This window comes from Bombina bombina, chromosome 1 (assembly GCF_027579735.1).
Source record: "Bombina bombina isolate aBomBom1 chromosome 1, aBomBom1.pri, whole genome shotgun sequence".
NCBI lineage: Eukaryota > Metazoa > Chordata > Amphibia > Anura > Bombinatoridae > Bombina > Bombina bombina.
Genome location: NC_069499.1, coordinates 1,239,436,283 through 1,240,521,282, shown reverse-complemented (window position 1 = coordinate 1,240,521,282; position 1,085,000 = coordinate 1,239,436,283). Strand labels below are relative to the sequence as shown.

Genomic DNA, 1,085,000 nt, shown 5'->3' with positions numbered 1-1,085,000 from the left:
GGGGGACTGGACCACGTCACAGACATGTACATGTCACTTTATAAAGTACTGGGGTGGGTAGGGTCAGGCCAGTCATCTCACCGGCAGATTACAGACTGTGTCACTGACTCACTATTTACAATACTGGTGGGTTAAACAGTGTCACTATATACAGAAATAGGGGGTCAGACCATCTCACAGACTGTGGGCACAGGGTACCTCCTTTTGCAGACATGTAATCTGATTCACTTTTTTTTCTGTGTTAAAGTTAAAAAAAAAAAAAAAGATATGTATCAAATTCACACTTTTTTGGGGGTGGGGGCCCTTCTTAGATTCTTGCACCTGGCCCCTGTGGTTTCTAGTTACGCCTGACCAGGGCCGCCATCAGGGGGTGACAGGGGTGACTCCTGTCAGGGGCCCAATGCCATGGGCCAGGGGGGGCCCATGAGGCAAGAACTAAAAAAAAAAAAAAAAACCTTTTTATTTTTACATTTTGGCAGCCACCAGTGGGTACTACAGCAGAGTGATAATTGAGCATGGGAAATGTTAATACAAGGAGTAAAGTATTAGCATTTGAGAGGATTTCTGAGTGTGCACTAAGCCACAGGGTGAGACAGACTTGGCACTTTGTTTGTACAGTGTGTGCTTGAGTCAGACGGCAGATCACTTTCATTTGCAGAGGAGGTAGAACTTACTTAGCAAGTGTTTTTTATTTCTTTGTGTAATTTCAGATTGTAAGTTCAGTCTGGTAGTAGTTGTATGGTAGGCCAGGGGTCCATAAAAACATTTTTTTTTAGCAGCAGTGTATTTATGATTATTTGACAATGCTGTAGAAATTATATGTTTAAAACCATGCAGAAATGTTTCCTCCTCAAACAAATGGTAGGTGCACTTTTGGCAGATATGCATTTTTTATTTATTTATATATATATATATATATATATATATATATATATATATATATATCATTCCAGTTTACTGCCCCTTTATGCAAGGACTTTCAAGATGCAAGGAGGCATTTTATCTAAGATTTTTACATCTGCATAAAATGTTATACTCTCAGACTAAGATTGCTCAGTGTTTGAAATGAGACAGGTTAACTTAAAACTGTTCCGATGACTTAATTTTGAAATACATACCAACAAGCCTAAATTCTGCATTTAACCAGATCTAATGGTATGAGTACCACAGCTTATGGTTTCACCAAGACCATATAGAGTACAGCATTTTCAAAATCCATAAGTACAGCTGACAGATGGGAACATTTGTACACTATATTTGAAGTGGTGCTCTTGGTTGGGGAAAATGAGGGTAACACAAACAAACATATGTCAACCTTTTAAAAGTAATTTTCTTCATCTAGCCATCTACCCAGATCATTAATGTACAATTTTAAATTCACTGAATTATTTTTGTTTACACATTTACAAATAGGATTCTTTAAAAAGTAATCTCTTAATTTCTGCAATTGTCTGTTCCATTTTAGGACATTTTGACCTTACTACTGATTATTCACATCTTTCTACAGACTTTGAGACCTTTACAGAAGTCACCAATCCACCATTTAACCTTTAAATTATTGTTTAGGCAGTTCAGGGCCCTTCTTTCAGCCATTGCATGCTGTTGTCATCATTTAGTTGGCATCTTCCTTTACAAAAAGATAATCAGAACTCCATATTTTGTTTTCTAAATCTCCTTTTTTTTTTTTACAAAACTGTAGTTTACCTCATTACTTGTCAGGTCAATGTAAACAAGTGCTGAGTGTCTGTTTGGGTATCTGTGTCTGAGTGTGTTTGTGTGTTTCTTTGCATGTCTGCTAGAGTGTCTATATGTGAATCCTTATGTGAGTGTGTGTGTTTCAGTGTATGAGTGTGTCTGTGTGTTTGTATGTTACTACCTTTACAACATTTCCAAGTTTAAATAGATACTTAAGAATAAAGTGCATATACGTTTTATTCACTTGGTCAAAAATTGCACATGTCAAAGGAGGGGGGGGCCCTGGTCAATGGTTAAGTCAGGAGCCCCACAATTTCTAGTGGCGGCCCTGCGCCTGACTGGTTACATTTCTCCTGTATAGAGCATATGACATGGACTTCTGGGCATATTTGAGAATTAGGGGTTCTTCAGTGTAGATTGGTGGTGCTTAGTACCTCCAAATACCCCCAGGAGAGCTACTGCTGACTACCCATGTTATATAAGAATCCTAATTTGTCTATTTTTTAGCAGTTTGATTTGACTGCATTTACTTTTACAACTATATATCAAGGTCCCATATAAAAGTCAATACAAATATCAAACTTGTCAGAAAGAAAAAAAAATGTAAACTTTGTTTTACCTTCACATAACACTTCTGGTTGACAGGATACATTTCCATCTTTATCCTTCATGGCTTTTGCAGTTGTTTGTGGAAGCTTTACTAGATTTATTTCCACTCCTGCATCCTAAACATTATTTTATAAAAACATATATTAGGAGGTTTTCTCTTATATATTTTCTGTTCTTCTTCTCTAAACATTTTGCTAGTTTCTATTTTTTATTGAGTGCTGAACATTTTATTACATGATGGAAAATAGACATAAAATTAGCAGGCTTGAACTGAGGCCTACAAATGCCCAATGGGCCAGTCGAATATATTAAAGCCTCAGCCACCCACATTTATTATGGATGGAGATGGAGGAGCTATAGTGGGGCCACCTATTACTTATGGAAGGTGGGCTCCTTTTGTATCATTGATGTGGAGCACAGCCCTAACAGTTATTCTCTTACTCCCTGTGAATACACAGGCCCCACTCATGGTGCTTCAGGAATATTACTCCAAGGGAAACACCGGCCACAGAGAGCCCTGGAGCTGCCAGTAAAATAAGTATCTGCAAAGCTATGGCTCTGATTGTAGTAAAATGTCTGTATATTAATGACATAGGGGCTGTAGGACCAAGGATCTGGTCTGATGTCTGCATATGGGTCAGAGAGAGAGATAGAAATGGTGAGACCCATGAAGTATCAAACAGATGATTAGAAGAAAGAAACCAGGACAATCAGGAAGCTGCGGATATGAAAGACCAAAATACATGGTTAGAGGAAGGAGCTTTAAAAAACGCAAATATAGGGAGACTCAGAAAGATAAGTGAACGTAGAGAGCAATGCACAAGAAACATGAAATAACAGGGAAATAAGATGGTAATTTTAATGATGGGCAAGTAGGCAATTATTTTAATATAGTTATTTAATACAGTTTTGACGGACTTGCTTGTACGTTGGAAACTTTTATAGAAAAGCTAATAAAGAAATTTAAATTCTGATTCCCTAAAAGGAGAGTGTAAGCTATTAACTTTAAACAATGGAAAATGTTGTTCTACTACAGAAGTCCATATTTTAGTATGCAGCTGTTAATGCTGACAGGTGAAAAAAAGCATCATTCTCTGTGCATATATCTAGAGGACAAATTAAATGGGTTTTTTTTTTACATGCATTTGCTTTAGTCCAGTGGTTTTCAAAGTGTGAGACTAGAGCATACAAGGGGAGGAGTGGGAGTAGTGACACTTTTCACTATCCTATGGAAACCACAAGTAGCAGCTGACATTGGGAAAGATGACACTTGCCATGTATTGGTGGACTATGGCAAAGGGGGATCTAGGTGAAAGAAAGACAATGAGATCATAATGGCTCAGACACTGCTTTGCATTTGTTGTCTTGATCAGTATCTTGCTTTTAACACAGGAGTAACAAACTGCAAATTGAAACGTGAGTGAATCTTTTGGCAGAGCAGAAACAACTCTTGAGAGCTGTGTGTGAGCCCTGGATTAGAAGTAAACCCCCCCAAATTAAAACTAAAAATATATTAATTTTTTTCTTTCAAGATAAAGAAATATAGAAACATCTTTTATGGGCAGGGGGGGTTAAATTTCCTAAGACTTTGTAAAATTTCCCTTTATTGACTTCCATAAGGGACACCACAGACCTGACAAATATCGCAGTGATCTATTATTGAGCCTAAGCCAATAAATATATCTGTAAACTATGCAGTAAGGAGATGGATTGAGGACACCAAATTCTGAGACCTAATTATTTAATAGCAAACTGAGGAAATGCATTTAAAAAAAATTGGACAAGTGGTAGAAATAGAGGGTGAATTCTATTACACTTGCAATGTAACAGCAACAATCTGTTATACAGAGTTAAAGGGGCAGTCTAGTCAAAATTAAACTTTCATGATTCAGATAGGGCATGTGATTTTAAACAACTTTCCAATTTACTTCTATTATCTAATTTGCTCAGTTCTTTAGATATCCTTTGTTGAAGAAATAGCAATGCACATGTGTGAGCCAATCACACAAGGCCTCTATGTGCAGCAACCAATCAGCAGCTACTGAGCATATTTAGATATGCTTTTCAGCAAGTGATATCAAGAGAATGAAGCAAATGAGATAATGGAAGTAAATTAGAAAGTTGTTTAAAATGACATGTTTTTTCTAAATCACAAAAGCAAAAATTTGGGTTTCATGTCCCTTTAAATGAATGTTTTGATTTACAACTTAGAAGTTTGGAACTTTGAATTGAGAAACATTAAAAACTATCCGTGAGCATTTGGGCCCTTCGTTAGGATCCAAAGACGGAAGAAGGCGGCCGCTTGAGGCATTCAGCTCTTACTGGAGCCAAAATGATTAAGTCCAACACACTAAGCTCTCTGCACATCCATGTGCTGCACTTTCACAAGAATAAATCAGTCAACTAAAAGAGCTAAATGCCATGAGTGGCCTAATGAAGGATCCAAATGCACACGACTAAGTAAGACAGCCAAAGCAACTATCCCTGCTCTTAAAGTACCAGCAAACTCAAAGTCATTGTGTTATTTCAAACTTACATATTTTATTTCCTATTTTCATTCAGTCATAAGCATCTGGTTTTTTTAAAGGGACAGTAAACACCTTGCTATTTTTTTTAAAAAATGTTTAATTAGAAATAATTAAAAAAACTTTGCAATATATTTTCATTATTTATTTTGCTCCTTTTTCAGATAATTCAGCTTAGAAAATTGAGCAATTTCTATTTCTTGGAACTTGAAAATACACCCTGCTGACTTATAAAGGTGAACCCTGCTACATATCCGCCTTTAATTGGTTTTTTATCAGATAGCAACTGCAAAACAATCTACTTTATACTAAATGTATGACAGTAACTAGCCTTGTTGTCTGTGGACTAAAGCCCAGAGTGTCTCTTCCAAATAAGGCAGGCAGGCAGTCGGTGGAGTTTGACTATTGAAAAATAATTGTCGAAAAAAGGATGTTAATTTGTTTTAAAAATGGTTTAACTTGGTTGATATGTCAATCTATAACATCACAACATAAATGTGCTGTAATTGCAAAGTGTTTACTTCTACTTTAAATGTTTATAACTGAAGGTAAGATCTGCATTGTTTTTTTACAACTCTACAAATGAAAAGAACAGATCAATTTCTTATGAAAATGTCTATTAAAGTTGCCCATTAACTGACCTTGTCAGTCTGAAGTGGAATAACAAAGCGTTTGCAGGTAGGCGCTGTATCCATTGTGCTTTCATCAGAGAAGTCTTTCTTTAAATTTGCCATGTAAAACATATTATACAAGCCATTGTCCTTGTATGCTATAATGTCAAATACAACATGGCCGTCCTCTTCATAAGCGTTCACATGATGATATGTAACAAGGGCTTCTGTATAAAACTTCTGCGAAATAGGTTTCTTCGTCTTTTTATCGATAATATGAATCCAAGTCTACAGAAATAATAGCAGAGACAAAAAAGCAACATAGGTAAAATGAATCCTTGGGTTTCACACACACACACGCATGCACTCTCGCACATACACACACGCATGCGCACTCGCACATACACACATGCATACACACGTCTGTGCAAACAATAGAACAATAATAATATACTCTAAAACATGAAAGCAATGTATTCATTTGTGTTCCATGTTTCTTTAAAGGGTTAGCAAACTGAAAATGCAATGTCCTAACTTTTTTTAACTATATGTAGTAAAATAAAACTTTATTTATTTGTACACTTTTTCTGTAATTGTATTTTGTCCATTGCGCACAAAGGAGGCTGTGTTTTTCTCAGTTCAGGAGCTAATTTTTATCTCTCCCTAATTGATAAGAGTAGAGTTAAAGGGACATGAAACCCAAAAAATATCTTTCATTATTCAGATAGAGAATACAATTTTTAAAAACTTTCTAATTTACTTCTATTATCAAATTTGCTTCATTCTCATGTTATTCTTTGTTGAAAAAATACCTAGGTAGGTAGTGTGCACATGACTGAAGCACTACATGATAAGAAATAGTGCTGCTATCTAGCGCTTTTGCTAATGTATAACACTGTTGCAAAATGGCTGCCATATAGTGCACCCTCCTGAGCTTACATCCCTGCTTTGCAACAAAAAGCATAACAAAAAACAAAGAAAATTTGGTAATAAAAGTACATTGGAAAGTTGTTTAAAATTGTATGCTCAATCTGAATCATGAAAGAAAAAAAAGGGTTTATGTCCCTTTAATAAAACAAAGATACTCAAAATGGTTGTTCAACAAGTATATCTCTGGTTTGTAACACAATGCAAAATTTGTAAAGAAATAACTCATATAATCTATCTATCTATCTATCTATCTATCTATCTATCTATCTATCTATCTACAGTATCTCTCTCTATCTATCTATCTATCTATCTATCTATCTATCTATCTATCTATCTATCTATCTATAGTCTCTCTCTCTATCTATATACAGTATCTATCTATCTATCTATCTATCTATCTATCTATCTATCTATCTATCTATCTATCTATCTATCTATCTATCTATCTATCTATCTACAGTATCTATCTATCTATCTATCTATCTATCTATCTATCTATCTACAGTATCTATCTACAGTATCTATCTATCTACAGTATCTATCTATCTATCTATCTATCTATCTATCTATCTATCTATCTATCTATCTATCATTACTTGAAAACCTCCTTAAAGGGACATAATACTCATATGCTAAATCACTTGAAACTGATGCAGTATAACTGTAAAAAGCTGACTGGAAAATATCACCTGAGCATCTCTATGTAAAAAAGGAAGATATTTTACCTCACAATCTCCTCAGCTCAGCAGAGTCAGTTCTGTGTAAAAAGTTGTACTCAGCTGCTCCCAGCTGCAGGTAAAAAAATTAAAAAAAATGAAGAAATGAACAGCAGCCAATCAGCATCAGCAGTGCTGAGGCCATGAACTCTTACTGTGATCTCATGAGATTTGACTTAACTCTCATGAGATTTCATAGTAAGCTTCCTTTACCTGATTGGTGAAATAATATGAGAGTGCACGATGCTAGTCCCTTCAGATGTCCCAGGACAAACACACTAAAATGCTGCTTAGAAATCCTTTACAATGGGAGGTGGCTACTGAGGAACTTTTGAGGTAAAATATCTTTCTTTTTTACATAGAGATGTTCAGGAGATATTTTCTAGTCAGCTTTTTACAGCTATGCTGCATCACTTTCAAGTGTTTAAACATTTGGGTATTATGGCCCTTTAAGACATAATTTGATGCTGGGCCAAGTACAATTTGAGAGCTGGCACTTGCTCAGCAGCATCAGATGTTGATAGTGTAAATAAATAAATAATGCGTGACTGAGCCGTGCTATTCAGGTGCTATTTACAATCTGATAGGATACCATGCCATGTAACACACTGTACCTTCTCATCTTCATGGAAGCAAATACATGAAGCCCAGTTGACGCCTCTGAAGTAAGCTGTGGCTAGTTTTAGGATATCTAACTTCAAAGGTTGCTCCACAAAAATGAAATAGTTTTCAGTTACTCCAAAACTATGGTAATAGCTGGGGTTCAGTAGCCGATGTGCAGGGATAGAACAGATGACCTCTGCATGTTTAAGTGGGGACTTATTCTTATCCTTTTCTGGGGGAAAATATTTGAAAATGATTTAAAATAAAATTGAAAAATGTATAAAAGCACACACACACACACACACATACACACACACACACACACACATACACAGACACACACACATACACACATACACAAACACACACATACACACACATACACACACACATACACACACACATACACACACACATACACAAACACACAAACACACACACACACACACATACACACACACATACACACACACACACATACACACACACATACACACACACATACACACACATACACTAACACATACACACACATACATACATACACATACACTCACACACATACACACACATACACAAACACATACACTTACACACATACATACACATACACACACATGCATACACTCACACACATACACATACACAAACACACACATCCACTTACACACACACATGCACACACACACATACATACACACACACATACATACATACACACATACATACACTCACACATACACTCACACACATAAACAAACACGCACACATACACACATACATACATATATACATACACACATACATACTCTCACACACACACACACATACACTCACACATTCATATACATATACACTCACGCACACATTAATACACATACACACGCATAAATATACACACACATCTATTTATTATATTACAACATTGTAATTGTAGTTTAAAGAGACAAATAATGCAATATTTGCTCAAATTATTGCCTTCAACTATATATTTTACCCTGCTCACCATAACAAAACTGGTCACCATAACTCACCTGGGATAGCTGCTGAACTAGGAATCTTAAAAAACATGTATTTTGTTTTCCCTTTGTCTCCTATGGAAGTTCCCATGTTTAATGTGTTCCCTTCACTGTCATAATGGGGATGAGATGTGGCCAGGTTCACAGTTATATGTTTCAAGTAGTCTACCTACAAAAATAGAAATAATATGGTTTTGATTGGAAAAAAAACAAACTGTATATTTAAGAATACCTTGCTAATTGATATACTGTAGTTTAATGATTCTTCTGCCAATAAACAGTCCTTGTACTGGTTGTTAAAAATTAAAATCAGCTGTAAGTTTCATCCCCAAACACAAACCTGCACAATCATTTGTAGAGCTATACACACTTAAATAGTATATATGAGTTTTGTTCCTTATAAAATGGCAGAACCACCTTAGGTAAACAGTCTGCATAGACAACACCTAATTAATTAACAATATAGGAACAGTCGTTTGTGATTTCTAATCTTTTTTTTAAAAAAATTAACCTTTGAGCCTACCTAGGTTTTGCCTTCAACAAAGAATAAAAAGAGTACAAAGCATTTTTTATTAATAAAGGTAAATTGAATCATGAAAGTTTAATTTTGACTTTACTGTCCCTTTAATTACTTGTTATATCAGATAGAGAGTATAAAATATATCTGAAACTACCCTTTATGTTTATGTTTGCATAGGAAATACCAGTTTTGCTGATTGAAAAGGCATATAAATAGGCGTAGATTACAAAAAGAGCAGACATTCTTATCTTATCTGTTTCTTTAACCCTACTGTGCTGCTACTGTTAACATTCGCCTAGATTTAGAGTTCTGCGTTAGCCGTCAAAACCAGCGTTAGGGGCTCCCAACGCTGGTTTTAGCCGCCCGCTGGTATTTAGAGTCAGTCAGGAAAGGGTCTAACGCTCACTTTGCAGCCGCGACTTTTCCATACCGCAGATCCCCATACGCCATTTGCGTATCCTATCTTTTCAATGGGATCTTTCTAACGCCGGTATTTAGAGTCTTGGCTGAAGTGAGCTTTAGAAATCTAATGACAAGACTCCAGCCGCAGGAAAAAGCCAGGAGTTAAGAGCTTTATGAACCGGCGTTAGCCCAGAAAGCTCTTAACTACTGTGCTCTAAAGTACACTAACACCCATAAACTACCTATGTTCCCCTAAACCGAGGCCCCCCCACATCGCCGCCACTCTATTAATTTTTTTTAACCCCTAATCTGCCGACCGCATACCGCCGCAACCTACGTTATCCCTATGTACCCCTAATCTGCTGCCCCTAACACCGCCGACCCCTATATTATATTTATTAACCCCTAATCTGCCGCCCCCAACGTCGCCGCCACCTACCTACAATTATTAACCCCTAATCTGCCGACCGGACCTCACCGCTACTCTAATAAATTTATTAACCCCTAAAGCTAAGTCTAACCCTAACACTAACACCCCCCTAAGTTAAATATAATTTTCATCTAACGAAATAAATTATTTCTTATTAAATAAATTATTCCTATTTAAAGCTAAATACTTACCTGTAAAATAAACCTTAATATAGCTACAATATAAATTATAATTATATTGTAGCTATTTTAGGATTTATATTTATTTTACAGGCAACTTTTTATTTATTTTAACCAGGTACAATAGCTATTAAATAGTTAATAACTATTTAATAGCTACCTAGTTAAAATAATAACAAAATTACCTGTAAAATAAATCCTAACCTAAGTTACAATTAAACCTAACACTACACTATCAATAAAATAATTAAATAAAATACCTACAATTATCTACAATTAAACCTAACACTACACTATCAATACATTAATTACATACAAATACCTACAAATAAATACAATTAAATAAACTAACTAAAGTACAAAAAATAAAAAATGAACTAAGTTGCAAAAAATAAAAAAATAATTTACAAACATTATAAAAAGATTACAATTTTAAGCTAATTACACCTACTCTAAGCCCCCTAATAAAATAACAAAGCCCCCCAAAATAAAAAAATGCCCTACCCTATTCTAAAATAAAAATTGAAAAGCTCTTTTACCTTACCAGCCCTTAAAAGGGCCTTTTGCAGGGCATGCCCCAAAGAATTCTGCTCTTTTGCCTGTAAAAAAAACATACAATACCACCCCCCAACATTACAACCCACCACCCACATACCCCTAATCTAACCCAAACCCCCCTTAAATAAACCTAACACTAAGCCCTTGAAGATCTCCCTACCTTATCTTCACCACGCCGGGTATCACCGATCCGTCCAGAAGAGGCTCCGAAATCTTCATCCAAGCCCAAGCAGGGGCTGAAGAGGTCCATCGTCGGGCTGAAGAGGTCCATCATCGGGCTGAAGAGGTCCATCATCTGGCTGAAGAGGTCCATCATCGGGCTGAAGAGGTCCATCATCGGGCTGAAGTCTTGATCCAAGCGGGGGCTGAAGAGATCCATCATCCGGCTGAAGTCTTCTATCAAGCGGCATCTTCAATCTTCTTTCTTCCGGATCCATCTTCATCCCGCCGACGCGGAACATCCATCCTGGCCGACGACTTCCCGACGAATGACGGTTCCTTTAAATGACGTCATCCAAGATGGCGTCCCTCGAATTCCGATTGGCTGATAGGATTCTATCAGCCAATCGGAATTAAGGTAGGAAAATTCTGATTGGCTGATGGAATCAGCCAATCAGATTTAAGTTCAATCGGATTGGCTGATCCAATCAGCCAATCAGATTGAGCTCGCATTCTATTGGCTGATCGGAACAGCCAATAGAATGCAAGCTCAATCTGATTGGCTGATTCCATCAGCCAATCAGAATTTTCCTACCTTAATTCCGATTGGCTGATAGAATCCTATCAGCCAATCGGAATTCGAGGGACGCCATCTTGGATGACGTCATTTAAAGGAACCGTCATTCGTCGGGAAGTCGTTGGCCAGGATGGATGTTCCGCAAGAAAGAAGATTGAAGATGCCGCTTGATAGAAGACTTCAGCCGGATGATGGATCTCTTCAGCCCCGGCTTGGATCAAGACTTCAGCCGGATGATGGACCTCTTCAGCCGGATGATGGACCTCTTCAGCCCGATGATGGACCTCTTCAGCCCCCACTTGGGCTTGGATGAAGATTTCAGAGCCTCTTCTGGACGGATCAGTGATACCCGGCGTGGTGAAGATAAGGTAGGGAGATCTTCAGGGGTTAGTGTTAGGTGTATTTAAGGGGGGTTTGGGTTAGATTAGGGGTATGTGGGTGGTGGGTTGTAATGTTGGGGGGGTATTTTATGTTTTTTTTACAGGCAAAAGAGCAGAATTCTTTGTGGCATGCCCCGCAAAAGGCCCTTTTAAGGGCTGGTAAGGTAAAAGAGCTTTTCTATTTTTATTTTAGAATAGGGTAGGGTATTTTATTATTTTGGGGGGCTTTGTTATTTTATTAGGGGGCTTAGAGTAGGTGTAATTAGCTTAAAATTGTAATATTTTTATAATGTAAATAATTTTTTTGTTTTTTGTAACAGTTCTTTTTTTATTTTTTGTACTTTAGTTAGTTTATTTAATTGTATTTAATTGTAGGTATTTGTATGTAATTAATTTATTGATAGTGTAGTGTTAGGTTTAATTGTAGATAATTGTAGGTATTTTATTTAATTTATTGATAGTGTAGTGTTAGGTTTAATTGTAACTTAGGTTAGGATTTATTTTACAGGTAATTTTGTAATTATTTTAACTAGGTAGCTATTAAATAGTTATTAACTATTTAATAGCTATTGTACATGGTTAAAATAAATACAAAGTTACCTGTAAAATAAATATTAATCCTAAAATAGCTACAATATAATTATAATTTATATTGTAGCTATATTAGGGTTTATTTTTCAGGTAAGTATTTAGCTTTAAATAGGAATAATTTATTTAATAAGAGTTAATTTATTTAGTTAGATAAAAATTATATTTAATTTAGGGGGGTGTTAGGGTTAGGGTTAGACTTAGCTTTATGGGTTAATACTTGAAGTTAGGTGTCGGTGATGTTATGGAGGGCAGATTAGGGGTTAATACTATTTATTATAGGGGGAGTGAGGCGGATTAGGGGTTAATAACTTTATTATAGTAGCGGTGAAGTCCAGTCGGGAGATTAAGGGTTAATAATTGTAGGTAGGTGGCGGCGACGTTGGGGGCGGCAGATTAGGGGTTAATAAATATAATATAGGGGTCAGCGGTGTTAGGGGCAGCAGATTAGGGGTACATAGGGATAATGTAGGTTGCGGCTGTGTACGGAGCGGCAGATTAGGGGTTAATAATAATATGCAGGGGTCAGCGATAGCGGGGGCGGCAGATTAGGGGTTAGTAAGTGTAAGGTTAGGGGTGTTTAGACTCGGGGTGCATGTTAGGGTGTTAGGTGCAGACTTAGGAAGTGTTTCCCCATAGGAAACAATGGGGCTGCGTTAGGAGCTGAATGCTGCTTTTTTGCAGGTGTTAGGTTTTTTTCCAGCTCAAACGGCCCCATTGTTTCCTATGGGGGAATCGTGCACAAGCATGTTTTTGAAGCTGGCCGCGTCCGTAAGCACCGCTGGTATTTAGAGTTGCAGTGGCGGTACATTATGCTCTACGCTCCCTTTTTGGAGCCTAACGCAGCCCTTCTGTGAACTCTAAATACCAGCGGTATTTAAAAGGTGCGGGGGAAGGGGGGAAACGCGTAGCTAACGCACCCCTTTGGCCCGCCGAACTCTAAATCTAGCGGATAGTTTTTCTTTAGTTTATCTTTAGAGAATACAAAAGTATTGATATTTTCAGTATAGGTGATCGTTGTAACAAGCAAAATAAACTATTTTAAATTACAAAATAAAGGTAAAGGAGCTATTTGTAAACAATTTAAAACACACCTGCAGGCAAAATGAATAATTGGGAAAACAAATTTAACAGCACAATGTTCCTTTAATTTAGTGAATACACCCAACAGTGGGCTAGATTACAAGTGGAACACTATTTATCGGTTTTGCTTGCGCACAAGCACCACCAGAAGTAAATTGCAAATACACACACTTTAACGCGTGTATTACAAGTTGAAAGTAAAATGCGTGCTAAGGATATTGTAACTGTGCTAACTTCCTCTCCCCTAGACTTCAATGGAGGGCGCAATTTGGGAAAAAAACTAACACATCCCTTGCAAATTAACCTAACACATGTTAGACAAACTGTGCTAACTGGAAGGTAGTTATGAATATTTTACATTCCAATGTTCTTCATATAGAAAAAAAATTTATATTTATTTTTAAATATATATTTCTATATATATCTGATGTATTTTTTGTAATATATATATTTCTCCAACATAGGTGTGTCCGGTCCACGGCGTCATCCTTACTTGTGGGATATTCTCTTCCCCAACAGGAAATGGCAAAGAGCCCAGCAAAGCTGGTCACATGATCCCTCCTAGGCTCCGCCTACCCCAGTCATTCTCTTTGCCGTTGCACAGGCAACATCTCCACGGAGATGGCTCAGAGTTTTTTGGTGTTTAAATGTAGTTTTTATCCTTCAATCAAGTGTTTGTTATTTTAAAATAGTGCTGGTATGTACTATTTACTCTGAAACAGAAAAGAGATGAAGATTTCTGTTTGTAAGAGGAAGATGATTTTAGCAAACGTTACTAAAATCGATTGCTGTTTCCACACAGGACTGTTGAGATGAAGTAACTTCAGTTGGGGGAAGCAGTTGGCAGACTTTTCTGCCTGAGGTATGACTGGCCACATTTCTAACAAGACTTTGTAATGCTGGAAGGCTGTCATTTCCCCTATGGGGACCGGTAAGCCATTTTCTTAGATTAAGTAAAAGAATAAAGGGCTTTATAAGGGCTTAAAAACTGGTAGACATTTTTCTGGGCTAAAACGATTTCTTTGCTAAGCATATTTGGCAGATTATAACTCTTAATAGTTATTATAATCTTGGGGATTGTTGTTAAAAAACGGCAGGCACTGTATGGACACCATTTGCAGATGGGGGCCTTTTCTAGTCATAGGCAGAGCCTCATTTTCGCGCCACTAATGCGCAGTTGTTTTTGGAAAGCAAGGCATGCAGATGCATGTGTGAGGAGCTAAGAACCACTGAAAAAGGCGTCATTTGGTATCGTATTCCCCTCTGGGCTTGGTTGGGTCTCAGCAAAGCAGATACCTGGGACTGTATAGGGGTTAAATGTAAAAACGGCTCCGGTTCCGTTATTTTAAGGGTTAAAGCTTTCAAATTTGGTGTGCAATACTTTTAAGGCTTTAAGACACTGTGGTGAAATTTTGGTGAATTTTGAACAATTCCTTCATGCTTTTTCGCATATTCAGTAATAAAGTGTGTTCTGTTTAAAATTTAAAGTGACAGTAACGGTTTTATTTCAAAACGTTTTTTGTGCTTTGTTGACAAGTTTAAGCCTGTTTAACATGTCTGAACCATCAGATAAGCGATGTTCTATATGTATGAAAGCCAAGGTTTCTCCCCATTTAAATATATGTGATAATTGTGACATAGTGTCCAAACAAAGTAGGGACAATGATGCCACAGATAATAATATTGCCCAAGATGATTCCTCAAATGAGGGGAGTAAGCATGGTACTGCATCATCCCCTTCTGTGTCTACACCAGTTTTGCCCACACAAGAGGCCCCTAGTACATCTAGTGCGCCAATACTTATTACCATGCAACAATTAACGGCTGTTATGGATAATTCTATTGCAAACATTTCATCTAAAATGCCTACTTATCAGAGAAAGCGCGATTGCTCTGTTTTAAACACTGAAGAGCAAGAGGACACTGATGATAACGGTTCTGACATACCCTCACACCAATCTGAAGGGGCCAGGAGGGAGGTTTTGTCTGAGGGAGAAATTTCAGATTCAGGAAAAATTTCTCAACAAGCTGAACCTGATGTTGTAACATTTAAATTTAAATTAGAACATCTCCGCGCACTGCTTAAGGAGGTATTATCTACTCTGGATGATTGTGACAATTTGGTCATTCCAGAGAAATTATGTAAGATGGACAAGTTCCTAGAGGTTCCGGTGCCCCCCAATGTTTTTCCTATACCCAATCGGGTGGCGGACATAGTAAATAAGGAGTGGGAAAGGCCCGGCATACCTTTTGTTCCTCCCCCTATATTTAAGAAATTATTTCCTATAGTCGACCCCAGAAAGGACTTATGGCAGACAGTCCCCAAGGTCGAGGGGGCGGTCTCTACTCTAAACAAACGCACTACTATTCCCATAGAAGATAGTTGTGCTTTCAAAGATCCTATGGATAAAAAATTAGAGGGTTTGCTTAAAAAGATGTTTGTTCAGCAAGGTTACCTTCTACAACCAATTTCATGCATTGTTCCTGTCACTACGGCAGCGTGTTTCTGGTTCGAAGAACTAGAAAAGTCGCTCAATAAAGAATCTTCGTATGAGGAGGTTATGGACAGAGTTCAAGCACTTAAATTGGCTAACTCTTTTATTTTAGATGCCGCTTTGCAATTAGCTAGATTAGCGGCGAAGAATTCAGGGTTTGCTATCGTGGCGCGCAGAGCGCTTTGGCTAAAGTCTTGGTCAGCGGATGTGTCTTCCAAGACAAAATTGCTTAACATCCCTTTCAAGGGTAAAACACTGTTTGGTCCTGATTTGAAAGAGATTATTTCAGACATCACCGGGGGAAAGGGCCACACCCTTCCTCAGGATAGGTCTTTTAAGGCTAAAAATAAGCCTAATTTTCGTCCCTTTCGCAGAAACGGACCAGCCTCTAATTCTACATCCTCTAAGCAAGAGGGTAATACTTCTCAACCCAAACCAGCCTGGAGACCGATGCAAGACTGGAACAAGGGTAAGCAGGCCAAGAAGCCTGCCACTGCTACCAAAACAGCATGAAGGGATGGCCCCCGATCCGGGACCGGATCTGGTGGGGGGCAGACTTTCTCTCTTTGCTCAGGCCTGGGCAAGAGATGTTCAGGATCCTTGGGCACTAGAAATAGTTTATCAGGGTTATCTCCTGGAATTCAAGGAACTACCCCCAAGGGGAAGGTTCCACAGGTCTCAATTATCTTCAAACCAAATAAAAAGACAGGCATTCTTACATTGTGTAGAAGACCTGTTAAAGATGGGAGTAATTCATCCAGTTCCTATAGGAGAACAAGGGATGGGGTTTTACTCCAACCTGTTCATAGTTCCCAAAAAAGAGGGAACATTCAGACCAATTTTGGATCTCAAGATCCTAAACAAATTTCTCAGGGTTCCATCGTTCAAAATGGAAACCATTCGAACGATCCTTCCTACCATCCAGGAAGGTCAATTTATGACCACGGTGGATTTAAAGGATGCGTACCTACATATTCCTATCCACAAGGAACATCATCAGTTCCTAAGGTTCGCTTTTCTGGACAAGCATTACCAGTTTGTGGCACTTCCATTCGGATTAGCCACTGCTCCGAGAATTTTCACAAAGGTACTAGGGTCCCTTCTAGCGGTTCTAAGACCAAGGGGCATTGCAGTAGTACCGTACTTGGACGACATCCTGATTCAAGCGTCGTCTCTGTCAAAAGCAAAGGCTCATACGGACATCGTCCTAGCCTTTCTCAGATCTCACGGATGGAAAGTGAACATAGAAAAAAGTTCTCTGTCCCCGTCAACAAGAGTTCCCTTCTTGGGAACAATAATAGACTCCTTAGAAATGAGGATTTTTCTGACAGAGGTCAGAAAATCAAAACTTCTAAGCTCTTGTCAAGTACTTCATTCTGTTCTTCGTCCTTCCATAGCGCAGTGCATGGAAGTAATAGGATTGATGGTTGCAGCAATGGACATAGTTCCTTTTGCACGAATTCATCTAAGACCATTACAACTGTGCATGCTCAGACAGTGGAATGGGGATTATACAGACTTGTCTCCGACGATTCAAGTGGATCAAAGGACCAGAGATTCACTCCGTTGGTGGCTGATCCTGGACAACCTGTCACAGGGAATGAACTTCCGCAGACCAGAGTGGGTCATTGTCACGACCGACGCCAGTCTGGTGGGCTGGGGCGCGGTCTGGGTACCCCTGAAAGCTCAGGGTCTATGGTCTCGGGAAGAATCTCTTCTCCCGATAAACATTCTGGAACTGAGAGCGATATTCAATGCTCTCAAAGCTTGGCCTCATCTAGCAAAGGCCAAATTCATAAGGTTTCAATCAGACAACATGACGACAGTTGCTTATATCAACCATCAGGGGGGAACAAGGTGTTCCCTGGCGATGGAGGAAGTGACCAAGATAATTCAATGGGCGGAGGATCACTCCTGCCACTTGTCTGCAATCCACATCCCAGGAGTGGAAAATTGGGAAGCGGATTTTCTGAGTCGTCAGACATTCCATCCGGGGGAGTGGGAACTCCATCCGGAAATCTTTGCCCAAATAACTCGATTATGGGGCATTCCAGACATGGATCTGATGGCCTCTCGTCAGAACTTCAAGGTTCCTTGTTACGGGTCCAGATCCAGGGATCCCAAGGCGACTCTAGTAGATGCACTAGTAGCACCTTGGACCTTGAACCTAGCTTATGTATTCCCACCGTTTCCTCTCATTCCCAGGCTGGTAGCCAGGATCAATCAGGAGAGGGCTTCGGTGATCTTGATAGTTCCTGCGTGGCCACGCAGGACTTGGTATGCAGACCTGGTGAATATGTCATCGGCTCCACCATGGAAGCTACCTTTGAGACAGGACCTTCTTGTTCAAGGTCCATTCGTACATCCGAATCTGGTTTCCCTCCAACTGACTGCTTGGAGATTGAACGCTTGATTTTATCAAAGCGTGGGTTTTCAGATTCTGTAATAGATACTCTGATTCAGGCTAGAAAGCCTGTAACTAGAAAAATTTACCATAAGATATGGAAAAAATATATCTGTTGGTGTGAATCTAAAGGATTCCCATGGAACAAGATAAAAATTCCTAAGATTCTATCCTTTCTACAAGAAGGTTTGGAGAAAGGATTATCTGCAAGTTCTCTGAAGGGACAGATCTCTGCTTTATCTGTTTTACTTCACAAAAGGCTGGCAGCTGTGCCAGACGTTCAAGCGTTTGTTCAGGCTCTGGTTAGAATCAAGCCTGTTTACAGACCTTTGACTCCTCCCTGGAGTCTTAATCTAGTTCTTTCAGTTCTTCAAGGGGTTCCGTTTGAACCCTTACATTCCGTAGATATTAAGTTATTATCTTGGAAGGTTTTGTTTTTGGTTGCTATTTCTTCTGCTAGAAGAGTTTCTGAGTTATCTGCTCTGCAGTGTTCTCCGCCCTATCTGGTGTTCCATGCAGATAAGGTGGTTTTGCGTACTAAGCCTGGTTTTCTTCCGAAAGTGGTTTCCAACAAAAATATTAACCAGGAGATAGTTGTACCTTCTTTGTGTCCGAATCCAGTTTCAAAGAAGGAACGTTTGTTACACAATTTGGACGTAGTCCGTGCTCTAAAATTCTATTTAGAGGCCACTAAAGATTTCAGGCAAACATCTTCTTTGCTTGTTGTTTATTCTGGTAAAAGGAGAGGTCAAAAAGCGACTTCTACCTCTCTTTCTTTTTGGCTTAAAAGCATTATCCGATTGGCTTATGAGACTGCCGGACGGCAGCCTTCTGAAAGAATCACAGCTCATTCCACTAGGGCTGTGGCTTCCACATGGGCCTTCAAGAACGAGGCTTCTGTTGACCAGATATGTAAGGCAGCGACTTGGTCTTCACTGCACACTTTTGCCAAATTTTACAAATTTGATACTTTTGCTTCTTCAGAGGCTATTTTTGGGAGAAAGGTTTTGCAAGCCGTGGTGCCTTCCATTTAGGTGACCTGATTTGCTCCCTCCCTTCATCCGTGTCCTAAAGCTTTGGTATTGGTTCCCACAAGTAAGGATGACGCCGTGGACCGGACACACCTATGTTGGAGAAAACAGAATTTATGCTTACCTGATAAATTACTTTCTCCAACGGTGTGTCCGGTCCACGGCCCGCCCTGGTTTTTTTAATCAGGTCTGATGAATTATTTTCTCTAACTACAGTCACCACGGTATCATATGGTTTCTCCTATGCATATATTCCTCCTGTACGTCGGTCGAATGACTGGGGTAGGCGGAGCCTAGGGGGGATCATGTGACCAGCTTTGCTGGGCTCTTTGCCATTTCCTGTTGGGGAAGAGAATATCCCACAAGTAAGGATGACGCCGTGGACCGGACACACCGTTGGAGAAAGTAATTTATCAGGTAAGCATAAATTCTGTTATATATATATATATATATATATATATATATATATATATATATATATATATATATATATATATAGGTGTATACAGATATCTATTTAAAAATACATAGAACATATGAAGAACATTAAAATGTAAAATATTAACAGTATATACACAGTAAAACATATTATAAAATATTAAAACGTATTAAAATGTATTTTTATTGTTTTCAGGTATTTGAGTGGAAAGGGCCCAAAGTATATATATATATGTATGTATATTTAGGGGTCGAATTATCAAGCTCCAATTGGAGCTTGATGCCCCTGTTTCTGCACGAGCCGGAAACAGAAGTTATGAAGCAGCGGTCTAAAGTCTGGTGCTCCATAACTTGTCCGACTGCTCTAAGGCAGCGGACAGAAATCAACCCGTTCAAATATGATCGGGTTGATTGACACCCGATAGCGCCCGATTGGCTGCGAATCTGCAGGGGGCAGCATTGCACAAGCAGCTCACAAGAACTGCTGGTGCAATGATAAATGCCATCAGCGTATGCTATCGGCATTTATCGATGTGTGGCGGACATAATACGCTATATTATATCATGTCCGCTCGCACTATGATAAATTGGCCCCATAGTATATACACATATAAACATAAAAACACATATAAAGAAGATATAAAGAAGAGAGCCTCATGGTACAGTTTATCAAAGATAAATTTATAATAAAATCAAGGTTTCTGAGTGTTAACAAGTGTGATAAAACAGCTAGCTAGCCGAGAAACGCGTTGCATGTTTTATTCACTTTTAAAATAAATTTGTGATTTTAAGTAGTCTGCTTTTAAACTACTTTTTACTTTGGATCACTTTATTCCACCTACTCACTTTTCCAACTTAGTACTGTTTATGACTACTCCTGCTGTTGAGGCAGGTTAGTCATTAGAAAAAGGAATGCTTATATACACTGTTATAACATCTCTTTAAGTAATGTAATTAGGTTACTGTGCCTTGAACAACTTGAGAAATATTGTACGTTAAAAATTAACGTTTATTGATCACGTTTAAAAAGACAGCTTTGGTGGATGATAATGCTGCCCTGAAGAGTTAAAAACACTCTCACTGTGCTAAGTGAAAAAACAGCATGTTGTGATTATGCTACAGAAGTAGAACTGGTAGTACTTAGAGCAGTAGATTGTAACTGAGAAATAGACTCAAGAGCTAATATATAGAACTATAGCCTCTTGGTCCTATGTTGCTCTCAATAGTATCTGAATTACTTTACTCATATATATGATTGAGAATCTCTATATGGTAGAAAATATATATTGACGTTATACTGTTGCCCTTAGACTTGGCAATCTAAGACTGCTAATATATGTTGGTGCTAAAGGTGTAGGTACTGACTAAGGTGGCAGCTTACAATAGGTAGATATAACTATCTTGTTGCTTTTAGTTATTTTTTTGCATCACCAAACAGTAGAAAATAGGTACTGAAACAGTATTTTTAAGATGAGAGGTATTGTTTTGAGGCTATACACTCTGTATAGTATCACAAATTATGATATAGCATGTATCAGTCTTATATCATAGTGTTAGTGGAATACTGCCATAGGGAGTGATCTGAACACTGCAGGATATGCAAATAAATTTTCTACGAAGAACCAGTGTATGTGAACACCTCTAGCTACACATTGATATTAATTATGTTATATCTGTATGATATAAATGCAAGTTTCCTTATATTGCGGTCATATATAGATTGTATTCTTATTTCTAAAGCACTGTGTAGCCCAGTATGTTTAGGGTTTTAAATAAAAAGCTGGTTCTTAGAAGCGTTTGTAATTAACCATTTAATCCTGTCAGAGAAAGACTGACACCTAAGGCTGTAAACAGTATCCACTAAATGAAACCTTATATCCAACTGATTGCTAAATATCTAGTGCCTTATCAAAGTTAAATTATAATAGATATCCTATATATCACTATGAAATACAAACACAAAGCGTGCCTGCTTGGTAACAAAACCTCCCTATGATTCAATTAGCCATAGTTAGCGTTAGCACCAAACTTAAACAAATTCTACTTCGTATACTAATTAAAAGTTTTTAGCATGCTGTTATTTTAAATTATTGACAACTAGTGAGGCACTTTTTTATTTATGCTAGTCTAATCAGGTGTACTAGCATATAATCGACATTACAATAGGTTCATCCTTTACAAAGCTTGTCTATCAAGTCCATTTTTGCATTATGACAAACAAGTTCGTTTTTCATTCCAATATACTTAAGTGAATTCAGTAACTTCTAACAACAGTATAATAACTCACATGATTCTCACATTGTCAAAGTAGTAACCTAGTATCCGCTACTTCTATCAGTGCCAATCTGTATACAAGTACTGTAATTTTGTTTCCATTTCGTCACACACACGATAAATCTCCCATTCCATCTGGGATGATTGACATGGACCCTAGCCAATGCGCAATGAAATTCGCGACCCAATCAGGACTCTGTATTCTGCAAAACACCGGGTATAAAATACCGGATGTTAGTCGGCCCGCGTAACCCCTCTGAGGAAGCGTTAGTGAAACGCAGCGTCAGGGGTCTCCTCAATTTTTAACTTGCCTCACTAGTTGTCAATAATTTAAAATAACAGCATGCTAAAAACTTTTAATTAGTATACGAAGTAGAATTTGTTTAAGTTTGGTGCTAACGCTAACTATGGCTAATTGAATCATAGGGAGGTTTTGTTACCAAGCAGGCACGCTTTGTGTTTGTATTTCATAGTGATATATAGGATATCTATTATAATTTAACTTTGATAAGGCACTAGATATTTAGCAATCAGTTGGATATAAGGTTTCATTTAGTGGATACTGTTTACAGCCTTAGGTGTCAGTCTTTCTCTGACAGGATTAAATGGTTAATTACAAACGCTTCTAAGAACCAGCTTTTTATTTAAAACCCTAAACATACTGGGCTACACAGTGCTTTAGAAATAAGAATACAATCTATATATGACCGCAATATAAGGAAACTTGCATTTATATCATACAGATATAACATAATTAATATCAATGTGTAGCTAGAGGTGTTCACATACACTGGTTCTTCGTAGAAAATTTATTTGCATATCCTGCAGTGTTCAGATCACTCCCTATGGCAGTATTCCACTAACACTATGATATAAGACTGATACATGCTATATCATAATTTGTGATACTATACAGAGTGTATAGCCTCAAAACAATACCTCTCATCTTAAAAATACTGTTTCAGTACCTATTTTCTACTGTTTGGTGATGCAAAAAAATAACTAAAAGCAACAAGATAGTTATATCTACCTATTGTAAGCTGCCACCTTAGTCAGTACCTACACCTTTAGCACCAACATATATTAGCAGTCTTAGATTGCCAAGTCTAAGGGCAACAGTATAACGTCAATATATATTTTCGACCATATAGAGATTCTCAATCATATATATGAGTAAAGTAATTCAGATACTATTGAGAGCAACATAGGACCAAGAGGCTATAGTTCTCTATATTAGCTCTTGAGTCTATTTCTCAGTTACAATCTACTGCTCTAAGTACTACCAGTTCTACTTCTGTAGCATAATCACAACATGCTGTTTTTTCACTTAGCACAGTGAGAGTGTTTTTAACTCTTCAGGGCAGCATTATCATCCACCAAAGCTGTCTTTTTAAACGTGATCAATAAAAGTTAATTTTTAACGTACAATATTTCTCAAGTTGTTCAAGGCACAGTAACCTAATTACATTACTTAAAGAGATGTTATAACAGTGTATATAAGCATTCCTTTTTCTAATGACTAACCTGCCTCAACAGCAGGAGTAGTCATAAACAGTACTAAATTGTATCCCAATGCTTACGCACTGCTCCTATAGGCCTAGATTTGGAGTTCGGCGGTAAAAGGGCTGTTAACGCTCCGCTGGCTTTTTTCTGGCCGCACCATAAAATTAACTCTGGTATCGAGAGTTCAAACAAATGCTGCGTTAGGCTCCAAAAAAGGAGCGTAGAGCATTTTTACCGCAAAAGCAACTCTCGATACCAGAGTTGCTTACGGACGCGGCCGGCCTCAAAAACGTGCTCGTGCACGATTCCCCCATAGGAAACAATGGGGCTGTTTGAGCTGAAAAAAAAACCTAACACCTGCAAAAAGCAGCGTTCAGCTCCTAACGCAGCCCCATTGTTTGCTATGGGGAAACACTTCCTACGTCTGCACCTAACACTCTAACATGTACCCCGAGTCTAAACACCCCTAACCTTACACTTATTAACCCCTAATCTGCCGCCCCCGCTATCGCTGACGCCTGCATATTTTTTTAAACCCCTAATCTGCCGCTCCGTAAACCGCCGCCACCTACGTTATCCCTATGTACCCCTAATCTGCTACCCCTAACACCGCCGACCCCTATATTATATTTATTAACCCCTAACCTGCCCCCCACAACGTCGCCGACACCTGCCTACACTTATTAACCCCTAATCTGCCGAGCGGACCTGAGCGCTACTATAATAAAGTTATTAACCCCTAATCCGCCTCACTAACCCTATCATAAATAGTATTAACCCCTAATCTGCCCTCCCTAACATCGCCGACACCTAACTTCAATTATTAACCCCTAATCTTCCGATCGGAGCTCACCGCTATTCTAATAAATGGATTAACCCCTAAAGCTAAGTCTAACCCTAACACACCCCCTAAGTTAAATATAATATTTATCTAACGAAATAAATTAACTCTTATTAAATAACTTATTCCTATTTAAAGCTAAATACTTACCTGTAAAATAAATCCTAATATAGCTACAATATAAATTATAATTATATTATAGCTATTTTAGGATTAATATTTATTTTACAGGCAACTTTGTAATTATTTTAACCAGGTACAATAGCTATTAAATAGTTAAGAACTATTTAATAGTTACCTAGTTAAAATAATAACAAATTTACCTGTAAAATAAATCCTAACCTAAGTTATAATTAAACCTAACACTACCCTATCAATAAAATAATTAAATAAACTACCTACAATTACCTACAATTAACCTAACACTACACTATCAATAAATTAATTAAACACAATTCCTACAAATAAATACAATTAAATAAACTAGCTAAAGTACAAAAAAATAAAAAAGAACTAAGTTACAGAAAATAATAAAATATTTACAAACATAAGAAAAATATTACAACAATTTTAAACTAATTACACCTACTCTAAGCCCCCTAATAAAATAACAAAGCCCCCCAAAATAAAAAATTCCCTACCCTATTCTAAATTAAAAAAGTTACAAGCTCTTTTACCTTACCAGCCCTGAACAGGGCCCTTTGCGGGGCATGCCCCAAGAATTTCAGCTCTTTTGCCTGTAAAAAAAAACATACAATACCCCCCCCCCCCAACATTACAACCCACCACCCACATACCCCTAATCTAACCCAAACCCCCCTTAAATAAACCTAACACTAAGCCCCTGAAGATCTTCCTACCTTGTCTTCACCATCCAGGTATCACCGATCCGTCCTGGCTCCAAGATCTTCATCCAACCCAAGCGGGGGTTGGCGATCCATAATCCGGTCCAGAAGAGGCTCCAAAGTCTTCCTCCTATCCGGCAAGAAGAGGACATCCGGACCGGCAAACATCTTCTCCAAGCGGCATCTTCGATCTTCTTCCATCCGGAGCGAAGCGGCAGGATCCTGAAGACCTCCAGCGCGGAACATCCATCCGGACCGACGACTGAACGACGAATGACTGTTCCTTTAAGGGACGTCATCCAAGATGGCGTCCCTCGAATTCCGATTGGCTGATAGGATTCTATCAGCCAATCGGAATTAAGGTAGGAATTTTCTGATTGGCTGATGGAATCAGCCAATCAGAATCAAGTTCAATCCGATTGGCTGATCCAATCAGCCAATCAGATTGAGCTCGCATTCTATTGGCTGTTCCGATCAGCCAATAGAATGCGAGCTCAATCTGATTGGCTGATTGGATCGGCCAATCGGATTGAACTAGATTCTGATTGGCTGATTCCATCAGCCAATCAGAAAATTCCTACCTTAATTCTGATTGGCTGATAGAATCCTATCAGCCAATCGGAATTCGAGGGACGCCATCTTGGATGACGTCCCTTAAAGGAACAGTCATTCGTCGTTCAGTCGTCAGTCCGGATGGATGTTCCGCGCTGGAGGTCTTCAGGATCCTGCCGCTTCGCTCCGGATGGAAGAAGATCGAAGATGCCGCTTGGAGAAGATGTTTGCCGGTCCGGATGTCCTCTTCTTGCCGGATAGGAGGAAGACTTTGGAGCCTCTTCTGGACCGGATTATGGATCGCCAACCCCGCTTGGGTTGGATGAAGATCTTGGAGCCAGGACGGATCGGTGATACCTGGATGGTGAAGACAAGGTAGGAAGATCTTCAGGGGCTTAGTGTTAGGTTTATTTAAGGGGGGTTTGGGTTAGATTAGGGGTATGTGGGTGGTGGGTTGTAATGTTGGGGGGGGGGGTATTGTATGTTTTTTTTACAGGCAAAAGAGCTGAAATTCTTGGGGCATGCCCCGCAAAGGGCCCTGTTCAGGGCTGGTAAGGTAAAAGAGCTTGTAACTTTTTTAATTTAGAATAGGGTAGGGAATTTTTTATTTTGGGGGGCTTTGTTATTTTATTAGGGGGCTTAGAGTAGGTGTAATTAGTTTAAAATTGTTGTAATATTTTTCTTATGTTTGTAAATATTTTTTTATTTTCTGTAACTTAGTTCTTTTTTATTTTTTGTACTTTAGCTAGTTTATTTAATTGTATTTATTTGTAGGAATTGTGTTTAATTAATTTATTGATAGTGTAGTGTTAGGTTAATTGTAGGTAATTGTAGGTAGTTTATTTAATTATTTTATTGATAGGGTAGTGTTAGGTTTAATTATAACTTAGGTTAGGATTTATTTTACAGGTAAATTTGTTATTATTTTAACTAGGTAACTATTAAATAGTTCTTAACTATTTAATAGCTATTTTACCTGGTTAAAATAATAACAAAGTTGCCTGTAAAATAAATATTAATCCTAAAATAGCTATAATATAATTATAATTTATATTGTAGCTATATTATGATTTATTTTACAGGTAAGTATTTAGCTTTAAATAGGAATAATTTATTTAATAAGAGTTAATTTATTTCGTTAGATAAAAATTATATTTAACTTAGGGGGGTGTTAGTGTTAGGGTTAGACTTAGCTTTAGGGGTTAATACATTTATTAGAATAGCGGTGAGCTCCGGTCGGCAGATTAGGGGTTAATAATTGAAGTTAGGTGTCGGCGATGTTAGGGAGGGCAGATTAGGGGTTAATACTATTTATGATAGGGTTAGTGAGGCGGATTAGGGGTTAATAACTTTATTATAGTAGCGCTCAGGTCCGCTCGGCAGATTAGGGGTTAATAAGTGTAGGCAGGTGTCGGCGACGTTGAGGGGGGCAGATTAGGGGTTAATAAATATAATATAGGGGTCGGCGATGTTAGGGCAGCAGATTAGGGGTACATAGGGATAACGTAGGTGGCGGCGATTTGCGGTCGGAAGATTAGGGGTTAATTATTTTAAGTAGCTGGCGGCGACGTTGTGGGGGGCAAGTTAGGGGTTAATAAATGTAATACAGGGGTCGGCGGGGTTAGGGGCAGCAGATTAGGGGTACATAAGTATAACGTAGGTGGCGGTCGGCAGATTAGGGTTAAAAATTTTAATCGAGTGGCGGCGGTGTGGGGGGACCTCGGTTTAGGGGTACATAGGTAGTTTATGGGTGTTAGTGTACTTTAGGGTACAGTAGTTAAGAGCTTTATAAACCGGCGTTAGCCAGAAAGCTCTTAACTCCTGCTATTTTCAGGCGGCTGGAATCTTGTCGTTAGAGCTCTAACGCTCACTTCAGAAACGACTCTAAATACCAGCGTTAGAAAGATCCCATTGAAAATATAGGCTACGCAAATGGCGTAGGGGGATCTGCGGTATGGAAAAGTCGCGGCTGAAAAGTGAGCGTTAGACCCTTTAATCACTGACTCCAAATACCAGCGGGCGGCCAAAACCAGCGTTAGGAGCCTCTAACGCTGGTTTTGACGGCTACCGCCGAACTCCAAATCTAGGCCATAGTGTTTAATATGATTCACTGATATATTCAACAGACTATATTACAAAACACTACAGGAGTAACTATAAAGCTCTATTAATATAAAAAGGTTCTAATATTCCTTTCTCTGCTCTCACTTTTCCAACTGTCTGGAGGAACAATCCAGGGAGACCAAACCAGCTGGTGTCTGTAACATCCAGCCTGCTTTATTTACACAAATCAACCATGCAAATTGCAATGTGAGTATCCATTTCAATACTTTCCTGGAATTACGCTGTTGTTGGTTTTACCTGCACTAGGAGAAGCTTTGTGTCCTTTATGTTTTAAAAAGCTGCCATATCCTGAACCTATTCCATCGTCATCTGAAGGAGAATATTGCCCCTATTAGTCAGCTGGAGATTGCAAAGCCCAGCCTGCACATATTGCATTCCATTTAGTGCATACAGCCTTGTGAGTAACCACTTGTCAGAAACCGTGATTTTATTAGAAATTTATCTTGGATAAACTGCACCATGAGGAGCTCTTCTTTATATCTTTTTGAGATCTTTCCTGCAAGTCCAATCCTGCCACAAGACAAGCTCATTCTACATATTATATACCACAAGTTATTATGGACTTTTATTATTAATCCCTTTTTTTGATGATATATTCATATATTTTTATGTCACTTGTTCTAACTCACGTATATTTTTAATATATATCCAGATATTTAAGTTCACATTTATAACACATTTTAAAAAAAAATTAATACATTTTTGCAGTTTCACGCATATAATTTTTCATTTATCCAGTATTTTTTGTACACATTGTATTTTTTAGATTCTATTTAAAGGAGAACACACAACTGAATCTTCTCTACAAAGTTTTTTTTTATTTATTTAGCAATTTTTGTACACATTTTTTGTACACCTTTTGTAAACACAAATCAACTATATTTGCACCCTCTGCAGCTTTCTTAGGTATAGAAATTTGCATTATACATAAATACACACAAATATATATATCTACATATATATATATATATATATATATATATATACCGTATATATACACATATACATATATATCCGATATATACGGCGTAGTTTTCGGCGCAAGCGAGGTAACCCGCGCCGCCCGTAGTTTCACCTTGCACATCAGGGTATTACATATACCCCGCCGGCAGTTGCTAAAGTGCCGTAAGTCGGACAAACTAGCGATGTCCAGAAATGAGCGTAACTACAAATTTCTGGAGTGGCCAGTGACTTACGGCACTTTAGAAACTGCCTGCGCCTAAAAAAACTAACTAAAGTATTAAATCTCCCGTAACTGTCTAACACGCCTCCCAAAAATAGCCAGACACGTATACCCCTATATCCGCAATCCCCCCTCTCACTCCTAATAATAAATGTATTAACCCCTAGACCGACAACCCCCCACAACGCAATAATCCTAATTATTAACCCCTAAACCACCACTCCCAGACACCGCCGCCACCTACAATAAATTTATTAACCCCAATCTGACCCCCCTACACCGCCGCCACCTACATTAAATTTATTAACCCCTAATCTGACCCCCTTACACCGCCGCCACCTACATTAAATATATTAACCTCTAATCTGACCCCTCTACACCGCCGCAACCTACATTCAATTTATTAACCCCTAATCTGACCCCCCCACACCGCCGCCACCTACATTAAATATATTACCCCCTAAACCTAAGTCTAACCCTAACACCCCCTAACTTAATTATTATTTAAATGAATATAAATAATATTAATATTATTAACTATTGGAATGTTACCAATACCTGTGACTAAGCATTAGCAGTCTTCTAGGAGTGAACTGAAGACGTTGCTAAATGCTTCTTTCACAGGCGTTGCAGTCTGCAGGGACGGAGCGGCAGATGTGGCTGTAGATGATGATGTCATCACAGTAGGAGCTGTGTGCAGTATGCAGAGTCCGTTATTACCGTAGCTTATCTGGAATAGTTGATACAACTATCGGTACTTAGGTACAAGGAGGATGTTTATAGGGTGATTATAGGAATGTGCAGAAAGGCAGTATGCAAGGTATGGTAACTACGGTAAGCATGTTAAGAAGGAGGTCCTTAAAAGGAGATTTGCAATGTACTGGTAATTGGCCATTTAAAGGAACAGTGTTGAAACATGACAGGTTCACCATATGGCCTTATGGGTATTGCAGTCTGGGTAGGGAGGAAGTGGGCGGAGCACAGGATGTCCCATGTTAGTCAGTTTTGCCTCTGAAATTGGTAAGAAACTGTTTTTTTTCCCCCTCACATCATACCTGATAAAAATACTGTACTATTAGGGTAAATAAAAAATTGCAGCTTTAATACTGGTCTGTTAAAATAAAACAAAAGAAAGATGCTGAACTCCTTAGTATGGTAATTTCAAATGTGAAAAAGCCTTTATTTAGCTATTATAGCTTTAATGCCTGAGGAGTGCAGCATCTAAGGAGTGCAGCATCTTTCCTTTGTTTTATTCTATACTCTTGGGGATGTGGAAAAGGATCCCCCTGGGAGCTGGCACCCTACATTGGGACTCTGTTTACACATTTGGAAGTGCTGGTCTCAATCACTTGCAAACATTGCAGCTTTATTTTGTTAGGCTTGATGTGATTACCTGGTCCCCCTATTAAAAAAAAAAATGTGTCTGCAGGTCATCATGTGAGCAGATCTGCATATTCTAATATGCTGCTTATCTCACAGTGTGCCTTTCAGGCAGAGTTGCACTCGATTGTTAAAATTTGTCATATGGTATGTGTGTGCATGTATGGGCTTGTACTGGTACATTTTTTTTTTTTTGGTTAAGCAACTCTGTATCCCTGCTGTTGTCCCCCACATATCACATTTCTGCTCAGTTGGGGGGGTCCCTATTTTGGATTTTGAAATGTTGGGAGGTATGCATTGATCTGCAGCCATTATTCAGCATAGAATGGCACCAATGTCAAAGACTCCAGGACACATGCTGCAAATTACCGGTAGACAACTGTGTTAGACCATTTGCGGCATTGTGAAAATCTGGGTTAAAAGGGATACCAGTACTAAACCCAAATTTTTTTCTTTCATGATTCAGATAGAGCATGCAATTTTAAGCAACTTTCTACCGTAATTTACCATACATAAAAAAAAAACCTGTATACAGATACTGTTACAGTAATTGATAATGTGGATTTTTGTACAGGAGCTAACTTACAGTAAAATACCGGTACCGATATAGATGATCATGTGGAGATTCGAAATTCTACTAGCCAAGGGAAAAGACGAAGTTACAATTCAAATTTTAAGATAAAAGTCTTAAAATATGCTGGACAAACAAGCAAAAGGGAAGCCGCCAGAAAATATGACATAAATGAGAAAAATGTACGTGGATGGAAGCTGATACATCAGAAGCTAGAAACCTCGGCTTCTACAAGAAAATCATTCAGAGGGCCTACGAAAGGGAGGTATTGTGAAGTTGATGCAGCAGTGGTTCCCTTCATTCTCGAACAAAGAAAAAATGGAATGCCTGTCACCCGCAAAATCATACAATTGAAGGCCTTAGAAATTGCCAGTGAATTAAATATTCCCAGGCATGAATTTAAAGCAAGCATTGGATGGTGCCGTAGATTTATGCTCAGAAATGGCCTCTCTCTCTGAGACGCAGAACAACACTAGCACAAAGACTACCTTTTGACTTTAATGAAAAGCTGCTTGCATTTCAACGGTATGTCATAGAGCTCAGGAAAAAGTACAACTATCCATTGAGCCAAATTGGAAATGCTGATGAAACTCCTGTTTTCTTTGATATGTCAAGTAATACAACTGTGGATCAAAGAGGAGCAAAATCAATTCTTATGAGGACCACAGGCAATGAAAAATTACGTATCACGGCAATGTTATCTGTTACAGCTGATGGTCATAAGCTGACACCTTATATGATCCTAAAAAGGAAAACTATGCCAAAAGAAAGTCTTCCAAGAGGCTTAATTGTTAGATGCCATGAAAAGGGATGGATGAGCAAGGAACTGATGAATGATTGGCTATCAGTTTTTTGGAAGAATAGGCTCTTTGTGCAAAAAAAGCAATGCTGGTATTGGATGCCTTTAAAGGACATTTAACACCTGATCTAAAAGGTAAGATTGCATCCTTGACATCAGATCTGGTAGTTATACCAGGGGGTATGACATCCCAACTCTAAGTTCTTGATGTTGTGGTCAACAAGCCATTTAAAGATAATCTACGTCAGCAGTATTCTGAATGGCTTGTGGCTGGAAATCATGCCCTCACACCAAGCGGCAAAATTAAGAAACCGTCTGTGGCTTTGCTGTGCCAGTGGATTATTTCAGCGTGGGAAATGATATCTTCAGAATCAGTCATAAAAGGTTTCAAAAAATGTTGCCTGTCAAATGCATTGGATGGTAGTGAAGATGATGTATTGTGGGACGATCAGAGAGAAGTGGATCAGAAGAATGATGAAGAAAACAGTGAAAGTGATGTAGAAAGCATTGAAAGTAGTGATGATAACCTGAGCAGAAATACTGCTATTGGTGGAGAGCAAGGCAGTGATAGTGACTAAAATTTCTCAAAGGGATGACTTAAAGGGACATGAAACCCAAATTTTGTCTTTTGTGATTTAGAAAGAGCATGTCATTTTAAACAATTTTCTAATTTACTTCTATTATCTCATTTGCTTCATTCTCTTGATATCACTTGCTGAAAAGCATATCTAGATATGCTCAGTAGCTGCTGATTGGTTGCTGCACATAGAGGCCTTGTGTGATTGGTTCACACATGTGCATTGCAATTTCTTCAACAAAGGATATCTAAAGAACTGAGCAAATTAGATAATAGAAGTAAATTGGAAAGTTGTTTAAAATTACATGCCCTATCTGAATCATGAAAGTTTAATTTTGACTAGACTGCCCCTTTAAGAACATTTGCTAATGTTGTTGATTGTTGTGCAGGGGTCCGTCTTTATTTATGCTGTTAAAAGCTGGAAAATACCGGTACATGTGTTCATAAAATAAAAATACTGTTTTACTGTTCTATTAATGTGTGTATTGTCTTTAAAATGTGTTTTCTTTAAAATGGCACCAAACTTTAAGGGTGCGGCTTATATTCAGGTGTGGCCTATATGCGGAACAATACGGGTATTCCTATTTAAAACGAAATACTTACCTATAAAATAAACCCTAAGATAGCTACAATATAATTAATAATTACATTGTAGCTATTTTAGTATTTATATTTATTTTACAGGTAACTTTGTATTTATTTTAGCTAGGTACAATAGCTATTAAATAGTTATTAACTATTTAATAGCTACCTAGTTAAAATAATTACAAAATTACCTGTAAAATAAATCCTAACCTAAGTTACAAATACACCTAACACTACACTGTCAATAAATTAATTAAATAAATTAACTACAATTATCTAAAATAAAATACAATTAAATAAACTAAACTATATTACAAAAAACAAACACTAAATTACAAAAAATAAAAAATATTACAAGAAGTTTAATCTAATTACACCTAATCTAAGCTTCCTAATAAAATAAAAAAGCCCCCCAAAATAATAAAATTCCCTATCCTAAACTAAATTACAAATAGCCCTTAAAAGGGCCTTTTGCAGGGCATTGCCCCAAAGTAATCAGCTCTATTACCAGCCCTTAAAAGGGCCTTTTGCGGGGCATTGCCCCAAAGTAATCAGCTCTTTTACCTGTAAAAAAAAGAAATACAATACCCCCCCCACATTACAACCCACACACCCCTACTCTAAAGCCCACCCGATCCCCCCTTAAAAAAAAGTAATAATTTAGTTAATAATAGTTATTTTATTTATATTTATTTAAATAATAATTAAGTTAAGGGGTGTTAGGGTTAGACTTAGGTTTAGGGGGTAATGCATTTAATGTAGGTGGCGGCGGTGTAGGGGGGTCAGATTAGAGGTTAATATATTTATTCACTGACGAGGCCCACAGAAGGCCGAAACGATCGTCTGGGGTTGCCTTTTCCTTGTTCAGATAAGAATTGCCTGGTATTTCGGGGCTGTACTGACCTATAGGCTGACCTTGTAGCGGGATCAGACTGATATACTACAGGAAAGTTTTCGTCTGTGAAAAGCACAATTGGGCAGAAAGAAGCTACTTCCAGGTGGTAACCGGGCCATAGAACAAGCTATTGATGCTGCTGTTTGTTCCTGGCAGACTGCTTCTCTTTCTGTTTTGCATATGTAAATATGACCCTGGGGATAGTCTCCCTATGGGTGATGGGGGAAACCAGACGTGGACTCCTTGCCCAATGTGCTTAGAGGAATATGGCTGCACCTCACTGACGAGGCCCAGAGAAGGCCGAAATGATCGTCTGGGGTTGCCTTTTCCTTGTTCAGAGGAGAATTGCCTGGTATTTCGGGGCTGGACTGACCATGTCAGCTGGGATCAGACTGATATACTACAGGAAAGTTTTCCTCTGTGAAAAACACAATTGGGCAGAAAGAAGCTACTCCCAGGTGGTAACTGGGCCATAGAACAAGCTATTGATGCTGCTGTTTGTTCCTGGCAGACTGCTTCTCTTTCTGTTTTGCATATATATATTTAATGTAGGTGGTGGCAGTGTAGGGGGGGTCAGATTAGAGGTTAATATATTTAATGTAGGTGGCGGCGGTGTAGGGGGGTCAGATTAGAGGTTAATATATTTAATGTAGGTGGCGGCGGTGTAGGGGGGTCAGATTAGAGGTTAATATATTAATGTAGGTGGTGGCGGTGTAGGGGGGGTCAGATTAGAGGTTAATATATTTAATGTAGGTGGCGGCGGTGTAGGGGGGTCAGATTAGAGGTTAATATATTTAATGTAGGGGGCGGCGGTGTAGGGGGGTCAGATTAGAGGTTAATATATTTAATGTAGGTGGTGGCGGTGTAGGGGGGTCAGATTAGAGGTTAATATATTTAATGTAGGTGGCGGCGGTGTAGGGGGGTTAGATTAGAGGTTAATATATTTAATGTAGGTGGTAGCGGTGTAGGGGGGTCAGATTAGGGGGTAATACATTTAATGTAGGTGGCGGCGGGCTCCGGGAGCGGCGGTTTAGGGGTTAAACACTTTATTAGTTATTGCAGTGGGGGATTGCGGTTGACAGGTAGATAGACATTGCGCATGCGTTAGGAGTTAGGTTTTAGGGTTTTTTTGTAGGCATTTTAGGGAGTTACGGTGCTCCCATACTCAGCGCAAGGCCTGCTACAGCTGCTTTTTATGGCGAGGTGAAAATGGAGTAAGTTTTCTCCATTTCTCCTGTTAAGTGTGGTCAGTCCACGGGTCATCATTACTTCTGGGATATTAACTCCTCCCCAACAGGAAGTGCAAGAGGATTCACCCAGCAGAGCTGCCACACAGCTCCTCCCCTCTACGTCACACCCAGTCATTCACCCAACTAATAGATAGGATGTGTGAGAGGACTGTGGTGATTATACTTAGTTTTATACCTTCAATCAAAAGTTTGTTATTTTATAACAGCACCGGAGTGTGTTGTTCCTTCTCTGGTAGAGTTTGAAGAAGAATCTACCTGAGTTTTTGTATGATTTTAGCCGGCGTAGTTAAGATCATATTGCTGTTCTCGGCCATCTGAGGAGAGGTAAACTTCAGATCAGGGGACAGCGGGCAGGTTAATCTGCAAAGAGGTATGTAGCAGCATATTATTTTCTGACAATGGAATTTGACTGAGAAAATTCCTGCCATACCGATTTAATGTAATCTCAGCCTTAAATGCAGTAGTAGCAACTGGTATCAGGCTGTCATGTATGTATATTTTACACTTCAGTATTCTGGGGAATGGCACTTCACTGGGATAATACTGTATGCATAAGACTTTAGCCTAATTTGCAGTGACTAGCAACAGGCTTTCTAATGTCATTTCATTTATTTGATGTTAAACGTTTTGCTGGCATGTTAAATCGTTTAATTTTCTGAGGTACTGGGTGAAAAAATGTTTTGGGCACTGTTTTTTTCCACTTGGCAGTCGTTTTATTTAAATTTAAGACAGTTTACTGATCTCCCTCACTGTTGTGTGTGAGGGGGGAGGGGCCCTATTTTGGCGCTTTTACTACGCATCAAAAAATTTCAGTCAGAAGTCTCTTGTCTTCCCTGCATGATCCGGTTCGTCTCTACAGAGCTCAGGGGTCTTCAAAACTTATTTTGAGGGAGGTAATCACTCACAGCAGAGCTGTGAGGTTGTAGCTGGACTGTGATAAAAAAACGTTTATTTTCTGTACTTTTTTCTGCTATCAGGGTTAGTTATCCATGCTAATGGGGGCAATCCTTTGCTAAAAGATTGATGTTATAGTTTCTCAGTTTATTAGTTCTCAACTGTCATAACCTTTTTCTGTGCTTCTTAAAGGCACAGTACGTTTTCATATTATTTGTAAATTACTTTGAAAAGTATTTCCAAGTTGCTAGTTTAATTGCTAGTGTGTTAAACATGTCTGATTCAGAGGAATATCTCTGTGCTATATGTGCTAAAGCCAAAGTGGAGCCCAATAGAAATTTATGTACTAATTGCATTGATGCTACTTTAAATAAAAGTCAATCTGTACAAATTGAACATATTTCACCAAACAACGAGGGGAGAGTTATGCCGACTAACTCGCCTCACGTGTCAGTACCTGCATCTCCCGCTCGGGAGGTGCGTGATATTGTAGCGCCGAGTACATCAGGGCGGCCATTACAAATCACATTACAGGATATGGCTAATGTTATGACTGAAGTTTTGGCTAAATTACCAGAACTAAGAGGTAAGCGTGATCACTCTGGAGTGAGAACAGAGTGCGCTGTTGATAATAGGGCCATGTCTGATACTGCGTCACAGTATGCTGAACATGAGGACGGAGAGCTTCAATCAGCAGGTGACGGTTCTGATCCCAATAGAATGGATTCAGACATTTCTAATTTTAAGTTTAAACTCGAAAACCTCCGTGTACTGTTAGGGGAGGTTTTAGCCGCTCTAAATGATTGTAACACCGTTGCAATCCCAGAGAAATTATGTAGGCTGGATAGATACTATGCGGTACCGGCGGAGTACTGACGTATTTCCTATACCTAAGAGCTTACAGAGATAATTGCTAAGGAGTGGGATAGGCCCGGTGTACCCTTTTCCCCCCCTCCTGTGTTTAGAAAATGTTTCCAATAGACGCCACCACACGGGACTTATGGCAGACGGTCCCTAAGGTGGAGGGAGCGGTTTCTACTCTGGCTAAGCGTACCACTATCCCGGTGGAGGATAGCTGTGCCTTTTCAGATCCAATGGATAAAAAATTAGAGGGTTACCTTAAGAAAATGTTTGTTCAACAAGGTTTTATATTGCAACCCCTTGCATGTATTGCGTCTGTCACGGCCGCGGCCGCTTTTTGGTCCGAGTCCCTGGAAGAGACTCTTGGACTCAATAACTATAGATGAGATTTCAAACAAGCTTAAGACACTTAAGCTAGCTAATTCATTTATTTCGGATGCCGTAGTACATTTAACTAAACTTACGGCCAAGAATTCCGGATTCGCCATTCAGGCACGCAGAGCACTGTGGCTAAAATCCTGGTCAGCTGACGTTACTTCTAATCTAAATTACTTAACATACCTTTCAAAGGGCAGACCTTATTCGGGCCCGGGTTGAAAGAAATTATCGCTGACATTACAGGAGGTAAGGGCCATGCCCTGCCTCAAGACAAAGCCAAACCTAAGGCTAGACAGTCTAATTTTCGTTCCTTTCGGAATTTCAAAGCAGGAGCAGCATCAACTTCCTCTGCACCAAAACAGGAAGGAGCTGTTGCTCGCTACAGACAAGGCTGGAGACCTAACCAGTCCTGGAACAAGGGCAAGCAGGCCAGGAAACCTGCTGCTGCCCCTAAGACAGCATGAATTGAGGGCCCCCGATCCGGGAACGGATCTAGTGGGGGGCAGACTTTCTCTCTTCGCCCAGGCTTGGGCAAGAGATGTCCAGGATCCCTGGGCGTTAGAGATCATATCTCAGGGATACCTTCTGGACTTCAAATCCTCTCCCCCAAAAGGGAGATTTCATCTGTCAAGGTTGTCAACAAACCAAATAAAGAAAGAGGCGTTTCTAACGCTGTGTACAAGATCTTTTACTAATGGGAGTGATCCATCCGGTTCCGCGGTCGGAACAAGGACAAGGGTTTTACTCCAATCTGTTTGTGGTTCCCAAAAAAGAGGGAACTTTCAGGCCAATCCTGGATCTAAAAATCCTAAACAAATTCCTAAGAGTTCCATCGTTCAAAATGGAAACTATTCGGACAATCTTACCCATGATCCAAAAGGGTCAGTACATGACCACAGTGGATTTAAAGGATGCTTACCTTCATATACCGATTCACAAAGATCATTACCGGTATCTAAGGTTTGCCTTCCTAGACAGGCATTACCAGTTTGTAGCTCTTCCATTCGGATTGGCTACGGCTCCAAGAATCTTCACGAAGGTTCTGGGTGGCTCTTCTGGCGGTACTAAGACCGCGAGGAATTTCGGTAGCTCCGTACCTAGACGACATTCTGATACAAGCTTCAAGCTTTCAAACTGCCAAGTCTCATACAGAGTTAGTAACTGGCATTTCTAAGGTTGCATGGATGGAAGGTGAACGAAAAGAAGAGTTCTCTCTTTCCACTCACAAGAGTTCCCTTCTTGGGGACTCTTATAGATTCTGTAGAAATGAAGATTTACCTGACAGAAGACAGGTTAACAAAGCTTCAAAATGCATGCCGTGTCCTTCATTCCATTCAACACCCGTCAGTAGCTCAATGCATGGAGGTGATCGGCTTAATGGTAGCGGCAATGGACATAGTACCATTTGCACGCCTACATCTCAGACCACTGCAATTGTGCATGCTAAGTCAGTGGAATGGGGATTACTCAGACTTGTCCCCTACTCTGAATCTGGATCAGAGACCAGAAATTCTCTTCTATGGTGGCTTTCTCGGCCACATCTGTCCAGGGGGATGCCATTCAGCAGGCCAGACTGGACAATTGTAACAACAGACACCAGCCTACTAGGTTGGGGCGCTGTCTGGAATTCTCTGAAGGCTCAGGGACAATGGAATCAGGAGGAGAGTCTCCTGCCAATAAACATTCTGGAATTGAGAGCAGTTCTCAATGCCCTTCTGGCTTGGCCCCAGTTAACAACTCGGGGGTTCATCAGGTTTCAGTCGGACAACATCACGACTGTAGCTTACATCAACCATCAGGGAGGGACAAGAAGCTCCCTAGCAATGATGGAAGTATCAAAGATAATTCGCTGGGCAGAGTCTCACTCTTGCCACCTGTCAGCAATCTACATCCCGGGAGTGGAGAACTGGGAGGGCGGATTTCCTAAGTCCGTCAGACTTTTCATCTGGGGGAGTGGGAACTTCATCCGGAGGTCCTTTGCCCAAATACTTCGACGTTGGGGGCAAACCAGAGATAGATCTCATGGCGTCTCGACAGAACGCCAAGCTTCCTCGTTACGGGTCCAGATCCAGGGATCCGGGAGCGGTTCTGATAGATGCTTTGACAGCACCTTGGACCTTCGGGATGGCTTATGTGTTTCCACCCTTCCCGATGCTTCCTCGATTGATTGCCAGAATCAAACAGGAGAGAGCATCAGTGATTCTAATAGCGCCTGCATGGCCACGCAGGACTTGGTATGCAGATCTAGTGGACATGTCATCCTGTCCACCTTGGTCTCTACCTCTGAAACAGGACCTTCTGATCCAGGGTCCCTTCAAACATCAAAATCTAATTTCTCTGAAGCTGACTGCTTGGAAATTGAACGCTTGATTTTATCAAAACGTGGTTTTTCTGAGTCAGTTATTGATACCTTAATACAAGCTAGGAAGCCTGTTACCAGAAAGATTTACCATAAGATATGGCGCAAATACTTATATTGGTGCGAATCCAAGAGTTTACTCATGGAGTAAGGTTAGGATTCCTAGGATATTGTCTTTTCTACAAGAAGGTTTAGAAAAGGGTTTATCCGCTAGTTCCTTAAAGGGACAGATTTCAGCTCTGTCCATTCTTTTACACAAAACGTCTGTCAGAAGTTCCGGACGTTCAAGCTTTTTGTCAGGCTTTAGCTAGGATCAAGCCTGGTGTTTAAAACTGTTGCTCCACCATGGAGTTTTGAACTTAGTTCTTAATGTTTTACAGGGTGTTCCGTTTGAACCCCTTCATTCCATTGATATCAAGCTGTTATCTTGGAAAGTTCTGTTTTTAATGGCGATTTCCTCGGCTCGAAGAGTCTCTGAGTTATCTGCCTTACATTGTGAGATTCTCCTTATCTGATTTTTCATTCAGAACAAGGAGTTCTGCGTACTAAACCTGGGTTCCTACCTAAGGTGGGTCACTAACAGGAATATCAATCAAGAGATTGTTGTTCCATCTTTGTGTCCTAATCCTTCTTCGAAGAAGGAATGTCTGCTACACATATCTAGATATAGTCCGTGCCCTGAAATTTTATCTACTGGCAACTAAGGATTTTCGACAAACGTCTTCCCTGTTTGTCGTTTATTCTGGTCAGAGGAGAGGTCAAAAAGCTTTGGCTACCTCTCTCTCTTTTTGGCTTCGTAGCATAATACGGTTAGCCTATGAGACTGCTGGACAGCAGCCTCCTGAAAGAATTACAGCACATTCTACTAGAGCTGTGGCTTCCACTTGGGCCTTTAAGAATGAGGCTTCTGTTGAACAGATTTGCAAGGCTGCAACTTGGTCTTCTCTTCATACTTTTTCCAAATTTTTACAAATTTGACACTTTTGCTTCTTCGGAGGCTGTTTTTGGGAGAAAGGTTCTTCAGGCAGTGGTTCCTTCCGTATAAAGAGCCTGCCTGTCCCTCCCGTCATCCGTGTACTTTAGCTTTGGTATTGGTATCCCAGAAGTAATGATGACCCGTGGACTGACCACACTTAACAGGAGAAAACAAAATTTATCGCTTACCTGATAAATTCCTTTCTCCTGTAGTGTGGTCAGTCCACGGCCCGCCCTGTTTTTTATGGCAGGTCTATAAATTTTTTTAAATTATACTCCAGTCACCACTGCACCCTTTGGCTTCTCCTTTCTCGTTGGTTCTTGGTCGAATGACTGGGTGTGACGTAGAGGGGAGGAGCTGTGTGGCAGCTCTGCTGGGTGAATCCTCTTGCACTTCCTGTTGGGGAGGCGTTAATATCCCAGAAGTAATGATGACCCGTGGACTGACCACACTACAGGAGAAAGGAATTTATCAGGTAAGCATAAATTTTGTTTTTCGCCACGTAAGGCCTTGTGCTGGATATTGGATACCAAATTGCGCGGGTTTTATATGTTAGTCTATGGGAAAAAACTATGTCCGACTGGTGAAATATACGTGCCGCATTTATATGCGGCACTGTATATAGGATACCAAACCCGTGCAAAACCCGCCGTCGCCGGCTTTTGCGGACGACGCTGCATATCGGATGGGGCACTATATACCTTTTAACCCTTATCGCTATTATTTAATATTTATGTGACTATTTTTTTATTAGATAGTGTATATATGGGTGTAATACTTTATTTTAATGTATTTATGTTGTGTTTAATTCAACTTTTTTTTTAGCCCTAACCCTGTATACAAGGTCTTCAGGTGCTACCCAATGCAAATTTAGTTTATGATGAGCGGATCGCATTTACTTTCAACTTGTACTACATACACAAGTTAACATTAGAGTGCCATTCATAATCTAGCCCTGTATATGCTCTTAAAGGACATGAAACCCCATTTTTTTTTTTCATGATTCAGATAGAACATATAATTTATGTATATTATTAAATGTGCTTTATTCTCATCTTTTGCTGAAGGAGCAGCAATGCACTACTGAGAGCTAGCTGAACACATCTAGTGAGCCAATCACGAGAGACAAATGTGTGCAGACTCCAATCACCAGCTAGCTTTACAGTAGTGTAGGAAACATAAATAATTATTTTTTTAACAACAGATATAAAGAGAAAAAAGTACATTTGAAAATAGAAAGTGGATTCTAAAGTGTCTTAAAATGACATTCTCTATCTAAAACTTGCAAGTTTAATTTAGCCTTTCTATCCCTTTAAATACAGTAATATATTTGATTATATAATACTCAAGAAACTACTATTACTATTTATTTACCATGTAAACTATGTTAAGCACACATTTATTTCCTGCAATATATGTATACTATAATTATTCATATAGTCAAAACATAACTCATCACATGCATCACATACATAAGATTATGCACTAAATACATGTGCACACAAAACACACAGCAGTACAAACACAGGAGATATTTCCAAAATGTCAGTCTGTGTGCAAACAAACACACAAAACCAAAGCTGGCACTCAGACTAGCTCTACAGCCCATCTTGTGGTTAAAAGGGATAACACGAGACATATTGTAAAACCTTCAGAATTCTCTAAACTCTAATTTGGGCTAAATACACTTGAGCTATAATTGTTACTTATTCAGTAAACTACAACAACCTAGCAGGGAATGATTAAGCAATGGCTACCTTAATGGTAAACTATATATCTAAAGCCTAAAATCACTCAGAAGAAATTACTACACCCATTAAAGGCTTATGTGTCATCACAATGCTTGTATAATGTCTTGCAACCAGGTGATACCTGCCTTGAACTGGAACTAACACCAACTATAATCCATACACCGAGCCGGCAATTAATGTGGGGGGTTAAATGTAATTAGATCTGTCCATTTTCCCATCAGCATTAAAGAGATCTAAATGCCAGATGTAAAAATGTATGATTCAGACAGAGCATGCTTTTTTTAAAAAAAAAGCCTTTCCAAGTTCTTTTATTATAAAGTTTTATTTTTTGTCTCTTAGTATCCTTTGTTAAAGAGCATACCTACCTAGGTAGGCTTCAAGGTCGTGCACATATCTTGAGCACTATTTGATAACAGAGTCTGCAAACAATGTTTTGTAACTATATTATACATTGTTGCAAGCACTACTGCCATATAGGGCTAAAGACAACTCACCCTCCTGAGCATATGTTTTTTTATTGATTGATTTTTATTATAGGTTTACAATACATGGGAAATATTGTGAATTTTGTAGGTTACAAGAGTTTCAACACATCAATAGTTTGAAGCAAGGATAGTGAGGGAAAGTGTACTGGGTCTGTATATCAGAATTGCGGGGCTTTATCAATTATTGCTTATATTAGCTAGCCCTTAAATTCAAGCGTTAAGGCAGTTATATACACTTTTATGTACAAGAAGTGCAAAAGGGATTTGCAAAACAAGAGGAAAGGACTGCCTGTCTCTTAAAATGTTACATCAAAACCAAAATTCAAATTAATGTGAAAGAAAGTGAGTGTTTTAAAAATTGTCCCATATAAAAAGACCACTTGTACTAAATAACTTTATTGGAAAAAACAAAATAGTCTGGCTGGACTGGTACACACGCACACACACACTTTTTAAAACTAGCTTGAACTCAGTATGTGATTAACACAGTAATTGGATTGTAAAAGTACATAAGTCAGAAAAAATATTCTGATATTGTAACCGTTAAGTGGCAATATTTGAGTAGCCCTATCATAAGTATTGCCTATGGTTTCAATAGCAGATTTATAAATAGGAAAATTAAGGCTATGAAGTATATACTTTGCTTAGCTCCTGCTTATGTAGCAGATAGCAGATGTGAGCGAGTGAAACAAAACAAACACTGAGATAAATCACCTGATGAATTTCTGTTACAAATAGCTCACATATACAAAATATAGCTCAATCTTGCATGAATCAGTATTTCACATACACTTCTTCGGAGGGGTCATGTATGTGAAACGCGCGTCAGGGGCACTCTCACGAGGTCATAGAACCTCTGTTTTTTAGACGCTTACTCAGTAAAATATTAATGTATACAAACTCCTTGGAACAATGACATAGTCAGCATAATATTAATTACAGTCTCCGCTATAGAAGAGACTTTTTTTAGCTCAGCTCAATGTTGTAAAGCAACCAGTCAGGTAAATGTTAATATAGCCTCCGCTATAGAAGAGGCTTTTTGGAAGTTTAGTATTATGTTCTAACCAATTCCACTTGATGTTTATTATCTATGTACTTACTTATATTTCTTAACGCTATTACTTGAAGATAATACTGATATTAAGACAATGCTACAATATCAAAACAGGGTTATAGAGTTACTTGGTAATTTGCAGAGTCACTCTAAGCAACACCACGTGTGGTTTATATAAATTAAACGTTGCAATTTTTAGAGTGGAAAATAAACTATTGATTTAATTCAGCCCGCTGATAATCTTGGGAAATTATATATAGATAAAAACCAAGTGCTTCGACTTAGAAATATATATGTAAAATCAACGGTTATATTTGATAATTTGGGCTTCCAAAAAGGAGAATCGTATATGTATTCAGCGGTGAGACATAATCTACAAACAATGTCCATCTGAATACTGGACTCATGCAAGATTTAGCTATATTTTGTATATGTGAGCTATTTGTAACAGGAATTTCATCAGGTGATATATCTCACAGTGTTACTCTGTTTCACTCGCTCACATGCTGCTATCTGCTACATAAGCAGGAGATAAGTAAAGTATATACTTCATAGCCTTAATTTTACTATTTATAAATCTGCTATTGAAACCATAGGCAATACCTTATGATAGGGCTACTCATATTGCCACTTAACGGTTACAATATCAGAATATTTTTTCTAGACTTATGTACATTTACAATACAATTACTGTGTTAATCACATACTGACTGAGTTCACAAGCTAGTTTTAAAAAGTGTGTGTGTGTGCGTGTGTACCAGTCCAGCCGGACTATTTTGTTGTCTCCAATAAAGTTGTTTAGTACAAGTTGTCTTTTTTATGGGACAATTTTTTAAAACACTCACTTTCTTTCACATTAATTTGAATTTGAGATTTGATGTAACCTTTTAGAAACAGGCAGTCTTTCCTCTTGTTTTGCAAATCCCTTTGCATTTCTTGTACATAAAAGTGTATATAACTGCCTTAACGCTTGAATTTAAGGGCTAGCTAATATAAGCAATAATTGATAAAGCCCCTCAATTCTGATTTACAGACCCAGTACACTTCCCTCACTATCCTTGCTTCAAACTATTGATGTGTTGAGAACTCTTGTAACCTACAAAATTCACAATATTTCCCATGTATTGTAAACCTATAATAAAAATCAATAAATAAATAAACATATGCTCAGGAGGGGTGAGTTGTCTTTAGCCCTATATGGCAGTAGTGCTTGCAACAATGTATAATATAGTTACAAACATTGTTGCAGACACTGTTGTCAAATAGTGCTCAAGATATGTGCATGACCCTGAACCTACCTAGGTAAGTATGCTATTTAACAAAGGATACTAAGAGACAAAAATAAAACTTGATAATAAAAGAAACTTGGAAGAAAAGTATTTCCAAGCCATCCAGACCCCCACGTCATACATCTTACTGGGAAGACCCTGCCCTGGGCATCGCCAGTCGATATTTTAATTGTGAAGGGCACTCCACCTGCCCTAGCCCCCGGTCGCAGCATAAGACTAAGAAGGCCATTTGGCGCTGTGGCGTGTGCTCTGCTGCCACACTGTACATACTTTTGTAACCGCATATCTAGAAAGGGACGCAACACAGTGACAGGCAATCTACTGCCATGAGGTGTACCGGCACAGTGGAAACCCTCACTACAGGTGAAACGGATGCAACCCTCCAAGTATTGGCTGAAATAAAAGCCTTTTTCATGCCTAGGCTGGATCTGCTTATATCCTCCTGCACAAATCTCTGCACAGCACTGAATATTTCGGAACAAACCCCTCAGTCGGAGAGTGACACTTCAAATCACACTGGCCTTGTCCGGCATTCTACAACGTATGATATTGTATCCTACCCAAATGAGACAACGAGCGATCTTCCAGACCTGGCTTTTGCGCAGCTGAGGGCAGTGACGGAGACACCAGTGATAACCACAGCTCCCCTACGCCTGCAGCTACTGGAACTTTCTGCTGAGCCATACTGTGAATTGTATTGGGGCTTGCCGTCGCCCCCCTCACACTCTCTGGTGCATAATCACAAGGACCTGAGCAATAAGGGAAGCACTGCCTATTACTCCCATAGCCCTATAAAGCACACTAAGAATTCCCTTATCCTGCAGCATTGGTTCGCGGTTCAGCGTGGAGGATGGCAAAATTACCATCAAGGTACGACTTACATCTACACCACTTACCATTAAACCTGAAGCAGCTTGGAGAGGTTTCTGCAGAGCTATAGCAAGACGCCCTGTATCGGCACATGAGCCGACACTGAGAATCCATGTTCAGGACAGTGCCGAATATGACTGCAGAGCAAGGGGCATTGGCTGACTGACTGATCGACTGTCTTGAATGCTGGCTAGTATATCGCCCTGTTTATTTTGTCTGTTCAATAAGGGGCATAACTAACTGATAACGATGACTTTATTATACTCTGACTGCCTTGCTAGCTTTTTAGCTCACTGTGTAATCTATGACTGTACAGGGACTCCATGGTGCCAGTTGTGAACGCTTTAGTTGTGGCATTTATGAAAACATAAATATACGTGGTGTTATCTGTCCTGCATATTGCTGGTTAAAGATCATACTGTTTTTTTTTTTTTGTTTGTTTTTGTTTTTTTTTTGTTTTATGGACACAATCATATCTTATATCTCTTCTGCCTTACATAACGGGCTCTTGATCAGTTGGCTCTCCATAAATGTAACATGAGAAACTATGCACATAGATAGTTAGCCAGGTTTGGTTTTGTTTTATTTTTTATTTTAGTCAGTGTTTAATTTGAGTTTTATTTAGCTTAGTTCAGTTCTGTTGATATTATAAAATCTGGGGGACATGGGTTGCCACATAAGAAAGTGCCTAAACAATCTTTATATATCTTTAAATGCATAAGTACCTTTCATTTTTCTCAAAAATATGCAAATACTGTATATCGATGCCTATATGTAGTCCTTAATCTAGAACTCTGATTGTGACTCATTCTCTGTAATCTTACTTTGATTGTATATGTTGTCTTGTTCCCATGTCTCATAACTTTGTTTGATGGGGTACTAACGCTGTTAACACTTGGGCAGGGAGCCCCCACCCCATGCCCCCCATCCCCCCCTTCTAGATCCTATGGCGGTAAACTACTAATCGCCGGACTGCTGCACCTGTAGACCCAACCCATCTGTAGTACCCCATTTATACCGCTGACAACACAAATACAAGTCGAATTGTCAACACCCCACTTTGAGCATATCTGTATATTTCAAGCTGCCAAAAGTTTCTTTTGCCTATACATTCTTGGAAGTATTGTCCCTCTGGATGTCTCCCATTGCATAAATACAGAGGTAAACTTTCTAGCTTCCAGCTGTATTACTCCTATAGACCTCAGCACATTATCCTCTTGTCTTTTACTTTTCTAGCTTCCAAACATTCCCTGTTATCTAACACAAGCTCCAGGTTAAAAGAATGGTCCTTACGGTCCTTACTCTTAGATCCCTCTTCCTGGTCCACAAGCCACGGGCTATGGCGTATCTCGAATTGTCCAACACTCGCACACAACCATTATTCATTATGACACTGAACCTTTACTTGTGAGACCACATTATCAATCGGCTTTACAGGGTGAAATATATATATATATCCATGTTCTTGGGGGGAGAGGGGATTGGTTTTGTTTTATTTTAGTTAGTGTTTAGTTTGGGTTTTATTTAGCTTAGTTTAGTTTTGATGATATTATAAAATTTAGGGACATGGGTGCAACATAAGAAAATCCCTGAACGGGCTTTATGTACCTCTAAATACATAAGTATCTTTCATTTTTTCTCGGAAATATGCGAAAACTGTATATCGATGCTTATAATGTAACCTAGAACTCTGCTGTAACTTCTTCTCTGTAATCTTACTTTGAATGCATGTGAATATGTTGTCTTGCTCCTATGTCTCTTCAATAAAAAGAAATTTAAAAAAAAAAAGAAACTTGGAAAGGCTTTTTTTTTTTTTTAAAGCATGCTCTGTCTGAATCATACATTTTTACATTTGGCATTTAGATCTCTTTAATGCTGATGGGAAATGGACAGATCTAATTACATTTAACCCCCGCATTAATTGCCGGCCTCGGTGTATTAATTTGAATTTGGGTTTTGATGTAACCTTTTTAGAGACAGACCGTCTTTTCTCTTGTTTTGCAAATCCCTTTACATTTCTTGTACATACATTTCTACACATCAAGCCAGAGTAAACAAAATGAGAGCGGCATGTGGAAATGATTAGAAAGTGTCCATGGAAAAATTGTCCATAGTCCCAAATGCACCAGACGTTTGTGCCAATGTGCATGTGATGTTTAGTATCCAGCTTGGTATTCATACAGTGAGATCATTAAAAGATTATTAAAGTGTTAGTAAATCCTAGTGTTTGTGAAACTCTAGGATTTACTAGTTGAACAAAGAAAGGGACTTTTAGTCATGAAGTATAAAATACATCATGCTGAAAGTTCCTTTATTTGTCTGAAGCGTTCAACGCACTGAGGCACCTCAGGGTAGCCCAGGGCAGAACGCTATTTTGCTGTGAGGTGACGTTTCCAGCTCTTAGCAAATAGCCGTGTGGGCCAGCTTCCAATATTTGAGCTGAGTGTGCAGATTTAGCGGTAGCCAGAAATCGACATTTCCAAGAGTGGACCAGGGACTGTGTAGCCAATTCTTTCTTCCAACTTTTGGTAAAAGATGGTTAGAATGGCATATTTTTTTGAGTTTATGGGGCATACGTATCAAGTTCCGTATGGAGCTTGATGCCCCGTGTTTCTGACGAGCCTGCAGCTCGCCAGAAAACAGCAGTTATGAAGCAGCAGTCACAAAGACCACTGCTCCATAACCTGTCCGCCTGCTCTGAGCAGACGGACAGACATCGCCGCAATTCAACCCGATCGAGTACGATCGGGTTGATTGACACCCCCCTACTGGCGGCCCATTTGCCGCGAGTCTGCAGAGGGCGGCGTTGCACCAGCATCTCTTGTGAGCTGCTGGTGCAATGCTGAATACGGCAAGCGTATTGCTCGCCGTATTCAGCGAAGTCTGGCGGACCTGATCTGCACTGTCGGATCAGGTCCGCCAGACTTTAATAACTAGAGGCCTATATCTCTTATGTATAAAAGTCTCTGATTAGCTAACAACTTTCAAATGATACAGGGACAGGGAAAGATGAAAACTTTGAAATGTATTACCACTTAAACCTCACATCACATCCAGAGCTCAGTGTACACTTCTATCCTTGTTCCTTCCAAACATGTCCTGCCTAAATAGAACGAATTTCCTAAAACTTGCTTTAACCTCTTAAGGACATATGACGGAATTTTTTCCGTCATAAAACAATTGAGCAAACTGAAAGCTGTGTCCTTAAAGGGTTAAAGGCAAATTAAACAATTTGAGAATGTAATTTTAATTACTTTTATGTAGTTGTATTATTTATTTTTCCTCCCTTTCCTGTAATGAAACTATGAACATTATGGGGTTTCCAATTTTTAGAATTGGAAATGCATATACAGACTTTATAAGCCATAAACCTGCTACATATCTGTCATAACTGGACTCAGCAGAGGTGCTAGGATAAAATATAAAACAAAAAACAAAAAACCCTGCTAACAGCATTTCAGTGCAATACTTACCTATTCCAGTAACAAGTTCAGATTGACTTCTCCAAGTGGTGAGGGATTCTAGCCATTGAAAAACAGATGCAACAAACTAGATGTTAACATATTCAAAAATGTTTCTCAGTCTGCATGTATGATAATTTATTATAAGACTACAGTAAAGTCTTAGAACGACAAGGGGCTCCTGTACTAAGCAGCATAAGCTGCTCCGGAGCCCTTGCGGGGCAGGGTTTGCACATGTGAGCCTGCTTGCCACAATGTAAGAAGCAGCAGTCATCAGATCTCGCTCTCTCGAGGTGATTGACAGGTCCTTCTCTCACGCAAGGGGCAGGCACTACACGCTCACTTGAGAGTGTAATGATACATACGGGCAGTGGATGAACAGGATCCACTGCCCATATATAGTGAAGGCGTGTGGACAACACAGAAGTATTCAAATGTGTTTAGTGTTTGGAGGTTTTTACTAAAAACCCTATTTCTTCTGTTAAGTGTGATCAGTCCCACGGGTCATCATTACTTGTGGGATATTAACTGCTCCCTACAGGAAGTGCAAGAGGATTCACCCAGCAGAGTTGCTATATAGCTCCTCCCCTCTACGTCACCTCCAGTCATTCTCTGGCACCCAACGACTAGATAGGATGTGTGAGAGGACTATGGTGATATATTTTAGTTTTTATATCTTCAATCAAAAAGTTTGTTATTTTATAATAGCACCGGAGTGTGTTATTCCTTCTCTGGTAGAATTTGAAGAAGAATCTACCTGAGTTTTTCTATGATTTTAGAGCCGGAGTAGTTAAGATCATATTGCTGTCTTCTCGGCCATCTGAGGAGAGGTAAACTTCAGATCAGGGGACAGCAGGCAGATTAATCTGCAAAGAGGTATGTAGCAGTTTATTATTTTCTGACATGGAATTGATGAGAAAATCCTGCCATACCCTTATAATGTAAACTCAGCCTTGAATGCAGTAGATGTAGCTGATATCAGGCTGTCATGTATGTATATTTTACACTTCAGGTTTTCTGGAAATGGTACTTCTCTGGCTTTTTAAACTGTATACATAGACTTAACCTATTGTGCAGGGACTTGCAATAGGTTTTTAAAATGACAATTAATTATTGAGGTAAAACGTTTTTTTGCTGGCATGTAAAAACGTTTTTTCTCTGAGGTACTGGGTAGAAAGAAATGTTTTGGGCACTTTTTTCCACTTGGCAATAGTGTGATTTAAATTAGAGGCAGTTCACTGATCCCTCTCACTGTTATGTGTGTGGGGGGAGGGGCCATTTTTTGTGAGTGCTTTCACTATGCATCAGAAAAACTCAGGTCAGAGGTTCTTTTCTCCTGCATGATCCGGTTCATCTCTACAGAGTTCAGGGATCTCAAGAGTCTTTTTTGAGGGAAGTAATCATTCACAGCAGAGCTGTGCTGAGGGTATTGACTGTGATATAAAAAACGTTTATTTGTGTATTTTTTTCTGCTGCCTGGGGTTAGTTATCATTTGCTGAGGGGAACATTCCTTTGCTAAAACTGTATATTCTGACAAAGATTGATGCTTATACTTAATTATTTTATCTGTTATATTTTCTGTGCTTCTTAAGGCACAGTTCGTTTCTATATTATTGTAAATTACTTTGAAAAGTATTTCCAAGTTGCTGTTTATTTGCTAGTGTGTTAAACATGTCTGATTCAGAGGAATATCTCTGTGCTATATGTGTTAATGCCAAAGTGGAGCCCAATAGAAATCTATGTGCTAAATGTATTGATGCTCACTTTAAAAAATAGTCAATCTGTACAAATTGAACAAATTTCACCAAACAACGAGGGGAGAGAGTTATGCCGACTAACTCGCCTCACATGTCAGTACCTGCATCTCCCGCTCAGGAGGTGCGTGATATGGTAGCGCCGAGTGCATCTGGGCGGCCATTACAAATCACATTACAAGATATGGCTACTGTTATGACTGAAGTTTTGGCTAAACTACCAGAACTAAGAGGTAAACGTGATCACTCTGGGATGAGAACAGAGTGCGCTGATAATGCAAGGGCCATGTCTGATACTGCGTCACAGTTTGCAGAACGTGAAGACGGAGAGCTTCATTCTGTGGGTGACGGTTCTGATCCAAATAAACTGGACCTCAGACATTTCAAATTTTAAATTTAAGCTTGAGAACCTCCGTGTGTTACTAGGGGAGGGTATTAGCGGCTCTGAATGATTGTAACCACAGTTGCAATCCCAGAAAAAATGTGTAGGTTGGATAAATATTTTGCGGTACCCGACGAGTACTGACATTTTTCCTATACCTAAGAGACTTACTGACATTGTTTACTAAGGAGTGGGATAGACCCGGTGTGCCTTTCTCACCCCCTCCTATATTCAGAAAAATGTTTCCAATAGACGCCGCCACACGGACTTATGGCAAATGGTCCCTAAGGTGGAGGGAGCAGTTTCCTACTTTAGCTAAGCGTACCACTATCCCAGTGGAGGATAGCTGTGCTTTTCAGATCCAATGGATAAAAATTAGAGGGTTACCTTAAGAAAATGTTTTGTTCAACAAGGGTTTATATTGCAACCTCTTGCATGTATTGCGCCTGTCACGGCTGCAGCAGCATTTTGGGTTTGAGTCTCTGGAAGAGACACTTCAATCATCCACACTAGATGACATCACACACAAACTTAAATTCCTTAAGTTAGCTAATTTATTTATTTCAGATGCCGTAGTACATTTAACTAAACTTGCGGCTAAAAATTCAGGATTCGCCATTCAGGCACGCAGAGCTCTGTGGCTAAAATCCTGGTCAGCTGATGTTACGTCTAAATCTAAATTGCTTAATATTCCTTTCAAAGGGCAGACCTTATTCGGGCCCGGCTTGAAAGAGAATATTGATGACATTACAGGAGGTAAAGGTCATGCCCTGCCTCAGGACAAGGCCAAAGCCAAGGCTAGACAGTCCAATTTTCGTTCCTTTCGTAATTTCAAAGCAGGAGCAGCATCAAACTTCCTCTGCACCAAAACAGGAAGGAGCTGTTGCTCGCTACAGACAAGGCTGGAAACCTAACCAGTCCTGGAACAGGGGGCAAACAGGCCAGAAAACCTGCTGCTGCCCCTAAGACAGCATGAATTGAGGGCCCCCGATCCGGGACCGGATCTAGTGGGGGGGCAGACTTTCCCTCTTCGCCCAGGCTTGGGCAAGAGATGTTCAGGATCCCTGGGCGTTAGAGATCATATCTCAGGGATACCTTCTGGACTTCAAATCCTCTCCCCCAAGAGGGAGATTTCATCTGTCAAGGTTGTCAACAAACCTAACAAAGAAGGAAGCGTTTCTACGCTGCGTACAAGATCTTTTATTAATGGGAGTGATCCATCCAGTTCCGCGGTTTGGAACAAGGACAAGGGTTTTACTCAAATCTGTTTGGTAGTTCCCAAAAAAGAGGGAACCTTCAGGCCAATCTTGGATTTAAAGATCCTAAACAAATTCCTAAGAGTTCCATCGTCAAGATGGAAACTATTCGAACAATTTTGCCATGATCCAAGAGGGTCAGTACTTGACCACAGTGGGATTTAAAGGATGCTTACCTTCACATACCGATTCACAGAAGTCATTACCCGGTATCTAAGGTTTGCCTTTTAGACAGGCATTACCAGTTTGTAGCTCTTCCATTCGGACTGGCTACGGCTCCAAGAATCTTCACAAAGGTTCTGGGCACTCTTCTGGGCGGTACTAAGACCGCGAGGAATTTCAGTAGCTCCGTACTTAGACGACATACTGATACAAGCTTCAAGCTTTTAACTGCCAAATCTCATACAGAGATAGTACTGGCATTTCTAAGGTCGCATGGATGGAAAGTGAACGAAGAGAAAAGTTCTCTCTTTCCACTCACAAGAGTTCCCTTCCTGGGACGCTGATAGATTCTGTAGAAATGAAGATTTACCTGACAGGGACAGGTTAACAAAACTTCAAAATGCATGCCGTGGTCCTTCATTCCATTCAAGAGACCAGAAATTCTCTTCTATGGTGGCTTTATCGGCCACACTGTCCAGGGGAATGCCATTCAGCAGGCCAGACTGGTCAATTGTAACAACAGACGCCAGCCTACTAGGTTGGGGCGCTGTCTGGAATTCTCTGAAGGCTCAGGGACTATGGAATCAGGAGGAGAGTCTTCTTCCAATAAACATTCTGGAATTGAGAGCAGTCCTCAATGCTCTTCTGGCTTGGCCCCAGTTAGCAACTCGGGGGGTTCATCAGGTTCCAGTCGGACAACATCACGACTGTAGCTTATATCAACCATCAGGGTAGGGACAAGAAGCTCCCTAGCAATGATGGAAGTATCGAAGATAATTCGCTGGGCAGAGTCTCACTCTTGCCACCTGTCTGCAATCCACATCCCGGGAGTGGAGAACTGGGAGGGCGGATTTCTTAAGTCGTCAGACTTTTCATCCGGGGGAGTGGAACTTCATCCAGAGGTCTTGCCCAAATACTTCCACGTTGGGGCAAACCAGAGATAGATCTCATGGCGTCTCGACAGAACGCCAAGCTTCCGCGCTACGGGTCCAGATCCAGGGATCCGGGAGCGGTCCTGATAGATGCCTTGACAGCACCATGGACCTTCAGGATGGCTTATGTGTTTCCACCTTTCCCCGATGCTTCCTCGATTGATTGCCAGAATCAAACAGGAGAAAGCATCAGTGATTCTAATAGCGCCTGCATGGCCACGCAGGACTTGGTATACAGATCTGGTGGACATGTCATTCTGTCCACCTTGGTCGTTACCTCTGAAACAGGACCTTCTGATTCAGGGTCCTTTCAAACATCAAAATCTTAACTTTCTCTGAAGCTGACTGCTTGGAAATTGAACGCTTGATGTTATCATAGCTTTGTTTTTCTGAGTCAGTTATTGATACCTTAATACAGGCTAGGAAGCCTGTCACCAGAAAGATTTACCATAAAATATGGCGTAAATACCTATATTGGTGCGAATCCAAAGGTTACTCTTGGAGTAAGGTTAGGATTCCTAGGATATTGTCTTTTCTACAAGAAGGTTTAGAAAAGGGGTTATCCGCTAGTTCCTTAAAGGGACAGATCTCAGCTCTGTCCATTCTGTTACACAACGTCTGGTCAGAAGTTCCAGACGTTCAGGCTTTTTGTCAGGCTTTGGCCATTATTAAACCTGTGTTTAAAGCTGTGGCTCCACCATGGAGTTTAAACCTTGTTCTTAACGTTTTACAGGGTGTTCCGTTTGAACCCCTTCATTCCATTGATATAAAGTTGTTATCTTGGAAAAGTTCTATTTTTAATGGCTATTTTCCTCGGCTCGAAGAGTCCTCTGAGTTATCAGCCTTACATTGTGATTCTCCTTATTTGATTTTTCACTCGGATAAGGTAGTTCTGCGTACTAAGCCTGGGTTCTTACCTAAGGTAGTCACTACAGAATATCAATCAGGAGATTGTTGTTCCATCCTTGTGCCCAAATCCTTCTTCGAGGATGGAACGTCTTTTGCACAATCTGGATGTAGTTCGTGCCCTTAAATTTTATTTAACAGGCAACTAAAGATTTTCGACAAACGTCTTCCCTGTTTGTCGTTTACTCTGGTCAGAGGAGAGGTCAAAAAGCTTCTGCTACCTCTCTCTCTTTTTGGCTTCGTAGCATAATTCGTTTAGCTTATTAGGACTGCTGGACAGCAGCCTCCTGAAAGAATTACAGCTCATTCCACTAGAGCTGTGGCCTTCCACTTGGGCCTTTAAGAATGAGGCCTCTGTTGAACAGATTTGCAAGGCTGCAACTTGGTCTTTCGCTTCATACTTTTTCCAAATTTTACAAATTTGACACTTTTGCTTCCTCGGAGGCTATTTTTGGGAGAAAGGTTCTTCAGGCAGTGGTTCCTTCTGTATAAAGAGCCTGCCTATCCCTCCCGTCATCCGTGTACTTTTTGCTTTGGTTATTGGTATCCCACAAGTATGATGACCCGTGGACTGATCACACTTAACAGAAGAAAACATAATTTATGCTTACCTGATAAATTCCTTTCTTCTGAGTGTGATCAGTCCCACGGCCCGCCCTGTTTTTTAAGGGCAGGTAAATATTTTTAAATTATACTCCAGTCACCACTACACCCTTGGCTTCTCCTTTCTCGTTGGTCCTTGGTCGAATGACTGGAGGTGACGTAGAGGGAGGAGCTATATAGCAACTCTGCTGGGTGAATCCTCTTGCACTTCCTGTAGGGGAGCAGTTAATATCGCACAAGTAATGATGACCCGTGGACTGATCACACTACAGAAGAAAGGAATTTATCAGGTAAGCATAAATTATGTTTTTATCATGATACTATTTAGCAGTTAAAATACAAAATTTACTTAAAGGGACAGTAAAGTCCAAAATTAAACTTTCATGATTTGGATAGAGCATGCCATTTTAAATAACTTTCCAATTTACTTCTGTTATCAAATTTGCTTTGTTCTTTTGGTATCTTTTATTGAAGAGTAAAACTAGGTAGGCTCATTAGAGCTCAGGAGTGCGCATGTTTCTTTAGAACTCTTTGGCAGCAGTGTTAGCAAACATTGTATAACAAAGCTACAAATAATGTTGCAAAAACACTGCTGCCAAAGAGTTCTAAAGAAACGTGCACACTCCTGAGCTCTTATGAGCCTACCTAGTTTTACTTTTTTTTTCTTTCTTTCAACTCATAATATGAGAGCAACCTAACAAGAGCAAAAAGCTTACTACTAGCGCAGGTAACGCTTGAGCGAAAGTGATATTTGCACTCCGCTTAGTAATACCAGCACACGCTGGGCATTACAAGTTAGCTGCAATGCGAATGCGATCTGATCTCTTGTTATTTTATAAGCCCTAATTGCTACCTGCGAGCTTGCGGTAGCAATAACCAGCCACTTGCAATGGCTGGTTGTTTATCGCTCGCCCACAAATGGGCAATTTTGCTCATTTGCGGGCGTGAAATAAATTAGCGCTCCCACTTGAAATCTAGGCTTAAATGTCCATTGTAGAGACACACATTTTGTGAATCTCAATTGAATTTCTATTTTAAAATATGACTACTCAGACATACCCAATCATTAATAATGTCTTAAGGTTTAATTTGTTTATTAGCATCATGTTGGCCTAATCCCTTGGCGACCGAGGATGTGTCAGGCACGTCCTACAAAAAGTGTCAGTTAAGGACCAAGAATGTGCCTGGCAATGTCCTCTGGGGTTTCAAGCGCTGGAAGCGATCATGAACGCTTCCAGATGCTTTCAGGGTATTGCAGCGATGCCTCGATGTGGCCCCCCTCTGCATCGCCACAATGGTGCCGATCGTTGGTGGTGTGGGAGTGATCGGTGGGGTGGTGGGTGGGCAGCCCATCGGCTGGGGGGAGGCAGGGAAGGGGTGTGAGAGGGACACAAAGGGGGCGGGGGACTACTACGCTACTGAAAAGCGTGTGATAGTGCATGGGAATGAGGGAGAGGGATCTATTAGAGACAATGGTTGGGAAAGTGACCTGGGAGGGGGGTAGGAGGGTAGGGAAATGAGGGGGGGGGGGCAGCTACACTAAAGAAAAATTTTATAAATATTAAAAAACAAAACAAATATATACCAAAATAGGTATTGGCAGACAGCTGCCAGTAACTTAACATTGCGACTAATATGTAGAGAGAGGAAGGGTTAGAGAGCTGTTTGGGAAAGGGGTCATGGAGGTTGAGGGGTAAGGGGGACAGTACCCCGCAGAAAATATATTAAAAAAAATTGACCCCCCCAAAAAAAAAACCCTTTATTTTTAAACTGCAGCTAAAATGAACCCTACAAGCTACCTAATTAACGCCTTCACTGCTGGGCATAATAGAAGTGTGGTGCGCTGCGACATTTAGCGGCCTTCTAATTACCAAAAAGCAATGCCAAAGCCATATATGTCTGCTATTTCTGAACAAAGGCGATCCCAGAGAAGCATTTACAACCATTTGTGCCATAATTGCACAAGCTGTTTGTAAATAATTTCAGTGAGAAACCTAAAGTTTGTGAAAAAGTTAACGATTTTTTTTATTTGATCGCATTTGGAGGTGAAATGGTGGCATGAAATATACCAAAATTGGCCTAGATCAATACTTTGGGTTGTCTACTACACTACATTTAAACTAAAATTAACCCTACAAGCTCCCTACAAGCTATCTAATTAACCCCTTCACTGCTGGGCATATTACAAGTGTGGTGCACAGCGGCATTTAGCAGCCTTCTAATTACCAAAAAGTAATGCCAAAGCCATAAATGTCTGCTATTTCTGAACAAAGGAATCCAGGAGAAGCATGGTACAACCATTTGTGCCATAATTGTACAAGCTGTTTGTAAAATATTTTAGTGAGAAACTAAAGTTTGTGAAAAAGTTAATGATTTTTTTTTATTTGATCGCATTTTTGGCGGTGAAATGGTGGCATGAAATATACCAAAATGGGCCTAGATCAATACTTTGGGATGTCTACTATAAATATATACATGTGAAGGGTTATTCAGGGATTTCTGACAGATATTAGTGTTCCAATGTAACTAGCGCTAATTTTGAAAAAAAAAAAATGGTTTGGAAATAGCAAAGTGCTACTTGTATTTATTGCCCTATAACTTGCAAAAAAAAAAAAGAAAGAACATGTAAACATTGGGTATTTCTAAACTCAGGACAATATTTTGAAACTATTTTGCATGAGGCCATGAGTGTTTTTTGGTGGTTGTAGATGTGTAACAGATTTTGGGGGGTCAAAGTTAGATAAAGTGTGTGTTTTTTTCAATTTTTCATTATATTTTATATTTTTTTATACTAAATTATAAGATATGGATGAAAATAATGGTATCTTTAGAAAGTCCATTTAATGGCGAGAAAAACGGTATATAATATGTGTGGGTACAGTAAATGAGTAAGAGGAAAATTACAGCTAAACTCAAACACTGCAGAAATGTAAAAATAGCCCTGGTCCTTAACGGTAAGAAAATTGAAAAGTGTTGTGGTCACTAAGGGGTTAATTCTCTCACTATCAGTCAGTTTTGCACATTCCAGCACCCATTGCTTTATGGGGACTGAAACTTTACTTATTTTTTAATATATATATATATATTTTTAAATTTTATTTATTACCAACAATTAGCACATCTATACACTCTGTACAAGAGTCCACCACACAGGGAGATTCAAGTAAATTATTACAGTAGATAAATGTGACAGTAGAGATATTCCAAATAGTTTACAATACAGTTGTGATTATATAACTCAAATCCTGTTACAAATAAAGTAACAATTAATATATATAACTTTATGTACTCATTATTGTTTTTTTTTTTACTTTTTATTATAACTATAACTAAACACAACACACAAACAAACTAATTAAAATTAAATGGGGTTAAGTGCATAGTACCAGTAGAAACCTTTCGCTTTATTTGTATGCCCAGAGTTATATGAGGATGTTGGAAAAGATGGTAGTGGACCTCCCCTCAGTAAAAAGGAGATACCACTATGGTGATTCTTGAGATTCCAATATAAAAATTAAAAAGGGGCAATATGAGTAGCTACACCTTCTAAAGCATAGTTTACAAAGGGGGGGGGGGGTAAAAAATGTGTGCGGTCACTATACTGAAAGGTAAGGGGTATAGGAAAGCAGCTTATTCTGCGTCTTAAATCAGAAATAGTCTAGTTATGAATAAGATTGAGTAACTTAGGCAAGATAGAGTAGAGATTTATGTATATCGGTATACAATATGTGGTACATTATGTATGTGACTAGACGTACCTGTAAGATTGAGGGTTCTCATAAGATCCAGTTATTACTTGCGTCATGCTACATATCAGATATAAGAGGAATCATGGGTCTATATAATAGTGCATAGTACCAGTATACATTTTCCTACATTTTATTATTAGGAAAGATGAGTGGGAGTATGGCAAGAAACCCACCCGGTCCAAGCACATAGGAGTGGCTGTAAAGATCAGTAGAAATATGTCTATTAGGAGAGTAATAATATTGGGTTTAGCAAAAAGAAAATACCGCAATGGAGAATTTGAGAGTCCAATATGAAAGTTAAAGTGGGCAGAATGAGTAATTATGCCTTCTAGAGCATAGCGACAAAGGGGAGTTTAAAAGTATGTGTGGTATCAGTACTGAAGGGTAAAAAATAAAGGTCTGTATAGTAGTAAACAGGCAAGGACCCTTGTCGCAAAATACTAAAGAGGAGGTCTCCATAAGGTTGTCTCTGCACGGTGTACTTTGCACCCCCAAACAGGACACAAAGGAAGACTCACATGTAACGTGCTTTTTTATGTAAGAGAAATGTTTCAGCGAACATATGGAAAAATGATTAATATGAAATGAACATACAGACACATCCATTCCCATCAGGGCTGAGGAGAAGATCCACAACACCCAACCCCATGTGGGAAAATTTAAAAGTTGGACATAATAAACATAACATATAATATAATAGCATATTAAAGCATTTCAGTAGAAACCTGAAATCCCTCTACACTGTACTTATAAGAGGATACAAATTTAACATTCCCTGAGAGTCAACATACTATAAAATGAGGAAATAACTATCTTATTTGAGATAAATTGGAGAGCTCTAGTATATTACCATGAATACTAACTATATAAAACTTTAAAAAGTTAATATGTGGACCAAACCAGTCAGTGACATTAGACTTTGCACGTAATATTATCTAATACTTCAGTGAGCCAAGATACTTTGCTAAACTGCTTAGGTTGGCTGATTCTTATAATAATGTGTAGCTCAGATTGAACTGTATATGCACTATAATTGTCAGGTAATCAGATTTGGCGTGGTGTCACAAAAACTTATAACAGTGCAATAATTAAAAAAACTTAGGCCTAGATTTATGAGTTCGGCGGTAGCCGTCAAAAACCACGGTTAGAGGCTCCTAACGCTGGTTTTGGCCGCCCGCTGGTATTTGGAGTCAGTGATTAAAGGGTCTAAAACGCTCACTTTTACAGCCGCGACTTTTCCATACCGCAGATCCCCCTACGCCATTTGCGTAGCCTATCTTTTCAATGGGATCTTTCTAACGCCGGTATTTAGAGTCGTTCTGAAGTGAGCGGTAGAGCTCTACGACAAAACTCCAGCCGCCTGAAAATAGCAGGAGTTAAGAGCTTTCTGGCTAACGCCGGTTTATAAAGCTCTTAACTACTGTACCCTAAAGTTACACTAACACCCAAAAACTACCTATGTACCCCTAAACCGAGGTCCCCCCATCATCGCCGCACTCGATTAAAAATTTTAACCCCTAATCTTCCGACCGCCACCTACGTTATACTTATGTACCCCTAATCTGCTGCCCCTAACCCCGCCGACCCCTATATTACATTTATTAACCCCTAATCCTGCCCCCCACAACATAGCCGCCAGCTACTTAAAATATTAACCCCTAATCTCCGACCGCAAAGCGCCGCCACCTACGTTATCCCTATGTACCCCTAATCTGCTACCCCTAACACCGCCGACCCCTATATTATATTTATTATCCCCTAATCTGCCCCCTCAACGTCGCCGACACCTGCCTACACTTATTAACCCCTAATCTGCCGAGCGGACCTGAGCGCTACTATAATAAAGTTATTAACCCCTAACCCGCCTCACTAACCCTATCATAAATAGTATTAACCCCTAATCTGCCCTCCCTAACATCGCCGACTACCTAACTTCAATTATTAACCCCTAATCTTCCGATCGGAGCTCACCGCTATTCTAATAAATGTATTAACCCCTAAAGCTAAGTCTAACCCTAACACTAACACCCCCCTAACTTAAATATAATTTTAATCTAAACGAAATAAATGTAACTCTTATTAAATAAATTAATCCTATTTAAAGCTAAATACTTACCTGTAAAATAAATCCTAATATAGCTACAATATAAATTAATAATTACATTGTAGCTATTTTAGGATTAATATTTATTTTACAGGCAACTTGGTATTTATTTTAACTAGGTACAATAGCTATTAAATAGTTAAGAACTATTTAATAGTTACCTAGTTAAAATAATAACAAATTTACCTGTAAAATAAATCCTAACCTAAGATATAATTAAACCTACACTACCCTATCAATAAAATAATTAAATAAACTACCTAACAATTACCTACAATTAACCTAACACTACACTATCAATAAATTAAAATAAACACAATTGCTACAAATAAATACAATTAGAATAAACTAGCTAAAGTACAAAAAATAAAAAAGAACTAAGTTACAGAAAAATAAAAAAATATTTACAAACATAAGAAAAAATATTACAACAATTTTAAACTAATTACACCTACTCTAAGCCCCCTAATAAAATAACAAAGCCCCCAAAATAATAAATTCCCCTACCCTCTCTAAATTAAAAAAGTTACAAGCTCTTTTACCTTACCAGCCCTGAACAGGGCCCTTTGCGGGGGCATGCCCAAGAATTTCAGCTCTTTTGCCTGTAAAAGAATAAAATACAATACCCCCCCCCAACATTCAACCCACCACCCTACATACCCCTAATCTAACCCAAACCCCCCTTAAATAAACCTAACACTAAGGCCCTGAAGATCTTCCTACCTTGGTCTTCACCATCCAGGGTATCACCGATCCGTCCTGGCTCCAAGATCTTCATCCAACCCAAGCGGGGGTTGGCGATCCATAATCCGGTGCTGAAGAGGTCCAGAAGAGGCTCCAAAGTCTTCATCCTATCCGGCAAGAAGAGGACATCCGGACCGGCAAACATCTTCTCCAAGCCGCATCTTCTATCTTCTTCATCCGGTGCGGAGCGGGGTCCATCTTGAAGCAGGCGACGCGGATCCTTCCTCTCTTCCGATGTCTCCCGACTAATGACGGTTCCTTTAAGGACGTCATCCAAGATGGCGTCCCTCGAATTCCGATTGGCTGATTGGATTCTATCAGCCAATCGGAATTAAGGTAGGAATTTTCTGATTGGCTGATGGAATCAGCCAATCAGAATCTAGGTTCAATCCGATTGGCCGATCCAATCAGCCAATCAGATTGAGCTCGCATTCTATTGGGTGATTGGAACAGCCAATAGAATGCGAGCTCAATCTGATTGGCTGATTGATCAGCCAATCGATTGAACTTGATTCTGATTGGCTGATTCCATCAGCCAATCAGAAAATTCCTACCTTAATTCCGATTGGCTGATAGAATCCTATCAGCCAATCGGAATTCGAGGACGCCATCTTGGATGACGTCCCTTAAAGGAACCGTCATTCGTCGGGAGACATCGGAAGAAGAGGATGGATCCGCGTCGCCTGCTTCAAGATGGACCCGCTCCGCACCGGATGGAAGGAGATAGACGATGCCGCTTGGAGAAGATGTTTGCCGGTCCGGATGTCCTCTGCTTGCCGGATAGGAGGAAGACTGTGGACCCTCTTCTGGACTTCTTCAGTGGATGTCTAGCCCCCGCTGGGGTTGGATGAAGATATCGGAGCCAGGACGGATCGGTGAACCTGGTATGGTGAAGACAAGGTAGGAAGATCTTCAGGGGCTTAGTGTTAGGTTTATTTAAGGGTGGTTTGTGTAGATTAGGGGTATGTGGGTGGTGGGTTGTAATGTTGGGGGGGGGGTATTGTATGTTTTTTTTTACAGGCAAAAGAGCTGAACTTCTTGGGGCATGCCCCGCAAAGGGCCCTGTTCAGGGCTGGTAAGGTAAAAGAGCTTGTAACTTTTTAAATTTAGAATAGGGTAGGGGAATTATTTATTTTGGGGGGCTTTGTTATTTTATTAGGGGGCTTAGAGTAGGTGTAATTAGTTTAAAATTGTTGTAATATTTTTCTTATGTTTGTAAATATTTTTTTATTTTCTGTAACTTAGTTTCTTTTTTATTTTTTGTACTTTAGCTAGTGTATTTAATTGTATTTATTTGTAGCAATTGTATTTAATTTATTTATTGATAGTGTAGTGTTAGGTTAATTGTAGGTAATTGTAGGTAGTTTATTTAATTATTTTATTGATAGGGTAGTGTTAGGTTTAATTATATCTTAGGTTAGGATTTATTTTACAGGTTAATTTTGTATTATTTTAACTAGGTAACTATTAAATAGGTATTATAACTATTTAATAGCTATTGTACCTGGTTAAAATAAATACCAAGTTGCCTGTAAAATAAATATTAATCCTAAAATAGCTATAATATAATTATAATTTATATTGTAGCTATATTAGGGTTTATTTTACAGGTAAGTATTTAGCTTTAAATAGGATTAATTTATTAATAAGAGTTAATTTATTTCGTTAGATGTAAATTATATTTAAGTTAGGGGGGTGTTTAGTGTTAGGGTTAGACTTAGCTTTAGGGGTTAATACATTTATTAGAATAGCGGTGAGGCTCCGATCGGAAGATTAGGGGTTAATAATTGAAGGTAGGTGTCGGCGATGTTAGGGAGGGCAGATTAGGGGTTAATACTATTTATGATAGGGTTAGTGAGACGGATTAGGGGTTAATAACTTTATTATAGTAGCGCTCAGGTGCCGCTCGGCAGATTAGGGGTTAATAAGTGTAGGCAGGTGTCGGCGACGTTGTGGGGGGCAGATTAGGGGTTAATAAATATAACATAGGGGTCGGCGATGTTAGGGCAGCAGATTAGGGGTACATAGGGATAACGTAGGTTGCGGCGGTTTACGGAGGCGGAAGATTAGGGGTTAAAACTGTAATGCAGGGGTCAGCGATAGCGGGGGGGCGGCAGATTAGGGGTTAATAAGTGTAAGGTTAGGGGTGTTTAGACTCGGGGTAACATGTTAGGGTGTTAGGTGCAGACGTAGGAAGTGTTTCCCCATAGGAAACAATGGGGCTGCGTTAGGAGCTGAACGCTGCTTTTTTGCAGGTGTTAGGTTTTTTTTCAGCTCAAACAGTCCCATTGTTCCTATGGGAGAATCGTCGCACCGAGCACGTTTTTGGTTGCCGGCCCGCGTCCGTAAGCAACTCTGGTATCGAGAGTTGCATTTGCGGTAAAAATGCCCTACGCTCCTTTTTTGGAGCCTAACACAGCATTTTGTTTTAACTCTCGATACCCAGAGTTAAATTTATGGTGCGGCCAGAAAAAAAAGCCCGCGGAGCGTTAACAGCACCTTTTACCGCCGAACTCCAAATCTAGGCCATAATGTGCACAGAGTCACAGAGCACATTTCAGACACATCCACTCATTTCTGGGGCTGAGGAGAATACTTATGGCCATTTGCAATACATAGGGAGGTGGATGTTATAATGCAGTTATATCAATAGCTTAACTGAAAGGAGCTTGTAAAAGGTGACCGGCTCAAACATAAATCATAGTGTGAAACTGACTAGCCAACTCCTCTCCGGGGGACACAAGTCACGCTGAAGATCAAAACAGCCTGTGCTCTCACACTCATGCAATTTATACACGCTGACAGTGAACAGAACACCCATAATGAAGTTGTCTTCTCAAAGTCTGCATGCTAGAATGTTGTGTCCCTGGTGGAGCGGATCCAGCAAAAAGGGGGAGGGTCATAGGTGATATAATCCTTTAAAAGATTTATCAGATACAGGGGGAAGTTGAGCTGACAGGCAAAGCTCCATAGAGAAAACAGCAGTCTCGTATTGTTTACTGGAAATGTCCTGCATTTCAATAGGTGCTGTAGGCATACCTTCCCATTCTGTGTCACAGGCAGCTCTTAGATTCTGTAGAGTGCATGTAGACTGTACAGATTCAATTTCTACACAATGTCTTGCAGGCTTGCTAGAGGGGATATCGGCAGCAGTGTAGGAGACACTTATGGCTATATTCTGTGTCTTCTCCGTGTCAGACCGGTCTGAAACTTGAAAACTGTGCCATCAATATGCTGCATCGCCACTTCCAATTTGTCAAAGGCAGGCAATAGCTGAGCAGAAAGAGCAGGAATTAGAGGAGCGCAGGAAATCACCGGTCCTCTGAAGCCATTATTTGCTTTTAAGTATACTTGCTCGTATGTGGTTCCAAGCTTAGGAGTTAGAAGGTTCTGTGGTGAAGTCCAACAGTACTATTACAATTCAAGGTTCTGGTTAAACTGCTTGTGCAATGATAAACCCACTGCCTGACCCAGCGTATGCTGCTCAGCCATTCAGCGAAGTCTGTCGACATGTACCGTACAGTGTATTATGTCGGACACGACTTGATAAATTGGCCCAAAGACTTAAGCTTTAGTCAAGCTGACTGAAGCTTGTGTTTGCGTTGTTCTGTCAAAAACAGACGCATGGCCAAAGGATCTATGATTACTCCTAAAAAGGAGACCCTTGTCTGTGGAATCAGAGAAACTCTTGGAAAATTGTACCTTCCATCCATGCTTGTGAAAATACAACAGTAGTTTGTTGGTGTGACATGTTGCTAAAGGTAAAGATGGCGCCTGAACCAAAATGTTGTCTAGGTAAGGTGCTAAAGCTATGCCCTGGTCCCCTGATGAGTGAAAACAAAACCCCCAGAATCTTGGTAAAGATTATGGGTGCCATAGTTTATCTAAAAGGATGACCTACAGATTGGGAAGTGTTTAACCTGAAAGGCAAACCAAAGAAACTGATGGTGGTCCTTGTGAATAGGAATATGAAGATTTGCATCCTTTAAATCGATTTGTGGTCATAAACTGACCTGTTGAACTAAAGAAATAATAGTAATGATAGTTTCCATCTTGAAAAAAGTAACTCTCAAAAACGTGTTTATAGTTTTTCAGGTCCAAAGGTTCCCCCCTTCTTTGGAAAAATGACAAGATTGGAGTAGAAACCCTGACCTTATTCTGAAGGATTTACTGGGGACAACCACCCACCATGAGCAACTGAACACATTGAAAAAAATATTTTTCTTTTCTGGATCTTTGGAGCAATGTTTGACAGAAGAAACCTCCCCTAAGGTTGTTGTGACCAAAAACCTATTATGTACTACTACATATTTGATTACATATTTGATAAAAATACAAAAGCTGATTAACAGTTATATATGAAAACGTAGGACACCCTAGGTTAACTAAAGCCACTATGTACTCCCCAAAAGATTTACGGGGTTCTAGTGTTCCCCACCATGATGCTATTTAAAAGAGCAATATTACTCCAAACAGTGATGGCATGGTGCTATAACTCTCCAACAAACTACAGAAGTTGGGGTATACTTAGAACATGACATTGCAGACTCTCCTCAACTAGGCAGCGCCTGCTGGAACTTCAGATATTTTGAACATCCTAAAACAGAAAGATATCCCTACAATCCCAGAAACCCTAAGGGACTGGCAATTTATTGTTACAAACACTTTTTTTTTTTTTTTTTTAATTTTTTATTTTAAATATCAGTTCAGGGGTACAGAAAGAAAGATTAGGATATCAGTTATGATCACTTGATTACATGATAGGGAAAAAAACAATTCTTCAATGACAAAAATAAGTTATCAATTATTACCCCTCATACGACAGCAGCTTAACCCCTTAATGACAACAATGTACCCTGTATGTCACTGGTCGTTAAGGGGTTTTTCAGGACATAATAGCACAAGTCTAGCAAGAACACGCTATTAATGCCCTCCCTCCAGCAGGCTTTGTGGAATAGAGCAGTCTCAACGCTGGTGGCAAGACCGCGCTATAAAACAATCAAGTCCCAAAAAAAGGCCAGCGACATACAGGGTACGTCGCTGGTCCTTAAGGGGTTAAATATATACAGAAACAAAATAACTTCTAAGATTAAACAAATAGTGAACAGTTTGGGTCTTCCTAAACTGGTCAATCGGCCCGGCCCCGGAATAGAAGGAGAAACAAAAAGCAAATACAAAAAGCCCCCATTCAAGATCCCCTAATAATATAATCAGACTTTCCACTCAGCTCTAGTTGCTGCACAAACCAAATGGAATCCCTAAATGGTGCAACTAACTGTAATTGAGCACTTATAGGTAAGGTTAATATCACCTTTTCCCATTTAGCAAAGAATCTTTGTATTGACTTATCGTTAGCATCTCTTAAATTAAATTGTTCCATTGTAATCTGATTATAGACTTTATTTACAAACTCCTTGAATTTAGGTTCATGTGGGGATTTCCAGTTCCTAAGCAGAACATTACGTCCTACTAAAATTACTGTATTTATGAGCCTAATATTTACATAGGGTTCCTCCTGCCTTATGAAAAAGAAAATATGTCTTGACTCGAAGTTGAAATTACACGGATTTACCTTATTCACCCAAAAACACACTTTACTCCAAAACTGAGACGCTTTAGGGCAATTCCAAAAACAGTGTATTTCATCTGCATCTTTAGCGTTACATTTGGGACAATTAACTTCTGTCTTATACCATTTTGACATCTTGGCTGGTGTAACATATACTAAATTGATTAACTTGAAATGTGATTCCTTCCAATCTATAAAAACTTGCGTTTGATCAATTAATCTAAAGCTTTGAAAGATATGATCTTTGTTTACATTTGGAAGGAGCTTATTCCATTTCCTCTCTAGATCCTCAATATGCTACATCCCCTTATGTTTAATAAGTAGATTATATAAAATTGAAATGGAGGTTTTCCCCCGCTTGATATAGTTATAATTACATCATCTAAATCTCCCAATGAGACGTAGAATTTTCAGCCTCTGTTCGTAAAGACCCAATCCAGTGTTGTGCCTGAAGATAAGCATAGAAAGAAGTTTTTGGTAAATTAAAATTAGCTTTTAGCTCTGTGAATGTCTTGATCACTAGTGAGTCATTTATACACATATCTTTTATATTTTTAAGGCCATTACTAGCCCACGTAGAGAAAATTTTATATGTGCATCCCGGCATAAAATCCGGGTTACCTACTAAAGGGAGAAATGCAGATCTACGAAAGTTAATATGTAATTCCGAACATACTTTTTGCCAAGCCAAGAGTATATATTTAAAAGTAATCATATGTGTCACATTTGCTGGTAGTTTCAAAAAAGGAATATGGATCAGCGCTCTCAAGGCAAATGGGCCCACCAGATATGTCTCTAATCCAAAAAAGGAAACATGTTCTTTTTCTAGTATCCAATCTAATACAAATTTAACCAATGAGGCGTAGTTATAGAACTGGAGATTCGGAAGTGCTAAGCCGCCATGTACTTTGAAATGTGATAATTTAAATAAAGAAACCCTAGGTTTCTTCCCCTGCCATATAAATCTACTGAACAAACTTTGCACTGTTTTTAGGTCCTTTTTGGTGATTAACAGCGGAAGATTCTGTAGCAAGTACAATAATTTTGGAAATAAAATTGCTTTGACTAGCATAACTCTGGCAGAGAGTGAAATGGGTAAATTATGCCATGCTAATAGTTTCTGCTTAAACATCTCAATACATTTCCGAAAATTTAGTTCATACCAGCACGAGGGGTTCTTGCTTAGGATAATACCCAGGTACTTAATTTCCTGTACTTCTTTAAACGGATGAAGAACTGGGAGCTTAGGCTTATAAATCCACATCAATTCCGATTTCCCCCAATTGATTTTATAGCCCGAGATTGAGCTAAAAATTTCTATAATTTTTAATAATTGGGGTATGGATTGATTGGTGTTACTTAGAAAAAGTAGGATATCATCAGCAAATAGCGATGTCACCAGATTTTTATCCCCTAACTTAATTCCCTTTAGCTCTTTTCTTAATAGAATAGCTAGCGGCTCTAGTGATAAATTAAAGAGCAAAGGGGAAAGGGGACACCCCTGTCGTGTGCCGCGTTGAAGAGTAAAACTCTTGGATACTTCCCCATTGACAATAATAGCAGATGTTGGGGCCCAGTATAAAATTCGCACAAACTGGTAGAAATTCCCTGTGAGACCAAATCCTTTAAGTGCCGTAAACAAATGGTCCCACACTATACAGTCGAACGCCTTCTCAGCGTCGACTGTAAGTAGGGCTAAGTCTGTATTAAAGTGTGCTTTTTTCTTATTTATCGCTTTACTCCAGAAATGGTCAAATAACTAACATCACTTTTTGAAGATTCTTCACCGAGTTTCTAACCCACCATAAAACCTGCTTGGTCCGGATGTATTAAGGGCTCAAGAATCTTCTTAAGTCTAGATGCAATTATAGCAGTTAGCAGCTTATAATCCTGATTTAACAGTGATATAGGCCTATAAGAAGACATCATTTCTGGATTTTTATCTTTTTTCAGAATCAGTGCCACGTTCGACGCTGTGAAGATCCTCGACTGCATCTGATTTTTAATGTAATACTCATTAAAAAGTAATGCTAATATAGGTAAAATTTGATCATGTTAGAGTTTATAAAACTCTGATGGAAGAGCATCCGGACCTGGCGTCTTATTTGACTTGGCCTGTTTAATAGCATTTGAGATCTCATCTATCGATATAGGCTCATTTAATCGTCTCAGGTCCTGTGGGTCTATTCTGGGTAACACTACTCTTTTCCAGAAATCTTGTTTATTATTTAGATTAACTGATCCTGTTGAGTAAACCTTTTGAAAATAACTAAACAAATTCACGTCTTATCTCGGCTATGTTGTTGACCCTTCTGTCCCCAATCTTAATTGTGGCTATAAAATTCTTCTGAGACCATCCTTTAGCTAAATTAGCTAAATATTTTGCCGAATGACCGTAATGTCCTCTAAATCTAGCTTTTTGTTTTAGGTCTTCTAAAGACATGCCTTGTTTCAAGAACAAGTCTCTCTCTGTTCGGGCCGCAATATATTTGTCCCAAAGGGTCTGATTTGGGCAGTTTACATATTTTTTGAAGGCATTTTTAACCTGATTGGCTAATTGTTCTTCTCTACTTTTCCTCTTCCTTTTCCACTTGCATAGAAAGGCAATAATTTCACCCCTCAGGACTGATTTTGCTGTTTCCCATAAAATTTCTGGTTTCTCTGTGTATGCCACATTTAACTGATGGAATTCTTTCCATCTAGCTTGCACCCAGTTCTTGAATTTGGCGTTATTAACTAAATATTGGGGGAAAAAGAAATGGGGATTATGAAGATCTGGGGGCCCTAATTGCATTAATCTCCAGAGTAATAATTGCATGATCGGAGATAACAATCTCGCCTATTTCTGATTGAATCTCTAAACCGAGCATGTTACTGGATATTAAAAAATAATCTATTCTAGAGAATGATTTGAATGACTTGGATTCACAAGTATACTCCCTGCTGTCCGGATGTTGTAACCTCCATATATCTTTAAGTGAGAGCTTATACCCCAAATTTTGTAGTACCTTGGTTTCCCTGTTAAATCTGGATCTTTGCATAGAGTTGGACCTATCTAGACTCGAGGTGAATGTCATATTCAAATCTCCAGCCAAGACAATATTCTTCCCCAAAAACGGGAGTAACTGCAAACTCAGCTTTTCCCAAAACCTCTATCCAAGGAGTTTGGGCCATAAACGTTGCACAAAACAAACTGGCATTTATTAATCAATATTTCTAGTATCTGAAATCTACCTTCCGTGTCTAATACTTGCGATATAATCTGATAGGAGAGATGCTTATTAAACAGTATGGTGACTCCTCTTTTTCTCCTATCATATGATGTTGCAGAAATTTCTCCCACCCATTTTGTTTTCAGTTTGGGTACTTCATGGGGTTTCAACCAGGTCTCTTGAATAAATGCAATATCGGGCTTACATTTCCCCAATTCTTTAATAATCAATTTCCTCTTGATTGGGGAGGATATACCCCCCACATTCCACGAAACTAATTTCACTTTATTCGCCATTTGGAGTCGCTAATGATTACATCCGTCTCCAATACCAAGTCTGTCCTTGACATACAATTAAAATTGTTACCCTTCCATATATAAATAAAAACATTAATGTCTCTCCCCTTGTATCCTGGGGCCGGCCATTTTACCGATATATCATATATAGCAAGGAGAGTCAGCAAAAGCAATTCTATCTCAAGGATACACAGTTTTAAGTAGTTATATTTCCTCTTTTTCACAAAAATCTGGTGCACCATTCCTGTGCTTCCACCTGATTATTTAAAGTTATTAAAGTACCCTCTTGTTCGAAAATAATTTTAGCGGGATATACTAATTTTGCATTGACCTTTGCCTTGATCAATCTTGAGCAAAACGGTGACATCTCCCTTCTTTTAGATAAGGTCTCTGCTGAAAAATCTTGGAAGATTAAAATCCTATGTTGCTCTATCATTAAACTATTGTTTTTACGATAATGTCTAAGTATATTGACCTTGTCCTGGAAGTTTAAGAATTTTATAAGAACCGATCTTGCCCTGCCATTACCATCAGAGTTATTTCTAGTTGGACCAACTCTGTGAGCTCTCTCTATCCATCTACGGGACACCCTACCAATTGCGGGAGAATGGAGGAGGCAAAGGTCATTAAATCCTGGTACTCTGATGTTTCTGGGAGCCCCACTATTCTCAAGTTATTACGGCGAGCCCTGTCCTCTAGCTCCTCCATTCTCAAATGCAATTGCGTAATCTGGCGACTCTGAGTGAGGCTTGCCTGCTCTTGTATATTGAATCGATCCTCTATGTCTGAAACCCTCATTTCCACTTCTGCTATCCTTGTTGCAAACTGCTTTACCTCTCCCGAGAGGCTTGCAATATCTTGTTTGATTAGTTCAAACTGTGGCATAAAAAGTTCCGCAATTTGCTGTAGTAACTGCCCATTTTCTGGTGTGCTCACTGGTGGATCATTAACAACTTCTGTACTAGTGTCCGCCTGTTTAGTTTTTCTATCCTTGTGCTTAGGCGCCATTATTGGCGAATTATTCTTTGAGTGCAGTACAAATTTTTCCATAAGAAATCAGGAATTAGTCCCAGTGCTTAAAATAGTTGTGAAAGACACCCGTGCAAAGGATAGTGATAAGTGACGTGTAGCGATGAAATTTTTTTTTTTTTTTAAGAAAATATCAACCTGATTGCTCGTGCAAAGAAGGAGAGTTGTGAACACCAATACAAATTTAAACAACATTACAATTTACTTCTATTATTTATTTTGCTTCATTTTTTAAATATACTTATTTGAAGAAAAATCAATGCACATGGGTGAGCCAATCACATGAGGCTTATATGTGCAGCAACCAATCAGCAGCTACTGAGCATATCTAGATATGCTTTTCAGCAATGAATATCAAGAGAATAAAGCAAATTAGATAATAGAAGTAAATTAGAAAGATGTTTAAAAATGCCTTCTCTTTCTAAATCATGAAAGAAAAAATGTGGGTATCATGGCCCTTTAAGCAGGAGGAAATATATCTGTATATATAATATCCTTGAAAGACGAAAAAAAAAAGAGTGAAGTGCTGAGAACAGCCAAAAAAGAAAAATGTGTATGTGACCTTTAAGATTCAGAAACCCAGTGACGTGTAAAAGAAAGAAAAAGGAGAAGCAAACAAAAAAAAAAAAGTGATAGAGAGCGGCAACCCGCTCAAATAAAGTGGAAGAAAAGCAAAAATATTCCACCGAGCACACTAGTGCTCAGTGCTCAGTTTTAACAGACCTAGGCTTTATCTTAACGTATCAGGAACCTTACTCCTGGCCTTGTCTTAACACTTATTAAATCAGAAGTCTACTAATAGCTATTGTGTCTAGGTACAGTAGCTATTACTAAGTTACTCTATTCTTCAACAGGCAGTATACAAGGATATATATAAGGCAATACAGTTACTTATATAATACAACAGCATATTTTACCCTAATAACCTTGCCTCAAACAAATTATACAGACTTTCTGGTTTTTATCCACAGCATTCCATAGTGTAATGCCAATACACTTGTTTTTTAATCTAGTATATTTAGTGTAGCAAGGAGAATTGGATATAGCAAATCAATATAACACATTAACCTGCGCATACAGCATTAAACCTGTCTTAATTAGCAAGTTGCATTACTTAAATAATACAGATATGTCCAGCAAAAGGAATACAGGGTTAACCCCAGATAGCCAGTTTTCTCCAAATAGAGTATCAACCCTGTATTGCTTGACCTTGTATTCTATTTCAATCACGAGATAACAGTCTTTCCTCTTAAACAATTCCCAGTTGTTTCACCAATAGTTCACTACAGTACCAGGAAACTGTAGGAGTCCTCCAGTTGTATCAATAGCTTGGGCTTTTATTTCAATGCTACCCAGAAAAACTTAGAAGTAGAGGAATCAACACAGTCAATTTTGATTGCAATTCAATAGGGTTAATTACATTTGCTGCTTTTCTTAACTGAGGGTTTTTCGCCCTGCAGCTCATATATCCCCTGCATATGCATAGCCCCTCCTTTGCAGATTGACGTGTTATGCCTTAGTTTTGACCTTTTTAGAGCAGTACTTATGGGTCTCTCAGCGTTTAGCTTATATACATACAGATGGAGCTGATATATAAAATCCAGCAAACAAAAAGCAGCCTCTTATATGTACGGTCTTTGGCTAGCTTTTTCACCTTATACAAATAGCTGTTCTGAGAGCCCACCTCTGTTCCACATTTACCCAGGACACAGTTATTGACCCACAAGCACCTTACTATTCAGCCGTGAAGCCGTCCTCTTTCATCTCGGGTAATCCCTTACCCAGCTGCACGGAAGTCTGGAACCTGGCCAGATAGGTTGCTGAGTAGGTGTTAGTATCCAGGCATAAGTAACCACCGCTTCTGTCAGGCTTTCCGCTACCAGACTCCTTTCTTTACTAGTTGGCTTTGACTGACTCCTGGCGATTCCTGTACCCGCACCTCGTCTTTAGCTGTGAACCAGATCTGCTTCCAATCTGTCTCACTCAGCTGCCGACGGCTATTTCTCGGTGCCAAGAAAAATGGCTCTGCTGTGAGCCTATCCGCATCTGAAGACTTCCCTGCCTGCGATGAGGCCGCGTCGGCCCACTACCCGTACTGTAATCCACACACAGTCAAGGGATCCAGGCGTCTTGGGGAGGTATTCCGGTTCTTCCAAATTCAGAGCCCTCCGTCAGCGTGCATGTGTTTGCTGACTCCACCCATCCGGAAGTCATAACCTGTTCATTGTTACAAACACTAACGGTATCTCCACAACTCTCTCCCCACTCACGTCAATTTTAAACAATTAAGATTTCCAGGCAGGCATTATGTGGCCTATAAAACTCAACCAAACCCACTCCACTGTAGCCCAAATGACTATATTACTTGACAACTAAAATTAAAACCTAAAAATGAGTTGGAGGGATTGGGTACAGGCTTCTTCTCATCTTGGTTTAGAAACCATCAAGTCAGTCACCTTATATCTTCCCACAAAAAAAGAGAGAACCTAACAAGATTGTTCACAAACTTTGAGAAAATATGCATGATAAGTGTTCTACATAGCAAACTCATATCTTTATGCTATAAAGTTTTACTAAACCACCTCTCCAAAGCCCCACAATTATGTTTCGGCATGGGAAAGGGAAATAGGGGAAAGGATTCACAAATTTACATGGAAACAAACTTTTCACAATGTAGCACACCCAGCGCATTAAGCAAACACGATGGAGACTAATTTAACAATTCTACATAGATGGTATCTTACCCCACAGAGAATAAAACACATATTCCCAAGAGCCTCAGATAAATGTTGGAGATTTCAGGCAGAAAAGGGAGACATACTACACATTTGGTGGTCATGTTACAAGATACAAAACTATTGGTCTATGATAGTCAATAATATAAATGTAATCCTTCACAGCAACTTTAAAAGTAACCACTCACTTATGCTTATTCAACAATATGAGCGAGGTTAAGGGTAAAATTAAAAGGTCACTTGGTCAAATCCTCTTTAACACTGCCAGACAATTAATTGCATTACATTGGTAACAAAGAGACACCCCATCACTACAGGAATGGGAGGATAACATAAACAAATCCTTACTGCTTGAAAGATACCACTTTGTTTTAAAAAAAAAAGGTTGCATGGATCTATACCATGATATTAGATTTTACTGGGATACAGGCACACGCCAACTTAGACAACAACAATAAGCTTTAATGTACAATATATTGAAATTCTAGAAATGTGAAAACTGGTGTTCTATATACTCCAAGTCAATTTAAAACAAGTCTTTGCTACTTAAATTTTGTCTACTGTTATTAAGTTGTTTTACTGTTTCCATGTAAGTTAGAAGTTAGTTACATTCCTACTTTATTATCGATGAGCATTTATGTAAAGACAATCTCTACAATTTAAGCTTGATTTATGGAACTGTGGATCCTATTCCCTGAACATGGATCAAGGACTGGACTAACACAGATGAAATTCAGTCACAGAAGATCTAGTCAGTAGATGTCAACATATGATTGTACATGTTGACTATGTATCTGCATATCTGTTTTGTAGAACCTGTCGCTGCTTATAATGCTTTAAAAATGTATATCTATATATATAAAAAAATAACTATTCTGTAACCCTAATAGTCTAATCTCTAGTACCAAAGGGTCCTGAACAGATTGTGACCATGCCTTCTGAAAATGGCTCAATCTGCCCCCTACCAGCAACGAGTCTGGGTTAGGGGCTGCACCATCATGCTGAAATAGAACTGAAAGGGGGACTTCTTGGTCTGCTTAAATTTGTTCCAGATTGTATTAGGTCTCCATGTTGACTTGGTTAACTCTGACTTTGCTGCAGAGGAAGATTTCTGGATTTGCAACTGATGAAGGAACAATACCTTTTATTAATCCTGCCTTTAGACTTAGATTTATTATCTTGAGGGAGAAAGGCCTCTTTACCACCTGTAACGGTGGAAATTATGGCATCTAAACCTGGACCAAACAAAAACTTTATTGGAAGGATAAAGTTAAAAGTCTACTCTTAGAAACAATAACCTAGATTACGAGTTTTGCGTTAGAGGCTGTGCGGTGCTAACGAGCAGTTTATGCTCACTGCTCACTTACAGACAGCGCTGGTATTACAAGTTTTTACAAACCAGACAAGAAGTGAGCATTGAGCAAAATTTTGCTCATTACCGCACTCCAATACCAGCGCTGCTTACGTTAGCGGTGAGCGGGTGTAACGTGCTTGTGCACGATTTCCCCATAGGAATCAAAGAGGAGAGCCGGCTGAAAAAAGTCTAACACCTGCAAAAAAGCAGCGTAAAGCTCCTTAACGCAGCCCCATTGATTCCTATGGGGAAATACATTTTATGTCTACACCTAACACCCTAACATGAACCCCGAGTCTAAACACCCCTAATCTTACATTTATTAATCCCTAGTCTGCCACCCCGACATTGCCGACACCTACATTATAATTATTAACCCCTAATCTGCCACTCTGGACACCGCCGCCACCTACATTATACTTATGAACCCCTAATCTGCTGCCCCCAACATCGCCGAACCCTACATTATATTTATTAACCCCTAATCTGCCGTCCCCAATGTCGCCGCCACCTACCTACACTTATTAACCCCTAATCTGCCGTCCCCAACGTCGCCGCCACTATAATAAACATATTAACCCCTAAACCGCCGCACTCCTGCTTCGCAAACATTAGTTAAATATTATTGACCCCTAATCTGCCGGCCCTAACATCGCTGCCACCTGCCTTCATTTATTAACCCCTAATATGCCGCCCCCAACGTCGCTGCCACTATACTAAATGTATTAACCCCTAAACCTAAGTCTAACCCTAACCCTAACACCCCCTGACTTAAATATAATTAAAAGAAATCTAAATAAAAAATACTATCATTAACTAAATAATTCCTATTTAAAACTAAATACTTACCTATAAAATAAACCCTAAGCTAGCTACAATATACTGAATAATGCAGGAATCTATAAGAATAATTTGCAGCATTAAAGTAAAAAGTATGTTTTAAACACATTTTAATAGGCCTGGATTTCTAGATCTCATTATCAGAGCAAGCATTTTGTTATCTGGCAAGAGTTTCTGTTACAATCCTTTAGACTAAAATCAGATGTTTACTAAGTTGCCCACTTTTCCAAGACACCATTTAAAGGGACATGAAACCCATATGTTTTCTTTCATGATTTAGAAAGAGCATGCAATTTTAAATAGCTTTCTAATTTACATCTAATATCTACTTTTCTTCATTCTTTTGATATCCTTTGTTGAAAATCATATCTAAATATGCTCGGTAGCGGCACATAGATACCTCATGAGATTGGCTCACCCATGTGCATTGCTATTTCTTCAACAAAAGATATCTAAAGAATGAAGGCGTATCCTAGCCACTGCCTCACCAGCCTCTGATGTCACCGCACGTAAACCCTAAGCTAGCTACAATATAAATAATAGTTACATTGTAGCTAGTTTAGGATTTATTTTTATTTTACAGGCAAGTTTATATTTATTTTAACTAGGTAGAATAGTTATTAAATAGTTATTAACTATTTAATAACCACCTAGCTAAAATAAATACAAAGTTACCTGTAAAATAAAACCTAACCTAAGTTACAATTACACTATAATTGAATTATTTCCTTAAATTAAATATAATTAAATACAATTAAATACAATTATCTAAAGTACAAAAAAACAAACAAACACTAAATTACAGAAAATAATAAATTACAAGATTTTTAAACTAATTATACCTAATCTAATCCCCCTAACAAAATAAAAAAGCCCCCCAAAATAAAAAAAGCCCTACCCTACACTAAATTACAAATAGCCCTTAAAAGGGCCTTTCGCGGGCATTGCCCCAAAGTAATCAGCTCTTTTGCCTGTAAAAAAAATTACAATACCCACCCAACATTAAAACCCACCACCCACACAACCAACCCTACTCTAAAACCCACCCAATACCCCCTTAAAAAAACCTAACACTAACCCCCTTGAAGATCACCTTACTGGGAGAAGTCTTCATCCAACCGGGCCGAAGTCCTCAATGAAGCTGGGAGAAGTCTTCATCCAAGCTGGACAAAGTGGTCCTCCAGACAGGCAGAAGTCTTCATCCAGACGGCATCTTCTATCTTCATCCATCTGACGCGGAGCGGGTCCATCTTCAAGACATCCGACGCAGAGCATCCTCTTCATCTGACGGCTAAGACTGAATGAAGGTTCCTTTAAATGAAGTAATCTAAGATGGTATCCCTTCAATTCCGATTGGCTGATAGAATCCTTTCAGCCAATCGGAATTAAGGTAGAAAAAATCCTATTGGCTGATGCAATCAGCCAATAGGATTGAGCTGGCATTCTATTGGCTGTTCCAATCAGCCAATAGAATGCAAGCTCAATCCTATTGGCTGATTGCATCAGTCAATAGGATTTTTTCTACCTTAATTCTGATTGGCTAATAGGATTCTATCAGCCAATCGGAATTGAAGGGACGCCATCTTGGATGACGTCATTTAAAGGAACCTTCATTCAGTCTTAGCCGTCGGATGAAGAGGATGCTCTGCGTCGGATGTCTTGAAGATGGACCCGCTCCGTGCCGGATGGATGAAGATAGAAGATGCCGTCTGGATGATGACTTCTGCCCGTCTGGATGACCACTTCGCCCGGCTTAGATGAAGACTTCTCCCGGCTTTGTTGAGGACTTCTGCCTGGTTGGATGAAGACTTCTCCCGGTAAGGTGATCTTCAAGGGGTTAGTGTTAGGATTTTTTAAGGGGGTATTGGGTGGGTTTTAGAGTAGGGGATGGTTGTGTGGGTGGTGGGTTTTAATGTTGGGGGGGATTTGTAATTTTTTTTACAGGTAAAAGAGCTGATTACTTTGGGGCAATGCCCCGCAAAAGGCCCTTTTAAGTGCTATTTGCAATTTAGTGTAGGGTAGGGATTTTTTATTTTGGGGGGGCTTTTTTATTTTGTTAGGGGTATTAGATTTGGTGTAATTAGTTTAAAAATCTTGTAATTTGTTTATTATTTTCTGTAATTTAGTGTTTGTTTGTTTTTGTACTTTAGATAATTTTATTTAATTGTATTTAATTGTATTTAATTTAGGGAATTAATTTAATTATAGTGTAGTGTTAGGTGTAATTGTAACTTAGGTTAGGTTTTATTTTACAGGTAACTTTGTATTTATTTTAGCTAGGTAGTTATTAAATAGTTAATAACTATTTAATAACTATTCTACCTAGTTAAAATAAATACAAACTTGCCTGTAAAATAAAAATAAAACCTAAGATAGATACAATGTAACTATTAGTTATATTGTAGCTAGCTTAGGGTTTATTTTATAGGTAAGTATTTAGTTTTAAATAGGAATTATTTAGTTAATGATAGGAATATTTATTTAGATTTATTTTAATTATATTTAAGTTAGGGGGTGTTAGACTTAGATTTAGGGATTAATAACTTTAGTATAGTGGCGGCGGCGTTGGGGGCAGCAAATTAGGGGTTAATAAATGTAGGTAGGTGTCGGCGATGTTAGGGATGGCAGATTAGGGGTTAATAATATTTAACTAATGTTTGCGAGGCGGGAGTGCGGATGGTTTAGGGGTTAATATGTTTATTATAGTGGCAGCGATGTCCGGTTCGGCAGATTAGGGGTTAAAAATTTTATTTTAGTGTTTGCGATGTGGGAGGGCCTCAGTGTAGGGGTTAATAGGTAGTTTATGGGTGTTAGTGTACTTTTTAGCACTTTAGTTAAGAGTTTTATGCTACGGCGTTGTAGTGTAAAACTCTTAACTACTGACTTTAAAATGCAGTACCAGTCTTGACAGGAGAGGGTGTACCACTCACTTTTTGGCAGACTCGTAATACCGGCGCTATGCAAGTCCCATTGAAAAAAGAGGATACGCAATTTGCGTAAGTGGATTTGCGGTATTTCCAAGTTTGGCCAAAAAAGTGAGCGGTGAGCCTGTACCTTCAAGACTCGTAATACCAGCGGGCGTTAAAAAGCAGCGTTAGGACCTCTTAACGCTGATTTTTAAACCTAACGCACAACTTGTAATCTAGCCGAATGTCAACAGACCAGTTAAACCATTAAGCCCTTCTAATAAAAACAACCAAGGCCATATTTTTTTAAATGAAGCAGATCATTTCAATCACTGTATCACAAATGAAGAAGTTAGCAAGTCTAAGGAACCTAAGACTGTCCTGAATATCCTCGAATGAAGCCTCATTAGAAATTAATAAATACCAGAGATGCCACACCAGCAACATAAATGATTCCAACTGCCAGTTGGAACAAAACTCCCCCTTGAAAGAAAGATTTTCTAAGACAGCTTTCCAGATTCCTGTCCATTGAATCTCTGAAATACTGTAAGTGCTATCCTCCAAAGGAATGGTGGTAGAAGCAGGAATCAAAAACATATTCTTAAATTTTGGAAACAAGAAAAGGAACACCAGGTTTGTTCCATTCTTAAGACATTATTTCAGAAACTGCCTCAGGAACAGAAAAAAACCTTCACAAGCTTAGCTTGGGGCTGAAAAATTAAGTTTAATTGTTTAACATACTTTTCTTCCATTGGGTTCTGAACCCCCAAGGTCTTAAAATTAAAAGAGGTATCTTTAGAATTATGATCAGGAATATAGTCCTGTTCATAAAAGGATATTTCCTCCTCTGAAGATGGATCAGAGGCAATAGAGTCTGAAAATAGTTCAAGCAAGAATTGCAAAGTTGAGATAGAGGACAAACAGTAGTCAGCTTACATTCATTTAAAGACAACAAATAATCAGAAGAAATGGGTTGTTTCCAAAAGAGACAGTTCAAGTCTGCTCCATATTTCAAATTATGGTCAAATGAAGCAAAAAGGAAAGCACAGACAGAGGAATATGAGCTGCATTGACTCATTGAAGTGTTGAGGCTAGATACACATAACGGGCACAAGTCAGATTGCAAACAAATGTAAAACACATAACAAATAAAAAGGGTCCAAAATTAGAGCTGTATAATACTACAGAAATACTAGTCAGATAACGCTGCCAGAAACAACCCCCCTTTCGCTCCTTGTGCAGAGAGCAATACCCCTGTTACACATCATGATCTGAAGCCAAAACTGGAATGTTCAACTCAAGGAAATTACTGATGTGCTGTGAGGAGGGGAAAAGGAGCGAGTGAAGCTGCAGCCAAGGTGCGAAGAAATGTAACCCCTCATTCCCGGAGTGTGGCCAAAGCTAAATAAGTAATAGTTCAATGTTAAATGCAGCTGCATTACTCTAAAAAAATTAACATGCTGGGAAGTCTGACAGCGCTAGGGACAAGATTATCTAGCAGATATATTAGCCGTAACAAAAATATAGCCTTTCAGAAGTAAATATGGACTATCTAACAGCAGTCTAACTTGTGCTACATCACAGTACCAAAACTACAGTCTTTACACAGTATAGTGGTACTCCAGCCCTCTGCACTGTATTGCTTTAAATAAATTCCTCTGGCTATGTTATATATGACTATATGTACCTAGTGATATCCTGTGGACTGTGTGGGAGAAAGTACTTACCTAATCGTTCACCCCCTCCACTGTTCTTTCCCAGCTGCAACCTCTATATACAGTAGAGAGCCCTTCCAGTACTGCAACTAACGGTAGATGATTTCCATTGAGAGTACAATAGTATGGCCAAACAAGAGGGGGCTGAAGGATCAGTCCCAGAGACACCTGTGGCAAGTGTGATATTATAGACGCCCAAAGGGCATTTACATTATACAGCCCAGTAGTCTCCTAAGCCCATTTTTTCAAAGTTTCACCTTTTGCTTGAGCAACTCAAGTTTTAATCTTCTCCTTGGACAGGAAAAGAAAAGACTGGGAGGTATAGAAAGTGGTATGGATTAAAAGTTCCGGTGAATGGTGTCGTTACCTTCTCCTGGTGGCCAGATACTGAATTCCCAATAACAAGGACTCGTTCAAAGACTTTCTTCTCTTATCTCTCTCTGTATACACATTTCTTTGGGCCTGATGAGCTAAACCTCTCCACTCTTTTGAGATAATCTCATACATCTCGTCAGTACCACAATTGCGATTTCGCTCCACTTGTAAAATCAGCCAAATGAAAATGTCTCGTAAAAACACGATTGCGCGAGTGCAAATCTGTTTGCGTCTTACTTGTAATCTAGCTCTTTGTACTTATCTCTCCCAACCCCATTGTGATTTTTTTTTTGCCGTCTCTTGTTTACATAGCAATTCTGTACCAATGGTTATGGTTTCATAGTCTATATAAACACATCTACATGTAGGATTACAGATGTGGTAGCTATTTGATATATACTTTTTATATCTTAAATATACAACAGGGGCATTTGAACTGAATTTAAAGCAGGACTGCCCAAACTATGATCTGTGGTCCACATGTGACCCACGTTTTTTTTGTGTGGCCCTTAGGACTACTAAGCAGAAAACAAACATCAGACATTTGTTACTGAAAAAAATAAGTTTTACTCAATTAAAACATTAATTATAATCTCATTGTTTTATACATTATCCTGAGCATAAGTGCGGCTGGACAGTAATTTTTTTGAGCAGGATCAAACTGATATACTGCAGAAAAGTTCTCCTCTGTGAAAAGCACAAGTGGGCTAAAAGAGGCTGCTTCTCCAGTGCTGGAACAAGCTACTGAGGCATTATTTATTTCCTGTTCACATGCACATACACTTATCTAAGTCAGTAAATTGCAAAAACATCCTTGATCAGCAAAGGTACACTGGCATTTAACTCAAGGACTAAGTTTACAAAACAGTTATTAGAACACTTTGTATAATGATGTATAGGTTTCATATTTTAAGGTTAAGTGTGTTTTTTTACATTTTGAAACGAACATAATGTCTCTTTACGTTAGAACAATTTTACTCAGCTACAACATGGATACGATGGTTTGTTGACCTCTCATTTTATCTTTTGTTTGCTAGGTGCCTCATTTGGCACAAGTAATAGCAGCATAGTTTATACAGAATTCCAAAGTATTGCATAAATCTCAGCGACCCTAAATCAAGTGAGAAAAACAGAGATACGTGGTACACCAAGATGGATTTGTGGTTTAAAGTTTCCTTCCTTTATTAGAATGGAATTTATATACCAAAGTACAAAGATAATTTAACCTATATAGTTTAATAATAAAGTAATTTAGTTAACCCCTTAATGACCACAGCACTTTTCCATTTTCTGTCCGTTTGGGACCAAGGCTATTTTTACATTTTTGTGGTGTTTGTGTTTAGCTGTAATTTTCCTCTTACTCATTTACTGTACCCACACATATTATATACCGTTTTTCTCGCCATTAAATGGACTTTCAAAATATACCATTATTTTCATCATATCTTATAATTTACTATAAAAAATATTATAAAATATGAGGAAAAAATGGAAAAAAACACACTTTTTCTAACTTTGACTCCCAAAATCTGTTACACATCTACAACCACCAAAAAACACCCATGCTAAATAGTTTCTAAATTTTGTCCTGAGTTTAGAAATACCCAATGTTTACATGTTCTTTGCTTTTTTTGCAAGTTATAGGGCAATAAATACAAGTAGCACTTTGCCATTTCCAAACCACTTTTTTTCAAAATTAGCGCTAGTTACATTGGGACACTAATATCTTTCAGGAATCTCTGAATATCCATTGACATGTATATATTTTTTTTTAGAAGACATCCCAAAGTATTGATCTAGGCCCATTTTGGTATATTTCATGCCACCATTTCACCGCCGAATGCGATCAAATAAAAAAATTATTTTACTTTTTCACAAATTTTTTCACAAACTTTAGGTTTCTCACTGAAATTATTTACAAACAACTCATGAAATTATGGAATAAATGGTTGTAAGTGCTTCTCTGGGATCCCCTTTGTTCATAAATAGCAGACATATATGGCTTTGGCTTTGCTTTTTGGTAATTAGAAGGCTGCTAAATGCCACTGCGCACCAACCGTGTATTATGCCCAGCAGTGAATGGGTTAATTAGGGAGCATGTAGGGAGCTTCTAGGGTTAATTTTAGCTCTAGTGTAGTGTAGTAGACAACCCCAAGTATTGATCTAGGCCCATTTTGGTATATTTCATGCCACCATTTCACCGCCAAAAGCAATCAAATAAAAAAAAATTGTTCACTTTTTCAAACTTTAGGTTTTTCACTAAAATTATTTACAAACAGCTTGTGCAATTATGGCACAAATGGTTTTAAATGCTTCTCTGGGATCCCCTTTGTTCATAAATAGCAGACATATATGGCTTTGGCGTTGCTTTTTGGTAATTATAAGGCCGCTAAATGCTGCTGCGCATCACATGTGTATTATGGCCAGCAGTGAAGGGGTTAATTAGGTAGTTTGTAGGGAGCTTGCAGGGTTAATTTTAGCTTTAGTGTAGAGATCAGACTCCCACCTGACACATCCCACCCCCTGATCCCTCCCAAACAGCACTGTTCCCTCCCCCACCCCACAATTGTCCCCGCCATCTTAAGTACTGGCAGAAAGTCTGCCAGTACTAAAATAAAAGGTATAAAAAAAAAAAAAAAAATTTTAAGCATATTTACATATGCTGCTATGTAGGGTCCCCCCTTAGCCCCCAACCTCCCTGATCCCCCCAAAATAGCTCCCTAACCCTCCCCCTCTGCCTTATTGGGGCCATCTTGGGTATTGGCAGCTGTCTGCCAGTACCCAGTTTGCAAATAAAAATGTTTTTTTTTAATTTTTTACTATTTGTTTCTGTAGTGTAGCTTCCCCCCCACAGTCCAATACCCCACCAGCCAAACCGATCACCAAAATAAACATATTAACCCCTTTGATCCCCACTTCTAACAAAAAAAAATTCTGTAGCGTAGTGGTTCCTACCCGCTCCCTCCCCGTGCACGCGCCCGCCCGGCCTCCCCGTGCACGTGCACGCGTCCGTGCGCGTCCCCCCCGGTCGTCCCCGCCCCCGATCCCGCCCCCCTCCGCATCACAAAGGCCATCGATGGCCGCCACCCACCTCCCACACCGGCTCCCACCCACCAACGAACGTAGCCGTTAATGTCCGGTGCAGAGAGGGCCACAGAGTGGCTCTCTCTGCACCGGATGGCTACAAATGGTTATTGCAGGATGCCTCGATATCGAGGCATCACTGCAATAACCGGAAAGCAGCTGGAAGCGAGCAGGATCGCTTCCAGCTGCTTTCCAAACCGAGGACGTGCAGGGTACGTTCTCAGGCATTAACTGCCTTTTTTTGAGGACGTACCCTGCACGTCCTCGGTCATTAAGGGGTTAAACACTTGAGTACAGATATGTTTAAAATTGTAATATGCGCTTATTCACGTTTACCAAAACAAAATAAATATATATTTGATAAATATAGCCCATTACTGACTAGATTACGAGTGGGGCTCTAACTGTTGCACACAAGTAAAAAGGGGTTTATCGCGTCTCTTTGCATCAGAAGAGGTGCGCATATTACAGATTGAAAGTAAACATGTTCACTTGAGCATAATTTAATTTAATGAGCGTCTGGATTATGCGACTTCAGAACTCTGGTTAACTAAAAAGTTGCACAAAACACATCAATATTATATTTAAAAGTACAGTTACACTCATAATAACATTATCTAATAAAAAATTATTTTAAGAATAAATTGCATTAAAGTTATAAGGTTTCAGGTGTAAGAGAAAAAAAAGGCATGCAAAGGTCTTTAAGATTGAAATACATACATTTACATGTCTAAATATAAATATATATATAAGTACGATGATTATCAGATGAATTCATTCCCCCATATATTGTTTTTAAATTCACTTATTTTTCATTCACTTTTTTATATTTTATCTAAGGCTGCTTGTTTTATATTGTGAATTTATTACATTGTGCAGTTTGTGTACATAGTGTATAGGTTATGAATAGGCATAAAGCCTGTTTTCTGTTAGTTGAAAAACAATTGAAATGAAACGTAACATGTGGATACATGGTTGCAATTTCAAGCTTTAAAAGAAAGGGTTTACATTGAAATTGTTCATTGCCCTTGTATGTATATAACTATTACAATTCCTTTTTGTATACATTTTTACTATGTGCTTTTGCAACAAGAATGGGCGGGGCCAGGCATATGATTGGCTATTGCACATAAAATTAAATCACATTGGCCCTTTTAAAAAGCCGGTTAGGGCAGCTGTGAATATTGACTCTTGAAAAAGTCTGATGAAACCCGTAGAGACTATCAGTCTCTGCCGGACTTGCATCCAGGAGCCTTCTGTCCCTATCTCTACACTTGGTTTTGGATGGCTGTGGTGGAGGGGGAACTGACTGGATTTGTGGAAGTGGACAGACACTGGAGAGACTTTTTCAACCAACCGTATTGGGTTTTTGTCTGAATCTTTGCTTTTTAAATGTTGTAAGTTGCCATTGTTGTGTGTGCGCTTACTTTTCATTAAATGATTTGCACCTGAGTCGGGTTGCGCCTGTGTTTCTCTTTTTCAAGGCTGGAGACTACGCTGTCATGCTAAATGAGTTAGAATAATAGACTGGAAGCTTTAAAATGAGGGTGGTGCTTGAAATCATTGTTCTTCCTCTGTTAACCATGGTTACCTGCAAGGAAACACGTGCAGTCCTTATTGCTTTGCACAAAAAGGGATTCAAAGGCAAGGATATTGCTGCTACTAAGATTGCACCTAAATCAACCATTTATCGGATCATCAAGAACTTCAAGGAGAGAGGTTTAATTGTTGTGAAGAAGGCTTCAGGGCGCCCAAGAAAGTCCAGCAAGTGCCAGGACCGTCTCCTAAAGTTGATTCAGCTGCGGGATTGGGGCACCACCAGTGCAGAGCTTGCTCAGGAATGGCAGCATGCAGGTGCGAGTGCATTTGCACGCACAGTGAAGCAAAGACTTTTGGAGGATGGCCTGATATCAAGAAGGCAAGAAGGGCAGCAAAGAAGCCACTTCTCTCCAGGAAAAACATTAGGGACAGACTGATATTCTGCAAAATGTACACATATTGGACTGTTGAGGACTGGGGTAAAGTCATTTTCTCTGATGAATCCCCTTTCTGATTGTTTGGGATATCCAGAAAAACCTTGTCCAGAGAAGAAAAGGTGAGCACTACCATCAGTCCTGTGTCATGCCAACAGTAAAGTATCCTGAGACCATTCATGTGTGGTCTTGCTTCTCAGCCAAGGGAGTGGGCTCACTCACAATTTTGCCTAAAACACAGCCATGAATAAAGAATGGTACAAAACATCCTCCAAGAACAACATCTCCCAACCATCCAAGCATAGTTTGGTGACGAACAATGCAGTTTGGTGACGAACAATGCCTTTTCTAGCATGATGGAGCACCTTGCAATAAGACAAAAGTGATAACTAAGTGACTTGGGGAACAAAACTTCGAAATTTTGGGTCCATGGCCAGGAAACTCCCCAGACCTTAATCCCATTGAGAAAATGGCAAATGTGAAGAAATATATTGGCACTATCAGAAAATAGCAGGGTTCCTAACCAGAGAAAATATCTATTATATGCAAATGCTAGGTGACAAAATGAACAATACTTACAATTCAAAACTGCATAGGATATCAACTTTATTAAACTCACTTAAAATAATAAGGAATGAAATAATTGGATAAAAAACTTTTATATTATAAAATGATATATATTAAAAGCTGTGTCGACACATACAAATACAAAACAGACGTTCGCTCTCAGAGAATTAAAAACAGAAACATAAATAGATTTGCCCGGCTTAGCAATAAGAACGATAAAGTGGCACTCAGATCTGAATTGTTCAGAAAGGCTTTGTCAGAATGGTAGCCGTTAAAACTTTTCCAAAGTTTTCCACAAATGATATAGTGACACAGCTCACAGGGCTATCTTGCAGCCTGAGCTTACCTTTATTCTTCGTCCGCTATGCGGCTCTTATGTAAGAGGATTTTCAGCGCTGACTGCTCAGAAAAGCCTCCATGTATTACAGACCGGGCGTCTAGCGTCAGCGGGCCGGACTTGTTATCTCATGTGGAGGGTGATTCCGCTAGTCCTTCTGCTCACACAGGGGAATCCCTAGTTACGGCACTAGCTGGATCCTCCTATGTTCCCGTATCCTTATATTATAACCCCAGCTATTAGCAAGGTATAGCGTTTAACAGCTCACACGATCGAAAAATGTCAAGCTCCTGCTCTGTATAATATACTGTAACACAAAATGATGAAAATAGCCAGCAACATTAGCATGGTGAGTAAAAACCATACTATTGAAGTAGTGCCAAGTAGTTTAATGCCCCTTTATTTTGCAATACAAAAAGCTGATACTTGGCATAAAGCCCAGTTTTCCAACCCATTAAAACATACTTTGCATGGCTTTTCAAATGGTGTTTGGATATATCTTATTCATCAGCCTTACTGTCCTGTGTCCTGTTTGGCAGAGTATATCTGGGCCTTTTGTGTGACTTTTTTTAAAATGGTGCCTAGTTAAAATATTGCTGAAATCACACTTTTGAACTTTATAACGTATATACGTTTAACATTATTATCTCAGGGCTTTTAAGTATCCTGTAATTTATGAGATGATCATATTTTGGGAACTCGGCCTTGTACATCCCACATCTCTCTCTACCTTATAAATTTTGTAGTTTGCCTAGTCATGCCCCTGCAACAGGCCCAGCTCATTCACCCGTATCCTGCCAGATACTGCACCTGGACATTCTTGATTCCTCCCCAAATTGTCACAAATTGCTTGTCCACAGTTCTCCCTAAATCAACCCCAGTCCCAGGAACTCCTTCAGAAAATTTGGGAATTATGTAATCCCACTTTTCATTTATGATTTTTGTTTAAAATTAGGACATTTAAAAATATGTTAAATATAAAATTATGTATATGAAATTGTTCAAATGTCTTGATTTGTTGACATTGGTTAAACAGACATGAAAGTCAAAATGTTTCATTCAGATAGAGCATGCAATTTAAAAAACAAACAAAAAACTTTCCAATATATTTCTAATTTAAAATTTATTTGGTTCGCTTGCTCTCTCTGCTGCAATTTAGTGCTCCAAACACGTGCTCGCTACCTACCTAGGTATGCTCTATCTGAGTCATTAAAACAAATGTTGGGTTGGATGTTTAAGGAGAAAACTACATTAAAATACATTACAAACTCATAGTTAATATTTAGGAATAAAGTTATATAGCCTTATGTGGCGGCATTACAAGATACTCTGTGCTCCGTCAAACAGAACACTGAGTAACCAAGGGGGTTAGAGTGAAGCACCAAGGGAAAGGATACACACAAAATAAAGATGTGCCCATTATACCTTACTCCTATATAATTCCCTTAACATAAGTAACCCAGCAAAGGGGGAAAAACATCAACATTTTATAAGTCTGTATTATAAGCCCATCTGGGTGGTCTCAGCACTGATGAGAATAATTACCCACATGTAAGATGAGTTGATGATCCTGCTACTGTGACTGACAGCCTGAGGATCCCTTGTACAGCTGAACCCATACAGCTATATTAGCACTGGAGGAGGCTTGAGAACTTCCCTGAGACATCCCTGCTCTGCTGCTTGCAAAAACTCCACTCAGAAGGACCAGCTACATAAATCCTGACCCTCTCATCTGGGAACTATCCACTGAGGGTAATCCAACATGAGTAATACTTAAAAATAAAAAAAATAATAAACACCTCATAAATTCCTTGCTCCTCCATGAAGAGGCAAATAACTACTGGGAGAGAAGGGGTAGTAGGAGGGATTTATATAAAGCTCTGGTAGGGTGTCTTTGCCACCTCCTGGTGACCAGGTGATGTAATGCCAGGTGGTGTAAGGCTTGTGGACTCTTACTACCATTAGAAAGAAATACTAGAAGTATAAAGTAGCCATACTAGTAATTTCATGATTCATGCCATTTTTTTATTCACTTATGTTATCAAATGTATTTTGTTCTCTTGGGTACCTTTGTTGATAAGGATATGTGCATATCCTTAGCAGCATCAATTCACTACTGGTAGCTAGCTGTAGATTGGTGGCTACACATATTTGTCATTTCTTACAGGTTTACCAGATGTGTTCACCTAGCTACCAGCAGTGCATTGTTGTTTTGGAACTGACTTTAATTGTATGCATGGCTATGTGCAAGTAATAGTGAATTGTTATTGTTTAAAAAGATAGATAATCCCTTTATTCCCCATTCCCCAGTTTTGCATAACTAACAGTTATATTAATATACTTTTTACCTCTGTAATTACCTTGTATTTAAGCCTCTGCAAACTGTCCCCTTATTTCAGTTCTTTTGACAGACTTGCATTTTAGCCATTTAGCACTGACTCATAAAAACCTCCATTGGAGTGAGCACGATGCTATATATGCAGCACACATAAACTAACACTGTCTAACTGTCAAAGTGCACTGAGATAAGAGGCCTTCATGGCTTATAAATTGGCATATGAGCCTACTCTAGGTTTAACCTTCAACAAACAATATCAAGAGAGCAAAGCAAATTTGATGATAAAAGTAAATTGGAAAGTTGTTTAAAACTGAATGCCTTGTCTAAATTATGAAAGTTTACTTTTGATTAGACGGTCCCTTTAAATCATCAAGCTCCATCACCTCCCTTACTCTCAAGCACATAACTGACATAGGAAGAATACCTTTACTGTCAGTACCAGAAATAAGCAAGCAAGGGTTAAATTATTAACCCTTCTGTATAGCAGGACACCACAAATAACTTTAGTTTATATAGATGATATTTTCTCATTATGTTCAACCTGCTTACTGCTATGTTGGGGCTGATGGAATAGAGAACAATATATGTAGATACAGTGGCCTCTATTTATCAAAGTCTGACGGACCTGATCCGACAGTGTGGATCAGGTCCGCCAGATCTCGCTGAATGCGGAGAGCAATACGCTCTCCGTATTCAGCATTGCACCAGCAGCTCACAAGAGCTGCTGGTGCAACGACGCCCCCTGCAGACTTGCGGCCAATCGGCCGCCAGCAGGTGGGTGTCAATCAACCCGATCGTACTCGATCACGTTGAATTGGGGCAATGTTTGTCCACCTGCTCAGAGCAGGTGGACAGGTTATGGAGCAGCGGTCTTTAGACCGCTGCTACATAACTGGTGCAGGCTCGCCAGAAACACGGGGCCTCAAGCTCTATCCGGAGCTTGATAGATAGGCCCCATTATCTCACACAAGTAAGTAAACCCCTCACATTTTTGTAAATATGTTATTATATCTTTTCATGTGACAACACTGAAGAAATGACACTTTGCTACAATGTAAAGTAGTGAGTGTACAGCCTGTATAACAGTGTAAATTTGCTGTCCCATCAAAATAACTCAACACACAGCCATTAATGTCTAAACCGTTGGCAACAAAAAGTGAGTACACACCTAAGTTTAAATGCCCAAATTGGGCCCAAAGTGTCAATATTTTGTGTGGCCACCATTATTTTCCAGCACTGCCTTAACCCTCTTGAGCATGGAGCTCACCAGAGGTTCACAGGTTGCCACTGGAGTCCTCTTCCACTTCTCCATGGCTGTCGTTCCAGAAGGAAGCCTGGACATTTCCACTTAGGGATGTACTCACTTTTGTTGCCAACGGTTTAGATATTAATGGCTGTGTGTTGAGTTATTTTGGGGGGACAGTAAATTTACACTGTTATACAGGCTGTACACTCACTACTTTACATTGTAGCAAAGTGTCATTTCTTCAGTGTTGTCACATGAAAAAATATAATAAAATATTTACAAAAATGAGAGGGGTGTACTCACTTTTGTGAGATACTGTATGTTGAGAATTTGTTTTTTATGTTTTACTTTTGCTAAAACACTATCATCCGCTTACCTGGCACCTGTCTAAACACTAATAAACTTTGATAAAGAAGACTAATAAGCAATAAGAATGTTAATGAAAATAGAGTCAAATCAAAAGCCACAGAGACCTCTCTGGTGAAAGTACTGCACTGCACATAATAGTATTAAACTAAATACAGACTAAACTGGGACAAACTTAATAGCCAGGGAAAGGAAGACAAAAAACGGACTGTCCCTTTAAAAACAGGACAGTTGGCAACTATGCCTTTATTACCCTGGTTAACATGATTACTGTAAGTGAAGCTTCTATAAGTGCTGAATGATATTTTTACCCTTCAGCAAATCCAAAATTATACATGCAGTGTAAAAAATCCTGTCTTTATTGAGGTCAAACAGGCAAGAAGTCTTTAAATTCAGACACACCTGAAATGGAACATTACTTCTTTCCAAGGCTCTAAACCGCTTTGTACCATGACATACCATACCTTATCTAGGGTTTCAAGAGTGTTGGGGTCAATTTTTCTAATAAAGTTGGTTTCAGAAGAAGCATAGTAATCATCCCCGAACTTTATGATGTTAATTAGACAGTTGTCCGTGAATTCAGGAATTACATGTGAGAGGTAGGTAAAGGCTCTGAAACAACAAAATAATAAATTATTGAAAAATAGCTTTGTATATAAAGGGAGAAGGAACATGAAAATTTGAAACTATGGGGCCTATTTATCAACCCGTCAACTGTGCTGCATTCACCGGCACCAATACGCTCGCCTAACATCGCCGCCGTGGACCTGAATATGCTCTCCATAGTTACCAAAAAAGCTGTGCACCAAGTACGGGGTGATGAGCAGCGGACTGTTTTTAACTAATAGTCATCGATCTGGCTGCTATTCGGCTTTTTCACAACTTTATTTATAGCCGGTCACTAAACACACACACTATACTAAAATGTGAACCCCTATACCGCCGCTTCCGGAGCCCACCACAACTAAATAAAGTTATTAACCCCTAAACCGCTGCTCCCGGAGCCCATCGCCACTCTAATAAACTTATTAACCCTTATTCCTCCGCTCCCGGAGCCCACCGCCACCTACATTATACTTATTAACCCCAATCTGCCGCCCCCTACACCGCCGCCACCTACATTATGTTATTAACCCCTATTCCTCCACTCCCGGAGCCCACTGCAACTAAATAACGTTATTAACCCCTAAACTGCCAGCCCCCCACATCGCCATAAACTAAATTAACGTATTAACCCCTAAACCTAACAACCCGATAACTTTATATTAAATATTAACTCATCCCTATCTTATTAAAACTTACCTTTAAAATTAAACTATATTAAACTATTAATTAATCTACCCTAAATATTATACTAAAATTACATTAAACTATATTAAATTACTAATTAATCTACACAAACTATTATAATAAAATTACAATTAACTATGTTAAAATAAAAATTAATCTACCCTAACTATTATACTAAAATTACATTAAACTACAAATTAAAATAACTATATTCTATATTTAAACACCTAACCCTATTTAAATAATTTAAATCTACAATAAAAAAATTACTAAGTTACAAAAAACTTTCAACTAAGTTACCAAAAATAACAAACACTAAGTTACACAAAAAAATAAACACTAAGTTACAAAAAATAAAAAATAAATTATCAAAGATTTAAACTAATTACACCTAATCTAAGGGCCCTATGAAAATAAAAAGCCCCCCCCAAAATAAAAAAACCCTAGCCTAAACTAAACTATCAATAGCCCTTAAAAGGGCCTTTTGCGGGGCATTGCCCCAAAGAAATCAGCTCTTTTACCTGTAAAAAAAAATACAAATACCCCCCCAACAGTTTAACCCAAGGGGCTAAAGTGTGCTCTGCTTGTTATGTTGTCATTCTAGGCAGTTTTAGAAGCCTTGTACAGTCCTAACCTGTCCTAAAGCCTTCATTCCTTCAACAAAAAGTGTCTGCACCACAGTTATCAGCATGGAGCTTGGCTGTGTGAGGGAGGCAACAGAAGTACATAAAATAAAAGTGAAACTTTCACAGTAAACATGCAAAAATGGGAGGGGTTTAGTTTTAATCTTTGCCCCTCTCTCCTTCATGGCTCCCTGGACTGCTGTAACATATTCCCAATGAAACACTCGATTCTGTAAGCAGTTGGCAGCACAATTCTTACTAAAATGAATGCCCTTAATACACTGACTACAGGCAGGCGCCCCTCACTGCACTGCAATATACTGTGCCTAATGGGAAATCCGGCCCTGCTTGTATGTCAGAGTCAGAATTTTTAGTTTAATCCTGGAGGCAAGAGGAAGCCAGGAAAGGGATTGTCAGAGAGGTGCAGCAGATGAAAAGCGATGTGTAAGGAAGATGAGCCTGGCAGAGGCATTCATTATGGATTATAAAGGAGCTATGCGGCACCTAGGGAGACCAGAGAGGACAGAGTTGCAGTAGTCGAGGCAGGAAAGGATGAGAGAGTGGATTTAAATCTTATTTGTGTCTTGGGTAAGGAAACGTTTAATTTTATGATAAAGTAATTTTTATTATTTTGTAGCAAGTGCATAATAACAAAAAGAAATGTAAAACAAGAAATTAACAGATCAGGAAAACAGAAATCCTGGTCCTTCTAAGATTACATAGTGAGTAAAATAGTTCAGGTTACGGATCATTGAATCATTCAGTCGCTGTATCATAACCTGTAAGATCATTCTTTCAAAAAAGGCTTAATGGCACCCAACATTGTGAAACATTAGTCTATACAGTGAAGAATTTTCTTTTGTAGCTGGGATTGAAGTAACTTTGTACACAATTGAGTTGCTTTAAGGCTCAAACTGGTTATATACTTCCAGGATGAAGAATAATAAAATAAAGAAATAGTGAAGAGGGAAAAGAATTAGATGAAGCAAAGAGAAAGAGAGAGAAGTAAAGTGTAGATGAAGGGGTATCTCCTGACCATTCTACTCCGCTTAATTCAAAAGTTTATTATATGTGGGATTAGTATGTCTCCTTTTGAACCAGATTTTATCTATCGTGTGTGGGGATTTTAAAATCCAATTGATAGAACAATCCAAGTGAGGGTAAGTTTTAGTTTAACTTCTTCCCAGGACGGGGCACTCTCCCTCCAGTGGCGGGCTATACATATCCTTGTGGCTGTACATGTTATCTTGATAAATAAATTAATGTATTTATTGAATTCTTTAAGTCTGACGTGGAGTAAAGCTTGTTCCATGGTGAGCTTAATCGGGCTGTCTATGATAGAGCTTAAGAACCGTGATAGTTGGTTCCACACCCTACGTGTATGTGGGCAGTCCCACCACATGTGTTTATAGTCCCCGACCTCCCCACAGCATCTATAGCAGAGTCTAGATCTATCTTTGGTGGAGTGTGAGGTTATCTGCGGTGTTAGATACCATCGAAAGTTGGTCTTAATGCAATTTTCCCACATATCTGCACTTATTAATCCCTTCCCTGCACTAGATAGGGTTACATGCCCCTCTTGAGTCTCCACCTCCCTATTGATATCCTGTTCCCACTTAGTTTGTAGGGTGGATTTAGCATTGTCTGATGCTAGCTGGATTGCTCGATAAAGCCTGGAGATGGTGTTCTTGGGCCTAGATGAGGTACTGCATATGCTCTCTAGTACAGAGGGTAAATTTTTAGTTATGGATGGCAAGATAGGGTGAATGATGGATCTAAGTTGCAAGTATAAAAACCATTCTAATTTGATTGGCTGCAATTTTTCTTGTAGTTGTGTGTAACTCATCATTTTACCTCCTACTATAAGATCAGCTATTCTATAGAGTCCTCTATTTTCCCATTTTTGGATAATGGGTATCAGCAATGTATTATTTATTTTGAACTAAAGAGGATTTTCTATAAGCGACTAGGATATTGTGGTAATCAAAATATAATAATGGTTGTATTTGTATCAGAGGTGCTATCTCACATCAGCTGATGTTAAGTTAACCCCTATGAAGTTGTTATGTGCCAAGAGAGAGTTCAGGTACAGACACAAAGTCAGCTTTAACTCAATAGGCAGGATATAAGTATGAGACAAAGATTGGTAAGTTATGGTTCAGAGGAACAATGTCAATACTTGCAAGAGAAATAGTAAATAACAGCATATGCCCAATATACAACCTGGCACCTAGTTCCAGCTTAAGTTTGTACACGGTTCCTGCAGAGATAGGTTAACTGTAGAGGCTTGAGTGTGAGCAGAGATCAGACAAACAGCGTGTCTCTGTGATGTGAGCTGAAGCGGCAATACCCTCTGTGCTGGGACCGGCAATAGCTGATGACGTCAGCGGGTGAGACACAGGCAGCGTCTCACTCGATGTGAAGCACTGAACTGACAGGGAGAGTGAGCACAGCGTCAGGTTACAACGAGGTGAGCTTGGAGCCGGATTGGCTCAGTATACACAAGGTTAGTGTATTCAATAATCCAGCAAAAGGAATAGTAGTTGAGGATCTTAAATAGGGTAGAGAGGATGTAAGGGGCCAATAGGAAGGAGGCAAAAGAGGATCTGACACATCCCCCCCCAAAGAAACCCACAGCGAGGGTTTAAGGACTAGGGCGATCCGGATTCCGGCGATGAAACAAAGAAACACAACGAGGTGCAGATACAGAGGATGCAGGTTCCCAAGAATCCTCAGTATGATCATACCCTTTCCAATGAATCAAGTATTCCAAGTGTCCTCCACGGCGTCTGGAATCCAGAATAGACTGGACCTCATATTCCACATCCTGAGAGACATCATGTGAAACGGCATTAGATGGTAAATGGGCAGAAAGACACGGCTTGATCAGGGAGACATGGAAAGTGGGATGAATCCTGCATGAATCAGGGAGTCTAAGGGTGACCGTTGCTGGGTTTCTGATTGCCAGAATTGGGAAAGGACCAATGTAGAGTTTACTTAACTTCCGCGATGGGGTATGCAAGTGAAGGTTTTTGGTAGACAACCAGACTAGCTGACCAACCTGGTACTGAGGTTGAGGTGTGTGTCGCAAATCATAGAACTTTTTATGGGATGCTTGAGCATGTTTGATGTTGTTCTGGGCAACAGCAAAGGTTTCCGATATATCATTGATAGTATCGTTAACTGTCGGATTTGGTGATGGCAAGTAGGGTAGGTAGTTAATTCTTGGGTGGATACCATGATTGATAAAAAACGGACTGAAACCAGTTGATGAATTAGTGGCATTATTGTAGGCAAATTCTGCTAATGCAAGATGGTCTGCCCAAGATTCCTGTTGATTGGAACAGAAACAGCGGAGATACTGTTCCAACCACTGATTCGTGCGCTCAGCCTGCCCATTAGTCTGGGGGTGATAAGAAGTAGTGAGTTTTTGAGATATTTGTAAAGTCCTACAAAGTAGTTTCCAAAAGCGGGAAGTGAATTGTGATCCTCTATCGGTTAAAATGACTAAGGGTAGGCCATGTAAGCGGACTATCTCTTTGATGAACATGTCACTCGTTTGTTGCGCGGTGGGTGTGCCAACCGCCGGTAAGAAATGAGCCATTTTTGACAGGAGATCAACAACAACAAGTATGGAGGTGTAGGAGGAGGATTTCGGAAGATCGACAATGAAGTCCATTGCGAGATGAGACCAGGGAGTCTCTGGGACTGGGTAAGGCTGTAGAAGGCCAACTGGGAATGCATGAGACGGTTTGGTAGTCGCACAAGTGGTACAATGAGTGATGTATTCGTGTAGTGACCTGGTCATAGCAGGCCTCCAGTAGTGTCGTTTAAGGAGATTCAGAGTTTTCCATTCTCCAAGGTGTCCTGTAAGAGGAGAATCATGATGAGCATGGAGAAGAGTGGTCCTGTAGGTAGGTGGAATATAAAGCTGATTAGCATGGAAGTAAAGACCATTTCGTTTCTTGTGAAGTAGATGGTTAGGTTTCGTGGGATCCTCAAGCTGAGATTTCTGGAAGGCTGGATCTGAGTTAACAATCATGCCTAAGAATTTTGAACTAGGGATGATACAAGTTGGTTTATCAGTCAAAGGTGGTCTAGTGTCTCTTCTGGATAAGGCGTCAGCCTTGCCATTACGGATCCCAGGGCGGTACATGATGATAAAATCAAAGCGAGAGAAGTACAAGTTCCACCGAAGTTGTCTGGCAGACAAGGTCCTGTTTTGTTGCAAATATTGCAAATTCTTGTGGTCTGTTATAATGATAATGGGAAACTTGGCACCCTCCAAGAGGTGTCTCCACTGGTCAAATGCTGATTTTATTGCTAGCAGTTATTTCTCCCCAACGGGATAATTTCGTTCAGCTGCAAGCATGAGCCTGGACAAGTAGGCAACAGGATGCATAGAGTCAGTGAGCGATTGTTTTTGTGACAGCACTGCCCCCAGAGCGTAATCTGAAGCATCGACCTCTACAATATATTGCAATTCCGCATCAGGGAATGTAAGTATAGGTGCGGTGGTGAAGTCAGTTTTTAGTTTCTCAAAAACCTTTTGACAGTCTGAAGTCCAGTTGAATGGTTGAGTATGTTTTGTTAAGTCAGTAAGGGGTCTGGCAGTATGAGCGAAGTTTTTAATAAATTTACTATAAAAATTAGCAAAACCGAGGAATCTTTGCACCTCTTTTCTGGTTTTTGGGGTAGGCCATTGAATAATGGCTTGGATTTTAGAATCATCCATCTTAAAGGGACACTATACCCAAACATTTTCTTTCATGATTAAGGAAGAGAATATAATTTTAAACAACATTTCAATTTACTTCTATTACCTAATTTGTTTTATTCTTTAGATATACTTTAATGAAGAAATATCAATGCACACGGTGAACCAATCACAGGAGGCATCTATGTGCAGCTACCAATCAGCAGCTACTAAGCATATCTAGATATGCTTTTCAGCAAAGAATATCAAGAGAATGAAGCAAAACAGATAATAGAAGTAAATTACAAAGTTGTTTATAATTGTATGCTCTTTCTAAATCATGAAAGAAAAAATTTGGGTTTCATGTCCCTTTAATGCCTTTATTGGATATGACATAGCCTAAAAATGCGACTTGCGAGCTATTAAACTCACATTTTTCTAATTTCGCATACAATCTATGTTCACGGAGCCGTGCTAGTACAGTTCTTACATGTGTGATATGTTCTTGTTGATTGTCAGAAAATATAAGTATGTCATCTAGATATACAACGATGAAATTGTCTAAAATGTCTTTAAATATATCATTTATGAAGCACTGAAATGTAGCTGGAGCATTACATAACCCGAAAGGCATGACTGTATACTCATACAGGCCATAACGAGTTCTAAAAGCTGTTAACCATTCATCTCCAGCCCTCATTCGTATGAGATTATAAGCCCCCCGAAGGTCCAACTTTGTGAAGACCTTTGCAGTACGTAATCTCTCAATTTGCTCAGGAATGAGCGGTAAAGGGTAGCGATTTTTCTTAGTTCTTTTATTAAGCTCCCTATAATCAATGATTGGTCTAAGTGACTGGTCTTTGTTCTTTACAAAAAAGATACCAGCCCCGGCTGGAGAAGTGGAAGGTCTTATAAAACCCTTTGCAAGATTTTCTTGCAAATAAAGTTTTAAATGATCTAATTCGGGTTTGGAGAGTGGATATATGTGACCTACAGGTATGGTTGCCCCTGGCAATAGGTCGATAGGACAGTCATATGGCCTATGTGGGGGGAGTGTTTGTGCATCAACCTTGTTAAAGACATCTTGAAAGTCAGAATTATCGTCTGGTAATGTGATAGTGGTTGAGAGTAAAATGTTGTTAATGGGGTAGCATGTCTGTGAACAATATGATGAGGATAGATTAACAGTCATATGCTCCCAATCAAATTCAGGTTTATGTATTTGTAACCAGGAGAGCCCAAGGATAATAGGATAAAGAGGACTTGGTATAATGTCAAAGCTAATTGACTCCCGGTGTCCAGTGTTAGAATGCATGAGTAAAGGTATGGTTTCTAAAGTTATGGGCCCTGTTGAAAGAGTAGAGCCATCCACCAAATTAATAGAGACAGGAGACTGTTTTGCTTGTGTAGGTATTTTATTACTATTTACAAGGTGAAAATCTATATAATTCCCTGATGCACCAGTATCGATAACTGCGTCAATCTTTATACTGTGTTGATCCCACTGTAAGGTAAGAGGTATAGATATATGAGGTGGTGTTAGCTTTGTTAAAGATAAAGTAAGAGAGTTCTTTAACAAAGGACAGGCATTCACATCATGCTCTGGGGCAGCGCAGTACATGCACAATCTATGTGCTCTTCTTCTTCCTTTTTCCTCTGCTGAGAGGGGGCCTCTAATGAAGCCGATATCCATGGGAGAATCAGTCTCCTTAGGAAGACTTGAGGAAGGATTATAGCGTCTATAAGAAGCTGGTGGATTATTTGCCCTTTCTTGTTTGCGTTCGCGCAACCGTCTGTCAATAGTGGTACAGTGGATGAATAAATCTTCCAATCTCTCTGGGACACCTGTGCAAGACAGTTCATCCTTGATGTCCTCAGAGAGCCCAGCTCTAAATTGGTGTTTAAGTGAAGGTTCATTCCACTTAGAATCAATTGCATATATTTTAAACTGTGAGATGTAATTCTCAACTGGTTGTCTGCCTTGTCGCAGGGCCCTTAGAGAGGTTTCTGCAGACTCCTGCTTGAATGGATCATCATAAAGCAATAAAAATGCTGTTAAGAATTCCTGTATGGAATTTAGTATGGGGTTTTGTGTTTCAAACAGGCTGTCCGCCCAAGCACGGGGCTCACCCCTCAAATAAGAAATTGTTGTTAGAACCTTTATTCTGTCATTGTTATATGTTCTTGGTTTAAGTTCAAACAATAAAAGGCAAGCGTTTCTAAACTCTTTAAATGTAGCTCTATTACCAGTGAATTTGTCTGGCAATGAAACCTGAGGCTCAGGGAGTACTTCTGTATGTGCAGGTTTAGCTGTATAGAACTCTCTAAAACAATCTCTCAGTACCTGGTTTTCAGTTTGAACCTCCCTGAGTGTTTGAGTGATAGTATCCATACGTTGTGAAAGAGTGGTAACCTGATTTGCTAAATCATTCACATCCATAATTGCTTATAACCTCTAGATTTAGGCTGGATTATTATATCAGCAATGTATTATTTATTTTGAACTAAAGAGGATTTTCTATAAGCGACTAGGATATTGTGGTAATCAAAATATAATAATGGTTGTATTTGTATCAGAGGTGCTATCTCACATCAGCTGATGTTAAGTTAACCCCTATGAAGTTGTTATGTGCCAAGAGAGAGTTCAGGTACAGACACAAAGTCAGCTTTAACTCAATAGGCAGGATATAAGTATGAGACAAAGATTGGTAAGTTATGGTTCAGAGGAACAATGTCAATACTTGCAAGAGAAATAGTAAATAACAGCATATGCCCAATATACAACCTGGCACCTAGTTCCAGCTTAAGTTTGTACACGGTTCCTGCAGAGATAGGTTAACTGTAGAGGCTTGAGTGTGAGCAGAGATCAGACAAACAGCGTGTCTCTGTGATGTGAGCTGAAGCGGCAATACCCTCTGTGCTGGGACCGGCAATAGCTGATGACGTCAGCGGGTGAGACACAGGCAGCGTCTCACTCGATGTGAAGCACTGAACTGACAGGGAGAGTGAGCACAGCGTCAGGTTACAACGAGGTGAGCTTGGAGCCGGATTGGCTCAGTATACACAAGGTTAGTGTATTCAATAATCCAGCAAAAGGAATAGTAGTTGAGGATCTTAAATAGGGTAGAGAGGATGTAAGGGGCCAATAGGAAGGAGGCAAAAGAGGATCTGACAATGGGGATCAGTTCATGTCTAACTAAGCTTGTGAGTGTGGCTTTGGCGGAGTGCGCGGGGAGTAGAGTCAGAGAGGCAGTCAGTCTAGACCAGTGTTTGATCATAAAGTCTATTACCGGATATTCATGCTGTTTCCTATTAAGGCACCGTTTAGGGTCCCAAAGAATCATGTCCCGTGGGATAATTCCTGCTTCCTGTTTCCAGTTGAGTCCAAATAATGTCTTTGTTAGGGTCGTTGAGAAGTGCAGTCTGTGCTAATCTAGCTGCCTGATAATAGTGCTTAAGGTTTGGGGCCCCTACCCCCCCAACTGTCTGTTCCTAGAGAGGATTGCCAAAGGGATTCTAGCCTTTTTGTTTCCCCTTATAAAACTAATTAAATGCTTTTGTAGGTCGTCCAAGTCTGGAGCTGGTATTCTAATTGGTAGGGTGTGAAATAGATATAAGATCCTTGGTAATATCATCATTTTGACTGCCGACAGTCTACCAAACGATGAGCTTGTGGTTAGATTGATCCCTAAGTATCTGAGGAGGTTTTTAGCCCATTTAAATTCAAAATTGGCCTCAATCAGTTTTTTGGTATGATCCGGGAGGTGTATAGGTAATGCTTCGCATTTCTCCAGGTTAATTTTATAGAAAGGTGTAATTTTAGAGATGTTTTTAAGGTGGAAGCAGCAAGATTTAGCCAAGGACTGAATGTGAGGAGTGAAAGAAAGATCTGAGACAAATGTGAACCCAAGACATTGGGCATGCGGGGTAGGGGTAATGATAGAGTTGTCTACAGTTATAGAGAGATTGGAGGTGGAGATTTTGGAAGAAGGGGGGAAAATAAGGAGCGGACATCCAGGAAGAGATGTGAGAAAGACAGTTAGTGACAATTGCTAGCAAGGATGGAGATAGGTCTGGTGCAGAGAGGTAGATTTGGGTGTCGTCAGCATACAAATGATATTGAAACCCGTGGGACTTTATTAGGGAACCTAATGATGATGTGTAGTTTGATAAATCAACTTTATTTAGTGAATATATTCTATGACATTATCCTGATATTATTATCCTTATGGATATCAAAGCCATATAAAAATAATTTTCATCATGATATAAATTTAAAAATATATACCAAAGGTGGTTTGAATATTATACAAATCATATACCTATACAGCTGTTTTACCATATATCTTCACTATACATGCACATTGCGCACTATGAAGTTTATAGTGTGCAGCCAGTGTGCATGCATTGCATAGTATATAACTGGTGGTCAGATCTGCAGACTAACTGAGCTGGCACTGTGACTGCGCACTCTATGCTAATGACAACTTGAATCTGTCTGTGCTTTGCTCGCACTGAGCACTCTCTCTCTGTCCTCATCCCAGTTCCACTAGCTGGTGCGCAGACGCAGGCAGCCCGCCTCCCTCCTGGTGTCTCCATGTCAATCCACGACGGAGTAGGAGGACTGTCTGTGTGACAGTGACAGATGGCCATGGCGGGTGCAGCACGTGGGCTGGCGGACGGCTTTCCATTCCTGGACACTGGTCACCCAAGTCACTTCAGTGTCTGTCACATCCAAAACGGTTGCATGTACCTCTCTTTCTTGGCGGCCGCCGCTTCAGTGCTGCACCTAAGCCCAGTATCGACAACAAAAACCTTTGAATATGGGTTTCATTAGGTGCAACACTGAAGCAGCGGCCGCCAAGAAAGAAAGATACATGCTTTCTTGATGTGATACTGCAAAGATGCGACCGCACAGGATTCTTCTGCCACCAGGAGGTTAACCTCTCTTCTTTATTGCCGCACACACATCCGTAGGAGCCTAAGGGGAGGGTAGCTGGTATTTCTGTAAGGGGAAGGTTGTCTTCTTGTTGTGCGGCGGTGCCTGTGCAGGGCGACCGCGGGGCTAAGATAACTGGCCCCGGCCCACCGGGCATTTGCCCGATATGCCCAACGCTCAGTCCGGGCCTGGATTAAGGGCAGAATAGTAGGAGTTCAAGATGAACTTGTAGTGAAGAAAGTCAGCTGAACTCCGATATTTTCTCCAGTGCCACTCATCAGTACAGGAACATCTGCATAGGTACCGTGTTAGAGGTGTATGCCAGGTGTATGCTGAGAAAGAGTGTGTGATTTCCGAGTTATGGTAGGAGGGGCCAGATTGTCAAGGACCGATGTAAGGGTGGAATTATAGTGGCAGATTGGTCAGGGCAGGAAAAGGAGGAGATGGATGAGAGGAGAGGTTCGAGGGTATTAGCGACCCCCCAATAAAGTTTATTTTCTAGTACAGACAAGTCCCTCTCTCAAAAAATATATTTATTGTATCTGTATAGTCAGGTGATCACTGTGGTAACAGTAAACAACTTGCAAGAAAAAAAAGTGGTTTTATTTTTGGACTGAAAAATGGGGCCTCTCTAATCTATATTATAACCCCCAAAAGTCCATATAGGCCACTATTTACCATGTGGCTACCCATTGATGATAATTTAGTAAGGTGATCAAAATAACAACAGTCGTCACTTGGCCATGCTTAGTATTATTTACTAAAGTCTAAGAGAAAAAAATATATATATTTTTTTTACAGTTTTTGCCACAGTTATCTCATATGTCAAGAATTATAAATGTAATTGTAATAATGGTATAGTGTGAATCTGCTGAAAATAAAAAAAAAAAATTTGTGAGGGTCATTCACTAAAATTTGTAGCTAAAAAAGCTAAAAACTTTGGTGAAAAAAAGACTTAACCGCAAAAGAGTTAAGTGCTCTCTGTTCATTTAGGGCCCAGCGATTTAAATGATCTATGATACTCAAGTACATATATTCTTGCAATTTACCCTGTTATTGCTTTTGGATAACCCCATTATGCCATCTCACAAGGTTATCCAATCCATCTTAATGGTAAAGAATATGTATTTTATACAGTTAAACTGTAAGATCATGTAGAACTTACTTGGAGAAGATGTTCTTGCACGGGTCTGGATAAGCCATGGTCCCAAATTCTGACACCACTATCCTGTTGGACTCCATATTGGTATTATATGTGTTATCGTCTGGTAATGTGATAGTGGTTGAGAGTAAAATGTTGTTAATGGGGTAGCATGTCTGTGAACAATATGATGAGGATAGATTAACAGTCATATGCTCCCAATCAAATTCAGGTTTATGTATTTGTAACCAGGAGAGCCCAAGGATAATAGGATAAAGAGGACTTGGTATAATGTCAAAGCTAATTGACTCCCGGTGTCCAGTGTTAGAATGCATGAGTAAAGGTATGGTTTCTAAAGTTATGGGCCCTGTTGAAAGAGTAGAGCCATCCACCAAATTAATAGAGACAGGAGACTGTTTTGCTTGTGTAGGTATTTTATTACTATTTACAAGGTGAAAATCTATATAATTCCCTGATGCACCAGTATCGATAACTGCGTCAATCTTTATACTGTGTTGATCCCACTGTAAGGTAAGAGGTATAGATATATGAGGTGGTGTTAGCTTTGTTAAAGATAAAGTAAGAGAGTTCTTTAACAAAGGACAGGCATTCACATCATGCTCTGGGGCAGCGCAGTACATGCACAATCTATGTGCTCTTCTTCTTCCTTTTTCCTCTGCTGAGAGGGGGCCTCTAATGAAGCCGATATCCATGGGAGAATCAGTCTCCTTAGGAAGACTTGAGGAAGGATTATAGCGTCTATAAGAAGCTGGTGGATTATTTGCCCTTTCTTGTTTGCGTTCGCGCAACCGTCTGTCAATAGTGGTACAGTGGATGAATAAATCTTCCAATCTCTCTGGGACACCTGTGCGAGACAGTTCATCCTTGATGTCCTCAGAGAGCCCAGCTCTAAATTGGTGTTTAAGTGAAGGTTCATTCCACTTAGAATCAATTGCATATATTTTAAACTGTGAGATGTAATTCTCAACTGGTTGTCTGCCTTGTCGCAGGGCCCTTAGAGAGGTTTCTGCAGACTCCTGCTTGAATGGATCATCATAAAGCAATAAAAATGCTGTTAAGAATTCCTGTATGGAATTTAGTATGGGGTTTTGTGTTTCAAACAGGCTGTCCGCCCAAGCACGGGGCTCACCCCTCAAATAAGAAATTGTTGTTAGAACCTTTATTCTGTCATTGTTATATGTTCTTGGTTTAAGTTCAAACAATAAAAGGCAAGCGTTTCTAAACTCTTTAAATGTAGCTCTATTACCAGTGAATTTGTCTGGCAATGAAACCTGAGGCTCAGGGAGTACTTCTGTATGTGCAGGTTTAGCTGTATAGAACTCTCTAAAACAATCTCTCAGTACCTGGTTTTCAGTTTGAACCTCCCTGAGTGTTTGAGTGATAGTATCCATACGTTGTGAAAGAGTGGTAACCTGATTTGCTAAATCATTCACATCCATAATTGCTTATAACCTCTAGATTTAGGCTGGATTATTATATCAGCAATGTATTATTTATTTTGAACTAAAGAGGATTTTCTATAAGCGACTAGGATATTGTGGTAATCAAAATATAATAATGGTTGTATTTGTATCAGAGGTGCTATCTCACATCAGCTGATGTTAAGTTAACCCCTATGAAGTTGTTATGTGCCAAGAGAGAGTTCAGGTACAGACACAAAGTCAGCTTTAACTCAATAGGCAGGATATAAGTATGAGACAAAGATTGGTAAGTTATGGTTCAGAGGAACAATGTCAATACTTGCAAGAGAAATAGTAAATAACAGCATATGCCCAATATACAACCTGGCACCTAGTTCCAGCTTAAGTTTGTACACGGTTCCTGCAGAGATAGGTTAACTGTAGAGGCTTGAGTGTGAGCAGAGATCAGACAAACAGCGTGTCTCTGTGATGTGAGCTGAAGCGGCAATACCCTCTGTGCTGGGACCGGCAATAGCTGATGACGTCAGCGGGTGAGACACAGGCAGCGTCTCACTCGATGTGAAGCACTGAACTGACAGGGAGAGTGAGCACAGCGTCAGGTTACAACGAGGTGAGCTTGGAGCCGGATTGGCTCAGTATACACAAGGTTAGTGTATTCAATAATCCAGCAAAAGGAATAGTAGTTGAGGATCTTAAATAGGGTAGAGAGGATGTAAGGGGCCAATAGGAAGGAGGCAAAAGAGGATCTGACAATGGGGATCAGTTCATGTCTAACTAAGCTTGTGAGTGTGGCTTTGGCGGAGTGCGCGGGGAGTAGAGTCAGAGAGGCAGTCAGTCTAGACCAGTGTTTGATCATAAAGTCTATTACCGGATATTCATGCTGTTTCCTATTAAGGCACCGTTTAGGGTCCCAAAGAATCATGTCCCGTGGGATAATTCCTGCTTCCTGTTTCCAGTTGAGTCCAAATAATGTCTTTGTTAGGGTCGTTGAGAAGTGCAGTCTGTGCTAATCTAGCTGCCTGATAATAGTGCTTAAGGTTTGGGGCCCCTACCCCCCCAACTGTCTGTTCCTAGAGAGGATTGCCAAAGGGATTCTAGCCTTTTTGTTTCCCCTTATAAAACTAATTAAATGCTTTTGTAGGTCGTCCAAGTCTGGAGCTGGTATTCTAATTGGTAGGGTGTGAAATAGATATAAGATCCTTGGTAATATCATCATTTTGACTGCCGACAGTCTACCAAACGATGAGCTTGTGGTTAGATTGATCCCTAAGTATCTGAGGAGGTTTTTAGCCCATTTAAATTCAAAATTGGCCTCAATCAGTTTTTTGGTATGATCCGGGAGGTGTATAGGTAATGCTTCGCATTTCTCCAGGTTAATTTTATAGAAAGGTGTAATTTTAGAGATGTTTTTAAGGTGGAAGCAGCAAGATTTAGCCAAGGACTGAATGTGAGGAGTGAAAGAAAGATCTGAGACAAATGTGAACCCAAGACATTGGGCATGCGGGGTAGGGGTAATGATAGAGTTGTCTACAGTTATAGAGAGATTGGAGGTGGAGATTTTGGAAGAAGGGGGGAAAATAAGGAGCGGACATCCAGGAAGAGATGTGAGAAAGACAGTTAGTGACAATTGCTAGCAAGGATGGAGATAGGTCTGGTGCAGAGAGGTAGATTTGGGTGTCGTCAGCATACAAATGATATTGAAACCCGTGGGACTTTATTAGGGAACCTAATGATGATGTGTAGTTTGATAAATCAACTTTATTTAGTGAATATATTCTATGACATTATCCTGATATTATTATCCTTATGGATATCAAAGCCATATAAAAATAATTTTCATCATGATATAAATTTAAAAATATATACCAAAGGTGGTTTGAATATTATACAAATCATATACCTATACAGCTGTTTTACCATATATCTTCACTATACATGCACATTGCGCACTATGAAGTTTATAGTGTGCAGCCAGTGTGCATGCATTGCATAGTATATAACTGGTGGTCAGATCTGCAGACTAACTGAGCTGGCACTGTGACTGCGCACTCTATGCTAATGACAACTTGAATCTGTCTGTGCTTTGCTCGCACTGAGCACTCTCTCTCTGTCCTCATCCCAGTTCCACTAGCTGGTGCGCAGACGCAGGCAGCCCGCCTCCCTCCTGGTGTCTCCATGTCAATCCACGACGGAGTAGGAGGACTGTCTGTGTGACAGTGACAGATGGCCATGGCGGGTGCAGCACGTGGGCTGGCGGACGGCTTTCCATTCCTGGACACCGGTCACCCAAGTCACTTCAGTGTCTGTCACATCCAAAACGGTTGCATGTACCTCTATTTCTCAGCGGCCGCCGCTTCAGTGCTGCACCTAAGCCCAGTATCGACAACAAAAACCTTTGAATATGGGTTTCATTAGGTGCAACACTGAAGCAGCGGCCGCCAAGAAAGAAAGATACATGCTTTCTTGATGTGATACTGCAAAGATGCGACCGCACAGGATTCTTCTGCCACCAGGAGGTTAACCTCTCTTCTTTATTGCCGCACACACATCCGTAGGAGCCTAAGGGGAGGGTAGCTGGTATTTCTGTAAGGGGAAGGTTGTCTTCTTGTTGTGCGGCGGTGCCTGTGCAGGGCGACCGCGGGGCTAAGATAACTGGCCCCGGCCCACCGGGCATTTGCCCGATATGCCCAACGCTCAGTCCGGGCCTGGATTAAGGGCAGAATAGTAGGAGTTCAAGATGAACTTGTAGTGAAGAAAGTCAGCTGAACTCCGATATTTTCTCCAGTGCCACTCATCAGTACAGGAACATCTGCATAGGTACCGTGTTAGAGGTGTATGCCAGGTGTATGCTGAGAAAGAGTGTGTGATTTCCGAGTTATGGTAGGAGGGGCCAGATTGTCAAGGACCGATGTAAGGGTGGAATTATAGTGGCAGATTGGTCAGGGCAGGAAAAGGAGGAGATGGATGAGAGGAGAGGTTCGAGGGTATTAGCGACCCCCCAATAAAGTTTATTTTCTAGTACAGACAAGTCCCTCTCTCAAAAAATATATTTATTGTATCTGTATAGTCAGGTGATCACTGTGGTAACAGTAAACAACTTGCAAGAAAAAAAAGTGGTTTTATTTTTGGACTGAAAAATGGGGCCTCTCTAATCTATATTATAACCCCCAAAAGTCCATATAGGCCACTATTTACCATGTGGCTACCCATTGATGATAATTTAGTAAGGTGATCAAAATAACAACAGTCGTCACTTGGCCATGCTTAGTATTATTTACTAAAGTCTAAGAGAAAAAAATATATATTTTTTTTTACAGTTTTTGCCACAGTTATCTCATATGTCAAGAATTATAAATGTAATTGTAATAATGGTATAGTGTGAATCTGCTGAAAATAAAAAATAAAAATTTGTGAGGGTCATTCACTAAAATTTGTAGCTAAAAAAGCTAAAAACTTTGGTGAAAAAAAGACTTAACCGCAAAAGAGTTAAGTGCTCTCTGTTCATTTAGGGCCCAGCGATTTAAATGATCTATGATACTCAAGTACATATATTCTTGCAATTTACCCTGTTATTGCTTTTGGATAACCCCATTATGCCATCTCACAAGGTTATCCAATCCATCTTAATGGTAAAGAATATGTATTTTATACAGTTAAACTGTAAGATCATGTAGAACTTACTTGGAGAAGATGTTCTTGCACGGGTCTGGATAAGCCATGGTCCCAAATTCTGACACCACTATCCTGTTGGACTCCATATTGGTATTATATGTGTCACTGCGGAGGAATTTACTTCTGTAGTAGACTTCACCTGCCAATCAACAAACAAGAATTTTAAGTGCTCATTTTGCAAGAAAACAAGCACGTTGTTTGCTGTTTTTAACAGAACCTGTTTATTTTTATGTTTACTTTGATTTAACATATTTGTTTTTAACAAAAGAACAATGTTTAATACACCTTTAACCATGTTAAGTGAATGCATAAAGCTGTAATGTTCTGCATTATTATTATCATTTATTTGTATAGCACTGCAAAATTCTGTAGCGCATGGATTATATGTGCTAAAAAGACATAAGAGAATGCTATACACAATCTTATTGTGAGGTTTGTATGCTATTTAGTCTGTGTGGTACTGGGTATCTGCCTTTGTCTGTGTGCATCAGTCTTTGTGACTCTATATAAGGGCATATTTATATTATATTTATATGCTTGTATCACTATCATATGTTATAAAACATAAATTGTTCCACTTTCTTGCAGGACTGTCTTAGCCTTAATGTACTCAAACACAGACACACATACTCATGCATGCACTTATATACACAAACACACACACATACTGTATATAATACCTCACAACATTTCAAAAGCCAAAAGAGGGACACCCCCCCACACACACACTGAGCAAAAGTGTGATATGTGGTGGGCAGGAGCAGGGATGGGGTCTGCGGAGTGGGCTTAACAAGTGACAGAACATAACACACATTAAAAAAAGTATAAGTAGAAGTATAACTGAGTTTTGTTACTAGGGGGATGCTTTCTGGTTGCCTAAGTAACTACACCAAGCCTCCTTTCCCAGTCTGCAACCGGTAATGTGTGCAGACTTTGCTTAAAGCAAGTTTTAACTGACGGCAGAAGGAAATTACCTTGATGCCGATCCAGTATGTCATTCTTTGTTGAAAATCAGTATGACTTTCCTTCATCAATCATAACTTTTAGTGTAAATCGAGTTATCGCCGTTATAAATCAATTTCTGTCAGTCCACAAATTCAACCCTTTTTTATCTTTTTATTCTGTCTCTATCACGTGTTTCGATTATCCTATTGAAAATCTGGCCGTTAGGCAGCCGTCACTCCATGTCACGCGCCTCCTTTATCATCTGCGCATACGCTATATTTTTTTCCTTACATGGAATCCCTTGTGCGCTCCCGTTTCGCTCATGCGTATTGGCATCATGGAGGAAATCACATACTAACAGATTAACGCATGCACATTGGATAATGCATGCGCAGTAGAGTGCAATCGCCGATTTGCGCAGGCGCAGTTAATCTGAGCATTGTAAACTCATGATTTTGAGAGATGTATAGAGAGGGTGGGACCGATCTATATGTAACAGACCAGCGAAGCAGGAAATATAGGTTGGGAGGAGTCACCATCGAAACCGATAAATATATATAAATTGAAAAATATAAAAGTAATAGAAAATAAAAGTTAGAGATTAGCCTATGGTAAGATTAAATAATGCATTGATGTCTTCAAAATCTTCAGACTTTACCTTCACAAGGCAGTTGGAACAGTATATAAATCCCACAAAAACTTAAGCCCTGTATACAACTTTCAAATAATTTACTTATGCTCCAGAACGGTTTAGAGACCACTACAGATCACTCTGCAAAAATTCAGCTGACTAGACAGCAGACACATTGCCCTGGCTGCTGCTGCACCCCCCCCCCCCCTACACACAGTGATCTGACGTTTTTCTACTTTTAGTGTAGCAACGGTTTGATATCAGCCTGCCCCTTGTACCCTCACCCTCCTGCCTTGGTAGTAACATGATTCCTTAGACCACCACCACTGCCCAGTAACTACTTAGCCTCACCCCCAAGGCTCTACTCCAGGCCTGCGGACCCCCTTTTTATTAAAAACAAAGAAAAAGAAAAGAACATTTTGGGAGGTATCTTATGGTCTCAATATGAATTGTAATAGCCCTGAGTCACCGTACACTAAAAATAGCACTTGGCTGTTTAAGTAATGTAAGCAATTTAACAAGTGATCAAATAGACGTTGGCAGCAGCTATTGGGGATTCCTGACTACGTGTTTACAAGCTGCAACACAAGAGGAATCTAGCTGTTAAAAAATAAAAAAATGCAAAGAGCAAATGTGTTTTTATTGTATAAAACATGTTACAGAAACTTAGGCCTAGATTTGGAGTTTGGCGGTAGAAGGGCTGTTAACGCTCCGCGGGTTTTTTTCTGGCCGCACCATAAATTTAACTCTGGTATTGAGAGTTCAAACAAATGCTGCGTTAGGCTCCAAAAAAGGAGCGTAGAGCATTTTTACCGCAAATGCAACTCTCGATACCAGAGTTGCTTACGGACGCGGCCAGCCTCAAAAACGTGCTCGTGCACGATATCCCCATAGGAAACAATGGGGCTGTTTGAGCTGAAAAAAAACCTAACACCTGCAAAAAAGCAGCGTTCAGCTCCTAACGCAGCCCCATTGTTTCCTATGGGGAAACACTTCCTACGTCTGCACCTAACACTCTAACATGTACCCCGAGTCTAAACATCCCTAACCTTACACTTATTAACCCCTAATCTGTCGCCCCCGCTATCGCTGACCCCTGCATATTTTTTTTAACCCCTAATCTGCCGCTCCGTAAACCGCCGCAACCTACGTTATCCCTATGTACCCCTAATCTGCTGCCCTAACATCGCCGACCCCTATATTATATTTATTAACCCCTAATCTGCCCCCCACAACGTCGCCTCCACCTGCCTACACTTATTAACCCCTAATCTGCCGAGCGGACCGCACCGCTACTATAATAAAGTTATTAACCCCTAATCCGCCTCACTAACCCTATCATAAATAGTATTAACCCCTAATCTGCCCTCCCTAACATCGCCGACACCTACCTTCAATTATTAACCCCTAATCTGACGACCGGAGCTCATCGCTACTATAATAAATGGATTAACCCCTAAAGCTAAGTCTAACCCTAACACTAACACCCCCCTAACTTAAATATAATTTACATCTAACGAAATAAATTAACTCTTATTAAATAAATAATTCCTATTTAAAGCTAAATACTTACCTGTAAAATAAATCCTAATATAGCTACAATATAAATTATAATTATATTATAGCTATTTTAGGATTAATATTTATTTTACAGGCAATTTTGTAATTATTTTAACCAGGTACAATAGCTATTAAATAGTTAAGAACTATTTAATAGTTACCTAGTTAAAATAATAACAAATTTACCTGTAAAATAAATCCTAACCTAAGATATAATTAAACCTAACACTACCCTATCAATAAATTAATTAATTAAATAAACTACCTACAATTACCTACAATTAACCTAACACTACACTATCACTAAATTAATTAAACACAATTCCTACAAATAAATACAATTAAATAAACTAGCTAAAGTACAAAAAATAAAAAAGAACTAAGTTACAAAAAATAAAAAAATATTTACAAACATAAGAAAAATATTACAACAATTTTAAACTAATTACACCTACTCTAAGCCCCCTAATAAAATAACAAAGCCCCCCAAAATAAAAAATTCCCTACCCTATTCTAAATTTAAAAAGTTACAAGCTCTTTTACCTTACCAGCCCTGAACAGGGCCCTTTGCGGGGCATGCCCCAAGAATTTCAGCTCTTTTGCCTGTAAAAAAAAACATACAATACCCCCCCCCCCAACATTACAACCCACCACCCACATACCCCTAATCTAACCCAAACCCCCCTTAAAGAAACCTAACACTAAGCCCCTGAAGATCTTCCTAACTTGTCTTCACCATCCAGGTATCACCGATCCGTCCTGGCTCCAACATCTTCATCCAACCCAAGCGGGGGTTGGCGATCCATCATCCGGTGGCTGAAGAGGTCCAGAAGAGGCTCCAAAGTCTTCCTCCTATCCGGCAAGAAGAGGACATCCGGACCGGCAAACATCTTCTCCAAGCGGCATCTTCGATCTTCTTCCATCCGGTGAGGAGCGGGTCCATCTTGAAGCAGGCGACGCGGATCCATCCTCTTCTTCCGTTGTCTCCCGACTAATGACGGTTCCTTTAAGGGACGTCATCCAAGATGGCGTCCCTCGAATTCCGATTGGCTGATAGGATTCTATCAGCCAATCGGAATTAAGGTAGGAATTTTCTGATTGGCTGATGGAATCAGCCAATCAGAATCAAGTTCAATCCGATTGGCTGATCCAATCAGCCAATCAGATTGAGCTCGCATTCTATTGGCTGTTCCGATCAGCCAATAGAATGCGAGCTCAATCTGATTGGCTGATTGGATCAGCCAATCGGATTGAACTTGATTCTGATTGGCTGATTCCATCAGCCAATCAGAAAATTCCTACCTTAATTCCGATTGGCTGATAGAATCCTATCAGCCAATCGGAATTCGAGGGACGCCATCTTGGATGACGTCCCTTAAAGGAACCGTCATTAGTCGGGAGACAACGGAAGAAGAGGATGGATCCGCGTCGCCTGCTTCAAGATGGACCCGCTCCGCACCGGATGAAAGAAGATCGAAGATGCCGCTTGGAGAAGATGTTTGCCAGTCCGGATGTCCTCTTCTTGCCGGATAGGAGGAAGACTTTGGAGCCTCTTCTGGACCTCTTCAGCCACCGGATGATGGATCGCCAACCCCCGCTTGGGTTGGATGAAGATGTTGGAGCCAGGACGGATCGGTGATACCTGGATGGTGAAGACAAGGTAGGAAGATCTTCAGGGGCTTAGTGTTAGGTTTCTTTAAGGGGGGTTTGGGTTAGATTAGGGGTATGTGGGTGGTGGGTTGTAATGTTGGGGGGGGGGGTATTGTATGTTTTTTTTTACAGGCAAAAGAGCTGAAATTCTTGGGGCATGCCCCGCAAAGGGCCCTGTTCAGGGCTGGTAAGGTAAAAGAGCTTGTAACTTTTTTAATTTAGAATAGGGTAGGGAATTTTTTATTTTGGGGGGCTTTGTTATTTTATTAGGGGGCTTAGAGTAGGTGTAATTAGTTTAAAATTGTTGTAATATTTTTCTTATGTTTGTAAATATTTTTTTATTTTTTGTAACTTAGTTCTTTTTTATTTTTTGTACTTTAGCTAGTTTATTTAATTGTATTTATTTGTAGGAATTGTGTTTAATTAATTTAGTGATAGTGTAGTGTTAGGTTAATTGTAGGTAATTGTAGGTAGTTTATTTAATTAATTTATTGATAGGGTAGTGTTAGGTTTAATTATATCTTAGGTTAGGATTTATTTTACAGGTAAATTTGTTATTATTTTAACTAGGTAACTATTAAATAGTTCTTAACTATTTAATAGCTATTGTACCTGGTTAAAATAATTACAAAGTTGCCTGTAAAATAAATATTAATCCTAAAATAGCTATAATATAATTATAATTTATATTGTAGCTATATTAGGATTTATTTTACAGGTAAGTATTTAGCTTTAAATAGGAATCATTTATTTAATAAGAGTTAATTTATTTCGTTAGATGTAAATTATATTTAACTTAGGGGGGTGTTAGAGTTAGGGTTAGACTTAGCTTTAGGGGTTAATCCATTTATTATAGTAGCGATGAGCTCCGGTCGTCAGATTAGGGGTTAATAATTGAAGGTAGGTGTCGGCGATGTTAGGGAGGGCAGATTAGGGGTTAATACTATTTATGATAGGGTTAGTGAGGCGGGTTAGGGGTTAATAACTTTATTATAGTAGCGGTGCGGTGGCGCTTTGCGGTCGGCAGATTAGGGGTTAATTATTTTAAGCAGCTGGCGGCGACGTTGTGGGGGGCAGGTTAGGGGTTAATAAATGTAATACAGGGGTCGGCGGGGTTAGGGGCAGCAGATTAGGGGTACATAAGTATAACGTAGGTGGCGGTCGGCAGATTAGGGGTTAAAATATTTTAATCGAGTGGCGGCGATGTGGGGGGAGCTCGGTTTAGGGGTACATAGGTAGTTTATGGGTGTTAGTGTACTTTAGGGTACAGTAGTTAAGAGCTTTATGAACCGGCGTTAGCCCAGAAAGCTCTTAACTCCTGCTATTTTCAGGCGGCTGGAGTTTTGTCGTTAGAGCTCTAACGCTCACTTCAGAAACGACTCTAAATACCGGCGTTAGGAAGATCCCATTGAAAAGATAGGATACGCAAATGGCGTAGGGGGATCTGTGGAATGGAAAAGTCGCGGCTGAAAAGTGAGCGTTAGACCCTTTAATCACTGACTCCAAATACCAGCGGGCGGCCAAAACCAGCGTTAGGAGCCTCTAACGCTGGTTTTGACGGCTACCGCCAAACTCCAAATCTAGGCCTTAGGAAGTTATGAGTGGTTTTGTTAAAGAATATTTTCATTTGTGTACTATGCACTACATATTTTTATTAGGCCTTAGCACACGTATACAGACATACACATTATATATACTATATATAAATGCATGTGTACATAATACTTTAAAGGGACAGTAGAGTCAAACTTAAACTCTCATGATTCAGATAGAGAATGCAATTTTAAACAACTGTCCACTTTACTTCTATTATGAAATTTGTTCTTTTGGTATCATTTGTAGAAAATTCAGCTCCAGAGCAGCAATGGACTTCTAGGAGCTAGCTGAACACATGATATGACCCAATGACAAGAAGCATATAAGTGCAGTTACCAATCAGCAGCTAGCTCCCAGAAGACCATTGCTGCTCCTGGTAAGCTTCTCAATAAAAGATACCAAGAGAATGAAGCAAATGTGATCATAGTAAAAATAAGTAAATCAGAAAGTTGTTTAAAATTGTATGCTCTATCTGAATCATCAAAGATTCATTTTGGCATTATTGTCCTTTTAACAAATAGACTACTCATCTGATCGACATTTCCCCTTTTTAGTTTATAAAAAATCATAATTTTAATCCAGATGCAGTTTTATATATTCAACATTATCATCTATAAAAAGTATATAGGGGCCAATTTATCATATGTCTGGCGGACATGATTTGCTGTAACGAATCATGTCCGCCCGACATCGCTAAATGCTGGCACAATCGGCTGCTAGCAGGGGGTGTCAATCATCCCGACCGTATCGGGATGATTGCAGTCCACCACTAAGGAACAGCGATCTTGAGACCGCTGCTTCTTAACTTCTGTTTCCAGGGTAGATAGCAGCATCTGCTGCTTGTTAAATCTACCCCATAGTATACACTCCATCTCCCATCTATTCTGTTTGACACCATTGGGTTTATTTATCATAGTGTGAGCAGACCTAATACGATGTAGCGTATCATGTCCGCTGCACATCAATAACTGCTGACAGCATATGCTGTCGGCATGTATCATTGTATAAAGCAGTTCTTGTGAACTGCTTGTGCAATGCCATCCCCTGCAGATTTGCGGCCAATCAGCCGCTAGCAGGGGGTGTCAATCAACCTGATCGTATTCAATTGGGTTGATTTCTGTCCGCGGCCTCAGAGCAGGTGGACAAGTTATGGAGCAGCGGTCCCCATACGGAGCTTGATAAATCTGCCCCCATATATAAACGGTCACTTTGGAATTTAACTGGTCCATCTTTGAACTATATTTCAAATCAGTATTATTTATAAATGATGCCCCCTTAATGGGCTAGATTACAAGTGGCGCGCTGTTATGCGAGAGTAAAAAGGGGTTTATCGCGGCTCATTGCATGTCAGAAGTACTACGCGTATTACTAGTTGAAACTAAATGCGTTCACTTGAGCGCATTTGAATTTAACGCACATTGGGAAAGCACAACTTCAGAGCTCTGGTTTTACTGTTATGCTCAAATTTACATTTAAAAGTGTGGTTACACTCATAAAAACACTGTCTAATACAAAGTATTAAAATATAAAATTGCAAAAAAAGGTATAAGGACTCAGACAAATGAGGCTGCTTTCCTCCTCCCTCTCCACTCCTTGGGGTTCTATAAATAATGCTGGTCAGGTGGTCTGTAGAAGAAAGGGTTTCACTCCGGCATCTGACGAGCAATTATAGAAAGGCGCTTGTTTACTAGCATTGCCAACCCCGCCCTGCCCGCAGTGCTCAGTTTGTCGTGACTTCAGATGCTGCAGACTCCGGCAGATGTTTTGTGCGGAGATCTGCTAGTGCAGTGCTGAATCTGTGCAAGTAGTTTGTAGATCAGTGTGGGTAGAGCATGGTTATATCTGGGAACTTGACTTTGATTTCCCATGATTGTGTTTGCAGTGTAAACAGAGATGTGACCTGCCATGTGCGCAGAGTACCGTGAACTCAGTAAATGCTCTGACCCCGAATCAAGGGAATCAGAATCAAGCAGGGTATTCTGGTGATCTATTCTGCCTCAAAAGAGAATGAAGGAAAAAAAGGAAAGAAAAAGAGAAGGAAGGGGAGATAGAGGAAAAGGAAGAAAAAAAATAAAAAGTAACACAGGCATATTATCACCTATTTAAGTTACACGTACACTTAAAAAAAAAAAAAAAAAAAAAAAAGTGGGGGCACATGCACTAAAGGAAAGGGGACAATACCCCCATCTCTTAGCACATATCTTTCACATCACTTATTGTCTCACATATGGTTTACAGCTTTCACGATTTGTAACTTCCAAGCAGTACGCTTGGTCTTTGTTTACTGAGTATTTAATAGGCACTTAATTAATGGAAAAATTTGTTACACAAGGGAAATCTGACTCACCCAAAATGCCTGGGAAACTTAAATACAAGAAACCTAATATGGTAGATATAAGTGTAGATACCCCCAAATGATTCGGTTACGCTCTCTGTTGATACGCAATTATTGATATCAAAACTAACAGAAATATTTTCTCCTCAATTTGAGATAATTAAGAGAGATTTAAGTACTATTTCTACTGAAATAGGTATTTTGTCTTCGGAAAGATAAGCAAATCTCTACTAAAATATTGGAGGCAGGAAGCAGAATTTCAGATATGGAAGATCTGGTGAATATACATGAGACCACAATTGCAAAACAAGACAAAAAAAAAATAGCCTACAATTACGGCTGGAGGATCTTGAGGATCGCTCCAAACGTAATAATATAAGATTAGTAGGACTGCCAGAATTACCAGAATTTGAGGATTTGTTAAAATTTACCTCTACCACACTTCCTCAGGCGCTAGGTATACCATTACAAGCCTTACCTCTTGCTATAGAGAGCACATAGAATAGGACCTAAGAAATCCCTTACTGACGGAACTTTCAAAAACAGAATTTGTATATTTAAACTCTTGAAGTTCCAAGATAAGATAGAACTGTTGAGACCCACCAATTTTTTTAAAAAATAGAATTTTATTATTCTAAGATTTTTCTAGTGAGACCTCTTCTAAAAGAAGGTTAATGGCCCCTTATTGTTCTCAATTGATCAATAAAGGTATCAAAGCACATTTGATCTATCCAGCTCGAATTATAATAGAAGATAATGGTGGGCATCTCTCATTCAATAAAGTAGCTGAAATAAAAAAATACATTGAGGCTAACCAATTATAAGTCATACTTAATTGTGAGGTTAATATAATTAGATAGAAATTATGACAATGGCTCTTTCTGAGTTTTCTGTGTTTTTTTTTTGTATGTTCTCTCTCTCTCTCTCCCCCATTTTTTTCCCCACCCAATCAATTGCTTTGGTTGCGGTTTTTATCTTAGCCATTAGCGAATGAAAGGAGTTAATATTTTATCCTGGAATACTGGAGGAATATCTTCACCTATCAAACGTAAATTGATTATTAAAACATTAGCTAAGTTCAAACCAGATATAGTCTTTTTACAGGAGGAACTTATTAATATACAAGAGTCAGCAAAATTAAAGATAAAATGGGTATCGTGAGGTGATCTCCACAACTAGGATAAATAGAAAATGCGGGGTAGTGATTCTTTTGAATAAAGAATTGGAATATAATATAATAAAGATAGATATAGACCCCTTGCGCTAGATATATTCTTCTTCAAATTCAAATAAAAAATATAAATTTTATTTTATGTAATATTTATACCCCAAATAAATTCTCGGTTGAGTTCTGGGAAAAGATTAAAAATAAATGATTTCCCTTCAGTGATAATTTAATATTAGCTGGTGATTTTGATATGACAGTATGCCCAGAACTAGATAGATTTTCCAATAAAAATATGTCAGAATACAAGAAAAGTGCAAAATATTTTAAGAGTTTATGTTGTAATCTAAAATTTTAGATATGTGGAGAATTAGAAATCCAGGATACTATATCATTTTCGTGTGAATCAAAGGCTCATAGAACCTTTTCAAGAATTGATCTATTTTTAATTACTGAACCTTTGATGACATTTAAAATGGAAACAGCAATAGGAGAAATCATAATATCAGATCATGCAATTATCTATCTATCTTTTCCTACTATCTTTAATGACAAACCTCAAACACAGACTTTTCTCTTTCCTCGATATTTATATACGAACCCTAGATTTTGTATTTAGTTAAAAGCATATCTAAATATACAGACTAGAAAGAGTAAGGCGACTGAAATCAAACTATTAATAATAATCAAATTAGAAACGCATATAGAAAATATCATAAAGAGCGTACTAGGACGAATTGGGACATATACACTGAGTGTAAGAAAGAAAGAGATCTTTTTTTGAGACAGAAATCCCAAAAAAGGGACACTCAAGCAAAATTTAACTTGCATTATTCAGATAGAGCATGCCATTTTAAACAACTTTCTAATTTACTCCCTTTAACAAAATGTGCACAGTCTTTTTATATTTAAACTTTTTGAGTCACCAGCTCCTACTGAGCATGTGCAAGAATAAGTGTGCATGCATTTGTGAATGGCTGATGGCTGTCACATGGCACGTGTATGCATTTGTGATTGGCTGATGGCTGTCACATGGTAGAGGGGGAGTGGAAAAATACATAACTTAAAATTGTCAGAAAAAAAATCTACTACTCATTTGAAGTTCAGAGTAAGGCATCTATTTATCAAGCCGTCAACCGCAAATACACTCGAATTACGCAGCGTATTTGTGGCGAGCCTGATTCCCCTTAGTTATCAAACCCTACAGACCGGCAAAAGTAGAATTTAGTGACGTAACATACGATCCCCCGGACTCAGTCCAACACAGATCGATGCTTACATCACTCCAGATGTTCCGAATGCAAGTTTGGCACAATCTGACTACTTTTTATAGTTAACAAATGTCTAGCAGGTACGCTCGGCACTATTCCGGCCCAGCGTACCTGGTTTTCAATCCGCCGCCCTGGAGGTGGCGGATGCCATAGGAATCAATGGGAGTCTGAAAGCAGCGAAAGCTCATGTTCGCTGCTGCCTGATATCCCATTGATTCCTATGGTAATGTCTACACCTAACACCCTAACATGTACCCCCAGTCTAAACACCCCTAATCTGCCCCCCCCTACACCGCCGCAATCTATATTATACTTAACCCTTAAACCGCCGCTCCCGGAGCCCACTGCCACTCTAATAAACTTATTGACCCCCAAACAGCCGCTCCCGGAGCCCACAACCACTCTAACCACTCTAATAAACGTATTAACCCCTAAACCGCCGCTCACGGACCCCCGCAGCAACTAAATAAAGTGTTTAACCCCTAAACCGCCGCTCCCAGAGCCCACGCCACCTACATTATACTTATTAACCCCTAATCTGCCGCCCCCTACACCGCCACCATCTACATTACATTTATTAACCCCTAACCTGCCCCCCCTACACCGCCGCCACTATATTAAATTTATCAACCCCTAAACCTAAGTCTAACCCTAACACCCCCTAACTTAAATATAATTTAAATAAATCTAAATAAATATTCCTATAATTAACTAAATTATTCCTATTTAAAACTAAATACTTACCTATAAAATAAACCAAACTAATAGTTACATTGTAGCTAGCTTAGGATTTATTTTTATTTTACAGGCAAGTTTGTATTTATTTTAACTAGGTACAATAGTTATTAACTATTTAATAACTACCTAGTTAAAATAAATACAAAAGTACCTGTAAAATAAAACCTAACCTAAGTTACACTAACACCTAACACTAATCTATAATTAAATGAATTACCTACATTAACTACAATTAAATAAAATTAAATAAAATTATCTAAAGTACAAACCCCCCCCCACTAAATTACAGAAAATAATAAAATAATTACAAGATTTTTAAACTAATTACACCTAATCTAATCCCCCTAACAAAATAAAAAAGCCCCCCAAAATAAAAAAGCCCTACCCTACACTGAAATACAAATAGCTGTTAAAAGGGCTTTTTGAAGGGCATTGCCCCAAAGTAATCAGCTCTTTTACCTGAAAAAAAGGACAATACCCCCCCAACATTAAAACCCACCACCCACACACCCAACCCTACTCTAAAACACACCCAATCCCCCCTTAAAGAAACCTAACACTAACCCCTTGAAGATCACCTTACCTTGAGAAGTCTTCACCCAACCAGGCCGAGGTCCTCAACGAAGCCAGGCGAAGTGGTCCTCCAGACGGGTAGAAGTCTTCATCCAAGCCAGGCAGAAGAGGTCCTCCAGACGGGCAGAAGTCTTCATCCAGACGACATCTTCTATCTTCATCCATCCGGCGCGGAGCGGCTCCATCTTCAAGACATCCAACGCGGAGCATCCTCTTCATCCGACGGCTTCTTCAACAATGACGGGTCCTTTAAGTGACATCATCCACTATGGCGTCCCTTCAATTCCGATTGGCTGATCCAAATCCTATTGGTTGATGCAATCAGACAACAGGATTGAACTTGGAACAGCCAATAGAATGCAAGCTCAATCCTATTGGCTGATTGGTTAGGTTTTATTTTACAGGTACTTTTGTATTTATTTTAACTAGGTAGTTATTAAATAGTTAATAACTATTTAATAACTATTGGTACCTAGTTAAAATAAATGCAAACTTGCCTGTATTAGTTATATTGTAGCTATCTTAGGGTTTATTTTATAGGTAAGTATTTAGTTTTAAATAGGAAAAATTTAGTTAATGCTAGGAATATTTATTTAGATTTATTTTAATTATATTTAAGTTAGGGGGTGTTAGGGTTAGGGTTAGACTTAAGTTTAGGGGTTAATGCATTTCATATAGTGGCGACGTTGTAGGGGGGGGCAGATTAGGGGTTAATAAATTTAATATAGTGGCGGCGGTGTAGGGGGGGCAGATTAGGGGTTAATAAATATAATGTAGGTGGCGGCAGTGTAGGGGGCGGCAGATTAGAGACAGGACAGAACAAACACATACAGGAGGAATCGAGGGCCCTATTTTCGTGGGAATTTACAAACTAAAAATCAAGAGGATTTTTGGGCAAGGATTAAGATCCCCCAATTAAGTCCTGAGGACTTGTCTTTAATCAATGCCCCAATCTCTGAAGAAGAGATAAGGCAAGTCATAGCCTAAAATTAAATAAAGCAACTGGGCCCGATCGAATTCCAGCAGAACTTTTTAAATCTCTAGGTGAAGAATTATTACCAATATTAGGTAAATTGTATAATTTTTATTATATGATGGAAAATCCCATTTCAAATTATTTTTCAGCAGCTAATATATCACTTATTTGTAAGCAGGGTAAGAACCCTGGAAGATCCAGCATCATATAGACCCATCTCTGTACTTAATACAGAATATAAAATCCTAACATCTATTATATCTTTGAGACTCTCTTCTTATTTACATAAAATCATTCATCTAGATCAGACTGGATTTATGACGACTAGAAACTCGGCAAAATATATAAGAAAACTTGTCAGTGGTTTGGACTATGCTTGGAATATAGATAAAGATAGTGTGAAGACCCTGTTGCAAGATTCAGGTGTTCTTTCTCTGGACGCGGTTAAAACTTTTTATTCCATTGTATGGGTCTATCTCTTTAGCGCATTAGAGAACTTTGGTATTAAGGGGCAATTTGCACAATTTATACATAGATTATATTCAAATCCAGTATCCTATCTTCTTATAAACGGAACTCATTCTTCTCAAATAACTTTACAGAGAGGTACAAGACAAGGATGCCCTCTATCGCACCTATTGTTCAATATTGCCTTAGAACCCTTAGCAATCTGATTTCAAGATGTATTAGCTGGGATATCATTAAGTACCCTGCAATTTAAGATTTTATTGTATGCAGATGATGTTCTGTTGTTTTTAGATAATGTATATCTGGCTATTCCTGTGGTTATGCAGTGTCTAGAGGATGTTAGTGCATTTCAGGATATAAGGTGAATATAGAAAAAAGTGAATTAATGTGTATAGGTACTATACCTAATCACTTACCCAGGATTCCATTTAAAATAGTAGATTCTATTAGATATTTAGGTTTAGAGTTACATAGAAATCATAAACACTGGTATAAGGCCAATTATACTCTATTATTTCAAAAGATTGAAAATGATCTCCAGTTATGGGCTTCATTCCCTTTATCTATCACAGCTCAGGTCAATCTAATTAAAACAATAGTCTTTCTGCGTCTACTTTACCCCATTCAAAATCTTCCCCTATTTATATTAAATATAGATCTGAAGAAGATATATTCATATTTCTCTAAATTTATTTGGAACAATAAAAAGTCACAAATTGCGTTGTTAAGATTAATGCAAAACATAGGATGTGCCAGATTGGTGCTTCCTAATCTCAGATTATATCATTTAGCAGCTTTAGTCAAGACAGCAATAGATTGGATCGCGGGGACAAATATAATCTCATCTGTGGATCTGGAGTCTGTCTTAACCTCCCCATTTTCTTTAATATTGATTCTACATTGTCAACCTTGGAAATTTCCTTCTAATATTATATCAATTAAGAATGTGGTACTTGCGTGGCACAAGTGTTGTGCAATTTTGGGTATTGATTATACCTACTCTGAATTTCTACCCATAATTAGTAATCCTCTGTTTTCACCAGGTATTTAACAAAGAGTTTTTAAAGAATGGGAAGAAAAAGGCTTGCAAATGGTGAGTCAGTTATTGGATGGAGAATATTGAATACATATGTCTGAAACAATTTTTCTTAATTATGAGCTGCCACGGTCTAATTTGTTTGCTTATTTTCAAATTCGTCATTTTATTTCTTCTCAGAATTTGCAATTTTCACTTGCTAATGCATGGTCTGATATTAAGCTCTGTATACAAAAAATCATATCTGGTGATACCTCCATATCATTGATATATGATATAATGCTGACTAAACAACGTTTGGGGTTTTTAGATAATATATGTAATAAATGGCTGCCAAATATCCCTCTAATAGATCATGATAAGGTTAAACAGAGCTTTGAATCACTGTCCAAATGTAATGCACCAATAATCTGGAGAGAATCGCACATGAAACTGATGAATAAATATTATTTATGTCCGCTTAAATTATCTAGGTTCTATACAACCCAACCTAGTATGTGTCCTTATTGTTTGAAAGATAAGGCCGATTTGATACATATGTTTAGGACTTGTCCGAAAGTTAATCAACTATGGATGAAAATCATGTTGTGGTTTAATAAATTATTTAAAACGAGCATAGTATTATCATTAGGGGATATCTTCTTATTATTTGCAGCGCAAGAGATAGTAGATAAAAAGTTTAAATATGATTATCGTGGCAGTTAGACACTGCATATTTCAAAACTGGAAGGCCAAACAGGCTCCAGGAAATGGTTATGGTCTTGAAAAGAATTCAGGAACAAATTATCCATGAATCATATCATTTACAAACTGCTTCAGAGAAAAGAATTAAAATCTTTTCTATACAAATGGACACCAATAATCAAACCATATTCCATCTTTATTCAAAGACGTATACTATCCCCGTTTCTGTCCTCTATTAGTTTTGCAGAACTAACAGTACAAGGTGTTTATCCAGCAATCTGGATTGTAAATGCAAATGAAAAATAATAAGGGAAGACCTTAGGATTGAGGGGGCAAGGGGGTGATCGAGAACATTGGCTTAATTTTTTTTTTTTTTCTCCTCGCTTCTCCCTATGTTGATACCAGCTGATAAGAAAAAAATATTATAGGTTAAAACAACAATATATGAGTAGAACTAATAAAGACTGGCCCCCACAATCATAGAAGTAATGCTGGGTTTTCAAGAAAAGTAATATTATAGATGGAAGCTGTAAATTTTGAAATCACGATTACTATGTGTTAGATGAGGTGGAGCTGTGTCACCACGAGAAGTAAACTATAAGAGGGAATGGTGTTTTTACTCATATAAATACTGACAGTCTGTGAAACCTAGCCACGTTTCTGCTTTTCTTTCCTGGTTTTGCAGAACTAAAAATTAATAAATATTGGAGAGAGGGAGAGGAAGGAGAGGGAAAAGAGGAGGGAGGGAAATAAGGATATACAAGAGGAAGAAACGGGGTAAAATAACCTCAAAGATAAAATGTAGATTAAGACAATGCATTGTTTAGCTATATCTAAATATCTCTCTCCTCTAGGTTTGGAGCTGCGTCCACATGAGAACCTAAAAATGATATGGAGCTGCGACTCCACTTTGATATGTATATATATGCAGATATTTACTTTTTCTTTAAATTATTGTTTGTTTTTGTTTTGTCTGAAGTATTGAAGTATTGGAAAAAAACAATAAAAATATATTTTTTAAAAAAGACACTGTTCAGGTGTAAGGTACAAACATGACAGTAAATGTCTTTCAAGACCGATAAGGGGTAGATTTAACAAGCAGCGGATGCTGCAATCTACCCCCGTAGTTTCAGTTTCCGCTGAAACATAAGTTAAGAAGCAGCTGCTCCTTAACTCGTCCTCCATCTCTGAGACGGCAGACAGCAATCACCCCAATCGGATACAATCGGGTTGATTGACATCTCCTGCTAGTGGCTGATCGGCGGCGAATGTGCATGGGGGTGGCATTGCACAAGTATTTCACTAGAAATGCTTGTACAATGATAAATGCTGACAGCGTAGCGGATCATGTCCACCCGCACAATGATAATTCGGGCCCTAAGCCTCCACTAACCTATCAGAACACAAATACCTATTGTTGCAGCAAGGTTAAACTGCAGAAAAGGAACAACAAAATCAGTTTTCTCAAACAATGTGTATGTGTGTGTATGAGTATGAGTATGTGTATGAGAGTTGGTGAGTGTGTATGTATGAAAGTTTATGAGTGTGTATGAGAGTGTATGAGTGTCTATGAGAGTGTATGAGTGTCTATGAGAGTGTGTGAGTGTATGTGTGTGTATTTATGAGAATGTATGAAAGTGTATGTGTGTATGAGAGTGTATGAGAGTTTATGTGTGTATGAGAGTTTATGTGTGTATGAGAGTTTATGTGTGTATGAGAGTGTATGAGTGTGTATGAGAGTGTATGAGTGTGTATGAGAGTGTATGAGAGTGTATGAGTGTGTATGAGAGTGTATGTCTGTATGAGAGTGTATGTGTGTATGAGAGTGTATGAGTGTGTATGAGAGTGTATGAGTGTGTATGAGAGTGTATGAGTGTGTATGAGAGTGTATGTCTGTATGAGAGTGTATGTGTGTATGAGAGTGTATGAGTGTGTATGAGTGTGTATGAGAGTGTATGAGAGTGTATGAGTGTGTATGAGAGTGTATGTCTGTATGAGAGTGTATGAGTGTGTATGATAGTGTATGAGTGTGTATGAGAGTGTATGAGTGTGTATGAGAGTGTATGAGAGTGTATGAGAGTGTATGTCTGTATGAGAGTGTATGTGTGTATGAGAGTGTATGAGTGTGTTTGAGAGTGTATGAAAGTGTATGAGTGTGTATGAGAGTGCTTTTTGTGTATGAGGCAATATGTGTATGAGTGTGTGTGTGTGTGTGTATGTTTGCATGTGTGTATATAAGTGTATATGTGTGTATATGAGAGTGTATATGTATGTATGATGTGTTTGTGCGTGTGTGCATGAGTCTGTGTATGCATTATGTGTTTGTGCGTGTGTGCATGAGCTGTGTATGTATTATGCATAGTTGCCAACATTTCAATTAAATTTCCAGGGACACTAAACAGTAGAGCAAGCAAGCAGATTATTTACGACCTACAGTCAACTGCTCCGCCCACTCCCTTATATGATTAAAACACATCCATTTGATAGTAATAGTATAATTTAGACTTATCTATAGCTTATTATACTGATTACTGTAACTGCACCAAGCTCTTGCCCCATAATATTGGCAACACCTGTCTCTGGAACATATTCTGGGCATATGGTTTTTTGTTACAACACAGCGTCAAAATTAGGCAAACAAATAATGGGGTAAATGTATTAATAGTTGAGCAGACATGATTCGCTGTAACCCGCTTTACCTCGCTATATGCTGACAGCTGATACACTGCTTGTGCAATCCCGCCCCCTGTTCACTGGCTGCCAATCAGCTGCTAGCAGGGGCTGTCAATCATCCCGATTGGATTAGATCGGGAGGATTTCAATCCACCACCTGAAAGGTGGCGGACAAGTTAAGGAGCAGCGGTCTCACGGTCGCTGCTTCTTAACTATCATTACAGGCGAGCCTGAAACGATGGGGCTCCGAAGCAGCATCCGCTGCTTAATAAATGGAGCCCAATATGTAAACCCATTCGATAATAATAACAATATTCCAGTAGGAGTTATACATATATATGCATACACACACACATACCAAAATGTTGGCACTATAGGTAGCATAAAGCTGTCTAGCCAGTAGAGGGTAAATAATGCAGAAATACAAAAAAATATTTATGCATGCCATTTTTATTAGAAGTAAAGCTTCTTAGATGGTACTGCAAATACAGACGTCTCCCAACCATAGAAAGCGCAATCTTTGAATTTCTTCATTTCCAATCATTTTTCATATTTAGTGAATCATCACTGTTAGAGATGTCATAGGAAGAGATGTCACAGTAAGAGATGTCACAGTAAAAGATGTCATAGGAAGAGATGTCACAGTAAGAGATGTCACAGTAAAAGATGTCATAGGAAGAGATGTCACAGTAAGAGATGTCACAGTAAAAGATGTCATAGGAAGAGATGTCACAGGAAGAGATGTCATAGTAAAAGATGTCATAGGAAGAGATGTCACAGTAAGAGATGTCACAGTAAGAGATGTCATAGTAAGAGATGTCACAGGAAGAGATGTCACAGTAAGAGATGTCACAGGAAGAGATGTCATAGGAAGAGATGTCACAGGAAGAGATGTCACAGTAAAATATGTCATAGGAAGAGATGTCATAGGAAGAGATGTCACAGTAAGAGATGTCACAGGAAGAGATGTCATAGGAAGAGATGTCACAGTAAGAGATGTCACAGTAAGAGATGTCACAGGAAGAGATGTCACAGTAAGAGATGTCATAGTAAGAGATGTCACAGGAAGAGATGTCATAGGAAGAGATGTCATAGGAAGAGATGTCACAGTAAGAGATGTCATAGGAAGAGATGTCATAGTAAGAGATGTCATAGGAAGAGATGTCACAGTAAGAGATGTCATAGGAAGAGATGTCATAGGAAGAGATGTCATAGGAAGAGATGTCACAGTAAGAGATGTCATAGGAAGAGATGTCATAGTAAGAGATGTCACAGGAAGAGATGTCATAGGAAGAGATGTCACAGTAAGAGATGTCACAGTAAGAGATGTCACAGTAAAAGATGTCACAGGAAGAGATGTCACAGGAAGAGATGTCATAGTAAGAGATGTCATAGGAAGAGATGTCACAGTAAGAGATGTCACAGTAAGAGATGTCATAGTAAGAGATGTCACAGGAAGAGATGTCATAGGAAGAGATGTCATAGGAAGAGATGTCATAGGAAGAGATGTCACAGTAAGAGATGTCATAGGAAGAGATGTCATAGTAAGAGATGTCATAGGAAGAGATGTCACAGTAAGAGATGTCATAGGAAGAGATGTCATAGGAAGAGATGTCATAGGAAGAGATGTCACAGTAAGAGATGTCATAGGAAGAGATGTCATAGTAAGAGATGTCACAGGAAGAGATGTCATAGGAAGAGATGTCACAGTAAGAGATGTCACAGAAAGAGATGGCATAGTAATAGATGTCACAGGAAGAGATGTCATAGGAAGAGATGTCACAGTAAGAGATGTCACAGTAAAAGATGTCACAGGAAGAGATGTAATAGGAAGAGATGTCACAGGAAGAGATGTCATAGGAAGAGATGTCACAGGAAGAGATGTCACAGTAAGAGATGTCACAGTAAGAGATGTCATAGGAAGAGATGTCACAGTAAGAGATGTCACAGTAAGAGATGTCATAGGAAGAGATGTCACAGTAAGAGATGTCATAGGAAGATATGTCACAGTAAGAGATGTCACAGTAAGAGATGTCACAGTAAAAGATGTCATAGGAAGAGATGTCACAGGAAGAGATGTCACAGGAAGAGATGTCACAGGAAGAGATGTCACAGTAAAAGATGTCATAGGAAGAGATGTCACAGGAAGAGATGTCATAGGAAGAGATGTCACAGTAAGAGATGTCACAGTAAAAGATGTCACAGTAAGAGATGTCACAGTAAGAGATGTCATAGGAAGAGATGTCATAGGAAGAGATGTCACAGTAAGAGATGTCACAGTAAGAGATGTCACAGGAAGAGATGTCATAGGAAGAGATGTCACAGTAAGAGATGTCACAGTAAGAGATGTCATAGGAAGAGATGTCATAGGAAGAGATGTCACAGTAAGAGATGTCATAGGAAGAGATGTCACAGTAAGAGATGTCACAGTAAGAGATGTCATAGGAAGAGATGTCATAGGAAGAGATGTCACAGTAAGAGATGTCACAGTAAGAGATGTCATAGGAAGAGATGTCATAGGAAGAGATGTCACAGGAAGAGATGTCATAGGAAGAGATGTCACAGTAAGAGATGTCACAGTAAAAGATGTCACAGGAAGAGATGTCATAGGAAGAGATGTCACAGGAAGAGATGTCACAGGAAGAGATGTCATAGGAAGAGATGTCACAGTAAGAGATGTCACAGTAAGAGATGTCACAGGAAGAGATGTCATAGTAAGAGATGTCACAGGAAGAGATGTCATAGGAAGAGATGTCACAGTAAGAGATGTCACAGTAAGAGATGTCACAGTAAGAGATGTCACAGGAAGAGATGTCATAGGAAGAGATGTCACAGTAAGAGATGTCACAGTAAGAGATGTCATAGTAAGAGATGTCACAGGAAGAGATGTCATAGGAAGAGATGTCATAGGAAGAGATGTCATAGGAAGAGATGTCACAGTAAGAGATGTCATAGGAAGAGATGTCACAGTAAGAGATGTCACAGGAAGAGATGTCACAGGAAGAGATGTCATAGTAAGAGATGTCACAGTAAAAGGTGTCACAGTAAAAGATGTCATAGGAAGAGATGTCACAGTAAGAGATGTCACAGTAAAAGATGTCATAGGAAGAGATGTCACAGTAAGAGATGTCACAGTAAAAGATGTCATAGGAAGAGATGTCATAGGAAGAGATGTCACAGTAAGAGATGTCACAGGAAGAGATGTCACAGGAAGAGATGTCATAGGAAGAGATGTCACAGTAAGAGATGTCACAGTAAGAGATGTCACAGTAAGAGATGTCATAGGAAGAGATATCACAGTAAGAGATGTCATATTAAGAGATGTCATAGGAAGAGATGTCACAGTAAGAGATGGCATAGGAAGAGATGTCATAGGAAGAGATGTCACAGTAAGGGATGTCACAGTAAGATATGTCACAGTAAGAGATGTCATAGTAAGAGATGGCATAGGAAGAGATGTCATAGTAAGAGATGGCACAGGAAGATATGTCACAGTAAGAGATGTCACAGTAAGAGATGTCACAGGAAGAGATGTCACAGTAAGAGATGTCACAGTAAGAGATGTCATAGGAAGAGATGTCACAGTAAGGGATGTCACAGTAAGATATGTCACAGTAAGAGATGGCATAGGAAGAGATGTCATAGGAAGAGATGTCACAGTAAGGGATGTCATAGTAAGAGATGTCACAGTAAGAGATGTCACAGTAAGAGATGTTATAGGAAGAGATGTCACAGGAAGAGATGTCATAGTAAGAGATGTCATAGGAAGAGATGTCACAGTAAGGGATGTCATAGTAAGAGATGTCATAGGAAGAGATGTCACAGGAAGAGATGTCATAGGAAGAGATGTCACAGTAAGGGATGTCATAGTAAGAGATGTCACAGTAAGAGATGTCACAGTAAAAGATGTCACAGGAAGAGATGTCATAGGAAGAGATGTCAAAGGAAGATATGTCACAGTAAGAGATGTCATAGGAAGATATGTCATAGTAAGAGATGTCATAGTAAGAGATGGCATAGGAAGAGATGTCATAGGAAGATATGTCACAGTAAGAGATGTCATAGGAAGATATGTCATAGTAAGAGATGTCATAGGAAGAGATGTCACAGTAAGAGATGTCATAGGAAGAGATGTCACAGTAAGGGATGTCACAGTAAGATATGTCACAGTAAGAGATGGCATAGGAAGAGATGTCATAGGAAGAGATGTCACAGTAAGGGATGTCATAGTAAGAGATGTCACAGTAAGAGATGTCACAGTAAGAGATGTCACAGTAAGAGATGTTATAGGAAGAGATGTCACAGGAAGAGATGTCATAGTAAGAGATGTCATAGGAAGAGATGTCACAGTAAGGGATGTCATAGTAAGAGATGTCATAGGAAGAGATGTCACAGGAAGAGATGTCATAGGAAGAGATGTCACAGTAAGGGATGTCATAGTAAGAGATGTCACAGTAAGAGATGTCACAGTAAAAGATGTCACAGGAAGAGATGTCATAGGAAGAGATGTCAAAGGAAGATATGTCACAGTAAGAGATGTCATAGGAAGATATGTCATAGTAAGAGATGTCACAGTAAGAGATGGCATAGGAAGAGATGTCATAGGAAGATATGTCACAGTAAGAGATGTCATAGGAAGATATGTCATAGGAAGAGATGTCATAGGAAGAGATGTCACAGTAAGGGATGTCATAGGAAGATATGTCATAGGAAGAGATGTCATAGGAAGAGATGTCACAGTAAGGGATGTCATAGTAAGAGATGTCACAGTAAGAGATGTCACAGTAAGAGATGTTATAGGAAGAGATGTCACAGTAAAATATGTCACAGGAAGAGATGTCATAGTAAGAGATGTCACAGTAAGAGATGTCACAGTAAGAGATGTCACAGTAAAAGATGTCACAGGAAGAGATGTCACAGTAAGAGATGTCATAGGAAGAGATGTCACAGTAAGAGATGTCACAGGAAGAGATGTCACAGTAAAAGATATCACAGGAAGAGATGTCACAGGAAGAGATGTCATAGGAAGAGATGTCACAGTAAGAGATGTCACAGTAAAAGATTTCATAGGAAGAGATGTCATAGGAAGAGATGTCATAGGAAGAGAAGTCACAGTAAGAGATGTCATAGTAAGAGATGTCACAGTAAGAGATGTCACAGTAAGGGATGTCACAGTAAGGGATGTCACAGTAAGGGATGTCACAGTAAGAGATGGCATAGGAAGAGATGTCACAGTAAAAGATGTCACAGTAAGAGATGTCATAGGAAGAGATGTCACAGTAAGGGATGTCATAGTAAGAGATGTCACAGTAAGAGATGTCACAGTAAGAGATGTTATAGGAAGAGATGTCACAGGAAGAGATGTCACTGTTAGAGATGTCATAGGAAGAGATGTCACAGTAAGAGATGTCACAGTAAAAGATGTCATAGGAAGAGATGTCACAGTAAGAGATGTCACAGTAAAAGATGTCATAGGAAGAGATGTCACAGGAAGAGATGTCATAGTAAAAGATGTCATAGGAAGAGATGTCACAGTAAGAGATGTCACAGTAAGAGATGTCACAGTAAGAGATGTCATAGTAAGAGATGTCACAGGAAGAGATGTCACAGTAAGAGATGTCACAGGAAGAGATGTCATAGGAAGAGATGTCACAGGAAGAGATGTCATAGGAAGAGATGTCACAGGAAGATATGTCACAGTAAAAGATGTCATAGGAAGAGATGTCACAGTAAGAGATGTCACAGTAAGAGATGTCACAGGAAGAGATGTCATAGGAAGAGATGTCACAGGAAGAGATGTCACAGGAAGAGATGTCATAGTAAAATATGTCATAGGAAGAGATGTCACAGGAAGAGATGTCACAGGAAGAGATGTCACAGTAAGAGATGTCATAGGAAGAGATGTCACAGGAAGAGATGTCATAGGAAGAGATGTCACAGTAAAATATGTCACAGTAAGAGATGTCACAGTAAGAGATGTCACAGGAAGAGATGTCACAGTAAGAGATGTCACAGTAAAAGATGTCATAGGAAGAGATGTCACAGGAAGAGATGTCATAGGAAGAGATGTCATAGGAAGAGATGTCACAGTAAGAGATGTCACAGGAAGAGATGTCATAGGAAGAGATGTCACAGGAAGAGATGTCATAGGAAGAGATGTCACAGTAAAATATGTCACAGTAAGAGATGTCACAGTAAGAGATGTCACAGTAAGAGATGTCACAGTAAGAGATGTCACAGTAAGAGATGTCACAGGAAGAGATGTCACAGTAAGAGATGTCACAGTAAAAGATGTCATAGGAAGAGATGTCACAGGAAGAGATGTCATAGGAAGAGATGTCATAGGAAGAGATGTCACAGTAAGAGATGTCACAGTAAGAGATGTCACAGTAAAAGATGTCATAGGAAGAGATGTCACAGGAAGAGATGTCATAGGAAGAGATGTCATAGGAAGAGATGTCACAGTAAGAGATGTCACAGTAAGAGATGTCATAGGAAGAGATGTCACAGTAAGAGATGTCACAGTAAGAGATGTCATAGGAAGAGATGTCATAGGAAGAGATGTCATAGGAAGAGATGTCACAGTAAGAGATGTCATAGGAAGAGATGTCACAGTAAGAGATGTCACAGTAAGAGATGTCACAGTAAGAGATGTCACAGTAAGAGATGTCATAGGAAGAGATGTCATAGGAAGAGATGTCATAGGAAGTGATGTCACAGTAAGAGATGTCATAGGAAGAGATGTCACAGTAAGAGATGTCACAGTAAGAGATGTCACAGTAAGAGATGTCATAGGAAGAGATGTCATAGGAAGAGATGTCACAGTAAGAGATGTCATAGGAAGAGATGTCACAGTAAGAGATGTCACAGGAAGAGATGTCATAGTAAGAGATGTCACAGGAAGAGATGTCATAGGAAGAGATGTCACAGTAAGAGATGTCACAGTAAAAGATGTCACAGGAAGAGATGTCACAGGAAGAGATGTCATAGTAAGAGATGTCATAGGAAGAGATGTCATAGGAAGAGATGTCACAGTAAGAGATGTCACAGGAAGAGATGTCACAGGAAGAGATGTCACAGTAAGAGATGTCATAGTAAGAGATGTCACAGGAAGAGATGCCATAGGAAGAGATGTCATAGGAAGAGATGTCATAGGAAGAGATGTCACAGTAAGAGATGTCATAGGAAGAGATGTCATAGTATGAGATGTCATAGGAAGAGATGTCACAGTAAGAGATGTCATAGGAAGAGATGTCATAGTAAGAGATGTCATAGGAAGAGATGTCACAGTAAGAGATGCCATAGGAAGAGATGTCACAGTAAGAGATGTCATAGGAAGAGATGTCATAGTAAGAGATGTCACAGGAAGAGATGTCATAGGAAGAGATGTCACAGTAAGAGATGTCACAGAAAGAGATGGCATAGTAATAGATGTCACAGGAAGAGATGTCATAGGAAGAGATGTCACAGTAAGAGATGTCACAGTAAAAGATGTCACAGGAAGAGATGTAATAGGAAGAGATGTCACAGGAAGAGATGAAGAGATGTCACAGTAAGAGATGTCACAGTAAGAGATGTCACAGTAAAAGATGTCATAGGAAGAGATGTCACAGGAAGAGATGTCATAGGAAGAGATGTCACAGTAAAATATGTCACAGTAAGAGATGTCACAGTAAGAGATGTCATAGGAAGAGATGTCACAGTAAGAGATGTCACAGTAAGATATGTCATAGGAAGAGATGCCACAGGAAGAGATGTCATAGGAAGATATGTCACAGTAAGAGATGTCACAGTAAGAGATGTCACAGTAAAAGATGTCATAGGAAGAGATGTCAAAGGAAGAGATGTCACAGGAAGAGATGTCACAGTAAGAGATGTCACAGGAAGAGATGTCACAGTAAAAGATGTCATAGGAAGAGATGTCACAGGAAGAGATGTCATAGGAAGAGATGTCACAGTAAGAGATGTCACAGTAAAAGATGTCACAGTAAGAGATGTCACAGTAAGAGATGTCATAGGAAGAGATGTCATAGGAAGAGATGTCACAGTAAGAGATGTCACAGTAAGAGATGTCATAGGAAGAGATGTCACAGTAAGAGATGTCACAGTAAGAGATGTCATAGGAAGAGATGTCATAGGAAGAGATGTCACAGTAAGAGATGTCACAGTAAGAGATGTCATAGGAAGAGATGTCACAGTAAGAGATGTCACAGTAAGAGATGTCACAGTAAGAGATGTCACAGTAAGAGATGTCATAGGAAGAGATGTCATAGTAAGAGATGTCACAGGAAGAGATGTCATAGGAAGAGATGTCACAGTAAGAGATGTCACAGTAAAAGATGTCACAGGAAGAGATGTCATAGGAAGAGATGTCACAGGAAGAGATGTCACAGGAAGAGATGTCATAGGAAGAGATGTCACAGTAAGAGATGTCACAGTAAGAGATGTCACAGGAAGAGATGTCATAGTAAGAGATGTCACAGGAAGAGATGTCATAGGAAGAGATGTCATAGGAAGAGATGTCACAGTAAGAGATGTCACAGTAAGAGATGTCACAGTAAGAGATGTCACAGGAAGAGATGTCACAGGAAGAGATGTCACAGGAAGAGATGTCATAGGAAGAGATGTCATAGGAAGAGATGTCACAGTAAGAGATGTCATAGGAAGAGATGTCATAGTAAGAGATGTCACAGGAAGAGATGTCATAGGAAGAGATGTCACAGTAAGAGATGTCACAGGAAGAGATGTCATAGTAAGAGATGTCACAGGAAGAGATGTCATAGGAAGAGATGTCACAGTAAGAGATGTCACAGTAAAAGATGTCACAGGAAGAGATGTCATAGGAAGAGATGTCACAGGAAGAGATGTCATAGTAAGAGATGTCATAGGAAGAGATGTCACAGTAAGAGATGTCACAGGAAGAGATGTCATAGGAAGAGATGTCACAGTAAGAGATGTCACAGGAAGAGATGTCACAGGAAGAGATGTCATAGTAAGAGATGTCACAGTAAAAGGTGTCACAGTAAAAGATGTCATAGGAAGATATGTCACAGTAAGAGATGTCACAGTAAGAGATGTCACAGTAAAAGATGTCATAGGAAGAGATGTCAAAGGAAGAGATGTCACAGGAAGAGATGTCACAGGAAGAGATGTCACAGTAAGAGATGTCACAGGAAGAGATGTCACAGTAAAAGATGTCATAGGAAGAGATGTCACAGGAAGAGATGTCATAGGAAGAGATGTCACAGTAAGAGATGTCACAGTAAAAGATGTCACAGTAAGAGATGTCACAGTAAGAGATGTCATAGGAAGAGATGTCATAGGAAGAGATGTCACAGTAAGAGATGTCACAGTAAGAGATGTCATAGGAAGAGATGTCACAGTAAGAGATGTCACAGTAAGAGATGTCATAGGAAGAGATGTCATAGGAAGAGATGTCACAGTAAGAGATGTCACAGTAAGAGATGTCATAGGAAGAGATGTCACAGTAAGAGATGTCACAGTAAGAGATGTCACAGTAAGAGATGTCATAGTAAGAGATGTCACAGTAAGAGATGTCACAGGAAGAGATGTCATAGGAAGAGATGTCACAGTAAGAGATGTCACAGTAAAAGATGTCACAGGAAGAGATGTCATAGGAAGAGATGTCACAGGAAGAGATGTCACAGAAAGAGATGTCATAGGAAGAGATGTCACAGTAAGAGATGTCACAGTAAGAGATGTCACAGGAAGAGATGTCATAGTAAGAGATGTCACAGGAAGAGATGTCATAGGAAGAGATGTCATAGGAAGAGATGTCATAGGAAGAGATGTCACAGTAAGAGATGTCACAGTAAGAGATGTCACAGTAAGAGATGTCACAGGAAGAGATGTCACAGGAAGAGATGTCACAGGAAGAGATGTCATAGGAAGAGATGTCATAGGAAGAGATGTCACAGTAAGAGATGTCATAGGAAGAGATGTCATAGTAAGAGATGTCACAGGAAGAGATGTCACAGGAAGAGATGTCACAGTAAGAGATGTCACAGTAAGAGATGTCACAGGAAGAGATGTCATAGTAAGAGATGTCACAGGAAGAGATGTCATAGGAAGAGATGTCACAGTAAGAGATGTCACAGTAAAAGATGTCACAGGAAGAGATGTCATAGGAAGAGATGTCACAGGAAGAGATGTCATAGTAAGAGATGTCATAGGAAGAGATGTCACAGTAAGAGATGTCACAGGAAGAGATGTCATAGGAAGAGATGTCACAGTAAGAGATGTCACAGGAAGAGATGTCACAGGAAGAGATGTCATAGTAAGAGATGTCACAGTAAAAGGTGTCACAGTAAAAGATGTCATAGGAAGAGATGTCACAGTAAGATATGTCACAGTAAAAGATGTCATAGGAAGAGATGTCACAGTAAGAGATGTCACAGTAAAAGATGTCATAGGAAGAGATGTCATAGGAAGAGATGTCACAGTAAAAGATGTCATAGGAAGAGATGTCACAGGAAGAGATGTCATAGGAAGAGATGTCACAGTAAGAGATGTCACAGTAAAAGATGTCACAGTAAGAGATGTCACAGTAAGAGATGTCATAGGAAGAGATGTCATAGGAAGAGATGTCACAGTAAGAGATGTCACAGTAAGAGATGTCATAGGAAGAGATGTCACAGTAAGAGATGTCACAGTAAGAGATGTCATAGGAAGAGATGTCATAGGAAGAGATGTCACAGTAAGAGATGTCACAGTAAGAGATGTCATAGGAAGAGATGTCACAGTAAGAGATGTCACAGTAAGAGATGTCACAGTAAGAGATGTCATAGGAAGAGATGTCATAGTAAGAGATGTCACAGGAGGAGATGTCATAGGAAGAGATGTCACAGTAAGAGATGTCACAGTAAAAGATGTCACAGGAAGAGATGTCATAGGAAGAGATGTCACAGGAAGAGATGTCACAGGAAGAGATGTCATAGGAAGAGATGTCACAGTAAGAGATGTCACAGTAAGAGATGTCACAGGAAGAGATGTCATAGTAAGAGATGTCACATGAAGAGATGTCATAGGAAGAGATGTCATAGGAAGAGATGTCACAGTAAGAGATGTCACAGTAAGAGATGTCATAGGAAGAGATGTCACCGTAAGAGATGTCACAGTAAGAGATGTCACAGGAAGAGATGTCATAGGAAGAGATGTCATAGGAAGAGATGTCACAGTAAGAGATGTCATAGGAAGAGATGTCATAGTAAGAGATGTCACAGGAAGAGATGTCATAGGAAGAGATGTCACAGTAAGAGATGTCATAGTAAGAGATGTCACAGGAAGAGATGTCATAGGAAGAGATGTCACAGTAAGAGATGTCACAGTAAAAGATGTCACAGGAAGAGATGTCATAGGAAGAGATGTCACAGGAAGAGATGTCATAGTAAGAGATGTCATAGGAAGAGATGTCACAGTAAGAGATGTCACAGGAAGAGATGTCATAGGAAGAGATGTCACAGTAAGAGATGTCACAGGAAGAGATGTCACAGGAAGAGATGTCATAGTAAGAGATGTCACAGTAAGAGATGTCACAGGAAGAGATGTCACAGTAAGAGATGTCACAGTAAAAGATGTCATAGGAAGAGATGTCACAGTAAGAGATGTCACAGTAAAAGATGTCATAGGAAGAGATGTCATAGGAAGAGATGTCACAGTAAGAGATGTCACAGGAAGAGATGTCATAGGAAGAGATGTCACAGTAAGAGATGTCACAGTAAGAGATGTCACAGGAAGAGATGTCACAGGAAGAGATGTCATAGGAAGAGATGTCACAGTAAGAGATGTCACAGTAAGAGATGTCATAGGAAGAGATGTCACAGTAAGAGATGTCATAGTAAGAGATGTCATAGGAAGAGATGTCACAGTAAGAGATGGCATAGGAAGAGATGTCATAGGAAGAGATGTCACAGTAAGGGATGTCACAGTAAGATATGTCACAGTAAGAGATGTCATAGTAAGAGATGGCATAGGAAGAGATGTCATAGTAAGAGATGGCACAGGAAGATATGTCACAGTAAGAGATGTCACAGTAAGAGATGTCACAGGAAGAGATGTCACAGGAAGAGATGTCACAGTAAGAGATGTCATAGGAAGAGATGTCACAGTAAGGGATGTCACAGTAAGATATGTCACAGTAAGAGATGGCATAGGAAGAGATGTCACAGGAAGAGATGTCACAGTAAGGGATGTCATAGTAAGAGATGTCACAGTAAGAGATGTCACAGTAAGAGATGTTATAGGAAGAGATGTCACAGGAAGAGATGTCATAGTAAGAGATGTCATAGGAAGAGATGTCACAGTAAGGGATGTCATAGTAAGAGATGTCATAGGAAGAGATGTCACAGGAAGAGATGTCATAGGAAGAGATGTCACAGTAAGGGATGTCATAGTAAGAGATGTCACAGTAAGAGATGTCACAGTAAAAGATGTCACAGGAAGAGATGTCATAGGAAGAGATGTCAAAGAAGATATGTCACAGTAAGAGATGTCATAGTAAGAGATGGCACAGGAAGATATGTCACAGTAAGAGATGTCACAGTAAGAGATGTCACAGTAAGAGATGTCATAGGAAGAGATGTCACAGTAAGAGATGTCACAGTAAGAGATGTCACAGTAAGAGATGTCATAGTAAGAGATGTCATAGGAAGAGATGTCACAGTAAGAGATGTCACAGTAAGAGATGTCATAGGAAGAGATGTCACAGTAAGAGATGTCATAAGAAGAGATGTCACAGTAAGAGACGTCATAGTAAGAGATGTCACAGTAAGAGACGTCATAGTAAGAGATGTCACAGTAAGAGATGTCATAAGAAGAGATGTCACAGTAAGAGATGTCACAGTAAGATATGTCATAGGAAGAGATGTCACAGGAAGAGATGTCATAGGAAGAGATGTCACAGTAAAATATGTCACAGTAAGAGATGTCACAGTAAGAGATGTCATAGGAAGAGATGTCACAGTAAGAGATGTCACAGTAAGATATGTCATAGGAAGAGATGCCACAGGAAGAGATGTCATAGGAAGATATGTCACAGTAAGAGATGTCACAGTAAGAGATGTCACAGTAAAAGATGTCATAGGAAGAGATGTCAAAGGAAGAGATGTCACAGGAAGAGATGTCACAGTAAGAGATGTCACAGGAAGAGATGTCACAGTAAAAGATGTCATAGGAAGAGATGTCACAGGAAGAGATGTCATAGGAAGAGATGTCACAGTAAGAGATGTCACAGTAAAAGATGTCACAGTAAGAGATGTCACAGTAAGAGATGTCATAGGAAGAGATGTCATAGGAAGAGATGTCACAGTAAGAGATGTCACAGTAAGAGATGTCATAGGAAGAGATGTCACAGTAAGAGATGTCACAGTAAGAGATGTCATAGGAAGAGATGTCATAGGAAGAGATGTCACAGTAAGAGATGTCACAGTAAGAGATGTCATAGGAAGAGATGTCACAGTAAGAGATGTCACAGTAAGAGATGTCACAGTAAGAGATGTCATAGGAAGAGATGTCATAGTAAGAGATGTCACAGGAAGAGATGTCATAGGAAGAGATGTCACAGTAAGAGATGTCACAGTAAAAGATGTCACAGGAAGAGATGTCATAGGAAGAGATGTCACAGGAAGAGATGTCACAGGAAGAGATGTCATAGGAAGAGATGTCACAGTAAGAGATGTCACAGTAAGAGATGTCACAGGAAGAGATGTCATAGTAAGAGATGTCACAGGAAGAGATGTCATAGGAAGAGATGTCATAGGAAGAGATGTCACAGTAAGAGATGTCACAGTAAGAGATGTCACAGTAAGAGATGTCACAGGAAGAGATGTCACAGGAAGAGATGTCACAGGAAGAGATGTCATAGGAAGAGATGTCATAGGAAGAGATGTCACAGTAAGAGATGTCATAGGAAGAGATGTCATAGTAAGAGATGTCACAGGAAGAGATGTCATAGGAAGAGATGTCACAGTAAGAGATGTCACAGGAAGAGATGTCATAGTAAGAGATGTCACAGGAAGAGATGTCATAGGAAGAGATGTCACAGTAAGAGATGTCACAGTAAAAGATGTCACAGGAAGAGATGTCATAGGAAGAGATGTCACAGGAAGAGATGTCATAGTAAGAGATGTCATAGGAAGAGATGTCACAGTAAGAGATGTCACAGGAAGAGATGTCATAGGAAGAGATGTCACAGTAAGAGATGTCACAGGAAGAGATGTCACAGGAAGAGATGTCATAGTAAGAGATGTCACAGTAAAAGGTGTCACAGTAAAAGATGTCATAGGAAGATATGTCACAGTAAGAGATGTCACAGTAAGAGATGTCACAGTAAAAGATGTCATAGGAAGAGATGTCAAAGTAAGAGATGTCACAGGAAGAGATGTCACAGGAAGAGATGTCACAGTAAGAGATGTCACAGGAAGAGATGTCACAGTAAAAGATGTCATAGGAAGAGATGTCACAGGAAGAGATGTCATAGGAAGAGATGTCACAGTAAGAGATGTCACAGTAAAAGATGTCACAGTAAGAGATGTCACAGTAAGAGATGTCATAGGAAGAGATGTCATAGGAAGAGATGTCACAGTAAGAGATGTCACAGTAAGAGATGTCATAGGAAGAGATGTCACAGTAAGAGATGTCACAGTAAGAGATGTCATAGGAAGAGATGTCATAGGAAGAGATGTCACAGTAAGAGATGTCACAGTAAGAGATGTCATAGGAAGAGATGTCACAGTAAGAGATGTCACAGTAAGAGATGTCACAGTAAGAGATGTCATAGTAAGAGATGTCACAGTAAGAGATGTCACAGGAAGAGATGTCATAGGAAGAGATGTCACAGTAAGAGATGTCACAGTAAAAGATGTCACAGGAAGAGATGTCATAGGAAGAGATGTCACAGGAAGAGATGTCACAGAAAGAGATGTCATAGGAAGAGATGTCACAGTAAGAGATGTCACAGTAAGAGATGTCACAGGAAGAGATGTCATAGTAAGAGATGTCACAGGAAGAGATGTCATAGGAAGAGATGTCATAGGAAGAGATGTCATAGGAAGAGATGTCACAGTAAGAGATGTCACAGTAAGAGATGTCACAGTAAGAGATGTCACAGGAAGAGATGTCACAGGAAGAGATGTCACAGGAAGAGATGTCATAGGAAGAGATGTCATAGGAAGAGATGTCACAGTAAGAGATGTCATAGGAAGAGATGTCATAGTAAGAGATGTCACAGGAAGAGATGTCACAGGAAGAGATGTCACAGTAAGAGATGTCACAGTAAGAGATGTCACAGGAAGAGATGTCATAGTAAGAGATGTCACAGGAAGAGATGTCATAGGAAGAGATGTCACAGTAAGAGATGTCACAGTAAAAGATGTCACAGGAAGAGATGTCATAGGAAGAGATGTCACAGGAAGAGATGTCATAGTAAGAGATGTCATAGGAAGAGATGTCACAGTAAGAGATGTCACAGGAAGAGATGTCATAGGAAGAGATGTCACAGTAAGAGATGTCACAGGAAGAGATGTCACAGGAAGAGATGTCATAGTAAGAGATGTCACAGTAAAAGGTGTCACAGTAAAAGATGTCATAGGAAGAGATGTCACAGTAAGAGATGTCACAGTAAAAGATGTCATAGGAAGAGATGTCACAGTAAGAGATGTCACAGTAAAAGATGTCATAGGAAGAGATGTCATAGGAAGAGATGTCACAGTAAAAGATGTCATAGGAAGAGATGTCACAGGAAGAGATGTCATAGGAAGAGATGTCACAGTAAGAGATGTCACAGTAAAAGATGTCACAGTAAGAGATGTCACAGTAAGAGATGTCATAGGAAGAGATGTCATAGGAAGAGATGTCACAGTAAGAGATGTCACAGTAAGAGATGTCATAGGAAGAGATGTCACAGTAAGAGATGTCACAGTAAGAGATGTCATAGGAAGAGATGTCATAGGAAGAGATGTCACAGTAAGAGATGTCACAGTAAGAGATGTCATAGGAAGAGATGTCACAGTAAGAGATGTCACAGTAAGAGATGTCACAGTAAGAGATGTCATAGGAAGAGATGTCATAGTAAGAGATGTCACAGGAGGAGATGTCATAGGAAGAGATGTCACAGTAAGAGATGTCACAGTAAAAGATGTCACAGGAAGAGATGTCATAGGAAGAGATGTCACAGGAAGAGATGTCACAGGAAGAGATGTCATAGGAAGAGATGTCACAGTAAGAGATGTCACAGTAAGAGATGTCACAGGAAGAGATGTCATAGTAAGAGATGTCACATGAAGAGATGTCATAGGAAGAGATGTCATAGGAAGAGATGTCACAGTAAGAGATGTCACAGTAAGAGATGTCATAGGAAGAGATGTCACCGTAAGAGATGTCACAGTAAGAGATGTCACAGGAAGAGATGTCATAGGAAGAGATGTCATAGGAAGAGATGTCACAGTAAGAGATGTCATAGGAAGAGATGTCATAGTAAGAGATGTCACAGGAAGAGATGTCATAGGAAGAGATGTCACAGTAAGAGATGTCATAGTAAGAGATGTCACAGGAAGAGATGTCATAGGAAGAGATGTCACAGTAAGAGATGTCACAGTAAAAGATGTCACAGGAAGAGATGTCATAGGAAGAGATGTCACAGGAAGAGATGTCATAGTAAGAGATGTCATAGGAAGAGATGTCACAGTAAGAGATGTCACAGGAAGAGATGTCATAGGAAGAGATGTCACAGTAAGAGATGTCACAGGAAGAGATGTCACAGGAAGAGATGTCATAGTAAGAGATGTCACAGTAAGAGATGTCACAGGAAGAGATGTCACAGTAAGAGATGTCACAGTAAAAGATGTCATAGGAAGAGATGTCACAGTAAGAGATGTCACAGTAAAAGATGTCATAGGAAGAGATGTCATAGGAAGAGATGTCACAGTAAGAGATGTCACAGGAAGAGATGTCATAGGAAGAGATGTCACAGTAAGAGATGTCACAGTAAGAGATGTCACAGGAAGAGATGTCACAGGAAGAGATGTCATAGGAAGAGATGTCACAGTAAGAGATGTCACAGTAAGAGATGTCATAGGAAGAGATGTCACAGTAAGAGATGTCATAGTAAGAGATGTCATAGGAAGAGATGTCACAGTAAGAGATGGCATAGGAAGAGATGTCATAGGAAGAGATGTCACAGTAAGGGATGTCACAGTAAGATATGTCACAGTAAGAGATGTCATAGTAAGAGATGGCATAGGAAGAGATGTCATAGTAAGAGATGGCACAGGAAGATATGTCACAGTAAGAGATGTCACAGTAAGAGATGTCACAGGAAGAGATGTCACAGGAAGAGATGTCACAGTAAGAGATGTCATAGGAAGAGATGTCACAGTAAGGGATGTCACAGTAAGATATGTCACAGTAAGAGATGGCATAGGAAGAGATGTCACAGGAAGAGATGTCACAGTAAGGGATGTCATAGTAAGAGATGTCACAGTAAGAGATGTCACAGTAAGAGATGTTATAGGAAGAGATGTCACAGGAAGAGATGTCATAGTAAGAGATGTCATAGGAAGAGATGTCACAGTAAGGGATGTCATAGTAAGAGATGTCATAGGAAGAGATGTCACAGGAAGAGATGTCATAGGAAGAGATGTCACAGTAAGGGATGTCATAGTAAGAGATGTCACAGTAAGAGATGTCACAGTAAAAGATGTCACAGGAAGAGATGTCATAGGAAGAGATGTCAAAGAAGATATGTCACAGTAAGAGATGTCATAGTAAGAGATGGCACAGGAAGATATGTCACAGTAAGAGATGTCACAGTAAGAGATGTCACAGTAAGAGATGTCATAGGAAGAGATGTCACAGTAAGAGATGTCACAGTAAGAGATGTCACAGTAAGAGATGTCATAGTAAGAGATGTCATAGGAAGAGATGTCACAGTAAGAGATGTCACAGTAAGAGATGTCATAGGAAGAGATGTCACAGTAAGAGATGTCATAAGAAGAGATGTCACAGTAAGAGACGTCATAGTAAGAGATGTCACAGTAAGAGACGTCATAGTAAGAGATGTCACAGTAAGAGATGTCATAAGAAGAGATGTCACATGAAATAAAGCAATATGCAAAAACAGATTTTTTTAAAAATGTTAAAGAATGAAAAGAATTCCTTTACTTTAGAATTGTACCAGTAAACAGAAAACAGTCTGCATCACTAGTCAAAATCTATTAGAGTTTCTAATTTAAACAAATAATACATGTGCATGTATATTTCCAAAACATTTACTATTAACATTACATTTAGCCACCAATCAGCAAGCGCTACCCAGGTGCTGAACTAAAAATGGGCCGGCTTCTAAGCTTACATTTCTGCTTTTCAAATAAAGATACCAAGAGAACAAAGAAAATTTGGTTTTCGAGTAAATAAGAAAGTTGTTTAAAATTGCATGTTCTATCTGAATCATGAAAGAAAAAATGTGGGTTTCATATCCCTTTAATTCTTCCAAAAGACCATAAAAATAGAAGCATTCTTGCACTATTGCAGTAAAGTTATAATGACACATAAACCATCTCCTAATAAACTGCTAGATTACGAGTCTTGCGTTAGGGTTAAAAAGCTGCGTTGGGAGGTCCCAACGCTGCTTTTTAACGCCCGCTGGTATTACGAGTCTTGCAGGTACAGGTATACCGCTCACTTTTTTTTCGCGACTCTAAAATACCAGAAATCCACTTACGTCAATTGCGTATCCTATATTTTCCATGGGATTTTCCTAACGCCGGTATTACGTGTCTTCATAAAAGTGAGCAGTACACCCTCTCCTGTCAAGACTCGTACCGCATTTAAAAGTCAGTAGTTAAGAGTTTTATGGGCTAACCCCATAGCATAAAACTCTTAACTAAAGTGCTAAAAAGTACACTAACACCCATAAACTATCTATTAACCCCTAAACTGAGGGCCCCCCACATTGCAAACACTAAAATAAAAATTGTAACCCCTAATCTGCCGAACCGGACATCGCCGACACTTTAATAAATATATTAACCCCTAAACTGCCGCACACCCGCCTCGCAAACACTAGTTAATTTTTATTAACCCCTAATCTGCCGTTCCTAACATCTCCAACACCTACCTACATGTATTAACCCCTAATCTGACGCCCCCAACATCGCCGCCACTATATTAAATGTTTTAACCCCTAAATCTAAGTCTAACCCTAACACCCCCCTAACTTAAATATTATTTAAATAAATCTAAATAAATTTACTATAATTAACTAAATTATTCCTATTTAAAACTAAATACTTACCTATAAAATAAACCCTAAGCTATCTACAATATAACTAATAGTTACATTGTATCTAGCTTAGGATTTATTTTTATTTTACAGGCAACTTTGTATTTATTTTAACTAGGTACAATAGTTATTAAATAGTTATTAACTATTTAATAGCTACCTAGCTAAAATAAATACAAATATACCTGTAAAATAAAACCTAACCTAAGTTACAATTGCACCTAACACTACACTATAATTAAATTAAATCCCTAAATTAACTACAATTAAATAAAATAAACTAAAGTACAAAAAAACAAACAAACACTAAATTACAGAAAATAATAAAATGATTACAAGTTTTTTAAACTAATTACACCTAATCTAATCCCCCTAATAAAATAAAAAGCCCCCACAAAATAAAAAAGCCCTACCCTATACTAAATTATAAATAGCCCTTAAAAGTACTTTTTGCGGCGCATTGCCCCAAAGTAATCAGCTCTAAAAAAGTACAATACCCTCCAACATTAAAACCCATCACCCACACACCCAACCCTACTCTAAAACACACCCAATACCCCCTTAATAAAACCTAACACCAACCCCTTGAAGATCACCCTACCTTGAGAAGTCTTCACCCAACCGGGCCGAAGTCCTCTACGAAGCCGGGCGAAGAGGTCCTCCAGACGGGCAGAAGTCTTCATCCAATCCGGGAAGAAGAGGTCCTCAAGACGGGCAGAAGTTTTCATCCATACGGCATCTTCTATCTTCATCCATCTGGAGCGGGTCCATTTTCAAGTCATCCTATTCAAACGACGTCCAACTGAAGAATGAAGGTTCCTTTAAATTACGTCATCCAAGATGGCGTCCCTTCAATTCTGATTGGCTGATAGAATTCTATCAGCCAATCGGAATTAAGGAAGAAAAAATCCTATTGGCTGATGCAATCAGCCAATAGGATTGAGCTGGCATTCTATTGGCTGATTGGATCAGCCAATAGAATGCAATCTCAATCCTATTTGCTGATTGCATGAGCCAATAGGATTTTTTCTACCTTAATTCCGATTGGCTGATAGAATTCTGCCCATCTGGAGGACCTTTTCTTCCCAGCTTGGATGAAGACTTCTACCCGTCTAGAAGACCACTTCGCCCGGAGTTGTAGAGGACTTCGGCCTGGTTGGGTAAAGACTTTTCAAGGTAGGGTGATCTTCAAGGGGTTAGTGTTAGCTTTTATTAAGGAGGTATTGGGTGTGTTTTAGAGTAGGGTTGGGTGTGTGGGTGGTGGGTTTTAATGTTGGGGGGGGTATTGTACTTTTTTTTACAGGTAAAAGAGTTGATTACTTTGGGGCAATGTCCCGCAAAAAGCCCTTTTAAGGGCTATTTGTAATTTAGTATAGGGTAGGGCTTTCTATTATTTTAAGGGGCATTTTAATTTTATTAGGGGGATTAGATTAGGTGTAATAAGTTTAAAAAACTTGTAATTATTTTATTTTTTTCTGTAATTTAGTGTTTGTTTTTTTGTACTTTAGTTTATTTTATTTTATTGTATTTAATTGTAGTTAATTTACGGATTTAATTTAATTATAGTGTAGTGTTAGGTGTAATTGTAACTTAGGTTAGGTTTTATTTTACAGGTATATTTGTATTTATTTTAGCTAGGTAGCTATTAAATAGTTAATAACTATTTAATAACTATTGTACCTAGTTAAAATAAATACAAAGTTGCCTGTAAAATAAAAATAAACCTTAAGCTAGATACAATGTAACTATGAGTTATATTGTAGCTAGCTTAGAGTTTATTTTATAGGTAAGTATTTAATTTTAAATAGGAATAATTTAGTTAATTGTAGTTATTTTATTTAGATTATTTTAAATTATATTTAAATTAGGGGGTGTTAGGGTTAGACTTAGGTTTAGGGGTTAATAACTTTAATATAGTTGCGGCGACGTTGGGGGCGGCAGATTAGGGGTTAATAAATGTAGGTAGGTGGTGGCGATGTTAGGGACGGAAGATTAGGGGGTTAATAAATATAATGTAGGGTTCGTCTATGTTGGGGGCAGCAGATTAGGGGTTAACACATATAATGAAAGTGGTGGCGGTGTTCGGAGCGGCAGATTAGGGGTTAATAATATAATGCAGGTGTCGGCGATGTCGGGAGTGGCATACTAGGGGTTAATAAGTGTAAGATTAGGAGTGTTTAGACTCTGGGTTCATGTTAGGGTGTTAGGTGTAGACATAAAAAGTATTTTCCCATAGGAATCAATGGGGCTGCTTTTTTGCAGGTGCTAGTTTTTTTTTTCCAGCCAGCTCTGTCCCATTGATTCCTATGGTGAAATCGTGCACTTTAGCCAGCTCACCGCTACCATAAACAGCGCTGGTATTAAAGTGAGATGTGAAGCTAAATTTTGCTCTCCACTCACTTTTCTGCGGCTAACGCCGGGTTTAGAAAAACCTGTAATACCAGCGTTGTCTGTCAGTGAGCGGTGAGCTTAAACTGCTCGTTATCCCCGCACAGCTTTACCGTCAAAAACTTGTAATCTAGCCGAAAGTATTTGTAACTGTCCAGATCTTATATATTATCACTTCCCAACACTGTAATACTTTACACCTATACAAAGCCATCTACAAGTGCATTCCTATAACATATATTTAGTCATAAACACACACACACAGTGACACAAACTCACACAATGGGATACATTTACTCTCTCCAGTGACTGTAGAGGCTTTCACTAAAGCTCCATTATAACTCCAAACAGGTTTCTACAATAGCATTGTGATATTGAGACTATGAGGCCGAATAATCAAAGGTCTTGCGGATCAGGTCAATAAGCTCTCCGTATTCAGCATTGCACCAGCAGCTCACAAGAGCTGCTGGAGCAACGCCACCCCCTGCAGATTCGTGGCCAATCGGCCACCACAAGGGAGGTGTCAATCAACCCGATCGTACTCGATCGGGTTGAATTGTGGTGATTCCTGTCCGTCTGCTCAGAGCAGGTGGACAGGTTTATGGAGCAGCGGTCTTTAGACCGCTGCTTCATAACTGCTGTTTCTGGCGAGTCTGAAGACTCGCAGAAACACGGGCCCTCAAGTTCCATTCGGAGCTTGATAAATGGGCCTCTAAGGGGCCGATATATCAAGCTCCGTATGGAGCTTCATGCCCCTTGTTTAAAGACCGCTGCTCCTTAACTTGTCGGCCTGCTCTGAGGCAGCGGACAGAAATCAACCCGTTTGAATATGATCGGGTTAATTGACACCCCCTGCTAGTGGCCAATTGGCCATGAATCTGCAGGGGGCGACATTGCACCAGCAGTTCACAAGAACTGCTGGTGCAATGATAAATGCAGACAGCGTATGCTGTCGGCATTTATCGATGTGCAGCGGACATGATACGCTACAAGTTCTCTGTCACATATGTACTCAATTGTGATGTGACATACATACATACACTAAATAATTTGCACATACTAATATTCATAATGACACAAGAGAGTCATACTGAAATTCAGATCTCTCTAAAAGTAGCTTATTGTTAGTGACATCATTATAATTGTTTCAAATGAAGATAAACTTGTACTAAATTAAAATGCTGCCATAAGTTGGCATTCACAAGTTTACCATTTTTGAGAGTGAAGCTGTGCAATAAAGATAGCCCATCAAACCAGTGGTTATACGTTGTCTCCCCAACTGTGTGGATTCCTGGTCCATTTCTCAAAAGAGTTCCTTGCAGCCAGTTTGGAATTTGACCTATGACAACAGAGAAAATACTGAATTATCAAGAAAAACAAATGATGAAAATACTAAATTAGTACAGTTATATGCTACATAGTATCAACTTCAGTGCCAGGGCCAACTCATTTACCCAATGCAGCATTTTGCCACATAAGTGTCTTATTTTACCTTTGATGAAACCAAACATATCAATTTGTTTTAAATATCCCTTTGTCCTTATTCTCCACATATTGTAAGTATTACTATTAATAATGTTAATCATAATAATCAGTGGATTTACCAACAGGGTGCACAATTCTATGGACACCATCTTAAAGGTACATTAAACACTAAGGGCGAGATTACATATGCGGCACAAGCTTCAGCGTAACTGCTGAAACCCGCTCCTCCTGTAATTTCGTAAAGTGACCTAAGTCGGACAAACTAGCGATGTCCAGAAATGTGCGTAATACAAATTTCTGGAGTGGTGACTTACAACACTTTAGAAACTGCTGGCGCCTAAGAAAAAAAGAAAATACATAAAATTTCCCAAAAATAAACCTGACACCTAAAATCCCTATATCCGCAATCGCCCCATATCGCAACTAATAATAAATTTATTAACGCCTAAACCGACATTCCCCCATGCCTAATTAAACTATTAACCCACATTGCAATCCACCTAGTATAAGTATTAACCCCTAAATCCGCCAATCCCAACATCGCAAACTACCTAATAAATGTATTAACCTCCTAATCCGACATTAACCCACATTGCAAAGAACCTAATAAAACCATTAATCCCTAATCCACCATTAACCCACATCGCAACAAACTTTATAAATCTATTAAACCCTAATCCGCCAAACCCACACAACACAATAATCCTAATAAAACTATTAACCCCTAAACCACCAAACCCACATAACGCAATAATCCTAATAAAACTATTAACCCCTAAACCGCCAAACCCACACAATGCAAAAACCTAATTTAATTACTAAGACCCCTAACCTAACACCCACTAAATTAACCCCAATTTACATAAAATAATAAATTACTAAATTATAATTTAAATTAAAAATACTAAAAGTACTTAGAAAAATAAACCTAAGATTAAATTAAACAAAATTAAACTAAAATTGTCAAAAATAAAAACGTCTAACATTACAGAAAATAATAAACAAAATTTAAAAAAATAAAGAAATTAAAGCTAATCCCTATGAAAATAAAATAGCCCCCCCAAATACAAACACCCCCTAATCTAATGTTAAACTACCAATAGCCCTTAAAATTACTTTTTGTAGGGCATTGCCCTAAGTTAAACAGCTCTTTTTCATTTAAAAAAATTCTAAGTCCCCCCTAACAGTAAAACCCACCACCCACCAAACTCCCCAAAATAAAATAAACCTAATACTAAAAAAACTTAAACTACCGATTGCCCTTAAAGGGGCATTTGTATGGGCATTGCCCTTAAAATGGCATTCAGGTCTTTTACTGCACTTAAAATAGCATTCAGCTCTTTTAAGAGTGCCCAATAAATCCCTAATCTAAAAAAACCTAACCCCCCCAAAAATAAAAAAAAGCCTAAGGGGCATATGTATCAAGCTCCGAATGGAGCTTGATGCCCCGTGTTTCTGGTGAGCCTGCAGACAGCAGTTATGAAGCTTCGGTCACAAAGACCGCTGCTCCATAACCTGTCCGCCTGCTCTGAGCAGGCAGACAGACATCGCCGGAAATCAACCCGATCGAGTACGATCGGGTTGATTGACACCCCCTGCTGGCGGCCCATTGGCTGCGAGTCTACAGGGGGCGGCGTTGCACCAGCAGCTTTTGAGAGCTGCGGGTGCAATGCTGAATACGGCGAGTGTATTGCTCTCCGTATTCAGCGAGGTCCACCAGACCTTGATAACTAGAGGCCTAAGTCTAACCCCCAAATAGGTACTCCCCATTCTTGAAGTCCAGCGGTGAAGGTCCTGTTCCAGGAGGTGAAGTCTTCTTCCAAGCGGCCGACAACTTTTTCAAAGCGAGGACCACTTTCTTCTTCATCCAGGACCAAGCCAGCGTGGAGATGAGCACGGAGCAGGACCAGCGACCGTGGAGCCATGGAGCGGGGAGGATCCTCTTCATACGATCACCGCCGTAAACTGAATAGTGAATTCAAGGTACACGTTTAAATATGGCGTCCCTTGCATTTCTATTGGCTGAATTGATTCTTCAAAATCAAATCAGCCAATAGGATAAGAGCTACTGAAATCCTATTGGCTGTTCAAATTTTTTATTTTAAAGATAATTTAGTATTTTATAATTTTATGTAATTTGGGGTTAATTTAGTAGGTGCTAGGTTAGGGGACTTTGTAATTAAATTAGTTATTTGCGTTGTGGGGGTTTGGCATTTGAATTTGAAAAATCAAATCAGCCAATAGGAATGCAAGGGACGTCATATATAAACGCGTACCTTGAATTAATTATTCAGTGTATGGCGGCGATCATACCAAGAGGATCCTCCACGCTCCATGGCTCCACGGTCGCCGGTCCTGCTCTGCGCTCATCTCCACTCCGCGCCAGCTTGATCCCGGATGAAGGAGGAAGTGGTCTCTGCTTGGAAGAAGATGTCAACTGCTTGAAAGAAGACTTCACCTCCTAGAACAGGACTTTCTCTGCCGGACTTCAGGAACGGTGAGTACCTATTGGGGGTTAGAGTTAGGCTTTTTTTATTTTTGGGGGGTTTGTTTATTTTTAGATTAGGGATTTATTGGGCAATGCCCATACAAATGCCCCTTTAGTGGTGGGTTTTACTGTTAGAGGGGGGACTTAGTATTTTTTAAGGTAAAAGAGCTGTTAAACTTAGGGCAATGCCCTACAAAAGGCCCTTGTAGTATAGGATTATGTAGTATGGATTATTGTAGTATTAGATTATGAGGTGTTTTTATTTTCGGGGGGCTTTTTATTTTCATAGGGATTAGGTTTAATTTTTTTATTTTTGATCATTTGGTTTATTATTTTATGTAAGGTTAGACTTTTTTTATATTTTGTAATCGTAGATTAATTTAAATTAAGTTTTTATTTATTTTTAAGTAATGTTAGCTTTTTTATTTTAATTGTAACTTAGTATTTTTTATTTAGGTAATTGGGGTTAATTTAGGGGGTGTTAGGTTAGCTTAGTAATTTAATTAGTTATTTGCATTGTGGGGGTTAATAGATATATTAGGATTATTGCGTTGTGTGAGTTTGACGGATTAGGGGTTAATAGTTTTATTAGGTTTATTGCATTGTGGGTTAATAGTGAATTAGGGGTTAATAGTTTTATTAGGTTTATTGCGTTGTGGGATGATGGCGGATTAGGGTTTAATAGTTTTATTAGGTTTATTGCATTGAGGGTTAATGGCGGATTAGAGGTTAATACATTTATTAGGTTAATTGTGATGTGGGTTAATGGCGGATTAGGGGTTAATATACTTTATTAGTTATTGTGGTGGGGGTTGGTTAGCGGTTGACTTGTAGATAGATATTGCGCATGTGTTAGGTGAGTTAGTTAATATTTTCACGCAGTTATGGGAGTTCCGGTGCTCACATTTTAGCGTAAGCCTTGCTGCGCCTGCCTATGTGTGGCCTTGCGCTGAATATGTGATACCAATTTACGATGCGGTTCTATGTTAGCATATGGGAGTAAATATTGCATGGGATGGGTGAAAAATACGTGCCACATTTATATGCGGCGCCATATATGTGATCTCTTTATTGTATCCATGAGTTAGTGACGTATGGGATAGCAAATACCCAAGATGTGGAAGTTCACGCAAGAGTCTCTAGAGAGGGAGGGATAAAAATAAAGACAGCCAATTCCGCTGAAAAATAAATCAACAACCCAAATCAAAAGTTTTAATTTTATAATGAAAAAAAACTGAAAATATAAGCAGAAGAATCAAACTGAAACAGCTGATTGAAGAATTTTTCTACCAAAAACTGCTTCTGAAGAAGAGAAAACATCAAAATGGTAGAATTTAGTAAAAATAAGCAAAGAAGACCAAGTTGCTGCTTTGCAAATCTGATCAACAGAAGCTTCATTCTTAAAAACCCAGGAAGTGGAAACTGACCTAGTAGAATGAGCCGTAATCCTCTGAGGCGGGGATTTACCCGACTCTAAATAAGCATGATGAATCAAAAGCTTAAACCAAGATGCCAAAGAAATGGCAGAAGCCTTCTGACCTTTCCTAGAACCAGAAAAGATAACAAATAGACTAGAAGTCTTTCTGAAATCTTTAGTAGCTTCAACATAATATTTCAAAGCTCTTACCACATCCAAAGAATGTAAGGATCTCTCCAGAGAATTCTTAGGATTAGGACAAAAAGAAGGGACAACAATTTCTCTACTAAAGTTGTTGGAGTTCACAACTTTAGGCAAACATTTTAAACGAAGCCCGCAAAAACTGCCTTATCCTGATGAAAAATCAGAAAAGGAGACTGACAAGAAAGAGCAGATAAATCAGAAACTCTTCTAGCAGAAGAGATGACCAAAAGGAACAGCACTTTCCAAGAAAGTAATTTAATGTCCAGAGAATGCATAGGCTCAAACGGAGGAGCCTGTAAAGCCTTCAAAACCAAATTAAGACTCCAAGGAGGAGAAATTGATTTAATGACAGGCTTGATATGAACCAAAGCCTGTACAAAACAATGACTATCAGGAAGTTTAGCAATTTGTCTGTGGAACAGAACAGAAAGAGCAGAGATTTGTCCTTTCAAAGAACTTGCAGACAAACCCTTATCTAAACCATCCTGAAGAAACTGTAAAATTCTAGGAATTCTAAAAGAATGCCAAGAGAATTTATGAGAAAAGCACCATGAGATGTAAGTCTTCCAAACTCGATAAAAAATCTTTCTAGACACAGATTTACGAGCCTACAACATAGTATTAATCACTGAGTCAGAGAAACCTCTATGACTAAGCATTCAAATTCCATACCAACAAATTTAATGATTTGAGATCCTGATGGAAAAATGAACCTTGAGATATAAGGTCTGGACTTAATGGAAGTGGCCAAGGTTGGCAACTGGACAACCAAACAAGATCCACATACCAAAACCTGAGCGGCCATGCTGGAGCCACCAGCACCACAAACGATTTCTCCATGATGACTTTGAAAATCACTCTTGGAAGAAGAACTAGAGGCAGAAAAATATAGGCAGGTTGAAAACTCCAAGGAAGTGTCAATGCATAAACTGCTTCCGTCTGAGGATCCCTGGACCTGGATATGCACCTGGGAAGTTTCTTGTTTAGATGAGATGCCATCAGATCTATTTCTGGAAGCTCCCACATCTGAACAATTTGAAAAAACACATCTGGGTGAAGAGACCATTCTCCCGGATGTAAAGCTTGATGACAGAGATAATCCGCTTCCCAATTGTCTATACCTGGGATATGGACTGCAGAAATTAACAAAAGCTGAATTTTGCCCAAGCAAGTATCCGAGATACTTCTTTCATAGCCTGAGGACTGAGAGTCCCACCCTGATGATTGACATACGCCACAGTTGTGACATCTGTCTGAAAACCAATAAACGTCTCTCTCTTCAAATAGAAGCCAAAATTGAAGAACTCTGAGAATCACACGGAGTTCCAAAATATTGAATGGTAATCTCGTCTCTTGAGATTTCCAAACCCCTTGTGCTGTCAGAGATCCCCAGACAGCTTCCCAACCTAAAAGACTCACATCTGTTGTGATCAATGTCCAGGTTGGATGAACCGAACAGACCCGTAGAACTATACGATGGTGATCTAACCACCAAGTCAGAGATAGTTGAATATTGGGATTCAAGGATATTAAATGTGATATCCTAGAATAATCCCTGCACCATTAATTCAGCATTAAAAACTAGAAAGGTTTCATATGAAAATGAGCAAAGGGAATCAAATCCAATGCTGCAGTCATGAGACCTAAAACTTCCATGCATATAGCTACTGAAGGAAATAATAGAGACTGAAGGTTGTGACAAGCTGAACCCAATATAAATTGTCTCTTGTCTGTTAGAGACAAAGACATTGACACAATCTATCTGGAAACCTAAAAAAGGTGACCCTTGTCTGAGGAACCAAGGAACTTTTGATAAAATGATCCTCCAACCATGTCTTTGAAGAAACAACAGAAGTTGAATCGTATGAGATTCTGCAGAACAAAAAGACTGAGCAAGTACCAAGATTTCGTCCAAATAAGGAAACACAGAGAACCTTTGAAAAGATTCCCAGAGCTTTCGCTAGGCCAGAAAGGAAAAGCAACAAATTGATAATGCTTGTCTAAAAAAGAGAATCTCAGAAAATGAAAATAATCTGAATATAAACAGAATATGAAGATATGCATCTGTAAGTCTATTGTAGGCAAATAATGCCCTTGCTGAACAAAAGGCAGAATAGACCTAATAATCACCATTCTGAAAGATGGTACTCTAACATGACAAATGAAAAAAGATTTTCTTTCTTTGGGACAATGAATAGTTCTGAACAAAACTCCAGGCCCCGTTCCTGAAACGGAACGGGTATGAATACCCCAGATAACTCCAGGTCTGAAACACACTTCAGGAAAGCCTGAGCCTTTACTGGAATAGCTAGAATATGTGAGAGAGAAAAAGACTTCTCACAGGCGGTCTTACTCTCAATCCTATTCTGAACCCCAATCTAAGAAGTTTGGACCCAATTGAACCAAACAACTTTAGAAAAGTCTTAACCTGCCCCCTACCAGCTAAGCTATAATAAGAGCCGCACCTTTGTGCGATTTTGGGGGCTAGCTTTGCTCTCTTAAATGGCTTGAATTCATTCCATTTTGAAGAAAGCTTCCAATTAGAAACATGTTACTTGGGGGAGAATTAGGTTTCTGTTCCTTATTAAGAACAAAAACTAATATAAGCTTAGAACTTAATCTTGAAGCAAAAAAACTCCCTTCCCCAGAGTAACAGTTGAAAGTATTGAATCCAACTGTGACCCAAATAATTTATTACTTTGGAAGGAAAGAAAATAGAAATCTGGATTTTAGAAATCAAATCAGCATTCAAAGATTTAAGTCACAAAGTTCTTCTAGCTAAAAAAAGCTAAAGACATAGATTTAACCTCAATTTTGATAATATCAAAAAATGGCATCACAAATGAAATTATTAGCATGTTGAATCAAGTTAACAATGCTAAACAAATCATAATCCAATACTTGTTGCGCTAAAGTTTGCAACCAAAAAAGATGAAACAGCTGCAACATCAGCCAAAGAAATTGCAGGCCTAAGAAAAGGACCTGAAAATAAATTAATTTTCCTTAGCAAAGATACAAGTTTCCCATCTAAAGGATCTTTAAAATAAATACTATTTTCCATAGGAATAGTAGTACGTTTAGCAAGAGTAAAGATAGCCCCATTAACTTTGGGGATCTTTTCCCAAAACTCCAAACTAACTGCTGGCAAAGGATACAATTTTAGAACCTTAAAGAAGGAATAAAAGAAGTACCAGGCCTATTCCATTCCCCAGTATTAGGAACTGGAAAAAAAACCTCTGAAGTAACCACAGGAGGTTAATAAGCAGAATTTAAATGTTAGCTAGCCTCAAAATCAAGAGAACTAATCTCCTCAATATCCAAAATAATCAACACCTTTTCAACAAAGAACGAATGTACTCTATTTAAAAGTAAAAAAGTAGTTTTGTTAGTGTCAATATCTGATGAAGGATATTCTGAATGAGATAAATCAGAGAAGGATAATTCAGTATGTTGTCGGTCATTTGAAAATTCCTCAACTAAATGAGAAGTTTAAAAAAGACCTTTACATTTTATTAGAAGGCGGGATTGCAGAGAAAGCCTTCAGAATAGAATAAGAAAAATATTCTAATAAATTCCTAGGTATATCTTGTACATTAGATGTTAAAAGAATAGCAATAGACAATGCATTAATACTGATGGACATTTTTTCTGCATGTAAAAGTTTATCATGATAACTTATTACAAACCATAGCTAAAGATACAAATTCACAACGTTAAAATAAATTAACTTAGCTTTGGTAGGACTGATATCAGTCAGCAGGAATCCACAGTGTTTTCTGATACAGGAACAGTTTTGAGATATCTTGCAAATGTAAGAGAAAAAACAACATATAAAGCAAAATATCAATTTCCTTATGTGACAGTTTCAGGAATGGGAAAAAATGCAAACAAAATAAGCCTCTGGAAACCAGAAGCAAAATGAAATAAAGACTTAAATAATGTCAGAAATCTGGCGCCAAGTATGACGCCCACAACTAACAAAATATTTTTTGGGGCCAAGAACGTGTGCAACAAACACGAGTGTCATAGATGACGCAACTACGTGAAAATTCTCTGCGCCAACTAAGATGCCGGAAATGACGGAACTACGTCAACAAACGTAATTCTCGTGCCAAGAATGACGCAATAAATTATAGCATTTTGCGCTCCCGCGAGCCTAACAGCCGCAATTTAAAAAAGAGAGTCAATATGAAAACGTCAGGTAAAAAATTTTTTTTTTTTTTATATGCATTTCCCAAATATGAAACTGACAGTCTGCAAAAAGGAAATATACTGATTAACCTGAATCATGGCAAATATAAGTACAAAACATATATTTAGAACTTTACATATAAAGTGCCAAACCATAGCTGAGAGTGTCTTAAATAAAAGAAACATACTTACCAAAAGACACTCATCTACATAAAGTAGATAGCCAAACCAGTACTGAAAAGAGAATCAGCAGAGGTAATGGTATATAAGAGTATATCGTCGATCTGAAAAGGGAGGTAGGAGATGAATCTCTATGACCGATAACAGAGAACCTATGAAATAGATCCCCGTTAGGATGACCATTGTATTCAATAGGTAATACTCCCTTCACATCCCTCTGTCATTCACTGCACTCTGAGAGGAACCGGGCTTCAGCATGCTGAGAATCACATATCAACGTAGAAATCTAGCACAAACTTACTTCACCACCTCCATAGAAGGCAAAGTTTGTAAAACTGAATTGTGGGTGTGGTGGGGGGTGTATTTATAAGCATTTTGAGGTTTGGGAAACTTTGCCCCTCCTGGTAGGAATGTATATCCCATACGTCACTAGCTCATGGACTATTGCCAATTACATACAAGAAAAAAAAAAAGATGGTGAGACCATATTGTTTTTATGTATTACAAGTTCAGTAGATTACTTGTTTTTTCTTTGAACTTTGGAACACCAGAACTAAGACGTAATTTCAAAGACTACTAGAAACCCACTGCACCTATGCCTATAACACATTTTAAGCAAAAATACCCACAAAACCTGACCAACTACTATGAAGAAAAAAACACCATATATTATAAGTACACAAAACTCTGTATCCAAGCAACCAGATAGTTTTATCTTATCATTGTTCAGCAAGCTATTAACCATGTGCTTACAAAGCTGGTGAGAGGGATCATTAGGTACAGATCAGATGCAGACCTGGTGAGAGAGATCATCAGGTGCACTGCAGACTCACATAGTACCTATGAAAGATACATGTGCATGGGTGTGTATACTAAATAGCTACATATATCTAGACACCTGACCATTGCACCTATATGAGCCATGGTCATTAAAGGGACAATGTACTCAAAAAATGTATCCCCTTAACTTTGTTCCCAATGATCCACTTTACCTGCTGGAGTGTATTAAATTGTTTACAAGTATTTCCTTTACCTTTATATTGGCATTTGAAATAGTTGAATTAGCCTGTAGTATCCCTACCTATTCTGAAAGTTTTTAGCCTTAGGGCCAAGCTATAATCAAGCTGTGAAAACACAGCCAGCAGAAAAAAATAACACTCCCAGTGGGGTATAGAAGAGATAAGGTAATAAAATGTTAATTTTCCATTGTTCTCTCCAAGTATTGGTGATTGGTTTATGGACAGAAATAGGATAAAGAAGCATGTATATGTGCGCAATGTAATAAAGTAATGAGATCTGATGATACCTACAAGCTTAACCCATTTTATCAGGTTGTGGCTTTAAAACACAAAAGCAGCTAATTCATATACACAAATAAACCTTAAAAAATCAAATTCTCATACATGAATGGTAATAAAAAGTAATTGGAAACACATTAAGGTAAAAACTATTTTACAGTATACTGTCCCTTTACTGTGTTTCCAATGACTTTTTAAATTAGCTGCTGAGTATAAAATGGATGAGAAATTGCTTCTTTCAGATTATTTTTGTATATGGAATAGCTGGTTTTGTTCTTTAAAACCACAACCCATTAAGATGTTATTAGTTTTTATTGTGCCATATCATACAATGATTTCCCATTGTGCTAGCAAAGAAAATTGTGATCCTTTAGTTACAGGCATATTCCAAAAATAAAATACCTCTTTAGCAGACATTTTCAGATTGTGTACTTTGCTGACATAGATTAACAAGGATGGCTAGAATAAATAAGCAAATTGCCAGTAATTTTAAAAAGTATCTCTTTGGCATAATTGCCTTAGTGAATAAGTAAAGGCAGGGTCAGGTCATATTCCAGCTATTTCAGCTTTCCTTTGTGTGATTATCTCTGAAAACGGAGTTGAGTGAGACCAGAAAGGTAATATATGCAATGTTTTTAACCCTTTCTTATCTCTCTCTTCAAGTTGATCTATAGCATGTAGCATCTATAGCTGCTGTTTTGTAATTTGTAATCCATGGAGATGCCTCAAATCATGTGTAATAGTAGATATTGCTTACTAAATGATCACTCTTTCAATGAGATGTTTTTAAGCAGCTATTTTACTATAAATATATGTTTGTGTGTGTGCTTGTGTATGTGTGTCTATGTATGTGTTTGTGTGTGCATGTGTGTTTTTATATATGTGTGTGTTTGTGTATCTTTATATGAGTGTATATGTATATATATATATATATATATATATATATATATATATATATATATATATATATATATATATATATATATATATGCAGTAGCAGGGATGTGCACTCTCACTTCCGTATCATCTGCCAGGGTGCTAGTGGATAATGATAATAGCAATGAAAGAAACTTGCACTCGCTGGTACTTTTCAACAAATCTTTACTGTGACAGTGTAACATTTCAGGGATAATATATACCCTTCCTCAGACACAAGTGATACAACGTGAAATATATTTATAGGCAAACAATTAATAACCCCACCCCATAATTAGAATAAAAACCACCAATGGTGGTTGTCAAGGTGACCACTACGTCACAATATCAACAAAAGTGCATCGATCAGTGACATAATAAATAGACTGTCTGAGTATATACTTCTCTTAAGTGATAGTGACTCATATTAATATGCAGAAAAATAGAGGAAATGTGGTATACAGACACAGAGGGCATAGTGCCTAACCTTACAAAAGCAGACTAATTCAATGTACACAACAGGACCAGTAACTAACAGGGACCTCAAATCTGCTACAAATGTATAATGCAGGCGGGAATAATATGTTGCAGCATACAACAATCTAGGTTATTTGTATGCTGCAATATATTATTCCTGCCTGCATTATACATTTGTATCATGGCCTTCTGTTTCCACACTTACGGGTCTCATTCTCCTGGTTTATTTACTTCTACCCCTACCACTCTTCATTAATTCCATTTTCATAACCCAGCTATTCTTCAAATAGTTTGCTGACGTGTCAATGAAAATTGTCTGTGCATTGCTGAACTATATGAGGATTTCATTGCATTATCTGCATACTAAAGTGATTCTGTATATCTTCCCATGAGGTTCTTAGACGGAACACATTAATAAAGAAAAAAATAGGAAAAAAAAAAAATAGTGTCACTTTGCAAACAGTGGAGCCATTCATTTGACAGGATGAACAATACTTACATAAATATGTATCTTCTTTAATTGATTGAATCTACAAGTATTAAAATAATGTGTAGTTCACCATGTAATGTCTGTCGTGCCTATTAAGTTACATTGTATGTGTCCAACGTTTGTTTCATAGCTATTTATTTCCTATACTTCATGCCTCCTTGCAACCAGACACTTATCTTATGATAAGTATATTGACCCAATACATACACTCCAGATAAAGGACTTGGCTCCACTATCCACTCTTCTTCATTGTCTTTGTCATACAGATTAAGCCATTCAGTGTTTGATTATCACATTATGGGGGCTAGTTATCAAGCCGTCTACTTTTCTGGCTTCACTGGCCCAATACGTCCGCCTAAGCTCGCCTACCTTCGCCGCCGCGGACCTGAAAAAATACGCCTAAGTTATCAAATAAAGCTGTCAAAAAGCCGCGGGGCGATGAGCAGCGGACTGTGACAGTTATCACTCATCCGATCTCGCTGCCCTTCGGCTTTTTCCCAGCTTTATTGCTAGCCTGTCACTAAGCACTCACACTAAACTGCACTGTTCTACCCCCTATACCGGCGCCCCCGGAGCCCCCCGCAACTCAATAAAGTTACTAACCCCTAAACCGCCGCTCCTAGACCCTGCCGCAACTCTGATAAATGTATTAACCCCTAAACCGCCGCTCCCGGACACCGCTGCCACCTACATTATACCTAGTAACCCCTATCCTGCCCCCCCTATACCGTCGCCCTCTATTATAAAATTATTAACCCCTATCCTGCTGATCCCGCACCTCTCCGCAACTAAATAAATAGTTTAACCCCTAAACCGCCGCTCCATGAACCCGCCGCAACCTATAATAAATTTATTAACCCCTATCCTGCCCCCCACTACGCCGCCGCCACTGTAATAAAATGATTAACCCCTAAACCTAAGTCTAACCCTAACCATAACGCCCCCCTAACCATAACGCCCCCCATATCTTATTAACTAAATGAATCCTATTTAAAACTAAATACTTACCTTTAAAATAAACCCTAATATAGCTACAATATAAATAATAATTATATTCTAGCTATCTTAGGATTTATTTTTATTTTACAGGTACCTTTCAATTTATTTTAACCATGTACAATAACTATTAAATAGTTATTAACTATTTAATAGCTTACCTAGCTAAAATAAAGAGAAATGTACCTGTGAAATAAATCCTAACCTAAGTTACAATTACACCTAACACTACACTATACTTTAATAAATTATTCCTATTTAAACTAAATACTTACCTGTAAAATAAACCCTAAGATAGCTACAATATAATTAATAATTATATTCTAGCTATCTTAGGATTTATATTTATTTTACAGGTAACTTTGTATTTATTTTAGCTAGTTAGAATAGTTATTAAATAGTTATTAACTATTTAATAACTACCTAGCTAAAAGAAATATAAAATTACCTGTAAAATAAATCCTAACTTAAGTTACAATTAAACCTAATACTACACTATCATTAAATTAACTAAATAAACTACCTACAAAGAACTACAATGAAATACAATTACATAAACTAACTAAAGTACAAAAAATAAAAAAAGCTAAGTTACAAAAAATAAAAAATTAAGTTACAAACATGTTAAAAATATTACAACAATTTTAAGCTACTTACACCTAATCTAAGCCCCCTAATAAAATAACAAACCCCCCCAAAATAAAAAAAATCCCTACCCTATTCTAAATTACATAAATTTCAAAGCTCTTTTACCTTACCAGCCCTTAAAAGGGCCATTTGTGGGGGCATGCCCCAAAAAGTTCAGCTCTTTTGCCTGTAAAATAAAAATACAACCCCCCCCAACATTAAAACCCACCACCCACATACCCCTAATCTAACCCAAACCCCCCTTACAAAAACCTAACACTAATCCCCTGAAGATCATCCTACCTTGAGTCGTCTTCACTCAGCCGAGCCACCGATGGAACTGAAGAGGACATCCGGAGCGGAAGAAGTTAATCCTCCAAGCGGCGCTGAAGAAATCTTCCATCCGATGAAGTCATCATCCAGGCGGCGCTGAAGAAGTCTTCGATCCGGCCGATGTCATCTTCAAAGAGGCGCTGAAGAGGTCTTCTATCCGGGCGAAGTCATCTTCCAAGCCGGGTCTTGAATCTTCCTTCCGCCGACGCGGAACCACCTTCTTCACCGACGGACTACGACGAATGACGGCTCCTTTAAGGGACGTCATCCAAGATGGCGTCCCCTCAATTCCGATTGGCTGATAGGATTCTATCAGCCAATCGGAATTAAGGTAGGAAAATCTGATTGGCTGATGGAATCAGCCAATCAGATTGAGCTCGCATTCTATTGGCTGTTCCGATCAGCCAATAGAATGCGAGCTCAATCTGATTGGCTGATTGGATCAGCCAATCGGATTGAACTTGAATCTGATTGGCTGATTCCATCAGCCAATCAGATTTTCCTACCTTAATTCCGATTGGCTGATAGAATCCTATCAGCCAATCGGAATTGAGGGGACGCCATCTTGGATGACGTCCCTTAAAGGAGCCGTCATTCGTCGTAGTCCGTCGGTGAAGAAGGTGGTTCCGCGTCGGCGGAAGGAAGATTCAAGACCCGGCTTGGAAGATGACTTCGCCCGGATAGAAGACCTCTTCAGCGCCTCTTTGAAGATGACATCGGCCGGATCGAAGACTTCTTCAGCGCCGCCTGGATGATTACTTCATCGGATGGAAGATTTCTTCAGCGCCGCTTGGAGGATTAACTTCTTCCGCTCCGGATGTCCTCTTCAGTTCCATCGGTGGCTCGGCTGAGTGAAGACGACTCAAGGTAGGATGATCTTCAGGGGATTAGTGTTAGGTTTTTGTAAGGGGGGTTTGGGTTAGATTAGGGGTATGTGGGTGGTGGGTTTTAATGTTGGGGGGGGGGTTGTATTTTTATTTTACAGGCAAAAGAGCTGAACTTTTTGGGGCATGCCCCCACAAATGGCCCTTTTAAGGGCTGGTAAGGTAAAAGAGCTTTGAAATTTATGTAATTTAGAATAGGGTAGGGATTTTTTTTATTTTGGGGGGGTTTGTTATTTTATTAGGGGGCTTAGATTAGGTGTAAGTAGCTTAAAATTGTTGTAATATTTTTAACATGTTTGTAACTTAATTTTTTATTTTTTGTAACTTAGCTTTTTTTATTTTTTGTACTTTAGTTAGTTTATGTAATTGTATTTCATTGTAGTTATTTGTAGGTAGTTTATTTAGTTAATTTAATGATAGTGTAGTATTAGGTTTAATTGTAACTTAAGTTAGGATTTATTTTACAGGTAATTTTGTATTTCTTTTAGCTAGGTAGTTATTAAATAGTTAATAACTATTTAATAACTATTCTAACTAGCTAAAATAAATACAAAGTTACCTGTAAAATAAATATAAATCCTAAGATAGCTAGAATATAATTATTAATTACATTGTAGCTATCTTAGGGTTTATTTTACAGGTAAGTATTTATTTTTAAATAGGAATAATTTATTAAAGTATAGTGTAGTGTTAGGTGTAATTGTAACTTAGGTTAGGATTTATTTCACAGGTACATTTCTCTTTATTTTAGCTAGGTAAGCTATTAAATAGTTAATAACTATTTAATAGCTATTGTACATGGTTAAAATAAATTGAAAGGTACCTGTAAAATAAAAATAAATCCTAAGATAGCTAGAATATAATTATTATTTATATTGTAGCTATATTAGGGTTTATTTTAAAGGTAAGTATTTAGTTTTAAATAGGATTCATTTAGTTAATAAGAGTTAATTTATTTAGATTTATTTAATTAATATTTAAGTTAGGGGGCGTTAGGGTTAGGGTTAGGTTTAGGGGTTAATAATTTTATTACAGTGGCGGCGGCGTAGTGGGGGGCAGGATAGGGGTTAATAAATTTATTATAGGTTGCGACGGTGTAGGGGGGGCAGATTAGGGGTTAATAAATGTATTATAGGTGGCGACGGTGTAGGGGGGGCAGGATAGGGGTTAATACATTTAATATAGGTTGCGGCGGGTTCAGGGAGCGGCGGTTTAGGGGTTAATACATTTATTATAGTTGCGGTGGGCTCCGGGAGCGGCGGTTTAGGGGTTAATATGTATAGAGTAGCTTGCGGTGGGCTCCGGGAGCGGCGGTTTAGGGGGTAATAACTTTATTTAGTTGCGGCGGTGTAGGGGGGGTCAGATTAGTGGTGTTTAGACTCGGGGTACATGTTAGGGTGTTAGGTGTAGACAGCTCCCATAGAAATCAATGGGATGTCTGTCAGCAGCGAACTTGTACTTTCGCTATGGTCAGACTCCCATTGATTCCTATGGGATCCGCCGCCTCCAGGCTGGCGCTTTGAAAACCTGGTACGCTGGGCCGTAAAAGTGCCGAGCTTACCTGCTAGTTTTTTGATAGCTAGCAAAAGTAGTGAGAATGTGCCGCACTTGTGTGCGGAACATCTGGAGTGACGTAAGAATCGATCTGTGTCGGACTGAGTCCGGCGGATCGAAGCTTACGTCACAAAATTCTACTTTTGCCGGTCTCGAGCCTTTGATAACTAAGGCGTATCAGCCTCGCCACAAATACGCTGCGGAATACGCAGCGTATTTGAGGTTGACGGCTTGATAACTAGGCCCCTTTAGCAATATTATATAGTCAGTCATCACAACCAGCACAACACTCTATGGTTCTGCCTGCTTGATCCCAAGACCCATCTACACTACTCAGCCTTCAGCCAGCTCCCTCTAGTATTGTTATGGAAAGCAGAATTACATAAAATCATAATGGCTTGGAGCTGGATTAACCCCTTAAGGACCAGCGACGTACCCTGTATGTCGCTGGCCTTTTTTTGGGACTTGTTTGTTTTATAGTGCGGTCTTGCCACCAGCGTTGAGACTGCTCTATTCCACAAAGCCTGCTGGAGGGAGGGCATTAATAGCGTGTTCTTGCTAGACTTGTGCTATTATTCCCTTAAAAATCCCTTAAACGACCAATGACATACAGGGTACATTGTGGTCATTAAGGGGTTAACCATGCTACTGTTTTTTGTTTTTTTTTAAACAGTTTTTTTATTGAGGTATCAATAATATACACAACATACTCATACATTTGTCATGGCAACATGCCTGTCAGCATACATCAATTCTTAAATATCCAATGCAGGAGGCATGTCTTAGAGTCCACACACAATATCATATTCCCAGCAATAGGAAAAATATATGGCCATGCGCCACACCTCTTTTTATATATGAATACATTTTCATTTGGACACCGGAAAATGAGTTAATAAGTGGTAATCTTATGGCCTGACATTTGTGTAAGGATACTAGTTACCAAGAAACAGGCCGTTATAGGTCCATACGTTAACATCAAAGCATAAAACAATTCAAAAATAAGAGATTAAAAAGTATAAGCTATATATATTCCGTCGCCAAACCCCCTTAAAGTTTTATAAATGTGAAAATAGCATACCTCTGTTAAAAGTTAGCAGTCACTCCCGGACCGCCGGTGATAAAAGGACATGGGAGGCAAATGTAGGGGTGAAGCTGCGAGCCCCTCCAAAACCCAACATATTGGTGAAGCTCAAGAAAGCATTAATTGCAGTTATATAGGTCTCTTCAAGGCCTCTAAGATATGCTAGCAGCTTCTTAAGTAGTGCTGTAATGGTAGGCACAATTATAGGCATCTAGATCCCTGCGCAGAGCTATTAGAATAATACTAAATGCAGCAGTTATAATAGTGTGAGCAGAAAGCCGAGAGCGCTCTAACATTCAAAAGTGCCATTAGGTGGAGGGGCATAATAATATTTGAAACCTAGCAAGCTGGTGCTAGACCCTGGTGTATTAACGCTGGGGGGTTAGATGCAGAGAAATTATATTACAACAGGCACACATAATCAGCCCTATTACTGGCACACACATAAAGAAAATATTTCAAATACCAGAAATCTGTGGGAATTGTACACTCTCTTTTATAATAACTTAGCTACATAACTGACCAACTGTGTCTTCCCAAAAGCAAAAGAAAATAAAGCGAATTATGTTAGCTAAAGGGATCTTATAAATATTAACTGTTCCCCTTTATCCAATATATCTATATCAGGGTCTCAATGAACATTACACAGTTAATGCAGCACCTGTTGACACATCGATTAGGTTAAGTAATATAAACTCACATAAACCCCTTGCATAAGGTACCATGAAGCTCCTCTCCAACCCCCACTTGGATCCGTAAATCTCTGGTGTGCACACTATTGACCAACGCTGATTCTGGGGACCCACCTTCAGTATCCTGCTCTGGATCCTCTCTCTCGAGAGTGTCTGTGAGTTCACAGTATCATGGAGGTCGAGTCGCCGTGTGGATCCCTACAGCGTGTCGGCGTGTGTGCGGTTGATCCAAGGAAGCGTGACGTCACGATGTGGGGCAGGTGAGACAGACAACAGCGGGTAGAGTCCACAGCTTCAAAGAAATAAGTATTCACTATATTGCTGCACCTTATAGGGGAGATATTGGTTGCCAAGATATTATCCGTGCCTTAACCATATCCAAAAGACTTCTATGTAAAGGCAAAAATGAGGCACCGGATGTTTTTCAAAATGCAAATTGACCTTTATTCAAGGTTTGTAAAATCACAAAGAATTGCAGGAAAAAGCGTAAACCTCAGGGCTAGGTGGAGTAGTGGTCAACCACGTACCCTTACGCTGACATGTTTCAGCAAAAGCCGTAATCGTAGCTGTAGGGTAAAAGCCAGGCCTTCCTTTTAAAAGAACAAATCACCTGTTATAGGTTAAAAACCAATATTACGTTGTTGATACACACCTCCACCTATAGATCAAATTACATACATATACATATCGCCCCGTTTGGAAGTTAACTTCACATTATCCTCTGCATGAAATTCATGCAAAGACAACTAAGTAATCTCAACCATAACAAAAAATACTAAATTATACTTAACTCAATGCATGTTATACAGAGAACCCCCACACGGAGAGTTATAGACAAAATTAATAAGAATCGCATGTGTCCGCTAACTTTAAGCAGCATTATATACACATATGCTATTGTAATAGTGGGTAGCTCTGCACAATGAGTAATATTCCATGTCTGTCAAATATTAAGGTTATGGATAATTGGGGTACCTAGTTAGATGGGTTAATTTAAATATCAAATAGAGGGAAAAAATTATAACTAATAAAAATACCCTTTAGATATAATGAACTTGATTGAGGACTCTGTGTATGGGAATTTTTCAGTATCATATATAGTGATATGGTGAGGACACTCCACTGTCACTATTTATATACCATCAGTTTTAAAGTAGTGTGCCATACATATAGATGCACATGCTAACCCCAGAAATTAATAAGATCATATTCAGAGTTAAGCCCATTGGGCATTCTGGTGTGTAGCCTGTGTATCCAGAACACCTCCCTTTTAAGAAGCAAGGTGTCTCTATCACCTCCCCTGTTATTTGTACCAATAACCTCAACAATCGTCCATGACAGTGTCCCTGGGTCTTTGTTGTGTTTAACCTTAAAGTGGTTCACCAGGGGGGTGGTTAATTTGCCTCTTTTGATGTCATTTATGTGTTCCCTTATCCTGGTCCTTACTTGTCTGGACGTTTGTCCTGTGTATTGAACGTCACAAGAGTCACAACTGAGGAGATATACTGCATAGGTTGACCTGCAGTTAAAAAGAGCTCTGTGTGCAAATGTCTCTCCAGAGTAGGCGCTTCTAAATATATTGCCCAATTTGACATGACTGCATGCTATGCAGTTTGAGAAGCTACATTTGTAAACTCCTTTATAACTCAGCCAGGAGGAGGCATTAGTCTCATCCAGTTTCAGTTGTGTAGGTGCCACATAATTTCCTATAGTTTTGCCTCTCTTGAAAGCAAATCTCAACCTGTGTGATGCAATCTGTGTCAGGTCATCATCTGACCTCAAGAGTGGCATATGTCTACGTATAATATTACATATCTTGTAATATTGTTTACTGAACTGTGTCACAAATGTTATTTGTTCAGACTTTGCATCACATTCTGTGGATTTGTCTTTAAGTAAGTTGGCCCTCTCAATGACCCTTACTTCATCCCGGGCCCTAATAATATCCTGTTTAGGGTACCCCCTCTCAAGAAATTTTTCATATAGTTCCATCTCATGTTTTGAGTGTTCACTTACTCTGGTACAATTTCTTTTTACCCTAGTAAATTGTCCTTTCAATACTGACTTAAAAACCTGGAGATAAAAAACACGTCTCAAGCTCAAGAGTTTGTAGGGCATCTAAATATCAATGATGCAAGTCTACAATTTACCCATGATTTTGGGCACTCCAGAATAAACTTTTTGGATGTCACCCTCCATGGGGAGGGTACTGACTATATAAAGGTAGAGCTCTACAGAAAACCCATAACTAGGAACACCCTATTGCACGCTCAGAGTAGTCACCCCAAGCAGGTTTCTAAGTCAGTATTAAAAGGACAATTTACTAGGGTAAAAAGAAATTGTACCAGAGTAAGTGAACACTCAAAACATGAGATGGAACTATATGAAAAATTTCTTGAGAGGGGGTACCCTAAACAGGATATTATTAGGGCCCGGGACGAAGTAAGGGCCATTGAGAGGGCCAACTTACTTAAAGGGATACTAAACTCAATTTTTTTCTTTCATGATTCAGATAGAGCATGAGATTTTAAGCACCTTTCTAATTTACTCCTATTATCAATTTTTCTTTGTTTTCATGCTATCTTGATTTGAAAAATCAGTACTGTAAGCTTTAGAGCCAGACCATTCTTTGTTCAGCACATGGGTAGAACTTGCTGATTTGTGGCTAAATGTAGCAAACCAATCAGCAGCTCTACCAAGGTGCTGAACTAAAAAATGGGCCGGCTCCTAACCTTTTATTACTGCTTTTTCAAATCAAGATAACATGAGAACAAAAAAAAATTGATAATAGGAGTAAATTAGAAAGTTGCTTAAAATTGCATGCTCTATCTGAATCATGAAAGAAAAAATGAGGGGTTAGTATCCCTTTAAAGACAAATCCACAGAATGTGATGCAAAGTCTGAACAATTAACATTTGTGACACAGTTCAGTAAACAATATTACAAGATATGTAATATTATACGTAGACATATGCCACTCTTGAGGTCAGATGATGACCTGACACAGATTGCATCACACAGGTTGAGATTTGCTTTCAAGAGAGGCAAAACTATAAGAAATTATGTGGCACCTACACAACTGAAACTGGATGAGACTAATGCCTCCTCCTGGCTGAGTTATAAAGGAGTTTACAAATGTAGCTTCTCAAACTGCATAGCATGCAGTCATGTCAAATTGGGCAATATATTTAGAAGCGCCTACTCTGGAGAGACATTTGCACACAGAGCTCTTTTTAACTGCAGGTCAACCTATGCAGTATATCTCCTCAGTTGTGACTCTTGTGACATTCAATACACAGGACAAACGTCCAGACAAGTAAGGACCAGGATAAGGGAACACATAAATGACATCAAAAGAGGCAAATTAACCACCCCCCTGGTGAACCACTTTAAGGTTAAACACAACAAAGACCCAGGGACACGGTCATGGACGATTGTTGAGGTTATTGGTACAAATAACAGGGGAGGTGATAGAGACACCTTGCTTCTTAAAAGGGAGGTGTTCTGGATACACAGGCTACACACCAGAATGCCCAATGGGCTTAACTCTGAATATGATCTTATTAATTTCTGGGGTTAGCATGTGCATCTATATGTATGGCACACTACTTTAAAACTGATGGTATATAAATAGTGACAGTGGAGTGTCCTCACCATATCACTATGTATGATACCGAAAAATTCCCATACACAGAGTCCTCAATCAAGTTCATTATATTTAAAGGGTATTTTTATTAGTTATAATTTTTTCCCTCTATTTGATATTTAAATTAACCCATCTAACTAGGTACCCCAATTATCCATAACCTTAATATTTGAAAGACATGGAATATTACTCATTGTGCAGAGCTACCCACTATTACAATAGCATATGTGTATATAATGCTGCTTAAAGTTAGCGGACACATGCGATTCTTATTAATTTTGTCTATAACTCTCCGTGTGGGGGTTCTCTGTATAACATGCATTGAGTTAAGTATAATTTAGTATTTTTTGTTATGGTTGAGATTACTTAGTTGTCTTTGCATGAATTTCATGCAGAGGATAATGTGAAGTTAACTTCCAAACGGGGTGATATGTATATGTATGTAAATTGATCTACAGGTGGAGGTGTGTATCAACAACGTAATATTGGTTTTTAACCTATAACAGGTGATTTGTTCTTTTAAAAGGAAGGCCTGGCTTTTACCCTACAGCTACGATTACGGCTTTTGCCGAAACATGTCAGCGTAAGGGTACGTGGTTGACCACTACTCCACCTAGCCCTGAGGTTTACGCTTTTTCCTGCAATTCTTTGTGATTTTACAAACCTCGAATAAAGGACATTTACATTTTGAAAAACATCCGGTGCCTCATTTTTGCCTTTACATAGATCTCAATGAACATTACCTTCTGATCTGGGGGGGGGGGGGGGGGGAGGTGCAGGCCTCTATCGGACCTGCAGTGTAAATGGGGGGAGGAGGACTATTCCTTATCAAACACACCATCCTTTTCGCCTACTTGAGTCTCAAGTACTATTCAAAGTCGCTATATGAGAATTAAACTGGTGCTTGAGTAAAATCTATTGTGGCTAGCCATCCTCCCCTATATCTCATGGGGTAACGATCAACATGTAAATATAAATATAGGCCCGCCTCACAACACTCAAAAACACAACAGTATTAAAAGTATGAATTACATCTCGGCATCATATATGGCAGTTCTCTAGGGAGGGAATAGGCTCCCAGTTCAAAAAAGGAGCAGTCTTGGGGTGGGGTTAGGTCAGGCCTGACAGGCTAACGATCTGCTACTTTACCCAACCCCGACTTTTGCACCAACACCGAGGCCCGGGAGGCCGCCGGGCACCTCGGGGATCGAATCCATCTTGCGCTCCAATGTACACACTGACCCCAGGCCACAACTTCTGTAAAAATCCAAGACAGCGGGATAACAGCGAGCCCTCAGCACCCAGCGCTCCCCCGGGAAGCCTCTCATAGGGGAGCCGGCCGGTCTCCCCCATGTGGCCAGGTAAGCGACAGCCATCTGGAAGATTTCAACAGAGCAACTCTCCTGGGTCCCTGCAACTCTCTGTATAGCATCAATATCCACCGCCGCCTCAGCTGTTTCCATTCTAGGCGGGTTAATTACTCCTGAAGTTCCCATGTTGCCGGCATCAGTGGCTCTGGTGTGGGCGCAGACCTCCCGCAGCCGCGGGCCTCCGTTCACAGAGCTTGAAGCTGTCACTTCCGCCCCTCTGAGCTCGCAAGATTGAATCCTAGGGGCCTCCATAAGTTTCATGAGGCGATCAAATCTGAGGTGCAGCTGCCGCTCAGATTCGGCAAATAAAGCTTGAATTGTAGAAAGCAAGTCCTCCTCCATGTTATACATATGTAGCAGAAAAACACTGTCTTCTCTGGTTACCCAGTTTCCCGGGGGGGGGAGCTGAGTTCCCTCTCCTTATGAGCCGCCAGGGACCCTCAGCGGTCCAGACTGGGAAGTCCTGCTATATTTTAGGAAATTTTTATAACAGTCTATTCAGCCAAATGTTCCCTTTATCTTAAGGTAAAGATTCTTGTTGGATGTCTAGTAGGTGAGCAGATTACAGGCAGGATGTAAAACTGCATTGCAGAGCTCCCAGTTTAGCGGCCATCTTGGTCCTTAGCCCGGACACGCCCCCCCATGCTACTGTTTTATTACACAACATTTTTTAATTGCACATTCTAGAAGGGAGCTGGGTCATACAAAATACGATTGCATGCTAATGTGCGCTGGTATTTGAAGTGAAGTGCAATGCGAACTCGATTGCATGGAAGCTTTGCAGTCATGAGAGCGTGCTTCCATAGTCTCCAATGGCAGAAAACTTAGTGCAGAGATGGGCAGCAAAGTATACAGTATATAAATTGCATTTTCAGGTTTATATGAAGTAGCTGGTTTTGTGCTTTTAAACCACAGCCTATTACAATGGGTTGAGTTTCAGGTAATATCATGGGGCCGAATTATCATTGTGCAAGCGGACATGATCCGATATTGCGGATCATGTCCGCTGCACATTGATAAATGCCAACAGCATACGCTCTCGGCATTTATCATTGCACCAGCAGTTCTTGTGAACTGCTGGTGCAATACCGCCCCCTGCAGATTCGCGGCCAATCGGCCACTAGCAGGAGGTGTCAATCAACCAGATCATATCCGATCGGGTTGATTTCTGGCGATGTCTGTCCACCGCCTCAGAGCAGGTGGACAGGTTATGGAGCAGTGGTCTTTAGACGGCTGCTTCATAACTTGCATTTCCGGTGAGCATGAAGGCTCGCCAGAAACACAGGGCATCAATCTCAATACCGAGCTTGATAAATATGCCCCTATGCCTCATTATCTTATCACTTTGTGTACAAACACATTCTTCCTTATCTTATATTTGTCTGGAAAACCAAAGCTCAATACTTAGAGAGAATGATGGAAAATTTACATTGTATTACTTAGCTATATTGCATCCCATTGGGAGTGTAACTTCTTCTGCTGGCTGTGTTTACTAAGGCTATTCAATATAGACTATACTCCAGTATACAAACTTTTACTATAGGTATAGACACAACAGGCTAAATCAGCTATTTCAAATGACAAAGTAGGGGTAAAGGAACAACTTGTAAACAATTTAATAAATGCCAACAGGTAAAATTGATCATTGGGAGCAATTTAAAGGGGAGAACATTTTTGGGTGAACTGTCCCTTTAATGGTCCAGTATTATTGTGTATATTTTACTTTACAGCCGGCTGAAATTCTGGACTGTGTGGTTGAATACTGGCTACCTGGCAACCCTATCGATGGCTGATAAAAACAAAACAAAAAAAGCAATAAAAACATAGGCCCCAGAAGTGTGCACATATTTCCTATAAAGTGTAGATGAGCACCAAAATCCACAAAAAGGGGGGTGCTAAATAAAATACACAAAAAAAGGCCCAATATATCCAAATGATTCAGCAAGAGGTCTTGGCCACCCTCTGTGGTACAGTCAGGCAAATTAAAAAAGTCCTAAAAAGAGGAAACAAACAGAGGCGCCTCCTAGCGCAAAATCGTCTAGGTAAGAAGACAATAACATAAGAATCTGTCCCACTCACTTGATGTTATGCACATGATTGTGCTAAAGATGCAGGCCAAGACTTCTGAGCCGCTCAGCTGACTCCCCTCATGGCAGCAATGATTCAAACACCTAACGGAGGTGACCATTCACATGCAGGCTCCCCTCCGGGTAATCCAATAACCCTCAATCTCCTTCCCAGTATTTCCCAATACAAATAATCCCTCAGTCAGGCCTCTCCCTGACAGGTTTAATTGGCTTCTTTTCCCGGCCCGCCTTGATTAGTCCCTGGAGAACAGCAGACTCTTTTTCCTCTTCACAAACGCCACTCCCCGTCACCTCCGTTGGGCATTTGAATCAAGAAGAAGTCTTGGCCTGCATCTATAAAGTGTGGTGCTTAATTAAGTTGTAGGATTGCCTAACACTTATCCCAGACGTTCTTGAACAGTGGTGACTGGTCCTTTGGGACAGTGATGGCAGTGCCCCACCAAATGCCCCCAAATGTCCTATTATTACTGTTGTTGTTATTATTATTATTATTATTATTATTATAATTAATATTATATTTGTCAATGTTATTTTCTAGCCTCTTAATTATCCTCCTGATTATTAGGTTGTGCAATTTTATTTAATGTTTGTGCTTTTCTAAATGGAATCATTCATCCTTAAGATACCAGTCAGAGAGGACTGCAATGCATTGCTCTGTAGAATGTGGTAATATTTAGTGCCATACAAGAAGTTAAAATAACATGTAAGTTACTAAATATTTTTCTATAAAGTTAAGACAACAGTTTGGAAATATATGCATTTGTAGGGTTGAAAAAAGTAATTTTAAGATATAAAAGAGAGAAGCACTAGTTGCAGCCTACTCTAAATAAGTTGCTTGTGTTGGATATACTTGGGTTGTAGGACACATATATAACAGTAATCTGGCATTGTTTATTACAAACGAATATAATTTAATTCTAAAATAAAAATTTGAAAGCTTCTGCAACAGCCTGAAGATCCTTGGATAAGTACATATATACTCTTTGTCTGTATAATGATTTGATAATAATAGTGATGGCTGTTCTGTCAGTATACCACACCAATATCTGCATGTGAAGCAGGAGGGTCAATTAAATATGGCAAAAAATATCTATCTATCCATCTATCTATCTATCTATCTATCTATCTATCTATCTATCTATCTATCTGTACAGAGATGGAAATTTCTACTATTCCCAGACGAAAATAGCAGTAGGAAAGCAGTGACAACTGCAATATATATTTATATCTATATCATACAGTATATCTATCAAGCTATGGTAAACTATTATATAATGACTAGTAAACTATAATTATATATATATATATATATATATATATATATATATATATATATATATATATATATATATATATATATATATATATATATATATATATATATATATACTGTATATATATATATATCAAAATAACAAGAGTATTGCATTGAGCAATGATACTTTTTTTATTGGACTAACTATGCATTTATAAGTTGACAAGCTTTCGGAAGAGTTCCTTCCTTTATCAAGTCTGAAGCAGTACTGACCAATTCAATGGAATGTACAGATTATGTCTTAAAGGGACACTCAGGTTAAATTAAATTTTCATGATTCAGATACAGCATGTAATTTTAAACAACTTTCCAATTTACTTCCATTAAAAAAAATGTTCACAGTCTTTTATATTTACAATTTTTGAGTCACCAGATTCTACTGAGCATGTGCAAGAATTCACAGACTCTACATATATGCATTTGTGATTGGCTGATTTCTATCACATGGTACAAGGGGAGTGGAAATATACATAACTTTGAAATTTGTTATAAAAAAATCTACTACTCATTTGAAGTTCAGACTAAGTGCTATTGCATTGTCTTGTTAACTTGCATTTGTTGATTATGCAAATCTAATGTGTTGACTGGTCCTTTAAAACACAGAATAGCTAAGAAGACAGAAAGTGCAGGGAGAGGAGGAGGTGTTGAAAAATCATGAGGGGGGCTTAGGTAACAGACAGACAGTGAAATGAAAATAATAATGCACTTCAACTTGTTTAATTCTGGACTAAATGTGGACTCTGGATTCTTAACACATTATCAAAAAATGTTGTAATGTACTTTCATTTAGTAAATTACATTGTATATTCCACATTCTTTATACATAGGTACACAGGTAAGCCTATGTCCACACTTTTGTCTTTTTTTAACTTTTGTATTCCCCTGTATATACAATTTCACATCTTTATAGATATTGATTCAATGTTGATATATAACTTTATGTCAGTATATGCTCTATGTATAGCTATATATTTCCCCTGTCTGTTCTCCTACACTGGACACTGTCTGCCTGTTACCTAAGCCCCCCTCATGATTTTTAAGACACCTCCTCCTCTCCCTGCACTTTCTGTCTTCTTAGCTATTCTGTGTTTTAAGATATAATCTGTCAATTCCATTGAATTAGTCAGTATTGCTTTAGACTTGATAAAGGAAGGAACTCTTCCGAAAGCTTGTCAACTTATAAATGTATAGTTAGCAGGGATAGGCATGGACCAAGGCTGTGGTGGACATTATCCAAAGTACAGATCTTAGTGAAGGACACCAATAGGTACATTTCAAATTAAAAACATCAAAAAACACTCTTTACCAAGAGGGTAGTAGATACATGGTGGAATAGCCATCCAGCAGAAGTGGTAGAAGGAGTTTAAACATGCATGGGATAGGCATATGTCTATGCTAGATATAAGATAAGGCCAGCAACTAATGAACGTATTTAGAAAATTGGGCAGACTAGATCATTGGCCAAAGGGTTGCTATCTACCAACACATTCTATGTTTCTATAAGTCAGGAGAGCATCACTTTGCTGTGAAATTGGCCTTACGTTGGACCCCTCTGGTCTAGTTCCACATGTACAAATTAGTCATCTAATCTAACAAGTTTAAAATAACATTTATATAAAAACTGCTTCTGGTATAAAATGTTTTCAAAATTCTTACCTTTTTTTGTTGTTGGTTGTATTGAGAGTAAATTCCTGACCAAACCCACCCACCTTGATGTTAATCGTATGATCATCATGGTTGGTTACTTACTTGGCTAGGTAAGATTTGTCAGAGTAGGCAGCGGTCCTCTACTCACAGACACCAGCACCACGCTGCCCCACAAATTAAGGAATCAGGACGGGTCACAACTCACGGATGGTTGACACAGACATAGGCTGGCCATATTGCTGCTTTAAAAAGGGACACATATGAAAAATACATATGTCAGGGCTGTTTAACGAAATGTTTTGAATAATGTTCCATTATAAGAACCTTGACATATGAATTTTATGTGTCCCTTTTTAAAGCGGCAATATGGTAACCCTACACAGGCGGCACTTGCTTCTTCCCTGTCTCTCACTCACCTTCCCGCTACTGTGCGGCGTCACTTGGGCACGGCCCCAACCCCGTGAAACGTGGCGCCGCGTGCATCAAGGAGGAGTCAGGACCAGCATTCATCTGTCCTACTCCTCCATCCTGTCCCCCACACAAAATGGGTGGTGGACACTGCAAGGGCCAGTCAAGGACACCAGTGTCCATGTATGGACACTTTGCCTATCCCTGATAGTTAGTCCAATAAAAAAAGTATCATTGCAATACTCTTGTTATTTTGATATCTAAATCTCTGGACTAACACGGCTACTCCAATCAACGTGTATATATATATATATATATATGTGTGTGTATACATTACTTTTTTTTTGTTTTCACTGAAGATCAAAGTTTTCCATTTCTGCGACAATTTGCCATTGAATGTTGATGAAAGGAATCAATGATTGTGCAACTACAGGATTTGATGTCCTAGATAGAGACAGCATGCCTCAGTAAATGTGCAAATGTCTCAGCGAATTACCATCCTCCATGGGAATCAGTATCAACAGTGCAGTTTCCTGTTCCTCCCTTCCTTATATTTAACCATCATGTGACAAGCAAATGTTCTTTTACAATAATATTTACATTGTCCAGCACCTACTGTGATGTATTGCATGTGCTTTGGCTTAAACATCTGCTTTAACTATTAACAGGCAACAGTGGAATAATATACAGAAGCAATGACAATTTGTTTGGTAATTCTCTTCTCAGTAGCTGTAGAATGATTAGTTTCAATGTTGAAAACAGCATAGAGTGTATAGCATGTGTATAGTTTCAGAAAAGTTTTCACATAGTTACGTTATGTAACGCTAGAATTGGAAACACAGAGAGCTATATATATATATTATAGTATTATATATATATATATATATATATATATATATATATATATATATATATATTATACTATCATTATGTAAATACTCTAGTTTTCACAAGGGGGGCTGCAAAATATATCAAGCATTGTAAGTAACGTTGTCCCTATATATAAGTAGAACACCTGCCAGCTCATTTCTATAAACAATACACATTTTAATTGTAATTGATGGAGCAGATATGGATCAGCAGACAGGCCTTGCATAAGAAGCAGCAGAGGTACCGCCTGTCATATATATTTATGGCAAACTAGATTTATAAGGGGAGGGAAATACATGTGTTTCTATCATTACTGAAATAACATATATACATACATTATGAAGAATATATATATTTTTTTTATTACATTTTTAATCAATCACAAATACCACAACATTATTATTTTTTAATGTATACTATTTTAATTCTAGCAATTACTGAAAATGTTAAATATGAATTAAATATCCTACCAGTTATACATAATAAAACACATTGCAAGCCCCATATTCCCTAAATCTTGTAATCACAGACACAACCTATAAGTCACATGCCTATAGTTAACAGAGCACATCTAGATTAAAAGACAATGTTTTGTCCTCCTCTTCTAAAAAATGCTGCCTACAATATTTTATTCTGCCCCCAAATGTACCTGTTAGTTAGGGGTACCAGAATGACATGCAGCATCTCTGCAGCTAAACCACAGCTCATGCTAAAGGCCTTAGGTGTTTTCCTGATAGAAAGATAATCTTTCTATTGTAAAAAAATAAAAGACAGGATTAATGGAAAATATAGGTTGGGAAAAAAAGAAAGAAAAGTCCAACACAATGCCCTATTAGTAAATATAAGACCCCTTTTAATAGTGACAGATCCTGTCATCCTTTTATCAGACAACATCATTTTAAGAGCGGATTGAAATGAAATAATCTCATATTTTGCATCAAACTCTTAAACTGAAAGATTTGTTTCAATAAATAATACAATGTGGTGATTATAAGAACATTATCAAGTAGTTCATTTTACTGCCTTTGGCACCTGTTGCCTTACATTTCTTTAATTTACAATAGCTTAATAATAATAATATCAGAACTGTCCTTAATAATACTAATATCACAATGACAGTAGTATAAGAGTATCAGGTGCTCTAGTCTATAGGTGTATTATATTACACTGAGCATTTATATAATTACTTGTTTGCTTTGCTATATAGCCATGTCTTTCCTCGTCTCTATTCTAGCAATGGTCTAATAAGTAGAGGCAGCTAGGGTATCCTTACCTTCCACCTCTGCCTTTATAGGATCAGGGCATTCTCTGCGGTTTGAGGAAAAGATGATTTCTATGACAGAATCTGCTACTGCAGTGTTACTCTCCATAGCTCTCACAGTGTGGATGGAGTTCAGACTGACTGTGCATGCACTTGCTGTCCTCCTCCCTGGTTATTTATAGGGATGCCTTGGTCAAAGTGCGCCTTGAGTTGATGGTGTGTTTATAACTGCACAATAATCTGACCTCCTCCTCTCTTCACACCCACACTCCGAACCCCTCCTCCCCTGAGTCAGGCCTAAGGAGCTTATCTCTGCTCTCCTGTATTGTTTGAGGGGGGGAAGAAGCTAAGGCCCAGCATTAACCCTTTCACTTTTTGAGAATTATGTTTAATTTAATATAAATGCATTCACTTAATATATATATTTGTATTTTATCTTATATGTGCAAGTAATTACTGAAGGAGGTGTGAGCACAGCACAATAGTATATTTTCCCAGCACAGATGTGCACTATGCTGTCAGCTTTACACTACTATTTATGAAACAGATATATACTTTATATTTGCAAGTATATGCAAGGGTACAATATTTATTTAATAAGATGCTGTAATGCATTGCTATATTGGGTCATTGATCTGAGGCACAACAATATGTTTTATTATGGTACATTGTTATAAGATTCCACTGATATAAAAATGCATTCTAGAGTATTTTTTTTATTGAAACAGTATTCTTACTATACAGCTCCTTCAACGGGCTGCTGATCATACACTTTTTTCAATATTATAAGGAAATTTGTTTCTTGGTCAGTTTCCAAACTTTCCAAACAAAACAAGAAAACCTTGTAACTTAGCTCTGTTCACATCATTGCACAAGAAAGATGTTTGTAGAGATTAAAAACATGAGGGTCACCTTCAAGGGGCACTGATCAGAACTCTAAAATCTACATAAGTAGAGACTAACCAAATGCCTGTACAGTACAGTGAGTACTAATAAGTAATGCTATCTTGTATACTGATACAGATAACAAAAAAGCTTTGTTGCAAAATATTGATTAAAAATCAGCAAAGATAACATTAACAAGCATTTTATTATTGCACTATTCTTTGCCTATAACTATGTACTGCAAAGGGGTTAAACAAATAGTTGTAGTCAGCGCCAGAGTAGATGAACACATATGGTGAGCCAATGACAAGAAACGTGTGTAGCAAGCAATTACCATCTGCACCTGAGCCTACCTACGTATATTTTTCAACAAAATTTGCCAAGAGAATGAAGTAAACTTGATAATAGAAGTAAATTTAAATGCCTCTTAAAATTGAGTGTTTTTTCTGAACCTAAAAGGGCCCATTTAACAAGCTCCGTAGGGAGCTTGTGGGCCCGTGTTTTTGGCGAGTCTTCAGACTTGCCAGAAACAGCAGTTATGAAGCAGCGGTCTAAAGACCGCTGCTCCATAACCATGTCCGCCTGCTCTGAGCAGGCGGACATAAATCACCAGAAATCAACCCGATCGAGTAGGATCGGGTTGATTGACACCCCCTGCTGGCGGACCATTGGCCGCGAGTCTGCAGGGGGCAGCGTTGCACCAGCAGCTCTCGTGAGCTGCTGGTGCAATGCTGAATACGGAGAGCGTATTGCTCTCCGCATTCAGCGAGGTCTTGCCGACCTGATCCGCAGTGTCGATCAGGTCCGCAAGACCTTTCTTAAATAGGGAGCAAAATCTCATTTTGACTTTGTCCCCTTCAAGGCTTGTTATAGCTGAAACACATATGGCAGTCAATTCTCTCTAACCCTATTTTTCTACAATAAAGCTGTGATTCTCATAATAATGTTCTTTTATACTTGTTGCAGTACTCTTATTATTTTGGTATCAGAATCACTGGACTAACAAGGCTACACTAATCAGCTTGTCCTGTGTGTATAACAAACCTAGGCAGACCCAGGGCTGAATTTATAATAAGTCAGAGTAGGTACGTGCCAACTTTGGCCCTTTATAGAGGGTCACCTGTCTCTGCCTATTATAAATAGCGGTCAGCTGGTGGCCTTAACTAAGATGGTCCCGACAGTGAAATAACACTACTGAGCATGCGCAGCAGGCGTCTTTGTTAAGGTCGCCATAGGTATTATGCATGCCCTGCATCTGGCTTTCCCAGCACATGCCCAATGCTTGCGGTGGCCATAACAAAGATGGCCACTATTGAGGACGCTTCAGATTTTGGTGCCTAAAGGAACCTAGGCTGTAAATCCTACCCTGGGCAGACCATGTATCTGTTTTATCTAAAATGTGAAAGCAAACTTTCTTTCAAATCCCTGAGTTCTCATTACATACATCCATGTACATACTTTAAATAGTACACATTTTTTCTAACCCTTTGCTTCTCTTTTTCCAAGGCTTTGGTATCATGTTTACTAATCTTCCTCCTTCGCATACAAAACTGTCTTACACAACAGTTGTTACATATTAATATATATATACTGTATAAAATGGATCTAAAAAGTCTATACACCCTTATGAAATTACAGGTTTTTGAAATGTAAAGACATAAATAACAACAATGTAAATGTAAGATTTTTTTTCATCTGTAAAGTAATGTTCTAAAAAACACAAATCCATAGAAAAAAACAAATAGTTAACAATTTAAATAATAAATAAATAAAAAATAAAAAAAACCTACAACATGCTCATAAGCTTGCACACCCCACCCAACTAATACTTTGCGGATGCACCTTTGACATTTATTACATTGTGAGTAAGGGGCCGATTTATCAATGTCTGTCTGACATGATACGCTGCAGCGTATCATGTCCAACAGACATCGCTGAATGCTGACAGCATACGCTGTCGGCATTTAACATTGCATCTGGTGAACTGCTTGTGCAATGCCGCCCCATACAGATTTGCGGCCAATCGGCAGGTAGCCGGTGGTGTCAATGAACTCGATCCGGCAGATCGATGTCCGCAGCCTCAGAGGCAGCGGACCAGTTAAGGAGCAGCGGTCTTAAGAATGCTGTTGCATAACTGCTGTTTCTGGCGAGCCCGTAGGCTTCTGCGAAAACAGGGGCATCAGGGGCCATTCGGCCCTTGATAAATCAGCCCCCAAGTTTCTATTAACTGAACATCTAGAATTTTATTCCACTCTTCTTTGCAAACAAGTTCAAAAGTATTACGGGAGCTTTCCGGGTACAGCTCTCTTTAGGTTATTCCATAGGTTTTCAATGGGATTAATGTCTGGGCCAATCCAATACATTGATTTTCCTTTTCTGAAGCCATGCATTGGTTGACGTGGATATGTGGTTTGAGTCATTGTCATGTTGGAATGCGAAATTCCTCTACATCTTTAGCTTTCTTTAGCTATCTTTTTTTATATTTGGAGCTATTGATTATTCCAACTATCTTGTCAGAGAGCCCCTGATCGAGAAGAAGTGAAGCAGCCCCAAAGCATGATGCTACCACCATGTTTTAAAGTCGGTATGGTGTTCCTTGTATGATGAGCTATTTTGGCTTTGGTCAAACATAACTTACATCATTTACAATTTATGCTGAAAAGTTAAACTTTTGTCTCATCAGAACATAACAGTTTCCCACATGGTTTGGGGTGAACAAATTAATCTTTTGGCATAATTTTAGACGGGCTTGGATGTTCCTTTTGGTAAGAAAGGGTTTCCATCTTGCCACCCTACCCCATAACTCAGACAAACCAAACATTTCTGTATCTCCTTTAGTGTTGCTTTAAGCCTCGTGCTACCCTCCCTGATAAATTTTTTCCTCATTCTTTTATAAACTTTGGGGGTAAGTTCTGATCTCTGTGGTGCCACATTTTATCTACTTATTGATGATGGCACATCCAGTGCCTTTGATATGCATTTATAACCCTCTCCTGATTGGATCTTTTCAACAATTAGCTTTCGCAGTTTCTTTTGCAACTTTTTAAAATGTTCCTATTAATTAACTATTTGTTTTTACTCTGGACTTTTGTTTGTTGGAAGATCACATTACAGATGGAAAAGTCTGACATTTATGTTGTTATTTCTGTCTTTTCATTTCAGAAACCTACAATTTCATAAGAGTACATAGGGGCCTATCTATCAAGCTCTGTATCTATCAAGCTCCTCTTGCGAGCCGCTGGTGCAATGCTGAATACGGAGAGCGTATTGCTCTCCACTTTCAGCGGTGTCTGTCGGACCTGATCCGCACTGTCAGATCAGGTCCGACAGACATTTGTTAAATAGGCCTCATAGACTTTTTATATCCACTGTATCATAGATGCCAACATTTTAAATACATTTCCAGGGACACTTTGCAGTAGAGCCACGTTTGCATAGCTCCACCCACTCTAATACACCCCAAAACAAGCACATCAAATTCTAGTAGTATAATTTAGCCATACTGATTTCTTAAATGGATATTAAATGATTCCCTGAGTATGTCATTTTAAAATTTACTTCTGTTATCAAAGTTATTTTGTTCTCTTGGGTACCTTTGTAAAAAGAATATTTACATATCCTTAGCAGCAGTAGCAATGTGCTACTGTAAGCTCCTTGCATTGATCTGGAACTGACTTTTATTACGTGTTCAATCCCATTTCAAAAGTTAAACACATTCTTATAAGCAAGCAACCAGTGCAAAACTAAACTTGCTCTAACATATATAGCACTTTAATAGCCCTTGACCTTTTAAGTCGTCAAGTTCCGGTCCCCAACATATAACAACCCACAACCACCTTCTTATCCTTAAATAAAAACACGGGAGACAAAATCTTGGTATAAAATTGGCCGCAGCTCCTTTATTAAATAACACAAAGCCTTTAAGCTTTAATAAATACCATTCAACATAAACATAAAAAACTCAATAATCTTAAATAACTTCTATTAACAATATTAACATTAACACCAGATTGCACCATCCCCAAGCAGTGCTTGTTTCCTTGTTAATTAGCAACATGGCTGTTACACCATCAGGACTCAACAAAATACTTGCTGAGCCCGTTATCAAACTCACTCCACCTAATAGGGGACCCCTTGCCCCTATAGTAACACAATTGCGCACTCACCCCATGGAGAGGCAACTTGTTCAAATCCCCCAAATTCACTTGGCCATATTCCTTCCTTACTACCCGAGAACTAGCACCCCTGCCAAAGACTGACCTGATGTAATCAGGCCAGACCCGCCAAACCCAACAGTTCTCTCAAAGATTCCTTCAAGTCCAGTATAAAAAGCTGCAGGCCAAATTGATCAAGATGCACACCGTCTCTAAGATAAAACTCCCCAGATCCCACCTGCTCCAAATCAGGGTGATAACCCCCCCGATCCTCCTAATAAAAGAACCAATCAACTTGTTAACCTTTCTCCTACTTCACTCTAACCTGCCATGGTCCCAATCCACCCTCCACACTAACCTCGGAACCATCTGGGACCAAATGATTCTTAAAGCCGGGTGGAGGTCCTTTATTCTCCCCAAGTCTCTCTTGATTCTCCTAACAAGCTCCCTCTGGGACATACATCCTAAATCATTGCCCCCCAAGTGCACAATCAACACATCTGGATGCGGAAATTGCCTACAGTAGTCCACAAACAATGGCAACAAACTCTCCCACCGCATCCCCCTAACACCCAACCATTTTAACTCCCACTGGTCAACAGGGCAACCCAACTGGAGCCCACCAACTTTCCTCCGTGCCTCAGCTCTGGCCCAGTGAATAAATGAGTGCCCCATCACCCAAACACTCTTCACACCTATGAACAAAGACAAAGGAATACCATTAACGACCACTCCCACCAACCCTCATCTCAGGTCGCACGTACGACCTATACCTTGCAGACTCCCATCTCCCAATACGCTTAACCACCTCTTCCTGCAACCCTAGCATAGACACCTCAGTGGTAGCCCCTATACGGAATGAGTGGGACCCAAATTCAGTCAGGGACAGCCCCAACATACCAATAGCACCTTTTAGGACAGCCCTAAACTGATATTGGGATAGGAAGGACCCATCCCAATGAATTAGCAATGGGCCCCCGTGCACAGGCCGTATGGCCACATATTGCGACAAAATTTTACAGGGACAAACCTCACTGCCACTAGGGAATAAAACTATACTCCTCCTCTTCCCAAACTGGTCAGTTTTACTATGTCTCAAAAACATATCCACCCTATCCTCACTCCACAAGACATCCTCCACCCACATACCACCAGGCGACTATTTGCCCGGGCTAACTAATTCAGAAATCCGGAAGGCCTCAAAAAAAGCTAATACGAAGGCCGTGCAGAATAAATAAATCTCAAAGGGGGAAAAAAAAATACTTAGAAGAACGCCACAAATTCTGACCAACAGTGCAAAGGTAATGGGTCTCCTTTTATTAATCCTCCGCCCCTTCTTCTTAAGCCCCTTGAGGACTTGCCTAACCCAAAAGGCTTTGGTCACATCCCCAAGGCCCAACATCCTAAATCTGAAGGCTAAGGCTGACATCCTCTGATCCATACTGGAGGAAGACAGGCCCAAACCACCCCAATACCACAACCATTCTAAGAGGCAGCCTGTAACATCATCTACACCTTCCCTAGTCCCATGCTGCCTCAACCAGTCCTCCCAATCACTCCACACCCTAACATAGGCCGACCAAGTACCTGGAGCCAATGAACTCTTCACCAGTCCAGCCAATCCTCCTCCCCAAGCCTCCACAGCTGATCTGGACACCGTCTCGCCTCCACGTCCGCCTGAGGCGCCAACTCCCGGAATCGACTCCACTGAAATCGAGAGAGAGAGAGCGTCTGCAATCAGATTACACTTGCCAGAAATCTGCTTGGCCCTAACTAACACATTCATCCGCAGACATTTAAACACCAACAATCTCAGTAAACGCAAAACGGGAGGGGAAGAGGCAGAAAGGGTGTTAACAGCCGACACCACACCCATATTATCGGTGTGAAACTGTATAGACTTGTTACACAACTCCCCTTCCCAAACAAATAAAGCCACAATGATGGGGAACAGCTCCAGGAACACCAGGTTACGAACCAACTCTGAAATTTTCCAGGCATGCGGTCATGCGGCCGCACACCAGTGACCCTGGAAAAAGGCCCCAAAACCGCTGCTCCCAGCCGCTTCAGTGACCAGGTCCAACTCAAAATTAGACACTCGAGGCTCCAAGAACAAAGCCGCCCCATTAAAATCCGTTAAGAACCTCAACCAAATCAGCAAATCATCCTTCAACCCCCTCGTGACCCTCACGAAATGATGAGGTTTACGGACACCCGCCGTAGCCAAAGACATTATCCTAGAAAAAACCCTACCTATTGGAATTATCCGGCAGGCGAAATTCAACTTTCCCAAAAGGGATTGAAGTTCCCTCAAGGTCACCTTGGACAGGCCAAGGAACCTATGAACCATGCCCAACAAGTCATCAATCTTGTCCCGAGGCAACCTGCACCCCATCCTATCCGAGTAAATCGTTTGACCCAAAAAATTCAGGACCGTAACCGGGCCCTCAGATTTCTCAACAACAATGGGCACCCTGAACTCCCTGGCCACCGAATAGAAACAATCCCTCATCACCCCACAAACATCCTATCCGGCCAGGCCCACAAACAAAAAATCGTCCAGGTAATGGACAACCGAAAGAAAACCTGACCGGACACAACCCACTCCAAGAACGTGCTAAAGCACTCAAACAAAGAGCAGGAAATGGAACACCCCATGGGGAGGCAGAGATCCACATAATAAGCCCCACGAAAACAGCAACCCAAAAGGTAATGCAAAGAAGGATGCACCGACAATAGGCGGAAAGCCGCCTCAATATCAATCTTGGCTAACAACGCCACAGGGCCCCACCAATGCAACAGCCCGATCAAAAGATGCATATGAGACTGAAGCCAACTCAACCGGAATACCGTCATTCACAGAAACCCCTTTTGGGAAGGACAGGTGGTGAATCAACCTGAACTTCCCAGGGTCCTTCTTAGGGACCACGCTGAGAGGCGAAATGCGCAAGTGATGGATTGGAGGGGCCCCAAAAGGGCCTGCCATCCACCCCAAAGCAACCTCCTTATCCAATTTTTCCTGCACCACGTCAGGCTGCTCCCTAGCCGATTTCAAATTTCCCTGGAATTTTACAACCCCCTCCGTAGAAGGGATTTTGAAACCAAATTCAAACCCCTGCCACAACAGGTAGGCCTTTTTTGCGCACCCTCTAACCTTAGCTTACCGTGCGAGCCAAACCTCCATCCCGCTTACCCTCACCGGGGTTATTCCCCTTGTCAAGCAACTCCGTACCACCACCAACTTTTCCTTTTTTGAAACACTTTGAGAATGGATGGGAACCCCCACACCCTGAACACTCATGATGGAATTTGCATGAAGAGCCCCACTTACACACCTTCTCGTTGAAGGCGAAGCAGAAACCTTTTTTGACAGGTGCCGACAGCTCTCCCTGAGGGGAACCGCCAGCCCCTGCCCAAAAGTGCTGGGAGGATCGGAGCGGGGTCATGATCTTCAGCCACAAACCCATATCCCGATCATCCCACCCATCTCCCACTTGACAGACAAGCGTTGACGAAACTGTTCATCAGGAAACTTGCCCGCCATAACGCTGGCATAGATGACAAAGGCCTGGAACCAGTTTGTGAAAGTTTTTGGTAACTTCCTATAGCGCTTCTTCCTCTCCTCCTCTTCCTTTTTGGACGCATCTTTCTTTGAATCCTCAGGGATATCATGTCCAATGGCAAGAGAGAAAACAACTCAATGAATTCCCTCTTCCATATCTTCTCCCTCAACTCCCCCATGAGATGCATACCCAAATGACATATGGAACAAAGGCAGGACCGCGACAAGGCAGTGTCCGTTATCTTAAGCTCCCCCGACCCCTTCCCGACTATACTGACAGCCGGAGGCGGGGCCGCTACAACAGGTGGACCCAGGGTGGGGACCGCCACTGCCAACCCCGACCCGTCTGACGCAAGGTCCGCAAAGACAGGACCAACCACCGTGACAGGCTGATGCACCCAAGAACTGGCCACAGCCCCGACCCCCTGGGACCCAGGACCCTCCAACCTGGCCAACAAGTCACGTAACCCTGCTACCACAGTCACAGCAACAGAGTCAACACAAGCATTCACCCCTACGTCCATTCCAATACCCCGCCCCACAACATCAGCCCCACCATTAACTGATCTCGATTCCGCATCCCTCGAAGGCTGGCCCAGGTGGGACCCAGCCGCAGCAACCTCCTGGCTCTGGAACCCGCCACCTAGTTCCGTAATAGCCACCTGCTGTCCTCCATTCTGTCCTGTAGCCTGCAAAAGAGACACATGTGACAAGCCCCCACACTGGTGCCCACAACATAGCACCCCTCTGGGCCATTGAAAGGCCCAGAGCACTGGCCGCAGCACCTCCCCTACCCCTCTTTGGGGACAACGTCCCCTGTCCCAATTCCTCAACCCCACACTTTCTGCTTTGTTGGCCCCTGGCCGCCAACCTCCCTCTTGCTGGACTATACGGCCGTCTCACTACTGCAACAGACCCTCTAGACACATTATAAAATCCCCTACCCCCATTCCCCTTCAGGCCATGGCCTAAGCCCCTGACCATACTCACCGCCTCCCTCTTGACTGCCACTTCAGCACGTCCCCCGACTGGGATGCCGTCTTCAGGATCCAGTCTGATGGTCTCCTTCCAGGACTCCTGTAGGCCGTAGGCATCCCCCCCTAGGCCGTCACCCCCCACAGCAGGTAGGCCAGAAGAAGTCCCAGGCTGTGGCTCCAAATTCCGTACATTTGAAAAAGAAAAGTCTTTAGACACAACAAAGGGGGGCTCATGAACCTCAGCCTGCACCATAACAGCCCTCTGCAACCCCCCCATGACCCCCACCCTAGCTGGGCTCCCCCTGTGCACTGAGGGCTACCCCTACCCCCCCCCCCCCTTAACTACACCTGTGTCTTCAAACACCTCTTCTCCCGGAGTCCCCCTCCTGCCAACAGGCCCAGTATCCCCAGCCTCAAAATCGTCAAACTCATAGCTCCTCCCAATGGCCATCATCCCAAGCCATAAACCCCCTACCCGGTCACCTTGGGCTTCCCTCCCCCTAGCCACAGGCCCGCTAACCACTACAGACCCCTCCACGCCCTTACTCCCCATCCTCCAACCGCACACACTACCAGGCCCATGCGGACCGTCGCCCGCCGTCTTACCCGCTGCTGTACTCCCAATGGCATGTCGGGGGCGGGACTCCAGGTCCGGAAATGCGCCAACCACAGAAACCTCTGAAATTGTCTGCTGCGTAGCCGCCGGGGCCACTTTAGCTGCCGGGGCCTCCTTAGACACCAGCCCTGGCCCTGAAGATCTTCTAGCTGACTTCCTAGGTCCCGGACTGGGACTCCTTCCTCTGCGGCCGCCAGATCTCCGCCCAAACTCCGGACTTAACCGAGTAGGAGGCCTGGATCTTCGTGCAGGGCGAGCACGCACCGCCACCTGATCTGCACCAACCTCAGGACACGGCTCCAGCAGGGCACGGATCTTCTCCTGCAACCAGGTAGGACCCCTGGATTCTGCAGCCTCCCTTAGTTGAACGAGCAAAGAGTCAAGCTGGGCCATACCCAAGCCTGAGCAGAAAGATGCACGAAGAGCTAATGGCAGAGCTGCTGTCACCAAGATGTTTTCCACAAGTGACTTCCTGCATCTTCCCACTCAGCCCCTTAAGTATGGCCCATCTTGCACCCACCCCTTCCTTTTTCACCCACCAACCCCAGAGGGCCTCTTCCTCCCCTAGGTCAAAGCCCCCTCACGTTCACCTCCTGTAACTCCCAGGGGCTTCTTTAATGCAGGTTAAATCATCAAGGTCTTCATCACCTCCCTTACTCTCAAGCACTACTGGACATGGAAAAAATACCTTTGCAGCAAGTACCAAAAAAAGCATGAAAGGGTTAAATATTTAGCCATTTAGTAACTGTATAGCAGGACACCAATAAGTACCCTAGTTTATATAGATGTTACACAGCCTTAAATAATTACTGTGATATTATCTCAATATGTTCAACCTGCTAACGGCCGTGTTGGGGCTGCTGGTTATACTTTTGCTAAAACACTATTGAAAGTAGGTGGCATTTTATAAGGCAGAGGTTTTCAAAGTCTTAGTCAGTGGGCCTCCCCTATATCCCCTTTGAGGATGACCCCCCTCCCCCATTAGATTTAGAGAAGACTTACAAAAAGGAAAGACAATCAGAAGTAATTACTATGGATACATATAAAGGCCTCAGTGGAAATGTCCAACAGACATCGCTGAATGCTGACAGCATACGCTGTCGGCATTTAACATTGCATCTGGTGAACTGCTTGTGCAATGCCGCCCCATACAGATTTGCGGCCAATCGGCAGGTAGCCGGTGGTGTCAATGAACTCGATCCGGCGGATCGATGTCCGCAGCCTCAGAGGCAGCGGACCAGTTAAGGAGCAGCGGTCTTAAGAATGCTGTTGCATAACTGCTGTTTCTGGCGAGCCCGTAGGCTTCTGCGAAAACAGGGGCATCAGGGGCCATTCGGCCCTTGATAAATCAGCCCCCAAGTTTCTATTAACTGAACATCTAGAATTTTATTCCACTCTTCTTTGCAAACAAGTTCAAAAGTATTACGGGAGCTTTCCGGGTACAGCTCTCTTTAGGTTATTCCATAGGTTTTCAATGGGATTAATGTCTGGGCCAATCCAATACATTGATTTTCCTTTTCTGAAGCCATGCATTGGTTGACGTGGATATGTGGTTTGAGTCATTGTCATGTTGGAATGCGAAATTCCTCTACATCTTTAGCTTTCTTTAGCTATCTTTTTTTATATTTGGAGCTATTGATTATTCCAACTATCTTGTCAGAGAGCCCCTGATCGAGAAGAAGTGAAGCAGCCCCAAAGCATGATGCTACCACCATGTTTTAAAGTCGGTATGGTGTTCCTTGTATGATGAGCTATTTTGGCTTTGGTCAAACATAACTTACATCATTTACAATTTATGCTGAAAAGTTAAACTTTTGTCTCATCAGAACATAACAGTTTCCCACATGGTTTGGGGTGAACAAATTAATCTTTTGGCATAATTTTAGACGGGCTTGGATGTTCCTTTTGGTAAGAAAGGGTTTCCATCTTGCCACCCTACCCCATAACTCAGACAAACCAAACATTTCTGTATCTCCTTTAGTGTTGCTTTAAGCCTCGTGCTACCCTCCCTGATAAATTTTTTCCTCATTCTTTTATAAACTTTGGGGGTAAGTTCTGATCTCTGTGGTGCCACATTTTATCTACTTATTGATGATGGCACATCCAGTGCCTTTGATATGCATTTATAACCCTCTCCTGATTGGATCTTTTCAACAATTAGCTTTCGCAGTTTCTTTTGCAACTTTTTAAAATGTTCCTATTAATTAACTATTTGTTTTTACTCTGGACTTTTGTTTGTTGGAAGATCACATTACAGATGGAAAAGTCTGACATTTATGTTGTTATTTCTGTCTTTTCATTTCAGAAACCTACAATTTCATAAGAGTACATAGGGGCCTATCTATCAAGCTCTGTATCTATCAAGCTCCTCTTGCGAGCCGCTGGTGCAATGCTGAATACGGAGAGCGTATTGCTCTCCACTTTCAGCGGTGTCTGTCGGACCTGATCCGCACTGTCAGATCAGGTCCGACAGACATTTGTTAAATAGGCCTCATAGACTTTTTATATCCACTGTATCATAGATGCCAACATTTTAAATACATTTCCAGGGACACTTTGCAGTAGAGCCACGTTTGCATAGCTCCACCCACTCTAATACACCCCAAAACAAGCACATCAAATTCTAGTAGTATAATTTAGCCATACTGATTTCTTAAATGGATATTAAATGATTCCCTGAGTATGTCATTTTAAAATTTACTTCTGTTATCAAAGTTATTTTGTTCTCTTGGGTACCTTTGTAAAAAGAATATTTACATATCCTTAGCAGCAGTAGCAATGTGCTACTGTAAGCTCCTTGCATTGATCTGGAACTGACTTTTATTACGTGTTCAATCCCATTTCAAAAGTTAAACACATTCTTATAAGCAAGCAACCAGTGCAAAACTAAACTTGCTCTAACATATATAGCACTTTAATAGCCCTTGACCTTTTAAGTCGTCAAGTTCCGGTCCCCAACATATAACAACCCACAACCACCTTCTTATCCTTAAATAAAAACACGGGAGACAAAATCTTGGTATAAAATTGGCCGCAGCTCCTTTATTAAATAACACAAAGCCTTTAAGCTTTAATAAATACCATTCAACATAAACATAAAAAACTCAATAATCTTAAATAACTTCTATTAACAATATTAACATTAACACCAGATTGCACCATCCCCAAGCAGTGCTTGTTTCCTTGTTAATTAGCAACATGGCTGTTACACCATCAGGACTCAACAAAATACTTGCTGAGCCCGTTATCAAACTCACTCCACCTAATAGGGGACCCCTTGCCCCTATAGTAACACAATTGCGCACTCACCCCATGGAGAGGCAACTTGTTCAAATCCCCCAAATTCACTTGGCCATATTCCTTCCTTACTACCCGAGAACTAGCACCCCTGCCAAAGACTGACCTGATGTAATCAGGCCAGACCCGCCAAACCCAACAGTTCTCTCAAAGATTCCTTCAAGTCCAGTATAAAAAGCTGCAGGCCAAATTGATCAAGATGCACACCGTCTCTAAGATAAAACTCCCCAGATCCCACCTGCTCCAAATCAGGGTGATAACCCCCCCGATCCTCCTAATAAAAGAACCAATCAACTTGTTAACCTTTCTCCTACTTCACTCTAACCTGCCATGGTCCCAATCCACCCTCCACACTAACCTCGGAACCATCTGGGACCAAATGATTCTTAAAGCCGGGTGGAGGTCCTTTATTCTCCCCAAGTCTCTCTTGATTCTCCTAACAAGCTCCCTCTGGGACATACATCCTAAATCATTGCCCCCCAAGTGCACAATCAACACATCTGGATGCGGAAATTGCCTACAGTAGTCCACAAACAATGGCAACAAACTCTCCCACCGCATCCCCCTAACACCCAACCATTTTAACTCCCACTGGTCAACAGGGCAACCCAACTGGAGCCCACCAACTTTCCTCCGTGCCTCAGCTCTGGCCCAGTGAATAAATGAGTGCCCCATCACCCAAACACTCTTCACACCTGTGAACAAAGACAAAGGAATACCATTAACGACCACTCCCACCAACCCTCATCTCAGGTCGCACGTACGACCTATACCTTGCAGACTCCCATCTCCCAATACGCTTAACCACCTCTTCCTGCAACCCTAGCATAGACACCTCAGTGGTAGCCCCTATACGGAATGAGTGGGACCCAAATTCAGTCAGGGACAGCCCCAACATACCAATAGCACCTTTTAGGACAGCCCTAAACTGATATTGGGATAGGAAGGACCCATCCCAATGAATTAGCAATGGGCCCCCGTGCACAGGCCGTATGGCCACATATTGCGACAAAATTTTACAGGGACAAACCTCACTGCCACTAGGGAATAAAACTATACTCCTCCTCTTCCCAAACTGGTCAGTTTTACTATGTCTCAAAAACATATCCACCCTATCCTCACTCCACAAGACATCCTCCACCCACATACCACCAGGCGACTATTTGCCCGGGCTAACTAATTCAGAAATCCGGAAGGCCTCAAAAAAAGCTAATACGAAGGCCGTGCAGAATAAATAAATCTCAAAGGGGGAAAAAAAAATACTTAGAAGAACGCCACAAATTCTGACCAACAGTGCAAAGGTAATGGGTCTCCTTTTATTAATCCTCCGCCCCTTCTTCTTAAGCCCCTTGAGGACTTGCCTAACCCAAAAGGCTTTGGTCACATCCCCAAGGCCCAACATCCTAAATCTGAAGGCTAAGGCTGACATCCTCTGATCCATACTGGAGGAAGACAGGCCCAAACCACCCCAATACCACAACCATTCTAAGAGGCAGCCTGTAACATCATCTACACCTTCCCTAGTCCCATGCTGCCTCAACCAGTCCTCCCAATCACTCCACACCCTAACATAGGCCGACCAAGTACCTGGAGCCAATGAACTCTTCACCAGTCCAGCCAATCCTCCTCCCCAAGCCTCCACAGCTGATCTGGACACCGTCTCGCCTCCACGTCCGCCTGAGGCGCCAACTCCCGGAATCGACTCCACTGAAATCGAGAGAGAGAGAGCGTCTGCAATCAGATTACACTTGCCAGAAATCTGCTTGGCCCTAACTAACACATTCATCCGCAGACATTTAAACACCAACAATCTCAGTAAACGCAAAACGGGAGGGGAAGAGGCAGAAAGGGTGTTAACAGCCGACACCACACCCATATTATCGGTGTGAAACTGTATAGACTTGTTACACAACTCCCCTTCCCAAACAAATAAAGCCACAATGATGGGGAACAGCTCCAGGAACACCAGGTTACGAACCAACTCTGAAATTTTCCAGGCATGCGGTCATGCGGCCGCACACCAGTGACCCTGGAAAAAGGCCCCAAAACCGCTGCTCCCAGCCGCTTCAGTGACCAGGTCCAACTCAAAATTAGACACTCGAGGCTCCAAGAACAAAGCCGCCCCATTAAAATCCGTTAAGAACCTCAACCAAATCAGCAAATCATCCTTCAACCCCCTTGTGACCCTCACGAAATGATGAGGTTTACGGACACCCGCCGTAGCCAAAGACATTATCCTAGAAAAAACCCTACCTATTGGAATTATCCGGCAGGCGAAATTCAACTTTCCCAAAAGGGATTGAAGTTCCCTCAAGGTCACCTTGGACAGGCCAAGGAACCTATGAACCATGCCCAACAAGTCATCAATCTTGTCCCGAGGCAACCTGCACCCCATCCTATCCGAGTAAATCGTTTGACCCAAAAAATTCAGGACCGTAACCGGGCCCTCAGATTTCTCAACAACAATGGGCACCCTGAACTCCCTGGCCACCGAATAGAAACAATCCCTCATCACCCCACAAACATCCTATCCGGCCAGGCCCACAAACAAAAAATCGTCCAGGTAATGGACAACCGAAAGAAAACCTGACCGGACACAACCCACTCCAAGAACGTGCTAAAGCACTCAAACAAAGAGCAGGAAATGGAACACCCCATGGGGAGGCAGAGATCCACATAATAAGCCCCACGAAAACAGCAACCCAAAAGGTAATGCAAAGAAGGATGCACCGGCAATAGGCGGAAAGCCGCCTCAATATCAATCTTGGCTAACAACGCCACAGGGCCCCACCAATGCAACAGCCCGATCAAAAGATGCATATGAGACTGAAGCCAACTCAACCGGAATACCGTCATTCACAGAAACCCCTTTTGGGAAGGACAGGTGGTGAATCAACCTGAACTTCCCAGGGTCCTTCTTAGGGACCACGCTGAGAGGCGAAATGCGCAAGTGATGGATTGGAGGGGCCCCAAAAGGGCCTGCCATCCACCCCAAAGCAACCTCCTTATCCAATTTTTCCTGCACCACGTCAGGCCGCTCCCTAGCCGATTTCAAATTTCCCTGGAATTTTACAACCCCCTCCGTAGAAGGGATTTTGAAACCAAATTCAAACCCCTGCCACAACAGGTAGGCCTTTTTTGCGCACCCTCTAACCTTAGCTTACCGTGCGAGCCAAACCTCCATCCCGCTTACCCTCACCGGGGTTATTCCCCTTGTCAAGCAACTCCGTACCACCACCAACTTTTCCTTTTTTGAAACACTTTGAGAATGGATGGGAACCCCCACACCCTGAACACTCATGATGGAATTTGCATGAAGAGCCCCACTTACACACCTTCTCGTTGAAGGCGAAGCAGAAACCTTTTTTGACAGGTGCCGACAGCTCTCCCTGAGGGGAACCGCCAGCCCCTGCCCAAAAGTGCTGGGAGGATCGGAGCGGGGTCATGATCTTCAGCCACAAACCCATATCCCGATCATCCCACCCATCTCCCACTTGACAGACAAGCGTTGACGAAACTGTTCATCAGGAAACTTGCCCGCCATAACGCTGGCATAGATGACAAAGGCCTGGAACCAGTTTGTGAAAGTTTTTGGTAACTTCCTATAGCGCTTCTTCCTCTCCTCCTCTTCCTTTTTGGACGCATCTTTCTTTGAATCCTCAGGGATATCATGTCCAATGGCAAGAGAGAAAACAACTCAATGAATTCCCTCTTCCATATCTTCTCCCTCAACTCCCCCATGAGATGCATACCCAAATGACATATGGAACAAAGGCAGGACCGCGACAAGGCAGTGTCCGTTATCTTAAGCTCCCCCGACCCCTTCCCGACTATACTGACAGCCGGAGGCGGGGCCGCTACAACAGGTGGACCCAGGGTGGGGACCGCCACTGCCAACCCCGACCCGTCTGACGCAAGGTCCGCAGAGACAGGACCAACCACCGTGACAGGCTGATGCACCCAAGAACTGGCCACAGCCCCGACCCCCTGGGACCCAGGACCCTCCAACCTGGCCAACAAGTCACGTAACCCTGCTACCACAGTCACAGCAACAGAGTCAACACAAGCATTCACCCCTACGTCCATTCCAATACCCCGCCCCACAACATCAGCCCCACCATTAACTGATCTCGATTCCGCATCCCTCGAAGGCTGGCCCAGGTGGGACCCAGGCGCAGCAACCTCCTGGCTCTGGAACCCGCCACCTAGTTCCGTAATAGCCACCTGCTGTCCTCCATTCTGTCCTGTAGCCTGCAAAAGAGACACATGTGACAAGCCCCCACACTGGTGCCCACAACATAGCACCCCTCTGGGCCATTGAAAGGCCCAGAGCACTGGCCGCAGCACCTCCCCTACCCCTCTTTGGGGACAACGTCCCCTGTCCCAATTCCTCAACCCCACACTTTCTGCTTTGTTGGCCCCTGGCCGCCAACCTCCCTCTTGCTGGACTATACGGCCGTCTCACTACTGCAACAGACCCTCTAGACACATTATAAAATCCCCTACCCCCATTCCCCTTCAGGCCATGGCCTAAGCCCCTGACCATACTCACCGCCTCCCTCTTGACTGCCACTTCAGCACGTCCCCCGACTGGGATGCCGTCTTCAGGATCCAGTCTGATGGTCTCCTTCCAGGACTCCTGTAGGCCGTAGGCATCCCCCCCTAGGCCGTCACCCCCCACAGCAGGTAGGCCAGAAGAAGTCCCAGGCTGTGGCTCCAAATTCCCTACATTTGAAAAAGAAAAGTCTTTAGACACAACAAAGGGGGGCTCATGAACCTCAGCCTGCACCATAACAGCCCTCTGCAACCCCCCCATGACCCCCACCCTAGCTGGGCTCCCCCTGTGCACTGAGGGCTACCCCTCCCCCCCCCCCCCCCTTAACTACACCTGTGTCTTCAAACACCTCTTCTCCCGGAGTCCCCCTCCTGCCAACAGGCCCAGTATCCCCAGCCTCAAAATCGTCAAACTCATAGCTCCTCCCAATGGCCATCATCCCAAGCCATAAACCCCCTACCCGGTCACCTTGGGCTTCCCTCCCCCTAGCCACAGGCCCGCTAACCACTACAGACCCCTCCACGCCCTTACTCCCCATCCTCCAACCGCACACACTACCAGGCCCATGCGGACCGTCGCCCGCCATCTTACCCGCTGCTGTACTCCCAATGGCATGTCGGGGGCGGGACTCCAGGTCCGGAAATGCGCCAACCACAGAAACCTCTGAAATTGTCTGCTGCGTAGCCGCCGGGGCCACTTTAGCTGCCGGGGCCTCCTTAGACACCAGCCCTGGCCCTGAAGATCTTCTAGCTGACTTCCTAGGTCCCGGACTGGGACTCCTTCCTCTGCGGCCGCCAGATCTCCGCCCAAACTCCGGACTTAACCGAGTAGGAGGCCTGGATCTTCGTGCAGGGCGAGCACGCACCGCCACCTGATCTGCACCAACCTCAGGACACGGCTCCAGCAGGGCACGGATCTTCTCCTGCAACCAGGTAGGACCCCTGGATTCTGCAGCCTCCCTTAGTTGAACGAGCAAAGAGTCAAGCTGGGCCATACCCAAGCCTGAGCAGAAAGATGCACGAAGAGCTAATGGCAGAGCTGCTGTCACCAAGATGTTTTCCACAAGTGACTTCCTGCATCTTCCCACTCAGCCCCTTAAGTATGGCCCATCTTGCACCCACCCCTTCCTTTTTCACCCACCAACCCCAGAGGGCCTCTTCCTCCCCTAGGTCAAAGCCCCCTCACGTTCACCTCCTGTAACTCCCAGGGGCTTCTTTAATGCAGGTTAAATCATCAAGGTCTTCATCACCTCCCTTACTCTCAAGCACTACTGGACATGGAAAAAATACCTTTGCAGCAAGTACCAAAAAAAGCATGAAAGGGTTAAATATTTAGCCATTTAGTAACTGTATAGCAGGACACCAATAAGTACCCTAGTTTATATAGATGTTACACAGCCTTAAATAATTACTGTGATATTATCTCAATATGTTCAACCTGCTAACGGCCGTGTTGGGGCTGCTGGTTATACTTTTGCTAAAACACTATTGAAAGTAGGTGGCATTTTATAAGGCAGAGGTTTTCAAAGTCTTAGTCAGTGGGCCTCCCCTATATCCCCTTTGAGGATGACCCCCCTCCCCCATTAGATTTAGAGAAGACTTACAAAAAGGAAAGACAATCAGAAGTAATTACTATGGATACATATAAAGGCCTCAGTGGAAATGTAGCAGAGAAACCATCTCCAAAGTGCACTGCAAACAATATTGATTATCTAGTACAAATAAAGACAAACTCATACACAAACACACACATACATTTATACATACACACACACACAAACTCATACACGCGCACACACCCTCATACATACACACACACCCTCATGCATACACACACACACAACCTCATACATACACACACACACAACCTCATACATACATACACACACACACACACACACATTTATACATACACACACACACAAACTCATACATACACACACACAAACTCATGGATGACACACACACAAACTCATACATACACACACACAAACTCATACACGCACACACACAAACTCACACATGCACACAAACTCATACATACACACACACACAAACTCATACACACACAAACTCATACATGCACACACACAAACTCATACATGTACATACACAAAACTCATACATAAACACATACACACAAACTCACACATACACAACAGACCCAAAAGTATACATACATATACACACAATCTCATACATACACACACACTTCCAAACATTGTTAACTAGTGCCTTTTTAAATGCTATATATTATGGTGCATATGTCCAGGAAAAAAAGCTGCCTACTGTTGTACAAGGGATTCCTGAAAGTGCACATATCTTCCAGTCTCAGATTACAGAAGAGGCCATCAAACCCTTCAACACTTCTCCTTGCACGTCTCCTCTGTCTTCTCCATCAACCATCGAGCTGTAGCACTCACTGTAATACTCAGAGGCTTTTAGAGAGAGGATAGAGAGAACGTGCAAGGAGTAGTAGCCACTACCAGCATTTACTGCCGCCGGTCATTTACTGCACCTGGCTTTAGCGCACCCGCCTATCACACACAGTAACACACAGTACTGAGCTGCTGCCGTGTTTCTAAACAGATCGTAATGCGCAGATGCTTTTAAAACAAATAGCTGCTTCTGCTCCCGCGCCTCTCCTGATCTGCTCCGGCGCCTCCTGGGGAGGCGCGCCCCACAGTTTGAAAAAGGCTGTTATAAGGTAAAGATTCATTTTTGATTGTTGCCAATTAGTTAATAGACCCAGAAATTACTGAATTCCAGTCACAGCACACAAAGAAACTGATGTTTCAAGCCCCTAAGCAAAGCCTTAGTATATAAATAGAGTAAATTCTACATGCTCCAAATTGTGCAACACTTTTGAGATACCTGGCTTCCTCACCCCTTCCCTCCTACCCACCCTGGTATTATATATCACATCTTATGGCTTCCTCTAACCTGACACCAGGACTGTTTCTTTACCCCCAACTGTCCCGATATTCGCAGGAAAGTCCTGATTTTAGGGGTCTGTCCCGCTGTCCCGGGTTGCCTGCCATCTGTCCCGCATTGCCCATGCATTTTTTTAAATTCTATTGGGCCCTTTCTTAGAAGCAGCTGGCTTTTCTTTCCCAGGGTTAGATACCTGTTAGATTCCCTGTGGAAAAGGAATGGTGTGTGGGTGTGATTGTGTGTGGGTGTCATGTGATTATTTTTGGGGCCTTGTCTCTTTAAGAAAACTCTATAAATTCCCATCATGCTCTTGGCAACATGACAATAATTCTGAGTTTGTGTAGCACTAGTTCGTTCAGAATCAAGCGTCCTACTGAATTCCTTGGCTTCCACAAATTGTTCTCAGTGCTTCTACTTTGGACTTTAAGCTATTACTGTTTCTGCTAAAGAATCATCGCATATATAACTAAGCTGCATTCAGGACTTCCAGTGACAAGCAGCCGCAAGTTTAATTACCGCACCTTTCTACTGATATCAACAGGTTGGTTTAAGCAGTGCAACAATATTCCAACCATCCCTTGGATTTTTTTCTATTTGCAGACCTTGTTCCAACCCGGACTCCTTCTCTTTCAACTACCGGTAAATACTTACCCCAAATTGAGAGCATACTACTGAAATCCTTGGCCGCTCTCCCCTGCTCCAGCCTGTCAGCAATCTGACGCACCTGATTGGACGGTACTCACACACCTGTGTGTGACTTCACAACTCGCTCCGTCGAGCCTTTCACAGCGTTCACACGCTTCCTCTCCAGCTTCAGTCTTTGCACCTCGCATCTCACAAACGATAGCAGCTTATGAACTTTGTTCTCCAATCCTAACCAAAAGAAATATAAGTACTTACTTTATTATAACAAGCCACTCACATTATTCAGCTATTTCAGAACTTTTACATTTAATGCCAATCATTCTGAAAAAACAGGTGTGTCCACTTAACCTCCTGTAACCAAATAATCAAGATAACTTCTTGTTGTTGCTGTATTTTCACTTCATACAACTGTTCTGCAGTTGAGATCCAAAAACTATACTTACACTGCTTACTGTACTAAAGCATCTGTTGCTGCCTTACATAATTATTGGCCCAGAAATGGATCTAGCAGAAATACCTACAATGGTGTACAATTTATCCCAATGTGTGGATCAACAATCACAGGGTCTTAGAGAGTTACAAATGCAGAATGAGACATTACGTGCCATTGTGAAGGATAATACCCCTGAGCCCCAGGTCTCTTTGCCTGAGGGCCAAAAACATATCATAATGAAAGAATTAAAGTCATGACTGTGATCTCTTTTCTAAGGGGTGAACCCAGGAGTTGGGCAGACATGTTTTTTTTTAAATGACAACCCAGTTCTAGGTTCCTTGAATGATTTCTTTACTCAAATGAGTACTCCGTATGAAGACACACAGAAACCACTAACTGCAGAAAATATGATATGCTCACTGAAGCAGGTTCGTAGGCCTGTAGAAGACTACCTCACAGAATTTAAACTCTACTCAAAGGACTCTGAATGGAGTGATGTGGCACTTCGCAATCAATACAGATTAGGTCTCAGTGATGCACTCAAGGACGAGCTAGCTCGTGCCGACACTCCCAGACCACTGCAAGCGTTGATAGAGCTCACCATTCAAATTGACAGACACCTTAGAGAAAGGCGTGCTGAACGCCAGCATTCAGATCTACCTCATCACACTTATTCCTCCCATCCATCATCTATTGCTTCAAAGGAAGCTTCCATTCCTATGGAGATCGGTTTCACCAAGGGCCCTCTGCAGCCTGATGAGAAGTTGCGTAGGAAGAGGTTAAATTTGTGCATGTATTGCGCTTCTCCTGCACACTCAGTGAGAGAATGTCCAATTCTTCAACGCCAAAAAAACAGTAAGTCTTATTCCGTTAAAAACTGTTTCTCTAACCGCATTACTGATTCTGCTTACTGTGTTATATCTGTCTCCTTGCAGTGGTATCGTGAGGCAGTACCAACTAAAGCCATCATTGATTCCGGTGCATACTCAAATCTTGCTTTGGCTAAAACTAATAAAATTCCCTTGCAAAAGAAATTAACACCAGTGTCCATTCGTGTTATTGATGGGTCTGTTGTCAATACTATTACACATCAAACCATACCTCTTAAGGTCATCACTTCCACCGGTCATTCTGAATTGATTTCTTTTGATGTACTCCCATCTCCGCTTTTCCCTGTTGTGTTGGGTTTGTCTTAACTCCAGAGTCATCAGCCCAGGATTAACTGGGGAGATTTGCATGTTGAATTTGATTTGCATCTCTCTATCAGTCCATTGAAGCCCCTGCTTTCACTGTACCAGTTGTTTATCAGGATTTCCTAGACATCTTCAATAAGAAGGAAGCAGAGACACTACCTCCCCACCACATCTATGATTGCCCTATTGAACTCCTACCTGGTTCAACCATTCCATTTGGGCACATATATCCACTCTCACAACCTGAACTGGATCATTTGAAGACCTATTTGGATGACAACCTAAAGAAAGGATTCATCAGGCCTTCAACCTCTCCCGCAGGAGCTGGCATTTTTTTTGTCAAGAACAAGGACAACTCTCTCCGCCCAATTATAGATTACCGACAACTCAATAAAAGGACTATCAAGAATAGGTATCCCCTTCCTTTAATTCCGGAGATGGTGGAACGGCTCAGAGAAGCTAAGATATATACGAAGTTGGACTTAAGAGGAGCCTACAATCTGGTTCGGATACGTGAGGGTGATGAGTGGCTGACTGCCTTCAGGACCCGCTATGGGTTGTTTGAGTACCTTGTGATGCTCTTCGGCCTTTGCAATGCCCCTGCCCCTTTCAATGGTTCATTAATGAGATCTTCAGGGATTTGTTGGACAACGTGTGCATGGTAGTCTATTTAGATGACATCCTTATATACTCAAGAGATCTAGAAGAGCATGTGAAGCATGTCAGTTGGGTTTTAGCCCAGTTACGCACCCATCAACTTTTTGCTAAACCTGAGAAATGCCTCTTTCAAGTCACGGAACTCTCTTTTCTTGGATATGAAATCACCCCAACTGGTCTCAGGATAGAAGAAAACAAAGTTGATGCTATATTAAATTGGCCTACTCCTAATTCTATGAAGGATGTTCAACGTTTTTTAGGATTCGCCAATTTTTTATTTTTTTTTAATTATTTTTATTGAAAAGAGACACAGTGAACATGAAATACATACAATCCATATAACATACTTCTGTGATACGCAGACCACTGGTAACTGCATACAATCCAACACGAGAATGTGAATGTGTGGGGCCTAACGAAAGTCCCTTAGTAAAATCCATAGGACAAGGTGCAAAATGGTCTATACAAGGCAGGCCTCACATTGCTCCCCCAAGAGGAGTATGATATAAGATAATCCCCGTGATCATGAGGAGAAAAAGTTCACCCTGTCTCCCTTATTTTTCTTATTTTTCAACATCAAAACTCTAATATAACAACCACAACCCCACCCCATATAAAACAAAACAAAACAAAAAAAAGGGAAACGCTCTCTCTCTCACCCCCCCCCCCCCACACTCCCACCAGGCTCAAAAGAGCATCTCCTCAAAGGCACCAATCCCATCTCGGGACTCCGTAAAGTCATTCAAACATTGCCACTCCCCTCTTAGTATAGCTGCCAGCATAACCTCATGTTGCTGGAATGGCCTGAGGATCTGTTGTTGCAATGATGGTGCCAATGTGATGATCAAAGGTCGTCACTTTTTAAGAAAGTGGGTGAGTCTTTGCTCTGTATCCAATTTGGCATCATATTGCTCAACAAACAATTGTTTTACTAGGCAACGTTTAAATTGTGCAATAGAAGGGGGTTGTCTATGAATCCATCTAGTTAATATACATCGCCTTGCCAGCAAAATACACAATGTTAAAAGTTTATGCAAATTCTTGTAGGCGTTATCCCACTGAAAAAGATATACTTTGCCTATGTCTATAGTAAGTGATAAATGAAAGCTTGTCTGAACCCAATACTGGAAGTGACCCCAGAAATGTCTAATTAGTGGGCAGGTGAAAAGATAATGCCAGAAAGATGGAGAATCCTCTCTACACTTAACACATCTGTTAGGGCAACCCGAGTTCCATTTAGATAGTCTATTAGGGGTAATGTAATCTCTGTGTAATAGCCTAACCTGTGCCTCTCTCAACGGTATTGCTAGAGTGGCTGCTCTAGCCATAACCAAGCTTCTCCCCAAATCCTGTATGTCAAGCTGAGGAGAAAAGTCGTCCCTCGGTCTTTCTAATATTTGTGTCTGCATCCCCTCCTCCCCACATCTCAGCAAGCCCTTATAAAGATTGGATATAGCAAAGACCCCTATCTTAAATAAGGTATGTGTGATAGCAAAGGGTGAGGTGCTCCAGAATGTGGGGTTATCTCTCTGGAGTCCAGAGACATAATGTCTGACCTGCAGATATGCATAGAAATGCTTGTGTGGAATTTGAAATATGTCTCTAATGTCCTGAAAAGATCTAATAGAGTGCATCAAAGGGTCTAAGAGGTCGCCCACAGTTTTAAGCCCCACTGAGCTCCAGAGACGAAAAGGCTCACATTCATTACCCGCTGGAAATTCTTGATTACCAATAAGGGGGATGAGCTTAGGAGATGGACAGGAGATACCCATATATTTATTAAATTGAACTCCATGCTCTCAGGGAGTCTCTGTACAAGAAATTGGTACTAATATGTACCGGGGCGTCTTTCAGTGTAATATAAGGTAAATATGCTAAGGCCAAGGGAGCACACCCTGCCTCTTCCAACCGTGGCTCATAAAAATGAGCGGTATTAAGCTGCCAGTCTGTAACCAGCCTTGCCATTGCGGCCCAATTGTAAAGTTTTAGGTTGGGAAGGCCTAGTCCCCCACTAAGATAGGGCTGATTAAGTTTGTCAGCAGCTATACGAGGCTTTTTCCCTCTCCAAACGAAATTGGTCGTTGCCCTAGTAAGCATAGCCAGGTCCCTTCTTGTCATAAGAAAAGGCAGCATCAATAAGGGGTACATTATCTTAGGCAGAATCATTTTTACCAGGTTAATTTGCCCAGACAGCCCCAAGGGTAGGCCGTTCCAGCTCTGGAGTTGGGTAGATAATGCCTTACATCTGTCCAATATGTAAGTCATAAATCCTCTGTGGATTATTATGAAGCTGAATACCCAGGTATGTGAGAGAGTTAACCATCACCCTGAACAAGTATTTGTGGGGAGAGTCAGAGTGCTTATGTAGCCACAATATTTCTGATTTGGCTGTGTTAATTTTATACCCCGAAAAACTACCGAACTCCGAGATAGCCTGCAATATGTAAGATATGTATAAGGCTGGGAATTCCACGAACAAAAGCATGTCATCGGCATATAATGCCAGGTGCAGCGGAACACCCTGAACCATTATCCCGGGAAAAATTTGTTTAAGTTTGATCGCCAAAGGTTCCAATGCCAGGTCAAATAGTAGGAGGGAAAGGGGGCAGCCCTGCCTAGTTTCTCTCTGAAGAGTAAAGTCGGGGGAAAACAAGCCATTAGTCAGGATTCTAGCAGTTGGGGAGTTATACATTTTGTGGATAATATTGAGAAAGGGGCCGTCGAAGTTAAACTTTGTCATGGTGTTGGTTAGATGCGTCCAGTCCACCCTGTCGAAAGCCTTTTCTGCATCAAGAGAGAGCAGAAAGGCATCCGGTCTATCCGTCGCCCCACCCTCAGTCTCTTTTGTCCAGTTGTGATTGATTACATGCAGTACCCTGCGTAAGTTTACAACAGAAGAACGTTTAAACACAAAGCCTGTTTGGTCAGGGTGTAACAGGGATGGCAGTATGGTCTTCAGTCTAGTGGCCAGTAATTTCGTGAAAATTTTATAGTCAGTGTTTAGTAAGGAGATAGGGCGATAAGACTCTGGCATGGAAGGATCTTTTCCTGACTTAGGTATAAGGGTAATGTGAGCAGCGGTGAAGTGTTGCGAGGGCAACACATTTTCCAGGAAGTAGGTGTTGTATAGTTTGGTTAAAGTCGGTGTAATGTGCGTATGAAGAATCCGATAAAATTCGGACGGCAGCCCATCCGGGCCGGCTGCCTTGCCCAGCGCCAAAGACTTTAAGGTAAGCGTGACCTCGTCTGGAACTATCCGGTCGTTCCGAAGGTCACTTTGTTCCTTCGTCAGCTGAGGGAGTTTAATGGACTGCCAAAAAGAATTCTGCAGCTCAGGGGAGCCTGTATGTTGTCTAATGTACAGTTGGGAATAGTAGTCTGCAAAACACCTGGCTATTTCGTTAGGTGTCTGGAAAGTCTTACCCCGAAACCGCAATGCCACTACGTTAGATCTGGCAGTCCTTGGTTTTGTGAGAGCCGCTAAAAGCCTACCCGACCTAGCCCCAAAACGGTAATATTTACTGGCCATACGCAATAAACCTGAAGCAGCCTGTTGCCCCATAAATGCATCAAATTCCGACTTTGCCGCCACATAAGCCTCATATGAGTCCCGTGCTTTAGACTGGTGAAACGCCAGATAGGCCTGACCCAGTTTCTTACTAAGATCATTATGTCTCTGTTGTATTCTATGTTTGAGATTAGAGGCGTAGGAGATAATAGAACCAGAGAGCACAGTCTTGGCCGCCTCCCAAAACAGTTGGGGATTATCTAAGTGAGCTGTTATCCGAGTAACAGTCCGTCCAGGACTGTGTTAAAAGCTTGGTAAAATTTGTGGAGGCCGCTAGATAGGAAGGAAATCTCAGGGTGTTTCTGTTGGGACAAGGTCCCCTAGTCCCTACCACTAACTCAACTGGGGCGTGGTCAGATATAACTATATCACGTATATGACACGTCTGAACTTTGTTAGTCAATAAGTTAGGTATTAAAAAAAGGTTGATTCTAGACAGAGTGGATTTAGCTCTGGAAAGACAAGTAAAATCTTTGCCTTCTGGGTGTAGCAGCCTCCAAATATCACATACATCCAAGATTGACTCAAGCATGTTGAAAATTTTGGTTTCAAATCTAGCCTTATAATTAGTCTTGGGGTCTCTAGAAGAAATTTCGTCAAGGCCTCCCAAAAGTCTAATGATCTATGGTTAGGAGCATAAATATTGCATAGTGTGTAGTCAAGTGAGTTAATCCGTGCCTGCATCAGCATAAATCTCCCCTCTACATCGGTTTGTACCTGCTTAACCTGTGTGTTTAAACATTTACCAAAAACAATGGCCAGGCCCCTACTAGTGCTGGAGTGAGACAAAAATTCCACATGACCCACCCAATCTGACCTAAGCTTAAGGTGTTCTATATCTGTCAAATGCGTTTCTTGCATAAGCGCAACATCAGTCCCCTGACGTCTTAAGTAGGGAACAACAGTAATAATAATAACAACAACAACAACAGGCCGGAGATACCAGTAAGTTCTTTGATGACACTGGTTACATTAATCCCCCCAAAATCCAAAAACCACCCCAATTTCAAAAGGTTCAGAGGGAAGGCAGATGCCCCTAGATTATTGCCAATCAACATAACCTCAAAAAAGGTTTGAAATATGTCCCCCCAGGACCGACCGCAATCAGCCCGAGAGGGACAAAGGGAAATATGCGTCCGCCTCACCAAGAAACCTATGATGCAGTTATAGAGAGAACCTGCAAACAAACAAATCAACAGTAGGACTACATCAACAATTTGTACAATTTTAAGTAATATACTCATCTGGAGTTGAGAGTCCAAGTAGAGGAGGAGCAGGAGGCTCCCAAACAGTGCTCTTTTCCATAGTGGAATGTCCCCAGTAAGTACGCTACCTTCCCCCCCTGAGAACCAGGAGAAAGGTGATACATTTTGAGAATAGAGGTAGAAGACCTCCATCTATATTTTTTTTGTTTGACGATTGATGCCATTCGGATTGATAGTCCAGGGGCTCAGTCATGGTGGGGGTTGGTGATTTTCCGTTGCGAGATAGCTCTGGAGCGCCTGTGGAGTGTGGAAAAATTTAACCCCATGGGGTGTTTGTAAACGTAATTTAGCTGGATAAAGCATGGCTACTTGACGGCCCTGCTCCTGGAGCTGAGAACAAAGAGGAGCAAAATCCTTTCTCTGCTTGGCGACTTCTGATGAAAAGTCCTGGAAAAGCAGTAAACGTGAACCTTCAAAGCTGACTTCTCTGCGGGCTCTATAGGAACGGAGTATCCTGAGCTTCTCCTGGAAATTTAAACATTTGAATATAACCTGTCTAGGTCTGGAGTTGAGGTGTTCAAGTGTGCGTTCTGGTCCGATCCGGTGGGCCCTTTCAACATCAATGGGGAGAATGTCGGGGGGAATCCCCAACATCCGCGGGAAGGTTAGTGCAGTGAACTCCAAGAGGTCTTTCCCTTTGACAGATTCTGGGATGCCAATTATATGTAGATTATTTCGTCTGCTCCTGTTCTCCAGGTCGTCGACCCGGTCCTGGAGCAATTTGTTTTGTTTGACTAGTTGCTTAAGAGTAACTCCCTGTCTATTCTGTCTATCCTCCACATCAGAGATGCGCAACTCTGCCGTGTTAAGTCTTGAGGAGAACTGACACACCTCAGATGTCAGGGTATCCACCCCTGATTGTAGAGATTCCATTTTAGGGAGGAAGAATGATTTAAGTTCTTGTAAAAGGGAAGTTTGGTCTGGAACTTGGATCACAGGATCGCCATGGCCTGCTGGTCATGGTGCAAGTCAGCAGATTGGTTTTGCTTTTTCTCTGCAGTTTTCCCTCTTTGGCTCATGGCGGCAGGAATAGCAGGAGACAGTCTTTGAAAATATTTGTCTACTTTCATGTGGCCCTGCAAGCTTGTTAGTTAGTATAACCCAGATAAAGAAAGTCGGTGTTGATGATAAAGAAGTGATGTCCATAAAAGAGTGGGGCTTGTGATAGTAAGCTTCTTAACCAGATGTATATACCCACCTCAGGGCAGGCACCCCAGCGGCAATAAAGAAAAAGGTTATTTGGGCATCCAATCCAGGCAAAAAGAAAAATAAGGCACACAACGGAGTGGTATAACCGCTGGAATGAGGATCACTAGAGATGGGCTCTTTATCTTACTTTACCTCCTCTTAAGTTTCCTCTCCCCATGGAAGGGCTCAGGTGGTATGTGGGGAAATTAGAGCAAGAAATCCTGAGGCCAAGAGTGCACAGGTCCAGACCACGTGGCAGCAACCTCACCGCGGCCCTCCAGGACCCGGCCAAGGCTGTACTTTTTCAAAGCAGGTATACTCCTGCAAGTGGGGCCGTTTCGTGTAGAAAATAAGGGTAGCACCAAAGTCAGTGATAGCTGTTATGTGCCCCAGGAGTTCACCTCTCCACCAACCTCCTCTAAGCCCAGTTGCTCTCTAGGTTCCGGTCCTATAGCTATGTCTTTCTTAGTCGTTCATAGAGCCCCCAGGCCCGAGGGTATCTGAAAATGGGGGAATCAGTCACACTCTGTAATCGGTTGTGGCACAACTGAGACAGCTCTATTAAAGTTTACCTGCCCTCTGCGTTTCCGATGTCTTCTCAGCAACTTGCTGTGTTGTACTCCACCGATCAGGAAACAAAGATGGCGGTTTTGCAGCTGTAGCGCTGTGCGCATTAAGGCTCCCGGCTGCCAGGACAGATGGTATATCCTGCTCACCAAGGTCGATGGCCGGCGCAAGTAGTCCCCTACCCAGCAAATCAGCGTGAGAGGCTGGGCAGCACTGAAAATATGTGCAAAGTCTCTTTTATTGTCCTCCGACTTGCAGAGCTCCTCAGATCTACGTCTGCCCTGTAAGCCTGCCCACCGGAAGTCCCCAGGATTTGCCAATTTTTATCGAAAATTCATTAAAGGTTTCTCAAATATTGTTAAACCTCTCACTTCACTCACTGGTAACCAATCATCTTTCTTATGGAATGAAGAGGCACAAGTTGCATTTGACCTACTCAAGAGATCTTTCACTACTGCACCCATTTTCCATTTCCCCAACCCAGATTTGCCATATATCATAGAAGTGGATGCTTCTAACTATGCTATTGGAGCCATATTATCTTAACAGGTTTCACCCACAGACCCTATTCACCCAGTTGCTTTTTTCTCTAAACTAATGTCTGTACCAGAGAGGAATTATTCCATCAGAGAAAAAGAACTCCTTGTCATCAGGAAGTCATTGGAACACTGGTGTCATCTCCTTGAGGGAACAACTATTCCTATACTCATTTATACTGACCACCGGAATTTGAAATACATGCAATCAAGCAAAACGTTCTCAGGTGGAACTTATATTTCGCTAGATTCAACTTTCACATCACCTACCGTTCAGGTTCGAAAATGGGAAGGCCGACGCATTTTCTAGATCTTTTAACCCTCCTTCTGATGACATTCCTCCTCAAACGATATTGTCTCAAAAACATTTCCTCGGTCTCACACAAATCAATTCTAACACTATATACTATTCTCAACAACAAGATCACACATTTTCCATAGATAGGCTTCACAGGAGTGACGATGGATTGTATTATCACAAACAAAGAATATACATACCACCATCTCTTAGAGAAAAATTGACAGCTGTCCATCATGATTCACCTCTAGCCGGGCACCCAGGCATTGGTAGAACTACGGAACTGATTGGTAGAAATTATTGGTGGCCTAACATGGCATTATCCATAAAGGATTATGTGAATTCATGTCATGTTTGTACGATCCTAAAACCTTAGAAATCTTGACCATATGGTCCGTCCCTGGAGTACTATAGGGATGGATTTCATTGTTGACTTACCACCATCTTCTAATTACAACACCATACTGGTTATTGTGGACCTCCTTACAAAGATGGCACATTTCATTCCATACAAAAAACTCCCTACTGCTTCGGAGACGGCATACCTTTTTATGAAAGAAGTAGTAAGACTACATGGTCTACCTGCTATCATCATTACAGATCGTGGTACACAGTTCACGTCAAAGTCTTTGAAAGAACTCTGCTCTATTCTCAAAATAGATCATTGTTGTAGTACTGCCTACCACCCACAGACAAACGATCCGACCGAAAGAGTTAACCAGTGGTTAGAACAATATATTTGTTGTTATTGTTCCTTCCATCAAGATTACTGGTCGGATAACTTGTACATGGCAGAGTTGGCCTACAACAACTTACAGAATGCATCCATGAAGTGCTAACCATTTTTTGCCAATTATGGATTCCATCCTGTGTTTCAGATATACACACAGTACCACTTCCCCCCATGTTGATGATACCATTAGCACACTGTCTGATACCTTCTCTCAACTACAAGACAACATTAAATTAGCACAACATAGGCAGAAGAAATATTATGATAGTAAAAGATGAAAACCACCTAATTACGCTATAGGGGACAAGGTTTGGTTGTCAACCAGACACCTCAAACTGAAAACACCCTGTAAGAAGTTCTCCCAACTTTTCATTGGACCTTTCCTCATTAAAGGACTAATTAATGAGAACGCTGTCATCCTGGACTTGCCACCTACTTATCGTATACATTAACGTTTCATGTATCTCTCCTCAAACCGTACATTCCAACAAGACAACGGTCATTTGACGCTACTATGCCTCAAGTTATCACTGATGAGGACATTTATGGGATTAAGGCCATCCTGGATTCTCGTTGGAACAAAGGTACCCTGCAGTATTTGGTGCGCTGGAAAGGGTTCTCACCTGAGGACGATTCTTGGGAACCTTCCTCCCATCTTGACGCTTCACACTTGGTTTCTCGCTTTCACCACTCTCATCCCAACAAGCCTGCTCCTTTGGCTGCAGTGCAGCCCCTTTGACGGGAGGAGATGTCATGTGATTATTTTTGGGGCCTTGTCTCTTTAAGAAAACTCTATAAATTCCCATCATGCTCTTGGCAGCATGCCAATAATTCTGAGTTTGTGTAGCACTAGTTCGTTCAGAATCAAGCGTCCTACTGAATTCCTTGGCTTCCACAAATTGTTCTCAGTGCTTCTACTTTGGACTTTAAGCTATTACTGTTTCTGCTAAAGAATCATTGCATATATAACTAAGCTGCATTCAGGACTTCCAGTGACAAACAGCCGCAACTTTAATTACCACATCTTTCTACTGATATCTACAGGTTGGTGTGGTGACATTTTTATCACAGGGATATTGGAATATAGCTCACAGATTTTATAACTGGCAATTCACATAGCTGGTTTATTCAAGTAGTTCTTTTGTCTAGTGTCTGTCTAGAAAGACACACCCAATGGTCTTTTTGAGTGACATTTGATAAGCCACTCCCTTTTGAATTGGGGTATATAATACTGTAACACCAGAGCCTCTGTCTCTTTTGTATCCTGCTCCTGCTAAAAGATGGATGATGTTGGACACAGAGAATCTGGCTAAGTATTTCTGGGATAATATTCTGTGTAGCAGTATTGCACAATTGGGGTTAGTATAGAAAAGTTGCCCTGTATCTTAAAATGTGGACTGTATCTGTAAAATAGATTTATATATATATACCTGTAAATATTTATCTTATTATTAACATATATTGATTCCTAAATAAACTGTTTGACAAATAATGGAGGCCCTCTCATAGAGTTTATTTCACAATTTATCTGTGTTGGTTTTAGTGGTTTCACCATAGAGATTTAGTATATTATATTTAGTAGAAAGTAAAGATATTTTAAATTAATAGATAACCACAGTTGGTTTAAGCAGTGCAACGATATTCCATCCCTTGGATTTGTTTCTATTTGCACACCTTGTTCCAACCCGGGCTCCTTCTCTTTCAACTACCGGTAAATACTTACCCCAAATTGAGAGCATACTACTGAAATCCTTGGCTGCTCTCCCCTGCTCCAGCCTGTCAGCAATCTGACGCACCTGATTGGACGGCACTCACACACCTCTGTGTGACGTCACAGCTATTTCAGAACTTTTACATTTAATGCCAATGATTCTGAAAAAACAGGTGTGTCCACTTAACCTCCTGTAACCAAATAAACAAGATAACTTCTTGTTATTGCTGTATTTTCACTTCATACAATTGATCTGCAGTTGAGATCCAAACACTATACATGCAGCTCTGCTTACTGTACTAAAACATCTGTTGCTGACTTACAGTGGGTTAAGCAAGAGTAAGAAGGCTGTATACCCTCTGACCTCAGGTAATTGTGACCTCCAACCTCTGGTAGTGATGACGTCTAAACCCTGGAGGTAATACTAGCATGCCTTTAGTTTTATACAATGAGCAGTGCTAACATCAGGGTAACAAACAGTGGCAGCCTTAGACTGCCAGCTAATGTGCTTTCCAACCCCAGGACCCATACAATGAATTACAGATACCCATATATGATGTAGTGTGTGTGTGTTTCTGTATGTATAAGTGCGTATGTGTATCTGCATGTATAAGTGTATGGTATGTGGTGTGTATATCTGCATGTACAAGTGTAAGCTATGTAGTGTGTGTGTATGTATAAGAGTGTGTGTAAATCTGCATGTATAAGTGTAAGCTATGTAGTGTGTGAGTGTGTCTGCATGTATACTTGCATGCTATGTAGTGTGTGTATCTGCATGTATAAGTGTAAGCTATATAGTGTGTGTGTATCTGTATGTATAAGTGTATGCTGTGTAGTGTGTGTATCTGCATGTATAAGTGTATGCTGTGTAGTGTGTTTGTATCTGCATGTATAAGTGTAAGATATGTAGTGTGTGTGTTTGTGTGTATCTGCATGGATAAGTGTATGCTGTGTAGTGTGTATCTGGATGTATAAGTGTAAGCTATGTAATGTGTGTGTATATCTGTATCTGTAAGTGTATGCTGTGTAGTGTGTGTGTGTATCTGCATGTATAAGTGTAAGCTAAGTAGTGGGTGTGTATCTGCATGTGTAAGTGTATGCTATGTAGTGGGTTTGTATCTGCATGTGTAAGTGTATGCTATGTAGTGGGTGAGTGTATCTACATATATAAGTGTATGCTATGTAGTGTGTGTGTGTGTGTGTGTGTGTGTATCTGGATGTGTAAGTGTGTATCTGCATGTATAAGTGTAAGCTATGTAGTGTGTGCATGTATCAGTATGTATAAGTGTATGCTATGTAGTGTGTGTATCTGCATGTATAAGTGTATACTATGTATTGTGTGTGTGTGTATCTGAATGTATAAGTGTATGATATGTAGTGTGTGTGTATCTGCATGTATAAGTGTATGCTATGTAGTGTGTGTATCTGCATGTATAAGTGTATGCTATGTAGTGTGTGTATGTGTATCTGTACATGTAAGTGTATGCTATATAGTGTGTGTGTACATGTATATCTGTAGCTTGTCTTACTGTGCATTTGTGCTGACATTAAAAGGCCAGAATCTAGAATATTAATTGGGAATGCAGAGGGCAGTTTTAAAGAATCTATTATTAAATGTCCAATTAAGATAAAAATATTTAGAACTGTCTCTGCAAAGGCTAATTAAATACGAGCTCACATAGCTATACCAGTGGTTTGTGCTTGCGTTTGATTTGCTGCCTAAGAGTTTTAAAATATAGTCTTTATTTCAAATTTTATTTATATTTCTCTAGTGTTATAATTTTTTTTAAGCCCCACCCCTGCTCCTGCCCACCACATATGACAGTTTTGCCATGGGGGGGGGGGCGCTGTCCCTCTTTTGAATTTAGAAATTTTGGGAGGTATAACACCTGACTTCTCACTGCAAAACATTAATGTAACAGAAGGCCACAGAAATCTGCAGAAAAAAAATATTTTAGAGTAAAATTAAAAAGTCACAGCAACCTCTGTGGTACAGACTTAAAAGGCAGGGACAGGAAGCCATAAAACTGTATTTTTACCCTAGCAAAGGTTTTCTGTTTCTCAAAACAGAATTACAAAAAAGTGAATGTTTATTCCAATTATTTTTAAAATGTGCATTTGTCCATTTTTATTTTTTTAAATCAAATCTATGATTTTGCTGAACCTTGCTGTATATTAATTTATTTAAAGGGACATGAAACACCTTTTTTCTTTAAAGATTCAGTTAGATCATACAGTTTTTTTTTTAAATTTTATTTTTTATTGAGAGAAACACATGTGAACATCAAGTATTACATCATACAATAACATCACAAAATATGATCCCAAGCAATCAGGAACAGAAACAGGCAATACAATTTCAACAGTGAATTATCTTCAATATTTCTCATTTGCACATAACATATAAATTCTCAAATATCTCAGAAATTTCTCAAGAGCCTAGGACACCTAGGTTCCTCACATGTAATTGTCTCCCATATTTTCCATTTTATTATTATTAATTATTTTATTTAAATGTCAACAGTAATTTACAAAAACAAATGTCAGAAGAAATCACAAAAATCAAACAGTTCAAAATTGTTTTACATGTAAATCAAGAACAGTGAGCAAGTAAATATTCTGCTAAATTTTATCTCTGAATTAGTCAACCCAACCATGGGTTGCCAAAGCCAAAAAAGAAAAAAGAAAAAGAGAAGAAGGAAGAGGGGGAAAAAAAGGGGGGAGGAAGGAGAACAGAACAAGAGAAAAAGGAAGGGGAAGAACAAGGACAACTCAGAAAGAATCCACCCCACCCCACCCCCGCCGAAGCCAGAAACTAGGGAAGAGAGTGCTATTGTATGAGACCAGGGGAATCCCAGAAAATCATCTAAGCTCCTCTCAACTAATAAATTGTTACCAGACACCCAGAAGCACCAGTTCCGAGTTTCTGAATGGGAATATTAAGTCATTCATCTCTGTATCTGGCATTGACCTAATAAAGGCTGACCATTTGGCAAAAAATTGTCTGATGTCAGAGCCATTATCTAGATTAGTGTCCCTTTGTTCTAGCAAGCATTGTTTTTTCAAACAATTCTTGATCTCTGGAATAGATGGGGCTATTCTTAATTTCCAATTTTTAAGAATAAGATATCTAGTTGCCAGTATAGAAAGAAATATCAATTTATGATTTGGATTATGGTGCTTTGTACCAAAGATGATCTGTTGCTGTGTAAGAGCCAGTTGAGAGACTTTTAAGGTTTTATTGAACCAAAACTCTAGCTTCCACCAAAGATGCCTTATTTTAGGACAGGTCCAAATCATGTGCATTAAGTCAGCTGCAGGGAGCGCACATTTTGGGCATTTATTAAAAGCAAAATTATGAATTTTATGGCCCTTTTCGGGAGTGAAATATGCATTGTGTAGGAGTTTGACATGCATCTCCCGCCAGGTGGCTGATAGAGTCACCTGGGCTACTTTGCAAATTGAGGATTGGACGGTTTTTATATCAATGTTTGATTGAGGTAACAGTCGATTCCATAGGGAAGTAATTTTCTCCAGTTCTAATTCACCCTTGCTGAGTTTAATTAGCTGATAACACATAGAGATGGATCTGACACCGTTTTTGAACAAAGTGAGCCAGCTTTCTAATTTACCCAGAGTCCAATTCCATCCTGTCTCACTCATCAACTCACAGAGGAGATGCCTGCTTTGCAAATATGCAAAGAATTCCTTGTTCTTAATTTGAAACTCTGTTTTTAATTCATCGAAAGATTTAACACATTTTCTCTCTGTGTCCCAGAGTTGTATCAACCTGTCCAAGCCTAGGTTATGCCATTTTTTAAATGTTACAGAGTTCAACCCTACAGGAAATTTCGGGTTCCCCCTTAGTGGGAGATACTGAGAAACTTTACAATTTAAGGATAGTGAACTACTCACTTTCCACCAAGCCTTCAATGGGTTAGAAAAGGATTTAAGCCGTTTGATTTCGCCTGGTAATTCTTTGGGTGGGCAGTGAATTAAGGCTAGCGGTAGGTAAGGACTACATATATCTTCCTCTAAGGGGTTATTCGTGACATAATTACTGTGTGAAATCCAATCAGCCACCACCCGGACCAAGAAAGCATAGTTGTATGAATGAATATCTGGTAATGCAAGGCCACCGCTGCTTTTTGGAAGAGAGAGTTTACTTAGGGATATTCTGGCTCTTTTCTCTTGCCAGAGAAATCTACTAAGTATGCTATTGAGACAGTGGATATCCCTTTCCAACATAATTAGAGGAACGTTCTGTAATACATAAAGAAGTTTCGGAAGCAAAATCATTTTGAATAGGGCGATCCGACCGGAGATAGATAGTGGCAGGGATTGCCAATTTTTAAGTTTCTCTTTAATATTTGCTAGAATTGGAGAAAAATTGAGATCGTAGATCTCCCCTGATAAAGTAGGGATAAAAATACCTAAATATTTGAGAGAGTTTCTGGCCACAGAAAAAGGGATAACAGAAGGAGAGTTACTATTCTGTCTGAGCCATAGAAATTCTGACTTTGCTTCATTTATCCTGTAACCTGAAAAGGACCCAAATCTGGCAGTGATATCTAGAAGTTTAGGGATACTGGTTTTGGTATCCGAGAGATATAAGAGAAGATCATCGGCATAAAGAGCAATGTTTATGACCTGGTTACCTATTCTAATTCCTGACAACTGTTGTCTAACCATGATTGCCAACGGTTCGATTGAGATGTCGAAGAGTAGGGGGGACAGGGGGCACCCCTGGCGTGTTCCCCTCCCAAGAATTATCTGTGGTGAGAGGGTTTGATTAACCATCAACCTTGTACATGGTGCTTTATACAAATTTGTGATAAAATTTAAGAACTGGTCCTTAAAACCAAAATTAACCAGAGAGGTAAATAGATGATCAAAATGTATTGAATCAAACGCTTTCTCTGCATCTATCGAGACGATAGCTGAGTCCGGTTCCATCCCGTCTCCCCCACTCTCCGACACCTGCATGGTCCTAAAATACTCCACAATAACTATAGCCTCCCTAATTTTTGCTGAGGAGTTTCGACCATAGAGAAACCCAGCCTGATCCGGGTGAATAACAGTGGCGAGTGGTATCTGAAGGCGCCCGGCAATAACTGAACATAGAATTTTGTAGTCTCCATTTAAGAGAGCTATGGGTCTATAACTCCCTGAGGGTGGGATCTTTCCCAGCCTTCAGAATTAGAGTAGTGTTGGAGGCAGAAAAGGAGGCAGCCACTGGATTACCCTCGGCATACATACTATTATATAGATTTTTAAAGTAGGGGGTGACCTCAGAGTTCATAATTTTATAAAACTCATTCGGAAGGCCATCTGGCCCTGGTGCTTTATTAGTGGCGAGCTCTGAAATGATTTTTTTAAACTCTATTTCGGTAATTGGGGCATTGAGAGAATCAGCCATCTCAGCCGAAATTTTAGGACAGGAAATTTGACTCCAAAATTGTACTGCTTCAGTAAGGTTTGAACGCCTGTAGGAGTACAATTCCTGATAATACCTAACAAATGCCTCAACAATTTCATCCGATTTATTAAGATAGATACCATTCTGTTGAATATTCTCAATATGAGGTGACTTTTTCTCCCTTTTGACCAGGTTCGCCAACAATTTGCCGGATTTATTTCTGAATCTATAGATCCTGGCTTGAAATCTTAGATCCCTCTGGGTTTCCTGAAAGACAGCGAATGCGTCTCCAGCGTTTTTGGCCCGGACATATTTTGCCCAGTTTGTAGCAGATTTTTCCAGCAGATAAGAGTTATAAGAATTAATTATTGCGTTATTTATTTCTTTCTCTCTTGTTCTAATTTTTCTAAGCCTTGCAGCACTGTAAGCTATAATTTCACCCCTGAGCACTGCCTTCGCTGCCTCCCAGAAAACCAGAGGGGAACCTATGTGGGCTTGATTATGTTGTAGATAATCAGAAAATTTAAGTTTGATCCAGTTTTTAAATTTCAGATTGGTCGCAAGATATGAAGTAAAGTTGAAGCGTGTTGATCTGTTTTTAAGGTGGTTGAGCTGGAACTCCAGTGAGACAGGACCGTGGTCTGAAAGAAAGATAGGCAGTATATCAGCTTTTACTTCTGACAGCTTTAGCCTATCATTAATGAGAAATAGATCAATTCTAGAAAGGGTTTTATGAGCCCTGGATAGGCAAGTATAATCCATGACATCAGGGTTCTGAAGCCTCCAGACGTCTTTTATCGCAAGATTCTGCGTAATTAATTTTATTAATTTAAATTCTAAGTTGTCCTTTTTTTGTTTGAGTGTTTTATTGGAGTTTCTAAGTCTGTCCAATGGGCAATGAGGAGACATGTTGAAATTGCCACCAAGGACCAGATGGCCTTCCTGAACGGAGAGAATTTTGGCCTGGATCCTAAACCAGAAATCTGGATCCAATTTGTTAGGAGCATAAATGTTACACATGGTAAAGATTATTTTTCCGATTTTTACTTTTATTATCACGAATCTTCCTTCCTGATCTACTTCGCTGTGAATGACCTCTAGGTTAATTTTTTTCCCTATTAGAATGGCCACCCCTCTCTTCCTTCCAACCCCCGGGGAAAAGAAAATTTCTTTCACCCAGGAAGATCTGAGTTTCAGGGACTCCCCTGATGTCAAATGTGTTTCTTGTAAGAATGCTATGTCCGTCCCGAGTTTCCTCAAGTGCGTAAGAATGGCTTTTCTCTTAATGGGGGTAGAAATCCCACCCACATTCCAGGAAATTAATTTAAAATTTGCCATTTAAAATCAAACTAGTAACATGATGCGGGTATTGCGGAGGGGGGGGGGGGGAGGAAAGGAAGAAGAAAGAAAAAAAAAAAAAAAAGGAAAGGGGGGGGGGGGAGAGTAGATAACCCCACCTGGGGAATGCCCCTCTGGATCAGCATGGTTGATGTTCATGACAGCTTAAGAAAAAAGAGGAAAAAAATTAAAAAAAAGAACCACACAGTAGTGGCCTATTTTCGGCTTAGCAATTGTGTTCCTACCAAGTTAAAATCTTTCAGGTGTTGCTCTACCTCTTGCATGTTGTTTAGTATATAAACATTCTCACCCTCTGTAATTTTAAGTTTTGCGGGGTAAATAATAATGGCTTTGTATCCTTGTTGGATTAGTTTGGTGCAAGTGGGGGCTAGTGCCTTCCTTTTAGATGTTGTCTCAGCTGAAAAATCCTGGAACATGAGGATTTTAGTTTCCCCAAGTGTAATAGGTTGGTTCTTTCGATAAAATTGCATCAATGTAATTTTATCTTGAAAGTTTAAAAGTTTTGCTATCACTGGTCTGGGTCTGTGGTTACCTTTATTGTCCACCCAGGGTCTGCCTAGCCTATGTGCCCTTTCCACTGTGATATGTGGGTAGTTAGATGGAATTTAAAGAAGTTGGGGTAGTACTTCAGAGATACAAGCATTTAAGTCCTCATATTTCTTATCCTCTGGGACCCCTATTAGCCGAATGTTATTCCTACGGGCCTGGTTCTCGAGATCTTCAAGTTTAGCCTGTATTGTGGTAATAGAGAGATTAGTACATTCTATGTTAGAGCTATGAATAGCGGTAAGATCCTCCACATCTGACACCCTTTGTTCAACTTCGTTAATTCTGTTGGCAAACTGTCTAACTTTTTGTGATAGCAGTGTAATATCTTGTCTGATCTCTAATTTGAGCGCATTAAAATTGGGAGTTAGGGCTTCCGTAATTTTAGTGACTAAGACTTGCATATCAAGTGTATCAGTCATAGGGAGTACAGTGGCAGATGTAACTTGTAAATCAGTTGGAGCATCTGAGGTATTCTTTGCTCTCCTATCTCTTTGCCTTGCGGTCATGACTGGCGAGGGAGTCTTAGAGTGAGAGTGAAAAAATGTATCCATGTGCCAAAATCAAGAAGAAAAAGGAAGGGGGTAAACTATTTATATTGGGGAAGAGGAACCTCCCAGTGTAAAGGGAAAAAAAAGGGACAGGAAAAAGTGAGGTAGGGGGTGGAGGAATCTAAGTGTGGGGAGTAGTGCAGGGACAAGGGTTGTGCTTGTTATTAACCTGGTTGGCAGAAAGAAGATAGAGAAAAGAAGAAAGACAGCTGATAACCAGGAAGTGAATTAGGGCTCGCTCGCCGAGTCAGGCGCAGCCTGACAGCAATGGTAGTATTTTTAAAAGAGGTTGCTCAACTGTACACAATAATTGCTCTGTAATATTACCTAGAGGCTAGTACCTGTTACTTGAAGGAATAAACTCAGACCCTGGGTGATTTAACTATAGCAGGGTGAAAATTGTAGAGTCAATCAATTTTATGTGGTATGTCCCTGACACTTATTTTTAAGGGGAGAGGTCAGAGGAATTAGATATATTGAACTGAATCAAGTTTGTTTATATAAGAACCTCCCTCACTTGTCTTGGCACCTTTCAACTAGATTGTCTCTACAAGGCTATGTTTAGAGCTCTGCTTAGTCTAGGCATGCCTTGTAGCGTGTAAAATAATTTTGTGCAGAATAGCAGAATATTTACCTGAGTTCAATTTATAAGTAACTAAGTGTAATTAGAAAGGTATCTTTCATTGAAAAAAAAAAAAAAAAAAAAAGGAATTTATATAGCAGGTGATGCACTATAAGAATTCTTAATTATACCTCTGCAGCTGTCCAGCAAACAATTATTTAGCTTTGAAACATCAACCGTAACAGCTACAGTATGCTTGGCTGACAGCTGCAGTAGGAAAATATAACAAGGTCAGTTCAACTTTATAATGTTTTAATATTTGAAAAACATCAGAGCTTTGTACATAACAACCAAGCAGTGAGCTAAGAGAAAAATCAAAGGAGCAAATACTAATTGCTGAGAACAGATATAGTATAATTTAAGTAACCTCATAGGGTTAAATTTGCTGTGAGCAATGCTAAGTATACCTCTGAACCTATCCAGCAATTGACTATTAACTTTCAAGTGCCTTGAGGTATCAACAAAAACAGCTATAATATAATTCACTGACTACTACAGCAAATAAATGAATAATGCACAACATTAAATTTTAACTTAGTGATATTCTATTATTAAGATAGCACCAAAACCTTATATCTCACATGACCACAAATAATGTGTTAAAAAAATCAAATCAACAGCTCTGGTTGTTGGGTGAAAATGTAGTGCAGTATCTTTTTTTTCCTTCCTCCTTCAACTGGCCCAGAACAATGTAGTTTACTTTAATATAGTGAAGTTTTTTAAATAGCTTGAGATGATGCTGATTTCTTTATATTACAACCTGAGTATTTGTCTAGGTGTGAACTTACTGAGCTTTGACAAAAACAAAAATAGAGATTTCTACAGGGAGTAAATATAGTATAAGAATACTGATTGTGTCTCTAGACCTATCCTGCAATTAACTATTTATTCTGTAATACAAAAGATTACATTTTAGCTTTATAGTAATTTAAAGTTTACAGACACCAGAACCTTATATATCACATACCCACAAACAATATGCTGAAACAAAAATCAGAACAGCAAGCACTGGTTGCTAGGTGCAAATATAGTACAATTTGAATGTTTCTGAATATAAGCTTATTAAACCCAGCCAATTAATACACAGGAAAATACATTGTAGCAATAGGTAGTTGCATTTCTGTAACTATATGCAAGATATTCTAAGCATTTAACAAGTATTGCCAACCAGCTATGTCTTCACAGTATATGCTGGCAAGTGAGAGAGCATATATATATATATATATATGTTTGTTATATTTTTTCTTTTCCCTCTTTATTTTCCAACAAACTTTTCCAATGGCAAAAAAGAGATTTTTTTTTTTATTTCTCCCAGAGTCTTTTGAAGTCTCTTTTGTTTAGTAACTGTCCTTAGACATAATGTACCCCACTCTCAATTCTAAAGTCTGTCTGCCCCCTCCGCAGTTATCCACTTCCCCCCTCAAAAAAATGCCAGGTGGTGAGACCCCTAAGCATGCCAAGGACGGTGGATTGAAATAGGAACTCACCCCTTCCAATGTTGTCTCACCGGCAGTCAGTTATCTTTCAGCCTCAGTAACCCCGTGAACAGCTCTGCCCGGGGAATGTTGTTCCTGACGCTTCCTGTGTTGCCACACTACCAGGCTTTCGTAGTCACCTCCCCTCACGCATCATCGGTGGGAGGGGAGAGAGTGGCACCGCTCCGACACCGTGACCAGCCAATGAAAACAGCCCCCTCACTGAGTCCCCGCTCCAGGGCCGGGGCCGGCTCCCTCCCACGCAGCACCGGTGGGGGAGGGAGAGGGGGAGAGAAGAAGCCGGTTATCAGTACTGCTGAAAGAACCACAGAATAGCAGCAAGTAAATTTGGGGTGACACAGAAAGTTCAGATTTCGTCTGGCAGAATTGGTTTAACGTATTGAGGGAGGTAAAACGGCACAGTTCTTACGGAGCGGGCAGATTGGGTTCCAACAGGGGCGTAACTATCACTGGTGCAGAAGTCGCAACTGCGACCGGGCCCGGCAGGTCCAACCCTCAGGGGGGCCCCAGCTTGGGCATAACATTTATTTATTTTTTAACAACTTTTTTTTTTTCAAACTAACTTTTTTTTCTAGCAAACTTTGTTTGTTTTCAGTGGTGCAGGGGTTGCGTAACATTGCGCAGTGCTCACTAGCAGTTTTACATTAGAGCGTTGCCGTGGGTTACCATGGCAACGCGCTGCTGAGCGGGAAAGGAGGCAGGAGCTGTCCTGCGTGAATGTATGCAACCAGTAACGCAGTTTTCTCAGCTCAGGGACTATGAAGTGGAAGGAAAAGGTAAGTCAGTAAGTGCATTGCATCCTGGCTAGCCTAGAACCCTAACCACTATCAGCCGTTAGTTGTTCATTGTCCCCAGGCAGTCGCACAGGGCTGATCCGGGGACAGCTGTGGAAGACAGTGAACCAACTGGGTCCCAGGCCGCACTTCACAGGGGCGGCAGTTCAATTAGTGACTATCAGTATATCACAGTCATAGTCAGACCGCCGCTCCTGTGATTGTCTTCTGTTGGGGATTGTGATTGACAGTGGGGCAGCAGCAGCATTGAAGTCAGACCGTTGCAAATTGCATATATTAAGGTAGAATCAGTACTCCAGGTATTTGAATTCAGTGTCCTTGTGATATAAATTCCTAGTTTTCACTCACACTAACAAAGTTACTTTTTACATTGGGCGTTGCTCCTAAACACTTGTCTCTGAGACTGTGCCTGGGAATTGGGATTGACAACTGGGCAGGAGCGGCATTGGGGGGGCCCACACAGAGATGTTCATGCTGTAATACGTGTGCACAGTGTGACTGTCAATTGTATGCACACACTGTCCGGAGCAGCACAGTTTTTCTATCAACTTATTGCTTTAGCCTGCCTGAAGTTGTGCCCCGCCCCCTGATTCTCACAGCACACTAAGCGTGACTTACTATCCTCTCTCTTGTCTGCAGCAGGCTCACAATTCTATTCTCTTTACAAGTAGCTCTGTGCTACTAACTGGGGCTGTGTGTGGTCTGGGAAGCACTAGGTAGATTTTCAATCACGGAGCTCAGCTAGAGGGAAAAGCAGTGGTGAGAGAACAGCAGAGAGATTCAGCAGAAGAAAAAAAACGGAGTGAGAAATCCTTTCAGTCAGTTTTGTTTTCCTCTGCTGAATCTTTGCTTTTCCCTCTCTGTAGCTGAGCTCCTGATTGAAAATCTGCCTAGTGCTTCCCAGATCACACACAGCCAGTAAGAAGCACAGAGCAGCAAGCTAAGCTGATGCTTATACTTCTTCAAGACAGTGGCACAAGGATAAAACACATTCTAATCAACATCTCATATAGCTGGAGCCTGGAACATTAGAGTACACTTTACACATTTTCAAGATTGTATGCTCTATTTTTTATTTTTATAAAAGAATCATGTTTATTACCTTTCTACTAAAAGATTGATCTAAATCTTCAACTAATATTGTGTCAGATGTCTTACTGCACTAGATTTCTCAAATGGGTATGAGTTTGCAACTACTCACATGTAAGTGGGTTTCTGTAATGCATTCATTTTCATTTAATTTTGGTATATGGGGAGCATTCTGTAATATTTGGCTCTGGTAATGATTCTGAAACTTACTTATTCCTCTGAAACCTCCCTACATTGGTGCAAGGTGAGATATTGCCTTGACTGTCAATTCTTTATCTTGCTATTTTTCTTGACTCAATATGGGATCCTAATAATATCAGAAATACCTCTGCGGTAAGCTCTGTGAATTTTTAGTTGATGACTGTGTGCAGAAGATTGTTTTTTTTTTTTTTATAGAAACATATCAGTTATGTAAGTATTAAAGGGACAGTAAAGTCAAAATATAACTTTTATGATTCAGATAGAGCTCTCTTTGTTCTCCTAGTATAATTTTTTAAAGGATATACCTAGATAGGCTCAGAAGCAACAATAAAGGTAGCTAGCTGGAAGGGCAACCCTTAGGATTCACGGAGCCAAAACAAATTTGTGGATAATATACACAGCCACGAATCAGAACATAGGTTCCAGCAGTGCACTGCTGCTGCTTCTGAGCCTTTTCAATAAAGGATACCAAGAGAACAAATCAAAATAGATAATAGATGTAAACTAGAAATTTGTTTAAAATTGCATGCTCTATCTAAAACATGAAAGTTTAATTTTGACATTATTATTATATTGAAAAAAAAATATGTATCAAATTCACATTTTTTTGGTGGGGGGGGGGGCGGGGTTGGGGGGGCCCTTCTTAGATTCTTGCACCTGGGCCCTGTGGTTTCTAGTTAGGCCCCTGGGTTCCAAACCGGAAAAAGAGGCCAAGATAGTGAGGTACAGATCTAATTTTTAGAATGCAGGCAAGAGGTAATTACTGCCAATAACAAGGGTCCAGGTAGCTGGGGTTTTGCAAGAGCCAGTGGGGTAACAGGCCACTGGTTAGGGTTCCGGATCAGATCTTCTTTTGACTGTCCTGGAGAAAATAGCCCCCTCACTCGGGGCACGGCGCAAGAGATCTGCCACCAACATCTATCAGACTGGAGCTGCAGCTTGAGCCACACCTGAGAGCTGCACCTACATAGAACACCTAAGCAGCCACACCTGTGTAGCTCCACCTCCACCGGAACCTCCTCTCTAGATCATACAGTTTTAAACAACTTTTTAATTTACTTCTATTGCTAAATTTACTTTATTGCACTGGTATGCTTTTTTGAAGATGCAACAATGCACTACTTGAAGGTAGTTGAACACATCCAATGAGCCAATGACAAGACGAATATATGTGCAGCCACCAATCAGCAGCTAGCTCCCAGTAGTACATTGCTGCTCCTGAGTCTACCTAGGTATGTGTTTCAACAAAGGACACCAACAGAACATAATAAATTAGATAAAATGCGTAAATTGGTAAGTTGTTGAAAATAGTATGCTATGTCCCTTTGCTTTAGCTTAATCTAGGTCAGCATGTCTGATCTTTGCAAGCAGTAGATTTAAAATATCAAAGCTCTCATGCACAAGTAATCACCATTGACATTATCACACAGGATCATTACCTTTCATGGTTATAGGCTACATTACAATGGAGGCAGTAAAGCATCTAAGCAAAATAAAAGACTGCATAAAACTGATTTATCTTTAAGCAACTGCAATTTAACCATTCATTTTTTACATAAAAAGGATGTGTGCAGCTTCCAAACACCATACTCAATTAAAAACAATCCCCCATTTCATGGCTGTTACTCTCACCCACACTGCAGAGGCATTCACCTACCTTAGGAACAACTGCACAACACTCATAACCCACTTTGTGTCCCCTACTGCACAGAATGCATAACCCACCTTATAACAACACAATTAGGATTGTACCACATGCACTGCTTTTATGCTACAGAGTTTATCACCCACCAAGTGGCACAATCCCACCTTACTGACTCCCCAGCAAACACCAATATACACCCCCATCTTTTTCCCAGTCTTCCCACTGCAATACACAACCCAGCCAAAACCTTATGACTTATAAAGACAAATATATTAGATCTGGTCAATATTTCCATCACAAAACATTTGTAATATTGTAATGATAATTTGATGTATTAAATCAAGCTTTTAGGCTTCTTATCCCATAGCTCACAGGGAGGGTAACAATCTGGTACAATTTTGGTTAAAGTATGTTGACACATGATCTTTTAGCGTGTATTTAAATGATTGAGACTTGTTAATTGATTTTCTTTGCTACAGCTGTCTTTGTTAATAAAGAAGTGACAAAAAGAACCACACATGCAGAGATCTGAGCTGTCAGTCAAAATACTCTGTGTCATAAATGAAGATTTTAAGAGAATGTGAAAGCAGATGGTACCCTGATTAGTCGAGAGCTTTTTACTTTGAATGTAAGTGAGGGTCATTCATAGGAAAATTGAGGTTTATTTCATGCTGTTACTTAAAGGGACAGTTCACCCAAACATTTTCTCCCCTTTAAATTGTTCCCAATGATTCATTTTACCTGCTAGAGGCCTAGATTTGGAGTTTTGTCGGTAACGACCCGCGTAGCTAACTCAAGCTTTTTTCTGGCCGCACCATAAAAATAACTCTGGTATTGAGAGTCCACAGAATGGCTGCGTTAGGCTCCAAAAAAGGAGCGTAGAGCATTTTTAACGCAGCTTCAACTCTCGATACCAGAGTTGCTTACGCAAGCGGCCAGCCTCAAAAACGTGCTCGTGCACGATTCTCCCATAGAAAACAATGGGGCTGTTTGAGCTGAAAAAAAACCTAACACCTGCAAAAAAGCAGCGTTCAGCTCCTAACGCAGCCCCATTGTTTGCTATGGGGAAACACTTCCTACGTCTGCACCTAACACCCTAACATGTACCCCGAGTCTAAACACCCCTAACCTTACACTTATTAACCCCTAATCTGCCGCCCCCGCTATCGCTGACCCCTGCATATTATTATTAACCCCTAATCTGCCGCTCCGTAAACCGCCGCTACTTACATTATCCCTATGTACCCCTAATCTGCTGCCCTAACATCGCCGACCCCTATATTATATTTATTAACCCCTAATCTGCCCCCCACAACGTCGCCTCCACCTGCCTACACTTATTAACCCCTAATCTGCCGAGTGGACCTGAGCGCTACTATAATAAAGTTATTAACCCCTAATCTGCCTCACTAACCCTATAATAAATAGTATTAACCCCTAATCTGCCCTCCCTACCATCGCCGACACCTAACTTCAATTATTAACCCCTAATCTGCCGACCGGAGCTCACCGCTATTCTAATAAATGCATTAACCCCTAAAGCTAAGTCTAACCCTAACACTAACACCCCCCTAAATTAAATATAATTTACATCTAACGAAATTAATTAACTCTTATTAAATAAATTATACCTATTTAAAACTAAATACTTACCTGTAAAATAAATCCTAATATAGCTACAATATAAATTATAATTACATTGTAGCTATTTTAGGATTAAAATTTATTTTACAGGCAACTTTGTAATTATTTTAACCAGGTACAATAGCTATTAAATAGTTAAGAACTATTTAATAGTTACCTAGTTAAAATAATTACAAAATTACCTGTCAAATAAATCCTAACCTAAGTTACAATTAAACCTAACACTATACTATCATTAAATTAATTAAATAAAATACCTACAATTACCTACAATTAAACCTAACACTACACTATCAATACATTAATTAAATACAATTCCTACAAATAACTACAATGAAATAAACTAACTAAAGTACAAAAAATAAAAAAGAACTAAGTTACAAAAAATAAAAAAATATTTACAAACATAAGAAAAATATTACAACAATTTGAAACTAATTACACCTACTCTAAGCCCCCTAATAAAATAACAAAGACCCCCAAAATAAAAAATGCCCTACCCTATTCTAAATTACTAAAGTTCAAAGCTCTTTTACCTTACCAGCCCTGAACAGGGCCCTTTGCGGGGCATGCCCCAAGAAGTTCAGCTCTTTCGCCTGTAAAAAAAAACATACAATTACCCCCCCAACATTACAACCCACCACCCACATACCCCTAATCTAACCCAAACCCCCCTTAAATAAACCTAACACTAAGCCCCTGAAGAACATCCTACCTTGTCTTCACCTCACCAGGTATCACTGATCGGTCCTGGCTCCAAAATCTTCATCCAACCCAAGCGGGGGCTGGCGATCCATCATCCGGTGGCTGAAGAGGTCCAGAAGAGGCTCCAAAGTCTTCATCCTATCCGGGAAGAAGAGGCGATCCGGACCGGCAACCATCTTGATCCAAGCGGCATCTTCTATCTTCATCCGATGACGACCGGCTCCATCCTGAAGACCTCCACCGCGGACCCATCTTCTTCCGGCGACGTCCAACTGAAGAATGACGGTTCCTTTAAGGGACGTCATCCAAGATGGCGTCCCTCGAATTCCGATTGGCTGATAGGATTCTATCAGCCAATCGGAATTAAGGTAGGAATATTCTGATTGGCTGATGGAATCAGCCAATCAGAATCAAGTTCAATCCGATTGGCTGATCCAATCAGCCAATCAGATTGAGCTTGCATTCTATTGGCTGTTCCGATCAGCCAATATAATGCTAGCTAAATCTGATTGGCTGATTCCATCAGCCAATCAGAATATTCCTACCTTAATTCCGATTGGCTGATAGAATCCTATCAGCCAATCGGAATTCGAGGGACGCCATCTTGGATGACGTCATTTAAAGGAACCGTCATTCGTCGTTCAGTCGTCGGCCAGGATGGATGTTCCGCGTCGGAGGTCTTCAGGATGCTGCCGCTCCGTTCCAGATGGATGTCGATAGAAGATGCCGCCTGGATGAAGACTTCAATCGGATGGAAGACCTCTTCTGCCCCGCTTGGATGAAGACTTCTACCGGATCATGGACATCTTCAGCCCCCCGCTTGGGCTTGGATCAGGACATCGGAGGAGCTCTTCAGGACCGATCGGTGAACCTGGTATGGTGAAGAAAAGGTAGGAAGATCTTCAGGGGCTTAGTGTTAGGTTTATTTAAGGGGGGTTTGGGTTAGATTAGGGGTATGTGGGTGGTGGGTTGTAATGTGGGGGGGGTATTGTATGTTTTTTTTACAGGCAAAAGAGCTGAACTTCTTGGGGCATGCCCCGCAAAGGGCCCTGTTCAGGGCTGGTAAGGTAAAAGAGCTTTTAACTTTAGTAATTTAGAATAGGGTAGGGCATTTTTTATTTTGGGGGGCTTTGTTGTTTTATTAGGGGGCTTAGAGTAGGTGTAATTAGTTTAAAATTGTTGTAATATTTTTCTTATGTTTGTAGATATTTTTTTATTTTTTGTAACTTAGTTCTTTTTTATTTTTTGTACTTTAGTTAGTTTATTTCATTGTAGTTATTTGTAGGTATTGTATTTAATTAATGTATTGATAGTGTAGTGCTAGGTTTAATTGTAGGTAATTGTAGGTATTTTATTTAATTAATTTAATGATAGTATAGTGTTAGGTTTAATTGTAACTTAGGTTAGGATTTATTTGACAGGTAATTTTGTAATTATTTTAACTAGGTAACTATTAAATAGTTCTTAACTATTTAATAGCTATTGTACCTGGTTAAAATAATTACAAAGTTGCCTGTAAAATAAATATTAATCCTAAAATAGCTACAATGTAATTATAATTTATATTGTAGCTATATTAGGATTTATTTTACAGGTAAGTATTTAGCTTTAAATAGGAATAATTTATTTAATAAGAGTTAATTAATTTCGTTAGATGTAAATTATATTTAATTTAGGGGGGTGTTAGTGTTAGGGTTAGACTTAGCTTTAGGGGTTAATACATTTATTAGAATAGCGGTGAGCTCCGGTCGGCAGATTAGGGGTTAATAATTGAAGTTAGGTGTCGGCAATGTTAGGGAGGGCAGATTAGGGGTTAATACTATTTATTATAGGGTTAGTGAGGCAGATTAGGGGTTAATAACTTTATTATAGTAGCGCTCAGGTCCGCTCGGCAGATTAGGGGTTAATAAGTGTAGGCAGGTGGAGGCGACGTTGTGGGGGGCAGATTAGGGGTTAATAAATATAATATAGGGGTCGGCGGTGTTAGGGGCAGCAGATTGGGGTACATAAGGATAACGTAGGTGGCGGCGCTTTGCGGTCGGCAGATTAGGGGTTAATAAGTGTAGGTAGCTGGCGGTGACGTTGTGGGGGGCAGGTTAGGGGTTAATAAATATAATATAGGGGTCGGCTGTGTTAGGGGCAGCAGATTAGGGGTACATAAGGATAACGTAGGTGGCGGTCGGCAGATTAGGGGTTAAAAAAATTAAATCGAGTGGTCGGCGATGTGGGGGGACCTCGGTTTAGGGGTACATAGGTAGTTTATGGGTGTTAGTGTACTTTAGAGCACAGTAGTTAAGAGCTTTATAAACCGGCGTTAGCCCAGAAAGCTCTTAACTACTGACTTTTTTCCTGCGGCTGGAGTTTTGTCGTTAGATGTCTAACGCTCACTTCAGACACGAGTTAGAAAGATCCCATTGAAAAGATAGGATACGCAATTTACATAAAAGGATCTGCGGTATGGAAAAGTCGCGGATGAAAAGTGAGCGTTAGACCCTATTTTGAGTGACTCCAAATACCGGAGGTAGCCTAAAACCAGCGTTAGGAGCCTCTAACGCTGGTTTTCACGGCTAACGCCAAACTCCAAATCTAGGCCAGAGTGTTTTAAATTGTTTAGAAATAGCTTCTTTACCCCTAATTTGGCATTTGAAATAGCTGATTTAGCTTGTGGTTTCCCAGCCTATACTGAAAGTTTCTATACTGGAGTATATTCTATTGAATAGCCTAAGTAAACACAGTCAGCAGAAGAGATTACACTGTCAGTGGGGGGCATGATAGTTAAAGGACCAGTCAACATATTAGATTTGCATAATCAACAAATGCAAGATAACAAGACAATGCAATAGCACTTAGTCTGAACTTCAAATGACTAGTAGTTTTTTTTATAACAAATTTCAAAGTTTTGTATATTTCCACTCCCCTTGTACCATGTGATAGCAATCAGCCAATCACAAATGCATATACGTATAGTCTGTGAATTCTTACACATGCTCAGTAGGATCTGGTGGCTCAAAAAGTGTAAATATAAAAGAATGTGTACATTTGTTTTAATGGAAGTAAATTGGAAAGTTGTTTAAAATGACATGCTGTATCTGAATCATGAAAATTTCATTTAACCTGAGTGCCCCTTTAAGAAATAAAATGATAATTTTCCATTGTTCTCTCTAAGTATTGAGCTTTGGTTTTCTAGACAAATATACGTTAAGGAAGCAAGTGTGTGTACACAAAGTGATAACATAATGAGATCTGATATTACCTGAAGCTCAACCCATTGTAATAGGCTGTGTTTTAAAAGCACAAAACCAGCTACTTCATATACACAAATTAACCGAAAAATGCAATTTCTCATACATTTTATACTCTGCAGCTGGTATAACAAGTAATTGAAAATACATTCATATAAAAACAATTTTACAGTGTACTGTCCCTTTAAGAGATATGTACCCATGTTATTGTACTGTTTAACGTCATACTGAGCATTGTATCTGTTGTGTACGCTTTCTTTTTGTAGTCTTTTCTTAATCTTGCTTTACGACACTGTATTTGGAATTAAATTTTAATAAACATTCATACCTGTAGCTAAAATTCAAGTGTGTTATCTGGAATATAAACTATGATCATCTGACTGTAATATGTTCCATCATCATAAAACTAAAAACACATAACTTACATAGGGCTAGATTACAAGTGGCACAGTATTTTTTTTTGCGTAAGCAAAAACTCCGCTTGTATTTAAATTTTTGCATGCACATGCATGTATTCCCCCATAGAGATCAATGGAGAAAAAAAAGTGGTAAAAAATACTGGAGATCGAGCAAACTCCATTGCATTTTTGCATCTCAAAGAAGTCAATAGAAAAAAAAAATCGTTGAAAAAAAACAAAGACCCATCGCGCATACAACATAGCATATTCACATTAGCAAATGTGAAATATTTACAGTAAATACATAGTTCGAATCTTTATTTACCCCTTAACGACCAGTCGCTGCAGTCCTGGTCTTTTCTCTGCCGCAATCTCACTCAAAATAGCGAGATTAGGCTATTTCTGCATGCCCCACAAGTGGGGCACTGCAAAAATAAATTTGCAGAGTTACCGATGCAGAGAGGGCCTGTGCCGATCGTTGGTGGGTTGGAGGGTAAGGAGGGAGGCGGGTGGACGGCCCATCCTTGGAGGGGGTGGGACCGCTCGGCCACGCAACAGGGAATACGAAATAAATAAAATAACTGCGTCATTGAAGGGGAAGGAGGGAGTAAGGGCAATGAGGGGGATCCCATGTGGGATCCAATAACGGAAAGGGATCTGGGAGGGGGAGGGCATTGAGGGGGCAGCAATACTACAGAAAAAAAGGACTCTTTTATTTTTTTATTTTTTTTAAATTAGCCAAATTTGCAGCAAACTGGGTACTGGCAGACAGCTGCCAGTACCTAAGATGGCGGCAAATATGCAGAGGGGGGGTTAGAGAGCATTTTTGTGGGGATAAGGGAGGTTGAGGGGTTAGGGGGGAACCTAAACTGCAGCAAATGTATTTTAAAAAAAACTAAGAGAAAAAAAAGGCTTTTATTTTCATACTGGCAGACTTTCTGCCAGTACTTAAGATGGCGGTGACAATTGTGAGGTGGGGGAGGGAAAAGAGCTGTTTGAGGGGGGTCAGGGAGGGATCAGGGGGTGGGATGTGTCAGGTGGGAGGCTGATCTCTACACTAAAGCTAAAATTAACCCTACAAGCTTCCTAATTAACCCCTTTACTGCATTTAGCGGCCTTCTAATTACCAAAAAGCAATGCAATTTTAGCTCTTTGGTTGCCAGTAACACTAGTAAACATAAGTAATGTGACCCAGTTGATTGGCTCTCACTACTTTCTGCTCCATATATGTAATAAATTTAGGTATAGGAGGCTTTTTACATTTAACTAACACTCAATGACATATGTGTCCAGTATTTTTATGAAGATTTTACTGGCCAGCCTGCTAAAATACTGGACTGTGCGGTTGTCGGTTGAATACTAGAACTGGCAACCCTACTCTGAAATAGTTGCTTTTTAAAATTCCCCTGAGTTTCAGTAAAGCAATGGACGCCGCCATTTCTTAACTTGTGTTCACCTTCTCACTGTTCTGCTTAAGGGATACTAAACCAAATTTTTTTCCTTCATGATTCAGGTAGAGCATGCAATTTTAAGCAACTTTCTAATTGACTCCTATTGTCATTTTTTCTTTATTCTCTTGGTATGTTTATTTGAAAAGCGGGAATGTAAAGCTTAGGAGACAGCCCATTTTTGGTTTAGAACCTGGGTAGCGCTTGCTGATAGGTGGCTAAATGTAGCCACCAATCAGCAAACACTATCCAGGGTGCTGAACCTAAAATGGACTGGCTTCTAAGCTTATGCTCCTACTTTTTCAAATAAAGATAGCTAGAGAAGGAAGAAAATTTAATAATAGGAGTAAATAAGAAAGTTGCTTAAAATTGCCTGCTCTCTCTGAATCATTAAAGAAAAAAATTTGGGTTTAGTATCCCTTTAAGGACAGATCTAGCACAGGCAATAAAATAGACTATATAGAAACAAAACTTTACACATACTGTCAATATTTAAACAACTAATATAATCGTAAATATACAGCTACATATTATTCTAAGGCTAATATTGCTTTTAAAACATCATTATGTCTAGCATGTATTTACTATTTAATATCACTTCAACTACCCTTTTGCTTACTCTGTTTCATTTGCCTATTTCTTGGTTTATTTGGGGAAAACAGCAAGCCAAGCTAAAATGTTGCACACTAAAATTAAAGGGACAGTCAACCCCAGATTTTTTGTTGTTTAAAAAGAAAGATAATCCCTTTATTACCCATTCCCCAGTTTTGCATAACCAACACAGTTTTATTAATATACTTTTTAACTCTGTGATTACCTTGTATCTAAGCCTCCGTGCATGAGCTCAATGTTATCTATATGAAACACATGAACTAATGCCCTCTAGTGGTCAAAATGTATTCAGATTAGAGGCAGTCTTCAAGGTCTAAGAAATTAGCATATGAACCTCCTAGAATTATCTTTCAACTAAGAATACCTAAGAAGAGAAAAAAGCAAAATTGGTGATAAAAGTAAACTGGAAAGTTGTTTAAAATTACATTCCCTAGAGGGAGAGAGGAAGCTGGTGGGAGGAGCACAAGCGCAAGGACATGCAACGCTTGTTCTCTGGCTCCCTGTAAGAGCTACTGGCAGGAAACTCTGTGCTTCAAACCCTGGTCCTAGGGTGGCTCTTTCTAAGTAGTTACCACATACTTCCAGCACTCCAATAGTGGTATTCCATCTCACTAAGCTGCTATTAGCAGCAATTCAAGGGACTGACCAAGAATCTGCTCCTTATCCCCCCCACCTGTATCTTACCTGCTCCCCCCTCCCACCGGTGCTGCGTGAGGGGGAGAGCAGCAGTGGCTTGAACCATATGCTGAAGCGGCATTCAGTGAAGCAAGGGGAGAGGAATCTTTGAGACGGGACTTTACCTACTACGGCGCTGCCTAGGCAAGCTTTGCTCCAGTGATTGGTGCTGCTCCCTGGTCGCTTCTACGGAACACCGTTGGTATTGCCTCTGAGACTGGGAGCCTCCACGTGATCGGGACGGGCGGTCCTCCCCAGTTTGGACGGAAGCGGCGTGTGAGTCCTAGCGGCGCTACTGGCAGCCCTTTGCTGAGTGGTTCCTTGCTGTGCAGGATCGGCGTTATCTGCCGGAATCAGAAGAGGCTTGATCTTGTCTTGCTCCCCCCCACCGGTGCTGCGTGGGGGAGCCCTGGCTTCAAATCGAAGATTACCCTCCAGCAGAGTTGGCTTCCAGGGAACAAGAGGTCATGTGAACTGGGTCAGGTACTAATTTAAAATCCAAGCTCCCTGGGTAACCTCTTCCATTTTTTCAGCAGCCGGACTGATTTAGGTTCCCATCTTTTACTATATATGTGACTCTGTACTTATTGCTGGCTCATAAACTGGGGAATACTAGAGGATCTATCTGAAGTTTAAAATAAACTCTCTTAAGACACGGCTTCCCCATAAATGAACATAAATGATTAATTGAGCTTGAAGTGAAAAATTGTCTGTGCTTAATAATATATGATTCATAAGTGTCTTAGTGAATCTTAAGCAAGATTAGCAACAGTTTGGCTAGTAGCTGTTCTTTTTCTTTTGTTGTATGGTTTTTTCTTTTTTTCCCTTTTTTTTTACATACTTAACCTGTGTGTGTGAGACTGATACATACTTTTTAAATTAACAGCTGCTGAATATAAAAAGAGAAACTGTATCTTTGATATACTAGGATATGCTTGTTAATAATATTAGATCTTTAACTATTCATTTCCTAGGTGTACAGAGCTCAATGCATAATAGGCAAAAATGATCTATCAGAAACCTATCTTTGTTATATCTGATTAATTTGAGCAAAAATAATTGAAGAATGTATAATTAAAATTATATTGCCTTACTGACTACGCCCTATTTAAAGTGAAAAATATGCTAAAAAGGGCTGAAAATTAACACTAGGCCGCTGTATAAGTTTACTTTTGTCTTCCCTATCTTTTACGCTTAAATATACTCTCTCTGTATGTTTCTGATCTTACTTAGTTTTGATTTACAGCAGAAAGTGCTGGGGCAGCATATATTCTGGGTATTAATTATACCTAAGCTCAAAATCTTAATTTTATACTTTGGTACTAAAATTAAAGAGCGCATTAATTTATTGCCAGGTTGGAAAATTGCCTAAGGGAATTCACAAATAATTTTTTTTTAAAAAAGGCAGGGTAGAGGGAGAGGAAAAGAAAGAAAAAGAAAGTCCACCAGGAACTGCTAATTAATTAAAAGTGTTTATAAAGACTGGGTTTAACAGAAACTGAGCAGATAATAGCATAGAACTGTGATTATCAGGACTGACTGAAGCAGCTCTCTGCTCTATAGAGGAAAACTGTTAATAGTATTCCTTACAAAGTTTTTTTATAAATATCCCGAAAACATACTAAACTGGGTACTCCTTAAATGAATATATTATTGCATAGCTTAATCAAATCTCTGCAGGATCTTAGAAGGACATAGAAAGAAAGAAAGAAAGAAAGAAAGAAAGAAAGAAAGAAAGAAAGAAAGAAAGAAAGAAAGAAAGAAAGAAAGAAAGGGAAAAAAGGGTAATTCTGCTACCACCACATATTCAAATAAATAAGAGTAAGGAGAGGGGAGGAGGAAAAAAGAAGGGAAAAAAAAATATCTTGATTTAGAAATATTCCCAATTAACATGAAACTCCCATGACTGAGATGTTCTGAAATACACGGACTGATCCCTTTCCTCTAATCCCCCTTTTTTTTTTTTTTTTTTTTCTCCTTGCCTTCCTTCTTTTTCTATTTCTCTCACTGCAATTCTTCACGCAATTCAATAGAGCACTATACTCACTGTCACTTATTCACGTGATATTCCCCTCCCCTCACTCACCCTCCCCCCTTTTTCCTTCTTCTCTTTTTTTTTTTTCTTTTTTTCTCCCCTCACTCACACATGGGGATTGGAAAATTCCTTTCCTTCCCCCCTTATTAAACTCTATCACTCTAATCCATGACACAGGTACACAATTTACACAATCTATGGATAAATATATCACTGCACAAGCCAGAACTTTTCCCTCAGCCATGGCAGCAAAACAAAGAGAGAGGAAAAATAAGAACATGCAAGATATTGTAGCAGAATCTCGCCCAATTAGTCCACTAAATGTAAATGAACAACTTGATATACAAACATTAGTTACTAAAATTTCAGAAGCCCTCTCCCCTAAGTTTGAGCAGTTGAAAGAAGAAATTAAGCATGATATCAATTCCTTAACTAAAGAAGTACAACAGTTCTCTAAAAGAATCTCTGAGGCAGAGCAGAGAATCTCTGACTTAGAAGATACCACCCTGAACCAGAACTCTAGTCTAGATGAAATAAACGCTAAAGTACTGAAAATGCAATTAAAAATAGAAGATCTAGAAAACCGGGCAAGAAGAAATAATATTTAAATAATTGGTGTCCCCGAAAATAAACAGTATGAGGATTTAAATAAATTAATTACAGAAACTATTCCACAACTTTTGCAGATGCCCCAAGCATATCCACGTATAATAGTTGAAAGAGCTCACAGGTTAGGATGGTATAATTCGGAAAGAGGTAAAGATAGACCTAGACCCATTATAGCTAAACTACTCAATTATCAAGATAAACTTACCCTGCTTCAACAATTTAGACAAAAGCAACCAATTATGCTGGGCAGCACCAAAATTATGCTTTTCCAGGACTTTTCAGCGGAAACCACAGCTAAAAGGTGAGAATTAGCACCAATCTGTACATGCTTGATAAACCAGGGATATCAAGCTACTCTAATATATCCAACTAAACTTAAAATAACAATAAATAACGAAGCACAATTTTTTAAAACAGCTAAAGAAGCTGAGAAATATATAAAACAAATTGCTCCCCAAGCACAAGGTAAAAGCTGAAAACAAACTGTTCCCTAAGTATAAGGTAAAAACCAAAATAGTAACTAAAACTATAAATAAAACATTAAGAGGAACAATTGGTATATAAGATGTATAATGAATATTCAGTCTGTAAATAGAGTAGCTACCGCAATAAGAGACATTTTGACCATTAGGTTATCTTATAGGGGTCTAGGCTGCAGGAAGGGGTTGGGGGGGATTGGGGGGGGGGAGGGGGGGGGAGGGAGTCGAGAGTGGTGTGTGTGTGTTTTTTTTTTTTTTTCTTCTTTTCTTTTCTCCTTGGTTCCTCTCCCTCTTTTGTTGGTTTTGTTTTTATTTTTGGGTATTATGCCTGTTTTAATTAAAAATGACAGTAAATGACTGTAAAATGATTTCTTGGAATATCGGTGGCCTTACGTCCCCAATAAAAAGGAATACAATTATTTCACATCTTAAAAAGCTGAAGGTAGATATTGCTCTTCTTCAAGAAACCCATATAAAATTAGAACAAGTTCATAAATTAAAAAAATCGTGGGTGAAAGAAGTTATAGCTACTCCAGCATTAGGAAGGAAACGAGGGGTAGCAATCTTAATAGGTAAAAAAAATAAAGGCAACAGTTACGGTTATTGAATCTGATCCAGAGGGAAGGTTTTTAATTGTAAAAATAAAACATGGCAACACTGTGTATACACTTTGTAATTTGTATGCTCCAAATATTATAGCTTATGCCTTCTGGGAGACTTTACAAAATAAGATCCTTTCCAAGATAGAAGGGATGTTAATTATTGGAGGAGACTTTAATATGTCACCTAATTATGCCTTGGACAAATTTAGACACAATCTCAAAACACTGAAAACAAAAAAAGATAATTTAGAAGCCAAAATTTTTAATAAATTATTTAATAATCTAAGAATAAAAGATATATGGAGATCTCAAAACCCAGAGAGTAGAAACTTTACCTGTCTATCAAAGGCTCACAAATCTCTTACGAGAATTGACTTATTCTTAGTAGATGAGAAATTATTGAACTTACAAATTAAGGCCAGTATCCTCCCAGTTACTATCTCGGATCATGCCCCAATAACATTTGAAATATATCCACAAGGTGTTAATATCAGAAATAATCGATTTTTTTTTCCTCAACATCTTACTTCAGACCCAGAATTTAAAACAATAGTAAACTTAAAATTTGAAGATTATGCTCATTTTAATAGGGAATATGAAGATCGCCCAATGCTATTCTGGGAAACTACAAAGGCAGTTATGAGGGGAGAGATACTGGCTTATAATATTAATAGAACTAAGTTGTACAAAAAAAAAAAGAAGAAAGCATTATGAAATCCTTATCAAATGCTTACAATAATTATATAGTCAATAAAACAGCTCGAACCTGGAATATATATGCACAAGCAAAAAAAGATAGAGATTCCCTCCTATTACATAAAGCCACACAACAGGAATTAAGACTTCAATCACAATTATATAAATACGGGAATAAGGCAGGAAAATTACTTTCCAGATTAGTTAAACAAGACAAAGGGAATACCCCAATTGAATTAATTCAGAAGAATGATAAATTAGTCTCAGAGTCAGAAGAGATCCTAAACATAATGGTAAAATATTATCAAGACCTTTACTCTTCAAACCCGTCAAATAATGCTGAAAGAGAAGATTTTTGGAAAAAAATCTCATATTTAAAAATTTCAGAAGAAATGAATGAAGTAATCAATCTTCCCATCACAGAACTAGAAGTTAAGAAGGGTATAGAGGATCTGCCTATTAACAAAGCGTCAGACCCAGATGCCTTGCCCGGCGAATTTTATAAGTTATTGTCGCAGGCTATAGTTCTATACTTAACAAAACTATTTAATGATTTGTATAAAGAGGGCAACCCACCACCAGCCAGCTTTTCAGCTTCTTATACAACTCTTATTTTAAAACCTGGCAAAGACAAATCTCAAAAAGAATCATATAGACCAATTGCTCTACTAAATGTAGACTATAAACTGTTGACATCAATACTAGCACAGAGATTACAAGCCCCTCTCTCACACATAATACATAAAAGTCAAGCAGGATTTCTGACAAATAGAAATTCTTCAGCTAAAATTCGCAAATTATTCCTTACCATTGACTATGTTAAAAAAGAGCCAACCCAAGCCCAAGGTGGTGAACAAAATGACTCAGACAAAGCAATAATCTCAGTCGATGCCGAAAGGCATTCGACTCGATTCATCATGACCACTTACTACATAAACTATCTCAATTCGGGTTCAAAGGACAATTTCCTAAATTTATTGACAATCTCTATAAGAAAGCACACACAAAGCTGCTAGTTAACACAAGGCAATCAATAGATATACATCTTGCGAAGGGCACAAGGCAAGGCTGTCCTCTTTCCACATTGCTTTTTAATATGGCAATTGAAGCATTAGCAATCTTAATTAGGCAGGACATTGAAGGAATTAAAATAAGGAAAAAGGAACTGAAAATCTCATTATATGCGGATGATATCCTAATATATATGAGTAATATCCAGAGAAATATCCCCAAATTATTGTCTATTATATCACAGTTTAGCTCATTCTCGGGATATAGGATAAATACTAATACGTCTGAACTATATTGGTTAACTCACCCAAAACAACCTATAGAAAATATTCCGCTTAAGATTGCAACTGATTCATTTAAATACCTAGGTATTATAATTTCCTCAAATCCAGAACAGTGGTATTCTCTCAATATTTCTCCAATCTTAGAAACTACTAGAAATACATTGAAGAATTGGCAGAACCTTCCCATCTCACTCTCTGGCCGAATTGCTTTATACAAAATGATACTATTGCCAAAAATCCTTTACATATGTCAGAATATACCGATCCTATTAAAGCAAAAATATTTAAGACTCTTAAACATAACACTCAGAAAATTTATATGGCATGGCAAGAAACCTAGAATTGCTCTTGAAAAATTGTTCCTTCCTATAAAATATGGAGGATGTGCCTTTTATTTATGCTTATATAATCTTGTCTTTTTAGCCCGTATAGTAACAGATTGGATTCATTGTAAAGATTACGTAACAGATAATGACTTAGAGAGGAGTATAAGCTTTCCCTATCTCCCCACAGCGTTAATTCATAATAAAATCACTGACATACCAAAAGAGATTAAGAAATTCCACTCTATTATTGTTCCAATAAAAGCGTGGCTAAAGATTTGTAACCTATTAAAAGTTAACGAAAAAAATTCAAATTATTTACCTCTAGTTGGTAACCCGCAGTTTGAATTAGGATTACAAATATCACCCCTCCAAAGATGGCAGACAAAAGGACTCGAAAGGGTAGTACAATTAATAGATACAACAGGGAATTGCATTAAATCATTTAATGACCTTAGGAGTGAGTTTAATATCCTACAAAAAGATTTTTTTATCTACCTTCAGATAAGACATTATATCTGGAAGTTAACTAGTACATCAGGCTGGAATTGGTCGTTAGGATCATTAGAGAAATGGTTATTGTTGGTTAAAAAAGGCCAGATGTCTATCTCTCCTTGCTATCAATTACTCAATGCAAATAAAGGGCCAATTAATATAACAAAAATAGAATTGAAATGGGATTCAATTATAGACCCACTTCGATTAGATGAGGGATTCTCCCAATTATCCATATCAACCGTTAGACAGACAACACTTTCCTCTACATGGAGGGAGCCACACTTGAAGCTACTATATATGACATATATTACCCCGGAAAAGGGATATAGATGGGGGAATATTCAATTTAATAAAATGTTCAAAATGCTCACTCGGTGCAGCTAATCTTAAGCATATGCTATGGGAATGCCCAAAGATTAGAGCAATGTGGAGTAAGGTGGAAATTTGGTTTAATAGGAGAATAGGTATTACTCATGTCGCGCTTTCATATATAAAAATAATATTTCTTAGAACAGAAGAAGGAAAGAATTTATTGTTAATATTACTATATTGGCAGCAAGATATATTTACTGTTTAAAAAATGGAAGGAAACTTCAACCCCTAGCATATCAGAAATTATAAACTGCATAAAAAAACAATGCATCTTAGAACAGTATGACTCAAAACTATTTGAACCACAAGATATCAACAGATTTTTCCAAAAGTGGGCAGCATTTATAAAGACCCTCCCAAAAGAAGAAATAGATCATTTAATCTATCCATTCAGGAATTCAGATATAGTTCTCCTAGGAATTTGGTAAAGACACTGAAAATGAAGAATGTGAAGAGAAAGTAACAGCTAGGCTATCCTCCCTCTTCCAAGAATCATTTTTCGTACCCCCCCCCCCTTATTTTTAATCAAATAATAGTCAAGTAACAAATTACGGAACTATATAGATAAAATTACTCAGAACACAACAATGAGTCAAGATAAGATAGTTGAAATAGGGGACCCATAAGGGCCAAAATGTTATTATTTAGCTTAGATTTTTGTAAATGGTGTTATCAGAATTAGTCTACAAATTGTTCTGAGATATAGAAACCTTATTTATTTTTGTTTTTTTGTTTTTGGAGGTGTTGTGTGAATTGGGTATGTCCTCTCCTGTTCTCTTGACTTATTGTTTTCTTCTAATGTAATGCCCTGTGAGATGAAACAGGATTTGTCTGAACTATGAAGTTAAAATTTGATCTAAGCATCCCTTTATCCAAAACAAAAATAACAAACAGGCTTTTAAAATTATAAAGGAACACCCAATATTGTTCTTCTGTGAGTCAGACGGAACATGCATTCTCAAATAATTTTTTATTATACTTTTTTTTTTTTTTTGTCCTTATTAGATCTAATTTATAACCCCTTCTCAGAAATTAATAGCATTTTCGCTCCTAATATTAGGAGAACTGCCACAACAGTAGAGGGATAATAGGAGAGGCAACGGTGGAGAATCATAATTGTGAAGCAGTATATTATTGGTGGTGTTGGTGGGGATCGGGAGCTCAGAGGAGAGGGGTCATCTTTTTTTTTATTTATATATGTTCTGGTTCATTACGGTTATAGAGGTAGCTAATTAAGAAAGTCAAATGTATAATATAGAATAAGACATTACACCGATCAAGTTATGTTCAGAAATTGTTTATTTTCAATTCGGAGCTGTGTCTCCAAGACAATGACAGAACAAATTGGAGCTGCGTCTCCACAATTTATGTCTATTTTGCTATTTCTTTTCTTTTCTGTATGTATTGACTGAAAATGTGAAAAATAAATATTAAGAAAAATTACATTCCCTATTTAAATCATGGACTTTTTTTGGACTTGGCTGTCCCTTTAAATGGGACATTAAACTCTTTGAGATGGCAACATCAAATGAAAAATAGTATACATAAAAAAAACCTCTGCAATATGCTTTCATTACTGATTTTGTCCGCATTTCCAGTAATTCCATTCTGAAATTGTGAGCTTTTCAGTTCCTGTTAGAAATGGAAGTGCAGAACACTGTTATATTCCACACAGACAATGGCTGCACACTCTAGTGACCTATTTATAACTGTCCCTAATTGGCCACAGCAGAGAAAGTAATCTAAGTTACAACATGGTAGCTCCCATTGTTTTATAGACACTAAGGGGCCGAATTATCAAGCTCCGAATGGAGCTTGATGCCCCTGTTTCCGCATGAGCCTTCAGGCTTGCCAGAAACAGCAGTTATGAAGCAGCGGCCTTAAGACCGCTGCTCTATAACTGGTCCGCTGCCTCTGAGGCTGTGGTCTGCATTGACACCCCCTGCTATCTGGTGAACTGCTTGTGCAATGCTAAATGACCATAGCATATGCTGTTGACATTCAGGGATGTCTGTCGGACATGATACGCTACAGCAAGTCAGCAGGCTGCGTTTAAATGGGGAGTTGAGGCCTCTGGTGTTATGGGACATAAATCTAAGTAAATCCATTTAAAATTGAATAACCCAGTTGTGGGAGGGGCTATGTTGTTGTGGGTGTGGATATCTAATATTGGTAACGTAAGTAGATGTTTTGGGGGTACGGGGGAGGTAAATCTGGGGGTGATGGTCAAGATCGTGAGCTGAAGCAATGTATCTATAGAGTGAGGTGGAAATAGTCCACCTAGGTGGAACCCAGGTGTGGACTTCCTTATGTGGAGGGGGGAGTGGAACAAATGAAGTAGATAAGAGCTGGTAGCACCAGCCCTGCTCCAGAGTACAAGCAAAACAATGTATAGAAGCAATTCTATCAACTAAACTTATGTATTAAAACAACATTTTCTAGGCGACACCAATCATGCCTTGTGTAATATAAAAACATCTGTGACCCTCCATTAGGGTGTTCTGAACTCAAACATGGATCTGTGCTCATCCTGCTCCAAAACCAAGGAGATAGCGTAAAAAAACAACCTGGTCAGTTAACCTTATAAATTAGGTTGACAGTCCATTAGTCAGTACTAGATAAATCTAGTATATTGCAGAAGCGACCATATTAACTTATTAGGGTGGGTGGCCCCGATGGAGGGGATGTCATTAATCAACCATTTAGAGCCTGGGTTCAGGGTGGAAGGGTGTGAGGTCTTGAGGTTTCCTGGTTCTGTAGTTTTTTTTTTATATATCTATATATATACACACAGTTTACACATACACATTTGTGTCAGGTTGTTTATACATACACATTGGTGTCCAGGGGCTGCCCTTAATATATACATTGGTGTCAATGGCTGTAATTATATGTCATTGGTGTCAGTGGGCTTACTTACCTGTGAGCTGATGCTTCACGCTCTGCACCCCGCCCGCCGCTACTACCCGCGTTAACAGTGCGCCGCCCACCGCTACAGGCTCACAGTGCGCAAACAGACATGTGCAGTGGCATTCTGATAGGCCCGTCCGAATTATCGGAGATATGTAAAGGCGGGCCTGTCAGAGCGAGTGTCTGGAGGCTATGTCGGGTCTCGGCCCACCAACAGGAGCCATCGCTGCCCGGAAGTTGAGAAACACTTACATATATTAATGTTATTCAAGCAATCTGCAGAAGGAGGCAGCAGCATGCAGTGATAAATGACAACAGTGAACACCCACATCTCTGCCTTACGGGTAAAATTTTCTATACCTTACCCGCTAGGTGATGCAATACCTTTAACCCATAAACCCCAATAAAGACACAGATACCAGTTATGGGAGGAAACAAACCCTCCCCATCCGGGGACAGTGTTGCATTTATTAAAACAATAACTTAACCTAAATAACTTAATAATAATAATAACTTAACACTGGCTGGCAAGAAAATCCCTGCCCTACAACTCCTAAGAAAGGGGTGTGACCACCCTAAAGGAATGGAGGGCGCCCCCCATTCCGACAGCCTGGAAGGATTTTCAGGAGGGATCGTGCAGAGTGCCACCGAGCATCAGCCTAAGACAACGGTTCCTCAGCCAAAAGACTGTTAGTTCAGAAGGGGGGTCCCTGAGAGCACAAGTACAGCACTTTGGGCTTACCAAGGTCCGAATGATTATTCAGCCCCCAGCCAAAGTGATACTATTGCTGGCATCACTGCAGACCACTGTAGAGCAGAACACTCCATCCAGAACTGGAACCGAACACCTGTAACTTGGGAGGGAAGACAAGAACAGGTTAGTGAACCTACTTCCTGACTGCAGACACTAATATAGGCTCTGCAACATCTCCCTCTAGTTGTCAGACCAGCTACCACACTTAGACAGAAATACACTTAGCAGTCCAGACAAAAATTAACCTTAATTTGCTGCACGCTTAGTCAGCTCTCCACTTTCCTAAGGGTAACATTTTCTATACCTTACTCGCTAGATGATGCAATACCATTCACCCATAAACCCCAATAAACACACAGACACCAGTTATAGGAGAGAAAAAAACCTCCCCATCCGGGGACAAGGGTTGCATTTATTAAAACAATAACTTAGACTTAACCTAAAAAACTTAATAATAATAATAACTTAACGCTGGCCGTCAAGAACATCCCTGTACTACAACTCCTAAGAAAGGGGTGTGACTACCCTAAAGGAATGGGAGTGCCCCCATTCCGACAGCCTGGAAGGCTTTTCAGGAGGGATCGTGCAGGGAGCCACCGAGCGTCACAGTCCTTGCGGCTGACGTTGAATGTGCTCACTTGTCCACCTCCTCTTTCACCCGCCAGCCTGCCCCTACTGGAGCTGATGCCACCTAAAGAGGACAAGGAACTCTTGCCACCATTAAACACAAAGGGAAGCCAGAGAACAGCGAATATTTTGCCAAAACAAATCAGTCCCCGTATCTGACAGATGTACCTCATCCCTGCGAAAGAGACCAGGGCAATCAGTCCTTATGTTGTCATGGATGATAACCTTTCCCCCTGCAGCTAGCACTGCCCTACATACATCCCTATTAAGCTTCCTCTTTACCCTAAAACCTGCTTTATGGGAACTCATGTGCCTCCACACGTTTCTAGAAATAATATGTGACCAAACAATCTTTACCCAGTGAAACTGAGCTGCCAACCACCTAATATCTGCAAGCAAGACACTAGCTAAATCACCCATGGGCATAGTCCCAACGTTATTTCCACCTAAATGTAAAACAATCACATGGGGATGCCCCACCTCCTTCTAGGCCTCCGCCACTTGAGTCGGCAAATCCAACCACATCATCCCACGATTTCCCAGCCAACGAATGCCCAGTCTCTGCGACGGCAACCCCAACTGTAAGCCTCCTTCACTTGCTGCTGCACACAACGCTGCCCGATGGACATACAAATGTCCCAAGATCCACACTCTTTTGCACGGCAGCCCCATACCTGCAATAACATGAAAATGTAAAGAACCTGGCTTCCCAACTTAAACAACAACAGAACAAAACCTTAGCCACGAAATAAGAACCAACTAGGCATCTTCCTGCTTCAGCGGTTGTATGTTTTTCTTAAATTTGGCTGTTGCCCACCTTCCTAAAGCCTTAATTTCACCCTCAGAAGACCCTGCCAAAGCCGTGTCTGTAGCAGTGCCAATCCTGAAAAAGAATGTGGGGCCACTACAGAGGGATCCCACCCTAGACTTGTCACTACCTTGTTCATGACTACCCGAAATTGGAACCTGGATAGAAATGACCGATCATCATGAACCAGGAACATCCTTGCAACCCTTGGCCTGGGTTCTAAGAACCTTCTGCACAACCTAACTGGGCAAATCGATGGCTCCCCCTGCAAAAACAAAAGGAGCCATCTACCCTTACCTGACTAATCGGTTTCGGAATGGACCACAAAAACTAAAACAGCTTCCCCTTCTACCCTAACATGATCCCTAAGCAGCGCTGACCCTGCTGAACCCTTAGATGGATCTACCAACTAACTAATACGTAGCACGGCGAAATATGCGAGGGAAAATGCTGCAGCAAAGAGGAAGACTTCATACTCTGAGCTACAAATTGTCGGGAGGACCTGTAACATGTCGCCTAAACATTCCCTAGTAATTGGTTCCCTAATGTCCTTAGCTGCCCCTCTCAATCTATGTGCTCCCTTAATAGCAGCCTTAGCTAGGAAGGATTTGGATACATCTGGGACTCCATACAATTTAGAAAAGAAAGAAATGGCATCTCAGCTGGCAATGGTGCCAGATGCCAGGCCTTTCTCATGCAAACATGCAATCCACTCCAATCGCCCCAATACTTGCGGTACAATTGCCAGGTCTTAGCAGCCAGTGACCCCTGTAGTAACCTTATCACAGTTCCCCAGAACTCACCACCTGCCAGAGATAAGCAAGACAGACGTCACCCTGAGCTAAAGCAGCGGGCGCTACTTCCCTAAACCTATCCCACTGACCCCTGGACAGAGCATCCGCAATGACATTGCGTGCACTGGGAACGTGCCTCGCCATGAATGAAATGTTATGCCACAAACAGAGCAAAACTAATTGGCGTAATATGTTAACTACTGGGACGAAAGAGGCAGACAGCCGATGATTGTCACACCAAAAATTGACCGCCCGGTTCTGCAATCACCCGTTCCATAACTCCACAGCCACTAAAATGGGGAAGAGCTTGAGTAAAGACAAATTTTTCAACCTACCTGTACCGGCCGGCCAGGTGGCTGCGCACTAGGATCCCTCAGAATAAGCCCCTAACCCATGACTCCCTACAGCATCAGTGTACAAGTGTAATTGTTGGCTGCTGACTGGTTTGGCAACCAGATCCTCAATCCATTGAATTCCCTTAAGAACAAAAAACAAACTGCCAGGTCCTTCTGAATATCTCGGGAGATCCTCACCAGAGCCCTTGGCAGGGCCGCCACTAGAAATTTTGGGGCCCCTGACTTAACGATTAATCAGGGCCCCCCCCCCCCCTCCTTTGACATGTGCAATTTTTGTCCAAGTGACTAAAACGTATATGCACTTTATTCTTAAGTTTCTATTTAAACTTGGAAATGTTGTAAAGGTAGTAACATACACTGAAACTCACACATAAGGATTCACATATAGACACTCTAGCAAACACGCAAAGAAATTCAGACACAGACACCCAAACAGACACTCAGCACTTGTTTACATTGACCTGACAAGTAATGAGGTAAACTACAGTTTTGTAAAAAAAGGAGATTTAGAAAACAAAATATGGAGTTCTGATTATCTTTTTGTAAAGGAAGATGCCAACTAAATGATGACAACAGCATGCAGAGGCTGAAAGGAAGGGCCCTGAACTGCCTAAACAATAATTTAAAGGTTAAATGGTAGATTGGTGACTTCCGGAAAGGTCTCATTAGTCTCAAAGTCTGTAGAAAGATGTGAATAATCAGTAGTAAGGTCAAAATGTCCTAAAAAGGAACAGACAATAGACACACACACACACACACACACACAAACTCAAACTTGCACATACACCCAAGGAAACACCAACAGAGACAGCCTCAGAAAACACACAAAGACATACACACACACAGAGACACCCACAGAAAACACAGAAAGACATACATACACACCCTCACTGAGACATCCACAGAAAACACACAAAGACATACACACACCCTCACAGAGACACCCACAGAAAATACACACCCTCACAGAGACATCCACAGAAAACACAAACATACATACACACACACGCACACACCCTCACAGAGACATCCACAGAAAACACAGACATACACACCCACCCTCACAGAGGCATCCAGAGAAAATACACAAAGACAAACACATGCCCACCCTCACAGAGACACCCATAGAAAAAGCTCAGACATATGCACACACCCTCACAGACATCCACAGAAAATGCACAAAGACATACACACCCACCCTCACAGAGATACCAACAGAAAAAAATACATACACACTCATAGAGACACAAACCAAAGACATAAACACAGACACCCACAGAAACACTCACAGGAGGAAACATTTATGCACATTGCATCCCCTAAATCAACAGTGTGTGACATGCGTGATGAAAAAAATGCAGAAATTAAGAGATCACTTTTTAAAGAATCATATTTGTAAATGTGCAAACCAAAATAATTCTGTGAATTCAAAATTGTACATTAATGATCTGGGTAAATGGCTAGATGAAGAAAAGTACTTTTAAAAGGTTGACATATGTTTGTTTGATTTTTCCCCATTTTCCCCAACCAAGAGTACCACTTCAAATATAGTGTACAAATGTTCCAATCTGTCAGCTGTACTTGTGGATTTTGAAAATGCTGTACTCTATATGGTCTTGGTGGAACCATAAGCTGTGGTACTCATACCATTAGATCTGGTTAAATGCAGGATTTAAGCTTGTTGGTATGCATTTCAAAATTAAGTCATCTGTAGAGTAAACTGAACAGTTTTAAGTTAACCTGTCTCATTTCCAACACTGAGCAATCTTAGTCTGAGAGTATAACATGTTATGCAGATATAAAAATCTTAGCTAAAATGCCTCCTTGTATCTGGAAAGTCCTTGCATAAAGGGGCAGTAAACTGGAATGTAATATATATCATTTGTGTATTGAGGAGGAAACATTTCTGTATGGTTTTAAATATAGAATTTCTACAGCATTGTCAAATAATCATAAATACACTGCTGCTAAAAAAATGTTTTTTTATGGACCCCTGGCCCCACCATACAACTACTACCACACTGAAGTTACAATCTTAAATTGCACAAAGAAATAAAAAACATTTGCTAAGTAATTCCTACCTCCTCTGCAAATGAAAGTGATCAGCCGTCTGACTCAGGCACACGCTCTACAAACAAAGTGCCAAGTCTGTCTCACACTGTGCATAGTGGTTTAGTGCACACTCAGAAATCCTCTCAAATGCTAATACTTTACTCCTTGTAATAACATTTCCCATGCTCAATTAGCACTCTGCTGTAGTACCCACTGGTGGCTGCCAAAATGTAAAAAAAAAAAAAAAAAAAATTTTTTTAGTTCTTGCCTCATGGGGCCCCCCTAGCCCATTGGGCCCCTGACAGGAGTCACCCCTGTCACCCCCTGATGGCGGCCCTGGCCCTTGGTAACCTAAGCCCCCAAGTTGCAACCTCCATCCTCCTAGTGAATATCCTACCCATGGGGATCACCCTGGACGCGAAGTTTAATAGGCCTAGCAAAGATTGAAAGTCCCGTAGCGTGGACCTACCAGCCTCCCTGATGGCCTGTATAGCTGACAAGGCAGATTCAACCTTTTGTGCCAGCAATCTGCATTCCCTGGCTATGGTATCAATTTTTATGTCTAAGAATACAATGCGCGTGCATGGACCATCCGTTTTTTCTTCCGCTAGCGGAATACCTAAGTGCGAGAACAGTTGCTGCATGCTCGTCAGAAGCTTAGCGCAATCTCCGGATTCCGCCCTCCCCAAGAAAAGGAAATCATGTAAATAATGAGCTACATGTGCCAGCCCAGACTCGGGAACCACAGCCCAATGCAGGAAAGAACTAAACAGTTTAAAATATGCACACAATATTGCGCAACCTATTGGTAAGCAGCAGTCCACGTAGTACTGTTCCTGAAACATACACCCCATCAGGTAGAAGCTCTCTGGGTGAATAGGGAGGAGGCGAAAAGCCAATTCAATGTCCAGCTTTGCCATCTTTGCTTTTGGACCTAGCCTTTGAATGTCCACCAGGGCAGATTCAAAGGACTGATACGATACTGACAAGTCCCCTTCGCTGAGAGCATCATTTACTGACGCTCCCTCCGGGTGAGACAAATGTTGAATAAGCCCTGGCTCCTTCTTGCTTACTATTCCAAGTGGGCAGATAACTAGATTCTCTAAAGGGAAAGCAATAGTAAGGACCTGCCATACGTCCTAACTCTATTTTCTTCGCTAATTTCTCAGCAACAGCCTGGGGGTGTTGAATAGCTGATTTAAGGTTCCAAACTGCAAGAAAGCTAAAAATTTCCCCTAGATTCAGGGGTGTATGGGCCCTTTCCCGCAGGGGCCGGTCTAAATGCAGGCCTCCCCCCACATGACTCACCATGCCTGGGACAGTCCGCTCCCATGTGGGACCCACCACAATAGATGCAGATGTGCTGAAAAAGACAATGTAAACCCTTGTCATATTGCTTTTCCTGAAACTGCCAACACTCTCTCCCTCCTAAACTGCCTGTTTTGCATGCCTGATGCTGCGGGCCTTAACGGAACTAGGGCTACACTATCTGATAACTCTAGGCCTGAAAACAGATACATCTCCTTCATCCCAAAATTAAGTATAGGATTAGACTCTAATCTACGTCTGAATTTGGCGTTATATTGATGCCATGCTGCCCCCTTTCCTCTAGCATGAATGTCATCTATGACTTCCATATATTTGAGGATATTAAGATTATGCTGAGGGTTAGCTTCTAAGTAGCAGGACGCTAGCACGAGAAAGCAACGCACCACTCCTCATATGTCTCGGGCCTTTTTATCCCCTGTCCCATCTTCAACTATTTCCTTCAAGTGCTGTGCCATCCTAGAGAGCTCAAAAATTTAAACATACCTCCCTTCTTTAATCCGTCTGGCTATACGCGGCTTAAGATGAGAATGCAGTGAGTGCACTATACATGGGTATGTGTCTTATGTGCTGGCAACGAGGGACCTAGCGGAACTAGCTTGACTACCTGACTGTGAGCTTGACCCAGCTACATCATGGCCCCCTACTGGTGTCCCTAAATTAACTGAGCCTACTACACTAGCCCCTTTCACATCCAGTATTTTTCTGATGTATCTAAATAGCTTGCACTGTCCTTTATCTTTGAACCCAGTGGAACTGTCAGAGTCCCCCGTGGAATAACTATCATCATGTCTAATGTGTGATGCAGATAGTGACTCACCAGCTCCAGTTGCCGCTTCGACTCCAGATGACATAGGAATCACCACTAACGGGGTCGGCATGAGGGCCTGTCTTGTTGCAGGGTCCACCAAAACCACCGCCGTCCCAACCTGCACCTGAGTTGAAGTAAAAGTATCCCCCATGGACACTGCTGCTGCTGCTGATGCCATTGGTACCTCTGGAACAAAAATGAAAGTGAGGGTATCACTGGAATCGACAGTGAGGCCCTCAATGCCCTGATCCTGCCTCTCCAAACACCTAATGCTCTGATTCATATTTGCCCCCCTTGCTAATAAACGCTTTTTTAAGCTTGCCAAAATTTTCATGTATCCACCCCTACTACTTATGCCCTTGCCTGAAGGGGTTATAGATGCACTTTAAGTTTAAATTCAAACAGTCTTCTTTATCAAACAATGCTTCTAGTTATAGAACATTAGCTAAGTTTACCTTAGGGTTTTATCATAGAGTGGCCAAAATTGGGGCTTCACTCTATAGATACCTCTTCAGATTGCATTTATAACATTGCTACATAGACTATAGGTTTAAGACACATGCATTATCCTAAGCCTATCTCAGAAGGCCCTCATGGAAGGGGTGTCACACCAGATAAGACCAAGAGGCAGAAGTAGGGTGATATGAGCAATGAACTATTGCTCTAAATAGGCTTACCAGACATCCCAGTTTGACTGGGATTGTCCCTGTTTGGAGGCGCTGTCCCAGTGTCCCACCCAATTGTTCATTCTGTCCCAGCCGGTGCGGGCATTACAAATACCGGCAATGCAAAAGCCATTTATTTTACATTCTGATTGCAATTGGCTAGCATAGCTGACATGGGCAGTGTTATCATGAAATGCTATACTGTGTAGGTCCCCGAATGCCCCCCTCTCATCTCAAAATGAATTGCAAGTACCAAAACTCTGATTGGAAGCCACACTCAGTGACACGGCTAAATAGCTTTATTCATCCAATCCTCCAAAAACGCACTTCGGTGAAGGAATTTAAGGTGTCACTTGACAAAACACTGACAGCAGCAGTGACAGTGCAGGGTAGAAAGGGGACTATAAGGAACTGGTAATAATCGTGGAAGAAAAGACTGAACTAGGACACAAAGAGTCAGTAACAGAAGCAAAGCAGGACCAGTAAAGAGTTAATCATAACCGTGGCACCAAGGCAAACGGGGCAGAACAGGAGCAAATAAGACCAAGAATATCCAAGCTACCTCCCGTACACACTACCATGCCTCCCCTCAGAGTGAGCATAATCACTTCAGGAAATTGGTGAGTCAGAATCAGCAGTCATCACTGTGCCATAAGCAGTGAATATCACTCATTTGGGTCATAGTCTCATAAGGACTGACCCGTTCAAACTAGGAGGTAAATAATAAATGCAACCAACTAAGATCTTGGTGTAGTAATATCCAGTACTGGTATTTTTTTACGGGACCAACAATTACGTCACTTAATTTCCTAAAACTAGACTCTCTTATTTTACTGGTACAATCTCAAACTCCCATCAATAAATGGTGAAATCCTAATCTTTTCACCATGAATACTACGTGGATAGTTATAATTCACTACCGACTGCTTCTACTCTTACCTCCTATCACTAGACTAGTGCTGACCTCTCAACCACAACCATTAACCACTAATGACTTCTAGTTATTATAGGTTTATCGATTAGGATGCGAGGAATGTAGTTGTTATCCCTCACAAAGCTCTAGGGAGTTCCGAGCAGCATTAGACATCTTTTTCTGTCTCTTTTCTCTCTATTATACAGCAGAGGCAGAGAGGTTTAATAGAGATTTAAAAATTAGTCTTTGTTGTCCCCCCAAATGAAACATGAGTGAAAAATAAAAGGGAAGGGTGTAAAGGACGAGCTCAGTTTTTTACATTTTGCTATGGGGCCTAGGGTTTCTTTAGTTATGCCCCAGACTGGTCAAGCAGTAGCCTCCCAATGAGCATTCTGCTCCTGCTCTTCAACTACTGACTGTTCATTCAGTTTTATTACTAAAATCTGGTCATGAACACAGACCAGCAGTTTAATGCTTCCATATCACAGTACCTACCTCCATCCCTGTAACATTACAAGGCCTGTATGTGTCTCCTTATGTGCACCATGCTGTTGCATTGGTCATACTAATAATTAACACTCTGAACACAGATCCCAACATGTATATTGTTCAATATAATATAATTCCTCTATATATGTAGAAATACTAATTTGCATAGCCATATCCTCACCATCTCTGAGTAGTTTCTGCTTTAACTTCTGATCTTCCAACCGTTACTACTTTCATATAACTGAATGATGTAGTGCCAGTTATTGATACCTTCTATTCCAGTCAGATCCTATTTTTAAAGAGATTAAATGATGCCATTGTGAGTTTTTTTGAAAATAAGTTCCGGTCGACAATCAAAATGCCCCCTTGACCACACCCCTGACCACACCCCCACTGGCACAGCGACAGGTGGTCCCAGTTTCATCTCTAAAAATGATGGTAAGCCTAGCTCTAAATGATGTTCTGTTGAGGACACATCAGAATCCAATAGATACTAGGGCTTGCATAGGTAAAGCATGAAACAGTGGGTACCTGTAATGTTTTTGTGGTTCCCCACAATGTTCAGAGACTCAGAAAAATAAGCTAGAAAGATTCCCCTATAATTAGCGACAAATGCAGTGTTAAAGGGACATTTTACACTAGATTTTTCTTTGCATAAATGTTTAAATGTTTTGTAAATGATCTATTTATATAGCCTACACAGTTTTTTTATTTAAATGTATAGTTTTGCTTATTTTTAAATAACATTGCAGTGATTTTCAGACTCCTAACCAAGCCCCAAAGTTTAAGAATAATACTGATGTATATCTACTTCAGCTTGCTCCTGTTTGTGTAAAGAGTCTTTTCATATGCAGAGGAAGGGGGAGGGGGGGATGTCTTCACTTTCAGTGGGTGTTCCAGCTAACCTTTTCAACAGAGCTAAACTGATAGCTTCTAAGTAAGTTTTTAAACGGTTTTATACTGGATTTTTAGATCAGTATCTGTTCATATTATTCTTTATAGTAGTGTCTATTACAAGCAGTTAAAGGGAAATTGTTGTATACTGTCCGTTGAAGGACAGAGCAAAATTCAAATACAGGTAACAAAGGAGTAGACAAGCTGGTAATGAGATAGTTCAAGCAATCAGAACAGCAGATGTATGAAAAGCAAAGTTCAATCCAATGATAAAGTACACTCAGTAGTAAAAAAAAGGTAGACAGTTAAAATGACATAAATAAGGGACAAAAAATTAAAACAAAATAAAATTAATAACTAATTACATTAGTGTAAACACTAATATGAAAATAGCTCCAGTCTAGAACCTATGCCTGTTTAGCAGGGTAGGAGACATAAAATATTGAAACCAAGGCTTGAGAATGGACTTTCTTAGCAAAGAAGCTAGACCTGTCCACAATAGAATATCTGCCCTATCGACCATGTTCTATAGCTGGCAACATCTACATTGAGAATACAGAATTATGGAAATGCTAAATTTAAGCTGACCTTGAACCATAGCCAGAGGTGAAGGAACAGTGGCATAGGGGAAACATTTGATGTGCATAGGCTTCAGCAATGAAACATGGAATACTTAGGAGTTGTGGAGAGTGTTCGGTTAGACCAATTTATAGAAAGCACAAGTGATATGTTTGAGGATGTGATAAGGGCCCATGTATCTGGGTTGGTAGCTTAAGCTGCATATAATTAGTAGACAACCATACCACTTGAAGGTGGATATTTTGTAATCTTTTGTTAGTTTCCCATGGCAGCCCTGAAAAGAGAACTTGTAAGTGAATTTCTGGCCAACTCTGTGAGGGGTAGTAGGTCAGCCTAGTCAGATTGTTGAGCATTCACATAGTCACATGGGCAAACTTCCAAGTCTTGATTAATCCTTTTCATTTGACCATTTGATTGTGGGCGGTAACTAGAAGAGAGACAGATGTTAGTACCAATACAAATTATGAACCTCTGTCAGTGACTATTTCCTCGTGAATAAAATGAAGAAGAATGACATGAAGGAGGAAAAGTAGTTTGTTTCTGTGCAGTGGGCAATTTTGGTAAAGAAATAAAATGTGCTTGCTTGAAAAAATGATCTGTGATCACTAAGGCCTAGATTTAGAGTTCGGCGGTAAAAGGGCTGTTAACGCTCCGCGGGTTTTTTTCTGGCCGCACCATAAATTTAACTCTGGTATCGAGAGTTCTAACAAATGCTGCGTTAGGCTCCAAAAAAGGAGCGTAGAGCATTTTTACCGCAAATGCAACTCTCGATACCAGAGCTGCTTACGGACGCGGCCGGCATCAAAAACGTGCTTGTGCACGATTCTCCCATAGGAAACAATGGGGCTGTTTGAGCTGAAAAAAAACCTAACACCTGCAAAAAAGCAGCGTTCAGCTCCTAACGCAGCCCCATTGTTTCCTATGGGGAAACACTTCCTACGTCTGCACCTAACACCCTAACATGTACCCCGAGTCTAAACACCCCTAGCCTTACACTTATTAACCCCTAATCTGCCGCCCACACTATCGCTGACCCCTGCATTACACTTTTAACCCCTAATCTGCCGCTCCGTAAAACGCCGCCACCTACGTTATCCCTATGTACCCCTAATCTGCTGCCCTAACATCGCCGACCCCTATGTTATATTTATTAACCCCTAATCTGCCCCCCACAACGTCGCCGACACCTACCTACACTTATTAACCCCTAATCTGCCGAGCGGACCTGAGCGCTACTATAATAAAGTTATTAACCCCTAATCCGCCTCACTAACCCTATCATAAATAGTATTAACCCCTAATCTGCCCTCCCTAACATCGCCGACACCTACCTTCAATTATTAACCCCTAAACTTCCGATCGGAGCTCACCGCTATTCTAATAAATGGATTAACCCCTAAAGCTAAGTCTAACCCTAACACTAACACCCCCCTAAGTTAAATATAATTTTTATCTAACGAAATAAATTAACTCTTATTAAATAACTTATTCCTATTTAAAGCTAAATACTTACCTGTAAAATAAATCCTAATATAGCTACAATATAAATTATAATTATATTATAGCTATTTTAGGATTAATATTTATTTTACAGGCAACTTTGTAATTATTTTAACCAGGTACAATAGCTATTAAATAGTTAAGAACTATTTAATAGTTACCTAGTTAAAATAATAACAAATTTACCTGTAAAATAAATCCTAACCTAAGTTATAATTAAACCTAACACTACCCTATCAATAAAATAATTAAATAAACTACCTACAATTACCTACAATTAACCTAACACTACACTATCAATAAATAAATTAAACACAATTGCTACAAATAAATACAATTAAATAAACTAGCTAAAGTACAAAAAATAAAAAAGAACTAAGTTACAGAAAATAAAAAAATATTTACAAACATAAGAAAAATATTACAACAATTTTAAACTAATTACACCTACTCTAAGCCCCCTAATAAAATAACAAAGCCCCCCAAAATAAAAAATTCCCTACCCTATTCTAAATTAAAAAAGTTACAAGCTCTTTTACCTTACCAGCCCTGAACAGGGCCCTTTGCGGGGCATGCCCCAAGAATTTCAGCTCTTTTGCCTGTAAAAGAATAAATACAATACCCCCCCCCCCCCAACATTACAACCCACCACCCACATACCCCTAATCTAACCCAAACCCCCCTTAAATAAACCTAACACTAAGCCCCTGAAGATCTTCCTACCTTGTCTTCACCATCCAGGTATCACCGATCCGTCCTGGCTCCAAGATCTTCATCCAACCCAAGCGGGGGTTGGCGATCCATAATCCGGTGCTCCAAAGTCTTCCTCCTATCCGGCAAGAAGAGGACATCCGGACCGGCAAACATCTTCTCCAAGCGGCATCTTCGATCTTCTTCCATCCGGTGCGGAGCGGGTCCATCTTGAAGCAGGCGACGCGGATCCATCCTCTTCTTCCGATGTCTCCCGACTAATGATGGTTCCTTTAAGGGACGTCATCCAAGATGGCGTCCCTCGAATTCCGATTGGCTGATAGGATTCTATCAGCCAATCGGAATTAAGGTAGGAATTTTCTGATTGGCTGATGGAATCAGCCAATCAGAATCAAGTTCAATCCGATTGGCCGATCCCATCAGCCAATCAGATTGAGCTCGCATTCTATTGGCTGATCGGAACAGCCAATAGAATGCGAGCTCAATCTGATTGGCTGATTGGATCAGCCAATCGGATTGAACTTGATTCTGATTGGCTGATTCCATCAGCCAATCAGAAAATTCCTACCTTAATTCCGATTGGCTGATAGAATCCTATCAGCCAATCGGAATTCGAGGGACGCCATCTTGGATGACGTCCCTTAAAGGAACCGTCATTAGTCGGGAGACATCGGAAGAAGAGGATGGATCCGCGTCGCCTGCTTCAAGATGGACCCGCTCCGCACCGGATGGAAGAAGATCGAAGATGCCGCTTGGAGAAGATGTTTGCCGGTCCGGATGTCCTCTTCTTGCCGGATAGGAGGAAGACTTTGGAGCACCGGATTATGGATCGCCAACCCCCGCTTGGGTTGGATGAAGATCTTGGAGCCAGGACGGATCGGTGATACCTGGATGGTGAAGACAAGGTAGGAAGATCTTCAGGGGCTTAGTGTTAGGTTTATTTAAGGGGGGTTTGGGTTAGATTAGGGGTATGTGGGTGGTGGGTTGTAATGTTGGGGGGGGGGGGGGTATTGTATTTATTCTTTTACAGGCAAAAGAGCTGAAATTCTTGGGGCATGCCCCGCAAAGGGCCCTGTTCAGGGCTGGTAAGGTAAAAGAGCTTGTAACTTTTTTAATTTAGAATAGGGTAGGGGATTTTTTATTTTGGGGGGCTTTGTTATTTTATTAGGGGGCTTAGAGTAGGTGTAATTAGTTTAAAATTGTTGTAATATTTTTCTTATGTTTGTAAATATTTTTTTATTTTCTGTAACTTAGTTCTTTTTTATTTTTTGTACTTTAGCTAGTTTATTTAATTGTATTTATTTGTAGCAATTGTGTTTAATTTATTTATTGATAGTGTAGTGTTTGGTTAATTGTATGTAATTGTAGGTAGTTTATTTAATTATTTTATTGATAGGGTAGTGTTAGGTTTAATTATAACTTAGGTTAGGATTTATTTTACAGGTAAATTTGTTATTATTTTAACTAGGTAACTATTAAATAGTTCTTAACTATTTAATAGCTATTGTACCTGGTTAAAATAATTACAAAGTTGCCTGTAAAATAAATATTAATCCTAAAATAGCTATAATATAATTATAATTTATATTGTAGCTATATTAGGATTTATTTTACAGGTAAGTATTTAGCTTTAAATAGGAATAAGTTATTTAATAAGAGTTAATTTATTTCGTTAGATAAAAATTATATTTAACTTAGGGGGGTGTTAGTGTTAGGGTTAGACTTAGCTTTAGGGGTTAATCCATTTATTAGAATAGCGGTGAGCTCCGATCGGAAGTTTAGGGGTTAATAATTGAAGGTAGGTGTCGGCGATGTTAGGGAGGGCAGATTAGGGGTTAATACTATTTATGATAGGGTTAGTGAGGCGGATTAGGGGTTAATAACTTTATTATAGTAGCGCTCAGGTCCGCTCGGCAGATTAGGGGTTAATAAGTGTAGGCAGGTGTCGGCGACGTTGAGGGGGGCAGATTAGGGGTTAATAAATATAATATAGGGGTCGGCGGTGTTAGGGGCAGCAGATTAGGGGTACATAGGGATAACGTAGGTGGCGGCGATTTGCGGTCGGAAGATTAGGGGTTAATTATTGTAAGTAGCTGGCGGCGACGTTGTGGGGGGCAGGTTAGGGGTGAATAAATATAATACAGGGGTCGGCGGGGTTAGGGGCAGCAGATTAGGGGTACATAAATATAACGTAGGTGGCGGTCGGCAGATTAGGGGTTAAAAATTTTAATCGAGTGGCGGCGGTGTGGGGGGACCTCGGTTTAGGGGTACATAGGTAGTTTATGGGTGTTAGTGTACTTTAGGGTACAGTAGTTAAGAGCTTTATAAACCGGCGTTAGCCAGAAAGCTCTTAACTCCTGCTATTTTCAGGCGGCTGGAATCTTGTCGTTAGAGCTCTAACGCTCACTGCAGAAACGACTCTAAATACCGGCGTTAGAAAGATCCCATTGAAAAGATAGGCTACGCAAATGGCGTAGGGGGATCTGCGGTATGGAAAAGTCGCGGCTGAAAAGTGAGCGTTAGACCCTTTAATCACTGACTCCAAATACCAGCGGGCGGCCAAAACCAGCGTTAGGAGCCTCTAACGCTGGTTTTGACGGCTACCGCCGAACTCTAAATCTAGGCCTGAGATAACTCTGTTATTGTAAGATGATAAGAAACACACAAAAGGTGAGTTTAATGCCTGGAAGTATTCCAAAGGAAAAGAAGATAAATGTTTACAATTAGCTTCTTTTGCAGTTAGTTCAGTGATCTGATCTTAGAGAAATTACCGATAATTAGAGATAAATGTAATTTACTAAGGCTTAGAATACAGCTAGGGCATTACAGATTTCAAAAGTAATTAATAGATACTTATGACATGTTCAATTGTTGAATGCTGTTTTCTACTCATCCTCTTGGTGAATTCTCACTAATTTGTAACCTCCATGTAAAACCTAGTAAAAAACTGAGACCTTTGGAGAATCAAGCTAAACAGTTCTAGAATTAAAGGTTATCTGATTAAGGGTTCTGTAATCTATACAGAATATTAGGCCTAAATCTTCTCCAAGATAAAGAACCTTGTGACTGTGTTACACAAAGATGGCTGTATAAATCCATTGGTCAAGTTTTTCCTGAATGTACTCCTCCATAGCCTTTGTTTCTTGTTTAGAGATAATATTAGTGCATTCCTTAGGTATCGGGGATCCACAGTGTATATTAATTTTGCAACCATATTGGACAATGTAGTATCATTTTGTCTGCATTTTTTTTAAAACATCTGACTAAACCACATATTGAGCAGGCATATTAGGTAGAAGAGATATCGTACCCATAGGTTTAGGGAGAGAAAAGAAGAATCTTTTTAGACCGTTTCTAAATCATCCTTTTCCCCAAACAGCTTATTGTCCAGAAGATCAATGAAACTAGGGAGTTTGATAATGTAACAAGAAGACCCAAAATAAAAGGCTGCAATGGGCAATTTGTAGCATCAAACAGTAGGAAATCAGAGTGGAGAATTCCTGTGACAAACTTGAAAAAAAGGGGTCATAAAATGTTTCAGACCTGAGTCCAAAGAGGTGCTGTCCAGGGTAGTGATCTTGAGAACCTGTGATTTGTGGCCCAATTAACTAAAGCTCTCGGATCCAGCAAGATGTATGTAACTATGTATGTATTGTATGTATTGGGTACTTGTAAAGCGTGGCTAATCACCCGTAAGGGTCTCAAGGCACTGCTCATTTTATCGACCTCACCGGGGGTCGAACCTGCAACCCTTGGGTTGCTGCAGAGCTCAGCCACACTGCCTTAGCATGCTGAGCTATCTGTCGATAAAAGTACAACAAGGCTCCTCAAATAATTTTTGAAATGTAAATTTTAGCTTGAGAATTGTTCCACTACAAAGGGTTCTGGATGTGAATGAGAGAACCCTACATTACAATATAAGGTCTAAAAAATTCCAAAGATTTTATTTGATTTGAAAGACAAAGAGGAGAATTTTTAAGCAGATTTAGAAAACTAGAAGCAGATCTAGTCTTTCAGAATCCAAAAGCAGTAAAGTATTGAAATCCATGTACTCTTTCTTCATAAGCATATATAAAGAACATGAATTAGAAGGTGTAGTGAAGTAAAATGCTAAACAAATTGGAGGAAGAGGTGTCCTTAGTCAGTGTCCTGATTGTGGAAATTCCTTCACAGAATCAGGAATGTAATGATAAATTCCAAATAAGGTAAATAGAAAATTACCTATTTTGATGTGATTAACCAATTCCGTTGAACTTGCCAGGGAGATAGAAGAATAATCCATAGACAGGCCAGGGGTCAAAACCAGAAAAGCCTCCAAAACTAGGCATCAGTGTAGGAGGATGAGACAATTTTTTTAACCAGGACACAGTACCAATAATCATTAGCCATTAAATCAGTCATTACATAGCATTTTTCATTAAAGGGGTGAGACAGGTTTCGTAAACCAAAAATTTTGTCTGGGTCAAGAAGACAGGTCAGGAACTGGACCACTTCACTCTTCAATCAAAATAACCAAGCACTGAATGGGAGTCTGAGATATCCTTTTAACATCTCCCATTCAGGCTTGGCACCAAAAACAAGACCAGGGTCATTTCCAATAGTAAAAGTACATAAGGTGCTAAAATAGCACAATCTCCTCCCATAGTAGAAGTCAAAAGAACAGAACACACACAGGAAAAAGGCATGCTAGTCCAAAGCTCCCTTAATGCAGCCCTTGGTCCTTATATCAGTAACTGCACAGCTTGTAGTAATCTTGCTGATGCCAGAATCAGAAACAGCTGAGCTCCCAGTGCGCTGCCACATGCAACACTTGGTGAGTTTAGTGTGACTCCTTTCACATCTCAGACCATTACAATCCTGTATTTGTTCAATACTTACCAACAAGCTTCCTTCAGAACTTCAGTTTATCTCGTATGCCAGAAAAATAAAACCCCAGGCCACAGGATGGTTGTTTTGTCTAGTAAGGAGGCCTCAGCACCCTGGGTTGGCCAGGGGTGTCATACACAAAGGTTAAGCCAGCAATAAAAGAGACAGCATCACTTATAATGTCTGCATTCTTTTCCAGCAATGAAAACATAAAAGTCACTTAAGCCTGAAAGGAATGAAAGGTTTATAACGAAAATTCACACTGCACTGATTTAGGAAACCTCTTTAGTCTATGCCAACAGGGGTGGACTAGACTCGGGGGCATATGCCCCCTCCAGCTTCTCTTGGCGATTGAATTAGGGCCAGAACAGAAGGTGCAGTGCCCAACACTTTATTTTATTTTAGTTTTTTCTTTTCTGTACACCATTTAAATGTGAATCTATCTATCTGCCTTTCTGTCAACAGCATGTGTATATAAACATATGAACACTTATTTGGGTGTGTACATTTTATTTTTGTAGCTGTAGATATATTTACACATGCTGTCTGTTCCTAAACTACCCTGCTTTTTGACAGAGCTTTGTCTGCACAGTCCAGTGCCTAATTTATTATACACTTTAGCTGTGGGTTGCTGCTTGTACTACCCAGAAGTCCTAGTAGAAAGGGCCACATATTGATAAGCAAGTATCCACTATAATTTTTTGGTAATATCAAAATATATCATTTTAAAAGGATTGGGTTGATATACCTGGGTCACTGAGTAGTACTTGCACCCCTGGGCCAAAAGTTGCCAGTTCTTCACTGTCCGCAGTTCCACTGAACAGGAAGCAGAATATTAGGCCTAAACATCTGTCAATGGTATACACAAAGAGGAACTCCAGCACTCCAGTATTAGAAAAAGGCAATTTTATTAAGCAACGTTTCGGGGTCACAGCCCCTTCCTCATGCTGATAGCATGAGGAAGGGGCTGTGACCCCGAAACGTTGCTTAATAAAATTGCCTTTTTCTAATACTGGAGTGCTGGAGTTCCTCTTTGTGTATACCATTGACAGATTATTGGGGGGCTGTGGCAGTGCCCCTGGTCTCCTGTGCACCCGGACCTCTGTGCTGTGCTCACTCTTGGACTGAGGCCTAAACATCTGTGATAAGGATGTGTGATAAGGATATGGATACATAAGCCACTGGAGAAGAGGTGGTAGTTGTAGTAGGATCCAAAGTAGCTGGAGAGCCCAACTAAGCAGCAATGACTTCTTATTTAGGGCTTAATGATCTAAAGCTCTATGTTCTGGTGAGATTATCTAAGGCATCTCATCGGTGTAGTGAGGTCCTTCAAATAATTTTAGAAAGGCATATTTTAACTTGAGAGCTGTTTATCAAGCTATGCGGGTTCTGGATGTGAAGGAAAGACACCCATACTAAAATATAATGCTCAAAAACATCCCCAAAGATTTTGTGAGATTTCTGTCCATGCTGTTATGTTTTTGTTAATCAAGTCCTTATAATCTAGAGCTTTATAGCTTTGCAGTATATATTTAGCAGTTCCAAGCTATTTAAATTAAATTTAAATAATCCTGTTATAGCATGAACTGCATTGACCATATTCCAAATTGCTTAACTTTATTCAAGGAAATGAACACGTGTTGGATATTAGCAAAATATTTGGATTAAGCAGTGTGTAAATGATCAAGGCTAAAAACATGCACTTTGGATTATTGCCATGATAAGGCAAACTACTAGTGGTTAAAGTGCGTTTGCCTGTTTATTAAAGTTCCTTTTTTTGTCCAAAAAGAAGTCATTATTATTATCATTATTTATTAATGTGCCAATAGATTATAAAGCTTGGGACCTAGGGATACTACAAAGCATTTAACATAGATCTACTGTAAATTGTAGAAATGTTTTCATATTCTATTTCTTTGTTGATATAATTTCTTACTGTTCTGAGGGTGTATATTTATGTATCTAAATGTTAAAGCCCTTTGCATGCTTTTTTTTATAACACCTGAGACCTCATATCTTTGAGCCTTTATAACTTTTGTGTGCATTTTTATTTAAATAATGTTGAAATAACAGTTAACCAGAGTGATGCGCTAATCATTTTAGTGTAAATCATGATTGCACTCAAGTATTCACATTTACTTTCAACTTTTAATACGTCCTATAAAGTAATTTGGGAGCCAATAAAATCGCTTGGAAAATAATTATTTTTCTGCCTCCAGTATGAATGATGAGAAAGTAGGATCCTCCCGGGAAAGCCGGAGATCAGACAGGAAGCAGCTGATCCTTAGGGATTTATGCAGAGGCGTAAAAAAATGTGAATCAGATTACATGTCTGCAAAAGGAGATACCCTGTGCCCACAGTCTGTGAGATGGTCTGACCCCCTATTACTGTATGTATATATATATATATATATATATATATATATATATATATATATATATATATATATATATATATATATAAATAGTAGCCGGTGGCCTAGCACTCCATCCACATAACTGTTTCCAATGCCTGGGTGCAATCCTCAATTAGAATGTATAGAATACTGGTAAGGAAGGAGGGTACTCACAGGACTTCATACATAGAGTAATCTTTTATTATAGTTCTTAACAAAGAACTCAGTCGTTCAAGGAGTGTAACGCGGACGCTGTGTTCCGCACGAGCTCAGATCATGAAATTTGTCTTGATGAAGGCCTAAGAAAAGGCTGAAACGTTGACAATGCACCTTTGTTAAGAACTATAATAAAAGATTACTCTATGTATGAACTCCTGTGAGTGCCCTCCTTCCTTACCAGTACTCTATATATATATATATATATATATATATATATATATATATATATATAGTGACACTATTTAACCCCCCAGTACTGTATATAGTAAGTTAGTGACACAGTCTGTAATCTGCCAGTGAGATGGCTGGCCTGACCCTACCCGCCCAGTACTTTATAAAGTGACCATAGTAGTCAGTGACATGGTCCACCCCCCTCACACTGTATATAGTGGTACTGTATAGTGACACTGTTTACCCCCCCCCCATGCTGTAGTAACAAGGTCTGTAATTTGCTGGTTCCACAAACATACACAAACACAAATACATACATAAATACACACACAGTCACATACATACACACACACACCATACACACACACATAAACACCAATGGGTATAACAGAAACACTAACCCCTGTAGTCATGTCACATTCAAAGGATATCAGTGCAGGCAGTGGTAGGTTAACGTTTTTTATTTAAAAAAAAAAAAAAGTTTTTTTTTTAAAGCTGGGCCCCCACCCTCAGGGGCCCAGTCGCACCTGCGACCTCTGCACCCCCTGTAGTTTCACCCCTGGATCTATGCTTCCCCATTGGTATGCCTTGCTTTCCTTCTGAGCCCTTTGCTACCACTAGACAACTCCTCTAGCCCGAGATCCTACTAGAGATCCCATGGCTTTCCCGCTCTAGCAAGAGAAATATAAGTCAAGTGTGGTTATACAGCTTGCATCTTGCCAGGCAAAAGGTGCATTACATCTTATATAAATAATACATTTAATTTAGCATGCACCAGTCATGTAATTTGCATGATTAACACTGCATACTAAAATAATATTTTTTCTTATATAAGTCAGCCACCACCTAATGAACCCTTGCACATCTTACTCAGTGGAACTATGGCCAGGTGGCAGGCAACTCTTAGCTGTGTGGCCAGGATTGAAGCCATTGTACTACACCAGTCTTCTGCCTTAACTCCCACTCATGAAATGTGAACATGTATTGGTAGATGGATACAGCACCTGTGGGTTAATGCTCATGAAGACCTGGGGACAAATACTAAAACCCCAAACAACAGCAATGATGAAAAGATCGGTCCACAGCACTTATTAAAATATTCACTTTACTGGAATTGGATGAACACGAATAAAAGGTGACGTTTCAGAGTTGCCTCCTTGGTATGATTAAGGAGGCAACTCCGAAAGTCACCTTTTATTCGTGTTCATTAGTTTCCAATAAAGTGAACATTTTAATAAGTGCTGTGGACCGATCTTTTCATCATGAAATGTGAACAGTGTGCATATAAAGTAAACAGTAGGAATGGCCTGGACATCTGTTATGTTACTGTCTTTACCAAACAGTTTGATTTTTACTGGCAGCCAGCTGTGCACATTAAAAATCAAACTTCTCTTCTCTGGCAGCCAGGGCCTGCCGAGTCCCTTGGATCCACTGGGCCCCTGACTCTCTATTATCCACTAGGCGATAAGCCTGCCCAGAGGGCAGTCTATGCTTTAAAGCTACAGAAAAAAATAAACAAAGGTATCCAAAATAAAAAACTTAAACCTAAACTAATACCCCTATAAACATAAAAAATCCCCCCAAAATAAAAACACCCGCTAATACTAAACTACCAATATCCCTTAGGGCATTGCCCTAAGTTAAACAGCTCTTTTAACTCTAAAAAATACTAAATCCACCCTAACAGTAAACCCCCCTCCACCCACCAAACCCCTCAAAATAAAAAAAAACTAACACTAAAAAACCTAAACTACCGATTGCCCCTAAAGGGGCATTTCTATGGGCATTGCCCTTAAAAGGACATTCCGCTCTTTCACTGCCTTTAAAAGGGCAATCAGTTTTTTTCAAGCCCAAAAAACCCTAATCTAAAAACAAACAACCCAAAAATTTAAATAAAAAAGCCTAAACCTAGGCCCTAATTAGGTACTCACTTTTCCTGAAGTGCGGCGGAGAAGGTCATCTTCCAGATGGATCCATCATCTTCTATCTTCATCCAGAGTGAAGGCAATGCGGATGGCGTGGAGGGATTAGGTTTAATTTTTTTTTTGTATAATATGGTTCATTATTTTGTGGAATCTTAGACTTTTTATTTTCTGTAATTTTAGATTAGTTTAAACTTAGTTTTCTTTATTTTTAAGTAAATAAAAAAAGTAAATTTTAAGTAATGTTAGGTTTTTTTATTCTAATTGTAATTTAGGATTGTTTTAATTTATGAAATGGGGTTAATTTAGGGGGTGTTAGGTTAGGGGGCTTAGTGATTAGTTATTTGTGTTGTAGGGTTTGGCGGTTTAGGGGTTAATAGGTTTATTATGTTAATTGCAATTGAATTAATGGCGGTTTAGGGGTTAATAGATTTATTAGGTTAATTAGAAATTTTTTCTTTCATGATTCAGACAGAGCATGCAATTTTAAGCAACTTTTTAATTTTCTCCTAATTTTCTCCTATTTTAAATTTTTCTTCGTTTTCTTGCTATCTTTATTTAAAAAGCAGTGATGTGATGCATAGAAGCCGGACCATTTTTGGTTGAGAACCTGGGTTATGGTGGGTAAATGTAAGCCTCCAATAAGCAAGTGCTATCCATGGTGCTGAACCTAAAATAGGCTGGTTGCTAAGATTTACATTCCTGCTTTTAAAATAAAGATAGAAAGCGAACAAAGAAAAATTGATAATAGGAGTAAATTAGAAAGTTGATTAAAATGTCATGCTCAATCTGAATCATGAAAGAAAAAATTTGGGTTCAGTGTCCCTTAAATGGCAGTTTAGGGGTTAATAGATGTATTAGGTAGTTTGCGATGTTGGGGTTGGCGGATTTAGGGGTTAATAATTTTATTAGGTAGTTTATTTTCTTAAAACTTATTGGACGGTTAGTTTTTTTTTAATACTTATTGCGGGTGGTTATGGTTTTTTTAATGCTTATTGAAGGCTGTTAGATTTTTATTTTTTATACTTTTTGTGGGCGTTTTTTTTATTTTTTTATGCCTATTGTATATGGTTAGTTTTTTTTTAATACTTATTGCGGGTGGTTATGTTTTTTTTTAATACTTATTGCAGGCGGTAAGGTTTTTGTTTTTGTAATGCTCCATTTGCCTTCACTCCATCCAGGTGAATTATCTTGGCTTTGCGCGAAGCCAACATTCTTTTGAGGATGCGTGTGCAACTGGCATCACAGACGGACGCGTTACAAACGCGATTATAGTATATATTGACTTGCATGTTGGGAGAGAGCACAATGTTATCTATATGGCCCACATGAACTAGCCTTGTTTTGTTGTGAAAAGCTAATAAAAAATCATGTGATAAGAGGCTGTCTGTAGTGGCTTAAAAACAGGAAGACATTTAGAGGTTTAAATGTTATAAAGTATAATGATATAACCGTGTTGGTTGTGCAAAGCGGGAGAATGGGCAGTAAAGGTGTTATCTATCTTTTTAAACAATAACAATGTTGGTGTTGACTGTCCCTTTAAAATACACATTAAAGCATAATACAATAAGATACGTGCAAGCAAAACATTGTATATACTTGTATAATACCCACATCCTGAGAGCTTCTATAGGTTTAATAATAATTTATTTTTTAAATTAACAATGGAGATCGTAAACCTAAGAAATGTATAGGAGTTCTGTGGAAGTTCCATGGGCATAACCTGTATTTTAATGGGGAAACATCGTCATGAGCTTTTAATTTTAAAAGCACTGTCCTCCATCTTGGATGCACCTTTTTAGCCATATCAGTCTCGCCAGCTTTTCAGTGGCGAGAATTTCCATTGTGAGAAATCTACTAAATGTACAGTGAAACTAAATATACATATGTATCATCTGAACTGTTAAAATACAGAAAGCTTTATTTGTTTTAGGGAATGCACAGTCTAAGTTATGTAACCATACTTGTAATACAGCCGCCCCCCCCCCCCCCCCCCGCTGAGATCGGAGATAACTGGCAATATTACCCTGATCAGGGAGGGTCAGTCGACTTTCTTTCAATATATTGTCAGGCGCACAGATTGGGAGACTGGCGAGATAAAAAAGGCCATTTCTTATGGGTCTGACAATCTTTTTAATATCAGCATCTGTTTGTGCTACAAGGACAAACAACTAATCTTTCCAATGTAAGGTACCAGGCCGTTAGTAGGTGATTGCAACAATGGCAATCAACTATCTAATATGTTTATTGTACGGGGGCAGTGGCTTCATATGAATCCTGCCCCTTAAACATAACATACAACACACACAAAATAACCCTTACATGAAAGAGGGAATTAGCCATTTTCAAATGCTCCTTTAGCTAGCAGGTAATTGCCACAGTAATTGCAGCCAGCTGTCTGCTAGCTGGCTTTTTTGATGCTATGGGTTAGCATAATCAAAAGAAGTGCTGCAACAGGGCAAGTGACCCTCTTTTGAAGGAGAGGCACCTCTTTTAATTGAGGTGTCACACGCCCAAGTGGTTATGTGCTGTTCACCATGGCAACAGTGACAACCTGACAAAACCATGGAAATATGGAGCAACATCAGGAGGGTGGGGTATCCCCTATGCCCCCCACAACACCTAGGCAGACTTTAGAATCCTTATTTGAAAGCAGTTATCCACTTTTTCCAAATGAGGGGCCCTTTGTCTGTCCAACAGCTGTGTTGTTGTCATGACGATGATAAATACCTCATAGCATCGCTTCTGTGTTAGGTCTCTTATAACAACTCAAGTGATTGTCATAAAATAGTCACCTGGCAGCTATAGATAGCCACATATTGTTGTGTTGTTGATGATAGGGGTGATAGATCCATATTTATGTGAGCTAAAAAAAACACTACAGGAATCAAAATAAATGAGAGCACTGGGTGAGTGTAAAAATATATGTTATGCTGTTGAATGTCGCACAGGATGACATCTGAAGCAACTCTGTTACGCTTTACATGTTATTTTTTTGCTATACTGAATGAGTTTGGAAAAAGTAAGTGCATTAAAGAATTGTCAAAATGGGTTAATCCACCCATCTAGCAAATCAGAGGTTTGTGTCATTTTAAAATATAGCTAATATTTATATGCATTTTAAACATAAATTACATGGTAGTACACAGTGACAAAATAACAATATAAACATGAAAATGTTTGTGTTACGGAAGGTGAACTGATGTTTAATGTGGGACCATAAAATGTGTTTGAATTGTTTAGGGACTTACGACTTATCACACACTGCTATGTACTATGTATGCCATATAACATTAAAAATGTATGTAGATGCTTAAAGCTCGATTTATCAATCAATGGTGGACAGGGGCATACATATTTGCCCCTGTAAGCCAAACTCTCCTCTGGCATGCAGCAATTTGCTGCTGCAATTTAACATTGCACGTGAGCACTCCTTTGTGCTCAGGTGCAATGCCTCACTCGCGCACAGCCAATCACGTGCAAGCAGGAGCTGTCAATCTCCCCAGTCGGACGAGACCAGGGAAATTGAAATTCTCCACCTAAGAGGAGGAAAACAGGGTAGGGAAGCAGCTGTCTAATGACCGCTGCTTGATATATCCTGACTGCAGGTTCTCTTGTGCGAACCTGCAATCAAAAGGATTAGAAGGACTTGATAAATCGAGCCCTTGGTCTGCTGATAAATTCATTTCTTTCATATTGGCAAGAGTCCATGAGCTAGTGACGTATGGGATATACAATCCTACCAGGAGGGGCAAAGTTTCCCAAACCTCAAAATGCCTACAAATACACCCCTCACCACACCCACAATTCAGTTTAACAAATAGCCAAGTAGTGGGGTTATAAAATAAGGAGTAAAAAAAAGCATACAAAAAGAGGAACTGGAAATATAATTGTGCTTTTATACAAAATCATAACCACCATAAAAAAGGGTGGGCCTCATAGACTCTTGCCAATATGAAATAAATTAATTTATCAGGTAAGTTCTTACATAAATTATGTTTTCTTTCATGTAATTGACAAGAGTCCATGAGCTAGTGACATATGGGATAGAAATACCCAAGATGTGGGAGACCACAGAAGAGTCACTAGAAAGGGAGGGATAAAATAAAAACAGCTATTTCCGCTGAAAAAAATATAAATCCGCAAAAAAAATAAGTCTTCCTCATAAAATTCACATAAATTTCAAGAAAAAAAATTAAATCAAAAGGAGAAGAACAAACTGAAACAGTTGCCTGAAGAACTTTTCTACCAAAGACTGCTTCAGAAGAAGTAAACACATCAACATGCAAAAAATTTGTAAATGTATGCAAAGAAGACCAAGTTGCTGCTTTGCAAATCTGATCAACTGAAGCTCCATTCTTAAAAGCCAAAGAAGTGGCGACTGATCTATAGTAGAATGAGCTGTAATTCTCTGAGACGGAGACTGTCCCGCCTCCAAATAAGCCTTGTGATGTTAAAGCTTTAACCAAGATGCCAAAGAAATGGCAGCAGATTTCTGACCTTTCCTAGGACCAGAAAAAACAACAAATAGATTAGGAGTCTTCCTGTAATCCTTAGTAGCCTCAACATAGTATTTCAAAGCCCTTACCACATCCAAAGAGTGTAATGATTTCTCAAGAGAATTCTTAGGATTCGGACACAAGGAAGGAACAACAATTTCCCTACTAATGTTGTTAGAATTCACAACGTTAGGAAGAAATTTAAACAAAGTCTGCAAAACAGCTTTATCCTGATGGAAAATCAGAGAAGGAGACTCACAAGAGAGAGCAGACAATTCAGAACCTCTTCTAGCAGAAGAGATAGCCAAAAGGAACAATACTTTCTAAGAAAGTAGTTTAATATCCAAAAAATGCATAGGCACAAAAGGAGGAGCCTACAAAGCCTTCAAAACCAAATTAAGACTCCAAGGAGGAGAGATTGATTTAATAAAAGGCTTGATACGTACCAAAATCTGAATAAAACAGTGAATATCAGGAAGCTTAGCACAGAAGCTTAAAACAGAAAGAGCAGAGATTTGTCCCTTCAAGGTACTTGCAGACAAACCTTTATCCAAACCATTCTGAAGAAACTGTAAAATTCTAGGAATCCTAAAAGAATGCCAAGAGAATTTATGATAAAAACACCATGAAATATAGGTTTTCCAAACCCGATAATAAATCTTCCTTGAAACAGACTTACGAGCCTGTAGCATAGTATTAATCACTGAGTCAGAGAAACCTCTATGACTAAGTACTAGGGCTGCACGATTAACCGCATATGCGGTTTTAAACCGTGATTAATTGCTGCGGTTTAAAAACCGTGAGAGTATGCGATTTTCATGAAAAAAAACATTCTTTATTCTTCATGAAAACTGAGGCGGAAAGGGAGGGTGAAAGGCGGACCAGGGTGTGGCTGTGGGCGGACCTGAGAATGCCCACGAAACGGCCATTTTTGCAGAGAATTCTGAGTGTGTGGCAGCAACTGGCTTTCATCCTGCAGTCATCTGGGAGTAGTGTGGCGGTGGTCAAGCGTTGGCCAAGCGGTGGTGTGGGTGTGGGACAGCTCAAAGTTGTGAGCAATAAAGTGAGTATTAAAAAAAAATTAAAACTTTTAAAGTGCACTTTTTTTTCTGTGATGCATGTGAAATTGTGAATGTAAACATTGAGATTTAGATAACATGTTTGTTCATTAAGGGTTGCACTTGCTACTACTACTTGCTTGTAGGATGTATTGCTTTGTGAAATTTGTGAATTTATATTATTTATGTTACACATAAAATAATATTCTAAATATAATAATAAATATATTTTACTACTACAGAACAGTCTCTAGCTCTACTCCATCATCAGAATATATAGGATGATCATGATACAGATAATGAGATGGTTACTTTTTAATAGAATTACTGATTTAGATTCCCAGAAGATGGATCATCAATCTCCTAAACAGTACACAGTGGTGCAGTCAGTGCACATATTTTTGTTTTTTATAATATTTTTCCTCTAATTTTAAATAGTTAATTTTATATTTACATTACCCTTATTATACCAGTTTGCAGTCCAGTAGTGTACCATAACACAGATCATTTTTAATAAATAATCAAAACAGATCTCTTATTATATTAGTTTATGTTCCACTTCCCAAATAAGTTATATTGGTTTAATAATATGTTTATTTTTTATTTATGGATGGATGCATTGCTGCAGCTGCTGCAAGTGCAAATAAAGTAATATATAAAATAAATACAATTCTAATAATTTTTCATTGTAGCTCAGCCTCTGCAATTAATGCAAGTCAGATTTTTTTTATCATTGATGCTAGGCTAGTGCTGCAACAATAAAAAATCATTAATGGTTAATGCATTTTGGTGAGCAAAAATATCAAAATTACTGCTTCATATGTTAATCATACCACTGTGTCCACACTGTTAGAATGACTGTCCAATAAAACATGACAAGGTTGTGTGAACTTGTGTGTCATAAGACCTAATAACTGGCTAGTGGCTACTATTTAATCACATCACAGGCAGCAAATTTTATTGTAACTATTTTTTGTTTTGTATTTTTATGCTCAAATAGTGTATTGGACATTGATAAACATGTACATTAAGATTCTGTAGTGTTAAATACATTGTTTAATGTTAAATGAAGGTGTTATAGTCATTTTTAATAAAAGCGCTACTAAGTACTAAGCGTTCAACTTCCATACCTTCAAATTTAGCGATTTGAGATCCTGATGGAAAAACGGCCCTTGAGAAAGAAGGTCTGGCCTTAAAGGAAGTGTCTAAGGTTGGCAACTGGACATCCGGACAAGATATCCACATACCAAAACCTGTGAGGACATGCTGGTGCTATCAGAAACACATTCGATTGTTCCAATATGATCTTGGAGATCACCCTTGGAAGAAGAACTAGAGGTGGAAAAGTTTAAGCAGGTTGGTAAAACCAAGGAACAGCTAACGCATCCACAATCTCCGCCTGAGGATCCCTGGACCTGGAATGGTACCTGGGAAGCTTCTAGTTTAGATGGGAAGCCATCAGATCTATTTCGGGGAGACCACACATCTGTACAATCTGACAAAATACATCTGGATGGAGAGACCACTCCCCTGGATGTAAAGACTGACGACTGAGATAATCCGCTTTCCAATTGTCTACACCTCGGATATGTATCTCAGAAATTAGACAGGAGTTGGATTCCCCCCAAGAAAGTATCCGAGATACTTATTTCATCGCTAAAGTACCGAGAGTCCCCCCTTGATGATTGACATATGCACAGTTGTGATATTGTCTGTCTGAAACAAATGAATGATTCTCTCTTTAATAGAGGCCAAGCCTGAAGAGCCCTGAAAATAGCATGGAGTTCTAAAATATTGATTGACAACCTCGCTTCTTGAGGATTCCAAACTCCTTGTGCTGTCAGAGACCCCCAGACAGCTCCCCAACCTGTGAGACTTGCATCTGTTTAAATCACAGTCCAGGAAGGACGAACAAAAAAGGCCCCTTGAATAATCTGATGATGGTCCAACCACCAGGACAGAGAGAGTTGAATGTTGGGATTTAAGTATATCAACTGTGATATCCGAGTCTAATACCTGCACCATTGATTTAGTATGCAAAGCTGCAGAGGTCTCATATGAAAACGAGCAAAGGGGATCGCGTCCGATGCTGCAGTCATGAGACCTAAAGCTTCCATGCACATAGCCACTGAAGGGAATGATCGAGACTGAAGGTTTCGACAGGCAGAAACCAATTTCATTTGTCTCTTGTCTGTTAAAGACAGAGTCATGGACACTGAATCTATCTGGAAACCTAAAAAGGTGACCCTTGTCTGAGGAATCAAAGAACTCTTTGGTAAATTGATCCTCCAACCATGTCTTTGAAGAAACACAAGTTGATTTGTGTGAGATTCTGCTAAATGAAAAGATTGAGCCAGTACCAAGATATTGTCCAAATAAGGTAACACCGCAATACCCTGCTCTCTGATTATAGATAGAAGGGCTCTGAGAACCTTCAAAAAGATTCTTGGAGCTGTTGTTAGGCCAAATGGAAGAGCAGCAAATTGATAATGCTTGTCTAGAAAAGAGAATCTCAGAAACCGATAGTGGTCTGGATGAATCGGAATGTGAAGATACGTATCCTGTAAGTCTATTGAGGACATGTAATGACCTTGCTGAACAAAAGGCAGAATAGTCCTTATAGTCACCATCTTGAAAGTTGGGACCCTTACAAATTGATTAAAAAACTTCACATCCAGAACTGGTCTGAAAGAATTTTCCTTGTTCGGGACAATGAATAGATTTGAATAAAAACCCAGACCCTGTTCCAGAATGGGAAATGGTACAATTACCGCTGAAAGCTCTAGATCTGAAAAACACTTCAGAAAGGCCTGAGCTTTCACAGGATTTATTGGAACGTGAGAGAGAAAAAATCTTCTCACAGGAGGTCTTATTCTGAAACCTATTCGATACCCCTGAGAAACAATATTCTGAATCTAATGATTCTGAACAGAACCTGCCCAAACGTCTTGAAATAATTCCAATCTGCCCCCCACCATCAGAACTGGATTGAGGACCGCACCTTCATGCAGTCTTGGGGGCTGGCTTTGGTTTCTTGTAAGGCTTGGATTTATTCCAACTGAGGATGGCTTCCAATTGTAGCCAGAGTTCTTAAGGGAAAGAGTGGTTTCCTGTTCTCTATTCTGAAGAAAGGAACGAAACCGATTAGAATATTTAGATTTGCCTTTAGACTTTTTATCTTGAGGCAAAAAAACTCCCTTTCCCCCAGTAATAGTGGAAATAATAGAATCCAACTGGGAACCAAACAAATTATTACCCTGGAATGATAGAGATAGTAACCTAGATTTAGATACCATGTCAGCATTCCATGATTTGAGCCATAACGCTCTTCTAGCTAAAATAGCCAAAGACATAGATTTAACATTAATCTTGATGATATCAAAAATAGCATCACAGATAAAATGATTAGCATGTTGAAGCATACGAACAATACTATGCAAATCAGAGTCTTTTTCCCGTTGTGCTAATCTATCCAACCAAAAAGTTGATGCAGCCGCAACATCAGCCATAGAAATTCTCTCAGACCTTAAAGGTATATACCATACTTTAGAATCATAAACGATTTTGCTCAAACTTAGGGTTTTTGATACAAAATCAGCACAGCTTGCAGCATTTGTAATTACAAACCCAAGTAACATTGTAACCATTATTTTGGTCTTTGACTGAATTACCAATATATATACACGGTGTGTGCTGGAGACTATTTTCAACCGTACATTTTAGCACACAAATTAACAAATTGTATTGTTTATTATATACAACAGTGTGGTGCTTTTCGGTGAATATATATACCAGACACACTATGCTATAACTGCTGACAACATACTTGCTTACCCACAGGGGTCAATTATTTGTATAAACACACATATCATTAATATCTCTTGTGAGTAAATGACATGCATTAAATAGGTGCATTCTTGATATTTGCACTTTCTGAGTTTCAGCAAGTTTTAACTGTATGTGTGTGTGTGCGTGAGTACTAGTCCAGCTGGACTATTATATTTTTTCTCCTAATAAAGTTATTTAGTGTGAATGAAGATGTCTGTGTTATTTTAAAGTATCTAAATTTTCATATAACTCATTTTTATTTTTATTATTTTTGAAAAATGTTTTTATTGAGGCAATCCAAACAGACACAAAACAATTACAAATTGAAAGGCAACATCACAGGTACACTAATGCAAGAGGCCATGGTTACATAGTTCAAAACAACATTGAACAGGGAATCACATCTCACTTATCCGGCTCTACATATTACCCTTCAACATTTCAGTTGGCGTTTAAATAGCATAAAGTTACAACAGCTCACAACCTATATGAAAGCACAACAGTATTATTCTTCCCTTGTTAATTATCGATCGCACCAGCAGGATTTAATTCTATGAAGAACTCGAGAAACACTTGTGTTGGGGGCCTTATATCCTCTAACTTCTAAGCTTCTCAACAAGGAAACTATCAGATACATTAAATAAATACATGAGCTGATATATAAGCAAAAGTTACAAGGATGAACATTTCACGGACTCTAGAACTAAAAATACTAATGAAATATAACTTCAATAATATGATCTGCAGAGCCTTTCTTACACAAATGCAGGTAAAATCTAAGGCAAAGGCCCTAAGGGTAGGACAGAGACTACATAACTCTGTCAGAGTATGAATGCGGAGGAGAAATTACTCATCCCTTACCGCATAAAAGGGGGGAAGGGGGCAGAGTAGAGAGAACAAGTTGGGGGTGTTATACACAATGTTATACCGATCTATCATCTAAGAAGTTTTACAGGAAAAATAACAACTAATTGTACAACTAGGGTCATTTGAAAAACTAAGCCTATGTGCAGGGGAAATAAGAGGTAGGAAAAACTGGAAAGAATATAGTCTTCCTTCAAACCTTTATTTATACCTAAGACCAGCATTCTGGGTACTATATGTTGTAGGTGCAGGATCTCTATTTCCTCAAGAGTATATGTACTTGTATAAAGAGGCATGCAGGAATTATCTAATGTGTATCCAACACAGCAATATTAGTTGTAAAGCTGTAGATATAATAACATTATACTATGCAGTGTGAGATAACAGAGATAACAGTGCACATTGAGGTAGATGGGCCCTTAATAATTATCTGAATCTCCCCTCACTACTCCACTTAGCTCTAGAATCTTACCACCTACTGCACATAGCTTAAATCCTGGTCCTAGCACAGGAAGTACCAGTTACACAGCTATAGGTAGGTTAGCATAACATTATAATATACAGTGTGGAGTGATAACATTAAGGCTTGCAAAACTGTACAGTATGTGAGGCAAGTTACAGGACATATCACATCGGCATTTACATGTTCTGTAGATATCTTAGTCCCAAAAAACTCACCCCAAGCTAGGGAGTAGCGCCTATGAACAAATAAATTAATAAGGAGCAAAATATAAATTTTATGTTATCTTCTTCCCACCTCTGGCACATATAAAAAAACATCCCGCGGGGGGCGGAGCCAAGCCACGAATGGAAATGGCTGCTTGCTGAGAAAGCTCCGTAGTCCCTGTTATTCTCACAATGCAACAAATACATTGACTATCGCTCTATACCCTATAATTTGTATTGGCTGATACACTGAACGGATTCCCCTATTAAATAGACTAATTTACTACAGCAGGTTAGGAGAACCGGAGCCTAGGAAGCTACGTGTCCGGCTGCGGCCTATAAAGTTACTCAGAGGACTGAAAAAGCAACGGCTGAGGGCCTAGCTGGTGGCGATCTGCTGTTCCTTGTTACCCCCCCTGACTGCTCTGTTGCCGCTTCTGATCTGCGCTGGGACAATTTAACAGCTTACCGATCCGACTGAAGTCCCGCGGTTGAAGGCATCGTGACGACTACCGCTACGGAAGCCCAGAGGTAGCGTCACTGAGGTGAGCTGGCGGCGGAGCGGTGCAGAGGCCTTTCTCAAGATAACCCCGGACTTTGTGAGTACCTGAGGTGGGAGGAGCCGAAGGGAATAGCCCCACAACATTGACCGTTGAGGCCGATTCTGGCTCAGAGGGTAAGGTCAGGGGAGCTACACTGAACGCACGCACGGATAGGATTTGGGCCTATAAGTTCCTGAGCAGATCTAAGGGGGAGTGCTGTGCTGTATCATTGCCCTTTAACCATCGACCGGGCAAGGAGATTAACACTTAAAGTAAAGCAGAGGGGGTCATCACTGGTGGTGCAGCGGCCCATGCAGAGCTGGGCCTGGAGCCTGAATTTCCTCCAATAGAGACTTTCTAAATCCCCTTACAAATAGGCTGCTTTATTCATAAGAGAGTGGCCGAATGAGACTATAAGCTTTTCCCTGAAGAGTAACTCAGTAAACTTGAAACCTTTATTTTAAATTCAAAGCAGCTGACTGGAACTACAGGGAGTGCAGAATTATTAGGCAAATGAGTATTTTGACCACATCATCCTCTTTATGCATGTTGTCTTACTCCAAGCTGTATAGGCTCGAAAGCCTACTACCAATTAAGCATATTAGGTGATGTGCATCTCTGTAATGAGAAGGGGTGTGGTCTAAAGACATCAACACCCTATATCAGGTGTGCATAATTATTAGGCAACTTCCTTTTCTTTGGCAAAATAGGTCAAAAGAAGGACTTGACAGGCTCAGAAAAGTCAAAAATAGTGAGATATCTTGCAGAGGGATGCAGCACTCTTAAAATTGCAAAGCTTCTGAAGCGCGATCATCGAACAATCAAGCGTTTCATTCAAAATAGTCAACAGGGTCGCAAGAAGCGTGTGGAAAAACCAAGGCGCAAAATAACTGCCCATGAACTGAGAAAAGTCAAGCATGCAGCTGCCAAGATGCCACTTGCCACCAGTTTGGACATATTTCAGAGCTGCAACATCACTGGAGTGCCCAAAAGCACAAGGTGTGCAATACTCAGAGACATGGCCAAGGTAAGAAAGGCTGAAAGACGACCACCACTGAACAAGACACACAAGCTGAAACGTCAAGACTGGGCCAAGAAATATCTCAAGACTGATTTTTCTAAGGTTTTATGGACTGATGAAATGAGAGTGAGTCTTGATGGGCCAGATGGATGGGCCCGTGGCTGGATTGGTAAAGGGCAGAGAGCTCCAGTCCAACTCAGATGCCAGCAAGGTGGAGGTGGAGTACTGGTTTGGGCTGGTATCATCAAAGATGAGCTTGTGGGGCCTTTTCGGGTTGAGGATGGAGTCAAGCTCAACTCCCAGTCCTACTGCCAGTTTCTGGAAGACACCTTCTTCAAGCAGTGGTACAGGAAGAAGTCTGCATCCTTCAAGAAAAACATGATTTTCATGCAGGACAATGCTCCATCACACGCGTCCAAGTACTCCACAGCGTGGCTGGCAAGAAAGGGTATAAAAGAAGAAAATCTAATGACATGGCCTCCTTGTTCACCTGATCTGAACCCCATTGAGAACCTGTGGTCCATCATCAAATGTGAGATTTATAAGGAGGGAAAACAGTACACCTCTCTGAACAGTGTCTGGGAGGCTGTGGTTGCTGCTGCACGCAATGTTGATGGTGAACAGATCAAAACATTGACAGAATCCATGGATGGCAGGCTTTTGAGTGTCCTTGCAAAGAAAGGTGGCTATATTGGTCACTGATTTGTTTTTGTTTTGTTTTTGAATGTCAGAAATGTATATTTGTGAATGTTGAGATGTTATATTGGTTTCACTAGTAAAAATAAATAATTGAAATGGGTATATATTTGTTTTTTTTAAGTTGCCTAATAATTATGCACAGCAATAGTCACCTGCACACACAGATATCCCCCTAAAATAGCTAAAACTAAAAACAAACTAAAAACTACTTCCAAAAATATTCAGCTTTGATATTAATGAGTTTTTTGGGTTCATTGAGAACATGGTTGTTGTTCAATAATAAAATTAATCCTCAAAAATACAACTTGCCTAATAATTCTGCACTCCCTGTATCTATCCCTGCATTAGTATATTGCAGTCACTACCTCAGTATACTGAAATTATCTATTGCTGGTGGCGGCGGGGTCTGCAGCTTGTCTGCGGCAATGACCAGTAAAAGAAACCCTACACCTGCAAAAAGTACCCAGTCCTCCATGATGGAGAACTATCTGATTGCTGCGGACGCTGCAGCTCCGCCTGCCAGATATGAAACACATACTATAGCGGCCACAGCACAAGTCCATTGCTCTGAACCTGTGGGGAGGCATCAAAACTTCGTTACAAAGGAAGACATCAGTCATCTCTCCTCTAAAGATGACATAAAGGAGGCTATGAAGGACTTCAAGTCCATGTTTGGTGAGCTGAAGAAAGAAATAGCTGCAGTTGATCATAGGGTTATCCAAATCGAAGAGAAACATGAGGCACTCAACTCAGATCTCCAACTCCAGGCCAGCTTTATACAGGCTCAGGAAAGCACAGTGCACACGTTAATGGACCGTATAGAGGACCTGGAAAACAGGAGCCGCAGAAACAATTTGAGATTGAGGGGAGTCCCGGAAACGGTTGAACCCCCGGCGATCCAGGCCTACATACAAGACTTTGTTAAATACCTTAAGAATACAGAAGCAGGCCCTGAAATTATGATAGAAAGGGCACACAGGGCCTTGCGCCCTAAACCGCCAAACAGAGCCCCTCCCAGAGACATAATCTTAAAATTGTTGTCTTTTAAGGATAAAGAGGACATTCTGCGGATGGCTAGGTCTAAACAGCTTATAGAATTCAGAGGATCTGAATTACAGGTATACTCCGATCTCTGTCAAGCCACCCTACAGAAAAGACGGGACCTCCGATTTATCACTGCCACACTGAAGGACAAAAAGATCCCCTATAGATGGGGTTTCCCCACTTGTTTAATCGTCACGAGGAACAACGCTACACATGTTTTCAGAAACATGGAGGACCTGCCTTCTTTTAATCAAGCTTTGGGTCTCCACATACGACCACCACCAAGGAGGCCGGGGGCCTCGGCAGACCAGGCTGATGAGGAGCAGGGCGAGATCCAACAACTCCCTGGGTGATCCAAGGTTTCTTGGGGAGAAAAACCTTATCTGCACTTAAAATCAGGTTTGACATTCCTACCCTGTCGTTGTGCCCCATTGGGGACATATCAAGACGCTGACAAGAGCCTGTTTTCTAAAGGCTTGGACATTTGTTATGCCTAAGCACATTTGTTTCACATATTTAAGTTACAAGTTATCATATAGTTGAAGGTTTATCTTTGAGGGATTAGGGAATAGGTCAATTAAGAGGCTTCACTTAGATATGAGGTGAGGGGATGTTATAGACATACTTCAGATTAGGATATACTCTGCAGTTATATTACAATCGTATAATGTTTGACTCGTTAGGGAGGATTGTGGAGTGCATGGGCCCATACGTTGCCCGGGACCACAGCTCTCAAAGCATAGATGTACTAAAACACACAATTGGGTCCAAAACATTGTGCAGAGAAAGTGAAGCTTGGTAAAAGTCTAGGGATCATCCCCATATGCAGTGCTAGTTCATTTTCATAATTTAGCTAGGAACAATGGGTATAGAAAAATTGAATAGGATTTAACCTAAAGAATGTATTTGTTTAATGTATAATGTTTAAAAGTTCATATGTTTTGTGAGAGCACAGGGAACACTTTCCCTAATAGGTAAGTTTATTTCTTTACGATTGTATTTGACTCTTTGATTGTGTCAATTTAGTGCCTTATATGTACAAAGACTCCATATTGCTGTTTATATTGCTGTATTAGTCTTGTATTATTTGTCTATTGTTTCGTGCTTTCAGGGATTCTCTTCCCTGACCTTTCTATATCTTACATCTTCCCCCTTTCAAGCCCTTCCTTCCTACACTTTCCCCCCACCCCCCTTTTTTTTTAATTTTTTTTCTTTCCCTCCTCCCTCTCCTCCAGGTGCTATGGCAAATTTACGGCCCACGGGTAGGCATCAGTCCACTGAGTTGATTTCTGTCAATGTGAAAGGTCTCAATAGCCCAGGTAAGCGCTCTATAGTGTTAAGAGACTTACATAGACGAGGGGGGGATGTCATCTTTTTACAGGAGACTCATTTTTCTGCTGCGCATGAACCTAGATGGTATAGCCACCATTACCCCAAAGCTTATTTTGCGTCAGGTCCCAAGAAACAAAATGGGGTGGGTATCCTTATCAGTTCGAAAACTCCTTTTCAGCTCCAGCAAGTATGTCGTGACCCAGAGGGTAGGTACATTATCCTTACGGGAACCCTGTGTGGCACACTTGTCACACTTGCTAATATATATTGTCCCAATACAGCTCAACACCTTTTTCTCCAGAAAATATTGCATAAAGTAATGGAGGTACAGTGTGGTGTTTTGTTCATGGGAGGTGATCTAAATGCATCACTAAACCCAGCCCTAGATACCTCGAACAGACTCTCCAGTGTCCCCCATAGGAACCTTAAGCGTATGTCCTCTTCATTGAGGGAGTTAGCATTACACGATATTTGGCGTGTACACCACCCTACCACGAAAAATTTCACATTCTACTCTCACCCACACAGGAAGTATTCTAGAATAGATTACTTATTCACAGACCCAGCAGGCCTCTCTATAACAACAAGTAGTAACATACATAATATCACATGGTCCGACCATGCACCAGTCAGTTGTACCATCCTGTGGCCTAATGTGTCTGTCACTCCTTACATTTGGAAATTGGATGACACATTATTCGAAGATAAGATCTTTAGGTTAGAGGTCGAGAGGGCTTTAGTAGAATACTTTCGTATACATGCAGACACTGAGTCTCATGGCACAGATATTTGGGAGGCCCACAAATGTACTATTAGAGGTCTCATAATAAAGCAAAAAGCTAAGCTGACGAAACAAAGAAATAATCAGTATAAAGCTCTGTTGTCTAGAGTGGAAATCAATGAACGGGAGCACAAGTTGCACCCTACAAAAACAAAACTTCAAGCAGACTTGGCTCGAGCGAGAGCAGACCTACTTGAGTTCCTTCAAGTAGACTATAAAAAAAAGGCGCTGTACCTGAAACAGCGCTTCTTTGAACAAGGGGACAAGGCGGGAAGGATGTTGGCCAGGGCAATCGTGCGTAAACGGACAAAACATTACGTCCACCAAATGGTGAATCGGGAGGGTGTTCTCAGAGAAGATGGGAAGTCAATAGCAGAAATCTTTGGTGCATATTATGAGTCCCTATATAATATTCAACCACGGGAGGAGGGGGATGAGATGATTCCCCTTCCTCCCGACAGAATGCAGAAGATGAAACAGTATCTTCTGGATGCAGACTTGCCCAAACTAACGGAGCAAGACTCTGAGGCTCTTGAGTCCCCTATCACTCTGATAGAAATTAAGCAGGCTATAAAGGACCTTTCCGCGGGTAAAAGTCCAGGGCCGGATGGCTACGGTGCTAAGTATTATAAACTCTATGTCGATATTCTGGCCCCAGAAATGCTGAAATTGTTCAATGCGCTGGCGGAGACCCCCCTTTTGCCCCATACCATGTTGGAGGCACACATAGCCGTAATCCCAAAACCTGGGAAAGCAGAGGACAGACCGGAGAATTACCGTCCCATATCTCTGCTAAATTCTGACGTTAAGATTCTGGCCAGGGTCATCGCCAACCGTCTTAACAAGTTTCTCCCACAGCTAGTCTCAACAGATCAGGTGGGATTTATTCTCGGACGTGAGGCTAGGGATAACACCCTAAGAGTTATACAGTTAATCTCATATGCTCATAATAATCAGATTCCAATGGCGTTGGTATCAACTGACGCCGAAAAAGCGTTCGACCGGATTGACTGGTCAATTATGCAACAAACGTTGGGAAAATTCGGCTTCGGGCCCAAATTTATTAACAGAACTATGTCACTGTACTCCGCTCCAAACGCGAAAGTCCGGGTAAATGGAACCCTGTCTGACACATTCCTGATTAACAATGGGACGCGACAGGGCTGTCCCCTGTCCCCCCTCCTGTTTGCGCTTACGATAGAGGTACTGGCCAGCAAAATCAGGGCTCACCCACAGATAAGGGGGGGTTACAGTCGGAGGTTCAGAACACAAACTCGCAATGTACGCGGATGATATACTTCTGACGATCACTGATCCCGACCGGTCTTTAAAGGCCGCCTTGGATGAGTTCTCAAGATTCGGCGATGTGTCGAATTTTCTACTCAACCCCTCCAAATCTGAGATCTTGAACATCTCTGTCCCACAGGAGAGGTTTGAGGCCCTTAGTCAGGATTGCCCGATAAAAGTAGCACACCATACCTTGAAATATCTAGGTATCTCAATCACATCGAGGATAAAAGATATAGCAGAGATTAATTATAAACGTATTAGAGACGAGGTGCTACGGGATCTGGCAAATTGGAAGAACAAAACCATCTCCTGGCTGGGCCGGGTGGGGGTTGTTAAAATGAATGTGTTGCCCAGGGTCCTCTACATCCTCACACTATTTGCATCAGATCCAGTCAGCCATGGAATCCTACATATGGAACGGCTGCAGGCCTAGGATAAGGAAAAAAACCATTTACATGACCAGGGAGGGGGGGGGGGGGGGAATAGGAGTCCCTGATATGCGGATCTACCAAAGGGCTATATTACTCCAACGAATGGTGGAGTGGTGCCACAACTCCCCGCATAAGGCATGGATCCAATTAGATAATGCAATTTTGCAGAGGGGTAACACTGGGACGCTAGCGTGGATATCCCCTAATAATAGACCAACTATAATTCAAAAATACCCACTACTGAACGAAGTGTTCTCAGGGTGGGATAGACTAATCAATAAAGACACCGGTTTGTCCTCCTTTGACTCTCCGGTCACCCCGATAAGGGAGAACCCTGATACGGGAGTAGAAACAGGGCCATATTTTCCAAATAAAGTCAATAACCTAAGGGACACAGCAGTGCTCAATATCCTTCACCAAGACAAGATAAAAGCTAGACCAGAGCTGATTGAATGGGATAAAGATATTTTCTCATCATGGTTCAGAGAGGCACAGGTTAGACATTATTATAGCACACATAAGAACAGAGCAGCCCTGACCAGGAGAAGGACACCTTTTGAGATGCTTTGTACCATGTCACATACTCCAATACATCTGATATCCCAAATTTACAAACTCTTGATCACGGGTAATAGGGCTTCCCTTCCAACATACACACCGGCTTGGCAGGAAGACTTGGAACAAGAAATTTCTGACAAAGAGTGGTTAAAAATATTCGAGAGGGCGACAAGGGCGTCCGTTTCAGCTAAAATACAGGAATCACATTATAAGTTACTAAGCAGATGGTATCTCACCCCTCAAAGACTCAAAAAATATATCCACAGACTGGTGGGGGATGCTGGAGAGGATGTGGAGAGGAGGGTACTCTCATCCATATCTGGTGGTCGTGCCCACATATAAAAACTTATTGGGAAGCGATACTGGGAGAAATGAGCAGAAAACTGGGGGTTCTTATTCCCCCAAGCCCTAACTACTTAATATACCACCAACTGCCCAAGATTATAGGGGAGGACAAATACTTGCTCCTCCTCCTAATGCTGAATGCTGCAAAGGTTCTCATCCTCTTATACTGGAAAAAACAAACCACTCCAAATATATCGGAATGGAAGGCTAAGGTTGGGGAGCTGTTAGGGTTAGAAAGGTACCACTATTTAAGAATTGGTAAACTCTGCACTCATGAAATGATGTTGCTGACCTGGGAGGGCCGTGGACTTTAGTTCAGCGAACAGTGGCTGGATGATGTATATCTCTCTCCCTTGCCTTTCCCTCCATCCCCCCCTCCTCCTCCCCCCCCCCTTTTTTTTTTTCCTCTTTCCCCCCCTCTCTCTTTCCCCACCTCTCTTTCCCCTCCCTCCTCCCCCCTTCCCCTACTTACTCGACTCTTCTTATTTCCCCCCTACTCTCTTACTAATTTTCCGGTCTGATTACCTTTCTCTTTCTGCATCTGCAGAATGACTAATATCAGGTATCTAGATACTCTCGGCAATGTGTTAAAAGCCGAAGATCTGATAATTGTTATCTTCTTCTTAAAGCCTGATTAATCTGTTTCTGACAAAGTTTATAGTTTAACTCTTACAAATGCAGTTCATATGTATAACAAAAGATTTGACTATAATTTGCTTAACGGTACACTATCAAAGACAAGATGTACAAGAAAAGATAAGCTTAGAATAACGTGTATAATCACAAAATGATGCTATGTTGTAATAGTTTTTCATATGCATGTATATATTGTCAAATCTTTTATCAATAAAGCTTTATTACAAAAAACAAAACAAAAACAAAAAAACATCCCGCAAGGTTTGAGTAGTTATACAGCGACAAGACAGACCCCTATACACACATATCTGATCTTAGCCTGACTTTGCCAACTATCCCTCTAAACTCACAAGGGTTATTGCCAATTACCCAGTGCCAGACCATGCACAGACTATTGCTTAACAGGGAAGGGGAACAGGCCTATGTCAGACCTACAGTGTAGCTTATATGAATTGGAGGGGGAGGACTACTCCCTGTCTAACAAACACCGCACCTTTACCTCTCAATACAGTCCAACTTTATAATAAATGTCATTATCTACATTACAAATAGTGAACAGGGGCTTTGGCTGATCCGCTTCAGCAAGCCCACATTCCCTATGTCTCATGAGGTAACAGTCTTCAGAGTGAGAGTAGTTCTGGGGTGGGGTTAGGTCAGGCCTAGCAGGCCACAGGCTGTCTTAATGTCTGTAACTTTACCCAACCACGACTCTTGCGACCACATCAAGATCCGGAAGCACTCCGACGAGCACTCCGTCGTGTACCACAGCCCTAGGCCGCTGCAGAGAGCCAGAGCAGCAAAAGAATAGCAGGCCACCGACATCCAACAATCCTCCACATCGCCTTCCACTGGTCTCCTCCATATGACCAGGTAAACGGCAGCCATCTGGGTACGTCTATCTCGGCAACAGTCATGAGCCTCTGCCTGTTCTTGCGCGGTATCGACCACCGCTGCCTTCATATCTGTGTCTAGCATAGGAGGGCCCATTCCTTCTGGAGTTCCCAGGTTTTTGGCGTCTCTCAGCCTGGTTTCTCCAGGGCCAGCATACCACTGCCTCTCTCCCAAACCAAAAGCTCTGGTACATGTATTTACATCCTGTGGCCGTAGGCCACATGTCAAATTGCTTGGAACTGTCCCCTTTACCATAGTAAGCTTGCAGGGTTGTGTCAGAGGGGTCTCAATCAGTTCCATAAGGCGATCAAATCTGCAGTGTATTTGCCGCTCAGATTCTGCAAATAGAGCTAGTATTGTAGAATAAGAAACCTCCTCCATGCTGTAACATAGGGGTTAAGAGAATTGCTTGCGGTCTCTTCATGCCTGGTATCCCAGCGGAGATGCTGAGTATCCTCTCAAGGAGGTAAAGTTTTAGAGATGTATCTCTAGGGAAAGAGATTATGTGAAAAAGTCCTGTAGTATGGCGGCTTGCTACATGCGGCAGACAAACTGGACGGCCTTTGTACTGTTGATTTTGTCAGCTATTATGTATTATTGTCTCATATCCTTTATTTTGTATTCCTAGACTCATTGAGAACCAGGTCCCGCAGTATAAGGATATTCAAAGTGCCAAAAATATGAGATTTATTAAGCAGATGGCAGGAGCTCTGAAATGGCACGTCTTGCTGCTTCTGCTGCTGGCTCCGCCCCCTTCATATCACTCATTTGAGAATATCCCAGCAGTGGGTCTTAGTATCAAACTAGTCCTGTAACTAACAGTCTTTTCTTTGTGCTGCAAACCTCTTTTTTGCATCTCTTAGTACATTCTGATAGAAATGGCAGGTCTGAGAATATAGCCAGAATACAAATAAGCTTTCCTTAGATAAGATTCCATTTTCCTATCTAAAGGATCCTTAAAAGAAGTTATATCTTCCATAGGAATAGTAGTATGTTTAGCAAGAGTAGAAATAGCCCCATCAACCTTAGGGACTTTTTCCCAAAACTCTAACTTAGCCACTGGTACAACTTTTTAAACCTTGAAGAAGGAACAAAAGAAGAACCAGGCTTAGACCATTCCTTAGCAATAACATCAGAAATAGCATCAGGAACAGGAAAAACTTAAGGAGTAGACAAAGGAGGTTTATAGACAGAATTTAAATGTTTACTGGACTTATTATCAAGAGGACCAGACTCCTCAATATCCAAAGTTATCAACACTTCTTTTAACAAAGAACGAATATACCTTTTACATTTATTTGAAGGCGGTATAACAGTCATAGCCTTCTGTATCGCATCAGCAATATAATTTTTCATATCAACAGGGATATCATGTACTTTAGATGTTGAAGGAACAACAGATACTGTACTAGCACTAATAGAAACCTTTAATGCATGCAAAAGCTTATAAACTTATCATGACAACTGTTACACACTACAGCTAGAGATATATGGCTAGATCACGAGTTTTGACAGTAAGGCTGTGCGGTGCTAACGCTCCTTTTTTTCTTACTGCTCCCTTTAAACAACGCTGGTATTACAAGTTTTCTTTAAGCCGTCGTTAGCCTCAGAAAAGTGAGCGTTGAGCAAAATTTAGCTCCACATCTCACCTCGATACCAGCGTTGCTTAAGTCAGTGGTAAGCTGGCTAAATGTGCTCGTGCACGATTTCCCAATAGGAAACAATGGGGCTGAGCTGGCTGAAAAAAACCTAACACCTGCAAAAAAACAGCGTTCAGCTTCTAACGCAGCCCCATTGTTTCCTATGGGAAAATAAAAGTTATGTCTGCACCTAACACCCTAACATGAACCCCGAGTCTAAACACCCCTAATCTTACACTTATTAACCCCTAATCTGCCGCCCCGACATCACCAACACCTGCATTATACTTATTAACCCCTAATCTGCCGCTCCGGACATCGCCGCCACCAACATTATATTTATTAACTCCTAATCTAATGCCCCCAACATCACCACCACCTATATTATAATTATTAACCCCTAATCTTGTCGCCACAACTTACCTACACTTATTAACCCTTAATCTGCCGCCCCCAGCGTCGCAGCCACTATTCTAAATGTATTAACCCCTAAACCTAAATCTAACCCTAACACCCCCTAACTTAAATATAATTTAAATAAATCTAAATAAAAATGACTATTATTACCTAAATAATTCCTATTTAAAACTAAATACTTACCTATAAAATAAACCCTAAGATCGCTACAATATAACTAATAGTTACATTGTAGCTAGCTTAGGATTTATTTTTATTTTACAGGCAAGTTTGTATTTATTTTAACTGGGTACAATAGTTATTAAAAAGTTATTAACTATTTAATAACTACCTAGCTAAAATAAATACAAATTTACCTGTAAAATAAAACCTAACCTAAGTTACACTAACACCTAACACTACACTACAATTAAATCAATTACCTACATTAAATACAATTAAATAAATTAAATTAAATTAGCTAAATCACAAAACCCCACTAAATTACAGAAAATAAAAAACAAATTACAAGATATTTAAACTAATTACACCTAATATAATAGCCCTATCAAAATAAAAGAAGCCCCCCCCCAAAATAAAAAAAACCCTAGCCTAAACTAAACTATCAATAGCCCTTAAAAGGGCCTTTTGTGGGGCATTGCCCCAAAGAAATCGGCTCTTTTACCTGTAAAAAAAAATACAAACAACCCCCCCAACAGTAAAACCAACCACCCACACAACCAACCCCCCAAATAAAATCCTAACTAAAAAACCTAAGCTCCCCATTGCCCTGAAAAGGGCATTTGGATGGGCATTGCCCTTAAAAGGGCATTTAGCTCTAATGCAGGCCCAAAGCCCTAACCTAAAAAATAAACCCACCCAATACAATCCTAACACTAACCCGCGAAGATTCACTTACCGGGAGAAGTCTTCTTCCAAGTGGCAAGATGTCCTTAACGAAGCCGGCAGAAGTGGTCCTCCAGACGGGCAGAAGTGGTCCTCCAGATGGGCAGAAGTCTTCATCCAGACGGCATCTTCTATCTTCATCCTTCCGGCGCGGATCGGTCCACCTTCAAGACATCCGACGTGGAGCATCCTCTTCTGCTGAGGAAAAAAAAAAAATCCTGTTGGCTGATGCAATCAGGATCCAATAGGATTTTTTCTACCTTAAGTCTGATTGGCTGATAGAATTCTATTAGCCAATCGGAATCTAAGGGACGCCATCTTGGATGACGTCATTCAAAGGTACCTTCATTCATCGTCAGTCTATCGGATGAAGAGGATGCTCCGCGTTGGATGTCTTTAAGATGGACTCGCTACTCGCCGGAAGGATGAAGATAGAAGATGCCGTCTGGATGAAGACTTCTGCCCATCTGAAAGACCACTTCTGACCGTCTGGAGGACCACTTCTGCCGGCTTCATTGAGGACATCTTACTGCTTGGATGAAGACTTCTCCCGGTAAGTGAATCTTCAGGGGTTAGTGTTGGGATTTTTTTAAGGGTGCATTGGGTGGGTTTATTTTTTAGGTTAGGGCTTTGGGCCTGCAATAGAGCTAAATGCCCTTTTAAGGGCAATGCCCATCCAAATGCCCTTTTCAGGGCAATGAGGAGCTTAGGTTTTTTCCGTTAAGATTTTATTTGGGGTTTGGTTGTGTGGGTGGTGGGTTTTACTGTTGGGGGGTTGTTTGTATTTTTTTCTACAGGTAAAAGAGCTGATTTCTTTGGGCCAATGCCCCACAAAAGGCCCTTTTAAGGGCTATTGATAGTTTAGTTTAGGCTAGGATTTTTTTTTATTTGGGGGGGGCTTTTTTATTTTGATAGGGCTATTAGACTAGGTGTAATTAGTTTAAATATCTTGTAATTTGTTTTTTATTTTCTGTAATTTAGTGGGTTTTTTTGTGATTTAGCTAATTTAATTTATTTAATTGTATTTAATGTAGGTAATTGATTTAATTGTAGTGTAGTGTTAGGTGTTAGTGTAACTTAGGTTAAGTTTTATTTTACAGGTAAATTTATATTTATTTTAGCTAGGTAGTTATTAAATAGTTAATTACTATTTAATAACTACTCTACCTAGTTCAAATAAATACAAACTTGCCTGTAAAATAAAAATAAATCCTAAGCTAGCTACAATGTAACTATTAGTTATATTGTAGCTATCTTATGGTTTATTTTATAGGTAAGTATTTAGTTTTAAATAGGAATTATTTAGGTAATAATAGTAATTTTTATTTAGATTTATTTAAATTAAATTTAAGTTAGGGGGTGTTAGGGTTAGGTTTAGATTTAGGGGTAATAAATTTAGAATTGTGGCTGCGACGTTGGGGGTGGCAGATTAGGGGTTAATAAGTGTAGTTAAATTGTGGCGACATTGGGGGCGGCAGATTAGGCGTTAATAAATATAATGTAGGTGGCGGCGATGTTGGGGGCAGCAGATTAGGGGTTAATAAATATAATGTAGGTGGCGGCGATGTCCGAAGCGGCAGACTAGGGGTTAATAAGTATAATGCAGGTGTCGGCGATGTCGGGGGCGGCAGATTAGGGGTTAATAAGTGTAAGAATAGGGGTATTTAGACTCGGGGTTCATGTTAGGGTGTTAGGTGTAAACATAACTTTTATTTCCCCATAGGAATCAATGGTGCTGCGTTACTGAGTTTTACGCTGCTTTTTGGCAGGTGTTAGACTTTTTCTCAGCCAGCTCTCCCCATTGATGTCTATGGGGAAATCGTGCACGAGTACGTACAAACAGCTCACCGCTGACTTAAGTAGCGCTGGTATTGAAGTGCCGTATGGAGCTCAATTTTGCTCTACGCTTGCCTTTTAACGCTGGGTTTGTTAAAACCTGTAATACTAGCGCTGCAGGTAAGTGAGCGGTGAGAAAAAACTGCACGTTAGCACCGCACAGCTCATAACGCAAAACTGGTGAAGTAAGTTGCTTGATTTTTATGATTTATTCTGTGATAAGTGCTTCTAAGCATTCTGAATCCCATTTCCTCTCAGAGTACAGTGTCAGAGGGTTTCCCTTGCGGGGAATCTTTTCAAGGGTTCTCTGTTATCGGTCGTAGGGATTCATCTCCTACAACCCTTTTCAGATCGACGATATACTCTTATATACCATTACCTCTGCTGATAGCTTTCAGTGCTGATTTGGCTATCTGCTATATGTGGATGGGTGTCTTTCGGTAAGTATGTATCATTATTTATAAGATACTCTCAGCTATGGTTTGGCGCTTTATGTATAAAGTTTTAAATATATGTTTTTTACTTATATTTGCCATGAGTCAGGTCTCTGTGTATTTCCCTTTGCAGTCTGGCAGTTTCGCTATGGGAATCATATTTTAGGAAGTTTTTCTTACCTGGGGTGTAGTCTTTTCAATTTGACTTGTTTTTTCTTTGTAAAACTTGCAGGCAAATTAGGCTCGCTAGGACGCAAAATGCTGTTATTTATTGCGTCATTCTTGGCGCAAGAATTTTTTTGGGCGTGAATGTGTGTCTGTAATGACGCAAGTTCGTCATTTCCTGCGTCTTAGTTGACTCTAGGTTGTGTGGCGAAAACTGTGTTTTTTATGAGGGGTTAATAAATATAATGTAGGTGGCTATGATGTTGGGGCAGCAGATTAGGGGTTAAAAAATATAATGTAGGTGGCGGCGATTTTGTGAGGGGTTAATAAATTAAGGTAGGTGGCGGTGATGTTAGGGGCGGCAGATTAGGGGTTAATAGAGGCGGGAGTGTGGCAGTTTAGGGGTTAATATGTTTATTCTAGTGGCGGCGATGTCCAGAGTGGCAGATTAGGGGTTAAAAACTTTATTATAGTGTTTGCGATGCAGGAGGGCTTCGGTTTAGGGGTTAATAGGTAGTTTATGGCTGTTAGTGTACTTTTTTAGCACTTTAGTTATGAGTTTTATGCTACGGTGTTGTAGTGTAAAACTTATAACTACTGACTTTAGAATGCCTTAGGAATCTTGGAGGTGGAGGGTGTACCGCTCACTTTCTGGCCTCCCAGGACAAACTCGTAATATCAGCGCTATGGAAGTCCCATAGAAAAAGACTTTACAAACTTTACGTAAGTTGGTTTGCGGTAAGGCCAAAGAAGTGTGCGATGCCCCTAAACCTGCAAGACTCCTAATACCAGTGGTAGTGAAAAAGCAGCATTAGGACCTGTTAACGCTGCTTTTTCAGGTTACCGCAAAACTCGTAATCTAGCCGAAAGTTTGTAAAACTGAATTGTGGGTGTGGTGAGGGGTGTATTTATAGGCATTTTGAGGTTTGGCAAACTTTGCCCCTCCTGGTAGGATTGTATATTCCATACGTCACTACCTCATGGACTCTTGCCAATTACATGAAAGAAAAGAGAAAAGTTAAAAAGTTAAAACTTGTGTGTAAATGCAATAAATGCCAAACAACTAAAACAACTTTAGCAAAGCAGTTTGAAATGGCTTAGCACTGAAAGGCTTCAGTACTATTATTTTCCACTTGAACAGATTATCCATGGATTGCTACAAGAAATCTCTATTAATATGTGTGGGATTTTTGCAGATCAGATTTTCATCTAGAATGAAATATACCCCAATTGTTGGAAAACTAATCTTGAAATATAAAAGCTTCCTATTGTTACAGAAATGAATTGGAATGAAAATATATGGATGGATTTGTACTAGCTGGAAGGTTATCAGTGAAAGCATCATCTGGTATCAGGTTGAAACAGCTAAAGCAAAGTTCAATTGTTGTCTTAGTTAAATATTTCCTTGAGGACGTGATTAATGTTATCATTATTACTCAGGAAGCCATATGAGGTCTTTTTTTGTCTTGTCTGGAGCAAAGGTTTGTAATCTTAATTATTTATTAGATATCATAGGCAATTATAGATTTAAAAAGAAAATCCTTGTTAGTATTCCGCTACATACGATCAGTTGACTGATCACTGCACATAGAGGCCCATTTATCAAGCTCGGTATGAAGCTTGTGGGCCCGTGTTTCTGGCGAGTCTTCAGACTCGCCAGAAACAGCACGTATGAAGCAGCGGTCTAAAGACTGCTTCTCCATAACCCTGTCCACCTGCTCTGAGCAGGCGGACATAAATCGCCACAATTCAACCCGATCGAGTACGATCGGGTTGATTGACACCTCCCTGCTGGCGGCCGCGAGTCTGCAGGTGGTGGTGTTAATCCAGCAGCTGTTGTGAGCTGCTGGTGAAATGCTGAATACGGAGAGCGTATTGCTCTCCGCATTCAGCGAGGTCTTGCGGACCTGATCCGCACTGTCGGATCAGATCCGCAAGACCTTTGATAAATAAACCTCAAAGTCTTGAAGTGAATAATATAACTTATTTATCTTGCAGATTCCAGTTTTGTACTGTTGATTCTGACCTTGAATGCTAAAGTCTCATCTTTATTGGTTTTTTTTAAAAAAATTAAGGATCTAAAAATGCTCATATTAGGTTGTTTCAACCCTTATTTTAGAATTGTATAGGTTTTAAAAATTGTCATGTACAAATTTTTTTGGTCAAAACAATAAATAAGAAAAGGGGACATACAATTATGTTAAAAACATTTAGGATTTATTACACCTTTAAACCAATTCCTTTGCGCTCTAAATGACACTGAACAAGGAAATACTAAGATAAGCTTCAAATCAATTATTCCACATGCTATGCGTTACACTAAACGATTAAATACTTGTATAATGCAAATTAATTTAAGTATTGTATTGGATTTAAATATCTTTTGTTTAATAATACATAAATAATAATAATAATGCAAACATTTTTTTTAAATCTATACATTACTTAAATTAATATGAATTATACAAGAAAATGCATATCATTTAAACATTGTTTATAAATGTAATGCCTCTCTAAACTAATAACCCCTTTTGCAACTTCACCCCAGTGCAGCCTAACCGTGCTACACTATAAACCCCTAATCTGCCATAACCTATTAACCTATCCACCCCCTAACCTATTAACCCCTAAACCACCACAACCTCCCACTGCAAACACCCCCTAGCCTATTAACTCCATAAATATCCACAACTACTCATCACAAACACCCTCTAACCTATTAACCCTTATACTGCCAATACCCCATCACAAACTACCCCTACATTATTTAACTCCATAAAAGCTAACCTCACAGACCCCAAACCTAACACCTCCTAAGTTAAAGAAAATAAAAAACACTAACATTACAAAAAAAACAAACACATTACCAAAAAAAAAAACAAATTAACAAAAAAAAACAAAACAGTAAGGTCTATCCTAAAACTACAGTCCCTTAGTTAAAAGCCCACCCAAAATAAAAAACCCTGTACTAGCACTAAACCTACTCTAATAATTGTCCTGAACAGGGGCATTTTATAGGATATTGCCCTAAAGTAATTTTGTTCTTTTACTTGGCAAAAAAAATCCATATTCTAAAACCAAAGTAACCCTCCACCCCCAAATAAAAAGCCTGTTTAAAAAAACTAAAAATTGCCCTGAAAAGAGCATTTGGTAGGGCATTGCCATACAGTGATTACAGGACTTTTACTTTAAAAAAAATCATATTCTAAAATAAACTACAATAGAAAAATCCCTATACCATAAAAAAGATTGTCCTAAGAAGGGCATTTGGTAGGGCATTGCCTAAAGTGATTATAGCTTTTTTGCCCTGAAAGAAAAAAATGCCTTATTCTAAAAAAAAATCCCATTCTAAAAAAAACCTTAAGTTAAGAAAAACACAATATCTAAAAAAGGTAGGTCATTGCCAGAAAGCGATTAAGCTCTTTTGAGATAAAAAAAATAAAAGCCCTATTCTGTAACAAAAACCCTATCCTAAAAAAGTTGCCCTGAGAAGGGGATTTGGTAGGGCATTGCCCTAAAGTGATTAAGCTCTTTTGAGATGGCAGAAATAAAAACCCTGTTCTACAAAAAAGCTCACCCGTGGAGGTGCTTCTCTTCTTTCTTCCTCCAGGACGGTCCTCATTATCTTCATGGCGGCGGTACTCTTGTAGCTTAATCCATGGTGGCACTTTTCCACTTGACGCATATTCTGTCTTTCCATCTTCAGTCTTTTCCATCTGATCCTCTTCCACCCTATCCTTCTTCATGCAGTCACTGCTGCACACTGAAGCCTTATATAGGGGTGCTCTTGAATTTCTATTGGCTGATTTTTGAATTCTTAGTCCAATCAGTATCAGCTAATAGAAAAATAAAAAAACAGACAAAAAGAAGGCACAAAAAGAAAAAGCTTTCATTCTATTGGCTGATTGGACTAAGAATTGAACTAAGAATTAAAAAAATCAGCCAATAGAAATGCAAGGGCCAATGTCTGTGTCGATGCTGCTTTGAATATTTTGCCATAATTCACCATTACTATGTATAGTAAACTCTCAGCGATGCTGCCTTTAAACAGTAATGTTGGCACTTTTGAATATATTACTGGCTTTCTCAACATCACGTCGGATCCACATTGCAGCACTTTCGATCATCAGGGCCTTAGTGAGCATCTGAAAAAAACAAACTTTCAAATTTACTTTAACAATCAATTTTACATTTTCGCTTGATATTCTCTATTAAGAACCTCATTCCACAAAATCATACTGAGGTAGGCTTATGAATGTGCACATCTTGAGCACTGTGTGTATAACACTATACAAAAATTGTTGCAAACACTGCTGCCATATAGTGCTCATGTCACATGCACGTTCCTGAGCCTATATCAGAATGCACTCATATCAAGGGAAAGAGGTGCATTTGAATAGAAGGATAGCTAGCTGTACACAGTAGCTAAAAAATGACAGCTTAATTTTGATGTCCATTTCCCTTTACTTTTTATGGCTTAAAGGGACATAATACTCATATGCTAAATCACTTGAAACTGATGTAGTATAACTGTAAAAATCTGACAGGAAAATATCACCTGAGCATCTCTGTGTAAAAAAGTAAGATATGTTAACTCACAATTTCCTCATCTCAGCAGAGTAATAGCTGTGTAAAAAGTTATACTCAGCTGTTGCTCAGTTGCAGGTAAAAAAATAATAATGAAGAAATGAACTGCAGCCAATCAGTTTCAACAGTGCTGAAGTTATGAACTCTTTTACTGTGATCTCATGAGATTTCATTGTAAACTTCCTTACACTGAATAGGGAAATAAGATGAGTGTGCGCGAAAGCTCGCTCCTTCTGCTGTCCAGGGACAGACATACTGATTTGTTGTTTAGAAGTCCTTTACAATGGGATGTGGCTACTGAGAAACTTTTGAGGTAAAATATCTTTCTTTTTTACATAGAGATGTTCAGGTGATATTTTCTAGTCAGCTTTTTACAGCTATACTGCATCACTTTCAAGTGTTTAAACATTTGGGTATTATGGCCCCTTAACTGTCTCTTACCATTGCAGTTATTTGTGGTGTCACTGATGCTAATAGTTCATTATAGTCTGGAAGAAGCATCTTCATGAATTCACAATTAGGCAACATTGACAAAGTATTGATTTAGGAAAGTACACCAGGCCTTTCCTTTGGGAAGGATGAAAGTGCCAACCGCCCCGGGCCCCGTGGTTTGGGGGAGCCCGCATTGTTGTCAGAGATAAGGGTTTAAGGAGGTGCAATGTATTTAGTTTAAGAAGTTATTTTGTATAAAATAATATTTGGTGTTATTCTTTATATGACACACTGAATGTTGGGACAGTGATAGGCCATACAAGAAGCAGGATATACAGAAGGAGAGGAATAAGGAAGTTTGGCTGAGGGTCCCCACAACATTGTCTTGCTCAGGGCCCCACAAACGCTAAGGGTGGCCCTGAAATAAACAATCCGAACATATGTTTCAGACAGCACAAATAGGTCTTTAAACAGCCTCTGGAAATCTAGAAACATCATTGTCAGGGAGATGTCTCTGTTTACTACAAGGGTGGTGTTTAAATTTTTCTAACCCATTAACTACCAGGTTTTTTTTAATAAATTGAGAGGATTTTGGACCTATGTCTCTCTGGGGTCCAAATCAATTTATAAACTCATTAAATTCCTCACTGAAATAGTTTATATGTGAGGATATATGATCCTGTATATCTTATGGCTAATGTGAAAATGGCAAACTTAAAGGGTTAGAAATTGATTCCAATTTCCACCTAATTAAAATATATTATTATAATGACTATTATAAATACAGTCAAATAAAACAGTATTTTTTTTTTTTTTTAAATGAAGCTTTTACATACCTTACTTTAAAAGATAAGATTATCATGAAATGAGCAGTAATGACCGCCCATAAAATGAGGCATGGCTCATGTTAATACAGCATCTGCCCCATCCAATGGGGAAGCGGCTAGGTCTCTTAATTTTAATATTAATTTCAGTGAACATCGCATGCGCAGTACTGATGTTCATTAACAGCTGTTCGTGTTCACAGCTTATTCATCACTAGCAGAGTTATAAGGATCGCTTAGAGGGGCAGCTTCTCACAGGCAAATGAGAGGAGGAGACAGGGAATATAGACAAGTGCTTCAGGTTGCAAGTTTAACAAACAAAAAGTGCTCTGGACTAAATGGGAGCTGTGCAAGACTTACAGCTGGTGTTTCTCAGTTCAGTCCTGCACTAACAAGAACAGCAAGCAGCGTGTATGTTACATTTCTTCCCTGCCTGTGATTTAGTGCATTTGTGCTTCAGACGTTGTATACAGCGGTGAGTATGAACGCTCTGTTTATCTAAGCTGTCGGGCTCATCCTCCCCCTTCTCTTGCTGTGTTTGATTGATTAGTGAGGGCTCCGAATCCACATGAAAGCAAACAAAGCAAGAGGGAGGGGGGAGATGAGCCCGACAGCTTAGATAACCAGAGCGTTCATACTCACCGCTGTAGTCAACGTCTGAAGCACAAATTGCACTAAATCACAGGCAGGGAAGAAATGTAACATACACGCTCCTATCCTAAACATCTCCTCTCAATTGTTTCTGTGAAGCTGCCCCTCCAAGTGATGATCCTCATCCTGCAATGATTGTGAGTCTCTTGATGCTGGTGCCTGCTTGCGAGAACGCGTGCTCTGTACTCCGTGTCAGTAGGAGGGGACCAAGTCTGCGCATGTGTTTGCAATAAAATACTTTTAATGCGCATGCGGGCCTCCATGATGTTTCTACCTAGGTAGAACATCATAATAGGCCCCATAATAAGTTAAAAATGGGTTTGGCACAGTTTTAATTTTACAATTGAAATTACAAGAAATGGAAAGAACATTGCACAAAAGTATTAATTGCAAATTACTTTATTAAATTAAGAAGTTTTGAATGAGTTCAAAATATTTTTTGGGTTTACTATCCCTTTAACCCATCAGACTCAGATTTAGAGAAAAAAAGGGGAGGAAGATAGCAATTTGTCCCTTTCTCCATTTAAAACAAATTCAAATACCAGCCACTATTTGAAAGAGGAGAAACTCCTTCATTTAATAGGGATAACACATGGACAGTGAAAAGTAGTGGGCAAGGAAACTGCCACTCTTGGTGTAAAAAAATGATCACCTAATAAATGTTTGAATGTCATGAATATCTACATATCAATGTAAAAGTTACATAGAGACTTAAATGTGCAATAATAATAATTTAGGGCTAGATTACAAGGGGAGTGCTAAATATCGCTTGCGTGCAAGCTATATTAGCACTCCACTTTGTAATACCAGCGCACGATAATGTGCGCTGGTGTTATAAGTAAATCGCAATGTGAATGCTCCATAGTCTCTGACAGCATCAGAACCTCACGCAGCAAGGGGGGGAAGTAGCGCAGTGATGGACAGCATTTTTAATAAATGTGTATATGACTATATATATATATATATATATATGTATAAATACAAACATATGTCTCCGCACTAAATATGAATCAATGTAATCAATACCAAGTGAATATGCATCAAAGTAATGAATTTAATGAATGAACAAAACATGCAAACAAGAAGTGTCCTAATTGTAATCCATAAACAAAACACAAATGCAGACAAACAAACATAGAAAAAGAAAAAACTGGGCGTCCCCAGTAATAAAGCAGCAAACAAAAAGTGTGGATGTCAGACCCTAAATCAGAGCCATAAAACAATACCATGGAGTCTCATGCAATATAAATGAACACTTGAGCCATGGATATAATAAAGTAGAATGCAAGCAATAAATTAGCAAGCAAAAATAGGCAGTTCATGCAGTTATAGCAGTTTATGCAGATATAGCAGCGTGGTTTGTAAGCTGATAGTTAGAGAAGCAATGTCATGCCATGCAATCAAGCGTATATAGCAGTATAATGTTCCATAACATAATAGTAATGAAAGTTCATGTATAGAGTGTTGCTCAAATGGATATACTCAATTCTCCTCGGTGTGTTAACCAGACAAATGTGCAGAATGCACCGGCACTCCCGGACCAAGGTCCGCCAGTGGATAGCGATTTATGTAAACGTAACGCTCTATGAGCGATCTCACCCAATCTGTGTGGGGTCAAAGACAGCGCGGTACACACTATCAAGAGAGGGCATCCAAACGTGGCAATATACTGTTGCAAACCGGGTATACCAGGTAACAAGTTGTCAGCTCAAACCAGCATGCTTGCATCGGACTCCGTTATAGCGTCTGACACCTGTTGTTGTGGATGTGACGTCGGACGCTAACGGAGTCCGATGCAAGCATGCTGGTTTGAGCTGACAACTTGTTACCTGGTATAAATTGAGACAAAATTGAGAAACAGTTATCAAAAAGAAATATATTCCTTACTGTTTTTTAATATGTTTAAAGGGACACTGTACCCAAAATTTTTCTTTTGTAATTCAGAAAGAGCATGCAATTTTAAGCAACTTTCTAATTTACTCCTATTATCAAATTTTCTTCATTCTCTTGGTATCTTTATTTGAAATGCAAGAATGTAAGTTTAGATGCCGGCCCATTTTTGGTGAACAACCTGGGTTGTCCTTGCTGATTGGTGGATAAATTCATCCACCAATAAAAAAGTGCTGTCCAGAGTACTGAAACCAAAAAAAAGGTTAGATGTCTTCTTTTTCATATAAAGATAGCAAGAGAACGAAGACAAATTGATAATAGGAGTAAATTAGAAAGTTGCTTAAAATTGCATGCTCTTTCTGAATTACAAAAGAAAAAAATTGGGTTCAGTGTCCCTTTAATTAGATTTTCCTTAGAGACCTTGACTTACTATAATACCTATTATATGGGTCTTCTTTTAGGAGCAGTGCGTAAGCATAAAATTAATAATTCTAAGGTGGGCTCAGGTCACTGGTATGTGAACTGAGTAAAAAAAAAGCATGCTTCTATGCACTGTTTGAGAAGATCATTTCCCTTATTAGATCAACACAGTAGGCAAGAGGAATGTTAAAATTTAACTTTTATTATGTTAATATAAAATTGACAGCTTGACTTTTCTGAAATCTGCTGCCTTCGTGCAAAGTTAAAAACACATCTCCTTAATGTTAATTATCACTTGTAGTCTTGGGTGGTGTGGAGAACAAAAAGTATGGGATTCCTGTTTGATTATAATTTCAAAATTGTTGTTGAATAATTGTGCTAGCCTTAGTTTTGTCTTACTTAAAACAACAACTTTGTTTTGTCTTTTTCTATCTTTGCCCCAATAAAGTTTGCTTACCCACAATGTTTGGTGTATCTTTATTCACTGGATGATACTCAGCTAAAATATGTCAAATCAAAACAAAGAGGGGTTATACTATCAAATAGAGGTATAAGTTCTTATATATGTCTGTTTTAAACCTTTATGTTCAGTGAGGTAGTTGTGAGATAATTGCTATATGACTGTTGCAATCTAGCTGGATTGATTGGTTGTATCTAAATAGGATATTATTGAGGGTTTGTTACTCTCTGTGTACTCAATTTACCTCTAATTTTCAATATTCACTCATAGTGAACTGATTACCTGTTAATACCGTTTTTTGTAAAGTTGTTGCCACTATGTATTCATTCACTATTAGTACTTTTTAATATTGACTATATATATATATATATATATGTTCATTGTGTTTCTTTATAAATGACAGTCATGCAACATTGACTAGATTGTCTTGATTGTAACTATCGATACTGATTAGATCGTATATTATATAGTTGCTTATTTTCGATCATGAGGGACTATTAGCACTGTTATACCAATTATTTACCAATCCTTTGTTTGCAACTCTGTATCACAGCTGCCAAACTGGTTCATAGGAAGCTATTACATTTTACTACCACTGGTTCAGGATTACTGTCACTTTAAGATAATCTCATATAACGTGTATAAATTGTGGTCACAAAAATATTTTACCGATGGAATCCTCTGTCAATTTTCAGAGGGTTAGTTACCTATTAATACCATTGTTTTTAAAGTTATTATCACATTAGATAAAGTCACTGTTTGTACCTGTTAATACCGGATATAAATATATTTGCGGGGGTTACCTATTATTGCCAATGCTGCTTCTTTGCTTTCGTTTGCTAATAGTACCTATTAATACCGGTTTAGATAGTGAATTTACTCATGTGGTATCCTCTGTCAATTTTCAGAGGGTTGGTTACCTATTAATACCGTAATTTTTAAAAGTTATTACCACGTTAGATTAAGTAACTGTTTGTACCTTTTAATACCGGATATAAATATATTGGCAGTGGTTACCTATTATTACCAATACTGTCTTTTAGGTTTCGTTTGCTAATAGTACCTATTAATACCGGTTAGATAGTGCACTTACTATGTTACCAGATTATTACCGCTATAAATTTTGAAAGACTATTGCCTGGTTATTAACACTATTATAACACGTTTGTCCCAATCAACAGTTTACAACTAAGTATCAATGCTGTTCACTAATAACCACCTGGATATATTGTATCTTATATTTGGCAACTCGTGTCACCCTGAGTATCATCCGATACTAATTACCATTTTGAATACCACTGCAGAGACATATGTTTGTATTTATACTATTTTGGGGGTATGTAGGTATGAGTGTACCCTAGTCTCGAGCACTTATTAACATATACACGAATACATTACAGGGAACATAGAACAACCATCAGCTTTGAACACTATAGCTTCCACTGGTAAATTAAAGTCAGGGAATAAAGGAAAACAAAATAATAAGTATACTAGGGCTTTGGATGTGCAGCCTTCTACACATTTAGTCCCAAACAATACTGAGGTACAGGTTTTTCAGGAGGAAGGGGCCAGAGGTCAAGGGGGAGGAAGAGGAGAAAGAGGAAAGTACAAGGAACCCCAGTCCCAGAGGGAGCAGTATGCCCTGAGGAGGGGAAAACAAAACAAGTACAAGATATGAAAGTAATAAATATATCAAGTATAGTACTTAGTGAGGAAGAAATATTATCTTTGAAATTGGGCTTGAATTTTGTCCCCTCTGCAGACTTTAATGTATTAGACACCTTAGTTGATGTTAACAGGTTTGTACGGGCACTCACATTGAGAAAACATTTCACTGGTGGTGACAACTCAGAGATAGAAATGCATTTGAGTTCTGCAGAAGTGTCTATTGTAGCGAATGATTACTTTCAAATAAAAGATGCTGTTGATTTCCTCTCCCTGTACCATCTAGAAAGAGAAAGCTATCCCCCTACCTCTACTAAAAGTATATATAATGGCTTTAGACGTAAATCCAGCTTTTACCCAACTAAATCAAGGGGCTTGATTTTGGAACTTTTCCACAAGAGAGTGGAGGAAGACTTAATTAAACTAAAAAATGATACTAAGAACTATAGGTCTAACCTAGCCTTAAAAAACTGAGAAAAAGAGAGAATATTGTCATCAAGTATTCAGACAAGGGGGGGGATGATTGTAGTGATGGACAAATGTACATATATAGAAGAAGCACTTAGACAATTAGGTGATGAAGATGTCTATAAAATCCTACACACTAACCCCACCGTACATTTTCAAACACTGTTAAAGGATTTACTTGATGATGGCCTGGAACAAGGGGTGATGGACTTGTCGACCTTTGAATATCTGTTTATACATGAGCCAGTGGTACCAATTTTCCATCACTTACCGAAGGTCCACAAGTCCATCACCAATGTTAAGGGCAGACCAATTGTATCGGGGATAGGTTCTCTTTTTGAGAACCTGTCCAACTGGATAGAGTCATTACTCCAGCCACTTGTATGTAAGTTACCCTCATTTTTGAGGGACACTAAACATCTACTGAACCTACTTAAGGAGATCACTTGGAAAGAGGGGTATAGTTGGCTCACCATTGATGTGGCAAGCCTGTACTCTTCTATACCTCATGAGCATGGTTTACTAGCCATCAAGGAAATGATGGATCTCCTTAGTGACTATGACTACAATTTGAAGGAATTAATTTTAAGAACCGTTCGCTTTCTGTTGATTCACAACTATTTTGAATTCGGAAACAAGTTCTATCTGCAGAGGCGTGGGACAGCCATGGGGGCAAAATTTGCCCCTGCTTATTCCAACCTATTTATGGGTTGGTGGGAGCTGTCCCACGTCTATGCAGATGGAAATCCACACAGGGGGTCATTGGTGGGTTACAAACGGTACATCGATGACCTCCTGTTTGTGTGGACTGGGTCTAAAGCAGAGGGTGAACGGTTTGTAGCCTACTTAAATAACAACAAAGTGGGTCTCGAATTCACTTCTCATTTTGAGCAGAATAAAATTGATTATCTAGATGTAACACTTGAAGGTGATCTAAGTATTGGTGGTATATCCACTTCTTTGTATACTAAACCTATATCTGCAAATTGTCTCCTACACGTGAAGAGCTGCCACCCTAGACATATGCACTATGGGGTGGCTAAAGGGCAAATGATAAGAATTAGACGCAATTGTTCTGAGGAAGATACTTTTCTAAAAGAGAGTAGAGCCTTAATTAATAAATTAAGAGCAAGAGGCTACCCAGAAGATAGTATTATGAGAGCATATAAGGATGTTAGAAGTCTATCCAGGGAAGAACTACTCAGAACTAAAGATACACAGAAAAAAAGTAAGGGAAGGGAGAAAAATACAAGACATAGGAACCAAACAGGAGGTATCACATTTGTAACTACATATACTAATCAATATAGCAGTATTTGTAATATTATCAGGAAGAACCTACCAATTTTGAAAGCTGATAGTAGTTTGAAAACAGTGATTGAAGAGGGATGCCAGTTCGTATCCAAGAGAAATGTGACCATTGGCAATATGGTGTCCCCTAGTGTCCTGAGAAAACCCACGAAAGGTAGTAGTTGGCTTACATGTAAAGGACACTATAAGTGTGGCACCCATAGCTGTGTAGCATGTGATCTTACACAAACAAGTAAGAATTTTCAGTCCACCAATACCCATAAGGTTTACAACTGTGGCTTTTGTACAAACTGTAGATCATAGTATGCTATATACATGGTGACATGCACAGCTTGTGAGAAACAGTATATAGCGTGCACCTCTAGAGAGACAAGAGTCAGGATAAAGGAACACCTATATGATATTGATAAAAATAGACCTACAACAGGAGTTTCAAAACATTCTATATTTGAACATGGGGGTGATGTAAGAACATTCACCTGGATGATTATTGATCTGGTAATGAGAAAACCTAGGGGTGGCAATAGGGTACATGTCCTCTTTAGAAAGGAGGCATATTGGATTTTTACACTAAGGACACGCAAACCAAATGGCCTAAACATAGATGGGGATATTATTAATTTTTGGGAATAAGTATAGGTAGATACAACAAAGGAAAGTTCCTTAAGTAACCCTATGTTCCTGATAATAATATTTTTTTCTATCTATTTTCTCCAACTATAAGGAAGAGCGAAATGCCAAATTATGGTTAGTGATACCCCTAAGTGGGGACATAGGTATTTACCTTACATATATACATATGCTTATATATATAAACCTTACGCTTGTAATATTCAGTATGTACTATTTACTAAGACTGAGCAGGACATGAGGGTGTGTTTATTAAAATGCATTTAAAATATTGTAAGATGAAATAGTACACCTTAGTCCCTAATGGGTTAATCCATTGTGTGAATATGTGTCCATAAAACACTGATGGCTATTACACATATTTTTTAAGTCTCCAGAAATTCAGTTTACTGTGGGGATGGGCCATCCAATAAGACTGTGAGCGTACTTAAGCTCCACAGGTGCTAGTCAGAAATAAGTATGATTAAGGCCGAAACGCGTCAGCCTGACGGATTTCCTGCAGATTTTTAAACTACTAACATGTGTGCCGTTGATTTTAACCTATTTTTGAATAAAGACAAAGTTTTTAACTTTTTGAAGCAGTTATCATTTGTTGCTTATACACAGTTTACTCATAGATTACTTAGCACCAGTGCTTATCCTTCTATATTTTGTTGATATATATATATATGTGTTGATATGTGTATTTACACATATTAACTTAACACCTAACTATATATGTATATAAGCATATACATATATATTTACATTGTATATACGTACACAGAAACCTATGATAGATAGTATATCACACAGAGCAGCAAACTTTGCTAGTATGTATCTGAAAATCTCTACATCTGTTATCCTTGTTATATATATCTATAATCCTAAAGGACATCATAAGTTCTATATACATAGAATTTATACATAAATAGCATTACAATGTGGACATTTATGCATGTTTAATGTGGAATACACATCTTTGTATCTCACACAGATCAGCAGACTTTACTAGTATGTATCTGATAATCTCCACATCTGATACCCATATTATATATGTATAATCCTAAGGGACATCATAAATTCTATGTACATAGTACACCTTATTGTATTTAAAAAAATAAACCTCTTTACAGATTTGGTCCTTAATTCCGAGTATGTGTAACATACACATTTACTTACTGATATTCTCTTATTGCCAAAAATTAGTTACATCATACACAGAATTAAAGGGAACTGTAGAGGGGCATATACAAACAGAATTTTACACTAAGCCAATCTTAGGCAACACACTTCTTCATGCCCACAGTAACCATCCAAGATGTGTATTTGGTTCTGTAGCAAAAGGGCAGTTTATAAGACTTACTATAGTAGTAGTACTATATGACAAACATGTAGAGATATTGACTAGGAAATTGAAAGAAAGAGGTTACACAAAGAGAACGATTGAGAGAGCCTAAAACCTCGGTGGCAAAGATAGAAAGGGACAATTTATTCAAAGATAAAAGCAGAAAAGATAAGATAGATGACAGAGTAACCTTTGTTACCAAATTTAGTAATCAATATCATCAGATATGCTCTATCATACAAAAACACTTGCCATTATTACAGGCTGATGACAAATTGATAAAAAAAATAGCAAGAAAAGGCTGTAGGTTCTCTTTTAACCCCTTAATGACAACTGACTTACCAGGTACGTCATGCAAAAACAACCCAGTTAATGACAATAGACGTACCTGGTCCGTCTCTCAGAGCATTGCAGTGATGCCTCGATATCTTCATCCTTTTCTGTTTCAGAGTAAATAGTACATACCAGCACTATTTTAAAATAACAAACACTTGATAGAAGAATAAAAACTACATTTAAACACCAAAAAACTCTTAACCATCTCCGTGGAGATGTTGCCTGTGCAACGGCAAAGAGAATGACTGGGGTGGGCGGAGCCTAGGAGGGATCATGTGACCAGCTTTGCTGGGACTCTTTGCCATTTCCTGTTGGGGAAGAGAATATCCCACAAGTAAGGATGACGCCGTGGACCGGACACACCAATGTTGGAGAAAACATAATTTATGCTTACCTGATAAATTACTTTCTCCAACGGTGTGTCCGGTCCACGGCGTCATCCTTACTTGTGGGATATTCTCTTCCCCAACAGGAAATGGCAAAGAGTCCCAGCAAAGCTGGTCACATGATCCCTCCTAGGCTCCGCCCACCCCAGTCATTCGACCGACGGACAGGAGGAAATATATATAGGAGAAACCATATGATACCGTGGTGACTGTAGTTAGAGAAAATAATTCATCAGACCTGATTAAAAAAACCAGGGCGGGCCGTGGACCGGACACACCGTTGGAGAAAGTAATTTATCAGCTAAGCATAAATTCTGTTTTCTCCAACATTGGTGTGTCCGGTCCACGGCGTCATCCTTACTTGTGGGAACCAATACCAAAGCTTTAGGACACGGATGAAGGGAGGGAGCAAATCAGGTCACCTAAATGGAAGGCACCACGGCTTGCAAAACCTTTCTCCCAAAAATAGCCTCCGAAGAAGCAAAAGTATCAAATTTGTAAAATTTGGCAAAAGTGTGCAGTGAAGACCAAGTCGCTGCCTTACATATCTGGTCAACAGAAGCCTCGTTCTTGAAGGCCCATGTGGAAGCCACAGCCCTAGTGGAGTGAGCTGTGATTCTTTCAGGAGGCTGCCGTCCGGCAGTCTCATAAGCCAATCGGATAATGCTTTTAAGCCAAAAGGAAAGAGAGGTAGAAGTCGCTTTTTGACCTCTCCTTTTACCAGAATAAACAACAAACAAGGAAGATGTTTGTCTGAAATCTTTAGTAGCCTCTAAATAGAATTTTAGAGCACGGACTACGTCCAAATTGTGTAACAAACGTTCCTTCTTTGAAACTGGATTCGGACACAAAGAAGGTACAACTATCTCCTGGTTAATATATTTGTTGGAAACAACTTTCGGAAGAAAACCAGGCTTAGTACGCAAAACCACCTTATCTGCATGGAACACCAGATAGGGCGGAGAACACTGCAGAGCAGATAACTCTGAAACTCTTCTAGCAGAAGAGATTGCAACCAAAAACAAAACTTTCCAAGATAATAACTTAATATCTACGGAATGTAAGGGTTCAAACGGAACCCCTTGAAGAACTGAAAGAACTAGATTTAAACTCCAGGGAGGAGTCAAAGGTCTGTAAACAGGCTTGATCCTAACCAGAGCCTGAACAAATGCTTGAACATCTGGCATAGCTGCCAGTCGTTTGTGTAGTAAGACAGATAAAGCAGAAATCTGTCCCTTCAGAGAACTTGCAGATAATCCTTTCTCCAAACCTTCTTGTAGAAAGGATAGAATCTTAGGAATTTTTATCTTGTTCCATGGCAATCCTTTGGATTCACACCAACAGATATATTTTTTCCATATTTTATGGTAAATTTTTCTAGTTACAGGCTTTCTAGCCTGAATCAGAGTATCTATTACAGAATCTGAAAACCCACGCTTTGATAAAATCAAGCGTTCAATCTCCAAGCCGTCAGTTGGAGGGAAACCAGATTCGGATGTTCGAATGGACCCTGAACAAGAAGGTCCTGTCTCAAAGGTAGCTTCCATGGTGGAGCCGATGACATATTCACCAGGTCTGCATACCAAGTCCTGCGTGGCCACGCAGGAGCTATCAAGATCACCGAGGCCCTCTCCTGATTGATCCTGGCTACCAGCCTGGGAATGAGAGGAAACGGTGGGAATACATAAGCTAGGTTGAAGGTCCAAGGTGCTACTAGTGCATCTACTAGAGTCGCCTTGGGATCCCTGGATCTGGACCCGTAGCAAGGAACCTTGAAGTTCTGACGAGACGCCATCAGATCCATGTCTGGAATGCCCCATAATTGAGTTATTTGGGCAAAGATTTCCGGATGGAGTTCCCACTCCCCCGGATGGAATGTCTGACGACTCAGAAAATCCGCTTCCCAATTTTCCACTCCTGGGATGTGGATCGCAGACAAGTGGCAGGAGTGATCCTCCGCCCATTGAATTATCTTGGTCACTTCTTTCATCGCCAGGGAACTCCTTGTTCCCCCCCTGATGATTGATATATGCAACAGTCGTCATGTTGTCTGATTGAAACCTTATGAATTTGGCCTTTGCTAGTTGAGGCCAAGCTTTGAGAGCATTGAATATCGCTCTCAGTTCCAGAATGTTTATCGGGAGAAGAGACTCTTCCCAAGACCATAAACCCTGAGCTTTCAGGGATTCCCAGACCGCGCCCCAGCCCACTAGACTGGCGTCGGTCGTGACAATGACCCACTCTGGTCTGCGGAAGCTCATTCCCTGTGACAGATTGTCCAGGGTCAGCCACCAACGGAGTGAATCTCTGGTCTTTTGATCTACTTGAATCATCGGAGACAAGTCTGTATAATCCCCATTCCACTGTTTGAGCATGCACAGTTGTAATGGTCTTAGATGAATTCGTGCAAAAGGAACTATGTCCATTGTTGCAACCATCAAACCTATTACCTCCATGCACTGCGCTATGGAAGGACGAGGAACAGAGTGAAGTACTTGACAAGAGCTTAGAAGTTTTGATTTTCTGGCCTCTGTCAGAAAAATCCTCATTTCTAAGGAATCTATTATTGTTCCCAAGAAGGGAACTCTTGTTGACGGGGACAGAGAACTTTTTTCTTTGTTCACCTTCCATCCGTGAGATCTGAGAAAGGCTAGGACGATGTCCGTATGAGCCTTTGCTTTTGACAGGGACAACGCTTGAATTAGGATGTCGTCCAAGTAAGGTACTACTGCAATGCCCCTTGGTCTTAGAACCGCTAGAAGGGGCCCTAGTACCTTTGTGAAAATTCTCGGAGCAGTGGCTAATCCGAATGGAAGTGCCACAAACTGGTAATGCTTGTCCAGAAAAGCGAACCTTAGGAACTGATGATGTTCCTTGTGGATAGGAATATGTAGGTATCCTTTAAATCCACGGTGGTCATAAATTGACTTTCCTGGATGGTGGGAAGGATCGTTCGAATGGTTTCCATTTTGAACGATGGAACCCTGAGAAATTTGTTTAGGATCTTCAGATCCAAAATTGGTCTGAATGTTCCCTCTTTTTTGGGAACTACGAACAGATTTGAGTAAAATCCCATTCCTTGTTCTTTTATTGGAACTGGATGTATCACTCCCATCTTTAACAGGTCTTCTACGCAATGTAAGAATGCCTGTCTCTTTATTTGGTTTGAGGATAATTGAGACCTGTGTAACCTTCCCCTTGGGGGTAGTTCCTTGAATTCCAGAAGATAACCTTGACAAACTATTTCTAGCGCCCAAGGATCCTGAACATCTCTTGCCCAAGCCTGAGCAAAGAGAGAGAGTCTGCCCCCTACTAGATCCGGTTCCGGATCGGGGGCTATCCCTTCATGCTGTTTTGGTACCAGTGGTAGGCTTCTTGGCCTGCTTACCCTTGTTCCAGCCTTGCATTGGTTTCCAGGCTGGTTTGGGTTGTGAAGTATTACCCTCTTGCTTAGAGGATGCAGAATTAGGGGCTGGTCCGTTTCTGCGAAAGGGACGAAAATTAGGCTTATTTTTAGCCTTAAAAGACCTATCCTGTGGGAGGGCGTGGCCCTTTCCTCCAGTGATGTCTGAAATAATCTCTTTCAAATCTGGTCCAAATAATGTTTTACCTTTGAAAGGAATGTTAAGCAATTTTGTCTTGGATGACACATCCGCTGACCAAGACTTTAGCCAAAGCGCTCTGCGCGCCACTATAGCAAACCCTGAATTTTTCGCCGCTAATCTAGCTAATTGCAAAGCGGCATCTAAAACAAAAGAGTTAGCCAATTTAAGTGCTTGAACTCTGTCCATAACCTCCTCATACGACTTTTCTAGTTCCTCGAACCAGAAGCACGCTGCCGTAGTGACAGGAACAATGCATGAAATTGGTTGTAGAAGGAACCCTTGCTGTACAAAAATCTTTTTAAGCGAACCCTCTAATTTTTTATCCATAGGATCTTTAAAAGCACAACTGTCTTCGATAGGAATAGTAGTGCGTTTGTTTAGAGTAGAAACCGCCCCCTCGACCTTGGGGACTGTCTGCCATAAGTCCTTTCTGGGGTCGACTATAGGAAATAATTTCTTAAATATAGGGGGGGGGGGAACAAAAGGTATGCCGGGCCTTTCCCACTCTTTATTTACTATGTCCGCCACCCGCTTGGGTATAGGAAAAGCGTCGGGGGGCACCGGAACCTCTAGGAACTTGTCCATCTTACATAATTTCTCTGGAATGACCAAATTGTCACAATCATCCAGAGTAGATAACACCTCCTTAAGCAGTGCGCGGAGATGTTCTAATTTAAATTTAAATGTCACAACATCAGTTTCAGCTTGATGAGAATTTTTTTCCTGAATCTGAGATTTCTCCATCAGACAAAACCTCCCTCATGGCCCCTTGAGATTGGTGTGAGGGTATGTCAGAACAAATATCATCAGCGCCCTCCTGCTCTTCAGTGTTTAAAACAGAGCAATCGCGCTTTCTCTGATAAGTAGGCATTTTGGATAAAAGATTTGCTATGGAGTTATCCATTACAGCCGTTAATTGTTGCATGGTAATAAGTATTGGCGCACTAGATGTACTAGGGGCCTCCTGTGTGGGCAAAACTGGTGTAGACACATTAGGGGATGATGTAGTATCATGTTTACTCCCCTCATTTGATGAATCATCTTGGGCAATATCATCATCTGTGGCATTACTGTCCTTACTTTGTTTGGACACTATGGCACACTTATCACATAAATTTAAATGGGGAGACACATTGGCTTTCATACATATAGAACATAGCTTATCTGATGGTACAGACATGTTAAACAGGCTTAAACTTGTCAATCAAGCACAAAAAACGTTTTAAAATAAAACCGTTACTGTTTCTTTAAATTTCAAACTGAAAACACTTTATTACTGAATATGTGAAAAAGTATGAAGGAATTGTTCAAAAAATACCAAAATTTCACCACAGAGTCTTTTAAAACATTAAAAGTATTGCACACCAAATTTCAGAGCTTTAACCCTTAAAATAACGGAACCGGAGCCGTTTTTACATTTAACCCCTATACAGTCCCAGCTATATGCTTTGCTGAGACCCAACCAAGCCCAGAGGGGAATACGATACCAAATGACGCCTTCTATAAGCTTTTTCAGTGATTCTTAGCTCCTCACACATGCATCTGCATGCCTTGCTCTCCAAAAACAACTGCGCATTAATGGCGCGAAAATGAGGCTCTGTCTATAACTAGAAAAGGCCCCTATCTGAAAAAGGTGTCCAACACAGTGCCTGCCGTTTTTCTAAACGTTCCCCAAGATTATAATACCAATTATTAGTTAGAATCTGCATAATATGCCTAGTAAAGCAATCGTTTTAGCCCAGAAAAATGTCTACCAGTTTTTAAGCCCTTTTTGAAGCCCTTTATTCTTTTATGTTTAACTAAGAAAATGGCTTACCGGTCCCCATGAGGGGAAATGACAGCCTTCCAGCATTACATGGTCTTGTTAGAAATATGGCTAGTCATACCTTAAGCAGAAAGGTCTGCTAACTGTTTCCCCCAACTGAAGTTACTTCATCTCAACAGTCCTGTGTGGAAACAGCAATCGATTTTAGTTACTGTCTGCTAAAATCATCTTCCTCTTACAAACAGAAATCTTCATCCTTTTTCTGTTTCAGAGTAAATAGTACATACCAGCACTATTTTAAAATAACAAACACTTGATAGAAGAATAAAAACTACATTTAAACACCAAAAAACTCTTAACCATCTCCGTGGAGATGTTGCCTGTGCAACGGCAAAGAGAATGACTGGGGTGGGCGGAGCCTAGGAGGGATCATGTGACCAGCTTTGCTGGGACTCTTTGCCATTTCCTGTTGGGGAAGAGAATATCCCACAAGTAAGGATGACGCCGTGGACCGGACACACCAATGTTGGAGAAAACAACCCAGTTAATGACAATAGACGTACCTGGTCCGTCTCTCAGAGCATTGCAGTGATGCCTCGATATGGAGGCATCCTGCAATACCTTTTTAGAAGACTCCGATGCAGAGAGAGCCAATCTGTGGCCCTCTCTGCACCGGTAGTGATGGTGCCATTCGTTGGTGGGTGGGAGCGTAACAGGGAGGCGGGTGGGCGGCCCATCGCTACCCGGCATCCGGTTCCTGTAAGTGCAATGTGCACGTAAGGTGCTGGGAGCATGCGGGGGCACGCGCATGTGTGTATGTGTGCGCGCGCGCATTAGCCATTGACACCAATGAGGAGGGAAGAGGGGGGAAAAAGATTAAAATAAAATTAATATAAAAGGATCTTGGAGGGGGATGGGGGTATTGTGGGGGGCTGCTACACTACAGAAAACATTAAAAAGTGCAAAAGAAAAAAAATACTTTTGTTTTTGGGGCAAATTGGGTACTGGCAGACACCCAAGATGGAGGCAATTAGGTAGGGGAGAGGGTTAGAGAGCTGGGGGGGAGGGGTCAGGGAGGTTAGGGCTAAGGCAGGGGTCCATCACAGCTAAAATATTTTTTTTTTTTTAATTTAAAAAACAAAACAAAAAACTCCTTTTATTTAGTACTGGCAGACTTTCTGCCAGTACTTAAGATGGCGGGGACAATTGTGGGGTGGGGGAGGGAAGAGAGCTGTTTGGGAGGGATCAGGAGGTGGGATGTGTCAGGTGGGAGGCTGATCTCTACCCTAAAGCTAAAATGAACCCTACAAGCTCCCTACAAGCTACCTAATTAACCCCTTAACTGCTGGGCATAATTTACGTGTGGTGCGCAGCAGCATTTAGCGGCCTTCTAATTTCCAAAAAGCAATGCCAAACCCATATAAGTCTGCTATTTCTGAATAAAGGGGATCCCAAAGAAGCTTTTACAACAATTTGTGCCATAATAGCACAAGCTGTTTGTAAATACTTTCAGTGAGAAACCTAAAATTGTGAAAAAGTTTTTTTTTTTTTTATTTGCTTGCATTTGGCGGTGAAATGGTGGCATGAAATATATCAAAATGGGCCTAGATCAATACTTGGGGTTGTCTACTACACTACACTAAAGCTAAAATTAACCCTACAAGCTCCCTAATAAGCCCTTCACTGCTGGGCATAAAACACGTGTGGTGCACAGCGCCATTTAGCAGCCTTCTAATTACCAAAAAGCAACCCCAAAGCCATATAAGTCTGCTATTTCTGAACAAAGGGGATCCCAAAGAAGCATTTACAACCATTTGTGCCTTAATTGCAGAAGCTGTTTGTAAATAATTTCAGTGGGAAACCTAAAGTTTGTGACAAAATTTGTGAAAAAGTGAACTTTTTTTTTATTTGATCACATTTGACGGTGAAATGGTGGCATGAAATATACCAAAATGGACCTAGATCAATACTTTGGGATGTCTTCTAAGAAAAAATATACACATGTCAAGGGTTATTCAGGTTTTCCTGACAGATATCAGGGTTCCAATGTAACTAGCGCTAATTTTGAAAAAAAGTGGTTTGGAAATAGCAAAGTGCTACTTGTACTTATTGCCCTATAACTTGCATAAAAAGCAAAGAACATGTAAACATGGTATTTCTAAACTCAGGACAAAATTTAGAAACTATTTAGCATAGGCGTTTTTTGGTGATTGTAGATGTGTAACAGATTTTGGGGGTCAAAGTTAGAAAAAGTGTGTTTTTTTCATTTTTTCCTCATATTTTATAATTTTTTATAGGAAATTATAAGATATGATGAAAATGATGGTATCTTTAAAAAGTCAATTTAATGGCAAGAAAAACGGTATATAATATGTGTGGGTACAGTAAATGAATAAGAGGAAAATTACAGCTAAACACAAACACACAGCAGAAATGTAAAAATAGCCTTTGTCATTAAGGGTAAGAAAATTAAAAAATGGTCTGGTCATTAAGGGGTTAAGTGTTGAGAAATACAACAGCATGTAGTATACCACATGTATGAACAACATTGATGCTGTAGATGGCGCTGTTCAGTTTAGATTACTGATTGTTTATGTCTGTGATCTTGTTCATTCTTTTATACAGGAAGGAAGTTGTTCTTTAATCTCTATTGTGTTTTTCCTCCTCTGTATGTGCAGACTATTGTTTTACAAGTCCTTTGGTATGTTCCAAATATTGCTGATGCATCTGTACAAGTAAAGCCTAATGCAGTTTTCTTTAAAAGCTTCCAGTGTCTTTTTGATACATACACCAACAGGTTATGGGCCCAGACACTGAAAAAAAAAAATTACAAGTCAGTAAGTGTTGCATCTATGATCCAAGCAAATACTGTGCAAGGAAACAAGAGCTGCATCCAAATTACTGAAAGATGGCAAGTGGTTCAGATGTGAAATATGCAATAGCGAAGCTAAACAATACCAACTACCAGCTGTGGAAGTTTAAGCTTGAAATGCTGTTATCCAAAGATGATTTATGGGAGGTGCTGGATACAAACAGACCCACTGATAATCCAGGTGAATGGGACAAGAAAAACAGGAAAGCAAAAGCAGTTATAAGCCTGTTAGTGGAGGATGATCAACTCATTCACATAAGAAAAGAAAACACAGCTAAAGGTATGTGGACTGCACTACAAAAACTGCATGAGCGTTCAAACTTAAATAGTAAACTATATTTGCTGCGCAAACTATATAAGATGAGGCTGGAAAAAGGCCAGGAAATGTGTGAACATGTGAATGCTATGCTAGAGATTGTGGAACAGCTATGTGCAATTGGAGAAGAAATTAAAGACAATCATATAGTAGCATTGTTACTATGCAGCCTTCCAGAGTCATATAGTGTCCTTATCAATGCTCTAGAAACCAGACCTGAACAAGAACTAACACTAGAATATGCTAAGGGAAAACTAATTGATGAATATAATAGAAGAAAGGAAAACATGCATAGTGAAGAAAATGAGAGATCAGAGGTAGCTCTGAAGGCGCAAGAAGGCACAAAACAAAACAAAGAAACCAGAATTTGTTTTCGTTGCAAAAAGGTCGGTCATCTGAAAAAGAACTGCTCAATCTGGAAAGCTGAACAGCGAAGGTTAGAACCACCTACAAGAGAAAGAGCTAAGGCAGCCACAATGCAAACTGCAGCTGCATCATGGAGCGGCAGTTTTAAAGTGACTCAGAATAGTACACCACACGGATGGTGCATTGACTCAGGGGCAACTAGTCACATGACAAGTGATGAGACATTCTTCACAGAAATTGATTTCAATACTAAAGATAAAGTCTTCCTAGCAAATGGGAAAAGTATTACAGCTGAAGGTAATGGTCAAGGGTTTTTGACTTGCATCACACCATCAGGAGGTAAGCAAAGCATTCTAGTAAAGAATGTTCTGTACGTCCCAAGTTTAGAAGGAAGCCTCCTATCAGTGAAAACTCTTGTTAACAATGGACTCACAGTTCAGTTCCAAGGCAATGAATGCACAATTCGAAACAGGAAACAAATCCTAGCAAAAGGAAGATTGAACGAACACCTGTACAAACTTATCACTGAAAGGAAGCAAGCCAAAACAGCCATTCATAATCCACACAACAAATGTATCCACCTGTGGTACAGGCGATTAGGGCATCGAAACCCAGAGGCCATAAAGGAACTTGCAAAGGAAGGTTTATCAGAAGACATGATAATTTTGCCTTGTGACATGCTCATGAAGTGCACATGTTGTATCAAAGCAAAGGCCACACGTACCCCACTTCCACAAGCCAGTCAAAGAAAAACCACTCACCCCATGGAACTCATACACAGTGATGTGTGTGGACCAATGAAAACCCCCACACCCGGCGGGAACAGATATTTACTTACTTTCATTGACGAATCACTTCAGGAAAATAAAACCTGGACACTCACTGAGCTCCTCCCTGGTCGCAAAGCTATAGGAAGCAAATGGACTTTTAAAGTAAAATACGATGCAGAAGGAAATATCCACAGATACAAGGCAAGATTAGTTGCAAAGGGATATTCACAGAAATTTGGAGAAGATTATGATGAAACTTTTGCTCCAGTTGTAAAACACTTCACCATCAGAGCGCTCCTTAGCATTGCAGCCGGAAAGGGAATGCAAGTGAGGCACCTGGATGTCAAAACTGCTTTCCTATATGGAGACATCAAGGAGGATCTCTACATGGAACAGCCACCTGGATTTGAGAGGGAACAGAAACTTGTATGCAAACTTCAAAAGAGCATCTATGGACTAAAGCAAGCTGCGAGAATGTGGAATGAAAAAGTGAATGAAGTACTCATGAAACAAGGATTCTCAAGAAGCAAAGCAGATCCATGTCTATATTCAAGGCATCAAGAAAACAAATGGATATACATCCTAATTTATGTTGATGACATCATAACTTGTTTTGAACAAGAAGGGGACTGTGACCAAATAGTTCATATATTAAAACAGAACTTTGAGATTAAAGAACTAGGGAACATCACTCATTATTTAGGAATCCAAATAGAAAGGGAAGAGGATGGAAGCTATCTTCTTAACCAAAGTCAGAAAATTACAGAAATATTAGAGCAATTTCACATGCAAGATGCAAAAGAGGTGAAAACACCTATGGAACCAGATTACCTGAAAAACAACGGAATAGAAAACTTGTTACCCAATAATGACAATTACCGCAGGGCAATTGGAAAATTGCTATACATTGCCACCGTGACAAGACCAGACATTGCCGCAGCAATAGGTATACTCTGTAGAAAAGTTGCGACACCATGTCAACGCGACTAAAGAGGGTTATACAGTACCTAAAAGGAACAATTCGGATGAAGCTGCGACTGCCAGCAACATCAAACCCAAAACTAATTGGATATGTTGATGCTAATTGGGCCGGAGATACCACTGACCGCAAATCTACAAGTGGTTACATCTTCCAGTATGGAGAAGGAACAATAAGTTGGTCCAGTCGAAAACAAGCGACTGTTGCACTCTCTTCAACGGAAGCAGAATATATAGCAGCAGCACATGCATGTCAAGAAGCAATTTGCATTTGTCAACTTTTTCAAGACATGGGACTGGATGTGTCTAAACCCATACCAATTCTTGAAGACAACCAAGGGTGTATAAAGTTGACACAATCAGAAAGAGTGAATCCTCGAACCAAGCACATTGATGTAAAATATCACTTACTCAGAGACATGCAAGAACAAGGTATTATTGACATTCAATACTGCCCATCGGACGAGATGACTGCAGACGCACTCACAAAGCCGTTGCCAAAGGAACGGCATTGTTTTCTTCAAAAGAAACTGAACGTAGTGTAATTATGTACATGCCGTTGAGAAGGGGTGTTGGGAAATACAACAGCATGTACTATACCACATGTATGAACAACATTGATGCTGTAGATGGCGCTGTTCAGTTTAGATTACTGATTGTTTATGTCTGTGATCTTGTTCATTCTTTTATACAAGAAGGAAGTTGTTCTTTAATCTCTATTGTGTTTTTCCTCCTCTGTATGTGCAGACTATTGTTTTACAAATCCTTTGGTATGTTCCAAATATTGCTGATGCATCTGTACAAGTAAAGCCTAATGCAGTTTTCTTTAAAAGCTTCCAGTGTCTTTTTGATACATACACCAACATTAAGAAGGGTATGTCTATAGGCAACCATATAGCCCCTAAAAAGTTGAGAAAAAATGTGACTACACAGAGTTAATGGCTAACCTTCAAGGGAACATATCATTGCAGTAACTCTACATGTAAGGCATGTGAGTTTCTCCAAGAAGGAGATTCCTTTAAGAGTTTGGTTACAGGAGAAAGATTTTATCATAAAATGTGTCTTAACTGTAAAGAAACATATGTAGTGTATCTTTTAACATGTACCATGTGTGATTTACAGTACATAGGTCTTGCGACAAGAGAGGTCTGAGAAATGATCAGAGAACGTCACCAACATAAAGAAATGGTACCTTAACAACACCTTTAGTACAACATTTTAAGAATCAACATCAGAAAAATGTATCATCTTTAAGATGGACAATAATAGAGAAAGTACAGAAAGACAAAGGGGTACAAGATAGAGACTCAAAGTTAGCATTAAGAGAGGTGTTCTGGATTCACAAAATGAAGACCAGAATGCCTCTTGGACTTAATTCTGAGTATGATGTAATTGATTTTTGGCAATAAGAGAATATCAGTAAGTAAATGTATATGTTACACATACTCAGAATTAAAGACCAAAGCTTTAAAGAGGTTTATTTTTTAAAATACAATAAGGTGTACTATGTACATAGAACTTATGATGTCCCTTAGGATTATATATATATATATATAATATGGGTATCAGATGTGGAGATTATCAGATACATACTAGTAAAGTCTGCTGCTCTGTGTGAGGTACAAAGATGTATATTCTCTTTTAAATATGCATAATATCCACATCGTAATGGTATTTGTGAATTTCAAATGTTCTGTATAGTGGGAGATTAATAGTACACATTTTCCTGATTTATATATGAACTCTGCACATTACTTGATCTTTAGATATGTACAAATGCAGTAAAATAGATATTGTGGACAGAATATTTTGATTGGATAAGAAATGTTATATGGAGTACAGATCTGTGAAATGCTACTAAATGCTTATGAGAAACATTGCTTTAAGATAAAAAAGCTATATAGCTTAGGTATGATATATATGTGAGAAAACTATCTAGATAGTTTGTATGATAGAAAGCATTGAGCTAAGCTTAAGTTTCATGAAAGGCAATTGGTAGTTAAACAATTTGCACAGAGCAGGTGATGTGAGCTGTAAGGAGGATGTAACCCAGCATTTATCCAGATGTTAATAGGGTAGTTAGTGAGTCCCTTTGTTTTTAATTAACCAATCAGAGATTGGTGAGATATTAAAATTTAATTCACAGATGGAGTTCCTATATGCTATGAGTATGGTGTTTGCCGAAACGCGTAAGCGGGAACACTACCCTTGAAATGCTATGCTGTGTTTTGATGCCATGAAGTGATTTTATGCAACTCTGCTGTAAGCTGCTATGAGCTGAATAAAAGTTACGTTTTACGTTTTACTTTTACATTTGCCTGGTGCTCCTGCTTCGTTTTTGCTATTTATTCATTGGAGACAAGTGAGCACAGGCATAGAATTTACTGAAGTCAGACCCTGGGAGTGGATATCGATCCAAAATACTGACAGCACAGTACATTCTGAGAGAGGAAGACAGAGTACACTGACCAAATCTGACATCATCAGCTGTTGACCGTGGTTGAGGAAGGGAGCGGAGATAAGTCGGAAACTGCAGGTGATTTGTGGCACTCAGTGCAGAGTCAAACGGACTGCCTTCCAGCCAGCTCCTGTGGACCGACCAAGGTGGATAGAAGTACCATTCCTATATATAATATAGATGACTGGTAAGACCAGGAACTTGTGATTCTTTGTGGTGTATATATGCTATCTCCGAATTTGTCATGTACAAGTTGTTTGTGTGCTGGCAATGCTACTATAAGTAGAGGACACAAAGCAACATAGTAAAAAGTTAAACTGCGGATCAGCAGTACACTTCTCCTTTCCCAGTGAGATATATTATGCGTGATTTATATGGTGCTGAGACTTTGTTCTAGTTTGTATTTAAGTTATATGTTGTGTCTGTGACCAAGGGTTAGCACCGAGGGGGGTGGATATCTTGGGCGCGATCTCTTCCCTTATTTTGTTTGCCCAGTAGTGAATTACGCATGTATCGTTACTGAAATTATATATCTAATATACTACATTCCTGAGCATAAATCCCAAACGCACCCCTACATAACAGCGGGTTTCCCAAATACTATAATATCCACAGGCAAGACCTAACTATTTATTTTTCTAACCAAATATGGGGGAATACTTGAAAGCGCACACAATATTCTAAGTTCAAATTTTTGTGCTTGTCGGGTTAGCGGGTCAGCGTGTGCAAAAAGCTTACTTCTAGCACAATTAACGCTCGAGCAGGAGCATTCATTAGCGTTCTACTTGTAATCTGGCCCTTAATGTTTTATATGAGAATTGGAATAATGTAGCGTTTCTCACAAAGTTTGATGCTTAAAAACAGAACAAAAAAAAAACAAGTATTAGATGCCAAAAGGAAAAATGTTATAGGCTCCAACATCTTCAATATTGTTTTGTTAAGTCACATATCCTTGATTAAAACGGAACCATAATCTGTGCTCAACTATTCTTTTAACAGAAGTTTTTGTGAACTAAGTATGCATAAAGTTAGTTGTAGCACTTTACCTGTGAGTAATTTTCCTTTGATACTTTAGCCAATGATCCCTTCTTTGCCTGGAAGAAAACATTGTGTCCTCGAACAAGCTCCATTAAATTATGCAGCATGATGGGCTTAAATTCTGGCAGTAGCGTCGGGCCCCCTGAGTGCCGGGGTTTCACTGCAAAGCCAGAAATTCTGTAGTTCACAGAACCTGCATCTACCTCTGGGCTATTTCTCCTCTCTCTCTCCTCTTTACCAGTACCCACAACTACACAATCCCCCCCAGCTCCACCCCTCTCTACAAGAAGCCCGCTTGTACTGTTTAAAATAGCTTGTGCGCATCAAATATATTTGATAAAATAAAATATGGGAAAAATAAATAAAATAAAAAAATCTTAAGACAAGATTTCCTAAGTCATCCCAGCCAATTCCATAGGGATGACTGGATTTTTAAGCTGGTTTTATTGAGTTGAGTAAGTTTCTGCATGGTGGTGTCACCCTCTGGATCGTGTCACCCGGGTGTGTTTCATACCCCCCGACCGATGCCACTGCCTCGGACCTTTCTTCCATACAGGAGCTTAAAATGTGGAGAATCCGGTGGATTCTTTGGGAACTTACCTATATATAAACAGGAGGTAAAGTAACAGTTTATCACAGTCCTTATAGGCACTTAAAAAGTAGGAATAATTTGTTTAAGAGTTTGATTGAATCTCTTGCACAGACCATTGGTTTGAGGTGATATGGGGCATTTAAGGATGGGTTTTATTCAAGGCAGCTTTCATAGCTGCTGAATAAAGTATACTATAAACTGTGTCCCTTAATCTCCCTGGGAAACCCAACCATACTAAACATTCGGATCAGGGCTTCAGCTACTGTTTTTGCCTGTATATTAGGCAGTGCTGCTGCCTCTGAGAATCGGGTAGCACAGTCTACCCAGGTGAGAATGTGTCTCTTCCCTGTGGTGCTGTGTCTGGAGAAAAGCCCTATAATATCAACAGATACTTTGCGGAAAGGTTCACCTACTATGGGCATGTAATGCTGGGAAGGCTTGTAGTGGTCACCCCGATGGCCCTCTTTCTGGCAGGTGTCACAGGATCAACAGTATTGCCTTTACTGCATCACTAGTCCCAGGTCAATAGAAGACCTGAGTCCATTAACTCTGTGTATGGCAGATTTCTAAGTGATCAGCAAGAGGAAGGTCATGCACTATCCTTTGAATTTCTGAACTATGCTTTTTAGTAACCACAAGTTGCCATTTTTGGAGCTTGGTGTTTCTCCTGCCCTCCCTTTCAGACACGCAGTATAGTAATCCATTATCCCATTCTATGTACTCCGCACCTTGGTCCTTGAAGTCAGTTTCTGCTAGTTGGTGATATTTAGGTAATGTTGGGTCAGTCTGGATTTACTTTTGGAAGTTCTCAGAAGTGGCCAAAGTCAGTGGGGGTCTTGTCAAGATAGATTGTCTTACCTGGGTCCCAAAGGTTGTCTGAAGCCTGAGCTGAGCTTGTGTCATTGCCATGCAGTTTGGGATGGGAAGATCACAGAGTTCATCAGAGAATGCAGAGTTTAGAGGTCCCAAATCTTTTTCTAGCAGAAAATCAGTGGACAAGACCTTCATAATACCCACTTCCATGTTCCGACAATCGCTGCCCCAATACAGGTGGATGTTGGTGGTAGGGGTGGATGTATTGCTCCACCCATGGACACAGCTTGACCTGTCTTTTGCTGACATGTCACCCATTGTGGTTGTATCAAAGTCATTGTGGTCCTAGTGTCTCTAAGTCCTTGTGTGGCATAGCCATTAAACAGAACAATAGTGGTGACAATTCTTATTACTTCATGCAGGTAGGGTGGTCCACATCTTTTCTTCAGCTATGGGGACATTTTCAGAGTTCTTAACAGGGTTGGAGCCCTGTTTTGTAATTAATTTAGAGTCCTCAAGGCAGTGGGTACTCTTGGAATTGCGGGATAAGATCTTTGCCAAGGGATGTGGTTCTTACATGCCCTAATTCATTACAGACATTACAATGGACTATGGAACTTTTCCCTTGGGATGATGGTACATTAGCAGGCAAAGAGGATGGATGACTGAGTTCAGGTGGGTGGTACTGGTACGTGTGAGCTGCATTCGCATCAGAATCTCTTTTTCCCGCACTTCATCTAGCGCTTGGCGTTTGGGTCTGAGCTGCCCGGGCATTTCCAACAGCCGATGTGAGAGGCCAAGGGAACGATCACCATTTCCCTACACCGGAGCTAAGAGCGCTAAGGACATCAGCGCTAACCGAAGCTGGACATCGCAAGAATAGCCATAGGGGAGCAAACGGCCCCACAACATATGAGCTGAGAAGCTTGCACTAGATCGTCTCCTAACAAACGTAGTCATAATGCGATTCAAGGAGGGTCCTCCAAATATATAGTCTGAGGTAAACGAGGTGACCGGAGCCAGCCCCTAAGCTTTTGCTATCACCTGAGGAATCCTGGGAAACCCCACATACGACAATCCAGTCTGGGTCCATGCTGGAACGGTAACTGTGAGTACTACTACACATGCATCAGAGGCTGCAATTGTTTGGAAGATACAGGCATGACCCAGTGAAGACACCTGGGGTGAGTGAAGACTGGGTTATTGTACAAGCCAGGGCTTATGTAGCTAGGTCTTAAATACCTTTCAGTGAAGACTTATCTTTTTCCCTCATTTGCCCCTGCTGAAATGGTCTGATAAAACTTTGTTGAAACCTGCCTGCATTTTCTTGTATCCTGTTCTTAAAGGCCCTTCTGGAAATAAGGAGAAGCTTGTTTGCATAAATTTCAAAGACATTTTGTGTCCTTCACCCTTCTTAACCGTGGTTTGACTTAGCGCTTGAAATTTGGGTACAACAAGAGATACACAAAGGCATATTGATTAATTTGTGACTTTGTTGTACTGTAAAGGCATGAACAACTCTTACTTATGACTTTTTAAGTTGCTATACATGATTGGGCAGTATAAAGCTACCTGCTGATAACCATATTAATTAATTAATTTGCATACAAATACCTAGTTGAAAGAGTTCCTGTATATTTGAATGTTTGTTTGCAATTTTTTTATTCTTTTCTTTATACATATAGCGTACTCAGAGTAATAGCCTGAAAGTGCAAGAGTCTGGGGTGGTTTTCAAAAAATTACACTAAAAGATAGTACAAAGTATAAAAGAAAGAAACACAGAGGAGGGTCAGGTTCTATTTCTGTGTAACTTTATTAGTACTAAACCAATCATAAGCAGAGTTTGTATAGGGCATCTGTGTGATAAATGTATTCTAATAGCTGTACAGTATATATTCTTATTGTTATCTTGCCATTCTTCAAGAAAATAATACTTCTTTCTTATATTGGCTATTTCAGAAGTCCCTGATAAAAATGAACTCAAATCATAGTGAAATTAAATAAAGAGAAGGGAAAACTTTCATTAAGTCATAGTGAAGACCTCTCATGTGAATAATATTTAAAATAAGTATCCTAGTGTTTCTGTCTTTCATTATACTTTAGGTTTATCTGCTCTGATATCTGGAAGTAAAAGGCTAGGGCCCGATCCGATATACAGCGTCGCCCGCAAAAGCCAGCGACGCCGAAATTTGCGCTGGTTTGGTATCACATATACGGCGTAACCTAGAAGTTACGCTCGTATATTTCTGCCTTCGCCCGTAGTTTTTTTGGGCCATAGGCAGGTATACCAAACCAGCGCAGTTTGGTATCCAATATACAGCGTAAGGACTTACGTGGCAAAAATGGAGACATCTTACTCCATTTTCACCTCGCCACAAAATGCAGCCGTAGTAAGCCTTACGCTGTCTATTGGAGCCCTGTAACTCCCTAAACTACCTGCCAAATAAAACCTAACACCTAACGCATGCGATATGTCTATCTACCTGTCAACCGCGATCCCCCGCCGCAATCCCTAATAAAGTATTTAACCTCTAAACCGCCGCTCCCGGACCCCGCCGCCACCTACAATAAAAGTATAACCCCCTAATGTGATCCCCCTACACCGTCGCCAGCTACCTTACCTACCCCCTAAAGTGAGCCCCTACCCCGCCGCCATCTACCTTACCTACCCCCTAAAGTGAGCCCCTACCCCGCCGCCATCTACCTTACCTACCCCCTAAAGTGAGCTCCTACCCCGCCGCCATCTACCTTACCCACCCCCTAAAGTGAGCCCCTTACATCGCCGCCATCTATTTTATAAATATTAACCCCTAATTTAATCCCCCTACACCTCCGCCAGCTATATTAACTATATTAACCCTAATTATATTAGGGTTAATATAGTTAATATAGTTATTATATTATGTATATTAACTATATTAACCCTAATTATATTAGGGTTAATATAGTTAATATCGTTATTATATTATATATATATATATTAAGTATAATAACCCTATCTAACTCTAACATCCCTAACTAAATTCTTATTAAAATAGATCTAATTAATATTAATATTATTAATTAAAATATTCCTATTTAAATCTAAATACTTACCTATAAAATAAACCCTAAGATAGCTACAATGTAATTAATAATTACATTGTAGCTATTTTAGGGTTTATATTTATTTTACAAGTAACTTGGTATTTATTTTAACTTGGTACAATAGCTATTAAATAGTTAATAACTATTTAATAGCTACCTAGTTAAAATAATTACCAATTTACCTGTAAAATAAATCCTAACCTAAGTTACAAATACACCTACACTATCAATAAAATAAATAAACTACAAATATCTAAACTAAAATACAATAAAAGAATCTAAACTAAATTACAAAAAAAACAAACCACTAAATTACAAAAAATAAAAAAAAGATTACAAGATTTTTAAGCTAATCACACCTATTCTAAGCCCCCTAATAAAATAATAAAGCCCCCCAAAATAAAAAAAATTCCCTACCCTATTCTAAATTAAAAAAGTTCACAGCTCTTTTACCTTACCAGCCCTTAAAAGGGCCTTTTGCGGGGCATGTCCCAAAGAAAATAGCTCTTTTGCCTGTAAAAAAAAAACACAATACCACCCCCCAACATTACAACCCACCACCCACATACCCCTATTCTAAACCCACCCAAACCCCCCTTAAAAAATCTAACACTACCCCCCCTACCTTGTCTTTACCCAGCCGGGCAGAACTCTTCATCCGATCCGGGCGATGTCCAATCAAGCGGCAGAGAAGTCTTCTTCCATCCGAGCGATGTCTTCAATCAAGCAGCAGTGAAGTCTTCTTCCATCCGGCGATGTCTTCAATCAAGCGGCAGTGAAGTCTTCTTCCATCCGGGCGATGTCTTCAATCAAGCGGCAGTGAAGTCTTCTTCCATCCGGCGATGTCTTTAAGCAAAGCGGCATCTTCAATCTTCTTTCTTCGCTCCTCCGTCACGAAGCATCCATCCTGCACGAAGACTGAACGAGGAATGAGGTACCTTTAAATGACGTCATCCAAGATGGCGTCCGTCGAATTCCGATTGGCTGATAGGATTCTATGAGCCAATCGGAATTAAGGTAGAAAAATCTGATCAGATTCAAGTTCAATCCGATTGGCTGATTGGTTCATCTTACTCCATTTTCACCTCGCCACAAATTGCATGCGTAGTAAGCCTTACGCTGTGTATCGGAGCCCCGTAGCTCCCTAAACTAGCTGCAAAATAAAACCTAACACCTAACGCATGCGCAATGTCTATCTACCTGTCAACCGTGAACTGCTAAATAAAACCTAACACCTAACACATGTGTTTAACCCCTAAACCACCGCTCCCGGACCCCGCCGCCACCTACATTAAATGTCTAACCCCCTAATGTGAGCCCCCTACACCGTCGCCACCTACATTAAAATTATTAACCCCTAATGTAATCCCCCTACACCGCCGCCATCTATATTAAAATTATTACCCCCTAATGTGAGCCCCCTACCCCGCCGCCAACTATTATAACTATATTACCCCCTAATCTAATACCCCTACACCGCCGCCACCTATTTTAAATGTATTAACCTCTAATCTAATCCCCCTACACCACCGCCACCTATTTTAAATGTATTAACCCCTAATCTAATCCCCCTACACCGCTGCCACCTATAATAAATTTATTACCCCCTAAAATACTAAACTGTCCCTACCCTAAACTAAATTAAAAATAGCCCTGAAAAGGGCTTTTTGTGTGGCATTGCCCCAAAGTAACCAGCTCTATTACCAGCCATTAAAAGAGCCTTTTGCACGGCATTGCCCCAAAGTAACCAGCTCTTTTACCAGCCCTTAAAAGGGCTTTTTGCGGGGCATTGTCACAAAGTAATCAGCTCTTTTGCCTCTAATGTAATCTAATCCCTCTACACCGCCGCCACCTATTGGCTATTCTAATCAGCCAATAGAATTACAGTAGCACTTATTCTATTGGCTATTCAAATCAGCCAATAGAATTAAAGTAGCTCGCATCCGATTGACTGATTTGAATTTGAAGGCTCAAATCAGCCAATAGGAATTCAAGGGATGCCATTTTTAATCGCGTACCTTGAATTCCTATTCAGTGTATGGCAGCGATCATATGAAGAGGATCCTCCACGCTCCGGCTCCGGACTTCAGTTCCAGCGTCGCCGATCTTCAGTTCCAGCATCGCCGGTCTTCAGTTCCAGATGGACGGTCTTCAGCTCCGCGGTCATCGGTCTTCAACTCCTCTGCTCCGTGCCGGTTGGATCCTGGAAGAAGAAGAGGTCGCCGCCTGGAAGAAGACTTCTCCGACTGGAACAGGACCTTCTCCGCCGGTCTACAGGACAGGTAAGAAGCACTTGGGGGTTAGACTTAGGTTTTTTAAGGGGGGATTGGGTGGATTAGAGTAGGGGTATGTGGGTGGTGGGTTGTAATGGGGGGGGTGTTGTTTTTTTTACAGGCAAAAGAGCTGATTACTTTGGGGCAATGCCCCACAAAAGATCCTTTTAAGGGCTGGTAATAGAGCTGATTACTTTTGTAATTTAGATTAGGGTAGGGACATTTTTTTATTTTGGGGGGCTTTGTTATTTTATTAGGGGGCTTAGAATAGGTGTAATTAGCTTAAAATTCTTGTAATTTTTTTTTATTTTTTGTAATTTAGTGTGTTTTTTTTTTTAATTTAGTTTAGTGTATTTAATTGTATTTTAGTTTAGATATTTGTAGTTTATTTAATTTATTGATAGTGTAGGTATATTTGTAACTTTATTTATTTTACAGGTAAATTGGTAATTATTTTAACTAGGTAGCTATTAAATAGTTATTAACTATTTAATAGCTATTGTACCTAGTTAAAATAAATACCAAGTTACTTGTAAAATAAATATAAACCCTAAAATAGCTACAATGTAATTATTAATTATATTGTAGCTATCTTAGGGTTTATTTTATAGGTAAGTATTTAGTTTTAAATAGGAATAATTTAGTTAATATTATTAATATTATTTAGATTTATTTTAATAATAATTAAGTTAGTGGTGTTAGAGTTAGATAGGGTTAATATAGTTAATATATATAATAACTATATTAACTATATTAACCCTAATATAATTAGGGTTAATATATTTAATATAGGTGGCGGCGGTGTAGGGGGATTTAGATTACAGGCAAAAGAGCTGATTACTTTGTGACAATGCCCCGCAAAAAGCCCTTTTAAGGGCTGGTAAAAGAGCTGATTACTTTGGGACAATGCCCCGCAAAAAGCCCTTTTAAGGGCTGGCAATAGAGCTGGTTACTTTGGGGCAATGCCAAAAAGCCCTTTTCAGGGCTATTTGTAGGGTTAGACTTAGGTTTAGTGGTAGGGAAATTTTAGTATTTTAGGGGTTAATTAATTTAATGTAGGTGGCAGCGGTATAGGGGGATTAGATTAGGGGTTAATTAATTTAATATAGGTGGCGGAGGTATAGGGGGATTAGATTAGGGGTTAATTAATTTAATATAGGTGGCGGCGTAATAAGGGGGTCAGATTAGGGGCTAATATAGTTTAAATAGGTGGCGGCAGTATAGGGGGATCATATTAGGGGTTAATATAGTTTAAATAGGTGGCGGTGGTGTAGGGGGATCATATTAGGGGTTAATATAGTTTAAATAGGTGGCGGCGGAGTAGGGGGATTAGATTAGGGGGTAATATAGTTTAAATAGGTGGCGGCGGTGTAGAGGGATCATATTAGGGGGTAATATAGTTTAAATAGATGGCGGCGGTGTAGGGGGATTAGATTAGGGGGTAATATAGTTTAAATAGGTGGCGGCGGTGTAGGGGGATCATATTAGGGGGTAATATAGTTTAAATAGGTGGCGGCGGTGTAGGGGGATCCTATTAGGGGGTAACTTAGTTAATGTAGGTTGCGGCAGGGTAGGGGGCTCACATTAGGGGGTAATATAGTTAAAATAGGTAGCGACGCTGTAGGGGGCTCACATTAGGTGTAATATAGATAATGTAGCTGGCGGCGGGGTCCGGGAGCGGCGGTTTAGGGGTTAATATATTTATTGTTAGGAGTGAGAGGGGGGATTGCGGATAGAGGGGTATAGTATACGTGTCGGGCTATGTTTGGGAGGTGTGTTAGACAGTACGGGTGATTTAATAACTTAGTCAAGTTTTTTATGCGGCGGCAGTTTCTAAAGTGCCGTAAGTCACTGGCGACTCCAGAAATTTGTACTTACGCAGATTTCTGGACATTGCTGGTTTGCCAGACTTACGGCACTTTAGCATCTGACGGCGCCGTATATGAGATAGCTCGAGTTGCAAGCTGAAACTACGGGAGGCGCAGGTTTCCACTCTTGCGCCGAAACCTGCGCCGTATGTTGGATCGCGGCCCTGGCATTTAAGATAACTGCTGTGCCTCAGCTGTAATAGAACCTCTTCACTAAAACCAATTTTGTCAGTTGTGTTTCTGCCAGCTCTAGCATCCCCTCTGTGCCTTTTTGAACCCAGTGGAATATCTGCATCTCAATTTATAGTGGTATAACCCATCACCAAACCAAATAGGCTCCCAGCAATACTTTACATAGCTCTATGGTTGTAGCTGTGTCCCCCCGACCAATATGCACTTAAAGGGACATTAAAGTAATTGACATTTTTATATTAAATGCTTATGATTTTTTTATATAAAGATCTCAAATGATTACTCTCCCTTTATGAAGCATGTTGACATATATGGTGAAAATAAAGAGTATACATGACAGGTTTCACAAGCCTAACCCTTTCACATATCTGCACATAAGTTGTCTCATTAGAGGGGATCAGAATAGAATCTACAAATAATGATAGTCTTGCTAATGCAATGATTGTGGCTAAACTTGTCTACTGCAGTAACAAGTCCCAGCTGCCTCCTTCAAATAAGGCAAGTGGTGGGTGGAATCTGTCAGCTTAAAATCAAATGCAAGAAACAAGTCTTAAAGGGACACTGAACCCAAATTTTTGCTTTCGTGATTCAGATAGAGCATGAAATTTTAAGCAACTTTCTTATTTACTCCTATTATCAAATTTTCTTCATTCTCTTGGTATCTTTACTTGAAATGCAAAAATGTAAGTTTAGATGCTGGCCCATATTTGGTGAACAACCTGGGTTGTTCTTGCTGATTGGTGGATAAATTCATCCACCAATAAAAATGTGCTGTCCAGATGTCTGAACCAAAACCAATGCTTAGATACATTCTTATTCAAATAAAGATAGCAAGAGAACGAAGAAAAATTGATAATAGGAGTAAATTAGAAAGTTGCTTAAAATTGCATACTCTATCTGAATCACACACAAAAAAAATTGGGTTCAGTGTCGCTTTAATGCAATAAGAAAAAACAACAACCTAAATTGCTGATTTATTGCAATATCTTATAAATCTTATAATTACAAGGTGGTTACTGTGCTTTTAAGACCACTCAATATTGGACTTTAACTAACTCAGTCACCTCCTCTGATCTTTTGTAAGGAAGATTTTATGTCCCTTTAAATTACTTCAAGACATTTACGCCTAGATTTAGAGTTCAGCGTTAGCCGTCAAAACCAGCGTTAGGGGGTCCTAACGCTGGCTTTTATTGCCCGCTGGTATTTAGAGTCAGTCATGAAAGGGTCTAACGCTCACTTTCCAGCCGCGACTTTTCCATACCGGAGATCCCCCTACGCCAATTGCGTAGCCTATCTTTTCAATGGGATCTTTCTAACGCTGGTATTTAGAGTCTTGGCTGAAGTGAGCGTTAGAAATCTAACGACAAGACTCCAGCCACAGAGAAAAGCCAGGAGTTAAGAGCTTTCTGGGCTAACGCCGGTTCATAAAGCTCCTAACTACTGTGCTCTAAAGTACACTAACACCCATAAACTACCTATGTACCCCTAAACCAAGGTCCCCCCACATCGCCGCCACCCTAATAAAAATGTTTAACCCCTAATCTGCCGACCGCACACCGCCGCAACCTACATTATCCCTATGTACCCCTAATCTGCTGCCCCTAACACCGCCGACACCTACATAATATTTATTAACCCCTAATCTGCCCCCCCCCACAACGTCACCGATACCTTACCTACAATTATTAACCCCTAATCTGCCGACCGGACCATACCGCTACTCTAATAAATGTATTAACCCCTAAAGCTAAGTCTAACCCTAACACCCCCCTAAGTTAAATATAATTTTTATCTAACGAAATAAAATAAATCTTATTAAATAAATTATTCCTATTTAAAGCTAAATACTTACCTGTAAAATAAACCCTAATATAGCTACAATATAAATAATAATTATATTGTAGCTATTTTAGGAATAATATTTATTTTACAGGCAACTGTGTATTTATTTTAACCAAGTACAATAGCTATTAAATAGTTAATAACTATTTAATAGCTATCTAGTTAAAATAATTCCAAAAGTACCTGTAAAATAAATCCTAACCTAAGTTACAATTAAACCTAACACTACACTATCAATAAATAAATTAAATACAAATATCTACAAATAAATACAAATAAATACACTAACTAAAGTACAAAAAAATAAAAAAAGAACTAAGTTACAAAAAATAAAAAAAGAACTAAGTTACAAAAAATAAAAAAATAATTTACAAACATTATAAAAATATTACAACAATTTTAAACTAATTACACCTACTCTAAGCCCCCTAATAAAATAACAAAGCCCCCCAAAATAAAAAAATGCCCTACCCTATTCTAAAATAAAAATTGAAAAGCTCTTTTACCTTACCAGCCCTTAAAAGGGCTTTTTGCGGGGCATGCCCCAAAGAATTCTGCTCTTTTGCCTGTAAAAAAAACATACAATACCCCCCAACATTACAACCCACCACCCACATACCCCTAATCTAACCCAAACCCCCCTTAAATAAACCTAACACTAAGCCCCTGAAGATCTTCCTACCTTATCTTCACCATGCCGGGTATCACCGATCCGTCCAGAAGAGGGTCCGAAGTCTTCCTCCTATCCGGGCGATGTCTTCATCCAAGCGGGGGCTGAAGAGGTCCATCATCGGGCTGAAGTCTTCATCCAAGCGGGGGCTGAAGAGGTCCATCATCTGGCTGAAGTCTTCTATCAAGCGGCATCTTCAATCTTCTTTCTTCCGGCTCCATCTTCATCCCGCCGATGCGGAACATCCATCCTGGACGAACGAAGAAGAGGTCCATCATCCGGCTGAAGTCTTCTATCAAGCGGCATCTTCAATCTTCTTTCTTCCGGCTCCATCTTCATCCCGCCGATGCGGAACATCCATCCTGGACGAACGAAGAAGAGGTCCATCATCCGGCTGAAGTCTTCTATCAAGCGGCATCTTCAATCTTCTTTCTTCTGGCTCCATCTTCATCCCACCGACGCGGAACATCCATCCTGGCCGACGACTTCCCGACGAATGACGGTTCCTTTAAGGGACGTCATCCAAGATGGCGTCCCTCGAATTCCGATTGGCTGATAGGATTCTATCAGCCAATCGGAATTAAGGTAGGAATAATCTGATTGGCTGATGGAATCAGCCAATCAGATTCAAGTTCAATCTGATTGGCTGATCCAATCAGCCAATCAGATTGAGCTCGCATTCTATTGGCTGTTCCGATCAGCCAGCGGTATTTAAAAGGTGCGGGGGAAAAAAAACATGTGTACCTAACGCACCCCTTTGGCCGCAGAACTCTAAATCTAGGCGTTATTTTTTATCCTGACCTTAGTTGCTGATATTTGTTACATATGTATAATAATTACATTAATAAACCTTAGATCAATAGGGACATTCATATCCCCACTACATAGAACTATATGAAACATACCTGCACATTGTTGCCAAAGACTGTGCAGCTGTTAATTCATATAAAAGTCTGTTTTTTTTACTTGTTTCTAATAAATCCATATATTTATACTAATATAAATATTCTAATGATAGAAAGTAAATCATGATTAGACAGTTTAGGTGTCAGAGATTGAAGCATCACATTGCAAATAAGGTAATGCAATAATTGTCTTAGCTCTCTCCTACTGTTTTTTACTGAATCAGCTATAACCTATGTAATAATCATCTATAGGAACACGTTTAGTTTCTTGCAAGATCACGCACGTTTAGATTCTATCACGCATAAGCAAATTGAATATCTTATTGCAGTTCTAATTAAGATCTGATCTACAATGCAGCAATTAGAAATTAGCGAATGATATAAGAAAAAAAGACAACATAATTAATTCTAAAATGTAGAAAGGGATATCATGTTTTTACAACACTGTAAATGTTGAAAGCTGTAAAGTTTTATTTGATGAAATTCCATTTAGTTTAGTTGTTTAGTAGTTAAAGTGATGATAAACTTTCCCCTGTATAAACAGGAATGTTAGCAATATTTTAGATGGAGTTTAATTTATCAGATGTAATAAATATGTGCTATAACTTACTTTTTAATGTAGCGGCGAAATTCAAATACCCCGCGCTCCGGCCGCCCAATTCAAACGTAATTTTGTTTTGTGAGATAACAGTTTTAACTGTTCTCAAATCAGTACTCTAGCCTTACGGCACTCACACAATTATTTTTTTTGTGTGTGTGTGGCTAGAGTGCTTATTGGAGAACAGCTCAAAACTTTAGTTTACAAAAAAACAACTACTTTTGAAGTGGGTGTCCGGAGCGTGGGGTATTTGAATTTCAGTACTACATTACGAAGGGCAAAATTTAGAAACTATTTAGCATGGGTATTTTTTGGTGGTTGTAGATGTGTAACAGATTATGGGGGTCAAAGTTAGAAAAAAGTGTTTTTTTTTCTCATTTTTTATCATATTTTATAAAAATCTTTATAGTAAATTATAAGATATGATGAAAATAATGGTATCTTTAGAAACTCCATTTAATGACAAGAAAAACTGTATATAATATGTGTGGGTACAGTAAATGAGTAAGAGGAAAATTACAACAAAACACAAACACTGCAGAAATGTAAAAATAGCCCTGGTCCCACTGTGCTGTGGTCACTATAAGGGGTTAAAGTCGGCTCCAGAACAGCAACGCACTACTGGGAGCTAGCTGGTAATTGGTGGCTGCACACATATGCCTCTTGTCTTACCTAATGTGTTCTGATAGGTCCCAGTAATTCATTGCAGCTCTAGAACTGCCTTTTAACTTGATTTTTCAACCATTGCCTGGGTCAGACACATAGATATGTGCATGCAACAGTGCAAAAATAAAATGCTCTTAAACATTTTATGTCCATTTAAATGATTTCAAGACATTTATTTTTCATCCTGACCTTAGTTGCTGATATTTGTTACATATGTATAATAATTACATTAATAAACCTTAGATCAATAGGGGCATTCATATCCGCACTACATAGAACTATATGAAACATACCTGCACATTGTTGCCAAAGACTGTGCAGCTGTTAATTCATATAAAAGTCTGTTTTTTTAACTTGTTTCTAATAAATCCATATATTTATACTAATATAAATATTCTAATGATAGAAAGTAAATCATGATTAGACAGTTTAGGTGTCAGAGATTGAAGCATCACATTGCAAATAAGGTAATGCAATAATTGTCTTAGCAATCAAGGTACCTCTCACCTACTGTTTTTTACTGAATAAGCTATAATCTATGTAATAATCATCTATAGGAACACGTTTAGTTTCTGGCAAGATCTAAGACTGTTTATCTATGAACATGTCACGCACCAGCAAACTGAATACCTTATCGCAGTTCTAATTAAGATCTGATCTACATTGCAGCAATTAGAAATTAGCGAATGAGATAAGAAAAAAAGACAACATAATTATTTCTAAAATGTAAAAAAGTGATAACATGTTTTTATAACACTGTAAATGCAGAAAGCTGTAAAGTTTTATATGATGAAATTCCATTTAGTTTAGTTGTTTAGTAGTTAAAGTGTAAACTTTCCCCTGTATAAACAGGAATGTTAGCAATATTTTAGATGGAGTTTAATTCATCAGATGTAATGAAAATGTGCTATAACTTACTTTTTAATGTAGCGCTGAAATTCAAATACCCTGCGCTCCGGCCGGCCAATTCAAATGTTTTTTTTTTTTGTGAACTAACAGATTGAACTGTTCTCCAATCGGTGCTCTAGCCTTACGGCACTCACACAATTTTTTTTTTGTGTGGATAGAGTGCTTATTGGAGAATAGTTCAAACCTTTAGCTCACAAAAAAAAAAACTACTTTTGAAGTGGGTGTCCGGAGCGTGGAGTATTTGAATTTCAGTGCTACATTACAAAGGGCTAGATTATAAGTGGAGCGCAAAATATCGATTCCATATATATATGGAACACACAGTTCCCATAGATCGCTATGGGAAAATGATAAATTAGTATTCAATTTATGATCTAGCCCAAAGTAAGCTAAATCGTATCTTCATTAGAACTGATGAATTTAACTCCTTCTAAAATATTGTTAACATTATACAAATGGGAAAGTTTACCATAACTTTAAGAAGAAATTATAGTTTAACAATTTGAACTGAATTAAATTTAGGCCAATATCTGAAATGTTTATTTGTTTGATATATATTCAAGTATGTTATAAACCAGTGATGACCAACTAAAACTTCCTAACACACGGGGGCCGCAGGTGAAGCCACATATTAATTTATGACTATAAAACACCCAAACAATAATATACTTCCTAAAAATGTCCAGTAGCACAGGGGATGTAGGTGAGGTTGCAAAGTAGCTACTATCTGCTGTTCTCCCCTTCAAGTGGCTTTTTTGAGTTTTGGTCACCCCAAACCACACATTCTTAAAGGGATAGTAAACACCAAAAACGTCATTGTTTAAAAATATGGATAATCCCTTTATTTACCATTCACCAATTTTGCATAATCAACACTGTTATAGAAATATACTTTTTATCTCTGTAATTACCTTGTATCTAAGCTTTTGCTGACTGCCTCTTTATCTCAGTTCTTTTGACAGACTTGCATTTCAGGCAATTGGTGCTGACTCTCAAATAACTTCACCTGCATGAGCACAATGTTATCTATATGAAACACATGAACTAATGCCATCTAGCTGTAAAAAACTGTCAAATGCTTTCAGATAAGAGGCAGCCTTCAAGGGCTTAGAAATTAGCATATGAGCCTACCTATGTTTAGCTTTCAACTAAGTAAATTTGAAAAGTAAATTAGAAAGTTGTTTAAAATTATATGCCCTATCTAGATCATGAAAGTTTAATTTGGACTTTACTATCCCTTTAATTTTGTTTTTTCCAGGGGCCACACAAACTATAGCACTCATTCTTCATTCTGCTTTTTTTTCCAGGGGCCACAAAGACTAGTGCAGAGTTGGCCATTCCTAGTATGAACCATAAGATCGCAAATCTTAAAATAGAATATGACAATGAAACAAATGTTAATTATGCTAATTATGCAGCAGTGGTGATAATATAACTATTGTCTTAAGACATATTTCTACATCTCTTTTACAGCACTTTATGTCCTATAGCAAATGCTGCTACTGTAGTAAAGCTGTAATGTAACTGATCTATATGTTCTTTTTTTCTTGTTATTAGTGAAGCTTTTGAAATGTTCTCACTCAAGCTCTGAAACGTGGTCTTTAGCTTTGTCACTGTTTGCATGGCTTCCTGTGCCTGCTTGTATAATAAGCTATTCCTAGCTTATTCATAAACAATAGCAACCAATTTCCTGGTTACATTAAAGGGATATTAAACAGTATACGATTGTAATATAAAATGTTTAATTATTTGTAGTTAAACTGTGCAACACAATTTCATTATTTATTTTGTTCCCTTTTCTTGTCATTTAAAATTGTTGGTTTTCTAAATTCATTGAGTTTCAATAAAGTAATGGGTGCTGACATCTTTGAACTTGAGTTTTCCTTTTATCTCACTCCCCTGTTGAGAACAATTATGGATCAATTAAGGACACCTGTAATGTCAGTATATGGTAGCGTTATAACACAATATATTTAATAGTTATCCTTTAAACTGAACCCCAATAAAATATGCATATACTAGACACCATAAAATTAATATAAATTCCTGAATTCTTTATTATTAGTTAATATCTATAAACACATTGAAATATATTTGTAGGAACCAGAATATGAGTCAATATTATACACGTTTAAAACTATTAAAGTATGCTATACAAAGTTCATAAAAGTTTACCTTTAAAACTATCCTTATTCACAATAGCCTTTCATTCAATTAACACAATGAGATTCCAAGATTTTAGCTACTAACATTCAACAATACAATTTTAACAGTGCTTAGTTAAACAATAGGACAATATATATATATACTCTAATTGAAACACCAGAAGATATATATATATATATATATATATATATATATATATATATATATTTATATATTTTGCACAGATAAATTACTTAGCATAACAAAAGATAAATCTTACCAATAACCTTTGTTTAAAATATAAAAAAAAAATTATAACAATTATACATCACCAATTTGAACCAATTTGTAGTTGTCTTTTCCAAATATCTTTAGATCATCTCATTTGAAGGAAAGTTATCACATAGATCAAGGTAAGTTTTCAGTTTCTTGCTTAAAATGATTGTGTCCCCAAGAGAATGGCTGCCAGTTATCAATCACTAGTGACACAGATCACCAAAAATTGTCTGTATTTGAGTCTTCAGATGTGTATTCAAATCATGTGGGTTTTAAGTCAATTCCTGACATCAGAATTGCAACCCTATTTTAATAATATCTGATAAAAATATGGCTTCATACATAAACACATTCCCCTGTCCTGTTTACATATATATTTGTTATTTACCTGTACCCTGACATAATTCCCCTTCCAATTCAAATAGATGTAGGACACATGTATTTGAATTGGCTTAAAGTCAGCGGTACTTGGTGAGGGTATTGACCGTATGCTTCATAGACAGTCTCTTATGCAGAGAGTCCAACATTTTTGAGACTTCATGCTTATCATCTAGGCATCTTTAAACTATAGTATGCCTTTAGTGCATTTGGGGATATGACACTTCATTCTCCCTCTATGACTCGTAGTTGGGACCTAGGATGGCATGCTCGCAATTGATTGATATGGACCCATTTATCTATGAAACTTTCATTTTTGGGGATCCGTATTTTATAGGCCACTGGAGATATTTTGTCAGTAATGACAAAAGGACCTTTCCATGATGGAAGAAACTTCTTCTCTTTAACCTGATCTCTTCCAAAGTTATAAAGATAAACTTTATCATTTATTTCATATTCCTTTTTGGACGTTTTGAGATCATAATAGGTTTTAGTGGCAGTTGCAGATTTCTCTAAGTTCCTTTGAGCAAATGCAAAGGCATTTTGCAGGTGCTTTCTTAGGTTCTCCACATATTGATGTGTATTGGCAGCGTTTATCAAGTTTTGGTCTGATGTACCGTACAGTAGATGCTGAGGTAGAACCATTCTTCTACCAGTCATCAGTTCAAAAGGTGACATCTTGGTAGCACTACTTGGAGTTGCTCTTAATACCATTAAGACTAGATGTAGTTTTACATCCCAGTCTTTACCCGTTTCACTCACAAACTTTTTGAAGATTTTCACAATGGACTGGTTGCAACGCTCTACACCACCACTATAAGCTCTATAAGCAATATGGAGCTTTCTTTTTACCCCTAGTATTTTCCACATTTTGGACATCACTTCGCTAGTGAAGTGGGTTCACCGATCTGGTTGATGAGAAATGTGGTGCATGGACTGGTTGCAACGCTCTACACCACCACTATAAGCTCTATAAGCAATATGGAGCTTTCTTTTTACCCCTAGTATTTTCCACATTTTGGACATCACTTCGCTAGTGAAGTGGGTTCACCGATCTGGTTGATGAGAAATGCTGTGCATGTTTAAGTACTATTGTTAGGTGCACTGATGCACTCTACCCATTTAGTGAACAGGCATGTCACTGTTAACATGTATTTGTTAACTCTTGATGACCTTGTTACTGGACCAATAAAATCAATTTGTATATCTGACCATGGCATTACCATCCCCCTTTTCTGCAATGGCGCTCTATGCGTTGGCGCAGTGGGTTGGAACTGTGGGCAGATTAAACAACCTTGACAGTAGGTTTGAACATCTTTCAACATGTGTGGCCAGAAGGCATAGTCAGGAAATATTTCATATGTGAGTTTGGCACCACAATGACCAGATGTGGGAGCATCATGGGCATGTTGAAGCATGAGACCTCTGAACTTGGTGGGTACTACCCATTGCTGGATGCCAGTTTTGGAGACTCTAATTAGCAAACCATCCTGTAACTTGAATTGTGTTCTGGATTTCATTAAGATTCTAAGATCTTCTTTGCCAATACAATCATCTTTTGAGATGGGGTTGCTTTCAGGATCTTCTATGTGTTTATAGAAGATGCCTACAATGGGGTCTTCTTTTTGACTAGTGATCAGGTCCTTGCTAGGAGAATCCTGACTCCATTGCACCAGGTTAGGCTTACTCTGTTGTTTTGCCTTGTTTCTGGTAATGGCTTCTACCTGAATTGCACCCATAAAGTGGTCAATATTAAGGAGTTCTCCAGTTATGGCTCCTTGTTTGGCTAATGAATCCGCAAGATCATTTCCTTCCTTATCAGGACCTAGAACCCTGGAATGACCCTTGGTCTTCTTCCAGTGTATGGTTAAATCATTGGATACCACCAGATTATCAATTTCGCAGAACAACTTGCCATGCTTGACTGGTTTGTTATTGCTTTTCTGCATGCCATTTCTTTTCCAAGTTGGCAGATATTCAACAAAATTGTCACGCACATAATTTGAGTCAGTAATTATTACAAATTCATGAATACCATGTTCAATAGCCATTTCAATGGTTTTTAGAACAGCAGTGAGTTGTGCAACTTGACTGGATCTTGGTCCAATGTTGAAACCCATAGATATATTTGGGAATCTATTTGCCCCAGTTATACCAATGCCAGCGACTAATCTGCGCTCAATATCAATAGTGCCATGGTAAGAACAACCATCAACATATACCCAAGGTAATGTTTGACAATGGTCCTCATTGTACATTTTATATGGGGAAAGCAATTGTTCCTCTAGGAAATCATCTTCTGATAATTCTTCCCCAGGATCCTTAGCAGTACAGTCGTGGAGCTCAGCAAGCCCCTGTGCGACTGGATTCTTTTTATTCTGCTTGTAGCGAATTTCTAAGGGCCAGCCTTGTAAGGGATGAGTCCACGCTGTTATGCGGCTATTTGACAAATTCCCATATCTTATTCTCTCACTTTGCAAATATAGCAAAGGCTGGTGGGCCGTTTCTACAATAATTTTCTTGCTCTGTATATAGCTGCGGACATTTTGTAGAGCCCATACAGTAGATAAGAAGGCTTTCTCGCAATTGCTAAATTTTATTTCTACTGGGGATAGAGTTTTGCTCGCATAAGCAATGGCTTTGCTTAAATTATCACGCTTTTGGTATAAAACAGCACTCATGCTTACATCTGTGTAACCTGTGTAACCTGTCTCTAAGAAGAAAGGTTTACCACCTTCAGGGTAAGCTAAGCAAGGTGCTTGAGTGAGTTTTCTCTTCAGCTCCTTGATGGCTGTCTCTTGAGTCTCACTCCAGTGCCATTTCATGTCCTTCTTTAGAAGAAGTAGTAGTGGTTTGGCTAATTCTGCATAATTATCAATGAATTTGCGAGAATAATTCGTCATACCCAGGAATGATCTCAATTCCTTTAAGTTAGTTGGGTTTTTAGAACTTACTATAGCTTCCACCTTTTTCTTCTGAGGATTTAGCCCTTCAGAAGTAACTTCATGTCCGAAGAAGTATACACGAGCGCAGCACCATTGAGCTTTTTGTAGGGATAATTTGACACCTGCCCTTTTAAGTTGGCTGTGGACGTGTTTAAGCTCTGCGATATGTTTTTCAAAGTCAGTGCTTTTGATTAAGACATCATCAACATAAGATAAGGCCCCCCTTTCCAGTGCATCAGGCATAGCCTTATGCATGAATACAACAAATTCATGTCCAGAATTTATGTATCCAAAAGGAAGTCTCTGAAATGTATACTGGACCTTTTGGAATGAGAATGCCAGCTTATACTGGTCCTCTTCCTGTACCTTTATGGTCCAATATCCCTGTGCACAATCAATGGCAGTGAATATTTTGGATCCCTGCATTTGTGCTAGGCACTGGTCAATATATGGCACAGGCCAGCCAGACATGTACACTCGTTTGTTTAGCTGTCTTAAGTCAGCACACAAACACCATTGTCCATTGGGCATAAGAACACCTAGAATAGGATTGTTATAAGAGCTGTGCACCTGTCGTATGATACTACACAAACGCCATTGTCCATTGGGCTTAAGAACACCTAGAATAGGATTGTTATAAGAGCTGTGCACCTGTCGTATGATACCCCTTTCTTCCAGGTTCCTTATGATTTCTGCAAGAGAATCATATGAGGCTAAAGGAAGTCTGTATTGTTTAACAAAGACAGGTGGTGCATTGGGATCTGTTTGTATTCTTGCAATGTGCAAGTATGTAGTCCCACAGTCATAAGAATCCCTAGCAAAAATATATTTGTACTCCATCAGGAGTTCTCTCAGCTGTTGGCGTTCATCATCGCTGGAACAACCATTAGCTAAAGATATTAGCTCTTCAACTATTTGCTGAAATCCTGGAAAGATTTCAGGCTGTCCTATTTCATAGGATTCTTCCAATCTAGAGGTGAGATCCCCTTGATTATAATTTACCTTGCCCCCATGACTTTGGGTATTGTGGTAATCTTGCTGTTTGATCAGCTGATCAAATACTAGAGAGGCTTCTTCAATTTTACAGATGCTTTCCTCTGAGCTGAATGGATAAATAGACTGAATAGTGAATAGACCCTCTGGCATAGATGCAAAGGATTGTTCTATTAATTGTTCTTCAGTTAAGTAACCTTCAGGTATTAGCCCAATTTTATTATTTTGGAATCCAAAAGTGTAATAACTTGATTCCAGCGCATATCCTATGGTAGTTCCCTTAGATAAGGTTATATCCTATGGGGTCATGTTATGTACAATAACATGTATTGGAATAGTTCCAATATTTACTATAGGAGTATAGGCCATTGTTATACCCAGATTTTGTATTCTATGGGAGAGGCAAATTAGTGTTTCATAAGTTTTTAATTTCTGACCTCTCTTTACCTGTAAGGGTAAAAGAAATTTATCAGCCCCAGCAGGAATTATAACATCGCTAGATACCTGCATATTCACAGCATATGGCAATTGCTGGTTTGATTTCAGGGCTGCACTTTCATCCTGAAATACTTCAGGGTCCCCTTTTAACCTGCTCCAGAGGCAAGAGTTAATCAAATCTATTTGTATGGCATATCTATGTAAGATATCATTGCCAATGTATATTTGATTATGGGGAGTATTTAGAACTAAAACAGGTGCTTCACTGATTTATTACCTATAGAAACAGATAATAAGCACTTAGCTGTGATGTTATAGCTTTAAAACTTGTTATCCAGGCCGTGGACACAGTGGTCTTGGGGAGAAAGATATTTAATCACTTTAGGTTCAGCTATCTGTGCTAACAAGCCTTCGCTTATATAGCTAGCTTCCTGTTTTAAGCTCAATTTGGCATATTTTGATGTACCAAGGTCATGCACTTGTATAGGGATAAATAGATCCTCTTTATCTCTCTCAATCCCTGCGAGGTATTGAGCGTGCCCCCCCCCCCCTTAGGGATTTTATGATCCCCCTTGTGGAGAGATATGGTTAATACATCGCCGTCTAAGGAAATATTCGCTATCTTCCCAGGCGAAATTTTAAAAGTATTACCATCAGAGCCACTTAAAGGAGTCTGATCATCTATTTGTAAAATAGTGATTTCAGGTACAGAGTTATTCCTGAAATGAATCTCCACAGCATCTGGCTTCTCTTCCACCACGTGATAGTTATGTCGGGGGCGAGATATACCAGATTTCTCATAATTAATAGGCCTTTTAACTTGTGACCAAATTACATTATTTATGCAATCAATTATGGTGCTTAATCGCTTCAGGAGATCACTACCAATAATTAAATGATCAGTTGGCAGATACACTATAATGACAGGGTGTCTTATGACCCTGTTCCGTATTTTAAATTTTAACCATGCAGTATCCTAAACTTTTAGAAAGTTACCCCCAACTCCTATTAGAGAACTATCAAATTCTTTTATTTTAGGTTTGTGGGGTGTTAGCTCATTTAGCTGTGTGTAGTACCTGTGGGATAAAATAGTTGCCTGAGAGTCAGTATCAATTAATCCCATGATAGGGTTGGAGACTGAATCCTGCAGCTCAGCTAATACATAATATCTCCCTGCAGTTTCTACCATTTCACACATAAAATTGGCATTATCATACATCTGTGGGCTTCGCCACGTGTTACCTGAATCCGCTGTATTACCTGATGCAGAAGAGACTTCACTCTTACCGGTCTCCTCCATGACAGGGTCGACTGGGTTCTTGTGTACTGTATCTGTGGAAATAAGGTTAAGAGAACGCTGCTAAGGAAGAGATTCGTTAATTTTTCCTGGCTGAGGTTGCTTGTCATCACAGCTAAATTGTCCGTTTCCGGTCTGTGGGGAGAGAATATGATTAGTACCATTATTGACATTTATCATTACATTTTGTATATCTCTCCCCTCCCTTTCAGGTGATACTGCAGTATTTACGACTGTGCCTGTGGTCAACTGCTGACCACTGGCTGTACCCCTAAAAAAGTATTATTTGGTTGCTGAGCCGTAAAAGGTTGACTCATATTAGCGAATTGTTCGTTCAACTGATTTAACTGGGTATAAAGCTGATCTACTTGATCGTACAAGTTACCTCTACCCCTGGGCCTATCTCTTGATGCCCCATAATAGTGATTCCTGGACCATTGGGTTCCCTCAGAATCAGGGCCGCTTTTTCTATCCTGGCGTGTTTGCCCCTGGGGTTCAACTTGTTCAGCATTAGTATTTTGGGGAGCATTATTTACTTGGGGTGTCTGGTTACCCTGAGAATATCTTCGCCACTTATTGTATTTACCCTTGCGGGGATACCAATTATTTTTGGGGTATTCTCTTTGGGAGTAATTGTTTAAATGAGTATGTCCCCCACTTTGGTTATAATCTCTCTGCGTCTCAGCCCCTTGTTGGGGGAGGGGTAGAGTTAAACCTCTGTGGAGATGGCCTGTTTCCTCTGGCCACCTCCGCGTAGGTTTTCTTTTTAGACTCCAAATTGAGGGGGCTGGGTGACACCCTAGTTTCTGCCATAATTTTGGATTTTGATTCCTTTTTAACCCCCTGTTCACCGGACTGCTGAATAGAGTATAACTTTGTACTCTCTTTGATCAGCCATTCCAATGAGCAGTTCTCATCAAAATCTCTAGCTAAATTAATTTTGATGGGTGTGGGCAGTGCTTCAAAGAATAAATTTACAAATTATGAGCATTCAAATATGGTATTATCTTCAGCCATACTGTACGCATTCTTCAGTACGGAAAGGAATTCTATTGGGCTTTGATTTGCACTACATTTTAAACCATATACAGCTATTTTCGCTGCAGTTTTAGTGCGATGTTGCCTGAATTCTTTTCTGCACTGTCGTTTTGTTTCACTCCAGGAATGAATATTCATATCCTTTAGTGAAGCAAAGAATTTGTGATGTTTACCTTCAAATACCCAGGGCAGAAATTTAATTTTTGATTGCTCACTTGTAACATTCATTATAGCTAATGCATTTTCAAAGGCCTCTAAGTGATCAATTACAGAGTTTGTTCCCTTGTTGGAGAATATAGGTACTGCATCCTTTAGGAAAGTAATTATGTTATGAGAGTCATATACCTTATTAGACTTATTTTGGGATTCTCTAGGAGCCTTATTTTTGGGGTTGGAGTGTTCCCTATTTTCACTATGGGGAGACCCCCTATGTATATTATTGTTACGTGGGCTATTTGGGTAGTTAGCTCTGCCCCCTGACTCTCTATTAGAGTTTCCCTCCCCCTCATCAGCTGAGTTATAGCAGCTCCCTAAATTTACATCATGAGGTGACTGCCTATTTGGGGAATCTATTTCTGACCCAACAGGGGTCCTTTGTCTACATTCTTCCATATATTTCTGCATTTCATCCCTGATGCATTCTTTAAGGGAGTTAGAATTATCTGCATTATTCTCACTGTTAATAGAGGGGTTTTCATTATGGCGATATGACCTTTTTAAATCACTTAATTCTCTCTGGCTTTGCACAAGCTGTTTATTTAACTCTTGTATCTTTGCTAGTAAATCTAAGTTATGCTTATCTAAAGTGGTTATGTCTTTGGCAAACTCTTCAATTTTATCTTTGGCTATTTTTAAATTCTCTTTGCATCTGCATAAGGAGTGAATACTACTTTCTAGCTCCTGTATTTGCAATTCTTTCTCTATGAGATATAGCGACATTTCATCAATAATGCATATCACAAGGGGCCAAGATTTTAGTATTAGTTTGTCTCACTTTTTGAGAACCTTGCATTGATTAATCATTAATAATTCTTGGAATAATTAACTTTTTTTCATTCCACCTATCATCATCAATGGCAAGATTTTTAGCCTCAATTTCAAGCATATTCATGTAATCATTGAATTCACCCGCAATATTAAACCTCTGTTTAATGTGGCCTATAATGTCCCTCTTAAGGACCTGACTTCGAGTAAGGGGTATTGTTAGGGCACAACCTTCAACATTATGTACAGAATTAAATGATTCACTTCTGGCTACAGACATTATTATATTGGCTTAGTATTTAGTTAAATTAAAACGCTAATACAATTTTTACCAATAAAAAGAGAGAAAAAATATATATATTTTAAAAAAAATATGAAAAATTAATATTTTTATTAATTTTGAAATATGAAAAATTTATATTTTTATTAATTTTGAAATATGAAAAATTTATATTTTTATTATTTTTAAAAAAAAATAATTTTTAATAGTATTTCTATTTACTACAAATATATTACATCAATATGATAAATATTAATAATATCTCATGCAAAGTGCCTCCAAATTATATGTCAGTATATGGCAGGGTTATAACACAATATATTTAATAATTATCCTTTAAACTGAACCCCAATAAAATATGCATATACTAGAAACCATAAATTAATATAAATTGAAATTGAAATTGAAATATATTTGTAGGAACCAGAATATGAGTCAATATTATACACGTTTAAAACTATTATATTATAAGTATAATAATATAAGTATGCTATGCAAAGTTCATAAAAGTTTACCTTTAAAACTAGCCTTATTCAATTCAACACAATTAAAACAATGAGATTCCAAGGTTTTAGCTACTAACATTCAACAATACAATTTTAACAGTGCTTAGTTAAACAATATGACAATATATATATATATATATATATATATATATATATATATATATATATATATATACTCTAATTGAAACACCAGAAGTATATATATATATATATATATATATATTCTATATTTTGCACAGATAAATTACTTAGCATACAAAAGATAAACTTAACCCTATACAGGACTATGAATATAAGCTAAAATACAAACTGCTCTCTTAAATCTATTAATTACAATTTGACTATGATCTTACCAATAACCTTTGTTTAAAATATTTAAAAAAAAGAAAATTATAACAATTATTCATCATCAATTTGAACCAACTTGTAGTTGTCTTTTCCAAATATCTTTAGATCATCTCATTTGAAGGAAAGTTATCGCATAGCTCAAGGTAAGTTTTTAGTTTCTTGCTTAAAATGATTGTGTCCCCAAGAGAATGGCTGCCAGTTATCAATCACTAGTGACAAGCAGATCACCAAAAACTGTCTGTATTTGAGTCTTGAGATGTGTATTCAAATCATGTGGGTTTTAAGTCAATTCCTGACATCAGAATTGCAACCCTATTTTAATAATATCTGATAAAAATATGGCTTCATACATAAACACATTCCCCTGTCCTGTTTACACATATATATATGTTATTTACCTGTACCCTGACAGTAAGTTGCAGGTGATCACAGTAAAAGCAGTGAATAGCTGCAGCAGCATTGAAAATGCAGTTTTACCAGAGGGGAGGGGTCTGTAATGGAGCCCCTATCTCTCACCTGTTTGGGCTAGAGGAATAAATAAAAGAGGAGATTCTGCCCTTTCAAATGAGAGGTCACATAGCCCTGTAAGTTGAATGGTGATTATCTGCAGCTGTGTTTAAAATGCTGTTTATCTTAAGGGAATAAGATTGACCCGCTATCTCCCCCCTCTTTGAGATGGGATGCCTCAGTTGAAAGGATATAATCCATTATTTTAAGTGGGGGGTCACTTGCTCCCTAGAATGCAGCTGAGCACCATTAAAATGGTAATCACTTGCCCCACTAGAAACAAAATAGTATAGGGTAGAAGGGATTTACCCTTAGAGGGGTATGAGAACCCTCATGTGAAAGAGGGAATTCCCCTCTTTCAACTGAGGGGTCATACCCCCTCTAATTTTAAGGTGATCACAGTGGTAATGGTAATCACCTGCCCAAGTAAACAGCCATGCTGTGTTTGAGGAGGAGAAGGGGCAATTTTAGATTACAAAGGGTATAAGGCTCCAGTTTAAAAGAGGAAACCCCCTCTTTCCAGTGTGGGGTCTCATGCCCCTGTCATTAGAAGGTTATTGCCATTTTATCCCAATCACCTACCTAATGTATTTACCATGGAATAGATTATGAGTGGCACACTAATTGTAGTGCGCATGTGATATGTGGTATTTTGCAGCTTTTTGCACACAATGCAAATAGCAAGCGTTTTATGAGTAGAAAGTAAAAGCATTTGCTCAAGTGCAACTGAATTTAACGCACGTCATGTTAGCGCAAATTCAAAGCTATAGTTAACTGTTATGCGAGACAAAAAAATATTAACACTGCCTGATAGAAATTATTAAACAAAATTGAGTTAAAAAGTTAGAAGGACTCAAAGATATGAGGTTTCAGGAGCTAGGAAAAAAAAGGCCTGCAAAGGGTTTTAACATAGAGATACATGTCTTAATATGTACAGTATGTACATAAGAATTTATGTATTTATATGTGTATGTATTTATAGACATATATACACATATAAACACATACATACACATGTTCACACACACACACGTATATATATATATATATATATATATATATATATATATATATATATATATATATATATATATATATATATATATATATATATATATATATATATATTAGATCCCTTTGCAGTCAAGCAGCTGAAAACATGAAAAATCATATTTATGCAATATTCATATTTAAGTGTTTAACTGCTAATATACTGTATATTTTACATTCCAATGTTATTCACATAAGGGAATATGTTCTAAGTATTTTAAAATATATATTCCTATATATATATTATATATATATATATATATATATATATATATATATATATATATATATATATATATATATATATATAATATAGATAGATGCAGGGACGCAGCACACTCCAACAGTTCAATCATCTGGTGCTCTGCAGAAAGTATGTATACACAATCACTGGATGTTACCCACGGCTAGCAGCCATAAATCCTGGGATATCCAAAAAAGCAGGAGCCTTTCTCAATGTAAGTCAGACATGTGTGTTTGGCTTTCATTGAGAAAGGCTCCTGCGAGAGCCGAAACGTTTGGAAATTAGCCTTTCCTTGCTGAATAAAGGCGATTGAGGAAATCCTGTGTCTACCTGCTTTTTTGGATATCCCAGGATTTACGGCTGCCAGCCATGGGTAACATCCAGTGATCGTATATATGTATATATATATATATATATATATATATATATATATATATATATATATATATATATATACAGTTGTGCTCATAAGTTTACATACCCTGGCAGAATTTATGATTTCTTGGCCATTTTTCAGAGAATATGAATGATAACACAAAAACTTTTCTTTCATTCATGTTTAGTGTTTGGCTGAAGCCATTTATTATCAATTAACTGTGTTTATTCTTTTTAAATCATAATGACAACAGAAACTACCCAAATGACCCTGATCAAAAGTTTACATACCCTGGTGATTTTGGCCTGATACCATGCACACAAGTTGGCACAAAGGGGTTTGAATGGCTATTGAAGGTAACCATCCTCACCTGTGATCTGTTTTCTTGTAATTAGTGTGTGTGTACAAAAGGTCAATGAGTTTCTGGACTCCTGACAGACCCTTGCATCTTTCATCCAGTGCTGCACTGAAGATTCTGGATTCTGAGTCATGGGGAAAGCAAAAGAATTGTCAAAGGATCTGTGGGAAAAGGTAGTTGAACTGTATAAAACAGGAAAGTGATATAAAAATATATCCAGGGAATTGAGAATGCAAATCAGCAGTGTTCAAACTCTAATAAAGAAGTGGAAAATGAGGGGTTCTGTTGAAACCAAACCACGGTCAGGTAAACCAACTAAAATTTCAGCCACAACTGCCAGGAAAATTGTTTGAGATGCAAAGACAAACCCACAAATAACTTCTGGTGAAATACAGGACATGTGGTGTGGCTGTTTCAAGATGCACAATAAGGAGGCACTTGAAGAAAGATGGGCTGCATGGTCGAGTCGCCAGAAGAAAGCCATTACGTAAATGCCACAAAGTATCCCGCTTACAATACATCAAACAACACAGAAACAAGCCTCAAACCTTCTGGCACAAAGTCATTTGGAGTGATGAGACCAAAATTGAGCTTTTTGGCCACAACCATAAACGCTACATTTGGAGAGGAGTCAACAAGGCCTATGATGAAAGGTACACCATTCCTACTTTGACATACGTAGGTGGATCGCTGATGTTTTGGGGATGTGTGAGCTATAAAGGCACACAAAATTTGGTCAGAATTGATGGCAAGATGAATGCAGTATGTTATCAAACAGAACGCCTCATTTTCCACTTCTTGATTAGAGTTTGAACACTGCTGATTTAAATGATCAATTCCTTGGATATCTTTTTATATCCCTTTCCTGTTTTATACAGTTCAACTACCCTTTTCCCACAGATCCTATGACAATTCTTTTTCTTTCCCCATGACTCAGAATCCAGAAACATCAGTGCAGCACTGGATGAAAGATGAGGGTCTGTCAGGAGTCCAGAAACTCATTGACCTTTTATACACACACACTAATTACAAGCAAACAGAGTTAGGACCGTTACCTTTAATAGCTAGTCAAACCCCTTTGTGTCAACTTGTGTGCATGTCATCAGGCAAAATCACCAGGGTATGTAAACTTTTGATCAGGGTCATTTGGGTAGTTTATGTTGTCATTATGATTTAAAAAGAGTAAACACAGTTGATTGATAATAAATGGCTTCAGCCAAACACTAAACATGAGTGAAAGAAAAGTTTTTGTGTTATCATTCATATTCTCTGAAAAATGGCCAAGTAATCATAAATTCTGCCACTTATGAGCACAAATATATATATATATATATAAATATATATATAATGATATTTTATATATATATATATATATATATATATATATATATATATATATATATATATATATATATATATATATATATATATATATATAGATAGTTGTAGATAAATATTTTATCACCAAAAATCATTAGATATACTGTACATAGAAATATTTATTTTAGAAAAAATAGAAGATATCCTATGGGAAGAACATTGGAATGGAAAATATTAATATTTTAGCGTGCTAGCATGGGTATTTGATTTTTTTTCCCATTTTTTGCGCTCCATTGACTTGAATGGAAGAATACCTTAACATGGTTGTGATATTCGAAGTCAAACTTTGTATTTTCAACTTTTAATACAAGCGCAACCCGGCGCACGCAGGAACGCTAAATATAGCTCCACTCATAATCTAGCCCTGTATTGGGGCAATGGCCCCAAAGGTGCCCTATCTGCTACAGACAGCATACAACACACATACACACAGTACCCTTCACATGAAGGAGGGCATTGCCTATATTCAAATGAGTGACATCCTGCCCCTTTAAATAGCCCTCTGGGTATAAAAGGGACCCTTGCACCCCAAAATATGCATTACAACAGGGCAAGTCTCCCTTTTTAAAGAGACAAGACCCCTCTTTCAAAGAAGGGGTCACAAGTCCAGGTGGTTATGCACTGGCCACTGTGTTAACAGTGATCACCTGTCAGGATCATAAGCATAAAGAAAACATCAGAGGATAGGCTATCCCCTATGTTGCCCCCCACACAATACATACATAAACTTGAGACCCCAGCGATCCTGCTCTTTCAAATGAGTGTCCCTTTATCCACTTGCTGCCATTGTCATAACAATGATAAATACTTCTCAACTTTAGTTCTATTTTGGGGTTCTGATGCTTTATAAGAGGCCTTTATTACCCTTTCACCATAATAATATATCATAATACTGTACATTTGAAAGAGTGGTTTCCTGTCCTTATAGCTATGAAGTGATCAACTGATAACCTGGCAGTAGGTTTAAACCACTGCTATGGGAAATCAGAATCTTGTGTAATTTTAAATGCATGTGATATTTGTAAGGTTAGATATTTCATACCTAATAATTTCCTGCATAAATTTTAAGATGGTGCATAGTAACAATATAATAATAATTCTCTTTTCTAATTTTTAATTGTTAAAGGGACACTGAACCCATTTTTTTTCTTTCGTGATTCATATAGAGCATGCAATTTGAAGCAACTTTCTAATTTACTTGTATCAAATTTTCTTCATTCTATTGGTATCTTTATTTGAAAAGCAAGAATGTAAGTTTAGATGCCGGCCCATTTGTGGTAAACAACCTGGGTTGTTCTTGCTGATTGGTGGATAAATTCACCCACCAATAAACAAGTGCTGTCCAGGGTCTGAATAAAAAAATAGCTTAGATGCCTTCTTTTTAAATAAAGATAGCAAGAGAACAAAGAAAAATTGATAATAGGAGTAAATTAGAAAGTTGCTTAAAATTGCATGCTCTATCTGAATCACAAAAGAAACATATTTGGTTCAGTGTCCCTTTAATTTTAATAGAACCACATAAGTATAACATTGTATATTTTGTTGTTTTGGGAAGGTGAACTGATGCTAAAAGTGGGACAATAAAATGTGTGTTTGAGATATTTAGGAAATAATCATTCACATGCTGTAATTTACTATGTACATAGGGTGGTATATTCCTATATTATGATGACTACAGTAATTTTCTAAAAATGCTTGGTCTCAAAAAAAAAAAAAAGTATAATTTGTGTGGGTACCTGTAACGGTAATAGGGGTGACTTGGAATCCAGACCTGTCCCACGATGTGTTCAATCCCTTCTTCTCTGTTCACTCTCCAGGACAGCACCAGCTAAGTAGGTTGACTGCACTTAGAGAGATCGATGCTGACAATGGGGTCAAGCCAGGGGCTATATCTCCCCCAGCTGGGCTGGTCTTTGTGGGCAGGGTCACCTCCCCGACAGGTATTGGTCCATTTGCCTAGCGCATCTCCTGGAAAGACATAGATCCCTGTGCTGGTTTCCAATGCCATGTTTACAAAGACTAGTTTGCTCCTCTTAGGTCTGCTTTTGATGCTGTCTGTCGCGCTGCACCGCTCTAGCTGTTGCTAGGGACGCGGCATCTGCTGTTCTGCTCGTTGCCTAGGGGGGAGTCGGCTCCTGTCTGTGTGCGGCGGTGATGTCATTGCTGCATGCTTCTTCCGTTCTGTAGCCGGTCAGGATCTCCTGTGGCGGGATTCCTGCTCCTATGTAAGTAACTCACTTGCTACCTATCACTGCTCAAGTATAGGTGTTACTTAGTGTTCTCCTGGGTGTTATTATTGCTGTATGTTGGACTGTTATATTGTTGCTGAACTCTGCTTGTCTGACCACTCTGCCTGTTTAACCCCTAAACTGCTGGATTGATATACTGCTACTGAACCCTGCTTGTCTGCCCACTCTGCCTGTTAACCCTTAAACTGCTTAATTGATATACTATTGCTGAACCCTGACTGTCTGACTACTCTGCTTGATTAACCCCTATTGCCCTGGATTGCCTCTTTGTTGCCAAACCCTGCCTGCCTGACCATCCTAGTGGTTTACCTCTGGACTGCTTTACGGTTGCCAAACCCTGCCAGCCTGACCATTCTAGTGGTTTACCTCTGGACTGCTTTACGGTTGCCAAACCCTGCCTGCCTGACCATCCTAGTGGTTTACCTCTGGACTGCTTTACCGTTGCCAAATTCTGTCTGCCTGACCATCCTAGTGGTTTACCTCTGGACTGCTTTACCGTTGCCAAACCCTGCCTGCCTGACCATCCTAGTGGTTTACCTCTGGACTGCTTTACCATTGCCAAACCCTGCCTGCCTGACCATCCTAGTGGTTCACCTCTGGACTGCTTTACCGTTGCCAAACCCTGTCTGCCTGACCATCCTAGTGGTTAACCTCTGGACTGCTTTACCATTGCCAAACCCTGCCTGCCGGACAATTCTAGTGGTTTACCTTTGAACTGCCTTTCTCTGATTTCCTGCCTGTTTCCGCCGAAGACTTTCCTGCCTGTGGTGAGTGCTGCTTACCTCATCTTGCAAACTTTCTCTGCTCTGGGACATTCCCTATCATTCCGGCTCGACGCCGGGATAAGGAGACTACTGGCCGAGTTCGGTCTGATAGTAGAATATCCCACGAGCATTACACTGTCTTTACAAAACACTTCTAGCTCTCAGACAAGCTCTTTACCTGCAGGTCCCCAAAACCATGGAACCAGGTGGCCAGAAAGCAGATTAAGCCTGTGTCATGATCTACACTTTTAAATTTAATACTGACTCGCTTCTCTGAAACGCATTCATTCCTGTTTTGTCTTTGTGGACCAAATGTGAGTCTCTGGGTATGTGTGTTCTTTCCTCATAACATTTTAAAGGGTCACTAAAGTCAAAACATTTCTTTCAGAATTCAGAGCACACAATTTGTTTCTTCTTATTTACTTCTATTACCAAATTGTGAAGTCTTTTTACATGAGGCACCAGATCCCACTGACCATGCGTAAGAGCTCACACATATGAGTCTGTGATTTGCTGATGGAATTTCAAATTGGTCAGAAAAAAAATATCTACTGCTCATTTGAAAAAGTGTTATTACATTGTCTAGTTATTGTGCATTTGTTGATTATGCAATTCTTCTGTATTGAATAGTGCATAATGATAAAACGTTCTCTATTTGAAACATTAGAATTTCAATTTTTCCACTGCCTTAGAGAATCTACAGTACATTTTGTACAATTCAGGACCCTAATCTTTTTACATGATGCACTGTGATTGCTTGATTGCATAAGAGCTCATCTATATGGATCATTGATGATTACAAGAAATGATTGAATTCAGTTATTTTTTTCAAGGGGTTTGCTACCAAATATTACATTGAGGGGTGCCAATAATTTTGTCCAGTCCATTTTTGGAGTTTTGCGTGGAATGTGTCAGATTTGGCTTTTTTTTCTCCACTTTTTTTGTGTCATACCAATAGAAACAAAATAAATAAACATGAGAATGCCTAAACGTGTCATTTTTTGGGCAAAGTGGTGCAATATCTGAGAGAAATGCAGGGGTGCCAATATTTTTGGCCATGACTGTATACGCTTTGCATATAAGATCTTTTAAGTGTACAGAAAATCTTCTGAGTAAAGATGTAATACCACAGTATCCTCTAGGGTAGTTTGCATAGGGGGAATAAGATGTGCAATTATGTTGCAATTTACTAGTCAGTCACTAAAAGGAACATTGACCCTTATTCCAATCCATTGGTGTTTGTCAAGTAAAAACATCATATTCTTGCTGTTTCTTTCCTTACCAAGAAATGACATTACAACCCATGAGAAGCACTTTCATTTAAATTACTTAAAGAGACTTTATAGTCAGTTTTTATGATATTTCTATACTCTGTTAGGCAATCATGGTTGCTTGGTTATCTATTCCCTTTTCTGAAAGAGGAGCCACTGTACTTACCCCATTTGTATGGGGTTGGTGGGCTCTTTTACAGCCCTGAATACGCTAAAAGATAAATAGAAAAAAGATTATTGCAATTCCTGTTGCAAATACCTGCTATCAGGGGCAGAGACCCTCCATTTAAATCATAATAATCTCCTTTATTATATGAGTATTTTTTGTGTGTTGTATATTCTGCTTTTGAAAGACAGATAGATGCAGGCATAATATACTGCTGCATAAATTTCACTGTAAACAATAATATAAAAAGTATGAAGATTTACTTTAGAGCTAGTGAATGTCAGCATAATGGTAGAATATCAACTTTTTTGGCTATCTTTATAGCTCTTGCTGTTTCCTGCAGGTCTGTGTTTAACAGCAGCCAGTGTAGCACAAACATCTATATGAAGAAGATAAATATAGATAAAGAACTACAACTTTTATATAAACACATTTGCATTCAAGCTCATTCTTCACCCAGAAATTCCAACTACGTTCTTCAGCACAGTAGCAACTTATAACATTTGCATTTTTGTAATAGTTTGGCAGAGGGCCGAGAGGGCCCAGAATGAATTTGAGTGGCCAGCTGCTACTGAGAAGTAGTGTTAGTGACACATTCAACAAACTTATTTTGTGCTTTAGAGATTTGTAAATATATTAGAGTTCCAGTTCTATATAAATAAAGAACAAATTAGCAGATATTTGTATAGATGAGTGAAACAGACCTGCGTAAGAATGGACAATTGATGTATTTTGCATATTATGAGAGCTTGAGAAATACTGTGCAGGGCCATTTTATGTATGGGCAGACCTTGTAGCTGCCTAGGGACATTTAGGAAACTAACTTATATGTTGCACGCAGGGATCGTGTAATGGGCAGGCCTTTCGCAATGCAAAAATCAGGTGCAGAAATGTTTTAAATTATTTTTAGTTCTTTATTTATAATAAACACCTAGATTACTAGTTTTGCGTTACGGTTTTAACGCTGAAAAAATAGACATTTCAGAGTAAAAACCATAACACAGCCATTACAAGTCGTGTCGTTATATCTATACCGCAAGCATTTTAGCCTGTAACGCAACGTCAATCCCACACTGAAAAAAAAATCCGTGGGATTTCCATAGCGCCGGTATTACAGGTTGTGCGGTGAGGCTAAAATGCTTGCGTTCCAGCCTATTCCGACACAATCCGTTCTGCTATCTGAGACCAGTAGTTATGAGTTTTGCGCAACAAAACTGTTACACAAAACTCATAACTAAAATGTTACAAAGTACACTTACACCCATAAACTACCTATTAACCCCTAAACTGAGGCCCTCCCGCATCGCAAACACTATATTAAAGTTATTAACCCCTAATCTGCCGCTCCCGACATCGCCGCCACTAATAAACTGCCAACAAACAAAATTAAACCATCTTTTTTTTTTTAGATTAGGGTTTGGGCTTTTTTAAAAGAGCTAAATTGCCTTTTGAGGCAATGGCCTCTATTTATCAAAGTCTGTCGGACCTGATCCGATAGTGCGGATCAGGTCTGACAGACCTTGCTGAATACGGCGAGCAATACGCTCGCCGTATTCAGCATTGCACAAGCAGCTCACAAGAGCTGCTGGTGCAACGCCGCCCCCTGCAGACTCGCGGCCAATGGGCCGCCAGCAGGGGGTGTCAATCAACCCGATCGTACTCGTATTTCCGGCGATGTCTGTCCGTCTGCGAGTCTGAAGACTCACCAGAAACACAGCCCTTCAAGTTCCGTACGGAGCTTGATAAATATGTGCCAATGAGTAGCTTAGGTTTTTGTTAGAGTTAGGTTTTTTATTTTGGGGGGTTTTACTGTTGGGGGGTTTGTATTTTTTTTCATGTAAAAGAGCTGATTTCTTTAGGGCAATGCCTTACAAAAGGCCCTTTTAAGGGCTATTGGTAGTTTATTGTAGGCTAGGGTTTTTTAATTTTGGGGAGCTTTTTTATTTTTATAGGGATATTAGATTAGGTGTAAATTTTTTTATTTTGGATAATTTCAATTGTTATTTTTTGTAATTTAGTGTTTGTTATTTTTTGTAATTTAGTGTTTTTTATTTTTTGTAATTTAGTATTTGTTATTTTTTGTAATTTTAGATTTTTTTTTTTTTAGTAGTGTTTGTTTTTTTTAATTTTAGTATAATAGTTATGTTAGGCTAATTGTTAGTTTAAACTTATTTTTTTTTAATGTTTTTATTTTATTTAATATAGGGATATTGTAATTTTATTATAAAGTTAGGGGGTGATTAGGTTTAGCGGTTAATAGTTTATTTTAGGCTTTTGCACTATGGGGACTGGCGGTTTAGGGGTTAATAGGTTTATTTAGTGGCGTGATGTGGGAGACCAGAGGTTTAGGGGTTAATAACTTTATTTAGTGGCGCCGGTGTCGGGGAGCGGTGGAATAGGGGTTAATAGCTTTATTACAGTGGCGGCGATGTCGGGGAGCGGCAGAATAGGGGTTAATAACTTTTCTTAGTGGCTGCAATTTCGGGAGCGGCAGATTAAGGGTTAATTACTTTATTTAGGTGTCGGCGATGTCGGGGGGTGGCGGCTTAGGGGTGTTTAGACTAGGGGTTTATGTTAGCGTGTTAGGTTTAAACTTAACTTTTTTTTCCCCATAGACATCAATGGGGTTGCGTTACGGCGATCACCATTCCGCGCTTCAGGTGCACGAGCATGTCAAAACAGCCCTTGGATTTTATGTGGTATGGAGCTCATCGCCACCATATCGCACGCACAAGGCGGCTTTTTAGAAACTTGTAATGACAGCACTATGGAGGGTGAAATAACGCAACTTTTGTTGCGTTCGTTTCCCACCCTCTATAGCACAAAACTTGTAATCTAGGTGAAAGTTTGGTAATAATCTTTCACCTCAGTGATGAACCCCTTTGCCACCAAAATAGTATGGTGCCTCACTTTAAAACACGGAATCGAACATCATATTAAATGCATTCCCTAAAGTATATTTTATTGGAAATTATTTAATAAATTACATTTTGTATGTTACTGCCATCTCATCCCATTAGTATATATACTGCACTGTAACTGACTCTCAATGTGTGAGGCTGTAATTTTACACAATACTGTATAACAATGGCATCTGTATTGGCATGCAGTCTAACATTGATCTATGTGGTTAAAAATATACAGATTAATATGACAATATCAAAGGGACCTTAAAACCCCAATCTTCTTCTATTATCAAACTTGCTTCATTATCTTGGTATCATTTGTTGAAGGAGCAGCAATATACTACTAGGAGCTAGCTGAGCATATTAAGGGCCAGATTACAAGTGGAGCGGTATTAAACGCTCCCGCTCCCACGCTATCTTCTATAGAAGTAAGCTTTTTGCACAAGTCTGGTAGCACTCATATTACAAATGAAAGAGAAAAGTTTTTGCTTGCTCGCTAACCTAATGCATGCAAAAAGCCGAAGTTAAGATATTGTGCGCACATTAACTTACTCCCCCATAGAAGTCAATGGAGCAAAAACCGAGCACCCTCCTCACTCGCAAACCCGATCGCATATTCTCAAGTGCGTTAACCAGACATGAAAATATGAATATTTCACATTACACTGTTCTTCACATAGCTGAATATGTTCTATTTATTCATAAATACATATCTCTACATATAGCTGTTTTTTTTGTTACAATATATATCTATATATATAGATGATTATATATATATATAAACATACACACACATATATATACTGTATATTATATATATATATATATATATATATACACACATATATATATATATATATATATATATATATATATATATATATATATATATATATATATATATATATATATATACGTATATATGAATATCTATTTAATAATACATAGAACTTATTCCACTATGGGAAGAACATTGGAATGGGAAATATTTACAGTAAATACACAGTATAACACTTTACTAGATATGAATATTGCATAAATATGTTTTTACATGTTTTCATCTACTTGACTCCAAAGGGCTCCAATGCACTTATATATATTTCTATATATGTATACATATGTATTTATTTATATTTTAATATGTGTATATACAGTATTGTGCAAAAGCCTTAGGCCACCATTAGATTTGTTGTTTTAGCAATGGTATAATGACCATATATAATTATTACTCAGTCTCTTTATTGGAATACAAACATAAAATACAGGATTTTTTATGCAGTATAAAAATCAGAAAACCCCACCAGAAACAAAAAACAGCTTCTATTGGCTAAAGTGGCAAGTGTTTAGTTGACCTCCCCTTACACTTGAGCAATAGCATGAACCTGACCCTTGTAAACCTAAATGGAATGGAACACAAATTAATGTAATTGCTAACACCTCTATTTATCCTACTATTTCATGTCAAAATGACTGCTGTGAAAAAGGTCCATTGCACCAGGTTTGTGCAAGACATGTTTGAGCATTACATACACATGTGATATGAGTTTAATTATTTGGAAGCATGCTAATAAGACCAACTTTCAATCACATTATTCCTTTCAAAATGCCAAAGATCACAGAATTTGACAGACATAAAATCATACTTTTGCATCAGCTAGACGACTCTCAAAGGGAAATCAGCAAACAAACTGGATACTCAAGATGTGGTAATCAAGCTGTTATAAAGAAATTTGAAGAATCAGGAGAGGTCAAGGACAAAAAAAGGACTGCAAGGCCAAGAAATCTGATGAGAAGTTAAAGAAATTTGAAGAATCAGGAGAGTTCAAGGACAAAAAAGGACTGCAAGGCCAAAAAATCTGATGAGTAGTTAAAGAAATTTGAAGAATCAGGAGAGTTCAAGGACAAAAAAAGGACTGGAAGGCCAAAAAATCTGATGAGAAATTTCTCAGAGTTTCTTCTTTAAGAGACCGGAAGAAGTCCAGCAAGGATCTGGCTCAGCATCTGGCAGCTTCATTGGTATGCTAAGTTGTCCCTTCTGCAGTCCAAAGAAGCTTAATCAGGAATGGTCTTTATGGAAGGGTAGCAGCCAAGAAACCACTTTTTTGGAAGGGGAACAGGGTGAAAAGGCTAAGATATGCTAAAGCTCACAAAGTTTGGAATGAAGAGTTTGAAATTTTTGGGTCCAATTGTCGACAATATGTGAGAAGAGGAGTTGGAGAGAGATGGTAGAATGAGTGCTTTCTGCCTTCAGTAAAACATGGTGGATGGTCTGTCCTGGTTTGGGTCTGCATTTCTACCAGTGGAGTTAACAATATTGTCCGAATTAATGTGATCATGAATGCTGAAAAGTATAGACAGGTTTTAATTTATCATGCCATTCCTTCTGGAAAGAGCCTGATTGGGAATGGTTTTATTTTTCAGCATGATAATGATCCCAAGCACACTGCTAATGCAGCAAAATCATATTGGAGAGATAAACAGCTGATAAAACACTGACCATGGACCAGACCTGAATAATATAGAGACAGTATGGGATCACCTGGACAGAGAAATAAATAAAATGCAATCTAAATCAAAAGAAGTACTCTGGGAAGTGCTGAAAGAACCCTGGTATAATATACCAGAAGATTACTTTAGAAAACCTCATGACAGTCCCCACAAAAAAGTTTGAGATGTGCTGAGTGCCAATAAAACACTAAACACTGACTTTTGCCTGAGGAAGCCATTTTGTTCTGATATTTGTGGGTGCTTTTATCTTTTGTGTACATATTTCCTGTTTTTTTCTGTTTGTATCTTAAAGGGACACTGTACCCAAAAATTTTCTTTCGTGATTCAGATTGAGCATGAAATTTTAAGCAACTTTCTAATTTACTCCTATCATCAAATTTTCTTCATTCTCTTGGTATCTTTATTTGAAATGCAAGAATGTAAGTTTAGATGCCGGCCCATTTTTGGTGAACAACCTGGGTTGTCTTTGCTGATTGGTGGATAAATTCATCCACCAATAAAAAGTGCTGTCCAGAGTACTAAAACCAAAAAAAAGCTTAGATGCCTTCTTTTTCAAATAATGATAGCAAGAGAACGAAGAAAAATTGATAATAGGAGTAAATTAGAAAGTATCTTAAAATTGCATGCTCTTTCTGAATTACAAAAGAAAAAATTTGGGTACAGTGTCCCTTTAATAAAGAGACCAAAAAATGTATATGGATGGTCATTAAAACTTTGCTAAAACAACAAATCTTATGGTAGACCAAGACTTTTGCACAGTACTGTATGTCTGTAAAAAATACATACATACACATATAAATGCATAAATTACATATGTACACACATATAAACATTACATATTAATACATACATATACATATTTAGATATGTATGTATCTCAATGTTAAAGCCCTTTGTCTGCCTTTTTTTTCCGAACACCTGAAACCTCATATATTTGAGCCTGTATAACTTTGCGCAATATTTTTTATTATTATTTTTTATTAGATAACTGTAACTGTACTTTTCAATATATTTTTGATGTGTTTTGTGACACATTTTTGTTTTGCAAAACAGTTAACCAGAGCTCTAAGGATGCGCTATCCCGATGAACGTTAACTTCAATTGCACTCAAGTGATTGCATTTACTTTTAACTTGTAGTGCAAGCGCAAATAGACGCGATAAACCCATTTTTGCTTTCTCGCGTTACTTGTAATCTGGTCCTAAGTGAGCAAATTACAAGAGGCCTATGTGTGCAACCACCTATCAGCAGCTAGCTTCCAGTAGTGCATTGCTCCTCCTCAGCCTACCTAGGTATGTTTTTCAACTAAGAGAACAAAGCACATTAGATAATAGAAGTTAACTAAAAAGTTGTATAAAATAACCTGCGCTCCCTTGAAAGTTTAATTTTGACTTTACTGTCCCTTTAATATTGAATTTGTATTAAAGGTACAAGCACATTTAGGTGTAATCCAGCGCTATACATGTTTTGCTTTGTTTGGTATGATCTTATTTTATGCTTATGTGTAGAAGAAGTGTGTATACACTATTGATGCATGCTCAGTGTGTAGTGTTACAGGATTACATGCTTATTTGTGCATGTGTGGCATCACGTGCTAGATATTAGTAATATATATCTTTATCATCTCTAACCTTAGCTAGCCAAGTACAGCAGCGCCTCTGGTGTGAGAAGCAGAGATTTTACATAGTGAGTGTAGGCTAATAAGTATTGCACCAGTGAGTGTAGGGCCATTGCTACAATAGAGGCAGACTAAGCGACTGCCTTAGGGCTCCTCTGAGGGAGGGAGGCACAAATTTGGTGCATGACATACATTTTGTTTATGTGTGTATTAATTTTGTTTGCTGACTAACTTATGGTTCATAGTAGGGGCCATATGTGATGGCATAATGGCTATAATGGGAGAGGACTCCACTGAAATATAGGCAGCCTATGAGGCCTATTTATCATAGGTCTTGCGGACCTGATCCGACAGTGCGTATCAGGTCCGCAAGACCTTGCTGAATGCCTCTTGTAATTTGCTGCAGACTCGCAGCCAATCGGCCACCAGCAGGGGGGTGTCAATCAACCCGATCGTACTCGATCGGGTTGAATTCCGGCGATTCCTGTCCGCCTCATCAGAGCAGACGGACAGGGTTATGGAGCAGCGGTCTTTAGACCGCTGCTACATAACTGCTGTTTCTGGCGAGCCTGCAGGCTCCCCAGAAACACGGGCATCAAGCTCCATTCGGAGCTTAATAGATAGGCCCCAGAGGGTGCAAATGCAACCTGATACATTTTTCTGTACATTTTTCTGTTAGGCATGCTAATATCAGTTTAGGTATAATGGTGAAAAAAGAAAAAAGGGTCATCCTGCCTCCAGATTAATGTGTTTTACATGTTGTCGCCACAGATTCATTATGCAGAACCACCACTGATTCTGCATAATGAAGATAATAGCCAATTTGGCTATTATCTTCAAAAATAAAATCTTCTAAGTGCCCTTGGTACCTTTTTGAAAAAAGGGATATTAAAAAAAACATTAAAACTGTTTTTATTTTAATCCAAAATTAAAGCATTATTCATAAAAAATAAATAATCTAAGCACTATGATTGTAGCCAATTAAATCAAGCAGTAGGGTAGTTGCCCAGAGGAGGAGTGCCACTTTTGCCACACGAGTGTAACTTTGAGCACTCATGCCATAGGTTTGCCACAATTTCTCTAAGCAATTACTGTCTAGAAAGCAGGCAAGTCCGGCAATGTGCAAGATTTTGCAGCAAACTAAAGCAAGCAAAATAAAAACTAAACAAATAATTTATGCTGCAAAATATATTTTCATGATTTAAAGGGCCATTAAACCCCAAAAAATTCTATCACGATTCAGATAGAGAATACAATTTTAAACAACATTCCAATTTACTTCTATTATCTAATTTGCTGCAATCTTTGTATATACTTTGTTAAAGAAATAGCAATGCACATTGGTGAGCCAATGACATGAGGCATCTATGTGCAGCCACCCATCAGAAGTTACTGAACCTATCTAGATATGCTTTTCAGGAAAGAATATCAAGATAATGAAGCAAATTAGATAATAGAAGTAAATTAGAAAGTTGTTTAAAATGGTATTCTCTATCTGAATCGTGAAATAGAAAATGTGGGTTTAATGTCCCTTTAATGTATGATGGGTTCAATTTTAAATTAAATTTCCGAATTACAGTAAAACAAATACAGAAGTAGAAAGGCTTTTGATCCCTAGGCAACAAGTAAAAGTGGACTTTATCTCCAAACACCACCTGCAGTAGAAGAAGTGTGAATCCCTATCTTTTATGAAGGAACAATGCCTTATGGTAATCACAGTAGCACAGGCATTGGGAACAATGGTTTCTTTAAAACCAGATGGCTGATTTCTTGTTATGGATGCCCTGTATTCTGAAAAGTAAAAGGCAATAATACTAGTGATTTATTTGCCAGTGTTCTATTTTTATATGTAGAAACCAAACACAATTGGTGCTCAGGTTATAACCAATGGACTGACATCACATCACAGGGATAAGAGGACAAGAGTTACTCGCATCATTTCAGATGGACATTCTGTAGATACCACATCAAAAACAATGTGGCTTGTGGTCTTAGTTCTGAACTTCCTTGCTCCTTTTATTCATGCAGACCATTCTCATTGCTCTAAATACCAGGTTTCTTTCAACCAGTCATGCTATGAGTTTGTCAAGCTGGAGCGCACCTTCTACAGTGCCCAGACCTGGTGTGAGCGAGGAGGGGGGCACCTGGTATTTATTGATCAACTGGAGACCCAGAACTTCCTAGCTGAACATTTATCTCAGGAAAGAAATTGGTGGATTGGCCTAACTCGCAGCTTGCAAACTTTTAATCACTCAACTGAAGGTAAAAGAAACATTCAAAAAGATTATGATAACCTTCTTGCTTGGGTTAACATATATATCTATTTGTCATAATAAATATGTCTTAGAATGATAGTAATTAATCATGTTAATGTATAAGTTATACAAGTGACTAAAACTGTATTATTTTATTTTTAGCACATTTTAATGTTTTGTATTGAATTGTGATTTATCATTATTTTATTTATTACACTGATATCATCAAAAATCACCTGCTAAGTGTTTTAAGTTAGACTAACATTATACAGAAAGATACCGAGTAATATACAGTTATTAATTTTTTTTTTATATTGCAGTATTTGAATAAAATTGCTATTGAGGGAGCAGGGCCCTCCTTCTTTCTCAGTTTGGCTTTCCCTCTTATTAATAATAATAATATTATTGAGCCACATTACAAGATTTCTATGGTATCACCGTAGAAAAAAACTGTATTAGCCTCTTTATTAGATTTACTTGATACTTGGCGCATGTGGAGACAAAAATGTTTTAGACAGGTAAATGTATGGTGTAAATTAATTTTATGTTGGTACACGACCCGTGTTTAAATGTGATATCAATAAAATGTAAATCCCTTCCCTTCAAACATACTGACAAGATACCTACTCCTGTCGTAAAAGCTAGTTATTCACAGCTTCTTACAAACACTCTAGAATCAACCAAAAAAATTACCAAAATAATAGCAATGTTAAAAATGTAATTTATTAAATATAACATGCGTTCAAATTTGTTAGTTATATCAATGCCAAAACGCAGCATCTTATATTACATATAGACATATTTTGTATATGCTTGGGGTGAATACATAATCCTGTGCACCCTTCACTTGTTTTACAGTTTGTTGGATTGAGAGCTTGCATTGTGTGGCTGTTTTAGGGTCCCAGGTTTTTGGAAGGGACCTTGACGTGGTACCTGGGATTGTCCCATTTGGCCAAATGCCGTAACTAACCCTTCCATTTTTGCTTTTAATCTTAGCTGAGAGATTGTAAGTGAGTGCTGGACTTTCTCTGTGTGTTGTACTAATTTGTTTTGCAATTTTTCCTATGGTTCTTGCACCCAGACCTGTCTGGGGTTAACTGCCTGCGACTCTGGGGACAGCACAGCTTCCTGTGAGTGCCAGTGAGCACCCAGGGCTGAGCATGTTGCAGGGTCATGGGATGTGTACCTGGTATGGTCTGAGAGTGCAGTCCCCTTCTGTGATATATATATGATGTGCAGTGACATCAGAGGCTGGTGAGGCAGTGGCTAGGATACACCTTCATTCTTTAGATATCCTTTGTTGAAGAAATAGCAATGCACATGGGTGAGCCAATCCCATGAGGTATCTATGTGCAGCCACCAATCAGCAGCTACTGAGCATATTTAGATATGATTTTCAACAAAGGATATAAAAAGAATGAAAAAAATTATATATTAGATGTAAATTGGAAAGTTATTTAAAATTGCATGCTCTTTCTAAATCATGAAAGAAAACATATGGGTTCCATGTCCCTTTACATGGTGTCTTGGAAAACCGGTCAACTTAGTAAACATCTGATTTTAGTCTAAAGGATTGTAACAGAAACTCTTGCCAGATAACAAAATGCTTGCTCTGATTATGAGATCTAGAAATCCAGGCCCATTAAAATATGTTTAAAACATACATTTTACTTTAATGCTGCAAATTATGCTTATAGATTCCTTCATTCCAGTGGCAGCTGGTGAAATTGACCTTACCCCTTTAAATAAAGCCACATCCTCAGATGGCACCACCAATTCATTAATTAAATAAATAAAAGGTAGACCGAAACACAGAAAATCACTCGGGGGGAGAGGGAGAGACGGGGGGATAGGAAGAGAGAGACAGGGGAGAGAGAGACAGGGGGAGAGAGAGACACAGAGGGTTAGAGAGAAAGAGAGAGAGAGACACAATCACACAGAGGGTTAGAGAGGCACATAAGGGATGAGAGAGTCAGAGGGGGAGGAAGAGAGACAGGGATAGAAAAGAGACCATGGGGGAGAACGACACATAAGGAGAGAGACAGAGGGGAGAGACAGGGAGAGAGATGGATAGAGAGAGAGATGATAGAGAGAGAGAGACAGATGGATAGAGAAAGAGAGATGGATAGAGAGAGACACACACAGAGGGGAGAGAGAGAGACAGAGGGGAGAGAGAGAGAGACAGATGGGAGAGACCGAAAGACAGAGAGGAGAGAGACAGAGAGAGGAGAGAGAGAGAGACAGAGGGGAGAGAGAGACAGAGGGGAGAGAGAGAGAGAGACACAGAGGGGAGTGAGAGAGGGACACAGAGGGGAGTGAGAGAGACACAGAGGGGAGTAAGAGAGACACAGAGGGGAGTGAGGCAGAGGGGAGTGAGAGAGACACAGAGGAGAGTGAGAGAGACAGAGGGGAGTGAGACAGAGGGGAGTGAGGGAGACAGAGGGGAGTGAGGGAGACAGCGTGAAGTCAGGGAGACAGAGGGGAGTGAGGGAGACAGAGGGGAGTGAGGGAGACAGAGAGAGACAGAGGGGAGTGAGGGAGACAGAAGGGAGTGAGACACATAAGTGGGGAGAGAGGGACACAGAGGGAGGAGAGAGGCACATAAGTGGGGAGAGAGGGAACACTGAAAGGGGGGAGGCACCACTGAATGTTTAAATAGTTTATTTTAAGTGACTATCAAATGCTAATAGTCTACAATATATTTTAAATATCTGAAACAGAACAGCACATATGAATGGGATCATTAATAAATTATTATGTGTTGTCTACATCAGGGTTGTCCAACATACACCTAAGGAATCCCTGGTTTAAATGAAATACTATAGCTACAGGAGCCATGGAGAATATTTATTATAACTCATTCTAAACTTCTTGGTTTCATTTTACATTACCATGCTGTTGGTCTAGCTTACTCTTGTCAAATAACAACTCATCCATACAAACAGCATAATGGGAAGATGTGAGAAAACACAGCTGCAGAGCTACAGAGAGTTCATAAGTCAGTAAGAGAGTGATACAACTATAAACTAGTGTGCAGTACAGAGGCAAGCTGCTAAGGTAGTGGGTGTAAACTTTGAGTAAACAAAATACAAAAACGATCCTTAAACTGCTGTAAAAGAGTAAAAAAACAAAAAACACTAAACCACATTCATTAAATTATCATTTTCACTAACAGAATCCCTATCAGCAAAATCTAAGGTTGCAGAACTTACTTTTTATAAAATGTGGCTAAAACACTGCTCTCTCTGCATCTCTTCCTGCTCTGTAAGGAAGTGACAGTGGGACATTCCACTGCACTTGGAGGGGAAGTACTGAACTCTCTTTTTCACTGGAAAAGCTGCAGCTGCACAGGGCAGCAACAAAATAAATGAAAGTAGTTTTTTCCCATTTTTGTTTTGTTTTATATGATTTAACATCCAGCCCCAACCCTAAATTCCCATGACTGATGCCTCTTACTGGATTGGGTCAGCCCAAAGAGCCCTGCCTCAAATAAGCACTTATTGGTTATGCAATGATCTTAACCACTTTCATCCAGTAGGTGGCGCAGCATGTTGTGCAATGGAGGACAGACCTGCCTGTGCGTCTCCATTGTACAACATGTAGCTTTTTCATATTTTCAATTTTCATATAGCTAGATTACAAGTTATGCAAGCTATAGGGAAATTAATGAACGCAACAAAAATTGCGTTATTTAACACCCTATAGCGCAGCCATTACAAGTTTTCAAACAGCCGGCTTGTGCGTGCGATATGGTTGCGTTGAGCTCCATACCGCACACAATACAAGTGCTGTTTTGACGTGCTTGTGCACGCTTTCCCCATAGACATCAATGGGGAGAGCGGGTCAGAAAATAGTCTAACACCTGCGATCGCGATATGAAAAGCCCCATTGAAGTCCACAGGGATAAAAAATAACGTTTAAACCTAACACCCTAACATAAACCCCCGAGTCTAAACACCCCTAATCTGCTGCCCCCGACATCACCGCCACCTACCTACAGTTATTAACCCCTAATCTTCATCTTCCTATATCTCTGCCACCTAAATAAAGTTATTAACCCCTAATCTGCCGCTCCCGATATCGCTGCCACTATATTAAAGTTATTAACCCCTATTCCGCTGCACCCCAACATCGCCGCCACTAAATAAAGGTATTAACCCCTAAACCTCTGGCCTCCCACATCGCTACCACTAAATAAACCTATTAACCCCTAAACCGCCAGCCCCCCACATCGCAACAAACTAAATTAAAGTATATTAACCCCTAAACCTAACCCTAATGTAACCCTAACCGTAACTCTAAACCTAACACCCCCTAACTTTAACATAATTAAAATAGAGCTAAACTAAAGTTACAATTATTAACAAAATACATACCTGTGAAATAATACCTAAACTAGCTACAACAGTGACGTGCGGTGAGGTCAGAGACTGGTGAGGCACTAGATATGATACGACGGAGAAACACATATACAGCAGGCCGCAAGTACCCCCAACAGGGCAGGTTTTATTTATAGTTGAACCAGTGCACGGGTGAAATAATCAGCTGATGGGTGAGAGCAAGTTAGTAGCCATGATGTTACTGATCAGCTGATTACTTCAGCTGTGCACTGAATCAGCTATAATGAAAACCTGGCCTGTTGGGGGTACTTAAAAGACCATGGTTGAGAAACACTGCACTAAAGCACCAGCTCATCTAAAATGTGTTGATTACCTGGAGAATACATCACACATACTCACTGACACACACACTCTGCTCAATACCCACTCACACAATTATGTGGCACAGTGCCAGTTACTAAGCAATTAGAATGATACACAATCTCTACTCACTACAGTGTTGTAAAAATAGAAATAATTTACCATACAAATTTTACGCAAAGAACAAGTTATCAATACTGCCAACACAGCTGCTGCAATATGGTTCTCAAGAAACGCACGTGCACATCCCACTTAGGTATGCTCTTCAACAAAGGATACCAAAAGAATGAAGTATCCTTTGGTATAATATACCAAAGTTTAATAATAAAAGTAAAATAGAAAGTTTGGGGGTTTCTTGTGTGCAATTTCTATATGAATGATGGAAGTTTAATTATGACGTTCATGTTCCTTTCAAAAACTAATTTGATTTGCTGACATGGGGCCAGTAACAGTTAAGACAAAGCTAATTTTCAAAATATAAATAACTGGAAAAGTCTATTAAAATAGCATGCTCTACCTCAATCATGAAAGTTTAATTTTGAATGTCCTGTCCCTTTAACTATGTGTTTAACCAGTTACTGTACAGTGACATTATTTCTCAAAACATTTAACAACTACAATAATTACAGATATTTTTTTTAAATGACTCAGATGAGAATTCATCATCTCCTTTAATTAATATAAACTTGTATAAAAGCAGGACATATTAAAAACACAATGCAAAAGCTTTCAATTGATTTGTGAATTACAAGTTAACAGCAGTCTTTAAATAAATGGAGACAGATAAAAATTAAAAGAGACACTGCATCCTCTAACTGAACAGACATAAAAAATTGTACCTAATTAAAGCAAATAACCATCAAAAAAGGGAGGCTTAAAAACAATGGTGAGTGCACACTACCAATATCTATCTGAGCAAAGGATTAAGTTGACTCAAACTGCAGTAACAAATAACACAGTTGCTGCTGCAGGTTACTGTCATACAGAACACACATAAAATCACATAAACAAATAAATGCCTATCTCAGTATTCTCTCTAGCTACCAAAGGGTTAATTAATATTTTTTTCCTATGGAAGCTCTTTACACATCGTAAAACTAAACAAAAAGTAGCATTACTGGATTAACTGTACAGTGTACAGCGTACACATATCCCTCAGGGCTCAGACAAACTGTTGTCAGCAGGAGGGAAATTTATCAAGGGTCTCATAAATCTTGTCCTGTGATGTAAAAAATATCTCACACAGTATGAACCTTGATATCCATATAATGGTGGCTGAGTTACTCATATCATTTTATTAAGCAATCTGTGAATCTGCTAATGCTAACAGCTTTTATTAGAGACCATATGTAAGAAAATCTCACATGATGTGAGATATTCTAACATTTTAATTATGGTCTCTAATAATAGCTGTTAGCATTAGCAGATTCACAGATTGCTTAATAAAATGATATGAGTAACTCAGCCACCATTATATGGATATCAAGGGTTTATGCTGTGATGTGGTATATTCTCACATCACAGCATGAACCTTTGATATCCATATAATGGTGGCTGCTATGTTTTACTTATATCATTTTTTATTAAACAAATAAATCTTCTTGCTAATGCTAACACTTACACTAACAGATACAGGCTCACCTCTAACTACTAAGAGAGTGCTTAAAAGGGAGGCAGATAGCATACTTTGCTCAAATTGTTGGTATTACTTTATTATTGTAATGGGCAGTTGGTCACTGGCCTGGGTGTGGGCAGCTGAGATCCGGACTAGACCACTAAACACCACATATATTTATAATGTGAAAACTCGCAATGCAAGACACTGTGTCCAACGTCAAGTTCAACTTCTTTACTGCTAAGTCGTTGGCAGTTTTTGTTGTTGTTATATTTGCTTGCACAGCACCTTTAGTATTCACATTTAGAGTAGAAAATAATTTGTACCACTTATTATGTACCTATTTTACTTTAATTCCACAAAATTAAATTTTAATATATATATATATATATATATATATATATATATATAGTCTATATCCAATAAAGGACTGCACTCACTGGATTTAGTTTCAGAAACCTTCAAATCTTTATTGTGGTAACGTTTCGGGGTTCGCAGACCCCTTCCTCAGACCAGACAACAGTGCAAGTGAACAAAGTGTGCAATATATAGCACTAGCCCCACCCATCACAAACATCAAAATTGCGCCAAAAATCCATCACCATGGTAACACACAAACAAACAAGGCCCCATGACCATACCACCAGAAAACACAATCAAAATACAAAATAAAACAAACTGCATATGCAAGTATTTTGCATAACCTCATAGTTGAACACTAATATATACAATCATCAGTAGTAGTAGATATTCAGTAGTTACAATAGAATCACTGTAATTAGTTACTGATCCAGTTTAAGTAGCTTAAAGTATATTTAGACAAGCAATGATGGAAAACACACTAATCAAATAATCAAATAATCAAAGTAAACATCATGCAAGAAGAGGAATCTATCTATCAGTTACACTGTTTAAAAACATATCCACCTCCCTGTATCCAGTTACAGGACTCAATCTTAAGGAAATATACACATAAGCCATATCATATAAACATTGCAACATAGATTAGGCATTTAAACTTCTAGCATTTGAACTAGATGAAAAATAAACAAATAATAAAAGTCAATCAGATATATATAGATATATATGAGGTCTATTACTGCTAATTCAATGTCCCCCATATTTATCCCAAGGCTTGCTATGACCAATCCTATGTAAAAGTATGTGAGCTATAAGTACTAATCTGACATTCTGGCAGATACAAATATACACAAATACAAAATTGTCAAGCCCCCTGGGCGCGCAGAGCAATGTGTTGTGTCCCATGCGAGTTGAATATAACAAAAAGGCCCATAGTTCCCAGTGTCAGGGTTCTATGCAGGATGTCTTAGCCGGTGTATTATACCCTAGTGTTGGGAGCTAAGATAGATGTAAACATGGGTGCGTGTATTTACCTATGTAGCAAGTCTGTGTACCGAGTCTGTAGTGCATCAGTGAAACAGGCGCGGCTCAACCCGGTATAGCGTAAGTGAGCTTGGAGCACGACCGCATGGCTAATTAGCATAGCCTGTCAGTCAGTCAATGGGCGTAGCTAGGTCACGGAGTGACAGCGGAGCCTGTGATTAGAGTTATGCCGGGCTGCTACTATACCTATCTCAACTGAGCTTCTTTGTGAGCCCCAAGAAAATCAAAGCTAGTATATCAGGCTTATATTAAATGGTCACATAGGTCTTAAATATGGTCTATTGTGAATAAGTATGTATAATCATATGTGTGCCTAAACATCAGAGCATTTGGTGGGAGCTATCAAAAACCGCTGTGTGCGTGATAATGGGAGGCAGGCAGATTCAGGATAAGATGAACCTAGAGCAACACGGATTTACTGCTTAAAACGTGAATCATTAGAAAATAAAAGATAAAAAATATAAAAAATTAAAAATAACCAAATTAATATTAAACCGTTAGTGAATAAATTAAATTAAATCAATAGCCAGCCTGCATCACAGGCCAAGTAGAGAAAAAAGGGGGGTAGTTGGGTACTGCCATCATGGGTCTTACATGCTCATAAGAGCCACTAGGGTGTAATTTATATGAATGTTAGATCATGCACCACAGATATTATTACGGGGTAATTCTATTTAGAATAGGCACCATAGTAACAGTTTGACGAATGGTATACCATAGTTCAATGGTCTAATACCCCTACAGGTCCTCCCAAATGTAACATGTATAAAACATACTTGTGCCCGAGAAGGTCACTCGTACAGTAGGATCTCAATACAGATATCATTGACCCCCTGTATACATATGGCAATCAAGTTGAGTTAGAGAGACACAATCAAAAGAGGGCACGCTACAGGTAGACATTTCAGTTGAGCCAAAATTTGCAGAGAATAGCAAAAGACAGAAAATATAAAAAAATCAAAAAATATATATCAAGGCAATATCAAGATGCTAAATGCACAGCGCCTACGGGTCACCATATCAAAAATGTATAGTACAAGTGCACCCTAACCAGCATATATAATACACTAAGTGCTGTCAATACGAATACATTGTTGTGCACAAGGACATATACAACTGTGGTGAGTCAAGGCATCAGAGGAAACAGTGCCAATCATTCGACATGTTTAATCCTCTGGGGTAGATGGTATCTAGTCTATGGATCCATCTAGCCTCCATCTGCAAGAGTGTCCTGCCCCGGTCACCCCCACGCCTGAGGGGGGGGACGTGGTCAATTAAAATGAAGCGTAAATCTGTTACCTTGTGGCCTGCTTGCAAGAAATGTCTTGCCACCGGTTGATCCGAGGTCCCTTTGTCGATAGCAGTTCTTATCGCCGAGCGATGGTTTGCCATTCTTAAGCGTGCGTTGTCTGTTGTTTTGCCAACATAAAAACGTCCACAGCAACAGCTCAGTAGGTATACGACATGGCTTGTCGTACAGGTGATGAAGTGCTTTATAGTGAATTTCTGGGTAGTATGGGGGTGTCTGAATACTTTGCATGGGATCATACCGCTGCAAGTTGTGCAGCCCTTGCATCTGTAACAACCCATTTTGTTAGTTCTAAGCCATTTCTTGGTGTAACTATGTTGAGGATCTGTTTGCATAAGTATGTCCCTTAGACTTCTACCCCGTCTATAGCCCATGATTGGTGGATCCATATGCCCAAAGGGTAGTGTCCGGTCTGTGCCCAGAATCTCCCACCTGTTACGAATTGAATCTTATGTGATTGTGTTTTCTGGTGGTATGGTCATGGGGCCTTGTTTGTTTGTGTGTTACCATGGTGATGGATTTTTGGCGCAATTTTGATGTTTGTGATGGGTGGGGCTAGTGCTATATATTGCACACTTTGTTCACTTGCACTGTTGTCTGGTCTGAGGAAGGGGTCTGCGAACCCCGAAACGTTACCACAATAAAGATTTGAAGGTTTCTGAAACTAAATCCAGTGAGTGCAGTCCTTTATTGGATATAGACTGTATACTTGTTTGACTTTGCACCCTGGTTGATGACTACACAGCATTGGGAGTGCAGACACACACGGAGGATATGAGTAATACTACGTGTCTAGCACCCAACTACCACTAATCTGCTACAACCTCACTCCATCTGTGGGTTCCACTCTGGTGGTTCCTTTTTTGATACTACTACAAAACTGTGGCCTAGGTGAGGCCTTACTTTGGGACACACTGGTGTTTATTTCTGCACTGCTACCTCATAGAGTGAAGTAAAGTACAAGCAATAACTGAAGCACACACCATTACTACAATGGCTGAGGCCTTGGGTGACTTGGATCCACAAGAGGAGGAATTCACCACCAAAACATTTGCATTTACCAATGAGGATGCGCTAAGAATATTGGTGGATTCAGAACTGATTGAAAATGAACAGACTGAAACTACTTTAACGGTGTTCAATAATCTAATGAGACTGAGGAAGAGAGAGACAGACCTGGAACTCCACACTGTATACCTCTCTAAATACTACAAGAGTAATAAGATACCAAGGGGATTCAGGATCAGGAACCAGCCAACTATAGGCAGGAATAATAAAAACTTTTGCCTACGCTGGTGTCAGATTCTTAACAAGTGTTCAATGGACCTGATTCTACTTGTCATTGAGGAATGTACAAACATTTTGGCTACAGTCAGAGAAGAACTAACTATATTTAACAACCAGAAATTGCAAGTACTCATGGATGATCCTGACAATGCATGGATGGAAAAGATCAGCAAACAAGTAAATGAGTACAAGAAAGAACTCATGGCCTTTAAGAATCAGAAGATCACCACTGTGGACAATGACTATAAGGAGAAAAAAGTCTACTATTGGCTACATGGTAGCAATCAACAGAGAAACACACAAAGACCAAGACGACAGCGACAATACCGGTCCAGATTCTTAAACACAGTTGACAGCAGCTCAGGATCAGATAATGAGGCTAACTATGTGGAACAAGGAAATACAGATCAGGTACCATCTACTTCTAACTCACATTTTTTAGGGGTCACAACCAGATCAGCCAACACAAGAGGCCGAGGCCGCACCCGAGGAGGGGGAACTACTGTGGCAAGAAGACCACCCCTACCACCCAGGTAGAGAAACTGGATATTGTCATTAACATCAGTGACAGGACATTGACGGCTGATGAAAATAGCCTTCTCAACAAAGGCCTTACCTTCATCCCCACATTTAAACACAATGACTTTGATACGTACCTTGATATACAAAAATTCCAGAGGAATCTAAAACTTAAAGAACATTTCAAAGATCTAAATGCGGACACAGAGCGCAAGAGATTTAGAGCCAAAAGTAAATTTGAACCTAACACCTGTGGAACTAGTATCAAAACTTTTACTAGGCTAATTTCCAAGGATTCTGGACAATGTAACAATGAATTTCATCGTCCAAACTTAACCAAGACAGAGAGATTGGCAATAAAGACACTCTCCTCTGACCCTGATATTGTCATACGCCCGGCTGACAAGGGTGGGGCCATTGTCATTATGAATTATACGCAGTACCGGACAGAAATACTGAGGCAACTCAATGATGGAGTGACATACAAAAAACTCACCTGGAACCCCACTGAAGAATTCAAAATGGAGATTGATACAACACTGACAGAAGCATTACAACTTAAGTGGATTGATCAGGATGAATTTGACTTCCTCTGCACTATACATCCCATCCATCCGATACTTTATACCCTGCCAAAAATACACAAGGACCAAATAAACCCACCTGGAAGACCGATAGTCTCCGCAAGGGGCTCTCTGCTACAACCATTGGCTCAATATGTTGATGTAGTTCTACAACCTATCGTTAGATCCATGGACTCCTACATCAAAGACTCAGGTGAACTTATTAAGATACTTAACACTGTGGAGGGTATCACCCAGGATGATATCCTGGTAACTATGGATGTGAGAAGTTTGTACACGGTGATCCCTCATGCCGGGGGTATAAATGCAATTGCAGCAGCATTGGACCAGTACCCATACATAGGACCACCCACAACCTTTATCCTAAATCTTCTTGAGAAATGTCTAAAATTTAACTATTTTCGCTTTGAAGATACTTTCTACCAGCAACTGACAGGGACAGCCATGGGATCTAATATGGCACCGTCGTATGCAAACCTTTACATGCAGCAATTTGAAAGAGACGTCATGGATGTGTTCAATCATGGAATGATAAGACACTATAGAAGGTACATTGATGATGTCTTCTTTGTGTGGCATGGACCAGTGGGACTCCTCACTGAATGGGTAACCGAACTCAATGCACTACCAAACCCAATCAAATTTGAGTTGAAATATGATCCAGAGAAGATAGATTTCCTTGATTTACGGATTTATAAGAAACATGATAGACTTTTCACAACCCTTTTCTCTAAACCTACTGACCGAAACTCATTGCTAGAAGCCACAAGCAATCACCCCCCACATACCCGGAAGGCAATAATTAAATCACAGCTGATACGGGTTGTACGAAACAACACGGAGACCACAAATAGAGATCTCCAACTGGACCAGATGGCTGAGAAATTCCAACAAAGGGGATATAAGGATAACCTGATTAAGAAGGTGAGAGAGGAAATTGAAACAAACATGGCACAAGACACTCCAGCAATCACTAGGAAAGAGACCCCAAGGATGGTCTTTACAACCACCTTTGACAGAGGAAAGAAACCATTGGCAGATTCAATTCGTAACAGGTGGGAGATTCTGGGCACAGACCGGACACTACCCTTTGGGCATATGGATCCACCAATCATGGGCTATAGACGGGGTAGAAGTCTAAGGGACATACTTATGCAAACAGATCCTCAACATAGTTACACCAAGAAATGGCTTAGAACTAACAAAATGGGTTGTTACAGATGCAAGGGCTGCACAACTTGCAGCGGTATGATCCCATGCAAAGTATTCAGACACCCCCATACTACCCAGAAATTCACTATAAAGCACTTCATCACCTGTACGACAAGCCATGTCGTATACCTACTGAGCTGTTGCTGTGGACGTTTTTATGTTGGCAAAACAACAGACAACGCACGCTTAAGAATGGCAAACCATCGCTCAGCGATAAGAACTGCTATCGACAAAGGGACCTCGGATCAACCGGTGGCAAGACATTTCTTGCAAGCAGGCCACAAGGTAACAGATTTACGCTTCATTTTAATTGTCCACGTCCCCCCCCTCAGGCGTGGGGGTGACCGGGGCAGGACACTCTTGCAGATGGAGGCTAGATGGATCCATAGACTAGATACCATCTACCCCAGAGGATTAAACATGTCGAATGATTGGCACTGTTTCCTCTGATGCCTTGACTCACCACAGTTGTATATGTCCTTGTGCACAACAATGTATTCGTATTGACAGCACTTAGTGTATTATATATGCTGGTTAGGGTGCACTTGTACTATACATTTTTGATATGGTGACCCGTAGGCGCTGTGCATTTAGCATCTTGATATTGCCTTGATATATATTTTTTGATTTTTTTATATTTTCTGTCTTTTGCTATTCTCTGCAAATTTTGGCTCAACTGAAATGTCTACCTGTAGCGTGCCCTCTTTTGATTGTGTCTCTCTAACTCAACTTGATTGCCATATGTATACAGGGGGTCAATGATATCTGTATTGAGATCCTACTGTACGAGTGACCTTCTCGGGCACAAGTATGTTTTATACATGTTACATTTGGGAGGACCTGTAGGGGTATTAGACCATTGAACTATGGTATACCATTCGTCAAACTGTTACTATGGTGCCTATTCTAAATAGAATTACCCCGTAATAATATCTGTGGTGCATGATCTAACATTCATATAAATTACACCCTAGTGGCTCTTATGAGCATGTAAGACCCATGATGGCAGTACCCAACTACCCCCCTTTTTTCTCTACTTGGCCTGTGATGCAGGCTGGCTATTGATTTAATTTAATTTATTCACTAACGGTTTAATATTAATTTGGTTATTTTTAATTTTTTATATTTTTTATCTTTTAATTTCTAATGATTCACGTTTTAAGCAGTAAATCCGTGTTGCTCTAGGTTCATCTTATCCTGAATCTGCCTGCCTCCCATTATCACGCACACAGCGGTTTTTGATAGCTCCCACCAAATGCTCTGATGTTTAGGCACACATATGATTATACATACTTATTCACAATAGACCATATTTAAGACCTATGTGACCATTTAATATAAGCCTGATATACTAGCTTTGATTTTCTTGGGGCTCACAAAGAAGCTCAGTTGAGATAGGTATAGTAGCAGCCCGGCATAACTCTAATCACAGGCTCCGCTGTCACTCCGTGACCTAGCTATGCCCATTGACTGACTGACAGGCTATGCTAATTAGCCATGCGGTCGTGCTCCAAGCTCACTTACGCTATACCGGGTTGAGCCGCGCCTGTTTCACTGATGCACTACAGACTCGGTACACAGACTTGCTACATAGGTAAATACACGCACCCATGTTTACATCTATCTTAGCTCCCAACACTAGGGTATAATACACCGGCTAAGACATCCTGCATAGAACCCTGACACTGGGAACTACGGGCCTTTTTGTTATATTCAACTCGCATGGGACACAACACATTGCTCTGCGCGCCCAGGGGGCTTGACAATTTTGTATTTGTGTATATTTGTATCTGCCAGAATGTCAGATTAGTACTTATAGCTCACATACTTTTACATAGGATTGGTCATAGCAAGCCTTGGGATAAATATGGGGGACATTGAATTAGCAGTAATAGACCTCATATATATCTATATATATCTGATTGACTTTTATTATTTGTTTATTTTTCATCTAGTTCAAATGCTAGAAGTTTAAATGCCTAATCTATGTTGCAATGTTTATATGATATGGCTTATGTGTATATTTCCTTAAGATTGAGTCCTGTAACTGGATACAGGGAGGTGGATATGTTTTTAAACAGTGTAACTGATAGATAGATTCCTCTTCTTGCATGATGTTTACTTTGATTATTTGATTATTTGATTAGTGTGTTTTCCATCATTGCTTGTCTAAATATACTTTAAGCTACTTAAACTGGATCAGTAACTAATTACAGTGATTCTATTGTAACTACTGAATATCTACTACTACTGATGATTGTATATATTAGTGTTCAACTATGAGGTTATGCAAAATACTTGCATATGCAGTTTGTTTTATTTTGTATTTTGATTGTGTTTTCTGGTGGTATGGTCATGGGGCCTTGTTTGTTTGTGTGTTACCATGGTGATGGATTTTTGGCGCAATTTTGATGTTTGTGATGGGTGGGGCTAGTGCTATATATTGCACACTTTGTTCACTTGCACTGTTGTCTGGTCTGAGGAAGGGGTCTGCGAACCCCGAAACGTTACCACAATAAAGATTTGAAGGTTTCTGAAACTAAATCCAGTGAGTGCAGTCCTTTATTGGATATAGACTGTATACTTGTTTGACTTTGCACCCTGGTTGATGACTACACAGCATTGGGAGTGCAGACACACACAGAGGATATATATATATATATATATATATATATATATATATATATATATATATATATATATATATATATATATATATATATATATATATATAAAATCTGTTTTATTGGACTTAAAAAAAATACCTTCAAGAAAGTTGTTATTGCTATTTTATATTAGTAATATTAAAACTTTTGCATTTTGCCTCCATAAAATTATAAATAATTTTAAATCAATATTAATTTAAACACTAAGAATGCTTCATTCATAAACTTAATAAACTTAATTCATAAGTGAGTGTATTTGTGTGTGAGAGAATGTGTAGGAGTGTGTGTTAGTGTGTAAGAGAGAGTGTTTGTGAGAGCATTAGTGTCTTTCTGTGTGTCTTTTTGTGTGTGTAAGAGAGATAGACTGTGTGTGTGAGAGTATGTGTGTGAGTGTGTGATAGTGTGTGAGTCTGTGTGTGAGAGTGAGTGTATTTGTGTGTGAGAGAGAATGTGTGGGAGTGTGTGTTAGTGTGTAAGAGAGAGTGTTTGTGAGAGCATTAGTGTCTTTGTGTGTGTCTTTTTGTGTGTGTAAGAGAGAAAGACTGTGTGTGTGAGAGTATGTGTGTGAGTGTGTGATAGTGTGTGTATTTGTGTGTGAGAGAGAATGTGTGGGAGTGTGTGTTAGTGTGTAAGAGAGAGTGTTTGTGAGAGTATTAGTGTCTTTGTGTGTGTCTTTTTGTGTGTGTAAGAGAGAAAGAGTGTGTGTGTGAGAGTATGTGTGTGAGTGTGTGATAGTGTGTGAGTCTGTGTGTGAGAGTGAGTGTATTTGTGTGTGAGAGAGAATGTGTGGGAGTGTGTGTTAGTGTGTAAGAGAGAGTGTTTGTGAGAGCATTAGTGTCTTTGTGTGTGTCTTTTTCTGTGTGTAAGAGAGAGAGTGTGTGTGTGAGAGTATGTGTGTAAGTGTGTGATAGTGTGTGAGTCTGTGTGTGAGAGTGAGTGTATTTGTGTGTGAGAGAGAATGTGTGGGAGTGTGTGTTAGTGTGTAAGAGAGTGTTTGTGAGAGCATTAGTGTCTTTGTGTGTGTCTTTTTGTGTGTGTAAGAGAGAGAGTATGTGTGTGAGAGTATGTGTGTGAGTGTGTGATAGTGTGTGAGTCTGTGTGTGAGAGTGAGTGTATTTGTGTGTGAGAGAGAATGTGTGGGAGTGTGTGTTAGTGTGTAAGAGAGAGTGTTTGTGAGAGCTTCGGCACACAGCAACACAATCATAATGCTTTATTGCTGTGATATTATAGGTTAGGCCATAGCTCTGAATCACAATTGTGAATGCCTAATTTACTGCTAATTTATCTCCTCGGGCTGTCGCTAACTATATTTTCTGTGCTACTGTGCTGTGGTTGACATATTTGTATTTAATATGGCACAGTGACAGAATTAAAAAAAGTTCATTTGTTATAAATTTTCCATCTTGACTTGAAGTGATGGAAACGATTCCTAGACCCAGAGTCACAAAATAGAGCATAGCCATGCATGCCATACTAGCAGTGGTGTCACTAGGGTTGGTGTCACCCGGTGCGGTAACTCATGGTGTCACCCCCCCAGTAATGTTTTTGGTGACTCTCAACACATTTTTGGATAGAAAAGGTGTTTAAACCATCACCATACCAGATACCGTCACAATTTGACACAACTTTCTATTTTATTTATATTAATACATTTGCTTAACTCTCTTGGTGTCCTTTGTTTAAAGAGCAGCAATGCACCGACTGGAAGCTAGCTGAACACATAGGTGAGCCAATGACAAGAGGCATATATCTGCAACCACCAATCAACAGCTAGTTTCTAGTAGTGAACTGCTGCTCCTAAGCCTATCTAGGTAAGATTTTCAACAAAGAATATGAAACAATTAAGCAAAGTAGATAAAGTAAATGAGAATGTTGTTTAAAATTGAATGGTCAATCTGAATAATAATAGTTCTTAACTATCCCTTTAACACTAGTTATATTTATATTATTATGTATGTATGTTTGTCATAATACACATTACATTAGGACCCTGGGTAACTCTACTAAACTGATAAATAGATAGAAAGATATAAATATATTTATTATTATTTAATATATATAGTATATTATGGGGCAGAATACCTGTGTGCATTATGAGAAAACATTTGCATACTTTCTACATAATATGTATGTACAATTTTTTTTCACACATATTCTATATCATATGAACAATACCACACACATTCTAGGTCATATGTATTATTAATCACACATTCCATGTCACACATATTACACACTCATTCTTTGTCTCACACACACACACAGTTATACACAACCACACACATATAAACATTGCACTTTTTTGTTAGCATACTGTTTCACAGATTTATGAGAACTAAGCTTGGGCATTTACAATAATGTTTTAATTGAGTATATCTAGCAGCAAACAAAAAAATCACAAAACAGCCCTATGAAACACTAGATAGAAATCATGGCATCAAATACTTGTGTGTATTATGAGATTAATACATTTCAATATTTTATTAAGTTCAGTTTCCAGCTTTGGGGAAAAAAACTTGATTGTGTATATTCAGAAATGTTGACAAAATTTCTAAGTACACAGTCAAGTTTTTTCCCCAAAGCTGTAAAATGAACCTAATAAAATATCTTAAATACACAAGTTTTAAAAATGAATCTTTTAGATAGTCTCTCAATTAAGCTGCAGCGTACTAAGTTATTTTCAGCTTTAATATTTCCTATCTTATACACAAAAAGCTGTACTCTACTGATCAAAGGGGTCTGGGGATTTGTTCAGAAAGACATGCTAACTTCTAAGATAAGACCTTACTAAAAGAGAATATGAGAGGCAGTGGAGAGAAGCCAGAGTGCAACTCTAGAAAAACGGAGCTGATGAGGAGAGGTAGAGAAAGCTGTTCCTGCACACTAATAATCTAATTATCTAACTGTTCTTACCTCTGCTCCTCACTGACAATACTGGCATGTCTCCCTCAGTCAGGCTCAGCACACAGAGCAGCCATGCTTTGTGCCCCTCTCAGTGACGTGCAGTCATAGGAGGCAGGGGAGGCAGCGCCTCCCCTGTCCTATGTGTGTATTACACTTTTTTTTAATTTTATTTAATAAAAAAATATATATTTTTTTTTAAACTTTACATATATTTTTTTTTTATGTACCCTAAGGCTAAGGTAAGACCCCCCTCCTGCTGCCAAATCCAATTTCATGATACAAGGCTGCCTGCCTGCATTGCAATTCATGATATCCATCCATATCCATGTTGCGCAATGGAGAGGCTGTGAGCCGTTCAGCTGCCCTCCCATTACGTAGCATGGATATCTTGCTATGAGCTGCGAAAGTTAGCCCCACCCAGTGGAGCTCCATGTGGCCCATACACTCCTAATAGAGGCTGCTGTCCAATGCAGCCTCTAGCCAATCAGTTTTCACTCTTGTGGAGCCTTTCAGCTTGGAGGAGGCGTGTGTAATTCTGGCGCGAGAAGAGTAATATATTTGTATTTATACCTCTCTTTTACACACAATCCTCTCCTCTCTTGGTCTCCTGTTCTCCTCTCGAGTCTGTCCTTTCTCCTCTCCCTGCCTCTCTCATTTCTCCACGTTCTCTATCTTCCTCTCTAGTCACTTGGCTAAGCTTCTTTTCTCTTGTTCCCCTCATTCGTGCTCTTCTTCCTTTCAACCCTCTCCTCATCTCCGTCTACTCTCAGTCCTCCCTCCCCACTTTCTTGTACTCTTCTGTGTGTGTCTGTCGGCCCTTCCTCTCTCCCCGGGTCTCTGTGCTGTATGGTGTGCGCCGCGGGGCTCCCCAGGCAGACGGTGTGATCTGCCCAGACGACGTTATCACAGAACTTGTGATCTGTCAGAAGCGGGACTCTCAATGGCTCAATCTGCAAAAGTGCGAGCAGCCGAAGATCACTGGACGGTGAGTGGGGTGATACAGAGAGAGCTGGCAAGGGTACCTAGGTGTTTATGCGCTATTGCGCTTAGCTATCTCTTAAAGGCACAGCAAAGTCACTAGCTGACTCATTTTATGTACTTAACCACAGAATGAAAAAGAAAAGGAAGTATTTGCAGATCAGTTTGCAACTTCTCCTGTATCTGTTTTTTTAAGCAAGTATTGCATCAGGTTAAGTGCGAACACGACTGTTTCATATAACCTAACTACAGTAACTTAATCATGAAGTGCTCTGATAGACAAGACGTTACCTGTGTATTGTTTTACCTCTATTGTACTAGTAGGTGCATGATAGTGAGTACATGAAGTGCTTTATTTACCTAACCTGTAATAATAGGCTATATCTGGAGGTGGCAGGCAGCACCCCAGTAGGGCAATCACCACCCTGCAGCTGGACAGCTTGTGTTATATGAATTACACATGCAGGTTTGATGAAAGATATCTATTTTGTTCTCTGCTTGTTGACTCGTGCTAAAAAACATAGCTTTATTTACATTGCTGAACAGAAAATGTTTTCCTGAATAAACCCTTACTGTAATTTACCTTTCACATTTATTGGAACTCCATTCCATAAATTACTACTAATGTTTTTTTTCCACTTAGCCCCAGATCTTTTACAATATCAGTGTGTTGTACACAGTTAGCATCTTTCATTTTTAGAAAAATGTCATAGTTTGGGGGTTGTATTCCCATTCATTTCTTTAGCACCCCCAAATCTAAAGCCAGCTTCACTTAAGCTGCAAAGCAGTCACATATTAGAAGGGGGCAGAACAAATATTTTACTAAATAAAGGCAAGACTGAATAGTTTTTTAATTATGTGTCCCTGTCACAAATAAAATCCAGAGATTAGCTATCATACAAGACAGGGACAACAAAAAAGTGACAAGCAGAGAGGAGGCAATGAGAAAGGAAACAAATAATGAAAAAAAGGAATTGAACAGGATTATGTACACTTTATGCAGTGCAGAAATATTGGTGTTTTCATTAACAAATTAAATGTCCCTTAGCTGCAGCTAACAGGATTAGAAATAGAGAAAGTGAAGGTTTAACTGAATGCGTGGTAAATATGTAAAAGTACCTCTTAAAGGGATACTAAACCCAAATTTCTTCTTTCATGATTCAGATATAGTATGCAATTTTAAGCAACTTTCTAATTTACGCCTATTCTCAAATTTTCTTTGTTCGCTTGCTATCTTTATTTAAAAAGCAGGAATGTAAAACTTAGGAGCCAGCCCATTTTTGGTTCAGAACCTGGGGTACACTTGCTGATTGGTAGGTAAATGAATCCACCAATAAGCAAGCGCTATCCAGGGTGCTGAACCTAAAATGGGCCGGCTCCTAAGCTTTACATTCCTGCTTTTTAAATAAAGATAGCAAGAGAACAAAAGAGAAATTGATAATAGGAGTAAATTAGAAAGTTGCTTAAAATTGCATGCTCTATCTGAATAATGAAAGTGGACATTTGGGTTTAGTATCCCTTTAATAGCAATTAGCTAGTGCATATAGATACCTCATGCGATTGGCTCACCCATGTGCATTGCTATTTCTTCAACAAAGGATATCTAAAGAATGAAGGCATATCCTAGCCACTGCCTCCCCAGCCTCTGACGTCACCGCACGTCACTGGCCCCTCTTCTCCTCCAAGTGCAGAGTCAGAGGAGGAGGGGCAGGGCTACTCTGCGATCCAGCACAGGAGTGTGCTGAAATGTGCAGACTGAGTAGCTGTAAATAGCCAGTCTTACACTGACTGCAGTACCAATGCAAACACAACTGTCTTCTGCTTAAAGATAAATAGCAATGCAGCTGGCTAGTAACAATCCCGTGCCTGACTGACTCATACCTAAAACTGACAAAGTGCTCCGCTCCTGAGTCCTGACTCACTGAGACCCACAGTCACAAAATCGAGCATCAGCATAACCATGCATGCCATAGTCCGGCGTCACCTACCTAAAACTGACAAAGTGCTCCACTCCTGAGTCCTGACTCCTGTCTGACAGTCTGACTCCTTCACTCCTGTCCTCTGAGTGACACCTGATCACCAGTCATGCTCCTAACAATTTCCCGCCCGCAACTCAGCCCAGAGACTGAGACAATACTCATGTCTGATTGGCTGAGGGGCGGGCAGGCAGGGCTGAGGGCTCCCGAGGCTGGCCTCCGGTGGGAGCGTATGGGCCGCAAGAGACTGCTGCATTAGCTCTCATTCCCCACTCGGTGGCAGTCTCTGGCGGCCCATACAGTATTACATTCATATTGCGCAATGGAAGGATAGCTGGCCTCTACTTTCTTGCGCAATATGAATGTAATTACTTAAATATTACGTTTTTTTTTAAAAAAAAAAACAATAATAAATGTCAATAAAATACTGAATTTGGTGGAGGGGTGGGGGGGGTAAGGGGGTCACCTTTTGAGATGGAAAAAAAAATTGTTGAAAAAAAACCCCATTTATTTTATTTTTATTTTTATTTTATAAAAAAGGATGTAATACACCACATTGGCCAGGGGAAGCACTGCCTCACCTGCCTCCTATGTGTGCACGTCACTGAGCTACAATATAACTAATAGTTATACTGTAGCTAGCTTAGGTTTTATTTTTATTTCACAGGTAAGTTTGTATTTATTTTAACTAGGTAGACTAGTTAGTAAATAGATATGAATTATTTACTAACTACCTAGTTAAAATAAATACAAACTTGCAGTGAAATAAAACCTAACCTGCCTTACACTAAAACCTAACATTACAAAAAATAAAAAACACTAAAATTACAAAAAATAAAAAAACTACCATTACAACAAATAACAAATTAAATTATACAAAACAATAAAAATTATTCCTATTCTAATACCCTTTAAAAAAAAAAAAAAAAAAAAACCTATCCAAAAATAAAAAACCCCTAATCTATAATAAACTACCAAGGGCCCTCAAAGGGACAGTCTAGTCAAAATTAAACTTTCATTATTCAGATAGGCCGTATAATTTTAAGAAACTTTCCAATTTACTTTTATCATCAAATTTGCTTTTTTTCTCATGGTATTCTTAGTTTAAACTAAACATAGGTAGGCTCATATGCTAATTTCTAAGCCTTTGAGGGCTGCCTCTTATCACAGGCTTTTTAAATCTCTTTTTAACACAAAGAGACAGAAAGTACACATGGGCCATATAGATAACACTGTGTTCAGGCACAGAGAGTTATTTAAGATTTAGCACAAAACAATGCTAAATGCAAGACAATAGATAATAAACAGTAACAGTCATGTGATCAGGGGGCTGGAAGAAGGTTCCTAGATACAAGGTAATCACAGAGGTGAAAAGTATATTAATATAACTGTGTTTTCCGTGCAAAACTGGGGAATTGGTAATAAAGGGATGATCTATCCTTTAAAACAATAACAATTCTATTGTAGACTGTCCCTTTAAAAGGCATTGCGCTAAAGTTAAAGGACCAGTCAACACAGTACATTTGCATAATCAACAAATGCAAGATAACAAGACAATGCAATAGCACTTAGTCTGAACTTCAAATGAGTAGTAGATTTTTTTCTGACAATTTTAAAAGTTATGTCTTTTTCCACTCCCCCTGTACCATGTGACAGCCATCAGCCAATCACAAATGCATACACGTACCATGTGACAGCCATCAGCCATTCATAAATGCATACACACTTACTCTTGCACATGCTCAGTAGGAGCTGTTGACTCAAAAATTTTAAATATAAAAACACTGTGCACATTTTGTTAATGGAAGTAAATTGGAAAGTTGTTTAAAATGGCATGCTCTATCTGAATAATGAAAGTTTAATTTTGATTGAGTGTCCCTTTAACAGCTCTTTTGCTACAAAACAAACACCCCCTAACAGTATACAAACCCCCACCCCCAAAACCCACAAAATAAAAATAAAGTAAAACCTAATCTACCCATTGCCTTGAAAAGGGCATTTAGCTCTTTTGCTGCCCAAGCCCTAAACTAAAAATAGAAAACCCACCCCAAAACGAAAAAAATACATTACACAAAATAACAAACAATCTTTCAAAAATAATAAAAATTATTCCTATTCTAATACCCATAAAAAAAAAAAAAAAACCTATTCTAGAATAAACTACCAATAGCCCTTAAAAGGGCCTTTTGTAGGGCACTGCCCTAAGTTAAACAGCTCTTTTACCTGAATTTTTTTTTACAAAGACCCACTAACATTACAACCCCCCCCCCCCACCATTAAAAGGACATTTAGCTCTTTTGCAGCGCAAGCCCTAATCTAAAAAAAAAACACCCAAAAACCCCTTAAAAAATAAATAACACTAACCCCCGATGATCCACTTTTTCCAGACGTCTTCATCCAGGCGGCCTCTTCTATCTTTATCCAGGCAGCAAAGTCCTCATCCAGGCGGCAAGAAGTGGTTCCATCCTGAAGACATCCAGCGCGGAGCATCCTCTTCATACGTTCGCCGCAGTACACTAAATCTTCAATGCAAGGGAGCCGTTTAAAATGGCATCCCTTGTATTCCTATTGGCTGAAAAATTTGAATCAGCCAATAAGAATTAGAGCTACTAAAATCCTATTGGTTGTTCAAATCATCAAATAGAATGAGAGCTGCTTAAATCCTATTGGCTGATTTGAACGGCCAATAGGATTTTAGCAGCTCTAATTGCTATTGGCTTATTCAAATTTTTCAACCAATAGGAATGCAAGGGACGCCATCTTGAAATGGCTCCCTTGCATTAACCCCTTAACGAACAACGACGTATGGGGTACGTCCTGCAAAAAAATGCAGTTAACGACCAAGGACGTACCCCATACGTCGTTGGTCTTTGAAAGCAGTGGAAACGATCCTGATCACTTCCAATTGCTTTCATGTTATAGCAGTGATGCCTCGATATTGAGGCATCCTGCTATAACACTTTTTAGCCGTCCAATGCAGAGAGAGCCACCCTGTGGCCCTCTCTGCATCGGCCATCGATGGCCATGTTCGTTGGTGGGTGGGAGCTGATCCAGGGAGGCGGGTGGGCAGCCATTGGTGGTGAAGGGGGGCGGGATCAAGTGTGACGGGAGCGGGTGCCGTGCGCGGGCGGGTAAGAACCCTACACTATGGAACAATTATGGTGGTAGTCGGTGGGAGAGAGGATGGGAACATTACAAATTTTAGCGATCTGGGAGAGGGTGGGGGTTGGGGGTTGAGGGGGGGGCAGATACACAACAGAAAATAGTATTTCTCCAACATAGGTGTGTCCGGTCCACGGCGTCATCCTTACTTGTGGGATATTCTCTTCCCCAACAGGAAATGGCAAAGAGCCCAGCAAAGCTGGTCACATGATCCCTCCTAGGCTCCGCCTACCCCAGTCATTCTCTTTGCCGTTGTACAGGCAACATCTCCACGGAGATGGCTTAGAGTTTTTTAGTGTTTAACTGTAGTTTTTATTATTCAATCAAGAGTTTGTTATTTTAAAATAGTGCTGGTATGTACTATTTACTCTGAAACAGAAAAGAGATGAAGATTTCTGTTTGTATGAGGAAAATGATTTTAGCAACCGTTACTAAAATCCATGGCTGTTCCACACAGGACTGTTGAGAGGAATTAACTTCAGTTGGGGGAACAGTGAGCAGTCTCTTGCTGCTTGAGGTATGACACATTCTAACAAGACGATGTAATGCTGGAAGCTGTCATTTTCCCTATGGGATCCGGTAAGCCATGTTTATTAAGATAGTAAATAAGGGCTTCACAAGGGCTTATTAAGACTGTAGACTTTTTCTGGGCTAAATCGATTCATATATTACACATATTTAGCCTTGAGGAATCATTTAATCTGGGTATTTTGGTAAAATTATATCGGCAGGAACTGTTTTAGACACCTTATTCTTTAGGGGCTTTCCCTAATCATAGGCAGAGCCTCATTTTCGCGCCGGTATTGCGCACTTGTTTTTGAGAGGCATGACATGCAGTCGCATGTGTGAGGAGCTCTGATACATAGAAAAGACTTTCTGAAGGCGTCATTTGGTATCGTATTCCCCTTTGGGCTTGGTTGGGTCTCAGCAAAGCAGATACCAGGGACTGTAAAGGGGTTAAAGTTAAAAACGGCTCCGGTTCCGTTATTTTAAGGGTTAAAGCTTCCAAATTTGGTGTGCAATGCTTTTAAGGCTTTAAGACACTGTGGTGAAATTTTGGTGAATTTTGAACAATTCCTTCATATTTTTTCGCAATTGCAGTAATAAAGTGTGTTCAGTTTAAAATTTAAAGTGACAGTAACGGTTTTATTTTAAAACGTTTTTTGTACTTTGTTATCAAGTTTATGCCTGTTTAACATGTCTGAACTACCAGATAGACTGTGTTCTGAATGTGGGGAAGCCAGGGTTCCTTCTCATTTAAATAAATGTGATTTATGTGACAATGAAAATGATGCCCAAGATGATTCCTCAAGTGAGGGGAGTAAGCATGGTACTGCATCATTCCCTCCTTCGTCTACACGAGTCTTGCCCACTCAGGAGGCCCCTAGTACATCTAGCGCGCCAATACTCCTTACTATGCAACAATTAACGGCTGTAATGGATAATTCTATCAAAAACATTTTAGCCAAAATGCCCACTTATCAGCGTAAGCGCGACTGCTCTGTTTTAGATACTGAAGAGCATGACGACGCTGATGATAATGGTTCTGAAATGCCCCTACACCAGTCTGATGGGGCCAGGGAGGTTTTGTCTGAGGGAGAAATTTCAGATTCAGGGAAAATTTCTCAACGAGCTGAACCCGATGTGATTACATTTAAATTTAAGTTGGAACATCTCCGCGCTCTGCTTAAGGAGGTATTATCCACTCTGGATGATTGTGAGAATTTGGTCATCCCAGAGAAACTATGTAAAATGGACAAGTTCCTAGAGGTCCCGGGGCTCCCTGAAGCTTTTCCTATACCCAAGCGGGTGGCGGACATTGTAAATAAAGAATGGGAAAGGCCCGGTATACCTTTCGTCCCTCCCCCCATATTTAAAAAATTGTTTCCTATGGTCGACCCCAGAAAGGACTTATGGCAGACAGTCCCCAAGGTCGAGGGAGCGGTTTCCACTTTAAACAAACGCACCACTATACCCATAGAAGATAGTTGTGCTTTCAAAGATCCTATGGATAAAAAATTAGAAGGTTTACTTAAAAAGATGTTTGTTCAGCAGGGTTACCTTCTACAACCAATTTCATGCATTGTCCCTGTCACTACAGCCGCGTGTTTCTGGTTCGATGAGCTAGTAAAGGCGGTCGATAGTGATTCTCCTCCTTATGAGGAGATTATGGACAGAATCCGTGCTCTCAAATTGGCTAATTCTTTCACCCTAGACGCCACTTTGCAATTGGCTAGGTTAGCGGCTAAGAATTCTGGGTTTGCTATTGTGGCGCGCAGATCGCTTTGGTTGAAATCTTGGTCAGCTGATGCGTCTTCCAAGAACAAACTACTTAACATTCCTTTCAAGGGGAAAACGCTGTTTGGCCCTGACTTGAAAGAGATTATCTCTGATATCACTGGGGGTAAGGGCCACGCCCTTCCTCAGGATCGGTCTTTCAAGGCCAAAAATAAACCTAATTTTCGTCCCTTTCGTAGAAACGGACCAGCCCAAAGTGCTACGTCCTCTAAGCAAGAGGGTAATACTTCTCAAGCCAAGCCAGCTTGGAGACCAATGCAAGGCTGGAACAAGGGAAAGCAGGCCAAGAAACCTGCCACTGCTACCAAGACAGCATGAAATGTTGGCCCCCGATCCGGGACCGGATCTGGTGGGGGGCAGACTCTCTCTCTTCGCTCAGGCTTGGGCAAGAGATGTTCTGGATCCTTGGGCACTAGAAATAGTCTCCCAAGGTTATCTTCTGGAATTCAAGGGGCTTCCCCCAAGGGGGAGGTTCCACAGGTCTCAGTTGTCTTCAGACCACATAAAAAGACAGGCATTCTTACATTGTGTAGAAGACCTGTTAAAAATGGGAGTGATTCATCCTGTTCCATTAGGAGAACAAGGGATGGGGTTCTACTCCAATCTGTTCATAGTTCCCAAAAAAGAGGGAACGTTCAGACCAATCTTAGATCTCAAGATCTTAAACAAGTTTCTCAAGGTTCCATCGTTCAAAATGGAAACCATTCGAACAATTCTTCCTTCCATCCAGGAAGGTCAATTCATGACCACGGTGGATTTAAAGGATGCGTATCTACATATTCCTATCCACAAGGAACATCATCGGTTCCTAAGGTTTGCATTCCTGGACAAGCATTACCAGTTCGTGGCGCTTCCTTTCGGATTAGCCACTGCTCCAAGGATTTTCACAAAGGTACTAGGGTCCCTTCTAGCGGTGCTAAGACCAAGGGGCATTGCAGTAGTACCTTACTTGGACGACATTCTGATTCAAGCGTCGTCCCTTCCTCAAGCAAAGGCTCACACGGACATAGTCCTAGCCTTTCTCAGATCTCACGGATGGAAAGTGAACGTGGAAAAGAGTTCTCTATCTCCGTCGACAAGAGTTCCCTTCTTGGGAACAATAATAGACTCCTTAGAAATGAGGATTTTTCTGACAGAGGCCAGAAAAACAAAACTTCTAAACTCTTGTCGGATACTTCATTCCGTTCCTCTTCCTTCCATAGCGCAGTGCATGGAAGTGATAGGTTTGATGGTAGCGGCAATGGACATAGTTCCTTTTGCGCGCATTCATCTAAGACCATTACAACTGTGTATGCTCAGTCAGTGGAATGGGGACTATACAGACTTGTCTCCGAAGATACAAGTAAATCAGAGGACCAGAGACTCACTCCGTTGGTGGCTGTCCCTGGACAACCTGTCACAAGGGATGACCTTCCGCAGACCAGAGTGGGTCATTGTCACGACCGACGCCAGTCTGATGGGCTGGGGCGCGGTCTGGGGATCCCTGAAAGCTCAGGGTCTTTGGTCTCGGGAAGAATCTCTTCTACCGATAAATATTCTGGAACTGAGAGCGATATTCAATGATCTCAAGGCTTGGCCTCAGCTAGCGAGGGCCAAGTTCATACGGTTTCAATCAGACAACATGACGACTGTTGCGTACATCAACCATCAGGGGGGAACAAGGAGTTCCCTGGCGATGGAAGAAGTGACCAAAATCATTCAATGGGCGGAGACTCGCTCCTGCCACCTGTCTGCAATCCACATCCCAGGAGTGGAAAATTGGGAAGCGGATTTTCTGAGTCGTCAGACATTGCATCCGGGGGAGTGGGAACTCCATCCGGAAATCTTTGCCCAAATCACTCAACTGTGGGGCATTCCAGACATGGATCTGATGGCCTCTCGTCAGAACTTCAAGGTTCCTTGCTACGGGTCCAGATCCAGGGATCCCAAGGCGACTCTAGTAGATGCACTAGTAGCACCTTGGACCTTCAAACTAGCTTATGTATTCCCGCCGTTTCCTCTCATCCCCAGGCTGGTAGCCAGGATCAATCAGGAGAGGGCGTCGGTGATCTTGATAGCTCCTGCGTGGCCACGCAGGACTTGGTATGCAGATCTGGTGAATATGTCATCGGCTCCACCATGGAAGCTACCTTTGAGACGAGACCTTCTTGTTCAAGGTCCGTTCGAACATCCGAATCTGGTCTCACTCCAGCTGACTGCTTGGAGATTGAACGCTTGATCTTATCAAAGCGAGGGTTCTCAGATTCTGTTATTGATACTCTTGTTCAGGCCAGAAAGCCTGTAACTAGAAAAATTTACCACAAAATTTGGAAAAAATATATCTGTTGGTGTGAATCTAAAGGATTCCCTTGGAACAAGGTTAAGATTCCTAAGATTCTATCCTTCCTTCAAGAAGGATTGGAAAAAGGATTATCTGCAAGTTCCTTGAAGGGACAGATTTCTGCCTTGTCTGTGTTACTTCACAAAAAGCTGGCAGCTGTGCCAGATGTTCAAGCCTTTGTTCAGGCTCTGGTTAGAATCAAGCCTGTTTACAAACCTTTGACTCCTCCTTGGAGTCTCAACTTAGTTCTTTCAGTTCTTCAGGGGGTTCCGTTTGAACCCTTACATTCCGTTGATATTAAGTTATTATCTTGGAAAGTTTTGTTTTTGGTTGCAATTTCTTCTGCTAGAAGAGTTTCAGAATTATCTGCTCTGCAGTGTTCTCCTCCTTATCTGGTGTTCCATGCAGATAAGGTGGTTTTACGTACTAAACCTGGTTTTCTTCCAAAAGTTGTTTCTAACAAAAACATTAACCAGGAGATAGTCGTGCCTTCTCTGTGTCCGAAACCAGTTTCGAAGAAGGAACGTTTGTTGCACAATTTGGATGTTGTTCGCGCTCTAAAATTCTATTTAGATGCTACAAAGGATTTTAGACAAACATCTTCCTTGTTTGTTGTTTATTCTGGTAAAAGGAGAGGTCAAAAAGCAACTTCTACCTCTCTCTCTTTTTGGATTAAAAGCATCATCAGATTGGCTTACGAGACTGCCGGACGGCAGCCTCCTGAAAGAATCACAGCTCATTCCACTAGGGCTGTGGCTTCCACATGGGCCTTCAAGAACGAGGCTTCTGTTGATCAGATATGTAGGGCAGCGACTTGGTCTTCACTGCACACTTTTACCAAATTTTACAAGTTTGATACTTTTGCTTCTTCTGAGGCTATTTTTGGGAGAAAGGTTTTGCAAGCCGTGGTGCCTTCCATTTAGGTGACCTGATTTGCTCCCTCCCTTCATCCGTGTCCTAAAGCTTTGGTATTGGTTCCCACAAGTAAGGATGACGCCGTGGACCGGACACACCTATGTTGGAGAAAACAGAATTTATGTTTACCTGATAAATTACTTTCTCCAACGGTGTGTCCGGTCCATGGCCCGCCCTGGTTTTTTAATCAGGTCTGATAATTTATTTTCTTTAACTACAGTCACCACGGTATCATATGGTTTCTCCTATGCAAATATTCCTCCTTAACGTCGGTCGAATGACTGGGGTAGGCGGAGCCTAGGAGGGATCATGTGACCAGCTTTGCTGGGCTCTTTGCCATTTCCTGTTGGGGAAGAGAATATCCCACAAGTAAGGATGAAGCCGTGGACCGGACACACCGTTGGAGAAAGTAATTTATCAGGTAAACATAAATTCTGTTTTTTAAAATAAAAAATTATAAAAACACACATTTGATTTCAAACTGCCAGTACCCAATATGGCGCACAATAGGCAGAGAGGGGAAGTTAGAGAGCTGTTTGGGGGGGGGGGGGGGGGGGGGGGGATCAGGGAGGTTGGGGGCTAAGGGGGGATCCTACAGAGCAGAATTATTGTTTAAAAAAAAAAAATCCAAAAAACCCCTCTTATTTTAGTACTGGCAGACTTACTGCCAGTACTTAAGATGGCGGGGACAATTGTGGGGTGTGGGAGGGAAGAGAGCTGTTTGGAAGGGATCAGGGGGTGTGATGTGTCATGTGGGAGGTTGATACCTACACTAAAGCTAAAATTAACCCTGCAAGCTCCCTACCAGCTCCCTAATTAACCCCTTCACTGCTGGGCATAATACATGTGTGGTGCGCAGCGGCATTTAGCGGCCTTATAAATACTAAAAAGCAACACCAAAGCCATATATGTCTGCTTTTTCTGAACAAAGGGGATCCCAGAGAAGCATTTACAACATTTTGTGCCATAATTGCACAAGCTGTTTATAAATAATTTCAGTGAGAAACCTAAAGTTTGTTAAAAAATCTGTGAAAAAGTGAACGTTTTTTTTTTATTTGATCACATTTGGCGGTGAAATGGTGGCATGAAATATACCAAAATGGGCCAGGAGATCAATACTTTGGGTTGTCTACTACATTACACTAAAGCTAAAATTAACCCTACAAGCTCCCTAATTAACCCCTTCAATGCTGGGCATTATACATGTGTGGTGCACAGTGGCATTTAGCTGCCTTCTAATTACCAAAAAGCAAAGCCAAAGCCATATATGTCTGCTATTTCTGAACAAAGGGGATCCCAGAGAAGCATTTACAACCATTTATGCCATAATTGCACAAGCTGTTTGTAAATAATTTCAGTGAGAAACCTAAAATTGTGAAAAAATTAACATTTTTTTTTATTTGTTTGCATTTGGCAGTGAAATGGTGGCAGGAAATATACCAAAATGGGCCTAGATCAATACTTTGGGTTGTCTACTACACTACACTAAAGCTAAAATTAACACTACAAGCTCCCTACATGCTCCCTAATTAACCCCTTCACTGCTGGGCATAATACACGTGTGGTGCACAGTGGCATTTAGCGGCCTTCTAAATACCAAAAAGCAATGCCAAAGCCATATATATCTGCTATTTCAGAGGGGATCAGAGAAGCATTTACAACCATTTATGCCATAATTGCACAAGTTGTTTGTAAATAATTTCAGTGAGAAACCTAAAGTTTGTGAAATAATTTGTGAAAAAGTGAACATTTTTTTTTATTTGATCACATTTGGTAGTGAAATGGTGGCATGAATTATACCAAAATGGGCCTAGATCAATACGTTGGGATGTCTTCTAAAAAAAAATATGTACATGTCAAGGGATATTCAGGGATTACAGAAAGACATCAGTGTCCCAATGTAACTAGCGCAAATTTTGAAAAAAAGTGGTTTGGAAATAGCAAAGTGCTACTTGTATTTATTTCCCTATAACTTGCAAAAAAGCAAAGAACATGTAAACATTGGGTATTTCTAAAATCAGGACAAAATTTAGAAACTATTTAGCATGGGTGTTTTTTGGTTGTTGTAGATGTGTAAAAGATTTTGGGGTTCAAAGTTAGAAAAAGTGTGTTTTTTTCCATTTTTTCCTCATAGTTTATAAAAAAAATTATAGTAAATTATAAGATACTAGTCCTAAAGCCCGTTCACACGGGCCATTTTTTGCAGTACAGCGGTCCCACCCCTTGCGCTCTCTCCCTCCCCCTCTCTTTTGCTCTCTCTCTCTCCCCCTCTCTTTTGCTCTCTCTCTCCCCCTCTCTTTTGAGCGCTCTCTCTCCCCCCTCTCTTTTGGGCTCTCTCTCCCCCCTCTCCCCCTCTCTTTTGCACTCTCTCTCTCCCCCTCTCTTTTGCGCTCTCTCTCCCCCTCTCTTTTGCGCTCTCTCTCCCCCTCTCTTTTGGGCTCTCTCCCCCCTCTCTTTTGAGCTCTCTCTCTCCCCCTCTCTTTTGCACTCTCTCCCCCTCTCTATTGCACTCTCTCTCCCCCCCTCTCTTTTGCGCGCTATCTCTCCCCCTCTCGTTTGCACTCTCTATCTCCACCTCTCTTTTGCGCTTTCTCTCTCCCTCTCTCTTTTGCGCTCTCTCTCTCTCCCCCTCTCTTTTGTGCTCTCTCTCTACCCATCTCTTTTGCGCTCTCTCTCTCCCCCTCTCTTTTTCACTCTCTCTCCCTCCCTCTCTTTTGCACTCTCACTCTCCCCCTCTCTTTTGCGCTCTCTCTCTCCCCCTCTCTTTTGCGCTCTCTATCTCCCCCTCTCTTTTGCGCTCTCTCTCCCTCTCTCTTTTGCGCTCTCTCTCTCTCCCCCTCTCTTTTGGGCTTTCTCCCCCCTCTCTATTGAGCTCTCTCTCTTCCCCTCTCTTTTGCACTCTCTCTCCCCCCTCTCTTTTGCACTCTCTCTCCCCCCCTCTCTTTTGCGCTCTCTCTCCCCCTCTATTTTGCACTCTCTATCTTCCCCTCTCTTTTGCACTTTCTCCCTCTCTCTTTTGCACTCTCTCTCTCCCCCTCTCTTTTGCGCTCTCTCTCTCCCCCATCTCTTTTGCGCTCTCTCTCTCCCCCTCTCTTTTGCACTCTCTCTCTCCCCCCTCTCTTTTGCGCTCTCTCCTCCCTCTCTCTCCCCCCTCTCTTTTGCGCTCTCTCTCTCCCCCTCTCTTTTGCGCTCTCTATCTCCCCCTCTCTTTTGCGCTCCCTCTCCCCCATCTCTTTTGCGCTCTCTTCCCCCTCTCTCTCCCCCCTCCCTTTTGTGCTCTCCCCCCCATCTCTTTTGCGCTCTATCTCTCCCCCAACTCTTTTGTGCTCTATCTCCCCCTCTATTTTGTGCTCTATCTCCCCTCTCTTTTGTGCTCTCTCCCCCCTCTCTTTTGCGCTCTCTCTCCCCCCTCTCCCCCTCTCTTTTGCGCTCTCTCTCCCCCCTCTCTTTTGCGGTCTCTCTCCTCCTCTCTTTTGGGCTCTCTCCCCCCTCTCTTTTGAGCTCTCTCTCTCCCCCTCTCTTTTGCGCTCTCTCTCTCCCCCTCTCTTTTGCACTCTCTCTCCCCCTCCTCTCTTTTGCGCGCTCTCTCTCCCCCTCTCTTTTGCACTCTCTATCTCCCCCTCTCTTTTGCGCTTTCTCTCTCCCTCTCTCTTTTGCGCTCTCTCTCTCCCTCTCTCTTTTGCGCTCTCTCTCTCCCCATCTCTTTTGCGCTCTCTCTCTCCCCCTCTCTTTTGCACTCTCTCTCCACCCCTCTCTTTTGCACTCTCTCCCCCTCTCTTTTGCGCTCTCTCTCTCCCTCTCTCTTTTGCGCTCTCTCTCTCTCCCCCTCTCTTTTGGGCTTTCTCCCCCCTCTCTTTTGAGCTCTCTCTCTCCCCCTCTCTTTTGCGCTCTCTCTCTCCCCCTCTCTTTTGCACTCTCTCTCCCCCCCTCTCTTTTGCGCTCTCTCTCCCCCTCTCTTTTGGGCTCTCTCCCCCCTCTCTTTTGAGCTCTCTCCCCCTCTCTTTTGCGCTCTCTCTCTCCCCCTCTCTTTTGCACTCTCTCTCCCCCTCCTCTCTTTTGCGCACTCTCTCTCCCCCTCTCTTTTGCACTCTCTATCTCCCCCTCTCTTTTGCGCTTTCTCTCTCCCTCTCTCTTTTGCGCTCTCTCTCTCCCCCTCTCTTTTGCGCTCTCTCTCTCCCCATCTCTTTTGCGCTCTCTCTCTCCCCCTCTCTTTTGCACTCTCTCTCCCCCCCTCTCTTTTGCACTCTCTCTCTCCCCCTCTCTTTTGCGCTCTCTCTCTCCCCCTCTCTTTTGCGCTCTCTATCTCCCCCTCTCTTTTGTGCTCTCTCTCTCCCTCTCTCTTTTGTGCTCTCTCTCCCCCTCTCTTTTGGGCTTTCTCCCCCCTCTCTTTTGAGCTCCCAATGTAACTAGCGCTAATCTTGAATAAAATGGTTTGGAAATAGCAAAGTGCTACTTGTATTTATGGCCCTATAACTTGCAAAAAAAGCTAAGTACATGTAAACATTGGGTATTTCTAAACTCAGGACAAAATTTAGAAACTATTTAGCATGGGTGTTTTTTGGTGGTTGTAGATGTGTAACAGATTTTGGGGTTCAAAGTTAGAAAAAGTGTGTTTTTTTTCCATTTTTTCCTCATAGTTTTAAAAAAAAATTATAGTAAATTATAAGATACTAGTCCTAAAGCCCGTTCACACGGGCCATTTTTTGCAGTACAGCGGTCCCACCCCTTGCGCTCTCTCCCTCCCCCTCTCTTTTGCTCTCTCTCTCTCTCCCCCCTCTCTTTTGCTCTCTCTCTCCCCCTCTCTTTTGAGCGCTCTCTCTCCCCCATCTCTTTTGGGCTCTCTCTCCCCCCTCTCCCCCTCTCTTTTGCACTCTCTCTCTCCCCCTCTCTTTTGCGCTCTCTCTCCCCCCTCTCTTTTGCGCTCTCTCTCCCCCTTTCTTTTGGGCTCTCTCCCCCTCTCTTTTGAGCTCTCTCTCTCCCCCTCTCTTTTGCGCTCTCTCTCTCCCCCTCTCTTTTGCACTCTCTCTCCCCCCTCTCTTTTGCATGCTCTCTCTCCCCCTCTCATTTGCACTCTCTATCTCCACCTCTCTTTTGCGCTTTCTCTCTCCCTCTCTCTTTTGCGCTCTCTCTCCCCCTCTCTTTTGCGCTCTCTCTCTCCCCATCTCTTTTGCGCTCTCTCTCTCCCCCTCTCTTTTTCACTCTCTCTCCCCCCTCTCTTTTGCACTCTCTCTCTCCCCCTATCTTTTGCGCTCTCTCATCTCCCCCTCTCTTTAACGCTCTCTATCTCCCCCTCTCTTTTGCGCTCTCTCTCTCCCTCTCTCTTTTGCGCTCTCTCTCTCTCCCCCTCTCTTTTGGGCTTTCTCCCCCCTCTCTTTTGAGCTCTCTCTCTTCCCCTCTCTTTTGCACTCTCTCTCCCCCCTCTCTTTTGCACTCTCTATCTCCCCCTCTCTTTTGCACTTTCTCTCTCCCTCTTTCTTTTGCACTCTCTCTCTCTCCCCCTCTCTTTTGCGCTCTCTCTCTCCCCCATCTCTTTTGCGCTCTCTCTCTCCCCCTCTCTTTTGCACTCTCTCTCTCCCCCCTCTCTTTTGCGCTCTCTCCTCCCTCTCTCTCCCCCCTCTCTTTTGCACTCTCTCTCTCCCCCTCTCTTTTGCGCTCTCTATATCCCCCTCTCTTTTGCGCTCTCTCTCTCCCCATCTCTTTTGCGCTCTCTTCCCCCTCTCTCTCCCCCCTCCATTTTGTGCTCTCCCCCCATCTCTTTTGCGCTCTATCTCTCCCCCAAATCTTTTGCGCTCTATCTCCCCCTCTATTTTGTGCTCTATCTCCCCTCTCTTTTGTGCTCTCTCCCCCCTCTCTTTTGCGCTCTCTCTCCCTCCTCTCCCCCTCTCTTTTGCGCTCTCTCTCCCCCCTCTCTTTTGCGGTCTCTCTCCCCCTCTCTTTTGGGCTCTCTCCCCCATCTCTTTTGAGCTCTCTCTCTCCCCCTCTCTTTTGCGCTCTCTCTCTCCCCCTCTCTTTTGCACTCTCTCTCCCCCTCCTCTCTTTTGCGTGCTCTCTCTCCCCCTCTCTTTTGCACTCTCTATCTCCCCTCTCTTTTGCGCTTTCTCTCTCCCTCTCTCTTTTGCGCGCTCTCTCTCTCCCCCTCTCTTTTGCGCTCTCTCTCTCCCCATCTCTTTTGCGCTCTCTCTCTCCCCCTCTCTTTTGCACTCTCTCTCCCTCCCTCTCTTTTGCACTCTCTCCCCCTCTCTTTTGCGCTCTCTCTCTCCCCCTCTCTTTTGCGCTCTCTATCTCCCCCTCTCTTTTGCGCTCTCTCTCTCCCTCTCTCCTTTGTGCTCTCTCTCCCTCCCCCTCTCTTTTGGGCTTTCTCCCCCCTCTCTTTTGAGCTCTCTCTCTCTCCCCCTCTCTTTTGCGCTCTCTCTCTCCCCCTCTCTTTTGCACTCTCTCTCCCCCCCCTCTCTTTTGCGCTCTCTCTCCCCCTCTCTTTTGGGCTCTCTCCCCCCTCTCTTTTGAGCTCTCTCTCTCCCCCCCTCTTTTGCGCTCTCTCTCTCTCCCCCTCTCTTTTGCACTCTCTCTCCCCCTCCTCTCTTTTGCGCGTTCTCTCTCCCCCTCTCTTTTGCACTCTCTATCTCCCCCTCTCTTTTGCACTTTCTCTCTCCCTCTCCTTTTTGCGCTCTCTCTCTCTCCCCCTCTCTTTTGCACTCTCTCTCTCCCCATCTCTTTTGCGCTCTCTCTCTCCCCCTCTCTTTTGCACTCTCTCTCTCCCCCCTCTCTTTTTCACTCTCTCTCTCCCCCCTCTCTTTTGCGCTCTCTCTCTCCCCCTCTCTTTTGCGCTCTCTATCTCCGCCTCTCTTTTGCGCTCTCTCTCTCCCCCATCTCTTTTGCGCTCTCTCCCCCCTCTCTCTCCCCCTCCCTTTTGTGCTCTCCCCCCCATCTCTTTTGCACTCTATCTCTCCCCCAACTCATTTGCGCTCTATCTCCCCCTCTATTTTGTGCTCTATCTCCTCTCTCTTTTGTGCTCTCTCCCCCTCTCTTTTGCACTCTCTCTCTCCCCCCCTCTCTTTTTCACTCTCTCTCTCCCCCCTCTCTTTTGCGCTCTCTCTCTCCCCCTCTCTTTTGCGCTCTCTATCTCCGCCTCTCTTTTGCGCTCTCTCTCTCCCCCATCTCTTTTGCGCTCTCTCCCCCCTCTCTCTCCCCCTCCCTTTTGTGCTCTCCCCCCCATCTCTTTTGCACTCTATCTCTCCCCCAACTCATTTGCGCTCTATCTCCCCCTCTATTTTGTGCTCTATCTCCTCTCTCTTTTGTGCTCTCTCCCCCTCTCTTTTGCACTCTCTCTCTCCCCCCTCTCTTTTTCACTCTCTCTCTCCCCCCTCTCTTTTGCGCTCTCTCTCTCCCCCTCTCTTTTGCGCTCTCTATCTCCGCCTCTCTTTTGCGCTCTCTCTCTCCCCCATCTCTTTTGCGCTCTCTCCCCCCTCTCTCTCCCCCTCCCTTTTGTGCTCTCCCCCCCCATCTCTTTTGCACTCTATCTCTCCCCCAACTCATTTGCGCTCTATCTCCCCCTCTATTTTGTGCTCTATCTCCTCTCTCTTTTGTGCTCTCTCCCCCTCTCTTTTGCACTCTCTCTCTCCCCCCTCTCTTTTTCACTCTCTCTCTCCCCCCTCTCTTTTGCGCTCTCTCTCTCCCCCTCTCTTTTGCGCTCTCTATCTCCGCCTCTCTTTTGCGCTCTCTCTCTCCCCCATCTCTTTTGCGCTCTCTCCCCCCTCTCTCTCCCCCTCCCTTTTGTGCTCTCCCCCCCATCTCTTTTGCACTCTATCTCTCCCCCAACTCATTTGCGCTCTATCTCCCCCTCTATTTTGTGCTCTATCTCCTCTCTCTTTTGTGCTCTCTCCCCCTCTCTTTTGCACTCTCTCTCTCCCCCCTCTCTTTTTCACTCTCTCTCTCCCCCCTCTCTTTTGCGCTCTCTCTCTCCCCCATCTCTTTTGCGCTCTCTCCCCCCTCTCTCTCCCCCTCCCTTTTGTGCTCTCCCCCCCATCTCTTTTGCACTCTATCTCTCCCCCAACTCATTTGCGCTCTATCTCCCCCTCTATTTTGTGCTCTATCTCCTCTCTCTTTTGTGCTCTCTCCCCCTCTCTTTTGCGCTCTCTCTCCCCGCTCTCTTTTCAGCTCTTTCCCCCCTCTCTTTTGCGTGCTCTCTCCCCCACTCACTTTGGCGATCTCTCTCCCCCTCTCTTTTACACTCTTCCTCCTTCTTTTGCGCTCTCTCTCTCCCCCTCTCTTTTGCGCTCTCTCCCCCTCTCTTTTGCGCGCTCTCCCCCCCTCTCTTTTACGCTCTTTCCCCCCTCTATTTTACGCTCTCTCCCCCCTCTCTTTTGCACTCTCTCCCCCTCTCTTTTACACTCTCTCTCTCCCCCTCTATGGCGCTCTCTCTTTCCCCCCTCTTTTGCGCTCTCTCTCTCCCCTCTCTTTTGAGCTCTCTCTCCACCCTCTATTTTACGCTCTCTCCCCCCTCTCTTTTGCGCTCTCTCTCCCCCCTCTCTTTTACGCCCTCTCTCTCCCCCCTCTCTTTTGAGCTATCTCTCTCCACCCTCTCCTTTGCGGTCTCTCTCTCCCCCTCTCTTTTGTGCTTTCTCTCCCCCCTCTCTTTTGTGCTCTCTCTCCCCCCTCTCTTTTGCGCTCTCTCTCCCCCCTCTCGTTTGTGCTCTCTCTCCCCCCTCTCTTTTGCACTCTTCCCCCCTCTCTTTTGCACTCTCTTTCTCCCCATCTTTTGCGCTCTCTATCCCCCCTCTGTTTTGTGCTCTCTCTCCCCCCTCTCGTTTGCGCTCTCTCTCCCCCCTCTCTTTTGCACTCTTCCCCCCTCTCTTTTGCACTCTCTTTCTCCCCATCTTTTGCGCTCTCTATCCCCCTCTGTTTTGTGCTCTCTCTCCCCCTCTCTTTTGCGCTCTCTCTCCCCCCTCTCTTTTGCGCTCTCCCCCCCCTCTCTTTTGCGCTCTTTCCCCCTCTCTTTTGCGCTCTCTCCCCCTCTATGGTGCTCTCTCTCTCCCCCCTCTTTTGCGCTCTCTCTCTCCCCCCTCTCTTTTGAGCTATCTCTCTCCACCCTCTCCTTTGCGGTCTCTCTCTCCCCCTCTCTTTTGTGCTTTCTCTCCCCCCTCTCTTTTGTGCTCTCTCTCCCCCCTCTCTTTTGCGCTCTCTCTCCCCCCCTCTCATTTGCGCTCTCTCTCCCCCCTCTCTTTTGCACTCTTCCCCCCTCTCTTTTGCACTCTCTTTCTCCCCATCTTTTGCGCTCTCTATCCCCCCTCTGTTTTGTGCTCTCCCCCCTCTCTTTTGCGCTCTCTCTCCCCCCCTCTCTTTTGCGCTCTCCCCCCCTCTCTTTTGCGCTCTCTCCCCCTCTCTTTTGTGCTCTCTCCCCCTCTCTTTTGTGCTCTCTCTCTCCCCCCTCTTTTGCTCTCTCTCACTCCCCCTCTCTTTTGCTCTCTCTCTCTCCCCCCTCTTTTGCGCTCTCTCCCCCTCTCTTCCCCCCCTATCCCTCTCTTTCTTTCTCTCTCCCATCCTCTCTCTCTTCCCTCCTCTCTCTCTCCGCCTCCTCTCTCTCTCCCCCTCCTCTCTCTCCCCCTCTTCTCTCTCCCCCCCTCCTCTCTCTCTCCCCTCTCTATCTCTCTCCCCTCTATCGCGCGACCGTGCCCGGCCACGCCCCCTTCACTCCCGGCCATGCCCCCTTTACGACCATTCATGCCCGGACATGCCCCCTTTATGCCGGCCACGCCCCTGCTCATGCCGGCCACGCCCACTTCTGCCTCAGATCAGACGACAGCTAGGGACTCAAAGGCCAGGTGTGTTTGTCCTTGTGCTGTCTCTACTGCGCATGACAGCTTCAGACAAACACACTTGGCCTTTTATATTATAGGATGATGAAAATAATGGTATCTTTAGAAAGTCGATTTAATGGCGAGAAAAACGGTATATAATATGTGTGGGTACAGTAAATGAGTAAGAGGAAAATTACAGCTAAACACCCCCCGCCGGATGTCTTCAGGATGGACCCACTCCGCGCCGGTTTAGGGGTTCATTTTTTCAGCGTTAAAACACAAACGCACAACTCATAATCTAGGTGATATTTAACAAAGTTTTATACTGTGTGTAATATTTAACATTCCAACGTTCTACCCATATAAATAGCTATTTCTATATATCTGTGCATATCTTTACCTATATATCATTATGTATATATATATAGGTAGAGATATATATTGTACTAAAATAACATCAGATAAATATAGAAATATGTATTTATGAATGAATAGAACATATTCTGCTATGTGAAGAGCATTAAAACGGAAATATTCATATGAGAATATGCGTTTGGGGAAGGGCAAGGGTGGGGTGTTTTTTTCCACCTTTTTTTCTCATTGATTTCTATGAGGGATAGATTATTGTGCGCACAATATTTTGACTTCGGCTTTTTGCTTGCATCATGTTAGCATGCAAGCGACAACTTTTGAATCTCAACGAATGCAACTAGATGTGCGCAAAAAGTTCTAGCGCAGTTAACGCTAGACTGGGAGCGTTAAATAGCACTCCACTTGTAATGTGGCCCTTATTAGGTGCATTGCCTCATAGCCAACAAGGCAGTATAATGCTTTTAAAACAATGTGAACACTTTATTTTATTAATTTATTTTTAACCCCTTAACGACCAGCGCCATACCCTGTATGACGCTGGTCATTATGCCCTTAAGGACCAGCTTTTCTCTGGCACAATCTCGCTCAAAATAGTGAGATTGCGCTATTTCTGCATGCCCCACGAGTGTGGCACTGCAGAAATCGATTTGCAGAGTTACTGATGCAGAGAGGGCCACTCTGTGGCCCTCTCTGCATCGGATAGCGGTGGTGCTGATCGTTGGTGGGTTGGAGGGTAAGGAGGGAGGTGCCAGCAAATATATTTTAAATAGAAATTACAAAAAAAAAGGCTTTTATTTTCATACTGACAGACTTTCTGCCAGTACTTAAGATGGCGGTGACAACTGTAAGGTGGGGGGGGGTAATAGAGCTGTTTGAGGGGGATGGGATCAGGGGGTGGGATGTGTAAGGTGGGAGGCTGATCTCTACACTAAAGCTAAAATTAACTCTACAAGCTACCTAATTAACCCCTTCACTGCTAGGCATAATACAAGTGTGGTGCGCAGCAGCCTTTTAATTACCAAAAAGCAATGCCAAACCCTAAACCTAACCCTAACATAACCCTAACCGTAACCCTAAACCTAACACCCCCTAATTTTAACATAATTAAAATAGAGCTAAACTAAAGTTGCAATTATTAACTAAATACATACCTGTGAAATAAAACCTAAACTAGCTACAATATAACTAATAGTTATATTGTAGCTAGCTTAGGTTTTATTTTTTATTTCACAGGTAAGTTAGTATTTATTTTAACTAGGTAGACTAGTTAGCAAATAGTTATTAATTATTTACTAACTACCTAGTTTAAATAAATACAAACTTACCTGTGAAATAAAACCTAACCTGCCTTACACTAAAACTTAACATTACAAAAAATAAAAAACACTAAAATTAGAAAAAATAAAAAAAAAATACCATTACAACAAATAACAAATGGAATTATAAAAAACAATAACAAATATTCCTATTCTCATACCTTTTTTTTTAAAAAAAAAAAAAACCTATCCAAAAATAAAAAAACCCTAATCTATAATAAACTACCAAGGGCCCTTAAAAGGCATTGAGCTAAAGTTAACAGCTCTTTTGCTACAAAACAAACACCCCCTAACAGTAAACAAACCCCCACCCCCAAAACCCACAAAATAAATTAAAGTAAAACCTAAACTTGCCCCCACCAAACCCCCAAAATATAAAAAAAAATATATATATCTAAAAAACCTAATCTACCCATTGCCCTGAAAAGGGCATTTGTATGGGCATTGCCATTAAAAGGGCATTTAGCTCTTTTGCAGCCCAAGCCCTAATCTAAAAAAAAAAACAACTAAATCTCATTGATTTCTATGAGGGATAGATTAGCGTGCGCACAATATTCTGACTTCGGCTTTTTGCTTGCATCATGTTAGCATGCAAGCGACAACTTTTTAATCTCAACGAATGCAACTAGATGTGCTCAAAAAGTTTACTTCTAGCGCAGTTAAGGCTGGACTGGGAGCGTTAAATAGCACTCCACTTGTAATGTGGCCCTTATTAGGTGCATTGCCTCATAGCCGATAAGGCAGTATAATGCTTTTAAAACAATGTGAACACTTTATTTTATTTTTAATCCCTTAACTACCAGTGCCATACCCTGTATGACGCTGGTCATTATGCCCTTAAGGACCAGCTTCTCTCTGCCGCAATCTTGCTCAAAATAGTGAGATTGCGCTATTTCTGCATGCCCCACGAGTGTGGCACTGCAGAAATCGATTTGCAGAGTTACTGATGCAGAGAGGGCCACTCTGTGGACCTCTCTGCATCGGATAGCGGTGGTGCCGATCGTTGGTGGGTGGGAGCGTAAGAAGGGAGGCACCAGAAAATATATGTTTAAAAAAATTATAAAAAAAAAGGCTTTTATTTTCATACTGGCAGACTTTCTGCCAGTACTTAAGATGGCGGTGACAACTGTAAGGTGGTGGTGGTTGGGGGTAATAGAGCTGTTTGAGGGGGATCAGGGAGAGCTCAGGGGGTGAGATGTGTCAGGTGGGAGGCTGATCTCTACAATAAAGCTAAAATTAACTCTGCAACCTACCTAATTAACCCCTTCACTGCTGGGCATAATACAAGTGTGGTGCGCAGCGGCCTTCTAATTACCAAAAAGCAATGCCAAAGCATATATGTCTGCTATTTCTGAACAAAGGGGATCCCAGAGAAGCATTTACAACCATTTGTGCCATAATTTCACAAGCTGTTTGTAAATAATTTCAGTGAGAAACCTAAAATTGTGAAAAAGTTGACCTGGCATTTGGGTCCGACCGGGTGTAAGGAGGCATGGCACGGGCGGGCTGGGCGTGATGTAGACGGGGCTGGGTGAAGACAGGCATGACATGAATGGGGCCGGTCATGACATGGGGGTGGGGCTCGGCAAGGACATGCGGACGTGAGAGAGCTCAAAAGAGGGGGGATAGAGAGAGAGCAAAAGGGGGGATAGAGAGAGAGCAAGAGAGGCGGGATAGAGAGAGCAAAAGAGGGGGGATAGAGAGAGCAAAAGAGGGGGGATAGAGACAGCAAAAGAGAGGGGAGAAGGAGAGCAAAAGAAAGGGGAGAGAGCGCTAAAGAGGGCAGAGAGAGAGAGTGCAAAAGAGAGGGGGAAAAGAGGGGGGAAGAGAGGGGGAGACAGAGAGAGCAAAAGAGAGGAGAGAGAAAGAGCAAAAGAGAGGGGGAAAGAGAGAGCAAAAGAGAGGGGGGAGAGCGCAAAAGAAAGGAGGGAAAAGAGAGGGGGAGTAAGAGAGAGAGCAAAATAGAGGGGAGAGAGAGCAAAAGATATAGGGAGAGAGCATAAGAGAGGGGGAGAGAGAGAGCAAAAGAGAGGGAAAGAGAGAGAGTAAAATAGAGGGGGAGAGCGACAGCAAAATAGAGGGAGGAAAGAGAGCAAAAGAAAGGGGAGAGAGAGAGAGAGCAAAAGAGCGGGCTAGAGAGAGCAAAAGAGAGGGGGAGAGTGCAAAAGAGAGGGGATGAGAGAGCACAAAAAAGAGGGAGGAAAATAGAGGGGGGAGAGAGAGAGCAAAAGAGAGGGGGAGAGAGAGAACAAAAGAGAGGGTAGAGAGAGCAAAAGAGAGGGGAGATAGAGAGAGCAAAAGAAAGGGATAGAGACAGCAAAAGAGAGGGGGAGAAAGGGGAGAGAGAGAGCAAAAGAGATGGAAGAGAGAGCAAACGAGAGGGGGATGGTGTAAAAGAGGGGAGAGAGATTGCGTGTAAAAGAGAGGGGGAAAAGAGAGGGGAGAGAGAGCAAAAGAGAGGGGGAGAGAGAGAGAGCAAAAGAGAGGGGGGAGAGCGCAAAATAGAGGAGAAATAGAGAGAGCAAAAGAGAGGGATAGAGACAGCAAAAGAGACTGGGAGAAAGGGGAGAGAGAGAGCAAATGAGAGGGGGGAGAGCGCAAAAGAGGGGAGAGAGAGAGCATGTAAAAGAGAGGGGGGAAAAGAGAGGGGAGAGAGAGCAAAAGAGAGGGGAAGAGAGAGTGCAAAAGAGGGGGGAAAGAGGAGGAGGAGGAGAGAGAGAGAGAGAGAGAGAGAGAGAGAGAGAGAGAGAGAGAGAGAGAGAGAGCAAAAGAGAGGGAAGAGAGAGAGCAAAAACAAAATTTATGCTTACCTGATAAATTTATGTATTTCTTGACACAGTGAGTCCACGGATCATCTAATTACTATTGGGAATATCACTCATGACCAGTAGGAGGCAGCAAAGTGCACCACAGCAAAGCTGTTAAATATCAACCTCGCTTCCTTCCAACCCCAGTCGAAGATCGAAGCATAGGAGAGAAAGGAAGCAACAAGGTGCAGAGGTGTCTGAAGTTTATAATAAAAATCCTGTCCATAAGAAAACAGGGCGGGCTGTGGACTCACTGTGTCAAGAAAGAAAGAAATTTATCAGGTAAGCATAAATTTCCTTTTCTTTCTAATGACACGGTGAGTCCACGGATCATCTAATTACTATTGGGAATCAATACCCAAGCTAGAGGACACAGATGATAAGGGAGGGACAAGACAGGGAAACTAAACGGAAGGTACCACTACTTGAAGAACCTTTCTCCCAAAAGAAGCCTCAGCCGAGGCAAAAGTATCAAATTTATAGAATTTTGTGTGAAGAGAGGACCAAGGTGCAGCTTTGCAAATCTGTTCCACAGAAGCTTCATTTTTGAATGCCCAGGAAGAGGACACAGCCCTCGTAGAATGAGCCATAACGCTCTCAGGAGGCTGCTGTCCAGCAGTTTTATGAGCCAAGCGAATAATACTTTTCAGCCACAAAGAAAGAGAAGTATCCATAGCTTTCTGCCCCTTACGTTGCCCAGAGAAAGCCACAAACAGAGCAGAAGACTGACGAAAATACTTAGTCGTCTCTAAATACAATCTCAAAGCACGCACCACGTCCAGATTGTGCAGCAGACGTTCTTTCTGAGAAGAAGGATTAGGACACAAGGAAGGAACAACAATCTACTGATTAATGTTCCGATCTGAAACCACTTTAGGAAGAAACCCTAACTTAGTTTGCATAACTACCTTATCCGAATGAAAAATAAGGTAAGGAGACTCATACTGTAATGCTAAGAGCTCAGAAACTCTACGAGCAGATGAAATAGCAACATTAAACAAAACCTTCCAAGATAACAACTTAATATCTAAGTAATGCTTCAAACGGAGCTTGTTGAAGAACTTTAAGAACTAGATTAAGACTCCAGGGAGGAGTAACCAGTTTAAACACAGGCCTGATTCTGACCAAGGCCTGACAGAATGAATGCACGTCTGGTACATCCGCCAGTCGTTTATGTAACAAAATATTCAAGGCAGATATTTGACCCTTTAGGGAGCGTGCGATAAACCCTTCTCCAAACCCTCTTGGAGAAAAGACAAAATTCTAGGAATCTGAACTCTACTCCAGGAGTAGCCTTTGGATTCACACCAATGCAGATATTTATGCCATATCTTATGGTAAATCTTTCTAGTCACAGGCTTACGAGCCTGAATCATGGTCTCAATAACTGACTGAAAATCCACGCTTAGATAAAATTAAGCGTTCTATCTCCAAGCAGTCAGCTTCAGAGAAACTAGATTTGTGTGGAGGAAGGGCCCTTGAAGTAGAAAGTCCTTTCTTATTGGAAGTCTCCAAGGTGGAAGAGATGACATCTCTACCAGGTCTGCATACCAGATCCTGTGAGGCCACGCTGGTGCTATGAGGATCATTGACACCCTCTCATGTTTGATTCAAGCAATGACTCGAGGGAGGAGAGCGAACGGGGTAATCCAAGGTACCGCCAGAGCGTCTACCAGTATCGCCTGAGGATCCCTTGACCCATACCTCGGAAGCTTGGCATTCTGCCGAGAAGCCATGAGATCCAGTTCTGGCTGTCCCCATTTGAGAATCAAGCTGGAAAACACTTCCGGATGGAGTTCCCACTCCCCCGGGTGAAGGGTCTGTCTGCTCAGAAAATCCGCCTCCCAGTTGTTCACTCCTGGGGTGTGGATCGCCAACAGGCAACAGTTGTGGGACTCCGCCCACTGAATTATCTTGGCTACCTCTACCATGGCCAAGGATCTCCGAGTTCCCCCCTGATAGTTGATGTAAGCCACTGAAGTTATGTTGTCCGATTGGAACCTGATAAACCAGGCTGAAGCTAACTGAGGACAGGCCAGAAGAGCATTGAAGATTGCTCTCAGCTCTAGAATGTTTATGGGTAAAACAGACTCCAACCGAGTCCATATCCCCTGAGCCTTTAGAGAGCCCCAGACTGCTCCCCATCCCAGTAGGCTGGCGTCTGTTGTCACAATCACCCAGGTGGGTCTGTGGAAGCAGGTTCCCTGGGAGAGATGATCTTGAGACAAACACCAAAGAAGAGAATCCCTTATCTCCTGCTCCAGCTGTACTCGTGGAGACAGATCTGCATAATCTCTGTTCTACTGCCTGAGCATGCTTAACTGCAGAGGTCTGAGATGGAACCGGACAAACGGGATGATATCCATGGCTACTATCATCAGACCGATTACCTCCATACATTTAGCCACTGATGGCCGAGGAGAGGACTGAAACGCTAGACAAGAATCCAAAAGCTTTGATTTCCTGACTTCTGTCAGAAAAATCTTCATTGTTAAAGAATCTATTATTGTTCCCAAGAAAACTACCCCTGTAGTTGGAACTAAGGAACTCTTTTTCAAATTCCCCTTCCATCCGTGAGATCGCAGAAAGGATAACAACATTTATGTGTGGGATTTTGCTTGTTGAAAGGATGGCGCCTGAACCAGAATGTCGTCCAGATAAGGTGCCACTGCAATGCCCTGCAATCGGAGCACCGCCAACAGGGATCCCAGAACTTTTGAAAACATTCTGTGAGCTGTGGGAAGGCTGAATGGAAGAGCCACAAACTGGAATGGTTTGTCTAGAAATGCAAACCTCAGAAACTTTTGATGGTCCCTGTGGATGGGAACATGCAGGTAAGCGTCCTTTAAATCTACCGTTGTCATAAATTGACCCTCTTGAACCAAGGGAAGAATGAAACGAATAGTTTCCATCTTGAAGGACGGTACTCTGAAGAATTTGTTTAGACTTTTAAGATCTAAAATTGGTCTGAAGGTTCCCTCTTTCTTGGGAACCATAAACAGATTGGAGTAGAACCCCAGACCCTGTTCCTGCATCGGGACAGGAACTATCCTCCCAGGTCGGAAAGGTCCCGAACACAGTGTAAGAACGCCTCTCTTTGTATCTGGTCTACAGATAATCTTGAAAGGAGAGCATACAAAAGAGAGGGGGGGAAGGGAGGGAAAGAGAGCAAAAGAGGGGGATAGAGAGAGCAAAAGAGAGGGAGGGAGACAGCAAAAGAGAGGGAGAGAGACAGCAAAAGAGAGGGGGAGAGAAAGAGCAAAAGAGAGGGGGAGGGAGACAGCAAAAGAGGCTGGGGAAAGAGAGCAAAATAAAGGGGAGAGAAAGAGTAAAAGAGGGGGGATATAGAGACCAAAAGAGGGGGGATAGAGAGAGCAAAAAAGAGAGGGGCGAGAGTGCAAAATATATGGGGGAGAGAGACAGAGCAAAAGAGAGATGGAAGAGAGAGAGAGCAAAAGAGAGGGGAGAGAGCAAAAGAAAGGGGGAGAGAGAGAGAGCAAAAGAAGGGCATAGAGAGAGCAAAAGAGAGGGAGAGAGACAGCAAAAGAGAGGGGTAGAGAGAGCAAAAGAGAGGGGGAGAGAGAGCACAAAAAAGAGGGGGGAGAGAGCAAAAGAAATGGGAGAGAGAGAGCAAAAGAGGGGGATTGAGAGAGCAAAAGAGAGGGAGACAGACAGCAAAAGAGAGAGTGGAGAGAGCAAAAAAAAAGGGGGGAGAGAGCAAAAGAGAGGGAGAAAGACACCAAAAGAGAGGGGAGAGTGCAAAAGAGAGGGGGAGAGAGACAGAGCGCAAAAGAGAGGGAGAGAGAGCGCAAAAGAGAGGGAGGAAAAAGAGAGGGGAGAGAGAGAGCAAAAGAGAGGGGGAAGAGAGAGAGCAAAAGAGAGAGGGAGAACAAAAGAGAGGGAGAGAGAGAGAGCAAAATAGAGGGTTACGAGAGAGAACAAAAGAGAGGGAGAGAGACAGCAAAAGAGAGGGGGGAGAGAGCAAAAGAAAGGGAGGAGAAAGAGCAAAAGAGGGGGATAAAGAGAGCGAAAGAGAGGGAGAGAGAGAGCAAAAGAGAGGGGGAGAGAGACCGTAAAAGAGAGGAGGGGAGCGCAAAAGAGAGGGGGAGAAAGCATAAAAGAGATGGAGGAAAAGAGAGGGGGAGAGAGAGAGAGCAAAAGAGAGGGGGAGAGAGAGAGCAAAAGAGAGGGGGAAGAGAGAGAGCAAAAGAGAGGGGGGAGAGAGAGAGCAAAGTAGAGAGAGGGAGAGAGAGAGAGAGCAGAAGAGAGGGGGAGAGAGAGAGCAAAAGAGAGGGGGTAGAGAGAGAACAGGGGGTGGAACCGCTGTACTGCAAAAAATGTCCCGTGTACAAGGGCTTTAGGACTAGTATATTATATTAAAACTTGAATATAAATGGGGGTGTATGAGAGAATGGGAAATATTGCTGATAATCTAGATTCTGGTGCCACCCTTAATCAGTAATGAAATTAAATTTATACAGGGAGATATAGTATCAGACCATATATTGATGGTCTGATAAAGTAAGGGAAATAAAGGCACACAGAGATTTTATTTCATACCAGAGATAAATTTATTAATTATAATCCCTTGTCACATTTCGTGAAAAACTCTGCATTTGACTCAAACCAACACAAAATAAGGTAAACACCATATATATACAACACCTTACATCTAAGGTAACAATGCCTTCAAGTGAAATACAAAGCTGTTTCTTAATTGCTTAAAGGAACATGAAACCCAACATTTTTCTTTCATGATTTGGGTAGAACGTACAATTTTAAACAACTTTCTAATTTACTTCTATTGTAATTTTTTTATTCTCTTGATATCGTTAGTAGAAGGAGCAGCAATTCACTACTGGTGAACTTATGGGTGAGCCAATGACAATTGGTATATAAATGCAGGCACACATCTGCAGCTAGAACCTAGGTTCTTTGCTGCCGCTGAGCTTAGCTAGAAAACCTTTCAGCAAAGAATAACACATAAAGGAAACAAATTAAATAATAGAAGTAAATTGGAAAGTTGTTTAAAATGTGATGCTCTTTCTAAATAAAAATGTCTAATTATGACTTTACTGTCCTTTTAAAGGACTTTGGCTTTAGTGCACATAGCTTAGATAGCATTTTTCTGGGACACTACTTTTTTTCCTTCCTGTCCCTACTTTTAGGCTTGTTCCTTTTTCAATCCAGTCTGTATGTAATTTATAAATATTGTGTGCAGGTCGATGTGGCATTATTCTTATTGTTTTTACAGTATTTTTTTCTGCAGTTTTCTTTATTTGTGGTCTTCTGTTACATTGAAGTTTAGCAGTGTGAGGTCAGGTGTCAGGTAAGGGTAAGCCATGATATGTGATATATAATACCAGGAAGGGTAGGAAACAAGGAGTGATAAAGTCAGGCATATCAATAGTGTTGCAGTTTGGAACATGTTTCATTTCCCTATATACTGAGACTTGGCTTAGCAGGGACTTAATGTGCTGGGGCTGGAATTCACAGAACTTACTAAAAATTCCTTTATTACCCATCCCCAGTTTTGCATAACCAACACTTTTTACCTCTGTGATCAGGGGCGGAACAAAGGCGTTCCCAACGGTCGTGACTGCGACCGGGCCCCCGGGCTTGCAACTCTGGGGTGGTCCCACTGCAGTTGTGACCTCAAGTGTGTATGCGCAGCGCACGCATTTGTAAAGGGATAGACAAGTGCTGGAGAGGTGTGAGTCACGTGTGTTGTGTGGCAGCAAGGCTCTAGGCGCCACTCTCCCACTGCAGGCTGCGCTCTTTGCGGACTAATCTGCCATCCACTGCTGCTGTTTCCAATTGCAGGCAGAGGGATCCATTGGGCAGCATGCAAGTGGGGGTCAGCATGTCGGGGAAGGTCCGCCTGCGGCATTAGCTCTTGTCTCTTTTACAAACAATCAGCGCATCTGCCTGTCATTGCTGTAGCAGTGAGTGACAGCAGCCCTTAGTAGCCAGGGCCAAAGAAGTGGTTTGCTGGAAGTTCTGGTCAGGGACAGATGGCACAAAGTTCTTGCCAACTTGTGTAAGGACAGCCGGGCAGAGAACATCAACTACAATGGGATAACCAATGGCTCCTACAGAACCCCTCAAGACTCAGTATCCAGCAGCCCCAAGGGAGTGAGGACAGCCCTGACCAACTTTCCAGAGCAGGTTCCAGAATCCAGATGCTATATAATAACAAACAATGGCAGGGAGGTGTTCATGGAAGGTAAGTGCTGGAAAATGACGATTACAGTGGGACTGTGGGAGGAATCTTACAAGGTCATGATCATCTAGAGAAACATAGCCATAGAGATATGGGGGACTTGAAACCTACAGTGGGTGAGGGGGTTATGGTATAACTAGTTACAGGGGTTATTTTATGTTGTAGAGTAAGTTTAGGGAACAAGTACCTTGTATGAGGTGGGATGTGAAAGGAATAACAGCTGGGACTGTATTGGTATGGAGAGAAAGTCATGGAAAAGTTTCACTGGGGTGTATCTAAGATTTCTTACCAGTGGGGTTCTGTTGCCTTGTAGAATATGGACATGCAATTTGCAAATGATACATCATTAGACATGTTCTGGGGCCACATTGCCCTTGAGTGCAGGACAAACATGCAGGGTTTGATATTAAGACAGGTAATATCTAGGGTTATATTGGTTTGAAAGTGCTAGAGATACTATCTGTAGGGGCTGCAGAACTAGAGATATAATTATTATGATATTGACTTGGTGGGAAGTAGTAAGGGGATTCCACTGGCAGAGGTGATATCTTAATGGGCTCTGTTTAGACCAGCTTGGTGTGAGATCTGCATCTTTGCTGACTGTGTTTTCTTGCATGCACCTTGCATGACTTTTGATATTCTCTTTATACACACACATATATATATTTATATATTTTTTTCATAAATCTTATGTTCATAAATTAAATGGTTGTTGCAACTTTTACTCCGCTCAACTTGTTTATATAATATTATTGTAAGGAAATGTGAGTGTGTGGTAGGAAAATCATTTGCAGAGAATGAGGACTTAATTGAAATTATGGTCTCAGAACATTTTTAGGGTCACAAGCAGTTTGACTTATTGTTTATTTACATAAAGCCTGTTTGTGTGTTTACAGCACAGTCAGCTATATATATGTGTGCATACAGCACAGTCATCTTTATATATATATATATATATATATATATATATATATATATATATATATATATATATATATATGTGTGTGTGTGTGTGTATGTACAGCACAGTCAGCTATATATATGTGTGTATACAGCACACACTGTTGTTTCTAGTTATGCCTCTGCCTGTGCAGACTGCCCTCTTATCTCAGTGCTATTTACAAACTTTACATTTTAGCCAATCAGTGCTGACTACTGCATAACTCCATGTGAGTGAGCACAGTGTTGTCTATATGGCACACATAAACTAGCACTGTCCCACTGTGAAATACTGTAAAAAATTCACAGAGATAAGAGGAGGCCTTCAAGGGCTTAGAAATCAGCCTACCTAGGTTTAGCATTCAACAAAGAATACCAACAGAACAAAGCAAATTTAATGCTAAAAGTAAATTATAACCCCTTAAGGACCGGGCATTTCAGACTAAAACGTCCCCAAAACACCAGAGCATTTTTAGCATTTTTGCCATCACTACATTTAAACAGAGAGCATTTTTTATATTTACCTATCAAAACTATATATTTTTTTTTAGTAGACAACCCAAAGTATTAATCTAGGCTCATTTTAAAGAGGTGGAGACTATTAAATATTTGGGACTTGTGTTACATAAGAATCCCAAGTACTGGTATTCTGACAATTATATTCCTTTATTTTAAAAAATCAAATTAGATCTGCAATTATGGACCTCCTTTCCACTGTCTTTAACTGCAAGGGTGAATTTGGTTAAAACTATTATTTTTCCACGCCTTCTCTATCCATTACAAAATTTGCCTTTATTTTTATCTAATAGCGACCTAAGAAAATTGTGCTGCTATTTTTCGACATTTATATGGCAGAATAAAAAAACACGCATTGCATTATCTAGATTAATGCAGAAACCTGGGGCCAGTGGGCTATCGTTTCCAGACATCAGCTTGTACAATATTGCATCATTGATAAAAGTTCCAATTGACTGGCTGGCTAGAACAAATATATACTCTTCTTTTGAAGAAGAGTTTTTTTTTATATATCCTTTTGCGCTATCAGCTATACTACATTGCAAGCCTCGACAGTTGCCCTCTAATGTTTTTTCATTTATAACATTCAAGAATATAGTCCTTGCGTGGCATAAATTCTGTAGAATATTAGGGCTAGATTTTACTTTTTCCGAATTTCTCCCTATTCAGGGCAACCCAGTATTCTCCCCGGGGCATCAATCAAAGATCTTTTAAGTTATGGGCAGAGAAAGGTCTAAGTTCAGTTTGTCAATTATTAGGTCTAGATGATTTAGTACTACCAGGGGAAACTTTGTTTTCACTATATAACTTACCTAGCTCAGATTTATTTACATTTTTTCAAATTCGACATTTTGTCGCTGCGCAAGAGTGGACGTTCCCCTTGTATATTGCGTGGTCCGATGTCAGGACTCTATTACAAAGATTTGTTTCGGGTGTAACATCAATTTCACTAATATATGATATTATGCTGTCAAAGCAAACCCAATGTTTTTTAGACAAGATTTGTAATTTTTGGATCCCGTCAATTCCAGATATAGATCAGGAAAGAGTCAGGCAGAGTTTTAGTACTCTGGATAAGTGTAAAATTCCATCAAGTTGGAAGGAATCGCATATGAAGCTTATAAATAATTTTTATCTATATCCAGCTAAACTTGCCAGATTCTATGCAACTAGGTCCTCATGTTGCACAAGATGTTCGTATCTGAAAGCAGATTTATTTCATATGTTCTGGTCATGTCCTAAGATAAATCAGTTATGGTTGAAAATTATATATTGGTTCAACATTATTCACAATTTATCTATCTCCCTTACGTTCCAGGATATTGTCTTATTAATTAAGACCTTAAGTGATCAAGATAGTTATTGGGTACATCCACTAAAAACTATAATATTAGCGGTAAGACAGAGTATATTAAAAACCTGGAAATCGAGAAGAGGGCCTGCCTTCTCAGAGGCAAGATTATCTTTGAATCCTACCATCTTCAGGATTCTTCAGAAAAAAGAATCAAGAAATTTTTATTTGGATGGTATGCCATTATTAAGTCCTACCCTCTACCTATACAAAAACAGATCTTATCGCCTTTTCTGTCTTCTACTAGTTTTGCTGAGATGGTCATATTAGAGTTGTTCCCACATACATGGATAACAAATGCTACTGAGATACAATATTAGTTGTCTCAGGGATTTTTTTTTTTTCTCTTCCTTCCCTTCCCTTTTTTTTTTTTATTTCTTTCTCAGGCTCCCCCCAGCCAGGTGCTGCGAGGAGTTAATTATACAAATGCTGATTAATTAATGTCATATGCTGCTTTATGGTTTATGGTTTTTTGTATAGCTAAGTCGTTTGATTTTGTTATTGGCTATATATGACAACAAGAGTGATTTTTGTATATTGTACTCTTTCGGCGACCAATAAAGAGATATAAAAAAAAAAAAAAATCTAGGCTCATTTTGGTATATTTCACCGCCACCATTTCACCGCCAAATGCGATCAAATAAAAAAAATCGTTAACTTTTTCAGGAACTTTAGATTTCTCACTGAAATTATTTACAAACAGCTTGTGCAATTATGGCACAAATGTTTGTAAAAGCTTCTCTGGGATCCCGTTTGTTCAGAAATAGCAGACATATATGGCTTTGCCATAGCTTTTTGGTAATTAGAAGGCCGCTAATTGAAGCTGTGCACCACACATTTATTAATTAACGTTAATTTTAGCTTTAGTGTAGAGCTTACCCTCCCACCTGAAACTTCCCACCCCCTGATCTCTCCCTGACCCCTCTCAAATAGCCCACTCCCTCCTTCCCACTCACTGCATCAGAACCTTTTTTTTGTAGCAGCGTAGTGGTCCCACGCGCTTCTGCCCACCTTCCCTACCCCTCCAGCGATGGGCTGCCCACCTGCCTCCCTCCTTGCCCTCCCACCCACAAACGATCTGCACCACCACTGTCAGATGTAGAGAGGGTCACATCGGACAGTGATGGTATTCTTTGTTGAAAACTAAACCTAGGTAGGCTCATATGCTAATTTCTAAACCCTTGAAGGCCGCCTCTTATCTCAATGCATTTGACAGTTTTTCACAGCTAGAGGGCGTTATTTCATGTGTACCATATAGATAACACTGTACTCACACCCGTAGAATTACATATGAGAGGGCACTGATTGGCTAAAATGCAAGTCTGTCCAAAGAACTGAAATAAGGGGGCAGTCTGCAGAGGCTTAGATACAAGGTTATCACAGAGGTAAGTGTATTAATACAACAGCGTTGGTTATGCAAAACTGGGGAATGGGTAATAAAGAGATTATCTATCTTTTTAAACAATAATAAATCTGAAGTAGGCTCTGTCCCTTTTGATTTAAACTTTCCCATCCCTTTAAAGGGGCAAAAAACAGTATGAACTAACATATGTTACTAGATATATAATGCAGCCAAAGCTTACCTGCAAAACGGTTTCTGTTTCAACCTCCATTAACCCCTTTAATTCAGTCATAGTTTTGTTTGCAGCAAGCTCCCCCCTGGGCATTTCCATATATGGAAGGTGCTATCCAGGCCATAGCTTCTGCAGAATGCACTCCTGCACACTAGGGGGCAGAGTCACATGACACCTGACTAAAGCAGTGCACAGTATAATGCAGAAGATTTCACAAAGCATGTGACATTATCACCATGGAAACGAGCAAGCTTCTTTGCATCAGACAATAACAGTACTTGCTGTCCCTCTTCAAACCCGCCTTGCTTACTTAAAGGGACACTGTACCCAAATTTTTTCTTTTGTAATTCAGAAAGAGCATGCAATTTTAAGCAACTTTCTAATTTACTCCTATTATCAATTTTTCTTCGTTCTCTTGCTATCATTATTTGAAAAAGAAGGCATCTAAGCTATTTTTTGGTTTCAGTACTCTGGACAGCATTTTTTTTATTGGTGGATGAATTTATCCACCAATCAGCAAGGACAACCCAGGTTGTTCACCAAAAATGGGCCGGCATCTAAACTTACATTTTTGCATTTCAAATAAAGATACCAAGAGAATGAAGAAAATTTGATAATAGGAGTAAATTAGAAAGTTGCTTAAAATTGCATGCTCAATCTGAATCACGAAAGAAAATTTTTGGGTACAGTGTCCCTTTAAGTAATTATCCTCACATGCACACTTTGTTATATGATACCACAAGGTTTAGAGTAGGACACTGATAAGAGGTTGGAGCAGGCTAAACTTGACAGTACTGAATTGTAAGTAATACACTTTTTTTCACACATTGTTTTACCTCAGTTGACCCTTTTATAATATGCACAAAAAGCAAAATGTTTTATGGCACGTTAAGCAATCAGTATGGCCAATGACAAGAAGCATATATTTGAAGTCGCTTAATCAGCAAGTAACTCCCAGTAGTGCATTGCTGTTACTAAGCCTACTAAGGTAGGCTTTTCAACAAATGCTATCAAAAGAAGGAAACAAATTAGTAAACAGAAGTTAACTGGAAAGTTTTTTAAAACTGTATGCACTATGTGAATCAAGAATAAACATTTTTGGGTTTTATGTCCATTTAAGTTGCTTTTCTGTTGTGCATTCTGGGTTCCCTAGGATGGAGCACTCAGGAGAGTAGGGTGAGATGATTCCTCATCCCACTATCAGGTTTCTGTGTTTAGAATCCCCTCTTTATTCTCTCTAACTTAAAGGGATACAAAACCAAATGTTTTCTTTAATGATTCAGATAGAGAATGCAATTTTAAGCAACTTTCTAATTTACACCTATTATGAATTTTTCTTTGTTCTCTTGCTATCTTTATATAAAAAGCAGGAATGTAAAGCTTAGAAACTGGCCCATTTTATGTTCAGCACCCTGGAGAGCGCTTTCTTATTGGTGGTATTAGCCAGCAAAATTCAGGCCAGACAGTTTTTCGTTAAGGGAATCAGGAAAAAAGCAATACTAATACTTATCTGTGACATCTATAAAAGGCTGTAACAACTGACAACATCAATGAATTATGTTTTGTTTTTTCACAGGAGCACTGATGTGGCTGGATACCTCAAATGTCAGTTATAGTTACTGGCACACAGACTTCTCTTCTGCCATTAGCGGCCAGTGTAGCTACATCATGAAAGACAGTGACTACCACTGGGGGATAACTGGGAACTGCAGCCAGGAGTTTTATTTCATCTGTCAGTTTGGTAAGTAAAATTCTCTTTATTAAAAATTGAGGTCTCAGACAAAAAAATAAATTTATGTTTACCTGATAAATTTCTTTCTTTCTGGATATGGTGAGTCCACGGCTTGAGTAATTACTGTTGGGAATACCACTCCTGGTCAGCAGGAGAAGGCAAAGAGCACCACGGTTAAACTGCTAAGTATTACTCCCTTACCCACAACCCCCAGTCATTCGACCGAAGGGAAATGGAGACAAAGGAGTAACACAAGGTGTAGAGGTGCCTGAGGTTATAGTCAAAAGAACAACTGTCTTAAAATAAAGGGTGGGGCCGTGGACTCACCATATTCGGAAAGAAATACATTTATCAGGTAAGCATAAATTTTGTTTTTCTTTCCTAAGATATGGTGAGTCCACAGCTTGAGTAATTACTGTTGGGAACCAATACTCAAGCTAGAGGACACAAATAAATAGGGAGAGACAAGACAGGCAGTCCTAAACAGAAGGCACCACCACTTGTAACCAAAAAGAAAAAGTAGTGGCAGTAGCTTTCTGACCTTTCTGTTTTCTAGAGAAACAAAGAGGGCAGAGGACTGACGAAAATCCTTAGTCGCCTGTAAGTAGAATTTAAGAGCATGTACAACATCCAAATTGTGTAACAAATGTTCTTTGGAAGAAGAAGGATTAGGACACAGAGAGGGAACAACAATTTCCTTATTGATATTTCTATTAGAAACAACCTTAGGAAGGAAACTTAACTTAGTACGAAGAACTGCCTTATCGGCATGAAAAATAAGATAAGGGGAATCACACTGCAGAGCTGAGAGTTCCGAGACTCTTCGAGCAGAAGAGATAGCAACAAGAAGCAAAACCTTCCAAGATAACAACTTAATGTCTATGGAATGCAACGGCTCAAACTGAGCCAGCTGTAAAACTTTAAGAACAAGGTTAAGGCTCCAAGGAGGAGCAACAGTCTTAAAGACAGGCCTGGTTTTGACCAAGACCTGACAAAAAGATAGCACATCTGCCAAACGTTTATGTAGTAAACCTGATAAAGAAGAAATCTGACCCTTCGGGGTACTGACTGACAATCCCTTCTCCAGGCCTTCCTGAAGAAAAAATAAAATTCAGGAATTCTAATTCTACTCCAAGAATAGCCCTTGTATTCATACCAATAAAGATATTTACGCCATATCTCATGGTAAATCTTTCTAGTAACAGGCTTGCGAGCCTCAATCAGCTTCAGAGAAATGTGACTTTGATTAAGGAAGGGACACTGAATCAAGAGATCCCTCCTCAGAGGTAGTCTCCAAGGTGGGAGAGATGACATCTCCACTAGGTCTGCAAACCAGATCCTGACTCGTGGAAGGAGAGCAAATGGAGGAAACAGGTATACCAACCTAAAAACCCAAGGAACCGCCAGAGTATCTATCAGAATGGCCTGCGGATCTCTTGACCTTGAACCGTACCTTGGAAGCTTGGCATTCTGACGGGACGCCATCAGATCTAACTCCGGCACCCCCCATTTGAGGACTGAGCTGGAAAACACCTCTGGATGGAGTTCCCACTCCCCAAGATGAAAAGTCTACCTGCTCAGAAAATCTGCATCCAAGTTGTCTAGTCCTGGAATGTGGATGGCAGATAGACAGCAATTTGTGGGTCTCTGCCCACTGAAGTATCCGAGTAACTTCCTTCATGGCTAAGAAACTCCGAGTTTCTCCCTGGTGATTGATGTATGCCACAGAGGTTATGTTGTCTGACTGGAACCTGATAAACTGGGCTGAGGACAACTAAGGCCAAGCCAATAGAGCATTGTAAATCACCCTCAACTCCAAGATGTTGATGGGAAGAGCAGACTCCTCCCGAGTCCAAAGGCCCTGAGCTTTTAACGAGTTCCAAACTGCTCCCCAGCCCAGCAGGCTGGCGTCCGTGGTCACGATCACCCAGGAAGGTCTCTGAAAGCATGTGCCCTGAGACAGATGTTCCTGAGAAATCCACCACGGGAGAGAATCCCTTGACGACTGATATAACTCTATTTTCTGAGATAGATCCACATGGTCGCCATTCTATTGTCTGAGAGCACAACTGGAGAGCTCTCAAATGGAATCGAGCAAAAGGAATGATGTCCATAGAAGCCACCATCAGACTAATTACCTCCATATATTGAGCCACTGAAGGATGAGCAGTAGCCTGAAGAGAGAGACAAGAGGAAATTATTTTGTTTTTCCTGACCTCTGTCAGAAAAATCTTCATCAATAGAGAATCTATTATGGTCCTTAAGAACACTACTCTTGTAGCAGGGGAAAGGGAGTTTTTTTCCAGATTCACATTCCATTTGTGGGAACGAAGAAAAGACAATATCTCTGTGTGAGATTTTGCTAGTTGAAAAAATGGCATCTGAACCAATATGTCGTCCAGGTAGGGTGCCACAGCAATTCCACAAGAACGGACCAAAAGAGCCACAGAACCTTTGAATAACTTCTGGGAGCTGTGGCTAGACCAAATGGAAGGGCCACAAGCTGGAAATGTTTGTCCAGAAAGGAAAATCTCAGGAATCTGTGATGGTCCCTGTGAATAGGAACATGAAGATACATATCCTTTAGGTCTATGGTTGTCATGAACTGACCCTCTTGTACTAAAGGAAGAATGGAGCATATAGTCTCCATCTTGAAGGATGGAACTTTGAGAAACTTGTTTAGACACTTCAAATCTAGAATGGGACGGAAAGTTCCCTCTTTTTTGGGAACCACAAATAGGTTGGAGTAGAACCCGAGACCATGTTCCTGCATTGGATCTGGAACTATCACTCCCAGGGAGGAAAGATGTTGTATACATTTCAAGAATGCCTCTCTTTTTATCTGGTCTGCAGATAATCTTGAGAGAAGGAATTTGCCTCTGGGAGGAAAAGTCTTGAATTCCAATATGTAACCCTGGGATACTATGTCCACAGTCCAGGGATCTGGGACATCTTATATCCAGGATTGAGAGAACTGAGAAAGTTTGCCTCCCCACCTGATCCGATCCCAGATTGGGGACAAACCCTTCATGCTGATTTGGAATCAGCTGCAGGTTTCTTTGATTGTTTCCCCTTGTTCCAAGACTGATTGGGTTTCCAAGAAGACTTGAATTGTTCCTGCTTGGAAGAAGAAGGGGAAGGCTTTCCTCTGAAGTTACAAAAGGAACAAAAATTACTCTGACCTGTCCTTTAGGCCTATTCTTCTTATATTGAGGTAGAAAAGACCCTTTTCCACCCGTAATATCAGATCATTTATGCCAAACAAGGTTTTGCCTTTGTAAGGAATCGCCAGATACTTGACTTAAGAGGAAACCTCCGTAGACCAGGATTTCAACCATAACGCCCTGTAGGCTAGGACAGCGAAACTAGATGTTTTAGCTCCTGGTCTAACAACCTGTAAAATGGCATCTGCAATAAAGAAATTGGCCAATTTAAGAGCTTTAATCCTATCTTAAATTTCATCCAAAGAAGTCTCTACTTGAAGAGAATCAGACAAGGCGTCGAACCAATAAGATGCTGCACTAGTCACGGTGGCAATACACACTGCAGGTTGCCATTGGAGACCTTGATGAACATATATCTTTTTTCAAATAAGCCTCCGGCTTCTTGTCCATCGGATCCTTAAAAGAGCAGCTATCCACAATAGGAATAGTGGTTCTCTTAGCCAGAGTGGAAATGGCCCCTTCAACTTTGGGTACAGTATACCAAGGGTCTTTAATGGAGTTCTCAACAGGAAACATTTTCTTAAAAATGGGAGACAGGGAAAAAGACACCCCTGGTTTCTCCCATTCCTGTGATATAATCTCCCTAGCATGGTCCGGCACAGGAAAAACCTCAGAAGTGGAAGGTTCATCAAAGAAACTATTACGTCTATATCAGCCGTAAAGAGTCAGTCCAGGATTAGGCCCAACTGCTAGAGTGATAATTGACACACACACACTAGCACACTGAGAGAAAACCAGGACATGACCCACTCAGGAAAGAAAAAACAGTTAGTATGCAAGAAAAGAAAACTGAGTACTCACAGAAGATGCAGGGCCATGGGAACAGGTACTTGATGAGAAGTAGGAGTACAAAGTACAGAAACTAAAAAGCAGTCTGAGGATATTTCATTAGCGTGGTCAGGTAAAACAGAGGTCAGTATCTCTTTAAAGCAGCCAGAGGTTGATCTGTTAGAGTGGTCAGGCAAAGCAGAGGTCTGTATCACTTTAAAGCAGGCAGAGGATGATCCATTAGAGTGGTCAGGCAAAGCAGAGGTCTGTATCACTTTAAAGCAGGCAGAGAATGATCTGCTAGAGTGGTCATTTAAAGCAATGGTCAATGTCCCTTTAAGCAGGTTTAAGGATTCAGCAACAGAGTGGTCAGGCAAAGCAATGGTCAATGTCCTTTTAAGCAGGTTTAAGGATTCAGCAACAGAGTGGTCAGGCAAAGCAATGGTCAATGTCCCTTTAAGCAGGTTTAAGGATTCGGCAGCAGAGTGGTCAGGCAAAGCAAAGAACAATGTTGTTAAAGCAGGTTTAAGGATTCGTCAACAGAATAGTCAGGCAAAGCAATGGTTAATGTCCCTTTAAGCAGGTTTAAGGATTTGGCAGAAGACTGGTCAGGCAAAGCAAAGATCAATGTCCCTTTAAGCAGGTTTAAGGATTCGGCAACAGAGTAGTCAAGCAAAGCAATGGTCAATGTCCCTTTAAGCAAGTTTAAGGATTCAGCAGCAGAGTGGTCAGGCAAAGCAATGGTCAAATTCTTTAAACAGGTTTAAGGATTAGGCACTCACATTTAGTGTACAAGCCAGGAAGCAGGAAGCGAAATCCTACAAACGGGCACCAGAGAGAAATTCCACCAGAGATTTAAAGGGCCGTGGCGACTAGGGGGTGTAACACAGGAAGGCTGCGTCACGTTACTAGGCAACGTGACGCGGCGAAGATAGAGAGAGAGAGAGACCCGGGAGCCGCGGTGACATGGCAATGATCAGATCATGACAGTTTACTAGATTTTTTAGGAGTGACAACGACAGGGGTATCAGAGTCATCTAGAGTAGCTAAAATCTCCTTTAACAATACACAAAGGTGTTCAAGCTTAAATCTGAAGGATACCACCTCAGTCTCAGAAGAAGGAATATTACTGTCTGAATCTGAGATTTCACCCTCAGAAAGTCCTGATTTATCTTCCTCATCAGACTTATGAGAAAGTGCAACTTGGGAAGCAGAACTGTGGACAGACACCTTACTTTCTGAATTTCTAGATTCCCTCTTGCGTTTTCCCTGTAATCTGGGAATGGCAGCTAATGCCACAGATACCGCTGAAGATACCTGGGCAGCAATTTCTGCTTTTAAATAAACTCCACTAGGAGTTATAGAGGAACCGCAGGACACTGCATGTGTCGCCATTGAGGCTTGGCGCATAGCAGGAGAAAGCTGAGGTAATATTTTAACAGCATTATCTTGAGAGACAATAGGCTCAAAAATGTTACCTTTATTTTGCAAGGTTTTCTTGACCTATGAAGAACATAATTGCATTGGAGCTGCAATTTGTGCATCTAAACATAAGCATGAATTCATGAGAGTAGGCTCTTGCTCCATATCAGACATTTTGGGAAACATTAAATAAACTTGTACAGATAAGTTTCAAAGATTTTAATATTCAATTAAAATAAGCCAAGGAAAAAATACACTTTAAATTTTATCCCAAATTAGGATTGATCCACAGCTAAAATTATGTGAGAAAAGTTAAGAAAAAAACTTTTAATAAACATCAAATAAACTTCTAAAATACCCCTCAGACAACCCCACACCTCAATTACTGAGGTGCCTTACTGCTACCAATTAAGACCGGATCACCCATAAATTAAGAAAAACAACTTTTTCCTCAGAAACGTTATGAAGTAAAGCCAGTCATGTGACCGCAACTGCAAAGCTCAAATTACTGCTGCGACACAGAGAGGCACTAAAATAGCTTTCTGATACACTGAGTAAAAGAAATATTGTTTTTTTTTCAAACCCGACAGTTTAAAATGTTGTATCATTTTATTTTAAACCAAAGAGGAAATGAATAAGCTGCTGAAATAGAGAATTTAGCCTTACTTTCGGTTTAAACTTGTATTGTTTTATCAAGTAAATATGTGTCAGAAAATAAAGCCTAATAAAAACACTTTACCCTTTTTTTTTTAAAAAGAGTTTAAATGTTAGTCTCGCACATGCTACAATGCCTGCTTCATGCCCCAATGTAACCCATACAACAGGATTATCTATGTCCCAATAAAAAGCAGTGTCTTTTAATTTGTTAAGTGCATGGTCTCCCCAACTAGAAGAAAAAGCACTTACCTGTGCCGCTCTCTGGCATGTAGACAGTTACAAGGTATGAGAAGGCACAATTCTTCACAGAGACCATTGAAAAAGAAAGAACAGCCAACTCTGGCTTTCTAAACTAGGGCAGCAATTGTTAGGAAAACTCAGTAAGTACCTCTTTACAATTTCCTTACTGCTTTAAAGCCACCACTACCCGACTGCAAGGAATAACGTGGAATACAGCTATACCGTAAAACTTGCTTGTAGATTAAATCTAAATTTTTATTCAGACACCAAAACTTCACCTCCTCCATGCACCAAAGGCAAAGAGAATGACTGGGGGTTGTGGGGGTTGTGGGTAAGGGAGTGATATTCCCAACAGTAATAACTCAAGCCGTGGGCTCACCATATCTTAGGAAAGAAATAAAGTTTAATTACTTTTAATGAACAAGCACATCAAACATGATAAAAGAGCTTGCAATGTTATAAGCCAAAGGTAAGCAAAAGTCAAACATACATTGTGAGTGCCAGACTCTGCACATGAAGGGTTTAATTGCACAACCCTGTATAAGAGCCAGTGACGTGCACTCATAGGAGGCAGGTGAGGCAGTGCCGCACCTGCCATTTGGGGCAAAAGAAAAACAGAGAGTTTTATTAAAAAAAAAAAGTTAATTTTTTTTTTTTTTTTCACGTCAAACTGTAATATTGCGCAATAGAGAGGCACTGGGTTCTGGTGTTTCTCTATTGCGCAATATTTGTAGTGTATTTTTATATCTAGCTGCTCTGCAGCATCACCCGGTGGTGATTTGCAGGAGCAGCGCGGCTGAGAAAATTGCTATATGAGGCATCTCTCATAAGGCCTCGACTGTTCCCTGGGAGACCGGCTCATCCAATCAACACCGGTGTTGACTCCCTGGCCCTACTTAGCCTTACAGTGCACTACTGAGACTGAGTGTCTGCGCATGCGCAAGGAAGGAGCAGCGCGCGCGGCGGGAACAACAGCCAGTCACAGTGCCACTCATTCCTGCTTGACACCTCTGAGCCAAGTAGCGAGAGTGGAGTGGGGGAGGAGGCTGCCTGTCCCTGATCTATTGTAGAGAGAGAGTGAGACTCGCACCGCATATCGCAGCTGTTGCCCCTGCCTGACCGTGACCTGTCGGCTCAGCCTGTCACCTCAGTGACCTCACCTGAAGGAAGGAGCCGTCCAAGAAGTGCACACAGTCCGTCACACTGTCACACAAGTAAGTCATCGGTGTGATAGTGTGATGATCGTGCAGTACAGCCATCATGTATATTTTTTATTGTGAGGCTTGGGGTTGTAACGGGTTGTATGTAACTTGTATAGTTGTATTGTAAGTTAATATACGGGACCGGGTAGTGGTGGTGGGTGCCTGCCCCCCCCTCTGCTTAAATTGCCTGTGTGTGTTGGAACTAGGAACTTGTGACGCAGTCTGATCCTCTTATTTGCTTAGTAAATGTATTTTGTGTATGACCCGGTCAGTGTTGTAAGTACTTACAACACTGACCAGGTCATACACCACAAAATACATTTATTAAGCAAAACTTGCAAGTTGCTGGCTATGCTATCTATGTTGTTCCACTTCCCAACTTCTCTGGCAACTTAATAAATATATTTTAATGAGCAGCCATCTTGCAGCCATCTTGTGATTTAGTGCTGTGCTTATTTGCTTAATAAATGTATTTCTTCTGTTATGTGTGATCAGTCCACGGGTCATCATTACTTCTGGGATATTATCTGCTCCCCTACAGGAAGTGCAAGAGGATTCACCCAGCAGAGTTGCTATATAGCTCCTCCCCTCTACGTCACCCCCAGTCATTCTCTTGCACCCAAAGACTAGATAGGAGGTGTGAGAGGACTATGGTGATTATACTTAGTTTTTATAACTTCAATCAAGAGTTTGTTATTTTACAATAGCACCGGAGCGTGTTATTACCTCTCTGGCAGAGTTTGAAGAAGAATCTACCAGAGTTTTTATTATGATTTTAGCCGGAGTAGTTAAGATCATATTGCTGTTTCTCGGCCATCTGAGGGAGGTAAAAGCTTCAGATCAGGGGACAGCGGGCAGTTGAATCTGCATTGAGGTATGTAGCAGTTTTTATTTTCTGAATGGAATTGATGAGAAAATCCTGCCATACCGTTATAATGACATGTATGTATACTCTACACTTCAGTATTCTGGGGATGGTATTTCACCGGAATTACTCTGTAAAAGTACATTAAACCTTTTAATTGGTATTTTTCATGTTAAACGTTTTTGCTGGAATGTAGAATCGTTTGCATTTCTGAGGTACTGAGTGAATAAATATTTGGGCATTATTTTTCCACTTGGCGGTTGCTTGTTTTAATTATGACAGTTTCGTTTCTCTCTCACTGCTGTGTATGAGGGGGAGGGGCCGTTTTTGGCGCTCTTTGCTACGCATCAAAAATTTCCAGTCAGTTACTCTTGTATTTCTGCATGATCCGGTTCATCTCTAACAGAACTCAGGGGTCTTCAAACTTCTTTGAAGGGAGGTAGATTCTCTCAGCAGAGCTGTGAGACTTATATAGTGACTGTGATTTCAAACGTTGTTACAAATTTAATTAGTGTTACTTTGCTAATGGGAACAAACCTTTGCTAAAAGTTGTGTTGTTTTTTAAAGATTGAATGCTTTAACTGTTTTTCAGTTCATTATTTCAACTGTCATTTAATCGTTTAGTGCTTCTTTGAGGCACAATACGTTTTTGTTAAATAAGATTGTAACCAAGTTGCATGTTTTTATTGCTAGTGTGTTAAACATGTCTGATTCAGAGGAAGATACCTGTGTCATTTGTTCCAATGCCAAGGTGGAGCCCAATAGAAATTTATGTACTAACTGTATTGATGCTACTTTAAATAAAAGCCAATCTGTACAAATTGAACAAATTTCACCTAACAGCGAGGGGAGAGTTATGCCGACTAACTCGCCTCACGTGTCAGTACCTGCATCTCCCGCCCGGGAGGTGCGTGATATTATGGCGCCTAGTACATCTGGGCAGCCATTACAGATAACATTACAAGATATGGCTACTGTTATGACTGAAGTTTTGGCTAAATTACCAGAACTAAGAGGTAAGCGTGATCACTCTGGGGTGAGAACAGAGTGCGCTGATAATTCTAGGGCCATGTCTGATACTGCGTCACAGCTTGCAGAGCATGAGGACGGAGAGCTTCATTTTGTGGGTGACGGTTCTGATCCAAGCAGATTGGATTCAGATATTTCAAATTTTAAATTTAAATTGGAAAACCTCCGTGTATTACTAGGGGAGGTTTTAGCGGCTCTTAATGATTGTAACACTGTTGCAATACCAGAGAAATTGTGTAGGTTGGATAAATACTTTGCGGTACCGGCGAGTACTGACGTTTTTCCTATACCTAAGAGATTAACTGAAATTGTTACTAAGGAGTGGGATAGACCCGGTGTGCCGTTCTCACCCCCTCCAATATTTAGAAAGATGTTTCCAATAGACGCCACCACACGGGACTTATGGCAAACGGTCCCTAGGGTGGAGGGAGCAGTTTCTACTTTAGCTAAGCGCACCACTATCCCGGTGGAGGATAGCTGTGCTTTTTCAGATCCTATGGATAAGAAATTAGAGGGTTACCTTAAGAAAATGTTTGTTCAACAAGGTTTTATATTACAACCCCTTGCATGCATCGCGCCGATTACGGCTGCGGCAGCATTTTGGATTGAGTCTCTGGAAGAGAACCTTAGTTCAGCTACGCTGGACGACATTACGGACAGGCTTAGAGTCCTTAAACTAGCTAATTCATTCATTTCGGAGGCCGTGGTACATTTAACCAAACTTACGGCTAAGAACTCAGGATTCGCCATTCAGGCACGTAGGGCGCTGTGGCTAAAATCCTGGTCAGCTGATGTAACTTCTAAGTCCAAATTACTTAATATACCTTTCAAGGGGCAAACTTTATTTGGGCCCGGTTTGAAAGAAATTATCGCTGACATTACAGGAGGTAAGGGTCACGCCCTGCCTCAAGACAAAGCCAAAGCTAAGGCTAGACAGTCTAATTTTCGTCCCTTTCGGAATTTCAAAGCAGGAGCAGCACCAACTTCCACTGCACCAAAACAGGAAGGAGCTGTTGCTCGTTACAGACAAGGCTGGAAACCTAACCAGTCCTGGAACAAGGGCAAGCAGGCCAGGAAACCTGCTGCTGCCCCAAAGACAGCATGAACCGAGGGCCCCCGATCCGGGACCGGATCTAGTGGGGGGCAGACTCTCTTTCTTCGCCCAGGCTTGGGCAAGAGATGTTCAGGATCCCTGGGCGCTAGAGATCATATCTCAGGGATACCTTCTAGACTTCAAATTCTCCCCCCCAAGAGGGAGATTTCATCTGTCAAGGTTGTCAACAAACCAGATAAAGAAAGAAGCGTTTCTACGCTGTGTACAAGATCTGTTATTAATGGGAGTGATCCATCCGGTTCCGCGGTCAGAACAAGGACAAGGGTTTTACTCAAACCTGTTTGTGGTTCCCAAAAAAGAGGGAATTTTCAGGCCAATCTTGGATTTAAAGATCCTAAACAAATTCCTAAGAGTTCCATCGTTCAAAATGGAAACTATTCGGACAATCTTACCCATGATCCAAAAGGGTCAGTACATGACCACAGTGGATTTAAAGGATGCTTACCTTCACATACCGATTCACAAAGATCATTACCGGTATCTAAGGTTTGCCTTCTTAGACAGGCATTACCAGTTTGTAGCTCTTCCATTCGGGTTGGCTACGGCTCCAAGAATCTTCACAAAGGTTCTGGGTGCCCTTCTGGCGGTACTAAGACCGCGAGGAATTTCGGTAGCTCCGTACCTAGACGACATTCTGATACAAGCTTCAAGCTTTCAAACTGCCAAGTCTCATACAGAGTTAGTTCTGGCATTTCTAAGGTCGCATGGATGGAAAGTGAACGAAAAGAAGAGTTCTCTTTTTCCTCTCACAAGAGTTCCATTCTTAGGGACTCTTATAGATTCTGTGGAAATGAAGATTTATCTGACAGAAGACAGATTAACAAAGCTTCTAAATGCATGCCGTGTCCTTCATTCCATTCAACTCCCGTCAGTAGCTCAATGCATGGAGGTGATCGGCTTAATGGTAGCAGCAATGGACATAGTTCCCTTTGCACGTCTACATCTCAGACCGCTGCAATTGTGCATGCTAAGTCAGTGGAATGGGGATTACTCAGACTTGTCCCCTACTCTGAATCTGGATCAAGAGACCAGAAACTCTCTTCTATGGTGGCTTTCTCGGCCACATCTGTCCAGGGGGATGCCATTCAGCAGGCCGGACTGGACAATTGTAACAACAGACGCCAGCCTACTAGGTTGGGGCGCTGTCTGGAATTCTCTGAAGGCTCAGGGACAATGGAGTCAGGAGGAAAGTCTCCTACCAATAAACATTCTGGAATTGAGAGCAGTTCTCAATGCCCTTCTGACTTGGCCCCAGTTAAAAACTCGGGGATTCATCAGGTTTCAGTCGGACAACATCACGACTGTAGCGTACATCAACCATCAAGGAGGGACAAGAAGCTCCCTAGCAATGATGGAAGTATCAAAGATAATTCGCTGGGCAGAGTCTCACTCTTGCCACCTGTCAGCAATCCACATCCCGGGAGTGGAGAACTGGGAGGCGGATTTCTTGAGTCGCCAGACTTTTCATCCGGGGGAGTGGGAACTTCATCCGGAGGTCTTTGCCCAAATACTTCGACGTTGGGGCAAACCAGAGATAGATCTCATGGCATCTCGCCAGAACGCCAAACTTCCTCGCTACGGATCCAGATCCAGGGATCCGGGAGCGGTTCTGATAGATGCTTTGACAGCACCTTGGAACTTCGGGATGGCTTATGTGTTTCCACCCTTCCCGCTGCTTCCTCGATTGATTGCCAAAATCAAACAGGAGAGAGCATCAGTGATTCTAATAGCACCTGCATGGCCACGCAGGACTTGGTATGCAGATCTAGTGGACATGTCATCCTGTCCGCCTTGGTCTCTACCTCTAAGACAGGACCTTCTGATACAGGGTCCATTCAAACATCAAAATCTAACTTCTCTGAAGCTGACTGCTTGGAAATTGAACGCTTGATTTTATCAAAACGTGGTTTTTCTGAGTCGGTTATTGATACCCTGATACAGGCTAGGAAGCCTGTTACCAGAAAGATTTACCATAAAATATGGCGTAAATACCTATACTGGTGTGAATCCAAAGATTACTCCTGGAGTAAGGTTAGGATTCCTAGGATATTGTCCTTTCTACAAGAAGGTTTAGAAAAGGGTTTATCGGCTAGCTCATTAAAGGGACAGATCTCAGCTCTGTCCATCTTGTTACACAAGCGTCTGTCAGAAAATCCAGACGTCCAGGCATTTTGTCAGGCTTTAGCTAGGATCAAGCCTGTGTTTAAAACTGTTGCTCCGCCATGGAGTTTAAATTTAGTTCTTAACGTTTTACAGGGTGTTCCGTTTGAACCCCTTCATTCCATTGATATAAAATTGTTATCTTGGAAAGTTCTGTTTTTAATGGCTATTTCCTCGGCTCGAAGAGTCTCTGAGTTATCAGCCTTACATTGTGATTCTCCTTATCTGATCTTTCACTCAGACAAGGTAGTTCTGCGTACTAAACCTGGGTTCTTACCTAAGGTAGTCACTAACAGGAATATCAATCAAGAGATTGTTGTTCCATCCTTGTGTCCAAATCCTTCTTCAAAGAAGGAACGTCTTCTACACAATCTGGATGTAGTTCGTGCCCTCAAGTTCTACTTGCAGGCAACTAAGGATTTTCGACAAACGTCTTCCCTGTTTGTCGTGTACTCTGGTCAGAGGAGAGGTCATAAGGCTTCGGCTACCTCTCTCTCCTTCTGGCTTCGTAGCATAATTCGTTTAGCCTATGAGACTGCTGGACAGCAGCCTCCTGAAAGAATTACAGCTCATTCTACTAGAGCTGTGGCTTCCACTTGGGCCTTTAAGAATGAGGCCTCTGTTGAACAGATTTGCAAGGCTGCAACTTGGTCTTCGCTTCATACTTTTTCCAAATTTTACAAATTTGACACTTTTGCTTCTTCGGAGGCTATTTTTGGGAGAAAGGTTCTTCAGGCAGTGGTTCCTTCTGTATAATGAGCCTGCCTATCCCTCCCGTCATCCGTGTACTTTTGCTTTGGTATTGGTATCCCAGAAGTAATGATGACCCGTGGACTGATCACACATAACAGAAGAAAACATAATTTATGCTTACCTGATAAATTCCTTTCTTCTGTTGTGTGATCAGTCCACGGCCCGCCCTGTTTTTTACGGCAGGTAAATATTTTTTAAATTATACTCCAGTCACCACTACACCCTTGGCTTCTCCTTTCTCGTTGGTCTTTGGTCGAATGACTGGAGGTGACGTAGAGGGGAGGAGCTATATAGCAACTCTGCTGGGTGAATCCTCTTGCACTTCCTGTAGGGGAGCAGATAATATCCCAGAAGTAATGATGACCCGTGGACTGATCACACAACAGAAGAAAGGAATTTATCAGGTAAGCATAAATTATGTTTTTGTGTTAGACAAGGTCAGTATTGTAACTTTTACTATTACTAAATATATTAAAATAAGAAATATATTTTAAAATACATTTATTAAGCAAAACTTGCAAGTTGCTGGCTATGCTATCTATGTTCCACTTCCCAACTTCTCTGGCAGCTTAATAAATATATTTTAATGAGCAGCCATCTTGTGATTTAGTGCTTATTTGCTTAATAAATGTATTTTGTGTTAGACAAGGTCAGTATTGTAACTTACTAAATATATTAAAATAAGAAATATATTTTAATGAGCAGCCATTTTGTGATTTTGTGCTTATTTGCTTAATAAATGTAAACTTACAACACTGACCAGGTCATACACAAAATACATTTATTAAGCAAAACTTGCAAGTTGCTATGCTATGGTATGTTTGTTGAAAATCAGATCTAAATATGCTCATTAGCTACTGAGCATATTTAGATATTTTTTCCAACAAAGGATATCTGATTTTCTTCATTCTTTTGATATCCTTTGTTGAAAAGCATATCTAAATACGCTCAGTAGCTAATGAGCATATATAGAGCTGAGTTTCTTCATTCTTTTGATATCCTTTGTTGAAAAGCAAATCTAAATATGCTCATAGCTACTGAGCATATTTAGATATGATTTCCAACAAAGGATATCTGATTTTCTTCATTCTTTTGATATCCTTTGTTGAAAATCATATCTAAATATGCTCAGTAGATACTGATTGGTGGCTGCATATAGATACCTCATGCGATTGGCTCGCCCATGTGCATTGCTATTTCTTCTACAAAGGATATCTAAAGAATGAAGGCGTATCCGATTGCTAGCCACTGCCTCACCAGCCTCTGATTAAGAGATCAGCGATGCCTCCATCTGGAGGATGTTGGTGTTTCTTCAATTTGCTCATCTTATTCAAAAGGACACTGTACTGTGATTTTTGTACCCTTATGTGTTGCCAATGAAATGTTATACCACCTGTAGAATATTACATGTATTTGAATGTTTTCCTTTAGATCTCTTCCATTTGAATGGACATGTTCTTGAAAACAATAGGTGGTGGTTTCAATGAGCAAATCTGTATATTTTAATACAAATATAAACATAAAGAAGCTATTTCCAATGAATGTAATATTCTGCAGCTGGTATAACAAGTAATATGTTAAATGGATATAAAAGTGCAAAAAGGAAATGCTGTAAAATGATAGAGCATTTTACTGCTCCACTGTTTGCATGTATCCATGTATTTAAGCCCTGCAAAGTTAGTCAATTCCAAGGCAGCAATGAACTATTGGGAGCTAGCTGAATACATCTGGTGAGTCAATGACAAGAGGCATATAGGTGCAGTCGGCTATCACCAGCTAACTCCCAGTAGTGCATTGCTGCTCCTGAGCCTACATAAGTATGTTTTTCAATAAAGGATACAAAGATAACAAAGTAAATGCGACAATTGAAGAAAATTTAAATGTCTCTGCATGTTTATGTTGATTTTTATGTCCCTTTAAGAAGAAACACATTTCACATTACAGTGTCCAATTAAAGTCAAACAGTTATGAGAAAAGAAACCTGTAGAAGTGCAGAAATCTTTAGAAGCACAGTGCTGATTTTATGGTGAGAGTTCTTACGGTATTGTTTGTTTAGTTGCTAAATATATGGAAAATAATGTAAATATGCTTTTAATAAAAAGGTAACATATTTTCCCCTGTATTATATTAGTCCAAAAGAAACAAATATTTAATTTATTGGCTAGCAAACTCAAAATTAAACTTGCCTGATTCAACTTTCCGGTTTTCTTCCATTATTTAATTTGCTTCATTCTCTTGATATCCTTTGTTGTAAAGCATACCTAGGTAGGCACAGGATTAGCAATGCACTACTGGAAGCTAGCTGCTGATTGGTGGCTGCAGATACAGTATATGCCTGTTGTCATTTGCTCTCCCAAAGTGTTCAGCTAGCTCCTAGTAGTGCATTGCTGCCCTTTCAGCAAAGGATATCTAGAGAATGAAGCACATTTGGAAAGTTCTTTACAAGTGTATGCCTTATCTGAATCATGAAAGAAGGATGCTGGGTCTCATATCCCTCTTACATACCTACCAGGAAAGGATAAGCAGATAAATGTTTATTGTTAAAATCAATTTATATAAAAAAAGTTTAATTTTGACTAGACTATCCCTTTAACTGATCACTTCTCATAAAGATGCAATTTAACTTACTTTTTAATCTAGCTGTGCCATTCTAATACCCTGCACTCCGGCTGCCCTCCTCAAAACTTTTAGTGCTCAGGCATCATCATATTTCTCAAAATTATAGATTAAACAGAAACAATGTAAAAAGTGCAACTTTCTGGGAGGATTTGTTTGTCACTAAAAAGTCTACCTAATGGCCAGTTGTTTTAAAGCAAAGCCAAATCTATCAACACTGTCTCTTATTAATAAGTATCAAATTGATCTGAGTTGATTAGAGTTGAAGTTTCTGGTATAGTTTTAAATAACAATATCATATAAATATTATTGTATTGTTGCAGAATATTACTTGTGATATCAAATAATATATCAATGCAAATATATAAAACCATATATATTAATGGATGCATGTTAAAACATTTTTGTTTTGTCAGTTATATGTAAAGTTATTATACAGTGGGTACTAATTGCTTATATCATTTCTTCACACAACAGAGAATGCAGAAAAGGCCTTTCCTTGAGAAAATAAGACATGATTATTTATTTATTAATTTGTATTTTTTTACTTTAGAGTTTGGCCATACTATAGCCTGTGATAACTACAATGCCACAGTGCAGTGCGGATCTGGTGAAGTTGTACAAATTGGTGATAGCTTTTATGGCCGTAAAAACCCTCACTTCTGTACCCAGGATACCCCATTGCCGGTTACAGACGACTGTACCTGGACTGATGTAACAGAACAAGTCGCAGGTAAATATGGGTTATCCTCCACCAATTAAAAAAAAAGTTTTATAGATCAAAAAGACATAACTTGTTTATCAATAACACAAGTAACGTTACCATTAATAATCATACATGTTTGTATGCAGCAAATACTGCTATATTAAAGGGACAGTCTACTTGAAAAATGTTATTGTTTAAAAAGATAGATAATCCCTTTATTACCCATTCCCTAGTTTTGCACAACCAACACTCTTATATTAATACACTATTTACCTCTGTGGTTACCTTGTATCTAAGCCTCTACAGACTGCCCCTGTTCTTGTTTGCCTACCTACTGCCTACCGCCTTGTTTGCCTACCTACTGTCATACCTACAATAAACTTGCAAATACTCTGTGCACGCATGCGCTCACTGCCGCAGTCGGCAAATACAGAACACCGTCCACAATTTTGGCACTAGCTGGGGACATGAAAATATCAGTGCTAAAAAAGGCAATATGTTCTTTTATTCAGTATATTGAATATTATTATACTGATGAATTTGATTAAAGGAGTCAACGTATTTGCAACTGCGGCAGTGAGTGAATGCATGCAAGGGGTATTTGCAAGTTTATTATAGGCGTTGTGCTCTAATATTTGCCGACTGCGGCAGTAAACGCATATGTGCAAAGGGTATTAGCAAGTTTATTGTAGGCGTGGCCGTAAGCGTTATGTGGTTGGCAAACGTAACACGGTAGGCAAACACAACAGAACACCCTCTTATCTCAGTTCTTTTGACAGACTTGCATTTTAGCTAGTCAGTGCTGACTCATAAATAACTCCACAGGAGTGAGCACAATGTTATCTATATGACACACATAAACTAGCACTATCTAACTGTGTAAAACTGTCAAAATGCAGGTGGCCTTCAACAGTTTGGAAATCAGTTTGAGCCTACCTAGGTTTAGCTTTCAAAAATGGATACCAATATACAGGGAGTGCAGAATTATTAGGCAAATGAGTATTTTGACCACATCATCCTCTTTATGCATGTTGTCTTACTCCAAGCTGTATAGGCTCGAAAGCCTTCTACCAATTAAGCATATTAGGTGATGTGCATCTCTGTAATGAGAAGGGGTGTGGTCTAATGACATCAACACCCTATATCAGGTGTGCATAATTATTAGGCAACTTCCTTTCCTTTGGCAAAATGGGTCAAAAGAAGGACTTGACAGGCTCAGAAAAGTAAAAAATAGTGAGATATCTTGCAGAGGGATGCAGCACTCTTAAAATTGCAAAGCTTCTGAAGCGTGATCATCGAACAATCAAGCGTTTCATTCAAAATAGTCAACAGGGTCGCAAGAAGCATGTGGAAAAACCAAGGCGCAAAATAACTGCCCATGAACTGAGAAAAGTCAAGCGTGCAGCTGCCAAGATGCCACTTGCCACCAGTTTGGCCATATTTCAGAGCTGCAACATCACTGGAGTGCCCAAAAGCACAAGGTGTGCAATACTCAGAGACATGGCCAAGGTAAGAAAGGCTGAAAGACGACCACCACTGAACAAGACACACAAGCTGAAACGTTAAGACTGGGCCAAGAAATATCTCAAGACTGATTTTTCTAAGGTTTTATGGACTGATGAAATGAGAGTGAGTCTTGATGGGCCAGATGGATGGGCCCGTGGCTGGATTGGTAAAGGGCAGAGAGCTTCAGTCCGACTCAGATGCCAGCAAGGTGGAGGTGGAGTACTGGTTTGGGCTGGTATCATCAAAGATGAGCTTGTGGGGCCTTTTCGGGTTGAGGATGGAGTCAAGCTCAACTCCCAGTCCTACTGTCAGTTTCTGGAAGACACCTTCTTCAAGCAGTGGTACAGGAAGAAGTCTGCATCCTTCAAGAAAAACATGATTTTCATGCAGGACAATGCTCCATCACACGCGTCCAAGTACTCCACAGCGTGGCTGGCAAGAAAGGGTATAAAAGAAGAAAATCTAATGACATGGCCTCCTTGTTCACCTGATCTGAACCCCATTGAGAACCTGTGGTCCATCATCAAATGTGAGATTTACAAGGAGGGAAAACAGTACACCTCTCTGAACAGTGTCTGGGAGGCTGTGGTTGCTGCTGCACGCAATGTTGATGGTGAACAGATCAAAACACTGACAGAATCCATGGATGGCAGGCTTTTGAGTGTCCTTGCAAAGAAAGGTGGCTATATTGGTCACTGATTTGTTTTTGTTTTGTTTTTGAATGTCAGAAATGTATATTTGTGAATGTTGAGATGTTATATTGGTTTCACTGGTAAAAATAAATAATTGAAATGGGTATATATTTTTTTTTTGTTAAGTTGCCTAATAATTATGCACAGTAATAGTCACCTGCACACACAGATATCCCCCTAAAATAGCTATAACTAAAAACAAACTAAAAACTACTTCCAAAACTATTCAGCTTTGATATTAATGAGTTTTTTGGGTTCATTGAGAACATGGTTGTTGTTCAATAATAAAATTAATCCTGAAAAATACAACTTGCCTAATAATTCTGCACTCCCTGTAATAAAGCAAATTTGATTATAAAAGCAAATTGGAAAGTTTAATTTTGACTTGACTGTCCCTTTAAAGGGATAGAACAGTCAAAACTTAAATGTGCATGACTGCATGTCAGCTTTTAATGGAAGTATTTTATGATATTAACAAAAGCAGCTACGTCCTTGAGCAAATTTTTGCATATATTGTGTATTATTATTGTTTTTGTATTTTATTGTACCCTATTGTATCAATGCAATGTTTTGTGGTCCCAGGACATACTTGAAAACGAGAGAAATCTCAATGTATCCTTCCTGGTAAAATATTTTATAAATAAATAAATAAATAAAAATTCTGCATTTACTATAGAAATTAATGCTAATGTATGTGCGCCGGATTTATTAGTGTAAAAGTGCAATACACATATTTACAAATTTTAATTAATCTTGTGCAGAAAATACCCAAATGCTGTAGCTTGCAGACATGTTTGGTGTCTATAACCAAGGCTGAATTTTTGCCTATGCCTAGCTTGCAAACATAATTTACAAACTGTATTATTAAAGCAAAATTATATACTTTTTATAAACTAACCTGAAATTAACTATGGTTTAGCAAGGTTAATACTTAAAAAGAAGACTTGAGGTATACACTATAGCCCCTGGGCATTAGACTGGACTGTAGATTGTAAATTGAAAATTGCATGCCCTATCTGAATCATGAGAGTTAAAATTTGACTAGACTGTTCCTTTAAGGCACATTTCAGTATGTTAAACACACAACTAGGTCTGTAACTATGCCCTGTATGAAACCTTTACAAGAATTGTATATAATAGAAAAACTAATGTTTTTATCGTTTGTGCCTTTATCCCCTTCTAGGGCAGTGTCACGGACTACAGGCTTGTCAGGTTGCTACAGGTGTTGCATTATTTGGAGATCCTTGTCCATCTTCGGGTAGTTACCTGTCTATTAATTACAGCTGTAAAGAAGGTAGGTGCTATCTTACTCATAACCTACAGTGGCTCTCATCAGTAGAGAAGGACATTTTTATGTACAATTTACTTATTTTTGTTTCTATTCATACGGATTACTGATAGTACCAATGGGCAGCACAACCAATAAATTGAATGAAATTAATCAAAATTATTTCTATTTTATTTGTTTTTTCATTGGTGTTGTTTTGTATCTTTTTAATGATCTAACAATTAGTCTATATTAATATGTACATTTTGCAAGTTCTTTTAATTTAAAATTATAACTATGCTTTACTATCTGGCCTTATGAATTGCCTTATTGATAAAGTTAAAGGGACATTAAACACCTTGAGATTGTAATATAAAATGAATAGTATTTTTTTATTTATCTTTACACCTTTTTCATGCAATCTATGTCTGAAAGCTGTGTTTTTCTTATTATGAGAACTGTGAGCACACACTACATACTGTTAAGACTACCCCTGCTACATACATGTCCATAATTGCCCATAACATACTGCAAACCAATGGTGATGTTGCTAACATAATGAATGTGGCAAGCTTTATCTACTCCAATAACAAGTCCTATTTTATTTTGCTCTTAAATTGTTTTACATTTATTGTATACCAAGATTATAGAAATGCAATTATTAAGTGTGGTTTGTCCATATAAACTTCAAAACTTGAAACATTAAACTTCCTTTATGTCAACAAACTTGACATAATGTTTTTACCATATATGTTAAAAATCATGATCAAAACGATTAATAAGTAACCAATACCCATAACTGCTAAATTAGTTGCATAACAATATTATGAAAATAATTATATAATATTAAAGGGACATTATACACTCATTTTTTCTTTGCATAAATGTTTTGTAGATTATCTATTTATATAGCCCATAAAGGTTTTTTTTTGTAAAAAATGTATAGTTTTGCTTATTTTTAAATAACATTGCTCTGATTTTCAGACTCCTAACCAAGCCCCAAAGTTTTATGTGAATACCGTCAGCTACCTTCTCCAGCTTGCTCCTGTTTGTGTAAAGGGTCTTTTCATATGCAAAAGAAGGGGTTGGGGGAGTATCTTATTTCTCACTTGCAGTGGGCTTGTCATACTACCTTTTCAACAGAGCTAAACTGAGAGCTTCTAAGTACGTTTTTAAACAGTTTTATACTGGATTTTTATATCAGTATCTGTGCATCTTATTCTTTATAGTAGTGTCTATTACATGCAGTTATATGAAAATGAGTGTATACTGTCCCTTTAAATCCAGATGGGTATAAGTAGTGAAGCAAATTTGTGTACAAGGATGAATTAAGTTTGCTTGTAATTTTAGCCATTGTTGTGTTGTCACTATACAGCCCTGGACCTGGGCCCAACAAGTACATTTGAGGATTCAGTTCATAGAATTGGTTGTAGGAAGATTTAACAGTAGTGAAGGAATTCAGAGCAAGCAGAAAAAAACTATGGCCTAGATTTGGAGTTTTGCGGTAGAAGGGCTGTTAACGCTCCGCAGGCTTTTTTCTGGCCGCACCATAAATTTAACTCTGGTATCGAGAGTTCAAACAAATGCTGCGTTGGGCTCCAAAAAAGGAGCGTAGAGCATTTTTACCGCAAATGCAACTCTCGATACCAGAGTTGGTTACGGACGCGGCCAGCCTCAAAAACGTGCTCGTGCACGATTCCCCCATAGGAAACAATGGGGCTGTTTGAGCTGAAAAAAAACCTAACACCTGCAAAAAAGCAGCGTTCAGCTCCTAACGCAGCCCCATTGTTTCCTATGGGGAAACACTTCCTACGTCTGCACCTAACACTCTAACATGTACCCCGAGTCTAAACACCCCTAACCTTACACTTATTAACCTCTAATCTGTCGCCCCCGCTATCGCTGACCCCTGCATATTTTTTTTAACCCCTAATCTGCCGCTCCGTAAACCGCCGCAACCTACGTTATCCCTATTTACCCCTAATCTGCTGCCCTAACATCGCCGACCCCTATATTATATTTATTAACCCCTAATCTGCCCCCCTCAACGTCGCCGACACCTGCCTACACTTATTAACCCCTAATCTGCCGAGCGGACCTGAGCGCTACTATAATAAAGTTATTAACCCCTTATCCGCCTCACTAACCCTATCATAAATAGTATTAACCCCTAATCTGCCCTCCCTAACATCGCCGACACCTACCTTCAATTATTAACCCCTAATCTGCCGAGCGGACCTCACCGCTAATCTAATAAATGTATTAACCCCTAAAGCTAAGTCTAACCCTAACACTAACACACCCCTAAATTAAATATAATTTTAATCTAACGAAATAAATTAACTCTTATTAAATAAATTATTCCTATTTAAAGCTACTTACCTGTAAAATAAATCCTAATATAGCTACAATATAAATTATAATTATATTATAGCTATTTTAGGATTAATATTTATTTTACAGGTAACTTTGTATTTATTTTAACCAGGTACAATAGCTATTAAATAGTTAAGAACTATTTAATAGTTACCTAGTTAAAATAATAACAAATTTACCTGTAAAATAAATCCTAACCTACGAAATAATTAAACCTAACACTACCCTATCAATAAATTAATTAAATAAACTACCTACAATTAACCTAACACTACACTATCAATAAATTAATTAAACACAATTCCTACAAATAAATACAATTAAATAAACTAGCTAAAGTACAAAAAATAAAAAAGAACTAAGTTACAAAAAATAAAAAAATATTTACAAACATAAGAAAAATATTACAACAATTTTAAACTAATTACACCTACTCTAAGCCCCCTAATAAAATAACAAAGCCCCCCAAAATAAAAAATTCCCTACCCTATTCTAAATAAAAAAAGTTAAAAGCTCTTTTACCTTACCAGCCCTGAACAGGGCCCTTTGCGGGGCATGCCCCAAGAATTTCAGCTCTTTTGCCTGTAAAAGAATAAATACAATACCCCCCCCCCAACATTACAACCCACCACCCACATACCCCTAATCTAACCCAAACCCCCCTTAAATAAACCTAACACTAAGCCCCTGAAGATCTTCCTACCTTGTCTTCACCATCCAGGTTCACCGATCCGTCCTGAAGAGCTCCTCCGATGTCCTGATCCAAGCCCAAGCGGGGGGCTGAAGAGGTCCATGATCCGGTCAAAGTCTTCATCCAAGCGGGGCAGAAGAGGATCTTCCATCCGATTGAAGTCATCATCCAGGCGGCATCTTCTATGGTCTTCCATCCGGAGCGAAGCGGCAGGATCCTGAAGACCTCCAGCGCGGAACATCCATCCGGCCCGACGACTGAACGACGAATGACTGTTCCTTTAAGGGACGTCATCCAAGATGGCGTCCCTCGAATTCCGATTGGCTGATAGGATTCTATCAGCCAATCGGAATTAAGGTAGGAATTTTCTGATTGGCTGATGGAATCAGCCAATCAGAATCAAGTTCAATCTGATTGGCTGATCCAATCAGCCAATCAGATTGAGCTCGCATTCTATTGGCTGATCGGAACAGCCAATAGAATGCGAGCTCAATCTGATTGGCTGATTGGATCAGCCAATCAGATTGAACTTGATTCTGATTGGCTGATTCCATCAGCCAATCAGAAAATTCCTACCTTAATTCCGATTGGCTGATAGAATCCTATCAGCCAATCGGAATTCGAGGGACGCCATCTTGGATGACGTCCCTTAAAGGAACAGTCATTCGTCGTTCAGTCGTCGGGCCGGATGGATGTTCCGCGCTGGAGGTCTTCAGGATCCTGCCGCTTCGCTCCGGATGGAAGACCATAGAAGATGCCGCCTGGATGATGACTTCAATCGGATGGAAGATCCTCTTCTGCCCCGCTTGGATGAAGACTTTGACCGGATCATGGACCTCTTCAGCCCCCCGCTTGGGCTTGGATCAGGATATCGGAGGAGCTCTTCAGGACGGATCGGTGAACCTGGATGGTGAAGACAAGGTAGGAAGATCTTCAGGGGCTTAGTGTTAGGTTTATTTAAGGGGGGTTTGGGTTAGATTAGGGGTATGTGGGTGGTGGGTTGTAATGTTGGGGGGGGGGTATTGTATTTATTCTTTTACAGGCAAAAGAGCTGAAATTCTTGGGGCATGCCCCGCAAAGGGCCCTGTTCAGGGCTGGTAAGGTAAAATAGCTTTTAACTTTTTTTATTTAGAATAGGGTAGGGAATTTTTTATTTTGGGGGGCTTTGTTATTTTATTAGGGGGCTTAGAGTAGGTGTAATTAGTTTAAAATTGTTGTAATATTTTTCTTATGTTTGTAAATATTTTTTTATTTTTTGTAACTTAGTTCTTTTTTATTTTTTGTACTTTAGCTAGTTTATTTAATTGTATTTATTTGTAGGAATTGTGTTTAATTAATTTATTGATAGTGTAGTGTTAGGTTAATTGTAGGTAATTGTAGGTAGTTTATTTAATTAATTTATTGATAGGGTAGTGTTAGGTTTAATTATATCTTAGGTTAGGATTTATTTTACAGGTAAATTTGTTATTATTTTAACTAGGTAACTATTAAATAGTTCTTAACTATTTAATAGCTATTGTACCTGGTTAAAATAAATACAAAGTTACCTGTAAAATAAATATTAATCCTAAAATAGCTATAATATAATTATAATTTATATTGTAGCTATATTAGGATTTATTTTACAGGTAAGTATTTAGCTTTAAATAGGAATCATTTATTTAATAAGAGTTAATTTATTTCGTTAGATTTAAATTATATTTAACTTAGGGGGGTGTTAGTGTTAGGGTTAGACTTAGCTTTAGGGGTTAATCCATTTATTATAGTAGCGATGAGCTCCGGTCGTCAGATTAGGGGTTAATAATTGAAGGTAGGTGTCGGCGATGTTAGGGAGGGCAGATTAGGGGTTAATACTATTTATGCTAGGGTTAGTGAGGCGGGTTAGGGGTTAATAACTTTATTATAGTAGCGGTGCGGTCCGCTCGGCAGATTAGGGGTTAATAAGTGTAGGCAGGTGTCGGCGACGTTGAGGGGGGCAGATTAGGGGTTAATAAATATAATATAGGGGTCGGCGGTGTTAGGGGCAGCAGATTAGGGGTACATAGGGATAACGTAGGTGGCGGCGCTTTGCGGTCGGAAGATTAGGGGTTAATTATTTTAAGTAGCTGGCGGCGACGTTGTGGGGGGCAGGTTAGGGGTTAATAAATGTAATATAGGGGTCGGCGGTGTTAGGGGCAGCAGATTAGGGGTACATAAGTATAACGTAGGTGGCGGTCGGCAGATTAGGGGTTAAAATATTTTAATCGAGTGGCGGCGATGTGGGGGGAGCTCGGTTTAGGGGTACGTAGGTAGTTTATGGGTGTTAGTGTACTTTAGGGTACAGTAGTTAAGAGCTTTATGAACCGGCGTTAGCCCAGAAAGCTCTTAACTCCTGCTATTTTCAGGCGGCTGGAGTTTTGTCGTTAGAGCTCTAACGCTCACTTCAGAAACGACTCTAAATACCGGCGTTAGGAAGATCCCATTGAAAAGATAGGATACGCAAATGGCGTAGGGGGATCTGCGGTATGGAAAAGTCGCGGCTGAAAAGTGAGCGTTAGACCCTTTAATCACTGACTCCAAATACCAGCGGGCGGCCAAAACCAGCGTTAGGAGCCTCTAACGCTGGTTTTCACGGCTACCGCCGAACTCTAAATCTAGGCCTATGTGATTAGATCTGAGCTTTAAGAGCATATTTTAGAAGTGATTTTAAACATCTGACAATATAATGCTATGTACTTATTTTTATTTGGTAAGGTCGCCACAATGACTATGTTTTTGTAATTACCAAAATAACTTGTCCGGCCTAAATTGGACTCTTTTGTTCTATATAAAGGTTTACAGATTGACTTACCAGATTTGTGTGAAGTTTTTGAAAATGTGACGCTCACTTTGCATTGGCTGCTGTCTCCCTTTTCTGGAAATCTCTCTTGTATAATAACAACAGGAGACGAACATTCTATCGATCCCTACCAGCCCTTGAAGTAAGTTGCAAACAAAGAGTATATTTCAGTTAAAGAGATATGAAAGTCAAAATTAAACTTTATTTATGATTTGGAAAATTTAATTTTAACACACTGCTGGGAGCTAGCAGGTGATTGGTCTCTTCACAAATTTGTCTCGTCATTGGTTTACCAGATGTGTTCAGCTAGCTCCCAGTAGTGCATTGTTGTTCTGGAGCTGACTTTAATGATGTGTTTAACCATATGTAAGCAATAGTGCAATCATAAAATTATCTAACATATTAGAGCAGTGGTTCCCAGACTTTTTCTTGTCACTGCCCCCTTGGTTCTATAAACGCTTCACCAGCGCCCCCCTGACATGACCCATAAAAATAATATTCAGAACAGCAGTGCACAACCCCTAATAAAGAACACAATGCAATTTATCAAATTTTAAAAGACATTGTTATTTTTATTAAAACTGTATTATCTTTATCGTCTGATACTAGCCTTTTAAAGTTTATAATTACCGTGCAAGAGTCTTATAAACCACATTTAGTGATGGTTAACTGTTCAAAAACTGTTAATCCAATAGGTGAATTTGATTAATTAATACCAATTTCCCAATCTCTGGTTTCATTTCACTTAGCAGGAGTCTTAAATTGCCATAGTCAAATATCTGGAGTTTTTTTCCTTTGCTTTTAGCATAGTTGTACTCAATGTTTCCTCAATTTTTTTCCAATTTTTTTTAGCACTGTACACAAAAATTTTTACTTGTGCATTTTTTGGTCAAGTGAATAATGTGTGCACACTTTATTCTTAAGTGTAGATAAACAAATCAAAAAGAGAAGAACACAAATAAACAAACTTGCATATACACATTCAGAGACTCTATCTCTCACACACACACATACTCACTCTCACACACTTTCTCACACACACTCACTCTCATACACACATAGACACTCTCTCTCACACACTCTCCCACAGGCACTCGCTCTCAAAAACTCACTCTTACACACACTCACACACAAATACTCTTACAGTCATACTTGCACTCTAACTCACACTCACAACAAAATCTTACTCCTTCGGGTAAAATTAAATTTGTTATACAAACTGGCAAAAATAAAGATTAAATTGCTGATGCTGTACAAACTTTACCACAGGAAGGTTCAACTTAAGGCTAACTCTCATCAGAACTGTTCAGCATTCAATGTCTAATAAACAGGAGTGTGCAGTCATTATGTGTTTTTCAGAGTCAAATTCTTCTGTATTAGTTCTGACTGCCCAAATAGAAAGCTTATTGAATACTGTAATGTATGTAATTTGTACCAGACAGGATGAAGTGTCCCTATGCTCCCACTTATGCCAGCTAATCACATAAGATCTGGTCATATAGGAGGCCCTTTGCAACCACTTGTTATGGCTAAATACATCAGCCCTGACCAGATACAGGGCCAGCTTCCCCCATTTTATGCCAGCTATATACCATATAAGAACTATTTAATCAAAGGAACCCATACTCCCATGTATAACTAAATGCCACAATAGACATGGCCTGACTGTCCACCCCACACATACACATTTTTCCCTACCAGAAACACCTGTTAAGCCTAGTTCAACATGTGTATTTCATATTAAAAAAAAAAAAGATAATTATATCTTAATACTGTTAAAAATGTTTCTTAAATTACAGTTCATACAGTGATAAAATGACAAAGCAGATAACAGATAAAATACAGACCTGACAAAGCACAGCTGCATTTGCCCCCTTACCATATTTCACTTTGTCTCTGTTCTGTCTAAAATTTAGCTGTGCGCACTGTGCTGCCCAACTGCTCAGCACAAGGGAAAAGGGGGGGAACTGAAAGGAGGGGAAAGACCTCTTGTAAGCCAGGCTGTTTAAAGAAGCAGTGCTGTCTGAGACTACTGTAAATTCAGCACCACCACTCTGGGGAAGTTCCACTCCTGGCCCCAAGCAGCTGCCAGATTCACCTAAAAACAGACCTGAGGATCAGTGGAGGGAAGGAGACAGCTCAGCAAACTGTCAGAAAACAAGAGCAGCCGCCCTGCTCCGTCCAACTACTCCTTCCTCACTCTCTACTGAAGCCTGAGCATTATACAGATTCATAGTGCGTGCCGGGGCAATATTAGTTAATTTAAATAAAACTAATCAAACTAATGTTAAAAAAATGATAAAATATAATATTGCTACTATTTACAACTCGTGTTCTTCTCTAGCTGCAGGTTAGGGAAGCTGTGCACACTAAAACTTTAGCTGTGCACTCCTTAAAAAGTTGCTGTGCATTTACACAAGTGTACAACTTATTGGTACTACTGCAACAATAAATCAACAATATAAAAAGTGTATTCTACTTACCAAAGTGTTATGTAGCGCACCAACAAATTATTTCTGATGACAGAAGACTTAAAAACCTTACATGGTTGACTGTGTACAAAGCTACTCAAACAAAACAGGTCTTTACTGTGTTTCCTGCTACTACACAATGATTCTAAACTGTGCAGTTAATAATCTGTGCAAAACAAAGAATGCAAACCTACAGTACAAGAGGATGCAGTTTATCCTAGTGAGGAAAAGTGTAAGTTGCTTATAAACCTCAACTATCATAGAAGAAAAAGCCTTGATGAAGCCTTGGCAAATAGTAGTAAAACTTCAAATACAAAGCAAGAAAGTTGTTTTTCTTTGCGCATCTAGGATAAAGCACAGCACCCTCTTCCACTCCTTTCCACTAGCACCCCCCATGGTAATCCCAAACCCCCTTCCACCTCATATGCCTATTAGTACCCCCTCAGTAATCCTACTGTCCCCCAAACGGCAGAAATGGCCATTTTAGAAACCACTGTATTAGAGCATTTTCATTTTGCACCTTTACGTCCCTTTAACGCAATTGGATTGGTGTCCTATATTTAGTCATCTTTCTCCTCCCCTTTTACTCTAATTTTATACCTTAATACAAATCTTCTTGTCAGGTGGTTTTAGCACATAAGTGTTTCCAAATTATATTCCCAAGAACCATGGTTTTGTGTTGGCTGGTTGCAGGAGAAATGAGCTTTATCATTCATATATTTTCACATCCAAACTTCCAAAAGTATTGATCAGAAGTAGCAGTCTCTATACATGTCATTTCAGGCTGGTACATTCTACAACATATATTTGAAACTGTCTTTATTATAGTCTTTCTTTGACATTAGACAAAATGTTGTGTTTTATTTATTGACTGTGCTTGTTTACAAACAGATGTGAACTTATTAACAAAACAATTTAAATATATCTGGCTGGGAAGGAAATGAATTTATTTTTTTTACGGTAACTTACAACTAATCAATTTAGTAATAGCCAGTTGTCTAATTTATGTGCTATCTGTTTTTCAGTTTGTCCAGCAGTATAATTCACAGCTATAAATCTCCCGGGGAATATACTGTGTTTGTGGAATGTTCAACAAGTGAGTGGCATGTGACTGCTCAAAAAGTCATCATTGTGGAGGAACACAGAGGAAGTCTGAGAATTATTGGATGTCAAAGCATGTACCAGCCCAAGGATGGGTCTTGTAGCACGTTGTATGGACAGACCTTAGGCATTCAATTAGAAGGTAAAAGTCAAGTATCTTCTCACATTCGAATATCGCAACCGCGATATCGTACTCCACCATAGAAGTCAATGGAACAAGAAAACACCCTACTCACGCACAAAACCGATTGCATTTTTACAAGTAAACGGTTTTATATAGGAATATTTATTTAAAAATACATAGAACATATTCTGCTATGTGCAGAACTTTGGAATGTGAACTATTTAAAGTAAATACATACTATAACACTTTATTAAATATGAATATTGCATAACTATGCTTACATGTTTTCATCTACTTGACTGCAAAGGGCTCCACTGTACTTATATATGTGTCTATATGTGTGTACATATGTATTTATGTGTTTATATGTGTGTATATGTCTGTAAATACACATATACAGATATAAACATATAAATACATCTGTACACACATATATTTACATATACAGATTAAGATATGTATATGTTTGTATCTCTATGTTAAAGCACTTTGCATGTCTTTTTTTTCTAACACCTGAGACTTTAAAGGGACATGACACCCACATTTTTTCTTTTATGATTTAGAAAGAGAATGCAATTTTAAACATCTTTCTAATTTACTTATATTGTCTAATTTGTTTTATTCTCTTGATATTCTTTGCTGAAAAGCATATCTAGATAGGCTCAGTAGCTGCTGATTGGTTGCTGCACATAGAAGCCTCGTGTGATTGGCTCACCATGTGCATTGCTTTTTCTTCAACTAAGGATATCTAAAAAATGAAGCAAAATAAATAATGGAAGTAAATTGTAAATTTGTTTAAATTTCTATTTTCTATCTGAATCATGAAAGAAAGATTTTGGGTTTAGTGGCCCTTTAAGCCCTTATAAAGTTTTTATGCATTTTTTAAAATAATTCTTATTAGAAAGTGTTGTTATCATGAGTGTAACTGCACTTTCAAAGTATTTTTGATGTGTTTTATGACACTTTTTATCCAAGTCTAACAGTTAACCAGAGCTCTGAGGTCACGCTATCCCTACATGACTTAAATTCAATTGTGCTCAAGCGATTGCATTTACTTTCAACTTGTAATACACACACTACATTCGACTCGCACAAACAGCTGCTCCAATTATCACTTGCACGCAACTGTTAGCGCGCCACTCGTAATCTGGCCCTACGAGCACAACATGGCGGGGGAGCTAATGAGGATAGGTATACACATGTTTCCACCATTTACCTGTCGTGTCCTGTTCCTACCATGTGATGTCACTTTGAGTAAGGATTTAGGTATATGCTGATGATCTAAAGTTCTCTGCTCTGGTGATATTATCTAACAAATCTCATCAGTACTGTGAGGTCTTTCAAATAATTTTAGGAAATCTATTTTTATCTTGAGAGCTGTTTATCTCACTATGCAGGTTCTGGGTGTGACACATACATTACAATATAATGCTCAAAAAAACCTCAAACATTTGTGAGATTTCTCCCCATGCCAGTGAGCTTTTGTTTATCAGGCACATAGAATTTTTAGGGACACTAGCAACCCAAAAAAAAGCTGTAACAAATTAGAACATTTTCACATTTGCATTAGAATATACCTTTAACAAGGGTTCGAATGAAAAAAAAAATGAGTGACACAGGCTCAGCTAAAGAGTTTAAAAAAAAAAATGGAGGCCACAATTTTCAATAATAAGGTCCATGTTTGTTATGCATGTAGTACAAAAACAAAAAGTCACAGAAAGTATATCTATGTATAAGATTGAGTAATTACTGCATTGCAAAATATCTGCATACAAAATACAGGTTTAAAGCATTTAAAACTGTCACTGAATGCAAAATGTGTAGTTTTTGTTGTTTAGAAACATACTAGAGATGTGCATTGTCTTATCACAAATGTACATTTGTGGCGAAAATTGAATATTTGTTTTCGTTTTAACAAAATGAATATCCGAATGAATGCACCAACAAAAATGAAAGAAAACTAAAAAATACAGACGAAAATCATAGGTATTAATTTGTTTCCTTTCATTTTTCTAAAGGGTTAATACTTACCTTAATGCACTCTGCAGAGAGCACTAACGCAATCCTCTTTTTGTCAGAGCCCCGACCTCGCTAACAGGAGGCGTAACGTGCTCGGCTCCCAGAGCCTACATACAAGCTGTTAACACAGTCGGGGGTCTGGCAAGAAGAGGATAGAGTAAGCTCGCTCTCCAGAGCATGCTAAGGTAAGTATTCTAACTACAGGTGAACTTTTCACCTGCAGTGTTGTATATTTACATTCATTTTAAGAAAAATGTATGTAAATGTTTAACTAGAATCCAATATTAGTTTGGTTTTAAACAAATTAATACTGAAAAGTGCAACCACCAACTATTCCTGGAAACAAATTTCCCTGAATATTTTCTACCAAAATTTTGGATGAACCGAAAATGTCTTGGCTGCACAAGTCTAGAACATACTCGTTGAGAAGCTTTTCAATTTTTGGTATAAAAGATAGAGCATACAATTTTAAACAACTTTCCAGTTTATTTCTATTGTCAAATTGTCAAATTATTATCAAATTGTCAATTGGTTTGGTATCCTTTGTTGATGTACATTTGTGGCGAAAATCGGATATTGGTTTTAACAAAAGGAATATCTGAATGAATGCACCAACTCTGCTTAGGACCATGCATGTGCCAGCAGTTTTGCTACAATATTATCCATTTGCACGAGCACTGGATTGCAGCACGATTTTCTGCCATGTTGTTCTCCAGATACCTACTTAGGTATCTCTTTAACAAAGAATACCATGGGAACAAAGCAAATTTGATAATATAAGCACATTGGAAAGTTATTTAAAATTACAGGCTGTCATATCCCTTTAATTGACAGGAAAAATTAAAGGCTTTCTTTACTATGTGGAAATCAATCACGGGTCTAATATCACTTTAATGCAACAAGTTTTTCAAACCAGTGAATTAACTAGTGGTATATCCTGGGCATTAGCAACATTATCTTGGACGTGTAAAGAGTGCATATGTAATTTAAAGGGATATAACATACAGTTTTAAAAAGTTTCCAACTTTCTTCTATTATCAAATTTGTTTCATTTCCATGATATTCTTTGTTAAAGAGATACCTAGATAGGCATTGGGAGCACTACATATCCAGAAATGGTGCTCTTGCAAATGGAAAACAACCATGCAAAAACTGCTGCCATATAGTGCCCCAGACATAGGAAGGCTCCTGAGCTTACATCGCTGCTTTTCAACAAAAGATAACAAGGGAACAAAGAAAAATTATAATAGAAGGAAATGACAAAGTTGTTTAAAATTGCAATGCTCCATCTGAATCATGAAAGACAAATGTGGGGTTTCATGTCCCTTTAACAGGATCAGAGCCTCATTTTAAATCAGAAGCTGTCTTCTTTCCATTCCTGTTCCCCTTGTCGTAGGTGACCTAATTATTATAGACTGTCTCGTTTCTATTTCTAATGATAAATAACACAGGCATTTGGCCTTTAACTAGATGAATATGACTTTTAATACTACAACGGTATTTTAGTAAAAATAATTTATTGAATTGCCTTTTAACTTGTGATTTTCTCTCTTTTTTTTTTTTTTATTAAGGTGACAACATAAACTACTCTGTATTATCTGATAATATAACTCTACTGATGTCAAGGGCAAAGCCTGGAGATGTCAGTCATAATTTGACTATTAATGCAACATCTCAACAATTAATTGGTCCAGGAATTCATCAACTACAGATTGTTGCATACAATAACCAATCAACATCCGGAGTCACTACTAATATCACCATCCATCTAGTGGAGCCAGTATCAGGTTTACAAGCTGTCTTATCTCCCGGTCTGGTGGAACTTGGAAAAGAATTTCAAATAAATGTATCTGTTTCTCACGGAGCACCTGTGCAGCTGAACTTTGAAGTCAGAGGTTTGGCAACAACTTTCAACTACACAAAAGAGAATCCATCCGGATTACCAACTATTTACAACATTCCCATTGACTCTGAAGGTAAATTCTAAATATATTTCTTTTTGAACCGTAAATTGAAGAAAATAAGTGATACATTTTTCAAGTGAACAAGCAAAAGAGCCCTAACACCACACTTTTTCCTGTGCAGAAATGTGTCATTTTATCTCATGCCTTACAAACTCAATACAACTTTTGAAATGTTTAAAACTGACACAGTCCATGTTATCTAGCTGTTCAGCCATAAACAGTTGTAACAGGACCGGGATCTTACCCTATACATTAAAGGGACAGTGTACTCTAATATTTTCTTTCCTTTAATGTGCTCCCAATGATCAATTTTACCTACTGAAGTGTATTTAAGTTTCAACAAAAAGCTCCTTTACCTTTATTTGCTCATTTGAAAGAACTCATTTTGCCTATTGTATCCCCACCTATAATTAACATTACTGAATTTAAAATCTGGTTACGAAAAACAAACAAGAAGGTTTAGTTCAAATAATGCTCCTAGTGGCTGACTGTGACAGAGAGGTACTAAAATTCTAATTCAGGGCCCAATTGTCTAAACCTTGTAATTTCAGATGTGGTTTTTCTTACCGACCCTCTCAGGGGCTGCCCTGGTGGACTAATCGTAAAAAAGGTGCAGTCTCTGCGAGTGGCGAAATGTCTTGTAATAGAGCTCGCTGGAAAGGGACACCGCACTGTGAAAGTCAGCAGTGAGCAGGGGACGAAATTTAAACTCTGCAGCAAATATAAATCACATTATGCTGCTTTCTGCGTATAACATCCTACAATCGCCTCTATTTTCATATGTATGTGTTTGTCTATTAGGGTTATAAGTATTTTCAATGTTTTGAGAAAAAGATTGCCACCTTTTAGTTGACTAGAAAAAACTGTGAGATCTGTAGTGGGAAAATCGTTACAGAATTACACTGGGATTAGAGAGACAATTTCATATATGCTCATAGAATGTTCATTTTACAAAGAAAAACAAACAAATACACTTGCAACAAATACATTTTGCATTTTGCCCTTCAAAGTACGAATTTTCAAGTGTACATAAATTACAATTTATGCTGTGCATATTTAATACAATTTATTCCTGGGTCATTTACAATACAAATGTACGATTTTACTAAAAAAAATGTGGCTTTAGATCATTCCACCAGGGAAATAGAAAGACTGTTGCGCACTCTTTAGATCATTGGGCTCAAAGTTTTGGCTTTGAGTAAACAGTAATAAATAAGTTATGGAGAACTTTGTGTAAATAATTAGACAAATAAGATAATGAGGTATTCTCTACCAACAAGATCAGCCCATTGTATTGGGTTATGGTTTAAGTTAGCAGAAACAGCTATTTCATATACAAAATATACCTAAAGGAACAATGTGCCATACATTTTAAACTCTGCAGCTGGTATTACACAATTGGAAACACATTAAAGGAACAGTATACACCAATTCCCCCCCTCCCCTTTCCTTTGCATATGAAAAGACCCTTTACACAAACAGGAGCAAGCTGGAGTAGGTATATGTCAGTATTCTCCTAAAACTTTGGGGCTTGGTTAGGAGTCTGAAAATCAGAGCAATGATATTTAAAAATAAGCAAAACTATTTTTTTATTTTTATTTTTAAAAAACATCAACTTTATGGGCTATATAAATAGATCATCTACAAAACATTTATGTATAATGTATCTTTAAGGAAAAACCTTAATCAATAAAATATCAATAAAACATATATAAAAGTATCTCTAAATAAAACAAAAAACATACATGTGTTCACTGGCTGCCCCAGAGATTTATTTATTTCTGCAGCAGGTTGAGCCAATAAAATGTCTCCTGCTTTACTCAGTACAAGTTCCCTGAGTGGGCATCTAGCACATGCACCCCTTGTTTGCTGGGGCAAGCTGTGCAGACAACAAAGCTTATGAACAAGCGTTAGAGGGAAGGAAAGAGGTGGGTGTCAGTCTTCTTATGCGCTGAACCATTTGCTAGATAAAATAACTAACAGTCGGTGCAGCCTTGTAAGCAGACAGTTTACAGATCTAGATCAACTAAAGTAATATAATGTAAAGGTAAAAATCTGATATAAATGACTATATTTTCATAACAAGATAATAGACTATGGGCTAGATAACGAGTGGTGCGCTAAATGTTGTGCGCAAGTGAAAAGGAGTTTATCGCGGCTCTTTGTGCGTGTCGGAAGTAGCAATCGTATTATGAGCTGAAAGTAAACCCGTTCACTTGAGCGCAACTTCAGAGCTCTGGTTAACTGTTATGCTCGACTAAAACGTTGCACAAAACACATAAAAAATACATTTAAAAGTACATTTACACTCATAATAACAACATCTGATAATAATAAAAATAAAAAATGTATAAGATATGAGGTCTTAGGCGTTAGGGAAAAAAAATGACTGCAAAGGGCTTTAAAGGGATAGGAAACCCCCCAAAAATGTATTTGGTATTCAGACAGAGCATACAATTTAAAAAAGGTTTCCAATTTACTTCTATTAGCAAATTTGCTTTGTTCCCATGATATTCTTTGTTAAAGCGATACCTAGGTAGGCATCTGGTGTACTACATTGCAGGAAATAGTGCTGCCATCTAGTGATCATGCAAATGAATACAATTCGTGCAAAACTGCTGCCAAATAGTTCTCCAGAAATGGGCAGGATCCTAAGTATATACGTCTCTGCTTTTCAACAAAAGATACCAAGAGAGCGAGGAAATTTGATAAAAAAAAAAAAAAATTAGAAAGTTGTTTCAAATTGCATGATCTATCTGAAACATAAATAATAAGAATATGCATTTATGTGTTTATATGTGTATACGTCTGTAAATACATAAATACACATATAAACCTCACACCTCAAGGCAGATTTTTACAATGTGGGACAGAGTCCAAGAGCAGATACCACAGGTCAGGAGGCCAAATAGTTAAACGTTCCCAGGAAAATTGTAACAGTTGCCAATGGCTTATTATGACAACATGCAGGGAGCTGTGACTATTGTATTGTAAATATTGGCACCGATGTAATTAAAACGTCCTTACTTGATTGTGATACACTGGGTTAAAAAAAGTCCTGGAATTTACAATTAATGGGCCATTATAGTAAAAAAATGACATGCTCCAAGACTGTTGACCCTAGACCACTCCAGACCACTAGTAGTGCTAGTTCCACGTGCGACTAGCGCTGCTGATTGGATTAGCATCATTTTCCACTTGGGACCAGCAGTGCTCTGCGTGTCCCAAGCTGTATTAAGTCAATAGTCACAAAAGTACATGCTTTAATCTGTTAAATCATGTAATTTTAAGACTATAGTGGCTCTTTAAGTCCCAGCCCTTAATGACCCAGTGGGTGCTATTGCTAGTGCGGGATGCAATAGGTAGTAATTAATTTTAAAATGTTTTTTGTGTTTTTTATAGAAACACTTTAAATGTCTATGTTTTTCACTTAGAAGAAAATGTCCTTTTTATTTTTAGATAGATATATAAAATATATATCTATATCTATAGCTATATATTTTAATATATATATATATATATATATATATGCATATATTTCTGTAATATATATATTTAAAATATATATTTAATAATAAAAAGAACATTTTCTTCTAAATGAAGAACATAGAAATTTGAAGTTTTCCTAATGCACCGTGGGCAGTTTGTCTAGTGCAGTTTCGGGTTAGTGCACAAGAAATAAATAGTGTCTTTCTCACCCACACTAACTTTTAACGTTCAACTTGTAATACCAGCGCTAACCTGGAAATGCTATTTTTTTACCTTGAGCTTAGTTAGCGCTCATTACGATTAAAATGTATCGCTCCACTTGTAATCTAGTTTTATGAAGTCTCATCCTTACTGACCTACTAAAAAGTCAAATATAAACAACCTATACCCATGCATCACACATTTGAAAATTAAAGCTGCAGTGTTTTTTGGGTAAAAAAAAAATAATCCAGTTTCAATGTTTGTTTGTTTTTTGCTTAATGTAATGTATACGGTCGTATTTTCATCTGTTAGAAATGTCTTATTTGTCTTGTTTCAGGAATCTTTTCTGTGACTGTTGAAGCTGTAAATTCTTTCTCTAACATGAGTGTGACCATTGGTAATATCACTGTGATGAACAGCAGCACTCATCATAAAGGTAAAAATAAAAGTTCAAAGTTCACTTAGTGCATTTAATAATAATACAATAAAAAGGGAAATACAATAAAAATTGATGTTTAAGGGTATAAGTATATATGAGATCCACGTGGTATTTTCCAATTCAGTGATTCAAGTGGTTTCTTGTCTAGAATAAGACAAAAATATACAATAAGTTTTAGAAAGTGATGATTCACAAGGTGATCCTGCCAAGGGGTTACTCACACCAAACAGCAGACCACTGCTTTGAAAAATGACATTTATTTTAAATCTCACTTCCTTGAAGAAGCTGTACGTCTACAGCGAAACGTACGTCGGAACGTCATAGCCACACCCCTACTATTGGTCACCAGGACAGGTATCGTGGGTAACACTAACCCAGCGATTTTGAGTGAAGTGAGACCTGCATGCTATCCGCATCCATCCGAATAGGTTGTTGTAATTTCGCACCCACTTGCAAGTTTATGTGGACAGATACCCGAGTAACCTTGTGTATGGGGGTAAATTTGTGGCTTTTTATACTTTTATATGTTTTTAAAATAAATGTAATTTTTCAAAGCAGTGGTCTGCGATTGGAGTTATAGTGCTGGGTACCTGGCGGTATAAAACCAGGTGTGCGTCTACTCACTGTGAGGACTCACATTATCCCTGAAAGTCTTTACAGCACTAAGCACTCTCCACAGAGAGGCAAACTTATTACATTGTAGTTACACAAGAAAATCTTCATTTGAAGCATGCAGTTACCTCTGTTATAAAATCATAAAACATTCATATACTTCTGCTTCTAAAGGGATATGAAACCAACAGAAAATTATTTTGTGATTCACACAGAGCAAACAAATTAAAAAAAAAAGCTTCCAATTTACTTATATTATCAAATTGACTTTGTTCCCATGAGGTTCTTTGTTGAAGAGATACCTAAGTAAGCATCTTGAGTACTACATGGCAGGAAATAGTGCTGCCATCTAGTGCTCTTGCAAATGGATAGCATTCTTGCAAAACTGCTGCCATATAATGCTCCAGAAATGTGTAGACTCCTGGGCTTATACCCCTGCTTTTTAACAAAAGATACCAAGAAAACAAAGAAAAATATTATATAAAATATAAGTAAATATTTATTATATAAAATATAAGTAAATTAGAAAGTTGTTTAAAATCGCATGCTCTGTCTGAATCATGAAAGAAAAATTTTGGGTTTCATATCCATTTAAAGGGACATTGCAATGCTGTGGCAGTTCTACAAGGGTGCTGAGAGGTGCTATCCACTGCCAATCATTTTATAACATCCCCAGGTGCAAGGTGCCTAGTGCTGCGCTAAAACTGCATATAACGTGCGTGTGTCACACACAGGGCCAGATTAAAAGTGGCAGGCTAATGATAGCGCAGGTCGCGATAAGCAATATCACTTGACCTTGCTAACATTAGCTTGCAACTTGATATTACAAGTTCATGGTAAATCGCATTTACCAGAGAGAGGATAGCACTGCCGACATTGCTCTAGTGCAACCTATATTTTCAATAGGGAGACCCATATTAGAAGTTACAACTTATAGTTTGTGCTTATGTCAAAGCCGAAATTGCACCTGAATATTTAGCGCAACTTGAGACCTGAAGTAAAGTGCAGGTTTTAAAACAAAAATTACAAAACACATAAAAGCCTATTAAAATAAACTATTAAACTCATATATACACATATTAATAACAAATATTATTTTAATATTAATACAAATGTTTAAAAGGGTCAAAAGTGATATGGTATATGGCAAGGTGTTTGACTGGAAAGGGCTCTAATGTGTGTGTGTCTCTGTATATATATATATATATATATATATATATATTTATGTGTGTGTGTATTTATGTGTTTTTGATGGGTAAATATGTATGTGAACACTTACATACACATATGTAAACACATATAACCCCTATTAGCCCTTTCCCAGTCACATACCTTGAAGCATGCTATATTATTTTTATTCATTTTTAACATTGAAAAAAAAATCTTTTTAAAATAGATATTTCTATGTATATCTGTGTATACAATCTCTCTCTCTCTCTCTCTCTCTCTCTCTCTCTCTCTCTCTCTCTCTCTATATATATATATATATATATATATATATATATATAAATATATATATTATATTACAAGTGGAGCGCTACATATAGCTTTCATGAAAGCAATATTTGCGCTCCACTGTGTGATACCAGCGCACTCTAATGTGCGTTGGTATTACAAGTTCACAGCAATGCAAACTTGACCTCGCTTTCACATTGGTGGGATGCACGGTGCTCACGAGAGCACACTTCCATTGGCTCCTATGGGAGCCTCGTTCTGATGCCATCAGAGCATAAGCCTTTACACCAAAAGATCTTTAATATCACAAGAACACGTCAGGTGTGTCCAATTTTTTTACCACTATGTCCAAACTTTACACTGTTGTGGACTTGTGTGTCCAAACTTTTCACTACTCTAAAGTAATGCTAATCCAGTAATATAACACTAGATTTTCCCATGAAATGTTAATGCACTATTGCCATGAATATTTGTTTGATGTATTTCCTCTGTTTGCATTGTGTTTCTCTTACGCCAATTCTCTTATTATACAGTGAACCAAGACAAAAATGAAATGAGCAAAAAAATCAAGGTGAGTGTTACACCATCAGATTCTGCTTTATACATATAATGTATGGACGTCTACTTTGGCACAATCCACCTGACCATAAGTTATTCATTAAATATTGACAACAAAATGGACACATTAAATTCAACAGTCACATGAAAAATGCTCAACACCCACAGACTGATCGATAAAACACATTGGCCAAGATCCGCATTTGTTTGGACCCAAAAAACAAGATGGCGCTGCTCATGCAAACAAGAACAGCCATTTTCAATGATGATTGAATCAAATTAAAGATTCATGAAATAAAAAAATATCCTGAATATGCTACCATCATCATCAATTAAATGTAAAATATACAATATATCAACAGTTGCAAAACCAATACAGATATTAACACCAATGTATACCTATCAGTAACTAACATGTAAAATATTATCAGCAGTGTCCAGCATAGGAACAGCAAAGGAAGGCATCTGGAGTGGAACTTTAACTATGGGTTAATCTTTGTCTATATGAAATACATAATGAGGGAGATAGAAAACCATTGTTTTCCTTATTGTTAAATGAGTTTCCCCACCTCTGCTAGTGGGCTGAACAGTGGCGTTCCATAGGCATAGCTGAAATTTCTCCTCCATTTCTAGCACAATTATCTAAACATTTTCCCCTTCAGATCTATGATGTTTTTTCTTGCAAACTAAAAGGTACCGATAATATATGTTAAACACTTTTATCCTAACAGACAAAAGACATGTATGTGAAAATAGAGGCTATTGTAAGGTACTATATGCTAAAAGCAGCATCATCTGTTTTGTATTAGCTGCAGGATTTAATTTTTAAAATTCACTCCCTGCTAACTTAACTCTCCCTGGTGAAATTTCCCATTCCTCCCATTATATTCTATGGGAAGCATTTCGTCACTTGCAAGGACAGACCCCTTTTTAGATAATTCAATAAGGGCAGCCTCTGTGAGTGTCAACATGGTTTTTTTTCAACACTGTTTGTAAACAATTCAATACACTCCTGCAAGTAAAATGGATAATTGGAAAAATATTAAAGGGGAGGAAGAAAAAAAACCAGTACAGTCCCTTTAAGGCATTCCTTAGGTAGGGTAAACACTATTTATAAAAGGTTATATGTATATAGAAACAAGGTTTCAGGGCTATTTTATATAAAGCAGCTGCCTTTGACTATTGAAAGCAATACTCAACACACTGTATAACATTCTAAAGTAATCATTATATCAACAACATGCTTTCATGTCTTAAGCATTGTTCAATTTGCTCTGTGATTTACAGCTTTCATTCTTGATGTTGTTTATAGACTACTGCTAAAGTAAATCAGACAATACAGATAGAACATGGGAGACATGTTAATCCTTTCACCAACATCACCTTGCTCTGGCCTGACAGTGGAAGTCATGATATTACCTGGTCATGTGGTATGTACATTCTTTGTTGTCTTCTTAGAAGCCCGAAATAGCTTTTTTGTTTACTTGTTAGTGTCAACAAATTAGGCAGTAATGAGGATAATGACAGAGTAACAGGATGGATATGCAAACCAATCAGTGTTTTATTGAGTACATAGCTTCTGATATTGAGTATCTTACACAGAAAGTGGTCAGGATGAAATAGGAAATAGGACAGTGAAACCCTGTATAATCTCAACAAAATCTGTCTAAACAACATCTGCAAGGTATCAAGTTTCCCAGGTCTTAAAGAGACCCCCCCCCAAAAAAAAAGAAAAAATGTGACATTAAAGGGACAGTCTACTCCAATTTTGTTATTATTTAAAAAGATAGATAACGTCTTTACTACCCATTCCCCAGCTTTGCACAACCAACATTGTTATATGAATATACGTTATAACCTTTAAACATCTACATTTTTACCTGTTACTAAGCCTCTGCAAACCGTCTTTATCTCAGGGCATTTTTGTGACTTTTTACAGCAAGACACTGCTCAGTCATGTGTGCCATATAGATAACATTGTGCTCACTACTGTGGAGTTATTAATGAGTCTGCATTATTTGTCTTAAATGCAAGTCTGTTAATAGAACTGAGATAAGGGGGCAGTCTGAGAAGGCTTTGATACAAGGTAATCACAGATATTAATATTATTGTGATGGTTATGCAAAACTGGGTATTTACTAATTATCTTTTAAAACAATAAAAAGTAGACTGTCCCTTTAAAACAAGTTGGAAATCTACATACCAAATTTAAGGAGAAATGATAAATGCAGAGAACAGCATTATATTTTTTTTAATGGATTTTCATTCTTCCATAGAGAGAGACATGTCTAACTACAGTATTTTACTAAATCTTACCTTTCATTACTTTCTTCAGCGAGTGCTAATTTTCTGCAAAATGTGACTTTTGTTCCTCATATAGTGACGGTGTACAGTTTAGTAATGGCAGTTTGATAACTGCCTGCTCTGCCTGAATCATGAAAGTTTACTTTTGACTTTAGTGTCCCTTTAAGTGATTCAAGTTAATCAGGTATCTTGTTACTTGCTAATGGTATTGGATGACAGTGACATTACCTCTTCTTATTTTGTCATAGGATCTTGTTGGCCTGGTTGGACCCAATGTGTGCAACAGAACCTAATCAATACAAATTTGACAAAAGTTGAAATTCCAGCTAAATGCCTCCCCCCTCCTAACTCTGCCATTACTGTACAAGCTGATGTGAGGCTTAGTGACGGGCATCTGGTGCAAGATGAGACATGTATATATGTGACTGCCAAGAATCAGCTCTATCCCAAAATCAGGTTTGACAATTCTAGACATCAGTTTCTCAAAAAAAATCTATCTATTTATCTATCTATCTATCTATCTATCTATCTATCTATCTATCTATCTATCTATCTATCTATCTATCTATCTATCTATCTATCTATCTTGAAATTTCCACTAGCCACAGACGGAAATTTTTTTTGGTATTTTTCCTCTCTTTAACATTGAGTGGACAAGTAACTTTTAACCCCTGACTAGTAAAGTATTGCATATCTTAAAAGACCATTAAATACAATAGAATTGCCTAATCAAAAATGTGTAAAAAAAAATCCATGCAATAGCACTTTAAATTTTAAATGGGCAAAAGATTTATTTCTAACAAATTTAAAAATATCCTTTAATTTTCCGCCGCCACCCCCCCCGTATCATGTGACAGCCATCAGCCAATCATAGACTCATGTACACTGTAAACTCGGTAGGAGCTGGTGCCGCATGAAATCTGCATATTAAAAAATTTGCCCAATTTGATAGAAGTTAATTGACTTTTGTGTCTCTTTAACAATGTATACCCTATCAAACCCCATGAAAACCTGTGAATACAATCCATGCATGAGTGCTGTAGCCAGCTGGGTTATCATATAAACAAGTTCTATAAAAGTACACATACATGTTATACACAGTAACCCAGAGATTCATTGTTATATACTCATATAAACAAATTGTAAACAAGAGTTATTTGTAGATTAGTATTTATTTATACCTGGTAAGATAGGTATTAAACATTCATCTGGTAAATCTCTCTCTCTCTGAACTGGTTGGTGTCCTATTACATATTTTCATGACTAGTGCTAAATATTAAGATCACCTTTGCTTGAGCATAATTTGCTACTCTAGAGGTGGTAGTGCCCAAATTTAATCTATGCCATCATCATCTATGCCACCTTCAACGTGCTTTAACCAGTTTTAGTTCATTCAAGTGTATATACATATACAGAGAGAGAGAATACAAATTATGGTCAACTCCTGTGCACCTCATCCTAATATCTGTGTAATAGCCCTTTGGGTGAGTATTTTTTTATAACAAAAAATAAATATATATATATATACGTCTGTGTCTAAATACTATAGTATGTCTTCTTTACATGAAAGATTTTATGAGGAAGATTGAAATTTTGTTGGTGTAAATCCCCATCTTGGGGTCGATCCGATAAAAATCGTCGCCTGCAAAAGTTGGCGACGCCAATATTTGCGCGGGTTTGGTATCCTATATACGGCGTAACCTAGAAGTTACGCGCGTATATTTCTGCCGTCGCCCGTAGTTTTTTGGGCCATAGGCAGGTATACCAAACCCGCACAGTTTGGTATCCAATACACAGCGTAAGGACTTACGTGGGGAAAATGGAGAAATCTTACTCCATTTTCACCTCGCCACAAAAAGCAGCCGTAAGAAGCCTTACGCTGACTATTGGAGCGCCGTAACTCCCTAAACTGGCTGCTAAAATAAACCTAACACCTAACGCATGCGCAATGTCTATCTCCCTGTCAACCGCGATCTGCTAAAATAAACCTAACACCTAACGCATGAACCAATCAGCCAATCGGATTGAACTTGAATCTGATTGGCTGATTCATTCAGCCAATCAGATTTTTCTACCTTAATTCCGATTGGCTGATAGAATCCTATCAGCCAATCGGAATTCGGCGGACGCCATCTTGGATGACGTCATTTAAAGGAACCTCATTCGTCGTGAAGTCGTCGTGCCGGAAGGATGCTCCGCAGCGGAGGAGCGAAGTAAGAAGATTGAAGATGCCGATTTGCTTGAAGACGTCGCCGATGGAAGAAGACTCTCTGCCGCTTGCTTCAAGACATCGCCCGGATGGATGAAGACTTCACTGCCGCTTGCTAGAACACATCGCCTGGATCGGTTCGGCCCGGCTGGGTGAATACAAGGTAGGGAGATCTTCAGGGGGGTAGTGTTAGGTTTATTTAAGGGGGGTTTGGGTTTGATTAGGGGTATGTGGGTGGTGGGTTGTAATGTTGGGGGGTGGTATTGTGTTTTTTTTTGCAGGCAAAAGAGCAGTTTTCTTTGGGGCATGCCCCCACAAAAGGCCCTTTTAAGGGCTGGTAAGGTAAAAGAGCTTTGAACTTTTTTTAATTTAGAATAGGGTAGGGAATTTTTTTATTTTGGGGGGCTTTATTATTTTATTAGGGGGCTTAGAATAGGTGTAATTAGCTTAAAAATCTTGTAATCTTTTTTTTATTTTTTGTAATTTAGTGTTTGTTTTTTTGTAATTTAGTTTAGTTTATTTAATTGTATTTTTAGATAGATATTTGTAGTTTATTTAATTTATTGATAGTGTAGGTGTATTTGTAACTTAGGTTAGGATTTATTTTACAGGTAATTGGGTAATTATTTTAACTAGGTAGCTATTAAATAGTTAATAACTATTTAATAGCTATTATACCTAGTTAAAATAATTAACAATTTACCTGTAAAATAAATATAAACCCTAACATAGCTATAATGTAAATATTAATTATATTGTAGCTATCTTAGAGTTTATTTTATAGGTAAGTATTTAGATTTAAATAGGAATATTTGAATTAATAATATTAATATTAGATTTATTTTAATAAGAGTTTAGTTAGGATGTTAAAGTTAGATAGGGGTTATTATACTTTATATATATATATATATATATATATATATATATATATATATATATATATATATATATATATATATATATATATATATATATATATATTATAATAACGATATTAACTATATTAACCCTAATATAATTAGGGTTAATATAGTTAATATATATAATATAATAACTATATTAACTATATTAACCCTAATATAATTAGGGTTAATATAGTTAATATAGCTGGCGGCGGTTTAGGGGGATTAGATTAGGGGTTAATACATTTATTATAGGTGGCCGCGGTGTAGGGGGATGTAGATTGTAGGCAAAAGAGCAGTTTACTTTGTGACAAAGCCCCGCCAAAAGCCCTTTTAAGGGCTGGCAAAAGAGCTGTTACTTTGGGGCATGCCCCGCAAAAAGCCCTTTTAAGGGCTGGCAAAAGAGCTGTTACTTTGGGGCAATGCCACGCAAAAAGCCCTTTTCAGGGCTATTTGTAGGGTTAGACTTAGGTTTAGTGGTAGGGATAGTTTAGTATTTTAGGGGTTGAATAATTTAATATAGATGGCGGCGGGGTAGGGGGATTAGATTAGGGGTTAATAATTTTAAAATAGATAGCGGCGGGGTAGGGGCTCACTTTAGGGGGTAGGTAAGGTAGATGGCGGCGGTGTTAGGGGCTCACTTTAGGGGGTTATAGATTTAATATAGCTGGCGCCGGTTTAGGGGTTAATAACTTTATTAGGTAGCGGCGGTTAAGGGGTTAATACATATTTTATTGTTAGGCTAGTGAGGGGGGATAGCGGATAGAGGGTTAGACGTGTCGGGCTATGTTAGGGAGGCGTGTTAGACTTGTCGGGCTATGTTAGGGAGGCGTGTTAGACAGTGGGGGTGATTTAGACTTTAGTCAGGTTTTGTAGGCGCCGGCAGTTTCTAACGTGCCGCATGTCACTGGCGACGCCAGAAATTTGTACTTGCGCAGATTTCTGGACATCGCTGGTTTGTCAGACTTACGGCACGTTAGCATCTGACGGCGCCATATATGGGATAGCTCGAGTTGCGAGCTGAAACTGCGGGCGACGCGGGTTCCCTCGCTTGCGCCGCAAACTACGATCTATATCGGATCGCGTTCCAAGTTTTTACAGATAAGTGAGTTATTTTGTTTCTCTCTGGAAAGTTTTTTTGCTATTTTATGTACTGACATTACAATCTATTTTTATTTCAGCTGTAAGACAAACTGTAAACAAAGTAACCTGGATGAGGACTTGGTACTCAGTGCTACGTGTAACAACTGTGATGGTGTTAAATACAAATGGTATCTCGATACTAACTTTCCAGTGAAGGTAAGTAGTATTAGGTGGGTGATAACATTTACACTGCATCTTACAAACCTAACTGAACAGTACATTTTGTAATTTATTGAGGCAAAAAAATTCTTCTCCTTTGATTTTTTCCCAGTTATTCATTTTACCTGCTGGCATGTATTAAACTGTTTACACTTGGCTCCTTTACAAACGTTTTGGCATTTTAAATAGCTGTTTTTGCCTGTGACATCCCCACCTGTCCTGAATATTTCAATACTTTATTATTTTCTATATAAAAGATATATAACTATAGCCAGAAATTACACTTCCAATAAAGGGGTAGGAAGGAAAAATAATAAAAGGTTAATTGTTCTCTCTTAGGCCCTGATGACAATAAACATAACTATGAACCTCTACACCCCCAATACCCCACCACATTATCCTCCTAACCTACTTAACCCCTACACACCACCACAACCCCACTGCATTATCCCCCTAACCTACTTAATTCCTACTCCGCCAATACCCCATCGCATTATCCCCCAACCTAAATTATAAAAAAGCCCTATACTAAATGTTATTAAATATATCTATTCTAACACCAAAGTAAGCCCCCCCCAGAAAAAAAGTCTATCTTAAAACAATACTCATTGACCTAAAGTGAATAAGCTCTTTTGTATCATAAAAAATACCTATTCTAAAAAAAAACTGAGCTAAAAAAAAACCTATCCTAAAAAAAGATTGTCCTGATAAGGGCATTTGGAAAGACAGTACCCTTAAATGGGCAGTAAAGTCATAATTAGACATTCATGATCTAGACAGAGCATACAATGTTAAACAACTTTCCAATTTACCTCTATTATTTAATTTGCTTCCTTCTCATGTTATTCTTTGACAAAAAGGTTTATCTAGGTAAGCTCAGGAGCAGCCAAGAACCTAGGTTCTATCTGCTGATTGGTGGCTGCATAAATATACCATTTGTCAATGGCTCACCCATGTGCTCAGTTAGAAACCAGTAGTGCATTCCTTTTCCTTCAACAAATGATACCAAGAGAATTACGCAAATTTGATAATAGAAGTAAACTGGAAAGTTGTTTAAAATTGTATGTTCTTCCCAAATCATGAAACAAATTTTGGGGTATAATGCCCCTTTAAGAAAAGAAAAAAAACTATCCTAAATAACATAATTTTAAAAAAACAACCTCTATCCTATTCTAAAAAACCCCTAATACAAGAATAAAAAACCCTATCATAAAAAAACACCCAACCAAAAAAAGCCTAACGCTAAACCCCAAAGAAGGTACTCACCCAACTTGAATCCAGCTCCTAGGTGGGCAGCTATTCCTATTCTATCTTCAGCCATGGCAGTGCTCCGCTGGGGATGTCCTCTTGAAAACTATTGGTCTTCAGTCATCTTCTGATCTTCTCGTCTTCCGTGCCTGATGTCTTCTTTATGTGGTCACCGCTGCACACTGAAGTTTGAATGTGAGGTACTTACTTATATAAGGGTGCCCTTGCATTTCTATTTGTTGATTTTTGAATTCTTAGTCCAATAAGCCAATAGAATGAAAGTTTTTTCTATTGGCTGATTGGACTAAGAATTAATTAATCAGCCAATAGAAATGCACAGACACCCCTAAATAAGGGGGAACCTTGCATTCAAACTGCATTGTGTAGCGGTGACCACATGAAGAGGACATCGGATTACGGAAGATCAGAAGATCAGAAGATGGATGAAGACCGGTAGGGTGGAAGAGGACATCCACAGCAGAGTGCCCCCATAGCTGAAGATAGACTAGGAGTACCACCTTGGAGTAGTAGCTGCCCACCTAGGAGCCAGATTCAATTTGGGTGAGCACCATCTTTGGGTTTTTGTTTAAGGTGTTAGTAGGTTAGGGGTGTTTGCGATGGGGGTTGTTTAGGTGTTAATAGGTTAGGGGGTTGTGGCAGTTTAGGGGTTAATAGGTTAGGGATTGATTAGGTTAATAGGTTATGGCAGATAAGGGGTTAACAGTGTAGCAAGGTTAGGTTGCGCTAAGGGGTTGAGGACACATAAGGGGTTAATATTTAGAGTAGCATTACATTTATATACAATGTTTAAATGATATGCATTTTCTTGTATAATGCATATTAATTTAAGCATTGTATAGATTTTAAAAAAAAATTTGTGTGCTCTTTATAATATTAAAAAAAGATGTTTAAAATCAATACAATACTTAAAGTGATTGTAAAGTTTAAGGGATGAAAGCCCAGTATTTAAAATACTCTAATAAACAGGGGTACTTTAATTCCTTAAACTTTACAAACACGTTTTTTTTTTTTTTTTTTTTTTAAAACACCTTTTTGTTAAGGTAAACAGACCGCCGGTCCTCTGCTCGCATCTTAGACTGTATTTTGCAGATCAATAACGAATCTGGTTTCCTCCAATCGTTGCGTACCCCTATTGGCGTCCAGCTTGTGGGGCACGCAACAATTGGAGGAAGTCGGATTCGTCATCAATATGCAAAATACTGCCTGAGATGCGGGCAGATGATCGACTGTTTATTTACCATAACAAAAAGTTTTTTTTTTTTTAAAAAGCGTGCTTGTACAGTTTAGTGAATTAAAGTGCCACTTTTAAGAGTTTTTTTTAGATACTGGGCTTTAATTCCATATCCTTTACAATCACTTTAAATTAATATGCAATATGTATGAAAATGCATATCATTTAAACAATGGGTATAAATGTATCGACATTGGTCCTATAGCAATAAAAGGGAGTTGTTGTTTTTTAAACTTTATTAGCCAGTAGTGTGATATAATCCAAGGGCAGCCCTGCAGGTTAGATATAGGGCTTCAGCCATGTTTGTCTCGTCACCTTTTCCTAAGAAGGTAGTGAATTCCTATACCTTAGATACATTTAAAAATGGCTTAGGTAAATTTCTGGCTAGAAACCAAATTCATTGATATGATTGTTTGTGTAAAATTGGTCAGCTTTCTAATTGTTTAATGTAAATTCAATTGTCACCTTCTTACAATAAATCAGGAAGGGTCTGTGTTGGTTGAATTCAATGGACTTCTGTCTTCTTTCAACCTCACCAACTACTATGTTACTATGACTTCCATGTCCTTTTCAAACATCCTCACTGATTTCATTTAAAAACTGAATGTAAGATTGTGCCTTTAGCTGTCTAACACCAAGCACCCAGACTCTGGGACATCTTCTTGTGCAGGTTAAGATCAGAGCTTTTTATGTCTCATGTACATATTTATAAAACGTCTTCTTTATTCCCAGCCAATTCAACTTCCAGCAGCCTGCCAGTTCAAAGACTTCAGACAGTCTTCACTGATGTTGTTACACAGTGACTCTTCACTTCTCATACTGAATAACACCTTCCTAAAGAGCCAATCAGAAACATTTTTCAAAATAAAGCTCACAGGTATGAATTTAATTATCAGAATTTTAAACCCTGCCAGGAAAACATAAGTGCTATATGAAACTGTAATTAGCTGAAATAATGTTTATACAGCTGAGAGGACTGGGTCTAAAGCTGTCATAAAGATCCATAGCAAGGGATGAGGGCTATACTGGTGTGGGTTAGGGGGTATCAGTTCCTAATACTTTTTTTTTAATACAGGTAGAGAATCTCAGATTAAGAGCAAATTGACACAGGCTGGAAAGCTTTCTAAATTCTCCAAGGCCTAGTTACCTTCATTAAAATCTATGGATCTGTTTTATGTTAACACCTCTTTACAAACCGTAATGGAAGCTAGGCCCAATGTTTTAAAAATGTGCAGCTGTCCATAAAAGGGGACCATTACATACAGCCTGTCTCTCACAGGAGCCAAGTGCTTTATACATGTGCAGTGTATGTAATGTCTATTCTGGATAGTGGAACTTTCATTATGCTCTGGAGTGCCCTCTATCCAAAAAGGCTGAAGAGAATAGTACTTATGAGCACAACACTTTTAACATAATTCCTATAATGCACAATAATTAACAATTTAAGTAACATTCACTCACAAACTACTCTGGGGCAATATAATTTACTAAGCAATTTTGCTTATACATTTTACAATAAATTTGCTGTAAAAAGGATGTATATCAGGTATTGTTAGTAATAAACATCAACCAAAAAGCATATCATGCTCTCAAGATAAAATGGCAGTCTTAGAGTAAATAAAAAAGCTAAGCAGCCTTAACAGCAAGTTTGTTACACCTTTGCATAGCATCTATTCTGCATTTATATAGTTTATTGTGGTCTCACACTTTTTAATATTATTGCTGAAAATACAAAATGTAACATCAAAGATTACAAGAGAACCAAGGGCACTGCTTTTGAAACTCTCTCCCTTTTGCAACCTTATAAATCAAAAACACAAAACAATAAAAAAATACTTAGAATGTAAGTGTATCAAATTAATACTAGTGATAATACATGTGAAGTGACTGTGGCTGGGACAAAACACACACAAAAGGAGGAGTTAAAAGTGTGTGTGAAATGACAATTATGAAAAATTACAGTTCCAAAAGATAAATGCTGATAATGTGGTGAACAATTCTAAAAAATCATCAAAGAGAGTGACGCAATACGGCTACAAAATCCCAAAGTGATGGTGGTCCATGACCTTTAACAAATCCGTAATGGCGAAATGCGTCTGGACAATGGGGGGAAGGATTGGGAATACCTTTGCATTTTAAGGGGCTCACTTTAGCCCCTGATTAATTCACAAATCTATGGGCATAATAATATAATTTTTGGATAGGCTGCCTAGGCGGGTGGCACAGTGGTTTAGCATTAGATAGTCCTCTTACTACAAACATAGAGGACCTGCTTGATATACATTATACCATGTAGTTTCTGCTCATGTATTTTATACCCCACATAAATGTAATCTATCGTGAGAGATAAAAACACAGACAACAAACATGTTTCATGCCAAAAGTTACTGATCAGACATGCTGTTTTTAAGATAGCTTATTAATATACAGATATTTAAATTATTTGTTATTGATACTCTTAGGATCAACTTGCATTATTTTGTTTTGAGCTACCCATACCAATACTGTTTACAATTGATTTTTTCATTTATCATAGGGGTTATTTTGATCCCATGTTTTTAATGCATTTTTATCATTTTTTTAATGTCTTAAATAAATGTTAAGTTGTATCACTCTTTAGCCTTTAATCCTACAAACCAGAGTGCTATAAGTGTACCGCTTTAGCTTTTCTTTCCAATGGCATGGAGAGTCCACAAGTCCATTCAATTACTGTTGGGAAATTGACCTCCTGGCCACCAGGAGGAGGCAAAGAACACCCCAGCCAGAGCTTAAGTATCCTCCTACTACCCTTACTCCCCCAGTCATTCTTTGCCTCTGTAACTAGGAGGAGGTGAAGATGGTGCTCTGAAGAAATGTAATCCTTTTATGGGTAGCTTCCCTTTCAAGATAGGACTGGGGTTAATCCTGTGTCCATGTAAACCTCTTAGTAATAATATTGGTAGCTGTTAGATGCTGGAATGTCGCAGGGAACTTCTCTGTCCTCCTTCAAGCAATTTGTGCTAACACACGATCAGGCAACCAGTGTTACACTTCCACTGCTTTCCTTCTACTTCAGGTCCCTGTCAGATGTCTGAATGAACCTGGAGGTGCTGTGTCTGCCCCACAGCAGAAGATATAAGGTAAGCACCTTTCTTCTTTTCAAGGACCCATAAAGACTACTTGGAGTATACACAGTGGAGGCTCCTCCATTTGTGCACATTTGCACGTGAACCCCCAGCCAGATTGAGCAAAAAAAAAAAAAAAGAGCCAAAAAAAAATATTTGTTTAATAAAATATAATTTTTCAAATAGCCTCCTATGATCCTATCTGAAAAATTAATATTTTATTATTATCCCCAGCAACTGCCTAGTATACTGTCTGAAATTCTGTACTGTATTACTGTGTCTGTACATACTTTACTACTACTAGCCTAGGTCTAGGAGGCAGGAGGGAGGGAGCTAGGACCGGGCAGACAACAGAGCATAGCAGACAGTATTTGGCTCTGCCTGACAGCTGACGTCACTAGCTTCTCATCCCACTCCTCCTCTCCCGACCAGGCAGGCTGCTGTGCACACACCTAACCATCGCACGTGATGCTTCACTGTGCAGGCGTAGCTCCTCCCAGCCCAGCACTGCTCATAGAGCCTTAATCGCACAGGCTGAAGTGTGCGGTGTTGGGCTTCAGCCTGTGCTCTGCCTCCTCCCACTGCCTTAGCCAGCCTCACTGTGATACGCTGTTGCGTCCACGTGACGGCCCACAAGGCTCCTCCCCCTCAACGGCGTGAAAATCTCATTGAGGAGATAGCCGTTGAGCGGAGAGGAGCTCTGTAAAACAAGGTGTGTTCTCTTGTTTTCTTTATCCTAATTGCTGCTGCTGTTGCTAACCCATATAGTAATTTCATGTTTAATCCTGAATTAACTCTTCATACACATTGTGACAGCAAGGTCCCTTATATGTACCAGCCACTGGCAATAAAAATGTGCTTTGGTTTTGGAATGTGCAGTTCTTAGCAGATATTTATCCTCCACTGTATGTGGGAATATCTAAGCAGTTATTTTATTTGTGTAGTCGGTTATTTATTAGCTCAAGAGCAGCAGAGGTTGTCCGTGTCTCAGCCAACATCCCAGGGCAGGCAGTAGTAGAAGTAGTACTGTGTGAAGAATTATTACACTGATACTGAATGAGGTAAGAGAGGGCTGTAAATAATGTGTGCTGCCATGCAGGACAGGACATAAAGGCTCCCAGCAGAACTCATCATGCTTTTTTAACCCTTATGCTCCTGTTAGAAATGGTTGTTATGCTGTGAAAATTGCATACATACATACACATACACTTTCTAAAAGGGTGTCCCTCTTTGGAATTTTGAAATGTTGGAAGGTAAGTTGTTTTAATAGAATGATGACTTAACTACAGTATTCAGGAATCAAATCCATGGAATAACAAATTATTCAAGTACTGCTGTTTATAAAAACATTCAAAATGCTTAATAACCACAAGTTACTAGTGCAGCATGTTTTCTTGTGCTGGTGGGGTTTCCTTCAATATTTCAAATTACTTTTATCCTAATTTGCAGTGCAATCAGTCTGTAACAGTATTTTGTTATACATGGTCTATGAAAAGTCCCACAGTAAACTAAAGGGTGATATATATATATATATATATATATATATATATATATATATATATATATATATATATATATATATATATATATATATATATATATATATACATACATATTTATATATGTGGTATGCATGCATATGAGTGTGTGTGTTGTGTGCATATGTGTTTGTGTGTGTGTTGTGTGCATATGTGGGTGTGTGTGTTGTGTGCATATGTGTGTGTGTTGTGTGCATATGTGGGTGTGTGTGTTGTGTGCATATGTGTGTGTGTTTTGTGTGCATATGTGGGTGTGTGTGCATATGTGGGTGTGTGTACATATGTGGGTGTGTCGTGCGTGTTGTGTGCATATGTGGGCGTGTGTGTTGTGTGCATATGTGGGAGTGTGTGCTGTGTGCATATGTGGGTGTGTGTGTTGTGTGCATATGTGGGTGTGTGTTGTGTGCATATGTGGGTGTGTGTGTGTTGTGTGCATATGTGGGTGTGTGTGTGTTGTGTGCATATGTGTTTGTGTGTGTGTTGTGTGCATATGTGTGTGTGTGTGTTGTGTGCATATGTGGGTGTGTGTGTTGTGTGCATATGTGTGTGTGTTTTGTGTGCATATGTGGGTGTGTTTGCATATGTGGGTGTGTGTGCATATGTGGGTGTGTCGTGTGTGTTGTGTGCATATGTGGGCGTGTGTGTTGTGTGCATATGTGGGAGTGTGTGTTGTGTGCATATGTGTGTGTTGTGTGCATATGTGGGTGTGTGTTGTGTGCATATGTGGGTGTGTGTGTTGTGTGCATATGTGGGTATGTGTGTTGTGTGCATATGTGGTTGTGTGTGTTGTGTGCATAACACAGGTTAGTTATGTACATTCCTCACACACAAACTTTAACAACACACAGTAATACACATAACACACTGCCCTCACCTTGTACATAAGGATGTGTTAAGGTAACTGGCAGAGTGTGTGTATGTATGTATGTATGTATGTATATATATATATATATATATATATATATATATACACACACACACACACATTAAAATGGGCGGAGCCATCTGAGGGGCGGGGCTAGTGCTCCCCCAGCTTCAAAAGTCACCAGCCGCCACTGAGTATACAGTCTCCTTTTTTAAACCTGGGGACTAAGAATTATTTAAATAGGCTGCAGGGTATTATACACTTTGTTTATAAATTTTTAAAGTTGACAGAAAAAATAATCGTTTCCTGACAGAAGGGGTAAAACTTAACTTTTAATATATTAAAATAAAATTACACACTTAAAAACACAATGGAGTAGTAATGATGCAATATTGGGATGTTTATTGCTACTATATCCCCAGATGGAGTAAAGTGTTCTAGATCCCTAGTGATACAGGGTTAATATAATAAGGTGAGTACAATAATATCAGTGTCGCTTATGGGGAATAAATTAAGACACAGACTGTGATAGATACACTCAGTTGTTGGCCACAATATCTTGCGGTTCATAAGAGGTTAATATGAAAGTGATTTCACAAACTTTACATGTATCTCTAATTATAGGTTTCTATTATTCCCACTATGTAAAATTAAAGTGAGCCAAAAGCGGAGACAACAATATGGTGGAAAAACTATGGAAGATAAAGTAGGTCATAGACTGTAATAGATACGGTACACTCGGTTATTTGGCCACAATATCATGCGGTTCATAAGAGGTTAATGTGAAAGTGATTTTACAGACTTAACATGTATCTCTGATTATTGGTTACTATTATTCCCATTATGTTGGAGAAGAAAAATGAAATGTACCAGATGCGGAAACAATACTATAATGAAACTATTATGATATTTACACAGTTGCAAAATTAAATGTTTCATACAGCACGTCACTTCAGTCTAAGTGAGATATGTTGTTCGTATAAATATTGCTGGTTCTCTGCTGGTTCTCTGCATAGGGAGTCTAGGTTGAAGTAAGTATACAGGCTATTATATATAATTTTCACTTAATATATAGCGCATTGTTAGTTAGGATGTTGAGGGTTTCTCCTCATTGGTGAATATAAATAATCAACAGGATTCCCAAGCAAGCAATCCTAAATGAAGCCGTATCTACTTCAATTACAAGCTACACAATTTGTCTGCCATAACCACATGCATAATGGGGTAAGCATAATTCGGCAATATTAGAGCATCACTATAGCACCAATTGCTAGTTAAAAAGAAAAACTCCTCATCCCCACTCCGCCTGACATCTTTCCCTTGTAGACTTTACCAAAGGTGGAGCCTCCACTTCTTTCTGGCTTTTTGTAGGCTGGTGATCTTATGATGTTTGATATGTAGTGCTTACTGATTGGTCCACAAATTGGGCGAGGATATGCCTACGTAATACTCCAAAGTGTCGGAGCATGTTAAAAGTGGTTGCCAGGTAACGTGAGTAGCGATATCATCATCACTGGATGGAAATTCTTATAGCAATATTTCTGGTTATATGATGGTATAATTGTGTTAGCACTAAAATACTGAACAACAAAGGAAACGGTCTTATTTATTAATGCTACATTTTATTTAGGGGATACTTTTAAAATAAAAATATTTGCTAGGTTTCTAAGGTGTGTTTTAATGGTGTTAATGGGACAATGGAAAAATAGTGTTTTTTCTATATATCGATCTACGGTACTGATATTTGAAAATGAATTATTTAAGTGTATCTGAAAATGTTATGAGTGCTATGTTGGGAAGTTCAAAATATGAAAAATAGGTGAATAATTATCTGATTAATAGAGAACAAAGGGAAAGGAAGGTGCTTACTAAAATAACGTTATATGTGCTAGGTGCATATTGATGCTTGATATATTAGATAATGTGAAAAATAAAAAATATAGAAATAGGAGCAATATTTATTATAAAATCAAGATGATATGTTTGTTTTTGGTTATTTTCTGTGATGGGGAAAACAAATTAAAAAAAGAGCAATATTTATTATACAAATCCCCCTGATCTTAGTTTGTTGTGTTCTTGTTGTTTTTCCAAAATTGCTGTTCATATTACATTGCTAATGATATTATCCTGGTTGATGTATATTTGATTGGATTTATTATAGAAAACAGTAATAATTATTTTGCTCATTTAACCCTTTGGGATGAACAGAATCCAGCAGATATATCCATCTGCATTCAGCTTTTTTTTTTAAAAATCTTTATTTATTCAAAGAACATACATCATTTTCATTCCATTGAGTGTAAAACTGACATCATAGGTTAATAATGAAAAGGTATAAACAACATTATCATTTAGAGAAATGCAATATCAATAAAAGAGAGAAAAGAAGATAAAAGTCAATGAATTGAACTAACATATGTCTTCATTTTCTATTTCCTGTAAGTCTTCCCGTCCCTCACCATCTCCACCAATCCCCTCCCCTGGGTGTCATTGTTTCTCTCTGCTTTGGGGTATATTAATACCTAGTTCTTAGGGAAGGAACATATCCATCAAAGTCAAGCTGCCACTCCCCCCTTAGCTGTGCCTCAAGAATGTAGTCGGTGTTGCGAATCGGGTATAATACTTGTATTTGTTGGTTCTGTTCTAATGTATGCAAATAGACCTCCCACTTGCCCATGAAGCGTTTCGTGTGTTTCTGGACATCTCCCAGTGTATCTGCCTGCTCGTATAGCATTTGTTGATGCACTTCTCTCTTTAACTGTTTTAGAGTTGGGGCCTCATGGTTTAACCAATTTTTAAGGACAACTTTTCTTGCCTTTATAATAACAATGTGAGCGAATTGAGTATTTGTTTTGCTTAGGTTCTGACAGTCCAGAAAAACAACTGATCGAATCGTCAGTGTAGCTAATGAGATTCCAATGGATCTCAACCAATATTGAGTCATCCCCCAAAATCTAGTCAGCTTAGGGCATGCCCAGATCATGTGTAGTAGGTCCGCATTGAGTTGAGCACATTTTGGGCAGGTCCCTGAAGATTCTGCCTCCCAGGGGCCCGATCCGATATAAATCGTCGCCCGCAAAAGCTGGCAACGCCAAAATTTGCGCTGGTTTGGTATCACATATACAGCGTAACATAGAAGTTTCGCTCGTATATTTCTGCCTTCGGCCGAAGTTTTTTGGCCCATAGACAGGTATACCAAACCAGCGCAGTTTGGTATCCAATATACAGCGTAAGGACTTACGTGGCGAAAATGGAGAAATCCTACTCCATTTTCACCTTGCCACAAATTGCAGGCGTAGTAAGCCTTACGCTTTGTATTGGAGCCCCATAACTCCCTAAACTAGCTGCAAACTAAAACCACATAACGCATGCGCAATGTCTATCTACCTGTTAACCGCAAACTGCTAAATAAAACCTAACATCTAAAGCATGCGCAATGTCTATCTACCTGTCAACCGCGATCCCCCGCCGCATCCCTAATAAAGTGTTTAACCCCTAAACCGCCACTCCCGGACCCCGTCGCACCTACATTAAATGTATAACCCCCTAATGTGAGCCCCTACACCACCGCCATCTACATTACCTACCCCCTAATGTGAGCCCCTACCCTGCCGCCATCTACATTACCTACCCCCTAATGTGAGCCCCTACACCGCTGCCATCTACATTACCTACCCCCTAATGTGAGCCCCTACACCGCCGCCACCTACATTACCTACCCCCTAATGTGAGCTCCTACCCCGCCGCCACCTATATTAAATTATTAACCCCTAATCTAATCCCCCTATACCGCCGCCACCTATATTAAATTATTAACCCCTAATCTAATCCCCCTATACCGCCGCCACCTATATTAAATTATTAACCCCTAATCTAATCCCCCTATACCGCCGCCACCTATATTAAATTAATTAACCCCTAAAATACTAAACTATCCCTACCACTAAACCTAAGTCTAATCCTACAAATAGCCCTGAAAAGGGCTTTTTGCGTGGCATTACCCCAAAGTAAACAGCTCTATTGCCAGCCCTTAAAAGGGCTTTTTGCGGGGCTTTGCCCCAAAGTAACCAGCTCTTTTACCAGCCCTTAAAAGGGCTTTTTGCGGGGCATTGTCACAAAGTAAACAGCTCTTTTGCCTCTAATCTAAATCCCCCTACACCGCCCCCACCTATAATAAATGTATTAACCCCTAATCTAATCCCGCTACACCGCCGCCACCTATATTAAATACATTAACCCCTAATCTAATCCCCCTACACAGCCGCCACCTATATTAACTATATTAACCCTAATTATATTAGGGTTAATATAGTTATTATATTATATATATTAACTATATTAACCCTAATTATATTAGGGTTAATATAGTTAATATAGTTATTATATTATGTATATATATATTATATATATATATATATATATATATATATATATATATATTAACTATATTAACCCTATCTAACTCTAACACCCCTAACTAAATTCTTATTAAAATAAATCTAATTAATATTAATATTATTAATTAAAATATTCCTATTTAAATCTAAATACTTACCTATAAAATAAACCCTAAGATAGCTACAATATAATTAATAATTACATTGTAGCTATTTTAGGGTTTATATTTATTTTACAGGTAACTTGGTATTTATTTTAACTAGGTACAATAGCTATTAAATAGTTAATAACTATTTAATAGCTACCTTGTTAAAATAATTACCAATTTACCTGTAAAATAAATCCTAACCTAAGTTACAAATACACCTACACTATCAATAAATTAAATAAACTACAAATATCTAAACTAAAATACAATTAAATACACTAAACTAAATTACAAAAACAAACAAACACTAAATTACAAAAAATAAAAAAAGATTACAAGAATTTTAAGCTAATTACACTTATTCTAAGCCCCCTAATAAAATAATAAAGCCCCCCAAAATAAAAAAATGCCCTACCCTATTCTAAATTAAAAATTAACCAGCTCTTTTACCAGCCCTTAAAAGGGCTTTTTGCGGGGCATGCCCCAAAGTAATCAGCTCTTTTGCCTGTAAAAAAAACACAATACCACCCCCCAACATTAAAACCCACCACCCACATACCCCTACTCTTAACCCACCCAAACTCCCCTTAAAAAAACCTAACACTAACCCCCAGAAGATCTCCCTACCTTGAGTCGTCTTCACCCAGCCGGGCCAAACTCTTCATCCAATCCGGGCGATGTCTTCATCCAAGCGGCAAAGAAGAAGTCTTCCATCCGGCGATGTCTTCATCCAAGCGGCAAAGAAGAAGTCTTCCATCCCAGCGATGTCTTCATCCAAGCGGTAAAGAAGAGGTCCTCCATCGGGGCGAAGTTTTTCTCCAAGCGGCATCTTCAATCTTCTTTCTTCCGACCTCCTACGTGGAACATCCAGCTGGCCCGACGACTGAACGACAAATTAATTATCCTTTAAATGACGTCATCCTAGATGGCGTCCCTCGAATTCCGATTGGCTGATAGGATTCTATCAGCCAATCGGAATTAAGGTAAGAAATCTGATTGGCTGATTAAATCAGCCAATCAGATTTAGCTTGCATTCTATTGGCTGATCGGAACAGCCAATAGAATGCGAGCTCAATCTGATTGGCTGATTGAATCAGCCAATCATATTTTCTTACCTTAATTCCGATTGATGACCTTCTGTTTGTATGGAAAGGATCAGAATCTGGACTTGCAGCACTTTTTGACAAAATGAATAGTAACACATATGGTTTAACTTTTACTTATAATTATAGTAGAACTTCAATAACATTTCTGGATTTGGAAATAATGACTATCAATAACACTATAGAAACAAAAACACACTTCAAAAAGGTAGACTGAAATACCTATATTCACGCTGAAAGTTGTCACTTGAATACATGGAAAGAGAACATTCCTGTGGGCCAATGCCTAAGAATTAGGAAAAACTGCTCAAGATTGATGGACTTTGAACAACAGGTTGAGATCTTAGAAGAGAGATTTAATTCTAGAGGCTATAATAAAGAGCACACCAAAAAAGCTATACAAAGGGCTAGGAATACTGAGAGGGAGACTTTGTTAACATATAAAGTTAAAACCAAAGATGCTGATGATGAGTTGATTAAAGTACCCTTTATTATAGAGTAGAGTACAATGCAGACCACAACTTGATAAAGAGGATTATAAAAAGACATTGGCATATCCTGAAAGAAGATAGTATTTTAGGAGGAAAAAGCTGCAAACTTAAAATCAATTTTAGCCCCTAGTGAACTTAAAAGACAGAATTATAAAAAAAAAGGTTGACGATACAAAAAGATCTATCTGGTTTCAAACCAATGGGTTTCTTCCCATGCTATTCCTGTAAGGCCTGTGGTCATAGCAAAAAAATTAAAGAAATCAAGTTTAATAACTCCCAAGAAATCCCCAAGAAATCTTCCAAATAAAGGAGTTAATTAGGTGCACACATACATGTGCAATATATGTGTTGAAATGCACATGTAATTTATTTTACATTGGAGAAACGAAAAGAGCCATCAGGGATCGAATCAGGGAACACCTAAGGAGTATTGAGAAAGGGGTGGAAGATACATATCTATATAAACATTTTAAAATGTCCATAAAAGGAGAATGAAGGATCTAACATACTGGGGAATTGAAACAATAAAAAAACACTGGAGCCAGGGAAACATTGAAAAAAAGTTTGTTAATTAAGGAGGCTGAATTAATATTCAAATATGATACACTAAACCCTAAAGGCTTAAACTCCGAAATGGATGTATCCCCATTTCTTTTAGACTAAAGATTATATATATTTCTTGTAGAGATAAAATATGGCATAAATCTAAACCGTAATATGAATAGAGTTAATCCCCATTCCATCATTTCACACAACTTTTTTCCTAGAAACTGAAGTCTTTGAATATACAGAACTGTGTTTTATATTTAGGATTGCTTGATGTATTTAGGATCCTTTTATTATATTATCAATTTTTAATAAAATATATTACCAGAGATCAACTGATAGAGTGGGTAATAGATACTGTAATAATACTATTCTATGGGCACCTCCATTAAGGAATATAAACCATAAGGAAAGAAACAAATAATAACATGATAAAAGTGTCACTAAGATAGTAGACATTACAAATCTTCCACCTTAAAATAGAAGGTGCCAAAAAATGTTCTCCTTATTGGAAATGTAAAGAAAAATACCACCTTTAATACCTGTAAAAGACTGACCAATGAGAATAAAGAAGTCTCTTTAAAAGAAGGAGGAGAATATGGGCTAGTTATTCTTGATAAAGCTCTGAAAGGAGTGAAATGCGTTGAAACGAAACTAGTACCATATACTAAACTCTGAGGATCAACCATCAGCATATAGAAAAGTATTAATCAACAGCACTAAGAGCAATCTCCAACTGTAATTGTGACCATAGAGAGCCGACTCATATTCGGAGAAAAGCAGAGTATCTTACAGGAATTCACGGTGGTTTCTGGTTGGCCGGATAGAGACGAGCCCACGAGTCGGAAGTAGTGACGTCAGACGCCGAATCATCGAGGAACACACACGAAGGCTAACTAACACAGACTGGCTACGAGTAAAACAATATACCAGACATCTGAGATAAGGTACAGACGTATTTAAGTTATCTAAGACCGAAAACTACAATCTGAGACTTTGCTAATACTATAACGGCAATATCCTAAGGAGTGAACTTTCTTTATATGCAGTATCTACCACTTTATCGCACTCTGGCATTTGGATTCTGAACTTTTCATATTGCAATATATTTTTAGATTGTTATATTTGTTTTATTGGCACACTGCACTTTCAATAGATATACAGGGAGACGTCCCGATGTTTTAGAGATATATGTTTGATTGATTTTTAACTTTTCATTTTTTGACTGTTTATTAAATATGTATATACATTTTATTTAGCGTTCCTGGTCATAAATATTTGTCAGCTTATAAGAGGTATCTTAAGCTTTTAGCGCCCTTACTTCCCCTCTTTTTGTCTACCGTTATTATACTTAATACATATATAATATAACTATATTAACCCTAATATAATTAGGGTTAATATAGTTAATATAGGTGGCGGCGGTGTTGGGGGATTAGATTAGGGGGTAATATAGTTAATATAGGTGGCGGCGGTGTAGGGGGATTTAGATAAGAGGCAAAAGAGCTGTTTACTTTGTGACAATGCCCCGCAAAAAGCCCTTTTAAGGGCTGGTAAAAGAGCTGGTTACTTTGGGGCAAAGCCCCGCAAAAAGCCCTTTTAAGGGCTGGCAATAGAGCTGTTTACTTTGGGGTAATGCCACGCAAAAAGCCCTTTTCAGGGCTATTTGTAGGGTTAGACTTAGGTTTAGTGGTAGAGATAGTTTAGTATTTTATGGGTTAATTAATTTAATATAGGTGGAGGCGGTATAGGGGGATTAGATTAGGGGTCAATAATTAAATATAGGTGGCGGCGGTATAGGGGGATTAGATTAGGGGTTAATTAATTTAATATAGCTGGCGGTGGTGTAGGGGATTAGATTAGGGGTTAATAATTTAATATAGGTGGCGGCGGTATAGGGGGATTAGATTAGGGGTTAGTAATATAATATAGGTGGTGGCGGTATAGGGGGATTAGATTAGGGGTTAATAATTTAAATATAGCTGGCGGCGGGGTAGGAGCTCACATTAGGGGGTAGTTAATGTAGGTGGCGGCGGTGTAAGGGGCTCACATTAGGGGGTAGGTAATGTAGATGGCGGCGGTGTAGGGGCTCACATTAGGGGGTAGGTAATGTAGATGGCGGCGGGGTAGGAGCTCACATTAGGGGGTAGTTAATGTAGGTGGCGGCGGTGTAAGGGGCTCACATTAGGGGGTAGGTAATGTAGGTGGCGGCGGTGTAAGGAGATCACATTCGGGGGTAGGTAATGTAGATGGCGGCGGTGTAAGGAGATCACATTAGGGGGTAGGTAATGTAGGTGGCGGCGGTGTAAGGGGCTCACATTAGGGGGTAGGTAATGTAGATGGCGGCGGGGTAGGAGCTCACATTAGGGGGTAGTTAATGTAGGTGGCGGCGGTGTAAGGAGATCACATTAGGGGTAGGTAATGTAGGTGGCGGCGGTGTAAGGGGCTCATATTAGGGGGTAGGTAATGTAGGTGGCGGCGGTGTAAGGGGCTCAGATTAGGGGGTAGTTAATGTAGGTGGCGGCGAGGTCCGGGAGCGGCGGTTTAGGGGTTAATACATTTTTTATTATTAGGAGAGTGAGGGGGGATAGCGGATAGAGGGGTATACGTGTCGGGCTATGTTTGGGAGGCGTGTTAGACAGTACGGGAGATTTAATAACTTAGTCAGGTTTTGTAGGCGCCGGCAGTTTCTAAAGTCCTGTAAGTCACTGGCGACTCCAGAAATTTGTACTTACGCAGATTTATGGACATCGCTAGTTTATCCGACTTACGGCACTTTAGCAATTGCCGGCGGGGTATATTGGATAGCTCGAGTTGCGAGCTGAAACTACGGGCGGCGGGGGTTCCCTCGCTTGCGCCGCAAACTACGACCTATATCGGATCGCGCCCATGGTTTTATATAATTTGAGCGTGATATACGCCATCTCCAGTAGTTTGGTATGGGACTCCCTATGATCCATAGACAGTGTGGCATGTTGTACCCTATGTATACTATGCTTAACTTGAGTTGCAGAGACCTCAGTGTTCAGCAATGTGGACCATCTCTCACTGATATGTGTTCTCATTGTTTGCTTTTGTCAGTGATTTGTAAATCGGAGTGATTGATGTGTTCCCTTGTGCATATAGGGTGCATAACTGATAAATAATGTGTTCACTCCCCAGAAAAGCATCAGAGCCCAGGAGTTCAGCTACATAATGCCTCACCTGGAGATATGCGAAGTGGTGTGATCGCGGTAAAGCATATTTGTCTTGTAAGTATGCGAATGTGTGTATCATCTTCCCGTCTCCCTCTAGGAGCTTAGATACCACATTCAACCCTCGAGTTTCCCAATTTCTAAAGATTTGTGTGGTCATCCCTGGAATTAAATTAGGATTCCCTTGCAGTGGGATGTATGTGGATGTTTCATGTTTGAACTGCAATTTGTTACAAATTCTCCTCCATGCTTATAGTGTTTGTTGGATTAATGCATGTTGTGAAAAGATGTTTATCTACCTTTGTGGATTGCAGATGTGGCAGCATATCTAGTGACCATGGGTTCGTGAGTTGACGCTCTAAGTCAGGAATGGTAAAGTGGTCTCCCCCTGTTAGCCAGTCCAGTACGTATTTAGCTTGAGTCACCCAGCTGTACAGCTCAATATCAGGCACAGCCATACCCCCAGAGTCAACAGTGCTTTTCATTCTGTCTGATTTAATTCTATGTTTTTTATTGGCCTAGATAAAAGAGAAAAACAAGGAGTTCCAGAATGTCAGATCCTCTTTACTAATTACCAATGGTAACATTTGCAACTTATACAAAATTTTGGGGAACAGGATCATTTTAATGAGACCCACCCTGCCTGAGATTGAAAGCGGAAGCTTTGCCCAGTGAGTTACTAGGTCAGTGGCTTCTCTTTTTAGTGGAGTATAGTTGGCTACATACCAGTCTGCGGGGTTTAATGACAATTCCAACCCCAGATACCTGAAGGATTTCCCTGCTAATTTAAAATTATACTGAAAGTCAGGCACTTCGTTGCTATTAGTCAGCCAGATGAGTTCTGTCTTATCAGTGTTCATTTTATAGCCAGATATTTGGCTAAAGTCGGTGATAATACACCATTAGTTTAGGGATGTTAGAGCTAGGATTTTGCACATAAAGGACCATGTCGTCTGCGAAAAGTGATAGATGGAGAGTAGTTGTTCCCTCTCTGAGACCCTCAGTTTCTGATCTAATTTTTGTCGCCAAGGGTTCTAGGGCTAAATCAAAGAGGAGGGGTGACAAGGGACACCCCTGCCTCGTGCCTCTTTCCAAGGTAAAGGGTTGTGACAAAGCCCCATTAACTAAAATCGCTGCCTGTGGATTAGAGTATAGAATTTGTAATGCCTCAACAAAAGGCCCCTCAATTCCGAACACATACATGTGCTCCCAGATGACTTTGTCAAAAGCCTTTTCTGCGTCTACAAGAAGCATGCAAGCTTCGTCTATCTCTGCAACCCGCCTCTGCGATTTTTTATTCCAATAGTGTGTTAAGAGGAATTGGAGCGTTCTAACATTTTTTACTGCTGACCTACCCTTAATGAATCCCATCTGATTGTCATGAATAATATCTGGTAAAATTAACGCTAACCTATCTGCTAGGATTTTTGTTAAGATTTTGTAGTCCGAGTTCATAAGTGAAATCGGCCTGTATGAAGCTGGACTAAGAGGATCTTTATCTGGTTGGGTATCAAACTAACATTGGCTTCGGTGAATCTCCCAGAACCCATTATCTCTCCACCCAGGATGCTGTTGAAGAGCTCAGATAGTGCTCCCGCCACCTCGTTTTGAAGCAGCTTGTAGAACTCCCCCGGGAGTCCATCTGGTCCCGGTGCTTTTTCTAATGACATGTTTCCTATGGCTTTCTCAATTTCCTCTACTGAGACTTGGGCATTTAATAATTGACGCTGACTCTCTGTGATCTGTGGAAGTATGAGAGTCTCCCAAAAGGCGTCTCTCCATAAAGGATTAACTTCCTGAGTCTTGTATAAATCCGAGAAGTACTGTCTAAAAGTCTGCTGTATGTCCGTTGTGTCAGTTAATATAGCGTTTTGATTTTTAATGGCCGTTATGAAGTATCTTACCTATCTTATTTCCCTGTCTATAGAACCTAGCATGTGCTCTTGTTATATCTCTGGCTGCGTTCTGTAGTAGGAAGGTGTCTCTTTGTGATTTGATGTTTTTGTATTTAAGTCTATTGGCCTCTGTGGAGTTGCATAGATAACGATTCCGTGAATTGAGAAGTTGCTTTAGTAGTAGTTCTTCCCTCAGACATTTCTGCCTCCTGGAGGCAATAACATAAGAGGTTACCACCCCCCTGAGTACTGTCTTACCCGCTTCCCAAAAAAGGAGTGGATTATCCCTATGCTCGTTATTTAGGTTGCAATAAGCCAACCACTCACCTACCAAGTGGTTTCTGAGATTAGCATCGTGCATCAGAGATATTTAGGGAATGACCAACCATCTCTGTGTGGTTTAATTGAACCAACTTTTAGTTTAAACGTAATTGGGGCATGGTCGGAAATAGTCGGGTTATCGATTCCGGTCTCTAGAATTCTCATGTTCAGGGAAGGAGATGTCAGAAAGAGGTCTATATGTGATAATGTATCTTTTGTGGGTGTAATGCATGTGTAGCTTCTCGTTTCAGGGTTTCTCTCCCACCAGACATCTATAAGTTGGAGTGCTTTTTAAAATGTATTTAATGTTATAGAGTCCCGCTTCACATTGTATTGTCTACTGGGGCAAGCTGATACCCGATATGGATTTTTATACCTGTCTGCCGGCACCTGCGGTGCTATGTTGTAGTCTCCTCCTAAGATTACCGGCGCGTCCACCATCTTTAGAATGTGTATCCTCATAGCACTCCAGAATTCTTTTTTGTGAGTTTGTGGCCCATACACTCCATCCAAAATCAGGGGTAGACCCTCCAATATGATTTTAAGGAGGACATACCTTCCCAAGGGATCTAGAATTGTTTGGGATATCTTATAGTTAAGATTCTTTCTGAACAAGAAAGCCACCCCCCTGGCTCTGCTACTCTCATATGGGGTGTAGATGACACCCCCAACCCATTGCTGTTTAAGTTTCTGGTGTTCACTAGGTTTTAAATGGGTTTCCTCTAAGATAGCAATATCAGTTTTCTTGGAATTAAGATATTTTAGGATAGCTTTCCGCTTTATGGGCGATGTAATGCCCCCTACATTCCAAGATAAAATGTGAACTCCCATGGTTTGATATATTCCTCTACCCTCGCTCTATGCGCAATGAGTGTGTTGTATGCTTGCAGATTAAGTACATATGACCTGACACCCCGGGGTATTACCTGAGTATACAGTATGACCTGGAATACCAGCTCCAACTCCCCTGGAGGATAAGCGTATAATGATAGATCAGAAAAAACAATGAACCGACCACAGTAACGTTATGGCCTCAATGCAATCAATACAAATCAAACAGAACAGTTAAACAGAACAATGTAAACATTCAAATAACCCCCACCCCCCACATTTTCAAAAGGATATATAACAGGAACCATGTTGTGCATGGTAAACTCTGTATGTAAGAGTTTAAAGTCTTCAGCCTGTGCATATCATCATCTCCCACTAAGTGGGGTCCTCACATTGAGAATGTATATAGGATAGATATATCTGGGCAGTACCTTGTCAGTTCTCATCCTTTTCAATCCTATTTGCTTCTTCTTCTAGTAGGTTGTTCCTTCGTGATTTGTGAGTCCTCATAAAGTCTTTGAGCTGAGTGGTGTTTTCAAAGAACTTCGAACCATGTGCTGTTGTATCTTGAGCCTTGCCGGATATAGAAGAGCAATGGATTCGCCGTTTTGTAATAGCTCTTTGCAGTAGGGCGAAAACTCTCTCCTCTTTTTAGCTACTTCAGCAGAATAATCTTGGAATAGATGAATCTTGCATCCTTCATGGACCAAATCTGATGTTTGTCTGTACGCTTTAAGAAGTAATGTCTTATCCTTAAAATTGAGGTACTTAATAATCATAACTTGCCTGGGTTGTGCATTTTGACCTCCTTTTTGTTGAAGAGATCCCACCCTATGTGCTCTTTCAACCACACAGGGTATATTAGCATTGGCCAATCCCAGCAGTCTTGGGAGTGTTTGTTCTGCAAAGTCAATAAGGGTTGAGCCAGGAATGGATTCAGGGAGGCCCACCACTCGGATGATATTCCGCCTGGACCTATTCTCTAGGTCATCCAATTTGTCTTGGAGAACTTTGTTTTGCCATTGTAGTTGTGCGACATTTAGTGTGGCCTCCCTCTGTTGAGTCTCAGTGTCAGCCACCTTTTGTTCAACTGTAGTGAGTCTCGTGGAGAATACTTTCAGGTCTGTTTTTATTGTATCCAGCCCTGTCTGCAGCTGCTCTATTTTTGGGAGAAAAAGTGCAGACAAATGGGACACAATTGGATGCGTGTCCTGCTGTGATGGTTCCGCCAACTCAGAGGCGGTTGATGGTGGCGAGTGAACCTCTGCTTGACTCTTGAGTCTTCTGTCTTGCTGACGTTGCTTGCTTGCCATCTTGTCAGTTCTTTTGTTTTGTTGTACAATGTGTAATATTTTTGCATGCAGAAGCGTTGTCGCCCTGACACCCGCTCTAGCGACAGGACCAATAGTGGAGAAATGTTTAGGGTGGAAGACACTATATGTTTACCACAGGAGTGTCGCCACTCAATTCAGCTAGTTAACTGTCCAGACACAGAGTAAAATCAAATATATGCTAACAGCTTCCACTCACAACACAGGTACAGCAAACACCAGCAAGAAAAGTCTCCTATAAGTGTGACAGATAGATAAACCCCTGGCCTCTTGTACACAATGGTCTGAGATATTTTACTTTGCAGTGGGGTAGGAAAGTAAATATGCAGGTTCTGCCACACTATTTTCTGTGTATAATGCTGTTGCAAAAGCCTCCTAACTGCCCAGATAATGCTGATGCTATGGCAGCCCGCCCCTACAGTACCCGGATAACTTCTCAAACTCCCAGCCTTTCTATGTGAGACTAGATAATGCTGCAGTATTTCAATCTTATAAGGGCCTGTAGCTTGTATCTCTAGGCTGTAAACCAATCTGTAGCTGTTATAGTTAGACTGTATAGTAATGATCCACGTGTAGCAGTTTCTGAACTCTATGCTATGATGTGTGACAGCTAGTTTCTTTAGTCCTCTTAATCGGAAGCTCTCCCCACTCCCCCTCACCAGCAAACAAAAAATAACACAGGGGGCTTTATAGTTTTATAGAACTTGGGGGTCTGCAGAGCTCAATATGTGCCACTTTTCAGAAGAGCTGTTACACAAGATGGTGGCGACAAGTCTGTTGCGTAACTCACCAGTAGCTAGTCTTGCTGCGGGCATCCATCCCTGGGAGCTGAATTTCGAATCTCTGCGGCCAATTTGTGGCAGATTTATCTTCCCTCCTGCCCTTCTTTTATTACCCAGGAAGGTCCGGTCACTCTGATCGCCGCCGCGATCTTGTTCCTGATGGCTTTTTAAAGTTCCTTGCCAATGGGGGAGCATATCTAATGCGTTCCTTGCTTTACTTAGTCCGGGCAGGTGTAGTGGTGGTTCCCTGCCAAGGAATGCAGCTTTCCGGGCAATTTGTTGAGCAAAATCTCAGGCTTGTGAGCATAAATATACGGAGCTCCACAATCCTGCTTCTTCCTGCAACGCCCGCCCACCGGAAGTCCCCTGCATTCAGCTTTAAGTAAAGCTTGTTCAACTTTTCCTCCCCTAATTCCAAAGGAGATTTTTTTCAATCCCCTGACATTTGAGGTCTTTGGAGTTGGATTGATGGTATATCAAAAAATCTGACTTTTTCCGTCTTCCAGATCTTTTTTGGAATTTTTAATATTCCTGATGTGTTCTTGGAGTCTGGTTCCATTCGTAGTTTCCTGCTTGTCATTCCCACATAGATTTTTGAGCATTTGCAGAACAGTGCACATATCACACTTTCAGTAGAACAGCTAATATAATTCTTCATTTTATGCACTTGTCCAAAACGATCTTGAAATATATATTAGTCTTTTTAATGTGATTACAAGTGGAACATGTACCGCAGGGTAAGGAATGACAACCAGGAAACTACGAACCAAACTCCAAGAACACATCAGTAATATTAAAAATTCCAAAAAAGATCTGGAAGACGGAAAAAGTCTGACCTCTATTGCCTTACATTTTTTGATGTACTATCAATCTAACCCCAAATACCTCAAATGTCAGGGGATTGAAAAAATCTCCTTTGGAATTAGGGGAGGTAACGTTGAAGAAGCTTTACTTAAAGGCACATGAAACCCCAAATTTTTCTTTTATGATTCAGATAGAGAATATAATTTTAAACAACATTCCAATTTACTTCTATTATCTAATTTGCTTCATTCTTTAGCTATCCTTTGTTGAAGAAATAGCAATGCACATGTGTGAGCCAATCACACGAGGCATCTATGTGCAGCCACCAATCAGGAGCTACTGAGCATATCTAGATATACTTTTAAACAAAGGATATCAAGAAAATGAAGCAAATAAGATAAAATAAGTAAATTGAAAAGTTGTTTAAAATAGCATGTTCTTCCTAAATCATGAAAGAAAAAATGTAGGTTTCATGTCCCTTTAAAGCTGAATGCAGATGGATATATCTGCTAGATTCTGTTCATCCCAAAGGGTTAAATGAGCAAAATAATTATTACTGTTTTCTATAATAAATCCAATCAAATATACATCAACCAGGATAATATCATTAGCAATGTAATATGAACAGCAATTTTGGAAAAACAACAAGAACACAACAAACTAAGGTCAGGGGGATTTGTATAATAAATATTACTCTCTCCTTTTTTTAATTTGTGTTTTCCCCATCACATACAATAACCAAAAAAAAACTTATATCATCTTGATTTTATAATAAATATCGCTCCTATTTCTATATTTTTTATTTTTCACATTATTTAATATATCAAGCATCAATATGCACCTACCACATTTTTCATATTTTGAACTTCACAACGTAGCATTCATAACATTTTTAGATACACTTAAATAATTTTCAAATATCAGTATCATAGATCGATATATAGAAAATGCACTATTTTTTCATTGTCCCATTAACACCATTAAAATACACCTTAGAAACCTAGCAAATATTTTTATTTTTAACGTATCCCCTAAATTTGTTGTTCAGTATTTTAGCGTTATCACAATTATGCCATCATATAACCAGAAATATTGCTATAAGAATTTCCATCCAGTGATGATATCGCTACTCACGTTACCTGGCAACCACTATTAACATGCTCTGACACTTTGGAGTATTACGTAGACATATCCTCGCCCAATTTGTGGACCAATCAGTAAGCACTACATATCAAACGTCACAAGATCACCAGCCTACAAAAAGCTGGAAAGAAGGCTGCAGCTCCACCTTTGATAAAGCTTACCGGCGAAACATGTCAGGGGGAGTGGGGACGAGGAGTTTTTCTTTTTAACTAGCAATTGGTGCTAAAGTGATTCTCTAAAATTGCCGAATTATACTTACCCCATTATGCATGTGGTTATGGCAGACAAATTGTGTTACCTGTAATTAAAGTAGATACGGCTTCATTTAGGATTGCTTGCTTGGGAATCCTGTTGATTATTTATATTCACCAATGAGGAGAAACCCTCAACATCCTAACTAACAATGCGCTATATATTATGTGAAAATTATATATAATAGCCTGTATACTTACTTCAACCTAGACTCCCTATTTAATTATTAATACTGTACTATAATCTGTTGCAGTATTTATATCATGAGCCTCTTTGCAGAGAACAAGCCATATTGATGTGAACAACATATCTCACTTTTGACTGAAGTGACGTGCTGTATGAAACATGTTGTTTTATTATAGTATTGTCTCCGCATCTGGTACATTTAATTTTGCTTCTCCAACATAATGGGAATAATAGTAACCAATAATCAGAGATACATGTTAAGTTTGTGAAATCACTTTCACATTAACCTCTTATGAACCACATGATATTGTGGCCAAATAACCGAGTGTATCTATTACAGTCTATGAACTACTTTATCTGCCATAGTTATCTGCCATAGTTGTTCCACCATATTGTTGTCTCCGCATTTGGCTCACTTTAATATTACAATGTGGCCAAATAACCGAGTGTATCTATTACAGTCTATGACCTACTTTATCTGCCATAGTTGTTCCACCATATTGTTGTCTCCGCATTTGGCTCACTTTAATATTACATAGTGGGAATAATAGAAACCTATAATTAGAGATACATGTAAAGTTTGTGAAATCACTTTCATATTAACCTCTTATGAACCGCAGGATATTGTGGCCAACAACTGAGTGTATCTATCACAGTCTTTGACTTACTTGTCTTTATTCCCCATAAGTGACACTGATATTATAGTACTCACCTTATTAGGGATCTAGAACACTTTACTCCACCTGGGGATATAGTAGCAATAAAAGTATCCCAATATTGCATCATTGCAGCTCCATTGTGTTTTTATGTGTGTAATTTTATTTTGATATATTTAAAGTTAAGTTTTACCCCTTCTTTCGGGGAATGATTATTTTTTGTGTCAACTTTAAACATTTATAAACAAAGTATTGTAGAATGCTAATTATGTACACACTTCTCCAGTGTTTACAGGATCTTTGCCAATACAATTACTTCATGTGTACAGCACCATTTCCTCTCCAATAAATAATTGCAGATAATACTATTGCTTGTATTAATACATATTATCTATCTAGGAAACAACACTCGTAGTGCCATCACTTTTTCCCTTTTGTTCTAGTATTATACTACTTTATTCCGTCTTACAGTAATGGGCTGAGGCATGTATGGGTTAACTTTTTTATTGAAGGGCTATTCTTTATTTTTATCAAGCTGCTTATGTAGGAGTTTTTAAGCATAGTTTTCTTTGTGTTTATCACTGTGACGCCGCTTTCCGTTTTTACTGTACGGATACAGCATTGTTAGGTGCCATTTTGTTATGACGTTTACTCTAATCCTTTCATATTTGGCACTGTTTTACTCGCCCTGTTTCTGTTTATGGAACCGCTGCTGTCACGTGGTTTTTGCAGACTCCACTGACTTCCACTGTGTTCATAAATACTGAGACAGTGGATAGCGCAATTTTCACTCAATCCTCTCTATCTCTAAAGGAGGTGGTAAGTCTCCACAGTCAGCAGTATTGACTGAGGGATATATAGGTGCCTTCTTATTTTTAATTTGATAAACATCTGGTTTATTGATATGTTTTTACTTAGCCATCTGTCAGTATATAGCAGGGTTATAATACAATTTATTTATTCTTTAAAATAACCTGCAATTAAATGTATGTACAAAACAATTGAAATTAAAGTGACACTAAACCCAACATTTTTCTTTCATAATTCAGGTAGAGAATACAATTTTAAACAACATTCCAATTTACTTCAATTATCTAATTTGCTTCATTTTTTTATATATCCTTTGTTGAAGAAATAGCAATGCACATAGGTGAGCCAATCACACAAGGCATCTATGTGTAGCCACCAATCAGCAGCTACTGAGCCTATCTAGATATGCTTTTCAGCAAAGAATATCAAGAGAATAAAGCAAATTAGATAATAGAAGTAAGTTAGAAAGTTGTTTAAAATTGCATGCTCTTGCTAGATACTCGAGGCACCTGGTGGAGGAGGAGCAAGGTCCTGATTGCTGAGCTTCCCTCCAGTCTCACAGCACCTGGCGGCAGGAATTTCGCGCCTCCCCACTACCTGGGGCTGCTACCTGGACAGGTTCTATCAACTCCTCCGGTGCCCTGCAGTGGAAATCCAACCCACTGCCTTGCTGCAGAACAGACACATAACCTGCTTATATCTACACTACTGAACTGCCAATAGCAAACAGAAAATATACCCCTCTTTGGGGACTACCTGATAAGAGTGAAATATAAGGGGAAAAAGTAAAGTAAAGGGTTCCAAACATTTGAATTCTCCCCTGCTCCAGCCTTCGCTACACGGACTTGGCAATATTCTGCCGGAACTAAAAGACCCCCCTCCCCTCCGCACCCGTCTCGACTTCAAAACTTGCCTTGCTGTACCTGCCGGTTTCTTGAGAGAGACAGGAAGACCACGGACTGTTTGAACAGGTACCTCTGCCCCGGTGGACCTAGCGGTACGTATGCTGCCCCCTCCCCCACCGAAGTTGCGTGGGAGGAGGCATTGAGAGTCTCGCTGGATAACAAGATCAGCGAGAGATACGAGACGGATTACCGCAGCTCCCCTGCCTCTGTCCTCCCCCCCCCCCTCTCCCACCGGTGCTGCGTGAGAGGGGTGCGGGATACGCTGTCAGCGCAAAGAATCCTTGGACACCGGGTTGTCTATAAGGTGGCTTCCAGAGTACCTGCTCCTTACCGGCACCGCTGCAACTATTCCGGCTCTTTAAACTTCAATAGAGGGATGACGGGTGTGCGGAGGCGAGGGTAAGTTTCACTGTGCAGCTGTGTCCAGACGGCGAAACTAATTCCTAATTAAATTGTGAACATTGGTCGCATAGTCAGGCTTAACCTTAGGAACACCTTATCCTCAAGCTGTAAATGACTGCTCATATAAACCAATATACGAAAGGGGAAACAGAAGAGGAGTACTTACTTACTTAATAGCCTACATAATTCAAGGAAGCAAGGAAGTGAAATATCGGAAGGCTTAATATAGCAATAACATTTTATATGTCCTGTTTCTCCCTGCTTACAAGCTCATACTGTGGAAAACTGAGACTTTGGATAAAATAAAACCCTCTTTCCTTATGGGATTTATCAGAAGACTAATGCTTTGAAAGAGACATTTGTCAAGAGTATTTTCTTTTTTTTTTTCTTTCTTCCTCTTCCTAGAAGTGTGGAAGTTGACTCTTCCCCTTAGAGGGAAGGGAGAGGGAGGAAGGGGAAAGGAATAATGGTTAAATTTCAATTGTAACTAAAATAATAATAGGTTCTATGAGTTTGGTTTTCTTTGGCTGCATTTATATATTTTATTTCTGTTAAGTTAGTAATTATGATTGCTGATGTGATTTACATTTACAATACTAACTATTAAAACCAATGCTTAATTGCCTTGGGCCCTTATAGTACCTCCTAGAAATTATATAAATACCTATTTTTTGAAGTTAGATTTGGGTACTAAAATCTCGCCCCAAAGCCTAGTTATCTACCTATTAGAACAGAGCTCTTGTTATTGTATTCATCTTTGCATTTATTCTTACAGAAAGTAGGGAGAACATTTGGTACATATTTACTTATTTTGCAAATTTTGGTCATCTCTTTTTTCCCTTTTTTTTTTTTTTTTTTTTTTTTTCTCTCTTTTGAGGAGAAGGGAGGAAAAGAAATGTGCTCATAACCCTATACCCTACATTTATAGTTATATCTTAACCTTAAACTCTACAAATAAGTGGAGATAACTTGCATTACTTTCTCACTATTTGAGTTATTTAAAAATTCTCGCTTTACTGTTATTTAGCTTTTTCTTAACCCAGGGAGTTGGGAGGAATATTTCCCTGCTGCCGTAATAAACTCACTCTATCACTACTCACGATAATCTCAATTTCCCACATAAACTATCAATAATTAACCTTTTCACTATAAACTCACTTAGATTATCTTTTTTGTTGTTTTCTTCTTTGCAAGTGCACCCCCCGGGCTCTTGCAGCCCCCTCATACTGGGTCTTCACTTTCCCCACTGGTACACTATCACTCCCCCCCAATATTAATTTTTTTTACCACACATTCACTTTCACTATCCCCTCCCCCCCCCTTTTTTTTTTTTTTTTTCTCCTCCCCGATTCAACACCTTATAAATCACAATCACACGGTATATGGATAAATATCTTTCCAACTCCCCAAAATATACTTCCCCAAATATGACAGGAAGGCATAGAGATCGAAAAATTAAGAATCCACCAGAACCAGGTATCGAACAAACAAGTCTTATAAATTTAGCAATAATGCCAGAAAACCCTAACATGCAGACATTAGTGACCAATATTGCTGAAGCACTTACTCCTAATTTTGAAACCCTCAAAACCGAAATTAAGAATGATATCTCCTCCTTAACCCAAGAGGTGCGGCAATTTTCAAACAGACTCCAAGAAGTAGAACAGAGAGTATCGGATCTGGAAGATCAAACAATTATTCATAATTCCAAAATTGAGAATGCTGATAAAAAACTACAAAAAATCATGAATAGACTAGAGGACCTTGAAAACCGTTCACGACGGAATAACCTTAGAATAATTGGTCTGCCTGAAACTAAACAATTTGAAAACCTTGATACTTTCATATCCGATACTCTCACTAAAGCTTTAAAAATTCCCTCCTCATACCCCCCGATGATAGTAGAGCGAGCCCACAGGATAGGCCCCCCTCGATCAGAAGGTAATAACAGTAGCAGAAATCGGCCGGTTATAGCCAGACTCCTTAATTATAAGGATAAAGACCTTTTGTTACAGTATTCACGAAAGAATCAACCGATTATGATAGAGGGCAATAAAATTATGATTTTCCAAGACTTTTCGGCAGACACTGCTTTAAAAAGAAGGGAATTATCCCCGATTTGTTCAAAATTTATACAACAAGGGTATAGGGCGGTTCTGATTTACCCCTCAAAATTGAAAGTGATATTGAATGGAACAACACATATTACTGAAGATGTTCAAATAGCTGAAAACCTTCTTAAGTCTCTTGCTGGTTAGACATAGGGACAAATTATGATTAACGACTTTACACAAGTGGCTCCATGCTGTTTTTTTCTCTTTTATATGGTATTAATTCTAGAAGCAGGTTATGGCGATGGTAATCCTGGGGGAAAATGGGACCCCTCCCCTCCCCCAACTCCTCCCCCCTCCCCCTTTTTTTGTTTCTTCCTTTTTTTTTTTTTTTTTTTTTTTTTTTTTTTGTTGTTTCTTTTTCTTTTTTTACCTTTCCTATATATGTTAGAGAAAAATGACACAAAATTCGGAAAAATTTAAAATTGTATCATGGAACGTAGGGGGAATTTCTTCCCCTATTAAACGCAAAGCAATTCTGGCACACCTACGAAAAACTCAGACGGATATTGGTCTATTACAGGAAACTCACTTAAACTTAGAGGAATCACTAAAATTAAAATCATCTTGGGTAAGAGAAGTTTTTATAGCCCCGAGTGTAGGAAAGAAGAGAGGAGTAGCAATACTCATAGGCAAAAAACTCCAAGTGGAGATTCTGGACTCTGAGGCCGATTCTGGGGGGAGGTATGTCCTGGTTAAGGTGAAAATAGGTCAGGCAAAATATACAATTTGCAATGTCTATGGGCCAAACAAAATTGATCCTGAATTTTGGGACGTATTACAAACAAAGCTCCTTCTGAGAACTGAAGGACATCTAATTGTGGGGGGGGACTTTAATATGGCCCCCCAATGTCCCATAGACAGACTTAGGAAAAACACTAAATGTTTGAAACAGAAAAAAGATAATCTTGAGCGCAAAATAATCAATAATATTAAACAGACCCTTTCTCTGCGCGATATTTGGAGATATCAGAACCCTGACACTCAGGACTTTACCTGCCTATCTAAGGTGCACAAAACATTGTCTAGGATTGACCTGTTTCTAATCGGGGATCACCTAAGTCCTATAACAGTTAAGTCCGAGATAACGCCTATCTTCTTATCGGATCATGGGCCTATTACCCTCGAATTTAATATTACCCAACAGAGTTCAAAGAATCATCGATTCTTTTTTCCTTACCACTTTTACAATGATTTCAAATTTAAAGAATGGCTTAAGAACACATTCAATGAATACGCTCAATTTAATAACAATTACGTTGAACGCTCTGATATTTTCTGGGAAACTGCTAAAGCAGTTCTCAGAGGAGAAATTATGGCATACTCGGCGATCCAAAATAAAAGAAGGAGGGCAAGAGAAAGGGAAGTTTGTAACTCATTGATTAATTCCTACAATCATTACCTACTAGATGGAACGCCCTTCAATTGGGCAAGATACGTACGAGCTAAGGCAGCAAGAGATACCTTTTATCTAACACAGGCAACAAACACTGAGCTTAGGATGCAAGCCAAATTGCATAAATTTGGTAATAAGTCTGGCAAAATGTTAAATAGATTAATTAAAAATGAGAATAAAAAACTTCATATTAACAGAATTCAACATAATGGGAAATCTTTAATTAACCCAGAAGAAATATCTAGGGTATTTTACCAGTATTTTCAACAACTGTACACTAGTAAAGAATTTGATATAAACAAAGCGACAGATTTCTGTAGCAAAATCAACTTTCCTACGGCCACTCCTGAGGAGATTGCCAGACTCAATGCACCTATCTCACTAGAAGAAATTGGAATAATAGTCACCAAACTTCCCATAAGTAAGGCAGCTGGCCCGGATGGATTGCCCAACGAGTTTTATAAAATTCTAATACCAGTGATAGCGCCATATCTGGGCAACCTTTACAATGATATTTTTATTAAACATAAACAGGCTTCCTCCTCTTTCGCATCTTCACTTACCACTCTGATCTTGAAAGAGGGGAAGGACCCTACATGCAAAGAGTCTTATAGACCTATTGCACTGTTAAATTCAGACTACAAAATTCTCTCCTCTATTCTAGCAAAAAGACTTCAACCTATCTTAACTACAGTAGTCCATCCGGACCAAGCTGGCTTTATCAATAACCGTAATTCTTCAGCAAAAATCAGAGAACTACTAGTTACTATGGAATATATACAAAGAACATCTTCTCAAGGGGTGGGGAGGGAGGATCCCCCTGACATGGCTATCTTATCACTTGACGCGGAAAAAGCCTTTGATTTAGTAATCCATAAACATTTAATTTTCTCTTTAACAAAGTTTGGGATTGGGGGTAATTTTCCTAAATTCGTGGAGAATATATACAACCATTCCTTTACAAATCTGATTATTAATAATGATATTACTTCTTCGATTGCATTGAAGAGGGGCACTCGTCAGGGCTGTCCTCTCTCCCCGCTCCTATTTGATTTAGCCATAGAACCCTTAGCAATTCAGATTAGGCGCTCGCTCGAAGGTATAAAAATTCAAAATCACGAAATAAAAATTGGATTATATGCAGATGATTTACTTATATATCTTTCTAATACAGAAAAAAATATCCCAAAACTTCTGCGTATCACTGATCAGTTTGGGATATTCTCAGGGTACAAAGTAAATGCCACCAAATCTGAGTTAATTTGGCTTAGGAAAAATAAAACCAGCATAACAGACATACCCTTTAGAGTGGTAACGGAATCTATGAAATATTTAGGAATTAAAATCCCAATAAATTTAAAAGATCTCTATAAGGTGAACATAACCCCAATCCTAGCATATATTAAAGAAAGGCTTAAAATCTGGCAAAACTTACCTCTGTCAATTTCTGGTCGTACAGCCTTATTTAAGATGGTTCTCCTTCCAAAATTGCTTTACATTTTGCAAAATGTCCCCCTAATTTTGTTTGAGAGAGATATACGGTCGTTAAACTCATCAATTGGCCAATTTATTTGGCAAGGGAAAAGAGCTAAGATAGCCCTTTCCAAATTAACAGTACTAAGAGAGATGGGAGGTTTGGCACTCCCAAATTTAAGATTCTATAATCTCTGTTTTTTAGTCCGCATAGTAGCAGATTGGTTTTCTAATAAGAATTATGTTCTAAATGTTGACTTAGAGTCTAATATTTGTGAACCTTACTCATTATTGGCCTTGGCACACTTGGAACCCAGAGATCTTCCAATAAGCATTAAAGAACTTAAATTTATTCTGAATCCACTTAAAGCTTGGTCTAGATTGACTAAAACTCTTTCAATATGCCCTAAGGCATCAAGGTATCTCCCTTTAACTAAAAATCCGAATTTCCAACCTGGTCTAGACTCACCGGTTTTTAATAGGTGGCATAACAATGGATTGGACAGAATTATTTATCTAATTGATCAGGATAGAAAATGTGTCAAATCTTTTGCACAATTGAGGGAAGATTATAATCTGGTAAACAAAGATTTCTTTGCTTACTTACAGATAAGACATTACATTATGGATCTAACATATAAGAGAAAAATATGCAAAAATTCCAACACTGAGTTACTAAGACAAACTGAATAGTTCAGCTAATTGGTATATGAGATGTAATATACAATTATTTTCTTTCTTGTAAGACTGCTATGGTTTTTTTATTTTTGCTTTTTTTCCTTTTTCTCACTGTTGTCTTACTCTAATATTGCCTTATATCGATGAAGCATAATAATATGTTGTTTTTTCTTTATTGTGAACTTGTACTCACTGTTGGATAAAATAAAATAATATAAAAAAAAATTGCATGCTCTTTCTAAATCATGAAAGAAAAAATTTGGGTTTCATGTCCCTTTAATATTTATTCCTAAATTCTTTAGATTAGTTAAAATTTATATACACATTGCAATATATTTATGTAGAGACCAGATTATGAATCAAATTATACACGCTTATGCTGTTATAATATTCTTTACATAAAATATATACCTTTAAAATTAACTTTACTCGCATTAAAATAACACAATAAAATATCAGAAGTTGGATATATTATTAATGCAAACAGCCATTTATTTAGCTACAATAAGACAAATTCTAAAATATATAGGTGCAAATAACTTAATACACACCAGAGAGATTTACTTACAATAATAAGCCTGACTTAGAGATATGAAATACATAAGACCTTTATCTAGCAAATGAATTACTCTCTCCTTTATCTTAGCGTTAAAGTTATTTAGCATTTGTGACTAGTTAAAACTATACAGGACTATGGATATTTAACTGTAATTTAACTGTAGCAACAAAATACCTTTGATTTAAATATAAAAGTATGAAACAACCTTTTATACGTTACCAGATACACCAGATACAACTTGCCGGCTTTTGATGCTTGCTAACAGCTGACTTGATAGTTTTGTGTGGCACATTTTAACAGAGTAATCGTACTTGTTATACTGAACTCTCCTATTTGGGGACATTTGAAGGACCTAACTTAGGCTGGAAATCGTGAGTAGTGCCGTGGAACTACGAGTGTATATGTCTATCCTACACATGACTTCTGCGAGCCTTTGCCTATATGGAACTCTGATGCAATATCTTTGAGAGACCTATATGGTTCCCTGGTGCCTTTAACATACCTCATACTGTTTGAGGTCATATCTTGTGAGTTTTAAATTGTGACATCAAATAAATATATTATTTTATCCTACATACTGCACTTAGAGGGGTTGCGCCCTGTTTCTTCTCTTTTTGTATCTTTAATTTTCATATATATATATATATATATATGTTTTTAATATGATCTGTGTATTTTAAATTATGTTGAAGATTAGGCACAATTCCTTTATCTGAGATCTAGTTCATCATGTCATACAGAGACTTAAAATGCCAGCTTATTAGGGAGCTCCGTATGGGAAACTCTGCAGGGACAATTTACACTTAGATGATATGAGCCACATCTTTTGAGAATGTTTGTATATTCCACTATTCTTACAGTCGGACTGTCTGTTCCTTACAGGGGGCCTGTAAGTTTTATTACCCATCCTGGGCAGGAAACCCATATATGGGCATATACATCTGAGGGCTCCATAATGCTAATATTTACTTTGAAGTGACCCATCGGTCTTATCTATACAAAGGTTTAAATCCTTTGTTCTCTCCTGAGTAACCAAGAAGAAGAAGAAGGGGGGTTGGTCTATTTTGGTTATAGCCCACACAACTCATGTCAAGGGCGATCTTAGCTGACATCAAATATCAAAATTTATTTGATACATATGTAGTTTATTTAATGTCATTCACAGGTACCCTGACACATCTTATTTCTAAATGAAATAACGGCTGGCTTATAGACACTGTGAATTTATTTTTAAGATATATGTGTACAAATGTATTTCTGTTGGGACTCAATTGACTCACTAGGAAATAAAATGGATATAGAACAGAATCCTATTTATCTGCCTGTTGCAGATAAGTGTTTATATTGTGAAGAGGTTCAAGTACTTCCTCCAGCCCAATTATGTTCTTTATGCCTTTAAAAAAATGTTAAAATCTAAGTCTAAAAAGTCTGTATCTGGGGGAATCTTTTTTTACCAGGAGACTTTGCAGCACACATTTAATCATCTATTTCTGCGACGCTGAGCTCCTTACCTTTAGCAGGTAAGAGAAAAATTAAACATGTTTCCTTTGACTTGGGAAACTCATCAAATGACAATGCTGCGTTGGTCAGCTTATCCCAGATTTCTCAAGGAAGACCATTCCTCAGCTGCTTCTGAGGGTGAGATCTCTGATTCTAACTCTGATTCAGACAATCCAGTGGAGTCTGAAGAGGTTAATTTTAGATTTAAACTTGATCACTTCTGTTTATTATTTAAAGGGACAGTATACTATAAAAAAATTTTTCCCTTAATGTGTGTCCAATTACTTTTTTTTACCAGCTGCAGAGTATAAAATGTATGAGATTTGCTTTTTAAGGCTTATTTGTGTATATGAGTTACCTAATTTTCGCCTATGATATGGTATGAGTGAAAAAGCATTGTTATGGCTCTTTTTCACTACCGCTGGTATTACGAGTCTTGCAGGTATATCTGTCCCGCACACTTTTTTGGCCATAACGCATCGTAACTACTGCAGCTTTCATAAAGTCCTTTTTCAATGGGACTTTCACAGCGGCGGTATTACGAGTTTGCCTGTCCGGCCAAAAAGTGAGCGGTACAGCCTATACCGTCAAGATCCATACCATAAACTGAAAGTCAGTAGTTATGGCTTTTATGTTATAAAGCCGTAACATAAAACTCATAACTAAAGTGCTAAAAAGTACATTAACACCCATAAACTACCTATTAACCCCTAAACTGAGGCCCTCTCGCAACGCAAAGACTAAAATAAAATTATTAACCCCTAATCTGCCGCTACGGACATCGCCGCCACTATAATAAACATATTAACCCCTAAACCGCTGCACTCCCGCATCATAAACACTAGTTACATATTATTAACCCCTAATATGCTGTCCCTAACATCGCCGCAACCTACATTACTGTTATTAACCCCTAATCTGCTGTCCCTAACATCGCCGCCACTATACTAAAGTTATTAACCCCTAAACCTAACCCTAAGCCTAACCCTAACACCCCTAACTTTAATATAATTAAAATAAATCTAAATAAAAATTATTATCATTAACTAAATAATTCCTATTTAAAACTAAATACTTACCTATAAAATAAACCCTAAGCTAGCTACAATATAACTAATAGTTACATTGTATCTATCTTAGGTTTTATTTTTATTTTACAGGCAAGTTTGTATTTTTTTTAACTAGGTAGAATAGTTAGTAAATAGTTATTAACTATTTACTAGCTACCTAGCTAAAACAAATACAAATTTACCTGTAAAATAAAACCTAACCTGAGTTACACTAACACCTAACCTTACACTACAATTAAATAAATTACATTAATTAAATACAATTAACTAAATTACAAAAAATAAAAAAAAAACACTTAATTACACAAAATAAAAAGAAATGATCAAATATTTAAACTAATTACACCTAATCTAATAGCCCTATCAAAATAAAAAAGCCCCCCAAAAATAAAAAAAACCCTAGCCTACAATAAACTAGCAATGGCCCTTAAAAGGGCCTTTTGCGGGGCATTGCCCCAAAGAAATCAGCTCTTTTACCTGTAAAAAAATAATACAAACAACCCCCCAACAGTAAAACCCACCACCCACACAACCAAACCCCCCAAATAAAATCCTATCTAAAAAACTTTTAGCTCCCAATTGCCCTGAAAAGGGCATTTGTATGGGCATTGCCCTTAAAAGGGCATTTAGCTCTTTTTCTGCCCAAACCCTAAGCTAAAAATAAAACCCACCCAATAAACCCTTAAACAAACCTAACACTAACCCCTGAAGATCCACTTACAGTTTTTTAAGACCGGACATCCATCCTCAACGAAGCCAGGAGAAGTCTTCATCCAAGCGGCAAGAAGTGGTCCTCCAGACGGGCAGAAGTCTTCATCCAGATGGCATCTTCTATCTTCATCCTTCCAACGCGGAGCGGCTCCATCTTCAAGACATCCGGCGCGGAGCATCCTCTTCTGACGACGGCTCTTCAAGAATGAATTCTCCTTTAAATGACGTCATCCAAGATGGTGCCCCTTGAATTCCGATTGGCTGATAGAATTCTATCAGCCAATCGGAATTAAAGGTGAAAAAATCCTATTGGCTGATGCTCAATCCTATTGGCTGATTGCAATAGGGTTAAGTTTAGGGGTTAATAACTTTAGTATAGTGGCTGCGACTTTGGGGGTGGCAGATTAGGGGTTAATAAGCGTAATGTAGGTGGCGGCGATGTTAGGGGCGACAGATTAGGAGTTAATAAGTGTAATGTAGGTGGCGGCGCTGTTAGGGGCGGCAGATTAGGAGTTAATAAGTGTAATGCAGGTTGCGGCGATGTTAGGGGCGGCAGATTAGGGGTTAATAAGTGTAATGTAGGTGGCAGCGATGTTAGGGGCGGCCTTAAATAGCTTGGCCTTAAGGCCAAAAACTTTCAGGATGGGTGGGGATACCACAGGCTAAATACACATTTCAAATGCCAATATAAGGGTAATGGAAATACTTTTAAACAATTTAATACACTCCAGCAGGTAAAGTGGCTCATTGGGAACAAATTAAAGGTGGAGAAAAGTTTTGAGTAACTTGTCCCTTTAAGGAGGTTTTAGCTACCTTGGATATTCTGGAGTCCAAACCATTGGAAACTTCTAAGGTTTCAAAACTAAATAGAGTTTATGATATTAAGTCCAAGTCTTTGGAGGTTTTCCCAGTTCCAGATCATATGTCTGATATCATCACTAAGGAATGGGAGAAGCCGGGGATTCCTTTTTCTCCTTCACCAAATTCTAAGAGAATGCTTCCAGTCTCTGACTCTACCCTAGAGTTATGGAATTCTATTCCTAAGGTGTATGGAGCTATTTCCACCTTGGCTTAGAGAACTACTATTCCTCTGGAGGATAGTACTTCTTTTAAGGACCCCATGGATAGAAAATTAGAGAGGTACTTAAGAAGAATTTGTCTTCAACTAAGTTTTCTTTGGCAACTGGTTGCAAGTATTGCAGCAGTCGCTGGAGCCGCAACTTACTGGTGTGACTCCTTATCTAAATTGTTTTTAAAGGAAACTCCTTTGGAGGAGATTCAGAATCGAATAAAGGCTTTAAAGTTAGCCAATTCCCTTATTTGCAATGCTAATATGCAGGTTGTTCACCTGAGTTTTAAGTCCTCAGGTTTTGCTGTCCTGTCTCTTAGGGCCTTATGGTTGAAGTCTTGGTCAGCAGACATGGTCTCTAAGTCAGTACTTCTTTCTTGACCTTTTAAGGGGAAGTCTCTATTTGGTCCTGGTCTTGATTCCATTATATCCACTGTGACTGATGGAAAAGGGGCCTTCCTTCCTCAGGATAAGAAGGTTAAACCTAAGGGTCGTCAATCTAATTTTTATTCCTTTCACAACTTCAAGGGACACAAATCTTCTTCCTCATCCAAGGCTGATCAACCCAAGTCTTCCTGGAAGCCTAACCAGTCTTGGAACAAAAATAAGCAGTCCAAGAAGCCTTCCTCTGACAATAAGTCAGCATGAAGGGGCGGCCACCAATCTGGAATTCGTTCATGTAGGGGGCAGACTGTCCTTTTTTTGAGAGGCCTAGATTCAAGACGTTCTAGATCCTTGGGCAGTGGAAGTGGTCTCACAGGGTTAGAAGATAGGTTTAAGTCTTGTCCTCCTCCAAGAGGCAGGTTTCTCCTATCAAGACTCTCTTCACATCCTGTAAAAAGAGAGGCATTCTTAAGCTATTTAAAAGACTTATCTTCCCTGGGAGTCATTGTTCCTGTCCCTCCTGCAGAACGGGGCCTAGTGTTTTATTCAAACCTTTTTTATTGTTCCCATAAAGGAGGGAACCTTTCACCCTATTCTGGATCTAAAGATTTTCAATAAATTTGGAAGCCATCAGATCGATTCTTCCATTGGTCCAGGAAGGTCAGTTATACCTTCATATGCCTATCCAAAAGGAACACTTTAAATTTCTGCGGTTTGCCTTTCTAGACAAATATTTTCAATTTGTAGCCCCTCCATTTTGTCTGGCTACAGCCCCCAGAATCTTTACGAATGTCTTAGGGGCTCTTTTAGCAGTAGCAAGGACTCAAGGAAACGCTATGGCTCCGTACCTGGAGGATATCTTGGTTCAGGCTCCATCTTTTCTTTTGGCAAGATCTCACATGGAGATCAGTGTATGGAGATAATTGGTCTCATGGAGGCTACAATGGACATTATTCCTTTTGCTCGCTTCCATCTGAGACCTCTTCAACTATGTATGCTCAGACAATGGAACAGCAATAATTCAGATCTATCTCAGAGAATTGTCCTAGACCACCACACAAGAGAATCTCTCTCTTGGTGGATCTGTCAGGATCATCTGTCACAAGGCATGTGCTTCTTGAGACTAACTTCTGAGATTGTGACTATGGATGCCATCTGGGGAGCAGTTTGGGGTTCCTTAAGAACTCAGGGATCCTGGTTGCCAGAGGAATCTGTTCTCCCAATAAACATTCTGGAGTTGAGAGCAATCTTCAATGCTCTGGTAGCGTGGCCTCAACTGAGTTCTTTCCGGTTTATCAGATTTCAATCAGACAACATAACATTGGTGGCTTATATCAATTATCAGGGTGGAACTCTAAGTTCCCTGGCTATGAAGGAGGTCTCTCGCATCCATCAGTGGGCAGAGTCTCACAGTTGTCACATTTAGGCCATTCATATTCCGGGAGTGGACAACTGGGAAGCGGACTATCTGAGCAGACAAACTTTCCATCCAGGGGAGTGGGATCTTCATCCGGAAGTATTCTTGGAAATTACCCTCGAGTGAGGTGTTCTGGAAATAGACCTCATGGCGTCTCATTTCAATACCAAGTTGCCCAGTTACGGGTCCAGATCAAGGGACCCTCAGGCAGTGCTGGTGGATGCATTAGCAGTGTCGTGCGAGTTCAATCTGATGTCTTCCCCCCATTTGCCCTTCTTCCCAGAGTCATAGCCCGCATCAAACCGGAGCGGGCCTTGGTGATCTTAATTGCTCCAGCCTGGCTTAACAGGATTTGTTTTGCGGATCTTGTAAAGATTTCATTCTCCCCTGTGGATGTTACTGTTGAGGAAGGAACTTCTTCTTCAAGATCCGTTTCTTCACCAAAATCTATATTCTCTGAAGCTGACTGCGTGGAGATTGAACATTAGTTCTTTCTAAGAGGTGGTTCTCAGGTATGGGTTATTGACACCCTGATCCAGGCTTGTAAACCCATTATTCGTCGGACATATCATAAGGTCTGGCTCACCTATCTATCATGCTGCAAGCTTCAAGGTTTCCCTTGGCAGAAGGTGAGAGTTCCTCAAATTCTGTTTTTTCTCCAAAAGGGTTTGGAGAAAGGTTTATCTGCTAGTTCTCTAAAAGGCCAGATCTCTGCCCTTTTGGTTATGTTACACACGAACTTAGCCAATCTGCCTGATGTTCAGTCTTTTGTTCAGGCCCTGGTCAGAATCAGGCCTGTGTTTAAATGTGTTGCTCCTCACTGGAGCCTTAATTTAGTTCTTTGTGTTCTTGAAGGGGCTCCATTTGAGCCTATGCATTCTGTAGATATTTAACTTTTATCTTGGAAAGTTTTGTTCTTGTTGGCTATCTCTTCTCCGTGTAGTGTCTCAGAGTTATCTGCCTTACAGTGTGACCCTCCTTATCTTATTTTCCACGCAGATAAGGCTGTTCTTCATACAAAGATGGGTTTTCTTCCTAAGGTGGTTTCTGATTGTAATATCAATCAGGAGATCGTAGTTCCTTCCTTTTGTCCTAATCCTTCTTCTCAAAAGGAATGTCTCCTTCACAATCTGGATGTGGTACGTGCCTTAAAGTTCTATCTCCAGGCTACTAAGGATTTTAGGCAGTCTTCTGCCTTGTTTGTGTTTTATGCTTTTAAGCGTAATGGTCAAAAAGCTACTGCAATAGCTCTCTCTTTTTGACTGAGGAGACTCCTTCATTTGGCTTATGAGGAAGCTGGGCAGAAGCCTCCTGAGAGAATTACGGCTCATTCTACTCATGTTGTTTCTTCAAAAGAATGAAGCTTCCATGGAACAAAACTGTAAGGCGGCTACTTGGTCTTCTTTACATAACTTTTCAAAATTTTACAAATTTGATGTGTATGCCTCAGCTGAGGCTTCCTTTGGGAGAAAGGTTCTTTAAGCGGGGGTGCCTTCAGTTTAAGTCCGCCTGCCTTTTATTCTCCCTCCCTATCCATTTTGTGTCCTTTCTAGCTTGGGTATTGGTTTCCCAACAGTAGTTAAATGAACTTGTGGACTCTCCATGCCATTGGAAAGAAAACAAAATTTATGCTTACCTAATAAATTATTATTTTCTTTCCTGGCATGGAGAGTCCACGACCTGCCCTGTAAGTCTATTTAAGACGGAAATTGTTTTATATAACCTTCAGGCACCTATATACCCTAGTGTTCTCCTACCTTTCCTTTATTCCCTCGGCTGAATGACCGGGGGAGTATAGGTAGTGAGACAATACTTAAAGGAACAGTCAAGTCCAAAAAAAAACTTTCATGTTTCAAATAGGGCATGTCATTTTAAACAACTTTCCAATTTACTTTTATCACCAATTTTGCTTTGTTCTCTTGGTATTCTTAGTTGAAAGCTAAACCTAGGAGGTTCATATGCTAATTTCTTAGACCTTGAAGGCCGCCTCTAATCTAAATGCATTTTGATAGTTTTTCACCACTAGAGGGCATTAGTTCACATATTTCATATAGATAACATTGAGCTCATGCAGGTGAATTTACCATGGAGACAGCTCTGATTGGCTAAAATGCAAGTCTGTCAAAAGAACTGAAATAAGGGGGCAGTCTGCTGAGGCTTAGATACAAGGTAATTACAGAGGTAAAACGTGTATAATTATAACTGTGTTGGTTATGCAAAACTGGGGAATTGGTAATTAAGGGATTATCTATTTTTTTAAACAACAAAAATTCTGGTGTTGACTGTCCCTTTAAGCTCTGGCTGGGGTGTTCTTTGCCTGGTAACCAGGAGGAGAATTTCCCAACAGTAATTGAATGGACTCCTGGACTCCCCATGCCAGGAAAAAAAAAATGAACAGGCAAGCATAAATTTAGTTTTTTCTCTTATCCCTTCAAGGTGAGAAAATAAAATATGCCTAATGTTTTATACTTTCTGAGTCTTACAAATTATCTTGTGCTTTATCAATAGCCATGAATGCATATGAATATGGAGAGGATATTTTTGTTGTGAGCACCTTGCCCCCTCCAGAGATTCCGAATTGTATCATAACGCCAGAGGAAGGCACATTACTGACCAGCTTCCAGATCTCCTGCACCACTCCATGTTCCCTATCAAACTCGTGTACCAAGGATGAAAGGGTCTCTATCACTTATTGTTTCTACCCCAAGATAAGTAAGCAGCATTATTGTGAAACTAACCTTTTCTAGTTCTTTAGTTAATCTAGCATATGCATTTTTTTTTAATAAAGTTTTTATTGAGATGATACAGAACAATAGATGGCATTTCTTGAGCTTATCTTACAGCGAGATATACAGACGTCAAGAAGTAACACAAAAAGTACAGAGTATGGTATCCTGTAAAAGTTATCATAGAATATTACATGTTAAGGAGTTACATAAAAATCTCAAGATATGTGTCTGTATAAAAAGTTAAGCAGAGAGCACGGCATCTCATTTTTAAAATGTTTTACCTATAGATCTGATCAAATGTCCCCTTCAACTATAATTATACCACTTATTAACATTCCCTCCAAATATTAAACTAAGGTCTCTAATGGACCTCTAAAACAGTAACTTTAACAGATGGAGAGTTTAAGGGGGACAGGGAGAAAAGTAAAATAACATTTTGAAGAGATGCACTTTCCTATGCTTATCTAGTAAGCAATGGAGGGGGGGTAAAGTAAAGGTATATATTATAGGTGCTAACAGAATTATATATAATAGAAACTGGAAGATGGTGTACCAAATAAGAATATAAATGCTACTGGATTGCAATTCGGGTATTGTAAAGACTCATGTCCACTCTGGATCTCATACTAAGTAGCGGCTAAAATCTCAACTAACGCCAAAGTAGTGGAAAGTAAATAGTGCTCAATAACTTTTCTCAAGTCTCGATATAGGAAGTGACTTATTGAAGATATATGAGATGACTATGACATGGTACTAGGCTTATATATTGACACGAGACATAGATGTATTAGCGTGCAGTACATATCTGGTAGAAAGGAACTATAGTCAGCAAAGGCATAACGGACATTAGACATAAGCATATAACATATATTGTAGTCTTACTAACCATTTAATAAAATCTTCTATATTATGTTCAAGTTATAGTATGCGTATATATAGGTCTATGGGTTGTATAGCTTTCTCTATCCATGCAGAGAGGGGGATAATCTCGCCTAGGCTTATGCTAAAATTTTTAGGTAACTATTAAAGGAAAAAGAAGTCACTAGCTATTGGTTGTGTTGATACACCATAGCTAAGCAATATATTATACGTATTGTTACATCTGTTACCTATATCATATGGTCCTGGCGGTCTCATAAGTATTATACATTACTACCTTGTATAATGGACTACGATAAATGTATATCTTAAGCTGGTTAGAAACATTAAAAATATTCACATTTTTGAGAAGGCTGTGTCTAAAAACAAACAGTCAATTTGAGATTGTAGACTTCATTATGATACATGGTTCTGACTAATATATATGAATAAAGTCTGAATTCTATATAGTAGAACCTAGTATCTGCTGGTTGCCTTTTACACCTTGTGCCTATAGCCATCTACTTGTGGTGTTGCCAGAATCTATTGGCTCCTGTATGTGGAATATGCAGGATTGGGGGTGTCTTCCTATAAACAATTATCTACCCCTATTAATACTAGTATTGGTCAATTAAGTTGAAGAATAAGTCACTCTACATAGAAAAACAACCAGCTCAATATAGCCTGTCATAATTAGTACACATCCTGAATAACAAATATATAGTCACGTAGTTAGATTTGAAGGAATAGAACTATGTAAGTAAGGGCATATCTCAACAGGGACATCATTATGCATAATAAACAGACTGGGTGTCAGAAATATAAATGATTAGTGTAAATCTAGGAAACCTTAAACAAACGTGAGTGTCCACTTATCACACATTTAACATTACGGGGGTACCAAAACAAGTCTCCAAAGTAGCCAATATCACTTCTAAGGCTGCAAAGACCGTAATGGACTTGATGACCTGTAGAGCAATCCCTTTAGCCAATGCCTCTAGGAATCTTTGACTCTGTTTCTGTTAGTGGCAGCCGCTCTAAACCTATTTTCACTACAACCGGGATAGAAGATTTATCAGCGTAGATCAAGCTCATAAGATTGAAGGCAATCCATTTATGAACAGTGAGGCTTTCACTCTGTTATGTTGTTATGCTTCTTCTATCTATCACCACGATCATGGAGCCATGACTGATATTTTTCCCCTCACTTGCCACAATAGAAGCACATCCAAAACTGGGGACCGTTCTGATCCCTGTCACATGTGCAGCTCTCTCTGGTTCGCCACTGGAAATGGATCAGGTAGGTGCTACACTAGCAATAGGGTCAAGCGCTATCTCCTCTGTCTCTGTACAGAGATCATAAAGGACAAAGGCAGCAGCACCACTTAAAATAATCTCCAAATTTATAAATTTGGAGATTATTTTTTGTGGTGCTGCTGCCTTTGTCCTTTATGTATGATTTTGGGTCTTTGGTGTGAGGCCTGGCAGTAAGCACACTACACTGGTGCTGAATTACTTTGGATATCTGTACAGAGATCAGCCAGATAATCCCCAGTCTGAATATGTCTCCCGCTGTGCAGGGCAATGTCTGGTGTTGCGGCCTCCGCTGTACTGTCTCCTGGGCCACTATATTGGGTTTTAGCTCGCACGTATGGATCAAGCCAGCTGCTATTCTCAGATGTAAGGGCTTCTGATTCTAAGGCACCAGTTGTCAGATCCACCAGTTTAGGCACCACAGCTGTGTCTTTGCGGCTGTTCTCATTCTCTTTAAGTCCATGTGGACAGCATGTAGTTCTGATAGGTGTGGAGCGGCCTATAAAGCAATCCCTGGCTTGTGTCTGTAGTTTTTGGAAAACTTCCCTCATTTGCTGTTTAAGGTCACCAATTTGGTCAGCTATCAGCCTTTGGGATTCACGTTCCCAGTTGTCGATCCACTGGTTGATCTGTATGGCACATAGGCAGCTCATACTGGTCAGAGATGCCATTACATGTGGTGCTAGTATAGGTCCTAGGATAGTAGCATGACCCAGGTTCAATCTGTCCGTTTCCTTCAGTGGTCTTGGAGTTGAGATAGGTCTCTTAATAGAGAATTAAGATTCAGATTTACAAAATAACCTCCATTATTATATATAGGAGTCATGAGCTCCTGCAAAACACATCTGGTCTCTTCGGCGGTTAACTCCACCCCCCTAGCAAATGCATTTTTAATATATTGAAGCTAGAACTTTGCATATCCCATCTCTTGTGAATTTTGTTTTAAGCAAATATCACCCACATTGGTCCAGGTAAGTTATAAGAGACTCAGAATTAAACATTTTCAGAATAATGTGATGCTAGTAATGCCTAAAGCATATCTTTAGTTGAGTAAGAAAATAATGGTTTGTTATCCAAATTATAGTAGCCAAATCCTAGAAAAGGATGTTTGGGAATTAAACTGGACTTCATCTAAGGAACCAGTAGAAATGTAATACAAATACAGTAATGATGAAATAAATGCTGATGGAATTACACATCACAAGAAAACGAAATGCAAGAATAAAAGTAATATGCTTATAAAATGTAATCCCTTATTCAACTAATATAGAGTGTATTTTTGTTTGGTGGTTTTAGAATCTCAGCTGTATTGTGGCCCAAACCTAGAGCTGCCCTCGGTTTATCTTCCCCCAGGAGATCAAGAAAATGACTCTGTTTACAATGTTACAATTACAGCTACTAACCAGTTTGGAGATTCAGTCAGCACAACATTAAAAGTCAAGGTAAGTGTATTGAATAGACAGATTATATTCTGAATTATGCACTTAATATTTGTTGATGAGCATTATTCTAATGAAATGATTACTCACAGAGGAACTGCAAGTTTGTTTGATGCACCATTATTTTCTAGTGACATTTTTGTACACCAATTGTCAGCATGTTGTGTTATTACTTGTACACGCCTTAGCTTTTCTGACACAATGATGTACGCATACATAGTTTTACTATTCTCAGATGTTGACATTTTCTTTAAGATGACCAAATCTATACACAATATATGATACTACCCTTCAGTTCCTTCCAGCAAAGTTTTAATGAGTGTATAACATTAATTGATTGCTTGATTAATTTTCCTTAGCCCAAATGTTTGATGATTCTCTCAACACCAAGAGCTAAAGTGCCTTAAACTTTAAAAATGCTGTTTTGTTACAAATTAAAGAACCTTGGACAGATTTCTCCTGTATGATACAGTTTGTGGTTAATGTACTCTGTGTTCAGCCTCCTTCTGATGAAGAATGTGAGAAGTCTACCGTAGCTCACCTAATGGGCAAAATTGATCATGATTGCAGGCGGACAGGTGTGCAAGAAGAGCTTTCTTGTGCAATGCCGTATGTCAATCACCACAAACAAGCAAGTGTCAGGGTGTTTCATTTGGACACTTATGAGGTGGCAGAGAGTCAAAAAAAGGAGTTTCTGCTTCTTAAAAGCTGTGCGTGCAGCTTAAAGGGACATAATACTCACATGCTAAATCACTTGAAACTGATGCAGTATAACTGTAAAAAGCTGACAGGAAAATATCCCCTGAGCATCTCTATGTAAAAAAGGAAGATATTTTACCTCAGAATTTCCTCAGCTCAGCAGAGTAAGTTCTGTGTAAAAAGTTATACTTCACCTTCTCCCAGCTGCAGGTAAAAAATTTAAAAAAATGAAGAAATGAACAGCAGCCAATCAGCATCAGCAGTGCTAAGGTCATGAACTCTTACTGTGATCTCATGAGATTTGACTTAACTCTCATGAGTTTTCATAGTAAGCTTCCTTTACCTGATTGGTGAAATAATATGAGAGTGCACGATGCTAGTCCCTTCAGATGTCCCAGGACAGACACACTAAAATGCTGCTTAGAAATCCTTTACTATGGGAGGTGGCTACTGAGGAACTTTTGAGGTAAAATATCTTTCTTTTTTACATAGAGATGTTTAGGTGATATTTTCTAGTCAGCTTTTTACAGCTATGCTGCATCACTTTCAAGTGTTTAAACATTTGGGTATTATGGCCCTTTAATAAATCTACCCCATGACATTATTAAGGTGGATAATGGGGATACATGCTTTGGAAAGAAGCTCATTTTAACTGTGGATGTTCCTGCATATAATTTAGTTCTGTGTTGCTGCATTATCATTTTTACGTTCCATGTTGCTGCACATTAATAAAGGGCCATTATAGTTATGAAATAACTAATACATTTGAGCATGTAATTGTATCACTAGGGACGCTGCACCTGTGTGTTTAACACCCACAAAGTGGTTGAACACATAGTTACAAGGGACACGACATTCAAATTTTTCTTTCACGATTCAGGTAGAGCATACAGTGTTAAACAACTTTTCAACTGGTGTCTATTATCACAGTTACTTAATTATCTTAGTATTTTTTGTTGAAGAAGCAGAAATGCGCTACTGGGGGTTAAATGAAGCATATATGTGCAGCCACCAATCAGAAGGAAGCTCTCAGTAGTGTGTTGCTTCTCGTGAGCCTACATAGGTATGCTTTTCAAAAAAGAATACCAAAAGAACAATGCAAATTAGATAATAGAGTTAAATAGGACAGTTGTTTAAAATTGCATGCTGTGTCTGAATTATTAAAGTAACATTTTTACTTTTCTGTTTCTTTAAAGTATCACAGAGCACCCTTGGTTCAGAGAGGAAACTGCTGCTGATCTAATCAGAACAGCTAATTGCACCGCTAGGTTGTTCGACTAACTCTCTTAATGAGACATATTGCCTATTAAGCGTTCAGTCTCAAGCCTTGTAGGGTACAGTGGTAGATATATGTATGCCTTGTATTTTCTTTTGACGCAGAAGCCATGACATGTCTTAAGAGACATAATGCTAAAGGAATAGTAGTGAAAAATACTGATAGGACTAATATTTGTGATTTTCCATTCAAGGCACTATGCTATTAAAACAACATCTGGAATCTACAATTTCTAAATGTTTATCCTATAGCTTCTGAATCTCAAAGCCATCAAAGAAGTTCCTTCTTTGCCGTTTCTATTCCTGGTTCTTGTTTCCCTAAAATGCAACATCATGATGACCTGTGTTAGACCTTTAGTTTATGAACAAAGAGGATTGAAAGGGAAATGCAAGATTGCATTAGTTTTATAGGGCAAAAAAACTAATGAAGATTGTCCAACTTGAATGATTTGTGAAGAACAAAGATAATTCAGAAAAAAATGAATAATGTAGATTGAGTCTCACCAAACTATTTCATTAATGGAACTAATTAACTATAATCTTATTTGGCAAAACTAAGCTGACCCTTAAATATTTTTATTAGAATTCACTGTGCTTTAATTTGTAAACAACCTTTTTGGTTATTGTCTCTTCATGTTCAAAACTTTAGGGTAATATATAGGGTAGTTATCATTGTGTGTAGTTGTGTAGTTAGGTCACTTCTCTGTTTATATTCCTTTGTTATATATATTTTAATTGCCAGCATTCATTGGATATTTAGAATATGTTGATTAAATAAAGTTGATGAATTTGTGCTAATTTTGCCAAAAGTCCATTTGTGAGGCCAGGCACTGATGTTGGACAAGAAAGTCAGTCTTCCAGTCTGTGTTTCAATTCTTTACAAAGATGTTCAATGAAGTTGAAGTTAGGGCTGTATGCAGGCCACTTGAGTTCCTCCACACAAAACTAATCAAACCATGTCTTTATGGACCTCACTTTATGCACTTATGCACATTTATTAAAGAACAGGAAAGGACCTTCTCCAAACTGTTGCCAAAAAGAAGGAAGCACCCAGTTGTCCAAAATTATTTGTATCCTGTAGCATTAAGACAACCCTTCACTGGAACCTAAGGGCCCTGCCTAAACCCTAAAAGACAGCCCCAGACCATTATCCCTCCTCCACCTCCTCTTACATTAGGCACTATGGTATAATAATATAATGGTACATTTTAAGTATCTCCAATTGTCTTGCAATTTTAGTGGAACTGAAGGATGGCTGAAGGTGAGCAAAAGCTGACCACAGCTGACCAAGCGTTTGCTAACATTTGCTTTTTGACATAACCTGTGACAGTGACTACTATTTAGAGATTCAGTGGGTATTAAAAGTCTACTTACCTCATGAAATTACAGGTTTTTGAAAGGTAAAGAAAGAAATAACAAAAATTTAAATGTCAGTCTTTTTCCATCTGAAGTGTGATCATCAGACAAACAAAAAAAACAAAAAAACAAGGAACATTTTAAATAATAAAAAAACTACAATGCCCTTATAGAACAAGTCTCACAATGGTGGCTGTAGCTGTGTTCACAGTTAACCAATCACATTCTAAATCATGCCATTAATAAAAGTATTAAAGCAGGATTTGCTTGAATGTTTTCAAAGAAACTGTAAAAGCTAATTGTTGAAATATACCAACGAGGAGAGAGATGTGGAACCACATTGCTAAGATCAGATGACCCTACAAAGTTGATTAGAGGATGAAGAGAGGCTACCAAGAGGCCAACAGCAACACTAAATGTGCTACAGGAATTTCTGTGAGGTACTGGTCACTTTTTGCATGTGACCACTATCTCTTGTGTTCTGGACATGTCTAGGCTACGGGGTATGAAGAAAGATGGAACCCTTTCTTACAAAAAGTGACACCCAAGTCCATCTAAATTATGCCAGAAGATCAATTCAGTCACCCCAAACCATGTGGCAAAATGTGTTATGGTCTAATGAGACAAAAGTTTAATGTTTTGGCCTAAATTGTAAAACATATATCAGGTGCAAAGTCCAATAAAGCTCATAATCCAAAGAACACCATACTGACTTTGAAGCATGTGGTGGTAGCTTCTTCTCTTCGGCTAGGTCAGGGGCTCTTGTCAAAATAGATGGGATAATGAATAGCTCCATATAGTAAGATATTTTGGCACAAAACCTGCTGGCCTCTGTCAGAAAAACGAAGAGGAAATAAATTCACATTCCGAAAATTATCTTAATCCCATCAAAAAGCTGTTGCATGATCTAAAGAGAGCTGTGCCAAAAGAACTTGAATTTTTTTGCAAAGAAGAGTGGGATAAAAGTCTAGATGTGCAAATTTAATAGAGAGTTATTCACAAATACTTACTGCTTTAATTAATTGAAAAAGGTGCTTCCACAAAGTATTAGGGTTTATGCAATCAGGGTGTTGTAGTTTTTTTTATATTTAAAATATTCCTAATAATTAAATAATTAACTATTTGGGGGGTTTTCTCTGGATTTTTGTTTGTTGGAATATCATATTACAGATGGAAAAATCTGACATTTACATTGTTATTTCTGTATACATTTCAAAGACCTGCAATTTCATGAGGGTATGTAGACATTTATTATCCACTGTATATCTGTTGTTGTAATTCGTTATAAATGAAACAAGAAACATTGACTTCTCCAAGAGATAGGTCTGATAAACACAAGAATAGTTGTAGATAAATATACCTTCCTATTTTGTACGTATATTGTGTGGTGTAATATTTTAAACACATACCTAAGATCCGTCTTTTCCTTTTCTGTACATTTGTGTGTGATGCAATTTCTTTAAGTTGACCATTTCTGCCTTTATAACTCTGGTCTTTTTCTCTAAATATTGTTACATTCCATTCACACCATTATGCTGTTCTGTAACACATACAGTATAACAGCCTACCCTGCTGTCTCACTAAAATAAGCCCTTAATTGTTACAGAAGAAGCAGGCTTGACCATTATTTTAATAATAACCCCTAGACAACAAAGGTGAGTTGGCACCTAAGTAACTCATATTCCTACACCCTATAATCCCTATTCCAACAGTATTTTCTTGGCATCCACCACACACAGCTTCTTTCATCAGACTGTTAGATAATGAAGTGTGATTCATTACTCCATAGAACACGTTTCCACCGCTCCAGCGGTGCCTATTTTCATCACTCCCGCTGAAGCTTGGCATTGAGCAGGTTGATGTGAGGCTTGTGTACAGCTGCTCGCCCATGGAAATCTATTTCCTTAAGCTCCTGGTGCACAGTTCTTATGCTTATGTTGCTTCCAGATTGGAATTCTGAAGTGAGTAATCATTAGACATGTGCATTTCGATTCGGAACAAATCGAAATTCGGACGAATTTGTTAAATTCGGAGATTCGGATCGATTTGAATTTCCGAATTACGGTAGTACCGAATCTACCAAATAAATCCAAATTAGTTCAGATTTATTTGTTACATTCGGATGGCCATGGATTACACTAGTATTGTGCAGTATATTAGGTTATATCACTCTGCTATGGGTTACACCTAATATACAGTACATTATACTAGTCTAATACACAGCACATCCCACCTAACACATACCGAAATTCCGAATTGAACCGAATCCAGCCGAATTTATTCGAATCCGAATGAATCCGAAACAAATCCGAAACTAATTTATTCAAACTTTTCCGAATTCAAATCGACACGAACCGAAACAATTTTTTCTCTTGTAAGGTGTATCCAGTCCACGGGTTCATCCATTACTTGTAGGATATTCTCCTTCCCAACAGGAAGTTGCAAGAGGACACCCACAGCAGAGCTGTCCATATAGCTCCTCCCCTAACTGCCACTTCCAGTCATTCTCTTGCAACTCTCGACAAGATAGGAAGTATAAGAGATATGTGGTGACTTAGTGTAGTTTTTACCTTCAATCAAGAGTTTGTTATTTTTAAACGGTACCGGCGTCGTTTTACTCCCAGGCAGAAATTAGAAGAACAATCTGCCTGGAGGTTGATGATCTTAGCGGCTTGTAACGAAGGTCCATTGCTGTTCTCACGCATAACTGAAGAGTATGGGAAAGACTTCAGTTGGGGGAACGGTTTGCAGATTACCTGCTTTGAGGTATGTTCAGTATATTTATTTCTAGAGAGATGATAAGACCTAGAAAATACTGACAGAGCCTTGTATAATTGAGGTAAGCCTGATGCAGTGATTTAACAACGACTGGGATCATGCTTACAAAAAAGGGTAATATTCATGTTAATACTCATATTTCTTAGTGACAAAACGTTTACATGTTATATAGAAAGAACGTTTTTTCTCTGAGGGTGATAAATCATTTTTTGGGGCCTAGTTTCCACATGGCTAGTCAGATACTCCTAGGAGTATTTTCTTAAGGCCCTCTGACATCGAGTGCATGGTGGGAGGGGCCTATTTTCGCGATCTAGATGCGCAGTTCTTATTCAGACTGAGACATCCAGCTTTCCTAAAGGATTCCTCTGGCATTTGAGGACCACTATAGAGGGCTTATTTCTTCCCTAAATCGTATTTGAGGGCAGGTAGGAGCCACAGCGGAGCTGTGGCAAGGTGTTTAACTGTTTATTAACGTTTTTAACGTTTTTCAAATCCGGTTTGGGGCCTAAAGGGTTAATCATCCATTTGCAAGTGGGTGCAATGCTGCTTTAGTCCCTTATACACACTGTAAACATTTCAAAGAGTTTACTACTTTTTAACACTGTTTTGCAGTTTATGTGATAGTTTTTTTCTCTTAAAGGCACAGTACCGTTTTTGTTTAATTGCTGTTTCACATTTATTAAAGTGTTTTCCAAGCTTGCTGGTCTCATTACTAGTCTGTTAAACATGTCTGACATAGAGGAAACTCCTTGTTCAATATATTTAGAAGCCATTGTGGAACCCCCTCTTAGAATGTGTACCAAATGTACTGAAATTTCTATAAATTATAAAGACCATATTATGGCATTTAAAGATTTATCACAAGAGGTTTCTCAGACTGACAAAAGGGAGGTTATATATGCAAATGGTGAAAGACAGCACCTTCTTTTTCTCCTTCCTGGGGCACAGGAAAGGGTTAGCCAGACCCCAATGTATATTCAAAAGAAGTAGTTTTCCAGCCTCCAGTTAGATTTTAAAAAGACCTTTATTAATTTCTTACAGGGTCCATCATATCAACCAACAACGTTTCAAACCTATACCAGGTTCTTAATCATGTCAAAAGGGAGGTTATGCCATCTAGCTCTCCCTACGTGTCAGAACCTATAACTCCCGCTCAAGTGACGCCAAGTACATCTAGCGCGTCCAATGTGTTTACCTTACAAGACATGGCGGCAGTTATGACTAATACCCTCACAGAGGTATTGCCCAAACTGCCAGGGTTACAAGGAAAGCGAGACAGCTCTGGGGCTAGAACAAATACAGAGCTTTCTGACGCTTTAGTAGCTATGTCCGATATACCCTCACAATGCTCCGAAGCCGCGGCAAGGGAGTTGCTATCTGAGGGTGAGATTTCAGATTCAGGGAAGACGTTACTTCAGTCCGATTCTGAAATGACAGCCTTTAAATTTAAGCTTGAACACCTTCGCTTATTGCTCAGGGAGGTTTTAGCGACTCTGGATGACTGTGACCCCATTGTAGTTCCAGAGAAATTGTGTAAAATGGACAAATACTTTGCAGTGCCTGTTTACACTGATGTCTTTCCAGACCCTAAGAGGTTCTCGGAAATTATTACTAAGGAATGGGATAGACCAGGTGTTCCGTTCTCTCCCCCTCCTGCTTTTAAAAAGATGTTTCCCATAGATGTCGCTATACGGGACTCGTGGCAGACAGTCCCTAAGGTGGAGGGTGCTGTTTCTACCCTAGTTAAGCGTACAACTATCCCCATCGAGGACAGTTGTGCTTTCTTAGATCCTATGGATACAAAATTGGAGGGTCTCCTTAAGAAAAATTTTATCCATCAAGGTTTTATCCTCCAGCCTCTTGCATGCATTGCCCCAGTTGCTGCTGCAGCGGCTTTTTGGTTCGAGTCTCTTGAGGAGGCTCTACAGGTGGAGACCCCGTTAGATGATATTTTAGACAGGATTAAAGCTCTCAAGTTAGCTAATTCCTTTATTTCTGACGCCGTTTTTCATATAACCAAACTAACGGCTAAGAATTCAGGTTTTGCCATTCTGGCGCGCAGGGCGCTATGGCTTAAGTCCTGGTCAGCAGACGTTACTTCAAAGTCTAAGCTTCTTAACATCCCCTTCAAAGGACAGACCCTATTCGGGCCGGGCCTGAAGGAGATAATTTCTGATATTGCTGGAGGAAAAGGTCACGCCCTTCCTCAGGATAGGTCCAATAAATTAAGGACCAAACAGAATCATTTTCTTTCATTTCAAAACTTCAAGAGTGGCGCAGCTTCAGCTTCCTCTAATGCAAAACAAGAGGGAAATTTTGCCCAGTCCAAACCAGTCTTGTTCCAGGCTTGGAACAAGGGGAAGCAGGCCAAAAAACCTGCTGCCGCCTCTAACACAGCATGAAGGAGTAGCCCCTGATCTGGGACCGGATCTAGTAGGGGGCAGACTTTTTCTCTTCACCCAGGCTTGGGCAAGAGACGTCCAGGATCCCTTGGCATTAGAGATTGTTTCCCAGGGATATCTTCTGGACTTCAAAGCTTCATCTCCAAAGGGGAGATTTCATCTCTCACAATTATCTGTAAACCAGATAAAGAGAGAGGCATTCCTACGTTGTGTTCAAGACCTACTGGTTATGGGAGTGATCCACCCAGTTCCAAGGGAGGAACAGGGGCAGGGCTTCTATTCAAATCTGTTTATAGTTCCCAAAAAAGAGGGAACTTTCAGACCAATCTTGGATCTCAAGATCCTAAACAAATTTCTCAGGGTCCCATCCTTCTAGATGGAGACTATCCGAACCATCCTCCCTATGATCCAGGAGGGTCAATATATGACTACCGTGGACTGGAAGGATGCTTATCTCCACATTCCGATTCACAGAGATCATCATCAGTTCCTCAGGTTCGCCTTCTTAGACAGGCATTACCCGTTTGTGGCTCTTCCCTTCAGGTTAGCCACGGCACCAAGAATCTTTACGAAGGTTCTAGGGTCCCTACTGGTGGTTCTAAGGCCATGGGGCATAGCGGTGGCTCCTTACCTAGACGACATTCTGATACAGGCGTCGACTTTTCAAATCGCCAAGTCCCATACGGACATTGTTCTGGCCTTTCTGAGGTCTCACGGGTGGAAGGTGAACGAAGAAAAGAGTTCTCTCTCCCCTCTCACAAGAGTTTCCTTCCTAGGAACACTGATAGATTCTGTAGAAATTAAATTTTTTCTGACAGAGGTCAGGTTATCAAAGCTTCTAACTTCCTGCCGTGCTCTTCATTCCACTTCTCGGCCGTCAGTGGCTCAGTGTATGGAAGTAATCGGCCTAATGGTAGCGGCAATGGACATAGTTCCGTTTGCCCGCCTACATATCAGACCACTGCAACTTTGCATGCTCAATCAGTGGAATGGGGACTACACAGATTTGTCCCCTCTGCTAAATCTGGATCAAGAGACCAGGGATTCTCTTCTCTGGTGGTTATCTCGGGTCCATCTGTCCAGGGGAATGAGTTTCCGCAGGCCAAAGTGGACTATAATGACAACAGATGCCAGCCTTCTGGGCTGGGGCGCAGTCTGGAACTCCATGAAGGCTCAGGGTTCGTGGACTCAGTTGGAAGCCCTCCTTCCGAAAAACATTCTGGAACTGAGAGCGATATTCAATGCTCTTCAGGCTTGGCCTCAACTAGCTGTGGTCAGGTTCATCAGATTTCAGTCGGACAATATCACGACTGTAGCCTATATCAACCATCAGGGGGGAACAAGAAGCCCCCTGGCAATGTTGGAGGTTTCAAAGATAATTCTATGGGCAGAGGTTCACTCTTGCCATCCCTCAGCTATCCATATCCAAGGAGTAGAGAACTGGGAGGCGGATTTTCTAAGTCGGCAGAGTGGGAGCTCCATCCGGAGGTATTTGCCCAGCTGATTCAACTATGGGGCAAACTGGATCTGATGGCATCTCATCAGAACGCCAAGCTTCCTTTTTACGGATCCAGGTCAAGGGATCCCCAGGCAGCGCTGATAGATGCTCTAGCAGTGCCCTGGTCCTTCAGCCTGGCTTATGTGTTCCCACCATTTCCTCTCCTCCCTTGTCTGATTGCCACGATCAAGCAGGAGAGAGCTTCAGTGATTTTGATAGCACCTGCATGGCCACGCAGGACTTGGTATGCAGATCTGGTGGATATGTCATCCTTTCCACCATGGACTCTGCCACTGAGGCAGGACCTTCTACTCCAAGGTCCAATCAAACATCCAAATCTAATTTCTCTGCGGCTGACTGCTTGGAGATTGAACGCTTGATTTTATCAAAACGTGGTTTCTCCGAGTCGGTCATTAATACCTTAATTCAGGCTCGAAAGCCTGTCACCAGGAAAATCTATCATAAGATATGGTGTAAATATCTTCATTGGTGTGAATCCAAGGGTTACTCATAGAGTAAAGTCGGGATTCCTAGGATATTATACTTTCTCCAAGAAGGATTGGAGAAGGGATTGTCAGCTAGTTCCTTAAAGGGACAGATTTCTGCTCTGTCTATTCTTCTGCACAAGCGTCTGGCAGATGTTCCAGACGTTCAGGCGTTTTGTCAGGCTTTAGTTAGAATCAAGCCTGTGTTTAAACCTGTTGCCCCGCCATGGAGTTTAAATTTAGTTCTTAAAGTTCTTCAAGGGGTTCCGTTTGAACCTCTGCATTCCATAGATATCAAGCTTTTATCTTGGAAAGTTCTGTTTTTGGTAGCTATCTCTTCGCCTCGAAGAGTTTCAGAGTTATCTGCCTTACAGTGTGATTCCCCTTATCTGATCTTCCATGCAGATAAGGTAGTTTTGCGTACCAAACCTGGGTTTCTTTCTAAGGTAGTATCTAATAAGAATATCAATCAGGAGATTGTTGTTCCGTCACTGTGTCCTAATCCTTCTTCAAAGAAGGAACGTCTATTACACAATCTTGACATGGTTCGTGCTTTAAAGTTTTATTTACAAGCTACTAAGGATTTTTGTCAAACATCTGCATTGTTTGTTGTCTACTCTGGACAGAGGAGAGGCCAAAAGGCTTTGGCATCTTCTCTTTCTTTTTGGCTGAGAAGCATAATCCGTTTAGCTTATGAGACTGCTGGCCAGCAGCCTCCTGAAAGAATTACAGCTCATTCCACTAGAGCGGTAGCTTCCACATGGGCTTTTAAAAATGAGGCCTCTGTTGAACAGATTTGTAAGGCGGCGACTTGGTCTTCGCTTCATACTTTTTCTAAATTCTACAATTTGATACTTTTGCTTCCTCGGAGGCTATTTTTGGGAGAAAGGTCTTGCAGGCAGTGGTACCTTCCGTTTAAGTTCCTGCCTTGTCCGTCCCTTCATCCGTGTCCTAAAGCTTTGGTATTGGTATCCCACAAGTAATGGATGAACCCGTGGACTGGATACATCTTACAAGAGAAAACAAAATTTATGCTTACCTGATAAATTTCTTTCTCTTGTGGTGTATCCAGTCCACGGCCCGCCCTGTCACTTTAAGGCAGGTGTTTTTTATTTTTAAACTACAGTCACCACTGCACCCTATAGTTTCTCCTTTTTTCTTGCTTGTCTTCGGTCGAATGACTGGAAATGGCAGTTAGGGGAGGAGCTATATAGACAGCTCTGCTGTGGGTGTCCTCTTGCAACTTCCTGTTGGGAAGGAGAATATCCCACAAGTAATGGATGAACCCGTGGACTGGATACACCACAAGAGAAAGAAATTTATCAGGTAAGCATAAAAAATTTTTTCGGCCATGCACAAGTCTAGTAATCATAGGTAATCATAGTTCATAGGTGATTTACAGGCTACATGCTTCAGCACTTGGCGTCCCTGCTCTGTGACTTTGCATGGACTACCCCTTTGTGGCTGGGCTGTTGTTGCTCCTAAATGCTTCTACTTCCCAAAAATAGCCCTTACAGTTGACCAGGGTCGATCTAGTATGATAGAAATATCACAAACTGACTGACTGAAGTCACTGAACTCTTCAGACACATTGTACTGCCAACATTTGTCTATGGAGTTCATGGCTATGTGTTGGATTATATGCAACTCTTAGAAATGGGTGTGGCTGAAACACCTCAACTCAATAATTAGTAGGTATGCCAAAATACTTTTGGGAATATAGTGTATACTCCATAAAACAATATATTAAATTGCATCTATATCTTTTTGTACTAAGGCTGTTGACACAAGTTTCCTAATCCAAAATGTGCATATATTTTACTATCAATAAGGTCAAGCCCCAGTTATGTACAACAAACTCAGTAATCAACCAAATAAATCCCCATTTCTTTTCATATGCAAAAAATATATATATTTAGCGCTAGATTACAAGTGGAGCGCTATTTTTTCACATGACGGTAAACAGGCAAATTCACACGGTTACGAGCCCACAATAAATAACAAGCCATTACAAGTGAGATCAGTTCTCTGGTTAATTTTCAAAATGTCCCCAATTGCCCCCAAATTTAAGTTTAGTGTTTGTTTTAAATTTTAGTGTGTTAGAAAAAAAAAGCGCACTGAAATGTGCCTTTACATTGTGGTCTATGGGGAACTGTGTGTTCTCTATAAATATATATGTATATGCTTTTATATATATATATATATATATATATATATATATATATATATATATATATGCCAGTCAAAATGTGAATCCGCCCTCCTAGGGTCAACCACCCGGATGTTCCGTGTAAATATAATAACTCCAACGAAAACAGAAACAAACCAGGATTTCTTCAGATGTAAAAGTCAAATTTATTGACGTTTCGGGGACTTGTGCTCCCCTTTTTCAGAAAACGTATGTCAATTATGTTCAGCTGTTACCATTGCTAATTGTTGCGGTGCACGTAGCGAATCAGGTTAGGGGGTGGGGACATTTAAGACACTCTTTGGGTTATATGTTTAATGCTTGTCGAGTGTGATTTATACATGTGACCAAGGCCTCCTTGTTTGGCCGAAACATTATGTCTTTGAACGATTAAAGGTGTTATTTTGAATTTCTTGTGCTGACTTATACTGTTGCGGATTTGTGGGATTTACACCGGATCTCATTCCTCAACTACTTTCAAGTTTGGATATGCTAAGGCCGTGCACAGAGTGGTTGATGATGCTGGTGAGTGCAGATCTCTCTGTATATTTGTATATATATATATATATATATATATATATATACGTATATATATATACTGTATATATATAAAAAATAACTCCAAAGAAAACAGAAACAAACCAGGATTTCTTCAGGTGCAAAAGTCAAGTTTATTGACGTTTCGGGGACTTGTGCTCCCCTTCTTATTGGTTACCTAGTACACTAATTGATATGTATGTAGAAACACATTTTATGTAATTAAATGGGAGCTATTTATGATTAAGATATAAAACATGAAATATCCATTGTCAAATACTATTTCCTTTACATATATCAATTTGGCTAGGACCTATCTTCATTTTTAATCTTAGTAGAGTTTATAGCAACATCCTGATAAGCTTATTCTATTCACCGATCAGTAGGCTTAGTTTATTGTCATAGCAACACTCTATGATTTACGGAGGGCAGAGTGCCTATTTCCAATTGGGGAATACCACCACTGCTGAAATTTACACAATGAATGTATGTTTAGTTTTCTGTGACAACACATGCTACCTATATTATGATTAGCCTATAGCCATTTGGACATTATATTATGATGTGGCTTGTCGCTTATTAAGGTAACACACTTTGTTTGTTTGTGGGCGGTTTCGCCCGTATCTAAATTATAGATTACCGTTTACTTTTACGTTACTATGACAACTGAAGCCATATTGAATGTGTCATGCTTGTGTGTGCGTGGTTTCATCCGGAGCTAAGTTACCCTTTGCGTTGCCATGACAACCGACGCCACATTGAATATGTCATCACGCACGTCTGTGTGTGCGGCCCATTTGCCATATGGACATTTGTGATTCTTTGGTCACTATGACGATGCTCATATGTTGGTAACAAAAACGTATGTCAATTATATTCAGCTGTTACCGTTGCTAATTGTTGCGGTGCACGTAGCGAATCAGGTTAGGGGGTGATTTCATCAAGTTCTCTCTATTGTCTAATACTGCTGGATCAGACATACTGAACTGTAAACTGTAGGGCTGCTCCATAACCCTGTCTGCCTGCTCTGAGCAGGCGGACACACATCGCCGAAAATCAACCCGATCGAGTACGATCGGGTTGATTGATACCTCCCTGCTGGCGGCCGATTGGCCGCAAATCTGCAGGGGGTGGCGTTGCACCAGCAGCTCACAAGAGCTGCTTGTGCAATGCTGAATACAGAGACCTTATTGCTCTCCGCATTCAGCGAGGTCTGGCGGACCTGATCCGCACTGTCGGATCAGGTCCGCCAGACCTTTGATAAATTTACCCCTACATGTCGGATAGCTCGGGTGTGCTAATCCCTCACATAATAGACTTCTATGGGGCTGTGCAGTAAAGGTAATGTCAGATATCACTCGAGCGCTATGCCGAGGGTGCACTAAGCAGATGGTGCAAAAGTAGTGGAGTTCTTCGTACAGTTCCTGGCTACACTATCATGGTTTACTACAGGTCTTAACAAGACAATGGTATTCTGGATTCATCTTAACTCACCACTTGTAATACAATAAGTGGGCTGAGCTATCCGTTTAAAGTATAGGGCGCACTAAAAAAGTTTCACATTAAGATGCTTAGGTTAAAATATTTAACCATCCACTTGTAAAGTTATGAGTTATTCTTTGAGCAAGGTTGCACAAAAGATAACACACCCTGCGCATTTGTATGCGCTCTATTTGTAATCTAGAACACAGAGCAATAAAACTAACAGATCCACAAAAAAACCTAGGTGTCTCTGGCTCATAAAAAATATCAAAGCAAGAGACCGTAAACATAATTTATTTGAAATTTATAACTTTAAGATAAAAGCTGTAGAGGGGGAGAAAAATAAATAAGGTGCTTTGCCATACCTGAATATTGGTTATTACCCAAGTTTTATGAAGTTCTTTAACCCTGATTCATGTGTTCTTGTGTTGAAAAGCATATCTAAATATGCTCAGTTGCTGCTGATTGGTGGCTGCACATGGATTCCTCCTGTTATTGGCTCACCCATGTGCATTGCTATTTCTTCAACAAAGGATACCTAAAGATTGAAGCAAATTAGATAATATAAGTAAATTGAAATGATGTTTAAAACTGTATGCTCTATCTGAATCATGAAATAAAACTTTTGGGTTTCATGTCCCTTTAAACAATGTATATACATATTTCATTTACCCACAATCCCCTAGCATCTATACGTGTATTATTGATATGTTTCATTTACTATTGTATTGTAAGAAGAGGGGTTGAGTTTCTATTGAAACATGTAAATTGTATTGGAAGAAGAAGAGGAGAGTTCGAAGTAGTAATATAATAACATTTCTCTTTATTTAGAGCTTTAAAACATCACTGCACTTCAATCCAAAAAGCGTGTCTGTCAAATCAGCTGACGCATTGCTTGACTTGGAAAAGACAGATAGGTAAATTTAAAACCCAAAGCACAATGTTAAAGTTTAAAATTTCCATAACATCACTTAAAGGGACATGAAACCCAAAAAAATGATTTCATGATTCAGATAGAGAATACAATTTTAAACAACTTTTTAATTTACTTCTATTATTTAATTTGTTTTATTCTCTTGGTATCATTTGTTGAAGGAGCAGCAATGCACTACTGGTTTCTAACTAAACAAATGGGTGAGCCAATGACAATCAGTATATATATGCAGCGACCAATCAGCAGCCAGAACCTATATTCTCTGATGCTCCTGAGCTTTCATAGATAAAACTTTTAGCAAATAATAAAACGCGAATGAAGCAAATTAAATAATAGAAATAAATTTGAAAGTTGTTTAAAATCATACTCTCTGTCTGAATCATGAAAGAAACATTTTGAGCTTCATATCCCTTTAAATGTTGATTGAACAAACTTAAAGCAATACGTTTTAACTCAGGTAAATTACTGTTTAGACTTCATTAAAACACATAATAGTGGATTGCATAGGTGGTGTGGAGTATACAAAATTAGATGTTCTCCCAATGTTAGGGTAAAGCCGTAAAAATGCTCAAATGCTTAATCCCTTAAAAATAAGAGGGTAATGCCGTATACTTTTTCAACATTCCCATACAGATTTAGAGCCTTGCTTCTAAAAGTATGAAGGCATTACCCCAAACATTGGAAAATATCTTAACACAGTACATGCTCCTAAATGTTTTAATTTTGGTTTTCAATTTTGGTCCCTAATCTGATTCACAAAAAATATTATCTCCCTTGCGCTAATATGCAGTTCCTCTATTGTTAATACACAAGGCTCATATACTCTCTTTGCTCACACTCGTGATCAGTAATATAATAATATTAAACCTTATAATCAAATCATGGACTAATGCCATAGGCTCCTGTATAAATGATCTCAAGAAGTAACCATAAGCACACATGACACACCATAAAAATAGTTACCAATCATTGCTAAGTTATAATAGACCCCTGACAAAGTACTTATGGGAGCATATCTGTTAATACCAGAAATTTATGAGATCATATTCACTATTTATTCCATGTGGTTTTCTTGTTTTAAGGGAAAGGATCCAATAAACCTCTTGTTTAGCCAGTTGAGATCTCTATCCCCACCCTAGGTACATGGTCAATGATGGTCCACTTTAGACTTTTTGTCATGGGAAATCTTAAAATGTGTAATTAGAGGTGTTGTAAGTGTTCCCATTTTGATATTTCAAACATGTCCTCGGATGCAGGATCTGATCTCCCTGGAGATCATACCTACATACTGGAGATTACAATGAGTGCATGTCAACAGGTATATTACATAGGTAGCTCTACAATTGTAACACATCTTGTGTGTAAAAGTGTCCTCCGTGACTGTGCTAGCGCTACGGAATTTGGCGGCGCTATACAAATAAATGATAATAATAAAGAATCCCTCCCCTACCAGCACAAACTCACATGCTTTGCCGTTTGAATGATGGCAGCTGTAGACACCCTTGATTGATTGTAAAAGTGTCCCCCATGACTGTGCTAGTGCTATGGAATTTGGCGGCGCTATATAAATAAATGATAATAATAATAATAGAGAATCCCTCCCTTACCTGCACAAACTTACATGCTTTGCCGTTTGAATGATGGCAGCTGTAGACACCTTTTATTGATAACCAAGAAGATTGACTGTTGTTCTTTTTCTTAAAGGGACACTGAACCCAAATTTTTTTCTTTCGTGATTCAGATAGAGCATGCAATTTTAAGCAACTTTCTAATTTACTCCTATTATCAATTTTACTTCGTTTTCTTGCTATCTTTATTTGAAAAAGAAGGCATCTAAGCTTTTTTGGGGGGGTTCAGAACTCTGGACAGCACTTTTTGATTGGTGGATGAAATTATCCACCAATCAGCAAGGACAACCCAGGTTGTTCACCAAAAATGGGCCGGTATCTAAACTTACATTCTTGCATTTAAAATAAAGATACCAAGAGAATAAAGAAAATTTGATAATAGGAGTAAATTAGAAGGTTGCTTAAAATGTAATGCTCTATCTGAATCATGAAAGAAAAAATTTGGGTACAGTGTCCCTTTAAGCAAGTGGGGGCTACTCTGTTATCTATAGTTAGACCTCTCTTATAGGCAAAACGACAGCTACTTCTAGAGATATAGAAACATAGAAACATAGATATTGATGGCAGATAAGAGCCATAGGCCCAGCAAGTCTGCCCAATATTACCTAACAGTATAAACGTATATAGTTCATAGGATAGCCTTATGCTTGTCCCAGGCATTTTTAACCCCCACACACACACACACACACACACACACACAGTGTTTGTCATTACTACCTCTCGAGAAAGTGTATTCCATAAATCAATCACTCTTTCTGTAAAGATGTGCTTCCTCAAATTACTCCTGAATCTACTACCTTTCAGATTGAGATGATGACCCCTTGTTCTTGAATTTTCAATTTCTCTTGTAAGGTGTATCCAGTCCACGGATCATCCATTACTTGTGGGATATTCTCCTTCCCAACAGGAAGCTGCAAGAGGATCACCCACAGCAGAGCTGTCTATATAGCTCCTCCTCTAACTGCCACTACCAGTCATTCTCTTGCAGCTCTCGACAAGATAGGAAGTAGCTAGAGATGTGGTGTTTTTATTTAGTTTATCTTCAATCAAAAGTTTGTTATTTTCAAATGGTACCGGAGATGTACTATTTTAGCCTCAGGCAGAAAGTAGAAGAAGAGTCTGCCTGTGGTCTTTGATGATCTTAGCAGGTTGTAACTAAGATCCATTGCTGTTCTCACACATGACTGAAGAGAGAGGTAACTTCAGCTGGGGGAATGGCGTGCAGGGTCTCCTGCTATGAGGTATGTGCAGTTTAATTTTTTCTAGAGAAATGAATATGCTAGAAAATACTGTTAATACCGGATTTATTTAAGGTAAGCCTGATTACAGTGATTTAATAACGACTAGTATCATGCTTGCTGTAAAAGGTAATATTCTTATTACTTTCTCACATTACTGAAACATAAAACGTTTGCTGGAAGTGTTTAATCGTTTTTTTTTTTTTATACATATTGGTGATAAAACTTTATTGGGGCCCAGTTTTTTCCACATGGCTGGCTAGATTTTGCCTAGGGATAGTTTTGTTAGGCCCTCTCACTGTGAATACAGGTTGGGAGGAGCCTATTTTCGCGCCTAAATGCGCATTAGATTTTGCAGCTTGAGACATCCAGTTTCCCTGAAGGAGTCCCCTGAACACTTAGGACCTCTCTAAAGGGTTTTTGTGCCTTTTTGGGCAGCTAGGGCCACAGCAGAGCTGTGGCAGTTTGTTGTGACTGTTAAAAAACGTTTATATCGTTTTTTTGATCCGGTTTTAAAACTAAGGGGTTAATCATCCATTTGCAAGTGGGTGCAATGCTCTGTTAGTCTATTATACACACTGTAAAAATTTCGTAAGATTTACTGCTTTTTATCACTGTTTTTCAATTTCTGACAAAATTTGTTTCTCTTAAAGGCACAGTACCGTTTTTATTTTTTGCTTGTTTACATTTATCAAAGTGTTTTCCAAGCTTGCTGGTCTCATTGCTAGTCTGTTTAAACATGTCTGACATAGAGGAAACTCCTTGTTCATTATGTTTAGAAGCCATTGTGGAACCCCCTCTTAGAATGTGTACCAAATGTACTGATTTTACTTTAAGTTATAAAGATCATATTCTGTTTTTAAAAAATTTATTACCAGAGGAAACTGACAAGGGGGAAGTTATGCCGACTAACTCGCCTCACGTGTCAGAACCTTTGACTCCCGCTCAAGGGACTCCCGCTCAAGAGGCGCCAAGTACACCTAGCGCGCCCATGGCGTTTACTTTACAAGACATGGCGGCAGTTATGGATCATACCCTTACAGCGGTATTGTCCAAACTACCAGGGTTACAAGGAAAGCGAGACAGCTCTGGGGCTAGAAAAAATACAGAGCACTCTGACGCTTTAGTAGCTATGTCTGATATCCCCTCACAATATGCAGAAGCTGAGGCAGGAGAGCTTCTTTCTGTGGGTGATTTTTCTGACTCAGGGAAGATCCTTCAACCTGATGCTGATATGTCAACATTTAAATTTAAGCTTGAACACCTCCGCGTGTTGCTCAGGGAGGTTTTAGCTACTCTGGATGACTGTGACACCATTATAGTGCCAGAGAAATTGTGTAGATTGGATAAATACTATGCAGTACCTGTTTACACTGATGTTTTTCCAATACCTAAAAGGTTTTCAGAAATTATTACTAAGGAATGGGATAGACCAGGCGTACCGTTCTCTCCCCCTCCTATTTTTAAGAAAATGTTTCCAATAGATGCCGCTACACGGGACTTATGGCAAATGGTCCCTAAGGTGGAGGGAGCAGTTTCTACCCTAGCTAAGCGTACAACTATCCCCGTCGAGGACAGTTGTGCTTTCCTAGATCCAATGGATAAAAAGTTAGAGGGTTACCTTAAGAAAATGTTTATTCAACAAGGTTTTATTCTCCAGCCTCTTGCATGCATTGCCCCGGTCACTGCTGCTGCGGCCTTCTGGTTTGAGTCTCTGGAAGAAGCCTTACAGGTAGAAACTCCATTGGATGATATACTTGACAAGCTTAAAGCGCTTAAGCTAGCCAATTCATTTGTTTCTGACGCCGTTGTTCATTTAACTAAACTAACGGCTAAGAACTCAGGTTTTGCTATTCAGGCGCGTAGGGCGCTATGGCTTAAATCCTGGTCAGCTGATGTTACATCAAAGTCTAAGCTTCTCAATATTCCCTTTAAGGGGCAGACCCTATTCGGGCCTGGACTGAAGGAGATCATTTCTGATATTACTGGAGGAAAAGGTCATGCCCTTCCTCAGGATAGGTCTAACAAATTAAGGACCAAACAAACTAATTTTCGTGCCTTTCGAAACTTTAAGATGAGCGCAGCATCATCTTCCTCTAATACAAAACAAGAGGGAAATTTTGCCCAGTCCAAGCCGGTCTGGAGACCTAACCAGGCTTGGAACAAAGGTAAACAGGCCAAGAAGACTGCTGCTGCCTCTAAGACAGCATGAAAGATTGGCCCCCGGTCCGGTAACGGATCTAGTAGGGGGCAGACTTTCTCTCTTCGCCCAGGCTTGGGCAAGGGATGTCCAGGATCCCTGGGCACTGGAAATTGTGTCCCAGGGATATCTTCTGGACTTCAAAGCTTCTTCCCCAAAAGGAAGATTTCACCTTTCACAATTATCTGCAGACCAGATAAAGAGAGAGGCATTCTTACATTGTGTTCAAGACCTCCTAGTTATGGGAGTGATCCACCCAGTTCCAAAGGAGGAACAGGGGCAAGGATTCTATTCAAATCTATTTGTGGTTCCCAAGAAAGAGGGAACCTTCAGACCAATCTTAGATCTCAAGATCCTAAACAAATTTCTCAGGGTCCCATCTTTCAAGATGGAGACTATTCGAACCATCCTACCTATGATCCAGGAGGGTCAATACATGACTACCGTGGACTTAAAGGATGCTTATCTTCACATTCCGATACACAAAGATCATCATCGGTTTCTCAGGTTTGCCTTCCTAGACAGGCATTACCAGTTTGTGGCTCTTCCCTTTGGGTTAGCTACGGCACCAAGAATCTTTACGAAGGTTCTGGGGTCACTTCTGGCGGTCCTAAGGCCACAGGGCATAGCAGTAGCCCCTTACTTAGACGACATTCTGATACAGGAGTCGAATTTCCAAATTGCCAAGTCTCATACAGACATTGTTCTGGCATTCCTGAGGTCTCATGGGTGGAAAGTGAACGAAAAGAAGAGTTCTCTATCCCCTCTCACAAGAGTTTCCTTCCTGGGAACTCTGATAGATTCTGTAGAAATGAGGATTTACCTGACAGAGGCCAGGTTGTCAAGACTTGTAAATTCCTGCCGTGTTCTTTATTCTGCTTCTCGCCCTTCGGTGGCTCAGTGTATGGAAGTAATCGGCTTAATGGTAGCGGCAATGGACATAGTGCCGTTTCTCCGCCTACATCTCAGACCGCTGCAACTCTGCATGCTCAGTCAGTGGAATAGGGATTACACAGATTTGTCCCCTCTACTAAATCTGGATCAAGAGACCAGGGATACTCTTCTCTGGTGGCTATCTCGAGTCCATCTGTCCAAAGGTATGACCTTCTGCAGGCCAGATTGGGCAAAAGTAACAACAGATGCCAGCTTTCTGGGCTGGGGGGCAGTCTGGAACTCTCTGAAGGCTCAGGGGTCATGGACTCAGGAGGAGGCTCTCCTTCCGATAAACATTCTGGAGCTAAGAGCGATATTCAATGCTCTTCAGGCTTGGCCTCAGCTAGCGGCAGTGAGGTTCATCAGATTTTAGTCGGACAACATCACGACTGTAGCTTACATCAACCATCAAGGGGGAACAAGGAGTTCCCTAGCAATGTTGGAGGTTTCAAAGATAATTCGTTGGGCAGAGATTCACTCTTGCCACCTATCAGCTATCCATATCCCAGGAGTAGAGAACTGGGAGGCGGATTTTCTAAGTCGACAGACTTTTCATCCAGGGGAGTGGGAGCTCCATCCGGAGGTGTTTGCACAGTTGATTCAGTGTTGGGGCAAACCAGAACTGGATCTCATGGCGTCTCGCCAGAACGCCAAGCTTCCTTGTTACGGATCCAGGTCCAGGGATCCCAAGACAGGGCTGATAGATGCTCTAGCAGCGCCTTGGTCCTTCAACCTGGCTTATGTGTTTCCACCGTTTCCTCTGCTCCCTCGTCTGATTGCCAAGGTCAAGCAGGAGAGAGCATCAGTGATTTTGATAGCACCTGCGTGGCCACGCAGGACTTGGTATGCAGATCTGGTGGACATGTTATCCTTTCCACCATGGACTCTGCCTCTGAGACAGGACCATCTACTTCAGGGTCCTTTCAACCATCTAAATCTAATTTCTCTGCGGCTGACTGCTTGGAGATTGAACGCTTGATTTTATCAAAGCGTGGTTTCTCCGAGTCGGTTATTGATACCTTAATACAGGCGCGAAAGCCTGTCACCAGGAAAATCTATCGTAAGATATGGTGTAAATATCTTCATTGGTGTGAATCCAAGGGTTACTCATGGAGTAAGGTCAGGATTCCTAGGATATTATCTTTTCTCCAAGATGGATTGGAGAAGGGTTTGTCAGCAAGTTCCTTAAAGGGACAGATTTCTGCTCTGTCTATTCTTTTGCACAAACGTCTGGCTGAGGTTCCAGACGTGCAGGCGTTTTGTCAGGCTTTAGTCAGAATTAAGCCTGTGTTTAAACCTGTTGTTCTGCCTTGGAGTTTAAATTTAGTTCTTAAGGTTCTTCAAGGGGTTCCGTTTGAACCTTTGCATTCCATAGATATTAAGCTCTTATCTTGGAAAGTTTTGTTTTTAGTAGCTATCTCTTCGGCTCGAAGAGTTTCGGAGTTATCTGCTTTACAATGTGATTCTCCTTATCTCATTTTTCATTCCGATAAGGTAGTGTTACGTACCAAACCTGGTTTTCTACCTAAGGTGGTATCTAATAAAAATATCAATCAGGAGATTGTTGTACTGTCACTGTGTCCTAATCCTTCTTCAAAGAAGGAACGTCTTTTACACAATCTTGACGTGGTTCGTGCTTTAAAGTTTTATTTACAAGCTACTAAAGATTTTCGTCAAACATCTGCATTGTTTGTTGTCTACTCTGGACAGAGAAGAGGCCAAAAGGCTTCGGCAACTTCTCTTTCTTTTTGGCTAAGGAGTATAATACGCTTAGCTTATGAGACTCCTGGCCAGCAGCCTCCTGAAAGGATTACAGCTCATGCTACTAGAGCGGTAGCTTCCACGTGGGCTTTTAAGAATGAGGCTTCTGTTGAACAGATTTGTAAGGCGGCGACTTGGTCTTCGCTTCATACTTTTTCAAAATTCTATAAATTTGATACTTTTGCCTCTTCGGAAGCTATTTTTGGGAGAAAGGTTTTGCAGGCAGTGGTGCCTTCTGTTTAAGCACCTGCCTTGTCCCTCCCTTCATCCGTGTCCTATAACTTTGGTATTAGTATCCCACAAGTAATGGATGATTCGTGGACTGGATACACCTTACAAGAGAAAACAAAATTTATGCTTACCTGATAAATTTATTTCTCTTGTGGTGTATCCAGTCCACAGCCCGCCCTGTCATTTTAAGGCAGGTGTGTTTTATTTTTAAACTACAGTCACCACTGCACCCTATGGTTTCTCCTTTCTCTTGCTTGTCTTCGGTCGAATGACTGGTAGTGGCAGTTAGAGGAGGAGCTATATAGACAGCTCTGCTGTGGGTGATCCTCTTGCAGCTTCCTGTTGGGAAGGAGAATATCCCCCAAGTAATGGATGATCCGTGGACTGGATACACTAAAGAGAAATAAATTTATCAGGTAAGCATAAATTTTGTTTTTATGTAAAATTCCCACAGTCTCAGTTTTACTAAGCCCTTTAACATACTTGAAAGTTGCTATCATATCACCTCTTTCCTTTCTCTCCTCTAAGCTATACATATTTAGTTTATTGAGCCTATCCTGGTTTTATTTTTTAGACCATGTACCATTTTGGTAGCCCTCCTTTGCACAGATTCAAGTTTATTAATATCCTTCTGAAGATATGGCCTCCAGAACCGCACACAATACTCAAGATGAGGCCTAACTAATGATCTATAAAATGGCATATGAACCTTACTATTTCTGCTGCAAATACTTCTACCAATACACCCAAGAATTCTGCTGGCCTTACTCGCTGCATTACTACATTGTTTACTACATTTTAAATCATCTGAAATAATAATTCCCAAGTCCTGTTCCTCATTTGTAACAGTCAGTAAAGTGCCATTGAGTCTGTAATTAACATTTGGATTTTTCTTCCCTAAATGCATTATTTTACACACACTTTGTTTAACACACGTTGCTGTGTTAAACTTTAGATCCCAGTCATTTGTCCAATCCTCCAATTGTTGTATACAAATTTTTGTATAATCTGCAAACAGACATACTTTCCCCTGTAGCCCTTTGCTGATATCACAGATAAATATGTTAAACAAAACAGGCCCAAGAACTGACCCCTGAGGAACACCACTAGTAACAGCCCCCTCTGCTGAATGAACTCCATTTACTAAGACACTTTGTTTTCTGTCCTTAAAGGGACAGTCTACCATCGAATTGTTATTGTTTTAAAAGATAGATAATCCCTTTATTACCCATTCCCCAGTTTTGCATAACCAACACAGTTATATTAATATACTTTTTACCTCTGTGATTACCTTGTATCTATGAACCTTCTTCCAGCCCCCTGATTACATGACTGTGACTGTTTATTATCTTTTGTCTTAAATTTAGCATTGTTTTGTGCTAAATCTTAAATAACACCCTGTGCCTGAACACAGTGTTATCTATATGGCCCACATGTACTTTCCGTCTCTTTGTGTTGAAAAGAGATTTAAAAAGCCTGTGATAAGAGGCAGCCCTCAAGGGCTTAGAAATTAGCATATGAGTCTACCTATGTTTAGTTTAAACTAAGAATACCAAGAGAAAAAAAGCAAATTTGATGATAAAAGTAAATTGGAAAGTTGATTAAAATTAAAAGTCCTATCTGAATAATTAAAGTTTAATTTATACTAGACTGTCCCTTTAAGCCACCATTCCACCCAGTTCACAATTTTTGAGTCTAGACCAAGGAGATACAGTTTGTGAATTAGTTTGTTGTGTGGGAGTGTCAAATGCTTTGCTGAAATCTAGATATCCTACATCAACTGCTCCACCCTTGTCTAATACCTTTGTTACATAATTAAAGAAGTCAATAAGATTAGTCTGACATGATCTCCCTGAAGTAAAACCAAGCTGATGTTGGTCCTCTAAATTGTTTATCTTTATGTAAGTCATAATTCTTTCTTTTAAGAGGCCTTCCATTAAACGGACATAAAACCCAATTTTTTTATTTCATGATTTAGATAGAACATAACATTTTAAACTACTTTCTAATGTACTTCTATTATCAAATAATCTTTGTTTTCTTGTTATACTTTGTTGAAAAGCAGAAATGTAAGCTCAAGAGTGTGCATGTGTCTGCAGCACTATATAGCAGCAGTTTTGCAACAATGTTATACATTAGAAGGAGCACTAGATGGCAGCACTATTTCCTGTCATGTAGTGCTTCAGGCATGTTCACGCTACCTACCTAGGTATCTCTTCAACAAAGAATAACATGAGAATTAAGTAAATTTGAAAATAGAAGTAAATTGGAAACTTTTTAAAAATGGTATTCTCTATCTGAATCATGAAAGAAAACAATTGGGTTTAATGTCCCTTTAATTTCCTTACTACTGAAGTTAAACTAACTGTCCTGTAGTTACCAGATTCTTCACTACTGCCCTTTTTATGAAGAGGTATTACATTTGCTATTCTCCAATCATCTGGAGCAGCTCCTGTTAATAGTGACTGATTAAACAGATCAGTTAATGAGACAGTTAGCACTTATCAAAGTTTTTTTAAAACCCTTGGATGAATATTATCAGGACCCACTGCCTTTTTAACATTTATTTTTGATAATGCTAACAAAACGTCATCCTCTGTAAAAAGATTAGTTTTAAGTTTGTTTCTATTTTTTGTAGCATCCCTTAATGTAGACATTGGGGCCTATTTATCAAGCTCCATACGGAGCTTGTGGGCCCGTGTTTCTGGCGAGTCTGTAGACTCGCCAGAAACACAAAGACTGCTGCTCCATAACCTGTCCGCCTGCTCTGAGCAGGCGGACAGACATCACCGGAATTCAACCCGATCGAGTACGATCAGGTTCATTGACACCCCCTGCTGGCGGCCGATTGGCCGCAAGTCTGCAGGGGGGGGTTGCACCAGCAGCTCTTGTGAGCTGCTGGTGCAATGCTGAATACGGAGAGCGTATTGCTCTCCGTATTCAACGAGGTCTGGCGGACATGATCCGCACTGTTGGATCAGGTCCGCCAGACTTTGATAAATTGGGGCCATTCTATCTTCACAATCTTTTGTGAAAACAGAACAGAAAGTAATTATTGAGACAATCTGCAATTTGCTTATCTCCTTCTATTATTCTACCATCAACTGATTCCAATTTTACTATTCCTACCTCAATTTTTATTTTTTTCACTGATATATCTAAAGCATGTTTTATTCCCATGATTCACTGACTGTGCTATCTTCTCTTCTTCATGAGCTTTAACCTTCCTAATTAACTGCTTAGTCTTTTTTTGTTGGAGTATCATCATCTGATTGTGTGCGTCTGTAATTTTTATAAGCTATCTTTTTTGTCTTTACAGCATGTGCTACTTCTTTGGAAAACCAAATTGGCTTCCGCTTTCTTTTACCTTTACAGACATGTCTAATACAGTGTACACCCTTCACAAATTCACACTGTTCTTGAACCCCTGTAATAAGAGTTTTCCCTTTTAAATAATGTTTTAGGTATTCTCCCATTAATGAAAAATCTGCCTTCCTAACGTCTAAAACTTTTGTTTTAGTCAGGCTGGACAGTTTCTGCACATGAATACTAAACCAAAGAGATCCAGATCCTAAGTTCTCACCTACAGACACATCAGAAACTTATCACTGTTTGTACGTATCAAATCTAATATAGCTTCCTTACGAGTTAGTTCCTTAACTAATTGCTCAAGTTATTCCCCTAGCAGAGATTCAAGAATATACCTGCTTCTAGCTGATCTAGCAGAAAGAATCTTCCAGTCTATATCTGGCAAATTAGTCCCCCATTACTATAACTTTAACCTTTATGGATATTTTGGTTATTTCTTCTAATAACAGATTGTCCAGATTTTCATCCTGCAATGGAGGCCTATATACAACCCCTATTCTAAACACATTTTTATCTCCAATTTCCAAAGTCACCCAAATACTTTCCACCTCAACATTTGTTCCTACAATTTCAGTAACCTTTATATTTTCAGAGCAATTCCTCCACATTTCTTTCCTACCAGGTATCCAGGTATGACTATGTCCCAGTCATGCAAATCATTATACCATGTTTCTGTTCTAGCTACTAAATCCAAGTTGTCCCTAGTCATTATTGAAATTAGTTCAGGTAATTTATTTTCTAAGCTGCAAGCATTTGTGCTGATGGCACAAATAATTTTTCTACTAGAATTTCTAGAATTGTTACTTGGACTAACAGTTTTGGCATGCTGTGGGGGGGGGGGGAGGTGGATATATTAATGTTACCCCCCTTTATTGGTTTAAATGATTTCTAATAAAGCATTTGAACTCCTCTCCCAGATACACTGTTCATTTAACATCCAAATGCAAGCCTTCTCTCCTAAATAACGTAGTATCTTGTCAAACAGAGCTATAATGGCCAATAAAACCAAATCCTCATTCCCTGCACCACTTATCTAACCAAGTATTAAATGTTCTTATGAGCTCCATCTTTCCTGCTTCCTGGCCATACACAGGTAAAATAGCAGAACATGATAGACTGGATGCCACATTCTCTAAATGATTACCTAGGTCACAAGACTCTTTCTGAACAGCAGCAACATGATTACTAGCCAGACATTTTAAACTATGCAACACTTTAACAATAAGTAAAATAAAAGTATTCTTTACTACTGAATAACCCTGAATAACTCTGAATGACTCCTGAAATAACTCAAATATCCTTATTTATTTGATCCTTTTTTTTAGCTTGATCCCTTTGCTAAGAAACAGAGCTAATGTTTAGCAGAGCTAAACAGATCTCTTTAAGTACCCTCAGAAAGATAGTGTGGGGTCCCTCCTCATTGCTCACCTATGCAAACAATCTAAGTGTTATCTAATTGTAATATTAAAAACCAGAATACAAAAGAATGTAAATTAACTCAAACCTTTAACTATTCAATTTCTGTAGAGAAACTCTAATTTACAGTTCTGGTCCTACCCCCTCATGAATAACTCAAATATCCTTATTTATTTCATCCTTTTTTTTAGCTTGATCCATTCGCTTAGAAACAGAGGTGGAATTTATCACTGTAAGTGGTTATAAATGTTGTTTTATTGTCCGTATTTCCTACTCTTTTCACAATCTTCCTGTTTCTCATCAGAAGGTCATCTCTATTACGAGATCCTACTGACTTCCTGATTCCCTTTACCATCGGCTCAGGATAAGCTTGAGACACTAGTCTCTCCGTCAATTCATCAGCTTGTTTCTGAAAGATTGACTTATCTGAACAATTTCTTAGTGTCCTAATGAATTATCCTTTGGGGATTACTTTAAAAACCCAATTAGGGTGACTACTCTTTGCATGCAAAAGGGAGTTACCCGCAGTGGGTTTTTGGAATATCTGAGTTACAATACAACCTCCATCTACATTAGTGGTATCTGTTAATGTCACATCTAAATAATTAACTTGTAGTTTATTAAATTCATGAGTGAATGATAGATGTTACAGCTCCCAGAATTTTCTCAAAGTTTCTGGGGCTCTCTTGGCAGTGGTCATGTCTCGGGGAATTGCTGTGGCGCCCTACCTGGATGACATATTGGTTCAGACGCCATCTTTTCAATAAGCAAACTCTCATACAGAGATCTTGTTGTCTTTTCTACTTTCCCACGGATGGAAAGTGAATCTGTAAAAGAGTTCCCTTGTTCCAGCTACAAGGGTGGTTTTCTTAGGGACCATCATAGATTCCCTATCTATGAAAATTTTTCTGACAGAGGTCAGAAAATCCAAAATTCTCTCCTCTTGCCTCTCTTCAGTCTACTGTTCGGCCATCAGTGGCTCAATGCATGGAGGTAATTGGTTTGGTGGTCGCTTCCATGGACATTATTCCCTTTGCTCGATTCCATTTGAGAGCTCTGCAATTATGCATGCTCAGACAATGGAGCGGAGACCATTTGGATCTGTCTCAGAGGATAGATCTAGACCAGTCTACAAGAGACTCTCTCCCGTGGAGGCTTTCTCAGGACCATCTGTCTCAGGGTATATGCTTCTGGAGACCTTCATGGGTGATTGTGACCATGGACGCCAGCCTGCAAGGCTGGGGAGCAGTCTGGGACTCGTTAAAGCCACAGGGACTATGGACTCTGGAGGAGTCTGCTCTCCCCATAAACATCTTTGAATTGAGAGTGATTTACAATGCTCTGATGGCTTGGCCTCAATTGTCGTTAGCCCAGTTTATCAGGTTTCAGTCGGACAACATTACCTCAGTGGCTTACATCAACCACCAGGGAGGAACTCAGAATTCCTTAGCCATGAAGGTGGTGGCACTGATTATTCAGTGGGAGGAAGCTCACAATTATTGTCTATCTGCCTTCCACATTCCTGAAGTGGACAACTGGGAAGCGGATTTCCTGAGCAGATAGACATTTCATTGCGGGGCATGGGCTCTCCATCCGGAGGTGTTCTCCAGGTTAACCCTCAAATGGGGGGTGCCGGAGTTGGATCTGATGGCGTCTCGGCAGAACACCAAGGTTCCAAGGTACTTTTCAAGGTCAAGAGACCTGTAGGCCGCTCTGATAGATGCTCTGGTGGTTCCTTGGGATTTCGGTCAAGCATACCTGTTTCCTCTATTTGCTCGTATCAAGCAGGAGAGAGCATTAGTAATTCTAATAGCTCCTGCATGGCCTCACAGAATCTAGTATGCAGACCTAGTGAAGATGTCATCTCGGCCACCTTGGAGGTTTCCTCTGAGGATGGACCTTCTAACTCAGGGTCCATTCCTCCATCCAAATCTTGTTTCTCTGAAGCTGACTGCTTGGAGATTGAATGCTTAGTTCTGTCGAAGCATGGATTTTCTGAGTCAGTCATTGAGACCATGATCCAGGCTTGCAAACCTGTTACTTGAAAAATTTACCATAATGTACTGGCTACTCTTGGAGTAGGGTCAGAATTCCTAGAATTTTGTCTTTTCTCCAGGAAGTTCTGGAGAAAGGGTTGTCAGTCAGTTCTCTGAAAGGTCAGTTTTCTGCATTATCTATTTTGTTACACAAGCATCTAATGGATGTGCCAGATGTTCAATCTTTTTGTCATGCCCTGGTCAGAATTAGGCCTGTGTTTAAACCTGTTGCTCGTCCTTGGAGCCTTAATCTTGTTCTTAAAGTTTTGCTGCAGGCTCCAATTGAGCCAATGCATTCCATAGATATTAAGTTGCTCTCTTTGAAGGTTTTGTTTATTATTGATATCTCTTCTGCTTGGAGAGTTTCAGGAACTATCGGCTTTGCAGTGTGATTCGCCTTACCTTATCTTTCATGCGGATAGGGCGGTTCTTCCTACTAAATTGGGGTTTCTTCCTAAAGTGGTTTCGGATAGAAATATTAATCAGGAAATTGTTGTTCCTTCTCTCTGTCTCAATCCTTCTTCTCATAAAGAACGTCTGTTGCACAACTTGGATGTTGTGTGTGCTCTAAAATTCTACCTACAGGTGACTGAGGATTTTCGCCAGTCTTCTGCCCTGCTTGTTTTTTTCTCAGGAAAGCGTAAGGGCCAAAATGCTACTGCTACTTCTCTTTCCCTATGGATGAGAAGTATAATTAATTTTGCTTATGAGACTGCTGGACAGCAGCCTCCTGAGAAAATTACAGCTCATTCCACTAGGGCTGTCTCTCTGCATACTTTTTTCCAAATTTTCCAAATGTGATACTTTTGCCTCGGCTGAGGCTTCTTTTGGAAGAAAGGTTCTTCAAGCCGTGGTGCCTTCTGTTTAGGTCTGCCTGTCTTGTTCTCCCTCCCTGTTCATTATGTGTCCTCTAACTTGGGTATTGGTTCCCACTAGTAATTGAATGACGTTGTGGACTTTCCATATCTTAGAAAAGAAAGCAAAATTTATGCTTACCTGATAAAATTTTTTATTTACATATATGGAGAGTCTACGACCCCACCCTTTATTAAGACAGTTATTTTTGACTAAACCTTAGGCACCTCTACACCTTTGAGTTATTCCGTTTCCATTTCCCTTCGGTCGAATGACTGGGGATTATGGGTAGGGGAATGAAACTTAAAGAGACAGTAAAGTCAAAACTAAACTTTCATGATTCAGATAGGGCTTGCTATTTTAAACAACTTTCCAATTTACTTTTATCAGCAAATTTGCTTTGTTCCCTTGGTGGTATTTTTGAAGAGCTAAACCTAGCTAGGCTCAAACTGATTTCTAAACAGTTGAAAACCATCTCCTAGCTCAGAGCATTTTGAAAGTTTTTCACAGTTAGACTGTGCTAGTTCACATGTGTCATATAGATAACATTGTGCTCACTCCCGTGAAGTTATTTAGGAGTCTTCACTGATTGACTACACTGCATGTCTGTCAAAGGCACTTAGATAAGGAGGCTGTCTGCAAAGGCTTAGATACAAGGTAATCACATAGGTAAAAGCATATTAAAGGACCAGTCAACACATTAGATTTGCATAATCAACAAATGCAAGATAACAAGACAATGTAATAGCACTTAGTCTGAACTTCAAATGAGTAGTAGATTTTTTTATAACAAATTTCAAAGTTATGTATATTTCCACTCCCCTTGTACCATGTGATAGCAATCAGCCAATCACAAATGCATATACGTATAGACTGTGAATTCTTGCACATGCTCAGTAGGATCTGGTGACTCAAAACTTGTAAATATAAAAGACTGTGCACATTCTTTTTAATGGAAGTAAATTGGAAAGTTGTTTAAAATTAAATGCTGTATCTGAATCATGAAAATTGAATTTAACCTGAGTGTCCCTTTAATATAACTGTGTTGGTTATGCAAAAACGGGGAATGGGTAATAAAGGGATTATCTATCTTTTTAAATAAGAAAAATGTTGGTGTAGACTGTAGACTGTCCCTTTAACAGCTTTGCTGTGGTGCTCTTTGCCTCCTCCTGCTGATCAGGAGTGATATTCTCACTAGTAATTGCATGAGGTCGTGGTCTCTCCATATCCGGAAAGAAAGAAATTTATCAGGTAAGCATAAATTTAGTCTTTTATAATGTTATTAGGCCCAGCAGCTCCTTGGAGCACTAATACTGCTATTGCTCTGCTGTTATAGTTAATAAAGCTTAGACAATTAAAATACCCACAATCCTTTAGGGTTAGTCCCTAAGGGCTCCATTTAACAAATATCGAGTGGACATGATTATTATTGCATAAGCATTTTACCAGAAATGATTGTGCAATGCTGCCCCCTGCTCTATGGCAGCCAATCAGCTGCTAGCAGGGGCAGTCAATCATCCCGATCACTTCAGGACCGCTGCTTCTTAACTTTAGTTTCAGCTGAGCCTGAAACGATGGGCCTCAAAATCAGCAACCACTGGTTGACAAATGGAGCCCTATTTAATGTTTTCCTCTTAAATATATTCCAAGTTACATAAAAATGAAAATGCATTTAACCCCTTAAGAACCAGCAACGTACACTGTCTTTCTATGGGGTTTGCGTTGCTAGTGCGGCGAGACCACTCTATTTCTGGTGACCAGAAGAGAGGAAGAAAGGGTTACTAATAGTACGGCGAGACTGTGCTATTTCCGGTGACCATAAGAGAGGAGGGAGGGTATAATACAGTGGTCCCACTATTTTAAACAAAGAAACTTTTAACGACCTGCGGCGTACATGGTTTGTTGACGTTCAGCAGTTAAAGGAATTTTAGTTGAGCTCTGTTGAGAACTTCAATGTATTTGTAATTGTTTTGTTTAGATAGTTAAGGTTTTGTTTTTTTAATCTAGAAAGATCTTTCAGAAGACATTTTGTTTGAGATTTTTCACATGAATCGTGTATTCTAAATTTTCTCAATGGCAATAAACAATTTTTTTTTTTTTAACAAAAACGAAACAAAACTAAACATAGCAAATTATTTATATGAAGAAAATTACAACTTTCAAAATTACATTTTAAAACAGTAGGCTATAAAAAAATAGCATTTTCTGTTTCAATGAAATAAAACTATGTCCTTTTACAAGATATGCCGAGTCCACGGGTTTCATCCTTACTTGTGGGATATTATCCTCCTGCTAACAGGAAGTGGCAAAGAGCACCACAGCAGAGCTGTTACATAGCTCCTCCCCTAACTCCTCATCCCAGTCATTCTCTTTGCCTATACTAGTAATAGGAAGGGAAAAGTGATAGTGGTGACAAAATGATAGTTTTAATTTCTCCAATCAAGATATTTTTTATTTTCAATGGTAACGGTGAGTACTATTTTAATCAGGGAGGATATGGAAGAAGATTTCTTCCTGAAATCGATGATCTTAGCAGCAGTTACTAGGGTCAGTTATGGTTCCCACAAATCTGAAGGTAATATGAAGAAAACTTTTCAGTGTGGAGGACAGTCTCATGCATTAAGCAGCATTTGAGGTATGTGTCAGCCTAATTTTTCTGAGGAAACCTTGTATATCAGAATTGGCTGTATTTAGTTTCTTATATGGAACAGGGTAAGCAGTAGTCCTAATTGTAAAGGGGAGTTACTGTCCTACTGGGTGTTTTTTTCTTTATTGCAATATAATTGACACTGGGACCTTTTATTCATAAACTTATATGACACAAAAGTAAAAGAAATGTATTTATATAATTATTTATATATTTCATTTTAAAAACGGGGACCACTTGGCTGTTTATAACCGCTTTCCATGCGGTATTTGAATTTCTAAGTGCGACGTCCATTGTGGACGGGGCCTATTTTCGCGCCTCAGTTGCGCAGTTTACTCTGAAGGAGACAGCAGACATTAGCTCCGGTTGGGCCCTATCTGTGTTTTACACTATCCGGATTGATGTCGATTCATTTGGCAGTTCTCTGGGGGCAGGTAGGCGCCACAGCAGAGCTGTGGCGAGGTGCAGGGGTCATTATTTAGAAAATTGTATTATTTTTCTTATTTGATGTTCCTGTAGAGAGTAAATTCAATAGTAATAATTTTTGGAAAAATTATACATCCATACATAAGTTTATAAACGTTCATAGACGTACTGATAGAGCCTTACAATGTAAAGAACATATTTTAGGAAATTAAAGTGTGTCTAAGGATGATTCTCAGTCTGAAGAGAATCAGGATATGCCATGTAATTTTCCTCAAGTGTCCCAACTTTTAACACCCACACAAGTGACACCTAGTACATCTAGTGCGTCTAATTCTTTTACTTTGCAAGATATAGCTACAGTTATGTCAACTACTCTCAATGAGGTATTTTCTAAACTGACAGTTTTGCAGGGTAAACACAGTAGGCCAGGTATTAATGTAAATACTGAACCCTCTGATGCTTTATTAACTATTTCCGATGTACCCTCACAATGCTCTGAATTGGGGGTTAGGGAATTATTGTCTGAAGGTGAAAATTCAGATTCAGAAAATATTTTACCTCAGACAGATTCGGACTTAACGTCCTTTAAATTTAAAATTGAACACCTTCGTATGTTACTCAGGGAGGTCCTAGCAACTCTGGATGATTGTGAACCCATTACAATTCCTCCAGAAAAATTGTGTAAGATGGATAAATATCTAGAAGTTCCTACTTACACTGATGTTTTTCCGATTCCCAAAAGAATTTCAGAAATTGTTAGAAAGGAATGGGATAGACCAGGTATACCGTTCTCTCCCCCTCCTAATTTTAAGAAAATGTTTCCCATATCAGATACCATTAAGGACTCTTGGCAAATGGTCCCTAAGGTGGAGGGAACAATATCTACTCTAGCTAAGCGTACAACTATACCTATTGAAGATAGTTGTGCTTTCAAAGACCCTATGGATAAAAAATTAGAGGGTCTTCTAAAGAAATTATTTATTCACCAGGGTTTCTTGTTACAACCTGCTGCCTGCATTATTCCAGTAACTACTGCGGCGGCTTTTTGGTTTGATGCCCTTGAAGAGTCTCTGAAAGTAGAGACGCCCCTAGATGACATTTTAGACAGAATTAAAGCTCTCAAATTAGCTAATTCTTTTATCACTGATGCTGTTTTTCAGATTACTAAATTAGCAGCAAAAAATGCAGGTTTTGCAATATTGGCGCGCAGAGCGCTATGGTTAAAATCGTGGTCTGCTGATGTATCATCAAAGTCTAAATTGTTAACTATTCCTTTCAAGGGAAAATTCTGTTTGGCCCTGAATTGAAGGAAATCATTGCGGACATTACTGGAGGTAAAGGCCATGCCCTACCTCAAGATAAACCTCTTAGGAAGTGTAACGGTACCAACAGGATACCAAGGGTTAACACCAGGGAACAATGTCCTGCATAGGGAATCAGCAATTCACAACCCAGCCAGTTTTCAGGTTTAAAACAGGTTTAAAACAGAATGTCATTTATTAAAAGGCTATGCCTAGTATTTATGCAGGTCTGACCCCCCCACCCCCCCAGATGGGGGGGTTGAAAGAATATTGTACATTAGATAAAAGGGGAAGACGCCCTTTTATGAAACAATAGAATTACATTACTTAAATACTTTAAACACAAGACACTCTTGGCTCTTCTTATCACTTAGGCGTTTTCTCTCTGAAGGTGATCAAACAATGGAATTCTCATCACTAACTAAATTATGGCTGGAGCCAGCAACTTGTATTTAGAAAATTAGCTTCTTAAAGATAAACACAGTTAATTCCTTCAGTCCTGACAGAAGGGTCTGTCACATCTACATAGCACACAATACAGCATATAGACAACCTTTCTTACATTATAGTCCAGAAGTGGCTAGGTTTGCCACAATGCTCCCCCAGAACCAAGCCGGCATACACAGTCTGATCCCAACGGATCGGCTTGGGGATGTCCGGGGAAGCACTCACAGATCACTTTTCAAGTTCAGTTTGTCTGGACAACCCGTCGGCGTTACCGTTTTGTTTCCCTGGGCGGTAATGGATGGTAAAGTCGAAGGGCTGCAGCGCCAAACTCCAGCGCAGCAGCCTGGCATTGTCCCCGGCCACACGGTTCAGCCACACCAACGGGTTGTGATCTATGAGTAAGGAAAAAGGTTGTCCATACAGGTACGGCTGCAACGTTTTGAGGGCCCTGATTAAAATATAAAAGGTAACAGCAACTTGTAAGTAAACCAAACTAGGTTGTAGCTCCCCAAATAGGGCTTCAGCTACCGTCTCTGCATGGATGTTGGAGAGAGTAATGGCCTCTGGGTACCTAGTGGCGTAGTCCACCACGGTTAAAATGTACCTCTTCCCGAAGGGACTGGGCTTGGGAAGTCACAGGGTTAATATCAGCGGGACACATGGGAGCATAGGCAGAAACAAGGGGGGCCAAGTCATTTCCAAGGAGAACATCAGCAGGTAAGTCCTTCTTGACCCCCACATTCACAGGTCTAGCGCCCACTCCCCAATCCAAATGTACCCTGGCAACAGGTAGGCGGAACACAGTGCCCCCTGCTACCCTCACAGCCACAGTGTCTCCAGTGTGCTGTTTCTCAGACACCAAGTTCTCTTGAAGCAAGGTCATGGTAGCACCAGTATCCCGTAGACCACTGACCTCCTTCCCATTCACTTTAACCCGTTGCCGGTTATTCCGGTGGGCAGCTTGCACGGGGTCGGCTTCATGTAGGCTGCCCCAGCATTCTGGCGCCTCTACGTAGCAGGCCGCAGGCTGAGGATTATGTGGGATTCTGCCGGCGGGTCTTCTCCAGGACTGTGCTTGGTTCGCTGCGTTTAGGGGACACTCTGGTCTTTTGTGCCCTAGTAGCTTACATCCAAAGCACCGAATAGGTTGTGAGTAGCCCCGCGAATGGAACCGGGCTCTCTGAGGGTAGTTCGTGGCCGGAGGCCGTGTGGTATAGCGGTGCACCAGGGGTTGGTAACTGGCAGCTGCTGGGGTAACTGGGGGTCTGTACTCCACTCTAGCAGTGGGCAATCGGTATACTGCTCCCCCTGCCCCTCGTACTGCCACGGATCCGCCAGTGGGTGCTGTATCCGGCACCAAATGGGGAGCTATCAGGGTTAAAGTAGCTCCCGAATCCCGAAGTCCCTGGACCGACATCACCTCATGCAGAATTCCCAGGGGTTCCTCGGCTTGGGTGCTCAACAACTCATGAGCGGCTGGCTCCGTTTGGTAATGGTGAGCAGCCGCCCTTGGGGCCAGGTTCTGTCTGACCTGGTTCCAAGCTTGTCTGCTCCGATTTTGGGTGCACTCACGTGCCATATGTCCCCACTGCTTGCAGGTGTGGCATTGTATATTCGCCCGTCCGTTGTATCGTGAGGGGGGTGGTGGATTCCCTGGGGCTGGGCGAAAAGGTGCCACTGTGGGGGTGTTAGGCTGTAGTCCATGGTGCCTCCTGGCATCAAAATGCTGGTCTGCTAATCTGGCTGCTTCGGTTAAGGTGAGGGGTTTTCAATCTCTCACCCATTCTTGGGCTTCTGGGGACAAGCCGTTAAAGAATTGCTCCAACAGCATCAGTTGTCGCAATTCTTCCATGGTGGTAGCTTGGCTGGCCTGTATCCACCCTTGAGATGCTTGATCCAGCTTGTGGGCCCACTCTGCATGGGAATCTCTTTCTGGCTTGCGCAGGCCTCTAAACTTGCGCCGGTATGCCTCTGGGGTAATGGCATATCTTTCCAAGATCGCTCTCTTCACTTTAGCGTAATCCTTGCTGTCCTCCCTGGGTACAGCGCGATACGCTTCCGCTGCCCTACCGGCTAGCTTGCCTGCTAGCACCGGCACCCATACGGACTGCTCCAAATCATGTAACTCGCACAGTCTCTCAAAATCCTGTAAATACCCATCGATCTCATCCTTCTCCTCACAAAACATTTTAAATGCATGGTATGGGATTTTGGGTCTTACTGGGTTGCTGAGTGCATCCAAAATGGATTCTGCTCGGGAGGATGCATTCCACGGACTGTGTGCCATCACGTACTCCTGCACATCTGCCATTACCACGGATAGCATATCCCGTGGTACAGGTTGGGGTAAAAATTCCAGCCTGGTCCTAATTTCCCTCTGGTATAGGGTCTCCTCCATGGCTGCTGGAGGCGTAGCGCTGCGAGCTCTGTCTCCCTCCATCAGCTCGGCAATTAATATAGTCTTGGGTTTGCTGCTGCCTATCTTTCCCCTGGCTTCTAGCAGTTCCTTTAACGTTTGTCTCTTTAGCTTAGAATAATCCATCTCCATTCACTTCGGTCCCTGGTACTCCTTCCATCTTAGTCAGTATTGTAGTAATCCCCCTCTTCCTGAGGTTACTGCCTTGTGTAGTTGCTCTTCTGGGCGATAAGGTTCATTCCGTCGCTTGCCACCAATTGTAACGGTACCAACAGGATACCAAGGGTTAACACCAGGGAACAATGTCCTGCATAGGGAATCAGCAATTCACAACCCAGCCAGTTTTCAGGTTTAAAACAGAATGTCATTTATTAAAAGGCTATGCCTAGTATTTATGCAGGTCTGACCCCCCCCCCCCCAGATGGGGGGTTGAAAGAATATTGTACATTAGATAAAAGGGGAAGACGCCCTTTTATGAAACAATAGAATTACATTACTTAAATACTTTAAACACAAGACACTCTTGGCTCTTCTTATCACTTAGGCGTTTTCTCTCTGAAGGTGATCAAACAATGGAATTCTCATCACTAACTAAATTATGGCTGGAGCCAGCAACTTGTATTTAGAAAATTAGCTTCTTAAAGCTAAACACAGTTAACTCCTTCAGTCCTGACAGAAGGGTCTGTCACATCTACATAGCACACAATACAGCATATAGACAACCTTTCTTACATTATAGTCCAGAAGTGGCTAGGTTTGCCACAGGAAGGGTAAACAAAATCATTTTTTTTTCCTTTCGAAATTTCAGAGGAGTACCCTCTGCATCCTCTTCCACCAATAAGCAGGAAGGAAATTTTGCTCAATCCAAGTCTGTCTGGAGACCTAATCAGACCTGGAATAAGAGTAAACAAACCAAAAAGCCCGCTGCTGCTACCAAGACAGCATGAAGGGGCAGCCCCCGATCCGGGACTGGATCTAATAGGGGGCAGACTTTCTCTCTTTGCTCAGGCTTGGGCAAGGGATGTGCAGGATCCCTGGGCATTAGAAATTGTGACCCAGGGGTATCAACTGGAATTCAAAAATTTTCCCCCAAGAGGGAGATTTCATCTTTCACGTTTGTCTGTAGACCAGACAAAAAGAGAGGCATTCTTACATTGTGTAAAAGACCTCTATTCCATGAGAGTAATTTGTCCAGTTCCAAAACTGGAACAGGGACAGGGGTTTTACTCAAACCTTTTTGTGGTTCCAAAAAAAGAGGGAACTTTCAGACCTATTTTGGATTTAAAGTTCCTGAACAAATTTCTCAGGGTCCCATCGTTCAAGATGGAGACTATTTGAACAATCTTACCAATTATCCAGGAGGGTCAATACATGACCACCGTGGACCTAAAGGATGCGTACCTTCACATTCCTATCCACAAAGATCATCATCAGTTTCTAAGGTTTGCCTTTCTGGAAAAGCATTATCAGTCCGTGGCCCTTCCTTTTGGGTTGTCCACAGCTCCAAGAATCTTCACAAAGGTGCTAGGGTCCCTTCTGGCGGTCCTCAGGCCACGGGGTATAGCAGTAACGCCCTATCTGGATGATATTTTGGTTCAGGCGTCAACTTATCATCTGACCAAATCTCACGCGGACATTGTGCTGTCCTTTCTAAGAACTCACAGTTGGAAAGTGAATATAGAAAAGAGTTCACTTGTTCCACAAACCGGGAGTTCCATTCTTGGGAACTCTGATAGACTCGGTAGACATGAAAATATTTCTGACGGAGGTCAGAAAATCAAAAATTCAAAATACTTGCCGAGCTCTTCAGTCCATTCCTCGGCCATCAGTGGCGCAGTGTATGGAGGTCATTGGATTAATGGTAGCAGCGATGGACATCGTTCCGTTTGCTCGCTTTCATCTCAGGCCACTGCAACTGTGCATGCTCAGACAGTGGAATGGGAATTATGCAAATTTATCTCCTCAGATAAATCTGGATCAAGAGACCAGAGACTCTCTTCTTTGGTGGTTGTCACAGGATCATCTGTCCCAAGGAATGTGCTTCCGCAGACCATCATGGGTTATGGGTGTATCTTGGGCTGGGGTGCAGTTTGGAATTCCCTGAAGGCTCAGGGAACTTGGACTCCGATGGAGTCTCAGTTGCCAATCAATATTCTAGAACTGAGAGCAATATTCAATGTGCTTCAGGTGTGGCCTCAGTTGGCACTGACCAAGTTCATAAGATTCCAGTCGGACAATGTCACGACTGTAGCATATATCAATCTTTAGGGGGGAACAAGAAGTTCTCTTGCAATGATAGAGGTATCAAAGATAATCCGATGGACAGAGATTCACTCTTGCCATCTATCAGCAATCTATATCCCAGGAGTTGAGAACTGGGAGGCAGATTTTCTAAGTCGTCAGACTTTTCATCCGGGGGAGTGGGAACTCCATCCGGAGGTGTTTGCATCGTTGATTCATCAATGGGGCACACCAGAATTGGATCTGATGACATCTCAACAGAATGCCAAACTTCCATGCTACAGGTCCAGGTCAAGGGATCCCCAGGCTGTACTGATAGATGCTCTAGCAGTACCTTGGTTGTTCAACCTGGCTTATGTGTTTCCACCATTTCCTCTCCTGCCTCAAGTGATTGCAAGAATCAAACAGGAGAGAGCTTCAGTAATTCTAATAGCACCTGCATGGCCTCACAGGACTTGGTATGCGGATCTGGTGGACATGTCTTCTCTGCCACAGCAGAGACTACCATTGAGACAGGACCTTCTAATTCAAGGTCCGTTCCAACATCCAAATCTAAATTTTCTGCAGCTGACTGCCTGGAGATTGAACGCTTGATTTTATCTAAGCAGGGATTCTCTGAGTCGGTCATTAATACTCTGATTCAGGCTCGCAAGCCTGTCACTAGAAAGATTTACCATAAAATATGGCGTAAATATCTTTATTGGTGTGAATCCAAGGGTTACTCATGGAGTAAGATTAGGATTCCTAGGATCTTGTCCTTTCTCCAAGAAGGATTAGAAAAAGAATTATCTGCTAGTTCTCTAAAAGGACAAATTTCGGCTTTGTCAATTTTATTACACAAACGTCTGGCGGATATCCCAGATGTTCAGTCTTTTTGTCAGGCTTTAATCAGAATCAAACCTGTGTTTAAATCTGTTGCTCCACCTTGGAGTCTGAACTTAGTTCTTAAGGTTCTTCAAGGGGTTCCGTTTGAACCCATGCATTCCATAGATATTAAACTGTTATCTTGGAAAGTTTTATTTTTAGTTGCTATCTCTTCTGCTCGAGTTTCTGAGCTTTCTGCGTTACAATGTGATTCGCCTTATCTTATATTTCATTCTGATAAGGTGGTTTTATGTACTAAACCTGGATTCCTTCCAAGGTTGTTTAAGATAAGAATATTAATCAGGAAATTGTTGTTCCTTCCTTGTGTCCTAATCCTTCTTCTAAGAAGGAATGTCTATTACATAACTTGGATGTGGTCCGTGCTTTACAGTTTTACTTACACAAGCAAACAAGGATTTCAGACAAACATCCTCTCTTTTTGTAGTTTATTCTGGAAAACGTAAGGGTCAAAAAGCTACGGCTACCTCTCTCTCTTTTTGGCTGAAAAGCATCATCCGCCTGGCATATGAGACTGCTGGACAGCAGCCTCCTGAAAAAAATACAGCTCATTCTACTAGAGCTGTGGCTTCCACATGGGCTCTTAAAAACAATGCTTCTGTTGAACAGATTTGTAAGGCTGCGACTTGGTCCTCCCTTCATACTTTTTCCAAATTTTACAAATTTGATACTTTTGCTTCTTCTGAGGCTATCTTTGGGAGAAAGGTTCTTCAAGCAGTGGTGCCTTCCGTTTAGGTTCCTGTCTTGTCCCTCCCTTTCATCCATGTCCTAAGCTTTGGTATTGGTATCCTACAAGTAAGGATGAAGCCCGTGGACTCGGCATATCTTGTAAAAGATAAGGAAATTTATGTTTACCTGATAAATTGATTTCTTTTACGATATGCCGAGTCCACGGCCCACCCTGTCATTTTAGACAGAATTTATTTTATTTTTTTCAAAAGTACAGTCACCTCTGCACCTTTTAGCTTTTCCTTTCTCTTCCTATACCTTCGGTCGAATGACTGGGGGAGGAGTTAAGGGAGGAGCTATGTAACAGCTCTGCTGTGGTGCTCTTTGCCACTTCCTGTTAGCAGGAGGATAATATCCTACAAGTAAGGATGAAACCCGTGGACTTGGCATATCGTAAAATAAATCAATTTATCAGGTAAGCATAAATTTCCTTTTTCTATCAACTGATTTTATTAAACAGCATTTAAAAGGCACACTTGTCACCCTCCCTAGCCCATCCTGAGCAGTAGAGTGTGTTGTCTGCTTTTATTAGCAAGTGTGTTGAATGGCCATCATGGAGAGGCATATAAATTAGTGTAAAATGTGGTAATTGAAAAGAAAAAAAGATTTAATGCAGGGATTAGCCACCTTTCTCCACATAAGGGTCGGATGCAACGTCTGTGAATGCATGGAGGGCCACATTCACCTACATAGCTAATAAAAGAAAATAGTAATAGTAACAATAAACAACAAACACATAATATAAATTATAAGCCTAATATTTGTATATGAATGTATATATAATTATATATATTATACTGGCTAAGCAGAATATGGCCATATTGTGGCCTAGATTTAGAGTTTGGCGTTAGCCATGAAAACCAGCGTTAGAGGCTCCTAACGCTGGTTTTAGGCTACCTCCGGTATTTGGAGTCACTCAAAAAAGGGTCTAATGCTCACTTTTCAGCCGCGACTTTTCCATACCCCCTTACGTAAATTGCGTATCCTATGTTTTCAATGGGATTTTTCTAACTCCGGTATTTAGAGTCGTGTCTGAAGTGAGCGTTAGAAATCTAACGACAAAACTCCAGCCGCAGGAAAAAAGTCAGTAGTTAAGAGCTTTCTGGGCTAACGCCGGTTTATAAAGCTCTTAACTACTGTACTCTAAAGTACACTAACACCCATAAACTACCTATGTACCCCTAAACCGAGGTCCCCCCACATCGCCGCAACTCGATTAATTTTTTTTAACCCCTAATCTGCCGACCGCCAACTACGTTATCCTTATGTACCCCTAATCTGCTGCCCCTAACACCGCCGACCCCTATATTATATTTATTAACCCCTAATCTGCCCCCTCAACGCCTACACTTATTAACCCCTAATCTGCCGAGCGGACCTGAGCGCTACTATAATAAAGTTATTAACCCCTAATCCGCCTCACTAACCCTATAATAAATAGTATTAACCCCTAATCTGCCCTCCCTAACATCGCTGACACCTAACTTCAATTATTAACCCCTAATCTGCCGACCGGAGCTCACCGATCGGAACAGCCAATAGAATGCGAGCTCAATCTGATTGGCTGATTGGATCAGCCAATCGGATTGAACTTGATTCTGATTGGCTGATTCCATCAGCCAATCAGAATATTCCTACCTTAATTCCGATTGGCTGATAGAATCCTATCAGCCAATCGGAATTCGAGGGACTCCATCTTGGATGACGTCCCTTAAAGGAACCGTCATTCTTCAGTTGGACGTCGCCGGAAGAAGATGGGTCCGCGGTGGAGGTCTTCAGGATGGAGCCGGTCGTTATCGGATGAAGATAGAAGATGCCGCTTGGATCAAGATGGTTGCCGGTCCGGATCGCCTCTTTTTCCCGGATAGGATGAAGACTTTGGAGCCTCTTCTGGACCTCTTCAGCCACCGGATGATGGATCGCCAGCCCCCGCTTGGGTTGGATGAAGATTTTGGAGCCAGGACGGATCGGTGATACCTGGTGAGGTGAAGACAAGGTAGGATAATCTTCAGGGGCTTAGTGTTAGGTTTATTTAAGGGGGGTTTGGGTTAGATTAGGGGTATGTGGGTGGTGGGTTGTAATGTTGGGGGGGGGGGTATTGTATGTTTTTTTTTACAGGCAAAAGAGCTGAACTTCTTGGGGCATGCCCCGCAAAGGGCCCTGTTCAGGGCTGGTAAGGTAAAAGAGCTTTGAACTTTAGTAATTTAGAATAGGGTAGGGCATTTTTTATTTTGGGGGTCTTTGTTATTTTATTAGGGGGCTTAGAGTAGGTGTCATTAGTTTAAAATTGTTGTAATATTTTTCTTATGTTTGTAAATATTTTTTTATTTTTTGTAACTTAGTTCTTTTTTATTTTTTGTACTTTAGTTAGTTTATTTCATTGTAGTTATTTGTAGGAATTGTATTTAATTTATTTATTGATAGTGTAGTGTTAGGTTTAATTGTAGGTAATTGTAGGTATTTTATTTAATTAATTTAATGATAGTATAGTGTTAGGTTTAATTGTAACTTAGGTTAGGATTTATTTGACAGGTAATTTTGTAATTATTTTAACTAGGTAACTATTAAATAGTTCTTAACTATTTAATAGCTATTGTACATGGTTAAAATAATTACAAAGTTGCCTGTAAAATAAATATTAATCCTAAAATAGCTATAATATAATTATAATTTATATTGTAGCTATATTAGGATTTATTTTACAGGTAAGTATTTAGCTTTAAATAGGAATAATTTATTTAATAAGAGATAATTAATTTCGTTAGATGTAAATTATATTTAACTTAGGGGGGGTGTTAGTGTTAGGGTTAGACTTAGCTTTAGGGGTTAATACATTTATTAGAATAGCGGTGAGCTCCAGTCGGCAGATTAGGGGTTAATAATTGAAGTTAGGTGTCGGCGATGTTAGGGAGGGCAGATTAGGGGTTAATACTATTTATTATAGGGTTAGTGAGGCGGATTAGGGGTTAATAACTTTATTATAGTAGTGCTCAGGTCCGCTCGGCAGATTAGGGGTTAATAAGTGTAGGCAGGTGGAGGCGACGTTGTGGGGGGCAGATTAGGGGTTAATAAATATAATATAGGGGTCGGCGATGTTAGGGCAGCAGATTAGGGGTACATAGGGATAATGTAAGTAGCGGCGGTTTACGGAGCGGCAGATTTGGGGTTAATAATAATATGCAGGGGTCAGCGATAGCGGGGGCGGCAGATTAGGGGTTAATAAGTGTAAGGTTAGCGGTGTTTAGACTCGGGGTACATGTTAGGGTGTTAGGTGCAGACGTAGGAAGTGTTTCCGCATAGCAAACAATGGGGCTGCGTAAGAAGCTGAACGCAGCTTTTTGCAGGTGTTAGGTTTTTTTTCAGCTCAAACTGCCCCATTGTTTTCTATGGGGGAATCATGCACGAGCACGTTTTTGAGGCTGGCCGCTTGCGTAAGCAACTCTGGTATCGAGAGTTGAAGCTGCGTTAAATATGCTCTACGCTCCTTTTTTGGAGCCTAACGCAGCCATTCTGTGGACTCTCAATACCAGAGTTATTTTTATGGTGCGGCCAGAAAAAAGCCGGCGTTAGCTTTTCGGGTCGTTACCGACAAAACTCCAAATCTAGCCGTGTGTGACTAAGTTCCCAATATTATTTTAAAAAGAATAGTTGTCTCTTGATGTATTTTCAGGCAATTTTTTGCAGCAGTAAAAAATATGTTGTGCTTTGGAAAATGGATGTGCGCTGATACCTCTTTGTTTGTGTAATTACTGGGTCATATTGGCAGCACTCCCAGATATGGATTTAAACTTTTTGTAAGGTGTGCTAAAAAACGAAATTTTGTATTTGTATTTAAAATTACCAGGGAGACTGACCAGCTCCCATTGGTTTAAGCACCCCACCCAAGTTCAGGTGTGCTCATAACAGTGTTATAGAGTTGTGAATAAAAAGCCAGGGAGTCTCATTCTATTATGAAGAGTAAAAGCAGGAATGTTTCAGCCCTCTGTGGCAAAAAGGACTGTAGAGTAGGACCAGTCGAATTGGGGCACCTTGAAAGTGGTGACTGGCTAAGCAGAATATGGCCATATTGTGTGACTAAGTTCCCAATATTATTTATAAAAGAATAGTTGTCTCTTGATGTATTTGCAGGCAATTTTTTGCAGCAGTAAAAAATATGTTGTGCTTTGGAAAATGGATGTGCGCTGATACCTCTTTGTTTGTGCATATATATATATATACACAAATAAATATATATATATATATATATATATATATACACACACAATGGCATCTATTTATGAAGCCGTCAACTGACTTGCATTCGACGGCACCAATACGCTCGCCTAAGATCGCCTAATATCGCTGCCGCGGACCTGAATACGTTCTCCAAAATGATCAAAAAAGCTGTCAAAAAGCCGCGCACCTAGTACGGTGTGATGAGCAGCGGACTGTTGTTAACTAACAGTCATCGATCTCGCTGTTCTTCGGCTTTTTTACAGATTTCTTGATACCCTGTCACTAAACACCCACACTATACTATACTGTTTACCCCCTAAACCGCCGCTCCCGGACCCCGCCGCAACTCTAATAAATGTATTAACCCCTAATCTGCCGCCTCCTACACCGCCACCACCTACATTATATTTATTAACCCCTAAGCTTTCCCCCCTACACACCGCCACCTACATTATATTTATTAACCCCTAATCTGCCCCCCCTACACCGCCGCCACCTACATTATATTTATTAACGCCTAATCTGCCCCCCCCACACCGCCGCCAACTACCTACATTTATTAACCCCTAATCTGCCGCCCCAACTCTAATAAATGTATTAACCCCTAAACCGCCGCTCCCGGAGCTCACCGCCACCTACATTATACTTATTAACTCCTAATCTGCTGCCCCCTACGCCGCCACCACCTACATTATATTTATTAACCCCTAATCTGCCCCCCCTACACCGCCGCCACCTACCTAAATGTATTAACCCCTAATATGCCGCCCCCAATGTCGCTGCCACTATATTAAATTTATTGGGTGGGTTTTAGAGTAGGGTTGGTTGTGTGGGTGGTGGGTTTTAATGTTGGGGGGGTTGTAATTTTTTTTTTACAGGTAAAAGAGCTGATTACTTTGGGGCAATGCCCCGCAAAATGCCCTTTTAAGGGCTATTTGTAATTTAGTGTAGGGTAGGACTTTTTATTTTGGTGTGGGGGGGTTTATTTTGTTAGGGGGATTAGATTAGGTGTAATTAGTTTAAAAATCTTGTACTTTGTTTATTATTTTCTATAATTTAGTGGGGGTTTTTTGTACTTTTACATTTTTTTTAATTGTAATTAGTTTAGGGAATTAATTTAATTATAGTGTAGTGTTAGGTGTAATTGTAATTTAGGTTAGGTTTTATTTTACAGGTATATTTGTATTTATTTTAACTAGGAAGTTATTAAAGAGTTAATAACTTTTTAATAACTATTCTACCTAGTTAAAATAAATACAAAGTTGCATGTAAAATAAAAATAAACCCTAAGCTAGCTACAATGTAACTATTAGTTATAGTGTAGCTATTTTAGGGTTTATTTTACAGGTAAGTATTTAGTTTTAAATAGGAATAATTTATTTAATAATAGTAATATTTATTTAGATTTATTTATGGGACACCTTGTAAGTGGTGACTGGCTTAGCAGAATATGATCATATTGTGTGACTAAGATCCCTATTTTATTTAAATTTAAACAGGCAATTTGTTGCAGCATAAATATTAGTCAATATTATTGTGAGATGCTAATCCCAATCTTATTTGAACTATGTAAGTATATTTAGCAGACAGAAGTTTTTATTTAAATTTAAAGGCATATTTAATAGGCAATTTTTTGCAGCATAAATATAAGTCAATATTATTGCAAGATGTTAATCACAATTTTATTTGAACTATGTAAGTATATTTAGCAGATAGAAGTATATTTGTTTTTGCAGCTCAAATATAAGCCAATATTATTGTGAGATGTTGATCCCAATCTTATTAGAAGCTATGTAATTATATTTGACAGACAGAAGCATATACAAATATGCCATGAAAGAGTGGACTTAAGTGGTTGGATGTGCACTGATACTTTTTGTTGTCTTGTAATTGTTTTGGTCACTTCGGTAGCACTCCCACAATATGTGTGCTAAGATTAAACAGTCCTTTTGTGGTGTGCCTAACCAAAAAACCCCTTTGTTGTATCTTTATGTACATAATTATACCTCATTCAGTTTCTTTTGAAGAAAACAATTACGTTCCTTTGGCAACGATTTAGTGGGTTCCTCTGCAGTCATCTCTTCTGATGTGCAATATATATATTTTTTTATATGTATTTTTTTATTGAGGTTTTCAACGAGTACAATAATATAATAAAGTACAACAAATATTAGAAGGGACATACTGCTGATAGTTACATTGTTTGTCAGAACCTCTTATTTTACAAACGTAATTGCGATTTCCTCCAATTACCCAAGGGGTCGCTTATGGACCCTGAAAAGTTGTTAGCACTGTAGAGGAGAAATTTCCTGAATGTGAATACTATGGTGAAATAGTAGGTATGGTACATAGTAATATAAATGACTGATTATCTATAGGATAACAAAGATCACAATAATTGTAGTAATGAGCAGGCAGAGTTTAAACTTCTTTAGTAATAATATATAATAATATAACTCCCTCACATACTACATTGGGCTTCTGAGGACCCCTATAAACTTTAATTGTCTCTAAAGGGAATATAATAAGCAGTCTTGTTTGTAAATAATATTGTTAATCAGTCTTGCTGTGTTAGGCGAGGAATGGAAATAAGATCAGCATTTACTATGTATTGCAAGGGTTATTATAAAGAGAACAGTGAGGGTGCGGCATAGGCAAGATAAGCCACATATTTAGCCCTCCTAGATTAGGAGGTTTATTATAGGGAGGGTGGTGGTTATATAAATGTGATAAATAGATTGCGTGCTTGGTTGATGCTGTGGTTAGCCTTAATAACCAAGCCTAGAGATTTGACTTTATCCATATAGCCTATTTAGAGTGGTATTAGTGTGAGTCCAGCCCGCACTAAAAGCATATCACAGATTGTAAAGTAAGGTTGCCCGGTCTAATATAGCGGTAGCCATAACAACAGATTATGAGTATTACATACATTAACGCCTGTGTTCTGCCTGTCCCTCCTCTATAATTTTAGAACATTAGTAATACACACGCAAATGGAGATGTTTTGTAAAGGCATAAGCGTATATCAAACATCATATATTGGTATTCCCCTAATTACTCTGGTGTCCCTAATCTGTATGTAGTCTAGATATTATAACTGTAAATAAGAGTGCGAGTAAACTCAGATATCCCGGCCGCAGACATCCAAGCTCCCACATACACTCTTAGCATAAGCTGGTAAGCCATTAGTAGTATACAACAGACAGGTACATATAGAAAAGTGTTAAGCGCGTGAGTCAGAGGGGATACTTCAAAACAGGATTTTTTGTTGGACTGTAAACATTTCTTCTAAAAGAGGCATTAGCAAGTTATATCTTTCGTAATGAACATATACTTTACCGAACAGGGTTTGGTATATAACACAATTTTAGCTCCAGATACTTAGAAACTTGACTTATAATTCTTACATGGGCAGGCCCATAATACTAAAGTCTATTCCGGTAGATCAGACTCCAACAATAAAGTTGTTATAACTAGTAGGTTGGTAAACCCCCTGAAGTGTTTGTAAGTGGGCGGCTGTGTCAGTGAAACCTTTTATACCCTCACAACCACAGTTTGCGTACCCTCACAACCACAGGGGAATGAAAATGGCCGCCATACATGCGATGGGAGAACAGGTCTCTGATTTTAGCTTGATATTACCACTCCAATAGATAAATTTAGCACTCCCCAGGCATGGGATGAGAGTCTAGAAGTTCATCCAGGAATTCCATATGGCTAGTTTAAGGTTAAATGTCTTCCAGGAGCAATCATATTATTGTTAGCACCTGAGCAGCACGAACATGCGACCGCTCCTGAATGCTGCTGGCTCTGCCCCCTGATATTGAATGTCAATAATGCCTTGTTCTTGCATGTCCCTTAGCAAATTATATTTTACATCAATGTGCTTGGTTCGAGGATTGACTCTTTCTGATTGTGTCAACTTTATATACCCTTGGTTGTCTTCAAGGATTGGTATTGGTTTAGACACATCCAGTCCCATATCTAGTAGAAGTTGACCAATCCAAATTGCTTCTTGACATGCATGTGCTGCTGCTATATATTCTACTTCAGTTGAAGAGAGTGCAACAGTCACTTGTTTTCGACTAGACCAACTTATTGTTCCTTCTCCATACTGGAAGATGTAACCACTTGTAGACTTGCGGTTTGGAGTATCTCTGGCCCAATCAGCATCAACATATCCAATTAGTTTTGGATTTGATGTTGCTGGCAGTTGCAGCTTCATCCGAATTGTTCCTTTTAGGTACTGTATCACCCTCTTTACTGCATTCCAGTCACGTTGACATGGTGTCGCAACTTTTCTACAGAGTATACCCACTGCTGCGGCAATGCCTGGTCTTGTCATGGTGGCAATGTATAGCAATTTTCCAATTGCCCTTCGGTAATTGTCATTATTGGGTAACAAGTTTTCTATTCCGTTGTTTTTGAGTTAACCTGGTTTCATACTGGTGTTTTCACTTCTTTTGCATCTTGCATGTGAAACTGCTCTGATATTTCTGTAATTTTCTGACTTTAGTTAAGAAGATAGCTTCCATCCTCTTCCCTCTCTATTTGAACTCCTAAATAATGAGTGATGTTCCATAGTTCTTTAATCTCAAAGTTCTGTTGCAATATGTGAACTATTTGGTCGTAATCCCCTTCTTGTTCAAAACAAGTAATGATGTCATCAACATAAATTAGGATGTATATCCATTTGTTTTCTTGATGCCTTGAATATAAACATGGATCTGCTTTGCTTCTTGAGAATCCTTCTTTCATGAGTACTTCGTTCACTTTTTCATTCCACATTCTTGCAGCTTGCTTTAGTCCATAGATGCTCTTTTGAAGTTTACATACAAGGTTCTGTACCTTCTCAAATACAGGTGGCTGCTCCATGTAGAGATCCTCCTTGATGTCTCCATATAGGAAAGCAGTTTTGATGTCCAGGTGCCTCACTTGCATTCCCTTTCCAGCTGCAATGCTAAGGAGTGCCCTAAAGGTGGAGTGCTTTACAACTGGAGTGAAAGTTTCATCATAATCTTCTCCAAATTTCTGCAAGTATCCCTTTGCAACAAATCTTGCCTTGTATCTGTGGATATTTCCTTCTGCATCATATTTTACTTCCTATAGTTTTATGACCGAGGGGGAGCTCAGTGAGTGTCCAGGTTTTATTTTCCTGAAGTGATTTTATTTCTTCTTTGGCAGCCTTTCTCCATTGATTGGCTTACTTTTTTGGCAATTTTCTATATATTCCCAGGATGTTGGTTCAAGTATTTCATTTGTCTTAGCGATGTATGACAGCTTGCGGGGGTATCCCTTTTGTCACCCAAGTTGATTTTCTGATTTCTGGTTGTTCAGTGGGTTCTACTGGTTTGTGAGTATTTTCAAAAAGGTTTTTGATGGTAGCCTGTTCTGTAGGTATGTTGCAGTCATTATTGCTTCACCCCAGTACTCGTTAGGTAAATTGGCATCTGAAAGCATGCATCTGGCCATTTCTATGAGGGTGCGATTTTTTTCTTTCTGCAACACCATTTTGCTCAGGAGTGTATGGTACAGTTGGTTGGTGTACAATACCTTATTTCTTTAGGTATGACTCCACTTCCTTACTCAGATATTTCCCTCCATTGTCGGTACATATTATTCCTGGCTTCCGTTGAAATTTGTTGCTAAATGTAGCTATAAATTCTTGAAGTTTCTCTGATGTCTCACTTTTGTGCTTCATCAGATATGTTTTTGTGTACCTGGAATAATCGTCAATGAAGGTCAGTAAATATCTGTTCCTACCAGGTGTGGGGGTTTTGATTGGTCCACACACATCACTGTGTATGAGTTCCATGGGGTGAGTGTTTTTTCTTTGACTGGCTTGTGAAAGTGGGGTATGTGTGGTCTTTGCTTTGATACAACATGTGCACTTCATGAGCATGTGGCAAGGCAATATTAAACCTCCCTTTGCAAGTTCCTTTATGGCTTCTGGGTTTCAATGCCCTAATCATCTGTGCCACAGGTGGATACATGGTTGTTTTGGCTTGCTTACTTTCAGTGATGAGTTTGTACAGGTGTTCATTCAACCTTCCTTTAGCTACGATTTGTCTCCTGTTTCGAATTGTGCATTCATTGCCTTGGAACTGGACAGTGAGTCCATTGTTTGCAGGAGTTTTCACTGATAGGAGGCTTCCTTCTAAACCTGGGACATACAGAACATTCTTTACTAGGATGCTTTGCTTACCTCCTAATGGTGTCATGCAATTCATGAACCCTTGACCGTTACCTTCCGCTGTAATACTTTTCCCATTTGCTAGGAAGACTTTATCTTTTGCATTGAAATCAATTTCTGTGAAGAATGTCTCATCACTTGTTATGTGACTAGTTGCCCCTGAGTCAATGCACCATCCATGTGGTGTACTATTCTGAGTCACTTTAAAGCTACCACTCCATGATGCAACTGCAGTTTCCTTTGTGGCTGCTTTAGCTCTTTCTCCTGTGGGTGGCTCTAACCTTCGCTGCTCTACTTTCCAGATTGAGCAGTTCTTTTTCAGATGACCGGCCTTTTTGCAGCGTAAACACACTCTGGTTTCTCTGTTTTGCTTATTGCCTTCTTGCACCTTCAAAGCTACCTCTGATCTCTCATTTTCTTCACCATGCATGTTTTCCTTTCTTCTGTAGTGATGTCGCGAACAGTTCGCAGGAGAACAGTTCCCGGCGAACATAGCTTGTTCGCGTTCGCAGCGGCGGGCGAACATATGCGATGTTCGATCCGCCCACTATTCGTCATCATTGCCTAAACTTTGACCCTGTATGTCACAGTCAGCAGGCACATTCCAGCCGATCAGCAGCAGACCTTCCCTCCCAGACCATTACACCTCATGGACAGCAGCCATTTTAGATTCATTCAGAAGCTGCATTTCTAGTGAGAGGAGGGACAGTGTAGCTGCTGCTAATTTAATAGGGTAATCAATAGCTAGGCTAGTGTATTCAGTGTCCACTACAGTCCTGAAGGACTCATCTGATCTCTGCTGTAAGGACAGCACCCCAAAAAGCCCTTTTTAGGGCTAGAACATCAGTCTTTTTTTCTTTTTTTGTAATTTAATTGCATTTGCCTGCCTGTCAGCGTGTGTCAGGCTCACAGCATATACTGTGCCTACTTGCTCAGTGCCACCACTCATATCTGGTGTAACATTAGTGTAAATTTAAAAAAAAAAAACCTTTTACATCAGTCTGCTAGTGTAATCTAATAGCAGTTGCCTGCCTGCCACTGCCAGCCTGTGTGTCAGGCTCAAAGCATATACTGTGCCTACTTGCTCAGTGCCACCACTCATATCTGGTGTAACATTAGTGTAAATTTAAAAAAAAAACTTTTACATCAGTCTGCTAGTGTAATCAAATTTCAGTTGCCAGGCCAGCCTGCCACTGCTAGCCTATGTGTCAGGCTCACAGCATATACTGTGCCTACTTGCTCAGTGCCACCACCAGTCATATCTGGTGTAACAGTAGTGTAAATTTAAAAAAAAAAAAACTTTTACATCAGTCTGCTAGTGTAATCTAATTTCAGTTGCCAGGCCAGCCTGCCACTGTCAGCCTGTGTGTCAGGCTCACAGCATATACTGTGCCTACTTGCTCAGTGCCACCACCAGTCATATCTGGTGTAACAGTAGTGTAAATTTAAAAAAAAAAAACTTTTACATCAGTTGCCTGCCTGCCACTGCCAGCCTTTTAGGAATTTTAGGTGATTTATGCCCTTTATGGATTAAAACCAGACTCTGCATCAACTATGTAATTTTCCATGGGAGTTTTGCCATGGATCCCCCTCCGGCATGCCACAGTCCAGGTGTTAGTCCCCTTGAAACAACTTTTCTATCACTTTTGTGGCCAGAAAGAGTCCCTGTGGGTTTTAAAATTTGCCTGCCTATTGAAGTCAATGGCGGTTCGCCCGGTTCACCCGTTCGTGAACTTTTGCGACATCACTATTCTTCTGTTGTATTCATCAATGAATTTTCCCTTAGCATATTCTAGTGTTAGCTCTAGCTCAGGTCTAGTTTCTAGAGCATTGATAAGGGCACCATATGACTCTGGAAGGCTGTATAGTAACAATGTTACCATGTGATTGTCTTTAATTTCTTCTCCAATTGCACATAGCTGTTCCACAATCTCTAGCATAGCATTCACATGTTCACACATTTCCTGGCCTTTTTCCAGCCTCATCTTATACAGTCTGCGCAGAAAATATGGTTTACTGTTTAAGTTTGAATGCTTATGCAGTTTTTGTAGTGCAGTTCACATACCTTTAGCTGTGTTTTCTTTTCTTATATGAATAAGTTGATCATCCTTCACTAACAGGCTTATAACTGTTTTGCTTGCCTGTTTTTCTTGTCCCATTCTCCTGGGTTTTCAGTGGGTCTGTTTGTATCCAGCACCTCCCATAAGTCATCTTTGGATAACAGCATTTCAAGCTTAAACTTCCACAGCTGGTAAATGGTATAGTTGAGCTTTGCTATTGCATATTTCACATCTGAACCACTTGCCATCTTTCAGTAAATTGGATGCAGCTCTTGTTTCCTCACACAGTATTTACTTGGATCATAGATGCAACACTTACTGACTTTTAGTTTTCCTTTAGTGTCTGTGCCCATAACCTGTTGGTTATGTATCGAAAAGACACTGGAACTTTTAGGAATACTGCATTAGGCTTTACTTATACAGATGCAACAGCAGCATTTAGAACATACTAATCACTTGTAAAACAGTAGTCAGCACACAGAGAGGAGAAAACAATAGAGAAAAGGTGCACAACTTCCTTTCTGTTAGTGAATGAACAAGTTCACAGATATAAACAATTAGTAATCTAAATAGCGCCACCTACAGTCTTAATGTTGTTCATGCATATGGTACAGTACATGCTGTTGTATTCCCCAACAATTTGGAAGGAGATGTGTTTTTTATGTTTTTTTAATACTTATTTTGCTCAGTACAGAAAATGTTTGTTTCTTTCATGTAATTAGCAAGAGTCCATGAGCTAGTGACGTATGGGATATACATTCCTACCAGGAGGGGCAAAGTTTCCCAAACCTCAAAATGCCTATAAATACACCCCTCACCACACCCACAAATCAGTTTTACAAACTTTGCCTCCTATGGAGGTGGTGAAGTAAGTTTGTGCTAGATTCTACGTTGATATGCGCTCCACAGCAGGTTGGAGCCCGGTTTTCCTCTCAGCGTGCAGTGAATGTCAGAGGGATGTGAGGAGAGTATTGCCTATTTGAATTCAATGATCTCCTTCTACGGGGTCTATTTCATAGGTTCTCTGTTATCGGTCGTAGAGATTCATCTCTTACCTCCCTTTTCAGATCGACGATATACTCTTATATATACCATTACCTCTACTGATTCTCGTTTCAGTACTGGTTTGGCTTTCTACTACATGTAGATGAGTGTCCTGGGGTAAGTAAGTCTTATTTTCTGTGACACTCTAAGCTATGGTTGGGCACTTTTATATAAAGTTCTAAATATATGTGTTCAAACATTTATTTGCCTTGACTCAGGATGTTCAACGTTCCTTATTTCAGACAGTCAGTTTCATATTTGGGATAATGCATATGAATAAATCAATTTTTTTCTTACCTTAAAATTTGACTTTTTTCCCTGTGGGCTGTTAGGCTCGCGGGGGCTGAAAATGCTTCATTTTATTGCGTCATTCTTGGCGCGGACTTTTTTGGCGCAAAATTTTTTTTTTCTGTTTCCGGCGTCATACGTGTCGCCGGAAGTTGCGTCATTTTTTTGACGTTTTTTTGCGCCAAAAGTGTCGGCGTTCCGGATGTGGGCGTCACTATTGTCTCCACATTATTTAAGTCTCATTATTTATTGCTTCTGGTTGCTAGAAGCTTGTTCACTGGCATTTTTTCCCATTCCTGAAACTGTCATTTAAGGAATTTGATCAATTTTGCTTTATATGTTGTTTTTTCTATTACATATTGCAAGATGTCCCAGATTGACCCATAGTCAGAAGATACTTCTGGAAAATCGCTGCCTGGTGCTCCCATTCCTGAAACTGTCATTTAAGGAATTTGATCAATTTTGCTTTATATGTTGTTTTTTCTATTACATATTGCAAGATGTCCCAGATTGACCCTGAGTCAGAAGATACTTCTGGAAAATCGCTGCCTGGTGCAGGATCTACCGAAGTTAAGTGTATCTGCTGTAAACTTGTGGTATCTGTTCCTCCAGCTGTTGTTTGTAATGAATGTCATGACAAACTTGTTAATACAGATAATATTTCCTTTAGTAATGTTACATTACCTGTTGCTGTTCCATCAACATCTAATACTCAGAGTGTTCCTGTTAACATAAGAGATTTTGTTTCTAAATCCATTAAGAAGGCTATGTCTGTTATTCCTCCTTCTAGTAAACGTAAAAGGTCTTTTAAAACTTCTCATTTTTCAGATGAATTTTTAAATGAACAGCATCATTCTGATTCTGATAATGATTCCTCTGGTTGAGAGGATTCTGTTTCAGAGATTGCTGCTGATAAATCTTCATATTTATTCAAAATGGAATTTATTCGTTCTTTACTTAAAGAAGTCTTAATTGCATTAGAAATAGAGGATTCTGGTCCTCTTGATACTAAATCTAAACCTTTAAATAAGGTTTTTAAATCTCCTGTGGTTATTCCAGAAGTTTTTCCTGTCCCTGATGCTATTTCTGAAGTAATCTCCAGGGAATGGAATAATTTGGGTAATTCATTTACTCCTTCTAAACGTTTTAAGCAATTATATCCTGTGCCATCTGACAGATTAGAGTTTTGGGACAAAATCCCTAAGGTTGATGGGGCTGTCTCTACTCTTGCTAAACGTACTACTATTCCTACGGCAGATAGTACTTCCTTTAAGGATCCTTTAGATAGGAAGATTGAATCCTTTCTAAGAAAAGCTTACTTATGTTCAGGTAATCTTCTTAGACCTGCTATATCTTTAGCGGATGTTGCTGCAGCTTCAACTTTTTGGTTAGAAGCTTTAGCGCAACAAGTAACAGATCATAATTCTCATAGCATTGTTAATCTTCTTCAACATGCTAATAACTTTATTTGTGATGCCATCTTTGATATCATTAGAGTTGATGTCAGGTATATGTCTCTAGCTATTTTAGCTAGAAGAGCTTTATGGCTTAAAACTTGGAATGCTGATATGTCTTCTAAGTCAACTTTGCTTTCCCTTTCTTTCCAGGGCAATAAATTATTTGGTTCTCAGTTGGATTCTATTATCTCAACTGTTACTGGAGGGAAAGGAACTTTTTTACCACAGGATAAAAAATCTAAAGGTAAATTTAGGTCTAATAATCGTTTTCGTTCCTTTCGTCACAATAAGGAACAAAAGCCTGATCCTTCACCCACAGGAGCGGTATCAGTTTGGAAACCATCTCCAGTCTCGAATAAATCCAAGCCTTTTAGAAAAACAAAGCCAGCTTCCAAGTCCACATGAAGGTGCGACCCTCATTCCAGCCCAGCTGGTAGGGGGCAGATTACGATTTTTCAAAGAAATTTGGATCAATTCAATTCACAATCTTTGGATTCAGAAAATTGTTTCAGAAGGATACAGAATTGGCTTCAAGATAAGGCCTCCTGCAAAGAGATTTTTTCTTTCCCGTGTCCCAGTAAATCCAGTGAAGGCTCAAGCATTTCTGAAATGTGTTTCAGATCTAGAGTTGGCTGGAGTAATTATGCCAGTTCCAGTTCTGGAACAGGGGCTGGGGTTTTATTCAAATCTCTTCATTGTACCAAAGAAGGAGAATTCCTTCAGACCAGTTCTGGATCTAAAAATATTGAATCGTTATGTAAGGATACCAACATTCAAAATGGTAACTATAAGGACTATCCTGCCTTTTGTTCAGCAAGGGCATTATATGTCCACAATAGATTTACAGGATGCATATCTGCATATTCTGATTCATCCAGATCACTATCAGTTTCTGAGATTCTCTTTCCTAGACAAGCATTACCAGTTTGTGGCTCTGCCATTTGGCCTAGCAACAGCTCCAAGAATTTTTACAAAGGTTCTCGGTGCCCTTCTGTCTGTAATCAGAGAACAGGGTATTGTGGTATTTCCTTATTTGGACGATATCTTGGTACTTGCTCAGTCTTCACATTTAGCAGAATCTCATACGAATCGACTTGTGTTGTTTCTTCGAGATCATGGTTGGAGGATCAATTTACCGAAAAGTTAATTGATTCCTCAGACAAGGGTAACCTTTTTAGGTTTCCAGATAGATTCAGTGTCCATGACTCTGTCTCTGACAGACAAGAGACGTCTAAAATTGATCTCAGCTTGTCGAAACCTTCAGTCTCATTCATTCCCTTCGGTAGCCTTATGCATGGAAATTCTAGGTCTTATGACTGCTGCATCGGACGCGATCCCCTTTGCTCGTTTTCACATGCGACCTCTTCAGCTCTGTATGCTGAACTAGTGGTGCAGGGATTACACAAAGATATCTCAATTAATATCTTTAAAACCGATTGTTCGACACTCTCTGACGTGGTGGACAGATCACCATCGTTTAGTTCAGGGGGCTTCTTTTGTTCTTCCGACCTGGACTGTAATTTCAACAGATGCAAGTCTGACAGGTTGGGGAGCTGTTTGGGGGTCTCTGACAGCACAAGGGGTTTGGGAATCTCAGGAGGTGAGATTACCAATCAATATTTTGGAACTCCGTGCAATTTTCAGAGCTCTTCAGTCATGGCCTCTTCTAAAGAGAGAATCGTTCATTTGTTTTCAGACAGACAATGTCACAACTGTGGCATATATCAATCATCAAGGAGGGACTCACAGTCCTCTGGCTATGAAAGAAGTATCTCGAATTCTGGTATGGGCGGAATCCAGCTCCTGTCTAATTTCTGCGGTTCATATCCCAGGTATAGACAATTGAGAAGCGGATTATCTCAGTTGCCAAACGTTACATCCGGGCGAATGGTCTCTTCACCCAGAGGTATTTCTTCAGATTGTTCAAATGTGGGGACTTCCAGAAATAGATCTGATGGCTTCTCATCTAAACAAGAAACTTCCCAGGTATCTGTCCAGATCCAGGGACCCTCAGGCGGAAGCAGTGGATGCATTGTCACTTCCTTGGAAGTATCATCCTGCCTATATCTTTCTGCCTCTAGTTCTTCTTCCAACAGTAATCTCCAAGATTCTGAAGGAATGCTCGTTTGTTCTGCTGGTGGCTCCAGCATGGCCTCACAGGTTTTGGTATGCGGATCTTGTCCGGATGGCCTCTTGCCAACCGTGGACTCTTCCGTTAAGACCAGACCTTCTGTCGCAAGGTCCTTTTTACCATCAGGATCTCAAATCCAGAGGTTTCTCTGACTCTGTGATTAATACTATGTTACAGGCTCCTAAATCTGTATCTAGGAAGATATATTATCGAGTCTGGAAGACTTACATTTCTTGGTGTCTTTCTCATCATTTTTCCTGGCATTCTTTTAGAATTCCGAGAATTTTACAGTTTCTTCAGGATGGTTTGGATAAAGGTTTGTCTGCAAGTTCCTTGAAAGGACAAATCTCTGCTCTTTCTGTTCTTTTTCACAGAAAGATTGCTAATCTTCCTGATATTTATTGTTTTGTACAAGCTTTGGTTCGTATAAAACCTGTTATTAAGTCAATTTCTCCTCCTTGGAGTTTGAATTTGGTTCTGGGGCTCTTCAAGCTCCTCCGTTTGAACCTATGCATTCATTGGACATTAAATTACTTTCTTGGAAAGGTTTGTTTCTTTTGGCCATCTCTTCTGCTAGAAGAGTTTCTGATTTATCTGCTCTTTCTTGTGAGTCTCCTTTTCTGATTTTTCATCAGGATAAGGCGGTGTTGCGAACTTCTTTTAAATTTTTACCTAAGGTTGTGAATTCTAACAACATTAGTAGAGAAATTGTGGTTCCTTCATTGTGTCCTAATCCTAAGAATTCTAAGGAGAGATCATTGCATTCTTTGGATGTAGTTAGAGCTTTGAAATATTATGTTGAAGCTACTAAGAATTTCCGAAAGACTTCTAGTCTATTTGTTATCTTTTCCGGTTCTAGGAAAGGTCAGAAGGCCTCTGTCATTTCTTTGGCATCTTGGTTGAAATCTTTAATTCATCATGCTTATGTCGAGTCGGGTAAAACTCTGCCTCAAAGGATTACAGCTCATTCGACTAGGTCAGTTTCTACTTCCTGGGCGTTTAGGAATGAAGCTTCGGTTGATCAGATTTGCAAAGCAGCAACTTGGTCTTCTTTGCATACTTTTACTAAATTCTACCATTTTGATGTGTTTTCTTCTTCTGAAGCAGTTTTTGGTAGAAAAGTACTTCAGGCAGCTGTTTCAGTTTGATTCTTCTGCTTATAATTTCAGTTTTTTTCATTATAAGATTTAAACTTTATTTTGGGTGTGGATTATTTTCAGCGGAATTGGCTGTCTTTATTTTATCCCTCCCTCTCTAGTGACTCTTGCGTGGAAGATCCACATCTTGGGTAGTCATTATCCCATACGTCACTAGCTCATGGACTCTTGCTAATTACATGAAAGAAAACATAATTTATGTAAGAACTTACCTGATAAATTCATTTCTTTCATATTAGCAAGAGTCCATGAGGCCCACCCTTTTTTGTGGTGGTTATGATTTTTTGTATAAAGCACAATTATTCCAATTCCTTATTTTTTATGCTTTCGCACTTTTGTCTTATCACCCCACTTCTTGGCTATGCGTTAAACTGATTTGTGGGTGTGGTGAGGGGTGTATTTATAGGCATTTTGAGGTTTGGGAAACTTTGCCCCTCCTGGTAGGAATGTATATCCCATACGTCACTAGCTCATGGACTCTTGCTAATATGAAAGAAATGAATTTCTCAGGTAAGTTCTTACATAAATTATGTTTTTTTTGCTATTTTCTCTTTTGCCTTCACTCCGGCTGTTAGCCCTGCCCCCCACAATTTCCCGTTCTTTTTCAAACTTTCTGAGGCCTACCTCAGTATAGATAAGCAGTGCAGTGTTTGGCTCTGTAATTCATTCACTTTGATGTATCTAATCATCGATTTAGTTGATAGAAAGGGGTGAGTACTCATGCATAGGGGATTTATTTAGCATTTTCAATCTTTTAGTATATTATTACTAAGCTTAGAGTGTCAGAGGATTTGTGTACTGTTTTTACACTGTTTTACAGACATCCCAACCTGCAAAAACTAATTTCAGGGAGGTGGATTCTCCCGCTACTGTGCCCCCCCAGTTATATATTGGACACCTTGAAACCCTAAATAAGATAGGGACTTATCATTAAAGTAGCTTCTCACTAAAGTCACATTAAAAAAAGTAGCTTTATTGCGCAACCACATACAACAAATCTATTTTCCAGTGATCGTACACTTGTTGAATGCTCAAATATTTTAGAATACAAAGTTTAATTACGTGCAGTAAATAAGGTAGTATTTGTGTTTAATTTTATTAGAATCAGTGGGGTCATTTTGGTTACTGATGCATGCTTTGAGGGTTCTATAACGTCCCAGCAACTAAAGGCATTCCTTAAAGAAACACTTTTCCTGATTTGGGCCACATTGGATCATGGTACTTGGAGTTTCAGGGAGATTGCATTTCATTTGCTGGCATCAGGGAGTCGCTATTACAATCATGGAGACTCCCTGAACTTCAGGGATAGTTGGGATGTCTGGTTTTATAAAACAAAAACTGTCCCCACTTTTGTTTGTACTATACAGATTTGTTCCAGTACTAGGTTATTTCAACTTTGTCAAAGCTGTGTATCTCTAATTTTGCATGCAATCAGCTATAATCTTCTACTTCTTATAATGAATTTTGTTCCGTGTATGAATATAAATCCAGTGTGTAAGGTTCTGAATAGCTAAGTAGGTAGCATACTGAACTAAGTACCAGGAGACACAGGTTCAATCCAGCACAGAACTCTGCTCAGCAATCACAGACTAAACCTGACATGGTTATTAAACTGTTAATGCGAGGTATGTCATATGGAGATTAAGTCATTTATTTATTAAGATTGTTTGGTGGCTATCCGTAAACTTATGTAGCATAAGCACAAATCTGGTGATTTACCTTAATCTGTTGTAGTATTTGGACAGAATGACTCCTCATCTGCCCCAATTTTCTGTGTTGGTGCAATGCTCTAAATGTGTGTATGTTCTCTGATGACTGTCTTATGTTACAGTCTATGGGGCCTATTTATGATGCTGCAAGCAGATATGATCCGATATAGCGGATAATGATCCAATATAGCAAATCATGTCTCGCTTTTGTGCTTTATCAGATATGTTGTTGTGTACCTGGAATGCAGTTGTTTTTGTGAACTGCTGGTGCAATACCGCCCCCTGAAGATTTGCGGCCAATCTGCCGCTAGCAGGGGGTGTCAATCAACCCGATCGTATTTGATCGGGTTGATTTCTGGCGATTTCTGTCTGCCGCTTCAGAGCATAACTTCTGTTTCCAGCGAGCCTGAAGGCTCGTCGGAAACACGGGGCATCAAGCTCCATACAGGGCTTGCCGGAAACACGGGGCTCGCGGGAAAAACGGGGCATCAAGCTCCATATGGAGCTTGATAAATATGCCCCTATATGTATATATAACATTTTTCCTATCTGCAATAATGAAGATTATATATTAGTCCATATAATATACTGTTTATTTTTAAGTGATTAAAGAAAATGATTATACACTGTAGAGTTATAGCATTATATTGTTTTTACTTACTGTATGGTTATGCAGATAGGTTTATATTTTATTGCAGTTCATTTTGTGCATTTGCTGTAATGTACTCGATGTATTGTCATATACTCATTTTTGGTATTTACTAATATGAGAATCTGTATATGCTTTTTGTAAACAACAAATACATATATTTTTTCATGTGCATTCCTATATGTATATCTATCTATCTATCTATCTATCTATCTATCTATCTATCTATCTATCTATATCTATATATATATATATATATATATACATACATACATACAATATATGTTTCTTCTGGAAGGTTTTTTATTTCATGGTGTTTAAATCATGGGTTTTCCTGGTGTTCTTTCACAATTCCTGGGTTTCTGCAGTTTTTTGCAGAATGTTCTAGATAAGGGTCTATCTGCCAGTTCTCTAAAGGGGCAGTTTTTCTGCTTTTTCATTATTGTTCCACAGAAAGATTACTAATCTTGCTGATGTTCATTGTTTTTTTCAGGCACTAGTTCATATTTATCTGTTATCAAGACTATTTCTTCTCCATAGAATCATTTTCTGGTGTTAAGGGTATTGCAGGTTCCTCCTTTCTGTACCTATACATAGACTGGTTATTTATCTACTTTCTTGGAAAGTTTTTCTTCTGCTAGAAGAGTTTCTGAGTTACCTGCTCTTTTTTTTTGTGATCCTCTTTATCTGATGTTTTATCAGGATAAGGCTGTTTTTTCTGTCCTCATTTTGATTTTTTTCCAAATATGGTTTCTTCAGATAATTAAGCTGAGAGATTGTTGCTCCTTCTTTGTGTCCTTATTCTTGCTGTATGCTGAGTGATCTGAGAGATCTTTGCATTACTTGGATATTGTTTGGGCACTTGAATATTTCATTACTGCTACTAGGATTTTAGAAAAACTTTTAGTCTGTTCTTCTTTCTGATTCTAGGAAGGGAGGGAATAATTCTGCTGTTTCTTTAGCCTTTTGGTTAAAACTTTTGTTTTTCAAAGCTTTTTTGGGAGGCAGGTCTGTCACCGCTGCGGCGGATTCCTGCTCATTGTACTAGGTCAGTTTCAACTTCTTGGACTTTCAAGGTAATGCTTAAGTTAATCTAAATTGCTAGGCAGCTATTTGGTCTTCTTTGTTTACTTTTTATAAATTTATATAAATTCTCAGTTTTGAGGTTTTTGCTTCTTCTTCAGGCATAGTGTCTCAGTTTGATTTTATTTTTTTAGGTATGTATGTATGTATGTATGTATGTATATATATATATATATATATATATAGTAGTCTATGGTGGTGCAGCACATAAAGCAGGTATATTTCTCCCCCCGGGTGCACTTTAAGGTACAATACAATACAAAATGAAAGGCACTCACCGGGTCTTCAAAAAATGAAGAAAAATTATTTAATAAGGTATGTTTCGGGGTTTCCCCCGTCCTCAAACCAACATACACATAACAAACATAACTTAAGTCAAACAAGGAACCCCTAGGGGAACCTAAAGCGGGGTGCGCTGGGTGAATGTAAAATGTGAAATTATACACAAACAATATGGCTCCCGTGAAATAGGGCAGAAAGTCAATACCAGTATAAGACAAAAGATGTCGGCGGCAAAGCTCCTCTGGTCTTCGGCGTGAAGATTTCTGAAAATTAAGAGTGAGAAAGAGGGCGCCACATAGCGTGATACTGTTGATACAGGTTCAGAAGGCAAGGAATTCTAAAAAGGCTTACCGAACAGCTCGGCACCGTTATGTGACCGGTGCTATCAGGCAGACTAACACTCTCAGTGGTTAGCACACTGGGTGGCCTCGGATGAGATGCAGGCAGGTGGATCTCAGCGTTGTTGGATTAGCACACTGGGTGGCCTCGGATGTGGTGCAGACAGGTGGATCTCAGCGTTGCTTAATTAAAGCAAATCAGCGTCTCTGCAACATATGCACTGCAGCCTCCAATGGGTTTTAGACATAAAATACCTCTCCAGGTAAGGTAAATGATTGTGAGCGACAACTTCCGTATAATAAAGTTAAAATCTTTAATCAATCCAGGTTTTTGCTACGCGTTTCTAGACCAATTGTCTTTTCCTCAGGCATAAAAATAAGGGACCAGTCGGCTCCATCATCTTCTATTTACATCCAGAGCAAAGGCGGCGTGGAGCGGACGTGTGGAGCTGGCTTCCCCGATGCACGGATCCTCAACGGCGGTTCTCAGTGGCAGTCCTCAGCGGCATGGAGGCTTCTCTTCATGCGATCGTCCGTCGCACACTGAAAAATGAATGCAAGGTACCCCATATTTATTGGGGTACCTTGCATTCCTATTGGCTGAAATTTTGAAATCAGCCAATAGGATAAGAGCTACTGAAATCTTATTGGCTGATTTGAACAGCCAATAGGATTTCAGTAGTTCTAATCCTATTGGGTGATTTCAAATTTTCAGCCAATAGGAATGCAAGGTACCCCAAATTGAATGCAGTACCTTGCATTCAATTTTCAGTGTGCGACGGACATCGGATGAAGAGGAGCCTCCACACCGCTGAGGATAGACGCTGCTGAAGACTGCCGCTGAGGACCGCTGCTCCTGAACCGTGCATCAGGGAAGACTGCTCTGCACCGTCTTCACACAGGATGAAGATAGAAGATGATGGAGCCGCCTGGAAGAAGACCTTCTCCACCAGACTTCAGGAATGGTGAGTACCGATTTGGGGCTTAGTTTTAGGATTTTTTTAATTTTTTATTTTTATTTTTAAGATTAGGGATTTAATGGGCTGTAAAAGAGCTGATTGCCCTTTTAAGGGCAGTAAAAGAGCTGAATGCCCTTTTAAGGGCAATGCCCATACAAATGCCCCTTTAGGGGCAATGGGTAGTTTAGTTTTTTTAAGTGTTAGGTTTCTTTATTTTGGGGGGGGTTGGTTGGGTGGGGGGTTTTACTGCTAAGGGGTAATTGGTAATTTTTGTAAGTAAAAGAGCTGTTTAGGGGGCGTGTCCGTGCAGCGTTCCAGATCGGACGCATTTTCTGAAAGCTCCAAAAGAATCTTTGGTAATACGCCGATTATTAAGCTCTCACAGTGACAACAAGACCATAAAAACAGAAAGCCCTATAGTTCTGATACTTGGGTACCTATATTAATCATTTTGCTGTGTTAATGACATTGGACATTCAGATCGGAGAACGGCCAAAGGCGGCGGCCTAATAGTTGGTAACCACCTCCCCCCCGGGAAGAGCCAGGTTATCGGTGCTGTCAGACTGGGCTGACTTATCGAATCTCTTCAACACCTAATCATACCTCACAAATAAGGTAATTCATCGACAAGACATTGGGAAATACGTTTCTGTAAGAGGAGTGATTGTGCTTCAATACTTATCCCTTTACTATGTCCGGCATAGGAGAAACGGATCTTCAATACCATCTAACACCTTCTTTAGAGAGGCTGGAGAGACTCTTTGAAAAGCTACTTCATAAAGAGCCATATGACTATTTAATAGGCAAAATTTACACAAACAACATATCGGGCGCTCAAAGGGACAGCCTCAGTTGATCCAATAAACAACATGGCGCCAACTCTATGACTCACACAACATCAGATGTAGAGCCTCACAGTATCGCTACAAGACAACTAGGCCTTCAGTGCTGTAATGAACATATTCAGATGCAGATGAGTTTGATGCTGGTCTCAGACTGCGAGCATATCAAAGAAGTTTGCTATACTGCTGAGAACCTGGCCACCGGCGACTGTCACTCAGTTCCAGAAGTCTCTCACGCACGGACACTCGATAAATTAGAAGAAAAGCTGCAGCTAACATACCTGACACACAGAAGCGTGGCATTACCTAGGGAGCCTGACGGAAACTTGCAGACAAAGGTAGCCACTTGGTCGGCACTTACTGGGGGAGAAATTGCCTCTAAACATAATAATGCAGCATGTTCCGATCTTCTCTACTAGCACAAAGAAAAGATGAACATATTTTACACAAAGACGGTCTTACACCAACCTTTGGAGACGTCCAAAAAATACAATGTCAAGCTTACCCACCGCTGTTCTATACTAACTTATAGGCTTGGAGGGAGAGGATGTTTACCTGCCCTGGAGGGGAACATTTTTCAGTCACAAGGTGACGGCCACTTTCCAAAGATAGGAGAGGGGTAGACTGCAGCTTCCCCTCTCGGACAGCAGAATTGGCTCATCGGCATCCTCCGATCCTAATTTATCTGTATAGACGCTAAAAGGGCCTATTGTTGGTACTTTTTCCTTGCTCCAATATGACAGCCACAATGTTTTTAGTTTTACTACCCATTTTCTAAAAGATACGGAATGTATGTATAATTAATGTTGATTGTTGCTTTCAGTTGCGTGTTGGGGAAGCTTTATTAGAGCGGAGCGGGTAAGCTCAGAAGCGGGTTCATACTTGGGATAATAACGGAGAACCTCAGAATATGGTTAATAGGTGTTTTTAGCTTATCATATCTCCCTAGTAATAGTATTTCTATGCATTTGGACACCTGCATAAATCAAGTCTATCACATAATCTAGCTGTACATGTTGATAGACACCTCCCAACATATAAGTTAGACCTGATATATTATTTTATGCTGGTTGCTGGGTACTCCTCCTGCCATGCGGGGCCTATGGCCGGGGCCCACAGTAGAGAGAGTAGGCAATACTTTATTGCCTGGTAAATATCCTATTATCTGTGTTTCCCTAAGAACAATGGAGTGTACCAACACATCTTTAACAATACATTGCGTTTACATATCACCACTTTATCAATACCTAAATGTATTTATTGTTCCCCCTGCTCCCGTACTTAAACTTGCATATTTAGCCACCAATCAGTCGATCACGCAAACAACTGTGATTATATTGCCGGAATCATTGTCTATAGTGTAACCCCCTAGTAAATCACTGCAGTCTCATAGTCTTAAACTTAATGTCATGCTCCTGCATATGTTTAACTGTCCTATCCTTACCCCACACAGTTAACCTTAATTCAAAAGCTCAAGGTGTTGCCTAAATATAAGATTACATTTTAACTATAACCCTCATTTAAATCAGATTCCCAGTTAACCCTTAACCCTCTTAAATGAGTAATAATACATGCTGATATCGTATTTCTATGACTTTATAGGGCCGAAGCAGCATATAACAAGCTTTTTGTTTTGTTTTTGTTTTTTGTCTTATCTACTTCTTCATTTACTGTTATGTTTATTATGTTTATAACAATCCCTATCCATGGTCATACACATTATCAATGGTCCAAGAGTGAGCTCTCCGTGCAAAAGGGATGGAAAAGGAGGACTTTCATTATGTACTTTACAAACCACCAAGTATGACGTAAATATTTGCTGTGTATGACAATTATGTTGTTGTTATTTCTCTTATGTTGTCCTCAATAAAAAAAAAAAAAAAAAAAGAGCTGTTTAACTTAGGCAATGCCCTACAAAAGGCCCTTTTAAGGGCTATTGGTATTTTAGTATTAGATTAGGGGGTGTTTTTATTTTGGGGGGGGATTTTTTATTTTTATAGGGGTATTAGTTTAGGTTTACAATTTTTATTTTGAATAGCTTTGTATATTATTTTCTGTAATTTTACTTTTTTATTTTTTGCCCTCCCCTCTGGGTTGGCTCTGGGTAGGCTTATCGCCTAGTGAGTAATAAAAAATATGTATTTTTTTAAATAATAATTTTTTTAGAGTAGACTGCCCCTTTTATTAGACTTGTCACTGATTACATTGCAGGCGATTGCAGAAATCTTACTGGAAATAATAGCCAATAGTTAGATAAGCAAGTTCATTTTTACACTAAGGAAAAAACCCCAAAACAAATGGAATAAAGACAAACGTATTTATTAATCATGCTTTTAGTCATAATATTTTTATACAAAGATGCAACTAACTAGGGGCTCGTTTCTATTGAGTTGTTTGAACAAGCTTGCAATCGTAAATAAAAGCTGTCAGAAGGCATTACGCTTACCGACAGTTTCCAAAGGTGCGTTTTCCACCATTACCAGCTGCTGGGGTCCAGCTTATGAATACAATTACTTGTCCCATAGAAAATAAAAGAAGACAAAAATCAAAATCCCCCCCCCCCCCGGGTTTACATTAAACACGGAAACAGCTTACTAAAGTTTCAAACAATGCAACACTCTCTACTGTTTGTAAGAGGTAACATAAGCTTATTGAGCCCTCTTTTACATTGAGATCTTAAAGTTTGCAAACAACGCAAGCTTTTCTCTTTTTAAATTTCTTTTTATATGTAATAATTAGTGCTGCAAAAGGCATAGGCCTAGTGGGAGTTATGTTTTATTATATTTCAATATGTACTTACATATAAAGATATAATCAAGCACATAACTACAACTAGGTTTATGCCTGGGGCAGCACTAAACATTCCATATAAATAGAAGTTTAACAATACATTTAAAAAAAAAAAAAAATGGCTGTCTATAATTTAAAATAAATTCGTAAAAATCTTTGATAATTTGTTATGTGGCGAAATCACTGTACCTAGCTCCTAAAACTGCAAATAACTACTGTGTATTTCTCTAGGCAATCACAGGTAAGGAGCACAGATATTAACATTCGTTTTTATACGTTAAGGTCGAGTTACCATAGCAGCGAACTTGTTATCGCAATCCCATGGGCTATATATATATGAAAAATAATTCAAAACATAATATGCTGCTACCTCTTGTAACTTGAAGTGGTTAACAGTCAGAAACCCTAAGCAATCAGATGTTTTTTAATAATATTTGAAACTGCTGAGAATAGATCATGTGAGAAAAAAATATTTTTTCACGCATCTTGCAAGAAATATGACTCGGTTGCTTCAGCATGTGAAGTGTGACAGCTGACATCTATTCTATTTTTTTTTAGGTCAAATATGATGAGACCAACACTAACAGTCAAGCCCTGATGTCTTTTGTGTCTGAGATGTCTACTAACTTTTCAATGCTGGACAGGAATAGTGCCTCACTTGTTCAGCTATATAAATCCATATCCTCTATGTTAAATCAGGATGCTACAATGGACAATCCCAGACTGCAGCGAAACATCAAAACAGAGGTTCATTTATATTGCTCATTATCCAACATTCACTAACAGCTCTCTCCAGCCTCTCTAGCTTCACTGGTCTCACCCGTCTCTCCTGCTTCACCAGTTTCTATGTTTTTCTTGAAAGTTAAAGGGAAAATGTACCCAGACAAACAGCTGATATGAGTTCATTGTATTAAAAGATTTTCTGTAAAAACCCTCTTGAAATTGGCTGAGCAAAGCAGCTATTTCAAATGACAACTATTATTTTTTTTATTCCCGTTGTTAATTGAATAAAGTTCAATAATCCACTTTAAAGAGACAGCAGTATAAAATAACAGAAACCAGTGAAGTTTGATAGATCATTAGTGAATTTTGCACTACGAATATTCCATTTGTAATAGAAAATGTTTCATAATTCTATTATGCACAGTTTAACCACTTGGCAGCCAGACAGGGTTACAGTACATTGTACAATTCATTTTTTTTAAAAAATGCAGTCAAACATTTTTTTACCATGTATTTAAAAGAACTTTTATGAATCAAAAAAGTTCATCTATTTTTCTTCATCAAGTTATAATTAAGGGGAAAAGATATAAAATATTGACAAAACAATACCTTTTTTTTTCAGTATTAAAGCTGACACATTACTAGAGTCTTCATCAATATAAAGCAACCTCCACAGATCACCTATAGATATTATGTGTCACAGCTGGCTACAGTCACATATACAACAAACCTTTAAATAGACATTGTTTTTTATTAAACACACAAATAATAAAATATTCCAGTGGCAGAGGGACAATTTAAATAAGGTTGCAGGGTCCCCTCTATCTGTTTTTCTTCCCTTTAAAGGTCACTTTTGTTATCAGCTTAATTGCCCATGCACCAGAAGACCCCATAGGACACATTTGTAGTTTTTCTTTTTCCTGAGGTTAGAAATCTATGTCACACAATATAACTTAAGCTTTTTTCCAGAGGTTGCAATACCCAGTGCATAGGACAGCATGGAACCCCTAGGCTGCCAGCTTGCAATCCCTTGTTTAATTAATTGTAGGTGTTATTGCATTATTCCTAATGTGTCCTGTAAACCAGTATTTTCTCAATTGCGGTCCTCACGCACCCCCAACAGGCCAGGTTTTCATTATAGCTGAACCAGTGCACAGGTGAAGTAATCAGCTGATCAGTAACCATGGTTACTAACTTGCTCTCATCCACCAGGTGATTATTTCACCTGTACACTGGTTCAGCTATAATGAAAACCTGGCCTGTTGGGGGGCAGTTGAGGACCACAGTTGCGAAACAATGCTGTAAACCACAATTTATGCCCAGTTAATTTGCAACCTAACACCAAGAGAATATATATTTCAGACAGCAGTGTACTCCTTGCCTAAAACAATACAATTCAGATTCCTAAATAAATAAAAAAAAAAACGAAAAAGGAAAACATATTTCTTTGTACAACTTCTAGCATCTTGACTAAGATGTATGTGCACATTTTTTGCCATTTTTAAAAATAAAAATAAATTAAGGTTTCAATTTTTAGACACAAAATTCTGTAGCTTAAATATAATTTCAGTTCTCTGTATATTAAATGCAATAACACAAGCTCTGCAGCTTTTAATTTCTCAACAGTTCAGAAGCAGACCACAAGCCACACACAGTGCATAGACAAAGGTTAGTTATGTCTGAACATAGCATTCAACCTTACCAAATTCTCTAGAAAACTTTAGTTGCACATAACACAGAAATGGCTAAAAACTCTTGCCCAGTTTGTCACTTACATATTTAAGTACAATGCAAAGTACTGTGCTTTATATTTTTACATTAAATGGATGCATTACTTTTATAATTTCTTTTGATGATTTGTAGGAGTTTCCTTTTTTATTTGTTTGTAATTTTTCCCTGTTTGTTGTACCAAGAAATAGCCTTGGTCATACTGTCAATCTTTTTTTCTTCTTCTTCAGAAATATAGTAAACATAATTTATTAAAAAGTCTCTTTAGAAAAGGTTTTACTCTTTTGTTAGGCTGACCATATTGCCGCTTTAAAAAGGAACACATATGAAAAATACATATGTCAGGGCTGTTTTCAGGGCTGTTTAAAGAAATGGTTTTGTCTAAGAACCCTCACATATGTATTTTTCATATGTGTTCCTTCTTAAAGCGGCAATATGGTCAGCCTACCTTTTGTGTACTGGGTGTGTGTGTAATAGAAATGTCTTTAAACTTGGGAACCACCAGCTACTACCCTCCCTCATATATATTACAGAATTATTAAAGCCTTCTTTTTCATATAAAGATAGAAAGAGAACGAAGAAAAATTGTTGATAGGAGTAAATTAGATAGCTGTTTAAAATTGCATGCTCTATCGGAATCACTAAACAAAAAAAATTGGGTTCAGTGTCCCTTTAAGAAAAAAAAGGAAAGGAGATTTAGTGCATTAAGCCTATAAAAAATGTTATAAAAATTACTTTTAAAAAACAACCAAATAATGGCTGCAAAAAGTATAGAAAAAGTCCCAACATAGAGCAGTTTTGCTTTGGTAAGAAAATACCACACACACCCAAACACAAGTAATATAGTAAAAACAAAAGGAAATGGTCTAACTCAACTCCCCCCAAAATCCCAGGCCTATATCAGGATACGGGATAGGTTCATTTTTATTTCATAGGTAAGTTTTAATTTATTTTAAGATAGTTATATTGTAATTTTAATTTAAAGTTAGGGGGTCTTAGGTTTAGGGGTTAATAGTTTAATTTAGTGTTTTGCAGTGGGGGGCTGGTGGTTTAGGGGTTAATAGGTTTATTTAGTGGCGGCAATGTGGGAGGCCAGAGGTTATGGGGTTAATAGCTTTATTATAGTGCCAGTGATGTCGGGGAGCGGCGGAATAGGGGTTAATAACTTTTATTAGTGTCAGCGATGTCGGGAACGGTGGATTAGGGGTGTTTAGACTTGGGGTTTATGTTAGGGTGTTAGGTTTAAACGTAACTTTTTTTCCCCCATAAACATTAATGGGGTTGCATTACGGAGATTTTTCATTCCGCACTTCAGGTGCTAGGTTTTTTTTCTAACACTCCCCATTGATGTCTATGGGGAAAGCGTGCAAAAAAACGTCAAAGCAGCCCTTAACGCCACCATATTGCACGCACAAGGAGGCTTTTCAGTAACTCGTAATGCCAGCGCTATGGAGAGTGAAATAACGCAACATTTCTTTCCTAATATATGTGAGTCCACAATGTCATCAATTACTAGTGGGAATATCTCTCCTAGCCAGCAGGAGGCGGCAAAGAGCACCACAGCAAAGCTGTTAAATACCACTCCCGTTCCCATAATCCCCAGTCATTCTCTTTGCCTCTGTCAATGGAGGCGGTGAAGTTTGGTATCTGAAGAAATTAAATCCTTTAAGGGGATAGTTTTCCCTTCAAGCAATCATTTAGGTATAGCTGTAGTCTATGTCAATCTCTGCCGCAGAGTAGTGGTGGCTTTCAAGCAGTTAGAAAGTTGTAAGGTGGTGCTTACTTTGTTTTCTAACATATTGCTACCCTAAGTATAGAAAGCCAGAGTTGGTTACTCTGTTCTTTCTTTTTTCCACAGGTCTCTGTTAGGAGTTTGTGTCCTTTCACGCCTTGTGAGCTGTCTTCCTGCCGGAAAGCTAGACTGCAGGTAAGTGCTGTTTTGTCTTCTAGGTATAGGAGACTTTGCACTTTTAAAAGATTTATTATTTATATTCTGCAGTTTTTCTTTCTGTGATTTAGTAATCCTTTAAATAGGATTCGATAGGCAGTATGCAGGCACTATGTGATTGGGATTTGCACGTTAGGACCGGGTGTTGCTAAATTGTTAATTTTTAAATTTTAGCAAATGTTTGTTTGGTAGTAACGGTTGTTGCTATGTCTGTTTAAAATTTTGCACCTTTTTTCTTGTTTGCGCTTTTCTGGATGTGCTGGTCATGTAATCCTTTGTGTTTCAGTTTTATGAAGCGGATCGGGGTTTCTGTGTTGTTGCTGCAGTCTGTCTCAGTGTATGTGCAGTTGCCTGTCATTCTCTGTGTCCTCTTCAAGTCTCCTGGAATTGCGGTAGGCACCTCAGTGCTGCTGAGGTGTAGAGGTTGTCAAACTTTTTTTGATAACGTTTTTTGTTTTTTTACGTTTTTCTGAAAGTGACTGTTTGCCGCAGCCTTTTCCTCAAACGTCCCAAGCCTCTATGGCGTCACATGCAGTGCGCTGTGGTTCCTCTCAATGTCCTGGTGGGGATAGTTGCTCTTTTAAGGATCCAATGCATAAGAAGCTGGATTTTTGCAAAAGATGTATGTGCATCATGGTCTTCATTGGCAACCTGCAGTTGTATATTACCACAGTGACACGTGCAGCATCTTATTGGTGCAATGCTTTGTCTGAATCTTTTTTAGAGAAAACTTCATTGGAGGAAATTCAGGATAGGATTAAGGTTCTTAAGCTTGCCAATTCTTTTTACTAATATGCAAGTTATTAAATTGGGGGCCAGGCTGTCTGGTTTCTCTGTCTTGGCTCGCAGGGCTTTGTGGCTTAAGTCTTTGTCAGCTGGTGTTTCCTCCAAGTCTTAGCTTTTTGTGCTTCCTTACAAGGGTAAGACTTTGTTTGGGCCTGGACTGGCAAAAATCATATCTGATGTTACAGGTGGAAAAGGATCTTTTCTACCGCAAGACAAGAAAATTAGATTTAAGGGACGTCAAAGTAATTTTCGTTCCTTTCGTAATTTCAAGTCCTCTTGGAGACCCAGTCAGTCCTGGAACTAGGGGAAACAATCTAAGAAACCCTCAGCTGAGTCTAAGTCAGCATGATGGGACGGCCCTCGGTCTGGAGTCGGATCAAGTGGGGGGCAGACTTTCCCTTTTTTATCCGGAGTGGTTATGAGATGTCCAAGATCCTTGGGCTGTGGGCATTGTTTCTCAGGGTTATAAGATAGAATTCAATTTTCTCCCTCCCAAGGGCAGGTTTCACCTCTCAAAGTTGTCTGTAAATCAGGTTAAAAGGGAGGCATTCTTGAACTGCGTTGAGGATCTTTACTCTCTGGGAGTGATTGTTCCAGTTCCAGTAAAGGAACAGGGTCTATGATTCTATTCAAATCTGTTTGTAATTCCCAAGAGAGAGGGAACTTTTTGTCCCATTTTAGACCTAAAAGTGTCTCAACAGGTTTCTCAGGGTGCCATCCTTCAAAATGAAGACCATACGGTCCAGTCTTCCTTTGGTCCAGGAAGGTCAGTTCATGATGACCATAGACCTGAAGGATGCTTATCTTCATGTTCCTATTCATAGGGATCATCACAAATTTCTGAGATTTGCTTTTCTAGACAAACACTTTCGGTTTGTGGCTCTTCCGTTTGGCCTTGCCACAGCTCCCAGAATTTTCTAAAAAATTCTGGGGGCTCTCTTGGCAGTGATCAGGTCTTGGGGAATTGCAGTAGCACCTTACTTAGACAACATTCTGGTTCAAGCACCATCTTTTCAACTAGCAAGCTCCAATTTAGAGATCTTGTTATCTTTTCTATGTTCCCACAAATGGAAAGTGAATCTGGGAAAGAGTTCCCTTGTTCCAGCTACAAGGGTGGTGTTCTTAGGGACTATAATAGATTCCCTATCCATGAAGATTTTTCTGACGGAGGTCAGAAAATCAAAAATTCTCTCTGCTTGTCTGTCTCTTCAGACATCTGTAGCCCGAGGTATGGAAGTAATTGGTTAGATGGTCGCTTCCATGGACATCATTCCCTTTGCTCAATTTCATTTGAGAGCTCTGCAATTACGCATGCTCAGGCAATGGAATGGAAATTATTTGGATCTGTCCCAGAGGATAGATCCAGACGTTTTAACAAGAGACTCTCTTCCATGGTGGTTTCCTCAGGAACATCTGTCTCATGGCACATGCTTTCGGAGACCTTCTTGGGTGATTGTGACCATGGATGCCAGCTGGTTGGATGAGAAGTCTGGGACTTGTTAAAGGTGCAGGGATTATGGACTCGGGAGGAGTCTGCTCTCCACATAAACATCTTGGAGTTGAGAGCGATTTACAATTTTCTGATAACTTGGCCTCAGTTGGCTTTAGCTCGATTTATCAGATTTAAGTTGGACAATATCACCTCTGTGGCTTACATCAACCACCAGGGAGGAACTTGGAGTTCCTTAGCCATGAGGGAGGTGGCTCCGATTATTCAGTGGGCAGAAGTTCACGATTGTTGTCTATCTGCAATCCACATTGCAGGAGTAGACAATTAGTAAGCGGATTTTCTGAGCAGACAGACTTTTCATCCCAGGAAGTGGGCTCTCCATCCGGAGGTGTTCTCCAGGTTAACCCTCAAGTGGGGGGTGTCCTAGTTGATTTTGATGGTGTCTCGGCAGAACGCCAAGCTTCAAGGTCAAGAGATCCGCAGATAGCTCTGATAGATGCTCTGGTGGTGCCTTGGAAGTTCGGTCTAGTTTATCTGTTTTCTCCGTTTGCTCTTCTTCCATGAGTCATTACTCGTATCAAACAGGAGAGAGCGTCAGTAATTCTAAATAGCTCCTGCATGGCTTCACAGGATCGGGTATGCAGGCCTAGTGATCATGTCATCTCAGCCTCCTTGGAGGTTGCCTCTGAAGAAGGACCTTCTAACTCAGGGTACTTTCTTCCATCCAAATATTGTTTCTCTGAAACTGACTGCTTGAAGTTTGAACGCTTAGTTTTGTCTAAGCGTGGTTTTTCTGTATCGGTCATTGAGAACATGATTCAAGCTTGCAAGCCTGTTACTTAGAAGATTTACTATAAGGTATGGCGTAAATACCTTTATAGGTGTGAATCTAAGGGATACTCTTGGAGTAGTGTTAGCATTTTGTCTTTTCTCCAGGAAGGTCTGGGGAAGGGATTGTCAGTCAGTACTCTGAAAGGTCAGTTTTCTGCTTTATCTATTCTGTTGCATTAGCGTTTGGCGGTCGTGCCAGATGTTCAATCTTTTTGTCAGAACTTGGTCAGAATCAAGCCTGTGTTTAAGTTGGTTACTCCTCCTTGGAGTCTTAACCTTCTCCTTTAGGTTTTGCAGCAGCTCTGTTTGAGCCAATGCATTCCATAGATATTAAATTGTTATCTTGGTAGGTTCTGTTTCTTGTTGCCATCTCTTCTGCGAGGAGAGTTTCAGAACTCTTGGCTTTGCAGTATGATTCTCCTTAACTTATTTTTCATGCGGATAAGGTGGTTCTACGTACTAGGTTGGATTTTCTTTCTAAAGTGGTTTCGGTTAGGAATATTAATTAGGAAATTGTTGTTCCTTCTCTCTGTCCCAATCCTTCTTCTCATAAGGAGCATCTGTTGCACAACTTGGATGTAGTGAGTGCTTTAAAATTATACTTACAAGTGACTAAGGATTTTCACCAGTCTTATGCCCTTTTTGTTTGTTTCTCAGGAAAACGTAAGGGTCAGAAGGCTACTACTACTTCTCTTTCTTTTTGGTTGAGAAGTATGATTCGTTTTGTTTATGAGACTGCTGAACACAGCAGCCTCCTGAGAAAGTTACAGCTCATTCAACTAGGGCTGTCTTGTCTTCTTGGGCTTTCAAGAATGAAGCTTTGTGGAACAGATTTGCAGAACCGCAACTTGGTCCTCTCTGCACACTTTCTCTAAATGTTTTAATTTGTTACTTTTGCCTCAGCTGAGACTTATTTTGGGAGTAAGGTTCTTCAAGCGGTGGTGCCTTCTGTTTAGGTCCACCTGTATTTTTCCCTCCCTAGTCATCCGTGTCCTCTAGCTTGGGTATTGGTTCCCACAAGTAATTGATGATGTTGTGGACTCACCATATCTTAGGAAAGAAAACATAATTTATGATTACCTGATAAATGTATTTATTTTCAGATATGGTGAGTCCACGACCCCACCCTTATATTTAAGACAGTTATTTTTTACAAAACCTCAGGCACCTCTACTCCTTTGTTTTATTCCTTTTTCCATGTCCCTTCGGTCGAATGACTGGAGATTATGGGAAGGGGAGTGGTATTTAACAGCTTTGCTGTGGTGCTCTTTGCCGCCTCCTGTTGGACAGGAGAGATATTCCCACTAGTAATTGATGACGTTGTGGACTCACCATATCCGGAAATAAATAAATTTATCAGGTAAGCATAAATTATGATTTTTGGCATTAGTTTCGCACCCTGTTTAGCGCAAAACTCGTAATCTAAGTGATAATGCATAAGCGTTGTTTATTTGTTAGGTAAATCAGAATTCACAATGGGATCTTGTAAAATGACCTATATTACATAATCAGGCCATTACCAAGCATCATGTTTTCAACAGAAAAAATTAACTTACTCGTTTAAAACTCTCTTTATACTTCATTTAAAAGTGCCAAAGGCACCACTGCCTCTGGTGCTTTCCATTGTGACTGTTAAATGCAATGTTAAAACGTTCATTGAGAAATATATACTTTTTTTAAAAAACTGTTGCTTGAGATTCTATGATAGAGGGGTATGTATAAAGTTTATTGGCACATTAGAGACAAGTAATGCAATGGGCAGATGATTTTTGAGTTTGTTGTCTCACTGTAACTGTCCTTTGAACACCAGCTCCGCGAGATGATGCTGACATCAGTCTCTGCTGTTAACATCACATCCTTAAGCACAGCTCTTGAGATGTCCGAGATGCTAAATGATATCACATTACAGAGCGATGAGTTATCTACGGCAGCTCAGGTGAGACAAAAAAAGTCTATCATCCAAATTCAGTCTTTTAAGTATTTATATGGATTAACTCATAACAGTTTCATGTTTATCACATTAGACTCACCATTCAATACAATAACTATTCTAACTAAACATAATGTGATATATGCAATTTGCAATTGATTAGAAAAAAAATGCCAATTAAACAAATAATAAAATATTGGGTTGTATAAAACCTTTCCTAGTGGCTTAGTAAAGCATTGATTTCTATCATATCAAATTATAAAGGAATAATTATAAACACATCAAATAAAACATTCATTTAGTCTGATAGAACAAAATATTGATACTCTGGGTATAAATTTGGATTCATTTGGAGACATTTCAAGCAGAATATGGAATATTGGTTACTCCTTTTACTTGCTTCTGTGACTAATAAAAATATATGCCTGAATCTCAGATAACTTTTCAAAACTATTTTGAGTTGCCCTTCGGTTCTAATATACCCGGGATATGAACAAACTGAACTCAGGCAACTGAGGATAACTTTATTTGTTTACACAATGTCTAATGAATAATGAATATTTGCTATTTGAGTACTTACTAACCATGGTTCCTCACAGTAATCCTCCTCAGTGCAATGGGAAATATCTTCTGAATTGTGTTTTTAAATTAGTAAATAAAGTAGTAATTAAAGTGAAGGTCCATTTTGATGAATTAGTGCCCGGTTTTTAATAAACCTTTAATTCATCAAAATTGACATTTCACTTGTTTTCTTCAAACACTTACCTTTTAATCCTGGCAGCCGCTCCAGCACTTCCTCCGCCCGTCACAAGCAGTCTTCTCGGGTCCAAAATGACGAATCTGGCTTCCTCCAATCACAGCGTTGCATCAGGCCAAGATTCCCCTGGGGGGGAGCTGTGATTGGAGGAAGCCAGATTCGTCATTTCTGACGTCTGCAGAGGCTTCCGACAGCCGGGGCAATCGCTGGAGCTGCTGCAAGGATTAAAAGGTAAGTTTTTGAAGTAAACAGTGAAATGTCAATTTTGATGAATTAAAGTGCCCTTGTTTTTAATAGGTTTATTAAAAACCGGGCACTAATTCATCAAAATGGACCTTCACTTTAAGCATTCAGGGAAATGGGAAAACTCAGTATCAGAATTAGGCTCTCTGATGCTCAAAGCAGGATTAAGATTTGTGTTTGTATTTATATACGTAGATAAAGTTATATGTTTAGTATGACGTACACTGCACAGTGAACATGGATAGAAAAGCACAGAGCACATTATGGCACAGATTGCAAGTGGGATGCGCTATCGATATCTTGGCCCACTCTATAAATATAGCACAAGCTGGTATTTCAACTGAATGGTTAAACAGACTTACCAAAGAATGTTTAGCAAAGCCGACATCTCTTTAGAGCACCTTATACTTTCAATGGATAGCCAAGCTGAGCTGAACAACACTCATATTACAAATTGTAAGTTATGTTAAAATATATATATATATATATATATATATATATATATATATATATATATATATATAAAATTGTGTGTGTATTTGTATGTGTGCACATATACAATACATACACACAAATATAAATAAATATATAAATATATACCAAAAAGCAATAAGACTTTGAAGTGAGAGTGTGCTGCGCTACTGATTGAGATATATATATGAGAGAGAGAGCTTTTCACAGTCCAATACATTCTCTTATACCATATCACTTCAAACATTGACTTTTTTTTTTTTTTTTAAATATAATTAGTTTAAATAGTTTTATTCTTTACTCAACTTATTTATATTGATTTAACTTGAGTGGTGTTAGCGCTCAACATCGCTAATATTTTTAAATATTTTTCCTGCTACCCTTGTAATCTGTGCCTATATGTAGAGCCACTGCTCCAAAGCATTTAGAGTCTTATTACAGTATAGTTTGGGGGGTCATGCTAGATTTGATAGAAACATCGATTTTGACGGCAGATAAGAACCATAGGCCCAGCAAGTCTGCACTCTATTTCCTATAAGTATAAACTTTTCATAGTTCGTAGGATAGCCTTATGCTTATCCCAGGCATTCTTAAAGTCCCTCATAGTGTTTGGAATGACCAACCTTTGTGGAAGTTTATTCCATGAATCAATCACCCTTTCTGTAAAGAAGTGCTTCCACAAATTACTCCTAAATCTACTACCCTTCAGCTTGAGATCATGACCCCTTGTTCCTGAATTTTTTGTATTTTTTTTTTTAATAGTAATTAGTAGTGGTAGTTTTTTTTGTTTTTTTTTTAATAGTAGTGCTAGTTTTAAGAATAGATTTTGTAGATTTTTTTTAATAAAGGTAAGGTTAGTCTATTTTGGGTTAACTTAGGGGGTGTTAGGTAAGGGAGTTTAGATATTAGTGGGTTACTTTGCGATCGGGGGCTGGCGGTTTAGGAGTTAAAAGTATAGTGGGTTACTTTGCATTGGGTTGGCTGGTAGTTCAGGGGTTAATAGTGTTGTGAGTTACTTTGCAGTGGGGGATGGCGGTTTAGGGGTTAATAGTGTAGTGGGGCGTTTGCAGTGGGCTATGTGTCAGTATAGGGGTTATTAGAGTAGGCGCTTATGGCAATTCGGGATTTTTTTTCTTCATTGGCTTCTATGGGGGAATAAGTTATCGCTCACTATACTGTAAGTTTGGCTTTTTGCGCTTGTCAGGTTTAGTGCTGGAGGGATAACTTTTTACTTTCAACTCATAATACTAGCGCAACCCGATGAGCCCAAAAGGTTTACTGATAGCACAGTTACCACTCTAGCAAAAGGGACAATTAGTGCTCCACTTGTAATCTAACCCAGAGTACTTAATACTTCTGCTGAGTGTATGAATGTGCTATCTCTTTTTAATAATGATATTATCCTTGTTGGGTTTAGGAAATACAGATGATAAAAGAATTTTGGCTATCTAGCATTGGATCTACCTGATTCAATTACTTGAGTTACAATGACATTGGAATACTGGTTTGAACTAACAAGCACCTCTTGGTGACTAATAACAATACTGGCCAATGTAGGCATCAAGACTGGATTGAAGACCACTTTATAAGTTTGATATGTTAGCACATATTGTATAATATTCTCTTTGTGTCTTTTAAAGGTGGAAGCCAGTATTGCCCTAAAAGATATCAGTAAGTCCTTACTAACAATGAGCAGTGATACAAGCCATACAAGAAGAGAGGCTGCAAACTATCTTTTCAATGCTGTCAGTAATGTGCTGGAAGCCACCACAACAAATGGAACCCATCAGAGTGCTGGAATAGTCATGGCTCAGGTAGCGTAATTTGCTGATTTTTATTTAATACTTTTGAAACAATTTTTTAATGCTTCATTAACTTTTGTGTGAGTTTTATAAGTTTGCTTTTAACTGGGATATAATCTATATCAGGGGTATAACTACAGGGGTTGGCACTTCTACCGGGCCCATCCTTTTAAGGGGGACCACAGACACTGCTCCCTCTAATCTGTGCTCTTAATATTTTTATTAATTGTATTTATTTATTTTTAATTAAGTTTTATGCCTCTCTGCCTCATATAAATTAGCACTGCACAGGCTCTATAGCACTGAGCATCTATAGCTGCTGTTTTGTAATTTGTAATCCATGGAGTTGCCTCAAATCATTTGTAATATTAGATATTGCTTACTAAGGGCTAGATTACGAGTGGCATGCTAGCTGTAGTGCATGAGTGATATGGGATATTTCTCTTCTCTTTGTGCACAATGGAAATAGTGCGCATATTATGAGTTGAAAGTAAATGTGTTCGCTTGAGTACAATCGAATTTAATGTGTGCAGGGTTAGCACGACGTCAGAGCTCATGTAAAGTGTGGTGCATTAAAAAAATTGGACTAAACACATAAAAAATGTATTTAACAGTAAAGTTACACTCATATTAACACTGTCTTCTAAAAGTATTTGAAATACTTTATAAATAAAATGTATTAATATTGACCAAAGATAGGAGTAACTATAATTGTTTAGTACTAAGTCTAATGATTCCTAAATTCTTTTAGGTCATGTATTTGGCATATACACTCAGTTTTACTTACAGCACAAATAAGACACAATGGTTGAAATTTTAGAATTTAATAACATAAAATAAAGTCAGCAAATTGGTAACAAAACAATTACAAATTAGCACAACTAGTACCAATAACAGATAAGAAGCAACCACAGACTATCAAGTTTATGTAACAAGAAACATTAACAATATTCAATTATGCAAATATTAGGAGATACTATATAACCTATATTACTATACAGCAGTTCTTTAAATGCATTTGCAGATTAATTGATATTATCAATGTTCTCATTAAAAGTTTAAATTTAAATTTCTCTTAAATCTTGTAACAAGGTATTAAAATCATCTACCAGAAAATAACATTTGCATTATTAAATTTAACTTACTAGCCCAGTGCACAGTTTTATGGTAATACTATTAATAATATTTGGGTCCTATTGGAACGATATAATTCCATCTGCTACATCAGGGACAAGAATAGCTAATATCCATTTAGTTTATCTACTGTGTAAATATCAATATGACGACATAAAATATTGTTCTTTACAAACCAAATGGTTATGCTAACCTAGGCCTAGATTTGGAGTTTGGCGGTAGCCGTGAAAACTAGCGTTAGAGGCTCCTAACGCTGGTTTTAGGCTACCGCCGGTATTTGGAGTCATTCAAAAAAGGGTCTAACGCTCACTTTTCAGCCGCGACTTTTCCATACCGCAGATCCCCTTACGTCATTTGCGTATCCTATCTTTTCAATGGGATCTTTCTAACTCCGGTATTTAGAGTTGTGTCTGAAGTGAGCGTTAGAAATCTAACGCCAAAACTCCAGCCGCAGAAAAAAGTCAGGAGTTAAGAGCTTTCTGGGCTAACGCCGGTTCATAAAGCTCTTAACTACTGTGCTCTAAAGTACACTAACACCCATAAACTACCTATGTACCCCTAAACCGAGGTCTCCCCACATCGCCGACATTCGATTAATTTTTTTTAACCCCTAATCTGCCGACCGCCACCTACGTTATACTTATGTACCCCTAATCTGCTGCCCCTAACACCGCCGACCCCTATATTATATTTATTAACCCCTAACCTGCCCCCCACAACGTCGCAGCCAGCTACCTACAATAATTAACCCCTAATCTGCCGACCGCAAAGAGCCGCCACCTACATTATAGCTATGTACCCCTAATCTGCTGCCCATAACACCGCCGACCCCTATATTATATTTATTAACCCTTAATCTGCCCCCTTCAACGTCGCCTCCACCTGCCTACACTTATTAACCCCTAATCTGCCGAGCGGACCGCACCGCTACTATAATAAAGTTATTAACCCCTAATCCGCCTCACTAACCCTATAATAAATAGTATTAACCCCTAATCTGCCCTCCCTAACATCGCCGACACCTAACTTCAATTATTAACCCCTAATCTGCCGACTGGAGCTCACCGCTATTCTAATAAATGTATTAACCCCTAAAGCTAAGTCTAACCCTAACACTAACACCCCCCTAAGTTAAATATAATTTTAATCTAACGAAATTAATTAACTCTTATTAAATAAATTATTCCTATTTAAAGCTAAATACTTACCTGTAAAATAAACCCTAATATAGCTACAATATAAATTATAATTATATTATAGCTATTTTAGGATTAATATTTATTTTACCTGTAACTTTGTATTTATTTTAACCAGGTACAATAGCTATTAAATAGTTAAGAACTATTTAATAGCTAAAATAGTTAAAATAATTACAAATTTACCTGTAAAATAAATCCTAACCTAAGTTACAATTAAACCTAACACTACACTATCAATAAATTAATTAAATAAAATACCTATAATTATCTACAATTAAACCTAACACTACACTATCAATAAATAAATTAAATACAATTCCTACAAATAAATACAATGAAATAGACTAACTAAAGTACAAAAAATAAAAAAGAACTAAGTTACAAAAAATAAAAAAATATTTACAAACATTAGAAATATATAACAACAATTTTAAACTAATTACACCTACTCTAAGCCCCCTAATAAAATAACAAAGCCTCCCAAAATAAAAAAATGCCCTACCCTATTCTAAATTACTAAAGTTCAAAGCTCTTTTACCTTACCAGCCCTGAACAGGGCCCTTTGCGGGGCATGCCCCAAGAAGTTCAGCTCTTTTGCCTGTAAAAAAAAAATACAATACCCCCCCCCAACATTACAACACACCACCCACATACCCCTAATCTAACCCAAACCCCCCTTAAATAAACCTAACACTAAGCCCCTGAAGATCTCCCTACCTTGAGTCGTCTTCACCCAGCCGAGCCAAATTCTTCATCCAAGCGGAGCAAGAAGAGGTCCTCCATCCGGTAGAAGTCTTCATCCAAGCGGGGCAGAAGAGGTCTTCCATCCGATTGAAGTCTTCATCCAATAGAATGCGAGCTCAATCTGATTGGCTGATTGGATCAGCCAATCAGATTGAACTTGATTCTGATTGGCTGATTCCATCAGCCAATCAGAATATTCCTACCTTAATTCCGATTGGGTGATAGAATCCTATCAGCCAATCGGAATTCGAGGGACGCCATCTTGGATGACGTCATTTAAAGGAACCGTCATTCGTCGTTCAGTCGTCGGCCAGGATGGATGTTCCGCGTCGGAGGTCTTCAGGATGCTGCCGCTCCGCTCCGGATGGATGACTATAGAAGATGCCTCTTGGATGAAGACTTCAATCGGATGGAAGACCTCTTCTGCCCCGCTTGGATGAAGACTTCTACCGGATGGAGGACCTCTTCTTGCTCCACTTGGATGAAGAATTTGGCTCGGCTGGGTGAAGATACTCAAGGTAGGGAGATCTTCAGGGGCTTAGTGTTAGGTTTATTTAAGGGGGGTTTGGGTTAGATTAGGGGTATGTGGGTGGTGGGTTGTAATGTTGGTGGGGGGTATTGTATGTTTTTTTTTACAGGCAAAAGAGCTGAACTTCTTGGGGCATGCCCCGCAAAGGGCCCTGTTCAGGGCTGGTAAGGTAAAAGAGCTTTGAACTTTAGTAATTTAGAATAGGGTAGGGCATTTTTTTATTTTGGGGGGCTTTGTTATTTTATTAGGGGGCTTAGAGTAGGTGTAATTAGTTTAAAATTGTTGTAATATATTTCTAATGTTTGTAAATGTTTTTTTATTTTTTGTAACTTAGTTCTTTTTTGTTTTTTGTACTTTAGTTAGTTTATTTCATTGTATTTATTTGTAGGAATTGTATTTAATTTATTTATTGATAGTGTAGTGTTAGGTTTAATTGTAGATAATTATAGGTATTTTATTTAATTAATTTATTGATAGTGTAGTGTTAGGTTTAATTGTAACTTAGGTTAGGATTTATTTTACAGGTAAATTTGTAATTATTTTAACTATTTTAGCTATTAAATAGTTCTTAACTATTTAATAGCTATTGTACCTGGTTAAAATAAATACAAAGTTACCTGTAAAATAAATATAAATCCTAAAATAGCTATAATATAATTATAATTTATATTGTAGCTATATTAGGATTTATTTTACAGGTAAGTATTTAGCTTTAAATAGGAATAATTTATTTAATAAGAGTTAATTAATTTTGTTAGATTAAAATTATATTTAATTTAGGGGGGTGTTAGTGTTAGGGTTAGACTTAGCTTTAGGGGTTAATACATTTATTAGAATAGCGGCGAGATTAGGTCGGCAGATTAGGGGTTAATAATTGAAGTTAGGTGTCAGCGATGTTAGGGAGTGCAGATTAGGGGTTAATACTATTTATTATAGGGTTAGTGAGGCGGATTAGGGGTTAATAACTTTATAATAATAGCGGTGCGGTCCGCTCGGCAGATTAGGGGTTAATAAGTGTAGGCAGGTGGAGGCGACGTTGTGGGGGGCAGATTAGGGTTTAATAAATATAATATAGGGGTCGGCGGTGTTAGGGGCAGCAGATTAGGGGTACATAGGGATAATGTAAGTAGCGACTGTTTACGGAGCGGCAGATTAGGGGTTAATAATAATATGCAGGGGTCAGCGATAGCGGGGGCAGCAGATTAGGGGTTAATAAGTGTAAGGTTAGGGGTGTTTAGACTCGGGGTACATGTTAGAGTGTTAGGTGCAGACGTAGGAAGTGTTTCCCCATAGCAAACAATGGGGCTGCGTTAGGAGCTTTTTTGCAGGTGTTAGGTTTTTTTTCAGCTCAAACAGCCCCATTGTTTCCTATGGGGGAATCGTGCACGAGCACGTTTTTGAGGCTGGCCGCATCCGTAAGCAACTCTGGTATCGAGAGTTGCAGTGGCGTTAAATATGCTCTACGCTCCTTTTTTGGAGCCTAACGCAGCCATTCTGTGGACTCTCAATACCAGAGTTATTTTAAAGGTGCGGCCAGAAAAAAGCCAGCGTTAGATACGCGGGTCGTTACCGACAAAACTCTAAATCTAGCCGCTAGAGAATTAACTGTATTCTCTGTTAAGTAGTTTGTATCCTTTTTTGCAAATTGTTAGTATTAATTTGTTTGCTTTCATTTTTATTTAAGAGGTTAATACTTACCTTAGCCTGCTCTCCGTGTCTCCTGAGCACATTAAGGTAAATATTGTAGCTACAGGGGAACATTTCACCTGTAGCTTTGAAACATTTACATTTGTTTTAACGAAATTAATGTAAACGTTTAACGAAAATTCAGTATTAATTTTGTTTTAAACAAAACAAATACCAAATAGTGCTGCCACCGTATATTCAGGGAAACAAATTTCCCTGAATATCTGGAACGAAAATTTAATCCGGAACAAAAATGTATTAACTGCATATCTATAGTATGTTCATATATTGGAATATGTTCTAGGTTTTTGTAATTAGATATTCTTATATCTATCTATCTATCTATCTATCTATCTATCTATCTATCTATCTATCTATCTATCTATCTATATATATATATGAATAAATAAGACATATTTTTCTATGTGAAGAACATCGAATGTGAAATATTCTTAATGCATGTCGGGTTTAGAGCACTTGAATAAAAGCAATCGATGTCAATAGGAGAATACATTAACACAGTCGCGATATTTAAAATTCAACTCTTTGTACGCGCTGGGTTTAAGCTCACGCACAAGCTTTTTACTTTCAACTTATGAGACACAAGTTAGCAAGGAAGGGGATAGGTCTGGTGCAGAAAAATAAATTTGGTTTTTATCTACATACAAATGGTACTGAAACCCATGGGACTTTATTAATGAACCTAAAGCTGAAACATAGATTGAGAAGAAATGGGGACCAAGGACAGAGCCATTAAAATAGATACCTTTTAATAGTTACTTGGCCTAGAAGTTACCCTACATAACTAGATTCCTTGGTCCCAGTTTTGCCATTACTGAGTTTAGTGTGGGTTTGTTGAAAGCTCTCCTCCTTTATTTTAAAATGTTATCCCCTCCATCATTATCATATTGACATGAGCAACAATAGCCCTAGAATGCATGTACAGCAACTGTCTGAGGTTCAACATACCTGCCAATCCTTGTGCCATCTTTATGCCAAAGGCTGTAAAATCTGATATCTGTGAGACCATTCATTTTTGCACATTTGTGCTGCACTTCATTAATAGTCACTAGGTGCATAGAGCATTATGCTTGCAGCACCTTAGCTCGATTCAGCCTTTAAGAGGTCATTTCATCATTGATTAGTCTCCGTGTTAGTTTTTTGCATTCCAGTATTTCTTCTGCCTGATTTTGACCCAGAAACTTGCCACATACCCTAATGTTTTGTTTGCCTACACTAGAGTCTGAGCCTCAATTAGCCTCAATTACTTGCTACCGTTGTTCTACGGAATAATCAATACATTTCATCCATTATAATGGAAAGAGAGGCCCCTAGCCCTGCAGAACTGCCCCAGGAAATGGCTTTTTTGATTCAACTTGTAAGAGTATCAAACAAAACCTAAACAACTACATGCCTGTTAGGCTTCTAGTGTTTATTGTGATAGATTTGTTATTATAAACTACTTTTATTTGTATAAAAGACAACTTGTTGGCTCTACTAGAACTTATTACATTCAAAAGGAGATAAATACTCAACCAGCACTCGCTTCAGTGTTCTCTCTTTACCTGGGATTGTGGAGATTGCTGATAACTCTCTTGCTAACAAGTGGTATGTGGATATAGTTTTTGTTTCCAGTCAGCAATATATACTGTGTTCAGATAAAGATCATTGTCAGGGCTATACTGTATTTACATCTGCTAATGGGCAGATATCATGGTGTCACAACAACAGTGGATACTGACTATGCATTTGATCCTGAGATGTCCTTTTTCCAGTCTGTTTATTTATTATTAGTTTTTTAAACCTATGATTGTATTTCTGCTTGCTCTTGATCTGTTGTGATCAACTGATTGAAGAATGTTTCTGACAGACCTCTACTGGCCATTTGCTGTATTGCACAGCTGATGGGATTTATTTTTCTCAGCTGTCAGATCTTTTAATTAACGGACTACATAAATAGAATCATAAGGCCATTGCTGCTTTACTTCCAATTGCAAAATATGTAGCTTAACTGTTGGTTCTCTTTCTAGAGTTCAGTGGTTGTGCAGTTGCTAAGCACAGTGGACAATCTACAGAGTGCTTTGCTAATGGGGAAGCAGCCAGATAATGAGCCCACTATCCTGTCATCACCCTCAGCTACAATGTACATAAACAGGTGGGTGTATAACCGCTCTATCTTTAATACCAACATATGTCCTTGAAGATTTATGCAGCAAAAACAACGCCCAGACAATACATTCAACAGTATGATGAGATGTTCCAAGTAAGTGAACAGTTTATGGAAATGGATGTGATGGGTAAAATATAAAAATTTAAAGGGAGTATTTTAGACGGTGGCTATTGCCAGTTATTAGTTTCTAATACAAAAATGATATAATGCAAATCATGTCTATGAAAACACTAGTATTCATAAAAGGGGAAATGACACTGTAATATGATAAAGTTATAAAGCAACAATTACCCTGGTACTGGCTGTGGTCTTTCAGCTGCTTCCTGAGTGGACTGAATCTGGCACAGAGCATCTGAGGGTATCTTTCAATCAAACCCATTGGTAAAACTAGTTGCCACAACATCCTGACTCAGAATGACAGAATTCAAAGAGATTTGTACTTGTCTCACATCAGAGCCATTAGTTGGGAAATAGGCTCCATTGTAATCAATAGGGCAGCGTCTATCACGTGATATGAAATGGTATAAATCCTTTCCTGTTCTGGTGCTTCTGTAACCTGTATGAGGAAGGCTCTCAGCCTGAGAGCCTTCCTCATACAGGTTTCAGAAGGACCGGTGGAGGTGATAGGGCTCTCATTATAAGGTGGAGGTGATAGGGCTCTCATTATAAGGTGGAGGTGATAGGGCTCTCATTATATGGTGAAGGTGATAGGGCTCTCATTATAAGGTGGAGGTGATAGGGCTCTCATTATATGGTGAAGGTGATAGGGCTCTCATTATAAGGTGGAGGTGATAGGGCTCTCATTATATGGTGGAGGTGATAGGGCTCTCATTATAAGGTGGAGGTGATAGGGCTCTCATTATATGGTGAAGGTGATAGGGCTCTCATTATAAGGTGGAGGTGATAGGGCTCTCATTATAAGGTGGAGGTGATAGGGCTCTCATTATAAGGTGGAGGTGATAGGGCTCTCATTATATGGTGGAGGTGATAGGGCTCTCATTATAAGGTGGAGGTGATAGGGCTCTCATTATAATGTGGAGGTGATAGGGCTCTCATTATTTGGTGGAGGTGATATGGCTCTCATTATATGGTGGAGGTGATAGGGCTCTCATTATTTGGTGGAGGTGATATGGCTCTCATTATAAGTTGGAGGTGATAGGGCTCTCATTATAAGGTGGAGGTGATAGGGCTCTCATTATAAGTTGGAGGTGATAGGGCTCTCATTATAAGGTGGAGGTAATAGGGCTCTCATTATAAGTTGGAGGTGATAGGGCTCTCATTATAAGGTGGAGGTGATAGGGCTCTCATTATAAGAGTTTGGTTTCAATTTGGGTTACAAAGTTTATTTAACCCTTTATGTGCTGTGTTATTACTATGCTAAGCCTTTTATTGTTTTGCACAGTTTGTTTTCAGTGTGGAATGGTTAGTACCATATTACCTTTATTACTGTTTCCCTCTAAGGGGTTTTACCTTTGATAATAACCATGTCTGTGCTTTTCCGTTTACTTGCTTCAGTCTTTCTGTGATACTGTTATTATGAAGCAATCTTGTGCAGCTTAGTCCTATGGTCTGTCTGCTGACCTTCTAGAAGGGAGATCCTGTGCCTTTCTACTTCTCTTTTTGTTCATCTTCTTTGGGTCCTTCAAAGGTCAGAAAGCTACAGCTGTAAATTTAGCTGCAGGCCTAAAGGCCTTAGGGCCAGATTACAAGTGGAGCGCAAATTAATGCTCCAGTTTAATTGTTAATAACGTTAGAAGTAAGATTTTTGCATTCACCAGGTTGTGCTCATATTATTAGTTGAAAGTAAACTGTTTTCGTTATATATATATATATATATATATATATATATATATATATATATATATATATATATATATATATATATATATATATATATATACATGATTATAGTTAGGTATAGATATATATAGATATATATAGGAATATTAGAAACAAGTTTGAGCAATGGCACTACACTTAGACACGCTCCCCAATATATCTATAGTGGTCAATAATATATAACATGATATATACACTCATCACAACACGTTAAGACACGTCATACCTCACCATTAAAATTCAATAAATATATTCTTGGGAGTAATAAAATATTTTGGAATAGAATATTCCCACTTTCCTCACCAGTCACTTAGCAATTGTTCTTTTATAATTTTATGGTTTCTTTTGTTGTTTCATGGGATCTTGGGTTTTCTTTTTGAGGTTTCCAACTGTTTAAAACACATCACACTGCTCACCATTCACACTTAATCACACACCATTAAACCATTTAAAAGCACACATGGTCACCACACTTAACATCATTATTTTTTATAAAGTCACCAGTCACATGTCTTCATAGAATAAAGAAACATCCTGGAACAGGAAAAAAATATATAAAAAATCATTGACCTTCTTATTCTAGCATAGCTTCTCGTATTATTTACTCTCATTTCATTTCATCAATTACTTCCCTGAAATAAATCTCTCAGAACAGTGGAAGCAAGAACGAGAACATCATAAATCTTAACAGTTGATTTTAAATTTAAAATCATTACTTGATCAGTTCCTTAAGATCTCTAAACCCAAATATAAAGATCTAGTAAAATCCTGTAGACTCACAAACAACTAAATAATTAATAGAGACATGATTACCTTAGGATAAGATTCACGAGGTTACATCACTAAACTATTTAACCTCTGAACTGGTACCCTCATCAAAACACTAAAAATACAGGAAAAGATATACCATCTGAAAATCACATTTCAAACTTAATATATATAGCTTAATAAAGAGATAGATATATACTAGTACGTGGAAGAAATACAAGTAACTAAAATTACTTAATATATAATTGGACAAACTTGTTATGGATGGCACTATATCTGAACGGAATGATAGATCCATGTATGTACATAATAACAAAGATACATCAAATCGATCGCAACTAAACATATTCCACCTTAAAGCTGATACATACAAATCCTCCTTAATAACATCCGGGACCCACAACAGAAAAAAAAAAAAAAAAAAAAAAAATGTCAACACGGATTGACACAAAGATTTGCCCAATCAGGAAATGTCTAAGGCGGAACTTCCGGTTTGTACCGGGTTTAAATTTCTCAGAGACGGGCGGCCCGCCGCCTTTGATAAAGCCCTAAACGGGCGAAACGCGTTAGGTGTAGATACAGAGCACTGTTTAGCTCTTTTTTAAAATTAAGAGAAAGTAGTCTGTTACGTTGTACTGTGGCTCACCGGCATCAATAGGGTGTCAGCGTGGTACACCACTTAGGACACAATACTTAGAGGGTCATCCACTGACTAATATCGCTTACAACATAAGCTCAAATTCATGACATCTTTATAGCGTAATCAGTAATATGTTATAGGTTGAAAGATAAAATACGGCTATATCTAATATGGGGCATGTATGCGAGTAACTGGGCTAATCTAGGGTACCAGTAAAACCTAAAGTATATGTAATTACTGTAAAAATCATGCAAGGAATAGAGAGATAGATTCACAAACAGTAGTCTAACAGAAGATACTGCCTTCCGGCAGCTCAATACTATTTTGAGAACAATAAAACAGCATTCATAATAGTACCTAACTATATTACAGAAGTGAGCTCAAGTGTACATATTAACAGGGCACTGAGTCACAAGTAGCGATTTTCTGGCAGGTACATTATTGCTGCCTAAAAACTAAATTTAACTACATTACGCTTTACTTCTGTAACCAAACTATATATTTGAACACTGACTGTGATCTTATTAAAGGGATATTACCTATGACCATTGAACTATAACTTAGTGAATTCTAACTCACTATAACACCCACTGTAGGTGCTGTACAATACTGCAAGCAGTACCGTTAATGCTCAATGAACTTTAGGAACTACAACTAGTGCAATAAACTGTACCCAAATATTAAACACTTTGTAGTGGTATTACCGCACCAAAATATGCTGGTCTAATTACGCCGACAACCAGTGATAGTATATAACACTTTAGTGGGGCTTGCATATGAACAGCACAGTAACACGATTTCTGCTGCACATAAATAAAGTTACCTTGTGCAGTTATATCTAATACCAAACCACTATACTGATGTGACAATATGAAATACTTAGTACTTCCTCAATGCATACTCAGCTATTAGGAAACAAATTAAGAATATAGATTCAAGAGGCTACATTTAAGCCTGAAACTATAATAGCTTGATAACACTAAATTCCAGCTTATTCTCAACACAAAACCATTTCAGACCAGAGGGTCAAATGTGATTACATCAGTGGTATTAGGACATTATAATGCAAATAAACAAATTTACTTGACATTAACCCCACGATAAGTAAATAATAAAGTGAGTGAATGGATAGACAACAGCAGTAATAACTCTGTCGGTATCAAATGATTTACACTGATACAATAATGAATAACTGAACCTTAAAACTGGCAGTTATATTATCTCTGGTATCTTAGAGAATAGAAAAAGCCCAACACTATAACATAAGTATTGTTTCCCACACTGGACAACCCATACAAATCTAGCAAATTTGTGTGTAGATTATCCTACATGTGATTGATTGTTTCAAATAAATAACAACCTCATAATATGGATGACAGCAATATGTATATATAAAAATATTATGTCTGCATTAAACTGATTATTTGTTGTATGGGATATCTTTGCTATTGCTGAATACCCACAATTTCTAACTCAGCTGAGCTGAAGTAATTCCCCACTGGGTAGTGTTACAACAATCTACACAACAGCAATACAGCTTTATTCAATTGAGCCGGTGTGCCACACCGATTTTTGTATAGATTATACTATAATACTATTATTTGGGCTATCGTACCCCAAAGGCCTATTTACATAATTACTGTATACAACAGAATCTATACAGGACTACTCTATCTTAGGTTTTTAATTGTTTATGTTTCCCCTTTTTTCCCCCTTCTCCAATTATTTTAGCTAAATAAATAAAAGTTACGTTTTATACTCTGGAAGTTGACGCCACAAAAGAGGTTAAGACAGTGAGTGCTATATCCGCATTCTTTCGTGGAAGTGACTTTATCACCTCCACTCCTTGTATGAGAAATATATAGGAATATTGATTTAGAAATACATAGAGCATATTCTGCTATATGCATTGGAATGTGAAATATTTACAGTAAATACGTAGTTAAAACCTTTATTAAATATGAATATTGCATAAATATGCTTTCACGTGTTTTCATCTACGTAACTGCAATGCACTTATATATATGTTAATATATGTATACATATATATGTATGTGTTTATATGTTTATATATGTCTGTAAATACATATAAACACATATATATATATATATATATATATATATATATATATATATATATATATATATATATATATATATATATATATATGTACATATATACACACACACACACATATACATCTGTAGACATGTACAACCCCAATTCCGAAAAAGTATGGAAAATGCAAAAAAAAAAAAAAAGAGTTATTTGAAAATTTAATTCACCTTGTACTAAATTGAAAACACATTATTAACACATTATTTAATGTTTTACTTTGTGAATTTAATGTATTTTTGAAAATATACACTAATTTTCTTCTTAAACAGGAAGAGTCCACAGCTGCATTTATTACTTTTGGGAATTTAGAACCTGGCCACCAGGAGGAGGCAAAGACACCCCAGCCAAAATGCTTAAATACCTCCCCCACTTCCCTCATCCCCCAGTCATTCTTTGCCTTTTGTCACAGGAGGATGGCAGAGAAGTGTGAGAGATTTCTTATATAGTCTCTTATGAAGGGTAGTACTCTTAGAAATGGGACTGGAGTTTTAAGTAATCCTGTCAGCCTCTAAGTGAGAGCGTGGATGAATGTTAGAGTCTGGAGATGCAGGGAGAGTCTTTCTGCGAAGCCATCCCGACTCATGTTAACAATCAGCGTTGACGAGTTTCGCTGCCTGCTTTCTTCTCTCAAGTCTTTGTCAGAAGCGAGGCTACTATCTGTCACAAATAGTAATTGTAGGGTAGAGGGCGCTATATAAGCTTAAACACTGAGAATACTATCTGTCGCACTTGAAGAGCCTTGTTCCTGTTCCACGGCGTTGATTCCGGTAAGATAATTTCCTTTTACTTCGATGATGTGATAAAGTAATATAAACAAAGAAGTCAGGGTCTCAGTGAGATTCCTTTATCTTTATAAGGAATCAAGGGTTAATATCTCTTGAGGTGGGTTATTGAACGGGGGGGACATTAATCATGTTTGTTATGTGATTCTGTCTGCTAATGTGTAGTGTTACTTGGACTCGTGGCTAGATCGGAACATAACGGCCTCTTCTTGTCAGGTTGCGCAGCCCTTGTAGGCTTGGTGCGATTTTCTATGGCCTGCATGGCGCACCTTGTGACAAGGCGTGGTCACGCTTCTGTGCTCCATTTCCGTATTCCTGACCACGTGGCGATGGAGAGAGTCTGTTTCACTAGCTGTCTGGGTCTCTGGAGGTAGTGAGTGCGCCAGCCATTGGGGGTGTAAGGTGCCATTTGTTATTTTTTTTGTCCATAATTTCTATATTCCAAGTTATGGAGAATTCTGACTTTTTGGAGACTGATGTCTCTGATTCAGATTCTACTTCTTGTGAAGACTATGAAATGGCCTGGGTAATCCATGACCATCAGTTATGTTCTGAATGCCGCTCTAGAGTGCTCTCTTCTCCAGATACAGGGAACTTAGAGTTCACCAAGCCAATCGCCCCTGGGGATCCCATATCCCAGGCGGCGCATCCCCTAGAACCTTCTTTGGCTGCGCAAGCAGGGATCCCTATAGCCGTTACCCCTTCTCCGGAAGGTGGCTTGTTTTCTCCAGAGGTTACGGCATGGTTCCACATGGCCGTATCTATGGCCCTGGTGCATTTACATCTTCCAGAGGAGGTGTTACTGAGATACTGTCCACGTTCTGCTAACCAGGGCTCATCAGGCGTGGGATCACCTGGGTCAGATCAGCCATCTGGGGAAGCGGTCTCCTCTGAAGCTTCAGGGGCCCAACCCTCGGAGTCGGAGTTGTCACTTGCCCCGGCGGAGGTATGTCTTGCTTTTTGTTATAGACTGCCGCGCCTTCGTGTCCTGCTACGGCATGTTTTGGCAGTGCTGGAGGATCCCAGTACTAATAGGTTAAGGGATTCTCTGTCTTCTGTTCCAGATGGCAAGCTTGGTTAGACATATGGGGATGAGGTTAATCTCCTGGTCGTCTTCAATTTTCCTTTCTTTTTTGGGTATCTTATTCCAGTTCTGAGCTGTGGAGGAATGGGGTCTCTGATTGGCGGGTCCCATTGGTGTACCCATTCTTCTTGGGCGTTCACCTGCGGGTGCTGCTCTTCTTTTATTTGATCTGGCTAGGATGTATTTTATTTATTTTTTAAGAAGCTCATGTCTGTTATGATTTCTCTGTTGGGAAATATTTCTTTTCTGGAATTTGATACTAGCGATTTTGTGGTCTCTTGGGCACATCCGAGGAAGTCGCATGTTAAGGTGTTAGTACATTATTATGTCTTTAAATCCTTTTATTGAGCCCTTGTGGAGTCTCAAATTTTCTGTTGCCTGGTTCAGTTTGGAGTGCCCTATGTAGCAGGCTGGTCCTGATAGGGTGCTATTTCTGTTCCTTATGGTCTATATGTGGTTAGTTGCTCTCTCAGATGAGGAGTTTATTATTATTGGTGTCTCTTCAGATCGAATATTATTTGCTTTTTGCAAGTTGTTTTCATGAAGTGAATCGTCTATGAGGTCCATAAATGTTTTGAGGCTCTGCCCTGCAGGGCTATCACATGGTAGAGGAAGCCTTCGTTCCCAAACGTCAGGCTGGTTCTCGTTCTGCCTTTTTGTTGGGGCATCAGGGGATTGTACTCAGTCCTCACTGTCCTGTTCCTTGTGGGCAGGGGTCCAGAGCGGATCCTACCAGGGATCAATCTGGGCGATTTTCCTCGTCTTCGGTTTTGAGGTTCTCCTCTTGGATTCTGTTTTCCTTAATGAAGATCTCTCTTCCTTCGGGTTGAGGTTGATGGGCCTTTTTGTCCCCTTCCTTCCTTTTGTAGGGTAGTAATTGTAGGGTAGAGGGCGCTATATAAGCTTAAACACTGAGAATACTATCTGTCGCACTTGAAGAGCCTTGTTCCTGTTCCACGGCGTTGATTCCGGTAAGATAATTTCCTTTTACTTCGATGATGTGATAAAGTAATATAAACAAAGAAGTCAGGGTCTCAGTGAGATTCCTTTATCTTTATAAGGAATCAAGGGTTAATATCTCTTGAGGTGGGTTATTGAACGGGGGGGACATTAATCATGTTTGTTATGTGATTCTGTCTGCTAATGTGTAGTGTTACTTGGACTCGTGGCTAGATCGGAACATAACGGCCTCTTCTTGTCAGGTTGCGCAGCCCTTGTAGGCTTGGTGCGATTTTCTATGGCCTGCATGGCGCACCTTGTGACAAGGCGTGGTCACGCTTCTGTGCTCCATTTCCGTATTCCTGACCACGTGGCGATGGAGAGAGTCTGTTTCACTAGCTGTCTGGGTCTCTGGAGGTAGTGAGTGCGCCAGCCATTGGGGGTGTAAGGTGCCATTTGTTATTTTTTTTGTCCATAATTTCTATATTCCAAGTTATGGAGAATTCTGACTTTTTGGAGACTGATGTCTCTGATTCAGATTCTACTTCTTGTGAAGACTATGAAATGGCCTGGGTAATCCATGACCATCAGTTATGTTCTGAATGCCGCTCTAGAGTGCTCTCTTCTCCAGATACAGGGAACTTAGAGTTCACCAAGCCAATCGCCCCTGGGGATCCCATATCCCAGGCGGCGCATCCCCTAGAACCTTCTTTGGCTGCGCAAGCAGGGATCCCTATAGCCGTTACCCCTTCTCCGGAAGGTGGCTTGTTTTCTCCAGAGGTTACGGCATGGTTCCACATGGCCGTATCTATGGCCCTGGTGCATTTACATCTTCCAGAGGAGGTGTTACTGAGATACTGTCCACGTTCTGCTAACCAGGGCTCATCAGGCGTGGGATCACCTGGGTCAGATCAGCCATCTGGGGAAGCGGTCTCCTCTGAAGCTTCAGGGGCCCAACCCTCGGAGTCGGAGTTGTCACTTGCCCCGGCGGAGGTATGTCTTGCTTTTTGTTATAGACTGCCGCGCCTTCGTGTCCTGCTACGGCATGTTTTGGCAGTGCTGGAGGATCCCAGTACTAATAGGTTAAGGGATTCTCTGTCTTCTGTTCCAGACGGCAAGCTTGGTTAGACATATGGGGATGAGGTTAATCTCCTGGTCGTCTTCAATTTTCCTTTCTTTTTTGGGTATCTTATTCCAGTTCTGAGCTGTGGAGGAATGGGGTCTCTGATTGGCGGGTCCCATTGGTGTACCCATTCTTCTTGGGCGTTCACCTGCGGGTGCTGCTCTTCTTTTATTTGATCTGGCTAGGATGTATTTTATTTATTTTTTAAGAAGCTCATGTCTGTTATGATTTCTCTGTTGGGAAATATTTCTTTTCCGGAATTTGATACTAGCGATTTTGTGGTCTCTTGGGCACATCCGAGGAAGTCGCATGTTAAGGTGTTAGTACATTATTATGTCTTTAAATCCTTTTATTGAGCCCTTGTGGAGTCTCAAATTTTCTGTTGCCTGGTTCAGTTTGGAGTGCCCTATGTAGCAGGCTGGTCCTGATAGGGTGCTATTTCTGTTCCTTATGGTCTATATGTGGTGAGTTGCTCTCTCAGATGAGGAGTTTATTATTATTGGTGTCTCTTCAGATCGAATATTATTTGCTTTTTGCAAGTTGTTTTCATGAAGTGAATCGTCTATGAGGTCCATAAATGTTTTGAGGCTCTGCCCTGCAGGGCTATCACATGGTAGAGGAAGCCTTCGTTCCCAAACGTCAGGCTGGTTCTCGTTCTGCCTTTTTGTTGGGGCATCAGGGGATTGTACTCAGTCCTCACTGTCCTGTTCCTTGTGGGCAGGGGTCCAGAGCGGATCCTACCAGGGATCAATCTGGGCGATTTTCCTCGTCTTCGGTTTTGAGGTTCTCCTCTTGGATTCTGTTTTCCTTAATGAAGATCTCTCTTCCTTCGGGTTGAGGTTGATGGGCCTTTTTGTCCCCTTCCTTGGGGTTGGCTTTGGGTCATCCATTCTGGTAGTTAAAGCCTTTTGGTTATCTACTTCCAGGATTTCGTCTGCTTCCATATTTTTGGGAAATGTACAGATTAGATTGTCTCCCCTCTTTCATGTGTCGCCCCTGCTTAGGCGTTTGTGGGTTTTCTCCCACCAGTGGCTAGGATACATGCTCCTTCTTCAATCCTTGTGCTGTAGGGGTGTCAGGGAAGTGGATCATGAGGATCTTGGAGACTTTTGTTAGCTTCTCTACCCAGTTTCTAAGGGAGATGTGGCGTAGTGGTTATCTCCACCGCACCTGAAGCAGGAGGTTGTGGGCTTGAACCCAGGTAAAGCTCCTGTTTTCTCATCCGTCTTGTGATCTAGTGACAGCTAGCATTCCTAAGCAGAGTTTTCTGTTTTCTCATACGTTACTTAGTCTTTGGACTTAGTGGAAATTGTCCCTAGAGCCTTAAGGCCTTCCAGAGTGGCTGTGTGGCTTCTCTATTGCCTATCACCCTTTAAGTTGGGAGTTGTATCGCGCTGTGGGTGTCCTAAGCTCTCTACGTATAGGGCATTTAGTGACAGTTCAGTGTTCAAGGTGTCTTGGATAGGACTGTGATTGCATCGCCTCTGGTGCAAAGTCTACTCCGGATGGGGTAACCTAGTGGTTCCTCAGGGGTTAATGAATATTTAAGCCAGCTCCGAGTCTTCGGTGCCTGGGTTTGTTTGTCCTGTCTTTGACTGGAATTTGGGGGGTCTGTATCCAGATCCCTTAGGACTGTTTCAGGACGGCCAAGTTTCCCGGTTCCGGGACGTCTTCTCAACCTACGGGCGTATTTTTTCTCTCTTGCCGGAAGATTTAGACTTCTTACTGGGCCTTAGTGGCCGGATGGTTTTTCTTTCGGTAATGTCATTTTGAGCTCGTCTACAGTTTTACGCTCCAGCTCCGCTGTAGTAAGCCTAATGGTTAGCTTAACTGTATAATGAGCAGAAGGTTTGCAGTTTGTGACCAACTGCAGCCACTTGCACCTTGATTATGTGCTAGCAAGATGTTAAGTTTTGACTTCGCTTTCCCTCCCTTTGGGGGTGAACTTGACATTCCATAGTATCCGCCTGGTGCTTGGAGGTATTTTTATTCCTCTGTTTAATGGGGTTGTTCCCCCTGCCTTGCGTGCAGGAGGTCAGTGTGTAGGGATGGATTTCTTGTGCCATGCCTTTACTGTAGTTACAGTAGAGGGTCTCCTTTTGGGAGTGCCTTTCATCTTCAGGAAGGGGGCTGTGTCTGAGTTGGAAACCAAGCTCTTTGGGGGGGGCTGGATCCCTCCCTTTTTCCTTACTGCAGGTCCTGATGATCGGGGTACTTTAAATCCCTAAGCCTTTCGGACATTTTCAGTCACTTTGGTGCTGGGTCTGTTGCCAGAGCGAGAGTCAGGGATCTGTCTGATCTGTTGATCTTAGCCGCGTATCACAGTTCTTGTGAACCTTCTTAAGGGAGAGGCTTTGCGGTGGATCCCTCCTTGGCAGGTAGTTTTCTCTACCCGGTTCTGGGTTCGGTTCCTTCCTGTCCCTTTTTGGGAAGGTCCTGTCCTGCACAGTTTCTGAGTTCTTCTTCTGAAGAAGGTCCTGTGCGGTTTCATAGCTAGGGTGGCGACCTGTGGTCGCTACATCCATATTTTTAGCAGGACGCCTATGGCTTGGAGGAGCATATTCAGATATCTGATGCTGTTTTTCAGCGGCTCCCGGGGACGTTTTGTCTTTCGGTTGCTATATTGTGGGTGCGAGTAAGCGCTCTGTGTAGGGGAAGGATTTTTCTTTCCTCCTTTTAAGTTCTCAGGACATTTCTTGGTCCTTTGTTTGAGGTAGAGGGGGCTCTACAAGTCCTCCCTTTGCTTTGCTGTGTTGTCAGGGTCTTTTCGTAGGTGCCCTGTTCCTTCTGGTCCACTCTCTTGGAGTTCCTTTTCTTGGTCCTAGTCCCTTTGGGTTCTGAGGGTCTTTCTGACTCATTTAGCTGAGTCTCTTTACTTCCCCGTTGGGAGAATGTGGATGTTTCCCTTTTCTTTTGATCAGGGGTGAGTTTAATTTTGCGTGCTGCGTGTCTGCGGGACTTCGTCTCCTCAGAGGCTTTTGGCTCGGTTGCGTTTCATAACCTGAGCGGTCTCTAGCAAGGGCCTTGCTGGTTTTAACTGTTGGACAGTTATCTCTGCCTTTTTCCTTTTTTGTCGTTTGGCTTCTAGTGAAGCAATTTTTTCTATCGGGAGTTTTGGGTTTTAGACTGTGGTGCCCTCAGAAGGGGCCGCATTTTTTTTTTTTTTTATATTCTTTTATTCAGGTTGTGCAAGTACAGGAAATAAAACATACAACGAATACCATGTAACAACAATAACAGCCATACAGGTAACGGCTGACAAAAAAGAGAAAATTAACAGAGTGGGCTATTGAAACCTCTATTTTTTGCTATATATATATATATATATATATATATTTTTTTTTTTTTATTTTTTTTTTTATTATACAAAAAAAGAAAAACACAAGAAACACACTCATAACACACATTTCTCCATACATGGAGATTACAGCATAAAAGAAGGATATATAAAAGAAAAAAGCTCAAAACATACAGATCAAAAAGCTTCTGCTCGTCTCAAATACAATAACCAGAGCCCTTTCCCGGACAATCCCACAAAGAGAAAACAAAGAGGAAAGAGAAAAAACTATTTTTGCTATATTAATTGTGTAATTGAGTGACTATTTAGCCGGTCACTTATGGACCAAGTGATTTAGGAAAGGGAAGGAGTAAGATAGTCACATATTAAGGACCCAACGGGAGCTTAATGACAATATCAAGATATATATTGAAATAAAGCAAGGTCATAGTTGTACTGTTGAAATACAAACTTATGTTGGGTGCTAGTTGGATTCTCAGTGGATAAATGGGGGGGGCGTGAGCTGCGTTATAAAGGTTACAAAAACTATGAAACAGCAAAATGTAGATAAAGGGCTATAACAAAATAACTTCTAGTCTTCAAGGGGCATGGTATAAACATAATAGCTGATAGGATACAGTAGTTAATCACCGCTTATGGTTCAATATTAATGGAGTGTTGTATTAACTGATATGATAAAAATAAAAAGAAATTTAGGAATTAAACAAAGCGAATAATTAGTATACAAATAGATGTAATAGGCTATATAATATGCGGATATATAATGAGACTGTATTTATAAATAAAAACAGAGAATACTTACTAGAATTGGGATGATATGCAATTATTGAGACTGTAGAGGCCCACAATAAACCTGAGTGCCTATTATAATTTATTAACATGAAACAAACTTAAGTGTGAAGAACAGAAACTCACCGGGTAGACTCTCTATTATGGCAGGACTAATTTTACATTGAGCATAAACAACCTGAAAGGGGTCTGATGCAAAAGTTAAAAGTGGAGGGTGAGCAGGATTTGCAATAGGACATAAGAGCTTGAGAGTATGTATAGGTTATATCAAGTATTCTTGTGAAAAGGAGTAGACCATGACTTTGCTTGTGAGGTGATTAAAGGAAAATCCTGTGTTAGAGACTACTCAGGGCTAAGCATAGTGGACCCCAATGTCTCGGCTGCTGACAAAAGGGCCACCAGTATCTAAACAGGACATATGAAAAAGTTGATACAGAGGGTAATTACTTCACGGCAACTCTTGTACAAGGACAAAGGTATTTTAGAGAGTATGAAATAGCATTAAGGCTCATACATAAAATAAGTCAACATGGAATTAGTGAGTGTAATAAAGTGTCCTATACGGGGCTACAAAGGAAATCTTAGCTCAGTAAGGTAAGAATATACAATATTATCAAGCAGCCAGGCAGTCAATATATAGTAACTACCACTGCTGTCTGCTACAGGGTTACCCTCTCCCCTGCCGGCTGAGGGAGAAAGAAGAAATATGTTTTTATGTGTATATGGGGGGGAGAATAAAAGTCAACTTTGTACATTACAGTGAAACTTCTCTCCACATTTTCTGGATAAAATGTGCAACAACCTGTTAATGAATTGACCGCACTCCCTATAGGACCATATACAGAACACAATAAGAACATACACACCATGTTAATGTAATATAGAGCTCCAAATTATGGTGGTCGTAAGTGGAATATATCCCTTAAACATGCCCCCAATTTAGGTACAGAAAGTAGTAGTATCCTGCATGAACATTAGTGCATTAAGTGAAAGAACATAGTTTAGCATTAAACAGTTAGTGTAGTACTAAAGTTTACATTGAAGACTTAACTTCAGACTCATTAGAACTAGTTCTGGTCGCCATACTTAAGCTGCTGAATTAGAGATTGATCGATTATCCAACCCCCTCCCTAACTACATGCAAAGGTCTACTTTTGTGAGTGTTATATGTAGGGTAGTTTAGTAGAGTGTCTGTATGTACCGGCAGTGTTTCCTTTAAAGAAAGTCTGCTCACTCCAGATCTGCTCCGTTTTACTATTAATAAAGGTTGTGCGGATCCTGTTCCTCTGCCACAAAAAGGCACAATGTTTACTGTATCCTTGACAAGACATGGAGCGGTAGTCATGCGGTCTAGGTGATCAGATGATGTTTGACCATTAGAGCGTAGTGTACTCTGATCCTGGATCGTAATCTTCAGAGCTTGAGATAGCTCCATGTCCAAATGAATGTTATTCTCAAGAGCTACAGTACTCCCAGTGGTTTCCTGAGAAGAATCACCACCTATGACACTCTGTGCATCCCACACTGCGGCAGTGTGAATATCAGAGACACAGTATATGTCAGATAGTACAGGGGAATCCTCCTCCGGTTCGTTCAGCTCCACTTAGAGTAGACAAAAGGACATTAAAATGTTGCCTGAGATCTCGGTAGTGACGATCTAGGGAAAGCAGTGTACTACGTACCCAGTGCTCTATGGCGTCCATTGCGGCGGGGCAGTGTCCCATGGTGTTCTCAGATTCGTAAGATGGTGTCGTAATCCCCAAGGGGTTGTATGTGGATAATATTATCGGGCACATAATCGCAGCCGACAGGGAGCCACCAGTATGCTCAGGTCAACTCTCACTCTGAGCTCCACGTGGTCTGTAATATGGCAGCTCCTCAGCCAGACTGTGTGTGAGCTGCTGTTGGTAGGAAAATGCTCCTATTTGCCACTTCAGGTCCTCTCTCAGCTGCTTAACCCCTCAATACTGATCTATAGATTATCAGCCAGAGTTTTTCAAAATCTAGGGCGATACTGAGCGGTCTTATTATAAATTAAAGATATCGTATGAGCAGAGCTCTCTCAGTATGCGACCGCTCAGACGCCTGGCTTGCTCCGCGCAGGGGCCACCTTTTTTAACCGCTCGTTTTGCATTCAGTATCCTCTATAGCTTGGGTATTGTTTTCCCAAAAGTAATGAATGCAGCTGTGGACTCTTCCTGTTTAAGAAGAGACTTAAATTATGCTTACCTGATCATTTTCTTTTCTTCTGATGGGAAGAGGCCACAGCTCCCCGCCGGCACTGTTCATAAGGGGCAGACATATTTTTTGCGTCTTCTGGCACCTTTTTCACCCTGATATTTCTCCTATTGTACTTGTTCCGTTGGCAGAATGACTGGGGGATGAGGGAAGTGGGGGAGGTATTCAAGCCTTTGGCTGGGGTGTCTTTGCCTCCTCCTGGTGGCCAGGTTCTAAATTCCCAAAAGTAATGAATGCAGCTGTGGACTCTTCCCGTCAGAAGAAAAGAAAATTATCAGGTAAGCATAATTTAAGTTTTTAAATCTGATGACTGCAACACACTCCAAAATAAATGGGACAGTCGACTGTTTACCACTGTGTAACATCACCTTTTCTTTTAATAACACCTGAGATTTTATATTTTTTGAGCCTTTATAGCTTTTGTGTGCAATTTTTATTTTAATACGTTTTATTAGATGGTGTTATTATGAGTTTAACTATACTTTGTAATGTATTTTTGATGTGCTTTGTGCAACTTTTATGTTTTGCTTAACAGTTAACCAGAGCTCTGAAGTCACAGTAATGATTCTAGCTTGAGTGCAACTCGTAATACAAGCAGTAAGCCTGATGAGCGCAAAATCTCAAGATAAACCCCTTATCACTCGGGCGCAAACATTTGCGCTCCTCCAGTTATCTACACCTTAATTCATGGTTTATTTTGGTTACAGGGAAAATTCCCCCTGAGCGCATTAATGCTTAATTTTCTAGAGCAATTTCCACTTCTTGAGCTTTTCATAATGAGGCTTCTATTGTTCTGATTTGTAGGCAGGTACTTTGTTTTCTTTACACACTTTTGTTTTATAACTTTTGATGTTTATGCTTCTGAGGCCAGCTTTTGACAGGAATGTTCTGTGGGCTGTAGTGCCTGAGTAGTAACATCCTGCCACCACTGTTTGTCGCTCCCTATTTCATGGTGGTCTTGTGGACTTCACTCTTTGGGTATAGATTCCCACGTGTGATGACCCATAGACTCTCACCATCTGATGAAACACAACAGAATTTATGCTTACAAAATAAATGAATTTCTTTGATGATGGTGAGAGTCTACAAGCACCACCTTTTCTTTTTGTTCTGGTGGCAGCAGTACTTGTTTTGCACTTCTTTGACCGGCTTTATCTTTCCTGATTTTCTGTTTTCCTCATCTACTTGGCTATATGTATGTATGAGGATCATACCATCATGAAAAAAATTAATTTATCAGGTAAGCATACATTTTTCTCCTCTTTTATGTGTTCCCCATGACCAAATTTATCTGCTAGAGTGTATTTTTTTTTGCAAATAACTACTTTTATTTTGTCATTTGATATAATTATCTTCCGCCTAGATTACGAGTCTTGCGTTAGCCTTAAAAAGCAGTGTTGAGAGATCCCAATGCTACTTTTTAACGCCCGCTGGTATTACGAGTCTGGCAGGTACAGGTGTACCGCTCACTTTTCTTCCACGACTCGAGCTTACTGCAAATCCCCTTACGTCAATTGCGTATGCTATCTTTTGTATGGGACTTGCATAACGCCAGTATTACGAGTCTTGGAAGAAGTGAGCGGTAGACCCTCTCCTGTCAATACTCCTACCACATTTAAAAGTCAGTAGTTAAGAGTTTTATGGGCTAACACCGTAACATAAAACTCTTAACTAAAGTGCTAAAAAGTACGCTAACAACCATAAACTACCTATTAACCCCTAAACCGAGGCCCCCCCCCCCACATCGGAAACACTTTAATAAAAAGTTTAGCCCCTAATCTGCCGACCGGACATCGCCGCCACTTTAATAAATATATTAACCCCTAAACTGCCGCACTCCCGCCTCGCAAACACTAGTTACATTTTATTAACCCCTAATCTGCCATCCCTAACATCGCTGACACCTACCTACATTTATTAACCCCTAATCTGCCACCCCCAACGTCGCCGCTACTATATTAAAGGTATTAACCCCTAAAACTAAGTCTAACCCTAACACCCCCCTAACTTAAATGTAATTTAAATAAATCTAAATAAAATAACTACAATTAAATAAAGTATTCCTATTGAAAACTAAATACTTACCTATAAAATAAACCCTAAAATAGCTACAATATAACTAATAGTTACATTGTATCTAGCTTAGGGTTTATTTTTATTTTACAGGCAACTTTGTATTTATTTTAACTAGGTACAATAGTTATTAAATTGGCTGATGCAATCAGCCAATACGATTGAAGTTCAATCCTATTGGCTGATCCAATAAGCCAATAGGATTGAGCTCGCATTCTATTGGCTGTTCCAATCAGATTTTTCCTACCTTAATTCCGATTGGCTGATAGAATCCTATCAGCCAATCGGAATTCAAGGGACAACATCTTGGATGACATCATTTAAAGGAACCTTTATTCTTCACTTGGACTTCGTTTGAAGAGGATGCTCCACGTCGGCTGGATTGAAGATGGACCCGCTCCACTTCGGATGGATGAAGATAGAAGATGCCACCTGGATGAAGACTTTTGCCGGTCTGGAGGTCCTCTTCTGCCCAGATCAGATGAAGACTTCTGCCGGTCTGGAGGTCCACTTGTGCCCGGCTGGGTGAAGACGGCTCAAGGTAGTGTGATCTTCAAGGGGGTAGTGTTAGGTTTTATTAAGGGGGTATTGGGTGGGTTTTAGAGTAGGGTTGGGTGTGTGGGTGGTGGGTTTTAATGTTGGGGGGGTATTGTATTTTTTTTTACAGGTAAAAGAGCTGATTACTTTGGGGCAATGCCCCGCAAAAGGCCCTTTTAAGGGCTATTTGTAATTTAGTATAGGGTAGGGATTTTTATTATTTTGGGGGGCTTTTTTATTTTATTAGGGGGATTAGAGTAAGTGTAATTAGTTTAAAAAAATTGTAATTATTTTTTATTTTCTTTAATTTATGTTTGTTGTTTTTCGTACATTAGTTTATTTAATTTAATTGTAATTAATTGTAGGTAGTTTAGGTAATTAATTTAATTATAGTGTAGTGTCAGGGGTAATTGTAACTTAGGTTAGGATTTATTTTACAGGTAAATTTGTTTTTATTTTAGCTAGGTAGTTATTAAATAGTTAATAACTATTTAATAACTATTGTACCTAGTTAAAATAAATTCAAAGTTGCCTGTAAAATAAAAATAAATCCTAAAATAGCTACAACGTAACTATTAGTTATATTGTAGCTATCTTATGGTTTATTTTATAGGTAAGTATTTAGTTTTAAATAGGAATAATTTATTTAATTGTAGTAATTTTATTTAGTTTTTTTTTAAATTATATTTAAATTAGGGGGGTGTTAGGGTTAGACTTAGGTTTAGGGGTTAATAACTTTATTATAGTGGCGGTGACGCTTGCGGCGGCAGATTAAGAGTTAATACATTTAATATAGTTGCGGCGACGTTGGGGGGGGGCAGATTAGGGTTTAATTAATCTAATGTAGGTGTCGGCGATGTTGGGGGCAGCAGATTAGGGGTTCATAACTATAATGTAGGTGGCAGCGGTGTCCGGAGCGGCAGATTAGGGGTTAATAATATAAAGCAGGTTTCGGCGATGTCGGGGCAGATTAGGGGTTAATAAGTGTAAGATTAGGTGTGTTTAGACTCGGGGTTCAGGTTAGGGTGTTAGGTGTAGACATAAAATTCCTTTCCCCATAGGAATCAATGGGGCTGCGTAAGGTTTTTTTTCAGCCGTCTCAGCCCCATTGTTTCCTATGGGGAAATCGTTCACGAGCACGTTTAGCCAGCTTACCGCTACCGTAAGCAACGCTGGTATTGAGGTGATATGTGGAGCTAAATTTTGCTCTATGCTCACCTTTTTGCGGCTAACGCCGTGTTTAAAAAAACCTGTAATACCAGCGTTGTCTTAAGGGAGCATTAAAAAAAAAAAGGCTCGTTAGCAACTCAAGCCTTACCGACAGAAACTCGTAATCTAGGTGTTTGCTTGGTGAAACCACCATTTATACTTAAAATTTGAATACTGCATTTTTGGCCATAGAAAAGCTATGTAAAAAAAGAAATAGTATGAGAAATCAGCCTCACTGCGGGTCTTGTATCATGAGCTCAGCACATTTTGAGAGGGTGTTCATGCAGATGCTTTAAATATAATGAACTTTCATCAGCTACTTGTCTGCGTATGTTGTCCCTTTAAACAACACTTTGTCTAATGAAATAGATATGAGCATTTTCTGCACCTGTTGATCACGGATATTGTACAAGTCTTGCAAGTTACATTGGGTTGGCTGTTTTGATTTTGTGTCAAAATATGGGTTATATATAAATGTGACTGTTATCAGCACCGGAAACAACCAAAAGGCAAGGACTTTAGGATATCTGTTTAAACACTCCTGTTTTTTTGTTCCATTGTTTAGCTGTTTTACAATGCTACTGTAGGGTTTACTCCATTTTTTGCTAACTGTGTTGCAAAAAAAAAAGTAAAAAAATAAATACACTGAGACAGAGAAACTCCCATGCCTGCATTTACTTAGTAGGAAGAAAAAAATCTGTTCAGTGCAATGTGGGTTATTGTATCTGAATCATCAAAATTGCTCAGCACACTATGAGTCACATATTTGTACAAGGGAATGATTTCTGTTGCTCAGTGTGCCAGACACCAGCATACAGTTAATAATGGTTGTATCTGCAAGTGACCCGCTAGTGTTTGCTTTCAAGATTCATTACCATTGAGTGGGATGAGTGAGGTTTATGTGATTTGAATCCAATATTTTCTTTAATGAATGATCTCAGAAGATATGACTTCAGACATCACCTTCATTACTAGTGGAGGAGGGAGTCAACTAAAATATAATAGGTTCATTCGTCAGCACAACGCAGAATATTGCTTATTATGGGTTGCAGTCATTTTCAGTAAATGTCATTTTCCCAATATTTTTTCTAAAGAAATAAACTGTGTATGTGGCTTAAAGGGACAGTAAGCACTTTGAGATTTTTATACAAAATGTTTAGTAATGCATAATAAAACAACTTTACAAAATGAATTCACTATTTATGTCTTGGTCCCCTAGCCAGCATTTACCAGACAAGACCTTCCTTTCCCAGGGGTGCATGGACAAAACGTACCAGGCCCCTTTGATCTTAAAAAAAGCTTAACTGTTTTCTCTCTTGTCATTCTTAGTTCTGTTGATCATAGTATGGGAAGCGCTGGGTCCTCTTCTCAGTATCGATTTGGTGATTTTGGTTTCCCACCTAAGGTGCTGCTTGTAGGTCTGCCTTAGGCTAAAGTAATTCCAGGGTTCAGGAGACACTGATAACCCTCTATAGGGTTAAGGCAGGGCAGTTAGTGCTTCCATTCTCTACCAAGGTTTTTTTTCATATGGGCCCCCCATTTACCTGGATTGACCTGCTGCTAGGGTAACATATAGGCATATATGCCCCTATATGAGTTACTGTGCTCCAGGAGGGCTTGTAATCAGAGTCATGGAGCATTCTCTGCTTTGGATACCAAACAGTTGCAACATTTACCTAGTAAGTCCTCTATGCACACTAGAAATTGTTATCTCCTTCAATTGACATTAAATACTGATGAGGTTTTTAATTGAGAAACACGTCGCTTGTTATAATTAAACCTTTTTTTTTTTTTTTACATTATTCTCTATTTTGAGTATTATTCTTTCACTCTCAATGCACATAGAAAGAGGAGTATTTATTCACCCCCTGTAGTCATGTATCGGACAGGCAAGTAGTATGTGAAACCCGGAGCTGCCTTGGAGTTTTCTAGCAAAACCAGACTAGGTGTGGAGGGAGACCTGAGTGAGCAGTCGAGCTAGGCATCTGAGAAGTCCTAGCCTGTATATATGGCACCTAAAGGTGCTATCACTTTGTGAGTGGGTTCTTTATACTATTGTTGGTGGACTGTTAAGAAGATATTATGCTATATGACGCCCCATTGTGTTTGCTGTTGTTGTAGGAATTACCATGGGGATCTGACCAGGCCAAGGATCATGGAGCGGCCTGGGCTGTCTTTTTCTTCAAGTTACAGATTTGCACCTTATTGGAGGACTTTTGATACAAACTGATAAAGTTATACATTTTGATTGTTTGAAATATATATATATACAATCTTTATTTTCTGTTGACAAGCACCCCATACAGATAGGTTTTATATCTGTGTTTTTTTACAATGTGGCTCTTCTTTTTGGAGTCATGTCTTTGGTTGAAGAAGTAAGAAAACAAGGAATATTATTTCTACATTATTTTGATGACTTGCTGTTAATTGCAGAATCTGAAAGTCAAGCACTGCTTCATGTACACAAATCCTTTCATATGCTGCAGAAGATTGGTTGGCTAATCAATTGGTAGGTAAGACAATTATGTCCTACAAGCAGTTTTTCTGGGAGCATTTTTCTATACCAGTTGTGGCATTGTCTCTCTTCGACAACAAAAGATCGAAGATGTAATCGCTTATTGACCAAATCTCTTAACCCGCAGTCACCTATGAGCAAGAGAGTGAATGAAGTTTTTGGGAAAACAGGCATAAACAATACATATGTTAAAATTGACTTGTTGGAGAATGAGGTATTTTCAAGTCTTTTTTTTTCACAACTGTTAGAACAAAAATCTTCCTTTATCTCAGCAAATTATTTTTCCAAAGTCCATGTATCCACATCTGAAATGGTGGCTTCAAAAAATAAATCTGTCTCAGGGATACAGGCTCACAGAACTACAATATATAAAGGTAGGAACAGACTCCAGTCATGGTTGGGGAGGGGACTATGCCAGGATTATCAAGTCCAAGGAAGACAGAGCAGGAAGCAGTCTGTTCTTCCATTTAATATATTAGAGATCACAGCAATTATTCAATAATTGCAAGCCTTTCGTCACACACTTCAGAGTCAAACAGAAAAGATGTTGCCAGACAACAGGAGAACAATTGTATACATCAAGTTTCAAAGAGGAACAACAAGCATAACAGACCTTCATGCAATAGTTCCAATTTTCTTTAGACTTTAGTTCCGATTACAGAAGTTCATCTTCCAGGTCATGCCAATGTTGAAGCAGATTATCCGACCAGATTGGAAATATCTGTAATGTAAAGTAGAGACTTCATAAGTTAGTCTTTCAAAGAATTGTCAAGATGTGAGGCCTTCCAGAAGTGAACATGATGGCCACCTGTTGCCATTTCTCATCTCCAGGATCAATGGGAATAGATATATTCACAAAGACCTGGGACTTTCTGTTAATTTATGAGTTCCCTTCAATCCCTCACATTCCTCATCTGCTGAAACAAATAAGAAAGGAGCTTGTAAAATATATTGAGATATAGGCCAAGGTGGCCCTGATTTCCATTGCTTCAACAGCTTGCAATTCAACCTCCATGTTTTTTTCCAGTATTCAAAGCATCAGGGGCCTCTACCTCATCTATATCCTTGTAAACTGCAATTAGTGGCTTGTTCATTCTTTAGAAATGTCCTGGGCTGGTCTCATTTCCCAGTCCAGCCCTGTATTCAGTTATGTAATCTACTTTATTTTCTGCACAATGGCTTTAAGCAGCCACTTGCTGATGACTTTCAGCAGCCACTTGGAAATTCTAAGTTTCTGTAATCTCTGCAGTCTCAGGAATTCACTGGGCACAGGATCCTATTGTCATAAAGATTAAACTTTAGCACACACTGAGCACAGAAGACACCACTTCCCTTACTTCCCTGATAACAACAGATGAAATTATAAAGTTCATCCAGAACATGAAAGTAGGAAAAGCTCCAGGCCCAGATGGCTTTACAGCCAGGTTTTACAAAGCCTTCCATCCCCTTATTGCTCCCATCCTTTGCAGGTTCTTCCAGGAGATTATCTCAGGACAACCTTTTAATCCAGAATTTCTAGAAGCGGTGATAATCACGATTTTAAAACCAGGTAAATTTCCAGACCTTTGTAGCAGCTATCACCCTATCTCATTGATTAATCTTGACACAAAGATTTATGCCAAACTCCTAGCCAATAGAATCTCAAAGATTATCCCTCCTCTGATAGGGAATGATCAGGTAGGCTTTATTCCAAATAGTGAGGGTGCGGACGCGACTAAAAGAATACTTGATATCCTTTATGAGGCTTCTCACGGGGATGCCCCTTTCCTGGCCCTGTCGCTTGATGCCGAAAAAGCATTTGACAGGGTCAGGTGGGATTATCTATGGGAAACTATGAGATCTTTCCAATTCCCTAGCTCTTTTATCTCCACGGTTAAGGCCCTCTATAAACATCCCGCGGCTATTGTCAAAGGAGTAGGATTTCAGTCCACCAAATTTTCGGTGGCAAACGGCACCAGACAAGGCTGCCCTCTATCACCCCTCTTATTTGCACTTGCCATAGAACCCCTCGCCCAATCTATTAGACATGACTCCCATACCAGGGGCCTCACAGTAGGCTCCCACACTCACAAACTGTCCCTCTATGCAGATGACATCACCCTGTTCCTGACGTCTCCTATAGAATCCCTTCCTGCAGTTTTTACCATCTTGAGGCAGTTTGTTAGGCTTAGCTTACAAGCTTAATATCTCCAAAACAGAAGCTCTTCCTATAACTATATCTCCTACAGACCTCAACTTTCTACAGAAAAGCCGCCTCTTTCAGTGGCGAAAAACCTCTCTTAAAATCTTAGGCACTTTTCTCAGCCTGGACCCCTCTATAACAATAGCTCAGAACTACTACGACCGCCTCCCGGAATTCGGGAAGTTACTTGAGTCCTGGGAGTTCTGGGAGATTTCCTGGACAGGGTGTATCTCGGTGGTTAAGATGTCCTTCCTCCCCAAGATCACATATCTTTTCAGATCTATTCCCTACAACATCCCTAGGACTCTTCAAGAAAACACAAGGTTTGCAACCGCACTACACAAGTACAAGGGTAGTGCCTATGTATATCTACTGTAGGTTCAAATGTAGATATAGGCTGGGGTGCTTATGCAAAAATCAGAGATTCAGAAAAAACTTGAGCCAAAAATATAGATTCCATATCCATATCTTACAGTATGTGAAAACTGCAAACATATAATATCTCACAATAGATATTCTAAATTGCAGAACTTAAATAGTAGGTGGATAATGCTCCTAGACTGATAATTGGGGAATTTATTCCAATAAGTACTGTCTATATATAGTTCTATCAATAGATATACAGTGGACAAATAGATACAATTATACACTATACAGCAAGTAATCAGCAAATCAATACAATAACTACCCACCATTATTTCCCTATAATAGCTATATTAAACAAGGGAATTCAGGGGTCACAAATTCCCCCTAAGAGAGTAATTATTGGAATCAAAGATACATATATACACTGCGAGATACAGTAATAGATATACTTGACAGACAAGGATACCCAACTGTCCAATATTTTGGACATCATCATAATCAGGTATCCTAGCAACGATACACATTTTTCCAAGTGGTTACTCTCTCAAGATTGCACAGTTAATATTAGTATAGCCCAATCTCTATCAGAATATGCTCTATGTCAATTTGTGTTTTTAAATTGTATGTGGAATTTTGTTTTTAAGTGTTGAAATAAAAGTTAGATTTTAATTTAAGCATCACGTCGCCCCACACTCACAACATTCCTACTCCAGATCTTGAACCATATATAGGGGATAGGAAGTGCTAAATATATGCATCCTATACCGAGCCATTAATCTATATTTTTGGCTCAAGTTGTTTCTGAATCCCTAGGACTCTACTGAATAGATTTCAGAGTCTGATCACAGCATACGTGTGGAAGGATAAGAGACCCAGAACCTCGGGTCGTACTTTGGAAAAGTCGATACCACAGGGAGGACTTGCCTTACCAAATGTAATCTATGATTACAATGCTGCCAGGCTATCACATGTTATAAGATGGAATGATCCTGAAAGGCAATTAAAGTGGTATGCTCTGGAAACTTCATTGCTACCTCTAGGTATACACTTGCGACATTCAATTTTCAAACACGCACTCCAATTTTGGGATCAATTAAGGCACAACACAGTCATCTCCCCTCACCCATCTCCCATGCTTACTATCTCAGGGGTGCTTTTTTGTCTCCCAGACTCCCATCCAGACCTCTGGCCACAACTCCAATCACTGCGAGTTACAGACATATATGACACTGACATATGGCTCTCCCATCCTGCTATATGCACCAAATTCCATCTCCCCCCTAGACTATCCTTTGAAGGTTACCGCTTGAGCTCACGACTACGTACATGGGGTTACCCTAAACAGTCTCTCTGACCTCTGACAACTTGGGAAACAGCATGGCAGGGGGCACACAACATCAAACATCTACTTTCCTTTCACTATAGTCTACTCACCAATTCACACCCCCCTATAAAATACCACAACATCAGGAATGGGAGAGAGAAATTGGGTTTACCACTGCTATAGATGTGTGGAATGATAGAATTCTGACTACTAAAAAACTCCTTCACTGCACCACCCTATGGGAACTTCATTATAAAATCCTAGTGCGCTGGCACCTTGTCCCAATCACTCTACATAGGATTTTCCCGTCACAGTCTCCTGAATGCTGGAGAAACTGTAGAGCTATTGGTACAGCCCTTCACATATGGTGGACCTGCATAGTAATCCAACCATTATGGAGGAAAGTCTATGCACTCCTTCAATCAATTGGTCTCGCTCCTCCCTTTACCCCAGAAGTATCTCTTTTACACATGCAGATTCCCAGCCTCACCCCACCCAATGAAGCCCTTACAATATACGTCCTCATGGCCACGAAACTTACTCTAGCGAGAGCTTGGAAAGAAAAAAGACCGCCCTCTCTCTCACAAATTATCTCCACTGTGCACTATATTGGACAAATGGAACAGTACTCTTATAGAGTTCTGGATAAGGCTGATACTTTTCAAGAGATCTGGTCCCCATGGCTCTTACAATTCCCGAACTGGAACACTAGCCCCAAACCTCCTATTTAAATTTATTTCTAGTCACCCCATCCCCTTTTTTTTTTTTTTTTTCTTCTCCTTCAGTAAATACTACGTCGCTCTACACATCGCACACCCTCGGATACACCTACCTGAATATCCCTAATAGATATAACTACCACATACATTACCTATCTAAACTACCTACATAAAAGAGACTCTTACTCAAGCACTGCTTTTCCTTTATCTCGTCTCCTTATTTTTGTCTCAATAAAAATTTTATTTAAAAAAAAACAAAAAACAAAAAAACCTTAGCACACACAAAGCCTACGATTAAGGCACAAGTTCCTTCCTGGGATCTTCTATGGTTCTCAATGATCACATGAAATCACCTTTTAAGCTGCTTAAAGGATCACTAAACACAGTAAAATAGCATCATCAATAAATTCATAATAAATAGACAATGCAAAAGCATTTAGTTCAAATTTCACATGAGTAGTAGATTTTTTTCTGACAAATTAATCAGTTAATTTTATTTTCATTCCCAGTCCAGTATGTGACAGCTGTCAGCCAATCACAAAAGGCATACGTATATTCTGTGAATCTTGCACATGCTCAGATAAAGATAAAGTTATTCCTCTAAAGACATTGGGGCATATGTATCAAGCTCTGTATGGAGCTTGATGGCCTGTGTTTCTGGCGCGTCAGCAGTTATGAAGCAGGAGTCACAAAGACCCCTGCTCCATAACCTGTCCACCTGCTCTGAGCAGGCGGACAGACATCCCCGGAAATCAACCCGATCGAGTACGATCGGGTTGATTGACACCCCCTGCTGGCGGCCCATTGGCCGCGAGTCTGCAGGGGGCGGCGTTGCACCAGCAGCTCTTGTGAGCTGCTGGTGCAATGCTGAATACGGCGAGCGTATTGCGCGCTGTATTCAGCGAAGTCTGGCGGACCTGATCCGCACTGTCGGATCAGGTCCGCCAGACTTTGATAACTAGAGGCCATTGTCTTACCTTCTTTTGCCTCACAGGAGAAATTGATAGATGGGAAACCATTATATACCCTGGATGTTGTACGATTCTTGCATAACTATTTAGACAGAACTAAAGATTGTAGATGGTCAAGAGGCTTTTTGTGATTCCTTCAGGACCAATGAAAGGTCAACCTCCAGCCAAAATGACAATATTTTATTGTTTGCTATATTTCACAAGCATATCAGTTACAGTAGTTGCAAGTTCCAGACTATCTTATGCCACATTTAAGGCAATAGCAACATCCTGGGCACTACAAAAGTGTTGCTTCACTTTAAGATGTTATATCAGGTTGCAGCCTGGAAAATTTCATATATTTTTATTTCACATTATAAATTATATGTGGTTTAGTCATCATTTGCCAGGTTTTGCAGCATAATTTGTGTTAGTTTGTCTTATTTACCCACATTGTTTTACTTATATTTGGCACTCATCTCACCTGGTAAGTGGTGGCCAAGATAATTAGAAATTATATCATAAAAATAGAAGTATCTCTTTTACACATGCAGATTCCCAGCCTCACCCCACCCAATGAAGCCCTTACAATATACGTCCTCATGGCCACGAAACTTACTCTAGCGAGAGCTTGGAAAGAAAAAAGACCGCCCTCTCTCTCACAAATTATCTCCACTGTGCACTATATTGGACAAATGGAACAGTACTCTTATAGAGTTCTGGATAAGGCTGATACTTTTCAAGAGATCTGGTCCCCATGGCTCTTACAATTCCCGAACTGGAACACTAGCCCCAAACCTCCTATTTAAATTTATTTCTAGTCACCCCATCCCCTTTTTTTTTTTTTTTTTTTCTCCTTCAGTAAATACTACGTCGCTCTACACATCGCACACCCTCGGATACACCTACCTGAATATCCCTAATAGATATAACTACCACATACATTACCTATCTAAACTACCTACATAAAAGAGACTCTTACTCAAGCACTGCTTTTCCTTTATCTCGTCTCCTTATTTTTGTCTCAATAAAAATTTTATTTAAAAAAAAACAAAAAACAAAAAAACCTTAGCACACACAAAGCCTACGATTAAGGCACAAGTTCCTTCCTGGGATCTTCTATGGTTCTCAATGATCACATGAAATCACCTTTTAAGCTGCTTAAAGGATCACTAAACACAGTAAAATAGCATCATCAATAAATTCATAATAAATAGACAATGCAAAAGCATTTAGTTCAAATTTCACATGAGTAGTAGATTTTTTTCTGACAAATTAATCAGTTAATTTTATTTTCATTCCCAGTCCAGTATGTGACAGCTGTCAGCCAATCACAAAAGGCATACGTATATTCTGTGAATCTTGCACATGCTCAGATAAAGATAAAGTTATTCCTCTAAAGACATTGGGGCATATGTATCAAGCTCTGTATGGAGCTTGATGGCCTGTGTTTCTGGCGCGTCAGCAGTTATGAAGCAGGAGTCACAAAGACCCCTGCTCCATAACCTGTCCACCTGCTCTGAGCAGGCGGACAGACATCCCCGGAAATCAACCCGATCGAGTACGATCGGGTTGATTGACACCCCCTGCTGGCGGCCCATTGGCCGCGAGTCTGGAGGGGGCGGCGTTGCACCAGCAGCTCTTGTGAGCTGCTGGTGCAATGCTGAATACGGCAAGCGTATTGCGCGCTGTATTCAGCGAAGTCTGGCGGACCTGATCCGCACTGTCGGATCAGGTCCGCCAGACTTTGATAACTAGAGGCCATTGTCTTACCTTCTTTTGCCTCACAGGAGAAATTGATAGATGGGAAACCATTATATACCCTGGATGTTGTACGATTCTTGCATAACTATTTAGACAGAACTAAAGATTGTAGATGGTCAAGAGGCTTTTTGTGATTCCTTCAGGACCAATGAAAGGTCAACCTCCAGCCAAAATGACAATATTTTATTGTTTGCTATATTTCACAAGCATATCAGTTACATTAGTTGCAAGTTCCAGACTATCTTATGCCACATTTAAGGCAATAGCAACATCCTGGGCACTACAAAAGTGTTGCTTCACTTTAAGATGTTATATCAGGTTGCAGCCTGGAAAATTTCATATATTTTTATTTCACATTATAAATTATATGTGGTTTAGTCATCATTTGCCAGGTTTTGCAGCATAATTTGTGTTAGTTTGTCTTATTTACCCACATTGTTTTACTTATATTTGGCACTCATCTCACCTGGTAAGTGGTGGCCAAGATAATTAGAAATTATATCATAAAAATAGAATTTTATTGACCTATGTCATAGCCAACACTTACCAGGGAGTTCCATACCCTATTCTCTGTCACAAATGACAAGGTAGGAAACAGTTTAGCTTTTATAGAGGGAAAAGGGGCATGGTTACATTTTTGTACAGGCACCCTGAGAAGGAAAGCTCTCACCTTGGCTAGAATATAGGCCAATATATAGACATTCTTATTTTTATAATATAATGTCTGGGTTTTGACCCCTTTCATGTAATTTAGCTTTTTTAATTCTCAGAGCTGGAAATATACATGTTTAACATCTCAAAGCTAACCCTGCCACATATTTCCACCTAAGTGACTTTAACAGATGAAAACCCATTAAATGTGATAAATAAAACGTTAATTTCATTCATTTGCAGTAAAGATATATGGAAGTTAAAATTAAAGGGACGTGAAACCCAAACTTTCTCCAGCAGCTTGATCTCACAAAACCGGGTTGTTGCTTTGCAGAAAAAAAATCATACTTTAATTCAAGACCAGATCAACAGAAAATACCCTTATTTAGGTGAAACTAAATTAAATGACTTGCCACATTGCCCTATTTGTATCATTCCTATCTACATTTAGTCAGTTGGCATATTAATCAAGAATATATTATGCTATGCTCACGTCAGGCAATCTGTCATTACAAACTGGCACCTCACTAGGGATAGAAGAACTATTTGGGTAGGGGAAACACTTAAAGGACAATTGAACGCAATTTAATTGCTTAGTCAACAAAAGTATAATAAAAAGACAATGCAAAATCACTTAGTTTGACTTTAAAATGAGTAGTAGATTTATTTTCTGACAAATTTCAAAGTTGGTTAAGATGTCCTTTCCCACTGCATCATGTGACAGTCATCAGCCAATCACAAAATGTATATACGTATATTCTGTGAATTCTTGCACATGCTCAGTAGAAGCTGGTGACTCAGAAAGTGCATATAAAAGATGTGCATATTTGAGGTAATGAAAGCAAATTGGAAAGTTGTTTAAAATTGTGTGTTCTATCTGAATCATGATAGCTTCACTTTGACCAGATGATAGAACAAATACATAGGGGCCTATCTATCAAGCTCCGAACGGAGCTTGAGGGCCCGTGTTTCTGGCGAGTCTTCAGACTCGCCAGAAACACAAGTTATGGAGCAGCGGTCACAAAGACCGCTGCTCCATAACCCTGTCCCTCTGCTCTGAGCAGGTGGACAGGAATCGCCGGAATTCAACCCGATCAAGTACGATCGTGTTGATTGACACCCCCTGCTGGCGGCCCATTGGCCGCGAGTCTGCAGGGGGCGGCGTTGCACCAGCACCTCACAAGAGCATATTGCTCTCTGCATTCAGCGATGTCTTGCGGACATTTGATAAATACGCCCCATAGGGAGTATTTATATTGTAGTAACTCTCTATATCTCACTGTACTGAACAGCAGGAATTTGTTTTCCTCTCTTTTTCTACTGCAGGCTGCAATCTGACCAACAGGAGGGCACATATGTGACTATCAAGGATTCTAGCACAGCAGCTTTCTCTCTGCCTTCACTCTCCTCTCTTGGCATTCCCATTCCAAATGAGGGCATCGTGGATCTGAGGGCAAGTGTTAACTATTCTTAAGAAAGTGATTGAAGGAATATGTTGTCATCATGTAGCAAGATACTCAAGCTAAGGCTAAACCTACAGATAAGGTGCAAATCACTGCTCTGTGGATGGCTGAGAATGAGGAGTTAATAACTGCTTATTTGTGAGAAATACAGTATATAGGAATCAAGTATGATATAAAATGTGCAGGATGTAGTTGGGGATGCCAAATATCTAGGCCTAGGACAGCACAAAACCTAAATATCACACTGAAAATGACTGGTTTCCTAAATGATGTCAAATTTGTGGCAGCTGTAAGTTTAAACTCGTATTAAACATGAAATGCTCTGTAAAATGGTATCTGACTGGAGCAGGGGGAGAAAAGGGAATCCTGAAAAATAAAAAAAATAGAGAAAATGGTTAATGAATAGATGAGGAGGCATGAAGAACTGATAATAATAATTAAGAAATCTCACTAGTTCTAATGGTAGAATTAACAGTACAATTAAAAGCTACAATATTTAACAAGAGCAAACAGAAATGTACAAAAAAGCAACAAATAACTCTCCCTAGAACATATCTCAAGCGTGACAGCGTAAGAAGGTTAGGCCCCTGCATCAACAAGATTATGAAGTACTAGCATAGATAAATAGGTTTTATTTATTGTCAATTTTTCTACTTCTGGTTTTATGGACCCTAATTGTTAACTATGTACTGTCATCTAGTGGACAACTAAAATAACTGCACTATATAGAACAACTAAAACTAAAGAACTTTTATTAGGGAAATTATGGTTATCAAGTAGAATAAAGGCTATGGCCTCTAGTTATCAAGCCGTCAACCGCAAATACGCTGGAATTCCGCAGCGTATTTGTGGCGAGGCTGATTCGCTGTAGTTATCAAGCCTTATAGCCCGGCAAGAGTAGAATCTAGTGACGTAACATACGATCTGCCGGACTCAGTCCGACACAGATCGATGGTTACATCACTACAGATGTTCCGAACGCAAGACTACTTTTGCTAGTTATCAAAGAACAACCAGGTAGATTTGTAATTATTTTAACTAGGTAGCTATTAAATAGTTATTAACTATTTAATAGCTATTGTACCTAGTTAAAATAAATACAAACTTGTCTGTAAAATAAAAATAAACCCTAAAATAGCTACAATGTAATTATTAATTATATTGTAGCTATCTTAGGGTTTATTTTATAGGTAAGTATTTAGTTTTAAATAGGATTAATTTATTTAATTATAGGAATATTTATTTAGATTAATTTAAATAATATTTAAGTTAGGGGGGTGTTAGGGTTAGACTTAGGTTTTGGGGTTAATTCATTTAATATATTGGCGACGGTGTAGGGGGGTAGATTAGGGGTTAATCAATGTACTGTAGGTGGAGGCGGTGTAGGGGGGGCAGGATAGTGGTTAATAAATGTAATTTAGGTGGCGGAGGGCTCCGGGTGTGGCGGTTTAGGGATTAAACAATTTATTTATTTATTTGCGGCGGGGTCCAGGATCGGCAGGATAGAGGTTAATAACTTTATGTAGGTGGCAGCGTTATAGGGGGCGGAAGATTAGGGGTTAATAGGTATAATGTAGGTGGGGGCGGGGTCCGGGAGCGGCGGTTTAGGGGTTCATATATTTATTATAGTTGCGGCGGGTCCAGGAGCGGCGGTTTAGGGGTTAATAGGTTTATTTAGGTGCGGGGGGCTCCGGGAGCGGCGGTTTAGGGGGTAAAACAGTATAGTATAGTGTGGGTGCTTAGTGACAGGCTAGCAAGAAAGCTGCAAAGAAGCCGATGAGCAGCGAGATTGATGATTGTCAGTTAACAACAGTCAGCTGCTCATCGCACCGTACTTGGTGCGTGGCTTCTTGACAGCTTTCTTGATAACTTTGGCGAAACTATTCAGGTCCGCGGCAGCGATGTTAGGCGAGCTTAGGCGAGTGTATTGGGCCGGCGAATGCAGGTAAATATGGAGCTTCATAACTAGAGGCCTATATATATGTTAGACTTTGATTTGTTACAACTGTTTATCTTATTTATTCTGTATCACTATTTACAGCAATGTACAGCAATTACTCAGCCAGAAATGGAACTGATGTGAAAGTGACATCCATTTTTGTATTCTGGCTCCAGTTTTGCAACAGGATCACAATCAAATAGATCATATTTATTGACAGCTTGTGTTTTGTGTGTTAATAAATAATAAAGGTTTTTCCTTACAACTAGTCACAATAACAGTGCTGGTAATTAGTTTTCGATGCTTGTTGCAATAACACTGGTACCTAAATAGCATAGATAATGCTGTTATTGCCTTGTACAATAATAAGGGTGACCATATTGCCACTTTAAAAAGGGACACATATGAAAAATACATAAGTCGGGGCTTTTTTTCAGGGCTGTTTAAAGAAATTTTCTGTATAAGAACCCTGACATATGTATTTTTCATATGTGTCCCTTTAACCTCTTAAGGACATATGACGGAATTTTTCCGTCATAAAACAATTGAGCAAACTGAAAGCTGTGTCCTTAAAGGGTTAATATTCTCCTCATAAAAATAAACCCCAAATGATACCCTCCCAAACCTAACTAACTCTTGTGGCATTCCCTGCTGTGGTTGTCTCCCTGCTGCAATTAACCTTTACTAGGACCCCCTAACCCTAACTACAACCCCTCCTGTGTAATTTCCCATAACCATTCCTGCCCAGGCCCAATCACAACCCATTTCCACTAGCTTATTCCCTTTACCACAATGTTTCCCAAAACACTTATAAGTCTGCATCTTCCTGATCCCATCCCAGCAATAAATATTTTGGGCTAGATTACGATTGGAGCGCAAACATGTTTGCGCCAGAATGATAAGTGGTATATTGCGAGTGTTTGCCCTCATCGGGCTTACTGCTCATATTAAACGTGATTGTGTGAGCACAATAGCAATTTACACTATAATGATTACCGCAACTTTAGAGATCTGGTTTACGAAACTAAAAAGTTGCACAAAACCCATCAAAAATACCTTACAAAATAAAGTTACACTCATAATAACACATCTAATAAAAAATATAAAAAACAAAATATTGCACACAAAAGTTATAGAGGCTCAAAGATATGAGATCTCGGGTGTTAGAATTTTTTTTAAATTTAACATAAAGATACTTATATGTCTAAATCTGTTTATGTATGTATATATATATATATATATATATATATATATATATATATATATATATATATATATATATATATATATATACAGGGAGTGCAGAATTATTAGGCAAATGAGTATTTTGACCACATCATCCTCTTTATGCATGTTGTCTTACTCCAAGCTGTATAGGCTCGAAAGCCTACTACCAATTAAGCATATTAGGTGATGTGCATCTCTGTAATGAGAAGGGGTGTGGTCTAATGACATCAACACCCTATATCAGGTGTGCATAATTATTAGGCAACTTCCTTTCCTTTGGCAAAATGGGTCAAAAGAAGGACTTGACAGGCTCAGAAAAGTCAAAAATAGTGAGATATCTTGCAGAGGGATGCAGCACTCTTAAAATTGCAAAGCTTCTGAAGCGTGATCATCGAACAATCAAGCGTTTCATTCAAAATAGTCAACAGGGTCGCAAGAAGCGTGTGGAAAAACCAAGGCACAAAATAACTGCCCATGAACTGAGAAAAGTCAAGCGTGCAGCTGCCAAGATGCCACTTGCCACCAGTTTGGACATATTTCAGAGCTGCAACATCACTGGAGTGCCCAAAAGCACAAGGTGTGCAATACTCAGAGACATGGCCAAGGTAAGAAAGGCTGAAAGACGCCCACCACTGAACAAGACACACAAGCTGAAACGTCAAGACTGGGCCAAGAAATATCTCAAGACTGATTTTTCTAAGGTTTTATGGACTGATGAAATGAGAGTGAGTCTTGATGGGCCAGATGGATGGGCCCGTGGCTGGATTGGTAAAGGGCAGAGAGCTCCAGTCCGACTCAGACGCCAGCAAGGTGGAGGTGGAGTACTGGTTTGGCCTGGTATCATCAAAGATGAGCTTGTGGGGCCTTTTCGGGTTGAGGATGCAGTCAAGCTCAACTCCCAGTCCTACTGCCAGTTTCTGGAAGACACCTTCTTCAAGCAGTGGTACAGGAAGAAGTCTGCATCCTTCAAGAAAAACATGATTTTCATGCAGGACAATGATCCATCACACGCGTCCAAGTACTCCACAGCGTGGCTGGCAAGAAAGGGTATAAAAGAAGAAAATCTAATGACATGGCTTCCTTGTTCACCTGATCTGAACCCCATTGAGAACCTGTGGTCCATCATCAAATGTGAGATTTACAAGGAGGGAAAACAGTACACCTCTCTGAACAGTGTCTGGGAGGCTGTGGTTGCTGCTGCACGCAATGTTGATGTGAACAGATCAAAACACTGACAGAATCCATGGATGGCAGGCTTTTGAGTGTCCTTGCAAAGAAAGGTGGCTATATTGGTCACTGATTTGTTTTTGTTTTGTTTTTGAATGTCAGAAATGTATATTTGTGAATGTTGAGATGTTATATTGGTTTCACTGGTAAAAATAAATAATTGAAATGGGTATATATTTGTTTTTTGTTAAGTTGCCTAATAATTATGCACAGTAATAGTCACCTGCACACACAGATATCCCCCTAAAATAGCTATAACTAAAAACAAACTAAAAACTACTTCCAAAACTATTCAGCTTTGATATTAATGAGTTTTTTGGGTTCATTGAGAACATGGTTGTTGTTCAATAATAAAATTAATCCTCAAAAATACAACTTGCCTAATAATTCTGTACTCCCTGTATATATATATATATATATATATATATATATATATATATATATATATATATATATATATATATATACATATGTGTACAGAGGTATTTATGTATTTATATGTGTTTACAGACATATATACACATATAAACACATAAATTAATATGTACACATACTTTATATATACATATATAGAAGTGCATGAAAACATGTTAAAGCATACTTATGCAATATTAATATTTAATAAAGGTTTTAACTATATATTTGCTGTAAGTATGTCCCATTCCAATGTTCTGCACATAGCAGAATATGTTCTATATATTTAAAAAAAAAAAAAAAAAAAAAAATATATATATATATATATATATATATAATATGTAAAGGAAGTGGCATACACCATCCACTCAACTGACTGGTGCACTGCTAGATAAGGTAGATACAAACAGTCCCCAGTATACCAAACCTGGCCAAGGATATATGGCAATACTGAAATAAATCAGGCAACAAAGCATACAATGTCTATAATGGGCTCCGTTTGATAAAGGTTCACATTAGAACCAAAACGTTATGGGTTAAGGCCCTATCTTTGGATTTTGCACCTTGTGGATTAAAGGCTGATTTGCATTGTATGCTGTGTTGCCTGCTTTATTTCAGTATTGCCATATATCCTTGGCCAGGTTTGGTATACTGGGGACTGTTTATATATATATATATATATATATATATATAAATCATGTGTATATATATGTATATATATATATATACTGTATATATTTATATAGGTATACATATATATTGTGCAAAAATAACATCAGATATATGTGGAAAAATGTACTTAGAAATAAGTAGAACATATTCTGTTATGAAAAAAACATTGGAATATAGAATATAACGTGTACTCATATTCTAACTTTCTCTCTAGTCGGGTTACCGCTGAGTGAAAACAGTTTACTTTCAACTCATAAATGCATGTGCAACCCGATGAGTGCAAAAATCTTTTATTGCAATCAACGCTCAAGCGGGACCATTAATTTACGCTTCACTCGTAATCTAGCCCTTTACATGTAATCCTCCCAAATGAACTACACTAAATGAAGATCAGGTAACTCCTGATAATATATGTGAGAAATATACTCAAATTTGATACTGCATAAAAGTGGCTAAAAATTCCATTCATAACTTATACTGCATAGCCACCGTTTGAAAAAAATGAGTTATGACAGTCCTAGCCTGATATACGGGACTACATTATTTTTCCCCCTTCCTCCAATGTCTCCACTCCCAAAATTTCTATAACTGTTGATAATTCCATCATTACCCCTACCCCGCATGCCCGATGTCTTGGGGTCACACTTGACTCAGATCTTTCCTTCACTCCTCACATTCAGTCCATGGCTAAAGCCTGCCGCTTCCACCTTAAAAACATTGCTAAAATTAGACATTTCCTTACACAAGATACATCCAAGATTTTAATCCACTCTCTCATCCTTTCCCCCCTCGACTACTGCAATTCCGTCCTCTCTGGTCTACCTAGCTGCCACATAGCTCCTTTACAATCCATTATGAATGCCTCTGCCAGGCTCATCTTCCTTACTCGTCGCTCTTCATCTGCTGCACCTCTCTGCCAATCCCTTCACTGGCTTCCTCTTGCCTCTAGGATTAAACATAAAATCCTCACCCTGACATATAAAGCTCTCAACTGCACTGCTCCCCCCTACATCTCAGAACTTGTCTCTAGATACTCTCCCTTCCGTCCCCTTCGATCAGCTCAGGATCTCCTCCGCTCCTCCTCTCTTGTTACTTCCTCACATTCATGTTTACAGGACTTCTCCAGACTGGCCCCCATCTTGTGGAATTCCCTGCCTCGCTCCATAAGACTCTCCCCTAGTTTTAACAGCTTCAAGCACTCCCTAAAAACTCTACTATTCAGGGATGCATACAACCAACACTAACCTTTCCTAACGCCATTGCTTTCCCTTTGAACCCCTTAGATTGTAAGCCTATGGGCCCAGCTGTTTACAGACCGCTTCATAAGAGCCGACTACAACAGTGAAACTCTCGGCAGGGCCCTCTACCCACTTGACCCCTACAAAAGCTATCCTGTACACCGACTATGTTTACAGCGCTGCGGAATCTGTTGGCGCTCTACAAATACCTGATAATAATAATAATACATTGCATGACTCTCCATTCTATCTTGATACTTTTTTTATTGTGATTACTACATTAAGCGATGATCAGGTCTGCTCTATGCTTGTGATTAATAGCCTGAGTAATGTTTTGTTCTACAACTGTATTGTAGTATTTTACTCTCTGTATTTTATGCAGTCATATCATTACTACACATACATAAATAATATTTTGATAGATGATAACCTTTTTCTTTGTTTTAGATGGTGAGCTTTTCAGTGAATCCTTTCTCATCAAGTGACACTATTGACATCAGTGGATCTGTAGGAGGACTGAGTCTCACCAGCACTAATGGATCTGTCATACCAGTTAAAGACCTCACAGAACATATAGAGGTGCATTCACAGCCCATTCTATCTGTTTCTCATGATATGTGGGTGCCAATTATACTATGTAAAGAATGTAGAAGTCACATTTACTTAATTTATGTGGGATGAACAAAGGCTTACTAAGCAGCGTGAGACTTTTGAAAGACAAACCCTTTATTTTTCTCCCACATACTGGAGGCAAGGGGGGGGGGGGATCACAGTTGTCATAGCAGGTGGAAACAGTTGATAATGGTGTTTTACATTTATTTATGCATTCGTTAAATATTTACAAGTATATTTTTTTCATTTATTCAAATACTTGTGAAGTCAGGCATTGTATGTTTTACCTAACCTCTGTTTCAAAAAAATGATTTTATACACATCATATGCTTTAGTTCTTGAAGTCCGAAAAACTAAAATTAATGTAAGATCATAGCATAGCCCACCGCAAAGTTCCCTCTTCTCTATTAACCCCTAAACCGACACCCCCCACATTGCAAAATACCTCACTACTCTATTTACCTTTAAACTACTACAACCCCCACCGCAAAATACCCACTAACAACTAAACCCCCTAGCCTAACACCCCCTATGTTACCTAAAAAAAACTAACCATACCTGAAAAAAAAATCTAACAGTACCTTAAAGTGAATGTAAACTTTAATGAATTAAAGGCCAGTATGAAATAATAATCTTAAAAACAGGGGCACTTTAATTCATTAAAGTTTACAAAGATGCTTATCTTTTAAAATACTTACCTTTGCGTTATGGTAAACATAACGCTGATCCTCCACCCGCAGCACCTTCTTTCTTTATAATATAGATGACGAATCTGGCTTCCTTCAATCGTTGCGTTGCCCCACGAGCTGGATGCCAAAGGGGGCACACAACAATTGGAGGAAGCCAGATTTCTCATCTTTCTGCTAAAGAAAGCAGGAGCTGCGGGTGGAGGATCGGCATTATGTTTACCATAACGCAAAAGTAAGTATTTTAAAAAATAAGCATCTTGTAAACTTTAATAAATTAAAGTGCCCCCTGTTTTTAAGATTATTATTTCATACTGGCCTTTAATTCATTAAAGTTTACATTCACTTTAAAAAAAAAAAAAAACCAAACCTTACCTTAAAAATTTTTATATATATAACCTTACACTAAAAACAAAACAAAAACGAGCCTTACCGTAATTTAAACAGTGCACCAATTGTAATATGTATTAAAGCGTAAATAATACCACAATCTCATGATCAAATTTACGCTCCTCACGCTAATGATAGTACTGATATACACAAATAAACCTGAAAATACAATTTCTCCTACATTTTATACTCAGCAGCTGGTATAACAAGTCATTGATAATATAATAATATAAAAACAATTTTACAGTATAATGTCCCTTTGAACAACGTCCTATTATCAAATGAGCTAGCTAAACACATTGGCTAAGACAAAGACATGCAAGGCCAGATTTCCCAGTGGGCCGTAGCAGCCGGTGCTGCTGATGAGGAGATGCAGCTATATCACCTCTCCTCTTTTCTCTTCTGAGATGAACCTATTAAGGTCACAAAGTATTTCCTTGTAAGTTTTATTTCCTAGACAATGCACCATTTTAGTTGCCCTTGTTTGAATGGTTTTAGTGTCTATACAAGTCACACTGTGAGACAGTTTTGAGAGTCTTCTCCAGATTACACTATGAATAATAATTAAATAAAGGGAGTAATGGATGAAAGTAGGTTGTAGGGTGCCTATATAACATCAGTCTGGCTTTTATGTTTATTACAAACCCAATATAATTTAATTCTGAAAAAAACATTGGGGGAAGGAGTATCCCAGTAATCTCCTTGCATTCTACCGACTTAACGGAAAATAAGGCTCATCTTCAATTTCTTCCTTGGTTGCTTTTTATTCCCAGGCCAGCCATGATGACAAAATGATGTGTGCATCCACCAATCAGAGCTAGCTCCCAGTGGTGCATTTGTGCTTCTGAGCCTACTTAGGTTTGGTTTTAAACAAAGGATACCTAGAGAACAAAGCAAATTAGATAATAGAAGAAATTGCAGTTGTTTAAAATGTTTGATCTATCTGAATCAGGAAAGTGTGAGATTACTGTCTCTTTAACCTGTCTCCATCAATTCTCGCCAACAATATCCCCTCCCAAAATATTTCCATTGGTGTAATGATGCATTAAGCAGCATTGTGGTGGTGAAACACTAACACCTATTGGTAACCTATTGCAGCGATATGGTGGTCTGTGATATTGATTTATGCAGACCTCGCAACTGTCCCTATTTGACAGGGACAGTCCCTGATTCTGAGCTCTGTCCCTCTGAGACAGCCATATATCCCTTAGCCCCACCCATGGAATACCCAGAAACACCCACAAACTGCCTGACACATCCACAGGCCACCCAGAAACACCTACAATCCCTCCCACTAAGCACCCATGATCCCTTTCCAACACGGCTCCAACCACAAAATAGTGATTGGTTCCAATCAACCCCCTGTGTCTCTCATTCTCAGTCACAAATGTTGGGAGCTATGCTTTATAGCTGCTGCATACCTCCCCTAATGGTTACTCTACCTCCTAATCCTACCTCCTACCCATAACTTTTGTCACCCATGGTATTTTCTTTCCGCTAAAATCATATTGGGTACTTTACTATGTAACTGTAATAACATATAGTGATCTTATGGTGCAATAACAGCACAATACCATCCATTTTGGTAAGAATCATAGTGGCATAAATAAACATTTTCTCAACTAATAAAATGCTAGAGATATTATTAAAGGGACAGTCTAGTCCAAAATAAACTTTCATGATTCAGATAGGGCATGTAATTTTAAACAAATTTCCAATTTACTTTTATCACCAATTTTTATTTGTACTCTTGGTATTCTTAGTTGAAAGCTAAACCTAGGAGGTTCGTATGCTAATTTCTTAGACCTTGAAGGCTGCTTCTTATATGAATGCATTTTGATAGTTTTTCACCACTAGAGGGTGTTAGTTCATGTGTGTCATATAGATAACATTGTGCTCATGCACGTGGAGTTACCTAGGTGTCAGCACTGATTGGCTAAAATGCATGTCTGTCAAAAGAACTGAAATAAGGGGGCAGTTTGCAAAGGTTTAGATACAAGGTAATCACAGAGGAAAAAAAGTGTATTAATATAACTGTGTTGGTTATGCAAAACTAGGGAATAGGTAATAAAGGGATTATCTATCTTTTAAAACGATACCAATTCTGGTGTAGACTGTCCCTTTAATAATGTAATTTTAGAAAACCTGACTAGTACAATGTATTTGTATTAACCACAAGCTTAGCCACTCAGCTTTACAGAAAACTGCAATATGTGAAAGTATATTTTAGTCTCTTGTATTTATGTCATAGATAAAATGTGAACATTGTTGTGCTTGTGAGCATTTGCTAGAATAAGTGTTTTCTGTGGTTTACGTGTATGTTACAGGATATGCTAGCACTAACTTAGCAGCATATGATGTCCATTATCACACAAATGTTTATTTTCCCAGATAATATTACCAAGGTCTTCCATGGCTGATGAAGAGAAAAATATTCTGAGTCTGGGAAATTTCACAGCTCTCCTTATAAACGTGACATCTGCAAATATTCCTCTGGTGATTCATCTGGAAACCAGTGTTGAGTTACCCTTAGTGCTGTATTTGGGATATGAATTTCACCCTAATGAAACAAATTATGATATCATGACCCATCTACCTAATGATCTGTCAGGAAAAGGTGAGAAATAATAACACTAATAGCTCTTATTCATACAATATATAAATGTTCATAGAAGCAGAAAACCTGCATGTTTAGCCAATAGTGTCAACCTATAGGCCTAGATTAGAAATACCTCTTCAATAAACATCTACAAAATAAGAATATAAATGGCACCATAGTATAAGATAAGATATCCATAGTATATGGATTTAAACAATAAATGGTGCCTAAAATCTGACTCTGGCAACTGCTACAGCAATATGCTGGCTTGTAAAAATGTTTTATTAAAATAATGCATAAAAGCATAAAATACACTATCCAATGTACTTCCATTGTCAAATTGTGGATGTACTTCCTTTGTCAAATTGTGGACAGTCTTTTAATATGCACACATTCTGAGGCTGTGATTGGCTGACGACTGTCACATGATACAGAAGGCAGGAAATTTAACAGAAAAAAAATCTACTGCTTATTTAAAATTCAGAGCAAGTGCCTTTACATTGTGATTTTTTTTCAAAAATATTTTTTATTGTAGAGTAAACATGTTAAAGTGACAACAGTTTCAATTAGTTCGTATGCAATCAAAGGTCCAACAATAATTGTACAATAAATGCAATAAGCATAACTATAAGGACAATCGGATGTTTAGGATGTACATAGATAGGATTCTCTAAAATTAGGAAACCTTTCAAAGTGAACAGAAGTTACTATCATAATTTAAGTGCAGAAACTAGTACAGTAAGATACCCAAAAATATTATAATGGCCTTGAAAAGTCAGCCGTTATTTACCATTTAATAAACCTCTTTTGATAACACGAAGGGTTGGATGCGATGTGCGTCACCAGGTGGGGCAAGCAACCCCAATATGGAGGAGGGAGGGGTAAAGGATGGGACGGGGGGTGAGAGGTCACATAGCAAGGGGAAGGCAGAAGGAAGAGGAGGAGGGAGGGCAAGAACAGAGGGAAGAGGATAGGGGGGAAGGGGGAGGGGCTTCAGCTAAATGCCAGCTTCAGATAGGGTTGTAAGCTAAATTTTATTGTAGGGGATACCTAGGGACCTCATTCTGCCCACATACTTGTCTTCAATTATCTTGGTAGACAAACCAGGGTTCCCAAATCTGCCAATATAAATCCTCTTTGTTTAGACTATAGTAAAAACTTTGTTCCATATTGGCGTATACCTGAATGATAGGGGTTACGGCGGTAATGTCTGGGGGTTGAGCCTGCTTCCACGCTCTAGCTATCGCCAGTTTCATGGCTGCGAGAACAAAGACTATCAATTAAGATAGGGGAGTCTGAACATTTCGTGGAAATATGTGTAGGAGGGCAATCTCTGGGGTTAGCGGGGTTGACAATCCAAGAGCTTAGCAGAGGACAGATATATGGTTCCATTTGGGCTGTAATTTGGGACATTCCCACCATACGTGGATATCTGAGCCCCTTTGTCCACATTCCCTCCAACAAAGGGGGGATGCTGATGGGAACATTTGTGAAAGTCTGGAAGGGGTATAGTATCATCTCAAGAACAGCTTCATGTAGGATTCCAAAGTGTCTGCACAATGTACAGTCTTTTTAGTTAAAGTCATAGCTGAATGCAAGTCTTTGTCCGCAATTGGTCTGGATAAGTCCCCCTCCCAGGCCCTAAGTTGCCAAGGTCTACCCTGGTTAGTGGACATTTGTATTAAATTATAGTGGAACGATATGAGTTTGGGAGTCTTTGTTTGAAGCTGCCATAGTTTCTCCCAGGTGGTCAGGGGCCTGTTGGAAACTTTAGAAAATCCCCAGGAGAGTAAAAAGGAATATAGTCTGGAGTACTCAAATGTGGCCCACAGTGGAGGGTCTTGGACGATATAGCCCAAATTACTCGGAATAAGCAGTGTGCCTGAGGAATATAAATGGGATATTTGTCTCAAGTCCCACTCACCCCATTGCAGGATATGTATATCCGATAATGCTGCAAATAGGTCCTGGATAGAATTTATAGGAGATGGATGTGGAGCTACATCAGGAAGATTTCTGAGTTTCTGCCATAGTTTTAAATTGTCTCTGATAATGGCATTCTTAATCCCTAGAGTATCCAACTGATAATCGGGGATCCAGGGTAGGTCAGACAGTCCCAGCCCTGGAGGAAGGTTAGACGCCTCTATAGCCTTCCACCCCTGCGGTTCCCCCTTGTCCGCCCACGCTGAAACATGGGAAAGTCTTGCAGCTTCGTAGTAGCCTTGAATGCTAGGCATAGCTACGCCCCCTTGTTCATAGCGTTTCTGGAGTATTTTCGCTGCTATGTGGGGCTTAGACTGACCCTATATGTAGCTCTGACCAAGGGATTGAAGCCTGTCAATAAGGCCGCTAGGAACATTAAGTGGGATACAACAAAAATAGTAGAGAATTTTGGGTAGAATCGTCATTTTAAAGGATGCTATGCGGCCCAGCCATGAGATCTCTCTAAAATTCCAGGAGGTGATAAGGTCAGTGACTTCTCTAATAATAGTGGAATAGTTTAGGGAAACTACTAGCTTTGGATCAGGGCCTAGCTGAACTCCTAGGTGGCGAATGGTATTTTGTGACCACTGGAAGGAATATGACGTTCAAAGAACATCTAATTCAAATGTAGGAATACAGATAGGTAATGCTTCAGTTTTGAGGACATTGACCTTATAATAGCTGTGAGCGTCAAATTTAGATATAAGGTCAAGAAGAGCAGGTAAACAGCCTATTGGGTTTGTTAAAAACAAGGTCACGTCGTCAGCAAACAGGGCTACTTTCGCGACTCCTCCACCAAACCGAACGCCTCGTACCATTTGTGAATTTCTAATGGCTTGGGCCAAGGGGTCAATAGCTAGAACAAAAATCAAGGGCGACAGAGGACACCCCTGTCTAGTACCATTAGTGATTTGAATTTCCGGGGAAGCAAATCCCAGACCCTTGACCACTGCGGAAGGGTCGGAATATAGGGCCCGAATTGCTGTAATTACCTCGACTGGTAGGCCAAACTGAGCAAGAGTGGACCACAGGTAGTCCCATCTGACCCTGTAAAATGCCTTTTCCGCAAAAAGCAACAGGGCCAGCATGGTTCGTTTCAATCTTGAGGCCTCCGTGAGAATGTCAAGAACTCTTTGAGTGTTATCTGGTCCCTCTCTACCAAAAGTAAATCCGACCTTTACATTGTGATTTTATTATGTATAATAAAATCCATTGTCCCTTCTCCACCAAATTTTACAATAGGCACTATGCAGTCTGGTAGGTAGCATTCTCCTGGCACCTGCAACACCAAGATTCTTCCATCAGACTGTGCAATGTGAAGTGTGATTCCGTAATCCAGAGTCCAGTGGTGGTGAGATTTACACTATTCCAGCCTAATCTTGGCATTGTGCATGTTGATGTAAGGCTTGTATACAGCTGCTCGGCTATGTTGAAAACCTATTTCATGAAGCTCCCGGTGCACAGTTCTTGTGCTGATGTTACTTCCACAGGCACTTTACAGTTCCATTAAATACAGTAGAATTGCATAATCAGCAAGTGCGTAGCACTTACTCGGAATTTAAATGAGCAGTAGATTTTTCTATGACAAATTTTAAAATTGAGTTCACTTTTCCAGTTCTCTATATCATATGACAGCCATCAGCCAATTACAGACTCATACAGTATACACTCTTGCACATGCTCAGTAGTAACTGGTGCCTCAAAGTGTGCATATAAAAATACTGTGCACAATTTGGTAATCAAAGTAAATTACAAAGTCTCTAAGAAATGCATGCTCTATCTGAATCATAAAAGCTTCATTTTGGCTTGAGTGTCCCTTTAAATTTGTGGTTGTTAATCCCTGATTTCTCAAAAGAGTCTGAGGTGCTAGTATAAAGTACATTTTAAGAAGGGTTTTGTACACCTAACATCATTATTTTTAACTATTGGATCTAAACCACTAATAATCAGCAATATTACAAGTTATAGACCAAACCAGGTGCGTAAATAACGCAAAAAAATAGCGGTATTGCGCTCTCCATAGCGCTGCCATTACAAGTTACTGAAAAACCTTCTTTTGTTGTGCGATATGGTGTGATAAGCTCCATACCGCACAAAACCCAAGGCCTGACTTGATATGCTCATGCACGTTTTCCCCCATAGCATCCCCATTGATGTCTAGGGGAAAAAGAAAGTTATGTAAAAACCTAACACCCTAACATAAACCCCTAGTCTAAATACCCCTAATCCGCCGCCCCCCGACATTGCCAACACTAATTAAAGTTATTAACCCCTAGTCCGCCCCCCTCTGACATCGCTGACACTAAATAAACATATTAAACCCTAAATCACCGACCTCCCACATCGCCAACACTAAAATAAAGTATTAACCCCTAAACTGCCGGCCCCCCACATCGCTACTACTCAAATAAATCTATTAACCCCTAAACCGCCGCCCCCCCCCACATCGATAATCCTAAAATAAAACTATTAATCCCTAAACCGCTGGCCCTCCACATAGCAAAACAGTAAATTAAACTATTAACCCCTTAACCTTAAACCCCCCTAACTTTAAATTAAAAGTACAATATAACAACCTTAAAATAAATAAAAACTTACCTGTAAAATTAAAAAAAAACTAAAATTAAACAATAAATTAACCTAACATTACTATTTTAAAAAAATTTAATAAACTAAAAATAAAAGAACCTAAATTACAATATTAAAAAATTCTAACACTACGAATAAAAAAAACTAAAATTACGAAAAATAAAAAAAACACTATTACAAAAAATAAACAAAATTATCCAAAATAATAAAAATTAAACCTAATCTAATAGCCCTATAAAAACAAAATAGCCACCCAAAATAAAAACACCCCCTAATCTATCAATAAACTACCAATAGCCCTTAAAAGGGCATTTTGTAGGACATTGCCCTAAGTTAAACAGCTCTTTTACATAATAAAATTACTAAGTCCCCCCTAAAAGTAACCCACCCAACCCCCCAAAATAAAAAAACTACGTCTAAAAAAAAGTTCTTTTGTGCCCATTAAAATAAAAATTTTGTAATCTTGGGGGGGGGGGGGGTTCTCGTAATTTTAATGTTTTTTTGTTTTTGTAATGTTAGATTATTTTTAATTTTCATAATTTAGTAGGGGGGTTAATGGTAGGTTTGTTTGTTTTTTCGTAGTTTTAGGATTTTTTTATATTGTGATTTAGGTTTTTTATTTTTTTTTTATTTTTTTTTAAATAATAATTTTAGGTTAATTTATAGTTTAATCTTAGGTTTTTTTAATTTGACAGGTAAGTTTTTATTTATTTTAAGGAAGTTATATTGTACTTTTAATTTAAAGTTGGGGGGGGTTAGGTTTAGGGGTTAATACTTTAATTTTGTGTTTCACGATGTGGAGGGCCGGTGGTTTGGGGGTTAATAGTTTTAGTTTAGTATTATCAATGTGGGGTCCGGCGGTTTAGGGGTTAATAGATATATTTTTGTAGTAGCGATGTGGGGGGCAGGTGGTTTGGGGGTTAATAGTTTTATTATAGTAGTAGCGATGTGGGGGCGGCGGTTTAGGGGTTCATAGGTTTATTATAGTAGTAGTGATGTGGGGGTGGCGGTTTAGGGGTTAATAGGTTTATTATAGTATTTGCGATGTGGCGTTTTAGGGGTTAATACTTTATTTTAGTGTTGGCGATGTGGGTGGGCAGGGATTAGAGGTTAATAGGTTTTATATAGTATTTGTGATGCGGGGATGGCAGTTTAGGGGTTAATAGTGTAGTTTATGGGTGGTCTACAGGTCTACTGGTCTCAAATAGCAGAATCGATCACGGCGGTATAAGCTATAATGCTAGCGTTATAGCCGGAGCGCACAACCTATAATACCGCCGCAATAAAAATCCTGCACTCAAAAGCCATTTTTTGAATGCGGAATAGAGAGTTGCGTAAAGGCTAAACACTAGCTGTACGCCGCAACTTGTAATATGGGAGACCTGCATATTCCGTGCGCAATGGTCAGTTTTTCAGCGGTATAGCCGGACCGCAAAACTTGCAATTTTGCTGAAAAATCTAAAGCACAACTGATTTTCCATGTAATTTAAGTAAACAAATAAAAAGGGTTTCAGAGACTATTATCCATTGCAAATGTCTACAAACACTATCAAACATTGATTGTTAGAACTAGGGCCCTAGACATCAGGCCATGGCCTCTATTCTGATTGGATGGGGAAAACATTGAGATATTTCCATCCAATAAGAATAAGGGGCTCCTCTTGCTGCTAATTAGATAATTAACACATGATTATTTAAACACATGATTGTGGGGCATCAGGTCAATATTTCAGTTAGTTGGTGGATCTTGAGAGTTCACATGGTATATATGATTCCCAGTTACATATAATTATACATGTAAGATGAGGTTTAAATAGCCATAGGAATAACTTGGTGAATTTATTTTATTTTTGGTATCCCTCCAATTGTAATGTTTAAATATATCATACATTCAAGTGTTCTGTGAGACACGGGGGTTTATTTGTCATTTGAGCACGCAGGCTGCAACTGATAAAATGGTTTAAACTAAAACTCCCTAAACCTTCTCTTCCAAACTTGTGTTGGCGAATGAAAATCACTCTGGACCTATTCAACCGGGGTGATTGATAAGCAATTGGTTTAGAGAGAGCAGTGATGTGTTTGCTCATGAAATATGGGGAACAAATGCACCCCCCAATTTGCGATGAAATTCAAACAGTTTCACAACATGTGAGCTGTTTCTATCCACAAATTGATAAATCTAGCTCTATGTGTGACATAGGGTCCCTAACACGACCAAATATTTAAGGCACAGCATGGTCTCTGTCAGATATTGATTCGTCTTGTATGTGTTATCTGATATTTTCATCATAAGCCTGACATCAGTATAATGTTTGTCTGCTAGGTAATGTTTATTCCTGGGTTTTACATCCAGAGGAGCTGATTTTTGGCGAGGGAACCTATTACTTGACAGTGGAATCCAATCTAAAAGAAAATGTCAGTGACAGCAATATCTCAATAGCAGTCACCTGCTTCTCTACACAGTGCGTATTCTGGGATGAAATAAACCAGGACTGGAATAACACTGGGTGCTATGTGAGTATAATGTTGAATCATTGTGAGTATTATGCTGAATCATTGTGAGTATTATGCTGAAACTTCAATGAGGGAATATTGTAAAAAGAAACAAAAATATTTTGTTTTGTAAATAGATTCAATGGGGCCGATTTATCAAGGGCCGAATAGCCCCTAAAGCCCCTGTTTCCGCGTGAGCCTTCAGGCTCGCCTGAAACAGCAGTTACAAAGCAGCGGTCTTAAGATTGATGCTCCTTAACTGGTCCACTGCCTCTGAGGCTGCGGACATCAATCCACCCGATCCTATACGATAGGGTTGATTGACACCTAGTGCTCGCAGACGTTTGGACGCAAATCTGTAAGGGGCGGCATTGCACAAGCAGTTTACCAGAACTGCTTGTGCAATGTTAAATGCCGACAGCATATGCTGTCGGCATTCAGCGATGTCTGGCGGACATGATACGCTACAGCGTATCATGTCCGCCAGAGATTGGTAAATTGGCCCCCATGTTCTCTTCTAGATCACACAGCAAGCTGTTCCTTATCCTCTGCATTATTATTATTATTATTATTTTGCTTATTTTTGTTTTAATTTGATATATTTATTTATTTTGCCCATGTGTTAAAGTTTATTAAACCCAAAATGAATTGTACATTTTTAGATAATCATACCCTTGAGCAAATTAATTAAGCATTGTCTGAAGATAGGGGAATCATAATAGTAGGAAGTGGCTGAGATAACAAGATCTAATTACATGAATAACCTTGGTTTAAATAAATATTTACAAATGTTTTAATAACTTTATTGTAACCCTTTTAAGTAAGACTGTTCTATAACGAAGAAACAGTTTAAACATTTACACTATGTATTTGAGAATAATTATGAGTTTAAAATGTTTCAAGAGGGAAAATGTTCCAAAGGGACAGTCTACACCAGAATTGTTATTTTTTAAAAAAGATAGATAATCTCTTTATTATCCATTCCCTAGTTTTGCACAACCAACACGGTTATATTAATACACTTTTTACCTCTTTGATTACCTTATATCTAAGCCTCTGCAAACTGCCCCCTTATTTCAGTTCTTTTGACAGACATCTATTTTAGCCAATCAAAGCTGGGTCACCTGAACTCCACGTGTGTGAACACAGTGTTATCTATATGACACACATGAACTAACACCCTCTAGTGGTGAAAAACTGTCAAAATGCCCTGAGAGAAGAGGCGGCCTTCAAGGGCTTAGAAATTAGCATATGAACCTCCTAGGTTTAGCTTTCAAATAAGAATACCATGAGAACAAAGCAAAAATGGTGATAAAAGTAAATTGGAAAATTGTTTAAAATTGCATTCTCTATCTGAATCATGAAAGTGTATTTTGGACTAGAATGTCCCCTTAAATAGTTGACGTTTGTCTTTGACTGTGAAAAACGAATTTATGTAGAGAGAACAACAAAGAGACTAAGGGCCAGATTACGAGTGGCGCGCTAACAGTTACGCACATGCGATAAGGGATTCATCTGGTTTTTCACTCGTATTACAAGTTGAAAGCAAAAACGATAGATAGAGCTCAATTGAAGTTAACGAGCATTGGGTTAGCGCGTCCTCAGAGCTCTGGTTAACTGTTTTGCAAAACAAAAAAGTTTCATAAAACACATAAAAAATACAGTACACTCATAATAACACCATCTGATAAAAATGATTAAAAAAATATTGCACAAAAAAGTTTTAAGGGCTCAAAGATTTGAGGTCTCTAGTGTGTTAGAAAAAAAAGGCAGGCTTTAACATAGAGATACATACATATACTGTACATGTCTAAATATGTATATGTATTTATATATGTATATGTATGTGTGTGTACATATGTATTTATGTATTTCTATGTGTATATATGTATTTACAGACATACACTCACTGGCCACTTTATTAGGTACACCTTGCTAGTACTGGGTTGGACCCCCGTTTTGCCTTCAGAACTGCCTTAGTTCTTCATGGCATAGATTCAACATGGTGTTGGAAACATTCCTTATATATTTTGGTTCATATTGACATGATAGCATCACACAGTTGCTGCAGATTTTTCGGCTGCACATCCATTATGTGAATCTCCCGTTCAACCACATCCCAAAGGTGCTCTATTGGATTGGATTGAGATCTGGTGACTTTGGAGGTCATTGAAGTACAGTGAACTCATTCTCATGTTCAATAAACCAGTTTGAGATGATTTGAGCTTTGTGACATGGTGCATGGTGCATTATCTTGCTGGAAGTAGTAGGAATGGTCAGCAACAATATTCAAGTAGGCTGTGGCATTTAAACAATGCTCATTTGGTACTAAGGGGCCCAAAATGTGCCAAGAAAATATCTCCCACACCATTACACCACCACCAGCAGCCTGAACCATTGATACAAGGCAGGATGGATCCATGCTTTCATGTTTACACCAAATTCTGACCCTACCATCTGAATGTAGCAGCTGAAATCGAGGCTCATCAGACCAGGCAACGTTTTTCCAATCTTCTATTGTCCAATTTTGGTGAGCCTGTGCAAATTGTAGCCTCTGGTCTTCTGCTGCTGTAGCCCATCTGCTTCAAGGTTCAACGTGTTGTGCATTCAGAGATGGTATTCTACATACCTTGGTTGTAACGAGTGCTATTTGAGATACTGTTGCCTTTCTATTATCTCGAGCCAGTCTGCGAATTCTCCTCTGACCTCTGACATCAACAAGGCATTTTCGTCCACACAACTGCCACTCACTGGATATTTTCTCTTTTTCGGACCATTCTCTATAAACCACAGAGATGGTTGTGCGTAAAAATCCGAGTAGATCAGCGGTTTTTGAAATACTTAGACCAGCCCGTCTGACCATGCCACGTTCAAAGTCACTTAAATCCCCTTTCTTCCCCATTCTGATGTTCGGTTTGAACTTCAGTAAGTCGTCCTCACCACGTCTAGATGCCTAAATGCATTTGAATTGCTGCCATGTGATTAGCAATTTGTGTTACCAAGCAATTGAAGAGGTGTACCTAATAAGGTGGCCGGGGAGTGTATATACACATATAAACACATACATACATACAATATGTATACATATATAGACATATATATGTATATACATAATGTGTGTGTATATATATATATATAAGTGCATTGGAGACCTTTGCAGTTAAGTAGATGTAAACATGTAAAATTATATTTATGCAATATTCATGTTTAATAAAGTGTTATACTGTGTATTTACTGTAAATATTTCACATTCCAATATTCTGCAGATAGCAGAATATATTCTAAGTATTTATAAATCAATATTCATATATATATATATATATATATATATATAATCATCTATATATATATATATATATATATATATATATATATATATATATATATATATATATATATATATATATATATATACAGTAGTATAGAGAGAGAGAGAGAGAGAGGGCTCTATTTAACAAGCTCCGTATGGAGCTTGATGGCCCCTGTTTCTGGCGAGTCTTCAGACCGCTAAAGGAGAAACCTTTGGTCACGGTTGTCCTTTCCTGGGTGGACTCCTCCATAGTCACCCAGGCTCTTGTTGACTCCGGTGCTGCAGGCTATTTCATTGACAGTGCTTTTGTATCAAAGCACTCAATTCCTGTTTTGCCTCGGTCCGTTCCGCTTGCTATTGAGGCCATTGATGGCAGGCCACTTCAGCCCGCACTCGTTACTCACGAAACTGCTCCGTTATTCATGGCTGTTGGGGCTCTCCATTTTGAAACCCTCCAGTTCCAGGTGATAAACTCTCCACATTTTCCAGTTATTCTGGGTTATCCCTGGCTCCAAAAGCACAATCCCAGTCTCGACTGGTGCAGGTCCGAAATTTTGTCGTGGTCTCCGCAATGTATTTCCACTTGTCTTCAGAATCTAGTTAAAGTCTTGTGCACATCTTCAGTATCTCAATTGCCAGAGGAGTACTGAGAGTTCCTAGATGTTTTTGACAAGGTGCGTGCCGGTACTTAGCCTCCTCACAGGTCTTACGATTGTGCCATAGACCTTAAACCCGGAGCCATTCCTTCTCTGGGCCGGGTTTACCCTCTGTCTGTTGTGGAGAATTGTGCTATGGAGGAGTATGTTCCCGATGCTCTGTCATGGGGGATAATCCGCAAATCCTACTCTCCTGCAGGGGCTGGCTTCTTCTTTGTGAAGAAAAAGGGTGGCGAGTTAAGACCATGCATCGATTATAGGGGTCTTAATCGTCTTACCATTAAGAATGCTTACCCTATTCCGCTCATTACGGAACTCTTTGACCGCCTCAAGGGAGCTACGGTCTTTACTAAACTTGATTTGAAAGGAGAGTACAATCTCGTTAGGATCAAGGAGGGCCACGAATGGAAAACAGCATTTAACACCAGGAGCGGGCATTATGAGTATCTTGTAATGCCCTTTGGCCTATGTAATGCTCCTGCTGTTTTCCAGGAATTTATTAAAGATGTCCTACGAGATATGTTGCAACAGTGTGTTGTGGTGTACTTAGACGACATCCTCATACACTCACCCACACTTGAGGTTCATCGTTCTGATGTTACACGGGTTCTTCAGAGACTAAGTGAGAACGGCCTGCTTTGTAAACTCGAGAAATGTGAGTTCCATCAGACTCAAGTAACCTTCCTAGGTTATGTTATCTCTGTTGCAGGGTTCTCCATGGATCCTGACAAGTTATCTGCAGTTCTGCAGTGGCCTCGCCCAGTTGGTCTTCGGTCTATTAAACATTTTTTGGGGTTCGCCAATTACTATAGAAAGTTTATTAAGAACTTTTCTTCCTTGGTCAAACCTAGCACAGACATGACCCGTAAAGAGAATGATCCACTCCATTGGTCACCTACTGTCAGGCTCTGTCAACTTATCAGCAACCTACAACAACTAGAGAGATAAAGGTGTTACAAAAAACTGACCTCAGCTGCTGAGATGTGAAAATCGGGTTTTGTTTCTGGGAGATGTGAGGGGAACAGATAAAACACCTAGATGGTGTTCTGATACCCATATACAACCAGAGTGTTAATATACTGGTTCACCAGTGAACTTTGGCTACATTAAGATAATTTAAGACCTTTGTAGTATAGTTTACTGGAAGAACCTTAAAAAATTCAGTAACAAAAAATAGAGTTAAAATATGCCACTTAGTAACAGTGACGTGCAGTCATTAGAGGCAGGTGAGGCAGTGCCTCACCTGTCCTAATGACTAAAAACATTTATTTTTAGAATTATTATTATTAAAAAAAAAAAATGTTTAATTTTTTTCCACCCCCCCCCCCGGTCCGGCATACATGGTATCATCCATGTTGCGTAATAGAAGGTAGGCAGTGAGCTGGTCTTCTGCCCTCCATCCATTGCACAACATGCCTGCCTGAGCCACAACTGAGCCAGCGCCACCCACTGGTGCCTAAAAGCTGAGCCCATTGCTGCCCATATGCTCCCATTTGAGGCTGCTCTTCTAGCAGCCTCGGGGAGCCAATCAGCAGCAGTCTTGTCAGTAACGTCACGTGACTGCTGACGAGGCGGAGCAGTGTGAGGAAGTGCTGGAGGGAACCTTGGACACGTGGACAGTGCACTATGAGAAGCCAGGCTGCTGGAAGGAAGATCCAAGAAGATCCGACGCAATCAGTGGAGCCAAGGAGTGAGCCGCACCCGCTGAGGACCATTACTTGTTGTTGGTATTAGGTGAGTAATCTATTCTACTACACTATTTTATCCTGATGAGCCGGCCACCGCTTGAGAGAGTAAGTTACACAAGACTTCACTGAGTGATATGATCAACGACTAGTACTAGTCGGTGTCATGACCGACGGACCGGTGTGTGACACACTGTGTGACTGTCAGCAGTGTCAGGTCAGCTCAGCCTGAGACTCTGAGTCCAGAGAGTGCGGTTACATCGACCGGGTATGTGCATGCAGTGAGTGGCACGTGCAAGAAGTTAGTTAACAAACAAGCCATACCAACCCCAGCTGCCGCAGTGTGTTACAGTCAGAAGTGAGCAGTGCACTAAGGAGCGGTATTGTAATTGCCAGAGCGTCTTGAACTGTTATTAATTAAGGCCCTTAATTAATAACTGTTCAAGACGCTCTGGTAATTACAAGGGCCGCCCAGGACATTCAGAGAGCATTAGAGTGCTTAAAACTGCCCTAGGACCTCACCGTTTCCAGCAGCCTGACATTGCATGCAGTACTGATCAGTCAGGCATGAGGAAAGCAGAGTCGTCATCTGCAGTCACATCCCACTGCTTCCAAAGTATCTGCCGTTGGGTTTGTTTAAAAGTGCTACTGTTTTTAACATCTCATCTGGTACTTCTTTAGAAGGCTGGAGTTCACAAAAACAGGGTAGCCTTGTGCCTGACATTCCGATGTTAAAAACAGTAGCACTTTTACACTTTTAAACAAACCCAACAGCAAATACCTTGGAAGCAGTGGGATGTGACTGCAGGTGACGACTCTGTTTTCCTCATGCCTGACCGATCAGTACTGCATGCAATGTCAGGCTGCTGGAAACGGTGAGGTCCTAGGGGAGTTTTAAGCACTCTAATGCTTTATGAGAATAGAGCCAGGAGAGCAAGGGAAGATGAAGAATACTATTAAAATGTCAGCATTTGTTTTATGTCATGTTCCTGCAATATAATTTGATAAAACAGTAAACCATTTGCCTTCACTGTTTTAAAAAAAAAAATGTAGTTAGATCAATATGCCACTAATTTCCTCTATATATCTAAGTATGCATCTGCCCACTTTACAGTGCTTAAATGAGGAATGGGTGGGGGAGGCAGAACACTGTATTGCCCTGCAAACTCTGCTATGAAATGACCTAGGGGAGAAAAAAGAAAGCACTCACCTATTCAGCACTGTGCGTTATGAACCTGCCATGTCTGCACTGTAAAGTTTATTATTCCCTGTACACATCATTATACTGATCTGTCCATTATTATGTCAGTAAAGTAAACATTCAACTTTCATGATTTAGAGAGATACAAGTTTAAATATGATTTCAATTTACTGATATTATTAAATTTGCTTTGTACTCTTGATATTTCTTTTGAAGTGTAAGCTCGGGAGCAGGAATGCACTACTGGGAGCTAGCTGAACACATGGGTGAGCCAATGACAAGAGACATATGTGCAGCTACTAATCACCAGCTAGCTCCCAGTAGTGCATTACTGCTCTGGAGATTACCTAGGTATGTTCTTCAACTCAAGATACCATGAGAACATGTGTAAATATATTATGGGCAAGTACTGTATGTTTCAGTGAGCTAATTGTGTGTGTGTTATTGAGAAGTGTTTGTGTTTGTCAGTGAGCAGAGTGTGTGTGTGTGTGTCAGTGAGCAGAGTGTGTGTATATACTGTATATATATATATATATATATATATATATATATATATATATATGTGTGTGTGTGTGTATGTTTCTTGGGAAAATTATAGTCATTGCCTCACCAAGATCCGATCTCACCGCACGTCACTGCTTAGTAAGACACTTTAGCTGATCAAGTTAACTTAGATAGGAACATTTTAGGCAAGGCTTTATAAGGAGTAGAAGTTAGTATACGTATATGTACATTTTATTACCTTGTCCCCTTAGTTTGGATTATGGATAGAACTTCGGTAGTCAAATGGGCAGTGGAACAAAGCCCTGACGGTAGCGGAGCGGGAGCAGCAGCTAGCAATGTCCGTTGATCCGTGAAGCTGGCGTGTGATGTCACTGCGGATGGATACGAGGTCTGGTCGTCTTAGGTGGAAGTAGTTCTGTGCGAAGATCCGACACAGGCAGTTCAGGCAGCAAGGTAGCGCTTACACAGAGAGCGCTGCTGAAGAGTAGTTTTGATTTAGATAAGGATAACTTGATCTAAAGAGAGTTGATAATTTCCTATACATCAAATGCAAGGCAGAGGCTGGATATAATGTAGGCACAATAATACCAAGCAAAAGAAAAAGGGCTGCTGGGAATTTATAGGGAGTGAACATGACCTTAATTGAAATTTAAAGGTACAAGTCAGAAAAAAAAGGAAGGTAAGTCCGGTTGGCAGAATGACATCCTGACAAGACCCCCCCTCAAGGAGCAACTCCGGTGCTCAAGGTCTAGGGCGATCCGGGTTCCGACGATGAAACAGTGCGACTAATGTAGGAGCAGAAATGTTTGAAGCCGGTTCCCAGGAGTCATCATCCGGGGAGTAATTCTTCCAACGGACCAAATACTGAAGGGATCCGCGGAACCGTCTGGAATCCAGGATGGAATGGACCTCATATTCGGTATTGGGATCAATGATGACAGGAGGGTTCTGAGAGTGAGGCAGGGAATCCCTAAGAGCCCTGTAAGGTTTCAGCAGGGAGACGTGGAATGTGGGGTGAATCTTCATACTATCCGGTAGAGTAAGCCTGACAGCATTAGTATTGATGATCCGAGAGATAGGATAAGGTCCAACAAATAGAGGTGTAAATTTCCTGGATGGGGTGCTCAATTTCAGGTTCTTGGTAGATAACCAGACCAAGTCACCTATAGCATAGTCAGGAGAGGGTATCCTCTTTCTGTCGTAGTAAGATTTTTGGGTTTTCTTGGCCTCTTCGATAGCAGCTTTAATGGAGGTGAAGTTAGAAGAAATAAGATCCGAAAGTTCAGACACATTTGGTGAGGTAGTCTGGTTGTCAGGTAAGATTTGGAACTGAGGATGAAACCCGTAGTTGACAAAGAAAGGAGTCTTTTGGGTTGTAGAATGGATTGTGTTGTTGAAACAGAATTCAGCATATGGGATATGAGCAGACCAAGACAATGGTTGTGATGAGCAATAAGTCCTGAGGAATTGTTCAAGCCATTGGTTTGATCTTTCTGTTTGGCCGTTTGTTTGAGGGTGATATGATGTGGTGAGTTTTTTGTTTATAGAAAAACATTTGCAAAACTCTGACCACAATTTGCTAGAAAATTGGCTACCACGGTCACTCAATATGCTGTTTGGGATACCATGATATTTGAAGACATGTTGGATGAGTAGTTGTATAGTTTCAGTTGCTGTAGGGAGTTTATGGTATGGGATGAAGTGGGACATCTTACTAAAAAGATCAACAACTACAAGAATGGTAGTGTTGTTCCTTGATTTAGGTAGATCAACAATAAAATCAACAGCTATTTCTAGCCAGGGTCTACTAGGAGTAGGTAATGGAATCAACAAGCCATAAGGGTAGTGCTTTGATCTTTTGGAAATGGTACATTCCCTACAGGTAAGAACATGATTCTTGATGTCTTTTGATATACCAGGCCACCAATATGTTCTTCCTATAAGTTCCTGAGTCTTTTTAATGCCAGGGTGTCCTGCCATTTGAGACTCGTGGCACGATAGGAGTACCATCTGACGTAATGATGGGGGTATGTAGAGCTTATCCTGAAAGTAGTAGAGACCGTCTTGTCTTTTATTGAGGCACAAGGGTTTGTTGGTATCTTGTTGAAGTTCCTGTATAAGGAAGGGTTTTGATTCAATCACAAAAGAAAACTAAAATTCTCTGGAGGAATCCCTGTGTCCTCTGGGGTCTGCGAGCGGATATAATTCGGAAGCCTAGATAGAGCATCAGCTTTATGATTCTTATTGGCAGGTAAATAAGATTTGAAAGTTGAACCTTGAAAAAAAAAGGTTCCATCTTACCTGTCTTGCAGAGAGAGTTTTTGTTGTTTTCAGATACTGGAGGTTACGATGGTCTGTATATATCAGCGTTGGCATGGAAGTACCCTCAAGAAGATGCCTCCAGTGTTCAAGTGCCATCTTGATAGCCAGGAGCTCCTTGTCTCCTATGGGATAGTTTTGTTCTGCAGGTGATAAACTGTGAGAATAAACGGCTACAGGATGCAAGGGTTGATTCAACCCGTCTCGTTGAGAAAGTACAGCTCCTACGGCCACATCTGAGGCATCTACTTCGAGCACAAATGGTAGATCAGGGTTTGGGAACCGTAATATAGGTGCTGTGGTGAATCTGTGTTTTAAGTAGTTGAAGACACTGTCAGCCTTAGAATCCCAATGAAACGGTATAGAAGTTTTGGTTAATGCAGTTAAAGGTTTAGTTATATGAGAAAAGTTTTTTATGAATTTGCGATAAAAGTTCACGAACCCGAGGAAGCTTTGTACTTCTTTTCGGGTTTTAGGGGTAGGCCAATCGGTTATAGCCTGTATCTTTGTCTGTTCCATCTGAATGCCAGTTGAGCTGATTACATAACCAAGAAAAGTGATACTTTGGGAGTTGAAAATGCACTTCTCTGGTTTGGCATACAGGAAGTTGCTTCTTAACCTTGATAGGACCTGCCTGACATGTCTGATGTGTTCAGGTAAGGTTTTTGAGTAAATTAAGATGTCATCCAAATAGACAACAAGGAAAACATCAAGAAAGTCTCTGAAGAGATCATTAATTAGGTGCTGGAAAGTGGCTGGGGCGTTACATAACCCAAAGGGCATAACGGTGTATTCATACAAGCCGTAGCGAGTACGAAACGCCGTCAGCCACTCATCACCGCTTCTCACACGGATGAGGTTATACGCACCTCTTAAATCCAGCTTGGTAAAAAATTTCGCACCCTCTAATCTCTCTATTAGCTCTGGAATTAGGGGAAGGGGATAGCGGTACTTTATTGTGACTTTGTTTTGCTGTCTGTAGTCTATTATGGGACGCAGGCTGCCATCTTTATTTTTAACAAAAAATATTCCAGCACCAGCTGGAGAAGTGGATGGCCTAATGAAGCCTTTTTTCAAGTTGTCCTCTAAGTAAGATTTTAAATGTTTGAGTTCTGGGTTGGATAAAGGAAATATATGTCCATATGGGATTTCTGCACCAGGTACCAGTTCAATAGGACAGTCGTATTTTCTGTGAGGTGGTAAGTAGAGGGATAGATAGAGGGATTATAGAGGGATTATGTAGTATTAACCAGTTTAGACCTAGAATGACAGGGGATAAAGGAGAACATATAACGTCAAAAGTTAAGTATTCCCTGTGATGGTCTGGCGTGATAACCAACAAAGGAATAGTTTGAAATTCTACAGGACCTGATGAAACAGGTCTACCATCAATCCTCTTAATAAAACAGCAGATTTTTTTTGCATTAGTGGAATTTTATTTACAAGTGTATATTGCTTATCTATGTAACAAGCGGTAGCTCCTCAATCAATTATTGCGGGAACGGTGAGGCGATGGTGATCCCACTGAAAAAGAAGTGAGAGTTTACAATAGGGACTTTTATTATCATAAGAATTACAGCAAAAAGAGGGATTTTTTGACTCACCCCTATCAGATTTCTGAAGTGCTGGGCATTCTTTTACTGAGTGTTCATCAGAAGCACAATACAGACAGAGGTTATTCTCCCTTCTTCTGGTCTTTTCCTGTGCACTCAGGGGGCCTTTTAGAAAGCCAATCTCCATAGGTTCAGTGTGTACCTTAGAACTAGGGAGTGATGTTGAGCTGCTAGGGTGTTTCTTTGTGTATGCCTCTGGATAGATTCTTTCGTGTTGTCTCTCACGTAACCGTCTGTCTTTAGTGATGCTTAATTTAATTAACCCCTCAAGTGTAGGGGGTATTTCGGTACGGGACAACTCATCTTTCACAGCGTCTGATAGTCCCAGACGAAACTGATTTCTTAAAGATAGGTTGTTCCATTCCGAATCTTTTGCCCAACGTTTAAAGTCGGTTATATAATCTTCAACCACTCTTTTCTTTTGCTTTAAAGCCCTAAGAGCAGTTTCAGCTGTCTGCTGTTTAAAAGGGTCTTCATACAGCTGACCCATAGCAGCAAAAAAATTATCTAAAGAGTTCAGAATATTCTCATTAGATTAAAAAAAAGAATTAGCCCAGCTACGTGGTTCCCCCCTTAAGAAAGAGATAGTTGTCAATACTCTGATCCTGTCACTGGGGTAAGACTGGGGTTTGAGTGTAAAGAGAAGTAAGCAAGAATTTTTGAAATCTCTATACTGTGCCCTGTCACCATAGAACTTTTCAGGGAGACTGACTGAGGGCTCAGGTGTATGTATCTTTGTTTCAATGCAATCTTTGATATAAGCTTTTAAAGCAACATTCTCAACTTTAAGTGTGTTAAGACCCTGAGTGAGTGAGTCTACTCTTTGGCTCAGAGTCTGTATAAGTGCAGTCATCTCAGCTGGGTTCATTGTAAATGGCTTGGTATTCTGTCAGGCTCTGTCAACTTATCAGCAACCTACAACAACTAGAGAGATAAAGGTGTTACAAGAAACTGACCTCAGCTGCTGAGATGTGAAAATTGGGTTTTGTTTCTGGGAGAAGTGAGGGGAACAGATAAAACACCTAGATGGTGTTCTAATACCCATATACAACCAGAGTGTTAATATACTGGTTCACCAGTGAACTTTGGCTACATTAAGATAATTTAAGACCTTTGTAGTATAGTTTACTGGAAGAACCTTAAAAAATTCAGTAACAAAAATTAGAGTTAAAATATGTCACTTAGTAAGAGACTTTAGCTGATCAAGTTAACTTAGATAGGAACGTTTTAGGCAAGGATTTATAAGGAGTAGAAGTTAGTATACGTATATGTACATTTTATTACCTTGTCCCCTTAGTTTGGATTATGGATAGATCTTCGGTAGTCAAATGGGCAGTGGAACAAAGCCCTGACGGTAGCGGAGCGGGAGCAGCAGCTAGCAATGTCCGTTGATCCGTGAAGCTTGCGTGTGACGTCACCGCGGATGGATACGAGGTCCGGTCGTCTTAGGTGGAAGTAGTTCTGTGCGAAGATCCGACACAGGCAGTTCAGGCAGCAAGGTAGCGCTTACACAGAGAGCGCTGCTGAAGAGTAGTTTTGATTTAGATAAGGATAACTTGATCCAAAGAGAGCTGATAATTTCCTATACATCAAATGCAAGGCAGAGGCTGGATATAATGTAGGCACAATAATACCAAGCAAAAGAAAAAGGGCTGCTGGGAATTTATAGGGAGTGAACATGACCTTAATTGAAATTTAAAGGTACAAGTCAGAAAAAAAAGGAAGGTAAGTCCGGTTGGCAGAATGACATCCTGACACCTACTGTCATTAAGGCCTTTGATAGTCTTAAGACTGTCTTTGCTGCTGCTCCAGTTCTGGCTCATCCTAACCCTGTCCTGCCTTTCGTTCTTGAGGTCGATGTGTCTGAGACTGGAATAGGTGCCCTCTTGTCTCAATGTCCTACGCCTGACAGTTCCTTGCATCCGTGTGGTTTCTTCTCTAAGAAATTGTCTCCAGCGGAGTGCAATTATGAAATTGACGACAGGGAATTACTGGCCATAATTTTGGCACTCAAGGAATAGAGGCATCTTCTCGAGGTTAAAAGCGTGCCAGTGCTCATTCTTACTGACCACAAGAATTTAACTTATCTATCTGAAGCAAAACGTTTGTCGCCCCGACTGGCCAGATGGGCTCTTTTTTTGTCTCGGTTTAATTATGTGGTCTCCTACCTGCCTGGTAGTAAGAATGTTAGGGTTGATGCCCTCTCTCGACAATTTTCACCTCTGTCCAAGAAGGAGTCTGTACCTACTCCAGTTATACCTCCTGACCATGTTTTGGCTACCATATGTATATGTACTAATTTGACTTCTCCCTTGGGGGAGGAGATCCTGGCTGCACAAACCAATGCGCCTCCTGAGAAACCTAGTGGTAAGTGTTTTGTTCCTGAGAATCTTCGAACTAAACTTTTGCACACTTACCATTATCCTAAAGCCGCAGGTCACCCAGGAAAGAACCAAATGATTCGGCCTGTCACTCGACAATTCTCGTGGCCAGCTCTTCGTTCTGATGTTGCTGCATATGTTGCCTCCTGCTCAGTTTGTGCATAGAATAAGACTCCTCAATGTCTTCCTGTGGGTCTTCTTCAACCTTTTGCTAATGGTGAGCGTCCTTGGACACATGTTTCCATGGACTTCATTGTCGAGCTCCCTGTTTCCAATGGCAATACTCTTATCCTTATGGTGGTTGACCATTTTTCTAAAATGTCACATTGCATTCCCTTAAAGAAATTGCCTACCGCTCAGAAGCTTGCTTCAATTTTTTCCCGGGAGGTCTTCCATTTAAATGGGTTACCCAAGGAGATAGTGTCGGACCGGGGTAGCCAGTTTGTCTCCAGATTTTGGCGTTCCTTTTGTGCTCAAATGGGGATTCAGCTTTCCTTCTCCTCGGCATATCACCCTCAATCCAATGGGGCTGTGGAACGGTCTAATCAAGCTCTGGAACAGTTCCTCTGTTGCTATGTCTCAGATCACCACAATAATTGGTCTGAATTGTTACCTTGGGCAGAGTTTGCTCGTAATAGTGCTATTAATGCTTCCTCCAAGTTATCCCTGTTCATGGCGAATTATGGGTTTCAACTATCCTTGTTGCCCGATTCATTCATGTCTCAGGGTATTCTGGCTTTGGAGGAGCATCTCCGGCAACTCTGTTCCATGTGGGTGCAGATTCAGGATTGCCTTCATCGTTCTATGCTGCGCCAAAAGTTCCAGGCTGATTGTAGGCGTCTGCCCGTGCCTTCCTACCAGGTTGGTGAGAGAGTTTGGCTGTCCTCCCACAACTTGAACCTTTGTGTGCCTTCCAATAAACTTTTCCCCGTTATGTTGGTCCTTTTCGAATACTCCGACGGGTCAATCCTGTGGCCTATGCTCTTGACCTTCCTCCTGCAATGCGCATCTCCAATGTTTTTCATGTCTCCCTCTTGAAACCATTTGTTTGTAATCGGTTTACCACTGTGTTGCCTCGTCCCCGCCCTATCTTTGTTGACAACCATAAGGAGTATGAGGTCAGCAGCATTTTTGACTCTCGTATGTCCAGGTGCCGCATACAGTATTTGGTTCACTGGAGGGGCTACGGTCCGGAGGAGCATTCATGGGTTCCCTCCTCTGATGTTCATGCTCCCTCCACCGTGCCTTCCATGCCCATTTCCCCAATAAGCCTTTTGTCCTCCCGTGGGGGAGGGGTCATTGAGGAGAGGGTACTGTCAGGGTTTTTTCCCTGATCTGTTTGCCATGTGCTGCTGGCAGCCATTTTACTCACCTCTCTTCCTGACTCTGGTGCATACTGTGTGATGCTGCTCATTTCCTGCACTTCCTTTTATGGCAAGATGGTTGTACATCATCCGTGGGAGACAGGATGCAGTCTCAGAATTGTGATGTCATCACTTATTATTTAAAGAGCCTCTGTTCAGTATGCTTTGCCCTTGCGTTGTCTCAGACCTGTTTGTGAGAGCTGCTGTGTATTACCTGGCTGTCTGACGTCCCTCCTGGTTCCTGATCCATGGCTTGTTCCTGACTCTGCTGTTCTCCTTGTTCCTGATTCTGGCTCGTCTGACTATTCATTTGGCTCCTGACTCGGCTTGTCTGACTACCAGTTGTGGTTTTGATTCCTGGATTGTTATTTGACTTGTGGACTTTTTATTATTTTTTTCTTGTCTCAGTCTGATTCCTGGCCCCTGACAATGCTCCCTGAAGACTATTTTGTTCAGAGAAGCCTACCACCCAACTCTGTAATACATTACTTCCACTTACCTTATATTCCTTCATCTATCTCTGTATTAACTTCTTTCTCACTCTTGCAGTCCTTACCTCCTGTTTCCCAACCTCCTAGCTTTCCTATGGGAAAAGGGCCCTTAATTCCTCCTGTATGTGTTCGTCAAATTTTGTCTTGTCTTTTATAAGTTTTATTTTATTGTTTTATTTAAGTGAATTGTACACATGGATAGTGCTGCAGAATATGTTGGTGCTTCATAAATATAGTAGAATAATAATAATAATAATAATAGTATAGTATAGTATATAAAAGAAAATTAGAAACACAAACTTTAGCTTTAGAGATGTTTATCACACTGTACAGGGTTCTGTATGTGAAGGATAGACTCATGTATTATATAAGGTCTAAAAAAATCCCAAAGATTTCTATCCATGGTGGTGAGTTTCTGATCATCAGACCCTTTATGCAGATAGTGCCAAATAAACTTGCACACTTCTGATCTACCTCAGTATGCTCTTGTAGAAAGAAGCTAAGTTACAGCAAAGGATACTAAGGGAAAGAGGTAAATTTGATAACAGGTGTTTTTTTAATGGTACACTCCATGTCTGTGTAACAAAAGGTGATAAACAATGAAGGACTGGTGAATTAATCAGAATTGTTCCTTGGTTACCAATGCCATAACATTTTATAGAAATGGATAAGGGAAAAAGACAGTTTAAAAACTCCTCTCCCCTTTATGCATGATGCCAACATTAATACAATGAGCTGATATAAAATAATCCATCGTATAATGAGGGGGACTGAGTGACAGAATAGATTCGATTTGTAAACTGTCAAGGCTACCTGCCTCACAAAAATGTTTTAAACAAAATCCATTAAAACAAACTAATAGAAGTGGTTAAAAACAGTCCTTCCTAACAAATGATTTAATAAAAAAAGATGAAATAAGTTCAAGAAAATTAAAATAAAACAAAAAAAACAAAAAAACATAATTGTGTCTGCTTTACGTTGATGACACGACGAGATAAAATAATTCACACAGGCAACTGAGTCACAGTTTAAGTGAACTGTAGAATGCCCTAAAACACTCCAGAACTCCCACCATCAAACTAATTTTCATGTTTGCGAGATCACCTATGCAAATGCCAATCTATGCAGTAAGACTGCTTTAATTGAACTGTGTAATCTAGCCCAATGTGTTTACAATAGCGTGTTATACCAGCAGCAGAGGATAACATTCATGAGAAAATCTTTGTTTAGGTTTATTTTTGTATATAACATAACTGTTTTTGTTCTTTGAAACCACAAAGGGCTAAATAATGAGTGGGACGCTAACTTTTGAGCGCGAGAGCGATATTGTTTTTTCTGCTTTTTGGGTCATGACAGAAATAGCATGCGTATTATGAGTTGAAAGTGAATGCGTTTGCTCAAGCAAGACTTGAAAGCTTACGATTATTTATAGACTACACAGGCCTATGGAACACCTACCTGTAACTATAAATTACACTTACAAAACACAGCTACACTTAAACCACTGCTATAGAGACTACCTTTGAATTTAAATAACTCTGTCATATGTTTAAGGGAAATATTGCACAATCTGAAGGTGAATAGTAGGTCCAATTTGTTTACTTTTTCAGTATAAAGAGGGTCCCAAAAGTTTATCTCACAAAGACTTGTATATCCAAGGCAGCAAGTTTAACCAGCAAGGGTCAGGCTCAGTCAGTCACAAGTCAAAGTAAGCAGCATCAGCCCCTTTCACCTTCTGTGCTAAGAGTTTTATCTCTGATAAACTCCTCCCCATTTCTTGAATCATTCAATAGAATTTGGATACGCCCTTTGAGCCGGAGCTTATCTCTCATAGGTTACTGGGAATTACCATTTGGTTATCCAATCCCCATGATTGAATTTCTTTGGCTGCAATTCTTGTATTGAACACTGGGGGCACAATAGGCAGCGGAATGTAGTTTAATTAGTAAATACTACAGAAAAATATATTTTCTTATATATTTTTAATGTGTTTATTTAATACACTTACATTTTCTAGCACAATAAACTATTTGCTCAATTTGATATGGTATTATATAATTTGACTGAGCATGTGTATTTCAATACCAAACATGTGGCATTCTGATATCTCTCAAATATATATATATATATATATATTTATATATATATATATATATATATATATATATATATATATACATACTGTATATATATATATATATATACATACTGTATATATATATATTTATGTATGTGTGTATAATACACATAATATGAATATACCTATCTGATGTATGCTTCTATACATTTCTACTTATAATATCTTAAGAGATGTGCTTAAAATCATGTTTCCATATTCCATACGTACCTGCACTTAGAATTCTGTTGGAACCAATACCACTATAGATAAAAAAAAAAAAGATGAGTCTGAGACAGAGTTATTATCGGACGGGGAAAACAATGTTTCCCATAAACAACCTATCAACGACTCTGGGAGTGGTTTGACATTTCAAGACAAATGCTGTATACAGGACATGGAAGATTTACAATTGTTAGATACTGATGGTATTAGACATGGTCCGTCTGTACAAGATATAAATATATCTAGATTAAAAAATAAAAGTACCTTTTATCCAGTACAAACGAGAGGTAATTCGTTGGATATTTTTCAACAAACCATTGAAAACCAACTTATCAAACTTGACAGTGATTTAAAAAATCCTCCCTCCACTACTACAGACAGTACCAAACATTCCAATAAAAATTTCACTGTATCCGACAATAAAGCATTGAAACAATTAACTTCAAATAAAAATCTTGTATTTCGAGAGTCCGATAAGGGTGGAAACCTAGTAGTCCTAAATAGGCAAGATTATGTCCTGGAAGCCTCCCGTCAATTATCAGATCGCAATACATATTGTACTTTGGCCACCAATCCTACGGCAGCATACAAGAGTTTATTGAGGGAAATAGTGAAATACGGCATGGACAATGGTATTATTTCGGCCAATATGTCAGAATATCTGATTCCTGAGTGGCCGGTAACTGCCGTATTTCACTATTTCCCCAAAATACATAAAGATCCCCTAAATCCCCCAGGGCGCCCCATTGTAGCGGGGATAGGGTCCCTTAACGAACCACTATCTGAATTAGTGGACATATATTTGCAGCCTCTAGTTCTAGCACTACCAAGCTATATTCAAGATACCACATCTTTCATTCGACAAATACAAGAGATTTCATGGAAATCTAGCTATACTCTTATGTCCATGGACGTTTCTTCATTATATACGTCAATACCTCACGATAAAGGTTTGGAGGCATTAGAGTTTTTTCTAAGATATAGATCTAATTATGATGAGGCCACGATATCCTTTTTGTTGCAAGCCACGGAATACTTGCTGACTCACAACTTTTTTCTTTTCGAAGGACGTTTCTATCTCCAAAGATGTGGAACGGCCATGGGCGCCAAGTTTGCGCCATCTTACGGCAACCTATTTTTAGGTTGGTGGGAGCTCTTCCACATCTTTGGAGATACAAACCCTTTTAGGCAATCTATTATTTACTACGGTCGCTACATAGACGACCTGGTATTTATCTGGGATGGAGATAATGAGTCTATTCACTCTTTTCATCAATATGTGTCAAGTAACAGGTTAAATCTCATTTTTACAATAGAATCCAGTGCAGATTCTTTAAATTTTTTGGATGTGACCATTAGACCAATAGATGAAGAAATTCAGGTTGAATTATACCGTAAGCCCACGTCGGGTAACAGTATCCTCAAATATGACTCTTGCCATCCATCACATCTCCTTGCCTCCATCCCCAAAAGCCAACTCATTCGGGTGAAACGGAACTGTACTGATCCGAAAATCTATGAAGAGCATGCTGCAGACACCGTGAAGCGATTAAAATCACGAGGCTATCCAAAAAATATTCTGACTCAAGCAAAAATTGAAATAGATAAGGTCCCCAGGTCAGAACTTCTGACTTATAAAAAAGATAGAAGGGGCACAAGGGAGAGTAATGAGAAACCTTTTACCTCCGTACCTATTTTTGCTACACCATACAGTATGGAGTATGGAAAGATTTGTAAAATAATTAAAAAGAGTCTTCCAATCCTGGAGAGTGACGAAAAATTAAATAGAGTCCTGGAGGGAGGTTGCAAATTTGTGTCACGTAAAGCAAAGACTCTGAGAAACATATTATCGCCCTCTATGCTACCCAGAGTTGTAAATGATACATGGTTACAAAAACGTAAGGGGTGTTACAAATGTAATGCCTCACGATGCAAAACATACTCCCATATAGTTCAGGGTAACACCTGCAGATCAGAAGCACTAGGCAAGACAAGTGATATAAGATATTTCATAAACTGCAATAGTACACACGTAATTTATCTATTGACTTGTCAGGGATGTAATATTCAATATGTGGGACGTACTAAACGGTCCTTGAAGGACCGGGTCATGGAACATCTTAGGTCCATAGAGGACCCTGACTCAAGGACGCCCATTGCCAAACATTTTAGAAATTTTCACAATTCTGACAAATCTTTGTTGAAAGTACAGGGCATAGACTTTATACCAAGACATCCCCGGGGTGGAGATAGGGAAAAGAAACTTGATGAAAGAGAGGTTTTTTGGATTCTGCATTTAAAAACTAGGGTACCTACGGGTTTGAATTCCAGAATGGATGTAAATATGTTTATTCAACGTTGACCAATCGACTATAATGTATTGTTAAGGGAAAAGGAGTGTTCTTATATGCATAATACTATTTAATTAATGTATTATGAACCCTTTTGTCTCTAAGTATGATTTACATTACAATGAGGATTAGGTCTTGATGTCCAGTTTAGATATATACCTATACTTTAACTTGGGTTTATCACATTTCTTGTTTTATAGCATTAATATTTCATTATTATTTTATGCAAAGAAAAACAACAGTATATATGGTCTATATTAAATTGTGACACTGTGAATTAAATATATATTGCAATGTATACATATATGCTCACATTTTTGTAATAGGTACCACATAGAGAGGCTATATAGGTTAGAATTTTTTGTTTGTGACAGGAACTTCAGGGGTTAATGAGATGTGTTTTAATTGATGTTATGTCATTGGACAGAAATCTGTATATTAAGAGCACCTACACCACCTGTTCTCTATCAGTGAACAAGTGCCCCAGAGGCATGAAACGCGTATGATGTCACAGGAGGTGTTGTTCCCCCTGTTCCAGTTCATGTTTTGTTTTTACCATGTTGCTGTATGAGGATCTTGCTTTTATTTTTTACTAAATAAAGACTGGCTTTTTACCTATCCCTGGTGTGCCGAGGAGTTTCCTTGTTCTTCTCTCTCTCTCTCTCTATATATATATATATATATATATATATATATATATATATATATATATATATATATATATATATATATATATATATATATATATATATATATATATATATACATACTGTATATATATATATATACATACTGTATATATATATATATTTATGTATGTGTGTATAATACACGTAATATGAATATACCTATCTGATGTATGCTTCTATACATTTCTACTTATAATATCTTAAGAGATGTGCTTAAAATCATGTTTCCATATTCCATACGTACCTGCACTTAGAATTCTGTTGGAACCAATACCACTATAGATAAATATGTATTAATATTATTTAACTTAATAGGAATATATTGTATATCTGTGGATATCACTTTAATATTGAGTGAATAAAACTATATGATACAATTTATAGAACAGATTACATAGGCATTGATATACCAGCATATACCAGTCATATTTGGAACCTCATTGGTTTATCAGATGTTTATAATGAATTGCAATTCATTCTGAAATAATTTGTTAAACATCTTAAATATCAATATAGGACACTGAACCCAAATTTTTTCTTTCATGATTCAGATAGAGCATGTAATTTTAAGCATCTTTATAATTTACTCCTATTATCAATTTTTCTTTTTTCTCTTGCTATCTTTATTTGAAAAAGAAGGCATCTAAGCTTTTTTTTTTGTTTAGCCTCTGGACAGCACTTTTTTATTGGTGGATTAATTTATCCCCAATCAGCAAGGACAACCCAGGTTGTTCACCAAAAATGGTCCGGCATCTAAACTTACATTCTTGAATTTCAAATAAGGATACCAAGAGAATGAAGAACATTTGATAATAGGAGTAAATTAGAAAGTTGCTTAAATATTCATGCTCTATCTGAATCACAAAAGAAAAAAATTGGATTCAGTGTCCCTTTAAAGATATTTTGCAACATGGTTGATACATGAGGTATCCCTCAGAAAATATATATATATATATATATATATATATATATAGGCACAAATTAAATATTTGAAAATTTATAATATAGGTTATTTAAAATCCCAATCTGCTTTCACATGCCTGTAAATGTCTCCTCTAGACAGTATATTGTGTATTGGACTTGAAAGGACTTGGTGATCTACCATTTGATTACCACTTAAGTGTTAATTTACTATCTTCCTGAGGTTCTGCTAGCTTATCTGAACTAAAGTACAGAATTGTGCCTCTGTGACCCCAGGTGGCATCCTGATCTAGGTAACACGTTTATCTAGTTTGAAAAGATCTAATCTCATTAAGTGATTAGGTAAAGAATCTTTTGAAGCTTCTACTTTAACAAATGCTCTCTTTGTAGTTTTGGGACATCTTGTCTGCAATGAACTCTGAGATGTTTGGTCACCTCAGGCATCCTGAAATGTATGTTAATCAGTGAGGGGGGATGGTGTCACCCATCTCAGTCATACTGTTCTGCTGTGATTACAGCCAAATCAATGCATATCAAATTAGATATTATCTAAAATGAAATATTTATTTATGTGATACATATATAGTTTATCCAGTGCCACTCAGCAATACCCTGACAGACATGTCTAAATATTGTGTATGTATGTAAGTGTATATATTTACCAGGTCCTATTCATTTTTATGATAGGGGACATCAAGTAAATTAACTTCATTTCATGGTTTTAGACCATGTGCCCAGGGGTAATTTAGGCTTTGATAGAGGTAAAATTATATTTAGGAAGGAGGCTATGTGGATACATAGGGGCTGATTTATCATGGTCCGAATGGGCTGTATTCACCTGTTTCCCTTCGGAAACAGGAGTTAAGAAGCAGCGGTCTTAAGACCGCTGCTCCTTAACTCGTCCTCCTGCTCTGAGATGGCGGACAGCAATCCCCTGCTAGCGGCCGATTGGCAGTGAATGTGCAGGGGGCGGCAGGGGGCAATGCTGTCGGTATTTATCGAAGTGCGGTGGACATTATCGATACAACACATCATGTTCGTTCGCACTTTCATAAATCGGCCCCAACGGCTTAGTGCTATGCACCCTAAAGGCCTAAATAAAGACTGTAATTTTGCTATCCTGTTATAAATGTACAGTATATAATTAAGGAATAATGATATGAAAATTATCATAGAAAATAATAATGGGCCTTTGTGTGTTCTTTTTTTGTTAAAAATATGGAAGTTAAAAAAATATAAAAGTTAAATGATTATTTAGTCTTACTTCAATTTGAATAATACCTTGGTTTATTATTTTTTCTTCTAGATTAGGATGTTTGTGCATCTTAATAGGTAATATATCTTTAATTTGGGATTGCAATGTGTAATAAGAGGAGTGTTTTTGATGTCAGAGGTGGGTGTGGTTTGTTTGGCTATTTTAAGGTGGAATTATTGTTAATTTGTATTGAGCCTGAGGAGGGGGTGTGAATCCTAAAACCTTGCTGTACTTGTACTGCTGCCTATGAAGTAAAGATTGCATATTTGGATTTTGCCGTTCTTGCCCTTTCTTTTGCTGTTTGTAAATGTATATACAGGTAGCCCTCAGTTTACGCCGGGGTTAGGTTCCAGAAGGAATGGTTGTAAATCGAAACCGTTGTAAATTGAAACCCAGTTTATAATGTAAGTCAATGGGAAGTAAGGGAGATAGGTTCCAGGCCCCTCTCAAAATTATCATAAGTAACACCTAATATATATACACCTAATATATAATTAAACTAAGTTAAATGAACAAAAACATTTGCTAAACAGCATTATAAACCTTAAAAAATGATCACACATTGCAGACTTCACTTGCATTTTTCTGCAAACAGTTCTTTCTATGCATTTCAATCTGGACTGATTTATAGTCAGGAAGATCTTGTTCCTTTGAAATCTGCTCGATAGCTCAGATCTGGTTAAACTGATTAATTTCAGCTTGCTTGGCTTTGCTGCAACACAAGCGGACAACTCCACCTACTGGCTATTTTAATAAATGCACTGCTTCTCAATGCTTTTCAATAGCAGTCACATGACTGGAAAAAAAAGGTTGTTATTCTGAAACGGTGTAAATTGAACCGTTGTAAAACGAGGGCCACCTGTATATGTATAGATGTGTGTACATATGTATTTGTGTTTTACTGTATATTTACCATACATTTCAATGTTCTTCACTTATAGGATAATGCAGTTTGTATAGTTTATATTATAAATACATATTTATATATATATATATATATATATATATATATATATATATATATATTTATATGTACGTACATGTGTGTATGTATGTATGTATGTATATATATATATATATATATATACTGTATATTCCTATAGAAATATAGGTATGCATACTGTATATATTTTACATAAATATTATCATATATATAGATAATGTAATCTTTAATTATTATTAAATATATATTTCTATATTTTCTATGTTGAAAACATAGGAATGGAATACGTAACGCGCATAGGACTTTGTGATTTAGGTCTAACACGGTGTTGTATAAAATTTTAAAAAATATTAATAATAATTTTTAAAAATTATTATACAAACTGTAAAAAATATTGATATCGTCTATGAATTATTTAGAATTTTTAACAGTATGTATAATAATTACTAATAATTGTTATTAATATTAACAAACTTTTGTTTCAACTTGTACCGGGTAGCACGCACACAAAGCAGCCATCTAGCTTAGTGTACGCTCGAGCGGGAGTACTAAACAACGCTACACTCGCAATCTAACCCTAAAATGGGCTAATATTGTAAGGTAGTCAGAACTCCTAATCTTATCATATTCTATACACTCAAATGCTTTCTTATGTACAATTGCTAAAAACTTTCCAATTCACTTCTATTATTATTGCTTCTTTCTCTATCTATTCTTTGTTGAAGAAGCAGCAATGCACTACTGGGAGCTAGCTTAACACATTTGGTGAGCCAATAGCATTATATTTGCAGCCACCAACCAGCAGCTCCTGAGCCTACCTAGGTATGCTTTTCAACAAATAATGCTAACACAACAAAAACATTTGATAAATTAGAAAGTTGTTTAAAATCACATACTCCGTCTGAATCATGAAAGAAAGAAATATGTGTTTCATATCCCTTGAATATTTCTCTCTTCTGCTAGCTATATTTTCATACCATTTCTATAGCAAATACTTATGTTTTGAAATTTTCAGTATACGTGGAAATGGAAATACCACTGATAAAATCAGCTATTTCAAATGACAAAATTAAGGTAAATAAGCTATTTGTAAACACTTGCAGGAACATAGTAAAGCATTTTACAGTACACTGTCCCTGTATTTGTTTTTTTGTGCGTGTTTGCTTGCAAGATATCATGTACTGTATTTGGGTAGTTTAAAGGGACAGTTCACTGTAAAAATTTGTTTTTCCCTGAATGTGTTCCTCATGACTAATAATACCAACTGCAGCATATAAAATGTATGAGAAATTGCTAACTTATGCTTCTTTTTGTAAAAGAAATAGCTGGATTTGATCTTTGTAACCACAGACCATCAAAATAGGCTTGGCTTGTTGACAGATCAAATCTCATTATTTTATCACTCACATGCTTCCCTTTCTTATCTCTGTACAATACTTAAAAAGAACAATTGAAAATGAACATTTTAGAATTCTATCTCTTCCACTTCCCACTGTGAGTGCAATGTCTTCTGCTGGCTGTGTTTACATACAGCCTAATTACGAGTTGTGCGTTATGGTAAAAAAGCAGCGTTAAAAGGTCCTAACGCTGCTTTTTTACGCCCGCTGCTATTACGAGTCTTGAAGGTTTACGGTCACCGCACACTTCTTTGGCCTTACCGCAAAACGACTTGCGTAAACTTCGTAAAGTCTTTTTTCTATGGGACTTCCATAGCACCGGCATTACAAGTCTGTCCTGGGAGGCCAAAAAGATCAAGATCCCTAACACATTTAAAAGTCAGTAGTTAAGAGTTTTATGGTACAACGCCGTAACATAAAACTCATAACTAAAGTGCTAAAAAGTACACTAACACCCATAAACTACCTATTCACCCTTAAACCGAGGCCCTCCCACATCGCAAACACTATAATAAAAATGTTAACACCTAATCTGCCGCTCCGGACACCGCCACCACCTACATTATATTTATGAACCCCTAAACTGCTGCCCCCAACATCACCGACACCTACATTATATTTATTAACCCCTAATCTGCCGCCCCCAATGTCGCTGCAACCTACCTACATTTTTAACCCCTAATCTGCCGTCCCCAACGTCGCTGCCACTGTAATAAACATATTAACCCCTAAACCGCCGCACTCCCACCTCGCAAACATTAGTTAAATATTAACTCCTAATCTGCCGGCCCTAACATCGCCGCCACCAACCTACATTTATTAACCCCTAATCTGCCGCCCATAACGTCACTGCCACTACATTAAAGTTATTAACCCCTAAACCTAAGTCTAACCCTAACACCCCCTAACTTAAATATAATTTAAATAAATCTAAATAAAATTACTATCATTAACTAAATTATTCCTATTTAAAACTAAATACTTACCTATACAATAAACACTAAGCTAGCTACAATATAACTAATAGTTACATTGTAGCTATCTTAGGTTTTATTTTTATTTTACAGGCAAGTTTGTATTTATTTTAAGTAGGTAGAATAGTTATTAAATAGTTATTAACTATTTAATAACTACCTAGTTAAAATAAAGACAAATTTACCTGTAAAATAAAACCTAACACTACAATATAATTAAATAAATTAACTATATTAAATACAATTGCCTAAATTAAATTAAATTACCTAAAGTACAAATACCCCCCACTAAATTACAGAAAATAATAAATTACAGATATTTAAACTAATTACACCTAATCTAATAGCCCTATTAAAATAAAAAAGCCCACCCAAAATAAAAATAACCCTAGCCTAAACTAAACTACCAATAGCCCTTAATCAGCCAATAGGATTTTTTTACCTTAATTCCGATTGGCTGATAGAATATTATCAGCCAATCGGAATCTAAAGGACGCCACCTTGGATGACGTCACTTAAAGGTACCTTCATTCAGTAAGAAGACTCCGGATGAAGAGGATGCTCCACGTCGGATGTCTTGAAGATGGACCTGCTCCGCGCCGGATGGATGAAGATAGAAGATGCCGTCTGGATGAAGACTTCTGCCCGTCTGGAGGACCACTTCGCCGGCTTGGATGAAGACTTCTCCCGGCTTCGTTGAGGACTTCGGCCTGGCTTGGATGAAGACGTCTCCCGGTAAGTCGATCTTCAGGGGGGTTAGTGTTAGGTTTTTTAAGGGTGTATTGAGTGGGTTTTATTATTAGGTTAGGGTTTGGGCGGCAAAAGAGCTAACTGCCCTTTTAAGGGCAAGGCCCATCCAAATGCCCTTTTCAGGGCAATGGGGAGCTTAGGTTTTTTTAGATAGTATTTTATTTGGGGGGTTGGTTGTGTGGGTGGTGGGTTTTACTGTTGGGGGTTGTTTGTATTTTTTTTTACAGGTAAAAGAGCTGATTACTTTGGGGCAATGCCCCACAAAAGGCCCTTTTAAGGGCTATTGGTAGTTTAGTTTAGGCTAAGGGGTTTTTTTTATTTGGGGGGGCTTTTTTTATTTTAATAGGGCTATTAGATTAGGTGTAATTAGTTTAAAAATATGTAATTTGTTTATTATTTTCTGTAATTTAGTGGGGGGTTTTGTACTTTAGGTAATTTAATTTAATTTAGGTAATTGTATTTAATTTATTTAATTTATTTAATTATATTGTAGTGTTAGTGTAACTTAGGTTAGGTTTTATTTTACAGGTAAATTTGTATTTATTTTAATTAGGTAGTTATTAAATAGTTAATAACTATTTAATAACTATTCTACCTAGTTAAAATAAATACAAACTTGCCTGTAAAATAAAAATAAATTTTAAGATAGCTACAATGTAACTATTAGTTAGATTGTAGCTAGCTTAGGGTTTATTTTATAGGTAAGTATTTAGTTTAAAATAGGAATAATTTAGTTAACGATAGGAATATTTATTTAGATTTATTTAAATTATATTTAAGTTAGTGGGTGTTAGGTTTAGGGTTAGACTTAGGTTTAGTGGTTAATAAATGTAATATAGTGGCAGCGATGTTGGGGGCGGCAGATAAGGGGTTAATATATGTAGGTAGGTGGCGGCAATGTTAGGGATGGCAGATTAGGGGTAATAATATTTAACTAATGTTTGCAAGGTGGAAGTGCGGCGATTTAGGGGTTAATATGTTTATTATAGTGGTGGCGACTTTGGGGGTGGCATATTAGGGGTTAATAAATATAATGTAGGTGTTGGCGATGTTGGGGGCAGCAGATTAGGGGTTAATAAGCATAATGTAGGTGGCGGCGGTGTCCGGAGCGGCAGATTAGGGGTTAATAATATAATGTAGATGTCGGCGATGTCGGGGCAGCAGATTAGGGGTTAATAAGTGTAAGATTAGGGGTGTTTAGACTCTGGGTGCATGTTAGGGTGTTAGGTGTAGACATAACTTTTATTTCCCCATAGTAATCAATGGGGCTGCGTTACGGAGCTTTACGCTGCATTTTTGCAGGTGTTAGACTTTTTTTCAGCCGGCTCTCCCCATTGATTCCTTTGGGGAAATCGTGCATGAGCACGTACGACCAACTCACCGCTGACTTAAGCAGCGCTGGTATTGGAGTGTGGCAATGAGCAAAATTTTGCTCAACGCTCACTTCTTGTCTTTTAACGACCAGTTTCTGAAAACTAATAATACCAGCGCTGTAGGTAAGTGAGCGGTGAGACAAAACTGCTTGTTAGCACCGCACAGCCTCTAACGCAAAACTCGTAATCTAGGTGATAGTTTCTCACAAGCCTATACCTAGGTATAGAAACTTTCAGTATAGATATGGATACTACAGGCTAAAATGGATCATTGGGAACATATTAAAGCAGAGAACATTTTGGGGTAAACTGTCCCTTTAATACTGCTATATATATGTTAATGGTAGGAACATACACTGGTGATTGGCTTGAAGAGAGAGGTGAAATGAGCCACAATAAATGAACATGAGCTCACCTTAACAACAAGACCCCTCCTCAGCACAACTATCATTAATGAAGCTAGCTCACAGGGACTGGAAGCCAATAGAAATGAGCGCAGCTGAATAAGTTTTAGTCATTTGTTATCACCACATTAGCTTTCAGCCTTCTACAAATTACAGCTGTGTGGGAAGAAGATATTTCAGGCTCAAGGACTTAGAATGTACTGTGCAGCATATTTATTTACGCAGGAGGCCTGGGGTGATTCTGTATGTGGAGTAGATATGTCCAAAACCAGGCCGAGAGGAACGCAAAAAGTGTGTGATTTCAAAATCTCTTAGCTTAGGTACAGATAGAATAATCACTGTGACTGGACCATATTTACTTACACATATTTAAGAAGACCTATTAGCAATCTTTATGGACCCCTTTTCTCTTGAAGCAAACTATGGGCTAGATTACGAGTTTTGCGGTATGAGTGAAAAAGCAGCCTTAAGCCTCATAACGCTACTTTTTCACTACTGCTGGTATTACGAGTCTTGCAGGTTTAGGGGCACCGCACACTTTTTTGGCCTTAACGCAGATTAATTTACGCAATTTGCGTAAAGTCTTTTTTCAATGAGAATTATTTTGCGCCGGTATTAAGAGTCTGCCTGGGAGCCCAAAAAGTGAGCATTACACCCTATACCGCCAAGATCAATACCGTGAAAGTGAAAGTCAGTAGTTATGAGTTTTATGTTACAACGCTGTAACATAAAACTCATAACTAAAGTGCTAAAAAGTACACTAACATCCATAAACTACCAATTAACCGAGGCCCTCCCGCATCACAAACACTAAAATAAAATTATTAACCCCTAATCTGCCGCTCCGGACTTCTCCACCACTAGACTAAACATATTAACCCTGTTACAAACTGCTATTTGTAACTGGCCCTTTAAATGAAAAATTGCCCTGCTTCCATGGATTGTGGAGAAGCCTATTTGCCAGCCTCCTTCCTCATGACTATGGCCCCTGGAAGATTGTGCCCCTGAAAACCTATTAACTTTTATTGGGTGTGTATGGCCCTTTAAGAACCGTCTGGGGACATATTGTGACTTTGGTGAACAATGCCCCTTTAAGACTATGTCCCCAGACCTGTAAAATAACTTATCCCTGGCGTTCTCCCACTTGGTTCAGTAAATAGGACTTGCTGAACCGAGTGCCACGCAGGCAGAGTGTTCCACAGAAAGGGAGCACTGTTACAAAAGCATTAATTTTCATTGTGTGCCATTAAGTGCTATGTGACAGACTCTTCGGTCAGAACTAAAGAGTTAAATTTTGTTCAGCTTCAAGAAACCTATTCTAAATACAAGTTTGCTGGGATCAGCTCTAATTAAGTTTAGTGATAAAACATTCCCATTGTCTAATCAGACTGCTAGTGATAAGGTGGACTGCATTGTTTTATTGTGTGTAATGTTATCTGCTGAAGTAATGTTGTGGCCTGTAAAAGGGCGTTGTCTCTATCTAAATGTATCATATGTGTGATTGGGGATTTTATGCCTCCCCCTGAGAGTGTCTTTTTTGCATGTAACCTCAATAAAAACCAGGCTGTGTGTTCCAGCACATCAGACCTATTCTGACCCTCTAACTTGCAGCTTTGACTCATGTTTGTAGAGGCCAGCTATAATCACTACAGGGATTGCTATGCTCTATATACTCCCTTAGCTACTGAGCTCCTGTAAGAGCTCTTGTTCCTGGGTTCACCTACTGGAGCCTGGTCGTAGGTCCAGGGTGCAGAGCAGACAGCGAGATACCAGCCCAGCAGCGGTGGTTCGTAGAGTCTGCGTTACTTATGGTGGCTACGCAGCAGTTAGAGTGTCTACGGTGCTGCTGATCCTTTGGGGAGCGCTAGGAGCATCCTTTTCTACGGTCCAACTTCCAGCCAGCCTGGAGGCAACCGTAACATTTGGCGGCAGCGGTGGGTTAGCGTCCTAGCGCAAGGAGCAGCACCCCAACAGCACTGGTATCGTAGGAGAGTTATTGAGGGCAACGCTAGCCACTGTGCAGCGTCCCTACCTACAGCAGCATGGAGCTGACAAGATACTGGTCAGAACCCTGTGAAGAGCACCTCAACCGGATCCGTCGCTATGAGGGCGCAGATTTCGTTCCAGAGGTAAAGAGGCGGCTAGTCTGATATGGTCCAGACCCTGCGCAGGAGGTAGTCAATCGCATCATCCGGGAATTGGATATGGAGAACAAAGCGGCACGAGCCTTTGAGCGCCAACTGTGGAGTTTGAGGGTATGGACACCTGGTCTCCAGCGAGAAAGTGAGTTACAGGGAGCGGAGAGCAACGACCTCCCTCCCCAGCGGCAGCCGGAGTTACAGGGAGAGGAGAGCAGCGACCTCCCTCCCCAGCGGCAGTATACCGTACAGAGGGAAGAGACAATCAGTCTCCTTCCCCAACCAGAGATACCAGAGGCAGCAGGCCTCATAGACTGGTCCTGGGAGGACCCCCAGCAGGCAGGTGGAGATGGGACCGCAGTCTCTCTACCGGCCCTACAGGGATGCTGGGCAGGCGGCCCAGATCCCCAGCGACAGACCCAGCTACAGGGAGGGGAGAGCATCGACCTCCCTCCCCAGCCGGAGTGTGCCTTCCAGGGAGAGGAGACAACCGGTCTCTCTCCCCAGCCGCAGCATTTTCCACAGGAAGCGGAGAGCATCGACCTCCCTTCCCAACGGCCACCGGAGTATCAGGAGGAGGAGGTAAGCCAATCTCCCCCTCCCCAGCTAACTCCTAACTTGGGCCCAGGGTTAACAGTGGAGATGTTAACCCCCACTGACCCCCACGTTCCCTTTGCCACCGGGCAGGACTATGCCCCAATTCCCCCAGCAGAAGAGCTGGCATCAGGACAGAGCGCTGCTGGCCTCTGCCCTACAGACCCCCTTGTTACAGGATTGGCCTGCAAACCCCTCACCCCAGCAGAAGCGCTGGCACCAGGGCAGAGTGCTGCTGGCCTCTGCCCCCCAAGTACCACCAGCTATTTGCCCAGCTGCGCCAGGAAGGCCGAGGATGCTACACTTTCATCCTACAACCTGGAACCTACAGGCCAGTACTACTTATTGTGGGGGGGCTACGTTGCTGCTAATGTTTATTTGTGGGTGGGTTGCGAGACTAACTTAGGCACTGACCGACAGAAGGTCAGGTGCCTGGTTAGTCTCCCTCCAAAAGGGGAGATATATTACAAACTGCTATTTGTAACTGGCCCTTTAAATGAAAAATTGCCCTGCTTCCATGGATTGTGGAGAAGCCTATTTGCCAGCCTCCTTCCTCATGACTATGGCCCCTGGAAGATTGTGCCCCTGAAAACCTATTAACTTTTATTGGGTGTGTATGGCCCTTTAAGAACCGTCTGGGGACATATTGTGACTTTGGTGAACAATGCCCCTTTAAGACTATGTCCCCAGACCTGTAAAATAACTTGTCCCTGGCGTTCTCCCACTTGGTTCAGTAAATAGGACTTGCTAAACCGAGTGCCACGCAGGCAGAGTGTTCCACAGAAAGGGAGCACTGTTACAAAAGCATTCGTTTTCATTGTGTGCCATTAAGTGCTATGTGACAGACTCTTCGGTCAGAACTAAAGAGTTAAATTTTGTTCAGCTTCAAGAAACCTATTCTAAATGCAAGTTTGCTGGGATCAGCTCTAATTAAGTTTAGTGATAAAACATTCCCATTGTCTAATCAGACTGCTAGTGATAAGGTGGACTGCATTGTTTTATTGTGTGTAATGTTATCTGCTGAAGTAATGTTGTGGCCTGTAAAAGGGCGTTGTCTCTATCTAAATGTATCATATGTGTGATTGGGGATTTTATGCCTCCCCCTGAGAGTGTCTTTTTTGCATGTAACCTCAATAAAAACCAGGCTGTGTGTTCCAGCACATCAGACCTATTTTGACCCTCTAACTTGCAGCTTTGACTCATGTTTGTAGGGGCCAGCTATAATCACTACAGGGATTGCTATGCTCTATATACTCCCTTAGCTACTGAGCTCCTGTAAGAGCTCTGCTTCCTGGGTTCACCTACTGGAGCCTGGTCATAGGTCCAGGGCGCAGAGCAGACAGCGAGATACCAGCCCAGCAGCGGTGGTTCGTAGAGTCTGCGTTACTTATGGTGGCTACGCAGCAGTTAGAGTGTCTATGGTGCTGCTGATCCTTTGGGGAGCGCTAGGAGCATCCTTTTCTACGGTCCAACTTCCAGCCAGCCTGGAGGCAACCGTAACAAACCCCTAAACCGCCGAACTCCCGCCTCGCAAACACTAGTTAAATATTATTAACCCCTAATCTGACGCCCCTAACATCGCCGCCACCTACCTACATTTATTAACCCCTAATCTGCTACCCCCAACGCCGCCGACACTATACTAAATTTATTAACCTCTAAACCTATGTCTAACCCTAACCCTTAGTACCCCCTAACTTAAATATAATTCAAATAAATCAAAATAAAACTTACTATCATTACCTAAATAATTCCTATTTAAAACTAAATAGTTACCTATAAAATAAACCCTAAGATAGCTACAATATAACTAATAGTTACATTGTATCTAGCTTAGGGTTTATTTTTATTTTACAGGCAAGTTAGTATTTATTTTAACTAGGTAGAATAGTTACTAAATAGTTATTAACTATTTACTAACTACCTAGCTAAAATAAATACAAATTTACCTGTAAAATAAAACCTAACCTGTCTTACACTAATACCTAACCTTAGACTACAATTAAATAAATTACCTAAATTAAATACAATTAATTAAATTAAATACAATTACCTAAATTACAAAAAAAACCCACTAAATTACCCAAAATAAAAAGAAATTACAATATATTTAAACTAATTACACCTAATCTAATAGCCCTATCAAAATAAAAAAAGCCCCCCAAAATAAAAAAAAACCCTAGCCTAAACTAAACTACCAAAAGCCCTTTAAAAGGGCCTTTTGCGGGGCATTGCCCCAAAGAAATCAGCTCTTTTACCTGTAAAAAAAATACAAACAACCCCCAACAGTAAAACCCACCACCCACACAACCAACCCCCCAAATAAAACCCTAACTAAAAAAAACCTAAGCTCCCCATTGCCCTGAAAATGGCATTTGGATGGGCATTGCCCTTAAAAAAGCATTTAGCTCTTTTGCAGCCCAAAGCCCTAACCTAAAAATAAAACCCACCCAATAAACCTTTAAAAAAAACTAACACTAACCCCAGAAGATCCACTTACAGTTTTGAAGACCCGACATCCATTGTCCTCAACAAAGCGGCAAGAAGTCCTCAACGAAGCCGGGAGAAGTCTTCATCCAAGCCGGGAGAAGTGGTCCTCCAGACAGGAAGAAGTCTTCATCCAGACGGTATCTTCTATCTTCATCCATGCGGAGCAGCTCCATCTTCAAGATATCCGGCGCGGAGCATCCTCTTCTTACAACGACTCCCAACAAATGAAGGTTCCTTTAAGTGACGTCATCCAAGATGGCGTCCCTTAGATTCCTATTGGCTGATAGAATTCTATCAGCCAATCAGAATTAAGGTTGAAAAAATCCTATTGGCTGATGCAATCAGCCAATAGGATTGAACTTCAATCCTATTGGCTGATCCAATCAGCCAATAGGATTGAGCTCGCATTCTATTGGCTGTTCCAATATGCAAGGGAGGAAAACATAATTCTGTCACTATATAAATCCCTAGGTAAAACCTCACCTTGAGTATGGAGTGCAGTTTTGGGGATCGATTTAAAAAAAAGACATTGCAAACTTAGAAAAAATTCAGAGAAAGGCCACAAAGCTAATACAAGGGAATGGAGAATTTAAGCTATGATGAGAGGTTAGCCAAACTGGTCTGTTTTCTTTAGAAAAAAGGCGCTTGGGAGGGGACATGAATACTTTATATAAAGATATTCAAGGCCCATATACAGAGACGGCAGAAGCTCTGTCTATTCCAAGAAAATTTTTGTGACATGAGGACACAATTTAAGGCTGGAGGAAAGGAGATTTAATCTCCTGCAACAGAAATGTTTTTTTTCACAGTAAGAGCAATAAAATTGTGGAACTCATTGCCAGTGAATGCCAATACCTTAGATACATTTAAAAATGGTTGGGATTTCTGTCTAGAAACAGAATTCAGGGATATGATTGCTTGTGTTAAATGGGTCACCTACTTTTAATGGGATTAATTTAAGCTCAAGTGGAGCTTTTTTGCAAGTATATTAGATTTATATACTGTAGGTTGAACTTGATGGACTTCAGTCTTTTTTCAACCTCATTTACTATGTTACTATGCATTATATAGCTCAATATTATTGTTTTACAATTTTGTGCTGTTCTTATACAATTTTTTATAACTATGACATTGCTCTCCAACGTTATCACACAGGTCTCTGGCATTATTGTATAGCTCTACAACACTGATACGCACAGTTTGTGGCATAATTAGACATCTCTATGTCATTATAATGCCTTTATTTGACATTGCAGAGCTTTAAATAATTATTAGTTTAAATTATAATTAACTTAATTGGCCTTGTAATACAGTCTTCAAAATTATCCACATTATTATTATTATTATTATTCATCTCTACTATATTATTATAAAGAGGGTCGCCACTAGAAATTGTGGGGCCCCTTAGTAAGCCAGTGGCCAGCCCCCACCCCCATGTCCCCCCATTCATATTTTGGCCAATAAATATGAAACCTGCCACCACATAAAGGCACACACACACACATACACACACAAAGAGGCAGGGAGACACACACAGAGGAATGGAGACACACAGAAACAGAGAAAGGGAGACACATACACAGAGACAAGGAGACACACACACAGAGTCTGGGAGACACACACACAGTCAGGGACACACAGACACAGAGGAAGGAAGACACACATACATGCAGAGACAGGGAGACGAACACACAGAGGCAGGAAGATATACACATACACATTGGCAGGGAGACACACACATACACAGAGGCAGGGAGACATACACATATATAGTGACAGGGAGACACGCACACACACAGAGGCAGGCAGATATACACATATACAGTGACAGGGAGACACGCACACACACAGAGGCAGGCAGATATACACATATACAGTGACAGGGAGACACGCACACACACAGAGACAGGGAGATATACACATACACATTGGCAGGGAGACACACACACACACACAGAGGCAGGGAGATATACACATATACAGTGACAGGGAGACACGCACACAAACAGAGGCAGGCAGTGACCCCACATAGTCAAGTTGCCATTGTAACAAACCCCCCCACAAAAACACCTCACACCTTCTTTGGGATTGAAAGGCCGCAGCTCCTTTATTAACATAACTTATAACATAAATAACATTAAATAACATTAGATAACATTAACTCTTTTAACACCAACACAGTGCTTGCCCCCATTCCACATTCCACAAGCCCCGCCCTACCCAAGGGAGGGGCTACCACCATCAAACCAACCCCCTGCTGTTGAAACAGGAAGTCCCATCAAATCATAACAGTCGTAAGCCTCTACCACCCAGGGCAAGCACCCCGCCACAGCTGCGACAGTTTTGAAGCCTATCACCAGGGAGGGAGGGAGGGAATTTGCCCACCGTGCTGCTCCTGCTATCAGTGCTTGTTATTTTTCAAATGTGTGTTGCTACTTCCTGTCAGCACCTTATCAACCCTTTGCTTAGCCCACCCCCTTGTCCTTTCTCTCACCCCATGCCCTGCTTCCTAGTGGGGTCACATAACCCTCTCTTCAATTTCTTTCTACAGGGTTATTCCTTGACCCCACATAGTCAAGTTGCCATTGTAACAAACCCCCCCACAAAAACACCTCACACCTTCTTTGGGATTGAAAGGCCGCAGCTCCTTTATTAACATAACTTATAACATAAATAACATTAAATAACATTAGATAACATTAACTCTTTTAACACCAACACAGTGCTTGCCCCCATTCCACGTTCCACAAGCCCCGCCCTACCCAATGGAGGGGCTACCACCATCAAACCAACCCCCTGCTGTTGAAACAGGAAGTCCCATCACATCATAACAGGCGTAAGCCTCTACCACCCAGGGCAAGCACCCCACCACCCCTCACCCCTTAGGTGAGGACCGCCACCCAGAGCCAAGGCCTTCTCAATCCCTTCTCTCAATGTGAAATTAAAAAGGTGTAAACCCACCTCGTTAAGGTGGACCCCGTCTTTTAGATAGAAGCACCTTCCCGATTCCCCTTCAAATTCAACATGCCTCAATCCAACTCCTCCCACCCTTCTTACGTAACTGCTCACCATCCTGTTGATCTTCCGTCTGGAAGCCTCCAACCTCCCAGCATCCCATGCTGACCTCCACACTACCCGGCTCTCTATCTCAGAGACAACAACTAAGCCCGGGAAGAGTTGCCGCAGTCTCTCCATCCCTCTCTTAATATCGTCCACCAAGTCCTTTTGAGGCATGAAGCCCAGGTCATTTCCTCCCACATGAAGCACCAAAATCTGAGGGGGTGCAAACAATCTGGCATACTCCACAACTTTTCCGACTACCTGCCCCCACTTCATACCCCGGACCCCAAACCATTTTACTTCAACTTTATCCCTAGATAGTCCCAGCTGGCCTCCATCCTCCTTGACTGCGGCAGCCTTCCTGGCCCAGTAAATGTACGAATGCCCGATCACCCAACACCTCACGGGACCTGTTAAAACAAAGTATAGCCGTGTCAGCTGCCGCCCCTTCCCTTTACACCCTCATCCCCAACCTAACGTACCCCCGATACCTGTCCGACCTCCACCTCCCTATCCTCTTAATCACAGACACATCCAAACCCAAGCCAGCCGCCTCCGTTGCCGCCCCTATCCTGAAGGAATGTGACCCGAACTCCATTTCCCCCAGCCTCACTCCCCAAGGCCTTTCTGAATACTGCCATAAACTGGAACCTGGACAAGGCAGACCCATCCTCATGCACCAACAGTGGACCCACCCCCCTGGGGCGAAGGCTGAGGTACTGCTGGACTACGGCCACTGGGCAACACACTCCTCCCACTTCCCTCAACTTGATCAAGACCCCTTTCCCCAACTGGTCTGTCTTGGACCTTCTCAACCAAATCTCCACTACTCCTTCCCCCAGTTTCACCTTGTCTCTGTGCAAACCTCCCCCGTCCCTCCTGTTCTGTCCCACCAACTCCGAAATCCTGAATGCTCCAAAAAATGCCAAAGTAAATGCAGTCTTAAACAGAACCTCCTCAAAATTTGACAGACATACCTCCTTTAAACATCCCACCACCTTCACCAAAACTACAAACGATACCGGCCGTCTGCCGTCTGGCCTCCTTCTACCCCGGCACAACCCCCTCACTGCCATCCTCACCACAAAGACCTTCGTTAAGTCCCCCATCTCCAACAGCTGAAATTAGAAAGCCAATGCTGCCATCCTTTTCTTTATCTCTGAGGAGGATAGCCTCTCCTCACCCCACTGCCTTACCCATGCAAGCAACACCCCCAACTGGGCATCGCTACTTTCCAGTAGGTGCCTCCCCCTCTCCAGACTGCACCATTTTTTCCACACCTGCACGTAGGCCCTCCAAGTCGACTCTGCCAGCGAACCCCGAACCAGCTCCATCAGCCCGCGTCGCCCAGGTTCCACAAGTCCTCCGGGCAGGATGCTCCCTCCACGTCCGCCTCTGGCGCTGCCGCGCGGAACCGGTCCCACTGGAAATGGGACAAAGAATCAGCTATCACATTCAGCTTCCCCGGGACATGTACAGCCCTGAAAGATACGTTATTGCGCAGGCACTCCAACACAAATACTCTCAGCAACCTAACCACCGGCGGGGAGTTAGCCATCAGCCTGTTTATAGCCAAAACCACCCCTAGGTTGTCCGAATGGAAGGTAACCCTCTTGTCCCTCAAAGTACTGGACCACACCCGTAGCGCCACCACTAACGGGAAGAACTCCAAGAATGTGAGATTCTTCGTTAGGCCCGCCTCTTTCCAACTGTCCGGCCAGGCCTCCGCACACCACCGTCCTTGCAAATAGTCCCAAAACCCTGCGCTCCCGAAGCATCCGTGTATAAGCTCAGGTTGTCATCAGACCAACCGACTTCCTGCATAATCAACCTCCCATTGAACTCCTCCAAGAATGTGAGCCACACCCTCAAGTCATCCTTCAGCTCCCTCGTGACCCTGATATGATGTCTAGGCTCCGAGACCCCAGCCGTCGCCAGCGACAGCCGGCGACAAAAAGCTCTACCTATCGGGATAATCCGACAGGCGAAGTTGAGCTTCCCCAATAATGACTGCATCTGCCGCAACGTAACTTTTTTAGATGCCAAGACCTCACCCACCACCGCTTTGAGGTCAACCAGCTTGTCCACCGGGAGCCGACACTCCATACGGATCGTATCCAGCTGTATCCCCAAAAAACTCAGGGAAGACACCGGACCCTCCGATTTTTCGCTCGCCACCGGGATCCCAAAGTCCCTAGTCACTTCCCCGAAGACCTCAACCAGCCTCTCGCAGTCCCCTGAATCCGCCGCTCCCACGAATAAGAAGTCATCGAGGTAGTGAACCACCGAAGACTTCCCCGCTCTTTGCCTTACCACCCAGTCCACGAAAGAACTGAATTTCTCGAAATACGAGCAAGATATAGAACAGCCCATGGGGAGGCATAGATCCACGAAAAACGAGCCCTCGAACCAACAACCCAACAAGTGATGGCATTTTGGGTGAACGGGCAGCAGCCGAAATGCGGATTCGACGTCTGCTTTTGCCAGCAACGCCCCGGGTCCCGCCCTACGGACCAAAGATACTGCCCTATCGAAAGACGCATAGTTCACCGAAACCAACTCAGGATCTATGCCATCGTTCACTGACAGCCCTTTTGGGTGAGAGAGATGATGGATCATGCGAAACTGCCCCACCCCTTTTTTGGGTACCACCCCAAGCGGAGAAATCCGCAACCCTTGCAGTGGGGGCCCATTGAAGGGCCCCGCCATCCTGCCCAGTGCCACCTCCTTGCCCAATTTTTCCCTCACCACTGCCGGAAACTCCTTGGCTGACTTTAGATTACCCCGCAAATGCTCCCACCTCCTGGTCTTTAAAAGGAATAACGAAACCCAAACTGAACCCTGTCAACAATAACTCGGCGTCCGCCGCGAACCCCCGCCTATTGGCATATTCCTTTAGCCATGGCACCATCTTTTCGACCCTCACTGGGGTCCGCGCTCGCACTACCCACCTCCCCGGGTTTTCCTCCCTGCCTCGCTTTCTTGAAGCACTTGGCAAGAGAGTGGATTCCCCCACATCCCGAGCATTCATGCTTGTACTTGCATGATGCCCCGAATTTGCATTGCCCCTCATTAAACTGAAAGCAGAGGCCCTTCCGTATTGCTGTTGTTGTGTTTCCGCTCCCGCCCCCGGTCCCCGGTCCCTGGCCGCCTGCCCGAAAGGACTGACCCCCTCTCAGGGGCGTCATGATCTCTAACCAGATGCCCATGTCCCTATCGTCCCACCGTATCTCAGCCCTAACCGCCATTCGCTGCCGGAACCTCTCGTCGTACCGCCACCACGCCGTTCCACTGTATGTCCCATACTCATTCCCGATCTCATCGTAGTAACAGAAAAGGGACGACCCCTGTTCTGGGAATTTCTCGCACACCACGCTCGCCATGATGCGAAATGCCCTGGACCAATTCCCAAACGTCTTCGGCAACTTCCTCCACCGCTTCTTCCTCTCCTCGTCTTCCTTCTTACCTTTCTCCTTATCGTCCTCCTTCACCTCCAATACCTGATCCAAGGGGAGCAGCGAGAAAATTTCCAGAAATTCCCGTTTCCAGATCTTCTCCTTCAGCTCACTGGTGAGGTGTATTTCCAGAGGCCCCACCGAACATAGGCACGGTCTCCTTAAGGCATCTTCTGGAACCCTCAGCGTCTCTCCAGTCCCCACACCGACTGCAGCCCCCGTACCAGATGCTGCCTGAGCCCCTCCGCTCTGCGCTTCACCTGCCGGTTGCGCCCATGCCACCGCCGGCGAACCCCTTTGCCCCTGAGCCTTCTCCAATGTAGCAATCAAGCCCTTCAACCCTGTCAGTATCAACTCACGCTCCCCAGACAAACCCTCATTCATCCTAGGGAGCAGCGCAGCAGCCTCACCTGCCGACTGCACCGCTGTTGCCGGTCCCAGTCTTCCCCTCTCCACAGAGACTCCCGTCTCTGGCATGTTGCGTCCGTCCCGACTGGAGCCCCTAGGCCTCCCGGCCGTCCTCGCTCTGTCTACCTCCAGTATGCATCTCGCCGTTCCTCTCCTGGCAGGGGACCTCCCCCTGCCACCTCTGCTCCTGTCTCTGGACCTCTCCAACCTGGCCCAGGTGGGAGACAACGCCTCCCTTCCTCTGCTCCTCCTGCGCCTTGGCGACCGTGACCTTCTGTGCCCCCTATCTGTGTCCTGCCTCCTCAGGGGAGTGGGATCCCTCCCCGTATCACGTCCTGGTCTTGCCGTCTGTAAAGAGATCAAACCCGTCACATCATCCCCCCTTTCTGGCCTCCCCTCACCACTTCCTGGCCTGACCCCTCCCCGTGGTGGGGACAACAACCTCAATAGCTGCGCCAGTGTATCCATCCCCCCTACCTGGCCAGTCGTCGCCGTTCCTGCCGATGTGCCCTCCAACGGATCCTCCTCCTCGAAGTCACCGCTGGCGTCCAGCTCAAGCGGTGGCTCCGTCCACAGCTCCATATCAACGATCTCCCTTGTGGCATTGCCCGCCACATCTCCCCGGGCCGTAGCGGCCCTTCCCTCTGTAAAACAAATCATAACATTAACATCATTCCCTTCACACCTCCAGCATCCTATCCCCCTCCCCCCCCCCTAAACCCCTTCAATTCCCCCCCTTCTCCCTTGTGCTAACTCACTCACCCACCTTTTTTTTTTTTTTTATTTATATATCCACACCCCCACCCTGCAGCATAGGTACCCCCTACCCAACACCGCACCCCTTAACAGACTCCCTGTCCTCTTCCCTCCCCCCTCCCAACTATCCCTGCATCAGGACTCCCCCTATTCCCCCCCCCCAAACACTGTTTTTCCTACCGGCCCTCATCCCCTAACTCCTTGCTAGTCCATCCAGTTGCTAAGGGTATCACCCCCTGGCTCCCACCTCTCCCCTCAATAATTACCTGTGGTCCCCAGACACCCCGCTCCCAGAACCTCAACTCTCTTCCCATTCGCCTCACATCCTATGGCCTCTGAACCTGCCCCACCTGCTAATCCTCCACCTCCACCTTATGCCTTCCTGCCTGCTGCATTGGGCCCCCCCCTCCTCTCAAATTCCCTTGCCGCCTCCAGCTATGTCACCGACCAACCCCCCCCCCCCCCTCTGGATGCCGCCCTTTGCGGCCCTTACCCTGCTTGGCCTGCCCCTGGCCCGGTAGGTCCTTTTTTGTGCCCCATATTGCCTACGGGCACCCCCTTCCGAAGCCGGCCCCCCCCGGCCCCTCCCGGTGCAAGGCTTAAGCCCCCCGGAGCCCCCCTCCCGCTCTCACCTGCTCCCGCCGATTGCGCCCGGTGACCTCCGCTGCCCACTCCTCTGGTCCCAAGGACCGTTTGCGACCGCCGGGCCGTGACGTCATCCGGTCGCGCTGTTGTAGGCCGCAAGCCTGTACCCGGCCTGGCTGTCGCCTCATCCGGCCGCGCTGCTGTAGGCCGCAAGCCTGTACCCGGCCTGGCCGTCGCCTCCGGTCCCGCTGTGGCCCGCTCTCCATCCTGTAGGTCCCCGGATCTCCTGCCGCTCCTCCGCAACTGAGGCCCCGACTGCGCCTGCCGGGCCGTCTCCGCTCCCGCCTCTGCCGCACTAGGCCGCGGGCCTGCCCTGGGCCTGGCCGTCCTCACCGGTCCCGCCTCTTGCTGAACCACTTCTGGCGTTCCTGAGGCCCCACCGGCTCCTCTGCCCGACCTCCGTCTTACCGCCTCAGGGCTCAAACGCTCAGGCGGTCTGGATCTCCTCGTGGGCCTCTCACTCCTCCTGGGCCCAGCTACGCTAGGACCTGGCCTCTCCTCCTCTCCTCCTCCGGCTGCTTTCTCTGCTGCGCCCAGGTGTTCCTGAATCCAGCCTGCCCCCTTCTCTCTGGCCACCTTCATCAGCTCAGCAAGCAAAGCTTCCATGACAGGTAAGCAAAGACTGTAGTCCTAATTTGCCCACCGTGCTGCTCCTGCTATCAGTGCTTGTTATTTTTCAAATGTGTGTTGCTACTTCCTGTCAGCACCTTATCAACCCTTTGCTTAGCCCACCCCCTTGTCCTTTCTCTCACCCCATGCCCTGCTTCCTAGTGGGGTCACATAACCCTCTCTTCAATTTCTTTCTACAGGGTTATTCCTATATACACATATACAGTGACAGGGAGATACGCACACACACAGAGGCAGGAAGACATACACATTTTGCAGGGAGACACACACACACACACAGAGGCATGGAGATATACACATATACATTGGCAGGGAGACACACACACAAACAGAGGCAGGGAGATATACACATACACAGAGGCAGGGAGACACACACGCACAGAGGCAGGGAGACATACACATACACATTGGCAGGGAGATACGCACACACACAGAGGCAGGAAGACATACACATTTTGCAGGGAGACACACACACACAGAGGCATGGAGATATACACATATACATTGGCAGGTGAGACACACACAGAGGCAGGGAGATATAAACATACACAGAGGCAGGGAGACACACACACACACACAGAGGCAGGGAGACATACAAATACACATTGGCAGGGAGACACGCACACACACAGAGGCAGGGAGACATACACATACACAGAGGCAGGGAGACATACTCATACACATTGGCAGGGAGACATGCACACACACAGAGGCAGGGAGACATACACATACACATTGGCAGGGAGACACACACACACAGAGGCAGGGAGACATACACACACACAGAGGCAGGGAGACATACACATACACATTGGCAGGGAGACATACACACACACAGAGGCAGGGAAACACGCACACACACAGAGGCAGGGAGACATACACATACACATTGGCAGGGAGACAAACACACACAGAGGCAGGGAGACACACACACAGAGGCAGGGAGATATACACATACACATTGGCAGGGAGACACGCACACACACAGAGGCAGAGAGACACACACACACAGAGGCAGGGAGACACACACACAAACAGAGGCAGAGACACACACACATACACACTGGCAGGGAGACAAACACACACAGAGGCAGAGAGAGACACACACGCACAGAGGCATGGAGATATACACATATACATTGGCAGGGAGACACACACACAAACAGAGGCAGGGAGATATACACATACACAGAGGCAGGGAGACACACACGCACAGAGGCAGGGAGACATACACATACACATTGGCAGGGAGATACGCACACACACAGAGTCAAGAAGACATACACATTTTGCAGGGAGACACACACACACAGAGGCATGGAGATATACACATATACATTGGCAGGTGAGACACACACAGAGGCAGGGAGATATAAACATACACAGAGGCAGGGAGACACACACACACACACAGAGGCAGGGAGACATACACATACACATTGGCAGGGAGACATGCACACACACAGAGGCAGGGAGACATACACATACACATTGGCAGGGAGACACACACACACAGAGGCAGGGAGACACGCACACACACAGAGGCAGGGAGACACGCACACACACAGAGGCAGGGAGACATACACATACACATACACATTGGCAGGGAGACATACACACACACAGAGGCAGGGAAACACGCACACACACAGAGGCAGGGAGACATACACACACACAGAGGCAGGGAGACATACACATACACATTGGCAGGGAGACAAACACACACAGAGGCAGGGAGACACGCACACACACAGAGGCAGGGAGACACACACACACACAGAGGCAGAGAGACACACACATACACATTGGCAGGGAGACAAACACACACAGAGGCAGGGAGACACACACACAGAGGCAGGGAGATATACACATACACATTGGCAGGGAGACACGCACACACACAGAGGCAGAGAGACACACACACACACAGAGGCAGGGAGACACACACACAAACAGAGGCAGAGACACACACACATACACACTGGCAGGGAGACAAACACACACAGAGGCAGAGAGAGACACACACACACAGAGGCAGGGAGATATACATATACACATTGGAAGGGAGACACGCACACACACAGAGGCAGGGAGACATACACATACGCAGAGGCATGGAGACATACACATCTAATCCCCCTAACAAAATAAAAAAGCCCCCCAAAATAAAAAAAGGCCTACCCTACACTAAATTACAAATAGCCCTTAAAAGGGCCTTTTACCTGTAAAAAAAATTACAAACCCCCCCAACTTTAAAACCCACCACCCACACAACCAACCCTACTCTAAAACCTACCCAATCCCCCCTTAAAAAAACCTAACACTATCCCCTTGAAGATCACCCTACCGTGAGAAGTCTTCACCCAACCGGGCCGAAGTCCTCAACGAAGCCGGAAGAAGTGGTCCTCCAGACGGGCAGAAGTGGTCCTCCAGACGGGCAGAAGTCTTCATCCAGACGGCATCTTCTATCTTCATCCACCCGGCACGGAGTATCCTCTTCATCCGACGTCTTCTTGAACAATGACGGTTCCTTTAAGCGACGTCATCCAAGATGGCGTCCCTTCAAATCCGATTGGCTGATAGAATTTTATCAGCCAATCGGAATTAAGGTAGGAAAAATCCTATTTGCTGATGCAATCAGCCCCCTTTTAAGGGCTATTTGTAATTTTTGTAATTTAGTGTAGGGTAGGGCTTATTTTTATTTGGGGGGGCTTTTTTATTTTGTTAGGGGGATTAGATTAGGTGTAATTAGTTTAAAAATCTTGTAATTTATTTATTATTTTCTGTAATTTAGTGTTTGTTTTTTGTACTTTAGATAATTTTATTTAATTGTATTAAATTGTATTTAGTTTGGTGAATTAATTTAATTATAGTTTAGTGTTAGGTGCAATTGTAACGTAGGTTGGGTTTTATTTTACAGGTAACTTTGTCTTTATTTTTTTTTTTTTATATTTTTATTTTTGATTGTCACCACAGGAGTCAAAAAAAGAAAAAAAAAACATTCAGGTTACATTTTGTTACATTAGCAAACAAAGTATATAAACTATAAAGGCACTTTGACACATGACTGAACATACATTCTCGGGTATTAACTCATAGCCAGGTGAACCTAAATCGGGTCCTGTGGTAGACAATTATTTTAAACATACATTAAAACAAATTTAAAGTAAAAGTAAATCAAACTCACATTACACTGCTCTCAGTTCGGCGCCTCTCTTGTTGTCTCTCCCCAAGGTTTGGTCTATTTATACAGCTCCTCTCCTCTCAATCTCGCGTTCATGACATAATCTGTGTCTTTAAAGGGTGCAATTATGATGCCTCGTGTTTCTCTAGGTAAGCAGTGAAGGTAAGGCTCCCATTTAGTCAGGAAAGATTTAACCCTTTTTAGTATGTCACCCAGCCCATCAGATTGTTCGATGAATAACTGCTTAAGTAAGGCATTTTTTAGCTGTGTAACAGTAGGTGGATTTTGTTTCAACCAGTTCTGAAATATGAGATTTCTGGCGACGAGGAATATGTTATTGATACAGGCTCTCTGGGATCTTGGAATGTTTTGGATGTTGAACAGTACTACATTTTGGAGAGTCAGAGTTAGCCCGGTAAGAGACATTGCAGTACGTAGCCAATGCTCTAACATTTTCCAAAATTTAACTATGTGGGGGAGCTCCAGGTCATGTGGACTATATCCGTTTCTAATGATCCACATTTGGGGCATTTGTTTTCCCTCTCTTTCTTCCAATGCTGAAATTTGCCTGGGGTTCCATAAATGTTGTGTAAGAGTTTAAAATGGGACTCCCTCATAGCTGAAGACAAAGTGGCTGTTCTGACCCTACTGATACTCTCAGCGAACGTCACTTCTGGTATCTGTACACCTAATATAGGCATCCATATTTCCAGAATTTTGTCTATACATTTTGTGTTTATTGGTTGCAACAGTCTTTTATATATTGGTGATATGAAGGAAACGCCCTTTGCTGCCAGGTCTATGATCTGTGTGATTTGTGTCTGTTCTGTCGGAGTATTTGCCTCTATGATGGAGTGTGGGTAATGTCTAGCCTGTAAATATGCATAATAATGCGTTTTTGGGAGTTCGAATTTGGTCTGCAGAGTTTCAAATGTCATCCATAGTTTTTTTATCGTCCATTAAAGTTTGACCTACAGTATGTAGTCCCCTTTCCTTCCAAAGTTTAAAGGCCTTAGTGGTAATTCCAGCTGGGAACTCCGGATTTCCCTGACATGGTAGGAGCTGTACGATTCTGTGGTTCATGCCCAACCATATGCTCATGAGCCTCCAGGCTCTAGCTGGTTGATTAAGAAGGTCTAGACCTCCCGCCCATTTGTTCGCCTGTGTTTGTGTCATGTGGGGTATCATCTGAAGTGTCCAGGGTTGGATAAGGCTACTCTCTAGTTTTGGGTCAGTGAATTTCTCTAGACCAGTGAACCAGTCTACTACAAACTTCCCCTGGGCTGCCAAATTGATAATTCAAAGTTTGGAAGTGCCAACACGCCCTTTTCTTTAGAAGCTGTGAGCTTTAGTTAGCTAATTCTATGTTTTTTATTGTTCCAGACGAACCCCAGAACCATCTGCGTTATGGCTTTCAAGTGTGTTTTCCTAAGTATTCCCGGAACTGTCTGGAAGAAATATAGGAGTTTGGGGAAATAGACCATCTTTATGAATCCTATTCTGCCCGATAGGGAGATCGGTAGCTGTTTCCATGTGTTTATCATTTTTTTGAGTTTTTTCAGTAGGGGCGTATAATTAATGGTGTACCATTTATATGGATCTGGGTGTAATATGATATCTAAGTATTTAAAGCTATCTTCCACAATTTTAAAGTCAAAACCAGGGATAGATTTCTCTCCTCTATTAAGTAGCCAAATTAGTAAACTGTATTAATCGTGTATCCAGAAATTAAACTGAACTCCTTCATTAAATTCATTACTATGGGAATATTTTTTTTGGGGTTCTTGGATGAACAGGATCATATCATCCGCAAAAAGGTTTAAATTAAGCTGAGAGTCTCCTATTTTGAAAGTTATAGAAAGGGGTGTACACAGCGCCAACAGAGGCCTAAGGGTCGTTATACACACTAGTAAAACGTAATAATATATATATTTATTGACCAGATACAATAAAAGATGCAATGAAATTAAAACAAGCAATAAAATTAAAACAATTTAGATATAAAAATAGATATTACAAATTGTGGAACAAGTACAGAAATCCTTGTTCCTTACAATTTTGCAAGAAGGGGGGTTTCGTTGATGAGACTGGAAAACAAGTTAAATGCGAAATAAAAACTACTGGTAGAAAAAAGCAAGTGTTAATTAAAAACACTGGTAGAAAAAACACAGATAATTACTGGTGACAATGTCCCAGTCAAGCTAAATACAGAGGGTACTGAAAGAAGTCAGATTATGGTGATAAAACCTAAAAAATAATAATCTGAAATATAACCTTATTAGATTAAAAGCAGCTGATTACTGGTGACGATGTCCCAGTAAAGGGCTGAATGTAATAGCTGGTAATGCAAATGCAGCGCAATAAAACGGCCTGCAGTTATGGATCCATATCTGAGGGATAGCCTAAGTAAACTGAAAATGATGTGATAGTTAAGGGGTCAAGAGCGAAATCCACTCCCAAACAACAAATACAAACAACAAATGTGAAGTGCCGTCGCACAATATAAGCCAAAGTGTGATAAACAAAGAATTTACTATAAAAAGCAGACGTACAATAATAATCCAAACAGTGGGTCAACAAAGAATGGGGAAAGCCAGATGAATAAAGAGTGTGTAGCTATGTGACAGATGAAAAAATGTGAATAAACGTCAAAAAAATCCAAAAAATCTCACGATAATGGGTGTTAAACACAATATTCAAAAAACTGTTGTTCAAAAAACTGTTCAAAAAATGTTCAAAACAAGTGTCCAAATAAAGTCAGTGAAGAAATAAATTGAAAACCACTATTAACGTTATATCCAAATGCAAAAGTATTCAATTGGTGAAGTGCTCCCAATATAAAAAAGGAGGAGACCTTGGATCCCAATGCGTCCTAATGGAAATCAGCTGCTCCTGTGATATACTGGTCGAGTCCTAGAATCAAAAATAAAACATAGCGTGGCACAGTTTTCATATACTCAGAAATATTGAAAAGATGCTTACCAATGGGTCTACGCGTTTCGGTCCTCAGTGGACCTTTATCAAGACTGCTGAGTCTTGCTTTATCAAGACTATGAGTCTTGATAAAGGTCCACTGAGGACCGAAACGCGTAGACCCATTGGTAAGCATCTTTTCAATATTTCTGAGTATATGAAAACTGTGCCACGCTATGTTTTATTTTTGATTCTAGGACTCGACCAGTATATCACAGGAGCAGCTGATTTCCATTAGGACGCATTGGGATCCAAGGTCTCCTCCTTTTTTATATTGGGAGCACTTCACCAATTGAATACTTTTGCATTTGGATATAACGTTAATAGTGGTTTTCAATTTATTTCTTCACTGACTTTATTTGGACACTTGTTTTGAACATTTTTTGAACAGTTTTTTGAACAACAGTTTTTTGAATATTGTGTTTAACACCCATTATTGTGAGATTTTTTGGATTTTTTTGACGTTTATTCACATTTTTTCATCTGTCACATAGCTACACACTCTTTATTCATCTGGCTTTCCCCATTCTTTGTTGACCCACTGTTTGGATTATTATTGTACGTCTGCTTTTTATTGTAAATTCTTTGTTTATCACACTTTGGCTTATATTGTGCGACGGCACTTCACATTTGTTGTTTGTATTTGTTGTTTGGGAGCGGATTTCGCTCTTGACCCCTTAACTATCACATCGTTTTCAAAGTTTACTTAGGCTATCCCTCAGATATGGATCCATAACTGCAGGCCGTTTTATCGTGCTGCATTTGCATTACCAGCTATTACATTCAGCCCTTTACTGGGACATCGTCACCAGTAATCAGCTGCTTTTAATCTAATAAGGTTATATTTCAGATTATTATTTTTTAGGTTTTATCACCATAATCTGACTTCTTTCAGTACCCTCTGTATTTAGCTTGACTGGGACATTGTCACCAGTAATTATCTGTGTTTTTTCTACCAGTGTTTTTAATTAACACTTGCTTTTTTCTACCAGTAGTTTTTATTTCGCATTTAACTTGTTTTCCAGTCTCATCAACGAGACCCCCCCTTCTTGCAAAATTGTAAGGAACAAGGATTTCTGTACTTGTTCCACAATTTTTAATATCTATTTTTATATCTAAATTGTTTTAATTTTATTGCTTGTTTTAATTTCATTGCATCTTTTATTGTATCTGGTTAATAAATATATATATTATTATGTTTTACTAGTGTGTATAACGACCCCTAGGCCTCTGTTGGCGCTGTGTACACCCCTTTCTATAACCTTCACTTTGTTTTTGGGGGGTTGGTTAGACCTTCTTTGTGTACCACAGCATAGGGGTCATCTTAGCGCTGGATCACCTTTTTCATATTCAGTCTCCTATTTTGAGTCCTTCCAGCTGATGCCTAATTTTCCATGCCAGGGGTTCTATGGCTATGTCAAATAAGAGTGGGGAAAGGGGGCATCCCTGGCGTGTACCTCTAAAGAGCCGGAAAGATTGTGTTAGCATGCCATTAACTATTAAGGAGGCTTGTGGAATTTTATACAAATTGTGGATTGCTTTAATAAATGCTCCCTGTATTCCTATCTTCTCTAGGGTGGTGAAGAGATGGTCCCAAAGTACCTTATCAAAGGCCTACTCTGCGTCTATCATTAATAGGGCAGCCTCCCTATGCTCTTTCCTGTTGACAACATTTTGTGTGAGTGTCCAATAATGTTGAATGACTGTCTGCACTTTTCTAATATTGAGAACAGATGATCTCCCCTTGACAAACCCTGTTTGGTCTTTATGAATTATGCTTGGTAAGATCACTGCTAATCTGTTGGCTAGGATTTTTGTAAGTATTTTGTAGTCCTGGCTCAATAGTGATATAGGACGATAGGAGTGTGCTAACAGAGGGTCTCTACCCTCTTTGTGGATAATACTTATGCTTGCCTCCGCCAGTCTCGTGGATGGGTCAACTGTGTTTTCTAGGATACCATTGTATAATTGTGCTAGGTTTGGGCATAGTTCCAAACCTAGGATTTTGTAGAACTCAGCCGGGAGCCCATCAGGGCCCGGAGTTTTGTCTAGAGTTAATGTTTTGATTGTTTCTAGAATCTCATGTTGTGTTATTTTACTGTTCAAATTATTTAGTTGGGGTTGTTCTAATTTCGGCAAGTCCACCGACTGCCAGAAGTGTGTCTTGTCATCTGGGTTCACTTGTTGTGGGGAGTAGAGGTCTTTATAAAAATCTAGGAAAGTTCTCTGGATGTCTTTTCCTTCATTCATAACTATATTGTCTTTTTTTAACTGCTAAGATTGTGGTCTTTTTCCTTGTGAGTTTGATTATATTAGCTAAGAGTTTGCCTGTCTTGTTTCCAATCTATAGAATTTGGCTTGTGTCCTAGAATGGGAATTGTTTGCTTGCTGAAGTAAATAGCTATCTCTAGTTGCTTTTATTTCTTTGTATCTCAATCTATTTCAGTCTGAGGAGTGTCTTAGATATCTGTTCCTTGCATTTATGATCTGTTTCAAGAGGAGATCGGATTTTGCTTTGTGTTTTTTCTTTATGTTTGCCACGTAGGCTGAGATAACTCCTCTTAAGACTGCTTTCGCAGCTTCCCAGAACAGAAAAGGGTTGCCTGTGTGTGTTTCATTTAGTGTTTTGTATGTCTGCCACTCTCCTAGTAAGTGTCTAAAGAAGTTAGGGTCTTTGTAGAGACAGTTTAGGAATACCCACTTATTACCCCTCCTATGTGACTGTCCATGTTGAATTTTTAGGGTTATTGGGGCATGATTTGAAACAGTTATAGGATCGATTCCTGACTCCGCCACTCTAGTGCACATGTTAGTTGAAAGCAGAAAGTAGTCAAGTCTCGAGAGTGTATCATTCGTTGTCGACATGCATGTATAGTCTCTGTGTTCTGGGTACCTGGCACTCCATATATCTTGGAGGTTTAAGTTTCTCATAAGCATTTTGATTATATTTGGTTCTTTCCTAGAGTTTTGAGTGGTTCTGGGCCCTACTTTCGGATTCTTGGGGTTATGGAATCTATCCGCTGGTGTTTGGGGTGCTATATTGAAGTCTCCCCCAATTATGAGAGATTGGGCAGAGAACTGAACGATCTTTACCTGCAGGTCTCTCCAGAATGCCTGCTTCTGTATTTGGGGTCCGTATACTGCTATCAGTGTAAATGATAACCCCTGCATCTCTAACTGTACCATAAGGTATCGTCCATCGGGATCAATAAGTGTTTTAGAAATGGTATATGTTAGGTTTTTCCTAAAAAGTATTGCTATGCCCCTGGCTCTACTCTGCTCAAATGTTGTATTAATCACCTCTCCAACCCAGCCCTGTTTTAATTTTTAATGTTCCACTCTAGAGAGATGTGTCTCCTGAGGCGATATCTGTTTTTTTCAATCTTAAATATTGTAGGATAGATCTATGTTTCTGTGGTGAGGTTATACCTCCTACATTCCAACTTACTATACGTATATCATTAGCCATTGTGTCCTAGTGTGGAGAGTGTAGGGTGTTGTGGCCTGCGCCTCACCTGGGTTAGGGAAGGACAAAGCATTTGCTGGGGACATGCCTATCTGAGAAATAACACCTTCTTCTGCGACCTCGGGGAGAGAGGAGGGGCATACAAAAAAAACAATAACATACAAAAAAAAAACAAGAAATAATTTAAAACATTCTGAAAATGCTTTATACAACTTTTAACCAGATGGGTCTTCTTCTTCTGTCTTAACTCGCCCATCACTGCATATTCTGTACCAGACCTCCGTTTGCATTCTCGTGAGGGTTCTAGTTAAAGCTAGTGAAATAGGTTTCTGAGAAGCTAAGAGAGCAAATGGTGATTGTCTCAGCTTCACTACTTAATGTAACAGGTTCCTAGACTTGTAGCCTATTTCTAACTATGCGATGTGTTTAAAGGAGATCTCTCACGTATTCTCAACAGTTACTGATTTATTTCAGCATGTCTCCTTGTCATATGATTAAATTATAGTCTATGGCATTCCATACCTCCTACTGAGTCTGGAAAAGACATTCCCAAATGCTATTCTGAGGACAACGGTATCTATCTGATGGTGTTAGATCTAGACTCACTCATCCCTTGATATTGTTCCCTCCCCCTTACATCTTGGAAAAAAAGGTGATTAGTTTCACATTCAGTTATACAGCGGAACAATAATTGTATTTTAATGGATAATGGCTCTCAATTGTCCTTTTCTTTATCAGTTTCTTCTTGTCTCAGAAAGTTTCTAAGTTGCGTAGGATCCTCAAAGAATCTGATGCCTTGCTTGGTTTGCAGTTTAAGTTTTGCTGGGAATAGCAGTGAAACTGAGCGCCCTGCTTCCAGTAGTGACTTGCAGTATGGCGAGAATTCTCTACGCCTCCTAGAGATCTCCGCTGAGTAGTCTTGAAATATCAAGATCTTCTGGCCTTCATATAGTAGAGGCGAATGTTGGCGGTATGCTCTGAGGAGCGAGATCTTATCTCTAAAGTTGAGGTATTTGATCATGACTTGAGCCTTTTCAGCTATACATGGAATTTCATCTGTATTTAGCTTTAACAGTGTAGGTAAGGTGTGCAACAGGTCTGAGCTTGCGACATTTTCTGGCAGCCCAACAATGTGCAGATTATTGCACCAAGATCAATTCTCTAAGTTGTCTATCTTGTCAACCAGCAGCTTACTTTGAACCTCCAGAGACGCTACCTTTGTTGATGTTTCCCGTTGCCTAATTTCTTTATCACTCATTCTTTGTTCTATGTGCTGAAGTCTGGATGAGAAGCTCTTAAACTCTGATGAGAGAGAGTCTAGGCCCGTCTGGAGCTGTTCCATTTTTGGAAGGAAGAGTGCTGAAATTTGTGTAATAAATATAATGTAGGTGTCGGCGGTGTAGGGGGGGGCAGATTAGGGGTTAATAAGTATAATGTAGGTGGCAGTGGGCTCCAGGAGCGGCGGTTTAGGGGTTAAACACTTTATTTAGTTGTAGCGGGGTTCCGTGAGCGGTGGTTTAGGGGTTAATACATTTATTAGAGTCTGCGGCAGCGATGTTAGGCGATCTTAGGCGAGCGTATTGGTGCCGTCAAATGCAAGTAATTTGATGGCTTGATAAATAGATGCCAATACATTTTCAGCAGTATTGCAGGTATAATATTATTATAAGATAACATTATGTTTCCCCATAAACGGATAGCAAACAACTGTTTCATAAATATATTGAGATACGGTAAATAGCGGTAACTGACGCTTGCTAAATAGCTATGTTAAAGTATATATGATCTCCCACGTGCTAATATCCGCTGCGTGTAGTCATCACTATTATGCATCATAACCACCACAGATATTCCTGCTAAGCTTTTAAAAAAATGCTTATTTTATAAACATTAAACTAATCCCTGACAGGTTTCGCCACTCATGGCTTTATCAAAGGGTACGGCACGACGTGAAGCATGAGTATTTATTAGCTTCATAGCTCCGCTTCCTAAGTTGTCATATTCCACTTAGATCACCTTTAACTTAGGTCCAATCACAGTGGATTTAAGAAAATTACAACAGCTTGGATCACATCTTATTAGCTGATCTATATAATTGAGAGTAGTCTTTAGATAACCCTCAATGTAATAAATAATAAAGGATTATTTTCAGTCTATGATATGTCTAAAGAGTCTTTGCATCAGCAATATTTATATCAGGATAAATAATTAGTGGGTGATGACATAGTATTAGTACAGATTAAGGTTGTTATTTTTATACGTTGAATCTGTAGTATAAATTAAGGATACTTATTGCAGCACTATCGTTACATTCATGTAACGTTAATATAATTATCATAAAATGATATTCATATATTATCAACCTGTATTTATACATTGTATCAAAAGATACATGTGTCCACTGTGTATACGCAATTACGTCTGATATAGAAATGCTAGTTATCACTTGTGGCATAACACTAACAAGTCAGCGGTATCTACTTGTATCCTATATTAAGTTTTTCAAGAAGCTACTAGTGCTCAGTATACCGGAATGATCTTAGTCACGTCCTATCATTGAAACCACATTGTTTTTAGCAATAGATACTATATATTTTCGGCTGTATTGCAGGTATAATATTATTATAAGATAACATTATGTTTCCCCATAAATGGATAGCAAGCAGCTGTTTCATAAATATATTGAGATACGGTAAATAGCGGTAACTGACGCTTGCTAAATAGCTATGTTAAAGTATATATGATCTACCACGCGCTAATATCCGCTGAGTGTAGTCATCACTATTATGCATCAGGTCGCTCAAGGTAATAATAACCACCACAGATATTCCTGCTAAGTTTTTAAAAAAATGCTTATTTTATAAACATTAAACTAATCCCTGACATGTTTCACCACTCATGGCTTTATCAAAGGGTATGGCGCGGCGTGAAGCTTGAGTATTTATTGGCTTCATAGCTCCGCCTCCTAAGTTGTCATATTCCACTTAGATCACCTTTAATTTAGGTCCAATCACAGTGGATTTAAGAAAATTACATTTGAGATTATAAAGTTTATCAAGTTACCTTTCACTTTTAAATATAAAATTAATATCGATCCTTATATATACATCATACATATTTGCCCAATACAATTGATATATGTTAAATCCTTATTTTCATATAGATCAGCCAATTAGATTCGATCCAAGTTGTTGTAATTTTCTTAAATCCACTGTGATTGGACCTAAGTTAAAAGTGATCTAAGTGGAATATGACAACTTAGGAGGCGGAGCTATGAAGCCAATAAATACTCACGCTTCACGCCGCGCCGTACCCTTTGATAAAGCCATGAGTGGCGAAACATGTCAGGGATTAATTTAATGTTTATAAAATAAGTATTTTTTTAAAAAACTTAGCAGGAATATCTGTGGTGGTTATTATTACCTTGAGCGACCTGATACATAATAGTGATGACTACACGCAGCGGATATTAGCACGTGGCAGATCATATATACTTTAACATAGCTATTTAGCAAGCGTCAGTTACCGCTATTTACCGTATCTCAATATATTTAGGAAACAGTTGTTTGCTATCCGTTTATGGGGAAACATAATGTTATCTTATAATAATATTATACCTGCAATTCTGCCGAAAATGTATTGTGTCTATTGCTAAAAACAATGTGGTTTCAATGATAGGACGTGACTAAGATCATTCCGGTATACTGAGCACTAGTAGCTTCTTGAAAAACTTAATATAGGATACAAGTAGATACCGCTGACTTGTTAGTGTTATGCCACAAGTGATAACTAGCATTTCTATATCAGACGTAATTGCGTATACATAGTGGACACATGTATCTTTTGATACAAGGTATAATTTCAGGTTGATAATATACGAATATCATTTTATGATAATTATATTAACGTTACATGAATGTAGCGATAGTGTTGCAATAATTATCCTTAATTTATACTACAGATTTAACGTATAAAAATAACAACCTTAATCTGTACTTATACTATTTCATTACCCACTAATTATTTATCCTGATATAAATATTGCTGATGCAAAGACTCTTTAGACATATCATAGACTGAAAATAATCCTTTATTATTTATTACATCGAGGGTTATCTAAAGACTACTCGCAATTAGACTAGCAACTCACTCCTAGTATTTAGTATTGACAGTTTATCGTTTTAACTCTTTGATATATTTATTTATAATACTCTTAAAGCTGCATGTAGCAGTATCAATAAAAATATATAATATATAATATTCTACTAGTAACAGCATACTTAAAGGCTGTCCTTGTAAGCAATTCACCTAAGATAATAGCAACTTATAGACGCTAGCACCTGGGAATATTTTATTACCTTTGTTTATATGCTATATTTTATTCTCTTATGAGACCCCCTGGACCTATATATCCATTCCTATAATACATGATACATACTCTGACTATGGATTAAAATCTACATCCTAGGCCAGTGCTTTTGTTTCTAGTATAAGTTGTACTAACTTTGAAGTGGCTTACACTGTTTCTGTGCATTTATATATTAATAACCTCCCACTTCCTGTGTTTTTAGAGTTGTTTTTCTGTGTGTATGTCTGAATTTTTAAGTATCCTAATAAAGGTTATATTTTAATTTTAAGCTTCCTCCTCCTTCCATCTGCCTGACTACTAATCCTTCCAATTGGCCTAAACAGGATAGTGAGTGCTACACATGTGTACATAATCGTCAGCTTTGACTGACATATTTGTCCTTTGTGTATCCAGTACACAGCACCCATGCTTATAGATCTTTAGACTCAATTAAGTGATATAGATAAGCAATCCTTAACCCCTTACATAAGTAGTGTCATTAGTACCCCTGTTTTCTCCTTTTTGATTTCTTATTCTATAGTAACACAACAGAAATGTCTTGTAATTACAAGGTGTTTACTTGCCTTTCAGTTCTGCAGCACTGCTATACAGTTCAGTAATAATACTGAGAAACTTCAATGAATTATTACACAGATCTGAGTTATTATTATAGGACAGATATGCAAAACAAGATGTCTTGTAGATTTTGGTAGTTTATAAGCTGTAGCACAGAATGCATGCTTTGTCCTCACCCCTATAACCATAGTCATACGAACAGTGGGGTTAATGAGTGTCTGATTGGTAAATTCAGGGTAAAGTCTCAGGTGCAGCTGTAATGAATGCACCTGGCGGGTCACATTTACATTTATTGCAACAGGAGGCCGAAGAATGGAGTAAAATGGATATTACATTCTAACATTTTCTTTCAGGCACTTTGTAAACATATTAAAATATTTTGCTGCATAAAAAAGGTTGTTGTTGGGGGCGTGTCTAAGCAACGGTCTTGGCCGGCCGCAATTTTTGAGTCTGCAAGAGAGATCAAAGAAATTTATAGATTTTCCCATAGAATCTGCAGCATCATCCATTGCCACAGCTACAATTTGATGCTTTATCATCTGCGGAATAGATCTTTATCAAATCTTTGCTGTTTTAGTGACATTTTCGCTGTGTTTTGGATTGTCTAACATTTAGACGGCGGCCTACCAAGAAAATATTTAATCCTCCCCCCAGCAGCACGGGTCAGGCTGCAAACAAGCAGGTATACAACAACTGCTGAAATGTACTACACGAGCTAAACTGAGGGAGACATGGAGAGCGCACTGCTTTCGCTTCTTAAAAATTTTAGTGTCTCTCTGGATGTTTATCATGCACAGCTATCCTGGGATATCACTAACTGTGGTGGCACGCATGCACACGATCGCATCCCTGAGTATAGCGAAGCATCATCGCCTACATCAGACACAGAGATCTTGGCACTTGGAAATATCTACGTAGCATCATAAACCTCTGGTCAGGTTCTGGAACCAGAAGACCTGTGTGACAAGTTGGATGATCACTATGCTCAGCTGTCTTGGTATATTTCTGACTGCTATGGTGCACATGAGCACATCTGCAATACTAAAGATGGCGACACCCTATCACCTTCAGCAGCTACTGAGGTCTCGGCACTTCGAAACTTGAAAGAATTTTCAGTAACCTCAGTCCTAATTTAGAGACAGGAAGATTCCGTCCAAGTTAGTTCTGTTCCTATCGCTTCGGGAGGACAGGAGGGAGAGAATTTAGCTAATGACAACGTGAGCTTGTGGAGTCATGGGAGTAAGATCCGACTATCTACAGCGGACAAGACGGCTCATTCTATGAGTGTTGGACATGGAACTGAGCTAGTCCTTACCCAAAAGCCGGCTCCACTCAAATGGGAACAGAAAAGCTGCCATCGTTCTCCCATGCCTTCTTATTACGGCTGCAGCCTACGCAAGGACATGCTGTGAATAGGATGTATACTTACTTTGGTAGTTCCTAAAGCTGGTGTCGGCTAATTTAGTCATAGACTTTCCACATGTGGATACTGGCCCAGTAACATTCTCTCCCGCTGGACTTCCATGATCTGATAGCATGTGGGCTTGAACATAGAGGAATGTAGTTACTAAATATACCGTTATCTGATGATATCTCAAATGAATGGTGTGACCCAGTAGCAACTGTAATTATCCAGTCATTTTCAGACTCAATTGTCTTAATATTTAGCAGAATATGGTAGGAGATTGTTGTTTTAGATCCAAGTACTTAAACAATTCCTCGAAGTCTACCACGAGTCCTGACGTTTAACCCCTTAATAAATATGAGAGTTCAATCTAGTAGTAGTAGATGGTAACCTTTGCGGCATGAGTGACTATCTCTGGTTCATCTCCACATAATCTTACTGTCTCTCATGTATATTTAGCCGTTTAGCTGAGTAGAGCCATGTAACTTAACTAATTAATTATACCTCCAAAATCAGCCTATGTGGGGGTGCCCCTCTGCCAGCGGCTGGGGTGCAGGAGTACATATCGCACAAACAAAGCAACTACAGGGTGGAGATAATTTTACAGGGCATCTATGCTACCTTAAAACATCATATCCTAACTCATGTCTTACCAGATATTACTTAGACTTCCCAGGGGGGTTTGTATGGTGCAAAGGTTTGTTCAATCCTGTAGGGGTTTATTTCATAATGAACTAAATCTCCTAGCTTCATATTACACTCATTCAGGGGAACACCCTTTATCACTGGTCATTATGTCTATACTGCCTTTTTAATGTTAGACCCTTAAGTCCCTAGTTAAAAAAATGGGAGTGCCGATCTTGGAATCAGGTTAAACTCATCAGACTTCACCTAGTAGATTTGTATACTACAAGTTATTTATATAAGCTCAAACAATGCAGAATTTAGCAGCCGGGAGATATGCTAATTTACTATATGGAGAGTATTTATCCTCTATTATCACCCCCCTGTACTCTATTGGAATACATCCTAAGGTAATCATACCTATTACTTTTGTCTGCCATTTTATCATCCCAGTGTATACCTTTAGACTTGTCCATGGTAATTCTCTCTCCTGTTTTACTATACATTTCATAGCCATCCATCACTTATTGTAAATAATGCTAGTGTGTTCTCCACTGGAGCCCTATAATGTGTCATCAGTTGATAAAATCTATATTTTCAGTAGTCTTGCATAATATGAGATCTAATAATAATTGACTAAATCATATTGTATGATCTGTTTATATATATAAGGTTGTTATTTATGCTATATCTAACTTTGTATTCTTCACTTATTGATATAAAGGATAGCAAGCTTGGTTCTCATATTATTAGATAGTGAATTTTGCTAAGGCCCAAGAGTGGCCAATGTTATTATAATTCCTCTTGCCTAGGTCAATAGTATAGCAAGGTTCAAGAGTGGACCCTCTAAATATGTGAGGAACGCATGCTAGAGAGTTAAAATATTCTGTTACAATAAAGAATAGTACCTCTCATATTGTATGCTATTACTCTAAGTACAGTATCACAATGTCACTATAATAGGCAGTATATCCTGATAATAAGGTACTACAGAAATATTGACAAACATAATAAAAACCTAAGGTATCAATTCTGTTTACCATACTTACATTAATAATGGCTATTATAATATTTCTTATATGTTATGATCCTCTTGTATAAGTGTAATTAACTAACTCTTGAGTAATTCTCTGGAGTGTTATCTTTGTATTTAGTTGTGTTATCTCAGAGGGTACTTGTATATTTTTTGTCTTTCATTTTGTACTGAGGATTGTCGTTATGATGTAGAGATGATATTTCTGATGACATGATAAGAATGGTGTATTACTAAATACCTTAAATAAAAAATCTTTGATTTAAAAAAAAAAAAGGTTGTTAAATTTATTTTAATTTAAAACTAACAAGATACATGGGTGTAAATAACTTATTCCATGTCATAGATACTGATAATTGCTGGTAAAGAAAACTCTATTGATAGACAGGGCAGCAGGTGCCTCAGAGATAAAACATAACATACATTTTCTTCATTACAGGGACATTTGCACCTGCCTGTTTCCTATGTGGCAGCCAGGCAAATATTTGACAGTGCAAATGGGAATGCAGTTAATTGATTGTGCAAACTGCGCCAAGCCCAGGCAATGTGCCAAATGCATTCTGTTCGAAGAATATACCTGCCCTCTATGCACGTATTATATGGAAGGAAATATGCAAACATTCTATCTATACTATATTTGGGTTTCTATCAATTTTCCTGGGTGCTCATTAGGGTTATGTTTTATTTATACATAGAAATTGGTTAAAAAAAGAAAAAGAAAAAGAAGGAAATGCCCTGAACATGAGTATTTGTTAAATCTCACTTATTACTGGCTGTCAACTAATTTACTTTTCAAGAATGAATACGAAATTCGGAAATGTTTTTATCTGATTCATCTCACCCTGGCCATTGCTTTTTAATCGTTTCGGTTTATCGTAAGCCAAGGTTGAGCATTTTAAGTGCTATTTAAATAGCAAACAGGAATACTTCTCTTATTTCCCTTTTGGTACGATAAATTGCACTTTAGTCACTCTTTGTGAATATATTTGATGATTAGATTTTTATACTGTTGATTGTATTTGTTTGTTCATTGTCACCTGATACCTTTTGCACCATGAAGTATTCCTGGTATATTTTTCTTTTTTTATACTTGGTGAATAAATTATTCTATTCTATTAGCAGTGCTTTTTAAAACCTTGCTGTTGTATTATTGCTTCACATCTTATAATGTGCTGCCTGATTTATTTCCAAATGTATTTTGCTTAAGCTCCATGTCTGTTTTGAACCTAACAATAATATGTATCCAGCCCCCAGCTGAAGCTGCTTTGTAAGCAAAATTCTGCATTATGGAGCGTTTTATTATAAAATAGATATAATTGTGCATTATTTTAGGTGTTTCTCCTCCTTTACCCCTAGTAGGTACCGCTTTAGCATATCTCCTTTGTGATCTAGCTTCTATAGTAATCCAAGAAAAATATAGTTTCTTTCCTCAAGTATTTTTTGGGTCAGTGCATTCATCAACCCAAACACCCCTGCCGGGTTGAATTCTTACCTGTTTTATAGATACCATGAAAATGCTCAGATGTAAAAAAAAAAAAAAAGGATGGTTTTGGTGTTTTATTCCATTTAAAATTAAAAAAAAAATACATATGATTATTATCTTTTCCTGTCCATCAACTTGGAGGCAGTCATGTTTTATTGGCAAATGTGTTTTCTGTACTAAGTAAAAGAACTACATTTAGTGCATTTTGATAAACATGTGCTATGGGATTAAAAAGTTCTAATTATTTGCAGTGCAGGTGTGGAAAAAAAATGCAAGAGTTTTATTACATGCTGCTTGTAATTAATATTTGAAAAATATCAAGGGGTAGACTCTCTTCCATGTTAATGGCTTATTTACAAATCCCCTTGGTCATTAGCTGAGAACTATGCAAATAAGTGTTTTTATCAGGAATCAAAGCTATCCCATGGTATTTTGCCCTCTAAAAGTAAAAATCTAATCAGCACGTCAGCATGCTTTCTTTCACACCTGTGACTATTTCTTCAACAGGTCGGACCCTACACCACTCCAAGCAGCATTCAGTGTCTCTGCACTCACCTCACCTTCTTTGGCAGCTCCTTCATAGTGATGCCAAATGCAATTGACGTCAGTAGAACAGTAGAACTCTTTGCTACTTTCGTGGACAATCCTGTGGTGATCACTACAGTGGGCTGCATCGCTGTGCTATATGTGCTTGTGCTAATCTGGGCAAGAAGAAAAGATATCCAGGATAATGCCAAGGTAATCAACATCTGTTATTTTTAGTTGTTATTGTTATAATTGTAAGTACTGGTATAGGAGTTTATTCCAACACAAATTTAAATTCAAATCCAATTCCATTTCTTATTAGCTTTTGTTTGAAAGGTATTCCAGCCCATTAGATAACAAGGTGTTAGAATCAGCTAAGCTGCTCCCGTTCTGTATAATTTATTTATATTTTCTATATCTGGATAAAATATAAGCAGAAAACATTTTTGGAGCCTGGATTTCCTCAGAATTATTGCACAGTTTTTCCATTAGATTTTCTAATGTAAAAGATTGTGATTTAAAATTGATAACTGGCCTATGTGTTAAAGTCAGGGTGTGCTTACTTTACTGATACTAGTAATTTGTGACATTTCTCATTTTGTGTATTTTTTTCAGTTAATATTTTTAAAACCTCCAGGCACTCCATTGAAATGTAAATGATCATTCAGATGTTGACCTGAGCATGCACCAAAATATTTTTTGTCAAGGCATTGAAATCCGAAAATTCAAGAAATCATGTGAAATTTAGTGCAAAATAATATAAACTTAAATAAAGAATCCTAGCTTGCAGTGAAGGCGAGTGGGTGAAATGCAGCTCTAGATCTTCCTGGGTACAAGTGTGCCACCATCAGCAGGAAAAACTAGTATGGCTGCCAAACCAACAAACCTGCATCCACAGCCACCAAGGAATCACAATTTAGTTGACATCTGAAAATTTGAAAGAGCACTGGTCCTGGCTGTGTGCAAGAGTACCTGACCACGGCATGCTGAGGACTATAGTTTTAAAGGCTGTATGACAGTGCCCCAGGACTTATATACCCATGGGTTTGCTGAGCAATAGTGTGCAATGTAAACAATTGGGGTATCAACCCCCATAAAACCATAATTAGTTAGAATCATAGGAAATCATAAGATAACCATTAGAAAACTATCTTTTTTGTGACTGAAGTGGCCTTGTACTATATATGACAAAGATTGTTATATACCCCCTAACAGAAAAACACTTTATTTTTAAACAATGTATGTTTTTCTTCTACAAAGGGTTAACCACAGTCAAAGTTGAACACTTGGAACACCCCCATTTATCTCTAGTTGAGAATTTTGCCAGTGATTGGAGCATATGTATGTATGCCTGTTTCACATTTGTTTACCAGCTGTATCCTCATCTGGAGGGAATAAATATAAAGAGAGTTCTCCAGCTAGTGATAATCCAAAAATGACCTTTATTGTGCATACAGGGTCCAAAATCAGCAATGTTTCGGGCAAACACTTAGCCCTTTATCAAGCTGATCAGCAACGTTTCGGGCAAACACTTAGCCCTTTATCAAGCTTGATAAAGGGCTAAGTTTTTGCCCGAAACGTTGCTGATTTTGGACCCTGTATGCACAATAAAGGTTTTTGGATTATCACTAGCTGGAGAACTCTCTTTATATTGATTCTGTTGGGCTTGGTTAACCCTCTCCGTGCTCAGTGTTTGGTGGGTGCTGTATTTCATCTACCTGTTTAAGCTCATCTAGAGGGACAAAGCAGCACAACTTTGGCTAACCCATTTGCAGGGATAAAAGGGACAGCAAAATAAAAACTTTCATAATTCAGTCAGAGCATGCTGTTTTAATCAACTTTTCAATTTACTTATTTTATCTATTTGCTTAGTTATCCTTTGTTGACAAATATACCTAGGTAGCTTTAGGAGCAGCAATGCATTACTAGGAGGTAGTTGCTGATTGGTGACTGTGCATATATGGCTGCTGTTGTTGGCTTACTTAACCTGTTCAGCTAGCTCCCAGTAGTACATTGCGGCTCCACTAACAAAGGATACTGATAGAAAAAGCATATTAGATAATAGAAGTTAATTGAAATGTTGTTTAAAGTTGTGTATTTTATCTGAATCATGAAACAAAAATGTTCCTTTAAACATATGTTTACAAATAAACTGCTCTAACACAATACCCATTTAAATTATTATATAATTTTACTCCATTTGCTGTCATGGCTATACTTTATATATAACATCATTAATGTTTGTGTTTTATGTGCTGTCTTATTGACTATTATACATTATTATTCTGCAGCTCTGTAGACCCAAAATAGTGACTTTGCAACATACTGTCCTAATGACAGCTATTTTTTTTTTTAACTCTTAAGATCTTGGAATATATACAGCCATAGTTTCCCTTGATTGACAGTCAACAATCCAAAGCTCTCAGAATAAAAAAAAAATAAAAAAAAAAAATAGGAAAGTTTTGTTTTGTTTTTAACAGCCAGTGAGTTGGGACATTGTAGCTCCAGGATGGTTTAATCTGGAATGTCCATTTTATATAATTCCATAAAGCTTAATGTGCCATTGTTTTTTTAATAAACGTATTTGTGACTGCAGGTAAAGATTATAACATTGGAAGACAATGATCCAGTAGCGCAGTATCGGTATCTTGTCACAATATTCACAGGTCACCGCAGAGGGGCAGCAACAACATCCAAGGTATGTGATTGTAGTGTGTGCATCATGTTTATGGTGTCACTGTGCAACCTTCTGATATACATCAAGCATTACAACAAAGTAATGACACAAACAGCATATGCCCCAGGGGGCGCACAACCACTGTAAAATTCTCTGTGAAAATAAATTCTTATCTTAAAGGAAAACCCATCATTTTCTTTCTTGATTCAGATAGAACATACCATTTAAACAACCTGCCAATTTAATTCTATTATCAATTTCCTTCATTCTGATGGAATTATTTGTTGAAGAAGCAGCAATGCACTACTGGGAGCTAGCTGAACACATATGTTGAGACAATGACAAGAGGAATATATGTGCAGCCACCAATCAGCATCTAGCTCCCAGTAGTGCATTGCTGCTCCTGAGCCTAACTAGGTATTTGTCTCAACAAAATAAACCAAGATAATAAAGCATATTAGAGAAAAGGAATACATTGAGAAGTTATTTAAAATGTCATGTTCTTTCTGAATCATGAAAGTTTAATTTTTACTTTACAGTCCCTTAAATGGGTAGTCCCAATGAAGTTTATAAAATATATATCACGAGAAGTATCAGATGTTTGGCTTCACTATACACAATACAGGTACAAATTATTCTTGTAATAGACAAGGAGGTGGTGTAGGTATTTTAGTTTCCTCTTCTTGCACCTTGTAACAAATACAGCCCTTCTCTTCCCTAACATTTTCCTTATACGAAACCCACATGATTTGCTTATTCCCTCCCCTCTCTATACGTGTTGAAGTCATATACCGCCCCCCTGGCTTCTCAACACTTAGGGGGATATCTATGAAGCCGTCAACTGTGTTGCATTCGCCGGCATCAATACGCTCACCTAACATCGCGGCCGCGTATCTCAATACGCTCTCTTTAGTTATGAAAAAAGCCGGCAAAAAGATGTGCACCAAGTACGGGCGATGAGCACTGGACTGTTGGTAATTAGCAGTCATCAATCTCGCGTCTATTCGGCTTTTTACAAACCTTATTTATACCCTGTCACTAAACGCCGCCACTATACTAAAATGTTTAACCCCTATCCCACAACTCCCCGACCCCACCACAACCTAAATAAAGTTATTAACCCCTATCCCACCGCTTCCTGACCCCGCTGCAACCTAAATAAAGTTATTAACCCCTATCCCGCTGCTCCCCGACCCTGCCGCAACTTAAATAAAGTTATTAACCCCTATCCCGCCGCTCCCCGACCTCGGAGCAACATAGATAAAGTTATTAACCCCTATCCTGCCGCTCCCCGACCCCTCTGCAACATAAATAAACATACTAACCCCTATTCCGCCGCTCCCCGACCCCGCAGCAACCTAAAAAAACACATTAACCCCTAAACCTCTGGCCTCCCACATCACTACCACTAAATAAACCTATTAACCCCTAAACCGTCAGCCCCCCAAATCGCCAAAAAATAAATTTAGCTATTAACCCCTAATCCTAACAACCCGCTAACTTTAAATTAAAATTACAACATCCCTATCTTCAAATACATTTAAACTTACCTGTAGAATTAAAATAAACTATATTAAACTATTAATTAACCTACCCTAACTATTATCCTACAATTAAATTAAACTACCAATTAAATAAAATAAATTACATATTAAAAAACCTATCCCTACTCAAATTAATTAAATATACAATTAAACATTATTAAAATTACTAAATTACAGAAAAAAACAAACACTAAGTTACAAAACCCCCCACTAAATTACGAAAAATAAAACAACACATTATCAAAAATAAAAAAAGAATTACACCTAATCTAATAGCCCTATCAAAATAAAAAAGCCCCCCAAAATAAAATAAAAAACTAGCCTACAATAAACTACAAATGGCCCTATAAAGGGCCTTTTGTGGGGCATTGCCTCAAAGAAATAGGCTCTTTTACCTGTAAAAAAAATGCATACACCCCCAACAGTAAAACCCACCACCCAACCAACCAATCCCCCCAAATAAAAACCTATCTAAAATAACCTAAGCTCCCCATTGCCCTAAAAAGGGCATTTGTATGGGCATTGCCCTTAAAAGGGCATTTAGCTCTTTTACATGCCCAGACCCTAATCTAAAAATAAAACCCACCCAAAAAACCCTTAAATAAACCTAACACTAACCCCCGATGATCCACTTACAGTTATTGAAGTCCCGCTTGAAGGATCCATCCAGCCGGCAAGAAGTCTTCATCCAGACAGCATATTCTATCTTCATCCATCCATCCGGCGCAGAGCGGGTCCATCCTGAAGACATCCTCTTCATACGGTCGGCTCCATAAACTGGAACTTCAATGCAAGTGACACCAATTTAAGATGCCGTCTCTTGCATTCCTAGTGGCTGATTGAAATCTTTCAGCCAATAGGATTTGAGCAGCTCTCATCCTATTGGCTTTTCCAATCAGCCAATAGGATTGAGCTCTCATCCTATTGGCTGATTAATAGTTTAATATAGTTTATTTTAATTCTACAGGTAAGTTTAAATTTAAAGATAGGGATGTTGTAATTTTAATTTAAAGTTAGCGGGTTATTAGGTTTAGGGGTTAATAGCTTAATATATTTTTTGGCGATGTGGGGGGCTGACGGTTTAGGGGTTAATAGGTTTAGTTAGTGGGAGTGATGTGGGAGGTCAGAGGTTTAGGGGTTAATACGTTTATTTTGTGGCGGCGGTGTTGGGGAGTGGCGGAATAGGGGTTAATAACTTTATTTAGGTTGCAGCGATGTTGGGGAGCGGCAGATTAGAGGTGTTTAGACTTGGGGTTTATGTTAGGGTGTTAGCTGATAATAATAATAATAATAATAGGTGTAAATGTAATTTGTTTTCAACCATAGAAATCAATGGGATATCTGGCAGCATCGAACATAAGCTTTCGGTGCTTTCAGACTCCCATTGATTTCTATGGCATCCGCGGCCTCTAGGGTGGCGGATTGAAAACCAGGTACGCTGGGCCTGAATAGCCACGATTGTACCTTGAAAAAGTGTCAAATAGAGTCGGAACATCTGTAATGACTTAAGCATGGATCTGCGTCGGATTGAGACCGGTGGATCGTATGTTACATCACCAATTTCAATATTTGGTCGGATCAAGCTAGCAACAGTTACGCTGCGGAATTCCGGCGTATTTGCAGTTCACAGCTTGATAGATAGGCCCCAATTTCAAGATCATTTTGCTTCCTGGCTACCTTATTTCCTTTCCTCAGACACCCTGTCCCTATTTTTGGTGACTTCAACCTCCCTGTTGACAATCCCACTGCCACCTCTGCAAAACAACTTCTGCAACTCACTTCCTCTTTCGGCCTGTCGCAATGGATTGACTCTCCTACTCACAAATATGGTCACTCCCTTGATCTGATTTTCAACTATCGACGCAATATCTTAAACTTTACAAACTCCCCTTTTCCTCTTTCTGACCTCACTTGTAACATCACATCCCTCCCTACAACACTCCCTACTTCTACCCCTCACACCAAACTCAAAAGAAGCACTAAGTCACTAGATCAGCAACAGTTTGCTAGCTCTCTCAAACCTCTTCTCTCTTCCATCACCTCCTTTTCATGCCCTGACCAAGCTATCTGCCACTATAATTCTACCCTTACATAAGTCCTTGACAATCTGGCCCCACCTACAATAGCTCGGAAATCACACACTCATCCTCAGCCCTGGCATACTCCTCTAACACAGTAACTATGCAGATGTTCCCGAACTGCTGAGCGACACTAGAGAAAATCTTGGAGTTCAGCTGACTTTCTTCACTACAAGTTAATCTTGAACTCCTACTATTCAGCCCTTAATCTTTATAAGCAACATTACTTCTCTACTCTTACTTCAAACCCAAAACATCTGTTCTCCACTTTCAATTCTCCACCCACGCCCATTACCAAATACAACTTCTCTCTCAGCTCAAGATTTTGCCAGCCACTTCAATAATAAAATAGACTCCATCAGAAATTAAATCAGCTCTTAACATACTACCAGTCTCCCACTGTCGCGCCGCTCTAGCTGTTACTAGGGACACAGCACTTGCTGCTCGTTGCCTAGGGAGGAGTCTGCTCTTGTCTGAGTGTGGCGGTGACGTCATCGATGCACGCTACCTCCTTTCTGATGCCGGTCTGGATTCCTCCTGTGGCACGAACCCTGCAGCTATGTAAGTACTTCACTTACATTCACCTGTGTCCAAGTATAGGTGTTACTTTCTGTTCTCCTGGGTATTATTCTTGCTACATGCTAACTGTTATATTGTTGCTGAACTCTGCTTGTCTGACCTCTCTGCCTGTTTACTCCTTAACTGCTGGATTGATATACTGCTGCTGAACTCTGCTTCTCTGACCACTCTGCCTGTTTACCCCTTAACTGCTGGATTGATATACTGCTGCTGAACTCTGCTCGTCTGACCACTCTGCCTGCTTACCCCTTAACTACTGGATTGATTTACTGCTGCTGAACTCTGCTTATCTGACCACTCTGTCTGTTTACCCCCTAACTGCTGGATTAATATACTGCTCCTGAACTCTGCTTGTCTGACCACTCTGCCTGTTTACCCCTTAACTGCTGGATTGATATACTGCTGCTGAACTCTGCTCGCCTGACCACTCTGCCTGCTTACCCCTTAACTACTGGATTGATTTACTGCTGCTGAACTCTGCTTGTCTGAGTACTCTGCTTGTTTAACCCCTGTACTTCTGGACTGCCTTGCTGTTGCAGAACCCTGACTGCCTGACCTTTCTGGTGGTCTATCCCTGATTTCCTGCCGGTTACCACTGAGTACTACCCTGCCTGTGGTGAGTGCTGCTTACCTCATCTTGCGAACTTTCTCTGCTCTGGGATATTCCCTATCATTCCGGCTCGACGCCGGGATAACAAGACTACTGGCCGAGTTCGGTCTGTTAGTGGAATTTTTCACGAGCATTACACCCACCCCTTCAAAAGCTTGCTCATCCAAAACCCACTTAGCCATAAATTTAGCTCTTTTGCCCCTGTTACTGAGGAAGAAGTTTCTGTCCTTATACTGTCCTCTGACCTCACTACCTGTCCCCTTGATCCCATACCCTCACAGCTACTCCCCTCCCTCTCATCTACCCTTATCACTATACTCACACACATCTTCAACCTCTCCCTCAGCACCGGTATATTTCACTCATCTCTAAAACACACACTGGTCACACCTATCCTCAAAAAACCTTCCCTCGATCCAACCTCCCCATCCAATTACCGCCCCATCCCTACTCCTTCTTGCCTCAAACCTTCTTGAAAAGCTAGTATATGCACGTCTATCCCATTTCTTTACATTAAACTTCCTCCTTGACCCACTGCAATCTGGATTTTGCCCCCATCACTACACAGAGACAGCAGTCGTTAAGGTTACCAAAGACCTACTTACAGCAAAATCCAAAGGCCACTTCTCTCTGCTTATCCTCCTTGATGTGTCTGCAGCCTTTGATACTGTTGACCACCCTCTTTTGCTCTAAACCCTCCAATCCTTTGGCAATTGTGACACAGCTCTCTCATGGTTCTTTTCCTACCTGTGTAACCATACCTTTAGTGTAGCCTTCTCTAGGGCATCCTCTGCCCCGTTACCACTTTCTGTTGGAGTAACGCAAGGCTCTGTCCTAGGTCCCCTTCTCTTCTCAATCTACACGTCATCATTAGGTTCCTTTATAAAGTCCCATGGGTTTCAATATCATTTGTATACTGATTACACCCAAATCTACCTCTCTGCACCAGACCTAGCTCCTTCCTTGCTAACCCATGTCACTAACTGTCTTTCTCATATCTCATCCTGGATGTCTTCTCACTATCTTAAGCTAAATCTCTCCAAAACTGAGTTCCTTATTTTCCCCCTTTCTTCCAAAATCTCCAACCCCCATTTCTCTATAACTGTTGACAACTCTATCATTACACCAACCTTGCATGCCCGATGACTTAGGGTCACACTTGACTCAGATCTTTCTTTCACTCCTCACATTCAGTCCTTGGCTAAAGCCTGCCACTTCCACCTTAAAAACATCTCTAAAATTAGACATTTCCTTACACAAGACCCAACTAAGATTTGAATCCACTCTCTCATCCTTTCCCACCTTGACTACTGCAACTCCATCCTCTCTGGTCTCCCTAGCTGCCGCCTAGCTCCTTCACAATCCATAATGAATGCCTCTGCCAGGCTCATTTTCCTTACATGTCGCTCTTCATCTGCTACACCTCTCAGCCAAACCCTTCACTGGCTTCCTCTTGCTTCCAGGATTAAACACTAAAATTTTACTCTGACATACAAAGCCCTCAACTGCACTGCCCCCCTCCCCCCTATATCTCAGACCTTGTTTCCAGATACTCCTATCCCCTTCACCTTGTTCACAATTTCCTACTCTCCTCCTCCTCTCTTGTTACCTCCTCACATTCCCATTTAAAGGACTTCTCCAGACTGGCTCCCATCTTGTGGAACGCTCTACCTCGCTCCACAAGACTTTCCCCTAGTTTTGTAAGCTTCAAGCGCTCCCTAAAGACTCTACTATTCAGGAATGCATTAAACTTACACTAACCTTTCCTAACTCCATTTATATCCCCTTTAACCCCTCAGCATGTAAGCCTATGAGCCCAGCTGTTTGTCGATCACCTTCATAAGAGCCGACTACAACAGTGCAATTCTCTGCAGGGCCCTCTACCCATTAGCTCCCTATAAATGTTATCTTGTATACCGCCTATGTTAATAGCGCTGCAGAATCTGTTGGTGCTCTACAAATACCTGATAATAATAATAGTTCTAGAAACTCAAGCAAAAAGAAAGAGACGCCACATAGTGTAACTCAGTGAAAAATAAGGACAGCCCCCTGTGTGTGAGCTAAACAATAAGGCACCATAATTTTAGATTTTTTTATGGTTCCTATGCAAATGTCTAGGTTGTCTTGAGGATAATCTGGCTCTGCTGCAGACAAAAAAACAACAACACACTTTGTATCTCAGGATGCTTAGAAAACTACAACATGTACTACGTTAAGCGAAACAGAAGAGCTTTCCTGCACAACAAACAGCTCTAGGAGAGCTTGGATTAGTGTGTTGAGATCCAAAGTTTGATTGGCCAACTGTCACATTAGGGAATATAAGTGAATCAATGTGTGATCAATTGTCTGAGATCCCCTGTATAGGAAAATTATAAATAGTGGTCTCGATCCTTAGTGTATTCCAGTTATTCAGTTTAAACTTAAAGCAACTCTGTACTGTAAAATGTGTTTCCCTTTAATATGTTTTTAGTTACTAGTTATACCTGCTGCAGAGTATTAAATGTATGGGAAATTGCACCTTCATATTTGTTTCTATTTTAAATATCAGTTTTTTCTCACAGTAACCATTGTTCTTAAGGACATGCCCATTCAAATGTGATCTGCTCACATTATCTCTCTGTATAAAAAAGAATGCCAATAGTTTGGTATTCAAGTGTTACTTATGGGTGAAGGGTTTCAATGAGAAAAAACAGCTGTTTCATATACAACATTTCCCACCCTCACTGGTAGGTTGATTTCTCTTGCTGCTGTTTGTTGACATAGCTTTTCTAAAGAGAAAAATGTAGCAATTATATTTTAAGCATAGGTGGTGAGTTCAGTAGACACAAACACATATTTAAAATGACAAAATAAAGGCAAAGGCTATTTGCAAACATTTTAATATACTGAAGCAGATACAAAAGTTCATTGGGAACACATTAATGAGGAGAATCTTTAACAGTGCAATGTCCCATTAACTGAATTGAAATAAGTGAGTCTATACATACTTTAAATATTCTCAGGAGCTCTGTTGATTATGTATGGTAATGCAACACTGTGACATTTTGTAACGGATAATAATAATACTGAAATGCTGCTTACAGGTGACCATTACTCTGTATGGTTCTGATGGGGAAAGTGATCCTCACCATCTATATGACGCTGACGGTGCTGTGTTTGATAGAGGAGATACTGATGTTTTTTTACTCACAACTCTCTTCCCTCTGGGGGAACTGGAGAGTATACGACTTTGGCATGACAATTCTGGAGACAAGCCGTCTTGGTAAGACAAAAGAGCAGAGATACTTTGTAATAACAATGTCCTCTTTTGTATGGTAAATAGCTATTTGTTCAAATCATTAGAATATTATATTCACCTCACTCACACATTCTGTCTATATTTCCACCTTTCATATCTAGAAATGCAAGTTATAAGCATTGCATTGTGGTCGCTCTGTCTGCCTCTAGTTTAATGGTATAAAGTAAGTAGTGTGGTGTCCCAGGGAAATAGCAGGTTTGACTTTTGACTTATACTTTTGTTTTTGTTTGCCTGGTTGCAGGTACGTGAATAGAGTGTTGGTTCATGACGTGGAACGGGACCAGAAGTGGTACTTCCTTTGTAACTCATGGTTGTCCATTGAAGTAGGAGACTGTGTGCTGGATAAAGTATTCAGTGTTGCCACAGAGCAGGAGATGAAGCAATTCAGGTAACATACAATTATTAGTTTAAAGGAATATGTTGTAGCCATTATACAATAAATGTATGGCTTGACCCATATGGATGTGTATTGTAGATGTGTATTTTGGGACATACTTTAGGGAGTTTGTAATTTTTTGTTTGACCACAATAAGGCAAATGTTAGAGGGGCTCAATCTACACATTTTTTTAATTGGGATAAGGGGATTGTCTACAAGAGCAGAATGTATATGCTGAATTTGTTGTTTTTTCATTTTCACAGCAAGTCTGTGCATCATGAGCTTTATAGGAACAGATTCTGTTTGGAAGTCACTAGGGCGTTCTTGTGTACTGATTATGTTTAATTTCTTCTGTGATCAGATAAGTTTGACTAAATTGCTTACGTTTAAAGGGATACTAAACCCAATTTTTTTTTTTCTAATTTACTTCTATTATCAATTTTTCTTTGTTCTCTCGCTATGTTTATTTGAAAAAGCAGGAATAAAAGATTTGGCGCCGGCCCATTTTAGGTTGAGAACCTAGGTTGATTGGATAGCTAAATGCAGGCACCAATCAGCAAGCCCTATCCAGGGTACTGAACAAAAAATAGGCCGGATCCAAAGCTTTCATTCCTGCCTTTTGAAATAAAGATAGCAAGAGAACAAAGAAAAATTGATAATAAGAGTAAAATGGAAAGTTACTTAAAAATGCATGCTCTATCTGAATCATGAAATAAAAAAATTTGGGTTTACTATTCCTTTAAGATATCTGCAGTACTAGCACCTATTAAATGCTGCAAGAAAAAATCCAATTTTTTTCAGTTGTGGGCTCATTCTTCTATTGCTCTACATCCTTGGATAAGCCATAATGAAGCCTCTATAGTCTTGTTTTGTTAGGCAGCTATTCAGTCTTCCTTGCCTACAATTCATGTTATATTTGCTTGATTGCATTCTGCATTCATCTAAGAAAGTCTTGTACTGAATGCTTTGCTGAAGTTTTTTTTTTTCTTATTTACCTATCCTTTCATAACGATTGCCTTGGTACGGACCCCACTAGCATTTAAATATGTCATAATGAGAGTGTGAGAGAAAATAATAGTCATTCATATTGATATATTCACTTTACATCTGAAGTGGTGTTATAGAAAAGCATACAAAACACAGTTATTTTTGTGTGCCCTAGACCTGATACAGTATAATAATATAAAGCACAAAATATTTCAATAAAATAGGACCACAAAATAAAACATAGAAAATTATAGTACTATCATAACACAAATATAATGAATAATAATGAGTAAAAGAAAGGACGCTGGGGTGCTCATTGCATCGTTTATGGTTACTATGATTCAGCTGGTCAGTTTATGCTAATTTCACTAGAGTAGCCTTCTCATTGGCTTCTTGTCTGTACTCTTGTCTCTCATGTGTAGTTCACATTTTGACAGTTGTTTATGTTATTATTATGCACTTTAAAAAAAACTGCATTTAAAGGCACAGTCAAGTCAAAATGAAACTTTTATGATTTAGATAGGACATTCAATTTTAAACAATTTTCCATTTCACTTTTATCATCAAATTTGCTTTGTTCGCTTGGTATTCTTTGTTAAAAACTAAACCTAGGTAGACTCATATGCTAATGTCTAAGCCCTTGGAGTCTACCTCTTATCTCAGTGCATTTGACAGTTTTTCACAGCTAGACAGTGCTGTTTCATTTGTGCCATATAGATAACATTGTGCTCACTGCGGTGGAGTTATTTATGAATCAGCACTGATTGGCTAAAATGCAAGTTTGTCAAAATCCTTAAGGTAAGGGGGCAGTCAGCAGAGGCTTAGATACAAAGTAATCACATAAGTAAAAAGTATATTAATATAAACATGTTGGCTATGCAAAATTGGAGAATGCGTAATAAAGAGATTATCTATATTTTTAAGTAATACAAATTCTGGGAAAACTTTCCCTTTAAGTAGTAAAAGAAAGATAGGCAAAATATGAGTTTCTGGTCTTGTAATAAAATCTTATAATGTTATATAAATGTGTAAATTAATCTTCCTCTATTCACACTACAAAAATAGATTCTCATCTGACTTAAAGAGACAGTAAAGTCAAAATTAAACTTTTATGATTTAGATAGAGCATGTGATTTTAAACAACTTTTCAATTTACTTAAATTGTCCAATTTCCTTTGTTCTTTTTGTATAATTTGTTGAAAAATAAACCTAGATAGTTGCTTAGGAGTGTGCACGTGTCTATAGCAGTCTATGGAAGCACTGTCTGTAACAATGTATAACATTGCTTTAAACAATGTTACAAACACGGCTGCCAGATGGCTATATACACGGGCCCACTCATCTAGAATTACTCTTTAACAAAGGATACCAAGAGAACTAAGCAAAATTGATAATAGAAGTACATTGGAAAGTTGTTTAAAGTTCCATGTTCTATCAATTTAAGTTTAATTTTTACTTTACTGCCCCTTTAAGTAAACTAAAGCTTACAGGAAGAGTAAAGCATACTGTAGATGTCTACCTGCTCTTAGAAGGCACAAGACATAATAGTCTTCCAGCAACTGAATAGACATTGTTGTGTTTATTGTTAATCATGTATCCATCAAACCACACAGTCATTTAAACAACATTCTTCACCCAAATTGTCCTCCACACATTATTTTATTTAGCAACATTATCACCCACCTTTTCCGCTCTTTAATGCCTTCTCAGATCTGCTGTGCATAACATTTTGTCTTTCTAATTTCTTCATCATAATTTAAGGAATATTTCCCATGCTAATCTTGTATCCAAATGATGACTGATCTCTTTGCTCATCTGATAATTTAAGTTGTTTCTCCATCATAGCAAAAGCACATTCTCTAAATATGGGACTTCTTTCAGCAGGACAACATTTATAATCTTAGCCTTGAAACTAATCAGAACTCTTCTGCCATTAGAAATAAATCTTGTACTTACTGGCCTAGATTTAGAGTTGGGCGGTAGCCGTCAAAACCAGCGTTAGAGGCTCCAAACGCTGGTTTTTACCGCCCTCTGGTATTTGGAGCCAGTCATTAAAGGGTCTAACGCTCACTTTCCAGCCGCAACTTTTCCATACCGCAGATACCCTTACGTCAATTGCGTATCCTATCTTTTCAATGGGATCTTTCTAACGCTGGTATTTAGAGTCGTGGCTGAAGTGAGCGTTAGAAATCTAACGACAAAACTCCAGCCGCAGAAAAAAGTCAGTAGTTAAGAGCTTTCTGGGCTAACGCCGGTTCATAAAGCTCTTAACTACTGTGCTCTAAAGTACACTAACACCCATAAACTACCTATGTACCCCTAAACCGAGGTCCCCCCACATCGCCGCCACTATATTTAAATTTTTTAACCTCTAATCTGCCGCTCCGTACACCGCCGCCAACTACGTTATCCCTATGTACCCCTAATCTGCTGCCCCTAACACCGCCGACCCCTATATTATATTTATTAACCCCTAATCTGCCTCCCACAACGTCGCCGCCAGCTACCTACAATAATTAACCCCTAATCTGCCGACCGGAGCTCACCGCTAGTATAATAAATGGATTAACCCCTAAAGCTAAGTCTAACCCTAACACTAACACCCCCCTAACGAAATAAATTAACTCTTATTAAATAAATTATTCCTATTTAAATCTAAATACTTACCTGTAAAATAAATCCTAATATAGCTACAATATAAATTATAATTACATCTTAGCTATTTTAGGATTAATATTTATTTTACAGGCAACTTATTTATTTATTTTACAGGCAAAATTATTTTAACAAGGTACAATAGCTATTAAATAGTTAATAACTATTTAATAGCTACCTAGTTAAAATAATTACAAAATTACCCTTAAAATAAATCCTAACCTAAGTTACAATTAAACCTAACACTACACTATCAATAAATTAATTAAACTACCTACAATTATCTACAATTAAACCTAACACTACACTATCAATAAATAAATTAAATACAATTCCTACAAATAAATACAATTAAATAAACTAACTAAAGTACAAAAAATAAAAAAGAACTAAGTTACAAAAAATAAAAAAATATTTACAAACATTAGAAAATAATTACAACAATTTTAAACTAATTACACCTACTCTAAGCCCCCTAATAAAATAACAAAGACCCCCAAAATAAAAAAAATGCCCTACCCTATTCTAAATTACAAAAGTTCAAAGCTCTTTTACCTTACCAGCCCTTAAAAGGGCCCTTTGCGTGGCATGCCCCAAAGAATTCAGCTCTTTTGCCTGTAAAAAAAAACATACACATAGTTATTAACTATTTAATAGCTATTGTACCTGGTTAAAATAAATACAAAGTTGCCTGTAAAATAAATATTAATCCTAAAATAGCTACAATATAATTATAATTTATATTGTAGCTATATTAGGGTTTATTTTACAGGTAAGTATTTAGATTTAAATAGGAATAATTTATTTAATAAGAGTTAATTTATTTCGTTAGATAAAAATTATATTTAACTTAGGGGGGTGTTAGTGTTAGGGTTAGACTTAGATTTAGGGGTTAATACATTTATTATAGTAGCGGTGAGCTCCGATCGGCAGATTAGGGGTTAATTATTGTAGGTAGCTGGCGGCGACGTTGTGGGGGGCAGATTAGGGGTTAATAAATATAATATAGGGGTCGGCGGTGTTAGGGGCAGCAGATTAGGGGTACATAACTATAATGTATGCTGCGGCAGTGTAGGGAGCGGCAGATTAGGGGTTAATAATAATATGCAGGTGTCAGCGATAGCGGGGGCGGCAGATTAGGGGTTAATAAGTGTAAGGTTAGGGGTGTTTAGACTCGGGGTACATGTTAGAGTGTTACGTGCAGACGGAGGAAGTGTTTCCCCATAGAAAACAATGGGGCTGCGTTAAGAGCTGAACGCTGCTTTTTTGCAGGTGTTAGGTTTTTTTTCAGCTCAAACTGCCCCATTGTTTTCTATGGGGATATCGTGCACGAGCACATTTTTGAAGCTGGCCGCGTCCGTAAGCACCGCTGGTATCTAGAGTTGCAGTGGTGTTAAATTATGCTCTACGCTCCCTTTTTGGAGCCTAACGCACTGAAAACCCAGCCATTCTGTGAACTCTAAATACCAGCGGTATTTAAAAGGTGCGGGAGAAAAAAAGCATGGCTGCCAAACTCTAAATCTAGCCGAAAGTATCTGAATTCCATTGTATCCCAATTGATCCCACATGCACTCTGTGTCTATAGACTGAGATCTCATTTAGTCCAGGGACTTTGTTTACTAGTAATATATTAGTCCTCTGCAAATCTATATTGTTGTGTTATGAAAAATACTTTTAATTTATGTAATGTAGCAGGCTTTAACCTAGGTTCTTTTCTATTGTGCTTTTCTGTGTTGTATTTATGTTTATACTTTTGGTGAGGATCATTTTCTAAGATAACTAAGTAATTAATTATTTAATTAATGAATACTTAGATAATTAAATAAATTAAATACATTTAAATAAGTAAAAAGAGATGCTACAATTGAATTCAAATGTTTTAAAGATCTTAAGAGGCCAGACACCCATGGTGTCCCCTTTAGCATAAAAAGAAAGAAAAAAAATCACAGTAATAAAAAATGACATACTTCCTCAGATCATTACATTCCAAAGCAAAGCATTTCCTTGGTCCTGGGTGGAATATATATATATATATATATATATATATATATATATATATATATATATATCGGTCCAATCAATTCAAATCGTTAGCTCACAGAAAAATTGACTTTTGAAGTGGTCAGCTGAGCCTGGGGTATTTGAATTTCATATCTATATTAAGGGGCCGATTTATCATCGGTCTGTCCGACATAATCCGCTCAGCAGATCATGTCCGTCAGACATTGATGAATGCTGACAGCATATGCTGTCGGCATTTATCATTGCACATGCAGTTCTGGTGAACTGCTTGTGCAATGCCGCCCCCTGCAGATTCACGGCCAATCGGCCGCTAGCAGGGGATGTCAATCAGCACGATCGTATGAGATCGGGCACGTTGATGTCTGCCGCCTCAGAGCAGGCGGACCAGTTAAGGAGCAGCGGTCTTAAGAAGCAGGGGCAAATCGCCCCCTAAAAGGTAAGTTTTAGGGCATTTTTATTACAACTGATTAATTAAACTTCATCAAAAATATAACTAACAGTCTGGATCTGATTTTAAAAAGGGGAGAGTTTACCATCACTTTAACCCCTTCCCTACCTGGAATTTCAGAGGAAAACCTGCCCAAGGTACCAGAGACTTTTTAGCATTTTTGCTATCACTCAGTTTAAACAGATATAGAGCCTTTGTTTTTTTTTATTTACCTATTAAATCTGTATACTGTATTTTTAAAGTAGACAACCCAAGGTATTAATCTAGGCCCATTTTGGTATTTTTGAGGCCACACTTTTGCCTCCAAATATGATCAAAAATAAAATAAAAAAAATGTTAACTTTATCACAAACTTTGGGTTTCTCACTGAAATTATTTACACACAACTACTGCAATCATAAGGCAAATGGTTGTAAGCACTTCTCTGGGGACCCCCTTGGTCAGAAACAGCAGACATGCATGCTTTTCGCAATTAGAATGCACACCACACTTCTGAAATTCCTGGTAGTGAAGGGATTAATCAGTTAGCAGTTAAGGGTAAATGTAGTGTAGTGCTGTCATGACCCTCCCATCTGACACCTACCACCTCCCTGATTCCTCCTAAAAAGTTCTCTTCCCTACCCCCTCTCATTGGTCATCATGATCTTCCATCATCCTAGGTACTGGTAGCCACCAGTCTGCCAGTATGCATTTTTTTTTTATTTGTTTATTTATTTTCTATAGTGTAGGGTTCATCCCTCCCTGATCCCTCAGAAATAGTTCCCGTCCCTACTGCACATCCATATTTGTTACTGGCAATATGTCATTGTGCAGTCTGGGGGGAGATTGAGTTTATTTATTGTAGTGTTCCCCTCACCCTTCCCACCTCCTCTTCATGCAATTACACTGTTGGGCCCCCTGCCCCCCTTAGGCACCCACCCCTCCCTTTCCCTTTCTAAAAATATTTCTGAGCGTATGGAACACTTCCCTCTCTCCCTCCTCTGACAATGAATCGCCTACCTGCCTCCCTCCTTCCCTCCAAAACCTCCCTCGTCACTAACACACTTGATACAGACAGTGACAGAGACAGTCTGTATCGTTGATCTGGTTTCATATAGTTAGGGAGCCTGATCAGTGCTCCCTTACTATATGAAGGCAGATGCCTTCTAGCACCAGCTACAGTCTTTGCTGTCTAAGCTGACATCAGGGACCACAGCATGCGCCAAAGTGCTGGATATAGGTACTACCTTAAAACAGTACACTGGGCCAAGTACTATGTAATGTAGTACTTTGGTCCAAATGGCACAAGGGGTTAATCATCATTATTTGTTGTAAAGGGCTGATGAATTTCTTTAAAAAATGTGATACTGATATTTATATGGGTACTAATTTGTAATACTCTACATAATGCAGCTGTCTCTCCCTGCAGCAACCTGTTTTTCATGAAGACTTCTAAAGGTTTCAGAGATGGCCATATCTGGTACTCAGTTTTCAGTCGTTCTCCTAGAAGTCCATTCACTCGAGTTCAAAGAGTCTCCTGCTGCTTCTCCTTGTTGCTGTGTACCATGCTCACTAGCATCATGTTCTGGGGCGTTCCCACTGACCCAGCTGAGCAGAAAATGGATCTAGGTATTTACAGTATAAACACAAGGGCAAAGTACTAATATTAGACCGTACTTCCTACTATTGTAGTGTCATAACAATGAGGGAATCTTAAAGGACAACTAAACACAGTAGAATTGCATTATAAATACATGCATAATAAAAAGACAATGCAAAAGCACAATGTTTGAACTTAAAATCATCAGTAGATTTTTTTTCTGACAAAATTCAAAGTTAGTTGTATTTTCCCTCCCACTACATCATGTGACAGCCATCAGCCAATTACAAACTGCATATATGTATATTCTATGTATTCTTGCACATGCTCAGTAGCAGCTGGTGCCTCAGAAAGTGTGCATATAAAACAATAGTGCACATTTGGATAATGGAAGTGAATTGAAAAGTTGTTTGAAATGTTGTCCTCTATCTGAATAATGAAAATTTAATTTTGACAATTCTTTCAGTGTACTTTTTAGAGGCCAGGTCTGTTTGATGTCCTTCCTGAGCATAAAAACATTAAACAGTACAAGACATTTATCTTTCTTTATCTAAACATATACTCATATACAGGCCTATGATAGGTCTAGAGAAAAGTTACTGGTCTTTATGTTTTCATAGGATATTGCTGCTCAATTAGCAGGCATCACAAAAACTAACAGATGAGTTTTTAAGAATCTCCCTACTTGAGTATGGGTATCATAGCCTAAGCTGATGGTTATCCTAACTGCTCTCCAGCAATCTGGTTCCGTAATGGACTTTGAAATCTGTTTAGATTATTTATTTTGACTCAAAAGAATCTGTTGGCTTGATATAGTGAAAATATAAAGCTGATAGATAAGTGTTTAGATCTAGCCCCTGATGACCACAAACATCTCAAGCACAGGTAATTGAGCACATTTAATTTATTGGCACCACCTTTTTTAAAGGGAAATTAAAATTGAAATTAAACTTTTATGGTTTAGACAGAACCTTCTACATTAAACAACTTGTAAATATATAAAGAGTAAATTTATTTAGGCTTATAGAAGCTCGGGGGGTGCACATGTCTTTAGCACTCTGTGACAGCAGAATTTGCAAGAATGTTTTTAAAAATATCATACACTGTTGCAAAAACTGCTGCCTTAGGTAACTAAAGATATCATATCACTAAGCACATTAAGGTCTGATACTCTTATTAAACACCTTATCTCAATATGTAGCTTCAGATTGTGATACATACATTAATGTGTTCTGAGGATAAGGATGAGAACCAATCATCTGCAGAGTGAGCAAACCATTAAATTACCATCACACTTTCCTTTGCATCTCTCCAGGTAAAATCGAGTTCACTTGGCAGGAGGTAATGATTGGATTTGAAAGCTCCCTCCTTATGTTCCCCATCAACCTCCTAATTGTTCAGATCTTTAGAAAAGTCCGTCCAAGAAAAGAACAAGAATCAAAAGAGAAAAAGACAGAAAGTTGTGTGACGATTTCTACAAATACATCTCCTTCTCCACCAGAAATCTCCAGCTTCTCTCTCACCGCTGAAGCTGTTTTGAAGGTATTGACCTGTTGGTGGAATAACCTGAGTTCTTCACAGATAATCCGATACAAGATGGAGTACTTTGGAGAAAAAATAGTGAACTGTGTTATTGACTAGGAAGTTCCCCTAAAAATATTTGAAAGACTTGATAAAATATAAAATCGTCAGAACATTTTAAAATTAAAATATTTTGTGTTATAAATGTGTCATAACTAGTCATACAGTGGTCTTACAGTCTGCTGGGAAATAATTCTAAAATGCTATTACTCTTAAGTAATATATAAGAATTTGTGAATAACTGGTGAAGCATATGGGTTCTAATCCAATTGTTATAGAATGTATAAGGGTAGTCCTAAATATTAAAGGGATATGAAAGTATTTTATATATATATATATATATATATATATATATATATATATATATATATATATATATATATATATATATATATATATATATATATATATATATATATATATACATAAAAAATGAATCACTTTTAAAGATCTGCAAATAGAATAAAGGTTTAAAAAACATTTAAAACTGCCATTTTGTCCATGGCATACTCCTTGAAAATCTTTTTAAATATATTTATATTATCTCCTTTGTTGTGGCCAATGAAAAATATAAATTCGCTACTTCACATATTAAAGAGATACTAAATACATTTTGTTACTGCATATGTGCAAACATGTCAGCACTGGAATGTAGTGAAAGATAGATTTCAACATAGTGACTAACCTCATTACTATGCTAATAAAATGTATTTAGGGCCAGATTACAAATGGAGCGGTATTTTGGACTCCCGTTCAAGTGTTAAAAACTCTTGAAGTAATTTTTTTGTGCTCTGAGATTCACATTCTCGTATTATGATTTGAAAGTAAAAAGTTTTCACTCTTACGTTCACAAAGTCACGGTAACAAATAGACTTTGAGAAGTTGTGAATGCAAAAATCACATTCCCCCATGGACTTCGATGGAGCCAAAAAAGTTTAAAAAAAACACTGATCGCAGTTTGTTAAAAGCGTGACGTAAGAAGGTAATATGCGTGTCTTTATATGTATACATATTTACGTGTTTATATGTGTATATATGTAAATACATATATACACATATAAATACATTAATACATTTGTACACACATATAATCCTATATATACAGTATGTGTGTGTGTGTATATATATATATATGATACAAGGAAGGAATAACGCACTTAATCCAAAACGCTCATGATAAGTAAAATCCCAAATTTTATTAATCCATTTAAAATCATAACCATTGCACGGTATAAAAAAGTAGCAAAAGTGAATTAAGCAGGGTGTGTGAACAGGAGCACTAGCAAACATGATTTGATCACTGCATAGGTGTCTGCCTGTGCACACCTTCTATTTATTAGGAAAACCCTTACATATTTAAAGCTATATAGAGATTTACTTTGAGTGTATCTACAATCATATATAAAAATTAATTACAAGGCCCAGAAGTTCATGATAGAAAATATTTCATAATATTATATAAAAAATATACATATTAATGAGAATATAAAATTTTAAATTTATAAATCTTTAAGCGAAAATTCTATCAGTACCAATTAACATAGTGCCTTAAATGATTATATATATACTGTATGATATAGAGGAGATCAAAGGAACGAGACCGAATATGTTATAGAATATTTACAAAGACTGAAAGAATTCAAAAGAAGAAGCATGTCTGTAAGAAATGAGAAATAGGACACTAATATTCGTGTCTTCATATGATGCTATTATATGTTGGTGAACAAGAAAGAAGTGATAGATTTTGACAGATTTTAATATGTTATTTTAGAGGGGATACTTATGTAAACACATCTAGGTCTCTCCTCATATTAAGCCCATAAGGACTGCTGGTTTTGAGAGTAAACATCCAGTATATTTCACGTTTATTAAGTTTGTTCTCTCTATCACCCCCTCTTCTCCATATTGGGACGTGATCTATGCCTTGTATGGACAATTTTGTAACATCACAATTATGGAAATCTCTAAAATGTCTAGCAACTGGAGTGTCAAATTCTATGTCTTCTATTGATCTCAAGTGTTGCAAGAATCTATCTTTCAGAGAACGTTTGGTTTTTCCAGTATACTGTTTGAAACAAATTTGGCAAGTGAGTAGATATACTACATGTGTAGTGGAACAATTGATAAAATACTTGATATCATGTTCTTGGTCTGTACTACTTGAGTTAAATTTAGTGCCTTCTATGACATGAGTGCATGAGTTTTGCAGAGCGGACGTCTGCATTTAAAGAAACCTGTTTTCTTTTTAAGCCAGCTACTTTTAGAATTAGGTGGTAAATCAGAGGGAGATAAAGAGTTAGCAAGGGTTTTACCTCTTCTAGTAACAAAATCACAGCCGCTATCCAATATTTCTTTAATAATTGGATCAGTGTGTAAAATGGGAAGTGCTTCTCTGATGATATTACAGACTTTATAGTAATCATTACTATAAGTAGTAATGAATTTGGTCTTGTGTTGTTCTTTCTTGGATTGGATTGATCCTTTATATCTCAAAAGATTATCTCTAGGAATTTGTTCCACTTTGTTCTTAATTTGATCAAGTAATTCTACATTATAGCCTCTATCTATTAATCTGCTGGTAATGATAGATGTTTGCTGTTGATCATTTTCTTCTGTACTACAGTTTCTCTTGGCTCTGATGAATTCTCTCTTTGAAATACCCTTAACTACATGCTTGGGATGGCAGGAACTAAATTCCAAAATTGTATTTCCAGCTGTAGATTTTCTATGTACTATAGATCATATTTAGTGTCAAATTCCCCAATGAATGTAATACCACACTCATTGCGATTCAGGTAGTCACAAAATTGTTTCATTTCATCATCGTTTCCATCAATGATAAAAAATAGGTTGTCTATGTACCTATAGTATTAAATAATCTTATTTTTTAATGGATTTTTATCTGCAAAGACGTGGGACAGCTCCCAACATCCCATAAAGGGATTTGCATAGGAGGGGGCAAATTTCGCCCCCATAGCTGTCCCAAGTCTCTGCAGATAGAAGTCACATTGAAACATGAAAAAGTTGTGTGTCAGAAGGTATTCTATGGCTGTCAGTAAAAATTGTTTAGTAGTAGTTTCAAAGTTACCATAACGATCAAACATATATTCTATTGCAGTTATGCCTTTTGTATGTATAATAGAAGTATATAATGATGAAACATCCACTACGAGAAACCTATATGTAGCTTTCCATTCTACTTGTTTCAATTTGTTCAATAAGTCAGTAGTGTCTTGAATGTAACTAGGCAGTTGTCTAACTAGAGGCTGCAAATATGTGTCCACTAGTTCTGACATTGGTTCATTGAGGGAATCAATGCCTGCAATGATCGGACGTCCAGGAGGACAGTCCGGATTTTTGTGAATCTTTCGAAACAAGTGAAAAACTGGTGTAACAGGAAATTGTGGAATGAGACCATCACTGCTTGACAATCCTAGAATGTTGTTATATTTTGCTACCTGTACTATTTGTGCCAATTCTTTCCAGTAAAGTTGTGTAGGGTTCTCTTTGAGTTTGATATATACATTGTCATCTTTTAGCTGTCTTTCAGCCTCTGCTATATAATCAGAAGTGTTTAGAGCAACAACATTTCCTCCTTTGTCAGACGGTCTGATCGTTATGTCTGCATTTCTTTCTAATTGTTTTATAGCTTGCCTTTCTTTGTAAGTTAGATTCGAATATGCATATTTTTTCTTTTTAGTTATTTTCTCATTTAACACCCTTAGTTTGTCTTCTACTGTTTTTTGAAAGACTTCTATGGCTTTTGTCCTTGTGCGTATAGGATAAAAGTGGCCTTTATTTTTGTTTTTGTTTTTTATGAGACTATCATGATACGTGTTAGTTTCTGAGACATTATCTCTCAACATGTATTGTAAGTCTACAGCAGTACACCAATCTGGGAAAGACATTGAATCAGAAGTTTCAGATGAAATATGTTGATCAGATTTTGGGTCTTTTTGTGTCGTCAAATCAGTGGTACCATAAACGTGTTTACGTAATGTAATCTTGCGTATAACGGGGAGGTTGTCCCCGAAAACATTTCATTAAATTTGAACTTTTTTTCCAAAGACCTGAGAGTGCATTTGTTTTGTGGATTATTTAATAAATCTATGCACCCAGGCAGATGTCCTTAGGAGGTTAATCCTGTAGAGTGGACTTTTAAAATACTTAAATTCATCTATACATATACATACATACACATTTGTAGACATGTATATGCATGCATATATACATTATAGTCCTTTGCCATCAAACACCTTGTTATATACCAAATACCTTTTAACCCTTCTAACTTTCTTTTTTAAAATATTTATATGAATAATGTTTTTATCATTTAGTGTTTATATGAGTATAACTGTGAATGTATTTATGTTGTGTTTTATGCAACTTTTTTTAATGCACTACATTTTATGCGAGAGTTTCAGTTGTGCTAACCTGACAATCATAAAATATGATTTTGCTCTGACGATTGTGTTTTCTTTCAACTTTAAATATGCGCCCTATTTCTGACACACACAAAAACCTTATATCAGCAGTTGGAACACCACTTGTAATCTGTCCCTTTGTCTTTATTTTATACTCATAGGATATCAGAAGAATTGCCAATTCACTGTTTAAAAGCAAGAAAACCCCTGCACTGGACGTAGACTTGGGCAAAACAACAGACATAAATAAACTTTTATCTGTGGTAGAAGACATCATCTGCCAGCAAAATAGAGCTGGGAATGAGTTATATGAAGATTGTAAAAAGAAAGAAAAATCTCTCATTCTCAATCTGGATTCTGCGGATTTTCAAGGTAAACTTGGCAAAATGAGTACTGCAGAGGTTCTAAATAAATAAAATATCATATATATATAGGTGCAAACCCTTAAAATGTTAGCGGCAGCCTGAGGCGTGCTAACAAATGGAGTACGGATAGTACAGCCAAGGTAAATCACTTACTCACTTACTAATAGACTTCTATGGGGCACACTACAAAACTAAGGTCTGGCACGCTCAAGCTTTAACCCGGTGCACTTAGCTAAAGTGTTCTTCACAAAGTCTTAAACTATTTTTTGTGGGTACATACAGTATATACGCATATGAATGTATGTGTGCAGATATATATGTACACACATATATATATATATATACATACACACACACACACACACACACATATATATATATATATATATATATATATATATATATATATATATATATATATATATATATATATATATATATATATACAGGGAGTGCAGAATTATTAGGCAAGTTGTATTTTTGAGGATTAATTTTATTATTGAACAACAACCATGTTCTCAATGAACCCAAAAAACTAATTAATATCAAAGCTGAATATTTTTGGAAGTAGTTTTCAGTTTGTTTTTAGTTTTAGCTATTTTAGGGGGATATCTGTGTGTGCAGGTGACTATTACTGTGCATAATTATTAGGCAACTTAACAAAAAACAAATATATACCCATTTCAATTATTTATTTTTACCAGTAAAACCAATATAACATCTCAACATTCACAAATATACATTTCTGACATTCAAAAACAAAACAAAAACAAATCAGTGGCCAATATAGCCACCTTTCTTTGCAAGGACACCCAAAAGCCTGCCATCCATGGATTCTGTCAGTGTTTTGATCTGTTCACCATCAACATTGCGTGCAGCAGCAACCACAGCCTCCCAGACACTGTTCAGAGAGGTGTACTGTTTTCCCTCCTTGTAAATCTCACATTTGATGATGGACCAAAGGTTCTCAATGGGGTTCAGATCAGGTGAACAAGGAGGCCATGTCATTAGATTTTCTTCTTTTATACCCTTTCTTGCCAGCCACGCTGTGGAGCACTTGGACGCGTGTGATGGAGCATTGTCTGCATGAAAATCATGTTTTTCTTGAAGGATGCAGACTTCTTCCTGTAACACTGCTTGAAGAAGGTGTCTTCCAGAAACTGGCAGTAGGACTGGGAGTTGAGCTTGACTCCATCCTCAACCCGAAAAGGCCCCACAAGCTCATCTTTGATGATACCAGCCCAAACCAGTACTCCACCTCCACCTTGCTGGTGTCTGAGTCGGACTGGAGCTCTCTGCCCTTTACCAATCCAGCCACGGCCCCATCCATCTGGCCCATCAAGACTCACTCTCATTTCATCAGTCCATAAAACCTTAGAAAAATCAGTCTTGAGATATTTCTTGGCCCAGTCTTGACGTTTCAGTTTGTGTGTCTTGTTCAGTGGTGGTCGTCTTTCAGCCTTTCTTACCTTGGCCATGTCTCTGAGTATTGCACACCTTGTGCTTTTGGGCACTCCAGTGATGTTGCAGCTCTGAAATATGGCCAAACTGGTGGCAAGTGGCATCTTGGCAGCTGCACGCTTGACTTTTCTCCGTTCATGGGCAGTTATTTTGCGCCTTGGTTTTTCCACACGCTTCTTGCGACCCTGTTGACTATTTTGAATGAAACGCTTGATTGTTCGATGATCACACTTCAGAAGCTTTGCAATTTTAAGAGTGCTGCATCCCTCTGCAAGATATCTCACTATTTTTTACTTTTCTGAGCCGGTCAAGTCCTTCTTTTGACCCATTTTGCCAAAGGAAAGGAAGTTGCCTAATAATTATGCACACCTGATATAGGGTGTTGATGTCATTAGACCACACCCCTTCTCATTACAGAGATGCACATCACCTAATATGCTTAATTGGTAGTAGGCTTTCGAGCCTATACAGCTTGGAGTAAGACAACATGCATAAAGAGGATGATGTGGTCAAAATACTCATTTGCCTAATAATTCTGCACTCCCTGTATATATATATATAAATCTTTTAAAGTTAGAATTTAAGAAGAAGAAAAAGTATAGAGAAGAAAGAAAAAAGAAGAAAAAGTCAATCTTTACCAGCACTAAGACAATTGTTGCAAATAAAAAGTAACATCCCTCAAGGGAAACAAGAATATACTATCAACAGCAGAGATGTATTGCTAAATAAAAGAACAAATGTAACACTATAGCAGATAGAACAAAATAACATTTAATGTACCAAAGCAATAATATCCTAAGCACATATGTGATTATAAAGATCTACTCAAATATAATGTTCCACTAGGAACTGGGGATCCTCAGAGCCGACAATGAAGTATGGGCAATAAAGGAGGAAAAAATGATTCCGTAGAAACCAAAAGTCAATTTCTATATCATGTTAGAAACATGATAAGAACCAAAAAGGCCCATCAAGTCTACCCATATTACATGTTACTTTTTCCTTAGGATAGCCTTATGCATGTCCCAGGCATTTTTAAATTCCTTTACAGTCTTTGTGTTTACCACCTCAAATGGAAGTTTATTCCATGAATCCACCACCCTTTCTGTAAAAAAATGCTTCCTCAAATTTCTCCTGAATCTGCTACCCTCTAACTTTAGATTGTGACTCCTTGTTTTGGCATTTATTTTTTTGTGAAAAATGCTTTCAGCTTCTATTTTATTAAGCCCCTTCATATATTTGAAGGTTTCTATCATGTCACCTCTTTCCCTTCTATCCTCTAAGCTATATGTTGATGTATGGCCAATTTCTCTTTGCAAATAATTATAGCTTGTGAATTAAATGGCCTTACTCCCAGTTACTTCTCGTAAATATCAGCTCTCAGTAGAGTTATCCCTTCATTGGCAAGTAATTAACCTTATGGCAACTCTTCCCTTGAAAGTACATGACCCGTAGGTAGAAAACAATGTCGGTTACAGGGAGGAAGTCACCAAGTATCAATCCCACACAAAATTTGTGATACAATTAGAATTTCTATTAAAACACAATTATTTTCTGTTCAATAAAAAAGTATATGAACAGACTTTGGGAACTGCGATGGGGACATGTTGTACCCTAACATATACGTGCCTTTTCCTGGAATCTTGGGAAATGGAAAGGGTGTATAATTTGGAAGATAATTTATTTAGTTTGTGGATTCGTTTTATAGACGATATCCTGGTGTTATGGGAATGCTCAAGTGATGAATTGAAGGAATTTATGGAAAAATTAAATCAGAATGATTATAATTTAAAATTCACTTATGAATACAGCGATACTGAAATACCTTATACCTTCCTTGACCTCAGGATATTAAAGATAGGCAACAAACTTAACACTGCAACACATAGGAATAAAACAGCACGTAACATAAGGTTAACATATTATTGCTTTGGTACATTAAATGTTATTTTGTTCTATCTGCTATAGTGTTACATTTGTTTTTTTATTAAGCAGTACATCTCTGCTGTTGATAGTATATTCTTGTTTCCCTTTTATTTGCAACAATTGTCTCAGTGCTGGTAAAGATTGATTTTTTCCTCTTTTTTTCTTTCTTCTCTTTACTTTTTCTTCTTCTTAAATTCTAACTTTATAAGATTTATTAATTAATTATACAATCTCTGTGCACCTTTTCCTGCCAATAATTCGCAAAGAGAGGCAGGAACAAGAGGACAAGTCCATCATAATATCTTTAGTGTTGCTAGTTTACAAGTATTTATATATATGTTATATTAGGTTCCAGAAGGAATGGTTGTAAATCAAAACCGTTGTAAATTGAAACCCGGTTTATAATGTAAGTCAATGGGAAGTGAGGGAGTTAGGTTCAAGACCCCTATCAAAATTGTCATAAATAACACCTAATACATTATTTTTAAAGCTTTGAAATAAAAACTTTAAATGCTAAACAGCATTATAAACCTAATAAAATAGATTGTATCATCATCAAACTAAGTTTAATTAACAAAAACATTTGCTATCAGCACCTAATAAAATTATCACACAAACACAGACTGTATCAGCATCAATCTAAGTTTAATGAACAAAAACATTTGCTAAACAGCACCTAATAACATAAGTTTAATGAACAAAAACGTTTTTTTACTTGCATTTTTCTGCAAACAGTTCTCTGCATTGAGTCTGCAGCTAAGGGAAGTGGCTGCTAGATCTTGTTCCTTTAAAAACGTCTCCATTGCTCAGGTCTGGTTATACACTGATTAATTTCAGCCTGCCTGTGTTTAATCACACAACAGGCTGTATCATCATCAAACTAAGTTAAATGAACAAAAACCTTTTTTTTTACTTGCCTTTTTCTGCAAACAGTTCTCTGCATTGCGTCTGTATAAATATATATATATACCCCTTTGAGCTCTTCCCAGTCCAACACCTTAATATATGCTATATCTCTTTAAAATCATTTTTAAAACACTTTTATTAATAATAAACCTTTATATTACATTTAATATGTATATATGTGTGTGTGTGTGTGAAATACTTTATTCTAATATAGTGTACTGTACATGTGTTTATTGTAGCCCTAATAGTTTACTTCAGGGCTATAGGCCACTACATTGTTAGCACTATTATGGGCTAGATTACGAGTTGAGCACTGTTACAGGCCAGCAATAAAGGGTTTATCTCGGGTGTTTGCAATTGTTGTTTGTAAGTTGAAAGTATACGGGTTCGCTTGAGCGCCATTGAAAATATTTTTAAAAATGAATATAAATTATTGAAAATTAATAAACATACTGTAAAATATCTAGATATATTCTATGTATTATTTAGAATATTTTATAGTATGTTTATTAGTTTTTAATAATTTATATTCATTTTTTATATTTTATTTGTAATACTTCAATAACGCAGCTTAAGAATACTAAATTATTATGTGCGTTACCCAGACTGCATTAAGATCTTAATTGAGAAACAAGATGAGCAAAAATGCATATTTTACATTCCTATGTTCTTCACATAGAAAATAATGTACTTTTTATTATATATATATATATATATATATATATATATATATATATATATATATATATATATATATATATATATATATATATATATATATATAATATTGTTTATGTAAAATACATATCTATACTGTATAGATATATACACATAAATATAAAAATATGTATTTAAAAATAAAAAGGACATTATCCTGCAAGTGAAGAACATTGAAATATGAAATATGTACATTAAATATACAGTAAAACACATATAAACACATAAATGTGTATGTATACATATATAGACATATTTGTAAGTGCATTGCAGCCCTTTGAAGTTAAATAGATGAAAACATGTAAACTTATTTTTTATGCAATATTCATATTTAACTCCTTAGTGACCAGAGCACTTTTACATTCTGCAGTGTTTGTGTTTAGCTGTAATTTTCCTCTTACTCATTTACTGTACCCACACATATTATTTACTGCTTTCTCACCATTAAATGGACTTCCTATAGATACCATTATTTTCATCATATCTTATAATTTACTATAAAAAAAATATAAAATATGATGAAAGAAAAGTTTCTAAATTTTATCCTGAGTTTAGAAATACCCAATGTTTACATGTTCTTTGCTAATTTTTTGCAAGTTATAGGACAATAAGTACAAGTAGCACTTTGCTATTTCCAAACCATTTTTTTTCAAAATTTGCATGTTACATAACACTGATATCTGTCAGGAATCCCTGAATAACCCTTCACATGTATGTATATATATATATATATATATATATATATATATATATATATATATATATATATATATATAAAAATATATACTTTTTAGTAGACACCCCAAAGTATTGATCTAGGCCCATTTTGGTATATTTCATGCCATCATTTCACCGCCAAAAGCAATCAAATAAAAAAAAAGTTTACTTTTTTACTAACTTTTTCACAAACGTTAGGTTTCTCTCTGAAATTATTTACAAACAGCTTGCGCAATTATGGCACAAATGGTTGTAAATGCTTCTATGGGATCCCCTTTGTTCAGAAATAGCAGACATTTATGACTTTGGCATTACTTTTTGGTAATTAGAAGGCTGTTAAATGCCGCTGCGTACCACACTTGTATTATGCCCAGCAGTGAAGGGGTTAATTATGTTGCGTAGCTTGAAGGTAGCTTGTAGGGTTAATTTTACCTTTAGTGTAGTGTAGTAGACAACCCAAAGTATTGATCTTGGCCTATTTTCGTATATTTCATGCCACCATTTCACTGCCAAATGCGATCAAATAAAAAATAATCGTTAACTTTTTCACTAACTTTAGGTTTCTCACTGAAATTATTTACAAACAGCTTGTGCAATTATGGCACAAATGGTTGTAAATGCTTCTCTGGGATCCCCTTTGTTCAGAAATAGCAGACATATATGGCTTTGACATTGCTTTTTGGTAATTAGAAGACTGCTAAATGCCGCTGCGCACCACACTTTTATTATGCCCAGCAGTGACAGGTTTAATTAGGTAGCTTGTAGGGAGCTTGAAGGGTTAATTTTAGCTTTAGTGTAGAGATCAGCCTCCCACCTGACACATCCCACCCCCTGATCCCTCCCAAACAGCTCTCTTCCCTCCTCCACCCTACAATTGTCCCCACCATCTTAAGTACTGACAGAAAGTCTGCCAGTATAAAAAAAAAAGTTTGTGTTTGTTTTGTTTTTTTAATTTGTTTTTTTTAATTATATATTTCCATCTAAAGGGGAGGAGAGTCCACTGTTTCATTCATCACTTGTGGGAAATAAGAACCTGGCCACCAGGAGGAGGCAAAGACACCCCAGCCAAAGGCTTAAATACCTCCCCCACTTTTCTCTTCCCCCAGTCATTCTTAGCCTTTCGTCACAGGAGGTTGGCAGAGAAGTGTAGGAAGATTCAGAGTAGTCTCTTATGGAGGGTAGTACTCTTCGCAATGGGACTGGAGTTTTAAGTAGTCCTGTCAGCCTCTCAGTGAGAGCATGGATGAAAGTTAGAGTCCAGAGATGCAGGGGGAGTTCTCCTGTGAAACCATCCTGACTCATATTAACAGCTCCTTAAGCAATCAGCATTGACGCATTTCACTGCCTGCTTTTATTCTCTCAAGTCCATGTCAGGAGCGATGCTACTAACCTGTCACACTTGAAGGGCCGTGTTCCTGTTCCACTGTGTTGATTTTGGTAAGATGGTTTCATTATATATATATATATATGAGATAACGCAAGAAGACAGGGTCACAGTGTGACTCCTTTTATCTGTATAGAATCTAGGGCAATACCCTCGGATGGGGGTTATGGAACAGGGGGGATTTTAATATACATAATAATGTTTATTGTGTTTTTTGCTGCACTTGTGTGTGATCAGGCTCTGTCAGTGTGGAACAGTTAGAGAGAGATTGAGGCAGACTTTTTTGGCATGTCTCTCGCTCAGTGCAGGGGCGGTCCTGCATGGCACTCCATGTGACCGGGTGTGGCCTCAGTAACTTCCTCTTTCTTGACCTGTGTTTGGAGGAGACAAAAGCTGTTTCTTGTAGTCCGGGTCATAGGAGGTGGTGAGTGCCCCGACCTTTGGGATATAAAGGTGCCATTTAATCATTAATCAGGTCCGTATTAAAGGCGCAAGCTATGGAGGACTCTGATATGTTGGAGGATACTCCTTCTTTATCTAAACCTACTAATTGTGTATACAATTATACACAGCTGTTCCACATGCTATGACAATATTACTACTTATAAAAAGAATAAACGGCTAGATCACGAGTTTTGTCGGTAGAGCCGTGCGGGGCTAACAAGCTCACTTAAAACAACGCTGGTATTACTGGTTTTCTGAATGGCTGCATTAGCCTCAGAAAAGTGAGCGTTGAGCAAAATTTAGCTCCACATCTCACCTCGATACCAGCGCTGCTTAAATCAGCGGTAAGCTGGCTAAATGTGCTCGTGCATGATTTCCCCATAGGAAACAATGGGGCTGAGCCGACTGAAAAAAAACTAACACCTGCAAAAAAGCAGCGTTCAGCTCCTAACGTAGCCCCATTGTTTCCTATGGGAAAATAAAAAATATGTCTACACCTAACACCCTAACATGAACCCCGAGTCTAAACACCCCTAATCTTACACTTATTAACCTCTAATCTTCTGTCCCCGACATTGTCGCCACCTGCATTATACTATTAACCCCCTAATCTGCTGCTCCGGACACCGCCGCCACCTACATTATACCGATGAACCCCTAATCTGCTGCCCCTAACATCGCCGACACTTACATTATATTTATTAACCCCTAATCTGTCACCCCCAATGTTGCCGCCACCTACCTACAATTAATAACCCCTAATCTGCTGCCCCCAGCGTCGCTGCCACTATACTAAATTTATTAATCCCTAAACCTAAATCTAACCCTAACCCCCCCTAACTTAAATCTAATTTAAATAAATCTAATGAAAATTACTATTATTAACTAAATTAATCCTATTTAAAACTAAATACTTACCTATAAAATAAACCCTAATATAGCTACAATATAACTAATAGTTACATTGTAGCTATTTTAGGATTTATTTTTATTTTACAGGCAACTTTGTATTCATTTTAACTAGGTAGAATAGTTATTAAATAGTTATTAACTATTTAATACTTACCTAGCTAAAATAAATACAAATTTACCTGTAAGATAAATCCTAACCAAAGTTAGAAATACAAAATAAATTACCTAAATTAAATTAAACTAATTACAATTAAATTAAATAAACTAAATTACAAAAAAAAAACCCACTAAATTACAGAAAATAAAAAATTCATTACAATTTTTAAAACTAATTACACCTAATCTAATCCCCCTAATAAAATAAAAAAGCCCCCCAAACTAAAAAAAATTCTCCTTCCCTATATTAAATTACAAATAGCCCTTAAAAGGGCCTTTTGCAGGGCATTGCCCCAAAGTAATCAGCTCTTTTAATTGTAAAAAAAATAATAATACCCCCCCAACATTACAACCCACCACCCACACACCCCTATTCTAAAACCCACCCAATCCCCCCTAAAAAATCCTAACACTACCCCCTGAAGATCACCCTACCTTGAGCCGTCTTCACCCAGCCGGGCACAAGTGGTCCTCCATACGGCAGAAGTCTTCATCCGATCGGGGCAGAAGAGGTCCTCCAGATGGCAGAAGGCTTCATCCAGGCGGCATCTTCTATCTTCATCCTTCCGGAGCAGAGCGGGTTCATCTTCAATCCAGCTGACGCGGAGCATCCTCTTTAAACGAAGTCCTAACGAAGAATGAAAGTTCCTTTAAATGACGTCATCCAAGATGGCGTCCCTTGAATTCCGATTGGCTGATAGAATCCTATCAGCCAATCGGAATTAAGGTAGGAAAAATCCTATTGGCTGATGCTATCAGCCAATCGGATTGAAGTTCAATCCGATTGGCTGATCCAATCAGCCAATAGGATTGACCTTGCATTCTATTGGCTGATTGGAACAGTTTAACATGATTTGTTTTTGTTATACATAATAGAAATTGTATGGCCATTTAAGTTAAGTGAATATTGATTTTTGGTGTAGCTTCCATTACAACAAATATTGCAATTGGTGTGTGTATATATGCAATTGGTGTGTGTCCATAAAAGGGAAAATGTAATTACCTTAAGCTTTAATGTTTTACATCTAATATTTATTTTTAGTTGTCCTAAATAATAATAAAAAAAATGTCCTCAGTTTTCTCTTGTTAAGTGTATCCAGTCCACGGATCATCCATTACTTATGGGATATTAACTCCTCCCCAACAGGAAGTGCAAGAGGATTCACCCAGCAGAGCTGCTATATAGCTCCTCCCCTAACTGCCATTACCAGTCATTCTCTTGCACCCAACAAATAGATAGGATGTGTGAGAGGACTGTGGTGATTATACTTAGTTTCATACCTTCAATCAAAAGTTTGTTATTTTATAATAGCACCGGAGTGTGTTATTCCTTCTCTGGTAGAATTTGAAGAAGAATCTACCTGAGTTTTTCTATGATTTTAGCCGGAGTAGTTAAGATCATATTGCTGTTTCTCGGCCATCTTAGGAGAGGTAAACTTCAGATCAGGGGACAGCGGGCAGATTAATCTGCAAAGAGGTATGTAGCAGCTTATTATTTTCTGACAATGGAATTGATGAGAAAATTCTGCCATACCGATATAATGTAAACTCAGCCTTAAATGCAGTAGCAGCAACTGGTATCAGGCTGTCATGTATGTATATTTTACACTTCAGTATTCTGGGGAATGGCACTTCACTGGAATTATACTGTATGCATAAAACTTTAGCCTAATTTGCAGGGACTAGCAACAGGCTTTTTAATAACACTCAATTTATTAATGTTAAACGTTTTTTGCTGGCATGTAAAATCGTTTAATTTTCTGAGGTACTGGGTGAAAAAATGTTTTGGGCACTATTTTTTTCCACTTGGCAGTCGTTTTATTTAATTTATGACAGTTTACTGATCTCTCTCACTGTTATGTGTGAGGGGGAGGGGCCTTTTTTGGCGCTTTTGCTACGCATCAAAAAATTCAGTCAGAAGTTTATTGTCTTCCCTGCATGATCCGGTTCATCTCTACAGAACTCAGGGGTCTTCAAAACTTGTTTTGAGGGAGGTAATCACTCACAGCAGAGCTGTGAGATTGTAGTTGACTGTGATAAAAAAACGTTTATTTCTGTATTTTTTTTCTGCTATCAGGGTTAGTTATCCTTTGCTAATGGGAGCAATCCTTTGCTAAAATTGTGTTTTTTACAAAGATTTGATGCTATAACTTTTCAGTTTATTAATTTTCAACTGTCATAACTTTTTCTGTGCTTCTTATAGGCACAGTACGTTTTCATATTATAGTAAATTACTTGAAAAGTATTTCCAAGTTGCTAGTTTATTTGCTAGTGTGTTAAACATGTCTGATTCAGAGGAAGATATCTGTGCTATATGTGCTAAAGCCAAAGTGGAGCCCAATAGAAATTTATGTACTAACTGTATTGATGCTACTTTAAATAAAAGTCAATCTGTACAAATTGAACATATTTCACCAAACAACGAGGGGAGAGTTATGCCGACTAACTCGCCTCACGTGTCAGTACCTGCATCTCCCGCTCGGGAGGTGCGTGATATTGTAGCGCCGAGTACATCTGGGCGGCCATTACAAATCACATTACAGGATATGGCTACTGTTATGACTGAAGTTTTGGCTAAATTACCAGAACTAAGAGGTAAGCGTGATCACTCTGGGGTGAGAACAGAGTGCGCTGATAATATTAGGGCCATGTCAGACACTGCGTCACAATTTGCAGAACATGAGGACGGAGAGCTTCATTCTGCGGGTGACGGTTCTGATCCAAACAAACTGGATTCAGATATTTCAAATTTTAAATTTAAGCTGGAAAACCTCCGTGTATTACTAGGGGAGGTGTTAGCGGCTCTGAATGATTGTAACACAGTTGCAATACCAGAGAAAATGTGTAGGTTGGATAAATATTTTGCGGTACCGGCGAGTACTGACGTTTTTCCTATACCTAAGAGACTTACTGAAATTGTTACTAAGGAGTGGGATAGACCCGGTGTGCCGTTCTCACCCCCTCCGATATTTAGAAAGATGTTTCCAATAGACGCCACCACACGGGACTTATGGCAAACGGTCCCTAAGTGGAGGGAGCAGTTTCTACTTTAGCTAAGCGTACCACTATCCCGGTGGAGGATAGCTGTGCCTTTTCAGATCCAATGGATAAAAAGTTAGAGGGTTACCTTAAGAAAATGTTTGTTCAACAAGGTTTTATATTGCAACCTCTTGCATGCATTGCGCCTGTCACGGCTGCAGCAGCATTTTGGTTTGAGTCTCTGGAAGAGACACTTGAATCAGCTCCATTAGATGAGATTACACACAAGCTTAAAGCCCTTAAGTTAGCTAACTCATTTATTTCAGATGCCGTAGTACATTTAACTAAACTTACGGCTAAGAATTCCGGATTCGCCATTCAGGCACGCAGAGCACTGTGGCTAAAATCCTGGTCAGCTGACGTTACTTCTAAATCTAAATTGCTTCATATACCTTTCAAAGGGCAGACCTTATTCGGGCCCGGGTTGAAAGAAATTATCGCTGACATTACAGGAGGTAAAGGCCATGCCCAGCCTCAAGACAGAGCCAAACCTAAGGCTAGACAGTCTAATTTTCGTTCCTTTCGTAATTTCAAAGCAGGAGCAGCATCAACTTCCTCTGCACCAAAACAGGAAGGAGCTGTTGCTCGCTACAGACAAGGCTGGAGACCTAACCAGTCCTGGAACAAGGGCAAGCAGGCCAGGAAACCTGCTGCTGCCCCTAAGACAGCATGAATCGAGGGCCCCCGATCCGGGAACGGATCTAGTGGGGGGCAGACTTTCTCTCTTCGCCCAGGCTTGGGCAAGAGATGTCCAGGATCCCTGGGCGTTAGAGATCATATCTCAGGGATACCTTCTAGACTTCAAATTCTCTCCCCCAAGAGGGAGATTTCATCTGTCAAGGTTGTCAACAAACCAAATAAAGAAAGAGGCGTTTCTACGCTGCGTACAAGATCTTTTATTAATGGGAGTGATCCATCCGGTTCCGCGGTCGGAACAAGGACAAGGGTTTTACTCAAATCTGTTTGTGGTTCCCAAAAAAGAGGGAACTTTCAGGCCAATCTTGGATTTAAAGATCCTAAACAAATTCCTAAGAGTTCCATCGTTCAAAATGGAAACTATTCGGACAATTTTACCCATGATCCAAAAGGGTCAGTACATGACCACAGTGGATTTAAAGGATGCTTACCTTCACATACCGATTCACAAAGATCATTACCGGTATCTAAGGTTTGCCTTTCTAGACAGGCATTACCAGTTTGTAGCTCTTCCATTCGGATTGGCTACGGCTCCGAGAATCTTCACAAAGGTTCTGGGTGCTCTTCTGGCGGTACTAAGACCGCGAGGAATTGCGGTAGCTCCGTACCTAGACGACATTCTGATACAAGCTTCAAGCTTTCAAACTGCCAAGTCTCATACAGAGTTAGTACTGGCATTTCTAAGGTCGCATGGATGGAAGGTGAACGAAAAGAAGAGTTCTCTCTTTCCACTCACAAGAGTTCCCTTCTTGGGGACTCTTATAGATTCTGTAGAAATGAAGATTTACCTGACAGAAGACAGGTTAACAAAGCTTCAAAATGCATGCCGTGTCCTTCATTCCATTCAACACCCGTCAGTAGCTCAATGCATGGAGGTGATCGGCTTAATGGTAGCAGCAATGGACATAGTACCCTTTGCACGCCTACATCTCAGACCGCTGCAATTGTGCATGCTAAGTCAGTGGAATGGGGATTACTCAGACTTGTCCCCTACTCTGAATCTGGATCAAGAGACCAGAAATTCTCTTCTATGGTGGCTTTCTCGGCCACATCTGTCCAGGGGAATGCCATTCAGCAGGCCGGACTGGACAATTGTAACAACAGACGCCAGCCTACTAGGTTGGGGCGCTGTCTGGAATTCTCTGAAGGCTCAGGGACAATGGAATCAGGAGGAGAGTCTCCTACCAATAAACATTCTGGAATTGAGAGCAGTTCTCAATGCCCTTCTGGCTTGGCCCCAGTTAACAACTCGGGGGTTCATCAGGTTTCAGTCGGACAACATCACGACTGTAGCTTACATCAACCATCAGGGAGGGACAAGAAGCTCCCTAGCAATGATGGAAGTATCAAAGATAATTCGCTGGGCAGAGTCTCACTCTTGCCACCTGTCAGCAATCCACATCCCGGGAGTGGAGAACTGGGAGGCGGATTTCTTAAGTCGTCAGACTTTTCATCCGGGGGAGTGGGAACTTCATCCGGAGGTCTTTGCCCAAATACTTCGACGTTGGGGCAAACCAGAGATAGATCTCATGGCGTCTCGACAGAACGCCAAGCTTCCTCGTTACGGGTCCAGATCCAGGGATCCGGGAGCGGTTCTGATAGATGCTTTGACAGCACCTTGGACCTTCGGGATGGCTTATGTGTTTCCACCCTTCCCGATGCTTCCTCGATTGATTGCCAGAATCAAACAGGAGAGAGCATCAGTGATTCTAATAGCGCCTGCATGGCTACGCAGGACTTGGTATGCAGATCTAGTGGACATGTCATCCTGTCCACCTTGGTCGCTACCTCTGAAACAGGACCTTCTGATCCAGGGTCCCTTCAAACATCAAAATCTAATTTCTCTGAAGCTGACTGCTTGGAAATTTGAACGCTTGATTTTATCAAAACGTGGTTTTTCTGAGTCAGTTATTGATACCTTAATACAGGCTAGGAAGCCTGTTACCAGAAAGATTTACCATAAGATATGGCGCAAATACTTATATTGGTGCGAATCCAAGAGTTACTCATGGAGTAAGGTTAGGATTCCGAGGATATTGTCTTTTCTACAAGAAGGTTTAGAAAAGGGTTTATCCGCTAGTTCCTTAAAGGGACAGATTTCAGCTCTGTCCATTCTTTTACACAAACGTCTGTCAGAAGTTCCGGACGTTCAAGCTTTTTGTCAGGCTTTAGCTAGGATCAAGCCTGTGTTTAAAACTGATGCTCCACCATGGAGTTTGAACTTAGTTCTTAATGTTTTACAGGGGGTTCCGTTTGAACCCCTTCATTCCATTGATATCAAGTTGTTATCTTGGAAAGTTCTGTTTTTAATGGCGATTTCCTCGGCTCAAAGAGTCTCTGAGTTATCTGCCTTACATTGTGATTCTCCTTATCTGATTTTTCATTCAGACAAGGTAGTTCTGCGTACTAAACCTGGGTTCCTACCTAAGGTGGTCACTAACAGGAATATCAATCAAGAGATTGTGGTTCCATCTTTGTGTCCTAATCCTTCTTCGAAAAAGGAACGTCTGCTACACAATCTAGATGTAGTCCGTGCCCTGAAATTTTATCTACAGGCAACTAAGGATTTTTGACAAACGTCTTCCCTGTTTGTCGTTTATTCTGGTCAGAGGAGAGGTCAAAAAGCTTCGGCTACCTCTCTCTCCTTTTGGCTTCGTAGCATAATACGGTTAGCCTATGAGACTGCTGGACAGCAGCCTCCTGAAAGAATTACAGCACATTCTACTAGAGCTGTGGCTTCCACTTGGGCCTTTAAGAATGAGGCTTCTGTTGAACAGATTTGCAAGGCTGCAACTTGGTCTTCTCTTCATACTTTTTCCAAATTTTACAAATTTGACACTTTTGCTTCTTCGGAGGCTGTTTTTGGGAGAAAGGTTCTTCAGGCAGTGGTTCCTTCCGTATAAAGAGCCTGCCTGTCCCTCCCGTCATCCGTGTACTTTAGCTTTGGTATTGGTATCCCATAAGTAATGGATGATCCGTGGACTGGATACACTTAACAAGAGAAAACATAATTTATGCTTACCTGATAAATTTATTTCTCTTGTAGTGTATCCAGTCCACGGCCCGCCCTGTCACTTTAAGGCAGGTAATTTTTCCATTAAACTACAGTCACCACTGCACCCTATGGTTTTCCTTTCTCTGCATGTTTTCGGTCGAATGACTGGTAACGGCAGTTAGGGGAGGAGCTATATAGCAGCTCTGCTGGGTGAATCCTCTTGCACTTCCTGTTGGGGAGGAGTTAATATCCCATAAGTAATGGATGATCCGTGGACTGGATACACTACAAGAGAAATACATTTATCAGGTAAGCATAAATTATGTTTTTTTCCCTTTTTCTTGGGGGGGGTGTTGGGGTGTGCTTCAGGTTTTTGTTCTGAGATGTAAATCCGGCCCTGCATGTTGCAGAAGATGTTCCAACCGACGGGGTTCATTTTCCAATGAGCGGCAGCTGTCGCTGCGGTGGCTGGTGCGACTACCTATTGGTGTGACACACTAGCTGCAATGGTCGAGGTGGAGACGCTCCTCGAGGAGATTTTGGATCCAATCAAAGCCTTATCGGTAGCGCATTCATTCATTTGTGATGCTAACATGCAGATTATTCGCCTGAATGCTAAGACGTCAGGATTTTCTGTTTTAGCTCACAGGGCTCTGTGGCTAAAATCGTGGTCTGCTGACATTCCATCTAAGTCTCGCTTGCTTTCCCTTCCATTCAAGGGGAAGGTTTTGTTTGGCCCGGGCCTGGATTCTATTATATCTACAGTAGGTAGCCAATATACCTAAATTAGGAGAAAAGATAGGAAATCATATTTTCAATAAGAAGGGGGTATTTAAATGTGGTAAGAAACTCTGCCACATGTGCAAACATATCACCCATGGAACCACTAGTATAGTGTCCTATAGTAATGGGGAAAAATTCACTATCAAAAGTAAAATGACTTGTGACTCCAGCTACGTCATATATGCACTTTCGTGCAAATGTGGGATACAGTACATAGGTAGGACCTGCAGGAAGGTCATAACCAGATGGAGTGAACATCTGAGGAACATTAAAGCGAAATCAGCTAAGCATAGTGTATCCAGACATACCTGTGAACAGTACATATCTGGAAAATGTTCATTCAAAATCACTCCAATAGAAAATATTCCGAAAAGCAATTTGTGTAACAGGTATACTAAACTTAGACAAAGGGAGACCTATTGGATTTTCAAATTCAATAGTCTGTTTCCCACAGGCCTTAATGAGGTCATAGACTCTGCTGTATTTATATGATGTCTTCAGTCATTTTATACAATATTTGGTCAAATTTTGGGGTGATTTATATTATTCTGATTCCTATTTTTACAACCAATTACTGTTGAGAAAGTTAAATATATGGTTTTTTATAATATTTTGTGGCCTCTTTAGATATTATGTATACTGGACTTTCACCCCCCACTTGTTGCTTAATCATATACAACAGTGAGCTTTATGAATATGGTTTATTCACCCCCATTATTATTTATATACCATTGATCAGAATGATCATTATAATTATATCACATAATGGAACTTTAGGACATTTACTTATACAGCATGGGTCTTAGGTCATTAATTTATAGCCCATTTTTTCACTCTGTGTATTTCACCAAAACAAATAGTTGTTTTTTTTCACTTTAGACAACTTATTTATTCATATATGTAAATATGTATGTTCACATCTTCTTCTTAGAAGTTCCTCGAGATATATATAGTCAGATTTTAATTGTTTATGTTATGCACCTACGCCTTGGTCATCCCTCATAGCACCAGTATATTTCTCTTATTATCATCAGATGCACTACACCGATATGCATTTATGCACTCACTTTATACTTATGACATGGTTAGTCATATTAAAAGATTACCTTAATTTCCTTTGCGTACATGCCCTTTTATATTCCAATAAAATTATTACGAGCACAGCAGTAAAATTCACTTTCACTTTATAGGGCCCACTACCCCCCTGGGTATTGTGTTTAACATACACATATATCATATCACAGATCGAGTTCTTTTATGTATTACATATACATGTGTTGATCATCTAACAACTCGATTTTTAGTTATGTATTCATAATCACATGACACTGTTCATATATTTTTGTAAGTATTGTTTTGTGTATTTTTTCATAGAGGCATGCACTGCTTGGGGGTGCTTGCGAGTTATATTTATAGATATATACATAGTTATTATTATCTTTCAGTCACCTCTTCGTGACTATATGACATATTTTTGCAAGTTCTCAATTTTAGCCAATTAGATGGCTGGCCACACACACCACATTGACCAATCATTATTTGGGCACATTATGTATAGACTAGGGAAATACTATTGAGTCCCTGTCTTATACACTAGTGCTTACATCACATCCGTCTGAGCGGGTATCCATGGAAACTAGACAGCGATCGAAACTATCATATTCCGGTGATATTACTCCTATGAATTAAACATGCAGGCATCATGGTAGTTGTAGTCCATTTACCATTAGGACACAGACCAATCGGATGTAACATATAACACAAGCCTCCCAAAATATGGTTACGATTGGCTAACCAGACTACACTGACGTAGCTTGTTTATATAGGTGCATCCGAAAATTTGTACATGATCGGCTAAAGATAAAATTTAGAAAATTGCACGACCACCTACTTGTAGAATATTATTCTTAGGGAAATAGGAGAACGATTACAATTGGGCTCTTAATTAATAACACTAGTTTAATCATTGCAACAAGTGGGTGTGTGGGGAAAGGAAGGGTTCTATTGGTTTATGTGAAGGAAGGGGAGTGTTTATTGAAAACATGTGGTTACTGAGCCCTATTTAAGGGGAACTAAGACACAGTCAGAGTACACAAGCCTGAGGAAACGGGGTTAAACCCGAGAAACGCGTCACTTTCTATCTCTGTATGGTATAGGAGATTTGATTTTAACACACCCAGCTGTAATTTGTTACATTGCTGGTATTTTTATTTTGTACAATAATAAATATCAGTTTTACTATTTACAAAGACTGGTGTGTGTGTATCAATCTCCTCCCAAGTAACCCAAGGGCTGTTTAGCCTTTCTCCCCTTCTTCAACTCGTAGGAAGCTATCCAGGCAAGGTTTGCCGTTCCGGAGATCCACGGTTACAGGACACCACGACTCCTTTGCACAGCCAGCTGGTTTGCTGATTGAATACCAGCCTGCTCCTAATAGGCACAAGAGAGTGCCTTCACGTTTGTGAGTACCCTGTATCTTGTCTAGTTTGGATTCAGTGGTTTTTATTGACCTACACATGTGGCGCCTCTGTTTATGTTTTGATTACAGTTATCCATTTAGAAGACACATCATTTTTGGAGTGAAGACCGAGAGCTGCCTTTTCCTCATACGGAATTTTGTGGGACTTTCTCCATATACCTCGCACATAGGCCATTACTTAGTGCCACGTGTGTGTATATATATATCCATTTGCATACATTTTTTATATATATTTTTTTTATTCCTGCTTATTTACATTTTTTACATTTTTTAATTTGTATTTGGTGTTATAAAATGCACGTCTAACACCTGGGTAATTTTTACCACTGTTGTATAGCGCCTCCTATAGGTGATCTGTGTTATTATTAGTACAGATTTTCCGGTTTATATAGAGACTCACAATTGTTCGCTCTCAGCGATCCACATTCTGGGTGTGGACAACTGGGAAGCAGATTTTCTGAGCAGACAGACGTTTCTTACAGGGGAATGGGATCTCCACCCCAAGATGTTTGTGGAGATCTGCAGCAGATGGGGGACGCAGGAAATAGATCTCATGGTGTCCAGACTCAATTGCAAGCTACCCAGATATGGGTCGCAACCCAGGGATCCCCAAGCGGAACTGATAGACGCCTTGGCGGTACCCTGGAACTTTATCCTAATCTATATATTTCCTCTGTTGCCTCTTCTACCTCGAGTAGAGGCCTGCATCAAGCAGGAGCAAGCTTGGGCTATTCTGATTGCTCCCTTGTGGCCGCAGAGGACGTGGTTTGTGGATCTAGTGGCAATATCGTCTTATCCACTGTGGAAGTTACCTTGTCGCAAGGACCTGCTAGTTCAAGGTCCTTTTCTACATCAAAATCTCTATTCTCTGAGGCTGACTGCGTGGAGTTTGAACGCCTAGTCTTACCCAAAAGAGGTTTTTTGGAGCGAGTGATTGACACTCTCATCCAGGCCAGAAAGCCGGTGACTAGACGCATCTACCACAAGGTGTGGAGGACCTACTTGTCCTGGTGTAAGGAATGAGGATACCCTTGGCCAAGGTCAAGTTATCCAGGATTTTGGCCTTTCTCCAGGATGGTCTGGATAAGGGTCTTGCCACCAGTTCCCTAAGGGGACAGATTTCGGCTTTATCGGTACTGTTGCACAAGAAGCTTGTGGAGCTTCCTGATATTCAGTCCTTTGTTCAGGCTCTGGTTAGGATTACACTGGTTTTCAGGAATCCGGCTCCTCCCTGGAGCTTAAACTTGGTGCTTATGGTCTTGCAGAGGGCTCCGTTTGAGCTTATGCATGCTCTGGACATTAAGATTCTCTCATGGAAGGTCCTGTTGTTATTGGCTATTGCTTTCGGCATGCAGAGTCTCTGAGTTGGCAGCCTTACAATTTGAGCCTCCTTACTTGGTTTTTCATGCTGAAAAAGCCATTCTGCGAACCGGTTTGGGATTTCTTCCCAAGGTAGTGTTGAGTCGTAACATTAACCAGGAAATAGTGGTTCCTTCCTTTTACAAATTTGACATCTTTGCTTTGACGGAATCAGCTTTTGGGAGAAAGGTTCTGGTGCCCTCAGTATAGGGTCCGCCTCCTTTACCCTCCTGTTTTCTTCATTCAGTGTCCTCTAGAGCTTGGGTATTTGTTCCCACAAGTGATAAATGAAGCAGTGGACTCTCCTCCCCTTTAGATGGAAAACATAAATGATGCTTATCTGATAATTTAATTTCCATTGTGGGGAGGAGAGTCCACTGCACCTGCCCGTTCTCCGGTATGCTGACCCAAATTTATTTTTTGTTCTTCTGGCACCATTTATACCCTGATATTTCTCCTACTGTTGCTTATTCCTTTAGCAGAATGACTGGGGGATGAGGGAAGTGGGGGAGGTATTTAAGCCTTTGGCTGGGATGTCTTTGCCTCCTCCTGGTGGCCAGGTTCTTATTTCCCACAAGTGATGAATGGAGCAGTGGACTCTCCTCCCAACGATGGAAATTAAATTATCAGGTAAGCATAATTTATATAAAAAGAGAGAGAGATGCACTCAGCTGAGACAGAACAAAAGCTAGAAAAACTTCCATGCCTGTTCATTTTCAGTGCCACTCAGGGTGCATACTCTTTTAGCACACTATGCCCCTTCACAGAGAAAAAGTATACTGTAGCATATCAGTCTGACCCTGTCCAATGACAGTCCAGCACCGAAATACCAGGCAATTCTTCTCTGAACAAGAGAAACAAGAACCCCAGATGATCGTTTCGGCCTTCTGTGGGCCTCGTCAGTGAGGTGCAGTCGCATCTCTCTAAGGGCATGTGTGCAAGGAGTCCATGTCTGGTTTCCCCTTTTACTCTTAGGGAGACCCCAGAGCAATTTGCATAAATATAAAAAGAGAGAGAGATGCACTCAGCTGAGACAGCACAAAAGCTAGAAAAACTTCCGTGTTTGTTCATTTTCAGTGCAACTCAGGGTTCATGTTCTTTAAGCACACTATACCCCTTCACAGAGAAAAAAACATAATTTATGTAAGAACTTACCTGATAAATTCATTTCTTTCATATTGGCAAGAGTCCATGAGCTAGTGACGTATGGGATATAGAATCCTACCAAGAGGGGCAAAGTTTCCCAAACCTCAAAATGCCTATAAATACACCCCTCACCACACCCACAATTCAGTTTAACAAATAGCCAAGAAGTGGGGTGAAAAAAGAAAGGAGTAAAAAGCATCAACAAAGGAATTTGAATAATTGTGCTTTATACAAAAAAATCAAAACCACCATAAAAAGGGTGGGCCTCATGGACTCTTGCCAACATGAAATAAATGAATTTATCAGGTAAATTCTTACATAAATTATGTTTTCTTTCATGTAATTGGCAAGAGTCCATGAGCTAGTGACGTATGGGATAGCAATACCCAAGATGTGGAACTCCACGCAAGAACCACTAGAGAGGGAGGGATAAAAAATAAAGACAGCCAATTCCGCTGAAAAAAATTAATCCACAACCCAAATCATAAGTTTAATCTCATAATTGAAAAGAAAAAAACTTAAATCATAAGCTAGTAACAAGATATCGTCCAAATAAGGAAACACCGCAATACCCTGCTCTCTGATTACAGAGAGTAGGGCACCAAGAACCTTTGAAAAGATTCTTGGAGCTGTCGCTAGGCCAAAAGAAAGAGCAACAAATTGGTAATGCTTGTCTTGAAAAGAGAATCTCAGGAACTGATAGTGATCTGGATGAATCGGAATATGAAGATATGCATCCTGTAAGTCTATTGTGGACATATAATGCCCTTGCTGAACAAAAGGCAGAATAGTCCTTATAGTCACCATTTTGAATGTTGGTACTCTTACATAACGATTCAAGATCTTTAGATCCAGAACTGGTCTGAATGAATTTTCTTTCTTTGGGACAATGGATAGATTTGAATAAAACCCCAGACCCTGTTCCTGAAACGGAACCTGCATGATTACCCCTGATAACTCCAGATCTGAAACACACTTCAGGAAAGCCTGTGCTTTTCTCTGGGTTCACTGGAATGCGTGAGAGAAAAAAAACCTTCTCACAGGCGGTCTTACTCTGAAACCTATTCTGTACCCCTGAGAGACAATGCTCTGAATCCAATGATTTTGGACTGAATTGATCCAAACATCTTTTAAAATTTTTATTCTGCCCACTACCAGCTAGCTGGAATGAGGGCCACACCCTCATGCGGACTTGGGGGCTGGTTTATATCTCTTAAATGGCTTGGATTTATTCCAGATTGAGGAAGACTTCCAATTGGAAACAGATTTATTAGGGGAAGGATTAGATTTCTGTTCTTTATTAAGTCGAAAGGAACAAAAACGGTTAGAAGCTTTAAATTTACCCTTAGACTTTTTATCCTGAGGCAAAAAAGTTCCCTTCCCCCCAGTGACAGTTGAAATTATTGAATCCAACTGAGAAACAAATAATTTATTACCTTGGAAAGAAAGAGATAGCAATGTCGATTTAGAAGTCATATCAGCATTCCAAGATTTAAGCCATAAAGCTCTTCTAGCTAAAATAGCTAAAGACATATATTCTGATGATATCAAAAATGGCATCACAAATGAAATTAATAGCATGTTGAATTAATTTAACAATGCTAGACACCTTATGATCCGATACTTGTTGCGCTAAAGTTTCCAACCAAAAAGTTGAAGCAGCTGCAACATCAGCCAAAGAAATAGCAGGCCTAAGAAGATAAGATTTATTAGATAAGATTCAAGCTTATGAGCTTATGCATGCTCTGGACATTAAGATTCTCTCATGGAAGGTCCTGTTGTTATTGGCTATTGCTTTCGGCATGCAGAGTCTCTGAGTTGGCAGCCTTACAATTTGAGCCTCCTTACTTGGTTTTTCATGCTGAAAAAGCCATTCTGCGAACCGGTTTGGGATTTCTTCCCAAGGTAGTGTTGAGTCGTAACATTAACCAGGAAATAGTGGTTCCTTCCTTTTACAAATTTGACATCTTTGCTTTGACGGAATCAGCTTTTGGGAGAAAGGTTCTGGTGCCCTCAGTATAGGGTCCGCCTCCTTTACCCTCCTGTTTTCTTCATTCAGTGTCCTCTAGAGCTTGGGTATTTGTTCCCACAAGTGATAAATGAAGCAGTGGACTCTCCTCCCCTTTAGATGGAAAACATAAATGATGCTTATCTGATAATTTAATTTCCATTGTGGGGAGGAGAGTCCACTGCACCTGCCCGTTCTCCGGTATGCCGACCCAAATTTATTTTTTGTTCTTCTGGCACCATTTATACCCTGATATTTCTCCTACTGTTGCTTATTCCTTTAGCAGAATGACTGGGGGATGAGGGAAGTGGGGGAGGTATTTAAGCCTTTGGCTGGGATGTCTTTGCCTCCTCCTGGTGGCCAGGTTCTTATTTCCCACAAGTGATGAATGGAGCAGTGGACTCTCCTCCCAACGATGGAAATTAAATTATCAGGTAAGCATAATTTATATAAAAAGAGAGAGAGATGCACTCAGCTGAGACAGAACAAAAGCTAGAAAAACTTCCATGCCTGTTCATTTTCAGTGCCACTCAGGGTGCATACTCTTTTAGCACACTATGCCCCTTCACAGAGAAAAAGTATACTGTAGCATATCAGTCTGACCCTGTCCAATGACAGTCCAGCACCGAAATACCAGGCAATTCTTCTCTGAACAAGAGAAACAAGAACCCCAGATGATCGTTTCGGCCTTCTGTGGGCCTCGTCAGTGAGGTGCAGTCGCATCTCTCTAAGGGCATGTGTGCAAGGAGTCCATGTCTGGTTTCCCCTTTTACTCTTAGGGAGACCCCAGAGCAATTTGCATAAATATAAAAAGAGAGAGAGATGCACTCAGCTGAGACAGCACAAAAGCTAGAAAAACTTCCGTGTTTGTTCATTTTCAGTGCAACTCAGGGTTCATGTTCTTTAAGCACACTATACCCCTTCACAGAGAAAAAAACATAATTTATGTAAGAACTTACCTGATAAATTCATTTCTTTCATATTGGCAAGAGTCCATGAGCTAGTGACGTATGGGATATAGAATCCTACCAAGAGGGGCAAAGTTTCCCAAACCTCAAAATGCCTATAAATACACCCCTCACCACACCCACAATTCAGTTTAACAAATAGCCAAGAAGTGGGGTGAAAAAAGAAAGGAGTAAAAAGCATCAACAAAGGAATTGGAATAATTGTGCTTTATACAAAAAAATCAAAACCACCATAAAAAGGGTGGGCCTCATGGACTCTTGCCAACATGAAATAAATGAATTTATCAGGTAAATTCTTACATAAATTATGTTTTCTTTCATGTAATTGGCAAGAGTCCATGAGCTAGTGACGTATGGGATAGCAATACCCAAGATGTGGAACTCCACGCAAGAACCACTAGAGAGGGAGGGATAAAAAATAAAGACAGCCAATTCCTCTGAAAAAAATTAATCCACAACCCAAATCATAAGTTTAATCTCATAATTGAAAAGAAAAAAACTTAAATCATAAGCAGAAGAATCAAACTGAAACAGCTGCCTGAAGAACTTTTCTACCAAAAGAAGAAGCAATAACATCAAAATGGTAGAATTTAGTAAATGTATGCAAAGAAGACCAAGTTGCTGCTTTGCAAATCTGATCAACTGAAGCTTCATTCTTAAAAGCCCAGGAAGTGGAAACTGACCTAGTAGAATGAGCTGTAATTCTCTGAGGCGGGGTCTTACCCGACTCCAAATAAGCTTGATGAATCAAAAACTTTAACCAAGATGCCAAAGAAACGGCAGAAGCCTACTGACCTTTCCTGGAACCAGAAAAGATAACAAATAGACTAGAAGTCTTCCTGAAAACTTTAGTAGCGTCAACATAATATTTCAGAGCTCTCACCACATCCAAAGAATGTAAAGATCTTTCCAAAGAATTCTTAGGATTGGGACACAAAGAAGGGACAACAATTTCTCTACTAATGTTGTTAGAATTCACAACTTTAGGTAAAAATTTAAATGAAGTAAGCAAAACTGCCTTATCCTGATAAAAAAAATCAGAAAAGGAGATTCACAAGAAAGAGAAGATAATTTAGAAACTCTTCTAGCAGAAGAGATGGCCAAAAGGAACAACACTTTCCAAGAAAGCAATTTAATGTCCAAAGAATGCATAGGTTCAAACGGAGGAGCCTGTAAAGCCTTCAAAACCAAATTAAGACTCCAAGGAGGAGAGATTGATATAATGACAGGCTTGATACGAACCAAAGCCTGTACAAAACAATGAATATCAGGGAGTTTAGCAATTTTTTTGTGGAATAAAACAGAAAGAGCAGAGATTTGTCCTTTCAAGGAACTTGCAGACAAACCTTTATCCAAACCATCATGAAGAAACTGAAAAATTATAGGAAGTCTAAAAGAATGCCAAGAAAATTTATGAGAAGAACACCATGAAATGTAAGTCTTCCAAACTCGATAATAAATCTTTCTAGAAACAGATTTACGAGCCTGTAACATAGTATTAATCACTGAGTCAGATAAACCTCTATGACTAAGCAATAGGCGTTCAATTTCCATACCTTCAAATTTAATGATAGATCCTGATGGAAAAATGGACCTTGAGATAGAAGGTCTGGCCTTAATGGAAATGGCCAAGGTTGGCAACTGGACATCCGAACAAGATCTGCATACCAAAACCTGTGAGACCATGCTGGAGCCACCAGCAGCACAAAAGATTGCTCCATGATGATTTTGGAGATCACTCTTGGAAGAAGAACTAGAGGCAGAAAAATATAAGCAGGTTGATAACCCCAAGGAAGTGTCAATGCATCCACTTCTTCCGCCTGAGGATCCCTGGACCTGGACAGGTACCTGGGAAGTTTCTTGTTTAGATGAGATGCCATCAGATCTATTTCTGGAAGCCCCTACATCTGAACAATTTGAGAAAACACATCTGGGTGAAGAGACCACTCTCCCGGATGTAAAGTCTGACGACTGAGATAATCAGTTTCCCAATTGTCTATACCTGGGATATGGACCGCAGAAATTAGACAGGAGCTGGATTCCGCCCAAACAAGTATCCAGGATACTTCTTTCATAGCCTGAGGACTGTGAGTCCCACCCTGATGATTGACATACGCCATAGTTGTGACATTGTCTGTCTGGAAACAAATGAACGGTTCTCTCTTCAATAGAGGCCAAAACTGAAGAGCTCTGAGAATCACACGGAGTTCCAAAATATTGATTGGTAATCTCGCCTCTTGAGATTTCCAAACCCCTTGTGCTGTCAGAGATCCCCAAACAGCTCCCCAACCTGAAAGACTCGAAACTGTTGTGATCACAGTCCAGGTTGGACAAACAAAAGAGGCCCCTAGAATAATACGATGGTGATCTAACCACCAAGTCAGAGAAAGTCGAGTATTGGGATTTAAGAATATTAATTGTGATATCCTTGTATAATCCCTGCACCATTGATTCAGCATACAAAGCTGGAGAGGTCTCATATGAAAACGAGCAAAGGGGATTGCGTCCGATGCTGCAGTCATGAGACCTAAAACTTCCATGCACATAGCTACTGAAGGGAATGACTGAGACTGAAGGTTCCGACAGGCTGAAACTAATTTTAAACGTCTCTTGTCTGTCAGAGACAAAGTCATGGACACTGAATCTATCTAGAAACCTAAAAAGGTTACCCTTGACTGAGGAATCAAAGAACTCTTTGGTAAATTGATCCTCCAACCATGTCTTTGAAGAAACAACACTAGTTAATTTGTGTGAGATTCTGCAGAACGTAAAGACTGAGCTAGTAACAAGATATCGTCCAAATAAGGAAACACCGCAATACCCTGCTCTCTGATTACAGAGAGTAGGGCACCAAGAACCTTTGAAAAGATTCTTGGAGCTGTCGCTAGGCCAAAAGAAAGAGCAACAAATTGGTAATGCTTGTCTTGAAAAGAGAATCTCAGGAACTGATAGTGATCTGGATGAATCGGAATATGAAGATATGCATCCTGTAAGTCTATTGTGGACATATAATGCCCTTGCTGAACAAAAGGCAGAATAGTCCTTATAGTCACCATTTTGAATGTTGGTACTCTTACATAACGATTCAAGATCTTTAGATCCAGAACTGGTCTGAATGAATTTTCTTTCTTTGGGACAATGGATAGATTTGAATAAAACCCCAGACCCTGTTCCTGAAACGGAACCTGCATGATTACCCCTGATAACTCCAGATCTGAAACACACTTCAGGAAAGCCTGTGCTTTTCTCTGGGTTCACTGGAATGCGTGAGAGAAAAAAACCTTCTCACAGGCGGTCTTACTCTGAAACCTATTCTGTACCCCTGAGAGACAATGCTCTGAATCCAATGATTTTGGACTGAATTGATCCAAACATCTTTTAAAAATTTTATTCTGCCCACTACCAGCTAGCTGGAATGAGGGCCACACCCTCATGCGGACTTGGGGGCTGGTTTATATCTCTTAAATGGCTTGGATTTATTCCAGATTGAGGAAGGCTTCCAATTGGAAACAAATTTATTAGGGGAAGGATTAGATTTCTGTTCTTTATTAAGTCGAAAGGAACAAAAACGGTTAGAAGCTTTAAATTTACCCTTAGACTTTTTATCCTGAGGCAAAAAAGTTCCCTTCCCCCCAGTGACAGTTGAAATTATTGAATCCAACTGAGAAACAAATAATTTATTACCTTGGAAAGAAAGAGATAGCAATGTCGATTTAGAAGTCATATCAGCATTCCAAGATTTAAGCCATAAAGCTCTTCTAGCTAAAATAGCTAAAGACATATATTCTGATGATATCAAAAATGGCATCACAAATGAAATTAATAGCATGTTGAATTAATTTAACAATGCTAGACACCTTATGATCCGATACTTGTTGCGCTAAAGTTTCCAACCAAAAAGTTGAAGCAGCTGCAACATCAGCCAAAGAAATAGCAGGCCTAAGAAGATAAGATTTATTAGATAAGATTCAAGTTTCCTATCTAAAAGATCTTTAAAAGAAGTACTATCTTCCGTAGGAATAGTAGTACGCTTAGAAAGAATAGAGATGGCCCCATCAACTTTGGGGATCTTTTCCCAAAACTCCAATCTATCAGTTGGCAAAGGATACAATTTTTTAAACCTTGAAGGAGGAATAAAAACAGAATTTATGTTTACCTGATAAATTACTTTCTCCAACGGTGTGTCCGGTCCACGGCGTCATCCTTACTTGTGGGATATTCTCTTCCCCAACAGGAAATGGCAAAGAGCCCAGCAAAGCTGGTCACATGATCCCTCCTAGGCTCCGCCTACCCCAGTCATTCGACCGACGTTAAGGAGGAATATTTGCATAGGAGAAACCATATGTTACCGTGGTGACTGTAGTTAAAGAAAATAAATTATCAGACCTGATTAAAAAAACCAGGGCGGGCCGTGGACCGGACACACCGTTGGAGAAAGTAATTTATCAGGTAAACATAAATTCTGTTTTCTCCAACATAGGTGTGTCCGGTCCACGGCGTCATCCTTACTTGTGGGAACCAATACCAAAGCTTTAGGACACGGATGAAGGGAGGGAGCAAATCAGGTCACCTAAATGGAAGGCACCACGGCTTGCAAAACCTTTCTCCCAAAAATAGCCTCAGAAGAAGCAAAAGTATCAAATTTGTAAAATTTAGAAAAAGTGTGCAGTGAAGACCAAGTCGCTGCCTTACATATCTGATCAACAGAAGCCTCGTTCTTGAAGGCCCATGTGGAAGCCACAGCCCTAGTGGAGTGAGCTGTGATTCTTTCAGGAGGCTGCCGTCCGGCAGTCTCATAAGCCAATCGGATAATGCTTTTAATCCAGAAGGAGAGAGAGGTAGAAGTTGCTTTTTGACCTCTCCGTTTACCAGAATAAACAACAAACAAAGACAAAGTTTGTCTGAAATCCTTAGTAGCTGCTAAGTAAAATTTGAGAGCACGAACTACATCCAAGTTGTGCAACAAACGTTCCTTCTTTGAAACTGGATTAGGACACAAAGAAGGCACAACTATCTCCTGGTTAATGTTTTTGTTAGAAACAACTTTTGGAAGAAAACCAGGTTTAGTACGCAAAACCACCTTATCTGCATGGAACACCAGATAAGGAGAAGAACACTGCAGAGCAGATAATTCTGAAACTCTTCTAGCAGAAGAAATTGCAACCAAAAACAAAACTTTCCAAGATAATAACTTAATATCAACGGAATGTAAGGGTTCAAACGGAACCCCCTGAAGAACTGAAAGAACTAGGTTGAGACTCCAAGGAGGAGTCAAAATTTTGTAAACAGGCTTGATTCTAACCAGAGCCTGAACAAAGGCTAGAACATCTGGCACAGCTGCCAGCTTTTTGTGAAGTAACACAGACAAGGCAGAAATCTGTCCCATCAAGGAACTTGCAGATAATCCTTTTTCCAATCCTTCTCGAAGGAAGGATAGACTCTTAGGAATCTTAACCTTGTCCCAAGGGAATCCTGCAGATTCACACCAACAGATATACTAAATTATGTGGTAATTTTTCTGGTTACAGGCTTTCAGGCCTGAACAAGAGTATTAATAACAGAATCTGAGAACCCTCGCTTTGATAAGATCAAGCGTTCAATCTCCAAACAGTCAGCTGGAGTGGGTCGAACGGACCTAGAACAAGAAGGTCTCGTCTCAAAGGTAGCTTCCATGGTGGAGCCGATGACATATTCACCAGATCTGCATACCAAGTCCTGCGTGGCCACGCAGGAGCTATCAAAATCACCGACGCCCTCTCCTGATTGATCCTGGCTACCAGCCTGGGGATGAGAGGAAACGGCGGGAACACATAAGCTAGTTTGAAGGTCCAAGGTGCTACTAGTGCATCCACTAGAGCCGCCTTGGGATCCCTGGATCTGTACCCGTAGTAAGGAACTCTGAAGTTCTGACGAGAGGCCATCAGATCCATGTCTGGAATGCCCCACGGTTGAGTGACTTGGGCAAAGATTTCCGGATGGAGTTCCCACTCCCCCGGATGCAATGTCTGACGACTCAGAAAATCCGCTTCCCAATTTTCCACTCCTGGGATGTGGATAGCAGACAGGTGGCAGGAGTGAGACTCCGCCCATAGAATGATTTTGGTCACTTCTTCCATCGCTAGGGAACTCCTTGTTCCCCCCTGATGGTTGATGTATGAACTTGGCCCTCGCTAGCTGAGGCCAAGCTTTGAGAGCATTGAATATCGCTCTCAGTTCCAGAATATTTATCGGTAGAAGAGATTCTACCCGAGACCAAAGACCCTGAGCTTTCAGGGATCCCCAGACCGCGCCCCAGCCCATCAGACTGGCGTCGGTCGTGACAATGACCCACTCTGGTCTGCGGAAGGTCATCCCTTGTGACAGGTTGTCCAGGGACAGCCACCAACGGAATGAGTCTCTGGTCCTCTGATTTACTTGTATCTTCGGAGACAAGTCTGAATAGTCCCCATTCCACTGACTGAGCATGAACAGTTGTAATGGTCTTAGATGAATGCGCACAAAAGGAACTATGTCCATTGCCGCTACCATCAAACCTATCACTTCCATGCACTGCGCTATGGAAGGAAGAGGAACGGAATGAAGTATCCGACAAGAGTCTAGAAGTTTTGTTTTTCTGGCTTCTGTCAGAAAAATCCTCATTTCTAAGGAGTCTATTATAGTTCCCAAGAAGGGAACCCTCGTTGACGGAGATAGAGAACTCTTTTCCACGTTCACTTTCCATCCGTGAGATCTGAGAAAGGCCAGGACAATGTCCGTGTGAGCCTTTACTTGAGGAAGGGACGACGCTCGAATCAGAATGTCGTCCAAGTAAGGTACTACAGCAATGCCCCTTGGTCTTAGCACCGCCAGAAGGGACCCTAGTACCTATGAGAAAATCCTAGGAGCAGTGGCTAAAAAACTCTAAGCCATCTCCGTGGAGATGTTGCCTGTACAACGGCAAAGAGAATGACTGGGGTAGGCGGAGCCTAGGAGGGATCATGTGACCAGCTTTGCTGGGCTCTTTGCCATTTCCTGTTGGGGAAGAGAATATCCCACAAGTAAGGATGACGCCGTGGACCGGACACACCTATGTTGGAGAAAGATGTACCCAGTCTGTTCCATTCCTTTGAAATCATATCTGAAATAGCATCAGGAACTGGAAAACCTCTGGAATAACTTCAGGAGGTTTATAAACAGAATTTAAACAAGTACTAGTTTTAATATCAAGAGGACTAGTCTCCTCCATATCTAATGTAATCAACTCTTCTTTTAATAAAGAACGAATATGCTCCATTTTAAATAAATAAGAGGATTTGTCAATGTCAATAGCTGAGGCAGGATCTTCTGAATCAGAGATAGATACATCAGTATGTTGTCGGTCATTTGAAATTTCATCAACTCTATGAGAAGTTTTAAAAGACCTTTTACGTTTATTAGAAGGCGGAATGGCAGACAAAGCCTTCTGAATGGAATCAGAAATAAATTCTCTTAAATTTGCAGGAATATCCTGAGCATTAGATGTTGATGGACTAGCAACAGGTAATGAATTACTACTGATGGAAACATTATCTGCATGTAAAAGTTTATCATGACAACTATTACAAACCACAGCTGGAGGTATAGTCTCCACAAGTTTACAACAAATGCACTTAGCTTTGGTAGAACCTATATCAGGCATCAGGATTCCAGCAGTAAATTCTGAGACAGGATCAGATTTAAACATCTTGCAGAATGTAAGAGAAAAATCAACATATAAAACAAAATTATCAATTTACTTATATGACAGTTTCAGGAATGGGAAAAAATGCAAACAGCATAGCCCTCTGACATAGAAAAAAGGCCAGAGGCAAAAGTAATGGGTTCTTAAAAAATTAAATTTGGCGCCAAGTATGACGCACCACAAACAGAAAAATATTTTTTGGCGCCAAAAACCTCCGGAAACAAAACACTAACGTCATAGATGACGCAACCTCATGAAAGACTCGGCGCCAACTAAGATGCTGAAAATGATGTATTTGCGTAACTTTCGCACCAAAAAAATCTTGCGCCAAGAATTATGCAATACATTTTAGCATTCTGCGCCCTCGCGGGCCTAATACAGCCCGCAATTTAGAAAAAGAGTCAATTTGAAAAAGACTAAACCCCAGGTAAGAAATATTTTTTTCTTAAAATGCATTTCCCAGATATGAAACTGACAGTCTGCAAAAAGGAAATATGCTGAAAACCTGAATCATGGCAAATATAAGTACATACATATATTTAGAACTTTATATAAAGTGCCAAACCATAGCTGAGAGTGTCTTAAGTAAATGAAACATACTTACCAAAAGACACCCATCCAGATATAGCAGATAGCAAAACCAGTACTGAATCAGTAGAGGTAATGGAATATGAGAGTATATCGTCGATCTGAAAAGGGAGGTAGGAGATGAATCTCTACGACCGATAACAGAGAACCTATGAAATAGACCCCCATTAGGAAAATCATTGCATTCAATAGGGATACTCCCTTCACATCCCTCTGACATTCACTGTACTCTAAGAGGAATCGGGCTTCAAAAAAGCTGAGAAGCGCATATCAACGTAGAAATCTTAGCACAAACTTACTTCACCACCTCCATAGGAGGCAAAGTTTGTAAAACTGAATTGTGGGTGTGGTGAGGGGTGTATTTATAGGCATTTTGAGGTTTGGGAAACTTTGCCCCTCTTGGTAGGATTGTATATCCCATACGTCACTAGCTCATGGACTCTTGCCAATTACATAAAATAAATATCCTGTACTATATCAGTCTGACCCTGCCCAATGACAGTCCAGTACCGAAATACCATATACTTATACAAATATTTATTTTTCTGTAGTGTAGCTGACCCCCCAATACCCCCTACCCCTCCCAGATCCCTTTTTAAAAACATAATTTCCCCCCTACCTCTCCCAACACCCGCTCTCACCAAGACTCCAATGCACATAAGTGCAGATCGTGGGCATGCGCACACGTCCCTCGCACCCTTGCGCGCACACGCCCCCGCCCCGGTGCGCACTCCCGCACGCACCTGGAACTGATCTGACACTGCTGGCCGGAAGTTAGCCAGCGATGGGCCACCCGCCCACTTCCCTGCAGCTGCTCACACCTACCAGCGATCGGCACCATCGCTGGCCAATATCAAGGCATCATGGCAATACCTTGAAAGGGGCTGGAAGGGATCAGGATCGCTTCCAGGGTACGTCCTTGGTCGTTAACTGACTTTTTTTGTACTACGTACCCTGTACGCTCTTGGTCCTTAACGGGTTGATAAAGTGTTTAATTATGCATTTACTGTAAATATTTCACATTCCAATGTTCTTCACATAGGGGAATATGTTCTAAGTATCTTTAAATATCTATAATATCTATACTTATACTGTGTGTATATATATTATATATATATATATATATATATATATATATACATATATATATAGAGATAGATAGATAGATAGATAGATAGATAGATAGATAGATAGATAGATAGATAGATAGATAGATACTGTACCAAAAAAACCATCATATATATATATATATATATATATATATATATATATATATATATATATATATATATATACACATATGTATGTATATATATAAAAATATATGTATTTATGAATAAAGTAAGGAGTTAGTTTTTTTTCCACTTTTCGCACTCCATTGAAGTTAATCCAATCGTGATATTTAATTTTGGCATTTTGCACGTGTCGGGTTAGCGCACAAGCAAAACTTTTTTACTTTCTAATATGTGCAGGATCTGACGTGTGGATAAAGCTTACTTGTAGCTGAGTTAACGCTTGAGCGAGAACGATAAATAGCGCTCCCCTCATAATCTGGTCCTATGTGTTTTGCTCACTTGCTACACATATCACATTACTTGTAATATGAGCAATGTTAGTGGGGCCGCAGTGTCTATAATATATATATATATATATATATATATATATATATACAGTATATATACATATATGTGTGTGTGTATATATATATATATATATATATACATGTGTGTGTGTAAATATATATATGTGTATGTATATCATATTTATTTCCTAATATATGGTGAGTCCATGGCTTGAGTAATTACTGTTGGGAATATCTCTCCTGGCCAGCAGGAGGAGGCAAAGAGCACCACAGTTAAACTTATAAGTATCACTCCCTTACCCACAACCCCCAGTCATTCTCTTTGCCTTCGGTGCAAGGAGGAGGTGAAGTTTAGGTGTTTGAAGAAAAATTTTGATTTCATCTACAAGCAAGTTTTAGGGTATAGCCATATTCCACTGCTCTTCGCATCAACATCTTGGAGTTGAGGGTGATTTACAATGCTCTATTGGCTTGGCTCAGTTGTCCTCAGCCCAGTTTATCAGGTTCCAGTCAGACAACATAACCTCTGTGGCTTACATCAATCACCAGGGAGGAACTCGGAGTTCTTTAGCTTAACCCTCAAATGGGTGCCGGAGTTAGATCTGATGGCTTTCCGTCAGAATGCCAAGCTTCCAAGGTACGGTTCAAGGTCAGGAGATCTGCAGGCTGTTGTGATAGATGCTCTGGCAGTTCCTTGGGTTTTTCAGGTTGGCATACCTGTTTCCTCCATTTGCTCTCCTTCCACGAGTCACTGCTTGTATCAAACAGGAGAGGGCGTCAGTGATTCCAATAGCCCCTGTGTGGCCTCGCAGGATCTGGTTTGCAGGCCTAGTGGAGATGTCATCTCTTCTACCTCTGAGGAAAGACCTCCTGATTCAGGGTCCCTTCCTTCATCCAAATCTCATTTCTCTGAAGCTGGCTGCTCGGAGATTAAATGCTTAATTCTGTCTAAGCGTGGTTTTTCTGAGTCGGTCATTGAGACCATGATTCAGGCTTGCAAGTCTGTTACTTTAAAGATTTACCATAAGATATGGTGTAAATATCTTTATTGGTGTGAATCCAAGGGCTACACTTGGAGTAGAATTAGAATTCCTAGAATTTTATCTTTTCTTCAGGAAGGCCTGGAGAAGGGATTGTCAGTCAGTACCCTGAAGAGTCAGATTTCTGCTTTATCTGTTTTAATACTTAAACATTTGGTGGATGTGCCAGATGTACAATCTTTTTGTCAGGCCTTGGTCAAAATCAGGCCTGTCTTTAAGTTTGTTGCTCCTCCTTGGAGCCTTAACCTTGTTCTTAAAGTTTTACAGCTGGCTCCATTTGAGCCGTTGCATTCCATAGACATTAAGTTGTTGTCTTGGAAAGTTTTGTTTCTTGTTGCTATCTCCTCTGCTTGAAGAGTCTCGTAACTCTCAGCTCAGCAGTGTGATTCCCCTTATCTTATTTTTGATGCCGATAAGGCGGTTCTTCGTACTAAGTTAGATTTCCTTCTAAGGTTGTTTGTAATAGAAATATCAATCAGGAAATTGTCGTTCCCTCTCTGTGTCCTAATCCTTCTTCTTCCAAAGCATGTTTGTTACACAATTTGGATGTTGTACGTGCTCTTAAATTCTACTTACAGGCGCTTAAGTAAACGTAAAAGTCAGAAAGCTAGTGCTACTACTCTTTCTTTTTGGTTATGAAGTATAATTCGTTTGGCTTATGAGACTGCTGGACAGCAGCCTCCTGAGAGAATTACGGCTCATTCCACAAGAGCTGTTTCCTTTTCATGGGCTTTCAGAAATTAAGCTTCTGTGGAACAAATTTACAAGGCTGCAATTTGGTCTTCTCTACATACTTTTTCCAAATTTTAAGAATTTATACTTTTGCCTCAGCTGAGGCTTCTTTTGGGAGAAAGGTTCTTCAAATGGTGGTGCCTTCTGTTTAGGACTGCCTCTTTTGTCCCTCCCTATGTATCAGTGTCCTCTAGCTTGGGTATTGGTTCCCAACATTAATTACTCAAGCCGTGGACTCACCATATCTTAGGAAAGAAAAACAAAATGTATGCTTACCTGATAAATGTATTTATTTACGGATATGGTGAGTCCATGGCCCCATCCTTTATTTTAAGACAGTTGTTCTTTTGACTATAACCTCAGGCACCTCTACAACTGGTGTTACTCCTTTTTCTCCATTTCCCTTTGGTCGAACGACTGGGGGTTATGGGTAAGGGAGTGATGCTTAGCAGTTTAACTGTGGTGCTCTTTGCCTCCTCCTGCTGGCCAAGAGATATATTCCCAACAGTAATTACGGATATGGACTCACCATATCCGGAAATAAATAAATTTATCAGGTAAGCATAAATTTAGTTTTTTTCAACTTAAACATATATCAAAGAGGTAATAAACTGTCCAACAAGCAGTGAATTAATTAATCATAAATAGGAGGCCACTTTTAGACATTAACATTCCAAAGGGGTTCAGGAGTTAGCGTACAACTCGGAAGAGACTCTCATACAAACTGTATATCAATGTATAAAAATAGTAGACCACAGTTGGACCATGGGAATATGACTTAAAGCGAGAAGCGAGACTACACAAGGTCATATATTGCTATGACTCTTACACAAGAGATCACTTACGAAATTTCTATTTAAACATTTCCAATCAATAGATCCTTTAGGTAAACATCACAAATTATCAAATGATAGGTATAAGGATCTGTGCTTGAATCTCTCCTCATCAGATGGTCAGCATATCAAAGTAGAATAATAGATATATAATACATTAATCTAGTACTAAAGGTCCCTTTTAGGCCACATTGAAGAAAAAACTATGTAATATATATATATATATATATATATATATATATATATATATACAGTTCCTAGTCCTACTGTAAGGCATGAACTGAAGATGCCAAACTCTGGCTGTCAGCTGTATTAATGAGTCAAGTGGTTATTATCTCTGGTTTTTGGAGGCTGGATTCTCTCTTTGCTTAAAATTGTCTCTGTTTCTTCTCAGAGATGAGGAGCCCAACAACAGAGAAAAGGATTGAAAGACATGCTCGCATTGATCATAATCGTTACCTTTTACTGCAACTCCAGCATGTGGAAAGAAAACTAGAATTTCTGGGGCCACATCAATTCCATAAACCTCAGAGTTATAGTCAGGCGGTCACACAGGTGCAGCGCATGAAGGGGCACTTGGAAAACCAGCTCTTTGCCTCCAGTTCTTCCAGTGAAGTGTGAGATATATGTTTTTATGGTTTCTTAAATAGCAAATAAAGCTCTTCACTGTCAAATAGTTATCTAACACATTTTATATCTCTTTGGTTAAAAATATATATTCATGTAGGGCCTCATAGTAAAGGGCAGCAGTACCTAAAAGTGGAGAAAATAAATCGTTTTCATTAAACGCATTTGCAATATATTTTCATTGTTTATCTTATGGGAACTTATTTTTTCAATTGAATGTTACTTTAACAAAATTGTGCGAAAGTGTTAACCATCCCTGCTAAATACATAAACTCCAGGGTAATTTCATATGTGCAAATGCTTGACAGTAGGTCCCAAGGGGATAAGTGTAAGTAATTGGGTTTTCTAACGGCTAGATTTAGAGTTTGGCGCTAGCCGTTAAAACCAGCGTTAGAGGCTCCTAACGCTGATTTTTACCGCCCGCTGGTATTTGGAGTCAGTCAGGAAAGGGTCTAACGCTCACTTTCCAGCCGCGACTTTTCCATACCGCAGATCCCCTTACGTCAATTGCGTATCCTATCTTTTCAATGGGATCTTTCTAACGCCGGTATTTAGAGTCGTGGCTGAAGTGAGCGTTAGAACTCTAACGACAAAACTCCAGCCGCAGAAAAAAAACAGGAGTTAAGAGCTCTCTGGGCTAACGCCGGTTCATAAAGCTCTTAACTACTGTGCTCTAAAGTACACTGACACCCATAAACTACCTATGTACCCCTAAACCGAGGCCCCCCCGCATCGCCGCCACTCTAATAAAAAATTTTAACCCCTAATCTGCCGACCGCACACCGCCGCAACCTACGTTATCCCTATGTACCCCTAATCTGCTGCCCCTAACACCGCCGACCCCTATATTATATTTATTAACCCCTAATCTGCCGCCCCCAACGTCGCCTCCACCTACCTACAATTATTAACCCCTAATCTGCCGACCGTACCTCACCGCCACTATAATAAAAGTATTAACCCCTAATCTGCCCTCCCTAACATCGCCGACACCTAACTTCAAGTATTAACCCCTAATCTGCTGACCGGACCTCACCGCTACTCTAATAAATTTATTAACCCCTAAAGCTAAGTCTAACCCTAACCCTAACACCCCCCTAAATTAAATATAATTTAAATCTAACTAAATAAATTAACTCTTATTAAATAAATTATTCCTATTTAAAGCTAAATACTTACCTGTAAAATAAACCCTAATATAGCTACAATATAAATTATAATTATATTGTAGCTATTTTAGGGTTTATATTTATTTTACAGGCAACTTTGTATTTATTTTAACCAGGTACAATAGCTATTAAATAGTTAAGAACTATTTAATAGCTACCTAGTTAAAATAATTACAAAATTACCTGTAAAATAAATCCTAACCTAAGTTACAATTAAACCTAACACTACACTATCAATAAATTAATTCAATAAAATACCTACAATTATTTACAATTAAACCTAACACTACACTATCAATAAATAAATTAAATTAAATACCTACAATTATCTACAATTAAACCTAACACTACACTATCAATAAATAAATTAAATAAAATACCTACAAATAAATACAATTAAATAAACTAACTAAAGTACAAAAAATAAAAAAAGCTAAGTTACAAAAAATAAAAAAAATAATTACAAACATAATAAAAATATTACAACAATTTTAAGCTAATTACACCTACTCTAAGCCCCTAATAAAATAACAAAGCCCCCCAAAATAAAAAAATGCCCTACCCTATTCTAAAATTAAAATAGAAAAGCTCTTTTACCTTACCAGCCCTTAAAAGGGCCTTTTGCGGGGCATACCCCAAAGAATTCAGTTCTTTTGCCTGTAAAAAAAACATACAATACCCCCCCCCCAACATTACAACCCACCACCCACATACCCCTAATCTAACCCAAACCCCCCTTAAATAAACCTAACACTAAGCCCCTGAAGATCTTCCTACCTTGTCTTCACCATGCCAGGTATCACCGATCGCTCCAGGATCTGAAATCTTCATCCAAGCCCAAGCGGGGGCTGGAGATCCATCATCCGGCTGAAGTCTTCTATCAAGCGACGGCTGAAGAGGTCCAGAAGAGGCTCCAAAGTCTTCCTCCTATCCGGGCAGAAGAGTAGATCCGGACCAGCAACCATCTTCTTCCAAGCGGTCACAAGCGGCTCCATGTTGAAGACCTCCAGCACGGATCCATCCTCTTCTTGCGACGTTCTAAGTCCGAATGAAGGTTCCTTTAAATGACGTCATCCAAGATGGCGTCCCTCGAATTCCGATTGGCTGATAGGATTCTATCAGCCAATCGGAATTAAGGTAGGGAAAATCTGATTGGCTGATTGAATCAGCCAATCAGATTGAGCTCGCATCCTATTGGCTGTTCCGATCAGCCAATAGAATGCAAGCTCAATCTGATTGGCTGATTGGATCAGCCAATCAGATTGAACTTGAATCAGATTTTTCCTACCTTAATTCCGATTGGCTGATAGAATCCTATCAGCCAATCGGAATTCGAGGGACGCCATCTTGGATGACGTCATTTAAAGGAACCTTCATTCGGACTTAGGACGTCGCAAGAAGAGGATGGATCCGCGCCGGAGGTCTTCAACATGGAGCCGCTTGTCACCGCTTTGAAGAAGATGGTTGCCAGTCCGGATCTACTCTTCTGCCCGGATAGCATGAAGACTTTGGAACCTCTTCTGGACCTCTTCAGCCGTCGCTTGATAGAAGACTTCAGCCGGATGATGGATCTCCAGCCCCCGCTTGGGCTTGGATGAAGATTTCGGAGCCTGGAGTGATTGGTGATACCTGGCATGGTGAAGACAAGGTAGGAAGATCTTCAGGGGCTTAGTGTTAGGTTTATTTAAGGGGGGGTTGGGTTAGATTAGGGGTATGTGGGTGGTGGGTTGTAATGTTGGGGGGGTATTGTATGGTTTTTTTTACAGGCAAAAGAGCTGAATTCTTTGGGGCATGCCCCACAAAAGGCCCTTTTAAGGGCTGGTAAGGTAAAAGAGCTTTTCTATTTTAATTTTAGAATAGGGTATAGCATTTTTTTATTTTGGGGGGCTTTGTTATTTTATTAGGGGGCTTAGAGTAGGTGTAATTAGCTTAAAATTGTTGTAATATTTTTATTATGTTTGTAATTAATTTTTTTATTTTTTGTAACAGCTTTTTTATTTTTTGTACTTTAGTTAGTGTATTTAATTGTATTTATTTGTAAGTATTTTATTTTATTTATTTATTGCTAGTGTAGTGTTAGGTTTAATTGTAACTTAGGTTAGGATTTATTTTACAGGTAATTTTGTAATTATTTTAACTAGGTAGCTATTAAATAGTTCTTAACTATTTAATAGCTATTGTACCTGGTTAAAATAAATACAAAGTTGCCTGTAAAATAAATATAAATCCTAAAATAGCTACAATATAATTATTATTTATATTGTAGCTACATTAGGATTTATTTTACAGGTAAGTATTTAGCTTTAAATAGGAATAATTTATTTAATAAGAGTTAATTTATTTCGTTAGATTTAAATTATATTTAACTTAGGGAGGTGTTAGGGTTAGGGTTAGACTTAGCTTTATGGGTTAAAAAATTTATTAGAGTAGCGGTGAGGTATGGTCGGCAGATTAGGGGTTAATAATTGTAGGTAGGTGGAGGCGACGTTGTGGGGGGCAGATTAGGGGTTAATAAATATAATATAGGGGTCGGCGGTGTTATGGGCAGCAGATTAGGGGTACATAGGGATAATGTATGTTGCGGCGGTGTACGGAGCGGCAGATTAGGGGTTAATAATAATATGCAGGGGTCAGCGATAGCGGGGGCGGCAGATTAGAGGTTAATAAGTGTAAGGTTAGGGGTGTTTAGACTCGGGGTACATGTTAGGGTGTAAGGTGCAGACTTAGGAAGTGTTTCCCCATAGGAAACAATGGGGCTGCGTTAGGAGCTTAACGCTGCTTTTTTGCAGGTGTTAGGTTTTTTTTCAGCTCAAACTGCCCCATTGTTTCCTATGGGGGAATCGTGCACGAGCACGTTTTTGAAGCTGGCCGCGTCCGTAATCACCGCTGGTATCGAGAGTTGCAGTGGCGGTAAATTATGCTCTACGCTCCTTTTTTGGAGCCTAACGCACTGAAAACGCAGCCATTCTGTGAACTCTAAATACCAGCGGTATTTAAAAGGTGCGGCCAAAAAAAGCCAGCGTTAGCTACGCGGGTCGTTACCGACAAAACTCTAAATCTAGCCGTAAGAGAATAAAGACTTTTGTACCTCACTACAACATCTGAAAGAATTTTGGATAACAAAATGTGTTACATGCAGGACTCTTAATTTCATTACAGTGTCATTTATATCCATTATATTCAGCGATAGATATACCCTGACCATAACCCTGCTGTTCCTTTGTTCTCCAGATGCTCATCTACTGCAAGCCTTTCAGCTGACGGGAAGAAGACAAAGCTTAAAGGGTTACCTTGGTGGTTCGTTTTCATTGGCTGGTTTCTTGTGCTTGCCACCAGTGGTGTATCTGGATTCTTCACTATGTTATATGGCTTACACTATGGCAAGGACAGCTCCATCAAGTGGCTGATCTCTATGGCCATATCATTCTTTGAGAGTCTCTTTATCACACAACCTTTAAAAGTAATTTTTAAACATTTTGTGGTGAAAGAAAATATTAAATAGTAACTCATTAAAAATTATGAATAGGGATACATTTTCACAATCTCTAAAATATCATAAAAACAGTTCACAATAATGTGTATAAATGCACTTTAATTTGAAATAAGAGCATGTTTGCTATATACTGTCATTAGCAAAAATGCTTTCAGTAAAAGTTTTTACGTTTTTTCTGTGGCATATGCACATATCCTTTTGAGGACCTGTGCACCAGTTTTCAAGCTCAGAGAGCTGAAGATGTCCTGTATTGCTTCTGCGAAGACGTAATTTATGTCACACAAGCCCCCACTGACTCTCTGAGAAGGTGTGGTAATTGAATACTGGTGCGTATGCTGTAGAAAAACTTTTACTAGAAGCATTTTTGTTAATGGACGTATATTGCAAAAACGCTTCTATTTCACATTGAAATGCACCTATGCACATTTCAGTTTTGACCTTTCTATCCCTTTGAGAGAATAATGAAAAACAAACATTTTAGTACCTCTCTATCCAACCCCCAACTGGGAACATGGTTTTTTTTTCTAACCCTTCTAGTTTACATTGCTTTTTTCATAGTATTATAGTAAAGTAGGGGATACAACATAAATAGCTATTTAAAACAACAAAATCAATTTAATACACTCCAGCAGGCATAATGGATCATTGGGAACAGATTAAAGAAGAGAACACGTTACAGTACACTGTGCCTTATTTTACCTCAAAATATCCCTTTAATGTACGCTATAGATCTTAGTACAATGTCACAGCAGCTGTTGCCTTCCTTCCATCACAGAGCATTGTGTTTAAAGCTTATTAGATATAAATCAATTCAGCTGATTGCAGTAAGCCTCATTATTATTATTGTATTTTGGTTCATAGTGAATCTGACAGATCTTACTTTTTAGGTTCTGGGTTTTGCAGCCTTCTTTGCACTTGTTTTGAAAAAAGTTGAGCCTGAAGATGAAGAGGAAACAAACTTAAATGGGAAGCTCTCTGCACCAGGTACAGGGTTAGTTAGATATGACAGACTTGTTCTTTTAGCTTGAAAGCACGCTTAATAAATGATGGTATATGATATAAATTATAATATATTATTATTATTTATTATCAGTTATTTGTAGAGCGCCAAAAGATTCCGTAGTGCTATAAACATAGGCATGAGATACAAGGTAACATTTATAGGGATCAAGTAGGTAGAAGTCCCTGCCAAAAGTTGCACTGTTGTAGTCATCTCTCATGAAGGTGATCTACAAACAGCTGGGCTCATAAGCTTATATGCAAAGGGGGTTCAAGGGGATAACAAAGGAGGAGAGAAACTGAGGTTAGGAAAGGTTAGTGTATGTTGTATGCATCCCTGAACAGAAGAGTTCTGCTTACGGGAAGGGAGGACGACTATCTCCGCTCCCAGGGGATGGCTCTGCTGCTGGGGAGAGAGACTGACTGACTCCTCTCCCGGCTCTGCCACTGGGGAAAGAGACCGACCATCTCCTCTTCCAGGAAGGGGTTCTGCGTAAGGGGAGGGAGGACGACTACAGGGGGTGGCTCTGCCGCTGGGGAGAGAGACCGACTTTCTCCTCTCCCTGCTCCTGACTCTGCCGCTGGGGAGAGAGACAGACTGTCTCCTCTCCCGGGAAGGGGTTCTGTGTAAGAGGAGGGAGGACGCCTACCTCCTGTCCCTGGTTTCCTGGAGTTGTTGCAGGTGCTGGGCAGAGGCCGGTGGATCTCTGCCCTGTTTCCAACGCTTCTGCTAGGGTAGTTCCCTGGTCCAAGACCATAAGCTTTGAGCCAGACTGCTGATCGGGATCCAGCAGCCCTGATTCCCTTTTTCTTTGTTGCCACTCTTCCACGGTCGAGCTCCATGAATCCAAGAGGGCTGCACCCCAGATCTGTATAACCTTGGCACACTGCTTAACGAGATTAAGCAACCTCTTTTATTCCTCGACCAGTGCCTCTTTCTGGTCACTTATAAAATCCAGATCGTCTAGTAGCCAGGATTCCTCCAAGAGATCCAGCAGTTCCTCTTGGAGCCCAGAGATATCCTCCAGACCCTGGTCCATCTCGCTCCCAAACTGTGGGTCCTCTGTCCTGTTTTGTAAATAGTAATCCAGGGCCAACGAAGCCAAAGCCCTCTGTGGGGGAGCCATCCTCCAGCAATGGCTGCGCTTGCATAGCGAGCCATTGGAGGGTCCGGAAGCCATCCTCCACCCACATTTCTTGTTGGACCAGTCTATGTAGAACAGATAGCCATTGCTTCTTTTGGCTGTTTTCCCAGGAAAGGCACTCTCAACATCTGCCGAACCCAGAACCTTGTGTCATTTGTGGGGAGGACCTTTCCATTGTCCCGCTCCTGTTGAAGAGCCTCCCACCAGAGGTCCCGGCAAATCAGTTCCCTCTGTTCCAGCTCTTCCTGTAGGTAAATAGGACCATCCAGTTGGGCCAGCGCCTCCTGTACTCTTCTTAGAAATTCGACTTCCATAGTTACCAGCTACTGTGGCCCTTCTCCTCTGTCAGCAGGAATCGTGTGGAAGAAGCAGATCCCACCGCTGCCAGCCAATGTGACGGATACCCCGGCTACCCCGAATGGGTAGCTCCGTCAAACGGGTCCTGCTTCCTCCCTGTAGATATGTAGCTGGCAAGTGACCACAGCCTGTAGCCACTCCTGATGCCCGTCAGCACCAGTATTTAGGGTCCCATCCTGTGGCAGACTCCGGCTACCTAGACTAGGTAGCTCTGCAAGAGGGTCCTTCCACTGCCTGGAACAGGCTGCTATTTAGCCCAGGAAAGTGATTTTAGCTGGAGCCCACCCAAATATCTAGACATACTAGCATTCAGGTGAAACATGAACTGATTTTATTGGAAAACACACACTCTTTTATACACAAAGCTCATCTTGATGAGACACTGGACAATCCCACATATTTTCCACCATTCCTGCCCCTCCAGACAGACTGATGTCTCCATAGCAGCCATAGTCCCACATAGTCGGCACTTCCAGGGTGTCATTTGAAAGCTCTCGGTCCCCAGATGCCACAGTCCAAAAGGCGATGTGATTTTTTACTGGGGACCGGAGTTACAGCCCGGTAAAGATTGGGGGGTAGGGGTGTCCGAAACCCTGTGTTCTGTGTAAGGGGAGGGAGGATGACTTCCTCTGCTCCAAGGGGATGGCTCTGCTGCTGGGGAGAGAGACCGACTGTCTCCTCTCCCTTCTCCTGGCTCTGCCGCTGGGGAGAGAGACTGACTGTCTCCTCTACCTGCTCCTGGCTCTGGCGCTGGGTAGAGAGACCGACTGTCTCCTCCCCAGGAAGTGGTTCTGTGTAAGGGGAGAGAGGATGACTACCTCCGCTCCCAGGGGATGGCTCTGCCGCTGGGGAGAGAGACTGACTGTCTTCTCTCCCGGCTCTGCCACTGGGGAGAGAGACCGACTGTCTCCTCTCCCAGGAAGGGATTCTTACAGGGAAGGAGGACGACTACCTCCTCTCCCAGGGGATGGCTCTGCCGCTGGGGAGAGAGACTGACTGTCTTCTCTCCCAGCTCCTGACTCTGCTGCGGGGGAGAGAGACCGACTGTCTCCTATCCCAGGAAGGGTTTCTGCTTATGGGGAGGGAGGACGACTACCTCCACTCCCAGGGTATGGCTCTGCCACTGGGGAGAGAGACCGACTGTCTCCTCTCCCAGCTCCTTGCTCTGTCGCTGGGGAGAGAGACCGACTGTCTCCTCTCCCAGGAAGGGATTCTGCGTAAGGGGAGGGAGGACAACTACCTTCGCTCCCAGGGGATGACTCTGCCGCTGGGGAGAGAGACCGCCTGTCTCCTTTCCCTGCTCCTGGCTCTGCCGCTGGGGAGAGAGACAGACTGTTTGCTCTCCCAGGAAGGGGTTCTGCTTACGGGGAGGGAGGACGACTAACTCCGCTTAGGGGATGGCTCTGCTGCTGGGGAGAGAGACCGACTGTCTTCTCTCCTGGCTCCTAGCTCTGCCCCTGGGGAGAGAAACCGACTGTCTCCTCTCCCAGGAAGGGGTTCTGCGTAAGGGGAGGGAGGACGACTACATCTGATCCCAAGGGATGGCTCTGCCGCTGGGGAGAGTGACCAACTGTCTCCTCTCCCTGCTCCTGGCTCTGCCGCTGGGGAGAGAGACCGACTGTCTCCTCTCCTGTGTAAAAGGAGTGAAGACGCCTACCTCCTCTCCCTAATTTCCTGGAGCTGTTGTAGGTGCTGGGCAGAGGCCGGCGGCTCTCTGCCCTGTTGCCAGCGCTTCTGCTAGGGTGGCTCCCTGGTCCAAGACCATAAGCTTTGAGCCAGACTGCTGATCGGATCCAGCAGCCCTGATTCCTTTTTTCTTTGTTGCCACTCCTCCATGGTCGAGCTCCATGAATCCCAGAGGGCTGCACCCCAGATCTGTATAGCCTTGGCATGCTGCTTAACGAGATCTAGCAGCCTCTTGTATTCCTTGACCAGTGCCTCTTCCTGGTCACTTTTAAAATCCAGATCATCTAGTAGCCAGGATTTCTGCAAGAGATACAGCAGTTCCTCTTGGAGCCCAGAGATATCCTCCAGACCTTGGTCCATCTCGCTCCCAAACAGTGGGTCCTTTTTATAAGTAGCATTCCATAGCCACCGAAGTCAAAGCCCTCTGTGGGGGGAGCCATCCTCCAGCCATGGCTGTGCTTGCATAGCAAGCCATCGGAGGTCCCTGTAGCTGTCCTCCACCAACATCTCTTGCTGGTCCAGTCTATGTAGAACAGATAGCCATTCCTTCTTTGGCTGTTTTCCCAGGAAAGGCACTCTCAACGTCCGCTGAACCCGGAACCTTGTGTCATTCGTGGGGAGGACCTTTCCATTGTCCCGCTCCTGTTGAAGAGCCTCCCACCAGAGGTCCCGGCGGATCAGGTCCCTCTGTTCCAGCTTGTCCTGTAGGTAAATAGGACTGTCCAGCTGGGCCAGTGCCTCCTGTACTCTCCTTAGAAATTCAACTTCCATAGTTACCGGCTACTGTGGCCCTTCTCCTCTGTCAGCAGGAATTGTGTGCAAGAAGCAGATCCCACTGCTACCAGCCAATGTGACGGATACCCCGGCTACCCTGACTGGTTAGCTCTGCCAAACGGGTCCTGCTTCCTCCCTGCCGACTGCAGCTATGTTGCCCAGGAAAGTGATTTTAGCTGGAGCCCACCCAAATAACTAGACATACTAGCATTCAGGTGAAACAGGAACTGATTTTATTGGAAAACACACACTTTTTTATACACAAAGCTCATCTTGATTAGACAATGGAGAATCCCACAATTTTCCCACCATTCCCGCCCCTCCAGACAGACCGGCACCTCCAAAGCAGCCATAGTCCCACAGAATCCCAGGATCCAGGTTTCGGGGTGATCCCGGGGTGGCACTTCCAGGGTGTCATTTGAAAGCTCTCGGACCCCAGCTGTCACAGTCCAAAAAGCGGTGTGATTCGTTACTGGGGACCAGAGTTACAGCCTGGTAAAAATTGGGGGTAGGGGTGTCCGAAACCCCCAGTTCCCCAAGCAGCTCCCCTCCGGGAATTCCACCACCTCTTGTCCTCCCTAGGAGCCATCAATCCCCAAAAGAGCGAAGCTCTGGGACAAAGGGCTGCTGGAGCGACCAGGGTCAAAAGGTAGTGGGTGTCCTGCTGTTCTGTGGCCAACCAGGAGTTCCAGGAGCACGGCCGGCCTGAGAGGGGTTAGGCGGGTGTCCGTTGTGAGGTGGCCGACTGGGAGTTCCAGGAGCCCGGCCAGACTAGGATGGTTTATCCGGTCAGAGGCCAGCTCTTCTCTGACAAAGTACTGGTGACAAAACAAACAAACAAAAGCTTCCAGAGACACAACAGGGGTGAGGTAGTATGGGGGTGGGGGCTAGCTTTGGAGGTCTGGTATCCATGACAATATTAACTCCTATAATTTCTTAAAGCTGACAATCACTTTCATGAGAACTGCCTACGGTTATTAGTTCATATATTTTTATCAAACTACAAGAGTAAGGAGTAGGAAGGGGTAATCCCCTCAAATTATATGATTAGAATCCTAGACCATATGACAAAATATTTACACTTTACTCTCTGCCTAAAGATCCCAGGAGTACTGCAAGATATTCCAAAAATGTACCACAGTTTCTGTTATTTGTTTTTGTGTCCATCTTATTTTTGCAGGTGACCACAATCTTTTGTTAGAATCTCGCAGAGACAGCAAAATCTACCAACCTCCCCCTCCTTCAGATATCAACAAAATGAAGAATAATTACATCAAGGAGCAAAAAGTGTTTGCCTTAATCCGGGAAATATTGGGTAATGTATTATCCACATTAAGATTACCAAGGGGAATAAGTCTATAAACTCTATATAATTATCATCTGGATTAAATAAATCACCCTGTAATTATTACATTGTAATTGCAAATTTAAAAACTGCTAGTAGCAATTAATTCTGATATACTTTAATGTAGTTATTTGGTACTACTAACAGTTGTTAGTTACACATGTAATATGACCACTGTAGGTACATTCTGTGAATACTTAGGGCTAGATCACATTGGTGTTGTAGACTTAAAGGAGCATAAAAGTCAATATTAAACTTCAGGCAAAAAATTGTAAGCTCCTGAAAACAGCACAAAAACTTTATTTGCCTCAAACTCCCAAATTTGAAATCCAAAAACAAAATTGCCATGAAATGTCAATTTGAGGGTTTAGCGATTACATCACAGGTTGAAGGCTCTGTATGTTGTGCTCAAACGGATATGTATGTATGTATTTTTTAATGGTATAGTAGGCATGTGTATTTGTTGAGTTATTGATCTGGCTAATTTTGTTAGTGAAAAATTGCTTATTATTAATCTTTTAACCTTTAATTTAGGTAGTTAGTGTTTTTATCTAGTGACATTGATTCCTAATGTCATCCAATTTATCAGGGCTACTGTCAATGTATATTGCCCATGCCCAAAACCAATGTTCCATTCTATAACTTTTTGGGATATTTAATAATGTTAAAGTGTTGTCCTGTGTTTATCAAGTCATTTTAGCTGTTGAATTTAATAAGAGATGAATGGCCTTATAAATGTGTCGTTAAGTATTGAGAATTTGAATTGTAAACAGTCAAACAGGACTGGCACATGTTAAAGTGATGATAAATCCAAGCGTATAACAAACGCTAGAATTTACCATCACTAAAAATTAAGTGGACTTTAAGTGATCAAACAAGTAAAAAAGGGTGCTAAACTCACCCTTTCTGTGCCGTTGCACAACGCTAAACTCAGCAGCTCCGGCCGCCCAAGGCCCATTGATCTCCTTCAATGAGTTGACATTTGCACCTCTGAACCAATAGTCTTGCGTGTCAACTGACAGGTTTCTGTATGTACGCATGGCTATTGGCTATTGATTTAGAGGTGCAAGCGGCACCTAATTGGTAGAAGATCGATGTGCTGCTAAGTTTAGCGCTGTGCAACTGCACAGAAAGAGTTTTTACTCGTTTGATCAATTCCACTTCATTTTTAGTGATGGTAAATCCTAGCATTTGTTATACGCTTGGATTGTCCATCACTTTAAGTACAGGGATATTTTTCACGAAACTGAAAATGTAAAACGTGTTGCCTTATAACAATGAAAATTGTTAATTGTGATTCCTATTTTTGAAAATAAAAAATTGGGAAGATTTTCAAAAATGTTTGTTCGGTTTGATTAATGAAAGTTTAATTTTGAATTCCTTGTCCCTAGCAGCAAACAGTAACAACAACATAAATCTCACTTAGTTGATAGAAATGTCATTGTTACAACCAATTGTTGCAACTGGAATGCGATCTAGCCTTTATATGGACACATAAATAGCTGCTGATAAATGAGGGTAATTGCTTTCTAATTCATAACTAGATAAAAACATTGCTTCTTTTTATTTAATGAGGTCAATGAAAACAATATTAAACTGTCCTGGATAACAAGCCTGATTTTAATAGCTATGGTAGGTAGAGCTAGGATGAAAGAGAGAGCTATAATGTTTTGTTACACGGACAAGGGATTAAAGCAGCATTATTCAGTTCAAATCATCAGGACCTGTTAACAAGCGTGATTTTCAGGATGGCTGTATTAGCACACAGGTGATATAATCAAGGCACACTCACTATGATTTAACACACTGATAAAGATATCCTGAAAATCTGGCCTGTTAGCAGGTCCTGGTGGATAGAAGTAAAGAACCACAGGTGTAAGAATTCTGTCAAATTCTTTAATAGTTCCTTAAGTGACTTTAATAAAGGAAAATGCTTATGATCCCACTACTTCTGTTCCTTTTGTTCCCTACAAATTAGGTGAAATACATAGATAAAGTCCCACAAGACTTGCAGCCAGGGCCGCCACTAGATATTTTGGTGCCTCTTACTTAAAGGGAGACTGAACCCAAATTTTTTCTTTTGTGATTCAGATAGAGCATTACATTTTAAGCAACATTCTAATTTACTCCTATTATCAAATTGTCTTCATTCTCTTGGTATATTTATTTGAAATGCAAGAATGTAAGTTTAGATGCCGGCCCATTTTTGGTGAACAACCTGGGTTGTCCTTGCTGATTGGTGGATAAATTAATCCACCAATAAAAAAGTGCTGTCCAGAGTACTGAACCAAGAAAAAAGCTCAGATGCCTTCTGTTTAAAATAAAGATAGCAAGAGAACGAAGAAAAAATGATAATAGGAGTAAATTATAAAGTTGCTTACAATTCCATGCTCTATCGGAATCACAAAATTAAAAATCAGGGTTCAGTGTTCCTTTAACATTGATAAGGGCCCCCCTTTGACATGTGTAATTTTTGACCAAGTGACTAAAACGTACATGCACTTTATTCTTAAGTGTAGTCAAAAAATGTTGTAAAGGTAGTAAAACACAAACACAGAAAAACACAGACACACTCATACACTGAAACACACATCATACATAAGGATTCACATATAGACACTCTATCAGACACGCAAAGAAACACACAAACACACTCAGACACCCACACAGACACTCAGCACTTGTTTAGATTGACCTGACAAGTAATGAGGTAGACTACAGTTTTGTCAAAAAAGGAAATTTACAAGACAAAATATGGAGTTCTGATTATCTTTTTGTCAAGGAAGATGCCAACTATATGATAACAGCATGCAGTGGCTGAAAGGAAAGGGCCCTGAACAACCTAAACAATAATTTAAAGGTTAAGTGGTGGATTGGTGACTTCCGGAAAGGTCTCATTAGTCTCAATCTGTAGAAAGATGTGAATAATCAGTAGTAAGGTCAAAATGTCCTAAAAAGGAACAGACAATGGACACACACACAAACTCAAACACAAACTTGCACATACACCCAAGGAAACACCCAAAGAGACAGCCTCAGAAAACACACAAAGACATACACATTCACAGACACCCACAGAAAACACACCGACACACACACACAGAGAGACACCAACAGAAAACACATAAAGACATACACACACATAGACACCCACAGAAAAAAACACAAAGAAATACATACACACACACCCTCACTGAGACATCCACAGAAAACACACAAAGACATACACACACACACACACACACACCCTCACAGAGACACCCACAGAATATGCACAAAGACATACTGTAAGATTCTTAATGATCCTTAAATATATTTACACACAGGAAGATATAATACCTCTAGTTAAACAAGATAACAACACATGAATATAAATATAAGTGAATGTGACAAAGATGTGACTAAGGATGTGTTAAAAAGTTACCTCTGTGTCTTAGTATAGCCAAAAATTAGTTATCTTACTTGAGGGCTGTAGGCTCAGCAGAGGGGTTGAGCTGATGATACAAGCCACAGACTGGTATGGCCACGGTATTATAGAGGAAGCTGTGAGTCTCAGGTGCATTGTGGTTGTGGAAGTCTGTAGGAAGAGGATGAGACTATCCGGAATCCACACAGGATTATTGCAGGAGCTGTGAGTCTCAGGAACGGCACTGTAGTGAGAAAATGCAGGGAGACACTGTCCAGCCGTAGCTGATGACGTCAGCAGAACGGCAGAGGCTCTCTGTATGCAGAGACAGGAGCGGTTAGGCTAGAACACTGCAGGAAAGGAGAAAAACATAAGTAAACCTTCAGATGGCAATATGTAGGTTAGTTCACAAAAGGATTGATGATAACTCTGTAGGAGAAATTGACCAAAGAAGAAGTCAAAGGCTTAATTCCTATTCTTTAATAAGCCAGCAAGGTCTGGTACTTGGGAGGAGACTTATATAGAGGAAGATAGGTAGGCAGAAGATTTCTCAAAGGAGACATACAAATCCTTACATAGCCCCCCTTCAAGGAACCACTGCAAGGTTATAGGGTCGAGGTCTGTCTGGGTGCCGTCTGTGAAATAGGGAAACCAACTGCGGAGCGGAGAGGTTGCAAGCCAGCTTCCAGGAATCCTCCTCATGTCCATAGGTAGTACAACCTCCCGTGTCGTCTTCTGGATTCCAAGATGCTATGTACTTCATATTGTTGATCAGTATGAGTACCAGGAAGAAACTTTGGGTTGTCAAGTGCAGGAATAAAGGAGTGACAAGGTTTGACCAATGACACGTGAAATGTCGAGTGTATTTTGTAGGAGGTTGGCAAACGTAGGTTGACAGTAACAGGATTAGTGATAGAGATAATAGGAAATGGTCCTATATACAATTTAACAAGTTTTTTGCAAGGATTGTGGAATTTAAGGTTTTTTGTAGAAAGCCACTCTAGTTGTCTGATCTTGTATTCTGGTTGTTTCTGATGCCTTAGGTTGTAATATCTTTGCTGAGAAGGCTGTGCATTATTAATATTGTCCATCACAGAGGAGAATGTCTGCAAAATGCCATTTATCAAATTATTCACTTGTGGACATGGGGAATCAAATTTGGGTAGTAAGTCAACAGGAGGATGTAAACCGTAGTTAATAAAGAACGGGTGGTAATCAGTGGAAGAATTTACGCTGTTATTGTAGGCAAATTCAGCTAAAGATAAGTTAGATACCCAGGAATCCTGTTGATGGAAACAGAAACATCTTAAGTATTGTTCTAGCCACTGGTTTGTGCGCTTAGTTTGCCCATTTGTTTGAGAGTGGAAAGATATGTTAAGTCTTGGGTCAATGTGTAAGGCTTGACACAAATTTCTCCAAAACTTGAAGGTAAATTGAGTACCCCTGTCACTAATTACAGATTTAGGAATACCATGGAGGTGAACAATTTCTTTGATAAACATATCAGAGGTTTGTTTAGAGGTGGGTGAACCTTGAGATGGAACAAAATGAGTCATTTTGGAGAAGAAATCCACTACAGCAAAAATGGTATTAAAGGATGATGATAAAGGAAGATACTATGAAATCCATAGATAATATTTTCCACGGAACCGCTGGGGATGGTAATGACTGGAGAAACCCTACGGGTGTTGTCTTGAAGGTTTAGAAGTGGCACATTCCACACATGTTGTTACATAGTCCTTTACAGTCGATTGCTTGCAAGGCCAACAGAAGGATCGTCTTAATAGGTCAAATGTTTTACTAGTAACCATATGTCCCGCTAAAGGTGAGTCATGAACCGTTCTAAGTATTAGAGATCTAAAACCTTGGGGTACATATAACCACTTGTTATTGTATAATACTCCCTCTCATTCTGGTTGTAATAGATCTAAAGATTTGTCCGGATCGGCATCTTTGGCTTTTTTCATCTGTGAAATGAGACTAGTAAGAAGACCTACAAAGCAGTGTTTTGGTATAACAGTAGAGGGAGAATTGATATGAATGGATCTGATGTCTTTTCTGGAAAGAGCATCAGCCTTTCCATTTTTATTTCCGGGACGGTAGGTGATAGTGTATTGGAATCTTGAAAATTATAAACTCCAACAGAGTTGTCTGGATGACAATGTCCTATTGGATTGGAGATATTTGTGATCTGAATAAATGATGAAGGGGTGGACAGCCCCTTCAGGTAAGTGATGCCAGTGGTCAAATGAGCATTTGATGGCTGATAGTTCTTTTTCACCCACTGGGTAATAAAGTTTGGCTGGAGTTATAAGTCTGGAGTAATAGGTAACAGGATGTAGCAGTTCTTTAAATGATTTTTCCTGGGATAGAATTGCACCAATGGCATATTCAGATGCATCTACTTCTAATATGAATTGATGGTTAGTATCAGCAAACTGTAAAATAGGTGCAGCAGAGAACTTAAGGTTTAGTAAATCAAAAACAGACTGGGTTAATGGGGACCAGAGGAACTGAGTATGTAGTTTGGTAAGGTCAGAAAGAGGTTTGATTATAGATGCAAAATTAGGAATGAATTTTCTCTAGACATTTGCAAAACCAAAAAAGCGTTGTATATCTTTATTGGAAAAAGATGTAGGCCAGTTATAGCGAGAACCTTACTGTCCTCCATATAAATGCCTTGAGAGGTGATATGATAGCCAAGGAATGAAATGTCATGAGCGTCAAAAGTACATTTCTCAAGTTTGGCATACAGTCTGTGTTCTCTCAGTCTAGTTAATACAGTTGCTACATGTACCTTATGTTCTTCTATATTTCGTGAAAAAATTAAAATATCATCCAAGTAGACAACTACATATACATCTAGGATATCTCAAAAAATGTCATTGATTCGGTTTTGGAATGTTGCTGGGGCATTGCATAAGCCAAATGGCATTACTGTATACTCAAAAAGACCATACCGGGTCCTAAATGCAGTAAGTCACTCATCTCCAGCTCTCATTCTGATGAGGTTATAGGCTCCTCTAGGGTCCAATTTTGTAAAGACTGAGGCGCCATGCAACTGTTCTATTAATTCCGGAATCAGGGGAAGAGGATATCTGTTTTTTCTTGTGCGTTTTTTCCACTTCCTATAGTCTATAATAGGTCTTAGAGATCCATCTTTATTTGTGACAAAAAATATGCCAGCACCTGCAGGTGAAGTACTAGGTCTAATAAACCCTTTTCTGAGGTTGTCATCGATATAGGATTTCTAATGTTCCAATTTGGGTTGTAGAAAGTTAGTATATATGCCGAATGGAATGGAAACCCCAGGTAAGAGATCTATAGGGCAGTCATATGCCCTGTGAGGTAGTAAGGTCTCAGCATCTTTTTTGTCAAAGACGTCAGTGTAGTCTCTGTAATGTACAGGGATTTTAATGTCAGAAAGATGTAGAATAGTGGATGAATGTAGACAAGTGTTTTGGCAATAGAAGGAAGTGAAAGAGATTTTTAAGTTACACCATTCGAAGGTAGGTTGGTGTACTCTAAGCCACTTAATACCTAGGACAATGTTAAACATGGGAGAAGATATTTCATCAAAGCTTATTAACTCATTATGACCTGTTTCATTAGTGAATAGAAGTGGTACAGTTTGGTGTGAAACTGGACCTGAAGGTAAAAGAGAACCATCAATGACTTTTACAGAGACATGATTATGCTTAGGGATAATAGGTATTTTATTGTTAGTTACATATTTGATGTGAATAAAATTCCCACAGGACCCAGTGTCAACGATGGCATCAGAATTGATCTTGTATTGTTCCCACTGTAAAGAGAAGGGCAGCAAAACATAAGGATTAGATGGACTTCTCTTGAGGTGATAGAAGACCTTTTATAATTGCTTAAGTGACCTGAGATTATTTTCCGATGTTATTTGCTTATACGGGTCATCATAGAAGGCTGACATCTGAAAAAGGCATCTAGGGAACCTAGAATACAATCCTGACTTTCATAGAAAGTGCCACCCATGCCCTGGGTTCACCCCTGATATATGAAATCACAGTAAGGACTCTAATCCTGTCAGAGGGATAAGTCTTTGGTTTTAAGTCAAAGAGTAACATGCATGCGTTTCTGAATTCCCTAAATTGGGAGCTGCGGGAGAAACCTGAGGCTCAGGCTGATGTTCAGCTGGGGTAGTTTTTACAGCCAACACCTCTCTCAAGCAGGCTTTTACAGCTTAGTTTTCAACCTGGAGTTTATGGAAATAATTAGCTAATATATCCAACTTTGTATTTGTTTGGGTTTAAGAGAGGGATCCATTTTAAATCTGATAATATAAAATACAGTCAGCTAGATTACAAGTTGTGCGTTCGTCTTTTACCACTGAAAATATTGCATTTTCAGCATTAAAACAGCACCTCAGCCATTACGAATCGTGTCGGTATAGTTGTACCGCAAGCCTTTTAGCCTGTAACGCAATGTCAGTCCAGCACTTGTAAAAATTATGTTTTTTCATCGGATTCCCATAGCGCTGCCATTACGAGTTTAGAAGTGAGGCAATAACACCTGCGTTACAGCCTAAAACGTCAAGATCCGTACCGTCATCTGAGACCAGTAGTTATGAGTTTTACACTACAAATCTGTAGCATAAAACTCATAACTAAAGTGTTACAAAATACACTAACACCCATAAACTACCTATTAACCCCTAAACCGATGCCCTCCCACATCACAAATACTATAAAAAACTTATTAACCCCTAATCTGCCGCTCCCGACTTTTCCACCACTAAAAAAAAGTAACCCCTATTCCACCGCTCCCCGACATTGTTACCACTATAATAAACATATTAACCCCTAAAACGCCGCCCTCCAGCATCGCAAACACTATTTAAATATAATTAACCCCTAATCTGACGTCCACCCACATCACCCCCACTATACTAAAGTTATTAAGCCCTACACCGCCACCATTATAATAAACCTACTAACCCCTAAACCACAAGCCCCCACAAAGAAATATACTAAAGTAAAATATTAACCCCTAAACTGAACGTCCCCACATCACAATAAACTAAATTAAACTAGTAACCCCTAAACCTAACGCCCCCCTAACTTTAGATTAAAATTACAATTTCCCTAATTTAAATGAAATTAAAATTTACCTGTCAAATTAAAAGAAATAAATTTAAATTAACAATTAAACTAATATAATTATTAAACTAAAATTAAACTAGCTACCAATTAAATAAAACTAAACTACACATTAAAAAAATCCCAACACTACTCTAAAAATTACAAAGTATCTAATTACAAAAAATAAAAATGACTAAATTGCAAAAAATAACAAACACTAAATTACGAAAAGTAACTAACGAAATTATCCAAAATAAAAAAGAATTACACCTAATCTAATAGCCCTATCAAAATAAAAAAGCCCACCCAAAATAAAAAAAGTAGCCTACAATAAACTACAAATAGCCCTTAAAAGGGCCTTTTTTAGGGCATTGCCCTAAGTTAAACAGCTCTTTTACCTGTAAAAAAAGAATACAAAGACCCCCAACAGTAAAACCCACCATCCAACCAACCGCCCAAAATAAAACACCTAACTCTAAAAAAAGCTACCCATTTCCCTCAAAAGGGCATTTAGCTCTTTTACAAGCCCAAACCTAAAACTAAAAAAAAAAACACCCAAAAAAAAACCTTAAAAAAAATTTATCACTAACCCCGAAGATCCACTTACAGTTTTTTAAGTCCGGCTTGAACGATCTTCATTCAGGCGGTGAGAAGTCTTCATCCAGGCGGTCTCTTCTATCTTCATCCTGGCAGCGAAGTCCTCATCCAGGCGGCGAGAAGTCTTCATCCAGACAGCCTCTTCTATCTTCATCCAGGCGGCATTTTTCCATCTTCAAATCAGCCAATAGGATTTTAGCAGCTCTAATTCCTATTGGCTGATTCAAATTTTTCAGCCAATAGGAATGCAAGGGATGCCATCTTGAATCGTGTACCTTGCATTGAAGATTCAGTGTACGGCGGCGACTGTATGAAGAGGATGCTCTGCGCCAGATTTCTCCAGGATGGACCCACTCCGCGCCGCCGGGATGAAGATATAGCTTAGGTTTTTTTAGATAGTTTTTTTTTTATTTTGTGGGTTGGCGGGGGGGGGGGGGAGGGTTTGTAATGTTAGTGGGTCTTTGTATTTTTTTTGTTTTTATTTTGGGGTGTTTTTTTTAAAATGGGTATTAGAATAGGAATCATTTTTATTATTTTTGATGATTTGTTTGTTATTTTGTGTAATGTATTTTTTTCGTTTTGGGGTGGGTTTTTATTTTTATATTAGGGCTTGGGCATTTCACAAAAGAGCTGAATGCCATTTTAAGGGCAGGAAAAAGAGCTGCATGCCCTTTTAAGGGCAATGCCCATACAAATGCCCTTTTCAGGGCAATGGTTAGCTTAGGTTTTACTCTATTTTTATTTTGTGGGTTTGGGGGGGTGGGTTTGTATACTGTTAGGGGGTGTTTGTTTTGTAGCAAAGAGCTGTTAACTTAAGAGCAATGCCCTACAAAAGACCCTTTTAAGGGCCACAAGGGTGGGTTTTTTATTTTTTTAAAAGGATATTAGAATAGGAATATTTTTTATTATTTTAGATAATTTCGTTTGTTATTTTTTGTAATGGTGGTTTTTTTTATTTATTGTAATTTTAGTGTTTTTAATTTTTTGTAATAGTAGGTTTTAGTGTACGGCAGCTTAGGTTTTATTTCACAGGTAAGTTTGTATTTATTTTAACTAGGTAGTTAGTAAATAGGTAACTATTTACTAACTAGTCTACCTAGTTAAAATAAATACAAACTTACATGTGAAATAAAAATAAAACCTAAGCTAGCTACAATATAACTATTAGTTATATTGTAGCTGGCTTAAATTTTATTTCACAGGTAAGTTACTTTGTATTTAGTTTTAAATAGGAATTATTTAGTTCATAATTGTAAGTTTAATTTAGCTCTATTTTAATTATGTTAAAGTTAGGGGGTGTTAGGTTTAGGGTTACGTTAGGGTTAAGGGTTAGGCTTAGGGTTAGGTTTAGGGGTTAATATAGTTTAATTTAGGTTGTTGCGATGTGGGGGGCTGGCGGTTTAGGCGTTAATAGATTTATTTAGTGGTAGTGATGTTGGAGGCCAGAGGTTTAGGGGTTAATAACTTTATTTAGTTGTGGCAATGTCAGGGAGTTGCGGAATAGGGGTTAATAGATTTATTATAGTGTGGGTGATGTTGGGGTGTGAGCATATAGGAGTTAATAACTTTAGTATAGTGACGGTGACATAGGGAGCGGCAGATTAGGTGTTAATAGTTTTATTTAGGTGGCAGCGATATCGGAGCAGCAGATTAGGGGTTAATAACATTATGTAGGTGGCAGCGATGTCGGGGGTGACAGATTAGGGGTGTTTAGATGTGGGGTTTATGTTAGGGTGTTAGATTTAAACGTAACTTTTCTTTTCCCCATAGACATCAATGGGGCTGTGTTACAGAGCTTTTCATTCTGCAATCGCAGGTGTTATTTTTTTTTTTAGCCCACTCTCCCTATTGATGTCTATGGGAAAGCGTGCACAAGCACATCAAAATAGTGCTTGATCACATCACATTTCTATTCATCAGTTATTTGTTCAAAGAATATTTATATCTTTTTATTTGCCTTTTATGCTAATTGCTGGTGATTCTTTTTAAGGATTGTTTTTAATTTTTTGTACATTGCTTAGTATATTTCTGTACATTTTGTCTATGTACTTAACTATGTGAAGATTACCGTATGTTTAATTCAGGAGAATTTATGATATTGTAACCACCTGTTTATGCTAGCATAAAGTTATATTGTATAATTTCTAATGTATTTTAAATGTATTTCTATTATGTGGACCTCTCCGTTAGCGATATGAATACACATTGATCCGTCTAACTTTAAAAGGGTGTCTCCACTCGTCATTATGGTGAGTGTTATCATTGGAGCCCTGAGTGGGGTGTGTATTCATGCGGCTTCGTGATTGGTAAAGGGTTTTTTAAATAGAGCAAGTTCTTATATGTCAGATACAGCCTGATGAAACAACATATACAGTCGAGAAACGCGTTGCTGGTCTCTATTGTGTTTTAATAAATTCAGACAATTTTTATTAGTTCTTGCTCCACTCCATTTTATTCCTGCTCTTACAAATCTCATGCGATACATGCTGTGGTGAAGTTGGGATCTTAAGGGATTCCTGCATCCTAACCGCTGACGGCTAATTGTTGAACCACGTATTTGGTCCGTTTGGTCTGATAGTCTCTCGGGCGACTATTTGAGGTCCCGGCCTGTCTTGTTAGGCACCACCAAAGTACCGCTCCTTATGTGAGTATCCATCCTTTGGGCCTATCCTGTGTCTGGTCTGTTTTCCTTGTGCAGACGATATTGTTTTATGAGGCTCCTCTCCATCTGTCCCTACAGGTTCTCTCATCTGCTTACTACCACTACAAGAGTGCTGCCGTGATTCACTGTCCATCTCCACGACTTTGTTCCTACCAAATTTGTGCACCTCCTATAGGGGCACCATGTCTTATACCCTTAAAAGCACCATATCGCACGCACAAACCTGGATTTTAAAAACTTGTAATGACTGCGCTATAGGGTGTTAAATAATGCAACTTTTGTTGCATTCGTTAATTTCTCTATAGCGTGCATAATTCGTAATCTAGCTGAGTGTGAGCTTATTTAACCCACCAATTTTGGGCTGGCTTATTATGTAAGATTCTTAATGAACCTTTAAAGATATTTACACACAGGAAGATTTAATGCCTCTAGTTAAACAAGATAACAACACATGAAGAAGTGAATGTGACAAAGAGGTGACCAAGGATGTGTTAAAAGTTTACCTCTGTGTCTTAGTATAGCCAGATTCTGCTATGTACACAAAATGGAGAAAAACGTAAGTAAAGCTTCAGGTGGCTATATGTAGGATAGTGTACAAAAGGATTGAGGATAACTCTGTAGGAGAAATTGACCAACGAAGTCAAAGGCTGAATTCCTATTCTTCAATAAGTCAGCAAAGTCTGGTCCTGGGGAGGAGACTTATATAGAGGAAGTTAGGTAGGTAGAAGATTTCTTAAAGGAGAAGTACAAATCCTTACACACACACACACCCTCACAGAGACACCCACAGAAAACACACAGACATATGCACACACCCTCACAGACACACCCACAGAAAATACACAGACATATGCACACATCATCACAGAGACACCCACAGAAAACACAGGCATATGCACACACCCTCACAGAGTCATCCACAGAAAACACACAGACATACGTACACACACACCCTCACAGAGACATCCACAGAAAACACACAGACATATGCACACACCCTCACAGAGACACCCACAGAAAATATACAGACATATACTTACACCATCACAGAGACACCCACAGAAAACACACAGGCATATGCACATACCCTCACAGAGACACCCACCGAAAACAAAAAGACGTATGCACACACCATCACAGAGAAATCCACAGAAAACACACAGACATCCACAGAAAATGCACAAAGACAGACACACACACACTTACAGAGAGACCCACAGAAAAAAAATACATACACACTCATAGAGATACCAACAAAAACACAAAGACATAAACACAGACACCCACAGAAATACTCACAGGAGGTAAAATGTAAAATGTGTGTGACAGGCATGATAAAAAAAATAAAAAATTAAGAGATCACTTTTTATAGAATCGTATTTGTAAATCTGCAAACAAAAATACTTGTGAATTCAAAATTTTACATTAATGATCTGACAGAATGGGTAGATGAAGAAAAGTAATTTTGAAAGGTTGACATATGTTTGGGGGTTTTATTTTCCCCATTTTCTTCAACCAAGAGCACCACTTCAAATCTGGTGTACAAATGTTCCCATCTGTCAGCTGTACTTTTTTAAATGCTGTTCTCTATATGGTCTTGGTGGAACCACAAACTGGGCAGCTACCATTTGTGTATTGAGGAGCAAACATTTCTGCATGGTTTTAAATATAGAATAGAATTTTACTGGAAAGGGCTGTAAAGTGTGTGTGTGTGTATATATGTGTATGTGTATATATATATATATATATATATATATATATGTGTGTGTGTGTGTGTGTGTGTGTGTGTGTGTGTTTGTATATACTGTATATTTTTATATATATATATATATATATATATATATATATAAAACACAGAGAAAACCCAGCACTCACTTACAAGCTCTCAGCTAAGATTTAAAAGCAAAAATGGAAAGGTTAGTCACCGCATCTGGCCAAATGGGACAAGCTCAGGTACCACGTCAAGGTCCTTTCCAATACCTGAGACCCTAAAACAGCCACACAATGCAAGCTTTCAAATCCAAACAAACTGAAAACAAGGGAAGGGTGCACAGGAATATGTAACCACCCTAGACATATACAAAACACGGAAGGGAACTGCACTCTCATACCGGACCGGGTACACATTCCATGACCCTGCAACATGCTCAGCCCTGGGTGCCACTGGCACTCACAGGAAGCTGTGCTGTCCCCAGAGCCACAAGCAGTTATCCCCAGACAGGTCTGGGTGCAAGAACCATAGGGAAAATTACAAAACAAATTAATACAACACACAGAGAAAACCCAGCACTCACTTACAAGCTCTCAGCTAAGATTTAAAAGCGAAAATGGAAAGGTTAGTCACCGCATCTGGCCAAATGGGACAAGCTCAGGTACCACGTCAAGGTCCTTTCCAATACCTGAGACCCTAAAACAGCCACACAATGCAAGCTTTCAAATCCAAACAAACTGAAAACAAGGGAAGGGTGCACAGGAATATGTAACCACCCTAGACATATACAAAACACGGAAGGGAACTGCACTCTCATACCGGACCGGGTACACATCCCATGACCCTGCAACATGCTCAGCCCTGGGTGCCACTGGCACTCACAGGAAGCTGTGCTGTCCCCAGAGCCACAAGCAGTTATCCCCAGACAGGTCTGGGTGCAAGAACCATAGGGAAAATTACAAAACAAATTAATACAACACACAGAGAAAACCCAGCACTCACTTACAAGCTCTCAGCTAAGATTTAAAAGCAAAAATGGAAAGGTTAGTCACCGCATCTGGCCAAATGGGACAAGCTCAGGTACCACGTCAAGGTCCTTTCCAATACCTGAGACCCTAAAACAGCCACACAATGCAAGCTTTCAAATCCAAACAAACTGAAAACAAGGGAAGGGTGCACAGGAATATGTAACCCTATCCCTTCCCATCTAATTCCCTCCCTATCTTCCACCCTCACTCCTGCTCTTACCCACATCTTCAACCTATCTCTCTCTACCGGCTTATTCCCATCTTCTTTCAAACACGCAAAAGTCACTCCCATACTCAAAAAACCCTCCCTCAACCCTAATTCTCCTGAAAGCTACCGCCCCATATCACTGCTTCCACTAACATCAAAACTCCTTGAAAAACTAGTTTACAATCGCCTAACCCACTTCCTGCCCGCCAACTCCTTGCTTGACCCACTGCAATCCGGATTCCGCCCAAAACACTCAACTGAGACTGCCCTTACCAAGGTCACAAACGATCTTCTCTCTGCTAAAAATATTGGCCACTACTCTATACTCATCTTACTTGACCTCTCAGCTGCCTTCGACACAGTTGACCACCCCCTCCTCCTACAGACCCTTAGCTCTTTTGGCCTCTGTGACACTGCTCTTTCCTGGATTCACTCCTATCTTTCTCACAGGTTTTTTTCTGTGTCATTTGCCGGTGACTCCTCCTCTCCTATGCCTCTGTCTGTTTTAGTACCTCAAGGATCTGTTCTGGGTCCTCATTTATACTTCTTCGCTGGGTAAACTTATCAACAGTTATGGTTTCAAATATCACCTCTATGCTGATGACACCCAGATCTACCTCTCCACCCCTGCTCTCTCTCCCTCTGTCCTCTCTTATGTCAGCAACTGCTTATCTGGTATTTCTTCCTGGATGGCCTCTCACCACCTAAAGATTAACATGTCCAAGACTGAGCACCTTCTTATCCCACCCTCAAGCTCTACGCCGACTTCTGACTTTTCTATCCCTGTTGACGGCATCACCATTTCCCCATCGCCCCAAGTCCGCTGCCTTGGAGTCACACTTGACTCAAACCTATCCTTCACCCCCCATATCCAATCACTTTCTACATCCTGCCGCAATCATCTCTACGCAATATTTCCAAAATTCGCCCTTTTCTGAGCGCTGACACCACAAAGCAAATAATCCACTCCCTTGTTATCTCCCGACTTGACTACTGCAACAACCTACTCGCTGGCCTTCCTCTTTCCCGCCTCTCCCCCCTTCAATCCATCCTAAATGCCTCTGCCAGGCTGATCCACCTTTCCCGTCGATCTGTATCTGCTGCACCTCTCTGTGAGTCCCTTCATTGGCTCCCCATTCACAGCAGAATTAAATTCAAAATTCTCACCCTTACATACAAAACTCTCACCAACGCCGCTCCCCTCTACCTATCCTCTCTAATAAACAAGTATACTCCAGCCCGTCCACTATGATCCAACAATGACCTGCTCCTTGCATCCGCAACTATCACCTCCTCTCATGCTAGACTGCAGGACTTCTGTTGTGCAGCACCTACCCTCTGGAACACTCTCCCTTGTGCTGTCAGGCTTTGCCCTGATCTTTGCCCTAATCTCTTTAAATGCTCCCTGAAGACTTTTCTGTTCAGGGAAGCCTACCACCCAACTCAATAATAAATGAATTTCCCTTACCTAATATTTCCCTCATCTAACTCTGTATTAACATCCTTCTCAATCTTGCAGTCCTCACCTCCTGTTTCTCAACCTCCTACCCTTCTAGATTGTAAGTTCCCACGGGAATAGGGCCCTCAATCCCTCCTGTATGTGTTTGTAAATTTTGTCCTTTATCTTACAAGTTTTGTATTGTTTTATTTAAATGAATTGTATCCATGGACAGCGCTGCGGAATATGTTGGTGCTTAATAAATAAAGTATAATAATAATAATAATAATAATGAAAGAAAATTGCTAGGTTTCATGTCCCTTTAACCCCTTAATGACCACAGCACTTTTCCATTTTCTGTCCGTTTGGGACCAAGGCTATTTTTACATTTTTGCGGTGTTTGTATTTAGCTGTAATTTTCCTCTTACTCATTTACTGTACCCACACATATTATATACCGTTTTTCTCGCCATTAAATGGACTTTCTAAAGATACCATTATTTTCATCATATCTTCTAATTTACTATAAAAAAATATATAAAATATGAGGAAAAAATGGAAAAAAAACACACTTTTTCTAACTTTGACCCCCAAAATCTGTTACACATCTACAACCACCAAAAAACAACCATGCTAAATAGTTTCTAAATTTTGTCCTGAGTTTAGAAATACCCAATGTTTACATCTTCTTTGCTTTTTTTGCAAGTTATAGGGCCATAAATACAAGTAGCACTTTGCTATTTCCAAGCCATTATTTTTCAAAATTAGCGCTAGTTACATTAGAACACTAATATCTTTCAGGAATCTCTGAATATCCATTGACATGTATATATTTTTATTTAGTAGACATCCCAAAGTATTCATCTAGGCCCATTTTGGTATATTTCATGCCACCATTTCACCGCCAAATGTGATTAAATACAAAAAAATCGTTCACTTTTTCACTAATTTTTTCACAAACTTTTGGTTTCTCACTGAAATTATTTACAAACAGCTTGTGCAATTATGGCTTAAATGGTTGTAAATTCTTCTCTGGGATCCCCTTTGTTCAGAAATAGCAGACATATATGGCTTTGGCGTTGCTCTTTAGTAATTAGAAGGCTGCTAAATGCCACTGCGCACTACACGTGTATTATGCCCAGCAGTGAAGGGGTTAATTAAGGAGCATGTAGGGAGCTTTTAGGGGTAATTTTAGCTTTAGTGTAGTGTAGTAGACAACCCCAAGTATTGATCTAGGCTAATTTTGGTATATTTCATGCCACCATTTCACCGCCAAATGCGATCAAAAAAACGTAAAATTTTTCACAATTTTAGGTTTCTCACTGAAATCATTTACAAACAGCTTATGCAATTATGGCACAAATGGTTGTAAATGCTTCTCTGGGATCCCCTTGGGAGCTTGCAGGGTTAATTTTAGCTTTATTATAGAGCTCAGCCTCCCACCTGAAACATCAGACCCCCTGATCCCTCCCAAACAGCTCTCTTCCCTCCCCCACCCCACAATTGTCCCCGCCATCTTAAGTACTAGCAGAAACTCTGCCAATACTAAAATAAAAGCTATATTTGGGCTTTTTTTTTTTTTAGCATATTTACATATGCTGCTGTGTAGGATCCCCCCTTAGCCCCCAACCTCACTGATCCCTCACCAAACAGCTCTCTAACCCTCCCCCTCTGCCTTAATGGGCGCCATCTTGGGTACTGGCAGCTGTCTGCTAGTACCCAGTTTAGTAAAAAAAAGTATGTTGTTTATTTTTAATTGCCCTTTTTTGTAGTGTAGCTTCCCCCCCCCCCCCCCCAAGACCAACCCCCCACCCCTTCCAGATCCCTTAGATGCTTAGATGCAATTTGTTAATACATTTTTTTTTTTTACTTTAATCAACTTTGTTTTTCTGCAGTGTAGCGGTTCCCTCCCGCTCCCGCCTCGTGCGCGCGCCCGCCGCCCCCCGTGCACGCCCGTGCGTGCCCCCGTCTGTTCCGACCCCGATCCCGCCCCCCTCCACTTGGCCCATCGATGACCGCCCACCCGCCTCCCAGACTGGCTCCCACCCACCAACGATACCGTTCACCGATGTCCGGTGCAGAGAGGGCCACAGAGTGGCTCTCTCTGCATCAGATGGCCAAGGGGGGTTATTGCAGGATGCCTCGATATCGATGCATCACTGCAATAACCGGAAAGCAGCTGGAAGCGAGCAGGATCGCTTCCAGCTGCTTTCCAGACCAAGGACGTTATCCACACGTCCTTGGTCATTAACTATATTCTTTTTGAGGACGTATGGCGTACATCCTTGGTCGTTAAGGGGTTAAATACCCTTAAACTTGAAAATTTAAAGTGAAGGTCCATTTTGATGAGTTAGTGCCCGGTTTTTAATAAACCTATTAAAAACAAGGGCACTTTAATTCATCAAAATTGACATTTCACTGTTTTCTTCAAAAACTTACCTTTTAATCCTGGCAGCCGCTCCAGCACTTCCTCCGCCCGTCGCAAGCCGTCTTAGCGGGTCCAAAATGATGAATCCGGCTTCCTCCAATCACAGCGTTGCATCAAGCCAAGATTCTCCCTGGGGGGGGAGCTATGATTGGAAGAAGCCTGATTCGTCATTTCTGACATCTGCAGAGGCTTGTGAAAGCCGTGGGAATCGCTGGAGCGGCATTCAGAATTATAAGGTACGTTTTTGAAGAAGACAGTGAAATGTCAATTTTGATGAATTAAAGTGCCCTTGTTTTTAAAAGGTTTATTAATAAACGGGCACTAATTTATCAAAATGGACCTTCACTTTAATTATTAAATTTTAGTCTGTTATAAAGTGTTTTAATGTGTTTCTTCACTTAGAAGAAAATGTTCTTTGTATTTTTAAATATTTATTTCTATATATATAAATCTGTATATGTATCTATACCTGTATATATATATTTAAAAATAAAAACATTTTCTTCTATGCATAGAACATTGGAATGTAAAATATTCATAACTCAATTCGGGTTTAGCACTGTTGGATTAATGTGTCGGGTTAGTGCACAAGCGGTAACTGATGGGTGTTTTTTTAACAGTGTGCTCCATTGAAGTCTAAGGGGAACAGAAGCTTATGTATTTGCTATTTCCGAAGTCCTGAAGTTAGTGCACATTGGGTATTATTCAACGTACAATACCTGCACTAACCTGCCCAGTTTAAAAGCTTACTTCTAGCAAAAGCATAAAAAAGAGCACACCACTTGTAATCCAGCCCAAAGAGTTCTATGGTCTGTACTGCATAAATGACTCACTGTAATGTCCATTTAATAAATCAGCTGCATACAATAACATAGAACCGATGAGCGGAGTTAAGAAGCATGGTTAGTGTTTTTGTTTTTTTGCCCAGGGTGAAAAATATAAGAGAGGACATCAAATTAAAGAACAGACTCACAGCAACTCTTTAAAGACTTCCTTTGTTAGTTCAGCATCTGTTAACATCATAGCACTGTTTGAAATAACAGATTTATCTCTCTTTATTCTGATTTTCAGCCTACCTGGGGTTCTTGTGGATGCTCCTGCTAGTTGCCTATGGACAGAGAGATCCTAATTCTTATTACCTCAATAAACATCTTGAGAACAGCTTCACGGATGGACTAGAGAAAGTGTGTAGCTACCAGCAGTTCTTCACATGGGCTAATACTACACTGGTCAATAATTTATATGGAAGCCACCCAGGTATTTCTACCTTACTAAAGCTTTTGATTTCTTTTTGTCCTTCACAAGAAAAACACATTAAAGGGACATTATACACTCATTTTTTCTTTGCATAAATGTTTGTAGATGATCTATTTATATAGCCCATAAAGTTTTGTTTTTTCTAAAATGTATACTTTTGCTTATTTTTAAATAACATTGCTCTGATTTTTACATGCAGTTATATGAAAAGGAGTGTATACTGTCCCTTTAATTCTGTTTAAGCTTGGGGGAGGGGCAATGAAAGTACTTTTCTTCAGATGGCTTATCCCTGTCCTATCTGTGTAAAAGCTCAAATAAATGATGACTGGAAACTAACAATTACTTCCAGTCAATACTATGGACCTCCCTTCTCAATTAAGTGGGGGCTAGAAAGAGTAATCAAAATGTAATTAGAAAAGAAAGTTCATTTCTCAAGCACTTACTGTTATTATATATAAAAAAAAACAGATGATCTCCAATGTTCTATCTAAATCGTGCTTGCGAGCATGTAACCAAATAAAAAAAATAACTTTTATTAACTTAAAGGGACAGTCTAGGCCAAAATAAACTTTCATGATTTAGATAAGGCATGTCATTTAAAACAATTTTCCAATTTACTTTTATCACCAATTTTGCTTTGTTCTTTTGGTATTCTTAGTTGAAAACTTAACCTAGGAGGTTCATATACTAATTTCTTAGACCTTGAAGGCCACCTCTTTTCAGAATGCATTTTAACAGTTTTTCACCACTAGAGGGTGTTAGTTCATGTTTTTCGTATAGATAACACTGTGCTCGTGCACGTGAAGTTATCTGGGAGCAGGCACTGATTAGCTAAACTGCAAGTCTGTCAAAAGAACTGAAATAAAGGGGCAGTTTACAGAGGCTTAGATACAAGATAATCACAGAGTTTAAAAGTATATTATTATAACTGTGTTGGTTATGCAAAACTGGGGAATGGGTAATAAAGGGATTATCTATCTTTTGAAACAATAAAAATTCTGGTGTATACTGTCCCTTTAACTTTTTTTCCCCATAGACATCAACAATCAGCTAGATTACGAGCTTTGAGCGCTATAGGGAAATTAACGACCGCCACAAAAGCAGTGCTATTTCACCTCCCTATAGCGCTGCTATTACAAATTTACAAAAAGCAGGCTTGTGCAGGCGATATGGTTGCGCTGAGCTCCATACCGCACCCAAATGCAAGCGCTCCTTTGACGTGCTCCTGCACGATTTCCCCATAGACATCAATGGGGAGAGCCGGCAAAAACAAAGCCAAACACCTGCGATTGCGGAAACAAAAGCTCTGTAACGCAGCACCATTGATGTCCATGGGGAAAGAAAAAGTTATGTTTAAACGTAACACCCTAACATAAAAACCACGTCTAAACACCCCTAATCTGCCGCCCCCGACATAGCCGCCACCTACATAATGTTATTAACCCCTAATCTGCCTTCCCCGACATCTCCGCCATCTACATAATGTTATTAACCCTTAATCTGCCTTCCCTAATCTGTCACCCTTAACATCGCCACCTAAATAAAACTATTAATCTGCCACCCCCAATGTCGCTGCCACTATACTAAAGTTATTAACCCCTAAACCTCTGGCCTTCAACATCACTAACACTAAATAAATATATTATTACAATAAATATACCGAATATCACAAAGAAAAAAATGTGAAATAAATGTGATAACAAAAATCATAAAAGGAAAACCAAATAAAGTTCTGAATCAAGGATATGTCTGTGTCCTCTGGATGAGTTTTTCAGCTTGTTAGCATTCCTCAGTGAGATCCCATAAAAAAGGAAACAGAAAATTGCAACATAGTGTGAATCTGTAACGGCACTTTGAGGAAGTAGTTGTTTTGTAACAAATGACTACTCACATTTGTTGGAGCTTTCCACTAAGCTCAAGGATATGCGCACTCCCACTTTATACTGATATTTAATATATTTACCTCTAAACCTAGCCCTAACCATAACGTAACCCTAACCCTAAGCATAACCCTAAGCCTAAAGTAACCCTAAGCCTAAATCTAACCCTAACACCCCCTAACTTAAATATAATTAAAATAAAGCTAAATAAACCTTATTACCTAAATAATTCCTATTAAAAACTAAATACATACTTACCTGTAAAATAAAACCTAAGCTAGCTACAATATAACTAATAGTTATATTGTAGCTAGCCTAGGTTTTATTTTTATTTCACAGGTAAGTTTGTATTTATTTTAACTAGGTAGACTAGTTAGTAAATAGTTATTAACTATTTACTAACTACCTAGTTAAAATAAATACAAACTTACCTGTAAAATAAAACCTAACCTGCCTTACACTAAAAAATGAAATAAATTAAATTAATAAAATACAATTAACTAACTTACAAAAAAAATAAACACTAAATTACAAAAAATAAAAAAACGAAATTATCAAAAATAAAAATGAATTACTCCTAATATAATAGTCCTATCAAAATAAAAAAGCCCCCCCAAAATAAAAAAACCCTAGCCTACACTAAACTAGATAGAAATTTTTCAGCCAATAGGAATGTAAGAGACGCCATCTTGGATGACGTCACTTAAAGGGATTTATTTGAATTATATTTAAATTAGGGGGTGTTAGGGTTAGATTTAGGCTTAGGGTTAATTAGAGTTAGAGTTAGGGTTACGCTAGGGTTAGGATTAGGGGTTAATATATTTATGTAGAGTTAGTGATGTGGGAGTTCAGAGGTTTAGGGGTTAATAATCTTTAAATAGTGTTTGCGGTGCGGGAGGGGTTGCGGTTTAGGGGTTAATAGGTTTATTATAAGGGTGACAATGTCGGGGAGCGGTGGAATAGGGGTTAATAAATTATTTTAGTGGCAGCAATGTCCAGAGTGGCAGATTAGGGGTTAATAATTTTATTATAGTGTTTGCGATGCGGGAGGGCCTTGGTTTAGGGGTTAATAGGTAGTTTATGGGTGTTAGTGTACTTTTTAACACTTAAATTATGAGTTTTATGGTGCAGCTTTGTAACGTAAAACTCATAACTACTGACTTTAGATGGCAGTACGGATCTTGTCAGTATAGGGTGTACCGCTCACTTTTTGGCCTCCCAGGCAAACTCGTAATACCGGCGCTATGGTAGTCCCATTGAAAAAGGACTTTTTTAAAAGTGCGGTACTGACGTTGCGTGACGGCCAAAAAGGTGTGTGGTACAACTATACTGACAAGACTTGTAATAGCGGCATAAGGGAAAAAGCAGCGTTATGAACGCAAAACTCGTAATCTAGCTGATTGAAAGTATATAAAATACATTGATTAAAGACGTTATAAACACAAATTAGTAACCCTATTACTCCATTGGGGAAAATAACTATTGTCAAATATACAAACCTAAAGGGACAGTCTAGTCAAAATTAAACTTTCATGATTCAGATATGGAATGCAATTTTAAACAACTTTCCAACTGACTTTTATCATTTAAATTTGCTTTGTTCCCTTGGTTGTATTTTTGAACAGCTAAACCTAGGTAGGCTCAAACTGATTTATAAACCGTTGAAAACTGCCTCTTAGCTCAGAGCATTTTGAAAGTTTTTCACAGTTAGACAGTACTAGTTCATGTGTGTCATATAGATAATATTGCGCTCACTCCAGTGGAGTTATTTAGGAGTCTGCACTGATTGGCTAAACTGCATGTCTGTCAAAAGCACTGAGATAAGGGGGCAGTCTGCAGAGGCTTAGATAGAAGCTAATCACAGAGGTAAAACATAAATTAATATAACTGTGTTGGTTATGCAAAACTGGGGAATGTGTAATAAAGGGATTATCTATCTTTTTAAACAATAAGAATTCTGGTGTAGACTGTCCCTTTAAACATAAATTGTGTGATGTCATAACTACCCACTCAAATAGGCAGTTATTCCCATTAATATCGAAGAGATGAAACAAAAGATTCCCTGTAAGAATACCTATTGGTGACAATTAAAGGGACATTGTACCATAAAATAGTTTTCCCCTTAAAGGGACAGTCAACACTTGCGGTAACGTTATTTGCTATTGAAAAATAAAAACCGAAGATCCTCCTGCACTATACCCCTTCTGCCTTGCCGCCTTGCTTCTGTACTAATCACCATTGCTAACTTCTCTAATACCAGGTAAATATGGCAGCCGAAGTCCCCCCACTGTTACGTAGCTGCCTTCTTCTTCAAATGATCAGCAAATCAGAATCCAATCCTCTGTCAGAAATTGCAAGCGCATGCAATTTCTGACCGAGGATTGGATTGGATTCTGGAGCGATAGAGAATTGAGAAAAATAACCTGTTTGTGTGCATAGCACATTCCCGGCTCTATTTGTTTTATGTGCTGACTTCATACCTCATGTATTGAGGATTTTAAATGTGAGTTGAATTTATCAGCTTGTTTTTAAGTGTGTGTTCATTAAAACGATTTTACACTATGAGCCTCTATTTGGCTTTCTTTATATAACGGTGACTGAGATCGAAAGTTCCCATCTCCCTGAGAGTATAAGTGGCACGTTGAACACAGACGAGTGGTTTACTATTGGAGTTCGCACACAAAGAAACCTAACTATCCGGTTGTCCCATACTTCAGGGGGTACCAAGCTTCTCAGCGATACTGATTCATCCTTACCTCATATGATTGAGGTTGCTTAAAGTAAGTGTACATCCAAGGGGGAGCGATTCATGAAGATACAGTTTCAATAACATCTATTGACAGTGTGGCTGTATTTATGGACATTGTGCATATATAAAAAATATTATCATTTATTTCTATTATAGACTGCATTATATTCTATCTTCTCTTTAAGATACAGTGTGTACTGAATAATATCAGACCCTTCTAGGCTCTGTTGTACTAAGCGCCATCCTGCTACTCTTTTGTTCCTATATATATATATATATATATATATATATTTATATACAATTATATATATATATATATATATATATATATATATTTACATTATCTATAATAATGATTATTAATCATTAATATTGATATTTGTATATTTAATATTTTACATGACATGTCTTAAGATAACTAACTCTTCATGTGCGCTAACCTGACAGCTCATTAGACCTACATTGCGAAACCCGAAGCTTGTTACGTATATTTTACATTCCAATCTTCTTCACATATTTATATGTACATATATATATTATTTTTATATATATATATATATATATATATATATATATATATATATATGATAATGTTAATGTAAAATATATATCTATACCTATATATCTATGGGAATATATATATATATATATATATATATACAGAGAAAAGTGCACTCACAGGAATGAACAACTGGCTCAATAACATTGTTAGCCTGTTCTATGGCGATTTACAACCTGGGTGCAACTTTTTAGCCCAGTAATGCTTTTCACAGAGTAGAACTTTCCTGTAGTATATCAGTCTGATCCTGCCTATTACGGTCAGTCCAGCGCCGAAATACCAGGCAATTCCTCTCTGAACAAGGAACACAGCAACCCCAGACGATCGTTTTGGCCTTCATTGGGCCTCGTCAGTGAGGTGTAGCCATATTCCTCTAAGCAGACTGAGCAAGGAGTCCACGTCTGGTTGCCCCTTTTTCCCATAGGGAGACTAAATACATACAGAGAAAAGTGCACTCACAGGAATGAACAACTGGCTCAATAACATTGTTAGCCTGTTCTATGGCGATTTACCACCTGGGTGCAACTTTTTAGCCCAGTAATGCTTTTCACAGAGTAGAACTTTCCTGTAGTATATCAGTATGATCCCGCCTATTACGGTCAGTCCAGCGCCGAAATACCAGGCAATTCCTCTCTGAACAAGGAACACAGCAACCCCAGACGATCGTTTCGGCCTTCATTGGGCCTCGTCAGTGAGGTGTAGCCATATTCCTCTAAGCAGACTGAGCAAGGAGTCCACGTCTGGTTGCCCCTTTTTCCCATAGGGAGACTAAATACATACAGAGAAAAGTGCACTCACAGGAATGAACAACTGGCTCAATAACATTGTTAGCCTGTTCTATGGTGATTTACCACCTGGGTGCAACTTTTTAACCCAGTAATGCTTTTCACAGAGTAGAACTTTCCTGTAGTATATCAGTCTGATCCCGCCTATTACGGTCAGTCCAGCGCCGAAATACCAGGCAATTCCTCTCTGAACAAGGAACACAGCAACCCCAGACGATCGTTTCGGCCTTCATTGCGCCTCGTCAGTTAGGTGTAGCCATACTCCACTAAGCAGACTGAGCAAGGAGTCCACGTCTGGTTGCCCCTTTTTCCCATAGGGAGACTAAATACATACAGAGAAAAGTGCACTCACAGGAATGAACAGCTGGCTCAATAACATTGTTAGCCTGTTCTATGGCGATTTACCACCTGGGTGCAACTTTTTAGCCCAGTAATGCTTTTCACAGAGTAGAACTTTCCTGTAGTATATCAGTCTGATCCCGCCTATTACGGTCAGTCCAGCGCCGAAATACCAGGCAATTCCTCTCTGAACAAGGAACACAGCAACCCCAGACGATCGTTTCGGCCTTCATTGGGCCTCGTCAGTGAGGTGTAGCCATATTCCTCTAAGCAGACTGAGCAAGGAGTCCACGTCTGGTTGCCCCTTTTTCCCATAGGGAGACTAAATACATACAGAGAAAAGTGCACTCACAGGAATGAACAACTGGCTCAATAACATTGTTAGCCTGTTCTATGGCGATTTACCACCTGGGTGCAACTTTTTAGCCCAGTAATGCTTTTCACAGAGTAGAACTTTCCTGTAGTATATCAGTCTGATCCCGCCTATTACGGTCAGTCCAGCGCCGAAATACCAGGCAATTCCTCTCTGAACAAGGAACACAGCAACCCCAGACGATCGTTTCGGCCTTCATTGGGCCTCGTTAGTGAGGTTTAGCCATATTCCTCTAAGCAGACTGAGCAAGGAGTCCACGTCTGGTTGCCCCTTTTTCCCATAGGGAGACTAAATACATACAGAGAAAAGTGCACTCACAGGAATGAACAACTGGCTCAATAACATTGTTAGCCTGTTCTATGGTGATTTACCACCTGGGTGCAACTTTTTAGCCCAGTAATGCTTTTCACAGAGTAGAACTTTCCTGTAGTATATCAGTCTGATCCCGCCTATTACGGTCAGTCCAGCGCCGAAATACCAGGCAATTCCTCTCTGAACAAGGAACACAGCAACCCCAGACGATCGTTTCGGCCTTCATTGGGCCTCGTCAGTGAGGTGTAGCCATATTCCTCTAAGCAGACTGAGCAAGGAGTCCACGTCTGGTTGCCCCTTTTTCCCATAGGGAGACTAAATACATACAGAGAAAAGTGCACTCACAGGAATGAACAACTGGCTCAATAACATTGTTAGCCTGTTCTATGGCGATTTACCACCTGGGTGCAACTTTTTAGCCCAGTAATGCTTTTCACAGAGTAGAACTTTCCTGTAGTATATCAGTCTGATCCCGCCTATTACGGTCAGTCCAGCGCCGAAATACTAGGCAATTCCTCTCTGAACAAGGAACACAGCAATCCCAGACGATCGTTTCGGCCTTCATTGGGCCTTGTCAGTGAGGTGTAGCCATATTCCTCTAAGCAGACTGAGCAAGGAGTCCACGTCTGGTTGCCCCTTTTTCCCATAGGGAGACTAAATACATACAGAGAAAAGTGCACTCACAGGAATGAACAACTGGCTCAATAACATTGTTAGCCTGTTCTATGGCGATTTACCACCTGGGTGCAACTTTTTAGCCCAGTAATGCTTTTCACAGAGTAGAACTTTCCTGTAGTATAGCAGTCTGATCCCGCCTATTACGGTCAGTCCAGCGCCAAAATACCAGGCAATTCCTCTCTGAACAAGGAACACAGCAACCCCAGACGATCGTTTCGGCCTTCATTGGGCCTCGTCAGTGAGGTGTAGCTGTATTCCTCTAAGCACACTGAGCAAGGAGTCCACGTCTGGTTGCCCCTTTTTCCCATAGGGAGACTAAATACATACAGAGAAAAGTGCACTCACAGGAATGAACAACTGGCTCAATAACATTGGTAGCCTGTTCTATGGTGATTTACCACCTGGGTGCAACTTTTTAGCCCAGTAATGCTTTTCAAAATATTTTAAATTTAAAAACATATATGTGTGTCTGGTGTGTCTAGCTCTAGATGGATAAATTATTTTTATCAGTGAACTCAATTTTGTAATATTTTAACTCACAATCCATCAAGAGACACACCAGACACACATATATGTTTTTAAATTTAAAATATTTTGATTATTGGAAACAATGATTAATTCGATTATGATATATTTATGATGCATTTTTAAACTTGTATTAATGTAGAAATTTATGTCATTTATATATTGATGAAATGGTTAAAACATTTATTATTCTTAGATATATGAATTTTCACATATGATATGAAATCCATATGTTTGCTAGATAACATGATGATTCACTATGTGGCAGTATTATAGGCCATCAAAATGCACTTTAAAACACTTTTTTATATGTTATATTATTGCTCGCCATTAGAGGGCAACATTGTATCACTTTTAATCACAATATTTGGCGCCAGTATGGCTATTTAAATGTTTGTTCACTAATCTATTGTCAAGCTTGAGAAAGGGCCAAGTTTGGGCCTGAAACGTTGCTTGTTGATCCCTGTTTTGCACAAGTAAAAGTCATTTTTTGCACCAGCTGGAACAATTTGATTTCTTTGTATCGATGCTGGGTCTGGTGAGCCTGTTCCTGGCTGTGCAGTGAGTGCTGTGCTTCACGCTACATTGTTGCAGTATTAACTTTGATCCATTTTGAGTCAGCACCCCTGCCCCTGACTGTGGGAGTCCTTCACACCGAACAGCTACAGTTTGAGGTCATTCATTCCCTAGCACAGCCTGTCATCCTTAGTCTTCCTTGGCTTCAGGTACACTATCCACAGTTCGACTGGGCTGAGGGACAACTGGCTTCCTGGGGTACCTCCTGTTTCCACTCCTGCCTTGCTACAGTCACTCCTCTTCCCCGTATCCCATAGCCAGTATACAGACTCCTTCAAACGTTCCGTCAGTATAAGCAGACTGTTTGAGAAACAAGAAGCCAACGTGCTGCCACCCCACCGTCCTTATGACTGCAAGATGGACCTCTTTCCTGGAGCTCCCCTTCCTAAAGGGAAGACGTATCCACTCTCCAAAGCGGAAACCAAATCCATGAAGGAGTACATCCAAGAGAACCTAGCTAAAAGTTTCATTTGCCCTTCCTCCTCTCCTGCTGGGGCAGGCTTCTTTTTTTGTCAGTAAAAAGGATGGTGGGCATTCATCAACGATATCTTCCGTGACCTCCTCAACCGCACTGTCATCGTCTATCTGGATGACATCCTTGTTTTCTCTTCCAGTTTGGACGAACATCATAGACACGTAAGAAAGGTGCTTCTACATCTCAGAAACAATTCTCTGGTAGCCAAATTAGAAAAATGTGAGTTTGATCAAGTACAGATCTAATTCCTTGGCTATGTCATCTCAAAAGAAGGTTTTGCCATGGATCCTGATAAACTCACCGCAGTTCTGGAATGGCCTCAACCTACCTCTCTAAAAGGATTACAGAGGTTCTTGGGGTTCTCCAATTATTACCGCAAGTTTATAAAGAACTTTTCTCAAACAGTCGCTCCTCTCACTGAATTAACAAAATGGAACAAAGACTGTAAACATTGGGCTCCCGAAGCCATACGTGCCTTCTCTAGTCTGAAAGAGGCTTTCTGTACAGCTCCTGTGCTCCACCATCCTGACCCTAACCTACAGTTAACTTTAGAGGTTGATGCCTCCGAGATAGGAGCTGGAGCAGTTCTTACCCAAAGGGATCCTTTGACTTCTAAGTCACACCCTGTAGCCTTTTTCTCTAAACGCTTTGCTCCTGCTGAGAAGAACTACAATGTGGGTAATAATGAACTCTTAGCCATTAAGATGGCTTTAACCAAATGGCGTCACTGGTTAGAGGGTACCGCAAATCCCATTCAAATTCTCACCGACCACAAGAATCTGGCTTACCTAGAGACTGCTCATCAACTCAATCCTCGACAGGCCAGGTGGGCCTTGTTCTTTTCCCATTTTAACTTTGTGGTCTCTTATCTTCCTGGGACTAAGAACAAGAAGACAGATTCCCTTTCCCGTCAGTTCCCTCACTCAAGTGATTTTTCTGAAACCCCTATTGAACACATTATGCCCCCCTCCTGTGTGGTTTCTCAACTAAACACCCCCAACATGCCCAGTCTAGTAAATCTCCTGGAGCTCCCGTGACCTTCAATATCCTCTTTGTACCTCTGAACCTATGCATCCCTGTGCTAGCCTGGGCCCATGATAGCAAACTCTCAGGAAACCCTAGTTCAACTAGGACTTTCAAGTGTCTTTCCCAACATGTATGGTGGCCTACTATGAAGTCTGATGCTCAGGATTATGTGAAGGCCTGCACTACTTGTGCTGCCAATAAGACACCCCAATCTTTGCCTCATGGCTTGCTCCAACCATTGTCCATTCCCAAACAACCATGGACACACATAACAATGGACTTCATTGTGGACCTCCCCTCTTCTGACCACCATACAGTCATATGGGTTGTGGTGGACCGCTTTTCCAGACTGGCTCATTTCGTACCCCTAATAAAACTACCTTCTGCCCAGGAATTGTATTCTCTCTTTCTCTTGCATGTGGTATGACTTCAAGGCATTCCTGTGAATATTGTTTCCGACAGAGGTCCACAGTTCATCTCTGATTTTTGGAGAGCATTTTGTAAGTTGATTGGAACCACTGTTTCTTTGTCTTCTGGCTACCATCCTCAGACTAATTGTCTTACTGACAGAGCAAACCAGGATCTTGAAACCTACCTTAGAGCCTTTGTCAATGCTCGCCATACCAACCGGTCTGAGTTGTTACCCCTAGCTGAGCTGGTAAGAAACACTCATTGGCACTCTTCTCTTCGATGTTCTCCTTTTCAAGCTGCAGCAGGATATCAATCTTGTGTCTTCCCTCTTTCTGCTCAGTCTACTGGGGTTCCTGCGGCAGACCAATACGTGACTAGACTCATCTCTCAATAGCAGCGTATTTGCTCTCAGTTATGTGCAGCTGTCTCTAGATATAAGAACTTTGCTGATCACCATAGAGATTCTGGACGTGCCACCCCAGTGGGTGAACGTGTATGGATTTCTACTCGACACGTTCGTCTACATCAACCCTGTCATAAATTGGGGCCTAGATTTTTCAGCCCTTACAAGGTCCTGAAAAGACTATCTCCTGTTTACTACAAAGTGGCCTTGCCCAAAACCTTACGCATATACCCAGTCTTCCACATCTCTCTACTCAAGAACAGATATACCCAACTCCAAGCTCCTCCCAGAATATGAAGTAGCCAAGATTCTGGACTCCAGATACAGACACAGACAACTGCAGTATCTGATACATTGGAAGGGTTACTCAGTGGCGGATCGTTCCTGGGTTCCTGCCCGTGATGTACATGCTCCATCCTTGGTCTCGAGATTTCATGCTGCTCATCCTCTGAAGCCGGCACTGGTTCCCGGAGGGAACCCTTGAGTGGGGGGCTATGTCACGCCGTGCTGCTCCAACCATTGCTAGGGGGAGGCGTCTTCTTCCTTGCTCGTTGCCTAGGGCTGTGTCGGCTGTGGAGGTGTGCGGCGCTGACATCATCACTGCACGCTCCCTGATGCCCGTCTCATGCTGTGGTGCCAATCATACACTATTTAAATCTGTTCAGTACGATCTATAACTGCCCAAGTATAGGTGATACTTTGTGTGCTCCTGGATGTGATAGATCGTACTATAATTGCTGGATTACTTATTGCTGCTGAAACTCTGCCTGTCTGATTACTCTGCCTCTTAACTCTTTAATTGTTGGACTGCTTTACTGTTGCCCAATCCTGCCTGTCTGACCATTCTAGTGGTGTGCCCTTGGACTGCTTTACTGTGGCTGAATCCTGCCTGCCTGACCATTCTAGTGGTGTGCCCTTGGACTGCTTTACTGTTGCCAAATCCTGCCTGCCTGACCATTCTAGTGGTGTGCCCTTGGACTGCTTTACTGTTGCCGAATCCTGCCTGCCTGACCATTCTACTGGTTTGCCTTGGACTGCTCTGTGGTTGTCACTGGGGACTGTCCTGCCTGTGGTGAGTGCTGCCTACATCATATTACTTTCTCTGCTCTGGGATATTCCCTATTTTTCCGGCTCTACGTCGGGATAACAAGATTACTGGCCAAGTTCGGTCTGATAGAGGAATTCCCACGATTACACTTTCTAGTCTGATGTGTCTCGGCTTATGTGATCCAGAGCATAGCAAAGAGGGAAAGAACAGTGGTGGAGAGTGACAATTTTCAGAGTAACTGTTATGAAGGGATTTTATTACTAATTCCTGTGGACAATGAACAGTATGCAGTATCATACTTCCTCTTGAAAAAGTCAGGTTGCAGCCTGAAGAAACGCGTTGAGGCCGCACTACCTCCTCATCCGGGACATTCAAATTCTGGGGCTGTTTGTTTAGTATCCCCCGACACAGCGAGTCCCCTCACGGCTTTCCGGAAGCTCTTCAGAGGACACAGCCGGCGGGGTGACGGAGAGTACACCCACAAGCCTCAGATGCAAAGGACCCGGACTTGGTGATAGTGCCTTTTTATTCTGTTTATCTTGTACGTGTGTTTTATACACTTTGATTTTTGTGCCATTAAATACGGTGTTACACTTAGAGTGGGATGCGCTCTGTGTTTTCTTTTGTTTTCAATGAACATTAAAATTGCCAATTTTTTTTTGTCTTCCTAGATCGCCTTCCCATCCACAGTGATTATAATATGTCACCAACCAAAAAGAGGAATTAGGAATAGTTGAAATCTGAGCAGAAATGGCTAACAGGCATAATGCAATAGCATCCTTTTTTCAAGGGATGAATTATGGGAGAGTTATTGGGAGTTGATGCTTCTACATTAATTTAACAGTAATATATAAATCACTTATTTAAACTAATTATCATGAATTCATATGGATATAAAAACTTCTGCAGCATTTATTAGGAGTAATAAAACGTGTATAATTGCTCCTTTAAGTTTAATTCAACTTTTGTTTTCTGATTACTAGGCTTTGTAACAGATGGGAACTCGAAGCTTGTTGGCAGCGCACGCTTCCGCCAGGTCAGAGTTAAGAGGGATTCTTGCTCAGTTGCCCGTGTTATGCAGGAAGTTATTCAAGACTGCCGAGCACCATATTCTCTAGATACTGAAGACACAAGTCATTATGATGAACAATGGAATAGATCTGTTGTTACAAACACAACTGAAGCTGACTCTGCATGGCACTATCAAAGTCAAGCCAGACTTAGAGGCCATCCAACCTGGGGAAAACTGGCGACATACAAGGGAGGAGGCTATGTGGTGCATTTAGGAAATGATCGTGCAAGCGCATACAGGTATTTAGGCCTAGACCCTTGAGGCTAGATCAGAATTCAAAGAACTTAAAGGGAAATGAAACTTTAAAAAAAATATACATTATTCCATAGTTAGTAAAAATCCATTCCTATCTTAAAATACCTTTAAGTTGTTTTTTTTTTGCTTTGCTTTGCCCCTATTTTCTAATAAAATGCAGAGCATTTCCAAACCCACCATGGGATAGTTGGGTTGGAGTAACACCTACCCAAGCATGCACAATACATTTGCCTAAATATCACTCATTCACCTGGTGATGTAATTGCAAACGTCACCAGCTTTTCAAATTGATAGCATTATAGGCTCCATTTATTAACCAGCGGGTGCTGCTTCTCCTTTTCTTCTCTGCCACCTTTTAGGTGACGTAGTGAAATCATTCCGATCCGATCGGGATGGTTGACGGCCCCTGCTAGTGGCCAATTGGCTGCCAGTGAGTAGGGAGCAGCATTGCACAAGCATTTAACCAGAAATGCTTGTGCAATGTTAAATGCAGACAGCGTGAGGTTGAGCACACATGATTCGCTACAGGCCTCTCAGGGCATACCCCACTGCCTTTATGGTGTTCCACATGTCTATGGTTCTGCCAGGTGATCACTGATGCTATGATCATCCGCTGTTAGCCATCTGGGCATGTTACTCTGTCTTTCGAAAGAGACGCCTCTCCCTTTTCAAAAGAGGGTTCACTTTTTCCTTTGTTATTTTGAGTTGCTAGGGCCATTTTTATAGCCCAGAGCACTGTAAAAGGTACCCAGAAAACAAGCAATTACCATTCTATGGCAATCACCTGCAATATAACGGGACATGAGACCCCTTATTTGAAAATTGGTAAATCCCTCTTTCATGTGAGGTGCATTGTGTACATATGTGTTGTATGCATCAGAGCCACTGCCCTCATACAGTAAATACATTAAATAGGTGACTGGCATTTCGTATAGCAGTCACCTTCTATTGACAGAACGAGAGAGTTCCCCTCTTTCTAAACTGGAGTCTCATACTCCTCTGTGTTTTAGGGGGGTAGGGGCTCTAGGCTTTTCAACATTTTACTTTCCACTTGTAATATGAAAGTAAAAATGGGAGTACTATGGATTGTGTTCTAGCAATGTTACCACACCATATTGCTACAATTTTTACACCCCACGTGTAATCTAGGTTACATTATATTTTTATTTTTTACATTTTAATGTCTCTTTAGAGAATATAATATTCACAAGCTATACAAGAAGTTTGCCTTGACAAACTAGAGATGTTTTATTTATGCCAAATACATTTTATTTTAGAATGAATAAAAGATAAAAGCTATATGCTATTCCTTTGTCTGTACACACTGTTGCCATAGACATTCTGGCCTAGATTTGGAGTTTGGCGTTAGCCGTGAAAACCAGCGTTAGAGGCTCCTAACGCTGGTTTTAGGCTACCGCCGGTATTTGGAGTCAGTGATTAAAAGGTCTAACGCTCACTTTTCAGCCGCGACTTTTCCATACCGCAGATCCCCTTACGTCAATTGCGTATCCTATCTTTTCAATGGGATCTTTCTAACTCCGGTATTTAGAGTCGTTTCTGAAGTGAGCGTTAGACATCTAACGACAAAACTCCAGCCGCAGGAAAAAAGCAACGCCGGTTCATAAAGCTCTTAACTACCGTACCCTAAAGTACACTAACACCTATAAACTACCTATGTACCCCTAAACCGAGGTCCCCCCACATCGCTGCCACTCGATTAAATTTTTTTAACCCCTAATCTGCCGACCGCCACCTACGTTATACTTATGTACCCCTAATCTGCTGCCCCTAACCCCGCCGACCCCTGTATTATATTTATTAACCCCTAACCTGCCCCCCACAACGTCGCCGCCAGCTACTTACAATAATTAACCCCTAATCTGCCGACCGCAAAGCGCTGCCACCTACGTTATCCTTATGTACCCCTAATCTGCTGCCCCTAACACTGCCGACCCCTATATTATATTTATTAACCCCTAATCTGCCCCCCTCAACGTCGCCGACACCTGCCTACACTTATTAACCCCTAATCTGCCGAGCGGACCTGAGCGCTACTATAATAAAGTTATTAACCCCTAATCCGCCTCACTAACCCTATCATAAATAGTATTAACCCCTAATCTGCCCTCCCTAACATCGCCGACACCTAACTTCAATTATTAACCCCTAATCTGACGACCGGAGCTCATCGCTACTATAATAAATGGATTAACCCCTAAAGCTAAGTCTAACCCTAACACTAACACCCCCCTAACTTAAATATAATTTAAATCTAACGAAATTAATTAACTCTTATTAAATAAATTATTCCTATTTAAAGCTAAATACTTACCTGTAAAATACATCCTAATATAGCTACAATATAAATTATAATTATATTGTAGCTATTTTAGGATTAATATTTATTTTACAGGCAACTTGGTAATTATTTTAACCAGGTACAATAGCTATTAAATAGTTAAGAACTATTTAATAGCTACCTAGTTAAAATAATAACAAAATAACCTGTAAAATAAATCCTAACCAAAGTTATAATTAAACCTAACACTACCCTATCAATAAATTAATTAAATAAAATACCTACAATTACCTACAATTAACCTAACACTACACTATCAATAAATAAATTAAATACAATTGCTACAAATAACTACAATTACATAAACTAACTAAAGTACAAAAAATAAAAAATAACTAAGTTACAAAAAATAAAAAAATATTTACAAACATAAGAAAAATATTACAACAATTTTAAACTAATTACACCTACTCTAAGCCCCCTAATAAAATAACAAAGACCCCCAAAATAAAAAAATGCCCTACCCTATTCTAAATTAATAGAGTTAAAAGCTCTTTTACCTTACCAGCCCTGAACAGGGCCCTTTGCGGGGCATGCCCCAAGAAAATCAGCTCTTTTGCCTGTAAAAAAAAACATACAATACCCCCCCCCCAACATTACAACCCACCACCCACATACCCCTAATCTAACCCAAACCCCCCTTAAATAAACCTAACACTAAGCCCCTGAAGATCTTCCTACCTTGTCTTCACCATCCAGGTATCACCGATCCGTCCTGGCATCCGGTGTTGAAGAGGTCCAGAAGAGGCTCCAAAGTCTTCCTCCTATCCGGCAAGAAGAGGACATCCGGACCGGCAAACATCTTCTCCAAGCGGCATCTTCGATCTTCTTCCATCCGGTGCGGAGCGGGTCCATCTTGATTCAGCCGACGCGGATCCATCCTCTTCTTCCGGCGTCTCCCGACGAATGACGGTTCCTTTAAGGGACGTCATCCAAGATGGCGTCCCTCGAATTCCGATTGGCTGATAGGATTCTATCAGCCAATCGGAATTAAGGTAGGAATATTCTGATTGGCTGATGGAATCAGCCAATCAGAATCAAGTTCAATCCTATTGGCTGATCCAATCAGCCAATCAGATTGAGCTCGCATTCTATTGGCTGTTCCGATCAGCCAATAGAATGCGAGCTCAATCTGATTGGCTGATTGGATCAGCCAATAGGATTGAACTTGATTCTGATTGGCTGATTCCATCAGCCAATCAGAATATTCCTACCTTAATTCCGATTGGCTGATAGAATCCTATCAGCCAATCGGAATTCGAGGGACGCCATCTTGGATGACGTCCCTTAAAGGAACCGTCATTCGTCGGGAGACGCCGGAAGAAGAGGATGGATCCGCGTCGGCTGATTCAAGATGGACCCGCTCCGCACCGGATGGAAGAAGATCGAAGATGCCGCTTGGAGAAGATGTTTGCCGGTCCGGATGTCCTCTTCTTGCCGGATAGGAGGAAGACTTTGGAGCCTCTTCTGGACCTCTTCAGCACCGGATGCCAGGACGGATCGGTGATACCTGGATGGTGAAGACAAGGTAGGAAGATCTTCAGGGGCTTAGTGTTAGGTTTATTTAAGGGGGGTTTGGGTTAGATTAGGGGTATGTGGGTGGTGGGTTGTAATGTTGGGGGGGGGTATTGTATGTTTTTTTTTACAGGCAAAAGAGCTGATTTTCTTGGGGCATGCCCCGCAAAGGGCCCTGTTCAGGGCTGGTAAGGTAAAAGAGCTTTTAACTCTATTAATTTAGAATAGGGTAGGGCATTTTTTTATTTTGGGGGTCTTTGTTATTTTATTAGGGGGCTTAGAGTAGGTGTAATTAGTTTAAAATTGTTGTAATATTTTTCTTATGTTTGTAAATATTTTTTTATTTTTTGTAACTTAGTTATTTTTTATTTTTTGTACTTTAGTTAGTTTATGTAATTGTAGTTATTTGTAGCAATTGTATTTAATTTATTTATTGATAGTGTAGTGTTAGGTTAATTGTAGGTAATTGTAGGTATTTTATTTAATTAATTTATTGATAGGGTAGTGTTAGGTTTAATTATAACTTAGGTTAGGATTTATTTTACAGGTAATTTTGTTATTATTTTAACTAGGTAGCTATTAAATAGTTCTTAACTATTTAATAGCTATTGTACCTGGTTAAAATAATTACCAAGTTGCCTGTAAAATAAATATTAATCCTAAAATAGCTACAATATAATTATAATTTATATTGTAGCTATATTAGGATTTATTTTACAGGTAAGTATTTAGCTTTAAATAGGAATAATTTATTTAATAAGAGTTAATTAATTTCGTTAGATTTAAATTATATTTAAGTTAGGGGGGTGTTAGTGTTAGGGTTAGACTTAGCTTTAGGGGTTAATCCATTTATTATAGTAGCGATGAGCTCCGGTCGTCAGATTAGGGGTTAATAATTGAAGTTAGGTGTCGGCGATGTTAGGGAGGGCAGATTAGGGGTTAATACTATTTATGATAGGGTTAGTGAGGCGGATTAGGGGTTAATAACTTTATTATAGTAGCGCTCAGGTCCGCTCGGCAGATTAGGGGTTAATTATTGTAAGTAGCTGGCGGCGAAGTTGTGGGGGGCAGGTTAGGGGTTAATAAATATAATATAGGGGTCGGCGGTGTTAGGGGCAGCAGATTAGGGGTACATAGGGATAATGTAAGTTGCGGCGGTTTACGGAGCGGAAGATTAGGGGTTAATAATATAATGCAGGGGTCAGCGATAGCGGGGGCGGCAGATTAGGGGTTAATAAGTGTAAGGGTAGGGGTGTTTAGACTCGGGGTACATGTTAGAGTGTTAGGTGCAGACTAAGGCCTAGATTTAGAGTTCGGCGGTAGCCGTCAAAACCAGCGTTAGAGGCTCCTAACGCTGGTTTTGGCCGCCCGCTGGTATTTGGAGTCAGTGATTAAAGGGTCTAACGCTCACTTTTCAGCCGCGACTTTTCCATACCGCAGATCCCCCTACGCCATTTGCGTAGCCTATCTTTTCAATGGGATCTTCCTAACGCCGGTATTTAGAGTCGTTTCTGCAGTGAGCGTTAGAGCTCTAACGACAAGATTCCAGCCGCCTGAAAATAGCAGGAGTTAAGAGCTTTCTGGCTAACGCCGGTTTATAAAGCTCTTAACTACTGTACCCTAAAGTACACTAACACCCATAAACTACCTATGTACCCCTAAACCGAGGTCCCCCCACATCGCCGCCACTCGATTAAAATTTTTAACCCCTAATCTGCCGACCGCCACCTACGTTATACTTATGTACCCCTAATCTGCTGCCCCTAACACCGCCGACCCCTGTATTATATCTATTAACCCCTAACTTGCCCCCCACAACGTCGCCGCAAGCTACTTAAAATAATTAACCCCTAATCTTCCGACCGCAAATCGCCGCCACCTACGTTATCCCTATGTACCCCTAATCTGCTACCCCTAACATCGCCGACCCCTATGTTATATTTATTAACCCCTAATCTGCCCCCCTCAACGTCGCCGACACCTACCTACACTTATTAACCCCTAATCTGCCGAGCGGACCTGAGCGCTACTATAATAAAGTTATTAACCCCTAATCCGCCTCACTAACCCTATCATAAATAGTATTAACCCCTAATCTGCCCTCCCTAACATCGCCGACACCTACCTTCAATTATTAACCCCTAATCTGCCGACCGGAGCTCACCGCTATTCTAATAAATGTATTAACCCCTAAAGCTAAGTCTAACCCTAACACTAACACCCCCCTAAGTTAAATATAATTTTTATCTAACGAAATTAATTAACTCTTATTAAATAAATAATTCCTATTTAAAGCTAAATACTTACCTGTAAAATACATCCTAATATAGCTACAATATAAATTATAATTATATTATAGCTATTTTAGGATTAATATTTATTTTACAGGCAACTTTGTAATTATTTTAACCAGGTACAATAGCTATTAAATAGTTAAGAACTATTTAATAGTTACCTAGTTAAAATAATAACAAATTTACCTGTAAAATAAATCCTAACCTAAGATATAATTAAACCTAACACTACCCTATCAATAAAATAATTAAATAAACTACCTACAATTACCTACAATTAACCTAACACTACACTATCAATAAATTAATTAAACACAATTGCTACAAATAAATACAATTAAATAAACTATCTAAAGTACAAAAAATAAAAAAGAACTAAGTTACAGAAAATAATAAAATATTTACAAACATAAGAAAAATATTACAACAATTTTAAACTAATTACACCTACTCTAAGCCCCCTAATAAAATAACAAAGCCCCCCAAAATAAAAAATTCCCTACCCTATTCTAAAATACAAATATTACAAGCTCTTTTACCTTACCAGCCCTGAACAGGGCCCTTTGCGGGGCATGCCCCAAGAATTTCAACTCTTTTGCCTGTAAAAAAAACCATACAATACCCCCCCCCCAACATTACAACCCACCACCCACATACCCCTAATCTAACCCAAACCCCCCTTAAATAAACCTAACACTAATCCCCTGAAGATCTTCCTACCTTGTCTTCACCATACCAGGTTCACCGATCCGTCCTGGCTCCAAGATCTTCATCCAACCCAAGCGGGGGTTGGCGATCCATAATCCGGTGCTCCAAAGTCTTCCTCCTATCCGGCAAGAAGAGGACATCCGGACCGGCAAACATCTTCTCCAAGCGGCATCTTCTATCTTCTTCCATCCGATGACGACCGGCTCCATCTTGAAGACCTCCAGCGCGGATCCATCCTCTTCTTCCGACGACTAGACGACGAATGACGGTTCCTTTAAGGGACGTCATCCAAGATGGCGTCCCTCGAATTCCGATTGGCTGATAGGATTCTATCAGCCAATCGGAATTAAGGTAGGAATTTTCTGATTGGCTGATGGAATCAGCCAATCAGAATATAGTTCAATCCGATTGGCTGATCCAATCAGCCAATCAGATTGAGCTCGCATTCTATTGGCTGATCGGAACAGCCAATAGAATGCGAGCTCAATCTGATTGGCTGATTGGATCAGCCAATCGGATTGAACTATATTCTGATTGGCTGATTCCATCAGCCAATCAGAAAATTCCTACCTTAATTCCGATTGGCTGATAGAATCCTATCAGCCAATCGGAATTCGAGGGACGCCATCTTGGATGACGTCCCTTAAAGGAACCGTCATTCGTCGTCTAGTCGTCGGAAGAAGAGGATGGATCCGCGCTGGAGGTCTTCAAGATGGAGCCGGTCGTCATCGGATGGAAGAAGATAGAAGATGCCGCTTGGAGAAGATGTTTGCCGGTCCGGATGTCCTCTTCTTGCCGGATAGGAGGAAGACTTTGGAGCACCGGATTATGGATCGCCAACCCCCGCTTGGGTTGGATGAAGATGTTGGAGCCAGGACGGATCGGTGAACCTGGTATGGTGAAGACAAGGTAGGAAGATCTTCAGGGGATTAGTGTTAGGTTTATTTAAGGGGGGTTTGGGTTAGATTAGGGGTATGTGGGTGGTGGGTTGTAATGTTGGGGGGGGGGGTATTGTATGTTTTTTTTTACAGGCAAAAGAGCTGAAATTCTTGGGGCATGCCCCGCAAAGGGCCCTGTTCAGGGCTGGTAAGGTAAAAGAGCTTGTAATATTTGTATTTTAGAATAGGGTAGGGAATTTTTTATTTTGGGGGGCTTTGTTATTTTATTAGGGGGCTTAGAGTAGGTGTAATTAGTTTAAAATTGTTGTAATATTTTTCTTATGTTTGTAAATATTTTATTATTTTCTGTAACTTAGTTCTTTTTTATTTTTTGTACTTTAGATAGTTTATTTAATTGTATTTATTTGTAGCAATTGTGTTTAATTAATTTATTGATAGTGTAGTGTTAGGTTAATTGTAGGTAATTGTAGGTAGTTTATTTAATTATTTTATTGATAGGGTAGTGTTAGGTTTAATTATATCTTAGGTTAGGATTTATTTTACAGGTAAATTTGGTATTATTTTAACTAGGTAACTATTAAATAGTTCTTAACTATTTAATAGCTATTGTACCTGGTTAAAATAATTACAAAGTTGCCTGTAAAATAAATATTAATCCTAAAATAGCTATAATATAATTATAATTTATATTGTAGCTATATTAGGATTTATTTTACAGGTAAGTATTTAGCTTTAAATAGGAATCATTTATTTAATAAGAGTTAATTTATTTCGTTAGATAAAAATTATATTTAACTTAGGGGGGTGTTAGTGTTAGGGTTAGACTTAGCTTTAGGGGTTAATACATTTATCAGAATAGCGGTGAGCTCCGGTCGGCAGATTAGGGGTTAATAATTGAAGGTAGGTGTCGGCGATGTTAGGGAGGGCAGATTAGGGGTTAATACTATTTATGATAGGGTTAGTGAGGCGGATTAGGGGTTAATAACTTTATTATAGTAGCGCTCAGGTCCGCTCGGCAGATTAGGGGTTAATAAGTGTAGGCAGGTGTCGGCGACGTTGTGGGGGGCAGATTAGGGGTTAATAAATATAACATAGGGGTCGGCGATGTTAGGGCAGCAGATTAGGGGTACATAGGGATAACGTAGGTGGCGGCGGTTTACGGAGCGGCAGATTAGGGGTTAAAAGTGTAATGCAGGGGTCAGCGATAGCGGGGGCGGCAGATTAGGGGTTAATAAGTGTAAGGTTAGGGGTGTTTAGACTCGGGGTACATGTTAGAGTGTTAGGTGCAGACGTAGGCGTTAACAGCCCTTTTACCGCCGAACTCCAAATCTAGGCCTTAGGAAGTGTTTCCCCATAGGAAACAATGGGGCTGCGTTAAGAGCTGAACGCTGCTTTTTTGCAGGTGTTAGGTTTTTTTTCAGCTCAAACAGCCCCATTGTTTCCTATGGGAGAATCGTGCACGAGCACGTTTTTGATGCCGGCCGCGTCCGTAAGCAACTCTGGTATCGAGAGTTGCATTTGCGGTAAATATGCTCTACGCTCCTTTTTTGGAGCCTAACGCAGCATTTGTTTGAACTCTCGATACCAGAGTTAAATTTATGGTGCGGCCAGAAAAAAACCCGCGGAGCGTTAACAGCCCTTTTACCGCCGAACTCCAAATCTAGGCCTTAGGAAGTGTTTCCCCATAGGAAACAATGGGGCTGCGTTAGGAGCTGAACGCTGCTTTTTTGCAGGTGTTAGGTTTTTTTTCAGCTCAAACAGCCCCATTGTTTCCTATGGGAGAATCGTGCACGAGCACGTTTTTGAGGCTGGCCGCGTCCGTAAGCAACTCTGGTATCGAGAGTTGCATTTGCGGTAAAAATGCTCTACGCTCCTTTTTTGGAGCCTAACGCAGCATTTTTTTGAACTCTCGATACCAGAGTTAATTTTATGGTGCGGCCAGAAAAAAGCCCGAGTAGCGTTAACAGCCCATCTACCGCCAAACTCCAAATCTAGGCCTCTGTATGTTCCTTTCACCCTGTATTCAAGTTCATCAGTTCTATGGCCATATTTTTTCTTCCAGAGTTCTGCAGAAGCTTTTCAACAATACCTGGCTTGACAAATACACCAGAGCTGTCTTTGTAGAGTTCACCATCTATAATGCCAATGTTAACCTCTTCTGTATTGTCAGACTGATGTTTGAGACAAACGCTTTAGGTAAGAGTCGTGCTGGTTCAGGGAAGTATTTTTGCATCTAAAAATAATTATTGCTGTTATTTATCACTCCTATCTGTTCTGCACATTTATTCACATACAAGACAGACTAATGACTGATTTCAAGATAATAATAAACCATAGACCAGTGTTAATAGGAAACCATGATTAATACAATTTATCTTAAAGGGACATTTATGATTCAGATAGAGCAGACAAATTTAAAAAAGGTTTCCAATTTACTTCTATTATCAAATTTGCATTGTTCTTGTGTTATTCTTGTTAGAGATATCTAAACGACAGGAAATAGTGCTGCCAACTAGTGTTCTTGCTAATGTATAACATTGTTTCAAAACAGCTGTCATAAAGTGCTGCAGACACGTGCACGCTCCTGAACTTACCTTCCTGCGCTTCAACAAAGGATAACAAAGAAAAAAAAGGAAATGTGATAGAAGTAAATTTGAAATTTTTTTAAAATTATATGTTCTATTTTAACCATGAAAGAAAAAATGTGAGGTTTTATGTCTCTTTAACATTATTCTACATAACTGAAGCTATCATATTTGAACTTGGTAAAACAAATGGCTTTGCCAGCCAATTGTATGCAATTCAAAATAAGAAGCAATTCAAAATGAGAAGCAACATTTTTAAAAATGTGTTTTGAACATTTAGAAATACAGATTAGTAGGCTGAGAGAAATTGGCAGTAAGCCAAAAAGCATTATGGAGCTCATTTACATACTCTCACCCATAATGCTCTGCTCTTTGCCTGTGGGAGGGATACACGGATGTGCTATATAATAATCTTTCCCTTGCCATAACTTAACTGAAAACAATAGGAATGTGAAGAAAGGAAAAAACTTTTACTCAGATCAATTATTTTATTTGTTATGTAATAAATATGACGCAGGTGCAATGTGTGTTACATTATGCAGCCTCTATTCATCCATTATCAGCTCTTGTATTTTCTAACCTCTTGCAACTTTTTTTTTTAGGGGCATTTTACACTCGTGCAAACCTTCAGAGCATCCGACTCTACCCATTCACTGATGGGCTGCACATATTTGTTATTGCAGCGGAAGTTCTTTATTTCCTTTTAGTTATTTACTATATGGTAGTGCAGGTAAGCAGTGTCAAAAGGCCTCATAGTGATGGTATTACATGTGTTGTAAACCGCAGAACCCAGACAGGGCTTCTATCTGGCAAATGTAATCATCTAAAAATAAAGGCAGTAGACCGACTGAGGAATATTTCACAAGTTAGGATGGGTGAGCTAAGATTCTTCTTGCTGCGTTTTATTTCTCTTTCGGCATCATTAAAGGGACATAAAACCCAATTTTTTTTTCATGATTCAGATAAAGTATGCATTTGTAAACACCTTTGGAATTAACATCTATTATCAATTTTGCTTTATTCTCTTGGTATCTTTTGTTGAAGGAGCAGCAATGCACTACTGGGAGCTAGCTGAACGCATCTGTAAGCCAATGACAAGAGGTATATATGGGCAGCCAGAAATCAGTAGCTGTCTCCCAGATCCTGAGCTCACCTAAATAGGCTTTTCAACAAAGGATACCAATAGAATGAAGCTAATTAGATAAAAGTACATTGAAACGTTGTTTAAAATGGTATGCTCTATCTGAATCATGAAATAAAATTTTGGGTTTCATGTCCCTTAAATAGACATTATCATTGCTCTCCTGGTGCAAATATTGCTGCTGATAATAACTAGAGAGAGAGCTTACTATTTACATCAGCAGATCTGAAGTGCTTTTAATATAATTGTACAGCTGAGTTCTGGTACATTGAATAACTAACATTCTATTAAACAAGAGAGATTACATCAATATTCTTATTAACAAAACCAACAAAATTGTATTTGCAACACTGTTCACTGTTAAAAAACATTAGCACAATAAAACTTTCCTTTTCGATACCAAATTATAGCTCCTTAGTTTCTGTCAGAATGCAGATGTACAGCCCCTGGTAGATGGAACTAAAAACTTTGAAACATTTTAGTTTCTTTGGAATCCAGAGATATCATGGTCCACCCACAGCAATCGTAGTGAAGACTATGGGCCCCATTTATCATGTGCCGTGCCAGGTGGATAAGGTTCGATGGCCGCATTTAACATTGCACAAGCCTGTCAATCATCCTGATTAGATCAGAATGATTGAAATCTTCCACACTTTAGGTGGCAGAGAGGATGATTGGCAGTGTCTTAAAGTGATGGTAAATCCCAGCGTTTAACAAACTCTAGGATTTACCATCACTACAAATCAAATGGAGTTTAAGTGATCAAACATGTAAAAAAATTGTGCTAAACTCACCCTTTCTGTGCCGTTGCACAGCACTAAAATCAGCAGCTCCGACTTTCAGACAAGAAATTGGTTTCCGGAAGGGGTGGAGCTAGGATACAACCGCTCCAGGTCGGCGTTCAGGTGAACGCATGAGGGAAAAAAAACTAACCCTTAGCTCATAGCCGCATAGCCCGCAGAAGTGTGCTGCTTGTCCGGGTTCTAAATATAGTGGCGATACAGGGTGCTTTTATTCGCACCGGAGCTAGAGAAACCTACATGGCCGTTTATGGCCAGCGGCTATACCGCATCGTAACAATTGGCCTAGGATTGGAAGAAAGATGGCCAGAGAGAGCGGGCAATAACCAGTGAGAACGAACATTGCTTGCCTAAAATCTTCGTTTACAAGACTACCCAGTAACAGTTGTTCCCCTGGTGGAAAACCTGCCGCAAAAACTATAGAGGACGTATTCACTGAATACACATCCCCCAGGTGGGGCGAGTCGTGGACGGAGCACCAGGTGACCTGAGACGGATAAAGTGCCAGATCCATCACCCGGCTACAGGTGCAAGACGGGGCCTATTGATAACAGTGAGGCTGGTCCGTGGAAGCAAAGAGCTGTTTGACGCTTAGAGGCTGTGAGCACATCAATACTGAGTCGTTTGCATGGAAGAAAGGAGCCGCTGACGCCCGGAGGGATCCGAGCCTCACGATCTAACCTGACAGAAAGTACTCAGTTTCAGAAACAACAGTGCTATAGCTGGAAGTGGGAGCATCCAGGCACAGGTGATAATTGAGTCGTCCCATGCCAAAATTGATCCCATAGTGTCATGCCGAGGTACGCCGGGGCAAAAGGTAACCTGTAACCTGTTGGAGAAATAAGGGAGAACGACTGCCCGCTGAAGATAATCTGCCGAGCTTTGTTGGAGCGCAAGTATTAAACACTGTACTTATTCTTTTCCCTTTCCATAAACGGGATATTTTACTATTGCCTTTTATGACTGCCCGGGGATATAAACGCTAAAAAAGAAAAAAATGTGGTACAGTGACTTTGACACGGGTATTATATATGTCTAAAGAGGAGGACTTAATTCCGCTAAATGAAGCAATATACAGGCAAGGCGCCTGGTAGCAGTGATGTATACCATTTGAACATTTAAAGTGGATAAATTTGTCCGAGTAGATATTTGAATTTTGCTAGAAATTGGTTTTGGCCTTTTTTTCCTGGCTCTGCATAATAAGAGCTAAAACTGTGTTAGCAAATAACTCTAGGCTTGTATTATAAGAATTGAATTTTTTGGCAACAAATAAGTATAGCCTTTGTATTGTAAGAAATATAAGAGTTGAATTTTTGTCAATAAGTAACACTAGCCTTTGCTTAATAAGAATTGAATCTGTACTGATAAATAATACTAGTCACGGTTTAACTAGAGTGGAACCTGAGTTAACAAACAACAGTTGCTGTGACACCATAAGAGTTGAATATCTGTAAGAAAAATAACATTAGCTCTTGCAGAATAAGTCTTGACGCTGTATTGATAAAAAATATTAGCTTTTGTTTAATAAGAGCGGAATAGGTGTGAATAAATAATACTAGCCCTTGTATAATAAGAATTGAATCTGGGTTAATAAATTAGCCTTTGAATCATAAGAGTGGAAGTTGTATCAACAAATAACATTAGCCATTGTATAATAAGACCTGAATCTGCTCTGATAAATAATATTAACTTTAGTTGAATCCGTGTGAAAGAAAATAACACAAGTTAGTCTTGGTAATAGCTTTAAATTTTATTCTAAAGAAGAGGGAAGAATAGCAATTTTGAACTTGGGAAATTCTGAGTCTCAGGCTTAGTCCCTGATATTTAAAGGTTGTAAGCATTGATTTTCTTCTTGTGTAAGGAAATTCATTTGGTCTGCATTTATTACATACACCCACACGCTTTGTTTTTTTTTTCTCCCCTCCTCCACACTCACTTCACTGGTCCCCTTTTTTCTTTTTTTTTTTTTTTTTTTCTTTTTTTTCTCTCTTCACTTTTTAACCATCCAGGAAGACTCACTCAATACACACTTAGGCACATATATTCAAGGCCATCCACCACTGCCCAGTAATCTAATAATCACCTCACTATCACTCAATCATTTGTTATCACCTTACACCTTTCAATGGAAAGGTTTATTGCACAAGGCAGACAAAGTTCTCCAATAATGCCTACCAAAACAAGAGAAAAGAAAGGTACTAAAATGCCAGAGGCTAGCCTTGAGACTACTAATGAACCTTTAAATGATCCACAAATATTGATTGCCCAAATAAATTTGCTCTTTACACCTCAATTCGAGGCAATTAAACAAGACCTTTCTAATATCTCGACAAATTTAGATATGCTTACTACTGAAGTAAAGCAATTCTCTGCAAGGCTTACAGAAGCGGAGAATAGAATTTCAGATGTGGAAGACTTGGTAAATAATCACGACAGTATTTTAGTTAAACAAGAAACTCAGATAAGAAATTTACAAGCCCGTCTGGAGGATATTGAGGATCGCTCCAGGCGGAATAATTTAAGAATAGTAGGTCTCCCGGAGACAGCAGAGTTCGAAAATATGCTGAATTTTGCATCTAATACTTTACCCCAGCTACTGGGATTTCCCCCCTCTAAACTACCTTTACAGATAGAAAGAGCACATAGGGTAGGTCCAAGGAAATATAACGAAGACGGTTCTCCAAGAATTAGAGTCTGCATATTCAAGGTTTTGAGGTTTCAAGACAAAGTCGAGCTGCTTAAGTTATATAGGAAAACGGATACATTTAATATTGCTAATAAAAGAGTCTTTATATTTCAAGATTTTTCGAATGAGACTTCCTCAAAGAGGAGAAATATGGCCCCCTACTGTTCCCAATTGATAGAGAGAGGTGTAAAAGCACATATGGTTTATCCAGCCAGAATTATTGTAGAAAAGGATGGTACAAAGAAAAACCTAAACTCTATAACGGAAGCTAAAGAGTTTATAGCTAATCTTGATTCCCTACAGAACTAGAGAGAGATCTCAATTGTAATAAAACTAGGCTACTATGAGTTGTAAGGTGATATGGATTTTATTGTATGTTTTTTTTTTTTTTTTTTGTTTTTTTTTTTTTGTTTTTTTCCTTTTTTCTCTCTCTCTTTGCTTTTTTTCTTCCCTTTCCCCCCCCCCCTTCTACTAGGTAAATTAGGATTTTAATTGGAGGTTATGACAGAGTTTTGTAAAAACTTTAAGATACTGTCCTGGAACGTGGGGGGTATTTCTTCCCCGGCCAAACGTAAATTGATTATAAAAACGCTAGGTAAATCATCACCAAGTATTGTCTTTCTCCAAGAAACCCACTTAAAAGACAAGGAAATAGTCAAGTTGAAATCAAAATGGGTGGGGGAAGTTATAGGAGCGCCCTGTCTAGGCAGAAAAAGTGGAGTGGCGATTTTATTCAATAAAGACCTGATATATAGTGTCTCATGCATTGAGATAGATGTGGAGGCTAGATATATTATTGTACAAGTCCAAATGAAAAATACAAAATTAATCTTATGTAATATATATGGCCCTAATGGATTCTCTCCCTCTTTCTGGGATAAGATGAAGGCCAAATTATTCCCATACATTAAATATAACCTCATTGTAGCTGGAGACTTTAATATGTGTTTATACCCGGACCTAGAAAGAATGAATGTAGATCATCAAGCCCGATATAATAGACAGGCTAAATATTTTAAAAAGCTGTGTACCTACCTGAAATTAACTGATATTTGGAGGGCGAAGAATCCAGATAAAATTAAATTTACGTGTGAATCCAAGTCCTTTAAAACGTTTTCACGAATAGATTATATTCTAATTTCGGAATCCCTCTCTATTATTAAAGCTCAGGCGTCTATAAATGATATAATGATCTCCGACCATGCTATTATATCGCTGTATTTTGACACATTGGTGAAAGCTAAAGACAAAGTAAATACCTTCTATTTCCCTAGATATCTATATAATAATCTTAGGTTTAATAATTGGTTAAGACAGAAATGGAAAGACTATTGTACATTAAATATAGCGCAATATAATTCGATTGAAAATTTTTGGGAAGCCTCTAAGGCGGTTTTGAGAGGAGAGATTGGCGCTTATGTATACGCTAGAAAGAAAAAAGCAAGCTTGATTGAAAAGCAAATGATGAATAGTGTTAGGAATGCATACAGGAGATTTTTTAATAATCATAGTGAGGAAAACTGGGGAAAATATATCAAGGCTAGACAGGAAAGGGACATATTACTAAAACAAAGAGCGCAGGAGGAAGACATTAGACTCAATATGCATTTCAGGGCTTTTCATGGATGCTCAGCTAAATACTTATCCATGATAGTTCGGAATAGGAAAAAAAAAAATTATATATTGGCAGTTAAGGAGAGAGAGACGAGATGTACGGATAACACAGAGATTATGAGGGTTTTTCATGACTATTATCAGAATTTATATTGCGAGAAGAAAAGTGATGCAGTAAATCTTGAAGAGTTTTGGGCTAAAATTCAAACCCCGAAAATAAATCAGGAAAATTTAAATCTATTAAATGCCCCTATATCATTGGAAGAAGTGACGGAGGCAATAAGAAACGCGAAACTAAATAGAGCAGCAGGGCCAGATGGCTTCCCAGCAGAGTATTTGAAAATCTTAATGGAGGACATTGTCCCTACTTTACAAAAACTTTACAATAATTATTTTATTTCAAATAAGCCCATCTCAAATTATTTTTCTGCTGCAAATATATCTTTAATATATAAAAAAGGGAAAGATCCGGAAGATCCCGCCTCATATAGGCCCATATCAGTATTAAATTCCGATTACAAAATACTAACCTCTATAATCGCTAGTAGACTGGCCCATTGTCTCACCGATCTTATTCATCCAGATCAAACTGGCTTCATGATAAATAGGAATTCTTCGAAAAATATTCGAAAGCTTGTTACATATGTGGATTATATATGGTCTATAAAAGGTACAGCGAATTCCCAACTAATGCAGGATCTAGCAATTCTTACACTGGATGCCGAAAAGGCGTTTGATTCGATCAATTGGGAATATTTATTTAGCTCAGTTTCAAAATTCGGACTCCAAAATCAATTTCTGGGTTTTATTCGTAATCTGTATAAGAACCCTATTTCCTATCTGCTGGTGAACGGCTCCCTTTCATCTAAAATTATAATGGGTAGAGGCACGAGACAGGGTTGCCCCCTATCGCCACTCTTGTTTAATTTAGCTGTGGAGCCTCTTGCAATATGGCTTAGGGATATAATAGTAGGAGTAAAGCTAGGCACGAGTAAATTAAAAATATTACTGTACGCTGATGATTTATTGATTTTTCTGCAGAACACTACACAGTCAATTCCATTAATAGTAGACACTTTACAGTTTTTCGCATCATTTTCCGGATATAATATTAACTGTAATAAGAGTGAAATTATGTGGTTAAATAAAACTAATATTAGTCTGCAACAAATCCCGTTTAGAACCACTGAAACCCTTAATTACTTAGGCATTAAACTTAGTGCCAATCCTAATAAGTGGTACATAGAGAACTTTTGTCCTTTGACCCAAAAAATTATTGCGGATTTAAAGTTATGGGTATCTTTGCCCCTGTCAATTTCAGCTCGAGTAAATCTAATTAAGACTATTGTCTTCCCTAGACTAGTATATTCACTCCAAAATTTACCGCTTTTGATTAAGACTTATGATCGACAGAGAATTAACGCTGCTTTTTCTAATTTTATTTGGAAAGATAAGAAACCAAGAATAGCGTTAAAAAAGATGATGCAACCATATAAAATGGCAGGTTTTGCCTTACCAGACATTCACCTTTATAATATTGCTTTTTTAGCTAAAATAGCAATTGAGTGGTTGACAGATATAAATAAGGTCTCATCAAATGATATCGAGAGTTTTTTTGTATATCCTTTTTCTTTGAAAGCGATTTTACATTGTCCCTTGAAAGTACTTCCGAGGAATATAGATTGTTTAATCTCCATTAAGAATATCATCATAGCTTGGTATAAAGTGTGTGGCATATTAGATATGGATCCATATTATTCTGATTTTCTTCCTATAAGGGGCAATCCTAGTTTTACACCTGGAATTAATCAAGCTATATTTAGAAAATGGGCAGACAAAGGAGTGAAGTATATTAATCAATTAATAAACAAAAATAAATACAAGTCTTCTGACTACAAGGAAGTTAACTATACCTATGAGCTGGAAAGCATCCCATTATAAACTTATTAATAATTTTTATTTAACCCCAGCCCGATTGACGAAAATGTATCCAGCACAAAGTTTTAGCTGCCCGCGTTGTAACTTTGCGAAAGCGGACATATGTCATATGTTTTATCTCTGTCCTAAAATGAAGCAAGGGTGGGAGAAGCTAGTTTACTGGATCAATAAACTTTATAATTCAAATATATCTATAGACATGGAAACAGTTATGTTTTTAAAAAGGTATAATCCGGATCTAGGAATACAAGTTAAAATTTTAAATATACTTATACTACTGGTAAGACATTTGATCGTAAAAAACTGGAAATCTATAGCTGCACCCTCATTGGCTAGGATAATAAAGGAAATTCAAAACCATATTGTATTTGAATCATTTCATATGAAGAATGTTAAGGAGCATAAAGTAAAAAGATTTATATTAGGATGGTTACCTATAATTAAAACATATACATTACAGATCCAGAAACAAATTTTGTACCCCTTTTTAAGTTCTGAGACGTTCGCAGAACTAGCTACGCTAGACATATTTCCAGCGAATTGGTATTCTTCAAGTAGAGAAATTTAGCTCTCCAAGTCATGAAGTACTAGTAAGATAGGGTTAAGAGGATAGAGTAGGACGAGGGGATGAAGGGGGGGGTTTGCCCCCCTTTTTCCCTTTTTTTTTTTTTTTTTTTTTTCCTCTCCCACTTCTTCTCACTTTCTCTTCTTTTTCTTTTCTCTTATTTATGTTTATTTTGTTGTATATAATTGGAAAATGTGAGGAACACATTTGGGTTAATAGAAAAAACAATACAGGAAAAATGTAAGACAAATTTGAAAACAAAATGATGTTTAATTTTCTTTGGATGTTTATATATGTTTTGTCCTATTGGAAAATAATAGGCAATGTACGCCTTAAAATGAACAAGTTGCTGAATTTTGATTGTATTATTATAAATGTGTTTCACTTAATAAAGAAATATTAAAAAAAAAAAAAAATCAGCAGCTCCAGCCACCCACAGCACATCGATCTTCTACCAATGAGGTGCCGCTTGCACCTCTAAACCAATAGCCGTGCATGCATACAGAAGCCTGTCAGTTGACATGCATGGCTATTGGATTAGAAATGCAAACGTCACCTCATTGAAGGAGATTGATGTGCTGTGGGCGGTCAGAGCTGCTGAGTTTAGTGCTGTGCAACGGCACAGAAAGGGTGAGTTTAGCACCCTTTTTTACATGTTTGACCATTTAAAGTCCACTTGATTTTTAGTGATGGTAAATCCTAGTGTTTGTTATACGCTTGGATTTACCATCACTTTAAGCGAGCAAGCCTGAAACGCTAGGGCCCTGAAGCTGCATTTGCAGTTTTATGAATGGGACCCTGTATTCCAGCATTGTGTGCAAGAGGACTTCACTCAACACTAGAGCCAGAATAGATCAGAGTATTCTGACAGGGAACAAGGAGTTGTGATGAATAAAATCTGGTAGGATGAGATCAAATACAGTCACATACACAAGATCATTGTGCTGAACTGTCATCCATTCTTTTAGTTTCTAAATGGCCTGCAAGGACTTTCCATCCTCATTACCCCAATAAGGATATATAGGGCAAAAATCATACAGTTGCAAGAAAAAGTTTGTGAATCCTATCCTATCTAAGGCACTAAGTGATCATTCACAGTTCAGGCTGCAAAAAATAAGTGAACCTTTGAGTTAATGACTTCTCCAAAAACTGTTTGTAGTCAGGTGTTTCATTTAAGGAGATGAGATTGGAAGTCTGGATGGCACAAGTGCCCTGTCCTTTAAATAAAGGCACTTAAAGCCTTTAGTGTGAGCCATGCTTCGATCCTTAGAAGACGTATTATAGAGATGCACAAATCTGGAAAATTTTCTGCAAATGGAGAAAAATCAAGGCTGTTTCTATTATCCATAGTATGGGCATCCTACAAAGATCACTCCAAGAGCACAACGGGCAATCCTGAAATAGGTGAGAAAGAACCCATTGGTAACAGCAAAAGACCTCTGTAAAACTCTACAAACTGAAAGTTTTTGTCCATGTGCTCAAGAATGGTGTTAATGGAAAAACACCATTAAGGAAACCAATGCTGTCTAAAAAAAAAATTGTAGAACATCTCGAGTTTTCCTAAGACGACCACCTTTATGTTCCACAACACCTGTGCTGTGGACAGATAAAACAAAAGTTTAACTATTTGTAAAAAAATGTGCAATATGTGTGTCAGGCTTGGAAACAAGGTAGAAGCCATGCTATTACCTTCAGTGGTGGTGAGAGATCCCGGGATGTGCTAAAGTGCAGAGGGCTGCTTCTGCTGAGTTCGGGGCAGCGCTAAGGTATCACAGCAAGCAGCCTGTGGTGCACTATTTGCTTCTGTATGAAAACTGTGGTAGTGAAGTGCACTAAAGGATAAACACTATTTATCGGTCCTCTATTGGAATTGCTCCTGTTGTTTTCTGGACAATATGGCTGAATGGGGGGGTGTTACAAGGTTCTTGATTTTACCTGTTTATTTATCATATGGAGATCCTAGCAATCTTCTTCCTGGCTTGTCCCTAGGGTTTTGACCCTGGAGTGTTCTTCGAGTTCTGCTACCTCTCTGACATTTCTGGTTTATGACTTTTCTGGTTTATGACTTATGGAACTGTATCCTGGTTTATGATATTGGAGATTCATTTTGCTATAATGCATGGGTGCTGACTGATTGCCTGTTCTGACCCTTGGCTTTCCCTCTGACTATTTTACTAGCTTTCCCAAATTTGCCTGTTTACGCTACAGCTTGCTCAGAGTTGTTTCGAGCTTAACTCTGCTCTGGTGCCTGCAACACATCTCCTGCTTTTGTGATTCCAGACATCAAATCGGGTAATTGTCTAATTACCATACAATGTGGAGAAAAAAGGGTACTGCATACTATCTCCAGAAACTCATCCCAACTGTAAAACCTGGTGGAGGGATACCATGGTTTATGACTGCTTTGATTGTAAGGCATGTAGGCGCTAATGCAGTATTGAGGGAGCAATGAATTAAAAAATATATAAAGACATTTTACAGGAGAATATCAGGGCAGCAGTCCATGACCTCAAGCTTAAAAGAATTTGGGTGATACAACAAGACAAGATTTATCATCAATAAATTAGCTAAAGAATGGCTGAAAAAGAAGATAATTTGTGATTTGGAATGGTCAAGTCAGAGTCCTGACCATAACCCAATTGAGTTTCTGTGGCATAACCTGAAGGCGGCTGTGCAATCAAGACAACCTAGAAATATTGATGTCCTTAAACAAATTTGTAGGTAAGAATGGTCCAAAATTCATTCTCAACATTGTGCAAGTCTTATAAGAAGCAACAGGAAATGTTTAGTGGAGGTTGTTGCTGCTAATGGACAATCTACAAGTAACTAAATTCAAGGGTTAACTTACTTTTCCAGCCTGCAATGTGAATGATTGCTCAATGTCTTCACTAAAAATTTGAGAAGTACATCTGTCGGATTGTGTATTGTGTATATAATTTTGACTTAGATGAAGATCAGACCATATTTTATCAAGTAGTAATCAATGCTTTGATCCAGGTCATTTCAAAGGGTTCACAAACATTTTTTTGCAACTATAGGTTATGTTTAACCCAAGGTGCCAATGAGTTTCCCAAGGTAAAATAATTATGATAAATACCTGGTATAGTACAAGCAGGATATGTAGTAGGACTTTTTACCTACTCTAGTGTCAGGGGCCAAATTCCAACTCTTTCTAATGCAGTTCTAATGCTACTTCAAGTGTGATGTATCAGTATGTATAAATCTGCTACTGAATTAAAGAAAAATGAGTATTAGATCATATTTGATGTTTATATTGTTCATATTGTTGCTTTATATTGTATCTGATCAATTTAAAGGGGAAGATCATGAAGACACAGAAATGGCAATACTTCAAAAGCAAGTGGAACCTGTTGGAAATGGCATTAATATTAATAAGCTGGAGTGCACTCTCAGTTTTTGTGAAAAGGACCATTCTTGGAACACAGGATATCACCTACTACCAGGAACATAAGAATGAGTAAATAGTTGCTGTGTTTATTACTATTTTAGTCATTTATTCTGTTATTTCGCTGCTTTAATGAACACCATTATCAAGTAGACAGGGTTTAAGAGGTAATACTTGTGCTAAAGGAACAGAAAGCTAAAGAACAAAAGCATACTTCTAAAAGAGCATGATATAAATAGTCCCAGAGATTTTATTTATGTATTATTTGTTTTGCATGAAAGGTGAGTGATCAGAAATACATGATAATCTGCAGATGACACTTCTTTCACCTTTACTTGATTATTAAAAACTCAAATATAAGGTCCTCTAGTAAATCCATGTGAAAATATAAATTCCTCTATAGTGTAATATTATTTTAAATCTATTATTTACTATCATAAATATATAAATACATTTATTAAAGGGATATAAAACACATTTTTTTTCTTTCTTTCTTTCTTTCTTTCTTTCTTTCTTTGTTTTCTTGGTATCTTTTGTTGAAAAGCAGGGACATAAGCCCAAGAGCTGGCCCACTTCTGGAGCACTAAATGGCAGCAGTTTTGCAAGAATGTGATCCATTTGCAAGAGCACTAAATGGCAGCACTATTTCCTGCCATGTAGTGCTCCAGATGTCTACCAAGGTACCTCTTCAACAAAGAATATCCTGGGAACAAAGGAAATTTGATAATAGAAGTAAATTTTAAAAATTGTATGCTCTGTCTGAATCACAAAATAATTTTTTGGGGTTTCTTATCCTTAAAGGGACACTGAACCCAAATTTTTTCTTTCATGATTCAGATAGAGCATGCAATTTTAAGCAACTTTCTAATTTACTCCTATTATCATTTTTTCTTCGTTCTCTTGCTATCTTTATTTGAAAAAGAAGGCATCTAATTATTTTTTTTGGTTCAGAACTCTGGAGAGCACTTTTTATTGGTGGATTAATTTATCCAGCAATCAGCAAGAACAACCCAGGTTGTTCACCAAAAATGGGCCAGCATCTAAACTTAGATTCTTGCATTTCAAATAAAGATACCAAGAGAATGAAGGAAATTTGATAATAGGAGTAAATTAGAAAGTTGCTTAAAATGTTATGCTCTATCAGAATCACAAAAGAAAAAAATTGGGTTCAGTGTCCCTTTAAGTATTTACCTCTGCATATTAAAGCATGCTAAACAGTTATTAGTGCAAGTGTTAAAAAATGTCATTTGTTTTTATTTATTTTATATGAATTGTTGAGAGTAAAATGATCTATAGAATACAAAGAGAGCATATTAAATATATCCAGTTAGTGGAACATAAAATAAGGCCAAACTAAACTATATCATAATTGAAAACAAGTCATATTGTATAGCCTCATGTAGAAACAGTGTCCCAGAGTTTTTCAGGGGCTGAACTGAAATGATATAAAAAGTAAAGCTAGCAGTCAGTTCTGTGCAAACCCAGAAACCAGCTTCCATCTTATAATGCTGATAAGTTCCAAAAATTATAAACAAGAAGGATTTGTTGATCAAAACAGAAAAACGTTTGTTACATACAAACAATCAGTTAGGCAAGCCTCTTATCACTTAAACAGTTTCATGTATGACATTACAGAATTATTATTAAATAGTCAACTGTAAATTTCTAGAGTATCGGTTTGGCCTTAAAACAACAAGTAGTGAAGAACAGTAAACACAACCACCGCCAAACTCATAGCAGTATAGCTAAGCCACCCATGGGGATTAAAACTCACAGGATCTCCTCTAAAGAGGGAAGGGAGGGGTTATTCTGCAGTCCTGCCACAAAGGAAACACTAGTTCATATATTTCTAAAGGTCTGAGCATAGGTATCTATACCATTCTAGGGTTAAAGTTTGTTGAACTTGAGCCTCCCAAAATATGAATGTTGGGATTTCTATAACAGTTCTCTATTGTTTTAATATTAAATTATTAACTCATTATTTAATATATTACTTTGTGAATTTAATGTATTTTTAAAATACATTAAATTCACAAAGTAAAACATAAAATAATGTGTTAATAATGTGTTTTCAATACAGGGTAAATTTAATTTTAAAAAACGTTTTTGTTTTTTTCCATTTTCCATACTGTCCCAACATTTTCAGAATTGGGGTTGTAAATACTTTACAAAACACCTATATTAAATAGTTATCCCTCTCACTTTGAGGCCTAGTTATCAAGCCGTCTACTTACCTGCCTTCGCCGGCCCAATACGCCCGCCTAAGCTCGCCTACCATCGCCGCCGCGGACCTGAAAAATTTCGCCTAAGTTATCAATAAAGCTGTTAAAAAGCCGCGCACCAAGTACGGGGCAATGAGCATCGGACTGTGAGAGTTATCACTCATCCGATCTCGCTGCTCTTCGGCTTTTTCCCAGCTTTATTGATACCCCTGTCACTAACCACTCACACTAACTACACTGTTCTACCCCTTATACCGTGCCCCCGGAGCCCCCCGCAACTAAAAAAGTTATTAACCCCTAAACCGCCGCTCCTAGACCCCGCCGCAACTCTTATAAATGTATTAACCCCTAAACCGCCGATCCCGGACACCTCCACCACCTACATTATACCTATTAACCCCTATCCTGCCCCCCTATACTGCCGTCACCTATAATAAATTTATTAACCCCTATCCTGCGGATCCCGGACCTCGTCGCAACTAAATATATAGTTTAACCCCTAAACCGCCGCCCCCGGACCCCGCCGCCACCTATATTAAATTTATTAACCCCTAATCTGCCCCCCCTACACCGTCGCTACCTATAATATTTTTATTAACCCCTATCCTGCCCCCCTATACCGCCGCAACTATAATAAAATTATTAACCCCTAAAGCTAAGTCTAACCCTAACACCCCCCTAAATTAAATCTAATTTAAATCTAACAAAATAAATTAACTCTTATTAACTAAATTATTCCTATTTAAAACTAAATACTTACCTGTAAAATAAACCCTAAACTAGCTACAATATAACTAATAGTTACATTGTAGCTAGTTTATGATTTATTTTTATTTTACAGGCAACTTTCAATTTATTTTAACTAGGTAGAATAGCTATTAAATAGTTATTAACTATTTAATAGCTACCTAGCTAAAATAAAGAGAAATTTACCTGTAAAATAAAAACTAACCTAAGTTACAATTACACCTAACACTACACTATCATTAAATAAATGAATCCTATTTAAAACTAAATACTTACCTGTAAAATAAACCCTAAGATAGCTACAATGTAATTAATAATTACATTGTAGCTATTTTAGGGTTTATATTTATTTTACAGGTAACTTTGTATTTATTTTAACTAGATACAATAGGGGTCTGAGGAAGCGTTTTTTGTGAAACGTACGTCAGGGGTCCTCTGGGATAAGCTTTGTCTTTCCCTTTTTTAAATTGCTCACCTTTGTTGGTCTGGTAAATTGCAGCTTTATAAAAAAACTTGGTAAAACTTAAACTTAAACTAGCCCTCGGATTGTAAGGGCTTAGCCTATATTTATAATTTTGCTGCAAGATACCCTTGATGCTGATTTCAGAATAATTTAATTTAATAATCATAGCTCAACTTAGGTGCAGTGTTTTTAATTTTTAGCTCTTGCTAAATGTATGTGTGGTTAAATATATTTTCTTAATAAACTTTAGTGTATGAATGGATAAGAAAAACATTTTTTCTAATTAAAACAAATTTAGCTCTGACTCAGAAAGGGCTCAGTTGGTGGAATTTTTCTCACAGATTTAAGTTACCTATTCCTATTTGTAAATGTTTATTATAGTGGTGGCAACGTTGGGGCGGCAGATTAGGGGTTAATAAGTAGGTAGGTTGCAGCGACATTGGGGGTGGGAGATTAGGGGTTAATAAATATAATGTAGGTGTCAGCGATGTTGGGGCAGCAGATTAGGGGTTAATAAGTATAATGTAGGTGTTGGCGATGTCGGGGGCGGCAGATTAGGGGTTAATAAGTGTAAGATTAGTGGTGTTTAGACTCAGGGTTCATGTTAGGGTGTTAGGTGTAAACATAAATTTAGCTTCCCCATAGGAATCAATGGGGCTGCGTTACTGAGCTTTACGCTGCTTTATTGCAGGTGTTAGGCTTTTTTTCAGCCGGCTCTCCCCATTGATGTCTATAGGGAAATCGTGCACAAGCACGTACAACCAGCTCACCGCTGACTTAAGCAGCGCTGGTATTGGAGTGCGGTATGGAGCTAAATTTTGCTCTACGCTCACTTCTTGCCTGTTAATGCCGGGTTTAGAAAAACCTGTAATACCAGCGCTGTAGGTAAGTGAGAGGTGACAATAACGTGCAAGTTAGCACCGCACCCCTCTTACCGCAAAACTCATAATCTAGCCGACAGTTAATCTAAGATGTTCAGACTTGTAACATTTTAATCAATCTGTATTGTTATCTTCTTTGTTTTTTGAAGGTTCGTGAGCTTTAATGAGACTGCAGCTGCCGACGCAGCCCTTGGGTATCTGATCGCCTTCTTGGTATTATTATCAACCATTAAACTGTGGCATCTCTTAAGATTAAACCCAAAGCTGAACATGATCACAGCAACTCTACGAAGAGCTTGGGGTGACATCTCTGGATTCATCACCGTCATTATGATTATGTTCCTTGCTTATTCCATTGCTGTGAGTAGAAAAACAAGCCCCAATATTTATCTTTGTTATATAATATATGGTTGGGCTAATGTTTTAAAACTCAAGCCTATATTTATTGTGAAGAGTGAGCGAAATCTTTTTAGATTACGTTATTTTTTAAGCACAAAGGTGTTGGAGCTCTGAGTACTTTAGTAAATCTGTTAGACAGGATAAAATTGGAATTTTTGAAGAAACTTTATTGACCAGTAAAGAAAATGTAAGGGAAGAAATACATGGGGGGAAAACAGGATAAAAAGAGACAAATGGCTTCAGCTGTTTTTTAAACAATATTAGACTTATACTACAGGGTGATTCTATTCTGTGAAAGACACAGTCAAACAAAGAAGCCTGAGTGGGCATTATCCCAAATTGCATTTTGTCTTTCATAGGGATATAACAATTCATTTCCCTAGATATTCATTGATGCGTGGCAAATTGTCTCTGTGCTATACAAGCCTAGTTTAGTGCTAGCTAATCTATCTGCCATTCATCTTGCTGTCATTAGAAACACGTATGACATTAACAGGTTTTCCTATATGCTGTAAACAGATACTGGTAGAATGACCACAGCAATTGATATTTCTTTCGTAAGAAGATGAGAGTGCATAGGTGTTTATAGCATGTGGGATATATTTCCTGACACTAGGAGGAGGTCAAGAACCCTCACAAGAACTTTAATCCCTCCCACCTCCTCTCTCCACTCAGTTTGTTCTTGGCCACCGATGAGAGAGTTTGAGAGAGGTTCTCTGCAAGCACGATTTTATTATTTTCTATCTAATTATTTATTGGGAGCTCACACCTAACTTGAGACCCAGTACCCCTCTTCCATCTTGGCTCAGAGAAGACTTCAGGATATTTTTCCAAGATTCTGAGTGAAGCAGGGGTAAAGGAATACCTCATTTATGGCATTTCAGTACCCTCACATTTCGGAATTCAGAGTTAAAATCCCTCTTATACCATTGCCCTTTACCCCTTAGCAGAAGGGGATTCAAAAAAAGAGGCTTTTATTTGCTTTTGCATGCATACTGTATGTTTTTGTGTTTTTACTCACAAGCTTTGGCCTGCATATTTTTCTGGAGTTAAGCTCCACTCCCCTTTGGCCCTGTTTTCTCTCTCCCTCACCAGATCAATAGCTGGATGAAATTTACAACACTTTCTTTGCCCTAGAGGTATCTAGGGCAAATATATCTTTATTTCCATTTAGTTTCAGTTTTGCTTATTATTTTGGTGTCATGTCTGCACCCCATCTAATATGACTGACCCATTGGAAGAGACCCCTAGTGAACATACTGCAGCCCAATAACATACTGCAGTTCATTATCCCTGTTCATTATGCAAAACTGTTCCAGTGGGCCAAATTAACCAGTTGTGTACTAATTGTGTCCCACATCTCAAATCCACAACCCATAATCCTATCAGTATAGCACCTGGCAGTGATGTAGTGCCCATGCCTATTTATGTGATTTAGAGGGATTACATTGACTTTTCTACAGAGTTTAAAGCAATTCTTCAAAAGATTATGACAGAGTTTTAGCGGCTATCCCCAAACCAAGTAAGTGTAAGCGAAAATCAAGGAGATTTATCTCATACCACCTGTACCGCGCAGGGTCCTATTCCCTAGGCTCAGTTACTACCATGCGTACAAAGCTCTAACTCAGCTGAGTCTCATTCTGAGGGTGAAATCTCCTCTGAGATACAATAAATGAGCCAGAGACTGATTCCACATTTAGATTTCCTGCTCCAGGAAGTTTTGAATACCTTACAACAATCAGAACCAAATCCAGAGGATTCCAAGCCTGTAAATAAGTGGAATCAGGTTTTTTAAGCTCCAACCAAAGTGCCTAAGGCATTTGAACCACCAGACTTGGTTACAGAATATATAGCCAAATAATGGAAGAAACCAGGCATTATTTTTGCACCTTCTAAAAGTATGTATCCACTTTCAGAGAAGAATTTAACAACCTTCGTTTAGGGATCCAATGGACTGCAAATCTGAGTCTTTGCTAAAGAAATTATTCTCCCAATCAGCTCTTCAGCTTAGACCTGCAGTAGCACCTGTGTGGCCGCTGCAGCGTCTTTCTGGTGATTCTCTTTCTCAGATGGTTCCTGATTAATCTTCTGATGATATTCACAATTGCATTAAAGTCCTTAACATGCTAATGATTTAATTGATGTCAAGAATATGTCCATTGCTGCTTTATTAAGGAGAGCTTTATGGCGTAAATCTTGGTCAGCTGATATGGTCTCTAAGAATAGGCTTCTCTTTGGAAGGGAAGACGCATTTTCTATTTGAATTGGATTCTATTATCAAAATTGTCACTTGGGGAAAAGGGGCTTTTCTACCCCAGGACAAAAACTCTAAGGGGAAGTACAAACAAACAAATCATTTTTGTTCCTTTCACTTCCCTAGAGATCAAAATTTCCATCCAACCAGAAGTCTGAATCCTCCAAGCTTTCCTGGAAGTCTGGATCTTCTTGGTCTAAGAACAAACAGACCAAAAACCTGAATTCAAATCAGAAATCTGCATGAAGGGACGGCCCCCTGTCCAGAAGATCTTCTGGTAGGGGGCAGATTGATTCAGTTTCAGAAGGCCTGGTCTTGATCAGTTCAGGATCCCTGGGTTCTCAATATTATTTTTTTCCTATGACATGGAAAGTCCACAACGTCATTCCAATTACTAGTGGGATATTCAACTCCTGGCCAGCAGGAGGAGGCAAAGAGCACCCCAGCAAAGTTGTTAAGTGTAACTTCCCTTTCCAATAATCCCCAGTCATTCTCTTTGCCTCTGTCAATGGAGGCTGTGCAAAGTTAGTGTGTGAAGAACTTAATCCTTTTATGGGTACTTTTCCCTGCAAGCAAGGATTAGGGGTCTAGCTATGTCCACGTCAGTCTCTTGAGTAAGAGTTGTGGTGGCTTTTAGAAGTTAAAAGGCAGCGAGGCAGTCCTTTGCTTTACTTTTAATACTTGCTACCCCTCTGTGGAAAGCCAGAGTTGGTTACTCTGTTCTTTCTTTTCCTACAGGTCCATGACAGGGAGCGTAGTGCCTGTCACACCTTGAGGATCTACATATTGAATGCAATAGGATCTAAGGTAAGTTCCTTTACCTTCTAGTACAGGAGGGCTGCAGCACTTAAGATGTTTATCATCTGTTAAAGATCCATGTTGGGGTTTAATAATCCTTTATTGTAAGGATTCATATTGAGGACACAATTTTTAATTTTAGTTGGCTCTTTTGACAGGCTCAGGGATGCAGGCTTGTAATAGGAATTCTTCGGCTAGATTACGAGTTTGGCGTTAGAAGCTGTGCGGTGCTAACGAGCCGTTTATGCTCACCGCTCACTTACAGACAGCGCTGGTATTACGGGTTTTTACAAACCCTGCAATTAACCACAAAAAAGTGATCGTAGAGCAAAATTTTGCTCCACATCTCACCTCAATACCAGCGCTGCTTACGTTAGCGGTGAGCTGGCTGAACGTGCTCGTGCACGATTTCCCCATAGGAATCAATGGGGGAGAGCCGAATGGAAAAAAAAATAACACCTGAAAAAAGCAGCGTTTAGCTCATAACACAGCCCCATTGATTCCTATGGGGAAAATATATTTATGTCTACACCTAACACCCTAACATGAACCCCGAGTCTAAAAACCCCTAATCTTACATTTATTAACCCCTAATCTGACGCCCCCTACATCGGCGACACCTACATTATATTATTAACCCCTAATCTGCCACTCCGGATACCGCCGCCACCTACATTATACTTATGAACCCCTAATCTGCTGCCCCCAATGTCGCCAGCAACCTACCTACACTTCTTAATCCCTAATCTGCCGCCCCAATGTTGCCGCCACTATATTAAAGTTATTAACCCCTAAACCTAAGTCTAACCCTAACACCCCCTAACTTAAATATAATTTAAATAAATCTAAATAAAAATAGCTATCATTAACTAAATTATTCATATTTAAAACTAAATACTTACCTATAAAATAAACCCTAAGCTAGCTACAATATAACTAATAGTTACATTGTAGCTAGCTTAGGGTTTATTTTTATTTTACAGGCAAGTTTGTATTTATTTTAACTAGGTACAATAGTTATTAAATAGTTATTAACTATTTACTAACTACCTAGCTAAAATAAAGACAAAAGTACCTGTAAAATAAAATCTAACCTAAGTTACAATTACACCTAACACTACCACTATAATTAAATTAATTCCCTAAAATAAATAAAAGTATCTAAAGTACTAAAAAAAAACACTAAATTACAGAAAATAAACAAAATACAAGATTTTTAAACTAATTACACCTAATCTAATCCCCCTAACAAAATAAAAAAGCCCCCCAAAATAAAAAAAGCCCTACCCTACACTAAATTACAAATAGCTCTTAAAAGGGCCTTTTGCAGGGCATTGCCCCAAAGTAATCAGCTCTTTTACCTGTAAAAAAAGTACAAATCCCCCTCAACATTAAAACCCACCACCCACACAACCAACCCTACTCTAAAACCCACCCAATCCTCCCTTAAAAAAACCTAACACTAACCCCCTGAAGATCGACCTACCGGGAGACGTGGTCCTCCAGACGGGCAGAAGTCTTCATCCAAGCCGTGCAGAAGTGGTCCTCCAGACGGGCAGAAATCTTCATCCATCCGGCGTGGAGCGGGTCCATCTTCAAGACATCCGACGCGGAGCATCCTTTTCTTCCAACGGCTATGACTGAATGAAGGTACCTTTAAGTGACGTCATCCAAGATGGCATCCCTTCAATTCCAATTGGCTGATAGAATTCTATCAGCCAATCGGAATTAAGGTAGAAAAAATCCTATTGGATGATTGGATCAGCCAATAGGATTGAAGTTCAATCCTATTGGCTGATGCAATCAGCCAATAGGATTGCATTGGCATTCTATTAGCTGTTCCAATCAGCCAATAGAATGCGAGCTCAATCCTACTGGGTGATTGCATCAACCAATAGGATTTTTTCTACCTTAATTCCGATTGGCCAATCGGAATTGAAGGGACGCCATCTTGGATGACGTCATTTAAAGGAACCTTCATTCAGTCGTAGCCGTCGGAAGAAGAGGATGCTCCACATCGGATGTCTTGAAGATGGACCCGCTCTGCGCCGGATGGATGAAGATAGAAGATGCCGTCTGGATGAAGACTTCTGCCCGTCTGGATGACCACTTCTGCCCGGCTTGGATGAAGACTTCTGCCCGTCTGGAGGACCACTTCTGCCCGGTTGGATGAAGACGTCTCCCGGTAGGTCGATCTTCAGGGGGTTAGTGTTAGTTTTTTTTAAGGGGGGATTGGGTGGGTTTTAGAGTAGGGTTGGTTGTGTGGATCTTAATGTTGGGGGGGATTTGTAATTTTACAGGTAAAAGAGCTGATTACTTTGGGGCAATGCCCCGCAAAAGGCCCTTTTAATGGCTATTTGTAATTTAGTGTAGAGTAGGGCTTTTTTATTTTGGGGGGGCTTTTTTATTTTGTTAGGGGGATTAGATTAGATGTAATTAGTTTAAAAATCTTGTAATTTGTTTATTATTTTCTGTAATTTAGTGGGGGGGGGTTTAGTACTTAAGATAATTTTATTTAATTTTGGGAATTAATTTAATTATAGTGGTAGTGTTAGGTGTAATTGTAACTTAGGTAAGGTTTTATTTTACAGATACTTTTGCCTTTATTTTAGCTAGGTAGTTATTAAATAGTTAATAACTATTTAATAACTATTGTACCTAGTTAAAATAAATACAAACTTGCCTGTAAAATAAAAATAAACCCTAAACTAGCTACAATGTAACTATTAGTTATATTGTAGCTAGTTTATGGTTTAGTTTATAGGTAAGTATTTAGTTTTATATAGGAATAATTTAGTTAATGATAGTTATTTTATTTATATTTATTTAAATTATATTTAAGTTAGGGGGGGTTAGGGTTAGGGTTAGACTTAGATTTAGGGGTTAATAATTTTAATATAGTGGCGGCGACGTTGGGGGCGGCAGATTAGGGGTTAATAAATGTAGGTAGGTGTCGGCGATGTTAGGGACGGCAGATTAGAGGTTTATAAAATTTAATTAGTGTTTGCGAGGCGGGAGTGCGGCGGTTTAGGGGTTAATATATTTATTATAGTGGCGGCAATGTCCGGTTCGGCAGATTTAGGGTTACATTTTTTTTTTCAGTGTTTGCGATGTGGGTGGGCCTCGGTTTAGGGGTTAATAGGTAGTTTAGGGTGTTAGTGTACTTTTTAGCACTTTAGTTAAGAGTTTTATTCTACTGCGTTGTAGTGTAAAACTCTTAACTACTGACTTTAAAATGCGGTACCAGTCTTGACAGGAGAGGGTCTACCGCTCACTTTTTGGCAGACTCGTAATACCGGCGCTATGCAAGTCCCATTTGAAAAAAGAGGATACGCAATTGACGTAAGTGGATTTGCGGTATTTCCGAGTCTGGCCAAAAAAGTGAGCGGTACACCTGTACCAGCGGGCGTTAAAAAGCAGCGTTGGGACCGGCCAACGCTGCTTTTTAAGCATAACGCCAAACTCATAATCTAGCCGCTTGTTTTTCCTATATCTACTTTTTATTTCTATGGAAATACTTATCATGGGAAAGTGAGTTTATGATATTTGACCTTAATCTGTGTATTAGCGCATAAGATGGTATTGCTAGCTCTGTGTAGGGCTGATGAGAAGAATTTTAATTTACACATATGTAAAGTGAAATGGGGAAGCCGTTTTTTTATACAGTTTAAATTTTCGCGCACTTTTGTTAGAGCATTGCACAGTTTTTATTTAGCCCACTCACGTGACCTCTACTTCCGGTTTTACAGAGCAGAGCTGTAGAGATCAATCGTGCTAAGGAGTTTATTCTTCAAGTGGTCTTTCAATCTGAAATCCAGGTTAATCTAAGAGGAGAAGATTTCTCTACAGGAGATCCGTTTTTCTCCTCTTGCTAGTGGGGTGTTCCTTTTGGCTGGTAGGAGCCTCAGGAAATCTGAGGTGGTTTTTTTTTTTTTTAAATATATTTTTTTTATTGAGGTATTAAACAATTATACAGCATCAGTACATATGTCCAGATATCAATCAAATTTAACAAAAAGAGAGCATCTTTACCATCCTACTGCATTAGGTAGGTTAAGTTGAAATCTATAAGGTACTAATAACATAAACCATGAATGCAACATCCCACACTCAACCATACTAAGTAGCTGCAAATGAGAGCTTGATCTGTACAGGATAACAATTTAGCAGTTCTAGCCATAAGAGTATAGGTTCTGGCTAAAGTTTTAGGAGTATATCTGGGATATGAATTATAAAATGTATAGTATATATGGCTAAAAGTGAAAACTTACATATGGTAAAGATAACTAACTGGAACATATATTAGAGTTACCTCTTTTTATAACCTAGAGTTAATACAGGTACGAATGGTCCCCAACTCACTGTTTAAATCACATGGCAGTTTATCTATTCAGGGAGAATTGTGGTGCGAAGGGGGATGGTATCACAGGTTAATTTTAAGGGGGGGGGATTCAGCGGACCAGAGCCGCTCTGGTTAAGAGAAAAGAGAGGGAGTGAGGGGGCGTGTCCGAGAGTTAAAGGGGGTGTAGTATTATCTCTATGATATGGATATTAGTGTGGTCCCTATTGAGCTAATAATAAACTAATTGAGATGGGCTGATGGGCAGCTAAAGCACATAGTGTATGAGGGGGTCATAGTGTAGGCCAGGAGTAGATTGGCTGGAGATTAGGTACTAAAATAATGGAGCTGAGAATATAGTGGGTGGTAAATATATGTGTCATACCACTGGAATCTACATAGAAGTGTAACCATATAGACCAGATAAAAATTGTCTAGTGAGGGTGATGGTATGTAATAGCAGAAGTGGATGTCGAAATACGACAGCTTATATTACTGTGAAGGGGTTATATACCTCAAGTGAGTCGGTGATTAAGTAAGTGATGGGGGGATGAATCAATATCTCCCTACTGAAAATTTAAAGTAAGCTTAAGCTGGTCATTTGTGTCTCGTGTTATAAAATGCTAAACTTGGCTACTGTAAATAAAGATTTTAACAGGTTTACATGATAAAAGGGACCTTATTCGAGAATTATTGTCCAATGAAGTGGGGAGAGGCTAACAGATAAAATTGTGCTGTGTGAGCTTTTGGGGTTTTATGGTAGTGTTATAAAAGACGGTTGAGTGAAGAAGCATAGGAGCCAGGTACTACCATCTCAACGGACCAAGGTCAAATGTGAATAGGAGCAGAGAGACTTATCATAAAACTTTCTATGTAATCTATATCACTTAATAATATTATGTTGCCTGTACCTAGTCTGCAGGTAATATTTAAAGGCTAAACAATACATGGAACTATCAAAGAGCAGCGTAAGACAGTTTATAACATTGAAAGCAAACAACAGAACATTACTCGCTACATGAAATGTATACCGGTTTTTCAGGCCTTAAACTGGAGCATGCACTAAAACCAAAAGCAACCGAAAAAGGTGCAAGGGAAGTTATGTACAGTCCCTTAGCTAGGTCATGCTCGAGGCTCAGATCTTTATCCTCTTATACAAACGTTTGCGAGGCCAACATAACAATATAACCCTGGTAAGGGATTCAGGATGAGGGTTAAAAGTTATAAGATAAAGAGGGTTAGGGCATCCACTACTGTTGCATCCCCGGTATATCTTTATAAGCACATAGTTAACGAACCTACCAAAGATAGGAGAGATATCTTGCAAGGTAACATCTATAAGCTGCTATGTAGAGTTGCCAAGGTATGGGTACTGATAAAAGGGCTAAAAGTCCTGTTTTGTAGGAGGTTAGTATCAAGTTTTCAAGAGTATTATTAAGGCTGCTGCAGTAGCTAACATCTCTCTAAGTAAGTATCTTAATCACCTGGAATAAGATGTTTGACTGTTCTGTAATGGCTATTAAAGGGAGCTACTTATATGTTGTTATCTCTCTAGTGCAATGGCCAAAAGTGAAAACATATACATTGAATTGCATCCATCCTAGTCAGCACAACCCATGTGAGGCATATGTATTAAATTGTACTTCGAAGAACATACTCTTATCACCTTAGCTAAATAATAGTGTGCAGATACTAGGTTATGTCTGTTAGGATCCAAAATATAGCAAATCACAACAAAACATAATGCATATACATTTGAGCATTTAAATTAACATTTCTACGTGTAACTATCCATAGACAACACATCTCAGAAAAGATATTCATATTAAGTTGAACTTTGGTAGAAGAGTTCTGGGGATCCCTGTTAGGCTATGGTTCATAATTACTAAGGTCTAACTTTTAGGGTCCAAGATATATCGCAAAACAGCTAAGTGTAATAAACATCTAATGAGAGGCACGCTACCACTGCAGGGAAGGAGCGCGCCTCCCATAGTGAGATGTAAGACAGAGAGTAGTGATGAGGTATCGCTCCAAATATACTGGAAGTTCTCATGGGAAAATGTCCAGGACTCTTGCGCTGTAATAGGCATAGATAGCGCTATATAACACTGAAAGCTCCAATACATCGATGTTAGTTGAGAGGGTGTACTGCGGTGATGGGATATGGGTATGAGAGTAAATGTAGTGAGACCTTGCATATTACCTAAAACCATCCTAACTTAAGGTTAATTGACACTATATCTGTAGAGTGTACAGAGTCTACATAGCCCGGTCAGTGAACTGCTCTAACCCACAGGAGTTCACAGGGCTTCGACAGAAACACAGTCAATATTGTCAACCAATTCCAGACCTGGGCCCGCCTGAATCTACTGACTGAGCGGCCTGCAGATTGAGGAAGATTGAGCGGAGCTTTGGACCTGGGGAGGCAAATACGATGACCGCTAGGGTTGTGAGCAGAGTTACCAAATCGGTGTCAGAGGTCAAGACTGGGTTCAAGAGATCTACAATCCAGTTGCGGCTAACAATTACAGGTCTCCGATGAGATGCCAGAGAAAGCAGAGGAGTTTCCCCAACCGGGCTGGTTTGTGAAGGTACTGTACTCCGTCTGGTGATGTGCCGCTTCTCTCCAGGGCTTTGGGTGAAAGCTGCGGATGTCTGCGTGACTCCACCCGAAGTGAGTGAACTGACTGGGAATGATGTCTTGTGTATGTCCACAGACCCTGCGGGCCGATTCAGACTTGCTCCCGCCTTCACTCTCCGAGGTATTGTAAACTGCACTGTCTCTAACTGCTCAGCGCGTAACGGTTCAGCAGAGGATCTCGGGTTAGCAGGCTGCTTGATTTCCGTCTTCAGAGTAGCTTGTCTTAATATTTCAGAGAGTGCGCCAAATTGCAGATCCATCTTGCGGGTTATATTTATTAGCATGAGGTGTAGGATCTCGTAATTCTCCTCCATTGTATACAGATGGTTGACGAAGTCAGCTCTAATGGAGAGGGAATCTTAAGGCCGATAGTACTAGGCCAACACTTCGTTTTCGTCTAGATTCGCTTCAGTTAGGTTGATTTCCACAATCTTGGTATCTGTGTGAGCGGCAATACCTCTGGGATCAGGATTAGATCATTTAAATGTTATATTTACAGACAATGTACAGGTATACGACAGATTATCTCTTAGGACATCAAGAGCTTCTGTATTTTCAGCCCATCATGGCTGCCGTCCGGACACGCCCCCCCTGAGGTGGTTTTTTTTATTAAATTGTCTCTTTTGTTTAATACTCTTTTATTATATTATATATAGCATATTATTTTGATACTTAAATAATTGTTATCATATTTTATTGGTACTAGTGGGACTTCCTCCATAGCATGGACTCTGAACAGGATCAGTCCATCTCTATGGATAAATGTTTATTATGCTTAGAGGCCCAAATTGTTCTTCCAATGCAATTTTGTTCCTCTTGTTTAGCTAAAACTTTAAAATTCAAAGATAAGTTACTCCCTTATGAGCCAACTGTCTCTCGGGTTAATGTTGTGTGTGACATACCTCAGCTTTCTCCTCAAACGTCCCAAGCCTTAGTGGTTTCTCATACTGTGCCTTATGTGTCCTCTCAACCACCTGGAGGTGTTTATTTACCTGGGGATTTTGCCGCTCAGATTTCTTCTGCCGTAATAGCTGCTTTGTCTGTTTTCCCTTCATTGGGTAAGCGTAAGAGAAAATCTAAACACTTGGCTGATACTAAAGTTTCTGATTCTATGACTGCATTAACTACTCTTGCTCAGATGTCTGATGAGGAGAATGCTTCAGTATCTTCTGAAGGTGAGATCACAGACTCTGACACTTTAATAGAAAAATCATCTGAGACTGAAGAGACTAATTTTAGATTTAAGCTTGAACACCGCCGGTTACTATTGAAGGAGGTTCTAGCTACCTTGGACGACTCTGAAACTTTGGTTGCTGTCAATCCCAAGAAGTCCTCTAAAGTTAATAGATATTATGACTCCTCTATGTCTGAGGATGTTTTTCCTGTTCCAGACAAGATGTCTAAAATTATAGCTCAGGAATGGGATAAGCCAGAGGTTCCATTTACCCCTTCCCCTGTTTTAAAAAATATGTTTCCTGTTGCTGACTCTTTTCGTGACTTATGGTGCACAGTTCCTAAGGTAGAAAGGGCTATCTCTACTCTAGCAAAAAGAACTAACCATTCCTATATATGATAGTTGTTCATTTAAGGATCCAATGGATAAGAAGCTAGAGGCTTAAAGGGATGCTGAACCCACTTTTTTTCTTTTGTGATTCAGATAGAGCATGCAATTTTAAGCAACTTTATAATTTACTCCTATTATCAATTTTTCTTTGTTCACTTGCTATCTTTATTTGAAAAAGAAAGTCCAGAACCCTGGACAGCACTTGTTTATTGGTGGATGAATTTATCCACCAATCAGCAAAAACAACCCAGGTTGTTCACAAAAATGGGCCGGCATCTAAACTTACATTTTGCTTTTAAAATAAAGATACCAAGAGAATGAAGAACATTTGCTAATAGTAGTAAATTAGAAAGTTGCTTAAAATTGCATGCTCTATCTGAATCACAAATGTCCCTTTAAAAAAGATGTACATCCATCAAGGATTACAATGGCATCCTGCGGCAAGTATTGCTACCGTGGCGGCAGCAGCATCTTTTTGGTGCAATGCCTTGTCTGATCTAATATCTAATATCAGACAATATCAGACAATAGAGGAGATCCAAGATAGGATCAAAGCTCTTAAATTGGCTAATTCTTTTATCAGCAATGCTAACATGCAGGTAATTGGTCTGGGAGCTAAGATGTCTAGCTTCACAATTCTAGTCCGCAGGGCTCTGTGGTTAAAATCCTGGTCGGCTAATATATCTTCTAAGGCCAAACTTTTGACTTTACCTTACAAGGGAAAGATGCTGTTTGGACCTGGTCTCGCAGCGATCATTTCAGAGATTACAGGTGGAAAGGGATCTTTCCTACCTCAGGACAAGAAAAATAGACCTAGAGGTTCCTTTTGTAACTTTAAGGGACAAAAGTCCTCCTCTTCATCTTCTAAACCAAATCAACCCAGATCTTCTTGGAAAACCAACCAACCCTGGTCCAAGGGAAAACAAAAAACAAGAAACCTTCTGCTGACTCTAAATCAGCATGAAGGTTCCGCCCCCGATTCCAGTATGGATCAGGTGGGGCAGGCTTTCTCTTTTTGGTCAAGCCTGAATATGCAATGTCTCAGACCCTTGGGCGGTGGACATAGTATCCCAAGGATACGGAATGGGATTCAAGGCTTGCCCTCCAAGGGGAAGATTCCTCCTGTCAAGACTATCCTCAAACCCAATAAAGAAGGAGGCCTTCTTAAACTGTGTAAAAGACCTTTACTCTCTGGGAGTTATTGTTCCTGACCCTCTAAAAGATCACCCTCTAAAAGATCAGGGTCTATGATTATATTCAAATCTTTTTGTGGTTCCCAGACAGGAGGGAACTTTTCGGCCAATTCTAGACCTCAAGTGCCTTAACAAATTCCTCAGGGTTCCATCCTTCAAGATGGAAACTATTCATTTTATTCTTCCTTTGGTACAGGAAGGTCAGTTTATGATGACCATAGACCTGAAGGACACATACCTTCATGTTCCCATTCACAGGGAACATCATCAGTATCTGAGGTTTGCATTTCTGGACAAGCACTTTCAATTTGCTGCACTTCCATTTGGTCTGGCGACAGCTCCCAGAATATTCACAAAGGTTCTGGGGTCGCTTTTGCCTCTGATCAGATCCCAGGGAATTGCTGTAGTGCCTTATCTAGATGACATCTTGGTTTAGGCGTTATCTTTTCAACTAGCCCAATCTCATACAGAGATGATGTTGTCTTTTCTACATTCCCATGGGTGGAAGGTGACTTTAGAGAAAGGTTCTCTGGTCCCATCTACCAAAGTGTGTTTCCTAGGGACCATAATAGATTCTCTGTCCATGAAAATTTTTCTGATGGAGGTCAGAAAAGACAAGATTCTTGCTTCTTGCCTTTTTCTCCAGTCTGCCTTTCATCCATCTGTGGCCCAATGCATGGAGGTGATTGGTCTTATGGTGGCATCCATGGACATCATTCCTTTTGCTCGGTTCCATCTACTACCGCTGCAGCTTTGTATGTTCCATCAATGGAACAGAGATTATTCGAATTTATCTCAGAGGATAAATCTGGACCATCTAAAAAGAGACTCTCTCTCATGGTGGGTGTCACAGGAACATCTGTCTTGGGGCACTTGCTTTCTGAGGCCTTCCTGGGAAATTGTGTCTACAGGCGCCAGCCTGTCAGGCTGGGGAGCTGTTTGGGGCCCTCTAAAGGCTCAGGGCCTGTGGTCTCAGGAAGAGTCCTCTCTTCCCATAAACATTTTGGAGTTAAGAGCTATCTTCAATGCCCTATTAGCGTAGCCTCAACTGGTGTTGACCCGGTTTATAAGATTTCAATCAGACAACATCACCTCAGTGGCTTACATCAATCACCAGGGAGGGACTCGGAGTTCCTTAGCCATGAAGGAGGTGACTTGAATTTTGCAGTGGGCGGAAGCCCACAATTGTCTCCTATCTGTCATCCACATTCCAGGAGTGGACAATTGGGAGGCAGATTTTCTGAGCCGACTTTTCATCCCGGAGAGTGGGCTCTCCACCCGGAAGTGTACTCTCTGATAACCCTCAAGTGGGGGGTTCCAGATTTGTATCTGATGGCGTCCTGTCAAAACAACAAGGTTCCATGGTATGGTTCAAGGTCAAGAGATTCTCAGGCCATTCTGATAGGTGCTCTAGCGCAGTGTTTTTCAACCAGTGAGCGATGGCACATTAGTGTGCCGTGAGAGATCCTCAGGTGTGCCGAGGCAGACTGACAACAGTGTGACTTATTTTTTTAAATTTTGCTTGTTTTTTATTCTGGGCCATTTTTTTATTTTGAGTGAAATGACTGAGGGTAACTGCAAGCGGCAGCTTGCCTCCCCGACCCGTGTTCACACTTGGAAGGAACCCCCACCCACCACAACACGTGTCTAGTGCCAGCTCTACACACAGCACCACGCAACACTTCAATCCCCCATGCATGCTGGCGCAGCTTTGCTCCTCCTCCAGAACTTCTCAGCACAAGGAACATGACCGGAGGACTGGAGACTCACTAGAGAGGAAGAGGGAGGAGCCAGCCAGCCGGTGGGGTTTCAGGAGTGTCAGTGTGTAATAAGGTAAAAATAAAAATTAAAATAATCCCCAAATTTACTGACTGTTACTGAAATTTACTGTACCAACATTATATCATGTTGTTTGTAATTTGTGTGTGCAGTGCAAGTTGACTGAAGGTCAAATCATATCCTGAATAACCATAACCAAGCACCTCTATTATGATTCACTGTTTCAGGAGTGTAACGTTCAAAAAAAGTCCTCAAATTTACTGTTACCATCTTTATATCTTCTTTCTTGGTAATTTGGGTGTGCAAGTTGACTGCTGGTCAAATATCACAAAAAAAAAGCATAACCAAGCAAGCACCTCCATACTTTTACATAATTTTACTAGAGTTCAGGAGGGAAACGTTTTTCAAAAGAAGGAAAAACAGAGGGTTTTTTTTTACTAGAGTTCAGGAGGGAAATGTTTTTAAGATACCAAGAGAAGAAATAGGTCAATAGAATTAAGTAAATTAGTTTATATATGTATTGTATCTGCTGTCTGAATTGTTTTGTTGTCATGTATGTGTGTGTGCATATATATATGTGTGTATATATATATACTGTATGTGCTCCACATATAATCTTGTGCTCCACAGATAAAACTTTTCCCATTGCGCACGGGGGGGACTTTTCCCAGTGCGGTAGTGTCACTCTTTCAAATTTTGAAATATTGGGAAGTATGTGACAGGCTCATCAGGCATCATTTACAACCATGACATATTGACATTCATTCACAGACAATCATTATGATTGTTAGTGAATGAATGTCAATATGTCATGTATAGTTTGTAGGAGGCATGACAGTACAGTGTGTGTGTGTGTGTGTATATATATACAGGGAGTGCAGAATTATTAGGCAAGTTGTATTTTTGAGGATTAATTTTATTATTGAACAACAACCATGTTCTCAATGAACCCAAAAAACTCATTAATATCAAAGCTGAATATTTTTTGAAGTAGTTTTTAGTTTGTTTTTAGTTTTAGCTATTTTAGGGGGATATCTGTGTGTGCAGGTGACTATTACTGTGCATAATTATTAGGCAACTTAACAAAAACAAATATATACCCATTTCAATTATTTATTTTTACCAGTGAAACCAATATAACATCTCAACATTCACAAATATACATTTCTGACATTCAAAAACAAAACAAAAACAAATCAGTGACCAATATAGCCACCTTTCTTTGCAAGGACACTCAAAAGCCTGCCATCCATGGATTCTGTCAGTGTTTTGATCTGTTCACCATCAACATTGCGTGCAGCAGCAACCACAGCCTCCCAGACACTGTTCAGAGAGGTGTACTGTTTTCCCTCCTTGTAAATCTCACATTTGATGATGGACCACAGGTTCTCAATGGGGTTCAGATCAGGTGAACAAGGAGGCCATGTCATTAGATTTTCTTCTTTTATACCCTTTCTTGCCAGCCACGCTGTGGAGTACTTGGACGCGTGTGATGGAGCATTGTCCTGCATGAAAATCATGTTTTTCTTGAAGGATGCAGACTTCTTCCTGTACCACTGCTTGAAGAAGGTGTCTTCCAGAAACTGGCAGTAGGACTGGGAGTTGAGCTTGACTCCATCCTCAACCCGAAAAGGCCCCACAAGCTCATCTTTGATAATACCAGCCCAAACCAGTACTCCACCTCCACCTTGCTGGCGTCTGAGTCGGACTGGAGCTCTCTGCCCTTTACCAATCCAGCCACGGGCCCATCCATCTGGCCCATCAAGACTCACTCTCATTTCATCAGTCCATAAAACCTTAGAAAAATCAGTCTTGAGATATTTCTTGGCCCAGTCTTGACGTTTCAGCTTGTGTGTCTTGTTCAGTGGTGGTCGTCTTTCAGCCTTTCTTACCTTGGCCATGTCTCTGAGTATTGCACACCTTGTGCTTTTGGGCACTCCAGTGATGTTGCAGCTCTGAAATATGGCCAAACTGGTGGCAAGTGGCATCTTGGCAGCTGCACGCTTGACTTTTCTCAGTTCATGGGCAGTTATTTTGCGCCTTGGTTTTTCCACACGCTTCTTGCGACCCTGTTGACTATTTTGAATGAAACACTTGATTGTTCGATGATCACGCTTCAGAAGCTTTGCAATTTTAAGAGTGCTGCATCCCTCTGCAAGATATCTCACTATTTTTGACTTTTCTGAGCCTGTCAAGTCCTTCTTTTGACCCATTTTGCCAAAGGAAAGGAAGTTGCCTAATAATTATGCACACCTGATATAGGGTGTTGATGTCATTAGACCACACCCCTTCTCATTACAGAGATGCACATCACCTAATATGCTTAATTGGTAGTAGGCTTTCGAGCCTATACAGCTTGGAGTAAGACAACATGCATAATGAGGATGATGTGGTCAAAATACTCATTTGCCTAATAATTCTGCACTCCCTGTATATATATATATATATATATATATATATATATATATATATATATATATATATATATATATATATATATATATACACTGTATTAGGCTACAATGTGTGATTTTGTAAAAGTTTGGGATGGTGGTGTGCTGCAGTATTTATTTTTTAATGTAAAAAAGTGTGCCACAGCAAAAAAAAGGTTGAAAATCACTGCTCTAGTGATTCCTTGGAGGTTTTTTCTGGCTTATTTGTTTCCTCCGTTTGCTCTCCTTCCACCATTCATTGCTCATATCAAACAGAAGAGAACATTGGTGATTCTAGTAGCTCCTGCATGGCCTCGCAGGATCTGGTTCGCGGATCTAGTAAGGATGTCATCTCTACCTCCTTGGAGGTTACCTAAGAGGAAGGACCTTCTAATTCAGGGTCCTTTTCTTCATCCAAACCTAGCTTCTCTGAAGCTAACTGCTTGGAGATTGAACGGCTAATTCTATCTTGGCGTGGTTTTTATGAAGCAGTCATGGAAACTATGATTCAGGCTTGAAAACCTGTTACTCTCAAGATTTACCATAAGATATGGTGTAAATATCTTTATTGGTGCGAATCTAAGGGGTTTTCCTGGAGCCGGGTGAGGATTCCCCGGACTTTGTCTTTTCTTCAGGATGGCCTGGAGAAGGGTTAATCGGTCAGTACCCTAAAGGCTCAGATTTCTGCAGTATCTATCCTTTTTGCACAAACATCTGGCAGACTTACCAGATGTTCAAGCCTTTGTATAGGCCCTGGTTAGAATCAGGCCTGCGTTTAAGCCTGTTGCTCCCCCTGTGGAACCTTAATTTAGTTCTTAAAGTTTTGCAGCAGGCTCCGTTTGAGCCGATGCATGTTGTTGATATAAAATTGTTATCCTAAAAGGTTTTGTTTCAGGTTGCTATTTCTTCCGCTTACAGTCTCTGAGTCTCTGAGCTTTCTGCTCTGCAGTGTGATTCCCTGTACCTTATTTTTCATGCTGATAAGGCGGTCCTTCATACTAAATTGGGGTTTCTCCCTAAGGTGGTGTTTGATCAAAACATTAATCAGGAAATTGTTGTTCCTTCTTTTTGTCCTAATACTTCTTTTCAAAAGGAACGTCTTTTGCACAGCTTTGATGTTGTGCAGGCTCTACAATTTTACTTACAAGCTACTAAAGATTTTTGGCAATCTTCTGCCCTGTTTATTGTTTTCTCTGTAAAGCGTAAGGCTCAGAAGGCCACTTCTACTAATCTGTCTCTTTGGTTGAGAAGTTTGATTCGTTTGGCTTATGAGACTGCTGGACAGCAGCCTCCTGAGAGCATTACGGCTCATTTCACTAGTGCTGTCTCCTCTTCTTGGGTTTTCAAAAATGAAGCTTCTGTGGAACAGATTTGCAAGACCGCAACATGGTCCTCTCTGCATACTTTTTCCAAATTCTACAAATGTAATACTTTTGCCTTGGCTGAGCCTTCCTTTGGGAGAAAGGTTCTTCAAGCGGTGGTGCCTTCTGTTTAGGTCCTCCTGCCTTTTTCTCCCTCCCTGTTCATTCCGTGTCCTCTAGCTTGGGTATTGGTTCCCACTAGTAATTGGAATGACGTTGTGGACTCTCCATGTCATAGGACAGAAAACAAAATTTATGCTTACCGGATAAATGTATTTATTTCCGGACATGGAGAGTCCACGACCCTGCCCTCTTTTTATTTATAATTCAGCAGTTTTATTGAGTAAATTTCAGGCACCTTTTTCACCCTTGTGTTTCTTCTTTTTCCATTTTTCTTAGGCTGAATGACTGGGGATTATGGATAAGGGAAGTTACACTTAACAGCTTTGCTGGGGTGCTCTTTGCCTCCTCCTGCTAGCCAGGAGTTGAATATCCCACTAGTAATTGGAATGACGTTGTGGACTCTTCATGTCCATAAAGAAACAAATTTATCAGGTAAGCATAAATTTTGTTATCCAACCTGTTCCAAACTGTCAACAGGGACAGGGTTTCTGTTACAGACTCGTCATTGTCTCAAAGAAGGAAGGCACCTTACCATCCTATCCTGGACCTAAATTCTGAACAAATTTGTACCTTCTTTCAAAATGGAAAAGATCCATACCATTTTGACCCTAGTTCAGGAAAGTCAATTTATGAGAACCATAGACATATGTATATCTACACATCCATATACACAAGGATCATTTACAGTTTTTAAGCATTGCTTTTCTCAACAAACATTACCAATTTGTGACCCTACCCTTTGGTCTAGCCAACTCCCCCTCACATCTTCACAAAGGTATTAAGGGCTCTCTAAGCAGTGATCAGAGCTAAGGGAATCTCCATTACCCCTTATCTGGAAGATATTTTTGTCCAAGCTCTGTCTCTTTCTCTGGCTACTGCTCATATCCACAGAATGGTATCTTTCCTTTAGGTACATGGATGGGAAATCAGTCCCCTAAAGCTCTTCATCACCAGTCACAAGGGTGGTTTTTCTGTCATAGACCTTGTTCAAATATGTTCAGTCTGCCTGTCATTCCCTACAGATGACTCATTCTCCATCTGTAGCAAAATGTATGGAAGTAGCAGGTCTTATGGCAGTACCTTTTGCTCATTTTCATCTTTGTCCTCTCCAGTTGTCCATCCTTGGAATTTGAATCTGGTTCTTTCTGTTTTGAAAGGTCCCCCCTTTGAACCTTTGCAGTCTCTTAATCTAAAGTTATTATCATGGAAAGTTCTCTTCTAGTCATTTATTTTGCCAGAAGAGTTTCTAAATTATCAGCTCTGTCTTCTGATTAAGGAGGGGAGAATGTTTTGCAACATTTGAAAAATGAAATGAATTTTAACACATTCGTTCGTTCCTTTCCAATTTCAAATGTTTGCACAGCATTCTAACATTCGTTCAATGTAATAGCATTTCTAATGGTCTCTTTAAATCTAATATTTCACTAGAATATCCTATACTATAAACGGCCAAGTGTGTTTGTCCGAAGCTGTCATGCGCAGTAGAGACAGTACAAGGACAAACACACCTGGCCTTACAGTCCCTACCTGATCTGCGGTGCGAGCAGAAGTGGGCGTGGTCGGGAGTGGGCGGGGGAGTGGCCGAGCGTGAAGGTCCGTGAAGGGGGCGTGGCCGAGCATGAAGGTCCGTGAAGGGGACGGGCCGGGCGGGGCCGGGAAAGGCTGTGCAGACTGAGAGCTCAAAACAGCTCAAAAGAGGGGAGAGAGGGGGTAGGGAAAACATAAGTAAGGTGAGAGAGAGATCAAGAGGGGAGAGAGAGATCAAGAGGGGAGATAAAGAGAGCAAAAGAGAGGGAGAGAGACAGCAAAAGAGAGGGGGAGGGAGAGTAAAAGAAAGGGGAGAGAGAGATCAAAAGAGGGGAGAAAGAGAGAGGGGGAGAGAGAGAGAGAGGGGGGGGGGAGAAAGAGAGAGGAGGAGAGAGAGGGGGGAGGATAGAGAGAGAGGGGGGGAGAGAAAGGGGGGAGGGAGAGAGAGAGAGAGGGGGAGGGAGAGAGGGGGGGGGAGAGAGAGAGGGGGAGAGAGAGAGAAGGGGAGAGAGAGGGGGAGAGAGAGAAGGGGAGAGAGAGGGGGAGAGAGAGAGAGGGGGGAGAGAGAGGGTGGAGAGAGAGGGGAGAAAGAGAGGGGGAGAGAGAGAAAGGGGGGAGAGAGAGGGGGAGAGAGAGAGAGGGGGGAGAGAGAGAGAGGGGAAGAGAGAGAAGGGAGAGAGAGAGAGGGGGGGGGGGGAAGAGAGAGAGAGGGGAGAGAGAGCAAAAGAGAGGGGAGAGAGAGAGCAAAAGAGAGGGGAGAGAGAGCAAAAGAGAGGGGGAGAGAGAGAGCAAAAGAGAGGGATGGAGAGAGAGAGTGCAAAAGAGAGGGGAGAGAGAGAAAGAGAGAGAGGAAAATAGAGAGGGGAGAGAGAGAGCAAAAGAGAGGGGAGAGAGAGAGCAAAATAGAAGGGGAGAGAGAGAGAGAGCAAAAGAGAGGGGAGCGCAAAAGAGAGGGGGGAGAGAGAGCGCAAAAGAGATGGGGGAGAGAGCGCAAAAGAGAGGGGTGAGAGAGAGAGCACAATAGAGAGGGGGAGAGAGAGGGCAAAAGAGAGGGGGAGAGCTCAAAAAAGGGGGGAGAGAGAGCGCAAAAGAGAGGGGGGAGAGAGAGAGCTCAAAAGAGAGGTAGAGAGAGAGAGCTCAAAAGAGAGGGGAAGAGAAAGCGCAAAAGAGAGGGGGGAGAGAGAGAGAGCAAAAGATAGGGGGAGGGAGAGAGCGCAAGGAGTGGGACCGCTGTACCCTGCAAAAAATGGCCCATGTGAACGGGCTTTAGGACTAGTTCCTAATAATTTGATTAGAATTATGCAGTATTCAAATTCGAAAAATTTGAATCTATATATTTGTAATAGTATTTTGAATGCTCTCTTTAAATGTTATATTCAAATCATGCAATATTTGAAATAGAAGCATTCAAATTGATATAATTGTATATAGTTTACCAAATTCCCTACCACATGAACTATTGAACTTCTGAATAGTATTTGTTACATTTGAAATTTCAAATGTAGATATTCAATCTAATTATGAAAATTCAAAAACAAAAGTAACATTTGAGAATCAAATTTTAATAAATCTTCATTCTTATCAACATTCAATTGTCCAAAATGAATGTCCACAGGACTATTCTTTCTACCAAATAAATTACACTTTCAGCACATTCACCCATCCCTACTTCTGATCATCCTTTTTTGATTTTTCATCAGGATAAAGAGGTTCTCCGGACTATATATGATATGATATTTAGTGTCTTCAGAAAATAATAATCAGGAGATTGTTCCTTCTCTGTGCCCAAATACCTACTGCACAATTTGGATGTAGTCAGGGTCTTAAAATTTTATCTTCAGGCTACTAAAGATTTTAGACAGAATTCTAGCTTATTTTCCACTTTTCAGGTCCTAGAAAGGGTCAAAAGGCTACAGTGCTGACCTTAGCATTATTAATGAACACTATTTGTAAGGCTTACTTGGTTGAGGGAATACCACCTCCAAAAAGAGTAACTACTCATTCTACTAGGTCTGTATCTGCTACTTGGGCCTTCAAAAATGACGCCTTCTTGGAACAGATTTGCAAGGCGGCAACTTCTATCCTTTTCTAAATGTTATAATTTTGATATTTATGCTTCTTTCAAAGCTGTTTTAGGCAGGAAAGTCCTTCAGATCACAGTTTTCCGGACACCTATGGACTCTCATCATCTTACAAAAGAAAACAGAATTTATACCTACCGTTAAATTTATTTATTTCGGGATGATGAGAGTCCATAGGACCCATTCGCTTTTTGCACCTCTTAACCCTGCTTTCTGACTTTCCTACCTTTTCCTCTGCTCGGCTATATGTAAACTGAGTGGGGAAAGGAGGTGTGAGGGATTAAAGCTCTTGTGAGGGTTCTTGACCTCCTTCTTGTGGCAGGAAATATATCCCACAAGTTATGGACACCTATGGACTCTCATCATCCTGAAAGAAAGAAATGTATTGGTAAGTATAAATTCTGTTTTTACGAAAGTCTATTCTGGACTTATTCCATCATAGCTGTGTTGTTCATAGCTTTGTGACAATTTTTTTATATTTAATTTAAATACAAGGATATATATATATAAATGTTTTGTAACACGTCCGTCGCCGTCGGCAGTTGCGCACGCATCCTCAAAGTAAAGTTAGATGTGCTTGCAGCCACCTCAGTGCGAGACAGCTTCAGGAGCTCCAACTCTCAGCTGTAACATAACAGCTGAGAGCTGAAGCTTCAGACATCTGCCGCATATGGAGCCGGAGCACGGTCGGTGCTCTGCCTCCATATGAGGCCAGATGCCTGATCGTTACAGATGGTGACACTGTTTTTTACGTGTTTTTTTGTTATTTTGTGCGGACGGTTGCAGGTTTTTTTTTTAAGGCTTCGGGTTTGCCTATGCTGCATCCAGGTGGATTCCAAAAATGGCAGGGTGGTGAAAGAATCCACCTTGGGCGGATTATTTCACCACTCTGCCATTTTTGAGATTCACCTGGATGCAGCTTATGCGGTGGATTCTTTCACCACCCTGCCATTTTTGGAATCCACTGGGATGCAGCTTCGCTGCATCCATGTGGATTCCGAAAATTGCAGGGTGGTTCCGTCACCACAATAGACTGCCCTGCCGAAAATGGCAGGGTGGTTTGGTGGTTCCGTCATCACAATAGACTGCCCTCTGGGCAGGCTTGCCCACTAGTATACTATAATCGCGTTTGTAAAGCGTCCGTCAGTGTTGCCAGTTGGCACGCATCCTCAAAGGAATGTTGGCTGCCATTTTCGGAATCCACCTGGATGCAACATAGGCAAACCCGAAGCCTTAAAAACAAAAACACGCAACCGTCCACACAAAAACACGTAACCGCCCGCAAGAAATAAATAAAAAACACTTAACTGCCCGCACAACGTATAACAAAAAAACGAACCTTCCCCACAAAAAACACTGAAACTGCAAATCCCCACATCGCAAAATAATAAAGTAATTAACCCCTAATCCGCAAATAACATCATTAAAATATTAACCCCTTATCCGCCACCCCCCATGTCGCAATAAACCTAATTAACCTATTAACTCCTAAACTGCTAACCCCCCACATCGCAATAAACCTAATTAACCTTTTAACCCATAAACCACCAACCCCCCACCTCGCAATAAACCTAATTAACCTATTAACCCCTAAACTGACAAATCCCCACATCACAATAAACCTAATTAACCTATTAACCCCTAAACGGACAACCCCCCACAATGCAAATAACTAATTTAATTACTAAGCCCCCTAACCTAAAACCCCCTAAATTAATTCCAATACTAGGTTACACTTAAATAAAACCTATCATCAAATTACAAAAAAAAAAATCTAAAATTACAAAAAATAAAAAACTCTAAAATTACAGAAAAAAAATAAACAAAATTATCAAAAATAAAAAAATTTAAGCCTAATCTCTATGAAAATAAAAAAGCCCCCCCAAAATAAAAACACCCACTAATCTAAACTAAACTACCAATAGCCCTTAAACATTTAAAAAATACTAAGTCCCCCCTATCAGTAAAAAAAAACCCACCCACCAAACCTCCCAAAAACCTAAACTACCCATTGCCCCTAAAGGGGCAGTTGTATGGGCATTGACCTTAAAAGGGCATTTAGCTCTTTTAATGCCCTTAAAAGGGCAATCAGCTCTTTTCAAGCCCATTAAATCCCTAATCTTAAAAAAAATAAAAAAAATAAAAAAAAATAAAGAATCCTAACACTAAGCCCCAAATAGGTACTCATCGTTCCTGAAGTCCAATGGAGAAGGTTTTCTTCCAGGCAACTCCATCATCTTCTATCTTCATCCAGAGCGAAGGCGGAGTGGAGGTGCAGAGCTGGCTTCCCCAATGCGTGGATCCTCAGCGGCAGTCCTTGGCTGCGTGGAGGCTCCTCTTCATGCAATCGTCCGTCGCACACTGAAGATTGAATGCAAGGTACCCCATATTTATTGGGGTACCTTGCATTCCTATTGGCTGACATTTTGAAATCTGCCAATAGGATGAGAGCTTTTGAAATCTTATTGGCTGATTTTAAAATTTCAGCCAATAGGAATGCAAGATACCCCAAATTGATTGTGGTACCTTGCATTCAATCTTCAGTGTATGACGGACATCGGATTAAGAGGAGCCTCCATGCCGCTGAGGAACGCTGCCACTGCCGCTGAGGACCACCACTGAGGATACACGCATCGGGGAAGACAGCTCCACACCTCCACTCCGTGCCGCCTTCTTTCCGGATGAAGATAGAAGATGATGGAGCCGCCTGGAAGAAGACCTTCTCCACCGGACTTCAGGAACGGTGAGTACCTATTTGGGTCTTAGTCTTGGACTTTTTTTTATTTTTTGGGGTGACTTTTTTTTTAGATTAGGGGTTTTTGGGCTGGAAAAGAGCTGATTGCCCTTTTAAGGGCAGTAAAAGAGCTGAATGCCCTTTGAAGGGCAATGCTCATACAAATGCCCTTTTAGGGGCAATGGGTAGTTTAGTTTTTTTTAGTGTTACATTTTTTTATTTGAGGGGTTTGGTGGGTGGGAGATTTTACTGTTAGGGGGTAATTGGTAATTTGTTTAGGTAAAAGAGCTGTTTTACAAAAGCTCTTTTAAGGGCTATTGGTAGTTTAGTATAAGATTAGGGGGTGTTTCAATTTTTGGGGGGATTTTTTATAGGGGTATTCGTTTAGGTTTAATTTTTTATTTTGGATAGCTTTGTTTATTTTTTTCTGTAATTTTACATTTTTTATTTTGTGTAATTTTAGCTTTGGGGTTTGTAGTTTTTTTTAATTAAAAATAGACTGTCCTCTGGGCAGGCTTATCGCCTAATATATATATATATATATATATATATATATATATATATATATATATATATATATATATATACAGTATCTCACAAAAGTGAGTACACCCCTCACATTTTTGTAAATATTTTATTATATCTTTTCATGTGACAACACTGAAGAAATGGCACTTTGCTACATTGTAAAGTAGTGAGTGTACAGCCTGTATAGCAGTGTAAATTTGCTGTCCCCTCAAAATAATTTAGCACACAGCCATTAATGTCTAAACCATTGGCAACAAAAGTGAGTACACCCCTAAGTGTAAATGTCCAAATTGGGCCCTATTAGCGATTTTCCCTCCCCGGTGTCATATGACTCGTTAATGTTACAAGGTCTTAGATGTGAATGGGGAGCAGGTGTGTTAAATTTGGTGTTATTGCTCTCACACTCTCTCATACTAATCACTGGAAGTTCAAAATGGCACCTCATGGCAAAGAACTGTCTGAGGATCTGAAAAAAAGAATTGTTGCTCTACATAAAGATGGTCTAGGCTATATAGAAGATTGCCAAGACCCTGAAACTGATCTGCAACACGGTGGGCAAGACCATACAGCAGTTTCACAGGACAAAGAAGTTGAGTGCACATGCTCAGCGTCATATCCAGAGGCTGTCTTTGGCAAATAGACGTATGAGTGCTGCCAGCTTTGCTGCACAAGTTAAAGGGGTGGGGGGTCAGCCTGATAGTGCTCAGACCATACGCCGTACACTGCATCAAATTGGTCTGCATGGCTGTCGTTCCAGAAGGAAGCCTCTTCTAAAGATGATGCACAACCAGGTGAAGAGTAAAAAGACAAGTGTGTTTTGCCTACAGTCAAGCATAGTGGTGGGAGTGTCAAGGTCTGGGCCTGCATGAGTGCTGCCAGAACTGGGGAGCTACAGTTCATTGAGGAAACAATGAATGCCAACATGCACTGTGACATACTGAAGCAGAGCATGGTCCCCTCCCTCCAGAGACTGGGCCGCAGGGCAATATTCCAACATGATAACGACCCCAAACACACCTCCAAGACAACCACTGCCTTGCTAAAGAAGCTGAGGGTAAAAGTGATGTACTGGCCAAGCATGTCTCCAGACCTAAACCCTATTGAGCATCTGTGGGGCATCCTCAAATGGAAAGTGGGGGAGCGCAAGGTCTCTAACATCCACCAGCTCCGTGATGTCGTTATGGAGGAGTGGATGAGGACTCCAGTGGCAACCTGTGAAGCTCTTGTGAACTCCCTGCCCAAGAGGGTTAAGGCAGTGCTGGAAAATAATGGTGGCCACACAAACTATTGACACTTTGGGCACAATTTGGACATTTACACTTAGGGTTGTACTCACTTTTGTTGCCAACGGTTTAGATATTAATGGCTGTGTGTTGAGTTATTTTGATGGGACAGCAAATTGACACTGTTATGCAGGCTGTACACTCACTACTTTACATTGTAGCAAAGTGTCATGTCTCCTACCGGTAAATGGTCTGAGGAAGGGGGTAAAACCCCCGAAACGTCACTTAAGTAAAAAAGATTGATTTAAAACCGGAGAGTGTCTTCCTTTGTCCCTGGATATGTATATATATATATATATATATATATATATATATATATATATATATATATATATATATATATATATATATATATATATATATATATATATATATATATATATATATATATATATATATATATATATATGTAAACGCCTCTCAAATAATAATTTATTGCAGGAAACACAGGCCAAAACTTTTAATTGCAAAATGACTAGTGCAAGGGAAAAATAACAATTTCAATATTCATTTTTTAAAGTGAAGGTAAACTTTGATGAATGAAAGCCCGTTTTTTTAAAATACTATTAAAAACAGGGGCACTTTCATTCATCAAAGTTTAGAAAGCAGCCGTTATAATTAAAAACTTACCTTTGTTTTTTTCACAGCCAGAGCAGCTTCCCCCACCCAGAGATCCTCTCTTCATACGTCAGCAATGACTAGTCCAGCTTCCTCCAATCATGGCATGGCCTCAGGCAATGACTACCCTGGGGGGAAAGCCGTGATTGGAGGAAGCTGGATTAGAGGAAGCTGCTCTGGCTGTCAAAAAAACAAAGGTAAGTTTTTAATCAAAACGGCTGCTTTCTAAACTTTGATGAATGAAAGTGACCCTGTTTTTAATAGTATTTTTAAAAAATGGGTTTTCATTCATCAAAGTTTACCTTCATTTTAATCAAATCAAGTAACATTTACATGTAACTAACAGCTGATAAATATAAAACATAAACTGCTGTACTTTTTTGACTGCTAATGAAGATCAGCAGGGTGCTATAATCCGAAACAGTGAGACATAATCTTGGAAACAATCCAGCTGCAGCAAACAGAAACAAATGGACAAAGCTCCCTTTAGTTGAAGTAAAACTGGAACAGCTGCTGGAGAATGGCACAGTGGCGTCACTAGGGGGGGGCGGGGGGGGGCGGGCCGCACCCGGGTGACACCCTCCAGGGGGTGACACCAAAAAAAAAAAAAAAAAAAAAAATTTTTTTTTTTTTTTTTTTTTTTTAATTTTATTGAAATTCAAAGAAATACAATGTTGAGATGCATAGATTATTTTATTAGAGGCTGGCATTTGTGAACATTAGTGGGACTGGGGAAGTTGTAGACACACAATTTTTTTGCCCCTTGAGCCAGTGCTGCAATTTCAACAAATAGTTTTCCCGGCTGCTTTTGCTTGTTTGTACTTTGCTCCTCCCCTGCCCAATTTCACTATGAATGTTGTGGGTGTGCTGTGGGGCTTGCAAAGTTGCGCTGCTAGCCTAAACCTGCCTGTTTATCTGTGCTCACTGCTCAGTGACATGCGGCCCAGGGCTGTGCACTGACAGACTTGGAACAGAGTCAGAGAGCAGAATTTTCATAGTTTGCGTGCCTAAACCTTTTCTTCAGTGATTTATTTTAGAGTGCTCTGTTTATCTTTTATTTGATGTTCTGCTGAGCCAGGGAGCAGCTCTAGGCATGAGCTTCCTAATTAATGCAGTGCAGTTTACATATTTTGTATGTGTGTGTCTGAGTTTTTGTGTGTCTCAGTGTTTTTGTGTGTGTGTTTTTGTGTGTGTGTTTTTGTGTGTGTGTCTGAGTGTGTTTCCGAGTGTTTGTGTGTGCATCTGAGTATGTGTTTAAGTGTGTCTGAGTGTTTGTATGTGTGTTTGCCTGTGTTTTTGTGTATGTCTGCTTTCTGGGGGGGGGGGGGGGTGACACCATGACTTACCGCACCGGGTGACACCAACCCTAGTGACGCCACTGGAATGGCATGCATCAAGCTAAACATTAAATGTAAAAGAGAATATGAAGCAGGTTAGATAAACACCTGGTCAGCATAACGGCATACAGAAATTACATACAAGATACAATAGAAAGGCTGCAGCGAACAGCAATAAGCAAACAAATACAATAGCAAAGGTTTCAACATGCTGACAAATGCATTCACTGGGAGGGAAACTATTTGACCCCATTACAATCAATTAGAGTTTGCTGTGTGAAAATGTTTTACGCAGGTTCTTTCTCCTTTTATATGCCATTGCAATCCATTAGTAAAGCCACAATTTAAATAAGTTAAACCATTAAAAATACATACTCTATATTTGCAGTTCATCAAATAAACAAAAATATATATATGAAATGTACCAAAAAGTAAATTCTATTGAAAGACGTTTATAGGGCTAGACACACAGAGGAAGTGGAGTCAGCTCAGAAGTCAAGGTACAAGCTCTCTAAAGTACATAGGGTCCCTATATAAAAATGCATGACTAGTAGAGTGCAATAAAACACTACAAAATATGATAGGCCCCAGTGTGTGTAGCGCAAATCATTTCTCTTGTAAGGTGTATCCAGCCCACGGATCATCAATTACTTGTGGGATATTCTCCTTCCCAACAGGAAGTTGCAAAAGGATCACCCACAGCAGAGCTGCTATATAGCTCCTCCCATAACTGCCATATCCAGTCATTCTCTTGCAACTCTCGACAAGCATGGAGGTAGTAAGAGAGAAGTGGTGTAACGTAGTTTGTTATTTTTAAATGGTACCGGAGTTGTACTATTTTGTCCCAGGCAGAAAATAGAAGAAGAATCTGCCTGTGATTTCTATGATCTTATCAGGTTGTAACTAAGATCCATTGCTGTTCTCACACATAACTGAAGAGAGAGGTAACTTCAGCTGGGGAATGGCGTGCAGGTTATCCTGCTATGAGGTATGTGCAGTTAAAAAAAATTCTAGAGATTAAATAAGTGCTAGAAAATGCTGCTGATACCAGATTTATGTAAGGTAAGCCTGAATACAGTGATTTAATAGCGACTGGTATCATGCTTACTTTCAGAGGTAATACTCTTATAGATTTACAATATAAAACGTTTGCTGGCATGTTTAAACATTTTTATATATACTTTGGTGATAAAACTTTATTGGGGCCTAGTTTTTTTTTCCACATAGCTGGCTTAAATTTGCCTAGAAACAGTTTCCTGAGGCTTTCCACTGTTTTAATATGAGTGGGAGGGGCCTAATTTAGCGCTTTATTGCGCAGTAACTTTTACAGACTGAGACATCCAGCTTCCTCCAGGAGTCCCCTGAATGCTATAGGACCTCTCTAAAGGGTTCTTAAGCTTTCCAAAATCATTTGTTGGGGAAGGTAGGCCCGCAGCAAGGCTGTGGCAGTTGTTGTGACTGTTAAAAAAACGTCTATATCGTTTTTTTGATTCGTTTTTTTAACTAAGGGGTTAAACTAAGGGGTTAATCATCCATTTGCAAGTGGGTGCAATGCTCTGTTAGCTTATTATACACACTGTAAAAATTTCGTTTGATTTACTGCTTTTTTTCACTGTTTTTCAAATTCTGATAAAATTTGTTTCTCTTAAAGGCACAGTACCGTTTTTATTTTTTGCTTGTTAACTTGATTTAAAGTGTTTTCCAAGCTTGCTGGTCTCATTGCTAGTCTGTTTAAACATGTCTGACATAGAGGAAACTCCTTGTTCATTATGTTTAGAAGCCATGGTGTTTAGAAGCCAGAATGTGTACCAAATGTACTGATTTCACTTTTTGTAATAAAGATCATATTCTGTCTTTAAAAAATGTATCACCAGAGGAATCTGACGAGGGGGAAGTTATGCCGACTAACTCACCCCACGTGTCAGACCCTTTGACTCCAGACTACCTGGGTTTAGAAGAAAGCGAGATAGCTCTGGAGTTAGAAGAAATACAGAGCATACTGACGCTTTAAGAGCTATGTCTGATACTCCCTCACAATATACAGAAGCTGAGGAAGGAAAGCTTCTTTCTGTGGGTGATGGTTCTGACTCAGGGAAAAAGATTCAACCTGATTCTGATATGTCTACATTTAAATTTAAGCTTGAACACCTCCGCATGTTGCTCAGGGAGGTTTTAGCTGCTCTGAATGACTGTGATACAATTGCAGTGCCAAAAAAATTGTGTAGATTGGACAAATACTATGCAGTGCCGGTGTGCACCGATGTTTTTCCAATACCTAAAAGGTTTACAGAAATTATTTCTAAGGAATGGGATAGACCAGGTGTGCCGTTCTCTCCCCCTCCTATTTTTAAGAAAATGTTTCCAATAGTTGCCACCACACGGGACTTATGGCAGACAGTTCCTAAGGTGGAGGGAGCAGTTTCTACCCTAGCTAAGCGTACTACTATCCCTGTCGAGGACAGTTGTGCTTTCTCAGATCCAATGGATAAAAAGTTAGAGGGTTACCTTAAGAAAATGTTTATTCAACAAGGTTTTATTCTACAGCCCCTTGCATGCATTGCCCCAGTCACTGCTGCTGCGGCTTTTTGGTTTGAGTCTCTGGAAGAGGCTTTACAGGTAGAGACCCCATTGGATGACATACTTGACAAGCTTAGAGCACTTAAGCTAGCCAATTCTTTTCTTTCTGATGCCATTGTTCATTTGACTAAACTAATGGCTAAAAATTCTGGTTTTGCTATTCAAGCGCGCAGGGCGCTATGGCTTAAATCATGGTCAGCTGACGTTACTTCAAAGTCTAAGCTGCTTAACATTCCCTTCAAGGGGCAAACCCTATTCAGGCCTGGTTTGAAGGAGATCATTTCTGATATCACTGGAGGAAAAGGTCATGCCCTTCCTCAGGATAGGTCCAAATCAAGGGCCAAACAGACTAATTTTCGTGCCTTTCGAAACTTCAAGGCGAGTGCGGCATCAACTTCCTCTACTGCAAAACAAGAGGGAACTTTTGCCCAGTCCAAGTCGGTCTGGAGACCTAACCAGACCTGGAACAAAGGTAAGCAGGCCAAAAAGCCTGCTGCTGCCCCTAAGACAGCATGAAGTATCAGCCCCCTATCCGGAAACGGATCTAGTAGGGGGCAGACTTTCGCTCTTCGCCCAGGCTTGGGCAAGAGATGTCCAGGATCCCTGGGCATTGGAAATTGTATCCCAGGGATATCTTCTGGACTTCAGAGCTTCTCCTCCAAAAGGGAGATTTCACCTTTCACAATTATCTGCAAACCAGATAAAGAGAGAGGCATTCTTACACTGTGTTCAAGACCTCCTAGTTATGGGAGTGATCCATCCAGTTCCAAAGGAGGAACAAGGACAGGGATTTTACTCAAATCTGTTTGTGGTTCCCAAAAAAGAGGGAACCTTCAGACCAATTTTAGATCTTAAACAAATTCCTCAGAGTCCCATCATTCAAGATGGAGACTATTCGTACCATCCTACCTATGATCCAGGAGGGTCAATACATGACTACAGTGGATTTAAAGGATGCTTATCTTCACATTCCGATACACAAAGATCATCATCGGTTTCTCAGGTTTGCCTTCCTGAACAGGCATTACCAGTTTGTAGCTCTTCCCTTTGGGTAAGTATACAGCCCCAAGAATCTTTACGAAGGTTCTGGGGTCACTTCTGGCGGTCCTAAGACCGCGGGGCATATCAGTGGCCCCTTATTTAGACAACATTCTGATACAGGCGTCAAATTTCCAAATTGCCAAGTCTCATACGGACATAGTTCTGGCATTTTTGAGGTCACATGGGTGGAAAGTGAACGAAGAAAAGAGTTCTCTATCCCCTCTCACAAGAGTCTCCTTTCTGGGAACTCTAATAGATTCTGTAGAAATGAGGATTTACCTGACAGAGTCCAGGTTATCAAAACTTCTAAATTCCTGCTGTGTTCTTTATTCCACTTCTCGCCCTTCGGTGGCTCAGTGTATGGAAGTAATTGGCTTAATGGTAGCGGCAATGGACTTCTCCGAGTCAGTCATTGATACCTTAATTCAGGCATGGAAGCCTGTGACCAGGAAAATCTATCATAAGATATGGCGTAAATATCTTTATTGGTGTGAATCCAAGGGCTACTCATGGAGTAAGGTCAGGATTCCCAGGATATTATCTTTTCTCCAAGAAGGATTGGAAAAAGGATTGTCAGCTAGTTCCTTAAAGGGACAGATTTCTGCTCTGTCTATTCTTTTACACAAACGTCTGGCGGGTGTTCCTGACGTTCAGGCATTTTGTCAGGCTTTAGTTAGAATCAAGCCTGTGTTTAAACCTGTTGCTCCGCCTTGGAGCTTAAATTTGGTTCTTAAAGTTCTTCAAGGGGTTCCGTTTGAACCTCTTCATTCCATAGATATCAAACTTTTATCTTGGAAAGTTCTTTTTTTGGTAGCTATTTCCTCGGCTCGTAGAGTTTCCGAGTTATCTGCCTTACAATGTGATTCTCCTTATCTGATCTTCCATGCAGATAAGGTAGTTCTGCGTACCAGACCTGGGTTTTTACCTAAGGTGGTATCTAATAAGAATTATCAATCAGGAGATTGTTGTTCCATCATTGTGTCCTAATCCTTCTTCAAAGAAGGAACGTCTATTACACAATCTTGACGTGGTTCATGCTTTAAAGTATTATTTACAAGCTACTAAAGATTTTCGATTTTGTTTGTTGTCTACTCTGGACAGAGGAGAGGCCAAAAGGCTTCGGCAACCTCTCTTTCGTTTTGGCTAAGAAGCATAATCCGCTTAGCTTATGAGACTGCTGGCCAGCAGCCTCCTGAAAGGATTACAGCTCATTCTACTAGAGCTGTGGCTTCCACATGGGCTTTTAAAAATGAAGCTTCTGTTGAGCAGATTTGCAAGGTGGCGACTTGGTCTTCGCTTCATACCTTTTTGAAATTCTATAAATTTGATACTTTTGCTTCTTCGGAGGCTATTTTTGGGAGAAAGGTTTTACAGGCAGTGGTACCTTAGTTTTAAGTACCTGCCTTGTCCCTCCCTTCATCCGTGTACTTTAGCTTTGGTATTGGTATCCCACAAGTAATGGATGATTCGTGGACTGGATACACCTTACAAGAGAAAACATAATTTATGCTTACCTGATAAATGTATTTCTCTTGTGGTGTATCCAGTCCACGGCCCGCCCTGTCATTTTAAGGCAGGTATTTTTTAATTTTAAACTACAGTCACCACTGCACCCTATGGTTTCTCCTTTCTCTGCTTGTCTTCGGTCGAATGACTGGATATGGCAGTTAGGGGAGGAGCTATATAGCAGCTCTGCTGTGGGTGATCCTCTTGCAACTTCCTGTTGGGAAGGAGAATATCCCACAAGTAATGGATGATCCGTGGACTGGATACACCACAAGAGAAATAAATTTATCAGTTTAGCATAAATTATGTTTTTCATAGTTGACATATGTTTGAACAAGGGTTCCCGAAACCTTACTAAAGATATTTTGGTATTTCGTTTTAAGACCTTCATGAATATGCTAAATTAAAGGGACACAAAACCCAACATTTTTCTTTCATGATTTGGATAGAGCATGCAATGTTAAACAACTTTCTAATTTACTTCTTTTATAAATGTTGCTTTAGTTTCTTGGTATCCTTTGTGAAAGGATCAGTAATGCACTACTGGAAGCTAGCTTAAGGGGAGATGAAACCCATTTTTTTTTCTTTTGTGATTCAGAGAGAACATAGAATTTTAAAATACTTTCCATTTTACTTCTTTTATCAAAGTTGTTTCATTCTCTTGGTATACTTTGCTGAATGAGCAGCATTGCACTACTGAGAGCTAGCTGAAAAGATTGGGGGAGCCAATAACAACAAGGAATTTATCTGGAGCCACTTATCAGCAGCTGACACTCAATAGTGCATTCATTGCTGCACCTGAACCTACCTTGATATGCTTTTCAACAAATGATACAAAGAGCAAAAATCTAATTAGATAAAATAAATAAATTGGAAAACTGTATGCTGTATCTGAAACGTGAAAGAAATTTTTTGGGTTTCATTTAACTCATCAGGTCAGCCAATGACAACTGTAATATATGAAAAGCCACCAATCAGAAGCTAGCTCTTAGTAGTGCATTGCTGCTCCTAAGCATATCTAATGATTTTCTTCAAAGGATACCAAGAGAAATTGGATAAAATAAGTAATGTGATAAGTTCTTTAAAATTGCTTATCTAAAAGCTGCAGTAGGCGTGTGCACCAAGCGACTATATCACACTCCTAACTAATCCTAAAAAACCTTGATTAGGATATAAAATAGATACAAACTATAAAATGTAAGTAGGAGCGCTCAGAGAGCTGAAGATAGAAATAAGGCAACAGGATGATAGAGATAACAATTTATTACACAACACTTAATATAAAAAAAATATTATAAAGCATATGCAATAGAATCGGACGTCTCCGATAAAAAGTCAGAATGAATAAAATACATATAAAATAAAGTGCTAATAAAAACAATATATGGAACTAGTTAGGGAATAATGCCACCACTGACGTCCCAAATAATAGTCCGCACCTACAGGTGCTAGCTGAGTAGTAAAGAGAATTAATATCCTAAAGACAAAAGACTGATCAGTAAAGCAACAATGTTGCAATGTCTCAAAGAGAACCACATGACTTTCACAGCGGTTAGATCCTCAGGTAGTATTAATTAGGAACATACAGTATCCCAAAGGGGACAAATCACAGTACCTTACTTCTGAGCTGGAGTAGGGAAGCGTTTCACAGACCTTTCTCGCTGTCTCAGCCACAGTGTTCCTTTTCTCAGCCGTTAGGTCACATGTGTCAATACATCACAATACTCCAATCATTACAGGTGGATACTTTTTCAAAATCCAAGCCGATTAACTTCCTCAAAGGTGACAAGATAGGGTATTAAGGCATCTGCTCTTTAAGTGCTAATAGCATGCAAAATGGGTATTAGGAGCTTGTCTTTGGGTATTCATAAACCGGTGAGTGAAAATGGCAAGTGTTCCTGAAGTTTGAAGGCGCACTACACTGGTCCGTGTTAGTGACTAAAATAGCATGAACTGCACCACATCAACGCGTTTCTCCCTGCATGAGGGCTTTTTCAAGATCTTGACTAACTATGGTGACATGGTCTCCAAGATGACCATTACTGAATTTGTGTACAAATATGGTGACAGTTTATTTCTGTACAACAATTCAATAATGGTCATCTTGGAGACCATGTCACCATATTTGTACACAAAGGCTGCGCAACAGCATGTTCTCTTGCAGAAAAGGATGACTCACACTCACAGAGAAATATCTCCAATTCTGTGGAATATGGGTTTCAGGTATGCTGAAAAATTATACTATTAGAAGTTTTTTTTGCTTTTGAAAGAGCACTGTTGAAAGGGTGACCCTGTCACCGGTTTTGGCCTGGGGCTCAATGAGGTTTAGTTATGCCCCTGATGCTAGCTATGAGAAAACATCATACCCCAGACCAGATGCTTGCTCCCACAGCCCTTAATATTTTTGAATGCTAAGAACCCAGGTCTGACCCCAGACAAGATGTAAGATTCCTCTAACCCATTATCTTTTTTTGTTATCTCTAAACCCACATTAGATCTTGTACTAAACACATGCCCCTGCTTTATTTTTGCCTGCTATAACCCCTCACCAATACCTATATCAGACCCATGTTCCATAACCCATGACCTTAAGTTGTCCAGCTTTTTACCCATGTGGATTTAAAGTGGGAGTGCTGAGCTTGGTTTCTGTATGGACAGTGTAGTCGGAAATAAATAATAATAATAAAGTGAAGCTGCTGGCATAAAAAGGTGACGTACCACCTGAGGTACAACATGGACCTACCACGGACAGGCTAACCCCATTAATAGTAGTATATTTCTACTCTGGGGAGTGTATTAATATATGTGCTTTGATATTGTTCTGTTTTCCTTACACTTTGTCTATAACTTTTAGCTTGGCAATATCTATATCTATAACTAAAGCCATCAAGTAAGTATTGTAATTTGCATAGGATATACTTCTAAATACTCCATCTCAATTGTGTTTTTACATCTCCAAATACATAGCAGACTACAGTCCATTGTTCTGAATTTCTTTATGTGTTGAACCCATAAGTATGAATAATGAGACATATTACTAAGTAAAAAAAAAACTCCTTGTATTTTTTCTCTGTGATCATGTGCACTGATGGTTATTTCCCTTCTTTCTTTTTTTTTACTATAGTCAAATTTGATTTTTGGCTGGAAGCTGAGTTCATACAAAACTCTCTTAGATTCAGCAAAGACCATGGTCAGCCTTCAGCTGGGGATCTTCAACTATGAGGAGGTATGAAATAAATGTTAATGTTAGCGAACACCCTTTAGTGTTCCATGGAAAGGGCCTGATTATTGATATCTGAGTGATGGAGGCCTAAGCTTTGTGAGTGTAGTCAGGCTGGGTGGATGTGTAGTCACATGGTGTTCTGTGGGTGGAGCTATAAATACCATAGACAAGTGAATAGGCAGTGTGAGGGTGTGGCTAGGAGGTCCACATGCATAGCTAAACAGTAAGGGATAGAGGTGGGAAAAGGACATTTTCATCCTCAACCTTAGTACCAAAATCACAATTAGGGAGCAAATTAAAAGATTAAGGTATCTTTGCACCCCTATAGAACTACTACTACATGGGATTTTAAAGTAACACAGAAGATAAACCCTTGCAGTCTGTCATATTTCTTCTTGGTTCAATACATCACACCTAAAATGCACACTATCATTAGTAGTGTCTATTATTTTTTGATTAATTGATTTTATTATAGGATTTCATATAATATTTTTAAGCTTGCTAACAGTTTAATTATATAAAGTCCCACTATAGCAGAATACTGAGGCTATACAAAAACACACACTGGCCTAGATCCATTGGAATTAGCTAATAAAGCCCCTATATAAAAAAAAAATCAGATTTTTCATAGTGGCTCACTTGACTGACTGAATCAAACTGAACACAGCTATTAATGGGATATTAAACAATATGTGATTGCAATAAAACTAGTTATTAATATATGTAGTTAAAGGAACAGTCTACTTCAAAATTGTTATTGTTTAAAAAGATAGATAACACCTTTACTACCCATTCCCCAGCTTTGCATAACCAACATTGTTATATTAATATATTTTATAACTATAAAACCTCTAACTTTCTGCAAGATTCTAAGCCCCTGCCTTTATCTCAGGGCATTTTATAGCTTTTCCCAGCAAGACATTTCTCATTCATGTGTGCCATATAGATAACATTGAGCTCACTCCTGTGGAGCTATTAAAGAGTTGGCACTTATTAGCTAAAATTCAAGTATTTTAATAGCACTGAGATGAGGAGGCTTAGATATCAGGTAAACACATAACTAAAAAGTATATTAATATAGCCTTGTTTATTGTGCAAAAGTGGGGAATGGATAATAAAGGGGTTATCTATCTTTTTAAACAATACAAATTTTGGTGTAGACTGTCCCTTTAAACATTTTGTAATATACTTTAATTTATTTTGTCCAACTTTCCTTTAGTTTAACTCTGAAAATGAAGTAATAGGCACCAACATGTTTAAACTTAAGTTTGCACGTTTCTATCTTTCCTGTTGGGGACAATTAGGGACATATATAAAACAGGCAGTAAACAGACTGTGCAAACCATTGTATTGTAACCGTATATTATCCTTTCCATTTTTGTCTAAGTAATTTACTGTTTATTTCACATCTGCAGAGTGTTCATTCATTGTTACAGTTTACATGACAAGTTTCATCTTAATGCCGTCTTTATTATTAGGTGCTGGATTATAATCCTGTTCTGGGCTCCTTCCTTGTTGGATCTTGCATTATTTTCATGACATTTGTTGTACTGAATCTCTTCATCTCTGTTATCCTGGTGGCGTTCAGTGAAGAACAAAAAAATCACAAGGTACTCACATCACTGTATCACTATATGGTATCAGAAGCATTTGTTCTAAATTACACAAAGCTTTAGAAATGGCCTGGTCTATTGTGAAATTCACAATTCTGTAGCTGTAGTTTAAAAATGCTGACAGAATTGTACTTACAAACATTCCAGACAAAATTATAATGAACTAATGTATTTTCATCAAATGCATAGTAAAAGCTCAGTTATAACTTTTACTAAAATAATTTGATAATGTGCATCAATTTGCATCATACAAGCCACTGTCAGCACTATGAGTAGGAGAGGTGTTTGAATGTGAATGCACGTGGCATATTTAGGTATATTTCACATTTCAAAAATGCTTTTATTCACAATTGAAATGCACTAATGAGCATTTTTTTATGTAAACTACTATTGGGATCTGAACTTTAATTAGGAGCCTAAAATAAAGATGTTACCAATAACTATTGGTAACTAAGAAAAGATTTGGGAGCTAACTTTTGTTTACGTTTTGCAGAAATCTTGGTGTGCTCCTACTGGGCATACTTGCTCAGATAATATAGCCTTTGACTAGTTTTATTGGCCAATTTTTACTTGTGTGCCAGAGTAGGGAGAGCAAAGTTCTTGATGTGCTGTATTATGTACAAAAGAAAAAGGGTACTAAGAAAGAACTAAAAGCAACAGAACTAACCTGTTAGTAAGAAAGAGTACTGCGCTTTTTCTTTCAAGACCACTATCTTTTTGAGCCTTGAGGGCACCGCTCTATTATTCTAAGAAAGCTGTCAGATGATAGTTCTGTGCTTAGGTATAAACTATTTATTTTTTCCTGTATTATGTACAGCCTCTCTGATTGGTTGAGAGTGCTGTCGGGATGGTATCCAATGAGGCAGGGAACCAGGTGTCTCCCTACTCATGCACTATGACCCAGGTCTCCTAAAGAAACTTACAGATCCTTAGATGATCTGGACAGCATATATGTCAACATGGTCCTTAAAGGGGAAATTAAACCTTTTGATATTGTTATATAAAATGTTTTATTGCTTGTAGTAAAAAAAAACTCTGCAATATACATTCATTAATTATTTTTCTAACATTTACCTAAATTAACTCTGAAAACTGTAAGCTTTCCAGTTCTGTATACCAAAGGTGCACACTACGGATTTCACAAGCATAACCCTGCTACATATTTGTCCCTAATTGGCCTAATTTGGGGTGTTCTATGAGGAACTGCATGTAGAGGGTGCAAAACATTATTATTATTAAACTTATTTATAGAGCGCCAACATATTCCGCAGTGCTGTCCATGGGTACAATTCATTTAAATAAAACAATGATATAAAACAGGTAAGAGACAAGACAAACTTTTACAAACACATACAGGAGGGATTGAGGGCCCTATTCCCGTAGGAACTTACAATCTAGAAGGGTAGGAGGTTGAGAAACAGGAGGTGAGGACTGCAAGATTGAGAAAGATGTGAATGCAGAGTTAGATGAGGGAAATGTTAGGTATGTGAAATTAATTTATTATTAAGTTGGGTGGTAGGCTTCTTTGAACAGAAAAGTCCTCAGGGAGCATTTCAAAGAAGAAAGATTAGGGAAAGCCTGTTCCTTATTTGTAATTTGTTGGGCACGGGATATATTTTACATTTAGCTATCACTTTTACTGGACAGTTTGCTAACCTACTGGACTGTCAGGTTGAATGCTGGACACCTGGCAACCCTCCCAGTACCATACTGCTGGTAATTAATACAATAAAGCAAGATTTGTCATTTTCATTCCTTGGAGTGCATGGAGATTTTTATTTTTTGTGTACATTTGTGGCATTTTGTCTCTCCACTATTCCTTATATTCTAGTATTGTAAAAAGTCAGAACCAAATGCATTAAGAGTAGTTCCTTCGGGGAGTTTTGTCTGTGAGCGCGTGCACTCTCTTCCTGGTGTCAAATAATTAACTGCTAGAATGGAGATTTGATAATAAAATGACAGCGGCAAGCTTTGACCAATAACAAGTCTGCATTGGCAGGTTTGAGTCCAAATCTTGGAAAGATTGGACTAAAAAGTGTGCACTTATGTAGCACTTCTAACACCCCTTAATTAGAAGACATCATTCTGAATGGAAGACCAAAAAGTTGGACTAATCAATTAAAATATAACTTTTATGAGGGGGGCGGAGCTAGCCAGCAAACTGAGAGGAAGCTTTTAGCTGGAGCTCCAGACAGAGATCACAAAACAGAGAATTTTAAGGCTGTTTTGGCACTGCCAACTTTATACTTTAAGTCCTGTGTGCCTCTGGACACTACTAGGAGGCAGCAGGGCAAATTCCGGAGCTTTTGGAGCCATTTTCGAGAGATCCGAATTCCAGTACCAGGCCGAAACTAGGAAAGGCCGTGGATGCGGCCTACCCCGGGCCGGATAAAGTGCAGCAAGGGGCCGAAATCAATATAATTTAAATCCCTACCATCCGACCGGCCAGCTTATACTAGGTAGACCCAAGGATTGGCTTTATCAGACCGAAAATAATCATTTAAAGTTGAGCAGCTTACCGGAAGGTATAATAATTGAGGAGGTGGAGGAGGCCTCAGGAGTCCTTGCCTGGAGGTGAGGGCTGAGGAGATCAGGCAAAAAAGAAGGTGACAACATCATCTGGAAACTACATATATGCTTTGAAATCTGCTACAGGGATCAGCAACATAAGGGTGAGTGGCGGGAAAAGTCGCCATCTTGGATGCACTAGCATTATTGGGATTGTAATATACATCTACTCACTATACAATTTTATCATTAATCCTTGCCTAGATAGTGAGTTTGTATTATAACCTTAGCATCCTTGCAATGCAGGGGAGAGACACTGGGGGAGGATTATAAAGCAGAAAGCAATTAAAAGCTGCAGACTAACTGACTGTATGCCTGAATAGGCAGAGAGCATGAGAAGTCACTAGCATCAGATTCAGGGTTCTCAACCTAAGTAGTTCTAATAAAGCCACAGCAGATAACATCTCACCTCTCACTAGCCTAATTCTGCACCTCAACAAGGCGAGATTGGGACACTTCTAGCGAGACTTTCTGTGGTTAACACTGTCACGTAGACATTAGAACGGCAGACCCTGAGACACTAAGAAATATTAACAACACTCTGGAGAGATATTTAAAGCATGCAATGTTTGGCTAAACATATTAAAATTCAACCTGGAGTGATCTTAAAGAGACATTGAGGATACAAGCTGACATAATGCCAACTAGCAGCAAACTAATGTTTTTATAAAGCTGTTGAAAGAGGAAAGGGAGGCAAGGTGAACAAAGGAGAATACAGGTGTAACATTTTCAATTCATCTGCTTCTCTGACGAATTTTGTAACATATCTGCTGAAGGGGGACACTTTTCAAGATGAAGAGCAGGAATCAAACAGTAAAGGACTGCTTATCCAAGTCGCAACTTAAACTTAAACTCATAGATAAAGCAGCTTCTCCAACAAAGCTACCCCCTGAGGCAGAACTAACAGAGGAAGATAACCAAGTGGGAAAGGATATCCCAAACAACGAACTGTTAACTCAGATTAAAGCCTTCTTCCATGAAGAATTGAAAACAGCAATATATGACCTCAAGAAGGACATAAGAGAAATTGGAGGAAGGACAACAGAGCTAGAGAACAAGATTGATGATATCACGGAAGAAATCCCCCAAATTCAACACACCCTGCTAGATCATGCTATATATATTAAAAAACTTGAAGAACAGGTGGAAGACCTAGAGAACAGATCTAGAAGATCAAATTTGAGAATCAGGAATCTCCCAGAAGATTACAAAAATCTCCAAGCGGATGTCACGGAGATATTTCACCAACTTATTCCAGATACAGAAATCAACATGTTACTATTTGATAGAATCCACAGAGCCCTCACCAGACCCTCCCAATCCAAAGCCAGAGACATTATAATTAAGCTACATTACTTTCATGTCAAGGAAATGATCTTACAAGCGGCAAGACAAGCTAAAACGATCACATATGAAGGTCACAACATCCAAATCTATACTGACTTATCCCCCATAACATTGAGAAAGAGGCGTGAAATGAAGCCGATTGTGGAGGCGCTTAACAGAGAGAAATTAAGGTACCGGTGGAACTTTCCCTTTAAGCTGATCTTCACCCACCAGAATACCCTATATTCTTGCTCATCTCTGGAAGAAGGACAGATAATTTTGAACAAGTTGGAAATAATGATGGAAGAACCTATGAAGCAGGCCACACAGCAGAAAGTGAGAAGAATACCTCAGAGAGAGTGGTCTGTAGTCGCTAAAAAAAGTAATGCAAAAAAATCAAAACCAGCTACATCCTCCAACGAAGATCAGAACTCCAACAACGAAGAGAATCCTCCTGTTCCATGAGGAAGGTATCCTTCCAAGCCAAGGTGATAAGGATCAGAATAATAAGAACTTTACCTCCCACTGCTGGACTGAATGTAAGGTATATGTGAAAGAGACATGGGTTTATGAGTTGTAATGATAAACTGTATAGTCTCTAACCATTGTTTTTTCTTTATTTATTATTTGTCTATATCTACTATTGTTTTCCCGTTTGCTGCTATATATTTTCTCCCTCAATATAATATCAGATGATAGAAAGTAAGAAATGTATAAGAAGATTACTCCAGAGTTGAACACTGACCAAAAGGTCAAAAATTACCCAGGTGCAGTTTAAGGCACCCTGTTTGAATGTTATATTTAATTGTTATATGCATTATTGTTTGGTTTTAAAAGTTAAGTTACTACAGTCACGAAAAATAGGTTTATTAATAGACTCCAAATATGAAGGTATCCTCACATCATGCAAAGATTCCACAACTTCAGTCCGATTAGACTATAGGTATACAGGCTTCCCAAATACCATTAAGCTTATAAATAAAAATCAAAAATGCAGATTAGAGTAATTTCACATAATGCCAGAGGCCTTAATTCCAATATAAAGAGGAAGAAAGCCATTCTAGAGTATAAGGCCCAAAAAGCTAACATAGTAATGATACAGGAAACTCACTTTACCTCCACCACGACACCTAAGTACTGGGATAAACTCTTCCCCACTAAATATCATGCTATCAATAACAAGAAGAAATGTGGTGTTTCCATACTCTTACATGCCTCCCTTAATTTTAAAGAGGAGGAAATAATCTCTGATAGGGAAGGGAGATACCTCATAGTGCGGGGTTTGATACACAATACACCAATCCTGTTAGTGAACATTTATGCCCCTAATGATCACCAAGGGCCATTTTTTACCAAAGTAAGCAAGCTATTGTTATCCTGGAAGAGATATAAAATAATCATGGGGGGCGACTTTAATATGACTCTAGATGATAAATTAGACAGGACTTCGACGGACTCTCAAAAGCACAGACGACAGACCCCAGATCAGCAAATTTTAAGGGATTTACTACTAGACCACAATTTATTAGACAGCTGGAGAGCAGTAAATAGAGGAGCCCAAGAGTACACCTATTACTCGTCGGTACATGGCACACGCTCTAGAATTGACTTAATATTAATAAGTCAAATCATATTACCCCTAGTTACACAGGCTACTATTAGTAGTTGCGTATGGTCAGATCATGACATGATGAGAATAGATTTAGAAGGAGTATTAAACCCAGGTAGAGTGAGGTCCTGGACCTTGCATCCCAAAGTATTCCAAAATGAAGTTTTTAAACACCAAATTGAGCAACATATCAACGAATTCATGAAAATAAATGGGGGCTCTACATCCAACCCAAATGTAATATGGAGTGCTCTGAAGGCCTCCATGAGGGGCCTGATTATAGCTGAATCTTCCAAAGTTAAAAAACAATATAATTACACAATAGAACAATTGAGGAAGGAGATCTCCACAATTCGAGAACAGGTACTGAGAAATCCCAAGGGAGGCCCATCTAAAGCATTAAAAAAGAAGAGTGAGGAACTCAATCTGCTACTTGACAAAGAGGCGATTACCTCATTCAAAGCAATTGATACGAGATACTATACATACGGAAATAAGCCTGACAAATTATTAGCAAATAAATTAAAAGATATGACCAGAGCCTCCACCATTCCACAAATACAGCTAGCAGATGGATCAGTGACCAATGACCCTCGACAGATAGCTAATGAATTTGCCAATTATTACAGTTTACTTTATAATTTGCCACAACCCAAGCTAGGCGTAGATAAACGAAAAGAATTAGATAATTTCCTGGAGAATAGCACATTAAAAAAAATATCCCAAGAAGATCTTGATTTGCTCAATGCGCCTGTCACATCACAGGAGGTACACCTAGCTATTAAAGGATTAAAGAGAAATAAAGCCCCAGGCCCGGACGGGTTCCCAGGCTCCTTCTATAAGGACCTTCAAAATTCTGTGATACCACATCTAGTAACTATTTTTAACAATATTATGCAAGGCATAGATATACCACAGGATTTGTTGACTGCGAGGGTGACAGTAATTCCAAAACCGGGGAAATGTAAACAATATTGTCAAAACTATAGGCCAATTTCGCTGATAAATCAGGACCTTAAGCTATTCACCAAAATTTTGTCAAACCGTTTGGCTATCCCCATCAAAAATTTAATAAATACTGACCAGGTTGGATTTATAGCTCAGAGAGAGGCTCCAGATAATGTAAGAAAGATTATAGACCTGATAAATCTGGCATCAAATAAAGGAATGCCTTCTCTGTTCCTCTCCCTGGATGCGGAGAAGGCATTCGACAGAATCAATTGGGAGTATATGCTAGCAGTCCTCAATAAGGTAGGGATAAGGGGTTCATTTTACACTGGGTTAAAAAAGTTGTATTCTACCCCAGATGCGTTTATAAGACTGTCGGGGTATCAATCGAAGCAAATAGCAATCAGAAATGGGACTAGACAGGGCTGCCCACTGTCTCCATTATTATTCGCATTATGTATTGAACCATTAGCCCAGAGAATTAGGGACAACCCCAACATATCAGGAATTAAGCTAGGTGGAAATGAATATAAAATATCGCTATTTGCGGATGATGTCATCCTCGCAGTCACTAAACCATTGCTTTCCCTTCCAGTAATATACTCCGAGATAGGTAAATTTGGCCTACTATCAGGGTACAAGGTGAACGAGAGTAAATGTGAGGCCCTAGATATCCACCTACCTAATCACACGAAAAAACTTCTGGAGATCAACTTTGCCTTCTCCTGGGCAAAAACGTCCATCAAATATTTAGGTATTTACCTTACAAGAAATATGCACAATCTATACAGAGAAAATTATAAAGTTATATTTAATCAGGTTAAGACATTATTGACCAAGTGGGCTAAACATAAACTGTCATTATATGGAAGGATTATGTCCATCAAAATGACGATACTACCTAAAATCCTCTATTTATTTCGCTCTCTCCCAATAAACGTGCCGATATCAGAGTTACTAACGACGCAGACAGAAATCCTCAAATTTATATGGCAGGGGAAAAGGGCAAGAATTAATAAGAACACTCTGACCAGACATAAATCAGGGGGAGGAGTGGGGCTTCCAGACCTAAGAGCTTATTATTATGCAGCTAGAATGGCCCAAACCATCCAATGGCATAAAACGACAAAGACCCCACAATGGGTTCAACTAGAAACTGATATCATGGAGGTAGGCAGACTAGAAAGACTACTATGGGCAGACAAACAAGATAGACCCCAATCTTTAAGACAATATGTAGCAATACATCACACTATAACTTTATGGGACAAATTGACCAGAACTCATATAATCATTAATAATCGATCTCAAGCTACACCCTTAATACCCATCAAGTCAATAATAAGTTCACAATTGCAGGGAAAATGGGAAAATAAAGGTCTATACCGTATTGCAGACACACTTGTAAATGGTAAGATAATAACTTTTCAGCAGTATGAAGGGCTAGGGGAACCTGATAGAAATCTATGGTTTCAATACCTGCAACTCAAATCAAGGGTACAAGAGATACTAGGAAACACAAAGAGAGAGCATAACACCGCATATGAGTCATTGTGCCTATCTAAAGACTACAAGAGGGGCATAGTTACTATATTATACCCAATTTTTAATGTCAAAGAAAAAGATAAAAAAAACTGTAGCATGATAAAATGGGAAAGGGATTTAGACAGATCTTGGTCAGTAGAAACATGGACAGAAAATATTCAGAGAGGTCTTAAATTCTCCCCTAATGCTAATTTAAAAGAAAATTACCTCAAAGTAATACATAGGTGGTACATCTACCCCACTAGAGGGGTTAAAGATGAAGAGCATGCGCATCATCAATGCTACAGAGGATGTAACGAAGTGGGGACATATCTGCATATGTGGTGGCACTGTGGGGGAGTCAAGCGGATATGGGATTACATCTCAAATTACTTAAGCATGCTATTAGAAGCAGATATAGCCCTTTCCCCAGAGCAAGCCCTTTTACATTTCCCACTAGAAGGACATTTAAAGAGGCATTCTAAATTAGTTAATATGATTTGTACTATCACACGCATGTGTATAGCTAAGTATTGGAAGACGGCTACCCCTTCATTTGAGTATATTGAAAAGAGAATAGAATACCACTACAATATGTCAAGTGCCACAGCAGAACTCTTAAACACTAAAGACCGGTTCATTGAAATGTGGGAACCTTATATTATGCATATTGAAAGGTCTAGAAGGATAGGAAGGACCGACATATAAAAGTCCAGAGTTAGAGGAAGTATTGTGTGAGAATTGTTTCTACCTGTATGGAATAAGATACTTTGTTGGATACGAAAATAATACTATTCGGAGTAAAATCCCGATAGGTCTATAATGAATGTGACTCCTTTTCTTTTGTTTTTGTTTTACACTGAACTTATATTGCTTCTTGTTTGAAGTTTATTTGTATTATGATGTTTTGACATGAAAAACTCAATAAAAAATATTTAAACATAAAATATAACTTTTATTTAAAACACAATACGTTAAAATAAGTGTGTGTGTAAATGTAGTTTAAAATTACACAGAGGCTAAGATTGGCATTGAAGTTACTGCTGAATTTGGCATGGATACCTTGAGGTGTACTGTGGATAAAGCCACTATAGGAGAGATTAACAGTAACTATTATACCTCAGGATTAATGGAATATCAACTGTGATATCACCTGAATAAACTAGATCGTTAAATATCTGGTTATCAGTAATTTCTCAAAAGATTTAATTATATAGTCTACTAAGTATTAGGCCCTTGTGTACTGCTCCGCAAAAAATTATACTATTAAGAGCAAGTAACTCGGTATTAAAGGCTGTATCACTGGAGTAGGTATAGAGAGCACATAGCTCAATATTGGTGGCTGTTTATTCAAGGTATTCACAGTGGTGAGTTTATTAGTGTGCTCAGTTAGTCACTCACTTTATAAGGAGAATATCAAAACTTAATATTTTGAGTTAATAAATGTAGTTTATGATAACACAGGTGAGACGGTCAATTCAATATATCTATTTTGTTGCTGTAATATTATAGGAGGGGGCTCTTATTTCACAGGTAATATTCTTTCACAAATTAGTGATCTGTGATATTGTAGATTATATTATATCACATTAAAAATAAATAAATAAAGCTCCTGTGCCATAGCCTAGAGTTATATTGTGCCAGGTAACTAAGGACTGCTGATAAAAGTGTTTTAGTATGTATTAAGTAACAAGTTGAAGCAATACTGTGAGGGTTTTTCAAATGGATATCAATTAGAAATAAAGGAGAATATATATTACCTCCTCTTTATGATATAATGAGATTCTTATGTTTTAATGTAACACAGAATACTGAGTCATCACATCATTTGAAAAGTAAGTGTGCTCATGGTATGGTTATATTTGTTCAGTTTGTAATCAATGAGTCTTCATATAGTTACGATTGGACTTAAATGTTAATTAGTTCTCAATATGTATATATATATATATATATATATATATATATATATATATATATATATATATATATATATATATATATATATATATATGCCGTTTGAGAATACTATCTTAATTTAATATTGTAATCATACCCACTATTAGACTAATCTACAAACAACGACTTAAGGTTATGACTGACTTTGTATCAAGTCAGGAGTTTTCTGTTAATTAGGAGTGGAAAAAGGGAAGGTGTATTTCCTCCTTTGTATTATATAATAAGACTCTAGTGTTTGATGTAACACTGTATACAGGGTTTTCACACCATTGGAGAAATAAGTGTGCTTGTGACGGATATCCCACTACCCCGACTGGGTAACGCCGCCAACCGGGTCCTTCCTCTGCCTGGAACAAGTGGCTATGTAGCCCAGGAAAGTGATTTCTATATAGCCCAGGAAAGTGATTCTAGCTGGAGCACACCTAAATTACTAGACAGACCTGCATTCAGGTGAAAATAAGAACTGATTTTATTGTAAAACATACACTCCTTTTATACACACAGCTCATCTTGATAACACAAAGGACAATCCCACAATTTTCCCACCATTCCCGTCCCTCCAGACAGCCCGGCACCTCCATAGGAGCCACAGTCTTACATAATCCCAATAACTAGCGGTGGCGGTTTCAGGTGATCCCGGTGGAGTGGCGGCACTTCCAGGGTGTCGTTTTAAAGCTCTCGGTCCCCAGATGCCACAGTCCAAAAATCAGCATGATTCATTACTGGGGACCGGAGTTACAGTCCATTGACGTTATGGGGTTAGGGGTGTCCAAAAACCCCAGTTCCCAAAGGAGCTCCACTCTGATAATTCACACAGCTCTTGTCCTCCCTAGGGGCTACCAATCCCCAAAAGAGCGGAGCTCTGGGGCAAAGGGCTGCTGGAGCAATCAGGGGTAAATTTAGCGGGTGTTCTGCTGACCTGTGGCCGACCGGGAGTTCCAGGAGCCTGGCCAGCCTGAGAGGGGTTAGGCGGGTGTCCGTTGTGAGGTGGCCGACTGGGAGTTCCAGGAGCCCGGCCAACCTAGGAGGGTTTTCCTGGTCATAAACCAACTCTTCTTGGAACACAAAAACAAGCCAACACAAAGCAAACAAAAAGTCTCTAGAGATGGTGGTTGCTCTGAGGAGCCCCAAACCACCGAGAAACAACAGGGTGAGGTTGTAGGGGGGTGGGGTGGGCCTTAGCTGCCTGGTATCGGCCTGGGGATGTCTGAGGAGTTTATGCCACTTCAGTCCGCCGGAAAGTCCGTCAGCGTTCCCATTGCTCTTTCCCGGTCGGTACTGGATGTCAAAGTTAAATGGCTGCAGGGCTATCCACCTCAGCAGTCTCCCGTTGTCCCCGGAAACCCGGGTTGAGCCATACTAGGAGGTTGTGGTCAGTAAGGATGGTGAAGGGTCTCCCATATAGGTAGGGCGCCAGACACTCCTTCTCAACCACCGCATAGCCTACTTCTCGGGGTAGCAGTTTGCGACTGATGTAGGCAACGGGGTGGTCCTGTCCTTTCTCGTCCGCCTGGCTTAGTATGGCCCCCAACCCAAACATGGAGGCATCTGTGTGGACAGAAAAACGTTTGGCTGGGTTAGGGGCGGCCAGTACTGGGGCAGAGATTAAGGCTGACTTAAGACTCTGGAAGGCTTTTTCACACTCAGGGAACCACAGGACCTGTCGGGGAAGTCGTTTACGGGTCAGGTCAGTCAGGGGTTTGGCGAGGGTGCTGTAATTAGGGACAAACCTCTGGTAGTAGCCTGCAGTACCTTGAAAGGCAAGGACTTGGGTTTTGGTCCTGGGGGTGGGCCAGTTAGCCACTGTCTCAACTTTAGCCGGCTTGGGTCGCTGCTTACCGCAGCCGACTCAGTGGCCTAAGTACTGAACTTCCGAGCGCCCAATGGTACACTTATCTGGCTTCAAGGTTAGGCCGGCGGCTCGAAGACGATCTAAGATGACGACTAGGTGGACCAGATGGTCCCCCCAGGTCTCGCTATAGATGGCGATGTCATCCAGGTATGCACAGTCATAGTCCTGGAGGCCATCCAACAGGCGGTCTACCATTCTTTGGAAAGTGGCTGGGGCGTTCTTCATTCCAAACGGCATGACCTTAAACTGGTATAAACCGAAGGGAGTGATGAAGGCAGACTTGGGGACAGACTCAGGGTCGAGGGGGATTAGCCAATAACCCTGGCATAGGTCGAGGGTGGTCAGGAAGTGGCCCCGGGCGCTTCGATCTAACAGGTCATCTACTCGGGGCATGGGATAGGCGTCAGTGGTGGTTCTGTCGTTGAGTCTACGGTAGTCAACGCAGAACCGGGTAGTTCCGTCCTTCTTGGATACTAACACTACCGGGGAGGCCCAGGGACTGTTGGATGGTTCAATGACACCGAGATCCAACATTTCCTGGAGCTTCCGGTGCATACTGTCCCTGACGGCCTCTGGGACCCTGTAGGCAGCCTGTCACAGGGGGGTCTGTCCCGGGGTCTCCAACCGGTGGATGGCTGTGGTGGTAAACCCAGGGACAGTAGAGAACATGTCCCTTCTTTGTTCCAAGAGTCGCCGGACCTGCCTTTTCTGTCCGGGTTCTAACCTATCGTCTAGGGATATGTCATCCACCCCCTGGGGGGTGTCAGTAGGTCCGGGAAACTCCGGCATTGGAAGACTTTCAGAGTCCACCACTGCCGACGCACAGATAATGGCCACATCTCTGGGTCTCTCTATGTATGCCTTTAACATGTTCAGATGAAAGGTCCGACGGATCCTTTCATCTGAACATTTCGCTACCAGGTATGTGGTGTTGTTCCACAACCCGGTAAGGTCCTTGCCAAGAGGCCTGTAGCTTGTCGGTTTTGACAGGCTTCAGAGCGAGGACCTTCTGTCCCACGATCAGGGTTCGGGTACGGGCATTGCGATTGTACCATCGCTTCTGCCTGTGCTGAGAGACTTGAAGGTTCTCGTGTACCTGGGCAGCCAGGTCCTTCAGCCGGTCTCTGAGCTGGAGTACATACTCCACAACAGAGTGCTCTTCCCCCCGGTGGCTCCCTCCCAGTGGGCTCGTACCAGATCTAGCGGGCCCCTAACCTTTCGACCATATAGAAGTTCAAAGGGGGAAAACCCAGTGGATTCCTGAGGCACCTCTCGATATGCAAAGAGGAGGTGTGGCAGGAATCTCTCCCAGTCCTAGTGAGTGGCCGAGAACGTCCGAAGCAGTTGCTTTAGGGTCCCGTTAAACCTCTCACACAGCCCATTCGTCTGGGTATGGTAAGGGGCGCTGTGCAGGGGTTTAATCCCGCACAACTTCCATAGCTGTTGAGTGATTTCCGCAGTGAACTGCATTCCCTGATCGGAAACCACTTCCCCAGGGAAGCCTACCCTGGTGAATATCCGGAGCATCGCATCTGCTATGGTTTCCGCCTTGATATTGGCCAAGGGGATTGCCTCGGGTATCGGGTGGCATAGTCCACCACTGTAAGGATGTATTTCTTCCCTGAGGGGCTGGGCCGAGCTAATGGCCCCACAATGTCTACTGACACTCGGCTAAAGGGTTCCTCAATAATGGGCAGGGGATGAAGGGGAGCTTTCGTATGGTCACCCGTCTTTACTACCTTCTGGCAAACCTCACAGGATTTACAGTATTCCTTAATATCATCTGTAATGCCTGGCCAGAAGAAGGTTTGAGTAAAGCGGCGGTGGGTCCTTTGCTTTCCTAAGTGGCCGGCTAAGGGGATCTTCGGTACGACCAGCTGGCATTTGGGCACCGGTCCATTTCTCCTCTTGGAGATCCAGTACAGGAGCTCTCCCTCCCACTGGAACCGTTTGTCTCCGGGGCCCTGGGCGTCAGCACCTACTCGGTCTCGGTAAGGAGCTAGGGTGGGGTCGCTCAATGTTTCTTTAGCGAAGTCAGAGGGGGTTGCCCAGGAGGGTGTGTCAGCAAGTTCGGGGTTAGTGGGGACAGGCAGTCGGGGAAAGGTAGGAGTCGGGGGGTAGGTCTTACCTGGGTCCCCAGAGTTGGTGAGGTGGCTTGACATCTGGCCTGCTGGTGGGTAGTCACTGGGCAGGTATCCGGAGAGGCATCCCCCACATAGGCGGACACAAGGTGGCCAAGGTCGTTTCCCAACAGGACCTTGGCAGGGATGTGGTGCATAACCCCCACTTCTACATTGCGGGAGTCGGTTTTCCAGTCCAAATGGACTCAGGCTGTAGGAATCCTGAGGATCTCACCTCCCGCTACCCCCACAGCGAGGGTGCGCCCAGTGCAGCCTGAGGGGGGAACGAGGTGAGGTTGGATCAAAGAAACGGTGGCCCCAGTATCTCTCATTCCTTGAGCCACCTGCCGTTGACCCAGACAACTTGCCGCTGTTGTTGTCGGTTGTCTTGGTCCATTGAGCTGACATGGTGCAAGACACCCACTTCTTCTCCTGTCCACTCAGCATAGGGGTCGGAGCTTGCGGTATGGGCACAATGGGCAGTGGCCTGATAGGTGCGGGCTTGAGGAGACCCCCACGAGGTTGAGGCAGGGTTCCTTGGCAGCTGGGCTGGGGGGTTTCATTGTCTGTCTGGGCAGTTCCGTATAACATGTCCGGGGTGTCCACACCCATAACTTCCCCGGGAATTGCTGCTCCCGGCCGGGTAAACAGGGGGCAGCCAGGTCTGGGGCTGCCGAAAGACCGTTGGGGGTCGAGCTGGGGCTGGAGCGGAGCGGGTTGCTGGCCGGGGGTCGAGCTGGGGCTGGAACGGAGTGGGTTGCTGGCCGGGGGTCTGTGGCTGCCTGGCACCGGGCATCCACATACTGATCGGCCAGGGCGGTGGCTTGGTCAGCTGTTCTGGGTCCTTTGTCTTTTACCCAGTCCCTTATCTCTGTGGGGGTATAGTTGTAGAACTGCTCCAGGAGGATGAGTTGAACAGCTTCGTCTAGGGTTGTGATGTGGCACCCAGTAACCCAGGAGTTCAAGGATCTAGCTACGCGGTGGGCAAACTCGGTATACGGTTGCTCCTCTTGTCTGTGTAATCCCCTGAATTTTAGCCTGTGAGCTTCTGCTCCATACCGAGCAAGGATGCGCTCCTTCACCCGGTCATAGTTGCCTTGATCTTCAGAGGGGACAGTGTGGAAAGCCTCCAAGGCCCTACCGGATAGTTTCCCAATTAAGATAGTAACCCTATCGGCATTAGTGACCCCATGCATCTGGCACTGGGTCTCGAACAGCTGTAGGTAGCGGTCGATATCCTCTCTCCCATCATCCTGGAAGGTTCGGAAAGCCCCATGAGGTAGTTTCTTGGGCCGGGAAGGGGGGTCGAGGGGATCCGGCATGACCTCCCCTATAGACTTCTGAAGCTCCAACATGTGTACCTTGTTGGCGTCAGTCACTATCCGAGTAATGATCTCCTCGGGGGGGTTAGGTCCAAAGAGATCCAGTTGCCACTGTACCTGCCGCTGTTTGTCGGATGTCGTAATCCCTGGAGTGGAGGCTGTACTGGGCTGTCCTCCACTTTGGTCACTGTCCGACCCACCAGCCTGTTCGCTAGCCCAATCGTCCTCCATCAGTTCGGCTATGAGCACTGCCTTTGTCTTGTTGCCAGCGACTTTCCCTCTACTCTGCAGCAACGTTCTCAATTCTTCCTTCCGGAGCCCATTGTACTGCTCCATCCGGCAAGATCTTCAGTTGGTGGTTTGGCCGTTCCAGGTAGAAGGAAGCATCCCACCGCTGCCAACCAATGTGACGGATATCCCGCTACCCCGACTGGGTAGCGCCGCCAACCGGGTCCTTCCTCTGCCTGGAACAAGTGACTATGTAGCCCAGGAAAGTGATTTCTATGTAGCCCAGGAAAGTGATTCTAGCTGGAGCCCACCTAAATTACTAGACAGACTAGCATTCAGGTGAAAATAAGAACTGATTTTATTGTAAAACATACACTCCTTTTATACACACAGCTCATCTTGATAACACAAAGGACAATCCCACAATATTCCCGCCATATCCGTGACAGGGGGCAAGGGTTCAGCCCCTGCAGCCTAGTATCCGTGACAGTGCTCCTTTATAGTTGTGTTTGTTCAACTTGTAACTGATGCGTCTGCATGTGGTTACAGTTAAACCTTGTGCTAGATTTTCACACCATTAGAAAACTGAGTGTGCTTCTCTATAATAATGTTTGTTCAACCTGTAACAGATGCCTCTGCATATGGTTACAATTACACTAAGAGGTTAATAGGTTCTCAGTATATGTATATTGTTTGAAAATACTGTCACAATTTTAAGTTGTAATGAAATAACAACAGTCCTGATAGTTTAGACTCTTAGACTAGTAATACAACAAGTGACTTGGGTTTTTAAATGATATTGTAAAAGTCAGGAGTTTTATATGAAGCGATATGACGTCTGCTATTAGTGTAGCAATGAAGAGGTCTCGGTAATTATACTGGGGTTTTATCAGCATTTACTATTAACGCCCACGGATTTGCAACATATCCCTTTGATGTATTTAAAGGGACAGTCAAGTATAAATTAAACTTTCATTATTTAGATAGGACTTTTAATTTTAATTGACTTTCCAATTTACTTTTATCATCAAATTTGCTTTTTTCTCTTGGTATTTTTAGTTTAAACTAAACATAGGTAGGCTCATATGCTAATTTTTAAGCCTTTGAAGGCTGCCTCTTATCACAGGCTTTTTAAATCTCTTTTCAACACAAAGAGACAGAAAGTACATGTGGGTAATATAGATAACACTGTGTTCAGGCATAGAAAGTTATTTAAGATCTAGCACAATACAATGCTAAATTTAAGACAACAGTCACAGTCATGTGATCAGGGGGCTGGAAGAAGGTTCCTAGATACAAGGTAATCACAAAGGTAAAAAGTACATTAATATAACTGTGTTGGTTATGCAAAACTGGGGAATGAGTAAGTAAGGGATTATCTATCTTTTAAAACAATAACAATTCTATGGTTGACTGTCCCTTTTAGGTTATATCATGCCTAAGGCTCTCTCTTAATATTTATAAAGTATACTTGAAAGTTTTTGCCGTTATCTGTATATTAGCATAGCTCGTATTTTAACATTCATGCAATTTCTAGTAATATTAAGCTAGATATGCTTTATCTGTCGTCTCACGGTGTGAGTTAGAAATTTCTAAAGTAATATCGGACTTGTTAAGTGTTAAGTCTATTAGCACCATGCCTATTCAATACTTGGATAAATTTACTTGTCTAGTCTCTCTGCATTGGCACCTTCAAATAAGACCAGTGGTGGGGGCCTTTGAAAAACAGTTGCAGCAAACACAGTATTCATGTATTCTAAAAGCTCTCAAGCTAAATTGATACAATAATTTATTGCCTGTAAAAGTAAATACCCAGGACTGTGAGTCATATATACATGTACAGATGGAAGGTAACAGATAAAACATAATGCATCACTTCAATACAAAAGCAGATCATTATCAATATATCCATCTAGCCTGATTATATATAGTGTTTCCCAAACCCAGTCCTCATGACATTTAAAATGCCAGATATTAATTAAGTCTTAACTACATTAAATAATCAGCTAATTCACCAGCTGATCATCCCGCCTGTGCTCTAGTTAAGATATGGGAAACACTGTCTTAAAGGGACATGAAAACCAACATTTTTATTTCATGATTTGGATAGAGAATACAATTTTAAACAACTTTCCAATTTATTGTTTTTATATAATTTGCGTAATTCTCTTGGTATCCTTTGCTGAAGAAGCAGCAATGCACTACTAAGGGCTAGCTGAATGCATAGAGTGAGACAATAATATAAGCAGCCACCAATCAGCATCTACTAAGTCTACCTAAGTATCCTTTTCAACAAAGCATATAAAGACAACAAAACAGATTAGAAGTAAAATTGAAAGTTGTTTAAAATCTAGAATATTGCCAGCCTTCTGCAAATTTACTTATGTTATAGACTTCAATAATGTCTTTGATTGATAGATTAAAATATTTTAGAATTTTCATTTCCAAATAATAAATCAAAGATTGTAAATTGTTTTAATAGCTTTTTTTTGTAGATCTGCAGATCTGCTGCATACTTTTGTCAGTTCTCTGTAGAATTTGTACAAATGTATGCAATAAAATCTCAAACCACATTCTTTGAATATTTGCAGGCATCCGAAGAGGAGGAAATTGTTGACCTCATGCTAATGAAAATCTCCAGCTTTCTGGGGCTACGGCATAAAAGAGATGACGCAGCTACTGCTGAAAACATTCCAAAGGTCCCCCGGGTTTCCAGGGAAACTGAAAACGAATAACAATCATTTCATGTTTATATAACTGTTATGAGAGGCATCAATTAGTTGTAATATTTAAATTATAAAGTAACGTTCTGGGCCTAACAAATGCAATAGTGTTAATTGTATAGTTATGTTGCTATTTCATGTGTAATAAATTTGCTTACAGAACAGATAATATATTTATCTAACAGTATTGTACTGATTGTATTTTGCTTATTGAATAAATATACATTGCAAATGATGTAAGTTTTAAATTAACAAAGTCTTGCACTAGCAGTGCATACAGGTAAAATATAAACTGCCAATATTTTCTTTTGGAAATACAAAGGCCAATTATTTTAGCACAATCCAGGTGCATTTAATTCTATGCTGCCGGCATGCCTGCATAAAATGTACTGTTATAAATATGAATGACCAGCAATTAAAGGGCTATAAAAGAGCAGTAATAGAATTTTACTATTGCGCTAGTCCTTACACAGAACTTTATATGCCTACCCATTGACTACAGGTCATTAAAATTAGCTCTGAAGCAGCAATACTCAGTAAGTAGCCAGTGGTTGGCACTCATGCTGACCTTGATTGGTTGTAATGAGCTCTGGACCAGTACCACATTGCTGACTTTGAACTAGATTAAAGGGACAGTAAACACAAAGATTGTTATTGTTTAAAATTATAGATAATGCCTTAACTACCCATTCTCCAGCTTTGCACAACCAACATGGTTATATTAAAGGGACAGTCAACACTTACTTTAACATGTTTTTATATTGAAAATAACAAAACGGAGGTCCGCCTACACTATACCCCTCCTGCCTTGCCGCCTTGCTTCTGTCCTAATCAGCGGCGCTAACTACTCTAATACCCGGTAAATATGGATGCCGGACTCCCCCCACCATTACGTAGCTGCCTTCTTCTTCAACTGATAAGCAAATCAGAATCCAGTCCTCGGACTGAAATTGCACGCGCTTGCAATTTCTGTCCGATGCCTGGATTCTGATTTGCTTATAAGTTGAAGAAGAAGGCAGCTACGTAATGGTGGGGGGAGTCCGGCATCCATATTTACTGGGTATTAGAGTAGTTAGCGCCGCTGATTAGGACAGAAGCAAGGCGGCAAGGCAGGAGGGGTATAGTGTAGGCGGACCTCCGTTTTGTTATTTTCAATATAAAAACATGTTAAAGTAAGTGTTGACTGTCCCTTTAAGATACTTTATAACCTTTAAACCTCAAAATTTCTGTCTGTTTCTAAGTCCCTAAAGACAGCCCCATGATCACATGCTTTTGTATTTGCTTTTCACAACTGGGGAAGCTAGTTCATGTGAGCCATATAGATAACATTGCGTTGACGCCCATGGATTCTAACAACACAGCACTAATTGGCTTAAATGCAAGCCAATAGATAAAGTGTATTAATATAACCATGTTTTCTGCGAAAAACTGGGGAATGGGTAATAAAGGGATTATCTATCTATGTGGGTTGACTGTCACTTTAAAGTAAAGTGCAGTTGATAAAGTCAGGTGTGTTTTCTTGCCCCTCACAATCCAAAATAGTAATACCACTTTCTCATGTTGAAGACCAGGTATTAACTGCTGCTTGCTAGTGTGCATTCAAAAACACATTCAGATGGTATAGAAATAAATGAAGTAATTGTGAATTAAGGTTATATTAATGTAAAACAAAAGATCAATAAGAAACAAAAAGGGTGAGGTGTAATATGTACAATTAAACTAACATGGGAAGCACATAGCAAAAAAAAAACCACAATGGGCAAGATTAGAAGTCGTGCAGCAAATCTGTTTTTTGCAGTTGCAAAAACACTGTGCACATTATGGGGGATATGTATCAAGATGTCAACTATGTTGCATTCGCCGGCATCAATACGCTCACCTAACATCGCGGCCGCGGATGTCAATACAATCTCCATATTTATAAAAAAAAGCCGTCAAAAACATGCGCGCCAAGTACGGAGCAATGAGCATCGGACTGTTGTTAACTAACAGTCATTGATGACGCTGCTATTCATGTTTTTCCCAACTTTATTTATAATATATCACTAAACGCCGCCACTATACTAAAATGTTAAACCCCTATCCCGCCGCTCCCCGACATCGCTGCAACCTAAATAAAGTTATTAACCCCTAAACCGTCAGCCCCCCACATCGCAAAAAACCTAAATTAAGCTAGTAACCCCTAAACCTAACAACCCCCTAACTTTAAATTAAAATTGCAACATCAATATCTTAATTTAAATTAAAACTTACCTGTAGAATTAAAAGAAACTAATTTAAACTATTAATTAACCTACCCTAACTATTATACTACAATTAAATTAAACTACCAATTAAATTAAATAAATTACATATTAAAAAACCTAACCCTATTAAAATTATTTAAATATACAATTAAACCTTATTAAAAGTATTAAATTACAAAAAAACACTGTTACCAAAAAAAACCATTTAATTATTATTATTATTTTTATTATTATCGGTTATTTGTAGAGCGCCAACAGATTCCGCAGCGCTATAAACAAAGGGGGAGTACAACAAAACAATTATAGGGTAGAGGGCCCTGCCAAGAGTTGCACTGTTGTAGTCAGCTCTTGAGAAGGTGATCTACAAACAGCTGGACTTTTAGGCTTACATGCTAAGAGGGTTCAGGGGATTGCAGTGGAGGAGAGGAACTGGTACAGTATTAGGAAAGGTTAGCGTAGGTTGTATGCGTCCCTGAACAGTAGAGTCTTTAGGGAGCACTTGAAGCTTTTAAAACTAGAAGAGAGTCTTGTGGAGCGAGGCAGAGAGTTCCACAAGATGGGAGCCAGTCTGGAGAAGTCCTGTAAATGGGAGTGTGATGAGGTGACAAGAGAGGTGGAGAGTAGGAGGTCATGAGTAGAGCGAAGGGGACGGGAGGGAGAGTATCTGGAGACAAGGTCTGAGATGTAGGGGGGAGCAGTGCAGTTGAGGGCTTTGTATGTCAGAGTGAGAGTTTTGTGTTTGATCCTAGAGGCAAGAGGAAGCCAGTGAAGGGATTGGCAGAGAGGCGCAGCAGATGAAGAGCGACGTGTAAGGAAGACGAGTCTGGCAGAGGCATTCATTATGGATTGTAAAGGAGCTAGGCGGCAGGTGGGGAGACCAGAGAGGACAGAGTTGCAGTAATCAAGGCGGGAAAGAATGAGAGAGTGGATTAAAATCTTAGTTGTGTCTTGTGTAAGGAAGTGTCTAATTTTAGAGATGTTTTTAAGGTGGAAGTGGCAGGCTGTAGCCAAGGACTGAATGTGAGGAGTGAAGGAAAGATCTGAGTCAAATGTGACCCCGAGACATCGGGCATGCGGGGTAGGGGTAATGATGGAGTTGTCGACAGTTATAGAGATATTGGGGGTGGAGATTTTGGAAGAAGGGGGGAAAATGAGGAGCTCAGTTTTGGAGAGATTTAGCTTGAGGTAGTGAGAGGACATCCAGGAAGAGATGTGAGAAAGACAGTTAGTGACACGGGTTAGCAAGGAAGGAGATAGTTCTGGTGCAGAGAAGTAGATTTGGGTGTCATCGGCATACAAATGATATTGGAAACCGTGGGACTTAATTAGGGAACCTAGTGATGACGTATAGATTGAGAAGAGAAGGGGACCAAGGACAGAGCCTTGCGGTACTCCGACAGAAAGTGGTGACGGGGCAGAGGAGGCCCCAGAGAAGGCTACACTGAAGGTACGGTTTGACAGGTAGGAAGAGAGCCACAAAAGGGCTGTGTCACAGATGCCGAAGGATTGGAGGGTTTGGAGCAAAAGAGGGTGGTCGACAGTGTCAAAGGCTACGGACAGATCAAGGAGGATAAGCAGAGAGAAGTGGCCTTTTGATTTAGCTGTAAGTAGGTCATTGGTGACCTTAACAATAGCTGTCTCTGTGGAGTGATAGGGACGAAATCCAGATTGCAGCGGGTCAAGAAGGGAGTTTAACGTAAGGAAATGGGATAGGCGTGCATATACTAGTTTTTCGAGAAGCTTTGAAGCAAGAGGGAGGAGGGAAATTGGGCGGTAGTTTGATGGGGAAGTAGGATCAAGGGAAGGTTTTTTGAGGATAGGTGTGACCAGTGCATGTTTCATCGATTTAATTACTAAAAATAACAAACCAAATGATCAAAAATAAAAAAAAAAACTAGCCTACAATAAACTATCATTGGCCCTTAAAAGGGCCTTTTGTGGGGCATTGCCCCAAAGATATCAGCTCTTTTACCTGTAAAAAAAATAAAAAAACAAACACCCCCTCAACAGTAAAACCCACCACCCAACCAACACCCCCAAAATAAAAACCCTAAATCTAAAAAAAAAAACTAAGCTACCCATTGCCCTGAAAGGGGCATTTGAATGGGCATTGCCAAGACCCTAATCTAAAAATAAAACCCACCCAAAAAACCCTTAAAAAAAATAACACTAAAAGTCCCGCTTGAAGGATCCATCCAGCCCGCGAAGTCATCATCCATGCGGCAAGAAGTCCTCATCCAGACGGCCTCTTCGATCTTCATCCAGCCGGCGAATTCCTCATCCAGGCGGCAAGAAGTCTTCATCCAGACGACATCTTCTATCTTCATCCATCCTGCACGGAGCGGATCCATCCTGAAGACATCCGGCACGGAGCATCCTCTTCATATGGTCGCCGCCGTACACTGGAACTTCAATGCAAGTGACGTCATCAAAGATGGCATCCCTTGCATTCCTATTGGCTGAAAGATTTCAATCAGCCAATAGGAATGAGAGCTGCTAAAATCCTTTTGGCTGTTCAAATCAGCCAATAGGATTTGAACAGCTCTCATTCTAATGGCTGTTCCAATCAGCCAATAGGATTTGAGCTCTCATTCTATTGGCTGATTGGGTGGTGGGTTTTACTTTTGGGGGGGGTTGTATTTTTTTTACAGGTAAAAGAGCTGATATCTTTGGGGCAATGCCCCACAAAAGGCCCGTTTAAGGGCCATTGGTAGTTTATTGTAGGCTAGGGTTTTTTTTTATTTTGGGGGGGGGCTTTTTTATTTTGATAGGGCTATTAGATTAGGTGTAATTATTTTTTATTTTTGATAATTTGGTTTGTTATTTTTAGTAATTTAGTGTTTGTTTGTTTTGGTAACTTAGTGTTTGTTTTTTGTAATTTAGTACTTTTAATAAGGTTTCATTGTATATTTAAATAATTTTAGTAGGCTTAGTTTTTTTTAATATGTAATTAGTTTTATTTAATTGGTAGTTTAATTTAATTGTAGTATAATAGTTGGGGTAGGTTAATTAATAGTTTAAAATTAGTTTATTTTAATTCTACAGGTAAGTTTTAATTTAAAGTTAAGGGGTTGTTGGGTTTAGGGGTTAATAGCTTAATTTACTTTTTGGTGATGTGGGGAGCTGACGGTTTAGGGGTTAAAAGGTTTAGTTAGTGGTGGTGATGTGGGAGGCCAGAGGTTTAGGGGTTAATAAGTTTATTTAGGTAGCGGCGGATTAGGGGTGTTTAGACTCGGGGTTTATGTTAGGGTGTTAGGTGTAAACATAACTTTTTTTCTACCATAGAAATCAATGCTTCATTCTTTTGCAGCATCGAACATAAGCTTTCGGTGCTTTCATACTCCCATTGATTTCTATGGCATCCGTGGCCTCAAGGGTGGTGGATTGAAAACCAGGTACGATGCATCCGAATAGCCGCGAGCGTACCTGTTAAAAGTTTGATAAATGGGAAAAAGTGTCAAATAGAGCCGAATGTGTATTCGGAACATCTGTAATGATGTAAGCATCGATCTGCGTCGGATTGAGACCAGCGGATCGTATGTTATGTCACAAATTTCAATATTTGCCGGTCTTGAGGCTTTGATAACTAGGTTGGATCAATCTCGCAACAATTACCATGCGGAATTCTGGAGTATTTGCGGTTGACACTTTGATAGATAGGCCTCTATGGCTTTTTCGCATCTGGGGTATTACAAGTTGCAAAATAACTTATTTTGCGCATGTTAACCCACGTAATCCAAAAAGCCAAATTGCATGCGCGTTCACTTATTCCCCCATAGAAGTCAATGGAGAAGACAACTAGAAAAAAAAAACACTAAAACCATAATCTGTTGGTGCAAAGCTCATGACGAAAAGTATACATGAAAATGTGAATATTTAATTTTGCAAAAATGTTTTCGTAACGGAATATGTTCTATGTATTTATAAATAAATATTTCTCTATATATGAGATGATTTTTGGACTGATATATCTATTTATATTTATATACGAGAAACATATCTCTATACATATAAATCCATGTTTTTCTATGTATGTGTATGTATGTCAATGTAAAATCCCTGCGTCTGCTTTTTTTTCTAACACCAGAGATCTCCTATCTTTAGCCTTGTAACTTTTGTGTGCAATATTTTTATAAAATAATTTTTATTAGACAATGTTATTATGAGTGTAACTGTACTTTCCCAAAAACTTTGTTAACTTCAGCTCTTCGAGCACGTAAAGGATTGTTGCGTAAAAGGTTTCTCAAGACTTGTAATACCTGCACAATGGAAATTGATTGCGAAAAGACCATATTGTGCGATTTGTAATCTTGTCCAATAACTCCACTACCTGAGTGGAAGATTTACACTATAGTTGCTTTGTACACTTACTCTATTCAACATAAATAATGTTATTCTAGGTCCAACTCCTAACATAAATCTATTATCTGAAGGAAATAAAAGGGAGAGTAAAGCCAAAAAACATTTATGATTCAGATTAGGATGTAATCTGGTCCTATGTGTAATAACAGCTTTGCAAGGGTTAAACATAGCCCAGTGCAAGTAATAGTGCGCAAATAAACTGTTCCATCACATTAGAGCATTTTAGTATTGATTTTTTTTCTTTGTCCATTTAAAGGGAAAGTATGCACCAATTTTCATATAACTGTGTTCAAGGAAGGCGCCCTGCCAATCTTCTGGCATTCACCCCAGGTCAACCTTGGAGAATGATATTTACAAGTTGGGCTTCACCCCCCTTGAACGACCCAGGCGGAGGCAAAACAGATAGTGAAGGTGTGTGAACTGCAATGCATCATATATATGTTTAATGCAGTGACTCAATGCACTCTGAGAAGATTTATTATGTTACATTGGACTTTACCCACAGCCACTTGGGTAATGTCAGGTTTACCTGGGTAATGCTAGGAATACCCAAATTATTACTTTACCCGCAACAACTGCATGTAATAGACACTACTATAAAGAAGAATATCCACAGATGCTGATCTAAAAGTCCAGTATAAAACATTTTAAAAAACGTACTTAGAGGCTCCCAGTTTAGCACTGTTGATGAGGTTTGGCTGGGACGCCCAGTGAAAGGGGCTGGAAAAACAAGAAGAGCAGACCCCCCACCCCCACCCTGCAAATGAAAAGACATAACATAAACAGGAGCCAGCAAGAATCTGCACAGTGTTATTAAAAAAAATAAGCAAAACTATACATTTTTACAAAAACACTACAAGATGGGCTATATAAACGGATCATCTACAAAACATTTATGCAAATAATAATCTATTGTACAATGTCCCTTGAAGTATGTTAAAAACGATTTTGAAAAATGTTAAGTTAAAGCTGATTAAATTTAAAATGAATATAGCAGGAAATTAATGTTTGTGCACAGCTGATACTAACATTTAATTGCTCTCAGGATGAAAGGAAAAACTACAACAGCTGTATTGGCTGACATTCCTCTATAAGTATGGTAAAAAAAAATGTTTATTCAGCACAAGATCATACATCTTTTCATAAAGAAAAAACTAATACATTAAAAAAAACTCTCTTGATATACAAACAAAAATGTTTACAAAAAAAACAGCATTGACTTGATAATTTCTTATACCAGATCATACTACTGAGCAGGGGGAAAACCATTTCTTGGGACATCCTAAAACATTTAATGTGAAAATGGCTTAATGTAGCTTAATGAGTAAAAAAGTGGCCAAATGTTAATCAATTGCTGCATAATTTTACACAACCCAAGATTTTCACTATCCTAGAAGTTTCATGGATTTTGGTTTCCCACAAGGCAAATGAGTGACATTAAGCTTGTTTTTTGGGGAGCTTAATGTGGCTTAACGTACAAAATTGAACTTAGATGTTAACCAATTTCCCCCAATCTTACCACAATACATTAATCTAACTTTTCAAACATATTCTGAAAATTTCAGGACATTTGATAAAACATACCAAAAGTTATTCACATTTAACAATTTTTTTACAATTCTAAAACATTTAATGTGAGCAGCTTAATGTAAAAAGAGCTTAATGTACCAAAATTCCCCTAAACATCTATCAATTGCCTTGAAACTTGGCACAAACTCAGTTTGTCACTTTCCAAACCTATCCTAGAAGTTTCATGGATATTGGTTTCCCACAAGGCAAATGAGTGACATTAAGCTTGTTTTTTGGGGAGCTTAATGTGGCTTAACGTACAAAATTGAACTTAGATGTGAACCAATTTCCCCCAAACTTCTCACAATACATTAAACTATCTATTCAAACATATTCTGAAAATTTCAGGAAATGTGATAAAACATACCAAAAGTTATTCACATTTAACGATTTTTTTACAATCCTAAAAAATTTAATGTGAGTAGCTTAATGTACCAAAATTTGCATAAACATTAATCAATTGCCTTGAAACTTGGCACAAACTCAGTTTATCACTTTCAAAACCTATCCTAGATGTTTCATGGATTTTGGTTAATAACATAATGTAGGTGGCGGTGGGCTCCGGGAGTGGCGGTTTAGGGGTTAATAAGTTTATTTAGTTGCGGCGGGGTCCGGCAGCGGCGGTTTAGGGGTTAATAAGTATAAAGTAGGTGGTGGCGGTGTAGGGGGCGGCAGATTAGGGGTGTTTAGACTCGGGGTACATGTTAGGGTGTTAGGTGTAAACGTTACTTTTATTCTCCCATAGGAATCAATGGGATATCAGGCAGCAGCGAACATGAGCTTTCGCTGCTTTCAGACTCCCATTGATTCCTATGGCATCCGCCGCCTCCAAGGAGGCGGAATGAAAACCAGGTACGCTGGGCTGGAATAGTGGCGAGCGTACCGGGTAGATTTTTGTTAACTAGCAAAAGTATTCAGATAGTGCCGAATTTGCATTTGGAACATTTGGAGTGACGTAAGCATCGATCTGTGTCGGACTGAGACCGGCGGATCGTATGTTACGTCACAAAATTCTACTTTTGCCAGTCTGTAGGCTTTGATAAATATGGAGATCAAGCTCTCCACAATTACACTGTGGAATTCCAGCGTATTTACGGTTGATGGCTTGATAAATGGGCCCCTTAATGTGAGCAGCTTAATGTAAAAAGAGCTTAACGTACCAAAATTCATCTAAACTTCAATCAATTGCCTTGAAACTTGGCACAAACTCAGTTTGTCACTTTCTAAACCTATCCTAGATGTTTCATGGATTTTGGTTTCCCACAAACCAAAAGTTATTCACATGTAACTATTTTTTTACAATCCTAAAACATTTAGGAGCCAATTTATCAAAGCTTCAACTATTAATACGATGGAATCCGCTAGAATCTCACATCATATCCGAAGCAAATTGAATCCGCCGTAATTATCAAAGTGTCAAGATCGTCAAATGTTGAAATGTATGACATAATATACGCTCTCGCGATCTCAATCCGACGAAGATCGATGCTTGCGTCATCCCAGATTTTTCGAATACATTCGACTCTATATGACCCTTTTTCCAATTTAACAAACATTCAACAGGTACGCTTGCGTCTATTCCAACACAGCGTACCTATCGTTCAAACCGCTACCCTTGAGGCTGCTGATGCCATAGAAATCAATGGGAGTCTGAAAACACAGAAATGTTATGTTTGATGCGGCAAGAGAATTAATAATATTAGATAATAAAAGTAAATTAGAAACTTTATTAAAATTATATACTCTTTCTAAATCAAACAATATTATTGCTCCAAATTTGGTGCAAAGTATTGCTTCAATTTTGATGCACTAGTAGATATAGGGATAAAAATGAAATACATTACTACTTATGGATTATGTTACATCTTTGTCTATCATTACAAAGCAAGGGGACAATATTATTGCTCCAAACTTGGTGCACTAGTAGATATAGAGATAAAAATTAAATAAATACATAACATAATTTAGCTAACTTCCTTTTTTTATTTTTTTTTATTTTTGGTTAAATCTATATGCACCATGTTTAAGTCATGTAATACAAGTCACACTCTCCACTTCGCACCAAATTTGACGCAACACTTTTCACACCAAATATGACACAATACACCTAGACAACCCACACACTAGTGAATTTTTCCACCACTTTTGATTGGGATATGCATATTCACATGATTTATGACATCAGCCAATCAAATTTAAATATAAATTGTATAGTATCACTAACGAATAAAATTACTCGATACTTGTGTCATTGATCACTCATCAGAACTTGTAAGTGCCATTTGTTACATTGTGTATTATACTTTGAAAGTATGTATATGTGTAATTAGTATTAAATATAAACATTGATGCTGACATTAGGACACACAGTGTAATATTTTAGACAATGATTTTAAAATTCAAATGATGTTTGATTCAATATAATCTTAAAATGAAATCTCAAAGGGGTAGCCCACCTAGCATTAAACTGTCATGATTCAGATACAGCAGAAATTAAAATCACCTCTTTACTGTCATGCTATTTTCAGTGTATTTCTTCCTTCTCTTGAATTTCATTTTCATTAAGAAATGTCATCTTATATGCCAGCCAATTTTATAACACCTGTGTAGGGGTGGTTTTTTAAACTAGATTGCAATCAGCAGGGGTTACACAGGCACAGAGAGAAAGCTGTCCCAGCTCTTAAAATATCCATTTATTGCAAATAAATACATATGATATTCCGATGACATGTTATATTCGCAATTATTCCTGCTCAGAATAATAATAAATGTATACTATATACATATAGTGGTATAAATAAACACAGGGATATGAAAGACAACATTGTTTAGAACATAAAAAAGGAATTTAGGGACATGTAAATATGTTTGCAAAAGATTTATGACATAACGCACACACACACACACATATATATACACACAAGTACAAATTCTAGCATTAATAATAATTTATAAAAAAAAATAACGAGATAAAAGCATATCATGACTTCTACAAATACAAATACACATCAATTTATGTGAAAGTATCATATAACAAATACATATAAAAACAACTTTCTATGAGATATTGTTTGTTCAGGTATAAATCAAGCTATTTCTTTGACATTAACAGATGAGAAATAAAAGATTAGCTTTAGAGAAATGTGCTTGTTGATAGACAGTAATGAAATGGTATAAATAAAGTTTTGAAAAACCTGAATAACCACGACATCGATGATTATTAGTTTACAACAGTCCAATGCTCATCGCACCGTACTTGACGCACGTGTTCTTGACGTTTTTTTTTATAAATAAGGGCAACATATGTGGATCCGCAACAGCAATGTCTGGCCAGCGTATTGATGCCGACGAATGCAGTGAGATTGATGCTTTGATAAATAGGCCCCCATATGTTCAGGATTGTAAAAAAATAGTTAAATGTAAATAACTTTTGGTATTTTTGATCAAATATCCTGACATTTTCAGAATATGTTTGAATAGATAGATAAATGTATTGTGGTAAGTTTGGAGGAAATTGGTTAACATCTAAGTTCAATTTTATACGTTAAGCCACATTAAGCTCCCAAAAAAACAAGCTTAATGTCACCCATTTGCCTTGTGGGAAACCAAAATCCATGAAACTTCTAGGATAAGCTTCGAAAGTGAAAAACAGAGGTTGTGCCAAGTTTCAAGGCAATTGATAGATTTTTAGGCACATTTTGGTATATTAAGTTCTTTTTACGCTAAGCCGTTCACATGAAATGTAAAGACAGTAAATAAATAGTTAAATGTGAATAACTTTTGGTATGTTTTACCAATTGTCTTGAAATTTTCAGAATATGTTTGAATAGATAGATTAATGTATTGTGGGAAGTTTTGGGGAAATTAGTTAACATCTAAGTTCAATTTTGTATGTTAAGCCACATTAAGCTCCCCAAAAAACAAGCTTAATGTCACTCATTTGCCTTGTGGTAAACCAAAATCCATGAAACTTCTAGGATAGGTTTGGAAAGTGACAAACTGAGTCAAGGCAATTGATTGATGTTTAGGTGAATTTTGGTACATTAACCTCTTTCTACATTAAGCTGCTCACATATGGAGGCCTATTAATCAAAGGTCTGTCGGACCTGATCTGACAGTGTTGATCAGGTCCGACAGACCTCGCTGAATGTGAGATGCTGGTGCAACGCCGCCCCCTGCAGACTCGCGACCAATCGTCCGACAGCAGGGGGTGTAAATCAACCCGATCATACTCGATCGGGTTGAATTGTGGTGATATCTGTCCGCCTCATCAGAGCAGGCGGACAGGGTTATGGAGCAGCTGCTTCATAACTGCTGCTTCATAACTGCTGTTTCTGGCGAGCCTGGCCCTCAAACTCCATTCGGAGCTTGATAAATGGGCCTCTAAATGTTTTAGGATTGAAAAAAATAGTTAAATGTGAATAACTTTTGGTATGTTTTATCAATTAAACAACTATTAACCCCTAAACTGCAGTTCCCCAACATCGCTGATACTAACTAAAACCTTAAAAAAACCTATTAACCTTTAAACCGCCGTTCCCAAACATTGCCAACACTAACTAAACCTATTAACCCCTAAACCGCAGATCCCCGACATCGCCGACACTAAGTAAACCTATTAACCCCTAAACCGCAGTTCCCTGACATCGCCGACACTAACTAAACCTATTAACCCCTAAACCGCAGTTCCCCGACATCGCCAACACGAGCTAAACCTATTAACCCCTAAATCACCATACACCCACATCTCCAACACTAACTAAAACACTCAATAAACCTATTAACCCCTAAACCGCCGTACACCCACATCACAACAACCTATATTAAACTATATTAACCCCTAAACCTAACACCCCCTAACTTTAACATAATTAGAATAGACCTAAATTAAAGTTACAATTATTAATGAACTACCTATTTTAAAAAAATACAAACTTACCTGTGAAATAAAAATAAAACCTAAGCTAGCTACAATATAACTATTTACTAACTACCTAGTTAAAATAAATACAAACTTACCTATGAAATAAAAACAAAACCTAAGCTTACACTTATAAAACCTAACATTACTAAAAATAATTAAACCTAACATTACTAAAAATAAAAAAACTAAGATTACTAAAATATTAAAACTACAATTACAAAAAATAATAAACACTAAAATTACAACAAATAAAAAACTACCATTACAAAAAATAACAAACTAAATTATCCAAAACAATAAAAATTATTCCTATTCTAATACCCCGTTTTAAAAAAAATAAACACCCCAAAATAAAAAAACGAGTCTTGCAGGTACAGGTGTACCACTCACTTTTTTGGCCAGACTCGAAAATACCGCAAATCCACTTACGTCAATTGCGTATCCTATATTTTCAATGGGACTTGCATAGCGCCGGTATTACGAGTCTGACCAAAAGTGAGCGGTAAACCCTCTCCTGTCAAGACTGATACCGCATTTAAAATTCAGTAGTTAAGAGTTTTACACTACAACGCCATAGCATAAAACTCTTAACTAAAGTGCTAAAAAGTACACTAACACCCATAAACTACCTATTAACCCCTAAAGAGAGGCCCTCCCATATTGCAAACACTAAAATAAATATTTTAACCCCTAATCTGCCGAACTGGACATCGCCGCCATAATAATAAATATATTAACCCCTAAACCGCCACACTCCCACATCGCAAACACTATTTAAATATTATTAACCCCTAATCTGCCAGCCCTAACATCGCCGCCACCTACCTACATTTATTAACACGTCATCTGCCGCCCCCAATGTCGCCGCCACTATATTAAAGTTATTAAACCATAAACCTAAGTCTAACCCTAACACCCCCTAACTTAAATATAATTTAAATAAATCTAAATAAAATTACTACAATTAACTAAATTATTCCTATTTAAAACTAAATACTTACCTGTAAAATAAACCTTAAGCTAGCTACAATATAACTAATAGTTACATTGTAGCTAGCTTATGGTTTATTTTTATTTTACAGGCAAGTTTGTATTTATTTTAACTAGGTACAATATTTATTAAATAGTTATTAACTATTTAATAACTACCTAGTTAAAATAAAGACACATTTACCTGTAAAATAAAACCTAACCTAAGTTAAAATTACACCTAACACTCGACTATAATTAAATTAATTACCTAAATTAAATACAATTAAATAAAATTATCTAAAGTACAAAAAAAACAAACACTAAATTACAGAAAATAATAAAGAAATTACAAGATTTTTAAACTAATTACACCTAATCTAATCCCCCTAACAAAATAAAAAAGCCCCCCCCCAAATAAAAAAGCCCTACCCTACACTAGATTACAAATAACCCTTAAAAGGGCCTTTTGCGGGGCATTGCCCCAAAGTAATCAGCTCTTTTACCTGACAAAAAAAATTACAATTCCCCCCAACATTAAAACCCACCACCCACACAAACAACCCTACTCTAAAACCCACCCAATCCCCCCTTAAAAAAACCTAACACTAACCCCCTGAAGATCACCTTACCGGGAGACGTCTTCAACCAACCGGGCCAAAGTCCTCAACGAAGCCGGGAGAAGTCTTCATCCAAGCCGGGCGAAGTGGTCCTCCAGACGGGCAGAAGTCTTCATCCAGACAGCATCTTCTATCTTCATCCATCCGACGCGGAGCGGGTTCATCTTCAAGACATCCGACGCGGAGCATCCTCTTCTTCCGACGGCTAAACACAGAATGAAGGTTCCTTTAAATGACGTCATCCAAGATGGCGTCCCTTCAATTCCGATTGGCTGATAGAATTCTATCAGCCAATCGGAATTAAGGTAGAAAAAATCCTATTGGCTGATTGCCAATTATATTGGCTGATTGGAACAGCCAAAATAATGTAAGCTCAATCTTATTGGCTGATTGCATCAGCCAATAGGATTTTTTCTACCTTAAGAAGAGGAAGCTCCACGTCGGATGTCTTAAAGATGGACCCGCTCCGAGCCGGATGGATGAAGATAGAAGATGCTGTCTGGATGAAGACTTCTGCCCGTCTGGAGGGCCACTTCGCCCAGCTTGGATAAAGACTTCTCCCGGCTTCATTGAGGACTTCGGCCCGGTTGGGTGAAGACATGTCCCGGTAAGGTGATCTTCAGGGGGTTAGTGTTAGGTTTTTTTAAGGGGGATTGGGTGGGTTTTAGAGTAGGGTTGGTTGTGTGGGTGGTGGGTTTTAATGTTGGGGGGGAATTGTAATTTTTTTTCAGGTAAAAGAGCTGATTACTTTGGGGCAATGCCCTGCAAAAGGCCCTTTTAAGGGTTATTTGTAATTTAGCGTAGGGTAGGGCTTTTTTTATTTTGGGGGGGCTTTTTATTTTTTTAGGGGGATTAGATTAGGTGTAATTAGTTTAAAAATCTTGTAATTTCTTTATTATTTTCTGTAATTTAGTGTTTGTTTTTTTGTACTTTAGATAATTTTATTTAATTGTAATTAATTGTATTTAATTTAGGTAATTAATTTAATTATAGTGTAGTGTTAGGTGTAATTGTAACTTAGGTTAGGTTTTATTTTACAGGTAAATTTGTCTTTATTTTAACTAGGTAGTTATTAAATAGGTAATAACTATTTAATAACTATTCTACCTAGTTAAAATAAATACAAAGTTGCCTGTAAAATAAAAATAAACCCTAAGCTAGCTACAGTGTAACTATTAGTTATATTGTAGATATTTAGGGTTTATTTTATAGGTAAATATTTAGTTTTAAATAGGAATTATTTAGTTAATTGTAGTAATTTTATTTAGATTTATTTAAATTATATTTAAGTTAGGGGGGTTAGGGTTAGGGTTAGACTTAGGTTTAGGGGTTAATAACTTTATTATAGTGGTGGCGACATTGGGGGTGGCAGATTAGGGGTTAATAAATGTAGTTAGATTGCGGCGAGATTGGGGGCGGCAGATTAGGGGTTAATAAATATAATGTAGGTGTCGGCAATGTTAGGGGCAGCAGATTAGGAGTTCATAAGTATAATGTAGGTGGCGGCAGTATCCGGAGCGGCAGATTAAGGGTTAATAATATAATGTAGGTGTCAGCAATGTCGGGGACGGCAGATTAGGGGTTAATAAGTGTAAGATTAGGGGTGTTTAGACTCGGGGTTCATGTTAGGGTGTTAGGTGTAGACATAACTTTTATTTCCCCATAGGAACCAATGGGGCTGCGTTAGAAGCTTTAAGCTGCTTTTTTGCAGGTGTTAGGTTTTTTTCAGCCAGCTCTCCCCCATTGATTCCTATGGGGAAATCGTGCATGAGCACGTTCAGCCAGCTCACCGCTAAGGTAAGCAGCGCTGGTATTGAGGTGAGATGTGGAGCAAAATTTTGCTCTTCGCTCACTTTTTTGCGGTTAACGCCGGGTTTCTAAAAACCTGTAATACCAGCGCAGTCTGTAAGTGAGCGGTGAGCTTAAACTGCTCGTTAGCACCGCACAGCTTCTAATGCAAAACTCGTAATCTAGGTGTTTATCTATAATAAAATACCAAGGACCCTTAAAAGGGCCTTTTGTAGGGCATTGCCCAAAACTTAACAGCTCTTTTACAAAAATAAAACCAAACACCCCCTAACATTACAAACCCCCACCCCCTAAAACCACAAAACATATTATATGAGCTGCCGCTGTTTAATTTTTTTTTACAAAAGTGTAGATCCCTTTATGTTTTATTTATCTTTATTTGAATTTTTAGGCAACAACTTAACAACAAATCCAGAAAAAATTTGCTCAGGTTAAACGTAAATAAAACATAAACGTAAATAAAAGATCTCCATAAGTTCTCTTTCTTTCCTTGGTGGTAAACGTAGGGGGTTATTTTTTCTTCTCATAACCATCTTTCAAAACAGAGGCTAATTAATATCAACATTCTTTAACAAGGAGGGAGCTGTTCAAGTAGAAAGACTGGGCGTAAGGAAAAGAAAGATAAGAGAGAAAATGAGTCCATCTGGTTAACAATGCCCCCGAGTCCGAGCTATGACCCTTTTGGGTATGGTTATTGGTTATGATGATGACAAAGCTCAAGAACGTGGTCTCAGATGAGGCCTATCCACTTGTGAGGATTTGAATTGGTCCCATTAAAACTGAACACTATGAAAAAAATCCATAATTTGTTTCTTATGAAACCTATAGCCTTCCAATAACATGAGTTCTTCTACACTCTTGATCCACTCCTGTCTATCAGGGATCTGGGGGGAATTACAAGTTCTGGAAAGCAAAGATTTTATGCTGTTTCTCACTATCCAAATGGTGGTCAGTCCTAATTAGCAAACCCACTTTGGCTTACTATTAAATAGGAAGAAGGAAGAAAGAAAAAAGAAGGCACATGTAGACTATTGATTAATTATAGTGAGGACTATGTCCTCTTTTTTTAGGTATAATTTTTGACAGCACTTACACAATGGGGACTCTGTAGCTAAATTGTTGGATCACGTACACTTGTATTCATTAATAGAACTTAGGCTCAAGGCTGTAGGGATTTTTTATCTTTTTAATTTAATTTTTATTGCACTACACATCTTTTACTTTATTATTAAAATTTATGTTTTAGATTCTCTTGAAACACTACTTCCTTACTGAACATTTGTACTCATAAGAGTGCTCTACATGTGCCTTCTTTTTTCTTGCTCTGCTTTTTGATATTTACTCTCTGGGCATTGAGCACCCCCCACCAAACTTATATGTAGACGTGCAACGCTAAAAAATTTGTTTTGTTTCATTAGTTAAATAAATAATTTCATTTCGCCAAATTAGTTTAGTTAAGTATAAAAAAAAATTGTTGCAGCAAATTAGTTATGTGTTAAGTTAAATCATTTTTTTGGATCTGTTCGTTATTTCGGATCCATTCTTTATTCATATTTATTCTTCTAAAGTTTAGAATAGAATAATGCATATGAATAAAGAATGGATCCGAAAAAATTATTTAACATAACTAATATGCCGTCGATTGCCGAAACAAAATTATCTAAAACCGCCGCCACCCACATCACCGACACTAACTAAAGCTATTAACCCCTAAACCACCATCCCCCACATCACCAACACTAACTAAACATATTAACCCCTAAACAACTGCCCCCCCACATCGCTGACACTAACTAAACCTATTAACCCCTAAACCACAGTTCCTCGACATCGGCAACACTAACTAAACCTATTAACCCCTAAACTGCAGTTCCCTGACATCGCTGACTCTAACTAAACTATTAACCCCTAAACGCAGTTCCCAGACATCGCCGATACTAACTAAACCGATTAACCCCTAAACCGCCATTCCCAAACATCGCCAACACTTACTAAACCTATTAACCCCTAAACCGCAGTTCCCTGACATCGCCGACACTAACTAAACCTATTAACCCCTAAACTGCCGTTTCCCTACATCTCCGACACTAACTAAACCTATTAACCCCTAAACCACAGTTTCCCGACATCACCAAACACTAACTAAACCTATTAACCCCTAAATCGCTATACACCCACATCGCCAACACTAACTAAAACTAAATAAACCTATTAACCCCTAAACTGCTGTACACCCACATCACCAACACTAAATAAACCTATTAACCCCTAAACCCCCGCCCCCCCACATTGCAACAACCTAAATTAAACTATATTAACCCATAAACCTAACACCCCCTAACTTTAACATAATTAAAATAGACCTAAATTAAAGTTACAATTATTAACTAACTACCTATTTAAAAATAAATACAAACTTACCTGTGAAATAAAAATAAAACCTAAGCTAGCTACAATATAACTATTTACTAACTGCCTAGTTAAAATAAATACAAACATACCTGTGAAAAAAAAATAAAACCTAAGCTTACACTAATAAAACCTAACATTATAAAAAAATAATAAATCCTAACATTACTAAAAATAAAAAAACTACAATTACAAAAAATAATAAAGACTAAAATTACAAAAAATAAAAAAACTATCATTACAAAAAATAACAAACGAAATTATCCAAAACAATAAAAATGATTCCTATTCTAAAACCCCGTTTGAAAAAAAAAAAAACACCCGAAAATAAAAAAAACCTAATCTATAATAAACTACCAAGGGCCCTTAAAAGGGCCTTTTCTCCAACATAGGTGTGTCCGGTCCACGGCGTCATCCTTACTTGTGGGATATTCTCTTCCCCAACAGGAAATGGCAAAGAGCCCAGCAAAGCTGGTCACATGATCCCTCCTAGGCTCCGCCTACCCCAGTCATTCTCTTTGCCGTTGTACAGGCAACATCTCCACGGAGATGGCTTAGAGTTTTTTAGTGTTTAACTGTAGTTTTTATTATTCAATCAAGAGTTTGTTATTTTAAAATAGTGCTGGTATGTACTATTTACTCAGAAACAGAAAAGAGATGAAGATTTCTGTTTGTATGAGGAAAATGATTTTAGCACCGTAACTAAAATCCATGGCTGTTCCACACAGGACTGTTGAGAGCAATTAACTTCAGTTGGGGGAACAGTGTGCAGTCTCTTACTGCTTGAGGTATGACACATTCTAACAAGACGATGTAATGCTGGAAGCTGTCATTTTCCCTATGGGATCCGGTAAGCCATGTTTATTAAGATAGTAAATAAGGGCTTCACAAGGGCTTATTAAGACTGTAGACTTTTTCTGGGCTAAATCGATTCATTATTAACACATATTTAGCCTTGAGGAATCATTTATTCTGGGTATTTTGATATGATTATATCGGCAGGCACTGTTTTTGACACCTTATTCTTTAGGGGCTTTCCCTAATCATAGTCAGAGCCTCATTTTCGCGCCGGTATGGCGCACTTGTTTTTGAGGACAGCATGGCATGCAGCTGCATGTGTGTGGAGCTCTGATACATAGAAAAGTCTTTCTGAAGGCATCATTTGGTATCGTATTCCCCTTTGGGCTTGGTTGGGTCTCAGCAAAGCAGATTCCAGGGACTGTAAAGGGGTTAAATATAAAAACGGCTCCGGTTCCGTTATTTTAAGGGTTAAAGCTTCCAAATTTGGTGTGCAATACTTTTAAGGCTTTAAGACACTGTGGTGACATTTTGGTGAATTTTGAACAATTCCTTCATACTTTTTCGCAATTGCAGTAATAAAGTGTGTTTAGTTTAAAATTTAAAGTGACAGTAACGGTTTTATTTTAAAACGTTTTTTGTGCTTTGTTATCAAGTTTATGCCTGTTTAACATGTCTGAACTACCAGATAGATTGTGTTCTGACTGTGGGGAAACCAAGGTTCCTTCTCATTTAACTATATGTATTTTATGTCATAAAAAAATTTAGTAAAAATGATGCCCAAGATGATTCCTCAAGTGAGGGGAGTAAGCATGGTACTGCATCATCCCCTACTTCGTCTACACCAGTCTTGCCCATACAGGAGGCCCCTAGTACATCTAGTGCGCCAATACTCCTTACTATGCAACATTTAACGGCTGTAATGGATAATTCTATCAAAAACATTTTAGCCAATATGCCCACTTATCAGCGAAAGCGCGACTGCTCTGTTTTAGAAAATTCTGTAGAGCATGAGAACGCTGATGATATGGTTTCTGAAGGGCCCCTACACCAGTCTGAGGGGGCCAGGGAGGTTTTGTCTGAGGGAGAAATTTCAGATTCAGGAAACATTTCTCAACAAGCTGAACCTGATGTGATTAATTTTAAATTTAAGTTGGAACATCTCCGCGCTCTGCTTAAGGAGGTGTTATCCAATTTGGATGATTGTGATTATCTGGTCATTCCAGAACCACTATGTAAAATGGAAAAGTTCTTAGAGGCCCTGGGGCCCCCCGAAGCTTTTCCTATATCCAAGCGGGTGGCGTACATTGTTAGTAAAGAATGGGACAGGCCCGGTATACCTTTAGTACCTCCCCCCATATTTATAAAATTGTTTTCCTATAGTCGACCCCAGAAAGGACTGATGGCAGACAGTCCCCAAGGTCGAGGGGGCGGTTTCTACTCTACACAAGCGCGCCACTATACCCATAGAAGATAGTTGTGCTTTCCAAGATCCTATGGATAAAAAATTAGAAGGTCTGCTAAAGATGTTTGTTCAGCAAGGTTCCCTTCTACAACCAATTGCATGCATTGTCCCTGTCACTGCAGCCGCGTGTTTCTAGTTTGATGAGCTAGGAAAGGCGATTATTAGTAATTCTTCTTCTTATGAGGAGATTATGGACAGAATTCGTGCTCTTAAATTGGCTAATTCTTTCACCCTAGACGCCACCTTGCAATTGGCTAGGTTAGCGGCGAAAAAATTCTGGGTTTGCTATTGTGGCGCAGAGCGCTTTGGTTAAAATCTTGGGCAGCGGATGCGTCTTCCAAGAACAAATTGCTTGACATTCCTTTCAAGGGGAACACACTCTTTGGCCCTGACTTGAAAGAGATTATCTCTGATATCACTGGGGGCAAGGGCCACGCCCTTCCTCAGGATAGGTCTTTTCAAGACCAAAAATAAACCTAAGTTTCGTCCCTTTCGCAGAAACGGATCAGCCCCAAGGGCTACGTCCTCTAAGCAGGAAGGTAATACTTCTCAAGCCAATCCAGCCTGGAGACCTATGCAAGGCTGGAACAAAGGAAAGCAGGCCAGGAAACCTGCCACTGCTACCAAGACAGCATGAAATGCGGGCCCCCGATCCGGGACCGGATCTGGTGGGGGGCAGACTCTCTCTCTTCGCTCAGGCTGGGGCAAGAGATGTTCTGGATCCTTGGGCGCTAGAAATAGTCTCCCAAGGTTATTCTCTGGAGTTCAAGGGGCTTCCTCCAAGGGGGAGGTTCCACAGGTCTCAGTTGTCTTCAGACCACATAAGAAGACAGGCATTCTTACATTGGGTAGAAGACCTGCTAAAAATGGGAGTGATTCATCCTGTTCCATTAGGAGAACAAGGGATGGGGTTCTACTCCAATCTGTTCATAGTTCCCAAAAAAGAGGGAACGTTCAGACCAATCTTAGATCTCAAGATCTTGAACAAGTTTCTCAAGGTTCCATCGTTCAAGATGGAAACCATTCGAACACTTCTTCCTTCCATCCAGGAAGGTCAATTCATGACCAAGGTGGATTTCAAGGATGCGTATCTACATATTCCTATCCACAAGGAACATCATCGGTTCCTAAGGTTTGCATTCCTGGACAAGCATTTCCAGTTCGTGGCGTTTTCTTTCGGATTAGCCACTGCTCCTAGGATTTTCTCATAGGTACTAGGGTCCCTTCTGGCGGTGCTAAGACCAAGGGGCATTGCTGTAGTACCTTACTTGGACGACATTCTGATTCGAGCGTCGTCCCTTCCTCAAGTAAAGGCTCACACGGACATTGTCCTGGCCTTTCTCAGATCTCACGGATGGAAAGTGAACGTGGAAAAGAGTTCTCTATCTCCGTCAACGAGGGTTCCCTTCTTGGGAACTATAATAGACTCCTTAGAAATGAGGATTTTTCTGACAGAAGCCAGAAAAACAAAACTTCTAGACTCTTGTCGGATACTTCATTCCGTTCCTCTTCCTTCCATAGCGCAGTGCATGGAAGTGATAGGTTTGATGGTAGCGGCAATGGACATAGTTCCTTTTGTGCGCATTCATCTAAGACCATTACAACTGTTCATGCTCAGTCAGTGGAATGGGGACTATTCAGACTTGTCTCCGAAGATACAAGTAAATCAGAGGACCAGAGACTCATTCCGTTGGTGGCTGTCCCTGGACAACCTGTCACAAGGGATGACCTTCCGCAGACCAGAGTGGGTCATTGTCACGACCGACGCCAGTCTGATGGGCTGGGGCGCGGTCTGGGGATCCCTGAAAGCTCAGGGTCTTTGGTCTCGGGTAGAATCTCTTCTACCGATAAATATTCTGGAACTGAGAGCGATATTCAATGCTCTCAAAGCTTGGCCTCAGCTAGCGAGGGCCAAGTTCATACATCAACCATCAGGGGGGAACAAGGAGTTCCCTAGCGATGGAAGAAGTGACCAAAATCATTCTATGGGCGGAGTCTCACTCCTGCCACCTGTCTGCTATCCACATCCCAGGAGTGGAAAATTGGGAAGCGGATTTTCTGAGTCGTCAGACATTGCATCCGGGGGAGTGGGAACTCCATCCGGAAATCTTTGCCCAAGTCACTCAACCGTGGGGCATTCCAGACATGGATCTGATGGCCTCTCGTCAGAACTTCAGAGTTCCTTACTACGGGTACAGATCTAGGGATCCCAAGGCGGCTCTAGTGGATGCACTAGTAGCACCTTGGACCTTCAAACTAGCTTATGTGTTCCCGCCGTTTCCTCTCATCCCCAGGCTGGTAGCCAGGATCAATCAGGAGAGGGCGTCGGTGATTTTGATAGCTCCTGCGTGGCCACGCAGGACTTGGTATGCAGATCTGGTGAATATGTCATCGGCTCCACCATGGAAGCTACCTTTGAGACGAGACCTTCTTGTTCTAGGTCCGTTCGACCCACTCCAGCTGACTGCTTGGAGATTGAACGCTTGATCTTATCAAAGCGAGGGTTCTCAGATTCTGTTATTAATACTCTTGTTCAGGCCTGAAAGCCTGTAACCAGAAAAATTACCACATAATTTGGTATATCTGTTGGTGTGAATCTGCAGGATTCCCTTGGGACAAGGTTAAGATTCCTAAGAGTCTATCCTTCCTTCGAGAAGGATTGGAAAAAGGATTATCTGCAAGTTCCTTGATGGGACAGATTTCTGCCTTGTCTGTGTTACTTCACAAAAAGCTGGCAGCTGTGCCAGATGTTCTAGCCTTTGTTCAGGCTCTGGTTAGAATCAAGCCTGTTTACAAAATTTTGACTCCTCCTTGGAGTCTCAACCTAGTTCTTTCAGTTCTTCAGGGGGTTCCGTTTGAACCCTTACATTCCGTTGATATTAAGTTATTATCTTGGAAAGTTTTGTTTTTGGTTGCAATTTCTTCTGCTAGAAGAGTTTCAGAATTATCTGCTCTGCAGTGTTCTTCTCCTTATCTGGTGTTCCATGCAGATAAGGTGGTTTTGCGTACTAAACCTGGTTTTCTTCCAAAAGTTGTTTCTAACAAAAACATTAACCAGGAGATAGTTGTGCCTTCTTTGTGTCCTAATCCAGTTTCAAAGAAGGAACGTTTGTTGCACAACTTGGATGTAGTTCGTGCTCTCAAATTTTACTTAGCAGCTACTAAGGATTTCAGACAAACTTTGTCTTTGTTTGTTGTTTATTCTGGTAAACGGAGAGGTCAAAAAGCAACTTCTACCTCTCTCTCCTTCTGGATTAAAAGCATTATCCGATTGGCTTATGAGACTGCCGGACGGCAGCCTCCTGAAAGAATCACAGCTCACTCCACTAGGGCTGTGGCTTCCACATGGGCCTTCAAGAACGAGGCTTCTGTTGATCAGATATGTAAGGCAGCGACTTGGTCTTCACTGCACACTTTTTCTAAATTTTACAAATTTGATACTTTTGCTTCTTCTGAGGCTATTTTTGGGAGAAAGGTTTTGCAAGCCGTGGTGCCTTCCATTTAGGTGACCTGATTTGCTCCCTCCCTTCATCCGTGTCCTAAAGCTTTGGTATTGGTTCCCACAAGTAAGGATGACGCCGTGGACCGGACACACCTATGTTGGAGAAAACAGAATTTATGTTTACCTGATAAATTACTTTCTCCAACGGTGTGTCCGGTCCACGGCCCGCCCTGGTTTTTTTAATCAGGTCTGATAATCTATTTTCTTTAACTACAGTCACCACGGTAACATATGGTTTCTCCTATGCAAATATTCCTCCTTAACGTCGGTCGAATGACTGGGGTAGGCGGAGCCTAGGAGGGATCATGTGACCAGCTTTGCTGGGCTCTTTGCCATTTCCTGTTGGGGAAGAGAATATCCCACAAGTAAGGATGACGCCGTGGACCGGACACACCGTTGGAGAAAGTAATTTATCAGGTAAACATAAATTCTGTTTTGTAGGGCATTGCCCTAAAGTTAACAGCTCTTTTGCAAAAAAAATGAAAACAAACATCCCTAACATTAAAAACCCCCAGCCCCCAAACCTACAAAATAAAAATAAACCTAATCTACCCATTGCCCCGAAAAGAGCATTTGAATGGGCAATGCCCTTTAAAGTTATTTTACACAAAAGGGACGTAGGGATTGCGTTTAAGCTTATGGACTTCCTAGCCTTCCTCAGAAATGTCCTAATACCTCCAAAGTTATGATTATAAACAAGATACACAAAATACTCAAAAAAGAGGAGACGCTAAAATAAAGCTGGAAGTGGACAATTAGACTAAAAATAATACATACTGTGTATGATATAAAATTTGTGTGTTTTCTTACAGGAATCTATAGCATATAATAAATTAAAACAGATTTGAACATACAAATGATTTTCCAAAAAGCTTTACTAAAAAAAATAATAATATTCACTTAAAAAAGACTTTAAAAGATGGGACATCTCCCAATACTAGCTGATAAATAAAACTTGAGATACCCCGCAAATATATAGGATGATAGACAATACAGTTTTAGCCGTCCATGTAGGGATCCCTATAGGTTTAACAAGGATTACTCTAGAGAATGATTTCCAACAATGTCAATGTTACAATACTGCTTGTATCACCATAAAGAAACAAATGTCAGCAAAGTCAGCTTAATTAAAGATATCCACAATTGCCAATAAACATTTTTACTTGGCACTCTTTGAATGATTTTATGCAGAATAAAGGATTCCTCCCTAAACCTTAACAGACTAACGGCTTTCCTCCTACCATTATTTTAATGTTGGCTCTAGCGTGAGAGAATTTCTTCCTGAATCCTACCGGACAAAGCGGCTTTGTTTCTACCACTGTTTGGAGATCCGCTATGTGAATAGGTTGTGACCTTCAGGAGGAAGAGAAAAAGTAAAGTCTTACCAGTATTACTGGACAGGAGTTGAAGGAAGTTTTACCCTTGCTGTTCTCAAACATCGTCTTTACCGAATCCTTGGTGGCCTGCTCTTCAGTACGTGACGTATGCAGTGCACCTAAGCGTGAGTTGATGACGAGTAGAGTAGGATAACTGCAGTTACCATCCTAGGATAGTTGATGCTGTACTCAGTTCCACATCAACGCGCTTCGTCCTATCATAAGACTTTCTCAAGTCTACCCATTGCCGTGAAAAGGACATTTGTATGGGAATTGCCCTTAAAAGGGCATTCAGCTCTTTTTCGGCCCATTGAAATAAAAAAGCCCTAATCTAAAAAAAAAACACCCCCAAAAAAATACCTAACACTAACCACAAAATCGGTACTCACAGTTGCTTAAGTCCGGCAGCGATGCATCTTCATCCAGGTGGATCCATCTGTATCCATCGCAGGACCGGCATCTTCTTTCTTCATCCCAGAGGAGGAGGAAGAGAGTTGGTGGATGTGCGCAGGTCCAGGCAGAGTTCCATCGGTCTGACGTGGAGGTCCTCTTCATGCGATCGACTGCCGCACACTGAAGCTTGAATGCAAGGTACCCCTTTTATATTGGGATACCGTTGCATTCCTATTGGCTGAAAAATTCAAATCAGCCAATAGCAATGAGAGCTGCTTAAATCCTATTGGCTGTTCAAATCAGCCAATAGGATTTAAGCAGCTCTCATTCCTATTGGCTGATTTGAATTTTTCAGCCCAACATAAAAGGGGTACCTTGCATTCAATTTTCAGTGTGCTGCGGTCGATCACATGAAGAGGACCTCCACGTTGGACCGATGGAACTCAGCCTGGACCTCCGCCTCCATGCATTCACTGACCTCTCCGCCTCTGCTGGGATGAAGATAGAAAATGCTAGTCCTGTGATGGATACAGATGGATCTGCCTGGATAAAGATGCTTCGCCGCTGGAATAAAGATCTTTTGCAGGTCTTCAGCAACTGTGAGTACCGATTTTGGGGTTAGTGTTAGGTATTTTTTTGGGGGTGTTTATTTTTAAGATTATGGCTTTTTTTTATTTTAATGGGCTGAAAAAGAGCTGAATGCCCTTTTAAGGGCAATGCCCATTCAAATGCCATTTTCAGGGCAATGGGTAGATTAGGATTTTTATAGTTTTTTTATTTTGTGGGTTTGGGGGTTTGTAATATTAGGGGGTGTTTGTTGTAATTTTTTAGCAAAAGAGCTGTTAACTTTAGGGAAATGCCCTACAAAAGGCCCTTTTAAGGGCCCTTGGTAGTTTATTATAGATTAGTTTTTTTATTTTGGGGTGTTTTTTTTAGTTTAGTTTTTATTTTTATTTCACAGGTAAGTTTGTATTTAATTTAACTAGGTAGTTAGTAAATAGTTATATTGTAGCTAGCTTAGGTTTTATTTTTATTTCACAGGTAAGTTTGTATTTATTTTTAAATAGGTAGTTAGTTAATAATTGTAACTTTAATTTAGGTCTATTTTAATTATGTTAAAGTTAGGGGGTGTTAGGTTTAGGGGTTAATATAGTTTAATTTAGGTTGTTGCGATGTGGGGGGCGTGGTTTAGGGGTTAATAGGTTTATTTAGTTTTAGTTAGTGTTGGCGATGTGGGGGTTCGGCGGTCTAGGGGAGCTGCAGTTTAGGGGTTAATAGGTTTAGTTAACGTTGGCGATGTCAGGGAACTACCGTTTAGGGGTTAATAGGTTTAATTAGTGTCGGCGATGTTGGGGAACTGTGGTTTAGGGGTTAACAGGTTTAGTTAGTGTTGGCGATGTTTGGGAACGGCGGTTTAGGGGTTCATAGGTTTAATTAGTGTCAGCGATGTCGAGGAACTGTGGTTTAGGGGTTAATAGGTTTAGTTAGTGTCGGCGATGTTGGGGACCTGCATTTAGAATAGATTAGAATAATTAAAAATTCAGAATATGAATAAAGAATGGATAAGAAAATTCGGAAACTGATTTATTCATTTTCGGAATTTTTGGGGATTTTAGTTATGGTGCCGATTCGGAAATTTGGATTAATTTGAATCTCTGAATCAGCCAAAATTCAGCTAAAAACAAAATTCAGCCGAAACGAATTGCACATGTCTACTTATGTAAGAAGTATACTTCTCTCTTATTTGCCATATTAGTGGGTTTATTCATATATACTTATTTCTAGTTTTTCTAACTCCCGTTTTTCTATTACTATTAAATAGGGCATGAGTCTCCTAGATGGTATAAGAATTCTCAAATAGATATTTGCCTATCCTCTCTGTTTCCCCCCCACACAGAGGACGTACCCGGACGCAACTCTGCTAAATATGGAGCATGTGACCCCCCTCTCTTTTTCCTCAAAAGTTCTTCTTTGGGGATTTAACTATTTATGCCTTTTTCTTTGTAGATTTTTGCAATAAGGGAGACTTCTGATTCTGTCCCTAAATCCTCCCTAGAAGCTGGGCTTCCTAAACACTTTCCTACCAGTGTTAACTGGGTTAAAAGTCTAAGGTCTTACCTCAGCTCATTTATGTGACACATGCTTAAATGTTTTAATGCATTCAGACCATTATAATGCTGTTTTTAATTCTAAGGTCCTTCTGTGTGTTCCTTACAGGGGACTTCTACAGATTTGTCTTCTGGAGTTAAAGTGAAGGTAAACTTTGATGAATGAAAGCCCGGTTTTTAAAAAAACTTTTAAAAACAGGGGCACTTTCATTCATCAAAGTTTAGAACACAGCCGTTTTGATTAAAAACTTACCTTTGTTCTTTTCACAGCCAGAGCAGCTTCCCCCACCCGGAGATCCTCTCTTCACACATCATCAATGACCAGGGCCACCATCAGGGGGTGACAGGGGTGACTCCTGTCAGGGGCCCAATGGGTCAGGGGGCCCCCTGAGGCAAGAACAACTATTATTTTACATTTTGGCAGCCACCAGAGGGTACTAGAGCAGGGTGCTATTGAGCGTGGGAAATGTTATTACAAGGAGTAAAGCATTAGCATTTGAGAGTATTTCTGAGTGCGCACTAAACCACTATGCACAGTGTGAGACAGACTTGGCACTTAAGTTTGTACAGTGTGTGCCTGAGTTAGACGGCAGATCACTTTCATTTGCAGAGGAGGTAGGACTTACTTAGTAAATGTTTTTTATTTCTTTGGCAATTGTAACTTCAGTGTGGTAGTAGTTGTATGGTGGGGCCTGGGGTCCATAAAAACACATTTTTTTAGCAATATGCAGCAGTGTATTTATGATTATTTGACAATGCTGTAGAAATTCTATATTAAAAGCCATGCAGAAATATTTCCTCCTCAATACACAAATGGTAGGTGCCCTTTTGGCAGATATGCGTTTTTTTTAAATTTATATATATTTTAATTACATTCAAGTTTACTGCCCCTTTATGCAAGGACTTTCCAGATGCAAGGAGATTTTTACATCTGCATAAAATGTTATACTCTCAGACTAAGATTGCTCAGTGTTTTGAAATGAGACAGGTTAACTTAGTACTGTACAGCTGACTTAATTTTGAAATACATACAAACAAGCCTAAATCCTACATTTAACCAGATCTAATGGTATGAGACTGAGTACCACAGCTTATGGTTCCACCAACACCATATAGAGTACAGCATTTTCAAAATCCATAAGTACAGCTAACAGATGGGAACATTTGTACACCATATTTGAAGTGGTGCTCTTGGTTGGGGTAAATGGGGGGGGAAAAAACATATGTCAACCTTTCAAAAGTACTTTTCTTCATTTAGCCATCTACCCAGATCATTAATGTACAATTTAGAATTCACATAATTATTTTTGTTTGCACATTTACAAATATGATTCTTTAAAAAGTGATCTCTTAATTTCTGCAATTTTTTTTAGCATGCATGTCATTTTTAGGGGATGCAATGTACAGAAAATTTACCTCCTGTGAGTGTTTCTGTGGGTGTCTGTGTTTATGTCTTTGTGCTTTTGTTTGTGTTTCTATGAGTATGTATGTATTTTTCTGTAGGTCTCTCTGTGAGGGTGGGTGTGTATGTCTTTGTGCATTTTTTGTGGATGTCTGTGAGGGTGTGTGTGTATGTCTTTGTGCTTTTTTATGGGTGTCTCTGTGAGGGGGTGTGTATGTATGTTTTTGTGTTTTGTCTCTGGATGCCTCTGTGATGGTGGGTGTGTATGTCTTTGTGTGTTTTCTGTAGATGTCTCTGTGAGGGTGGGTGTGTGTGTGTATGTATGTATGTCTGTGTTTTCTGTGGATGTCTCTGTGAGGGTGTGCGCGTATGTCTGTGTGTTTTCTGTGGGTGTCTCTGTGAGGGTGTGTGTATGTCTGTGCATTTTCTGTGGGTGACTTTGTGAGAGTGTGTGTATGTTTTTTAGTGTTTTCGGTGGATGTCTCAGTGAGGGTGTGTGTGTATGTATGTCTTTGTGTGTTTTATGTGGTTGTCTCTCTGTGTGTGTATGTCTGTGTGGGTTTTCTGAGGCTGTCTCTGTCAGAGTTTCCTTGGGTGTATGTGCAAGTTTGTGTTTGAATTTGTTTGTGTGTGTGTGTCCATTGTCTGTTCCTTTTTAGGACATTTTGACCTTACTACTGATTATTCACGACTTTCTACAGACTTTGAGACTAATGAGACTTTTCCAGAAGTCACCAATCAACCATTTAACCTTTAAATTATTGTTTAGGCAGTTCAGGGCCCTTCCTTTCAGCCACTGCATGCTGTTGTCATCATTTAGTTTGCATCTTCCTTGACAAAAAGATAATCAGAACTCCATATTTTGTTTTGTAAATATCCTTTTTTGACAAAACTGTAGTCTACCTCATTACTTGTCAGGTCAATGTAAACAAGTGCTGAGTGCCTGCTTGGGTGTCTGTGTCTGAGTGTGTTTGTGTGTTTCTTTGTGTGTCGGCTAGAGTGTCTATATGTGAATTCTTATGTGTAAGTGTGTGTTCAGTGTATGAGTGTGTCTGTGTGTTTCTGTGTTTGAGTGTTACTACCTTTACAACATTTCCAAGTTTGACTACACTTAAGAATAAAGTGCATATACGTTTTAGGCACTTGGTCAAAAATTGCACATGTCAAAGGGGGGGGGGCTGATCAATGGTTAAGTCAGGGGCCCCAAAATTTCTAGTGGCGCCCTGTCAATGACTAATCCGATTTTCCTCCAATCACAGCTTTCCCCCCAGGGGAGTCATTGCCTGAGGCCATGCCGTGATTGAAGGAAGCAGGATTAGTCATTTCTGACGTGTGAAGAGAGGATCTCCGGGTGGGGGAAGCTGCTCTGGCTGTGAAAAGAACAACAGTAAGTTTTTAATCAAAACGGCTGCTTTCTAAACTGTGATGAATGAAAGTGCCCCTGTTTTTAATAGTATTTTTAAAAACCTGGCTTTCATTCATCAGTTTACCTTCACTTTAAGGACTTAATCCGTTCAACAGTATCTAAAATGTTGGTAGCTATTCCTCCTTCAAGTAAGCGTAAGAGGTTAGTTTATAATTTTCATTCTACTAACTTTTGAGCCTGCTACTGAGTCTTCAAAAGGAGAGCTTTTCTCTGATGATCAGGGGTCTACCTCTGATCAGGAAACAGTCATCCTTTTTTTGTTTAAAGTTGATCATATTCGTTCTCTTTTAAAGGAGATTGCTTAATTTTAGAGGTTAAATATCCTAAAGTAGCTGAGGACAAGTCTGTAAATTGTTTAGGTTTCATTTATAGACCCATAGTTAAGTCCTCTGAGGTTTTCCCTGACACAATCTCTGTCATAGTCTCTAGGGAATGGTTTAAGCCTGGTAGTCCCTTTAATTATTCTGCAAGGTTAAGTATCCTTTACCTTCTTCTAATATTGAACTCTGGGAAACATTACCTAAAGTGGATGGAGCCATTTCTACCTTAGCTAAGCATACTACTTTCCTTTGAAAGGTAGGTCTTCCTATAAAGACCTTTTAGATAGGAAGTTAGAATCCTTCCATAGAAGGGCTTTTATGCAAGCAGGTTATTTATTTAGGCCAGCAGTCTCTATTGCTGGTGTGACTACTGCTTCTTCCAGTTGGTTAAATAGTATTTCTGAGCAGTTTTCTGATGATTCTGCTAGTAAATATTTTTTTAAACGTGTTGGAATTGCTTAAATGTGCTAATGCTTTCATGTGTAATGCAATTTTTGACATAATTAAGATTAATGCTAAGAGTATGTATTTGGTTCTTTGCAGAAGAGTTTTATGGTTAGACCGCTGCTCCTTAACTCATACGCCACCTCTGAGGAGATTAACACCCCCTGCAGCAGCCTATTGGCCGCAAATGTGCAGGGGTGGCATTGCACAAGCATTTCACCAGAAATGCTTGTGCAATGATAAATGCCGACAGCGTACAGCAAATCATGTCTGCCCGACATTTTATAAATTGACCCCTTAGTCTGCTGATATGGTGTCTAAATCCAGACTTATCTTATTCTTAACAGGGGAAAACAAATTGTTTAGTTTTGATTTGGATTCAATTTTTTCTACTGTGACTCGCGGTAACGGAGCTTTCCTTCCTCAGGACCAGATGTCCAAGGGTAAATCTAAAGTTTTTAATAATTTCCGTTCATTTTGTCAGAACAGGGAACAAAAATCTTATTCCTCATCTCAAGAGCAAGGTCCCTCTGGCCCCACCTGGAAGGCAAGTTCTAACTGGAACAGGCTTAAATAGTCCAAAAAAGTCTTCATGAAGGTGCGGCCCTCGACCCAGAAGCTCTGGTAGGGGGCAGGTTGTGCCTTTTTCATGAAGCCTGGTTTCAGTCTGTTCATGATCCCTGGGTTCTAAAAAAGGCTTGAGCCTTCAAAGGATCCTTTGGAACATTTGACAGAATAAAACTTCCTCTGTGAGACCTTGTTCTGAAGCCTATCCAGTAACCCTGATAAACTATATTTCAGTCAGTTTCAGATCTAGAATCTATAGGAGTAATTGTTCCTGTTCCATTGTTGGACCAAGGGATGGAATTTATTTAAAACTCTTCATTGTTCCAAAGAAGGAGGGAACTTTCAGACCAATTTTGGATATATAAAAGCCTGAGCAAAGTTCCTACTTTCAAAATGGAGACTATTCAGTCTATTCTGCCTTTTGTTCAACAAGGTAAGTTTATGTCCACAATAGATTTAAAGGATGTTTATCTTCATGTTTCAAATCACAGGGAACATTATACGTTTCTAAGGTTTGTTCTTTTGTTCCTTAAACCAAGGTTACTTTTCTGGGGGTACAAATAGATTCAGTTTCCATGAGACTTTTTTCAACATGTGGGAAGGCTGAAGCTAGTTACAGCCTATATAACCCTTCAGTTTCTTTCTTTTCCCTTATTTGCTCTTTGTATAGATGTATTAAGTCTCATGATTTCTGCATTGGATGCAATTCCATTTGCTCATTTTCACATTAGGCCTCTTCAGATTTGAATGCTTTGCCAATATTGCAGGGATCATACTGCAAAGTCTCAAGAGACTTTTCTGGATCACAGAATGGGACAGTCCCTGTCTTGGTGGCTGGATCATCAGCTTATTATGCAGGTGGCTTCTTTTTCTCATCCTATCTGGACTTTGAACACAACAGATGCAAATCCTACAAGTTACAAGGCCGTCTTTGAGGACACAGGGGAGTTGGGCTCCTCAGGAGGCAAGGTTACCAATAAATGTTTTAGAACTCTGTGCTCTTTTAAAGGCTTTTCAGAGTTGGTCCAGTTGAAAAGGGAGTCTCATCTCCATTTCAATCAGACAATGTTACTTTAATGTCCTATCTCAATCATCAGGGGAGTACTCACAGTTCCCTAGCCATGAGGAAAGTGCCTCAAATCCTTTTATATGCAGAAACCAGTTGTCTGATTTTTGCAATTTATATTCCACGAGTGAACAACTGGGAAACAGAATTTATCAGTAATCAGTCTCTGCATCCAGGGAAATGGTCTCTCCAGAGGGTGTTTTCAATCATATTGTCGGTCTTTGAGGACTCCCAGAGATAGATTTGATGGAATCTTGGTTAAACAACAAACTTCCCAGGTACTCTGCAAGGTCCAAGGACCCTCAGGCAGAGTTTGTGGATGCTCTAGTAGCTCCCTAGTCCTTTCAGCTTGTCTATGTGTTTCCTCGTCTTGTCCTTCTACCCAGAGTAATTTACAATATCAGGCAAGAGGGGTTTTCAGTAGTTCTGATTGCTCCAGCTTGGCCTCGCAGGGTTTGGTATGCAGATCTAGTACATTTCCAGCTGCCCTCCATGGCCTCTTCCTCTGCAGCCAGACCTTCTGTCTCAGGGTCTGTTTTTTCCTTCCGGATCTCAAGTCTCTAAGCCGATGGCATGGAGATTGAACCGTTCTTAGGCAGAGGGGTTTTTCAGATTTTGTGGCTGTGACTCATAAGCCTATGACAAGGAAGATTTATCATAAGGTCTGGAAGACCTTTATTTCTTGGTGTATGGATCATGGCTTTTACTGGCATTCTTTTAGAATTCCTAGGATTTTAACAGATGGTTTGGGTGTGGGCTTTTCTGCCAGTTCTTTGAAAGGGCAGATTTCTGCTCTTTCAGTTTTGTTCCATAATCTTCCTGACATTCTTGGGTTTGTTTATTTTGGCAATCTCTTCTGCTAGAAGAGTTTCAGAATTATCTGCTCTTTCTTGTGATTCTCCTTATCTATTTTTTTCATCAGGATAAGGCAAGAACCAGTTTTGACTTTTTGCCTAAGTTTGTGTCTTTGGATAATATGTCGGAAAATTGTTGTCCCTTCTTTGTGCCCTAATCTAAAGAATTTGTCAGAGAGGCTTCTTCACAAATTGGATGTTGTTAGAGCCCTGAAGTATTATGTAAATGCTACTAAGTATATCAGACAAACTTCTAGTTTGTTTGTGCATTTTTCTGGTTCTAAACTAGGGCAGAAAATTACTGCTGTTTCTTTGGCTTTTTGGTTAAAACTTTTGATCCATTAAGCTTACTTAGAGGTGGGACAGCCTCCACCTAAGCGGATTACTGCTTATTCTACTAGATCAGTTGCCACTTCTTGGGCTTTCAAGAATGAGACTTCAGTTGACCAAATTTGCAAGGCAGCTAATTGGTTTTCTTTGCATATTTTTACTAAATTCTACCATTTTTATGTTTTTACTTCTTCTCAGGTAGCCTTTGGTAGGAAAGTCCTTCAAGCAGTAGTCAGCATATTTTTTTTGTTTTTTCCTGTCAATCACCTAGGTTTACGAGTTTTGAGTTGCGGCTTTTAAGGCTGAAAAAATGGCAATTTCAGCGTAAAAGCAGTAACGCCGCTATTGGGAGTCATGTCGGTATAGCTATACCGCAAGCATTTTAGCCTGTAACGCAACATCAATCCCGCACTCAAAAATAATGACGTTTTTGCATGGGATTTCCATAGTGCCGGTATTACAGGTTGTGCGTTCAGGCTAAAATGCTTGCGTTACAGCCTATACCGAAACAATCCATACCGCCATCTGAGACCAGTAGTTATGAGTTTTGCGCCACAAAAATGTTTTACAAAACTCATAACTAAAGTGTAAGAAAGTACACTAACACCCATAAACTACCTATTAACCCTAAACTGCCACCCTCCCGCATTGCAAACACTATATTAAACCTATTAACCCCTAATCTGCCGCCCACCCACATTGCGACTATTCAATAAAGTTATTAATCCCTAATCTACCGCCCACCCACATCGCCAACACTATTTAAAAATATTAACCCCTCTTCCCCCGCACCCCGACATAGCCGCCACTATAATAAAGTTATTATCCCCTATTCCGCCACTCTCCGACATCGTTGCCACTAAATAAAGCTATTAACCCCTAAACCTCCGGCCTCCCACATCTCCGCCACTAAATAAATCGATTAACCCCTAAACCGCCGGCCACCAACATCGCAAAACACTAAATTAAACTATTAACCCCTAAACCTAACACCAACCAAACTTTAAATTAAAATAACAATGTAACTCTATTTAAATAAATAAAAACTTAACTGTGCAATAAATATAAACCTAACATTTAACTATAAATTAACCTAACATAACTAATCTAATAAAATAAAAAATACTACCAATTAAAATATCTAAATTACAAATTTAAAAAAACCTAACACTAAGAAAAAAAAATAATCTAAATTACAACTAAAAAAACAACAAATCCTTCGAAGAATTTTAAAATTTAAGTTTACCAAAAATAATTAACACTAAAATCACGAAAAATAAAAACCACTAAGATTACAAAAAAATAAACGAAATGATCAAAAATGAGAACAATTACACCTAATCTAATAGCCCTATAAAAATAAAAAAGCCCCCCCAAAATAAAAACACCCCCTAGCCTAGAATAAACTACCAATAGCCCTTAAAAGGGCCTTTTGTAGGGCATTGCCTTTAAGAAATCAGCTCTTTTACCTGTAAAAAAAATAAAAAGTCCCCCAACAGTAAAACCCACCACCCAACCAACCCCCCAAAATAAAAAAAACTAACCTAAGCTACCCATTGCCCCTAAAGGGGCATTTGTATGGGCATTGCCCTTTAAAGGGCATTTAGCTCTTTTTCAAAGCCCAAAGCCCTAAGCCCTAATCTAAAAAAAAAAAATTTAAAATCCCTAACACTAACCCCAGAAGATCTACTCACGGTTTCTGAAGTCCAGACATCCATCTCCTTACAGGCGGCGAGGTTTTCATCCAGGTGGCGAGGTCTTCATCTATCCCGGGGGCGTCTTCTATCTTCATCCCGGCGGCGTGGAGCGGAGCCATCCTGGAAGCCGAAGACATCCTGCGTGGAGCGTCCTCTTCATACGGTCGCTGCCGTACACAGAAGTTGAATGCAAGGTAGCCGTTTCAAAATGGCGTACCTTGAATTCCTATTGGCTGATTTGATTCTTCAAATTCAAATCAGCCAGTAGGATGAGAGCTTCTGAAATTCTATTGGCTGTTCAAAACAGCCAATAGGATGAGACCTACTGAAATCCTTTTGGCTGTTCAAATCAATTCAAATTGGCTGGACTTCACAGCTTGGGTATTAGTTCCCAAAAGTAATGGATCGTGGACTCTCACCACCTATATGAAAGAAAACATAATTTATGCTTACCTGATAAATTCATTTATTTCATGGTGGTGATCGTCCGCCACCTGTTGTTTTTTTGTGATGGTTTCTTTTTTGGCATTTTTTTTTCCAGGCTACTATTTTTTTGCTCTTATTCCTTTTCCTACCTTTCTTGCTTCAGACGAATTTCCAGTAAGGTAGGAGGGGTTTTATATAGCTCTTGGAGTTTGGGATTCTTTGACTCCTCCTAGTGGCCAGGAAGAGTAATTCCCAGGAGTAATGGATTGTGGACTCTAAGCACCATGAAATAAATACATTTATCAGGTAAACATAAATATTTTTTTTGCCTTTACTGTCCCTTTAATACCTGTATAGCAAATGGGGTTGAAGTTCAAAACTACTCCAAACTGTGCTGTATAAGCGCCCTTATTAGTGAACCCAGGTGAGGATATGCATTTTAACCCCAGCTAGTTAAAATGTAACATCAAGTTGGCCTTGAGGTAAATATTCTTAGCAGTATTTTGCAGATTTCACAAGCTAGTAAATAATTAGGCACATTTCCTAGGAAGGCCAGATAGCTTTATGTAGCAGGATCTGATTTTCATTTACACTAATCTTGTCATTGGAATGTTAAGCTGAGCAGGTTAAAAAATATATATAGATTTTCAACTTTAAAACTTAACCTTTATATCATAATTGCAATAGGCTCCAAAGAAATAAAAGCAATGTTTCAAGCCTCTTACAGGCTCTTAGGGACCGATTATCTGAACTGTGCCAGTACTGAGGTGTTTTTTAATGCCGACCCTCGCAGGGGCTGCCCAGTGGAATAATCTTTTCAAAAGGGGCAGTTCCTGTGAGTGGCAAGATGTCTCCTATAGAAAGGAATGAAGTTTGCTGGAAAGAGAAACTTTGCTGTGAGCAGGGGGCACACTTTAAAAATTAAAACATGCATCATGCACACATTTGAATATTTTCTGCATATAAAATCTTACAGTTGCCTCTAGCATGTGTTTTTTTATTAGGGTTTTAAGTATTTTGCATATTTTGTCACAACAGCACCATCTTTTAGTTTGCGAGAAAAAAACGTGAGTGAGATCATTGTGCACTTTGTAATGTATGCATCTCCTTCCCATACAAAAATGCATTATAAGCCCCCTGTGTTCAGGGTAAAAAGTGGCTTTCGATAATTCCTTAGTCATGACATTGATAGAGGTGGCAGTCACATTGTTCTGTGCCTGTTTTGAGTTGTGAATGTTGTCTCTGCAAAAAAAGTCCAATTATATGCTGTGCTTCATATACAATGTCACATTATGTATTTTAATATTGGATGTTTGAAAAGAATGGAAATCTATAGTTTCTTGCTATTCTATGTTCCCCACATGGGTTGGCCATCTGGGTGGCTTCATATTGTGTTCTGTGCTGTGCTCCTATCTATAGATACTCGCTTATATCCTTATTATCCTACACTAACTAGGAACAAACTGGTATAGCTCAAGTCTCTGATAATATGTTGACCCCCGAAGGGGCAATTTAAAGATGGTTTAACCCCTTCTCAGTTATAGTTTATATGTTAGAATGTGTTGGTGTGTCCCCATGTTCACTTATGCAAGCCACTCACTGAGTAGTCTATGTCTCTCCTCTTTTGTTAGTCTATGAAACAAAAGACTTCCTCCATATCAACCCAGAGGATAGAGGTCTCTAAAGTTTCTTGGAAGCCTATCTCTTCCTGGTCCAAACAATACAACAAACCCACTCCTGCTTAAAGGTCTACCTGAAGGTGCGGAACCCAGGCCAGACAAGGTTCTGGTGGGGCAGACTGAACCCTTTTCAGAAAGCCTGTCAGTTCAAGAAATTTGGGGTTTAGGGTACCAAATAGGGTTTTGATCAAAACCTTCTTTAGGAAGATTACTTCTTTCTCAAGATTCCTAAAATGCCAAAGCAATTCTGGTTTGTGTTAAAGTCAAGAAAACAGTGTGAGTGACTGCTGCAGTTCCAGTTTTGGAAATGTACCAGGGGTTCTATTCTAACCTTCTCATAGTATCAAAGAAATAAGGTACCTTTTTGCCTATCTTTGATCTCAAAACCTAAAATAAATTGCTGAAAGTACCAACTTTCAAGATGGAGACAATTTACACTATTCTTCTTTGAGTACAGGAAGGTCAGTTTATGTCTACCAGCAACTTAAAACATGCCTATTTACATATCCCTATTCAAATGCATCATGTCAGGTTCCTGAGATTTGCCTTCTTAAACAGGCATTATCAGTTCGTGGAGCTTCCTTTTGGTCTGAAAACTGTGCCCAGAGTCTTTATGATGGTGCAAGCTTAGGGCTCCGTACCTAGACAATATTCTGGTACAGGCACCCACCTTCCAGTTGTTGAAGTATCATACACAAAAGATTTTTCAACTGCTTCAAAATCAGAGTTTAAAAATCAACCTAATAAAGGGCACCTTAATTCCTCAGACCTATATATTCTTCCCTGGGTCCATTATTTATTCAAGTACAATGAGACTCTCTAACAGAACAACACAGAGTTAAGCTGTAAGGGCTCATGCCCTTCTATAATTTTATTATCTTTCTTCAGTATATAATATATTGAACTGGGCCACTTGGTAGCTGATCCAGACTCAGTTCCTTTGGCCAGATACCATTTGCTACCTCTCCAATTAAGGGTGTTGCAGTAGTGGAATGGAGATTACGGGGATCTGCCTCAGACATTCCTGAACTACAAGATAAGTCTCACCAATCCTTTATTCAGGGGGACTCCTTTCTCCGGCCAACGTGGGTGGTGATCACAATGGACGCCAGTCTGACAGGGTGTTGTCTGGGGGTCCCATAGAGCACAAGGAGTTTAGTGTCCTCTGGGATTGAGGTTACCAGTAAACATTCTGGAACTCCATGTGATCTTCAGGGCTTTAGTCAGGTAGTGTCACAGCAGTGCCTTACATCAATCACCAAGATGGAACTTCCAGCTCCCTGGCAATGAAGGAAGTAGCCTGCATTTTCACTTGGACAGAACGCAATCACTGCATGATCCCAGCTATTCACATCCCAGGAGTGAACAATTGGGAGGTGGACTTTCTGAGCCACCACTGTATTCACCCAGGGGAATGAAATTAAACAGATGCCTTAGTGGTTCTTTGGTCATTCAATTTGACTTTCATCTTTCCTCCCTTTGTGTTGCAATCCAGAGTGATAGTCAGGATCAAACAAGAATGAGCTTCAGTCATTCTGTTTGCTCTAGCGTATCGTCACAGGACTTGGCATGCAGATGTAATTCAAATGTTCTCTTGTCTGCCTTCGCTACTTTCTCCTAGACAGGACCTTCTTTTACAAGACCCTTTCTTTCATCAGGATCTCAAAGCACTAAGTTTGATGGCATGGTGATTGAACACATAGTGCTGGACCAAAGAGGGCTATCTGATAAGGTTATTGATACTCTGATTCAGCACGGAAAGCCTGTTTCCAGGTGAACACATCACAAGGTTTGAAAACCCTTTATATTCTGGTGCAATGCTAAGGGATTCCTCTTGAATTCCTTTTGAATTCCTAGTGTGCTACAGTTTTTACAGTATGGTCTGAGGAAAACGGATTATCAGTCAGTTCTCTTAAGGGTCAGATATCGGCTTTATGTATTTTTTATCACAAGACAAGCTTTCTGATGTTTAGAACTTTGTTCAGTCATTAAACCAGTTTCTCCTCTGTAGAATCTTAATTTGGTTTTAAGGGTCCTTCAGGATGCTTCTTTTGAACCAATGCATGGTCTAGACCTTCATCTGTTATCCTTAATTGTTCTATTTCTTCAGCCAGGAGAATTTCTGGGGTTTCAGCTCTAACTTGTAATCCTTACCTGATTTTTCATCAGGATAAGGCTGTCCTTCAAACCAATTATTCCTGTTTCATAAAGTAGCATCTTTAGATACGATTAATCAGAAAATTGTAATTCTCTCTTTATATCTAGCTCCTAATTTATGACATCTTCACAACCCGGATGTTGTGAGAGCATTAACATGTTACCTGGAAGACACAAAGCATTTTAGGCTTTCTTCTTCTTTTTCCTGACCTTGCTGGGGGTCAGAAAGCTACAACAGTTATCCTAGTTGATTGGTTTAAGGCCTTGATTTGCAAGGTGTACCTGGTTGAAGAGAAGATTACCCCTGAGCCTCTTAATGCTCATTCCACTAGAGCAGTTAATACTTCTTGCGCCTTTCGTAATGAGTCTTCTATTAAGCAGATTTGTAAGGCAGCTTTTTCTCATCAGTGTGACTACTTTTGGCAGGAATGTTACGCAGGCTGTAGTGCCTGATCAGTAATGTACCTAAATCTTAACTGTTATCTATATGACACATGTGTCAAAATGCACTGAGATAAGAGGCGGCCTTCAAGGGCTTAAGAATTAGCATATGAGCCTACCTAGGTTTAGCTTTCAAAAAACAATAGCAAGAGAACAAAGAAAATTTGATAATAATAAAAGTAAATTAGAAGGTTGTTTAAAATTGCAAGCCCTACTTGAATCATGAAAGTTTTATTTAGACCAGGCTGTCCTTTTAATAAAGCTTAGTCTGCAAGCATCTGTTACAAAAACACCTGAACAAAGGGTCATAATATCAGGCTAAGTCTGCAAGCATCTAAACATATTTTACGAAAACATGAGAACAAAGGGTCATAATCTCAGGTTGAAGGGTAGTAGGTTCAAAAGTAATTAACAGAAGCACTTTTTACAGAAAGGATGATTTGTGGAATAAACGTCTATTAAATGTGGTGAAGATGAACATTGTGGGGAACCTCAAGAATACCTGGGATAAAATAAAGCAATCTGATAAACTAATTAAGAATACAGGCATACCTCAGAGGTATTGTGGGTTAGGTTTCAGACCACCGCAATAAAGTAAATATAGCAATAAAGTGAGTGCATATTAAAGTTATATTTACACTATAATGTAGTCTATTAAGTGTGCAAAAGCATTGTGTCTAAAAAAATCAATAGGAGTGAAGGACCCTATAAAACGGACTTAAATGAGTCCGAACATCGGAGATTCCCCACTGTACTAAACGAGCAGTTTTGACTTTACCAGCTACGACACAAAGCGCTATTTAGGCTGCGGCCTACTCCAGCTACGCACCGCACCTGACAGACTGCTCGCCTTAGATCACAAGCGCAGAGGGACAGTGAGTATAATACATGCAGCCACAGTCCGGATGAGACTGGCTTCGTAACCGAACGTAACCCTGCACAAATAAAAGTAACCCCGCTTAATAACGGCCTCTATTCAAGCACACGTGGCCCACAACCCTCTCTCTCAATAACACAGACTGCATGCTGCATCATACTCAACCAAAACAGTTTCACAACTTTAACATGCACTGCAGCAAATGAGAAATCACAGGCATAGATTAACACTGGCATAAGCAAGGGAAATAAGGGATTATAATTCCATCGCAAAGTGGCAGCATGTAGATAACACCTGGCAAAAACAAGGGATAGATTTGTCAGATCTTCCACATTAAGGATCAGACAGATCGAGCTAGCTATGTATATATTACCATATTAACTAGAACTGTCCTGAACATTTAAACAAGGGACTTACAAAACAATAATTTCCTTTCCACATAAATACTCTACAAAAGTTTTTATTTGGTAAAGTGCAACTCCATCAGTGCAAAGGAAAATACATAACTACAATGTCTTCTAGAAGGCATCCCAAGCCAGACTCATACTTTAAAGCAATCGAAACAGCAACAACCTCCCCCTATCCTACAGCATCCACTGATCCAGATGAATGCGCAGTGACACCCTCGCAACAAAACAATGGCAGTCCCATAACAAAAGCTGACTTACCCTTACTATCATCAAAAGAAGATTTCAAGACCTTCATGGTACAAGTGAGCCAACTCATAAAAGACAGTCTCACAGAGGTAAAAAGAGATGTAGCAGATTTAGGCCAACGAGTACTCCAGATTGAAGAACGTACAGAGGATTAATCCTCCCAAACAGATTCCATGGCATTAGCAATTGAACAACAGAATAAAGCCATCTTCCAAATACAGACTCACATGGAGGATCTTGACAACAGAAACAGAAGACAAAACCTGAGGATCAGAGGTGCTACTGAAACCAACACATCACAGCAAATTACTACTTATCTCCAACACCTCTTTGACTTCATATTAAACGTCAAGGAACCTACTCCCATTTTATTGGACAGAGCCCTCCAATCTCAGCCATCTCCAACCGAACCACCACAAGACATAATAGTAAAATTTCATAGGTTTACAGACAAAGAAAAGATTCTGTCTGCCTCCAGGAAACAAATCGCCAATCAATTTTGAGGGCAATGAATTTCAGATCTTTGCAAACCTCAGTTGACATTAGTCAAGAGAAAGGAAACCAGATATTTGACTCTTCACTTAAAAGACCTAGGCATCCCTTACCACTGGGGCTTCTAGTTCTCCCAAAAGGTCATCAAAGAGAACAAAACCTACACCTACAAAGGCCCCAATGACATAGAGGTATTCTGCTCAAACCTAAACATCTCCATGCCCTCCATACCTTCTTTATCAGAAGAACATAGACCATCCGCTACACAAAAGCCTAGGCCTTAACGCACTAAATGGACCACAGTATTAAGAAAACGAAAAAATCAACCGCCGACCAAGACAAAAACAACACAAGACCAAGAAATTCCTCCTTGAGACTGTCAGACACAGATGAAAATTGTCAAAAGTATTTCTACTTCTCCCTGACTTTGGGACTCAAACCTTATGACTGAAACGTTTAATACCACTGCAACCCTTTGCTTAAAAAACAACCATTCACCCATTCCTCAAAAAAACCTAGACCAACTTTGAAACACCTTAACTTTCCAGGAGTAGCAACATCAATTGATATTCAACCCCTCAATACTACCACACAACCGTAAAAAGTGTGGTTCCTTTTCTTTTTCCTTAGTAGGAACAAAGATTTTGTTATTTTTAACTGTTGCAGTTTCACTTGTTAATTGTTATATATAAATGTTTATTTGTTCAATCAGATCGAATACCAAAGTATACCTGTACCACTCTCTTCCAACGCCTGTCTTTCCCTATTTCTTTTCACGAGAGAGGAGGAAACCGCTGAGACTTAACAAACAAGGACTAAAGGGTAAGAGATGCCCTCACAACACACAATACCCCACATATCCTAAATGTGGCACATAAAACGATACATTTTTTCCTCACAAAACACTAAGGTCAATAGCCTTAAAATGGTTCAAGAAAAATGAAAACTTAGTAGTATTCGTGCAAGAAACCCACTTCCTAAACAGAGCTGAACCTAAATTTACTTCCAGGACTCACCCCATCGGCTTTTTCAATTCCACAAATACTAAAAAGAATGGAGTTGGCATCTTGTTCCACAAAGATATAATGTTAAAACTGATTAACAAATAACAGACAATGAGGGTAGGATTCTGATTCTTGAAGGCTTACTATTTCAAAGACCAGTAATCCTGGTAAACATGTATGCACCTAGCACCAGAAGAGTTATTATCCTCCCTAGTAACAGAACATAGAAAAGGATCCCTGATCATAGGAGGAGACTTTAATGTTATATTAGACCCAAAACTAGATTCTACATCCACAAAGCCAAATCCCTCCTCCAGACCCCCAAACATAATTTTAAAATTCCTTAAACACATGGGTATTGTAGACATTTGGAGACTCCAACACCCCACCCAACGAAACTATTCTTTCTACTCCAACCCCTTGGTCCCAATATACCCGTATTGATTAATATTCCTAGACAAATTAAGCCTGAGTCAAACTAAGGATTCTGACATTTGCCCAACAGCATGGTCAAACCACTCATTAATCATCCTGTCTATGGAGCGGCTAGAATGTCCCATAGCTCCTTTCATTTGGAGACTGGATGAATCACTACTAAGACACATCTCCACACAAGAAAAAATCACCCAAAAAATACAGGAATACTTTCTACAAAATGCCCTTACCTTATGGAACGCCCACAACACAGTAATAAGAGGGGAATATATAGTCCAGATAGCCTTAGACTTAAACTCCCTTCTCACAAAAGAAGCCCAAAGGAAAACCCTCTTTCTAAAAAAAATGTTCTTTCATGAAGGGAATCGCGCAGACACGATGCTGGTGAGAGCTCTCAGAAAGAAAACAATCAAGACATATATATAAATTAAAGTCGAAAGATGGCCCTGCAGTACATGATAGCAATAAAATAGCAGATCAATTCAGCACCTTCTACAAACAACTCTACAATCTTCCCGAAGATCCTTCTCCTACCCATATTAAACTAATGAAAGAATATTTAAAAGGAGCCCAATTAAACAGACTAAGCCCTACCCAAAAAGAAACACTGGAAGCTCCAATGACACTAGCTGAAATCCTGAAAGCCATTGACAACTTGCCCCAAGGGAAAAGCCCAAACTCTTATTACAAAACTTACAAAGCTTTCTTAGCACCTCACTTACTCTCACTTTTCCACACCCTAGACGAAAACCATAATCTATCCCCATTGATGCAGGAAGCTCACATAGCAGTTTTACTAAAACCAGATATTCACCACGAAGACCCAGGTAGCTACAGACCCATCTCTCTATTTAATTCTGACCTGAAAATACTATGCAAAATTCTCTGCAAACGTATAAACACTATCCTATAAGACCTGGTCCATACAGATCAGGTAGGCTTTGTCCCACGCCAAGAGGCACGGAACAATACCATAAGGGCTTTGATGATAGCATCCCATGCAAAATTCCACAAATTAATATTGGTTTTCACTGAAATAGACACAGAGAAAGCCTTCAATCACATTAATTGGAATTCCTCAGGGTTACTCTAGAATCTCTGGGCTTTGGAGAAAAAATGATTGGAAGAATATTTGGTTTATATTCTTCCCCCTCTGCCAAAGTCAAAGTCAATGGCATTCTCTCCAACCCCTTCCAAATAACCAATGGCACCCGTCAGGGTTGCCCATTATCCCCTTTATTATTTATATTGTCCATGGAAGTCCTTGCCTCATATATTAGAATGAACCAGAATATCAAAGGAATCCCAGCTGGCCCTTATGACTTTAAGATAGCCCTTTATGCCTATGATATTCTTTTCTCAATCACATCCCCGGACTACATTGCATCCTCTAAGAATAACATTACATCCAAATGCTTTCTGGTTTTTCCAATACCCTTAAACGCAGAACTGGTGGGAGGGCTAGACAATGGATATCGCAGACTCCGAGAATGGAATCACACTCTACCTCTAGCTAGTTTTTTGTGGAGGGAGGGAAGCGGATAGAAATGGACAGATTTGTTGAATTAAGTGGAGGGAGATTCAGGAATTGGATAAAACACGCTCAACTAGCACATTACATTTCCACATGCCCGTACAAATTGAATCTTCTCCGACCTCCAACCCCCTTCGAGACATTATGTCTGAATACCATAACAGTCCAAAACCCACTATCACTATCTCGCAAATGCCTCCAAGCCATAGATCTGACATTATTACCAGAATACACTAACAGGTGAAAACGTGACCTAAACACATAGACTTGAATGAATCAGATTGGAACAGAATATTTCGAAACACGCGTAAATCCTCTACATTGCCACAAATATTAGAACTAAATTAAAAAGTGCTCATGCGATGGTACTTAACCCCCACTCGTTTAAACTCAATCTATCCAGGAGCTTCAAAACTCTATTGGAGAGGATGCGGAGAACACGGTTCGTTGCTACATATTTGGTGGAAGTGCCCCAAAGTAACACCACTCTGGCAGGCAATAGAAGCCCATTTCTGTATTATGCTCAATAATGACCTTGCATTAACGTCAAGACTTACTTAATGACCTCCCTAACCTCTGATGTAAACTAAGGTTGTGACTCGTGCAGATAGGACTCAATGCAGCAAAACAGCTAATAGCCAGGCACTGGAAAACAACCCTGAACCCTACCACATCAATATGGAAGGATAGAGTAGGCGAACTCCTAGAACTTGAAGAATACAGGCACTTGAAATACAACCAAAATACTTCCTTCTCAGATGTAAAATTCCTTTGGGATGAATCCCTACACTCTCCCACAGTCCAAAATACTACACAAACAGATCCCTAGCATACTAGTACCTACACTGGCTCATACACCACTCACGACTTGAACAGAGTGGTCTCCTTCTTCTTCTCCTCCTCTTCTTCTTTTCCCTCTCTCTTTATCTCTTCCTCCCCTTCTCTTTGTCTTCCTCTTTCTCATCCCAATATCCTATGCATTATTCCCCTACTTTCCTCCCTCCCCTCCTCCTTTGCTGAGAAGCCAACTTATCTGCACCAGATGACTCAACCTTAGATCTTGATCACAGAAATGGTTTACTGCGCATTGAATGGATCTGGAAAAATACATGGACTGGCTCAATGGTACATGACATGCTATATAACAAGAGTGAACAGTTATTGTTTTTTATTATTTTTGTTATTTCAATAAGTTTTAAAAAAAATAAAGTTTAAAGATGAGAAAGTAGTTATTTATAGCCACTATTGTACAAAATTTTTACCAACTGTATTAGCATTCCAACTTATTTATGTACAAACTATATGAATGTTGTTAAACAACTTTCCTCAATAAAAAATAAATACTTTATTGCTAAAAAAATGCTAACCATCAGCTGAGCCTTCAGTGAGTCGGAATCCTTTTGCTGGTGGAATGTATATATAGGTGTGTATATACTGTATGTGTATTTATGTGTTTAAATGTGTTCCCACAAACCTTCAATTTGTAAAAAGAGCAATATCTGCGAAGTGCAATAAGTGAAGCGCAATAAAATGAGGTATGCCTGTATATCTGTTTGAAAATACAACCAGAGCTTATTGGGCCCAAAGTTCTTATCTGCTTTAAAATGGCCCTACTGCAGACATAATGTGGCTTTGAAGGGTATACCAAAAGAAAATACGACCAAAGCAGGGGCGTGGGCATCTCGAGTACGGACTCAGAAATGCTCAGTGACAGAATATGCTTTTTCAATTATACCTGTAAAGGTGCTCTAGTAAAACACAGTATCCCTAGAGAATTTATATAAAACATGGTAATGGATTTCACTCACAGACTGGACTGGGTATTAAATGAATGGAGCAATTGATAGTTTTCCTTATTGTTACCTTTGCCCATTGTTCTGTAAGGGTGCTCTAGTGAAACACAGTATCCTTAGAAAATGTATATAAAACATTGTAATGGATTTCACTAACAGACTAGACTTGGTATTACATTTAGGGAGAAAATTATAGTTTTGTTTATTGTTACCTTTGCCCATTGTTCTCAGCATGTCAGTTTAAATGGGTTTAGCTTGTGGGAGGAGCAGACCTGCTAATTGGATCTATTCTAATAGTATATAATAATACACAAAGGCCATTATTTATGAATACTGATGATTAAAGGTGGTATGCAATGGGCAAAAACAACCAAGTATACCAAAAGGTGTCATTTTCAATATGCTGCTGGAATGACAATTCATTGGGAGCACAGTACAGTGTAAAATTTTTAGCATTTGAACTTAGTCATTTGCACAGTTAGAAACCCATATGATTTTTAGCTTGCTTTTTCGGAGAAATACTCAGCCGCTATGACAAACAACATTATGAACTATACGGTACCGTATCTCGGTTATTTCCCTTATAATAGTACAGTAGTCCACTACTGATATTTCACTGAGTTATTACACATTATTACCAGACGTTACTACACTGCTCCTGACCCACCCCCAGCCGCACATGCGCAGTAGCTGTCTCAGCTCGGGCTGGCTCACACTGGCTTACACAGCATTCCATTGACAGTGCGGCTGGTGCTGAGTGTAAAGATGGCGATGCGGGTAGTGAGCAGTGTGAGGGGCGGCATGCGAGCCCTGTGCACAGCCGCGCAACTACACAGACTTAGCCCAGTCTCTGGCTGTTCCTGGCGGGTGTGTTCGGCCCGGAGCTTGGCTACAGGCTCTCAGCTGCTCTCCGGTGAGTAGTTAGACCTGAGTTATAAGTTAGTTGTTGAGTTTTACTCAGTCATTTCTGCACCTGTAATCTGTGCTCATGCATGCAACTGGTGCTGTGGTTACATGCACTTTATTGCTGCCGCTACTTACAGTGAGGACCGTGCATGCTGTAATGCATATATCAATAACAGCAATTACAAAGTATAAACAGAGCACATAATAATTCAATTATAGAATTGCAATTGAATGCACGACACTGTATGGTTTAACTGTCACTGCACTAACATATCTCCTGCAGGCTGCAACAGAAGGCAGACTTCATTTCCATAGTGTACTGCTGAACTTGTAGACTGTCCTGCAAATATGTCACACTTGTTATACACCAGTTGTATTCATTGTACCCATAACTAGCCGTCTTATGTTTCATTCAGTGTTGTGTACTCGGTACTTAAAACCAAGTGTGCCATCGCGCACACTGATAAGAACTAAACCATGCTGTATATCCTCCTAGGACAAGCGAGTAGCTAAATACGTACATGCATCATAGGGCATTTGTAACATGCACTCGGGAGCTTGCTATCATAGGGCATTTGTAACATGCACTCGGGAGCGTGCTATCATAGGGCATTTGTAACATGCACTCGGGAGCGTGCTATCATAGGGCATTTGTAACATGCACTCGGGAGCGTGCTATCATAGGGCATTTGTAACATGCACTCGGGAGCGTGCTATCATAGGGCATAATTTGTAACATGCACTCGGGAGCGTGCTTTTAATGGGCACTGTGGCCTCTAGTTGTTTGTAGTATCCTCAGCCTATATTTGAAAAAAAATAAGTGTCTGTGTGGACTATAAGGTAATTTGCATTGAAAATGTATTTAAAATGAGTTTATATTTCTGTATGTACTGCAATACTCATAGGGAATTTAGAGTGATGTAAAGTTAATTCATCACTTTAAATCTGTTATATCTACTTGTATCACTTTTATGGCTGCAAAATATGGAGACAACATATAGTTTTTTTTCTGCATATTATACATTTTAAGCTATTTGATTTTGTGCAGCATCCACCAACTTTTTCACTTCGTATCGTTTGTTAAAGAAACACTGTATTCAAATAATTTTTCCATTAAACTTAAAAAGAAAAACATTAATTGTGGTTGGTAATATGTTTAAACTTAACAAAATCAGCGTTCTATCTATATCTTTTGTGTGTGTGTGTTAGACGTGCTAAACCGACAGCCCAGGTCAAAGTTTCAATACAGTAGTAAGTAATGCAGTTAGCATGGAGTGCTTTTATCTGTATGTGACCAATGCGCATGCTAGACTGTAGGTGACGTCACCAAAAATGTGAACACCGGGCTCAATAAAAGCGCGTGGACTTTAGCAACTCTAGTGACTCTCCCAAGCATCTTTTAGAACAGATGTACTGGTGCCCGTGGAAACGTACGTGACTGGCTGTTTATTGATGATACTCCTGTGACTTCTTTCAGAGGTAAGTTAAACTCTAATACTTACAGCTGGATATGACAACTTTGTATCTTTTCTAAGCAACTGTGTGCCAGACAGTCAGCATCTCTGTGGATGTACCTGCTTGTGATTGGTTAGATTGTGTAGGGAAAGCTGTATGTTAGTAAAAATGTGAGCTCTATAGAAAAGTGTCTGCGAGGGGAAAATCAAAGGAAAAAAAGTGCAAGATTGGGGTATTTGTAATGTTTCTAGGAGATTTGCATTGCATATTCTGATTTAATATCAGAAAGGAAAGTTATTGTTAACCCCTCCAGTGCTAAATTCACTCTGGAATGGAAATAGTGTTGGAAACAGAATTTAACGGTATACCATCAAGTCTACCCATATTACTTGCACAGTGTAAACTTATAGCTTAGGTCTTGTGTCCCAGGCATTTTTTTAATTCTTACATTACCTGGGTTAACCCCCTCTATTCAGTAGTTTATTTCATGAATCAACAACTTTTATGTATAAAACTCTTTGGACCCTTATGTCCCAAAACGTATAAAATATTTATATTTAAAATGATTATTGTATCTACCTAAACATATATCAATATGTACTTGATTGGGCTTGCCTGTGTTTTATTTCTTTATTTAACCCTTTGACTGCTAAACCTAGCTAAATAATTGTGTGTGTGTGTATGTATGTATATATATATATATCCTTATCATCTTTATTTTGTATTTGAAATGGAGCTGGATTAGTTTAGTGTTTAATAGTTTCTCAGCAGAGAACAAGAGCTGATGTTATAAATTTATCTATTTGCTTTCAAATGTCTCTATACATACCTACAATTGTTACATAAAGGATTGTGTCAGACTTGTGAAAACTACATTTGCATTTAAATATATTGTGGAGTTTTGTTTTCTAGTCAAATGTCTAGACACCCATACAATATTTTTTTTTTATTTTAGTGTGCCACACTGTCTCATAATCACTATATATATATATATATATATATATATATATATATATATATATATATATATATATATATATAGTAAAACTAGCCGAAACATTTATTAACTTCTCTAGTTTTAATAAGACTTATTTATGTCCAGCTGGTTTTATTATTTGCAAAAAGGTAACATATATTATAGTGGTATTCAAATGTATTTGTAAAGAAAGATTTTACATGCTTACTATGCACTTTATTGCTATATTTAATCTAATTTCTTTATCACTTTGTAACAAGTGCCTTGCTAGAGCACAAATCTTAAAGGGACAGTACACTGTAAAATTGTTTTTCCATAAATGTATTTTAAATTACTTGTTATACCAACTGCAGAGTATAAAATATTTGAGAAATTGCATTTTCGGGTTTAATTGTGTATCTGAAGTAGCTGGTTTTGTGCTTTGAAACCACAGCCTATTACAATGGGTTGAGCTTCAGGTAATATCAGATCTCATTATGTTATCACTTTTATGTACACAGACTTGCTTGCTTATCTTATATTTGTCTGGAACACCAAAGCTCAATACATAGAGAGAAGAATGGAAAATTATCATTTTATTACTTAACTATCCTGCATCCCACTGAGGGTGTAATCTCTTCTGCTGGCTGTGTTTACTTAGGCTTGTCAATAGCGTATACGCCAGTATCAAAACTTTCAGTATAGGTTGGGAAACCATCAGCTATTTCAAATGCTGAAATATGAGTAAAGGAGCTACTTGCAACCAATTTAATACACTCTAGGAGGTAAAAAGGATCATTGGGAATAATTTAAAGGGGAGAAAGTTTTTGGGTGAACTGTCCCTTTAACAGCAAAACTATGAGCATCTCTTTACAATGACAATCTAATCACTGTTAAGAAATGTTTGTCATTTTATGTTTGTTGTATATAAGTACATATATGCAGGGATGGCAAAACTATCACTATAGTTTTATTAGTCTACTAGGCCATTCATAATGAAAGGAACAGCATGCTGTAAAAGTTAATTTCCTTTAATACATATACAGGTATACCTCACTTTACAGCGCTTCACTTTACAGTGATTCGCTAATACAGCGCTTTGTGGAGCTGAAGTTCAACCTCCAAGGATTTTGAAACAGTGCTGTAAATCATTGTGAGATTGCAAGAAAAGTGTCTGGCACCATTTTGTTATGCTTAGTTCACTCTGTTTACAGCATTACAGTGCAATCTGTGTCTCAGTGCTATAGTCTGGTAAATATTACTACAGTAATTGTCACTATATTACAGGTACAGTATTTATTGAATACTAATTGAATACTTGCTGTGCTAGTGTTAAACTAAACGTAGCATTATTGCACCCCTAATATATGTTAGTTCAAACATGTTTTTAAGATGTTAAACACTGAAAAGAAAGGTAAAACTGCCTTGTTTCACTATAAGGCGGTTTTCACTTTACAGCGGGGCTCCGGTCCCTAACCCGCGGTATGAGCGGGGTATACCTGTACATACACTACCAATAATTATTTTACATGCTGGGGTATTTTAAATGATTTGCAGCAGGGTGGATTTGATTTAAATCAAATAGATTTAAAACACCAGTCACTAAGATTCAATTTAAATCATGGTTTTCCACATAAAGTTTTCACTTTTTGAATAATATTTTTTCCATTTATATAAGAAAATGACTAATTTTAGTTATATACCATTAGAAATTCATAGACAATTATGAAATTATTGGGAGGTGACCAATCTCCAGTTTAATAGGCTAATCATCATTCATTCACATTCTTTCACATTTGATCAACTTTTCAGCTGTACTTTTTTTTTGGAAGGAAAAAAATAATCATTAATATAATTAATAAAAATGTAGTTGTCTTTATTAAAACAATGATATTTTAGCTTTCACTTTCAATTTTACAGCTGTTTCCACCCTCACACTTAGAAGATTGTAGTGGAACAGATCTTCACAAGGACCAATTTATTACACTGTTTGAAACTTAGTAAGGGGTTGATTCTGTGTACATAGAAATGCAGGGGAGCAATGAGAGTAAAGTCAAAATTAAACTTTCATTATTTAGATAGCATGCGGTTTTAAACAACTTTTCAGTGTACTTTATTAACTAATTTGCTTTGTTCCTTTGGTATCCTTTGTGACAAAGCATACCTAGGTAGGATCAGCAATTCACTACTGGGAGCTAGCTGTTGATTGGTTGCTGCACATATGCCTCTTGTCATTGGCTTAAACAATGTGTTCAGCTAACTTCCAGTAGTGCATTGCTGCTCCTTCAAGGGAAACTGAACCCACATTTTTTCTTTCGTGACTCAGAGCATGCAATTTTGAGCAACTTTCTAATTTACTCCTATTATCAAACTTTTCTTCGTTCTCTTGCTATCTTTATTTGAAAAAGAAGGCATCTAAGCTTTTTTTTGGTTTAGGACTCTGGACAGTACTTTTTTATTGGTGGATCAATTTATCCACCAATCGGCAAGGACAACCCAGGTTGTTCACAAAAAATGGTCCTGCATCTAAACCTTTATTCTTGCATTTCAAATAAAGATACCAATAGAATGAAGGAAATTTGGTAATAGGAGTAAATTAGAAAGTTGCTTAAAATTTCATGCTCTATCTGAATCACGAAAGAAAAAAAAATTGAGTTCAGTGTCCCTTTCACCTTAGTATGCTGAGAAAAGCTGCTTTAAAATAAATTCATGTTAGAATTGCTATTGATCATTGTTTGTTTGTTTTTTTAATTTTGTACACAGACCACAGTTTTTCTTTTGCCACAATTCTCAATATCCTTCATACGTCACACGTTTTCCGTTTTGTCCTACGTTGAAAAACAGTAAGTATTAATATTTCACTTAATGAAGAACAATTATATTGAAAAAATCCTCTCTTAGAAGAAAAGACCTGCCATACAATCATTTTAATACAGTATACATTGGCTTATACATTTTAATATTAATATAAAATGTACATTAAAAAAAATATATATATATATATTGGTTTTTTTTCCCTCTTGTCCTACAGTTCCTTGGAACACTGTTTCACTGTACCACAAATAAAATATAAAAAAGTAAGTTGTCTTTTTTCATGCTTGGGGAAAATAGTACCAAATTATTAAAACACAAAATATACCAATTATCAAGCTTCACAATTTATGCATAAAACAGATTGTTTAATTATTAATAAAATCATATAGTTGCGTGTGTATTCCAATATTTTACCGTATGACATCTGTATATATCATTAAGGATGGGAAAAGAAAAACTTTTTTTTTCTTTAAATTAATAAAACTTCCTTTCTCATTTAAGATGCCACGTTGCTTTGTGCTTGGCTGTCCAACAAAACAAGTTGTAGGCAAACAAACTGGAGACACAGCAATGCATGCCTTTCCATCATGCCCGAAACGGATTAAGGTTTGGCTGGAGAGCACTGGACAACCTATAGATGACATGGATGCACTAGTAGTAAGAATTATCCAAACAAAAAAAAATGCTGGCTATAGGATGTGCTCAAAGCATTTCATAGATGAAGACTATCGGATCATTGGAACCAGAAAATGCTTAAAGAAAGATGCCATTCCCACTATTTTTAGCACAAGGCCAACACAAAATATTGGATTAAGTACAGATAGCTCCACATCGCTTGCCCAAGGCCCACAGAAGAAAAAGAGAGTGTGGTCTCATAAAACCAGACACACAGACACAAAAAGTCTTTATAAAACAAGATCAATTGGTACCTGGACGGGTCTCATATCCGATCTTTTTCAAGAACTGTCAGCTGAAATGGGACAAATGAGTAACGGGCACGGAGAATAGCAATACATTCACAGTACATGGAACTTTCCCACCATTTGTTCTGCCAAGCAGTCCTATTACAATCGAGAGACAGACTTATGCTAGTGCATATGAAAATTAAAGAGATCTTATACATACTTTGTTTAAAAAAAAAAAAAAAAAAAAAAAGGTTGCCTCATGCTACTAAAATTTGTTTCATTTTAAAAACTTAGATTACAGTAGAGTGCTTTTTGCTTTCTCATTTTAGCTGAAAGTGTATCTGGTGGAAGTGGAGAAAACACAATTTCCAGATGTATGATACTGCATAAGCAAACAAAATGATATATATCGCTACGTTTTTGTTAACCATTTTGTGGTTGATTACATTTTGAGTTTGGCGATGAATAGTAGTGAATCTTCTCTGAACACTTTTTTTTTGTGTGTGTGTTTCCCATTGCTGCATAGCAGTCCACTATTTCTATGTGGTCCTATCCATTTCAGTACAAACAGTCTTTGCCTTATCACTCACTGATTTACAAGAACATTAATACGGTCTACAAATAAATCTGTGTTGCACCTTATGCTCTTTCAACTAAAATACAAGCGTATCATATATGAACATAAAGTTTATATTGCACAGGTACTGTAACATCACTAAAAACTTGTGCTTTTTTTTTTTTTTTCAGCAAGACCACTTTACCACATACCTGCCCTAGTAACACCATACAAAAGCTCTTTATGTTTCTCTTACTGGTCACCGCAAAGGAGATGAAACAACTCAAAATGTTTCTATTTTATTAGCAAAATTCTTTTTTTACTTTCAACACATCTTGTGTGCAAATCATTTTTGATCCTTGTATAAAAGACAAATGTTCCTTTGAACTTATTGTTAATTGTTGTATTTTACACTGATGTAAAATGTAGTTGCATTGTCGTTCTTGCGTTGGGCTTGAATACACTATAAATGAGCAAGCTTTTAAAATAAAGGCAATTTGTCAGACTTGTAGTATCTTTATTTACTAGATAGCCTTTATCTGAAATATTTGTTTAAAGGGTTATAAAACCCAGTTTTTTTGGGGGGGGGTTTGCTTTCATGATTTAAATACAATTTAAAAAAAACAACTTTCCATTTTATTGCTATTATTAAATTTTCTTGTTGTCCTTTGTTGAAACGCAGGGATGTAAGCTCAGGGGTGTGCACGTGTCTGCTGCACTATATGACAGCAGTTTTGCAACCATTACATTAGCAAGAGCACATGATGGAAGCACTATTTCCTGTCATGTAGTCCCCCATTCACTATATAGCATGAATAAGGGTTGTTAACCCGAAACATTGCTATGTTATGTGATGTGTGTGTGTGATATAATAAAGAAGATTTACTGTACCAGCGCTGTGGACATTTGTTTTGGAACCTATGGGATTTTATACTCTGTTGCACGAGGGTAAGTGGTGCTGGCAGCACTGCAGATGTGCGCATGTTTTTGACGTTGGGGGTAACATACTACACAGGCACGTGTACACAATCCTGAAACCCAGGTAGCACTCTGTGATATGACATGAATGAGTGTAGCGAAGGGCTTGGAAATGATTACATTTTCAAGATGAGGTTAGTAATATAAGAACAAAAATAAATAAAAACATGTATATTTTTATTTATTCATATAGCAAATTTTTAGTTACTGGAATAAAAGGTTTTTTTTGTTCAGTTTACTGTCCCTTTTAATTCTCTGTAGTAGGAATAACAAGTGATTTGGAACACATTAAGGGGGAACAAATTGTATAGTACAGTGTCCCTTTAAGATATCCGAAGCACAGAGTACGTGCATAATTTAACACACTTTGATTAAAAGGGATGGTAAACACCTTGTAATTACAAAAAAAATGTATTTTATTGCTGTAGAACAACATATCGGCCAAGTCTAAACATTTTCAAAACAAATTAACATTGTTAATCAATAGCAAAACTCCATTTGCATTTTTTTTGGAGGAGACAGTCTAGTCACAGTTATAATGATGCTATAAAGTACATTATTTTGCAGTTGTTATCAGCTAAACCAATAAGGAAAATATATGTAGTAGGGTTAGCATTGGTTAGTCAGCAGGGTGTATTTTAAATTCTGAGAAATATAAAAATCCTTAAATTTCAGAGCTAAATTTCATGACCAGGGAACAAAATTAAAAATGTATATTGCAACGTTGTTTCATTACACATAACTAACCATTTTATATAACAATCTGTTTAAGTCTACATGATCCTGGCAATGTAACAGACACTGGAATTCTGCTTCAGCTGAACTAAATAATTTGCTAATCCTCTCACTTGGGAATTAGTGACAAGTTTCACAGTATTTGGCAAATAATTTTCAGGGAATAATTCTCTGTAGGGAAACCTTTAGCAGCATAGTTGTATTATGAACAGACTATATGTTTAGGCAATATTACTTTTCTAACCATGTAAACATTAAACTGTTAGATATTCTTTAATTTTCCTGTTTTGTTATGTATTCTAATTACTGCAATTTATTTTGCCCTAAAACTAAGGTACAGCTGTGTGGTGTGTCTGGCAGATTTATGGGTTACAGACTGTGTGTGCTTGAGCTTTGAATCTGGTTGAAACCAGTAGTTTCTCGCTGGAGTGATTTGTAAACCTGTATAGAAAAAGTTTTGTATTATCTGCATCTGCTTAGTGACTTGAATTAAATCAAGTGGTATGTTTATAACAGCTGAAGAAGTAAATGAAAAAGAATTATACGGTGGTTGTAGTTGTACAGAAATTACATACAGATAAATAATTGTTTCCACAACTGTTCCCTTCATTGCTTTCTATTTTGTTGTATTGAAGATTTAAAATGCCACATAAAGCATACAACTGAGAGGATCAGTAACACCTTCAAACACTAACCAAAAGCCCAATACTATCTTGGTTAAAGGACATTTAAAATAATTTGTGTTGCTAAAATAAATGTATTAAATGTGAACTAATAAACTAAACTTTACCAGGTCCTTTAACTGAAACCTCAGTAATTTGGTTGTTCTTTTGATATCATTCTAGGCAGCATCCTGCCTTCCCCTTCTTATTTATGCTCTAGGCTACCCAGGTGCATCAAAGAGGGTCCACCCTTCAGCTCACCTTAAAGGGACAGTGTAGTGTACTGTTTTCTACTTTTTTAAAAATGTGTTCCCAAATTATCCATTTTGCTTGCTGGAATGTATTATAATTATTTTTTTGCAATCCCATCCTTTTTACCTTTTTGTTTTGTCATTTTGAAATAGCTGATTTTACCTGTGAAATCTACATTGAAAATATGAATACAGCTGTATTCTCTGTAAACTATCAAAGCTATGCAAACAAGAGACAGCAGCATAAGTTTAACCTCCCAGTGTGAGATGGGAGATTTTTTTTTAAATCTGAATTATAGTTGGGGCTCTAAAAAGCAAAAAACAGATAATTAGCATGTAAATACCTAATAGGCTTTTTGTATAAAGATAACAAGAGCATATCTGCTTTCCCTGCAAGCTTAAACCATTTAAATGGGCATGCCCTTGAGAACAATAGGTCATTTCTTTCATGTAATTGGCAAGAGTCCATGAGCTAGTTACGTATGGGATATACAATCCTACCAAACCTCAATGCCTATAAATACACCCCTCACCACACCCACAATTCAGTTTTACAAACTTTGCCTCCCACGGAGGTGGGCCACGGCATTATATGTCCACAATAGACTTGCAGGATACATACCTTCATATTCCGATTAATCCAGATCATTATCAGTTCCTGAGATTCTCTTTTCTAGTCTAGCATTACCAATTTGTTGCTCTTCCATTTGGCCTAGCAACAGCTCCAAGAATATTTTCAAAAGTTCTCGGTGCCCTGCTCTCTGTAACCAGAGAGCAGGGTATTGCGGTGTTTCCTTATTTGGACGATATCTTGGTACTAGCTCAGTCTTTACGTTCTGCAGAATCTCATACGAATCAACTAGTGTTGTTTCTTCGAAGATATGGTTGGAGGATCAATTTACCAAAAAGTTTCTTGATTCCTCAAACAAGGGTCACCTTTTTAGGCTTCCAGATAGATTCAGTTTCCATGACTCTGTCTTTAACAGACAAGAGACGTTTAAAATTGGTTGCAGCCTGTCGGCACCTTCAGTCTCAGTCATTCCCTTCATTGGCTTTGTGCATGGAAGTTTTAGGTCTCATGACTGCAGCATCGGACGCGATCCCCTTTGCTCGTTTTCATATGAGACTTCTCCAGCTTTGTATGCTGAATCAATGGTGCAGGGATTATACAAAGATCTAACAATATCCTTAAATCCCAATGTTCAACACTCTCTGACGTGGTGGTTAAATCACCAGTGTTTAGTTCAAGGGGCTTCTTTGAACGGCCAACCTGGACTGTCATCACAACAGATGCAAGTCTTTCAGGTTGGGGAGCTGTTTGGGGATCTCTGACAGCACAAGGAGTTTGGGAATCTCAAGAGGCGAGATTACCAATCAATATTTTAGAACTCCGTGCAATTCTCAGAGCTCTTCAGTTTTGGCCTCGGTTGAAGAGAGAACCGTTCATTTGTTTTCAGACAGACAATATCACAACAGTGGCATATGTCAATCATCAGGGTGGGACTCACAGTCCCCAAGCTATGAAAGAAGTATCTTGGATACTTGCTTGGGCGGAATCCAGCTCCTGTCTAATTTCTGCGGTACATATCCCAGGTGTAGACAATTGAGAGGCGGATTATCTCAGCCATCAAACTTTACATCCAGGGGAGTGGTCTCTGCATCCAGATGTGTTTTTTCAGATTGTTCAGATGTGGGGTCTTCCAGAGATAGATCTGATGGCCTCTCATCTAAACAAGAAACTTCCCAGATACCTGTCCAGGGATTTTCAGGCGGAAGCAGTGGATGCGTTGACACTTCCTTGGTGTTATCAACCTCCTTATATTTTTCTGCCTCTAGTTCTTCTTCCAAGAGTGATCTCCAAAATCATCATGGAGCAATCATTTGTGCTGTTGGTGGCTCCAGCATGGCCTTACAGGTTTTGGTATGCGGATCTTGTTCGGATGTCCAGTTGCCAACCTTGGCCACTTCCGTTAAGGCCAGACCTATTGTCACAAGGTCTGTTTTTCCATCAGGATCTCAAATCATTAAATTTGAAGGTGTGGAAATTGAACGCCTAGTGCTAAGTCATAGAGGTTTCTCTGACTCGGTGATTAATACTATGTTACAAGCTCGTAAATCTGTCTCTAGGAAGATTTATTATTGAGTTTGGAAGACTTACATTTCATGGTGTTTTTCTCATAAATTCTCTTGGCTTTCTTTTAGAATTTTACAGTTTCTTCAGGATGGTTTAGATGAGGGTTTGTCTGCAAGTTCCTTGAAGGAAAGGTACAAATCTCTGCTCTTTCTGTTTTATTTCACAGAAAGATTGCTAAACTTCCTGATATTCACTGCTTTGGCTTTGGTTTGTATCAAGCCTGTAATTAAATCAATCTCTCCTCCTTGGAGTCTTAATTTGGTTTTGAGGGCTTTACAGGCTCCTCCATTTGAGCCTATGGATTCTTTGGACATTTAACCCCTTAACGACCAAGGACGTACGCCACACGTCCTCAAAAAAAAATACATTTAATGACCGAGGACGTGTGGCGTACGTCCTTGGTCTGGAAAGCAGCTGGAAGCGATCCTGCTCGCTTCCAGCTGCTTTCCGGTTATTGCAGTGATGCCTCGATATGGAGGCATCCTGCAATAACCCCCCTTGGCCATCCGATGCAGAGAGAGCCACTCTGTGGCCCTCTCTGCACCGGACATCGATGGCCGGTATCGTTGGTGGGTGGGAGCTTACGTGGGAGGCGGGTGGGCGGCCATCGATGTGTATGGAGTGGAGGGGGGCGGGACCCACGGGGGCGCGCACGGGGCGGGAGCGGGTGGGAACCGCTACACTACAGAAAAACATAGTAAAAAGTATTCAAAAAAAATAAAGTTTAAACTTTAAAAAATATAATCTAAGGGATCTGGAAGGGGTGGGGGGTTGGTCTTGGTGGGGGGGAAAGCTACACTACAGAAAATTGCTTTTTTTTTAATAAAATGGCAAATTTTTTGCAAAACTGGGTACTGGCAGACAGCTGCCAGTACCCAAGAAGGCGCCCATTAAGGCAGAGGGGAAGGGTTAGAGAGCTGTTAGGTGGGGGATCAGTGAGGTTGGGGTCTAAGGGGGATCATACACATCAGCATTTTAAAAAAAAAAAAAAAAATGGCCAAATACCTTTTATTTTAGTACTGGCAGAGTTTCTGCCAGTACTTAAGATGGCGGGGACAATTGTGGGGTGGGGGAGGGAAGAGAGCTGTTTGGGAGGGATCAGGGGGTCTGATGTTTCAGGTGGGAGGCTGAGCTCTACACTAAAGATAAAATTAACCCTGCAAGCTCCCTACAAGCTACATAATTAACCCCTTCACTGCTAGCCATAATACACGTGTGATGCGCAGCGGCATTTAGAGGCCTTCTAATTACCAAAAAGCAATGCCAAAGCCATATATGTCTGCTATTTCTGAACAAAGGGGATCCCAGAGAAGCATTTACAACCATTTGTGCCATAATTGCACAAGCTGTTTGTAAATAATTTCAGTGAGAAACCTAAAATTGAGAAAAATTTAACTTTTTTTTTTAATTTGATCGCATTTGGCGGTGAAATGGTGGCATAAAATATACCAAAATTGGCCTAGATCAATACTTGGGGTTGTCTACTACACTACACTAAAGCTAAAACGATCCCAAAAAGCTCCCTACATGCTCCCTAATTAACCCCTTCACTGCTGGGCATAATACACGTGTGGTGCGCAGTGGCATTTAGCGGCCTTCTAATTACCAAAAAGCAACGCCAAAGTCATATATGTCTGCTATTTCTGATCAAAGGGGATCCCAGATAAGAATTTACAACAATTTATGCAATAATTGCACAAGCTGTTTAAGTTAGAAACCAAAAGTTTGTGAAAAGTGAACGATTTTTTGTATTTGATTGCATTTGGCGGTGAAATGGTGGCATGAAATATACCAAAATGGGCCTAGATCAATACTTTGGGTTGTCTACTAAAAAAAAATATATACATGTCAATGGATATTCAGAGATTCCTGAAAGATATCAGTGTTCTAATGTAACTAGCGCTAATTTTGAAAAGAAATGGTTTGGAAATAGCAAAGTGCTACTTGTATTTATGGCCCTATAGTTTACAAAAAAAGCAAAGAACATGTAAACATTGGGTATTTCTAAATTCAGGACAAAATTTAGAAACTATTTAGCATGGGTGTTTTTTTGTGGTTGTAGATGTGTAACAGATTTTGGGGGTCAAAGTTAGAAAAAGTGTGTTTTTTTCCATTTTTTCCTCATATTTTATAAAAAAAATTTATAGTAAATTATAAGATATGATGAAAATAATGGTATCTTTAGAAAGTCCATTTAATGGCGAGAAAAACGGTATATAATATGTGTGGGTACAGTAAATGAGTAAGAGGAAAATTACAGCTAAACACAAACACCTCAAAAATGTAAAAATAGCCTTGGTCCCAAACGGACAGAAAATGGAAAAGTGCTGTGGTCATTAAGGGGTTAAACTACTTTCTTGGAAAGTGTTGTTCCTTTTGGCCATCTCTTCTGCTTGAAGAGTTTCTGAGCTATCTGCTCTTTCTTGTGAATCTCCTTTTCTGATTTTTCATCAGGATAAGGCGGTTTTGCGGACTTCATTTAAATTTTTACCTAAGGTTGTGAATTCTAACAACATTAGTAGATAAATTGTTGCCCTTCCTTGTGTCCTAATACTAAGAATTCTTTGGAAAGATCCTTACATTCTTTGGATGTGGTGAGAGCTTTGAAATATTATGTTGAATCTACTAAAGATTTCAGGAAGACTTCTAGTCTATTTGTTATATTTTCTGGTTCTAGGAAAGGTCAGAAGGCTTCTGCTATTTCCTTGGCTTCTTGGTTAAAGCTTTTGATTCATCAAGCTTATTTGGAGTCGGGTCAGGCCCTGCCTCAAATAATTACAGCTCATTCTACTAGATCAGTCTCCACTTCGTGGGCTTTTAAGAATGAAGCTTCAGTTGATCAGATTTGCAAAGCGGCAACTTGGTCCTCTTTGCATACATTTACTAAATTCTACCGTTTTGATGTATTTGCTTCTTTGGAAGCAGTTTTTGGTAGAAAAGTTCTTCAGGCAGCTGTTTCAGTTTGATTCTTCTGCTGATGTTTTAAGATTTTCTTGTCATTAAAGAATAAACTTATAAATTGGGTTGTGGATTATTTTTTTCAGCGGAAAATGGCTGTTTTTTATTTTTATCCTTCCCTCTCTAGTGACTCTTGAGTGGAGTTCCACATCTTGGGTATTGATATCCCATAAGTCACTAGCTCATGGACTCTTGCCAATTACATGAAAGAAAACATAATTTATGTAAGAATTTACCCGATAAATTCATTTCTTTCATATTGGCAAGAGTCCATGAGGCCCACCCTTTTTATGGTGGTTATGATTTTTTTTGTATAAAGCACAATTATTTCCAAATTCCTTTGTTGATGCTTTTACTCCTTTCTTTATCACCCCACTACTTGGCTATTCGTTAAACTGAATTGTGGGTGTGGTAAGGGGTGTATTTATAGGCATTTTGAGGTTTGGGAAACTTTGCTCCTCCTGGTAGGATTGTACGTCACTAGCTCATGGACTCTTGCCAATATGAAAGAAATGAATTTATCATGTAAATTCTTACATAAATTATATTTTTTTACATTTATTTTCTCCAACATAGGTGTGTCCGGTCCACGGCGTCATCCTTACTTGTGGGATATTCTCTTCCCCAACAGGAAATGGCAAAGAGCCCAGCAAAGCTGGTCACATGATCCCTCCTAGGCTCCGCCTACCCCAGTCATTCTCTTTGCCGTTGTACAGGCAACATCTCCACGGAGATGGCTTAGAGTTTTTTAGTGTTTAACTGTAGTTTTTTATTATTCAATCAAGAGTTTGTTATTTTGAAATAGTGCTGGTATGTACTATTTACTCAGAAACAGAAAAGAGATGAAGATTTCTGTTTGTATGAGGAAAATGATTTTAGCAACCGTAACTAAAATCCATGGCTGTTCCACACAGGACTGTTGAGAGCAATTAACTTCAGTTGGGGGAACAGTGTGCAGTCTCTTGCTGCTTGAGGTATGACACATTCTAACAAGACGATGTAATGCTGGAAGCTGTCATTTTCCCTATGGGATCCGGTAAGCCATGTTTATTACGATCGTAAATAAGGGCTTCACAAGGGCTTATTAAGACTGTAGACTTTTCTGGGCTAAATCGATTCATTATTAACACATATTTAGCCTTGAGGAATCATTTTATCTGATATAATTATATCGGCAGGCACTGTATTAGACACCTTATTTCTTAGGGGCTTTCCCAAAGCATAAGCAGAGCCTCATTTTCGCGCCGGTGTGGCGCACTTGTTTTTGAGAGGCATGGCATGCAGTCGCATGTGAGAGGAGCTCTGATACTTAGAAAAGACTTTCTGAAGGCGTCATTTGGTATCGTATTCCCCTTTGGGTTTGGTTGGGTCTCAGCAAAGCAGATACCAGGGACTGTAAAGGGGTTAAAGTTTTAAAACGGCTCCGGTTCCGTTATTTTAAGGGTTAAAGCTTCCAAATTTGGTGTGCAATACTTTTAAGGCTTTATGACACTGTGGTGAAAATTTGGTGAATTTTGAACAATTCCTTCATGTTTTTTCGCAATTGCAGTAATAAAGTGTGTTCAGTTTAAAATTTAAAGTGACAGTAACGGTTTTATTTTAAAACGTTTTTTGTACTTTCTTATCAAGTTTATGCCTGTTTAACATGTCTGAACTACCAGATAGACTGTGTTCTGAATGTGGGGAAGCCAGAATTCCTATTCATTTAAATAAATGTGATTTATGTGATAATGACAATGATGCCCAAGATGATTCCTCAAGTGAGGGGAGTAAGCATGGTACTGCATCATTCCCTCCTTCGTCTACACGAGTCTTGCCCACTCAGGAGGCCCCTAGTACATCTAGCGCGCCAATACTCCTTACTATGCAACAATTAACGGCTGTAATGGATAATTCTGTCAAAAACATTTTAGCCAAAATGAACCCTTGTCAGCGTAAGCGTGGCTGCTCTGTTTTAGTTACTGAAGAGCATGACGACGCTGATATTAATATCTCTGAAGGGCCCCTAACCCAATCTGAGGGGGCCAGGGAGGTTTTGTCTGAGGGAGAAATTACTGATTCAGGGAACATTTCTCAACAGGCTGAACCTGATGTGATTGCATTTAAATTTAAGTTGGAACATCTCCGCATTTTGCTTAAGGAGGTATTATCCACTCTGGATGATTGTGAAAAGTTGGTCATCCCAGAGAAACTATGTAAAATGGACAAGTTCCTAGAGGTGCCGGGGCTCCCAGAAGCTTTTCCTATACCCAAGCGGGTGGCGGACATTGTTAATAAAGAATGGGAAAGGCCCGGTATTCCTTTCGTCCCTCCCCCCATATTTAAAAAATTGTTTCCTATGGTCGACCCCAGAAAGGACTTATGGCAGACAGTCCCCAAGGTCGAGGGAGCGGTTTCTACTTTAAACAAACGCACCACTATACCCATAGAGGATAGTTGTGCTTTCAAAGATCCTATGGATAAAAAATTAGAAGGTTTGCTTAAAAAGATGTTTGTTCAGCAGGGTTACCTTCTACAACCACTTTCATGCATTGTCCCTGTCACTACAGCCGCATGTTTCTGGTTTGATGAACTGATAAAGGCGCTCGATAGTGATTCTCCTCCTTATGAGGAGATTATGGACAGAATCAATGCTCTCAAATTGGCTAATTCTTTCACCCTAGACGCCACTTTGCAATTGGCTAGGTTAGCGGCTAAGAATTCTGGGTTTGCTATTGTGGCGCGCAGAGCGCTTTGGTTGAAATCTTGGTCGGCTGATGCGTCTTCCAAGAACAAGCTACTAAACATTCCTTTCAAGGGGAAAACGCTGTTTGGCCCTGACTTGAAAGAGATTATCTCTGATATCACTGGGGGTAAGGGCCACGCCCTTCCTCAGGATCGGCCTTTCAAGGCAAAAAATAGACCTAATTTTCGTCCCTTTCGTAAAAACGGACCAGCCCAAAGTGCTACGTCCTCTAAGCAAGAGGGTAATACTTCTCAAGCCAAGCCAGCTTGGAGACCAATGCAAGGCTGGAACAAGGGAAAGCAGGCCAAGAAACCTGCCACTGCTACCAAGACAGCATGAAATATTGGCCCCCGATCCGGGACCGGATCTGGTGGGGGGCAGACTCTCTCTCTTCGCTCAGGCTTGGGCAAGAGATGTTCTGGATCCTTGGGCGCTAGAAATAGTCTCCCAGGGTTATCTTCTGGAATTCAAGGGACTTCCCCCAAGGGGGAGGTTCCACAGGTCTCAGTTGTCTTCAGACCACATAAAAAGACAGGCGTTCTTACATTGTGTAGAAGACCTGTTAAAAATGGGAGTGATTCATCCTGTTCCATTAAGAGAACAAGGGATGGGGTTCTACTCCAATCTGTTCATAGTTCCCAAAAAAGAGGGAACGTTCAGACCAATCTTAGATCTCAAGATCTTAAACAAGTTTCTCAAGGTTCCATCGTTCAAGATGGAAACCATTCGAACTATTCTTCCTTCCATCCAGGAAGGTCAATTCATGACCACGGTGGATTTAAAGGATGCGTATCTACATATTCCTATCCACAAGGAACATCATCGGTTCCTAAGGTTTGCATTCCTGGACAAGCATTACCAGTTCGTGGCGCTTCCTTTCGGATTAGCCACTGCTCCAAGGATTTTCACAAAGGTACTAGGGTCCCTTCTAGCGGTGCTAAGACCAAGGGGCATTGCAGTAGTACCTTACCTGGACGACATTCTGATCAAGCGTCGTCCCTTCCTCAAGCAAAGGCTCACACGGACATCGTCCTGGCCTTTCTCAGATCTCACGGCTGGAAAGTGAACGTGGAAATAGAGTTCTCTATCCCCGTCAACAAGGGTTCCCTTCTTGGGAACAATTATAGACTCCTTAGAAATGAGGATTTTTCTAACAGAGGCCAGAAAAACAAAACTTCTAGACTCTTGTCGGATACTTCATTCCGTTCCTCTTCCTTCCATAGCTCAGTGCATGGAAGTGATCGGGTTGATGGTAGCGGCAATGGACATAGTTCCTTTTGCGCGCATTCATCTAAGACCATTACAACTGTGCATGCTCAGTCAGTGGAATGGGGACTATACAGACTTGTCTCCAAAGATACAAGTAAATCAGAGGACCAGAGACTCACTCCGTTGGTGGCTGTCCCTGGACAACCTGTCACAAGGGATGACATTCCGCAGACCAGAGTGGGTCATTGTCACGACCGACGCCAGTCTGATGGGCTGGGGCGCGGTCTGGGGATCCCTGAAAGCTCAGGGTCTTTGGTCTCGGGAAGAATCTCTTCTACCGATAAATATTCTGGAACTGAGAGCGATATTCAATGCTCTCAAGGCTTGGCCTCAGCTAGTGAGGACCAAGTTCATACGGTTTCAATCAGACAACATGACGACTGTTGCGTACATCAACCATCAGGGGGGAACAAGGAGTTCCCTAGCGATGGAAGAAGTGACCAAAATCATTCTATGGGCGGAGTCTCACTCCTGCCACCTGTCTGCTATCCACATCCCAGGAGTGGAAAATTGGGAAGCGGATTTTCTGAGTTGTCAGACATTGCATCCGGGGGAGTGGGAACTCCATCCGGAAATCTTTGCCCAAGTCACTCACCGGTGGGGCATTCCAGACATGGATCTGATGGCCTCTCGTCAGAACTTCAAAGTTCCTTGCTACGGGGCCAGATCCAGGGATCCCAAGGCGGCTCTAGTGGATGCACTAGTAGCACCTTGGACCTTCAAACTAGCTTATGTGTTCCCGCCATTTCCTCTCATCCCCAGGCTGGTAGCCAGGATCAATCAGGAGAGGGCGTCGGTGATCTTGATAGCTCCTGCGTGGCCACGCAGGACTTGGTATGCAGATCTGGTGAATATGTCATCGGCTCCACCTTGGAAGCTACCTTTGAGACGAGACCTTCTTGTTCAGGGTCCGTTCGAACATCCGAATCTAGTTTCACTCCAGCTGACTGCTTGGAGATTGAACGCTTGATTTTATCGAAGCGAGGATTCTCAGATTCTGTTATCGATACTCTTGTTCAGGCCAGAAAGCCTGTAACTAGAAGGATTTACCACAAAATTTGGAAAAAATATATCTGTTGGTGTGAATCTAAAGGATTCCCTTGGGACAAGGTTAAGATTCCTAGGATTCTATCCTTCCTTCAAGAAGGATTGGAAAAAGGATTATCTGCAAGTTCCCTGAAGGGACAGATTTCTGCCTTGTCGGTGTTACTTCACAAAAAGCTGGCAGCTGTGCCAGATGTTCAAGCCTTTGTTCAGGCTCTGGTTAGAATCAAGCCTGTTTACAAACCTTTGACTCCTCCTTGGAGTCTCAATTTAGTTCTTTCAGTTCTTCAGGGGGTTCCGTTTGAACCCTTACATTCCGTTGATATTAAGTTATTATCTTGGAAAGTTTTGTTTTTAGTTGCAATTTCTTCTGCTAGAAGAGTTTCAGAATTATCTGCTCTGCAGTGTTCTTCTCCTTATCTGGTGTTCCATGCAGATAAGGTGGTTTTACGTACTAAACCTGGTTTTCTTCCAAAAGTTGTTTCTAACAAAAACATTAACCAGGAGATTATCGTACCTTCTCTGTGTCCGAAACCAGTTTCAAAGAAGGAACGTTTGTTGCACAATTTGGATGTTGTTCGCGCTCTAAAATTCTATTTAGATGCTACAAAGGATTTTAGACAAACATCTTCCTTGTTTGTTGTTTATTCAGGTAAAAGGAGAGGTCAAAAAGCAACTTCTACCTCTCTCTCTTTTTGGATTAAAAGCATCATCAGATTGGCTTACGAGACTGCCGGACGGCAGCCTCCCGAAAGAATCACAGCTCATTCCACTAGGGCTGTGGCTTCCACATGGGCCTTCAAGAACGAGGCTTCTGTTGATCAGATATGTAGGGCAGCGACTTGGTCTTCACTGCACACTTTTACCAAATTTTACAAGTTTGATACTTTTGCTTCTTCTGAGGCTATTTTTGGGAGAAAGGTTTTGCAAGCCGTGGTGCCTTCCATTTAGGTGACCTGATTTGCTCCCTCCCTTCATCCGTGTCCTAAAGCTTTGGTATTGGTTCCCACAAGTAAGGATGACGCCGTGGACCGGACACACCTATGTTGGAGAAAACAGAATTTATGTTTACCTGATAAATTTCTTTCTCCAACGGTGTGTCCGGTCCACGGCCCGCCCTGGTTTTTTAATCAGGTCTGATAATTTATTTTCTTTAACTACAGTCACCACGGTACCATATGGTTTCTCCTATGCGAATATTCCTCCTTAACGTCGGTCGAATGACTGGGGTAGGCGGAGCCTAGGAGGGATCATGTGACCAGCTTTGCTGGGCTCTTTGCCATTTCCTGTTGGGGAAGAGAATATCCCACAAGTAAGGATGACGCCGTGGACCGGACACACCGTTGGAGAAAGAAATTTATCAGGTAAACATAAATTCTGTTTTTTCACAGAGCAAAACCAGCTATTTCAAATACACAAGTAAACTTGATAGAACAGATTTTAGTGTCTGATAGAACAGATTTTAGTGTCTAGCAATTCTTTCATTTATCTTGTTTCAATGTAGTTGTCACCTAGATATAGGACCAATATCTCTGTTTCCAAACGCGTCCTTTTTCTGAGACACTGGATTTTTATTTTAATGTCCAGAGGGAGTTGTTCCCAAGTATTTGTGTCTCTTCTTCCATATAACTGTTTTTAAATGGTGTATGCCTCAATTTCAAGTGTTTTGCCACCAGCTTTCTGAATAGTTATTCATTTTTTTATTTTTATTATTATTTGTAAATATCAATACTACCTCCTGCCTCCATTGAAACAGAAATAGAGCCTTTTTTCTTCTTCTTATTTGTCAAATATATATGTTTTTAGTAGACAACACAAACAAATGATCTAGGCCTAATTTGGTATATTTCATGCCACCATTTCACTGCCAAATGTCATCAAATAAAAAAAAATGTAAAGGGACAGTCTACACCAGAATTTTTATGTTTTAAAAGATAGATACTCCCTTTATTACCCATTCCCTAGTTTTGCATAACCAACACAGTTATAGAAATACACTTTTTTACCTCTGTAATTACCTTGTATCTAAGCATCTTCTGACAGCCTCCTTATCTCAGATCTTTTGACAGACTTGCATTTCAGGCAATTAGTGCTGACTCTAAAATAACTTCACGTGCATGGGCACAATGTTATCTATATGAAACACATGAACTAACGCCCTCTAGCTGTTAAAAACTGTCAAATGCATTCAGCTGACAGACGGCCTTCAAGGGCTTAGAAATTAGCTTATCTTATCTAGGTTTAGCTTTCAACTTAGAATAACAAGAGAACTAAGCAAATTTGATGATAAAAGTAAATTAGAAAGTTTTTTAAAATTATATGCCCTATCTAAACCATGAAAGTTTAATTTGGACTTTACTATACTTTTTGCCTCAGTGAATTACCTTGTATCTAAGCCTCTGCAAACTGCCCCCTTATTTCAGTTCTTTTGACAGACATGCATTTTAGCAAATCAGTGCTGACTCCTAGGTAGCTCCACAGGCGTGAGCACAATATTATCTATATGACACACATAAACTAACACCCTCTAGTGGTGAAAAACTGTCATATGCATTCAGATAAGAGGGGGCCTTTAAGGTTTAAGAAATTAGCATATGAACCTCCTAGGTTTAGCTTTCAACTAAGAATACCAAGAGAACAAAGCAAAATTGGTGATCAAAGTAAATTAGAAAGTTATTTAAAATGACATGCCCTATCTGAATCATGAAAGTTTATTTTGGACTAGACTGTCCCTTTAACTTTTTCTCAAACTTTAGTTTTCTCACTGCAATTTACATACCATTTGTGCAATCATGGCACAAATGATTGTAAAATTTTCTATGGGATCCCCTTTGTTCAGAAATAGCAGACATACATGACTTTTGCCATTGCTTTTGGTTGTTAGAAGGCCGCTAACTGCATTTGCGCACCACACTTCTATTATTCCCGGCAGTTAAGGGGTTAAACAGGTAGCATGAAAGGTTTATTTTAGCTTTAGTGTAGAGATTACCTTCCCACCCCCTGATCCCTCCCTCACTGGTCACCACCATCTTAGGTAATGGCAAATAGACTTCTAGTATGCAGTTTAGTTTTTATATTTATTTTTTCTGCAGTGTAGTGATCCTCCTACCACCTCCCTAAACCCCCATATAGCTCTCTAACCCTTCCACTACTTGCGGCCATCTTTAGTACTTTATTTTTTTTGCCTATAGTGTAGTGCCCCCCCCCCCCCCCCCAGCGATCATTAGTTAGGGACCCCCACCTTTTTCTGTAGTGTAGTTCCAAATCCCTCCCTCTCCCTTTATTTTTATTTTCTGCCGTGTAGGGCCATCCCACTCCCTCCCTCCTCCATCCATTGCTAGATCGTCCATGGTGTTACTGTCCATAACCATCTGGCTTCATATGAAACCAGAGCACCGATCGTGATCCAGTTCCATATGATGAAAGATGCCATGAGCTCAGGAACACCAGCTCGGCTGTAACTTAACAGCCAAGACTGCTGAAGCATGCGGTACATATATATGTTGTATTGGCTTTAAGGGTTAAGGGGCACGAATCTTGTCATTATGATGGCTCCAGCCTTTTATTGTCTGCCTGTAATTTTTCTGTGTAGTCTAGGCATTTGTGCAGTTTGCTGCCAGCTATTTTCTTATTGTACTCCCCACCACAAAATTGTACCCATATCTTTTAGTACCTGATGTACTTGTCCCAAGTCCAGGGTGTCAAAGATAGGTACACCGTATTATCCAAGATGGTCCCTATGTCAGCACTTAGTTATTTTAATAATATCCTGCTTTTTGGGGATACTGTATTTGGTATTTTTGTGTCTGTTAAAGACCCTTCCCATATGTATGACCTATCGTATAAAATGTAAGTCCAAGTAATTAATGGATATGCCTTGGTGTTGTGATCTACCCTTTGGATCCCTAAATACTGTTTGCAATTTCTGTACTTTGCATATTAAAGGGCCAGTAAATAACTTGCAATTACAAGATGTTTATGTTGTGTTCCTATAGATTTACATTTTTACCATATATAAACTTTTTAAAACAAAAGATCTTTTTTTACAGCAGTTGTTTGTCAATAGCAAAACTGCACCCAATACTTGCGTTATTTGTAGGAGCCAATCTGGGCTTTAGACTGCAGACACATAGAGAAGAAATATGCCAGAAACAAATAGCTCGGTGGCTTGTTCTATGTTCATGTGGCCACCTGTAATTAGCTTCTTTAGCTCAATTGTTCTTTTCATAGAGGAGAATTGTTCATGAAATATATCAGTCTGATTCTACCTAAGTGGGTGAGTCTAGCCCCAAAATACCAGACAATTCTCCTCTGAACAAGGGACATGGTAACCCCAGACAATCATTTCGGCCTCCTATGGTCCTTGTCAGTGAGGTGCAGCCATATCCTTCTAGGCACATTGGCTTTCTTTCCTCAGACTGCAGATGTCAGTGTTAGTCCCAGTAATAATGTCAGTATACATTGCATTGTTTTGCATTTATCTTTTAAATCCAGTTAGCGAAAGGTTCTTTATCCTTCAGAAATATACAGGGTGCATTCATTATCATCATTACTGATTTCTTGTGACTAGAATTGCTAGTCTGGTGATTACATCTTCAGTTTTATCCTAACAAATGAAGCCCCTTGTTGGTGTATGTTGTATAGTAAAGTTCTAAAGTCTTCAATCTGCACATTGGCACGCAGGGCCGCCACTAGAAATTTTGGGGCCCCTGACTCAACCATTGATCAGGGCCCCCCCCCCCCCTTCCTTTGACATGTGCAATTTTTGATCAAGTGACTAAAACGTATATGCACTTTATTTTTAATTGTCTATTTAAACTTGGAAATGTTATAATGGTAGTGACATACACACACACACACAAACACACTCATACACTGAAACACACAAACACACATAAGGATTCACATATAGACACTCTAGCAGACACGCAAAGAAACACACCCAGACACAGACACCCAAACAGACACTTAGCACTTGTTTACATTGACCTGACAAGTAATAAGGTAAACTACAGTTTTGTAAAAAAAAAAAAAGGAGATTTAGAAAACAAAATATATTTTCTGGGATATTTGTGATACTAATATTAATACCACAAGTCCCCTATAGGAGGCGCTAGTAACTAGAGGTAAAAAAATGATGAAAACAGTGTGCCACTGAAATAGTAATAAAATCGGTGTGCCACTGATCACACCATATATATAAAATGGAAAAATAGAATTATAAATTTAAAAAATGTTAAGTAGAAAATAATTAAAATAAAAATTGGTAAAAATGTATATATACAGACGAATGTGGCGCCTCTGTTTCTGTTTTCCTTGCAGTTAACCATTCTTAGAAAACAAAATATGGAGTTCTGATTATCTTTTTGTAAAGGAAGATGACAACTAAATTATGACAATAGCATGCAGTGGCTGAAAGGAAGGGCCCTGAACTGCCTAAACAATAATTTAAAGGTTAAATGGTGGATTGGTTACTTCCGGAAAGGTCTTGCTAGTCTCAAAGTCTGTAGAAAGATGTGAATAATTAGTAGTAAGGTCAAAATGTCCTAAAAAGGAACAGACAATGGACACACACACACAAACTCAAACTTGCACATACACCCAAGGAAACACCAACAGAGACAGCCTCAGAAAACACACAAAGACATACACACACACACAGAGACACCCACAGAAAACACACAAAGACATACACACACACACACAGAGAGACAACCACATAAAAAACACAGAAAGACATACATACACACACTCTCACTGAGACATCCACAGAAAACACACAAAGACATACACACACCCTCACAGAGACACCCACATAAAACACACACCCTCACAGAGACATCCACAGAAAACAGACATACATACATACATACACACACACACACCCTCACAGAGACATCCACAGAAAACACACATACACACCCACCCTCACAGAGGCATCCAGAGAAAATACACAAAGACAAACATACACACACCCTCACAGAGACACCCACAGAAAAAGCTCAAAGACATATGCACACACCCTCACAGACATCCACAGAAAATGCACAAAGACATACACACCCACCCTCACAGAGAGACCCACAGATAAAAAATGCATACACACTCCTAGATAAACAAACCAAAGTACAAATACATAAACACAGACACCCACAGAAACACTCACAGGAGGAAACATGTATGCACCTTGCATGCCCTAAATCAACAGTGTGTGACATGCATGATAAAAAAAATAGAAATTAAGAGATCACTTTTGAAAGAATCATATTTGTAAATGTGCAAACAAAAATAATTCTGTGAATTCAAAATTGTACATTAATGAGCTGGGTAGATGGCTAGATGAAGAAAAGTACCTTTAAAAGGTTGACATATGTTTGTTTTTCCCCATTTTCCCCAACCAAGAGCACCACTTCAAATATAGTGTACAAATTTTCCCAGCTGTCAGCTGTACTTATGGATTTTGAAAATGCTGTACTCTATATTGTCTTGGTGGGACCATAAGTTGTGGTACTCATACCATTAGATCTGGTTAAATGCAGGATTTAGGCTTGTTGGTATGTATTTCAAAATTAAGTCAGCTGTAGTGTAAACTGAACAGTTTTAAGTTAACCTGTCTCATTTCAAACACTGAGAAATCTTAGTCTGAGAGTATAAAATTTTATGCAGATGTAAAAATCTTAGATAAAATGCCTCCTTGCATAAAGGGGCAGTAAACTGGAATGTAATTAATATATATATATATATATATATATATATATATATATATATATATATATATATATATATATATATATATATATATATATATATATATATATATATATATATATATATATATATATATAATGCATATCTGCCAAAAGGGCATCTACCATTTGTGTATTAAGGAGGAAACATTTCTGCATGGTTTTAAATATAGAATTTCTACAGCATTGTCAAATAATCATAAATACACTGCTGCTAAAAAAATGTGTTTTTATGGACCCCTAGCCCCACCAAACAACTACTACCACACTGAAGTTACAATCCAAAATTGCACAAAGAAATAAAAAACATTTGCTAAGTAAGTACTAGCTCCTCTGCAAATGAAAGTGATCTGCCGTCTGACCCAGGTACACACTGTACAAAGTGCCAAGTCTGTCTCACACTGCGCATAGTGGTTTAGTGCACACTAAGAAATCCTCTCAAATGATAATACTTTACTCCTTGTAATAACATTTCCCATGCTCAATTAGCACACTGCTGTAGTACCCACTGGTGGCTGCCCAAATTAAAAAAAAAAAAAAATTTTTTTTTTTTTTTTAGTTCTTGCCTCATGGGGCCCCCCTGGCTCATTGGGCCCCTGACAGGAGTCACCCCTGTCACCCCCTGATGGCGGCCCTGTTGGCACGTAACCCCTTGGGCAATCTGGTATCGTAACAATATATTCCCTGAAAATTGCAACCTATTAATTTATATTCTCAGTAGTGTTTATTTTATTACTGTCAAAAGCCAATATTCAGTTTCATTACATTTATATCACTTCATATTACAAATGTAAAAAGCCATACATGTAAAGCTATAAGGTTATACATCTAAAAAGTAACCTGATAATTTAGACGATAACACTTCTTATGGTAACCTTTACTATATTAGTTGACCATAATATTATCTGTGCATATTGAGCTTTTTTGAAGTGATAGGTTTTGTGTTCTGACTTCACAGCCCTGCTTAGCTATCTCTAAACATTTTGCAATGTGTTTACATGAAAAGACATTTGAGTACGGTTGCACATCTCATTTCTATTTTTATAATCTTGTTTTATCTGTTTTCATTACAGCGCGCAAATTCACAGATAAGCATGAGTGGATATCTGTTGAAAACGGGATTGGAACTGTAGGGATCAGCAAATATGCTCAGGTTTGTTTGTTCACACTTTACCTGTCCGTGATCTTTGAGATCTGTAAACCTTCCAGTGCAGTAGCTAAAACAAAATATTCTTTGTAGTCTTCATTATTTTACATTTGTTCTGATCCCAGTGCATTTCTTTATCAGATACTGTATTAATAATTGTCTAGTCTGCACTAAAAGCTAGCAATGGCAGCACTTTTAATTATATTGTGTTTACGTTTCAAACTGTTAATCCTCTTTCTTAAAATGTGCCTCATATGAGGATCAAAGATTTACTGTCTCAGATAAAAAGAATAGATCAAATTTTAGCGTGGCATTGTATATGCAATTATATTTTGCTATATCACAATACCTAACAATTAGAGGGATCAGGATTTCCAACAAAATCGTTATTATTTTTAAGTGGTGCAAGATTGTGCTACTTTGTCCTAGGATGTAGTCCATATCAGTCTCTTCAGTAGAGCAGTGGTGGCTTTCAAGCAATGGGAACTTGTGGGGTATAATCGTCACTGCGCCTTCCATATATTTAAAGTGAAAGTAAACCCTAGCGTTGTATAAACGCTAGGGTTGACTGTTGAAACAAATAAAGGGCACTTTCATTCATGAAGTATAAGATACTTCATGTAGAAAGCTCCTTTATTTGATTCAATCGATTGCCGTCTTTAGCTGCTACAGCAGCCCACGGCTAAAAAATTTTTTGGCTAAGAGGTGACGTATTCACCTCTTAGCCAATAGCAGTGCGGTAAATCTGGCTTGGCTCCCATGGGAGCCGGTTTTACCGCACTGCTACTGGCTAAGAGGTGAAAACGTCACCTCTTGGCCCAAATTTTTTTTAGCCGTGCTCTGCTGTAGGAGCTAAGAGCGGCAAGTGATTGAATCAAATAAAGGAGCTTTCTGCCCTTTATTTGTTTCAATAGTAAATCCTAGCGTTTGTACAAAGCTAGGGTTTACTTTCACTTTAATGCTGCCCTAACTTCAAAAGCCTGAGTAAGATTACTCAGTCTTTGCGTTTTTCTTTCCACAGGTCCATGTGAGGGAACATGCCTCTCAAACCTAGTGAGCTGCCCTGCTGCCGGGCAGATTTCTAAAGGTAAGTGCTAACTTTTTATTTTCTGGGAGCGTATACAGAATAAAAGATGGCACTTTAAAAGTACTACTGGGACAAAAGGCATCCTCCTATTACTTAGGGAATCATTTTATTATGGGCAGTAATGACAGGCACTGGGGACGAGGAGAGCAGGCTCAGAGGTGGTGTTTTTTACTTTTGTATATATCCGACGGCTTTACATTACATTTGGCCGTATGGGAGGTTAATCTTGTAACACCCATGATGGGCAGGGTTAGCTGAGGTGGTAAATTCTGTTGCGTACCTTTTTACCATATAGTTCCTATGTTATGGAGCGGAGAAAGCTTTGTCACAGATTTTAGCAGTATTGCGGATACTGGACTTCAATTGACAGGAAATAGAAGTTGAGTCCGGTTCATCTAGCAGAATATTCACTCTGGTGTTAGGCAGGTAAGCACCTCAGAAAAGCTGGGGTGTAGAGGTTGTCCGGAGTGTTTTTAGTCATACTTTATTATTTTGTTGCAGAAAAATAAAGCAGTTTCATTTTAAAATTTAAAGGAACAGTAACGTTTTTTTTGTGTGGGGTATTTTCTAAATAAAATATTAGTTTATCTATTTATTCTGTTGGTGAATAAAGATAGACCAAGAGGCCCTGCAAAATGTTACATGTTTATGTTTTGATTCTAATGTGGAACCACCAATCCTCATGTATTGAGAGAACTTTACATTATAGGGATAGACTTTTTTCTGAGCCAACATTGTCTAAGGCGGATACTGTTCAGGAGTCTTCTGACAATGTTCAAGATATGCCGCAGCTTTCTCCTCAAATGTCCCAAAATGTATCGTCCACACATCCAGTGCCCTACGCTTCCTCTCTTACTCCACCTGGAGTTACGTTGCAAGACATCGCTTCCTTCATATCCTCTGCGGTTTCTGAGGAAATGTAGTCAATCAGTAAGTAAGGTTGCTTACCACTAAATCTTTTATATTTGGAAAACGCCTATAAGGGGATATTGCTGAAAAACTTATTTCCTTATTTCATTTTTTTAGGATTTGCCAATGTTGTGTTTTTATAACCTGAGATATTTCTTGACTATACTGATTGTATTGTGTGACACATACTAATCTGTAATTTCCTTCTTGGGTTTCCATACCATTTCATTTACTTCTTATTTTTTTCTGCCTCAACAAGCTTAGAAGGATAACCCCGCTGAGTAAATCTATTTGCCATTTCATTTAATCTCTGATCCACCAAAGAACTCTCACTCACTATTCTTTGTGCCCTCATCATCTGGCTTCGAGGGAGAGAGTTCTTTAGTGTATCATGATGAAAACTCAGTTCAACAGAGAATTTCTATCAGTAGCCTTTCTGTATATATCAATATTTAAAATGCCTGTAACCTCATCCTTGTACAACTGTGTCCAGGAATGCTATCCTTCACTGAAATGTAAAATAAAGTTCAATCCCTGTACAGCCCCATTGAATTGTTCTTCAAATGCCATAAGGGATCCAATGTCGCCCCACCACACGCCAAACACGTAATCTATGAAGCGCCACCAGGCTGCTCCATATTGTAAAAATAAACTATTCTCATAGACAAATTTTGGTGCTGTGGAGATTTGCTCTTTTTGTCATATTTAGGGGTGTTTGCAGTGGCCCCTCATCACCTGCACCAGGTATAGTGCTGTTTGTCGAACTTGGACTGTATTATTGAACTTTACTGCAAGACATACCTGCACTTACCTTGAAGATTTAAAAGCACTATGGATAATAGCCATAAGACGGATGGCACCAAAATGTTTGCCTATACAGAGGTGGATGCTGCCCGTATCATCACCTTGGTACGAGGGTCCAGGGACTTTTTAAAATAGGCACCAGTGGAGCGCAATAGCCAAGAATATGAAAAATTGAAAAAGAGAAATATGGTATGGGAGCTACACAGTATAACCCTTGCCAAGTATTATATGGTGAAAAGAATCCCTAGGGGGCTGCGCCTGAGTACCCAACCAACATTGTTAAAGCATAATGTGGAATACTGCCAAAAATTTGAAGCCATTCTAAATAAGTGCTCATATGACATTGTATTAACAGTGGAAGCGCTGCAAAAAGAAATAGAAAAGCAGCAAGTAATAATTGACAAAGGCCAGGAGGAACTTAAACAAATGCTATCAGAGGAGGAGTTCGAAAAGGAAAATCAGAGGTGGATGAGAAGACTGCAGCCATCAAAAAGGCGCTGCAGGATCATAAGAGGCAAAAGTTCCAAAGAGATTAAATGAATTACGCCCAAGGAAACCTATACAGGTGGCGTAATGAGACCAAGACCTGGCGGCGGAGGGATACGAGCCAATCAAGTAGATCCGGCCGATGTTACCCGGTACACCAACAAGCCAGGGATGATCATTGAAGCTCTACCAGCACTGATAGCTCAAGTGGATCAAGTTTTCCAGCGACGAGGGAAGTATGCTGCAAAACGACACAGAGGAGGCTGCAAAACGTCACAGAGGAGGCCGCAAGCACAAGTGGAGGGGCTGGACACCCAAATCGACCGAGGAGGGAGACAGCCAAGAAAAAACATCAATCCAAGAAGAATCAACCGTAATTAATATTTCGACCTGCACCTTAACAGACAGTGAGTACCAAATGCTGGACAAAGGACTAATGGTCTATCTAAGGACTGATTTCTTTGAGATAAAAAATATGTTTAGGTCCTTAAGATTAAAAGCATTTTTTTTCTGATGAAACACAAATGTCATGTATAAATAAAGATATAAGTAACAGTTAGAATTTGAATTTAAATTTAAATGCAGTAGGGCTACATAAAAAAAAGCAACTTCGTACCACCATCAAGCAATAATAGTGTGGAAACATACATGAGACTGGATTCCAGTGATTTAGAAAAATTTAAATCTAAGGTTAAAAAGAAATCCTGGAGATTTAAACATCATATATCTAAAGAACAGTCTCAAGCAATTACCACACTATTGGATGAGAATTTCATAGTGAGGGGGGCAGACAAGGGTGGAGCAACCATTGTCTTAGATAAGGATTATTACATCGGATAAATTAAATGCCAATTATATGATAAAGAGACTTATTGGACCCTCCCCCCATAATCCTTTATTCAAAATTCAAAAAGAAATTAAGAGTGTACTTGACAAAGCTCTCAATAGGGGTTTAATTGCTAAAAAAAACAAACTTGCATGGTATTTGTACATAGAGTGGCCAATAATATATACGGTAACCAAAGTGCACAAAAATGCCAATAGACCCCGGGACGCCATATAGTTGCTGGTGTGAAATCAGTCTTTAGTAATATAGCAGTATACTTGAATAAAATTTATAACCGGAGGTCATTAAAGCATCCTCTTACATAAGACACCAATGATTTCATAGAAAAACTTAAAAATCTCCCACTGGACAACACAAAATACATTCTATAGATGTTGGTAGAATGTACACCTCAATCAAGCATTAGTGGTATAGGAGCCACTATGTCAACTATGGCAAAAACATTTACAATAAAGCACATTTACAATTTTTTGAAGAGCTTCTGAGAATAGTTTTTATAATTACTTTTTATTTGATGACCAGTGGTATTTACAGCTGAAAGGAAATGCTATGGGGTCCAATGTGGCCCCATCATGTGCCAACATTTTTATGAGTTGTTTTAAAAACAAATTTGTCTATGAGAATAGTTTCTTACAATATGGAGCAGCCTGGTGGCGCTTCATAGATGACGTGTTTGGCGTGTGGTGGGGCGACATTGGATCCCTTATGGCATTTGTAGAACAGCTCAATGGGGCTGTACAGGGATTGAAATTTACTTTAAATTTCAGTGAAGTAAGGATAGCATTCCTGGACACAGAAGTGTACAAGGATGAGGTTACGGGCATTTTAAATATTGATATATACAGAAAGGCTACTGATAGAAATTCTCTGTTGAACTATCTGAGTTTTCATCATGATAAACTAAAGAACTCTCTCCCTCGAAGCCAGATGATGAGGGCACAAAAAATAGAGAGTGAGAGTTCTTTGGTGGATCAGAGATTAAGTGAAATGGCAAATAGATTTACTCAGCGGGGTTATCCTTCTAAGCTTGTTGAGGCAGAAAAAAATAAGAAGTAAATGAAATGGTATGGAAACCCAAGAAGGAAAATTACAGATTAGTATGTGTCGCACAATAAAATCAGTATAGTCAAATATATCAGATTATAAAAAAACATTGGCACACCCTAAAAAAAATGTAATAAGGAAATAAGTTTTTTAGCATATCCCCTTATGGCATATAGACGTGTTCCAAATATAAAAGATTTGGTGGTTAAAAATGATATAGGGACCAGCAAGAAAGGACATCAAAGTTACAGTATATCACCTCTAAAAATAATGGTACATACTCTTGCTTAGGCTGTGCTAGCTGTAACTCGGTAATAAAGGGGAAATAATTTGTACATACAGCGAAAAAAACATAAAAGGTTTTTTTATACATGTTAATCTTCATATTTTATCTATTTGATAAAATTCATGTGTTACAGAATTTATTTGGGAGAGACCGTAAGGAAAATCAAAGACAGACTCAGCCAACACATATCCAACATAAGATGTGGTGACAGGAAGGCACCAGTGGCCGGTCATTTTCTTAAGGCAGGGCATAATATATCCCAGTTGAGATGGCAAATTATTGATAGTGTGGGTACATTGAGAAGAGGTGGAAATGGGGAACTACTACTTAAAAGTAAAGAATTTTTCGGGATTCACAAATTAGAAACACTAACACCCAGGGGTATCAACAGAGAGATTGATATGTCAGTATTTCTGTAAAAAAATATATATGTATGTTGAATTAAAATATGACCATCTCTGACAAGGTAAACATATAGCTTGTTTTATTTTATTGTTACAAAGGATTTAAATATGTTTTTAAAAAAATATTTTGTACTGGCCACTAGGTGGCAGCATGATACGTGTTTGATATAAAATGGCATTGTAAGAGTTAATGGATATGGTATATAAGGAGCAACATACAGGTGTCCTGTATTAGCATGATTAAGGGTGAATAACCCAAAACGTTGCATTTGTTGCTCTTGTGTGCCTTGATGCTTTTGCTAAGCAAAGAATAAAGCAAAGAATTTCTTTTTGAATTTGGAGCTGTGGACATTTGCTCTTTTTGTCATATTTAGGGATGTTTACAGTGGCCCCTCATCACCTGCACCTGCTATAGTGCGGTTTGTCTAACTTGGACCCTTTTACTGCAGTGGCATCAATACTTGCATTCTGATGGGTTGAAATACTATTGGGAAAACCTTCTCAACACCCCTGTTTAAAAAATGTAAGAATGCACTTCATAAACAACCCTTCATTGAACAGTGGGATATATGATTAAATGCAGAATCTCAGGTTGAAATGTTTTTTGAAAAATAGAAACATTTGGTTGTCAAACATGAGCTCTTCATACAGAAACAAATAGTCCAATAGTTTGAAAAAAACTAAATACAATACTGAATGCAGGTCAAGCAGAGAATGGCTGCTGTTAGTAGATGAGAGTGGAATATTTTTTTGTGTGAATTATAAGCAATACTCTGATTTAATATGGTACCAGATTAGTAATACTCTGTGTTTACTGATATTGTATCTTTGTATGTAAAATGTATGGCTAAAGTTTTTTGTTACTTTTTTTGTGTATGTAATTTTTCTCTATGAAGTAAAAAAAAAAAAAAAAAAATATATATATATATATATATATTGTTTTTTGTGTTAAATTTTCAGTTATTTGCAGTATATTTGGAGAGTTTTTTTATTATACCTCAAATGGTGCTGAGTAGAGAATAGTGTGATTTCCAGATCTTGTTTGTACCACTTGTGTAGCTCGTTTGGTACAACAGCAGCAGTATACTTACTAGTACCCATGATATTGTTTTTCCTCTTGTGACATTTTAGTCTTTTCTTATTTGAATCCTTTGCTGATTAGTGAAGCGCTGCAGTTTCACACTGGGCAACACGACACTATCTTGAAGTTTAAGGGGGCGATTTATCTGGCCGAATTCAGCATTGAACACGAGTGCTAATTTGCGCTCGCATGCAATCCCACACACAGCCAATCACGTGCGGGCAGGAGCTGTCAATCTCCCCGGTCAGACTATACCGGGAAGATTGAAATTCACCACTTTAGAGGTGGTGAAAGGTTAGGAAAGCAGCGGTCTGGCCGCTGCTTGTTAAGTACGGCGTGCAGGTTCTCTTGTGAGAACCTGCAGTCGTATGGGGTCAAAAGGCTTGCGAAGCCTTTGATAAATCGACTCCCAAGTATTCTTGTACCCTGTGATAGAAGTGGTGCACATTCCCAGATTAGTGATATTGTTTTTCTTCTTGACAAGTCATATTGTGCACTTCAGTTTAGCACCTGAGGGCTTTGTAGATTTGTAAAGTAACCTTTAAACTGTGTATGGAAAAAAAAAAAAGGTAAAGCTTCTGCTTTCTATTGTGCAAGCTAACTCAAAAGTACAAGTTACAGCTATCAAAAAACCAGCAACGTCACAGATCTGTGAAAGTGCACTGCTTCTGTTACATGATGCAACAATAAACTCACTACAAGGTAGCAACGACTAGTATAAAGATTCACAGCTTCACCATGAGAGGAAACCCTTTTGTAATTCAGACTGAGCATACAAAAAGTTTCTAATTTAGTTCTGAATCAAATTTGCTTCATTCCCATGATATTCTTTGTTAAAGGTATACCTATGTAGGTGTCTAGACTCTAGAGCACTACTTGCAGGAAACAGTGCTGCCATCTACTGCTCTTGCAAATTGATAACATTCTTTCCAAACTACTGCCATATAGTTCACCCAAGAAAACACAGGCAACCACGTGCACACACTCACAGAAACTAAAATACTCACACAGTAGTACACACGTGTGTGAGTGATAGATTATTTTTTTTTCAAGCGATTGTTAGTGAGACATATCCACTTCACACACTTCTTGTTTGGAAAGGGTGTTCCTATATCGCCACTTGGACCCACTAAAAACAAGGGAAAAATGAAGTACTTTTTCTTAAAGTTGTTTACATATTTTGTTTCAAGTATAGTATTATGTATATTTTACACATAATGCTGAGTGAGGTTGATTACCAATGTAAGTAAAGAGGTTGTAGCTGCGACAGCTACCGATACACTCCACTGTAACAACGTCCCATAGGAATGACGTCATCCGCAGTAGCGGCCACGGAGTCCTCCAGCAGATTAGATCTCAATCCTGGCAAGGTGCAAGGCTCTGGGGTGCAGGAACCATCCGCCCAAAATCATATCCACAATAGAAGATCCGCACACAGTATAAATGCCAAACTTAGCAAATTTATTGCATAAGAAATGAAATTCACAAACGCAGAAACAAGGTGTCTGACGCGTTTCCTGCCCTCTAGTGGCGCTTCATCAGAGACAGTTTACAGAGACTGATTACCAGTGTACCCTGTCCCTTTAACCTTTTAACGCCGTTATGCCGTTCCATTCCGTCATAATTACACTGGGCTTTAGAGCCGTTATGACGGAATAGAACGGCATAACGGTTTTCAGCTCCTGTGCCCCCTCCGATATTTTGTTTGTTATGGATCCGGTTGGGGAATGTGCCTAGCACCTCTGGCACTCCCCCAGGATCCAATCGGCATGGAGGGGGTGTATCGATTGTCCCCTGTAATACTGTAGCAGCCAATGAGTGGAATCATTGGCTGTTGCAAGTGTATCCGCTTTCTCTCTGCTCTCAGTGCGATCTGAGAGAGAGAGGAAGACAGTTTAGTGTTTGTAGTGCTAGAGAGGGAAAAAAATATAAAAAAATATAAATAAAATATATATATATATATATATATATATATTTTTTGCTGCTGATCACAGAGCTGCTACTGTGATCAGCCTAATATAACTTGATTATCCAGTTAGGGCTTTGATCAGTGTTGATCAAAAGCGTTGGGGGTTTATTTGTGGGGGTTACAAATATATATATATATATATATATATATATATTGTTTTTGCTGCTGATCACTGAGCTGCTACTGTGATCAGCCTAATATCACAGTGATCAGCCTGTCAGGGCTTTGATCAGTGCCCAAAAGTTTATTTGTGGGGATCTTAAGTTATTATTAACCCCTTCCCTGCTGTTCCCAATCACTACCCTTCCCAGTTCCTTTTGTTTTTTTAGTTTATAATATGCATGATTAAGGGTCTGCGTTACCCAAAACGTTGCTGTCTGTTCATTTTGTCACCTTTTAATAAAGGTTTTTTCACTTTTAAAGAAACAGTGCTGGAGCCATTCACTTTTTTCCTTTTGGATTTATATATGAGAGGTGAGCAGGACCCTCTGGCTACCGTGCACTTTGCTAACTAACTCTGAACTGTTACTTGTGCTGGACCTATTGCTTATCTCATAATTTTTATTTATTTTTTTGAAATCTGAGGGAATAGGGTGGGTGGTAATTGGGAGGTGGTAATTGGGGTGGTTTAGTGTGATTTTGGGGAAGGTGAAGTGGGAATTGGTGGTGGTGAAGTGGGAATTTGTATTGAAAAAAAATCCCTTATGGCACGCTATTCAGCAGAAGAGGCTTATGCCATTCTTGCCGCAGATTCAGGGAGTGTCTGACAGCGCAACCCTTACGGCATCAGATATAGAGCCCCTGAGTGATACATCTGGTGCTCCCTGCCCGCCACCTAAAAGGAGGCGTCGCACAAATGACCAAAATTGGATACCCCCAAATTTCACTGCCCCAGAAATGCCAGAATTTACTGAGACTCCTGGCATCACAAGTGATGTTCCAGTATGTGAACCAATTAACTATATGTCCCTGATTCTGACAGATACCATGTTTGAGCATATAGTTGTTCAAACAAATTTATATGCCAGCCAGTATCTGTCCAAAAATCCCCAATCTCTGTATGTCAGAAAAAATAGCTGGCACCCCACTGACATACCAGAGATTAAAAAGTTTTGGGCCCTGACATTAATAATGGGGATTGTGAAGAAACCCAGCATTCGTTCATACTGGAGCCAGAACCCCATCCTGGCTACCCCTCTTTTTCCAGGGGTTATGAAGAGGGAAAGATATGAACAATTGCTGCGGTTTCTCCATTTTAATGATAATACCAAGTGCCCCCCCAAAAATGACCCCCTGCATGACAGGTTATATAAACTAAGGCCCCTGATAAGCCACCTGTTCCAAAAATTTAAAGAAGTTTACATACCTGAGCAGGACATTTGCATTGATGAGTCCCTCATGAAATTTAAGGGGAGATTGCTTTTCAAGCAATATATACCATCCAAGAGGTCCCGCTATGGGGTAAAATTTTATAAGCTCTGTGAATGCAGTACTGGGTATACCTGGGCATTTCGCATTTACCAGGGAAAGGATAGCCACTTGGATCCACCTGGCTGCCCAGATTCAGTTGGCACAAGTGGGAAAATTGTGTGGGATCTCCTACTACCCCTGCTAAATAAAGGGTACCATTTGTGGCTCGATAATTTTTACACCAGCACAGAGCTATTAAAATTTTTATTTTATTTTGAAACTGTGGCCTGTGGCACAACAAGAAAAAATCACAAAGGTTTCCCCCAGAAGCTGACATATGGAAAAAAAAAGTAGGGGCCCAACGTCAGCTTTTACGCCACAATGAGCTACTGGCCCTTCGGTACACTGATAAAAAAGATGTGTACATGCTCTCCACAATGCATGATGAAGCTACATTGCCAGTGTCTGTAAAGGGAAGATCTGCACAGATCCTAAAGCCAAAGTGCATTGTGGAGTACAACAAAAACATGGGGGGGGGGGGTAGATTTAGCTGACCGGTGCCTGCAGCCATATCTAATTCAAAGAAAAACTAGAACTTGGTACAAAAAAGTAGCCTTTTATATTATGCATAATATACTGCATATGTGCTGTACAAAAAACAGGCACAGGGAAAACTTATACTTTTTTGGAATTTGTGTTAAATGTAACATCTGATATTTTGTTTAACCAGACCCCTAATCCTCCCACTGTTCAATCTGAAAATGTTGAGCGACTCTGTGGCAGGCATTTTCCCACTAGGACCCCCCCCACTGCCTTCAAATTAAAACCCCAGAAAAGATGCAGAGTCTGCTATAAAAAAGGAGGGAGGAGGGATTCTAGTTACCATTGCCCTGACTGCCCCTCTCAACCTGGCCTCTGTATCACTGATTGCTTTCGAATATATCACACAGAGTTAAACTTTTAATTTGAAAGCAATCTGTATGTGTTCCTAATTTATTTTATTTTATTATTCTGTATTCCTAACTTCATAAATCCCCTGACCTTGTCCTGTCCCTTTATATGTTAAGCCCATCCACTCTAAGGCCATTATAAGTTATACAAAACAACTAAAATACTCCTTTTAGAATATCCTGAGTTATCCACTTTTGCAAATGGTATGTCATGAGGGGGGTAATTTTCATTCCTGGGCTGCCATACTGTCTCAAAGGCAACATAGGTCCAGAAAATCAATGTGCCAAATTTCTATGCAGACCCTATATTGGGCCCTGTAACTTCCTAAAACCACATAAAACCTGTGCAAAGGGAAGATCTGCACAGATCTTAAAGCAAGGGTATTGTTTCACTCATGGGAGATCACTGAACACAGATATGGGTGTATTATAGCAGTAAAAAATATAAGGATGTTGATCTTAATAGAAAAAAGGCAGTGTCTGTGTGAAAAAAGCAAATAAAAATTATGACCACTAAATTTGACCAGGTTTTGTGACTAAGTGGCTACAAAAAAGACTAAACATAGTCCTTTTTTTAATACCCTGGGTTGTCTACTTTTGCAAATGGTATGCCATGGTGGGGTAATTTTCATTCCTGCGCTGCCATACTGTCTCAAAGGCAACAAAGGTCCATAAAATCAATGTGCCCAATTTCCATGCAAATTGGCAGACCCTATATTCGGCGCTGTAACTTCCTAAAACCACATAAAACCTGTACATAGGGGGTATTGTTATACTCATGGGACATCGCTGAACACAAAGATGGGTGTATTATAGCAGTAAAACGTAAAAGGATGATATAAACAGCAAAAAGGCAGTGTTTTTGTGATAAACTAAAATATGAACATTACCTTTGGCCAGATGTTGTGACTAAGTGGCTACAAACAAAGACTAAACATAGTCCTTTTTCAATACCCTGGGTTGTCTACTTTTATAAATGGTATGCCATGATGGGGTAATTTTCATTCCCGGGCTGCTATGTCTCAAAGAGGACATAGGCACAGAAAATTAAGGTGCCAAATTTCCATGCATAAAAACTGAAATGGGCAGACCCCATATTTGGCACTGTAACTTCTGTAAACCCCATAAAACCTGTACATGGGGGGTACTGTTTTACTCGTAGGACCTTGACAAACAATAATATGTGTGTTTTATAGCAGCAAAACATAAAAGGTTGATGACAGAGACAGCCAAAGTGCAGTATTTGTGCAAAAAACGCATACAAAAAAAAATGACCACTACATTTGGCCAGGTGTTGTGACTAAGGGGCTTCATAAAAAGTTGTGACATGGCCCTTTTGGAATACCCTTGGTTGTCTACTTTTGTAAATTGTATGCCATGATGGGGTTATTTTCATTCTTGGGCTTCTATAATGTCTCAGAGGACATAGGCCCAGAAGGTGAATGTGCCAAATTTTCATGTAAATGGGCAGACCCCATATTTGGCCCTGTAACTTCTGTAAACCCCATAAAACCTTTACATGGGGGGTACTGTTGTACTTGTAGGACATTGACAAACACTTATATGTGTGTTTTATAGCAGTAAAACATAAAAGCTTGATGACAGAAACAGCCAAAGTGCAGTGTTTGTGCAAAAAATGCATTAAAAATAAATGAGCACTACATTTGGCCAGATGTTATGCCTAAGGGGCTTCACAAAAAGATGTGACATGGCCCTTTTGGAATACCCTAGGGTGTCGTCTTTTGAAAATGGTATGCCATGATTGGGTAATTTTCATTCCTGGGCTGCTATAATGTCTCAAAGAGGACATAGGCACAGAAAATTAAGGTGCCAAATTTCCATGCATAAAGACTGAAATGGGCAGACCCCATATTTGGCCCTGTAACTCCTGTAAACCCCGTAAAACCTGTACATGGGGGGTACTGTTGTACTCGTAGGACATTGACAAACACAAATATGTGTGTTTTATAGCAGTAAAACATAAAAGCTTGATGACAGAAACAGCCAAAGTGCAGTGTTTGTGTAAAAAACGCATACAACAAAAATGACAACTACATTTGGCCAGGTGTTGTGACTAAGGGGCTTCACAAAAAGACGTGACATGGCCCTTTTGGAATACCCTAGGGTGTCTACTTTTGTAAATGGTATGCCATGATGGGGTCATTTTCATTCCTGGGCTGCTATAATGTATGAAAGGCAACTTAAGCCCAGAAAATGAATGTGCCAGATTTCTATGTAAATGGGTAGGCCGTATGTTGGGCCTTGTAAATTCCAGAAATCTCAGAAAACCTGTACATGGGGGGTATCGTTATACTCATGGGACATCGCTAAACACAAGTATGGGTGTTTTATTGCAGTAACATATATCAGGATGATGATATTCACAATAAAATCATTTGGAAAGCTTAAAATGTCTTAATTTCTCACACTTACTTTGATTTTTTTGATATAAAATTATAGTTTAGAAATAAATCTTTTATGCCAAAAGAAAGCCCTATCTGTCCTCTAAAAAACAATGTATAATTAGTGTGGGTGCACTTAATGTGAAAGGGGTAAATTATGGTTGAAAAGACATATAGCTGAAATTCAAGGTTTCGTTTACGTTCAGAACTTGAACAATTGCCTATGTCATGAAAGGGTTAATGAGTCTGCGCTTACTCTATAATCTATATAAATAAAGCAGCACTTGTTTTGGGCTGTTAGTCTTCAATCATGCCTTAAACATATATATTAAAAAAGCTAAGAGGTATAATCTAAAATTGTAAAACATTTTTCTTCTCTATAAACTAAAACATAACATAATTCTGTTAAAAGTAAATATAGATAGTATAGCATTAGCACATGACAAGCAGTCTAGTGCATTTCATGCTAGCAAGTAGCTCTGCACTTTATTAGAGTTTGTAAAACATACATACAACATGCGTTATAAGACCTAAGCTGGCCCTAAACATTGCATCTATGGACTGTCATTTTTACGTGATAAGTTGCTGCTTACATATATTGAGTCACAACCTGTGGTTTTGTGAACAAGCCCGCCCAATATTAAATATAGGAAGAATCCTAATTACTTACTAGTCATACACTTATAGCTTGGATATTTTTTTGTTGCTTACCCCCTCCCCCAAAATTGGCAATGCCAATTCCATTATGTCTGGTTAAAAAAAAAAAAAAAAAAATTAACAAGGACACTATGGAATTGGCATTGCATTTCTCAGTAAAATAATAAACATAATTGCATACTGTGATAAACTGTGATTTCTTTCTGTTTTCATTTTAGGAAGCATTGGGTGATGTGGTTTACTGTGGGCTTCCAGAAGTTGGTATAAAATTGAAAAAAGCTGGTATGTTTCATTTTAGATTGAACTCATTTCACATTAGCTGGATTACTTGCTTTGACAAGTGATTTTTAGAACATGTTAGGGCTTAATTTTAACTTCTTTTTTTTTTTTTGCCATTGGATTTTGGATGTAAACCAATTCTCAAGTATTATATGAATGATTTCTTCCCTTGTTTGACTGTTTATTATTTTCATAATGTGGTGAGAGTCCATGAGCCTTGGCATATGGGATTTAACACCACTAGGAGGCAGGAAAAAACTACCCAACATACCAAGAGCTTTAATCCCTCCCACCTCCTGATGCTGGTTAAATAGTGAGGTTCTGATATCTTTGTGGAAAAGTGGTGTTCAGACTGCTGTAAGGCCTGTTATCCCCTTCAGAGGACAGAGAATAGGGCATCAGAGGGGTGTAGAGAAATATTATAGGCAGTGAGAGTAATTCTGCTGAGGGTGTTGATAGGACTGGTCCTGCAGCATCCTCCTGTTAGCCTTGTCAGGGTACCTCCTGGATAAGATCCTGATTTGGTGATGTCTAACTAGGATGGGCTCATCTACTTGACGCAGGGTATATGCTGCTGGGTAATCACAGTAGAGTGGGTGTTTTTATAGGTGAGTTTCTGCCTTACACTAACACAGCCCACAGGCTTCTTAGCAGGTACAATGGTTTTTGTTTATCAGGGCAAAGGAATAGATTTATATGTTGCTCACATTTGACATGTAACAGTGTTAGATGTTAATGGACATTTTTAATATGGGGATTCCTCGAGAGATAGCGCAGCATACTCTGAGACACAGCGTAACGTTTACTTAACAGCAGCATCTTTTTTAATTCGGCTGCAGTGAATTCCTTGCATTGCTTTAGCGCAGCTGTGTTTTTCTTGCTCATGCATCAGAAAGAGTTTGTTTAGCGCTGTTGCGTGAGGGCTTCTACTGTACAGCACTATGGGCACTCTGGAGTTATTTTTTTCTTTTCTTAAAGCTTTCTCCTCAGCGCTCCCACACTCTCTCCTACGTTTTTGCTCAGTACGGCGGCGTCCATCTCAATGTGCTGGGCTGTTATGGTACTCTGGTGGAGTCTTCCAGTGAGGGGGTATCAAGAGCCTCTTGGGGCACTGTTTAATAATTATTTTGTTACTTGTGTCTCTCATTGCTTTGAGTAAGGGGTTGGAGATAAGCTTATATCTGCCTTCTTACGGTTTCTCCCACTTTGGCTAGCATAGGGACTTTAACTGCATGATGGTTCTTAAGTAAACCCTCTAATTTTTTTATCCATAGGGTCTTTGAAAGCACAACTGTCTTTTATAGGTATAGTTGTGCGTTTAGCAAGTGAAGAAACAGCCCCCTCCACCTTAGGGACCGTCTGCCACGAGTCCCGTATGTGGTTAGATATGGGGAACATTTTCCAGGGAATACCTGGTTTATCCCACTCCCTAGTAATGATATCCGCAATCCTCTTAGGGACCGGGAACACATCAGTGTAAACAGGAACTTCTAGGTACTTGTCCATTTTACACAATTTCTCTGGAACCACCATAGGGTCACAGTCATCCAGAGTAACTAATACCTCCCTGAGCAATAAGCGGAGGTGTTCTAGTTTAAATTTAAAAGCCAACGTATCTGAATCTGTCTGAGGAGAAACCTTTCCTGAATCGGAAATTTCTCCCTCAGACAGCACATACCTCGCCCCCACTTCAGAGTGTTGTGAGGGTATATCGGATACGGCTACTAAAGCATCAGAATGCTCATTATATGTTCTTAAAACAGAGCTATCACGCTTTGCAGGTAACACAGGCAGTTTAGATAAGAACACTGAGAGGGTATTATCCATAACTGCCGCCAAGTCTTGCAAGGTAAAAGAGTTAGACGCACTAGAGGTGCTAGGCGTCGCTTGAGCGGGCGTAACTGGTTGTGACACTTGGGGAGAGGTTGACGGGCTAACCTCGTTACCTTCTGTCTGAGAATCATCTTGGGCCACATTTTTAAGTGCAACAATATGTTCTTTAAAGTGTATAGACATATCAGTACAAGTGGGACACATTCTGAGAGGGGGTTCCACCATGGCTTCTAAACACATTGAACAAGGACTTTCCTTGGTGTCAGACATGTTTAACAGACTAGTAGTAATATAAACAGGCTTGGAAATCACTTTAATCAAGTAAAAACACACTTTGAAAAAAACGGTACTGTGCCTTTAAGAAATAAAAAAGGCACACAATCTTGCAAAAACAGTGAAAAAATGCAGCAAACTTTTCGAAATTTTTACAGTATGTACCTAAAGCATTAGTAAGATTGCACCACTAGCAATATAAACGATTAACCCCTTAATGCCCAAACCGGATCGACAGTAGTAAAAAAAACGGTTAAAGAAACTTCAGCACCTTGCCACAGCTCTGCTGTGGCCCTACCTGCACCCTTAGGACAAGATTTGTGGGGGAAAAGCTTCTTATAGGCCTTCAAACTGCAGCAGGACCCTCCATGTGAAACAGCCTGAACTTCTAGTCAAAATAACTGCGCATCTGAGGTGCGAAATTAGGCCCCTCCCACCTCACTCCGGTGCTTGTGAGGCCTAAAGCAACACTCCCAAGTGTTTTAGTAATAGCCATGTGGGTAATAACCCCTGAAAGAAACCCAAACCTTCAAAGTGTCTCAAAAAACGAAATTTTTCAATAAAAAACGTTTGCCATTAAGTAGTGTCAACCAGCATAAACTAGCCCTGTTATGTAAGCGTGCAATTCCATACTTAGTCTCTGAATACAGCTTACCCTTCCCTCATGGGGATATTATCAGTCTCTTCTAGCATTATCACAGTCTTGTCTAGAAATAAATGACTGAACATACCTTATTGCAGCCTAACCTGCAAACCATTCCCCCCAACTGAAGTTCTCTTGTACTCCTCAGTCCTGTATGGGAACAGCAGTGGATTTTAGTTACAACATGCTAAAATCATCTTCCTCCCTGCAGAACTCTTCATTCCTTTCTGCTAGAGGGTAAATAGTACACACCGGTACCATTTAAAATAACAAAATCTTGCTTGTAGAAAATAAAAACTAAATTTCTAACACCACATTCACTTTACCCTTCCGATTGCTTAGAGCCGGCAAAGAGAATGACTGGGGGGTGGAGCTAGAGGGGCAGCTATATGGACAGCTCTGCTGTGTGCTCTCTTTGCCACTTCCTGTTGGGAAGGAGAATATCCCACAAGTAAAGGATGAATCCATGGACTGGATACACCTTACAAGAGAAAAAGTAAATCCTTTTACATAACATGGACATAGTCAAAGCTTTGATATTCTACCTTCAAGCTACTAAGGAATTCCGACAGTCAGAGCCGTCTACCTGTGGGCTCGTTACTTTGAGCAAACATTTTCAGGAATGCTGCAGCTTGGAGCACGCGTGATCACTTCACTCCTTGAGAACCTAGTATGTACTGGCTTACTACAGTTTAACCTTACACTGTTGTGTGTGACCTTCACTGGTAGGGGCCATGGCTAAATGTAGTCAACAATCGGCAAGCCCTACCCAGGGTGCTGAATCAAAAATGGTCTGGCTCCTAAGCTTCCATTCCTGCTTTATCAAATAAAGATATCAAGAGAACGAAGAAAAAATCCTGAAAGAAAAATATGGGTTTCATATCCCTTTAAGCAGCTGATACTTTGGATATTTTTGTATATATTTTATACTGCTCATATTTGCTGCTTGTAACGTTGCACATATTGCTACACAAGTAACTTGTAACTGGATATAAATCTATAATAAACAGGCTTTATACAAGCTTTGTTTATACAGAGGCTCCTTTTGAATTATGCACTTCATTTACCTTTGTTTTTCTTTCTCTTCTGATTTCTCCTTTTTTCTTGGCTATATGGTAGATTAAGGGAATTAGGTGGGAGGGATTAAAGCTCTTGTTATGTTGGGTAGTTTTTTCCTACTTCTTGGTGGGGTGGAGTTTAATTCCATATGTCAAGCTTGTGGACTCTCGCCACCATGAAATAAATTAATTTATCAGGTAAGCATTCATTTTGTTGTTTGTTAAACATTCAGAGTTTATCAAGGCAGATATTGACTAGAAATATACAATCACTTACCTGTTTTCTTTAGAATATTAACTGCTTGTTTAATGCTTGGCTTGCTACAGAACTTTGACCATCAAGTGACACCTTCTCTACCAGCATTATTATATTGTCTTTAAGCAAGTGTTCTGTGTGTTTGTTTTTATTACAGATGAGTTTGGAACCTTAGAAAGTGTTAAAGCTGCTAGTGAACTGTATTCTCCACTGACAGGAGAGGTCACAGAAATAAACACAAACTTAGCTGATAATCCTGGCTTGGTCAACAAATCCTGCTATGATGAAGGTACATAATACACCATGATGAGCACTGCAATTTTGGTCAAAATTGGCTTTTCACATGAGATATTCATATGTCCAGAATCGATAAAAGAAAAAGTGGGGGAACATAAATCTCTTAGAAGCTATCTAGCCTCAGCATAATATAAAGAAGTAAATTGTCCTACATTTGTACAAAACATATTACATTTTTACCATAAGATGGTGAGAGTCTACAAGCCATCACATGTAGGATTAAACCCCAGTTCACTAGGAAGAGGCAAAACACCCAATATAGTAGATCTTTTCATTTCTCTGTTTCCCATGATCTAAATCAGTTTTTTGCCTCCAGTATGGAGTGAGGTAAATTCTGAAGTGCTGTGCTTCATGTTTATAAAAGTATTTTTTTTTGTTTTTGTTTTAACTCATTTACTCAGAGAACCTAGAAAGAGGGTAGAAAGGTGTTGGCCAGGAAGTGATTATCTTCTCCTTGTGCGGAGATGCCACCAGCATCCCTGTTAAAATGTGGGCATGCCCGCCAATCCCCTGTTCTATAGTGTGCTGCTCCTTGTTAAAACCTTACTAAATCCTTGGCACTGTACTTGCATTTGTCTCGTCTACAGGAAGCTTTTTTCTGCAGCTAAGATGAGCGTGGTAGACAAAGATGTTCTAGTTAAGTACCTTGCACCTTCATAGCCCGCAGGCTATCTGTATGACCATGTACACATGTTTCACATAGCCTGGGTACATAATCACATAAACCTTTTAATACTTACTACAGATTTCGGCACTTTTATTTAAAAAATGACTACAGTTGACTTAAGTGCACACTAGTGCACTGGAGCAGTCACTTAGAGGATTAGGAGATTTAACCCATCTGGAAGTAAATCATTACTTTTGAATGCTGGTTCTGCACTTGGGACCTGAGGGGTTAATGTGTTGGTACTAAAATAGCATGCCTTCTCATCACTGACCGGTGTCTTGATGGAATTCTCCTGGACTGTCTGGAGTGGTGATCACCCTTTACATTCTGCTTAGTTAAAGCTATTTATTTTTAACACTTTAGCATTTGCAAATGTATTTTTCTAGCATTTAAAGTACATTAAACAGTAAATTTAAATAGTGTCCAATTTTTCAGTCTCTTCTAGAGCCTTCAGTTTTACGTTGTGCCTTTATTTCTGTGTCCCCCATGGTCAAATTAGAGGAACAGAATAAAGGTTTTAATTCAAACTCTTCATTCCAAGGAAAGATTTTGGATCTCAAATCTCTAAGCAAATTTCTAAAAGATCCAGCTTTCAAAATGGAGATGATTTGCACTATAGTTCCTTTAGTGCAGGAGGGTCAGTTTATGTTTAAAAAGTAACAAAGAAGTCACACTTCGGAAGTTGAAAAAAGTAAAAAAATAACTTATTTAATCTATTAAAAAAGTGTGATATACAGAATAGGAATTCATTACGTGTTTCGTGTCGTTGCAGCATGAAATGTATAAGAGATTCTCCTCCACACTTTTTTTAATAGATGGAAGGTTTGTTTTTTTTTCTTTTTCAGTTTCTTGGAGTGTGACTTCTTTGTTACTTTGTATATGTTGGCGGTGGGCTCAGAAACATTAGTCGCACCCTACAGCAGTGTAAAAGATTGATGATCGCTCTCACACTTCTGTTTTGCCTGTGAAACAACGTGTGGGCCTGGAAGCGGCGTATAGTGGGAGTTGTCAATAGATGCCTGTTCGCAAATCCCTATTCACAGGGATCATGTCAAGTTCCTCAGATTTGTTTTCCTAATCAGGCATTATTAGTTTTGTGGAGCTTCATTTTGGTCTGACAACTGCACCCAGAATCTTCATAAGGTTCTTGGAATACTAATGGTAGTAAGATCTAAGGGGATTGCAGTAGCTTAATATCTAGACAATATTCTGGTACAGGTACCCTCTCTCCAAATGGCATAGGAACATACTGGTAAAGTTGTTCAGTTCCTTCACATTCAGAGATCTCTTTAATTCCCCAGACCAGGGTTTCACTTCAGAGTTTTATAATAGATTTTGTGTCAGTGAAACTCTTTCAGATCGACGCAGACTCAATTAGCAGAAGGCGTGTGCTCTTCTCCAGCTTTTTTCTTCTTCTTCAGTCCTTCAATGCATGGAAGTAGTAGGTCTCATTGTAGAGGCTTAAACTGTCATACCATTTGCCTAATTCTACCTATGTCCTCTTCAATTTTAAATGTTGCATCAATGGAATAGAGATTACAAGGATCTGTCTAAGAATATCTACCTAGACTTCAAGAAAAGACAGTCCCTAACATGGAGGCAGACTCCCCAATTTCTTATTCAGGGGGACTTCTTTCTCCGGCCAACATGGGTGGTGATCACCACACGCCAGCCTGTCAGGTTGGGGTGCTGTCTGGGTCTCACAGGGAGTCTGGTCTCCTCTGGTGGCAAGGCTACCTAACAACATCTTGGAAATCTACACTATCTTTAGAGCTCTCCAGAGATGGACCATCGTAAGACAGAAATCCTTTCTAAGGTATCAATCAGAAAATGTTACTGCTGTGGCTTATATCAATCACCAAGGCTGAACTGAAAATGCCTTAGTGATGAAAGAGGTAGGAGTGTATAAGTCTCCAGCGCCAATGAGTAATACTACTTTTTCTCCTATATGCAAGATCTCTTGACCAGATCTTAAAAATTGACAAACGATAAAGGCAAGAGTGTGCTCGTGATAAAATGAAAAATATATAATCAAATTGTGAAAATATAAATGAAAAAATTGAGTGCAATTGCTCCAAAAAAGTGTCTATTATTTAAAAGAGTGAGAAAAATAAAAAATGTCAAAAAATATATATATCAAAAAATAGGTGTACACCTTTGAAATCTTAATGTCCAATTCCTTGTGGGTGGTATTTGTGAAAAAATGTGAAAATTCCAAAATTATATATACGTAGAGATTAAGAATAGTTCCTGTATTGAAATCCAAAAAACTTCTAAATGGTGGTGTATGTCCAAATATATCCTATATTGGGATTTTCACAATTTGATTATATATTTTTCATTTTATCACGAGCACACTCTTGTGATTAACCATGTATACAGATGTAATTTAGAGGTTTAAAATTGATTACTGCTCAATATCATTGTTTTAAATTTTTTTTATAATAAATATGTACATTTTTAAAGTATAATTTCTTGGAATCCTCTTAGTCTCTACTTAGCAGAGACTCCTTTTTGAGGTTTTCTCAGCGCTCCTTCTAGCCTTTATCGTTTGAAAGAGGAAGCCCACATTCTAACTTGTTCAGAGTGCCATCATTGAAGGATATCAGCAATTCAAATACTGGGTGTGGACTGGTTAACAGATTTTCTTGGTCATCAATACTGGTGTATGGGGTCTGAATTCTACCAGATTTTGAGTCTCTGGGGCAGGCCAGATATAGATTGTATAGCCTCTTACTTGAACCACAAGCTAAAAAAGTTGACTCATTTAACACAAGCAATCGTATCCCTGAATTCTGTTTCAAGACAGAAATGTATCTAAGACATTTCTCAATGTGTCTAATGTATTGGCATTCACTACCTTCTTTGGCAATAAGTTCCGCAATTTGTTTGCTCTTACAGTGAAAAAATGTTTACGTTGCTCCAGCCTTAAATTGTGATTCTTGTCACAAACCATTTCCTTGGAATAAACAGAGCTTCAGCCAACTCTGTATATGGGCCTTGAATATATTTATATAAAGTAATCATATTACTTCTCAAGCACCTTTTTCTAGAGAAAATAGACTGAATTTGACTATCCTCTCCTCTTAGTTTAAATTCTTCATTCCCCTTATTCGTTTTGTGGTTATTCGCTGAACTTTTTCTAACTCTCCAATGTCTTTATTAAAATTTGTCCCCAAAACTGCACTCCATACTCAAGGGGGAGGTCTTACCAGGGATTTATATAGTGACATAATTATGTTTTCCTCTCTTGCATCAAAGCCTGTTAATACATGCTAGAGTGCTTCTAGGAATGAAAATTCTAAATTATGGGTAAAGGGTTAGATCACTGGTTTGTTTCACTGGCAACTGACAAACCTCACAAGCATACAATCTATCATATAAGTCCCAGCAATGCAGAGTCTGTTACCCCTATAACACTATACACACCCCCAAGACACACTAACATATCAAACATTCAATCAAATTCATACCCCCCTCCCCGCCTTACAGCTCAGTCAGCCTCTTCCCCGCTCACATTGTAGCACTGGAAACGGATCAAGCTGTGCTACACCAGAGGGATTTGGAAACTTAAAATAAAAAATAAATCAATTTTAACTTTCCACATCCCTCCAGTGTTGCGCTGCATGGCCACGTCACTACATACTTTAGGGATAACATAGGTTTTGGACTGTCAACAACATATGAAAGAAAACAAAAATGTATGCTTAATTGATTAATTTGCTTCATGAGGGTTAGATTCCAGAAGAGCTGCCCTGTTTTCTTTGTATAGTTGGCGGCAGTACCAGTTTGCTTGTTAGTTACCATGCTTCTCCTTTTCTGCTTTTCTCATTTCTCTTAGCCATATGTATGAATGAGGGCTTATGGGAAGGTAGGAGGGACTAAAAGCTCTTCCTAGTGGACGTGTTTAATGCCACATGTGGTGGCTTGTGGACTCTCACCATCAAGCATAAATTTTGATTAATGTATAATTAATTAACAATATATAATATATCGTTACACTAATGCTCTTGAGCCAGTCAGGAGTGGTGTATGCATGTAGCTGCCAATCACCAGCCATATCCTACTCAAGATGGACATGGCATTATCTTGCTGCATGAGCAGCAGTTACAGGAGTTTCAATGAGTTTCCTGTGAGGTCATATGGCCCTCACCAGCAGTACCACACACCAGAGAGTCTACTCAGCTCCTCTATGATGGGTTATAAAATAAGAAACTGCAAAGTATATTGTCCAAGGAAAAGAGCAGCTTGCTACATTTCTGAAGTTCACAGATTGCAAAAAAAAATCACGATTCAGACAGAACATGTGATTTTAAACATCTTTCCAATTTACCTATATTATCAAGTTTGCTTTGTTCCTTTGATATCTTTTGTTGAAGAAAATACCTAGGTAAGCTCAAAGGTAACAGTGCACTGCTGGGAGCTCACTGGTGATTGGTTGCTGCATATATATATATATATATATATATATATATATATATATATATATATATATATATATATATATATATATATATATATATATATATATATATACTCCCTAGATATATTCAGCTAGCCTCCAGTAGATTATTGCTTCTTATGAGCCTACTTTTTAACAAAGGATATCAAAGGAACAAAGCAAACTTTATAATAGAAGGCCTAGTTTCCATTTCTGTTAATGGTATAAACTGGTGGTAACTGCAAATATCTCCATTAAAGTATATAGAGATGTTTTGTTACCATCACTTTACAACAGCAGTGGAAACTAGACCATAGAGTAACATGAGACCTGTTATTTGAAGAAAACAACCAGCTTCCATGTGATTTGGCAAATACCTCACAAAACTGGACCTATTTTGAAGGAGTCTTGCATCTCAAAGAAGTCCTTATTTTTGTGACTATATAGATAGAATATCATGTTTGGAATAAAGTTTCTTATCACCATAGGGGTCATGATCATAGCAATAACGGTCACCTGGCAGCATTTCTTAGCCTTATTTTGTTGTTTGTGTTATATCTCACAAGTCATTGTTCATCTGGGGTATCAATTTAAATCTATAAATTGGCAAGTGTAAAAAAATATATATATTTTGCTTATAAGTTTACATACCCTGGCAGAATTTATGATTTCTTGGCCATTTTTCAGAGAATATGAATAACACACTTTTCTTTCACTCATGGTTAACTTTATTATCAATCAACTGTGTTTACTCTTTTCAAATCATGATGACAACAGAAACTACCCAAATGACCCTGATCAAAAGTTTGCATACCCTGGTGATTTTGGCCTGATAACATGCACACAAGTTGACACAAATGGGTTTGAATGGCTATTAAAGGTAACCATCCTCACCTGTGATCTGTTTTCTTGTAATTAGTGTGTGTATATAAAAGGTCAATGAGTTTCTGGACTCCTGACATACCCTGCATCTTTCATCCAGTGCTGCACTGACGTTTCTGGATTCTGAGTCATAGGGAAAGCAAAAGAATTGTCAAAGTATCTGCGGGAAAAGGTAGTTGAACTGTATAAAACAGGAAAGGGATATAAAAAGATATCCAAGGAATTTAGAATGCCAATCAGCAGTGTTTAAACTCTATTTAAGAAGTGGAAAATGAGGGGTTCTGTTGAAACCAAACCATGGTCATGTAGACCAACTAAAATTTCAGCCACAACTGCCAGGAAAATTGTTTGGGAAGCAAAGAAAGAAAAACCCACAAATAACTTCAGGTGAAATGCAGGACTCTCTGAAAACATGTGGTGTGGCTATTTCAAGATGCACAATAAGGAGGCACTTGAAGAAAGATGGGCTGCATGGTTGAGTCGCTAGAAGAAAGCCATTACTACGCAAATGCCACTAAGTATCCTGCTTACAATATGCCAAACAGCACAGAGAAAAGCCTCAAACCTTCTGCTACAAAGTCATTTGGAGTGATGAGACCAAAATTTAGCTTTTTGGCCACAACCATAAACGCTACATTTGGAGAGGAGTCAACAAGGACTATGATGAAAGGTACACCATTCCTACTGTGAAACACGGAGGTGGTTCGCTTATGTTTTGGGGATGTGTGAGCTACAAAGGCACAGGACATTTGGTCAGAATTGATGGCATGATGAATGCAGTATGTTATCAAAAAATACTGGAGGAAAATTTGCATTCATCAGCCCGGAAGCTGCACATGGAACATACTTGGATATTCCAACATGACAATGATGCTAAACACAAGGCCAAGTCGACCTTTCATTGGCTACAGCAGAATAAAGTGATGGTTCTGGAGTGGCCATCTCAGTCTCCTGACCTCAATATCATTGAGCCACTCTGGGGAGATCTCAAACGTGCAGTTCATGCAAGACAGCCTAAGAATTTACAGGAACTGGAGGCATTTTGCCAGGAAGAATGAATGGGCAGCTTTACCATTTGAGAAGATAAAGAGCCTCATCCACAAATGACTTCAAGCTGTCATTGATGTTAAAGGGGGCAATACACGGTATTAAGAACTGGGGTATGTAAACTTTTGATCAGGGTCATTTGGGTAGTTTCTGTTGTCTTTTTAAAAAGAGTAAACACAGTTGATTGATAATAAATGGCTTCAGCCAAACACTAACACTAAGTGAAAGAAAAGTTTTTGTGTTATTATTCATATTCTCTGAAAAATGACCAAGAAATCATAAATTCTGCCAGGGTATGTAAACGTATGAGCACAACTGTATGTGTGTGTGTTTCTGTGTTAAAGTGCAACACCAAGATAAAGCAATACATTCTAATGCATTATATCACTGCACCTGTCTACTAACATTACTGCAAAAAAATATAAATCAAACATTAAATGGGACAGTTAACTGTAAAATTGTTTTTCCCTGAATGTGTTCCCCATAACTTGTTATACCGGCTGCAGCATATAAAATGTATGAGAAATTGCCCATTTATGGTTCTTTTTGCATCAAAAACATAATTTATGTAAGAACTTACCTGATAAATTAATTTCTTTCATATTAGCAAGAGTCCATGAGCTAGTGACGTATGGGATATACATTCCTACCAGGAGGGGCAAAGTTTCCCAAACCTCAAAATGCCTATAAATACACCCCTCACCACACCCACAAATCAGTTTAACTCATAGCCAAGAAGTGGGGTGATAAGACAAAAGTGCGAAAGCATAAAAAATAAGGAATTGGAATAATTGTGCTTTATACAAAAAAAATCATAACCACCACAAAAAAGGGTGGGCCTCATGGACTCTTGCTAATATGAAAGAAATGAATTTATCAGGTAAGTTCTTACATAAATTATGTTTTCATTCATGTAATTAGTAGGAGTCCATGAGCTAGTGACGTATGGGATAATGAATACCCAAGATGTGGATCTTCCACGCAAGAGTCACTAGAGAGGGAGGGATAAAATAAAGACAGCCAATTCCGCTGAAAATAATCCACACCCAAAATAAAGTTTAAATCTTATAATGAAAAAAACTGAAATTATAAGCAGAAGAATCAAACTGAAACAGCTGCCTGAAGTACTTTTCTACCAAAAACTGCTTCAGAAGAAGAAAACACATCAAAATGGTAGAATTTAGTGAAAGTATGCAAAGAAGACCAAGTTACTGCTTTGCAAATCTGATCAACCGAAGCTTCATTCCTAAACGCCCAGGAAGTAGAAACTGACCTAGTAGAATGAGCTGTAATCCTTTGAGGCGGAGTTTTACCTTACTCGACATAAGCATGATAAATCAAAGACTTTAACCAAGACGCCAAAGAAATGGCAGAGGCCTTCTGACATTTCCTTGAACCGGAAAAGATAACAAATAGACTAGAAGTCTTTCGGAAATTTTTAGTAGCTTCAACATAATATTTCAAAGCTCTAACTACATCCAAAGAATACAACGATCTTTCCTTATAATTCTTAGGATTAGGACACAATGAAGGAACCACAATTTCTCTACTAATGTTGTTAGAATTCACAACCTTAGGTAAAAATTTAAAAGAAGTTCGCAACACCGCCTTATCCTGATGAAAAATCAGAAAAGGAGACTCACAAGAAAGAGCAGACAATTCAGAAACTCTTCTAGCAGAAGAGATGGCCAAAAGAAACAAAACTTTCCAAGAAAGTAATTTAATGTCCAGCGAATGCATAGGTTCAAACGGAGGAGTTTGAAGAGCCCCCAGAACCAAATTCAAACTCCGAGGAGAAATTGACTTAATAACAGGTTTTATACGAACCAAAGCTTGTACAAAACAATGAATATCAGGAAGACTAGCAATCTTTCTGTGAAAAAGAACAGAAAGAGCAGAGATTTGTCCTTTCAAGGAACTTGCAGACAAACCTTTATCCAAACCATCCTGAAGAAACTGTAAAATTCTAGGAATTCTAAAAGAAAAATGATGAGAAAGACACCAAGAAATGTAAATCTTCCAGACTATAAGATAATATATCTTCCTAGATACAGATTTACGAGCCTGTAACATAGTATTAATCACAGAGTCAGAGAAACCTCTATGACTGAGAATCAAGCGTTCAATCTCCATACCTTCAAATTTAAGGATTTGAGATCCTGATGGAAAAAAGGACCTTGCGATAGAAGGTCTGGTCTTAACGGAAGAGTCCACGGTTGGCAAGTGGCCATCCGGACAAGATCCGCATACCAAAACCTGTGAGGCCATGCTGGAGCCACCAGCAGAACAAACGAGCACTCCTTTAGAATCTTGGAAATTACTCTTGGAAGAAGAACTAGAGGTGGAAAGATATAGGCAGGATGATACTTCCAAGGAAGTGACAATGCATCCACTGCCTCCGCCTGAGGATCCCTGGATCTGGACAGATACCTGGGAAGTTTCTTGTTTAGATGTGAAGCCATCAGATCTATTTCTGGAAGTCCCCACATTTGAACAATCTGAAGAAATACCTCTGGGTGAAGAGACCATTCGCCCAGATGTAACGTTTGGCGACTGAGATAATCCGCTTCCCAATTGTCTATACCTGGGATATGGACCGCAGAAATTAGACAGGAGCTGGATTCCGCCCATACCAATATTCGAGATACTTCTTTCATAGCCAGAGGACTGTGAGTCCCTCCTTGATGATTGACACATGCCACAGTCGTGACATTGTCCGTCTGAAAACAAATGAACGACTCTCTCTTTAGAAGAGGCCATGACTGAAGAGCTCTGAAAATTGCACGGAGTTCCAAAATATTGATCGGTAATCTCACCTCCTGAGATTCCCAAACCCCTTGTGCTGTCAGAGACCCCCAAACACCTCCCCAATCTGTCAGACTTGCATCTGTTGAAATCACAGTCCAGGTTGGAAGAACAAAGAAGCCCCCTGAACTAAACGATGGTGGTCTGTCCACCACGTCAGAGAGTGTCGTACAATCGGTTTTAAAGATATTGAGATATCTTTGTATAATCCCTGCACTACTGGTTCAGCATACAAAGCTGAAGAGGTTGCATGTGAAAACGAGCAAAGGGGATCGCGTCCGATGCAGCAGTCATAAGACCTAGAATTTCCATGCATAAGGCTACCAAAGGGAATGATTGAGACTGAAGGTTTCGACAAGCTGAAACCAATTTTAGACGTCTCTTGTCTGTCAGAGACAGAGTCATGGACATTGAATCTATCTGGAAACCTAAAAAGGTTACCCTTGTCTGAGGAATCGATGAACTCTTTGGTAAATTGATCCTCCAACCATGTTCTTGAAGAAACGATACAAGTCGATTCGTATGAGATTCTGCTAAATGTGAAGACTGAGCAAGTACCAAGATATCGTTAAAATAAGGTAATACCACAATACCCTGTTCTCTGATTACAGACAGAAGGGCACCTAGAACCTTTGTAAAAATCCTTGGAGCTGTTGCTAGGCCAAACGGCAGAGCCACAAACTGGTAATGCTTGTCTAGGAAAGAGAATCTCAGAAACTGATAGTGATCTGGATGAATCGGAATATGCAGATATGCATCCTGTAAATCTATTGTGGACATATAATGCCCTTGCTGAACAAAAGGCAGAATAGTCCTTATAGTTACCATTTTGAATGTTGTTATCCTTACATAATGAATCAATATTTTTAAATCCAGAACTGGTCTGAAGGAATTCTCCTTCTTTGGTACAATAAAGAGATTTGAGTAAAACCCCAGCCCCTGTTCCAGAACTGGAACTGGCATAATTACTCCAGCCAACTCTAGATCTGAAACACATTTCAGAAATGCTTGAGCCTTCACTGGATTTACTGGGACACGGGAAAGAAAAAATCTTCTTGCAGGAGGCCTTATCTTGAAGCCTATTCTGTACCCTTCTGAAACAATGTTCTGAATCCAAAGATTGTGAATCAAATTGATCCAAATTTCTTTGAAAAACCGTAAACTGCCCCCTACCAGCTGGGCTGGAATGAGGGCCGCACCTTCATGTTGACTTGGGAGCTGGCTTTGGCTTTCTAAAAGGCTTGGATTTATTCCAGACTGGAGATGGTTTCCAAACTGATGCCGCTCCTGTAGGGGAAGGATCAGGCTTTTGTTCCTTATTGTGACGAAAGGAACAAAAACGATTATTAGACCTAAATTTACCTTTAGATTTTTTATCCTGTGGTAAAAAAGTTCCTTTCCCCTCAGTAACAGTTGAAATAATAGAATCCAACTGTGAACCAAATAATTTATTACCCTGGAAAGAAAGGGAAAGCAAAGTTGACTTAGAAGACATATCAGCATTCCAAGTTTTAAGCCATAAAGCTCTTCTAGCTAAAATAGCTAGAGACATATACCTGACATCAACCCTAATGATATCAAAGATGGCATCACAAATAAAATTATTAGCATGTTGAAGAAGATTAACAATGCTATGAGAATTATGATCTGTTACTTGATGCGCTAAAGCTTCTAACCAAAAAGTTGAAGCTGCAGCAACATCCGCTAAAGATATAGCAGGTCTAAGAAGATTACCTGAACATAAGTAAGCTTTTCTTAGAAAGGATTCAATTTTCCTATCTAAAGGATCCTTAAAGGAAGTACTATCTGCCGTAGGAATAGTAGTACGTTTAGCAAGAGTAGAGATAGCCCCATCAACCTTAGGGATTTTGTCCCAAAACTCTGTCAGATGGCACAGGATATAATTGCTTAAAACGTTTAGAAGGAGTAAAAGAATTACCCAAATTATTCCATTCCCTGGAAATTACTTCAGAAATAGCATCAGGGACAGGAAAGACTTCTGGAATAACTACAGGAGATTTAAAAACCTTATTTAAACGTTTAGATTTAGTATCAAGAGGACCAGAATCCTCTATTTCTAATGCAATTAAAACTTCTTTAAGTAAAGAACGAATAAATTCCATTTTGAATAAATATGAAGATTTATCAGCATCAACCTCTGAAACAGAATCCTCTGAACCAGAGGAAACATTATCAGAATCAGAATGATGCTGTTCATTTTAAAATTCATCTGAAAAATGAGAAGTTTTAAAAGACCTTTTACGTTTACTAGAAGGAGGAATAACAGACATAGCCTTCTTAATGGATTTAGAAACAAAATCTCTTATGTTAACAGGAACACTCTGAGTATTAGATGTTGATGGAACAGCAACAGGTAATGTAACATTACTAAAGGAAATATTATCTGCATTAACAAGTTTGTCATGACATCCATTACAAACAACAGCTGGAGGAACAGATACCATAAGTTTACAGCAAATACACTTAACTTTGGTAGGTCCAGCATCAGGCAGCGATTTTCCAGAAGTATCTTCTGATTCAGGGTCAATCTGAGACATCTTGCAATATGTAATAGAAAAAACAACATATAAAGCAAAATTGATCAAATTCCTTAAATGACAGTTTCAGGAATGGTAAAAAATGCCAGTGAACAAGCTTCTAGCAACCAGAAGCAAATAAACAATGATACTTAAATAATGTGGAGACAATAATGACGCCACATCCGGTAACGCCGACATTTTTGGCGCAAAAATGTCAAAAAATTACGCAACTTCCGGTGACAAGTATGACGCCGGAAATAACAAAGAAAATTTTTTTGCACCAAAAAAGTGTGCGCCAAGAATGATGCAATAAAATGAAGCCTTTTCAGCCCCCCGCGAGCCTAACAGCCCACAGGGAAAAAAGTCAAATTTTAAGGTAAGAAAAAAATGATTATCCAAATGCATTATCCCAAATAATGAAACTGACTGTCTGAAATAAGGAATATTGAACATCCTGAATCAAGGCAAGTAAATGTTTAAACACAAATATTTAGAACTTTATATAAAAGTGCCCAACCATAGCTTAGAGTGTCACAAAAATAAGACTTACTTACCCCAGGACACTCATCTACATGTAGTAGAAAGCCAAACCAGTACTGAAACGAGAATCAGTAGAGGTAATGGTATATATGAGTATATCGTCGATCTGAAAAGGGAGGTAAGAGATGAATCTCTACGACCGATAACAGAGAACCTATGAAATAGACCCCGTAGAAGGAGATCATTGAATTCAAATAGGCAATACTCTCTTCACATCCCTCTGACATTCACTGCACGCTGAGAGGAAAACCGGGCTCCAACCTGTTGCAGAGCGCATATCAACGTAGAATCTAGCACAAACTTACTTCACCACCTCCACGGGAGGCAAAGTTTGTAAAACTGATTTGTGGGTCTGGTGAGGGGTGTATTTATAGGCATTTTGAGGTTTGGGAAACTTTGCCCCTCCTGGTAGGAATGTATATCCCATACGTCACTAGCTCATGGACTCTTGCTAATTACATGAAAGAAATAGGCTTGGCTTGCTGACAGATCAGATCGTGTTATCTTAGCACTCAAATGCTTTCCTTTCTTATCTCCGTACCATACTTAGAAAGAACAATTAAAAATTAACATTTTAGAGCTTTATCTCTTCCACCTCCCACTTTGAGTGTAATTTATTCTCTATAGCATATACCCAGGTGTAGGAAGTTTCAGTATGGATACTACAGGCTAAGTCGGCTATTTCAAATGCCAATATAAAGGCTAAGGAGCTATTTGTAAACAATTTAATATACTCTAGCAGGTAAAATAGATAATTGGGAACAAATTAAAGGAAAGTTTTTGGGTAAATTGTCCCTTTAAGACTAACTATTCTGTACAGGCAGTCTTTTTTTTTTTAAAGCTGATTAGACATGTATTATAGTACATTTGTTCAGACAAAACAAGACCTGCTGTAACAAGCATGAAAGTACACAAAAGTGCAAAAAGAAAATGCTGTTTTAAATCACGTATTAACTGTTTACTTTCTTTTAAAGGGGTTAAACACAATTTTTATGTTCCTTTAAGTTTTCTTCCAAACAAAGAATGAGCAACACAAATCGAAATAGATTTTCTTTTTCCAATGGTCATTCAATACTTTTGCCTGTCCCGAAAGCTTAATGTTCCAGTATGTAAAATGATGTATGTATGTTCGGTCTTTTCTCAAAGCTTTTCAGAACATTACATTTTGCAGTGTGTGTATTGTTTGTTTATAGAGCTAAAGTGACTGAAATATCAACGTAATTTTTATTTATTTTTTATTTTTTTAAGGTTGGCTAATCAAGATGACAGTGGATGTTTCCTCTGAACTGGAAGAACTCATGAGTGAGGACGCATATGATAAATACATAAAATCAATAGAGGACTGATCTGTGGACTGTAATCCAGAAACGTTAGCCTTTTGTAGGTTGAGTAGTGCTCTACATTTGATCTTCAGTTCTGGCATTGTTGGGACTTCTTTACCACAGAGAAGTATTTTGTAACGTGTTATTTTTTTAATTGAACACATCTCTCCCTTGAATCTGATGTGAAAGATGGACTGACCATACAGAAATTCCTCAATCTTCACTAAGAATCTTTTTGCACACCTGCACTAACAATTAGTCTGTAGTCTGTTTTTAGAGGTAAATGATCCTTAAACCCAAGAAAAATATAATTATAGTCTTTTGCTAGCCTTCATTGTAATGCTTCTTGCCACAATGTGGGCACATTTATATTTGCTATTTGTCTGTCAAGCAGTGTGACATCTTCTGTTAAACACAGATTTGGCTGCTGGAAAGGCTACTAGCAGAAAAGTCAGATTTTTGATGCAAATTGCATCAGCTGTAATAAAGTTTAAAGCTAAAAATCATCTATGCTGCAGGTCACAAGGTAAATGTGTAATAAAAACTGACTTCTCATCCTATTTGTTGTGTTTTTCTTTTTTTTTCCCCTTCATTTGTAAATCCCTGTTGTATGTTACACATAAACCTGATTTAGATGTAAACCTATTTTATTTGCTTACAGACTGAGCAGTAGTTTGACATCTTGTAGTTAACCCAGATTTCAGAGTGTACTAGAATGGCTGCTAGCAAAAAGTTACATGTCATTATGTAAATGTCATGAAAACTATCTTCTCAGCCCATATCTGTCTCTCTTATGCTTACTCTACCCATGTGTTTAAACTTTTTATATTAAAATCTTAAAATGAGTCAATCCTAGCATTTGTGAAACACTAGGATTGAGCATTGAAACAAAGGGGACTTTAATTCATGGAGTATAAAATACTTCACTCTGAAAGCTCCTTTGTTTCAAGCGTTCACCGTTCTGAACTGCTCAGGCAGCCCACGGCAGAACGCTGTTTTGCTTGAGAGGTGACGTTTTCACCTCTTAAGCCAATAGCTGTGCATGAAATCCGGCGTGGTACCAGATTTCCCGCATGCTATTTGCTAAGAGGTGAAAACGTCACCTCTTGGCAAAACAGCGTTCTGCCGTGGGCTGCCTGAGCAGTTCAGAACGGTGAACACTTGAAACAAATAAAGAGCTTTCAGCATGAAGTAGTTTATACTTCATGAATGAAAGTCCCCTTTGTTTGATTCAATAGTCAGTCCTAGCGTTTCAGAAACACTAGGATTTACTTTCACTTTAAGTTTCTTCTAGTTCCTTTTTTTAGTACTAGGTAATTTAATGTCTAATAAATATATATATATATATATATATATATATATATATATATATATATATATATATATATATATATATATATATGGGGACAATTTCTGTGCCACCTCTAAGGGGTGGGGAAATCACAATTTCTTATGGTAAATTAGTCATTTCAGACAAAATGAAGAATATTGTAATGCACCATTATTACTTATGGTACAATGTACTCAGACAAGCAGCAGATAAAGAATATTGTAATGCACTATTATTACTTATGGTACAATGTATTCAGGCAAGCAGCAGATGGTTTGTATTTCTCCAACATTGGTGTGTCCGGTCCACGGCGTCATCCATAACTTGTGGGAATATTCTCTTCCCCAACAGGAAATGGCAAAGAGCACAGCAAAAGCTGTCCATATAGCCCCTCCCAGGCTCCGCCCCCCCAGTCATTCTCTTTGCCGCTCTGAACAAGTAGCATCTCCACGGAGATGGTGAAGAGTATGTGGTGTTTAGTTGTAGTTTTTTATTCTTCTATCAAGAGTTTGTTATTTTAAAATAGTGCTGGTATGTACTATTTACTCTGAAACAGAAAGAGATGAAGAGTTCTGTTTAAAAGAGGAGTATGATTTTAGCAGTAGTAACTAAAATCAATTGCTGTTCCCACGCAGGACTGTTGAGCTGAGAGAACTTCAGTTGGGGGGAACAGTTTGCAGACTTTTCTGCTCAAGGTATGACTAGCCATTTTTCTAACAAGACTGTGTAATGCTGGAAGGCTGTCATTTTTCCCTCATGGGGATCGGTAAGCCATTTTCTTAGACTTAGAAAGAATAAAGGGCTTATTATGGGCTATTAACTGGTGGACACTCTTAAAGGCTAAATCGATTGTTTATTTAAGTTATTTTTGAAAGTTTGAAGTAATTTTCACACTTTTATTGTTTGGGGAACGTTTTTATCGCCAGGCACTAGTTTAGACACCTTCCCAGTCAGGAAGGGCCTTTCACTATAGTAGGCAGAGCCTCATTTTCGCGCCATTATTGCCCAGTTACTTTTGAGTACAGTGCATGCAGCTGCATGTGTGAAGGTCTGGTATCCACTGAAAATGTTCCTAGAAGGCTTGAATTGGTATCATATACCCCCCTGGGATTGGTGAAGTCGCAACAAAGGCTGTGGCTGGGACTGTAGTGGGGTTAAAATTGCAAACGGCTCCGGTTTCCACATTTTAAGGGTTAACAGCTTGAAAATTGGGGTGCAATACGTTGAATGCATTAAGACACTGTGGTGCAAATTTGGTAAAGATTGAATAATTCCTTCATAGTTTTTCACATATTCAGTAATAAAGTGTGCCCTGTTTAACATTTAAAGAGACAGTAACGGTTTTGTTTTAAAACGGTTTTTGTGCTTTATTAACCAGTTTAAGCCTGTTTAACATGTCTGTACCTTCAGATAGATCATGTTCTGTATGTATGGAAGCCAATGTGGTTCCCCCTTCAAATATATGTGATAATTGTGCCATAGCGTCCAAACATAGTAAGGACAGTACTGTCACAAATAGTAAGGTTGCCCAGGATGATTCCTCAGATGAAGGAAGTAGAGATAGTTCTACATCATCTCCTTCTGTGTCTATACCAGTTATGCCCGCGCAGGCGACCCCTAGTACTTCTAGCGCGCCAATGCTTGTTACTATGCAACAATTGACGGCAGTAATGGATAACTCCATAGCTAATATTTTATCCAAAATGCCAGCATTTCAGAGAAAGCGCTATTGCTCTGTTTTAAACACTGTAGAGCAGGAGGGCGCTGATGATAATTTTTCTGTCATACCCTCACACCAGTCTGAAGTGGCAGTGAGGGAGGGTTTGTCAGATGGAGAAATTTCTGATACAGGAAGAATTTCTCAGCAGGCAGAACCTGATGTTGTGACATTTAAATTTAAATTAGAGCATCTCCGCGCATTACTAAAGGAGGTGCTATCTACTCTGGATGATTGCGACAATCTGGTCATCCCAGAAAAATTGTGCAAGATGGACAAGTTCCTAGAGGTCCCGGTGCACCCTGATGCCTTTCCGATACCTAAACGGGTGGCAGACATAGTGAATAAGGAGTGGGAGAAGCCAGGCATACCTTTTGTCCCTCCTCCCATATTTAAGAAATTGTTCCCTATGGTCGACCCCAGGAAGGACTTATGGCAAACAGTCCCTAAGGTCGAGGGGGCGGTTTCTACACTAGCCAAGCGCACGACCATTCCCATTGAGGACAATTGTGCTTTCAAAGATCCTATGGATAAAAAATTGGAGGGTTTGCTTAAAAAGATTTTTGTACAGCAAGGTTACCTCCTTCAACCTATTTCGTGCATTATTCCTGTCACTACAGCGGCGTGGTTCTGGTTCGAGGAACTGGAAAAGTCGCTCAGTAGGGAGACTCCGTATGAGGAAGTCATGGACAGAATTCACGCACTTAAGTTAGCTAATTCCTTTATTTTAGACGCCGCTTTGCAGTTAGCGGCGAAAAAATCAGGGTTTGCAATTGTGGCGCGCAGAGCGCTCTGGCTAAAGTCTTGGTCGGCGGATGTATTTTCCAAGACAAAATTGCTTAATATCCCTTTCAAGGGTAAGACCCATTTTGGGCCAGAATTGAAAGAGATTATTTCAGACATCACTGGGGGAAAGGGCCATGCCCTCCCACAAGATAGACCTTTCAAGGCTAAGAATAAGTCCAATTTTCTTTCCTTTCGCAATTTCAGGAATGGACCGGCTTCCAACTCTGCAGCCTTTAGACAAGAGGGTAACGCTTCCCAGACTAAACCAGCTTGGAAACCAATGCAAGGCTGGAACAAGGGTAAACAGGCCAAGAAGCCTGCTGCTGCTACCAAAACGGCATGAAGGGGTAGCCCCCGATCCGGGACCGGATCTAGTAGGGGGCAGACTCTCTCTCTTTGCTCAGGCTTGGGCAAGAGATGTTCAGGATCCCTGGGCACTAGAAATACAGGGAGTGCAGAATTATTAGGCAAATGAGTATTTTGACCACATCATCCTCTTTATGCATGTTGTCTTACTCCAAGCTGTATAGACTCAAAGCCTACTACCAATTAAGCCTATTAGGTGATGTGCATCTCTGTAATGAGAAGGGGTGTGGTCTAATGACATCAACACCCTATATCAGGTGTGCATAATTATTAGGCAACTTCCTTTCCTTTGGCAAAATGGGTCAAAAGAAGGACTTGACAGGCTCAGAAAAGTAAAAAATAGTGAGATATCTTGCAGAGGGATGCAGCACTCGTAAAATTGCAAAGCTTCTGAAGCGTGATCATCGAACAATCAAGCGTTTCATTCAAAATAGTCAACAGGGTCGCAAGAAGCGTGTGGAAAAACCAAGGCGCAAAATAACTGCCCATGAACTGAGCAAAGTCAAGCGTGCAGCTGCCAAGATGCCACTTGCCACCAGTTTGGCCATATTTCAGAGCTGCAACATCACTGGAGTGCCCAAAAGCACAAGGTGTGCAATACTCAGAGACATGGCCAAGGTAAGAAAGGCTGAAAGACGACCACCACTGAACAAGACACACAAGCTGAAACGTCAAGACTGGGCCAAGAAATATCTCAAGACTGATTTTTCTAAGGTTTTATGGACTGATGAAATGAGAGTGAGTCTTGATGGGCCAGATGGATGGGCCCGTGGCTGGATTGGTAAAGGGCAGAGAGCTCCAGTCCGACTCAGATGCCAGCAAGGTGGAGGTGGAGTACTGGTTTGGGCTGGTATCATCAAAGATGAGCTTGTGGGGCCTTTTCGGGTTGAGGATGGAGTCAAGCTCAACTCCCAGTCCTACTGCCAGTTTCTGGAAGACACCTTCTTCAAGCAGTGGTACAGGAAGAAGTCTGCATCCGTCAAGAAAAACATGATTTTCATGCAGGACAATGCTCCATCACACGCGTCCAAGTACTCCACAGCGTGGCTGGCAAGAAAAGGTATAAAAGAAGAAAATCTAATGACATGGCCTCCTTGTTCACCTGATCTGAACCCCATTGAGAACCTGTGGTCCATCATCAAATGTGAGATTTACAAGGAGGGAAAACAGTACACCTCTCTGAACAGTGTCTGGGAGGCTGTGGTTGCTGCTGCACGCAATGTTGATGGTGAACAGATCAAAACACTGACAGAATCCATGGATGGCAGGCTTTTGAGTGTCCTTGCAAAGAAAGGTGGCTATATTGGTCACTGATTTGTTTTTGTTTTGTTTTTGAATGTCAGAAATGTATATTTGTGAATGTTGAGATGTTATATTGGTTTCACTGGTAAAAATAAATAATTGAAATGGGTATATATTTGTTTTTTGTTAAGTTGCCTAATAATTATGCACAGTAATAGTCAACTGCACACACAGATATCCCCCTAAAATAGCTAAAACTAAAAACAAACTAAAAACTACTTCCAAAAATATTCAGCTTTGATATTAATGAGCTTTTTGGGTTCATTGAGAACATGGTTGTTGTTCAATAATAAAATTTAATCCTCAAAAATACAACTTGCCTAATAATTCTGCACTCCCTGTAGTCTCTCAGGGTTATCTTCTAGAATTCAAGGAACTACCCCCAAGGGGAAGGTTCCACATGTCTCACTTATCTTCAAACCAAATAAAGAGACAGGCATTCTTACATTGTGTAGAAGACCTGTTAAAGATGGGAGTGATACACCCAGTTCCAACTGTGGAACAAGGTCAGGGGTTTTACTCAAATCTGTTTGTAGTTCCCAAAAAAGAGGGAACTTTCAGACCAATTCTGGATTTAAAAATTCTAAACAAATTTCTCAGAGTTCCATCGTTCAAAATGGAAACCATTCTAACAATTTTACCTACAATCCAGGAGGGTCAATTTATGACTACCGTGGATTTAAAGGATGCGTATCTACATATTCCTATCCACAAAGATCATCATCAGTTCCTAAGGTTCGCCTTTCTGGACAAACATTATCAGTTCGTGGCTCTCCCATTCGGGCTAGCCACTGCTCCAAGAATTTTCACAAAGGTGCTCGGGTCCCTTCTAGCGGTTTTGAGACCAAGGGGTATTGCAGTGGCACCTTATCTGGACGACATTCTAATCAAAGCGTCGTCTCTTTCCAAAGCAAAGGCTCATACAGACATTGTTCTAGCCTTTCTCAGATCTCACGGGTGGAAGGTGAACGTAGAAAAGAGTTCCCTGTCTCCGTCGACAAGAGTTCCCTTCTTGGGAACAATAATAGATTCTTTAGAAATGAAGATCTTCCTGACAGAAGTCAGAAAGTCAAAGCTTCTAAACGCTTGTCAAGTTCTTCACTCTATTCTGCAGCCTTCCATAGCTCAGTGCATGGAAGTAGTAGGGTTGATGGTTGCAGCAATGGACATAGTTCCTTTTGCTCGAATTCATCTAAGACCATTACAACTGTGCATGCTCAAGCAGTGGAATGGGGAATATACAGACTTGTCTCCAAAGATTCAAGTAGACCAGATGACCAGAGACTCACTCCGTTGGTGGTTGTCCCAGGATCACCTGTCTCAGGGAATGAGTTTCCGCAGACCAGAGTGGGTCATTGTCACGACCGACGCCAGTCTATTAGGCTGGGGCGCGGTCTGGGGTTCCCTGAAAGCTCAGGGTTTATGGTCTCGGGAAGAGTCTCTTCTCCCGATCAACATCCTGGAACTGAGAGCGATATTCAATGCTCTCCGGGCTTGGCCTCAACTAGCGAAGGCCGGATTCATAAGATTCCAGTCAGACAACATGACGACTGTAGCTTACATCAACCATCAGGGGGGAACAAGGAGTTCCTTGGCGATGAGAGAGGTATCCAAAATCATCAAATGGGCGGAGGATCACTCCTGCCACCTATCTGCAATCCACATCCCAGGAGTAGACAACTGGGAGGCGGATTATCTGAGTCGTCAGACTTTCTATCCGGGGGAGTGGGAACTCCACCCGGAGGTGTTTGCCCAGTTGACTCAATTATGGGGCATTCCAGACATGGATCTGATGGCGTCTCGTCAGAACTTCAAGGTTCCTTGCTACGGGTCCAGATCCAGGGATCCCAAGGCGACTCTAGTGGATGCATTAGTGGCGCCTTGGTCGTTCAACCTAGCTTATGCGTTTCCACCGTTCCCTCTCCTTCCCAGGCTTGTAGCCAGGATCAAACAGGAGAAGGCCTCAGTGATTCTGATAGCTCCTGCGTGGCCGCGCAGGACTTGGTATGCAGACCTGGTGAATATGTCATCGGCTCCACCATGGAAGCTACCTTTGAGACAGGATCTTCTAGTACAAGGTCCATTCGAACATCCAAATCTAGTTTCTCTGCAGCTGACTGCTTGGAAATTGAACGTTTGATTTTATCCAAGCGTGGGTTTTCAGATTCAGTGATAGACACTCTAGTCCAAGCCAGAAAACCTGTGACTAGAAAGATTTACCATAAAATATGGAAAAGATATATCTGTTGGTGTGAATCCAAGGGATTCTCCTGGAGTAAGATTAAAATTCCTAAGATCCTCTCCTTTCTCCAAGAAGGTTTGGATAAGGGATTGTCAGTGAGTTCTCTAAAAGGACAGATTTCTGCTTTAACTGTCTTGTTACACAAACGGTACAAGCTTTTGTACAGGCTTTGGTCAGAATCAAGCCTGTTTACAGACCCTTGACTCCTCCCTGGAGTCTAAATTTAGTTCTTTCAGTTCTTCAAGGGGTTCCGTTTGAACCCTTACATTCCATAGATATCAAGTTACTATCTTGGAAAGTTCTGTTTTTGGTTGCTATTTCTTCTGCTAGAAGAGTTTCTGAATTATCTGCTTTGCAGTGTAATCCACCCTATCTGGTGTTCCATTCAGATAAGGTTGCTTTGCGTACCAAGCCTGGTTTTCTTCCAAAAGTTGTTTCCAACAAGAATATTAACCAGGAAATAGTTGTTCCTCCTTTGTATCCGAATAAGAAGGAACGTTTGTTACACAATTTAGATGTAGTCAGTGCTTTAAAGTTCTATTTAGAAGCAACAAAGGATTTCAGACAAACTTCTTCTTTGTTTGTCGTTTATTCTGGTAAGAGGAGAGGACAAAAAGCTACTGCTACCTCTCTTTCTTTCTGGCTGAAAAGCATAATCCATTTGGCTTATGAGACTGCCGGACGGCAGCCTCCTGAACGAATCACAGCTCACTCTACTAGGGCTGTGGCTTCCACATGGGCCTTCAAGAACGAGGCTTCTGTTGATCAGATATGTAAGGCAGCGACTTGGTCTTCTCTGCACACTTTTGCCAAATTCTACAAATTTGATACTTATGCTTCTTCGTAGGCTATTTTTGGGAGAGAGGTTTTGCAAGCCGTGGTGCCTTCTGTTTAGGTAACCTGATTTGCTCCCTCCCTTCATCCGTGTCCTAAAGCTTTGGTATTGGTTCCCACAAGTTATGGATGACGCAGTGGACCGGACACACCAATGTTGGAGAAAACAGAATTTATGCTTACCTGATAATTTCTCCAACGGTGTGTCCGGTCCACGGCCCGCCCTGGTTTTTTAATCAGGTTTGAAAAATTTCTTTCTCTATACACTACAGTCACCACGGCACCCTATAGTTTCTCTTTTTCTTTCATGTAATTAGCAAGAGTCCATGAGCTAGTGACGTATGGGATATACATTCCTACCAGGAGGGGCAAAGTTTCCCAAACCTTAAAATGCCTATAAATACACCCCTCACCACACCCACAAATCAGTTTTACAAACTTTGCCTCCTATGGAGGTGGTGAAGTAAGTTTGTGCTAGATTCTACGTTGATATGCGCTCCGCAGCAGGTTGGAGCCCGGTTTTCCTCTCAGCGTGCAGTGAATGTCAGAGGGATGTGAGGAGAGTATTGCCTATTTGAATGCAATGATCTCCTTCTACAGGGTCTATTTCATAGGTTCTCTGTTATCGGTCGTAGAGATTCATCTCTTACCTCCCTTTTCAGATCGACGATATACTCTTATATATATATACCATTACCTCTGCTGATTTTCGTTTCAGTACTGGTTTGGCTTTCTACAACATGTAGATGAGTGTCCTGGGGTAAGTAAGTAAGCTTTTTCTGTGACACTCTAAGCTATGGTTAGGCACTTTTTTATAAAGTTCTAAATATATGTATTCAAACATTTATTTGCCTTGACTCAGGATGTTCAACATTCCTTATTTTCAGACAGTCCGTTTCATATTTGGGATAAAAATTTGAATCAATCATTTTTTCTTACCTTAAAAAATTTGACTTTTTCCCTGTGGGCTGTTAGGCTCACGGGGGCTGAAAATGCTTCATTTTATTGCGTCATTCTTGGCGCTGACTTTTTTGGCGCAAACATTTTTTTCTGTTTCCGGCGTCATACATGTCGCCGGAAGTTGCGTCATTTTTTGACGTTTTTTTGCGTCAAAAGTGTCAGCGTTCTGGATGTGGCGTCATTTTTGGCGCCAAATAATGTGGGCGTCTTATTTGGCGCTAAAAAATATGGGCGTCATTTTTGTCTCCACATTATTTAAGTCTCATTATTTATTGCTTCTGGTTGCTAGAAGCTTGTTCACTGGCATTTTTTTCCCATTCCTGAAACTGTCATTTAAGGAATTTGATCAATTTTGCTTTATATGTTGTTTTTTCTATTACATATTGCAAGATGTTTCACGTTGCAACTGAGTCAGAAGATACTTCAGGAAAAATCGCTGCCCGGTGCTGGAGCTACCAAGCTAAGTGTATCTGCTATAAACTTTTGGTATCTGTTTCTCCAGCTGTTGTTTGTATTGCATGTCATGACAAACTTATTAATGCAGATAAAATTTCCTTTAGTACTGTTACATTACCTGTTGCTGTTCCGTCAACATCTAATTTTCAGAGTGTTCCTGATAACATAAGAGATTTTATTTTTAAATCCATTAAGAAGGCTATGTCTGTTATTTCTCCTTCTAGTATACATAAAAGTCTTTTAAAACTTCTCTTTTTTCAGATGAATTTTTAAATGAACATCATCATTCTGATACTGATAATGGTTCTTCTGGTTCAGAGGTTTCTGTCTCAGAGGTTGATGCTGATAAATCTTCGTATTTGTTCAAGATGGAATTTATTCGTTCTTTACTTAAAGAAGTATTAATTGCATTAGAAATAGAGGATTCTGGTTCTCTTGATACTAAATCTAAACGTTTAAATAAGGTTTTTAAATCTCCTGTAGTTATTCCAGAAGTGTTTTCTCTCCCTGATGCTATTTCTGAAGTAATTTCCAGGGAATGGAATAATTTGGGTAATTCATTTACTCCTTCTAAAACGTTTTAAGCAATTATATCCTGTGCCATCTGACAGATTAGAGTTTTTGGGACAAAATCCCTAAGGTTAATGGGGCTGTCTCTACTCCTGCTATATTTTTAGCGGATGTTGCTGCAGCTTCAACTTTTTGGTTAGAAGCTTTAGCGCAACAAATAACAGATCATAATTTTATAGCATTATTATTATTCTATAACATGCTAATAATTTTATTTGTGATACCATCTTTTGATACCATTAGAGTTGATGTCAGGTATATGTCTCTAGCTATTTTAGCTAGAAGAGCTTTATGGCTTAAAACTTGGAATGCTGATATGTCTTCTAAGTCAACTTTGCTTTCCCTTTCTTTCCAGGGTAATAAATTATTCGGTTCTCAGTTGGATTCTATTATCTCAACTGTTACTGGAGGGAAGGGAACTTTTTTACCAAAGGATAAAAAATCTAAGGTAAATTTAGGTCTAATAATAGTTTTCGTTCCTTTCCTCACAACAAGGAACAAAAGCCTGATCCTTCATCCTCAGGAGCGGTATCAGTTTGGAAACCATTTCCAGTTTGGAATATATCCAAGCCTCATAGAAACCCAAAGCCAGCTCCTAAGTACCCATGAAGGTGCGGCCCTCATTCCAGCTAAGCTGGTATGGGGCAGATTACGTTTTCTTCAAAGAAATTTGGATCAATTCCGTTCACAATCTCTGGTTTCAGAACATTGTTTCAGAAAGGTACAGAATTGGCTTCAAGTTAAGGCCTCCTGCAAAGAGATTTTTTTCTTTCCCGTGTCCCAGTAAACCCAGCAAAGGCTCAGCATTTCTGAAATGTGTTTCAGATCTAGAGTTGGCTGGGGTTTTATTCTATCTCTTCATTGTACCAAAGAAGGTCAATTCCTTCAGACCAGTTCCGGATCTATCAATATTGAATCGTTATGTAAGGATACCAACATTCAAGATGGTAACTGTAGGACTATCCTGCCTTTTGTTTAGCAAGGGCATTATATGTCTACAATAGATTTACAGGATGCATATCTGCATATTCCGATTCATCCAGATCACTTTTAGTTTCTGAGATTCTCTTTTTAGACAAGCATTACCAGTTTTGTGGCTCTACCGTTTGGCCTAGCATCAGCTCCAAGAATTTTTTCAAAGGTTCTCGGTGCCCTTCTGTCTGTAATCAGAGAACAGGGTTTTGGTATTTCCTTATTTTGGACGATATCTTGGTACTTGCTCAGTCTTCACATTTTCGCAGAATCTCATACAAATCGACTTGTGTTGTTTCTTCAAGATCATGGTTGGAGGATCAATTTACCAAAAAGTCCATTGATTCCTCAGACAAGGGTAACCTTTTTAGGTTTCCAGATAGATTCAGTGTCTATGACTCTGTCCTTGTCAGACAAGAGAAGTTTAACATTGATATCAGCTTGTCAAAACCTTCAGTCACAATCATTCCCTTTGGTAACCTTATGCATGGAAATTTTAGGTCTTAGGACTGCCGCATCGGATGCGATCTCCTTTGCTCGTTTTCACATGCGACCTCTTCAGCTCTGTATGCTGAACCAATGGTGCAGGGATTACACAAAGATATCTCAATTAATATCTTTAAACCGATTATACGACACTCTCTGACATGGTGGACAGATCACCATCGTTTAGTTCAGGGGGCTTCTTTGTTCTTCCGACCTGGACTATAATCTCAACAGATGCATGTCTTACAGGTTGGGGAGCTGTGTGGGGGTCTCTGACGGCACAAGGGGTTTGGGAATCTCAGGAGGTGAGATTACCGATCAATATTTTGGAACTCCGTGCAATTTTCAGAGCTCTTCAGTCTTGGCCTCTTCTGAAGAGAGAGTTGTTCATTTCTTTTCAGACAGACAATGTCACAACTGTGGCATACATCAATCATCAAGGAGGGACTCACAGTCCTCTGGCTATGAAAGAAGTATCTCGAATTTTGGTTTGGGCGGAATCCAGCTCCTGTCTAATCTCTGCGGTTCATATCCCAGGTATAGACAATTGGGAAGCGGATTATCTCAGTCGCCAAACGTTGCATCCGGGCAAATGGTCTCTTCACCCAGAGGTATTTCTTCAGATTGTTCAAATGTGGGAACTCCCAGAAATAGATCTGATGGCTTCTCATGTAAACAAGAAACTTCCCTGGTATCTGTCCAGATCCAGGGATCCTCGGGCGGAGGCAGTGGATGCATTATCACTTCCTTGGAAGTATCATCCTGCCTATATCTTTCCGCCTCTAGTTCTTCTTCCAAGAGTATTCTCCAAGATTCTAAAGGAATGCTCGTTTGTCCTGCTGGTAGCTCCAGCATGGCCTCACAGGTTTTGGTATGCGGATCTTGTCCGGATGGCCTCTTGCCAGCTGTGGACTCTTCCGTTAAGACCAGACTTTCTGTCGCAAGGTCCTTTCTTCCATCAGGATCTCAAATCCTTAAATTTTAAGGTATGGAGTTTGAACGCTTGATTCTTGGTCAAAGAGGTTTCTCTGACTCTGTGATTAATACTATGTGACAGGCTCGTAAATCTGTATCTAGAGAGATATATTATAGAGTCTGGAAGACTTATATTTCTTAGTTTCTTTCTCATCATTTTTCTTGGCATTCTTTTTGAATACCAAGAATTTTACAGTTTCTTCAGGATGGTTTAGATAAAGGTTTGTCCGCAAGTTCCTTGAATGGACAAATCTCTGCTCTTTCTGTTCTTTTTCACAGAAAGATTGCTAATCTTCCTGATATTCATTGTTTTGTACAAGCTTTGTTTCGTATAAAACCTGTCATTAAGTCAATTTCTCCTCCTTGGAGTTTGAATTTGGTTCTGAATTTGAACCCATGTATTCTTTGGTCATTAAATTACTTTCTTGGAAAGTTTTGTTTCTTTTGGCCATCTCTTCTGCCAGAAGAGTCTCTGAATTATCTGCTCTTTCTTGTGAGTCTCCTTTTCTGATTTTTCATCAGGATAAGGCGGTGCTGCAAACTTCTTTTGAATTTTTTACCTAAGGTTGTGAATTCTAACAACATTAGTAGAGAAATTGTGGTTCCTTCATTATGTCCTAATCCTATGAATTCTAAGGAGAAATCATTGCATTCTTTGGATGCTGTTAGAGCTTTGTATTATTATGTTGAAGCTACTAAGTCTTTCCGAAAGACTTCTAGTCTATTTGTCATCTTTTCCGGTTCTAGAAAAGGCCAGAAAGCTTCTGCCATTTCTTTGGCATCTTGGTTGAAATCTTTATTTCATCATGTCTATGTCGAGTCGGGTAAAACTCCGCCTCGAAGGATTACAGCTCATTCTACTAGGTCAGTTTCTACTTCCTGGGCATGAAGCTTCGGTTGATCTGATTTGCAAAGCAGCAACTTGGTCCTCTTTGCATACTTTTACTAAATTCTACCATTTTTGATGTGTTTTCTTCTGAAGCAGTTTTTGGTAGAAAAGTACTTCAGGCAGTGGTTTCAGTTTGAATCTTCTGCTTATGTTTTCATTAAACTTTATTTTGGGTGTGGATTATTTTCAGCAGGAATTGGCTGTCTTTATTTTATCCCTCCCTCTCTAGTGACTCTTGCGTGGAAAGATCCACATCTTGGGTAGTCATTATCCCATACGTCACTAGCTCATGGACTCTTGCTAATTACATGAAAGAAAACATAATTTATGTAAGAACTTACCTGATAAATTCATTTCTTTCATATTAGCAAGAGTCCATGAGGCCCACCCTTTTTTGTGGTGGTTATGATTTTTTTGTATAAAGCACAATTATTCCAATTCCTTATTTTTTATGCTTTCGCACTTTTTTCTTATCACCCCACTTCTTGGCTATTCGTTAAACTGATTTGTGGGTGTGGTGAGGGGTGTATTTATAGGCATTTTAAGGTTTGGGAAACTTTGCCCCTCCTGGTAGGAATGTATATCCCATACGTCACTAGCTCATGGACTCTTGCTAATATGAAAGAAATGAATTTATCAGGTAAGTTCTTACATAAATTATGTTTTTTTCTCCTAACTGTCGGTCGAATGACTGGGGGGGCGGAGCCTGGGAGGGGCTATATGGACAGCTTTTGCTGTGCTCTTTGCCATTTCCTGTTGGGGAAGAGAATATTCCCACAAGTTATGGATGACGCCGTGGACCGGACACACCGTTGGAGAAAGTAATTTATCAGGTAAGCATAAATTCTGTTTTTAAGCCAATTCAGGAATACCCATTAAAAAGTGGCTGGTCTCTCTCTCCCCTACTGTAAGGTTAATTTATTCCAAGGGCCCTTGTTTACATAGCTTTTTTTGTAACCAGTTCTCCTGTACTGATATTTTTATCATATGTGGAGGTCTTAACAACAAAAACAGCTATTTCTCAACAATTTAATATACCAAGTCTGGCTGTGAATAGCTTATAACCTGTACTGCTTTTTCATGTGTGTCATATAGACAACATTGTGCTCACTCTAGTGGAGTTATTGAAGAGTCGGCACTAATTGCCTGAAATGCAAATCTGTCAGAAGCACTGATATAAGGGAGCAGTCTGCAGAAGCTTAGATTCAAGATAATCACAGAGGTTAAAAGTATATATTTCTATGACAGTGTTGGTTATGCAAAACTGAGGAATTGGTATTAAAGGGATTTTCTCTTACATTGGTGTGTCCGGTCCACGGCTTCATCCTTACTTGTGGGATATTCTCAATCCCTACAGGAAGTGGCAAAGAGAGCACACAGCAGAGCTGTCCATATAGCTCCCCTCAGGCACCCCCCCCCCCCCCCAGTCATTCTCTTTGCCGCTCTTAACAAGTAGCATCTCCACGGGAGGGTAAAGAGTTTGTGGTGTTAGATTTATAGTTTTTATTTCTTCTATCAAAAGTTTGTTATTTTAAAATAGTGCCGGCTTGTACTATTTACTCTGAAGCAGAAAGAGATGAAGATTTCTGCTGAGAGGAATATGATTTTAGCACCAGTAACTAAAATCCATTGCTGTTCCCACGCAGGACTGTTGAATACAGGAGAACTTCAGTTGGGGGGAACAGTTTGCAGGCTTAACTGCTTCAGGTATGATCAGTCATTTTTCTAACAAGACCCAGTAATGCTAGAAGACTGTCAGAAATCCCCACGGGGTAGGTAAGCCATTTTTCTTAGACTCTGCATAAAATGATGGATTAAATTAAGGGCTTAATTTCTGGTTGACACTATTTTGGGCTTAATCGATTGCTTATTAGCATGATTTAAGTATGGATATGGTGTTTTTTGAGACTTATAAAACGCTTATGGGGTTTTTTTATTCGCCTGGCACTTGATTAGACTCCTAATCTACCTCAAAGGCCCCAGCACTCTGTAATGAAGAGGGAGGGGGCCTCATTTTCGCGCCTCAATTGCGCAGTTGTTTTTGGCTAGACAGTTCATGCAGCTTCATGTGTGGAGTCCAGAGACCTCAGAGGGGACTTCAGAGAGGCTTATTTCTCCTTCAAATAATCCCTATGGAAGGTAAAAGCCACAGTAGAGGCTGTAGCATTGTGCTGTAGTGTGTTTAACCGGTTAACTGCTGTTTTTAGCTCCGGTTTGGGCATTAAGGGGTTAATTGATCTGAAAATTTGTGAAAATTTCATTAAGATCGGATGTTTATTTGATGGTTATTTGATGTTTTGGTAATAAAGTGTTCACTTTTATTATTTAAAGACACAGTAACGTTTTTTTTTTTTTGCATTATAGTGCTGTCTAAGTCTGTCAAACATGTCTGAGCCTTCAGATAGCCTTTGTTCTATATGTTTATAAGCCATGGCGGTACCCCCATTGAATTTGTTTGAAGTGTGCTATAGCGTCCAAGCAGTTTAAGGACCATACAGTGACACTTAAAAATGTAGCCCAAGATGTATCTTTAGCTGAAGGTAGTGAGGATAGTACTCTATCTTCTCCTTCTGTGTCAACACCAGTTATGCCCGTGCAAGCGATGCCCAGTACCTCTAGCGCATCGATCCCTATTACTTTACAACAATTAGCAGCAGTAATGGATAATTCTCTCGCAGCTTTTTTATCCAAACTGCCAGCATTTCCAAGAAAGCGCGATAGCTCAGTTTTAAATACAGAAAATGAGCAATCAGACGCAGCGGATAATTTATCTGTAGTGCCCTCACAACAATCTGACTTGGCGTGAGGGAGGGCCTGTCTGAGGGAGAAATTTCTGACACAGGAAAAGTTTCTCAACAGGCAGAGCCAGATACCATAGCATTTAAATTTAAGCTAGAACACCTCCGCGCCCTGCTTAAGGAGGTCCTGGCTACACTTGATGATTGTCACCCCTTGGTGGTCCCAGAAAAATTGTGTAAAATGGACAAATTCTTAGAGGTCCCGGTACACACTGACGCGTTTCCGATACCTAAGAGGCTGGCGGATATCGTGACTAGGGAGTGGGAGAGGCTAGGTGTACCTTTTGTTCCCCCCCTATATTTAAGAAAATGTTCCCCATTGTTGACCCCAGAAGGGACGCGTGGCAGACGGTCCCTAAGGTAGAGGGGGCAGTTTCAACACTAGCTAAGCGCACGACTATACCAATTGAAGACAGTTGCGCTTTCAAAGATCCTATGGATAAAAAATTAGGTTTGCTTAAGAAAATATTTGTTCAACAAGGTTTTCTTCTTCAACCAATTTCTTGCATTATTCCTGTAACCACTGCAGCGGCTTTTTGGTTTGAGGAACTAGAAAACTCGCTACAGAAGGAGAATTCTTAGGAGGAGGTCATGGACAGAATTCACGCCCTGAAGTTGGCTAATTCTTTCATTACAGATGCCGCTTTTCAGTTAGCTAAATTAGCGGCGAAAAATTCTGGTTTTGCAATCGTGGCGCGCAGAGCGCTTTGGCTAAAATCTTGGTCGGCGGATGTGTCGTCCAAAACAAAATTGCTTAATATTCCTTTCAAGGGTAAGACCCTATTCGGGCCAGAGTTGAAAGAGATTATTTCAGATATCACTGGGGGAAAGGGCCATGCCATGCCACAAGATAGACCTTTCAAAGCTAAAAACAAGTCTAATTTTCGTTCCTGTCGCAATTTCAGGAACGGACCTGCTTCTACCTCTACTGCCACTAAGCAAGAGGGTAACGCTTCCCAGTCCAAACCAGCATGGAAACCCCTGCAAGGCTGGAACAAGGGTAAACAGGCCAAGAAGCCTGCTGCTACCAAGACAGCATGAAAGGGTAGCCCCCAATCCGGGACCGGATCTAGTAGGGGGCAGACTCTCTCTCTTTGCTCAGGCCTGAGCAAGAGATGTTCCGGATCCCTGGGCGTTAGAAATTGTCACTCAGGGGTACCTTCTGGAATTCAAGAACCTTCCTCCAAGGGGAAGGTTCCACATTTCTCGCTTGTTTTTAGACCAGACAAAGAGACAGGCATTCTTACGTTGCGTAGAAGACCTTCTAAAAATGGGAGTGATACACCCAATTCCAAAAGCAGAACAAGGACTGGGTTTTTACTCGAACCTGTTTGTAGTTCCCAAAAAGGAAGGAACTTTCAGGCCAATCCTGGACTTACAAATCCTAAACAAATTCCTCAGAGTTCCATCATTCAAAATGGAAACCATTCAGACAATCTTACCAATGATCCAGGAGGGTCAATATATGACTACCGTGGACTTAAAGGATGCGTACCTGCATATTCCTATCCACAAAGATCACCATCAGTTCCTGAGGTTCGCCTTTCTGGACAAACATTACCAGTTCTTGGCTCTTCCCTTCGGGTTGGCCACTGCTCCCAGAATTTTCACAAAGGTGCTAGGGTCCCTTCTAGCGGTACTAAGACCAAGGGGCATTGCAGTAGCACCTTATCTAGACGACATCCTAATACAAGCGTCGTCCTTTCACAGAGCAAAGGCTCATACGGACATTGTTCTGGCCTTTCTAAGGTCTCACGGGTGGAAGGTGAATGTAGAAAAAAGTTCTCTGTCCCCGTTCACAAGGGTTCACTTCCTGGGAACAATAATAGACTCGGTAGAAATGAAAATCTTTCTGACGGAGGTCAGGAAGTCAAAACTTTCTAATACTTGTCGAGTTCTTCATGCCATTCCTCAGCCTTCTGTGGCTCAGTGCATGGAGGTAATCGGTCTAATAGTTGCGGCAATGGACATAGTCCCTTTTGCCCGAATTCATCTAAGACCACTGCAGCTGTGCATGCTCAGTGGAATGGGGATTATGCAGATTTGTCTCCCCAGATACAAATGGACCAGAAAACCAGAGACTCTCTTCTCTGGTGGTTGTCTCAGCATCACCTGTCTCAGGGAATGAGTTTCCGCAGACCGGAGTGGATCATTGTCACGACCAACGCCAGTCTATTAAGCTGGGGTGCGGTCTGGGACTCCCTGAAAGCTCAGGGTCTATGGTCTCGGGAAGAATCTCTTCTCCCGATAAACATTTTGGAATTGAGAGCGATATTAAATGCGCTCCAGGCCTGGCCTCAGCTAGCGGAGGCCAAATTCATCAGATTTCAGTCGGACAACATCACGACTGTAGCGTACATCAATCATCAGGGAGGAACAAAGAGTTCCCTGGCGATGAGGGAGGTATCCAAGATCATCAAATGAACAGAGGATCACTCCTGCCATCTATCTGCAATTTACATCCCAGGAGTAGACAACTGGGAGGCGGATTATCTGAGTCGTCAGGCTTTCCATCCGGGGGAGTGGGAACTCCACCCGGAGGTTTTTGCCCAGCTAACCCAACTATGGGGCATTCCAGAACTGGATCTGATGGCGTCCCGCCAGAACTCCAAAGTTCCCCGTTACGGGTCCAGGTCCAGGGATCCCAAGGCGACATTGATAGATGCCTTAGTGGCGCCTTGGTCATTCAATCTAGCTTATGTCTTTCCACCGTTTCCTCTTCTCCCTCGGCTAGTAGCCAGAATCAAGCAGGAGAAGGCTTCGGTAATCCTGATAGCTCCTGCGTGGCCACGCAGGACTTGGTATGCAGACCTGGTGGATATGTCATCGGCTCCACCATGGAAGCTACCTTTGAGGCAGGACCTTCTAATCCAAGGTCCATTCAAGCATCCAAATCGAGTTTCTCTGCAACTGACTGCTTGGAGATTGAACGCTTAATTCTAGCTAAGCGTGGGTTCTCTGAATCAGTTATAGATACTCTGATCCAGGCTAGAAAGCCTGTCACCAGGAAAATTTACCATTAGATATAGCGGAAATATCTTTGTTGGTGCGAATCCAAGGGTTACTCGTGGAGTAAGATTAGGATTCCAAGGTTGTTATAATTTCTCCAAGAAGGATTGGAGAAAGGGTTGTCAGCTAGTTCCTTAAAGGGACAGATATCTGCTCTGTCTATTCTGTTGCACAAGCGTCTGGCAGCTGTGCCAGATGTTCAGGTGTTTGTACAGGCTTTAGTTAGGATCAAGCCTGTCTACAGACCTTTGGCTCCTCCATGGAGTCTAAATTTAGTTCTTTCAGTTCTTCAAGGGGTTCCGTTTGAACCTCTACATTCCATAGATATTAAGTTACTATCTTGGAAAGTTTTGTTTTTGGTTGCTATTTCTTCTGCTAGAAGAGTTTCTGAATTGTCTGCTTTGCAGTGTAACTCACCCTATCTGGTGTTCCATACAGATAAGGTGGTTTTGCGTACCAAACCTGGTTTTCTTCCAAAAGTGGTTTCCAATAAGAATATTAACCAGGAAATAGTTGTGTCCTAATCCAGTTTCTAACAAGGAACGTCTGTTACACAATCTTGATGTGGTTCGTGCTTTAAAGTTTTATCTAAAAGCAACTAAAGACTTCAGACAAACATCGTCCTTGTTTGTCGTCTATTCTGGCAAGAGGAGAGGTCAAAAAGCGACTGCTACCTCTCTGTCGTTCTGGCTGAAAAGCATCATCCGGTTGGCTTATGAGACTGCCGGAAGGCAGCCTCCTGAACGAATTGCAGCTCATTCCACTAGAGCTGTGGCTTCCACATGGGCTTTCAAGAACAAGGCTTCTGTTGAACAGATCTGTAAGGCAGCGACTTGGTCTTCACTGCATACATTTGCTAAATTTTACAAATTCGATACTTTTGCTTCTTCGGAGGCTATTTTTGGGAGAAAGGTTTTGCAAGCAGTGGTGCCTTCCGTTTAGGTTACCTGACTGTTTCCCTCCCTTCATCCGTGTCCTTAAGCTTTGGTATTGGTTCCCACAAGTAAGGATGAAGCCGTGGACCGGACACACCAATGTAAGAGAAAACAGAATTTATGCTTACCTGAAAAATTTCTCTTACGGTGCGTCCGGTCCACGGCCCACCCTGGCGATTTAGTCAGGTTTAAATTTATTTTTGTAAACTACAGTCACCACTGCACCCTATGATTCTCCTTTTTCTCCTAACCGTCGGTCGAATGACTGGGGGGGGCAGAGCCTGAGGGGAGCTATATGGACAGCTCTGCTGTGTGCTCTCCTTGCCACTCCCTGTAGGGATTGAGAATATCCCACAAGTAAGGATGAAGCCGTGGACCGGACACACCGTAAGAGAAATTTATCAGGTAAGCATAAATTCTGTTATCTATCTTTTAAAACAATAACATTTTTGGTGTTGACTGCCTCTTTAAGTAGTAGATATGTACATATTGTTCCCTAACGAATCAGGAAAAGGGCAGTCGCCAATCCGCATTTGGCTTTTTTCGAAGCTGCATTTATTCTTGTGAAAAGTGCAACACACTAAGATCTGTGCAAATCTAGATTTCATTATGTTGCGCTTTCACAAGAATAAATGCGGCTCCAAAAAAAGCCAAATGCGGCTTGCGACTGCCTTTTTCCTGATTTGTTACGTAACTATGTGCACAAATGATTTGTATAAAAAATGTTTTTTAAAATGTATTTGTAACCAAATTTAAAAATTACCTGCCTACCCATAAGCAATGTAATGTTTTTCACGCTCAGTCCTTTGATGGACTGCTATATCACCCTGGCTGATGTTGAGGCTTTGGGTTAGATTGCAAGAGGAGCGCAAACATTTTAGCAAGGTAAAGCATTACCACTCCTATATTTGCGCTGGTATTACAACTAGAAAGTAAAAAGTTACTCCTTAAAGGGACGCTGAACCCAAATTTTTTCTTTTGTAATTCAGAAAGAGCATGCAATTTTAAGCAACTTTCTAATTTACTCATATTATCAATTTCTCTTGCAAGGTGTATCCAGTCCACGGATTCATCCATTACTTGTGGGATATTCTCATTCCCTACAGGAAGTGGCAAAGAGAGCACACAGCAGAGCTGTCCATATAGCTCCCCCTCTAGCTCCACCCCCCAGTCATTCTCTTTGCCGGCTCTAAGCACTAGGGTCTCTCTACAGGAGGGTAAAGTGAATGTGGTGTTAGAATTGTAGTTTTATATCTTCAATCAAAAGTTTGTTATTTTTAAATGGTACCGGTTCGTACTATTTACTCTCTGGCAGAAAAAAGATGAAGATTTCTGCTGAGAGGAAGATGATTTTAGCATGTTGTAACTAAAATCCATTGCTGTTCCCACACAGGACTGAGGAGTACAAGAAAACGTCAGTTGGGGGGAACAGTTTGCAGGCTTGACTGCAATGAGGTATGTTCAGTCATTTATTTTTAGACAAGACTGAGATAATGCTAGAAGACTGACAATATCCCCATGTGGGGAGGGTAAGCTATGTTCTGAGACTTAGTAAAGAATTGACTGCTTACATAACAGGGCTAATTATGCTGGTTGACATTTATTCAGGGCAATCGATTATTTGGTTCAAGAAATACTCGTTGGAGACACTTTTTAAGCACTTTGGAGTGTTTTTCTGGGGTTATTAACCACATGGCTAAAATTTATTCACTTAGATGTGATTTTTGTAGGCCTCAACTCCGGAGTGGAGTGGGAGGGGCCTAATTTTGCACCTCAGATGCGCAGTTAGAATTGAAAGACAAGTTCCTGCTGCTTCACATGGAGGGTCCTGCTGCTGTTTGAGGGCCTAAAAGAAGCTTTATTCCCCCAAATCTGATCCTTAAGGGCAGGTAGGGCCACAGCTGTGCTGTGGCAAGGTGCTGTAGTCAATTAACCGGTTGTTGGCTTTAGGCTGCTCCGGTTTGGGCATTAAGGTGTTAATCATTCTGTAACTTGTGGTGCAATCTTATTAAGGCTTTAGGTACATACTGTGAAAATTTCAAAAGGATTGCTGCATTTTTCACTGTTTTGTAAAATTGTGTTCTCTTTTTATCTCTTAAAGGCACAGTAACGTTTTCTCAAATTGTGTTTTTTACTTGATTTAAAGTGATTTCCAAGTCTGCTTGTGTATATTACTAGTCTGTTAAACATGTCTGACACTAAGGAAAATCCTTGTTCAATGTGTTTAGAAGCCATGGTGGAACCCCCTCTCAGAATGTGTCCCAATTGCACTAATATGTCTATACATTTTAAAGATCATATTGTTTCACTTAAAAGTGTGGCCCTAGATGATTCTCAGACTGAAGGTAATGAGGATAGTCCGTCTACCTCTCCCCATGTGTCACAACCGGTTACGCCCGCTCAAGCGATGCCTAGTACCTCTAGTGCGTCTGCCCCTATTACATTGCAACAACTAGCGGCAGTCATGGATAATTCCCTTGCGGCCTTTCTATCTAAACTGCCAGTTTTCCCTGCAAAGCACGATAGCTCTGTTTTAAAAACAGATTATGAGCAGTCTGAAGCTTTGGTAGCCTTATCTGATGTGCCCTCACAACGCTCTGAAGTGGGGGTGAGGGATTTGATGTCTGAGGGAGAAATTTCCGACTCAGGAAAGGTTTCTCATCAGGCAGAGTCAGATACATTGGCGTTTAAATTTAAATTAGAACACCTCCGCGTATTACTCAGGTAGGTATTAGCTACTCTGGATGATTGTGGCCCTATGGTGGTCCCAGAGAAATTGTGTAAAATGGACAAGTACCTAGAGGTTCCTGTATACACTGATGCGTTTCCGGTCCCTAAGAGGGTTGCGGATATCGTTACTAGGGAGTGGGATAGACCAGGTGTCCCTTTTGTTCCCCCCCCCCTATTTTTAAGAAAATGTTCCCCATAACTGACCCCATGCGGGACTCGTGGCAAACGATCCCTAAGGTAGAGGGGGATGTTTCTTCACTTGCTAAACGCACAACCATACCAATTGAAGACAGTTGTGCTTTTAAAGACCCTATGGATAAAAAGTAAGAGGGTTTACTTAAGAAAATTTTTGTTCAACAAGGTTTTCTTCTCCAACCTATTGCCTGCATTATTCCTGTAACTACTACAGCTGCTTTCTGGTTTGAGGCGCTGGAGAACTCGCTCCAGACGGAGACCTCATATGATGAAATTATGGATAGAATTAAGGCTCTAAAGCTGGCTAATTCTTTTATCACAGATGCCGCTTTGCAATTAGCTAAGTTGGCGGCAAAAAATTCAGGTTTCGCCATTATGGCGCACAGAGCGCTTTGGCTCAAGTCCTGGTCGGCCGATGTGTCGTCAAAATCGAAATTATTAAATATCCCTTTCAAAGGAAAGACCCTCTTTGGGCCAGAATTGAGAGAGATTATTTCAGAAATCACCGGGGGAAAGGGCCATGCTCTCCCACAGGACAAGCCCTTTAAGGCTAAAAACAAAGATAATTTCTCCTGTTAAGTGTAGTCAGTCCACGGGTCATCCATTACTTATGGGATATTAACTCCTCCCCAACAGGAAGTGCAAGAGGATCACCCAAGCAGAGCTGCTATATAGCTCCTCCCCTCTACGTCACACCCAGTCATTCTCTTGCACCCAACTAATAGATAGGATGTGTGAGAGGACTGTGGTGATTTAACTTAGTTTTTATATCTTCAATCAAAAGTTTATTTTAAACGGCACCGGAGTGTGTTGTTTTATTCTCAGGCAGCATTTGAAGAAGAATATACCTGAGTTTTGTGTATGATCTTAGCGGACGTAACTAAGATCCATTTGCTGTTCTCGGCCATTCTGAGGAGTGAGGTAACTTCAGAACAGGGGACAGCGGGCAGGTTCACCTGCAAAGAGGTATGTTGCAGTATATTATTTTCTAAGGAATGGAATTGACTGAGAAAATACTGCTAATACCGATATAATGTAAGTACAGCCTTAAATGCAGTAGTAGCAACTGGTATCAGGCTGATATGTATGTATGATTACACTTAAGTATTTCTGGGGAGTGGCACTTCACTGGGAAAATACTGTATGCATATAACTTTTAGCCTAACTTGCAGTGTGAGCGACTAGCAGCAGGCTTTTAATGACATTTCATAAATTAGATTTTAAACGTTTTGCTGGCATGTTAAATCGTTTAATTATCTGAGGTACTTGGTGAAAAAGTTGTTTTGGGCGTTATTTTCCACATGGCTGTCGTTTGTTTTGAATTAAAACAGTTTACTGAGCTTCCCTCACTGTTGTATTGTGAGTGGGAGGGGCCTATTTTGGCGCTTTTACTACGCATTAGAAATTCAGTCACAGTCTGCCTGCTTCTCCCTGCATGATCCAGGACGTCTCTACAGAGCTCAGGGGTCTTCAAAACTTGTTTTGAGGGAGGTAATCACTCACAGCAGACCTGTGAGACTGTGCTTTGACTGTGATAAAAACGTTTATATTTTCAATTGTTATCCGTTTTTTCTGATATTAAGGGTTAATCATCCATTGCTAATGAGTGCAATCCTTTGCTAAATTTATGCATTTACTGTGAAAATTTGGTTTCTATAACTAATCCGGTTCATTGTTATTCAACTGTGACAGTTTTTGTGTGCTTCTTAAAGGCACAGTAATGTTTTGCATATTGCTTGTAAATTTGGTTGAAAAGTATTTCCAAGCTTGCTAGTCTAATTGCTAGTTTGTTTAAACATGTCTGACACAGAGGAATCTCTTTGTGCAATATGTTCAAAAGCCAAGGTGGAGCCCAATAGAAATTTATGTACTAATTTCATTGATGCTACTTTAAATAAAAGCCAATCTGTACATGTTAAGCAACATTCACCAGACAACGAGGGGGAAGTTATGCCGACTAACTTGCCTCACGTGTCAGTACCTGCATCTCCCGCTCAGGAGGTGCGTGATATTGTAACGCCAAGTACATCAGGGCGGCCATTACAAATCACTTTACAAGACATGGCTAATGTTATGACTGAAGTTTTGTCTAAATTGCCAGAACTTAGGGGTAAACGAGATCACTCTGGGGTGAGAACAGAGTGCGCTGATAATGCTAGGGCCATGTCTGATACTGCGTCACAATTTGCAGAACATGAGGACGGAGAGCTTCATTCTGCGGGTGACGGATCTAATCCAAATAAACTGGATTCAGACATTTAAAATTTTAAGTTTAAGCTGGAAAACCTCCGTGTATTACTAGGGGAGGTGTTAGCGGTTCTGAATGATTGTAACACAGTTGCAATCCCAGAGAAAATGTGTAGGTTGGATAAATATTTTGCGGTACCGACGAGTACTGACGTTTTTCCTATACCTAAGAGACTTACTGAAATTGTTACTAAGGAGTGGGATAGACCCGGTGTGCCTTTCTCACCCCCTCCTATATTCAGAAAAATGTTTCCAATAGACGCCACCACACGGGACTTATGGCAAACGGTCCCTAAGGTGGAGGGAGCAGTTTCTACTTTAGCTAAGCGTACCACTATCCCGGTGGAGGATAGCTGTGCCTTTTCAGATCCAATGGATAAAAAGTTAGAGGGTTACCTTAAGAAAATGTTTGTTCAACAAGGTTTTATATTGCAACCCCTTGCATGCATTGCGCCTGTCACGGCTGCGGCAGCATTTTGGTTTGAGTCTCTGGAAGAGACCCTTGACTCAGCTCCATTAGATGAGATTACACACAAGCTTAAAACCCTTAAGCTAGCTAATTCATTTATTTCTGATGCCATAGTACATTTAACTAAATTTACGGCTAAGAATTCCGGATTCGCCATTCAGGCTCGCAGAGCGCTGTGGCTAAAATCCTGGTCAGCTGATGTAACTTCTAAATCTAAATTACTTAACATACCTTTTAAGGGGCAGAATTTATTTGGGCCCGGCTTGAAAGAAATTATCGCTGATATTACGGGAGGTAAAGGCCATGCCCTGCCTCAAGACAGAGCCAAACCAAGGGCTAGACAGTCTAATTTTCGTGCCTTTCGTAACGTCAAGGCAGGAGCAGCATCAACTTCCTCTGTTCCAAAACAGGAAGGAGCTGTTGCTCGCTACAGACAAGGCTGGAAACCTAACCAGACCTGGAACAAGGGCAAGCAGGCCAGAAAACCTGCTGCTGCCCCTAAGACAGCATGAAGTGAGGGCCCCCGATCCGGAAACGGATCTAGTGGGGGGCAGACTCTCTCTCTTCGCCCAGGCTTGGGCAAGAGATGTCCAGGATCCCTGGGCGTTGGAGATCATATCTCAGGGATATCTTCTGGACTTCAAAGCTTCTCCTCCACAAGGGAGATTTCACCTTTCAAGGTTGTCAACAAATCAGATAAAGAAAGAGGCGTTTCTACGCTGTGTACAAGACCTTTTACTAATGGGAGTGATCCACCCAGTTCCGCGGTCGGAACATGGACAAGGGTTTTACTCAAATCTGTTTGTGGTTCCCAAAAAAGAGGGAACCTTCAGACCAATATTGGATTTAAAGATCCTAAACAAATTCCTAAGAGTTCCATCGTTCAAAATGGAAACTATTCGGACAATCTTACCCATGATCCAAAGAGGTCAGTACATGACCACAGTGGATTTAAAGGATGCTTACCTTCACATACCGATTCACAAAGAACATTACCGGTATCTAAGGTTTGCCTTCCTAGACAGGCATTACCAGTTTGTAGCTCTTCCCTTCGGGTTGGCTACGGCTCCAAGAATCTTTACAAAGGTTCTGGGCTCTCTTCTGGCGGTACTAAGACCGCGAGGAATTTCGGTTGCTCCGTGCCTAGACGACATTCTGATACAAGCGTCAAGCTTCCAAACTGCCAAGTCTCATACAGAGTTAGTACTGGCATTTCTAAGGTCGCATGGGTGGAAAGTGAACGAGGAGAAGAGTTCTCTCTTACCACTCACAAGAGTTCCCTTCTTGGGGACTCTTATAGATTCTGTAGAAATGAAAATTTACCTGACAGAGGACAGGTTAACAAAGCTTCTAAATGCTTGCCGTGTCCTTCATTCCATTCAACACCCGTCAGTGGCTCAATGCATGGAGGTAATCGGCTTAATGGTAGCGGCAATGGACATAGTTCCTTTTGCACGCCTGCATCTCAGACCGCTGCAATTGTGCATGCTAAGTCAGTGGAATGGGGATTACTCAGATTTGTCCCCTATGCTGAATCTGGATCAAGAGACCAGAGATTCTCTTCTATGGTGGCTTTCACGGCCACATCTGTCCAGGGGGATGCCCTTCAGCAGGCCAGACTGGACAATTGTAACAACAGACGCCAGCCTACTAGGTTGGGGCGCTGTCTGGTATTCCCTGAAGGCTCAGGGATCATGGACTCAAGAGGAGAGTCTCCTTCCAATAAACATTCTGGAATTGAGAGCAGTTCTCAATGCCCTTCTGGCTTGGCCTCAGTTAGCAACTCTGAGGTTCATCAGGTTTCAGTCGGACAACATCACGACTGTGGCTTACATCAACCATCAGGGAGGGACAAGGAGTTCCCTAGCGATGATGGAAGTCTCAAAGATAATTCGCTGGGCAGAGTCTCACTCTTGCCACCTGTCAGCGATCCACATCCCAGGCGTGGAGAACTGGGAGGCGGATTTCCTAAGTCGCCAGACTTTTCATCCGGGGGAGTGGGAACTTCATCCGGAGGTCTTTGCCCAAATACTTCGACGTTGGGGCAAACCAGATATGGATCTCATGGCGTCTCGCCAGAACGCCAAGCTTCCTTGTTACGGGTCCAGGTCCAGGGACCCGGGGGTGGTCCTGATAGATGCTTTGACAGCACCTTGGACCTTCAGGATGGCTTATGTGTTTCCACCCTTCCCGATGCTTCCTCATTTGATTGCCAGGATCAAACAGGAGAAAGCATCGGTGATTCTAATAGCGCCTGCGTGGCCACGCAGGACCTGGTATGCAGATCTAGTGGACATGTCATCCTGTCCACCTTGGTCTCTGCCTCTGAGACAGGACCTTCTAATTCAGGGTCCTTTCAAACATCAAAATCTAATTCCTCTGAAGCTGACTGCATGGAAATTGAACGCTTGATTTTATCAAAGGGTGGATTTTCGGAGTCAGTAATTGATACCTTAATACAGGCTAGGAAACCTGTTACCAGGAAAATTTACCATAACATATGGCGTAAATACTTACACTGGTGCGAATCCAAGAGTTACTCATGGAGTAAGGTTAGGATTCCTAGGATATTGTCTTTTCTACAAGAAGGTTTAGAAAAGGGTTTATCTGCAAGTTCTTTAAAGGGACAGATCTCAGCTCTGTCCATCCTTTTACACAAATGTCTGTCAGAAGTTCCAGACGTTCAGGCTTTTTTTCAGGCTTTGCCTAGGATTAAGCCTGTGTTTAAGTCTGTAGCTCCACCGTGGAGCTTAAACTTAGTTCTTAACGTTTTACAGGGTGTTCCGTTTGAACCCCTTCATTCCATTGATATCAAGCTGTTATCTTGGAAAGTTCTGTTTTTAATGGCTATTTCCTCGGCTCGTAGAGTCTCTGAGTTATCAGCCTTACATTGTGATTCTCCTTATCTGATTTTTCATTCAGATAAGGTAGTTCTGCGTACTAAACCTGGGTTCTTACCTAAAGTAGTCACTAACAAGAATATCAATCAAGAGATTGTTGTTCCATCATTGTGCCCTAACCCTTCTTCAAAGAAGGAACGACTTTTGCACAATCTAGACGTAGTCCGTGCCCTGAAATTTTATTTACAGGCAACTAAAGATTTTCGCCAAACTTCTTCCCTGTTTGTCGTTTATTCTGGACAGAGGAGAGGTCAAAAAGCATCTGCTACCTCTCTCTCTTTTTGGCTTCGTAGCATAATACGTTTAGCCTATGAGACTGCTGGACAGCAACCTCCTGAAAGGATTACAGCTCATTCTACTAGAGCTGTGGCTTCCACTTGGTCCTTTAAGAATGAGGCCTCTGTTGAACAGATTTGCAAGGCTGCAACTTGGTCTTCTCTTCATACTTTTTCCAAATTTTACAAATTTGACACTTTTGCTTCTTCGGAGGCTGTTTTTGGGAGAAAGGTTCTTCAGGCAGTGGTTCCTTCCGTATAAAGATCCTGCCTGTCCCTCCCGTCATCCGTGTACTTTAGCTTTGGTATTGGTATCCCATAAGTAATGGATGACCCGTGGACTGACTACACTTAACAGGAGAAAACATAATTTATGCTTACCTGATAAATTCCTTTCTCCTGTAGTGTAGTCAGTCCACGGCCCGCCCTGTTTTTTATGGCAGGTCTAAATTTTAAATTATACTCCAGTCATCACTGCACCCTATAGTTTCTCCTTTCTCGTTTGGTTTTCGGTCGAATGACTGGGTGTGACGTAGAGGGGAGGAGCTATATAGCAGCTCTGCTTGGGTGATCCTCTTGCACTTCCTGTTGGGGAGGAGTTAATATCCCATAAGTAATGGATGACCCGTGGACTGACTACACTACAGGAGAAAGGAATTTATCAGGTAAGCATAAATTATGTTTTTCGTTCCTTTCGTAATTTCGGGAACGGTCCCGCTTCAGCCTCTTCGACTGCAAAGCAAGAGGGCAATGCTTCACAGCCCAAGGCAACCTGGAAGCCTTACCAGGGCTGGAACAAGGTTAAACAGGCCAAAAAGCCTGCAGCTGCTACCAAGACAGCATGAAGGGGTAGCCCCCGATCCGGGACCGGATCTAGTAGGTGGCAGACTCTCTTCGCTCAGGCCTGGGCAAGAGATGTTCACGATCCCTGGGCATTAGAGATTGTTTCCCAGGGATATCTTCTAGAATTCAAGGACTCCCCTCCAAGGGGAAGGTTCCGCATTTCTCGTCTGTCTACAAACCAAACAAAGAAAGAGGTGTTCTTACGCTGTGTAGAAGATCTACATATGATGGGATTGATATACCCAGTTCCAATTGCAGAGCAAAGACTGGGTTTTTACTCAAACCTGTTTGGTTCCCAAAGAAGGAACTTTCAGACCAATCCTGGATCTAAAAATTCTATACAGATTTCTCAGAGTCCCATCATTCAAGATGGAGACCATTCGGACAATCTTACCTATGATCCAGGAAGGTCAATATATGACTACCGTGGATCTAAAGGATGCGTACCTGCACATTCCTATCCACAAGGAGCATCATCAATTTCTCAGGTTCGCTTTTCTTGACAAGCATTACCAGTTCGTGGCTTTTCCATTCGGGTTAGCCACTGCTCCCAGAATTTTTCACAAAGGTGCTAGGATCCCTCCTGGCGGTTCTAAGACCGCGGGGCATAGCAGTGGCGCCTTATTAAGAAGACATCTTAATTCAGGCACCGTCTTTCCAAAGAACCAAGTCTCACACGGAGATTGTATTGGCCTTTCTGAGGCCTCACGGGGGGAAGGTGATCAAAAAGAGTTCTCTATCCCCACTCACAAGGGTTCCCTTCCTAGGAGCTCTGATAGATTCGGTAGAAATGAGAATATTTCTGACGGAGGTCAGAAAGGTAAACTTTTAACAACTTGCCGAGTTCTTCATTCCATTCCTCGGCCAGCTGTAGCTCAGTGCATGGAGGCAATCGGATTAATGGTAGCGGCAATGGACATAGTCCTTTTTGCTCGGATACATCTCAGACCACTGCAACTATGCATGCTCAGACAGTGGAATGGGGATTATGCAGATTTGTCTCCTCAAATACAGTTGGACCAAGGGGACCAGAGATTCTCTTCTCTGGTGGTTGTCTCAGGACCACTTGTCTCAGGGAATATGTTTCCGCAGACCAGAGTGGATCATTGTAACGACCGACGCCAGTCTGTTAGGCTGGGGTGCAGTCTGGGACTTCCTGAAAGCTCAAGGCTTATGGTCTCGGGAAGAAGCTCTTCTTCCGATAGACATTCGGGAACTGAGGGCAATATTCAACGCACTTCAGGCATGGCCTCAACTAGATGCGGCCAAATTTATCAGATTTCAGTCGGACAACATCACGACTGTAGCTTACATCAATCATCAAGGGGGAACAAAGAGTTCCCTAGGGATGAAGGAAATAACCAAAATAATCAGGTGGGCGGTGGATCACTCCTGCCACCTCTCAGCAATTCACATCCCAGCAGTAGACAACTGGGAGGCGGATTTTCTGAGTCGTCAGACTTTTCACCCGGGGGAGTGGGAACTCCACCCGGAGGTGTTTGCCCAGCTGACTCAGCGATGGGGCATTTCAGACTTGGATCTGATGGCGTCCCGTCAGAACTCCAAATTCCTCTCTACGGGTCCATGTCCCGGGATCCCAAGGCGGTATTGATAGATGCTCTTGCAGCGCTTTGGTCCTTCAATTTGGCTTATGTCTTTCCACCGTTTCTCCTTCTCCCTCGTCTGGTCGCCAGAAGCAAACAGTAGAAGGCTGCAGTGATTCTGATAGCACCTGCGTGGCCACGCAGGACTTGGTGACTGCTTGGAGATTGAACGCTTAATTCTATCAAAGCGGGGCTTCTCTGAGTCAGTTATACATACCCTGATTCAGGCTAGGAAGCCTGTCACCAGGAAAATCTACCATGAGATATGACGCAAATATCTCTGTTGGTGTGAATCCAGGTGTTATTCATGGAGTAAGATTAGGATTCCCAGAATTTTGTCCTTCCTCCAAGAAGGATTGGAGTAAGGGTTATCAGCTAGTTCCTTAAAAGGGCAGATATCTGCTCTGTCTATTTTTTTATTTTTATTTAAGTGTCTGGCAGAACCAGACGTCCAAGCGTTTACTCAGGCTCTAATCAGAATCAAGCCTGTCTATAAACCTATGACTCCGCCATGGAGTCTGAATCTAGTTCTTTCAAGTTATTCAAGGGGTTCAGTTTGAACCCTTACATTCCATAGATATTAAGTGGTTATCTTGGGAAGGTTTGTTTTTGGTAACTATCTCTTCTGCTCGAAGAGTCTCAGAATTTTCTGCCTTACAGTGTGATTCGCCTTACCTGGTGTTCCATGCAGATAAGGTAGTTTTGCGTACCAAACCTGGTTTTTTTCCTAAGGTTGTTTTTAACAAGAAACATCAACCAGGAAATTGTTGTTCCTTCTTTAAGGACGGAACGTTTGTTACATAATATTGATGAAGTTCGTACTTTAAGTTTTTACTTACAAGCTACTAAGGATTCAGACAAACATCTTCCTTGTTTGTTGTCTATTCTGGTAAGAGGAGAGGTCAGAAAGTGACTGCTACCTATCTTTCCTTTTGGCTGAAAAGCATCATCCATTTGGCCTATGAGACTGCTGGCCAGCAGCCTCCTTACACAATTACTGCTCATTTTACCAGAGCAGTGGCTACCACGTTGGCTTTTAAAAATGAGGTTTCTGTGGAACAGATTCGTAAGGCAGCGACTTGGTCCTCAATGCATACTTTTCCAAATTTTACAAATTCAATACTTTTGCTTCTTCGGAGGCTATTTTTGGGAGACAGGTTTTACAAGCAGTGGTGCCTTCCGTTTTAAACGGTACCTGTCTTGTTCCCTCCCTTCATCCGTGTCCTAAAGCTTTGGTATTGGTATCCCACAAGTAATGCATGAATCCGTGGACTGGATACACCTTGCAAGAGAAAACAGAATTTATGCTTACCTAATAAATTACTTGCTCTTGCAGTATATCCAGTCCACGGCCCGCCCTGGCAATTAAGTCAGGTAAATATTTTTTTGTTTAAACTACAGTCACCACTGCACCCTATGGTTTCTCCTTTTTCTTCCTAACCTTTGGTCGAATGACTGGGGATGGAGCTAGAGGGGGAGCTATATGGACAGCTATATGGACAGCTCTGCTGTGTGCTCTCTTTGCCACTTCCTGTAGGGAATGAGAATATCCCACAAGTAATGGATGAATCCGTTGACTGGATACACCGCAAGAGAAAGTAATTTATCAGGTAAGCATAAATTCTGTTTTTTCTTCGTTCTCTTGCTATCATTATTTGAAAAAGAAGGCATATAAGCTTTTATTTTGGTTTCAGAACTCTGGACAGCACTTTTTTATTGATGGATGAATTTATCCACCAATCAGCAAGGACAACCCAGGTTGTTCACCAAAAATGGGCCGACATCTAAACTTACATTCTTGCATTTCAAATAAAGATACCAAGAGAATGAAGAAAATTTGATAATAGGAGTAAATAAGATAGTTGCTTAAAATTTCATGCTCAATCTGAATCACAAAATAATTTTTTTGGGTACAGTGTCCCTTTAAGCGAAAGACTCAGGCGCGCAAACATCTGGAGATCAGATAACACGACTGTGCCAACTCCCTTTCCCCATAGACTTCTATAGGGCACGCTAAAAAAAAGGCTTTTCTGACTTTTACTCTAGCGCTAACCCGAAAGAACACTAGGCCAACAGTGCTAAAGGCAAAGGTGCGTTAAGAATACTTGAAATACCTATGTTCTTCACGTAGAAGGAAATGTGATATATATATATATATGTGTGTTTGTATGTATGTACGTGTGCACATACATATTTACACACCTAAAACACATGTATACACACATACATATATTTTTGAGCCCTTCCCAGTCAAACACCTTGACATATACCATATGCCTTTATACATTTTTAATTATATAATATATCATATTAAATATATATTTTACATTAAATATGAGTAGTATTTTATTTAAAAGTTTTCCATGTGTTTTATATATATTTTACATTAAATACAGTGTCTTTATACTGAGTAATATTTAACGTTGTTGCGATACCCATTGAAAGTATAGCGCATGCTAAAGGGATCTCAGCTGTGCTAAACAGTCTCATTTTATTCTGTTTTACCATGGACTTGTAATATTAATTTGCGACTTATAATCTGGCCCTTTGTTGGTAGCTCAAACAAGTTATTCCTCAGTGGCTTGAGAAAGTGTTTTATTTTTTTTGGATACTGTGACTTATGCTTTGTCAAATCTGCTTTACACATTCTTTTAGGTGCAACGTCTTTACCTTTAATATAAAAGTTCATAATTTTATTACAATAAGAAAGACTTGCTGTATTTTTTCATGTTAAACATTTAAATTCTCCAGAGGACAGAATTTAAATAATTCACTATCTACTATTTAATAGTTAATTGTAAAATAAATATCTGTATTGGAAATATTAAATAGAAAACTGTAAACATTGATGGCGTTTCAGTGCATCCACTAATTAGCAAGATGCAAATAAGCTGGAGGTATTACTGTGAACGGATCTTTCCTGGGAGTTCTCCGACTCTGATTTTTAGGATCTTTGGGTTGGGGGAGACCTTCCATGATCCTGCTAGTCCTCTCTCTCCTTTCATACCTCTGGGCTCCTTCATGGATTGTACTTGCTGTAAAATGCTTTTCATTCATGTATGCAATGGTCTCATCGCGCTTGCGGCTGATGTACCCTTTCAGCACAGTGTTGTATGGGTTGTCCTTAGCATTGGGATCCAGTGTTTTATATTTAAACTCCTTCCTTGTGATGACAGGCAGCAGGAAGGAACCCATACTTGTCTTGATGACTTCATCATCAGAATAACCCAAGGTCAGAGCCAGTAGATAATCTGGGATAGGAACCATGTCACAGCCAGATACACTGTCTAGGTATTCCTTGTGCTTCATACGAACTTCTACTACATCTTTTAAAGACTGTTCCCGTCTTTCTTCTAAATTCTGAATTATTCGATTAGGATAGTTTTGACCTAGGACAACACCTGACCATAGAGAAAGGCGAGAGAGAAGAAAAACAAACAACCTTTTAAGCAACTTTACATTACAAACAAAAACATTGTACAAAAGTATTTTCTTATTTGTTTAATTGTATTTTGTGTATGTGAATTTATACACACACGTTAATGCAATATAAAATTATATACATTTGTTATAAAAAAAAAATATTGAAAGAAATTTTCTAGGTAACTTTGTAGTGCTTGGAAGCCACAAAAACCACATTGTGGCCCCTGGACAAGTGAAGGCTGAAATAGCACATCTAAGCAGACTTTTAAACTAAACTGTAGGAAATAGATATACAGGTATAACTCACTTTACAGCGCTTCGCTAATACATCGCTTTGTGGAGCTGAAGTTCAACTTCCAAGAATTTTGAAACAGTGCTGCAATCTTTGTGAGATTGCAAGAAAAGTGACTGGCACCATTTTGCTATGCGCAATTCACGCTTTTTACAGCATTACAGTGCAATCTGTGTCTCAGTGCTATAGTCTGGCAAGTTTTACTACAGTAATTGTAACTATTTTACAGGTACAGTTTCTATTGAATACTGTGCTGTGCGAGTGTTAAACTAAACATAGCACTATTGCACCCCTAATATAAAGTTAGTTCAAACATGTTTTGCACATTTTTAAACACACTGGCAAGTGAAAAGAAAGCTAAAACTGCCTTGTTTCACTTTAAGGCTGTTTTCACTTTACAGCGAGGCTCCGGTCCCTAACCCGCTGTATGAGCGGGGTATACCTGTAAATTTGTTACTCTTCTTTACTGCTATACTAGAAGAAGATTTGCAAGAGACAGTGTACTGAATTTTTTTTTCTTGTCTAAAAAAAATGGCATTTCAAAATGTATTTCTCATGTTCGTATCCTACATAAACCAACATTTTTTTTGTCATACTTGCAGAGGCACGTCCCTCTCCATCAGTAAAGTAGAGAGGCAGCTGTCAGCCAGCAACGACTAGTAAGACACAACATACTAAAACTTCAGTATTCGTTTCAATTTAAATAGATTTCACTGAAGGGACATGTTACAGCACATCAATAATAAGCAGACTAGAAAATATCACATGAACATTTCAAAGTTATGAAGGAAAAAAATGTTTTTGGGATATATTTTTTTGTCCACTTTTACAAATATGCTGCATCATTGTCAAGTGATTCTGCATTGGATAACATGATCCTTTAAAAATGTTCAGTCAAATGTGTAAAATGATGCTCTTTCATATGGAAGGCACATTTTCCAGTACAATACCCCTTTAAAGTGAAAATAAGGCAAATCAAAGAGCTGTAACCACTGCCTACTTCATGAAAAAAAATTTAAATTGATTTTTAAGTAAACAGGAATTTTTAGAAGCCCTATTTTATATAAAATGAAAAAGATATACATGTATCCTCCTGAACCTAGTTATAAGGGGAAACAAAAACAAACATACTTCTGCCATAGTGGAACTATGTAGTCAGAACTACTAAAATATCATGATAAAGTATTCTTTAAACTAGGCGTGTACATTTGTTTAGTTATAAATGCAGATTCTTTAACAAAACACGGATATTTAGTTTTGGTTTCACAAAACAAAAATCCTAATGAATGCACCACAAAATTTAAAGAAAAACTAAAATATTGACAAAATTAATTTGTTTCCTTTAAATTACTTTAGAAGCGCTAATCTGACACTTCTCCACAGAACCCCAGGCTGCACTTATAGGAGGCTTAGAGTGCGCTAAACCCTCTTCACAGAGCCCTGGGCTGTGCTAGGAGTCGTCGAGATTAGTGCAGCTCTTCAGTGTGCTAAAGTTACGTATTTAACGCTACAGCTCAATTCTTTCACCTGTAGCAAAGGAACATTTACATTTGTTTAACCCTTTGTTTCGATGTAGACAAAGTAACCCAGTTATTAAATTGAAATCCTGCAATCGTGAGATTTCAATGATGGGATCGGATCAGGGGGGCGTCCCTATGATGCTAAGCACACCCTCCAGACCGTGATCGCATCCAGGAAGTGTCGTTGGCTTCAGGACAGCCAAACGGCTAGGACGTTCTATTCCATCCTAACGGCGCTAAAGCCCGGCGCGGTTAAGATGGAATAGAACGCCCTCAACATAAGGAAGTCTCATGTATTATTCATAGTCAAGGATGCTATATCCAAAACAGAAGTAGTAGTTCTGTGTAATATTTGCTTTTCCCCAGTACATTTAGATTTACAGACAATGAATGCCTGTTGAATAATAGGAGTATTTCTCCTGATTTTTTTTACTATCCTACACAGGGCAGCTGAATTACCTGGCCCTTCGATTTCTTAAAGGTCTAGTCAAAATTAAAACTTTCATAATTCAGATAGGGCATGCAATTTTAAACAACTTTCCAATGTAAGTTTATCATCAAATTTGCTTTATTCTCTTAGTATTCTTTGTTGAAAGCTAAACCTAGGTACATTCATATGCCAATTTCTAAGCCCTTGAAGGCCGCCTTTAATCTTAGTGCATTTTGACAATTTTTCCCAGCTAGACAGCGCTAGTTTGTGTATCATATAGATAACATTGTGCTCACAATACACAGAACTGATGAATGAAAGTTCCATTCATTTTAATGCATTATTCACATGCACCATAGCGTATCCGCATAGTTTACTATCTTTTTTAAATACACTTTTGAAACAACTATAGCTTTTATTAGAAGCATTCTTGCTAATACATGCATATTACAAAAATGCTCCTATTCAAAAACTGAAATGCATCCATATGGATTCCATCTTTGCCTGGAATGTCACTTTAAATCCACTATAGCTGTACTTACATACTGGGTGGCTGAAGCAGATACCTCAGTTGCAGACCTATCAAGCAACACTCACCGCATACCTCTATCATTATAAAAAGTTTTTTTTGTCAGTCTACAATAGCCATATTTAGGTAAAAAAATCTTGTTTTGTTTTTTCCAACAAAAAATAGGAAAAGGAAATGGGAGAGTATAGAGGGGATATTAAGCACTCTTACACCTATCACTTGTAATAAGCTGTAAAATTACAGCATGAAATATCTGCTAGCGAATAATAAATGTATATACTGGTATTAAAACCTATAATCTTTATTAAGGAATTTATTTAAAAATGAATGACTAAGGTGATAAACATCACCTATCATTACCCACACAGATATATTACCTAAAGGTAAACCACAATTACTGCACTGCTGCTATCATGTCACCCCCCTGTATTCTTGGCCGATATCAGGAACCGTCGGCTTCAGGTACCAGGGGTAGCATGAGGTAACAGTTAATGCAGCAAAAATAATTATAAGTGGTATAAGTTGAGTAATAAAAGTAGTTTAAAAACAAGTTGAACTACACAAACATGTTTCAGCTGTTGCACAGCCTTTCTCAATGTGATTCAGCAAGTGAACTGACAAACCTGATTCACTGCCAGGTGCTGCCTTTTAACCCCTAGGTAAGGAGATGCTAAACCAATCAGCTGAAGGCTGTAGTGCACGCCTCTAGGATAATCTATCAGTGTCCTCAGTTTATCTGAGTCCTAGTTGTGGTTGGTAGCAGTCTCCTAATTGGATGAAAATTGTCACAGTCTATTCCTCTCATAAATTACTATTCAGTACACACCTCTGGGGGGAAAAAAAACCACAAACAAAAAAAAAAAAACTGACTATTATTGTATAAGTCTTCATTCAATGATATGTACTCCTATGTAATCATAACATTAACTATTTGTTGACATATATTCCATGGCATCTGAAAACTGCTGTTAGTATAGAATATATAATTTCAGCTACTAATACCAATGAATACATTATGGATATATTATCCTTACTTATGTATTTGTCAGTTATTGAAATCATATAAGGCTTCATATCTTTCCAAATTGGGTCGGTGTGTTGATTATGTGATATAGTCAGATCTGTATCATTTTAATCATCCTGGGGATACGCATGAATATTTGAATAAATAATAATTATAAAATACAAATATATAGGAAGTATGCACCATATGAATTTATAGCTTCATGAGCTAAAGTGATATGAAATATGTGTGTGCAGTATGCACAAATTACCTTACTCAATTCACTATACATTATTATAGCTCCATGAAGTGGCTCTCACAGTCAAATTTATTATGTGTTTAACACGCTCAGATAGGGACTTTTTTAATCTTGTCAATTCTAAGCATTGTACACTTTTCATGGCATAATGGAAAGTCAATTCGGGGTGCATACCCTATATTAAGGGTTTACTATCTACTAAATCATGATATGTATATCATCATAAATTTCTCTTCCCAGAGTTATCCTAATTGCATATTCTCAATTACGAATTAAAAATAATAAGATGATGCATTGATACAATATACAGTGGAAAACAACTATCATTCTGGATTAATATATACAATCCCATATTAATGTCAGATGGGCGTAGCTATTCATCCACCAATGTAGTAATGTTTATATCATAGTGGGTCCCCTGTGTATAATTCACCCATATTATTCGCATATGGAAATGAATATTTGCCCACATATATAGTAATATGTTCATGTAATAGTCCACTATGTAATAAGTATCTTAGATTAGTAGTTTACAAATAAACCCAGAAATTATTATTTTCATTCATGCCGTGGGGCATCACAGAGTTTAATTTAAAAATCCATCTGGCTTCTTTTTTTAAGTAATATTTGTTCGATGTTCCCTCCTCTAATCCCAGGTTTAGTAGTTTCTAATCCCCAGCATTTGAAAGACTTAGTGTTGCCATTATGGTGTTGTAGGAAGTGTCTCGCTACACTGGTTAATTTCTTGCCTCTCTCTAGAGTCTTACTGGCAGATCTAATATTGCTCATGTGCTCTATCATTCTTGTGCTGAGGCATCTGGTCGTCATTCCTACGTAAATTAAGTTACATTCGCACGAAACACAGTATATAACATTGGTGCTTTTGCAGTTAATATGACTGTTGATTATCCATTTTTTATGGAATCTGTCAAATATAAACTTCTTTTTTATCATATGTGGGCATACACTACAATCTCCACAAGCGATTGATCCTTTATATAAGGGTAATTTTTTCGCATTTCTGGAGAAGTGACTGGTTGTTAGGCAGTCACTTAAGTTGTTTGCCCTTCTATATGTAAAGAGTGGTTTATCAGGAATGACAGTTTCCAATATTTCATCTGCTTTTAAAATATGCCAATGTTTCTGAACAATGCTGGAGATTGATTGGCTCTGATTGGTATATGTAGATATAAACCTGAGAGAATTGGAGGATTCTTTATTATTAGGTTTTAAAAGTTCAGCTCTATCTCTTCCTAAGGCTCTATTGTACACTTTGGCTAGAGCTTTCTTAGTGTAACCTCTTTGTAGTAGCCTCAACCTCAAGTCGTTTGCCGCTTTCTTGAAGGATTCTACAGAGGAACAGTTTCTGCGAATTCTGAGGTATTCCCCCATGGATAGACTTTTGATGGTATTGGGATGGTGGAAGCTGTCAGCACTTAATATATTATTTGTAGATGTTGGTTTTCTATAGGTGTCTGTCTCCAGGTAGCTTTCACTCTTTCTGATAGTGATATCAAGAAACTCCAATTTGTGTTTGTCATTATTCATGGTAAGGAATAATCCTAAAGGATTCGTATTTAGGGTGGGTGGCAATAAATTCTGACAACAATTCTGTGGTTCCCTCCCACACAAAGAAGATGTCATCTATATACCTGGACCAGTGGGTGATGAATTGTGTGAAACGATTATTAGTATCATGAAATACTACGGTTTCTTCCCACCAGCCCAGGTATATATTGGCATACGTGGGGGCACAGGATGTCCCCATCGCTGTCCCACAAGTTTGCAAATAAAACTTGTCATCAAACACAAAATAATTGTGTCCTAGTACGAATTCCAATAATTTTATTAGGAATTCTTTAGTTTCATTAGATAATGACTTGTTTTTTAACAGACTTGCATCCCCATTTGGTGTCAATACTAGTATAAAGTGATTCAACATCACACGTAACTAGAATAGAATTGGGAGATAATGTAAGGTGATCAATTTTGTTCAACATATGCATTGTGTCTCTAGTGTGAGATGGGAGGGATTCCACTATATATCGAAGTCTAGCATCAATGTAGACTTCGATATATAGTGGACTTGAGGTTGAGGCTACTACAAAGAGGTTACACTAAGAAAGCTCTAGCCAAAGCGTACAATAGAGCCTTAGGAAGAGATAGAGCTGAACTTTTAAAACCTAATAATAAAGAATCCTCCAATTCTCTCAGGTTTATATCTACATATACCAATCAGAGCCAATCAATCTCCAGCATTGTTCAGAAACATTGGCATATTTTAAAAGCAGATGAAATATTGGAAACTGTCATTCCTGATAAACCACTCTTTACATATAAAAGGGCAGACAACTTAAGTGACTGCCTAACAACCAGTCACTTCTCCAGAAATGCGAAAAAATTACCCTTATATAAATGATCAATCGCTTGTGGAGATTGTAGTGTATGCCCACATATGATAAAAAACAGAATTTATGCTTACCTGATAAATTACTTTCTCCAACGGTGTGTCCGGTCCACGGCGTCATCCTTACTTGTGGGATATTCTCTTCCCCAACAGGAAATGGCAAAGAGTCCCAGCAAAGCTGGTCACATGATCCCTCCTAGGCTCCGCCCACCCCAGTCATTCGACCGACGGACAGGAGGAAATATATATAGGAGAAACCATATGATACCGTGGTGACTGTAGTTAGAGAAAATAATTCATCAGACCTGATTAAAAAACCAGGGCGGGCCGTGGACCGGACACACCGTTGGAGAAAGTAATTTATCAGGTAAGCATAAATTCTGTTTTCTCCAACATTGGTGTGTCCGGTCCACGGCGTCATCCTTACTTGTGGGAACCAATACCAAAGCTTTAGGACACTGATGAAGGGAGGGAGCAAATCAGGTCACCTAAACGGAAGGAACCACAGCTTGCAAAACCTTTCTCCCAAAAATAGCCTCCGAAGAAGCAAAAGTATCAAATTTGTAAAATTTGGCAAAAGTGTGCAGTGAAGACCAAGTCGCTGCCTTACATATCTGGTCAACAGAAGCCTCGTTCTTGAAGGCCCATGTGGAAGCCACAGCCCTAGTGGAGTGAGCTGTGATTCTTTCAGGAGGCTGCCGTCCGGCAGTCTCATAAGCCAATCGGATGATGCTTTTAAGCCAAAAGGAAAGAGAGGTAGAAGTCGCTTTTTGACCTCTCCTTTTACCAGAATAAACAACAAACAAGGAAGATGTTTGTCTGAAACCTTTAGTAGCCTCTAAATAGAACTTTAGAGCACGGACAACGTCCAAATTGTGTAACAAACGTTCCTTCTTTGAAACTGGATTCGGACACAAAGAAGGTACAACTATCTCCTGGTTAATATTTTTGTTAGAAACAACTTTAGGAAGAAAACCAGGCTTAGTACGCAAAACCACCTTATCTGCATGGAACACCAGATAAGGAGGAGAACACTGCAGAGCAGATAACTCTGAAACTCTTCTAGCAGAAGAAATTGCAACCAAAAACAAAACTTTCCAAGATAGTAACTTAATATCTATGGAATGTAAGGGTTCAAACGGAACCCCTTGAAGAACTGAAAGAACTAGATTTAGACTCCAGGGAGGAGTCAAAGGTCTGTAAACAGGCTTGATCCTAACCAGAGCCTGAACAAATGCTTGAACATCTGGCACAGCTGCCAGTCTTTTGTGTAGTAAGACAGATAAAGCAGAGATCTGTCCCTTTAGGGAACTTGCAGATAATCCTTTCTCCAAACCTTCTTGAAGAAAGGAGAGAATCTTAGGAATTGTTATCTTATTCCATGGGAATCCTTTGGATTCACACCAACAGATATATTTTTTCCATATTTTATGGTAAATTTTTCTAGTTACAGGTTTTCTGGCGTGAACCAGAGTATCTATCACCGAATCTGAAAACCCACGCTTTGATAGAATCAAGCGTTCAATCTCCAAGCCGTCAGTTGGAGGGAGACCAGATTTGGGTGTTCGAATGGACCTTGAACAAGAAGGTCCTGTCTCAAAGGTAGCTTCCATTGTGGAGCCGATGACATATTCACCAGGTCTGCATACCAAGTCCTGCATGGCCACGCAGGAGCTATCAAGATCACCGAGGCCCTCTCCTGATTGATCCTGGCTACCAGCCTGGGAATGAGAGGAAACGGTGGGAATACGTAAGCTAGGTTGAAAGTCCAAGGTGCTACTAGTGCATCTACTAGAGTCGCCTTGGGATCCCTGGATCTGGACCCGTAGCAAGGAACCTTGAAGTTCTGACGAGACGCCATCAGATCTATGTCTGGAATGCCCCATAATTGAGTTATTTGGGCAAAGATTTCCGGATGGAGTTCCCACTCCCCCGGATGAAATGTCTGACGACTCAGAAAATCCGCTTCCCAATTTTCCACTCCTGGGATGTGGATCGCAGACAAGTGGCAGGAGTGATCCTCCGCCCATTGAATTATTTTGGTCACTTCTTTCATCGCCAGGGAACTCTTTATTCCCCCTTGATGATAGATATAAGCAACAGTCGTCATGTTGTCTGATTGGAACCTTATGAATTTGGCCTTTGCTAGTTGAGGCCAAGCTCTGAGAGCATTGAATATTGCTCTCAGTTCCAGAATGTTTATCGGGAGAAGAGACTCTTCCCGAGACCATAGACCCTGAGCTTTCAGGGATTCCCAGACCGCACCCCAGCCCACTAGACTGGCGTCGGTCGTGACAATGACCCACTCTGGCCTGCGGAAGCTCATTCCCTGGGACAGATGGTCCAGGGTCAGCCACCAACGGAGTGAATCTCTGGTCTTTTGATCTACTTGAATCAATGGAGACAAGTCTGTATAATCCCCATTCCACTGTTTGAGCATGCACAGTTGTAATGGTCTTAGATGAATTCGTGCAAAAGGAACTATGTCCATTGTTGCAACCATCAATCCTATTACTTCCATGCACTGCGCTATGGAAGGACGAGGAACAGAATGAAGCACTTGACAAGAGCTTAGAAGTTTTGATTTTCTGACCTCTGTCAGAAAAATCCTCATTTCTAAGGAATCTATTATTGTTCCCAAGAAGGGAACTCTTGTTGACGGGGACAGAGAACTCTTTTCTTTGTTCACCTTCCATCCGTGAGATGTGAGAAAGGCTAGAACGATGTCCGTATGAGCCTTTGCCTTTGACAGGGACGACGCTTGTATTAGAATGTCGTCCAAGTAAGGTACTACTGCAATGCCCCTTGGTCTTAGAACCGCTAGAAGGGACCCTAGCACCTTTGTGAAAATCCTTGGAGCAGTGGCTAATCCGAATGGAAGAGCCACAAACTGGTAATGTTTGTCCAGAAAAGCGAACCTTAGGAACTGATGATGTTCCTTGTGGATAGGGATATGTAGGTACACATCCTTTAAATCCACGGTAGTCATAAATTGACTTTCCTGGATGGTGGGTAGAATCGTTCGAATAGTTTCCATTTTGAACGATGGTACCCTGAGAAATTTGTTTAGGATCTTCAAATCCAAAATTGGTCTCAACGTTCCCTCTTTTTTGGGAACTACGAACAGATTGGAATAAAAACCCATTCCTTGTTCCTTTATTGGAACTGGGTGTATCACTCCCATCTTTAACAGGTCTTCTACACAATGTAAGAATGCCTGTCTCTTTATTTGGTTTGAGGATAAGTGAGACTTGTGGAACCTTCCCCTTGGGGGTAGTTCCTTGAATTCCAGGAGATAACCTTGAGAAACTATTTCTAGCGCCCAAGGATCCTGAACATCTCTTGCCCAAGCCTGAGCAAAGAGAGAGAGTCTGCCCCCCACCAGATCCGGTCCCGGATCGGGGGCTACTCCTTCATGCTGTCTTGTTAGCAGTGGCAGGTTTCTTGGCCTGCTTACCTTTGTTCCAGCCTTGCATTGGTTTCCAGGCTGGTTTGGGTTGTGAGGCATTACCCTCTTGCTTAGAGGATGCAGAATTAGAGGCTGGTCCATTTCTGCGAAAGGGACGAAAATTAGGCTTATTTTTAGCCTTAAAAGACCTATCCTGTGGAAGGGCGTGGCCCTTTCCCCCAGTGATGTCTGAAATAATCTCTTTCAAATCAGGTCCAAATAAAGTTTTACCGTTGAAAGGAATGTTAAGTAATTTTGTCTTGGATGACACATCCGCTGACCAAGACTTTAGCCAAAGCGCTCTGCGCGCCACAATAGCAAACCCTGAATTTTTCGCCGCTAATTTTGCTAATTGCAAAGCGGCATCTAAAATAAAAGAGTTAGCCAATTTAAGTGCGTGAACTCTGTCCATAACCTCCTCATATGGAGTTTCTCTACTGAGCGACTTTTCTAGTTCCTCGAACCAGAACCACGCTGCCGTAGTGACAGGAACAATGCATGAAATTGGTTGTAGAAGGTAGCCTTGCTGTACAAAAATCTTTTTAAGCAAACCTTCCAATTTTTTATCCATAGGATCTTTGAAAGCACAACTATCCTCGATAGGAATAGTAGTGCGTTTGTTTAGAGTAGAAACTGCCCCCTCGACCTTGGGGACTGTCTGCCATAAGTCCTTTCTGGGGTCGACTATAGGAAATAATTTCTTAAATATAGGGGGAGGAACAAAAGTTCCCACTCTTTATTTACTATGTCCGCCACCCGCTTGGGTATAGGAAAAGCGTTGGGGGGCACCGGAACCTCTAGGAACCTGTCCATCTTGCATAATTTCTCTGGAATGACCAAATTGTCACAATCATCCAGAGTAGATAACACCTCCTTAAGCAGTGCGCGGAGATGTTATAATTTAAATTTAAATGTCACAACATCAGGTTCAGCTTGATGAGAAATTTTTCCTGAATCTGAAATTTCTCCCTCAGACAAAACCTCCCTCATGGCCCCTTCAGATTGGTGTGAGGGTATGACAGAACAATTATCATCAGCGTCCTCTTGCTCTTCAGTGTTTAAAACAGAGCAATCGCGCTTTCTCTGATAAGTAGGCATTTTGGATAAAAGATTTGCTATGGAGTTATCCATTACAGCCGTTAATTGTTGCATGGTAATAAGTATTGGCGCACTAGATGTACTAGGGGCCTCCTGCATGGGCAAAACTGGTGTAGACACAGTAGGAGATGATGTAGTATCATGTTTACTCCCCTCATTTGAGGAATCATCTTGGGCAATATCATTATTTGTGGCAGTACTGTCCTTACTTTGTTTGGACGCTATGGCACAATTATCACATAAATTTAAATGGGGAGACACATTGGCTTTCATACATATAGAACATAGCTTATCTGAAGGTATAGACATGTTAAACAGGCTTAAACTTGTCAACAATGCACAAAAAACGTTTTAAAATAAAACCGTTACTGTCACTTTAAATTTCAAACAGAAAACACTTTATTACTGAATATGTGAAAAAGTATGAAGGAATTGTTCAAAAATTACCAAATTTTCACCACAGTGTCTTAAAGCCTTAAAAGTATTGCACACCAAATTTCAGAGCTTTAACCCTTAAAATAACGGAACCGGGGCCGTTTTTCAATTTAACCCCTATACAGTCCCAGATACAGTCTTTGCTAAGACCCAACCAAGCCCTGAGGGGAATACGATACCAAATGACGCCTTCTAAAAGCTTTTTCAGAGATTCTTAGATCCACACACATGCATCTGCATGCCCTGTTCTCAAAAAACAACTGTGCATTAATGGCGCGAAAATGAGGCTCAGTCTATGACTAGAAAGGCCCCCTGACTGAAAAAGGTGTCCAATACAGTGCCAGCCGTTTTATAAACGTTCCCCAAGATAATAAATGTCAATTGTTAGCCTAAATTTGAATAATATGCACAAATAAAGCAATCGATTTAGCCCATAAAAATGTCTACCAGTTTTTTAGCCCATAATAAGCCCTTTATTCTGTTTGTTTTTGACTAAGAAAATGGCTTACCGGTCCCCATGAGGGGAAATGACAGCCTTCCAGCATTACACAGTCTTGTTAGAAATATGGCTAGTCATACCTTAAGCAGAAAAGTCTGCTAACTGTTTCCCCCAACTGAAGTTACTTCATCTCAACAGTCCTATGTGGAAACAGCAACCGATTTTAGTTACTGTCTGCTAAAATCATCTTCCTCTTACAAACAGAAATCTTCATCCTTTTCTGTTTCAGAGTAAATAGTACATACCAGCACTATTTTAAAATAACAAACACTTGATAGAAGAATAAAAACTACATTTAAACACCAAAAAACTCTTAACCGTCTCCGTGGAGATGTTGCCTGTGCAACGGCAAAGAGAATGACTGGGGTGGGCGGAGCCTAGGAGGGATCATGTGACCAGCTTTGCTGGGACTCTTTCCCATTTCCTGTTGGGGAAGAGAATATCCCACAAGTAAGGATGACGCCGTGGAACGGACACACCAATGTTGGAGAAAAGAAGTTTATATTTGACAGATTCCATAAAAAAATGGATAATCAACAGTCATATTAACTGCAAAAGCACCAATGTTATATACTGTGTATCGTGCGAATGTAACTTAATTTACGTAGGAATGACGACCAGATGCCTCAGCACAAGAATGATAGAGCACATAAGCAATATTAGATCTGCCAGTAAGACTCTAGAGAGAGGCAAGAAATTAACCAGTGTAGCCAGACACTTCCTACAACACCATAATGGCAACACTAAGTCTTTCAAATGCTGGGGATTAGAAACTACTAAACCTGGGATTAGAGGAGGGAACATTGAACAAATATTACTTAAAAAAAAAGCCAGATGGATTTTTAAATTAAACTCTGTGATGCCCCACGGCATGAATGAAAATAATAATTTCTGGGTTTATTTGTAAACTACTAATCTAAGATACTTATTACATAGTGGACTATTACATGAACATATTACTATATATGTGGGCAAATATTCATTTCCATATGCGAGTAATATGGGTGAATTATACACAGGGGACCCACTATGATATAAACATTACTACATTGGTGGATGACATTAATATGGGATTGTATATATTAATCCAGAATGATAGTTGTTTTCCACTGTATATTGTATCAATGCATCATCTTATTATTTTTTAATTCGTAATTGAGAATATGCAATTAGGATAACTCTGGGAAGAGAAATTTATGATGATATACATATCATGATTTAGTAGATAGTAAACCCTTAATATAGGGTATGCACCCCGAATTGACTTTCCATTATGCCATGAAAAGTGTACAATGTTTAGAATTGACAAGATTAAAAAAGTCCCTATCTGAGCGTGTTAAACACATAATACATTTGACTGTGAGAGCCACTTCATGGAGCTATAATAATGTATAGTGAATTGAGTAAGGTAACTTGTGCATAATGCACACACATATTTCATATCACTTTAGCTCATGAAGCTATAAATTCATATGGTGCATACTTCCTATATATTTGTATTTATAATTATTATTTATTCAAATATTCATGCGTATCCCCAGGATGATTAAAATTATACAGATCTGACTATATCACATAATCAACACACCGACCCAATTTGGAAAGATATGAAGCCTTATATGATTTCAATAACTGACAAATACATAAGTAAGGATAATATATCCATAATGTATTCATTGGTATTAGTATAGAATATATCATTTCAGCTACTAACAGCAGTTTTCAGATGCCATGGAATATATGTCAACAAATAGTTAATGTTATGATTACATAGGAGTACATATCATTGAATGAAGACTTATACAATAATAGTCAGTTTTTTTTTTTGTTTGTTTTGTTTGTGGGGGGGGGGGGGTTCCCAGAGGTGTGTACTGAATAGTAATTTATGAGAGGAATAGACTGTGACAATTTTCATCCAATTAGGAGACTGCTACCAACCACAACTAGGACTCAGATAAACTGAGGACACTGATAGGTTATCCTAGAGGCGTGCACTACAGCCTTCAGCTGATTGGTTTAGCATCTCCTTACCTAGGGGTTAAAAGGCAGCACCTGGCAGTGAATCAGGTTTGTCAGTTCACTTGCTGAATCACATTGAGAAAGGCTGTGCAACAGCTGAAACATGTTTGTGTAGTTCAACTTGTTTTTAAACTATTTTTTTTTACTTAACTTATACCACTTATAATTATTTTTGCTGCATTAACTGTTGCCTCATGCTACCCCTGGCACCTGAAGCCGACGGTTCCTGATATCGGCCAGGAATACAGGGGGGTGACATGATAGCAGCAGTGCAGTAATTGTGGTTTACCTTTAGGTAATATATCTGTGTGGGTAATGATAGGTGATGTTTATCACCTTAGTCATTAATTTTTAAATAAATTCCTTAATAAAGATTATAGGTTTTAATACCAGTATATACATTTATTATTCGCTAGCAGATATTTCATGCTGTAATTTTACAGCTTATTACAAGTGATAGGTGTAAGAGTGCTTAATATCCCCTCTATACTCTCCCATTTCCTTTTCCTATTTTTTTATGTTAATTTAAAGGGGCAGCACCGAGGCTATATACATTACCTCCTCTATCCTATCTTTACTCATTGATACTGTGCCTATATTTGACTTTAAAAATTTGTTTTTTCCAAACCATTTTTATTCTCATTGCTTAGCTATTAATTGTCCACTGGTTATTCTTCTAGAGTGAGCCAAAGTAAAACAAAAAAACACACATCCATAGCTTTGCTCACATCCCTAGGCAGCATTCACCAGGATCCCTCCTGTCTTCCCCATACTGCATCTTTCCGGCCATTCACTAACAATTAAACGGGGTCTTATTACTACTGATAATAAGCCACCAGTACAAGTTCATATTTTATTGCATGTATTTGACAAATATAATTCCCACTTTTGAAGCTCTTACCAGCCCGCCGAAGTTGAGAAGGAGGACATTTCCAGGGCTTATGGATGTATTCATCAGGCAAACCAGCAAGCTCTGGACAAAACTTCCTTACATAAGCTGCATACGGGTCACATGTCATGGCAGCATCAACTGGATGCATTACAAAGTTCCAGTGATCCAAACCGGACATGCCCCCGTTCTGCCACATCATGGCATTGATGGCGACATCAGCATCTACAAGAGTGTCCTGTGTGGTAAAGACAAGAAAATTGTGTTATAAACATTTATCAACTTATTGGTATGTTCAATAGAGGGGGGGGAGCAGAGAAAGAGAATGGCACTACTGGATAGTGACCCAATAAAACAGAATTTATGTTTACCTGATAAATTACTTTCTCCAACGGTGTGTCCGGTCCACGGCGTCATCCTTACTTGTGGGATATTCTCTTCCCCAACAGGAAATGGCAAAGAGCCCAGCAAAGCTGGTCACATGATCCCTCCTAGGCTCCGCCTTCCCCAGTCATTCGACCGACGTAAAGGAGGAATATTTGCATAGGAGAAATCATATGATACCGTGGTGACTGTAGTTAAAGAAAATAAATTATCAGACCTGATTAAAAAACCAGGGCGGGCCGTGGACCGGACACACCGTTGGAGAAAGTAATTTATCAGGTAAACATAAATTCTGTTTTCTCCAACATAGGTGTGTCCGGTCCACGGCGTCATCCTTACTTGTGGGAACCAATACCAAAGCTTTAGGACACGGATGAAGGGAGGGAGCAAATCAGGTCACCTAGATGGAAGGCACCACGGCTTGCAAAACCTTTCTCCCAAAAATAGCCTCAGAAGAAGCAAAAGTATCAAATTTGTAAAATTTAGTAAAAGTGTGCAGTGAAGACCAAGTCGCTGCCTTACATATCTGATCAACAGAAGCCTCGTTCTTGAAGGCCCATGTGGAAGCCACGGCCCTAGTGGAATGAGCTGTGATTCTTTCAGGAGGCTGCCGTCCAGCAGTCTCGTAAGCCAATCTGATGATGCTTTTAAGCCAAAAGGAGAGAGAGGTAGAAGTTGCTTTTTGACCTCTCCTGTTACCAGAATAAACAACAAACAAGGAAGATGTTTGTCTAAAATCCTTTGTAGCATCTAAATAGAATTTTAAAGCACGAACTACATCCAAATTGTGCAACAAACGTTCCTTCTTTGAAACTGGATTCGGACACAAAGAAGGCACGACTATCTCCTGGTTAATGTTTTTGTTAGAAACAACTTTCGGAAGAAAACCAGGTTTAGTACGCAAAACCACCTTATCTGCATGGAACACCAGATAAGGAGGAGAACACTGCAGAGCAGATAATTCTGAAACTCTTCTAGCAGAAGAAATTGCAACCAAAAACAAAACTTTCCAAGATAATAACTTAATATCAACGGAATGTAAGGGTTCAAACGGAACCCCCTGAAGAACTGAAAGAACTAAATTGAGACTCCAAGGAGGAGTCAAAGGTTTGTAAACAGGCTTGATTCTAACCAGAGCCTGAACAAAGGCTTGAACATCTGGCACAGCTGCCAGCTTTTTGTGAAGTAACACAGATAAAGCAGAAATCTGTCCCTTCAAAGAACTTGCAGATAATCCTTTCTCCAAACCTTCTTGAAGAAAGGATAGAATCTTAGGAATTTTTATCTTGTCCCAAGGGAATCCTTTAGATTCACACCAACAGATATATTTTTTCCATATTTTGTGGTAGATTTTTCTAGTTACAGGCTTTCTGGCCTGAACAAGAGTATCAATGACAGAATCTGAGAACCCTCGCTTTGATAAGATCAAGCGTTCAATCTCCAGGCAGTCAGTTGGAGTGAGACCAGATTCGGATGTTCGAACGGACCTTGAACAAGAAGGTCCCGTCTCAAAGGTAGCTTCCATGGTGGTGCCGATGACATATTCACCAGGTCTGCATACCAAGTCCTGCGTGGCCACGCAGGAGCTATCAAGATCACCGATGCCCTCTCCTGATTGATCCTGGCTACCAGCCTGGGAATGAGAGGAAACGGCGGGAATACATAAGCTAGTTTGAAGGTCCAAGGTGCTACTAGTGCATCTACTAGAGTCACCTTGGGATCCCTGGATCTGGACCCGTAGCAAGGAACCTTGAAGTTCTGACGAGAGGCCATCAGATCCATGTCTGGAATGCCCCACAACTGAGTAATTTGGGCAAAGATTTCCGGATGGAGTTCCCACTCCCCCGGATGAAATGTCTGACGACTCAGAAAATCCGCTTCCCAATTTTCCACTCCTGGGATGTGGATTGCAGACAAGTGGCAGGAGTGAGTCTCCGCCCATTGAATGATTTTGGTCACTTCTTCCATCGCCAGGGAACTCCTTGTTCCCCCCTGATGGTTGATGTACGCAACAGTTGTCATGTTGTCTGATTGAAACCGTATGAATTTGGCCTTTGCTAGCTGAGGCCAAGCCTTGAGAGCATTGAATATCGCTCTCAGTTCCAGAATATTTATCGGGAGAAGAGATTCTTCCCGAGACCAAAGACCCTGAGCTTTCAGGGGTCCCCAGACCGCGCCCCAGCCCACCAGACTGGCGTCGGTCGTGACAATGACCCACTCTGGTCTGCGGAAGCTCATCCCCTGTGACAGGTTGTCCAGGGACAGCCACCAACGGAGTGAAACTCTGGTCCTCTGATCTACTTGTATCGTCGGAGACAAGTCTGTATAATCCCCATTCCACTGACTGAGCATGCACAGTTGTAATGGTCTTAGATGAATTCGCGCAAAAGGAACTATGTCCATTCCCGCTACCATCAAACCTATTACTTCCATGCACTGCGCTATGGAAGGAAGAGGAACAGAATGAAGTACTTGACAAGAGTTTAGAAGTTTTGATTTTCTGGCCTCTGTCAGAAAAATCCTCATTTCTAAGGAGTCTATTATTGTTCCCAAGAAGGGAACCCTTGTTGACGGAGATAGAGAACTTTTTTCTACGTTCACTTTCCACCCGTGAGATCTGAGAAAGGCCAGGACAATGTCCGTGTGAGCCTTTGCTTGTGGAAGGGACGACGCTTGAATCAGAATGTCGTCCAAGTAAGGTACTACTGCAATGCCCCTTGGTCTTAGCACCGCTAGAAGGGACCCTAGTACCTTTGTGAAAATTCTTGGAGCAGTGGCTAATCCAAACGGAAGTGCCACAAACTGGTAATGCTTGTCCAGAAATGCGAACCTTAGGAACCGATGATGTTCCTTGTGGATAGGAATATGTAGATACGCATCCTTTAAATCCACCGTGGTCATGAATTGACCTTCCTGGATGGAAGGAAGAATTGTTCGAATGGTTTCCATTTTGAACGATGGAACCTTGAGAAACTTGTTTAGGATCTTGAGATCTAAGATTGGTCTGAATGTTCCCTCTTTTTTGGGAACTACGAACAGATTGGAGTAGAACCCCATCCCTTGTTCTCCTAATGGAACAGGATGAATCACTCCCATTTTTAACAGGTCTTCTACACAATGTAAGAATGCCTGTTTTTTTATGTGGTCTGAAGACAATTGAGACCTGTGGAACCTCCCCCTTGGGGGAAGTCCCTTGAATTCCAGAAGATAACCTTGGGAGACTATTTCTAGCGCCCAAGGATCCAGAACATCTCTTGCCCAAGCCTGAGCGAAGAGAGAGAGTCTGCCCCCCACCAGATCCGGTCCCGGATCGGGGGCCAACATCTCATGCTGTCTTGGTAGCAGTGGCAGGTTTCTTGGCCTGCTTTCCTTTGTTCCAGCCTTGCATTGGCCTCCAGGCTGGCTTGGCTTGAGAAGTATTACCCTCTTGCTTAGAGGACGTAGCACTTGGGGCTGGTCCGTTTCTGCGAAAGGGACGAAAATTAGGTTTATTTTTGGCCTTGAAAGACCTATCCTGAGGAAGGGCGTGGCCCTTGCCCCCAGTGATATCAGAAATAATCTCTTTCAAGTCAGGGCCAAACAGCATTTTCCCCTTGAAAGGAATGTTAAGCAATTTGTTCTTGGAAGACGCATCCGCTGACCAAGATTTTAGCCCTGCGCGCCACAATAGCAAACCCAGAATTTTTCGCCGCTAATCTAGCCAATTGCAAAGTGGCGTCTAGGGTGAAAGAGTTAGCCAATTTGAGAGCATGAATTCTGTCCAAAATCTCCTCATAAGAAGAATCTTTATTGAGCGCCTTTTCTAGTTCATCGAACCAGAAACACGCTGCTGTAGTGACAGGAACAATGCATGAAATTGGTTGTAGAAGGTAACCTTGCTGAACAACCTTGCTGAACAAACATCTTTTTAAGCAAACCCTCTAATTTTTTATCCATAGGATCTTTGAAAGCACAACTATCTTCTATGGGTATAGTGGTGCGTTTGTTTAGAGTAGAAACCGCCCCCTCGACCTTGGGGACTGTCTGCCATAAGTCCTTTCTGGGGTCGACCATAGGAAACAATTTCTTAAATATAGGGGGAGGGACGAAAGGTATGCCGGGCCTTTCCCATTCTTTATTTACAATGTCCGCCACCCGCTTGGGTATAGGAAAAGCTTCGGGGGGCCCCGGGACCTCTAGGAACTTGTCCATTTTACATAATTTCTCTGGAATGACCAAATTCTCACAATCATCCAGAGTAGATAACACCTCCTTAAGCAGGGCGCGGAGATGTTCCAATTTAAATTTAAATGTAATCACATCTTGTTGAGAAATTTTCCCTGAATCTGAAATTTCTCCCTCAGACAAAACCTCCCTGGCCCCCTCAGACTGGTGTAGGGGCACTTCAGAACCAATATCACCAGCGTCCTCATGCTCTTCAGTATTTTCTAAAACAGAGCAGTCGCGCTTTCGCTGATAAGTGGGCATTTTGGCTAAAATGTTTTTGATAGAATTATCCATTACAGCCGTTAATTGTTGCATAGTAAGGAGTATTGGCGCACTAGATGTACTAGGGGCCTCCTGTGTGGGCAAGACTGGTGTAGACGAAGGAGGGGATGATGCAGTACCATGCTTACTCCCCTCACTTGAGGAATCATCTTGGGCATCATTTTCTCTAAATTTTGTGTCACATAAATCACATCTATTTAAATGAGAAGGAACCTTGGCTTCCCCACATACAGAACACAGTCTATCTGGTAGTTCAGACATGTTAAACAGGCATAAACTTGATAACAAAGTACAAAAAATGTTTTAAAATAAAACCGTTACTGTCACTTTAAATTTTAAACTGAACACACTTTATTACTGCAAATGTGAAAAAGTATGAAGGAATTGTTCAAAATTCACCAAAATTTCACCACAGTGTCTTAAAGCCTTAAAAGTATTGCACACCAAATTTGAAAGCTTTAACTCTTAAAATAACGGAACCGGAGCCGTTTTTATATTTAACCCCTTTACAGTCCCTGGTATCTGCTTTGCTGAGACCCAACCAAGCCCAAAGGGGAATACGATACCAAATGACGCCTTCAGAAAGTCTTTTCTGTGTATCAGAGCTCCTCACACATGCATCTGCATGTCATGCTTCCCAAAAACAAGTGTGCAATAGAGGCGCGAAAATGAGGCTCTGCCTATGATTAGGGAAAGCCCCTAGAGGATAAGGTGTCCAATACAGTGCCTGCCGGTTATTTTACATAAATCCCAAGAATAAAATAATTCCTCAAAGCTATGAAGTATTAAAATATGTTTATATATCAATCGTTTTAGCCCAGAAAATGTCTACAGTCTTAAAAGCCTTTGTGAAGCCCTTTTTTTCTTATGTAATAAAAATGGCTTACCGGATCTCATAGGGAAAATGACAGCTTCCAGCATTACATCGTCTTGTTAGAAATGTGTCATACCTCAAGCAGCAAGAGTCTGCTCACTGTTTCCCCCAACTGAAGTTAATTCCTCTCAACAGTCCTGTGTGGAAACAGCCATCGATTTTAGTAACGGTTGCTAAAATCATTTTCCTCTTACAAACAGAAATCTTCATCACCTTTCTGTTTCAGAGTAAATAGTACATACCAGCACTATTTTAAAATAACAAACTCTTGATTGAATAATAAAAACTGCAGTTAAACACCAAAAAACTCTAAGCCATCTCCGTGGAGATGTTGCCTGTACAACGGCAAAGAGAATGACTGGGGAAGGCGGAGCCTAGGAGGGATCATGTGACCAGCTTTGCTGGGCTCTTTGCCATTTCCTGTTGGGGAAGAGAATATCCCACAAGTAAGGATGACGCCGTGGACCGGACACACCTATGTTGGAGAAATAAAGAGTTTTATACTACTATCAGTAAAGGGTAGGGTGCTGTACACAAGGTATATAAGTTGAGAATGGGCAAAATATAGGTAATAAACGTGTGCATATATAATAACTTCCTGGTAAATGGTTATTATGCAAAAATGGGGATTAACCTAATAATACCAATAAAAGTGGGTTTTTGTAGTTAAATTAACACTGCTGGCATATTGCATAATAATCCCTATCACAGAGTATACATAACCTTTCAATAGTAGGTGGTACTGGGTATAATTGTGTATACTTCCCATGTTGTCAGTCTCCAACTTGTTAACAATATAGCTCTGTATTCAACCGTATTATTCCTGTGCAAAAGTAGCAATGAAATAGCAATATTAGGTAACTGTTACCATTATGTATGTAAAAGTTATAACTGCTATGGAATAAGCGGTATTAATATGAGCTAAATGTATAGGTATTCAGGAGAGTATGACTACAATATAAATATTCAGTTAGAGATATTAGAGTATATTTTCCTCTCTATCCACTGATGTTTTAGTAGTTTTGCAAACCGCAAAATGCCATTATTTGTACAGCAGTGTATTTATGGATATTAAGTCTATAATAGACCCATTATATTACACGCTAACCATAACAAACATGCATTGGTTTGTAAATTCGATCAGTCAATATAATATTCTACTGCTTCGCAGTGCATTTTCTAAGTGGCTAAAATATAAAGCCGTGTTATTAAAGGTACACTAAACCCAATTTTTTTCTTTCATGATTCAGATAGAGCATGCAATTTTAAGCAACTTTCTAATTTACTCCTATTATCAATTTTCATTCGTTCTCTTGCTATCTTTATTTAAAAAGCAGGAATGTGATGAATAGGAGCCGGCCCATTTTTGGTTGACAACCTGGGTTATGCTTGCTTATTGGTGAGTAAATGTAAGCCTCCAATAAGCAAGCGCTATCCATGGTGCTGAACCTAAAATGGTCTGGCTGTTAAGATTTACATTCCTGCTTTAAAAATAAAAAAAAATAGCAAGAGAACAAAGAAAGTTGCTTAAAATTTCATACTCTATCTGAATCATGAAAGAAAAAAATTGGGTTCAGTGTCCCTTTAACAAGCACGCAGTAGTGCAATTAGGTTCTGTTATTAAAGCAGAGACTGATCGAATGCCCACTGTGTATTAGCCCACAACAAAGTATAATACCTGTGCTATCTAAATTGTTTCACAGATAAAAAAAAAAAAAAAGAGGATCCCAAACCCTCTGGCTAGCTCCCTGACATGTTTCGTGGATTAACGTTTTTTCAAAGGCGGATCTGCCTAGCATCCCCTCATTTAAAGGGTAAAGGCAGAGTTCATTGGGCAGTCAGGATGTGTCCTGATAGGCTACGCGGTATGTCTATCACTTTCTTGTTTGTAGCCGTGTGAGAGCTGCTCTGGATATCATATAATGGAATGAATGAGGGATAATTTCAAAAGTGTCTATTTGTTTGGCAGTTATTTAGACATTTCCCCTTGTAAGTTAAAAATGTTAGATGATATGATTCCTTATTTCTATCTTGATAGTAGATTCCCAGAATATTATAATTTTATACAACACAATTTGTTATATAGCTAAAGTGAAAATCATGAGAGAGGGAAATATTAAAGGGACACTCAGGTTTTATTAAATTTTCATGATTCAGATACAGCATGTAATTTTAAACAACTTTCCAAATTACTTCCATTAAAAAAAATGTGCACAGTCTTTTATATTTACACTTTTTTTGAGTCACCAGCTCCTACTGAGCATGTGCAAGAACTTAGACTATACGTATATGCATTTGTGATTGGCTGATTGCTATCACATGGTACAGGGGGAGTGGAAATATACATAACTTTGAAATGTGTTAGAAAATAATCTACTACTCATTTGAAATTCAGAGTAAATGCTATTGTATTGTCTTGTTATCTTGCATTTGTTGATTATGCAAATCTGTTGCGTTTACTGGTCCTTTAAAGGGACAGTCAAGTCCAAAAAAAAAACGTTCATGATTTAAATAGGGCATGTAATTTTAAACAACTTCCCAATTTACATTTATCACCAATTTTGCTTTGCTCTCTTGGTATTCTTAGTTGAAAGCTAAACCTAGGAGGTTCATATGCTAATTTCTTAGACCTTGAAGACTGCCTCTAATCTGAATGCATTTTGACCACTAGAGGGCATTAGTTCATGTGTTTCATATAGATAACATTGAGCTCATGCACGTGAAGTGACCTAGGAGTGAGCACTGATTGGCTAAAATGCAAGTGTGTCAAAATAAATAAAATCAGGGGGCAGTCAGCAGAAGCTTAGATACAAGGTAATTACAGAGGTAAAACATGTATTATTATAACTGTGTTGGTTATGCAAAACTGGGGAATGGGTAATAAAGGGGTTATCTTTCTTTTTAAACAACAACAATTCTGGTGTTGACTGTCCCTTTAAGTGAAATTAATAGGAAAATGTAATCCATAGGAAAAAACAACAACAAAAAGAACCAAATTGTGATAAAAATATTAAAGAAAAATCTACAAATACATTTACTAGTCTCATTCAATTTAATGAAGTCCAAAATAAGTGAGTGTAGTTTAGTGTATCACTATTATGATATTATATAATGTGAGCTTTTTAGTGAATGTGGAGTGGTGTACTGTCTATAGTGAAAGAAGGGGGGTGTTTATCTCAAAGTACTAATATTGTTGTTATAGGGATAATAACTAAAGTAGCTATTTATTAGCAGTGTGTGAATGTGAATTTTTGCATATGAAAAGACCCTTTACAAAAACAGAAGCAAGCTGCAGTAGGTATATGTCGGTATTCTCCTAAAACTTTGGAGCTTGGTTATTTAAAAAAATTGCCCCCCCCCCCCATGATTCCCAGGGAGATTTTCTCCAGTCCTGTACATTTTAGATTCTTTGGGTTCGATTTGTGGAAATATAAGAAGTGCGATGCCACAGTGGTTAGTGTTTTATCATCTTCCTTATCTTTTTTGGAATTTTTGATATTTCTTATATGCTCTTGCAAGCGGGTTCTAAGTTTTCTACTTCTCATTCCAACGTAGACCTTTTGGCAGTCGCATCTAAGTGCATAAATCACTCCCTCAGTGGTACAACTGATATTTGTTTATTTTATGCCAGTGCCTGAATCTGTCTTGGATTTTCTTTGTTTTGTCCATATGTGAGCAGGTTGAACAGGTTCCACATGAGTGGGAGCCCTTATTGTAGGCTGTAGTAGTCTTCTTTAATGTATAGTGACTGCTTGTTAGCATGTTCTTCAAATTGCTTGATCTTCTGTAGCCTACGATATTGAATTCCCCAGTACAGCTTTTAAATCTACATCTGAGAGTAATATTTTCCAATGTTTGTTGAGGATATTTAATACCTGGTGAATTTGGGAATTACAGGTCAGTATTAGTCTTGTTTGATTATCTATTTGGTTGTGTATATTTTTTCTGTAATAGACGGTTTCTGTTAGTACTTGAGGCTCTCACTTTTTCCTTTTTAATGCTCCTTTTACTATAGCCCCTATCCAAGAGTCTATTTTCTAGTTCTTTGGCCTGTATGTGGAAATCTGCATGCTTACTACAGTTCCTTCTGATTAGCAAGAATTCTCCCACTGGTAAGGATGTAATAGTACCAGGGGCATGTGCACTACTTTGATGAAGTAGGCTATTTGTTGCAGTTAGGTTAGGTTGCGAATAGTTAGGTTAAGGAATTCGATTGATGATTGGTCCATTGTGTGGGTTAGGCGGATATCAAGGTTGTTGTTATTCAATTCAGTTATAAATATTTCCAAGTCTTCTTTGTTGCCTTCCCATATGAATAGTATATCATCTATATACCTGATACATAGGGGTATCTTCTCTGTGTTTATAGTGTTGGAATCCGAAAAGACAACTTGTCTTTCCCACCATCCCAAAAATAAATTTGCGTAGGTGGGGGCACATGCAGTGCCCATAGCAGTCCCCTTTACTTGGAGATAGAATTGATTTGAAAATGTTAAGAAATTGTAAAGAATGATACCTTAATACCTATACATTTAGCTCATATCAATACCGCTTATTCAGTAGCAGTTATAACCTTTAGATACATAATGGTAACAGTTACCTAATACTGCTTATCTAATAGTAGCCAGTATTTTATTGCTACATTTGCACAGGAATAGTTGAATACAGAGCTATATTATTAACAATTTGGAGACTGACTACGTGGGAAGTATACACAATTATACCCAGTACCACCTACTATTGAGAAGTTATGTACACTCTGTGAGAGGGATTCGTATGCAATATGCCAGCAGTGTTAATTTAACTTCAGAAAAAACACTTTTATTGTTATTATTAGGTTAATCCCCATTTTTGCATAATAACCATTTACCAGGAGGTCATTATATATGCACAAGTGTATTACCTATGTTTTGCCCATTCTCAACTTATATACAGTACAGCACAAAAACAATTCTGTGCTAATCATCTTGTTTTCACACTGTTTTTATTTGTGTTTTTCCCAATTTCAATCACAACTAATAAAGTTTTGTTTTTATTGTAATGTACTCCCATATTAAAGGGATTCAATTTTGTCACATATATTTTCTGTTTCTTAAAAAGAAACATTTTGACTTACTCTTATAGTGGTCATGATGGTGGTGAGTGCCATCATGTACACACTTTTGTAGTTGGCTACGCCACAAATTCTTATTTGTATGTTCATTGCACAAAATAACCAACCACTGTAATTAAATAAATGCTCTGAGAATACAAAACAAAGAGGAAACACAGGTATATGAGACACACAAAAATAAAGCAAGTAAAAAAACTGGAGTGGACATGTGGGCTTTGTATTTTTGATTGCTTGTTAGTTATATTTACTTTGGTATTATTATATTTCAGTTGCACCAGGTAGCATGATCAGCTGTCTCCAACTTAAAGCCCAGGAGACAAGTGATAAAGAAGGGAGGCAGACAAGATTAGCCGCAAGGAGCAAATAGGAACAAAAGATAATGGCACAAACACCAAGAAGAGACCAGAGCAACAAAGAAAGGACAATTACAGACATGGGCCAAAATAAAAAGAGGTATATCAGACATAAGATACGTGACAAATAAAAATAATATACTAGAAGAAGTAACAGTGGAGACAAATTCTAGCAGACAGATTAAGAATACAGAGGGAAAAATAATACTGTGCAGTAGCTGACCACTATTGCCACTTCATATTACAGCCAGGAACGGTTCCTGTAATACTTTTGTGAAAATTGGGATAGGTGGTGCATTTTCTTGAATAATTTGATGAATAAGTTTCATATCCAGTTGCAAATGATTTTCCTGATATATTTTGAGGATGTGTGTTTTGCTGGACATCAGGAGTTCAGTAAAAAGTCAGTACATTTAATCCTGCACATTATGTGAAACATCAGGAGACTGCAGTAACAAGGATTGATGACTTGCAAGCAGGAGAGTCAATTTACTGCTTTAAGAAATTAAAAATATTTACTCTAATAGTTACAAAGACTGTAAGATAAAGAGCATTAAATGGACATAAAACCCAATTTTTTCTTTCATGATTTAGATAGAACATAACATTTTTAACAACTTTCTAATTTACTTCTATTATAAAATTCTTAGTTTTCTTGTTATCCTTTGTGGAAAAGCAGAAATATAAGCTCAAGAGTGTACACGTATCTGCAGCACTATATAGCAGAAGTTTGGCAACAATGTTATACATTAGCAGGGGCACTATATGGCAGCACTATTTCCTGTCATGTAGGGCTTCAGGCAAGTGCACGCTACCTACCTAGGTATTTCTTTAACAAAGAATAACATGAGAATGAAAAAAAAATGATAATAGAAGTAAATTGGAAACTTTTTAAAAATGGTATCCTTTATCTG

At 39.7% G+C, this 1,085,000-nt stretch overlaps 4 protein-coding genes across 6 annotated transcripts in view; 2 read left to right on the top strand and 2 right to left on the bottom strand.

Annotated features, from left to right (window-relative positions):
- The window catches only part of BCO1 (beta-carotene oxygenase 1), a 228,237-nt gene extending 46,104 nt beyond the window's left edge, over nucleotides 1-182,133 (bottom strand). The window contains exons 1-8 of one of the 2 annotated variants that reach the window (XM_053700662.1): nucleotides 181,965-182,133; nucleotides 151,244-151,372; nucleotides 110,057-110,186; nucleotides 92,709-92,856; nucleotides 8,724-8,877; nucleotides 7,701-7,921; nucleotides 5,471-5,728; nucleotides 2,315-2,420 (exon numbers count right to left, since the gene is read on the bottom strand). In XM_053700662.1, coding sequence (XP_053556637.1) covers nucleotides 2,315-2,420; nucleotides 5,471-5,728; nucleotides 7,701-7,921; nucleotides 8,724-8,877; nucleotides 92,709-92,856; nucleotides 110,057-110,186; nucleotides 151,244-151,372; nucleotides 181,965-182,061 — 1,243 coding nt within the window. In that variant the 5' untranslated portion in view covers nucleotides 182,062-182,133. Of the gene's footprint in view, nucleotides 1-2,314; nucleotides 2,421-5,470; nucleotides 5,729-7,700; nucleotides 7,922-8,723; nucleotides 8,878-92,708; nucleotides 92,857-104,957; nucleotides 105,046-110,056; nucleotides 110,187-151,243; nucleotides 151,373-181,964 lie in introns of those variants that run through there. The other variant, XM_053700667.1, reaches the window with a different exon arrangement.
- A 187,542-nt stretch (nucleotides 182,134-369,675) lies between these two features.
- Nucleotides 369,676-913,359, top strand: LOC128647972 (polycystic kidney disease protein 1-like 2). Its single transcript, XM_053700651.1, has 43 exons — nucleotides 369,676-369,961; nucleotides 426,272-426,436; nucleotides 443,031-443,210; nucleotides 446,565-446,675; nucleotides 452,528-452,675; nucleotides 456,030-456,247; nucleotides 459,820-460,224; nucleotides 464,240-464,338; nucleotides 466,942-466,979; nucleotides 468,279-468,396; nucleotides 469,519-469,726; nucleotides 473,563-473,680; nucleotides 476,916-477,060; nucleotides 516,765-516,968; nucleotides 520,454-520,599; nucleotides 590,742-590,930; nucleotides 599,460-599,585; nucleotides 602,691-602,864; nucleotides 610,175-610,299; nucleotides 641,550-641,676; nucleotides 648,851-648,982; nucleotides 652,483-652,708; nucleotides 659,586-659,776; nucleotides 722,453-722,683; nucleotides 725,067-725,168; nucleotides 733,042-733,220; nucleotides 733,498-733,644; nucleotides 741,154-741,353; nucleotides 742,640-742,866; nucleotides 747,491-747,701; nucleotides 784,659-784,881; nucleotides 789,292-789,520; nucleotides 790,441-790,537; nucleotides 795,695-795,829; nucleotides 815,523-815,708; nucleotides 828,831-829,158; nucleotides 839,012-839,145; nucleotides 840,137-840,264; nucleotides 851,596-851,756; nucleotides 856,147-856,357; nucleotides 893,237-893,338; nucleotides 894,814-894,945; nucleotides 912,993-913,359. Exons 1-43 carry the CDS (start codon nucleotides 369,676-369,678, stop codon nucleotides 913,134-913,136), a joined length of 7,386 nt encoding a protein of 2,461 aa, XP_053556626.1. The 3' UTR covers nucleotides 913,137-913,359.
- A 50,283-nt stretch (nucleotides 913,360-963,642) lies between these two features.
- Nucleotides 963,643-1,023,293, top strand: GCSH (glycine cleavage system protein H; the record flags this gene model as incomplete). Its single annotated transcript, XM_053700644.1, has 6 exons — nucleotides 963,643-963,659; nucleotides 967,354-967,433; nucleotides 989,441-989,520; nucleotides 1,004,069-1,004,132; nucleotides 1,008,350-1,008,481; nucleotides 1,022,660-1,023,293. Coding segments are annotated over 6 exons (471 nt in total), but the record flags the coding sequence as incomplete, so codon positions are not given.
- Nucleotides 1,023,294-1,057,201: 33,908 nt separating this feature from the next.
- The window catches only part of LOC128647945 (deoxyribodipyrimidine photo-lyase), a 65,029-nt gene continuing 37,230 nt past the window's right edge, over nucleotides 1,057,202-1,085,000 (bottom strand). For both annotated transcript variants that reach the window (XM_053700628.1, XM_053700632.1), the window contains 2 exons: nucleotides 1,072,887-1,073,112; nucleotides 1,057,202-1,058,024 (listed from right to left, as the gene is read on the bottom strand). In XM_053700628.1, the coding sequence (XP_053556603.1) occupies nucleotides 1,057,492-1,058,024; nucleotides 1,072,887-1,073,112 (759 nt within the window). In that variant the 3' untranslated portion in view covers nucleotides 1,057,202-1,057,491. The remainder of the gene's footprint in view (nucleotides 1,058,025-1,072,886; nucleotides 1,073,113-1,085,000) is intronic.

Bases quoted from the DNA above. Each gene is read 5' to 3' on its own strand.
- LOC128647972 (XM_053700651.1), top strand. From the start codon at position 369,676: ATGTGGCTTGTGGTCTTAGTTCTGAACTTCCTTGCTCCTTTTATTCAT. The intron at 464,339-466,941 runs GTAAAAATAAAA...CTTATTATACAG, and splicing joins CAGCAGCACTCATCATAAAG to TGAACCAAGACAAAAATGAA. The intron at 894,946-912,992 runs GTACTCACATCA...GAATATTTGCAG, and splicing joins AAGAACAAAAAAATCACAAG to GCATCCGAAGAGGAGGAAAT.